Source organism: Rana temporaria, chromosome 4 (genome assembly GCF_905171775.1).
Source record: "Rana temporaria chromosome 4, aRanTem1.1, whole genome shotgun sequence".
NCBI classification, from domain to species: domain Eukaryota; kingdom Metazoa; phylum Chordata; class Amphibia; order Anura; family Ranidae; genus Rana; species Rana temporaria.
Genome location: NC_053492.1, coordinates 190154893 through 191241929, shown reverse-complemented (window position 1 = coordinate 191241929; position 1087037 = coordinate 190154893). Strand labels below are relative to the sequence as shown.

The following is a 1087037-nucleotide window of genomic DNA, read 5'->3' as shown; positions in this document are numbered from 1 at the left end:
AACTCCTTGGACACTGAAGAAATCTCTTTGAATATATAAATGAACACCAGATGGCATTAATCTGAATGTAATAAAGCACACGAATCTTTAAGGCCGGGTTCACACCTATGCGAATTGAGTGCAGCTTAAGCCGGTGTATTGTCACAGTTTGCTGCCTATCCTAGAATGCTCCAGAAGTCACGTGGCGGCCAACTGCGCATGCGCGATGCGTTCCAAACGCAAGTGTGATGCGTTCCAATGGATTCACGGCAGTGCACACCAGTGAAACCTCGGTCGGCATCCAGGCTCTTTCCTTAACATCCCCGTGGATTGGAGGATGTTAAAAAAAGAGCCAGGAGGCCGAGCGAGCGGAGCGAGCCGTCCGAGCGAAGCCGACTGGCCACTTTCCTCTAAATCCATGTCGCCCTGAATGACGGCTTCGCTGGTGTGCACTGTCGAAAATCCATTGGAACGCATCGCACTTTTTTAATGATTTTTAAGGATTTTAATGAGGCTGGTTCACATATGTGCGATGCATTCTGGGCATTGCAGCTCAGGTGCAAATTCAGGCCCATTCTCTTATATGGGCACGCATCTGATTTGCAGATGTGTTAATTTCTCATCAGGATTTCTCTCATTCTCCTCAATACACTTCCCTCCTCCCTCCCCCAGGTCTCCAAATTCACAGCTAAAAGGGAGATGATCTTCTGAACAGCTCTTATCTCTTTGCAGAGATAACCGAGCTGGAATTTGCACCGCGCAAGTGTGGATCCAGCCTAAAGGATAAGTTCACCTTTTAAAAAAAATATTTGCATTGCAGGTAAAAAGATAATTTTTTTTTTTTTTTTTTTTTTTATTAGGAGCCTGAAGCGATCCGCAGGTTGTGGGTGCAATACAGGGTTTATAAAGACACTCACTGTAAGCTGTCTGCTTATCCCTCATATGGGTAGGCGGTTACACAATGACAGGAACCAGCAATGAACTACCTAGAGTGCTCACCAGCGCTCTGGTAATTCATTGAAACCTACAAGCTGTCAGCCACAAAGGCTGACTGTAGTTGAAGTTTTCCCATTCACAGAACTCTGTGAATGACTGACACGGCCGGGTGGGCTGGCTCGCTGTCACTAGAAGCGGCGGATCAGGAGAGGCTGCAGCAGTGGAAATATGTTACATGTTCTATCCTAAAAATGTCTGACACATGTTCCCAAAGGTCAACTTATTCTTGAATGGATAAAAGCAAAGTGGCAACTCGCATTTAACAGAAAATCGTAGCGCTTATCACAATATATGTAATCCACAGTATATAACTCTGCACACAGGAATCATAGGCATGGTCCAGTAGTTGTAGGGCACCACTGCTGGTCAGATTGGGACATCGGCAAGCAGGAAGCAGATCGGGCTGTGGAACATGGGGCAGAGCCGACCGGAAGTGACATCAGCTGTGGGGACCTTTCCTGTGTACAGAGTTCTCTGCCATGGATGACGTCTTTTTGCTCCTGTTTTCTGCTATGTGTGAGTTGCCACTTTGCTTTTATCCACTAAAGTAATTTTCTTTTGTGCATTACTATGCTCAGATTAGTGCCCTCTGGTGTTTATTTATCTTGCCAAAACACTCTTTTTTTTTTTTCCAGCAATATTTGTTTATATATACACTGACACATACACTGTGCAGTGTACACTTAGAGCCGGTTCACACTGGGGCGACTTGGGATCCGACTTGAAGTCGCCTCAAGTCGTCCCAAGTCGCGCTGTCGAGAAAAACAATGCAAGTGAATGGGAGCGGTGTTAATACACACGACTCAAGTCGCTCCGACTTCAAAAGAAGTTCCTGTACTACTTCAATCCGACTTGTAGGCGATTTGTACCCATTGATTTCAATGGAAGTCGCCTCCAAGTCTGATCCAAGTCTGATCACTGTCTTAACTGAAGCGACTTTCCAGGAAGATAACATACATTTCTCAGGCAAACCTCTCCCTCCCCTAGAGCTGATTGTTGTTTGATTGGCCACTGGAAAGTCTCCTGTCCTGGAGACGACTCTTCAAGTCATGTTGTAAATCGCCCCAGATCGCCCTGTGGTTCATGCTTAAGTCGTGTCGGAGTCGCCTCTGAAAGTCGCGCTGGAAGTCGTGTTGCCCTAGTGTGAACCGACTCTTACAGTGTCTCTAAAGCAGGGGGGGGGGACAGGGCAATTGCCACCCCTGAGAAATTTGTGTTGCAGAATTTGTGGGCACCGGGGAGTCTGAGCGGTAGTGCCCCTCCCGATACTAGACTCTGGATCCGCCCCTGCTCTAAAGTGACAGAGTAGAGCCAGGTGCCAGGACAATGCAGCGACTGACCGCTCAGTTGCCAGGTGTGGAAGAAGAATTGAAATTTGGCTCTTTAAGATAAAGCCCAGTTGTTGCGTTAAATGCAGCCAAGATGGTCAAGTAAAGCCATGTTTACAGGCACTTGAATCTATAAAGGTTTTTGTTTTGTTGGGTTTGAAGACGAGAATACGGGCTACCCTGTGAAAAAACATTTCACAGAGCAGATAAGTATGACATGTTGTTTTAATAGAAAAAAAAAAGACGAGACTTTACAATCGCTTTAAACCTGAACTCTGGGGTGGGGAAAATGTGTGTAAATAGAAGAGCCACACGTTTTCTTGAGTTTTGGTATGCTTTGTGTATTTGCCCCCAGATTTGTGCAGTGAAATGTTGCCCCTGTGCAGGAGCGTCTTGTAATAAAGACCAGTTACTGCTGCTCTTATTCCTTGTGCAGGGTGACTGGTCTTATGCCCAGCCCCCTGTATTTTTCTGCAGATGGCCTTTATTTGGGTTTGCAAAGTTGTTTGATGCACACAAAGTAACCACAAACTAGCAGAAGATAAATTATTACACACTAACCTTTAGCGTGATATTTTACTGAATGTAGCTGATGCTTGGGTCCAGCAGAGGTAGTAAGTCAGTCAACAGATCCAGTCATGCTTGGGTGAAACCCTGATCTATGCTGATACAAAGAAAAGAAAAAAAATGGGCCGGACATGATGGACCTCTTTGCCTTTTTTATGCTGTCACTTCTTTTTTTTTTTTTGTATTCTACATCCTCTGATATTAAATTAGATATATCTGGTTTTTTATTTTTTTTTAACCTCTTGACCACTGGGCACTTAAACCCCCTTCCTAACCAGACCAATTTTCAGCTTTCGGTGCTCTCACAATTTGAATGACAATAACTCAGTCATACAACATTGTACCCGTCTGAAATTGTTGTCCTTTTTTTCACACAAATAGAGCTTTCTTTTGGTGGTATTTGATCACCTCTGCGGTTTTTATTTTTTGCACTATAAAAGAAAAAAGACCGAAAATTCTGTAAAAATCGCAGAGTGTGGGGGGGTATCGCAGAGTGTGGGGGGGTATCGCAGAGTGTGGGGGGGTATCGCAGAGTGTGGGGGGGTATCGCAGAGTGTGGGGGGGTATCGCACATAGTAGGGGTGATATTGCAGAGTTTTGCGCAGGGAAGGATGGCTGGATCTGTGACTGCATGTGTCACAGATCCAGCCCGCAGCAGCTGCTGCTGACACCCCGCGCTCCCCCCCCCCTCCTCTCACACTGTACCGTACATGACGCCGGTTTGTATACAAGTGATCGCTCCGTCATTTGACGGAGCGATCACGTGGTAAACCGCCGCTATCAGCGGCGATTTACCGCGATCTGTGAAGCGCCGGGTCTTCCAGACCCGGCGCTCACAGATGATTCCGGGAGCGCGCCCCAGGGGGCGCGCGAGTGAAGCATTCTGGGAGGACGTCCCAGAATAACTCCACCGCGCTGTAGCAGTAAAATCGCTATGGCGCGGTGGGGAAAAGGTTAAATCGAGGCATTGGTTCTTGTGCATGGAGTTCAGCTTTAGGTTTACTTTGACCATGAGTTGTATCTGAATGGATGAACTTCAGTCTGACAACACACTGTATCAGCAGCAAGATCCTGTGATCCCTTGTCGATGATAAAATTTGGCAGCTGAGAAGCCCTCTATGTTGGAAGGACTCTACTTTAATTCTTTAGTGTAAGACACCTTTAAACCAGTTAATTCAAATTTCAGTATGTGCCAAAACCTAGTTTTCAATATACAGTTGTGGCCAAAAGTTTTGAGAATGACACAAATATTAGTTTTCACAAAGTTTGCTGCTAAACTGCTTTTAGATCTTTGTTTCAGTGATGTCGTGAAACGTAATTACACGCACTTCAAAGGCTTTTATCGACAATTACATGACATTTATGCAAAGAGTCAGTATTTTCAGTGTTGGCCCTTCTTTTTCAGGACCTCTGCAATTCGACTGGGCATGCTCTCAATCAACTTCTGGGCCAATTCCTGACTGATAGCAACCCATTCTTTCATAATCACTTCTTGGAGTTTGTCAGAAGATCAATCTGTCCCTGATGGTTTTTTTTCTTTTGGAGAGAAGTGGCTTCTTTGCTGCCCTTCTTGACACCAGGCCATCTTCCAAAAGTCTTCGCCTCACTGTGCATGCAGATGCGCTCACACCTGCCTGCTGCCATTCCTGAGCAAGCTTTGCACTGGTGGCACTCCGATCCCGCAGCTGAATCCTCTTTGGGAGATGGTCCTGGCGCTTGCTGGACTTTCTTGGGCACCCTGAAGCCTTCTTCACAAATGCAGTGGAATTTTTTTTATGTGATTAAGTTAATTTTCATGGCAAAGAGGAACTTTGCAATTAATTGCAATTCGTCTGATCACTCTTCATAACATTCTGGAGTATATGCAATTTCCCATCTCAAAAACTGAGGCAGCAGACTTTGTGAAAATTAGTATTTGTGTCATTCTCAAAACTTTTGGTCATGGCTGTACAGGAAGTAAATACCTTTCCTTATGCACTGAAACCAGATCTTACAAAATATAACTTTATAAATAACTGATGGTGTTAGATCAGACTACCATGCTTGTTCAAACTATAGGTGCTGATTGGGTAAGGGGTGGAACATTGCAAGAGGGTGGCACTCTGTGGGGGGGGGGGCATTTAGGCACATGAGAGGTTAGGAAGCTCAAAGGTGGCAAGCAGAGAACCCCCCCCCCCCATCAGTAAGCGAGTGGGTTAACATAGTAACTGAAACAATATGGAAGGAGAAGGTAGTATACACTAAAAGAAGGAACATCAGGGAATTTGGCGAAATGTGGAACCCTTGGCTGGAAAAAATGGGATACCCCATGTGAAAGGAAAACCCACCAACTCAGATAGAAAAGAGGAGAAGGGGGGAAAGAGACTGTGATATTGAAAAGATTGTTATATGTGCAATAAGAAAAGATAATATTCTGGTGTAATATGGATGTAATCAGTTTTTTATACGATGAAGAAAATTAATAGAGAGTACGAAAATTAAAAAAAGAGGTTAGGAAGCATCTGCTGGCTTTCAAAATAAGGACTGCACCTTTTTTTGTAAGCACTCAACTGTCATTAAAAGCCTTTGCTATTACAGTGAAATTGTTGCTTTTAGTAACAGAGCTACATTATTTTTTTTTCTCTTATTCGGATGTCAAACCTTTTTAAACCTGCTATTCAGGGCCTGATGTAACCAAGTCTTTTCTAAGGGCATACTAATGAAGACACCAAATAATTCATTCATCTCAAGTGTCTTTTTGTATGAACCTGGTTTAAAGGCTGTAAAATGCTCTTAAAGGAACACTAAAGGTTCGTTTTTTATTAGATCAATTGATTGCTGTAAGCAAGAGCATTTAAATATCACTTACCTCGTCTTTCCTTTTGACCTCCAAAATACAGTAATCCAGGTTTGAAAATTCCATTTCCTGTCTCTCCTCTTCTTGCTTTCCACCAGCATCTGAGCTGTTTTGCATGGTGGAAAGCAGAATGTGCTCACCCCCTCCCTATGACTACAGCCCTGCGTGAAGATGCTCTCTTATCCCTCACAGGCATGGAGGCTAAGCCTAATGGGAACTGTAGTTCCCATTAGGCCATGATGTAGCAAGAATGCATGTGCACCGCAAACCAGGAAGTCCGTAAGAAAAACGATTCAGGAGTGCTGGAGGTGAATAAAACGGCTCGATTTCAACAGGTATCAAACTAGTTATAATGCAAAACATTACTTTTTACTTTATTAGCTACTGTCAGACTTTAATTTAAGAGGAAAATATTTTTGTCTTTACAACCCCTTTTAAGCACTCAGTATAAGATTCAACAATGAATAGCTAAGAAGCTAAGATTTCCCATTGTGTAATGGAAGTTATACCCATGATTTTGTATTATTTTTTATATATATATATATATATATATATATTATAAGTGTGTGTATGTATATATATTTTGTATTCTGGCAATATGTGAAGGATAGTATAATTAAAGAATAAAGCGGGCCCCTATGGGGATTTGATATGGGCATTTGACATAGGAAATTTCTTCCCTAGAAGGCTGCAGGTACCACAATGCTCATTTGACACACCAAGTATGGTGCACACATAGGACTGAATGAATGGTTTGTATAGGACAAGTTTGTAGACCACATACAAGTTATTTCCCTAGAAGCAAGCTCCCTGTTCTACATTTGTACACGCTCATGAAAAGAGACTTTTTGGGAAAAGGATGTGGGGTAGGTCAGCAACATCCTTGCTTAAGCTGGGTATATACTGGTAGAATTACATTTTAACCACTTCCATACCAGGCACTTGCGCACCTTCCTGCCCAAGCCAATTTTCAGCTTTCAGCACTGTCGCAATTTGAATGACAATTGCGCGGTCATGCTACACTGTACCCAAATGAAATTTTTATCATTTTGTTCCCACAAATAGAGCTTTATTTTGGTGGTATTTGATCACCTCTGCTATTTTTATTTTTTGCGTAACAACTAAAGACCGAAATTTTTGTGAGCAAACAATAAGTGATCTTGCTATGCAAGAACACTTAATAAAACTTACCTGAATTCCACTTCAATGCAACTGTTGTCTCCTCCTGAAATCCTCAGGAAATGTCAAGCTCCTGGATAGGGCACTCCATTAAGTATTGGTTTCCCTGTAGATTTAAAGGCCAAGTTCACCTTTGGTGAAAAATAATAAATGCACATATTTTGTAGAAAAAATGTGCATTTATTATTTTTTTTCCCTCAAGGAGCCTGCAAAGCAAGTCCTACAGCTTTCTGCCCACACCTCTGTACAACCTTTCTGTTTGAAAGCCGCAGGGCTTTAGAGCAAGCTACTAAGGTGCTCATTAATGCCCTTGCAGTCCATTAATCGCTACAAGCCATCTGCTGCTGTTGTAGTAGTTTTCTCATTTGCTAATTCCTGTTAATAAATCCACAATTGCACAGCTTTGCCAATTCTGAAATGTGATAGCGGATGAGGGGAGAAGAATCCCCACCTGCTGTTACAGGTAGAGAGGGGGCTTGGAGCATGTTATATTAAACCCTCAATACAGGCATAACGTATAACACGCTGCAAAGGTCAACTTGCCCTTTAAGGGAAGGATTTCGAATGAATCGGGTAGCATTCTGATTGTGCGGGTAGCAGTTTGCAGGTGTGCTTCTATAAAAAACTTTTCATGACTGAGCTGCTTTAAGGGCCAGTTCGCACCACAAATCGCACAGGAGCATGCCATGCATTCTTGTGTGCTTCATATAAAAATTGAGGTACAGTGCCATTTCAGCCCATTCATTTGAATAGGCTGACAATGGCCAGACTGCACCAAAAGTAGTGTATTCACTTCTTTAAAAAAAACGCACTGTGATCTGGTACAGGCGAACACTGTGTTTGCAACCTTAATTCATGTGTTGTTAATTTACCATTGACACCCGCTGCAGGTCACAGCTGCTGGGTGTCTTGAACGTGCTGTGGGAAATGTGCACAAACACGGTTTTTCCACACTACGTTCTGGTGTGAATGGGCCCCGAAGGACAAAGTGGGAATGCCTCTTGGTAGACCACCCCCAGCAAGTTAAACATACTGCTCTGTTGCTGCCTACCCAAATTGGTGGTGCCCTCACTCAACTGCTCTAATGGGTATGATGGAACATGTCATCTCTGTCAAGTGCTCTAGTCTGAACAGCCAACTGCAAGGCCTAAACATTATCACACAAGGAGGGGGTTAGTGACGTCATCCGTACATGTAGACTGCTACAGTGGGTAGACCAAAGAGCATGGATTGGCGAGGACACCCATCCTAAAGTCACTTTGCTCTGTAAGAACAGGTGACAGTTTTTTTAAGATGGTTCTTTCCCAGTTTATCTTCAAGGAGCTTTTATTTGTTAGGTTAGATTTAGAATATAGAAGGCCAGTTGACCATAAATATAATTTTAGTTGTATTGATTAGTGTACATCAGGCAAGAAATTGATTTGAAACGCCCCTTCTTTCTTATCCTCTTTCTCCTATGACATATAATAAAGCATAGTGCATAAGTAACCACAGAGAACATTTTGGCATGTAACACATTTTTAAATTATTTTCATCATTCCCAATGATCAAGAATGATTTTTACGCATATCTATATCGGCAAGCTTCAATGTAATACATTTTGTGTGTTCTATACATTATTTTATATGCTTATAAAAACAAATTAAGCAATAAATGCCTTCCTTTTTTTTTTTTTTTTTTTTTTTTTACATCAATTATTTTGGTTTTCGTTCCAGTATTCTCCTATGTTTTATACGCAGTTGAATGAATGTATCAAGCCAGTTTTATATGCATACTCAAAGGTCCATGTTGCGGATGTTAATGGGTTCTGTGCTATGCTTTCAGTCTAGCTTGGTCTTTGGAAGGAATTAACTGTGGGTCTGGATTGTAACTTGTTACTAATGATCAATACTGTATGTTTTGTCAATGAATAGCTCGCATGTGGCCTTAAAATTCTTACACATGCATTTTTGTTTGCAAGTTGAGATCCAATTTCTGACTTTTCACGTTACAACAGCTGAGTTTTTTTATTTATTTTTTGGATTGTAATACTGAACTACTAAAAGGTTTTGTATGAATATTCACTTTAAGTATCCAGTCTTGTGAGAAGACAATTCCTGTTAGTTTAGAATACCCAGTCATGTGCCGATCCTGTGTTTACATGATTGGTTAATTGAAGTGGATGTTCACACATTATTTTTTATTTATTTTTTGTAAATTGTATTGCTAATTTTTTTAAGATTAAAAAAGGGCTTCACAGGTTTTTAAAATGTTGCTTATTGTAAAATAAGTTTGATAGATAAATTTAGGATGTACAGTCAGTCATGGTTTGCAGAAAGTTAGCTAGTAGAAAATGAATTGCCACCGAGGCATAGCTTTGTTTTACTGTTGTCCTTTGTTATACCTGTATGGATTATGGCATGACCAACCGTATCATATAAGTCAGCTTTTATAATTGGCTGCCTAATAAAAGCAGGAAACACGTACACAGTCTAAAAGAAGGGAACATGCAGGGGTCGGGATCTCCTTTATTAAACCTGTTGAAACACACGCATACACCCACAAGAATATTCCTTCCTTAAGGTTCTCTTAAATCTGCTACCTTTTCTGCCTCCTTTGTTTTAAAGCATTTACCTGTTAATCCTGACTGTTGATCCATTTCCTGTTAATGGCCAATAACACCATTGTCTTGCTATTGATTTTCTAGCACTGTAGGCCCTTGAATCTCACGATTTGGCTCCCCCATTCGGTGGAATCTTCCTCCTTAACACTTTTGTTGTTGGCCAAGATATAGTGCTCCTTCCTTTTCTATTGGAGTCCAGCCATGGCCTGTACAGGAAGAAGCTCTTGTAAGGAAGTGCAGGTCACATGAAACTGATACTACATAGAATTGCAGGTATTTAGCAGTTATTTTCATGAAGTGTTGAAGGATCAATTAATAGGGCACATAATGAAGACGTTGCTAATGTTTATTGTTGGAGGCTGGCTATCTGTGCACACAGATGCCCAACTGTATATGATTATGCCATCTCCGAAGACCACTAGAAATTGTCTGGAAAAATCCAACCTGACCAACTTTTTCCTGCAGAGACTGATTGGCCATAATGTAGCATTTTAACCATTTACCATTAGTGTACCATTTACATAACCATCACAAACTTGGCTGGCTCACCCCATAGCAACTTTTGGCTCTGCCTATAGTGGAACGAAGGTTCACAGTACATACCTACTCACTTTAAGGTTGCATTCACACTTGCAAATGCACCCTGTTGGTGATCAGCTGCAAGAACCCCAGCATGGGTTCCCATGATTAGCTGCAAGTAGACAGCCCCATTGGAAGCAATGGGAGCCTGCTGGCTTTTGCAGCTAACCATGTCTATTCGCTCAAGCAGCTCCCTCACAGTCCATTCACAACTGCAAGCCATCAGCCGTGGTTGCTGATGATGGTTGTAGTGTATTCATTCACTGTTGGCTGTATATGAATTGCATGGCTTTGTGGGTAAAATCCTTTACAGCGGTGCTGTTTATAAATTGTCATGGCAGGTGCAGGGAGAAGATTCATCTCCTGCAGCCTCTTCCCGCCTACTGTCACACTGAGGTGGGGAGAGGCTGCAGGAGCTGGAACATGTTAGGTGGAGCATGTTCCGAAAGGTGAGCTTAGCCTATAATAAGAACCCTTCATTGAAGGAGGCTTTGGGCATGTTTATGTATGTTTTTACTCTGTTTCTACAAATTAGTGATACTCTAAATTTTGATGATGCATCAGTACTCTTGAGTTGTACAGCGCTATACTTTTGGAATGACTATTTGTGAAATCAGAAGTGCCCCTTTAGGCTTGGTTCACACACCTGCACTGTCGCCTGCAAAATAAACAGCATATTTTGGCTGCGGCTTCAGGAATGTATGTGATTAAATGCTGTCCCGCACCCACAACAGTGTGAACCTTGCCTTAACCAATTTCTCGAAAACAAGTTGTGTTGTACAAATAAGAAACACATTTGAGTGCATATGTGGCATGGGAAGTAAGTTGCACATCATATTTACTTACAGTATGTATACTGAAAATAACTTTCATTCATACATTTTAGATAAAGTATTACCAGCTGATAAATTGTCTTTTTGCCTAAATATGGATCAGTTATCAACCAATTAAGAGTAATTGTGTGTCTAGGCAGCTATTCTATTGGGGAAATATGGCATTTTTATAGAAAATTCTGGGGGCAGTAAAAGGTATTTAATGCACAAATGGTAAATTAAACTAAATTCATACTGATTCCCTTAACTACCAATTACACACGTCCAAGACTTCATCTATGCAATTCCTTTTGTGACTGTTCATGCTGTATGGAACGGGTTTTGTCAGAATATTTTTAACCAAAGCATCATGTATTGAATGTATTCATTTACTTACCTTGAACTCATGAATGTTTATTGAATGTTAACTGTAGCTTGTCTTGATCAATAAATCTTATTGGTTAAACTCAATATAATGCATTTCAAGCTTGTGTGTATGCAATTGTTATTCAAGTGAAAGAAATATATAATTTGATATTAAAAGACATGAACCGAGTTGTTTGTTTTTTGTTTAATTTCATTTTTTTTATTAAAAAATAAAAAACCCAAATTAAAAGTACCCAACTGTGCAATGTTTTTCATGATGATGAGGTTGTATTATGTGCCTCTGTCCGTCATAGGAAGCCTTTTCTTTAGACCTGCTTTCATACCTTAACAATCTATAATGTGCATTAACTCGCAGTAAAATAAAAGTTGCATCAAAACAATACTGACTCCATTCACATACTGTTAGGCCTGACAAAGATAATTTGTTTTAATGGCAAATGTATGCAAAAAAAAAATCAATAACAAATGGATGACAAATTATTTTATAGGACCATATACTCTACACAAGCACAGTATTCTAAAACTCCATAATTATTTATTTAAAAATACGAAAATGAACCATCTGCCGACCGCTCACAGTAAATATACTTTGAGTGGGCGGCAGGTTCTGTTTATATTATAATTTTGGACAAAAGACCACTCTATTTGTGTGAAAAAATATTAATTTAATTTGCGTAGTGTTGCATTTGCAAGTTAAAGTAGCTATGGGCTGAATAGCAAAAAATGCAGGGTTATGAAGGGGGTAAAACCTTTCGGAGGTCAAGTGGTTAAACTGACTCAATAAGAGTGTAAAAGAGACACTATATCATGTTGCCCATGCAAGTTGAAGTGGCTATGTCTACAAAGGGCATCCTCCAGTTCCTCATATACCCATCTTACCAGCACTTCCTCACTGCCGCTACTTCTGCGGCTTGCACTAAAGCTGTGTTAGTGACCCAGAGCAGTGATGAGGTCACTCTCTTGGTCATGTGACCATGCTTTAGCTTAGCAAATGGATACTAAACCTGGGAACCATCACAGGAGATTGGGTCACTTGCTCTGCAATACACAGAAGTGTCTGGGGTTCTCATCACCTGTTGAGCAGGGAACTTTGAGGGAGCATAGGTAAGGTTAGTATAATAGGGTTTCAAAATGTCCTGCAGAGATACTGCCATTGAGCCCTGCACAGGCAAGGTGATGGTTTCTCTTCAAACAAAACCTTTACTAAGCCAAATATAAAGGCTGCAAATGTTGTGTCCCCTCCCCCCCCCCTTGAAAATGCTAGATGCATGGCTGTGTCATACATCTGCAATTTATTGAAGCCAATCTAGAACTAGTATGTGGCCAACAAAGTCAGAGCTCTCATTTTACATTTTTGTTCCGTAAAGTTGGGCATATTACTTTGAACTCGGTTATTGCAAAAGTTGCCAATATTTATTAATTTAAAAATACTTTTCCGCCAACCTAAAAAGTGCAAATAAAAGCAAAGTTTAAGTGGAACTTTAGTCAGAAAATGAAGTCCTGCTAGATTACTTCAGGTTGACCCCTTTTGCAGGTATAGCTATGTAAACCATTAAAATTAAAGAGGAAGTAAACCCTCTATTTGAAAAAAAAAACCCTGCAAGACAAAAAGGCATAATGAGCTAGCTCATTAAAAAAACCCTGCAACACAAAAAGGCATAATAAGCTAGACCATTATGAATTGCTTGCCTGAGACCGAACCCCTCGCAGCGACCCTCGGACACCTCCTTCGTCGTCGCCATGATACCCTGAGTGACTTACGGGTATCGCTTCTCCGGCGCTACTGGCCAGAGCAGCGATGACGTCACTCCCACGCATGCGCGCGGCAGCTGCCACTAGCGGCATAATCACCATTAGTATCGGCACGTACTGTCTTTCTTGCAAATGTCTCCTTAACCGTGTAGGTTAAGGAGATATTTGTTGTACCTACAAGTAAGCCTTAATCTAGACTTACCTGTAGGTCAAAGTGGCTGTAAGGCCCCGTACGCACGGTCGGACAAAACCGATGAGAATGGTTCAACGGACCGTTTTCATCGGTTCACCGCTGAAGTGGTCTGATGTGTGTACACACCATCAGTTCAAAATCCGATTGGGTCAGAACACGGTGACATAAAACACACGACGTGCTGAAAAAAACGAAGTTCAATGCTTCCAAGCATGCGTCGACTTGATTCTGAGCATGCGCGGGTTTTATACCAATGCTTTAAAAAATCATTGATAGCGCACATGCTGAATGCTGCCCGTGCATGTAACGCTGACCTGTCGAAGTCTACTATTACACCATCATTGAAACATTGGTTCTCTAGAATAGATGAAATTAGGATAATGGAAAATGACAGCATCCTTTTACGGAAGAGAGGAGAAATTTAGGGACACATGGCAGCCATGAATGACCTTTACTTGTACACCGCAATATGTTGACTGCCCAACTGTTTAATAAAGGAATTACGATCTATAGGGTAGGCCTGGTCTTATTGGTGGATCCTGGGGGGGGGGGAGGGAGTTGAAAGCTGAAGTTTCTCAACTTTTCATATTTATTTATTTTATTCTTATTTTTTGTTTTGCTTGCTTGCTTTTTTTTTTTTTTTGCTCTTCTTTTTTTTTAGTAGATTTTCTTCTGACTCAAAGTGTTGAAGTAGGTCTCTTATCTTAAAGTAGATAAGAAAAGGTATAATAAAGGAAGGATTTAAGCCAGGGATATGATAGTAATGGATTTCAGATTAATAGTGGTCATAATTATATATTATACCCTGCGGTTTTATAACCTTATTTAATATGGTCATGAATTTCCATTAGCGTGGTGTGTGTGTGTGTGTGTGTGTGTGTGTGTATATATATATATATGTGTGTGTATATATATTAAAAACTCCTATCCTTTACAGCCAAAGAAGCTGCTTTATGTTTTGATCTGCAACTGCCATGGTGCTGCACATGTGATCAGGTATAACACCAGCCATTTGGTTTGACAGTTTGGTTGAGGACACAAGCAAATGTGAGTTGGCAATCTGGCATTTTTAGGAAGGTAATGTTTTTTTCAAACCAATAAATTGACGGCTGTAGTTCCGCTTTGATTTACTGCTTTTCAAGGGCTCCATGCTTCAGAAAAATGGCAGCCTCTGGCAAGAAGAAACGGGAGCAATGCTGGAGGCAATTTACAGCACACACTGATTTTGGTGGCATAATTATTAATGTGAAATGCATGTTCCTAGCTAAAGAACTTTTTTTTTTATCAAGTTTTATGGGAAAGTGCGAGCATTGTCACTTTTCTTTTTTTTCTTTTTTAATTTACACTTTTAATTTTATTAATTTATTTATGAACTTTATTGCCATCACAATGGATGAACGGCATCCTTTTATGATTGCATGTGAAGTGACAGGTACTCTCTACTGAGACATCTGGGGTCTATTAGACCCAAGATCTCCGAGATCGGTTTGATCTGAAGCTTTCACAAGCCAGTAATGGCTTGTTTACATCCTGGCAAAACCAGAAGTGACAAAATACTTGTCACTTTCTGTTCCTTAGACCATAGAGATGATCGGGGACCATCCGGTCCTTGGTTGTCTCTATGGTAAGCTGACGGAACTGCCGGCTTCAGTCCCAGGCTCCCCAGTGGGATGGGAGAGCCCGGATACATGGCAGGGGGGACCCCCTCCCGTTGCATGTAAAATCAATCCAGCAGCTATTGAGATGCTAAGATTGCTTTTACATTAAACAGCATCGTCGGCTGAAAAAAAAAGGCACTGGAATGATGACTGTAGCTGTGTGTGTGTGTGTGTATATATATATATATATATATATATATATATATATACACACAGTACAGACCAAAAGTTTGGACACACCTTCTCATTCAAAGAGTTTTCTTTATTTTCATGACTATGAAAATTGTAGATTCACACTGAAGGCATCAAAACTATGAATTAACACATGTGGAATTATACATAACAAAAAAGTGTGAAACAACTGAAAATATATTTCATATTCTAGGATCTTCAAAGTAGCCACCTTTTGCTTTGATTACTGCTTGGCACACTCTTGGCATTCTCTTGATGAACTTCAAGAGGTAGTCACCTGGCGCAGCACCCCATCACTCTCCTCCTTGGTCAAATAGCCCTTACACAGCCTGGAGGTGTGTTTGGGGTCATTGTCATGTTGAAAAATAAATGATGGTCCAGATGGAATAGCATGCCGCTGCAAAATGCTGTGGTAGCCATGCTGGTTCAGTATGCCTTCAATTTTGATTTAATCCCCAACAGTGTCACCAGCAAAGCACCCCCACACCATCACACCTCCTCCTCCATGCTTCACGGTGGGAACCAGGCATGTAGAGTGCATCCGTTCACCTTTTCTGCGTCGCACAAAGACACAGGGGTTGGAACCAAAGATCTCAAGTTTGGACTCATCAGACCAAAGCACAGATTTCCACTGGTCTAATGTCCAAACAAGTCTCTTCTGCTTGTTGCCTTTCTTTAGCAGTGGTTTCCTAGCAGATATTCTACCATGAAGGCCTGATTCACACATTCTCCTCTTAACAGTTCTAGAGATGTGTCTGCTGCAAAAGGTGGCTACTTTTAAGAACCTAGAATATGAAATATATTTTCAGTTGTTTCACACTTTTTTGTTATGTATAATTCCACATTCATAGTTTTGATGCCTTCAGTGTGAATCTAAAATTTTCATAGTCTTGAAAATAAAGAAAACTCTTTGAATGAGAAGGTGTGTCCAAACTTTTGGTCTGTACTGATATATATATATATATAATGACATCCTACGGACGGGAAGTGGTTAAATGCTAAACTTCAGTTTTCTTCCTTTCTGCAAATTATTTTTTATTTACTTCAGTTAAGCCTTGTACACACCATACGATTGTTGACAGGGGATTGTCTGTCTGACAGACTGTTGTCATAAAATCTTACCATTAGTACGCTCCTTTTGACAATTGTTGTCCAACTTTCGGCCAACAAATGTTGGATTACATGCTAGTAAATTTTCGTCAGACAGTGGTTTGTCATCAGATTTTAAGATGGTCAGTACACAAATCTGTCACACAGGTACAAACACGCATGCTCGGAATCGATGTTCACCAAACATGAAATTAGCAGATGGGGCTTAAAGGGTGGCGCTCAAGAGCTGAAATTTCTCATAGTACATCACTGCATTCATGTTTGTGGCACGACAATTGTGTACCGTTGGTATGCAAGACAAGATCCTGGCACACGCCCTGTTGACAAAAATCAGAAACTCGGTTGGCCAAGAATCGTACCGTGTGTTCGAGGCTTTAGTGTGCCTTTGAACTTGCTTCAAAAATATGCTTCTTCCAGGAAGAGTCAATTCCCTAGCACAGCCCACTCCCTCATTTCACATGAAAACCCTTTCCACTTCTTGGAGTGTCTAGTTATTCTCTGTGCTGGCCAAGCTACTCTGCCCCCTACCCTCATCTCCCTACATAACCTTTTTTGTAGCTGTTGGAGGAGGAGATGAGGGTGAATGAATACTAGAGAGTGTTACTAAACCAAGGACCCTGCATTAACTATATCTGGTCTCCCAGAGTACACAGAACATGGAAAGGCAATTATTTTAGTAAATATAAACTGCTCAATGCCTTTTCTCATCAGCAGTATATAGCAGTCTTATGACTTCTATCAGTGTCCAACTGACCACTGGTTAACCACTTGCCGACAAATCGCATACCTGGTACGTCATTTGACTTTAAGTGGTTGTACCGGGAGGATGTCTGCAGCTGCTGGCATCACGCCGGTAGCGTTTTATTTAGAACCTACGGTCAGCACTCTTGTAATAGCAATCGGAGTGGCTTACTAGCCACTCGATTGCCATTACAAGCAACGGGAGGAGACCCCCCTTCCAGTTTATCTGGATGTCAACAGCACCATTTTTTGGCATCTTGAATGCTTGCAAGTGCAAAGGAGAGATTTTGGGTCCTACAATGTAGTTGTGTGAAACGTGTCAACCTCTGTAACGGCTGCTGCTCTCTCCTGGTTCTCCTCCTAGCTATCACAGCACTCCTTCAGTGTTACCTATAACTCTATCTCCTCCTCTCTACTTCCTCTTACTTAGGGGTCCCCCAAGGTTCTGTCCTTGGACCCCTCCTCTTCTTTATCTACACCTCCCTTTTAATCACTTATTAAACACCCATGGCTTCCAGTATCATCTCTATGCTGACCACACACAACTCTATCTCTCGACTCCTCACCTCACTCCTTCAGTCTCCTCTTGCATTACTAATTTAGTAACTGACATAGCATGGATGTCACACCACTTCCTCAAACTCAATCTTTCAAAAACTGAGCTCATAATATCCCCCCCCCCTTCCTGTGCCTCCCCCCCTGAATTCTCCATCAAGATCAATAATAGAACCATCAGTCTCTCCCACCTGCCAGTGTGCTAGGTGTAATCCTGGACTCTGACCTGTTGTTTTAGCCCAAAATCCAATCACTGTCCAAATATTGCAGACTTCACATTTCCAAAATATGCCTCTTTAACTGTTGAAAGAAACAACTAAGCAGCTTATTCACTCCATTGTAATCTCTCCCCTTGACTATTGTAACTCCCTCCTCATTGGCCTACCTCTTTGCAGGCTATCATGAATGCTGCTGCCAGACACATCCACCTTACCAACCACTCAGTGTCCACCAACCCTCTCGTCCAATCCCTCCACTGGCTTCCCATTGCCCAACTAATAAAACTAAAAACACTAACAATAACCGTAAAAAAACATTTACAACTGAGCTACATCACCAATTTTGTCTCCAAATATCACCCAAACTTTCCTCTCTGCTCCTCCCAAGACCTCCTGCTCTATAGCTCCCATGCCTCCTCCTCCTATGCTTGTCTCCGGGACTTCTCCTGAGCCTCTCCCATCCTTTGGAACTCACTATCCCAATCTGGCTATCTCCTACTCTACTTTTAGGCGATCCCTGAAGACTCATCTCTTCGGAAAAGCCTATCCTGCCTTCAGCTAATAACCAAATCTTCTATTTCTCCTATCAGTTCATCCCTCACAGTTATTACCTTTTGTTCCACCAGCCCCTCCCTATTAGATTGTAATCTTGCAGGAGCAGGACCCTCCTAACCCTCTTGTATTACATTTTATTGCTGCTCTATCGTCTCCTTTTATTTTGCAAAGCACTGCACAAACTGTGCGCTATATAAATCCTGTATATTAATAATAAAGTGGTTGTAAATCCTTACATATACCCAGGGAAGTGACTGGCCCCAAGTGATACACAGAGATGAAACAATGCCTCCATTGTGGGGACACTCATTGTTTAGTGTTGAGACCACAGATTACAGGGTGCCTTGGCGCGGCTCTGTGGCTCACGCATGCGTTTGCAAATGCGTGCGGACAAAACCACTGTTTTTAACGCATACTGTTAGACAGGTTAATTGGTTGTTCTGCGAGCTGGTCGGTAAGTAGGCTTGGTTTTTCCCTGGGCATTCCCCTGGTTTTGTTGGTAACAGAGATGAAACAATACCTGTTTATCTGCAGTCTTATCTTCTCAACATCTGTTCAAAGTGCTTAATTTATAAGCTTGTCTGAGAGTTCAGAGAAAAGGGGGCAGAGAGCTGAAGTTCCACTCTGCAGAGCTCAGTGAGGAGAGCTCTGAGAGCAGATTGGAAGGAAGAGACCCCCACACAGAAACAGAGCTGAGGCTGACAATCTGCTGCTGGAGGTCCCTCCCCTGACACCTTTTTTCTCTTGGTGTCAGGAAAAATGGTCAGAAGTGACTCATGCTGATAGTAGAGGAACAAAGCGGCAGACAAAAGTGCCACTTAGTGCTCTTAATTGAGACAAGTACACACTATAGAGGGATATGCTTTGTTCATATGTCCTAGTTCAAATGTCTGAGGTTTACAACCACTTTAAAGCAGTAGTAAATGCCTGAATTCGATTTTTACCTACAGCGTATAATAAAGCTTACCGGTAGGTTAAACAAATATCTCCTAAACATGCACCTTTTAGGAGATATTCACTTGGTTGGCAGTTCGTGACATCACTGGCGCATGTGCTCTGAAGGAACTACTGTATTTATCGGCGTATACCGCTCACTTTTTTGCCCTGAAAATCAGGGCAAAATCGTGGGTGCGCGGTATACGCCGATACCCGCTTTCCCGCGCCGAGTTTTGAATACTGCGCCGACATATACCGAGCGCAGTACACTCGGGTATAGTCGGCCAGTCTCGGCTCCTTCCGCGCTCACGTCCTGGACGTACAGGATGTAAGCGCGAGTGTTGCCGAGCCTGCCCGACAATACACAAGTGTACTGCGCTCTGTATATGTCAGCGCAGTATTCAAACTCGGCGCGGGAAACAAGTGGGGAGGACGCCGCAGAAGGACGCCGGACCTGTCGAAGAGGACACCCGAAGCCCGCAGACGGACCCCGGACCCGACGAAGAGGACACCCGAAGCCGCAGAAGGACGCCGGACCCGACGAAGAAGACACCCGAAGCCGCAGACGGACGCCGGACCCGACGAGGCTGCCGATGGACACCGCGCAAGACACCAAAACTGTAAGTACAAAAAAAACTTTTTTTCCACAGGATTCGGGCCACTTTAGGGGTGCGCGGTATACTTGGGAGCGCGTTATACCGTGATAAATACGGTACATACCTGTGCCATGGCTGTGACACCCGAAGCCGCAACCAGCAAACCTGGGTGAAAATGAAAGCCTCAGCAGTGACAGCAGTGGTAAGTCTTTCATAATGTGCTAGTATACAATGCATACTAGCACATTATGCCGTTACCTCGCAAGGAGAACTTTAAAGTAGTCAGAATGGAAAACTGTGACAAATCCTCAAAATTTGAAACCGGTCGTAGTTTTGGCTATCTGTGTCTGTCCATTTGTTCAGTATATGATTAGAAAGAGAGCCACTATATGAAAACAAGTTACTTGTATGTCATTTCTTTCTAAATGGATAGTGCGCCATCTGTGGGACTGTTTGTAATAAATGGCAGACAGCAGCTTGTGATTTGTTGGGGTTTTAACCTCAACTGATCAATACTTCCTCTGTAATCTGTAATGTGCTGTTTACTCTGTTACGTCAAGTGCTTCTCTTTCTCCGGCAATATGGTATACACATCTTAGGTTTATCATATAATTAAAGTCTGCTGAAGAAGCACTTTGTAGTTTAAAATAACATATGATTTATATTATTCAGCAGAGCAGAGCAACTAAACAAATCTGATGTAATGTGTTTACTGAAGAACTGATAAGTGAATTATGGTGCATTCAGGGATTTGCAGAGCTGGCATCCTGTAAGTTTATCACAATTACTGGCCCAAGGTTGTTATGTTATGGTTCAATTTAAATCCACAGAATAAGCAAGAAATAAACACTGAAGGCTGTAGTATGATATAATTACACACCACTACATAACAGGGTGGCTTGTTAATCTTGTAACATTTAGACTGTGATTTTCCTAAATTAGTTGCACGCAAACATGTTTAAAGTGTTTTCAGAAGAGCCATCAAATACAGCTTTGTTCCAGTTTCATTTAAAGCATACACGGTCTATTACATTTGCCTTGCTGTGGTTCTGTGTCAAATTATTAACTATGTTATGCTGATTTAAATCAATTACTTGATATTCAGACGGTGGTTCAATTTTAGCATGCATTCCAACTGCTATGTAAAAGTGAAGGTGCTCAATATGAGGGTTATACCAATGCTGTTCAAAGTACAGTATGCAAAATCTTTATCGTATGGGTGCAGTTGTATGATTTCCTACGCTCCCAAACACACCTATACATGGGTCAGTAGCGGCCCTTTCTACATGCAGGGCACCAGACGCATGGATTCCAAGGGGGGTTTTGAAGCATATAATTAGAGCCAGAAGCTCTAATAGGCTTCAAAAAAGGGTGGGCTCGAGGCGCAGAGCACTGTGTTCAAAGCCCACCCAGTTGTGTTACAATAGCGAATGAATATTTGCTATTGTAACACTGATTCTCCTCCCGCCAATCAGGAAGCCGGGCATGAGACCCGTCGCTTTATTGGCCGAAAAGGATATCAGATTGGCCGCCAGTAAGATGAGGGTGGAGCTGCCTGGAGCGTTGCCCGCAAGATGGGGTAAATGTGGGGCCCTGACTGACTGACCGACAAGGGGGGGATGCTGCCCGTGACCCAACTGGTGGGGGGGTGGTTGGCATTTGGTGGATTATTTGCTGCCCCCCCCAAAAACAAAAACCACCAGCCGCCACTGAGATGGGTGATATGAAATGTCTTGGACTCCAGAGCAAATCTGAACCCTAACCACCACCACCACCAGGGGCTTGGTATGGTGGCTTGTGCATTGTTTTCTTAATTTTTCTCATCAGCTTTTAATGAAAGTTTAATTCACACCCAGTACTTTTTGAAGTGCCCTTTAACTCCAAAACATGTTCAAGTATGTGAAGATAGGACAGCAGACAATGCACTTTGTGGGCACTGTATTGCAGCATTTATGAATTTGTTGAGGGACATAAGAGAGAGGATCATTCCCCACTTCTTTGTACGCTTGTATGTCCAGAAGTGGAATGTGGCTCAAGTGTCCTCAATAGATCTGGCACCTCATCCCGAATAATTGTTAGAAAAGGGGATAGGAAATGGGATTATAGCGGTGCGTAAGCAATAGAAACTAACGATAGTATTTAAAAGATTTAGGTAGTTTTATTACAAAAGTATTTCAGACATACAATACATTCATAGGTACATAAAAACAGCAGAGCAGTAATGAAACTGTAGTACTGGCCAAGGTGTTACAGATCTCAGAAGGTTACAGATCAATATTCTCTACATGTTTCGCCAAACATTGGCTTCTTCAGGGGCAATAGTAGTGCCCAGTATTGTAAAATTGGCTCTAGAAAGGAAAAAATACAAGTTAAGTAATCATACAATTTTTTTTTTTAATCATTTAAAGTCAATATATTAAGCCAGCAGCATGATAGAACCCATAAAATCCCCCCAACACAGATAACCCCACTACCTACACAGGCACCTGCAGGAGGCCATCCTGGCACCAGGATCACCACACGGACACAATCCAGCCCTGCTACAATGTGGCTGCAGAGAGCAGACATGGACCTATGCAGGTTTACAGAGATAAGAAGCCGTTTATAAAATAAAAAGGGGAAAAGAGCAAAAAGGACAAAAAAAGAGGGGCTAACATAGCCTCAATACTTACAATTATATCGTTAAAACAGTATTAGGTTCCAGAGTTGGAGAATCGTTTTATTATATTTTGTATATACCGTATTTATCGGGGTATAGCGCGCTCCCGCGTATAACGTGCACCCCTAAAGTTGCCCAAATTCCCGTGGAAATTTTTTTTTTGTACTTACAGTTTTGGTGTCTTGCGCGGCGTCCATCGGTGGCCTCGTCGGGTCGGGCGTCCGTCTGCGGCTTCGGGTGTCCTCTTCGTCGGGGCCGGCGTCCTTCTGCGGCGTCCTCCCCGCTCGTTTCCCGCGCCGAGTTTGAATACTGCACCGACATATACAGAGCACAGTACACTCGTGTATCGTCGGGCAGGCTCGGCAACTCTCGCGCTGACGTCCTGTACGCTCAGGACGTCAGCGCGAGAGGTGCCGAGACTGCCCGAAGATACACGAGTGTACTGCGCTCGGTATATGCCGGCGCAGTATTCAAACTCGGCGCGGGAAAGCGGGTATCGGCGTATACCTTGCACCCACGATTTTGCCCTGATTTTCAGGGCAAAATAGTGCGCGGTATACGCCGATAAATACGGTAACTGTTTGACTTAATAGATAATTCACTACCACTGATGAGCACTGCACCATAGCACACATGCCGACTAAGTTGCTGTGGACAAAGGTAGCTTGATGCAGGACTCATTTCTACCTCATGTCCATGGTGGTATTTCACTATTTAATAGATAAAGTTTAACTCCAAGCAAATATAAAAGGTGCATATTAATGGAGCTCTGCAATCATTGCATCCAGAAAGTGTAAGAACCAAAATTTAAATTGGCATCAAACATCTTCAGTTCATGTATAGCAGAACGGAAAAAGAAGAGGGAAAAACAGCACAATTCTCTGCAGTGCAAAAAAGTTCAGTCCTGCCGGGAAGGACTGTGCTGTTTGTCAGGCTTGGTTCACATCTAAGCTGGATGCGGCTTGCAGCAGGGGTTCGGTGCATCCCTGTTCTCTATTTCAGGGTCGAATCGGGGTCAAATTTTTGCCTGAATTCAGCCCTGAAACAGAGCCAAAGTCACACAGGAGCCTTGTGCAGGCCGCTCCGCAGCTGCCACGGAGATATGTGAACCGGCCCCATAGAGAGTTGGTTACAATCTTCTGTCATGCGAATTGGATGCGGTGGAACACACATCCAATTCGCACTAGTGTGAACCTAGCCTTAGATAATCTCAAAACTGAGTGTGGGGAAATGCAAATCCTTTGACAGGTAAAAAGCTCTTAAATCCATATTTTACCTGTGACTATAGCTACGTACCTGGGTTTCAGTTTTTAAATTCTAACATTTTAAAGCATAAAAAAAAAGAAAGCAATTTTCTGAACCGTGGGTATCACTGCAAAAACTCCATCTACACAAGGAAACTTTCAGACATGTAAAAGATCGGATATATTTTATTTATAGAATAACAGTACATGCAGTTAACAGTAATCTCCAACAACTCGGTCAAAAGAGACCATGTTGGGAACATCCAAAGAATTTGTAGATCTGTCTTATGAACATCTTTTTCTAATGAATAATTAGCCAAGCCCCACTGAAAATATCAAACCAATATTTTTATAAAAAATAAAATCATTATTAGCTGCCACACGAATAACATAACTTACAAAATTCCTGCTAAATCTAAAAGTTAAAATTGTATGAGTTAATAAAGTTGTATTGTATATTGTATTGAGTTAATAAAGTTCATTTTTAAAGTCCCACCCCCACCTTTTTGCTCGCCAGCCTGATCGCTCGCTTACACTCCTTTTTACAAAGTTCTGTCACAGTTTACTATGCTTCACTTATGAATGCACACAATACCGATCACTCACTCATTCATTCAGAAAAGGAAGGGGCTGGTAAATGAAATATTTACCGACCCCTAACACTGCTCCCAATGCTTTTGTCGACTAAAACTAGCATAAACTGCCTCTGTTCAGGTATCATACCAATGTTCCCAGTTGCTCCTGATTAACATGGGAAGTCCACCAACTATATTTGTGGAGTACAAGCCAACCTAACATTTATTCGGTTTGTATTTGTGAGATCAAATGCACAACAAACCTGCTACAGGTAATTAAGAGGGGAACTTGTAAAGAGAACAAATAGGTGGTGAAATGTGATACGGGACCCCACCAATATGGTGAAAAGCACTGTAATGCACAGTGAGCCCAACCTTACCTGTGCGTCACGCTGCTTCTCACTATACTACATGGGGAAACATGACATGCACAGTAATTTTCATGAGCTGTGATTTCATGTAGTAGCTTTAAGATCCGCATTCCACCAAAAACTATGACTGAAATGTTGATTTTATAATCACAGGCACAGTTTCTAGTGAAATGCAGAACTCTCATTCTTTATTTTGCAGCCAATCATACCTAGAAGAAAAAAACATATAACAGAGTAATGACCAGTTGTTACGCCATGTATTTGCAATTGCCATTTATTTGCATTTCCCCTATCAGGAAAGAACATAGTCCCAAATCTCAGGTGATTTGGGACTATGTTCTTTCCTGATAGGGGCTATGATTCTGAACATAGTCAAATTTGTTGCAAAAGTATAATAAAAGTATAGTAAAGAGCTAAAAAAAGGTTGATGAGAGCCGGTTCACACAGGGGCAGCATGACTTGTCAAGCGACTCGGCAAGGCGATCTGCCCACGACTTCAGAGGCGACTTGCAAAATGACTTCTGTATTGAAGTCAATGCAAGTCGCCCTGAAGTCGTCCCAAAGTAGTACAAGAACCTTTTTTCTAAGTCGAAGCGACTTCAGTCGCTCCTATTAGAACGATTCCATTGTATAGAACAGAGCGCAACGAGTCGTACCTGTGTGAAACCGGCGCATAGGGATTGTATAAAAAAAAACAGTCAATTCTGTGTTGCCAACTAGCGAGACCACTTGCAAGACTAGTGATTGCCTTGTGCAATAATAAGTAGATATTTTGAAGGACTAGTATTAGTAGGATATATTGGAACAATGATAAAGCATATAAAATACCAAGAAGAATTTTTTTATATATTTTGAAGTATACCAGTCTCACCAGTCTACATCCGTTTTTTTCCACCTGGTGATCTTGACAGTTGACACACTTCCTGTCTCACCATGAAAAGCAGCATTGTCACCTTAGAATAGGATTACAGAAATCTACTACTCTCCTTCTTTCCATAACACAGTGTGGAGAGGTTCTGCAGACCTCAGAGGCAACTCGGAACAATGTAACTGATAACCAGGGCTCAAGTCCTGCGGGGACACGTGGGAACGGAGTTCCCTTTGCAGGACTAGAGCAGCCGAGCCGCCCGAGCCAATCCTTCACTAAGCGGCGATGCCCAGCTCGAGTCACTATCAGGGGCAGGCGAACCTTATTAATCCTTTATGTTACTGGCCGCTTCCTGTATGGATTCATCGGGTAGTGTGCAGGTATTCCGTAACTTCCTCGATGCCGCAATGTCTCCTGGGGGCATTTTTCATTGTTCCCAAGAGACATTGCGGAGGTCTGCCGCAAGTTATCGCCGGATTTAGAAAGGACTTGCTTCTTTCTAAATCCCATGATAACTTGCGGCAAACCTCCGTAATGTCTCCTGGGAACAATGACAAAAGCTCCCAGGAGACATTGCGGCATTGAGGAAGTGACAGAATACCCGCACACTACCCGATGAATCCAAATACAGGAAGCGGCCAGTAACATAAAGGATTACTAAGGTACAGTGGATCGAAAAAAAACATGCGGTTTAGTAATTATGCATATGAGCGTATCATTTTTTTATTTTTTGGTGGGGGAGTGGATCTTGGGTGGGAGTTCCCACACTTTTTTCCCCAGGACTTGACCCCTGCTGATAACAGTTTATCAGAGTCAAACAACACACAGGAAGTGAATTGATCACAAGGTTTCTGGCAAAATCAACAGGTATTTTTCACACTTACAGATCAGATATAACAAAACTCTTTTAATAATATTATTAACAGACCAAAAGGGACCAAACAAGACACATTGATTGTGTGGTTTTACTTATGCTTTATTAAAGAATACAGGGCTTTGGTTGAATGCTAAGTCATGAGCTGCAAAGCTGAGAATAATTTGCCCACTTTCCGTATCTCCTCTCTGCTGATTATATTGCATTTTAAAATGGAGGTACACAAGGGTAAAAGCATTTATGAAAACTGTAGGGTCTAGCTCCACAGAGTGACTAATGGTGTCTAACTGTAGTAATGAATCGAATACATATAGCAATGGTATTAGACAAATAAGGATGTTTGTATACAGTAGCGCAGCAAGCTCTTTTAGATGACCATGAAAGGGTTTGGTATGCTGTGGGTTGGTTATGGTTTTAGAATAGTGAAGAACTCAAAAGTAAAATTCAAGATGAAGGTCAAAGATACTGGAGCTCCATGTTTTTTTGGAGGCATCACCATTTGTTATGTTGCTAGTTACAGCATACCTGGGGACTTAAAGGAATGAAATGACTGTTTACAGGGTATAGAGACATAATAGTTAACTGATTCCTTTTAAAAATGATTAAAAATAGATAAAAATCAATCATATAATGTACCTGCAGTTTCTAGATTCGTTTTTGCATGTTGTTTCCTGCTTCTGTGATGTACAGAGCCACAGAGCCAATACAGGGCAGTGATGGTTTGGAAAACGAAACTGATTGGTGCTGAGGGGTTTTAAACACAGAGTAATCACACCTCCTTGATTAGTGACCACGGAGAGAAAGCTTACAGTACTGTGGTTATCAGGAAACAGACAACCAGGAAGTGTGGAGATCGGAGAAGAATTACAGCAACTTGAGAGCAAAAACGAACAATGAGGACATGAAAACAGCACTGCATTAAGGTAAAGGAAGCTATTAAGATAAAAAATTATTTAACAAACTCTTTAATGGATTTGGCCCAATAATACCAGGAAAGGTGACATCTCTGATATTTTAGCATGCATGCAATTTTTCTGAGCCATGCACGCTGGGCCCTGCCATTAAATGCCAGTAAATATCAGCTGCCAAAAAATTAAAGCCACCAGTGACCACCGTGGCCTGTATTTTTGGAAAAGTACTGTATATTATAATGATGGTCTTTTCGGAAACAAGTGTATTCTCAAAACAGCAAACTGGTGCTGATAGACTATGCTCTTTGGTACATCTGGTACTTAAGATAATGTGCAGGTATTTGAGGAGGTTTTTTCTTTTACCTTACATACCCCTGTATGAAATTCTAATAAAATAATTAAAGTGGTAGTAAACCCTCTCTGACCTGTTTTACCTACAGGTGAGCCTAGATTAAGGCTTACCTGTAGGTGTTTGCAGTATATCCTAAACCTACATGGTTTAGGAGATATTTGCCACAAAGAATGCACCGATGTCTACGGTGCGATGTCTACGGCGCACCCTGCATTACGGGCCTCCTTCGGGTACTTATTAGTTTTAACATCTGTAGAGATTCACCTCTACCATGGGTTTGCAGCAGATCCAGCAACATTTGTGGTCCTAGCAAATTAACATGGAAATTTGACAGACTGATTGCTTGATAACCATAATACATGGACAGGTTACAATGGTCAATAACTGGGTGTTGTTCATGTGGCAGCTAAGGCTTTTTTAAATGTATTTTCGGGTCCACATCTGCCAGATGAGGTCAGCAAAGCTGTCCTTTGTTTGCAGCATGCCACCATATATTTGTGTGGTAAAGTAGTGTACACCAAAGCATGGCATATTTATTCCCTCTTTTGTCATAGCTGCCATTTGGGCAATCCCCTTTATTAAAAATGTCAGGTAGGCCTAAAGTAAGAAACAAAGGTTCAGCACATGTTGATAGTACGGGATGATCTTGTTCTGTAAGAAAACGTGAAGGTTTGGCTGCACCATCTATAGGTAGGACACCTTTTTTTATTATCTCAGAGTGGCTGTACTATATAACCACAACGCACACAGGAATTAGTGAGAAATCCTTCCTCTTCTTCCTCCTACCATGCAAAGAGCAGCCATTTGTCTAATGTGTACCTTGCCACATGTCCTAAACCTTGTGGTTCAGAGGTTCATCATAAAGATGGTCATACCTGGCCATGGCTCACCTAGCAGAAATGCAGCACCAAAATGAAATACCTACAAACTGCCTCATCTATAACACCCCTTCATAATGGATCTCAATGTTAGTCATGCTGCAGAGGCTGCTGCATTAGCATGCCATAAATGAGTACCTATGCAATTATGTCATAAGAACAGGCTCTTGGGAGTCAATAGCTCATTATTCGGGACACATGCAGCATATTGGCATCTTTTAAAAAGGGTGATCAAAATGGAGATCTGCAGTGATGTGGGGATTAATGATACAACCCCCTTGTGCTCTTCCTGGAGCATACACCATGTTGCCTGATAGCTTGGGCCATGAAGGCATAGCAGCAAAAAAATGATGACAACTTGATTCTGTCTCAGAGCCAGCAGGACCCTTTGCGTACCCCCTTTATCCCTGTAAGGCCAAGGCAGCGGAGTAATATGAGGTGAAGGGGGGTTGGGTGCTGGCATTGACGAGGAGGAGGAAATGGGACAAATTTCAAGGCATATGTTTTACCCCGCCCAAATGCTGGGAGTTATACATAAGTGGGGTAAGATTGTTGAGGACAGTATTGTCCTTAGTGACACAGAGGACTGAGGATCCACTGCTGAAAAAGGGCTGTTTAAACCTCTTTGCAGCATTTCCTGATGGTGGCAGTATCCCTTCTGATGACTAATGTGACTCTAAGGCTCCGTACACACGACCAAACATGTATGCTGAAACTGGTCCGCGGGCCAGTTTCAGCAGACATGTTCGGTCGTGTGTAGGACCGAGCGGACAGAATTCCAGCAAACATTTGCCCGCCGGGCCTTTTCCCAGCGGACAAATATTCCTGGACTTGTTTTAAAACAGTCCGCTGGAATCCTGCCCGCTCGGACATGTTCGGTCGTCTGTACAGACCTACCGTACATGTCCGAGCGCCCGCCATCCCTCGCATGCGTCGAATGACTTCGACGCATGCGTGGAAGCATTTAACTGGCAGGCCTGCCCACGTCGCCGTGTCATCGTCGCGGCGACACGCGGACACGCCCCGCGTATTGTTTACACGCGGATTTCTGTACGATGGTTAGTACAGCCATCGTACAGAAATCCCCGGGCAGACATGTACGGTGAAAACGGTCCGGCGGACCGGTTTCATCGTACATGTTTGCCCGTGTGTACACGGCCTAATACTCAGATCCCTAATAGGAGATGAAATGGTGGTGGCAGCTCCCTCATTGATGCTTTTCAGAATTTTTCCAGTGCTCTGGCACTGTAAGGCTAGGTTCACATCTATGGTATGTGTGGGACTTATGTTTAGCAGATGCACAGGAGTGTCATTCATTTTAAATGGTACCCCCGCGCTTTTAAAGCCGCTGCATTTTTGCCCGTGAGCATAACCGCATAGCACTATGTGGTTCTGTTTGGATGCAGTTTTAGAAAAGGTGCAAGGGCCTTTTGCCTGTCTCTCACAGGTACAGCGGCCCATTCACTTTACCACAGGGAAACTACAATAGAGTGAACCTCAGCTGCCACATTTCTAACATTTGCTGCAGGGAACATTCTTCATTACGCCTCATAGTTTGCAGACCATTCTAGTTCTCTGAGACTCAAATAAAACTTGACTCATCACTTCATCTTATATTATGGCCTAACCAAAATGATTGCATACTGTCCAGCCACTGAACAGTAGTTGTGGCTATTGTCTCTCAAATAAAATCATTTTTATTGCAAAAAAAAAATCTGGAACTTATAATATGAAAATTATTTAGTAATAATTGATCATATGGGGATGAGAGGGGATTTGGGGAACGTGGGATTGTGGTCTTGAAGTGTTTTAGTGCACGCTGTTTTGCCATTTTATTAAATTTTTAAGACACTGATATGTGGTATTGTGAAAAAGAACATTATACAATTAAACTGTTTTGTCAAAGTTGAAGTCTTTAATTTTTTTTTCTTTTTAACTTCCCTGTAGCTTTTAGATCTGTTGTTGCACCTACGTCCACCAGTCTATTTGGGCCTATTACTGCTCGATAGAAAAATCAAGTGTTGATGCCGATTACACATCCAAAATTTGTGATGTCAAAATACGTTATGGCTGTTCTGTTCTCTGACACCACATACAGTACATCTTAAAGGTCTCTCCCAAGCATGTCATTCAAAGGATTGGTACTTTTTTTTTTTCCATGTCACACCCCAAGTCACAAAAAAAGAACCCCCTTACCACTGCATGGTATTTTTTAAAATGTTATTATTATTTTAATTTGTTAAATGTCTCCTATAGCAGTGCTCAGCTCCTTGTGCCTGTTTTATTTTTTATTTTATTTTTTACAGTCGTTTGCGTATTACCCTCCAAAATTTGCCCCCCATTGGTTTCATGGGGATTTGATGAACTTTGAACTAGATTTACCAAACCTTCTGCAGATTAAGCCAAGGAAGTTTCCCTCATCACTAAACATCTGCATTCTCGTGTAATGCTAAAGACTGTGGGCCAGATTCAGAAAGACTGCCATATTTTTCTCATATACGCTACGCCGCCGTAACTTAGAGAGGCGAGTACCGTATTCAGAAAGAACTTGCGCCCTAAGTTACGGCGGCGTAGCGTAAATGGGCCGGCGTAAGCCCGCCTAATTCAAATTATCAAGGCAGTGGGCGCGTTGTATTACAATGAGCCGTGACCCCATGCAAATTAGGGGCCGACCGAACGGCGCATGCTCAGAATCACGTCGCAAATACTCCCTAAGATACGTCGGCTCAATGCTTTGTCGACGTGAACGTAACCTACGCCTATCCCCATTCACATACGACTTACGCAAACAACGTAAAATACGACACTGTTCCGATGTTTCCGATGTCCATACATTAACATGACTTACCCCTGCTTTATGAGGGGTAAAGTTCCGCCGGTCGTACGCCTTACGTAAACAGCGTATAGTAATGCGCCGGGCGCAAGTATGTTTGTGAATCAGCGTATCTTGCTCATTTGCATATTCGATGCGTAAATCAACGGAAGCGCCCCTATCGGCCAACGTAAATATGCACCTAAGATACGACGGCGTAGGAGACTTACGTCGGTTGTATTAAGCCAAAATTCAGGCGTAACTTGTTTTAAGAATACCGCGCATAGATACGACGGCGCATCTTTTAACTTACGCGGCGTAGCAATAGATACGCCGGCGTAAAACGTTCCTGAATCTGGCCCTGTGTTCTCAGCGGATCGGTTTCAGCGGATAGATTCTATGGTGTGTACATTCCTGCGGATATTTATCCGCGGAAATTTCCCGATTCCAGCAGATAAAAATTTGTAGACATGTCTACAAATCTATCCGCTTGAATCGATCCCAACGGATTGATCCGCTGGTCTGTACAGACTCACCGGATCAATCCGTCCGAAGGGATCCCCCGCATGCGTCGTAATGATTCGACGCATGTGTGGAATTCCTTATATGACAGCGTCGCGCTCGTCGCCGCGTCATCATTGCGGCGACGGCGCGACACGTCATCGCGAGGGGATTTCGGCGCGGATTTCGATCCTATGGTGAGTACACTCCATCGGATCCAAATCCGCTGAAATCCTCGAGAGGATTTATCCGCGGGAACGGTCCGCTGGACCGTATCCGCGGATAAATCCTCTCGCGTGTACTAGGCCTTAGTGGTCACAGAAATGATCTTAACATGACAACAATAAATATTAGCAGATAAATTCTTTAAACATGCAGAAAAAAGAAAATTGAGGTGCTGTCCATAGCAACCAAAATCCACCCTTGCCCTTTGTAGTATAGGTTCAAAACTATAAGCAAATAAATTACTGGTGACTACAGTCAACACATCCACACCACTTCCAATAGGATACCCTCAACTATATATGTCAGAGCAACAAACATGTTCAGAAATGTGATACAAAGAAGAATTACACCAATGAAATGAACACTGCAACAAAAGTAATGATCCAGGACAGAAGAAGCCTACTTACCATAAGTGTTTTTACCACCCTCTCCAGTGCAAGATTGAACTTCCTAGTGGACAGTCCTTAGGCACATGGTCAGTGTACCTGCTAGTGCGACCAGTCTTGTGGAAATACATTTGAATACCTTTTGCCTTATGTTGTTTCACTGATCAAACGATACTGAGCGTTCAGGAAAAACCAGTTTAGTGTAACGAGTGCAATGTCATACTTTATTTTCAATTCTTCAACTGAAATATGTAAGTAGAAAGTACATATTTTGCTGGCAGGGGTATGTGTTACAGGAAAAAAGTGTGAATGCACATTCTAAAACAAACCTAGTTGTAGATGCGTGACTTTTACCATTCAGACTTATTTGCTATTCTGTTTTACTGATTAAGGTTGTGGAACAGTTCATGACACCACTGTGACCTTAAGGTCCAGATTATAATTCAGTATTGATTGTTATTCATTATGATATATATATTTTTTTGTATCATGCTTAAATCTTAGATGAACCTTTACTTTAATTACGTTAATGCAGTCAACCTGCATAAACTGTAAGGCATGTGTTATTGGTTTTCATTTATTGAACCTACTAGTGTGTTGCAGCCTTTATTAAATTCCCTGTATTAGAAGCATGCTGAAGGTTCTACACGCTCCTGCCCTATATACACGCCCCTGCATAGGGCTTCAATCAACAACAGTGTTGTTGATTGGAACACTGGGCAGGGGGCGTGTTAGTCCACTAGAGAGCCTGACTGCTGTGCGCTGTGCTGAGCAGCTGTCTGGATCTCCAGTGTGCTGCCACCATAGGGAATTTTAATAATGACTGCATCATAGGTGTGCGCAGCCTATTGCATTAGGGTGTGCACTCTAAAGCTCAAACCTACGTGTGTGTGTCTACATATATACTGTATGGCCCCGGCACATTGATCTCCCTGCCGAAACAGTGAAAGAGAAGTGTGTACACACTTCTCTTATGGCAGAGCCGGAAGGAGGGAGAATTTTCCCATCTTCCTGCAGGTACACAGAGCGATAATGCTCATGTGCATGGAGTGATTAGGGTGTGCCCAGGCACACCTGACACACCCTGTGCGCACGCCTATGGACTGCATCATGCTAGTAGAATATAAATAAAAACACTGACATCCTTTATTATGTATGCAGCCTGGCTGCATTACAGTAATAACAATTAAAGCAGTCACGAGATGCCGAAAGAAGCCGAACGTCGGTGCGCATGCGCCGTATAGAGCCGCACCGACGTTTGGCTTTTTTCGGCATCTCGTGACGCGATGTATGCGTCAGTCGGATGCCTGTCCATCAATTAGGAACGCCCATCCCCACCATCATACCCGGAAGCGGCGGTGAGAACGCATATAGCAAACGGTACTTACGGACGTTTTTTTTAAATAAAACCAGCCGATTCTAATTGTCATTAATGTGGGAAATGCAATGTTAAAAGTTTATTTTTAGGGGAACCTCCACTTTAATTGGTCCGAAACAAGTCGGTCCGACTTTGAAAACGCCTTTGAAAGTAGGATCCTTGTCCTTACCATCCGACTTTTGACATCTGACATTGAATATATATCACACTGGGATTGTTTTGATTGGTCAAAGGACAAGTCAGACTATCACAAAGTTGGATTAAAGTTGTATCCTGTTCATTCAAGTCAGATGGATGTAGGACCAATGTAGGACTGATGTCGCAGAGCAAAGTAGGATGAAAGTCGTATGAATGTCGTGTAGTATCAGTGTGAACCCAGCCTTAGTGGGCCCTGAGAACAGGGTTGATGATCACTGGTGTAATGTATGTGGGGCACAAACACTGTCACTGGCTCCAAGTCCCTAGTTGCAGCTTCCCCCAAACTCTTATTGGCCAATTGAAAGACCGTGCATCCGCCAGCAGCTGTTCCTCAATTGGCTCAGGGGATAGGGCAGGAGGGATCAGGAAAGTGGCTTGCTGTGGGACTTTGTGTTTGCATGGATACACAAAAGGGTGGCTCCAGGGGACCCAAAGGTTAAGAAGCCATCCTACATCTGGGTATGATTGCCAGCTGAGGACCAGCAACTTGTTCTGATAGAAAGGAAGACCTGACGACATCAAGAAGTAGTTTTCATTGTAAGGTAAGTCAGCAGGATTTGATGGAGATTAAAAATGTATTCTTTGATGGTACTTTGGCGGTTCAGGTGGGTTTACCTTTTTGTAGATGCCCCTAAATTAGTTACAAAAGCATGTATATATGATGGCCTCTTATCCTAACAGCATTATATTTTAAAGAACTAGCTTTGAAAAAAGGGAACTGTTTCTTATGTCCCAATTACAGTATCTTCCAGTGCAGAATTATATCTTTCCTTTTCTATACTTTTCCTTATGACTATTCTTTATATACCATAGCTAAATACAGTTGGTTTGCCTGAACTGCTCTGGCAGCCACATGTAGTTTGGGTGGACAAAAACACATACAGTACATAAAGGCACTAGATACTTATTAATATTGTATGCTTTAAAAGCATTGTCATTAGAAGGAAGGAAAGCTAAGGTATTATTAATTAGAACATTTTACTCTGCTGTCCATTAAAGCAGACGTTCAGCTTGAATACAACTATTCTCACATAAAGGGCAATCTTTACCTACTCATGTCTAATTGCTTTCAGTCTTTATTGGCTGTTTTCAGTAACATGGCTGCTTTCTCTCTCTTTTGATACAACCTCACTAAGTGGCTGGTGCAGCAGTGGCACTGCAACATCAGACTGCATGACGTGTTCAGCACACTGGGCTCCATTGACAAAGTGGTATATATCGCTTTAAGAAATGCGGCAAAATACTGCATAGCGTTTTTCACAAAAAATTGCTTCTAAAATATTGCATGCAGTATTTTTCTGAAATATGCCGTATTTATTTTATGAAACCATGCAGTATTTTAACTCATGCGGTATCCAGTGGGATCCATACAGTGGAGAAAAATTAGAGCCCCTGTTAGTTTTTATTTCTGCAGCATATGTATTAAAGGGGTTGTAAACCCTCACTGTTTTTCACCTTAATACATTCTATGCATTAAGCTAAAAACCCTTTTGTGCTGCAGCAACCCCCCCCCCCCGAGCCTGATTTTTCCAGCGACGGGGACGAGCACAGAAGCTCCAGCCACTGTCTCGGGTCCTCATTGGATAGGTTGATAGCAGCAGGAACCATTGGCTCCCGCTGCTGTCAATCAAATCCAGTGACAGGGGAGCTGGGGGCGGGGCCGAGTCCTGCAGTCTGTGTCAATGGATGCAGCAGCAGGACTCTGGAGTGCGCATGCATTGGTATCCCCATGAAATGCACATTTCCGTGGGGGCACTCAAGAAGAGGAGGAGCTAGGAGCACCGCGGGGGGACCTCAGAAGATGAGGATCGGATGCAAAACCCTTGCACAGAGGGCGTAAGTATGTTTGTGTTATTTAAAAAAACAAGAAAAAAACAAGCTTTACAATTTCATTAACACAAAAGAAAAAAGGTGACTGGAATACCAGTCAAAGGGAAGCTACTTTCACAGGACACATGTTGTATCAAAAACAACTAAGTTCAATTAAGTAAATAGAAAATATCCTTATATATGTAATTTATTGGATGGAAATAGTATCACAAACATGTATGTAAATATCATTCTTCCACCAATAAAAAAAATACATTGTTGTAGGCAGGTGTAAATGGACACAAGTCTGTTTACATCTGCCGCTCCATAGAGACAAATTGAAGCCCCGATTGGGTCTGCCTGAAAAACGGGCAGGCCGACCTGGTCGGAATGATCATGTAAAAAGAGGCCTAAGGCTGCTTGCACACTGATGCGCTGCGGTTTATCCACACTGCGAGTGCAGCACAGTGCACCTGCGGATTAGCTGCACTTTTCCATAGACTTCTATTATATCCTGCAGATTTGGTGCACTTTCTGAAGGTACTCCCAAACTCCTGCATTCAGTAGTTTTGTTGTGCTTTCAGAAAGTGCACCAAACCTGTAGGTCATAACAAAAGTCTGTGGCTCATTGGACATGCAGAGCAGTTTGAAAGCAGCCCAGTAACGGCTGCAGAAGAGATATGCCCATATATACACTGTGATGTTAGAATACAAACTGACCTTTAATAATAATCTTTAATTTAGGAATCTCCCTTGCTACAGGTATTACTGTCTGCCCCAGACCGAGAGCACTAATGATCTGGGATAGAGGGTCGGGAATTTGCGATCTGGGCTTGCCGAGGCACCATACCAGAGCGGTAGGTCGCGGACCACATCAGAGGGTTCTGCAGGTTGGGCCCCCCGACTTAAAGTATAACTAAAACGAAAACTTTTTTTTCCCGGTTATGTATAGGGTGTAGAGGAATTAGAACACCTATTGTCTATGCCCTCAGAGAGATTCACCCTCTTTATTTGTCCTGTTAACCATTATCATTGAAAGTGAAAGAAAATTCAAAATTTTGCGTTGCTCCCAGAAAAGTAATAGAGGGGATTTGAAGGGATTTCCTCTCACTTCCTGTTTTGTCAATGAGACAGGAAGTAAAGGTAAAGCTCTCCGATGTGACACAGATGGAAATAAAACTGACATGGGGTTCTGACCCTCCACTACTCTATTCAAAATTCAAAATAAAGTTTTGCCTTTAGTTACATTTTTAAGGAGCCATTTTTAACCTTTTCAACACAGAGGAAACCTTAAAAAATATTTTTCTAGTCTTAGGAAACCCCTGCTAAAAGTTACTATATCTACAACTCATGATACATTAGTGTGATGGTCATTGGAAAGAATGCTCCTTAAGCCTCATACACACGACCGTTTGTCTCGGCGGGAAAACATGAGAGCTTTTGGCCGGGAAAACCGGCCGTGTGTATGCTCCTCCTCCTGTCAGGAAACCCGGTCGTGTGTAGGAGGAAAAAGTTACAGAGCAGGTTCTCTGTTTTCCCCTTAGTATTCCCGGCGGTAAAAAGTCAGACGGGAAACCCGTACGTGTGTACGAGGCTTTACACTTGTGATCACTGGGACAAATTACCCCTTATAGATAGTTAAAATGATCAATGGTGCCAGTGGGAACTTTTTTTAGTGGGAAAATATCTCTAAAAAAATATTGTGAAAAAGTAAAGTATCTCTACTGCATATGACATATGTTCTAACAAGGGATTTAACCATGGTGAGATGCATGCACATTGTACATTTGGAGTGATTAGGAGGTTTTTTTTTTACAGCAAATGATGTATATGCTTGTATATTCACAAAAAAATATATAAAAATCTGGCAAAATGACAGAAGAAAATAGGCATATTTTACTACATGTAATGTTGTGGATTTAAGGCACACAGACTGAGCACTTTGTAAGTGAAGTTGCTCCAGAGCTTATTAAATGAAAGGGTGGGGGCTCAGATGACCTCCATCATCCAATCATGTGCAAGCAATTTTTTTTTTCTGTTTCCTTACATATGATTGGGTATTCTTTGTAAAGTGAAGCTTTATGTATTAAGTATTAAGCTCTGGAGGAACTTACAAATTGCTTTAAAGTAGAACTATAGGCACAACTTTTTTTTTTTCCATTTCGGATATAGAGTAAGGGAGGGTTATAACCCCTGTCAGTTTAAAAAAAAATGCCATCTGTGTCCCCACTGGAAGATGTCCCCTCTGTTACTTTTCTGGGGACATCTTACTGAAGAAGTCAATGCTTTGACGATACACGTCTAGGGGACAGAGCCTGTTGTGTTTGAAATGTGTTTTCAGCTTACGCGGCTTGTAGTGCGATCTTTGTTTATACCTTACCATTTTTTATATATTTTTAAACATTTTAAACGGAGAGCACTAGATTCTGCCTTTTTTCTTTTTCACATCCATCATATCTGGTGAGATGATCTGGGTTTTTATCCCATGGGAATAGGCGATTTGGAGGAGGAAAGTGATTACCAGAGCTGCGCCAGCCTTCTCTATTGTCCCCAGAGGGGAACACTGCTGATTTGACTCAGATGTGAGGTGAGTGAGCAGCCTGTGATACTGGTGGAGGAGAGCACAAGCACTTTGGATTTTTCCACCATTGATTGTATTGATTTTTTGAATTCACGTCAATCAGTCATAGATATCCGATTTACGTTACTCCTCCACAACTTAGACGGGCAAGTGTTGTATTCTCAAAGCACTTGCTCCTTAAGTTGCGGCGGCGTATCGTAAATCGGCCGGTGTAAGCCTGACTAATTCAAATGTTGAACAGGGGGGCGTGTTTTATGTCAATGCTCTGTGACCCAACGTAATTGAAGTTTTGCACTTACGGCGCATGCGCCGTCCATGGAATATCCCAGTGTGCTTTGCGGCAAAGTACGCCGCAAGGACGTATTGGTTTCGACGTGTAGGTAAATGACGTCCAGCCCCATTCACGGACGACTTACGCAAACAACGTAAAATTTTCACATTTCGACGCGGGAACGACAGCCATACTTAACATTGGTACGCCGCAGTTATGCCTCATATAGCAGGTGTAACTTTACGCCGGGAAAAGCCTAACGTAAACGGCGTATGTGTACTGCGTCGGCCAGGCGTACATTCGTGAATTTGCGTATCTAGCTGATTTACATATTTCTATGCGTAAATCAGCTTACACGCCCCTAGCGGCCAGCGTAAAAATGCACTTAAGCTCCGACGGCGTAAGACACTTACGCCGGTCGGATAGAATAGAAATCTATGCGTAACTGATTCTTAGAATCAGGCGCATTGATACGACGGCTAGGATTCGGACTTACGACCGCGTACATAAGTCCTCTGAGAATCCGGGCCATTATATATAAACTTTCAGCAATATATGTTTACACTTTTTACTGTCTTTTAATTATTTCGATTTTTTACTGTCTTTTGATTATTTTCTGAGGACAACACAAAATTTGGGATTTTCTTTTACTTTCACTTTCAATGATAATGGTAAACAGGACAAATAGAGAGAGTGAATCTGGGGGCACAGACATTAATTAAAACCCGACAGGTGTTCTAATCCACCTTCACTCTATCCAAAAACGAAAAAAAAATTCCTTTAGTTATACTTAAAAGTGGTTGTAAACTGTGGCTGCTAAAGAAAACAAAAAACAAACAAAAAAACACATGTAATGCGCTAGTATGCATCATTTACACATTATGGAATATTTACCTTAGAACAAAGCCCTCCCATGGCGCCCGGTCACCGCTGAGAGGGCTGACAACTGTGTGATTGTCCGGAGCCATGATGACGACACTCATGTGCATGCCCGCGGCAGCCTTCGGTTCCAGAAAGAAGCTCTGAAGTTCCCGCAAGGTATGCATGCGCCAGCGATGTCACTGGCTGCATCCAGGGTGAATATCTCCTAAACGGTGCACATTTAGGAGTTATTCATTTTGCCTTCAGGTAAGCCTTATTATAGACTTACCTGTAGGTAAAAATAACAAAGCGAACTTTACTACTGCTTTATGTAAATCAACCCCAATAATTTCCATGTTTAGAATGCTATGCATTGCTGTAAATGGCAGAGAGTACTCATTTTTACATTCCTTAAAGGAGAAGTCCAGCTTTTTAGGCTGGGCTTCTCCTCTGGGTCACAAAAGTGCAATTCGTTTTGCACTCCTGTGACCCGTTTTCAGCGGAGAGCGATCTGAAGTCCGCTCTCCGCTGACGTCACTGCCATCAGTCGGGGCAGCGCATCATTACGACTTCCAAGTCGGGATCCGCCAGCTGCCCTGATTGATGGCAGTCTCAGCGTCTCAGAAAGCCGCTGAGATGCTGAGACAGTCTCTCCCCGCCCCTCCACTGCTCGGCGCTCCAATAAGCGTGGAGAAGCAGAGAGGAAAGCCGCTGACTAACAGTCAGCGGATTTCCTCTCATGGATCTGTGAGAACCGAGCCATCGGCGATGTTCGGTGGCTCAGTTCTCAGTGCAGAGACGGCAAGGGGACAGATAGAGCATCGGTCTGATGCTCTATTCACCAAGGTAAGTATGAATCTAAAAATGTTTTTAACCCATACTTCTCTTTTAATTACCTGCATGCCTGGATTATTTATTTTCTTCTGTGAATTGAGTTTAATGCTTTTTCATTATTATTATTTACCAAGTGTTTTCAGCGTTGTGCAGTAAATACCACAAAACAGCATAGCGAATTGATATTTAGGGAAAATGTGTCTAGACACCTAAATACCACATGCAATCTGCTTTATTGAATGGAGCCCTATATTTCCTATGCAGCCTCTGTGTAAAGATAATGCTTGAAAAGGTAACCCAAATGTATCCGACTCTTTTGTCTCCAACTTACAGTGCCCCCATCTTAATTGTCCCACTATAATTACCAAGAATATACTGACACGAAAGGTTGGGAGTAAACTGGCCGTTTTCGGCCCCTTTATTAAAATTAATAATTATGTAAATAATATTACAAACCAAAACATAACCTTTTTTGGTTGCCGATCCTTGGAGGCGCTAATTATCACAAAATATTTCCTTGTATCTGCTTAACCAATTTCCAACAGTCCCTGTCGCACTGCGCCGACTCGGGGACGAACCACATTCAGCAGATACACCATTGTAACTACCAGTTAATCCACCATTACTGGCATTGCACTGGGGACCCATACCATAGATGTGTCCCAATCATCTAATTACAGCAGTTTATTTTAAGACCCAACCCCACACACCTGTAAGAGTAAAACCAACAAGAAAAAACTGAAAAAAATAAAAACTTCAAACAAACATAAACAGAGCCAAACTATGTAGGTCGGGCGGAGCGGGCGGTAAAGATTTTCTCCTCGTGTGTGCTGGCCGGATGTCCGGTTACCCCTAACCTCCTCACTCCAGCTTCTATAGTACCTCCTCCCCCACACTATCTGCCCAATCCACTGCAGCCTCTAGTTGCCTAGCAGAAAAATTAACCCTCACCCGCCTGGCACCCCTGTGCCCCTGTTCATGCAGCCCTGCGCTTATTTTTAATTTATTTTTATTTTGCTCTGGGCTGTGCTGAAGGTGCGACATTGTAGCCTAGAAGTGTCTGTGCAGACTTAGGCCTTGTACACACGGTCGGTCAAAACTGATGGAAACGGACTGAAGGTCCGTTTCATCGGTCCAAACCGATGGTGTGTGGGCCCCATCGGTCCGTTATCCTTCGGTCGAAAAATGTTGAACTTGCTTTAAAATTCAACCGATGGACACCTAACCGATCGGTCAAAACCGAAAGTTAGTATGCAAAAGCATCGGTTAAAAGCCCACGCATGCTCAGAATCAAGTGGTATTTCATCACCTCTGCGGTATTTATTTTTTGTTAAAAAAAATTAAAAATACATATTTTAAAAATATATATATTTTTGTATATTTTGTTATAACATTTTGCAAACAAGTAATTTTTCTCCTTCATTGATGTACGCAAATGAGGCTGTACTGATGGGCAGCACTGATAGGCACTGATGAGCACTGATGGGCTGCACTGATGGGCTGCATTGATGGGCATCGACAAGGCGACACTGGTGGGCACTGATAGGTGGCACTGAGAGGTGGCACTGATGGGTGGCACTGAAGGGCATTGATAGGTGGCACTGGTGGGCACTGAGAAGTGGCACTAATAAGTGGCATTGATAGGTGGCACTGATAGGTGGCAGTGATGGGCACTGATAGGTTGCAGTGATGGGCACTGATATGTGGCAGTGATGGGCACTCATGAGTGGCAATAATGGGCACTGATAGGCAGCATTACTAGGTGGCGCTGATTGGCATCACAGATGGGCATTGATAGGTGGCACATGTGGGCATTGATGGGTGGCACTGTGGGCACTGTGGCACTGGCAGGGGGTATTTTTGGGCACAGTGGAGGCAGATGTGCCTCCTTCCTCTAAGGCCCCGTACACACGACCAAACATGTATGCTGAAACTGGTCCGCGGACCAGTTTCAGCATACATGTTCGGTCGTGTGTAGGCGCGAGCGGGCCGAATTCCAGCAAACATTTGCCCGCCGGGCCTTTTCCCAGCAGACAAATATTCCTGGACGTGTTTTAAAACCGTCCTCTGGAATCCTGCCCGCTTGGACATGTACGGTCGTCAGTACAGACCTACCGTACATGTCCGAGCGCCCGCCGTCCCTCGCATGCGTCGAAAGCATTCGACGCATGCGTGGAAGCCTTTAAATGGCAGGCCCGCCCACGTCGCCGCGTCATCGCCGCGGCGACGACGCGGACACGCCCCGCGTAGTGTTTACGCAAGGACTTCTGTACGATGGTTAGTACAGCCATCGTACAGAAGCCCTCTGGCAGACATGTACGGTGAAAACGGTCCGACGGACCGGTTTCATCGTACATGTTTGCTCGTTAGTACCCGGCCTAAGGGAACAACGTTCCTTGTGGACAAGCTGGTGATAATTTTTTTTTCTCCTCATTAGCGTGAGAAGAAAAAAAGCAGATTACCAATCCTTTGTTTACATCATGTGATCAGCTGTCATTGGCTGACAGCTGATCACATAGTAAGGGGCCAGGACCGGCCCCTTACACGGATCTGTGATCCACCGAGTCTCAGTGACTCGGTGATCACAGTGCGTGCCGCGCGTACCCTGCAGGGCGCGCGCATTGCCCGTGCAAAGGGCAGTACATCTATTGATGTCCTCCCGGATTTTCAGGCCCACGCTGTAGCCGTCATTTGACTATAGCGCGGGCCTCAAGCGGTTAAAAGATAAATAGTGCATTTTATATACAGCTGTATGGATCAGACCCAAAATGAGGGACAAATGAGGAGGAAAGAGGGACAGAGGGACTTTGTTCCAAATCAGAAACAGCCCTTTGAAATCAGGGACAGTTGGGAGCTATGGCTTAGCACAACCCTTCAGCACACCTGCGCATGTTTTAGAATGGATGCAATGTCATTTTTGCCTATAGGCAAGAGAGGCAGAAGTGTTACCCTGCAGCACAAAAAATAAATAAAAGTTCATAAAAAAAATGTCCAATTGTGGGAAAGGGAGGGGGCTGGAGCCAGATGCAAATAATTCATTTTGAGGAGTAAAGGTCTGCTTTAAAAACTCTGCCCTACTTGTGTGTCTGACCTAAAGTCTAAAGGTATGCACAGTCCAATGAATGGCTCTATAATATTGTAAAAAAATCAACATTTTGAACAAAAAAATAATACTAATACATATAAATATATAATTAGAATCATTGAGCAATACACCCTGTTTACCTTAAAGCTGAACTGCAGGTGAAAAAATGACCCTTGCAGTGCAAATCAAAGACATTTTGTAACATTCCACACATAATGCATTTTTGTAGCAACAAATATTGTATTTCTTTGTACTGCACAGTTGTAGTTTATCCTGTAGGTGGTGCTATGTGCTTTTATAATTGTTTAGTATACCTTGCCATGTAAAGGGGGCTGATCTGTGTCTTATTGGTCATGCTGCCTAAAATATTACTTAAAATTAATCTATGCTTTGGAAAATCGCAGTGATATATCTCAAGTACTGGTTATCAATCGAAGCTGGAAAGGTTCCTGACTATATTCCTGCTGTTGGTGTATTCATTTATGGTGAATGTAAATTACTTTCATTCATCTGCCAGTTTCTGCTGTGTCCTGTTGGCATGCTGCCAGGATGGATTGCTGGAAAAGTAGAAAAACAGCTCTCTGCTAGCAAGAACTCTGAGCCAGATCTGAAAAGATAATTTATTTATGTAAACATTAGCAAGGAAAATGGAGCACATAGAAAAAAAAATGAATACTCTTTAATCCAGTTATATATTTGTGAAAACCAGGAGTGGTGCCAGGGGGGTGCTTTGGTGTGCTTCAGCACCTCCAAAATGTGTCTTTTTTGGATTTGGCAAAGCATTTGCAGAACTTTCAGAAAGCTTTGTAGAAGCTTTTAAAGTACCACTAAGCTCCAGTTTGTAAATGTCTAACACAGATCTTAAAGGGAGTGCTGATTGTCACTTCAAGCAAGCTGCTAACAGGCTTCAGCATGCTTTCAACAAGTTTCGATAAGTGCCGAAGCCTGCTAGCAGCTTGCTTAAAGTGGCACACCTCTCAACTTTTTGAGATGGGAATAAGGGACACCTATTACCAAAAGTACTGTATGTAGGCATAGGACACACACCCTGCTTAAAGGAGAATTAGACAAAAAAAATAATAATAATTATATAAACACAAGTGCTTTTTCTTACCACTACTATTCCCTTATACTGGCTTTTTAAATTCACAAATGTAGCAATTTAGAAATTGGGTAAAAGTGCATTTTATATACAACTATATAGATCAGACCAAAATGAGGGACAAATTAGGAGGAAAGAGGGACTTAGGGCCAGATCCACAAATAGCGGGCGTAACTTAACTTTTCCCATTTAAGTTACACCGCCGCAAATTGTCCAAGTTAGTGCCCGATCCACAAAGCACTTACCTGGAAATTTGCAGCGGTGTAACTTAAATCTGTCCGGCGCAAGGCGGGCCAATTCAAATGGGGCGAGTCCCATTTAAATTAGGCGCGCTCCCGCGCCGGACGTACTGCGCATGCTCCGTCGGGTAAATTACCCGACGTGCATTGCGCTAACTGACGTCGCACCGACGTCATTTGCTTATACGTTAACGTAAATGGCGTCCAGCGCCATTCACGGACGTCTTACGCAAACGACATTGATGTTTGAATTTCGACGCGGGAACGACGGCCATACTTAACATGGCTTAAGAGAACTAGGGCTCAGCCCTAGTTTTACGCGGCGTAACCCGACGTAAAGGACGTAGATTTCGATCGACGGGCCGTTCGGGACGTTCGGGGATCGCCGTAAGTCTTCATTTGCATATTCTACGCCGGCCGCAATGGCCTCGCCACCTAGCGGCCGGCCTAGAATTGCATCCTTAAGATCCGACAGTGTAATTCAATTACACCTGTCGGATCTTAGGGCTAGCTATGCGTAACTGATTCTATGAATCAGTCGCATAGTTAGAAACAGAGATACGACGGCGTATCAGTAGATACGCCGTCGTATCTCGTTTGTGGATCTGGCCCTTAGTTCCAAATCAGGGACAGTCCCTCAAAATCAAGGACAGTTGAGAACTATGAATTAGCACTCCAATTGGGGTGGTACTTTAAAGTGGTTGTAAATGGGAATGAGCCGAACACCCCCCGATTCGGTTCGCACCAGAACATGCGAATGAATACTGTTATAGTCTAAGGGACACCAACATGAAAAATCAAAAGTGCTAATTTTAAAAGCTTATATGCAAGTTATTGCCATAAAAAGTGTTTGGGGACCTGGGTCCTGCCCCAGGGGACATGTATCAATGCAAAAAAAAAGTTTTAAAAAACTTCAGTTTTTTCAGGAGCAGTGATTTTAATAATGCTTAAAGTAAAACCATAAAAATGAAATATTCCTTTAAATATCGTTCCTGGGAGGTCCCCGTAGTCTGTAAAGGAGCACATATTTCCGATTTTTATTACAGCACCGCAGCAAAATGTAATTTCTAAAGGGAAAAAAAGTAATTTAAAATTGCTTGCAGCTGTAATATATTGTCGGCTCCCGGAAATATAGATAAAAAAACATTAAAAAAAATGGCATGCAGTACCCCCACCAGTCCATACCAGGCCCTTCGGGTATGGGTTGTAAAGCTTAATTTTTTTCCCTAAATAGGTTCCTTTAAACTAGTGCATTGTTGGTTCACTTACCTTTTCCTTCGATTTCCCTTCTAACAAAGAAAACAAAGAAAAAAAACATTTAGAAGGGAAATGGAAGGAAAAGGGTAAGTGAACCAACAATGCACTAGCTTAAAATAACCTATTTAGAAACAAAAAACGAACCTTTACAACCCCTTTAAGGGGAACTCCAAAAACAGTGTGAGGACTCCCCCCAAATCCATACCAGGCCCTTCAGGTCCGGTATGGATTTTAAGGGGAACCCTGCACCAAAATGTAAAAAGAAAATGGTGTGGGAGTCCCCCAAAATCCATACCAGACCCTTATCTGAGCAATCAACCAGGCAAGTCAGGATGGGGGGGATGAGGAAGCGACCCCCCCACCCTCCTGAACCATACTAGCCCACATTCCCTCAACATGGGGAGGGTGATTTGGGGTCCCCCCCCAAAGCACCTTGTTTCCATGTTGATTGGGACAAAAGCCTCATCCCCTCAACCCTTGCACGGTGGTTGTGGGGGTCTCAGACCCCCCCCATGTGAATGGGTATCGGGTACAAAGTGTCAAAAAATTAGAAAACAACAGTTTTGGACAATTATTTAAAAAAAAAAGTGTCCTGCGATGTCCATCCATCTTCAACCATGGCGCCGACAGACCTGAAAAATATAAATATAAAAAAAAGCTCCCCCAAAATCCATACCAGACCCTTATCCGAGCATGCAACCTGGCAGGTCAGAATAGGGGGGGGTGACGAGGGACGCCCCACCCCCAAAACATACCAGGCTACCTACCCTAAACATGGGGACAAGGGCCTCGTCCCCACAACTCTTGAGCGGTGGTTGTGGGGGTCTACGGGCGGGGGGCTTAACGCCCTCCCCATGTTGAGGGCTTATCGCTTATTGCCCCCCTATGTTGAGGGCCTGTGCCCTGGTATGGTTCAGGAGGGGGGGGGGCGCTCGCTCATCTCCCCCTATCATGACCTGCCAGGTTTCATGCTTGGATAAGGGTCTGGTTTGGATTTGGGGGGGGGGACCCCACGCCATTTTTTTTTTCATTTTGGTGCAGGGTTCTCCTTAACCGCTTCAATATACTGTGTTATATATAATACACTGCCTTCACTGACTGAATATAGAGTTTACACTGAATTGAATGGAGCAGCTGTTTTAGGGCGCTTTGCAGGCGCTATTTTTAACGCTATAGCGGCTGCAAAACGCCCCAGTGTGAAAGGGGTCTAAGCTAAAGCACAATGGCCAAGACCATACAGCGGTTTAACAGGACAGAAGTGTGATCACATCACCTGGAAATTTGTTTTGCACTTGGACACTATGGCCCAGATTCACAAAGGACTTACGACGGCGCAGCGCCATGTACGTCGTCGTAAGTCCTAATCTGGGCCGTCGTATCTATGCGACTGATTCTTAGAATCAGTTACGCATAGATATCCATTAGATCCGACAGGCGTAAGTCTCTTACGCTGTCGGATCTAAACTGCAATTTTTTTTTGCCGGCTAGGTGGCGCTTCCGTCGATTTCCCCGTCGAGTATGCAAATTAGCTAGATACGCGAATTCCCGAACGTACGCGCGGCCGACGCAGTAAAGTTACGACGTTTACGTTAGGCTTTTCCCGGCGTAAAGTTGCCCCTGCTATATGAGGCGCAGCCAATGTTAACTATGGCCGTCGTTCCCGCGTCGAAATTTTAAAAAGTTACGTCGTTTGCGTAAGTCGTCCGTGAATGGGGCTGGACGTCATTTACGTTCACGTCGAAACCAATGACGTCCTTGCGACGTCATTTGGAGCAATGCACACTGGGATATTTTAGGGACGGCACATGCGCAGTTCGTTCGGCGCGGGGACGCGCTTCATTTAAATGATACATGCCCCCTACCCGCCAAATTTGAATTCCGCCGGGTGATTTACGCTACGCTGCCGCAACTTTACAGGCAAGTGCTTTGTGAATAAAGCACTTGCCTGAAAAATTTGCGGCGGCGTAACGTAAATCGGATACGTTACGCCGCCGCACAGATACGCCCGCTGTACCTGAATCTGGCCCACTATTTACCTTCTTTGCACATTTTTGCACATTTAAAGAGACTATTTATTTATTTATTACACCTTTTTGCACTGGACTGTATTATATGGAATATTGATTCATTAATATATAAAAATAATTATATGTTTTTATTGATATACATTTTTCATTGCATCATTATTGATTATTTATTGAGATATTGCACATGTTTATCATTTGAGTTTTATAAGTGTATTCGTATAGTGCTGCTTCATTTAATATATTCTATTCACTTGTGGTGCTGGTGACACTATAGAAGTCTAGCAGCTCTTTATTCGTTATTGTACTTTTTTTTTTTGATCTTTGTAATTTATATACAGAGTAGCGCATACGTATTTTTTTTACATATTATTGACACTTTTTAGTAACACCCCAATGTGTCTAACAGGCGACTCCACTTGCGGTTGCTTCTGTAATTTGACAGTATTAAAGTGCTGAAGGTTATTATTGTGCTGTAGGTATATTATTCTGTGGTGGAGTTATTATTGTGCTGGGTTTAAAATTGTGGCGTGGGTTATTGTTATGCAAGGGTTATTATTGTGCTGGGGTTACTGATGTGGTGTGAATTATTTTTGTGCTGGGTTTATTATTGTAGTGTAGGTTATTACTATGCTGGGGTTTATTATTGCACTGCAGTGGTTATCATTGTTTTAGGGTTACTATTGTGCTGGGGTTCTTATTGTGCTGAGGTTATTATTCTGCTGCAAAGGTATTATTGTGCTAGAGGTACTATTGTGCTGGGTTATTATTGTGCTGCAAGGGTTGTTTATGTGTTTTTTTTTTGTGCTGTGGGTTATTGGTTGGCCTCACACATGCTGGAGACTATCATTGCTGGCCCTGTCACCTGCTGGGTGTCATTGCTGGTCCTGACAGTTGCTGTGGGTTATTGCTTGGGATCAGGGCCGCCATCAGGGTGGTAGAGCCCATACGCCTGTAAGGGGTCCGAGCCTCTGGACGGGCCCGGCCAGATGGTAATATCTAGTCTACACTAGATGTGTGAGGGAAGGGCTGCAAGTGTACAGGTGGGAGGGTGGCTGAGAACATACAGGTTTAAGGGGGGCTGAAAACATACAGGTTTGAGGGGGGCTGAGAACATACAGGTATAAGGGGGGGGGGGTGAGAGCATACAGGTGTGAGGGGGGTGAGAGCATACAGGTGTGAGAGGGCTTAGAGCATACAGGTGTGAGGAAGGCTGAGAGCGTACATGTGTGAGGGGGGCTGTATGTGTACAGGTGTGAGGGGGGTTGAGAGCATACAGGTGTGAGAGGGCTGAGAGCAAACAGGTGTGAGGGGGCTAATGCTGAGAGCGTACAAGTGTGAGGTGAGGCTGCGAGCGTACAGGTGTGAGGGGGGGAGCTGAAAGCTTACAGGTGTGAGGGGGCTGATGCTGAGAGCGTACAGGTGTGAGGTGGGGCTGTGAGTGTACAGGTGTGAGGGCGGCTGAGAGCTTACAGGTGTGAGGTGGGGCTGAGAGCTTACAGGTGTGAGGTGGGGCTGCGAGTGTACAGGTGTGAGGTGGGACTGCGAATGTACAGGTGTGAGGTGGGGCTGTGAGTGTACAGGTGTGAGGGTGGCTGAGAGCTTACAGGTGTGAGGTGGGGCTGCGAGTGTACAGGTGTGAGGGGGGCTGCAAATGTATAGGTGTGAGGGGGGGCTGGAAGTGTACAGGTGTAAGGGGGTCTGAGAGGTTACAGGTGTGAGGGAGCTAAGAACATATAGGTGTGGGGGGCTGCGAGAGTAAAGCTGCTGGATTGGGATGTCTCTTTTGGGCAAAATATAATTTCCTACTGTTAAACCTTGAAAGCACTGATGACTTATAATACACTGTTTGTTTTCATATATGATGTTTGAGTGTTAAAATAAAAGTGTGTGCACTGAAGGACTTGGTGGGATAGATAGTGGGCGGACTCGGTGGGACGGCCAGTGGGTAGGCCCTGAGAAATGTTGGTGCTCAGGCTGGGGAGGAAGGGGGCAGGCCTAAAGTTGCAATTTCTGATGGCTGTCCTGCTGCTTGGTATTATCATAGCTAGTCCTGTCACCTGCTGGGTGTTATTGCTGGCTTTTACACTTGCTGGGCATTTGATATAGCTGGTCTTGTCACTTCCTGTGGTTATTGCTTACCCTGACACATGCTGAGAGTTATCATGGCTGGCACTGACACCAATGCTGAGGTTAAATGTTGTTGTCACCAGAGCTTTTTTTCTCAGAAAATAGGTACAGGAACTCAACCACAACCCCGTTCAGATTTTTTTCTACAAACAGTAGAAGGGTCTTAAAGGGGCATTAAATACCAGGATTGCATTACATACAGAGTGCAGAGTTCAGGTGGTTACACACAGAGTGCAGAGCTGTCACTTGTAAACACAGAAACCAGACTTCTGTGTTTACAAGTGATTGTGGTGAGCAGGCACCAAAGGGTCTGAGCCAAAGGTGGTGGAACTGAGTTCCCCCAAGTTCCCCCTGAAAAAAAGCACTGGTTGTCACATTCTCTTCAGTGTATGCCCAGGCCCTTTTTAGTCTAAACCGTAGCAAAGTAAAGAGGCATGCTACAAGCCATACACTGTGAAGCTACACTTTAGACCACATCCATTTTTTTTACCACACCCACAAGCATAGAGTGGGTGTTGTGGGCAGCAGGCAGCCCACACAGCACACTTTTTTTTAACTTCTTAATCCTTTCAAGGTGTCACTCTTAATTATTTTCAAATGTTGGCATCTATGGTTTAATTTTTACACCTACTGACACCAAATATATACCAGTGGCGGAATTTTCATGGTCGCAACAGTCGCAGTTGCGACTGGGCCCTGTCAGTCCAGGGGGCCCATCACCTGTCCGTGTATGAGGAGCTGTGAATGGCCCACCTCATACTTGTCGTCACTACTGTGTGTGGTGCGCACTGCCTGGCGTGCTTTTCGTTCGGCCGCGGGACACACACACAGAGACATTGCAGAGGGCAGGGCAGCTGAGACAGCACTCACTGACTGACTGAGATTGTGGACTGCCCGCCTCTCCGCCTATCCAGAGACGCAGACATGTAGGGAGGCAGGGAGGACTCAGGCTCACCAAATGAGCGAAGGATGGGGGAGGAGCACTCCAGGTGGCGGGAGAAGGCACACAGTGAAGCGTGTGTACCTATCCTGCGTCTACCGAGTCCCAGGGCACACGAGGCAAAGCATCCTGGCGGGAGAAGGTCTGGCACAGTGAAGGTGACTCAGTCAGAGTGAGTGACCCACAAAACAACAGCAGATCAACGGTAAGTCAATCAAGTGACAGAGCTGCTCAGCAATTGATGCCAACCTCCACCACCTGTGCCTCTTACTGATCCCATTCCCCCACCACTGATCTCATCATCCCTATCCCCCCATTACTTTTACAACAGAGGTGATGGGGGGGATAGGGATGAGATCAGTGGTGGGGGGATGGGATCAGTAAGAGGCACAGGTGGTGCTTGGAGTTGATGGCACCACCACTGCCAACCCCCCTCAAATACCACCGCTGCCACCCCCCTCAAGGGAGGTGGCAGAGGTGGTACTTGAGGGGGGTGGCTGCGGTAGTGGCTGCGGTGGCCGTGGTGGTGATCAGTGGTGGGGGCATGGGATCAGTAAGAGGCACAGGTGGTGGTGGGAGAGGATAGCACCATCACTGCCGCTGCAGCCACGCCCCCCTTTTACTTTGTTGTACAGTGTAGAAAAATTAAGTATCAAAATCTGGCTTTTTGGGGGGCAGGGAGGGGGGCCTTCATGATATCTTGCACCGGGGGCCCTGAAGTCTCTAGTTACGCCACTCTGTCATACCAGTGGGATCCCAACTGAAGATGGAAATCACTGCAGTAGCCACCTCTGCTACAGTCATGGTTTTTCATATGCAATAAACAAAAGTTTTAGGCTGGGTTCACACTATTGCGAATTGGATGCAGAGTTCCCCACATCCAAATCGCATAGCAGGAGATTGTGACTGGCTCTCTATGGAGTTGGTTCACACATCTCCGCATCAGCTCCAGTGCAAATTGTACAGAAGCCCTGTACGTCTTTTGGTCCGTTTTAGGTCCGAATTTAGCCCAAAGTTCAGACCTGATATCAGACCTGAAACGGTGAATGGAGACGCACCTGCTGTGAAACGCATGTGGCTTAGATGTGAACACAGACCTAAGCAGCATTAAGCTATGTTTTTATTTTTAAATGGTCACCCAAGTGGTTTATGCCATAATGTGCCAGTATGCACCCCATTTTAGCACATCATGACAAACGTACCTGTCAAAGGAAACCCTCCAGGGCTGAGCTGGCCCTGCTCCCATTGGTCACAGGCACTTCCACCTTCTCTCGATCGTTCTTCTGGATTCGCTCTCTCTGGCCACTTGAATGTCCAGGCCACGATGAAGCCACTCCCACGCATACACACATGAGTCACATCATCAAGATTTCGGCATCACAGTTTTTTTATGACACATTTGGTGAGATTTACCAGCCTATTGCATTAGAGTGTGCACCTTAAAGCTCAAATACACAACCACAGAGGTGATCAAATACCACCAAAAGAAAGCTCTATTTGCGCGCGGGGGGGGGGGGGGGACATACATTTTGTTTGGGTACAATATCGAACGACCACGCAAGGAGCAGTTACAGGAACCAATCGATGGGGTTTTAGCAGTGTGCCTCTGCTCTTGGGGACATTCTCAGGTTTGGAATTCCCTAAAAGCAGCTTGAATATAGGATTGAGAGCAATATTTTTCTTAGATCTCAGTTATTGCTCTCTAGTTGATTACTTAAAGTGGTTGTAAATGTAAACCCACTTTTTTGACTTTTGCATACAGGTAAGCCTATAATAAGGGGATTTTTAATACAGCTTACCTGTAAAATCCTTTTCTTGGAAGTACATCACGGGACACAGAGCGGCATATTCATTACTATGTGGGTTATATGGAGTACCTTCAGGTGATGGACACTGGCAATCTCAAACAGGAAGTCCCCTCCCTATATAACCCCCTCCCATAGGAGGAGTACCTCAGTTTTGTAGCAAGCAGTATGCCTCCCAAAATGGTCCCTATAAGAGGGGTGGGAGCTCTGTGTCCCGTGATGTACTTCCAAGAAAAGGATTTTACAGGTAAGCTGTATTAAAAATCCCCTTTTCTTTCTCGTACATCACGGGACACAGAGCGGCATATTCATTACTATGTGGGATGTCCCAAAGCAATGCTTTAATGAGGGGAGGGAGACATCTTCCCAAGACAACAGGATTTAATTAGAGGTACACTCTAAAATAATAATAATAAATCCAACTTAGTCAAAAAAGAATAAATTTAAATGTAAATTTAAATCAAGGGTGCCCCCGATTCCGAGGGTCTTAAATCGCAGCCTGCAGCACTGCCTGCCCAAAGGCTGTATCAGTATTCCTTCTTACGTCCAACTGGTAGAACTTTGTAAACGTGTGGACTGAAGACCAGGTTGCCGCCTTGCATATTTGAGCCATAGAGATCTGATGGTGTGCTGCCCAGGAGGCGCCCATGGCCCTGGTAGAGTGAGCCTTTATTGATAAAGGAGGAGGCAACCTCTTCAAGCCGTATGCCTGAGTAATTAACTGTCTAATCCACCTCGAGATGGTGGATCTTGCAGCCGCCTGCCCCTTCTTGGGCCCGTCCGGCAAAATGAACAACACCTCTGTTTTCCGAATCTTCTCTGTAGCTTTAAGATAGGCCTTCATGGCCCTGACAATATCTAGGGTATGCAGCAACCCTTCTTTTCTAGACGTAGGTTTCGGAAAGAAGGAAGGTAGAATCAAATCCTGGTTTAGGTGAAAACCGGATATAACCTTCGGCAGAAAAGAAGGATGAGGACGGAGAACCACCCTATCCTTATGCAGAATAAGATATGGTTCCTTACAAGATAAGGCAGCCAATTCTGACACTCTCCTGGCTGAAACTATGGCAACCAGAAATACCAATTTCCTTGTTAGTAAAACCAAAGGAATCTCAGCCAAAGGTTCAAAGGGTTGCTTCTGCAAAGCTGATAGAACAAGATTTAAGTCCCACGGACAAATTGGGGACTTGATCGGAGGATTAATACGTAAGACCCCCTGAATGAAGGTCTTAACCAGCGAGTGGGTGGCCAACGGCCTCTGAAACCACACTGACAGAGCTGAAATCTGTCCCTTAATTGTGCTTAATGCCAGGCCTTTATCCACTCCCAGCTGGAGAAAACTTAACACTCTATCAATGGTATACTTGCGAGAAAGCCATTTCTTGGACTCACACCAGCCTACATAGGCCCTCCAAACCCTGTAATAAATTATTCTGGAGACCGGCTTTCTAGCCCTGATCAGGGTGGAGATAACCTGCTTAGACAGACCTCTACCCCTGAGAATCAGGGATTCAGCCGCCAGGCCGTCAAATTTAGACGCCGTAATGCAGGGTGGAGGATCGGGCCTTGAGAGAGTAGGTCTGGTCGTAGAGGAAGAGTCCAAGGGTCTTCTACTGCCATCCTCAAGACTAGTGAGTACCATGCCCTCCGGGGCCACGCTGGAGCAACCAGGATTACTGGCTTGTGCTCCATCCTTATCCTGCGCAGCAGGCGGGGTAGTAACTGGAGAGGGGGAAACGCATAAAGGAGTTTGAACTGATGCCAAGGCAAACTAACGCATCGGTTCCGCAGGCCATCGGGTCCCTTGTGTGGGACATGAACCTGTCTAGCTTCTTGTTGAACCTCGATGCCATGACATCCACGTCTGGCACACCCCACCTTTGGCAGATTGTCTGAAAAACCTGGGGATGTAGAGACCATTCCCCTGGCGACATAGTTTGGCGACTTAAGAAGTCTGCCTGCAGGTTGTCCACTCCGGGAATGAATATTGCCGATATGCAGGGCACATGAGCCTCTGCCCACAGAAAAATCAAGCTCACTTCCTTCTGAGCGGCCTGACTCTTGGTTCCCCCTTGGTGGTTTATATATGCCACAGCCGTGGCATTGTCTGATTGTATTCTCACCGGGAATCCCTTCAGTTTGGATGTCCATGCCAGGAGGGCTAGCCGAGCAGCTCTGAGCTCCAGGATATTGATGGGCAGCTGCTTCTCCGCCGCTGCCCAAGTACCTTGGCGAGTATAACCATCCAAGACCGCTCCCCAGCCTTTTAGGCTGGCATCTGTGGTCACTATCTTCCAGGCTATGGGGCTGAAGGATTTCCCTTTCAGCAGATTCTGAGGGTTTAACCACCAGCACAGACTTTGCCGGGCTCTTGATGATAGAGCTAAAGGAAACTCCAAGGCCTGTGCTTTCCCGCTCCAAGCCGCCAGAATGGCTGCTTGTAGGACGCGAGTATGGCTCTGTGCGTAAGGTACCGCCTCGAACGTAGCCACCAGCTTGCCTAGTAAACGCATACATAGGCGAATAGTTGGTTCTTTTTTGCTTAGAACCAGCTGAATCAACTCCTTGATAGCTTTGACCTTTACCAGGGGTAAAAATACTCTTTGCTGAGCTGTATCTAACCTCATGCCGAGATATTCCAACTGTTTTGTTGGTTGGAATGCTGATTTTTCTCGGTTTAAGACCCAGCCGAAACTCTCGAGGTATTGACCCGTAAGGGCAACCGCTTGCTCCAGGCAAGCCGGTGAGTGATCTATGATCAAGAGATCGTCCAAGTATGCTAGGACCGTGACCCCTTGGATTCTTAGATTGGCTAAAATTGGAGCTAGAACCTTCGTAAACACCCGGGGGGCCGTAGCCAGCCCGAAAGGAAGTGCCACAAACTGGAAGTGACGCTGAGCCACCGAGAAGCGTAAAAATCTTTGATGTGGCTGAAAGATCGGTATATGAAGGTAAGCGTCTTTTATGTCTATGGAAGCCAGAAAGTCGTCCTTCTGGAGCGCGGCGGCTGCTGACCGAACCGATTCCATCCGGAATGACTGAACCTTTAGGTAAACGTTTAAACCTTTTAGGTCTAAAATTGGTCTGACATCGCCGTTGGGCTTTGGTACGACAAATAGATTGGAGTAGAAGCCTAGTCCTTGCACTTGGACTGGTACCTCTACAATCACGCCCTGGCAGAGCAGACGATCCAATGCCGTTAGGAACGAGGCCTTTTTTGCTGGATCGTTCGGTACCCTTGACTCCTGAAAATGAGGCGGCGGAAACTTTAGAAACTCTAACTTGTAGCCTCTGGCCACAGATGACCGGACCCATCTGTCGGGGATGTTGGCTTCCCAAACCTCTGAAAAGAGACGAAGCCTTCCCCCCACTCGAGTGAGTGGGGGCGCCCCTTCATAAGGCAGACTTAGGGGCTGGCTTTGTTGGCTTGCGATACCATGGCCTCTTGCCCCCAGGGGCCTGTCCCTGTGACTTATTGTTAAAGTTGGATCGCGCAGGAGGCCGTCGATACTGCCTGGAATTTGAGGGCCCCGGGACAGGGGAAATCGGCCTCTTAAAGGCAGGACCCCGGAACTTCTTTTTGACTGGTAGGAGGGTACTTTTACCACTCGATATAGTCTGAATGTATTTATCTAGATCTTCTCCGAAGAGTCTTCCCCCATGAAAGGGAAACCCTGCCAGAAGTTTCTTACATGGGGGCTCGGCCGCCCAGTTCTTTAACCATAAGAGCCTTCTCATATGCACTACTAATAGTGATAAACGAGATGCCTGCTGGATGGAGTCCTTTATAGCATCCACCGCAAAGCATAAAGCTCTGGGAATATCAGATAGCTCCTCTGCCTGTTGGGCAGGGATGTCTTTCAGCATCTGTTTAGTCTGGACCTTCAAAGCCTGACAAACTCCGATAGCAGCTACTGCCGGCTGTACCACTGCTCCTGCCGTAGCAAAGGAAGCCTTTAAAAGTGTCTCTAAACGTTTATCAACCGGATCCTTAAACATTTGTATGTTTTCTACCGGACAAGTTAATGTTTTATTTACGCACGAGATGGCTGCGTCCACAGCTGGGGGCGCCCATTTTTTGGAAAATTTCTCTTCCATGGGGTAGATAACAGAAAATCTTTTAGGCGGCAAAAAGATTCTGTCCGGTCGTACCCAATCTTGGTAAATCAATTCCTCCAACAGAGGATGGACCGGAAAAACTGCGTCATTCAAGGGGGCTTTTAAAGAGCCCAAGGAGGAAACTATCGGAGCCAGAGGCTCCGGTAAGGGCAACTTAAATGCCGATCGGACCATGTCTGTCAAGGACTGGATCCACAGACTTTCTGCTTGGGAGGCAGAGAATGGTTCCTCCACAGTAGAATCCTCAAGCTCTGAACCTTCTAGGTTCTGGTCCACCAGGTCCTCCTGAGATTCTAAGTCTCCTAGGGAGAGAACCTCCGCATCTGAGTATACACACTTTGGTGAAGGGGACCTAGTCCGCTTTTTGTCTGGCAATGAATTAGCGATCATAGCTGCCAATCTTTTCTCTAGCCCTCCTAAGGAGATAGCTAGCATTTCCTCAGTGATAAACACCGGGTTGGGAGGATCTGGGCCAGCCTCCGCACCAGACCCCCCTATTGGCTCAACCAAGGCGGCCATCCCTGGGTCAACAGGTGGGGAGAGTACTGGCATAGCCTGACTCATATCCTCAGAATCTGAGGGGGAACCCTTTTGTTTTTTGGTATTTTTTGCCCCTCTAGATCCCGAGCCTTTGGGAGCCATGGTACAAGACCGAGGTACCCCAGCATACAACAACTGACTGTTTGTAGCTAGGAAAAAATTACGTGGTTAAGGGAACAGTAGTATTACTAATGTCCCTAACCTGGTGGGGCTCCGTATGTTCCAACAAAAAAGAACCACTTTTTTTTTTTTTTTCAATACATTATTATATATATATATTTCCTTTACCTTATTAAAGGCTTTTTTTTTTTTTTTTTTAAACATACAGCCCCACCAATACTTTACCAGCCTCCAACCTGCTGCAAAGAGGATTTTTGGCTTAATAGATATGCATAGGCTAAGCCTAGCATGTACTACCCCTTTCCTGCCACCGGGGGTCACTAGTGTGCCGCTCTGTGTCCTCTCGCTCTCAGCTCAGTTTCAGACTGAGCCATAACGAGGACCTGCTTCAAATAACAGAGGCGAAAGCCCGCCTCTTTCGACGCCGGCCTGCACGCTCCCCGCCCCCCCCCCCCCCCCGAACGGCGCGAAACTGCTCTATTAAGCGTGCACGCGCCCGCGCGCGCGCCCGTGTGTCAGGGGAGGGGAACACATGGAGACGCGCTGCCAGCTTCAGGAAGCAGGGAGAGGATCGCCCCTACGGCTGCAGAGCGGCAATTTCAAAAACCCCGGCCAGGTAGGACTTAAACACAGGCCTCTTAAAGGACACATTTATAGCCCTGAGACAGATCTCCAAAAAAGACCTTCCCAACCAGCGGGGCAGCAGGTAGCCAGTAAAGAGATGCCTAGACAGGGGGATCCAGTCATGGGGGGAAAAGTTAGATCATCCAGACATAACAGACATAGTGACCATGGTGCCAATGCAGAGCATACTCAGGCAAACCCCCCGCAGATCTCCCCTGGAGAGTCCACTGTCGGACCAAGTCCCGCAGACTCTCCACTTACCTGCTCCATGCCGCAGGACGTTTGCCAAGCAACAACAGTCCAATCTTCTCCCATCTCCGTGGGTAAAGTAGTAGACCATCAGGTACTGGGGTCCTAGGAAGGAACCGACTGACCTGGACCTATATAGCACCCTGGCAAACAGGATACTTTTGGCTTAGGAAAAGCTCTAAGTCCTGGGCCCAGGGTCCATCCCTCTAGAGAGGGCATTATAGGCAAAACCCCACGGTTTGGGGCCCGGGTACTGTCCACTTTGGCGCTGAGGCACTTTGGACAGATCCGGTTAGCCCGCCTTAATCCCAAGGATACAGAGGCAAAGCTAATCCATGACCAACACCTAAGACACTGGCGAAAAAACTGAGGTACTCCTCCTATGGGAGGGGGTTATATAGGGAGGGGACTTCCTGTTTGAGATTGCCAGTGTCCATCACCTGAAGGTACTCCATATAACCCACATAGTAATGAATATGCCGCTCTGTGTCCCGTGATGTACGAGAAAGAAAAGGCTTACCTGTAGGTATAAAGAATATCTCCTAAACCTATACGGTTTAGGAGATATTCCCCTCGGAATGCGCCGCTGATTGCAGCGGCGCATGCGCAGGGGGGATCCTCAGCTGAAGGGCCGGCCCCGCCGACCCATGCCGGATTGACGTCATCGCCGCTCCAGCCAATCACAGCGCTGGAGCGGCGATACCCGGAAGACACGCTCGGCTTTCGGCGTGAATGAATGAATGAATGAATGAAAAACTTATATAGCGCGGCACATGCGAACTAAATCGCCTCTGGGCGCTTGTTGTTCCTGTCTCCTTTGATATCAAAAGAGATGAGTTTTGATCTTTCTCCTGAAAGCTAAGTGATTTTCCTCCAACCGAATGCTGGTTGGTAAAGCTTTCCATAGTCTGGGACCCTGGACCGCGAATCTTCTTTCTCCTTTGGACTTGTATTTGGCTTTTGGTATTTGGAGCAGATTTTGGTTGGTGGATCGCAGAATGCGATTGGAGTTGTGAGCTTTTATTTTTTCGCATAGATAATGGGGAGCATTCCCATGGATACATCTATGCGTTAGACAGAGAGCTTTAAAGACAATTCTGTCTTTAACTGGCAACCAATGAAGGGCTCTCAGTGAAGGTGAGATTGATTCCCAGGGTTTTTTCCCAGTCACTAGTCTGGCGGCCGTATTTTGAACGACTTGCAGGCGGGCGACTTGGTACTTTGGGAGCCCGAGGTAAAGGGCGTTTGCATAGTCCAATCTGGAGTTTACAATAGCTCCCACCACGACTGCTATGTCTTCTTTGGGAATAAAAGGGGTGAGTTTGCGTAGTAGGCGCAACAGATGGTGAGATCCACTGACTATTGACCCTATTTGTGCGTCCATTGTCATGTGGGAGTCGAAGATGACCCCGAGACTTTTGACTTTGGCACTAGGGGAGATGATTTTGCCCAGAATGGGTGGGGGTATCCAGGTTGTTGCAGATTGATTCATACGCTTGGCGTGAAACAGAAAAAGTTCTGTTTTCGCTCCGTTGAGTTTAAGATAACTCTTTGTCATCCAGTCCTCTATCAAAGAGAGGCATGTCTCTAGATTGAGGTGGTGATCCTTTTTATTGCAAATGCGGAAATACAGTTGCGTGTCGTCTGCATATGAGTGGTAGAGCAGTTTTTGGCTGCTAATGATTTCGAAAAGAGGACGAAGATAGATGTTAAACAGCACTGGCGACAGAGGTGATCCTTGAGGGACTCCGTAGGGTACCGTGCGTTTCTCAGAAGTGAAAGATCCTAATTTCACTGTTTGTGACCGGTTTTCCAAAAAAGAGGAGAACCAAGGCAAATCACCGTGGACGTGGACCAGGTAAGTTCCCTACCTCGTTCCGAGGTAAGTATTTCATAATGAGCTAATATGCGGTGCATACTAGCTCATTATGGCTTTTGCCTTGCAGGGTTAAAAAAAAAAAAAATGTATATGCGGGTTTACAACCGCTTTAAAAAAGTGTACTGTTACTGCCTGTTATTCTTCCACAGAAATACTGCAGTAAAGACAATTTCTGTGTTTTATCATAACGTGTGTGTTTCTCATTGGTCATTGCACTTACACTATTGCCAGGTTTGCTGAGGCTGTTATTAGGGTTGAGAGGCAGAGTAACGGACTGAACAAACTTTAGCAACTTCTGGGATATCGCTACAAAAAGTACATTTTACACCTACTAACATTAGGTAATTGGTAAAGGGGAAGGGACCTGGGCAATTTAAGCAGACCTTGCATTTTACTGCAAGGTCCAATTTGGACCTGGAGGCATTCTTTTTCTAAATAGCACTCCTTTCCAACAATATCCCATAGCAACAAGTTGGATTTATTAATTGTCCACAAGTGTACAACATAAATAACGTAAATATTGAAGTGAATTGTGGGCTATGCCACTTTGCACATAGTTTAGTTACGGCATTTTCCATCATTTCTTCTAACAAATGCTACCTGGAGCCATTTGCTTTCACTCTCTCCAAAGTCAGCTAAAAGTAAAGAGCGGGCTTCAGGTTATTTGCCGTTTCAGGAAGCAAAATGATTAGAACCACCTTTGCCACAAATGTTCTGGTAATCGCATTTTGCAATTTTCTAAAAGGTATTACTGCAGCACATTTTTTTAAGCATATTTTCTTCTAACTACTACAAAAGTTGTAGAACCAGTCCGTTAACCATATGTATGGTTGTAATATTATAAATGAAGAGTTATGAAGACCTTAGGGCTATTTATTGAAAGAACAACATAATAAAGCAAGCACCTAAACAGACAAATTAAATACATATACTGTATGGGAGCTTTTTTTTTACCTGCCACATGATTTGTATTTATATCCATGCAGTCCTGAGATTTACACAGTTCTGCCTTGTCTAGCAAGAAAGGGCACCTTTCTCTGCAACCGTTTCACTTTCAGACACACACATCTCCTCCCTATCTTGTGACTAGATAAACGAGGAGGAGTAGCACATTGACAAACTCTATCTTAATTCAAACTCAATATTTCCTCACTCAATCGAAAACTAAAAAAAAAAAAAACATTTGTCTACACATACAATTTATTGATTACAGAGCTGCATTCATTTGTGTCCTTAAAGCTGAGTTCCACCCAAAAATTAAACTTCCGTTTTTCGGATTCCCCCCCCCCTCTGGTGTCACATTTGGCACCTTTTAGGGGGAGCAGATACCTGTCTAATACAGGTATTTTGCTCCCACTTCCAGGCATAGATACCTGAGCCACCCGCGGGTATCTACGGCACTTCTGGCGCCTGCTCCATTCGCTTTCTTCTGGGAGACACACAGGTACCAAAAGACCGCAGGGACCAATGGGATCGCGCAGCGTGAGTCGCGCATGTGCAGTAGGGAACCGCGGGAAGTGAAGTCGCAAGGCTTCACTTCCTGGTTCCCATACCGAAGATGGCGGCGGTAGCACCCAAGAGCCGAGGGATAGATCGGCTTCGGGTGCTGACATTGCGGGCGTCATGGACAGGTAAGTGTCCTTATTTTAAAAGTCAGCAGCTGCACTATTTGTTGTGTCACTGCTGTTACTTTGAATCCGACATCTCAGCGCGACTTCACCATTACTTGCATGCAACTTCCTCAACCACTTCTTTAACCACTTTTAAGCCCCAGAAGGTTTTATCACCTTCATGACCAGGCCTATTTTTGCGATACGGCACTGTGTTACTTTAACTGACAATTGTGCGTCATGCAACGATGTACCCAAACAAATTGTATGTCTTTTTTTCCCCACAAATAGAGCTTTCTTTTGGTGGTACAGGCATACACCACTTTTAAGTACACAATGGGGTTTATTTACTATAGCTGGAAAGTGCAAAATCAGGCTCACTTCCGCATCGCCTCATTGAACTGGTTCTTATTGAGTCTGGCTAAAAAGGCAGACAACATCTCAACTGGATTGTCCCAAACTGGAGACGTTTCTGGATGTCACCATCCTCTGTGGGGAGGGCGGTGCCATCCAGACCCGTCTCTTTCGAAAGTTGACTGTGTGCAATTCTTTATTGCATGCATCCAGCTTTCATCCTCGCCCACTTCTTGCCTCCATACTCTTCAGCCAGTATTTACGTACTAGACGGAATTGCTCAGATGTAAAGAACTTTCAGATTGAAGCCAAAAAGTTACAAATACGTCTTTTGGAGATAGGATACTCAAAAACATGCCTCAAAAAGGCCTACAAGAAATCTTTTGAAAAAAACAGATGTGAATTATTTTATTCAAAGAAACCCAAAGAAATATGCCAAAATGACAGTGCAACCAGATTGATAATATCGTATTAAAATCAGCACAATCAAATTCGCAATATCATCCAGAAGTACTGGCATCTTTTGTCTATGGACTAAAAACTTGGCAAATTTGAAAACGCAGGTTTCCCGTTGCATCAGAGGGGGGGGCGGGGTCATCTGTCACATCACTGGGTAAGCCCGGGTTTCCCCTTGTGTCAGAGGGGGACGGGGTCACCTGATGGGTGGCCCCGTCCTCAGCTACATAAGAGACCTGTCAGGCTGTTCCTCGCTGCGCTGGACATCATCATTGGAGCCTGGACCTGGAGAGGAGATCATCCATCGCTGAAGTCTGGAGAGGAGATCATCCATCGCAGGATACCGACATCGTTGGAGTGGAGACCGAGAGTGTATTGCCACCGCTGGAATCTTTTTTATATTTTTAATAAAGGACTTATGCCAACGATGTCTGTGTGTTTTTTTTACAATTTTTTATACTTTCTTTGTGAAATGGTAAAAGAAAATAAAGGTCTGGTGTGACCCCGCTAACACCTTCATCCCTATTAGTACACAAAAAGACAAAAGGGGGTAGCCCTGGGACTTTGAATGAGGTGAGAGAGGTTCAGCCAATGTTCACAACCAACAATGAGACAAAATCAATGTATTATTTTCAAAGTGTTATGTAACAAATTGGCAACAACAATGAGTGTGAGTTACCTGGCATAATAGCCAATGTACACAGCACAAGTGAAAGTAAAAATTTTAAGATTTATTACAATTGTTGTACATCAATGAGCAACAGTAAAACTTGCATTCTGATATATTTGCATCCTTGCATATACTTTCTAGACATGATCACAAGAGGTTTAGTGGAGACTGCAGTCAGAAATACCTCCATCCAGACCATGCTGACCAGGCTTTTGTTTGCTCCGTCTCCTCAGCTCCCGAGCTGGCTGCACTACACGGCCGCTATCCTGATATCCAGCGTTTGGCAATTCATTTCAACCCATTGGTAAGTATGAGGTCCCATGGGTAAGTATGAGGTCCCTCTACAGACCTCTCTTGCCAATCATTCCGCCTGCCCCCCATTTAACAACATACATTTATTGATTTTATCACTTACATTGCAGATATAACATTCATGCATCCGCCCCTGAAGAAGCGAGCAGGGTCTCGCGAAACTAGTAGGGCTTTATCAATGCTTGTTTTATGCCTGTACATGCTGGTTATTATTGATGTCTGTATTATGTCTACATACTTCTGTTTACATGTATGTACATTTTTTACTTGTTTATTGTATATGTGCATCCACTGGCCCTGCAACTTTCCAAGTTTTACTGTTGCTCATTGATGTACAACAATTGTAATAAATCTTTATATATTTACTTTCACTTGTGCTGTGTACATTGGCTATTATGCCAGGTAACTCACTCATTGTTGTTGCCACTTCGTTACATAACACTTTGAAAATAATAAATTGATTTTGTCTCATTGTTGGTTGTGAACATTGGCTGAACCTCTCTCACCTCATTCAAAGTCCCAGGGCTACCCCCTTTTGTCTTTTTGTGAAATGGTAAGGGTACAATGTACCCCTTACCAATTCACATGGAAGGGGTGGGATCTGGGGGTCCCATTTGTTAAAGGGGTTTTCCAGATTCCGATAAGCCCCCGCCCGCAGACCCCCACAACCACCGGGCAAGGGTTTTTGGGATGAGGTCCTTGTCCCCATCAAATGGGAACATGGTGCTTTGAGGGGTCACAGACCCCCAAAGCATCCTCCCCATGTTGAGGACATGTGGCCTGGTACAGTTCAGGAGGGGGGGCACTCTCTCGTCCCCCCCTCTTTTCCTGCGGCCTGCCAGGTTGCGTGCTCGGATAAAGGGTCTGGTATGGATTTTTGGGGGGAACTCCACGCCATTTTTTTTTTAAATTTGGCGTGGAGTTTCCCTTAAAATCCATACCAGACCTGAAGGGTCTGGTATAGATATTTGGGGGGAACCCCACGTCATTTTTTTTATTTGACAAGGGTTCCCCTTAATATCCATACCAGACCTGAATGGATACGCATTTTTTTTTTTTTATCAATGACTTTCAATGACCTTTCTCTGTATTGCCGGGAGCTGACAATTCATTATAGCCGCCAGTACTTTTAAATTACTTTTTTTCCTTCAGAAATGACATTTTGTGCAGGGACAGTTCTAAGCACGGGAAACAAGCGCTACTTTACAGGAATACTATACACACCCCCAGGTACGAAATTAAAAGGAATATTTCACTTTTATTGTTTAAGCATTAATAAAATCACTGCTCCTGAAAAAAACGTCCGGTTTTAAAACTTTTTTTTGCATTGATACATGTCCCATGGGGCAGGACCCGGGTCCCCAAACACTTTTTAGGGCAGTAACTTGCATATAAGCCTTTAAATTAGCAGTGCTGGGACAAGGTCATCCAGCACCCAGGCCAAAGATTCCAAACTGCGCCCCCTCCCCCCCAATATATCCGAGCTTAGGGGATCCTACCCCCAGCAGTCATCCGCTTGTCAATAAGAGGATTTTTATTAAGCATAGAGTCATCACAAGAACTGAGTCTGTGCATGGTGGGAGACCACTGTGGCAGAGAGGAGATAGAGAGCACAGCCTCCTAGCTCTCTACTGCTCTCCTCACTGGTCCAAGTGCTTGGCTGACTTTTTTTTTGCATTGATACATGTCCCCTGGGGCAGGACCCGGGCCCCCAAACACTTTTTATGACAATAACTTGCATATAAGCCTTTAAATTAGCACTTTGGATTTCTCCCATAGACTTTTACAGGGTGTTCCGCGGCTTTTCAAATTTGCCGCGAATACCCCAAATAGTTTGCTATTCGACGAACAGGCATAAGTTCGACTCGAACTTAAAGCTCATCCCTACTTGACACAAAAAAAATATGGAGATCACTAGAAAATAATTTTAAAATAATAAAAAAACAGGAGATCTTGATTAAAATAAAAAAAGGTAAAAACGATGACTATAAAAAAGAATTACAAACATTATTATAGAGATCTGGTTTTAAAAAAGAAAAATATTATTCAGGAGATCACGAGAAATAATAAAGAAATAAGTTTGTCAGAACTTCACTGATTTAGAGCATGCATGTGTTTTTTTGTGCGTCAGAATTGCATACACACGATCAGAATTTCCGACAAAAACTTTTGCCGTCGGAAAAACTGAGAACCAGCTCTCAAACATTTGTTGTCGGAAATTCTGAAAAACTCGGTAGGCTGGTTGAACTGAAGTTGGTTGACAGATTGAGTTTAGCACAACCAGCCTGTTCATAGATGGATCGAAACTGGGCCAGTTTCTGCGGAATCACTTGAATTTCGTTATGGCTATGCCCAGGGCTGGTGCAAGGTTTTTTGACACCCTGGGTGAAACCTAATTTTGCCGCCCCCCTTGGCTCCACCCCTGACCCAACCCCCTTTTCCCTGTCCATGTAAACCTGTCCACCTTTTTAATGAAGCGCCCATCAATGCAGCCCCACCAGCACCCATCAATGCAGCCCCACCAGCTCCCATCAATGCAGCCCCACCAGCTCCCATCAATGCAGCCCCACCAGCTCCCATCAATGCAGCCCCACCAGCACCCATCAATGCAGCCCCACCAGCTCCCATCAATGCAGCCCCACCAGCTCCCATCAATGCAGCCCCACCAGCTCCCATCAATGCAGCCCCACCAGCACCCATCAATGCAGCCCCACCAGCGCCCATCAATGAATCCTTGCTTACTTCCATTAATTCGCGAATCAGGACACAGTACTCTATCGCCACTGTGCTTCTGACACTATGTGCAAATGGAGCGGCGGCTGTCCGCTGATGCTGAGACTTATAGGTGGATTCAGAAAGACTTAGGCTGGCGTATCAGTAGATACGCCGGCCTAAGTCTGAATGTGCGCCGGCGCTAATTTAAGCGTATTCTGGAAACCAGATACGCTTAAATTAGGCTCAGATACGAGCGGCGTAAGTGTCTTACACCGTCGTATCCCAAAGTGTAATTTTTAGGCTGACCGCTAGGTGGCGCTTCCATTGCGGTCGGCATAGAATATGTAAATCACTAGATACGCCTATTCACGAACGTACGCCCGGCTGACGCAGTACAGATATTCCGTTTACGTAACGCATTATCAGGCCTAAAGTTATTCCATCAAATAGCTGGAATAGTAATGTTAAGTATGGTCGTCGTTCCCGCGTCGAAATTCAAAAATTTTACGTCGTTTGCGGAAGTCGTCCGTGAATAGGGATTTACGTCATTTACGTCCACGTCGAAACCAATAGGACCGTGCGGCGTACGTTGCCGCAATGCACACTGGGATATGAGGCGGACGACGCATGCGCCGTTCGTAAAATACGTCAATCACGTAAGGTCACCCCCCATTAACATAAAACAAGCCCCCTCAGCTAAATTTGAATTAGGCGCCATTACGCCCGCCCGATTTACGCTACGCCGCCGTAACTTAGCAGGCAAGTACTTTGTGAATACAGTACTTGCCTTGCAAACTTACGGCGGCGTAGTGTAAATGCCATACGCTACGCCGCCGCAACTATGCGCCCGCCACCCTGAGTCCAGCTATTAGTCTGCAGAGAGAAGAGAGTAGGAACACCAGTGGCCGGGCGCCCTAGGCAGCTGCCTAGTTTGCCTAGTGGTAGCACCGGCCCTGGCTATGCCCGGCTTAACAGTCAAAGTGATATCTGGGTAAGAAGAGATGAAGTAAACATTTCCTCTTGTCTGCAACATCATTCTCCCAGACTGCATGTCTCAGTCACCTGACTACAGCACCAAATGGAGTCAATTTAGGGCAGTGTCGGGACAAGGTCATCCAGCACCCAGGCCAAAGATTCCAAACTGCGCCCCCTCCCCCCCAATATTTCCGAGCTTAGGGGATCCTACCCCCAGCAGTCATCCGCTTGTCAATAAGAGGATTTTTATTAAGCATAGAGTCATCACAAGAACTGAGTCTGTTAGCATTGTTCTCTTTCATCGTGGCGTACAAAAACACCTCCTCTGTTATGAGCCCAAAGACCCCTTTCACACTGGGGCCACATTCGCGGTAAAGCGCTGCTCATTTTAGCAGCGCTTTACCACTATTTAAGCAGTGGTTTTTGGCCGCTAGCGGTTCGCTTTTAACCCCAAAGAAGGGGTTGACCATTCCTGTGTTGCGGCGCTTCCGAAGCACTTTTCAAGCGCTTTGAAATCACTGCCCATTCATTCCAATGGGCAGGGCATTTTGGGAGCGCTAAATACAGCGCTCCCATCCCGCCCCAAAGATGTTGCTTGCAGGACTTTTCGGAACATTCTGCAAGTGCACTGCCTCAGTGTGGGTGAAAAGTCACACTGGAATGAACGGGTGGCGGTTTTCAGGCAGTTAGCAGAGGCCATTTCCACCTGAAAACCGCCCCAGTGTTAAAGGGGTCAAATACAGTCACCACATCTAAGGACTAATAAACTGCAATACTATCAGATTTTGTTCTTGGGTTTATATACATAAGATATATGTTTCCAGAGGAGCATCCTTTTGTGCAGTGGCCCTAGAATATGAGCTATAATCAAATAATCAATTCTAATGCAGAAAAATTAAGAATTCTTGGAATATTGTCAAACATAAAATTGTACAGATTTTACGGTACAATTTCAAAGCTATATTTTTACATATCATTAGCAATTCAATATTATCAGTGAATGGTTTTGTCCAAAAAAAGGTTTATCCCAACATGATAATATGTATCTATCACATAAAAAGCCCTAATATAATGTCAGTAAAAAACAACATCTTCTTGGGGGCCTTTATAAGGAACAATTTAAAAATATAACTTTGTCATAGACCAGCACACGTGAGCCAGAGGAAATAATTTATGTCAGCATTGGTCTGCACAGCCTATTGCATTAGGGTGTGCACCCCAGAGCATAAACACACATGTGTGTGTATCAGCAGAGCAGTGGACGGTGTCAGTAGAGCAAAAATTGGCTTCAGTAGGGCGGTGGACAGTGTCAGTATTTTTTTTTTATTATTATTATTTTTTTTACAATATTTGTTTATGATTTTGTTTTTAGGGAGTTGCCTAAAGGGCTGCACGTTTATATTCTTTTGCATTTTAAACAAAGAAGATAAAAGTGTTAAATGGTAATCTGATATATTTTTGAAAGCTCCTAATTGGAAAAAATTGTTACTAAAATGTATCTAAAAATTTTGTATTCTGGCAACTGTATAGGACTAATACCTGTAATCATATTTTTCAATATATAAATTCTTCTTTTTATCTTAATTGCTTTTATTTATATATTTCTTTCCACTTTACATGCAGACCAAAATGCCCAGCAAAAGGGACGGTTAGGCTTCAGTCAGACAGGCGTTGACACCTGTTCTGCATGCAGGCTGCAATTGTTATTATCTTTGCCAGGGCTTTTTTTCAGGGGGAACTTGGGGGAACTCAGTTCCACCACCTTTGGCTCAGAGCCTTTGGCACCTACTCACCACAATCACTTGTAAACACAGAAGTCTGGTTTCTGTGTTTACAAGTGACAGCTCTGCACTCTGTGTGTAACCCCCCTGAACTCTGCATTCTGTATGTAATGCAATCCTGGTATTTAATGCCCCTTTAAGACCCTTCTACTGTTTGTGAAATCTGAACGGGGTCGTGGTTGAGTTCCTGCACCTATTTTCTGAGAAAAAAAGCTCTGATCTTTGCACTCAAGACAGTATGCAGGTAGCCTATGGACTTGGATAAAGATGCAGCAATTGCACGTACATAGCAGGACACAGCTGCATGTCAATAATTGGCAGGCATGCAGGAGTGGGTGCACAGATCCAAAACCAAATTGTGTGCTATCTTATTATGGACTAAGTAAAAATAAAGCTGCTGTGTTAATGTTAGTGGCAGACTGCATCATATGTTGTTTTTTTGTCTTTTATTTTGCCCATAGTTCCACTTTAAATATAAGCTATAAAGAAAGTAAAGTTTAGTAGTGATACCATTTTTTCGTTCATACCTACCTTATGCACTTCCATGTGAATCCACATGGTGGTGTTGCATGCATTATAATCTTTTTCACAGTCTTTAGATCAGAGTTATGATACATTTTTTCTTCCTGGTTAATAATTAATTGCCAGTTCACTGAAGAATTCATTAAAATGTATGATTATGTATCATTCAATCATATGCCCTGTGACCTAGAGAATCTGCTTGTTTGACCGAATAAATTAAAGGTAGTTGATCAGAGGTGGATAAAGTGATTCTATGTTTTATCTAGCAAATATTTGTGAATATTTTAGTGAATTATTTGCCAAATCAAATTATCCATCCATGTTTTTGACCTTACTAGCTAAACCTTACATTTCTGGAGTCAGTAAGGCCTCGTACTCATGATAGGTTAAACAGAGGACAATGGTCTGATGGACCGTTTTCATCGGTCAAAACTGATCGCGTGTGCGCCCCATAGGTTATTTAACCATCGGTTAAAAAAAAGCCAACTTGTTTTAAATTTAACAGATGGATTCCTAACCCATAGGACAAAACCGATAGTAGGCACAACCATCGGTTAAAAATCCACACATGCTCAGAATCAAGTCGACGCATGCTTGGAAGCATTGAACTTCGTTTTTTTCAGCACGTCGTTGTGTTTTACGTCACTGCGTTCTGACACGATCGTTTTTTTAACCAATGGTGTGTAGGCGCGACGGACCATCAGTCAGCTTCATCGGTTAACCGATGAAACCGGTCCATCGGTCCGTTCTCATCGGCTGGACCAATCGTGTGTACGTGGCATAAGTGTTGTAAAAGATGTATCAAGTTTTCAATTTATGAACCATGTTTAACCACTTTAAGACCGAGCCTTTTTTTCAAGTTAAAACATTTTTTTTTTGCTAGAAAATGACTTGGAACCCACAAACATTAAACAGATAATTCTCAAACCACGTACACACGACCATTTTTAACGTTTTAAAAAAAATATTACGCTTTTCTCGACGTGATTCTTGTCAAGCCTGCTTTGCATACACACGATCGTGAAAAAAAATGCTCAAGCAAAGCGCGGTGATGTACAACACGTACGATGGCACTATAAAGGGGAAGTTCCATTCAGATGGCGCCACCCTTTGGGCTGCTTTTGCTGATTTCGTGTTAGTAAAAGTTTGGTGAGAGACAATTCGTGCTTTTCAGTCTTCGTGCCTTTCAGTCTGTTACAGCGTGACAAATGTGCTATCTCCATTACAAACGCTAGTTTTACCAGAACAAGTGCTCCCGTCTCATAACTTGCTTCTGAGCATGCACGTTTTTCCCCGTCGTTAAAGCCTACACACGACCATTTTTTCACGACCTGAAAAACGACAATGTGAAAAATTGCGAGAAAAATTAGAGCATGTTCTAAATTTTTAATCCCCATTTTTCACATCGAGAAAAATGCTCTGGAGCCTACGCACGATCGTTTTTAATGACCAATTTTAAAAATTTCATTTTTCACGTCATGAAAAACGGTCGTATGTACGCGGCATCACACCCTAGAGAATAAAATGGCAGTCATTGCAATACTTTTTGTCTCACTGTATTTGCGCAGCGGTCTTACACGCACACTTTTTTTAATTAAAAAATAAGACAACAGTAAAGTTAGCCCAATTTTTTTTATATTGTGAAGGATAATATTACGCCGAGTAAATTGATACCCAACATGCTTCAAAATAGAGCCCGCTCGTGGAATGGCGTCAATATGTACCAAAGCGCAGGAATCAAATTACAAATTACTGACCAGGTGGTATTACACGCCAGTAAAAATAGGAAGGTTATTTCCTGAAGCTTCAGACCGGTGCTGGAGATGCAACGGAGATCGAGGAACTTTACTTCATATATACTGGACATGCCCTAAAATTAGGCAATATTGGCGAGAGGTACGAAAAAAAATCTCAAAAAATGGTGGCATGGCCTGTGCCGGGTGATCCGGAGTTCTTCCTGTTGCATCTCTCGCAACTACCTATACAGGTATATAAAAACTCGGTATTATGCCATATGGTCAATGAGGCTAAAGCCTGTATAGCGAAAAATTGGAAAAGCTCTAGCCCTCCAACAATCGCTGAATGGCTCAACAGGGTGAGAAATGTGGGGGTCTTAGAGGACCTGGTATTAACAGCACAAGACAGAAAAGAGCAATACAATAAAACTTGGTCAATATGGAACATATTTGTTCAGTCAGAAGAAGGGAAGGGACTATTAGGAAAAACAGTTGGGGAATAGGACCCCCTGAGAAACGAGAAAAATAGAGGAGACCAATATACATGGACCTCCATGGGGGCAGGGGAAGGGGAGTGAGCAGAGTATGGGGCAGGGGGGAGATTATAATGTATTATTTTCCGTGGGGGTTTTTTGGTTTTGTTTTGTTTTGGGAGGGGGTGAGGGAGGGGCTATAAAAATGTCAAAAGAGGAGGAGAGAAATAAAAGACAAGGATAACTAGAAAAATAATGTTACGCCGAGTAAATTGATACCCAACAAATCTCCATAGGCGACGTTTAAAAAATTGTACAGGTTGCATGTTTTGAGTTGCAGAGGAGGGCTAGGGCTAGAATTATTGCTCTCGCTCTAACCATCGCAGCGATACATCACATGTGTGATTTGAACACCGTTTTCATATGTGGGCGCTACTCAAGTATGCGTTCGCTTCTGCGCGTGAGCTCGTCGCGACGGGGCGCTTTAAAAAATTGTTTTATTTTTTCTTATTTATTTTACTTGATTTTATTGATTTTGAAAGTGTTTTAAAAAAAAGTGGGGCACTTTTATTCCTATGTAAATGTAAACATCCCTTTTAATAGATAAAAAGTATGACAGGTCCTCTTAAATATGAGATCTAGGGTCAAAAAGACCTCAGATCTCATATTTGGACTTAAATGCAATAAAAAAAAATTGTCATTTGAAAAAATGTCAACAAAAAATGTCCCTTTAAGACGTATGGGTGGAAGTGACGTTTCACGTTGCTTCTGCCCTGCAGTGATATGGAGATGGGTGGGGGCCATCTTCCACTCACTCGTCTCCACCCACAGCAAGGGATAGGACCAGATCGCCTCTGCTGATACTGACGGCTCCGGTAAGCCGCGGAGAGCGGCGGGCCCCCTCTCCCGCCTCAGATAAAAGTGATCTTGCGCCGCAGAGACCACTTTTATCTTGTAGAGGACCGCCCGCTGAAGAAGAGGCTACTGGGGTTATGGTAGCTAGCTGCAACCATAACAACAGTATTCCTCTTCAAAGTGGTTAAAGAAAACCTGTCATAGACCTTGGAAAAATAAACCGAGGAAATGAAAAAAATGTAAAAATAAACTAAAGATTACTCTCAATAAAAACTGCATTTAAAAAAAGATCAATAGATCCAGACATAAGCAGCTGAAATTTAACCCAAATTTTGCATCTTCAAACCCTCCTAAGTGGACCTTTATTATAAGGGGCACCATCACAGACTCAGGAAACCTGAGTAAGCATGAAGGTCCAAGCTCCACTTTTATAGGAAAAGGCTTTCAAGACTTTACAAGAATATATATAAATATATATATATATGTATATATATATATATATATATATATATATATATATATTAGTTTTTTTTTACACCTGTGAGAGAGATTTTTTTGCTATATCTGTTACTATTTTAAAAACGTTGTCTCTGTGTATAGTTTGAAATGATACAGTGCATGAACATTGGGCGTTGGACGGGGCCTAATCCACACGTCTGGGCCCTAATCTACATGCAGGGCGCCGCATGCATGGATTCCAATGGAGTTATTTTCTTTCCTTTTTTTTTTTAGAAGCACATGATTAGAGACCAGAGGCTCTAATAGGCTTTAAAAACGGGTGGGCTTAGGGTGCAGAGCCCTGTGCCTCGAGCCCACCCAGTTGTGTGACAATAGCGAAATAATATTGGCTATTGAATTCCTGAGACCCGTCACCCAATTGGTCAAGAGGAGAAGCGATCCTATTGGCCGCCAAGGAGGAGGAGGGAGGAGACGCAGGGGAAGCCGCCGTGAAGCCCAGGAGGAGAATACGCAGGGTGAAGCAGCCGCCCGGAGGAAGTGCTGCCCGCGACCTAGATGGGGTAAGTGCAGGGATGGTCTGGAGTGATTTTGCTGTCCTGCTGGAGGGTACATCCAAAAGAAGAGGAGGAAGATGGCTGTAAGTACAGAGCATCTTAGAAGGAGGCTTTTGCACTGAAGAGTGTCTTGGAAAACTGGTCCTGCTTTTTGGTTAGCACTACAAAAAGTTCTTCCTAGTGTGGTAGTTCCTTGTGGTAGTCAGTGGAAGCATGCCACTATACACAGGTATCAGCAAGTTACTCATCTGGCATGCAACTCCATGTCCTGCACTGCCTGCATAGTTCTAGCACTTACATGGCTTGCAGCTCTATGTCCTGCTCTGCCTGCATAGTTTCAGCACTGACGTCACTCGGCAGACACTCGGCAGACAGCAGAACCAGTTTTCCAAGACACTCTTCAGCGCAAAAGCCTCCTCCTAATATGCTCTGTACAGACAGCCATCTTCCGCCTCTTCTTTTGGTTGTACCCTCCAGCAGGACAGCAAAACTCCAGACACAAAGTCACAGGCCACCTTCTGTTTCTTTAGGCCCAGTTCTAGGTCCTTCTCTAGCAACAATCAACAGATCTTCTTAATCAGGGACACCCCAAGTATATACCCCCCCAACACATGCCACCGCTAATAACCTCCTAGCGACTTGCTAGTGTAGACAAGTTCCAGGCCTCTCCAGGCCTAATGGTGACCTCCAGAGTTAGAGACAGCTGACATCCTTCTGTGTAGAGTGGGTTACGAGGCATGGTGGGTGCAATGTAAGGTAGATTAATGGGCGCCAGACACTTCTTGAATGCAAAGCAATTTATTTTCTCTTAAACAGAACTGTGGGAGAGAGGTTTTAGGGCCAGGACACCCTTTAGTAGTTGGAATTAGATAGCGAACATGTTCTCAATTTTTCTAATGAAAAAAATTTCTATCAGAATTTCCGTTCGTCTGGATGCAATTTCGACAGACTAAAAACCATGCATGCTCAGAATCAAGTCGACGCATGCTCGGAAGCATTGAACTTAATTTTTCTCTGCTTGTAGTAGTGTGGTACGTCACCGCGTTCTTGAAGGGCAGAATTTGGTGTGACCGTGTGTATGCAAGACAGCTTGAGTAGAATTCCGTCGGAACTCCGTCGGAAAAGTCATCTGAGTTTATTCCGATGGGAAAAACGGTCGCGTGTACATGGCATTAGCTGTCGTATGGTTTTACCCACATTTTCAGGTCATTAAATATACAAGACCTTGTTTATTACCACAATTGGCTTGAAACCATGGATAAAATGGTTCCCCATTGGGGTACATAAAACGGGACCCAGTAGCTACCCAGGGACAAAAAGTACATTGGCCACATTTAGAGATACATTTTCTGTTTGTTTCATCCTGTAATTCATACTTTGTACTAGTCGTCATCACAATAGTTGGGGTTGCCATCAGTACACCCCTAACGTAGATGGCTGTCTTGGAGACATATATTTGACTACTGTGTGTTTTCTCAATTACTGTCTTTTAAATTCTGCTTTTATATTTATGTGGTATGTTTAACCAGTTCCCGACCAGCTCACGTATTTTTATGGGGGCAGAATGGCACCCCTGCACAAGGTTTCCTTTAAGAGCTGCCAGAGTGAGGGGGACCTGATGTGCGTGGCCGGCAGTCGCAAATTAATGCACGAGAGCCAGCATGGGGATTTGTGTGTGTAAACACACAAATCCCTGTCCTGTCAGGGGAGAGGAGACATATCATTTTTTCCTAGTAAGTGGGAACAACAATATGTCTCCTCCCCCAGTGATTCCTATCCCCATACAGTTAGAACACACTGAGGGAACACAAATTTAACCCCTTGATCACCCACTACACTAGTGTTAACCCCTTCCCTATCAGTGACATTTACACAGTAATCAGTGCATATTTATAGCACTGATCACTGTATAAATGTCAATGGTCCCAAAAATGTGTCAAGAGTGTCCGATCTGTCCCTCGCAATGTCGCAGTACTGCTAAAAATCACAGATCGCCGCCACTACTAGGGAGAATATATATTGGCCTAAACTGATTAAGAAATTAAAAAAAAATGAAAAAAACATTTTTGGGGATATTTATTATAGCAAAAAGTAAAATTTTGTTTTTCGATATTGTCACTATTTTTTTGTTTATAGCGCAAAAAGTAAAAATCACAGAGGTGATCAGGTAGCATCAAAAGAAAGCTCTATTTGTGGGAAAAAAAAGGATGCAAATTTATTTTGGGTACAGCATTGCATGACCGCGCAATTACCAGTTAAAGCAGAGCAGTGCCAAATTGTAAAAAGTGCTCTGTTCAGGATGGGGGTAAAACCTTCCGAGGATGAAGTGGTTAATAAAATGTAATACTTTTGTAGCAAGGGCCCTGACCACTAGAGGCCTAATAGTGACCTCCAGAGTCAGGGAGAGCTGACATCCTTCTATGTAGAGTGTGTCACCAGGCATGGTGGGTGCAATGCAAGGTAGATTAATGGGCGCCAGACACATCTTAAATGCAAAGAGATTTATACAGAACAGAACAGTACAGAACTGTTGAAGAGAGGGTTAAGGCCAGGACACCTTTTAGCAATTGCAATATTTATTGACAGACTCCGAGACTTCTATAGGCAGAGAGCCATGCAGGGAAAGGCATCGAACAAGACATCACATCTGCACGAGTAGGATCGCTGTCTCCTATGGCAACAGTCTTATAACAGTTTCTAACAGAAATTTAAAAAAACTCCTTCACTTCCTCTACAATCTCCTCTTGTAGAACTTCACTTGACTGAGCTCCCAGTCTCTCTCACTAGACCCGCTGATCCACTGCCACTGGATCTTCTGAGCTCTTCCAATCTTCTCACTGAGTATCTTCTTCAAGCGTCACCCCCGTGTCCCTGCTGAGTCCCTAGCTTGGCACTCACAGATACTCCTCAAATGTCACCCCACTGGCCTGCTCGGTCCCTGCTTTGGCACACAAGACTGCTCTGCAAGCGTCACTTTCGCTGGCTGGGTCCCTGGCTTGACACCTGCCAAAGTTTACCAATTCTTCACCATCTCTGATCGGTGAGAATGCTGCTCTGGTACTTGCATCTCACAGTGGTCCCCGGTAATAAGGTGGATGGTCCCTTAGTGGCGACAGCTTCTCCTCTACCTCCAAACACAACAGGTTCTCCAGCCGGCAGAACTGTCACTTCTGATTGGACTCCAAGCCACAGTCCCAACCCTACGCTTCTGGATAGGCCCCTTAGACAGCCTAGCAGCCAGATGTCCCCGGGATAGGCCTCAGGCTCTGCCCTAGCAGTCCGGGCAATACAACATCCATCCACCCAGACAGCCGTCTACGTGGCACAGAACCTCGATCACCTGACCTCACCCAAATAAATAGGCTCTCCCAAAAGGCCAAGGGACCCAAGAAAATCCCTCCCCATTGGCTGAGACACCATATATATTCCAATTCTGTCCTTGCAATGTCCTTGTTTTAACTAATGCCACCAGATACCCGGCCATCTAGTGACAGAAGAGAGAAGTGCAGCAACTTCAGAATTAGGGTGGAATCAATTGATCTATAAATTGACCTAGGCAACTATCACTTGGCAGATACATATAAGAGCAACCCTGCCTAAAAACATCAGGGTGCTACACTAGAGAGGAATAAGTATGACTGAGTAAGTAACTATATTGTTTCCTCTTGCTCTATCTGCTAGGAACACTCCTTAAAAACAGGCAGAAGTAATCAATTGTCTGAACTTACAGAAAACTCAACAAACACATGAACTATATCAATCATTGCTCAGTCTAACTACAGCCTGGCTGTAACACCAAATTTAGAATGAGGACAACTCAGTTTATGGCATGGTCTCTACACTATCAAGTATAAGGGCCCTTCCACATACAACGACTGTGGTGGCAAATCTGTACTAAAGATTTTCATTGGCCTGGCACAAGTAGGCATCGTGTAAAGTCAGAACTCCTGACCTGTATATTCTTTCCAGGTCAGTGACTCAGAAAATAGTAAATTCAGAAGATCAGTCTAACAAGCCCAGCAACATATTTTACTCGTGCAAGTCTTCCTTTTATTGCTCATTAGATATGAAGCCTTTCTTTCTTGCTTCACGGTGCTGCACAATGATATGAGTTTACTGTTCCTCTCTCTATATGCAAATCCCAGTATATGCAAATCTATCAGTCTACTTAAATTGGCTGAAGAGCAGTGAACTATGTGTCTTATGTTTTCTTGCTTGGACAGGGGTACTCACAGTATGCCCAATGTATAGATGTCTGCAAAAGGGGGAACCTAAATCCCAACATGTAATACAGTAATGAAAATATTGTACAGAAGTATGTAAAATGCAAGAATTGACATCTAGTAAATGTCACAAAGGGGTGAAAAGCATTAAGCTGGTGCTTGTGTTTTGCTAGAATCTGCAGACAGTCATGCCAACTTATTCTGAGCCATGCTGCTGGCAGTGGATAGTGGGCTGATGCTCCTGAACTCAGAGGGCCCCTTCACACTACTGTACAAGCAGTGCAGTGCTTTATTTCTGTATTAAACACAAATTTAAAGTAGTTTATGGGTTCCAATGGCATAATTCACACCAGTGCAGTGCGTTCCAGTGCTTTTCATTTCCAGTTCAGTTTTCCTGCACAGAACTGTACTGAAACATGGTAAATACATAAAAAAAAATCATCAAAACTGGACCCCAGTACAGTAAAAAAAATAGGAATAAAGAAGAAAAAAGCATCTGGAATGCATCCTGAAACGCATCAAAAACATGTTAAAAAAGCGCATGCAGAAGTGCATCCGGAATAGATCTGGATTTGTGGTGTGAACTGGCACATTAAAATGCCACATTCCCTGTGTTATCTGTAAATGTGTTACTCAGTTCTTAACTGCAATAAATGTTTTATCAACAGGATACTAGGTACATATACACTTTTTTGCTCCTCTCTTAAATATTATATATCTCTTAAATATTACAGTAGTAGCTCTAAATTGGTACTCAATAAAATATTAATTTAGTTAAAATGTATAGTTTATATAGCACAACATAATTTAAAGTGCTCTACGTTTAAATCAGCTCTTAAAGGGGTTGTGAAGGAATTTTTTTTTTCCCTAAATAGTTTCCTTTACCTTAGTGCAGTCCTCCTTCACTTACCTCATCCTTCATTTTTGCTTTTAAATTTCCTTATTTCTTCTGAGAAATCCTCACTTCCTGTTCTCCTGTCTGTAACTACACACCGTAATGTGAGGCTTTCTCCCTGGTGTGGAGAAAGCCTCTTGAGGGGGGAGGGGGGCGAGCAGGAGTGTCAGGACACTCTCTACTTTGCAGATAGAGAAAGGAGCTGTGTGTTAGTGGGCGTCCTGATACTCCTGCTCGCCCCCTCCCCCCTCAAGAGACTTTCTCCACACCAGGAAGAAAGCCTCACATTACGGTGTTGAGTTACAGACAGAAGAACAGGAAGTGAGGATTTCTGAGAAGAAATAGGGACATTTAAAAGCAAAATTTAAAGATTAGGTAAGTGAAGGAGGACTGCACTAAGGTAAAGGAAGCTATTTAGGGAAAACATTTTTTTCCTTTACAACCCCTTTAAGTATTCCAACTATTGTCATAAGCACACCAAGTATCCTACCAATACGAGTGGGCACGATTAACTGTGAGAGATGGCATTTTCTTATTGTTTTCAATGGTGTTGCTTACTAGCTGCTAATTGCGCGCACCCCTGCAGCGGTTTTCGCTTATAATTGCTGGCAGCATATATTCACAAGTGTGAATGCACCCTAAAGGGAGCCATGTTGTCATACTAGGACAGGACTACAGGACAGGACTATGTTCTCCATAACATAGTTGGAAATAGTTTTTTCAGAGATAGCTATAAACGATGCTAACTGATACCACCACAGACAGAGAGCACAGGACGTATCAGCTCACAATATTTTGAATAGTAGAATTAGCAGGCATTTTTGTACTTATCAAAAATATATAACAAACACTTTCAATTGTATATTACACAGATTAAAAGTAATCAATATTATAAATTCATTGTTAGAGTTCAGGGCCGGTGCTATCACTGGGCAAACTAGGCAGCCATCTAGGGCGCACTGCTGCATAGGGCGTCCATACACTGGTGTTCCTACTATCTTTTCTCTGCAGCAAGCAACTAAGTCTCAGCATCAGCAGCCAACCACCGCTCCATTCGCAAATAGTGTCAGAAGCGCAGGGGTGGCAGAAGTCTGTGTCTGTGTCACGACTCCCGAATGAATGGAAGCAAGCACACATTGATTGATGGGCACTGGTAGATGGGTGCTGGTAGGCTGCATTGATGGTCGCTGGTATGGCTGCATTGGTGAGCGCTGGTAGGCTGCATTTGATGGCCGCTGGTAGGCTGCATTAATTGGTGCTGGTAGGCTGCGTTTTATGGTTGCTGGTGGGCTGCATTTGATGGTCACTTTGCTAAAAAGATGGGGTATACATGGGCAGGGCAAAGGGGTTGGAGTCAGGGGTGGAACCAAGGGGAGGCGGAAAAATTAGGTTTCACCTAGGGAGTCAAAAATCCTTGCACCAGCCCTGTTAGGGTTTACATTTGTAGTGCCAGGCTCCCAATGACAAGGGCGCTACTATAAATTTAGGGGGCGTCTAAGTCATAGCTGGGCTCAGACTCTACTAATTCTATGTAAATTCACCTCTGTTCTGGCTGTGGTTGTGCTCGGTAGAAGTATTCCCTTGTTGCCTGTAGGTGGCGTTACCACCTCAGGCCTATGTTGGAACTCGGGCAAACCATAGTGTGTTGATTGACCCTTCTCGGCAGCAGCCCAGTGGGAGTGGTGCCCCACTGTGCATGTTGGGAAGGGATACTTAAGGGGCAGATGCCGTTTTTGGGGTCCTTCGCCTCGTGGCCCTCCTGGCGCGAGGTGAGTGTGTTTGTGATTCCAACCCCCGGGACAACGTTGGTCCGAGGCTGTATTCCTATCAGGTAGGCCCAGCTATGCTGGCTGGGGCCTATGGTTCTACAAATGATCCTAAGCTGTCCATCCAAGCTGGGGAAGCTTCTTAGCGAAGGAAACCGGGGGAGGACCTACCCTGGAGGAGACAAGCAAGGCAAGCTGATGTCTCGGGATAGGCCTGGTGACCTTGTTAAGGAAAAGGATCCACTATGCAATTTGTCTTACAGCCCGCCGGCTTGGCCTAAAGGCTCTTTTGCTGTAAAACAGGAAGTTTGGGACTGAAATCCTGTGGCAGAGGATTCCTGACTATCCATTCTGTGTTCTCAGACGGTCTGTGGCAGAGACTGTCTCTATACCGTCCGTGCATTATTCTGGCTGCTAGGCCAGGTGAGAGGGGTCTATCTGGGTGAGCAATACCCACTCATGAGTGAGTGGTGAATACTGTAACTTTAAATACTTTTTGGTGCATTCTGTACCGCGTACCTGAACCTTCCCCTACTCTCTACTTCCTTCACAAGTTTTATGCAGCGAAAATAAAACCGAACAGTTGAAGGTTTTACATCTTGTGTGGACATTGCAATTTCTACAGACTTTCTTCTCTAGACAACGAACTTAGAGGTAACATACAAAACCCAAAATCTAAACCAGCAGCTCCTACGGGGGTAGTGCTACACATTATTATTATTATTATTACTATACAGGATTTATATATCACCAACTGTTTGTGCAGTGCTTTACAAAATGAGGGCAGACAGTACAGTTACAATACAATTTGGTACAAGAGGAATCAGAGGGCTCTACTCGTTAGAGCTTTTCATAACCTTTAAATGCACTAAAGTAAAGTATCTGCAAGATTATACCCTGTATAAAATAAAGCTGGATTGCATTGTATAGCATATAAAGTAACATAAGCTGTGTATGTCAAGTAAAAGAGCAGTTTTATTTCCTAGTTGACAACTTTAAGATTTATGGTTAAATTGAAGCTGTAACATTAACTGGGTACCCAGCAACTCTCATGCTGTGCCTTTCATTTCATCATTTAAAGTGCATGGTAAATAGATTTTCTTCCAATGATTTCTTTTTTTATAAGGTGCTTGGTAAGATAAAAAGTTTATTGCCATTTTGTTTCATGCAGAATGCAGCATTCATAAAGGTTTATACCTTTTTAAGCATCAGTAAAGAACTGGATTTTAATCCAGGGAATGAATAACAAGGTTTCATTCTCAAAAGCCCCTTTCTGTCCCCCTTTAAAACCTATAAAAATTAGCACAAAAAAAATGACATACAATATTATTTTCTGAGCTTTTCAAACCCAATTTCTCCCCTACTTGACACCAATGTCTTCTTCTCACTTAGCCTACTTTCACACTGCTCTGTAGCAAAAGCATGGTGAAAATGCGTTTTTGCTGAGCTGTAGATGCATTTTCAGTGCGTTTTCTGGTTGCCTGCACCCGTGAAAAATGGACATGTGACTCAAAAATCACATAAAAAAATTAAAAGCGGTGCATTTTTGCTGCATTTTCCATTCATTTGAATGTCGAGCTGGTATGGTTGGTATGGTTTTAAAGATTGCACCAAAGATGCAGCATGCATGCAGCACAGTAGTGGTGCGAAGGGCATTTTTTCTTCCCACTAATATTTGCAATTTTTTCATCAACACCTGGTATACAGCGGGGATCGAAAGTTTGGGCACCCCAGGTAAAAATTTGTATTAATGTGCATAACGAAGCCAAGGAAAGATGGAAAAATCTCCAAAAGGCATCAAATTACAGATTAGACATTCTTATAATATGTCAAAAAAAGTTAGATTTTATTTCCATCATTTACACTTTCAAAATTACAGAAAACAAAAAAAATGGCGTCTGCAAAAGTTTGGGCACCCTGCAGAATTTATAGCAAAGCTGAGACCAGCCAGTGTAATGGATTGTTCTCAATCATCGTCTGGGAAGACCAGGTGATGTCAATCTCAAAGGTTTTAAATGCCCAGACTCATCTGACCTTGCCCCAACAATCAGCACCATGGGTTCTTCTAAGCAGTTGTCTAGAAAACTGAAACTGAAAATAGTTGACGCTCACAAAGCTGGAGAAGGCTATAAGAAGATAGCAAAGCGTTTTCAGATGTCAATATCCTCTGTTCGGAATGTAATTAAGAAATGGCAGTCATCAGGAACAGTGGAAGTTAAAGCAAGATCTGGAAGACCAAGAAAAATATCAGACAGAACAGCTCGCAGGATTGTGAGAAAAGCAATTCAAAACCCACGTTTGACTGCACGATCCCTCCAGAAAGATCTGGCAGACACTGGAGTTGTGGTACACTATTCCACTATAAAGAGATACTTGTACAAATATGGTCTTCATGGAAGAGTCATCAGAAGAAAACCTCTTCTACGTCCTCACTACAAAAATCAGCATTTGAACTTTGCAAATGAACATATAGACAAGCCTGATGCATTTTGGAAACAAGTTCTGTGGACCGATGAGGTTAAAATAGAACTTTTTGTCCGGAATGAGCAAAGGTACGTTTGGAGAAGAAAGGGCACAGAATTTAATGAAAAGAACCTCTGTCCAACTGTGAAGCATGGGGGTGGATCAATCATGCTTTGGGGTTGTATTGCAGCCAGTGGCACAGGGAACATTTCACGAGTAGAAGGAAAAATGGATTCAATAAAATGTCAGCAAATTTTGGATGGTAACTTGATGCCATCTGTGAAAAAGCTGAAGTTAAAGAGAGGATGGCTTCTACAAATGGATAATAATCCTAAATACACCCCAAAATCCACAGGGGATTACATCAAGAGGCGTAAACTGAAGGTTTTGCCATGGCCTTCACAATCTCCTGACCTCAACATAATTGAAAATCTATGGATAGACCTTAAAAGAGTAGTGCGTGACAGACAGCCCAGTAATCTCAAAGAACTGGAAGACTTTTGTAAGGAAGAATGGGCAAAGATACCTCAAACAAGAATTGAAAGACTCTTGGCTGGCTACAAAAAGCATTTACAAGCTGTGATACTTGCCAAAGGGGGCAGTACAAGATATTAACGCTGCAGGGTGCCCAAACTTTTGCAGACGCCATTTTTTTTTGTTTTTGTCATTTTGAAAGTGTAAATGATGGAAATAAAATCTAACTTTTTTTGTCATATTATAAGAATGTCTAATCTGTAATTTGATGCCTTTTGGAGATTTTTCCATCTTTCCTTTGGCTTCGTTATGCACATTAATACACATTTTTACCTGGGGTGCCCAAACTTTCTATCCCCACTGTATCTTCTTTCTATTGACCATTTTTACTGCCTGCTGCCTCTCTCTCTCTTTCCTTTCTATCTCTCTTCCTCCATTATAGCGTGCCTTTTTTAAACAGGAAAACACATTAACTCTCCTGACTGTTCTTGTTCTTGCCATCAATGAAGACAAAATATAGCCGTTATGTCAAAATACATTGCATTTGCTCCCATGGTGCCCAATTCACTGAACAGCATTTGACTTTTTGTTTTTGTTAGCTTCACATTAAAATGTAATGATCAAAAGGATCGTTATGCTAATAAAGCTTGTCTTATTTAAAAATGCCAGTCCAATAAATATTGCACTAACAAATGCACATTTGCACACTTCTAATGAGCAATCTTATCAGATTTTATCACTCACGTTATGCTCTGTGGAGTTTTTTATGTATATGCAGTCTAAAGCATTACAGACAAATCCGATACAGCAATAGTGTATGCAGTACATGTTATATAATGACTGCACTGCATTGCACCAGGGATATCATTAACAGATAACAGTATTGCTTATGCTTACTGCCACTTCAAACATATTAGCCACCTACAGGGGACAATTATAGACATCTAGTCTTTCTGATACTGGGAAAACCAATCGCTTCTATCACAGGAGAATGCTCAAAATGAAGATTGTTTTAGAAAATCAGCAGACATTTTTACAACAGTGAATTCCTAGATGTTGAGTGGACAGAGTAGGTTGCTGCTACAGTTTAAAGTCCCATCCAGCAGTAATAATGTGATTTGCCAGTTCATCTATTTAATAAATTAAATATTTTAGTTATACAGGTTCAGTGGTAAATGATTTTTCATCATGTCTTTTATTTAACAAAAACTCTGTCATTCATGTGTGTGTCAATAATTAGAGCAATGAACTGACAGCAACACTATGGCACAAGTAGTTAGCATACTGTAAACCTAAAGTGACTTTAAATAATGCCATTACTCTCCAAAAATAAGCTATACACATCCACTATTTAATGGTCTTGTAATCTATTTTTCCTAAAACAATTTCTTACTGTGTTTTTATGCCTCCTTCTAACATCATCCATGAGCTCCTGGTCCTCCTCTTCCCCCCCCCCCCCACACTTCTATTTAGAACAAGCAGTGTATGTTAATTGTGGTCATGCACATTGCTCTATGCACATTACAAATCTCAGAACACATAGTACATAACCCCTCGTCCATCTCAGGAGATAACAAGAGAGGAAGGGTGGCTATGTTTAATCCTACATATAGTGGGACCATGAAAAACAACCATAGCCACCCCTTAACAGAAAGTTGAATCACAGTAGCAAAAAAAAAAAGACATTTGGACATTTGGCAACAGTCAAGAGCAATATAAGGTACTTTTTTGAGTTATGAATACACACTTACATACATTTTTTTTTAACTACACATTTTTTGCCTCGTACACACGGTCGGACTTTCCGAGAAAAAAAGTCAGACAGGCTTTTTTTCCTCGGAAATTCCGGCCATGTGTAGCCTCCATTGGACTTTTTTTGTCTAAAGTCCGATGGACCTAAGATAGAGAACCTGTTCTCTTTCTTTCCGTCGGAATTCCAACGGACTCACGGCGGACTTTTGCACGGTCAAAAGTCTGACCGTGTGTATGAGGCATAAAGGTACATTTTTAATTCACTTTTGGGTAGAGCGGCGAGGGATTAGAACTGTTGTCAGTTTTAATTTCTGTCTGTAAGAGAGAGTCACCCCCTCCCTTTGTACTGTATACCGTAATCTTTAAAAGGGGTTGACATCAGAGTAGAACATGAATAGAGGGAAAGAATTCTAATAGGGACCCTAGTTCTATTGACCCTGGTAATAACTCAGGATTCCTTCACTTTGGTGATATTTGCTCTCACTTCCTGTTTTGGCTACAGGACAGGAAGTGAAGGGAAATCTCTGCAATGGGACACAGATGGCAAAAAAAAAAACACAGTGACACTTTACCTATTATCCATATAGTTTTTCTAATTAAATGAGTCCTAGGTTTGATATATATTTTTTTTTTGGTCATCACCAAACAAGTGTAGCATCCTCAAGTGTCTATTGTTAGAATAGATACATTTTTGGGCTTGGCTTGCAGCCAAGCCTGTGTTTGTTTTTCTGGGTCAGGGTGAGTGGCTCAGGGAGGGCTGGATGACTCAGACAGCATCTCTGAGACCCCCCCTACTTCTGGAACTTGCTGGCAATTTCCAGAAGAATGGGAGCGGAGGTGAGTTAGAGCTGTCTGGAGTATTCTGAGGGCCCTGACCAATTCCCAACAAATGGGTTGGCAGGGGGCAGGCTCCTCAAACACTCAGGTCAGCCCAGCTTGGGCAGTGGGGTTCTGGTGGAAGCTGGAGATGGAGCTGGAGATGGAGTGTTAAGCTGCCCGAGGCCCTTGAGGGTAGCTCCCTCTTCTGGGGGGGGGTGATCTTGGGCCTGGGCTCCAGATAGGGTTGCCACCTCATCCCTTTAAAACCGAACACATATTAATTACAACTTGGTGCCTCATCTGCATTAAAGTAGCCTCAGAACCTGTGTAATTCATATGTGTTCGGGTTTAAAGGGATGACGTGGCAACCCTAGCTCCGGAGCGGAAGGAACCCTCTTCCCCATACACAAAGGTGTCCTGACTGGAGGCACAGGAGCAGGAGAAGAACAGCAGGAGAACACTGCTGGGCAAATCTCCAGGAAGGAAAACATCCAGGTGGGCAGATGAGTGTTATAGTTGGGAGAAGACTGAGAGGCATGCCTGAGGTACTGGGAGAGAGCAGTCTGGGATGGATGCAGAGTCAGTCTGGGAGGACTGTGGAGTCTTAGCCAGGAGGCTACAAATATTTCCACGGAACTACAGCCCAGATAGCAAGGATAACTTCCCAAAAATGTGTGGCAGTTTTGAATTGTACGTCCTGTTAACTTGCTGCTCATTTTCAATGGCAAGTTGTACACTTGCAAAGCACTTAAAGCGCAAGTTCTAGTTGACACTTTTCCAATATGTTGCAAATTGGCGTGACAAGACTCTAGCAAGAGCAAAGTTTCAGTGATGAGTCTAAAGCAACAGCCCCGCAAGTCTACAGCATGAAAATTCAGTCACTGTGACCCCTGTAGTGGGATGACTATTGCACAACATACAGGACTTGCAGCGGACTTGCAGAATGTTTGCAAAAAAGTTGATCTGGAGTCATGCAATGTGGACTTGCTGCAAATGTGCAACAAACTTGTGAAGCCTGACAAGTCTAGCAGGAGCTAAGCAAGTCATTTTCAAACTTGCAGCACAATTGCTTGCTATCTGGGAGTGTGGACCTGCGGTCAAGATTGTGTACTTTGCAGCCACGGAAGTCCTGGAAGGCCCGGTGTGGGCCTAGAATCATGCACTCAAGGAGGGGTAAAGTCTGAGACTGGTGACTCCCCTGCCAAAATCAGCATCATCAGGGAGGAAAGTTGGAGATTTGCCACGGTCTGCAGCCCCCTTGGGGACTTGATGCTTGTGAGTGGCATCCAGCAGGAGCCAGAGGACATCCCTGATGTGCTGGCTGTACCCTCTAACCCTGTCAGCCCCGCCTGGAAGGAGCCCTTGCAGAAAGAGGACAAATCTTCAGGTGAGCCAGCATGGAGTGGTAGTGGAGGGGACACAGACTGGGGCTCACCCAGACTTCAGGTAGACTTTGGATGACGAGTTTGCAGACTGATAAGAAAAAAGCAAAGCACACCATTTCAGGAGGGTAAAGTGCCACATCCTAACATATTGAAAAATGAAGAAAAAATATAACTGGAAAAATTGACTTTATAAGCACCACTGATGAAAAAGTATAGCACCCTGATGTTTAGGTAGGGTTGCTCTTAAATGTATTTGGCAAGTGATAATTGCCTTGGCCAATTGCTAGGAGGTCAACTGACCTGGCCCTAATTCTGTAATTGCTGCACTTCTCTCTTCTGTCGCTAGGTGGCCGGGTACCTGGTGCCATTTGATAAGACAAGGGCATTGCAAGGACAGATTAGGAGTATATGGGGTATCTCGGTTAATGGGCAGGGATTTTCTTGGATCTCTTGGCCTGCTGGGAGAGCCTATTTATTTGGGGGGAGTCAGGTGATTGGGGTTTTGTGCCACCTGGATGGCTGTCTTGGTGGACGTGTGTTGTACTTCCCCGGGCTGCTAGGCCAGAGACCTGAGGTCTATCCTGGGGCATCCGGCTGCTAGGCTGTCTGAGGGCCTATCCAGAAGCAAGAGCGCAGCATAGGGTTGGGACTGCGGCTTGTGGTCAAACCAGAGGGGATGGTTATTTCCCGGCCGGAGAACCTGTTGTGGTCGGAGGTAGAGGGAAAGCTGTTGTCACTAAGGGACCATCAACCTTGTTACCGGGGACCACTGTGAGTAGCTGAAGCAAGTACCAGAGCAACATTCTCACCAATCGGAGTCGGTGAAGAATTGAGAAACTTCAGCAGGGACCTAGCCAGTGGAGGTGACGCTTGCAAAGCAGTCTTGTGTGTCAAGCCAGGGACCGAGCAGGCCAGTGGGGTGACGCTTGAGGAGTATCTGTGAGTGCCAAGCTAGGGACCCAGCTGGGACACAAGGGTGACGCTTGAGGAAGATACTGTGAGAGAAGATTGGAAGAGCTCAGCGGATCCAGTGGCAGTGGATCAGCAAGTCTAGTGAGAGAGACTGGGAGCTCAGTCGAGTGAAGTTCTACAAGAGGAGATTGTAGAGGAAGTGAAGGAGTTTTTTTAAATTTCTGTTAGAAACTGTTATAAGACTGTTGACATAGGAGACAGCGATCCTACTCGTGCAGATGTGGTGTCTTGTTGGATGCCTTTCCCTGCATGGCTGTCTGCCTATAGAAGTCTCGGAGTCTGTCAATTAATATTGCAATTGCTAAAGGGTGTCCTGGCCCTAACCCTCTCTTCCATAGTTCTGTTTAAGAGACAATAAATCTCTTTACATTCAAGAAGTGTCTGGCGCCCATTAATCTACCTTGCATTGCACCCACCATGCCTTGTGACCCACTCTACATAGAAGGATGTCAGCTCTCCCTGACTCTGGAGGTCACTTTTAGGCCTCTAGAGGTCAGGGCCCTTGCTACAAAAATATTTCCTGACCAGAGCACTTTTTACAATTTGACACTGCACTGCTTTAACTGGTAATTGCGCGGTCGTGCAATGCTGTACCCAAACAAAATTTGCGTCCTTTTTTCCCCCCACAAATAGAGCTTTCTTTTGGTGCTATTTGATCACCTCTGTGGTTTTTATTTTTTTCCCTTATAAACTAAACTGTTTACACACACAAATTCCCGTGCTGGGTCTCATGCACGCAATCGCGACTGCCGGCCACGAGCATCAGGTCCCCCGCACTCTGGCAGCTCTTAAAGGAAACCCCATGCAGGGGTGCCATTCTGCCCCCATAAAAAGATGTGAGCTGGTCGGGAACTGGTTAAACATACCACATAAATATAAAAGCAGAATTTAAAAGACAGTAATTGAGAATACACAGTAGTCAAATATATGTCTTCAAGACAGCCATCTACGTTAGGGGTGTACTGATGGCAGCCCGAACTATTGTGATTAAGACTAGTACAAAGGATGAATTACAGGATGAAACAAACAGAAAAGGTATCTCTAAATGTGGCCAATGTACTTTTTGTCCCTGGGTAGCTACAGGGTCCCGTTTTATGTACCCCAATGGGGAACCATTTTATCCATGGTTTCAAGCCAATTGTGGTAATAAACAAGGTCTTGTATTTATATTGACCTGAAAATGCGGGCATTTTATGTGGGTAAAACACTTACGACAGCTAATGCCCTGTACACACGACCGGTTTTCCCATCAGAAAAAAACTCAGACGACTTTTCCAACAGAGTTCCGCCAGAATTCCGCTCAAGCTGTCTTGCATACACACGGTCACATCAAATTCAGACCGTCAAGAACACGGTGACGTACAACACTACGACGAGCCGAGAAAAATTAAGTTCAATGCTTCCGAGCATTTGTCGACTTGATTCTGAGCATGCATGGTTTTTAGTCCGTCGGAATTGCATCCAGGCAAACCGAAATTTTATTTGTAAAAATTGAGAACATGTTCCTGGTTTTGACAGTTGTCCCACAAGACCCTAAAGGAGGTGACTGGGACAAAACATTTTACAGCAAGAAGTCAAACGGATCGAGCGGCTTAATGCCACATTCCCTCCAGGAATAAGTTAAGTACAGTCCTATAAATCATTCCTGTAAATAGGGGTAGGATGAATGAGTTGGGGGTGTTACTGCCCATTTTGGTGTAAGGACAGTAAGCTTTATCATTTTTCATCACTCAAACCATTTACCTCAAACTTTGCCTGTCTTTCCCCTTTTTAGAACTATTTTACATATATTAATTGCTAAAATAGAATTACTTGCACTCTTTGTATGTAATACTACTGTATTACTGTATCTAATAATGCCTTCTGTCTAGTTTTTGGTTTTAGGCATAGTTAATACATTCTTTATCTACTGTATGTGTCTTTGTCATCCAGCATCAACGTTCACATGCAGAGTATTTTGAGCGGATATGTGACCAGGTAGCCGTAGTCCTGAGCCACGGATCTTCCAGTGGACTAGGCTATGGCGGTTGGGCATCGGACAGGTGGCTGCCCTCCTGGCCTCCAGTTTTATCAGTGCCTTTTTCTACCCCCTAGGCGCTGTGCTGGCATCTCCCTGATCAATTTTCCCCTGCGATCTGTGGTATGTATGCCCTCTGGGATCCACTGGAGGGAGCAACTCTCTGTCCTGCTATCCCCATGGGATGCTTGTTCCTGCACTTCCACTGTGTTGCAGACTCCTTGTGAATCGCGCATATGCGATGAGTGCAGGGTGCACACGTTACCCCCCTCTGGCCGGATCAGGTGATGCAGAAGCAGTCTCGTCGCTCACTTGACCGGGATAAGCATTTAAAGTTCAGTTGTGAGTCTGGTTTGGTAGCAGCATCTCTCTCCCCATGTATGATCCTGCGGTCTGGCTTGTTGTGTGTTATCACATACTTATGTATGTTTTTATGCTTATATTGGGACTATTTTTTCTCTTGCATTGTGAAATTGGAACTAATCAGTATTATCTGTACTATCTGCAGAATGCTTACACACAATCACAGAAGTGTATGCTATTAATTGACTTTTAGCCTATAGGCACCCCTATATAGCACTGAAGAGCAATTCACTATATATGTTTGACTCATCTGTGATGTTATGTTTGGGGCACTGAAGTGCTTCTCAGATACTACCTAGAGGTGAGAGCCTTGATGTAATTATTATCTGACGTATAGCTTTATAGATCTATCTACTTGCTCAAATGGTGTTTGGAGATTTAATTTGTCTGTTTACATGGCAGGTTCCATCCACACATTTACTGACTATCCATTTAAGAATATTTTGAATACTGTGGGAGAGTTAATCTGACTTAGTTTGATCCTTCATAACAGTGTTGGTGGTGAGTATATACTGTATGCAACCAGGTGATTCTTTATCACCACCGCAGGTGATCCCCTGGTGGTGAGAGAGCTGTTCCCTCCATCCTTATTACTATCTATTCAGGCTAAAGTGCATTGCAGGTTAAATGCCACATGTTTTATTATGAGGTCTCTCTAACTTGATTAACTTTATGATACACAGCATGTCCCCACATTCGTCCATAGCTCAATTGCATGCGTATGTCTGAGGTGCTGGTTTATAGACACACTATTTTCTATATGTTTATATCACACCGGTGAAAAAGTATATTTCCTGATGCATGATCTATGGAATTATATCTATTTATATATACTTAATAAATGACTCCATTTTCATTTCGAAATTGTATATAAGCTCCCGAAGAAGCCGTTTCCTGCCAAACATGTCGAGGTTTCTGTAATTCATACTTTGTACTAGTCGTCATGACAATAGTTGCGGTTGTCACCAGTACACCTCTAACGTAGACAGCTGTCTTTGACTACTGTGTGTCTTCTCAATTACTGTCTTTAATAAAATGTCTTACCTTTTTATAAGTGGTGCCTATGGAGTCAGAGTTTGCAGACTGGTCGTCCCACAGCAGCTCAGAGGGGGAAGGGGAGGGGGAGAGGGAAAGATAATTGGGACCCACTCAGAGGCAAGAGGAGGCATAGGTAGAGGTGCTGAACATGCCAGACCCAGCTGAAGGAACCGGAGGAGCCACAGAAGCCGTTAATATGAGGTTGCCCAACACCTGTGTCCTTCCAGGGAAACCAAGAGAACTGCCCAGATTTTCCAGGTTCCAGCGGGAGGTTCAGTGCAAGACCGCTTTGGAGTGGGGTCTGGACTACCCCATGTCCCTCATGACACCATGGACATCATAGAAAACTTCCGGAGAGAGTGGGAGGGTGACCTGGTATGGGAATACATGCACATCCCTAAGCCTCTGCAGGTGCCAAATTGTGAGGAGACCTGTGCCCGGTTTCAGGCCATTCGCCAAGAATGGAGGCTGGAGAGAGCAACTCGCAGAGACAGAGTGGTGATTGTGAAGGCAGGAAGGCCATCCACTCTGTAGCAGTCAAAAAAGCTGATGGCAGTGTGAGAAGGTTGCCAGATCCGGATCTCTATGTGTGAAGGACTGCTTGAGTATGCAGCTTACAGGCCGAGATTGTCACGTGGACAGCTGGGAGATTGCTGTCTGTGTCTTGCTTTTCTGCTCATTATGGACTAGGCCGGCCTGCCAGCCACCCTGACCTATATCAGATGGATAAACTGTTCCCACTGATGAACTCGGTGAGGCCTAGTTTATGACACAAACCTTGGTTGTGGGGTTCTATACCTCCTTATGTGAATGGGTATTGGTATATTGTACCCCTACACATTCACTCAAAAAAGTGTAAAAAAGTACCTACAGTACACAGTTTTTGACAATTAGTTTATTGAAAACAAAAAAAGTGTCCCCCAATGTCCATCCATCTTCAATCACGCCGCCCGACGAACCCGAAAAAAAACCAAAAAAAAACCTCAGCCTAGTGGGAGGCGTCCCTCTGACTGCTGTCTTTTCGCTGGGACAGCTGTTATATAGGCAAGGAAGGGGCACCCGGTGATGTAACTGAGTGACCCTGCCCCTTCTGACTTCATGTGACGTCAAAGGGGGCAGGGTCATCCGGTTATGTCAGCGTGTGGCCCCGCCCTTGTCTATATAACAGCTGTCACAGCGAAGAGACAACAGTCACAGGGCCCCTCCCATCGAGCATGAGTATTTTTTTTTAATAACCTAATTGTCAAAAACTGTGTATTGTGGCTACTTTTTGACACTTTTTGGTGAATGGGTAGGGGTAGAATGTACTGATACTCATTCACATAAGGAGGGGTAGACCCTCACAACCAATGACCAGGGTTGAGGGGACGAGGCCCTTGTCCCCATTAAAATGGAATGAGGTTCTTTGGGGGGACCCCAAAGCACCCTTCCCATGTCGAGGGCATGTGGCCTGGTATGATTCAGGAGGGGGGAGCTTGCTCGCTCACCCCCCCATCCTGACCTCCGGGCTGCATGCTTGCATAAGGTTCTGGTATGGATTTTGGGGGGGGACGAGAGAGCTGGCAATACATTACAGCTGCGAGCAATTTTAAATGACAATTTTTTCCTTTAGAAATTTCATTTTGCTGCAGCACAGTAAAACACATCACACAGATGCGCCACTTTACGGGCAAACTAAGGGGACCCCCAGGCACGAATTTTAAAGGAATATTATATTTTTATATTGCCGAGAGCTGGCAATACATTACAGCTGCACAAAAACAGGAGAATTCCCCCAGGGGGCTTTTTAGCGACATGGTATAATGGTCAATGAGAGTAAAAGTAATATAATGTAATATTTTATTGTGCAGCGAATGCAAATGATTATTAAATTCTTAAAAAATTATTCTGGTTACAGGCAGTTTAAAAAGTTTAAATGTTTAACAGTACAATACATTATATACAATTGTGGGATTGGCCTCCATATAAAAATCCGAACGCGTTTCGACCAATGCTGTCATGGTCATCTTCAGGGGGTTTTGCACTCTGGTGAGATATATCAGAAAAAATATATTAAGACTCTGACATTCTAACCCAGTACAAGCATATATATGTGTATAATGTGAGTATATTTACCGCTCAAATAATGAGGTTCGAAACCTTAGCATATAACCAGAAATTGTTGAACAGAATGCAATAAGCCACGATTCTTCATATAACGTCCCCAACCCTTCCAGGCAGGAACCCAAGCAACAAACAGAATTTGTATCATCGGAGGGAGGAGGGATAGGCGACACCTGTGGTATGATTCGATAAATAGTTAAATAGGGATTGTCTGGGATAATGATAGTAAGCATATCCCCACCAGCATACATGAATTTATTTTGGACCTCAACATGTGTTGGGACAAATAAAATATTTTTGAGATATATTAGAGTATATAATTGTTGCTATATCAAAGAGTATTGATATATGTATTTATATATATAAAAAAACCATATATAAGTGTGGTGAGTGTAGTGCTATAATCAAAATAATAAAACAGGAGTGTGTGAATGGTGAAATGTGAATGTGCTGGGGATGTGAGTATGTGTGTGTGTTAAGAGTGTGTGTTGGACCCAGGATGTCAATGTTGTTATTGGTGTTATATTTGTTATTTATGTATATGTAATGTTGTTTGTATTTTAAATGTGATCTTTTTTTTGTGTATGTTTTTTATGGAAATGTAATGTAAAGTATATTTGTATTTCTTAAAAAACTTGGAATAAAAACAAATTCAAACTAAAAGTGTGTGTTGGATAGGAAAAATCAAAGGTTGATATGCGAATGTGTGAAAATGTATCAACCTTTGATTTTTTATTATTTATTTATTTTTTACTAGTAATACCTTGTGCACACTGGACGTTAAAATAACGTTATGAAAACGCTGGTAGCTTTACAGTGAGTTTTTCAACTTTTTACAACTTTTTCAGCTTTTTTCAATAGTATTTTTTAGTGTTTATTAGCGTTTTTAGCGTTTTTTTGTTGAAGATTTATTTTTTTCAATTGATCAAAAACGTTAAAAAACGCTGGTGAGTGATGTTTTTAAGCGCTTATCGGCATTTATCGACGTTTATCAGCGTTAGAGTGTTTTTACAGCTGAAAAACGTCTCTCAGAACCCACTAGTTTTGGGATTTTTTTACTGCTCAAAAACGCCACTGCCCAAAACTGCTGATAACAGCCTATGTGTGCATGGACACTTAAGATAACATGATGGAGAGTTTATTGACTGTAGAAAAAAACGTCTACTGCCAAAAACAGCTGCTGTAAAAACGTCCAAAAACGTCCAGTGTGCATGAGGCCTAATGGTGGTGATCTGCAATTTTTTTTGTGGTACTGCGACATTGCAACGGACAGATCAAACACCTTTGACACATTTTTGGGACCATTGACACTTATACAGCGATCAGTGCTATAAATATGCACTGATTACTGTGTAAATGTCACTGGTAGGGAAGGGTTTAACACTAGGGGGCGATCAAGGGGTTAAATGTGTATTTCCTAGATATGTTCTAACTGTATGGGGATGGGACTGACTGGAGTAGGATAGTTATCGCTGTTCCTACTTAGTAGGAACAAACGATATGTCTCGTCTTCCCTGACAGAACTGGGATTTGTGTGTTTACACACACAAATCCCCATGCTGGCTCTCGTGCACGCAATCGCGCATGGCTGGGCGCTGATCCCGCTGCCCATGCACATTGGGTCCCCCGCCGTGCAGTGGGTGCGCGCGCCCTCTGGCGGCTCTTAAAGGGAAGGACATACCCATACAGGGTTTCGTCCAGGAGAGCCATTGTGCCACCGTATAAGTACGTGAGCCGGTCGGGAACCTGTTAAGATGCAATAACATGGTAACCATTCAAAATTAATGGCACTGAAACTTACTGCACTGCACATAATAAATTACCACAACACATAGGCATAGCTCCCAACTGTCCCTGACTTCGAGGGACTGTCCCTGATTTGGAGCAATATCCCTCTGTCCCTCTTTCCTCCTCATTTGTCCCTCATTTTGGTCTGATCTATATAGATGTATAAAAAATGTACTTTTTATCTTTCAAAAAGTGTTTCCCAGTGCTAAACCTTTCATCCATATTCTAAATTGCTGCATTTGTACATTTTAAAAAGCCAATATAAAGAATTGGTAGTGGTAAAAAAAAAGCCATTGTGGATTTAATTAACCGTTTTATTTTTTTGTTAATTCTACTTTAAGGGGGTGTGGCAGGGGGCGTGTCATATACCTAAATACATTTGTTAGTAGGTGTCCCTCATTCCCATCTCAAAATGTTGGGAGGTATGCATAGGTGTGAAGCCAGCCTCAAGGTTTTAAGCTTAAATTATATGTAAAGTCAACATTTTCTCTGGCTATACTGTACTTTTTTTTTTGTTTATTAACAGGCAGTGCATTATGGTTACAAAGAATTCAGTCTAGCACATTTTTCACAGTAATATGCGGGGGTCATGCATTTTGAACCCGGTGGATCTCCTGCAAACCCATGGTAGCAGCAAACCTAAACCTCATCCTTAGTGTAAAATAAAACCTTCATTGTACATCATTCAGCGCTTATCATATTCTATGCTGTACTGAGCTCACAGAACGGTTTGTTATTTACACTTTAATCAAAAAGCAATAAAAGAATTACAAGAGCAATGCACATTGAATTTTGCTGTGAATGGCATGAAATATGACCTTCATAGTGCAGTTATTTAGGCAAAGAGGTTAAGCATAAATTACATGCTGATTGTGAGACAAGACAATTTATGTAGCACCAAGGACAAAATTTTAAACAAAGTCACCTGGAGACACAGCAAAAAATGTAACCTAACTACATTTTTCAGATAATTTACAAACGAACAAAAGCTGCCCTGCAAGCCGAGGGTTTAGAGTATAACTATGGGCAATGCAGAAGGCACAAGTGAGCTAAATCTTACAGTGTCCTAGGGCTAAATGATAACTGCTGTTTATTTACCATCTGGGTGCTCACGCTGCATTTTAGTCTCTATTCTTTACATATCTCTTTTAGTTTTATTGTCCACAATTTTAAAGCAAAAAGTGGTGTTCAAATTACACTCATAAGACAGCATTGCTAAATAATAGGCTTTTTTTGGTAGACAGTTCATTCTTTTCTATGTGGCTGGTTCACATCTATACGCTGCATGCTGGAGTTTAGTGTGAAAGGCAAAGGCAAACTCTGTTGGCTCATTCAGACCTACAAGCATGTGTTACTATATGCATTGAATGCGCACAGAACAATGTAAATCAAGCCTAAAGCCTCATACACACGATCGGACTTCCAAATCCGTGGAATTTTGTCCGAAGGGCGTTGTCCGCGAACTTGTTCTGCATGCAGACGGCAGAACATTTTCAGCCAACATGCACAAAACTACATTGTTTTTCAGCTCTTTAGCGCCACCCTTTTGGGCAGCTTCTGCTAATGTTGTCTGATGGTTAGCATTGGTTCGGAGCATGCAGTACTGATCCGACAGAACACATTTGCTGACGGACAATTTGAGAGCATGAACACCCAACATTTGTTATCGGAAATTACAATGGAGCATACAGACGGTCGGATTATCCGACAAAACACGTCCATCGGACAATTGTTGTCAGAATATCCGATCGTGTGTACGTGCCTTTAAGGCCTCGTACACACGGACGGACTGTCCGCTCGGAGATTTCTGTCTGATGGTTGTACACACCATCAGACAGAAATCCGCGCGGACACGATACGCGGTGACGTGGCCGCACCATTGCCGCGACGATGATGCGGCGACGTGCGCGGCCCTGGAAGGTTAATGCTCCCACGCATGCGTCAAATCACTTTGACGCATGCGAGGGCTTTCGACCGAGCGGACATGTACGGTGAGTCTGTACAGACGACCGAACATGTCCGACGGACTGGCTTCCAGCGGACATGTTTCTTAGCATGCTAAGAAACATTTGTCCGCTGTAAACCTGTCCGATCCGCCGGAAAACTGTCCGGTCGGACGTACAGACGACCGAACATGTCCGCTGAAACTGGTCTGCGGACCAGTTTCAGCGGACATGTTCGGTCGTGTGTACGGGGCCTAAGGCTTAATGCCCATACACACAAATACTGCTTTCGAAGCGATTGGATGATAATGTAATCCATAGTACACAGCTTTCGAGAGCTGATCACCACATTTCATTCAAAATTATCCAAAGGGACAAATGCACAAAGAATTCTCGTACGATACCTGATCTTCTGATTTTCGGTTTAATCAGTACAGTACTCTTCTTTAAAAAGTCGGAAGAGCAAGACCATGCATGCTCGGAAAGAAAATAATACATTACAATACAACACATAACAACACTTCTGAAGTTGTATTCTGTCTTACGATAATTTTCGTAAATTTAGTAAACTCTTCATTTTTGAGACTAGCATGTAAAAACAACAGACGATTATTCGTCCTATATTCTCATTGTGTGTTCTAGGCATTATTTTACTACTTCCAGGCCGTCCACTTGCAGCAGGGTGGCCTGGCTGCACAAAACAATGTACCTGTACATTGTTTGGCTCCCTGGTCTGGGGCATGCACGTGGCGACAGTGACCCACTCCCATTGTGATTGGACACAGTGGGAGCCAATCAAAGGGGTTGGCGGCCATGATGGCAGCCGGCCACCTCGGGAATGGCAGACCGGTGGTCTGCCTATGCAAACAAGGCAGAACATCCTTCTGTCAGACAGGGAGAGAGATCTGTAATTACTACCAATCAGGAACACAGCTCTCTCTCTCTCTCTTTGTCCAGTGTCAGCATCCCCCACACAGTTAGTAAACAAACCCAGGGAACACAGTTAACCCTTTGATCGCACCTGATGTTAACCCCTTCCCTGTCATTGTCATATATCCTGTGACAGTGCATTTTTTTAGCATTGATCACTGTTTTGGTGTCACTGGTCCCCAAAAAGTGTCACTTAGTTTTCAATTTGTTCGCCACAATGTGACAGTCCCGCTAAAAATCACTGATCGTCGCCACTACTTGTAAAAAAAAAGTTTCTAAATCTATCCCATAGTTTTTAAACAGAATAACTTGTGTCCAAACCAATCAATATACACTAATTGGGATTTTTTTTACCCGAAATATGTAGCAGAATACCAATTGGCTTAAATTAATGAAGAAATACGATTTTTACACATTTTCATTGTGTATGTTTTATAGCAGAAGGTAATAAAAATAATTTTGTTTATAGCGCAAAAAATTAAAACCGCAGAGGTGATCAAATATTACCAAAAGAAAGCTCTATTTGTGGGAAAAAAAGGACATTAATTTTATTTGGGTACAATGTCGCACGATTGCGCAATTGTTAGTTAACCACTTTAGCCCCGGGCCATTTGGCTGCCAAATGACCAGGCCACTTTTTCTATACGGCACTGCGTCACCTTAACCACTTAAGGACAGTCGGCGCGAGCACTCGACGCGGTCCGAAGCTCCGTGACCGCGCCCGCAGAACCCGCGAACCCGATCACCGCCGGTGTCCCGCGATCGGTCCTCCGGAGCTGAAAAAAGGGGAGAGATGTGTGTAAACACACCTTCCCTGTTCTTCGTTGTGGCATTGTCATTGATCGTGTGTTCCCTGATATTCTTGGCATACCTCCCAACATTTAAAAAGTCCAATTTTTGTTGTTGTTAAAAAAATCACAGAAGATTCCATAAAAATGCTGTGGGAAATGTGTTAATTCCAGTGTTATATCAATTATGAACTTAGTGCATATACATTCAAAGATAAAATAATGTGATAATCACTATTGTGCAATTCCAAAAAACGCACAAAAATGTCGCACCAATTTTTTTTCAACAAAATGTTGTGAAAAATCCAATTAATATTACCAGTGTTCTATCAGTGATAACTTAAAGTGGATGTAAACCCACATTTTTTTTTTTTTTTGCTGTCGCAATGTAGAGTAAAAGATTTCCTATCATCTGTGCCCAGTCTTGCCACAAAGAGTTAATCCAGCTCTGAGCAATCCTCTTTTATTGTTCAGTGAGATAAAACAGACTAATGCCCGCGTACAGACGGTCATTTTTTGTGATGAAATAAAATGACATTTTTAAAAATGTCAATTAAAATGATCGTGTGTGGGCAAAATGTCATTTTATGTCTTCTGAAAAATGACAAAAAAAAAAATTCGAACATGCTTGAATTTTTTGTGTCGTTTTTCAAAATGTCATTTTTTGTGTCAATGAAAATGATAGTGTGTGGGCAAAACAACGTTTTTAAACCCGCACATGCCCAGAAGCAAGTTTTGAGACGGGAGGTAAAACTACCATTCATAATGGAGTAAGCACATTCATCACGCTGTAACAGACAAAAAAGCACGAATCATCTTTTACTAACAAGTAACCAGCTAAAAGCAGCCTCAAGGCGAATAGAACTTCCCCTTTAGAGTGCCGTCACTTTGTTCATCATTTTTCAAAACGATGGTGTGTATGCTACATCGTTTTTGAAAATGAAGTTTCAAAAATGTCGTTTTTTTTCATCACTTCAAACTTCATTTTTTTTCCATCACAAAAAATGACCGTCTGTATGCGGCATGACAGATCAAAACCTTAGTCCGTTTCGCCCCCTTGCTGTGAGTGACAGGTCATTTACATATCTCATGCACTAGCCTGGAGACAGGCATTATTTTTTAATTCCCAACCCCACTCCTTTTCTGAAGTCATGTGGTTACTTTTCTGGATTTTGACTGGATGTTAGTGATCATAGCAGAATTCAGTGTAAGGAATACACAGGACATGCATGTTGACAAGGGGAGTGTAGAGGGACATCGCGACTCCACCCACAGAGCTCCAGACAACAGATCCACCCACAGAATCTGCAGTTTTTCAGTTCTTATAACAGACATTTGACAGGTAAGGATACATGCAGGAGGCATGTATATCCTTATAGATCAGCACTATGGCAGTAGTTTAGAAAGGATGAGAGTGGGGTTACATCCACTTTAATGCATATATATGTATATAAGCTGTAAAAATCTGCATTTTTTTACAGCACTTTTAATTTTTTTATATATATTTTTGTTTTGCATTTTTTCTTGTGCGTTTTTTGGAAATGCACAATAGTGCATGTAAAATAACACTAAAGAAATAAAAATAAAATTAAGCATTATCATTGGACATGGAATGGTGTACACCTGCAGTATAAAATATTTTTAATTCCAAGTGCTTTATCCTAAACATCCTGTTTTCGATTTATAGGTTAAATGGTATAGAGAGAACCATAATAAGGCATAATGTAAACATTTCTGCTTCACTTGAGATGCCAATGACTTGTGGAGCTGATTTAAAAGAGCTGAGTACGTGTCTGTTCTGTTGATATATTGGTTTGGGAACTTAGCCAAATCCTTAGTAGATATATTCTAATTACATTAGTCCAGGTCTTTTTCCAGTCTTGATTCTTTGATCTCAGATTTCTAAGTCGGGTCTGGTCAGAATTGCTTCTGAGTTTGACTTGTATTTCTGAAAGGGGGTCTGTGCTGTTTGACAGGTGGCTGGGAAGCGTCTCCTCACTTGTTTTAATCCTGTAAGCATTGCATGTGGTTCTATCACAGCCCTATTCACTTGAATAGGTTGTGTTGCGCAGCAGTATTGCCTGCCATATGCGGCAGGGGGTATAATTTTGCAGCAGGGGTACAACCCTATCCAGCTGCCTTTGCAGCTTAGGGGGGCAATCGGAATGTAGTAAAACTGCAGCTCAGCTGTCTATTTTTTCTGCCAGATCCCCCCCCCCCACACACACACACACACTGTAAGTGTAATCAAGGCCCTAAGCTGGCCTCCATCCACACAGACTGCTACATCCATCAAGGTGGAAGGAGCTATCTCCCCCAGACACCGCCCAGGACATTGTCTTCTGATGGTGGCTCTTGCAGCTGTCAGAATATACTCATCAGCAGCAGTGGCAGCTAGTGCTCAAAATTTATGGGAATGCGCAAACAAACTGAAAAATACAGAAAAAACAATTGCAGCCACTGTGCCCATCAAATGCAGCCACTCTACCCATCAAATGCAGCCACTGTGCCCATCAGTCCTTTAAATCCAGAGAGTTTAAAGAGAGTCCTTTAAATCCAGAACCAACAACAGGGAATACCAAATAAGGGAATTAATTACATGTGCAAGCACTCACGTCACCTACGTGCCCATGCCACTTTCAATACATAGGGCATACTACTCAAACTTTAATAGTGAGAATTAGAGAGCACTTCAATAATATAAGAAAAGGATTCCCAAAACATAACCTGACAATTCAAAGAGGTACGCCACAGGCATCCCTCTGGCCTGATCTTTTAGGCTGCTTTCACACTGAGGCGCTTTGCAGGTGCTATAGCGCTAAAAATAGCGCCTGCAGGGCTCCCTGAAAGAGCCTCTCCTTTCACTCCAGTGTAAAAGCCTGAGGGCTTTCATGCTGGAGCGGTGCGCTGGCAGGAAGGTAAAAAAAAGTCTTTGCATCACTGTAGGTGCGGTGTATACACCGCTTCTAAAACGCCCCTGCCCATAGAAATCATCGGCGCTTTGCGGGCGATTTTAACCCCTTTTCGTCCGATTTTAACTGAATAGCCGAATACGACGCTAGTGTGAAAGCGGCCTTATGGGCCTGACGAAATTATTCCACTATATTATATCCTATGCGGCTTTAACATCCTTCCCTTTATTTTTATTAAAATTCTACGTTTATGTTTATTAATTACATTATTTTAAAATAATTTTTTGGAGGAAACTTTAGTAGTTTTTTAAATAAAGTATTTTCCTCTAATGATACAATAATGTGTTTTTTAGTTTTGCCAGATAATATCTGGTTTGTGCAGTGCAAAGTGGATGCACAGGAAGTAGCACCAATCTGGCCACTGGGGACAAAAGCCTGGGATCTATAGGATCCCTACGAAAAACTATCTACCCAATGGAATTGGGTATTGGATAGTGCTGTATTTCCCTACAGGACCTGAATAGGGGGTGGCAGCGGCGGCCATGGATAGATTCATGCAATGCATGAATCTATCCTATCCATTGGTCATAGAGGGGGTGGCTGGAGAGAGGGGGTGGCACCCGTGCGCCCTTATGGACCACTTGGCTGCAGTTTCTGATCGAAATACGTTTTTCAACTTGTTTGTACAACAGAAGTAGATGAAACGATCAACCTCTGTTGAGAGAGGACTGCCACACACCAAAACAAAACTGCTTCTTCCGGCTGAACCAGCCAATTTTTATGTTGGTGTATGGCCAGCTTTAGATTCTTTAATTTCTCTTTAGCAGTGCCTTGTCTAAAAGGTAAAAAATCATTCTCTTGCATCTGTGTGGATGTTTAAAAAAAATATATATTTTGATGGTTTGAAAGGAAGTTTGTATCAGTGGCGGTTCGTCCATAGAGGACGCTGGAGCGCCGCCCTCTCTGGCTCTCACCGCCACTGAGTCTAATAACATAGATTCATGCATTGCACGAATCTATGTTATTATCGCCGCTGCCGCTGTTCTATTCAGATGGTCGGCGCTCATGTCCGGCCATCTGAATAACGGCAGCTGGTTGGCTGTACGGAAGTGCCTATCAGAGCCAACGGCTCTGATAGGCATTTCTGAGTACAGCCCTCGGGTCCCCGGAAGCTTATACAAGGAACGCACTAGGGATGCTCTCCTTGTATAAGACTGACAGGCGTCTCAGCCAATCAGGTTGGCCTATTCTGGCTAGTTTAACCTGATTGGCTGAGACGCCTGTCAGTCATCGAGGGCGGTAGAAGACATCGAAGGGACGTGGATGGATGACTCCAGTAAAGGTAAGTGCCGGGCGAGGGGGGGGGGGAAAGGGGCACTTTACAGGGCACAGTGGCGACATCAATGGGCACAGTGGCGACAATAGGCGCAGTGGGGACAATGGTCACAGTGGGGACAATTAAAGGGCATAGTGGGGACAATTAAAGGGCACAGCGGTGACATTTAAAGGGCACAGTGGTGACAATTAAAGGGCACAGTAGTGAAAATTGATGGCACAGTGGCTATGTTTGATGGCATGGCACAGTGGCTGCGTTTGCTGGCATGGCACAGTGGTGACAATTGATGGCACAGTGGCTGCGTTTGATGGCATGGCACAGTGGCTGCGTTTAATGGCATGGCACAGTGGTGCGAATTGATGGCACAGTGGCTGCGTTTGATGGCATGGCACAGTGGTGACAATTAATGGCACAGTGGCTGTGTTTGATGGGATGGCACAGTGGTGATAATTGATGGCACAGTGTCTGCATTTGATGGGCACAGTGAGGCTGCAATTTTTTTTCTTTTGCGCCCCCCCCAAAAATTTTGAGCACCAGCCGCCACTGGTTTGTATACAGAATACACAAATGCAGGATGTAATTTAACACCAGCATCTTCTTCTCCCACTAGAGACCTAAACATGTTATAACCTTTTTATTTTAATCAAAATTGATCTTCAATCCTTTCTGGCAAATCTAAAGCAACCAGTAGCTGGAATGTCAGTAAACAATTAAACTGCTAAAAATATCAAAATAAGCCATTTATCTTTTAAATGATACAATTGCTAATTACTATTTAAATTATTACTATTTCAATATTGCCAGTAATAAAGTCATTGAAAGTAATTTATTTTTCTAGGGGGTGAGATAAAACAAAGTTTTACATGCATGAACCCAAGTTCCTGAGGTCTGTCTCCTCATTGACTCCAGTCTCCTGAAATCATTCTCCTTACCAGTCCTTGACTAGTCTTATCACTGCCCCTCTTTAGATGTAGATGTAATTGCATTTGTTTTTCTTTTTGTCAGCCTTATTTTTCCATCTAGTAATCCCCTAAATAGCACACTTCCTGTCCTTGGGTGGCTACACTCATTTCCTCCACTATATCTATGAAGGAAGCCATGGTTGTGAGTGACACAAGGCTGTTCTCCTTATTAGGACTACATACATGTCGTTCTCTCTTTGTCTCCAATGCATGGAGCAGGGTAACTTGTAGTTTACAGAAGATAACTTTCAAGAAAGATAAAAATAAATGTAAAATCAGAGAAAGTGACAAGGAGACTGATAAGATCAACATGCATTTTCTGTATTTGCTGAAAACATTCTTAACCTTTAAAAATGATAAGCTGTAATATAATAAATGGTGTTCTTGAATTTGTATATTATTTAAGACCTTATTTAAATGTAGCGCCTGGTTACTGTGAAGTACCGGTGCTATTTAAATTTAAAGGGAGATCAGAGTGTAGTTAAACACTGTTATGCTTAAAACAGGGTCTCTGTCTCAGCTTGGCTGTGCTGTGGGCTCATTCTGTTGTACTGGGGTGTTCTTCCCACCCCTGTGCAGTAGAAGGCAGCAGTGGAGTCAAGGTTTGGGTGCTCTTCCCCAGCAGCCAATCAGAAGGGTTGAGCCTCGCTGTGCATGCTGGGGGAGGGTATTTATGGGACAGACACCATTGGTTCTGGGTTCTTCTTCGTCCAGTGTGGCACCCACCGGAAGGGTGGCCACATCACGGCGCCCCAGCGTTATGGACTACCTGGCCGGGGCATGCGTGCCACGTGGTGTTCCTGGTTCCGGGGCCACGTTGGCCCGGAACATCTGCGCAGCAATGGGGACCCAGTGAGCGACTGGGTTCCCACCTTTGAGGATCTCAAGCAGTATTGCTGTTCGGTGGGGAGTCCATCTGAGGAGCACCAATGAGAGGCTGGGCGATCCAAAAGGGTACTCGACAAACCACCGGGGATCAAGGTAGCCGCACACTGAAGGATTGATCACCTGTCAGTCGGTACCTGGGCGACGCTAAGAAGGAGATCCAGGTGTAATTCACCTAAGAAGGATTACCTCCGTAACTGCAACCAGAGAGGGCCTGTGGAAGTCCATTCAGGAGGGTCTGTAGCAGAGACTTTATCCTACAAGTGTTCCAGTGATACTGGCTGCCATTTCAGTGAGAGAGGCCTGTCCGGGTACACTAAACCCACTCAGACAGGAGTGGTACGGAAAGTGTTACATATGGGAACAGGACTGTTCCAAATACTACGCCTGAATCTGCTGTTCTCATTCTTCCTGCAAACTATATCCCTTTCATCACCAGTTCATTGTTTTTACCCGGCTGGGTAATAAAGAGCACAGAAAAGACACTTGTTGCGGACATTCCTTTGCTATTGCTATATGCACAATTCACCCCTAGGAATTCGGAAGAGCCACAAGGTAAACGTGCCACCCAAAACAACCAGCAGCTCCTCCAACACTTTCATACCTATAAACCAAACCCATGTCTTTATTTTCAAGGCATTTGTTTAGGTTTATATTCCAAAATAGAACATCCAAGTTTAGCCGGTTCACACTGGGGCGACTTGCGATCCGACTTCATGTCGCCTCAAGTCGTCCCAAGTCGTGCTGTAGAGAAAAACAATGGAAGTGAATGGGAGCTGTGTTAATACACACGACTCAAAGCGATCCGACTTCAGAAAAGGTTCCTGTACTACTTCAATCCGACTTGTAGGCGATTTGTACCCATTGATTTCAATGGAAGTCGCCTCAGAAGTCGGATCACTGAAGCTACTTTCCAGAAGATAACATATATTTCTCAGGCAAACCCCTCCCTCCCCCTCCCTCTCCCAGAGCTGATGGTTGTTTTATTGGCCACTGGAATGTCTCCTGTCCTGGAGACGACTTCAAGTCGTGTTTGTAAATCTCCCCAGATCGCCCTGTGGTTCATGCTCAAGTCGTGTTGGAGTTGCTTCTGAAAGTCGTGCTGGAAGTCGTGTCGCCCTAGTGTGAACCGACTCTAAGAAAAACATGTTGTTTAACCACTTAACACCCGCCCGCCGTCAAATGACTGCGGGTGGAATGCTCTCTTGTTTTGACAGGACGTCATATGACGTCCTGTCATTTAAAGCCGCTAGGGGGCAGCGTGCTCACCCGTCGCGTCACTGGGAACACAATGCGCGTGCCTGGCCGCCGGGATGGCCGCCGGGCACCTGCGATTGCCCAGTAACTGAGCAGGGACGTGGAGCTCTGTGTGTAAACACAGAGCTCCACGTCCTGTCAGGGAGAGGAGACCGATGCTGTGTCCCTTGTACATAGGGACTCAGATCGGTCACCTCCCCCAGTCACCCCCCCTCCCCCTACAGTTAGAACACTCACTAGGCTACACATTTAACCCCTTCCCCGCCCCCTAGTGGTTAACCCCTTCCCTGTCAGTCACATTTATACAGTAATCAATGCATATTTATAGCACTGTTCACTGTATAAATGTGAATGGTCCCAAAAATGTGTCAAAAGTGTCCGATGTGTCTGCTATAATGTTGCAGTCCCTAAAAAAATCGCAGATCACCACCATTCCTAGTAAAAAAAAAAAAAAATCATTATGTCCCCTATTTTGTAGGCAATATAACTTTTGCACAAACCAGTCACTATACGGTTATTGCGATTTTTTTTTTTTACCAAAAATATGTAGAAGAATACGTATCGGCCTAAACTGAGAAAAAATTTTTTTTTTTTAAAAAAGATGGGATATTTATTATAGCAAAAAGTAATAAATATTGTGGTTTTTTTTTTTCAAAATTGACGCTCTTTTTTTGTTTATAGCCCAAAAAATAAAAACCGCACAGGCGATCAAATACCACCAAAAGAAAGCTCTATTTGTGGGGAAAAAAGGACGTCAATTTTGTTTGGGAGCCATGTCGCACGACCGCGTAATTGTCAGTTAAAGCGACGCAGTGCTGGAAGCTAAAATCTCGTCTGGGCAGGAAGGGCACAGTAGGCAAGTGGTTAAGCAGTCATTCAGAATTGGTGTTGTTCATCCAGATCTATTACTTTATTAGCCAGTGCACAGTGCAATAGCATGTTAACAAGCTCAGATTCCAAAAAGGTTGCAAGGCGGAATTAAAGCTACAGCGAAAACAAATGCATATGTACCACCCTGGTGCAATGTATTTTTTAGTCTTCAATTCAAGCACCAAAACAAAAATACAAAGCCAAAAAACAGATGGCAAAAAGCAGTAGTTGCTGGCAGCAGCATTCATGATAGTCCATGTAGCGGGTACCAGCCGCCACCACTGCCCACGCTCTCTAACCCCCCCGCACGGACAGCAGGCAGACTCGCTGGGAAAGAGAATGGCTGTGGTGTGGGCAGCTGCAGGTCCCCACCTCCCCCGCTTGGAGCGCTGCCACAGGGAAGACCAGAGGACCTGCATGGGAGTGTGAAGCTGCGGGCATGTGTCTCCTCTCCTGGAAATGGCTCGCTCTGCCAACCCCCTCTTCTTCTTCTGTTAAGTGTGTGAGAGAAAAATGCTATCAGGATATATGGATTGAAGCTGAGGTGCCAGAGAGAGAGACACGCGCTGACACGGGGAGTGTGTGACCTAAGAGGGAGATCCAAGCTTTTCCATAGACTGCCAGGAGAGAGAGAGTGGTGAGGGGAACCGGACTGTGTGGTGGAACTCCACCAAAGAGAGAGAGAGAGACACACTTTTCCTGATTTAACCAGGAGAGTGCTACAAGAAGATAGAGGGGAGCCAGGAATGGTGTCACCGACATGTTCCACCAATGTTCAGTTTAGGGACACTGAATGTGACCCAAGGCCACCCAGCCCAGCAGAGACGACCCATACCGCTCCAGGGATAGTAACACCCCTTCATGTTGGCCGCTGTCTGGTATCCTTCTCAGTTTCGTTACCAGTCATCTTGATTGCTTGTTAGGAGGTGATCCGGTGCCTTACTACATCGTTAGGTGCAACAGGAGCTGGAACCAGCATCTGGCATTACCGTTGTGTCATCGCACAGAGGATTGATGAGCGGGTGTAATCCCAACATCCATCTTGACACAGTATTGACACTGCATGCAGACACCTATTCCGCTTTCTAGTGTCATGGGATGCTTGTTTGGAGCTGCCATCTTAGCAGTTTGTCCTTTTAAATCTCTACCTAAAGGATAATTTTAGATGATAACAGTTCCACGCAAGCTTGTTTAAACCTACTCTTAAACCAAGGGCCCCATCGTTTGCTAGCAGAAGACACTAGTATTCATCACCTAGGGACCTGTAACATTACAGAACTGTGCTTACCGTACTTGTGTAACCCATTTATTTTCTTTGTGTATTATCCCCTTAAGAGTGTTTGCGACCCAGAAGGAGCCAAGTGACAAGTATTCACTCCTCCCTCTCAGCGCCTGTGTTAAGGGCATATAGATTACGGCCTTTTCTGTACTTACAGTTGCTAGATATTGAGGGTTGTCTTTTCTAATGTATTCTTTGCAGCATGTTTTAACAGTGTTGCAAGTTTCCTTATGCTTTAAACCGTGATAATATATTCAAATTGTTTATCACTACCAGGTGTGTGTCTGTTTTTGGTGATAATCCACAGCCAGGATAACGGTATTTTCCACATGTGTCCTTAAATGTGTTTTGCAGTAATTTTATTTAACCAGGTGTGCCAGAGGGGCTGAGGTAATTCTTGGACTTGAGGCGGAGATCAGAGAATCCAAACTCACCGAGCGACACCTTCAGGGGTGGTGCTGTAGACATGGGGAAGAATAGCCTATGGGTAATCCACAGGTGGGTTAATATGATGAGGAGGGAGGCTGCAGTAGTCGAGGCGAGAGATGACCAGGGAAGTGAACTAGAAGCTTTGTAGTGTCACTGGTTAGGAAGGGGCATATTTTGGGAGATGTTGCATACTGTAGGTGAGGCAGGCAAGATTTGAACAGGGATTAGACGAAAGGATAGTTTAGAATCCAGGATTACACCTAGATCCTAGCATGCAGGGATGGGTAGAAAGTTGTTGCCATCGTAGTGCCAACATATTTTAAACAGGAAAACACTGGCTATTTATTCAAACAGTGCCTGCAAATAAAAGTGATATACTCATATGGCATAAAAAATTAACTTGGTGAATGCATTTCATAAAAATAAATAAAATGCAGATGTTTTTATGTGGAAAAATAGTACAACCCTACATTTACCACCAACTCCATGAAATTAAGACTGGGTGCTCCTGATTAGGTGCTTATTAGGTCTTATTTAAACATTAAGGCCCCGTACACACGACCGAACATGTCTGCTGAAACTGGTCCGACGGGGTCAGACATGTCGGTCGTGTGGTACGGCCGACCGGACAATTGTCCGGCGGATCGGACAGTTTCCAGCGGACAAATGTTTCTTAGCATGCTAAGAAACATGTCTGCTGGAACCATGGTCCGACGACATGTTCGGTCGTCTGTACAGACTCACCGGACATGTCCGATCGGCCCGCCCATCCCTCGCATGCGTCGAAGTGATTTGACGCATGCGTGGAAGCATTGACCTTCCAGCGTCGCGCACGGATTTCGGTTTTGATGGTGTGTACAACCATCAGACCGAAATCTCCCAGCGGACATGTCCGATGAAAACGGTCTGGTGACTGTCCGCTGGTGTGTACGAGGCCTTAGACATCTAGGGTATGAGTTTCTTTTTTCTATTGCAGTGTGTGGTGTCAATATTCCAATAACAAATTAGCTCTCTAAGGCCCTCAGAAAGAAAAATGTTGATGCTTATGAGACCAGCAAGGATTTAAAAGATTGACAATTATTTAAAAATTTCATTACACGTTAGACCCCTTCACACTGAGGGCGTTTTGGCAGAAAATGTTAATTTAGTTTAAGTCTAATGGCGCATACACACGATAATTTTTCGGCATGAAAAAAAAACGTTGTTTTTCAAAAACGTCATTTAAAATGATCGTGTGTGGGCTTCACATAATTTTTCAGGTTCTGAAAAACGACAAAAAAAAAAACTCGAACATGCTGCATTTTTACGGCGTTTTAAACAATGTTGTTTTTAGGGTTGTAAAAAAATGATCGTGTGTGGGCTAAAATGACGTAAAAAACCTGCACATGCTCAGAAACAAGTTATGAGACGGGAGCGCTCGTTCTGGTAGTTCATTTTTTAAAAACGATGGTGTGTAGGCAACATCGTTTAAATGACATTTCCTAGTGACATTCCCATTCCCTCTGCTCAACGGTCAGTGGCACAGTTCAATCTACGGAGGGAAGGATAACGTGGCACCTGCCCACAACCTATACCCTCTCTCCTGATGCATATAACTAGAACTGGAGAACTAAGAAAAGAGATAGCAAATATCAGGGATCCAACTAGTTTAGAACTGCCCACACAGTACGACAAATGAATCCCCCACCGTAGCTACTGTATTTTGATAGCCAGCCCTGCTGTTCAGCTGAACTTATTCCATTAGGCTCTTTTGACAATAGTTGATCAAACAAAGCTTTGCCAGCAGCTCCACTCACTAAATTTTGTTGCACGGCATTTTGGGAAAATTTGTGTTTGACTGTGGGTGCCAGAGAATGGTGTACAGAAAGTGCATTGAAAACATTGGAGGAGAGGAGAACAGAGGGGAGCAAAGAGTGTGCCACGATGTGCAAACTACTGGTGGAAAAATGTGCGGTAACAATGTAGACCCCATTGATAAAAAAAATTCCTTACCATGGTGTGGCCACTACCAACTTACTAATGTGTGCGGGGGGGTACATGTCAGTGTTTCATTGCAAAATGATAGAAGGGGTTGGATCGGCAAAGACACATATGCTTGTACGCTACATTCATTCCCAGTGACATAATCCTCCAGTAGCAAATCTGAAATGTGTTGAGAGCAGCTGGTTAAGGCTTATCACTAAATCTGGGCTGGGCCCTGAATACTAGTACTGGAACACAGGCAGAATCCTTGTGAAAATCAACTTTTAATATACAGTATGTTTATGGTACAACCTCTAATATAAGCATTTTGCCACAGATTTCCATATGTCCTTTATGCCCTGTACACACGATCAGGCTTTAGGCCCGGCCAAACTCATATCGGAATTCCCAAAGGAATTCCATCGGAGTAAAAGATAACATGTTCTCTATCTAAACTCTGATGGAATTCCTCTGAAAAAAGTTTGATGGGGCATACACACGGTCAGAATTTCGATGGAAAATGTCCGTCTGACTTTTTCCATCGAAATTCTGATCGTGTGTACGGGGCTTTAGGCTTTCTAAAGAGAGAGCGCAGAAGAATTTTTTTTATTTAGGCACCATTTTCTAACTGAACCTTGGAGGAAGCAATAATAAGGATTGGTAAGAGAGGGGACAAGTCAGACTAATTTACTTGTGTGTGTATACTTTTCTATCTTAGCTGCTGAGCTCTATAAACAACAGTCTATTACAAAACTATTATATAGTCCCTTTAATCTGCCGGTTTAATTTTCTTGGAGTTTTTAAATATAATAATCTAATTAGCATATTATTTTGTAAAACAATTTGAACAAATGTATTCACACTATTGTTGGTAAATGTGCACAGAAATCCCTTGTTACAGCTATTACTTTGGTACAAAAATGTTTCAGGCATTTCCAGTGTGGTGATTATTCCAATACTGTTTGCAGTTTCTGGGTGAATTGTGATTACTTCATCCTACTTCCTAGTTTATGCTACATGGTACTTTGTCAACTTTTGGTTCTGACAAACATTTACACCCAAGACAATTGCATGGAACATCAAAGAGACATCAGACAGCTAGAGAGACTTTAATCTTAAAACAAGTAGGAGATAACAAGCTTTTTATGAACAAAACTGAAAACACTGACGGAAAGAGAAAATAATGTAAAATATATGATGCTACGATTCCTATGCCTGAATGAGCAAATATTAAAGTTTCCCTACAATAAAAATCTAATCCAAAATCATTGTTCCATAGTAGTGACCATAGGTTTATGGCCAGAATATGACTATTGTTGCAATTGTTTGTTCTATGTGTAATAGGAACACCTCTTCTGGAAGCTATATGGCACATTTGTACACTCAGAAGTAGCCCACATGTGTTTTGTTTCAAAGTTTTGTTTGATTACTTCAGTGAAGCTGTTTAATTAATATAAAATATAGACCAACACACCCACAGTGTGTCCTCCTTGTATATCATCAATAATGCCTAGTATTTATATTTGTACAAGCAATAAGTTAAAAGGAAACCTAAACTGAGCTAATTTCTTCTTTGTTAAATAGGATGTTTATTCTGGTACACAACAGACCTTTTCACTGAAGGCCAATAGGCAAATTGTGAGATTTAGTGATTGTTTTGCTATTATGTGGGGCAATGCCCATGCTTTAGCAAGGTGTTTTTGGGTGCAATTAACAATGAACACTTCTGCTCCAACAATGTGCATCATGAACGTTGCTGAAATTTTCACCTAATTTTCCTGCAATTTATGTGATTTCAAAGAATGCTAATGGACCTTACACACATAAAACATTATATAAAAATATTAACTTATATTTCTCAAAATGAAAATTAGAATGACACAGAACTAGAAGCGAAGGTCATGCCATAAAGTAGGTAGGTCTGCCATGTCATGCAATTCGCTCCTATAGCAAGTGCAACCTCTGTTTGCCCAGCATAATATACTGTAGCAACAGTAGTGTACCCAATGTATGGTGGTTGATAAAACCATATCAGGCACAGACAGTAATGGAGTGGGTGATGCAGGCCACCTTTTCACTATACTGAATTTAACACAACAGACCAACATTTAGTCCAGGGACCACATCCCCAGTATAGGTGGGACAAAAATGTGCCCTTTTTAGTTGAACATAACACGCCCCACCTCTTGGACATAAATCCCCCAGAATAAAGTTAAAATTACCCCTGAATTCAGGGATCCCTTGGTGAAAGTAATTAAGCTGGTTATTGAAGCATAGCAGAAAAGTGGTGGTATGCGTACATTCATTCAAAATTCAGAGCAGCAGACATAAGATGTGTGTTTTTTTTTTTTTGTGCCCTATCAGCTAGTGGGCACTGTTCAATTTACAGAACATTGCCCACAACTTGAAGATGTTTTTTTTTATTATTGTGAAGCAAACACAAATAGGATAAAATAACAGAAAAAGCCAAAAAGAAAATGTGCATAAATGTTCACCCCCCCTAAAGTCAATACTTTGTAGAGCCACCTTTTGCGGCTTTCACAACTCCAAGATGCTTTGGATAAGTCCCTATGAGCTTGCCACATATTACCACTGGGATTTTTGTCCATTCCTCCTTGCAAAACTGCTCCAGCTCCTTCAAGTTGGATAGTTTGCGCTTGTGAACAGCAATCTTTAAGTCTGACCGCATATTTTCTATTGGATTGAGGTCTGGGCTTTGACTAGGCCATTCCAACACATTTACATGTTTCCCCTTAAACCACTCAATTGTTGCTTTCGCAGTGTGTTTGGGGTCATTGTCCTGCTGGTAGGTGAACCTCTGTCTTAGACTCAAGTCACACACAGAGTGGTACAGTTTTGCTCAAAGATATATCCCTGTATTTAGCACCATCTATCTTTCCCTCAACTCTGACCAGTTTCCAGTCCCCAGTGCTAGAAAACATTCACACATCATGATGCTGCCACCACGTTTCACTGTGGGGATGGTGTTTTTTTGGGTGATGTGTTGGGTTTTGCGCCAGACATAGTGCTTTCTTTGATGGCCAAAAAGTTCAATTTTAGTCTCTTCAGACCAGAGCACCTTCCTCCATACATTTTGGGAGTCTCCCACATGCCTTTTCGCAAACTCAGAACATGCCATTTAGTTTTTTGCTGAAAGTAATGGCTTTCTTCTGGCCACTCTGCCATAAAGCCCAACTCTATGGAGCGTACGGCTTATTGCTGTCCTATGTACAGATACTCCAGTCTCTGTTGTGGAACTCTGCAGCTCCTCCAGGGTTACCTTAGGTCTCTGTGCTGCCTCTCTGATTAATGCCCTCCTTACCCGGTTCATGAGTTTTGGTGTGTGGCTGTCTCTTCTGCAGGTTTGCTGTTGTGTTTAGGGAGGGAAAAATGGGGTAGGGGAATCTGCGCTTGGTAAGATAAGCCAATAAAACAATAAGACAATTAAGGGTGAGTCCTAGGAGGGACGTCCTGCAGCTGAACACTAATACTTGGATATAGAAAGTAAAAGAACATGTGGAGAAAAAACAGTGCAGCGCTGGACAAAAAATAAACTCTGTAGATAAATATACAAACTAATGAACAATTATGTGATCTAGGCTGGGTTCACACTACTACACTACTTTCATCCTACTTTGCTCTGCTACATTGGTCCTACATTTATCCTACATTGGTCTACATCCATCCTACTTTCATGAACAGGATACTACTTTGGTCCGACTTCAATGATATTCAATGGGCCTGAAGTAGGATCAATGTAGGACCAAAAGTAGTACAGGGAGCATTTTCAAAGTCGGACCGACTTGTGTAGGACGCTACAAGACGCTCTCAAAGGGAAACATTGAACACAGAGCAAAGTAGGATGAAAGTAGTGTAGTAGTGTGAACCCAGCTTAAAGCATAAATGAGTGTACAAAATTATGGTAACTCAGTGAAAATGGTATAACCTTGTACCACAAGTGTTCATTAAATTAATATATGAACTCTATAAACAAGTGTCCAGTAAATAATAAATAAAAAATCAACCTGTAATATGTATAAATCAATACACAGAAAATTAATAACTAATACAGTGCATATAGTGCAAATCCACAAAGTGTATATGAGTAGATAAAGTCCATAAAGAAAAGATAGGGGTTATTAGCCCCCTCCAATTAGAGTGGTAATAAAAGTGATAATCCAATATAAAAGGTCCGTAGGTGAAGATAGAAGAAAGGTAAACCTCAGAGAATCCCACACCAGAAAAAATGGAGGCTTACCAGAAAGCCATGTGACCCTTCCTTTTCAGGAGTGGTCTAAACAGGCGTGATGGAAACAGTTATCCCTTGAGGTGGCAGAAACGGATCGGCGTCCCTCTCGGATCAAATGGTGGGATCCCCAGCTCCACGGCTCCTCGTGTAGATCAGTGAATACTCCCAATCAGGATTCACATCAGCATATGCTGGCTGATGATGTCCTGGTCTGGAGGTTGATGTGAAGCTCCTCTGATAAGTCTTCTATGGTTGGGGGTCCTCTCAGATCCACAATCAGGGGAAAGTTCTCCTCCGTGTCCCCGATGGAAGATGGAGGCTTCTTGTCTTGGCTGAGAGGTGTGAGGGACGTTCTGTGTCTGCACTACGGATCCATAGTGCAGACATACCTATTTGCAAAAGAAAGACCCATGGTACAGAGAGTTTTTTGGATACCAGAGACGAGAGTTGAAAATGTATCACTTTCTCTGCAGGACCTTGGTGGGAACCATTAGAGACCAGCGTGGAGCCTTTTTCCTGGTGGAGATCATTCATTTTGAGCAAGTTTGACCCTTTTAGGGTCTAGGAAGGAGGTGAGCAGCCATTGCACACTGGTCATGGTTATGCAGTAATGTTTGTCTGTCAGCTTACCTTTCCATGTGCTCAGAATATGAGGCCAGCCACTCTCACCTGGCTGCTTAAGTAATCTCTCCTCTAAGCATGGGCTCCATCCCAGGCCCCATCAGGAACTCATATTAACATGTGCACTGCAAGACCAGCTGTTCTGAGCAATATTGTGTGTTTTGGCTTCTGTGTGCTCATTGCTCTGTGTTCTATGTTTGATCCTGTTTACTGACTTTGGCTTGTTTCTTGACTGTCCTTGTCTGCTTCATACCCCGCCCTTTTTCGACTATCCCTATCTGCTTGTTGCCCCTGACCTTTTGGCTAATCTCTCTGACTATCCTCGTGCTCCAGTCTGCTGCTTCCTTCCTCTTTCTCCTGTAGTCTTCCGAGAGCGTGATCTGGGAGACCCTGGGGGCGCGACCCTGGAGCCAGTTGCAGTGCAGTTTCATCCTCACCACTAGAGCTTTGGTAAACACCTGCTGGCTCATAGACTCCACAACCTGGGTAATCTATGCGCTAGCTCTCCGTGGGATCTGTGTTGGTGCTCCAGTGCACCTGCCTTCCTGAACCTCCCAGAGTTCCATCCGCAGCAGTCATTCTAGGGTCCACTACCTTAGCGGCGCACTCCTGACTCCAAATGTATTACAACATATATTACAACATATATTCAACACAATGGAGTACATCTATCAACTGCCTCAGGTGACCTGACAGGAGCACTTGTCACAGATTGTCATTTTGTTTGAGAAGCACTTTTTTACTCAGTGGAACTTGAAACACATTTAAGAAGATTTTTTTTTGTTTTTGTTGCAATCAACTTTTTTTTTTCATCATATATAATTGTTTCTATTTTCTTATTGGACGTATTTGTTAGTTTGCAGCAGCACTATCACATTTCATATATTTAGTGGCAGTGATGCCTTATTGGCCAATTAGGCCATAATTTCCCTTGCTAGCTTAGTTTCAGCTTCCCTTCTCCTCAGGCCAGACCTTCTGTCACTGGGTGCAATTCTACTTCCATGTCCAGCACGGTTGCGTCTGATGGCCTGGTTTTCGAGTTTGGCAGTCCTCAGCTGCTCCTCCAGAGTCATATCTGCCATCTTGAATACCAGAAGTATGATGCAAACAAAGTTTATGGGAGAATCTGATCAAAGTTTATTCAAATACATGTCCACTGCTGACAGATCATGCAGTGATCTAGAATTTGAAATATTCTAGGCTTCCTCCAGTCAGATCTAGACCTTGGCCTTATCGGTCAGCTACCTCGGAGTTCAAGTGTTAGCTTTATCTGCCTCAGTGCCGGGACAAGGTCACCCAGTGCCCCAGGGCGAACATGGCAAACTGCACCCCCCCTCCCGCGTTGCAGATGATCAAGCATCTTACTCACGTCTGATAAACACACCTGATCAATATACCTACATAAAGAGTGCAGAAGTCAGGATTAGATAAACTACAAAGTGCAAGGGTCAGGAGCAAAAATAGTGTACAGCGTGCAGGAATCAGGAACGGACATTTTATGAAAGCATTTGTACTATGTGCAGGCTCATAAGTTGGACCCCGCTTCTAGAGTACAAGAAAGGGCACTGTGCAGCAAAAAAAAATTGGGTGTGGCTTTTTTTACTTTTATGATTGTGGGAAGTGGTGGAGGGGGGTGGGTTTAGAAGATCCAAAAGTTTTTTAGGGCAGGGAGGGTCCACTGAACTGCTTATTCAGAAAATCTACAATACTTTAGTGTGAATGAACTGGGGACTGGTTCACCTAAAGACTGTTAGATGTACTAGTAGATGTAAATGTACTAACAAATTAAAGCCAAACTGAAATCAGTTACAGTGAACAGTTTTTATTCTGTAGTACAGCTTGTTGGATCACCAAATGAAAATGAAGAAGAAAGCCTAAAAAGAAAACAAATGCAGCTTTCACATCTAAGAATTAGTTGGCTGTAATATAATAATTGTTTGCTTTTGGGTTTAATACGCTTTAATGTCTATTTCACAATTGTGATCCTGTTGCTGGTGAGAGCAGAGAAACCATCACCTGAGATTGTTACCATGCTGACACAAACTGTGGAATGTCCTTTGCCAGTCTAGCTGGTGGGGGGTTGGTGTTGTAGGGGCAGGTGAGTAGTTTACACTGTTTCTCTGGACAACAACAGGACCATAATTGTGAAATAATGTTCGGTTTTTCTAGGAGTTAAGTAATCCTGACAGTTTTAAAAACAGTTACTACATTTCTGTACAGGTAGTTTCTTGGGTTAGTTTCAGAACATACTTTACAAACCTATAGAAAACAGGATCCACCATTCCACAATTTAGCACACTGGACTCCTGAATCAAACTGGGAAAGAAATCTCTGACACAGGGAGCTCTGATTCCCAATAAACTCCATGACATTTGCAGCTTGCTGAAATACAGTGATTCTACAGCTTCTAGATTTTAGAAACTCCCAAGCCTTTTGCACAGCACTTCCCCAGCCTGCACATGTACAGAGCTCTCACTCCTCAGGACAGCTCCTCCATCTCTTCACCTTTCCTGTGCTTGCACTGAGCTGTAATGGGAGGCAGGGGGATGAATGAAGCAGGTCACACAGGAAGGAGATCATGAGAACTGACGCTGCCATGTTCACGCAGGGCTGGACTGGGACAAAAATTTGGCCCTGGACTTTATCCAGACTGGCCCACTTTGACAAGTCTCTCCCACAGCGGCCGACAACTCCCGCACCCCCCCGGCCACCCAAGCCCAACACGCTCCCTCTTCACTAGCCACTAGCCCGTTTTACTTTATTAGAGTAGAACGGCTGGTATGGTACTCTTATTGGCAGTACCAGTGGGGAAGCTAAACATTTATTTCACACCCGGGGCAAAGAATCAGTTTGGTGCCCCCCCTCATGGGACAAGATAAGGCAGAAGTGAGAAACTCCCAAGCTGCTGTCCACTGAAGCCGGCCCACTGAGCCATTGGCCCACCGGAAACTCCCTGTAGTCCAATGGCCAGTCCATCCCTGATGTTCACACATGCAGAGTGCTCAGTGCAGAGGAAAGAAACTTACACATTCCAGATATGTTAGTTCCAGCAGCAAGGGGCGGGGCAAATTGACACTGTGCTTCATAACCACTATATTATATTTTACTGAAGTGATAGAGGGGTGGGCGATGACTGGTGGTTGGCTATGAGGAAAGAGCTAAATAGACTGACAGGAGGCTGGGCTAATAAGAACAGGTCATTTTTGTTTTCTTTGTACCCAGCAAAGAGTACGATCAGAATAGGAGACAGCTAGGGGAAGTTAGATGAGCACTCTCAGCACTGGTTCTCTTCCCCATCTCCTCTACAAGTGCTCGATGAATCAGCAAAGGCTCACAATGGAACAGGTTTTCTCCACACTCCACAGACTACATCTTTGTACTAAATTAAAAGTCACCACTATACTCCTAAAATATAAGGAATGTTACCTTTTCTTCTCTGCAAAGTACAGGGCAGGTTTAGGTAACGCAAGGTAGTTTGAAAGTAGTGTAGTCGAGACTTACAGGTGAAGAAGCCATGTCTGACATGCATCTTCATACTGGGTGAGCTGTGAGGTCTGCAGGGCGGGAAGCAAAGATCAGGGCTGCTGTGTTCTGTTGTCTTCCTCTGCTCGCCCACCTGTAGAGGAGCTCTGTAACAGGCAGCCTGGATCGAGCTGGCCAGACTGATAGAAGATCAAGCCCGGAGAGAGAATTCTTCTCTTGTTTGTGAAGAGACGTAGCTGCCGCTGTAGAGAGGAAGCAGGCAATAGTGGACGCTTCCTCAGTCCCGTTTTTGGACAGGCTGTTGCAACAACAGATTGGATCATAAAGTGGTGTGAAAGCCTGAGAATTCTGTGCACAGATTCTTCTGCATGCTGCTTCTGCAACATGACGACCCCTCCCAAAACCCCGCCCAGGGCAGCTGTCCCTCCCGCCCACCCCTAGTACCGGCCCTGATCAGCCTTCACAGGTTTATCCGGTCTAGGTTTCCTTTTCCTGTCCAACAATTCTTCAGCTAGGCTCAGACCTAAGAGTAAGTGGAGGTTTTCCAAATTGGAGTCTCCTCTTGTTCCATTAAAGGCTTCCCTGTCAAGTATGCCTTTTCCTGGCTTATCACGTTGGTATAAAGAGCTTCAGAGATTGATTCACTAGTCATGGAGAACTTTTATTAACGTTATTTACAGTTCGAATGGTGCTGTTACCTATGCTTGACTCAATTTCCAAGGGTGCATGAGGCTTTTGTGGGAGCCAAGAAATTGTTCTGCCAACCTTAGAGTTCTAACTTGCATCCTTTAGCCATGGGAGAGGGTGCACCGTGGCTTAATTGGTTTAAGGAGCACGTCTAGTAAACAGGAAGTCTGAGTTGACTCCAGCAGTGGCTTCCTCAGTTCTAGGAATCCTTGGAAAGTTATAGCTACAAAGCTACAACTTCCCTCAGGCTTCAGAACGCTTGTTCATTCTTTTGCCTGAAAGGAGAGAGGAGCGTGCCTCATCTAGGATGATTGAGGCATGGATTGCCAGGCCATCCAGCAGGCTCAGAGAGCCAATGGCTGGCTTCCTTTGGAGGTTAGTTTCTGCTCCTCGTAACATGTGGTTCCCAAAGTAATCTGTAGGGCGGCCTTATGGTTCTCGATCAATACGTTTATGGCTTATTATTGTGTAGAGTCTGCTTCCTTATCCTCTGTTTATTTTGGCCTGCAGGTTCTGTCTGTTGACGGTACAATTAAAGCCTTGGCTTAAGCCCATACGTATGCTGCCATGAAGTCAGTCAGGAAATGGAAATTTTTCTGATGCACTCCATGGCAGCAGGAGTCTTCGTCCCCGTCCCCCCAGTGTCTTGAGGAGGCTAGATATAGAAAACAGCTCCCTGCTCAGAGCAAAGATTTATTATAGAAGTGGGGTCCTATAGAGAAGGAGTGGAGGTGGGGTTAACCCATACGTATGCTGCTATGGAGTCCATCAGAAAAGGAAAATTATGGTAAGTATTTGATAGGAAATTTTCCATTTTATTTAATAAAGTGTATGCTGTGTCCTGCAGATTCCTCGTGAAATTTTACATTTTCTTTTCCCTGAAACAGCAGAAAGTGAAAAGAAACCCTCTCACAGACAGTTGGGAGCTTTACCTTCATCTCCTATTTTGGTGACAGTTAACATTTTTATATTTTCTATCACTCTCTATCCCAGTGACAATGGTTCTTAGGACAAACAGACGGGGATCTCCCTAGTGGGTGCACAGCAATAAAAATAGTATGGGGGTTTTCAAACATTTGTTATTCCATCCAAAACTAACATTTGGGCTTTAGATCTAGATGACCAGCATGCTTAATTTTTTCATTTTGATTGCAGTACAACTTTAAAGTCCAGATCCCCAGTAGCTCTTTAAAATAAAGAAACCAGCTTAATACATTATACTTACCCAGTGTCCAGTGCTGTCCCCCCCCAGACTTATAGATCCAATGTGGTGCTTATCCTCCTCCTGATTGAATGACACACAACAACCCACTTTCTTTGAGTCTAGGACATCAGGCCTTTGCCCTCTGCCCTGGGAGCAGCACCATATCATCACTATCGTTAACTCTCACCTTATCATCATAATACAGGTGAAAACTTTAAAATTATCATGCAAAAGTTCATTTATTTCACTAATGCAACTTAAAAAGTGAAATTAATATATGAAATAGACTCATTACATGCAAAGCAAGTAGTTCAAGCCATGATTGTCAAAATTTTGATGATCATGGCTTACAGCTCATGAAAAACCCCAAATCCACAATCTCAGAAAATTTGAATATTGTCAAAAGATGCAATATTCTAGGGCTCAACGTGTCTCACTTTAATCAGCTAATTAAGCCATTATACCTGCAAAGGGTTCCCGAGCCATTAAATGGTCTCTCAGTCTGGTTCAGTAGAATCACAATGATGGGAAAGACTGCTGACCCTGACAGTTGTGCAGAAAAACCATCATTGACACCCTGCATAAGGAGAAAAGCCTCAAACAGTAATTGGAAAAGAAGAAGTTTGGATGTTCCCAAAGTGCTGTATCAAAGCACATTAATAGAAAGTTATGTGAAGGGAAAAGTGTGGACGAATAAGGTGCCACAAGCAGCAGAGATGGACCGCAGCTTGGAGAGGATTGTCAGGAAAAGGCCATTCAAAAGTGTTGGGGCCTTTCTCAAAGAGTGGACTGAGTGCATCAAGAGCCACCACACACAGATGGATCGTGGACATGGGCTTCAAATGTTGTATTCCTTCTTGTCAAGCCACTCCTGAACAACAAACAATGTCAGAAGTGTCTACCTGGCTAAAGAAAACAGACCTGGTCTGTTGCTCAGTGGTCCAAAGTCTCTTTTCTGATAAGAGCAGATTTTGCATCTCATTTGCAAACCAATGACCCAGAGTATGGAGGAAGAATGGAGAGGCACACACTGCAAAATGCCTGAAGTCCAGTGTGAAGTTTCCACAGTCTGTGTTGATTTGGGGAGACATTTCATCTGCTGGTGTTGGTCCACTGTGCTTCATTAAGTCCAGGTCAACACAGCCATCTGCCAGGAGATTTTTGGAGCACTTCATGCTTCCTTCTGCAGGCGAGCTGACTTCATTTTCCAGCAGGACTTGGCACCTACCTACACTGCCAAAAGCACCAAAAACTGGTTCGAAGCCCGTGGGATTACTGTGCTTGATTGGCCAGCAAACTCGCCTGACCTGAACCCCATAGAGAATCTATGGGGCATTGCCAAGAGAAAGAATAGACATGAGACCGAACAATGGCAGAAGAGCTGAAGGCCGCTATTGAAGCTTCCTGGTCTTCCATAACACCTCAGCAGTGCCACAGGGCTGATAGGCCTCCATGCACGCCGCATTGAGGCAGTTATTGCTGCAAAAAGGGCCCAAACCAAGTACTGAGTACATATAGCATGCTTTTACTTTTCAGAGGTCTGATAATGTTCTATATACAATCCTTATTTATTGATTGCATGTAATATTCAAATTTTCTGAGATTGTGGATTTGGGGTTTTCATGAGCTGTAAGCCATAATCATCACAATTATCACAAATCACGGCTTGAACTATCTTGCTTTGCATGTAATGAGTCTATCTCATATATTAGTTTCACCTTTTAAGTTGCATTAGTGAAATAAATGAACGTTTGCACGATATTCAAATTTTTCGTGTTTCACCTGTATATACATTAAAAAAAGTACTGTTCAAATTATCATTGAAATGCCTACAGATATTTCAAAAATTGGGCACGATTTAGTTGATTTACTGTAACAGGAGCAAACAAACTAAGGCTGTACTCTTTAACTCAAAGTAATTATGTGATTTGGCAATGCAGACATGTCATATTGAATTATATCAAATGTTAATTTTAAAGCTAAGATCCACATTCAATTTAGAAATGTATTTAGAGGCCTGAAGGCCAAGATGCCAGATGAAGTAGGTATAAACAGAATCACTTCAGGTAAAATGTATTTTGTTTTTTGTACAAGCAAATAAATGTAATTGTGTACAAATGAAAACTCCAAATCAAAACGAAATATAAGTATACATAAAATAAACATATATCTACTCTTACAGTATCTCTCATTCCTTTTTTAAATAGCAAGTCTAAAGAGGAGGAAAGCATATTCATTATAAAGACATTTGCATACTGATGTTGAAAATCTGAAAGCTAATCAACTCCTAGCTTCACTGCTTCTTACTTATCTTCTTGTGGGTTTCCCGATGGTATTGAGCATAGTGAATAAGGAAGCTACCTTCCCCCACTAACAACAGCTCTTGTCTGCTGGAGTTCTATGCAGAGCTTCCCAATGCATGACAGTCTTCAGTTTATGGAAGAAACCTCCACACTCATTTCCAAGCCATGATGCATATCTTGATATTACACAATAAACCCAAGGATTCAGCATGAGTGCTTCCCCAGATGGTGTTTATGAAGAATTCTATTCTGCAAATTATAGTCTTCCCACTGCTTTAGCGTAGTGAATTACCTCATTTCCTTGCAATTTAGTTGACTAAATAAAGAAAACTAAAAGTAGTAGATCCTGCCAGGGAAGAAGCAATCATGCATTACAATTAATTTGCAATCTCAGCTGTCTTCTATCTTCTCAAGTCAACTGGCTCAACTTTAGCATCTTCCAAGCAGAGAATTAACGTTCTGCGAAACACTGTGATGTTGCTATTGTCTGGTTGGAAGTTGATCTTAATTAAGCACAGCATAAAGTACTAAACATCTAGCAATACATTACTGATACACTATAAAAATGTAGTTCAAGCTTTACAATAAATGATGAAAGAGGATTAGACATATAAGCAGATTAAACTTACCACAGATCCTGTTGTATCGACAAGAAAAGATTATATTGGCGCAACTTGGTAATCAGATATCAGGCAATAATGCAACCATGAAAGTACTATTTCCCTCCAAAGATCACATATACCATGTATTTGTTAGATATGTTTTGTAAACTGTTGTGAGCTACTACTATCATCGCATCATAAGAAAGAAGAAAGGCTGAAATGCATTCCTGAAATAGAGATCTCCTACGGTTATCTCCTTTGGTGTTCCTGGTACAATTAACATTTAGGGATGGCTTTACTAAAGGCAAAGTGCAGTTGCACTCAATTTCCCCAGAGTTTAGTAAATGTGGTAAAGCTCTGCTGATTTTCATCACCCAATCAAGAGCAAGCAAAAAATGCTTTTTTTCCTTGCACCTGATTGGGTATTCTTTACAAAGTGATGCTTTGCCATATTTACATTTACTGAGTAAAAATTAGTGCAACTCAGTGGCGGCTGGTGCTCAAAATATTTGGGGCGGCGCAAAGGAAAAAAAAAAATTGCAGTCTCACTGTGCCCAAATGCAGCCACTGTTACATGCCATCAAACGCAGCCACTGTGCCATCAATTTGCACCACTGTGCCATGCCATCAAATGCAGCCACTGTGCCATCAATTTGCACCACTGTGCCATGCCATCAAATGCAGCCACTGTGCCATCAATTCACACCACTGTGCCATGCCATTAAACGCAGTCACTGTGCCATGCCATTAAACGCAGTCACTGTGCCATGCCATCAAATGCAGTCACTGTGCCATCAATTTGCACCACTGTGCCATGCCATTAAACGCAGTCACTGTGCCATGCCATCAAATGCAGTCACTGTGCCATCAATTTGCACCACTGTGCCATGCCATTAAACGCAGTCACTGTGCCATCCATTGTCACCACTGTGCCATGCCATTAAACGCAGCCACTGTGCCATACATTGTCACCACTGTGCCATGCCATTAAACGCAGCCACTGTGCCATCCTTTGTCACCACTGTGCCATACATTATCACCACTGTGCCATCCATTTTCACCACTGTGCCATGCCATTAAACGCAGCCACTGTGCCATACATTGTCACCACTGTGCCATACATTGTCACCACTGTGCCCTTTAATGGTCGCCGCTGTGCCAATTGTCCCCACTGTGCCCTGTAAATTGCTTTCTTCCCCCTCCGCCCGGCACTTACCTTTACTGGAGTCAGGCATCCACGTCCCACGATGTCTTCTCCCGCCCTCGATGACTGACAGGCGTCTCAGCCAATCAGGTTACTGGTAGCCAGAACCGGCCAACCTGATTGGCTGAGGCGCCTGTCATCTTATTCAAGGGGCGTACAGTCTGTGCGCTCCGAGAATAAGCTTCCGGGACCCGGGGGCTGTATTGGGAAAGCCTATCAGAGCCGCTGGCTTTGATAGACATTTCCTACAGCCAACCAGCTGGCGTTATTCAGATGGCCGGACATTGAGCGCCGACCATCTGAATAAAAGCGGCAGCGGCGAAAATAACATAGATTCGTGCAATGCATGAATCTATGTTATTTCACTCAGTGGCGGTGAGAGCCAGAGGGGGCGGCGCTCCAGCGCCCTCTATGGACGAACCGCCACTGGGGGGGAGGGATGGTGGGATGAGTGCCCGGGGGGGATGGTGGGATGAGTGCCGGGGGGGAGGGATGGTGGGATGAGTGCCCGGGGGGGATGGTGGGATGAGTGCCTGGGGGTAGGGATGGTGGGATGAGTGCCCGGGGGGGGATGGTGGGATGAGTGCCTGGGGGGAGGGATGGTGGGATGAGTGCCCGGGGGGGATGGTGGGATGAGTGCCTGGGGGGGGGGATGGTGGGATGAGTGCCCGGGGGGAGGGATGAGTGCCGGGGGGAGGGATGGTGGGATGAGTGCCTGGGGGGAGGGATGGTGGGATGAGTGCCCGAAGGGGATGGTGGGATGAGTGCCTGGGGGAGGGATGGTGGGATGAGTGCCTGGGGGGAGGGATGGTGGGATGAGTGCCCGGGGGGGGATGGTGGGATGAGTGCCTGGGGGGGGTGGTGGGATGAGTGCCTGGGGGGGGGAAGGTGGGATGAGTGCCGGGGGGGAGGGATGGTGGGATGAGTGCCCGGGGGGGAGGGATGGTGGGATGAGTGCCCGGGGGGGGATGGTGGGATGAGTGCCTGGGGGGAGGGATGGTGGGATGAGTGCCCGGGGGGGAGGGATGGTGGGATGAGTGCCGGGGGGGAGGGATGGTGGGATGAGTGCCCGGGGGGGATGGTGGGATGAGTGCCTGGGGGGAGGGATGGTGGGATGAGTGCCGGGGGGGGGTGGGATGAGTGCCTGGGGGCTGGGGGGTGAGTCCCTTAACATTAGCAGCCCCCCCCCCCTTAGAGATCCCATTAGCTGAGTGAATATCAGTGCTGTGGCGGCAGGACTCTGAGTGAACTGCGGGGGAGGGGGGGGGCCCGCTGCTGGATTGTAGCTGAGAGCCCACGGCCAACACAAACACAGGTATGCTGCGGGGGGGGGGGGGGGGGGGTTGGGCTGCTGCTGGAATCCAGCAGCAGCAGCGGCCCCCCCCTCCTCTCCCCCCGCAGCGCCGCATACCTGTGTTTGTGTTGGCCGTGGGCTCTCAGCTACAATCCAGCAGCGGCCCCTCCCCCTCCCCCCGCAGTTCACTCAGAATCCTGCCGCCACAGCACTCACCAGTCCGGAGCACAGTGCGTGCTTGAAATTCAACCCCTCCATCTCAATGTGCCGCTGCTGGAAGAGAGCTCACGGTTGGCTGGTGGCGGAGCTGGCTGGCAGTACTAGCGGCGGCGGGACTCGGGAGTGCTGATGCGGGGGATGGAGCCGGGAAGTAACACTTACCTTCTTGGCGCCGCTCCTCAATAATGCCCTCACACGCTACAGAGAGTCATGTGACGATCCGCCCACTGACCTCTGCTCCGGTCCTGCCAATCCCATGATAGCTAGCGGACATGCTAGCAAATCAAATGAAGTGGGAGTGTGTGCGGGCGCACAGCTTGCGCCCTGCACACGCCCTAAACACGGGCAAATCAGTTTCCCAGCCTGCGATCAGCTGATCGCAGGCTGGGAAGCTTCCCATAGACCGCCGCATGTCCGGCGCCTGGTCACTCTTAAAGTGACATTTAAAAAAAAAATAAAAAATTTTGTTTGTTTTTTTTTCCTTCCACAGCTTGGGGGGGCGGCGCCCGAGCGCCCCCTATGGGCGGGCCGCCACTGGTGCAACTGCAAATTGCAGTCTATTTGTCCTTTGTAAATCCACCCCATTGATTTTCAAAGGTCATGGGCCTCGTCCAACAGGCATTTTGTTTCTATAGATATCTAAAAAGTAATTTCAAACATTGTATAGGTTTTTTTTCCATCAGCAACCAACCAACCACCTAAATTTATATCTGTAATTGGTTCCATAATGTTGAAATGTATTAAATCTAGGTCTGCAATAATTTCATACTTTTAAAAGCCAAAACCTTACCTAAAGTAGATACCACAAAATGTCTGTCATTATATTTTTATCATCCAAAAAAAGTAAGTGTCTCTGCTCCTTTTAAGTTTAGTTTTACTTTGTTACTGGTGTAGGAGGATTGGCTAAAAGATCACACAGATGATGGCTTTAAGATAAACCTTACTAAATAGTAAGGTTAACAATACAAACATTGTCATAAGGGCAAAGAGTCAGGCCCCATACACACCATAGAATCTATCCGCAGATAAATCCCATCAAATGGGTTTCTGCGGATAGATTCTATGGTGTGTACACTCCGTCGGATATTTATCCGAGGATAAATCTCCCCTGGGATGGATTTCCAGCAGATGGATATTTGCTGACATGCTCAACAAATCCATCTGCTGGAATCCATTCCAACGGATGGATCCGCTCGTCTGTACAGACTTACCGGATCCATCCGTCCAAAGGGATTCCCCGCACGCGTCGTAATGATTTGACGCATGCGTGGAATTCCTTATATGACAGCGTCGCGCCCGTCGCCGCGTCATAATAGCGGCGACGGCGCGACACGTCATCGGCAGAGGATTTCAGCGCGGATTTCAATGCGATGGTGTGTACACGCCATCGCATAGAAATCTTCTGAAATCCTCGAGAGGATTTATCCACGGATACGGTCCGCTGGACCGTATCTGCGGATAAATCCTCTCGTGTGTATGGGGCCTCAGTGTTGCCAACTGCCAGTATTTTTACTGGCAGTTAGTAAAAAAACTGAGAATTTTCTCCTGCCAGTAAATGCCAGTAAAAGTAAAAGGTTGCCAGTAAAAAATATGGCTGTGACACCAGCTAGGACCATCCGAGTGCTTGCTACAGTGTGATCGGGCAGCTCTGGCGCAGGCGGTGCCTGAGCATGTCATGTGATCTCAAGGTGCAATGGAGCCAAGCAAAACGGCTAGAGCCTTGTGTGCGGGTCGACAGTATGGGAGCAAGGCAGGCTGGGACCAGGACCGTCAATGCTGTTTAGACTGGAGGGCCTACTTGGCTTGGAGAGAGACTGTCACTGTGACTAAGGAGGGGATATGTCGTGTCTGTGAGGTCTCATCATCTGTGCTGCTGCACACTGCAGTTAGTGTCACTGTGAGAGTCAATTTTATGTGTGTGTGCCACCCATTCCAATTTCTTGCCCTCCTGAGGCCGGTCCCTGAGCTACTTACTATATCAAAAATAAAATAAGAAATATGTTTTTTTTTTACCTTATTATCTACCTTAAATCATATTGCTAATTTCATATTGTATGTATAACTTAAATACTCAAATTTACTCTTAAAACTGTAATTTTTTAACTTTTGGAAATGCCAGTAAAAACTTGTCTGTGCCAGTAAGTTTGGGTGTTGTGTCAGTAAATTTCAATCTGGTAGGTTGGCAACACTGCAAAGAGTATTCATTCCAAATAAAACAATGTTAAACAGGAGCTCCTAAGTGCTATGTCTCTGTCACTTAGTAAGGACACCAGGGGGTTATTTACTAAAGGCATTTACAAAAAACATTCAATCTATATGCAATCATGCAGGCCCTTGCACTACATAGTTGAAGGTAAATCTAAAGGAAGTTGAATAAAAAAATTGCATAATGCATGGCCAGCCTAAGAAAGTTGAAGGTCATTATTTCCACTGGGGCATGATGTGTCAAGTCATACCACTATCCAGGCCTAAAGCCTCGTACACACGTACGGGATTCCCGGCGGTAAAAAGTCTGCGTGAATCCCGAGGGGAAAACCGAGAACCTGCTTGGTAACTGTTTTCCCCTACACATGACCGGGTTTCCCCGACAGGAAAACTACCATGAGAGCTTTGGTCAGGAATCCCGGCCATGTGTATTGAGTCTTAAAATGCAATGTTATAGTTAGGACTGCAGTATACAGAGCGCCTTGACGGGGCCTTGACGGGGCCTGCAGCTTACACATGCATTTGCAAATGCATGCAACTAAACCTCTGTTTTTAACGCACACAGTTACACAGGTTAATTTGGTTGGTTGCTGATTGGTCGGTAAGTTTGAGCCTGGATATTCTATGTTTTTGCATGTGTATGCTCCATCGCAGTGTTTCCCATAGGAAAACTGCTGGGTTAAAAACCGCTGGAAAAAACGCTGGCGGTAAAAAAAGAGAGCTGGTTCTCTTTTTTTTTTTGTTTTTTTGTTTTTTTGGTCGGAAAAAGTGCGATGGAGCATACACACGGACGGTTTTCCCGGCAGGAAAACTGGTCGTGTGTATGAGGCTTTAGCCCCTTCAACACTAATCAGACAACACAGTTTTAGCTGACTTGTTGATCAAGTGGAACAATGGCTTGTCTCTTGAACCAGGTGAATGTTTTTTGGACACCCTATTTCCCTGCCAGCATGTAGATTTTTTCTGCTACATAAAAGTCCCAGGCCCTTGACAGTACAACTTCCTAGGTAACTAAGGAGTCACGGAAAACATTCTACAGTACAGTATACAATCCTTCAGGAGGAGATAGGTTTAATCACTCAGCATTTTCTTTTTTTCTAGTAATTGGTTTAATCTTTCTCTGGGACTGGGCTACTGACATAATTATTTTGACAGAACCCACTGTCACTGTGTGTTTTGGAGGGGGCTGTGGGCTGGCTTCCTACCCACAGACTATGGCCCAGCAGAGAATGCGAGATTTGGAGGGCTATTTGCTGTTTCCCACCACCTGGAGAAGATGCCACCTCCAGACATTTGTGTCCGCGGTCCCCGGTTCATTGGAAGCGGGTGAACGCGGTATCTATGGCTGGGCTCGTGGAGTCGTTTCCGGCTACCTAAACCTATTGGCCTGGCTGGGCAAAATCTATACTTTTATTCCACAAACAATGTACTTTTAGCTGATAAAGGCATATACAAGATGGCGGTGTTCCCAAAGGTCCCTATTTCACCTGCATCACATCCCCCCTCTTGTCATTGTGTTAATTATGTTGGGTCATGGCATGTAGACAAAAGGTCTGGGAGGGGCTGTCTGTTTATCATAATCCCTTTATGCATTTCAACTGTAGTTTCTGTTTCAATGTACTGAGTACATTCCAAGATTTGATTTACTTAAGCCCAAATTTAAATTAGACCTCGAGGCCAGAAAGGACATTATTGATAATGGTTGCTATTGCAGCAAATGATCAAAATACTTAATCATTAGCTTGGGTCAAATTCAAGGTAGACAGTGTAAACATGGCAGTCATTGGACATGTTCAGCACCAGGCATAATACACTACAATGAAACATTGCACGTGGGACAGGCAGCTCCTTCATTTTAGGGTGATGGACTTGGAGGTCTTTCACAGACAAGTATGAGATCTCCTCTATAGGAAAGTGGGATACAAATGTGAGAGGCTTTAGATGATTTAATTCTATGATGATCTTGTCTTCCTCAAACTGGAAGCAAGCTTGTAAGAAAAGATGGCATAGTGTCAGCTTGCTGGACTATAAAAAGTAAATGAGTGTTGGCAATGAAGACAAAGACCACACCCAAACAATTAATTTTAACAAAAATCTTTCCACAAGATAATATGTGCATGTAGCTTATCTTATGTATTGCAGAAAATGGTTAATGGAGAGAAAAAATTGGAGGATGTGCTTCTGTGCTGTAATAATTTAGAGACAGGGTCTTTGAGGATGGTGTATCTGTCACCTAGAATAATAACTTGAGCCCTCAGGAGATTAAATAAAAAACCGACATGAGTTCCCCCCCAGGAGCATACCAGGCCCTGGTATGGGTTGTAAGGAAACTCCCCCTATGCCGAAAAAACTAAGTGGGGGGGTCCCCCACAACCCATTCCAGACCCGTATCCAAAGAACGCTACCCGGCCGGCCAGGAAAGGAGTGGGGTCTCCCAGATTCCGATAAGCCTCCACCCGCAGACCCCGACAACCAACGGCTAGGGTTGTCAGGAAGAGGCCCGGTCCTTATTAACATGGGGACAGGGTGCTCAGGAGGGGGGGCGCTCGCTCGTCCCCACTCCTTTCCTGGCCGGCCGAGTAGCGTGCTTTGGATACGGGTCGGGAATGGGTTGGGGGGGACCCCCCCACATCGTTTTTTCGGCGTAGGGGGGGTCTCCTTACAACCCATAACAGACCTAAGGGCCTGGTATGCTCCTGGGGGGGAACCCATGTCGGTTTTTTATTTAATCTCCTGAGGGCTCAAGTTATTATTCTAGGTGACAGATACACCATCCTCAAAGACCCTGTCTCTAAATGATTACAGCACAGAAGCACATCCATGTCGGTTTTTTTATTTAAAATTTGGCGTGGAGCTCTCCCTCAGGATTCATACCAAACGCCGCAGCTAGAATTGGCGGGAATCCAAGTCGGATCTCCCGTCGCTTCTATGACACGCTCGCTGGAATGTGCTTTGTCTATTCCAGCGAGTGCGAGATGTCGGCACCCTGTCGCAGAGAATCAGCGCTATGCTGTCGTGCTGGAAACACATTCTCGGAAACAGGTACAGTATGCCTTGGTTATTTTCATTACTGTCTGTCTGTTATCTGCAGATCACTGTGAACAAACTAGGTTGGCAAAATATTGAATTCTTGTGTCTATACTAAAAAATCTTCCCTTTTCATGGACCCAAATACAAGTCTGTCCTGATAAGGGCCCCATCTGCCACTGTCCCAACCATGGCTCCAATTAATATGTATCCTTGACAGGGGTCCCAACTATGGTGACTTGGGGTAAATAAGAATTTTGGTGAAAAAACAACACTGCATTAAAAAAACCTATAGAAAGAAATTATCAGGAAGATAAGAGTTTTGACTGTATGCGGGAGAAGACACATGCATGTGAATATATTGTAGCTTGTGGCACAATGCTCAGAGTATTGACTACTCCTTCTCTGACACACATGTGTGCCCTAATGCACATGTTTTGGACTTGTGCATTTCTTTGTTGACCTTGGTCTGTGTTCTCAGCTTTGTTTGTTGTCTGCTGACTTGATACCTTTGCTGTCCATCAGATGCTGACCTCGTCTTGAACTTTGAATATGAGTCTGCTCACTGAAATGGTACTTCTGTTACCAATTGTTGCTGAACTGTGATAGTCCCTGACTATGCTCTTGCTTCTACTTGTTTTTGTTTCTGACCTGCAAACCAGCTTACTGCTCGGATCTTTTAATTCTGTTTCCGTACACACATATGAGATTTAAGCTGGCCACCCATGTTCAATTTTCTTGTACAATTTTCCTATATATTTATCTTAAACTATGTAGTGCAAGGGATTCCCTGATTGGATACAATTGGAAGTTGTTTAGTTTTGACCTCATATCATATGTTTTTTGGTAAATTTAAAGGAACATTGTACCAGACAATTGAACATGTATGGCCAACCTTACTCTTCATTTTTGTCCTGGGGACCTTTGATACTAGGAGTGAAAGTGAGAAAAAATCCCACATTTTGAGTCAGGCAATAATTTTTGAGACATTTTCAGAGGAGGGCATTTTACTAATAATCTAGATTACCTCTCACTTCCTTTTGTGTATCCAGAACATAAAGTGGAGAAAAATTTTCAAATGGAACACAAGAAGAAAAAAACTGATGGGGAATTTGGCCATTTATTATTTTATTTGAAAATAAAAGCAGCCACATTTTAGTAAATCAGTTCTATGTCTACTTCCCTTCTCCTCATGTCACTTAATTTTACATATTAGCAAATCATCCTACTGTGTAGTGTATTAAAACCAGCTCAATGCTTTTGTAGTGTAGTTTCTCATCTATAAAATGGTATGTACTCCCCTAGATAACAATGTTGCCTATTTTGGATTCTTATTTGTTTTGCATTTTCATTTTGTGATTGACACGTACACTACTTCTGTGTTACTTTGTTTTACTATTTCTTTTATCTTTTCCTAAATCTCTCATGTGTTCCAGCTGATGAGTAAATACATGCAGCGTCCTTGGAAGTTCGGTTGCATTCATTACTTGCTTGATGAAATACTGTTACATAATTTTCTGCTTGTGTCTTTATGTTTGGAGGGCATTTCGTGAATTAATGCTGATTAGTGTATTTTGAGAGTAACATTGTGAGTAGAAGCTTGACCTGTTTTGCGTTCCCTTTGGAGTTTATGGATTATGCATTTCTGGGTATTGAAGATAATTACACATACAAGAAAAACACTGTCATTTCAAATAAGAAGTTAACAATATTGGCCTTTATGGTGATTGCAAGGGAATCCACTGAATAATACCAGCATAAAACAAAGAAATTTGTGTTGCTGTGCTGGTACAATAATTTTGCATTGCAAATTGTTGTAACCTACAGCTAATATTATTGCACTGTAGTTAGAGGCTACCGGTTGGTTTGTCTGTATTTGTTTATGCTAGTTGCAGGAGTGACCAGACAAAGAAGCCAAACAAAATAAAAAATAAACATATTCTTAAGAGCCGGTTCACACTGGTGCAACACGACTTCCAGCACGACTTTGAGAGGCAACTTGGACACGACTTGAGTATGAATCATCAGGCAACTTACAAGGCAACTTCAAGTTGCCTCCAGGACAGTACAAGGCAACTTCAAGTCGCCTCCAGGACGGGAGGCTTTCCAGTGGCCAATCAAACAACAATCAGCTATCTGAGAGGGAGGGGGGAGGGAGGGGTTTGCCTGAGAAATGTATGTTATCTTCCTGTATTGTTGCTTCAGTTAAGACAGTGATCAGACTTGGAGGCGACTTCCATTGAAATCAATGGGTACAAGTTGCCTACAAGTTGCCTAGAAGTCAGATTGAAGTAGTACAGAAACCTTTTCTGAAGTCAGAGCGACTTCAGTAGTGTGTATTAAGACGGCTCCATTCACTTCCATTGATTTTCTCAACCATGCGACTTGGGACGACTTGGGGAAACTTCAAGTCGTATCCCAGGTCGCCCCTGTGTGAACCGGCTCTTACAGTCTGTATTTCATTAAAAAGGAAAAGTGGCTATACATCCCATGAAAAAAATGGGCTATTCCATGGGGTCATTCTATTATATAGTAATATGACTTTATGCAAAAAAAAGTTACCTTTTATTTATCTTTATCTAAATTATTGTTTTTGACTATTTGCTATGAGCTTCTGCATGTTGCGCACCATCATTGTTCTTTACACTACCTTACTTACTATGCACAGTGGGACTAGTTCTATAAAGTGTCTTAAAGAATATATAAGCCCAAGAACAAAAGAATTATATATTAACATTCATTGGGTGTTGTGGCTGCATTCATTTTCTTTTTGATGCTTTTTACCCTTTATTTTTATATGATAATCTTGTCAAAAACATACTGAATTTGTGGTTAGGCAATGTTGTCACCTTATGATGGTCTCCTGGTTTAGACTACAAACACTTCCTCCTTTTCTCCATGACAATAAAGGGTGATTCTGTATTCCCCAATGACAGCTGGTAACAATATAACCGAGAGTACAGGCAGAGCACACAGGAAGCTTTTAGCTGACAAGATTTCTTGCAGGATCAACAGGTATTTTTGCATGAATTAAACAGATATTATAAAACACTTTCAATAATATAGTTAACAGACCAAAAGGGACCAAATAATTTAGGTTTATTGCTAAGGTTCAATAGGAACTGTCTATATTGTCCAGGGTCATTAATCTCATTCCAATTCCAATAAGAATTTTCATTGTTGGCAAAAGGAACAACACAAAGATTTGTTTACATTTTTTTTCTATTCACAGATTACTAGTTTATCACATATTACTATTATACAGCGGAGTGCTTCTTGGAGTAAGTGAGCATCGGTGTAAGTGAGCAGTGCTCAAGTCATGACAAAGGGGAATGTCCCTAAACAAGAGGCCTAACAACAACAAGGGCCTGGAAGTAGAGAGAGCGTAGGGCTCTCCTAAGCACCATGGATGCCACTCGATTACTCCAAGAAACAGAATATATGTTGCCTTTACCCAGTTCAACCATGAGATGATATTTGTATTATGCTCTGGTTATGGAGAAAAGGAATACAAACTATACAAATCTTATGGTCTAACACTAATGGAGAAATGCCCACTTACTTTAGTGTTCAGTGAAGAGTCACCTAATATAAGTGATCAGTGTAGTACATCCATTTATGGGTGCTCAATGCAGTGTCCCTTTACATTAATGGCCAGTGCAGTGCCCTGTTTATATTGGTGGTCAGGGTTGAAGTATCCCCTTATACTGGTGGCCAGTAGTGAAGTGACTCTTTAACCACTTAAGACCCGGACCACTATGAAGGTTAAGGACCTTGCCCCTTTTTGCGATGCATTGCTTTAACTGATAATTGCGCGGTCGTGCGACTTGGCTCCCAAACAAAATTGGTGTCCTTTTTTTCCCCACAAATAGAGCTTTCTTTTGGTGGTATTTGATCACATCTGCGGTTTTTATTTTTTGCGCTATAAACAAAAATAGAGCGACAATTTTGAAAAAAAAAATCAATATTTTTTACTTTTTGCTATAATAAATATCCTCAAAAAAGATATAAAAAAAACATATTTTTTCCTCAGTTTAGGCCGATACGTATTCTTCTACCTATTTTTGATAAAAAAAAATCACAATGAGCGTTTATCGATTGGTTTGCGCAAAATGTATAGCTTTTACAAAATAGGGGATAGTTTTATACCATTTTTATTAATAGTTTTTTTTTTTACTACTAATGGCGGCGATCAGCGATTTTTTTCGTGTCTGCAACATTATGGCGGACACATCGGACAATTTTGACACATTTTTGGGACCATTGTCATTTTCACAGCGAAAAGTGCTATAAAAATTCACTGATTACTATGAAAATGACAATTGCAGTTTAGGAGTTAACCACTAGGGGGCGCTGAAGAGGTTATGTGTGACCTCGTATGTGTTTCTAACTGTAGGGGGGTGGGGCTGGACGTGTGACGTCAGTAATCGTCTTTCCCTATATCAGGGATATCAGGGATCGTGGGACACCGGCGGGGATCGGGTCCGTGGGTTTCGCGGGCGCGGTCACGGAGCTTCGAACCCCACGGCTGGGTCTTAAAGAGACATGTACAGGTACGTGCTTGTGCCCAGCCGTGCAATTCTGCCGACGTATATCGGCGTGAAGGTGTCCTTAAGGTGGATTTCAGTAAAAAGAAAAAAAAACATAAATTTTGAAAAAAATACAATATTTGTAACATCAAAAGGACATAAATTTTGTTTGGGAGCCACGTCGCATGACTGCACAATTGTCAGTTAAAGCGACACAGTGCTGAATCTTAAAAAGAACTCCGGTCTTTGGCCAGCGAAATGATCCGGGGCTTAAGTGGTTAAAGAGGACCTTTCCCCTTAATAAAATGCAGCATACACTTTTAAAAACAACTTAAAGAGGAGCTCTGATCAATCATAGAAAAAAAAATTCAGCAGCTACAAATACTGTACCCGCTGACTTTTAATATATGGATAGGAATAGCCCAGCACAGGAATCCAGCTCTGTCATCAACTGGGCTGTCATCTTGCTTGTGGGAATCCAGCTGTGATTTCCTAGTGTTTCACTGTCAGCTTTTTATTGTACATGTGCAACACTTGCATCCGATCTGTCGCAGGAGGTTGAAGCATGGAGGGGAGAGGGTGAACTTCTGCTCTATTTTCTTAGGCAAGGAGAGCAGAATTTGAAGTGGGTACCTGTCAGAAATAGGTACTCATTTCCAGAAAAAATAATGTTCACAATCATGAGAGAGGAGGGGGAAAAAAGAAGGAAGAGTGAAATCTCTGTTTTCATGTAAAGTTCTGTTTAAGGAAATAAATGATAGAAATGATACTTACCTATGCTCCATCTTTGGTCACGCATGAATGACCTCATCCTTCTATGAACAACATCCTGGGGAATAATGAATACTCCCAATCTCACAAGAAGATACAGCAGCACAGTGCTGGGACCATCTACTGTATGTGGATTCTTATAAAGTACTCTAGATTTCCCAGATCTCACTGGATGGTTGATAACACCTCCCTCACCTTGGCCCTGGTGGAAGTTGGGGAAAAGGTAATCGTGCTTTTTACCCCCACTGTATTTTTACTTTATTTTATGCTATGGTTCCAAAAGTATAATGGCCCGCCTGCTGTGTAAGGCCGCGTACACACACGATCGTTCCAAACCAATGAGAATGGTCCGACGGGCCATTTCCAACGGTTCACCGCTGAAGTGGCCTGATGGTCTGATGTGCGTACACACCATCGTTCCAAAATCCGATCGGGTCAGAACACGGTGACGTCAAACACACGACATGCTGAATAAAATTAAGTTCAATGCTTCCAAGCATGCGTCGACTTGATTCTGAGCATGCGTGGGTTTTGAACTGATCCTTTCTGTACTAACCATCGGTTTGGACCTATCGGACAGCGGTCCATCGGTTCGATATTAAAGCATGTTTTAAAATTTTGGACTGAAGGACAACAGACCGATGGGCTATACACACGGTCGGTTTGGACCGATGAAACTGAACCTCGGTCCATTCTCATCGGTTTTGTCCGACCGTGTGTATGCGGCCTAAGATGCCCTATTACACTGCCTGTTTGGATAGGAATGTCTGACTAACTTTTAAATTGTATTCAGATTTGTAAGATCATGCTAGTTGAATAACATTTCTACTGTAATAATTTAGGTATTTCTTTTCAAGGTGCTTGATCTGACATGACAGCTCTGTGATTTATACCTCATAAATATTTTAGATATGATTTTCAGTCTCCAGAAATGCAGATGTTGGCTGTCATGTTGTGCCAAATTAGTAGCTGGTCAAGACGCCACACTTTGATCAGGGTATAATTACAGCCGTTCCATCTGTATGATAGCTCATCTGTTTACATTTATTACATACTTTACTGACATATTATTACAAATGTCAAAAAGAAACCTATATATGTACTGACATAACTGTTTTTCCCTGTCAACTTACTTTATTTGAAGTTATAGGAAATGCTACAGATTGAAATATTTTGATTGTAAATTATTCAGAATCTTTAGACTGTTTTGAAAATCATACATCAAACTGAATAATAAACATATTCATAATATGTTTAGGATCAGAAAGTTTACTTCTGAGCCCTAAAGAATTCTTCACAAAACTTAAAAAAACTTTTCAGCTATAGAACTATAGTACATCATTTCTTCTTAATGGGCCCTGAAAGCATATGGAAGCACCAACAATAAACAGTATCAAGGAAATCAATGGCAAAGAAAGAGTAGGTACTAGATTGGTTGTAAGTAGTGGCATGAAAGAGCAGCATGGACCTTGTTGTGCGCCACTTTGACCCGATCTCTAATCTAGACACTGAGATAATGACTTATTTATCCTTGTAGGCGATGAAAGAACATTTCTTCGTAGACAGTCAACACTAAAAATTGTTTGCAAGTACAGTGCCTTGAAAAAGTATTCCTATTCCTTGACATTTTCCACATTTTGTCATGTTACAACCAAAAAGGTTAATGTATTTGATTGGGATTTTATGTGATAGACCAACACAAAGTAACACATAATTGTGTAGTGGAAGGAAAATGATAAATGTTTTTTTTTTTTTTTTGCAAAGACATATCAGAAAAGTGTGACGTTCATTTGTATTCATTCTCTTTTACTCTGATACCCCTAACTAACATCTAGTGGAACCAGTTGCCTTCAGAAGTCACCTAATTAGTAAATAGAGTCCACCTGTGTGTGATTTAATCTCAGTATAAATACAGCTGTTCAGTGAAGCCCTCAGAGGTTTGTTAGAGAACCTAAGTGAACAAGCAGCATCATGAAGGCCAAGGAACACACCAGACAGGTCAGAGATAAAGTTGTGGAGAAGTTTAAAGCAGGATTAGGTTATGAAACAAAATCCCAAACTTTGAACATCTCATGGAGCACTGTTCAATTCATCATCCAAAAATGGAAAGAGTATGGCACAACTGCAAACCTACCAAGACATCTACCTAAACTGACAGGCTGGGCAAGGAGAGCATTAACCAGAGAATTGGTCAAGAGACCCAGATTCTGTATGCACCAGTTTTAGTAAATCTCCCCCTGTGTGTGGCATCTGCTTCTATTTAGGCTGATAGGTAAATAACATTTTTGGCTCTATTATGGTGAACGGAACATTGATTGATTGTGTTGGTCTGTTCAGGGTTTCCTGAGATAAGAGTTTGATTACTCCCACCTGTCTCTAAAAAAAGTTTCCATAACACAGGGCCAAAAAAAAATTAAAATTATTAGTTTAATATTTATCATACCCCAGTTGATCCCTCAAAGGATGTATTCAGATGGTGGCTGGAGAGGCGATAAATATGCAGGAGGCCTGACATAGTGTTCTTTTCTCTCTAGGGAGGTATGCAGTTCCCTTGAGGCTGCTGCCCCTGGGGGTAGCTCAACTAAGACAAGAAGCTGCAGTCTGGGCCATAGAAGCTGCTTGGCTAAGGGCCTGGGGAAGTTTGCCAGAGGACCACATTTGCTGGAGGCATAATGAAAGGTCTGATGTCACCCCAACATCACCTCCATCTCCAATAAGATACATGGGTACAAAGGAATCACCCTGGGACTTTAGATGAGGTGAATATGGTTAGCCAATAAATATGCCATAAATATATAAATATAAATGTATTGCATGCACACAACAGCTGCACTTTCATGAGGGGAAGACTTAATTTCTGGCTCCTATACTCAACTCAGTTGTCATCCATTATGGACGATGTGATACTTCTAGGAACACCTGCACACACCATAGCCACGTCGGTTGCTCCCCGGTTGGGGTTTCCTGTTGCTCTGCCTCCTCAGCTCCCGAGCTGGATGTCTGTTGCTGCTGCCACCTGTCAAGTCAGTGTTTGATGACCTGGCCCAGCCCATTGATACACTAAAGCATCTACCCCTGAAGAAGCGAGCATGGTCTCACGAAACGCTTCGGGTACTTCTGATGCTCGTACATAACTTTGATGCCTGTATATTGCTCTTATATACAATTTATTTACCTATGTATGTGGATTGTTTTGTTTTCACATTATATGTATACCTCATTGGCCTGCTTACTACTGCTGTTGTTTTCTACATGCACGACAAGTTGCAATACATTTTTTTTTTTTATATTTATGGCATGTTTATTGGCTAACCATATTCATCTCATCTAAAGCAATTCCTTTGTATACATTTGCTGGAGGGAACTGCGATGAAGCCCAGGTTTGGAGAAAGATCTAATTAATCTCCCTCTCCTAGGATCTACCTGTGAATGATGAGAAGCAGACAGCTCCTGTGACACTGTGAGTAAAGACCTTGCTGGGGACTAATAACTGTGCAAGTGCCATAAGAGAAATAAGTACCAGAAGTGTTTTTATGGACTGCTGCTGTAGGGTCCTAGATACATTGACCATTTCTTGTTACTTGCAGAAAGCTGCTAGTGGAAGATTAGAGAAAAGTTTGTCATCCTACGGTTGTTACTGATCGTTTTGTAGTAGCCTAAACCTCTCTCCTGTTGACTTTCTTTAGCAATAAATACTAAAAAGACATTACATAGACTGAGTCTACATTGTCTGTGAGACTCAGAATCTACAAGGACACACAGCAGATGAAATGTATATTGAGATGAAATGAATATCATGCTGGTGACAAAATTCTCACCTCACAGAATAGGTAACCCTACCAAAATACTTGTCTGTGACCAGCTTTATTTATACTAACCATATTATTCTGAGCAGGAACCCACAGTGGCTAGAATTATCTGAATGCACTATAAGTTATGCAGTAAGATTTGTAACTGCTTCATAAATGTAAATTAAATATAAATTACCACTTTAATGTATAATGTAAAATATGTCAAACAGGCTTTTAAATGCTTATCTGAGGAGTTAATATCTTTTACACACGATTGAGAATAAAATTATGATATATGAGTAATGTCTTGTAAAATAAGCAATTTTGATCTAATATTGAACAAGAGTACTGTTTAGAACTCTGTGGAGGAGCCCAATTTCTGAATTTACAACCAGTAATATCTAAGTATGAAAATACAAACATATAATCAGACATAATTGTGTTCCATTTCTATACGTGTTAAGGAAAATAGATGTTATACTTAAGATGTCACATTTTCTGAATCTCCCTTCAGAGGTACATTTGACAACGAAAATATATGGTTTACCTAACAGCATGTAGTGCAATGAATGATTGGTGAGTATTATCCTATAACAAGAAATCAAAAGATCCATACAAGCGAGTTTAAAAAGATTTGCCAGTATTAAAGTGCGTTATTAGTATTTTCTTTCAGAACATCTTTTAGTTTTGAGAAGAAGGGGGATCACATCTCCTGTTAGGCTCCATTCACACCTAGGCGTATTGTCGCCTGTAGCGCGACGCTATTGCAGCCTGCAATACGCTGGAGGGGTGATTTAACATTGTCGGCTATGGGGATGGTTCACATCTCCACGCCGAACGCCGAAACGCCGTACGCCTGAAGCTCAAAACACGTCCCGGACCTTTTTTTCAGGCGGCTTTCGGCGTTCGGCATAGCCGACAATTTTGATCACCCCTCCGGCGTATGTTAGGCTAAAAAACGCTGCGTTTTGTCGCGGCAAATCGTGAGACAAAACACTGCAATTTGTCGCGGCAAATCGCGGTAACATACGCCACGTTCAGGTGTGAATGCAGCCTTATGTTTAAATTGCTGTCTATGGCCCAGTTTGAGAAGTCTCCACTTACTTTCTTTACTTGTACCAATTTTTTCCCTGAGACACAAAGTGAGAGGAAAACAACAGAGGCACAAACAAGAATAAAGCTGGCCATAGATGGATAGAATTTCAAATAAACATTTTTAGTAAAATTATTTTAGGAAAATTTGTGCGAAAAATACAGAACATTCAAATGTTGTTTGAAAGATTTAATTTTCTTTTAACATTTTATTTAAAAATAAATGTACTTTAATAAATAATTACCACATACACTGTTAGAAATTAGTTTGTTTGAAAAATTTCCATCCTTTGTCCTCAAACTGAAGATCTCACACTATTCACTTTTTTTTTTTTTCTGTTCAACCCCACAGGTTGAATGAAAACAAAACTGATAGCTTTGGTCGAAAAGCCGTTGTACTAACCATGTGAGGGCGCTGATCCGGAGTCTGTTGGATGCTGGTTTTCCAAGCATGCATGTCTGACAGAAGTCGGCCAAACTGCTGGCTTCTGTCAGGCAGACTAACATGCACATGGGCCAAATGTCGGCCATTTTGTTTTAACTGGCCAATGTCTCCTGACATTCAGCCCATGTTTACCCAGCTCAGCTCAAATGAGTTCTGAAGAAGTAAATGTTTTAATTACCCCGCATGCCTGTACTTTTCCTCTGCTGGTTATGTATTGATTTGAGCTCAAATCTTTAATTTTGCTGCACTTCACAGGTTCCAAAGCATTTCTGATTATTCCTTTGCAAGCTCTTTAAATATCCTAAGACCATATTTCTGTTTCTGTATTCATTTGATAAGCTAACATACTCTTGTTTGATGTTTTGGTACAGACATGAACTAGAAATCTTCAATCTGCCTTAAGTATGTCTGGGCTTCTAACTGTGGCTGCACCTTTAAGAAGGAATAGATCTGCACTCCAAATTAAGCAGACTCAAATGTCCCAGTTTGGGTTCTCCTTTGATTTGAGTACAACCCCACTTTACAGTGGCCTATAGGCATGGCAGTGTGGTTTCTCATATGTATAACAACATGTATAGAAATTAGATATGTTTTCTTATACTTTAAATACAACAAGCACTGTATAGTTTCCAGCTCTGGATAAGTGTATTGGGTGCTGGGTAAATTTGCTATTGCATCACACTCTAAAACCTATTGTGTTTCTTGTATATCATGCCACTTGGCACAATTTAAGAACATATTGAATGTAAGAAAAATGGCAATGTCACTACAGAAAACCCAGGAATACTGTTATATTCTCCCTTAGAAAAAAAAAATATTTTGTTTTTTGTCCAAGCTGATGTCACAAACCCAATAACCCTATTTTTAAGCAGTAGGACAACGTTTTATTTATTTTATTTATTGCGCTTTTAAAGCGGGGATAAACTTATTTCCTTTATGATTTTGAAGTGATTTATTGTAACAGAATGTCATCTTATGATAAATGTTCCTCCTAAAATGGCACCACAGTATGAAAATGGTGTTTGTACTTTGCAGGTCTTTCTTTTTCAGGTGAATGTTTCTCTGGTGATAAATAATCTCAGTGTTTAATACCTGGCATTCTAGAATGTTTCTGTCAAATAAATAGCATTTATATGTCTGTTTATTGCATAGAATTAGTTGCAGAATATAATTGCTGGGTATGAAATTCCAGGCTATTATGTGGTGATAAACAGTGCTGAACGAAAAGTACACAGCGATATAATACAATGTGTGGCTAATCTATGAGCTAATCATCACAAGGAAATAAACTGAATTAACATTTAGCTGTTATGAAGTTAAAGAAACCCTGTCACCAACATAAAAAAGCAAAACAAAATAAAGCATTTTAAGTGCTTACTTGCAGCGTTTTTTTTTTTCCATAAATGTTTTTTGTTCACTTGAAATGTGCCTTTATACTTTCTAGGGAATTCAACCACAACAGGAAACATTGATTTCCTAGGAAAGCAACATTCTCCCTCTCTCCTCCCATTTAATAGCCCTCTCCACTTCTGTGCACGTCTAGTTACTGTCTATGTTGGCCCAGCTCCTGTGCCGTGCCCTCACACCTAGCCCAGCTCCTATGCCCTACCCCTTACCTCGTCTCACCCCATCACCCTGTACGTTTTTTTGCAGTTGCTAAGGGAGGAGGAAAAAATATAAATATTTTAAGTGTAGCCATACAGATCTGTTCATCCTTGCTATTGATTCCTGACAGCAGGGTTCAGGAGTGTGCTATGTTTAGACTTCAGGGTGCTATTTAAATCAAAATTCCTTCATAGGCGTTCGAAACAGAAGATGAGGAGCAGAACAGGGTTTAAAGACAGCAGTCTCCTATCCTATAGTCCTATAGTGCATCGGAATTGCATTTTCGGACAAAACACAAACAGTTAGGTACAGTTGTAATGTGTCAGGAAGCTGAACAAATCCTAGAGACATATTTATAGTCTAGAAACATGTTTATAGCTACAGGAAATGGGAGTCAATTTTGTTTAGTGTAAAGTATTTGTGACACAAATCAAAATAAAGAATGACTACATTGGGAAAAAAATCCAGTAATTCACTAATTTACAAAATGTTTAAAGTATACCTTTCATGTGAGAAAAATTGTGGTGGCAATTGCTGTTCTTCTGAAAATACCATTTGTCTGGCACAAATATTTATTATTTAAAAAAAACGAATGGGAAAAGACAGTTAGAGACATATTTACCAAGGATGTTCTCATTCAGTGATTAAGTCACTTAGAAATTAATAAAATAGTAATCTCCAACCAGTGCCGTCACAACTTGTCAACATATGCTTGTCTAGACTCATAAAATCACTTTACTTGTTGCCAAGTGGGATCTGCAGCTTGTGCATGGTTGCATTTGTGTAAGCAATCCATTGTCAGCTGCAAACAGCTGTGCATTATTGCTGCAGAATATGAGGGTGGCAACACTTTCCAGGGCTACAAAATTGCATTCTCTATCATACCATCCTTTCTACCTGTATTGTCTTCTCTTTGGCAAAATTTGCATTACTGGACTGGCAATTTCCATCATTTTCACTTATACTGCCTTCCTTACATAGGGTAACCATTACAGTATATCCACAATATACGGAAATTATACAAGCTGAACTGGAAACAAACGTAAGTTTTTTTTTTATACCAAAAAAATATCAAACCAGTATTTTGAATATTTGGTTGAAGATATCCTTTTAAATTGGCAAATGTTGCTATGGGGCATATATACATACCAATTCCACAGATCCCAATACACTATATATATATATATATATATATATATATATATATATATATATATATATATATATATATATATATATATATAAATCTCTGAGTACAATTTAATTTATGGACATATCCAGGTCATGGTGGAAAAAAGGCTGACCCAAAGAGCTATGTAACCAGTAGGTTTAGTGAGTGAGCAAATGATTTCTTCTGACTGATATTTATCAGCTCCAGCAGATACTGAATGCCATTTCAGAAGATCTCTCTCAGGTTTAAATGAAAGATTGCTTTTATTAAAGGTTGCAAAGTTTTGTAAATGGGCCATGGAAAAGATGAAATTAATATTTTAAAAATAACATTTTAATCTAAGCCAGCTGTAAGATTAATATCTATTTTATTTTCCTGCTGGAGACTTTGCCAAGTGTGTGCTTGATGGCCGTGTGTGCTCCATAGTAGCTGTAGTCCCCGTCTCAATTTGAATGGAAAGCAGCCATGCTCAGAAATCTCATTAAGTTTAATAATATCCAACCATGCTCTGTGTCAACACCAAAAGGTATTTCTTAAATGCTGCGTGTCCCCTGGAAAAGAAAGTTTTAAAGCTGTGACTGTATCACTAATATATGACTGATAAAAGGTAGTTAGTACTGAGAAAATCAAATTTTTAAAATCTAAAAACAACAGAATGCCATGTTCCTTTCTGTACTCCAGGGAGATATAAAAGACACAAATTAATGCAGGTCTATAATCATTATTATATCCTTAGGGCTCTTGCACAAGACTGTAGATTAGAGCATAAAATAGTTTAGAGTAAAATATGCCTGTTGTTGTGGCGTCTGGGAGCCAGAGCTGTAGCGTAACTGTGCCCATTGACATTAAACAATATGCTGTGCATGGCTATAAGAGCCTAACCTCCAGTACTCAGGCTTGCATGTAAATGGGTGTATTTTTCCCAATGCTAATTTTAAAATTTGGAAAAAAGGGGACGGGGCGCTGCCCCCCAGGCGAACATGCTATATGAAAAATAATAGCGACAAAGCAGTTGTCTAGTTCTGGGAGAGTGTCTATTGTCACAGCTGATCACAGATTTGGGTAAAGAGCAGTGACTCTTTACCACATGATCAACTGTGTCCAACAGCAGCTGATCACGATCGAAACACACTTGCCGGATATGTGACAGCATGAGGAAAGGAGAGAGCCAGTAACCAGCAAGGGTAAAAGGGGGCATCTACACTGATAATCAGGGCACTGATCATCAGTGTCCTGATTATCAATGCAGCCCCAACAGCCCCATATGTGCTATCTATCAGTGCCCCTCAGTGCTGCAAATCAGTGCCCATCAATGCTGCCAATAAATGCCAATCAGTGCCGCCAATAAGTGTCCATCAGTTCTACCTACCAGTGCCCATCAGTGCTACCAATTAGTGCTGCCAATTGATGCCTGCTCATCAGTGCCACCATTTAGTGTAGCCTATCAGTGCTGCCTATTAGTGTCCATCAGTGCATTTTCATCAGTGGCCACCAGTGCCACGTCATTCTCTGCCCTACTGACCCTGTCCTATGTCCCACTGACCCCATCCTCTACCTTACTGACCACATTTGTGGCACCTGAACGAATCATGTCTCAGGGTCTAATGAGGAAGCAACCTGAGACAGAAATGGTATACCGCGGCTGGGGTGGGACAAATTTAATTGGGGTGGGTGCCCAATTTTAGTCTTGCCTAAGACAACACAAAACCAAAATACACCACTGGAAAAAATGAGCCCACACTTGTGTACATGTAAATGGAAGTGCCGATGGTTATGTGAGTATATCTATGCACAGTATATTCTATATGTCAATTGGCTCAATTACATTTCAACAAATCCAAAATTTTACTCTGCATGGCCATATGCCATAATGTACTGCCGTGTGCAAGAGTCCTAAAATGTAAATTGCAAGCAGTGTAAGAACCTAACTTGCCATGATTTGAGACTCTTGCAATACCTTTACAGCACAGCTCAGAGAAGGGGAGGGAGAATTACAAAAAACCCAGTGGCGGCTGCTCATAAGGGGTGCAGGGGCGCCGCCCCCGTAATCTCCATGCACCCATTCAAAGTGCGACAGAGCCAAAAGCTGAAAATTGGCCTGGGCAGGAAGGGGTGAAAGTGCCCAGTATTGAAGTGGTTATTTTGCAAGGATTTCCTCTCACTCGCTATTTTTGCTATGGGAAAGGAAGTAAAGGTAAATCTCCCCAACAGGACACTGATGGCAAAAATACTCAAGGGTTATAACTCCCTTACACTACCCAAAAGGTTTGCCTATAGTTTTATTTTATGTTTAGTCAGAAGCAGGTGCTAGTTATGAGATGTGGCTTTGACAGATAGATCTCAAAGGCTAGCCATACAAGGCCTAAATGATGGAGGAATCTCCATTGACAACGTATATGTAGTTTGCTCTTTTTTAGAGTTTCAATAAAAAATATTGTAAAAGAAACAGTCAACACATTTAAGGACCTAACATGAAAATGGAACTTTGTGGCAGGCAAACAATCTTGTGGAAGGGATGCTCAAGTCTTCTGTAGTAAACCCACTCTTTCATCTTTAACCTACACATAAGGCTTACCTGTAGGGACTGTGAATATCTCCTAAACGTGCAACATTTAGGAGATATTCAGAGTGCATGCAGCCAGTGATGTCACCGTCACATGCACTCTGAAGGTCCCTCATACCGTCCTGAACGTCGCTGTAAATTGCAGCTCCTGTACGCATGCGTGTAGCCGGAAGTTGCAAAACCGGAAGGATGGTAGCCCTCTCAGCGAAGACAGCATAAGGCTGGAGGGCTTTGGTTTAAGGTATGTCTCTCATATTGTGCTAGCATGCAATGCATATTAGCACATTATGACATTGCCTTGCAGGGGATTATTTTCTTTTTTTTTAACTGTGGCTTACTACCGCTTTAAGTCGACTGAAATACAAATGTACCGTATTTTCCGGCGTATAAGACGACTGGGCGTATAAGACGACCCCCTAATTTTCCAGCTAAATTGTTGGTTTTGGGATATACTCGGCGTATAAGACGACCCACTTCCTACTAGTCTGTCTGTAAGCTGAGGGGTAGCCAGAACAACCGCTGACAGGAACAACCGCTGACAGAAACAGGCTTTTTTCAGATCTCACTGTGCCATTACATTACATTACATGCCTCACTGTGCCATTACATGCCTCACGGTGCCATTTCCTACCTCACTGTGCCATTATACATGCTTCACTGTGCCGTTATACATGCCTCACTGTGCCATTAGTACATGCCTCACTGTGCCATTAGTAACATGCCTCACTGTGCCATTGGTAACATGCCTCACTGTGCCATTAGTAACATGCCTCACTGTGCCATTAGTAACATGCCTCACTGTGCCATTCCATTCCCTGCCTCGACGATCTCCATACCTTCTCCTGTTTGCAGAGTATGTCAGACCGCGGGCATCCATGATTCAAAAGCCGCGCCTCCTCCTCAGGCTGTCCTGTGATAGGCGGAACACTCATTTTCCCAGCAGAGCCTCTGTTTAGCGTTCCGCCTATCACGGATGTCCTTAATCATATGATCCTATGATTAAGTGGCGTGTACAGCCACGCAACGCGTAAGGAGGAGAGCCGGTGGTGACGTCATCTCTGCTCGCGGCCGAGAGCGGGAATTACCCTGAATACACGATACACGCTGTTTGTCTACTATTGTACTGTAAGTGCATTTATTTATATTAAAATTGCTATACGTTTTTCACGCTATGGAGCCTCTATTCTTTATTTGTTGAAAGCTATCCACCTTCAGAGCCTTACTGCTGGGACCTGGGAAACATATACCTGGGGGATTGAAGTGACGTGGAGTAATAGGCTGGTCTGGAGACATCTATCAGCGGAATCTGCGGTGCTAGCAAGCCAGCCAGCAGGAGAGGAGAAACTGAGCTTTTTTCTGCACGTCTGTACGTCTGCACCGTGGGATCCTGTGTGGATTTAAGCACCCTTTTTTTACTGTAGCACATATGCACCTATGCACCTTGGAATTCAGTGTTGTTTGAAACACTTTAATGTGAATTTATTTTGAACACTTGACCTAAAATTCTTTTGCACATAGCTTTGGAGTGATACGTGTGCACTGAGACTCACATTGTATTATCCTGCATCTAATTATTATGCATGTTTTGTCACTTGCATTTATTTTGTCACTTCTATATCTACTTTGGTAGTGGATCATCGTTGATATTTGTGGCTCCACACCATAGCTTTATTAATTTCAGTATTTTCATTATTTATCATTACATTTATTATTCCTTGTGGTACTACTTTATTCATTATTATTTTGTACTATTGGTTTGGTGGTAAAGCATTTATTACTTCCATATTCACGTATTCAATAAAAATCACTCAGCTCACCCCCCACCCCCCTCATCCTTCCATTGATGGTTGGTGGGCATTTATTGATTAGGAGTGATACATCTTTTTCTGGCTCATAGGGATTGTCAGATATTTTGGGGATTTTGATCTGAACATACAATATAATATATTTTTAATAGTGTTATATTTTATATAAGCAAGCGCCATTACCCTCCCCTATATTTATTTCTTACCAGTGTGTGAGCACTATTTAGTTGTTGCTGCTGCTTAGTTTTTAGTATTTCAATTATTTTAATTAATTTTAGCTTTATTGCTTTAGTTAGTGTGGTTTTGTGCATTATTTCCCCTTATTATTCAACAATGAGTGGATAACAATAAAATAATAACAATAAAGTAATACAAATAAAGTAAATAAAATACAGACTAATTAAAATAAATTGAGATTAACACCATAGTTTATGCATCTCCCTCTTGCCATACCATGTGTGTCTCTCAATAACTTTAAGCAGCAACATTGTAGCAGCAAATATCAGCAACCTTATAGCAATTTTAGTGATTTTAGTGATTTTTAGTAATCACTTATAAAACAGTTCACGTCTAATTCGACGTTCATACCCCTGGGCACTAATGTATCCATGTGAAATATCCAGCGTGTCTCTCGCTTGGATATTTCACGCACCAGATTTGAACCTCTCCAATTTGGAAGTACACAGTCAACTCCCCAAAATTTTAAACAGGAGGGGTCCTGATTATGAAATTTCTTAAAGTGCAAGGACACATTGTGGTATCTAAAACCGATTTCTATATTATGTATGTGTTCAGCAATCCTAATTTTTTACTTTCTTTTAGTACGGCCCACATACATAAGATTACAAGGACATTGTAACACATATACCACATGAGTGGAAATAGATGTGATAAACTCAGATATGTTACAAGGGTTATTATTGCCTGAGGATACGAATTCTGTTAACCCCCTAATGGGGTTATTAACCACTAAACAAGCGCTGCACTTTCTACATGAGTAAAAACCCTTCAATTGCCAACACATACTCCTTCGCTCAGGAGGATCCAATACCTTCTGTACCACTTTATCTCCGAAATTGGGCGCTTTCCGATAGATAAATGGTGAAAGTGTCAGCAATGAATTATGTAAAACTTTATCTAAACACAATACGTGCCAATGCTTTTTAAAGATTTTTTCAATATCCTTATATTGGGGGTTATCCTCAAAAGAGATACTCCGACTTAACTGCTGTTCAGTCTGTGTGTAACTTTGGAAACGATCCTCAAAAGGCTTTTTCCAAAGTTACACAGAAGATCCGGCATGTGTAATTGAATTACACTGCCTAATTTTAGGATGCAGTACCGCATCCGCCGCTGGGGGCATTTCGAGTCGAAATGCCGTTGCTAGTATGCAAATTAGCACTTAAGGCGATCAACAAAGCTTTCTAGCTTCCTTTTTGCGCCGTAAGTGTTATTTTGCAAGTGTAAAATTAGGGCTCGTTCTACAAAGTGTAAAGTTAGTCACACCTTGTAAAGGCCCATTCCAGCGACGGTATTTGGTATGCTTTCCCGAGGGAGAACTCCACGGCAATTTGTAAAAAACAAAACCGGCATGGGTTCCCCCCCAGGAGCATACCAGGCCCTTAGGTCTGGCATGGGTTGTAAGGAGACCCCCCCACGCCGAAAAATTGACGTAGGGGGTCCCCCTACAATCCATACCAGACCCGTATCCAAAGCACGCTACCCGGCCGGCCAGGAAGGGAGTGGGGACGAGCGAGCGCCCCCCCCCCTCCTGAGCCGTGCCAGGCCGCGTGCCCTCAACATGGGGGGGTTGGGTGCTCTGGGGCAGGGGGGCGCACTGCGGGCCCCCCCACCCCAGAGCACCCTGTCCCCATGTTGATGAGGACAGGACCTCTTCCCGACAACCCTTGCCATTGGTTGTCGGGGTCTGCGGGCGGAGGCTTATCGGAATCTGGGAGTCCCCTTTAATAAGGGGGCCCCCAGATACCGGCCCCCCACCCTAAGTGAATGGATATGGGGTACATCGTACCCCTATCCATTCACCTGTAGGCAAAAAGTAAAATGTAGTAAACACACAACACAAGGCTTTTTAAAATAGTTTATTATTCTGCTCCGGAGGCCCCCCCTGTCTTCGTTATTAGCTCAATTACCAGGGGGGGCTTCTTCTTCCACTCTCCGGGGGTCTTCTCCGCTCTCCGGGGGTCTTCTCCGCTCTCCGGGGGTCTTCTCCGGACTCCGGGGGGCTTCTTCCATCTTCTCCCCTCTTCCGCTCTTGACTCGGCGAACCCCGGTTCTTCTGCAGCTCTCCGGTGCCTTCTTCTTCAGCGCTGGCTGCCTGCTATGTTTGTGTGTTAGCTCGATTTCAAACAGGCAGCCGGCGCGGTCTTCTGTGGCGTCATCTTCTCTTCTGGTCTTCTGTTCTTCCGATGTTGCCTCGTCGCCTGTTGTCGCTGTAATGATGGAAGCGCGCCTTGCATCCCATTTATATAGGCATCACCGTCCCATCATGCTCCGGTAGGTACCCACGTGGTGGGTGCACGTGGGTAGGCACCCACCACGTGGGTACCTACCGGAGCATGATGGGACGGTGATGCCTATATAAATGGGATGCAAGGCGCGCTTCCATCATTACAGCGACAACAGGCGACGAGGCAACATCGGAAGAACAGAAGACCAGAAGAGAAGATGACGCCACAGAAGACCGCGCCGGCTGCCTGTTTGAAATCGAGCTAACACACAAACATAGCAGGCAGCCAGCGCTGAAGAAGAAGGCACCGGAGAGCTGCAGAAGAACCGGGGTTCGCCGAGTCAAGAGCGGAAGAGGGGAGAAGATGGAAGAAGCCCCCCGGAGTCCGGAGAAGACCCCCGGAGAGCGGAGAAGACCCCCGGAGAGCGGAGAAGACCCCCGGAGAGTGGAAGAAGAAGCCCCCCCTGGTAATTGAGCTAATAACGAAGACAGGGGGGGCCTCCGGAGCAGAATAATAAACTATTTTAAAAAGCCTTGTGTTGTGTGTTTACTACATTTTACTTTTTGCCTACAGGTGAATGGATAGGGGTACGATGTACCCCATATCCATTCACTTAGGGTGGGGGGCCGGTATCTGGGGGCCCCCTTATTAAAGGGGACTCCCAGATTCCGATAAGCCTCTGCCCGCAGACCCCGACAACCAATGGCAAGGGTTGTCGGGAAGAGGTCCTGTCCTCATCAACATGGGGACAGGGTGCTCTGGGGTGGGGGGGCCCGCAGTGCGCCCCCCTGCCCCAGAGCACCCAACCCCCCCATGTTGAGGGCACGCGGCCTGGCACGGCTCAGGAGGGGGGGGCGCTCGCTCGTCCCCACTCCCTTCCTGGCCGGCCGGGTAGCGTGCTTTGGATACGGGTCTGGTATGGATTGTAGGGGGACCCCCTACGTCAATTTTTCGGCGTGGGGGGGTCTCCTTACAACCCATGCCAGACCTAAGGGCCTGGTATGCTCCTGGGGGGGGAACCCATGCCGTTTTTTTCTTTGAAAATGGGCATGGAGTTCTCCCTCAGGAATGCATGCCGCTGTCATTTTTTTTATCCCCGACGCAACTTTAAGCCGTCGCGATCCTCAAAACTCGGCGTAACGTAACTTCGCGCATGCGCAGTACGGCCGGCGCGCATGCGCAGTACGGCCGGCGCGGGAGCGCGCCTCATTTAAATGGGACTCGCCCCATTTGAATAGGAACGCCTTGCGCCGGCGGAATTTTAGTTACACAGCCTGAAATTTCTAGATAAGTGCTTTGTGGATCAGGCACTTAAGTAGAAACTTTAAGGCAGTGTAACTTAAATTGGATTTTTTAAGTTACGTCAGGTTTTTGTGGATCTGGCCCATTGCGTATGAAAAATGGATATAAAACCCCATTCCTGTCTAGGGTTAGTAGGGCCACTTCTATCTGCCAGACACATATCCCTTGGGGTGTCAACCAATTCACCTATAATCTGATCTAAATTTGGTTCTTTATAACCTTTCTGCATGAATCTCTCTTTAATTACTCTCGAATGTGTAATAAAATCATCATTGTTTTTTACAGTTCCGCTTTACTCTCGTCAACTGGCCTTTTGGAATATTCTTAAAGCGGAGTTTCACCCAAAATTGGAACTTCCGCTTATCCCACTCCTCACCCCCTTACATGCCACATTTGGCATGTAATTTTTTTGGGGGGGGAGTGGGGGCTTCAGGAGGAGTGGGACTTCCTCCTTCCGCCGAGAGGCTGGTTAGGCGATTAAGCTTAATCGCCTACAGCAGCCCCTCCCTGTAGGCGATCGCCTAGGACACGTCACAGGTCCTAGGCGATCTCCTGTCCAATCAGACGGCGCAGCGCCGGGCCGTGCGCGCATGCGCAGTGCCGCTTGCGCATGCGCAGTAGGTGCCCAGCCATGAAGCCGAAAGCTGTCACGGCCGGGTGCCCACAGTTGAAATGAAGATGCCGGCCGGGGAGGGGGGGAGAGGAGCGGAGCCCCGGGCCGGCGCGTCGCTGGAACCCTGGAGCAGTTAAATGTATGTTTATTAAAAGCCAGCAGCTACACTTTTTGTAGCTGCTGACTTTTAATAAACATAAAAATTGTCTGGAACACCCCTTTAAGCCAATTGGGATGGTGACCACTGATAAGAGGTAAGTAACTTATTATTGTTTCTGTCGTGGGTTTAAAATAAATCGTAGTGACCAATGACATCCCCTGTAATATTATGTCTACATCTAGGAAGTGAATATGTTCACTACTGAACTCATATTCTAATGTGATGTTGTTCTTATTATCAATTAACTCCTTCAAGAATTCATGTAATGATAGCTCATCTCCTTCCCAAATGAAAAACGAGTCATCTATAAACCTCCTATAAAATAGGAGACCATCCTTCTTATTAGCGAACACTGATTTATCCTTCCATTCTTGCTTGCAGACGACTGCCCCATGCTGGAGAGGAAGAGGTTTCAGCATGTAACTTGGACAGTCTGAAGGCTCCTGAAAAACAAATGTATAAAATAAAAAGAAGAAGAACATACATATAAGGGGGGCCTCTAGAGGGGGACAATTGGCAATGGGGGCTGAGATCAGAGTTGGGTGTTAATGCAATAGCACAAAGTCAGACACTTTACAGCATATTCTGTTGAAGATAACTTTTTTTACACATTTCACATAACACAGAGCTGAGCTGGCAACAGTGTATACTTTCAGAATGTAATTTTTATGCAAAGGGTCTTTTTTTAACGTTTTTATGTTCAACCCAGCTATGCATTCTCTTCTGGGTATAAACATTGACTTCAGAATAAATGTAAAAATAATACTGTTTTAAAGATGTAAAGAAATATTATATTCCTTTGAATTGCATCAACATCTTCCTTGTATTGTTCACAGTTTCATTTCACTGTTATTTCATTAATATAAATTGATTCTTTACAAATGTGTGAACAGAAAATTATTCTGACTCAGCTATTGCTGGAAATGCTAATTTCTCAAATCCAGATTCAGACACAGAATTCTTCAAAAAAAATATCCCAGGGATGTATATTAGTACAATACCATATTAGTTCTATACTATGGTAAATGTGTTGAAAAATGCACACAAATATATATTTTCTGTTGATCAAATGGATCAAAAGGATAACCCATTTCAATACCGGCACTTTTACCCCCTTCCTGCCCAGGTCAATTTTCAGCTTTCAGCACTTTGAAAGACAATTGCGTGGTCATGCAACATTGTATCCATGAATTTTTTATATTTTGTTTCACACAAATAGAGCTTTCTGTTGGTGGTATTTAAAGCAGGATTCCACTGTAGCTGCTGATTTTTAATAAGGACACTTACCTGTCCTACTCGCCGTGCTGATGGCCCCCCGATGCCGATCCCTCGATCGGTGCAGGTTCTGCGCCGCCATCCTAGACACTAACTGGTCACAGTATAAAAAAAAGTTATAATTTATTTCTCCTTTTTTATTACTTTTTTTCCTTTTTTTCCCTTTTTTTTAACACACTGTGACCAGAGCAATACAGTATTACCATACCAACACTACTATTTTGAGGGAAGTGATCATTCAGTGAGTATTGAGACTAACTGTCAATAGCTAATCACATTATACAGATGGGCTGTGATTGACCCTGTATATACCATGAAATCACAGCTAGCAACACAATTGTACCAAATGGATGGCATGAAAGGAAGCCATTCACTGTTTACAATTGTCATGTGATCCGCTGTGATTGGTCACAGTGATCACATGGTAAAAGCAGCGGGCCGGTACAGTGATCTGTCATCGCCTAATAACCTGGGGACACAGTGGGTGACAGATGAAGGCCGCAGTGCGGCCGCCTGCGAGGCACATTTCTGTAGGACGTTATATGACGTCCACCCGAAAAACAAAGGTCCTGCCCGACCTTCATTTTGCAATAGGCCAGACTAAAAAAACACCAAAGGGTAAATGATTAAAAAAGTCCCTAACTTAGTTTACCCAATATACCTCGTGTCAGTATGGTGTTGTCATTATAGCAATCTCATCACAACACAAAAAGATATTAACCCTTGTGACAGGAACCAAGGGTCAAAACAGTAGTTATTCTAATGACAAAGAGTACTGTGGTTGGGCTATAATATAAAAATGTTGTTTTAATTTACTATATACTTTAATCAAAAATACTCCAGATTAAAAATAGGGTATAAGAACCCTCAGCCTTGAACAAACATAAAAAACAGGTAAGGTGCATACATTCGTGCATTCCCATCAAGCAAACAAAAAACAATTAACAGAAATGACAACAATCGCCCAGACGCCAAGTCATTTCAACACTGGGCTATACCACGGCAAATCAGCGTTTGAATTAATTAGCCAATAAAGATTATATATGGTAGCAACCCATGTGTGTGAAGCCCCTTGGTGCTTGAGCTGGGATAGGCCTAGATAATGTTATTGGTTCCTCAAAGTCTATTTCAATATTGAATCCTATCAATCTCTACAGTGCTTGTGGACCGATTAGGGAGATAATTGGATTTTTTCATGGTATTTGAACATGTCCAATGACTGTTAATTCACATCCCGTTTTCATGTATTTCTTTATTTCATGCATCCAAATACTGATCAGTATTTACAGTAAGTGTTGTTGGTATAGACAAAAGAGATATTTCTTAGGGATGGAGCAGCACTTCAGTAAGTAAAAAGAGCATTCAATATGCACATTAACCAGCTGTCAAGCAGGTATGGGTAAATAACGTGCAGTATTTGATATTGCAGTATCATTTGAATCCCACAAATTTTCTTGCTGGAGTTTTCCAACTACTGGTGATAATAGTAGTAGTTAAGCACATATATGGTCCATGTAGGCATACAAGGAAGATAGGCAGTATGGGTATAAACATGGCAGCCAAACATGTTGCAGAGATAAGCAACCTATGGCTTAGTAGACATGTGCACACTGAAATATTTTGTTTCGGAATTTGTTTTTCGTCCGAAAAATACATTTATTTAGTTACTCCCGAAATTTGTTTTTAATTATTTTGTTTTGTTAAAAAATGCATTCGTCTGAAAATCCGAATTAATTAAGGTTGAATCTGTCATTCAAGGCTTATGGTGTCTGTCAAATGTTCTAAGAAGATTCGACGGAGCAGCTAAACTGTACGACGCCGCAACTGTACATTTTCGGTCTAATGTTCCGCCTACAAGGTATAGAAGAATTCTAATGTTGTATGACACTGGTAATAATTATATTGATAAATTATTATTACTAGTCAACCAACATTCAAATTCTTGTATAGCCCATGGGCTGAGCATTTAACTGGAAATGTACAATTGTGGCGTCGTACAGTTTAGCTGCTTTACAAATCTTCTTATAACTTTCGGCAGACACCATAAGCCTTCAATGATAGATTCAACATTTGTATGTTTTTTTCGCTGCTTCGTCGAATCGTTGTCGTTCAATGGCCTACGGCAACACTGTCTCTATAATGTCAAATCTTTTCTCTCTATGTCGAATCTTTCCTCTCTATGTAGAATAATCTTGGACTAATAGAGTTATAGTTAGGCACATTCGACCACAGGTTCGATAGACACAGATCACTATTGTCAGTGTCATGTCGAATCTTCTATCAATATCGAACTGTTGTAGCAACGAAAACAAAAATAAAGCATTTTTTTATGTTGGATCTTTTGGATTTTGGATTCTGCATGTTCGTTTGTTAAAACGATAACGAAAATACCCGAAATTCGGACAAAAATGCATTCGGACGAAAACTAATGCACATGTCTATAGCTTAGATGGTAGATGGTAATTGGAAATGACTTCTGTTCATACACAATCCTATGTTTTGCACACCCTGCTCCACCTCTTCCCTCCTTATCCACTGCTGCTGGTAATGTTCAGATGTGGCTCTCTAATTAGGCAAATTAGGTGGTTGCCTAAGGCCTCTCACTCCCAGGATTGCATGCACCTGAGCCCCAGGAAAAGATGGGGAACTACAAGTCCCAGCAGGTTATAATATAAGGCTCCGAGGTGGATGTGTGTCCAGACATCCATCCACCCCGGAGCCTTATATAATAACCTGCTGGGACTTGTAGTTCCCCATCTTCTCCTGGGGCTCAGGTGCATGCAATCCACCATCTATGAGACTACAAGTCCCAGCAGTGAGAGAAAAACTGGACAAAGATGGTGGATTGCATGCACCTGAGCCCCAGGAGAAGATGGGGAACTACAAGTCCCAGCAGGTTATAATATAAGGCACCGAGGTGGATGTGTGTCCAGACATCCATCCACCCCAGAGCCCTATATAATAACCTGCTGGGACTTGTAGTTCCCCATCTTCTCCTGGGGCTCACGTGCATGCAATCCACACCCATCCACCTCAGAGCCTTATTGTATGTATAACATGCTGGGACTTGTAGTTCTCCACCTTCTCCTGGGGCTTAGGTGCATGCAATCCACCATCTATGAGACTACAAGTCCCAGCAGTGAGAGAAAAACTGGACAAAGATGGTGGATTGCATGCACCTGAGCCCCAGGAGAAGATGGAGAACTACAAGTCCCAGCAGGTTATACATACAATAAGGCTCTGAGGTGGATGGGTGTGGATTGCATGCACCTGAGCCCCAGGAGAAGATGGGGAACTACAAGTCCCAGCAGGTTATAATATAAGGCTCCGAGGTGGATGTGTGTCCAGACATCCATCCACCCTGGAGCCTTATATAATAACCTGCTGGGACTTGTAGTTCCCCATCTTCTCCTGGGGCTCAGGTGCATGCAATCCACACCCATCCACCTCAGAGCCTTATTGTATGTATAACCTGCTGGGACTTGTAGTTCTCCATCTTCTCCTGGGGCTCAGGTGCATGCAATCCACCATCTATGGGACTACAAGTCCCAGCAGTGAGAGAAAAACTGGACAAAGATGGTGGATTGCATGCACCTGAGCCCCAGGAGAAGATGGAGAACTACAAGTCCCAGCAACAGTGTAAGTACAATAAGGCTCTGAGGTGGATGGGTGGGGATCATGTTAATGCACTGCCACTCCAGTGCACTGCTGGTGCTGACTGACAAGTAATTGGGGTCGGTGGGATCAGGAGTCAGACAGGATGATTGTGGCATACAGGGTCAGAAGGTATGGCATGGCCGGCAGCAGCTCTTCTTACCTTCTTCGTAGCTCCGCTCAGGCCGTCCAAAGTACAGAGCTGCCGACGTGACATCACTTCCGGTTTTTGTCTGTAAGACGAAAACCGGAAGTAACATCTAAAGCAATGCTACCTCCCAGCACCCATAGTGTATCCAGGGACGGGAAGCTAATCGGCGCTTTGTAATGCGCCGCAAGGTGGGTTAAAAGCCTGCAAATGAAGGGCCACGTCTGCAATCTCATGATTGCATTGACGTGGCGCTTCCTAGGGCACTGGTGTCCGGCACCTAAGTTGAGTTTGTTAAATGACATTTTTTTTCTTAAAGGGGCCAATTTAAAATTATTATTATTATTATTTTTTGTGACTACAGGAGGGGGGGGCGCCCGGGCCCACTGCAGCTCAGTATTCAAACCAGCTGGACTTCAATCTGTATATCCACTACTTTTCAATCTGTAGCAAACAAAGTTGAAGTCACCTCTCCTTAGGGGCAGTTTGAGTACATAGACCCCTTTCACTTTCATGCTATCCAGTTTCCCCCATGGTCAAAAGTATTTTATTTTTTTTGATGCATATAATCTCCTATACTTAATTTAAGGGAACATTTTACGTTGCATATGTAAAGCTTATTACATGGTGTCACGTACCAGGTTGGAGGCCGAGGTGCTGAGAGGGCTCCCCTTGTGGCTAAGTGCAGAGCACCCCTGGAGGTGATACAGGAAATGCAGTGCCCAAAGAAGCATTGTTTGATAGTTAATGTGCTCTGAAGAGCTGATCACCGAAAGGTAGCTGGAAACAAGCAGGATGCACTGTAGGGCAGGTGTTCTTTGGTAGCACCAGATGTACTTGGCAGCAGGGGCAGACTGGGAGCAGGACCAGGAGCCAGGCCAGGGGTCATGCACGGTGGATCAGTCAGTAGCAGATTCAGGTAGCAGAACTGGAACAAGCCAGGGTCATACATGGTGAGACAGACAGTAGCAGAGTCGGTGAGCCAAGCTGGGGTCAAAAACAATGAAGTAAGCAGGAGCAGAGTCAGAGTACAAGCCTGAGTTCAAACCAGGAGATCAGGATAAGCAGGTCAAGGCAAGCCAGCTCGGAGGGGGTGGTCCAAGGATCAGGATACACAGAAGCACAGGAAACACAGGAAGCTGACGATAATTCAGCAATCTAGTGATCACAGCAGTAGGTTTATATAGGCCAGTGGGCGCCATAATCTGTCACGCAGTGTGTGCATCATTGCGCAAGAGTACTGGTCAGTGTGCGTCACTGTGCATCTGCATGCAACCGTTCACTCTGCATATGCCATTGCGCACAGAAGTTTACCAGATGCGGCCATGATGAATATTGGCAGTATTGCCAGCTCTTCAACCATTTTCCTGACATATGGGGAGGATAGCATGTAAATAACTCTAGAGGTAGAGCAGTGGATCAAATCCCTTATTTGGAAACTTTTTTAGTCTAGTGCATCCCTAAATGTGTCAGTTCCGTCAACATATGGGCACATTTGGCAATGTCCACAAGGGAACATTCCCTTACCCATAGGTTATTGTAAGAGCCAGGTCATTTCTGTCTCTTTTGTAAATTCAGAATGTATTAATATACCTCTAATATTTCTAGCTAGGTGGACCACCATCTTGGGAGCTAGGCCAACTATGCTTGCCAGGCCAGGGGTATTATTTATTTCTGGAGGATCTTACGTATAGTATCCCATTGTGCTCCGAACTGAGTTATAACTCTCACCGGACCTGGTTCCTCCTTCTCCATTTCTTTTATCTTTACTTTCCGGAGGCTCTCTCTGTCATAACCTGGTACCCTGCGTTTATCTTTTTTAATCTCACATGTAGTGCGCATGTGGATGCATAATATTTTCACATATGCCACGTCCTAAACAAAGTTTATAGAAAAAGAATGACTTAGGGGCTAGTCATGGACTTTATCGGCATGTTAGGTTGGTAAAGATATGAGTCGCCACCAATCAGTAACTTTATATAAAAAATATTTATTACAAAAATATACTTTAAATATATTTAAAAAAAATGTCTCCAAAAAGTACACATCATATCTAATTAACACAGCGTTCACAGTGATTGAGGTAACTTGGTCATAGAAGATTGTATATGGTTATAATACAATAGCAACCAATGTAGACAATACTAGATTGGAAAAAATAGATAAATGACGTCCTAATACGGACTAACACTTTAGACCATAGATGAATAGAGTAACTTCTGGAAAAAGTTTTCAGATAGTATCAACTGGAGATCTTAACATTTGCGCTGGGTTGATCGGAGTCCCGACATGTTTCGCGCTGTAAGTAAGCGCTTCCTCAAAGAACCTAATAAGATCAATGTGCTGTATTGATGGAGACACAGACATGAATACATAGTATATTGTTTTTGAACAGATAGATATGTACAACAAACTGTATGTATATTCAAAAATCTGGAGTGCTCATATATATCGTGCATTTCGGTGAAGAAAAGGACGGAAAAGTGTCACCCCCAGATACCACATAATTGTGGAATATTCCACACACAACAAAAGAGATGCCCAAACAAAGTCCCAAAGATTCCAATACGAAGGAGACAGGAAGCATAGTAAAGAAGGGGTATGCTAGTTAGCAAAGTTAAATAAAGTTGAGGCCATACTGCTTACCTTAATGATATTAAATCCAAGGTAGAGGGGCAGATCAATATAAGAAAGATTAGTTCATGAACAACTTAGCGTGGTGCTCTCTGGGTAGAGGGCTGTGGAGCAAAAGCTAGCAAAGAATTGAGCTTAAAACCCAAACTTGATTGAGTAGCATAAGAAGTCAACAGGGCTGTAACAAAGAGTAAATAAACAACATATGCATAGGATCAGAAAGTGCTAGAGAACATAATGGCCATAATACAAGTAGTAATCAAAGGAAGCCTGATGCTTACCATATGTTTGAAGAGAATTTACATATGGGAATCAAAGTCTGCAGGTAGTAAGGCTGTATTTAGCCAATGCTGGTTTTAGTGTTTAGATGACACTGGTCAGATCCATAAGATGATCCAAGAAAGAAAGGGGGGCAAAGAATTGCCAAAATATGCCAATTGCTGAAATGTAAGTAGTAAAAGAATTATCAGCCCAAAAAGTCAGCAGACCAAAGATATATATCTAAAGGGCGAATAGGTAGAGAGATGGATAGAGATCTTACCTACAAAATATGCTAGCAGCAGGTGCAGGTTGTCCATATGCCTCCCGGGAGGCTTGGATTGGAATGTGTGGCCTGGGGTCTATAAATAGCTCCCAGTCCCGCCACGGTTTGACAATCACCTCGGCGCTGCCGAGTGATGTCATCCGTGCTGGCCGCAGAATAACACCAGGTGCGCGCGCACAAGGGGAAACAGAGGAGCGCGCGCAGTACTGGAGTTAGTGAACCATTCGATGGCGAGTGATCGCCATCTAGTGGACACAGTGAGATACAGCTCCGGTGGAAAGGCTGTATCTCACGCGGCCACAACGTAAGGAATAAAAGGTGGCGACTCATATCTTTACCAACCTAAAATGCCGATAAAGTCCATGACTAGCCCCTAAGTCATTCTTTTTCTATAATCTTTTTTAATCTGTCTATGTGATTTTCAGCATACATAAAACCTCCAGTAGAGCCCTTTATTCTCCCTCCAATCAGTGCTCAGAGTTTTCCTCACTGAGATCTACATTGTGAGACTTCAGATCCCTGCCCCCTGCTGCTGAGCTGAGAACACATCCTTTGATCTGTTTTTGGAACAGTCTACAGTAGAGCCATTAAACAGGTAAAACTTACAGTATGTAGGAGGATGCAAATGGGAGACTTTTCTGAGGGGCATAATGAACTAGAAGAGGAACTCAAACAACTAAAGTTAAAGGTTGCAGACCAAGAAGACAGGGCTAGCCGTAATAATATTAAATTTCGTGGCATCCCAGAAAATTAAAAAAAAAAACTTAAAGCAATTCTTATGCCAAATGACTTTGACATCTACATCGCAACAGGAATCAATAATTGATAGAGCTCACAAGCTCCCAAAGCCTCTCATATATCAGAGAGTCTGCCACGTGACGTGATTGCAAGAATTCACTATTATCATATAAAAGAACAATTAATGCAATTTGCTTGTCAAAATTCTCCACGCTCAGACTCATAAGTGACTATTATATTTTTCTCTGATCTCGCCAACTACCAATGGCATGCAGGAACCTAAACTCCATCACCAAGATTTTACGCAATCACAAGATCATATATAAATGGGGATTTCCTACTAATGATTGACAGAAATAAAACTTCTTACACAATCTATGATGGCCTTAAGTTTCTTAAATCCTGGGGTCATCTACATAAAGATGAAGCAAATGTCATGGATAAATATCAATCAGGAAAGATCACCCAGCAATGGCACAATACTCCTGGCTGTCTAAAGGGTAACTCCTGTTCCCTGATACCAGTTGAAAAAGAATGAATCCTTCGTGTCACTTAAGCCTCTGAAGCTCATTGCATTTTACATATCACCCTAGTAACAGTGCAGAAGTTACTGCACCCAAGAGTTGTATGACAACTCTTCTCATTTTATCGGTTATCGGTTTTCACCTAACCCCCTTTTTTTTTTGGAAGCTGCAGGAATACCAAAATCCATATTGACAAAAGAAATATTGGTTGCTTTAAAAAAAAAAATGTTTTTGTTTATAACCTTTTACCAACATGGCGCAACTTAAGATGGTATTGCTTAATGTGAAGGGATTCATCAGCCATTATAAAAGGAAAACCGCTGGAACGACGCACTGAAATTCAACAGCAACATTCTATCAGGGACGTGTGGTGAGGTGAGTGACTGGGAAGGCACTGGCTAGTATCAGAGCCAGATACACACAAGTTACATATGCCTCAATTGTTTGATCGAGAGCAATAATTCCAGCACTATCCCTTCTCTGTAACTCTAAACATGTAACCTGTAAAAAAAATGAAAGCATCATCTATGGAGATTTTTAAGTACTGAAGTTTGGCACCATTCCACAAGTGTGCACAATTTTAAAGTGTGACATGTTAGGTATCTATTTACTCGGCGTAACGTAATCTTTCACGTTATACAAAAAAATTGTCTAATGATAGTGTTTTTTTAATTTTTTTCATGAAACTGTTTTTTTTTTTTTAAACGAGTTTAAAAAGATTGTTGCACAAATACTGTGTAACATAACAAGTTGGGTATCTGCTAAAACAATATATATAATGTTTTGGGGTTCTGAGTAATTTTCAGGCAAAACAATGATGATTTTTACATGTAGGAGAGAAGTGTCAGAATTGGCCTGGGTGGTAAGGGGTTAATTACCATAAGTAATAAACAAATAATTATTATATATTGTTTTTAAGGTAATTTACTATATATTTCAAAATCTGTACTGAAGCAGGTGGCTTAACAGACAAATTACTAAAGTTTGAAATGATAACTTCCAACCAGTAATTTCACAGTAAATAGATAAATAATAAAATATTATGTAATATATAGCATATAAATATATGATTTAGCTTGAATATAATAGTACCTTTTCAGCAGGCATTCTCATTCTCCCTATTAACTGTGAGAAAAACATGGGATTGTGGGTAATTCTTATACCCATAAACCCATGTTTTTCCTTGTAGTTAAGAAGGCTGGGCTGCAAGGGAGGTTTTGTCTTTTAGACACATTCCCCTTCTATGACACTGCAGTGAAAGGCGTGCCTCCATTGCAGCATTTTTATTGGACATCTGGGACCAATGGTACTTTACTATTGGTCCAAGACTCCAAGCTGTTTATTAAGCTCAGTGCTTCTGACAAGAAGTGAGAGGCACTGTGAGCTCATCCTCTCAGTCTTCTGCAAACAAAGGCCCGGATTCACAGACATCTTACGCCAACGTATCTGTTGATACGCGGCGTAAGTTCAAGGATGCGCCGTCGTATCTATGCGCTGTATTCAAGAAACAAGATACGCCTGAATTCTGCCAAGATACGACCGACGTAAGTCTCCTACGCCGTCGTATCTTGGGTGCATATTTATGCTGGCCGCTAGGGGTGCTTCCGTTGATTTACACATTGAATATGTAAATGACCTAGATATGCCGATTCACAAACGTACTTGCGCCCGTCGCAGTAAGCTACGCCATTTACGTAAGGCGTACGTCCGGCATAAGTTTACCCCTCATAAACCAGGGGTAAGTCATGTTAAGGTATGGACGTCGGAAACGTCGAAACAGCCGTCGTATTTTACATCGTTTGCGTAAGTCGTACATGAATGGGGCTGGGCGTAGGTTACGTTCACGTCGAAAGCATTGAGCTGACGTATCTTAGGGAGTATTTGCGAAGTGATTCTGAGCATGCGCGCGCATGCACCGTTCGTTTGTCCATGCATTTACATGGGGTCACACTTCATTATAATACTACACGCCCACTGCCTTGCTACTTTGAATTAGGCGGGCTTACGCCGGCCATTTTACGTTACGCCGGCGCAACATTGGGAGCAAGTGCTTTGTTAATACTGTACTTGCCTCTCAGAGTTACATCGGCGTAGCTGCTCTACGTGAATCCCGGCCAGAGTGTATCAGCTTGTATTTAAAGTGGCCGCTGTGTATTTTGTTTCTGACAGGCTGTGCAAGTAGGAGCCCAGTGGTCTCTATGATCCCAGGTCGCCGAGCTACGACCCTTGAAGCTCAAGTTTTTTTAATGTTTTTTTATGTTCATGGCAAGTGATTATTTGTAATAATCGTTGCCAATATTAACAACACAAGGGGGGTTATTTACGAAAGGCAATTTCACTTTGCACTACAAGTGCAAACTACAAGTGCAATGCTCACTTGAAATTGCTCTGAAAGTGCACTTGGAAGTGCAGTCGCTGTAGATCCAAGGGGGACATGAAAGGAAAATAAAAAACAGCATTTTAGCTTGCACATGATTGGATAATAAAATCAGCAGAGCTTCCCCTCTTTTCAGATCTACCCCTCAGATTTACAGCGACTGCACTTCCAAGTGCACTTTCAGTGCAATTTCAAGTGCACTTTGCACTTGTAGTTTGCACTTGTAGTGCAAAGTGTATTTTCTTTTCGTAAATAACCCCCACAGAGTAATCTGGAAGAAATGGAGTGAGTTTAAGCAAACAGAGAAATATGCAGTATGTATGATAGAATTGGGTGGGCCCGAGATTAGTTAAGATGACGAATATAGCAGATCTGGGGGGGGGGAGGGAGGGGGAATAGAGCTGGGTTAAGTTTAATAAATATAGGATGTATGTAAGAATTTTAAATGTAAATTCATTTTGCATTGTATGTGGAAATATTTCTTAAATAAAAAAAAATAAAAAAAGGAAGAATGCAGGATGGGACATACCAAGATACCATGCTTAAGAGAGGTTATGATTTAAATTTACAAATACCATACTGGTGACCCCACAATAGGGATACAACTTTTTTGCAGAAGGGAGTTTAATAAGACATGTGACCACTCATTAAAATTAGAATAAAAGAGGTTTAACCTTAAATTACATAGAGGGTTCTTTACTGTAAGAGCAGCAAGGATGTGGAATTCCCTTCCACAGGCGATGGTCTCAGCGGGGCGCATTGATAGTTTCAAGAAACTATTAGATAAGCACCTGAATGACCACAACATACAGGGATATACAATGTAATACTCACATATAATCACACACATAGGTTGAACTTGTGTCTTTTTTCAACTTCATCTACTATGTAACTATAACTATGTAAGAAATTAAAGCGGAGTTCCGGCCACAATTTCAATTTTTAAATATAAATACCCCTGTAATACACAAGCTTAATGTATTCTAGTAAAGTTAGTCTGTAAACTAAGGTCCATTTTGTTAGGTTGTTACAGCATTTAGACACTTTATAAAATAGAAATTGACTGGGGCCATCTTAAGTGTGGGCATCATGAAGCCAGACTGTATGACTTCCTGGATTTCAGCCTTGCAGACCTCGCACATGCTCAGTGCTGCACAAGCAGTGTCAGATCAGGTTTCAGCACCTGTGCTGTCCAAGTCACATGATTCTTTGAGACTGGGGAGTGCACAGACTCCTGGAAAGTTACACCCACTACATTCCCAGGAGTCTGTGCGGTGTAGGTTAGGAAGCATTAAGCACCTAGGTGCAGGAAGTGGGAAGATTAACTATTCTGCCTAGCAACAACACTTTGAAGGCATCTAAAAAAAAATAGTTTTTTTCGTAAAGGACTAATGACATTTTTTTAAAACTACTGATGTAATGTTATATTTATGGGTGGAACTCCACTTTAAGCCACCTGTTTTCAAATGGGACATACCAGCATAGATTAGGTTGTCAACATTGGCAACAAGGAAATAAAATAAAGATGCAACCAAGGTTAGGTGTATATGTGTGTTTTATTTTTTAATCCACTTGTTGATTGCCCTTGAAAAATACACTGAAATATGTAGAGGGTTAGTGATTTTTTTCTATAAATGTTAAGTGTGCCTATCCATATTTTAATGGGTCTACCACCTATTATACTGCAATGCCTCTAATTTATCACCTGACAAATGATCCCATTATACAGCTAAGCAGTGTGACTAAGATTAAGGTCATCTGAGACTAGCAATAAAGAGATATATTTTAAAACCACCATTTTGAAAATGTATAAAATATTTATTTTCGTCCTTGGCTTTTGAAACACAAGCATTTGTAAAGGATGTAAATTATATTATTATTTAAACATGTTAACAATCAAACAAAAGCTATTCCAACACACCACCACATTTAGGTAAATAAATGACATAAAGTGATTATGACTGTATAATTGCACTCTTGTGTTTCTATGTAATCACAGTGTAGCAGCTGCAGTACCGGCTATAGTTTGGATGTGTCCTGCCAAAGCAAGAAGAAATGAACTCTGTTACTGTCAGCGAGCAAAGAGAGGGAAACTTTACAATGTATAAATCATTTGATTGATTACAAGCAGTGAGCCGTCACTTTCAAGGTGACAGAAGAGTCTCTTCTTCAATTTATTTACCACAAGCTCAAGAGATGGGTGCCAACTCCTAGTTTATCTGTTATAAATTTATCTTAATTTATGAGTGTGCTTTAATCACCAATAAGATTATGAACATAATTAGCAATAGTAAATGGTGTCATTAGTCTTTTCAATACATGATACTCAGTATATCTAAGCCTGAAATACTTGTTTCAATCATCCTCAGATAGAACATTTAACAACTCCCTCAAGTTGGCTGTTATATCTTTTCAGTAGTCATGGACTGGTCAAAGATGATGTGAGTTGCAATACTCCTTTCTAAAAATATATCAAGCACACTGTACAAAAGATTAGAAAAAGATACAAAAAACGTAATTTTTTTAGAAATTACACCTTTATAAATGGCCTACCGTATATACTTGAGTATAAGCCGACCCGAATACAAGCCGAGGCACCTAATTTTACCACAAAAAAATGGGAAAACGTATTGACTCGAGTATAAGCCTAGGGTGTCCATCTGAATGCCTCACTGTGCCTCACTGTGTCCATGCCTCACTGTGTCCATGCCTCACTGTGCCAATGCCTTACTGTGCCCATGCCTCACTGTGTCCATGCCTCACTGGGCCCATGCCTCACTGTGCCAATGCCTCACTGTGCCCATGCCTCACTGTGTCCATGCCTCACTGTGCCCATGCCTCACTGTGTCCATGACTAGATTGACATTTAACATGGGAGTCTATGGAAGGGGTGCCTGGCTTTGAAAAATCGGTGCTCCCCGGCCATAGGTCCCCTAGACAACAAACTTTGCACACTTGTAGAGGAAGAGTCGGGCTATATGTGTGCCAAGTTTGGGGTCCAGGAGACCTACGACCGGCCGGTACCGGGTCCCCAAATTCACCAGAGTAATGCCCAAGTATAAGCCGAGGGGGCATTTTTAGCACAAAGAAACTTGGCTTATACTTGAGTATATACGGTATGTTGAATGAATAGAGAACTCCGCGCTATGGTAATAAAAATATAAATATATTAAAGAAGCTGCTCCCCTAAAGTGGTGTGAAAACAACTTTGGCAATGTGGGGGGTGTATAATAATAAGGGGGTGCTAATAGTAAGTGATAAATAAATTCCAAATTCTAGCTTGAAACAATATATTAACTATAAGGTCAACAATATAATAGTGATTTAAAGTGAAAGTGCTTATATAATGACAACATCAAAAAATAGGTGCAAACAGGTCCAAAAAATACAGCAATGGTCACTAAATGATAATTGGTAAGTCCATGCATCAAATGGTTGACTTGAGAGTAGACACCAACATATATCAAACTGGCGACATCCGGTGAAAGATAGAGGTAAGTGCCTACTTACCAGACCACAATGACCCTTCGTATGAAAAAAGGATCAGGTGGAGCTTTAGTACAGTTGGTGGCCTAAGGTCTGTACTGGTACCTGGATGGGACTGGCCAATAATGGACTCCAACAGAAGAAATTATCATAGATAAAATGAAGAAAAAAGGGCCATAGTGAAGTTCTGCGATTTATTGTAAAACAGATTAAAAATAAAAGCCAAATGGCCGCTTACTTGTGCAAGTGCCGAGACCTTGGCACTAAGGAATCAAACGTATTGCAGCTAGATGTGACGTGGAGCACCAGCTGCACTGTGTCTCACTCTCGTGGGTAGGTGTAGCTTGCGTTCCACCGCCCCTCTGTGCGAAATCTGGAAGTGGCTGAACGTGACCAGGAACTCCTTGACGTACGTTTCATCTATTGATGTCGTCAGGAAATTACCTGACCATTTAACATGGGAGTCTATGGAAGGGGTGCCTGGCGGGTGCCTAATCCCCAAATTCCGGGAGATCAGGCACAAAAAGGTGACTCGAGTTCGAGATCGAGACACAAAAAAACTTGGCTTATACTCGAGTATATACGGTATGTTGTTTATATCTTCTACACTGCTTACATAGGTAACCATAAGGGCCAGTTCATACAAACATTTCTGTGATCCAGATGAATTACTGCATATGTGTTTTCGATGTGTTCCATTTATATTTTATGTGTTCTGGTGTGTTTTTGATGTGTTTCAATGTGTTTTTTTCCCCTCTTTATTTTCTTTGTCGTAATTGAGGACATGTATGTTCTGATGCATTTTTTTGATATGTTTTGCTGCGTTTCAGATGCATTCCATACAAAAAAAATGCATCATGTTTCCCTTTTGTTGAGTGCACTGGTGTCCTTTAGTAACAATTACATTGTATTTCATTTGGAAGAAGCATTAGAATCTCTTTCAAGTTTTTATTACTGTCTGTGTCCTTTATGGAGAGAGTTTCTTTCAGCACAGGAAGTCATGGGTTATCTCTCTAACAGAGACACTGGCAAAAACCTATTTTAATAAAGTAAGGAAGTGTTAGATCCCTTAAAAATGATTTCCCCTATTTCTTGTATGAGTGTCACAGTGAGTGCAAATTTCCACAATCTGATATAAATATCAAAGTAGAATTCCGGAATAAACCCAACAAATCTTAAAAACACTCCCTCCCAACACCTATGCTGACTATCCTGTGTAAGAGTGATGTATAGATTTTTTTTAACCTTATTCAGCTCCCCTGTGTCAGTCAGCAGTGGCTGCAGGGGAAACAGACAATGGCTTGGCCATTGAAACCTATGGGTGATGACCACTCAGACTCCAGGATTTTCCAGCCTTTGTTGAGAATTCTCTCCTCTCCCCATCAGCCACCACTGCATAACACAGGGGATCACAAGGTGGGCCGAGAACACACAGATCTTACACAGGTTAATCAGCATAGGTGTTAGGAGGGAGAAGAGAACATTAGGTTTAGCCTGGAATTCCACTGTCCCCCATGCTATTCAAAATTATTATTATTCAAAATTATAAAATCTTTGACTAGAGCAAGGCTTTAAAAGCTAAAGTCCAGGTTTCCTTTCTCTTTAAATAGATCATTTGGGCCAACCTTGCCCAAACTAATTATTTCCATTTCTAAGAGATTCAAGTGTTATGCTGTATCTTACTAATGTAGCATCAGTTATATACAGTATAGCAGCACTGTGTTCCACAGCAGTGCAGGCAACTTCCCAACTACTGCCGGTTGACATCACAATATCCACCTTAGCCAATCAGAAGAAGCCTTGTATTCAACGCTAAAGATACAAGGCTTCTCCTGAATGGCTAAGGCCCCGTACACACGACCAAACATGTATGCTGAAACTGGTCCGCGGACCAGTTTCAGCATACATGTTCGGTCGTGTGTAGGCGCGAGCGGGCCGAATTCCAGCAAACATTTGCCCGCCGGGCCTTTTCCCAGCAGACAAATATTCCTGGACGTGTTTTAAAACCGTCCGCTGGAATCCTGCCCGCTCGGACATGTACGGTCGTCAGTACAGACCTACCGTACATGTCCGAGCGCCCGCCGTCCCTCGCATGCGTCGAATGACTTTGACGCATGCGTGGAAGCCTTTAAATGGCAGGCCCGCCCACGTCGCCGCGTCATCGCCGTATTGTTTACGCGCAGACTTCTGTACGATGGTTAGTACAGCCATCGTACAGAAGCCCTCTGGCAGGCATGTACGGTGAAAACGCTCCGACGGACCGGTTTCATCGTACATGTTTGCCCGTGTGTACCGGGCCTTAGAAGCATTCAGGCTGAAATAATTGTATTCCAACAGCAGACGGCAAGTCGCCATCTGCTGTTACTACAGTATGAAACACAACACATAGGGTTTGATTTACTAATACTAGAGAGTGCAAAATCTGGTGCAGCTGTGCATGGTAGCCAATCAGCTTCTAACTTCAGCTTGTTTAACGAACCACTTCAGCTCCGGAAGGTTTTACCCCCCTTCCTGACCAAGCCATTTTTTGTGATACGACACTGCGTTGCTTTAACTGACAATTGCACGTCGTGCAACGTTGTACCCAAAAAAAATTGTATAATTTTTTCCCACAAATAGAGCTTTCTTTTGGTGGTATTTGATCACCTCTGGGTTTTTTTTTTACGCTTTAAATAAATAAATACATTTTTTGAATAAAAAGCAATATTTTTTATTTTTTGCTATAAAATATTCCCAATAAAAAAAAACGGATTTCTTCATCAATTTAGGCCAATATGTATTCTGCTACATATTTTTGGTAAAAAATCCCAATAAGCATATATATTAATTGGTTTGCGCAAAAGTTAGTGTCCAAATACTATGGGATCGATTTGGGGACTTTTTATTTCATTTCATTTTTTTTTTATTGCAAGTTTCATAGACAAACAAGACTTAGACAAGTGCTTACAGTACTCATAAACAATTATTTTCGAAACATTACAATTCTGCAGATGCGAGTGTGATGACTGAAGATACAACAATTGTATGGTACGCAACCTCACGTGTAGAACATGCCCCTGGGAAGTGTCAGAATGGGCTTTAACAAAAACATCTAACAATAACGATGCCCAAAAAACTACCTCCCTGCCTGAGGTGTTGGCCGATTTGTTTTTAGTAATGGCGGTGAACAGCGATGACATTGCGGCGGACAAATTGGACACTAAGTGACACTTTTGGGGACCATTGACACCAATACTGTGATCAGTGCTAAAAAAAATTCACTGTCAGAGTATTAATGACATTGGCAGGGAAGCAGTTAACACCAGGGGTGATCAAGGGGTTAGGTGTGTCCTAGGGAGGTGTTTTCTAACTGTGTGGGGGAGGGACAGACTTAGCTGAAACACAAAGATCTCTCCTTTCCTCCCTGACAGATCAGCGGTTTGCCTTGTTTAAATAGTCACACTGCTAATCCATATCTTCACAGAACAATTGCAGCTGCCGGACCCACTGATTGGCTTCAGCTGTGTGCAATCACACTGGGAGTGGCGCTCTGGAGGCGCACGCGCGGCCCTTATAGCGCGTACACAAATCACGTACTGGTACGTGATTTTGCGCAGCCGGGCCGCCCTGTAGCAGTATGTGTACGGTGGGCAGTCCGGAAGTGGTTAAGCTTTAACAAAAATAACCTGGAAGCTGATTGGTTTCTATGTAGAGATGCTCCAGATTTTGTATCCTCCAGTTTTAGAAAATCAACCCCTCAGTGTTGTAATCACATAATCAAGAAAATAGTTACTATTTAACCACTTAAGGACCCCTTCACGCCGATATACGTCAGCAGAAGGGCACGGCTAGGCACAGGCACGTACCTGTACATTGCCTCTAAGAGCCCAGCCACGGGGTCGGGACCTGGTCCGAAGCTTCGTGACCGCTCCCGCCAGACCCGCTGACCCGATCGCCGCCGGTGTCCCGCGATCGGTCACAGGAGCTTAAGAATGGGGAGAGGTGTGTGTAAACACACCTTCCCCGTTCTTCTGTGTGGCAGTGACACTGATCGTCTGTTCCCTGATATAGGGAACGACAATCAGTTATGTCACTCCTAAAGCCATGCCCCCTACAGTAAGAATCATTCCCTTAGGGCACACTTAACCCCTTAATGCCCCCTAGTGGTTAACCCCTTCACTGTCATTTTCAAATTAATCAGTGCATTTTTATAGCACTTTTCGCTGTGAAAATGACAATGGTCCCAAAAATGTGTCAAAAGTGTCCGATGTGTCCACCATAATGTCACAGTCACGAAAAAAACGATGATGGCTGCCATTACTAGTAAAAAATTAATTATTAATAAAAATGCCAAAAAACTATCCCCTGTTTTGTAAACGCTATAAATTTTGCGCAAACCAATCAATAAACCCTTATTGCGGTTTTTTTTAAAACCAAAAATAGGTAGAAGAAAACGTATCGGCCTAAACTGAGGAAAAAAAAAAGTTTTTTTATATCTTTTTTGGGGATATTTATTATAGCAAAAAGTAAAAAATATTGGTTTTTTTTCAAAATCGTCGCTCTATTTTTGTTTATAGCGCAAAAAATAAAAACCGCAGAGGTGATCAAATACCACCAAAAGAAAGCTCTATTTGTGGGGAAAAAAGCACGCCAATTTTGTTTGGGAGCCAAGTTGCACGACCGCACAATTTTCAGTTAAATTGACGCAGTGCGGAATCGCAAAAAGGGGCAAGGTCCTTAACCTGCATATTGGTCCGGGTCTTAAGTAGTTAAAGTGACAGGAAACCTGGACTTCTGCTTTAGATTCATCTTATTTTACTGTTTAAGGGACTCTGTTATGAGAGAATAATGGAGGTTACGATTTGTTAACAGTCCTTTGAGAATGCTCATTCCTTAGCTTCCATGCTGGCAGAGTAATTGACCTAAAACAAATTTAGAGACAGGAGAGTTTCGAGAATAGAGATAGAGTTAGGAAATTCTGACACTATTCTAACTCTTTTACAGCATGATTGTTCCATCTCTGTGACCTAAAAGTACTTATATCAGACACATTCATGTAACTAGCATATCCTTTCTGAGGCCAAAAGCCATTCTTCTCTTGTGACAAAGTCATTTTAAATTCTGCTTTAGATGCTGCAAGCCTCAGTCAAGCAGCCGTTTTGAAATCAATGTCTCCCAACGTTTGCAGCATAGTGAATGCAAGTTTAATACATACAGTACTTTCTGATCAATAATAGGGAGGGATGAAGCAGGTCATATAGAAATCACCTACTAGGGGAACAACTTCTGTATTTGGTTAAATTACAATACTTGCGCTGTAAAGTGTAGGGCAAGGAGTGTGTAATGGGCGGTAATGTTTATAAGTGACTAGTGAAAATATTATTTAGTGAGAACAATATTATAAGGCATATATAGCAATGAAACCAATACAAGGATAGTCCTTAATGAAAAAATCTGCACTCTGAGGAGGTCCAGATCCAGTGCAGTCCTGCCGTGTATTGGTGTGCTCCAAACAGAGATAAATCCTAATCTCCAACGGTGCAGGTATTGTGTAAAAATAAAAATCAAAAATGAAAATGCAAAAGATACACTTTAAGAAAAGAAACACGGAAAAAAGTTCTGAAGAAAATATATATGAGACCCTTGGATCCGTAATATAGGTGAAATAGGATAGTTGAGCCAACACCAAAGTTACATGTAAACACCTTTGGTGAACCCAGCTGCTCACCTCGAATTGACCACAATATGTCCAGGTCAAACTGGTCTAGATGGTTACAGTCCACAAATAACACATGTAAATCTCCATCCGATGTTTAACATGAAAAAACAAAGTAAAAGGACAAAAAGAGGCTGATGGTGAAATACCGTCACGAAAAAGATATTAGCAATTGGGATCTTGGCGGATGGGAGTGCACTCACATGTAGGTGAGAGATCTCAGGCTCATATCCACGAGTACCGCACTCGTCGGTCCCTCTATCTTTCCTCTGCTTCTTTCTACTAGTTCTCGGGGTTCAGATGCTGGCTGTTTTGGTCTCCCCAGGATTTCTCAGTGTGTAAAGCTGTCTCAGCTGCTGTGGGCTTATGGTAACTCCTATCCCTCTCTCATTGGCTCAGATGGAGCGCTCAGGTGGCGTTGTGATGGGAAAGAGGTGAAAGAAACATACCCATAGTATAGCCCAGTCAGCAATGTAAACCGATTTTATTAAAAACAAAAGTTAAAACTCACATGTAAATACAGGAACTCTGCAACAATCCTTACGAGCGGCGAACTCGTATGTCCGTTCGTCAGATGCTGTGGTGTGTCCTGCCTACCAATCCGGGGATTGGTAGGCAGGACACACCACAGCATCTGACGAACGGACATACGAGTTCGCCGCTCGTAAGGATTGTTGCAGAGTTCCTGTATTTACATGTGAGTTTTAACTTTTGTTTTTAATAAAATCGGTTTACATTGCTGACTGGGCTATACTATGGGTATGTTTCTTTCACCTCTTTCCCATCACAACGCCACCTGAGCGCTCCATCTGAGCCAATGAGAGAGGGATAGGAGTTACCATAAGCCCACAGCAGCTGAGACAGCTTTACACACTGAGAAATCCTGGGGAGACCAAAACAGCCAGCATCTGAACCCCGAGAACTAGTAGAAAGAAGCAGAGGAAAGATAGAGGGACCGACGAGTGCGGTACTCGTGGATATGAGCCTGAGATCTCTCACCTACATGTGAGTGCACTCCCATCCGCCAAGATCCCAATTGCTAATATCTTTTTCGTGACGGTATTTCACCATCAGCCTCTTTTTGTCCTTTTACTTTGTTTTTTCATGTTAAACATCGGATGGAGATTTACATGTGTTATTTGTGGACTGTAACCATCTAGACCAGTTTGACCTGGACATATTGTGGTCAATTCGAGGTGAGCAGCTGGGTTCACCAAAGGTGTTTACATGTAACTTTGGTGTTGGCTCAACTATCCTATTTCACCTATATTACGGATCCAAGGGTCTCATATATATTTTCTTCAGAACTTTTTTCCGTGTTTCTTTTCTTAAAGTGTATCTTTTGCATTTTCATTTTTGATTTTTATTTTTACACAATACCTGCACCGTTGGAGATTAGGATTTATCTCTGTTTGGAGCACACCAATACACGGCAGGACTGCACTGGATCTGGACCTCCTCAGAGTGCAGATTTTTTCATTAAGGACTATCCTTGTATTGGTTTCATTGCTATATATGCCTTATAATATTGTTCTCACTAAATAATATTTTCACTAGTCACTTATAAACATTACCGCCCATTACACACTCCTTGCCCTACACTTTACAGCGCAAGTATTGTAATTTAATCTTTCTGTTTCACCTTAGTCTATCGAGGTAGACTTTTATATTTGCAGCAGTAATTTTAGTTTGTTCCCCTTCCCTTCACTTTTCAGACAGCGCAGGAGTTTACCCTATTTATATTTTTAACTTCTGTATTTGGCTCAGTCCTAAGCTCCCTAATCACAGTGTCATATCAGGCTATGCAATTAGGGAGAGATTGGAGTCTTAGTTTGATGTAAGAAAAAATGCATTCCTTTCATGAAAACTTTCAAAACAGATAGATTAGAACACCTATTAGGTTTTTGTATTGCTGTTTGTGTCCTTGTTAGGGAGATTCACTCTCTCTATTAGTCCAGTTTTCCATTATCATTGAAAGTGCAAGTAAAAGTAAAAGAAAGGTTCACATTTTGGGTTGTCCCCAAGTAACAGAAGCAAAATCTTTCCGTGAGTTCTGGTGACCTGGGAGTCCCCAAGAAATTTCCTTAAAGAGGAACTGCAGTCTGCTCAAATAATTTGTAATAAAAACATCTTTTCCATTCTGAAGCTTCCCTCCAACCACTTTGCATATTATTTTATATATACTGTGATTCTGTACTTGCCAAATATGCTGCAGAAATCTCCCTCCATTCAGTCTGGCTGCAGCCATTTTAACTGTGGGCAGCTGAAGCTGCTGCCTGTTCACTTCCTGGATTTACACAAACACACAGAAGCACACCTCCTGCTCTGCAGCTCTCATTGTCTCTCTTATAACTCACCCCCCCCTCCCTTCCGGGCAAACTCTCACGAGAGTGAGAGAGTGCTGTGCATGATGTTATAAGCCTAGACTTTTTACCAGACAAGAAACAGGAAGTGGGCTGTAAAAGGTATTTACTGGCAGGAAAAAAATAATAATTTACTATGCAAAGTTAAAACAAGGTCAGAAGATTAAATACATGGAACGTTAAAAGAATGACTGAAGGTCCGCATTAAATTGTTTCCTCTCACTTCTTGTTTTGGCTTTGGGACGGGAACTGAAGGTAAATCACCCCAATGAGATGGCAAAAAAACAAAAACAGACAAGGGTTACAACTAGAGGTCGACCGATATATCGGCCGATATTTGGCCATTTTGGAGAGATCGACATCGGCCGATTTTTCTCCAAATTAGGCTGATATAACACTGACAGCAGTCACCGCAGCTCTGCCTGCGGAGTGTGGAGAATGCTTCTCCCTTCTCCACACTGTTGGCAGAGCAGTGCCGTGGTGTGTGTAACTGTAGGGAGAGAGAAAGGACCTGTCATAATTGAGGTTAAATGTCGGGGTGGGCGGGACCCAGGGTGGGCGGGACCAGGCTATCCAACACCTGCCAATGGGGTGGGTTCTGGGCGGCCGCTACGTGTATGTGGCCCCACCAGTTTCTCAAACAGACCAATCAATGGCTGGATAGCTGCTGGGTCCCGCCCACCCCCGGGTCCCGCCCACCTCCGAAATTACGCTGAATGCTTCAGCTCCCCTCTCTCCATGCAGTTTCATACACACGGCGTAGCAGAGAGCAGTTTCACAGTTACACCATCGGCTGTGAAACCTGCCAGTGCAATCTGCCAATGCCAACCAGTGCAATCTGCCAATGCCAATCAGTGCAATCTGCCAGTGCCAATCAGTGCAATCTGCCAATGCCAACCAGTGCAATCTGCCAATGCCAACCAGTGCCTGCCAGTGCAATCTGCCAATGCTGACCAGTGCCTGCCAGTGCCATCTGCCAATGCCAACCAGTGCCATCTGCCAATGCCAACCAGTGCCACCTGCTAGTGCCAACCAGTGCCACCTGCTAATCAGTGCCACCTGCCAGTGCCAATACGTGCTATCCAGTGCCAGTCAGTGCCAATTAGTGCCACCTGCCAATTGGTGCCAACCAGTGCCACCTGCCAGTGCCAATCCATGCCTGCCAGTGCCACCTGCCAGTGCCATCTGCTAGTGCCACCTGTCAGTGCCATCTGCCCAAAAAAATTAGAAATCGGCCTAAAATATCAGCCACAAAAATCGGCATCATATTCGGCCATCGGCCACCCCGATTTTCTAAATATCAGCATCGGCATCGGCCAGAGAAAACCCATATCGGTCGACCTCTAGTTACAACCCTCTCTTACACTGTCCAAATTGAAAAAAACTGTGCCTATACTTCTACTTTAAACTATTAAGGATATTAGGATTCACTCAGAGATATACAGAATGGCTTAAGACGGCAAATACTCTAGTCAGTATATGGCCATGTAACTCAGTGAATCCAATAGTTTTATAATTTATAGTAAAAAAATATTTTATATCACAAATACAGTGTCTATAATAGATGATGTTACCTTTATCTTGGAGTGCTGCTTTTTCTGCTCTGCATGGCTGTGATAAACAGATTAGGATTTAAAGCTGAATTTTAGGTAAACAGCTAAATCCACAGATGAAATGTACAGGTATTTATGAGATCTGTTTTACCTGTCAAATGGATTGTATTTCTGTTCATGCAGTACTGAGATTTACATTGTTAACATATCTGCCACAGAGCACAGTCCTGTCTGGCAGGGGAAGTCTTCTCTCGGTCTCTCGGGCCCCAACCCAACTCATCTTTCAGTCACGTTATCTTTCACCCTAAAATTGTGCACCTTACACTGCAACACACCTAATTTGTTCCTTATCCATATGCATATCCCATTTCTGAGCTTATTTGTTGTACAATGACAAAGAAAATTTAAATAGTATTGAACATTCAGTATGCATAGCTCCCAACTGTCCCTGATTTCGAGGGACTGTCCCTGATTTGGAGCAAAGTCCCTCTGTCCCTCTTTCCTCCTCATTTGTCCCCCATTTTAGTCTGATCTATATAGATGTATACAAAATTTACTTTTTATCTATCAAAAGTGTTTTCCAATACTAATCATCGGATTTCTATATTGCTGCATTTGTAAATTCCAAAAGCCAATATAAAGGAACAGTAGTGGTAAAAAAACAAACAAAAAAAAAACACTTGTTGGTTTAACCAATCTTGTTTTTTGTGTACAATTCTCCTTTAAGGGGACGTGACAAGAGGTGTGTCCTATACCTGCATACTTTTGCTGATAGGTGTCCCTCATTCCCATCTCAAAAAGTTGGGAGGTATGAGTATGTTTAATTAACACATTCAGCACAATTAAATAAAAACATTTCCAGTACAACAATCTTGCTGCCTCCTGTTTTCCCGGAACTTCTTTTACAAGAATGCAATAGTAGACAGGGGGGATTTACTAAAACTAGAGAGTGCTAAATCTGGTGCAGCTGTGCATAGAAACCAATCAGCTTGCAAGTCTCATTGTCAAAGCTTAATTGAACAAGCTAAAGTTAGAAACTGATTGGCTACCATGCACAGCTGCACCAGATTCTGAGTTGCATGAATCTATGTATTTTCACTGCTGCCGCCGACTATTCAGATGGCCAGATGGCGAGCGCCGGCCACCTGAATAACGGCAGCTGGTTGGCTGTGTGGAAGTGTTGGCCGCTGGCTCTGATAGGCTTTCCGAGTACAGCCCCCAGGCTGTAGTCGACTTCCGAATGCTTATCCAAGGAATGCACCCCCTGTGCATTCCTTGGATAAGACTGACAGGCGTCTCAGCCATTCAGGTTCACCAGTTCTGGTTACCGGTAACCTGATTGGCTGAAGTGTCATCGAGGGCGGGAAAAGACATTGAGGGACGTGGAAGGAGGATGGCTGACCCCCAGAAAGGTAAGTGCCGGGCGGGGGGAGAGGCATTTTACAGGGCACAGTGGCGACAATGGGCACAGTGGCATTAATGGGCACAGTGGCAACAATGGGCACAGTGGCGACAATCAAAGGGCACAGTGGCATCAATGGGCACAGTAGCGACAATGGGCACAGTGGCGACAATTAAAGGGCACAGTGGCATCAATTGGCACAGTGGCGACAATTAAAGGGCACAGTGGCGACAATTGGCACAGTGGTGACAATTGATGGGCACAGTGGTTGCGTTTGATGGCATGGCACAGTGGTGACAATTGATGGCACAGTGGCTGTGTTTGATGGCATGGCACAGTGACTGCGTTTCATGGCAGAGCAGGCAGGGTGAAAGCGTGGGCTGCCGGGTGCCTCTGCATGTGGGCGGGCGGCGAGTGAGAGTCAGAGAGTGGGTGGTCAGCTGGTCGGCTCTGTGGGTGAGCGGGCGGCTGGCCAATCAGCAAGCCAGGGGCCAGGGGAGCAGAGAGATGACATCATCTCTTACCGCCCTGCGTCCACCCTACATCCCTGCAGTAACTTCCGCCCTCACTGTGCAGGCAGGAGAGAGATTACTTCATCTCTCTGCTGCCTGACTCTGACAAACACCACCTTAGTTGGGAACCAGCTGTTGAAAGTGCTTATAAAAATGTAATGTCACTTTAAGGTACTTAAACTGCTTAAAATGTAAGCATTAAATGAATACACCAGGCACTATCCTTGTGTATATAAAATGTTTGCGTTTCCTTCACTTGGATTCCTGTACTGGTAGACTAGCAGGTTCCAACTGGGGCAGTCTGTGATGGATGGCTTTTCAGAGGGCAGCTAAGCAGCAGCTTCCAGGTGTTTAGGAGGTAATCATGCTGCCTACATAATGCTTGTTTTTTTTTTGTTTTGTTTTTTAGCAGACTATCACTTGCTTCTACTCAGACTACATGAAGTGAAATAATGAGTTATTTTTTCATTGCATTATAATTATGAATGTGAGATATTGTGGACCTGTGAATACACAGAGATTCATAGTGATAAAACATGGCCCATTTTATTAATCTTGTACAGCTATATCACTAAAACTTGGCTATGCATACTAGTGTATGTAAACCACATTACATGGGATGCATTGTAACAACACTCAGCTTGTGTGTCTTGTATCTGTATGTACTCCTCGATGGATAGAGAGGAGTGGTGTCCTTGCCTTCAACACTCCAGTCCCATACCACAATCAGGAAATGTCCGAGATGTTTTCAGTATATTGGCTTGTTCCCCTCTCAAGGCTTCCCTGCAGTCTTTAGCAGTTTTGACACTTGATTAATTCCTTTCCCAATGGAGTGACAAATATATTTCACACCTTCATCCATCATTCCTGGTCCATTTCCTTTGAGTTTTAAGACCCTGACAAAATGTTGCATAGTTTTTAGTGTTGTGTGTAGGAAACAGTCTGTGGGGCTACTTAAACAGAAGCAGTGTTATAATGTTAGAGCAATGTTGAAATAACCTATAGGACACTGCAGGGATCTTATCCTAATGGGATAAACATAGTTCATTCGCTTGTAAAATTCTGGTATGAAATGACAGTACAAATCCCTTTCTTCTTCAGTGCAGGGCTTTTTTTTTACTTTAATCTTCAAAGTACTGCAGATTTCTATGGTAGTGCTTCTTCAATGTAGAAAGAAGTTTAGTGCATTTCACATGATAATAAAAGCACTGTCGATCCTTTTACGGAGGTAATCTACTGGGAGGCAGGAAGCAAGATGAAGACTTTTTTTTACAAGGTGTCAAGGTGCTGATGTTAGGAAGAATGAGCAAATTGAAAAAACAACAACTATGGAGGAGTAAAGAAATTTAGTGCATACAGAAGATACAGAACAGAATAATGCAGTCATCAATCCTACTTTCTTAGGTTTAGTATACAATGAAGTCTCTTCTAAAAGGAGTAGGTAATTGCATATTTATATTGCAGATCTGAATTATTTCCCTACTGGGTATTTAAAGATTGGCCTTTAAGCAAGATGATCCACAAAGTTCAAGGTTCATCTCAGATCACGGTTTGCTTGGTAACCACAATGGGGGTTATTTACAAAAGGCAAATTCACTTTGCACTACAAGTGCAAACTACAAGTGCAAAGTGCACTTGAAATTTCCCTGAAAGTACACCTGGAAGTGCAGTCACTGTAAATCTGATGGGTCAATCTGAAGTGAGGGGAAGCTCTGCTGATTTTATCATCCAATCATGTGCAAGCTAAAATGCTGTTTTTTTATTTTCCTTGCATGTCCCCCTCAGATCCACAGTGACTGCACTTCCAAGTGCACTTTCAGGGCAATTTCAAGTGCAATTTGCACTTGTAGTGCAAAGTGGATTTGCCTTTTGTAAATAACCACCAATCTTTTCTATTAAACTGAAGGAAAGAACCAATTCATAACAGTGTTCAATTAATTGTGGTTACTACTTGGAATACTAGATTCCAGATACTATGATTATCTATTAGGCTGAATTCACACCTATGCAGTTTTAGTGCTTTTTTTTTTTCATTTTGCAGATTTGCACTACAGCCCATTTAACATGGTTTCATACGGAACATGTTCTGTAGTGCAAATCTGCAAAAAGCACTAAAAATGCATAGGTGTGAGTCCAGCCTAAGAAGGAATCATTGACTGGAAGCCACACAAATAAGATATAGGAATTGTTTCTCTCCAACTTTTAACCATCTTTTTTTTTTGCAAGGGAGAGTGTAGAACAATGGATAAAGAAGACTGGGGTGGTTTGTTAACCCTATTTTATTTTAATGTTGCCATAGATTTAACGAGTCCATCTTTTTTATAAAATTAATTTAGGAATGGTTCACAGGGCTGATGCGTTTTGACGCGTTCCAGATAAGTTCCATACAGAAAAAATGCAGCACTTTCTACTTTTGTTGACTGCATTGGAACACACTGCACTGGTATGAACTGAGGCCATTGGAATACATGGAAAACACTGTGCAATTGTTTTTGATGCAGATTTAAAATATGTTGGACTGCATCTGGTGTAAACCAGTCCTAAAAGATGGTGACTGGAGCATAGCAGCTTACCTGTCCTCATGGAGGCCCAGCAAGTAGCATGTAAACTTCCCTCTGTATTCCATCTCCTTTATGTGGTCCCATACTCATCATCAACAAGCAGGTGTATGGAAAATGTGGCTTCTGCTTAAAGTGGAGGTTCACCCAAAAAATAAATTTTTAACATTACATTCAGCCGAGTTGTCCTAATGACAATCAGCTGGTTTTTTTTTTCGTACATACCGTATTTCCCCGCCGCTTCCGGGTATGTCTTCTGCGGGACTGGGCGTTCCTATCTGATTGACAGGCTTCCGACCGTCGCATACTACGCGTCACGAGTTGCCGAAAGAAGCCGAACGTCGGTGCGCAGGCGCCGTATAGACCCGCCCCGACGTTCGGCTTCTTTCGGCAACTCGTGACGCGTAGTATGCGATGGTCGGAAGCCTGTCAATCAGATAGGAACGCCCAGTCCCGGAGAAGACATACCCGGAAGCGGCGGTGAAATACGGTATGTACGAAAATAAAAAAAATAAAAAACAGCCGATTGTCATTAGGACAACTCGGCTGAATGTAATGTTAAAAATTTATTTTTGGGTGAACCCCCGCTTTAATATTGAAAAAACATATGGGTTAGTATAAGCATGGAACCGGATCCTTAGGCTGGATTCACACCTATGCATTTTTAGTGCTTTTTGCATTTTGCAGATTTGCACTACAGAACATGTTCCATAGGTAACCATGTTAAATGGACTGTAGTGCCAAACGCAAGAAGCACTAAATATGCATAGGTGTGAATACAGCCTTAGCCCTTCAGTCACATGCACCATCCTGATTTCTAGCAAGCCAGGCTTGTGTCATTTGGAGGAACTCACATTTCTTCTTTCATTGAATTGTCATTTGATGTGAATGCAGGATTTTTAAAGCATCATATGACCTTTCTGAACATGTTGGACTCTTGTTGAATGCGTAGGTACTGACATTACTGGCTACAGACATTCTTTAGTTTAACTAATTGCTCAAAAGTATAAATACAATTCATTAAAAGCTGGTTTTGAGCTTAGAAAACGGTAATAAATACTAAAAACAAAAATGTAATTATTGCAGCTTACCAATCATTAGATATGGTGACTGCATTTGTTTTCTCTACTAGCATTCTTTTTTGATTGAAGGAGCACAGGGGGCATATTTGGACAGCAGCACTGAGTGGGAGTGTTAGGTGTACTAAAAATATATTATATTGCGCTATACTACAAGGTGATAATATTAAATACGTGAATTTCCCAAATGTAAGGCCACCAACACAACATGGAAAACTGTGAAATTAGATAAAGAGAAAAAGTGCAGCGCCAATAGGAACAAATGTGCCCTGTTGGGCAATATCTTAAATGATGTCAGTGAAAAAATTCAGCAGCAATAGCCAATGTAAGTGACTAATAATAAAATAAAATAAAATAAATTAAATTAAATGGGGTATAGCCAAAATATCCCCCTAGACCTGGACGGTCAGTATGAATAGACTCTCCCCAAATATTAATTTATGTGAATTTCTAGGTGCCAAAACCTAAAATCCCAAACAGGCTAGGACAGCCTCACAAATTATGCACTTGTGAAATCAAAACAAACAAACGTGATAATCATGTAGTGGAAATCACATAGTGAAAGAAAAAGTTCTATATGGTAAATGCCATGGAGTACATAGTCCCATTTCGTACACAGCGGTATTCGTTTTCTCTACTAGCATTCTTTTTTGATTGAAGGAGCACAGGGGGCATATTTGGACAGCAGCACTAAGTGGGAGTGTTAGGTGTACTAGCAGATCTAAATATACAAAAAAATTTAAGCCAAACTCCAGCTCACACTTTATAAACAATTACAGTTTTCCATTTGGTTAGATAAAGCTTTTACATCAATAAATAAAAGCTGATCATTGTAAGCAGCCCTGACAGTGTTAAATGGTTTTTCTGATCTCTGTAACTGGCACATTCTAATGCTACTTTTTCACCATTTCACTACAGTCTCTTTCCAGGGCTTTCTTGAAATTTTTTCTTTTTAGCAGTCTTTCTATACGGCAGTTAGTCTTTAAAGCTATGTATGACCAGAACATTCAAAAGAAAGTCAACAGAAATCCAAATAAAATCCTGTCTCCTATTAGTTTAAGATAAAGGCATAATGGGGTTGATTTGCTAAAACTGGAGCGTGCAAAATCTGGTGCAGCTTTGTATGGTAGCCAATCGGCTTCTAACTTCAGCTTGTTCAGTTAAGCTTGGACAAGAAAACCTGGAAACTGATTGGTTTCTATGCAGAGCTGCACCAGATTTTGCACACTCTAGTTTTAGTAAGTCGACCCCAATGTAATGTGTTGTTTATAACAGTGATATATTACTGTTATAAGCAATCATAGTGTGTAAAAATAAAAATAAAAAATATTGATCACCTCCCCCAAGTAGTACAGTGTTACTAACACTATGTTTCTCTATATATCTATACAGTATATTATATTGTGAAAAGTATTGGGACGCCTGCCTTTACACGTGTATGAACTTTAATGGCATCCCAGTCTTAGACCATAGGATTCAATATTGAGTTGGCCCACCCTTTGCAGCTATAACAGCTTCAACTCTTCTGGGAAGGCTGTCCACAAGATTTAGGAGTGTGTCTATGTGAATGTTTGGTTTTTCTTCCAGAAGAGCATTTGTGAGGTCCTGCACTGATGTTGGATAAGAAGGCTTGGTTATCAGTCTGTGCTCTAATTCATCCCAAAGGGGTTCTATCGGGTTGAGGTCAGGACTCTCTGCAGGCCAGTCAAGTTCCTCCACCCAAAACTTGCTCATCCATGTCTTTATGGATCTTGCTTTGTGCATGGGTGTGCAGTCATGTTGGAACAGGAAGGGGCCATCCCCAAACTGATTCCACAAAGTTAGGAGCATGAAATTATCCAAAATGTCTTGGGTATGCTAACACCTTAAGAGTTCCCTTTACTGGAACTAAGGGGCCAAGCCCAACCCCTGAAAGACAACTCCACACCATAATCCCCCTTCCAGCAAATTATTTGGACCAGTGCACAAAGCAAGATTCAGCCCCAACCTGATAGAACACCGTTGAGATGAATTAAAGCGGAGACTGCGAACTAGGCCTTCTTATCCACATCAGTGCCTGACCTCACAAATGCGCTTCTGGAAGAATGGTCAAACATTCCCATAGACACACTCCTAAACCTTGTGGACAGCCTTCCCAGAAGAGTTGAAGCTGTTATAGCTGCAAAGGGTGGACCAACTGAATACTGAACCCTATGAACTAAGGCCTCGTACACACGACCGTTTCCTCGACAAAATCAATCAAGAAAATTGGTGGCAGAGCTTTTTTGCCGTGGAAAACGGTCCTTTGTATGTTTTTCATCGAGAAAACTGTCATGGATCTCGACGAGAAAAAAAGAGAAAATGCTCTCTATTTTCTCGTCGGGAGTCTCAATTTCCTTGTTGTGTTTCTTGTCGGGCTGGTTTACGATGAGAAACACGTTCGTGTGTATGCTTAGAAAGCCGCGCATGCTCAGAATAAAGTATGAGACGGGAGCGCACCTTCGGTAAAAGTAGCGTTCTTAATGGAGATAGCACATTCATCACGCTGTAACAGACTGAAAAGCGCGAATTGTCTCTTACGAAACTTTTACTTAACAAGCAGTAACATAAGATTAGCAAAAGCAGCCCCAAGGGTTGTGCTAGTGGAATCGAACTTCCCCTGTATAGTGCCGTCGTACGTGTTGTACGTCACCGCGTTTGAGAACGACGAGATTTTGTCTTGACCGTGTGTAAGCAAAGAAAGCTTGACAAGATTCTCGACAAGCCTGACAAGAACCTTGTCGAGGAAAACGACATTTCATTTACGACTAGATTCATGGTCGTGTGTACGAGGCCTAAGACTGGGATGCCATTAAAGTTTATGTGCGTGTAAAAATGTTAACATGTTAGTTCTGGAACTTGGGGGATGGCTACCAAATGGAGGCAAGCTCCAAATAAACACTTATTAAGCCCTGGATAGACCTTTAAACTAATTTAATTTGATTGTTAAAAAAAAAAAGTGCCACCCAGTGATGAAAACCAATGAATGTATGACGATGGTATTACTAAAAAGCTCCAAATTATTTGTTTTTATGCTGATTTTCCAATCCTGTTCATGCTATTATGATTTTTTTATCTTATTTCTTGAAATATCTGTTTTAGAGTAGTTCATTTTTTAATTTGGATTACAAACATCATTAATCTTCATAGTGAGAGAATCATAAGTTGTGTAATAACCAAGCAAAGGGCAATTCAACAAACAAGTTTGAATTCCTAGCTATTTAGCTAAACACACACCCTGTAAGCAAAATTCTTGTGTAGTTCAGGCATATACTGTAATGGATGGGCTGATCTATGTGTGAATATATTTCAATTAACGGAAGCACTTTCTGAACCATTTATTTCTATTTAACTTTCATCCCATCATTAGATGGACAATTTCTGTTAATGTGTTTAGATTTAGGTAGGAGAATCAGCATGCCTATTCAGTGATACATGAGGGGAACATCAGGTCTCTATACCATTAAACAGCTGTTGACATTTATTAATGAGATGCGGCAAAGCACACATTAGGAAAACAGAAGCTGCACAACCAAAATGCATTTTGCAAATAAATGTCTCTTGAATAATATAATTAATCAATAAGCCAATCAAAATCTGAATCCCTAAGTTACCCCATTTCACCTTGGAATGCATCAACGCTGTGGATTGTTATTGCCCTTAGAAAAGAAAACAAGCTGTACTATGATGAAAAAGAGGAAATTTTACTTAGTATCATTAAAACACTAACACAGAGGTATTTAGGACGGAACAGACGTGGTCATAAATTTTTACTATTTAGTTTTAGCTGTTTTGATTATGAGCCTTACATGCCCTATGAAAGGAGAAAGAAAATGCCAAGATTAATAAGAAGGAGCGTTAAAATTTACGTCATAATATGGTAATTTCACAAACTTTATTTACGATTTGATAATCATTTTTTGCCATTTTGAGTACAATGGCTAAAGCTTAATGACTACAACTGTGCCCTTAATGCTCGAGCCATGAATTTCATATGCTGTTTTCTTGTATGTGTGACCTCCAGACTCTACTGTGTTGGTTTATATGGCTTAAGATGGATATGTTCATAATTCTATAGAGGAAAATGTTCATATTTCTATAGAGATAATGTTTTAAAAAAATATATCTACAATTAAGCCCAATGTGGGTGAAACATGTCAGAGAGGGATTACCAATGGGCTGGGACCTGAGCGGAAGCAAGTTTTTCATTCACCTTACATTGGAGTTGAATACAACATTGTGACAGTATCTGCATGCTACAATCCAATTTTATGTTTAATTATTTTTATTCCTAATACATTTTTCCACAAAATGAAATTAAAATGTGATTGATATTAACTCATGCATGCTGATATGGAATCATTTTTTATTCAAGTGTTTAACAAACATTATTTGCTTGTATTTACAATTACTGTTTTCCCCTTTTCCGTCTTCTTGAGGCACTGGTGCTGCATCCTAGGAAGTTCCTGTCACATGTTCCAGGAACCAGCCCCAGAGTTCTAGGCAGACTTTTTGTTTACAAATTTAAATCAGTATTTTTTGCTAGAAAATTACTTATAACCCCCAAACATTATATAAATATATATATATATATATATATATATATATATATATATATATATATATATATATATATATATATATATATATATATATATATATATATATAAATAAATATATAAATATATATATATATATATATATATATATATATATATATATATATATATATATATATATATTGTATTTTTTTTTAGCAGACATCCTAGGGAATAAAATGGCAATCGTTGCAATTTTTTATGTCACACGGGAAAAAATATTAACTTTAATGAATTTAAAAAAACAATATATACCCCAATGTGAAAGATGATATTATGCCGAGTAAATAGAGAGCTAACATGTCGTGGTTTAAAATTGCGCACGATCATGGAATGATCACAAACTACGGTACTTAAAAAAATCCTTAGGCAGTGCTTTAAACATTTTCTACAGGTTACCTCTTTAGAGTTACAGAGGGCGCTAGAATTATTGCTCTCACTCTAACAATTGCGGCGATATCTCCCATGTGTGGTGCAAATTATGTTTACATATGTGTACGTGACACATGTATGCGTTATGTTCTGTGCGTGAGCACCAAAGGATAAGGACTCTTTAAAAAAAAATCTTATTTATTGTACTTTTATTTTTTATTTTTACACTGTCCCTTAAATGTAAAACATTTTTTGGATCACTTTTATTTCTATATAAGGAATGTAAACATCCCTTATATTAAAAACAAGAATAACAGGTCCTCTTTATGGAGAGATCTGGGGTCAAACATACCCAAATCTCTCCTTTAAAAAGAGAAAAAAATAATATAAAAATGTTTTGCTTTAAAAAAAAAAAAATAGTTTACTTCCAGCCTTGACCAGAGTTGACATCATGACATCGCTCCAGTCTTTCAAGACCATAGAGGAGAGCAAAGATGATCTTTGATCGCCTCTGGGACTAGCTGGCCGCACCATCAGATCATTCCTCGTAACCCTGTTAAACCACTTTAAAACCGCAACGTATTTATACGTGTAGCACTACCCCCGGAGGAGCTGCTGGTTTGTTTTGGGTGGCACATTTACCTCGTGGCTCTCCGAATTCCTAGGGGTGTATGGTGCATATAGCAGAAGTTAAGGAATGTCCGCAACAGGTGTCTGTTGCTGTGCTATTTATTACCCAGCTGGGTAAAAACAATAAAACTTGTGGTGAAGAAGATAGTGTTGAAAGAAGAAGGAGAATAGCAAATTCAGTCCTAGCAATAGGGAAACAGTCCTGCTCCCACATGTAACACTTCTTGCGCCACTCCTGCCTGAGTGGGATTAGCGTACCTGGACAGGCCTCTCTCACTGACCTGGCAGCCAGAGTATCGCTCGAACCTTTAAGGATAAGTCTCTGCCACAGACCCTCCTGGAATGAACTGGAACCTTTTTTGGATAAGTCTCTGCCACAGACCCTCCTGGAATGGATTCAGTGAGTAACCTCTGCCACAGGCCCTCCTGATTGTGTTTTTCGGAGATGAACCTCCTTGGTAGAATTACGCCTGGATCTCCTTCAAGTTGCAATTTAGGTACCGACTGACAGGTGACCGGCCTCTCAGTGTCCGGATACCTCAAACCCGGTGGATCGCAGGCCTCTCATTGGCTCTCCTAAGATGGACTCCCCACTGAACAGCTATACCGCTTGGGATCTTCAGGATTGGGAACCCAGTTGACCACTGGGCACCCTGCCACAGCGCAAATGTTCCGGACCAACATGTTCCCAGAACCAGGAACTCTGCGTGGCACGCACGCCCTGGCCCCGTAGGCCATAACGCCAGGGCACCGTGGTGCAGACACCCTAAAGATGGATGCCGCACTTGAAGAAGAAGACCCAGAACTAATGGCGTCTGCCCCATAAATACTCTCCCCCAGCATGCACAGCGAGGCTCAACCCTTCTGATTGGCTGCTGGGGAAAAGCACCCAAACCTTTACTCCACTGATGCCATCCACTGCCCAGGGGGGGGGGAAGAACACCCCAGCACAACAGAACGAGCCCACAGCACAGGCAAGCTGAGACAGAGACCCAATTTGAACACATCAACCAGATCAACTCTGATCTCCCTCTAAATTTAAATAGCACCGGTACTTTGAAGTAACCAGGCGCTACATACGTATTGCACTTTTGAAGTGGCTATGCAGCATTCTAGGAAGGGAGATGGAGTCAACTGTCCTTTTTGAATTTGTAAGAAGAATAGAGAGGAAGCACAGTGGTGTAGTGAGTAGCACTTTCGCCTAGCAGCAAAAGGGTTGCTGGTTCGAATCCCGACCACGACACAATCTGCCTGGAGTTTGCATGTTCTCACTCTGCCTGCGGGTACTCCGGTTTCCTCCCACACTCCAAAGACATGCTGGTAGGTAAATTGGATCTTGTCCAAATTGGCCCAGTATATATATGTATGACTGTGTGTCCCTAGCGTGTCGAGATCCTACGGGGTAAAATGACCGCACCAGCCAAGCAGACACAGGCTGGAAAAAGCGCCTAGAGGCGATTCAGTTTGCATGTGCAGCGCTATATAAGTCATTCATTCATTCAGGAAAAGAAAAAACCTGCAATTATCTATAAATATCTGTTGTAAATTTCTAATACTAACGGTTTCTAAAGTTGGCTTTGTTGTAATTTTTCAGATAAGGGTGAAGTTCCTCTATAAAGCAGAGCTATGCTCACCTTTAATCCAGTGATGCGCCATATTTGGAACTCACTGCCGGCCGCTGACATCTTCGCGTGGCCAGCTTCCAGGTCTCGGTCACCAGTTGCTATCATTGGCCGGGCTAAGATGATGTAACTCTCAAGTATGTGCCAGAGTTCTGTCAGATTCGACATTGCCGAGTTTGTGCAGTGAGCTGCGCTTTCTCAACTTACTGTACATGAGCAGACAGGCAGGTAAGTATTTTTAATGCAGAAGAGACAAAGCATGTCTCTTCTGCATTAAAAATCCTGCCTGTCTGCCCATTTTAATTTTGGAGCCTAAAGTTCCATTTTAAAGAAGATTTCCAGCCCATTTACTGTTTAATTCATAGTTACTGGTCTAGCTGGACCAAGCTGGACCAATTTAACTACTGGGATTTATAAAGTATCCATACCTGGAATTGATCTTTATTAATTGATTCTGACTCTAGGCTTAGAAGTGACTGGTATTGTTTATTGCATTATCTTTGTCTGTATTCAGTTATACCTGGTGATTGGATATTTGAAAAATCTATTTCTAATTTGAAGGGAAGAACTAATGAAATCCAAATGTTTACTGAGCTCAGCAGTCTTAATAGGTTAAAACGGTCTATTGAAAGGCTAATTATTTCTATAAAAAGTCATATTTTCAAGTTGTGCAGAATGCAGATTCCTGAATTTCTTTAGACTTGCCTTTTTATAGACTGAAAAGACACATATAAATTGTCACATAAAACGTTGTCACATAAAAACATTCAAGGACTTACTTGGTCACAAGGGATATATAGAGAAGTTCCTACTCAAATAAGTTGGAATGCAAAAATTATAAAATAGGCACTTTAGTGTAAAGTAAAGCTGTTTAGATCTTTATTATTTATCAATATTTTCTCAGATTCCCAAGCTAGTCACTAAAGCTAATATAATCTAATAACTATCATATCTAATAAATCCCAATTTGAGATCATTGAAAGATAGTGGAAACCATGATACTTTTATCTATGCTCATTTTCTCCACTGCGTCATCAATGAAAGCTGCTGTCTTTTCATGGTGTAGTAGAGTGCCCATTTATTCACCAGGTAGGCTTCTTTAACATATTTTTCTACAACTCCATGGGTTCCTGGACACGCCCATGGAATATAAGTGTCTCGGCTTCCCTCCCTCAGCAAGCCACTCCAGAGAAGGCAAGGGTAGTTTGTCAAGTGATCTGCAGGCTGGTGAGAGGTCTTCCACTATCAGAACTGGCATGCAAGCACCCAGCTTTTTCAGAAGACCTACGTGCTGTAGAGAGCACCTTCCCCATTGCTACCAGAGTACCTCAGTTCCAGTGGAGTGCACCATCCACCCCCATGTCCTTAGACCTTGGATCCCTCCTGCATGTGTTACCAGAGATACCCTGGACTTCAGTGATAGGGATACTGTTAATAAGGATAAGCACAAGTAACTGAGTAACTGTTTGTGCTTCTAACTATTTTACTGAAGTTGTGATTCTCAGTCAGATTCTTTGTTGTTATAGAATCTTACAGAGATTTTGCTATGCAGCCACCTCTTACTCTGCTTGAGTCACAGATACATTGCTGTGAGACGTCTACAGTATATTTGTGCAGCTTTTATAACCTTTGTTTTATTATTCTGCAGTGCTCTTTGCCATTTTGGCACTGTTTTGCATTATTGATTTTAAATTTGCATCTCCTTAGTAAACTGCAAATTACAGTAACTGTCTGTCAGATCATTCAGTCAATTACTCATCCTGTTAAACTGGAATCTGTTCTTTTTGATTCCTGATTAGGATCTCCACTATATGTTGAAAAAAGTCTCCCTGAGATTTTACCCCCTTTATGACCACGACGTTTTCTTGCTATTCTGCACAGGGCTACTTTAATTGATGATTGTGATGTCATGCAACGCTGTACCAAGACTAAGTTGATATATTTTTTTCGGACAGATAGAGCTTTATTTTGGTGGTATTTGGTTACCACTGGGTTCTTTTCTTTTTTGCAATATAACAAAATGAAAAAATCCTGAACATTTTGAAAAAGAAAACTAGGGTTGTCCCGATACCACTTTTTTAAGACTGAGTACAAGTACCGATACTTTTTTTCAAAGTATTCGCCGATACCGATTACCGATACTTTTTTTAATGTCATGTGACAGCTTCTGGACTAAACTGTTGATTGTTTAAAAAGTTAATAGCTTCCATGGCAGCACACTGGTTGGAATATAATCAGTGCTAAAAAATCAAACAAAAGGACTGAAACAATCACCTGTTCACTGTTGCACTAAAAAAAAAAATGACTTCTAGACTGGTGCACCAAAAGAGACAGAAAACCATGGATTTACTTCTTCCCAATCAAGGGTCTGCCATGGGAAGACACTCCTATCAAAACACCAGATCTCAAACCATCCACCACAATTACCATTGCCAAAACCCACTTCAAAAGAACCATTTTTACCTCCAACTCCTAATTCAATTATCCTGATGGTGGGATTTCCACTCCTACCTCACAGCCTGACTGATCCCCAATTATGTAAGCTAATCAAGAAAGGTCAATTCCATCTGATTAAATTCAACAATCAGAACAGAGATAAATATAAAATGTTACGTCCCCAGCGACCTTTTGGGTGTAAAGCATCTAGACAGTATAATATGGTTCAGAACAATCTGTCTGTGTCTAAGTCCTACGATGGGAAGTGTAGGTTCAGGACAGCACTATACAAGGAAGTTCACCTTCAGGTAACATCAAATGCATGCTACGTCCAGGATAGTGAGATCACTGTCAGTAAAACTCCTGCCAATGGCATTGCCCGATCCGATACCTGGGAGAGAGAGGCAGCGCCAGCGTGTAATGCCTGTGTCCCTGTATAATGCTCAGACGGCAGCCATCCAGTCTACCAAAGCCGCGCCTGCTCCTCCTCCTCGTCCGTGATAGGGGAACTCAATTTCCCAGCAGTGAGTTAGTGTTCCGCCTATCACGGACATCCTCGTCCATGGGATGAGGATGAGGGGGTGTCCGTGATAGGAAGAACACTGACTCACTTGCTGGGAGTGTTCCCCTATCACAGACGAGGAGGAGGCGCAGCTTTTATACACTGGATGGCTGCCGTCTGAGCATTATACACAGACACAGGCATTACACGCTGCCTCTCTCTCTCCCAGGTATCGGATCAGGCATCGGGAGGATTTGTGCGAGTACAAGTACTCGCGCAAATGCTCTGTATCGGTCCCGATACCGATACTAGTATTGGTATCGGGACAACCCTAAAAAAACAATATGTTTTACTTTCTGCTATAAAACATATCTAATAATAACAACATTTTCTTCATAAATTTTGGCTAAAATGTATTTTGCTACATGCTTTTGATAAAAAATTATCCCAATAAGTGTATGTAGCATTCTTTAGCTAGTGTTCTAGGTGTACATAGTTTAGTTGTTAGCGTAGGTAAATTGGCTTGGTTGATCCTGAGAAAAAGGTGCTAGCTGCGCCAACCCTATATTACACTATATAATACCACTACTCCTTCAACAGTGAATGTTCAGTATTAATAAAATGCCCTCACGTGCATAGTAAAAGTGAACAGTAATAAAAAATGAGAATATTAAAACAAGTGATATAAGTAACCATATGTTTTAAACATAATAAAAAAATTGAAAATATAAAGTATAAAATAAAGATGAAAATATATAGTCCCAGTGTTGCACTTCAAAGCTGATCAACTACTTCCCATGTGCTCAAATCCACATCCATGACTGAACAGAGCAAATTATCCTTCAATTCGTGAAGACACCACCACCTTCTGAAATGGTCACACACCAGAAACAAACTACATATGCGCCTTTGGTTTATGTCAGGGTTAACATCACCATAACCTGCACAAAATCGAGGCTTGGACCGCACGCCAGCCACGGGGGAACGAACGTTGCATATCTGCCCCATAAGCACTGCTGGAAAGACTCTGTGCCGGTTTTTATTAAATAAACTGTAAATACATTGCGCAATGATGGCTATTTACTTTTTATGAGATAAACCAGTACGGATGTTTATGAAGTAATTATTGGCATACCGGTTGGAAAAGTTCCAGATTGATCCTTATGAGTGGAGTGGTTAACCCTGACATAAACCAAAGGCGCATATTTAGCTTGTTTCTGGTGAGTGACCATTTCAGAAGATGGTGGTGTCTTCACGAGTTGGTGGATAATTAGCTCTGTTCACTTTTACTATGCATGTGAGGGCATTTTATTAATACTGAGCATTCACTGTTGAAGGAGTAGTGGTAATATACAGTATATTGTAATATAGGGTTGGCACAGCTATCACCTTTTTCTTGTGACATGAATTACCCCATAATATTGGTGGGAAACACTTAACTGCAGCAGACTCATTGTTTAAAATATTTAAATCATATTAACACAAAAAAGTTTTTTGTGCCGGTGACACACACATTACATACTGTGTTGATCCTGGATGAGGGATTAGTGACTCAGGGAGGCTGGGTGACTCATCTAGCAACAATCTCTGCCACTTCCCCCTGGTCTGGAAGTTGGTAAAAACTTCCAGAACTGGAGGGTGGGAGTAAGGAGGGGCTGTCATGTGTAGAGGGTGTCTCACTCTGTCACCCGCGACCCCACCAAGAACACCACCGCGTTGTACACAGGCTTCCAACCTGAAAGAGGAAGAGAGCTGTCTGCCATGTCTGCATGGGCTTTTTTACCTCTCTCTTTCTTCATGTTTCACTGACTGAGTTTAATGTAAAGTGAGCTGACTGACACAGGCTATTCTGTTCCTCCCTGTGTTCCTATTGGCAGAAGGAAGAAAGCCAACTAAAGGAGCAGTTACAGGAACCAATCGATGGGGCTTTAACAAGCAGCTGATGCAAAGGATTCTGGAATGTGTAGTGCCTATCTAAAAGGGCCCCATAGCTTTCTATGGGGACAGAAATACAAGAGCCAGCATGCTCTAGGAGGCAGGAAACAAAATACTACATTTTAATTCCTCAAGAGATCGCAGATACTATGAGACAGTGAAAGAGATTAGACCTGGAGAGATGCTGTCTCTCAGATTATCTCCATGCGCAGTTCAGGCCTTCACTGCCAGTCGGAACATCCAGTCTGAGAGAGGGAGAATGCAGGTGCATATCAAGACACATCTGCACTGACGGTGAGGCATTCCAGTGGGAGGTGGCTAGATGGGTCAACAGGAAAGCCTGCTGTTCCAGGACGATCGTTTGGGCCTTGACCACAGGATTTGGTGAGAGGGCACAGAGACACTGCACCATAGAAGGAGTTTAAACACTGTATATAGACATCGTTGCTGGTGGTCATCTTGCTGACACTTGTAGTGCCACAGGGTAAGGGATAAGGCTATCCATTTCTGGGATACTGTATACAGACATCATTGTCCTCTCACCTTGCTGAGGAGGATTCTGCTTGTTTCACTTGATACTCTAGGCCAGTTGTGTTGTTTGGGCCCGCTATACAGGAGTTTAAGTGCACCAACGAATGTGGCTAGCTGAAGACACCAAATACTATTTTTTCTTCAGAAGGACTGAAGATACTATTGCCATACGGATCCACACACACATATTCAGGGCTCTGCATATGCATTGGGTGTGTGGGACAGTTTATCTATAAAGTTAAGCCATTATTTGTTGAATTGAATAAGTGCGTAAAGTTGGGGACAGTAGAGAGAGGCCTGACACAAAGGGGGTCATTCCTCTGCTCTCCTCCTGCCTGGACTCATAGAGCCAATCTTAGTAAAGGTTAGTGTTGAGCAGAATACGCCATATTCCATTTCGCGATATATCACGAATATATAGCCGAATATTCGAGAAATATTCGCTAAATTCGAATATTCGTGATATTTTATCGAAATGAAATTTTTGCGAAATTTCGCTATTGCGAATGCGAAAATAATTGCGAAATTTCGACAACAGCGGAAGGAGCACTCTGATTGGCTCAGAATATTCGTGATATTTTGCACTCTGATTGGCTCAGAATATTCGTGATATTGTATCGAAATTTCGCAAAATGCGAATGCGATATTGATGGCGAAATTTCGGAAGGAGCACTCTGATTGGCTCAGAATATTCGTGATATTTTACAATACAAAATAATTGCGAAATTTCGACAAATGCGGAAGGAGCACTCTGATTGGCTCAGAATATTCGTGATATTTTACAATACAAAATAATTGCGAATATTCGGCAAATGCGGAAGGAGCACTCTGATTGGCTCAGAATATTCGTGATATTTTACAATACAAAATAATTGCGAATATTCGGCAAATGCGGAAGGAGCACCCTGATTGGCTCAGAATATTCGTGATATTTTACAATAGAAAATAAAAAGTGTTTTGCATTGGTGGTGATTCTTTACTCTATCCATCTGTCACAGCCGTTTGTCAATCAAACACCTTGAAGATTGAACACGTTCATGCTGCATGCTTTGGACTTTTTTTCACTTCACATATCAAAGACATTTTTATGAAAGATTATTTTTCTATTATTGGGACTATATTTCTTTATATATTTGTTTCACTGTGTATTTCACAAGTTATTTGCGCTTGCTTATTTTATAATTTGCCCACATGTCTTGTCACTAGACATATTTTTTATTCTTGTAGAGCGACTCCATTTTCTGTCTTGTATTAATTTATGTTGTATAACATTTTTGAGTTGCTGCTGTATTCTCCCTTTTTTTTAAGGTATGTGCAATTTTTTCCTTCTTACAAAAAAAAATAATATCAAACATACAAATATTCATAACAGAAACATACACAAAGCCCCCCCCCTTTTGCATCAGAGACAATCAGAGTTCTCCTACCACAGTTATCGAAAATTCGCAATCATTTTCGCATTCGCATTAGCGAAATTTCGCTATTTTTTTTTTTATATTCGGCAACATAAAAGGATCGCCTCAGCTTAGCTACTCGGCCCAGGGTCTCTAATCATACCAGCAATGCTTTTAGACGTAGATAGGATGTGATCTGTTTTAAAAATAAAATTGAAAAAATGCGAATATTCGGAATAGCGAATATTCACCCGCGAAATTCGAAATATATCGCGAATACTCGAATATGCCATATTCGAGCCGAATATTCGCAATACGAATATTCGTGAGCAACACTAGTAAAGGTAACCAATCCAATTTAAAGTGCCATATTGTGCTTTAGTTACCATTAAAGTGTGCCTCTGCTCTTGGGGACAGTCTCAGGTTTGGAATCTCAGTAATTGCTTTCTCTAGTTCATTACTTGACTATATACTCTGACTGTCTGTTATTTTTGCACACAATGTTGTCACAATATTCTCACCAGACTTCTGATGTGTCAAGGGAGGGTTCGAGCCAGTTAAATAGGGGTGAGCCAAGCAAAAGAGATAGTAGATCCCAAAACAACCAGCGGCTCCTGAGGGGGTAGCGCTACACTTGCTTTCTTTTTTTCCTTTTGATTTTCCAAATTTTTTTGGAAGTGTCACATAGTGACACTGCATTCATGTCACTCCACGGCAGCACACCTGTTGTGTTGTGACATGTGGGGCAATGCAGTATTTTTCAAAAGCTCACCACACCAGTGTTGTGGTGTGAACTGACACATAGAAAACAATTATGGAGACTTGTGTTTATCCAGTTCAGAAAACCACAGGTGAAAAAACCTTTTCCATAAGTGGGTGTATGACTTCCAAAAGTGAATCTGAAAAAAGGATTCAGAGGAAAGTGGTGTGGGTTTTCTCTGTGAAGCACCTATTACACTACACTGAAGATAATATTAGGCTACATCTGTACTATACAGGGGTTTTGGATGTACAGTTAGCAGTTGGGGTGAACACATATTTTTTTGTTGGGTTCTCTTACTAAACTGTAATGAGAAAAATGTCCCTTATGTCTGGGAAATTAATTAGATGTGAATGCTTTCTGTTCTAAGAAGGCTTTTTAGTGAAGGACTTCTTTGGTCCCTCCTCACCCAGCGGCAGCCCATTCATAAGGGGCTCAGGGGCGCCACCCCCCTAATCTCTATGCGCCCAGCCCCTAATGTCCATGCAGGGTGCCGGATTCATAGTTCTACAGGTTTTTTTTTCTCGGCCAATCAGGACAGGAGGCAAGTCCTGAGACCGGATAGCCAGGAGGAAAAGCGACCGGATCGGCCGGGAGTAGAAGTTGGGGAAGCTGCCAAAGCTGCCCGGGACCTGGATCGGGTAAGTGTAGGGGCTGGCCAGGTTGTGCGCGGCGCTGGCGAGAGGGTAAGTGAACGGGTCTGGCAAGCAGGGCTGGCACAGGGTTTTTTTTTTATTTGTTTGCCATCCACCCAAAAAATAGAGCACCAGCCGCCACTGTCCTCACCATAACAAAGTCCGACGTGAGATTTGATCGGAAATTCAGACCGTGTGTATGCTCCATCGGACTTTTGCTGTTGGAATTTCCGCCAACAAAAGATTAAGAGCAGACTCTCTATTTTTCCGATGGAAAAAGTTCCTATCGGAAAATCCGCTCATCTGTATGCAATTGCGACGCGCAAAAAAGCGGATAATGGCTCTCCCCATGTTTCGCTGGAGTTCCAAAGTCTTTATCACTTACCTGGTATCGGAGGCCAATGGAAAGAGAGGGCTTCCCTTGCGGCTAAGTTCCAGACCCCCCTGAGGATGAAAACAGGAGAGGTCAGGCCCAAAGAAGCACGGGTCGCCTGCTGGACTGCATGCAGGAGGTTCTAGAGTACAGCTGGTGTGCTGGCATAGAATCAGGAGACAGGTGACACCAGTGAGGAGTTACAGGATTCAGATAATACTGAGACTGGAACGTGGTCAGAACAAAGCCTAGGTTGTGAGCCTGGTTGGTTTTAGAGCAGACATGGTCAGGTGGATAGCTGGAGTCGAACACAGGAAGCAAACAGGAGACAGGTCAAGGACAAGCCGGATCGGTAACAGGAGACACAGGAACAGGAATATCAAACAGATAACACACTGGAGGAGCTGAAGATCAACCAGCAGACACTAGCAGACTTCCTTCTATAGGCCCATGTGACCTTCTGGTAGAGATACTAAAGTTCTTCTCCTGCCAGTGAAGCTGGGTCCTAAATTCCTTCTCCTGCCAGAAATGCTGGGTCCTAAAACCCTTGTCCCGCTGCTGGTTCACTGACAGCCCTAGAAATGGCTTTAAAACTCTTCCTAGACCGATACATGTACATTACTTTGTTTCTAATCTGTTCTTGAATTTTTTTAGATTGTAGCATGATGTGTGGCTTTTTGTGATCTGTTAGCGTGCTTCACTTTGTCAGACAGCTTCTATTTATGTGATATCTTGATTCACCAGGTCTGGCAGTAATCAGGCTTGGGTGTGGCAAGTGAAATTTAACTCAGCATTCCAAAAAATTGTGGCTCATCACAGTTCATTCATGATTTAGCAGGGGAGGGGGAAAGTACTTTTTCACATAGGGCCAGGCAGGGTTGAACAGCTTTTTCCCTTAATAAATGGAATAATAATTTTAAATATTTAAATAAATTGTAATATTAAAATTTGTTTGATGATCTGAATCATTTAAATGTGAGAAATATGCAAAAATAATTTAAATAAGAAAGGGGGCAAATACTTTTTCACTCAACTGTATACGGTTATATTATTTATAACAGATTTGCCAGCTTTTAAATATTTATGGTGACAAACATTTTGCACATAATAAAATATTGCAAATATTTTTATTATGAATTTACTTATTTACTGCACATGTGGAATGCTAACACGTTAATTAAAAATAAATATGAGATGCAAATATTTACTTAGAATGATGCATTTCTAAGCCTAAATGATTTACTCCTAGTTAAAAAAAACTTCTCCATTACAACAGAACTGAGACATTCTAAAAATAATTTAATTTAGAGCTAAAACCAAACTTGCCTGTTTCAGGGAAGCCTGGAGATCTTCACCTGGAAATAGGCATTTCGGACAATGGGATGTATAACTGAATGTAGTATGTGTGTTTGTGTGTGCACATATACGTGTTGATTTACTAAAGGAAAAGGGGTTATTCACTTTGCAGGGAAGTAGCACTTAGCAAGGTAATTTAACCCACAGTTTAGTGAATATGAAATTTCACTTTGCAAAGAATACCCAATCAAGTTCAAGGATAATGGAAGTCAGAAGAGTATCACCTCATTCACTAAGCTTTGAGGCAAATTTCCTTGCAATTGGACAGCCATATTTGCCTACATAAATCAACACTGTAGGTTCAAGGAAGATAGGACTGTGAACTTCACCATGCATGTATATCACATAACTCCAGGTAAAGCATTCCTGCAACTTCATAAAAATAGCCCAGCTATTCCATGCAATAAAGAGCAATAGTGTGGCGCTGAGATATGTTGTGCACAATACTTATAGTGACATAAGTTCAAAAAACTAACTTTAAATTCCAACTTAACAAGTGAAAGAAAAGTCCATATAACAACCATGCAAAACACAAATGTGATGTTGGATTAATAAAACGATCACACAAACTAATGCGTGAAGTAAAAGTCCACACAAAGAAAAATTAACTTTCCAATGTTTGACATATGATGTGGAATATCTCATTGCCTGAAGAGATCACCAAGGCACCCAACAATAGATATAAGTATATTGAGGTACTCTTACCATGGGGTGTGGACTCAGCTGTTTTGCAACAGTAAGTCTCATGCGCTTAATGATCCCGACAGACCTGGATCACTGCAACCAAGGGCTTCTCGGATGGTGGTATATCCTTCAATCACCCAGATGGGATCGATGTCACACTCAACAGGAACCGGACAGGTGGACCTCCCAGTGCAGGATGCAAAATAAAGAAATTCCAACAGGCTCGCAGAGCAACGGAAAAAGAAAAAAGAGTGCTCCAAATGGTGCAGGTCAAAAATAAACCATGACAGGTTTTATTTAAAATTTAATATAACAAGAATAAACGGATAAAAAGTGATGACATTAAGTTATAAAAACAGTATGAGATGCTGTAAAGCTTTACAGCATCCCATACTGCTTTTATAACTTCATGTGATCACTTTTTATCAGTTTATTATATCTATTGTTGGATGCCTTGGTGATCTCTTCAGGCAACAAGATATTCCACATCACATGTCAAACATTGGAAAGTTACTTTTTCTTTGTGTGGACTTTTACTTCACGCATTAGTTTGTGTGATCGTTTTATTAATCCGGCATCACATTTGTGTGGTGCATAGTCTTTTCTTTCACTTGTTAAGTTGGAATTTAAAGTTCGTTTTTTGAACTTATGTCACTATAAGTATTGTGCACAACATATCTCAGCGCCGCACTATTGCTCTTTATTCGTTATTTACTTTGTTTGTTTGAGTGCTGGCTGCTTTATATACACTTCTTGGTTTAGCGCTGTTTTTTCCCATTTTTTCTACTTTTATTTCATGCAATGTTTCCAGGTGTGTAGCCAGGTAGGAACGTTTGTTCTCAAATGGTGGACCTGTCCGGTAGTACACAAATTCTGGAAAGATGTCTTCCAAATGATGTCTAAATTGATCAACTCCCCTGCCCCTTCTTTGGTCCAGCATGTCCTTTAGAATCTAAAACTACCAAGCATTTCCAAAGTGGCTCATTTTAAAATGATGCTTTTTATCTTACCGGTGGCCAAACAGACAATTGCTAAGGCCTGCAAAATGGGCCTTAAAGTGGAACTATAGTCAATATGGGCCCCCGGAGCTCTTGCCCTAATGTGTACATAATGGCACCCTTACCTATCGGAATGCACTCCTCCAGGCATGTGATGTCCAAGATCTCCCTCATCACTCCATTGTTGCCAATTTCAGGTTTCACTGGTTCTTCCAGGTCTGGAGTTGTTAGGAAAATAATGTCATCCTGTGTAGCTGGAATAAAGCTTGAGCACCATTTCATGGTGTGGATACATGCTCACTGCTCACATATATTTGCTTCCCAAGATAATATGAGATGCTTTATGGTCATTCTCAGGAGATAAAAGAATGAAAATCATGCTATGGGAATATTTATGAAAAGTTACAGGTCAGAAGATTCTTTAGTAGAGAATTCATATGTCACCATTAATCTGCAATGGGCACTATAGTAAAGTGTATACTCATGTCATCAAAGTGAAAATGTAAAAGGCGAATTCCAGGCAGATACTGCAAAAAAAAAAAATCCACAATTTTTTTTACTAGCATGAGTAACCAAGCCTGTCTTAAAGTGCTTGTAAAGTCTCAGTTTTTTTTCTATTAAAATAACAAATATGTTATACTTATCTGCTCTGTCTGTGTAGTTGGTTTTGCGCAAAGCAGCCTGCATCCCCCTCTTCTCGGGTCCTTGGCTGGAGCTCCTGGCCCCTCCATCTTGTTAAGTGCCCCCACAGCAAGCAGCTTGCTATGGTGGTACCCGAGCCAAGCTGCAGCTCTGTGTATGCATTCAGACACAGAGCTCTGACCTGGCCCCACTCCCTCTCTCTCCTGATTGGCTAACTGACTTTGATTGACAGCAGCGGGAGCCAATGCCGCCACTGCTGTGTCTCAGGAGGGCTAGTCCCGGATGGTCGAGATATTCATGGACATCGCTGGATATATATGGAGCTCAGGTAAGTATTAGAGGGGCTGAGGGGGGGCTGCTGCACACAGAAGGCTTTTTATCTTAATGCATACAATGCATTAAAATAACAAACCTTCTGCCTTTACACCTCCTTTAGGCAATCAGACAAAAAAAAAGGTTAATCCAGGCTTTACTGCTTTATATGGTAAAGTCAGTCTAAAGGTGCCCATACGTGGATCAAAATTCTGCTGGTTTAGCAAGGAACGGATTGATTTTGATCCATGTATGTCGATCTACAACCAGCCTGTACTTTTTTTTTTCTGGAATGATCAGTGCTGCCAGCACAGCAGGAGTGATTCCTCTAGTCACCTTGAATGTAGGGATGGAGAATCGTCTAATTTTGTTTTTGTTCAACCCGCTGATTGAATGGAACAAAAATGTTCATGACCAGCCTAACACTATGAATATGGGTACAGGTGGAAAAACTCATATCTTACCTTATAAATGTACTACTGCACTTAACTGTCAGGGTGGGCCCTTGATCAAGTAGTATCCATTATTTACAATGTAATTTGCATGTATCCATAACCCTTTTAGAAGGTAAAGAAATTCACTATACTGTATTAGCTAGATTCAGGTAGGGCGGCTTAACTTTGTGCGTGCGTAGCGTATGTTATTTACGTTACGCCGCCGCAATTTAGAGAGGCAAGTGCAGTAAGCCCACCTAATTCAAATGTGGAAAAGGTGGGCGTGTTTTATGGAAATTAATCGTGACCCCACGTAAATGACGCTTCGAACGAACGGCGCATGCGCCGTCCGTGGACGTATCCCAGTGCGCATGCTCCAAATCACGTCGCAAATAGTCAATGCTTTCGACGTGAACGTAACCTATGTTCAGCCCTATTCTGAATCGACTTACGCAAATGACGTAAAACGTGAAAAATGCGACGCTGTTCCGACGTCCATACTTAACATTGGCTGTGCCATGTTTTTGGTGGTTTATCTTTACGCCTGAAAACGCCTTACGTAAACGGCGTATCTTTACTGCGACAGGCATGCGTACATTCGTGAATAGGCGTATCTTGCTGATTTACATATTCTCCGCGTAAATCAGCGTACACGCCCCTAGCGGCCAGCGTAAATATGCAGCTAAGATACAACGGCGTAGGAAACTTACGCCGGTCGTATCTTAGCAACATTTAAGCGTATCTCAGTTTGAGTATACGCCTAAATATACGACGGCGCGGATTCGGACTTACGACAGCGTATCTACTGATACGCCGTCGTAACTGTACCTGAATCTAGCTATATGTATTTAAAACATGCTGTTTGCCTGGTGTTTAGCTTTAAACAGTGTTTGTGGGTTTGGTGCATTTTACCTTAGCACATTATACAACCATAAAACTAGCATACAAAATATACAAGAAGAGCTAAATCTTTAGCAAATAGAGCATTGCATTCATAAAATGGTGAGCATTATAAAAATATGTGTTCAAAATGCATGTGTTATTTTATTATGCAGAATTGATTAATATTAATAAAACTAAAATGACCAATATAACAACCAACATGCTCAGTATGTTTATTATTTGACCTAGAGCTAAGTATCTAATTTTATAGTGGTTAAAATTACAGAGATGTATTTGAATAAAGCCAGCTTAATTTAAAACTACATTATTTGTAACATTATTTATGTGGAAAAAAAAAAAAAACGTTCTCTTTTTACTGTATTTATAAATATGAGTTCCTCATTCAGGAGAAATTATTGTTCCCTGGAGGCTTGGTTCACTGATTTTAATATAATAATATAATATTTATATTCAAATGTTTAATATCAAAAGACTTTAACAATGCCCATTAAAAAGCATGTTGGTGTTTTTCTGACATTCCTTGTTGGAATGAGATACACCTTTCTATATATTTTTAAAAGAAAGACTTATTTACAGGCTTTTAAATTAAAAATAACTATAAAAAGGTATAAATACCTTACAATTACACTTAGGGCTTTGCCTATAACCAAAATGCATCCGTCACCTTTGCTATGTATCAGCTGTTGGCTGAAGTGCAGCATAGTTTTTATCACTAGTGTTTTAGTGGGGGAGCAATGCCATTGTCGCTTCGCAAATCTGCCACTGGCAAGCTGTTAGCAAGGACAAAATTGCTAGTGGACAGGCCATACTGTCTATCCAGACCAGAACTGCAACATTTTAGAAATTTTTGATGTATACTATTTGGTTATATAGTTTTGATCATTTTAGAAAGCATTAAAGATGTTTAAGACGGGCTTGTCCCTCTATGACCACTCCTATGCGAACTACGGTGCGGGTCCGGCAGGAGGCTAGGGCAGTCTATAGCAAATCCTATCATGTCTCTCCGCACATTCCATTATGGGGGGACCCGATGCTCCCCACTTTCATACTTTGCCAGACCCTTCTCTGTGGACACGAAAGGGGATCCTGACCTTGGGACCCCATGCTTGCCTATGCTCGCACATGCGTACTTGTGATTTGGCCACAGACCAATCTTCTGTTCACAGGTATGTGCTTTTCCTGACAATATTCTTTCTATGTGCCTGCTGTACCATGTACTTGTATTAAAAAGTATCCTGTTCTCTTTGTATTGCTTCCTTTGTGTGAAATCCATGTTGTTCCTGCCAGTCCCTCTGCATTTCAAAAAACAAACAAACAGTGTGATTAATTCTGTAGGTGTGCTGAGAGCTCAGCCTACTGTCCTCCAATGATCAGACTTGTGCTGGCAACCCCTGCCCCCTGCAAAGCCAATGGGAAGATCAGTGTACTGCTGCCCCCCCCCCCAAGCTCCCTAAACTCCTTAGACCCCGTTTTCTTCGGTCCACAGCTGAGGTGGCCTGATGGTCTGATGTGTGTACCCACCATCAGTTCAAAAACCGATCGGGTCAGAACGCGGTGACGTAAAACACACGACGTGCTGAAAAAAACGAAGTTCAATGCTTCCAAGCATGCGTCGACTTGATTCTGAGCATGCGCGGGTTTTGAACCAATGCTTTTGTTTACTAACCATCGGTTTGGCCCGATCGGTCAGCCGTCCATCGGTTCGATTTTAAAGCAAGTTTTAACATTTTGGTCCGAAGGACAAAAGACCAATGGGCCGTACACACGGTCGGTTTGGACCGATGAAACTGAACCTCGGTCCATTCTCATCGGTTTTGACAGGTCGTGTGTACGCGGCCTTATGCAGCTCAGGGTGAGGGTTTACATACTCTTTAATTCATTGAGCACAATAAAATAAGCATTCCCCCTTCGGGTTCTGCCTTTTGAAGCATTGGCTACTCCTGCGTGATCTGCTGTTCTTTTATGCTGTTATTTCTTGATAGATTAATTTTTACCTTTTGGTAAGTTTATTTGAAAATCTAATTCTATTTTATTTTGGTGCCCTTGTTTATTCATTCATGATTGAGACCCTTAAACATGCATATTCTGCTAAAATTGATGTAATCTTTATTATTTATTCTTCCCCTTTACATTATTAATTATAATTTGTATATTCATCAGTATACATTTGATGTGTAAAAATTTCTTTACAGTTATTTAATTATATGTTTTTTGTTGATTCTCTCTCTGATATTTAGCATTGTCTGTCTAAAAGCTCCTGAGGAAACTCAAAAGAGTGAAACATGTAGAGCTGACCAAACCAATGCCTCGTCTTGATTCCACATCATGTATTTAATCAAGATTTATTTCTATCTATCATATTTATGTCATATAATTCTGTGTAATAAATTGTTTTCTATTTTTATAAAATCTTGATTGTCTGAAATCTCTATTCTGCACCACTTCAATAGCCCCTGGGTCCATATGGTACCCTTTTTTGTCCTTTTTACTTTTCATTCCTTATCGGGGTGAGGTGCTATTGACAATTGGTATTTGTTCACAAAAATCCTTTTTTATTCCCCAGTAAACTGTTTGTTAAAATTCTTACCCCAACACTTGTAGTTTACAACTTTCAATGTTGCTATCTCCTGCTCATTCATTGTTGCTTTCCTAAATTTCCTCTCTCCATTCTCCAGTCAGTTTGTTAGTTTGGATAAGAGAGGGGAAGGATTAGGGAGTACCTTGCCATCATTGTCAGTGATGCTGTGTGTTTCTATTGATGAACACAGTGTAGGGAGACACAACTCTAGTCCCTGCGTGCAAGGTTGGCTCCATCAGATGCTTCAAGAGGAAGGAGCCACCCTGAAACAGAGAAACCAAAGGCAGCAGTTATGGCACCTGCTTAAACAGGAATTTAGGCAAGCATTAAAAGATAAAGAAGCTACATACTCAGTAATTGATTAAATCAGCTGCTGAAAAATTGGGTATTTAATATCACTTCCAATTACACTATTCATATTGCTGCAATCTAAAACCCCTAGGTACAATTTAAGTAACCAATCATTAAATATATTAAACAATTAACAGGTAATATGGAATAGTTTAATAATTCTCATCACAATTTTGCAGATATTAGTAGCTGTGAGCAATACAACAAAATGTCCACTTAAAGCCTTCTTCTGTTTAAATGAAAAGATCCAGAGAACGTGCTATCTGATAAAATGTTACAGTCTGCCAGCATTAGTCTCTGTTAAAGGATTAAATGTTCTCTATTCATTTCTAATTTTCACTGTCAGCTCTCCAAACCCTCAATGATACTAAATAGCTACAGATAGTTTCCCAGTTGCCACGGGCATAGAGTAGGTTTGACAGATGAAAATGACAATTACATGATGAAAATAAATATTAATGTTTTAGGCCTGTGGGCTTCTGGTTCTCCCAGTGGATATTAATGTAAAATGCTTGGAGTCCCTGAAACTAAAAAGTCTTCGCTTTAGACCAACGGTCAGTGCTGTAAGGACACAGGAAAAGAGTAGTTGATGTACTGTGGTAAAAATGAAAAGTTATACTGCATTTAGCGGTCACTGTACAGCACATTTTTATCACGTATTGTGCAGAGTTATCTTCCAATGCAGGTGATACTGGTAACACGCATCATAAAAGCACTACAACATCAACCAGTCCAGTTTTCATCTTTCTATGTACCTGTATATACTCAAGTATAAGCCGTCTCGAATATAAGCCGAGGCACCTAATTCTACCACAAAAAAATGGGAAAACGTATTGACTCGAGTATAAGCCTGGGGTGGGAAATGCAGCAGCTACTGCAAGTGGAAAAGAGGGTCAACAACGCACATCTGCAGCCTCACCGTGCCCATCTGCATTCTCACTGTGCCCATTTGCAGCCTCACTGTGTGTGCCCATCTGCAGCCTCGCTGTGCCCATCTGCAGCCTCACTGTGCCCATCAGCAGCCTCACTGTGTGTGCCCATCTGCAGCCTCACTGTGCCCATTTGCAGCCTCATGTACCTTTGATCTCCCGCTGTGTCATGCAACTGCAGTCGGCGGCCGTGTTCAGTGTTCCATCTATCACCGACGAGGAGGAGGCTTTGTTACAGTGGTAGACCACCGAACAGTAGACTGACACAGTGGGAGACCCTCACTCGAGTATAAGCTGATGGGGGCTTTTTCAGCATAAAAAATGTGCGGAAAAATTTGGCTTGTACTCGAGTATATACGGTATGTATGTTCCTATCTATGTATAAAGCCAAATAAATGTGAGAGCAATTATTCAGTAAATAATGTTTTGTTTTGCATGACATACATTAGAGATGAAAAAAATGAAAAAAATATGTAAGTGCAGCGCAATGAAAGTCCATATAAAAGTAACTGAAGATGACACTCAGTGATACACAAAAACTCTTCAAACGAAAGTGATGTAACCTCCACCAACAAGAGAAATGCTTCCTTACCAAATGGGATGAACCATTGCGTTAACAACTGGTCAAAACAGCTTGGTCTCACCATAGGAGAAAAGACACGGATGGATCCAGCAGAGTGGTAAGTAATCCGATCAGATGGGATGGGCCATTAACATTACCAACTGGTCAAAACAGCTTGGTCTCAGCATAGGAGAGAAGATGCGGATGGATCCAGCAGACTGGTAAGATATGAAAAAAACAACAGAAAACACGATCTCAGTGTAGACTGTTTATATTTTATTCCAATGGTAAAAAAGTTCACTATACAGCAAAAATCCTGGACTGGTCAATAGGCACAGGGAAATCCACTGGAGGACTACCGTCTGGTATAGCGAATGAGATTAAAACCATAAAAAAGCATGGCAAGTAGCCGTGGTGTACAGCCACAAATGGCAATGGAAAGGACGCGGGTGACGTCTCAAAGCTCCTCCCCTGTACACACATTACGTCCGATTGGACTTCGTCAGCGGTGGGTCCAATCGGACGTAACGTGCGTACACGGATGAGCTTTGAGAAGTCACCCACGTCCTTTCCATTGCCGTTTGCGGCTGTACACCACGGCTACTTGCCATGCTTTTTTATGGTTTTAATCTCATTCGCTATACCAGACGGTAGTCCTCCAGTGGATTTTTGCTGTATAGTGAACTTTTTTACCCTTGAAATAAAATATAAACAGTCTACACTGAGATCGTGTTTTCTGTTGTTTTTTTCATATCTGATCGGATTACTTACCACTCTGCTGGATCTATCCGCATCTTCTCTCCTATGCTGAGACCAAGCTGTTTTGACCAGTTGGTAATGCTAATGGCCCATCCCATCTAATCGGATTACTTACCACTTTGCTGGATCCATCCGTATCTTCTCTCCTATGGTGAGACCAAGCTGTTTTGACCAGTTGTTAACGCAATGGTCCATCCCATCTGGTAAGGAAGCATTTCTCTTGTTGGTGGCGGTTACATCACTTTCGTTTGAGGAGTTTTTGCTGTATCACTGGGTGTCATCATCAGTTACTTTTATATGGACTTTCATTGCGCTGCACTTACATATTTTTTTCATTTGCTACATTTGAGGTTGTGATTACCTTTTTTTGTGTTCAGCTTGCAATATTTTTAGTTTAACTGTAATATTTGTGCGCTGATTGTTGCTTTTATTGTATACATTAGAGATGACTTTTTTTGGCTACTGTCCCATTCTATAAATTTATAAACTACACTTTTAATAAAAAAATAAATGAACCTGCGCTAATGGATGTCTGTCTGCGTGTACCTCACACCAATTAAAAAACAAATGCTCAAAAGAGAAAATAAAAGGTTGCTGCTGTTATGCTGTGTAAAAGACAACTGTGACACTATAACCAAAACCCCCTGTGCCTGAAGCCCTGTGCACGCGGCATTCAGTCCATTGAGTTTAATATACCTCTCCATAAAGAAGACATGCCATAGCCCATGCTTTCGCAATAGTTGTTGCTCATCCCTTGTGATAGCAATAAAGTGGAATAAAAATAAATAAATAAATAAAAGCAAAGAAACAGTATAACTTTTTAAAATAAAATTATTCTTTAAAGTGCCCCCTTGCTCTTCATGCTTACGTACAAATACAAACGGATACGTAGGTTCAACATGAGAAAATGGTAATTACAATACCCATCTGAGGTATTGTCGCAAACATCAGAACAAGAGCAATAATATTTCAGCAATAATTCTAGCACCAGACCTCTGTGTAACTTTAAACTGGTAGCCTGTAAAGAAGCATGGGCAAGCGCATTTTTAATGCATGACATTGTGGGTTTCTATTAAATTGGCACAATATCATCTTTTATATTCTATCCCCAAATTTGGTATTATATTGGGAAATAATACAATTCATTAAAGTGTATTTTAACCTTAAAATGTGCATGTTAATTTTTATGTCTATTTATGTAATTTTAGGGCCTGATCCACAAAAGGGATACGCCGGCGTATCTACTGATACGCCGTCGTATCCCTGTTTCTATCTATGGAACTGATCCACAGAATCAGTTACTCATAGATAGGCAGAAGATCCGACATGTGTAAGGGACTTACACTGTCGGATCTTAGGATGCAGTACCGCGGCCGCCGCTGGGGACATTTCTCGTCGAAATCCAGCGTCGGGTATGCAAATTAGCACTTACGGAGATCCACAAAGCTTTTATGCTTCGTTTTTTCTCCGTAAGTATTAGTTTGCCGTCGCAAAAGTAGGGCTGCTTTTACAAAGTGTAAACTGTTTACACCTTGTAAAAGTAGACCCTTCTATCCCGCGTCGCTGTAATTTTTTTTTTTTTTTTCGCCGCAGCTCTTTTTTTTTTTTTACGCCCGTCGCGATTCTCAAAACCCCGCGCAACGTAAATCCGCGCAAAGCATGTCGGGAAAATAACGTCGGGAGCATGCACAGTACTTCCGGCACGGGAGCGCGCCTAATTTAAATGGGACTCGCCCCATTAGATTAGGCACGCCTTGCGCCGGACGGATTTAAGTTACACCGCTGAAAATTTCTAGGTAAGTGCCCCAGTAAGTGCCCAGTAGTCAAGTGGTTAAAATGGTTGTAAACCCTTTTTAACAACTTTATGCTACGGGTAAGCCTATATTAAAACTTACCTGTAGCTACCCAGAACAAAGTTGGAAGCATGGAATTGTCCAAAATGTCTTGGTATGCTGATGCCTTAAGAGCTCCCTTCACTGGAACTAAGGGGCCAAGCCCAACCCTTGAAAAACAACCCCACACCATAATCCCCCTGAACCAAAATATTTGAACCAGTGCACAAAGCAAAGTCCATAAAGACATGGATGAGTGAGTTTGGGATGGAGGAACTTGACTGGCCTGCACCCGATAAAACACCTTTGGGATGAATTAGAGCACAGACTAAGAGCCAAGCCTTTTCATCCAACATCAGTGCCTGACCTCACAAATGCGCTTCTGGAAGAATGGTCAAACATTCCCATAGACACACTCCTAAACTTTGTGGACAGCCTTCCCAGAAGAGTTGAAGCTGTTATAGCAGCAAATGGTGGGTCAACCCAGTATTGAACACTATGGACTAAGACTGGGAGGTCATTCAAGTTTATATACATGTAAAAGCGGGCATCACAATACTTTTGATAATATAGTGTATCTTAAAAGGTAAGTATAAAATAAAAAACATACAAATACAGGGTGGGAGCTCAAGGGAAAAAAGGAGGTCCTGCAGGGGGAGGGGTGGAGGGGGATCTGGAGTGGGGCTTTAATACCATTCTTTCAAATTACTGTAAATTTTCATATGCATTTTTAATAGCTCATTGTTTTCTAGATTGCACTAAATAAATACTTTCTAAAATGAAAAAAAAAAATCCAAAATATGTTCTATGTTAAGCAAAAAACTAAGCAACAAAACACAGATGGAAGTTAGTGGCCTAGTAGGTGGTTATTTCCTATTTGATTCAAGAAAACAAGGGAATGACTAACACCATATGAAATGTAAAAAGAATTGCTTCTGTAAATGAATGCTTATTGACAGCAACTGAGCTTACTTTTTCATCCATTGTTGCAGCAGACAGTTTTGGGCCCTGACCTCTGCTCACGGCGAGTGTCCTTGAGATATGAAGTAATTTAGACGTTCCATTCCTAGTCTGCAGTAATTCAGTCAAGTTTGATTCGCTCCACACTCTTGGGCTCCTGGTAACATTTATCCTAGTTACAGCTGACAGTAGTGTGGTTTCTTCATCTGTGCCCTGCATATCAAGGATCTTCAGTGATAGACTCAAAAAAGCGCTGAGCTTATTGATTTGTAACCATATGAAAGAAAATAAATTTTAGGTTATGTTACCAGCACATTGTATAGTATATTTCACTCGCTGTGGTGTATTTTTTTTTTTGCTTTCATTGACAAGTTAATGTGTCATAGTATGGCTATAATGGAAGGTTAACTACAGCAACAGCTACTGGGCTTGGTTTACCCTAAGATGCAGTAAATACTTGACCCATCTAATGCCCTTCTGCCAGTCTAATGTCCTGTACACATGATCAGTTTTTCCGACAGGAAAACCATGTTTTTTTTTTCAGCATGAAAATGGCTCAAACTTGTGTTGCATACACACAGTCACTCAAGTCTTGTCTGAAATTCCAAACGTCAAGAACGCAGTGACGTACAACACGTATGACTATCCAAGATCAATGAAGTTCAATAGGCAGTTTGGTTCTTCTGCTTGATTCTGAGCATGCACGTTTTTTTCCGTGTCGTAATTGCATACAGACGACTGCGATTTCCGATAGGAATTTTTCCTGTCACGAAATTTTAGATCCTGCTCTCAATCTTTTCTTGGCAGGAATTATCACAGAAAAAGTGTGATGGAGCATACACAGGGTCAGAATTCCTGACAAAAAGCTCACATTACACTTTTCTTGTCGGGAAAACTGATCGTGTGTAAGGCCTCGTACACACGACCGAGTTTCTCGGCAAAAACCAGCAAGCAACTTGCTGGGAGATATTTTTTTGCCGAGGAAACTGGTCGTGTGTACATTTTCATCTGGGAAACTTTTGAGAAACTCGACGAGCCAAAAAGAGAGCATGTTCTCTATTTCCTTGATGGAAATGGAGAAAATTGGCTTGTCGAGTTCCTCGACAGCCTAACAAGGAACTCGACGAGGAAAATTATGTGTTTCACCCGTCGAGTTCCTCGGTCGTGTGTACGAGGCTTTAGAGGCATAAGGCATTTCTCCTTAAAGTGCAAGTGGGCAAATGTTTTTTTGTTTTTGTTTTGGTTGGAGTGGGGAACTATTATGCCCCGTACACATGATTGGGCTTTAGCCCGGCCAAACTCACATCAGAATTCTGAAGGAATTTAATCGGAGTAAAAGGGAACATGTTCTCCATCTAAACTCTGATGGAATTCCTCGGAAAAAAAAGTCTGATGTCGGCATACACATGGTCGTAATTTCCGATGGAAAAAGTCTGTCTGACTTTTTCCACTGGAAATTCCGATCGTGTGTACGGTGCTTTAGAACCTTTTTGAGATTTCTATTGCTGTCTTTGTCCCTGCTGGAAAGAAACATTCTCTTATTTGTCCTAGTGAACACTGGAACTAAAAGTGAGGGAAAATCTAAAGAACAGGAATACAGTCTATTTGTTCTGCCAATGAACCTTAGCGCACCTAAACCAGACCGGACCCTTTTTTTTGCAGTGCAGCACACCACAATCCACAGCAGTGCATTAACTCTGTTTCTGTGTTGGGGTGGCATTCAGAATGAGTAATACCCAAGCACATTAATGTGTGCCTAGAGCAGTACCTTGCATTGTAATGCACACAGTATCCATAGTTGCCAACATGGTAAAAAAAAATTATAGGGACACTTTTTTGGCTTTAGGTGGAGTCTTATTATAATTAGGGGACGGGGCATGCATTTGTAGGCGTGACATACAAAAAAATGTAAATGTGGCATGGTTTATGCAAGCTGTTGGGCGTGGCTTAAGTGGGCGTGGCTCAAGCCGGGTGTGGCTAGAGCCTGAGATTAATGAGGGATGGAGTAAGAAAGGGGGAGAGAGGGAAGGAGAAATAGAGAGGGAAGGAGAAAGATGCCCTGTACACACGATCGGTTCATCCGATGAAAACGGTCTGACGAACCGATCATGTGTACGCGGCAAGAGAGATGAAAGGAGAAAGAGTGTAACAGTACTGGTGAACGGAGTGAACCGCAACTGCGGTTAGCAAGGATTTCAATGCACTTCTTTATGTGAAAACTCAGTATTGGGTCCCAGGCGTCACTCCAAACAAACAGGAGTTTGGGGGATCTCTACATCATCTCTCTCTCACATAAAGAAAGGCGTTGAGCTACTAAGGATGGACGCATTACAACATGTGACCAGAGCTTAGCGTTTAAAATTATAATGTATACTTTAAAGATTTCAATACACCTCTATATGCAAGTGATTATCAGTATGGGACCCCAGGTGTCACTCCACACAAACAGGAGTTTGGGGGTTCTCTACATCAAATAACTTAAACATATAGGGAGGTATTAGGCCACTAAGGGAGTTGTATGAAATACCATCAACCCTTAGCATAGAAAAGAGCGAACATGTTCAACAAATTAGGACAAGGCCTATAAGCGATTTGCACTTATGTCAAGCACGTAGTAAATAGAAGTTGTAGTGACAACTAATAGTTATGAATGAGAGGCAATATAGCTCAGGTAATAGTAATTGCATATGAGAGGCAAATGTATCTCAGGTAATTTGAGAGTAGATGTCCCTTTAAGATATTCCTTAGCAAACAGTCCTTTAGCACAACAGTATATCCCATAGTATGTTGATAGCCAGAAGGCATGATAAATAACAGCAATTGTATAGAGGAAACATAAGCAGCAGATCTTCCTATAGCACTACAAGTGACACAATAGCTACTTATTCGTTTGCAGGCTTCAGTGTAGGAAATAGGGATTCCGTGGTGTAGGATGTTCAGCAAGGAAGGCCTTAAAAGTTGTCACCAGCAATGGTTCTCTGTTGCAGTAGATGTAACAGCACTAAAGTAGTAGTTGTAGGCTGGAGCGGTGTTGCAGCATGGGGAGCGATGACACTAATATTAGTAGCGTGGCCGAGCTACGGCTGACAATAATAGAACAGTGCTTGACTGTTCCCTGAATGCCTTTGTAGGCAAATAACCAGCTGCAGTGCATCAGCACTGAATTCAAGAGAACGGATGTGAGTAGCGGCACACTTCAAAGCTGGAACGCATGCTTTAGCCCGGCAATGAGAAGGAGAAAGAGAGAGAAGGAGAAAGAGAGAGAAGGAGAAAGAGAGAGAGAGAAGGAGAAAGAGAGAGAGAGAAAGATATATATATATATAGAGAAAGAGAGAACGAAAGAAAGACCAGATCCTACACCACAATAGAAATGTGTATTCCAGAGTTTAATCAGCAGATAAAGATACTCCAAACACCTGGTGTTGGCACTTCATTCATCCCGGCACCATATTTGTTATGGTGTCAGGATGACTGAAGTGCATTATTTCTATTATTACATTGTAATATAAAAATAAATCATACAAATCACCATTATGCAAAATCAATGGGACCCCTGAGCATGTCACCTGCCACCAGATGCCATCGGGTGCCCCAGCAGAGTCCGTCCTTGCATTAGGTGCCCCCAGCAGAGTCAGTCCTTGCATCAGGTGCCCCCAGCAGAGTCCGTCCTTGCATCAGGTGCCCCCAGCAGTGTCCCTCCTTGCATCAGGTGCCCCCAGCAGAGTCCCTCCTTGCATCAGTTGCCCCCAGCAGAGTCCCTCCTTGCATCAGTTGCCCCTAGCAGAGTCCCTCCTTACATCAGTTGCCCCCAGCAGAGTCCCTCCTTACATCAACCGCCCCAGCAGAGTCCCTCCTTACATCAGTTGCCCCCAGCAGAGTCCCTCCTTACATCTGGTGTCCCCAGCGGAGTCCTTACACCAGTGTCCCTAGCCTCAGTCCTTACATCAGTGTCCCAAGCAGAGCCATAGTTACCCCCCCCCCGTACATAGTTACCCCCTCCCCTGTAAATAGTTACCCCTCCCCCTAGTTACCCCCTGTACATAGTAACCTCCTGTTACCCCCTATACATAGTTATTACCCCCCTGTACATACCCCCTGTATATAGTTAATACCCCCTGTACTTACCCCCACTGTACATAGTTACTACCCCCCTGTACATACCCCCACTGTACATAGTTACTACCCCCTTTACATAGTTACTACCCCCCTGTACATACCCCGTACATAGTTACTACACCCCTGTTCATACCCCCTTGTACATAGTTACTACCCCCTCTGTACATACCCCCTGTACATAGTTACTCCACCCCCTGTACATAGTTTCTACACCCCTGTACATAGTTACTACCCCCCTGTACATACCCTCACTGTACATAGCTACTACCCCCCTGTACATAGTTGCTACTCCCCTGTATATACCCCCTGTACATAGGTACTACCCCCCTGTACATACCCCCCTGTACATACCCCTACTGTACATAGTTACTATCCCCCCTCTGTATATAGTTACTACTCCCCCCTCTGTACATACCCCTCCTGTACATAGTTACTACCCCCCCTCGTACATATATCGCTGTAACACCGACATCCCCGCAAACGGCAGCCGCAGAGCAAAGCAAACTCCACAAGTGGCGCTGTATGTTCAGTGGAGAGGGGCCTCCACTTTGTGCAGCCAATCGGTTTAAGTGTACACTGAAGAGTAAAGCCGATTGGCTGCCCCTCCCCTCTCCACTGAACACACGAGGAAAGGCACCTCGTGGCACTGACGGCGGCCATGTTTTTGTAGCCCACCAGCCGTTTTTGGCCAAAACATTCCAGATTTTCCCGGGACAAAGGCAAAATCCCGGGACGAAGGGTCCCAGACTCATATCCAAAGCACGCTGCCCGGCCGGTCAGGAAAGGAGTGGGGATGAGCGAGCGCCCCCCCTCCCATCATACTCTGGTACCTACCCACGTGGGTAGGTACCACGTGGGTAGGTACCGGAGCATGATGGCACTGTGACATCATAAGAGAGGCCTATATAAATCGGTGCGAACCGCGCACCCGACATAACAGCGGGAAGAAGCGTCGTGTCAACATCGGAAGAAGAGAAGAAGGCAGAAGACGTCACAGAAGAGTGTGCTGCGCCGCTGCTAGTAATTAAGCTAGTACGAAGATAGCGGCGGCCAGCCCTGAAGGAGAAGGCACCGGAGAGTGAGCGGGAGAAGAACCGGGGAGCGCCGAGACAACAGCGGAGAGCGGAGAAGATGGAAGAAAACCCCCGGAGAGTGGAGAAGACCCCCGGAGAGTGGAGAAGATCCCCGAACAGCGGAGAAGACCCCCGGAGAGCGGAGAAGACCCCTGGAGAGCGGAAGAGAACCAGATGGCGGTGAAGACCGACACCCCCCCCCCACCGAAGAAGAAGGCCCCCCTTGTAAAAGAGCTAAAGAAGAGAGGGGGCCACCGGAGATGATTAATAAATTACTTTAAAAACCCTGTGTCGTGTGTTTATTTTCTTTTACACTTTGCCTCCAGGTGAATGGGTAGGGGTACAATGTACCCCATATTCATTCACCTAGGGTGGGGGGCCGGTATCTGGGGGCCCCTTTATTAAAGGGGGCTCCCAGATTCCGATAAGCCCCCCACCTGCAGACCCCGAAACCAATGGCCAGGGTTGTCAGGAAGAGGCCCTGTCCTTATCAACATTGGGACAGGGTGCTCTGGGGTGGGGGGCCCGCAGTGCACCCCTGCTCCAGAGCACCCAACCCCCCACGTTGAGGGCTTCCGGCCTGGTACGGCTTAGGAGGGGGGGCGCTCTCTCGTCCCCACTCCTTTCCTGACCGGCCGGGCAGCGTACTTTGGATACGGGTCTGGTATGGATTGGGGGGGACCCCCACGCAGTTTTTTCAGCGTAGGGGGGTTCTCCTTACAACCCATACCAGACCTAAGGGCCTGGTATGCCCCTGGGGGGGGAACCCATGTCGTTTTTTTATTTAAAATTTGGCGTGGAGTTCCCTCTCAGGATTCATACCAAACGCCGCGGCTAGAATTGGCGGGAATTAAAGTCGGATCCCTGTCACTTCGATGACGCGCTCACTGGAATGTGCTTTTTCTATTCCAGCAAATGCGAGATGTCGGCACCCGGTCGTCGAGAATCAGCGCGATGCTGTCGTGCTGGAAACACATTCTCGGCAACAGGTACTGTATAGGCAAAACTTTTTTTCCATTTTGGATAGAGTAAGGGATGGTTATAGCCCCTGTTAAAAAAAAAATGCCTTTCTCTTTATTTCAGTGTCATGTGGGACTTCGCCCAGATGATTGACGTCTTGAGAAAAACTTACCCCCGGCGGATAAGGCGCGTCACGAGTTTCCGAAAGTAGCCGAACTGCGAGTCGGCTCTATACAGCGCTATACAGCACCTGCGCACCGACTAGGAGCCGTGTAGAGCTGACTGCGCAGGCCCCGTATAGAGCCGACTCGCAGTTCGGCTACTTTCGGAAACTTGTGACGCGCCTTATCCGCCGAGGGAAAGTTCTTCTCAAGACGTCAGTCACCTGGGCGAAGTCCCACATGACACTGCGCCTCTGCATATGAACGCCTACTCCTACGGGAGTGAGTATCTGGAAAATAGCAATAATACGGTATGTACAGCAAAAAACAAAAAACAAACAGCATACTGTAAATGTTGGAAGTATGCAGAATGTAATGTTATATACATGTTTTTAGGGTGAACCTCCGCTTTAAACCCCCTTCCTGACCAGACCAATTTTCAGCTTTTGGTGCTCTCACATTTTGAATGACAATTACTTAGTCATACAACATTGTACCCATATGACATTTTTGTCCTTTTTTTTCTCACACAAATAGAGCTTTCTTTTGGTGGCATTTAATCATCGTTTTTTTTTTTTTTTTTTGCGCTATAAAAGAAAAAAGACTGAAAATTCTGTAAAAAAATTAATTTTTCTTCACTTCTGTTATAAAATTTGGCAAATTAGTAATTTTTCTTCATACTGCTACATATCTTTGGTAAAAATAAGTACAAATTGGTGTATATTAATTTGGTCTTTGTGAAAGTTATAGCATCCACAAGCTATGGTGCCAATCTCTGAAAATTGATCACACCTGAAGTACTGATGGTCTATCTCATTTCTTGAGACTCTAACATGCCATAAAAGTAAAAAAATAAATAAAAAAAATGACCCCTTTTTGGAAAGAAGACATTCCAATGTATTTAGAAAGAGGCATGGTGAGTTTTTTTTTAAGTTGTAATTTTTTCCCACAATTCTTTGCAAAATCAAGATTTTTTTCTTTATTTTTTTTTCACTAAATTGTCATATTAGCAGGTTATTTCTCACACAGCATATGCATACCACAAATTACACCTCAAAACACATTCTGCTATTCCTCGCGAGTATGGAGATACCACATGTGTGAGACTTTTACACAGCGTGGCAACATACAGAGACCCAACATGCAGGGAGCACCATCAGGCGTTCTGGAGCACCCAGGCCCATTCTGACCTTTCTCTCCTACATGTAAAAATCATAATTTATTTGCTGGAAAATTACATAGAACCCCAAAACATTATATATATTTTTTTTAGCAAAGACCCTAGAGAATACAATGGTGGTTGTTGCAACTTTTTATCTCGCACGGTATTTGTGCAGCAATTTTTCTAGCGCGTTTATTGGGGAAAAAACAGTTTTGTGCTTTATAAAAAACAAAACGGTAAAGTTAGCCCAATGTTTTTGCATAATGTGAAAGATGAAGTTATGCCGAGTAAATATATACCTAACATGTCACCCTTCAAAATTGCACACGCTTGTGGAATGGCGCCAAACTTCGCTACTTAAAAATCCCCATAGGCAACGCTTAATTTTTTTTACTGGTTATATGTTTTGAGTTACAGAGGAGGTCTAGGGCCAAAATTATTTCTCTCACTTTAACTTTCGCAGTGATACCTCACATGTGTGGTTTGAACACCGTTTTCATATGTGGTCAGGACAGGGGCACTTTAAAAAAAAAAAAATATTATGTATTGTTCATTTTACTTTTTTTATTTTAGTTTGACAATTTTTTCCCCCAAAAATAAATTTTTTGATTGCTTTTATTCCTATTACAAGGAATGTAAACATCCCTTGTAATATGAATATGGCATGACAGGTCCTCTTTACAGTGAGATATGGGGTCAATAAGACCCCACATCTCACCTCTAGGCTGGGAAGCCTGAAATAATAAAAAAAACGATCCTAGCTTTGATCGCAGCGGTAAGTCGGTAGAAGCACCAGAGGGCGGCAGAGGGGGGGGACGCCCCCTCTCGCCTCCCGTAAGAACTATCATGCGGTGGAACAGCCGCTATGATCATAATTATGATGTAGGCAATCGCTGGCTGAAAAAGCTGATATCTGAATGATGCCTGTAGCTGCAGGCATCATTCAGATATCACCGCACAAAGTCAAGGACGTCTTATGAAGTCCTGCGGGCGGGAAGTGGTTAAAACGCTTTTTTTAAGCACAAAGGGTATTGCAGAGTATTGCAGGGTATTGCAGGGTATTGCGGAGTATTGCAGGGTATTGCAGAGTATGGCAGGGTATTGCGGAGTATGGCAGGGTACGGCAGAGTATGGGCAGGGTATGGCAGAGTATGGGCAGGGTATGGCAGAGTATGGGCAGGAGACTGCAGGGTATTACAGGGTATTGCAGAGTATGGGCAGGGTATGGGCAGGGATGGCTGAGCAGGGATGGATGTATCTGTGACTTCAATTGTCACGGATATTTCCTGGGAGCGTGCCCCAGGGGGCGCGCGGGAGCAAGATTCTGGGAGGACATCCCTGGGACACTCTCCCAGAATAACTCGACCGCGATGTAGCCATATGGCCCGGTCGGCAAGTGGTTAAAGGGGTTGTAAAGATTATTTTTTTTTTTTTTCTAAATAGGTTCCTTTAACCACTTGCCGACCGCGCACCGTCGTTATACGTCCACAAGGTGGCTCTGCTGGGCGAGAGCACGTAATATGACGTCCTCTCTCCCAGCCGCCACTAGGGGCGCGCGCGCGCCCCCCGCTCGCCCCCGACTCCCGTGCGTGTGCCCGGCGGGCGCGATCGCCGCCGGGCACACACGATCGCTCGTTACAGAGCGGGGACGGGGAGCTGTGTGTGTAAACACACAGCTCCCGGTCCTGTCAGCAGGGGAAATGCTGATCTTCGGTTCATACAATGTATGAACCGAGGATCAGTGTTTCCCCTAGTGAGGCCACCCCCCCCCCACAGTAAGAACACACCCAGGCATACTTAACCCCTTCCCCGCCCCCTAGTGTTAACCCCTTCACTGCCAGTGGCATTTTTATAGTAATCCAATGCATTTTTATAGCACTGATCGCTATAAAAATGCCAATGGTCCCAAAAATGTGTCAAAAGTGTCCGAAGTGTCCGCCATAATGTCGCATTACCGAAAAAAAAATCGCTGATCGCCGCCATTACTAGTAAAAAAAATATAATAAAAATGACATAAAAATACCCCCTATTTTGTAAACGCTATAACTTTTGCGCAAACCAATCAATAAACGCTTATTGCGATTTTTTTTTACGAAAAATATGTAGAAGAAAACGTATCGGCCTAAACTGAGGAAAAAAAATGTTTTTTTATATATTTTTGGGGGATATTTATTATAGCAAAATGTAAAAAATATTAATTTTTTTCAAAATTGGCTCTCTATTTTTGTTTATAGCGCAAAAACTAAAAACCGCAGAGGTGATCAAATACCACCAAAAGTAAGCTCTATTTGTGGGAAAAAAAGGACGCCAATTTTGTTTGGGAGCCACGTCGCACGACCGCGCAATTGTCTGTTAAAGCGACGCAGTCCCGAATCGCAAAAAGTACTCTGGTCTTTGGGCAGCAATATGGTCCGGGGGGTAATTGGTTAAGCTAGTGCATTGTTGGTTCACTTACCTTTTCCTTCGATTTCCCTTCAATTTTTTTTTCTTTGTTTTCTTTGTCTGAATTTCTCACTTCCTGTTCCTCCTCAGTAAGCTGTTCTGGCTGACTAACCCCCCAGCCAGAACGGCTCGGATGATGGGGGCAAGCTTACTGAGGAGAAACAGGAAGTGAGAAATTCAGACAAAGAAAAAAAAAACATTTAGAAGGGAAATTGAAGGAAAAGGTAAGTGAACCAACAATGCACTAGCTTAAAGGAACCTATTTAGAAAAGTAAAATTAACCTTTACAACCCCTTTAACTAAATGGACTTGTGTCTTTTTTCCACCTGACTAACTATGTAACTATATAAATTAATAGTTTAGCTGATGAAGCATAAATATCTTTGAAATATTTTGCTTAATGTCTCAATAAGTAATAAATGAAACTTCTGCCATTTTTCTTTAACAACGACCAATTTATTTCTATATGCCATCCTGCAATGTGTCAATTGATATTACACAAACCTATTGAAATTGTAGTATAGACAGTAACATTTTGATTGAAAGTGTCTCTTGGAACAGAAGTAGCACAAAGGAACGCTGTGCATCTGTTATCCCTGTAAACAGTGTCTGCGATGCTCACAGTATGAAGGATTAGAGTAGGCTCCAGTCTTTCAAGCACAAAGATGCTTGGCCGATATACAGCTAGAAACTGAGCCACCAGAACAACCAAAATAGAAGAGTTTGATGCAGTATCTTTGGGCTGAGGATTATTATTTTTTCTTTTAGGCTAATTAGCAGACATTAATAAAAATTGCCACTTTATCAAAAAGAGCAAATGCACATAAACAGCTCACTTACACATTATCAGATACTGTAAAATGGTAGCGCTAACCAGCGAATAAGTAGGACTGTGATTGATTGGTTGGAAGTATGTTTACCAATTTAAATATTGGGAGACTTGATTTGCCACCAGCAGCTTGTCCTTCAGCAAAATGGCAGAAATGATTAAATTTTATACATAAATACACATAAACCAAAACATCTTATTCATCTCCTAGACCAGTGGTCTCCAAACTGCGGCCCAGGGGCGGGATGTGGCCCTTTTCTTGCCTTTATCCGGCCCTTGGAACATTATTCCTCCCACTGATACAAGACATTATTCTGTCATCTGGCACCAAAATGCGGCACAATTTCTCCCATTGACACCAATAATGGGGCACTATTCCTCCATATGGTACCAATGATGGGGCAGTATGCCCCCCCCTCCATATCAAATGTGGCGATGTTTGCCTCCACTGATGTCAGGAACATTTCCACTCCCGCTGGCAACAATCCGTCCCTCCTTAAGTCTAACCCCTGTCCTAGACTATTCTTGATTCCATATTGCGTTTATAACACGTCAGTCACTAGTGCCAGTCACTATGACGCCAACTGATCCTATACATACTAACACATAGCTGACAAAAAAAATTTCTACCTGTACATTTTTTTTTGCTGGACATCGAAGACCACTAGCCTTTAGTGCAAACCGAGCAGTCAGTGTGTCATTCCCCACTAGCTCCTGTTTCTTTTCCTCCTCCCTCCTAGCAGCAGGAGTTCTGGGCCAATCAGCAGCAGGAGGATAATGATGTGGCCCTTAAAGATACTTGAAAATGTAGTCCTAGAAGGAGCCCTGTAGAATGGAGACTAATGGGCTGTGGACTTTAATACCCAGGATTACTTGCACACCAGAGGAGAGATGAGACATTTCCCAGGATCTAAAAAGAAAGTTTGCACTCGTATTTGTCTCGAACCAGAGAGGATGGACCTGTTGCAGTGAGCTGAGCTTTAGGCATGAGTTACTGAGCTACTGAGTTAGGTCAGGAGTCGTGCAGACACTTTAGCCTTGTGTGTCTATACTAGAGAGAACAGACCCTGTAAGGACCAGAACTGAGAGACTGAGCCTTATAAAGGACCTGTTTGTGAGGACTTGGCTACAAGGTTCCTGAGGCCAACAAACCTCCAATTGTTTTGTATCGGACTTGTGAACCAAGAGTGGTGAGTGGAATCAAACGTGCTTATCTGATCACTGTCTGCAGTTAAATGCTAGTAGAGATGGTAATATGTGCACTTCTATACAGATGGGTCCCAACATTAGCCGGCTTAAATTTGCACATTTAGGCTCTATGTACTATTCAATCACATCCCAGGTGTACCCCACTCTGGAAACATACACATACTTACATTCAGTGATATAAATTCAGCGAGCACTCTGGGACATTTTTTGATTTGTTAAAATAGAGAGTCACTGCAGGACTTCCTTTATTGCCATTCATAGTTCTCACTGCCTATGTGGGTTTTATTAATGCTGTGTATACCAGTTTAATTATTGCAGTCTAGTTAATTGCCATAGTTGAGGCTAGCATTCCTGTCAGTAAATCGAACTCATTCTACACGGCCCGTGTGTATGTCGGAAGTGCATGCTGGAAAACAAGCAGCCGACCGACTCCCAACCAGCGCACTCAGCTGATGGCGGGGGGGGGGGGGGGCACTCCATGTTAGAACACAACAACTCAGTGGGGGAGATTACTGTACTAACCTCTGACCGGTGCTGTCAGTTTTTCAGGTTGCACAAAAAAACTGTTAGTGTGTACCAGACTTAATGTATTCTCTGACCTGTTTATGGTTTTTTGTATTGTGGTTATCCTACTTTACTATAATATAAATATTGTATTTACTATCAAGTAGCCTGTGGCCAATTTCCTGGATGCTGATATAGTGTGGTAGTATACTAATACATACGTTATACAGGTGTGTGCAGCTTTCAAAAATATATAGCCAGGTGTGTCAGAATTGTGGCAGAGCAGAGAACCCATCATACCCAGCAGCTCCTTAGTGGGTTAGTGCTACATAAATACTCTTCCACAGCTTGAACCTCTTGTCACTCAAAAAGACAATGGTATCTTGAACATGGATAACTGCTAAAGAGCTTTTTTTATTGGAACTATAAATGCTTTTTTTTTTTAAAATGACATTAAGCCAGCTCAAGTGGGCCACCCATGTGATTAAGCTGGATACAAATTATACTGAGTTTTGCATTGTGTTTTTTTTATTTCTCCCCTTCAAAAACACTGCAAAAAACTGGTTGCCAAGGAGCGGGCATGTCCTTAACAACTGATAGATTATCAGCTGTCAGCAGGGTTCCCCGTTGACAGCTGAATGCAAAAAAAAGAGAATTCCCGGCCCAATTTTTTTTTAAAACAATTGAGTTCCCCCCAGATCCATTCCAGGCCTTCTCCACCCCAATGCAAGCTGGGTGGTGACATCGCAAGGGGGCAGGGGCCACTAGGTGACATCATTATTTTTGGATTGTTAATAAAGAATTGTCAAAAACTGTGTTTGTATTTTTTTTCTATGTGACACTTTTTTTGGTGAATGAGTACCCCTTACTCATTCACATGGGGGGGGGCAGGATTTGGGGACCCTCTTCTCTACGGCCACAGCCCCCAGGGGAAGAGGCCCATATCCCCATAGGATTAAAAAAGTGGTTTAATCACAAACATATATGTACAGTACAGACCAAAAGTTTGGACACACCTTCTCATTCAAAGAGTTTTCTTTATTTTCATGACTATGAAAATTGTAGATTCACACTGAAGGCACCAAAACTATGAATTAACACATGTGGAATTATACATAACAAAAAAGTGTGAAACAACTGAAAATATATTTCATATTCTAGGTTCTTCAAAGTAGCCACCTTTTGCTTTGATTACTGCTTGGCACACTCTTGGCATTCTCTTGATGAGCTTCATGAGGTAGTCACCTGGCGCAGCACCCCATCACTCTCTTTCTTGGTCAAATAGCCCTTACACAGCCTGGAGGTGTGTTTGGGGTCATTGTCCTGTTGAAAAATAAATGATGGTCCAACTAAACGCAAACCGGATGGAATAGCATGCCGCTGCAAGATGCTGTGGTAGCCATGCTGGTTCAGTATGCTTTCAATTTTGATTAAATCCCCAACAGTGTCACCAGCAAAGCACCCCCACACCATCACACCTCCTCCTCCATGCTTCACGGTGGGAACCAGGCATGTAGAGTCCATCCGTTCACCTTTTCTGCGTCGCACAAAGACACAGGGGTTGGAACCAAAAATCTCAAGTTTGGATTTATCAGACCAAAGCACAGATTTCCACTGGTCTAATGTCCATTCCTTGTGTTCTTTAGCCCAAACAAGTCTCTTCTGCTTGTTGCCGTTCTTTAGCAGTGGTTTCCTAGCAGATATTCTACCATGAAGGCCTGATTCACACAGTCTCCTCTTAACAGTTCTAGAGATGTGTCTGCTGCAAAAGGTGGCTACTTTGAAGAACCTAGAATATGAAATATATTTTCAGTTGTCTCACACTTTTTTGTTATGTATAATTCCACATGTGTTAATTCATAGTTTTGATGCCTTCAGTGTGAATCTACAATTGTCATAGTCATGAAAAAAAAGAAAACTCTTTGATTGAGAAGGTGTGTCCAAACTTTTGGTCTGTACTGTATATTGTATACTACATAAAAATATTCTGTGTATTGCCTTATAAAGAGGTAATGAATTTAATGTACTACAAAAAAAATGTAAAAAAAATTGTCGTGCGTTGCTGAAGTGTTCGGGTTTGGCTTGACAAAAAGGTGGCAACCCTAAGGAGGTTGGAGGCTGAAGAAGGTAAGTGGGGCTGCTTTTAGGAGTGCTGGTTCTCCTTCAGGGCAGGCTCAGGCAGGAAACCTACTGTTTGTAACTGAATTACATTTTTACGGTTCAAACATGTGTTCAGATAGAACCTGGAGCTCACCCTTATATATCACTATAGCTTCTTTGCGTTTGTAACATGTATTGCACATTTTCTACAATTCAAATAAAGTTTGTGCAAAACAAAAAAAGAAAAGGGACTTGAATTAGCACACCACACTGCCCCTTACCACAGCTGGGAACAGACAGCTGCCAGAGCAGTAAAGTTTTCCAGTAGCTCTCTGTTGCTGTGCAAACTTAACCTTAATGGTATAATGTTCCCAAGGTATTACCAACTCCAGTTGGAACCTCTTACAATCCAATTTATATTTATTTTATTATTTTAAATCCAACTGAAGTCACATTCATGTATATACCATCAGATAGACATTGTACAATTTATTTTTGTTTTTATTTCTATCTCCTCCTTCCAGCTATAGTGGTTTTGAAGGAGGTTCTAGTGCAACTTCAGTGTCCCCAGCTCTACCTCCTCAACATGATCAGCATGGGAAGTATCCTTCAACATCAAGTAGCATACGGTGGCCCCAGAGGGTCAAGGGCAGGCCCACAGGCTTGGGCACCAGCCCATCATCTCAAATTTGGATAACAGCCTGCAGTTAAAAACCCTTCCAGAAACCGCTCTGCGTATTTGTTAAATGCTGGTCTGACCCATTCATTACAAACTAATTTGGGACTGGCCAGCTAACAAACATGCAGGACCGGTCACCAGTGCATCCATCCTCTCTGATTTAGCCCTCTGGATTTCACAACAGAGTCTGGAATATAATGCCACATAGAAAGCTCTTGAGCCCACTCTACTGGAGAAGACCTTGCACAGAAAAACAGAAAAATTAATCAGACGTTAAGGAACACATCTTACAGATGTATTGATATAATGGTCAAATATCATGGTACTAAGCAAATGCTAATGACATTAATGCTTAAGACTGATAGTGATCAACTTACTAAATATAGGGAATCTGAAGGGCAGTCTTATGCCCTGTACACACGATCCGAAAATCGTACTGAAAATGCAGATTTCGAAACTATCGTAGCAATAATCGTATCGTTAGTACAGAGCTTTCGAGAGCCGATCAGGACAGTTCATGCGATATTATTCTATCAGACATGCACGGAATTTTTTTTCGTACAATGCCAAATCTTATGATTTTCATTTAATCAGTACAGCTGTCGTTCGAAAATGCAATACAAATGCATTACAAAACATGACATCACTTCCGTTTTTTTATTCTGTCGTACGAGAATTTTTGTGACTTTAGTAAACTCATCAGATTCGATGTGAGATTAGCATACAAAAAAAAAATGGACGATCATTCGTCCGATAATCGGATCGTGTGTACCGGGCATTAGACATCAGCAAAGGGCCCCACATCATTTTAGTATATCTAATACTACACAACACTTAAAAGAGATGGAGATAGTGAGGGACTGTGTACATAAGTTCACAAATATCAGCACAGCGCCTGTATATAATGACTTCCAGCCACAGCTCATCCATTCACTGTGGCCATGCTACAGAAGACTGTCAGAGGTTGTGACATACAGTACTTATGACATAATGTATATAATTATGGTTCTGCACTTTATTTGGTATAGCCAGGGCTTTTTTTCAGGGGGAACTTGGGGGAACTCAGTTCCACCACCTTTGGCTCAGACCCTTTGGTGCCTTCTCACCACAATCACTTGTAAACACAGAAGTCTGGTTTCTGTGTTTACAAGTGACAGCTTTGTAACCCCCCCGAACTCTGCACTCTGTATGTAATGCAATTCTGGTATTTAATGCCCCTTTAAGACCCTTCTACTGTTTGTGAAATCTGAACAGGTCGTGGTTGAGTTCCTGCACCTATTTTCTGAGAAAAAAAGCTCTGGGTATAGCCAAATCCATTCTAAAATATTAATATACAAAAAAAAAAAAATACATGAAAAGAAAAGGACAGCACAAAATGTAGTATCATGCAGCAGTTCTTGAAATGCACAGTTCATCTCATGCAGCCCAGGACAATGACATCTACCTGTGGTATATATTATATTTTCTTATTAGATATGCAGTTCCAAGTCTATAATGTTTAAAGGGTTCAAAACCACGGATACATGAAAAAACAACAATACAAACATAGACTCTGCCTATACACATCAAAGAGAAATAAGCAAAGATAAGAGACCAGGCAGGTATGTGAAGGTCATTTCTGGCTTCATACATACTAGCACACAGCAAGGTTTTGATTCATATACTTGAAGTGCTGCTCTTGCTCCATCAGATACTTTCATTAGACAAGATTCATTGTTGGTTTCTGTCCTTGGATTCACGATTGTCTAGTCTTGCATTTAAACTCTGTATGCAAGCGAGAAGACAGATAGCACAGATGTAGCCTTTCATACACACACTGTAAGTTATTCAGACAGTGAACCTTCAGTTTTACTTGTTAATGGCGCTAGAGTGATTTACTTTGTTTTTGCAAGTGTAATTTCAGGGTGGAACAGATGGTGAAAGTTTTGTTTAAACTGGTATTACAGTTTTAATGAATACTGACTATTTCTTGCTCAGTGGACCTTTTGTTCTTTTTTTAACCATTTTAATTTTTTTATCTGGAAGTAATTTTGTGTTTGACTTCTAATATTAAGAGGACCCTAACTAGCTGTTTTTAAAACACATGCTTAAAGGGGAAGTATCAGCTAAGTAAAAGAATTACAATTATTTTAATGTGAATGATTTAATTACGGTACACATACTGTATGTTGGTTCTTTTTCCAGAGAACTATTTAGATTTTGAGATTTACTTTTCCTGTCCTGGAATAATTGAAAATCCTAAAAAAGGGTCAGACAAACCGAAAAGATGAACTCTTTCTTCTTAAAGCGGGGGTTCACCCAAAAACAAATACTAACATTACATTGAGCCGAGTTGTGAGAATGACATTATGCTGTTTTTTTTTTTTTTTCCTTGCTGTACATACCGTTTTATCTATATTTTCACCGCGGCTTCCGGGTATGTAATCTGCGGGACTGTGCGTTCCAATTCACATGCTAATTGATTGACATGCTTCCGACCGGCGCATACAGCGCGTCACGAGTTGCCGAAAGAAGCCGAACGTCGGTGCGCAGGCGCCGTATAGAGCCGACTCGCAGTCCGGCTTCTTTCGGCAACTCGTGACGCGCTGTATGCGCCATGCATGTCGGAATAATTCTAGGCCTATTATTCATGGTTAAAGGCTCATGCACAAAATAGTGTTTTAGAGACTGATCTTCGGGCCTAAAATAATTTTTTAAATGTGTGCAAAAAACGGCTCTGGCAGCGAAGGGGTTACTAAAGGACTTGTCAAAGTGTGTGGTTTGTTTATTTACTGTTTACTGAATGAGCAGAAGAGTACTTTGCACCCCTTAGGCCCCGTACACACGATAGAATCTATCCGCAGATAAATCCCATCGAATGGGTTTCAGCGGATAGATTCTATGGTGTGTACACTCCGGCGGATATTTATCCGCGGATATTTCCGAATTCCAGCAGATAAATATTTGTCGACATGCACAGAATATCTATCTGCTGGAATCGGATCCCACGGATGGATCCGCTCGTCTGTACAGACTCACCGGATCCATCTGTCCAAAGGGATTCCCCGCACGCGTCGTAATGATTTGACGCATGCGTGGAATTCCTTATATGACAGCGTCGCGCCCGTCGCCGCGTCATAATCGCGGCGACGGCGCGACACGTCATCGCCAGAGGATTTCGGCGCGGATTTCAATGCGATGGTGTGTACACGCCATCGCATAGAAATCTGCTGAAATCCTCGAGAGGATTTATCCGCGGATACGGTCCGCTGGACCGTATCCGCGGATAAATCCTCTCGTGTGTATGGGGCCTTATACATTCATACAATGGATAGAGGTATCGGGGGGGCCTCTTTTTGTAAAGGGGGCTTCCAGATTCTCATAAAAACCCAGCTTGCAGACCACCACCACTGGGTCACTCAGAACAGCTGAGCATCTGCAAGGTAAATTAAATATAGAAACACTTTCATTATTTATTTATTTTTATTTCAATGAGATAATTGATCTTAATCAGACATTATCATGACTGCAAAGAGAACACACGTACTCTAATGCCGCGTACACACCCTCACTTTATGTGATGAAAAAAAACGACGTTTTTAAACCCGCGCATGCTCAGAAGCAAGTTATGAAGCAAGCTTCAATGGAAAAGAGTGCTGAACGTAACCGCGCTTTGCTAGAGCATTTTGAAAAAACGATGGTGTGTAGGCAACGTCGTTTTTGAAAATGAAATTTCAAAAACGTCGTTTTTTTACTTCACAAAAAATGTCGTTTTTTTTATCACATAAAGTGATGGTGTGTACGCGGCATAACTCTTCAGATTAAAATAAATGTAACTCCTTTAGCAAGTCAACCCCATTGACTAGGACAGGTAACATCAAGATGCAGTTTTTCTAGGTGTTAATGTGTTTATTTAATCAATGTGCTTATTAAATAAGATTGTGTTTATGCTATGCTATTGCCTAGTTAAGGATCAGTTCATATTTAAAAATAATCATTCACTTTGCCCATTCAGTCTCTTTAAAGGAGTTAAATTCTGTTAAAAAAAGTAAATACCTATTAAATTCCTTCATCTATATCACCTCCGGCATTCTAGTTTCTGTTCTCTCATTTACTTCCTGGTTTGCGGCACTCGTTCATGTAAGAACTACATTTCCCAGTATGCATTGCGGCACGCCCAGTAATTCACACCTCGTTGAAGAGACGTAGAGAGCGTCCTGCCACACAGATGTAGTTCCCAGGAGGGGGTGAGCACATCACTGACCACCGCAGTAACGCCTCCCATCACGGTGGTGAGTTACAATCAGACAAGCAGGAAGTGAACAGAACAGAGAAGAAATAGAGCAACTTCTGAGCAAAAACGAACAATGAGGAAGTGAAAAGAGGAATGTCTGCAGGTAAAGGATGCTTATTATGAAAAAAAAAAATGTCCTACAACCTCTTTAACAAATAGTTCACCCATTTATACTCACCTTCATTTGACGGAAGCACTTACCAAGAACTAATCCCTTTGCAAGGTTTAATGACCTTCTCCCCTCATCACATCAGAGTGTTCAAGCATGCCCATTGGCCACTGAAGCCTGGGCACTGCATTCCAGGAGCAAAGGGCCCTGGCAGACAAACAAAGCAGTGGAAAAGTGATGCACAGGAGCTTATTAATGGGTTAGTATTATGTGGAGCAAGTCTGCCTTAGATGGAAAAATGACAGGTACACTTTTTAAGGGTACCTACCATGAAAAATTCCCCTTTGTTTTCCTAATCTATTAATCTCTCTGTTACTTTGGACTCTCAATCTATTAATCTCTCTTAGGGGTTATTTAAGTACTTGCAATATCCACTTTTAATTGTGTCCGTGTCTGTGCTGGTTTTAATAATTGAATACATTTTTCAAATTAAATGTAATTTTCCTTTGTTTTCTTTTTTATTACAAACATAATAAATTTGTTTGAGAGAAGCACTCAGACTAGATATTGCTCTGACAGAGACATTACCCACGCGGAACTAATGTTCTAACTATATTGATTCGATTTGGAAACAAAATAAGCAATACATACAATCAGTAGAACTTTCCCTTATTATGGCTAGTTTTTTATTATATTTAGTGACTTTATGAAAGTAACATTTACTGCACTGACTCTCATTGTTCTGTGTTTAACAAGAAATGATAATAAGTGAACTACTTAGCATGAACAAAGCATAGCAGAATACAATTAGACAAAATCTTTTACTGCAGGATTTCTGATCTTTGCAATGGTTCTATTCTGAGCTCAAAGGCAAATTTCATTGATTGAAAAACCAAGCAAATGCCTTGGTTAGTCTGAGAGGAAGGGTCTCTAGATTTATGTCCAATTAAACCATTTTTTCATTTCTTTTTTTTTTTTTTTATATGACGATATCTTTTAATATAGGACAAATATGTTAAACTTCAGGTATTAACTATTAACCATTGATTATTGAATATCTCTGTTGCACGTGCTGAGGTTTAAATATATCCTGTAATTTTTATTCACATTTGAAAAGAAAAAGCATGTACATCTACAGAATAATTTGCCATGCCTTGATTATTTCTTTCTGCAACTACTAAATAAACTATAGTGCATTCTATGAATTAATAACGATCCTAAAGATAAAGTTAAAGGGCAGCAAATGTATAGGATTTTAACTGCTTGCCGACCAGCCACCGTCATCATACTGCGGTAGGTTGACACCGTAGGTGTACATCGGCTGCTTTAAGAGCTATAGAGGGTGCACGCAACGCCAGAGCCGGTGAAAGTGTCCAGCGGCCACAATGTCCGCTGGCGACCCACGATCGCTGCTCAGAGAGCCAGAACGGGGATCTGTCAATGTGAACATTGGGGCAGATCCATATACATGCACTGCGCCCGGCGCATATGTAAGATATGATACGGCGCTGTAACTTACTTGGCTTTGGTTTGAATCCTCAACGAATTTGCGCCGTAAGTTACGGCGGCGTAGTGTATCTCTCGCAGCGCAAGGGCGCGGAATTCAAATTGGGCGGGTAGGGGGCGTGTTTCATTTAAATGAAGCGCGTCCCCGCGCCGAACGAACTGCGCATGCGCCGTCCGTAAAAACTCCCAGGGTGCATTGCTCCAAATGACGTCGCAAGGACGTCATTATTTTCAACGCGAACATAAATGGTGGCCAGCCCCATTCACGGACAACTTACGCAAACGACGTAAAATTTTCAAAATTAGATGCGGGAACGAGGGCCAGTTTAAAGTGGCAAAAGTGTTCAATCATCAAGGGGGGACCCCAGGAACTCTAGGAACATGGGGGGGCACTCTGTTGACCAGAGACCACCTTTCCACAGAAAGAATACACTAAGGTAAGGGGGGGTTACTGATATAAGGGGGAAACCTTTATATCAGTGCCCCCTTACATTATTGTATTCACTCCCCCCTTACATCAGTGACCCCCCCCCCACTCAGACTGGCCTGGTGGCGCTGTCACTGACCTCCTCTCAGGTGCACCATGCTGGGCTCAGTCAGTGGGCTCCAGCTTGGTGGCTCTGGTTTTATTCTATAGTCTCCTCTCCACAGTCCACACACGTCTGACTTCTCCCATGACCCCCATCCTGACGGCACTCCCACTCTTGACTGCTCTCCAGACTCCCTCAGAGACTGCTGACAGGATATAAGACATTATTAGAGGTTTCAGACATGATACAAGAGATGGTTAGAGGCTGCGGACATAATACAGGAGATGGTTAGAGACTGAGGACATCATACTAAGGATGGTAAGAGAATACAGACATGATACACGAGATGGTCAGAGCCTGCAGACATGGTACAAGAGATGGTCAGAGCCTGCAGATATGGTACAAGAGATGGTCAGAGACTGTAGACATGATACAAGAGATGGTCAGAGACTGCAGACATGGTACAAGAGATGGTGAAAAGCTGAAGACATGATACAGGACATAGGCAAAGACTGCATACATGGTACAAGAGCAGCCTCACCAGTGCCCATCAAATGCAGCCTCATTGTGCCCATCATTGCAGCCTCACTGTGCCCATCAAATGCAGCCTCACTGTGCCCATCAAATGCAGCCTCACTGTGCCCATCAAATGCAGCGTTACCATGCCCATGAATGTAGCCTCACTGTGCCCATCAATGCAACCTCACTGTGCCCATCAATGCAGACTCACTGTGATCATCAAATGCAGCTTTACCGTGCCCATGAATGTAGCCTCACTGTACCCATCATTGCAGCCTCACTGTGCCCATCAAATTGGCTTTACCGTGCCCATTAATGTAGTCTCACTGTGCCCATCAATGTAGCCTCACTTTGTAAATCAATGCAGCCTCACTGTGCCCATCAATGCAGCCTCACTGCGCCAATCAATGCAGCCTCATTGTGTCCATTAAATTCAGCTTTACCGTGCCAATGAATGGAGCCATACTGTGCTCATGAATACAGCCTCACTGTGCCCATCACTGCAGCCTCACTGTGCTCATCACTGCAGCCTCACTGTCCTAATCAATGCAGCCTCATTGTTCTAATCAATTCAGCCTCACTGTGCCCATCAATTCCCGATGTGTTATGGAGCTGGGTCTGTGTTCGGCGGCACTGTAACAAGGTCATGCCCCCCTAGACTGGCTCATGTGATAGACGGGACCTTGATATAGCGACGGTGAACACATAACCAGCTCTGTGACACACGGTGGGAGATGCCCGAGGTGTGTGACACATAAGAGGAGAGAGAGAGAGAGAGAGGGGAGCGCTGCAGCTGGCCACAGCTCAAAGCAGCCCTAGGGCAGGTAGCCTACCAGAAAATTTCTCGGTATCCCGGTAGGCCAGTCCAGCCCTGCCTTGCTCCCTGTACATAGCAAACTTCTATACCTTGCATCCTGTACATAGTGAACTTCTGCACCCTGTTTGTATCACATTCCTAAACGCTGCACTCTGAATGTAGTGTACTTCTGAACCCTATGCATAATGCACTTATGGTATATATCAGTGCCCTTGTAAGGCCCTTCCATTGTTAATGTTATTCGGTCACACCTACCCTTTAATAAAATGTACTCTCCCCCTGCGTGGTTGAGCCATGGGTGACACCATCAAGTCAGTGCGTTGTGGCAGGTTAGACAGGAGAGAGCCTGATGTGCTAGCCTGCCAAGTGTCTACTGCTCTGTCCTGCTTCTGCTGTCATGCCACAGCAGTAGGACAGAGCACTGTGGCAGGCTAGGAGGGGCGAGCTACGGCGGTGGGGTAAAACATGGGTTCCCCCCCCCCACCCGGGGGGTGACACCATGTTTTACTGTACCAAGTGACACCAACCTTAGTGACGCCACTGATGCTAGGTTCACTTTAAAAAGAATTCCAATTAAAATAAAGAATAAATGTTCACCCATGGCTGCATTTTGGTTTTACTTTTACTTATCTTGGTGTCTGGCCTCTAACAGCTTTGAAGTTTTTCTAAAACAACATTACCTGATTGGGATAATAACTATGCATGGCAAACAACATCATTTGTTCCAGCAGAGGGCAGGCCTACATGCAGCTTTTTCCAAAGCTATCGAAAACTGATTTTTAACCTTCACTACCAATAGCTCTGGAGGACAAAATACAAACAATGACTTTGTACGTCTGTACAGATATTTTTTCTTTATTTTTCATTATTTGTTTTCTGTATTGAAATACTTCATCATTAATCTCACCTTTATTTAGTAAAGAAAACACTTTTTATTAGCCTATTTTTGTTTACTAATTGCTTGGACATTTCAAAGCATGTGCTCATATGCCTTTCAGAAAATACTAGTCCTTGTTTTTGAAAACCTGTGTAAAAACAGTAAGTGTCGCTCACAGAAACCAATCATATGCCACTTTGTGTTTTCTTAGACCCCTTTCACACTGGGGTGTTTTTCAGGCGCTTTAGCAGTAAAAAAAAAAAAGCCTGTAAAGCGCCTGAAAGAAGCTGAATCTGCAAACCCAATGTGAAAGCCTGAGTGCTTTCACACTAAAGCACCTGAAAAACGCCCCAGTGTGCTTTTACACTGAGGCGCTGCGCTGGCAGGACATCAAAAAAAGTTCTGCAAGCAGCTTCTTTGCAGCGCTTTAGGAGCATTGAATACACCGCTCCTAAAGCGCCCCTTCCCATTGAGGCTCTTTTTCTAATGCCAAAGCGTCTGAAAAATTCCCCAGTGTGAAAGGGGCGTTTTTTGGGCGTTTTTGGAGGTTTTTCAGGCGCTTTGGCGTTAAAAAAGACCCCTTAATGAGAAGGGGGCTTTAGGAGCGGTGTATTCAATGCTCTTAAACTGCCTCAAAGAAACTGCTTGCAGGACTTTTTTTGACGCCCTGCCAGCGCAGTGCCTCAGTGTAAATGTACTCGGGCTTTCACATTGGGATTGCAGATGCAGCTTCTTTCAGGCGCTTTACATGCGCTTTTTTTAAACGCTAAAGCGCCTGAAAAAAGCCCCAGTGTGAAAGGGGTCTTAGGGCTAGTTAAAAGATGAAAGCATACAAATAATGGAATGCTTTGTTTAAATTTGTTACTAATTTCTGTTTTTGCTCTACACATTTTTCTCCTGTAGCGGGGTATCACCCTTTTTGATGTGATATAAAGACTAGCATTGCTGATCTTGAAGGATCTCAGCTCCCTCTTGTGGCTGAGTTGGGTTAGAGCCACCTGTTGTTTACATTTTGTTCTGGTACCGCAGAGAATGTTGGGGGATTGAGTTCAGAGGAAAAGAGACTCCATTTGCCCTGGCCTGTAATAAACTACATTACCCAGAGAGCAGCTGTACAACCCCAAGATGCTTTGCCTTCCGCGCCGCCTGCAAGGGGAGATAATTTACTGGAGAGGACATGTTTGGCGCGCTCTCTCTCGACCGCCTCTTCAACCCAGGAGGACACTGCCAAGAGTGTCTCCACTGGGAGTAGGCCGTAGCTGAGGCCTACATACGCCCGGGCAGAGCGCCTTTGAGAAGAAGCGCCCCTGCTGGAGTGATCGGACGAGTTTCCAGTACCCCTGCGACCTGTCTGAGAACCGGAGGCTGCCAGCTAACAGGACTGTGGCTGGAGATCGGTGACGGAGTGCCACAGAAGGACAAGGCCTGAATCGTTTGGGTGAGACGGACACTTGCCCGAGAGTACTGATTGTCTTGCGGGAGGGCGGATTGTTGATATCCATCTTTGCGGTTTGACTATTCAGGAAACTCTCAACAGTTTACTATTACCCTTTTGGATTATAAATTGCTTTATGCGCGCCAACACATGCCAACGCACAAGTGCACAAACTATTAGCATTAAACTGTATTGAAGTTTAGCCTGGGACGCCAGGCCATACTGATTAGCTATAGCTACAGTACCCAAGAGTTATCTATTTAGTGTTGCATATTGTTAATATTCATTTCATTGCTCGTTGATCGAGTAATCGGTTCTATTACCTTATATAATATTGTAGAGGGGCAGAGAGCTGGGTGAGGCTTGGCAAGGAGGTGTTTCAATGTGTATGTTTTGTTGAAGGTGTTCCCCTTGCTGTGTGCTTACACAGGTCTGTGTGACATTGTAGTCTAGCTCACACTTAAGCCTTGTTATTGTTACTGATACTGCAGGGATCTGCAACTAGTATATCACTGTTTTACTCATGTTCCTTTGTTTCCACCTTAAAGGGTCACTAAAGGATTTTTTTTTAGCTAAATAGCTTACTTTACCTTACTGCAGTCCTGTCCTCATTGTTCGTTTTTGCTCTGATGTTGCTGTAATTCTTCTCTGTTCTGGACACTTCCTGGTTGTCTGTTTTCTGATGACCACAGTACTGGGAGTTTCTAGTTTAGTTTTCCAAACCATCACTGCTCTATGGCTCTGTATAGCACAGAGGCAGGAAATAACATGCAAAAACGAAACTAGATGCAAAAACGAAACTAAAAACTACAGGTACATTATATGATTGATCTTTATCTATTTTTAATCGTTTTTAAAAGGAATCAGTTAACCATTATGTCTCTATATCCTGTAAACAGTAATTTCAGCAAAAAAACAAATTTTCCTTTACAACTCCTTTAGGTAAAGCATTACTTTGGTTATCTTGAAGTCTGTATGCAGCCTATCTTTCATACAGCAGTATTCCTTCCATTTAAGGTACCCTTTTAATTTGTATAATCTGTTGTAGTGTAACGGGATATTGTGTTCCCCCACAAGTTATTGGGGTCCACAACTCCCATATTACCAGGTGTGTCAAGGGAGGGTTTTGAGCCACTTTAAGGGGTTGATCACAGAGCGTAGACCCAAAACAAACTCTGGGGGTAGTGCTACACTCCATAATCACATTTCAACAGTTTAAAAATAGATTACAGTGATTGTAACCCTACTTTTTTTTTTTAAATAACAAACATATTATTTTTTCCTGCTCTATGCAATGGTTTTACACAGAGCAGCTCTAATCCTCCTATTTTCGTGTCCCCCATCGGCGCTCCCGGCTCCTCCCCCCTGTCGAGTGCCCCCCTAGCAAGCTGGAGGCTAGATCCCAAGCCACGATGTGTGTCCATTGCTATTCAATGTGGCCTGTAGGGATTGTCGCTCCAGCAGGTGACCCCACAATTAATAAAAAAGCCAGGGCATATATGCACCAAAAAGACTAATGGTGTAACAGGCCACCCATAATAACACAATTTGCCTATTGCCATAGACAAATTAGATTATAAAGTCAGCTACACTTGGGGTAGGAAATATATGATTCCTTATTGCTCCACAAGAGGTCCAACACTATACTTCAGTCCACACAAGGTACTAAAATACAAAAACTAAAGCAATGCGCATGTATATACCAATTATAAAAGAAGGAGAGATGGGCCCATCTAAGTGCAGTAAACATAACATTTAATAAGGAATGACATAAAACGAACAGCCAAGTGACTACTCACAAGCATCACAAGTTAGAAGGGCAGTAGATAATGGTGGCCGAACCGATGTCACTGGGGTGGTCAGCAGTTCATAGGTCTCAATCCGCTAACACAGGAGCGTGGGGGCGCTGGATGTCACAAGAGCGGTGGAGGTCCCAGCAGTCCAGTACCTCAGAAGCCTTGACACGCCACAGGAGAGCAGGGAACCAAGAAGCGCTGCTAGAGACGGAGTGTGTGTCAGCGTGGAACGCAGCGTGCCGTCGTCGCACCGGAAGTGACGTGGGGAGCCGGGCCAGCCAATGGGAATGACGCGTTTCACAGCTCCGCTGTTTCCTCAGATCCATCTTCTGGACTATAAATTGGACTTTTATGGACTATTGACCAAACTGGTGCATGCGCCCATACACATGCACACAGTCACAATTACATTATTCCCAGATCGGTGCAAATCCACTGATCAATGTTGAAAAAACATCTTAGAGAATCCACCCACGATCTTGATCCAGGCTAGGTGTAATGGCGTGTACACACGACCGTTTTTCGGGTTGAAAAAAAAATGCTCTAGCAAAGCGCGGTGACGTACAACGCGTACGACGGCACTATAAACAGGAAATTCCATTTGTATGGCGCCACCCTTTGGGCTGCTTTTGCTGATTTTGTGTTAGTAAAAGACGATTTGCGCTTTTCAGTCTGTTACAGCTTGATGAATGTGCTTACTCCATTACGAACGCTAGTTTTACCAGAACGAGCGCTCCCGTCTCATAACTTGCTTCTGAGCATGCACGTTTTTTTCACGTCGTTAAAGCCCACACATGACCATTTTTTACAACGTTAAAAACGACAACGTTAAAAACGTAGTGAAAAATTAGAGCATGTTCGAAATTTTTAATGGCCATTTTTTACATCGTGAAAAATGCTATGGAGCCCACACATGATCGTTTTTAATGACAAAAAAAAAAACGTCATTTTTTACAACCCGAAAAACGGTCGTGTGTACACGGCATAACACCTGTCTTAACTATAATACTAATGTTCCAATAGTGGATAGGAGTGATATCTCTCCAAGTGTACTGGCCTACCGTCTACCTCGGGACTACATATCAATCCTAATGTAAAACCCACTAAAATACTTTAATACTCTGTCTCTATAAGGTTATGTATTGACATAGTTCAATAAAATTTATATATATATATATGTATGTAGGATCCTCTAGAATAGGGATAAGCCGAACACCCCCCTGTTCGGTTCGCCCCAGAACTTGCGAACACTCCAATTGTTCGTGTGAACTTTAGAACCCTGTTAAAGTCTATGGGACTCGAACATTTGAAATCTAAAGTGCTAATTTTAAAGGCTAATATGCAAGTTATTGTCCTAAAAAGTGTTTGGGGACCTGGGTCCTGCTCCAGGGGACATGTATCAATGCAAAAAAAGTTTTAAAAACGGCCGTTTTTTCGGGAGCAGTGAATTTAATAATGCTAAAAGTGAAACAATAAAAGTGAAATATTCCTTTAAATTTCGTACCTAGGGGGGGGGGTCTAAAGTTAGCATGTGAAATAGCGCATGTTTCAAGTACTTAGAACTGTCTCTGCACAAAGTGTCATTTCTGAAAGGAAAAAAAGTCTTTTAAAACCGGACTTGTGGCTATAATGAATTGTCGGCTCTGGCAATTCAGATTGTCGGCTCTGGCAATTTTCATAAGAAAAAAAAAATAGCGTGGGGGTCCCCCCAAATTCCATTACCAGGCCCTTCAGGTCTGGAATAGATATTAAGGGGAACCCCGCCATCAATTTAAAAAAAAAATGACGTGGGGTTCCCCCAAAATATCCATTCCAGACCCTTCAGGTCTGGGGTGGATTTTAAGGGGAACTCCACCCCCCCCAAAAAAAATGGCGTGGAGTTCCCCCAAAAATTCACACCAGACCCCTTATCCGAGCACGTTAACCTGGCCGGCCGCAGAAAAGAGGGGGGGACAGAGTGCGCGCCCCCCCTCTCCTGAACTGTACCAGGCCACATGCCCTCAAAATTGCTGCGAAAATCGCGTGCATCATATAAAGTATGGTAAATTCTTTTCATCAGTTTAATTCTTTCCATGAGGGTTGACACTTGAGCCTGAGGAGCTATATTGGAGCGCCAAGCTGCTATAGCCCATTGTATGGCACTAAACAAAGAGAGAGCAGTCTCTCAAAAGGGTGGGGATGTTTGGGATAGGCGCAAACAAAAGGTCCACTGACATCATTAGGGATATACTGTATGTGAGCTTACAATTTGGGCAGTTTTTGAAGTAGCTTGTTGCTAGAATGGGTGTAACACATTGCAACAACTATCTTTGTAATTATAGCAAATACTGAAAAATATGCTTGTTTTTTCTGCCATCTGATATTGTCTATTGGTGCAAACTTGAGATATTTGGATTTGTATTTACTTTTCCATGTTAATGGATATTGTAGAGTTAGAGAGGCTTAAAAGAGGCTTCCTGCAATGTAATTGAATGCCATTTGAGAATGATTACCGGGGCAGCTTCACACAGGGGGTACTGAATAACCAATGGTTTTCCTGCACCTATCTACATGGATTGCCAGTACAGATGGCCTAGTACTGAAAACTTTAGCAACTATTGTATGAAGACTGAAAGTCAGTGACCTATGTAGGCAATCACAACATCATTTGTTACAATGGCAGTGGTCAGTCACAGGAAGGAGGACAGCTGTTGATTATACAGGAATGTGGTTTAGATATGGACCTAAAGTCAGAGGTCTGTAGGTAGATCTCACAGAAACACCTGAATTGCAAATAATTTCATTTTTTATGCATTTGTGACATATTTTGTTCCAGTAGCTGGTGATATCCAGTGCTTTGCATAAGTATTCATCCACTTTGGACTTTTCTAAGTTTTATAGTGTTAAAGGGGTTGTAAAAGTTTGTTTTTTATTTCTAAATAGGATCCTTTAAGCTAGTGCATTTTTGGTTAACTTACCTTTTCCTTCGATTTCCCTTCTAAATTTTTTTTTCTTTGTCTGAATTTCTCACTTCCTGTTCCTCCTGACTGACTAAACACCACTCGGATGATGGTGTGAAGTTTACTGAGGAGAAACAGGAAATGAGAAATTCAAACAAAGAAAAAAAACATTTAGAAGGGAAATCAAAGGAAAAGTTAAGTGAACCAATAATGCACTAGCTTAAAGGAACCTATATAGAAAATAAAAAACAAACCTTTACAACCCCTTTAAAGTTTGTTAATAGAGGATTTATATCATTTGTGGCTATTGAAGAATATATTTACATTAAAGTTTGTATGCCCATTGTTCAGCTTTAAACCCCAAAAAATGGCATTTGGTAGTTTCATATATCTTTCTTTCCTCAAATTAATATTTGGTAAAAGCATATTCCAGTCTTCATCCTTGAAAAGTAAAGCTTTCCCGCCACAGAATAAATTCATCTGGATAAATAATTCACTCATCCCTGATTGTGATTACCGGTAGTCTTAAAAATGCAACTCAAAATCATTATTTTCAGATCTGAGAAAATTGCAATTTATTTGAAGTGTAGTTTCTGTTTTGTTGAGGAAAAAATAATCCCTTCCAGGTGAGTATTATACATGGCAGGGATGTTAGGAAACATTTATCAGATTTATACTCTCTATTTTGAAGAGATTGCTGTTTGCTTTAGCCTGTCTTTTCTTAAACTATTTGCTTAGAGACTGCCTTCATTATAACCACCTGAATGATTTTGGTGTTGTAAAAATTCCATCCTTCTAGACATAGATGAGCCTTAAAATGTGTTAAAAATGATTTCCCTATTGCACAGGATGACTGAACTGAGACTTAGTGCAGACTTCTGGAAAAAGCAGTAAATCACAGAAACAGAAAATAGGAACTTGGTCACTACCATGGATTCCTGGTAAATCCATCTAGTTTGAAATTTGTGATTCTGGAGAATTTATGAAACTTAAGAAATTAGTCAGACTGATTTTTTGTAACCATAATACACTACCTGGCCCTAAAACTTAGGTAAGCTGACTTAGAAGGGCAATAAGAAGGATTTTGGATAAGTCATCCTCCTGACTAAAAAAAGGTGAGGTCACAGCAGCCATACTAACAATATGCTTTAGCTGTGATAGGGAAAGCATAAGGAGGGCTGCTGATAAAGTGCACAGAGAGATATTAGTGTAGGGCTTGAAGCAGGGCTGAGAGACGGGGCACATTCCCCTGGTGTTGTGTTGATGGTGGGATTGGTGATCTGGCCGCGCAGCCTGCTCCTGATTGACAGGAGTGACTGCAGCATCATGTCTGTCAGAATGAGCAGCAGCTGACTATAGGGGGCAGAAGAGAGCCAGCGTTTAGACTAGAATGTACCTCAGTCTCAGTGCAGTGCTGCTGAGGAGGAGTGAAGGTAGACTGCCCTTCTTGCTAGCTTTCCTCATCATGACAGGAGAGAAGTAGAAGCTGGTTTCATTGCAGGTGGGAATAGTATTTGTGATTTGTGAGTACGGGGGGGGGGGATGGAGCAACTCAGCCACAGACCTCCTTTCTCCTCCCTAGACTCCCTTAGCCTCCTCTCTCTTGCCCTAGGTTGACATTTGTGCATTGCAGAAATGTGTGCAAAATGTAATGCATTCCTGCAACACATAAAAACATGCAGCCCTTTTGCAGTAGTACCAATAATTCTTATCCCCACTCACCTTGCTTTTGCGCTCGTTCGCTCGTGCCAAAACATATGCCGCTGCATCACTGGTGTCAGTCTGAGATGAATTGTCAGTGGGATAAGGGAGGGATAATGGAGGAAAGGGAAGGTGCACTCTGAGGGGGGCATAAAACTAAAATGATCTAGAGAGGATGGGGTGCTGAAAGAGCTCTAATGACTCAGGTGTGTGTCTATCATTGCTGTGCCTCTGAAAAATGATCTGTGGCAGAGCAATTTTCAGAGGGCATTTCACAGGCAGTGAGGATGCAATATTTCACCTCCTCGCTGTCTGTTTTAACCCCATTGCACTGCAGAACTCAGTTGTGGCATGGCCATGTGCCATCAAATTTTTGCTGTGGTCAAGAAGCAAAGCATCAAGCCATGGCATGTATACAGCCCCCTAATGGCGGAAAATTGCACAAAAGAGCCTTAATAAAATGTTTACAAATTCTGGATGGACCCTCTGCACACTGCTACACCCTTCCCAGTAAGCTATGCAATGATAAACAGGGATATTTAATTCATATATATTGCAATACATGTTTAAGCTGACCAAATGCATCAAAGTAATCCCTCTTCTTGCCACTGCAAATGCTATGGTGGTCACCATGCCAACATGGGGCATAAAGGCCCAAGGGGGGAGAGCAACTAGGTTCAGATCTGGTTACTGACCTGTGTTGCAACAGACAAAAGATATACCTGTTCTCAAATCCCAATAGCTTGCACATATATTTGAACACCAATGTTCACAGTACTGAGGCTGGCGGTATCTCCAACTGGATGAATGGGGCGGTGCGTGTTTGGGGATGACCTCACTCCTTTATGTTTTATCACTGATGGAGCATCCCCCCAAATTAAAACGTCTTTAAAAAAACGAGGTGTGGGGTACAAGGGGCCAGGGCATGGCTTCCTCCTTGGAGCCATATTTAAACTGAGCATACACATGGTGAGAGTTTGTAAGTTTGGCAGACATTACAGAGAGGGGAAATGTGGACTGTGACCCGGGCAGGTGACTATATTATATTTTATTTGACACTGCTGTACACTATTGGGATCTAATTAGATAATGTTAAAATACGTGTATGTATTTATTTTTAAAAAAAAGGGCGCCATTTATTTGTAGATTCACCAGGTTCAAAGCTTGCATATTCATTATTTTCTTTGAACTGCACCACGTATGGATCTCATTATTGGATACTGTGATGTGTATTGATATTGATTGATACGGTATGTTATTATTTATGTTTTGCTTGTGTCACGTATTGGATCTATGGTGCTGCTGACCTGTCTGTGCGTTCTTGAATTTTTGGGGTTTTAATGGACAATTCCTATTCGCTGGCTCTGCATGGTGAAATTTAAAGGGCTAGTCACCTTGACTTCTTGCTAACTGCTTGAAGCAAGCAGGTTTTCTATATTGTGGTAAGTGACATGTGGTTGGTGGTTGCCCTGTTATATGTCTCTGGAGGGTTTATGTCACACTTAGGTAAATTTTTCCTGTTCCCCCATGGCTTTTTCGGGTATCTTTGTGGGTGGTGTTTTTTTTTTTTTTGGGGTGGTTCTGGACTATTGCAGTCTGGGGAGAATGAGAGTGAAATGGATAGATGTCTGTGCGCATGTTTGGGGTGGGAGTGTTTTTGTTTTGTTTTGTTTTTTTGTATAATGCATGCAACGGGATGTTATATCAATTGTAAAGAATTCGTTTTTTATTAGCTATTCTATGTTAGTGTCATCTAATGTGTAGTATTGTATTTAATTAGCCATATCAGTCTGTGAACATTGGCGTGGATCCTGAAAAAGCAACTAGATATGTGAAACACATTGATCTAATATGTAAATCTTTAACGTTACCTATGTGCAATCTATTATGCCTCTTTGTAACTGTACTTATGTGTCCATTATATGTGGAATGTTAAAGATATGGCATGTTGTTTTTACCTGTTTTAATTATTGTAATAAAGACTTTGTATTTGTAATATTTTGTGGATTATACCTTTCTGTTAAGGCACAATTAAAGTCCTATTATACTAGTTTGTCATCTATGAGTTAGTAGGAGAATGTGGTTTACAGTTGTCTATAATTAGGGATGGTGTCATAACAGGAAATGAAGGGCAGGACTACCCATGATTATTTGAATGTGAACTTTGCCCTCTTTACCATGAGGGCAGAATGACCTGAAGTCCACTATATAGCCTGTCCCTGACCACATGTACCATGATAATAGTCTGCATGTATGTTTTGTTCAGAGCATGGTTTCTAATTGTTGGTTGCAATGTTTTTTTTTCAAAGAACCTTCATGAAAATGAAAAGTCCACTGTATTGAAATCCTCCAACCCCCCCAAAGTCAAATCACCTGCAAAAGTGATTTAACAATAAAGCTGTTGTTAAAAAAATAAAAATATTTCCCCCTGGCCTCGACTTCCAACACTCCTGGGTAAAGCTGATGACGTTGCTGTGCCTTGCTACTGCTTCTTGGGATAACTCAACACTCAAACTCCTCCAAGAGTGCACTCTATAAAAATAAAAACAAAAAATAAAAATGATAGAAATAAAAATAGCAAATAAAGAGATTTGCCAACCCAGCTTCTTCATTACTGACATAGATGAATTAGCCATGTTAATAATTAATTGAATCTAACTACCCACAAAAACTGTAAATTTGTCCTTCATTAAAGGGGTGACCTGGCAAAACCAAGTGTGGTTTGACAAATTACCTGGGTGCAAACAAGCAAATTTGTTGTAGGTAAAACCAAGAAAATATATATAACAAGTTTGCTACATAACAAAGTGCAGCTTGATGTTTTATATTATTAAACTTTAGGGTACAGAAGGCTGTTTTTTTTTTGCACACTTTTGAAATTAAATCTTTTTTATTAAATAAAGAATTTACTAAAATAAGTTGCTGAATCTACTACAAAACACACATACTGTATCTGCCCCTTTTCTTAATATCATATAAGGCCAGCATGTTATGCCATGAGCAATCTCCACTGAAACTGATAATGTTCATAAAACACTTTCTACTTTCATGGAAATGATCCATAAATCTTCAATTAATATAATAAATATGCTTAGTGATGCATAATTACATTTTATCAGTAATGGAATACAATTACAAGAAATATAATTTACATCATCAAGATAATTAAATGTGTTTTAAAGATTTTAGGCCAATTTCAATTAGGTCCCTTACATGATTGATGGTACAGGATCTTGATATATAAATATATGTACTTTTTCTAAATTGGTTATCTTACTTGGGTGACAGCAGTATCACATGCAATCATCACGCAACTGTAAGAGGATAGGATACATTTTGATGGAATATTCATCTGATAATATTGCAGCAGCATTTGGAGTTCCACTTCTGCAACATGGTCTTGGAAGAACGAAGAGGAGGTGGGAAATTAATAGGAGAAGTTTTCTTTCAGATTTATGGGAAGGTGTGTCTCGTGATATTCAAGGGTAGTTGAGGATCATTTAAATTTAAACGTGGACTTAAGATTTCCAACTTGTTTCAGGGATATAGTGAGTCCCATTTTTTTAGATTTTTTTAAGTTTATTTTTAAAGAGGAGAGGGCTCTGTAGGCTTCAAATTCCTTCAAAAAAATTAGGGAGTGATACGTGAGGAAGCGTAAGGGAAACCTTAACAGGAGAGTCTGCTACTAATAGGCCTGAGATGGTTGAATTGGCTCTGACTTTGTGTAGGAATGGTGGGGAGGCTCCAATGACAGTATTAAGTAAAGAGAGAGAGAGAGATGGCAGCCCTGGCTTGTGCTTGTGCCATTTGTTATAAAGAAAAGGGATCAACACAAACCAATTAACTTTAACCAAGGCTGAGGAGATGGAGTTGATTGCCCTAATCCATTTAATACAAAGGTCTCAAAGCCATATCTGTTGCAGCATCAACATCATGAATTGCCAGTTCACTCTGTCAAATGTTTTTCGTGTCAGTGAATAGGAACAGAGAGAGTGGAGGAGGAGGAAGCAATGTGTATGAGGCTAAGTACCTTCATGTCTCATGCTACGCGTGATGGGAGGAAGCCAACTTCAAGATCAAGATCAATGATGAGTGCTATGTGGGGAAGACGTTTATCTGCTAGGACTTTCATGAAAAGCTTCAGATCGTTGATGAGTATGAAATGGCTAAGTAGAAACCACAATAGGAGGGCTTCTTCCCTTTTTTGTGAATAACTGTAATGTGCACAATAAGGGAGTCGCTAAAGAAGTGGGGATGTTGGGCTAGGGCAGGGGTCTCCAAACTTTTCAAACAAAGGGGCCAATCTACTGTCATTCAGACTTTAGGAGGGCCGGATTGTGGCCAGTGGGGGTAGAAAATTTCCTGGGCCCAGCATCAGTGAGAATAAATATGGCCTCAGGGTTGGTGGTCAGAAGGAGGGGTAGTGCCCCATTATTGGTATTAGTAGGAGGGGTAGTGCCCCATTATTGGATTTAGGGGGAGTAGTGCCCCATTATTTGTATTAGTAGGAGGAGTAATTTTCCATCATTGGTATCAGTGGAAGAAATGGTGCCCCATTGCTAGTGTCAGTGAGAGGAATAGTTCCTCATATCATTTGGCTGAATAGTGCCCCAAGGGCCAGATAAAGGCTAGCAAAGGGCCATATCTGGCCCTCGGGCCACAGTTTGGAGACCCCTGGGCTAGGGAGTTAAAGGCTGCTCTAAGACAAGTAGGAAGGTAAGGGAGGAGGGTTTTGTAATACTGAATGGTGAAGCCATCCGGACCCCAGGGGTTTTCCTGGAGATGATAGCAGAGAAGAGTTGCTCAGGTAATTGTTTTTTTTTTTAATGTAAATAGCCATCACTGTGTGTTACTTTTCTTTTTTTTTCTAGTAAAAATGTGCCAGTTTTTACCCTTGAAGCAGATTATAAGCACCTTAATTCACCTTTGACAATGAACAATAACTTTTTTTTAGGTAGCGTTAATGTGTGCACTCTGATCATGAGGAAGATGCAGTATAGCGAATTGCTATAATATATACTATATATATATATATATACACTGTAAGGATGGTCCCAATGTCGAACATAAGTTTGACTCGAACATCGGGTGTTGTTCATAGAACAAACAAACATATAGGGCGCTCGTGGCAAGTTCACCCGCCGAGGAGTGCCCCATAATGCACTGCGAGATTGCAGTGCATTGACGGCTGCTAGTTGGCCAAAGCATGCACCTGACCTGCATGCTTTGGCCAATCACAGCACAATGTGCTGTGAGAGCCATGATTGGCCAAAGGCAGGGTGCCTTTGGTCAATCATGGCTTAGGGACTAAGTCCACGCCCCACACTATATAAGGCTGCTTACATGGCAGCCGTATGTAGTGTGTTGGAGTGGAGATAGCGTAGGCAGGTTAGTTAGTGGATAGAGCGTGTAGTCAGTGTATTACTGTATATATATAGAGAGGCAGTGTAGAATATATATATAGTGCAGTCAGAGTAGTATATATATTACAATGTAGTCAGTGTGAATATATATTACAGTGCAGTCAGTGTAGTACATATATTACAGTGCAGGCAGTGTATAATACATAATACAGTGCAGTCAGTGTAGTGTATATAAAGCAGTGCATAGTATATACTACAGTGCAGTGCAGAGTATATTGTGCAGTGCATAGTATATACTACAGTGGAGTGCAGAGTTTATAGTGCAGTGTACAGTATATACTACAGTGCAGTGCAGAGTGTTAATACTGCAGTGTATAGTATATAGTGCAGTGCAGTGCAGAGTATATACTACAGTGCAGAGTACTGTATATAATACAGTGTACTGTGGTGTGAATAACACAGTATAGTGCAGTGCAGTGTAGTATGAATAACACAGTGTTGTGATGCTACTGAAGTGTCGGGGTGATCCCATTTTTTTTGTCCATTTCATTTTTTTATTTTGCAATATCAGGTTCTGTTGCTGCATTATTAGTACTCCCCCTCCTGTGTCCCAGGTGTTATTCCTTCTGCGTCAGCACAGCAGCGGTATACCTTTTTTTTCCATGGCGCAGCAGCACTAAGAATTTTTAGGGCATATTTAGGGCATCGCAGGTGTTTCTCTTTCAGCATCAGCAGTGGTTCCCTTTTTCTTTTTTTTTTTGGCCTTTCTGCTTTTACATTTTTTTTTTTTGCAGCAGCAGCAGCAATGAAACCAATGCACCAAGCACAATATTCCCTTTCCACACTCTGTAATAAAGAGTTATAAAAATCCCCCCCAAGAGGCGCATGCGCGGAGACTCCCAAGATGGCTGCTGGAGTCTGGAGCTCCACGCTGCCCTGGTCATACGGCTCTCAACGCAACGGATCAGGACTAGCAGGACAGCCGCCGACAGCAGAATCTAGTGTGGGAAACATAATGAACAGAGTCCAGTACTGACACCAGCAACTCAATCCTTCACCGCCCTGCTGCCTGGTCCCAATCCCCACAGCCAAACCCCATCTCCAGTTTCCACAGTCTTGCTCAGGGGATCCTATGGACTATCCCCTCTAGAAGTAACCCCGGCACGCCCAGACTCCCGCCTACCGTAGGAAACTTTAGCCCTGATGTTCCCCTCAATGTCAACAATTTATTTACTAAATTCCCAGAGCTGTTAGACAGAGACCTAACACAAACAGCTGACAGAATCACTGCAGACATTCGTTCAGACTTTCTCGAATATCCCTTCCACGGTGCAGGAACTTATCAAAAACGTCATCCTGTCCATCCCAGGACATAAACTGGAACTGGACAGGGCTCACAGATCCCTAGGCAAACCCAGAAAGATGGATCCACAAGGGATATAGTAGTGAAGCCCCACTTCTATTCTATCAAGGAAGAAATTATGAAAAAATCCTGCCAACAAGTCAAACTGAAGCTTCAGGGACACACGATTTAAATCTTCGCTGACATAGCTCCCTTTACAATCCAAAAACAGAGGTCCCTGAAACCCCTCCTATCAGCCCTCACTCAGAAGGACATTAAATACAGATGGGCTTTCCCTTTTGCACTAAAGTTCACTTATAAGGGCAAACCTTATGGCTTCTATAGATTCCCAGAAGGAGAGCGGGTGCTACTGGACCTCAAACTAATTTCTCAAGATGCCACAATGGACACTTCAAATCTGCAACCAGTGTCCTCCAAACGCCCCACACCGACGAGCCCCACTTCATCATTGTGGAACAAAGACAGGACCAAGCGAGTCAAAGACAACCTGCCCCCCTGATTATGGTGGACCCAGCTATCTCATTATTCCTGGTCCACCCTGGCTTCTATCCTGAGGGCTTTGGTTTGAACGGTTAAACTCGACCCACTGTTTTTCTCCCCCGTTATAAACATTTAGGGGAGCCCATCCTTCTTTATTCCCTGTCACCAAGGGAGTGACTCATACCTCCCCTAGCCAAACCGATGACCCCCCCACACACATCCCGCCTCCCTGCTACCTTTGTTTTGTGATAGTTTGGCAGGGGTCCTGTTGGTTTTGATCCTACATAAAGCTATACCGAATGTTTTTTGTACTTAAATAGTTGGCTGTGGATGGGTAATGTGCTACGCGCTTCCACCGACCATCCTATTATGGTCCCTTAATACCCGAATACCTCCTGTCATTCAAGGCCAATATTAGGCCTATTTGTTCTCATGTCTCTAAACTCATGCTTTCCTCTTTCTAACCTCTTCTTTTTTTCAGCCAGCCTCCGGATGCTACCCCATGATGAAGGTTCTCCAGTTTTCCTAATACCCACCCGACAGAACCTCTATCCTCCCGCTCCACTTCAGGTCAAGGTAAGTGACAATAGATCGTATAGCTATCTTCCCTTGTATGCTCCATGGCCTATGACACAACAACCACCTCCCCCTCCATATAGTTTCCTACAATGCACAGGGACTAAATTCCCCACTGATATTGACATTGTCTTATTGCAGGAGACACCCTTTTCAAGACAATACACCCCTTCATTCCTCCAGGCTCCAAACCCTGGGGCCTCTAGTGGCCTATAGTGGAGGGCATTACAGTTTTTGGCTCCAACACCACCTTTGACCTGGGTCTAGACATATCCAAACCCATCAAATTGCAACTCATTCGCCCCACTAAAGGTAGTGTCAAGATAGACAAACTACTCTTCCAACAGGGCTTAGCAGACATATGGAGAGAAATGAACCCATTTAAACATGACTACACACACTTCTCAAGCCCACATCAATCTTACGCCAGAATAGACCATATTCTACTCTCCACTTTCCACATCCCCCTGGCCATTAAATCCTCTATTATAGACGCACTATGGTCGGATCATTCCATGATCCTACTTTCATTACATAAAAACTTGCCTAGACCTAACACAGCTAACTGGAAACTGGACCAATCAATTTTAGGCGACCCTATCAGAGTTATAGAAATAAAACGAGTTCTAAAAGAATACTTTGGCGTGAAAGAAATCTCGGTAGAGACAATATGGGCAGCTCATAAGGTGACTATAATGCCGCGTACACACAATCGGAATTTCCGACAAGAAATGTTCGATATGAGCTTTTGGACGGAAATTCCGACCGTGTGTAGGCCCCATTTGACTTTTTCTGTCGGAATTTCTGACAGCAAGATTTGAGAGCTGGTTCTCAAATTTTCCGACGGGAAAAGTTCTTGTCGGAAATTCTAATAATCTGTATGCAATTCCGACACACAAAAAAACATGCATGCTCTGAATCAAGCAGAAAAGCCACACTTCCCATTGAGCTTAATTGTTCTCGGCTCGTCATACGTTTTGTACATCAGACAACATTTGTGTGACCGTGTGTATGCAACACAAGTTTGAGACAAATTTCCTTGTCGGAATTTCTGATCGTGTGTACGCGGCATTAGAGGCCAATTTATTTAAATAGCATCCCAATTAAAGAGGGAGAGACTAGTGGAAATAGAAAGACTTGAGTAGGAATTTGCCAATCTATGATCGCAGCACAAAAAAGACCCTTCAAAGGTCTCTATATCTAAGATAGATGCCTCACACTTAGCCCTAAACTTAGCACTAGCGGTAAAAAGAGAAAGTAACATCAGATGGTGTGGGGCTAAATTTTAACAACAATGGGATAAAATAGGTCCCATACTAGCTTCAAAACTCTCCCCGAAAACCAGATCGTTCACACTCCTAAAAATCAAGATAAACAATGGTTCCTCAAACCTAAACCCCCAGCGCATAATGCAATCTTTCCAGACATATTACTTTGATTTATACAAGGCTGGCATGAATTTTATCCTGGCAAAGATGAATTCATTTATGGATGGTTTCCCACTCCCATCCCTAAGGGAAGGCCACAGGACCAAACTAGAGGCACTCATCACTACAGAGGACGTATTGGAGGTCATCAAAAACCTAAAAGGGGGCACTGCTCCAGGGCCGGACGGATTCCCTGCTCCTTACTATAAAGCATTACTGGACATTCTAGCCCCATATCTAGCCAGATTCTTTAACTATAAAAGGACTGGCACCCCATTAGATAACCAGCTAAATTTAGCGTTCATTTTAGTCATACCCAAACCTGACAAAGACTCTGGGATCGTAGGGAACTACAGACATATTTCGCTAATTAACAATGACTTGAAGATCTTGACCAAAATTCTAGCAAATTGTCTGGCCTCCTTTATCTGTCAGTACATACACAAGGACCATGTAGGCTTTATCCCAGGAAGACAGGGCCCTAACTAAGCGAGAAGAGCAGTAGATATAGTCTCCATACTACAATCCGGATGGGAAGGGGGTCCTCGCCAAGAGGGTATCGCTTGACCTGCAGAAGGCCTTTGATTTGGTCTCCTGGCCATATTTATTTGCAATACTCCAATGCTGGGGATTTGGCCCGAACTTTATTGGGTTCTTGGAGGCCCTTTACTCCGCCCTGGAAGCTAGAGTCAGGTTACAAGGCTACTACTCAGACCCAATTAAGATAGCTAGAGGAACACATCAGGGCGGTCCACTTTCAATCTTGATATTCGCCATGGTGATTGAGTCGTTGGCGATCGCTATCCTAGCTCACCCTGACATTTGTCGATTCAATGTGGCCAGACATCCCATAAGTGTGCTCTATTCGCGTACAACCTCCTCCTTTTTATAAGGTCCCCACTTATTTCCCTCCCCAACTTATATGAACTACTGAACAAATTTGCCAAAATATCAGGTCTTCAGGTTAATATGGCCAAGTCCCAAGCATTAAATATTTCTCTTCAACATACCATAGTATCGCAACTGAAAAGCTCCTTTAAATTCAAATAATGTACTATCCCTCCATATACCGAAAACTGGAGTCCGAAACTAAAACCTGGGCCACATATAAAATGGCATGGATAGGTAGAATTTGTTCAATAAAGATGACCCTTCTCCCCCGATTGTTATATCTATTCTGCTCTCTCCCAATCCCTATTAGAAGAGTCCACCTCAAGTCCTTCCAGGGGAAAATCATTAGATTAATCAAGAAGGCATACTGCTTTTCCCTACACATTTTATTTAACCTCAAATCCCAGGGCAGGCTAGGACTTCCAAAACTTAGTATGGTACAGTGGAACCTCGGATTTCGAGTAACGCGGTTAATGAATGTTTCGCAATACGAGAACTGTATTCAAAAAAAATCTTAACTCCGTTTGCAAGTGTTGTCTCGCAAAACGAGCAGGATTCAGGCCAAAGCGGTGTGCAGTACGTTTGGGCTGAGGTGGGGGGTGCCAGAGCTGAGTGAAGCCAAACAGCATGGAAATACTCCATTCCCGAGCCTTTCCGAGGTCAGCCGAGCTGTCCTCGGGCCTTTCCAGACATTTACGAGGCTCTCCGGCGCCCCTCACCTCTGTATTATGAAGCAGACAGACTGGCACAACTGTCTACTATCTACTCTAGAGTGGAAAAACCTGACTGGGTGAGTGAGTAAGTGAATAACTTATATAGCGCTACAAATGCAAACTGAATCACCTCAAGGCGCTTGGCATCCATTTTCCTTCAGTTTAACCCTCAGAATAGATGGGTCTTTAGTTTTTTTCTGAAGGCCAGGTGATCAATTTCCATTCGGATATTAGTTGGTAAAGCGTTCCATAGTCAAGGTCCTTGAACTGAAAAACAACGTTCTCCTTTGGTCTTATATCGGGCTTTGGGAATTTGTAATAATGTTTGGTTAGTTGATCTAAGAACTCGATTTGGGTTTTGTTGTTTTATTTTCTCACTTAAACATAGGGGTGCGCTTCCGTATACACATTTGTGCGTTATGCATAAGGCCTTGAAAGTGACTCAGTCCTTTATGGGCAGCCAATGGAGGGATCTCAGGGACGGAGTGATTGGTTCCCAGTGCCCCTTGATGAAGTGATTTTTTCACGAAACTAGTCGGGCGGACCGAGCGGCACACTGGCATCACCCCCTGGATCCAAGATTCCTACGCTGACGGGTTTGTCTGCTTGTATCCGGCCGGTACAGCAGACTTAAGGCTGTTTTTCTACTGCAAAAGTGTGAGTTTTTAACACATACGAATTTGTATCAATACATTTTAAAAGGTTTTTACACTATCGAGGCATCCCTTGTCTCTTTTTCATGTACATGTGATCACCACTATTGGAGTATTTGAATGAGGAGATGATTTATGCCAGGCTGTCTACATCCCAACAGGCCCAGCAGTTTGCTATATCCTACATGCGATCTGGGGTCCCCTGTAATTAAGGGACCAATACGATCTGGTAAGCAGATTTGTGTCCTCTTTTGGTGGAGGCCCCCATTGGATTGTCACCTATCAACAAATACCATATGTGTATCACACAAGACTACACCATTTAGGACTTTTTTCACTCTGGTGGAGGAGGATCTGAATTCCTTTCTTTCTTTTTTTCTTTGGTTACAGACCATTTGGACACAAATTCTCTGTTATGTTTCTTTTTTTGATGGTTTTATAAGCCCATTTGGCTTCTCACGTATTAGGATACATTCACCAAATCATGTGACATATAGTCATTTATATGTCTTTGGGTAGCAATGAGTGTTTTTTCTTTTTAATAACATATAAGATTGTTTATTTGCTAAATGTCATATTTATGTATATTGTCCACAAGGTTTTAGCACGATTCTTTTATTTTTTCACTTTTGTTCATTGATTTATAATGTCTGTATTTATGGTCCTATTTCATTAGCGCAGTTTACACCACCATTTTTTCCATCCCAGGGTTTTTTCCCTGTTACTAGTTGAGCTGCCATGTTTTGGATGATTTGGAGCCGGGCGAGTTGGTACTTTGGGAGTCTGAGGTAAAGGGCATTTGCATAATCCAATCTGGAGTTAATGATTTACCCTACCACTACCGCTGTGAACATAGAAAGACAGTCAGCACCAACATTTACACTTGACTTCCTCCTATGGTGCCCCCCTAAGAAAAGACCCCCCATTCTGTCCCCCACTCTTTCCCACTTCCTTTCCCTGTGGGATTCTCTGCGAAAACTTCCCTCCTTGGTCTCAGAAATCCAACCACTAGCCCACATTTTCCACAATCCCCAATTTAAACCGGGCATGGACATCAAAACCTTCAAAACCTTCAAATGGTGGTTGGACAAGGGCTTGTATCGCATTGAACATCTTTTCTCCTTCACAGGATCACTATTTCTCAAACATTTTGAAAACAAGCTAGAACTCTCCATCTCGGAAAGATTTCGATTCCACCAAATTTCACATTTTCTTCACTCCCTTTGGAAAAACAAGCCTAACCCCCCATAGTCACGGACTAAGAGAGATGGTGTGGAAGAGTGGCATATCTATAATCTATGAGTCACTTGCGAGACATACTGTCAAATTTTCATATATGTCGGCATGAGAAAAAAATCTACAAGAAACATGTAAGCTGGAGGATTGGCATAAGTCATTCTCCAGATTGATTAAAGGTATTTTCAATACCTCTTTCATAGAAGCCAACCTCAAGATCCTCACAAGATGGTATTTGGTTTCCATAGACTAGCTTCAATCTATCCCTCCTCATCCCCACTAAGTTTTAGGGGCTGTCATGGTCTGGGCACAATGCTACATGTTTGGTGGGAGAGCCCGAAAAGTGACCCGGCGATCACGGTAAATGGCCGGTGATAGCGGCCGTTTACCACGTTATTGCTTTGTCAAATGACGGAGCGATCACTTGTAAACAAACTACCGTCATGTCATGACGCAGTTCCTCTCTCCCCTATGTGTACCAACCGGTACATTGTGAGAGGAGAGGGGGAGGGATCGGTGGCAGCAGCACTGTGGGCTGGATCTGTAGTGCCCACAGTGCTGCTCTGTGACAACTGCAGCACTCATCCCGGCCATCCATCCCTCCATGCTCAGACATCCCTCCATGCTCAGCCATACTCTGCAATACCCTGCCATACTCTGCAATACCCTGCCATACTCTACTCTGCAATACCCTGTAATACCCAGCCATACCCAGCCATAATCTGCAATACTTTGCAATACCTGGCAATACTTGGCCATACTCCGCAATACCCTGCCATACTCTGCAATACCCTGCCATATTATGCAATACCCAGCCATACCCAGTCATACTCTGCAATACCCAGCCATACTCTGCAATACCCAGCCATACCCTGCCATACTCTGCAATACCCAGCCATACCCTGTCATATCCAGCCATACTCTGCAATACCCAGCCATACCCGGCAATACCCGGCCATACTCAGTGATACCCAGCCATACTCTGCAATAACCAACCATACCCAGCCATACTCTGCGATACCCAGCCATACCCAGCCATACTCTGCAATACCCAGCCATACTTGACGATACCCAGCCGTACCCAGCCATACTCGGTGATACTCAGCCGTACCCAGCCATACTCAGCCATACCCAGACATACCCAGCCATACCCAGCCATGCTCAGCCATACTCGGCCTCTGTATGTGGCCAGGCTGTGGAAGTCTCACACATGTGGTATCCTCCTACTCAGGAGGAGTAGGAGAATCTATTTTTGGTGTCATTTTTGGTATGTACATGCTATGTGCTAGAAATATTGTATAAATGGACAACTTTGTATTAAAAAAACTGTGTTTTAACCACTTCCCGCCCGTCAGCGGTCATATGACGTCCTTGACTTTGTGCGGGGATATCTGAATGATGCCTGCAGCTACAGGCATCATTCAGATATCAGCTTTTTCAGCCAGCGATTCTCTACACCATAAGAATGATCATAGGGGCTGTTCCACTGCTTGATCATTCTTACAGGGAGTTGAGAGGAAATGTCCCCCCCTCTTGCCGCCCTCCGGTGCTTCTACTGACTCACCGCTACGATCGAAGCCAGGATCATTTTTTTTTATTTCAGGCTTTCCAGCCTAGAGGTGACATGTGGGGTCTTATTGACATGTGGTCACATGTGGGGGTCTTTTCTGCGATCAACAAGAGTAACTGGGAGGCGTTACAGTGTTCAGGCATCATTTGGGATGGGTGAATAGTTTGGACCGAGCATTAGTTTGGCCTGAACATCGCCCATTCAGGTACTTGCCTAACACCCGAATTTTCTGGGCACTTAGTGGGATGTTCACCCACCGAGCGCAGAGTCAATAGGTTGTTAAAGTGGTTGTAAACCCACTTTGAAAAACAAACGAACACCTGCAAGACAAAGACATAATGAGCTAGTATGAACTGCATAGCATACTAGCTCTTTATGTAATATTCACCTGAGATCGAAGCCCCGTTTACATCACTGGCCGGCGACAACACTCCTGGAGGTTACTTCCGGGTATCACAGCACAGGTTCTGTGGCCGGAGCCGTGGGTAATGACACACTCACTGAAGCAATGGTACATGCTATTTCTTCAGTGCGTATGTGCCTATTACGTCGAAATATGCAAATACAGGGGGTATCTCCTAAACTGCTTAGGTTTAGGAGATATCCAGGGTAGCTACAGGTAGGCCTTATTATAGGCTTACCTGTAGCAAAGTGTGTTGTAAGGGTTTACAACCACGTTAAGGCTTCCCCACTGAGAGCAAAATAATAAAAAAAATGACCGTACAAAAAAGAATGTAAATTAAAAAAAAATCGTGGAAAAAACGGCATGGGGGTCTGGTAAAGCAAAACCCCTTTGGGTCTGGTATGGATTTTAACCACTTCCCTACCGGCGCATTATGAAATTACGCCAGCAGGAACACTCCCTCCCTCCTGCAGCCCATCAGAGTACCCTAGTACCTATCTGCAGCCCATGCCTCATAGAATTTACATTGGGGTGTTTTCTTCCAAAATTGGGTAATTATATATTTTTTGTGGGTAATTCCACTGTCCTGGACCTCCAGGACCTTCAAAAGTGTAATAGGTAGGAATGAAATTAGATGTGTAATTTATGCTCCTAGAACACCTAATGGTGCTCCCTGCATGTTGGGGCTCTCTATGGGGCCAGGCTGTGAAAAAGTCTCACACATGTGGTATCGCCAGTCAGGAGGAGTAGCAGAATGTAATTTGGGGGTGTAATTGGAAGCATGCATATGCTGTGTGTTAGAAATTACTTGTTATTATGAGTACTGTCCGTGATACTTTTATTTTTATTTGCACTAACATACATTTTTTAAGGACAAGCTTTCAGGGTGTTTCCCCTTCTCCAAGGTCCAAGCAGTACTGATTCACAAATTGTGTGGCAGAATGTTAAAACAAAACAAGAAAAAAAAATCTCAGAGGGAAAGGAAGAATTAAAAAAAGGAAAACAAACACATACAAATCAATGGTTAGAAAGATAGCAGCAGAGTTAGTAAGATAAGACAGAGGGAGAGCTATAGACTTGAGGGGGATGCTAATCACAGAGGGGGGTCATAAAACTGACCTGCAGGACAAATTCCTGAACAGCATACAACAAAAGCCATAGAGATATTATCGCTATATTGATGATATATTTATGATATGGACTGAAGGTGAAGAAAATCTAAACCAATTCTTCTCATTGATCAACACTTTTTACCCATCTATCAAACTAAAAATGGATTATTCGAACACACATGTTAATTTCCTAGACACTACAGTATACATCAGGAAAGACAAGCTTCACACTTCGATATACAGAAAACCGACTGACCGATGCAGCTATCTTCATAGTTCCAGTTTTCACCCCCAACACACTAAACAAGCCATCATACACAGCCAGGCCATCAGATACCATCGAATTTGTTCAGACCCAGAAGACAGAGATAAACATCTCAGAACACTGACAGGCTCTTTCCATAAGAAAGGTTACAAAGACAAAACCATCAACAACAGCATAAACACAGCCTTGAAAACCCGTAGAGAAAATCTCCTCCAATACACAGAGGAAAAAAACTAATAACCGAGTACCTCTGGTCACCACATACAACCCAACACTAGAAGAGATAAAAAAGATAATCAAAGATTTACAACCCATTATAACAAAGGATGAAACTCTAAAAAGGAATATTCCAATAACCCCCAATTATTGGCTTTCAGACATCCACCCGACCTCAGACACATACTAATCAGCAGGAAACTTCACTCTGATTATGAAGCCACTAATAATGGAAGCAAACCCTGCAATAAAAAATGCTGCAAACTATGCAACCAGATCAATCCATCCAAAAGTGTCACACACATAAATGGGACCTTCAATATCATGGGATCATACAACTGTACCTCAGGTAATGTTGTGTACCTCTAGAAGGGACATGGACACTAACGTGGAGTGAAAAATGGCTGCTCACCCCGATATGAATGATGAACGGATTTTCCCAGGTGGGGTTATTAGGCAGCTAGTGTAGAAGAATATAATACCATGTAGTAAAAAATTATATTTATTCACATGATAAAAAAATCGGGCAAGAATGAAATAGCAAAAGTGGATAGAATATGAGCTATGACAAGTACACAGTCAGCGTTTACATAGATATGCAATACAGTACACAAATAGTGTTTATACAGCCAAAAATATGTATTGTAGCATAAACAATCTAACAAACGTTTCAACCCACAAGGTCTTCTTCAGAGAATTGTGTAACTAAAAGGGAACACATATTGATTAGACATCTCATAGTCATTCAAATAATAGGAGGTACACTTTTAGAATTTGCGTCTACTTTTACAAAAAAACTATGAAGTAGGAAAACAATATATGAAAAAGAGACAGTATGTTCTATATTTATATACAAAACAATAATAATGACATTTTTTTGTCTTTTTACCTTGGTAAGGTGTCTCGGTGTTAATACTGTGAGCCTGTAGAGCAGCACCGCATCGCCCACTCAAAGATGATCCACAACCCAGGCAATAAATCGGATCTCCACGCCGAATAAGACCCCTCGCTCTGCACCACAGGGGGTCACCCCCAAACAGGGCCGGGTCAAAGATGGAAAGAGCATGCAAAAACCCAGGAGGGGTGTGGAATTGTTGGCAGAAGGGAAGAAGTTTAATAAAGAGTCCTGTAAGCAGAATAGCAACATTGGTACTCTGAATTGTATATTTGTACATACATATACAGGCGTATATTAAGGGATATAGTTGTTAAGGCTCTGGAGTGGAAGGTAGAAGTTGACAGAGTAAACCTTTTGAGGCTTAAAAAGAATAAGAAATAAATGCTTAGGAGTGCTAGATTGCAAATTTAAAATATTATGTCTCAAAAATAAAGAAACAAAGTTCTCCCTAAAGAGGGGAAAAAAAAAAGGTGAAAGGGAAGGTTGAAAGGAGAAAGAAAAAAAGGGGATAAGAATAAGGACAGGGGTGAGTGAAATAAAGTGACAAGGGCAAAGAAATAAGAAGAAAATTGGATGGGGGAGCGAGGGGAAGAAAGGATAAGAATAGTGACAAGAGCGGGTGAAAAGTGAAACAGTAAAAGAAATACAGTGAGGATCAAGTGCAAAGGAAGATGTGGAAGAAACAAAAGGAAGGAAAATGAAATAGGAGTGAAAAAAGTGAAAAAAGTGATACCTGAAGGAGGTGCAGTGAAATCAAATGTGAAGGGAAATAACGAAAAAAGAACAAGATGAAGAAAAGGGAGGAGAAGGAAGGAAAAAGAAAAAGGAAAAAAAGAAAGAAAAAAAAAAGGGGGGAGAAAGAAAAAGGGGAGGAAGAATGTGAGAGTGAGGGGGGGGGAAGAGGGAAGTGGCGGTGTATATTAGGTAGAAAAAAGGAGTGTGAGTGAAAAAGCGGGGGGTGAAAGTTGTGAACAAGTGAAAGTGTGATTGGAAATTAAGAGAGAAAGAGGATGGTACAAAACAGCAGAACACATGGTCGGATCTATGCGATTGATTCATAAGAATCAGTTACGCATAGATCTCCCTTAGATCCGACTGGTGTAAGTGACTTACACCGTCGGATCTTAGGCTACAATATCCCGCCAGCCTAGGTGTCGCTTCGTTTTTTTACGCGAGGAATATGCAAATTCCGATTTCCGCCGATTCAGAAACGAACGCCCGCCCGTCGCTTTTTTTTTACGTCGTTCGGCTTTTTCCGGCGGATAGTTACCCCTGCTATATGAGGGGTAGCTAATGTTAAGTATGGCCGTCGGTCCCGCGCCGAGTTTCAAATTTTTATGTCGTTTGCGTAAGTCGGTCGGGAATACGGATGGCCGGAATTTACGTTGCCGCCGAAAACAATGATGTCCTAGCAACGTCATTTGGAGCATGCGCACTGGGAAATATCGCCGGCGGCGCATGCACAGTTAAATTGGCGTGGGAACACGCCTGATTTAAATTGTACACTCCCCCTAGCCGCGGAATTTGAATTCCGCCGGGGGAGTTACGATCCGCCGGCGCAAGTTTGGAGGTAAGTGCTTTGTGAATACTGCACTAGCCTCGCAAAATCCCGCCGGCGTATCATTGTTTTGTATTCTCAAAACAAGATATGCCAGAATTAGGCTAGGATCCGACTGGTGTAAGTCACTTACACCGTCGGATCCTAAATGCAATACTACGCTGGCCGCTAGGTGGCTTTTACGTCGATTTCAGCGTCGCATATGCAAATGAGCTGAATACGCCGATTCCCGAACGTTTTTGCGCCGCTTCGCCGTAGTTTACGTTGTTTCCGTAAGCGTAAGTTTACCCCTGCTATATGAGGGGTAACCTTACGTCGGTCCGCCGTATGCCATGTTAAGTATGGCCGTCAGGACAGCGTCGGGTTTTTCCGTTGTTTACGTTGTTTACGTAACTCATCGCGAATAGGGCTGTGCGTTAATTACCTTCACGTCGCAACCAATGTATTTGCGGCGTACTACGGAGCATGCACAGTGGCCTACGTTTAAGGCCGGCGCATGCGCAGTTCGTTCGGCACGGGGGCGCGCTTAATTTAAATACAAGCTGCCCCCTTTGATTTATGCAGGGATACGCCGGGCTATTTAGACTACGCCGCCGCAAATTACGGAGCAAGTGCTTGGAGAATACGGCACTTGCTCCAGTAAGTTGCGGCGGTGTAGTGTTAATGGCATACGCTACGCCCCGCTCGTAGATACGCTGATCTACGAGAATCTGGCCCCCTAACTTTAAGAGGGAAGTTTTAGGAAAAAAACTTTCCACAGCCCCCTGCATATAACACGCAGGCACAGTTTACCCTCTATTTTCAGGGTAAAAAAGTGAGTGGTGTACGCCAATAAATGCAATATATGTATATATTGTATATGTGTGTGTTTCAAGCTATTTATTTCAAATTTTTCTAAAATTCACTGGGGAAATTATTTGATATAGGAAAGATAAAAAAAATCTTTACTCAGTTAACAGCTTAGCCCAGCAGGCACAACATTTTGATTAGGTGCTGTGAAGAAAATGTGCCATGTCTCCAGATGTTTTTACTTTTTAATTTTACCATTAACATTAACACTAAAATGTTTTCCTATGTTCTATAATTAACCTAAAGAATCCAAAAGCAAAGATTTCTATATTTGTTATGAGGATACTTCATAAGTCATAGATGTGGCATTCTAATATTGTTTCATGAGCAGTGTGTGAGAGTGTTAATGATGAGTGAAACCTTTCTAATTTCTCCACAGCACAGATGTGTGCAGCTCTTTACCTTGGGAGGATTATGTCAAGGTGAGTTGATATCTTTCAGCAATATTCATTTTAAACACTTCACAGCCCTTATAAGAACCTCTTTGCACCTGACACCTCAGTGCACATTCACTTTGACATACAAACCCTCCTGATGTTTCATAATTCTCAGGCACAATGACTACAAAATATATTATACTGCTTTGTATAAAGAACTTTTATTTTGTGATGTGATTGTTAATATGTATTTTATTATTCATGCTCTGTAAGTGAAAGATAGGACTTTCTCTACCTGTCATACATAGTGGCCCTGATCCAGTCCTGACCATCTGAAGGTGCCTGGCTTCTATACTGGCCCTCTGACTTTGCTACATTAAAAAATAATTGGATGATTTTATTAAAGGCAACCTGTACTAAGAAAATATGAAGGCACTGATCTGGATCAAGTATGCAGATCATGAGTTTTGAGTTCAAATAATCAAATGTTGTAATCTGAATAGTTTCTCCTGGCCACAAACCGATACAGCATTGAAGCCAGACACAGCCGGGCAAATGTCAACCCCCATATTATTCTCAGTACAGTGTTTCTTTAATACTATTTATGTAGAAACGAAATTAGACTGCCTTGATTGAACCCAACCCCCCTTTCCCCCGAGAGGGAAAATTGGTCTGTTTTGCATGACCTGAATAGTGCTTGTGGTAGGTAAACTTGATTATCATCTGTAATTTTTTTTAAAACTTAGCAATGACTGCCAATTATGAGTTTCAGGAAAGACACTTGCATGTGCGCAAACACATGGTTCCTGTAAGCCCTGTTTATGGCTGTTTAGCGGATGCGCATAGGCATGTGTAATGGCGTCAGGCGGGCTATTTAAGCTGCACTAGTTTCTGGTCTATTATGTTCCAGATCTATGTATCTGTTCTTGTATTGCCCTTCTGTTGCCAACGCAATCTGCTTTTGACTTTACCTGAACTCAGCCTGCACTGACCCCTGGCTTGCCTCTGGACTATGCTTCTGTCTTATACTTATGCTCATCTGCCTTGTTTTTACCGATCCCGGCCTGACTTCTGACTACTCTTTTTTGCCTCCCGTCTGATCTGCCTTCTAGTTGCTGACCTGGACTGTCTGACCTTGCCTTGCTCTTCTTGCTGCACCTGATCAAACCATTGCTGTGCTTGACATCTGTTACTGCTCTTCTGCCAGTGTGCCACCAGCCAGCTGCTCTTGCATATCCGGACTCACATCCTCATCCTCCAGCAGAAGTCTTATCAGACCACTTGTGCCAATTTTGTACTCTGGCATTCCCTGTTACTCTACCAGGACTCCTGAGCCAGAGCTATAAAAGAGCTGTAAAAGAGGCCTTTCACTACACTTCGGGCTCCATCACTAGGTATGTTACAACAAGGTTTACAGGCTTTGAAAAGTATGCAGTTGGCTAAAAAGGAAGTCCCTAGTACTGTATGTGTATGATATGGGACATAAGAGGTGAGCTTTGTTTTGGACAAACACTTACAGTATGTGATTGGTTCACTGTTCTCTCACACGACCGGATCTATCCGCTGGAATTGATCCGAGTTCAGGCCTTTCTTACACCTCTGACTCAGGGACCCCTGATTGTGTAGACAGGAGGCACAAGAGTGCAGAGTGTCACGAGTGCCTATAAGTCTTGCTAGCAGCAGAGCAGGAGAAGTCGTCAGATGGCTTCAACAAGCAGGTGAGCAGGCAGGCAGCTGAAGGACGTTGGTACTGGTGACAGCAGGCAGGTGAGGCATGCACTGGCAGCAGACTGAAGAACAGCAGGCACAGCAGGATGTGTCAGAGGATGCAGAGTCAGGCAAGCTGGGTCATACACTGACAGGACAGATCAGGTACAGAGAAGCAGGCAATAGTGTGGTCTGGGTACAAGCTGGGTTTAGGAGCCAATCGGTGCAATAAAAGCCAATGAAGCAGACAGAAGCAGAGGTCAAGGACAAGCCAGGGTCAGTGCAGATGGAGTTCAGAAAGTGGTCAGACAAGTCGGGTCAGTAACAGGAACACAGGATACACAGGAAGCTGAAAGACAAGGCGGCACTGAACCTGAGCACTGGCTGGGTGTAAATAGCCTGGCTGGCTATTTAATCATCTGTCACAGGTGCACGTGTGTGCAGATGTATTAGCCAATGCCCAATTCTTGCAAGCACAAAAATAAATCTATTTTAGCTTGTGCACAGAATGCCTTTCCTTACATTGCCCCCTCCAATTGGGCAGCCTTTGGCGGATGCCCAACTGAGAGAATTTTTCTGGATGATTTCGCTTAAATGCTTGAATGAGTCTTTCAGCATGGATATTGCTCTTGGGCTCTCAAGAATTGTCTTCAGTTCCATACCCTCTCCACTTGATCAAATAATAAATTTGATTACATCTCTTCTTGCAATCCATAATTGCCTCCACTTCGTATTCCTCCTCCCCATCCACCATTACCGACTCAGGAGGACCACTGTTCCGTTCAGGAAATGGATCTGGAACTGCAGGTTTCAGCAACAACACATGGAAAATAGGGTTAATTCGAAAGGAATTCGCAACACTAACTCATAGGCAACGTCATTGATCTTTTTCTTTACTGAAAATGGTCCCACATACTTAGGCACCAATTTCCTTGAAGGACAGGTTAATTTCAGATTTGTTGTGGCCAATAATATCTGATCACATGGCTCTAAGGTCAGTTTTCCCCACCTCTTCTTTTGCTCTGAATTATTGTAAGCAAACTAAGTGAACAGCAGCACAGAGAATCATCTTGCGAAAAGGATGAGAAGCAGCGTGAGTATTGTTACAGTGTCTAATTGGTTTTCTCTGTTTTACCATTGGTCTGCGGATGATATGCTGAAGAGAAAGACAGTTCAATCTTCAGGGTTTCACATAAGGATTTCCAAAACTTGTAGGTAAACTGAACCCCGCAATTTAAAACAATATTAACAGAAACTTCATTCAATCTTACTATTTCTTTGATAACATTTTTTGCTTTTTTTCAATGCTGATGGATGGTGTGCCCTTCATGGGTACAAAATGTGCCATCTTCGATAGACGGTCCATGACCACATAGTAATGTAAACTTCAGACCCCAAGACTTGGTCCTGCTAGTCTTGTTCCGGATGGATGGAACACAACATACTTTTACAGTCTTTTTGACAGTCTTATTCAGACTGGGCCACCAAAAGGTACGCTGTAAAAGTTTAGTAGTTTTATGGATACCGAAATGTCCTGCAAGGGCATGGTCATGGCAGAGACCAAGATCAGTGGTGTGCAAATTTGGCTCATTCACTCATGCACATCTGTATTTGTCAATGCCCAATTTTTGCGAACACAAAAAAAGAATCTGTTTTAGCCTGTTCACAGAATGCCTTTCCACACCAAACCCGTGCTACAGCTCACAGTATTTTAGTGTGATCAGCAAGTAAAAATGAAAAGAATTTGTAAAAAAAAAAAGGTGCTGCGCTTAAACAAAAGTAACATAATAAAATGATGTGTACTCTGTATCAAAGTGATAAATCAACAATGTAAAAAATGGATTACTCATATAGCATATACACTATCTAGAGCAGGGGTGGCAAACTCAATTTCATCGGGGGCCGCATTAGCAGTATGGTTGCCCTCAAAGGGCCGGTTGTATCTATAAGACTATGGGGCAGATCCACAAAGCACTTACGCCGGCACATCGTCGGGTGCAAATACTCTGAGGATACGGTACTTGTCTCTCTAAGTTGAGCCGGCATAACGTAAATGAGATGAGCTACGCCGGTCTATATATGCGCCGATGTACGTGGATCTACCCCTATGTGTCCACTATTTATTATGGGATGGAATGGGATGGGATGGGATGGGGTATGGTGGGATAGGATGGGATGGGCTACCTGACATACATGGACCTACCTGACATACACTGAATTCACCTACCTGACATACACTGACCTCACCTACCTGACATACATGGACCTACCTGACACACTGACTTCACCTACCTGACATACACTGACCTCACTTACCTGACATACATGGACCTACCTGACACACTGACTTCCCCTACCTGACATACATGGACCTACTTGACATACACTGACCTCACCTACCTGACATACACTGACCTCACCTACCTGACATACATGGACCTACCTGACATACATGGACCTCACCTACCTGACATACACTGACCTCACCTACCCGACATACATGGACCTACCTGACATACATAGACCTACCTGACATACAGTGACTTCACCTACCTGCAGGGCCATCTTCATAGCATCATGGGCCCCTGGGCAAAGTAATGCTATGGGGCCCCTACAAGCCTGCCCTAATTTACGCACCTACTCTCAAGAATGAAAGTACAACATTTCTACTTTACAGCGTGTCACTTGCCACCGTCACCAGCCACCAGATTCAGCGTGTCACATGCCACTGTCACCTGCCACCAGATTCAGCGTGTCACATGCCACCGTCACCTGCCACCAGATTCAGCGTGTCACTTGCCACCGTCACCTGCCACCAGATTCAGCGTGTCACTTGCCACCGTCACCTGCCACCAGATTCAGCGTGTCACTTGCCACCGTCACCTGCCACCAGATTCAGCGTGTCACTTACCATCCATCCCGTCACCAGATTCATCGTATCACTTGCCACTGGTTCCTTGTCACCAGATTCAGTCGCCTGTCACCAGATGTAGATTGTCACTTGCCAAGTCAAATGCCACACGTTGCGGATTGTCACTTGCCACATGTTGCCACATGGGGAGCTGACAGAGAAGATGGGGGGTCTGGCAGACAGGAGGGGGGGGTCTGGCAGACAGGAGGGGGGGTCTGGCAGACAGGAGGGGGGGTCTGGCAGAGAGAAGGGGGGCGTCTGGCAGAGAGAAGGGGGGGTCTGGCAGAGAGAAGGGGGGGGTCTGGCACTGGCAGAGAGGAGGGGGCCGGGATCTTTACAGTGCATAATGTGTGGACTGGAGGAGGCTTCTGGAGTCTGTGGCGCCTATGATGGACGTCACACGTCCCGCGGTCCCGGGATTGGATCTCCGGGACGTCCATCAAAGGAGCTGCAGGCTCCAGAAGGCGGGACCTAGGCAGCCGCCGCCGGGTGTACCAAATGGCCGACCGCTCCGGAGCTAGGCTGAAGCCGCGGCCTTTCCTAAGGCCGAGGCAGCGGTGCGCTCCGCGGATCGACCCGTTCAGATCACGGAGGCGCGGGCCACATGGCAAGGTCTGGCGGGCCACCCCTGATCTAGAGGATAAAACAAATAATAAATATATAATTAAACAATTAATATACATCAAATAAATAATATGCCCCATTAGAGTTGAGGAGGGAGTGTAAGAAACTTTTTATAGCTAACACCTAAATTCACAGCCAATACCTAAATTCTGACTTCTGAACCAACCTGACCAGAAATACACTGAGAGACAGAGGAAAGGGAAGACAGCTCAGCTGAAGTGTGGTTATATTCTCCTTGACTGTATTGGCTAGTTGATCTATGAGGCTGACCTTTGTAAGATAATTGATCCATATGTTCCGGAGGAATATTGATACTTACCTGGGTCCTGTTGTTTTTAATATGCATATCTGACCTTTGTAGTCAAGATCTTCATTGAAGGTGAGCAGACATCCTGAAGGGTCGGTGGAGGTTTTCTGCTTGGAAGCAGACATCTTCACAAATTTTGGAAGATTGTTTTTGGACCGAGAGGATTGAGCATAGTTTGACCACAGAGTGGTGTGCGCTATTACATGTTCTTATATAAGAGTGACACAAATTGATGCATATTAATTTATGTGATACAATAAAATTATATTACTTATTTAATTTCACATTTATTTTATCTTCAATTTATTGATTTATCCTCCTGATATATGCTATATAAGCAATTATTGTTTTTGGTTGTTTTGATTTATCACTTTGATATGGAAGACACATGGGCCCAGATTCTGAAAGGGCTTACGACAGCGCAACGCCATGTGCGCCGTCGTAAGTCCTAATCTGGGTCGTCGTATCTATGCGACTGATTCTTAGAATCAGTTACGCACAGATAACCATTAGATCCGACAGGCGTAAGGCTCTTACGCTGTCGGATCTTAAATGCAATTTTTTTTTTCGCCGCTAGGTGTCGCCTCCGTCGTTTTCCCGATCGAGTATGCAAATTCCCGAACGTACGCGCGGTCGACGCAGTGAAGATACGACGTTTACGTTAGATTTGCGACGCGTAAAGTTCCCCCTGCTATATGAGGGGCAACCAATGTTAAGTATGGCCGTCGTTCCCACGTCGAAATTTAAAAATTGACGTCGTTTGCGGAAGTCGTCCGTGAATGGGGCTGGACGCCATTTACGTTCACGTCAAAACCAATGACGTCCTTGCGACGTCATTTAGCGCAATGCACGTCGGAAAATATTAGAGACGGCGCATGTGCAGTACGTTCGGCGCGGGAACGCGCCTAATTTAAATGATCCACGCCCCCTACCCGGATCATTTGAATTAGGCGGGCTTGCGCCGGGAGATTTATGCTACGCCGCCGCAACTTTACAGGCAAGTTCTTTGTGAATAAAGCACTTGCCTGCAAAACTTGCGGCGGTGTAACGTAAACGAGATACGATATGCCCGCATAGTTTTACGCTGAGATACGAGAATCTGGGCCATGATTTTCTTTTGTTCCTTTTGAATAAGTGCAGCACATTTTATTATATATTCATAGAGTGATTTTTCACGTTGTGTGTGCAGCTAGGTGATTGAGACTGTTGCATGGAATAAAAAGAATGTTACTTTCCTATTTATTGGTGGTCAGTGTGGTGCCGACTTTTATTGGTGGTCAGTGGAGAAGCACCTTACATTTTCACTGGATAAACGGTCCTGTTACAATGGTGGTCAGTGGGAAGAATGCCCCTTAGATTGGTGGTCAGTGCAGTGTGACCTTATAGTTGTAGTCAGTGGGAGCAGGACACCCTGACATTTGTGGTCAGGAGAAAGAAAGGTCATGTTACAATAGTGGTTAATAGGAATACTGCACCTTAAAATTGTAGCAATGTAGTTCCCTCTTACATATATGATCAATAGGAATAATGCCTTATTTCTTACAGTGTCTTTGGGAAGAATAACCCTTATATTGGTGTAGCGGCCTGCTCCTGTTGAACAGGTGCTTCTGTAAATTTAGTGGGATCTGAGCTGTGCTGAGAGTTTCACCATTGTTCAGCTGGGGGTGTCATTACCACCCCAGGCCAAGGGTGTAAGCAGCAAGGTCAGGGTGTATTGAGTGTTCCCCATGGCAGCGAAACGGTGGCAGTGGATGGCCCGCTGTGCATGCTGGGGAGGGGTACTTAAGGGACAGACACCATTGGCGGGGGTCGGTTGTATGTGCCTCATGGCCCTGCCTGGCCTGAGGTGCATGTCCGGGGTCTCGGCTTCGCCTGGTAGGCCCAGTAGTCAGACTGGGGCCTGCCTTTTCACAGGTGATCCTGTACCGTGCGTCCTGCGGGAGGAGGTTGCTTGATGAAGGAAAAGCCAGGGGAGGACCTATCCTGGAGGGGGCCATGCAAGATGCTGGTACCTTGGGAGAAGGCCTGGAAACTTAATCAAAGGATGCACCATACACTGAGAGGCTTGATGGTGTCGCTTGTCGGGCCTAAAGTTCTATTAGAGTTAAAGCTGGAGAGATCCGGGTGCTGAATCCTGTGGCAGGGGATTCTGGACCAAAAGTGTCTCCTCATAAAGGAAGGTCTGTGGCAGCGACTGTACTTTATTCCGTGCGCCATCCCGGCTGCTAGGCCAGTAAGAGGGACCTATCCGTGTGAGCAATACCCACTCTGGCTAGAGTGGCGACGAGAACTGGTTGCTGGAAGCAGGAGTGTTTCCTATTTGTGACTATACACCTGAACCTACCTACCCTTCCACCCCTTTACTTCTTTTCTACCAAAGTTCTGCAAATAAATCTCAGAAAAAGAAGTGCATCCTGTGAACATTGATATTCTTTGAACTCTCCTTTTACCCTGGACAGCGAAAACATAGAGGTAACATGCCACCCAAAAATTACTCAGCAGCTCCTTCGGTGGTAGTGCTACATTGGGCTTAGTGGGAAGAGGGACACTTACATTAGTGGTCAGTGGGAAGAATGCCCCCATTACTAACAACTAAATAGATCATTAGTGTTAGTGGTTCCTTTCCTGAGAGCTAAAAGGTGTACACCTTAATGTGTAATTTTCAGAGTGTCACAATGCTGTATTACTTGTTATAAGCTTTAATGACTCTGGTTAAAGTATATCAAGCCAGGTATTTTAACTGAAAATTGTGCATGTGTGTGTATGCCTCATTATGTTAGGAGTCATTCTAGAGTTGCAATATAATTATTAACTCTTTACCATGAAAAGTAGGATTAACGGGCACATGATAAAGAAAATTATCTATTTAATGATTAATGAATTCCGCATACTAGAAAGTAAACAATTTCCTATATTAATGATGGCCATAAACAATAATTAGTCGATAAAATCTTTGCTTTTTATCACATAAGAAATTCTGAATATAAAACTAGCCTGCTTTGTATTTTTCCCACATTCAGCTGCGGACGCATAACCACTAATTTACAAATGAAAAGCCATTAGTTGAATGTTTTATAGACATAATGAAACCACAATGAACCAGCAATGGAAGTAATTGTCCCAGGGAAATTTCATCCACTGCTTCTTACAGGACTCACAATTATGAATGAAATCCTTGACAAGTCCTTATAAATTTTGAGGGGGCATAATGAAGTTTTTAGTACTTTGTAATCTTTTTTTATATGTGAATGCCATTGTGCTGCTAGTGACACTTCAGTTCATTTAAGGAATGACAAGGCCATCATTTTAAGATTTGTGATTTGTCACAAGGAAGCCCCCACTGCTCCAAGGTTATTGAAACATTTTTTATGCTGATGAGCTGTAAAAGTGACAAGACTTTGTCACTGTTATGTCTTGTACACACAAACGATTTTCCCAGCGGGAAAAAGTCCATGGGGAAAACCGCGGGAAAAACCGAGAACCTGCTCAGTAGCTTTTTCCCCATACACACAGCCAGTTTTCCTGCCATGAGAGCTTTGGCCGGGGAAACCCGGCCGTGTGTATGCTCCACCGCAGTGTTTCCCATAGGAAAACTGCCGGGAAAAAGACAGTTGGGAATCGCGCCAGGAAAAAAGAGAACATGTTCTATTTTTTCCCGCTGGGATTCCCAGCGGTTTTCCTGTTGGGAAAACTGCCATGGACATGCACACGGCCAGTTTTCCCTGTCATGGCAGTTTTCTCGACGGGAAAACTGGTCGTGTGTATGAGGCATAATGGTGTTTCTATTTAAACACCCTCATTAACTTTTTTTTTTACAAGTTAGTATTTTCTTCCAGTGTCTTGGTCATTTAATGTCACTGTCAAAATCTGGAGTCAGACTGAGAGACAAGTGGCTGTAGCAGAAGATTTCACAGGTAGTGAGATGGAGATGGGTTTTGCTGCATGTTAGTACCACATCACAAGTCTCGGGATTGCCTCACCAGGAGGTGATCAAGCCAGAGTGAGGTAGCATATAAAGCAAGTAGTGATCAAGTAGAATTGTCGTCAGTAAACAAGATATTTTAGTAACAAGTAGTAGCTGAATGGGAACAAACAAAAAGGTAGTCAATGAACAAGCCAGGGGTTGATAACATGTAGTAGCTGGATGAGATCAGACAAAAGCGTAGTCAATGAACAAGGCAAGGATGGGTAACGAGTGGTAGTTAAGATATAGACAGCAGTAGATATACAAAAGAGAAACATATTGGCTGGAGGTAGCACAATCTATCAAACAGGAAGTGCAGAAACATCTCTTTAATCAGGAAGTTCATGGGAGAATCAACATTTTCAAGGTTGAAGAGAAACAAAACACAGAGCAAGATTGTCTCTGGAATCAGGCAGAAAGCTGTCCAGCATCCCTGGTGGAGCAGCGAGAGGAGCCACAGCCAGATTCCACACAAGCTGCAGGTTCATACCCAGGTCCTGATTGTCACCATAACAATTTTCTTTAAATTGGTAGATTTAGGAATATTTGCACTTTGCAGCAGTGCAACACGTCTTCTCTGCCAAAGCGTGCCAAAAATAAATGACGTTTTATCCCTTTTACTTGCCTGCCATGAAATTATAACATTTGTACAGTTTTAGATAAGCTTATTCGCATTTAGTCCTCAGTTTTTATACTTGTACTTAGAACTCCATTAGAGTCACTTCCAAGGCACTTCAAATACTGATGAGGCCTAGAAATTGACTAATAGCCCCCCTTAGCATTTGTCTCTTAAACTGGTCCCCTCAGTTCCGGCCCAAGACATTGTGCTGCCTGGTACCAAGAATGAAATGCTGCCCCCCCCCAAAAAAGAGTGGGAGCAGCCAGGTGGAGGGGAGGACAGAGTGGGAGCAACCAGGTGGAGGGGAGGACAGAGTGGGCGCAGACAGGTGGAGGGGAGGACAGGGTAGGGCAGACCAGGTGGGGAGGACAGAGTGGGAGCAGCCAGGTGGAGATGACAGAGTGGGAGCAGCCAGGTGGAGTGGAGGACAGGGTAGGAGTGACCAGGTGGGGAGGACAGAGTGGGAGCAGCCAGGTGGAGAGGACAGAGTGGGAGCAGCCAGGTGGAGTGGAGGACAGAGTGGGAGCAGCCAGGTGGAGTGGAGAACAGAGTGGGAGCAGCCAGGTGGAGTGGAGGACATAGTGGGAGCAGCCAGGTGGAGTGGAGGACAGAGTGGGAGCAGCCAGGTGGGGGGAGGACAGAGTGGGAGCAGCCAGGTGGGGGGAGGACAGAGAGGAAGCAGACAGGTGGGGGGACAGAGTGGGAGCAGCCAGGTTGGGGGGGCAGAGTGGGAGCAGCCAGGTGGGGGGCAGAGTGGGAGCAGCCAGGTGCAGGGAGGACAGAGTGGGAGCAGCCAGGTGCGGGGAGGACAGAGTGGGAGCAGCCAGCTGGGGGGAGGACAGAGTGGGAGCAGCCAGGTGGGTGGAGGACAGAGTGGGAGCAGCCAGGCGGAGAGGACAGAGTGGGAGCAGCCAGGTGGAGTGGAGGACAGAGTGGGAGCAGCCAGGTGGAGTGGAGAACAGAGTGGGAGCAGCCAGGTGGAGTGAAGGAAATAGTGGGAGCAGCCAGGTGGAGTGGAGGACAGATTGGGAGCAGCCAGGTGGAGTGGAGGACAGAGTGGGAGCAGCCAGGTGGAGTGGAGGACAGAGTGGGAGCAGCCAGGTGGAGTGGAGAACAGAGTGGGAGCAGCCAGGTGGAGTGGAGGACATAGTAGGAGCAGCCAAGTGGAGTGGAGGACAGATTGGGAGCAGCCAGGTGGAGTGGAGGACAGAGTGGGAGCAGCCAGGTGGAGTGGAGGACAGAGTGGGAGCAGCCAGGTGGGGGGAGGACAGAGTGGGAGCAGCCAGGTGGGGGGAGGACAGAGAGGGAGCAGACAGGTGGGGGGGACAGAGTGGGGGCAGCCAGGTTGGGGGGGGACAGAGTGGGGGCAGCCAGGTTGGGGGGGGGGCAGAGTAGGAGCAGCCAGGTGGGGGGGGCAGAGTGGGAGCAGCCAGGTGCGGGGAGGACAGAGTGGGAGCAGCCAGCTGGGGGGAGGACAGAGTGGGAGCAGCCAGGTGGGTGGAGGACAGAGTGGGAGCAGCCAGGTGGAGAGGACAGAGTGGGAGCAGTCAGGTGGAGTGGAGAACAGAGTGGGAGCAGCCAGGTGGAGTGGAGGACATAGTGGGAGCAGCCAGGTGGAGTGGAGGACATAATGGGAGCAGCCAGGTGGAGTGGAGGACAGAGTGGGAGCAGCCAGGTGGAGTGGAGGACAGAGTGGGAGCAGCCAGGTGGGGGGAGGACAGAGTGGGAGCAGACAGGTGGGGGGAGGACAGACTGGGAGCAGCCAGGTGGGGGGGGCAGAGTGGGAGCAGCCAGGTGGGGGGGCAGAGTGGGAGCAGCCAGGTGCAGGGAGGACAGAGTGGGAGCAGCCAGGTGCGGGGAGGACAGAGTGGGAGCAGCCAGCTGGGGGGAGGACAGAGTGGGAGCAGCCAGGTGGGCGGAGGACAGAGTGGGAGCAGCCAGGTGGGGGGACAGAGTGGGAGCAGCCAGGTGGGGGGGAGGACAGAGTGGGAGCAGCCAGGTGGGGAGGACAGAGTGGGAGCAGCCAGCTGGGGGGGAGGACAGAGTGGGAGCAGCCAGGTGGGGAGGACAGAGTGGGAGCAGCCAGTGATACAGTCCTGTACCTCTATGGAAGCCTGCACCCCCCCCCCCAGTTAAGTTCTTACCTTGCCTAGTAAAATCACTGTCATTTTCTCTCTGGCTCCATCCACCCGACAGCCTCATGGTTCCTCTTCTCTTCTCAAGTTCTCACAGTCCGCCTCTCTCCTCCTCCCGCTCGGCATGTTGGGGGCTGCAGGGCTGCATTCTAGGCCTGCTGGTATCATGGATTACCTATCCCATAATCCTCTCTTCTTAGTTTCCCAGCTGCTCGGCTCAAAGAGAAGAAGGAGGGGTGGAAATCGGCTCTCTCCCTTTACAGAGCCTGTCAGCAACGGCTGATGGGGGGGTCGGCATCCCCCCTCTGATCCACCCCTGGCTCAGGCTTGGCTCACACTGTCATGGGCTGACAGATCTCACGCTGGAAGATGAAAGAGGTGGGCGGAGCAATTTATTGGTGCGGAGGCTGAGGCTCTGAATGCTGGGGTGGCCGTGTCCTCTGATGTCACTGGTTGCTAGGCGCCGGTCGGCAAACTATTCTGGCAACCAGTGCAGGAGGCAGCGCACCGCCGACCAGCATTCGCTCTGCCCCTGCTTACTGAACTAGGATTCCAGGCGGCTACTACGGAGTCCGAGTAGTCTATTCCTGACAACTTCTTGCCGGCCGGGCTGCCGCCCCTCTTAAATGCCGCCTGGAACCATGGTCCTATCGGGTCCCATGGTAGGGCCAGCCCTGGGTCCACTGATTAATCAAAGCCATGAGGTGCTTTAAAATCTGAGTGCTTGGGTGACATGGCATTTATTGAGAAGTCTTTCTTCTTTTATAGAGGTTCGTCTCCTTCCATTTCCAACAATCATTGTGCAAAATCTCCCTACTTGTTTGTAGACCTCTAGTGCATTCATTGCTTAAAACTCCAACTACAGGTATAACTTTGCTTTGAAAAGAATAAAGACAAATTACAACCTTGGTCAGCTTTTTATTACTGTTTTTCGTTTTTGGTGACCTTCAAACTATTGCAGGGACACAGAATTGGGGAGATTTGTACACAGACAGCAATTAAAATGCAACAGATCTAATTCCTGCCTACCTTAATAAAAATGAAGTAAAAATGCTATTTTGGCTGGACTTGCACTTTAACATCTTACCTCAGCACAAAGTGTAAGTTCTCATTTTTTTCAAGATGGAGTATTCCAACTATACATCAATTTGTAGTTATACGTAAAAGAAGGATCAACTGTAGTAGAACACTATTGTAATTTCAGTGGTTAGTTCCTGAGAGTTTGTAGTTTTTCTTTAAAGCTTTATACATCCCTGAAGATTACACTAGAATGCTTCTCTTCCATAGTGTCCTCTGGAAACATGAAGGTCCATGAGGTTGCATCCCTGGATATAAACATGTAAAAAAATAAAGATCAACTTGCTAATTAATGCCTATAGCATTTATTAGCTATTTGACAGCCAAGTATAAAAACAAAGGGTGTTTACTTCTGTCCTTTCATTATCACCTAACAAATGTGTAAGGACCTGTTCATTATCATGTCTGGATACCAACATTTGATGTCCCGTGCTCACTATGAGGCTTTATATGAGCCTATGCAAACACACTGGGCCCTCTGTCAACAATTTGATGAACCATAGAGTTCTTAAATATAGCTTTGTTAAGTAGGGATGAGCTTCGTGTTCGAGTCGAACTCACGTTCGACTCGAACATTGTATGTTCGATCGTTCGTCGAATTACGAATGTTATGGGCCGTTAGCGCCAAATTCGAGTGGTGTGTCACGCCCCATAATTTACTGCGGCATCGCAGTGCATTGCTGGCTGATTATTGGCCAAGCATGCACTATGACCTGCATGCTTGGCCAATCACAGCGCCATCTGTACAGAGAGCCGTAATTGGCCAAAGCCAGGGTGGCTTTGGCCAATTACGCCCCACTCTATATGTAAGGTCGCCTGGAAGTCGGCCTTGTGTAGTGTGTTGCAGTAGTTAAGACAGAGAGAGACAGAGAGAGTGTAATTTTTTTGAGTTAGATAGAGCAGGCAGACAGGCAGGCTAGTCAGTTAGAGTTACAGTGTGTAGAGGATATATATGCATCCCAGGTGTTGTATATATATTTATACACTGTATTGAGTTTAGCTTGATCCGCTCTTCCTAATATACTGACAGGCAGGCAGGTGATTGTGCTAGCTGCAGTATTCTTACTTGGTGTACTATGTCCTCTGCACAGTGTGCACCTAAAGCCACGTGAATACAATTGCTGTTGTTCTCATATTAATACCACAGGCAGTGGCTGATCAGCAAGTATTTTCACTGCGCCCATTCCTGTGCCCACCAAGAGTAACTGTGAGGGCTTACACTGTTGTGGCACCAGCACCACCACCATCAACAAAGGCCCAATTTTTCTGCCCCTGTTCAACAGGGGCTTGTAATTACAATTCTTGATCTAATATTTAACAGCAGGGCCCATTCCTGCACCCACCAAGAGTAACTGTGAGGACTTACAGTGTTGTGGCACCAGCGCCAGCACCAAAGGCCCAATTTTTCTACCACTGTCCAACAATGGCATGTAATTTCAATTCTTGATATAATAGTTCACAGCAGGGCGTTCCTGCACCCACCAAGACTAACTGTGAGGACTTACAGTGTTGTGGCAACACCAATACCTAGGGCCCAAATTTCTGCAGAGTATATACGGCAGGCCCCTACTTTCAAACATCCAACTTACAAACGACTCCTACTTGCAAACGGAAGGAGACAACAGGAAGTGAGAGGAAATCTACCCCTAGGAAGGGAAATTCTCTTCTGTAAGAGGTATCTCCTGTCCACTGATGCTTTATCACTAAAAACCCCAACTTTTCAAAAAAACATTTGTCATTGGGACAGAAATTGAGGTGCAATCTTCTGAACAGATGCGCACAGACAGCAAAACAAATGTTACAGGAGTGATAATCCTTCTCTATGTTTTCCAAAATTTTTAAAAATAGATTTTTTGGCTGTAGCTACACTTTAAAAATTACCAGTTCAAAATTACAAACAGAGTCTACTTAACAACAAACCTACAGTTCCTGTCTTGTTTGCACCGCCTGTATACTGCTGTTCAAAGTATATAGGGCCAAAGGGGCTGGTAATGACCTGGGGGAGGGGGGCGGGGAAACCCATGCTATTTTTCTCAATGATTTTCATCCATATTGCAGGGACCAGACATTACATTAAAGCCGCAAGCAGTTTTAAATGACTTTTTCCTTATAGTAATGTAATTTTGTGCAGGGACAGTTCTAAACACGTGCCACTTCACAGGCATACTATAGACACTCAGCAGGTATTATATTTAAAGGAATTTTTAATTTTTTTTTCTACTTTAAGCATCATTAAAATCACTGCCCCCGAAAAAACATCTGTTTTAAAAAAAAAAATTCCATTGATACATGTTCCCTGGGGCAAGACCCGGGTCCCCAACCCCTTTTTACGACAATAACTTGCATATTAGCCTTTAAAACTAGCACTTTTGATTTTGAACATTCAAGTCCCATAGATGGGGTTCTAAAGTTCGTGCGAAGGATCGGTCCGTTCGAAGGTTCTGGTGCGAACCAAACGGGCGGGGTGTTCGGCTCATTCCTAGTGTTAAGCCTCAAATGTGAATATGCCTCTAATTTGACCAAAGTTCTTCTAAAATATGTAATGTATGACTCATATTTCTATTATTCAGACAAATTAAACATAACATATAAAAATAAGAAATTGTGCCCCTGTTGTTCTTTTGTAAAAATGGACAAGGGCATCTGTACATTATACATCAAATTCTACAAATTCAATCTGTTTAATTTGTTATCGTTCTGTTAATAAACAAGGGATGAAGTTCATTTTCATTGCCAGGTTAAGTTTGCGGCGAACAGCAATCCTATGGCTTATTGACCAGACTCCAAAAGTGTTCCCCTATATTACTTTCCCTGATTATCCTGATGTGGTCTACCAAAAAAGTTTGTATGATGTGCAGAATGTGTCTATAATATTTTGGCTTTTTATCTCTGACATTATCCACCGTAATATTTATTTCTGGATCAAAAATGCCTAAATTCTCCCTCTTCAAATGCAACCTACTAAAAATACCTTAATAAGGTGCAAAGTGTCTCTGTATTATGTCTGCCTTTTGTACCTGACAAAATCCACTCTAAATTGTATTTCTGTAGCAGAAACGCCTTGTCCTTCCCTCTTCAAATGCAACCAACTTTAAAGGTTTACATGATATGCAGTATGTCTCTGCAATATGTCTGCCTCTTGTCTTTTACATGATCCACTGTCATGTTTAATTGAGTTAAAAAAAACTGCCTTGTCTTTCCAATTCACATTGCTGGCTAGTCAAGCTGCTTACATACATAACTGCTGTACTATATGTCCGTCTATTGTCTTTGAAATATGGCTCTGTAATTTATGTTTCTTCATAACAACTGCCTTGTTTCTGGAATGTGAGGTTGTGGTTTTAAAGTACTTTTGTGTTTTGTGTTGATATTTAATTAATTTTGTAGACAATATAGTGTGGTACTGCAGTAGAAAACATTCACAAACTATCCAATGAACCATATTTTAATTTTTTTTTAGCAATGCTATAAAGTTAAAACATTTTTCTTTATTTTACTTTTCTAAGTGTAAACTTTCCAATAGCTTTTACATCTGAAAAAGATAAAAAGCAGAGGGCACACCAGCCTTGTGCATTATCCCAAGGCAATTTATTAATAAAAACAATTTAAAAACGATTTACAAACATGTGGAGAATGAATGCTTGTAAAAGCCACCTGTTTGTGGCAATCGGTCCTGGAACCGACAGTCTCCAGATAGCAAAGGGGAGGACATCAGGACCACTGCTTTCTGACACGTTTCGAAGGAGTACCTTCTTCTTCAGAGCCTAGCAGTAAAATGTTTTTATTAATACATTTCCTTGGGATAACACAAAAGGCTGGTGCGCCCTCTTTTTTTTATATTTTTTATGACTATTAGGATATCCCCTATCCTGGAGGGCAGCAAGGCCAGAGACACTATACCTTGAGTCATAGACCACCCGATCATCACACTAATGCACAAGAGTGTTTGTTTTCTATAATTAAGCTTTTACATCTGTTCAGGTATTACTGCTAGATAGAAAAAAAATCAGGCTTCATAGCAAAAACTTCATAGCAAAAACAATGTAGAATTAATCAGCTAGGGGTGTTGTTGCTTTATGTAAGTCAAGTAATAATAACAAAAATGTAAAAAAATATATGATACATGAAATATATGTGACAACAAAATGAGGTGTTGCTGACATCCTGGAGAATTGTCATGTTCTGTAAAACTGCATATGGCTTAAAAGGAGCATGTAATTTGAAGAATTGGTGTTTTTTCCATGTTGCCCTCAAAGTCACATAAACTAAGGGGGCCTCTCTCTTTGATTTTCAAAATTCACCCTGTGTTGAGTTCAAGGGGGTTCTGGTCTAAAGTTAGCAGTTTAAAAAAAAATTGGTTCATTTGCAGAATGTGCCCCACCGCCTTAATTGAACCCAAACAAGTTTCCCCATCACTATTTCCAAGCAAAGCTTGCATTATCAAGTATAATTGCAAGGCTATTATGCAACTTATTATGTGTATTGTATCTACTGCATGGTTAAAAAAAAGTTTCTTCTCCTATTAATATTAAAGCACTGAATAAATAAAAGGTTAGGTTTGTGGTAATTTTTTGGCAGACCATTTTACTGATTAAATTTATCTTGTCGGTATAAGTGTGCTGAGCTGAAATCATCATTACTCATGCAAGGCATTCAGATTAGTCCTGTCACATCTGTCTTCACCAACTCTTTATTGCAAAGTTAGCACAAGGAATTAAGCTTTGTAGAGGATACAGTAACACTACAAGAAAGGGAGGATATTGACGAGAGGACACAGTGGAATAAAGATCTGAGTATTTCTCTAACTCTGACCTTTTGCTAACTTGAATAGTAAAGGTACCCTATTGATCAACATATACACTTCCACTGAGCATTACATTGAACTCTTCTCACTTTAAGTTATATTAAAGGAAACTTGTCTGGAGAGAAATAGGTGCACTGCTAATGATAACTAGAGATAGGAGAATGTGTCTAGGTTGGATTTGCAGGGGGGTCTATTGAAATGTTTCTGAAATTCACAAAACCTGAACTTAGCAAACCTTACTGAAGTCAATGTGGGACAGGTCTTCATAAAAAAGTCTGGACATTTTGAAAGGTAATGGGCAAGCTATTGTCAAAAAAAGGGAAAGGGCAGCTGGGTACTACCATGGGGGATATTCAACAAAGCACATTTTATTTTTATTTGTAAGTACCATACAGCCGGGAGAGGGTTATTTTAATGAAACTTCACTCATTTTTAAATTACATGCTTGTGAGTCTTTCATGGATAGTATCGGTGACATTGTATTCTGGCATCACATATTTTGGATGTACAATAGAATTTTTGGCTTGGCTTAAATACAACAGCAGCACCCCAAACTGATTCTTATCATCTTTGGAAAATAAGGCTTTTCTAGGTAGTTGTGCCTGAACTTCTTAATTTGTTTTATTATGGTAACGTTTTACAAAATGGCCAGTAGCAAAACATTTCAGAGATCCAACAGTTTAAGACTTCCAATAGGTGTCAGCAACAACTACAGTTGCTATTTAACTGATGTTAAAAATCCAATTGTGTCCAACGCGGTGACGTAAAACACAACGTTGTGCAGAGAAAAATTAAGTTCAATGCTCCTGAGCATGCAGCGACTTGATTCTAAGCATGCGTGGATTTTTGACTGACAGATTTCCCCACAGACAATCGTTTTTTTATATCGTTTTTTTAACCATACAAAAAATGTAAAACCGGTTATATTTCTTTTCACTGATGGGGAAAAAAATGATGGGGCCCACACACGATCGGTTCGTCCAATGAAAACGGTCCATCGGTCTGTTTTCATCAGACGAACCGATCGTGTGTACAGGGCATTAGCCGTATTTTTTGTATTTTCTGCCAGGTTAAAAAATAATATTGGGGGGGTTGGGTTTTAGTGTAGAGGCTGAACTCAGACAGACTCTGACGATGTAGAGCTTATCCTAAGTATAAAGGTCTGTAGGTGTTGATCTTTGAGGACAAATAAGAGAATGGGGGAGGTAGTTCTCAGTTAGACTTTTTTAAACAGGTCCTGTGGGTGGATATAGGGGTGGAGCTATATAATATGTATGCTGCCATGTTGGCGTCAGTAAATAGCCCTTATGGAACTCACTGCCAATCATTGTCTAGGAGCACCCTCTCTGGATGTTTTTAAAACCAGACTCAAAACACTACTATTCATCCAAGTTAATAGCAACAATTTTTTCAAATTCCAGAGGACTGCATAGCATGATGACATCACAAGAAGGGCACAGACAACTGGAAACATGTTTGTTGCACTGAGCTGCATTTTGTATTCAAATTATTGGAGCACATGTCTGACCTAGGCATATGTGCTACTCCATGTATTTTCAGGCACCAATAAGTAAATAGGCCCCTTAACAGTTAGGTCCATATATATTTGGACACAAGCACAATTTTATTTTTTTCAGGTATTTACCAAAACATATTTAAGATAAAGTTATATAATAGATATTGTCTGAAAGTGTATACTTTCAGGTCTAATTTGAGGGTATGTACATCCAAATCGGAAGAAGGGTTTAGGAATTATGACCATCAAAGCCCAAAATAAATTGGATAATTGAATTAAAAGCTGTTTCATGTCCAGGTGTGGGCTACTCCTTCATTATTTCTTCATCAATTAAGCAGGTAAAAGGTCTGGAGTAGATTCTAGGTGTGGTATATGCATATGGAACCTATTGCTGTAAACCTACATCATGCGTTCAAAGAAGCTGTCCATGCAAGTGAAACAGGCCATTGGTATGCCGAGTACACACAATCATTTTTCGGCATGAAAGAAAACAAAGTTTTTCCAACTTCATCATTAAAAACAACGTTGCCCACACACCATCGTTTTTCAAAAATGATGAACAAAGCACGGTGACGTACAACACGTACAACGACACTCTAAAGGGAAAGTTCTATTCGCCTTTGGACTGCTTTAGCTGATTCCTTGTTAGTAAAAGACGATTCACACTTTTTTGTCTGTTACAGCATGATGAATGTGCTTACTCGATTATGAACGGTAGTTTTACCAGAACGAGCGCTCCCATCTCATAACTTGCTTCTGAGCATGCGCAGGTTTAAAACGTCATTTTAGCCAACACACGATATTTTTTTACAACCCGAAAAACTAAATTTTTTAAAACAACGTTAAAAAATGCAGCATGTTCGATTTTTGTTTTTTTGTTTTTCAGAAACTGAAAAACGATGTGCAGCCCGATGTGTGTATGCGTCATAAGGCTTCAAAAATGAAACAAATCCATCAGAGAGATAGCAGCAATGTTAGGAGTGGCCACATCAACAGTTTGGTACATTCTGAGGAAAGAAGAACGCACTGGTGAGCTCAGCAACATAAAAAGGTCTGAACGCCCATGCAAGACAACAGTGGTGAATGATCGCAGGATCCTCTCTATGGTAAAGAAAAACCCATTCACAACATCCAGACAAGTGAAGGACACTCTCCAGGAGGTGAGCATATCATTGCCAAAGTCTACAATCAAGAGAAGACTTCATGAGAGCAAATGCAGAGGGCTCACCAAAAGGTGCAAACCATTCATAAGCCTGAACAATAGAAAAGGAATATTCTGCATTGGACGATTCAATCACCTGATCTCAACCCAAATGAGCATGCATTTCACTTGCTGAAGGCAAAACTAAAGGCAGAAAGATCCACAAACAAAGAACAACTTAAGACAGCTACAGTTAAAGCCTGGCAAAGCATCAGAATATAGGAAACCCAGTCTTTGGTAATGTTCATGGGTTTCAGATTTCAGGCAGTCATTGCCAGTAAAGAATTCTCAACAAAATAATAAACATTTTATGTATGATTATATTAATTTTTCCAATTACATTTGAACCCCTGAAAATGGATGAACTGTGTATAAAAACGGTTGCAGTTCCTAAAATGTGTACTTGATATTTATGTTCAACCCCTTAAATTAAAGCTGAAAGTCTGCACTTCAAATTTATTTGGATTGTTTCATTTTAATTTTATTCTGGTGGCATACAAAGCCAAAAATATGAAAATTGTGCCTGTGTCCAAATATATATGGACCTAACTTTATCAATTTTCTTCAGCATTTCAATGCATAGATTAAATTCAAAGTACAAATTTATATGATAGTGTAAGGTTTGTTTACAGTTCACCTATCTCTGGCTTCCCACTTTACTCACAGCAGCACCAAAGCATGAGATATTGCCTAATGTACTGAAATCATGTAATCCGACAAACTATTATTTTCCTCCTCAGTGGAGAAAGAGAGGAAAAGGGAATAAGTACTGAACTGTCATTCTGTGAGGGGAAAAAATTGTGGCTTACTTCTCTACTGAGGTTGTAGTAAATTAGCATACTCAGAGCTAGTTGCAATTGGCTTTGTATCCAGCATTAACCACTTCCGCCCCGGAAGAATTTGCCCCCTTAATGATATGGAAATTTTTTGCTATATGCCATTGCGTTGTTTTAACTTACAATTGCACAGTCGTGCGACGCTGTACCCAAACAAAATTTATGTATTTTTTTTCCCTATAAATAGAGCTTTTTTTTGGGTGGTATTTTATCACCTCTACGGTTTTTATTTTTTTGCTCTATAAACAAAAAATGCAACAATTTAGAAAAAAATAATATATATATATATATATATATATATATATATATATATATATATATATATATATATATATATATACATATATATATATATATATATATATATATATACATATATATATATATATATATATATATATATATATATATTTATATATATATATATATTTTTTTTTGCTTTCTGCTAAAATACATATCCCCAAAAATATATAAAAAAAACATATTCATCCATTTAGGCCGATATATATATTATTCTACGTACTTGTGGTAAAAAAAATTACAATGGGCGTATATTGAATGGTTTTCGCAAAAGTTATCGCGTCTACAAACTATCGGATAGATTTAGGGACTTTTATTTTTTTTTTATTGTTTTTACTGGTAATGGCGGCGATCTGCAATTTTTAGCGGGACTGCGACATTGAGGCAGACAAATCTGACCCCAAATGACACTTTTTTGGGGACCAGTGACATTATTACATTAATCAGTGCTATACGGTAAAAATGCACTGATCAATGTAAAAATGACACTGGCAGGGAAGGGGTTACCACTAGGGGGCGATCATGGGGTTAAGTGTGTCTCCGTAGTGTGTTCTAACTGTGTGGGGCCTGGGCTACCAGGGTCATCACAGAGATCGCTGTTCCCGGTCACACACAGAGACGCAAGGGGAATCGCCGGGGTTACCCATTGACGTGTATAGGGGACCCCACTCTCTCTGACGCAATGCAGGTTTCCCATTGCATCCTCCCCATGTTGAGGGCATGTGGCCTAGTATGGTTCAGGCGCTCGGATAAGGGTCTGGTATGGATTTTTAGGGGAACCCAATGCCATTTTTTTTTATTTGTCGCAGGGTTCCCCTTAATATCCATACCAGACCTGAAGGGCTTGGTAAATGGAATTTGGGGGGGACCCCACGCATTTATTTTATCATTTTTTAATGACTTTTATCTGTATTGCCAGGACCCAACAATTCATTATAACTTTTTTTCCTTTAGAACTGTCATTTTGTGTAGAGACTGTTATAAACACGGGAAACATGCGCTACTTTACAGGCATACTATAGACACCCCAGGTACAAAATTTAAAGGAATATTTCACTGTTATTGTTTCACTTTAGGCATTATTAAAATCACTGCTCCCAAAAAACGGCAGTTTTTAAAACTTTTTTTTGCATTGATACATGTCCCCTGGGGCAGGACCCGGGTCCCCAAACACTTTTTATGACAATAACTTGCATATTAACCTTTAAAATTAGCTCTTCAGATTTCTCCCATAGACTTTTAAAGGGTGTTCTGCGGCTTTTCAAATTTGCAGCGAACACCCCAAATTGTTCACTGTTGTTCAAGTCGAACTCATGTTTGACTCAAACATAAAGCTCAGCCCTAGTTATGACAATAGTTGGGGTTGTCACCAGTACACCCCTAACATAGACATCTGTTAGGGGTGTACGATGTCTCGGAGACATATATTAGACCACTGTGTGTTTTTTCAATTACTGTTTTTTCAATTCTGTTTTTATATTTATGTGGTGTCTTTTAATAAAATGTATTACTTTTTATCAGTGGTGCCAATAAAGTCAGATTTTCCAGTTATATTTTGACTCAATTTTTCAATATGTTAGGACGTGGCACTTTGTTATTTTTTTTACCTCCGCAGTGCCATCCTGCGTTGGCTTGCTTAGCTTTTTTCTTATCATTTTACTCTAAAGACTATGACTAATGACTATAACTAATTGAAATTTGATGTCAAAATGAACAGTGATTCCCAGTGGGGAATGTCCTTATTATATCCAAAACTAGAAAAAAAAGTGTTGTCAGTAGATACACTTTAAACAGCGCAAAGAGCAATACTGGGGTGCAAAGTGCCACACATTCCTGTGTACCCACTGAGATTTCAGTTCAATGGTTAGACCTCTGAAAGATTATTTCTATATGTGTTTTTTGTTATTCAGAAAACCATAAAAGCCATATGTTTTTCTTTCCATGCCAACTTATCCTAATTAACCCATGCCACGTGTTTCATCATGGCAACTAATCAAACTTCTCAGTTTCCTTACCTGCCTTAGACCCTGTTCACACTGGCATAAGGATTTTGAGACATGTCTTTAACTCTCCTGAAACTAGTAAAGCAGTAAAGCAGTCTACAATAATACTATGGACAGCACTCAGTGCTGTTCACATTAACAAAACATGAAGAGTTTGTGTTGTTGCACTTCAAAAATGAAGCTTCATGTAGAGTTTGGAAGGAGTTGAAAAATCTCAACTCCTTCTATTTAAGGCTATGGTAAACTCACGCACCAAAAACTCACTGGCATGTGTTTGCAGAGAGTTTGCAATGTGATGCAGAGAGTTTGCAATGTGTTTTCAGAGAGTTTGCAATGTGTTTTCAGAGAGTTTGCAACATTTTTGCAGAGCGTTTGCAATGTGTTTGCAGAAAGCTTACAATGTGTTTGCAGAGAGTTTGCAGGGAGTTATGCCGCGTACACACGGTCACTTTATGTGATTAAAAAAAACAAGGTTATTAAAAAAGTAATTTAAAATGACCGTGTGTGGGGAAAACGTCGTTTTATGTCTTCTGAAAAACGACAAAAAAAAAATTAGAGCATGCTTCAATTTTTTGTGTCGTTTTTCAAAACGTTGTTTTTTTGTGTCATAAAAAATCACTGTGTGTAGCTAAAACGACGTTTAAAACAACGTTTTTAAACCCACGCATGCTCAGAAGCAAGGTATGAAGTGAGCTTCAATGGAAAAGAGTGCTGAGCGTAACCACGCTTTGCTAGAGCATTTTGAAAAAACGATGGTGTGTAGGCAATGTCGTTTTTTAAAATTGAAGTTTCAAAAAAGTCGTTTTGTTTCATTATATAAAACGTTGTTTTATTTCATCACAAAAAACGACCGTCTGTACGCGGCATTAGGCTTTGTTCATAGCAGCCAAGAAAAAAACCTAGGCATCTAGGGTGCACTTTTAACTTTCGTCAAACTCACGCCAAAAGCACATAGGGCATTTGTGGAGCATTTTTAACCACTTAAGGACGCCTCCTGCAGATATACGTCGGCAGATGGCACGGCTGGGCACAAGCACATACAGGTACATCCTCTTTAAGTGCCCAGCCGTGGGTCGCGGGCGCGCTCCCGCGGCGCGCGCCTGTGACCCGGTCCGAAGCTCCGTGACCACGACCGCAGGACCCGCGGACCCGATCGCCGCTGGATTCCCGCAATTGGTCCCCGGAGCTGAAGAACGGGGAGAGCTGTGTGTAAACACAGCTTCCTCGTTCTTCACTGTGGCCGATGTCATTGATCGTGTGTTCCCTGTTATAGGGAAACACGATCAATGACGTCACACGTCCAGCCCCACCCCCTACAGTTAGAAACACAGATGAGGTCACACTTAACCCCTTCAGCGCCCCCTAGTGGTTAACTCCCAAACTGCAATTGGCATTTTCACAGTAAATTTGCAGCATTTTTTGCTGTGAAAATGACAATTGTCCCAAAAATGTGTCAAAATTGTCCGATGTGTCCGCCATAATGTCGCGGTCACAAAAAAAAATCGCTGATTGCCGCCATTAGTAGTAAAAAAAAATATTAATAAAAATGCAATAAAACTATCCCCTATTTTGTAAACACTATAAATTTTGCGCAAACCAATCGATAAACGCTTATTGCGATTTTTTTTACCAAAAAAATTGTACTTTTTTTTTTATATATTTTTGGGGGATATTTATTATAGCAAAAAGGAAAAAATATTGCATTTTTTTCAAAATTGTTGCTCTATTTTTGTTTATAGCGCAAAAAATAAAAACCGCAGAGGTGATCAAATACCACCAAAGAAAGCTCTATTTGTGGGAAAACAAGAACGTCAATTTTGTTTGGGAGCGACCGCGCAATTGTCAGTTAAAGCGACGCAGTGCTGAATCGCAAAAACTGTCCGGGTCCTTTACCTGCCTAAAGGTCCGGGTCTTAAGTGGTTAACATGCCTTTAATGCGAGTTAAACACGAGTTAAACACGATGCAAACTCAAAAAACAACTTGCATTAACGCTATAGGCATGTTTTAGGAGTCAGTATTTTGAGCAAGTCAGACCCTTATCTGAGCATGCAACCTGGCAGGCAAGGAAAGGGGAGGGATGAGCAAGCACCCCCCCACCTGAACCATACCAGGCCGCTTGCCCTCAACACAGGGAGGGTGCTTTGGGGTGCATCCCAAAGCACCTTGTCCCCATGTTGATGACGACCAGGGCCTCTTCCCAACAATTCTGGGCTGTGGTTGTCGGGGTCTGCAGGCAGGGGGCTTATTGGATTTGGAAGCCCCATTTAACAAAGGGGCCCCCAGATCCCGGCCTTCCTCTTATGTGAATGGATAGGGGTGCAATGTACCCCTACCCATTCACCAATAAAGTGATAAAAAGTAAAAACCACAAGAGATAGTTTTGACAATTCCTTTATTTAAAAAAAAGCTTCTATGTTTGGTGTGCTTAAACAATTAATGACACTGAAAGCACAACTAGGTAATTTTAGATGTATAAATGTGGCAATACACTATACAATCTGATTGTACAATCTCCTTTAGATTTACCAAAAACTATATAATAGGCGGACACACCATCAGACAATGACAGCTGATCACGTGATGTAAACAGAAGCTGCTAATCAGATTTTTTTTCTCTCATGCTGATAACGGGAGAAAATAGACTAATAGACTAATACAATGTGCCTCAAAAGAGGCGAGTGTCAGAGAGGGTGACAAGTACCTGATAGGTGCTGCGTGGGGCTAGAAGGAATTCTACTCCACCTCCCTTCCATCTACTGGGTCTAGGGGAGTGAGTGCAGAGAAGGCCACCTTGGGTGAGGGAAGCAGGAGAAGCAGTGCTGGATTCATAAAGCCAGGTTTCAGTAATGGCTAAAGGAATTTATGATAAAGAAGTCAGGGAGAGAGGTGAGTTTGTTACAGGCAGAGCGGGCATTCAAGAGGGCACAGGAGAAGGGGAGACTGGTTTTGGGAAAAAGAGGAATAGAAACAAATGTCTGTAGATTGTGGCTGCTGATAGAGGGTGTAGGGTTCTGGGGGTGTTGGGCAAAGCTAAATGATGGAGGCCCATAGTGGGGATATGTCGCCAGAGGTTTGGAGAAGCAGAAGGGTAAGGTAATGTGGGAGTGAGATTTATATATAGTGTTGTGTTTTTGAGGCATTTGATGTGTTTTTGGCTAATGGGAAAGTATGACAGTTCTGTTCAAGGAGTGTGACTTTGATGCAACTTTACACCCCCTGGCACTCAAGTAGCATCAAAGTCGCATCAAAGTAGTTCATATACCTTTCTGTGTCTAAAGTCACATGTTATGGTTAAGGGCTAGGGTTAGGGTTAAGGGTTAAAGTTAGTTTTATGGTTGGCGATAATTGTTAGGGTTAGAATGGTAACCCTAACAATTACTGCTAACTAGGGTTGAGCGAACCCGAACTGTAAAGTTCGGGTTCGGTACAGACTTTGGGTTTTTTCCGAACCTGGACCCGAACCCGAATAGTTGGAAAAAGTCTGGGTTCGGGGTTCGGGTATATTTGGCGCGCTGCACGGCAGCCAATCGCCTTTCTTTTAACAACTGTGACTGTAAACTGATCACAGCCATGCCTACTTATGGCATGGCTGTGATTGGCCAGTGCAGCATGTGACCCATCATGTGACGTGCCTCTATATTAGATAGAGGCACACAGCACAGATCGTCACTCTGCTGCACTCTAGATAGGGAAAGGCTGGTGGAATCTGCTGCATAGGGAAAGTTAGGTGATCTGGCTCTATTCTACTTATGTGAGGGAAAAGGTTCCTGATTGTTCTTTAGGGAGAGTGTTAGGTCTGTGCTGTGATACTGCTCCAGAAATTTCAAGAGGGACATTTGATATCTGCATCATCTTATTGTATCTGGCTCGTTGTCACTGCTGTACTCATGTGAGGTGGAGGCTTCCTGATTCTCATAGGGACAGTTTTAGGTCTATTGCTGCAGAAATATCAAGAAACACTCATTCATGTGACATCTGCTGTGCTTCATATACTTTAGGAATTTTGTTCAACTATAGTGGCTGTTTGCAATCTATAGCTAACTGAATATTTCATCAACAGTACATCTACCACAGCACCTGTGCACCCGTGATAGGTGAGGTGACAACAGTACATCTGCCACACCACCTGTGCACATCTGTGCTATTCTGTGTTCCTGTCAATTTCCTTATCAGGCACTGTTTGCTGACATATTAGTTCTGTAGTGCCAGTGACAGTCAGTACTGTATAGGTGAGGTGACAAGTATTTCATCAACAGTACATCTGCCACACCACCTGTGCACATCTGTGCTATTCTGTGTTGCTGTCAAGTTCCTTATCAGGCACTGTTTGCTGACATATTAGTTCTGTAGTGCCAGTGACAGTCAGTACTGTATAGGTGAGGTGACAAGTATTTCATCAACAGTACATCTGCCACACCACCTGTGTACATCTGTGCTATTCTGTGTTGCTGTCAAGTTCCTTATCAGGCACTGTTTGCTGACATATTAGTTCTGTAGTGCCAGTGACAGTCAGTACTGTATAGGTGAGGTGACAAGTATTTTTAATCAACAGTACATCTGCCACACCACCTGTGCACATCTGTGCTATTCTGTGTTGCTGTCAAGTTCCTTATCAGGCACTGTTTGCTGACATATTAGTTCTGTAGTGCCAGTGACAGTCAGTACTGTATAGGTGAGGTGACAAGTATTTCATCAACATTACATCTGCCACACCACCTGTGCACATCTGTGCTATTCTGTGTTGCTGTCAAGTTCCTTATCAGGCACTGTTTGCTGACATATTAGTTCTGTAGTGCCAGTGACAGTCAGTACTGTATAGGTGAGGTGACAAGTATGTCATCAACAGTACATCTGCCACACCACCTGTGCATATCTGTGCTATTCTGTGTTGCTGTCAAGTTCCTTATCAGGCACTGTTTGCTGACATATTAGTTCTGTAGTGCCAGTGACAGTCAGTACTGTATAGGTGAGGTGACAAGTATTTCATCAACAGTACATCTGCCACACCACCTGTGCACATCTGTGCTATTCTGTGTTCCTGTCAAGTTCCTTATCAGGCACTGTTTGCTGACATATTAGTTCTGTAGTGCCATTCACAGTCAGTACTGTATAGGTGAGGTGACAAGTATTTCATCAACAGTACATCTGCCACACCACCTGTGCACATCTGTGCTATTCTGTGTTGCTGTCAAGTTCCTTATCAGGCACTGTTTGCTGACATATTAGTTCTGTAGTGCCAGTGACAGTCAGTACTGTATAGGTGAGGTGACAAGTATTTCATCAACAGTACATCTGCCACACCACCTGTGCACATCTGTGCTATTCTGTGTTGCTGTCAAGTTCCTTATCAGGCACTGTTTGCTGACATATTAGTTCTGTAGTGCCAGTCACAGTCAGTACTGTATAGGTGAGGTGACAAGTATTTCATCAACAGTACATCTGCCACACCACCTGTGCACATCTGTGCTATTCTGTGTTCCTGTCAAGTTCCATAGTCAGGGAGAGTTTCCTGAAATATATTTTCTGTAGGGGCAGTCAGCACTCTATAGGTGACTCTGTATATTTCACCAGCACAGTCTACCTGTCCCCTGTGATATACTGTCTGTGCAGTACATTGTTTAGTGCTGGCTTCCTGCTTCTTGCTATAGGTGGATAAATATATAGGTGAATCTCTGCCTATTTCACCAGCTTACACTTTTTTGTTTTTTTAAATTTCTCAAAATTAGGGCAAGACCCTAAATTTGAGAAATATGAGGAAACCGTCAAATAAGGGACGTGGCCGCGGGCGTGGTGCTGCTGGTGGAGCTCCTGTTAGAGGGGGAGGACGTGGTCGATCTGTGCCAGCTACAAGCACAAGTGAAACACCTTTCTCAGGTGCGAGTAGCCGACAGAGCCTGCAGCGGTATTTGGTCGGGCCTAATCCAGCTCTACGAATGTTGAGGCCAGGAGCAGAACAGGCGGTAGTAGATTGGGTTGCTGACAGTGCCTCCAGTTCCTTCACATTGTTTTCCAACCAGTCTTGTGCTGAAAGTTCAGAGTTGGCGCCTGCAGCCGATGTCCACCATCAGTCTTTCACCTCACCCCCTTGCAAATCAGCCAAGCAGTCTGAGCCCCAAAGCATGCAGCAGTCTCTTCTTCTTTTTGATGAGTCTGTTAGCATGTGTTCCCAGGGCCATCCAACTAGCCCAGGCCCAGAAGGGGAAGAGATTGAGTGCACTGATGCCCAACCACTTCTATTTCAGGATGAGTTCATGGGGGGGCCATCACAGCACGTCTTGCATGATGATGATGATGAAACACAGTTGCCAACTGCTGGTGCTTTTGCAATTGTGCAGAGCGACAAGAAGGGCAGTGGTGAAGACTGGGTGGAAGATGATGTGCAGGACGATGAGGTCCTCGACCCGACATGGAATCAACCTTGTGCAGGTGACCCATGTAGTTCGGAGGAAGAGGCGGTGGTCGCACAGAGCCACCAGCACAGCAGAAGAGGGAGCAGGGTGCCAAAGCAGAGTGTCCGTCCCCTAGACAGTACGCCTGCTACTGCCCAACCCAGCAAGGGTCCGAGCACACCAAAGCCAGGTCCAAGGAATTCCCTAGCGTGGCAGTTCTTCACACAATGTGCTGATGACAAGACACGCGTGGTTTGCACGTTGTGCAATCAGAGCCTGAAGCGAGGCATAAACGTTCTCAACCTGAGCACAACCTGCATGACCAGGCATCTAAGTGCAAAGCACGAGCTGCAGTGGAGCAGACACCGCAAAAACCAAGAAAGGTCTCTGGCTCTTCCTGCTTCCTCTTCTGCATCAGTCTCGGGCCTCTCTGCCTCTTCATCCACCTCCGTAGTGACAGTGCCACCTGCCACCCCTCAATTAGAGGACCGGCAAGCAACACTACCACCTGGGTCACCAAACATCTCCACAATGTCCCATGGAAGCTCTCCATCTCCCAAACACTGGAGCGTAAGAGGAAGTACCCCTCTACCCACCCCCGAGCCCTGGCCCTGAATGCCAGCATTTCAAAATTACTGGCCTTTGAAATGCTGTCATTCCGTCTGGTGGAGACGCAGAGTTTTAAAAACCTGATGGCATTGGCTGTCCCACAGTACGTCGTGCCCAGCCGCCACTACTTTTCCAGGCGAGCCATCCCTTCCCTGCACAACCAAGTGGGGGACAAAATCAGGTGTGCACTGCGCAACGCCATCTGTGCTAAGGTCCACCTAACTACGGATACGTGGACCAGTAAGCACGGTCAGGGACGTTATATCTCCCTTACAGCGCACTGGGTAAATGCAGTGGCGGCTGGGCCTGAGGCCGATAGCAGTTTGGCGCATGTCCTTCCACCACCGAGGATTGCAGGGCGCTTCAGTTTGCCTCCTGTTCCTAACTCCTTCTACTCCGCTTCCTCATCCTCTGCCGCCTCCTCATCCAGTCAGCTTAAGAAACTCACCACCAACTTCAGCACAGCCATGGGTAAACGCCAGCAGGCAGTTTTAAAACTTTCCTGTTTGGGGGAAAAACCACACACCGCGCAGGAGTTGTGGAGGGACATGGAACAACAGACCGATGAGTGGTTGATGTCATTGAGCCTCAAGCCGGGCCTGGTGGTGTGCGATAACGGGCGAAATCTCGTAGCAGCTCTGGGCCTAGCCGGTTTGACGCACATTCCTTGCCTGGCGCATGTGCTGAATTTGGTGGTGCAAAGTTTCCTGAAAACTTACCCCGATATGCCACAGCTGCTGCAGAAAGTGCGGGCCGTCTGCGCGCACTTTCGGCGTTCTCACCCTGCTGCTGCTCGCCTGGCAGCGCTGCAGCGTAACTTCGGCCTTCCCGCTCACCGCCTCATATGTGATGTGCCCACAAGGTGGAACTCCACCTTGCACATGCTGGCCAGACTGTGCGAGCAGCAGCAGGCGATAGTGGAGTTCCAGCTGCAGCACGCACGCGTGATTCGCTCTGCGGAACAGAACCACTTTACCACCAATAACTGGGCCTCCATGCGAGACCTGTGTGCCTTGCTGCGCTGTTTTGAGTACTCCACCAACATGGCCAGTGCCAATGACGCCGCTGTCAGCGTGACTATCCCACTTCTATGCCTCCTTGAAAAAACCCTACTGGCGATGATGGAACAGGATGTGGCACAGGAGGAGGAGGAGGAGGAGGAATCGGGATCATTTGAAAGGCTTTCAGGGCAGTCATTCACAAGTGGCTCCGAGGGTGGGTTTGTGCACCAACAAAGGCCAGGTAGACAATTGTCTAGCAAGGGCACAGTTCTGGAGGATGACGCGGTGGAGGATGAGGAGGAGGAAGACATGGAGGAGGAGGAGGAACCATGTTCACAGCAGGATGGCATCCAGACCAGCTCATGGCCAGTACTGGTGCGTGGCTGGGGGGATACAGAGGAAACAGATGATACACCTCCCACAGAGGACAGCTTTTCGTTGCCTCTGGGCAGCCTGCCGCACATGAGCAATTACATGCTGCAGTGTCTCCGCAACGACCGGCGTGTTTCGCACATTATGACAGGTGCTGATTACTGGGTGGCCACGCTGCTGGATCCCCGTTACAAGGACAATGTACCGTCCTTAATCCCCTCACTGGAGCGTGAACGCAAGATGCGCGAGTACAAGCGCACGCTGGTAGACGCGCTGCTGGTGCAATTCCCACCTGGCAGCGGGGCCACAGTGGAAGCAGAAGGCGAAGGCAGAGTAGTAGGAGGAAGAGGTCGCCAACGCAGCAGGGGCACCACCAGCACCTCAGAAGGCAGGGTTAGCATGGCCGAAATGTGGAAAGGCTTTGTCAGCACGCCACAACAAAAAGCACCACCAGCTGATATGGAACGTTTTAGCAGGAGGCAGCATTTCAGCAACATGGTGGAGCAGTATGTGAGCACACCCCTACACGTACTGAATGACGGCTGTGCCCCCTTAAACTTCTGGGTCTCCAAATTGGGCACATGGCCTGAGCTTGCCCTTTACGCCTTGGAGGTGCTGGCCTGCCCTGCGGCCAGTGTATTGTCTGAACGTGTATTTAGCACGGCAGGGGGCGTTATCACAGACAAGCGCAGCCGCCTGTCCAGATCCAACGTGGACAAGCTCACGTTCATTAAAATGAACCAGGCATGGATCCCAGAGGAGTTGTCCGTACCTTGTGCAGAATAGACACCGGGCCGGCCTTACCCAGCCATTTTTTTTTCTGAGCTTTCTAGGGTTGCCATCTCATCGCTTTCAAAGCAAAAACATATTAATTACACAGGTTCTCTGGCTGATTAAGGTGATGTTAATGAAACTCACTTGGTGCCTTATCGAGTCTATCGACATTAAATTAGCCCCAGAACCTGTGTAACTCTGTGTTCAGGTTTAAAGGGATGAGGTAGCAACCCTAGATCTGTCTAACTATTTTGGGGTTTACCCTAATTTAAAAAATAAATCAAAAACCAAAACCTGCTGTGTTGGCTACCTCCTCCTCCTCCTCCTACACCGCCGCTTCCACCTTCAGTCACATTCTTAGGCTTGCGCACTGCAACTGCTTTCTTTAAGTCTCACCAGAGGTTCTCAATCGGATTTAAGTCTGGTGACTGCGATGGCCACTCCAAAATGCTCCAGCCTTTAATCAGCAACCATGCTCTAGTGGAGTTGGAGGTATGCTTGGGATCATTGTCCTGTTGAAAGGTCCAACGTCTCCCAAGCCTCAGGTTTGTGTCGGACTGCATCACATTGTCATCCAATATCTCCTTGGTACTGAAGAGAATTCATGGTACCTTGCACACGCTGAAGCTTCCCTGTACCTGCAGAAGCAAAACAGCCCCAAAGCATGATTGACCCCCCGCCATGCTTCACAGTAGGCAAGGTGTTCTTTTCATCATAGGCCTTGTTCTTCCTCCTCCAAACATAGCGTTGATCCATGGGCCCACACAGTTGTAATTTTGATTCATAAGTCCACACAACACAATCCCAAAACGTGTGTGGTTTGCCCACATGACTTTCGGCATACTGCAGTCGACTCTTCTTATTCTTTGGAGACAGCAAGGGGGTGCGCCTGGGAGTTCTGGCATGGAGGCCTTCATTACGCAGTGTGCGCCGTATTGTCTGAGCAGAAACTTCAGTACCCACATCTGACAAATATTTTCTCAGTTCCTCAGCAGTCACACAGGGACTTTTCTCCACTCTACGCTTCAGGTAGCGCACAGCAGTCAAAGTCAGCATCTTCTTTCTGCCACGACCAGGTAGCGTTTCAACAGTGCCCATTGCCTTGAATTTTGCATTTACTACTGTATTACAAAACCAATTGATATCATTTTAGTTGCATATGGTTCTTTATGAAGTCCTTGTAGGATTTCATTCTGAATACAATTACAAATGTACACTAAATTCCCTAAAACCCTTTACAGCATTGGGGGGTTGAATAATTTTGAACAAAACTGTATGGACCTCGTCCTCCAAGGTCAAAATCATTATATTTTTTTTTTTTTTTTTTTTAGGTTATTTTGAGTTATTTCCCTATCCACATTTTTTTTTCAGAGTGCTTGCCATGCTCTTCCCGACATTTTGCTGCCATTTGCAGCCCTCCAGCACTTTCCCTTAGTTTTTTAGAGACATTTTTGTAGTCAAAAGTCCGGGTCCCCATTGACTTCAATGGGGTTCGGGTTCGGGTCAAAGTCCGGGTTCGGGTTCGGTCCCGAACCCGAACTTTTTTTCAAAGTCCGGGTTCGGGTCCGAACCCGAACATCCAGGTGTCCGCTCAACTCTACTGCTAACCCTAACCATAATAATTTCCGCTTACCCAAACATTAATGATTACCGTTAACCCTAACCCTTATGATTAATACTAACTCTAATGCCCTGTACACACGATCGGTCAATCCGATGAGAAAGGTCTGATGGATTTTTCCATCAGTTAACCAATAAAGCTGACTGATGGTCAGTCGTGCCTACACACCATCAGTTAAAAAACGATTGTGTCATAACGCGGTGACGTAAAACACAACGACGTGCTGAAAAAACTAAGTTCAATGCTTCCAAGCATGCGTCAACTTGATTCTGAGCATGCATGGATTTTTAACCGATGGACGTGCCTACAAACGATCGTGTTTTTTTTTTTCTATCGGTTAGGTATCCATCGGTTAATTTTAAAACAAGTTTCAATTTTTTTAACCGATGGATAAATAACCAATGGGGCCCACACACGATCGGTTTGGTCTGATGAAAACGGTCCATCAGACCGTTCTCATCGGATTGACCGATCGTGTGTACGCGGCACTACCCTAACTCTTAATCCTAGCCCTAACCCTAACCCTAGCTCTTTACCCTAGCCCTTACCCCTAACTCACATAAAGGTTCCTGCACTACTTTGATGTAGCATTGATGCGACTTTCATGATACCTGAGTGCCAGAGAGTGTAAAGTTGCATTAAAGGCGCATCAAAGTTGCATCAAAGTCACACTCCATGAACAGAACTGTCATCATTTCTTATTATTATAAGACATGTGCATTCGTTTTCATCCAAATGCATTTTCGTCCGAATTTCAGGTATTTTTGTTATCGTTTTAACAAACGATAACGAAAGCACAGAACATGATCCTCCTCTTGTTGGGTTCCTTGCCGGCACTCCTGGCCCCTCCCTCTTTTTGGGTGACTGCACAGAAAGCAGCTTGCTATGGGGGCACCCAAGCAGGCACGCTCCTAAACTGCGGCTCTGTGTGTCCATTCACACACGTAGCCATGGCTCGACTCTGCTCCCTCTTCTCATTTGCTCACTGGCTGTGATTGACAGCAGTATGAGCCAATGGCTCCCGATCACGAGTGCGAGTCCCTAGACAGCCAAGTTCTTGTGCACATCACTGGATCGAGGGGGGCTCAGTTAAGAATTATGTGGGGCTGCTGTACACAGTTTTTTTTTGTAAATTTCTTTTTATTCAATTTCAACAACATATACAGCAAAACAAACACAGCAGCCGACCCAGCAGGACACTGGGCCGGTGACATGCCAACATGGCCTAAGTACACAACCTGTGCAAGTACTAACATCTATCTAACAGTCATACAGTCTACCTAAACATTAGGGAGGTACAAAAACAAGAAAATAACCCTCCCCTCCCCACCCTCTTGCTCAGCTCCCACTCTCCTTTCCCATGAAACCACCGGAAATTGAAAAATGCCCCACCTCTCACTCCTCTCCAGAATTCAAATGTTATACCCCACATCACCCGGCCGTACCACCCCAACTATGGTGCCAAGAAGTACAAAGAAACCCACTCTCGTTATCAGGTCTTATCCAACAGTCAGGTCAGAGTTGTACCAAGCCTGCCATACCCTGTCAAATTTTTTCCCACAACCCCTAGAAAGGTTTGTTGCCTTATAGTATGGCATCATTGAATTGAGTAGGCCCTTCCAAAAGCACAAATCAGGTCCCCCCTGGCTTGCGCCATCTTAACAGAATGGCCTTCTTTCCATAAAACAAAAGGATGTTGAGCAGGGTCCGATGAGCCCTGGACGGCACAACATCCTCCACCAACCCCAGTAAACATATTCTAATCGTCAACGGGATAGGAATCATCAAAACCGCTAATATACAAGATATACATATACCTCCGACCAAAACTGCTTGATCCGAGGGCAACTCCAAAACACATGCTCCGCCGCCGCAGGAGCAAAAGCGCATCTCCAGCAACATTTGGCTGGCACCGATGGGTATATAGCCGCCAGCCTGGCTGGCGTATAGTAAATCCTATGCAGAAACTTAAAATGGATTAACCTATCCCTGGCTGCCACCAGATGCTGGAATGGATGTGTCCACATGTCATCCCAGTCCTCCCCTTGAATATCAGGTACCTCAGCCACCCACCTGTCCCTGCATCGGACAACCGCCCCTGGACTGGCGGTGAACAGTTTTTTATACGAAATCGAGAGCGTCTTGGGAAGATTTTCTGTAGAGTGTAAATACTCTAAATCCGAGGGAACCGATTCTATGGACATTGACTTAAATTGAGATCTAAACGCACGCAGTTGAATATAGCGAAAAAAAGTGTTTGGTAGATCGTGTCTAGCTTTAAGTTTGTCAAAGGTTAGTAACACTCCATGCATCGTGACGTCCTTGAGTGTCTTGATTCCCCTTGTCGCCCAGCCCATAGGGTCTTCAAAAGAGTAGAAGTGCGACAATTTAGGATTCATCCACAGTGGAGTGGATGGAGAAAATCCCCTATAACTGGGATGTGCCAGAGCAACCGCTTCCCCCCACGCCTTAATCGAGGCCTTCATAGAAGCAGTAAGTGGAAGGTCCATCTTGACTCCCCTATGAATGGCCAGCCGCAGAGTTTCATAAGAACCCAAATGTGCCGCTTCCAACACCGTGGCCGAATCCCCCCCATCCGAAAGTTAACCACCGATGAACGAACACCAACTGTTCAGCCAAGTAATATTTCCTCCAGTCCGGCAAAGCCAACCCCCCTTCTCCCCAGGGTTCCTGTAAGACCTTCAATCCTATCCTGGGCTGTTTGGGAGCCCACAAAAAGGTGCTTGTGAGCCCATCTAGCTTCCTAAAAAAAAGGTTTGGGGATCCAGATGGGAGCGTTCCTCAAAAAATACAGTATGACTGGGAGAATTTTCATTTTTAGTAAATTAATCCGACCTATAAGCGATAAAGGAAGTTTCTGCCAGGCCTGTATCTTCTGCTTGAAAAAGAGCAAAAGTGGTGCCAGATTTGTCCTACGACAACCATAAGCTCCGCACCGCTAAGCAGGAAATTCTGATCGAGTAATAGCTCCGATCCCAGGATGTTAAAGCAGGATAGGCACGGAGCTCACAGAAAACACGTCTTGCTGCCTTCACATCCTCTCTGCTCCTGGTTGGCATTACTTGCGACAATTGATAAATGCCCCTGTTTATTTTGTGCAATCACCCTCCAGGGCCCAGGCTGGCTCTCCCTCAGCCCAGGCTTTAGATCTAGGCTTATTCTCCCTGAAGCTGGAAGGTCCTTCAGGCACACTCTTTCCTAGTCCAGAGGGCCTCCACAATCCCCCTCTCATAGTCCGGGGCCTCCAGACACCTGCTTTCCTATTCTAGGGTGCATCCAAACATTCCCTCTCCTAATCTTGGACCTCCAGGCAACCCCTCACCTAGTTCAGTATCTTCCTTGTACCCCCCCCCATCCAGGGGCCTTTGACACACCAACCACCATTTCCTAGTCAATGGCCTCCTCTGCACCCACCTTCCTAGTCCAGGGTCTCCTTTGCACTCTTCTCCTAGTCCAAGGCCTCCTTTACAGCCCACCCAAAGTTAAGGGCTCCTCTGCACCCTGCTCTCCAAATCCAGGTTCTTTTATCAACCCCACGTTTTCAAGTCCTGTGCCTCCTCCACACTTCCCAGCCCAGGGCCTCCTCTGCACCCCCCCCCAGTCCAGGGCCTCCTCTGCACCCCACCATCCAGTCCAGGGCCTTCTTTGAAGCTTCCCCTTCTCTGTGATGCCTCACGCAGAAAATACATAGGCTGAGTGTTTGGGCACTGGGCAGGACTAGGAGGGAGACCTGCCTGTCCAATACACTTGATTGGAAAGCACCCTGAGAGCAGCGGTTCCCAGTGCAGGTGGGGGCGGAACCCTTATCGGCACCCCTAGATGCGTCTCCAGGGAAGGCGCCCCCCCTGCACCCTAGTTTCGGCCCTGGCCTCCTGGGAGGCATTACTTTGAACTTTTCATTCATGTAAACAGATGTGATGCTGAATTTTATCCATGTGCAGAGACCTGGGAGCATGTCTGTTTGAATATTTTTTTAGGAATGGTGGAAAGTAATATCTTGAAGGTTAATCCTCTACATTGTGTAAAAAGACTCTTTGATGCTGTCTTCTCTGATCCTCCCCTTCTTCCACAGTCCCCAATCTATCTCCTGATAGAACAGAGCCTTGGGGCAAGCTGCACATGCTCAGTTTGAACTGTATTGAGTATTTATAGTTTTTCTTGGGAGAGTGTATGTGATCAGCACAGGGCCAATCAGAACTTCCCAAACAGAGGGTCAGGGGTCCTGCGGCCTCATAGGACAATCAGGGGTGAATGAAAACTCTTACAAGTTTTAACCAGACACTGATAGAAGTCACAAGACTGCTCTAACTGCTGATGAGAAAATGTATTTAGCAGTGTACAGGGTATATTTAAATCCTTTGCATGGCCTGCATGTTATGATAAACTAAAACTTACTGTAATTAAATCTGTTTCCACTAGCTAGACTAGCTGAAAATATTTAAATTGCTGAATTTTGCATTTGAAATAATTGTGCTCAACATTTTCCACTTGTTTGAGCAGAAAATATAATCAGTTCATGATTAGCTCATATGGGTCAATGATTGTATATTTAAATAGTCTCTTCAATTAATAATGTAAATGAATCTGCTTGCTAAACTGTATTTACGTCTTTATTTAAGCTGAATAAAAACTACCAAACAGAACAAAAAAGAAAAACGTTTATTCAAATACTAACAGCTTATAAACATCCAAACCCCATGGGTAAAAATACACATCGGTCACTCTTGGTCTGTCATTGTCAAAGCAACTAAAATAAAAGCTGTCTGTATTACACCTCTGAAACCAGAGTCAAATGTTTACTTACTGTGAACATCAATGTTTCAATGCCGGTAGCTGCACCCTTCTCAATGGCTATGTGGCACTATTACTGTTCCTGTGAACAGATCATCTTTACTAGTGGCAATTACTAGAGTCTGGGAGGGTTTTCCTGCAATAACTTCCCATGTGATAGGGAAAGAATTCTCTTTGGAAAAGCCACAAGTCACAAAGAGCAGTGAAGGAAAATGTTGGCAAGTGTATGGCCTCGTACACACGACCGTTTTCCTCGACAGAATCCATCAAGAAACTTGGTGGCAGAGCTTTTTTGCCGAGGAAAACGGTCGTGTGTATGTTTTTCATCGAGAAAACTGTCGAGAAAACAAGTTCTTTTTTTCCTCGACAGGAGTCTCAATTTCCTCATCGGGCTGGTTTTCGACGAGAAACATGTTCGTGTGTATGCTTAGAAACCTGCGCATGCTCAGAATAAAGTATGAGACAGGAGCGCACCTTCGGTAAAAGTAGCGTTTGTAATGGAGATAACACATTTGTCATGCTGTAACAGACTGAAAAGTGCAAATCGTCTCTTACCAAACTTTTACTTAACACGCAGTAACATGAGATTAGCAAAAGCAGCCCCAAGGGTTGTGCCAGTAGAATCGAACTTCCCCTGCAGTCGTATGTGTTGTACGTCACTGCGTTTGAGAACGAGGAGATTTGGTCTTGACAGTGTGTACGCAAAGAAAGCTTGTCAAGTTTCTCCACAAGCCTGACAAGGAACTTGTCGAGGAAAACGATGTTTCATTTACGACGAGTTCATCGGTCGTGGGTACGAGGCCTATGGGAAGCACAAGCTAACTCAATTTTGAAACAGCGAGGTTCTTGTTTGTGGGCTCTAGTTATGTGTCTTCCTATATTGCAGCTATTCAGGCAGTCAGCTAGGAGGTGTGCTACCCAAGACATAGAGGTAGGAGCTTGCATGTAGATGAAATAGAACAATGGTGGTCCTCAACCTCCCTGGCACCAGGGATAGGTCTCGCAGAAGACCAGAGAAAAAAATGTTTTATTATTATTGAAAAAAATATATTTTTAAAAATCTTTGATTGTATCTGGTTAATCATATGAGCTCTATTTAATATTATTAATAATACTGAATTGAGCTCATGTAATCAGCCAAACAGATACAAATAAAGATGAAAAAATAACATATTTTTCCCTAAATGTATATATTTTTATAATAATAATAATAATAATAATACATTGAGATAATGTGATCAGCCAAACAGATACAAATATAGATAAAGAATATATATATTTTTATTCAATAATAATAAAAAAAATCATCATAATAATATGTTTTTTCAATAATAATAATAATATTTTTCCATAGTATTAATAATAATAATAGACTGAGCTCATGTGGTCAGACAGATACAAATAAAGATTAAAAATGTTTTTCCAATAATAATAATAACAACATTTTTTTTTATAATAATAATAATAATAATAATAATAATAATACTATTTTTTTCCCCAATAATAATAATAATATTTTCCATAGTAAGAATATTAGATTCAAATAAAGATTCTAAAACACACATATATATATATATATATATATATATATATATATATATATATATATATATATATATATATATATATATATATATATATATATATATATATATATATATATTTATATATACATTGCCTGAGTGATGTGACCACAAGAAGGGAAGGGAATGGTGGTGCTGGGAGAAGGGGAGCAGACACCCTGTGGTGGTGGGAGGGTGGCAGTGCAGTTTGTATTGGCTAGTCATCTTGGCAATATGACCCCTTCCAGACCACCAGGCACTAGACCCCCACAAGGATCAAGACCCTCAACACATACAGCCCACAGAAGGCGGCTACTTGAGTGACCACCAATAGAGATCAAGCCTCACTCGCTCGTCCACTGCCAACCCCATGGGTCCACGGCTTGGGGGTTTGGGATATCTGCAAAAGAAGATATTGCCTTCATTTGGGATCTGGCAGCAAAAACAGATAATTTTATTGATAGACATTTGTTTTCTAGTTTTATATATAATAGAGAAGGTTTAGAACCTTTGTCAGAATGTCCCAATTTACACTCATTGAGCAGAGAATGTAAACATCAGTCTTGCCTGTGGTCACCTTTTAGCTGATCTTTCCCGATTACTGATTACCATGCCTTCATCTGCACTGTCTCTGTGTGGTAGAGACCATCCTCATATCATTTTTACAGTAGAAATTTTACAGTTGCCACCAAAACAGGAGGAAAAAATAAATCATCCACTTTGTGCTTCAATGAGCAATAGAGGATTTCTCTCACTTTGTCAAAATTTCCTCTCACTTTCTGTTGCATCTCCAGGATAGGAAGTAAATAGAAATCACCCCAATGGGACGCAGACATAAAAATAAATAAACTGAAAGGTATTTTAACCCTTCCCTACCCAAAACGAAATAATTTATTTTTGCCTATAAACACATACTTTAACTCCACACAAACAACTACACATTTGATAATAAATAAATGACAAAGGATTTGTAATGGTGTCAATCTAGTTCTGAAATTCACACAGCCCTGCCAAATCATTGAGCCAGGTTGGAGGCCATACCATTTTCTACTGCAGGTATGGAATAAAGCTATTTAACTACACAGTCTTTGTGATTGGACAGTGAAGTTGCTGCAGTACATAAAATTACTAGAGGTTGATACTAACTCAAATTCAGGAGCTTACACTACCTAATTTTAAAAATAAATATAATTTTTTATGAAATCATAATTGAATTAGATCTTTTGTATAATTTTAAAGTTAGCTTTAATTCCTCAAAGGATGACAATGGAGTCCATTTTACAAGGAAATGTAGATACTCTGACATAAACTAAGGTGTCTTTATTACAAATTTGGTGGACTGCTAAGCTGTATCTAGCCTAAGCTTTGATTGTTTATGTTTTTCTGCATTAGGCCTCATACCCACGACCGAAGGAACTCGTCGGAAAAGACACATCGTTTTCCTCGACGAGTTCCTTGTTAGGCTTGTCGAGGAACTCGACAAGCTTGCTTTGCGTACACACTGTCAAGACAAAATCTCCTCGTTCTCAAACGCGGTGATATACAACACATACAACGGCAGGGGAAGTTTGATTCCTCTGGCACAACTCTTGGGGCTGGTTTTGCTAATCTCATGTGTTTGCGTGTTAAGTAAAAGTTTGTTAAGAGACGATTTGCACTTTTCAGTCTGTTACAGCTTGAAAAATGTGTTATCTCCATTACAAATGCTACTTTTACTCCCGTCTCATACTCTTCTGAGCAAGCGCGGGTTTCTTAGCATACACACGCTCGAGTTTCTCATCGAAAACCAGCCCGACGAGGAACACGATGAGCAAATTCAGACTCCTGTCGAGGAAAAAGAGAACTTGCTCTCTTTTTTTGCTCGTCGAGTTCCTAGGCAGTTTCCTCGATGAAAAAACGTACACATGACCGGTTTCCTCGGCAAAAAAGCTCTCCCACCAAGTTTCTTGATGGATTCTGTCGAGGAAACCGGTCGTGTGTACGAGTTTCCCCTAAACCTAGGGCATTGTTTATTTTTGCCTGCTCCTGGAAAGTATTCTCCAGTAGATAATTAAAAAAAACTCAATTTTGTGGTTTGTGCTACAGATTGTTATAATGCATTTTTACCAGTTTTAAGAATATTAATTGTTCCGAGGAGGGCTGCAAGACTACGGATTTGCCTAAATGTAAAGAGTTGGTCACACCACCTTTCTATAGACTAAACACCCAAGCGCAGGATATTATTATTGTTATAAATATTTTTTCACCATAGTCTCACCAGGTTTATCGCCAAGGATTTGGTCCAGGGAAGGAGATACTGTATATATTTGGAGAGTCCTTTATAAAGGGTTTCTTCCTTCCCAGGAGAAGATGCCAAGGTGGGGGATCAAGTCATAGCCTCCCATGCCTGCTGCCTGAGGAGGGCACAGCTTCAGAGTCAAGTTCCAAGGATTAGAAAAGGTTCTATGCCAGATGATACTAAGGGAGAGCACCTCCAAAGAGAATGTGCTAAATCCACTGTCTCAGCTTAAAGGGACACAACAGAAGATTTTCATTGTTAGCTTAAAGTGGATGTAAACCCAATTCATGAAAGTTGAGCTGGGCACATATATCTGAAGTGTTTTATTATCTCTTTCCAAAGCACTGAGTCCCGTGTGTGTTTCTTCTGTTTGGTCGCTGTTATCAGCCTGATAACTTCTGACAAGTTCTCAGAGATGGGAGATAAAATCAGCCTGAAGTTTGTGTCCTGGGAGGTTGTTATAAATAGATTAGCACAGTGCTGGCCTATTCAGAGCTTTGAAAGTCTTTGCCTATGTGAAAGGGGGGGGGTGACTTTCTTGTAGTCAGCTGTCTCCCAGTGTAATTCAACACTACACTGACAGTGCAGAATGAGGAAGTAAAAATCCTAACAACAATGTTCACTTTCTAAAGGATATATAAAGTAAAAAACAGCAGATGTTCATGTAAAACTTATGTAGGGAGATGTTTCATCTGAGCATGTTCACTTCACTGGGTATATGTGAGGGTTTGCATCCACTTTAAAGGCACTCTTTTAGCCCTTGAGAGGGACTGAGATCTTTTTCTGAGCAGAGGGAATTCTTGTCACAGAATGGAGTATCCTGTAATTCCAAAACATATCTTCCTTGAATATTCAGCCAATAAAACCTGAAAGAAAATAATGACAGAGAGAATGCTGGTTAATATGTCACCATTGGTGAGTCAGTGAGTGTTTTGAGGCAGCTGAAAACTGGAAGTGCCTGAATAATCCAGCAGCTCTTTAGGGGGTAAGCACTACATGAACATTAATACCGTATTTATCGGCGTATACCGCACACTTTTTTGCCCTGAAAATCAGGGCAAAATCGTGGGTGCGCGGTATACGCCGATACCCGCTTTCCCGTGCCGAGTTTGAATACTGCGCCGACATATACCGAGCGCAGTACACTCGTGTATTGTCGGGCAGTCTCGGCTCCTCCCGCGCTGACGTCCTGGACGTACAGGACGTCAGCGTGAGAGTAGCCGAGCATTGTCGACAATACACGAGTGTACTGCGCTCTGTATATGTCGATGCAGTATTCAAAGTCGGCGTGGGAAATGAGCGGGGAGGACGCCGCAGAAGGACGCTGGACCCGACAAAGAGGACACCCGAAGCCGCAGACGGACGCCAGACCCGACGAGGCCGGCGATGGACGCCGCGCAAGACACCAAAACTGGAAGTACAAAAAAACTTTTTTCCACAGGATTCGGGGCAACTTTAGGGGTGCGCGCTATATGCGGGAGCGCGCTATACCCCGATAAATATGGTAATTAATTTATCCTAGGCAAGATTATAGGTGTAGCCCTTTTTTTGTGGGGGGAGGGGTTATGAGAAAAGGTTCTCCCTAAACAGGATATTGCATTAAGTAAATAAGAGAACCAGAACCTCCGCTAATGCCTAGTACACACGGGCCAAATGTTGGGTCGGCATCAGCCAGTTTAGTAGGAAACCAGCCAACATTCGGCCCGTATGTACTGCAATCAGTCCGACAGAAGCGGCCTTTCGACCAGCTTCTGTTGAAGGGACATAACTGAAAAAGGTATGCCGATCAGCTCTCTCATAATTAAGTTAGAAGTGCCTCCACTCAGGACAGGACCTCTGTTAACTGAGAGGATTTGCTACCTGAAAATTTAATCAGATATCTAAACTAAAAAATTGGGAACAAAAGAACTACTTAAACCAGCATATAACATTAACCAGAAGTATATAGATGCACACCAGTATAGAAATAATACAAGCATTATATAACAAAATAATAATAATAATAATACATGCATCCAATGTACAAACAGCCAAGGCCTCGATAGGGGTCCTGGTGGAATTGTGCATATATACAGTGAGGAAAATAAGTATTTGAACACCCTGCTATTTTGCAAGTTCTCCCACTTGGAAATCATGGAGGGGTCTGAAATTGTCATCGTAGGTGCATGTCCACTGTGAGAGACATAATAAAAAAAAAATAATCCAGAAATCACAATTTATGATTTTTTAACTATTTATTTGTATGATACAGCTGCAAATAAGTATTTGAACACCTGTCTATCAGCTAGAATTCTGACCCTCAAAGACCTGTTAGTCTGCCTTTAAAATGTCCACCTCCACTCCATTTATTATCCTAAATTAGATGCACCTGTTTGAGGTCATTAGCTGCATAAAGACACCTGTCCACCCCATACAATCAGTAAGAATCCAACTACTAACATGGCCAAGACCAAAGAGCTGTCCAAAGACACTAGAGACAAAATTGTACACCTCCACAAGGCTGGAAAGGGCTACGGGGAAATTGCCAAGCAGCTTGGTGAAAAAAGGTCCACTGTTGGAGCAATAATTAGAAAATGGAAGAAGCTAAACATGACTGTCAATCTCCCTCGGACTGGGGCTCCATGCAAAAATCTCACCTCGTGGGGTCTCAATGATCCTAAGAAAGGTGAGAAATCAGCCCAGGACTACACGGGAGGAGCTGGTCAATGACCTGAAAAGAGCTGGGACCACCGTTTCCAAGGTTACTGTTGGTAATACACTAAGACGTCATGGTTTGAAATCATGCATGGCACGGAAGGTTCCCCTGCTTAAACCAGCACATGTCAAGGCCCGTCTTAAGTTTGCCAATGACCATTTGGATGATCCAGAGGAGTCATGGGAGAAAGTCATGTGGTCAGATGAGACCAAAATAGAACTTTTTGGTCATAATTCCACTAACCGTGTTTGGAGGAAGAAGAATGATGAGTACCATCCCAAGAACACCATCCCTACTGTGAAGCATGGGGGTGGTAGCATCATGCTTTGGGGGTGTTTTTCTGCACATGGGACAGGGCGACTGCACTGTATTAAGGAGAGGATGACCGGGGCCATGTATTGCAAGATTTTGGGCAACAACCTCCTTCCCTTAGTTAGAGCTTTGAAGATGGGTCGAGGCTGGGTCTTCCAACATGACAATGACCCGAAGCACACAGCCAGGATAACCAAGGAGTGGCTCTGTAAGAAGCATATCAAGGTTCTGGCGTGGCCTAGCCAGTCTCCAGACCTAAACCCAATAGAGAATCTTTGGAGGGAGCTCAAACTCCGTGTTTCTCAGCGACAGCCCAGAAACCTGACTGATCTAGAGAAGATCTGTGTGGAGGAGTGGGCCAAAATCCCTCCTCCAGTGTGTGCAAAGCTGGTGAAAAACTACAAGAAACGTTTGACCTCTGTAATTGCAAACAAAGGCTACTGTACCAAATATTAACATTGATTTTCTCAGGTGTTCAAATACTTATTTGCAGCTGTATCATACAAATAAATAGTTTAAAAAATCATACATTGTGATTTCTGGATTTTTTTTTTTGATTATGTCTCTCACAGTGGACAGGCACCTACGATAACAGTTTCAGACCCCTCCATGATATCCAAGTGGGAGAACTTGCAAAATAGCAGGGTGTTCAAATACTTATTTTCCTCACTGTAACTGGGTAGTTATAGTTATCAATAGAGATAACTCCAGATGAATGTTGCCACAAAGTCCAGTTGCAGGGGCTCTGAGGGGTGATCTGTCTTTGCTTCAGAGACCTGAAGATCTGTAGTCATGGGAAGATCTTCCAACCATTGTCCAACCAGACTCAAATTGAGCTTCTCTCCAGCAGGAACCATGGTGTGGCATTGGAACTCAGAGTCATCCAATCTACTCTGCAGTTTAGTCCCTTCTTAATAATTTCTAATCTGACATGCAACCAAAGTTCTAAGCCAATGATCCAGATATGGTCACCATAAGCTTAACCTGGCTCTAGCCTATGCTGGTAATCGAGCCCTAAGCTAAAATTAGCTATAGAATCCCAGACCTGAAGGGACAGGGTTAACTAAAAAAACATGCGTGACATATAAACTATATTGCAATAAAAAGGTTCTACCAATATACTGAAAGGTGACCAGTACACACAGAATAATAACAAGGACAGAGCAAAGATCCTCTGTCTGTCACAAGGATTTACATATACACTGAGCAGCTCCAGTTAAACTATTTGATCATATGAATACTTGCATAATAGTCCCTTCTTGTTCAGGGTTTAGCAGCATGGACAGGGTATGTGGCTGAGACTTTCTCTCTCTCATAACTTGCTCCTTCCAGGGTTTCATAGCCAACAACCCAACAACCCAGGGACAGGAGATGCATACAGAATATTTCTGCATTCATTTACAAATTCAGACAGTAGAGGGCAGCAGAACCCTACACAAGTATATTACCAGGGTTTAACTGCATTATAGATTAATTCAGTTAATTGACCATGATATCATGAAGAAAAAGTTTCTTCTTTTTCATGTAGATGCAATTCACTAAAACCTAAAGCACCTGGTGAGCTTCTAGTTTTATAGTTGCTAAGCAGAGCACTGTAGATTTTTGTCATCATTAAGATTTGTATTGAATTATGCAATCAAATAAAGCAACAGCCCCCAATGTACCACACCATGTTTCCTAAACTGGTTCCATAATTCCATAATTAAATACAGTAAGATCTAATATGCTACAAAAAAAGGGAACTGGTGGGAACTGAAACCCAGGTACGAAGTGACATTTGAATTGGAGGAATGAGTGTCTTGATTTTCAAACCCAATTGACTAGGTAACTTTCCAGTGAAATTTTTAAAGCTAGAGCCTGTCTTTTGAAATCCTTCATCAGCTATGCTAAACGAGCAGTAATGTTTATGTGTTCTCACTTGTGTGGATTCAGTGCTGCCATGAAAGCCAAAAACATGTTCTAATGAGACTGTGCGGCCCACAGCAGATAACACCAGCCAGCAAATACACTTAGTCACATTAGCCATTCTGGAGAATGCAATAGGTTCAAGACTGCCAGCTGTGGCCTGTTGGTCATTTTTCTTTTTAATGAATAAGAGCCTAATATCGCTTTCTATATCAAGCCCAACAAATAAAAACATAATAGTAAATGCAAATATGGTGCCTCATGGAGAACAGTATCAAAACTTCTGAACATACTTGTAAAAAAAACAAAAAAATGTGGGAAGAGAGAACAGTTATAAAATAAACTTGCCTTACAACCACCTTCTGCACTAGAGAGGGTAACTTCACAATTATTCTCTGGAGACCCCTGTAAACACTGGGCCTGATTTACCAAGCCTTTACTCCATGACTCATGGAGTAAAAGCAGGAGTAGCAGCCGTTTGGCCATTTACTAAAGAAATACGCTGCTAGTGCAGTGTATTTCCCTAGTTACTAATGTGCTCCGTGCGCCCAGGAGAGGGTGCATTGTGCACCAGTACAGACCTGGCGCACGGCACATTAAACTGTAAATTGCGGGGGTTTGGGCGGGAGTTTATTAGGGGGGAGGTGGGGGGATGCAGGGGAAGTGAAGTGACATGTGTTTTGAAGTGTTTGGCGGGCCGAATTGAAAGGGAAAGTGTTTTTTGAAAACAGATCCCCGTACGCTTGCACAGTGCGCCTGAACCTCGGGAGGTTCATTTGCATACTGGGCATGCGCAGAGAGAAAAGTCAGGGATTCCCGTGCGCCTTGTCAGTACGCCGTGAAAATCTTGGTAAATACCAAGCGGCGTACCCGTGATTGCGCTGCGTGACGCGGCGCACGGGAATCTCCGAGCTGTTTTCAGCCCTGAAGGGGAACTCGGCACCAAATTTCAAACTTGAAATCGGCGCGGGTCCCCCTTCAGGGCTACATTAGGCTCTTAGGCTTGGTCCGGAACGTGAGGGGTTAAACCCGCGCCGATTCGGCGCGGGGGTCCCCCCCAGATCCAAACCAAGCCCTCATCCCAAGCATGTAGTCTGGCCCGGACAGGAATGGGACGAGCGAGCGCCCCCCCCCCTCCTGAGCCGTACCAGACCGCATGCCCTCAACATGGGGGAGTGTGTGCTGTGGGGGAGGGGGGCACTGCCCCCCCACCCCACAGCACTCTTGCCCCCATGTCGATAGGGACAAGAGCCTCTTCCCGACAACCCTTGCCATTGGTTGTCGGGGTATGCGGGCGGGGCTAATCGGAATCTGCGAGCTCCCTTTAATAAGGGGGCCCCCAGATGCCGGCCCCCCACCCTATGTGAATGAGTATGGGGTACATCGTACCTCTACCCATTCACATGGGGGAAATGTAAAGTAAAAAAAACACCACACAGAATAAAATATTTTATTAATCTGCTCCGGAGCCCCCCTTTCTTCTTTAGCTCTCTTAGAAGGGGGGTTTCTTCTCTCCCGATCTTCCGCCGGGACCCTGGGCTTCGGTGATTTCTGCCGGGGGAGGGCGCCATCCCTCGGTCCTCTCCGGAGCCTTCCGCCGGATGCCCCCACCCCATTTAAGCTCTTTTTCATTAGGGAGGGGCATCCGGACTTCGGGGTCTTCTGCCGGGGGATGGCGCCTATCCCCCGGTCTTTCCGGTGCCTTCCGCCAGGGTTCCGGTCTTCCTGGTCTTCTGCCGGGGGTGCGCCAACTCCCCGGTCTTTTCTCTTCTGTCTTCTCTGCTCCCTCTTCTGCCTGGCTCCCCCGCGGAGCCAGGGCTTTCTTCCGTCTTCTTTCTTCTCTCTTCTCTCTTCCTTCTTCTGCCTGTCTCCTCCGCGGAGCACAGGGCTTGTCTCCGCTGTCTTCTTGCTTCTCTTCCATTGGATGTTGACACGACGAGGTCCGGCGCTGGAATGCCGTTTGAGCAGTGGGCATGGACTTATATAGGGCAATGCCACCATGTGACCTCAACCCATGTGACATCACATTCCCATCATGCCCAGGGAATGTGATGTCACATGGGTTGAGGTCACATGGTGGCATTACCCTATATAAGTCCATGCCCGCCGCTGACACGGCATGTCAGCGCGGAACCTCGTCGTGTCAACATCGAATGGAAGAGAAGGAAGAAGACAGCGGAGACAAGCCCTGTGCTCCCGGAGGAGACAGGCAGAAGAAGGAAGAGAGAAGAAAGAAGACGGAAGAAAGCCCTGGCTCCGCGGGGGAGCCAGGCAGAAGAGGGAGCAGAGAAGACAGAAGAGAAAAGACCGGGGAGTTGGCGCACCCCCGGCAGAAGACCAGGAAGACCGGAACCCTGGCGGAAGGCACCGGAAAGACCGGGGGATAGGCGCCATCCCCCGGCAGAAGACCCCGAAGTCCGGATGCCCCTCCCTAATGAAAAAGAGCTTAAATGGGGTGGGGGCATCCGGCGGAAGGCTCCGGAGAGGACCGAGGGATGGCGCCCTCCCCCGGCAGAAATCACCGAAGCCCAGGGTCCCGGCGGAAGATCGGGAGAGAAGAAACCCCCCCTTCTAAGAGAGCTAAAGAAGAAAGGGGGGGCTCCGGAGCAGATTAATAAAATATTTTATTCTGTGTGGTGTTTTTTTTACTTTACATTTCCCCCATGTGAATGGGTAGAGGTACGATGTACCCCATACTCATTCACATAGGGTGGGGGGCCGGAATCTGGGGACCCCTTTATTAAAGGGGTCTCTCAGATTCTGATAAGCTCTCCGCCCGCATACCCCGACAACCAACGGCCAGGGTTGTCGGGAAGAGGCTCTTGTCCCTATCGACATGGGGGCAAGAGTGCTTTGGGGTGGGGGGGCAGTGCCCCCCTCCCCCACAGCACACACTCCCCCATGTTGAGGGCATGTGGTCTGGTATGTCTCAGGAGGGAGGGGGGCGCTCGCTCGTCCCCACCCCCATTCCTGTCTGACCAGACTGCGTGCCTGGGATAAGTGCTTGGTTTGGATCTTGGGGGTGACCCCCACGCTATTTTTTTTTGCGCGGGTTTAACCCCTTATGTTCCAGACCAAGCCTAAGAGCCTGGTATGCACCTGGAGGGAACCCACCTTATTTTTTTTTTGGGGGGTCTGGAGTTCCCCTTCATGAACAGCGATCTGTCATTTACACATGTCAGTCCCCCCCCCCCTACAGTTAGAACACATCCAGGGAACATATTTAACCCCTCCCTCGCACCTAGTGTTAACCCCTTCCCTGCCAGTGGCATTTTTTGAGTAAGCAATGCATTTTTTACAGCACTGATCGCTAGAAAAATGCCAATGGTTCCAAAAAAGTGTTCGATGTGTCCGCCATAATGTCGCAGTACCGATAAAAATCGCTGATCGCCCCAATAACTAGTTAAAACAACAAAAAAAAAAAATTTGTAGACGCTATAACTTTTGCAAAAACCAAACACTAAACGCTATTTGCGATTTTTTGGAACCAAAAAGATGTAGAATACGTATCGGCCTAAACTGAGGGGTTTTTTAGTTTTTTGAATATATATTTTTGGGGATATTTATTATAGCAAAAAGTAAAAATAATTTTTACATATGTGGGCGGGACTTACGCAAGTCCCGCCCACATATATAAACATCGTTCAAACCACACATGTGAGGTATTGACGCGTGCGTTAGAGCGAGAGCAATACTTTTACCACTAGACCTTCTTTGTAACTATAAACTGGTAACCTGGAAAAAAAAGAAAAAGGTTGCCTATGGGGATATTCACGGAATTCATTTTGGCCCCATTGCAGGAGTGTTTCCAATAGTAAAGCGTGACATGTAAGGTATCTATTTACTCAGTGTAACATCATCTTTCACATTATCCCCAAAAATTGGGCTCACTTTTGTGTTTTGTTAATTTTTAACCACTTGAGCCCGGACCATATTTCTGGTCAATGACCGGGCAAGTTTTTGTGATTCGGCACGGCGTCGCTTTAACTGACAATTGCGCAGTCGTGCGACGTGGCTCCCAAACAAAATTGGCAACCTTTTTTTTCACACAAATAGATTATTAAATGTGCGTGTTTACTTCTGTCTTTAACACCTCCCCTTCAGGCTGGAAAGCATCAGATCAGGGGAAACCAAAAAAAAAAAGCTCTCATTCCATTGCAGCTTGGTTCCTACATGTGTGATGAACTGAGCATGCTCAAACACTTAGAAAAAAAATATCCTTTCTTTTTAAAAGGTGAAAAACACTCATTGGATGCTCATAGAGCGTGGTTTGGATTAATTGCAGGTGTGCCCAATTACAAGCTCACCCAAACTAGAGACTGCAATTTGTTCATGTGATTTCAATTGCTTCATTACTAGCACTGTTATAAAAAGCTTGGATCGATCAGTCCTCAGCTGCCCTCAGAAGGGGCAGGCTGGCAGAAATGCTGTTGCTAAACACAAATGTGGTTTGTTGCATGGGTTTTATTTTGCCAATGGTTTTGGTTTATTTTTAAATGATGTTCACTTTGATGTATTTGTCTATATTGGCCTTATTTTATGAAAAATGTGTAAAGCTATGGTTATTTAGAATTTTGAAATGTATTTTTGTTTGTTTGTCTTTTTTTGCTTTCCTTGTTTTGTTGACCAATAAAAATTACTTTAAAATTGTTAAGTTTGTCTTTTGTTACTTTTTCATGCTACATATGACAGCTGCAGCTGAACTAGGTTTGGGCCTAACAAATTATGTGTGTCTAAGCTTCTTTCCTGGTGTGTAATCATGAAATGTTTGCCATGTTTATTCTCCATGACTTTAAAGACAAAAACTGGTAAGTATTTTATTTATTCTGCAGTGGTCCTCAGCCCTCAAGTACCCCCGACAGGACATGTTTTGGGGATTTCTCTTATCAAGAATTGCTGTCCAGACTGTATTTTAAAGCACATGTGCAAGATGAAGGAAAACCTGCAAACATGGCCTGTGGGGGGGGTTTGCTATTGGTGGACAGGCTTGACGTGCTGATTTACAGCACTGTGCTTAAATCTAGCGCAAGGCAATCCTATTCAAATTGTGGGTGTTTGAGGGAAGCCAAGTGAGTGTTAGAACCCCTGCTTTGTGTTTTTTTATTTTTGTGTTGAGCTTTGTGTCCCTTTTCTTAAAATTGTCTTCACTTCCTGTCACACAGCTGAACAGGAAGTGAGGTTAAAACCCTACCAGTGTCATTTCTTGGGGACACAGGTCAATCTAACTAGTGTCCCCATTAAGCAAATTGCACTCCAGCACTGCTGTGTACACCCCAAATCATGGGTCTTCAAACTACGGCCCTCCAGCTGTTCAGGAACTACAATTCCCATCATGCCTAGTCATGTCTGTGAATGTCAGTGCATTACAAGGCCTCATGGGATGTGTAGTTCTAAAACAGCTGGAGGGCCGTAGTTTGAGGATCCCTGCCCCAAATGATTATTTAGTTTGGGGTTTAGTAAAGGCAAAGCCACTCTGCAGTACAAGCATAGTTGCTGAAAATCAGAGAGGAAGCACTGATGGTTTTAACATCCAATCCTGTAGAAGCAAAGTTGTTTTGTTTTCTTTCTTCCTTGCTTTGCACTTGTAGTGCAAAGTGGATTTGCCTTTAGTCAATGGACCCCAAAGTCCAAGATCCCTAATAATTTGGGGTGTACACAGCAAAATGCTAGAGTGCAATTTACATAATGGGAAACTATGTAGCTTGATCTCTGTGTCCCCAAGAAAAGATATTAGTAAGGTTTTACCCTCACTTCCTGTTTGGCTATGTGACAGGAAGTGAATGAATTAGAAAGGGTGAAGACACCTCACAAATGTTGTCACTATCAGGGGTGCAGACATCCCCAAAAAATGAGCAGATAATACTTATTTGCAAATTAATAATTTTTTAGTTAACATTGGGTGGGGTGCTCTAACGCACACATTCCTACATATTAGCAACGCTCTATCCTGGCCTATTGGCATGGTTATATTTTTTGGGGCTCTCAATAAAACTCTATGAAATTTGTGCTTAAACTAGAACCAGGGGCGGACTGACAACTCATGTGGCCCCTGGGCAATAGAAGATTATGGGGCCCCTCTGGCTTACAGATGACCACCACGCCAGGAGGTAGTGCAGAGGCGGGCAGCTAAAATCTTGGGATATTCACATTAAAAGCATGTCATTTTCGGACATATCAGGGACAGATCTAAAAAAAACACAGATTTTTACATACTGTCCCTGGTTTTACTGAGCCTGGCAACCCGGATGGGGCCCCCTAGTGGCATGGGGCCCTTGGGCAGTGCCCGAGTGACTCAATGGTCAGTCCGCCCCTGACAAGAACTATAATCAACAAGTTTTATTTTCTTTAATTTTGGATAGAGTGAGGGAGGGTTATAGGCCCTGTCAGTTTATTTTGTATTATCTGTGTCCAATTGGGGAGATTTGCCTTCACTTCCTGCCCCATAGCCAAACAGGAAGTGAGAGAAAAACTATGCAAATTAACCACTTCCCGCCCAGCCTATGGCCGATTTACGTCCGGGAAGTGGTTACACAATCCTGACAGGACGTCCTGCAGGATTTCATGCCGCACGCGCCTGTGGGGGCACGCAGTGCGGCGATCGGTGATGCGGGGTGTCAGTCTGACACCCTGCATCTCCGATCTCGGTAAAGAGTCTCTCACGGAGACGGAGACTCTTTACCACGTGATCAGCCGTGTCCAATCACGGCTGATCACGATGTAAACAGGAAGAGCCATCGATGGCTCTTCCTCACTCGCGTCTGACAGACGCGAGTATAGGAGAGCCGATCGGCGGCTCTCCTGACAGGGGGCGTTCGCGCTGATTGTTTATCAGCGCAGCCCCCCCTCGGATCACCACACTGGACCACCAGGGATGCCCACCCTGGACCACCAGGGTGTGCAAAAACAAAAAAAATATAGAACAAAAAAACAAAAAGCAATCAAAAATAAGAAAAAAGATGCCAATCAGTGCCCACAAATGGGCACTGACTGGGAAAATCAGTGCCACCCCACAGTGTCCATCAGTGCCACCCCACAGTGCCCATCCATGCACAGTGCCCACCTATCAGTGCCCACCTGTGCCACCCATAAGTATCCATCAGTGCAACCGCATAAGTGCCGCCCATCTGTGCCGCCCATGAGTGCCCATCAGTGCCGCCTATGAGTGCCCATCAGTGCCGCATAGCAGCGCCGCCAATCAATGCCACCTCATCTGTGCCGTCAGTACTACCTCATCGATGTCCATCAGTGCCATCTCATCGGTGCCCATCAGTGCCGCCATATCAGTGCCCGTAATTGAAAGAGAAAAACTTATTTACAAAAAAATTAACCTAAAAAAATAAAAACTTTTTTTTGTTTCAAAATTTGCAGTCTTTTTTTAGTTGTTGCGCAAAAAAAAAACCCGCAGAGGTGATCAAATAACAACAAAAGAAAGCTCTATTTGTGGGGAAAAAAGGACGCCAATTTTGTTAGGGTACAGTGTTGTATGACCGCGCAATTGCCATTCAAAGTGCGACAGTGTTGAAAGCTGAAAATTGGCTTGGCGGGAAGGTGCGTAAGTGCCTGGTATGGAAGTGGTTAAGGGAATCCAGTGCCCCCCCAGAACTAGTGTGTGGGTCCCCTGAAAATTACTGGGCGGGGTTATACAAAAACAGGGTGTGACCTTGACAGGAAGGGGTGGGTCATTTTTCTATTAGGAGGTGCAGATATGTAGTCAGGCCTAGGGCAGAACCAAACCTAAATACTACTGCATATTAGGGCTTATTTAGACCGGAACCGATTTACAGCGTGTTTTTATATTGTGGGAGGAAACCCACGCAGGCACAGGGAGAACATGCAAACTCCATGCAGATGCTGTCACGGGCGGGATTCGAACCAACGACTCTTTTGCTGCTAGGTCAAAGTGCTATACACTACACCACTGTGGTGAACGAACATGATTGCAGCTGAAAGCATGAGAACTTTTATTTTTTTTTTCAATACCATGCTTTCCAGCCTTATTGACCCCGCCTCTCTCCATAAAGAGGACCTGTCACACACTAGTCCTATTACAAGGGATGTTTACATTCCTTGTAATAGGAAGAAAACTGATCATTTTTTTTTTTATTTTTTTATTTCAGTGTAAAACATTATAAAACTAAATAAAAATAAATAAGAAAACCCCCAAAAAATTTTTTAAAGCGCCCCGTCCCGACGAGCTCGCGCACAGAAGCAAACGCATACGCGAGTAGCGCCCGCATATGAAAACGGTATTCAAACCACACAAGTGAGGTATCGCCGCGATCGTTAGAGTGAGAGCAATAATTCTAGCCCTAGACCTACTCTGCAACTCAAAAAATGCAACCTGTAGAATTTTTTAAACGTCGCCTATCGAGATTTTTAAAGGGTAAAAGTTTGATGCCATGCCACGAGCGGGCGCAATTTTTAAGCGTGACATGTTGGGTATCATTTTACTCGGCGTAACATTATCTTTCACAATATATAAAAAAATTGGGCAAAATGTATTGTTGTCTTATTTTTTAATTCAAAATAGTGATTTTTATCCAAAAAAAGTGCGCTTGTAAGACCGCTGCGCAAATACGGTGTGACAAAAAGTATTGCAATGACTGCCATTTTATTCCCTAGGATGTCTGCTAAAAAAAAATATATAATGTTTGGGGGTTCTGATTAATTTTCTAGCCAAAAAATTGTGATTTTCACATGAAGGAGAGAAGTGCCAGAATTAACCCGGTGGGCAAGTGGTTAAAGTACTCATGGCTATAAAGAATAGAGTCATTGCTCATAAAAAAAAAAAAAAAAAAAGGGGGTCCCTCCAAATTAAATTACCAGGCCCTTCAGGTCTGGAATGGATATTAAGGGGAACCCCGCCGTAAAAAAAACCCCAAAAAATGGCGTGGGGTCCCCCCAAATATCCATACCAGACCCTTCAGGTCTGGTGTGGATTTTAAGGGGAACTCCACCCCAAATTGAAAAAAAAAATGGCGTGGAGTCCCCCTAAAAATCCACACCAGACCCTTATCCGAGCACGTTGACCTGGCCGGCCGCAGAAAAGAGGGGGGGACAGAGTGCGGCCCCCCCTCTCTCCTGAACCGCACCAGGCCACATGCCCTCAACATGGGGAGGATGTCCCCATGTTGATGGGGACAAGGGTCTCATCCCCACAACCCTTGCCCGGTGGTTGTGGGGGTATGCGGGCGGGGGGCTTATCAGAATCTGGAAGACCCCTTTAACAAAGGGGACCCCCAGATCCTGACCCCCCCCCTGTGTGAAATGGTAATGGGGTACATTGTACCTCTACCATTTCACCCCAAAAAAAATGTCAAAGTGTTAAAAATGACAGTAGCCGGTTTTTGACAAATCTTTTAATAAAATCTTCTTTTCTTCTTTCCTTCGGGTTTCTTCCGCTGCTTCTTTCTTCTCGTCCACATCTTGCCCGACGTGTTCTTCTATCTTCTCCGTCCGTCCTTCAGCCTTCTGGTCCCGCATCTTGCCCGTTGTCTTGTCCTGTCTTCTTCTCCGTCCGCCTCCTCGTCCGCATCTTGGGTCTTCTGCGGTGTTCTTCTCGTCCCCGGACCCAGCGTTTGAATTTGATTTGGCCGCCGTTTTCCCGCTCCTGGGACCCGCCCCCCTCTGACGCCACAAGTAAACTCCTTAGAAGGTCATGTGCGTCAGAGGGGGGCGGGGTCACATGAGTGTGACACGGCGGGAACTTCTTCTCCGGGCGGCGCGATTGAAATTGAATTCCCCCACTGTGTGACGCTCTGCGACCCCGCCCCCCTCTGACGCACATGACCTTCTAAGGAGTTTACTTGTGGCGTCAGAGGGGGGCGGGGTCACATGAGTGTGACACGGCGGGAACTTCTTCTCCGGGCGGCGCGATTGAAATTGAATTCCCCCGCTGTGTGACGCTCTGCGACCCCGCCCCCCTCTGACGCACATGACCTTCTAAGGAGTTTACTTGTGGCGTCAGAGGGGGGCGGGTCCCAGGAGCGGGAAAACGGCGGCCAAATCAAATTCAAACGCTGGGTCCGGGGACGAGAAGAACACCGCAGAAGACCCAAGATGCGGACGAGGAGGCGGACGGAGAAGAAGACAGGACAAGACAACGGGCAAGATGCGGGACCAGAAGGCTGAAGGACGGACGGAGAAGATAGAAGAACACGTCGGGCAAGATGTGGACGAGAAGAAAGAAGCAGCGGAAGAAACCCGAAGGAAAGAAGAAAAGAAGATTTTATTAAAAGATTTGTCAAAAACCGGCTACTGTCATTTTTAACACTTTGACATTTTTTTTGGGGTGAAATGGTAGAGGTACAATGTACCCCATTACCATTTCACACAGGGGGGGGGTCAGGATCTGGGGGTCCCCTTTGTTAAAGGGGTCTTCCAGATTCTGATAAACCTCCCGCCCGCATACCCCCACAACCACCGGGCAAGGGTTGTGGGGATGAGACCCTTGTCCCCATCAACATGGGGACATCCTCCCCATGTTGAGGGCATGTGGCCTGGTGCGGTTCAGGAGAGAGGGGGGGCCGCACTCTGTCCCCCCCTCTTTTCTGCGGCCGGCCAGGTCAACGTGCTCGGATAAGGGTCTGGTGTGGATTTTTAGGGGGACTCCACGCCATTTTTTTTTTCAATTTGGGGTGGAGTTCCCCTTAAAATCCACACCAGACCTGAAGGGTCTGGAATGGATATTTGCCGGGAACCGCACGTCTTTTTTTTTTTTGGTTTTTACGGCGGGGTTCCCCTTAATATCCATTCCAGACCTGAAGGGCCTGGTAATTTAATTTGGGGGAACCCCTACACATTTTTTTTTTTGTTTTATGAATGAATCCCTTTAGAATTGTCAGAGCCGACAATTCATTATAGCCGCGTGTGAATTTTTAAATGACTTTTTTCCTTCTGAATGTCACTTTGTGCAGGGGGAGTTCTAAGTGCGGGAAAAATGCGCTATTTCACATGCTGACATTACACCCCCCCTAGGTACGAAATTTAAAGGAATATTTCACTTTTATTGTTTCACTTTAAGAATTATTAATTTCACTGCTCCCGAAAAAACGGCCGTTTTAAAAAATAAAAAAAGCATTGATACATGTTCCCTGGGGCAGGACTGAGGTCCCCAAACACTTTTTAGGACAAAACTTGCAGATTAGCCTTTAAAATGAACACTTTTGATTTCTCCCATAGACTTCTATAGGGAGTTCGGCGCGGCTTTACATATTAGTTTCAATGCGCCGGCTGCTACGCTGGTTCATGTGCCCAATTAAGCCTCCACCCGGAGTACTAATTAACGCATGAACCAGCGCAGCGCACAGAGCATAGTAAATCAGGCCCACTGAGTATCCCAACCTGTACTGTGAAGAGCATTTTCTCCAAACATTTTTTTATTTTTTTTTAAAGTGTATTTTGTGCGTGTACTCGAGAGAGGAGCCGGACTGCAGGAGTTGGGAGTAGGCAGGCCTCCCCCAGAGGCAATCTGCCACCTTTCTCCATGCCCCGGGTAGCAATGGTGGGTGTGTGAGGGGGTCCTCCCACACAGCCCGCCCTACCTGCTCCGCTTTGAAGCCCAACGGGGCAGAGGGACTCCCTATAAGGGAGTGAGAGGATCTAGCCCGCTCAACCAGCCCCGTTAGTCCTTCGCCTCTCTTTTTAGAGACCGCGTGGTCAAAGTGCGTGCATGTTAACCCAATTTCGAGTGCGTGTAAGTGTGGTGGTTTTTGTGGGAGGGGGGTGGGCGTACTAAGAGCAGGCTTACCTCACATAGCACACCCACTGGGAGCCAGGCTGAGACCACCAAACTCAATTCACATGTAGCTGAGACCGGGATCCAAACCCCTAGCTGCAGAGGTGAATGGCTTGTCAGCGCAGTGCCAATCACGTTGAGCCACCGCAGCTGTTTTTCTCCAAACATTTGAGATCCTCAACGATCCCAGAATCTTGATGGAGACATTGTCGAAGTCAGAAAAAAAGTTAGTCCTAATCTCTATAATTGTTCAAGTGCCAATGATTTAAAAAGTATTGAAGCACATGAATCAGTATGATAGTACAGCAGTTCAAATTCTCATGAAGAATTTCCTTAAAAAAAAGTTTGAACCAACGTTTTACTAATAATTATTAATGCAGTCCCTGTATAACAGAGCTAAAGTGTGAAAAGATGCCGTACAAGGTGCTAATCAGTTTCTGTGCTGATAAACTGATAGAAAGAAAAAGCAGAGTGAAGCCTTGTACACACGACCGACTTTCTCTGCAAAAACCAGCAAGAAACTTGCTGGGATTTTTTTTTTTTGCAGAGGAAACCGATTGTGTGTACATTTTTCGATGAGTAAACTGTCGAGGATCCCATCGAGCCAAAAAGAGAGCATGTCTTCTTTTTCCTTGCCTTGTCGAGTTCCTCGACAGCCTAACAAGGAGCTCGACGAGGAAAACGATGTGTTTCGCCCTCGAGTTCCTCGGTCGTGTGTACGAGGCTTCACAGTTCCAGGCTTGGGCGGGTCCAGAAGCACCGATGTAGTGGGATGAATTAGGCTGGCCATCATGACATGATGACATCATGACATCTCTAGACTGAAGCTAAATATTGAAGCAAAAACTGTTTTTGTTTTTCAATCTTTAAATAAGCTATTCAATGGTATCATATTACTCATTACTGAAGTTGTGTTTTAGGAACATTAAATATTTGAATGCCAATAGCCTGGATACAGTTTTATTTTAAGATTATCAGAATAATTGTTCTTTTTTTTTTAATATACTTTGGCCTAATTCACAGTTTAGGATTCTCGCGTTTCTTTAAAGTTAAAAATGCAAATTTGTCATGTCAGTTTAATGTGAAAAAAATGGTAAAAAGGTAAGGTAATGGTAATGGTAATGGTAAAAAGATAAGAGAGGGAGACATTTACAAGGGTAGCATTACAAATAGGCAAGATCATGTAAATTATGTCACATGGCAAAATATCAATATCAACCTTTATATACAGGTGTCTAAATTTGTATGACGTTATGGAAAAACGCTTTGTTTTGTGTTTTACACACTATCTTTGGAAAAGTCCAAGGTGGGAGGTATTTGTATTGTGCTAATATGTAAACCCAAAAATAGAAAACATTTATATATATTGCTGCTTATCAGTATTATCAGATGTGCTGGCTGCACTACTTTCATTTTCTGGCTTATTCCCTTCATTTTCTCCTGGTGATGTTTGCTCACTGTATTGTGTCTATGGAGGAGCAGAATTACTAATATTGGGAGAATATAGTCTGGTCTGATGAGACCAAAATTGAATTCTTTGGATGCCATAATACACACCATGTTTGAAGGTCAAATGGCCCCAGTTTTCAGTATACAGTACTGGTAAACTTTATATCCTTGAAGGAAGCATGAATGGAAAAATGTACCAAGACATTCTTGAGAAAAATCTGTTGCCATCTACCAGGATGAAACGAGGGTGGACATTTCAGCAAGATAATGATCCCAAACACAAAGCCAAAGAAACTCTTATGCCGTGTACACACGACCGTTATTCATGTCATGAAAAAAAACAAAGTTCCTTTCAAGCCTGCCTTGCATACACACGATCGTGAAAAAAATGCTCGAGCAAAGGTGACGTACAGAGGTGACGTACAACACGTACAACGGCACTATAAAGGGGAAGTTCCATTCGAATGGCGCCACCCTTTGGGCTGCTTATGCTAATTTCCCGTTTCATAACTTGCTTCGGAGCATGCGTGTTTTTTCCCCCTTGTTAAAGCGTACACACGATCGTTTTTCACAACATTAAAAACAACGACGTGAAGAACGATGAGAAAAAATAGAGCAGGTTCTGAATTTTTAAACGGTCGTGTGCACGCGGCATTAGGCTGCATTTACACCCAAGCATTTTCAGGCAGAAAGTTGTGTGTTTTTACCACGTTTTGCCATGTTTTTGCCACGATTTTGCACAGGTCAAAAAGTCACCAATGTAAAAAGCTCACTGTTTTGAGCTTTAGGCGTTTTGCTTCAGACTACAAAAAGCTCAGATGTGAACAGGGGCTATTTAAATGAATTCGATTTTGCTTGTTGGCCATTTTTCGTGTGTTTTTTTCTGGCACTTTACGAGCATTTTTCGAGCTGAAAATGCAGCCTAAATGTGTTTCAAAGAAAGAAAATAAAGTTGCTAGAATGGCCAAGCCAATCACCCGACTTGAATCAAATAGAAAATCTATGGAAAGAACTAAAGATCACAGTTCATAGAAGAGGCTAGGGGTGCAACGGATCAAAAAACGTACAGTTCGGATCGTTTCTCGGATCAGAGTCACGGATCGGATCATTTTTCGGATCAACAAAAAAAATGTTGTAACGTGGCTCAAGCACTTTCAGCATGTGTTTAAAGCCCTCGTTTTGCACAACCGAATATGGCCTCATGTCTGCACCTATAAACACACCAATGGCGTTCGTGATGGCTTTAGCCCGGTCTGATTGTGCAACAAGGGGCTGCTTAAATGCTGCGCTGATGAGTGGTTTTTGAGCAGCTTTCGTTTTCATTTTCACTCCTGTCAGTCAAACACCAGGGTGATGTCGCTTCATGCGTGGCCATGCTTGATGTGTTTCCACTGTCATATGGCTTTTTTTGTGCCACAGTGCCTACACACCATCACGGTTTTATCCACTAACCTCTTTCCTTCATCATTATATTTGACAGGGAAGCCAAAATGCTTTCATACAGTAGATTTAAATGACGCAGGGGGTTCAAGCTCCTCCGTTCCTCCACTCGCCATGACCACTCTGTGTGTGGACTTAACATGCACACAACTTTTTTTTCCAGAAATCAATCCACGGATCACACGTGTGCCGTTCGGATCAATATCTTCGGTTCGGATCGCGGATCGATGACAATCCGTTGCACCACTAGAAGAGGCCCATGGAACCTTCAAGATTTGAAGACTGTTTGTGTGGAAGAATGAGCCAAAATCACACCTGAGCAATGCATGCAACTAGTTTCTCTATACAGGAGGTGTCTTGAAGTTGTCATTACCAACAGATGATTTTGTACCAAGTATTAAATACATTTCATTTAGCGTGTTCAATGCTTTTTCCCTGCTTAATTCCATTTTATTATACATAACTTAATTTCTAAACATATTTATTTTGGTTTCTTTGTATATATGGATTGAATGGGTTGTTACCGATGTGGTGACAATTTCTTGTTAATAGCACCTTTAGAAATGTATTTATTTACCTAGAAAAATGGTGACATATTTAATACTTATTTTATCCGCTGTATATACTGTATATTGAAACTAAATGCGTGCTAAAATATATCCAAATTTGAAAAGTTTCTTCAGAACAAACACATGGCTGACATTGAAGACACTGTTTTAAGAACAATGACAAATGTGAAAGTTGGAATCAGGCCAAAACATGCATTCTTTTCTGATCAAAGTTTTCTTGGCATATTGTGACCATGTTTGGAGAGCTTCACTGGAACTGCCAGATAGGAGATTTTGCTGTCCATAAAGTGGGATATTTACTCTCAGAGCATTACCCTTAGGCTTTTCAATTATTCCTTAATACAGTTGACATCATCCGCAATATTTTCAGTAACACAGACATTTGAACAAAGATACAGAACAACTGTACAGTAATTTACGTCACATAAAACCTAGAGGCACTCCATATAACACCCTATATATTAGGGGGAAAATTAATCTAAACATGCACCAATCCAGAAATCCTGTTTTTAAACGTTCAGTCAGGTTAAAGCCATTATAAACCTTCCTACCTGTACCTTGTGTTTTTCACCTACCCATAAGATGAGCACTGATCATGTAATTTCATGGTGTCATTTGTTGCCCTGTACAGATAGTCTATAGTACAGTAAATCTTCACATTCCTTTGGCAGAAACTTTTGTTTGTGTTCAAACATGAGGCATGTGGTGTGGCACTGAAAAGGTTAATGTGTAAGAAATGACATTTCCTATTCCACAATCCCTGGGTCTCTCATTTTAGTCTTCTGTGGGTGAAAGTTGCATAGTAATTAGATCTGTAACAGACACAAGCAGGCAGAGCAATGTAGGTAAGAGATGTGTTGCCTGCCCCATTAGTGAATAGGGACAAGCTAGGTAAGTAAAAAGAAGGGCATAGGGGAATCAATCAGGCCATGACACTAAAAGCTTTAGCCACATGTGAGCCCATTATTACAAGGTAAGGCAAACAAACAGCACAGGGACTATAACTACACTAATACCTAGTTAAAACAATAAAAACATCTGTAAGTGTAAAATGTCTTTAACCCCCTTAGCGGTATACCTTTCGCAGCATCCACAGACAAGTTACTCACCTTGTCCCTGGATCCTGCGATGCATCCCCGCTGTGTGAGCGAGCGGGACCTCGCTCGATTCACAGTGTCCCCGTGTGCCGCTGATCTCTGTTCCCTGCGACGTTACGAAGCACGGGGGCGGAGAACAGCGCCAAATTCAAAAAAGTAAACAAACACATTACATACAGTATACTGTAATCTTATAGATTACAGTACTGTATGTAAAAAAATACACACCCCCCCTTGTCCCTAGTGGTCTGCCCAGTGCCCTATATGTTATTTTATATAATAAAAACTGTTCTTTCTGCCTGCAAACTGTAGATTGTCCATAGCAACCAAAAGTGTCCCTTTATGTCAAAAATGGTTTTAGAGCAGCTAGAAAACAGTGATAATAAATTATAATCACTTGCAGAATTGTGCAATAGCGATTTGTGGGGAAATTCGTCATAAAAAAATAAAAGTAATGACAGCGACAATTCTGCAACTGAACAAATTTCAGTGATTTTGAGTTGATTACATTATTGAATAATTTTTATTATAATTATATTATTATTTGTTATAATTATTTATAATTATTTATTATATTATAATTTATAATTTTGTTTTTAAAAATAATTCATACCCGGGATGCCTACTAGACTCTTGTTTGGTCAGATTTAAATGAGTTATTCCTAAGAATTGCAGGCCTACAGTATAAAACGCCAAATTTCCTTGCAAAATAATTGTACCGATTTTGGTACGTAATTCCAGACAGAATCATACCGCCAGGGAGGTTAAGGAAAATATTAAGCAATTAAATTTGCACGGACTTTGAAATTATCTAGTTACATTTTAGAAAGTTGAATATTCCATGTCCTAGTATACATTATTAATTTCTGTAAAGTGCTTGATTCACAGTTTTCCAGTGCTTCAATCCAGATAAACAGTACAGTCTGCTAGTCAATAGAAAATCCTTGTGTTAGCTAACTTTGGTCTATGTGCTGTAGAATATACATCTTTCATTAGGCACTTGTTCAAGGATTCACATCAAGGGTGCTGTGACTGAAAACAAGGTTGAAAATGATGGGCTAGATGATGCTGGACATTCTTCAGCCAGAAAAAAAGATGCATTCTATCTGACCTGCTGCAGCTTCCACATTCCACATTGTGAAAGTGTGTAGTGTGCAGTGCAATCAAAGTAAGCTAATTATGTTTAGGAGAGAACCCTGTAAAAATGAAGGTAAGACTGGAGTTCAACTTTAAGTTTTCTCACTCAGTATATACAGAGGGAAAAAAGGAGAGAAAAAAGTAAACTCAATTATTAGTACTTATTTGTTGAACTGCAAGCACATTGCAATGACATACATTAAGCATGCTAGGTGAGGGTGTCTAGCTGCAAAGGCAGATACAAAATATTAAGGCAATAAACCCGCAATGCAATGCTCTCATTCAGGGTGGTGAATACATACAGTACTTAACTTGTTAGAAAATCATCAAAGCTTTCAGCTATTAGCAACCCCAAAGTTTACTGCAGTGCTGCAGAATTAAACTTGCTGAATAGATTTCCAATAAAGCCTTCCTATTTCCCAGATTTTACAGTCCTTTTAATGAAACAAATTGGAGGACAAGTCGACCTGTGAGGCTCTGACCTTTTAAATGTTTCTAACCACTGAAAGTTTGCATCTAATGAGACAACATGGTTGTTAAATTTTCTTATATGAGTCACCGTACATCATCCCAAAATGAAAACATCTGCAGTACTGTCAAGTAAAATACAATGGGTGATTGGGATTTACACAGACATTGGATCTGGTCAGGTCTGGAAGTTCCATTAGGTCTTTTTTGTCTACTGGCTGGTAATGGTAGCTGCAGGGAATAAACACATTCATTGATGCTCCTAAGTGATGATTCTTCAGTAAAGGTTTAATAACTTAGTAAAAATAAACATATTGCTCACTGCATTACCAAGTTAAAAAAAACATGTTTTTATATAACTAATAAACAGCACCAAAATATACAAAAATACATGTGATTTATATGTTAATACCCCAAAATAAAGGGTATTAAAATAATTATATTTTCATAAAAGTGCAACCAACGTCCAATATCTGTAAGATTCTCTCCATCAATGACATACATATCAGAATGGATAGAAGTCAGTACAGCTTTCTGAGGAACACCCAAAATGTGATTTTCTCACCTTACATTATTGACCACTTAAATAAATAAGATAGTCAAACATACATGCATGCAAAGATTAATTGGACACAATGCATTAAATAGAACTCTATGAACACATAAGGCCACATGCACGTGTTCTACTGTTTCATCTCACTTTCTGTTCCTGTGACAATTGGATTTTGAAAATTTTGGGTTGTTGTGGAAACCTGGATTGGTGATAAGGCTTCAGTGGAGGCACCTTTTCCCATGATAACTCTTACAGGAGGAAATTTCCCTTCCATGGGTTAGATTTCCTCTCACTTCCTGTTGTCTCCCTCCATTTGTAAGTATGAGTCGTATGTAAGTTGGATGTTTGTACCTCGGGCGCTGCCTGTACAGATCTAAGCTTCTATTCCTTAGCGCTGGGTGATAGTAAATATATACATGTTTTTATGGCTCGGATGTAATAAAGATATTTTTGCGCAATTATCTTCTCTGTCTTCTCTTCTTAAATTCTTTGATGTTACTTGTGATAAAAGTGATCTCCTCTCATCTATGTGGTTCCTTTTGAAATGTATTAAACCTGCAGTGTTTGAGTAATCTTTAGGTGGTAAATTTTGTATGATTAGTGGATCACCTTTTGGGTGTTCATGGGAGAGCTGTACTGGAATCTATCAATCCTGGTCTGCATGTTATTGGTGGAGAGAATATTACACAAACTGGACAATAATTTTAGTAAATATAATCTCCCCCACTGTGCCTTTGTATTTTGACAGGGCCCCCCACTTCAAGGACACACTGATCAGCGCACAAAGCTATTGGCTGAAAACGCTGATTGGATGCTAGTTTTCCAGCATGTCCCTTTGACAAAAGCCAGTCGTTAGACCAGCTTCTGCCTGAAACATAGCTGTACACACTGACCTTAAGGCTGCAAAATGTATAATCAAGGCTGAAATGCATTGTGCCTCATAGCCTACTGTTTCTGTCTAATGCAGGGTTTCCTAACTAGTTGTAATACTACCCCAATGGCTTATGTGGACCAAATGGGTTAGGATTGAAAATGGATTGATCAAAATAGAGAAATCAACTTGATGTGTCAGATGATATCTAAATAACTTTGCCAGTAAATATAACTTGTTTCTACATTTTGATTACTCATAAACAACGTCAGAAATCTTACTAGTTGTACATAACTTGTGTGTTTGTTTTTTGCTGTTTTATAAAAATGTGATGAGTCTTATGATTTTCTTTGGGGTGTTCTTTTTTTAAGCGATCTACAATATATCTAGTAAAACCAAGCTATAGACATCTTTTAGGCCATACTGATACGTAATATGATTGATGATGATGATGATAGTTTTGAAATTGAGGCCCTACTGGTAAATCCTTTTGAGTTTGTAATTGTAAAACGATTCAGAACCCCTAGTCTTGCCAATAACAACAGGTTTGTGGCTGCACAGTAGAATAAAAAATGACACCAAACTGGACTGATTATTAATAGCAAACAAGGTTAAATCTATTTAAGGTGTATGTCAGGGAAAATGAAATAATATAAACATAATCAGTACACTCCTGTAATATACACATAGGCCCAGATTCTCAAAGGCGTTATGCCGGGGCACCTTGATTTGCGCGGCGCAATTGAACAGATGCGCCGTCGTATCGGTGCGCCGTACCCACAGAACCAGGTACGCCCGAAATTAGTCTTGTTTCGATCGGCGCAACGTTTGTGCGCCGGCGTAGCGTAGGCGCACATTTACGCCGAGAATGCCCAGCGCTCCCATTGATTTCATAATCAAATATGCAAATGAGGGATATACCGAGATTCCCGAACGTACGACCGCCCGACGCAGGCTACGAGCGGTGCGCGTAAGCTGTTCGTCCGGTGTAAACTTGCCCCTCATAAAAGCAGGGGCAACTTTGCACCAGACGTGTGCAGGTCAGCTGGAGAGCAGCTTTAGCAGCACCCTTACGGACGAGCTCAGCAACCACACTTGCAGGACAAGACTTCTGTATGCCAACATGCCAGGGGCAGGCATGGTCATAGCACAACTAGTGTGCGCCCAGGCGCTTCGAATGAGAAGGAGAAGGAGGAGGGCACGGCAGCGTTTTTACCGAACGCCATTAGACGTCTTGGCCATCGGGGAAGCAGAGGTGTATCGCCTCTTCAGATTTAATACTCAAGCCATCCAGGAAATAACCACCATCCTGCAGGATGACCTTACAAGCCCAACACACCGCTCACATGCAGTGCAGCCACTGATCAAGGTCCTGGCAACACTCCACTTCCTGGCCACTGGATCTTTTCAGCGCACAAGTGGAGGTGTGGCTGGGATGTCACAAACCAGCATGAGCAGATGTGTGCACCAGGTTGTACCCGCAATCCTGAGACACATGTCCAACCAAATCGTCAGACCCACCCAGGAGGTCCAGCGGAATAAGGCAAGGGCAGATTTTGTCAAAATTGCAGGATTCCCACGCACCATCGGGGCAATTGATTGCACCCATGTGGCACTACAGCCCCCCCGTGACACAGAGCACCTATTCCGCAATCGGAAGCACTGGCATTCTATCAATGTCCAGGTTATCGTGGATGCCCATGGCCTCATATGGCACGTCCGTGCCAAACACCCCGGATCCTCTCATGACAGCTTCATCTACCGCCAAAGCGACATCCCAATGGAGTTTGACCAGAATGTGTACGGGGACAGCTGGCTGGTTGGTGAGTGACATGGGTGTCAGGTATGACTGTCCCCCCCATGACGCAGACATTACGAGGGACACATGCATGACTAACCTCCTCCTGTCTTTTCTCTTCCAGGTGACTCTGCATATGCACTTGGACCTCATCTAATGACCCCATTCCGGAACCCACAAACCCCAGGAGAGGAAAACTACAATGCTGCACACATAAGTACCCGTGCAGTGGTGGAACGAACCTTTGGCCAACTGAAGTCCCGTTTCCGATGCCTGGATAAGTCTGGGGGGACCCTGTTGTATTCCCCAGACTTTGTGTGCCAGATCATCGGGGCATGTTGCATTCTGCACAACTTCGCAGTGAGAAAGGGCCTGGAGGTTGAACTACGTGATGACCTGAGCCCCCAACCCGACAATCCCCCCCTGCCTGAGGGTACCCCGTCTGCTGAGGGATCAGCAATCAGGAGATGCCTCGTTGAACGTCTCTTTGAACGTTAAACACACACATTAAAAATGGCACAATGTGAATGCACACGTGCACACCACTGTGGTCCCTAGCACACACCCCCCACATGCACATCGAATTGGATTAGACCCAATCAAACCACATTGTTTTAGGGAGCAGTAACGCCGCGCCAAGGCTCCAATTATGTTACTGTACATTCATACACCTTTCACACGGCAGAGGGTGACACCCCTTTGCTGGCAGGAGTGTCAACCCCCCCCCCATTCTCACACCAGTCACACTATTCTGCACGCCTCACCGTGTGCATTTGTCAACACTAACTTAAAAAACTCTTTACCAGAGCAATACTTTGAAAAATAAATAAAAAAACTCTTTACCAGAGCAATAATCAACCCGAAAAACTAATTGGCCTGCCTTCGGCCACGGCCCCGGCCCCGGCTCCTCAACTGCCTGGTTGAGGGGGGGGGGGTTTCATCAGGCAGAGGAGCATCCACCGTGGCTGGAGGCCTGCCCTCTAATGCCACCGCTATCCTCCTCAGGAGGTTATTGGTCTCGGTTTGAACACCAACAATGGCAGCTGTGTGCCCCTGGACGGACTCATTTAGGGTCTGCACCTCTTTCACCAGGCTTGCTGTGGTGGTTTCGAGATCCCGCAAACATGTGATAATTGCAGTGGTGTTGCCTGCAATGTCCTGAATCACATCGGTGACATGTCCCCTCTCCCCTAGGCTGTCAGCCACTCGAGTGAAGTCCTGGCCCATCGCACCCATAAGGCGGGTCTGGTCTTCCTGCGCAGTGGTCAGGGTCACAGACAGCAACTCGGGTACCCCCCTGGTTCTCCGCGTTGACCTCCTTGGTCCACGAGAGGCTTCAGGCCTGGCATAGGGTGAGGGATTAGATGGAGGGGGTGGGTTGGAGATGGAGACAGAGGGAGTGGCTGGGTTGGAGATGGAGTCCGAGGATATGGAGGATCGTGGGCTTGAGGTCCGGGATGGACCAGCCAAGCTTCCCAAATCCTCCAAGAAAAGGGACAGTGACACCTCCTCCCCCAAATGCTCCTCATCCTGCAGAACCTCCTCAATGGAGGCGTGGCCACCACTCTCCTCCACCAATGCCGCTTGCCTTCCCTGGGGGTCAGGGGCATCTTCATCAGATGAAGATGGTGTGTGACGGGCAGGGACATCAGCATCAGGGGATGGTGTGGGACGGGCAGGGACATCATCATCAGGGGATGGTGTGGGACGGGCAGGGGCATCAGCATCAGGGGATGTTGTGGGACGGGCAGGGGCACGAGACGGGCCAGCTTCATCCTGGACACCTGTGGATGACACAAAACATTCACATGTTGGTGGACCCACAAACTTGTCACATATTCCCTACCTCCCCCCACACACATGCTACACACCAGATAGTTGAAATAAACACTTACCTGTCCTCAAGGGCGGATGAACAGAATCATAGCCCGGCATTCCCTCAACTTGAACCCAGGTAAGGCACCGGGCAACTACCTCCTCATCTGGTGTCAGACGGATCCTTGAGGCAGGTCCCCCACCAGTGCCCCTGGCATGCCTCGCCATGAGGGCCATCTTGTCCTTGACCCTCCTCCTAAGGTCATTAATTTTCTTGCCTATATGATGGGGCCTCCTCGCCTCATTGCCCACAGCATTCACTTGATCCGTTATCCTCTGCAGGATCTCATCCCTTCGCCCCTTGCTTGTGGTTTTACTCCTGGACCCATGGAGGCGGTCATAGTGCCTCTCCATGCCTGCGAGAATGATGGCCCTCTCCTCATGAGAGAAATTCTTTTTCCTTCTACTTGTACGCTCAGCAGACATGGCAAAGCACTGCAAAAGTAAGCTCACCACCAACAGTAAACTAACAGGTGTACTTTTGCACATGATGGGCGCATGTCTGGGCGTATTTATGCACTTGTTTGGAGCAACTCGCCAATCGCGTTGTGCGCATGCGCATAGGGGCGGGGGACACCCGGTCACGTGACGGCGCATGCGCCGTCCGTTCAGACCATCATTTGCATAAGGTCACGGTTCATTTAAATGTATCACGCCCACTTCCTTCCTACTTTCACTTACGCCCACATACGCCCACGATTTTGCACTACGCCGGCGCAAATTTGAACGCCGGTGCTTCGGGAATACGGAGCTTACCTCTCTAAGTTAGGAAGGCGTAGCGCATCTTGGATGCGCTACGACCGCATAAGGATGCGCCGATGTACGAGAATCTGGGCCATAATGTATCTCTTTAAAAACACAGCAAGTGCAAAATACCTGTTAACTTTTCCAGAAATCCACTGTTGTCTTGTGCACACTGCAGTGTTCTCAATCCTATCCTAACACACTTGCTGTCCTAGGGTAACAATATTGCTCCTTTATCTATATAGTATAGTAACTGTTGTCACCGTAGGACAAGTGTGTTACTGGCAGGATTACCAGGAGAGAAAAAAAGAAAGAAAAAAAAACTAAACATGGGAAACAAATACAGCCACCACATCTCAAGACTGGTAAGCTTCAATATATTAAATGTTTTTCTTGGGATTAAATACTATTTAGTAAAATATGACCCTTATTTCTTACTTCTTTTACCAACGGCCAATCTCCTTTATCAATACATTTTGCTACACTAAGCATCAGCCCAGGCATTTAACCATAAGGTATTCTTTTATTTTTGATTACCTGTCCAGCTATGTTTGGCTGCACCAGGTCACATGCCTTAAACACTGGAAAGGTACCTTGTAAGGGGGGGCATAGCCAAGCCTCCCCCTTTCAAAGTACCCTGTTTCACATTGAATGGACAAGTGCCTTATCCCCACATCCTGTCCTTTAAACAGGAATGGGGGGTCTGTGGGAGAAACTTATTGGAATCTGGAAGCCCCCTTTAAAACAAAGAGGCCCCCAGATATCCACCCATTAATATTGTGTAAATAACAAAAACACATAAATAAAACAATCATTGTTAAAAGTGTTTCATGAAAAGTAAAATATTAAACACACTGTATCAATATAATAGAGAAACAAAGAAACATGGTGCTAATACGGAAACTACTTCACTTGGCATCATCAACATTTGTTGGATAGCTGTTGTATATGTTGCTGGTGTTCTTTATATGCCAGAATGCTTATAAAAACATAGTTCAATTTTTGCAACAGAATTGGGATAACACCTACTTTATATTTGTAACATGTTCTCATTCACATTGCAAAACTTAAGAATATTTAAAAAATGCTGGTTCATAGATATTCAGTTCTGAAAATTCTAGCACTGTAAAATGCTACTAGTTCACTTTGTCTGTGTTTGTCATAGCTAACCCTGTCTGTAGTCTGCAGGCAGATCATAATTATCAGTTGAAAACTAGATTTGGATTCTGTCTGTCCCAACAAAGGGCTAATTATTTAGAAGATGTGCTTCTTTCATTATATGTTAATGAGAGGAGACTCAGACATTCCTTAGGACACACTCTTTCTAACATTGTTCAAAAATCCTTGAAGTCAGCCATGTGGCCTTTTCTTTATTGCTGTCTGTGTCCCTGTTGGGGACACTTTCCCTTACTTCCTGTCCCAAGTGACACAATTTAAAAAGACAGAAACTGAATGGAGATCTCATGAAAATGCACACAAAGGAGTTGATTTACTGAAGGCATAGAGACTGTTCTTCTAAAAGGGGTTTTAGTTCTGGCTTTGTTTCTTTGGGTGCAATTTACCACACTTCCTGTTCCAGATGGCACCAGTCACCAGAACAAATGTGAGGAAATGGGCAAACCTAAAAAAAAGCAGAGTGCCCCTGTGCTGAGAGAAGTTTAAAGTTATTGTAAATGATCACCTTGTAAAACAACCAATTCAGTTTAAAATATAAATGAAAGGCAAAACATTTGTATATAAAAACATATTATAAATACCTTTTTTTCCTTTTTTATAAGTGATCACATACCTTCTGTTCCCTCTGTTTTGAGCTGCATAAGAGCTGGGGGAGGAGCAATGGTGCACCGATCTTCTCAGTCAAAGGCTGTGCAGGGGGGGGCGGTGTGTCAGGACAAGTCTGATCATTGGAGCAGAGCACACTGATTTCCCAGCATAGCTAGAGAACTGACCACACTGTGCTCTTCTGCTTACTGTGGTCAGTTTTAGAAGGAAAGCAGTAGGGTTGGCAGTCACAGCAGGGATTTCACACAAAGAAAGCAATACAAAGAGAACAGGACACTTTCTCATACAAGTACATAGTACAGTAGGAATATGAAATTCTGGGGTAATAAACACTTTAAGCTATCAATGCAGATTTAGGAGAATGCAGCTGTGCACATTTCTCCTATTTCTAAGACAATGCTGTCACTGATGGTTTCTGGTTTACACTTGCTTTAGGGAACAAATTACCATAGATTTGGATCATGTCATTGTTATAACAGGAAACAATAGTGATGACATAAAGTTTGTATATAATAGAAGCCTGCTCATTTTAGCTGTGTATCTTGTGCAGAAATAGGTACAGTGAAACTGAAGCCAGTACAATGCAATAAGTGTAAAATAATGAAAAATGTAGCAGGTGTAAAATAATGAAAATGTATATATTTTGCATGTGTGTCTACTGGTTAGCTTTAAATAAACAATACAAGTGAAGTATTTATTAGAAGAACGTGCCAAATAAAAAAATCTTTTATGCACTTAAAGTATTATAAAACATATTCAGGTAAGCAAATTAGTTGCCATCTTCAAGTTAACCGATGATTCCTGATGCTGCTAAATTTGATCTGGACATTTGGGTTTCAATGTACTCTGCTCATGCCCTATTAAATTAATGTTTTTTTGATGCCAGAGTTCGGTCTCACCAGAAAAAGGCAAGAAGCTCTGTCTAGTTGTCAAATGTATATAAACAACTGTCTGGAAGAGTTGAAGAAGTAGAAGTGGCTTTTATTTTCACTTCTACAAGATTTTATCTTGTTTTATATTAATTGAATAAATGTGGAAAACCCATTTAAGTGTAATAGAATTGCTTGTTTTGACCGTGCTTGTATGTACCCTCAGCCAAAGGCAAGGAGCAGATAAAAAGAGAGGAAAACTGAAGGACCTTGCATATTAGCTGCAAGAACTGTCAGCCAACGCAACAACTTCTTATATTGTGCCTATAACACATTGACATCTGCTATGTATGACTCAGGAGTCGCATTATGTACAGTTAATTCTGGAGAACTGCTGCAAGGAAATCACAAAGCAAATTAAAATGTTAAATAATGCAGTGCACCAACATAGTCATTTGCCACAGATCCAATAAATGATTTTTTTTTATTATTTAACAAGCTAAAATGTGGTCAAAACATTAAAAAAAATGCCCTACCCTTCAATCCTTACAAAATCTTCCTCCCTGCCCTTCACTCTATACTGAACCCAATCTAGCAAATAAAATGTGCAAATGCAAGTCAAAACAGAACAAGCTGAATTCATGCACCCCTCTAGCTATAATCATTGGCATTCAAACATGATAATTTTATATTGCAATTCATTTCCATTTTTGTAACAGAAAAAATATCTATAATAATATCGATTTTGATTTGTATCTAAATAAAAAGCTAATCTGCAAATGGAAGCCCTTCATAGCAGCATTCCAGAGCTATGTACAAAATATTTGTATTTTCTATCTTCAGCATGCTTGTTAATGTTAAGAAGTCACACCAGACTGGTAAAGTGTGATAAGGCAATGGCGTGCAGTAACCCACAGCAAGCTATTACATTTTGGCAGTTTAAAGCATCCCTATGAACGGACTTCCTGGATGCCAAAAGGGGCTTAAAAGCCTTTACTGACTGTATGTTACTGGGAGGTATGTTAATATAGGCAAACCAGTGACAGATTATGTGTAATGGTTGCTAATGTTTACTGCACTCTGCTCATTGCTCTTTTAAATAAAGGCATTAGTGTTATTTTCCCTTTTAAAAATAAAGCCAGCTACCACCAGCCCTTTAGCACTAATATATATATATATATATATATATATATATATATATATATATATATATATATATATATATATATATATATATATATAGGCTTTTTCCACTTACAGTATTTTTGATTGTGCTAATTTTAGAATGGAGTATGGAGCTCAACATGAGGACACATTTTAAAGTCATTGCCATTACATGCATTTACTTTGTGATTCACAACATGCCAAATAAGCTTGCCCACAGGGTTATTTGTAATGGTGATGGATGGAATTCACAGACATAATATTATAAGCAACAATACATTGTTCTTTTGACCTAGAAGGAAATCAAAAAGTCTTCATTTTTTTTTCAGTTTAAAACAGGTAAGTTACAATACATTTAGTTTTTTCTTAATAAATAGAAAGAGACCAAATTGTTTTTGGAAATGTATTCCCAACCAATTTTTTTCTTTGGTTTTGGACTGTATGGGCAAGGAATTAAATCACAGGTTGGTATTGATGTCTTCATCACTATTGTAGAAATGTATCCTCCCCTTTTGTACAAATGGTCATCAATAAAAGAAACGCAAGGTGGTATCCTCTAAAGGGCCCCACACAGCAACTGAAACATGAAAACCTTGCCCCACTTGATCCAAAACGGAAAAAAAAGCTGTTGGCTAGAAATAAATTTACACATGTGGGTCTTTATTTAGTAAGGACAGAAGGAACATTTCAGTAATTCCATTCAGCTAAATTCCTTTTACCCAAATGGCATCTGTACCATGAGAGTGCCTTATTTGCCAGCAAGACAATCTCATCATACAGGAAGCTAGGAGGTGGGAGATACCAACAGGGGAGGCTGGGGCATATGTTGCCAGTTGAGAATCGATTGTAAAGTTAAACAAATTTTCGGAGGTGCACAGCGGAGACTTTTCTGAACAGAAGACTTGGGTAGCTATTGTTAAGCAGCGGTTTTAGTTTCAGCTGGAAAAGAGAGCCAGTTCATTTTAAAGCAAAGCTGCCAAAATAAAGAAATTCCAAACCAGTTCTCCCTCCCTTTCCTTACATTTTCTGTAATTTTTCTCACCACTCTGATCCTTGCCACCATCCCCACAAATATCTAAAATGGCAATACCTAAAATTATCAAAAAATGCACAGTGAATGGCATGCCCCCTACTCCAATTTTGACAGCACTTACACCCTAAGTGCTTCATTGGGGGAGGCAGGTGACACATACTTCCCTATATAAAAGAAGTACCAAGATTTCTATATAGTGGCAGCTTTGAGAGGCAGAGAAGGGATGGTAAAGGTAGGGAGGTTGCTCAAGAATTTCTCAAGAAGGACAAGCACAAAGGGCATGGCTAAATATTAGTGCAATTATTCCTTTGTGCTACTGGCTCCTCATTTATTTAAAATACTCCCCTGCCCCCACTGGCACCCCTGTAATAGTTTGGGGTTGCAGGAGTTAATAGAACTGAGGGACCTCTCATATGCGCTCTTGAAGAGTGCCACCTATACCTATCCTTTCCTCCCATTTCCTCATTTCAGAATAAGAAGCTGTACTACAGACGATAACCAATCTATGAATGGAGGGAATGAGAATAAATTAAAGCATTTGTTAACCCAATAAAAAAAAATGAAGATCCTGTTCCCTTTAGAGCATGTTATAGAGCACAGTGCCTGTGCTGTGTCATTTGGCCCCCTTTATACCCTAAAAAACCTGGCTGATCCTGCCTGGTTCTACCCTCCCCTCTCTGCTGTGACTCCCTTGTAGCAGGGTTTTAGAGTACTGACACTGTAGTCTGTGCGTGTCTCCATCATACACAGCCTGCTCTCCTGTGTCTCATGTGTACTCTCCCCCTCCTCTCCTGCCTCCCCTCTCTGCCTGATAGGCCCGTGTCCGCGCCACCCCCTCCTGTCCTGCTGCTCAAATGAATGTCTTTATGCTACAATCCTCTCTCTTTAATGCTGTATTGGCCCCCTGTGACTGTGCTATATGAAAAGAACGCTGTATATACCTTGTATATTGAGCACTGATTGACCCGCCGATTCTCTCCTCCCACGGCCTAACAGATGCAGTGGGGGTGGCCACCTCTCTCCTCCTGACTAACGTCCGCGGGGAATCCCTGACCCCGCCCACTGCTTGTGTCGAGAAGAGAGAGGGGAGAAGCAGCAGGTCAATCAGCGCTGATCAGTGCTCAATATACAAGGTATATACAGCGTTGTTTTCAAGGATTGTTAAAAGTGACAGTGGTGAGTTAACAACCACTTTAAAGATCTGCATCTTTCATTAATAGATTACATTTTTTTCATCCATAGAAGCTATAATACAGTGTCTATGAATAGAGGAGGTGGGTGAAAACAGGGCATAATCGGCACTATTGATGAGTACAAATGACAGGTCCCTTGGCTCTATTACCCTCGCAGCACTGCAAGATTACAGCAAGGGGGCAGGTATAAAGATCGGAGGAGGAGAATTTTAAACATAACGAGTAGCAGTATCACAAGGGACACATCGGATTGATAGTAAGTCATGTTCCTTGCGATATTTTTTTATTTTTTTACAAAACATGGGCTTGTTTTAAATTATATACATTTTTCTAAAAGAAAACAAAAAAACACAGTGGATTCTTTGGTTTGTGAAGGGTGTTGTTTCTCTATCATGTCTGTGAATTCTGTAAACTGTCTTCATATGTGAATACAATACATATTTGTAAGCCTGTGCTTTCAACATATGATGGCATTTGTACAGACAAAGCAGATGTGCTTCATAGATAGACACAAATCGAAAACAGAGGAATATTGCAAAAGAGGGATTGGTACCCTAGTGGCCTTGACTGATTTTTTTGTTCAGATTCATTTCTCCAGAACTTTGTTGTAATTTTAAAGGTAATATCTTTATTGTATATTTTTTATGCAGAGATGGGAACTAATTTGATCACACAGCAAACTTTGCATAAAATATGAATGGAGTCCAGATTCAAAGTATTATCTTCATATTTTTCTGGTTGGTTTAAAACATTGCACAGGCAATTTAATTTCCATTTCTTTGTTCTATCCAAAGAAGAAAATTTGAGTTCAAAAACGTAGTCAGCGGAACCTGTCATGTCAGTTTATATGTATCATTTCTGACTTTCCAACGGGTTCACTGTCAGGACAGGGCAGGATCTTGGCTATGTTGACTCTTGATTAACAACTTTTCCACCATTCATGGTTGGTGTCCCTGAACTTTTTCTTGAACGTCCTTGCTTCTCTCCAATTTCATGCAGTGATGGCTCTCTGTACATGCACACTGAAAAACAAATGAATACAATTAGTTCTTGCAGAGTGAAGGGTCAAACTTCAATGGTCCCATTAGCCTTTATGTGCTTTGCTTTCATTTCATCTGATGTGTAAAAAGAGCTTGAGGTAAATGCTGTAAATGTACATACTATCTCATACTATTACTGTATCTATCTATCTATCTATCTATCTATCTATCTATCTATCTATCTATCTATCTATCTATCTATCTATCTATCTCTCTCTCTCTCTATCTCTCTCTCTATCTATCTATCATAGAAGTAGTTATAATCAGAACTATACAGTAGGTGACCGCGATATTGTGTCAATCTCGCTCCTTTTCTCTGCGAGATTGACCACCTACGAGCCCCGTCGCGGGAGCCAGCGCCGAGCCAGCTCACTGCAACGGAAAAAAGCTGACATAGAAGCGACGGGGATCCGACTTGGATTCCCGCCAATTCTAGAAGCCGTGTTTGGTATGAATCATGTGGGGGAACTCCACGCCAAATTTTAAATAAAAAAACGGCATTTGTTCCCCTCCAGGAGCACACCAGGCCCTTAGGTCTGGTATGGATTGTAAGGAGAACCCCCCTATGCCGAAAAAACAGCATGGGGGTTTCCCCACAATCCATACTAGACCCATATTGAGCACGCCGCCCAGCCGGTCAGGAAAGGAGTGGGGACGAGCAAGCGCCCCCCCCTCCTGAGCCATACCAGGCCGCATGCTAATAAACATGGGGCCCTCCACCCCAAAGCACCCTGTCCCCATGTTGATAAGGACAGGGCCTCTTCCTGACAACCCGTTTTTTCAGCGTAGGGGGGTTCTCCTTACAATCCATACCAGACCTAAGGGCCTGGTATGCTCCTGGAGGGGAACCCATGGCCGTTTTTTTATTTAAAATTTGGCATGGAGTTCCCCCTCATGATTCATACCAAACACAGCGTCTAGAATTGGCAGGAATCCAAGTCGGATCCCCGTCGCTTCTATGTCGCGCTCGCTGGAACGTGCTTTTCCTATTGCAGCGAGTGCGAGATGTTGGCACCCTGTCGCCGAGAACCAGTGCGATGCCGTCGTGCTGGAAACACATTCTCGCGGACAGGTACTGTACTTTAAGCTGACCTTCATGCTCAAAATCCTTAATTTAAATATATTCTTCAATATCTACAAAGTGGAAAGCTATAAGAGCGAAGGCCCATTCACTACAGACTGTTTTCAGAATGCTACAAAAGGACAGATACAAGACCAGTCAACCTGTACAAACAGAGTTGCAGTGACCAGTCTTTATTACAGGAAGCTCCTGCATAAAGGAAACATTTCAACATTGGATTAAAGCACAGATCTAGACGAAATACACAAAAGAAGAATGAACAAATATTAAAAATTCAGGTAAAAATACAAAGTATTTGCTGTAGTTCAGCTGTATAAACCAATCATAACTAAATATATACTATACGCACGCACACATATACATGCAAGAACATTTTTAACAGCTCCTGCTTTGCTCATTGCAAAGTCAATAGAAAGCTTTTCCTTGTACATTAAAAGTGGTTTTACATGCAGTTACAGTCAGGGCCACATTTATCACAAGGCTCCTGTAGGCTATTGCCTTGGCAGCAGATTAGAAGGATAACATTTACAAAGTGTGTTTTTTATCATGCTTGGCTGCTTCTAGTCAAATATGGTTAAATCCAGCAACAGATTTGAAGGGTAACGCGTCCCGAACACTCATCTACATTAGCCCTAAAACACACATTATGAAATGTAAAATTCACAACTCTCTCAACATGATCTATTTTCTGAAAGCAGAGATCCTAGAAAATTTTATTTTATGAGGTTTTTATATCAATGTTTACTTCAAAGTAATTATTTGTGGGCCTAACTTAAAACAAACAAAAAAAAAGAACGTTACCATTAAAGATGGTCATAATCTAGTAGCATGGGGCCAAATTCTCAAAAACTGTGCGTAACTTAAATTTCAGCAGTTAAGTTACACTGACTTAAAATTTCTACCTAAGTACCTGATCGTCAAAGCACTTAGGTAGAAATTACACGCAGTGTAACTTAAGTGCCGCCGTCGTAAGGCGGTCCTCCTCTCCTGGGGGCGTTTAAAATTTAAATGAGGCGCGCTCCCGCGCCGGCCGTACTGCGCATGCGTGTGACGTCATTTTCCCGACGTGCAGCGCGCGAACGTAATTAACGCCGGGCGGCTTTGAGAATTTCGACGGGACACTAAAGTTGCGACGGGTGAAATAAAAAGACGCGCCGGGAAAACAAATAATTTTAACCAAAAATGACAGCGTCGCTCAGCATGCATTCCTGAGGGTGAACTCCATGCCAATTTTCAAAGAAAAAAACGGCATGGGTTCACCCCCCAGGAGCATACCAGGCCCTTAGGTCTGGTATGGGTTGTAAGGAGACCCCCCCACGCCGAAAAATTGACGTAGGGGGTCCCCCTACAATCCATACCAGACCCGTATCCAAAGCACGCTACCCGGCCGGCCAGGAATGGGAGTGGGGACGAGCGAGCGTCCCCCCCCCTCCTGAGCCGTGCCAGGCCGCGTGCCCTCAACATGGGGGGGTTGGGTGCTCTGGGGCAGGGGGGCGCACTGCGGGCCCCCCCACCCCAGAGCACCCTGTCCCCATGTTGATGAGGACAGGACCTCTTCCCGACAACCCTTGCCATTGGTTGTCGGGGTCTGCGGGCGGAGGCTTATCGGAATCTGGGAGTCCCCTCAAATAAGGGGGCCCCCAGATACCGGCCCCCACCCTAAGTGAATGGATATGGGGTACATCGTACCCCTATCCATTCACCTGGAGGCAAAAAGTAAAATGTAGTAAACACACAACACAAGGCTTTTTAAAATATTTTATTATTCTGCTCCGGATGCCCCCCCTGTCTTCGTTATTAGCTCTATTTCCAGGGGGGGCTTCTTCTTCCGCTCTCCGGGGGTCTTCTCCGCTCTCCGGGGGTCTTCTCCGCTCTCCGGGGGGGCTTCTCCGGACTCCGGGGGGGCTTCTCCGGACTCCGGGGGGGCTTCTCCGGACTCCGGGGGGCTTCTTCCATCTTCTCCCCTCTTCCGCTCTTGACTCGGCGAACCCCGGTTCTTCTGCAGCTCTCCGGTGCCTTCTTCTTCAGCGCTGGCTGCCTGCTATGTTTGTGTGTTAGCTCGATTTCAAACAGGCAGCCGGCGCGGTCTTCTGTGACGCCAGGGTCTTCTGGTCTTCTGTTCTTCCGATGTTGCCTCGTCGCCGGTTGTCGCTGTAATGATGGAAGCGCGCCTTGCATCCCATTTATATAGGCATCACCGTCCCATCATGCTCCGGTAGGTACCCACGTGGTGGGTGCACGTGGGTAGGCACCCACCACGTGGGTACCTACCGGAGCATGATGGGACGGTGATGCCTATATAAATGGGATGCAAGGCGCGCTTCCATCATTACAGCGACAACCGGCGACGAGGCAACATCGGAAGAACAGAAGACCAGAAGACCCTGGCGTCACAGAAGACCGCGCCGGCTGCCTGTTTGAAATCGAGCTAACACACAAACATAGCAGGCAGCCAGCGCTGAAGAAGAAGGCACCGGAGAGCTGCAGAAGAACCGGGGTTCGCCGAGTCAAGAGCGGAAGAGGGGAGAAGATGGAAGAAGCCCCCCGGAGTCCGGAGAAGCCCCCCCGGAGTCCGGAGAAGCCCCCCCGGAGAGCGGAGAAGACCCCCGGAGAGCGGAGAAGACCCCCGGAGAGCGGAAGAAGAAGCCCCCCCTGGAAATAGAGCTAATAACGAAGACAGGGGGGGCATCCGGAGCAGAATAATAAAATATTTTAAAAAGCCTTGTGTTGTGTGTTTACTACATTTTACTTTTTGCCTCCAGGTGAATGGATAGGGGTACGATGTACCCCATATCCATTCACTTAGGGTGGGGGCCGGTATCTGGGGGCCCCCTTATTTGAGGGGACTCCCAGATTCCGATAAGCCTCCGCCCGCAGACCCCGACAACCAATGGCAAGGGTTGTCGGGAAGAGGTCCTGTCCTCATCAACATGGGGACAGGGTGCTCTGGGGTGGGGGGGCCCGCAGTGCGCCCCCCTGCCCCAGAGCACCCAACCCCCCCATGTTGAGGGCACGCGGCCTGGCACGGCTCAGGAGGGGGGGGGACGCTCGCTCGTCCCCACTCCCATTCCTGGCCGGCCGGGTAGCGTGCTTTGGATACGGGTCTGGTATGGATTGTAGGGGGACCCCCTACGTCAATTTTTCGGCGTGGGGGGGTCTCCTTACAACCCATACCAGACCTAAGGGCCTGGTATGCTCCTGGGGGGGAACCCATGCCGGTTTTGAATTTAAAAATTGCCGTGGAGTTCTCCCTCAGGAATGCATACCAAATGCCGTCGCTGAAATGGGCCTTTACAAGGTTTGGCTAACTTTACACATTATAAATCCAGCCCTAATTTTGCGCCGGCAAATTCGGAACTTAGGCAGAAATCAAAGTGCTGAAATGCTTTGAAAATCTACTTAAGTCCTCATTTGCATACGCAAAGCTGGATTTCAATGAGAAATGCCCCCAGTGGCGGATGCGGTACTGCATCCTAAAATCTGACCGTGTAAGTGTCTTACACATGCCGGATTTTCTGCCTAACTTTGGAAAAAGCCTTTTGAGAATCGTTTCCAAAGTTAGGCACAGAGATACGCAGGCTGAACAGCAGTTAAGTCTGCGTATCTCTTTTGAGAATTTGGCCCATTGAGTTTAAAAAAAAAATTCAAAACATTTGTTTGATTATTTTTTTTAATGGCTAGTGGGGTCAAACCCACATTCGTTTCTGACTTAAAACAACAAACAGGTTTATACTTACTTGCTCTGTGTAATGGAACTGCACAGAGTGGCCCCAAAACCTCCTCTTCTCGGGTCCCTCGTGGGCACTCTTGGCTCCTTACCTCTGACAAGTGCCCCTATAGCAAGCTACTTCCAATGGGGGCACACAGCCTTGCTGTCTGCGTCATTTTCCCTCACGTCACTGGCTTTGATTTACAGCAAAGCTCAAGAGACCTGGAAGTGAGAGGACAGAAGAGCTACAAACATGCACAAATTAAGTGGGGATCCTGCTGCCTAAAAATGTTTTGCCTTAATTCAAGGATTGCAATAAAGAATAAATTCACCTTTCATAACATGTTACACCCATATTCAAGGTTTAACATGTTATGAATTCAACGGCCCTGTGTCCCCTCCCCCAGATCCCTGCTGTGATAGCAAACCAGGGATCTCCTCCCCCCGTGTTTTCTCCACACTCCCAGCCGTCTCTCTAATTCATATTCCTCTGTGAATGGAAAACGACAAGGCTTGTAGTTTTCCATGAACTACGATGGGGCTGTGAGCACTGTGGTAGTCCATTAAGTCTTCCGGTCAGAATGTATCGGCTTGCTCGTACGAGGTACAAGCAAGCTGATACACTAACAGATCTGCGGGAGACCCACATGGCATCAGTGATCTGCTGATTACTAGTGCAACGCTTTACAGGGTGTCCCAAAACCAAAAAAAACAAATGTAAGTTTTTTTACCTGCAACAAAAATTTGCATTCATTTTTTTTTGTGAAAAGGTCTACTTATCCTTTAAGGTAAAAAAAATATACTTTTAGGCTATAGAACCACTTTAAGGCTCAGTGTACACTGGGCTAAAAAAAATGGTTGTTCTCTTGGAAGAAAAAGTACAGGAGTTTAGGAGCGCTTAGCAGTGTTTAGCTTTTTTTTTTCTGCCAGGAAGCTCCAATCAAGGAGCAATCAGCAAATATTTTGTATTTTTACCTGAATTTTTAACATTTGTTCATTCTTCTTTTGTGTATTTCGTTTAGATCTGTGCTTTAATCCAATGTTGAAACGTTTCCTTTATGCAGGAGCTTCCTGCCTCTAATTGATGAGTTTAAAATATGCCTCTAATCACCATAATGTGCAATGACAAATAAGATAACAAATAAGATAACACTGAGCTGCTTCACTTCAGGCAAAATACAAAACTCCTGTAGAAACAGCATCCTTTAAGCCAGTGAGTATAGACCCCAAAGGATCAGTTCACTCACAACTGATATATTTTTACTTTTTTCTGGATGCTGGAGAGTTAAACCACCTGATATTTTTTAGGGACAATTAATAATTAGGGGCCCCTTCTCCTTGTTGGATTTCTATACTTTTTTTGTTATGATGAATGCAACAGGGGATCTTGGAATACACACCGGTGGACAGGAACGTCCAGAACTTACAAGTGGAAAGAGTCAAAATCTACGCCAGGGAAGATTCACTGCTATAGTATCCAATACAAATAAAAGTCCAGGGACTGACTCATATTTTAATTATACTTATAGTTGTTCTGATCACAATAAACACTGTTGTTTTTGCCCTACTTCTGCACCTGCAGATTTTCATGAAGAAACTGCATTCAAGGATCAATGTATTTTTTTCATGTTTCTAACCCAGATTTAAGAAAACAAGCCTGTCACAGTATATGCTTTTTGAATTGATTTGCTGGATATTAAAAGATAAGGAAAATCATATTCTGGGAGTTAGTAATATCGTATACTAATCTTTCCAGGATGATAGCTGCCTGACAAAAAAAAAACATAATCTGCCTGAAGGACAAACGTCTTTTTTAAAAGGAACTAGAAGTAAATTTGTACATTTTTTTATATACTTGAAATTGTGTGCACAAAAAAAAAAAAAAGATTATATCACATGAAATGTTACTAGTGAAAAAATAAACATGTTGAATCACAGAAACTACAATTCCATCAAAGTGTACAACAATGTGAGATCGACAACATTTCTGTTTTAATTTCCGATAATGTTAACAAATGTTAAAAGAGCAACAAGCTTGGTTGAAAGAAAACCACACTTTGTTAAAATACTATCTATTGCCTATTTTAATTTAATATTAGTAACATGACCTTTCTATTTTAATCTTAGAGCAGCTATGACAATACAGGCAGAAAATTCAAATGTTGCTATCGTCCAACTGTGACAAACTGGGAGCATTATATTTGCTGCTGTTCACTGCTTTTCCTAAAAGTTTTTACAAAGCTTGAGATCCCATAAATACTTGAACTTTTGGGACAGTTAAATAACTTTTATTAAAGTTGTTCACAGTACAAAATGCAGGCCTGTTATGGAGATTCCTCACTGTATGTCCCTGCCACAGCCATGCCATAGCCTTTACCTAAAAATGTTCTGTCTCAGCCCTGTGCCTACTATGCACAGAATAATTAATTGTTAGGGATGGTCCATACTTTTCTGGGTGGCTGTGTTCCCCATGTGTACAAACCAGCCATAGGAACAAATGAGACCACGGTACATACAGTATGCTCAGCAGTTTCAGGGCTCACCCAGGACTACTTTCATGTAAAGCCTTTCTAAGGCCACTCAGTCAAGGTCTCCAGAGCTGGAGTTAAGCATTTTACTAAGTGCCTTGCACTTAAGCATACGGAAGAGCTTTAAAGGAAAACTTCAGAAAAAACAAAGTTGTCCCTCAAATGTCTGTAAATCTGTGAAATTATTATTTTTGCAAAGGCAACATTGAGACTGGTCATATGGCGATAATAAAGGCAGATCTTCCCACTTAGCAGTCAGCTTGAGAAATGCATGACAAGGTCTAAATCAATATCATAAGAAAAGCAGACAGTAGGAATCTATAAAAAAAAGTTTGCTAGTTCACCTTGGGATTTTTTGTTCTCAACGAAGCTGGAGTGTAAGAACTGTATACCAATCAAATAAAACTCGAATGGCATTAAATCAATTTTGAAGCTATGCTGTCAGTGTATAATCCAGTGTGCCTAGTGTTATCAAACTTAATAAATACAAATTGTATACTGTGTAGGGGTAAATTTACTAAAACTGGAGAACTTAGAATCTGGTGCAGCTGTGCCTGGTAGCCAATCAGCTTCTAACTTCAGCTTGTTCAATTATACTTTGACAATAAAACCTGGAAGCTGATTGGTTTCTATGCAGAGCCGCACCAGCTTTTGAAAGCTCCGGTTTTAGTAAAAATCTCCCCTACAGTGACTCTAAACCATCAAACAACAATTGAAAAATATACATCTACACATATAATAACAATCATAATGGTTTGTTTAACAGTGCTGTGTAGCACATGGAAATATACATTTTATTTTTATATTGGTTTGTGATGACGTTTTAAAAGGTTTTACACTATGAAAAGGAGAGTTTGCACATTAGAGGAGGAAAAATGAGAAAACAGAGTGGATCCAGCTAAAACCCAATTTTGTCCGACATAGAGATCAACCCCATCTGGTAAGTGCTTGTTCCTTAGGGTGTGCATTTGGTGAGCAATTCATCAAACTGGTGGAAGACACAGTGGAGTCACTGAAAACAGCTTTGCATCAAGCATATTTTTTCCAAGGACATGGGGGTAAATACCATTTTAACAATTCTAAAGCTAGTGTTTGAGGGTTACAATCCTTTTTTATTTTTATTTTCTTCTGTTAACCCTGTAAGTAGCCAACAGAGTTGGGTTTGGATAGTTCATTGATACTAGATATTAATATAAAGGCAGGGGCGGACTAACAACTCATGGGGCCCTCAGCCAATAGGAGATTATGAGGCCCCCAGGCAATAGATTATGGGGCCACACAGAACTGTATACACACACACATACAGTATAAATACACACAGAATACACACACACACACACACACACACTGAGAAGGTACTGGAGAGGCGGAGCAGCTATAATCTTGGGATTTTTAGACCAAAAGGATGTCGGTAAGGGACATTTTAGATGTAAAAAAACACAGATTTTTACATACTGTCCCTGGTTTTACTGGGGCTGGCAAACCTGATGGGGCCCCCTAGTGGCATGGGGCCCTCGGGCAGTGCCTGAGTGCCCGAATGGTCAGTCCGCCCCTGTATAAAGGGGTTGTAAAGGTTCGTTTTTTTATTTTCTAAATAGGTTCCTTTAAGTTAGTGCATTGTTGGTTCACTAACCCTTTCCTTCGATTTCCCTTCTAAATGTTTTTTTTCTTTGTCTGAATTTCTCACTTCCTGTTTCTCCTCAGTAAACTTCACACCATCATCCGAGCAGTGTTTAGTCAGCCAGAACAGCTTACTGAGGAGGAACAGGAAGTGAGAAATTCAGACAAAGAAAACAAAGAAAAAAAATCATTTAGAAGGGAAATTAAAGTGGTTGTAAACCCACTTTTTTTACTTTTACCTACAGGTAAGCCTATAATAAGGCTTACCTGTAGGTAAGGAGAATATCTCCTAAACCTGCACGGTTTAGGAGATATTCCCCTCGCAATGCGCCGCTGATTGCAGCGGCGCATGTGCAGGGGGGATCTACGGCGAAAGGACCGGCCGCCGCCGGACCTTGCCGAATTTAAATCTCCCGCGCGCATGCGCGCGAGTGACGTCATCGCCGCTCCAGCCAATCACATCGCTGGAGCGGCGAGAAAAAAAATAAAAAATTTGATGCGGGTTTACAACCGCTTTAAAGGAAAAGGTAAGCGAACCAACAATGCACTAGCTTAAAGGAACCTATTTAGAAAATAAAAAACAAACCTTTACAACCCCTTTAAGATGTTTTAAAATGTATCATTCTACATCACCCCCTGTATACTGTATGTATATACAGTATTTGGTACAACTCTAAAATATATGCACATGTTCTGTCTCTTTGAAGCAAGTTTGTCAACATAAGGTCACTTACAAAAATGCCTTGTGGTGAATTATAGGCAGGCGGCAGTTATAGGAGAAGTGTGGACAGATAGAACATAATTCTAAATGTATCTCAGTTATGTGGTAATTAAAAAAAAAATATATATGTTTTGAATTGTCTCTATTTATAACTGTCCTGTAACAGCAGAATTCAGACTGGGAGAGGAAGTCAACCAGGATTTCCTACATTGCATAGTACACAGAAAGCTGGCTGACAAGAGGGGAGTGCACAGGGATACCCACATCAGTCTGTTGCTGCTCCTTCACTATTCATTCACGGAATTAGGGGGTCTTTGACCAAGCCTTAACTGCAGAAAAGGGAGGCATATTGTGTTTGTTGCATTGTCAGAGTTAATCTGATTAAAAAAAGACATAAAAAAAGTCCAACAGAGAAAAAAAAGAAAGAAAATTAACACGCAAATAGAAAATATATACACCTCCATACACACTATCCAATACCTACAGTTAATCCAGAGGAAGGCAACCCCCCACCCACTAAAGCATGGTCCTATTTGTTACAGCGGGGGAAAACATCCTTCCTGATCACCCAAGAGGCACTCGGATATTCCCTGGATCAACTTTACTTATAAATATGTCTGAAAGAGATGTTTGGATAAAAAAAAAACACGCTTAACAGAATTAAAAGAGAAGTATGGGAAAATAGTTTTCTCATAATCATACTTACTTAAAGCGGGAGTTCAACCAATTTGTTTTTTTTTTCTCTTTTCCCCTTAGCTTCATGCTCGTTTTGTCTAGGGGAATCGGCTATTTGTTTTAAAATATGAGCCGTACTTACCGTTTTCGAGATGCATCTTCTCCGTCGGCTTCCGGGTATGGGTCTTCGGGAGCGGGCGTTCCTTCTTGATTGACAGTCTTCCGAGAGGCTTCCGACGGTCGCATCCATTGCGTCACTTGTAGCCGAAAGAAGCCGAACGTCGGTGCGGCTCTATACTGCGCCTGCGCACCGACGTTCGGCTTCTTTCGGAAAATCGTGACGCGATGGATGCGACCATCGGAAGCCTCTCGGAAGACTGTCAATCAAGAAGGAACGCCCAGTCCCGCAGCCCATACCCGGAAGCGGCGGAGAAGATGCATCTCGTAAACGGTAAGTACAGGTCATATTTTAAAACAACTAGCCGATTCCCCTAGACAAAACGAGCCTAAAGCTAAGGGGAAAATGTGGGTGAACCTCCGCTTTAAGTGGATGCAGCATCGGACCAATGCTGCATCTGTCCCCTGCCGCCTCTGAACTGAGAACCAAGCTATCGAACACTGCCAATGGCTCGGCTCTTTCAGCACCTTGAGTGGAAAACTTCTGCCTGTCAGTCAGCATCTCTCCTGCTCTGCTCCTATACGCTCATTGGAGTGCTGAGCTGTAAAGGGGCTGTCTCAGTCTCTCAGAGGCTCGCTGAGACGGCTATCAGTCCAGTGAGTCAGCGGATTCAGAATCCCAGAGTCGGGATGACGCGGTGCCTGAACTGATTTGTGTGACATCAGCAGAGAGTGGACTTTCAGACTGCTCTCTGTTGAAAACTGGTCACAGGAGTGCAAAACTAATTGTACTCCTGTGACCCTTAGGAGAAGCCCAGCCAAACAAGCTCAGGCTGGAACTCTTCTTTAGGAGTTTTTGGTAATTTGGAAAGTTCATACCTGTATAGTTCGGCTGTGAATTTAGCTGTTTTCCAACACTTGTTATTTCAATAGTTTAACAAATAAGAGCAATACAAATGCAAGTGGTAAAAGCTTTTGAAAACATTTGGGGCTCGTTCAAACAGGCTGCGTTGGGAGTGTCACAGGAGAAGAGCAGCATGACATGAGGGGCAACCGGATGAAAGGGGGGCAGCAGAACTGGAGGGGGAAGTGTCATGGGAGGTCAGAGAACAGGAGGGGGGCAGCAGGACAGAAGGGGAAAGTGTCATTGAAGGGGGGCAGCGGAACAGGTGAGGGCAGTGGGAAAGGTAGGGGGCAGCATTTCAGATTAGAGGCAGTGTTTCAGGTGACAGCGGGGCAGATGAGAGTGTCACAGGTGGGGGGCTTTGGGACAGGTGGGAGGCAGTGTCACAGGTGGGGGGCAGCTGGACAGGTGGGAAGCCGTGTCACAGGTGGAGGGGCAGCAGGACAGGTGGGAGGCAGTGTCACAGGTGGAATGGAGTAAGACAGGTGGGAGGCAGTGTCACAGGTAAGGGGCATCAGGACAGGTAGGAGGCAGTGTCACAGGTGAGAGGCAGTGTCACAGGTGGGGGCAGCGGGACAGGTGGGAGCCAGTGTTACAGGTGAGAGGTAGCGGGACAGGTGGGAGGGAGTAGAACAGGTGGGAGGCAGTGACACAGGTAGCGGGCAGCGAGACAGGTGGGAGGCAGTGTCACAGGTGGGGGGCAGCAGGAAAGGTTGGAGGCAGTGTCACAGGTGGGGGGCAGAAGGACAGGTGGGAGGCAGTGTCACAGGTGAGGGCAGCAGGACAGGTGGGAGGCAGTGACCCTCTTGGGGGCAGCGGGACAGGTGGGAGGCAGTGTCACATGTGGGGGGCAGTGGGATAGGTGGGAGGCAGTGTCACATGAACCTAGGGAAGAACCAGTCTTTCGAGCTCTCACTTGTCCAGCAGTGCCAGGAGTAGCTGAGCCTGTGTCCCATCTCCCCCAGGATCCCTGGTGAAAGCTGCAAAAAGAGCGGGGGGCTTCTCCACCCTGTAACAGGTGCTATTGCGCCAGCTTTCCTTTTGAAACAGGCGCTGTTGCACCAGCTCTCCTCTGTAAATAGGCACTTTAAGCGCCGTATTGCATTCCATGCTGGAACGCATACGGCGCATGCGCAATGACGTCATCGCCCGGCGCCATTATGTGCACCTGCTGATCTCCGGCCTATAAAGGCATTCAATGGAGATACAGCTGGCGTTCTATTATTGTCAGCCGTAGACTCAGGCTTAGCCTGTCAGCTCAGCCATGCTGCTGTCCTTGCTCACTTTGCCGGAACACCGCTCCAGGAAACAACTACTACTTTGCTGCTAAGACTTCCTACAACAACTGCATTGCTGGGAACTACCTTCATGCCATGAACATCTTGCACTATGGACTTTCCATCTCCTGCATAGATAACTATAAACGGATAAGTAGACATTCCTTCACTCGTAGTTCTATTGGAAGATCTAATGCTAATGATTCATCTATTACTATTGTACTATTACAAATACAATGGGGATATTACTATATCTTCTGGGAGATACTAATGTGCTAAAGCTTATTGCAAATTAGTACCTAAAAGGGACAGCTACCTCTAAATCATTATAGCAATAATTACCTGATGTATGCTACTCTAATTACCTGAACTATATCACCTCTTATATGTGTGCATTGCTACAGCTATGATTACAGTTCATGTCTACAACTATATTTACCTGAGCTATACTGCCTCTCGTATTATTCTACAAATACATACCTCAAGTATGCTACTATAATTACCTGAGCTATACTGTCTCTTGTAAGCAATAATATTACGTCTACCAAATTACCTCAAGTATGCTATTATAACTACCTGAGCAACATTGCCTCTCATATACAAGTACTACTACCCAATTAAAGTACTTGTTATACGCAAGCAACAGTTGTTACTACAACCTCCATTACTACGTGCCTGCAAATCCTCATAGGCCTTGTCCTAATTCTTTGAACTTGTTCGCTCTAACTTTCTATGCTAGGGGTTGATTTTATTCCATAGCATCTCCCCTAGTGGCCTTAATACATCTCTACATGCCAAAGGTGATATGATGTAGAGAACCCCCAAACTCCTGTTACGAGGAGAGCCGCCTGGGGTCCCTTACTGATAATGACCTGCATGTAGTGGTGTATTGGGATATTGTCCTTGAATTTATTTTAAACGCTAAGCTCGGGTCGCATACTGTAATGCGTCAATGCTTAGTAGCTCAACGCCTTTCTTGATGTGACAGAGAGATGATGTATAGATCCCCCAAACTCCTGTTGCGAGGAGTGACGTCTGGGGCCTAATACTGAGTTGTCACATAGAGAATCGCATTAAAGTCCTTGCTAACTGCAGTTGTGGTTCACTCCGTTCACCAGTGCTGTTACACACCCTGACCTTCATTTCCATGAGGCCCTCCTGACCTGCACACGTGTGGGATCCGCCCACCTCTCCACCCTCCTTTGCATTCTGGCAGCCCATCCACTCTGACGGCAGCTGCCTCTGGTTAAAGATGGCCCAAATTGTGGTCCGTGCACCTCAGGGGCCCTTACTTGTGTCTTGGCTGTAACGCCCTGATGGCGGCCCTGTTCTAGTATATTGAGTTGTCTTCAAATCACTGTTCCAGGGTCTTCTCTTGACCTGTAGTCAAATCCTACAAAAATTCCTTAGAAAAAGATATGCTATGATCAATATCTTTAACGTAATGAGAAGGAATTATTTGCAGGTTAAGTCAGACAACACGAGCAGTACTACACATGCCACCAGTACCATCTAGTAATATGTACCCAGCAAAAAAATGATATGCAACAGCCCACCTTCCTGCCAGAACTTTTTCATAATTAATAATAATTTATTTTCTAGCATATTCAAATAGACCATTTGTTTCACTCTCTCTTTCAGCAATTACCTCACTTCTTTAAGAAAGAGGAAGCCATGCTGCCTTAATTGTCCTATTTATAGATTTTGTTTTTTCAAACGCATAGTTTTAAGTGCTCCAAATTATGTGGTTGCTGTATCAAACTGAGCTCAGCATCCCACTGAAAACAGCAGATCGCTCTGCTTAAGGTTTCCTATGAAATTCTTTTGTGTTTTTAAAAACCTTGTACGTAAAGATGTCAAGCCAACATACTTGCTTGTTTGCTTAGATGCTTTTTCCAATTCTTAATGAAAACAGTACATTTTGTACTTTACCAATCCATAATTTAAAAACAGATACTTTAACTATCAGATCAATGCACAGTTGTGGTGAGGCACTAGCTAGCAGTAATGTGAACAATGCATATGTGTCAAACTTTTTGTTTTCTCATATCTTAATAAATTCTGGTTTTGGTCCTGGAGCTTTGGGTGGGATAAAGGCTCCATTCCTAGGCCCACATTCTACCTGTAAGCCAGTTCTCATTAATTAGTCTGAGCTGTCCACAGACCTTTTTTATTTAAGCTGACTGGTGCTCAATGCCTGTTTTTGGCAATATATTAGGAGGCACCCTATAAAGTCGGCCACAGTTTGTGCGATTTTCTATGCACACTACATATCCCATAGTTCTTCCAGAATCTTGCGCCTGCACACCCCCTGGGGCACGCTCTCTGAAATATCAGTGACCGCATTACGGATACTAGTGAATGGCCACTGATAGCGGCCATTTACCGTGTGATCGCTCCGTCAAATGACGGAGCGATCACTTGTAAACAAACCGACATCATGTCATGACACCGGTTCCTCTCTCCCCTCTGTACCGATCGGTACAGTGTGAGAGGAGAGAGGGAAGAGTTTGTTTGCAGCAGCGCTGTGGGCTGGATATGTAGTGCCCACAGCGCTGCTCAGTGCCCATTCCAGCCATGCTAATACTCTGTCACTACTCTGCCAATACTCTGCAATACTCAACCGTCCATCCATACTCTGCTATACTCATCCGTCCATCCATATTTTGCAATACTCATCCATCAATCCATACTCTGCAATACTCATCCATCCATCCATACTCTGCAATACTCATCCATCCACCCATAAAAATGGATGGAGTACAGCGCTCAGGGTGTTTGCACAAAACAATCAATGGAAGGTTAAAAATTAAAGATAAAAATAATATTAGAAATAAATGGATATATAAAAATGAATAAATTAAATTAAGATTAAAATCACAAACCACAGTGGAGGTATATGGTGTAAATGTTCATGAGTCCATAAAAGGATCAGTCCCAGCAGGGTGCCAAAAAGGCTATAGTTGATGGCAGTGATGAGCCAATATAGATGAAAGCAGTAGATCAGGGCAGCTATCCAGGAGCGAAGCCAGCTCAATATATGCAGGAGAAAAACAAGAGAGAAGAGCGCCTCTGAGTATACTGCGTTTAATTGTAAATCATAAAAATATATCCAGCACTTACATCATAATATTATGCTGCAGTCATGGGAGCTGGTGTGCGTCTATAGCTGACAGCCAGTGAGGCATGAGAACTAGGCGGCCGGAGGGAGCCGGGGAGAGACGTCTAGATCCTTGTTGTTGTGCCGCTGCTAGACAGTGAGTTCATAAGCTGATGCGTGACGTCAGCTTGGACGGAGGCTGAGGAGGACCACACCGCGTTTCAGAGCATGCGCAAGGAACCGACCAGCGTGCTCCTTTTTCAAGTGTACACTTGAAAAAGGAGCGCGCTGGTCGGTTCCTTGCGCATGCTCTGAAACGCGTTGTGGTCCTCCTCAGCCTCCGTCCAAGCTGACGTCACGCATCAGCTGATGAACTCACTGTCTAGCAGCGGCACAACAACAAGGATCTAGCCGTCTCTCCCCGGCTCCCTCCGGCCGCCTAGTTCTCATGCCTCACTGGCTGTCAGCTATAGACGCACACCAGCTCCCATGACTGCAGCATAATATTATGATGTAAGTGCTGGATATATTTTTATGATTTACAATTAAATGCAGTATACTCAGAGGCGCTCTTCTCTCTTGTTTTTATCCATCCACCCATACTCTGCAATACTCATCCATCCATCCATACTCTGCAATCCTCATCCATCCATACTCAGCCATACCCAACTATACTCAGCCATACCCAGCCATCCCACCCACACTCAGCCATACCCACCCAGCCATACTCAGCCATTCCATCCATACCCACCCATCCACATCCATGGCTCATCCATGCCACATCAGTTCACATCCATGCCACTACACTGCCTCAAAGTATAATTAGATAGTCAAATTACACTTGAAATGTATGCCCCTAGAACGCCTACTAGTGCTCCCTGCTCGTTGGGCCTCTGTATGTGGCCACGCTGTGTAAAAGTCTCACACATGTGGTATCGCCATACTCAGGAGGAGTAGCAGAATGTATTTTGGGGTGTAATTTGTGGTATGCATATACTGTGTGTAAGAAATAACCTGATAATGACAATTTTGTGGGAAAAAATAAAAATAAAAATCTAGATATTGCAAAGAATTGTGGTAAAAAAATACAACTACAAAAACCTCACCGTGCCTCTTTCTAAATAGCTTGGAATGTCTACTTTCCAAAAATGGGTCATTTGGGGAGTATTTGTACTTTCCTGGCATGTTAGGGTCTCAAGAAATGAGATAGGCCGTCAGTACTTCAGGCGTGATCAATTTTCAAGTTTTGGCACCATAGCTTGCGGATTCTATACCTTTCTCACCAACCAAATAATATACACCAATTTTGATTATTTTTACCGAAGGTATGTAGCAGTATAAATTTTGGCCAAAATTTATGAAGAAAAATTACTAATTTGCTAAATTTTAACAGAAACAAAGACAATTTTTTTTTTTTTTACAGAATTTTCATTATTTTTTTAATTATTGCGCAAAAAATAAAAAACCCAACAGTGATTAAATACCAGCAAAAGAAAGCTCTATTTGTGTGAAAAAAAGGACAAACATTTCATATGGGCACAGTGTTGCATGACTGAGTAATTGTCATTCAAAATGTGAGAGCACCGGAAGCTGAAAATTGGTCTGGTTAGGGAGGGGGTTTAAGTGCCCAGTGGTCAAATGGTTAAGTTGAAAGGAGCATTCTGATCTTTGAGACACCTTGAATAAAGGTTTTTAACAAGTTTTTACAAAGGCCAAAGGTTTTTGAAACAGGATGGAACAGGCAGAAACCTTTCCCTTAGGGGTACACGTTTTAGTCAAGCTGCAAATGCAGTAAAGCGAGAATGTGAGGTACAGAGTAGCCTCTGGAATTGGAATACCTGTGTTTACACCAGAAAGGTATTTCAATATATAGTAGTTGATTACAGTTGATTTTAGAAATGGCTTTTCTGGCTTTTATTCAAGTAAAAATTACAGTCAGATACGGGGTATGAAATGTATTTTATGGGATTTTATGTGATAGACCAACACGAAGTGGCACAAAATTTGGATTTTTTTTTTACAAATAAATATCAGTCAATACTTTGTAGAACCATCTTTCGCTGCAATTACAACTGCAAGTCTTTTTGGGGATGTCTCTACCAGCTTTGCACATCTAGAGAGTGACATGTTTGCCCATTCTTCTATGCAAAATAGCTCAAGCTCTGCCAGATTTGATGAAGAGCGCCTGTGAACAGCAATTTTCAAGTCTTGTCACAGATTTTCAAATTAATTTAGGTCTGGACTTTGACTGGGCCTTTCTAACACATGAATATGCTTTTATCTAAACCATTACATTGTAGCTCTGGCTGTATGTTTAGGGTCATTATCCTGCTAGAAGGCAAACCTGCACTCCAGTCTCAAGTCTTTTGCAGACTCAAACAGGTTTTCTTCTAAGATTGCCCTGTATTTGACACCATCCATCTTCCCATCAATTCTGACCAGCTTCCCTGCCCCTGCTGAAGAAAAGCATCCCCACAACATGATGCTGCCCCCACCATGTTTCACGGTGGGGATGGTGTGTTCAGGGTGATGTGCTGTGTTAGTTTTCCACCACACATAGCCTTTTGCCATTAGTCCAAAAAGTTCAAATTTGGTCTCATCTGACCAGAGAACCTTCTTCCACATGTTTGCTGTGTCCTCCTTTCCACAAACTGCAAACTGACTTTTTATGGCTTTCTTTCAACAATGGCTTTCTTTTTGCCACTCTACCATAAAGATCAGATTTGTGCACGACTAATAGTTGTCTTGTGGACATTTTCTCCCACCTGAGCTGTGGATCTCTGCAGCTTCTCCAGAGTTATCATGGGCCTTTTGGTTACTTCTCTTAATAATGCTCTTCTTGCCTGGCCGGTCAGTTTAGGTGGACGGCCATGTCTTTGTAGGTTTGCAGTTGTGCCATACTCTTTCCATTTTTGGATGATGGATTGAATAGTGCTCCATGAGATGTTCAAAGCTTGGGATATTTTTTTTATAACCTAACCCTGCTTTAACCACTTAAGGACCCCTTCACGCCAATATAAGTCCGGTCCGAAGCTCCGTGACCGCGCCCGTGGGACCTGCGGATCCGATTGCCGACGGTGTTTCCCGCGATCGGTCTCAGGAGCTGAAGAACGGGGAGAGGTGTGTGTAAACACACCTTCCCCGTTCTTCATTGTAGCAATGTCAGTGATTGTCTGTTCCCTGATATAGGGAAAGAGGTTTCACTGACATCACACATCCAGCCCTGCCCCTTACAGTTAGAAACACATATGAGGTCACACTTAACCCCTTCAGAGCCCCCTAGTGGTTAACTCCTAAACTGGGATTGTCATTTTCACAGTAATCAGTGCATATTTATAGCACCTTTCGCTGTGAAAATGACAATGGTTCCAAAAATGTGTTAAAATTGTCCGATGTGTCTGCCATAATGTCGTAGCCACGAAAAAAATCACTGATCGCCGCCATTAGTAGTAAAAAAAAAAATATTAATAAAAATGCCATAAAACTATCCCCTATTTTGTAAACACTATACATTTTGCGCAAACCAATCGATAAACGCTTATTGCGATTTTTTTTCCAAAAATAGGTAGGAGAATACGTATCGGCCTAAACTGAGGAAAAAAAAATTATATATTTTTTGGGGATATTTATTATAGCAAAAAGTAAAAAATATAGATTTTTTTTCGAAATTGTCGCTCTATTTTTGTTTATAGCGCAACAAATAAAAACCGCAGAGGTGATCAAAAAGACAGCTCCATTTGTGGGAAAAAAAGGACGCCAATTTTGTTTGGGAGCCACGTCGCACGACCGGGCAATTGTCAGTTAACCAGTTCCCGACCCCCGCATGTACATATACGTCCACAATATGGCACGTACAGGCACATGGGCGTACATGTACGTCCTTGCCTATTAGCGGGTGGGGGGTCCGATCGGGACCCCCCCCGCTACATGCGGAGGTCGGGTCTGCTCGGGGAGCGATCCGGGACCACGGCACGGCTATTTGTTTATAGCCGCTCCGTCGCGATCGCTCCCCGGAGCTGAAGAACGGGGAGAGCCGTGTGTAAACACGGCTTCCCCGTGCTTCACTATGGCGGCGCATCGATCGCGTCATTCCCTTTATAGGGAAGACACAATCGATGACGTCATTCCTACAGCCACACCCCCCTACAGTTGTAAACACATACTAGGTGCACCCTAACTCCTACAGCGCCACCTGTGGTTAACTCCCAAACTGCAACTGTCATTTTCACAATAAAGAATGCAATTTAAATGCATTTTTTGCTGTGAAAATGACAATGGTCCCAAAAATGTGTCAAAATTGTCCGAAGTGTCCGCCATAATGTCGCAGTCACGGAAAAAATTGCTGATCGCCGCCATTAGTAGTAAAAAAAAAAAAAAATAATAAAAATGCAATAAAACTATCCCCTATTTTGTAAACACTATAAATTTTGCGCAAACCAATCGATAAACGCTTATTGCGATTTTTTTTACTAAAAATAGGTAGAAGAATACGTATCAGCCTAAACTGAGGAAAAAAAATGTTTTTATATATGTTTTTGGGGGGTATTTATTACAGCAAAAAGTAAAAAATATTGCATTTTTTTCAAAATTGTCGCTCTATTTTTGTTTATAGCGCAAAAACTAAAAAACCGCAGATGTGATCAAATACCACCAAAAGAAAGCTCTATTTGTGGGGGGAAAAAGGACGCCAATTTTGTTTGGGAGCCACGTCGCACGACCGCGCAATTGTCTGTTAAAGCGACGCAGTCCCGAACTGTAAAAACACCTTGGGTCTTTAGGCTGCATATTGGTCCGGGGCTTAACTGGTTAAAGCGACGCAGTCCCAAATCGCAAAAAGGGGCAAGGTCCTTAACCTGCATAATGGTCCGGGTCTTAAGTGGTTAAACTTCTCCACATCTTTATCCCTAACCTGTCTGGTGTGTTCCTTGGCCTTCATGATGCTGTTTGTTCACAAAGGTTCTCTAACAAAACTTCTGAGGGCTTCACAGAACAGCTGTATTTATACTGAGATTAAATTACACACAGGTGGGCTCTATTCACTAATTAGGTGACTTCTGAAGTCAATTGGTTCCACTAGATTTTAGTTAGGGGTATCAGAGTAAAGGAGGCTGAATACAAATGCATGCCACACTTTTCAGATATTTATTTGTAAAAAAGAATGAAAACCATTTTTCATTTTCCTTCCACTTTGTGTTGGTCTATCACATAAAATCCCAATAAAATTCAATTACCTTTTTGGTTGTAACATGACAAAATGTGGAAAATTTCAAGGGGTATGAATACTTTTTTAAATAGGAGGCACAGGCTTGTGGACAGTGTTTATGTGCCGAAAACTGTATTTACCCTCTACCTAAAAGTAAACAGTGGCACTGATATCAAAGTACTGTGAATAATAATAATCAATACTATAAAATAACACCCAGTGATGAGTAAAAGTCACTGTATCACCAGTGACAAAATATAAAGTCCGTAATTTAAACAGTCTCAATTTTATCTCCGTGACTTCAAACATATGCTTCTATAGCGATTGTGTTAATCCAAATCTTCCACCACACCGCTTGTGAAGGTGCTTCCGCTCCTTACCCTCAAAGGGTTAAAACATCCCAATGATATCCAACCGTGCATGGGCTAAAAAATCCTCTCCACGTGAAAGTAAAATAAGTGCTCCAATAGTATGATATCGTTTAAAACAATTTAACGAATAAAAACAAATCTCCAAATATTGCACTCACATTGTTTCAAGTAAATCAAGCATATAAAAATCCTCCTGCTAATAGCAAGTGATGGTAAATTGTGGTCACAGCGGATTCATGGTGTATATCTTGTATCTCACCCACACTGACTCATCAGACTCAGATCGTCACTTCCGGTTTGATGTCAGACGTCACAGCTGGTTGCCGTATAGCCACGCCCCAATGCGTTTCGTCGTCACGACTTATTCATGAATCCAATGAATAAGTTGTGATGAGTCAGTGTATGTGAAATACAAGATATACACCGCGGGTGTATATATATATATATATATATATATATATATATATATATATATATATATATATATATATATATATATATATATATATATATATATATAGTTTAATACCATACTTTAATTTTTATTATTTCTTTTTTTTTTGCACTTTCAAAATATCAAAATATAAAGTATATTGTATAATTCAAGTGGTAAAAATCCCACTAAATTCAGTTATATCCAAGTTATAAAAAAATGTTTTTGGAAAAATCTTCTTGGGGGAAATACTTGCAAAGACAAATGATTACCAGTTCTCATTCACATGGTTTCAGAAACAGCTCAGCAGAACAGAAAAAAAATCCATCCTCACCATCTATCACTGTCTCTTTGCCCAGTCTGTACTTATTACTATTGTGAAGCCATTATGCATTTGAGGAGGGCCATGGCTGACACCACTGCTCAGAGTAAGGCACAGCATATATTGTGTAAAAAAGTATGTTTCCCTGCACGACTGAGAGATAAATTAGACTGTTCAAATGTTAAGTTAAATGCGCTTTACCCCAAAAGACACATGCAACAAGAGATCAGAGTCTCATACCGAGCCATAGGAGACTTGCTCTCATAGCCATACATCACAGGAAAGTTAATAAGTAACAAGTAAGGACTTACTGTACAGGAAAGATAGGGCAGACATGAGAAAGTGTAATGGTTTTTACAAGAAATTTTATTACACCCAGGATGAATAATTACAAGGTAACAAAGGAGGTAGGGTTTCCTCACTATCTTGCTTTCACATAAAACAGGATGGCAGTGCAGGGCATGTGCTGTTGTACGGGTAAATTCAATGAATACATTTGCTTCTTTACATTACATGCTGTTTGATACCAGAGAGCTTTAAGAAAAGCAATTACACTGAATACTGAGTAGGTGTTCTGACATTTCTGTGCTGTCTATGAGGATGTGACAAGTGTTACCATGCATGATGCTGTACATAAGTCACGCACCTTTTTGCCTTTGCTTTTACAACCAGTATCATATGCAGCATGCTTCATACCAGCCTGTTAAAATCACCTCTCCTCATCCCAACATGAGTAAAAATATAATAGTTAATAGAAATTGCATATGCTTTTTTTGCATATACTGCATCATTTCATATAAATTGATTATACAGTATATGGAATGGCATAGGAAAGCTAAAATACATTCAGAAATACAAAATAGAAAAAATTCACAAGCCCAATTCCAAGAAAGTTGGGACGCTGTGTAAAATCTACATAAAACAGAATGCAATGATTTGTAAATCTCATAAACCCACATTTTATTCACAATAGAAATTATAAAACATGTCAAATAAGTTCATGAGAAAATGTACAATTTTGAGAAAAAAATAAGGGAATTTTGAAATTTGATAGCAGCAACATGTCTCAAAAAAGTTGGGACAGGGCCATATTTCCCACAGTTGCTGGAGTTTTGGGAGAGGAATGTTGTCCCATTCTTGCCTGATATGGGATTCAACAGTCCTGGTATTTTCAATTGGTGAAAGGTCTGGACTGCAGGTAAAACAGTTAAGCACCCGGACTCTTCTACTAAGAAGCCATGCTGTTGTCATAGATACAGTATGCGTGTTAGCATCTATGCTGCTGAAATATGCAAAGCCTTTCCTGAAAAAGACGTTATCTGGCTGGGAACATATGCTGCTCAGTACTCTGCACTGATGGTGCTTTTCCAGATGTACAAGCTGCCTTTTCCATATACACTAATGCCCCTCCATACCATCAGCAATGCAAGCTTGTGAACTGAGTGCCGATAACAAGCTGAAAGATCTCTCCGGAAAATGGGGCACCCATGGTTGCCAAAAAGAATGACAAATTTCAGAACATTTTTCCACTTTGCAACAGACCATTTTAATTGAGCTTTGGCCCAGAGAAAAAGGAGACCTTTCTGGATCACATTTAGACATGGCTTCGTCTTTGTATGATAAAACGTTACTTTGCATTTTTAAATGGCGCTGTGAACTGTGTTCACAGACAGTGATTTGTGGATGTATTTCTAAGCCTGTGTAGTGATGTCTATCACAGAACCATACCTGCTTTCAATGCAATGCCGTTTGAGGGCCCAAAGATCGCGGGCATACAGTATTGCTTTCCACCTTGTCCCTTCCACACTGAGATTTCTCCAGATTCTCATTTTTTTTTTTGATATTATGTACTGTAGGTGATATATTTAAGGTCTCAATTTTACATTGAGAAACATTATTCTGAAATTGTTTCACAATTTTTAAACACAGTGTTTCACAGATTGGTGGGCCTCTGCCCATCTTTACTTTACTCTCCAAAAGGCTCTTTATATAACCAATCATGTTACTGACTTGTTGCCATTTAACCTAGTTAGTTGCAATATGTTCTTCCAGCTCTTCCTTGTTAGTACCACCTACTTTGTCAACTTTTTGTTGCCCTGTACCAACTTTTTTTGAGACGTGTTGCTGCCATCAATTTCAAAATTACCTTATTTCATATGTAATATGTGTGTTCAACATAAAATTACCTAATATGTTACATAATGTGTCCAGTATCTTCCTGGATAAAGTTCATAATGTTTAATATAAAGCAAGATTGGAAGGTTATTGTGCACAGTGGAATATGTAGTAGAGAAAAAGAGGCAGCACAAAGTAAACTTTACAGCATTTTTACAATTTTGTTTACATGTCTTGTCAGGCCACCATTGGCTCAATTCTGTAGCAGAACTGCAGAGATAATGGGTGCAAGTGGCCCCTGTCAATGGACACTTATGGACTATGGACCAGATCCACAGCCAGGCGTCGTAACTTAACTTTTCCCATTTAAGTTACACCGCCGCAAATTTCCCAAGTTAGTGCCCGATCCACAAAGCACTTACCTGGAAATTTGCAGCGGTGTAACTTAAATCTGTCCGGCGCAAGGCGTTCCTAATTTAATGGGGCGAGTCCCATTTAAATTAGGCGCGCTCCCGCGCCGGACGTACTGCGCATGCTCCCGACGTCATTTTTCCGACGTGCATTGCGCAAAATTACGTTAAGCCGAGTTTTGTGAAGTTGCGGCGGGAAAAAAATAAATAAAAAAAAAATAAAATAACAGCGTCGCGGGAAAGAAGGGTCTACTTTTACAAGGTGTAAACAGTTTACACTTTGTAAAAGCAGCCTTAATTTGCGTTTGCAAACTAATACTTACGGAGTAAAAACGAAGCGTAAAAGCTTCGTGGATCTCCGTAAGTGCTAATTTGCATACCCGAGGCGGCATTTCGACGAGAAATGCCCCCAGCGGCGGCCGCGCACAGAGCAGCCCTGATCCTCCTCTTCTTCGGTCCCCCACTGGCTCTCCTGGCTCCTCCCCCCTTTGAGTGTCCCCCCCAGCAAGCCAATTGCTAAGAGTGGTACTTGTACAGGCTTGATCCTGAGCCACAATGTGTACATCTATTGATGCAGATAGTGTGGCTCAGCCCTGCCCCCTGCTCTTTCACTGGATTTGATTTGAGTTGCTCTCACAAAGTCCAGTGAGGAGGTAGAGAGCAGCGCCATTGCTGTTGTGCACAGCGCTGGACTAAGATCAGCTCAGGTAAGTATTTAGGGGGGCTGGCTGGTGATCTGCACATAAAAGGTTTTTTACTTTAATGCAGAGAATACATTAAGGTAATAAAAACTTTTGCATTTAGAACCAGTTTAAATCAGATTTTTGAAAGATAATTTCTGATTGTTTGCTATGGTTTTTAAAACGCACACATTCATTCCAATGTGAATTAAAAAATGACTATAATATATATTTTAAATGACATACATATATATATAAGTTATTAAAATCTTTTTCTCTATAGCAGTAGAGATATAACATCATCTGTACAATAAAATATATGATAGAAAAGAATGAAACAGTGTTATTCACCCGCTTTATAATCTCAAAAGAAGGTGGCTGTTCTGGGAATTACAAACAGCAACACTGGAACAGGCAGAATAAAATGCAATCTGTCAAAGACTGTATGAATAACTAAATGCTGAATATCACTATGACTTATGTCAAACAACATGACTTTCTGCAGGCAATGAAAGCTTTAAAGGTTCACAAAGATTTCATTCCTATGTCAGTGTTTATTACCAGCCCATTACCCCCCTGTAGACATACATAAAGCACCCTGGACTGAAAAGCTAAATCTATCCATTTAATAACAGCTATAAGGAGAACAATTTATGGCAAAGCACTTCCGTGAACTGCAACCACTTGGTAAAGATTTGAGGTGTCACGTGTGCTTATACTTAGATGTATTAAAGCAATTCACTGCCTGCATAAAACAGCACATTAAACATACCTGAGCAGACACAACATTTAACTCAGTATGTTCTTCATGGGCTCCATATTGCATCTGTATAGTTCCCTTTGTATCCCATTTTTTATTTGTTTACATTAAAGTGGATGTAAACTCACTCTCATTCTTTCTAAACTACTGCCATAGTGCTGATCTACTGCATGTATCCTTACCTGTCAAATGTCTCCTCTCTGTCTGTTATAAGAACTGAAAAACTGCAGATTCTGTGGGTGGGTCTGTTGTCTGGAGCTCGGTGGGTGGAGTCGTGATGTCAGTAGACTCCCGGCCCTCCTCTACACTCCCCTTGTCAACATGCATTCTGCTATGATCACTAACATCCAGTCAAAATCCAGAAAAGTAACCACATGACTTCAGAAAAGGAGTGGGGGTGGGAATTAAAAAAGAATGCCTGTCTCCAGGCTAGTGCATGAGATATGTAAATAACCTGTCACTCACAGCAAGGGGGCGCAACGGACTAAGGCCTCGTACACACGATCGGTTAACCAAGGGATAACGGTCTGATGGACCATTTTCATTGGTCCAAACCGATCGTGTGTAGGCCCCATAGGTTATTTAACCTTTGGTTAAAAAAAGCCAACTTGCTTTAAAATTTAACCAATGGATTGCTAACCGATAGGTCAAAACCGATCGTTAGTACGCACATCATCGGTTAAAAATCCACGCATTCTCAGAATCAAGTCGACGCATGCTTGGAAGCATTAAACTTCATTTTTTCAGCACGTCGTTGTGTTTTACGTCACCGCGTTCTGACACGATCGTTTTTTTAACCGATGGTGTGTAGGCGCGACGGACCATCAGTCAGCTTCATCGGTTAACCTATGACAACGGTCCATCGGTCCGTTCTCATCGGATGGACTGATCGTGTGTACGCGGCATTAGGTTTTTCTCTGTAAGTCCGTTTTATTTCACTGAACAATAAGAGGATTGCTCAGAGCTGGATTAACTCTGTGTGGCAAGACTGGGCACAGATGATAGGAAATCTTATACTGTACATTGTGACATCAAAAAATAAATAAGAAATTTCAGGTTTACACCCACTTTAAGATTCTATTATCTTCTCAAATACACATATTCAATTGCATAGGTGTGCACGGCCTATTGCATTTGAGTGTGCACCCCAAAGCTTAAACACATATGCATGTGTGTGCATGCGTATATACTGTATACTGACAGTGTCAGTAGAGCAATGGATAGTATCAATAGGACAGAGATTGGTGTCAGTAGGGCAGTGGACAGTATTAGTAGTTTTTTTTTGTATTACAGTAAAACCTTGGTTTGAAAGCATTTTGCAAACAAGCAACATTTTTAAATCAATTTTGACTTGATATACAAGTAAAATCTTGATATACAAGTAGCGTAATGTCACAACTGAGTATAAAAGAGAAGAGAGGCGCCTCTAAGTGTAGCAATATGGTTACATTTAATGAAGGTACAACATTTGGCAACTCACATGGTTGATGATTAAAAGAGGTACATCTGAGTATGCAGGCATCCGGGGTAAAGCTGTCCACATAGACCAAGGGTGTCAAACTCAATTTCATCACAGGCCGCATCAGCAATATGATTGCCCTCAAAAGGACCGGTTGTATCTGTAAGATTAGATGTCCAGCGCATCCCCTCCCCTTACATTACAGGTCAAGGGCCACCCCACCATCAGAAGTTTAGTCCCCCACTCTCCCTTACATCACAGTGCACCCCTTTACCTTATGCTGCTGCTGGGAAGAAGCTGGATGCATTGCTTGAAAGCAGAAAGGGTCTGGAGGAGGACCAGAGAAAGGCTGGAGCTCTCTGGCAGCTGCAGAAGAGGTACAAGGGCCACATGAAATGGCCTGGAGGGCCTTGTGTTTGACACCTGTGACATAGACCATCCTCTGCACCACCATCTATGTCCCTTTCAAATCGCTCTACTGCAGGGTAGTGTTCCCGGTCACGGTTGCAGACTGACTGACAGCAGTGAGAGCCGTTGGTACAGAGGACGGTCTATGTGGACAGCTTTACCACGGATGCCTGCATACTTGGATGTACCATGTTAGTTGCTAAATGTTGTACCTTCATTAAATGAACCCAATAGTGCTACACTTAGAGGTGTCTCTTCTCTTTTATACTCTGTAGCTCCTGCTGGATTTTGCAGCTAATCCCCTTGTGGAGGCTTCCATTTGTGGATGGACAGTTTATGGTCACACAACCTTTACATCACATTGCTATAATCTTTTTATATAGCCTATAAAATGAAGGACTTATGAATAAATGGTTGTGGAATGAATCATCTGAGTTTCCATTATTTCTTATGGGGAAATTTGCTTTGATATACATGTGCAATTGGACTTGATCACGGGATCCCGTGATCAAGTCCAATTGCGACGAAACGTTGGGAGGCGGCGTGCTGACGTCACCGCGTACCTTTCACCCGATACGGGCTGTGATTCCAAAGCTGGCCGGCTTTTATGTGCTCGATTTTATCTACTTCATGTAAGTGTGTTTGCATTTACTTTCTCTATTAAACATAAGGATTTTACACTATGTGAGCCTTTGTTTTCTTGCATACCTGTGGATGTTCTAATGGGAAGTTTCTGGCTTAATGAGGACTTACTCTGATAAGGATTCCAATGCTGTGGCTGCCTATGTGATATCATTCCAGTACCTCTTATTATGCTGTGTGAGATCTCTTATAACCTGGAGATCAATTCCATCCGGTAAGAGGCCCTTTTTAACCTTGGTGGAGGATCTTTCCTTTAAAGCACTCTTCTTGTGGATTTCGTTGGTGCACCTGGGAGATTACGTTTATGAATTTGCCTGTGTGGCGGGACTATCCACATTGATTTGAACTTTTTTCACCATTCACTGTTACTTTTAGCGCGATCTCCTTCCCTTTACACCTTGTGTGCATGCCTATTTTCAGTGGGGTGTAGACAGCCTTGACAATGGCAACGATATTGCTCTCTCACTATTCTTTAAATAGCCCCTATATGTACTACAATGCCCTGCTTGGCTCCAATATGCAGCCCAAATGCCATAAGTCTTACCCTCTTATTATTGTCCTTCAAACACTATGAAGACAACTTTGCAAATAACATTTCTCATAAAAAATAAGTTTGATGGAAGCCAGGGCCCTTATGCAAAATGTGAACAGCGGCTCCTTTTTCTTTTATTGTAGACAAAAACTCACCCAAGCTCTACCGCATGATTGTAGAATACAATACAGACAAAATAATTAACATATCATGAAAATAGGGAAATTAGCATAAGTATTCCTCACTCTTGAGCTTGAATTAGGCCATGGGCATTTAAATTCTGCTACCCATAAATAGCTAACCAGTTTGTCTTTGTTTTATCAATTACACATTTTTACCCATAGGATATATTCATTTTAAGAGGGTAAAATAATATTATTAATAATAATGTAAAAAAATAAATTCTTACCTTCTATAGGTTTTGGTACAAAATGTGATGATGGTTTGGTCTTTTTCACTCGGTTGCCTTTCATGATCTGACCCTCTTTACTAAGTCCCAAGAACCACTGACGGCCAGATTCCTGTTGTCGATAGATTGTCGAGGAATAGATGACATAGTAGTTTTCAAACACAGACTCCTTAAATTTGCATTCTGGTGTAAAAATATCCTATCATTGAAAAAGAAAAAGAAGGAAAAATTAGCATACTTTACATTTTATTATTTAGGGTCTTTTCTTTTTTACATTTTAAAAACAAAAAGGCTGTGATGATAAGATGACAGCAGGGCTATTTTGTGTTTCTGTGTTAAAGAATACTGTAGGTACAGGTACTCATCCTCCTTCCTCTCCGGGCCACCCTTCCCTATGCTCCCCATTTTCTTTTTATTACCGTATTTATTGGCCTATAACACGCACCCTAACTTTAAAGATCGGATATCTGATGGAATCTAATTCGATGGATTTTTCTATCAGTTATCCAATGAAGCTGACTTTCATCAGTCTTGCCTACACACCATCAGTCAAAAATCCGACCGTGCCAAAATGGGGTGACGTAAAACACTACGACGTACTAAAAAGAAAATGAAGTTCAATGCTTCTGAGCATGCGTCGACTTGATTCTGAGCATGCGTGGATTTTTGACCGATGGACTTCCACACAGACTATCGTTTTTTTCTATTGTTTTTTTATCCATAGGAAAAATTTAAAACATGTTCTATTTTTTTTCACAGAGAGAAAACAAACCGATGGGGCCCACACACGATCGGTTTGTCCGATGAAAACAGTCCATCGGTCTGTTTTCATCGGACAAACCGATCGCGTGTACACGGCTTAAGAGGGAAGATTCAGGAAAAAAACTTTCCACAGCCCCCTGCGTATAACACGCAGGCACAGTTTACCTTCTATTTTCAGGTTTAAAAAGTGAGTGTTATACGCCAATAAATACAGTAATTAATTTCAAAGCTGTTGTCAATAGAAATTCTGTGCCCAGCTTCTAAAATAATACTGGATCAGCAAAAAACTGGATCAGCAAAATCCTACATAAATAGATGGATATAGATGACATTGTGGGGTTTATTTACTAACTTATTAAGCTGGAAAATGGAAAATATGGTGCAGCTCTGCATAGAAACCAATTAGATTCCAGGTTTTATTGTTAAAGCTAAAAAAGTGTTACTAAACCCACAATAGTAAAATCTGTCTGTATATGTAGTAAAGCATGCTTGTTATACTCACTGTGGAAGCTAAAGAGTTAATCCTCTGCATTGTGTATAAAGGCTGCTTGATCCTGTATGCACAGATCCTCCCTGCACTGTCCCCCTGAACATTTCCAGATAAGACAGAGCCTTTGGAGTCAGGCTGCACATGCTCAGTTTGGTATGTATTGCTAGAGAGTTATTTATTTTTATTGGCAGAGTGCATGTGATCAGCACTGGACCAATCAGGACTGTCCAGACATGTCCAGACAGAGGGTCAGGAGCCCTGCAGCCTCATAGGACACCTCAGTGCAGTATGACAATTCTCCTACAAGCTTCACCAGGAAGTGATAAAAAACACAAGACTGCTATATACTGCTGATGAGAATGGGTATTGAGCAGTTTATATGTACTAAAATAATTGCATTTCCATGTTCTGTGTACTGTGTGGTACCAGATATAGTTAATGCAGGTTCTGGGTTTAGTAACACTTAATTGAACAAGCTGAAGTTATAAGCTGATTGGCTACCATGTACATCTGGCACCAGATTTTGCACACACCACTTTTAGTAAATCTCCCCCTGTATGACAAGTATGGTAGAAGGAACATGTTTTGTTGCCCATAGCAAATAATTAAAATTCTTGTTTTATTTTCAGACAAGGGTGCAAAGCTGGAAGCCGACTGTTTGCTAGGAACACGATTTTTCTCTCACAGCACAGCTCTCAAACATCATTTTAAGACTGAGATTTCAAAAAAAATGTGGCATAAGGATGATGGCAGGCTGTACATCAATGTTTCTCAATTCCAGTCCTCAAGTACCCCCAACAGGTCATGTTTTCAGACTTTATTTTGCACAGGTGATTTGATCAGTTTCACTGTCTTAGTAATTACCACAGCTGTTTCATCTATGGCAAATTACCTGAAAACATGACCTGTTGGGGGTACTTGAGGACTGAAGTTGAGAAGCGTGGCTGTACATGATACCCTGCTCTGCTTCAGCTGCCCTCTAATCCAAAGGCATGCTGAGACTTGTAGTTTCCACATGCTGCAGAACACCTGCTCATCCTATTAGCCCAGCGCACTACAGCTCTGAGCCGCACTCCAAGAGAATTCTTTTACTGAAGATTCAGTCCATACAAACAGGATAAAATGCAAACTGCTAACGCGTTTCACTACAGCGTTGAGCACGCTTTGTACTGTAAAAAGGCATGATGTGAAGGGCAGAAACAGAGCCTCAGCTTAACAACCTTTCATATAACCTATCCATTGTCACTTTAGTTTCAGACTGGGCTTCCCCAGGGCTCCTTCATCCCTCACAGACATAGCTGACTCACTTCTGCTACTGTGACTTCAGCCTCTCTGCCCTCGATCTGCATCTAAAGGCTCAGTATCACCCATGGCCATCAGCAAAATCTGTATAAGTAGGAATAAAAAAAAACTAACTAATGAAACACAAAAAGGTAGAACAAAATGCAACTAAATATACCTCAAATGTTTTAAATGTAAACTTGCTTATTAAACATACCTGTTATGAACTTACAAACCACCAACATCTGTCCAACTATAAATGGAAATGTTATCTTACCTAACCCACAAGTATGCTTGGTGCCAACCTCACTCATCTCTTTCCTTTTTCAAATTCAGAACATGTCCCAGCTCTGCTGCTTCCACTTGCGCAACATCTCTAAGCTCAAAAAGCCATGAAAGTCTTGCCCTCGTAATCAGTCACTTTGACTGCCATAATATCCTTTTTTTGGTACTCCACTATCAGGATTCCCACCTCTAAACCCTATTATGAATGCTGATGCAAGATGTATTTATCCCTCACATCACATCTGACTTGTTTTCCCCAAGACAATCACCCTGAAAATAAAATCCAAGATACTACTGCTCTTCAAAACCTGTCACAACTCACCCCACCTCTATATCTCATCCCAAAATAACATCTTCTCTATTTCTTAGACTGTTTATGTCCTTTCAACTTTATTCAATAAATGATTATAATATTTCTCAAGAGCAGGACAGATTCTCTGCAATTTTCATCCTGCGGGGCTGTCCTGTTCCTTTAAAATCTTTAAAAAGTCCAAAAAACTCATCTCCTCAAGGCTTCATTTCTATTTTCTTCCCAGTTGTTACCATTCATCACATTAAAAGCTCACCATTTCAAACTAAAATGCATACTGGTAGCTGTATGTAACCAATACCGTCAGCAGGGCTGCTGTTAGAAATCACGGGGGCCCCGTACATCCTACCTGGCAGGGCCCCCCTCAAATATATCAAAACAAGATTTTCACTTAAAATATACTAAAATCATTCTTAGCGGACATAAAGATAACAGAGAAGCTTTGTGAATTAGCCCTTTTTTAAATATTTTTTTACATTTTTAAACAAAAACATTTTATATATTTTTTTTAAAAACATTTAAATGTTTTGAAAAAAAAATATTTAAAATTTTTTAAAAAAATATTTTGTTTTACATTTTTTCCCCCAAGAATTGTATTCAATTTCACAAGGGATTAAAACAATACAGGGTAACAATTTGTTATTTTTTTAATGGGACAGGGAAGCCGGCAGCTGTGTCTGTGTCTCTGCCTGCAGCAGCTGAAAGTCGATGGGAGGGAGGGAAACTGGTTTTCAGCTGCTGCAGAGAGTCACATAGGGCATCCTGTAATTGCCCCTCCATCCAACCACACTGATTCCCTCTGCTGCTTGGGCCCCCCTGTGAGCCCGGGCCCCCTACAGGAGGACTGGTGGTCCCCCCTATCAGCGGCCCTGACCATCAGTATATGAATTCAGTTGCTGTACTTGCCTAAAAAGTATTAGCTATATTTGAGCTAATTTGTTTGTCACTTAAAGCTTATAGTGATTCTAAAGGGAGAACACTTTTATCTTAAATCATACTATTCTCGAGCCTGATCTTAATCCATCGATGTGAAAGGCTCTCTCTCTCTCTGCTCTCTCCCTCCTCAATGGTTCAGAAACCGCAGCAGGAACCATTGGCTCCTGCTGTTGTCAATCACACCCAGTGACGAGAGCAGGAGGTGGGGCCTAGTCCCACTGTCTATGTCAATAGATGCAGACAGCAAGGCTCAGGAACGAGTCCGCACGAGTTACCCCATAGCAAGTTTATGTTTACGTTTAGAATCACTTTAAGTTTAGTAGGATAATGTAGCAACAAGTGTGCTAGGACAAATTTCAACAAATGGAAAATTACAAAATAGCTACAAAAAACACTACGCACCAAACACCCCACATGTGCCAAAAGTGAACAAGTGTAATAGTGTGAATAGCACCCCTACACAAGACAAAGATGATAGATCCACAGAAAACCTGACAGTTTTGATGTTGCTATATTGTTCTAGCACATCATTTGTTGTTATTATGTTATGTTACTAATTATGGGTGGTCCATTCCTGCCTGGTGTTTCCCATGTGCAATTCTGTGAGTGTTTATAATATGCTTTTTTCCCCCCACTTTTTCTGTATTCATAATTTTTATTTCTGGATAGTTTTGTTTAAGCTAGGATGCTGTATATTTAGCTTTTTTGATGGATTATTGTGATTTGCTCTTTTTGTGATATTTCTAGGGCTGCAACTAATGATTATTTTCATAATCGATTAGTTGGCCGATTATTGTTTTGATTAATCGATTAATCAGTTAATAACGAAAAAAAAAAACAGTAATTGTGCAGTGATTTGCATTTTTTCTATTTTTTTTGCCCAATTTGTTGTTGGGCAGATAAAAAAACATAAATTGCCACAAAAAACCATTACATACCGCATTTATCGGCGTATACCGCGCACTATTTTGCCCTGAAAATCAGGGCAAAATCGTGGGTGCGTGGTATACGCCGATACCCGCTTTCCCACGCCGAGTTTGAATACTGCGCCAGCATATACCGAGCGCAGTACACTCGTGTATCTTCGGGCAGTCTCGGCGCCTCTCACGCTGACGTCCTGAGCATACAGGACGTCAGCGCGAGAGTTGCCGAGCCTGCCCGACAATACACGAGTGTACTGCGCTCGGTATATGTCGGCGCAGTATTCAAACTCGGCGCGGGAAACGAGCGGGGAGGACATGAGGACGCCGGACCCGACGAAGAGGACACCCGAAGCCGCAGACGGACGCCGGACCCGACGAGGCCGCCGATGGACGCCGCGCAAGACACCAAAACTGTAAGTACAAAAAAACTTGTTTCCACAGGAATTCAGGCAACTTTAGGGGTGCGCGCTATAAGCGGGAGCGCGCCATATCCCGATAAATACGGTACTTTTCTGCAGATTCTCCATTGAAGTATATTGAACTAAAAAAAACAAAATGGCACCATTTTGCGTTAAAAAAAAGTCCTTGCCCTTTCCAAATACGCAGCAGCTGAAAAAAATCATGGATGTGAACGTGTCTCATAGGAAACCATGTAAATGAACTGTAGTGTGTTTCTGCAAAAAGCACCAAAAAACACAGAGGTGTGACCCCAGGCCTGAGATGTTTAGTAACATAATGGGGTTAAAAAAAATTGTACAAAAAGAGCAAATAATTGCTACTGTAAGGGGTTAATTTTTTACTGTTGAACAGTGAAAGTAATATTTACAGTAGCGATTTGCTCTTTTTGTACTATAAAGGGTCAATTTTAGTTTTTGTTTAATCTATTATATTATTGGCCGAATAATCGATTATGAAAATGGTAGTTGATTAATTTCATAATCGATTAGTTGTTTCGGCCCTAGATATTTCCCTGACCTCTACCCTGTATGTGTCTTCTTACCCTTGCACTGTGTGACGTCATCAGTAAGGGGTGTTGTTGTTGGGTGGGACTTTGGGTTAATGGGTTCACTTCCATGTTTTGGTGTGTACAGCTAGTAACAGACTGTACTATATATAGATATAAAGTTACATAATTGGTAAGGTTGAAAAAAAGACATCAGTCCATCCTGTTAAACAGGTGTCCAACTACGCAATTTAATCTGTGCATCATATATGTCATTTTTGATTTTGTTCAAATTTAACTGTCCTCCTGTGCCATCACTTCCATCGCCCTTACCTATGGTTATTAATATTTTCCTATCTGTAAAGCCCTGTACACACGATCGGTTTGTCCAATGAAAACAAATCGATGGACTATTTTCAACTGAAAAACCTATTGTGTGTGGGCCCCATCAGTTTGTTTTCCATCGGTGAAAAAAAATAGAACATGTTTTCAATTTTTCCTATGGATAAAAAAACAATAGAAAAAAAACGATCCTCTGTGTGAAAGGCCATCGGTCAAAAATCCACGCATGCTCAGAATCAAGTCGAAGCATGCTCGGAAGCATTGAACTTCATTTTTTTCAACACGTCGTAGTGTTTTACGTCACCGCGTTTTGGCACAGTCAGATTTTTGACTGATGGTGTGTAGGCAAGACTGATGAAAGTCAGCTTCATTGGATATCCGTCGAAAAAATCCATCGGACTAGATTCCCTCAGATATCCGATTGTGTGTACGAGGCTTAAAGCTGGCTGAACAAACAAAACTAAACCAATCACTCCATCCACAAATTTGAGGTGGATGGGGAAATCCTCCCCGTTGCAATATTGTATTTTTGACGGCAGGTAGCCTTCCCCGTTGTCAGAATACACAGATTAGAGCTACAGCCATTTTTTTTTTGACAGGGTGGTTGGAAGATCAACTTCTGTTCAAATGCAATGGCCATACATGGAGTGAAATTGAGCTGGTCTCTGCTGAACCAGACATATTTCAATCCATCTATGGTCATCTTTACACTGTGTCTCAAAATGAGCAGGGCTTTCCTCTTCTGGTCTTTGTCTTTGTATGCATTTTTTATTTTTTATTTACAACCTAACGCTATTGTGAATTTCTGCATAAAATGCAACTTCTTTATAAATCACAGCAAATAATAATACTAAAACTGTTTTAGTGAAAAGTACTCACATTACTCTCAACATAAAAACAAGCTTCCTTAAAAAGCGATATATCCTAAACTCTTGATTGAGTTTCCTTTATACAGAACCGTTTGTAGCGATTCATTTATTAATATAGTAGATACTACAGATGATGATTTTTTAAGACAGACCCTAGATTTCAAATTTCAAATTAGTAGACAGTGGTCAAATCTTTCTATCTAAACAGTTTTAAAGAATCCAATGCCAACTTGATGTATTATTATGCCAAAAAATAATCTCCATTTACAAGACAGCAAGGTTATCATAAATATCTGAAACTGCTGGAGTTACATGTATTTGTATTAGTCTGACAATAAATCTGAGATTTTATAATGCTGGCTACAAATATCACACATTCCAAATAAATCTATTTAACTAGTTCAGCTTTCACACCTGTATGCCCCTATAGATCAGTGAAACTTTTTACATTTCTGAAATGAGCGATAAGTAATATAAGTAATATATACACTGAACAGCCATAACATTATAATCATTGACATTAAAGTGTGATAATCTTGTTGCAATGGCATCTGAAAGTGGTGGGATATATTAAGCAGCAAGTTAACATCTTGTCCCTGAAGTTGATGTGTTGAAAAAAATGGGTAGGCATAAAGATTTGAGTGATTTTGACAAGGGCAAACTGTAATGACCAGATGAATGGGTCAAAGCAATTCCAAAACTGCAGCTCCTGTGGGATTTTCCCAATCTCCAGTGGTCAGGACCTACCAAAAGTGGTCCAAGAAAGGAAAACAGATGAACCAGTGACAGGGTCATGGGTGACCAAGGCACATTGATGCACATGGGGAACACAGGCTGGCTCATGTATTTCAATTCAATCAAAGAGCTACTGTAGCTTAAACTACTGGACAAGTTCATGTTGGTTCCAAATGAAAGATGTCAGAACACACAGTGCATCACAGTTTGTAGTGTATGGGGCTGCGTAGCCGCAGACCGGTCAGGAAGACTATACTGACTCGTGTCCACATCAAAAAGCACCCACAATGGCCACATGAGCATCAGAACTGGACCGCGGAGAAGGTAGGCTGGTTTTCTTTTTCATCGTGTGAATGGCTGGGTGCATGTGCATTGCTTACATGTTGAACAGACGGCACCCGGCTGCACAATAGGAAACTTAATCCATGGAGGCCCCACCTTGCATTTTACAGGACTTAAGCCTCGTACACACGATCAGTCTATCCGATGAGATCAGTCTGATGGACCGTTGTCGTCGGTTAACTGACTGATGGTCCGTCGCGCCTACACACCATCAGTTAAAAAAACGATCGTGTCAGAACGCGATGACGTAAAACACAACGACGTGCTGAAAAAAACGAAGTTCAATGCTTCCAAGCATGCGTCGACTTGATTCTGAGCATGCGTGGATTTTTAACCAATGTTTGTGCCTACTAACGATCCTTTTTTTTCCATCGGTTAGGAATCCATCGGTTAAATTTAAAGCAAGTTGGCTTTTTTTAACCGATGGTTAAATAACCTATGGGGCCCTCACACGATCGGTTTTGACCGATGAAAATGGTCCATCAGACCGTTGTCCTCTGGTTAACCTATCGTGCGTACGAGGCCTTAAAGGATCTGCTACTGACGACTTGGTGCCAAATACCACAGAAAACTTTCAGAGGTCTAGTGGAGACCATGCTGTTTTGGTGGCAAAAGGGGGACATACTCAGTAACTGGTATGTATATGACTGTATATATATATATATATATATATATATATATATATATATATATATTTATTTATTTCCTTTTTAAACAAACCATTTTTTGTTGAGACTGTCTTGCAGAAAATAATTTATTTTCTATGCAAACCACAAACAAAATAATCAAATACAAATAAAACCATAAAGAGTAAAACAAAAAAACACACTTTTTTCAGTTTTGATCTGTGTTCGTTTTAAAAAGATTATTGTTGACAAAACTTTGCATTATATTGTATAACTTGTTCTGTTTAACGTTACACTAAAATAAAATATTCTTGTACAAAACATTGCAAAGGTATTTACAAATTAAATATTTTCATGAAAGAGCGGATGGAGCAGGCTGCCACCAAGTAGAAAAAGTTAGAATACAAAATAAATACAATTAAACAAAAAAAACAACTATACTCATCTATTGAATCATGTGCTAGGTTGACATTAGTACTAACCAAGTAAACGTCAAAAACTGGCACATGCAAGTGTAATTTCCAGCACAAAATTGCAAATGTAGGCCACACAAACCTGACTTGACCTTATCTTAAAGTGTATGTTACCCAACATTTCATATTCCTGATATGTATATGTTGTACTTGTGTTAAAAAGTACCATGTTCTCTTTGTATTACTTGCTTTGTGCAACATACCTGGTGATCTCGCCTGTGTTCATATTTCAAACTGACCATGCCAGGCAACTCATCGTTCTAAAAGTGGTTTTAAACCCAACCACACATCTTGCACATACAGGTAAGCCTAGATTAAGGCTTAACTGTAGGTGCAAGAAATATCTCCTTAACCTACAAGGTTAAGGAGATATTTGCTGAAAATACAGCGCCGTTGTCTATGGCGCAAGTGTGCTGTACACAACGGCGCAGGCATTTTTAACCCTGGAAAATTCGGAGTTTGTGGCAAATTTTTGCAAATGCGCGGGGATCGGCCGGTCCTGCGCGGGAGTGACATCATCGCCGTTTCGGCCAATCACAGCGCCGGAGTGGTGATTACAGGAAGAAGATCGCCGGAGGCATGACGATGGCGGCGGAGGACACGGAGGAGAACTTTGGGGGCTTCGTTCTCAGGTAAGTCGATCATAATGAGCTAGTATGCTGTGCATACTAGCTCATTATGACTTTATCTTGCAGGGTATTTAAAAAAAGTCAAACTGCTGTAACTGCTGACTTTTTATAAGTAAATTTACCTGTCTGGGGAGCCCGCAATGTCAGCCTCCCCAAGGCCGATACGTCCATCAGATCGGGAGCAGGTGCCACCATTCCAACTAAGGGAAACCGGCAGTGGAGACTTCAGGCTTCATGGCCGGGTTCCTACTGCATATGTGCGAGTCACGCAGCGCTTCCTTAATGGCCCCGTCTGGGACACACAAAGGTCCCAGAAGGAAGCAGGGGAGAAGAGGACGTGACACACTGGGCCAGGGCCAGGCTGGGACGGAAGTACACAAGGTACTTTATAAAAGGTAAGGGAAAAAAATAATAATAATAATAATTGTCCAAAATCGAGTGGCGGAGGGGTTGAAATTCTTTTGAGACAAAGTTGTAAAAGTGGGTGGAACTCCACTTTAAAGAAAAGTGTATATATATATACACTGCTCAAAAAAATTAAAGGAACACTTTGAAAACATATCAGATCTCAATGGGCAAAAATCTCATTCTGGATATCTATACTGATATGGAATGGGTAATGTGTTAGGAATAAAAGGATGGCACATCATTTGATAGAAATTAAAATTATCCACCTACAGAAGGCTGAAAAAATTATGCAGCAAGCTAGTCCATTTTTCTGAAATTTCATTGCAACAACTCAAAGTGGTCCTCAGTAGTTTGTATGGCCCCCAAGTGCTTGTATGCATGTCTGACAACATTAGGGCATGCTCCTAACGAGACGGCAGATAGTGTCCTGGGGTATTTCCTCCCAGATCTGGACAAGAGCATCACTGAGCTCCTGAACAGACTGAGGTGGAACCTGGCGGCACCGGATGGACCGAAACATAATGTCTCAGAGGTGTTCTTTTGGATTTAGGTCAGGTGAGTGTGGGGGCCATTCAATGGTATCAATTTCTTCATCCTCCAGGAACTGGCTGCATGCTCTCGCCACATGAGGCCAGGCATTGTCGTGTACCAGGAGGAACCCAGGACCCACTGCACCAGCGTAGGGTCTGACAATGGGTCCAAGGATTTCAATGAAAAAATTTCAGACACCTCCACCTGAAAAAACATTCCTGTTTTGGAGGTCGTCTCATTGTTGCCTATCTAGTGCACCTGTTGTTAATTTTAATTAACAGCAAAGCAGCTGAAACTGATTAACAACCCCCTCTGTATACACCCCTCCCCCTCTGCTACTTAACTGACCAGATCAATATCCCAGGAGTTCTGATTCAAAAGTGTTCCTTTAATTTTTTTGAGCAGTGTATACACACACACACACACACACACAAATGTTTTGCCTTTCTGTTTTAAGCTAAATGGATTATTTTACAAGGTTAAGGTTGACAAATACATTAATGTTACACTAATAATTTATCCAACCACGATTGAAATGCTTGGTCCTGGCAGTTGTTATATTAGGTTTACAGGAATTAACACATTCATCTTTAAGTTTATTTATTGATATAGAGGAATATTGAGAAGAATGTTGTTACTTTGCCCATTTTCACAGGCTGCAAGATAGGTTATTTCTTTTTTTTTCTTTGAGCACTAAAGAATTCCATCCCTTAGATGTCAAGAAACATGATAATCTAAAGATAAAAACATACTATATGTGAGCAGTTCTCGGCATCCTCCAAAATAATAATTTTGTTGTAGTGCAATGTAGTGAAATGTCACAACCTTTGCTAAAAAATAAAAGGTGGATGCACATGGGGAGTCTGAGAGCAAGATATGTTCATTTTCTTTGTTTCAGGTTACATGGACATTTCACTTAGTGATTTATGAGTGGCTACATTGAAAATTATATTTTCACCTTTATAGAAAAAATAAAATAACAATATAGCAGCAAAGTACAATAAAGCACGTGTTACTTCATGACAACATAAAGCAAATGATTAGATCGTGCAATCTTATTTTTTTGACTGTTTTACTAGTATTTACTGCTCATCTTACAAGATGGAACACTTTTGTAAGGGAAAAATATCTCTGGTGTTAAGTCTAAGTTAAAATAGTATTTTAGCAGTACGTTTTATATAAGTACTAAGTAGTTTGATAACAACATTTATTTGTTTTTCATTGCCACTGTAAATTATGGGCTAACTAATTGTATATACCATTTAAAAGTATGCTTTATACCGGAGCTTTAATTGTATGCCACTAAAGTTAAAAGTAGTCTCAGATCTTAGACATAAATAAAAGAATGGAGGTTTTGACTAGCCACAGACAAATGTGCAAAGAATTGTAAGTCTTAACGAAGCACTAAAATGGCAATTATGGCAAGCAACAATACAGTAAATCTTCACGTGTGTGTGAGGTCAGGAGTTGACAAATCGGCAATTGGCAGACTTTATGTAATCTCTGACTCCAGACACTAAAGTGTAAGGCCTCGTACACACGACCGAACATGTCTGCTGAAACTGGTCCGCAGACCAGTTTCAGCAGACATGTTCAGTCGTGTGTACGGCTGACCGGACAGGTTTCCAGCGGACAGTTGTCCAGCCGACTGTTTTACAGCGAACAAATGTTTCTTAGCATGCTAAGAAACATGTGCGCTGCAAGCCTGTCCGTCGGACACAGTCTGTACAGACTCACCGTACATGTCCGATCGGCCGCCATCCCTCGCATGCATCTAAGTGATTTGACGCATGCGTGGAAGCTTTGAACTTCCAGGGCCGCGCACGTCGCTGCGTCATCGTCGCGGCCACGTCACCGCGGATCGTGTACGCGCGGATTTCTGTCTGATGGTGTGTACAACCATCAGACAGAAATCTCCGGCCGGACATGTCCGCTGAAAACGGTCTGGCGGATCGTTTTCAGCGGACTGTCCGGTCGTCTGTACGAGGCCTAAGTGTAATAATCAGACAGGGTAAGTAAAGCTTTATGATGGGGCAAAGTCTGTACTTTTATGATTTTTGTGTATATGTTACATGCATGTCTGCTATGTAATAGGTATCAGATACAAGCATTGATTACTTCTCCCAGAGATCTCTCTACTATCCTTGAAAATGCCTTCATCTATCTTTTGCTGCATATAATTATACAGGATTTATATAAAGGCAACAGTTGACATAGCATTTACAATACAATTCATGAAAAGAACAATAGGAGGGCAGTGCTCAAGAAATTTTGCAATACTAAAGGGGGGGGGGGGGAAGCAAGTCAAAAAAGGTAATAACTGTGTAGGGATGTGTTGATAAAGAAAGTACGGTATATGTTAAGTACTTAGATAAAGGCGGGACAGGCTTCACCAAAGAGATGAGTATTCAGGGATTGCGTGAAAGTAGACAGAGTAAGGGATAGATGGACAGAATGGGGTAGGGGGTTTCAAAGAGTGGGAGAAGTTCTGGAGGAATCCTGATGAAAAGTATGAGAGGAGGTGATGAGGGAGCTAGAGAGCAGGAAGTCTTTGGAGAAGCAAATAGGATTATAGGACAACTTTGATGGTGTAGTTTGTGGCAGTTGTGGATGGCTCTGTATGTTGTTGTTACTATTTTGAATATTATTCATTGGGTGAGCAGAAGCCAGTAGAGGGATTAACAGAGGGGGTAGCAGACACTGAGCAGTTGAATAATTCTAATAACTGCATTGATAATAGACTGAAAGGTTGATTGTCTGTGTAAAGTTTGGCTGTCAAGAAGAGAGTTGCAATGGTTGAGGTAAGATAAAGCAAGGGACAAATGTATAACTTGGTTTTGTCATTGGTTAAGAAGGAGTATATAATAGATGCCATCTTTGTTTAGGCACCATCCAAGGTCAAAAGTAGAACCCAGCCATGATGAAGTCATGAAAATCCTGGTGACTATGCAGTATGCTTAGGCTTGGTGAATACATATGATTTTAGCTGCCTAGTCATGCAATTGTTAAAGTGTATCTATGGTCACATTTTTAAATCATAATATTCATTTCCATGCCGTATTTAAATTATTTTTAGCCTACCCCTACTAATCTGAATGATCTTGAAGTTTAAAAATGTACTGTTCAAAGAACTTCACATGTTTACTTCCTGTAATTCTGTGACACATTCACTAGGTCTTGTAAATATGTACTGATGTGTCACACATTTCACAGAGCCTGCCTTTTGAGCTACAGGAAGTGCAGAGAGGAGGAGTTTCAGGGGCTTAAAGTAGAACTATAGGCAAAAAAAAATAATTTTAGAAAATGAGCAAGGGAGGGCTATATATACATATAACCCCTGTCAGATTTTTTTTGCCGTCTGTAGCGACGGGCTACAAATGACTGGGGCGCTACTATAAATTTAGGGGGTGTCTGAGCCAATAGTTGGGCTCAGACTTTACTAATTTCATGGAAATTAGCCTCTGTTCTAGCTATGGTTGTGCTCGGTAGAAGTTTTCCCTTGTTGCCTGTAGGTGGCGTTACCACCTCAGGTCCATGTTGGAACTCGGGGGAACCATGGTGTGTTAAGTGACCCTTCTCGGCAGGAGAGCAGACGCCATTTTGCGGGTCCTTCGCCTCGTGGCCCTCCTGACACGAGGTGCGTGTGAGTGATTTCAGCCCCGGGACCACATTGGTCCGAGGCTGTGTTCCTATCATGTAGGCCCAGCTATGCTGGCTGGGGCCTATGGTTCTAGAAGGGATTCCAAGCTGTCCATCCAAGCGGGGGAAGCTTTTTAACAAAAGAAACAAGGGGAGGACCTGCCCTGTAGGAGACCAAGCGAGGCAAGCTGATGTCTCAGGATAGGCCTGATGATCTCGTTAAGGAAAAGGGATTCACTATTCAATTTGTCTTATAGTCCACTAGATCGGCTTAAAGGCTCTTTTGCTGTAAGGCAGGAAGTTTGGGACTGAAATCCTGTGGCAGAGGATTTCCGGACTATCCATCTTGTGTTCTCAGACGGTCTGTGGCAGAGACTGTTTTCATACTGTCCGTGCATCATTCCGGCTGCTAGGCCATGTGAGAAAGGTCTATCCGGGTTAGCAATACCCATTTAGGAGTGGTGAATACTGGAATTTTAGATACTTTTTGTGCATTTTGTACCGTGTACCTGAACCTTCCCCTTCTCTTTATACTCTCTACTTCCTTCACAAGTTTTATGCAGCAAGTTGAAATTTTTACATCTTGTGTGGACATTGCAATTTCTACAGACTTTCTTCCCTAGACAACGAACTTAGAGGTAACATGCAAAACCCCAAATCTAAACCAGCATCTCCTACGGGGGAAGTGCTACACATAGATTTACCCGTGTCTCATAGCCAAACAGGAAGTGAGAGGAAATCTCTGCAAACTAAGAGAATTCCTTGGGGACCCACAGGTCAGCAGAACTAGTGTCTCCATTGGACAAATAAAGAGGGTGAATCTCCTTAACGGGAGAAGAGACAAAAAAAACTGACAAGTGTTCTAATCCCTCTCCACTCTGTCCAAAGCTAGTTTTTGACAGGTCCCCTTCCCCACTTTCGGGAGACGGGCCGCAGCCTGATCTCCCAGAAGTTCGGCCCCTATACTCCTTCCCCCACTGCCGGGCCAATTAGAAAGCACAGTGTGCTTTGCGCATGCGCGGTAGGGAACCAGCAGTGAAGACAAAAGGCTTACCAGGATCGGTGGCGGCAGCACCCGGGAGTCAATTCAAAGATCTGGGGTGCTGACATTGCAGGCTCCCTGGACAGGTAATTGCTCTAATATTAAAAGTCAGCAGTAACAGTAATTGTGCCGACTTTTAATGTTTTTCATCCAGGCTGGACCTCCTCTTTAAGTCAGTAGGACTGCAGGCAGAAAAGTACCATAGCTCATATAATCATTAGAAATCAAAATGAAACCAAAATAATAAGCAGAGGAGAAGCTGCAAAGCATGCATAGATTCCAGTGAGCTGAGGAAGGAGATGGCCAGCAGACAGTCGGCATTCACAACATGAAAAGAGATTTTTCAAGTAAAATTATATCGGATTTTCAAAAATAACTATTGTTTGTATTGGTATTACAATGCTGATGTTATAAAATAAAAAAAAATGTATGGTGTGACTATAGATTGCCATTAAGTGATTGAATGCTATTTTTGTAAAGTATTTTTGTTTTAGAAAATAAGCAAAAGATCTAGGGTCACAATTCCTGTCTCCAGCTGTAGGAAACATAGTATGGTTTATAGCGTGACAGGTAGGCCCGGACTGGCCATAGGGCACACCGGGCATTTGCCCGGTGGGCCGGTAGCCGCCGGGCCACGAGTTCATGTCTCCCCACTCTCAGCTGCTTGGCCGGCCTCTCAGCGACACGTTCGCGGCCGCCTCCGCGGCCGACTCTGCTGAGACGGCCGCATTTATTTCAGGCAGAGTTCCGGCCGGGTCCCCACTCTCAAGGCAGCGAGCTGGGCTTCTCATTGTGCCGGTGCTGGCGCCGCTCACCACGGCCAGCTCCACGGCTGTCCAGCCAGCCTTCTTCACAAGCTTAGAAGGAGGAAATTAAGAGGTCAAGACCGGTCATGTGACCATTAAGGGGGAGGAGATGCCTGGAGGAATCTCCTTCTGCCTGATGTCGGAAAGATGTACCTGCAGCCACAGATACCAGGGCCTGGAAAAGACTGCTAAAACGTAAGTGATGGCAGCATGTCGGTTTTTGCAAAAAAGTATGTTTTACACCCGCATTTACACAGCATGATGAGAGCATGCTTTGGTCTGGCCAGTGGTCTCTTTTACACAGTAAAAAATAGTTCAGCATCACTCTTTACTGTGTAAAAGAGACCACTGACCAAACCAAAGCATGCTCTCATCGTGCTGTGTAAATGCGGGTGTAAAACATTGTGTGAGAGAGGGACAGTTCTTGGGCACAAAATGTGTCCTGCATTTAAAGTGTATATGTGATTTTTAATTTTATTTTTGTGTTTGTAATTGTGGTATATTTAGTACTGGTTGGCTTGGTAAGTGTGGTGCAGTGTTAACAAAAAAATCATACAGTATATACACTTTAAATGGATTATTTTATATATAATTTTGGGTAATATATTTTTAATGTGCCCTTAATTAACTGTTGTCTCTTAGCCTGGGTTCACACTAGATGTGAATTCACAGAAAATTTGCTGCGGTTTCAGCACTGAATCTAAAATCACAACCTGTCCATGTGATCCAATTAGCACAGTGTATGTTAAATTAACGACACCCCGCAATCGGTTTACAAAACGCAGCTCAGTTTGACGAATCGGATCGCATGGGTGTGAACACCCATGCAATCTGATTCTGGTGTGGACAATAAAGGGTCCTGCACCAGTTTGGTTTGAATGCAGTGCGATTTGAGCCATACAAATCCATGGCTCAAATCGCACCCCAGAGACACCACGCGCAGGAATGTGCTGTGATTCCTGTGCGAATTACATGTGGTGTCTCACACCGCAGTAGTGTGAACCCGAGCAGAGGCCCTAAAGCCAGCTGCAGCATTTCACTTGGCAGGAGTGAGCTCAGGTGTGTATGGATCCCAGTCTAAACTATCCTGAGCTTTCCAGCCAGGATAGCCCCGCAGCTGCACACTCCTCTTGTATATGTACAGCTGCAGACCATGAAATGTCTCAGATGCTTACAATTGGGGCGCACTATGACAGGAGGGGGCCGGGGTTTGATTAACCACTTAACACCCACCCGCCGTCAAATGATGGCGGGCGGAATGCTCTATTGTTCTGACAGGACGTCATATGACGTCCTGTCATTTAAAGCCTCTAGGGCGCGCGCGCGCACACGTCGCGTCACTGGGAACACAGTGCGCATGCCCGGCGGCCGCGATGGCCGCCGGGCACCCGCGATTGGCCAGTAACTGTGCAGGGACGTGAAGCTCTGTGTGTAAACACAGAGCTCCACATCCTGTCAGGGAGAGAGGAGACCGATCTGGGTCTCTTGTACATAGGGACACAGATCGGTCACCCCCCTCCCCCCACAGTTAGAACACACCCAGGATACACATTTAACCCCTTCCCCGCCCCCTAGTGGTTAACCCCTTCCCCGCCAGTCACATTTATACAGTAATCAATGCATATTTATAGCACTGTTCACTGTATAAATGTGAATGGTCCCATAAATGTGTCAAAAGTGTCCGATGTGTCCGCTATAATGTCGCAGTCCCGAAAAAAAAAAACGCAGATCCTCGCCATTCCTAGTAAAAAAAAATCATTGTCCCCTATTTTGTAGGCAATATAACTTTTGCACAAACCAGGTTATTGCAAATTGTAGATATAATACGCATCGGACTAAACTGAGAAAAATATATATATTTTTTAAAAAAATGGGATATTTATTACAGCAAAAAGTAAAAAATATTGTGTTTTTTTTCAAAATTGACGCTCTTTTTTTGTTTATAGCCCAAAAAATAAAAACCGCACATGCGATCAAATACCACCAAAAGAAAGCTCTATTTGTGGGGAAAAAAAGGACGTCAATTTTGTTTGGGAGCCATGTCGCACGACCGTGCAATTGTCAGTTAAAGCGACGCAGTGCCGGAAGCTAAAATCTTGTCTGGGCAGGAAGGGGGTGTATGTGCACAGTAGGCAAGTGGTTAAATAACAAACATGTCACGCTTCCCCGATCTGTATTAAAAAAATAAATAAATGGGCTGCTCAGCCTAAAATGCCCGGGCCTATTTTTTGTCCCAGTCCGGGCCTGGTGACAGGGCATTATTATTATCTTGCGGTTAGTTTGTTTTTTATTGGTTTCGGTATCTTGATAAACGTTTTACAGCCACTGAACATTATTTTCTATATTTTCTAACAAGACAATTCAGCCATTAACCCGTGGCTTCATTGCCAAAAGAGAAATAGAGCAGGCAAACTTTTTAATTGTTCTTCAAGGTCTTTGAAAAAAAAAAAAGAGTATCAACTTAAAACAACAAAAAATTCTAAAAAAAAACACTTGATTATAATACAACTTGCAATTAACTGCATCCTCTCACTGAAATCTAAAAATATAGCAGCAAATGATTGCAATATGACTGATTTGAAGCATTGTGCTACTGTCCTGCAATCAATTGATGAATGCGTAACAGTGCCATGAGCTTGCTTGTGTTCCAAATAAAGTGACTGATCATTAGCACTTTTAGTCACACAATTGCATGACTAAAGCTGGCCATACACCATACAATTTTCTTATTCAATTTTATTTTGATTTACCTTAACAGATGTACCTGTAGTACATTTGTTTCAACCCTTCTGAGCCTTAAATGGGTTGTAAATGTAAATTTTTTTCCCCTAAATAGCTTCCTTTACCTTAGTGCAGTCCTCCTTCACTTACCTCATCCTTCCATTTTGCTTTTAAATATCCTTATTTCTTCTGAGAAATCCTCACTTCCTGTTCTTCTGTCTGTAACTCCACACAGTAATGCAAGGCTTTCTCCCTGGTGTGGAGTGTCGTGCTCGCCCCCTCCCTTGGACTACAGAGTCAGGACGCTCTCTACGTTGCAGATAGAGAAAGGAGCTGTGTGTTAGTGGGCGTCCTGACTCTCCTGTAGTCCAAGGGAGGGGGGCGAGCATGACACTCCACACCAGGGAGAAAGCCTTGCATTACTGTGTGGAGTTACAGACAGAAGAACAGGAAGTGAGGATTTCTCAGAAGAAATAAGGATATTTAAAAGCAAAATGGAAGCATGAGGTAAGTGAAGGAGGACTGCACTAAGGTAAAGGAAGCTATTTAGGAAAAAAAAATTGTACCTTTACAACCCCTTTAAGAATTGTTTGTGACACTAAATGCCCCAACAGACAGGAATATAACAGAGTTTAAAATATGGTAATATGGTAATCCTCACAGAGGAATAGATTCTTTAACCACTTGCCGACCGCCGCACGCCTATTTATGTCGACAGAATGGCACGGGCAGGCAGATTGGCGTACAGGTACGTCCATTTGAATCTGCCGCCCTGCGGGTGCGCGCGTGGCTCCTCTTCTTGCCTGCAGCTCAGTGGAGCATTGTTGGGGAACAAATAAGTATGTGTTGGAAGTAGTGACATGTGTGGAATCTGCAGCTGCAGAAAAAGAAGATAATTCCTAAATTTAAGCCCAAGGGCATAATATGCTTTATCACTGACTACGTGCAGACTTCTATTCGATCACAAGTTCTACCAGCCAGTTAGCCATGCCTGCTAACCAAAACAATCATGTTATACCACAATCTGGAATTTTATATACATCATATTGTTACAAGGAGATAAACATGAAAATATTTAGTACAGCACATGAGCTCATCATCTTGGATGGGCTTCAAAGAGTTATGCTTTATTTCTGGATCCAGTGCATCCATTTACTTTAGTACATGTACATGGAGATCTGCCGAAATAAACGTACTGTAAATCCATTTGATTTTTTTTTCATGCTTGAAAGGGATAAAGCGTTCAGTATACAGAAGTCTTCAGAGCACTCTGCAGGTTTATGATCTTAAAGGAAATTAAATGTCTGAATCCAGGGCAAGTTGGTTGATGTCTTTCTGGAGATTTGTATTCATTTTTTCTCCATCCACCTGAAACGTTCCACACATACAAAATCACAGGGAAAATTTTATGATTGCAATTAATAGCTTTATTATCAGACCAGATGTTTCCTGAAAAATTAAAACATAAGCTCTTCATATCTGTGACATTAGGAAAAAAAGATTATAAAAAGAAACTAAATGCCAGGACTATGAATTGATGTGTTCTTTCAAATTTAAAAGAAGGTGAAAATGATTTTAAGAAAAAGCACAACGCTTGTACTGTAGCTATATTGCTAGGGATTTCAGTGGAGCAAAGGCACTGTATTGTCAGCTTACTACAGGAATTTAGGAGCTCACGGGATTTTTGTCAGGATAAACAGATAATTTGTGCACTTACGGCACAGATATAGCAAACACTTTCAATGGTATATACTGGATCAAAGGGTGGCACATATAAGAAGTTTGTTGTTAGGGTTTAAACATCAATCCAATCTGCTATTTGGCAATAAAGCAAAAGACCCCTGGATTATAAAGTTTTACTGTAACCTTAAAAAAGCTCTACAGTATATGCTCTATGCCAGGGGTTCCCAACCTTTTGAAGAGCGAGGGCCACTTAAGCGACTTGGTAACCTGTCACGGGCCACAATGAGTGGGTGGATGGCATCTCCGTGTCTGCTCTGCATATGCCGAGCGGACACGGACACAGCCTACAATACGCTTTTTTTTTTTTTTTGCGGATCGGATTGGAGGTAGGACACAAGTCGGTTTATGTCTGCCACTATTTAGAGGTGAATGGAGTATCCAATTGGTCGAACTGTTGGACTGACCGTGTAAAAGGGGCCCAAGGCTGCTTTCCCACTGATGCGGTGCAACACAGTGTACCTTTGGCTTTCCTGCACTTTGCAATAGACTTCTATTATATTCTATTATATTCTGCAGGTTTGGTGCACTTTTAGAAAGCTCACCAAACTCGCAGGTAATAACAGAAGTCTATGGCTCAGTGCAGGTAACCAGCAGGTAAACTGCTCTGCACCTGCGGATCAGTTTGAAAGCAGCCCAGTAACCACTGCAGAAAAGATATGTCCATATATACACTGTGGGCCAGATTCTGGTAGATCCGGTGTATCTCTGCGGCGGCGTAACGTATGTCATTTATGTTACGCCGCCGCAAGTTTTACAGGCAAGTGCTTTATTCACAAAGCACTTGCCTTTAAAGTTGCGGCGGTGTATCGTAAATCACCCGGCACAAGCCCGCCTAATTCAAATTAGGCGGGTAGGGGGCGTATAGCATTTAAATTAAGCGCGTTCCCGCGCCGAAGTAATGCGCCATCCATAAAATTTCCCGACGTGCATTGCGCTAAATGACGTTGCAAGGATGTCATTGGTTTCGACGTGAACGTAAATGGCGTCCAGCACCATTCACGGACGACTTACGCAAACAACGTCAATTTTTTAATTTCGACGCGGGAACGACGGCCATACTTAACATTGGTTGCCCCTCATATAGCAGGGGCAACTTTACGTGTCGCAAATCTAACGTAAACGTTGTAACTTCACTGCGTTGACCGCGCGTACGTTCGGGAATTCGCGTATTTTGCTAATTTGTATACTCGACGGGAAAACGACGGAGGCGACACCTAGTGGCAAAAAAAAAATTTCATCTAAGATCCGACAGCGTAAGAGCCTTACGCCTGTCGGATCTAATGGATATCTATGCGTAACTGATTCTAAGAATCAGTCGCATAGATACGATGGGACTTATGGACTTACGGTGGACTTACGATGGCGTACATTGCGTTGCGCCGTTGTAAGCCCTTTGAGAATCTGGGCCTGTGATTTCAGTAATAAACTGACCTTTAATAACAGTATTCTATTCTATTTCATCCCAGAGCAGGAGGTCGCGGGCCACATCAGAGGGCTCTGGGCCACTGGTTGGGCGCCCCTGCTCTATGCTATATGATAGGTATGTTCTAAAGAAAGGTTAAAGTTGTAGTACTTCATAACTTCATAGTAAATAAAAATAATTACCATAATGTATACATTTAATTTAATATTTTATAGAATCATGTAAAATAGAATTAATCAAACGGAGCATTGCTAGGATAGTGAAAGATCTGAAAGATCTGAGACACCCTTGGGCACCCTGAAGGAAGCAATGTTGCAGCTCGCCCAGCATCCCGCAGCTAATGGTGGGTGTTGGAGGGGCTTAAAGATACATGAATAAATAGAACCTAAGTCTACTTGCACACATATCACAGGCCTTGTACTCACAAAATATGGAGTATATAATGTATAGTAGAGCATATAGTGTGCATGGGTCAGGATTATGCCATGCACAGACCTGTGTGTAGAGGGTAGAGGTCAGGAGTACATAATGCACAGAGTCCAAGGATCAGGAGTGTGTAATTGTGTAATGAACAGCATGCATGGTTAGAAGTATGTAAAGTACAGGGTAAAGGGGTCAGAACAATGTAATGCTCAAAGTACAGAAATGGGGGGTATGAAACACACAGCTTGAAGGAGTCAAGCATATGTTATTTACAGATGGCAGGGTTCACTAGTATGTAGCACACAGAGTGAAGAAGCAGTATGTAATGCACAAAATGCAAGGGTCAGTGGTATGTAAAACGCACAGTGCAGGTGACAGTAGTATGTATATGCAGAGAGCAGGGGTCAGGAGTGTGTAGCATACAGAATGCAGGGTTATGTAATGCACAAAATGCAAGGGTCAGAAGTATGTAAAACACACAGTGCAGGTGTCAGCAGTATGTATTATGCAGAGAGCAAGGGTCAGGAAATTGTAGCATACAGAATGCAAGGGTCAGTCATATGTAAGGCAAAAAGTTCAGGGAGTAAAGTACTGTGCGTAGGGGTCAGGAGCATATAATGCAAACATTCGGGGGTCAGTAGTATGTAATGTACATAATGCAGGGGTCAACAGTATGTGATTTACAGAGTACAGGTGTAAGCAAGTTCTTTCTGAATCCCGTGATAACTCGCGGCAGACCTCTGCAATGTCTCCTGAGAACAATGACTAAAGCTCCCAGGAGACATTACGGCATCGAGTAAGTGACAGAATACCCGCACACTACCTGATGAATCCATATACAGGAAGCGCCCAGTAACATAAAGGATTACTAAGGTTCGCCTGCCCCTGACAGTGACTCGAGCTGGGCATCGCCGCTCAGTGAAGACTTGGCTCGGGTGGCTAGGCTGCTCTCGGCTGCTCTAGAACTGCAAAAGGAACTGCGTTCCTGCTGTGAAAAAAGTGCAGGGACTCAGTTCCCACGCGTTCCCGCAGGACTTGAGCCCTGGCTACAGCCAAATATTTTACATTTTGACTAGTCAGTAGAGAGCACCTGCTACCATTTTTATAGTTAGTTACAGTCAGGTTGAAAAAAGACACAAGTCCATCTAGTTCAACCAAAAAATAAATAAAAAAATACAATCCCATATACAAAATTTTAAAAAACGATCGTGTCAGAACGCGGTGACGTAAAACACAACGACGCGCTAAAAAAACTAAGTTCAATGCTTCCAAGCATGCGTCGACTTGATTCTGAGCATGCGTGGATTTTTAACCGATGGTTGTGCCTACTAACGATCGTTTTTTTTTCTATCGGTTAGGTATCCATCGGTTAAATTTAAAACAAGATTGCTTTTTTTTAACCTATGGATAAAAAAACGATGGGGCCCACATACGATTGGTTTGGTCCGATGAAAACGGTCCATCAGACCGTTCTAATCGGTTTGACCGATCGTGTGTACGCGGCATAAGCCTCCTACACAGCTGTTTCTGTTTCAGTTAATGACTAAGTTTCAAGCTACATATGAAACTGATGATCATTAGCACCTGCCTGGTATAATTGATTAATCATACATCTGAATGTAATCCTACAAAACCCAAGTGTACAAAGTGTGCAAGTGTAATGCCCTGTAATGTAATGCCCTGACATGCCAAAACCCAACTTTTTTCCCCAACGTGATTTCTCTAAAGCCTGCCTTGCATACACACGTTCAGTCAAAAAAACACTCAACCAAAGCGCGGTGTCGTCCAACACGTACGACTGCACTATAAAGGGGACGTTCCATTCAAATGTTGCCACCCTTTGGGCTGCTTTTTCTGATCCTCGTGTTAGTAAAAGTTGGTGAGACACGATTCACGCTTTTCAGCCTTGTGCTTTTCAGTCCGTTACAGCTTGCCAAATGTGCTATCTCCATTACGAACGCTAGTTTTATCAGAATGAGCACTCCCGTCTCATACTTGATTCTGTGCATGCAGGTTTTTTTTCCCCCTCGGAAAAGCATACACACGAGCGGTTTTCGCAAGGAGAAAAAAACACTACGGGAAAAAATAGAGAAGGTTCTATTTTTTTTTCAGGCAGTTTTCTCGTCGGGAGCATACACATGAGCAGTTTTCCCGACCAATCTAAAAAATGGCAGTTTTCTTGTCGGGAAAACCGGTCGTGTGTATGAGGCATAAGAATTGATGCTGGTTTTGAAGCCAGAGGAAAGTCACACCTAAAATTGATTTTTCTTCTGTTTGCTCACTTTGCATTTTGTATATTGGTAAAAATAAACAATTAAAATACCGGTATATATTTTTGGAAATCATTTTTACTTTACAGCATTTCTTCTTACAGTGTTTACTTTGTAAATGATTGTGCTTAAAAAAGCACAAGCATAGAAGGATCATTTGAGGTGCATGAGTTGCATCAGTTGCTCTAAGTTTAAGGCTGACTAATTAAAGCCAGCAGCCTTCCCTTGTGCCGTGAATGGATCAATTACAAAGTACCAGATGGAGGCTTAGCAAAATGCAAGAAGTTTTTCTTAGCTGTAATCACCTGAGATCTTTAGTCACTGGCGACCCAATTAAAATGTCTTGACACAAATGAAGGACAAACATTTGAATGATTAAGATGTCTGAAAGCTTCTGATGACACCAAATTGTATCCATGAATCAGGCAGATGCAATTTACCAGTTATAGTAAGCCTGATCTAACTGACAGGTCAATGTTATTTTTCTGTGTATTAAGGTCCAGGGTATAAGTCACTTCTATCACTTATCTACTTTCAAATAGGTTGAGCTAAATTTTTAGTTACAGTTAATGCCAAAAGAAAAGTGAAAGTCTGCAGGTGGACAGGGTATGATATGTATGCTTCAGTATTTAATAATTGTTTTATTTTTTCATTTTGTTTGCCAATACATATCAGTATTTTTTGGCAAGGAGGTGAAAAGAAATATTCTGTAGTAACCCATTTAAAGACAATTGTTAATCAGCCTAAAAGGGCAGCTCTCCGCCAATTCACTCCTTCCCTCTGTCACTTTAGCTTTGGGTACCGAAAGCAAATTTGATCCCTCCATGCTCATAAACTCATTGTAGAAAGGAAAATATTTTGGGGTTGATTTACTAAAGGCAAATCCACTCTGCACTACAAGTGCACTGACAGGTATGTTGCTTTACGCAGCCGTGCCATTCTGCCAACGCATATCGTGTACAATTTATACATATTATTCTATGGCAATAATAATGGCATAATTGTACAGTGATTTGTTGCCATAATACAGTGTGTTTGTACAACCATGCAGTAGGGGGAGGTTGTTGCATTCGGTACAAAGTTTGGCTACCTCCTTAACCACTTAAGGACCCGCTCATGTACATATACATCCTTTTTTTAAAGATGGATATCTTGGTAACGGCAGCAGCTGCTGCCACCGCCGAGATATCTATCTTTACTGTGAGCGTTCCTGTAAACGATAACGGTGGTTTCCGCGGCAGATTCGCTGCGAGATCACCGTTATCAGCGGCGGGAGAGGCCCCCCCTCCCGCCGCTCTCCCGCGCCTTCCGCCGCTTACCGGAGCCGTCGGTAGCGGCGGAGGCGATCGGGTCCTTTCCTCTTCTCAGCTGGGATATGAGTGAGGACAAGATGGCCCCCACCCGTCCCCATAGCATAGCAGGGCGGAAGTGATGTCAAAAAGTCACTTCCGCCCATGCTTCTTAGGCCGCGTACACACGGTCAGTCCATCCGATGAGAATGGTCCGACGAACCGTTTTCATCGGTTCATCGCAGAAGCAGACTGATGGTCTGATGTGCGTACACACCATTGTTTCAAAAACTGATCGGGTCAGAACGCGGTGACGTAAAACACACAGGGTGCTGAAAAAAAGACCCCAGATGAAGTTCTTTTTGTAACGAAACATGTCGGGATGGACTGCTGTTGTTCCTGCTACCCTATTTTTATGAGCTCGATTGATCATTGCAAAATGTGAGTTACTCTCCTTTTAAAATAAATATTGATTTTTACGGATTTATGCTATGTGCGCCCCACTTTTTCGTTTTCATATTCATCGGTTGAATAATTGATATGCCCTCTGTGTGATCTGTTGAATATCGCTGCCTGCTGGGAACCACTCCTGAAATTGTCTGCCTGAGGTCTTTTTTCAATAATACCGAATCGCATGATGTGTATGGTGTACCCTCTTCAGCATATCATCTTTAACAAAGCTTGATTGGCCTAGTAGGTATATGCCTGTCTGGGTCCAATCAATCCGGTAAGCCCCTTGTCATAAGTGGTGGTGGATTTTTCACTTCTCAACGTTGGATTCTGTTTATTTATTCAGTTACTGAAAGTTTTTCAACATAGTTGGATTTTATTCATTGATCCAGTCAAGGATTTATGGACTATAATTATCACCAATACCATTAGTTCACATGTGGTGTTACACGATACAATTTAGATTGTCTTATCACAATTGATTCACTGTTAGCGCTACACTTTTCCACACATCCTTTTTTTATAGATGGATATCTCGGTAATGGCAGCAGCTGCTGCCATAACCGAGATATCTATCTTTACTGTGAGCGTTCCTGTAAACGATAATGGTGGTTTCCGCGGCGGATTCGCCGCGAGATCACCGTTATCGGCGGCGGGAGAGGGCCCCCCTCCCGCCGCTCTCCCGTGCCTTCCGCCGCTTACTGGAGCTGTCGGTAGCGGCGGAGGCGATCGGGTCCTTTCCTCTCCTTAGCTGGGATATGAGTGAGGGCAAGATGGCCCTCACCCGTCCCCATAGCATAGCAGGGCGGAAGTGACGTCAAAACTTCACTTCCGCCCATGCTTCTTAGGCCGCGTACACACGGTCAGTCCATCCGATGAGAATGGTCCGGTGAACCATTTTCATTGGTTCACCGCTGGAACAGACTGATGGTCTGATGTGCGTACACACCATTGTTTCACAAACCGATCGGGTCAGAACGTGGTGACGTAAAACACACAAGGTGCTGAAAAAAACGAAGTTCAATGCTTCCAAGAATGCGTCGACTTGATTCTGAGCATGCGCGGGTTTTGAACTGATGCTTTTGTGTGCTAACCTATCGGTTTTGACCTATCGGTTAGCCGTCCATCGGTTCGATTTTAAAGCAAGTTCTCTTTTTTTGGACCGAAGGACAACAGACTGATGGGGCGTATACACAATCGGTTTGGACAGATGAAACTGAACTTCAGTCCATTTTCATCGGTTTGGACCGATGGTGTGTACGTGGCCTTAAAGCAATATTTTTTTCTAAATGTAATTTTTTCGAATTTTTTATTTTTTTTTGCTTTTAAGTCTGAATATTAGATCTGAGGTCTTTTTGATCCCAGATCTCTTATTTAAGAGGACCTGTCATGCTTTTTTCTATTACAAGAGATATTTACATTCCTTGTAATAGGGGTAAAAGTGATCCATTTTTTTTTTCAGTGTAAAAAATAATAAAATAAATAAAAATAAATCGTCGTTTACGCAAGTCGTACGTGAATGGGGCTAGGCGTAGGTTACGTTCACGTCGTACGCATTGAACCGTTGTTTCTTAGGGAGTGTATGCAACGTGATTCTGAGCATGCGCGCGCATGAGCCATTCGTTCGGCCATTCATTTACATGGGGTCACGGTTAATTATAATACAACATGCCCACTACCTTCCAAATTTGAATTAGGCGGGCTTACGCCGGCCCATTTACGCTACGTCGCCGTAACTTAGGGAGCAAGTGCTTTGTGAATACTGCTCTTGCCTCTCTATCTTACGTCGGCGTAGCGCATATGAGATTCGCTACGCCCGCTCAAACATACGCCGCTGACTGTGAATCTGGCCCATAAACTTCCAAATAAACTTTTGTAAACAAAAAAAAATGATCGTGTGTGGGCTTCACATCATTTTTCGGGTTCTGAAAAACGACAATTTTTTTTCCGAACATGCTGCATTTTTTAACAACGTTTTAAACTATGTTGTTTTTTGGGTTGTAAAAAATGATCGTGTGTGGGTTAAAACGACGTTAAAAACCTGCGCATGCTCAGAAGCAAGTTATGAGATGGGAGCGCTCATTCTGGTAAAACTACTATTCATAATGTAGTAAGCACATTCATCACTCTGTAACAGACAGAAAAGCGTGAATCGTCTTTTGCTAACACGGAATCAGCTAAAGCAGCCCAAAGGCGAATGGAACTTTCCCTTTATAGTGCCGTCGTACGTGTTGTACGTCACCGCGCTTTGCTAGAGAATTTTTTAAAAATTATGGTGCGTGGGCAACGTCGTTTTAATGATGAAGTTGGAAAAACTTCGTTTTTTCTACATGCCGAAAAACATCGTTTTTTTCATGCCGAAAAATGATCTTGTGTACGCGGCATCATAGTCTGCCAGTTTTATTTTTATGACCTGGTATTTGATTTTTTTCTTATTGATAGTGTTATGTTAGTAGCTGTAGATATGTAGTACAATTCTGATTCACATGCCTTTAAATTTAGTCTTGCATCTTATACTTTTTTTTATTTGGGCCCAAAAGGTTCTACATTTTCACAATTACAGCAATTTAAGAAACATTTACTGTAAATCCATTATTGTGTTAATTGAAGGTTCCACATAATTTAGTAAGCATTAACAGAAATGAGCTACAGACACAAGTAGCCCTTTCCGTGATTTAATGGCTTTTGATCACTCTTGTTGGCTCTGCTGGAAGGAAATTTTGATAAATGTATCCTAGGAAGATTTCCAAGTCAGTTCTCCAAGGAGGTAGAAACATATAACCCTCAAAACAGGTGACCACTTGGTTATGTAGCACCACGTACAAAATATCTAAGAATAAATTGCTTGTCTTGTTTAGAACCTGCCTAGTTCTAGCAAGATAAATGGTTCTAACCAATCTAAGTCTGAAATGGGCAGTCCCCAGAGCGAGCGGCTTGATTTAAACAATTAACATTTATAATTAAAGCACGACATATTTCCTAAATAATGCAGGATGAACAATATATTTTGATGTCCCTTATGAAAATACATAATGCTGAAATTAACAACACTTTGATATGATAAATTGTCAGGAAAAGTGCTTTAGTAAAATGACTCTATGATGTGTACAGGACACAATGGTGGCGAAGGTAAGGCTGGTTTCACACATATGCAATGCCATAACCAGCGCGATTCCTGTGCAGGTTCACACTGCCCTATGGGAACCACTGCGGGTGTCAATACAAAGTTATTGACACCCCCAGATCGGCACGCAGTGCGAATTGTGAAATGGTACAGGAATTGGATCGCATGGGTGTGAACACCCATGCAATCCAATTCCAGTGCAAACCAGAAAAAGGGCCCTGCACCATTTTGGCCCCAATGCAATGCAAATACAGTCATATAATCTGTATGACTGAATTCTCATCGCACAGATATCGCTTGTGATCGGCACAGCAATGCGGTGCAAATCACATGCAATGTCCAACATTGCAAAAGTGTGAACCCAGCCTAAAGGTTTCACGGGCGTTTCCAAGTTCTGCCTTAAACTTTGATATTATTTCATAAGTCTTTAGTCATTTCATGTCAATTCTTCTATACGCCGCACATCAGTATCACAGGTGTATTCTGGCATGTCCTCAGTATGCTCGTAAAAGCATGGACTTTGGGAGGGGAGTGCAGAAGACAGCCTATATACTGTAGTATGTACACTATATTACCAAAAGTATTGGGACGCCTGCCCAGTCTTAGTCCATAGGGTGCAAAATTGAGTTGGCCCACCCTTTGCATCTATAACAGCTTTAATTCTTCTGGGAAGGCTGTCTATGGGAATGTTTGACCTTTCTTCCAGAAGTGCATATGTGAGGTAAGGCTTAGATGTGGACGTGAAGGCCTGGTTTGCAGTCTCTGCTCTAATTCATCCCAAAGGTGTTTTATCCGGTTGAGGTCAGGAATCTGTGCATGCCAGTCAAGTTCCTCCACCCTAAACTCGCTCATTCATGTCTTTATGAACAGTTATGTTGGTACATGCAGGGGCCATCCCCAAACAATTCCCACAAAGTTGGGAACATGAAATTGTCCAAATTGTCCTGGTATGCTGACGCCATAAGAGTTCCCTTCACTGGAACTAAGGGGCCATGCCAAACCCCTGAAAAACAACCCCACACTATAATCCCTCCTCCACCAAATGATTTGGACCAGTGCACAAAGCAAGCTACATCTTGGGCAGCTTTGCAGCATGTGATTCCCAAAGTAGTCTGTAGGGCAGCCTTGTGGTCCTCAATCAATACGTTTATGGTTCATTATGGTGTAGAGTCTGCTTCCTTATCCGCTGTCTATTTTGTCTTGCAGGTTCTGTCTGTTGACGTTACAAATTAAAGCCTTTGAGATAGCACTGCCCACCCATTGGGTGTATGACAAACTAGTTCCCACACATATGCTGCCATGGAGTCAGTCAGGAAAACTGAAAAATCCCTATCAAATACTTACCATCATTTTCCTTTCCTGATGGACTCATGGCAGCAGACATTCCCCCACCCCCAGTGTCTTTAGAAAAGGCTAGTTACGGAGGGCAGCCTCTGGCTCAGAGAAAAGATTTATGGGAGTGGGGCCCTATAGGGGAGGAGTGGAGGTGGGGTAAACCCATACGTATACTGCCATGGAGTCCATCAGGAAAGGAAAATTATGGTAAGTATTTGATAGGGAATTTTCATTTTTTTAGGCTTTTTCCCTCTGTTTTTACCCGGTGATTAGGCCACTAACAAACCTCTTGTATATTAGTACCCCCACTCTGGATGAAGGAGCATAGGGTTACATCTGGACAGCAGCAGGAGGGGAATGTCAGAGGGACTAGCAATTTTAAATACACTAAAAACACAAATTGATGCCAAACTCCAGCTAATTTTTTGATAAGCAGTTACATACAACAAAGACTTTTTTCCTTTTGGGGCAAAGGTTTTACATAAATAAAAAAAGCCAATTATTTTAAGTACCCATGTAAGTGTTGAATGATTTGTCTCATCCATGTACATCTGCAGGACAGCTTGTTCTGTTAAAAAACAACAACTTACTGGCTGGATTGACAGATGAAAATAAACAAAAGAAAGCCTAAAGAAGAAAACTAATGCAGCAATCACATCTAAGAATAGGTAAGTTTCAATGTAATAAATATTTGCTTTTGGGTTTAATGCCACTTTAATTTCCTACAGTATATATTACTAATACTACACCAACAGCTACTCCTTCCAAACTGAACATTTTCTACACTTAACAAATTGTTTCTAAACCATTCTGCAAGTACGGCTAATAAATCATGGCTTGTATTTCTGTTCCCTTAAAAAGGTGCTTCTAATATGTTCCTAATTAAAGAGCACCTATGGTGAAAAGTTTAAATCATATATTTATTTCCCCATTTAATTTTAAATATGTCTAACCTTCTCATATTAATCTGAACAATCTTAACCACTTGACATCCCGCGCTATAACCGAATGACGGCTACAAAATGCCTCAATAGATGTCCTCCCCTTTGCACGCACCTCACGCGTGATGTGATCACAGAGTCACTGAGACTCGAGTGAACACAGATACGAGTAAGGAGCCAGTCCCGGCCCCTTACCACGTGATCAGCTGTCAGCCAATGACAGCTGATCATGTGATGTAAACAAATCTTGGTAATATTTTTTTGCCCATCACTGCCACCTATCAGTGCCCATCACTGCCACCTATCAGTGCCACCTATCGGTGCCACTTATTAGTGCCAATTCTCAGTGCCCAACAGTGGCACCTATCAATGCCCTTCAGAGGTGATCAAATACCATCAACAGAAAGCTCTATTTGTGGCAAACATTATAAAAATGTGGGTACAGTGCCACCTATCAATGCCCTTCAGAGGTGATCAAATACCATCAACAGAAAGCTCTATTTGTGGCAAACGTTATAAAAATGTGGGTACAGTGTGTCCGTGCAATTGTGAGAGTGAGAGCGCTGAAAGCTGAAAATTGGTCTGGGTAGGAGGGGGGTTTATGTGCCCAGTTAGCAAGTGGTTAAAGGATAGGTTCACCTTTTGGGAAAAAATAATAGTATGCACATCTTTTTGAAGGAAAATGAAATGTGCATTTATAATTTTTTATCTAAGGAGCCTGGAAAGCACTATACTCGTGATCAGTGGATACAGGCAGACTGTTTCAAAGCTGCAGGGCTTGTTAATGAGCTACAAAGTTATTCATCAGTGACCTTGGGGTCCATTCATAACTATAAGCCGTTAGTCGTTAGCCGCAATGCATGGCGGTAGCTGTAGTTCGAGCACTCACAGAATGATTGACATGGCTGTTTGGGTAGAGCCTTGCACAGCGGCATTATTTTCGAAATAATGATAGCTGGTGCAGGGAGAAGATTCCCCACTCACTGTCACAAGAAGAGGAGGAGAGGCTGCAGCTGCTGGAACATGTTACATATTCCTCCCTAAACACCGGTGGACCATGTGAAATGTTCCAAAAGTTGAACTTATCCTTTAAAGGTTGAAAACATACTTTTTGATGAATCCTAATTATTTACTTCCTTAAATTCAGTGGCTCATTCTCTAGACCCTGTAAATATGTAACAAAGTGTCACATATTTTACTGAGTCTGCGTGCTGAACTACAGAGGTGCTGACAAGAGGAGCTTTATGGGGCAGAGCCACAGGAATCACTGCTTGCAGGCAGAAAGATACCATGGGAATCCACAGAAGTTGTGGAAAGGGACGGCCAGCAGACAAACAGTGTTTACAACATAAAAGGAGATGTTTCAGATAAGTTTGCATTGGATTGTCAAAAATAATTAAAGTTTACATTGCTATTACAATGCTGATGTTATAAAATGAAAAGGTATGCTGTGCCTATACAGCTCTTTTATTATACTTGTGGTGCATATTATTTTGGAAAATTGTCTATTGGTGCTGCTTGAAGCACATCTCTGGTTCAAATGTGAATAATATGTAAGAAGCGTGTACGCTGCTACATGTGTGATTATACTAATAGAAATAATAATACAAAATTAAAAATTTATTTGGCTGTATAGCGTAAAGTGACTCTCAATGTGTCGTTTGCCTTTTCTGAGCTTCTGCACTAACCACTTAAAATTATAGACAAATAAATGTTGCATTGTTCCTTTAAATAAACCCGAACAAACCCAACAACCCTAATAAGATTAACTCTTGCATGCTCCTCTATCTATAACATATACCAGGGTTTCTAAACCTTTTTTTCAGTCAAGGCATGCTTTAAAAATTATGGACAATCTCGAAGGCATCCTTTAAAAATTATGGACAGCCTCAAGGCACCCCATTCTAAAAAAAATTAAAACAATTCTAATAGTTTTACATATTACAGCAACATCCACAAGTCAAAGTAGGACACCCAAGAGTAGAGGTGATTTACTCTTCCAAAGCCAGAAAACTGGCTACAAGGGGGAGTTCAGAGGGTGGTGATAAATTGGGAGTATTTGGAATGGTCAGTGGTGGAAAGTGGGGTCTGTGTTGGGACCAATCCTGTTTAATTTGTTCATTAACGACCTGGAGGATGGGGTAAACAGCTCAATCTCTGTATTTGCACATGATACTAATCTAAGCAGGGTAATAACTGAACAAATGAATGGGGTGGACAACTTCATGGCAAATGTGGTCTAATGTAGAAAAATGTAAAATAATGCATTTGGGTGGCAAAAATATGAATGCAATCTACTCACTAGGGGGTGAACCTCTGGGGGAATCTAGGATGGAAAAGGACCTGGGGGTCCTAGTAGATGACAGGCTCAGCAATGGCATGCAATGCCAAGCTGCTGCTAACAAAGCAAGAAGAATATTGGCATGCATTAAAAAGGGGATTAACTCCAGGGATGAAGCGATAATTCTCCCACTCTACAAGACTCTGGTCTGGCTTCACCTGGAGTATGCTGTCCAGTTCTGGGCACCAGTCCTCAGGAAGGATGTACTAGAAATGTAGTACAGAGAAGGACAACAAAGCTAATAAAGGGTCTGGAGGATATTAGTTATGAAGAAAGGTTGCGAGCACTGAACTTATTCTCTCTGGAGAAGAGACGCTTGAGAGGGGATATGATTTTAATTTACAAATACCATACTGGTGACCCCACACTAGGGATACGTTTCCGTGGAATTGAGTTTAATAAGACATGTGGTCACTCATTAAGATTAGAAGAAAGAGGTTTAACCTTAGACTGCGTAGAGGGTTATTTTCTGTAAGAGCGGCAATGATGTGGAATTCCCTTCCACAGGCGGTGGTTCCAGCAGAGAGCATCAATAGTTTAAAAAAACTATAAGATAAGCACAAAATACAGGGATATACAATGTAATACTGACATATAATCACACAAACTTGATGGGCTTGTGTCTTTTTTCTACCTCACCTACTATGTAACTATGTAAAAAGCAAACACACTTTTGCAAACTGCTACTGACTAGTATCCCAGTGTTTCTCTTCTCCCTCGGTTTTTCTCCATCACTCAGCTAATGTGACCCCAACACTGATGGAGAGGGGCAGGGGGAGGGCAAACAAGGATGCTATGCATGCAACTGACATCCTCCTTATCAACTAATGATGTCATTGGTCATTAGAATGCCAGAAGCTAGAAGATTGTAATGGTGCACAATGAAAACCTGTGACTTAACATTATTAAAAGGCAGCCTTCATCCACACGTCGGCTTGTAAACAACTTTTGGGCAATTTTTATGCATTTTGCTAAGGCACCCCTGAAGAAAACCCAAGGCACTCTGAGGTGCCTGGGCCCTGGTTGAAAAAGGCTGACATATACAAATAATGTATGTCCTGTGGGTAAGCACTGCTGTGTCACAGAATTCACAGAGCCTGCTTTCTGAACTACAAAGGTGCTAAAATAAGGGGTTTCGGAAGGCGGCGTCAGTACAAGAATTACTGCTTGCAGGCAGCAAGGTACCATGGGCGATGTATTTCTTGGAAGCAAACGTAAACAATAGAGGAGAAGCTGCATAATATGCATGAAATCCAGAGAGTTGTGTAAAGAGATGGCCAGCAGACATTTTTCAAGTAAGCTTACATTGGATTGTTTTTGTGTTGCTATTACAATGCTGATGTTAAAAAAATAAAGTGCATGATATGACCATAGATTTATTTTAAATATTAGAGCTGAAAACACTGGCTTTCACAAATTAAATGGCACAATTATTTTGTGTATATCAGCCACATAACGTCCATCTTAAAGTGATTGTAAAGTTTAATATATATATTATTTTTAAAAACAAACATATTATACTTGGAATTGAAATAGAATAGCACAGAGTGGCCCCAATCTTCCTCTTCTTGGGTCCCCCACTGGTACTCCTGCTCCTCCTCTTCTCAGTGTGCTACAATAGGAGGCTGATTCCTACTGTGGCACACCGACAGGCTCGATCCTGAGCCACTTTATCTGATTCTATAGACACAGACAGTGTGGCTTGGACCTGCCACCCACCACTTTGACACAGGATACAACTGACACCAGCAGGAGACAATTGCTTCCGCAGCCTCAGCAAAGCCAGTGAGGGACAGCAGCTACAGGTGGCACTGGATCAAGTAAGGGCTCAGGTAAGTAAAAGGGGGTGGTGAGGGAGCGATATTACTACCTAAACATTTTTTTTAATCTTAATATAGGGAATGCATTAAAGCGGTGGTTCCCCCTTAAAAACAACTTTTTTTTATTCCACTGGCCCCCCACATTACAATCGAATTAAGGCTATTATTTTTTTTTTGCTGCTGTACATACCTTGATACAGCATCTTCACCCGTGCATCCGGGTTGCGAGTCCCGCGGGAGTGGGCGTTCCTCACATGTGTTTGATTGACGTTTTTCGGAAAAACGAGCTCCCCCCTGTCGCGTAAGCCGCGTCACGGTTGGCGAAAGGAGCCGAACGGCGAGTCGGCGCTATACTGCGCATGCGCATCGCTGTTCGGCTCCTTTCGCCAATCGTGACGCGGCTTACGCGACGGGGGAGAGCTAGTTTTTGGGAAAAACGTCAATCAAACACATGTGAGGAACGCCCACTCCCGCGGGACTCGCAACCCGGATGCACGGGTGAAGATGCTGTATCAAGGTATGTACAGCAGCAAAAAAAAAATAATAGCCTTAATTCGATTGTAATGTGGGGGGCCAGTGGAATAAAAAAAAGTTGTTTTTAAGGGGGAACCACCGCTTTAAGGTAAAAATGGTTAGGCTTTAGAAACACTTTAATACTTGCAGTACAGGTATGAAAATTTAATATTACTGTATAAAATGAACCACGTTATCCTCATACACGCAAACACAAGGCTCAGAGTGCTTAAAGATCAGGAAAAAGATTTTCCTACCAAGTAATTTTTTTTCTCTGGCCTTTTAAAGCCTAATCAAGTTTATTCTTTTAAACATAGCCTATTTGCAGTGATAAACATAGCCTTTTTGCAGTGATATCCTTCAAAAGCTCACCATACCATAGTCCAATGCTGGTACTCTTCTGGGTTTTAACTAGCTTTCTGCAGGCTCAGGATGTTATGGACATGTCCTATGAGGGGCACACCCCAGGCTTACAGCACAGTGCTGCAGAGATTGGCGATAATGTCACAGCAGCAGCACTGCGTTTTGCATCGTTGGAGACGATGTGTCAAATGACCAGTCAAAATAAAAGATAAAATAAAAGACATATACAGAAAATGATCAAAAAATACATGAATTTGGGTTCTAGGGTTGACTGGAAGTGCTGAGCTGGAATTGGGCTTTAAAAACATTATTTTTTTTTAATTATTAATAATAATAATAATAATAATAATAATAATAATATTATCTGAATTACCAGGGTAACTAAAAATAAAAGAAATAAAAATAGTGTCCATGTTTTTGTAACTAGCTGTTTTGGAATAGAAGGTATCCTGTATGGTTGTGTTTCTATCTCCCTTTTATCTGTTCATTTTGCAGAAAACACGTGTACAGAAGGTGTCCTAATAATTAATGTGCTACTCTCCATCCCATTAACATTTAAAAAGAGTATTCAATACAGTACTAACAAATGAATTGACCCTTAATTGTGATTAACAGCTACATGGAACATATACCTAAATTAAAATACTGTGCAGAAGAGCCAGGGTATGTTAACATATTTAAATGATTCTGTTTAGTGATAAAGCCCCTGAAACTTTCAAAACACCGACCGTGCCATTTCCTCAAATCCTTTCCAGCAATCAGTCCATTGTCTAGATAAATTCAACTTCTTTATACTGTACATTCTGCCATGTTTCTATAAAATCCATATTAGTGTCCCCTTTCACCTTGGCCTACAAGACTGTACAAAGGATGTCGTTTTGTTTCCTTTATTTAATTTTTCTGTACCAAACATTATTTAGAATAACTTTATTCAAATTCAAAGCCCTCCTTCAAATGCCTATTAAAATATGAATGCCATAACATTTCTGATGAATACTTCATTGTCCATTAATGAATTGCTTATCCTTTTTGTCATTTAAAAAGTAGCAAAATGCATTGTATCAGAATGAAGCTGATCCAGTTATGAGCTGATACTGAGAATCACTCTGTTCAGTATTTATACAAATAGAATAGAATATAGAGATAGACAAATAAACTTAGTGTGCAATTCAGTGCGAAAAGCATTAGGCTCAAATGTGCATCAACAAATGGGTTTGTTAAAAATGTGCACTGAAACGCCATACTGAACTAAGTGGCCCAGTATGCATAAATGCTTTGCGCAATCTTTGCTCTGCTTTACACTCTTATGAATTGAAAAATGTTCCTAACACCATTTAGGCACCTGATATAGGCCACTCCTTCAACATTGCTTCCCCATGGTGGTGGAAAGCATAGAGAAGATAAGTGGATAAGATTCAGTATATATGCAAAAATGTCCACGCTACAGGCGTAGCACTCTTCCTGGCAGTCCAAGCATCAAGGAGTCCAAATGAAAAAATGTTCCGTCTTGAAGAACACTGTAAGTATCCGCCTACTCAAACCACCAATGTGTGCACTGGAGATTTGCTGCCCCCTTCAATTCAGGGACTATAAACAAACATAATAATAAGGCACACCAGCCTATTGCATTACTGTATAACTATTTATTAAATAAAAAATACAGTATATACCAAAATACTAACAAAAGGAGAAATAACTCAAGCGTATCATATATCAATTCATATCAGGCGCATCACCATCAGATATGTTTTGAGGAACGAGCCCTCTTCCTCAGAGCTAACCTATTTTTTATTTAATAAATAGTTACAGTAAAATCTTGGACTGTGAGCATAATTTCAGAAACATGCTTGTAATCCGAAGCACTTGTATATCAAAATGGAAACTCAAAGGATTAGTTCCACAACCATTTATTCATAGGTCCTTCAGTTTATAGTCTATATAAAAAGATTATAGCAATGTGATTAGTTGTGTAACCATGAAATGTTCATCCACATATGGAAGCCTCCACAAGGGGATTAGAAGAAAAATCCAGCAGGAGCTACAGAGTATAAAAGAGAAGAGAGGCACCTCTAAGTGAAGCAATATGTTGCTAAATGTTGTACCTTCATTAAATGTAACTATATTGCTACACCTACAGGCGCCTCTCTTCTCTTTTATGCTATCATGTATAAATGCACCTTCCCCCCGGGTCTTGTGTGGATAGGGCTTTTTATTTCTTAATTTTCTCATTAATTAGGATGTATAATGAGGGAATACTGGGTGGGAACCTATGATCAACTCCTCTCATCCTGTATACACCCACTGGCTACACAGGAACAATGTCCATCCCAGGAAGTGATGTCACTAGCTTTCAGTAACCACACCCAATGGCTGACTTTACTCTCATAAGGAAGTAGAATTTAAGTCATGTGACGGCACTGGATTCTGCAAAATAAAGGTAGAAAAACTGGAATTTTTTCATTTTGAGACATAAGGCTGAACTTAGCACACATTAATGATTGCAGGGGATACTTTAAGTGTTAGAGTGGACTTTAATGTCCATGGTTTAGTTGTGTTGGTAATGTCCACTGTTTTGTCCAGACAGAAATTTTATTAGGTATTCACTAATTTACGCCATGGGAAAAAACATCACAACACAGCTTTCCTTACTGGTGTAACAGCATAACTCTTTATCCACTGTTACAGATATAACCAGTTGATAAACACAGGAATACATTACATTATCCCATAAAATATTCCCCATTGCAAGACTACGGTGTTAATAGACAGAGGTAAAGGAGACAGAAGGAAGAAGATTTGCAAAAATTCCACTGCAACACTACTTTTTTTTTTACTTGATAAATGCTATAAAAAGAAGAAATGTTTTTCATTGTAGCAAAGGGTTGAGATGGATATTATGCAATCAATCATGTCTTGCAGATAAAGCTAAGACTCCTAAGTGAGGAATGTTCCCTATCTCTGAAATAAGTAGTGTGCTCACTTATTATACATTGTTATTATTGATTGATCAGTTTATTTTATCGTCATGGCTTAGAAGACTCTGAAAAAAAGCCCAAATGCAAATGCATATTAACATTAGAATGCACATTAAATGGAACAAAATGATTTTGGAAATCTGATCACCAGTGAAGCAGAATATAAATGCTCACAATGCATGGAAGTCCTACATCAGCATTTGCTCTATTTCCACTAACATTAGCTACATTTTGCTGTAACTTATTCATGCACTGGGGTTGCATTTACAGAGAACATTAATAATATGCCCCTGACATAAGTACTCAAAGCATACAAGTGGCTCTTCATTGAAATTACATTCCAAGGCAATTTATTATTTACAGCTACTGTATGTTGTGAATTTTACTGTAGCAGAGTGCCCCTCTAATTGCTATGCAAAACGGCAGGGTCCTTTAACAGTCCCTTGGGTTTCCAAAAATTCCCTGGGTTCCCACAATACACTGAAAACGCCAAGGAGATACAGGTTTGCTTTTTTAAGAGAGACTGCACCTAAAGAGGCAAAGAAGACTGCATATGTAAGCTGCAGCCAGGGTTTATGGTTCTCCACTGTCCCTGCGGACACTTGGGCAGGAGACAAATAACACACAGCTTCCACAGAAGACCCAGTCACTGTGAAAAGCACTTTCAATTGCTACCAGAGTGCTGCGTATCAAGTGGGGTGGCTATGCTTTTTCAGCCACTCACCTGTGTTATAAGTACTGAGATTCCTCCGGCTGCTTGCCTTGTATTGTCCGCCTTAAGATTCCTTTAGTCGATTACCTGTATTATCAGCCCTGAGATCCTTCCAGCTGTTCACCTGTGTAATCTGACCGGCATGGGCCTCACTGTGAGGGACTGTGAGGTTAAGCACAATATATGTTTAGTGTAATCAATATGAAGGGTGCCAACCTCAAACTTTAATGTATCGCACTAATGCCCTGTACACACGACCGGAACTCAGACAGTGTTTCTGACGAAGTTCAGATGGAATTCCGCTCAAGCTGTCTTGCATACATACACGGTCACACCAAATTCCGACCGTCAAGAACGTGGAGACTTACAACACTACGACGAGCCAAGAAAAAATAAGTTCAATGCTTCCGAACATGCGTCGACTTGATTCTGAGCATGTGTGGTTTTAAGTCCATCAGAATTGCATCCAGACAAACGAAAATTCAGATTTTTTTTTCATCTGAAAAATTGAGAACATGTTCTCTATCTAATTCCATCTGGATTTCCGACGGAAAAAGTCAGATGGGGCATACACACAGACGGAACATCCGATGAAAAGCTTCCGTCTGACTTTTTCCGCGGGAAATTCCACTCGTGTGTATAAGGCATTAGTGATATAAGGCTGCTGCCCCTTTTATAGTGCAAAAGCACTACACAGTAAAAAGTAAAGCGCTGTCCTATTAATCCAAACAAGAATATATGAAATATACCATATAGTGCATCAATTAAAATCATATCATGTATGAAATCAAAAGTCCATAGTAATGATGACCTATAAATAAAAAATCAAAAGTCCATATATAGTAACAGATTACCAATCACTGTGCTCTTAAAAAAAATATTATTGTGGCCAACTCTTCTATATACAGTGCTCCACCGAGTGTGTGAAATAAATATGTGCTCACCAGAACCATCTGGCCAACAAAGTGACCATCGAGCAGGTAATAACCAAATCCATCAGAGGACCTGGACAAATTCATTTAGGAGTCTCTTCTGTCCTCTCTCCCACTCTGAATCACTGTAATATAAATGCTCCAGGATAGACCACAAGAAATGCATATATAGTGTAGTATGTTTTGTTAAAATGTAAAACCAAACAGAATAAAGCGTATGCACTCACATATTCACGATGGAAAGCTAGCATCCAACATGTACAGCTTCCCAGCTGTAAGAGTATGTCTCGCTGTCCCAGAGCCGGTGTGTATGTTCCACAAACCTCAGGACGCACACATGTGCACAATGCATTGAGGTACGAGCCATATACGCCATTTCTGGGGTCACCCCCTCTTCTTTTCCAGTTTGTGGAACTCACATCAGCTCTGGGCCAGCAAGCGGCTGGAAAGCAGCGTGTGTTGGATGTTTGTTTTTCAATGCGAATATGTGAGTGCATACGTTTTATCCTGTTCGGTTTTATATTTTGTTTGGGTTAATAGGACAGCACCTTACTTTTTTTAATTAGTTTACAATATCTGTTTGTGTTCTGCAATGTTTACTAGTGTAGTGATTATACTCTATAGTCTCTACTTTAGAAACTGTTCTCTGCTGCCACCTGTGCCTTGACTGAGCAGTAGAGAGATTGTTTTGAGGAGCTCCTGTTTTCATAGTTTCATAGTCTGACATTGTTCTGTATTGTATGTATACTCTTTAGCATGTTAACCCTGTCTGAATTGTCAATCCTATTCTACACCTATTTAGTATTCTTCAAGTTACAGTCCTCTAATCATTTGGTTGATGACCTGTCCTGTTACATTACTTTATGGAAATCGCTAGCATACTCCATTAATGTGTATTCCTTAACCTTTAAATAGTACAAAAAAATATAAATGCTCAAGATATAGTGGGTGAACTACAGCATCCAGCATACATGCTTGTCTAATAATGCAAGGCTCATATGGTACAAAGTACAGTAACTGACCAATTAGACAATGGGGGTTATTTACGAAAAGGCAAATCCACTTTGCACTACAGGTGTAAACAACAAGTGCATCTACATGAAACAGATAACTCCTAGCTATGCTTCTTTTGGTGGGTCAGTCCTCATTTCAGACCCCAATTGCTCTTTAATATGTTCCTTCACAACTCTACAGGTATATGTATACATCTATAGAAATGAATGTACATTTTACTAACAGCAGGGTTTATACCTTTTTTAAATAATAATAATAATCTCCTGTAAATAAGTTTTTATTTTCAAACACCAGCAAAAGATAAAAGAAGCAGATACACTATATTACCAAAATTATTGGGATGCTGGCCTTTACACGCACATGAACTTTAATGGCATCCCAGAATTAGTCTGTAGGGTTCAATATTGAACTGGCCCATCCTTTGCAGCTATAATACCTTCAACTCTTCTGATAAGGCTTTCCACAAGGTTTAGAAGTGTATCTATGGGAATGCTGGACCATTCTTCCAGAAGTGCTGATGTGGGACGAGAAGGCCTGTGTAACTGGCCAGCTAGAACCTGTCCTAGGTAGCTAATATAACCTACATGTATATACAGCAAAACCTGCTAAGAACCTAAATGTAATGCAAATGTTTATATGTGAGAGACAAAAACAAAATGTATTCACTGTGATTTTATGCTTGAATGTCATATAACAGTTGTATGTTGTGTTCACAGGCAAAAGAAAAAATATGCCTTTAAGAATCATTTATTTATATGACAGTAGAAGGTAAGCTCAAATTACACAGTAGAATTCATGCCAGAAAGTATAGAGTTAAGCTTTTGTGACTCATCAGTAGTATTGGCCAATCACAGCTAATCTCACATTGAGGAGAGTCTTGACCTATCACAGCCACCTTTGCATCCATTCTGTCTGGGAGGTTCCTAATACTGTACATGTGCTGCAAATTCATTCCACATGAAGACAGAGAGCAGAGCAGACATACAGAGTTCCGTTTTATGGAAGCAAGGGCCTAAATAGGTACTTTACACAAGTTATATATATGTTCTTATTGTAAATAGTGTGATCAGAACTGAATACTGATCTAGTTGTGTGTTCACTTGTAGTTCCACCAAAAAAAGTCATCTAACCGCCCTAACTGCACTCAAATGAACTAAGTCACATCCATCCATCCACTCTAACAAGCTAACTGCACCAAACTTATTACCGAACTAAAGCAACACTGCAAACCAAGTTGCAAACCACAGTCATACCTTTCAGAGAAATCAGAGAATGCTTTGATAACTTACAGAGAGAGAGAGAGAGTATAAATACTTAAGAAAGAAATATATCCACCATTCATGTTGAATGACAAGATTGAATATTTGAACCGCCATTTTCTGTTATACTTATTCAACACGTGTTCTTACATGGACTGTCTGCTGCAAAGCAGCAGTGTTATCTATGAAGAAAAGTGAAGTTAATAAAGAAGTTATTTAAGCATTTGGTGTGCTCTTTAAACCTTACTGCTTCCATAGAACGGCAATAGAGGAATTTTCAGAGTAAAAGACAGTCTTGTTGGACTGAAAAGTCAGAGATATCACCATTCTTCTAATGCCACAGCGCATGAGGCACTTTATAGTGTTGCTCCTGCCACAGCCTGGCTCGCAGTCTTCACTCTAAGGCATGCGTCCAATACTTTTGGTAATATAGTGTATATGGGCAGCACAGTGGCTAAATGGTTAGCACGTCCAAATGGCAGCACTAGAGTTGTCGGTTCAAATCCAAGCCATGGCACAAAGTTTGCATGTTTACCTGCATGTATTTCCTCCCACACTCCAAAGACATGCTACTAGGTTCATTGGATTTATGTATGAAAGATAGTTAGGGACCTTATATTATACGCTCCTTGAGGGAAGGGACTGATGTGAATGTAAAATATATATATAAAGCGCTGTCTAAATTGACAGTGCTATATATGTACCTGTAACAAATACAGAAATGCCTGCTTTTGTTTTCAGGTGACATTTAAGTAAGATAAATTATATTTTAATAATGGCCATTCTAAACGCATGAAAACGCATGAAAATATGTTTTGCAGTATTGATATGACCAGGCCGATCTTGTAGCCTAAAGGTATCCCTCCCACATCACAAATTATGGGAGAAGGTCAGCTTCATTGGGAGGTTAGATCACTGACTCTCTTGTGGAGATCAATGTCTCTTTAAAACCAATTTTTTTTTCTGCCAAGCAAACACAACAGGAAGTGAAAAATAAATCTCTCCAAGTGGGGGAAAATCCTAGAAAGTTATAACCAGAACTAGCATTCTTATTCCGGTGACAATAGTAAAAGTTAAAATTTTCCATAATTTTTGTTTTGGTGACAGTGATCAAGAGAACAACTAGAGAGCAGAGATACAGACAGCAATAACTGCAAAAAGGGTGTTTCAGTACTTTTACACGTTAGTAATTCAAAATGTAGTATGATGGATGCAGAGTCTACATGACTCAAATGAGCACACAGGTATTCTTTGTGTCCCTGCCTATCACATGAAACTTACCTGTTGATCTTGCCAGGTTTCCTGAAATATTTTGCAAAGAGAAAAAGCCTATTTTAATGTGCATATGTCGCGTGGTGATACCGCGAATGCACCTGTATAAATTGTGCCACCGCCCCGATATATCGAGAATTTAGGTGAGAAACTATTGATTGGGCTTTGAGGGCACACAGTACAATTTGGTATAGAAAACTAACTTTAGTTTTCTATACCAAATTGTACTGTGTGCCCTCAAAGCCCAATCAATAGTTTCTCACCTAAATTCAAGGTTTCCTGAAATAACCATGTTGTCTTTGGATTGGTGGCAATGCTAAAACATAGCTGCTAAACTCCCCTAAGTTGTCACCCATCTCAGAGTAAAAAATTAAAAGCACCACACCGCACAGGCTAAATCAGAACGTCAAGCCTCTAGTCTACCTCTAACAATTGTGAACTGTCTAGTTCTGTCACTCCACAGTTTTATTTAAAGGTGGGTCCTGGTCCATTAGTGGACACAACTGCTCTTAGGAAAATAACGATGCTCACATGATACCACACCAACCTTCCCAAGACACCTAGCTGTCTAAAAGAAGGAACAAGAAGCCACATAAACTTTAGAGAAAAATGGTTCCAAGAAATTTTCTTTACAAATGCAGCAAATATTTATTCCTTGGGAATGCATATATATATAAAAAAAAAAGAACCTTGAGGTCCAGCCAGAATAGTAAATGCTAATGGCCCGTACACACACAATTCGAATATTGGATGAAAACGTTCGTCTGAGGAAGAATCGTACGATTTTTGGATTGTGTGTACACTACTTTCGAGAGCCGATCACGACAGTTCATCCGATATTATTAGGTCGAACATGGACAAAATCTTTCCTCGTATGATACCAGATCGTACGATTTTCGTTTAGTCAGTACAGTTGTCGTCCAAAAATACAATACAAATACATTACAACACATGACATCACTTCCGATTTTTTTTTCTGTCGTACGAGAATTTTCGTGACTAACCTGAACAACCTATTCAATTTCTACTTGCGAATATTAAGCGAAAAAAGTTGTACGATCTGTCGTACGATATTCAGATTGTGTGTACACGTCAGGATTTTACAACAAAGGTAAGATTTATTACTATATAATAATATATACTGTATGTTTTGAAATGTTACCTACATTTTTAATTCATTCTTTTTCTGAAACATTGGTTTAGATATTTTTACTCATTTATTAAAGTGCATTCATTACACTTTAACCATTTTGTAATATTTAGACAACTGCATAAGGCAGATAAAAGCAGCAGCAATAGAGAAGCTGGATGCCTGGCTTCATTTTGTTGCAACCATTTCATTACGCCTCTTAATGAAGACAGAAAACCACCCCTAGTAGCTCTCTAGAATTTGGCTTGAAGTCAAAATCGATTCCTGGGCATATATAAAGGAACTAAAAGGGAAATACACACAAATATGAAGGAATTTATTACTATGTTTTATCACTACCACTGCCAACAAGTTCTCTTTTAAAAGTTGCTTGTGTACAGATAACTGTAATGATCCATTTTACTGGCATACTGCAGAGGCTTTTCTTAAATCAGTACTTACTTAATGCTGAAGCTAAGAGAAGCAATGCACATAGTTACTTTTAATTCCATTAAGTGCAATGGGCTTATGCCAAGGGTTTGTCTATGCCAGAAATGCTGTTTTATAGCTAAACCTGCATTTATTCCCGAGAACTGTTTATATATTATATATAATATTGAAGCATTACATAGCAAATATATGACACCCTAGTACCCAAAACCATATGCGAATGTAGCAATGCCATATTCCAATTGTTATTGTCTCTTTCCCAAAAAGCAGCAACATGATGTGGGGATGTGCTGCGTTAAGAGGAACCAACAGGAGTAAGAAGCACCATACTGCTTTATGGAACCTGCAAGAGTATGCTGCTTTAAACAGCCCACAACCATACCGATGCTGCTTGTGGTGTTAGTGCCCTAGCCTGCCATGAGTATTCTGTACATAAAAAATAGTCACAAGTAATGTAAAACAATTTTCAGGAACACTAATGCTAAGCCAGACATGTACGCAGCTGGAAAGAAATGTAAGCGCAGGACATAAATAACGGGGTGGAAGTAACTACCAGAAAGGAATAGGTTCAGAGAAAAATAACTTGCTCTTACTGGATTGGAGGAGTCACGGAGAGAAGGGGAGGAGCTGTATATATAGTAGGGGGGGTGGAGCAGAGGCACAGCAGTTGGAGGCAGAAATCGTAGTGGAACATCCCTCCCTCCCTCCCTCCCGCCCTAGTGGAAGTGCCTTGGCTGTGATAAAGAAGATGGTTGTTGTGGTTGGGTCCTTGACAATGGGTATACAACATGAGGTATTTTAGGAAATGTCGGGACCCATCTCAGGTATGGAGTTCTCCTGCTTGGTCTGGTTTCAGTCTAGACTACCAGGTAGTAAGGTGGTAGGGGTCTGTGGTCAGTTAGTGAGTCCTCGAGGTGGTTTTGGCAGGTGGGGACAGATTCTAACTTAGAGGTACCACAGATTCCAAAGTTGGGAAGATGGGGTCATCATGGACCAGCAACCAGTTACTCAGATTGGAGCTGAGTTATTTAATATAGTAATGTTTATATTCTATTTGTTTTTTTGTTAATAAAGGCCAAACTGGACATTTAGAGTCAAATATATTTTTATTTTATTCAGTTTGACAAAGAAAGATAATAGTACAAACAACGTACAAATGTCCGGGAGACAAAAAAAAACACAATACAAATCCCGTCATTCATCCTCAGCATGTAACGTTATTAACAAAAGCTCAGAATCTCCGCCGCCTACGAGGAGCTTACAGTGCCATTCCAACCAAAGGACAGTGAGGGCTTAGCTGATTTACATAAAACAACATTCGACTCATCGAACCGGACATTTAAATCCAACACAGAGTCAGTGTCCTTATTCAATAGTCATGGGGAGTGTTAGGTACATGGTTTGGGATGGGGTAGTAAGATATCTGAACTACCCTAGTCCTGCATGTTAGTCCATGTTAGATGACCAAATTCTGCATTAAATCAATTCATCTCAGTTTTTACATGATATTACACGTATTTTCAACTCTAAATTGCTATTTATGTATATTAATGTAAAAAATAAAGTCTGTAAGCTGAAAGAAAGAGAAAAATCTAACGGATTCTTCCATCTTCCCTATACAGTGTGGATGGGCAAATCTACTGCTGCAGCTACTGTACTTTGACAGCCAGTGTCAGCAACTGTCAGAATATCCAAACAGTGGCCGCATCTGACTGAATGCAGCTGCTGTTCTTCTTCAGCCTATTTTCTGTCCATGTGCTTTGATTTTTCAGACAGAGGATGTTGGATGAGAAGGTGCTGACAGGACCACACACAAAGCAAATTTCATCAGGGTTCATCAGAAAATGTGCAAATTCAATTAGTGTATTGCCAGAGTAAAGGAGTTGCAAAGTCTCTGTGTTTTTCACCTTAACCACTTAAGACCCGGACCTTTAGGCAGCTAAAGGACCCGGACAGGTTTTGCGATTCGGCACTACGTCGCTTTAACAGACAATTGTGCGGTCGTGCGACGTGGCTCCCAAACAAAATTGTCGTCCTTTTTTTTTCCACAAATAGAGCTTTCTTTTGGTGGTATTTGGTCGCCTCTGCGGTTTTTATTTTTTGCGCTATAAACAAAAATAGAGCGACAATTTTGAAAAAAATTCTATATTTTTTACTTTTTGCTATAATAAATATCCCCCAAAAATTTATAAAAAAACGTATTTTTTCCTCAGTTTAGGCCGATTCTACGTATTCTTCTACCTATTTTTGGTAAAAAAATCGCAATAAGTGTTTATCGGTTGGTTTGCGCAAAATTTGTAGCGTTTACAAAATAGGGCATAGTTTTATTGCATTTTTATTATTTATTTATTTTTACTACTAATGGGGGCGATCAGCGATTTTTTTCGTGACTGCGACATTATGGCGGACACTTTGGACAGTTTTATTTATTTATTAAAATGCTTATTGGGAGCGCAGTCATTACCCGAAGGCCTTGATGCGCTCATTTTGAAAAATTTTTGGGACCATTGTCATTTTCACAGCAAAAAATGCATTGTTTACTGTGAAAATGACAATTGCAGTTTGGGAGTTAACCACAAAGGGGCGCTGAAGGGGTTATGTATGACCTAATATGTGTTTCTAACTGTAGGGGGTGTGGCTGTAGGTGTGACTTCATCGATTGTGTAACCCTATAAAAGGGATCACACGATCGATGAAGCCGCCACAGTAATGAACGGGGAAGCTGTGTTTACATACAGCTCTCCCCGTTCTTCAGCTCCGGGGACCGATCGCGGGACTCCAGCGGCGATCGGGTCCGCGGGTCCCACGGTCCCGGAGCTTCGGACCATGTCGTGGGCTCGTGCCCACGGGTGGGTACTAGCACAGGACGTACCTGTACGTGCATGTGCCCAGCCGTGCCATTCTGCCGACGTAAATGTGCAGGAGGTGGTCCTTAAGTGGTTAATACATTCTATCCAAAAAACGTAAAAATTACTTTTTTGACAGAGCTACAATGTACCTGTTCGAACTTACATACAAATTCAACTTAAGAACGAACCTACAGACCCTATCTTGTTTGTAAGCCGGGGACTGTCTTTTTAGAGTCTCACTAAACTAAGTAAAGCACTTGTAAGCACAACATGAGAGGTTCCCAGGCTCCAATAATTTACTAACAATTGTCTTCACCTGGCTTTTAATAAAGTAGTTGTAAACTTTAGACATTAAATTTGAACACATCATATCCTTATATAAAGTGTACTTGATCCAATTAGAACGAAGTATTATTTCTGTCTGCTGCTTCGTTCCTCTGCTATCTGCATGAGTCACTTCTGACAAGTTTTCCTGACACCATGAAAAAAGTGGTGACAGGGGAGGGACCTCCTGCAGATTGACAGCCTCAGCCCTGTTCCTGTGATCTGTGTAGAGGGTTGTGTGTATCTCCCTTCCTATCAGCTCTCAGAGCTCTCTTCACTGAGCACCACAGAATGTAATTTCAGCTCTCCTCACTCTTTTTTCAGAACTTTCAGAGAAGCATGATAAATTCTGGACTTTGAACGGATGTAGAGGAGAGAAGACTACAGATAGACAGGTTCAACTTATGTAGGAGGATTTGTATTATCTTTGTGTATCACCTGAGGACAGTCACTTCACTAGGTTAACGGGATTGCAAGGGTTTACAACAATTAAGACCCCTTTCACACTTGCAGCCCTGCAGCGTTACCTAACACGCCTGAAAAATGCCTCCAGTGTGAAAGGGGTCTAAATCAAGTTTTGGAGTCATATAAAAAATAACGCTATTGCATTAACTGTGGGGGGGCTACCAAAACATAAGAAATTGCAGAATGTTATGGTTTATTTTACCAGTTTGTAAAAAGTCAATACTAATTCTATTCAAATTTGCAGATATGTCATGTTTAAATTTGTATCCCGCACAAGTGAAAAGAATTCATCAAAACATAATTTTACAGGGGTATCCAAACTTTTGCATTAGACTGTATATAAAGTATAATAAAAATGCTTTAATTGGTTATCATTTTATCCATATACATTAATAATTCATTAAATATTTTATATAGTCACAGCGAAACACAATATCACCTGAAAGGGAAGTGTTTATTGTATTTTAGATTTTATCCAAACTGTAATTTTAAAAGTAGATGTTTACAGCATATATACTTCTTAGCTGCTGGCAGATTTTAGAAGACAGTGCTTAAAGGAAATCTGTACTGAGGAAAAAATTATAGCTGCTTCCACGGATCCCCCTTCCCTAAGGCTTGTCTATGTCTGCCATTTGGGTGGCGGTAAAAATAGGCAGCTAAAATAGTCAATTGGATTTCAGTTTTGTTGAGGCTGGATGGGGTTGTACACACACAAAAATGATACCCATTGCATTCTGAGGGCAGTACTGATGCCAAATGCGACCCATTCAAGTAAATGTGGCCACAACAAAATCCCCCCTGCATCCACGTGCAATGCATGCGATTGTAGAGCGGTGGTTCAAGTTGAAACAAGTGGTGAGGAGGCAACATATCACCATCTAAACGTCTGTCAACAGCCCTCTGAAAGTGGTCCACCGCTCCAGCCTTGGCCGCAAATCATTGCTCTGGTCGAGCTGCCTGCCAGAGACAACAGTGCAGTGCCTGAAAAATGTGTGTTGGCACTACCACTTCTAATCTTCATGACAGGGTGATAACACAGGAGCACAATAGAAGACAGCTATCACCCTATGAAACTAAGGGCCAGATTCAGGTACATTTGCGGCGGCGTAACGTATCGCATTTACGTTACACCGCCGCAAGTTTTACAGGCAAGTGCTTGATTCACAAAGCACTTGCCTGTAAAGTTGCGGCGGCGTAGCGAAAATCCCTCCTGCCCAAGCACGCCTAATTCAAATGATCCGGGTAGGGGGCGTGGATCATTTAAATTAGGCGCGTTCCCGGGCCGAATGTACTGCACATGCTCCGTTTTGAAATTTCCCGCCGTGCTTTGTGCGAAATTACGTCGCACCGATGTCATTTTTTTTAACGTAGACGTGAGTTACGTCCTTTCCTATTCACGGATGACTTACGCAAAAACAAAAAAAAAATTAAATTCGACGCGGGAACGACGGCCATACTTTAACATGGCACGTCTATCTATACGCCACAGAATAGCAGCTTTAACTATACGCCGGGAAAAGCTTACTAGCGACAACGTAAGAGAATGCGACGGCCACGCGTACCTTCGTGAATCGCTGGAAAAAGCTAATTAGCATACCTGACGCGGAAAAAGGATGCAAACTCCACCCAGCGGGCGCCAAAGTATTACACCTACGATCCGAAGGCGTACGAAGCCGTACGCCTGTCGGATCGAAACCAAAAGCCGTCATATCTTGGTTTGAGGATTAAAACTAAAGATACGACGCGGCAAATTTGAAAGTACGCCGGAGTATCAGTAGATACTCCGGCGTACTTCTTCTGTGAATCTGGCCCTAAGTGCCTGAACAAGGACCTTCATGGCAGGATCACAAGTAATATATAATAAAAGCTACAGATTTCCAAAGAAAGTCAGCAATGGCAGCCTACACATTTCTCTCAGCACAGGTTTCCTTTAATTGAGTTCTTTATATAACTGATAGCAATGCATTAAAATAAGTAGCAGCAGGCATGTGCCTACTTTGGTTATGACAACATGATGAGGATATCAAATAAAGGTTTGAACTTCTAGTAATTAGCATGGAATAGGAAACCTACAGCAGAGATTGCATTAATACTTTATAAATAGCATTGTACTTTGTGAAACTTTTCTGCGTGCGCTACCCACTTTCCTCCCTCTGGCTCAACAAAGATGCTGAACGTACTGTCAAACATCCAAATGTTGCAGATTATTTCATTTCACATCCAACATTTTACCTTCAGGGTTTGCAGGACTGAAAAGGAGAGTATTAAGAGATATCAGACAAATTTCTGACTAATCTTCAAACACGCTTTTCATCAATGCATTTTCAGGAAAGAAACTCGCTATAGGGCAAGTAAAATACTTGTGATACAACAACTAATTCTTTTTACCAGGTACAGTTTTTCTTGTAGGCAGTGTAATGTGGGTGCCCATGAATTATTTTAAATGTCAGTACATGAGAAAAAAAGGATAATTAGAAATGGTGCCACACAATCTGTATATTATTTCCCTTTTAAATTAAAAAAGAACTAAAATGTATGCAGGACTACTTTTTAAAATAAAATTGAAATAGAATGTATGCTTCATAGAACTCTATTTCTCTAGTCATATTACGGCAAAGCGTTTGCCTTTTCTGAAAAAAATTAAAAGGTGAACTAACACCGTACACTCCCCTACCATCCTGGTTCCCACCTGTACTTACCTCTGTGGATGATAAGCTGTCAGCGCCCATGCAGCCAGAATCCCTGCTCTTCTCCCTCCTCCTACTATAGCCTTTGGGATGGATCAGAGTAATTCTAATTGGTCAGTGCCAGCAAAGAGAATTGATCTGATCTGTCCCAGAACTGCTGCAGAGAGAAGAGGAAGAAGAGCAGGGATTTCAAATCTTGGATCGGCTGCATAGGCACTGACAGCTCATCACCTACAAAGGTAAGTAGGGAGGGTGTACAGTGTTAGTTCACCTTTTCACTTTTTTCGAAAGATGAGAGCTAAACCTTTAACCACTGCAATACCAGGCACTTTTGGCCATTCCTGCCCAGGACAATTTTCAGCTTTCAGCGCTGTCACATTTTGAATGACAATTGTGCGGTCATGCAACGCTGTATCCAAACTAAATTTATATATTTTTCTTCCCACAAAAAGAGCTTTATTTTGGTGGTATTTGATCACCTCTGGGGTTTTTATTTTTTGCTAAACAAAACTAAAAAATACCCAAATTTTGAAAAAAAATATAAATTTTCTTCGTTTTTGTCATAAAATTTTGTTTTCACCTACTCTGACAGGCACTGATGAGGTGGCACTGATGGGCACTGATGAGGTGGCACTGATGGGCACTAAAGAGTTGGCACTGATGAAGTGGCACTGATGGGCACTGATAAGGAGGCACTGATATGTAGAATTGATGGGCACTGATAGGTGGCATTGATATGCAGCACTGATGGGCACCAATAGGCGGCACTCATATGCAGCACTGATGGGTACTGATAGGCGGCACTGAGGGGCACTGACAGGCGGCACTGATGGGCACTGACAGGCAGCAGTGATGGGCACTGACAGGCAGCACTGATTGGCACTCACAGGTGGCACTGATGGGCACTGATAAGGAGGCACTGATATGTAGAATTGATGGGCACTGATAGGTGGCATTGATATGCAGCACTGATGGGCACCAATAGGCGGCCCTCATATGCAGCACTGATGGGTACTGATAGGCGGCACTGAGGGGCACTGACAGGCGGCACTGACAGGCAGCACTGATTGGCACTGATGATGAGGTACTGATAAACAACTGACAAGTGTTACTGCTGGGCACTGATTGGCACTGGCACATTTTACTGTGGGGACACTGCTGGGCACTGACTGGCATGTCATTGGCAGAACTGAGGGTGCTGTGCTGATAATCAATGTGCTGATTATCAGCACAGACCCCCCCTTCTGACAGGGAGTGCCACCGATCGGCTCTCCCTGTGAGCTTGAACCGAGAAATGCCTTTTACTGGCACTTCCTGGTTCAGGCGATGATCAGCTGTAATTGGTCACAGCTGATCACGTGGTAAGTAGCCTCTGACAGAGGCTTCTTATCAAGATCAGAGATGCAGCGTGTCAGACTGACACGCCGCACTCACGACTGCCACGGGCGTGCGCCGGCATGTTATCCTGCTGGACGTCATATGACTCCCAGTCAGGATAACAGAACCACTTCCCGGCCGTCTGTCTGCATACGGCGGGCGGAAATTTAAAAAAGAGACATAGGTTATGTGATGCCTGTTCTTCCAAAACTTCTGAAAGGCAATCCAGCTGTCTCTGGTGTGGGGAACTGACCCCACAGGACCCAGATAGGTTTTTATAATACATTTTGCAGATCAAAATATTAAATGTGCTACAAGTAGAAAGTACAAATGTGTGAGCATTGATTTGTAAAAGAGGTGAAATAGCAGCGTTCTCTCTCAGTCCTAAAGTAGTCTAACTCCTAAAGTAGGTTTGCATTTTCTAAACATCTCCTGTTGCATGTCTGCAGTCTTTGATGCCTTTCTGTACCATTCCATTTTCTGAGTATTATGTACAGCCTGTTGGTGATGGCAAGGGCCACCATTAAAGCCCCCTATTTCAAGAAGGCTGATTACCACTTCATGAAGCTAACATACTACAGCACCACACTGTTGCAGTAAAGATAAACAGAACACTTTGGGTAAATGTGTTTAACATACATAAGCTGCACATGGGACACAGAGAATGCATTTGTTGAGTGGAAACAGATAATTTAGCATCCGGACTACATTCCAGCAGTCAGACAACTTTTATTCAGTTCCCTGTTCAGCAAGTAAATGAAGACAAAGAATGGTAAAGAATTCAAGCTGAACCGTTCAGGAGCTTTGGAGTGAATCCAGCAGCACTCAGGCCTCGTACACACGACAGAGTTTCTCGGAAGAATTCGGCGAGAAACTCGGTCAAAGCCGGATTCTGCCGAGAAACTCTGTCGTTTGTACACTTTTGGCCCGATGGAGCCGCCGAGGAACTCGTCGAGAAAATAGAGAACATGTTCTCTATTTTCTCGTTGTTCTATGGGAGAAGGCAGCCCGCCGAGCTCCTCGGCGGCTTCATCCCTGAACTCGACGAGGAACTCGACATGTTTGGCACGTCGAGTTCCTCGGCCGTGTGTACGGGGCCTCACAGTACACCAAGGTTTTAGGGATGCAGATCAGTTGGTCGGGTTCCAGTCATATCAGCTTATGAGATACACATAAAAGAAAGAGATTGTGGGGAGGGGGGGGGGTGTAGTGATGTACCTAGACTCATAAATTGAACCACATCTAGGGGAGCCTCTTATATGGGGAAGCCCTAGTTCATAATATGCCAGTGTTGAGCAATTCTTAACTAAAGAGGATAAGCTCTGTGTAGTACATTAATATAGACTTGTCAAAGTCTCCACCAAAATAGCCAATGCTCTACATGCTTCTGTGATAGTCATGATAGTTTAAATAAACTTGAGCAGGGCATACAGGTACAGTTTTTTTCTATTCAACAAGTTGGTTGAATGTAAAAAATAATAACTGACAGATCCTTGCATCAACACTATATATGATCATCACGATATACAACCTTTCATCATAAATGTTTGTTACGTTTTATGGGTCTGTACTCTTGGTGTGCCTTAGGACCTGTACACACGAGGAGACATGTCCGATGAAAACGGTCCGCGGACCGTTTTCATCGGACATGTCTCCTGGGAGCTTTTGGTCTGATGTGTGTACACACCATCAGACCAAAATCCCAGCGGACAGAGAACGCGGTGACGTAGAAGACACCAACGTTCTCAAACACGGAAGTGCAATGCTTCCACGCATGCGTCGAATCAATTCGACGCATGCGCGGGATTTCGGTCCGCTGGTTAGACGTACTAACCAGCGGACATGTCCGACGGACATGTTTCCAGCGGACAAGTTTCTAAGCATGCTAAGACACTTTTGTCCGCTGGAAACCTGTCCGCTAGGCCATACACACGGTCGGACATGTCCGCGGAAACTGGTCCGCGGACCAGTTTCATCGGACATGTTCGGTCGTGTGTACGGGGCATTAGAGGTAGATATTTGTTTGGCTGATGCAAAATGATATATAGGGTCCTTGTCTAAATTAAAGGTATCCATTGCAGGCAATGTGATTTCATCCAAGGGCAGACATCCCTATGTTCTGTTCACTTACAAATGAGAAGACAATGGGGAATTGCTTTTTGGCCATTTATTGCAGCAGATTTTTTTTTAACGTATAAAATACGCTGACTAGGCAAGATGCTGAGTTATGAGAATTACTCTTAGCAAGATAATTATGAAGGTCTTGTACTATGTAAACATAATTAATTTAAAAGGTCTAATATCAATACTCGGGGACAGATTATGATAAGTGCAAATAGTTGAACACTTTTCAAATAGCATGCTGTTTTTTATGGTTTTTATCATTTAATAGGTGTTCCCTGAAAGTCATCGCTCTGTATGGGCCTAAAATGTCCAGTGTCATTGCTGCATTGTCACTGCTAGTTTATTTGGAAGAATATGAGAAAATGTATGACTGTTATAGTGTAAAGGCATTTCATCATGCTATGACTTGACAGTACAATAAAGAACAGATTATAACCGTTTAGAACAAAGAAATTGCTTATAAAAAAGAAATTGCACAGTTGCCAGTATACTATTTTAAAGGGGACCTGTCAATTAAAAATTGCAATCTTGTTAAACTATACAAAGGTTTCTTAACAATATAACTGAGAGTTTCAGATGGAGAAAACATATCTTCTAATAATCAAGCTTTGTTGCCTTGTCTTTGACTGGTTCAGTGCCTACAGTTGTCTACTCCCTACTGCCAGACTACTAAGCAGACTGCTATATTGTTGGCTCTTGCAGCTTATTTTTTATGAAAGAGTTAAAGCAGAAGTCCAATCAAAAATATTTCATTTTTATATAGAGACAGTGGTCCCAAGGGTCTCTGCAAAAATATATATATAATGTTTGGGGGTTCCAAGTAATTTTCTACCAAAAAATACAGATTTTACCTTGTAAGCAACAAATGCCAGAAAAAGGTTTAGGGCTAGATTCACAAAAGAGATACAACGGCGTATCTCCTGATACGCCGTCGTATCTCTGACATACGCTTGTCGTATCTATGCGGCTGATTCATAGAATCAGTTACGCATAGATAGCCCTAAGATCCGACAGGTGTAACTGTGTTACACCGTCGGATCTTAAGCTGCAATTCTAGGCCGGCCGCTTGGTGGCGATTCCATTGGGGTCGGCGTAGAATATGCAAATGACTAGTTACGCCGATTCACAAACGTCCACTTTGCCCGTCGATCTAAATTTACGTTGTTTCCGTAGAGATGCGTTGCGCAAAACTAAGTATGCCCTCTAGATGGTCTAAGCAATGTTAAGTATGGCCGTCGTTCCCGCGTTGAAATTTTAAATGTCACGTCGTTTGCGTAAGTCGTCCGTGAATGGCGCTGGATGCCATTTACGTTAACGTTGAAACCAATGACGTCCTTGCGACATCATTTAGCGCAATGCACGTCGGGTAATTTGACGGATGGAGCATGCGCAGTATGTTCGGCGCAGGAACGCGCCTAATTTAAATGGTGCCCGCCCCATTTAAATTAGGCGGGCTTGCGCCGAGCGGATTTACGTTACACTGCCACAAGTTTACAGGTAAGTGCTTTGTGAATCAGGCACTTACACTGTAAACCTGCGGCGGTGTAATGTAAATGGGATATGTTACGCCGCCGCTGCGCAACGTATTTCTCTGTGAATCTGGCCCTTAGTCTTTAAATGGTTAAACTGACTTAATTTACAGATGGAAGTTCATTCCTTTGATCTAAAAGTACCTAGACATGTGCAGGATGAAAACATTTGTTTTGTTTCGTTTCGATTCGTTATTTAATTACATTTGTTTAGTTAAGTTCGTTGCATTCATTACATTCATTTTCGGGATTCATTTGGCATTCTAAAACAAATCTACCGAATTCGAAAAAAAATTATCAAATTCGAAATAATGCTACCACATTTAAACAAAACTATATATAACCATTTCCTGAAATTCGAAATTCGTATAGAATGAAGTCGAATTTGAATAGAAAAGATTAAAATAGATTCGAAAACTAGAAAAGAATAGTATAGAAAAACAATAGCACAGAACAGAATTTTTTTTTTATATATCTCTATATATCTCTATATATATATTTATATATAACATCTTCTGAAATTCGTCTTTCGTATAGAATGAAATCAAATTCTGAAGTAAAAAAAATCGAATGTGGTAGTTTTTTCTAATTTAGTAGTTTTTTTTTCAAATGCGGTCGTTTTTTCTAATTCGGTCGAATTTTCTCAAATGCAGACGATTTTTTCTAATCGAATTAAATTTTTCTAATTTGATCGACTTTTTAGGAATTCGGTCAAAATGTTTTCAAATTCTAATATGAAACTAATCTTTTATAATCTTTTCTCTTCAAATTTGATTTCATTCAATAAGAAAATGAATTAGAAAAGAAAAACAAGAGAATAGAATAAAATATAATATATATTATAATTGATTCTATTCTGTTCTATTGTTTTTCTAGTTTATTAACTTTTCTATTATTTTCTATTCTATTATAATCTTTTCTATTCCAATTCGATTTCATTCTATATGAAATTTGAATTTTGGAAAATGGTTATATGTAAAAAAAAAATCGAATGTGGTAGATTTTATTAATTTAGTCGATTATTTTCAAATGCGGTATTTTTTTCTAATTCGGTAGATTTTTTTCAAATGCGGTAGAATTTTTTTAATCCAATACAATTTTTCAAATTTGATCGACTTTTTAGGAATTCGGTCAAAAAAATTTCAAATTCTAATATGAAACTAATCTTTTGAAAAAAATTTATCAGAAAAAACCTGCGGATTATTCTGATCCCAGCGCTCGATGGAAAGAAAGTTAAATGTATAATTGTTTTATGCAGTGGAAAAGCAGCTATTATAATAAAATAGTGACATAAAAACGATGTATTATTAAAAAAATTATTAACAAAACATTAACAGCGCTAGAAAGAGCCTAAAAAAGGCTTATGAGACCAATACTCATGTACTGCAATGGTACATTGAGAAAAAAGATTTCTGAGACTATATATATATCGCATAAAAAATATTATGTAACATGTGTTCCCACTCTTTGTGAGTCCATTAATAATAGTCCGTGTAATTTCTCAGATGTACAGTTCTTTGTTAGGAGTGATCTTCACAGTATAGCTATTTGTCTGCTCAAATGCTGGTAGTGACTCTCTGTGATTTCCCCCTAAGGTTTTGTACTCACCAGAATGTAGTACTTTAAAGGCATTGGATATATCCACTTGTACGCATCGGTTCTCCTCCTCTGGTGTGTGGTGATGATCCGTGTGCTCTTCAATCTGTGTAGCTTGGCAGTCATGCAGGGAGGCAAGAGAGACTTTGCATAGTGTAAATCCTTTTATTTAAACAGTAAAAACCCCTGCTACCCGCTCATGCTTACACAAAGTTAAGATAAAAAGCGCTTGTCATGAAGGCTGCTGCCTCTGCTCACTCAGGAATATGGCTCCAAATTGCTCAGGCTCAAATATCCCTTCGTAAGTCCCGGGTAGAAGCTAGGCTGCCTTGCAAGCTGTATCGTCGTGTAGTCACGCCCTGACGCGTTTCGTGATAGGTCCACGTCTTCAGACGCCCTCTGAAGATGTGGACCTATCACGAAACGCGTCAGGGCGTGACTACACGACGATACAGCTTGCAAGGCAGCCTAGCTTCTACCCGGGACTTACGAAGGGATATTTGAGCCTGAGCAATTTGGAGCCATATTCCTGAGTGAGCAGAGGCAGCAGCCTTCATGACAAGCGCTTTTTATCTTAACTTTGTGTAAGCATGAGCGGGTAGCAGGGGTTTTTACTGTTTAAATAAAAGGATTTACACTATGCAAAGTCTCTCTTGCCTCCCTGCATGACTGCCAAGCTACACAGATTGAAGAGCACACGGATCATCACCACACACCAGAGGAGGAGAACCGATGCGTACAAGTGGATATATCCAATGCCTTTAAAGTACTACATTCTGGTGAGTACAAAACCTTAGGGGGAAATCACAGAGAGTCACTACCAGCATTTGAGCAGACAAATAGCTATACTGTGAAGATCACTCCTAACAAAGAACTGTACATCTGAGAAACTAATCTTTTATAATATTTTCTCTTCAAATTCGATTTCATTCAATAAGAAATTCGAATTTCATATAAAATGAATTCAAATTCGAATAGAAAAGATTAGCATGGAATAGAAAAGAAAAACAAGAGAATAGAATAAAATATAATATATATTATAATTGATTCTATTCTGTTCTATTGTGTTTCTAGTTTATTAACTTTTCTATTATTTTCTATTCTATTCTAATCTTTTCTATTCCAATTCGATTTAATTCTATATGAAATTCGAATTTTGGAAAATGGTTATATGTAAAAAAAAATCGAATGTGGTAGTTTTTTCTAATTTAGTAGATTTTTTTCAAATGCGGTAGAATTTTTTCGAATGCAGTAGATTTTTTCTAATCTAATTACATTTTTCAAATTTGATTGATTTTTTAGGAATTCGGTTAAAAAATTTTCAAATTCTAATATGAAACTAATCTTTTATAATTTCTATTCAAATTCGATTTCATTCAATAAGAAATTCGAATTTCATATAAAATTAATTCAAATTCGAATAGAAAAGATTAGAATGGAATAGAAAAGAAAAACAAGAGAATAGAATAAAATATAATATATATTATAATTGATTCTATTCTGTTCTATTGTTTTTCAATTCTTTTATATTTTAGTTTCCATAAATTTTAATTATTTTCCAATCCATTCTAGAATTTAAATTTATACTATTCGAATTTCGGAAGACTGTCATGTTCTATTTTATTACATTCTATTAACTTCTATTCTATTCTTTTTGATTCTATTGCTTTATTGTTTTATATTCTATTTTATTGTAGTTTTTAGAAAATCGATTTCAATTTTTTCAAATTGGATTCGAATTTGTTTTCAAATTGGATTCAAATTTGTTTTCAAATTGGATTCGAATTTGTTTTCAAATTCGATTCGAATTTGTTTTCAAATTCGATTCGAATTTGTTTTCAAATTCGATTCGAATTTCGTTCGCATTTTTTCAAATTTGTTTAAATTCGTTAATTTTGTCATTCGGAAATTCGGATGCATACGAATTTCCGAATAATGAAAAATTTGTCCGAATTCGAATTCGTAAGGAAACAAAATGCACATGTCTAAAAGTACCAAGTGTTACAATGTTTCTCCTTATCTCTGATGTTGAGATAAAGCTGTTGTCAGCTGTCAGAAGTGAACAGAGAACTCTCTGCACTTGTTACATAGAATTGGGGAAATGCTGTTTTAAGATCGGGAGGGGGATAGAATCACGATTTTGATTCTTTTTGTGCTGCTCTACTGTATAGCATACTTATTGAACAATTATTTATTTTATCTAGAATTCTCGTTTTACACTATAATGGAAAATTACCGTATTTATCGGCATATACCCCTTTCCCGGCGTATAGCTCATACCCCAACCTGAGAAGGGAAGTTTAGGGAAAAAACATACTTTTTGGATTCTCAGCCTTGTCGGTGTCCATCTGCTGTCGGCATCCATTGGCGGCCTTGTCCGGCGTCCGTCTGCGGCCTTGCGCGGGGTCCCTTCAGCTTTGTCGGTGTCCGTCTGCTGTCTTGCCCGGCGTCCATCGGCGGCCTAGTCCGGCATCCATCTGCGGCCTTGCGCGGGGTCCGTCCAGCCTTGTAGGTGTCCGTCGCATCCGTCTGCTGGTCCGTCCAGCCTTGTCGGTGTCCGTCGCGTCCGTCTGCGGGGGTTTCAGCGTTGAATCTGGTGCCTCGGTCGAGCTGTGCAGAGCCGGATTTCCGGTGTGTTCGGGCTCCTCTTGGCTTCTCTCTGCTTCTCTTGGCTCCTCTCGCATGATGACTGCGGGCGAACCGAGCGTGGCTGAGCCTAGCCGAGTGCGCAGTACACTCAGGTCGGCTCGGTCTTTGTCGGGCTTTGTCGGCGGCGCTCAGAGACAGCAAGGATCAGCATATATCGCGCACCCCTGATTTTCCCCTGATTTTAATGGGAAAAAGTGGTATACGCCGATAAATACGGTACTCATTTTATTTTACTAGAAGTACTTCCGATGAACTACAGACTGTAATCTTTTGCAGAACAAACACACAAACTGTAACTAAAACCAAAACCACATCCAACTGAAGAATGAAAATAATCTATTTGTTGCTGCCAGCCTACTTAATAAATCACAGAATTAACAAATGGCTCCAGTCCTCGTAAATTAAAAATCTTAGATGCCTTGTTTCAGTGTGACTATTCCCTGTTATTTATATGTCCATTATTAATCTGCTGAAATCCCTAAACAGCAATAGCAACTCTTTAATTGTCAAGCTGTTATCATTTTGTGCCAGTGAGTTTGTGAAAGTTAGACCAGAATAAATAAAACAGCTCCCCATCCATCATTTGGAAACAATCGCTTGAATACAACATGGGTGTTAAGTCGATCCACACAAATGTGTAAGGCAATGATCTATGAATTCACAGCCTCCAGCAATGCATCATTTTAGAGCTCTGCCACACAGATGTATCATAATTAATATGTTAGATTATGCAAGTTATACAATAGCCATAACAACAGTGTCATTTGCCTAATAATTAAAAAATAAATAGATATCATAAATAAATATTGCCTGCACATACCAAAACCACAGCAGCTAGGATTTAGAATAGCTGGAGGGATATTCATGCTTAGCATAAAAATACTAAGCTACTGATACAATACAGCTCATTAGCACAAAACAGATATTGAAAGGTATAACCTTTAAAAAAGATTACTATATTGCTCTAAAACTTCTCAGATTATGGTTCTTTTAGGCCTTTGTGAAAAGAGAAATTCTGCTTTTTCTTTGTGAACAAATAAGCTATAAAGAAAAAAGGCGCACACGACCCACAGTTTTTTGTTATGGCAGATGAAAGATCAAGAATGCAGTGGTTCATACCCAGCCAATAATTAAACTAACTGCAATTCCACTCATCATAAAAATCAGTTTGTTGACTACTATGATGACATCACGGGCAATGACACAATCATTAAAATAAGCCAGAATCTGTGGGATGGCCAGAAATTACAGCAACAGTAAGGAAAGGGACTCCTGATTTTACTAATCAATCATAGTGGGTTTTGCCAATCAATTTGTAAAGTTTTCAACAAATCAGGGCCCCTGTAAAAAAAAAAACAATGCTGCAAGGGTAGCAACTTAAGTGGGCACCTGCAGTTCCAAGCTCATGCCAAGGCTGCTTTACAGAGGCAGCATTCCATGTGTGACTACACTAGTGTTAATTAAGCTGACCACAGATGAATTGAAATTCAGCTGATTTAACAGAGATCATCTGAATTTCGATCCACCTGTTATTGTTGGAAAAATGTTGTCAATTTGCTGGCTGCAGTCAATCGACTGTGGTCACTGATCAGCATATTCTGACAGAGTTGCTTGTGTGGATGGATGAATCCTTAATTTTTTTCATTTAGCAATGCTAGCTTTAGTCTATGTGGAAGCATGCTTATAGCTGAGCGCATCATATGATAATATAGCCCAGGGGCTGAATCTTGGTATTGCTGTATCATGTGGAAAACAATCCCTTTGTGGGTAAATCCTCTATACATTTTGACAAATAAATGTGGACAATAAGCCCCAAAATGCATTCTGACATGTTGGCTGGATCTCCCTTTGCAAGATGCTTACAATATGTAATGCTTTAAGTCTAATGCTGGTGCCACACTGACATGTAAACAAAACATCTGTCTGGAAGGGCTAACTGGATCACAAGATCAGTTGAACAGAACTGCAAAACTTCATGCAGTTCCGACAGTTCCTATATATTATTTTCCACTGGATGCCCACAATTAGGTGCCCGGAGTAAAGCCTTGTACACATGATTGGATTTTCATCGGACAAAGCATAGGACTTTTGTCCGAAGCATGCTATCCCACATTTGTCCTTGGAAAATCAGACAACAATTATCCGATGGAGCATTCAAACAGTCGGATTTTCCGACAACAGCCTGTGATCACACAATTCCCGTCTGGTAATCTGATCGTGTGTAGGAGGCTTTAGAATTTGAATGAATGGAGACTCTCCTCATCATAAGTTTTTGCTGGTTATTGTCTGTGTGCACTTTACAGTCATCACAACAATCATTGATCTTAAAGCGGTTCTTCAGTCTTAACAAAAAAATAAAAAAATTGTCAAATACTGTAGCTGCTGACTTTGAAAGAAAGGACACTCCCCTGTCCAAGGATCCAGCGCCATCCTCATTCAGGCCAGTTCTTCACTATGTGTCCCCAGCGCCAGCACATTTATCAAGTGAAGCCATCTGTGACTCCTTGCGGCCTCACAGTCGGCTTCCAATTGTGCATGTATGAGTTGTGCTGTGCTTTGTGAACAGCCTTCTGGGACCTGTGACAAGAGGTTGTGGACAGGGAGAGGAGGGCGAAGAACATTCACACCGATAACCTAGGCCAGTGGTCTCCAAACTTTCTAAACAAAGAGCCAGTGTTTTTTGTCCTTCAGACCTTAAGGGGGCCGTATTGTGGCCAGCTGGAGTGGAAATTGTCCTGACATCAGTGGGAGTAAACATCACATTCAGTATTAGGTCAAGGAACAGTGCCCCATTGTTGGTATCTTTGGGAATAATAGTGCCCAAAAAAACTCCAAAAGTGGGAGACGAAGGGGGGGGATATGTTAAAGAGGAACTTCCCTTTTATGGTAAAGTCCTGCTTTAAGGGCTTATGACCACCTCTTTTAAAGGCGTTTGGCTTTTTTTTTCAGCCGACAAAAGCATTTCTATTTTAGCCTGTCCAAGCTTGCATATACGATTAGAGGCTTATTAGAAGCAGGGCATTTACAGGCTGAAAAAAAAGCATCACCAGCACATTCATTATGCAAAATGTGCATAAACGTTAGGCGTGTTTGCACATTCATGTATTCTAATGGCCAAAATAAATGTATTATTTATTTATTATTCTGGCCAATAGAACACATTAACGACAAACAAAAGAATGCACAAAAAATGCAGATAAATGCATGTGCAAAACACACCTTTAGGTGTGTTTTTTAAGCTGCCAGGATTTAAAGGCGTTCAGAGAAAAATTCAAATGCCCAGTGTGCATGAGCCCTAACCTAGTAAAGATTGCAATTCAAACTGCCAAAATACACACAGGGCCAATAAAGTTAACCCTCCATTACTTTGCTTACATACTATCTCTGGGCTTTTCCTCATTTAATTTTTATCAACTATAATATTGCAGAAATAATATTGCTTTATACTTCTGTTTTTGCAAAATTAACATTTAGTACTTTTTATAGCATCATTATTGGTGGCTCATCACTGTATTTTAATTATATATTTACATATTTTGTTATCACCTTGCAGTTATACAACTTGGACCAGCTAAGGCCATGTTTGGTGCTCATTTAGGATGCAAACAGGGATCTTTTTTATTTATTTATAATGCATTATATATTGTATTGAAATTGATTACATCTTAACTAGAGGATGACGTGTTTGACACTATACTAAATTTTAAGTGCTGTTATGAATCAGGGCTCTGTGTGTCTGTTTTGATATCTTGCCAACATTATTTTCTGGTTGGTTGATAAAAGTGTATACATTTTACTGGAACCCAGAAGAATACATCTCAGCATGTACATGCAGCCTGACCCACACGCTATCATCTGATGAGTGCTGCCAAATGTTTCATTATTGTTTGCTAATAACTAATCTGTTAAATAAGCAGCATGCAGTTTTACTGAACTGTAGCACTATTCAGTATAAAAAAAAAAAATCTCATGAAGGCTAACTAATGTTCAATCAAATTATTCTCTGCTATCCCTGAGGTTGCCCAGCAGTGACATGTCACCTAAGGCAGTATAAACTGCTGTTGTAGTGTGGAACATTTTAACAATCTCTGGTGCAGATGTATTATGTAGGGAAGAAGATGATGTATTTGTACAGAAGATACAGTCTGTTGATTTGATGGATGTGGAACATATAGCAGTGGACAGTAGAGTGCATACCTGAGCAATAAAAAGAAGCAAGAAACATATAAATATAAGAGGTGAATCTAGAATTAAAAAATAACATGGGCATATACGTAATATAAATGCACATTAAATACCGGTATATGCTTTTTGAAATACATTGTAAACGTTCCCTCAGAAGGACTTATGAGCTTATGGAACATTATTTTCAAAATGCTAATCTTTTGACTACTGTAAATTGTTACATCCAATTATTCAGATACAAAACACATATTTAATGTTGACTTGTGAAGGCCTTACCCTAGCCACCATAAAAACACTTCATTACTTATGCAATTCAGAATTCTTAAATGTGGAAAGTTTCTACTAAACTATCATGGTCATGTTCCACTCATCTATTGCTGCCAATTAGTTTTGGCTACAATAATTTGGCATCAGTTTTTTTTGGGGTAGACACAGGCTTTTTTGTACTTCTTCAATGTAATTCTGCCAATGTTATTGATATGATAGTACACTTTTCACTAAACATCAAGTTTTATTTTATTTTCAGTTTTGGAACAAAGTTCTTTGATTAAGAATGACATGGCAATCTCCTACAGGCAGGGAGAGAGGAGGAAGACGATGTGTGTCAGATAATCAAATGAACGTTCTGAAAAATGGCATCTTTCTGACAGAATTCTACAGGTCTAAGGCCAGCTTAAGGCAGAGTAAGACACTTCTGCCCTGCTGGGGGCTGAGCTTTTGTTTTGATTACCGGGAACTCTGATAGAAAGAGGAATGTCTCCTGACCTGCCAGTCCTTGTTACTGCTGGACGCTGTCCCTGGTGATAGAATATTTCTTGTTAGCACATGTGCACTGCAGCACACATAAATGGCTCCTAGCTACACCCATTCTTAGTTCTACTGTGTACGAGATTATAAGTGTCTGACACCAAGTTAAATTCAGCCAGTCAACTGAACGGAGTATGGCGTTTGCAGGAGACTCTCCAATACACTTTGAGCTTGTTTTGCCAAATACTAGAGTGAATGGCAACAGCATCTGGTGAGCACTTTTCTTAAGGGGTAGAACCCCTATTCATCACTGATGGAGGATTTTGGTGTAATAGTCACACATATTTTTTTGCACTTTTCAAAAAGGAACTGTTTTTATATAAATGTGTGGACATTATTTGAATTTTGGTCTAATTGTTTTTGAGCACTATTGTGGAAATGTTATTTATATGTTTTTACATTTATTGATTTTTTCACCTGATGGTTGACATATTATTTTAAGTAGCAGCACATATTTCATTCACTTTTAGTGTCGTAAGCTATAGTGCACTGTTGACTAAACATCAAGATTTATTTTCTTTTCAGTTTTTGAACAGAGGGCTATGATTAAGAATTTGTATATGATTCACCCAAATTTACGCCCAAACCTCCCTCTTGATTCATGTCCCAGGATATATATTTTTTATTTATTTTATCATGTTAAGAATCCGTTTAAGGGTTAGCTTAAGAACTAGATTTAGGAGTTAAGATTTGGCTAAGGTTTTTTACTTAAAGCGGAGGTTCACCCAAAAATCAACTTTCTGCCATTAGATCCAGCATACTGCTGACATCTGCAGTATGCTGTTTTTTTTTTTGTACTTATCGTTTATCAGCCGTTGTTATCCGGCTCCGAGCGGGGATTTCTGTGGGGAATAGGCATTCCTAAGCCAAGCCGATTTTATTGACGGGCTGCTAAAGCACGTCACGCCTTCCGAAAATATCCGAAGTCACACTCGGGTGTTTACGGCGCATGCGCCTGCCGTGTAGAGCTGACTGCGCAGGCGCCGTAAACACTCGAGTGTCACTATGAGTATTTTCGGAAGGCGTGACGCGCTTTAGCAGTCCGTCAATCAACTCCGCTTGGCTTAGGATCGCCTATACCCGGAAGGAATCCCTGCTCGGAGCCGGATAACAAAGGCTGATAAAACGATAAGTACAAAAAAAAACAGCATACTGCAGATGTCAGCAGTATGCTGGATCTAATGGCAGAAAGTTGATTTTTGGGTGAACCCCCACTTTAACAATTGAGTTAAGGTGGTTGAGTAAAAGCAAAACTTCAGTCTCAAGCAATCTATATTTTTATACACCACCCCTGCCTACTATGCCACTTTCTGCCTCTAATATAACATTTGACGGAGGTAAGTGAGGTGCAGTGTATGGTTAAACATATTCCTTTTTTTTTTGTTTTCAATATTTTTTCGTTCAAAAGTTTTTATTGCAATTTTCAGATGAGAACAAAAGTAGAATAAGCAAAATACAAGGTGCATAAGTAATACGAAAGCTATTTATACAGTACCGCACCTAAGTGATGCACAAGTATTTACTAACAATAATAACAAGAGCTACCATAGTGCTCAACTTCAAGCCTGTCCCCCCTACTGCCCAGACCCAGGCGCACACCCAGCAGCCAAGTCCCGACCCTACCAGCCGTACCATAGTGGGACAAGCCTCGAGACCCTTATTTCCCCGGGAGCCCCAAAGGGAACATGCTGTGTTTTCAATATTTTTATTGAAAAGCAGTACAATACATCTTAACGCCACCAGTTCACCCTGGGGCAAAGCATAATATAAACAAGAATAGTCAACTGAGAGTACAAATGTCACTCGGTAGTAATTAGGATACCCCACGTAAGTTTTTCCTTAAGGGTCATGTAAATGGGGGTATACCATATAAGTGCACTTAGTACACCCCATATGGGTACACACTGTGTCAGGGACTGACTGAGTCATTAGCTACAAGAAGTATGCAGTTAGGGTCAGAACTGGTCTCACAGCTCCGCAATAACAGTAGCTTCCAGAGCTGCGTGAGAGTCCTAAGGTGAGTGACATGTATCTGAACTCTATTGGCTTGGCTGAGCGGGGAGTTTCCTAGAGATATTATCTCAACTGCGTATGAGCTCCTGCTATAGTGATACTGTTGAAGGAGCAACCTCTAACTCAGGCTGTTAGAGTGTAAACTTTTTGTTATCAAACATTGTAACATAAAACCAGAAGAAAGTAGGAGAAGAAGAAAGTAGAAGAGAGAGGTGAAAAAAAGAGGGTATTGCCAGTATTAGACTTTGAGAGCTTGTTTAAGTCACTGGGACTGCAGGACTGAGAGAGATTCCTATATGTTTAGCCCAGGGTTCCCATATTGCTTCAAATAGTTTAGAGGTGTTCAATATTGAGCTGACCATTTTCTCTTGGGATATGAGCCACAAAATCTTTCTCTTGGCCGCCGAGAGAGACGCTGAAGGTTGTTTCCAGGCTCTAGCTAATGTAATTTTTGCTCCAAGGAGCATGAAAGATATCAGTTTTTGAGTGTGTTTAGGGACCTTGGGGATGTGGACATCAAGCAGTGCTATTTGGGGGGATTTCGTTACAGGGATGCCTGAAAACCTGCGGATGAGATTGAAAAGTTTATTCCAGAATCCTCTGATTCTCGGACAATCCCACCATATATGAAGCATAGAACCTTGGGCTTGACATTCTCTAAAACATAACGGGGAGGTGGAGGGGAACATCACCGCTAGTCTAGTGGGGACCAGATACCATCTCATTAATACTTTCAAATTTGCTTCTATCAGGGAAATATTCACAATACCTTTGATAGCTCCCTTTCCCACTTTATGCCAATCTTCCAGGTCCCAGGTTTCCTGCAAGTCTCTTTCCCACGCCTCCATGTAAGAGAATTTGGATGTGGGTTCCGATAATGACGTGTATATTATGGATATGCCTCCTTTTTGCTCTGTTGCTTGGCCACACCATCGCTAATAGTGAGTGAATTCTGGGGGATTGGGTTTGTTTTTCCAAATAGAGTATAGGAAGTGAAAAATCTGGGAGTGCCGGAACTTCTCAGAGTCCGGCAGTTCCAATTTCTCCACGCAATGTTTCAGTGATAACAGGCCCGAGATTGAGAAATAGTGCCCAATTCGGTACATCCCTTTGTCCAGCCACCATTGAAACGATTTGATGTTCATGTCCAGCCTAAATTGAGGGTTGTGGAAGATGTGAGCTAAAGGTCGAGTGTCAGATGTTAAAGAAGGGAGGTATTTCAGGTCATCCCATACTCTGATGGAGTGGGATAGTGTAGGTGACATTATTGGGGGTCTGGATTTTCAGGACACCATAATAGGTAGTCTAGTGTATATCTTGGGACCGCCTGTCTCTCTATATTGATCCAATCGGGTTTCTCATATTTCGAGTAGACTGTCCAGAGTTGGGCCAGCCTAGCCGCTTGGTAGTATCTAAACAAATGCGGGAGAGCTAGTCCCCCTCATGTTTTGGGGCTGTAAAGAATACGTTGGGCTAATCTGTATCCTTTCCCACCCCAGATGAACTTAATTACTTTCCCCTGGAATGACTTGAGGTGATCTCTTCTTTTTGCTATTGGGAGGGACCTAAACAGATAGAAGAGTCTGGGGAGTAATGTCATCTTGACAGAGTGAATTTTACCTAGCCAGGATATTTTGTGTTGTGTACATGTCTGGAGGTCTGTTTCGAGTTTGCGGTACATGAGTGGGAAGTTTGCCTTTTATAGTTGTTCGAACTTGGGGGGTTAGATTTATTCCTAAATATTGGATTGAGGAACCAGTCCATTTAAATTCGAAAGAGGGTTTCAATTGTTCAAACATATTTCTTTTTTAAGCCTAATGCAGACAGCTCTGCCTAATGTGAAATGTACAAGACAGTAAACTGTGTATTGTTTGCTGCATGTGTTGGCAGTCCAGATCACACTGCATGGCGTAAAACACTAGTCTGAGCAACATTCTAACTGCCGGTAAAACACTAGTCTGAGCAACATTATAACTGCCTGAGCCCCATGATTCAGTGTGCATAGGAAGGGGATGGGCTCTGCACCGAATTCTTTTGCATCCAGATGAAACTGGCTCTATAAAATTTGTATACACCTCAGAGGACTAATCAGCTATGAATGACACCTGGGAGGTGTGAGAGGATGGGCATCACACAGAAAAAGTATGCCTACTGAAAAAGTAGAAAAAACAGAGACATACAGTGGGGAGGAGAAGATGGAACATAAACAGGTGAGACTAGAGATGTGCTTTGTTTCATATTACACTCTGGATTAAATATTTCCTTCTAATAGGTAAAACTGACTAGTGCTACTTGACATATTTGATAGACATAATAGACAAAAGTGCAAACTTGTTTTACAAATATGCAGCAGTGTGATTATAAACAGCAAAAACTACATACAAACACCAAAATCTTATTTCACCATAGTAGAGGGCTATTTCACTGACCTGGGGTCTGGGTAGCTGGATGGATGTAGCTGGTGCTCAGCTAACAGTTTGTTGCCTGGCTACTTCAAATAATCAGTCAAATGATATTGTGCAGGAGGATGATGACAGGGCCACCCCTGTAGTAAGTTTTGATCGATTCATCAGGAAATGGCCGAAACACACAACGTGTACAGCCAGTTTAAAAAATGTTGTATAACTCAGTTAGAGTTTTGACTTTAATTATATTCTTCTATAATTTCTATTAAAATAATATGGTCTGAAGCAGACAGTTCATGTATAGCTCACAATTAGGCAGAAATTCAGACATTCCTTGGGTTCACTAATTTTTTCAAACAACTGTAATTTTACAAGGAAGTAATTCTACAAGGTAGTATAACTGCAAACAAGTTCAATACCTTTCACTGACCATTTTGGGTTATCTGTTAAGTCTGTGTGTAGAAGATGCTGAGTCTGCTTTCCATACGCCAGATACTGTGCACATTATTACTATTAACAAGCAATTCTACCAATTCTTTCCACAGTAAATTTCATACAACACTAAAGATGTTCCCAAGTGGTCACCAAAGCTTGTTAATCTGCAGAATCACAGAAACGCTCTGGGATTTGCTTTCCTTATTATGAACCGTTAGTGAGACTTTGCACATTTACTGGAATCTAAGTTTATAAAGGATCTGCTGACAACCTTATTTCTGGGTAACTGTGATAGCAAGAGAAAAGCATGATTATTTTTTTCCTTTAGAATTGCTATCACTTAGTATACTCATGGAAAGAAGAGGATAAAAGAACACGTACATAGGTCAGGATTAAATACGTTCAAGCTTAAAGTGGTTGTTAACCCACTTATATCAAATCATTCCTTTCACACTGTAATATACCAATAAGTATCCCTGTGCCTGTGTTATGTAAAAAAAATGCTTATCTGTATCTGTATCAGCATGGCTCTCAGCACTCAGCTGACTGTTCGGCTCTCTTCACAGTTCCAGTGGGTGGGGCCGAGCACTCCCACTAACGTCAGCTGAGGAGGAGAGGAGAGAGAGAGACGCGTGACAGCTGAGCACTGGGAGCCACGCTAATATGGATATGGATAAACATATTTTGTACATAACACAGGCACACACAGGGACACTTATTGGTATATTACAGCGTGGATGGGATGATTTTATATGAAATATAAGAACAGCGGAGGGGGGGTCAGGCACTGACACGCAGACAGGCAGAGAGGGGAGGGGAGGAAGACTGAGGACACATAGACACAGCAGAGCAGGGCTGTGGATGAAGTAGGCACGTAAACGGACCATGGTGTCAGGGCTCAGCAACCATGATAAATCATGGTCAGTTTACAGGGGGGTGGGCATAGCCAGGCAGGACCAGCCAGGTATTTTAGGTTATACAGGGGCACAAATTACACAGCACAAACACTGTTCGGTATAACATGCTTTGAGGCCGCGTACACACCATCGGTCCAAACCGATGAAAACGGACCGAAGTACAGTTTCATCGGTCCAAACCGACCGTGTGTACAGCCCATCGGCCTTTTGTCCTTCGGACAAAAATTATAGAACTTGCTTTAAAACCGAACCGATGGACCGCTGACCGATAGTACACAAAAGCATCGGTTCAAACCCCGCGTATGCTCAGAATCAAGTCGACGCATGCTTGGAAGCATTGAACTTCGTTTTTTCAGCACGTTGTGTGTTTTACGTCACCGCGTTCTGACGCGATCAGATTTTGAACTGATGGTGTGTACGCACATCAGACCATCAGGCCGCTTCAGCGGTGAACCGATGAAAACGGACCATTCTCATCGGATGGATCGACCGTGTGTATGCGGCCTAAAGGAACAAAAACAGATTTTGTTTGAGAGGGGTTAACAAGCATTAAAGCTTCATGTAATTTTTTTTTTTTTTTTTTTATAAAATAATGAACGTGTTATACTTACCTGCTCTATGCATTGGTTTTGCACAGAGCAGCACTGATCTTCCTCTCCCGGAGTTTCCTGTCGGCACTCCAGGCTCTTCCTCTTCCATGAGTGCCCCCATAGAAAGCGATCTAATGACTCACGGTGCTCTCAATCTGTCTAGTGAGGAGAAAATCAGTGGTGAGAGCTGCTGCTCTTGTGCACATTGCTGGATAAAGATCAGGCTCAGGTAAGTATGGGGGGCTGGGGGGATACTGTAGCACAGAAAGTTTTTTATCTTAAAAGAGAAGTATGGGTTTTGCTTATTTTGCAAATTCATACTTACCTTGGTAGATGCAACATCAGACCGATGCTGCAGCTGTCCCCCAGCGTCTCTGCACTGAGAACCCAGCCACCGAACACCGCTGATGGCTCAGTTCTCACTCCTCCCCGAGTACAGCAATGCTGACTGTCAGTCAGCAACTCTCCTGCTCTGATCCTCCATGCTCATTGGAGTGATAAGCTGTGGAGGGGCGGGGAGCCGCTGTCTAAACGGCTTGCTGATTAGTCAAGGCAGCTAACGGTCGGGGTGACGCGATACCTCAAATGAAAGCAGTGACATCAGCGGAGAGTGGACTTCAGACTACTCTCCTCTGAAAACAGGTCACAGGAGTGCAAGACGAATTGCACTCCTGTGACACAGAGGAGAACACAGCCTAAAAAGCTCAGGCTGGACTTCTCCTTTAATGTATAGAAGGTTTTAGAACCACTATATAACTAAGTTAACTAAAGTAAAACTAGCCATACATTGAAAAGCCAGAATACAATCATTTTATTTATAAGCTGATCATCCTTTCTCTAGACAAGCAGATCCTCTATAAAGGCATAATTAAGCCCTCGTCCCAATATAGCTTATGAGACAGTAAATTTAAAGGAACCTGCCAGATACCTTGCACTGCCAACACCTGCCTCCTATAGTCTGTCAAAATAATCATTCATTCAGATGGACTGTAGCCATAGGCGTGCGCACAGGGTGTGCCAGGTCTGTTTAGACCCCTTATATTTCCCCAAAGCCACCTAATGGGGCTCCTAGAAAATTGTAAAATGAAATCATGTAAAAAAATAATACTAATAATAATAAAAACAAAAACTACTGACACTGTCCACTGCCCTACTGACATCACCTATTGCTCCACTGTCATACGCATGTGTGTTTGAGTTTTGGGGGGCACACCCTAATGCAATAGGCTGTGCACACCTATGACTGTAGCTTATGCATGTGAAATTCAAGACAAACTATAATATTGTGCGAAGGACACAGAGGCAGTCACATTTGATTATTGCATACTGTATGTAGGCTGTGCTTTCTGCTTTGTAGTTTTACACATTAGTTGTGCTTTACTGCTCCTACTCACAATGGCCATTTATGTCAAACCACTGAAAACAACAAAGAAACTTTATTGGATAAATTATATCTCAGCAGTATTTAAGCAGGGAGGTAGAGTGATGGCAGTGGCTAATCTTTTTATATTATTATTATTATTATTATCATTATTATTATACTTGTTACAATACCCACAGTAAGTAAGAACAAGCATGTAAAAATATAAATGTCTCCTCAAAAATTATGTCAAGGTAAAAACTACAATAATAGCTACAGTATGTTCTTACTGAAAATGTACTATACACCAGCCTCAAAATTTCCACTCGCCTGCTAGCATTTGGCGAGTGGATTTAAGCTGTGGGCGAGTGATAACAGTTCTGCATGACCAACAGTCCAATCTGTGCCTACACTTAGAGCCACGCTGCGATTGGCGGCCGAAGAGGAAAGGTGCGTGCCCAGGAAAAGTAGTCGGGTTAGCCGCACACATGCAGAGCAGTACACTGGTGCTCTCCTTACAATTCTCGTTAAGCCATGGGACCTGATAGTATGACCTCTCTGAGCCTGGCTTCCCAGCCTGACCAATGTAGCTGGAGAGCAGAGAGCAGGAAGGAACAAGTGAGCTGGAGGACTGCGATTATCACCACTCTGGGTGTCCCAGGTAGGCAGTGCAGCACAGCGCTCACCAAGAGTTGCCCTGACAAGAGAGCGGCAGTATGCTGTGCGGTGTCAGTGCGCGCTGTGTTGTGGTGTCATTGGCTATGCAGGTGTGTGAATCTCGGTGCTGGATTGTACTCCCTCCCGCTGTGCTGCAGCTCCTCTCCTCACTGCCCGACAATGAAAGCGGAAGTGGGGACATGCAAGTGTGGAGCTGCACACAGGGGCTCCTGATTATGAGAGTGGGTAGAATAGGAGAGGGAGAGAGAGAGGAGGATGGATGGGGGTTGCAGAGGAGACAGCAAGAGAATGAGGGAAAAGACCTGGTTCTAGAGAGAAGGCAGAGGAGGAGGAGGAGGGAGTCTTGTACATAAGAAGAGGGAGAGCAATATTTGCAGAAGTAAAAAAGTCCATGTCCCTCTGGTTTGCCCCAGTGCCATATCCCTCTGGTTTGCCCCAGTGCCATGTCCCTCTGGTTTGCCCCAGTGCCATGTCCCTCTGGTTTGCCCCAGTGCCAAGTCCCTCTGGTTTGCCCCAGTTCCCTGTCCCTCTGGTTTGCCCCAGTGCCCTGTCCCTCTGGTCTGCCTCAGTGCCCTGTCCCATTTTGTTAAATTTGTTGTTGGTAATATTTAATTGTGTAACTTGATTCGGCATAAAACATTTAACAGTGTCATTCCAAGAGATAATCTACAAGGGCGTTTGAGCCCTGCTATACACTACCTTAAAAGAGATAATTTCATGCAAACTAAGGTAATATTTACATATAAACCTGACCAGATTGGTGAGAATGTTAGAATCTTTTCTCATTATGGGGCTCCTTCCAAACCTACTGGATGTTTATGCTGGTGACCTAACTAAAAAGAATAGCCCTTCAATACCCCCAGCAGGATCTGTTCTTGAAAATTGTTTTAGGAGTACGTTGACATCACATCAATACAGGAATCCTCTTGCCTGGTTTGTTTTTTGCAAAAAAAGCTCTAAATGACCCTTTTACACAGGACAGACCGTTTTGATCCGCAGGAGGTCTCTCTGTTGATCAGAGCAGAGCAGGCTGGTGACAGTATCGTGTCTGCTCAGTTTAAGCAGGGCAAACATGGACAGAACAAGCTCTGCTCAATGGACATCCGAGAGTAAACACTGTCAGTTTACACCTGACTACCCTCCGATCTGATCCACCTGGATGGTGGGGGATGAATCCCCTTTAGCCAGATCAGATTGGAAGTAGGCAGGTGTAAATGGACACAAGTCCGACTACATCTGCCAGTCCATAAGGGTGAATGGAGGGTCTGATCAGGACCACCTAAAAGTCTGACAGGTGGACCTTTCGTGTAAAAGGGGCCTGAAAGTAATAATGCAGAAACATAGCTACAAAAAGCACTGCAGAAACACAGCTGCATTCAATCAGAAAGCATCTGCATCCTTCCCGTGACTCTTAAAAGAAACCTGTCAAAACCCTGTGCAAATAAACACATATGATAAAAAACACAAAACCAATGTTTATGTTTATTGTAAACCATATGGCAAAACAATCTTTAGAAGCCAAGGTAGCTGAATTTCTAAGTAAACCCCAACTTTTGCTAAAACGTTGAGTTTGGCACCACCTCTTCATGCCACTAGCCCCCCCCCCTTCCCCCCAATTAATCTAACTGGTGATGCTAGTGGTGGGCAGCCTCAATGACCAATAGTGAGGCTTGAGGGGCTCAGCTTTTACAGTAAAAGTGTATACTTTTTCAGCTTCCTATATCTCTCTGTCTACCAACTAGTTTGATGTGTCATTTTTGCTAAAGGTAACTTATGTTTTCAGTTTATTTTTTTCATTATATGTTCAGTTTAGCTTGTCCAAGTTTGTAACAGGTTTACTTTAAAAAATAGAAAACAAATCAATAGTTACTTCCTAATAAATGTGTGAGACAGCTTCTAGATCGTAATGTATATCTAGACATCAGTACTATAAACTAATTGTAATTTTCAGTGAATATCATTGTGTATTTTCGCCAATATCACTGGATCCGGCATGTAAGGTTGTTACATTTTATTTTTTTGTAATACAAATGGGCACCATCAATGTACTTTTTGTAATTCTAATGCCCCGTACACGCGATCGGAATCTGACTTTTTCCATCGGATTTTCCAAGCGTGTGTAGCCCCATCAGAGTTTTTTCATCGGAAATTCCGATGAATTCCATCGGACTTTAGATCTAGAACATGTTCTATATTTTTCCGATGGAATTCCGTCGGAATTCCGATGTGATGTGGCCGGGCAAAAGCCTCATTGTGTGTACGCGCAATTACAATTTCATATGCTACTTTATTTACAGAAGAATGTGGTTTATTATTTATGTGCGATGAGTGAGGGTAGGGGGCGCTGAAAAGCTAAATTATAAACATACCTGGATGGATAAATCAAACAATTAAAGTCTGTGTTATTTCCATATGGTGCTCAAACAAATGTCCAAAGTATTGTACTTAAACGTCCATGCATAGTTCAGAAGAGTGAAAAAAATGCAAAATAAATGTGCAGTGAAGAAAATATGCTGTGCATAAAAAACAATTCCTGTCTGGAATAAAGTTGCGTGAAGTAGTAGTATTTCAAAAGTGAAGCCTTCACCAGAACACAAGTAATTCACCCGACATGGCAAATGAATAGATGGCTCCTTACCAAAACTACATGACCCTTTAATTAAAAAGAAGTCATTAGCGCTTTGTTTACACCCAGGTAAACCAATGCAGACTCAGAGGGATCCAATCCGCCACACTTAGCCAGATCCAAGCCGGATTACAGATGTCAAACCTCCACTGTGGTGATCAGGACTGCTTTGTATCTTCCCATGTCCATACTGAGGAGATGATGAAGAGATGAAGAGAGTCCATATTTTAAACTGTTTTCACTTTTCATAGAAAAGAAGGAAGCAAGTGGTAATTCTTTTTAGTCCAGCACTCAGCGCTTGATTGTACATACCCATTATTTTTTATGAGTATAAAGAAGAACATCTATTATTGCCCCATATGAGATAAAAGACTTGAATTTCTAAAGGCAAATAGGTTGTTCACCTTTGGTGGCTTTTTCTGTTCTTGCTTGTTTTACCTGAGGGTCCTTAAAGCATCTGGTTCCATGATAGAAGCTGTCCGCTGAGATCCATGGTTAATGAAGTTTTATTCACTGCAAAGTCATTGTTTCACCAATTTGAACAGTGCGATTGCCGGCAATAGGGTACGATATAACCTGTCATATTGAATGACAAGACGCTCCAATGTGAGAAAGAGCTTAAACCCAAAACCAACAATGTAATCTATTGCAGCTTACCACCAATCATTAGATGCAGTGGAAGTATTAGTATCTTTTAAGGCTTTTTAAACTCTGTTTTGCCCTGGTGATCTGGCCAGTAAAACGCCTATTGTATTACACAGACATCACTCTGAATGAATGAGCACAGATGGCAGATTTGGACAGTAGTAATGTCAATATGGGGGAGGGGAGTGTTGGAAATACTAGCAACTTTAAATACAGTAAAAAAAAAATGCCCTCTGATAAGGTTGGCTACTCTCACCTTAAAGCATGGACTCCTGTGTTTCAACATTTAACGTCACATTTAAATTTAACGTCACTGATGAAGGCTTTCTGGAACTTGCTGTTCACAATTTCTTTGGATTTCATCTTTGCATCATTTGGACTTTTGTTCACATATTCTTTGGAATTTTATTTGTTTTGTATTATTTGGACTTATTTATTTATGATTTAGTATTTAATATTAATTTTTTATATTTTTTTTGCGCTGCACTTACACCCTATTTTATTTACTGGCCGGATCAACAGATGAAAACAAAGAAAGCCTACAAAAGGAAATTAGTAAGCTGCAATACATTATTTGTTTGTGTTTGGGTTTAATACTGCTTTAAGGATTAGAAATGAACTATTAACGTTAATTAACTGAAAATAAAAATATTAAAAGTCTTTATGTAAAGAAACCTTTCTCTGATCAACTTGTCCCCTCTTTGGCTCTAACATAGTGTAAACCCACTTCATTCTGTTTCCAACAGTCTTGCGGTTGTCTCATCTTTTTATCCTCTCTTTAAAAAAATAACTTAATATGGATAAGACAGAACTTATCTTGTTTCCCATCTCAATCTGCTAACCTAAAATAACAATTAATTTCAGTTACACCCCAATAACTCCAGCACCACAAGCTAATTGCTTAGGGGAAATATATGATTCTGCTTATGGAAAGTTAGAAATTTAACATGCACTAAAAACTGCTTCAACTTCAGCTAATCTTCAACTAAAACATTTCCAAAGCATAAAATTTGAAGATAAAGCTGGAGTCCAATAAAAAACCTTAAAATTCTTAATTTGGTAAAAGATAAGCAATCTGGGACATCAAACAAACCCAGCAGAAAGCTAACGCATTTCAGCCGAAGCCTTAGTGATACTGATAAGGCCTCAACTGTAATTCTCCCCAGATCATTTATCTTTAACCAAATAAAGCATTATAAGGATTATGAGCAGACTACAGCTATTTATTCAAATCATATGGTTTAGAGATCTACAAGAACCTGAGCCGTTAAGGCTGACATCTTTGTGTTACTTCTGTGCCCTAAACATTTCCTGCTTTTGTCTGCTCCCCATTAATGATGCTCAACCTTCATCTGTTACTGACTATTGCATAGATTGGTACCAGTCCTCTCTAAAACCACACTTGTTTGTCAGTCCCCCTATAGGCAATTACACAACAAATGCAATTTTTTCCATGTGTTACACCAAACACAAACTCTAAATTGCTTAAGATTTTCATTCCTAATATAGGTACTTCAAGACTTCAGGAATTCTCTTGTGTTTGCCCATCCACCACAAAACCTTCCATAACAATCAACTGCTCCTTTAAAATCACTTTTTCTGACAAGCATATCATCTGATGTAAAATATTCTCTATATTCACCAATCCTCCTTTGCTTCCTCGATCAAGGCTCATCCACCAGAAATCTGAGAATGCAATAAGACTCACTGAGACTCTTTCCTCTATCTTGCACAGAAGTCAAGTGAAAATCTTAATCAGAGGGAAGGCATAAACCTGCTTTAATCCAAGTAATCACTGGAGAATATTTGGTCTCGGCAAAAAATCTCTGGATGCAGAGACCACTCCTTCAAGTGTAGGCACTGGTGGCTTAGATAGTCCACCTGCCACATACCCACTCCAAGGAATGTGGACAGCCAAGAGAGCGGTTTCTCTTAGGGCAGCCTGGCTTCTTATGGTTTATGTAAACATTATCTGGCTGTACACTGACTGGGTAACCTTACAGAAAGGTGTTAAGTGAGACAATTCAACTGCTGTGGGGACCACAGTCAGAGGGTTGTAAACGTCGCCCCAGCCTTTAGGGTTGTCATCTGTTGTCACAGCCTTTTTAGGGCGAATGAAGGAAAAATTTCCATAATTTTAGGGCAGGATTTGAGATACACAAACTCAGGGAGAGCTTAGTCTGGCTGGACAGATATATTAATAGAGAAATATTGCTTTGGTTGTTCTACATCATGAGTTTGGATTGCGGAGGTCTGAAGTGAAACTGGGCAAAGGGATTGCCTCAAAAGAGGCTACGATTAAACCCAGCACCCTCATGCAAATGAAAACTGAGGGACGCTGTTTTGAAATGAAGGTCCTCATGGGAAACCTTAGGGAATCAATTTTCTCTTAAGGAAGGCTTGGGCTGTGTCCTAGATTGGTCCCAAGTACTCCAGATGGTATGAGGGCTAAAGAGCAGATTTTGAAAAATTGATTATCCAACCAAATGTTTCAATAAAATTAACTGTTCTATGGATGCTGGCAAACAAGGTTATGGCTAAGAACTCCGTCAGCAGGAGGTAGTTGAAATAACCTGTAACATGAATGTTCTGGTTTGCAGAAGAGCCACAAGTGGGGCAAGAACTTTTTTGAACAATTAGGGTTCAGAGGAGAATCTAAATGGTAGTACTTAAAACTAGAAGTGTTGAAATCTTACAGCAAAAACACATATTAAGCTCACAATTGTAAAAGGTGGTCACAGACAAGGCCGTTATACTACAGAATTTATATGTTCTGTTTATAGTACTGCATACCCTGAATTTTCTAAAATACTATATGATATCCTATAAAGTTTTATTTTTAGAAACTGTGGCAACTTGTCATATTCAAATAGTAAAAACAGTCTTTGACAACTTTGTTGCAGACTATATGAAGGGTGAAATCAATGGACTATAGCTTGATAGTAACAACAGTACTAATTCAATATGTCAGGCTCACACAGTGCATCCTTGTGTACATGGGTCTCAAGAAGCCAGAAGCTATGTCTAAATCAATCAATGCTTTTTCCTCTAAACTCTGCTGGACAAAAGTGAAATTGCTAAACATCAATACAATGAGACACCAAGGACATTACTTGAAAAAAAAAAGCAATTTGGTTTTTACTATATCATATTTGTGTTTTTTACCAAATGTTACCTTATTAATGATAGCAGCACAGTGACAGGAAACACAAGGGTTAAATTCTGATCAACATATACCAGCGGCAGTGGTCAGACTGTTGATGAATCTCTTTCTGGTTCTGACTAGCTGAACATCATAAGCATTACATTGGCAGGCTGCAGGCACAATCGGGAAATTGCCTGTGCATATTGGACCATAAATGATCAGTCAGTTAGCTTCTTTATCCTTGTACTATGAAAGTGGAAATTTGAAGTTGACCTTTCTCGCCATGAAATCTATATGTTAACACTGTGCAGCACTAATGTTACATATAACGATTAGCAAAGAAATCTGAACATTTAAATGTATCTTGTATACATTGATAAAATAGTAACTATTGGATTGGCATCATATGACTACTTCTGTTGTGCATGGAACAAAATAGGACTGACAGTTCTGCCCACATCTGAGGGAGACACGAAAAGTCATTCAAGGTCTATCTCTAATTCAAGCAAATTATTCAACAATGGAGTCAAATACGATTTGCGTGTATTTAGTCTGCAAATGCACCCATGTTTATGAAACCTTAGTGGTTGATTTACTAAATCAGGGATCTCCAAACTATAGCCCTGTAGCTGTTGTGAAACTATGCATCCCGTGAGGCAATTGAAACTGTAATGCCCTGTACACACAACCGTTTTTTCCGTCGGAAAAAAAACTCAGATAGTTTTTCCTACGGAATTCCGCTCAAGCTGTCTTGTATACACGCGGTCACACCAAATGCCGACTGTCAAGAACGGGGTGACGCACAACACTACGACGAGCCGAGAAAAATTAAGTTTAATGCTTCCGAGCATGCATCGACTTGATTCCGAGCATGCATGGTTTTTAGTGCATCGGAATTCCATACGACCAAACGAACGGATTTTCCGATAGGATTTTTTTTCGTCGGAAAAATAGAGAACCTTCTCTCTATCTAAGTCCGTCGGAAATCTGACGGAAAAAGTCAGATGGGGCATACACACAGTTGGAATATCCGATGAAAAGCTCCCATCTGACTTTTTCCATCGGAAATTCCGACCGTGTGTACGTGGCATTACATTCGCAGACATGACTAGGCATGTTAGGAATTGTAGTTCCTGAACAACTGGAGGGCCATAGTTAGGAGACCCCTGTACTATACTATAGAGTACAAAAGAAAGTGGCTGTGCATTGTAGCTAATCAGCTTCTAACTTTAGCTTGTTCAATTAAGATTTGACAAATATACTCAAAGCTGATTTGTTTCTATGCAGATCTGCACCAGATTTAGCGCTCCCCAGTTTCAGTAAATCAACCACTTATGCTGCGTACACACGATGCTAATTTCCGATGAAAAAAGTCTGATGGACTTTTTTCATCGGAAATTACGATCGCGTGTGGTCCCCATCGGACTTTTGTTTAGAAACAGAACATGTTAGGAAATTTTTATCGTCTGTGTGCAACTCCGACGGAGAAAAAACCCACACATGCTCAGAATTAAGTCGACGCATGCTCAGAAGCATTGAACTTAATTTTTCTCAGCTCGTCGTACTGTTTTAGGTCACCGCGTTTTGGACGGTCGGAATTTGGTCTGACAGTGTGTATGCAAGCCAGCTTGAACGGAATTCCGACAAAAAATTCCATCGGATTTTAGACCATCGGAAATAGCCTGGGCACAGCTGCATTTCAATGTGGATATAAAGAGATGACAATTAGAATAATTCTGCAAGTTGAAAGGGCAGAACATCCCTAATAATTGTATTTATTGTCAATACGTATTTCCCAGATAGGGTTTACCCCTTGTTACTTCAATAAAATAATTATTCTACTAGACCCTGAGTTATTTGTTAATGTATTTTATGCATACTACTAAGAATAACATTGTCAGGTTAGGAGGAGAAATTCAAGCCAATCAGCTTGCAACTTTAGCTTGATCAAATAAGAATTGACCAAAAAAATGGAACTTAATTGGTTTCTCTACAGAGCTGCACCAGATTTAGCACTCTCCAGTTTTAGTAAATCAACCCCTTAGAGTCCATAGCCTGGATACAACTGCACTTCAATTATCGAGATAAGGGGATTACATTTAGCATCAATCTGAAAGTTGAAAGGGCAGAACATCCCCAATAATTAATTGTGTTTACTGTCAATCCTTATTTTGCAGATAAGGTTTACCCCTTGTTATGTCAATAAAATAATTATTCTACTAGATCCTGAGTTATCTGTGTATCTGTCAATGTATATTATGCATATTACTAAGAACAAAATTAGGAGGTAAGGAGGGGAAATTTAAATCTCCATTGATTTCTGTGTTTTCTGTGCTAAGGAGAAAATTACGGTTTTATCAGGATGGCTTTGTCAGCTGCTTTCCATCTACCAGGAATCTCAAACAAAATTGCAAATAATCATCAAAAACTGAGCAATCTACTACTCAGGAGTTCAATCAACCACCAGAATTATTGAAACTGGGCAGCAAATCGTCAGCCTCGATATTGAATAATGGACTGAATCAAAATGAGAAATTTATGTTCGATTGCTTAGCGACTTCAACAAAACGGGGAATTGAAAGTGTAATCGCTCCACCAAATTGTCACATAAATGCTAGCTTTAGACTTATAGAAAATACCCTATTTCCCCAAAAATAAAACCTACCCCTAAAATAAAACCTAGCGTAATTTTCCAGGAGGACTGCAATATAAGCCCTACCCCAAAAATAAGCCCTAGTTTAAAATCCTATAACCCACTCTATTACAGTAGTCCACAATGTACAATGTGTGTGTTTCTGTAACATAAAGGCAGGGAAGAGAGCTCCGGCAGGTCACAAAAGCGCAGAGCGGTGCTATAATGAAGGTATTTGGCACAATTATATTACAGAAATACACACATTGTACATTATATACTACAGTAATATAGTGGATTACAAGATTTTACAAGCATTTTAACTAAGTTCACACTGGGGATTCCTAACAGGCAGGTCAAGAGAGGGGAAGAGAAGACAGCACATTACATGGTAAGACCTACCCCCAAAATAAGCCCTACTGTGTCTTTTGTTGCCACAATTAATATAAGACCCGGGCTTATTTTTCAAAATATTGCTTAGGCCAAATAAACATTTCTTAATGTTCCTTATAGGAAAATAAATCTTCATTTGTTAGGTTTAGGTACATTTTATGTAGAGTGGATCAGCTCAGTTTACATCAATGTACATCTGTTTTTCACATATCCCTTTTCTAGTTATTAGATAAGATAATCAAAGGCCTCACTCACATGGGCACTGGATGTGCATTTTTCCTAATAGTTCATGTTTTGCAAATCCTGGGGATTCACTGCGAACCCTCAGTTGTTTGAAAGTACTGAAACCTCTAGAGAAATGTGCTAGCCAGCCAATCACCAATTTTAAAAGTTATTTAGTAATAGCAGTCTAAATATTTCTCAGTACAGCTTTCATTTAGAAGCTATAAATAGGATATTTTGACAACATTATACATTTATATTCATATGTATATCAACCTGATTATGGTTACATTCAAGTTCATGTAAAATAAACAATCAAGCAAAACAGATTTCCCTTAAAGCCGTTCTAAAGCTAAAATGATTTTTACCATAATGCATTCCCTGTATTAAGCTAAAATATATTTTTTAGGACTTGCTATGCTCTCCTCCCCCTTTAAACACTTACAGCACTACTGGTTCGCTCTTGCCCTGTGCCCAGCAACAGACAATTTTCCTCACTCTCTCGTCACACAAAGATTGACAGGCAGCACCGCTCTGGTATGGATTTTGAGGGGGGCCCCTACGCCATTTTTTTTTTATTTGGCACAGGGTTCCCCTTAATATCCATACCAGACCCAAAGGGCCTGGTAATGTACTGGGGGCGGTGGACACATGGTATTTTTTTTACAACGACTTTTATCGATATTGCCGGACCCGACAATTCATTATAGCTGCGAGTAGTTTAAAACACGGGAAAAATTTGCCACTTTACAGGCATACTATAGACACCCCCCAGGTACGAAATTTAAAGGAAAATTTCACTTTTATTGTTTCACCTTAAGCATTATTAAAATCACTGCTCCCGAAAAAAACTGACATTTAAAAAGAAAAATTGCATTGATACATGTCCCCTGGGGCAGGACCCGGGTCACTTTTTATGACAATTCCACTCATATAAGACCCAAACACTTTTTATGAAAATACCATGCATATAAGCCTTTAAAATTAGGACTTTGATTTTTCATGTTTGTGTCCCATAGACTTTAACGGTGTTTGCGTGTTCAAAAAAATGTTTTGCCTGTTCGGCAAGTTCTGGTGTGAACCGAACCGGGAGGGGTTCGGCTCATCCTTAGTCACCAGCACTTAAAGCGGAAGTTCAATTTTTGGGTGGAACTCCGCTTTAAGCAGTGTAGAGGCTACCATTGCTCAGTGTTGTTGAGATTTTTTATTTACGATGTAGCCTAGCTTTAGAAACAAATTGCTTTTCACTGGGCGACCAGATTAATGCTGGTCCTGCACAGTGTATGCCTCATTTATATCCCATAGCTTTGCAAGGTTGAGCTACTTTAGGAGAATTAAATATGTTTGGGAGCTGGGTTATGTAGTTCAGTTTACTAAGACAGACTTTTTTACAGTAGAACTAAACTTATAAAATAAACAGTTTATACTGTTGATAATCTCGGTTAGAGACAGGTTTATTAAGTTGGAACTTTTGCATCGTGCATATTATACTCCCCAGATGCTATCTCTCATTTACCCCATGGCTGATAAATACTGCCATAGGTGTAGATCAGAAATGTATACATATGGTTTGATCCTGCTCCAGCCTTCAAATTTTCCAGCAGGGTGTGGTGAAGTATTTCAATGCCATTTTTGACCTGCGAGTCCTGCTGAAAACGGGTTGTCCTTTGAACGGTTTGTGGCTACCCCCCTGTAGCTACCCCCCATGGTGTTCTTATTTAAGGGCTGCAGCAGGACTTTGGCTTCTGCTTACCAACATATGGTTTACGCTCTTGCTTTACCTTCAGCTACTTCCTATTCTCCCTTTCAGAAACCTCTTTTTTCTTTAGTTTATAGTTTTTTTTCTTCCCCCTACCCTCGCTCCTTCCCTCGCCCCCTCCACCCACTTCCATCCCTCTTTCCCTTCGCTTACCACCTTTGTGGTAGTTGAATTGTGGGTGTCTGTTTTGATTATTGATTTTTCAGTAAGGATATGACACTTTTTTCTCTGGGTTACTCAGAAGATCCACCTTTCGTACCAAAGAGCTTTCTATGCGCTCAAATGTATATGCCGATACAAATGTAAGTGCTGAATTATCTTGATATATCCAACCTTCTATGTACCAACTGCAATTTTGTTTTGTATTGTTTATAATATTTATATATTTTTATTTTTAAATATCTGTTTAAAAAAAATACAAAATAAAAGTTTGGTAGGGGTTGCATTTTTGGCAGAAGTGACGTGTGTAGGCTCTTTCACCAAAAACATCTTTCTCTTTCTTGTAGCAATCTATTATTTTGTATGTGCACTTCATGGCCTGTGTGTATTGCAGTGCACACTCCACTGAAGTCAGAACAAGACTGGTTGTGCTAAGCCACTGCATGTAGTTTATTAAACAATGCTAAAAGGGTTTTATGGGTGATTTAAAGCTGGTTTTAAGTATACCGTATTTTCCGGCGTATAAGACGACTTTTTGGATGCAAAAAAATGCATCCAAAGTCGGGGGTCGTCTTATACGCCGGGTACGGTCTCCGTGCAGCTGCGATCGTCATAATTTCAAAGCTGCGCGCCGTCTTCTCAGCACGTCCTCGCTGTCCTGTGATTGGCGGAACAGAAATCTTCCCAGCAGCGCCTCTGTTCTGTTTTCCGCCTATCACGGATGCCTTCTCATCCTCGGACGAGATGAGAAGGCATCCGTGATTGGCGGAACATAGAACAGAGGCGCTACTGGGAAAATGTGTGTTCTGCCAATCACAGGACACGCTGAGAATACGGCGCGCGGCTTTGAAATCATGGACGCTCGCAGCAGACGGAGACTGTCACCGGCCTGCAAAACGTGAGTGATGGCACAGTGGGGGGGAAAGTGGGGGCATGCAATGTGATGGCACTGTGGGGGAATGCAATGTGATGGCACTGTGGGGCATGCAATGTGATGGCACTGTGGGGCATGCAATGTGATGGCACTGTGGGGGAATGCAATGTGATGGCACTGTGGGGCATGCAATGTGATGGCACTGTGGGGCATGCAATGTGATGGCACTGTGGGGGAATGCAATGTGATGGCACTGTGGGGGAATGCAATGTGATGGCACTGTGGGGGCATGCAATGTGATGGCACTGTGGGGGAAAGTAATGTGATGGCACTGTGGGGGCATTTAATGTGATGGCACAGTGGGGGCATGTAATGGCACAGTGGGGGCATGTAATGGCACAGTGGGGGCATGTAATGGCACAGTGGGGGCATGTAATGGCACAGTGGGGCTTGAAAAAAAGGGGGTAGTCTTTTACAGTGAGTATATCCCAAAACCAAAAATTTTCCTGGAAAATTAGGGGGTCGTCTTATACGCCGGGTCGTCTTATACGCCGGAAAATACGGTATATAAGATCAGATTAGATTTGAATATCATTATAGATGTACCATAACCAAACAGCATTCATTTGGAATATTTTGCATATATAAAGTTAATTTTCATGGGATTGAAAGAAAATCTTCTTAGGACTCAATAAGCCTGAAATCTAGTGTAAAGGGGGAAAAAAAGGATAGCCAATCAGTTCTCAGCTTTTCTTTTCTGTTAACCAGAACTTGAAAAATGAAATAAGGAACTTAATCAGCAACTAAATTAGCCCTGGTGTTTTACAACCGTTATGAAAGTTAGAATAACAAATTGACATGATGTTCAGTCATGTTTCCAACTTTTTGTCTGTCCTTTTTGTTGCTAAAGTCAGTCAGTAGTGGATACCTCTGATGCAAATAAAAGTAGGAAACAGCATGCAAACCATATTGTCTTCTTAATTACTACCGTACCTTAGCTTCCCATCAGTAGGAAGGCTTTAATGATGGCTTTGTTAGAAAGGAACACAAGTTAGCCACCTGTTCTATCCCAGAACATTAGGGGCAGAAGATGCACAGCATTTCACAACTCAATCAGTTCTGTATCTAAATAATATGCATGATTGTAGTGACTAAGTGGGTTCTATTTTACCTATAAAGATACGTTTTAAAAAACGCTATATTTTACCATGTCTTCAAAACATTTACCATTTCCTAATCACAACAATATAAGGATGGCGGTACTATTTTAACATAACGTTATTCATGGTTATATTGTGTTTTTCTTTTAGTTTATTACAATTATTTTGTAATATCAGATATCAGAAGGTGTTTTACATTATACCTGGCTATGCTTTTTAAGATGAACATAGGTTAGATTTGATGGACTTGTGTCTTTTTTCAACCTCGCCTACTATGTAACCTCCCAAAATACTTGGACAATTGCTTGGGGGGGGGGGGGGGGGGGGCCTTAAGTGTGGATGCTTATGGAACATTTTAAATGTTTTCAAGTGAGGTTAGTAGTTGTATTTTTATCTGGTATTTTGGCGAATAATTACGAATATATATTTATTTATTCATTTATTTTTTTAGGAATTCCCTAAAATTTTTGTTTTGATGCACGGGCTTAGTCAATAAAAAGGGGAGGGTGGAGAAGGACATTAGTGCCCTTTATGACAGTGAGCAGCCAAAGGAGTTCTGTATTCGTCTGCTAATCTCTATGTTCCAAGAGAGATAAAGATAAAAATGTGCTACTGCACTACTCTTCTCACATCTAGCTGGAGAAAGCTTGTACATTTTGAAGTAAGCAATCCCCTTTCTAATTACTAGGATAGCCATTTTCTCTTTGGTGATCAGAGACATTTCAAACCATTTCTGGATGGGCAGATCTTTAAAAGACTAGACATCATATTTGACATTTGTCTATCCTACGAATGATTGCCAAGAACATTTCCAAACTCAAACAATACCCTATCAAACATTTATTCACAATGATTTCACAATTAGTTTAAAACTCAGCATACTGGAAGTTTTCTTTGACTCAAAATTGTCTTGTTTTCAAATTAATGCTATTGCTACCTTGATAAGTTCATGACATACTGTGCATTAAAAAAATTGCATTTTGTATGGTCAGCATTACTAAATATAGCAGTAAACAGTAATATTTTCCATTTGTCTATCTACTTATACACACATAAGTACATATAGGGTACATATGGTATGAAGTATAAATAAGAGTACAGCATTGCATATCCCTTTTTATCAAAGACAAATCCTGAATCTAAGTACACACTGGCTAATAGTAGTTCAGTATCCTGGAAACAGTGGTTTGAGAGCAAGAGTTCTATTCTGGATGGATCGTGAGCAGATGACAGTTGATGTACATCTGATCAATAATGGTAATTCTAGCTAAATGGATATCTTGAGGGATTATGTCCTTAAAAAGCATAGCATATATTGTTGCCTAGTAGAAAATCAAATGACCACCTAAAACAATTTACATCAAACACCAATGGCATATGAAAGAGCAAGATGACGATACAAGCAACAAGATTTTTACACAGTATGAATATTTTCTGCTCATTTGTGTAATAATCTATCAGCGTGTGAAGCACAAATCATTAGACTTTGATAGAGTATCATCTGTGTCATAAGGGATCTGGCAAGATCAAATTTTCTGTCTCTCATTCTGCCCCACATTTTTCTCTATAGATAATGTAGTTATGAACCCATTATCTTCTAGTACTGCCTAGTATTTATGTGCATGTCACTTTATAGAGGGGACTAGTTGATTGTCATTCACCTCTGTAACAGTATCAATGCAGCTACATTTACTAGTATTTGAAATAATCAGTATAGACATAAAACCATTAGTTCTGTGTACTGTGTAGCTAAGGGAAAATACAAGGGCCCAGATTCTCAAAGGGCTTACGACGGCGCAACGGAATGTATACGCCATCGTAAGTCCTAATCTGGGCCGTCGTATCTATGTGACTGATTCTTAGAATCAGTTACGCATAGATATCCATCAGATCCGACAGGCATAAGGCTCTTACGCTGTCGGATCTTAAATGCATTTTTTTTTTTTGCCGCTAGGTGTCGCCTCCGTTGTTTTCCCCGTCGAGTATGCAAATTAGCAAAATACGCGAATTCCCGAACGTATGCACGGTCGACGCAGTGAAGTTACAACGTTTACGTTAGATTTGCGCAGCGTAAAGTTGCCCCTGCTATATGAGGGGCAACCAATGTTAAGTATGTGAAAAAAGAAAATGTAGCGCCCAAAAATATAAGTAGACCTTTAAAAAGGTGAATAAAGTGTGTACCCTGAAGGTAAAAGACTTGATGTCTAAGTCTGATACCTCTTAATACACAACGGTGAAATTGTGAAGTGGGTATTTGGAGCTGAAATATACAAAACTGCTCCTATATAGCAAACTGACATATAAATCTGTGCTATAAAGAAAACAACAAGCAAATATGCATATGTGAAACCAACTATGGTGTGAACACCACACCTGTGTACAAAAATGTATAATTATATACAACAAAGAAAAAAAGTCAGTGATAAGGACAGTCCTCCAAGGTCAACGTTTCACTGTTGATCAAGTATGCCTAAATAATAAAGGCGTAAACCCAATCCTGCAGATATTAAAAAGTCTGCTGGGAAATGTGGAGTCTGAAATTGTGTATATGAACTTCCAATGTTGGGTGGAGCAAATATCTTCAATATCAACAAATCTTCAGTGCTGGACACGTAAATAAATAAATGGGTGGGTACCCTTACCAGAGTTGGTGGACCCTCTCAACCACCGTATAGTGGGAGGGTCGTCAAGGCTTTTATAGACCGATTGTCTGGGTCCAGTGGTCCTCACTCCGCGTGCCAGATCCAGAAATGGTTAATGAAGCACTTGTTCTTCCAAGATAGACAGCCAAGGTTGGTTGATCGATAGTAGCTCAAAACACCCAAATTGGTAAAAAAGGAAAAATATAGAGGTGCTCCTCATAGTGTAAAAACATTTAATAAAAAAAGCATTGCAAATACACACACGTGACAAAAAAATGCAATGAAAATATAAAATGTAAATATAAAAACTTTGAATAGCCACACGAGAAAAATAGATCACTCTGCTAGTAATCAAATGAAAAAATAGCAAAAGTAAAAATAAAAATATAGCAGCAAACTCCCACCTGGATAAAGGTGTAGGGAGTGTTCCAACAAAGTTGAGAGTGCAATGGGGATGCAGTGGAGTAATCACCCGACCGGTTTCGTCGCTAACGGACTTCTACTGGGGTATCTGATCCTCCTCTGCTCCCCCCATTGCATTAAATACCTTACATCCAGGTCCCTGATTGCTGGCATCTGTTCCTCCATGTCTGACTGGCGTGCGTTCCAACGCAAGGAACCGGAAATGACGTCTGCGTTCCAAAGGCCGGAAGTAGTGGGGCGGGGCTTAGCCAGCGTCCAGACGTAGTTATCGTCAGGACATAAAGGATGACTTAGTCGCTCCCCTTCACCTCCTCCATGACAGGCGGGAGGTGTGGTAATCCGCCAACCAATGGGCATTAATCGGCAGCCCTTTCGCAGCGTCATGACGTCACCGTCATACGCTGCGTTCCACGATGCGCTCCAGGCATGTTATAAGAAAACGTCAATGTCAGCACATAGACGCACCAGGGCCCACAGCGTCATGTATCCGCCCAAAGGTAGAGAACCCACCGGGGTTAACCGAGGTCATCCTAAATCACCCCAATCTAGTTGGACTTTATAAGGTATAAATACAGGCAGTATATAGATACTATATATGGATCAGATAAGGCAAGCAATCAGGGAGGTGAACTAAAGGCTCCACTTAGAAATATAATAATTAAAGAGACATGTACATATAAAAATTCATCTTTAAAACTTTAAAGAGAACTTATTGACTTATTATCTCTAAGCCTCAAAAAATTGACAAATCAGAAGGAATAGAGTCAAGTATAACAAAACAGGTGATCACAAGAATCGAATAAATTATGAATTAGGACTGGTTGATAAAAGCATTCACGTCCCATTCGACGTTCAGTCCAAATGGGGCGTAACTCTTGAGGGTATAAATCCAGTATACCTCTAACTTAGAGACCCCCCTGGTACCCGGTTCACCCCTCCAATGAGGAACAAATTTACCGATAATCAAAAAGGAGGTACCTGTCAATGATTTGTTGTGAACCTGTAAATAGTGTCTGGGCACTGTGTGTTTATCGTTGCCTTTCTTAATTTTAGCAACATGTTCACCTACCCTTGTGGAAAAACTGCGGATAGTACGCCCCACATATTGTTTTCCACAAGGGCAGGTGATCAAATACACTATATATGTGGAAGCACAAGTGGAGAATTGCTTCATGGGATAGTCCATCTGAGTGACACAGGACCGGAAAGAAATACTTTTCTTTCTCCCATGAATATTCTCAAGGCATACCTTACATTTCCTGCATGGGTGGAAGCCTTTGGATAAGGGGAAAAACGTTGGTTTTTTGGGCGGGTCAATAACATTGGGGGCGACCTGATTCTTTAGGGAAGGGGCGCCTCTATAGATAACTGTGGCTTTGCCTGGTAGTGAAGGTCCCAAAACTTGATCCTCTTTGAGGATTCCCCAATGTTTGCAAATGATATTCTTAATTTGCTTATGTTGACTTGAAAACGTAGTAAAAAATGCGTTCTTAAATTTAGGATCTGGTGACTCTTTAGTCTTTTCAAGTGTAAGTGTTGTACGGTCAACCCTTCCAATATGTTGAATTTCTTCCTCAATTTGTTCTCCCGAATAACCTTTATCCAAAAACCTCTGTTTTAGGACCTCTGCTTGTAAGTAGAAGTCCCTAGTATCGGAACAGTTGCGTCGTATACGCAACAGCTGACTCTTAGGGATGGATTTCAGCCAAGCCGGATGATGACAACTATCCGTAGGGATATAGCTGTTACGATCGGTATTTTTGAAATATGTTCTAGTTATCAAACGATCATTTTTGGCTTCAATAACGAGGTCTAGGAAGTGGATGTTGGAGAAACTTGCCTCGTATGTAAGAACAATCCCTACTTCATTATTATTTAATGTGGCCATGAATGAGGCCAGAGAGTCCTGGTCACCCCTCCATAGGAGGAGGATGTCGTCAATGTACCGAGCCCAGAGGACAATTTCTGGTCGGTTTAAAGCATAGACGACATCCTCCTCCCATTTGGCCATAAAGATATTGGCGAGGCTGGGGGCAAATTTAGCCCCCATTGCAACCCCTCTTTGTTGTAGGAAAAAGTCGCCGTTATACCAGAAATAGTTATTGGTAGTTGCAAACCTTAACAGGTCCATAATGAAATATTTCTGTACAACCGGGAGGTTGTCGTTTCGAAGAAGGAAACATTCCACCGCCTGGAACCCCAAATGGTGGGCGATGCTGGTGTAGAGAGAGGACACGTCTGCCGTTACCAGCATAATGTCCCCACTATACTCAACGTCATTAAGGCGAGCGATGGTGTGTCTCGTATCCTTTAAATAAGACGGAGCATCTTTGACCATGGGTTGCAAGTGAAAATCAATATATCTCCCTATTCGGGAGGTGATGGAATTGATCCCACTAATAATGGGTCTTCCAGGGGGGTTAACAACATCTTTGTGTATTTTTGGCAAAAAATACATAGTGGGGATACGAGGAACCTTAGGCATGAGATATGCTCGTTCCTTTTTATCAAGTATCCCTTTTTGTGTTCCTTCAGTGAGTAACTTACATAATGAGGCTTTAATTTTAGAGGTGGGGTTGGAGGGTAATTTAATGTAGGTATTGGTGTCACCCAAAATCCGGAGCATCTCTGCATGGTAGGCAGATTTGTCCAACACAACAATGCCACCCCCTTTGTCCGCTGGGCGGATCACCAGATCTTTATGTTCACAAAGACTTTTCAAACCAGTCCTAATACTAGGGTCTGTGAAAGTTTTCTTTAGAGGTAACCCCTCAAGGTCCTTGAGGACCATATCTCTAAACACCCTCACATTTGGAGCCATAGGGCAGGAGGGGTTAAAAAGAGAAGGATTAGAAAATCCTGTGTGAACAATTTGGGAGGAGGTATCTGGAAGATTGGGTCTACAAGGATTACTAATGAAATATCGTTGTATGTTTAGTTTCCTTATATATTTTTGCACGTCAATAAACGTAGCAAATTTATTCAACGTTTTGGGTGGAACGTATTTAAGTCCCTTATCCAGTACTGCTTTCTCTGTATTTGATAATAGGACTTTACTAAGATTAAAAATTCCTGTCCCTTTTAAACTTTTCTTTTTTTGCGACCGGGCTCGTCGCCCCCCTCTCGAGCCCCTTTTGGTTCTCTTCCCCTGGAATAATCTTCCTGGTCCCGATGAAAATCCCCCTGGTATTCCAACCTAGGTTGATCTTGATTGTATGTATATGGGGACCTGACCTGACGGTAGTCCTCTCTTTCCATATAGCCATATGTATGGTTAGATTGTTTGTGGGGATTGGGTGGAGGAGGTCTCCACCCCCCATATCCAGGGGTAGACTGTGGATATCTGGTGGAATAATCATAATACTTATGACCACCATAAGGGGAAGAATCATAGGGTCGAGGATCATGGGAGGTATCCCTTCGGTTCTTGGATCTCCCCCTAGGTCCTTTGCCCTTGCCTCTGGTAGGTTGTCCCCTTTGTTGAGGATTGGGGGTTCTTGGGCCCGTTCCTCTGTTGGTAGAGCCCTCATTCCTCCCCAAGGGGCCTGATGATGGACCGGGTTGGGAAAAGGCCAAAACTTTACCCTCACTAGAGGAGGGTTGAGACACCTCCATATCAAGGTCAGGATGTTCAGTTTCATCGTCTCTAGTAATAAGACTCTGCCATCTAAAAACTATACCATTCTTATAATCAGCAACATCTCTGGTATATTTTTTTTGTTTTTTTGTCTTTTGGTCTCGTTCTTCTTTGTCTAAGTGGGTTTTTAAACTTTGGGACAAGGTGCTATATTCAGGTGTGGACTTGGAAGTGGATAATTTTTCTTTGATGTCTTTTATCTCTTTATCCAATACCTCCATTCTAAGTTTTTTCTTATCATTTAAAAAATTCAAAAGTGATACCCCTTTGATTATTAAAAAATTGGTACCAAGATGTTAGATCGAGTTCCCCCTGTTGTGGGTGGACATCCCATCTCAATCCTCTGGGGACCATACGTTCCTTAATGTATTGTTTTAAGAACGCCTGGTCCCACTGTAGGTGGAGTTCGGAGGTCATAAGGTTTTTAAGCCTCATAAAAAGCCCCCCAATCTCTGAATCATTGTCTGAAACGGAGAATACCCCCTCCGTGTTCAACACCCGACTAGTACGATAGTCGAATATATCCATGGGGGTGATTGAATCTGGTTGCTGCAATGTAAGTAATCCAAAGAAAATGTAAAAAAGTGTATATATATAATGCGCAAACCAGATATATGACGTGGATCAGGCTGCCAACATACCATATGGATATAAGGTGAAAAATGTGAAAAAAGAAAATGTAGCGCCCAAAAATATAAGTAGACCTTTAAAAAGGTGAATAAAGTGTGTACCCTGAAGGTAAAAGACTTGATGTCTAAGTCTGATACCTCTTAATACACAACGGTGAAATTGTGAAGTGGGTATTTGGAGCTGAAATATACAAAACTGCTCCTATATAGCAAACTGACATATAAATCTGTGCTATAAAGAAAACAACAAGCAAATATGCATATGTGAAACCAACTATGGTGTGAACACCACACCTGTGTACAAAAATGTATAATTATATACAACAAAGAAAAAAAGTCAGTGATAAGGACAGTCCTCCAAGGTCAACGTTTCACTGTTGATCAAGTATGCCTAAATAATAAAGGCGTAAACCCAATCCTGCAGATATTAAAAAGTCTGCTGGGAAATGTGGAGTCTGAAATTGTGTATATGAACTTCCAATGTTGGGTGGAGCAAATATCTTCAATATCAACAAATCTTCAGTGCTGGACACGTAAATAAATAAATGGGTGGGTACCCTTACCAGAGTTGGTGGACCCTCTCAACCACCGTATAGTGGGAGGGTCGTCAAGGCTTTTATAGACCGATTGTCTGGGTCCAGTGGTCCTCACTCCGCGTGCCAGATCCAGAAATGGTTAATGAAGCACTTGTTCTTCCAAGATAGACAGCCAAGGTTGGTTGATCGATAGTAGCTCAAAACACCCAAATTGGTAAAAAAGGAAAAATATAGAGGTGCTCCTCATAGTGTAAAAACATTTAATAAAAAAAGCATTGCAAATACACACACGTGACAAAAAAATGCAATGAAAATATAAAATGTAAATATAAAAACTTTGAATAGCCACACGAGAAAAATAGATCACTCTGCTAGTAATCAAATGAAAAAATAGCAAAAGTAAAAATAAAAATATAGCAGCAAACTCCCACCTGGATAAAGGTGTAGGGAGTGTTCCAACAAAGTTGAGAGTGCAATGGGGATGCAGTGGAGTAATCACCCGACCGGTTTCGTCGCTAACGGACTTCTACTGGGGTATCTGATCCTCCTCTGCTCCCCCCATTGCATTAAATACCTTACATCCAGGTCCCTGATTGCTGGCATCTGTTCCTCCATGTCTGACTGGCGTGCGTTCCAACGCAAGGAACCGGAAATGACGTCTGCGTTCCAAAGGCCGGAAGTAGTGGGGCGGGGCTTAGCCAGCGTCCAGACGTAGTTATCGTCAGGACATAAAGGATGACTTAGTCGCTCCCCTTCACCTCCTCCATGACAGGCGGGAGGTGTGGTAATCCGCCAACCAATGGGCATTAATCGGCAGCCCTTTCGCAGCGTCATGACGTCACCGTCATACGCTGCGTTCCACGATGCGCTCCAGGCATGTTATAAGAAAACGTCAATGTCAGCACATAGACGCACCAGGGCCCACAGCGTCATGTATCCGCCCAAAGGTAGAGAACCCACCGGGGTTAACCGAGGTCATCCTAAATCACCCCAATCTAGTTGGACTTTATAAGGTATAAATACAGGCAGTATATAGATACTATATATGGATCAGATAAGGCAAGCAATCAGGGAGGTGAACTAAAGGCTCCACTTAGAAATATAATAATTAAAGAGACATGTACATATAAAAATTCATCTTTAAAACTTTAAAGAGAACTTATTGACTCTAAGCCTCAAAAAATTGACAAATCAGAAGGAATAGAGTCAAGTATAACAAAACAGGTGATCACAAGAATCGAATAAATTATGAATTAGGACTGGTTGATAAAAGCATTCACGTCCCATTCGACGTTCAGTCCAAATGGGGCGTAACTCTTGAGGGTATAAATCCAGTATACCTCTAACTATCCTATCCGCAGTTTTTCCACAAGGGTAGGTGAACATGTTGCTAAAATTAAGAAAGGCAACGATAAACACACAGTGCCCAGACACTATTTACAGGTTCACAACAAATCATTGACAGGTACCTCCTTTTTGATTATCGATAAATTTGTTCCTCATTGGAGGGGTGAACCGGGTACCAGGGGGGTCTCTAAGTTAGAGGTATACTGGATTTATACCCTCAAGAGTTACGCCCCATTTGGACTGAACGTCGAATGGGACGTGAATGCTTTTATCAACCAGTCCTAATTCATAATTTATTCGATTCTTGTGATCACCTGTTTTGTTATACTTGACTCTATTCCTTCTGATTTGTCAATTTTTTGAGGCTTAGAGATAATAAGTCAATAAGTTCTCTTTAAAGTTTTAAAGATGAATTTTTATATGTACATGTCTCTTTAATTATTATATTTCTAAGTGGAGCCTTTAGTTCACCTCCCTGATTGCTTGCCTTATCTGATCCATATATAGTATCTATATACTGCCTGTATTTATACCTTATAAAGTCCAACTAGATTGGGGTGATTTAGGATGACCTCGGTTAACCCCGGTGGGTTCTCTACCTTTGGGCGGATACATGACGCTGTGGGCCCTGGTGCGTCTATGTGCTGACATTGACGTTTTCTTATAACATGCCTGGAGCGCATCGTGGAACGCAGCGTATGACGGTGACGTCATGACGCTGCGAAAGGGCTGCCGATTAATGCCCATTGGTTGGCGGATTACCACACCTCCCGCCTGTCATGGAGGAGGTGAAGGGGAGCGACTAAGTCATCCTTTATGTCCTGACGATAACTACGTCTGGACGCTGGCTAAGCCCCGCCCCACTACTTCCGGCCTTTGGAACGCAGACGTCATTTCCGGTTCCTTGCGTTGGAACGCACGCCAGTCAGACATGGAGGAACAGATGCCAGCAATCAGGGACCTGGATGTAAGGTATTTAATGCAATGGGGGGAGCAGAGGAGGATCAGATACCCCAGTAGAAGTCCGTTAGCGACGAAACCGGTCGGGTGATTACTCCACTGCATCCCCATTGCACTCTCAACTTTGTTGGAACACTCCCTACACCTTTATCCAGGTGGGAGTTTGCTGCTATATTTTTATTTTTACTTTTGCTATTTTTTCATTTGATTACTAGCAGAGTGATCTATTTTTCTCGTGTGGCTATTCAAAGTTTTTATATTTACATTTTATATTTTCATTGCATTTTTTTGTCACGTGTGTGTATTTGCAATGCTTTTTTTATTAAATGTTTTTACACTATGAGGAGCACCTCTATATTTTTCCTTTTTTACCAATTTGGGTGTTTTGAGCTACTATCGATCAACCAACCTTGGCTGTCTATCTTGGAAGAACAAGTGCTTCATTAACCATTTCTGGATCTGGCACGCGGAGTGAGGACCACTGGACCCAGACAATCGGTCTATAAAAGCCTTGACGACCCTCCCACTATACGGTGGTTGAGAGGGTCCACCAACTCTGGTAAGGGTACCCACCCATTTATTTATTTACGTGTCCAGCACTGAAGATTTGTTGATATTGAAGATATTTGCTCCACCCAACATTGGAAGTTCATATACACAATTTCAGACTCCACATTTCCCAGCAGACTTTTTAATATCTGCAGGATTGGGTTTACGCCTTTATTATTTAGGCATACTTGATCAACAGTGAAACGTTGACCTTGGAGGACTGTCCTTATCACTGACTTTTTTTCTTTGTTGTATATAATTATACATTTTTGTACACAGGTGTGGTGTTCACACCATAGTTGGTTTCACATATGCATATTTGCTTGTTGTTTTCTTTATAGCACAGATTTATATGTCAGTTTGCTATATAGGAGCAGTTTTGTATATTTCAGCTCCAAATACCCACTTCACAATTTCACCGTTGTGTATTAAGAGGTATCAGACTTAGACATCAAGTCTTTTACCTTCAGGGTACACACTTTATTCACCTTTTTAAAGGTCTACTTATATTTTTGGGCGCTACATTTTCTTTTTTCACATTTTTCACCTTATATCCATATGGTATGTTGGCAGCCTGATCCACGTCATATATCTGGTTTGCGCATTATATATATACACTTTTTTACATTTTCTTTGGATTACTTACATTGCAGCAACCAGATTCAATCACCCCCATGGATATATTCGACTATCGTACTAGTCGGGTGTTGAACACGGAGGGGGTATTCTCCGTTTCAGACAATGATTCAGAGATTGGGGGGCTTTTTATGAGGCTTAAAAACCTTATGACCTCCGAACTCCACCTACAGTGGGACCAGGCGTTCTTAAAACAATACATTAAGGAACGTATGGTCCCCAGAGGATTGAGATGGGATGTCCACCCACAACAGGGGGAACTCGATCTAACATCTTGGTACCAATTTTTTAATAATCAAGGGGTATCACTTTTGAATTTTTTAAATGATAAGAAAAAACTTAGAATGGAGGTATTGGATAAAGAGATAAAAGACATCAAAGAAAAATTATCCACTTCCAAGTCCACACCTGAATATAGCACCTTGTCCCAAAGTTTAAAAACCCACTTAGACAAAGAAGAACGAGACCAAAAGACAAAAAAACAAAAAAAATATACCAGAGATGTTGCTGATTATAAGAATGGTATAGTTTTTAGATGGCAGAGTCTTATTACTAGAGACGATGAAACTGAACATCCTGACCTTGATATGGAGGTGTCTCAACCCTCCTCTAGTGAGGGTAAAGTTTTGGCCTTTTCCCAACCCGGTCCATCATCAGGCCCCTTGGGGAGGAATGAGGGCTCTACCAACAGAGGAACGGGCCCAAGAACCCCCAATCCTCAACAAAGGGGACAACCTACCAGAGGCAAGGGCAAAGGACCTAGGGGGAGATCCAAGAACCGAAGGGATACCTCCCATGATCCTCGACCCTATGATTCTTCCCCTTATGGTGGTCATAAGTATTATGATTATTCCACCAGATATCCACAGTCTACCCCTGGATATGGGGGGTGGAGACCTCCTCCACCCAATCCCCACAAACAATCTAACCATACATATGGCTATATGGAAAGAGAGGACTACCGTCAGGTCAGGTCCCCATATACATACAATCAAGATCAACCTAGGTTGGAATACCAGGGGGATTTTCATCGGGACCAGGAAGATTATTCCAGGGGAAGAGAACCAAAAGGGGCTCGAGAGGGGGGCGACGAGCCCGGTCGCAAAAAAAGAAAAGTTTAAAAGGGACAGGAATTTTTAATCTTAGTAAAGTCCTATTATCAAATACAGAGAAAGCAGTACTGGATAAGGGACTTAAATACGTTCCACCCAAAACGTTGAATAAATTTGCTACGTTTATTGACGTGCAAAAATATATAAGGAAACTAAACATACAACGATATTTCATTAGTAATCCTTGTAGACCCAATCTTCCAGATACCTCCTCCCAAATTGTTCACACAGGATTTTCTAATCCTTCTCTTTTTAACCCCTCCTGCCCTATGGCTCCAAATGTGAGGGTGTCTAGAGATATGGTCCTCAAGGACCTTGAGGGGTTACCTCTAAAGAAAACTTTCACAGACCCTAGTATTAGGACTGGTTTGAAAAGTCTTTGTGAACATAAAGATCTGGTGATCCGCCCAGCGGACAAAGGGGGTGGCATTGTTGTGTTGGACAAATCTGCCTACCATGCAGAGATGCTCCGGATTTTGGGTGACACCAATACCTACATTAAATTACCCTCCAACCCCACCTCTAAAATTAAAGCCTCATTATGTAAGTTACTCACTGAAGGAACACAAAAAGGGATACTTGATAAAAAGGAACGAGCATATCTCATGCCTAAGGTTCCTCGTATCCCCACTATGTATTTTTTGCCAAAAATACACAAAGATGTTGTTAACCCCCCTGGAAGACCCATTATTAGTGGGATCAATTCCATCACCTCCCGAATAGGGAGATATATTGATTTTCACTTGCAACCCATGGTCAAAGATGCTCCGTCTTATTTAAAGGATACGAGACACACCATCGCTCGCCTTAATGACGTTGAGTATAGTGGGGACATTATGCTGGTAACGGCAGACGTGTCCTCTCTCTACACCAGCATCGCCCACCATTTGGGGTTCCAGGCGGTGGAATGTTTCCTTCTTCGAAACGACAACCTCCCGGTTGTACAGAAATATTTCATTATGGACCTGTTAAGGTTTGCAACTACCAATAACTATTTCTGGTATAACGGCGACTTTTTCCTACAACAAAGAGGGGTTGCAATGGGGGCTAAATTTGCCCCCAGCCTCGCCAATATCTTTATGGCCAAATGGGAGGAGGATGTCGTCTATGCTTTAAACCGACCAGAAATTGTCCTCTGGGCTCGGTACATTGACGACATCCTCCTCCTATGGAGGGGTGACCAGGACTCTCTGGCCTCATTCATGGCCACATTAAATAATAATGAAGTAGGGATTGTTCTTACATACGAGGCAAGTTTCTCCAACATCCACTTCCTAGACCTCGTTATTGAAGCCAAAAATGATCGTTTGATAACTAGAACATATTTCAAAAATACCGATCGTAACAGCTATATCCCTACGGATAGTTGTCATCATCCGGCTTGGCTGAAATCCATCCCTAAGAGTCAGCTGTTGCGTATACGACGCAACTGTTCCGATACTAGGGACTTCTACTTACAAGCAGAGGTCCTAAAACAGAGGTTTTTGGATAAAGGTTATTCGGGAGAACAAATTGAGGAAGAAATTCAACATATTGGAAGGGTTGACCGTACAACACTTACACTTGAAAAGACTAAAGAGTCACCAGATCCTAAATTTAAGAACGCATTTTTTACTACGTTTTCAAGTCAACATAAGCAAATTAAGAATATCATTTGCAAACATTGGGGAATCCTCAAAGAGGATCAAGTTTTGGGACCTTCACTACCAGGCAAAGCCACAGTTATCTATAGAGGCGCCCCTTCCCTAAAGAATCAGGTCGCCCCCAATGTTATTGACCCGCCCAAAAAACCAACGTTTTTCCCCTTATCCAAAGGCTTCCACCCATGCAGGAAATGTAAGGTATGCCTTGAGAATATTCATGGGAGAAAGAAAAGTATTTCTTTCCGGTCCTGTGTCACTCAGATGGACTATCCCATGAAGCAATTCTCCACTTGTGCTTCCACATATATAGTGTATTTGATCACCTGCCCTTGTGGAAAACAATATGTGGGGCGTACTATCCGCAGTTTTTCCACAAGGGTAGGTGAACATGTTGCTAAAATTAAGAAAGGCAACGATAAACACACAGTGCCCAGACACTATTTACAGGTTCACAACAAATCATTGACAGGTACCTCCTTTTTGATTATCGATAAATTTGTTCCTCATTGGAGGGGTGAACCGGGTACCAGGGGGGTCTCTAAGTTAGAGGTATACTGGATTTATACCCTCAAGAGTTACGCCCCATTTGGACTGAACGTCGAATGGGACGTGAATGCTTTTATCAACCAGTCCTAATTCATAATTTATTCGATTCTTGTGATCACCTGTTTTGTTATACTTGACTCTATTCCTTCTGATTTGTCAATTTTTTGAGGCTTAGAGATAATAAGTCAATAAGTTCTCTTTAAAGTTTTAAAGATGAATTTTTATATGTACATGTCTCTTTAATTATTATATTTCTAAGTGGAGCCTTTAGTTCACCTCCCTGATTGCTTGCCTTATCTGATCCATATATAGTATCTATATACTGCCTGTATTTATACCTTATAAAGTCCAACTAGATTGGGGTGATTTAGGATGACCTCGGTTAACCCCGGTGGGTTCTCTACCTTTGGGCGGATACATGACGCTGTGGGCCCTGGTGCGTCTATGTGCTGACATTGACGTTTTCTTATAACATGCCTGGAGCGCATCGTGGAACGCAGCGTATGACGGTGACGTCATGACGCTGCGAAAGGGCTGCCGATTAATGCCCATTGGTTGGCGGATTACCACACCTCCCGCCTGTCATGGAGGAGGTGAAGGGGAGCGACTAAGTCATCCTTTATGTCCTGACGATAACTACGTCTGGACGCTGGCTAAGCCCCGCCCCACTACTTCCGGCCTTTGGAACGCAGACGTCATTTCCGGTTCCTTGCGTTGGAACGCACGCCAGTCAGACATGGAGGAACAGATGCCAGCAATCAGGGACCTGGATGTAAGGTATTTAATGCAATGGGGGGAGCAGAGGAGGATCAGATACCCCAGTAGAAGTCCGTTAGCGACGAAACCTGTCGGGTGATTACTCCACTGCATCCCCATTGCACTCTCAACTTTGTTGGAACACTCCCTACACCTTTATCCAGGTGGGAGTTTGCTGCTATATTTTTATTTTTACTTTTGCTATTTTTTCATTTGATTACTAGCAGAGTGATCTATTTTTCTCGTGTGGCTATTCAAAGTTTTTATATTTACATTTTATATTTTCATTGCATTTTTTTGTCACGTGTGTGTATTTGCAATGCTTTTTTTATTAAATGTTTTTACACTATGAGGAGCACCTCTATATTTTTCCTTTTTTACCAATTTGGGTGTTTTGAGCTACTATCGATCAACCAACCTTGGCTGTCTATCTTGGAAGAACAAGTGCTTCATTAACCATTTCTGGATCTGGCACGCGGAGTGAGGACCACTGGACCCAGACAATCGGTCTATAAAAGCCTTGACGACCCTCCCACTATACGGTGGTTGAGAGGGTCCACCAACTCTGGTAAGGGTACCCACCCATTTATTTATTTACGTGTCCAGCACTGAAGATTTGTTGATATTGAAGATATTTGCTCCACCCAACATTGGAAGTTCATATACACAATTTCAGACTCCACATTTCCCAGCAGACTTTTTAATATCTGCAGGATTGGGTTTACGCCTTTATTATTTAGGCATACTTGATCAACAGTGAAACGTTGACCTTGGAGGACTGTCCTTATCACTGACTTTTTTTCTTTGTTGTATATAATTATACATTTTTGTACACAGGTGTGGTGTTCACACCATAGTTGGTTTCACATATGCATATTTGCTTGTTGTTTTCTTTATAGCACAGATTTATATGTCAGTTTGCTATATAGGAGCAGTTTTGTATATTTCAGCTCCAAATACCCACTTCACAATTTCACCGTTGTGTATTAAGAGGTATCAGACTTAGACATCAAGTCTTTTACCTTCAGGGTACACACTTTATTCACCTTTTTAAAGGTCTACTTATATTTTTGGGCGCTACATTTTCTTTTTTCACATTTTTCACCTTATATCCATATGGTATGTTGGCAGCCTGATCCACGTCATATATCTGGTTTGCGCATTATATATATACACTTTTTTAAATGTTAAGTATGGCCGTCGTTCCCGCGTCGAAATTTTAAAATTTACGTTGTTTGCGTAAGTCTCCGTGAATGGGGCTGGACGCCATTTACGTTCACGTCGAAACCAATGACGTCCTTGCGACGTCATTTGGAGCAATGCACCCTGGGATTTTTTTCGGACGGCGCATGCGCATTACGTTCGGCGCGGGAGCGCTTAATTTAAATGCTCACGCCCCCTACCCGGCTAATTTAAATTAGGCGGTCTTGCCCCTGGTGATTTACGCTACACCGCCGCAACTTTACAGGCAAGTTCTTTGTGGATAAAGCACTTGCCTGTAAAACTTGCGGCGGCGTAACGTAAAGCAGATAGGTTACGCCCGCACAGTTTTACGCCCATATACAAGAATCTGGGTCAAGGTCTAGAGCTGCCTTCCTTAACCTCTTTACCCCAGGAAACCTTTGAGACAATTTTCAAGTCTCAGGGAACCTCTGATAAAATAAACTCAATAGAGAATCAGTAGAACAGTTGACCCACCTTTACAGTGGTGGTCAGAATGCCACCCTTACAAACAGTGAAAAAGATCACTGGTATCATGTCATGTTAGCAACCTCTGGAGGAACCCTTGTTGAAAATGGTTGGTCTAGAGGAAAAAGCAGACTGCAACAATTACTGCCGAAATTGCAAGTCTCCACAAATAAAGCATACGACAATACTGTATAAAAGGAATAGGCTTTTATTTTTTGGAAAATAATAGGAAGGCTACTGTACATAACCGCAAAGGTTGAGAATTAATCCCCAGTCTGTAGAACAGATACCTAGAACTGCCTGCATATTTCCTTATTTTATTTCTAGAGTTTTCAGGCAGTCCCCTGAGTTACAAACAGCCAAATTATATATAAAACATACCCACAAAACGAGGGAGACAACAGGAAATGAGAGGAAATCTACCCCATGGAAGGAAAATTCACTCATGTAAGAGTTATCAAGAGAAAAAAAAGTGTCTCCACTGATGCTTTATCACCAATCCTTGTTATCACAACAACCCAAAATTTTCAAAATCCAATTGTCATAGGGACAGAAAGTGAGGTGAAATTTTCCAAACAGGGGCACAGACAGCAAAACAACCCAGGAACTGCCTGTACTGGGAGCTCCTACAACAGGGGTAGTGAATTAAATTTCATGGGGGTCCGGTCAGAAAAAATCTCTTCTAGCAGAGGTCTGAGTGTCATATTGGTGCTATGACTCCACATGATATCCTTTACATCGCAGCCTCCTGTGCACATCACAGGTCCCTCATCTCAAAACACAATCACAGATTGACCCTTAACAGATTGACCCTCTATCATAGACTTTCCCCCCTCACAGACTAGCCCCCATCACAGACTGGCCCCATTCACAGACTGACCTATCACAGACTGACCCCCAATCACAGATTCCCCCCATCAAAGACTGACCCCCCTTCACAGACTGGCCCCTAATCACAGACTGACCCATCACAAACTGGCCCCCCATCACAGACTGGCCCCCCCATCACAGACTGACCCATCACAGACTGACACATCGCAGACTGGGCCCCATCACAGACTGACCCATCACAGACTGACCCCCATCACAGAATGGCCCCCATTTACAGACTGACCCATCACAGATTGACTCTCATCACAGACTGACCCCCCATCACAGCCTGGCCCCCATTGAAGACTGACCCCCATCACAGACTGGCCCCCCACTACAGACTGGCCCCCATCACAGACTGACTTATCACAGACTGACCCCCGCATCACAGACTGGCCCCCCATCACAGACTAACCCATCACAGACTGACCCCCTCATCACAGACTGGACCCCCCATTACAGACTGACCCACATTACAAACTGACCCCATCACAGATTGGCCCCCTCATCACAGACTGGTCCCCATCACAAACTGACCCCCCATCACAGACCAGCCCCCCTTCACAGACTGGCCCCCACATCACAGACTGACCCTCATCACATACTGCCCCCCAACACAGACCCCCCTCGATAGTAGTCTCTTGTACTCATAACAGCACAGAACTCCCCCCTCCCCATAGATCATTACCTTATTCACACAAGACGGAAAGCATGGCAGCCCTGGACAACGGGCGGGACTTTTCACGTTAAAGGTGAGTGATTGATTGCTGGGACAGCCACGCTGCGTAGCAAACAATCACTTGCTTCTTAACTTAAAAAGTCCCGCCCTTTGTCTAGAGCGGCTGCGCCTCCCATCTTGTGTGAATAAGACAGGCAGTGTGGGGAGGGGCAGTGCAACGATCTTATCAAAGGGACAGACCTGTGTGAGCTGGTGGCAAGCACAGGACACACAGGCAACTATTTGGCGAGGCTGCGGTCCGGGTAGTATGGTTACTGGGGCCGGAATTGGGCTGCGGTCTGCCATTTAGTGATGCCTGCCCTATAACCTGGACTACCCCATTATGAAAACTGCAACCAAAGCTTAAAGGCTCAAGCTCTGGTCTTCTGTCTGCCATTTTATACATCTCCCTGTCACCAAGAGTGATGGCTGGCTTCACTGGTTGAAACCAAGACCCATGATTTTAGCTGATGAAAAAATACTGAAGCAAATCTATAACAACAAACTGAAAAAAGTAAATAAGCACATTCAATTCATTTATTTTTAGGAGATGTAGTCTGCTAAACCACAAAAGAAGAAACAGTGTTCTAATAATTTTAATCTATAGAAATTTGTGGTAAATGTGGTTAGATTAGTATAGATTACGCAGGTTATATCTTTGATGAATATAGGAATAAAGTACATTTTGTTCGTATTTTGTTTGCAACTCAAAAAAAAAAGAAGTGGACTTCATTGGTGTGTGATGAGCTGTCAGGACCCTGGCTATATTTATGTTTCCGTTGAAATCTTTGCATATTTACAGCTAAGATGCATAGCAAATGCATAGTAAAGCATTTTATTGGGATAATACATGTGCTAATAAATCATTACTGTATAAAACCAGTTTATATATTCTGTTCCCTTTTGTGATGTTTGTAATTGAATCACTGTCTCTAAGTGCAAAAAATAGGGGAGCAAATACAAGAAAGTAAAACAGAAGAATAAAGGGCATTTTTGTCTCAAGCAAATAATACCTTATTCTGTAAATAATACCTTATTTTTTGTTATCAATGCTACTTAACCCAATTGTCCTTGAGTCACTTTAGGAAAAAGCCAATAAACCTTTAATAAAAAGTCAAAGTTGACTTTAAAGTCACACAAATTTTAGGTCCAATCAGCTACGGGCCAAGGAATCCAACTTTGAAGTTTAGATAGGGATGAGTTTGGAGGATGCCCAACCTTATCTGACTTGATTATGTATAAAGCTTTGTTTGTAAGTATTTGTTGTATTAGGGGTGAAAGAATTAAAAATGGTTGGATAAAATTAAGGAACATAGGGCCAGATTCACAAAAGGGATACGACGGCGTTTCTCCTGATACGCCGTCGTATCCCTGTTTCTATCTATGCGACTGATTCATAGAATCAGTTACGCATAGATATCCCTAAGATCCGACAGGTGTAATAGTTTTACACTGTCGGATCTTAGGATGCAGTACCGCGGCCGCCACTGGGGGGAGTTCGCGTCGTAAACCAGCGTCGGGTATGCAAATTAGGAGTTACGGCGATCTAAGAAAGCTTTTTCCCGTTGTTACGTCGCCGCGAGTGTTAGTTTGCCGTCGTAAAGATAGGGCACCTTTTACAAAGTGGAAAATTACTCCACCATGTAAAAGTATACCCGTCTTTCCCACGTCGCTTTTGAATTTTTTAAAAAAAAAATATTTTTCCCGGCACAAGTCTTTTTTTCACGTCGCGATTCACAAAATGTTGGCGCAACGTAATTTCGTGCAAAGCACGTCGATAAATTTGCGTCGGGAGCAAGCGCAGTACGTCTGGCGCGGGAGCGCACCTAATTTAAATGGTACCCGCCCCATTTGAATTGGCCCGCCTTGCGCCGGACGGATTTACGATACACCGCCGCAAATTTCCAGGTAAGTGCTTTGTGGATCGGGCACTTAGACAGAAAATTTGCGGTGGTGTAACGTAAATCAGTTACGTTACGCTGCGCCCGGGCTACGTGAATCTGGCCCATAATGTATGTTTATAATTACAATGTTAAGTGGTATAAGCTTGATGTTTCTGTGGGATATGGTATTTTTTTTTAACATAACTTTTTATACATTATAGCACAACAAAGTGCTTCTAGTACAAAGACCTGCATCATAAAAAGTACTTTTCTGAGATATGACGTTACATATTTTGAGAAAATCTGTGAAAAGAGTGTCATAAAGTATTTTAAAAGGCAAATGTGGAGGCCAGCTGGCCCAGGTGTATTACCTACTGCAGATGATCTAATAGACTTTATAGAGCCCCCTTCTGTAAACAGAACACCTACAGATACAATTTTCAATAGAAAAAGAATGGAATTCTGCATGGAAATAGATTAGTCATCAAAAGTATCTCTATGTATCTTAGAACAAAGGATTTTGAATTTCAGAATGGTGATATATAAATTGTTTGTTTAGTATATAAGGAATGTACATATTAGTATTAGTATTTTAAAGAAAGGGGAAGACATCATGATGGAAGTTAAAAGATTGCCATGTTAAGCTGGCCATGTACTGTACAGTTGTTGTATTTTTTTTTCCAATCAGCCAAGGACACAAATAAGGTGGATGGAGGAACTCCTCTTCCCCATAAGACATTGTACTCTGACAGCAGCTCCTTACGGACTGTAACCGCTGATCAAGAAAAGATTTCCAACATTCTATTTCAACCAAACTCAATCAATCAACTTCTGTCAAGCAGTGTCACCTACTCAAAGACTGCTGTCAGCAGGGACCGGCTGAATTTCGATCTGTTAATGGGCAACTTATGTCAAGTCTTCAAAATACTAAACTTCCATAATACAGGCAGCCTTATTTTATAAAGAGTTAAACATTTTAGGTATAGTAGCGAATAGCAATCCATCAGAATTTTACCCGTGTTGATCTAATTTCAGTAAAGACAAATTTGATTAGTTGCTGTGGGTGACTGCACAATACTTAGCACTAAAAAATCAGAGCTCTTTACTGAAAAAGACTTAGGCCCGGTACACACGAGCAAACATGTACGATGAAAGCGGTCCGTCGGACAGTTTTCACCGTACATGCCTGCCAGAGGGCTTCTGTACGATGGTTGTACTAACCATCGTACAGAAGTCCGCGCGTAAACACTACGCGGGGCGTGTCCGCGTCGTCGCCGCGGCGATGACGCGGCGACGTGGGCGGGCCTGCCATTTAAAGGCTTCTACCCATGCGTCGAAGTCATTCGACGCATGCGAGGGACGGCGGGCGCTCGGACATAAACGGTAGGTCTGTACTGACGACCGTACATGTCCGAGCGGGCAGGATTCCAGCGGACGGTTTTAAAACACGTCCAGGAATATTTGCCCGCTGGGAAAAGGCCCGGCGGGCAAATGTTTGCTGGAATTCTGCCCGCTCGCGCCTACACACGACCGAACATGTATGCTGAAACTGGCCCGCGGACCAGTTTCAGCATACATGTTTGGTCGTGTGTACGGGGCCTAACAGACACATCTGATCTAGAATTTGTCATAAGTATTGATGGGTGTTGAAAAAGCCCAAGAGAATGAATGGTCTCATATTTTTCCATTTTATGAATTTATTTATTTATTATGTATTACAGGTACTTATATAGAGCTGCCAATTTATGCAGCATGTTTACATACAGTATTTTACATTATGAGATTAAGAAACATTGGTATAAATGGTTGTTTTCATTTTAGCCCAATACCAGGATTGATTAAAATTCCTTATAATGCCCTGTTCTTTTTGGACTGCCTGAATGTCTTTGAATGCCCACTGAAGCTATCCTTACTTTAGAGTCAAAGACATTAACTGAGCAATACAACCAAGAACACTTTAGGGCAAAGTTTTGCTTTATGCATTGGTATACGGTTCTGAGCCTCACCTCTCCACTTTGCGATTTTTATTGAACACAGCTGTATTTTCCACAACCAAATCTCTTTATAACTTGATCCCTGTTCATCAAATCCATAAACCATAGTACAGCCAGATCAGGTTCTGCTGTCAACACACTGTATGCTTTCATTGGAATGATCTACATGACTTTAGGAATGAAATGTATCATCTCTTCTAATATGTATAGTATACTTGGCAGCAATTATTGTAATTATTCTTCTAATATATAATGTTCTCTTACGTTTATATTGCAATATATGTGCAATCATCTGTAAAACAGCTTTATTTTCTATGTATCATTCATTCCTATAACTGATATAAAATATCAGATCAGGCTGACAGCGAAAGTACATGCACTGCCTGCAGAAATGAGTGAGGAGGCAGAAAGAGCAAGAGTGAGTGACACAAATTAAATCTTTAGCTTTTATATCTCATACATTGGGTTTTAGTCTCATGACTCGGGCACTATGGAAGAGTGGAGGAATAGTTAGCACACAGGGTACAGTTTAGACATTTGAGAGGTGGCAGACACAAAAAAATTAGGACTTTTTCTCTAAGCAAATGCTGTTATAAAACAAGTAAAATGCACATAGGACAAATAATTGTCTAATATACAAAGAGTGCTCATTATCTTTATTCCCACGGTTTGTTTGTTTTTATTAGAATGGTCATGCAAAGGTGGCTCTATTGCTGTGTGGAACCTAATGGCCATGTTCAAATCAAAAAATCATAAATTGTATTTCTGAATCATTAATCAGGGATGACAGCCACACATTTATGGATTTATTTAGAACCATTGTAACTAAAACAATTAAAAAAAGCCATAACTTGTGGAATCATCAATGTGCTCCTGGTTTTATTGCTCTTGAATAAGTCACTTGGCATGGAAATTCCCCTCATGTAACCTCTAAGAAACCCAGCAGTAAGCCTTAATTTTTGAATGGTGTCACAAGATTGACTGGTGCTTAGACTTTGATTTCTCTACCTGTCCAGCTGGAACATTGGATGGTAATACTACATATTGACATCATTATTGTGTTACTACTAACTGAATGCACCCAGAAACAAGTTTCTCATTCCATCTTATTTATTGTCATCTACAGGCTAGGTTAAATCAATTATCCTTCCACTTACTACAAGTATTTCTGCTGACTCCACTAAAAGGATTGTTCAAGAGCTCTCATTACAGAGATGTCACAGTCTTCAAACACCAATGTGTACTTACGTGATGAGTGGTCATTTGGGAAAACAAAGAAAATCTTATTTGGAATACAGCATATCTTCTTTATTAATATGTAACATAATTATACTTCATACTAAATGTGCATATACAGTTTGCACTTCTGTCACTCAGCAAAGCAAGCTTATGATAAAGGACAAGGTCAAACAACCAATTCCAAAAGAAACAAGGTAAAAATTTGATATATGTTAGATATAGGCTTATTGAAAAAAATCAGCATTGTTCGATACTGCTGTTCCTTTGCTTCACCGCTTATTTTAAAACCTACCGTATTTGCCGGCGTATAAGACGACTGGGCGTATAAGACGACCCCCTAATTTTCCTGCTAAAATGTTGGTTTTGGGATATACTCGCCGTATAAGACTACCCCCTTCCTACTAGTCATGCCTCGCCTCACGGTGCCACCATTACATGCCAGACTGTGCCACTACATGCTCACTGTGCCCCATTACATCCCAGACTCACTGTGCCCCATTACATGCCTCACTGTGCCACTACATGCCAGACTCACTGTGCCCCATTACATGCCAGACTCACTGTGCCCCATTACATGCCAGACTCACTGTGCCCCATTACATGCCAGATTCGCTGTTCCCTTATGACATGCCTGACTGTGTCTTGACGATCCCTTACCTTATTCTAAGACATGCAGAATCGTGGCCATCCATTTTTCAAAAGCCGCGCCTCCTACTTCTTCTGTTCCGTGATAGGCGGAACACTCAGCTTCCCAGGAGGCACTGTGTTCAGTGTTCGCCTATCACGGAGGCCCACAACTTTTAAGACAATTTTAAGGGGTTAAAAAGTCATCTTATACACTGGAAAATATGGTATATTAAGTGCAGGATTCCTACTGAAAAAAAGGCATCAGCACACATCCTACTTGCTCAAAGTCACTTGTGCAGATTTTCCTGTTTTTTTATGTTGGCTGCACTTAGGCATTAACAATGTACCTAGTCCAGTAAGTACAGTGTGACCATTTTCTACCCTAGCAGTAGGAGTTGTCAAGTCATTCTACCATCCTATCTGGATAATACTATTATTATATACTATTACATTTCTTTCCTTTTTCAGATAAATCATTATACTGTTCCCACTTGGCATTAGAGGTCAATCTTTACATGTTGTTATTTTATTGTTAAATACAATTTAAATAAAACACGCACCAAACATCCCCATTTAAATTAGGCGGGCTGTTTACGCCGCCACACATACATTACGCCGCCGTAACTAAGGGCACAAGTTCTTTCTGAATACAGAACTTGCGCCCAAAGTTACAGCGGCGTAACGTATCAGAGATACGTTACGCCCGCAGAAAGATCTGCGCATCTTTCTGAATCTACCCCTTAATTTACAAAATAAGGGCTGTAGGCATGGACCATAGGGTTTGTTCTTGGATAGAAAACTGGTTACAGGGGCACGTCCAAAAATTTGTGATAAATAGTAATTACTCAGACTGGTCTGGAGTGGTAAGTGGGGTCCCCCAAGGCTCTGTCCTGGGACCAATTCTGTTTCATTTATTCATAAATGATATAGAGGTTGGTTTAAATAGCTCAATATCAGTGTTTTCTGATGACACAATAGGTGGGACAAAGCCTTCACAGCCGTATATAGAAACGTTTCAAGAAGACCTCAATAAAATAATGGGGTGGGCAACTACATGGCAAATTAGGTTTAATGTTTAATGTTAAAAAATGTAAAGTAATGCACTCGAGGGCTAAAAATATGAATGCAAATTACTCACTAGGGGGAGATCCTCTGGGGGAATTTAGGATAGAGAAAGATCTGGGGGTCCTAGTAGAAGAAAAACTGCAATGTCAAGCTACAACAAGCAAAGCAAGCAGACTATTAGCAGGCATTAAAACGGAATTTACTCCAGAGATAAAACTATAATTCTGACACTTTATAAAACTATTCCACCACATCTAGTGTATGTTGTCCAGTTCTGGTCACCAATACTCAGGAAGGATGATCTGAAAATGGAGAGAGCCCAGAGGCAACAAATTTGATAAGGAGACAGAAGGACCTCAGTTACGAGGAATGACTACAAACATTAAACTTATTCTTCCCAGGGAAGAGACATTTAAGGAGATATGATAGCGATATATAAATACCTCAATGGTGATCCCAGCATAGAAAGAAAACTATTTAGTCTCAGGGAATGTAAAAACACGTGGCCATTCATTGAAACTAAAGGAGAAGCTGTTTAATCTTAAGCTGCGTAGAGTGTTTTTTGCTGTCAGCGCGGTAAGACTGTGGAACCCCCTTCCACCATCAGTGGTGTCAACAGGAAGTATTGATAGTTTTAAAAAACTCTTTGATGTGTATCTCAGTGAACACAATATACAGGACTATGGGAAATGAACACACACAAACCCACACAGGTTGAACTGGATGGACTAGTGTCTTTATTCAACCTTACTATGTAACTATGTATATTACCAGAAGGATGGGTGAATGTGAGAATCGTGGCAGTAGTGGTGTAGGAGCTGGTGTTGTGGAATTAATCTTTTTATCAACCTTGCTTGGTTACAGAGTCTGCCGCCTTGCAATCTTTTTTTCTTTTTACTTTTGAGTGTGCAGAACATTCCCAGTTTCCTTGCTCCTAAATCATCTCCTGTCTTACCTAAGGAAGAATGCTGCATATTGCAGGTTTTCAGCAGCATGCGTATGGCCATTGGAACTATGGTTATTAAGAAGGCTAAATGCCAGTTTGACAGGAGCTGCATGATTAACTACTGGTGTTCTTCTGGAGTCCCTGTTACCGTGGCTTGGAAAATACTATCCTCTAAAATAGTCAAGTTGGATGTATTTCCTGTGTATGTCTTTTGTTTATTAGTCACCAAACAAGCACCTATGTGGATGGGTTTTTGTGAGACCAATGAAAAGATCCTGGGAATGTGGGGAAATGTTACACCAAGGAGTAACTCCTAAGATATAATGAGCTCCTTTCTCAGAAACTTGTTTTAGCTGAACTGATCAGAAATTAACTTTAGTAATTTCTAGCAGTAGTGGCTGAGGTTTATTCAGTCCTAATGTTCTTTCTCTGAGGCCTGGTACACACGATAGGATTGATCCGCGGATACGGTCCGCCGGACCGTATCCGCGGATAAATCCTCTGAGGATTTTGATCCGATGGAGTGTACACACTATCGGATCAAAATCCGCGCCGAATTCCCATCGCGGTGACGTGTCGCGCCGTCGCCACGATGATGACGCGGCGACGTGCGCGACGCTGTCATATAAGGATATCCACGCATGCGTCGAATCATTACGACGCATGCGAGGGATGGGTTCGGACGGATTGATCCGGTGAGTCTGTACAGACCACCGGATCGATCCGCTGGAGCCGATTCCAGCAGATAGATTTGTTAGCATGTCTACAAATTTTGATCTGATGGAAATCGGAAATATCCGCGGATAAATATCCGCTGGAACGTACACACCAGGGGATCTATCCGCTGAAACCGATCCGCAGAGATTTTTCAACGGATGGATCCTCTCGTGTGTATGGGGCCTGATACATACACAATCCTATAAAGGATATTACATTTCTGGGATTATACAGGCTGCAATATGTACAAGTATAAAGGAGAACATCAAGACTGCAGATTCTAACATATTGCCCTAAAATTGGAAGAGGGGAAAAGTGTATGTCCGTTCAAAACTTTTTTTTTAAGTTTGCGGAAAGAGTAGGGAAGAATTTGGACGACCCCTGTCAAATTGTTTCTACTAACACAGAGCTCCATTAAGCCATATACTAGTAGACGTTTGTTTGAAAATGTTCAGTTTTGGAACATTCGTTTGACGTCACATTCGCTGGTAGGAATGAACAGCCATCTTGGAAAAGGGCTGCATTGGAGGTTGTAAAGGAGGAAAGCATTTATGTGTTAAACGTAAGGGCACAATTTTGGCTGTTTGCTGTTTTTAATCTTAATAAAGTAATATTACATTTCCTATGGAATTCGCCTGTCATGGGTATGCAGTAATGTTTGTCTGTCAGCTTACCTCTCCTCCATGTGTTCACCTTTAGAGGCCAGCCACTCTCATCTGGCTGCTTAAGTAATCTCTCCTCCAAGCATTGCTCCACCCCAGCCCCTATCAGAGAACTCTATATTAACCTGTGCACTGCAAACCAGACCTGCTGATCAACATTGTATGTTAGCTTTCGTGTGTGACTTGCTGTATCTTCTACGTCTGATTCCAGTTACCAATCTTGGCTTGTTCTTGACTATCCCTACCTGCTTGTGACCCTGACCCTAGGCGTGTTCTAAGTTTATCCTTGTCTACTAGTCACCCCAACCTTTGGCTTATCCCCTTACTAACCTCCTGTAGCCTACTGTGAGCGTGAGCTGGGAGACTCTGGGGTCCGCGACCTGGAGCCAGTTGCAGCCCAGTCCATCCTCACCACTAGAGGCTCTGGTGAACACCTGTTGACTCTTAGGCCGCGTACACACGATCGGGTAAACCGATGAGAACGGTCTGATGGACCATTTTTATCAGTCCAAACCGATCGTGTGTGGGCGCAATCGGTTATTTATCCATCCGTTAAAAAAAAGCCAACTTGTTTTAAATTTAACTGATGGATTCCTAACCGATAGTTAAAAAACGATCGTTAGTAGGCACAACCATCGGTTAAAAATCATGCTCAGAATCAAGTCGACGCATGCTTGGAAGCATTGAACTTCGTTTTTTTTTTCAGCACGTCATTGTGTTTTACGTCAAGCGTTCTGACACGATCGTTTTTTTAACCGATGGTGTGTAGGCACGACTGACCATCAGTCAGCTTCATCGGTTAACCGATGAAAATGGTCCATCAGACCGGTCTCATCGGATGGACCGATCGTGTGTACAGGGCTTTAGACTCCGCGCCCTGGGGAATCTTATGCTCTAGCTCCCTGTAGGATCGGTGTTGGTTCTCCAGTGCATATGCCTTCCTTAACCACCCAGAGTTCCATCCGCAGCAGTCAGCCATAGGGTCCACTACCGTAGCGGTGCACTCCTGTGCTCAATAGTGTGCATCTGTCATCTAGCCTCAGGTGACCCGACATCACCATTGTTTGCTTTATGGTGGCATTGTGGTTTGGAGACCTTTTGGAGGCTGTAGTTAAAATGTAACTCCACTTTTGTTAAGAAAAAATCATTCTCCTTTGGGTGATCCATGTATATTACAGGGATTTTCTAACAAAGTTTATTGCATATTTATTTTTACCTTTTGTTATATTGAAAAAAGTAGTGTCAAGTACAGAGCAAATATGTGTGGGAGTGATTTTATAATTGTCAATCAGCTTCTGAACTTGCAGGGTTCTAATGAGGAAAGTGGCAAGGTCTGCATCCCTTTAGAAATTATTTTCCTTCGGGAGTATCCAACCAAACATTTTTGTTGCAGGGGATGCACAAAATCTGACTTGATTCTTAGTGCAGACTTCAGTAAATCAGTGAGCCAATCATTGCAAGCAGGAAATAACATTTCTGGTGGGTGTTCCGTACACCATATGTGTGCAGAACACCTCCAGGTTGTCATATTGCATTTTACAGAAAATTACAGCACCACAAATTTTTTATAATATTCGATTACAAAATAACTTGTGCCACAGTTCTATATTCTTATATATTGTTTTGTTTTTTTGTTTTTTTGTTTTTTACTACAAAAGTGAAGTTACCCTTTAAAGCGGATGTGCCATGGGAACAAAATATTAAAAGTCAGCAGCTACAAATACTGCAGCTGCTGACTTTTAATATTAGGACACTTACCTGTCCTGGAGTCCAGCGCCGATCGCAGCAGAGCACGAGCGATCGCTCGTCACTCTGCTGCTCCCCCCGCCATCCACGCTGAGGGAACCAGGAAGTGAAGCGCTGCGGCTTCACTGCCCGGTTCCCTACGGCGCATGCGCGAGTCGCGCTGCGCCCGCCGATTGGCTCACACGCTGTGTGCTGGGAGCCGAGTGTTCCCAGCACACAACGGGCGACAGACGGGATGTGACGGAATGCCCGTCTTTCGCCCGTATCGTGTGGCCGGAAGTGGGTGCAAATACCTGTCTTTAGACAGGTGTCTGCACCCCCCTCCCCCCTGAAAGGTGTCAAATGTGACACCGGAGGGGGGGAGGGTTCCGATCAGCGGGACTCCACTTTAGGGTGGAGGACCGCTTTAAGTTGCTCAACTGGAGAGAGGGAGAAAGGAAGATAACCTGTGGAGCTGGCATTTAAAAAAGTGCATTGAGACCTTCATATTAAGTTGAGGGGTCACATACAGTACATCTGGTGAGTATATTTTTCGCAAGGTGATAAGTAGAGTAGACACTGAAAATCATAAGCACTGGAAAAGTTTACAGCATTGTGTATGGATGCACTGGAAAAGTTGCACTGAAAAAAGGATTAATTGCACCAAAAGTTTTTTTGGAATATATGGACTATTTTGAAGCACATAATTAGCACTTTCATTTGAGGAAGCGCTTTAATTATTGCACAACGAATTCAAGAATTTAAAGATATTTTTCATTATATATAAGTTTATAATTTATATGTGTAAAGGGGTGTTTTAGGGTTCCTGAGAAATGCACCTTTTAAAATTTATTAGAGCATTATTGACCAGGTGAAGATTATAGTCTGTTTCACAGCTACTGGGTTTGATAATAAAAATTCTCCATAACCAGAAGCACGGTGTACTTACTTTTTAACTCTAATCTGTTAGTCACTTATAAAAGTCCATCCAAATTTACTCGTCCATGTAACACTACCCTCTCCAGGCAATACTGTTGTCCATTGCTCCTCTGCAGATCAAAGGGGCTATCCTAAGGCCCAGGTAAAAAGAAATGCAAAAAAGAAAACTAAAACATAAACCACATTTAAGGAGTATAACCTGCAATTTTTGTTTTTTTGTTTTTTGGGTTTAAACCTGCTTTAAAGCTTCTGAAATGAAATTAGATGATTCAATGACAGCGAAATCAAATGCACTGACAAATAATTTTTCAGAATTTTATTACAAATGTTCCAGTGGAAGTCTACTACCGTGTTTCCCTGAAAATAAGACCTACCCCGAAAATAAGACCTACCTCAATTTTTAGAAAGGGCTGCAATATAAGCCCTACCCCGAAAAAAAGCCCTAGTTTGAAGTGATTGTGGACTGCTGGAATCCTCTGTATTGTAGTGTTTTGTGTGGAGGGTGTGTTTCTGTGGTATAGTTGAGTTAGATGCCTTCTTAGAACGCCGCTCAGCTGACCTCCCGCAGCTCGCCTCTTCTCCCAGCTGTCAGTGGGGGAATTCGGCCCCCTCTCTGCAATTCTTGGAGCAGGTAAGAGATTTAATTCGGGCCATCGGAAAGCGCCGAGCCGTGCTGAGCTGATCCCCACAGCTCTTCTCTTCTGCCATCTGTCAGTGGGGGATCTCTGGCCCCCTCCCTCTGTAAAGCTTGGAGTGGGTAAGAGAGCACAGGAGGACCATCGCAAAGCGCAGAGCTGCGCTCAGTTGATCCCCAGAGCTCTTCTTTTCTGCCAACTGTCAGCGGGTGATCTCTGGCCCCCCTCCCTCTGTAAAGCTTCGAGTGGGTAAGAGAGCACAGGAGGACCATCGGAAAGCGCAGAGCTGCGCTCAGTTGATCCCCACAGCTCTCCTCTTCTCAGCGGGGATCTTGGCCCCTACCTCTGCAATGCTTGTGCCAGGGAAGACGATCAGGGGGGGTCACGGAAGCTCCAAACTGCACTATAGGAAGGTATGTGACACAGCACAGATTGCAGACACACATACTTTTTACATTACAGTACATTGTACTGTGGTGGTGAGGATTCTAGCAATTTGTAAGCATTTTTACTGTTCACACTGAGGATTAAATGGCAAGCCCTACCCTGAAAATAAACCCTAGTGTGTTTTTGGGTGCCAAAATTAATATAAGACACAGGCTTATTTTCGGGAAAACATTGTAGTGTATGGCCAGCTCAAAGCATTTGTTAACCCCAACACTTCATATTCCTGATATGTGCCGCTATTTTCTCCTCTGAACAAATGTTTATAGGCAGTAGAATAATTCTGCATTATAGCCACTAGATGGAGCTGAGGAGACAATCAATACAATGTAACAATTCTAGAGAACACTAGAGGGAATTAGTTACATGTATTTGCTAATTCCCTCCTTGTGTTCTCTGTAATTGCTAGATTGTATCTGCACAAAAATGTATATCTTCCCTAAGCGCCTCAGCTCCACATAGTGGCGATAATGTGCTATTTTCCTACTGATAATAATAAAACATTTTTACAGGAGAGACATAGCCAAAATGTTGCCAAATCCTCACAAAACGAATGTGCATGCAGATTCCATGGACAAATGGCTATGCAAATTATTTAAAAATAGACCCCTATGTATATTGCACACTGGCCAATATACGGTAATCATAAATACAGCAGCATTTTAACTAGGAAAGAGTACCTGTTACTGTATTTCCATTGTTTTAAGTCTCTTATCTGCATGTGAGAGCATAATTTAAATGTGAACTGTATAGCTGTGCCACACAATCTCATGCCTGCAGTAAACCTGCTACAAAATCTAATTTGGTTACACCAATCCTGCCGGGAGATGTGAAGTAAAGCTGAATTTCTTTCCAGCTCTGAAGGATGTAATGTTCATCCCTGCAGCTTGCTGTACAATACTCTCAACGAGCTCAAACACAGAGGCCTTTGTGATTTAATGGACTATTTCCCACCTACGCATTGTTCTGTGTAGCTCACGTTCCCTCTTAGATAATTCTGGATAAAGCATCTCTCTTGCTCAGACTGCTGCCTCAGCATCAATTAAACAGGATTGCTTTTGATCTTAAGGCTGGATGGTAGAACAACATAAATAAATAGTTCATTAGAGCCGAAAAATCAGAAAGGTTTTGAATTATCTGAATGTTCGTATTACCTGAGGGGTTAACTGCATATAAATCAATAAATAAGCGGTTTTCTTCGTCCAGGGCCCTTGCGTGAGAACATACCAAATAGCAAGAACTCACATCTACACTAATACATAATGTAAAATATTTAAACAAAACCTACTTTATATTATAACTTTAAATTGGTATTAAACTCTAAAATGAAATGTAATATATTGCAGTTTACCAAACCTTAAAGTGGATGTAAACCCTCCATACACCCAGTGAAGTGAACAGCCTCAGATGATACACAGAGATTAACCAAATCTCCCTACATAAGATTTACATGTATATCTGATGTCTTCACATTTATATACTGTTTAGAAAGTTGAGATCGTGTTGGGAGATTTTCTCTTCCTGGTTAACACAGTGTGTGATGTCTGGGCATACAGCCAAGATAGATAACATTGCTGATTGGAGGAAAGGCACACACCTCCTCTCATCATAGGCAGAGACTCTCAGAGCTGTTTCGTAATAGGAGCTGCTCTCTGCTACTCTATTTTAGCAACCTCCTTTGACAAAAGATTCAGGCTGCCTTTGTCTAACAAGTCAAAAAATATGTCGGGAGTTCTTGGCTCATTGAAAATAAATAACAAAACACTGCAGATATACGTGCCCAGCTCAAATTTCATGAATCGGGTTTACATCCACTTTAAAAGTGTCTGCATTAGTTTTTTGTTTTTTTTCCCCCTATATTTTCACTTGGTGATCCAGCCAGTAGGTCTGTTATTTTTCAACTTGTTTTTAACAGACCAAGCTGTCCAGCAAAGGTGGAAGTTGGGGTTATATGACAATATTGATGGGGTACTTACAGTGGTATATTTGTATTCATTAACGTTAAACCTTTATCCTATAAGGAAAAAAATAAATTTCTGTAACCGCCTAAAAAAAGTGTTAGCTAGAGTTTAACTTTAATTTGATAATAAAGTCCATCTAAATCTAATCGTCTACAGTCATACATACATGGATTGAAATTCGGCCAGATCAGCAGCGATTGGCTGAATTTCAATCCATGTATGAGCACCCTAGTTGAACACAGTAACAAGTCGATCCATCAATCAACCAGCCTGTCAAGTTTCTCCCAAATGATTAGTGCAGCTGGCTATAAGCCAGCAACACTAATCAGTGTTCTGCCAGCAGGGAAGTCTCTCTGCCTGCAAAACACAATAGCGCTGCAGGAGGGATTCCCCCATCAACACTGACTGATCAACTTCAACTGATCAACATGCCCATACATGGTTGAAATCATCTATGGCTGGCTTTAGTGTTATCATGGAATACGACTGGTTATAATAAAGCATATAATACAAATACAATACAGCATATAATAAATGTTTCTTCTTTTATCTTTCTAATACAATAAATGTTTGTTTTTGGGTTTAATACAGCTTTATGTTCAATCTATAACGAACAATGTTACAGAAACATTAATATTTATCACTATCTCTTGATGGGGCAATAGCACCGATAATTCCGAAAACCCAATCAACCATTATGCGATGTTTTCAAAACTTACTATAAATGGTTTCACAGTGATATGCACTCAGCAATTTCAATATAACTTCTGTTGCATATTCTCCCGTTTTTCTGAAATCTCACGCCTAAAGGGATCTCTAAAGACTTTAATTTTGCTGTACAGTTAAAAGAAGAGCAATGGTTGAAAGCGGACAAAAGACCAGAAAGATTAATAAATACTAACGTATCTTAGCAGTCAGTGGCGGGCGGTCCATATGGGGCGCCGCCCCCCAAATCTCCATGCACTGTCCCCTAATCATCATGCAGGGCGCCGGAAGAATAGATTTCTCCTTTTTTTTAAGCACATGATTAGAGCCTGATGCTCTAATTGGCTTCAAAAAGGTTGGGCTCAGGGTGCAGAGCACTGCACCCAGAGCCCACCCACTTCTGACATTAGCGAAGAAATATTGGCTATTGTCTTCTGGCTTCTCCTCCCGGCCAATCAGGACAGGAAGCGGGTCTTGAGACCAGATTGGATGGGAGAAGCTGGGGAAGCCAAGACCTAGATAGGGTAAGTGTGGACCTGGCGGGGGGTTTGTTTGCTGCCCCCCCAAAAAAAATTGAGCACCAGCTGTCACTTTTAGCAGTACTGATTTAGAGAATTACATAAAACATATTTAACTAATATGGTATACCGTATATACTCGAGTATAAGCCGACCCCGAATATAAGCCGAGGCACCTAATTTTACCACAAAAAACTGGGAAAACATATTGACTTAGTATAAGCCTAGGGTGTCCATCTGCATGCCTCACTGTGCCTCACTTTGCCTCACTGTGTCCATGTGCATGCCTCACTGTGCCCATGCCTCACTGTGCCCATGCCTCACTGTGCCCATGCCTCACTATGCCCATTCCTCACTGTGTCCATGACTAGACTGATGTTTAACATGGGAGTCTATGGAAGAGGTGGAAAAATCAGTGCTCCCCAGCCGTAGGTCCCCCAGACAACAATACTTTGCACACTTGTAGATGAAGAGTGGAGCTACATGTGTGCCAAGTTTGGGGTCCAGGGGACCTACGGCTGGCCGGTACCGGGTCCCCAAAGTCTGCAAAATCAGGCACAAAAAAGGTGACTCTAGTATAAGCCGAGGGGGCATTTTCAGCACAAGAAAATGTACTGAAAAACCAGGCATATACTCGAGTATATACGGTAATCAAGATAAATGCTAGAACACATTTCCCTTTATTGGGAGGTGGCATTGCTTGAATCAAGTGTTTGATTATATTAAAAAAAATGTTTTGTGAACTTAATATTCTCATTAAGTAAATTAAACTTAAATTGAATATTTAAAGAGGAACTACAAGAAAATTATAACCATAATTGCCGACATTTGTCAAACAAATGTGAACAAGTTCCTTTCTTTTTGCTCTTTAAGCGTCAATCATAAGAGAAGTGGGTGAGCTAGTGAAGATTTGGAGGCTACGATACTTTTATGTTTGTAATGTCTTTGATCTCTTGTGCTTCGTACATTTAAAACTTTACTCTCAATAAAATTCTACTCTAAAAAAAGGTTGTGTTCTTTCCTGCTAAGAGATGACTACATCACGGAAAACCAGAAAGTGAACCTTAACTGGAGCTGAAATCACAACAAACAGCACTGGTAGTAGGTCACCATTGCCAGCCCACAACATCTAAAACAAGAATAAAGCAACAAACATCAAAACCCCAAATGAAGTCTGCGACATGTACATCAGCAGGAACGGGGGGAATATACCCCCACAACTGCTTTTTTTTTTTATTCCTTTAAACATTACATACCTTAAAATGCAGAGTTTTTACAAGGCACGTAAGGTGATCTGAATTTATCCAGCCCTATTGTAATATATAACAAGTAGAGCAGTGCGTGAAGTGCACATTGATAATACATTAATAATAGAAACCTGCAGAACTCGTACTCTGCCAGTTATACAAAAGCAACACAGCATGCCTTGAGTGCAAATTAAGTGAAACAATCAATGAAATGATTTGTGTTTGTGCTATCCAAAACTGGAATAAGAATGCAGTGTTTGTAAACCATATCACTCTTAAAGAAGACTTTACTTACTGTTACACACAGATCAATATTCCTAACTATAATTTGGAAATACAGAACCCTTTAACAAATTCCTAACCTGCAGCTGCATTGTAAAGATTTTGAGTACCCAAGTGAATCTAGTGTTACAATATAGAATAGTTCTATAACTGAACGTTAACAGCTAGTCAATGTTATTCTGTTTGTTTGACCTTCCTGTGAAATCACTTTCCTCAATGACAATTGGAAAATTGAATTCTTTATGACTATAGACGAGACCACAGCAATAAGGCATTAGTATTATACACAGCACAGTCTATCAAAAATTGCAGTCCGAACAATGTTTCTTTGGGAATAAAGTGTGCTGAATTCAGGGTTGATAATACATGTGTTTAGGTATATATACATATATACAGTCATGCTCGAAATTGTTGTCACCCCAGGAATTTTTCCAGAAAATGAAGTATTTCTCACAGAAAGGTTTTGCAGTAACACATGTTTTGCTATACACATGTTTATTCCCTTTGTGTGTATTGGAACAAAACAAAAAAAGGGAGGAAAAAAATCTAATTGGACATACTGTCACACAAAACTCCAAAAATGGGCTGGTCAAAATTCTTGGCACCCTTAACTTAATATTTGGTGGCACACCCTTTGGAAAAAATAACTAAAATCAGTCGCTTCCTATAACCATCAATAAGCTTCCACTCACCCGGAATTTTGGACCACTCTTCCTTTGCAAACTGCTTCAGGTCTCTCTTATTGGAAGGGCGCCTTTTCCCAACAGTAATTTTAAGATCTCTCCACAGGTGTTCATGGGATTTAGATCTGGACTCATTGCTGGCCACTTTAGAACTCTCCAGCGATTTTTTTGCCATCCATTTCTGGGTGCTTTTTGACGTATGTTTGGGGTCATTGTCCTGCTGGAAGACCCAAGATCTCGGAACAAACCCAGCTTTCTGACACTGGGCTCTACAGCGCGACCCAAAATCCCTTGGTAATTCTCAGATTTCATGATGCCTTGCACACATTCAAGGCACCCAGTGCCAGAGGCATCAAAACAACCCTAAAACATCATTGAACCTCCACCATATTTCACTGTAGGAACTGTGTTCTTTTCTTTGTAGGCCTCTTTCCGTTTTTGGCAGTAGACTGATGTGCTTTACCAAGAAGCTCTATCTTGGTCTCATCTGTCCACAAGACGTTTTCCCAGAAGGATTTTGGCTTACTCAAGTACATTTTGGCAAACTGTAGTCTTACTTTTTTATGTCTCTGTGTCAGCAGTGGGGTCCTCCTGGGTCTCCTGCCATAGCGTTTAATTTAATTTAAATGTCGACGGATAGTTGGCGCTGACACTGATGCTCCCTGAGCCTGCAGGACAGCTTGAATTTCTTTAGAACTTGTTTGGGACTGCTTATCCACCATCCGGACAATCCTGCGTTGCAATCTTTCATCAATTTTTCTCTTCCGTCCACACCCAAAGAGATTAGCTACAGTGCCATGGGTTGCAAACTTCTTGATAATGTTGCGCACTGTGGACAAAAGCAAATCTAGATCTCTGGAGATGGATTTGTAACCTTGAGATTGTTTCCTTCATGGGATATCTACATGCCGATGAACTGATGTTAACCCCTCCTTATCTGGATTCAGCAGTGGTATCGTTGTACACATTTTTATTCCAGTATCATACTTAGCTACATGTTTTTATGACTGCTTTTGGTACCGTTTGGTATTACTCGCACCATGTTTATGTAGCTACATCAATTTTATCTCCAGTGCAATATTTATTTGGTTACCTACTTGAAGACTATAAACGTTTTAATGCTATTCCCATCAAGCGCCAACTTTGTGTGTTTTTTGTATCCTGCTATCCATTTTCCAGTGGTTGGTAGCTGCACTGGGAATCAGCCTGCAAGAAGATCAGCTAAAAGTAGTTGGATCTGTATGTGCGTTATAATTAATCGAAATTAGTAAAAAAAAAAAACGATTAATCGAACAGAAACATTTTGATCAGTAACAGCCTTGAGATTATTATTTTTTACATTACCCTGCATGGAGTTTTTTTTTTCAGATGACAAGTACAATGTCCCTGTCATTCTCTGCGGGTAATAAATAAAATATAGGAAAAGGGATGGCCAAAAAAGAATTCTTCTATTAATGCTGTTTTCTCTTATTGAACAGCTATGGAATAGACTGAATTGGTTCAGAGGTGTGCCCAAGCCTGAAATTATTAAATACAGTTTTCAGATTAACTTAATTGAAGCCTGGGGAGGAATTCAGCCACTACACAGGAAATAAAGTAACTTAGTGATGCATATTGCTGCAAACTAAAGTATTTGATTAATATGTATTTCCTATTTGTTTTTGGACGTAAGGTGTTACTTAAATACATAAATGATATTCTCTTAAAGAAGTTGATAAAAAATAAATGAATATTTAAAGAATATGAAAGAATTAACAATGTTGACATATTAAAAATGAAAAAGGAAATATCAAATTCTGTATGTTTACTAAGCTCTACCTGCTCAGACGGAACATGGTAAAGCGCTGTGCCACATTACCAAATGTAGTGAATTTCCTGATGGTGACAACAGTGCACGATGCCTTGTTATGTGTATTGAAACACCACTTGTAGTCTCCATTAGATGCCTGCCAGGGTGACAAAGCAGGAGCACAATTGTGCCACAGCTACCTAATGTTGTCACTGAGTGCCTGAAGAAGGACCTTCATGGCTAGATTACCAGGCATCATTTTAATAAAAGCTGCAGATTTAAAAGATTGAAAAATTACTTTATTAAAACTTACATTAACATGTTAAAGCTTATACAGTGGGGAAAAAACAGTATTTAGTCAGCCACCAATTGTGAAAGTTCTCCCACTTGAAAAGATAAGAGAGGCCTGTCATTGTCATCATAGGTATACCTCAACTATGAGAGACAAAATGTGGAAACAAATCCAGACAATCACATTGTCTGATTTGGAATGAATTTATTTGCAAATTATGGTGGAAAATAAGTATTTGGTCACCTACAAACAAGCAAGATTTCTGGCTCTCACAGATCTGTATCTTCTTCTTTAACCACTTAAAGCGGAGGTTCACCCATAGCCAACACCTTTTCCCCTTAGCTTCATGCTCGTTTTGTCTAGGGGAATCTGCAATTTGTTTTAAAATATGATCCGTACTTACCCGTTTTCGAGATGCATCTTCTCCGCCGCTTCCGGGTATGGGCTGCGGGACTGGGCGTTCCTTCTTGATTGACAGTCTTCCGAGAGGCTTCAGACGGTCGCATCCATCGCGTCACGATTTTCCGAAAGAAGCCGAACGTCGGTGCGCAGGCGCAGTATAGAGCCGCACCGACGTTCGGCTTCTTTCGGCTACGAGTGACGCGATGGATGCGACCGTCGGAAGCCTCTCGGAAGACTGTCAATCAAGAAGGAACGCCCGCTCCCGAAGACCCATACCCGGAAGCGACGGAGACGATGCATCTCGAAAACGGGTAAGTACGGATCATATTTTAAAACAAATAGCCGATTCCCCTAGACAAAACGAGCAGGAATCTAAGGGGACAAGAGAAAAAAAAAAGAATTGGGTGAACTCCCGCTTTAAGACTCGGACCTTTAGGCAGCTAAAGGACCCGGCCAGTTTTTGCGATTCGGCACTGCGTCGCTTTAACTGACAATTGCGTGGTCGTGCGACGTGGCTCCCAAACAAAATTGGCGTCTTTTTTTCCCCACAAATAGAGCTTTCTTTTGGTGGTATTTGATCACCTCTGCGATTTTTATTTTTTACGCTATAAACAAAAATAGAGCGACAATTTAGAAAAAAATTCAATATTTTTTACTTTTTGCTATAATAAATATCCCCCAAAAATATATAAAAACATTTTTTTTTTTCAGTTTAGGCCTAAGGTCCTTAAGTGGTTAAGAGGCTCCTCTGTCCTCCACTCATCATTACCTGTATTAATGGCACCTGTTTGAACTTGTTATCAGTATAAAAGACACCTGTCCACAACCTCAAACAGTCACACTCCAAACTTTACTATGGTGTAGACCAAAGAGCTGTATAAGGACACCAGAAACAAAATTGTAGACCTGCACCAGGCTGGGAAGACTGAATCTGCAATAGTCAAGCAGCTTGGTGTGAATAAATCAACTGTGGGAGCAATAATTAGAAAATGGAAGATATACAAGGCCACTAATAATCTCCCTCGATCTGGGGCTCCACGCAAGATCTCACCCCGTGGGGTAAAAATTATCACAAGAACAGTGAGCAAAAATCCCAGAACCACACGGGGGGACCTAGTGAATGACCTGCAGAGAGCTGGGACCAACGTAACAAAGGCTATCATCAGTAACACACTACGCCGCCAGGGACTCAGATCCTGCAGTGGCAGACGTGTCCCCCTGCATAAGCCAGTACATGTCCGGTCCCGTCTGAGGTTTGCTAGAGAGCATTTGGATGATCCAGAAGAGGATTGGGAGAATGTCATATGGTCAGATGAAACCAAAGTAGAACTGTTTGGTAGAAAAACAACTCATTGTGTTTGGAGGAGAAAGAATGCTGAGTTCCAACCAAAGAACACCATACCTACTGTGAAGCATGGGGGTGGCAACATCATGCTTTGGGGCTGTTTTTCTGCAAAGGGAACAGGACGACTGATCCGTGTACATGAAAGAATGAATGGGGCCATGTATCGTGAGATTTTGAGTGCAAACCTCCTCCCATCAGCAAGGGCATTGAAGATGAAACGTGGCTGGGTCTTTCAGCATGACAATGATCTCAAACACACCGCCTGGGCAACGAAGGAGTGGCTTTGTAAGAAGCATTTCAAGGTCCTGGAGTGGCCTAGCCAGTCTCCAGATCTCTTTGTAGGGAGTTGAAAGTCTGTGTTGCCCAGAGACAGCCCCAAAACATCACTGCTCTAGAGGAGATCTGCATGGAGGAATGGGCCAACATACCAGAAACAGTGTGTGACAACCTTGTAAAGACTTACAGAAAATGTTTTACCTCTGTCATTGCCAACAAAGGATATATAACAAAGTATTGAGATGAACTTTTGATATTGACCAAATACTTATTTTCCACCATAATTTGCAAAAAAAATCTTTCCAAATCAGACAATGTGATTGTCTGTATTTGTTTCCACATTTTGTCTCTCATAGTTGAGTTATACCTATGATGACAATTACAGGCCTCTCTCATCTTTTTAAGTGGGAGAACTTGCACACTTGGTGGCTGACTAAATGCTTTTTTTGCCCCACTGTATGTAATTTCAGTGATTAGATTTAGATCTACTTTAATATTTGTTCAGCTAAGCTATGTATGTTGTTAGCACCTCTATGACATATCATAAATTACACTTTTTCAAATGGTGGACATGGTAGAGTGTTCCTGTAAGAAAAGTCAGCACCATAGTTTGGAGGCCTTTCCTACAGCTCCTAAAATCTCCAACAAAAACAGGAGATAAATAACAATTTTTGTTGCCTTGAGAAAGATGGACTGATCACGGCAAAAATGTTGGACACAATAAAACTTTTTTTTAAACATATTTTTCTGCTTCAAGACCTTTGAGTGTCTTAACTTCCACTAGTTAAAATACAAATTGTGTTATTGTAATAAAATGTGTACACTATACATCTTCTTTACAAAAATAAATAAATAAATCCATAGTGCCAAAAAGAACCTAAAAGTACGACAACTTTTTTTTTTTTCATTTTGAATAGAGTAGAGATGGATTAGAACACCTGTCTGGTTATTATTGCTGCCTGTGTCCCTGCTAGGAAGATTCACCCTCTCAATTTATCTTATTTATCATCATCACCAAGAGTAAAAGAAAATCCTACATGTGGGTTGACCCCAGAACCAAAATAGAGGGGAATTCTTCCAATGGGGACAATAATTCTGGTGACTCTGGAGACCACAAGGAATTCCCTCATTTACTCCCTGTTTTGTTTTCCAATGGGACAGAGATGGTCAAAAGCTGACAGGTGATATAACCCTTCTTTACTCTATCCTAAACAAATAAAAAAAAGTTTTGCATTTAGTTTACTTTAAAGCAGGGATCTCCAAACTACAACCCTCAAGCATTTGCGGAAATACCCATAAGGCATTGTAAAACTCTGACATTTACAGAGATGACTAGGCATAATGGGAATTGTAGTTACTGAACAACTGGAGGGCCATAGTTTGGGGACCCCAGCTTTAAAGGATAAGTTAACTAGTTAACTTTTGGAATATGTTACGTCCACCCCCATAAAAAGGTGAACATATCCTTTACCTACTTCCGTACAGGCAAAGAGAAGTACTGGTACATTGCTACCAGAAAAAGAGGATCGGGCTGCTCTGAGAACTGATTGTAGGGAAGGAACACACCCTCCTCCACACATCATACAGAATGTATAAAGCTTGTCTGAGCTGATGGAAAAAAGAGGGTGGAGAGCTGATGTTACACTCTTCAGAGCTCAGTGTGGAGAGCTCTGAGAACTGATTGGAGGGAAGGAACACACCTCCCTCCACACATCACAGAGGAACAGTGCTGAGGCTGATAATCAGCTGGAGTTCCCTCCCCTGTCACCTTGGTATCAGGAAAACTTGTCTGAAGTGATTCATGCTGATATCAGAAGAACAGAGCAGCAGACAAAAGTGACACTTAGTGCTCCAAATTGAGACAAGTACACACTATAGAGGGATATGATTTGTTCATATTTCATGTCTGAGGCCCCATACACACGGGAGAATTTATCCGCGAATACGGTCCAGCGGACCGTTTCCGCGGATAAATCCTCTCGAGGATTTCCGCGGATTTCTATGCGATGGCGTGTACACACCATCGCATTGAAATCCGCGCCGAAATCCTCTGGCGATGACGTGTCGCGCCGTCGCCGCGATTATGACGCGGCGACGTGTGCGACGCTGTCATATAAGGAATTCCACGCATGCGTCAAATCATTACGACGCATGCGGGGGATCCCTTAGGACGGATGGATCCGGTGAGTCTGTACAGACCAGCGGATCCATCCGTTGGGATGGATTCCAGCAGATGGATATGTTCTGCATGTAAGCGAATATTCGATCTGCTGGAATCCATTCCAGGGGAGATATATCCGCGGAAAAAGATCCGCTGGCGTGTACACACCATAGGATCTATCTGCTGAAACCCATTTGCTGGGATTTATCTGCGGATGGATTCTATGGTGTGTACGGGGCCTGAGGTTTACAACCACTTTAAGTGCCCTTTCACTGTTGTGACCCGATTGCTACTCCATGATTGCTATAATATTGGGAGGACAGAGTAAGAGAGCCAGGACACAATTGGGGCATATTCTACTGGACACAATACTGTAGGAAGCCCAAGAAGTGAGGCAGGCCAGAAGAACACCCGAAAAGTGCTAATAAGGTATACCTGCTCCACACACACTCCACGCCACAATCTTCTCCTGCCCCACATTTTACTAGGTAAAGACAATTGCCGGTGAGCAGAGTTTTCACTCCCACAAGCTGCGTATTGCTCAGCCCACATGCAGCTGCAGTCATATTCCTCTGTGATCTGCAGAAGGCGCGTGACAAAGAACATAAGGAATGTTTCTTTGAATAGTGCCAGTGAGAGGCTAAGCACTCTCACCCACCATTTAATGTAATATTTCTTCTCATTTCGTCCCTTTCTTTCTGTCAGATCACAGCAAAATAAATGAATGCTGCTGCATGTGGGCTATCAAGGGTGTACATTGTATTCTCGGAATCAGAGACACAGAAAAAGTTTCAAGCAGCATCTGGTAGGTGCACCTCTCTCTAAACTGAAAGTTTCTTTTGGATACATTTTTCATTTATCCAGGTGATTGGATTAAAGTGACTGAGCTACCTGTGTGGCTGTAAATGCTGGGGTATATTTCTGACACTCATTAGAACAGAAGAAGCTATTTGGATGATAGACAGAATTTTTATAATTTGTATTTTAGGCACTTTACATATTGTGCATTCAAAATAATCCCTGTCCCCAAGGAGCTCACAATCTAAAGTTGCTATCTCGCATCCATGCATATACTAGCATTAATTTAGTTAGGAGCCATTTCAAGTGAAGATAATTTTTTTGTGTTAAAATAATAAAGATGTTATACTTATCTGCTCTGTGCTATGATATTGCACAGTGAGGCCCCCTACCCCCTTTGGCGGTCCCCCATCTGAGCTGTCTGCGCCTTCTTCCTCTGAGCACCCCCTTAGCATGCTGTGTGCTATAGGGGCACCCGTGTGCGTATGCTCCTAATACGCAAGTAAGCCACACCCCTGCTCCCCCTCACAGGAGTTTGACTGACAGCAGCAGGAGCCTATGGGGTTGATTTAATAAAGGCAAATAGACTGTGCACATTGCAAAGTGCAGTTGCACTCTGAAAGTACAGTTGATCCAGAGCCTAGTAAAATAGGTAAAGCTTCACTTTTCAAAGAATACCCAAATTATTTGCAAGGAAAATTTCAAAAACTGCCTTTTTGCTTGAACATGATTGGATGATGGAAGTCAGCAGAGCTCCTGCTTATTTACTAAGCTCCTGTACAACTGCTCCCCGCCCCTCCACAACTCAGCGCTCCGGTGAGCATGGGGGGGCAAAGCTCGAGGAGCTGAGAGAACCCGAGCCATCACTCGTTTCTCAATGCAGAGGTGGTGGGGGACCGATGCTGCATCCACCTAGGTAAATATGATTCTGGAGGGGGGGGCATACTTCTCCTTTAACATGTCAATTTTAGATTGCTTACTTCTGCTTTTATACCTGTAATATGTAAAAGCTGCCCAACAAAGATTTCAGCCCCATCCCTTAATTTTCAGGGGGTGTCCCTGATTTTAAAAAAGTCCCTCTGTCCCTTTTTCCTCCTCATTTGTCCCTCATTTTGGTCTGATCTATATAGTTGTATTTAAAATACACTTTTTATTTTTCAAAAAGTGATTCCCAGTGCTAAGCCGCTCATCCAATTTTTTAAATTGCTGCATTTGTAAATTCCAAAAGCCAGTATAAAGGAAAAGTAATGGTTAAAAAAGCACTTGTGGGTTTACCAATTATTTTTTTGTATAATTCTCCTTTAAGGGGGTATGGCAGAAAGTGTGCCCTATGCCTATATACTTACTAATAGGTGTCCCTGGTTCCCATTTCAAAAAGTTTCAAAAAGATGGGGAGGTATGCATTAGGTGTATTAGATGCAGGGCTTTTTTTCAGGGGGAACTTGGTGAAACTCAGTTCCACCACCTCTGGCTCAGACCCTTTGGTGCCTGCTCACCATAATCACTTGTAAACACAGAAGTCCGGTTTCTGTGTTTACGAGTGACAGCTCTGCACTCTGTGTGTAACCCACCTGAACTCTGAACTCTGCACTCTGAACTGTATGTAATGCAATCCTGGTATTTAAATGCCCCTTTAAGACCCGCATACTGTTTGTGAAATCTGAACACACCCACTATTTGATGTGATTTGGAGGGTGTGTGTGGGGGGAGAGGTTTTGGAAGGTCGTGGTTGAGTTCCAGCACCTATTGTTTGAGAAAAAAGCCCTGATTAGATGCTATTGCAAACTGATGAATCATGACCTAACGCTCTCCCTACAGGACGTTGTACTGATTGAGTAGAAGGTGCCCAAGGCCTTGTGCTACTTTCTTTCTGGTGGATAGGCCAGTAAGACCAAAGGCATTCCCAGTGTCATTCTGATAGTGAAGTTGGTGCAGTCAATTTCAAGCAAGCAGAGCAGGTCAGCTTGGTGTTCACTACTTGTGGAAGAGGTGGCATTGGCACTATAATTTACACAGTGCAAGCAGCAAAGAACAGATAGAGCAAGGTATTCCTCTGAGACTGGACAGCCTGTGTACAGCTCCCCTCCCTCCTGTACAGGGAGTGCTCCTATCAAGGGGGGTAACTGACCCAGCAGGTATACATAATATTGGAAGTGAGGTCTGCCTGTCAAAATCGTCATGTACCAGAACGTTTCTCTCTGGCTTGCCACCAACTTCAACAGAAAATGCTTATTAGATGAGATCCTAAAGTGGTTGTTATGCCTCTCAATAACCTTGCTACAATTCCCTCTGCTATATGAAATAATGTCCCCAGTGCATGTTTTTTTTTTTTTAAATGTCACTGTTTTCCCTAATTTTAGCTCTCATGTGACCGGCCGCCACTCCCTGCTCTCGATCTGACAACAAAGCAGGTGGGGCTGGGAAATCCCCACGAATGCCAGCCAGAAGCAGCAGAGGAGAAAGAGGCAGCTGGCAACATGAGTGCCGATTGGTGCTCTGAAATTAGTTATGGTATTAAAAATTATTTCATATAGCAGGGTATTGTAGCAATGTTATTGCATTATAATAGCTGCAATTTTATTTAGGAGACAAAGCTGACAGGCAGGGAGGGGAGGGGGGAGAGCAGAGAGTGGAGCTACGGATAACAGAGGAACGTAAACTGACCACATTGTCAGGGCTCAAGAGCCATGATAAACCGTGGTCAGTTTACAGGGGGGAGCGCATACAGGTAGGATCAGCCATGTAGTTTAGGTTATACAGGAGGCAAAATTGCTTTAAGGGAACAGGATCCATTTTTTTTTTTTTTTAGGGTAACAAATACTTTAATATTACATTATTTCTGTCCTCCAGGGAAAAACACAAACTTGTGAAATTACTGGATTTTGTATATTTTTGTGAACCCTTGAATATGAAGCAACAGATTCTCAATATTGTAATTGTAAGTATGAATACATTTCCCGGTCTGGCCATTTTTATGTCTGTGGTTAGCTGAAGGCACACAGTCGCTGTTGGCAAAGGCATGAACAATATTCTGTCACTGGCAAAAGCCTCTCCCCGTCCTTCTCTTTTAACATAAATACATTTTACACCTAGCTTTAGTAAGACAAAATCTGTTATATTTCTGGTATACTGATAGCCAGGCAGAGAGGGCAGATCTACAAATACTTGGGCAGTACATGATTAAAATATTTTTTTTGTCACCTAGAAAAGTTTGCAAACCTATTCTACAACGCATTTGCTAACAAGGTTACAAATAATGTCAAACATCTTAAGTCCTGTCACGGTATGAGAGCTTTTATGTGTGTGAATAAGAGATGCCTTTTCATACTGGATAAACTTACATTTAGGCTTAATGGTCCTTTAAAATATAACATCAAATGCTTGCTCTGTGTCAGTGTCTATCTGACTGTTGGAGATGATGCAGTGAAAAAAGAGCTTTCATCTATCCAAAGATCTGGGGAAAAATCTAACCTATAAATACTGTATATAACAGTTTCTTTTTATAACCAAGGGTCTCTGGGCAATTTTAATGAACAGACCAGACCCACGGAAGAGGGTGCGGGGGAGCTGTGTATCAGAAAATAAATTAAAAACCCTGAGCAAAGGTCTCATTTATCCACTATATAAAAACCCATATCAGCATTAGGACAACTTTATTATATCCAAATGGTAGTGTTTTAAAATAAGGAGATGCAGAAGTCAATAAATACATTTACACGGGAGAGCCGCCTTTTAGGATACACTGCACAGATTGCTTTTATTTTAATGTGAGTTCCTGACCTTTTTTGTTCAATAAAACACAATCATTTTAAAAACCTACTACACTATAGAGCCTTTCTTGCATTCTCTCCATCCATAACTGTTTTTGATATACCCTGAGCGGTGCGTAGCTATCATACCTGGTCTTGGAAAAAGGCATCATCACCTAGGCTCTGCATACACTTGGAATCCCCCAGGAGGAACGGATAGCAGACCCCCCCTCTTCCCCCAGAGAGATTATCTACTCCCCCCCCCCATTTTCTTTGAATGCTGCTTACCTTACAGTAGTTAGTACACCTGCGGGTGTCATTTTGCACCGAAGATCCACAAGCACCTAGGTCACAACGCCACTTATTGAATGCCAGTTAGTACCTTATGTTTTGCACCTTGCCCTTCTCCTTGGTTGGAAGATTACGCTGCTTCCCGATTGTAATTATTTGTATTATTTGCACTTTACATACATGGACATTTGTTGACATTTTACCTCGTTTATTCCTTTAAAAAAAAGTTATATCTATACACTACAGTTACTTTAATGGTAACTTTACTGCACTGTGTTCGATCACCATTTTATATATTTTTATATATTTAATTTTCTTGAAGCATTGTATTTTTATATATCATTATCTGTCAGTTTTATACTGGAATCAACATATTTTGTCACTTACTTTAGCACTTTATGTTTTGGAGCGCAACACCAATTTTGAATTTTTTTCACATATATTATCGTGGGTAGTGTTTGACCCATACGGTGGCTGCTGCACCATAAGAATTGTCATAGTAGACTCCATAGGAGCGCGGGAATGCTCACTTTACTATTTGTTTAAAAAAAACAATGTTCGCGTGTAAGTGCACTGTGGTGTCATTCATTCTTACTGGCACCCCCAACGTCAACAGACATGTGTTGCAACACAATTCATTAATTTCTAGTGCACATTACCACAGTGTAACAGTGTGAACCAAGTCTTATTGTACCTGGTTGCCACCATTCCTTCATGTTGAGTAATATCCTTATACTTGAATAGAGCAGAGAAAGTTCTTAAATTCTGCATCAGCCGACCTTCATTTCCCTCCTTCATACCTACTAACCTTAGCTAGACCTCACTTTTAGACACCCAAGCAACACCACTGATGACCACCTTAAAGTGAAACTAAACTCTCTCAATAAATATCAATATTAACTATTTTTAATCATTAAGCCTTAGTAAATAGGAAAAAAAGTTATATTTACTTGTTTTAAACTTGTTATTGTATTTTTTTACATTTCTTCAGTTGCTTTCTAGTTTCTGGCCTTGGTCAAAATTATGTCATATATGCACGGAGTCTTCATTGGCATTTTTTATTTTTATCTGGAAGGGTTAATGAGGGGCTTTCTTGCCTGCATGCCTGAACTAAGGGCAGATGAATTCCAAGAAGTAAATGCTACATGATAATCTGTTCTTACTCAAGATGGCCACTGCTAAAAATTCTAGTAATTTCACAACATAATAAAGCACGAAGACATGGATGGATTTTCTTTGAATACTAAGAATGAACTAAATTGTTTTTTAGTTTGTGGTGCTCAGATACAGGTAAGTTATCCTTTAATACCTGAAAATATTCTTGTTCTAGTTCTAACCTGGCTTGGAAAGGAGTGCTACTCCTCTAGGGCACAGTGCTGGATCAAGATAAAGTAGTTAGGGGGGTAGAGGGAGAGATGCACCTAAAAACTTTTTTTACTGTAATGCAGAGATTGCATTGGTAAAAGAAAAAAAAAAACCTATAGCCTTTACAACCACTTTAAAGAAAGTGCATAGTGGTCTTTTTCGTTCATCTTATGAGCCCACGCAGTCAGTCAGGAAGCTGACTTAACGCCTCTGTAAGATAAATGATTAATTCCTCAGTGTTACCTGGTGTTTTAACACGTGTGTACAAAAATACCAACGCTATTTTCCCTTCCTTTTTTCCCGCACATGGTCTGCGTTCACAGTGCATACAATCATATGATACTTCCTTGTTGCCAGCAGTAGTCTAGTAAAGATTAATATAGCAGTAAATAAAGAAATATCTTTCCAGAAATTCTAATAATCAGATTTTTCTAAATCCTGTTTTTTACTCCCAATGTTGTATGGTTTAACCCACAGGGATGGAAACTTCTTCTGAGGCTTTACTCCGCACTCAAAAAAAAACAAAAAACGTTTGTGTTACTAACCGGGTCTGTTATCAAGCGTCTACCATATTATATAACAATGTCATTATACCAGTCTGCATCCACCAATTAAATATAATGATTTAATAATACAAAGTTAAAGTCATTCTAAAGTTTTTTTTTGTTTTTTTTCAATAAAAAAACATGTTATATGTGTCTGTGTAATGGTATTGCACAGAGCAGCCCCATCCTCTTCTTTTTGGGTCCCCCTGTGAGACGAGAGAGACCCGCTGGATTGAGATGGAGGGGAGCTGCACCAGAAGGTTTAATACCATAATGCATAGAATGCATTAAGGTTAAAAACCTTGTGCCTTTGAACCACTTTAAAATAAAATGGATAATTACATTTCAAAATAACTGTTTTAATGTCTACATAAATTTTGTACCATTTTATAAAGACTCTGCATTGTAACTTTTTGGCAACACGCTATGCGGAAATTTGTATTGCCTTGTATTTTCACAAACACTGTGTTTCAAACTCAGGGCAATGCATCCAAAATGCAGCATGCAGGAGTGTTTCTGAGCACAATGCGGTATATCAGTGGGGATAGCTTTAAGATATACAGTAAAGGCACAGCCTATCTCTTAAAGCGGGGTTCACCCAAAAATAAACTCTTTTACATTAGCTACATCCCTCCAGCATACTGCTAACATCTGCAGTATGCTGTTTTTTTTGTTGTTTTTTTGTACTTATCGTTATACGAGCCCTTGTTATCCAGCTCTGAGCGGGGGATTACTTCCGGGTATAGGCGTTCCTAAGCTGAGAGGAGTTGATTGATGGCTGCTAAAGCACGTCACACCTTCCGAAAATACCCGAAGTCACACTCTGGTGTTTACGGCACCTGCGCAGTCAGCTCTACACGGCAGGCGCAGGCGCCGTAAACGCCCGAATGTGACTTCGGGTTTTTTCGGAAAGCATGACGTGCCTTAGCAGCCGTCAATCAACTCCTCTTCGCTTAGAAATGCCCATTCCCCGCAGGATTCCCCGCTCGGAGCCGGAAAACAAGGGCTCATATAACGATAAGTACAAGCAAAAAAAAACCAGCATACTGCAGATGTTAGCAGTATGCTACAGCTAATGTCAAAAAGTGGATTTTTGGGTGAACCTCCGCTTTAAATAAAATTGCAGCTTTGATTTTACAATTTTATATTTTTTTAGGGGTGAGCCAACACACCAGCATTTACTCGTAACTGATACACCACTTTGGGTGGATCCACCTTTAAACCTCAACTGATGTTATAAAAACTTAAAAAAACATACATACAAAGAGTATTTAACCACTTGCCTACAGGGCACTTTCACCCACTTCCTGGGCAATCGCAGGTGCCCGGCGGACATCACGGCCACCGGGCACACGCACCGAATTTTCAGTGACGCCCCCTAGTGGCTCGGGAAGGCGCAATGTCATATGACGTCCGCCCAGAACGAGAGAGTCTTCGTCCCGACATCATATGACGGCAGGCGGTAGACAAGCGGTTAAACCCAAAAGCAAAAATTTTATATATTGAAGCTTACTAAAGCTTTATGCTGGGTTCTCACTGTTGCGAATTGGATGTGGTTTTCCCTGCATCAAATTCACACGACAGGAGATTGTGACCGGCTCTGTATGGAGCAGGTTCACACATCTCTGGAGTGGCAACGGAGTGGATTACACAGGGGTCCTGTGCGTCTTTGGCTTGGTTTCAGGTCCGTAGATGTGCAAAGCTGGTAGAGACACCCCTCAAAAGACTTGCAGCTGTAATTACAGTGAAAGGTGGTTCTACAAAGTATTGACTAGGGGGGGCTGAATACAAATGCACGCCACACTTTTCACATATTTATTTCTAAAAAAAAAATTAAAACTATTCATAATTTTCCTTCTACTTCACAATTATGTGCCACTTTGTGTTGGTCTATCACAGGGATATGCAATTAGCGGAGCTCCAGCTGTTGCATAACTACAAGTGCCATGAGGCATAGCAAGACTCTGAGAGCCACAGGCATGACACCCAGAGGCAGAGGCATGATGGGACTTGTAGTTTTGCAACTGCTGGAGGTCCGCTAATTGCATATCCCTGGTCTATCACATAAAATCCCAATAAAATAAATGTACGTGTTTGGTTGTAACGTGAGAAAATGTGGACAATTTCAAGGGGTATGAATACTTTTTCAAGGCACTGTACATAGCCATGAGGGCTGTAACTCTTGCAGCATCCTGTCTCCATCAGCACCACACATTGAAGGTTCCCTTTGCTCTCCCCCTTCTATAACCTGCTTTAAACACTGCCTCATCTTTTAGTGCGAAATATATTAAGAAGCAGCTCTGCATCTGCAGCATGTGGAATATATAAGGACGCAGCCATGCAGCTTCTTGTCTCCAGCAGCACCACATACTGAAGGCTCTCCTTGCTCTCCCCCCTCCTCTATACAGTAAACACCTACTGCTTCATCATCCAACGTGTGAAACTAATTAGGATGACAACACAGTGCAATGCAGCAGATCCTGACTAGCTCAATGTGCAGGCACTCCCTCTCCTAGCCTGAACTGGTGTGCAGGGTATCAAGAGCAGTTCATAAAAAGGAATATTAGCTTTTAACTGTTCATTTTCATCCTACCTAAATCATTATGGAAGCATATGGCAGTGGAATTGATTCACAAGTAGTAGAGACTGTTCATTTAGCTATATGAATGTTTTCTTTGTACAGTGAATTTTATACTGAGCTTGGTTATCAATGTAAAGCTGTGCTGACATTAATCATTCCAATCACCCAATCACAAGCAAAAAAATATATATATCATGTATTTTTTTTCTTGCATATGATTTAATTTTTAATTTTTAATTTTTATTATTTTAATAATTTATTAATTTATTAAATGTAATATTTTAATAATATGCACAGTATTTACTAAGCTCAGTGACTATTCTATTTGCATGTAAGTAAACAGTTTCGGATCCTTTTGTAAATCAACCCCAATGTGTTCCTGGATTCAAACAACTTAACCACACAAAGTGCTATGCCCACTGGCATTTTCTTCTATTACTGTACACAGAATGAGCACATTGATTTTATTGTGTAGCTCAAACTGAAATGCCAAACAGTACTCAAACATACACAACCTAAAAGGGCTAATTTAAATAAAGTGGAACTCATGGAAAAAAGTAGTTTTTTTTAATTGTGATTGGTCCAAAAATGTATGTGTAACAATTTGTCAGCTATGCCTGGATGGTGGCTGGGGATGCTACAAATGTTTTATTCCTGCCAAATACCAGTATGAGCTGTGAGTTTCTGCTGCCCAGATTTATAGTTCTGGCTAGTGTACAGTAAGAGCCCTTTCACATTGCAGTAGTGGCTGTGTTAGCGGTAAAGCGCTGCATAGTTTTAGTGGTGCTTTTTGGCCGCTAGTGGGGCACTTTTAACCCCGGCAGCGGCCAAAGAAAGGGTTAATAGCGCCTGTGTAGCGCTTGGCAGGTGCTTCGGCAGTGGTGCCCAATAATTTCAATGGGCAGGAATGATGGAGGAGCTTCTCCACCGCCCCGAAGATGCAGCTTGCAGGACTTTTTTAACGTCCTGCCAGCACACCGCCCCAGTGTCAAAGGAGATCCCATGGTAAAGCATTGTGTATTTCTGTTTTGTAACAGACATTGGGGGTAGTGCCTATGGCCACACCACCCTGATTGTGACTGATCTCGTCTGATCTCAAAAGCTAAGCAGAGTTGACTTGAAGGGAGACATTGGGGGTAAAATGTTTGTGATTCATAGGATTATTTCTTATGACTATTTAATTTTATCATTTTAGTTTTGGCTTTGTGAGCACTGCACTTGTTACTGACAAAATGTGGAACATTCACTGACAGAGCACATTTTCTTACTGACAACATAAAAAAACAGTGTAAACACAATATGGAAAAACTGACAATACCCATAACAAGTAATTTTCACAGATTTACATTAAAAAATTCAACACAGCAAGACAAATTATCAGCCTTGATATTTACAGACAGATGTAAAAATCACAGATTTTTATAAATTGTTTGTAAATTTACTGACGGCTGCCAACCCTGCCTAGATCCCATGGTTTGCCCACACCTTCTCTCCTCTTATCCACAAATAAATAAATATAAATAGGTTTTATGCATGAGTAAAATTGAGACTTCTCATTTACCCCAAATTCTATGGAAAATCATGAAATTTCAACGACATCTGAGTTTTTGGAGGTTTTTAGGGGTGATGTGAGATTTAAATGGTTCCTAAGGTGGTTTTAAGGGTGCAATGGGCTGAGGGTTATGGGAACTTTATCTTACTCTAGACCTGTTCTTTTTGTCAGAAGACAGCACCTAAATTGCCTCAATATTTTTTATTTATTTTTCCTAAATAAAGGAAAAACAGATAGTGAAGAAAAAGCAAAATGAAAAAGTGACAGTACACATAAACAAAGTACAAAAAGGGGGGGGGGCGAAAACATAAAGAACACAGAATTAAACAAACTAAACTGTCTGAAATATACCCTCATGATCTAAATTACCCTAAATACACCAAATTAAAAATGGACAAAACGAGAATAGCTCAAAAACAAATATATGTGTTTATGCAAAGAGAAGGTATATAACAAATACAAAACAAGCCATTTCTTGTAAGAGAGCAATCGTATTAAAAAGGTGTAAAAGCTGAAGCCTAAAGAATGCATAAAGAATATTGCATGTAAATATTGTGCAAGCACAGACAAGCAATGCTTTACAATGTACTAGTTGATTTCCAATAACTGGTATTTATTAAGAACATTGTTTTTGATTCCTTATGCTCTTACCCTAAAGACTCCAAAGCAGAGCTGAAATGTTGGGAATAGCAACAGCAAAGAGACATTCTGCTTGTCTCTTATAAATATAGATAAAAGCACATTGTCATAACAAATGTAAGATTTTTAAACAATGTAACTTTCAAAATGCTGATTAAGGGGTAGATTCACGTAGGGAGCGCGTATTTTTGTGCGGGCGTAACGTATACTATTTACGTTACGCCTCCGCAACTTTGACAGGCAAGTGCAGTATTCACCAAGCAAAGTTGCGGCGGCGTAGCGTAAATAGGCCAGCTTAAGCCCACCTAATTTAAATGTGGAAGATGTGGGCGTGTATTATGTAAATGTATCGTGCCCCTACTTAAATGATGCTTTTTCCGAACGGCGCATGCGATGTCCTTGAAAGTATCCCAGTGCTCCAAATTAACTCGCAAAAAGCCAATGCTTTCGACGTGAGCGTAAATGACGCCCAGCCCTATTCGCGAACGACTTACGCAAACGACGTAATCGACCGAAAATTCTACGCTGGCCCGACGTCCATACTTAACATTGGCTGCGTCTCATATAGCAGGGGTAACTTTATGCCGGAAAAAGCATTACGTAAACGGCGTATCTGTACTGCGACGGCCGGGCGTACGTTCGTGAATAGGCGTATCTAGCTGATTTACATATTCTAGGCGTAAATCAGCGTACACGCCCCTAGCGGCAGGCGTAAATATGCAGTTAAGATACGGCGGCGTAGGAGACTTACGTCGGTCGTATCTTAGCAACATTTAAGCGTATCTCAGTTCGAGCATACGCTTAAATTTGCGACAGCGCGGTTTTGGACTTACGACGGCGTATCTACAGATACGCCCGTCGTAAGTCTTTCTGAATCCGGCCCTAAATCTACAAAGTCTATTTAACCAAATGTCAATGTATTGACTATAGGTCACAATTCAAAGAGTTTAATATTCACTACACAGAAGGAACAGAAGATAAAATCAAAATGGTGCCAATACCCCAGAGCTGTATATTGGCAGAACCTTTGTGATCAATGTGGTAGAAACCAACTCTAAATCATACTGTGATGGAAATAAAGTGGCACCATAGAAGAAGCCACAATCCTGATTTCCAAAGATAAATTAAAAGCTCCTGTTTGCACAGACTGATGTGCTACAGTCAGGGCTGGATTTCTTCTTCAGAACCAAGTGCTACCATGCTTTTTTTTTCCCCCGGGTCCCTCAATAGACTAGAGAATGGACTTTAAAAGTGCTGACCTCTATCACTGAAGGTCATAAACTATTTCCACCTGTCAATGATAGTCTGCATTATGTGCTCCCAGCCTATAATCTCTCCAATGAAATGTAAAAATGTGTGAAATGATCCAGCCAGTTCAGCTTATTTGCTGAATCTAGTTTACTAGAAGACCCTTTACCTGTTCACCACAATATAAAAAGAGTTGAAAATATAAAGACCCCTCATTTACCACAAGATCGATAAAGCAATAAAGCATTACCGGGTGTTTGTCTCTCACACTACATCTCCTCTAATAAATGCTGAAAGGTAATTATGGGGGGGGGACTCTCTAAATTTTTGGTTTGGGGTTTCTAGATTCAGAGTGATTACATATCATAAAGATTTGTTATGTATTGGATTTCTGACCTCCCCCCCCCCCCCCCTTCTCTTCCTTATTTTATTTTAATTAATTATACTCTAATGTATTTTTTTTCTTCCCCTCCCCTTTTTTTCTCCTTTTTATGTTTAATTATTTAATTTATGGATACAAATAGAGGGTCCTGGAGCCTCTCTTCTCAACTCCGAGGTGGGAGCAATGTAAACTATCCCTAAGTACCCAACCTCCTTTGGTGTTAAGGGGCCTGATCTTGTGCTATATTAAAGGCGCTATAACTTGATCCAACATTACCAAGAAGTTATCAGTACTCCGCTCAGGTTTGAGCGGGCAGTAGCCTTTCTTAACTATAATTATTGTTATAAACGTTTTTACACTACAGCCATATGGATTGGACATTTGGTCAGCTCTTAAGAGTGTATCATTCTGTACTGATATACTATTTGTATCCTAACAAAATTTGTTACATTTTTGAATAAAAATCTATTAAAAAGAAGATTTGTTATGTACTAGATTATGGGATTCTATGAGACTCCCATGTTCCCGCACCCAGACGGGTATATAAATTGATTAGCATATACTAAACCTTTAAATGATTTTAACTCCAAAATCTTAGATTTTTTTTCTTACAAAAACATTTTATTAAAGAAAATAGGAATATCCAGCTTACAACAGCTTCGTGAGTACAGTAAACTATTAAGTAAATCTAAACAGTAGCATAAATAGTGTGTATCACATAGCAGGTGACAGTTCTCATCATCCGTAAGGGAAGTTATGCAATAACTAAGATTATCCAAACCAACAGATAGGTCGTTTGTTCAACAGTAGGGTGTCTGGAGCCTTATTCTTGGCAAAAAGGAGAATGTGAGGGGTCTCCAGGAGGGTAGAGTTGTTAACTGAGGGGGCATGAACCATCTCAATCGTGATTATTTCCTGGAAACAAGGCCGGTCTATTTTCAAAGAAATTTCAGCTTTTTTTTAAGAGGTGACAAAAAAGAATAGCAACTTGTAGACTTGTTTACATTAAAGTAGTGCTTGCAAGTTTAAAGTTTTCATTGTGTCTGCTTTTTGCTCTGTGCTTGGTAAATTTTATTTGCATAATAGTAAGTCAATGTGTAAGTTTACGTGTTCACCAGAGCAAGGAATACTAACCTGTTCCAGCCATGGGTAGGCAAGCTTAACATACTTATTCACACACATTTTCATACCACCTTACACAGTGCTGAAAGTCTACAGCATTTGATGGGACACACACTGTTTCCCCCACCAAGTAGAACTGAAAATGATTTGGGCTGGTACCAGAATAGCAGGGGGTCTGCTTACCACCAACCCTCATGTCATGGGGATTTAAATTGTTATGCTTCAGTTATAGTACTATATAACATCTTCAGAAAATCCAACATGTATAATCTAGTTTCAATTCACAATATAGATTAAGATACATCAAACTGGTAATTCAAGGACAAAAAGTCAACTGATGCCGCGTACACACGGTCGTTTTTTGTGATGAAAAAAAAACGAAATTTTTAAAAACGTCATTTAAAATGACCGTGTGTGGGGAAAACGTTGTTGTATGTCTTCTGAAAAAACGACAAAAAAAAAATTCGAGCATGCTTCAATTTTTTATGTCGTTTTTCAAAACGTTGTTTTTTGTGTGACCGTGTGTAGGCTAAAACGACGTTTAAAACAACGTTTTTAAACCAGCGCAAGCTCAGAAGCAAGTTATGACGCGAGCTTTAATGGAATAGAGTTTGAGAGTTGATTTTCGAACATATAAAAATAAAATGTAAAATAATATATATAAATATATATTTTGAAAAGCTGCTCCCCTAAAAATATAAGAGGACAATACCTCATTAAATTTAGTGAATGTGTGGTAGGTAGGGGGCGCTAGTGTCAAATTTAATTGAAGGTAATAACAATTACAAAATACATGTGATATCAATTAAAAACAACAACTATTAATCAGAGCTAAATAGCAAAGACATAGTTGGATCAATAGTGGAAAATTTAGATTCACAAAGGAACCTCTACTTGGAAAAGTGATGTGCTCCCAAAACCTTAAAACAAGATAAGTTCTAAAGTGATAGTGATAATGTCCGTAAATTTCTGTAGTAGTAGTGCGCACGCCCCCCTGAAGACGTTTACACGAAACGATCGTCGGCGGCGTAGCCTGGTCACGTTTTTTATCTTCCCCATCATCCGACTCATGTGAGGTGGCGAGGCGAGAGGAGACACACACCGCACGCAAATTGAGGTTCTACCTCCTCATTTAAAGGCCCGCAGACCCAGTGCCGGGATGGGCACCTTTTAATGTAAGTGGCCACTTGGCCCATGTTTTGTTTTATTATTTTATATTAAAAACCGGTTGCACTATGGAGTTTTTCTGTTTTCTATTCCATTTCTGAGAATATTGGGAGAAGATTTGCCTGTGTCAACTACTGGAGAACGCACTATATGTTTGCAGACATTCAGAACTGCACAAGCGTGTTTGACTTTCTTTTTAGCTAAAGGAGTCAAAGCGCTGTGGTAAGCGCATATAATATATTCACTTTTGGGTGTCGTTTTTGCGAAATTGGTGGAAGGACTTTGAAGCACTGCAGTATATGAGAAGATTGCATGTTTTTCTTCTGGTTCATTGCAAGATTCACTCCGTTATTTTTTAAGTGGCTCACTACTACTACAGAAATTTACGGACATTATCACTATCACTTTAGAACTTATCTTGTTTTAAGGTTTTGGGAGCACATCACTTTTCCAAGTAGAGGTTCCTTTGTGAATCTAAAATTTCCACTATTGATCCAACTGGGTCTTTGCTATTTAGCTCTGATTAACTAGTAGCCGACCGCGCACCGTCATTATACGGCGGCAGGTCGGCTCTCCTGGGCGAGAGCCCGTAGCTATACGTCCTATCGTATAGCCGCCACTAGGGGGCGCGTGCGCGCCGCCGGAGGCGCGCGCGCGCGCTCCCCGCTCGCCCCCGACTCCCGTGCGTGTGCCCGGCGGGCGCGATCGCCGCCGGGCACACGCGATCGCTCGGTACAGAGCGGGGAACGGGAGCTGTGTGTGTAAACACACAGCTCTCGTTCCTGTCAGCAGGGGAAATGCTGATTTTCTGTTCATACAATGTATGAACAGAAAATCAGTGTTTCCCCTAGTGAGGCCACCCCCCCCCCACACAGTAAGAACACACCCAGGCATACTTAACCCCTTCCCCGCCCCCTAGTGTTAACCCCTTCACTGCCAGTGGCATTTTTATAGTAATCTAATGCATTTTTATAGCACTGATCGCTATAAAAATGCCAATGGTCCCAAAAATGTGTCAAAAATGTCCGAAGTGTCCGCCATAATGTCGCAATACCGAAAAAAAAATCGCTGATCGCCGCCATTACTAGTAAAAAAAATATTAATAAAAATGCCATAAAAATACCCCCTATTTTGTAAACGCTATAACTTTTGCGCAAACCAATCAATAAACGCTTATTGCGATTTTTTTTACGAAAAATATGTAGAAGAATACGTATCGGCCTAAACTGAGGAAAAAAAATGTTTGTTTATATATTTTTGGGGGATATTTATTACAGCAAAAAGTAAAAAATATTCATTTTTTTCAAAATTGTCGCTCTATTTTTGTTTATAGCGCAAAAAATAAAAAACGCAGAGGTGATCAAATACCACCAAAAGAAAGCTCTATTTGTGGGAAAAAAAGGACGCCAATTTTGTTTGGGAGCCACGTCGCACGACCGCGCAATTGTCTGTTAAAGCGACGCAGTCCCGAATCGCAAAAAGTACTCTGGTCTTTAGGCAGCAATATGGTCCGGGGGGTAAGTGGTTAATAGTTGTTGTTTTTAATTGATATCACATGTATTTTGTAATTGTTATTACCTTCAATTAAATTTGACACTAGCACCCCCTACCTACCACACATTTAATGGAATAGAGTGCCGCCGTACGTGCTGAACGTAACCGCGCTTTGCTAGAGCATTTTGAAAAAACAATGGTGTGTATGCAACGTCGTTTTTTAAAATGAAGTTTAAAAAACATCTTTTTTTTCATGCTAAAAAATGACCGTGTGTACACGCAATCAGGCTCCTCTCACACTGGAGCGGGGGCGGCATCTGCGGTAAAGCAACGCTATTTTGCTGCGCTATTCGGCTGCAAGTGGTGCGGTATTTCCCCCCATTTGCGGTCGAGAAAGGGTTAAAAACCACTGCAGAGGCGCTTTGACAGGGGTATAGATAGGTATTGATTTCAATGGGCAGGATCGGTGGAGGAGCGGTATACATACCGCTCCAAAGATGTGGCTAGCAGGACTTTTTTTTACCGTCCTGCTAGCGCACCGCTCCAGTGTGAAAACCCTCGGGTCTTTCACACTGGAGACACAGCAGCCGCTGTTTCATGTCGGTTTACAGGCACTATTTTTAGTGCAATAGCACCAGCAAAACAACCCAGCGTGTACCGTTTTTAAATGCAAAGAACGTTGATACGATAACCTTAAGCTGATCATTGTTTATATTAAGCTAGATGATATAAGTGTGAGATTATTAGTAGGTGCTGTTACATCTATTTTGATAAATAAAAGCAGCTGTGTTGAAAATTTTAAATAAAAAATTGTGTTGAAAATTAATTGTTTAAATTAATTCTAATGCATACCAGACGTTTTTGGACTTTTTTACAGCAGCTGTTTTTGGCAGTCAATAAACTCTCCATCATGTTATCCTATGTATCCATGCACACATAGGCTGTTGTCAGCAGTTTTGCGTTTTTATTTGGCGTTTTTATAATGTTATTTTAACGTCCAGTATGCATGAGGCCAAAGTTAATTTCTATATTTTTATGTGTGCTGGATATGACCAAACATCCACTAACCTAAACAGGCCACACACTAGTCAGATTTTATTCAGATTAATAATCGGAATAATACACCATCATTGGTGTAGTAGGAAGAATAGTGCCTCATCATTGGTGTAGTAGGAAGAATAGTGCCTCATCATTGGTGTGGGAGAAGTAGTGTCCTGTATCAGAATGAAATAGTGCCCCAAGAGCCGGATTAAGGCAAACAGAGGGCTGCATATGGCCCCTGGGCCACAGTTTGGACACCACTGTATTAGATTAAAACAATTACTAATACCTATGTGGCCGCTCACACTAGATAATTGTAACACTTTGCTAACATACCAGATCAAATCTGTGTGGAAAGCTTTAGCAGAACATTTGTTGCCTATAAAAATACAAAAAAAAACTGACGAAGCTGATCCTTATGTGCATTAGGCTGGGTTGACAGCAACAGATGCATGCACGTTGTATTGTAGTTTGAATATTGCTGCACTTTAAAATACAGCACATTCATGACGATGCATCTGATTTGAACAGGGCCTAATACTGAGAAAGTAGACCAAGTAGAAAAGCTTGCTCAAGACTTGCTCATTACCTGGACAAGAAATGCAAAGAACACGGAGGTAAAGGATATTACAACTTAAGCCTCATGCCACATTCCCCACCTGTGCGGTTCTCCATAAATGGTAAAGTCACTGGTCCATAACCAGCCATTTCATGTTTCAATAATCCAATTTTGAATACTGGCTTAACTATGAGTACTATGCTATAAAGAGGAGTGTCTTTATAAATAATAAATATTGATTTAAAATAAATAAGGTTTATTGACTTGAAAGGACCAAGGGCCATATATTACAGATTGGTTTATGTAAAAGACTTAATATCATTAATGGAGAAATACACAAGGTTAGGCGATATAGCGTAGAGTAAAATTTTCCAGTACTCAGCTAACTTCATGTCCAGTAATCTCATGAAAACCTAAAATAGCGGCACACATACACAATGGACCTCACACATTTATGTCAGATATTTTAATTTCTGTGCAAATTATCGTGCACAGATGCAATGCAATTCTCAGTGCAATAAGCAGCATTTTCACAAAACTATATAATTCCTTTGGGTTGCTACTTTAAAGGTCTTTCCCCCGTTTTATTCTATCAACATTTTTGTATACTGCATATTTATTTAGAATTTTGTACAAGTCCTGCTCACTTTAGACTGAAAGTTTATAAAGAGCACACTAGACTTACTGAGCTGAAGAGAAAACCTTCACCATTCATGGCCGCGTAGAGTCCCGCCTTTACGCCTTGTATTGCAACCACCCGTAGACCCACAGGGATTAGATTGAAAAGGGCTGAATCAGATAAAAAGAAAATAAAAATAAGGTTTTTGCTCAAAGATCTTATTACACATTATGCCTAATAAATCTATCCTAGATTTTGTCAGAGTCTGATGGTTCTAGATTGTATATTCTGCCCCCTTTATACTATATTGGGTGAAAAGTATCTTTTGCATAAGGCACTTGCTCCTACTGTCTCATTCCTCATGTAGGATGAAGTTTGCTGGGTCTGTGACTACCACCCCCGCTACTCCCCACCTGCAGCCTTCTGGGATAAGTCACACATCTCGCACCTTAAGATTTTGGCATTGTACGAGACAGCACTGGACACCATGAGCTGGTAAGTACCTGTTTTATAAAAGTCAGCAACTACAGTATTTGCAGGTGCCCATTTTAAAATCAGATTGGCTTACTATATGTATTCTTTTGCCATAATGAATTTAATGACTAAGAGGTGACCCCATACAGATCAGTGTTCATCATCATCATCAGTGCAGCACATGCTATGCTATATCATAAAACATAAAATGAAGGCCTTAAACCACAATAGCACATATTTTATAAGAGTAGTCTTTAGTGCTTGTATGAGCCCAGCAGCTCAGGAAAAACACCAGGGCCCGGATTCACAAAGGACTTACGACGGCGTATCTCCACGTACACCATCGTAAGTCCGAATGTGCGCCGTCGTATCTTCACGCCTGATTCATAGAATCAGATACGCCTCACGGTTGCCAAGATATGAGCGGTGTAAGTCTCCTACGCCATCGTATCTTGGGGTGCATATTTACGCTGGCCGCTAGGGGCGCTTCCGTATATTTCCGCGTCAAATATGCAAATTAGCTAGATACGCCGATTCACGAACGTACTTGAGCCAGGCGTATTAAAATACGCTGTTTACGTAAAGGCATACGACCGGCGTAACTTTACCCCTCATAAAGTAGGGGTAAGTCATGTTAGGTATGGACGTCGGAAACGTCGGAACAGCGTCGTATTTTACGTCGTTTGCGTAAGTCGTACGTGAATCGGGATGGGCGTAGGTTACGTTCACATCGACTAAGCATTGAGCCGGCGTAATTTACAGGGAAAATTCGATGTGATACTGAGCATGCGCCATTCGTTAGGTGCGTCATTTACGTGGGGTCACGATTCATTACCATACAACACGCCCCCTACCAGCCTAGTTTGAATTAGGCGGGCTTACGCCGGCCCATTTACGCTACACTGCCGTAACTTAGGGCGCAAGTTCTTTGTGAATATGGTACTCGCCTCTCTAAGTTACGGCGGCGTAGCGTATATAGGATACACTACGCCCGCACAAAGATACGCCCTCCTACGTGAATCTGGCCCCAGGAGTGATGTGAAACAAGTCTTGATCCAAAATTCCAAATAAACAAGCGCTTGGGAGTATTCATCTAGAGTGAAATGTCACTGCACTTACTGTATAGGTTCCGTTTATATACCACTGTACCACAAAGTTTATGAACTCATAAAAAAGTTTATTGTAGAATTAGTCAAAATGGTCTCTATACAAATCCATATGATTAAAAACACACACAAAACAAAACAGCCACAAGTGTGCATGATATGCCAAAGCAGTTCACAAAAAGTCTATGGCCTCGTACACACGACCATTTTCCTCGACAAAATCCATCAAGAAACTTGGTGGCAGAGCTTTTTTGCCGAGGAAAACAATCGTGTGTATGTTTTTCGTCGAGAAAACTGTCGTGGATCTCAACGAGTTCTCTTTTTTCTCGTCGGGAGTCTCAATTTCCTCGTCGTGTTCCTCGTCGGGCTGGTTTACGACGAGAAACATGTGTGTATGCGTAGAAACCCACGCATGCTCAGAATAAAGTATGAGACGGGAGCGCACCTTCGGTAAAAATAAGGTTTGTAATGAAGATAGCACATTCGTCACACTGTAACAGACTGAAAAGCGTGAATCGTCACTTACCAAACTTTTCCTAACATGCAGTAACATGAGATTAGCAAATGCAGCCCCAAGGGTTGTGCCAGTGGAATCGAACTTCCCCTTTATAGTGCAGTCGTACTTGTACGTCACCGCGTTTGAGAACAACGAGATTTTGTCTTGACAGTGTGTATGCAAAGAAAGCTTGACAAGATTCTTGACAAGCCTGACAAGAACCTCGTCGAGGAAAACAATGTTTCTTTTACGACGAGATTCTCGGTCATGTGTACGAGGCCCATGGTGTGAAATGACATTTAAGAAGAGTAGCTTACTTGGCCCTGGACTGAACATGGTGGCATGCTGGTACTCCCATCTTCATTTTGAATTTACGAGTCACGGCTTCTCCCTCTCCACCGCAGTACAAGCATCTTCTTGGATGTCAATTCAAACCATGGGCTTTATGTGAACTGCTTTTGCATGTCATGCATGCTTGTGGCTATTGTGCATTTTAATTATATGGATTTGGATTTGTATAAAGACCGTTTTGTCTGATTCTGCAATAAACCGTTTAATAGGTTCATAAATGTTGTGGTACAGTGGTATATAATTGGAATCTATACAATGAGTGCAGGGACATTCCACTCTGGATGAGTACTCCTATGCGCTTGCTTTTCTGGAATTTTGGATCAAGACATGCTATGATATGCAGCCAGTAATCGTTATAGGAGAGATAAATAAACTGGCATACACGGTATCTCACAAAAATGAGTACACCCCTCACATTTTTGTAAATATTTTTTTATATCTTTTTATGTGACAACACTGAAGAAATTACACTTTGCTACAATGTAAAGTAGTGAGTGTACAGCTTGTATATCAGTGTAAATTTGCTGTCCCCTCAAATTAACTCAACACACAGCCATTAATGTCTAAACGGCTGGCAACAAAAGTGAGTACACCCCTAAGTGAAAATGTCCAAATTGAGCCCAATTAGTTATTTACCCTCCCCAGTGTCATGTGACTTGTTAGTATTACAAGGTCTCAGGTGTGAATGGGGAGCAGGTGTGTTAAACTTGGTGAAATCGCTCTGACTCTCTCATACTGGTCACTGGAAGTTTAACATGGCACCTCATGGCAAAGAACTCTCTAAGGATCTAAAAAAACAATTGCTGCTCTACATTAAGATGGCCTAGGCCAGTGATGGCGAACCTTGGCACCCCAAATGTTTTGTAATTACATTTCCCATGATGCTCAACTTCACTGCAGAGTGCATGAGTATCATGGGAAATGTAGTTCCAAAACATCTGGGGTGCCAAGGTTTGCCATCACTGGCCTAGGCTATAAGAAGATTGCCAAGACCCTGAAACTGAGTTTCAGCATGGTGGCCAAGACCATACAGCGGTTTAACAGGACAGGTTGCAGGGTTTTGGGAAATAGACTTATGAGTGCTGCCAGCTTTGCTGCAGAGGTTGAAGGGGTTGAGGGTCAGCCTGTCAGTGCTCAGACCATATGCCGCACACTGCATCAAATTGGTCTACATGGCTGTGGTCCCAGAAGGAAGCCTCTTCTAAGGAGGTTGCACAAGAAAGTCCACAAACAGTTTGCTGAAAACAAGCAGAATAAGGACATGGATTTTTAGAACGTCCTGTAGTCTGATGAGACCATGATAAACATATTTGGTTCAGATGGTGTCAGGCATGTGTGGTGGCAACCAGGTAAGGAGTACAAAGAAAAGTGTGTCTTGCCTACAGTAAAGCATGGTGGTGGGAGTGTCATGTCTGGGGCTGCATGAGTGTTGCCGGTACTGGGGAGCTACAGTTCATTGAGATAACCATGAATGTCAACATGTACTGTGACATACTGAAGCAGATCCCCTCACTTCGGTGAATGGGCCACAGGGGAGTATTCCAACATAATAATGACCCTAAACACACCTCCTAGAAGACCACTGCCTTGCTAAAGAAGCTGAGGTTAAAGGTTATGGACTGGTCAAGCATTTCTCCAGACCTAAACCCTATTGAGCATCTGTGGAGCAGTCTCAAACGAAAGGTGGAGAAGAGCAAGGTCCCTAACATTCTCCAGCTCTGTGATGTCATTAAGGAGGGGTGGAAGAGGAATCCAGTGGCAACCTGTGAAGTTCTGGTGAACTCCATGCCCAAGTGGGTTAAGGCAGTGCTTAAAAATAATGGTGGCCACATAAAATATTCATACCTTGGGACCCAATTTGGACATTTTCACTTAGGGGTGTACTCACTTTTGTTGCCAACGGTTTAGACATTAATGGCTGTGTGTTGAGCTATTCTGAGGGGACAGCAAATTTACACTGTTCTACAAGCTGTACACTTACTACTTTACATTGTAGCAACATGTAATTTCTTCAGTGTTGTTACATGAAAATATATAATAAAATATTTACAAAAAATGTAAGGGGTGTACTCACTTTTGTGAGATACTGTAGGTTACCAGAAAATTTACATCTGTTGCAGCTCAGTCCTATTGAATTTTATCAACCATATATGCACACCTAAAAGAATCTTTTGCAACCTTTTAAGTAGAGAGCAACAGTCTATGTCCACTGAGTGTTTATTGCCAAATGTCTGTATTTTTGTGTGCCCAGGAGGTACAGTTACAGTGCTCAGCCCTGCTGCCTGCAGCCTGTCAAAATGTAAGGCAGGCTTACGTACTCTGCAGTTGGATGTGGATAGACGCTGTCATGAGTTGTACTTTTTTGGCTTATGCCATCAGGGTCATATGCCTTGAATGCAGAATACTTGCATTTGGGGCATACATCACTGAATGCATACAGCCCTAAATGAGTACCACTCAGTAAAGCATCCAACTGCAGTGTATTTCAAGCTGATATTGATGGCCTGCAGGGTAATGCCTGTACCTTCCAGGCACACAAAAACACACAGGGGCTAAATGCCCAGTGTGCATGAGGCCTAAATTCTCCCTGATACAGGTGAAACTCTAAAAATTTTAATATCGTGCAAAAGTTCATTTATTTCACTATTGCAACTTAAAAGGTGAAACTAATATATGGGATAGACTCATTACATGCAAAGCAAGATAGTTCAAGCCGTGATTTGTCATAATTGTGATGATTATGGCTTACAGCTCATGAAAACCCCAAATCCACAATCTCAGAAAATTAGACTACATGCACACAATAAAACAAGGATTGTACATAGAACAATATTGGACCTCTGAAAAGTAGAAGCATGCATTTGTACTCAGTACTTGGTTTGGGCCCATTTTGCAGCAATTAGTGCCTCACTGTGGCATGGCATGGAAGCCATCAGCCTGTGGCACTGCTGAGGTGTTATGGAAGACCAGGATGCTTCAATAGCGGCCTTCAGCTCTCCTGCATTGTTCGGTCTCATGTCTCTCATCTTTCTCTTGGCAATGCCCCATAGATTCTCTATGGGGTTTAGGTCAGGCGAGTTTGCTGGCCAATCAAGCACAGTAATCCCACGGTCATTGAACCAGGTTTTGGTGCTTTTGGCAGTGTGGGAAGGTGCCAAGTCCTGCTGGAAAATGAAGTCAGCATACCCATAGAGCAACACTCATATATATAATATATTTTTTTGTAATATCTTTCGTATTGTTTTCACTATTTGGTTGGTCAGTAGCAGCAACAGCCATTTTTCTCATAGAAGCACTGTGGCATATGGATTGTATGCTGACACACTGATCTAGATATATGATTTAAGTTTGAAATCACTGTGTCACATTTGTATGTCTCATATATTTCTTATATTTTTTATTGTTTGTATTCAGGTTATTCACACTTAAGATTGGGTACATTGTGGCCCTGATATTTCACTTATGTCCATATTCCCAGAGATTAAATACCTCTGGATAATTAGATCAGCGCAGTAACATTTTTCTTCTTAGAGCACTATTGACCCCCACTAAGGGCACACAGTACTGCAGCAGATCACAGTTCACATTTATTTATTTATTTATTTTCTTTTGCGCCGGTGACACTCACAACCAATTGTATACCCATAGAGCTAGTCTGTGGAAGGAAGCATGAAGTGCTCCAAAATCTCCTGGTAGATGGCTGCGTTGACCCTGGACTTATTGAAGCACAGTGGACCAACAACAGCAGATGACATGGCGCCCCAAATCAACACAGACTGTGGAAACTTCACACTGGACTTCAAGCATCTTGCAATGTGTGCCTCTCCATTCTTCCTCCATACTCTGGGTCCTTGTTTTCTAAATGAGATGCAAAATTTGCTCTCATTGGAAAAGAGGACTTTGGACCACTGAGCAACAGACCAGGTCTGTTTTTCTTCAGCCCAGGTAAGACGCTTCCGACGTTGTTTGTTATTCAGGAGTGGCTTGACAAGAGGAATAGGACAATTGAAGCTCCTCTCCAAGATCCGTCTGTGTGTGGTGGCTCTTTTTTTTTTTTTTTTTAAGAAAATTCACCATTTCAATAAATGTGAATGTATTTATATTTCCCAGACACAAATAAAAAACAAAAAATAAAAATAAATTAATCCCTTGGCTGAGGATGCAGGAGAGTTGTCACGCAGTCTGAGAGTCGATGCTCGGCTGGTATTTGCGGTAGTGACAGGTTTACTGCACTGGTAGGCAAGGCCAGGGATACCAAGACACAACCTTCACTGCAGGAAGATGGTGCAGCTTCTGCTGTGAGGGGAATTGTTAGGGCACTCTCTGGATACGGAACTAAGCCTTGGAAGTCCCTGCCTGGGCTGCATTCAGCTGCTGGATTTTTATGCTCATCATTTCTATGACGGCTTGTTTCATGCCGTGCTTTTCCTGTAGAGCTGGCTGAATCTTCTCGATTTGCTTTGTAAGGAAGTCGATCTTCCTTTTAAAGAAAGCTTTGGCATCTTCAGCAGTATTTTCTACATAGTATCCAGTTCCCACATCTACTAGCACATCAGAGACATTGCTTAGTGTTCCAGGCACATACATAGAGCTTGTCAGAGGAACAAGAATTTGTTTACCTTCATTACTTTTATGGAGAATATTCAGACATTCCTTGGCCTCTACAAACTTGGTCTGTACCACTTTTAACTGAGCAATTGATGAAGACAGGAACTCTACTTCCTGGTCCAGCTGACTTTTCAGGCCCTCTAGTTGAGGCAGAGACAGCTCGGTGATGTTCACAGTCTGCGCCATCTTGGAGGAGGAGAGCCCCTCCCTACGGGTCACTAACGAATACTTCCCATCGCACACAGGGAATAGGAAGTGACTTGTGTGTGGTGGCTCTTGATGCACTGACTCCAGCCTCAGTCCACTCCTTGTGAAAGTCCCCAACACTTTTGAATGGCCTTTTCCTGACAATCCTCTCCAGGCTGCGGTCATCCCTGCTGTTTGTGCACCTTTTTCTTCCACACTTTTCCCTTCCACATAACTGTCTATTAATGTGCTTTGATACAGCACTTTGGGAACATCCAACTTCTTTTCCAATTACCTTTTGAAGCTTTCCCTCCTTATGGAGGGTGTCAATGATGGTTTTCTGCACAACTGTCAGGTCAGCAGTCTTTCCCATGATTGTGATTCTTACTGAACCAGACTAAGAGACCATGTAAAGGCTCAGAAACCCTTTGCAGGTGTTATGGCTTAATTATCTGATTGGAGTGGGACACTTTGAGCCTAGAATATTGCACCTTTTCACAATATAACATTTTTCTGAGATTGCGGATTTGGGGTTTTCAAGACCTGTAATCCATAATCATCACAATTATGACAAATCACGGCTTGAACTATCTTGCTTTGCATGTAATGAGTCTCATATATTAGTTTCACCTTTTAAGTTGCATTAGTAAAAAAAATAAACTTTTGCACGATATTCAAAATTTTCAAATTTCACCTGTAATTAAACGTGCCAAGAGAAGAATTTAATTTCAGTGTTTAGTTACCAACACTGCTTACAATCTTTCTGGATATGCTCAATAAAATAGTTCCCATAGGCTTCGTATACACGATAGGTTAACCAGAGGACAGCGGTCTGAAGGACCGTTTTCATCGGTCAAAACCGATCGTGTGTGGGCCCCATAGGTTATTTAACCATAGGTTAAAAAAAAGCCAACTTGCTTTAAAATTAACCTATGGGTTCCTAACCAATAGGTCAAAACCGATCGTTAGTAGGCACAACCATCGGTTAAAAATCCACGTATGCTCAGAATCAAGTCGACGCGTGCTTGTAAGCATTGAACTTCGTTTTTTTCAGCACAACGTTGTGTTTTACATCACCGCATTCTGACACGATCGGTTATTTAACCTATGGTGTGTAGGCGTGACGGACCATCAGTCAGCTTCATCGGTTAACCTATGACAACGGTCCTTAAGACCGTTGTCCTCTGGTTAACCTATCGTGTGTACGAGGCTATACTCTGCTGTCCATTCCTAGTTTTTGGGATGTAGGTACCATAGAACCATATGCTTTTTCATTATTTTTTTTGCAATAATAGAATACTCACATACTATATTATACATTGCCTTTCCTATTTTGTAACCATATTACATGACAATGTTTTTCCATAACACGAGAAAAACATTTTAAATTAATTGTGCATTTATTTTTCTGGACAGCACCTCTAATAAATGGTACTGTCTGACTGGACATATCTACCTCTCTATTACAAGAAGCCCATCTATATATATATACAGAAGGTCTGTGCTAGTGTAGAAATAGACATATAATATTGTGGGTCTGAACAAGTTAAATACTGCAGTGAACAGCTGTTCTATATGTCATTTGTTTCTGAAGGCAAATGAAGTCCCTGATAGGAGACTCAACAGGCATTAAGCATGATTTATAATTGGAATGAAAAGGGTGATTTTCCTTACTGTAGTCGCTGTTTTCGTCCTTGGTCCCATCAATGGTGCCATCTGGGTGCATCTGCAGGAAGTATCCCTGCTGGCTGAATAACCTTGTCACAATTCCTTTCAGCTGGGGTTCTGTAAAATAAATACCATCAATACAACACTTAGAACTGTGCTTGGTGATTGTACATGGGACAGAATGCTTAGTCACCAGGATAGAAAGTGAATAAGCTAATTATGCCTGGCTAGATCACCTGCCTCCCGTTCTTTCCAGCTGTGATTCTATGACATGCAATTGTATTAGGAGGGAAGATGCTCCAACAACCTAATCCAAATGACTGAAAACAGATAAACACCACTTCCAGTCTCTGGCAAGGTCATTAACGTCTGCAAATTAAATTCTATCTATTGTGTTCCAGATATACTGGAAAATTATGCAAGAGTATGATTTTGATCAGCTTATAAACTAAACCATAAGTTTACAATTCATCTGGATCAGAAAGAGATAATACAGCATAAAAGATGATTTCCAATATAAATAATCAAGCTTTTAGACACAGCTACCCACTAGTTCTCAAACAGGATTCTCCATTAAAATGATTAACATATAATACTAGCTACGCAGTGGGGGGATCACCCAGGCTACTAGAAGTCACAGACAGATGAGGATTTCTGTTTAATTTGTAAAACCACTATAAGGCCTTGTTCATTGCTAGGTGTCCCCAAACACAGACAGTGTGATTTTGGGGACACCCACCCACAAGGATGTCAAATTGGGAGCCGTGGCTGTGTCTGTGTAGGTGCTGCATCCCAACTGATGTAAATGGGACTGCCTGCCATAGGTGTGCACACAGGGTGTAACTACCCTAATAACCCAATTCCTGCTTCCTGTCTCCCAAATGTAGTGCTGCCAGCTTCCCTCCTCTCCTTTCAGAAGTAGTGAAGGGGCAGGTAAATATTTAATTAACTGACCCCTTCATTTTCTGAATCAACATAGTGAGTGATCTGTCTTCATTCTTAACTGAAGCATGGCTGCAGAGAAAGGGACTGGGAAATCTCTGTCCTCACTTTCTTTCGCTGTCTCATAAGTGAGACATCAGGGGTCTGTTTAGACCCTTGATATTTCACCAAAGCCCCATAACAGGGCTTCTATGAAAAAAATAGTAAAATAAAAAATGTATGTAAAAAATAAAAACAAAATACAAAAAAATAAATAAAAAACTACAGACATCATCCACTGCCCTACTAACACAACTCGTTGTTCTACTGGCACCAGTAGAAGAGTGAAATAAATTACCTCATCAGTGTTCTGCTTTTTGTTTCACTGTCCAGTCTCGGCTGGCGGGGGGGACATGCCGCCCTAAGTTACGGCGGCGTAGTGTATCTCAGATGCGCTACGCCCGCCTAAAGATAGGCGATTCTACGAGAATCTGGGCCATAGGCTTTGAATGACATTGCTGTATTAGGCCCAGATTCTCATAGAATCGCCTATCTTTAGGCGGGCGTAGCGCATCTGAGATACACTACGCCGCCGTAACTTAGAGCGGCATGTCCCGTATTCTCAAAGAATTTGCGCTTTAAGTTACGCCGGCGTAGTGTAACTGGGCCAGGGTAAGCCCGCCTAATTCAAATGTGGAAGTGGTGGGCGTGTTTTATGGAAATTAATCGCGACCCCACGTAATTGACGCTTTTTTCGAACGGCGCATGCGCGCGCAAGCGCAGTATCACATCAAATTTTCAAATTAAATTGCGCCCGCTCAATGCCTAGTCGACGTGAACGTAACTTACGTCCAACCCTATTCACGGACGACTTACGCAAACGACGTAAAACGTGAAAAATTTTACGCTGTTCCGACGTCCATACCTAACATTGGTACGCCTCATCTACGCCTCATAGAGCAGGGGTAACTTTACGCCCAAAAAAGACCTAACGTAAACGACGTAAAAAAAAGCGCCGGCCGCTCGTACGTTTTGAGAATCGGCGTATCTAGCTCATTACCATATTTGACGCGTAAATCGACGGAAGCGCCACCTAGCGGCCAGCGTAAATATGCAACTTAGATACAACGGCGTAAGAGACTTACGCCGGTCGGATCTAAGACAAATCTATGCATAACTGATTCTAAGAATGAGGCGCATAGATACGACGCCTCAAACTCAGAGTTACGGCGGCGTATCTGGAGATACGCCGGCGTAACTCCTACGAGAATCTGGGCCTATGCTAGTATTTGTGTATATAAAAAATTGTGTATTTGCTAGATAAAAAAAAAAAAAATAATTACTTCAATGCCATTCTGTTATCACTAGCTTCCATGTAGTGACCACTCTTCTGCACTCCCACCGAATAGTCAGTAATCATGGGTTGCACCCACTATAGTCTTTGAGATTACTGGCTGACATGGTGCTCTCAGCAAAATACTTCCCCTTCTTGTCCTAATAGAATGCTTTTCCCCTCCCCAACACCACCCCAAACACAACGATCATCCCATTATGTTTAATTACTGTAGTCAATTTACACCCTACTATGCGAAAATGGCACCAAGCATGCAATGTAGTTTCCACAATCATTTGCAGGGATTCAGGAATGCAAGACGAAATGCCAATTAAACCTCCACACCAACACACCCGTTACATTCAGATGGAGGAAGTGCTGGATAGAGATTAAAAATGCCTTTTTCTTTTTTATGTCACATTTTTTAGAGATGTATATTTGTACTTGGATTAAATGAGATGGTTACAGGTAACATCTCTAACATCTGAGGATTTTTGGATTACTGGCAGCTGGGGCAGCCTGATTTGAACAGCACATCGCAGCAGACTAAAAGGAGAGAAAAAGGACATCTACATCCCAGAGTGGACAAACTATACTACACGCTGTCTACCCCTGCAGGGGTTGGGACATCTGGTGAGTGGGGACCCTGATGGGGGAGCACTGGAATCATGTGTGGAAGCACTATTGATCGTATTAGAGCAATCACCAGTCACGGATTTTTGAGATATAAACTGCACCAAGATATTCGTTTGGATGGAACTTACATGCGGTTCTGGACTTTTTTATCTGCAATGCTGATGCTGTTACATGCAATCTTATTCATTCATTTATTATATATATTTTTTTCATTATTGGACTTTTGAAGCACAGACACGTTTAGCACTATATGTTTACTAATTCGCAGGCAACAGCCTTTATGTGATTTATTTAATTGATGATATACATGCGCCTGGTGCACTTTGTGTTTATATATTTAATGTTGCTATACCCATAGTGTATTTTCACACACACAATTACTGCACTTAGTCCTGTACTATAAATAGCGCAATGTTTGCGCATTTATACATATAATTATTGCACTCACTTTTGGAGTCACTAGAGCGCATAGAGTGCGCATCTATTTTCACATTTGTACATCACATACGACTGTGTATTACACCTTTTATATTGTTTGGTCAGTAGTAGCCATTGGGGTAAGCCTCACCCTTTTGCACACCTACACTGGACTAGCGTCCATTTATGCGCTAGTACCTCACACAATTAACCCTTGAGTGTGACATCACGGGTAAACCTACTAGACAGAATCATTGCTGGACTTAGCCTGGCAGTCTATCATTAGCAGTACAGCTTGGTGACCTACTGGTTTAGTGGTTAGCCCAGTTACCACCTTAGTGATAAGGGGACATACAGACAGCGCCACCACCCTCTCTTTTTTCTATTTTGCTATCTGTTATATGCTCTCCCTAGGGGGAACATAGTAGAGGGGGCTGCAGTCTATAACTAGCCTTCCTAAGCGCAGGTTCTCCATCCTTTACCACTGGGTAGTTTAGCTTTTCACCCAGACATTGCTGTAATGCACCCACCCCACTACCATTTTGTAGTTTGGCAATCCTAAAACACACATGCTGGTCATGCTAGAACACCTTCCCTGTGGTTTCTCAGGTAAAGAAAACCTGATGTAAACATAAATACAAGTACCAAGACGTTCCTTACAGGCACTAGTCAGATTCAAACCTGCCTTGGAAGTTTGATTGTAAATAGCGATGCACGATTCTGATAAAGATGATACTACTCAGCACAGGTTTCAGGAAGTACACTCCTACCAACCCTATATGGAGCACTCCTACCAACCCTCTATGGAGCACTCCTACCAACCCTATATGGAGCACTCCTACCAACCCTCTATTGAGCACTCCTACCAACCCTATATGGAGCACTCCTACCAACCCTATATGGAGCACTCCTACCAACCCTCTATTGAGCACTCCTACCAACCCTATATGGAGCACTCCTACCAACCCTCTATGGAGCGCTCCTACCAACCCTCTATGGGGCGCTCCTACCAACCCTCTATGGGGCGCTCCTACCAACCCTCTATGGAGCGCTCCTACCAACCCTCTATGGAGCGCTCCTACCAACCCTCTATGGAGCACTCCTACCAACCCTCTATGGAGCACTCTTACCAACCCTCTATGGAGCACTCCTACCAACCCTCTATGGAGCACTCCTACCAACCCTCTATGGAGCACTCCTACCAACCCTCTATGGAGCACTCTTACCAACCCTCTATGGAGCACTCCTACCAACCCTCTATGGAGCGCTCCTACCAACCCTCTATGGAGCACTCCTACCAACCCTCTATGGAGCACTCTTACCAACCCTCTATGGAGCACTCTTACCAACCCTCTATGGAGCACTCCTACCAACCCTCTATGGAGCACTCCTACCAACCCTCTATGGAGCACTCCTACCAACCATATATGGAGCACTCCTACCAACCATATATGGAGCACTCCTACCAACCATATATGGAGCACTCCTACCAACCCTCTATGGAGCGTCATGTGTTTATTCTGCAGGGCAGTACACTTAACTCAGATTTAGGAAAGTGAGTGAAAAGTTCCAGTTTAGCACACTTGTTGTGTCTAACCCCGTTGCCCCTGAGTGTATGCTCATATGCACTTCACTAAAGTGGGTCTTCTTATGTGGGGCCGCATATGTGCATGTCTGTTTTTTGTGCTGAGAGCACTCTGCACAGTGCACTCCCAGCAAGAAGACCAATATATATATATATATATTTATATATAAAAATCTGTGTAAACAATAAATAACATAAACTAACAATAAATAACTTAAATGTGGTTTTGTCCAGGTCAAGATCAGAATCAAATATCAGTGTGAAAGGTCAGGGTCAAAGGTCAGGGTCAGTGTGTTTTAGGTAGGATTAAAAAAACTCCTTTTTTATGTAGTGCCAGTGTCCGTGTAGAATAAAAAAAAAGAAAAAGTGCACTATTGTTTCGTGGCCCTACTACAGGAACAAACAACAAATAATATACACATATGTGGCATTCAAGCGATTAAACAAATACAGCCCTGTACATTTTAGCAGTTGCCAGATTGATATAAAACTGGTAAGTAGTCAGTAATGACTTGCATCTCTTACTTCATTTAGATTTCTGTATTCCTGCAAATGTGCTACATTGGCTTCATTAGTTGGCAATCTGTTCCATCTGACAATCTGGCATTGCAACACCGCAAATCTGTAACAGTGGCACACTTGTATTTATGAAACACTTCTGGGCAAACCTCTTTTTATCTCTTGGATCCGGAGACAGATGTTCTATCTGCTTTGCTTAGTCCCATGTGATATGTGTCTTCCACATTATTAAACACATTCTGTCAGGCTGCAAAAGGCCTGTAGCATAAAGGACCCGTATTCTATACCCTATGGTCTGTATTGATGCCTGCATGTGTTAGACAGACTCACTATGATTTACCAGTGACACCCCAGTGGTGTCACTGTATGGTCTGGAGGGGCAGCAGGATATTGAGTTGCTTCAAAGAATTCCCACTATAAAATCTGTTCCAAAAGGTAAGTGATAGATTATCTCCTATGTAACCAGCAATCTAAATAGCAAATATATTTTCCCGTATCCTTAGGAATAAAGCAGCGATTGAGCTCCTTGTTTTGGCGTTTCATGCTGGTGAGGATGTGTCTCCCAGTACTTTAACCACTTGCTTACTGGGCACTTATACCCCCTTCCTGCCCAGGCCAATCTTCAGCTTCCAGCGTTGCCGCATTTTGAATGACAATTGCTTGGTCATGCAACACTGTACCAAAACTAAATTTTAATCATATTTTTTCACACAAATAGAGCTTTCTTTTGGTGGTATTTAATTACCCTTGTTTTTTTTTTTTTTTTAAATTGAAAATTTTGAAACAAAAAACATTTTTGATAGTTTGTTATAAAATTTTGCAAACAGGTAATTTTTCTCCTTCCCTGATGTGCGCTGATTAGGCTGCACTGATGGGCACTGATGAGGTGGCACTGATAGATGGCACTATTGAAGTTGCACTGATGGGCACTGATGAGGTGGCACTGGTGGGCACTGACGAGGTGGCACTGGTGGACACTGAGGAGGCACTGATGAGGCTGAGCTGATAGGTGGCACTGATGGCCACTGATAGGCGGCACTGATGGACACGGATAGGCACTGGTAGGCAGCACTGATAGATGACACTGATGATGGGCACTGATGGGTGGCACTGGTGGGCACTGATTGGCGGCACTGGTGGGCACTGATATATGGCACTCTTTGGCACTGATTAACAGTACTGTCAGGCACAAATTGGGACCAATGTCTCGGTAACAGTAGCGGGTTACCGACTTTCTTCTATTCTCGCGCTGATCGTGAGGCGAAATAAAAGTCTATAACGGCTTCTGTTTACGTCCGTGATCCGCTGTCACTGGCTGACAGCTGTTCACGTATTAAAGGGCCACTATGTTTGACCCTTTACCCTGTTCTGTGATCAGCCGAGTCCAAAGGGGGCGCGCAAGCAGCACGATCACGGTAGGTCGTCTATTGATGTCCTCCCGACACTGTAGCCGTCCTTCGGAAAGTGGTTAAAGGTGGGCTTTTCAATTGCCTTCTGCACAGCCTCACTACAACCACAAAGTGGTTAATCGACTACAACAACATTACACTGCACTACAACAACAAAGTGGTTAATAGATGTGCTGTTCCCCTGGACTCACAAGCCTTACACCATAGAGCCATTAAAGCCATATCTTGCACTGTGAGGGCTGAGAGGCCAGAAATAGCTGTATGCAAGTTGGTAAAACTGGCTCTGTATAATCATGGCTATATCTGTACGACAAGAAGCAGGAAGGGTGTGCCAACCTTGTGCATTACCCAGGAAACCAGTTAATAAATTAGTAAACAAACATAAATTACTCATAAATCACACTTATAGCCACTTGACCTGGAAGATTCACCCCCTTCATGACCAGGCCATTTTTGGCCTTTTGACACTGTGCTAATTTAATGGACAATTTTGCGGTCATACAACACTGTACATAAACAAAATGTATTATGTTTTGTTCCTCCACAAATAGAGCTGTCTTTTGGTGGTATTTGATTACCACTGGGTTTTTATTTTTTTGTGTTATAAGCAGAAAAACACCAACAATTTAGAAAAACAAATAATATTTTTTACTTTCTGCTATAAAACATATCCAATAAAAAAAAAATGTATTACATTTCTTCACAAATTTAGGCCAGTATTTTTTCTGCTACATATTATTTGGTAAAAACAAATAAGCGTATATAGATTAGTTCACACGAACGTTATAGTATCTACAAACTATGATAGTTAGACTAGAATTTTAAAAAAAAAATGTATATTTGTAATGGATTTTTTTATACTTGTAATGGCAGCCATCAGCGACTTCTAGCGGGACTGTGATAGCATGGTGGGCAGTCTGACAATAACTGACACTTTGTTGGAACTAGTGACAATAATACAGTGATCAGTGGTAAAAAATATGCACATTCACTGTACTAATGACACTGGCAGGGAAGGGGTTAACAGCTAGGACAATCAAAGAGTTGAACGTGTGTCTAACCAGTGTTTATGTGTACTGTGTGCTGCTTTTACTAAGAGATGTAACGGTGTTTATTCCTTGTTTTGCAGGGAAACAATAACTGCCACAACCCCACTGACAGGACAAAGCTCTGAATTGTTTACATATGTCTTCCTCTTTGCCGGTCAGTGGGTGCCGGCGTTAATCCATTGGCCGATACCCTCTGATGAGTTTGTGCTGTGTCTAATCCAGTGCCGATCCTAACCTCCCTGGGACATGTCACAACATTAAAGTTTAGGCAGAAAAAATACTGGCCTAAATTTGTGAAGAAATGTAATACATTTTTTTTTATTGGATATGTTTTATAGCAGAAAGTAAAAAATATTATTTGTTTTTCTAAATTGTTGGTGTTTTTCTGCTTATAACACAAAAAAATAAAAACCCAGTGGTAATCAAATACCACCAAAAGACAGCTCTATTTGTGGAGAAAAAAAACATAATACATTTTGTTTATGTACAGTGTTGTATGACCGCAAAATTGTCCATTAAATTAGCACAGTGTCAAAAGGCCAAAAATGGCCTGGTCATGAAGGGGGTGAATCTTCCAGGTCAAGTGGCTATAAGTGTGATTTATGAGTAATTTATGTTTGTTTACTAATTTATTAACTGGTTTCCTGGGTAATGCACAAGGTTGGCACACCCTTCCTGCTTCTTGTCGTACAGATATAGCCATGATTATACAGAGCCAGTTTTACCAACTTGCATACAGCTATTTCTGGCCTCTCAGCCCTCACAGTTGGGGCACTGCCGAAAGTTAAAAACATTAAAGCGGGGGTGTTCTGCTGTCGGAAATTACATTACATTATAGTGAGAAGCGGGGGGTGCTAACTTCATACCTCTTCTCCCATGGGGCCCGAAAATGTATTCTCACCAGGCGGGGCCTCTAGTAATTTGGGGGGCCCTCCGCAGCTTTGTGGGGCCCTGAGCGGCTTGCATAGTGAGCCTATAGGGCGGATCGGCCCTGGTCTAATCACAGCACACTTGGCGTGCTGGGTAGGTACGTAATCCGACACAGAACGGCGTTATGCGATCGGCAAGTAGTAGGAGATAAGCTCATAGATATAAATACACAAGTCAATTTCAGCCAGATGTGAGGTATATAGCATCAGGCAAACTATCCAATATCATATGGCGAAGACACAGGCTAACATGTTTTGTAAACCCTCTTCCTCAGCTCTGGAACCTGATATAATGTGTTATTTGATGCTGGACAGTCCACCTGGAGCTATTGGTCACATATCTGGCTGAAACTGGCTTTCCTTTATATACCCTTGAGTTTCCAATAAGCGTGGTTTGTGAGTATAATTACTGTGTTTAATAATCCAATAAATGGTACCTTAGGTAATGCACAAGGTTAGTGCACCCTTCTTGCTCCTTGTCTAGTTCTATTCTCCACATCCCATAAGGGCAGCGAGGCCTAATGCTTACCCGATTATCTGAAAGAGATTAAGCCAGCCAGGGAGTCTGCTGTATGATGATGGATATATTTACCTATCACGGATCCCCCAGCTTAAGCGCTGAAAGGGATTTTGCTCTTTTTGACTACACGATGGATATATCTGTGCTATACAAAAAATTCACAATCTTTCCTTGATCATTACATTAAAAAGTAAAAAGATTATAAGGCCTGCATATGCCTATTGCTGGTCTAAGGTGAGTCTTTCTTTCACATAGATCAGCAGTTGCCAACTAGTTGTGTGTCAGTCACATGGAGTATTCAGTAACTCTTGGGATTGTATTTAAAAACAAAGGCAGAGTTGTTTGTCCTTTCAAACTGTATATAAACTTGACCTGTGCAAATGGGCCAAAATCGAATGCGTAAATACGAAAAATACCAGACTGTGGCCACTAGATGGAGCTAAGGAGCATGCTTGCCTATGATAGTCAGCGCCATCTATTGGCCATAATGCAGTATTTTCTTCAGTCACACATTCTCGATCAGCAGAAAATATAGCAAAAAAACATTTGATTTTCCCCAATTTGCACAAAACAATTTTATATACAGTTTTGATGGACGAACGGCTATGCAAATACTTCTATAAATACACTCCTTGGTGTTGGTCTTCTTGGCATCTCAGTGTCTATCTGAACAGCTGCTGCATTATTTATTCTCACTGAACAAGTAAAGCAGAGATGCAGATTTTATATAATTTTATTATAACACGAGACAATTATTATTAACAGCATTCTAAAGCAATATTTTGATGATGCAACCTCATTTGTTACATTTCAGCATGGCTCACAAGCTGCCAAGGGTTGGGGATAGCTGACATACTGTAAATGAAGCAACAAATTATTCTAAAACTGGCAGATTCTGCTGCTGAGATTCCACTGAATTATACACTATGCTATTATGTGAATGGTTGGTAAATTTAAGATAATTCAAATTAAAGTTCTATGAATGTGACTAATTTTTCCAGAGCACAGATGACTTCCTGTCCTGCAATCCCAGAGAAAACTGTTATTTTGTACTTTCCTTTTGCCAGCAATGGTATTTTACACAAAGTAAAAGGTTACACAGCAAGATCAGAGAATGAGTGACAGGATGCCAAAAACTGCCGTCCCTGTACAGGGGTGGGACCTTTATATACAGCCTTACTATTAGCGGCTCTTTCACATAATGCATTTGATTTTTCGTTTTGGGTATGCTGCGATATTCACTAAATGGAATAGACGTTATAACAAAGCTTTCTTAGTGACGGTTCACACTACCGCGACTTGGGATCCGACTTGTGTTGCCCCAAATTAGGCAACATGAGAAATTCAATTGAAGTGAATGAGAGCCGCCTTAATGTACACTCCTGAAGTCGCTCGGACTTCAGAAAAGGTTCCTGTACTACTTCAAGGCGACTTCTAGGCAACTTGTAGGCATAGATTTCAATGGAAGTTGCCTTCAAGGTCAGATCACCATCTTAACTGAAGCAACTTTACAGGAAGAGAAAATAGTTTACTCAGGCAAACCCCTCCCTCCCACAGAGCTGATTATTCTGTGATTGGCCACAGCCAAAATCGCCTGTCCTGGAGGCAACATTAAGTCGCGTTGTAAGTTGCTCCAAGTTGCGCTGAAGTTGCCTTGCAACGTTGCGCTGTAAGTCGGGTTGCCCCTGTGTGAACCGGCTCTTACTCTTATCTCTTACTTTTCTGAGAACAACTAACCTTTAATCTGTTGAGATTCACTATGCAGATCCCTTTTCCTGAAAGGTACAAATATATTCAATTGAAGCATTACTTTACCAGCCCTACCTAGCTGATTCAGCTTCTGCTTATTATGAGGCAATACCCTGAAAATTTCTTCAGCCAGAACCTGTAGAAAGGCCTGTCCCCACCATCATGCTGTACAGAAATATCCTTGCTCTCCCTATGGTTGCAGGGGTCTCTCTGCAGAGATCTAATACAACTCCTACTAAATCAGGCTTATAACTCTACAAGTAGCAACACACATAATCCCTGTTGATTGGAGAGTTCTAGTAGAATGTTTTTTTTACAGCATGCTGGCAGGGTTGTCAACTGTCAGTAAATTTACGGACAGTTTGTAAAAATCAGTAATTTTTACATGTCTGTAATAATTGGGGGGGGGCATCATTTGTCATTCTGCGTTGACTTTTTAAGTGTAAACCAGGAAAATTACATGTTATGGGTATTGTCAGTGTTTCAATATTGTGTTTATACTGTTTAAATATCTGTTGTCTTAGTTTTTTTAGGTTGTCAATAAAAAAATGTGCCCAGTCAATAAATATTCCATGTTTTGTCAGTAAAAAAAATGCTGCAGGAGGTTGGTAACATTGCATGCCGGTAAGGTAATGTTTTTTCCAGCTGTGGCTGCTTCCTAAAGAAAACAAACCATAAGTGGTCATACATTGATCGGAATTTGGCCTGTTTAGCAGATTGACATCTGTACAACCAGCCTGTCAGGTTTTTCCTTAACAATAAGTGCCGCTGGCAGCATTGATCAATATATTCTGATGGTGGGTTAGTCTCCCAGATGTTAAAATACAATAACTCAGCAGAAGTGTTTCCCCCATCCACAGCGAATGTGTGGATGGGGAAATCAGGTAATTTCTTTTTTGTTTAGTTCAACCTACTGCTTGAACAACAAAAATGACCAATGTATGGCTAGCTTTAGTCTTTGTGGGTCAGTTGTTTGAATACACCAGGTATGTATATAGTGAATTGAAACAAAAAGTTTAATTGAGCTGTAAAGTATATTTGTATTTTGCAGACAAATATGGATAGCACCTATTTGTTATGTGTTACATGTTCCAAATCGCATACCATTACTTGAAAACAATTTTAAAAATCACTGGTTACCTTTTTTAATGTTCGTTTCTGAAAACTGCAGGACTGAAAATCCTGCTTAAATTTAATTTCTCCTTAATATTTATGAGGAGCTAGGGAGTTGTTTGCCGCAGGGGTGTCCAACCTTTTGACCTTCCTGCACTACATTAGGAGAAGAGGGATTGTCTTGGACCACACATAAAATCACTAACAATAAAGATAGCTGATGAGCAGAAGAAGTCAGGCAGATCACAAGTTAACGATCACTAATATAGACAATAAGCCTGATCCACAAAAGGGATACGCCGGCGTATCTACTGATACGCCGTCGTATCCCTGTTTCTATCTATGGAACTGATCCACAGAATCAGTTTCTCATAGATAGGCAGAAGATCCGACTAAGGGACTTACACTGTCGGATCTTAGGATGCAGTACCGCAGCCGCCGCTGGGGGCATTTCTCGTCGAAATCCAGCGTCGGGTATGCAAATTAGCACTTACGGAGATCCACAAAGCTTTTACGCTTCGTTTTTTCTCCGTAAGTATTAGTTTGCTGTCGCAAAATTAGGGCTGCTTTTACAAGGTGTAAACTGTTTACACCTTGTAAAAGTATACCCTTCTATCCCGCGTCGCTGTCATTTTTTTTTTTTCCCGCCGCAACTCTTTTTTTTTTTTTTTACGCCCGTCGCGATTCTCAAAACCCGGCGCAACGTAAAACCGTGCAAAGCACGTCGGGAAAATAACGTCGGGAGCATGCGCAGTACGTCCAACGCGGGAGCGCGCCTAATTTAAATGGGACTCGCCCCATTAGATTAGGAACGCCTTGCACCGGACGGATTTAAGTTACACCGCTCAAAATTTCTAGGTAAGTGCTTTGTGGATCGGGCACTTAGGTAGAGATTTTGCGGCGGTGTAACTTAAACGGGAAAAATTAAGTTACGCCGCGTTTTTGTGGATCAGGCCCAATGTACCTATCTGAGAAATAAAAAGGAAAAGAGTGCAACATAAAACGAGTGTGATATTTTACACTGTTTTTGGTAAAACTAACACATCAATATCGGGTTTGATGGTTGTAGTACCAATTCTCAATGAATTATTAGGGTGCTAGGGTTCTAATTTTGCCCTTTGTGTGCTTCATTCTGAAAAATAGTTGCTCACAATTTTAAGTGCTGCCGAAAACTGATGACATGAATAAGGCTTGGTTGTGAAGTGTGGTAAATTTTACTTTCGGAAGATAAAACGTATAAAAGTCCAGTAAAAAGACACTGTACATTTTTTTAGCCACATGTGCTCCCTAAGTGCAAATGCATTTTTACAAAAAATAATCAAAATATTTTGGTAAGTTAACAATTTTGTGTTGGGCCGCATTCAAAGCCATTTGGGGCCGCAGGTTGGACACCACTGGTTTACCACTGACTGTACTGTGCTTGCAGATGTTATTATCAGTCGTTAACAAGATTTCAATACTGTCTGTCCCTAATCAGCTGTGATTCTCGCATTGTATGTTAAGGAGGGAAACCTTGGTGTATCCCTCATTGTCAGTGGGGACAGGATCACTGTGAAATTGTTCAGAGTAGCTTGTCATCTGCCCAGAGGCTTACTCCAAACAAACATTCTTTCATGTACACGGATCAGTCGTCCTGTTCCCTTTGCAGAGAAACAGCCTCAAAGCATGATGTTGCCACCCCCATGCTTCACAGTAGGTATGGTGTTCTTTGGTTGCAACTCAGCATTCTTTCTCCTCCAAACACGACAAGTTGTGTTTCTACCAAACAGTTCTACTTTGGTTTCATCTGACCATATGACATTCTCCCAATCCTCTTCTGGATCAAACGCTCTCTAGCAAACCTCAGACGGCCCGGACATTTGTCTCTCATAGTTGAGTTATACCTATGATGACAATTACAGGCCTCTCTCATATTTTTAAGTGGAAGAACTTGCACAATTGGTGGCTGACTAAATACTGTTTTGCCCCACTGTAGATACTGCAGGGGCAGCCTCGAAATGACACCCGACCCCCATCCTGTGTGGTAGGGACCTATTCCCCTTGCACTGTATAGTAGTACACTATATAAGCCAGACTTTAGCCACTTAAGCTCTCGTCTTTGAGTAAGGTGGCTTCCCTTCGAAACACGTAAGCTACATTATATGTTGAAGGGTCTTGTTATGATACAAGTCTAGCGCTGTGGATCTGGCAATAGTTTCATCTTGATTATTTGATGCAAGTTGACTGTATTAGTTTATGAGTATAGTATTTGCTTTTATTTATTAATAAAGAGTTCATTAAGGTAATGCACTAGGCTGACACATGAAAGGACACCCACAGTTATAGGAATGTCAGTGCAATACTTATAGGCTGGAAGAGTGGGAAGTTTATCAGACTGTAAAGCAGGGATCTCCAAACGACGGCCCTCCAACTGTTGCGGAACTACACGTCCCATGAGGCATTGTAAACCTCTGACATTCACAGACATGACTAGGCATGATGGGAAGGAATTGTAGTTCCTGAACAACTGGAGGGCCTTAGTTTGGAGACCCCTGCTCTAAAGCACCACATTAGAGCGCCAGAGGTTGTTCTTGCACACCAGATCAAGACCAGAACATTCAGAAATCTAGAATACTGTTTGCAAAAGTCTAAGGCCCCATACACACGATAGAATCCATCCGCTGAAAAATCCCAGCGAATGGGTTTCAGCGGATAGATCCTATGGTGTGTACACTCCAGCGGATCTGTTTCTGCGGATATATCTCCCCTGGGATGGATTCCAGCAGATCGAATATTCGCTGACATGCTAAACAAATCCATCTGCTGGAGTCCATCCCAACGGATGGATCCGCTGGTCTGTATAGACTCACCGGATCCATCCGTCCGAAGGGATCCCCCGCATGCGTCGTAATGATTCCTTATATGACAGCGTCGCGCAACGTCATCGCCAGAGGATTTCGGCGCGGATTTCAATGCGATGGTGAGTACACTCCATCGCATGAGAAATCCGCTGAAATCCTCGAGAGGATTTATCCGCGGAAACGTTCCGCTGGAACGTATTCGCGGATAAATCCTCTCGTGTGTATGGGGCCTAACAGCCTGATCTTTTACATAACACACAAACTAGTATTCTCCACTTTCAGGCATACTAATGTGTTTAACAGCTGGACACATAAGCCAGTATGAGCAAAGAGCTGTATGCCAATGTAAGCATGTAAGACAGCATGATTCCTTGTAAAGAGTCCAGATTATTTTATATCGTTGATTAGAGTTTAGGTGCATTGCTGAGAAAATTAATGAACATTGACAGCGCACCTTGGAGCAAAGCCACAACCATTTCTGTTTGAGCTTTTATTATGAGAGTTATGCTTTGTGTACTGCATACTTTATTACTACACTAATATAAGACGATATGTCAAGCTAAGGATCGTTTTTTTAGAAGAGCACAAAACACTGGTTTTAGATTTGAACAAAAACATTTGCATTGTAGTGCATATCAAGGCTGTAATGTATATTTCTCAAAGCTAAAACTGTCTCAGTGTACTCACCTCTACGCACATATCACTCTGAAATGTGTTTAAACACTGTTAAGGGCAATTAGCATTTTAATCTGCAATTTACACAGAACGTCATCCTGTTTCTCAGTTGCTTTGGTGCACTATCACGAGGTGCTGTATCCTTTGAATCTGCTCTTTTCTCATAGAAAAACAACAGCATTTACATCAGACCATAAACTGCCTGCTAATGTCTGAAGCTCTCTCTGGAAGGGAATAGAATAAAGACTATAAAATGGAAAATACTGCATTTCCTCCTGTGTAGGGAACTTTTCTCTTGTGTTTAGATCTTATAATTATTCACACATGAAACTAACAGCTGAGTCAAAATGATTTACCTCTTTATATGCACAACTACAAACATTTACATCAATAAGGCAATTCTAGGCAGATATCTCAGCTCTAAAATTGGAAACTGAGATACCCATCTGTAATTAAGATGTAATATTCACCAGTGCTAGAGACCTGCTCAAGTTCTTGGGTCACTTGGGTGTTTGACCAGATAATGGATTGGTGGACCAATCATGAGGCTTTTTATGGTGCACACACTCCTATTTTTTTCCAAATGCTTAGCACAGCTTACCATGGTGATTCATGTCCTGATCTCTTATATTTATTGGCCCAGATTCAGGTAGAATTGCGCGATATTTGCGGGGGAGCAGGGCAACGATTTTGCCCTGCGCCCCCGCAAATATTTTGCGCTGCCCTCGATTCACGGAGCAGTAGCTCCGTGAATTGCGAGGGCGCGCCGGCAAATTTGCCCGGCGTAAGCGCGCACAAGTTAAATGATCGGGAATCATTTAAATTAGGCGCGCTCCCGCGCCGAGCATACAGCGCATGCTCCGTCTGGAAACTTTCCCAACGTGCATTGCGGCAAATGACGTCGCAAGGACGTCATTTGCTTCAAAGTGAACGTGAATGGCGTCCAGCGCCATTCACGAAGCACTTACGCAAACGACGTGAAATTAAAATTTCACGTCGCGGGAGCGGCGGCTATACTTTAGCATTGGCTGCCCCTACTATTAGTAGGGGCAGCCTTGCGCTAAAGTTGCCGTACGGAAACTCCGTACCTGGCTTGCGCGGGGCCTGCGCAAGTTTGTGAATCAGTTGGTAGTATGCAATTTGCATACTACACGCTGATCACAATGGGAGCGCCCCCTAGCGGCAAGCACAAGAATGCAGCCTAAAATCTGCGAGGCATAAGTGCCTTATGCCGCGCAGATTTTAGGCTGCAGTCGGTGTAACGAGGTTCCTGAATCAGGAGAACTCGTTACACCGGAGCAAGTAAGCAATTGCGCCGTGTAACTTATGGTTACACGGGCGCAATTGCTTCTTGAATCTGGGCAATTGTATGAAATGTTGAATGTACAAATGACTTATGCAATGGATACATGGTTCCACAACGCTTAGCAGAGTTCATACTTACTACCGCTGATTTTTTTTCCAGGGATGCCATTTGCATTACATATGTGGCAAGAATGCCCCAAGATCAAGGGGTTATGGACCTGTGTGTAACAATTAGCGTGTTATAAAAATCCCCTAGGAAAACACTGTTGAACCTGAACTATCAGCTAAGCAAACCCTGGCAAAGACATGGTGGTCCTCTATCCTTATAATTGCCTGGTTTAAGCATGCAATGACATGGTTCTTGATCATGATGCAACAGAAAATGGACACATTTCTTACATTTGAGTCTATCTTGACCCCATGAGTAGAGAACTACCTACCTAAAGACTTTGATTGATCTCTATTGGTCATTCAAATTAGATCATTCCTACGATTTACCCTTACTATACTGCCTACTGGCAAGGATTCACTGTCTGCCCCTTACACTGATACACCTGCAGACACCTTCCCTACCTAAATCTTGCTTTTTTTCCCTCTCTTTTTCATATTTTGACAATCTGATTAAAGCGGAGGTTCACCCGAAAAAAAAAATTCTAACATTACATTGTGCTCACTTCCAACATTGACAGTATGCTGATTTTTTTTTTTGTTTATGCTCTACATACCGTCGTATAGCTATTCCCCCCCCCCCCCCCGGCTTCCGGGTAGTGGCTCTGTGGGCGTTCCTATGCAGAGGCTAAGAGATTGACGTGATGACGAAAACTTCTCCCCGGCGCATAAGGCGCGTCACCAGAAGTCGAATGTCGGTGTGCAGGCACCGTATAGCCGCGGGAGCCACTACCCGGAAGCTGGGGGGAAAATAGCTATACGACGGTATGTACAGCAAAAAAATATAAAAAATCAGCATACTGTCAATGTTGGAAGTGAGCTCAATGTAATGTTAGAATTTTTTCTTTAGGGTGAACCTCCACTTTAACCAGTTGTTAACTAAACTGCAAACTATATCCTCCCTCAGTAGGGCCCCTGCTCTGTGGTTATATGCTTAGTAACCCATTGCCGGGGTAATAACTAGAGCTGAATGCAGCCTTACATTCCACCATATTACCGTTCTCCTATACCGGCTCCTTTCTCTTGAGTACTAAAGAATACCTCTGTGTGTCAAACACAGCCATTGCTAGGTAAAGTACTTATGTTCTAACACTATTTACACAACTTATGCCCTGTACACATGATCGGTTCATCCGATGAAAACGGTCTGATGGATTTTTTCATCAGATATCTGATGAAGCTGACTTTCATCAGTCATGCCTACACACCATCAGTTAAAAAAACGATCGTGTCAGAACGCGGTGACGTAAAACACAACGATGTGCTGAGAAAAATGAAGTTCAATGCTTCCGAGCATGCGTCGACTTGATTCTGAGCATGCGTTGATTTTTAACCGATGGATTACCCCACAGACGATCATTTTCTATCATTTGTTTTTAACCATCAGATAATTTTAAAACAGGTTCTAAGTTTTTTCACCGATGGGAAAAAAAACGATGGGGCCCACACACGATCGGTTCGTCTGATGAAAATGGTCCATCAGACGAATCGATCGTGTGTACGCGGCATAAGATGTAAAGACTGCATAGGCGTGCACACAAGGTGTGCACAGATTTCCCCTGCTAGACTGAAGAAATCAACTATAGGAGCAATAACTGGAAAATGGAAGACATACAAGACCACTGATAGGTATACCTATGATGACAATTACAGGCCTCTCTCATCCTTTTAAGTGGGAGAACTTGCACAATTAGTGGCTGACTAAATACTTTTTTGCCCCACTGTATATACAGTATCTCAAAGTAAGTACACCCCTCACATTTTTGTAAATATTTATTATATCTTTTCATGTGACAACACTGAAGAAATGACACTTTGCTACAATGTAAAGTAGTGAGTGTACAGCTTGTGTAACAGTGTCAATTTGCTGTCCCCTCAAAATAACTCAACACACAGCCATTAATGTCTAAACCGCTGGCAACAAAAGTGAGTACAGGTAAAGTAATCACTTTAAATCTTACACTATTTTGGGTCTAAGGATTGTTATGTATTACCTAATTTGATTTAACAGGGCATTACAGTAAAACTGCTGAAGTGAAGGAAGGTATGTTAGCTATGCTTTGAGTTTGTGGGTTAGCAAGGGAGTGTGCTAACCCACAGGGATTTTAATTTCTTACTGCCTCTTGTTGGGTCTCAGATAAGATTTACAATTGTTGTAGTGTTGGATTCTAGGGGATTCTAAGGATTTCACTTGTTTATTGATTCTTTTATACATAGAACACAGGGTAACACAGCTTGCTACAATGGTATGCCAGCATGACATCTCTAGAAAGAATGAGCATTTTTTTTAAAAAAAAAGAAAGCATAAAAGAAAGACTAGAACGTGTGATATTTGTGGGTATTCTTTATTTGCAAATCAGCTGGATCTGCAATGGATCTTGATGAAAATAATCTGGTCAAGACAGCTCTAGAAATGTATAATGTTGAGTTAATATTTGCAGAATATACACATTCACTTTAGAATATTTACAGCTACCTCTTTACTTCCTCTCAGGGTCGTCTTCTATATATAATCACATAAAAAGGATCACTCTAGGGTATATTAGTTTCAAACAAGTTCATATAAAATAGTTCCTAGTAATACTAATGGTTCATATGCACACGTTTCAGGTGATTTAGCTAAAATGACAGCCAGAGCTATAGGTTGTTCTAATGTTATTTCTAATCAAATATCTAAGTTTCTGTGCATCATATGATTGCTTTCACATACATAGGTATAAGGCCATACCATAATATTGGGCAGGTGAAGGGTAGCACAAGCTCTGTTTATTTTACACTTTTTTTAGATACATTTTAATAAATTTACAGAATTTACTAAATTATGACCTCGTTGAAAAGAATATGTAGAAAATGTTATTGTAAAGAGACATCTGAGAGTCGTGCAATTGGGTCTAATGCACTCTATGCTTCTGCTGGGACTTGTATTCAACAGCTGGAACATGTACTCATGTGCAGGTGGTACATTCACACCTGGCTTTAAGTCTGTTGTATACGATGGGGGCATTTATCAATCCTGCCGCACAGCAAGGCAGTGCTAAACAGGAGCAGTAAGACAGATTATGATACAGATTCACTATAATGACTGTGTTTATAAACATTTGCAGAGCTATTCATTGTTTGAAACTACACGTACATTTGTGCTGTGCAAATGGGGCAAAAACAAATGTTATTCTGCTATTTTCTCTCCAGGTTGTATGTTTTTCATTCATACCTGATAGAATGAATGATGAAAATACCACAATATGATCACTAGATGGAGCTGATACTCGCAGAAAAAACTTTTTTTCTATGATTGTCAGCTCTATATAGTGCCCATTAGGCCTCGTACACACGACCGAGAAACTCGACGGGCGAAACACATCGTTTTGCTCGTCGAGTTCCTTGTGAAGCCTTCGAGAAACTCGACATACCAATTTTCTCCATTCCCGTCAAGGAGATAGAGAACATGCTTTCTTTTTGGCTCGTCGAGTTTCTCGACAGTTTCCTCAACGAAAATGTACACACGACCGGTTTCCTCGGCAAAAAAATATCTCCCAGCAAGTTTCTTGCTGGTTTTTGCTGAGAAACTCGGTCGTGTGTACGAGGCCTTATTATTTTCCTAAGCCATTGTTTTAAAAAAAAATAACATTAAACCTGGAGAGAAAATATCTTAGTAACATTAAGTTTTTTTTCCAGCATTTGCATAGAACAAATGTACATACAATTTAACAGGATGAAAAGCTCTGCAAACTTTCATAAATATATACCTGTGAGATCAGTTTTATAAATACATCTCTCTGCTGCTCTAAAGTAGCACTGCATCAAAATAAAACCTGGCCCTGACCAAAAACAAAGAATAGAAGCTAAATAGTCTCTTATCCTTAACTTTAGCTCATTATGTACTTGGAAATCCTAATTCCATTATGTTTGTGATTTATGGACCACCCCACCCTTTGTCTTGATTATGTTTTATTGTTGTTCTTTTTCTCGTTCTTCTTTGTCGTTTTCTTTTCAGGATTTATTCACACTTACATGTTTTTGGGACTTGTAAATTGTGTAGGGGATTTTCTGTTTTGAATATTAATTAGAATAAATAAATCAAGTAACAAGCAAGTAACATAAAGTAACAATTATGGTAACATTGACTTAACTGTATAACTCCCTTCATACATGTTCTTACAAAGTAGCCATCTTTGTTACAAGTATACATTTTGATGAGTTTTGCTGAAAGTTTAGATGGTTTACCATGTACAGTACTGGTAAAAACATGTTCAGACACACTACAGCTTCTAAAATGATGACCCTAAAAGGGTCACATTTGGCCCTGAAAAAAATGGGGCCTGAAATGTGATCCCCTATTCCTGTTCTTAATGCTGCATTCACACCTGACTGTTTGAGTTTTTTTGTGTGCTTTGTTGTGTGTTTTTAATTGTTTCTGTACAGTGTTTTTAAAACATATTTTTTTAATTAGCCAATACAAAAAAAAATACCATTTTTTTCTGCTAAACTTCTTTGTCAGAGTTTTGCAACTCTGGCATGTGTTGGTAAAACTGTACATATCTTTTCAACTACTTTATGTATCCATGTTTTTCTAGGACCAATTGGGCTTTATTTGGTGTTATATGGTAATGTATATGTGATGATAATTCTTTTTTTCGAATGTCCCAAAAAATAAATAAATATATATAAGAAGGCCAGTATGGTGGCCTGAGTTTATTGGAGGAGCCCGGAGGGTATTTAAGCAGCCCACTCACACATGCTCTTTGTCGGTTCAGTGTGCAGTACTACACGTCACTGGGCCGACTCTTCCCAGCTCACCTCATGTCCGTGAGTCTGCGCATTCAATCGCATTCGACACCCTCCCGCCCTTCCCTTTTTCAGGGCACTTCTCAGCATATCCTTCTTCAATTAACTACCCATTACTTACCTTGGGTATGCCCCCTTTTCTTGGCATACTGACCAGACCACCAAGCCACACTTCAGGTCTATTTATGTTGTAAGTCTTGTCGCGTGTTTATGTGATCCACATCTCTCTCGGTCAGAGGGTAACGACCATAAATATATATATATATATATATATATATATATATATATATATATATATATATATATATATATATATATATATATATATATATATATATAATATATATAATTATTATTCTTATGAACTGTGTGTTTGTAATCTCCATTAACATAATTCAACACAAAAGAACAACCCAAAACAAATTCTCCAATTCCTGACAATAACAGGAATACCACATATGTGCTGTTTGTACCTGCAGTATGGAGCAGGAACAATAGTGCACACTTTACTTTTTTTATCCCACCAAAAAAACACAGACACTAACACAAAAAAAAAACATTTTATTAACCCTACATAAAACACACTAACCCTCACTTTTCACCCTGACTGTGGACACTGATCTTTGACTCCGACCTTTAACCTAACTCTGACACCGACACACTGACCCTGACACCTAGAGCAAACCCTGATCTAGTTATTTTATCTTTATTTTTTTATTTATTTACACATACTTTTTGCTTACATTTTCCCCTTCGGCAAAGAGGAAAAGGTACAGTCTCTCCAAGAGGAGAAAGAGTACAGAGGCAGGCTGCATACTCAACCACAGGTGATCACAGCGATCATGTGATCGAGAGCCAGTCCTCCCAGCTCCTGATAGATAGTAGGACACCTAGAGCTGTCGCTGATAGCATGTTTTTAGCACCAACATGGGTATGCACATATGCACACCTATGGAAGAAGACTCACTTTAGTAAAGCTACTTACAGTACGTGCATACACTCAGCAGCAACGGGTTAAAAGGCGTCCGTTTTTTTTTTTTTTTTTGCTGTCTTTTTTACATTAAACTTTCACTTTCACTTCCTGTCCATTGGACACAACATAAAGGGAATGGAAATCTCTTCAAAGAACGTAAAGAGGAAGGGAAATCCCCATAGACACAGGTATTACCAAAACAGGTGACATTGGAAGACTTCCGTTGCCGATACAACCGTAAAATGTCGAATTTCTCAGCAAATTTCGTTCCAGTAACAATGGTCACCAGAACTAATAAAGTGAGAGTAAATCCCCCCAGTGGTGACAAAGACAGCAATACAAACAGGTGTTCTAGTGCTTCTCTACACTGCCCGATAATTGGTTAGAAATATAATCTGGATGAAAAGTTTACTGTAAATTATTAGTTTTTTTTTTTAAGTCAAATGGTGTGTTTGTTTCTATACTCCTTTACATCTGACCTAAAGAAGAATAAGACGGATGAGGTTGAGATTTGGTTACAAAATAGGGACGATTGGGCGTTGTGTTAGAGCAATTACACACTGCATTTTAGCTTTCATGCAGACTTTAGTATTAATGGTTGTTCATTTTCTAATCTGTAATTTTCGGAAACTGCCTGGCACTATAGCTGTTACTATAGGAAATAAAACAGTATTTGCTTTTATAGGAAATAAAAAATAATGCTTCTGTAGCCATAATTCAGGGCATGAGCATTACAAATTAAAAAGCCTATTTTAATAAAAGGAAATAGCATATATATAGCTTTCTATTTGATACCTAGCTGGCAGGGACCATAGTTATTATAATAAATAGTTCCCAAAGTAATTTCCAAAAATATGAATCATATACTAATGGTTTGGCAAATATTCTTGTAAACTCGTCACAAAAGAACTGAATTTTGTTAACTGTTTGCACTCCTTCCACAATTACAGTGAAGATACATAAATGTAAATGTGATGGTGTGAAATGTAATAGTTTACATTTTTTTTATTTAAGAAGGTGGTTACTGATATGTTTGAAGACTGGGGGAGGGATAGAACAAACACAAAGGGGCAGATCCACAGAGATCTGCACCGGCGCAGCGTATGGGAGATACGCTATGCCGCTGTAACTTACTTTTCCAGACTTCGAATCCTTAAAGATTTTGCGCCGTAAGTTACGGCGGCGTAGTCTATCTCTGGCGGCGTAACCGCGCGTAATTCAAATCGGCGATTAGGGGGCGTGTTTCATTTAAATGAAGCGTGTCCCCGCGCCGAATGAACTGCGCATGCGCCGTCCCTAAATTTCCCGCCATGCATTGCGCTAAATGACATCGCTAGGACGTCATTTTTTTTAACATGGACGTGAATTACGTCCATCTCGATTCACGGACGACTTACGCAAAACAAAAAAAAAAATTAAACACGGTAACGACGGCCATACTTAACATGGCAAGTCTAACTATACGCCGCAAAACACCAGCTTTAACTATACGCCGGAAAAAGCCGACTAGAGACGACGTAAAATAATGCGACGGCCGCGCGTACTTTCGTGGATCGTCGGAAATAGCTAATTTGCATACTCGACGTCGGATCTAACCCAGATGCCGTCGTATCTTGGTTCGAGGATTCAAACTAAAGATACGACGCAGGTAATTTGAAAGTACGCCGGCGTATCCGGCGTACTCGCTCTGTGGATCTGCCCCAAAGTGAGTCTTATGCATATCCAATGTAAATCTGGCAGCAAGTCAATTAACAAGTGGGTATGTCTCGTGTCTGCAACTGCAAACATTTCCATCAAATGTATCACTAAATGTGCAAACACTTCTCACCTAAAAAAAATTGCTTAAAGATTTTGTTTTTGTACTAGGGCAGAATATGCAAACAGTAGAAAAGAAAATGTATAGTATATACAGTCTGGAGGAAATAGGGAAAAGGAGGACAGGACTGAAACCTTTAAATACATTAACGATGTAAATGAGGTCATGGAGGAAATTACTTTCAATATGAAGATGGCTTAACTGGGTCACAGGACACGTTTCAAGGACTCCTCCTCTTCCTCAGCTGACCCGACAAGGGTACCCGCTCAATTAAAATACCCCCCCAACATCCCAGAGACATGGAGCAGGATAGGGCAGTACAGGCTGCTGAAGCTCTAAGAAGGATTCCAACAGTTGAGGAAAAGGAGTCCTCGAAACATGTTCCGTGTCCCAGTTTAATCGAGGGGAACATAGTCTATTCACAGCTGTCATCGGGAGTGAGAAACCAGAGTGGGACTGAGGAAGCCTGTGCAAATATTATCCATCAGTTGGCTACACATCAGTCCAGACGCTTTGAGCCACAGCTCATCCATCCTAACTGTGGGGCTTGGCTTGATGCAGGGGGCTCTCTCCCCCATTATGTGTCATTCATGTTCACCCTTGTGAGTATAATACTATTGATTGACGTGTTTGGAGTTTTTACTATACCATAAAGTCTGCACTGTCTCTCCCCCTTGTCCTGGTTGTGTCTTGACAGGTTGAACCTCCCACTTGATGACAGCTGCACTTATTTTGATGTTAGTGGATTTTTGTCTAGGTTAAAGGCTAACTGCTCATATGCATGAGTTTTCATTTTGTAGATTGTATGATTGTTTTGTTTATTTTACTATGCACATGGTGAATTTACTTTGAGCGCCAAGCACCTGGCTCATGAGGCTGTTTGACTTTTGGATTTCGATGAAGACTATTCTGCTCTAAAATGTATCAATATTTTTACATTATCCCCTATTTAACAAGTTTTTTTCCACTTACGTATGTACATTTTACAATCTACTTTATTCCACCTAGTTAAACAAGCTATATCATAAACACCAAAGTGAAACCGATATAAAAAATATATTTTGCTCAGTTGGTATGAAACTTTTAATATCTGGGTCTGTAATGTAACTTTCTTAAATAATATGGACTGCAATATTAAGGCAAACGCCCATTTTTTTTTTTTAAATTATGAGGTCATCACTTTTGCTTTCACATATTAGCAGCAGGCCCCAGTGTTAGATTGACAGTACATGTGCAATACAGTACAACTTAATTGGTTCACATTTTTGGCCTTGCTTCTCCCAACCTAAGTTCTACTGTGTCAAGTTTACAGATAGATAAGTACTTATTGTAACTACATTAATGATATATATATATATATACATAATGATATTTAAAAAAATACATAACTTGATTAAGTAACAATTTTATCTGCTTGGAGTTCAACTTAAACACTTTTGCTGCTGCCGCCGACAGCGGCAATGACATGTAAAAAGTTTACATAAAGAGTAACGTACCCCCACTCCCCCTGCCTTTGCCTGGGGCTCGATTGATCCTCCTAAGTGTCTCAAGCTACTATGGTGGGGATAATGATGTAGAGCAGTGGGAGATCAGTAAACATATTTTGTTGATCTCTCGTGTGAAAGAAGAACCCAGAATAGCTCAGCTTGGAGTACCATTATGCCTTGTACACACGATCGGAATTTCCGATGGAAGAAGTCAGACTGACTGTCGGAGTTTAGATATAGAAGATGTTCTATTTTACTCCGATGGAATTCCATTGGAATTCCGATGTGATTTGGCCGGGCAAAAGCGTGATCGTGTGTACAGGGCATTAGGATCAGAGCTGTCAATCTCTCTAAATATCGCCAGAAAATTTTGAATGTCAAATCTCGAAACACCCCACCCCCCCCCCCCTCCCCCATATACTTTTAGTATTAAGTTAAATGTTACATTACCAACTCAGGACATGCTCTCATTGACAATTCAATATATTTTCCTCTTAACACATATTCTTTAAGATCATATTCATACTCACATAAATTAGTGCCATTTCTACTGGCTTTGTAAGTTAAGGAAAACCTTTAATCTCTCCTCATCTGTCACATCCATTACTATTTACAACAACCCACACACACAACATTCTTACAGTCTTATAAAATTGTGCCAGCTCATAGTCAATGTTTTCCAAACACCGTAATCTGCACTTTTCAGACTGTTATGTTGTTTTTAGAAATGCCAAAATGGTACCAATATATGCAATATATATATATATATATATATATATATATATATATATATATATATATTATGCCTTGGTCACACACATTTTCCCATTCAGTCTTTATGTGTGTTTTCTTATCCAATAACACTAAATGACTTGACCTCTTGGTAATGGTTTTGCTTTAGGAGGGAGAACACAGAATGATTTCATATGAAAGTATTGGATGCCGGAGACAGAATCAGCCGTCTCTTTCTGTACTTCTTCGATAGATCGCGTACCCTTGAAGCAACTGGATTCCATTAACCTCAGGACCCACAGCTTTTCACCTTGTACTTCTCTATTTCATTTTTATATAATTAACTCTTTCCCTAGAAATTTTCCAAGAAGAACAGCAAAATATGTTTCAGTGACGTGTGTAAGCTAATTTGGCTCTGTATATGTATCATCTGTATCTATGCTGGATATTATACAGGACTCTCCTAATACAGTAAAAACCCCACAGCCATAGATGTCTAAGACATCCTCCCACAAAGGTGTCACTCAGGCCTCGTACACACGACTGAGGAACTCGGCGGGCGAAACACATCGTTTTCCTCGTCGAGTTCTTGTTAGGCTTGTCGAGGAACTCGACGAGCCAATTTTTTTCCATTCCCTTCAAGGAAATAGAGAACATGCTCTCTTTTTGGCTTGACAAGTTCCTCGACAGTTTCCTCGAAGAAAAATGTACACACGATCGGTTTCCTCGGCAAAAAATCTCTCCCACCAAGTTTCTTGATGGATTCTGCCGAGGAAAACGGTCGTGTGTACGAGGCTTCACTCTTCTGTTTTTGTTTTTTTTTCTTTACATCATCCAGAATCATCAGATGAATGTCACATCCTAAGTTGGCTTTATAGTGGTTGCAGCAGTTGAGGAGGTTGAGTTTCTAAAGCAATAGAAAATGTTTACTTAGCTTAGTAAACATAATTAAGCAAGGTTCTCTTCTAATACCTTGTCACCAGTAATCCCATGAATAAGTTGTAATAACGAAACATGTCGGGGCATTGCCACACAGTCTATCTCCGCAAGTGAACGTGACATGTTTGGATGCTGAGTGTTTGTGAAGTTTAAACAAAATTTGGATTTGCGACTCTATCTGACAGCTTTCTACGGCACCGTGAGTAGGAGGATTTCCATTTTTCTCTTGCTGATCGGGGGTCCGCCATGACCGCTTCTCACCAGTTGAGCTTTTGAAGGAGTTATTTGATGTGGCACATTGCTGGTTTACAAGTTTTGTTTGTGAGTGTAACTTTTGAAGTTTTATTTTGGTGTGCTATTAAACCTGTTTTGCGGTATCTTTGCACTTCTCTGTTTCTTCCTACAATCTATGTGGAGCTTTTTGGAGGTTACATCGATAATTCATCTTCACCAACTGGAAACATCTTTATTTGATTGCCTATTTGCCAAAACACGAGAGTGTGAGGCATATTGGTCTGGTGAGTGTCCATTTTGATGGGGAAGGAATCACAGATCACTGTCGGGTGTGGTGAAAGTTCTTGAAAGTTTTGAAGATCGCAGGATCCTTAATCACATGAACTTTTTTTTTACTCATTTTTTAATTTTTAGAGACTTCCTTTTGCACTTTCAGTGCTCCTAATTCACGTTTCTTTATTTATCACGGGTGTTTTTATGAATACAGTCACAGTTCAGTGATTATTTTTCACTGTATTATATATGGTTTTGACACTATTATATATGGTTTGTGATATTGTTTATGTTTAGTAGAATATGCACATATATTTGGTTAGCGCTGTTTTAATTTGCTGAGACTCTTGAGGGAGTGTGATCATTTTATACACTTTTCACTGATTTATTTTTAAACAGCAGCTAGGCACCACTCATTTTCTCCACAAGCGCAACGGTGGGCGGCTATTAGGACGCTATCTATAGACCACCCATTTCTCCTAATACCTTGTCATATGCAAGAAAAATTTAAACAATATATACATTTTTTTTTTGCTTACACATAACTGGATGATTGAAGTGAACACAGCTTCACCCCATTTACTAATGTAAGTTAACATTCTCTCAATCTTTATTAAATCAACCTCACAGAGAGATTTAACAGCGTGTGGTACATCTTGCAAGCAAGCACACAAAATTGAAATATGAAGTCTAGGTGACATTGTGACTTTTATTATACCAATGCAAAATGTTTGTTGCTCTCAACAAAAGAAATACAATATGCCAACACACGTGCCTACATCTGAGATATACTATTTTTAATAGGTTTGAAACAGTTATGTATAAGTACAATACAGTTGGTATACACAATGAGTATAATTTTCCATATATGCAATTTACAGTAGATATATATGTATATATATCTACTGTAAATTGCATATATGGAAAATTATACTCATTGTGTATACCAACTGTACTGTACTTTCTTATACATAACTGCTTCAAACATATTATATATTCATTTTTTCAACAATAGGTAGGCATTGGCCTTTCTGTAAATCTGTGTCTTACACAACATGATAGATGTCACTACTCCTACCACACAACTGCACTAAATTTTAACACTGACATATCATTTACCAATTTTTGATATGCCTGAACAAAGACATCTATTACATATGGAGCAAAGCAATCTTCTGCATTGATCAGCGATCCTCTAAATCAAAAAGATCCTCCTAGCCAGCCACCAGGGGAATAATTCCCATAAATAGGATTTCTTAATGCCGAAAGAGAAAGAAGCAGAGGTGTCTCTAAGAGTATAATATATAGTAATCGTAATATATAGATGTTAAATGCTTACCTGAGCTAGAGGCTGGAAAAGTATGAATAAGTGATTGCCATGATGCTCTCCCAGCCACTAGCTCAAATATGAATTTAAAGGATAATTAAAAAAAGAACATAAATGAAGTTGTTTTAAGATTACAGTCCTAAAATATGATTGTAGCATTTGTTTCTTTTTTTTTTTCCATTCTAAGAAGATTTTCAACAAGTACTGATCGATCTTATAGCAGTGTTAGTTCATGTGAGCTGCAGGGAGGGTTACCCTCCTTCCTAGCTATCTTCCGTAAACCAACGATTGCCCTGCCTCCCATGTAATGGATATATATTTTTATTTATTTATATAAATTTATATTTTTTAGTCCATATCAGCAGAGCCTAGGGTAATAACCAAAGCTCCCTGAATAGATAGTATGGTGGAGTGAGGTAGCCACCGGGGACAGGAAGTGTACTATTTGCAGGATTACCAGGTAAAAATTAAGCAAATGAAGCTTAAAAAAGAAAACGAATGTAGCCACAACACCAAGGACTCGTAAGTGGCAATATTAAAAAAAATTAGTTTTAGGTTTGGGTTTGGATACACTTTACCATCCATAAATTACAATCTGTTAACCAGTAAAACTCTTACAGGTGTCTGTGTTTCTATTTCAAAGTTAATTACTATATTGATATATTGGTGTCACACATTCACATGCATGCATACACTTAAACTCGCACATATAGTACTGTATAGCTGAAAACATTACAATTTCCTTCTTCCAAATGGCAAAGAAAGTGATGCATCAGTGATTTCCTTGGCTTGCTGTCATGAAACAAGGCTTTTCATATTGAGAAGCGCATAGGTCCCTCTTCCAATAGTAGCGGCTTGTATTCTTAATTATTACTGACATGCTTCAAGAGGCTCTGCTGCAGTGGGAAATCCTCCTCTCAGCTGTTCTTACTGAGTAAGGGAGCAGCAAGGACAAGCACAGCTAAGCTGCATGGACTCCACGCTGAAACCCCCAGAAAAAAAAGGATAATTTGCTACAACAGTAACAGCCGTTATTCATTATCAGGTTACCATTATCAAGCATTTTTCTACTCGTAACTGCAGGATGATGTTTTTGTCTAACATTTCAGCCACTCCTAAAGGATACAGTTTATAATACACAATTAGGGCTCATGACTACAAAAAGCAGCATTTAACGTTTTTTCTTTTTTTTCTTTACAGATCTAAATACAGTTCTCTTGTTTTCTACAGGCCCATGAACATAGTGTGTAAAAATCAGTAAACTTGCACAGCATTCAGATCTGTAAAATCAAAACAGAAAATGTTATTTCTGAGGTCAGTATTTCATGCATATGCATCAAAATGAATGCACATGCGCACGCAATGCCTTTAAACGCAGCATCACTATTTACACATCTATACGCATGTAAACACAATTCCTGGAGTGTTTCATGTTTTTTTTAACGCAGGATCTTTCTGCTAGCAAGATCCTGTGTAGATGATCAGTAATATTATTATGGCTGTGTGCAATGAAGACATACAAACCAAATTAGACTATTAGAACTAACCCAATAAATGTTTTTGATAAGGTAAGTGGACCACATTTTACAGTATTAAAAAAAATTAGGGTGTCACTTTTTTTGAAGCCGAACACCAAGCTAAAAAAAACTAAAACAAAAGTCTTTTCAAATGGATGTATTTTGATATTGGATCCTTGTGCCCTACAAAGCTCCACTCAGAATGGGAAAGGGAGGAGCACACTGGGAGCCAATCAAGCTCTGCTTCATTCACATGTTGACAAGAAAATCAAAGAAGGAACCCACTCAGTCCACAATTGTTCCTTCGAGGACCAACCAGCAGGCTGGGGGTGTGGTTTGACCAGTGTTCTTGGAAAAACATTGCTACTGCTGCAGAGGAGGTCAGGGATCTAGCTGAGCTGTTTGTCAGGGGTACCCGATTCAAAACGCTGCCTGTGCAGAAACAACAATTCTTTTGACAGACAACACAGCTCTTCTGTGCATTAGGTACTTGACTTCAGCTTTACATGCTGTTGTAGTTTAAAGGGCTCCATTATTATAATCCAAATCTAGTTAACCCTGTATCTGAATCACACTGATCTACTAAATGTCCTTTTTTGGCAACTTTTTCAAAATACACACATGAGCTGCCTCATTACAACATTAGGAAGGAGACTGGTCTTTCAAAGCTAGAAAACAGAACCAAGCAGGACATTGATTTACAATGAGAACAATTCCATCATGTGCCAAATGCTAATTTGCTAATATACCTTCACACTCCAGCCATCAGGTCCAGCTTTTTAGAATGCTGAATGCACACAATCATAACTTTCCAGAAAACTAAACTGTAGATACCAGTTTCCATAGAGCAGGCATGGTTCACATATGTGTACTTGTACAACAAAATCACAACCATTATATGTACAGAACGTAATAAATAAGATCCAAATCCAGAACCAAACTAGAAATACTATCTTTACCAGTAAACTACAGGAAGCTCAGTTATCAAAACTCAAGCTTTACCAGACGAAAACCATATAAGACTAATACTTTATCAATTGGTTCCTCCTTAGATAATGGCCAACAAACCACAAAAAAATACAGCACAGAGGAGTGGGAAGGCGGGGAGTCAATCACTACTGCAAAGGGAAGAGGTTACAAGATAAGGGTTCTTTTATACCTCCCCACAAATGAAACAACAGTCACTGCTCAAGGTACTACTCCAACTGTCAGAACATGTAGAAGCCATAACTAAAAACATTAAATAAATCCAGTATTGGATTTCATTTTTTTTTAATATTTTTTTTCATATATTTTTATTTATTTTCTTTACTAAGTTATATTTACAGGCAATTGTAATGCATTTGTGCATGTTTGTGGTGTGTTTAAATGAAAAAGTCAGTTAACAACACGTACAGTTCCCAGATGATTACTGTTTAGTTGAAACGCGTTGGGGGACCCATTCACACACATCGCTCTTGCACTTTGTGATATGCCTATGATGTTCTTCCAAATGTGAGTGTTCATTTTTTAATCTTTTTAATAAAGACTACCTTGTACGGTATCACACTATGTGAGTTTTTTTCCCATTACGCATGTTATGTGGTTATCGTATCTCTGGCTTCAACAAGACTACATGTATTTACACTTCCCAAGGTGTCTACTGGAATTTGCGGGGCCGACTGATATGTGGATTCAGGACCAGCTGGATACATCTTGCTGACTGATTATATAATCCTGTTTTGACTTGGGTGGTATAAACCTCACCAAGTCAACATCATCTGGTAAGCCTCCTCCTTACATCGGTGGTGGTGTCTCTATCCTTTCACAGAGAGGGTCATTGTTCATTTCAACCTTGCAGTTTTTTTTCTACACATTTGGACTGTTATTTGTGTGTGGTCACAATAGAGGACTGCTTCGTTCTGATTTATTTATTTTTTCACGGATCACACTCAGTAACTTGGTGTCACTGAAATTAAGATTTCATATATATGTATGTTTGCAACATTTGATATGTGTCGTTAACTGACTTTTTCACAAAAATAAGTGCTACACTTTTTCATATTCACCAGTTTTTGCTTTGTCTCAGCTAATTTTTGTGTTTGCTTATTGCACAGCGCAGTATATGCCATATGTAATTTTTGGTGGTGTGTTTATAGTGTAGAAAAATGCAGCATGCTGTACTTTTTTTAAAGACACATGAAAGCACTGCAATGGTATCAACTAGGCTTATTGGAATACACCGGCATGGAATGCACCATGCAGCATAGAAGAGCAGAAGACATTATCTCATGGGGCAAAAAACAAATATGAATGTGAACACGTTTTTGGAATTTCCTTAACAGGTGGAATGTTTAGCAGTACTTAGTGGAGTGAATACCACAGAACCCTAGAGAACATGGATTATTACTACAGAAGTCTGCATACAGCTTTATCATTGCTTATTGCTTTAATTTGTGTGCAGCATTAAGCAATGACCCTCCTTCCACTTTCCTAGCATTTAACTGTTTAGCTGCCAGCTGTTTCTAGGGAATTCTATAATATAAAAAAAATTTACTTCAGGACTGCAAACTAGTGAACCTTGGTAAACTGGGTCTAGCCGGTAGTTTGCATTCCTAAAATGATGAAAAACCTATAGAATATGTATTTTTATTTTCAGAAAGTTGCCGTCATCCTTTATTCCAATATTAAATTAATGCAAGGTTCCTGAAATTGGCTTATAGACAGCATTAAACTGGCAGAACACTATAAACTAAATGCAGATAGAAAGGACCAAGCTAGGAAGGAAAAGCTTAGTGCGTGGGTGGCTGGGTGGAACATTTACAATTTAATATTTTTATTCTAGCTGTACTGTTTAAGCTCAAATTCATCACTATATAAATCTGTAAGTTTGGGAATATTAAAGCTGACAGGAAATTACCTTGCAGTAGGGCTATGCCCCACATGTTGGGGTATATGTTCCTTTTTGCCTAGGGTACTAATAAAAAAATAGCACTTTACCTACCTTATTCCTTACTCTCGTGGCAGCCTGCTTTTGGATGCCCAGAGTGCTGAGCAGGCCCTCAATGTCCCCATGTACAATGAAGGACTACTGGTTCTGCATTGTACATTAAAATAGCAAAGCAGCAACCATCAGATGGAGTGCTAGAAGAAGAGGCTTTTAGGGCCAGCTGCATGGAATGAGGAGCTAAGGATAAAGTACATAAAAGTGCTTTTTACCACTCGCTGGTACTTGGTCCCTGTCAGAATCGCAAAATTTGCTCCCCAGTATAACCCATTTTGTTTTCTTGGCTGTGGTGAACTAGGATCACATATTCACATATGGTGGGATTGCCCGGTTGTAAAAAAAAATTGGAAGGATGTTTTTCTAATGATCTCAACAGAATTTGAGATCTCTATCAAGCCCGATCCTACAATTGCACTTCTAAACATAAAACCGAACACCATTTTTTATAGTCAATTCAAACTCCTATTACAAATACCCACAGCCGCAAAACAAACAATTGCCAAAGCTTGGAAATCCTCATCCTTAATGATTTCTGAAACTAAAAATAGAATTAACCAAGCATTGATTCATTCCAAAACAGAAACTATACTCCACGATAGAGTATGCAAATTTGAAACAATATGGAGTCCTTGGGTGACTTACTTTTTTCCTCCCAACTTTGTCACCTCCTTACTAAAGCCTTTGTAACTCTAATTCATATTTCGATTTTATACGAGTATAAGACTATCTCCATGTGATATCCCGAGGATCCCCACGATCTTTGATTTCTTTCTTCCTCTCTCATTTTCCCTTTTTCAAACTTTTCTCCTTACCCCTTTTTCTCCCTTCTTCAATATTCTTTATACACATAGGGCCAGATTCAGAAAACACTTACGCTGGCGTATCTACAGCAGCGTAAGTGTAGAGATGCGCTGTCGTATCTATGCGCCTTATTCACAATACTAGATACGCCTGAAATATTCTTCCGACCGACGTAAGTCTTAGTACGCAGTCGTATCTTGGGTGCATATTTACGCTGGCCGCAAGGGGCGCTTCAGTCGATTTACGTGTCGAATATGCAAATGACCTAGATATGCCGATTCACGAACGTACTTGCGCCCATCGTATTAAGCTACACCGTTTACATAAGGCTTTCGTCCACCGTAAGTTTACCCCTCATAAAGCAGGGGTAAGTCATGTTAAGGTATGGATGTCGGAACAGCCGTCGATTTTTACGTTGTTTACGTAAGTCGTACGTGAATGGGGCTGGGCGTAGGTTACGTTCATGTCACAGGCATTGAGCCGGCGTATGTTAGGGAGTAAATTCGACGTGATACTGAGCATGCACGCGCATGCACCGTTCGGCGCTTCATTTACATGGGGTCACGATTCATTTAAATACATCACGCCCACCTTCCACCTACTTTGAATTAGGCGGGCTTACGCCGGCCTATTTACGTTACGCCGGCGCAATGTTGTCGGCGAGTGCTTTGTGAATAGTGATCTTCCCTCTCTATGTTACGTCGGCGTAGCGCATATCAGATGCGCTACGCCACACTAAAGATACGCCGATGTATCTGAATCTGGCCCATAGTTGGCAACAGATTTCTTATTCCTTTAATTCCTTAAATGGCATTAAATAAATGTTATAATTGTTCCATAAATTAATGCAAACCTTTGATTTCTTTTTTGTTTTGTATCTTTCTCTAGCACCTGAGATTTTATTATAAATATGTACTCTGAGTTTTAACCTTTCATTTTCAACATAAAACATATTTATTTTGCTTGATGCTAGATTTCTATCTAAATTGGTTATGTCACAATATCCTAAAATATTATTGGAAATTCAGTTTGGTACTATATACTTGTATATGATCTTTACTTCCGCTACCATAACTCGTATCGTTGTATGTAATATATCAACTGCACTTTTATTGTTAACTATTGAAATTCAATAAACAAAATTGACAAGGAAAAATGCTTTTTACAGCCATCCCAGACAAAAATTAGCATTTAACACTTGCAGTGCAGCTTATTGTATATTTACCAAGCAATATATACTGTATTTCCCAAGCAAGTAATCAGTGTATACATCTGTCATATTTCTTACTCAAATATAAAAGGCCTACAAGTGTATTGGTTCACATTCTGGCCATTTCACACTTTGCTTAAAGGGGTTGTAAAGGTAAAAGTTTTTTCACCTTAATGCATTCTATGCATTAAGGTGAAAAAACATCTGCGGATTAGCGGCCCCTCAGCCCCCCCCCCCCCTGATTACAGCTCATCCCCTGCTGAGCAGAGCAGAGCGGGTGGATGATAGGTCCATGACCGCTCAGTTCATGCAGAAAGGACACAATCCACTCTGCTCTATGGGCATTTAGATGTAACTGGACCGGCTGTCCTCCCTCTGGGTCAGATTGGAGGTAGGCAGGTGTAAATGGACACAAGTTTGTTTACATCTGCCACTCTATAGAGAAGAATGGAGGGTCTGTTCAGACCTTTCATGTAAAAGGGGGCCTAATCTGGAGAAAAACATAATTGTAGTCTCTCTGATCTATCTGTTTAAACACATTAACCTTTGAAATTTAAAGGCACCAGAAATGGCTTAGGTGTCCTACACAAATACCTTTTTTTTTTTGGGGGGGGGGGGGTCTCCTGCGTCTTCATATGTACATTGATCAAGCAAAAAGGCCCTAAGTCATACGCTAAACATGCTGGACATATTATATCTTTTAGATGATAGGTACGCACCTTGGAGTCCTCAATGAAAACTTAGAGCCTGTTGTCAGAGAAAGAAAATTCTGGTTTGACACCTCTGCATATCAAAAGTAGTGATAATAATGATGATGTTTAAAAAAAATACCAGCAAATATTACCCCAAAACACTTGTATTTAAGGCTAAACTACAGGTATGGATTCTACTGCATAGTTACGTTGGTCCAGCTTTTATTCAGGAAAATGCAAGGTGCTCTGTAAATGGTGCATGGGACCCAGAAGACAGTTGTGATCATTGTAGTAGCGGTGGATACTACAGTAATACTCTGCTTCCACAGAAGACCCACAGGTAAAGCATATGAATACTTACATTGGTCCTATCAGTGTAACTATCCATACCTGGAAGTCAGCTTTAAAAGGCTTCTCCATCCAGATGCCAAACTCTTGTATGTTTACGTCTTATATCATAAGCAAAAGAGATTATTATTATAATGCAGGAGTTATATAGCGCCAAAAGTTTGCGCAGTGCTTTACAACACGAGGGCAGACAGTACAGTTACAATACAACTCAATATAGGAGGAATCTGAGATTCTCTAATACCTGCTTTCTGTGCAACAGACAGCTGTCAAAGTAGCCCATAAATCCAAAAAACGAAATACATAATTTACAAAGCCTCATGGGTTATTTTATTTGTGGTCAGTATTTCATATCATAACTCTCTGCATCTCTATGTTGAATTGGTGTGGTGTTGTCATTTGTCCATATGAAAATAACATTTAGCTGTTGAAAGACTTATCTATATTTTCAGGAAAAAATACACTAAATGAATTATATTGCACACAAACCCAATGTAATCCCCAATTCTTTGTACTACATAAGAGATGAGGTAGTGTTGAATAAGTAGGTACTAAATTTGTCAAGCCTCTAAACTGCATGCGCCAGTAAAATGTTGAAAGATTATGGTACCCCAAATTGTCAATAGTTGACAATTTTAATGCCTTTACAGCTCATCACTTAAGTGCAAAATTTAAATAATATAAAATGTAACTAATGGCCCCAGAATTATTGCTCAAACCCCAACATATGTAGTGATAAATAACACACGTGATGAAATCCCTGTTTACATTCATGTGCGCACTCTGTTCAGTATTTGCATTTTCAGGTGTGTGCAAGGCAATGGGCTTACTATTAAAAGTGGTTGTAAAGCTTTGTTTTTTTTAATTAACAAGCATCATACTTTCCTCCACTGTGCAGCTCGTTTTGCATAGCCTGGCCCCGATGCATGACTTATGGGGTCCCTCTGCAGCTCTCGTAGCTTCTCCTCTCATCAGGTAACCCCCTAGGAGAAGCGCTCTCCCGGGGGGTTACCTTGCGGGCATGTTTCCGAATCATTCATTCAGCATCCATAGACGCTGAATGTATGACTCGGCCTCGCCCCCCGGTGCCCGTGTCATTGGATTTGATTGACAGCAGCGGGAGCCAATGGCTGCGCTGCTATCAATCTATACAATCAAGAGTCAAGTTCGAGGGCTCAGGTAAGTAAAACGGGGAGTCTGGGTGGCCGGTGACAGACAGAAGTTCTTTCACCTTAATGCATAGGATGCATTAAGGTGACAAAACATGAGGGTTTACAACCCCTTTAAGTTGTTTTTTTCTTTACATTGAATTTTGTAATCATTTTAATAAGGAAAAAAATCATTTAGCTTTATTGCTTTCACAAGGTGGATATCAAGCCTGCATGCAATAGAACTGGGCAGGTGAAAGGTCCTTATGGAGACAATTCAGGGGTCTCCAATGTCTTCCTTTGTTTCCATTACAGCTAACCAAGAACGTATTGTGCTTGATTACTTAGCTGCTTCCTCTTGGCACAGCAGCCAGGAAATGACAGCTTTGAAACTGTAAATGATTAGGGCTCAATGCTTTCCGCTTCATTGACACATAATGTTGTGGCCCGACCCCTGGGAAAAGCAAAAGAGCTTGGGAACCAAGGGAAGGTGGTCCAGTGGGGACAGGACACAGTGCTGTAAAAGCAATTGGGCTGCTTTACAGCTTTGCATATCATCTTTACAATACATGACAGCATGACAGCTGGCTGTCGCAGCCATGAGCTTGTTTTTAATCTTCCATACTTTGAATGTTCTTCCATAGAGATATGAATTGGTGGTTGTAGGTCTTTTAATGCACATTATTGAATATTATCTATTCTTTTTTTTCATGCAAGCAGTGTAAGTACCTGAATTTGACTTGTTATGAGATTTTTGCAGTCCCTGTATAGCAAAAATCAGATGGAGAGAGGGAGAAGCAGCACACATTGAGACAGTGCTCATGTGCTAACAGGGAACATGCAGATAGCAGGAAATATCAGATTAACAGAGAGATGAGCTCATCACTCTGCTGCTTCTCCTTTCACTGTCCAGTCACAGGCTGACCTGCAAATGTATCAGACAACAGTCAGGTCTAGTGCCCTGCCAAACATAGCTGTACTGTTTGACAGAAATGTGTAAATCTCAAAACTGGATAGACAGAAATACAAATCATTTGGCAAATAAAACAGCTCCCTTGTATATATTTCATCTCTGCTTTAGTTCTATGCTTGAAGTTCAGCATGATTTACAAGGTAGCCAAATTTACATTGTCTGTGTTGTCCAATTTTACTATAAACATATATTTTCATGATATTTTTTGAGACATATCAACCGTTTATGTTGCTCAAGTGTTAATAATACAGCATGGTTGAAAACTATATTTTAAAGGTCAACAAAAATGAGGAGCCAGAGGGAAACCAGGTGCAGCGTAGGTGTCTGTCAGTGTGCTACATACCAATCAGTGTAGCGGGAACATGTTCTGTAAAACATCACTTTATATAGAAAGTGGGCATCCTGTGCTCGTGTACCAAGAGCCTCCCTAATAAATGACTAGACTTGGTACTCTATCTAATTAGTACTAAGTGCACACCATAAGAAACCCATCATACCATTGAATGTACATTGCAAGTTATCATTGCTCTTTGTTTTAATTTATTGAATAAACATGATTATTTCCCCCAAGGTGACATTGGTGGATTATATGTATTGGCAAGAATTTTAAATTATGTGCACTGATTTTAAATAACATTTAGCACAGTGCATTGTATAGTAAAAACACATGCTATTTGTAACACCTTTTCTTGGTATGTAAAAGGCCAGGCTGACTGACTAATTGCTTGATTTTATTTGCCTGTAGATCCACAAGTAATAAGAAGTGTATATATTGTGTTATTTTATAGGCACGTGAAACAGATCAGCTTTATGGAAATAATCTGATTAGTCTGTCTTAGGCCTCGTACACACGACCGAGTTTCTCTGCAAAAACCAGCAAGAAACTTGCTGGGTTTTTTTTTTGGCAGAGGAAACTGGTCGTGTGTACATTTTTCGACGAGGAAACTGTCGAGAAAATCGTTGAGACAAAAAGAGAGTATGTTCTCTCTTTCCTCGACGGGAATGGAGAAAATTGGCTCGCCGAGTTCCTCAACAGTCTCACAAGGAACTCGACGAGCAAAACAATGTGTTTCGCCCGTCGAGTTCCTCGGCCGTGTGTACGAGGCTTAAGGGGCTCTTATGCACACCTATACATATGTAATGTGTTTTCATGAGCTTCACTGCATGCTAATGCATGTTTCTCTGTACAGTTTAGATGCATGGTTGTTGTTTATGCAAAGTGAGGGAGAAGCATTGATAATTAAGATTTTCCCATGGTGCTGATCAGCAAAAAAAAAAAAACTAAAATGCATTACATATGTTTTTTCCCACCGAAGTTAGGACCTTTTCTACTCCAAATGGCTACATTCTGGCCCACCCAAAATCTGCCGGACAGTAAACATGCCCTGTGTTTAGAAAGTATGGAGATCTCTGCTGTAGGACATGGGATACACGCCACTACAAATACATGTTGTTAACCCCCCCCCCCACACACACACACACACACACACACACCTCCCAAATAATACTACATTTCAGGTTTAAAAAAGTACTTATGTGTAAAAATGGCATGCAAACAAATTTATCACTGAACATTTTCATCTAAAATAATTGATCTTTTAACCACAAGGCTAAGAATTACAGAACCCCCCCTCATGCCCAGGGCCGTCTTACTGAGTGGGCACCCCTGGGCACAGCCCAGGGGACCCACGTTCACCTGGGGCCCCATCAGAGCCAGACAAATAGCACTAGCCGGGGGAGTGTCAGTTGGTGCGCCCTCGAGAGGTGCAGAAATTAGTATGCTGGCCGCTCTGTAGGAGGAAAGAAGTGAGGGAGCTTGGTAGGGTGCATTTCTTCCTGCCCATTCCCAGGTGTGCTGCGGATGTTCCGCGAGTGGAGGCATGTGTTTCTGGTGCTGTGCAGAGCCTTAGTTAGCTGGCAGTGATGCAGAGCTGTACACTGACGAAAACCCGTAGTTCAATCCAGCTGCTCCTCTCCTCCCCCTCATTTAATGGCCGCTGAGCTGCTTCATCCTCACTGCTCAATGTGCAGTGAAAAGCGGCTCGGGAGATGTGTGGCCTGGAAGGGATTACCACACTGCTCTGTCCCGTCCCCTCCAGCATGACACACACACATCCCTTCTCCTGCCGATCTCTCCCTGCATGTGTGCTGCTACGTCTGTAAAGAGAATGTGGGGTCGAGAAGATTAAGGAGCCAAACCACATTGAGAGAAGTCACTGACTGAGAGCCCCTGGGGACCATTCAAGTAGGTGAGCACTGTGACCAGACCCCCCCTTCTCCCCCTCCCCTTCCTTCTCCCCCTCCCCTTCCTTCTCCTCCTCCTTCTCTCCCCTCTTCCTTCTCCCCCGCCTTCCTTCTTTACCCCCTCCTTCTCCCCCCCTTCCTTTCCCCCCCGCCTTCCTTCTCTCCCCCTCCTCCCCCCCTCCTTACCCCCCCTTCCTTCTCTCCCCTCTTCTTTTTCCCCCGCCTTCCTTCTCTCCCCTTCCTCCCCCCTCCTTACACCCCCTTCATTCTCTCCCATCTTTCGTCTACCCCTCCTTCCTTCTCTCCCTCTCCTCCCCCACTCCTTCTCTCCCCCCTTCCTTCTCTCCCCTCTTCCTTTTCCCCGCCTTCCTTCTCTCCCACCCTCCCCCTCCCCTGTGACAGTGGCAATTGACACGCTGAATTTGTTGACAGGTGACGATGGCAAGTGACATGATGAATCTGGTGACAGGGGACGGTGGCTAGTGACATGCTGTAAATTAGATATATTGTACTTACGTTCTTGAGAGTAGGTGTGTAAATTGGGCCAACCTTGTAGGGGCCCCATAGCATTACTTTGCCCAGGGGCCCATAATGCTATTAAGGTGGCCCTGCTCATGCCCTAAACAATATGGATAATGTTTGGGCTCTTGTATACATCAATCAGACACTGCCCAAAACTTTAGCAAGATATTAATTTAGCTAACTACTATAATCTTGTTCTGAAACCCATTGTAATAGATAAGATGTAATAATTCATTTACTTTTGTATTTGAGTATGCAAAGCTTTTATGAGTGCATGAACCGAGCAGTTTAGAGCATTTAATTATCATTAATTTGTGCTCAAACATCTGAGCATATGAGATGCAGACGAGGCATTTATTCCAGCGGCCAGATCTTAACCTGAGGCTGTAAAAAGCTATGTAATTTAAGACAGCTTGGCCACCATGAAAAAAAAAAAGCAATTCTGGGCACAGGCTTTCCTGAATTTATCTATACTGCCCGTAGGGCATCATTTTGTAACTGGTGTGTGAAACAACTGTACAAATCACAGGCATCTCTAAGATTCCCCATTGAGGCTCAGCTAGGAGTTAAACGACAGACCCGATGATAATACAGAGGCAAGTGATAGCAAAGGTTTTGTTTGTAGTCTGAAGAACTCACTAAATATCTCCTTCACAGCTTCTCGCAGTATCGGTTTCATGGCAGGGCAACGGAGAGCACACATGCAGTCTGCAATCTGAGAAATCAAGTGCATCACTTAATAATAGGCTTGTCTCTTGAGGAAACAGTCGTGTTCCCCGGACAAGGGAATTCCTCATCAGAACATGATTCGTTTACAGTGTTCAATAGAAAATAAGAAATATTACATGATCACATTTCCCATCAGTAATACATATGACACACACAACCCATTGCTTGTATATTGTTTGTCTCTATAATATATTTACAATATTATAGTACTTTGTTTTTAACATTTATTAGCTACTATATCCTTTTTTAAATTATTATAAGAAATCTTTATTTAAGCTAAACTAAAACCTCATTAACCAATGGATGACTATATAAACAAATCCATTGCAGGGTAAGTTAAAGCGGAGGTCCACCTGAATTTTTTTTATTTTTTTAAAGCCAGCAGCTACAAATACAGCATCTGCTGACTTTTAAAAAATGGACACTTACCTGTCCAGCGCGCCTTCAATATCGGCAGCCAAGGCTGAGCAATCGCTCGTCTCTCGGCTGCCCCTGCCGCCATCCTCGGTGAGGGAATCAGAAAGTGAAGCGTTGTGGCTTCACTGCCCGATTCCCTACTGCACATGCGCGAGCGGTGCGGGCCATCCTCACAGTGTGTTTCCCAGGAGACAGTGGCGTGACTCCAACGGTAGTCTGTTCCCGGAAGTGGGTGAAAATACCTGTATTAGACAGGTATCTGCACCCCCCTCCCCCCTGAAAGGTGCCAAATGTGACACCGGAGGGGGGAGGGTTCCGAAAAGTGGAAAATGTATATAGTACATGTCTCTTAAACGGCGCACATTTAGAAAGTATTTTTCAGTACAAGTAAATAAAGCCCCCCACAGAATATTTTACAGTGTCAAGGAATAGAAAATAATGATACGCAATTTCCCATCAGTTATGTAAGACACGACTCTAGTCTACACTAGAAACCACTTCTTTAAAAATGAATATATATCTCTTATGCAACCAACATTTTAAACAACTTTTTTACAAAATTATAAAGACACAAAACAGGTTAAAAACAAACGTATACCTTATTCAAGACAGAATTCCAACAACTCTACAGTAATTAACTGTCTATACTGCATATACGTTAAAGGAAACAATACATATTAATAAAGTTAACATGTTTATACGCTATTATATCCTTTTTTTTATTGTTTGTAAGAAATCTTTATGTTACAAACGTTGAATACAGGGTGCCTCCACGACACTTCGCAAACTATGCTGGGCTTTGCTGCAGAAAAGCACTGGCATCTGTCAGAATACCCGATCATCAGCTGCAGCCAAATGGATGCAGGTTCTGTTCTGCTGACATATTTCTACCCTGCTCCAGCACTTTTTTGATGTTTTAAATTTTTTTAGATGTCAGATGAGATACGATGTGAATATTCAAATTAGATCTACTAGTTTTGGTCATGCGGTAAATTGGCTGCAAGTGGTAGATTATCAGAATTATTTTATTTTAATAAAATGCTTTTGGAGTAGAAAACCTTCCTAAAGATAGTTTTCTATTTAAGATACATTAATAATTTAGTTTATTCAGTTTAAAACGGTGCTTAATTATGTGGCATGAGGCTGTATATTCTGCAATATTTACATTTGTGGTAAATTTTTGATTAATTCACACAATTTTAACCATAAGATAAAACAAAGTTGAGAAATATTTATTTATCCCATTGTTTTGCAAATCTATGTACACTACAAACTGTATGATTGGAGTCGGTTCTGATATCGCTCTGTTTTACTAACTTGACAGCTTATTATTCGAAATAGGAAACCTTAATTTTGTTTAAAAAATTCTAACTACGAGCAAGAATAAGTCCTTACATTGAAAGAGCACCTGTCATTTCAGATCCATCATGGCAGTGCCTGTTAGCGGGCATGCATTTACCTGCTGCCGCCACATCCCTCACCTGGTTGTGTCAATGCTGCATCACCAGCCATCCCATTAAAGTGAATGGGACTGTCGGTCAGTCAACAGTGGGTCAGAAGAGGATCGGCTGCGAGACAGAGATGACAATTGCTCTTTAAAAATGATGATTTAAATAAAGTTTTTTTTACAAGTGATTTAAATCATGATTTAAATTGTGACTTAAATCAACTTGTTTTAAATCAAGTCAACCCTGAATATTTATTATTAATATGTCTTATTTAACTGACTAAAAATAATTTTCTTACTTGTACCCCAGTACTTTTGTCTGAAATATGTAAACAACTTTATCTTCAATAAAAGGAGCCACTGCGAGACAGGGATGACAGTTGCTCTTCAAAAATTATGATTTAAATCAAGCTTTTTTTATTAGTGATTTAAATCATGATTTAAATTGTGATTTAAATTGTGATTTAAATCGACTTAAGTCCACCCTAAATATATATAATTAATATGTCTTAATATGTCTTATTTAACTGACTAAAAAAAAATCTTACTTTTACCCCAGTACTTTTGTCTGAAATATGTAAACAACTTTATCTTTTATTGTAAAAAAATAAAAATAAAACATAAAAGATTTTTCTTAAATTAACTGACTAAGGGGATTTTTTTTTGTTCTGAGAAAAAACCTCAAAGAAATACATAGAAATAATAAAACCCATTTAAAAGAAGAGCTGTGTGTAGTGAATATATTTTTGTCAATTACCTTATTGGTGAGATTTCCCCTTACTTGCCATGCCTGTAATACTCAGACAAGAAATATGACATACAGTCATCACACACATCAATAAAACATTGTCAGAATTTCAAACACTTCCCCGACAATTCCACAGGATTATTGGATCAACTTGTGCATTAATCTGGAATGTATGTAGTACCAGACCAGCCAACTAGCCGTTTGCCTAGGGTCAGCACTGTTTCCATGTACAGCCTGGAGGCAAATCTTTATGTATGAATACAAGCTGCTGCCCGCAAGCATTTGCACACAGTCAATGTTAGGACAGGAGTCATAAACGTGTTGGAGGGGGTTGAAAAATGTAGTTAAAGTGGAACCCTATCCAAACTTTTTTTTTTATATATTTGTGTAAGAAAAAGGCACATCTGCTAGCAGGTTCCGGAGCTGATCGAGACCATCTGAGTGCCTACTACAGTGTGTTCGGCAGTGCCAGCAGGGGACAGGCCTGGTGGAGGTTCTGTCTGAGCATGTCGTGTGACGTCGTGGTGCAAGGGAGCAGAGTGGAGCGGCACTGCCTACAAGGGGATGCACAGAACACCTGTGCATCCCTGTGCAGGCAAACATGGCCTTCGTACGGGCATATGCTACAGCATGTTTGCATGAACGTGACCTAAATACTTCTAAGTACAGGTTTATTTTAATTAAGCCTAAATAAATGTCCCTTCACAAGTCAGCATGCATGAAATACCTAGTAAAGGAATCTCATTATTACAGTCTCTTGACTTTGATCCACTTGTATCTTTTCATTTACATGAATTCTTCCTTACAATGTGTGAGTATTGCACACGGTGTTGCCAACCGTCTGTATTTTTACTGGCAGCCATTAAAAAATGGGCATGTTTCTCCTGCCAGTAATTGTCAGTAAGAGGAAAAGGTTGCCAGTAAAAAATATGGCTGTGAGGCTCGGCTTGTTTGGTTCCGGAGCTGGTCGAGACCATCTGAGTGCCTACTACAGTGTGTTCGGGTGGTGCCAGTAGGGGACAGGCCTGGTGGAGGTTCTGTCTGAGCATGTCGTGTGACGTTGTGGTGCAAGGGAGCAGAGTGGAGTGGCCCAAACCGAGTGTGAGGGACGGCAGAGCAAGGCAAGTCAGGAGCGGGGCTGTCAGTGCTGTTTGGACTGGAGTGGACTAAAGGGACCACTTGGCATGAGGAGAGACTGTCTCTGTGACTCAGGAGGGAACGTGTTGTGTCAGTGAGGGGTCATCATAATCTGTGCTACTGCACACTGCTGTCACTGTTAGAGTCCGTTTCATGCATGTGTGTGCCACCCATTCTAATTTCTTGTACTCCTGAGTCCTGTGCCTGAGCTACTTACTTACTATATCGGAAAAGAAATAAGAAATATTTTTTTTTGCCTTAATTTCTACCATAAATCACATTTCTAAATTGCATATTGTACTTGTTTGTAGCCTACTGTAAATACTGAAATTTGCACTTAAAACTGTAATTGTGTAACTTTTGGCAACGCCAGTAAAAACGTGTCTGTGCCAGTAAATTCTAAGTGTCGTGTCAGTAGATTTCAGTCTGACTGCACATGATGCAACAAATTCAGTGTACTCTTTTACGTCAGTAGTACAGAAATGTCATCCTTTATTCACACATGCACTGCAGTCTGGTGCTAGCCAAGAAAGAATGAGGGGTCACTGTGGGTTTGGCATATAAACTGATCTCTAATCTCATATTGTTACTGATGAGAGATCTGACTGTGTATGGCCTCCCTAAGGCACAGTAGTGGCCTCTGCCATGTTACATAAATACTGCATTAATCTACTACCATAAATATACATCGTACTTGTAAATGCCAAGCAGACTTACTAGAATGTCATAGCCCCTGTGAGATTCATTTTATGTTGCTCTCCCATCTTAATTATAGCTAACTATTAACTAAGTGAAAATTAATAGCGCACAACACATTATTGATATCTAAAGAAGCAGGGAAAAATACACTAAAACTTGAAATAAAAATGAAAAAAAAAAAAAAAAAATAGGGCTTTTGAAAAGCTAATTAATTATTACAAGCGCTTCTATTAAAGGGGCTCCTGCTGAGACATAATTCCTTGTTTTATTGAACATCTGACTTTTCTAAAATAATATGCAGAATGTACAGAAGGAGCCAAATTCAACAATAACCCCAAACCATTAGAATCTGATCACACATCAGGCTTTTGTGGGACAGTTTGAAATTAGGCTGATTGCATGCTTCGGGCAACCTGCTGGTACATTATTAAGACCCCTTTCACAGTGAGGCAGTTTTCAGGTGCGCTATCAGGACCACTCCATAAGCCCTGCTAGCCGCATCTTTGGAGCGGTATAGGAGCGGGGTGTTTACCGCTCCTTCCCATTGAAATCAATGGGAAACCGCGGTAATACCACCCGCAATGCGCCTCTACAGAGGCGCATTGCGGGTGGTATTAACCCTTTTTCGGCCGCTAGCGGGGGTTAAAACCGCACCGCTAGCGACCGAATATCGCAGTAAATACGATGGTATATCGGCGCTATACCGTCACCGCACCTCCACTGCCCCATGTGAAAGGGGCCAAAGTGTAGCAATAAGTTGCTAAATGTTATACCTTCATTAAATGTAACCATATTGCTACACTTAGGCCCCATACTCACGACCAAACATGTTTGCTGAAACTGGCCCGCGGACCAGTTTCAGCATACATGTTTGGTCGTGTGTAGTTACGAGCGTACAGAATTTCACCGTACATTTGCCCGCCGGGCCGTTTTTCAGCAGACATTTATTTCCAAACTTGTTTTAAAACCGTCCGCTCAAATCCTGTCCGAACGTACATGTTTGGTGGTGAGTACACAAAACCAACGTACAAAAACCCCGCGCATGCTCAGACTAAATGAGGCCACGGGAGCGCTCGTTCAGGTAAAACTCACGTTTCTTTGGGATATGGCACATTCGTCAATAGAAAGATTAATTCTAGCAATAGAACACTGAAGCAAAACACACAATAACCAATGCTTGATGCCGTCGTTTTATTCATTCTTCTCTTGCTATAACTAATCAGTTATTTAGCTCATGTTATTTCAACTGAGTTGTTCCATACTGAAAAGTGACATTTGTTAGCTGTGATGTAGTAAGATTTTTGCAAACTTTTATTGGCCCGACGTATCATATTTTTAGTGGTCCTCCACATTTCAAATTTTTTGCTTTTAATGTTTAATGGTTATCTTTCCCACTTTCTTTAGGTGTTTATAGTTATGTCACCATTTAGAATATTTTAATAGGAAATAGTTTTGATTTAGCTTTTGTTTGTATATTTAACAGGATTTTTTTGAAGGTTGTTTAAATTGTCTACCATGTTGGCACACCAAATGACCCCCCCCCCCACATGAGTTAGTGAATAGTTTAGATTAAACATTTTATTTGTTTGTAATGTTTGATGCCTAAAATAATACCCACAGTATTACAAACAATAGGCACGTTTTTCAAATCAACAAAAAGGCTTTTATTTGAGCAAATTATAAAAAGGATCAAAAACAGAATGGCAGCACTTGAACAGCTAGCAACATACATGCAAACTTGCATTTCAAACATGGTGAAGGATAAACTAGCCAACCTCAGGAAGCACACAAAATAAAATCTGAAGCAGCAGCACATAACCAAAGGAACCCAAGCTGTGGTAGTCCAAACAAGATGCCATTTGTGGGGGATCAAATGGAAGGCAGGGCATCAACGTCTCCTCTTCCTTGCAACCTTCCTTCCAGGCTGCCTTCCAGCGGGTCTTCCCTGGGCCCTTGCAGGTGGGGATGATGTGGCAGCAGGAGTATGATGTTCAGCAAGCCGGGCCGGGTCACATAGCCCAGTGTCTGGGGTCAGCAGCTCCCTCTGCATCCACCAAAGGGCCTGGTTGATGATGCCCTTGGCCAATTGCCTCTGCTCCTCCGTGCCTTTATTGAGGTCATGTGCCACGGAGGCACTGTAGGCCTCAGTGGGGTTGAGGGGGGCCCTCATGATGGCACTCGCCTCCTGAATCATTTTCAGGCTGGCTTCCTCCACTGCCCCCAATTTCTTCTTACGGCCTGGTGGCCTAATATAAAGGGGAGGAGCCTGGCTGGTGGTGCTTGTCCTGGGGAGCTGCTGAACGCCACTGGGCCCGGCCTCCTCCTGGCTGCCACTGACCCCTTCGTCCTGGCTGACAGTGAGGAGAGGATCTGCCACCTCCTGGCTGGTCTCTTCTTCCTGTGTAAAAAAAAGGGACATGTTGTAATATATTTAGGAATATACTCACTCACATTTTCATGCTTGAATCTTATTTTTTGCCTTGAATTTAAACTTGAAAACAGACTCACCCTCTGACCCCTGCAGTTGTCATCCCTGACACCTATTTGTTTGCCCACGATTTTAGATTTTTACTTCCCAGCTTGTATTTTATTAACCAATATCAAGTCAAGAATCAAACAATAATTAAGATTATTACATAACTAGTTATGAAACTACTATACCTCATCATCGTAGAGGCGCAGATCTGCCTCTCTGTCAGCCAGGCCCTCTTCATCCGACTCTGCAGGGCTGTGGTGATCTGGGGAAGTCCCGCTGGGAGGTAGCGTGGAGGAAAGGTTGGGATTCAGACTTGACATTGATGCCCTGCCTTCCAGTTGATCCCGCAAAAATGACATCTGGTTGTAATACCACAGCTTGGGTTCCTTTGGTGGTCTTGCTGCTGCTCCAGATCTTAGCTGCTTTTGGTGAGCTTTGTACGCTCTCCTATATGTGCCCCTGAGGTTGGCAAGTTTATCCTTCACCATGTTGGCACTGCATTCTGGCACCCATGTCCTCATGTATGCTGCTAGCTGTTCAAGTGCTGCCGCTCGTACGTCCTTATTGTGGTAATGGTCCTGCTTTGAATCCCACAGGATGGGCATTTCCCTGAATTTATCCAGCAAATGCTGGATAATGTCTTGGCTCTGCAGGAGATCCATTGTGAAATTAGGATTTACTCTTTTTTTTTCTAGATTGAAAAAATAAAAAGAAACCAAAAACACAATTAAAAAAAGCCTCAGCATTTACATTGATAGAATATGTTGTTTAAAAAGTAGTACCTATATAGAAATACAAACACAGTGTCTCTTGTTTAGAAAATGCTGGCCAGCTCTGCCCCATTGGTTGGTTTTAGATAACATTTTTTTTATACATGCCGCCCCTTTGGTTACATTGCAGGAAATAATATAAATCTACAACCATACACAATTATTACAAATGACAGCATTCATCAAGCCACTATTGCATGTGTAGATATCCTGCCCCTCAGCATTGATTACATGAAAGAAACTTCCTAATGACCTCTGTCCAACCAACACAGAACAATACTTGGCCTGATCTGAATACACCCTACATAATTGATAATGAGTCACAGCATTTTTGATCTCTCTATTTTGTGATGTCTACAAAAGCATTTGGGTATGAAAATCACATTCTGGTATCCAAGAGACATAATAGCTTAATAAAACTGTGCAACCAACAGACCAAACCCCCATCCCATTGCTCTACATTTTAAGAGCCCGCTGCTGATCCCATGTTTAAATTTCTTACCTGCCTCTCTCACAATCCTCGTTTCTTCCGCTCGCTGAATTAACACGTAACCTACGTAATCACGTCAAGCGCCTTTTATACACTCCGCGTATGTATGAAACGCCGCCCTCGTCACCTTTGCCATGCCCCTAATCAATTGAAAAAGTAAATATGGCGTTAACTGTGTAGGTTCTGGAATCGCGCGAATATTCTCCGCGTAACGTACGTCAATACGTTGTTGGCATTCGCGACACTCCGCATATGCAATAATCCCCGCCCTCATCTCCGCCCCTGACGGGACATTTCCTCGTTTCCACGCCCCTAATCTCTGTGGGAAGGAAAGATGGCGATGTCACACGAGCGGGCACGGAGCTCTCATGGCGCAAGTGAAGGGACAGAGGCTGGACCGTCCCGATCCAGGCCTAAAAGATATAAAGCCACTAATATGGCGTTCGAAGAAATGGTGGAGTTGGTTTACATCATGAGGAGGAAGGATTATGATGGTGAATGTGGGCCCTACAAAACACCGAACCGTAGGAAGTCACACATAATGGACAAGGTGGCAAGGAGAATGAGGAGAATGTTTGGTGTCACCAGGTCAAAGGAGCAACTACGGAAGCGTTGGTCCGATTTAAAATTGAGGGAGCCACATCACATGAAGAAGATACTAAAAATTCTGCGTAAAAGTAAGTCCATATTATTTAAGGGGGGGGGGGGGGAAATGTCTGCAATAATGTGTTGACATGTATTTTTTCACATCTGCCTCCTTGGCCTGCTTGTACTTTTGAACACGTGTAGATACTGTATTGTGTTTATGTCAAATAACAACCTTAAACAAATTTGGTGAAATAGTAAACACGCGTAATATGACATTGTTTAGCAAAAATGTGACGTTACTCCAGGAACAACACACCTGGACATGGCTGACTGGCCCCAAACTTGGTTTTCCAACATTGTTGACTAGCAAAATCACAGAAATTAAATTGAGTGAATGTGACAGGCAAACAAGATTCATTCTCCAAAATGCAAATAAAGCTGATGTTTTAACATCTTGAAATGCAAAGCACCTGTGTCTCAAAAATCTAAGCATATTTATTTGGAGGGTCGACGAGAATTAATGTTTTGGGGTGACATCCATTTGTGTCACTTCTTTGCAAAAAAGGGGCAGGATCAGAGCTTGGCCTAGAACTACGCCAAAAATGGAGGATTGCTGAAAGAATAAACAACCAAAAATCATCAAAAATGTATCGTCTATGCAATGTGTGCGATTTATGATATCCAATATCTGTGTGCTGATGAGTATACCTTTTGTTTTTTATTATTTCTTATAGGGGAAAGAAGACGCCAGCAATTGGAGGAGGCAGAGAGGGCCAGACACCCGGAAAATCAAACACCTCCACATGTTGAGCAGGAGGAGGCTGGGGAAGGAAGAGAGGAGGATGTGGAAGGAGAAGAGGATGTGGAAGGAGAAGAGGATGTGGAAGGAGAAGAGGATGTGGAAGGAGAAGAGGAAGGAAGAAAGGAGGAAGGAAGAGAGGAGGAAGAAGTTATTTTGGACTTAGAATTTATATCAGATGAAGGGCAAGTGGCGGAAGAACAATTTGGCGAATTGCAAGAAGGTGGATTGATGGATGAAGGAGGAGTCGAAGATGATGGGGAGGTGGTGGAAGAAGGAGGAGTGATAGAAGATGATGGGGAGGTGGTGGAAGAAGGAGGAGTGATAGAAGATGAAGAAATTGGGGATGTGGAAATTATCAGGCCATCAGGTCAGTGTCACCCCTATATTAATAGGGCCAAACATATGCAGATAGGCTGGAAATTATTTACATATTTTGAATGCCAATTTGTTTCTTTTTAGGGGATCAAGATGGAGTAGCACATTTTTCACGTGCAAGTGCTTCTATCATTGTACAGCAACTAATGGAGTGCAGCACGGAAATGGACATTATGCAGGAAAGGATGCTAGTCATGGAGCAGAATGTGCGAAATGTCATTTCAGAGTGTAGCACGGAAATGGAGAACATGCGACAAAGGATGCTAGTCATCAACCAAAATTACAAAAATATCATGGACATGATGGGCCGTGTCAAAGACTGAACCACAGAAGCCCATCCCCCGCCCATCCCCCGCCCACAAAACCCTTTTTAAATTTTGTACTTTAGAATACGCCAAAATTTCAAAATGCACACACAGTGTGCCAATATGTGCTAGCTGCCATCACAGACTATCTATTGTCTGTGCTTTGTGGGTACAAACCCCTCCTCGATCCTCAAGTAGTTGAGAGGAAGGGTTTGCTCCCACAAAACACAGACATTGATCACCCATGATGTCAGATAGCACATGTGGCCATTTGTCTGTTTAACCAATGACATTTGGCGAGTTTGCACTGAATGTGTGCATTTAGAAATTTTGGCGTGTTCCAGTGTGAAAGCACACCATCCATATGACTGACTGCTGTTATTGTTTTTAATTTTTGTTTGGTGTTGATCTTTTTTGGTTTGTAAATGTTTCCAGTTTCAGATCACAAAACGAACAATAAATCTCACCTAAAGAAAGAAGTTAACTAATTTTGGTAAAAAATTCAAAAATTTGTGTGTTGTGTTAAAATCTTGTTGAAAAAATTAGACACAAACAAATGACAAGCCCAAAAATTCTTGCGTATAGTTTTAGTGAAATTATTCTTACATTGTGTTTCGATCATTATTATTGATAATCACTGTCAATAAAGACAAAAAAATAAATAATTAAAAGCCAATATTTTGTCTCAAGAATTTGCAGGAAATGTTTTCTGCCTAAAAATACACATTTCTTGTTAAAAAATGAATAAACTAAAAAAAAAAATATGAGACATCAAAAGCAGAAAAATGAGTGGCTTCTTATTTCTAGACTGAATACCCAGTTAGTAGATGAGTGAATAATGTGCAAATGTGGTTAGTTTATACATCTGAGTAAGTAAATCTGGCACTAGAAGTGCACTATTTTTGGAGATAACCTGGAAGACAGAAAAATAGAGAAAAAGCAGTAATGACAAACAACTGTATAAAGTCCAATGGTCTAATTATTTATTAGTTGTGAGAATATTCCTTTCTTTGGGGGCCGAATTCGAAAGAAATATGATCTGGCATAGCAATGGCCCCCCGACCCATGAAGTACTCAACATATTTGTCGCGTACCTCACGAGCAGATTGGGGGGCCAAGCCAGCGCGACCAGTGTCCAGGCCAGGAATGTTCTCTGAGGGTAGTCCTGCCTCAGAGCCCATGGAGGCTAGGTACGTCTGGGAGTGCCTGCGTAGAAAATTGTGCAAAATGCAGCAGGCAAATATAATGGTGTTCAATTTATATTCCGCCAAATGTATCGATGTCAGGAACAGGCGGAACCGGTTGCTGAGGATCCCAAAGGCATTCTCGACTACCCTCCGAGCCCTGGACAACCGAAAATTAAACACACTCCTCTCTAAGGTGAGGGTCCTCTGGGGAAAAGGCCGCATTAGGTGAGGTCCAAGGCCGAAAGCCTCGTCCGCTAGGAACACAAACGGAAGTCCTTCCACATTATCTTCATCTGGTGGCAATGCCAGACCACCAGTTTGGAGACGATCATAGAAATCAGTCCGTGAGAACACTCCCCCATCTGACATCCGGCCATTCTTCCCCACGTCCACATATAGAAACTCATACTGTGCCGACACCACCGCCATCAACACGATACTATGATAACCCTTGTAATTATAATAGTAGGACCCCGAGTGGGGTGGGGGCACTATGCGGACGTGTTTCCCATCTATTGCTCCACCGCAGTTAGGAAAATCCCACCGCTCGGCAAATTGGGAAGCCACAGACTGCCATTCCTGTGGTGTGGAGGGTAGCTGTGGGGACAAACAAAAAAAGAGATTTAGTACTTTGGCACATAAACATTGCAAACATAATCATACAAGCATCCTTGTGCAACTTTCCATTTTTAAAATAGCATTTTCAAATTATGAAGGGAGAATTTCGGGGCACAAATATATAGGCCCACTTAATTAATAAGAGACTCCACAGCCCTCTGATGGGGACAAAAACACTTTGAAGGGGGGGTGGGGGGTGTTAAAACTGTTTTTAGAAAAAAAAAAAAAAAGTGGCATGGTGGGGGTTGGCCCGAAGATAGCATGCTGGACAGGTTAATATTGGGTAAGATCAAAATATGCAGGTAGGCCAAAATAAAAAGAACATGTAAAAGCTGATATCAACATGCATAGTGAGAAAAGGGAACGTTAGTTAAACACACAGCATATCTGGGAAATAAAATAAAAAGTTAGTTTGCCACATTATTAAAGACACATTGTGAGGTTAAAATGAGGAAACTTACCTTCATATACTCCTCGTGCATAACTTTAATGATGGCAGCACACGTGTCCGGTATGATGACCCCAAGCGCCTGCGGAGAGATGCCTGTCGAGAACTTGAGGTCCTGCAGGCTCCTCCCAGTCGCCAGGTACCGCAACGTGGCAATAAGCCTCTGCTCGGCCGTGATGGCTTGGCGCATCACAGTGTCCTGCCTCATGATATAGGGGGACAGAAGATCCAGCAGACTGTTGAATACGGGGTCCGTCATGCGGAGAAAATTCCTATAATCATTAGGATTATTCTCCTGGATTTCCCTAAGCAGAGGCATATGTGAGAACTGGTCACGCTGGCGCAACCAATTCTTGGTCCAGAAACGCCTCCGCCCCCTGTTTCTGGCCAAAGTACTGGAATAATGAACATATCCAGCAGCCATCCCATAAACAGCACCAACTCGCGAAAATTGACGCTGCTGCTCCATCATGGCTTCAAACCGGCCGGCTGGTCAGTCAAGAACACACTCCAACAGAAAGCACAATCAAATCCAGCGGTACCTGCAAAGAACGCACGACACACAGATACGAACGCACAGTACGAATCTGCTAAGCAGAACGAACTGCACGCCTGTACCCGAATGCCAACTACGTACCCACAAGCACACGCACTGAACGAGAAAATACTACCTGCTAAAGCCTGGAGACCGAGAAGCGCGAATCAGCTCTAACCAAACCTTCACTAACACGAGCAAAGCCGTAACTAGCAAAAGCGGAACAGAGGGCGTCGCCATTGACTTTGGCCTTTCCCTTTATAGTGACGTCAAACGTGGATTACGTGCACGCGTTCAGGTCCGCACGGAAATATCGTCCGCTGGTGTGTACAAGCCAGCGGGCCAAATGAAAAAACAGCCTTGTACGCCGGAAACAGCCCGTCGGACATTTCGAACGGACATGTTTGCTCGTGAGTACTCGGCCTTAGAGGCGCCTCTCTTCTTTTTTATACCCAGTTGTGACATGACACTACTCTTATATCAAGACATCGCTTGTATATCAAGGCAAAATGTATTAAAAAATTGTGCTTGTCTTGTAAAACGCTCTTAAACCAAGTTACTCTCAAACCAAGGTTTTATGTTAGCGCTTTTACAGCGCCTGAAAACTGCCTTGCATTGATTGCAATGGATGCTTTTACCCCCAGGCGGTGCGCTTGCGGGATTTTAGAAAAAGTCCTGCAAGCAGCATCTTTAGGGGCAGTTTGGGAGCGATGTATACAGCGCTTCCACATTGCCCCTTCCCATTGCAATGAATGGGTAGCGCTTCGGGAAAGCGACTGAAAAGGGATTCAGAAGCGTCACAACACAGGAGTTTTAAACCCCTTCTTTGGGGTTCAAAGCACCCTGCTAACGACTGAAAAGCAGAGCAAAAGCACCGCTTAAACAGCGGTAAAGTTCTGCTTTAACAAACGCAGCCACGCCCCCAGTGTGAAAGGGGTCTAAGCTCTACAATCAAACACACAACTTCTCTTTGTCACTCCTTAAAGTGATACTAAAGAAAACTTCTTTTTTTTTTTTTTTTACCGTAATGCATTTACTTGCATTAAGGTAAAAAAAGATTTTCTGGAAAATAGAAAGATTTAGAAAATTGGACATGTAATTGCCATCATCCCTTTAGAAATAGAGAAAATATAGAAAAAAAGCTCTAATTTGGGATATTTAAGGCAATAAAAAATATTATTTTGACTTTTTTTATAAAAAAAAAATATTTTATTTAACATATACATTATAGAAAAAAGTTCATTGAAAATTCAACATGTTGCATATATTGTACAGATTATTAAAACATTGCATATATTGAGAAACAAAGTGGTAATTCCCACTACTTGTCCTGTGACCACCAGTGGAAAGTCGATGGTTACAAGTAGAGGGTTAACCAACGCGTCTCGATTAATAATCATATCAATAGAATCTTCCTCAGGGATATTATACCACTTCTAGAAAGAACAAAATGCAGTGTTTAAGATTCCATATGAATATCATATACATCAAAAAAGATTTTCTATTATGTGTGTAGGGGAAGAGGGGGGGGAATAGATCTGTGCATGCCTGCATCTCTTTTCCCCTCTCAACCTCTTCACACAGCACTCAGGAAGCAACAGGAGCCATTGGCTAATGCTGCTGTCTATTAAATGCAGGTAGTGGAGGAAGTGGGGAGCATGGCTCCATAGACACTATTGCTGGCCATACATTATACAATGTTCTTATTTAATTTTCATTTAGATTTACCAAAACCATATAATATGAGGTCAAACCTAAACACTTTCAATGTGCATGCAGTCAGGCAGGCCCTTGCACTACACAGTTGAAGGTAAATCTAAAGACAATTGAATAAGAAAATCGTATAGTGTGTATGGCCAGCCTATGGGGGAGATTTACTAAAACTGGAGCATGCAAAATCTGGTGCAGCTCTGCAAAGAAACCAGTTTGTTTCCCGGTTTTATTGTCAAAGCTTAATTGGACAAGTATAAGTTAGAAGCTGATTGGCTACCATGCAGAGCTGCACCAGATTCAGCGTGCTCCAGTTTGAGTAAATCTCCCCCTATGTGCCTCCATAGCAAATGGCTTGCTATGGGGACACATGAAGAACACAGGGACGGTGCTACCACTAGGCAAACTAGGCAGCTGCCTAGGGCGCACTGCTGCCTAGGGGGGCCCGGCTGCTGGTTTCCCTCTGTGTCGGCATGCTCTGCAGGCTGCAGTATGTAACTAACTCGGTCCGACCGGTAGTGTAATTAGAGATGCAGCACAACACTGATGCCAGCGCTGGAGGAAGCAGAGCCGATGCTTCCTGTATATCGGTGGCTTCTGTCACATGGACAGGGAAAAGGGGGTGGAGCAAATGGGGGCAGCAAAATTAGGTTTTGCCTAGGGTGTCAACAAAATTTAGCACCAGCCCTGGAAGAACGGTAGGAGCCAGGAGAGCTGCTGGGGGGCCCGAGTAGACAAGGATCGGTGCTGTCCTACTAAGACAAGGATCGGTGCTGTCCTAGAAGTATAACATGTTTGTTATTTAATTTATTTTTATTTTTTTACTTTAGTAAAATTTAGTAAAGTTTAAGTGGTTCTAAAGGCAGACGTTTTTTTTATCTTAATGCATTAAGATAATGCATTAAGATAAAAAAAAAAACTTCTGTGTGCAGCAGCCCCTCTCAACCCCCCTAATAATTACCTGAACCCCATCTTTACCCAGCAATGTTTCACGAGAGCCTCAGTTGTCTGGAACTCTCCGACCTCAATGGCTGAGACAACGTCAACTGACATTGACTTCTGCTGCTGTCAATCAAAGTCAGTAAACCAATGAGGAGGGAGGGGGCAGGGCTGAGCCACATCTTCATGTCTGAATGAACACACGGAGATGTGGCTTGATTTGGGTGTCTCTATAGCAAAGCTGTTTGTTGTGGAGGCAGGAGGGAGGGGACAGGAGTGCCGGCGAGGGACCCCAGAAGAGGAGGATCCAGGCTGCTCTGTGCAAAACCATTACACAGAGCAGGTAATTATAACACGTTTGTTATTTTAAAAACAAAACAAGACTTTAATATCACTTTAAAGTGGAATTTCACTGCATCTGAGCACCACACACCAAAAATGCTGTTTCATTCATTTTTAATATTCAAAGCAAACTCACTAATTCACCTATGTCTCCATTCTTTATTTTGCTAAGAAATCACATTGAAAAACACTGTCTAGCATTTTTGGCTGTGGCCATCTTAAGTAAGGGCAAATGGTTCATGTAGCATTTACTTCCTGGAATCCATCTGCCCAAAGCTCATGCATACAGTCAGGAGGGTGTGCTTAGCTAACAAAGCTCCTCCTCCCCTCCTGAAGACTCCTGGAATGTATGACATAATTTGCCTAGGCCTGAAAACCAGGAAATAACAGAAGAAATAAAAAAAAGTATAAAACAAGTAAATATGGCATACTTTACTATCTCTTTACTGATGCTGACAGCAAGGATTAAAAATAGTCAGTATTGACTGAGAGAGTGAAGTTCCACTTTAAATGATTAAAACATACTGCAGTCTTAAAGTGGAAAAAATTGCGCCAACTTAAAAGATTATCAATCAAGTCCTCATGTAAAAAGCATAAAAGGTGAATAAAGTCCAATAAATGCGATGAAATATTCAGGACAGACAGCACCCCAGTGCACTTGCAAATTCGTGAGCCACCACCACATGGACTGAGGCTTACCAGAAACAAGCTTAATAAAAGCGTTATTAGAAATCCAAAACGAGAAATCCCAGAGGTTGGTATCACAGCACAGGGTAAATCCTAATTTCAGACAGACTACAGCTGATTGCGGGATACACAGCGGAATATGACCAGGACACAGCGTGGGATACTCGTCAGCGGCCGTATCATGCAGCACAGCGGTAAACCATATGTAAGGAAGGAGACCGCAACATAGTGTAGTACAGTATAGAACAATTTATTAAAAAGGTAAAAAACTACTTACACAGGGATGTGCAAAATTGATCAGTTTAAAACAAATGCCGGCCGGCATAAACAGGAGCCCTTCCTCCTAGCGTAAACGCGGTGACGTCACTGCACACCGTCGACTCAGACACGTTTCGTCATACGTCATTTCGTACGTCATACGTCATTTCGTCATACGTTGACGTTCTCAATGGGAATCCCCATTGAGAACGGCAACGTATGACGAAACGCGTCTGGGTCGACGGCGTGCAGTGACGTCACCGCGTTTATGTTGTGGTGGCTCACGAATTTGCAAGTGCACTGGGGTGCTGTCTGTCCTGAATATTTCATCGCATTTATTGGACTTTATTCACCTTTTATGTTTTTTACATAAGGACTTGATTGATAATCTTTTAAGTTGGCACAATTTTTTCTTTTTCTATTTATGCTTGTGTTAGGTCACGTGATTGCTGCCTTCTGTGATTTAATTTTATCACTTAATTTTTTGGGTTAGCGCAAATTTTTTTCCTTATAGTCTTAAAGTGGACATCACCAAAATCTTCATGCTAGGCCCCTTTCAGACAAAATCTGAAAATCTGCCCAGCTACAAACTGAGTTGGGGTGGGAAAAGGATGCATATTTTCAAATGTCCCCTCATTTCAATCAATACATTATAATGAGGAGATGAGCAACCAGTACATAGTGGGTCAGGAATTGACCAGGATTAATGCATTGCTCAAGACTGTGAACATATTTTTAAACGTTCCCTCACCTTACACCCAGCGGAGCTCCGCCGTTACAAATACTGCAGCTGCTGACTTTTAATATATGAACACTTACCTGTCCAGGAGTCCAGCGATGTCTGCAGCAGAAGACAAGTAATCGCTCGTCACTCTGCTGCCCCCACCGCCATCCTCGGTGAGGGAACCAGGAAGTGAAGAATTTCGGCTTCACTGCCCGATTCCCTACGGCGCATGTGCCGGTTGCGCTGCGCCATCCTCACTGGTCCCCATTGTGTTCTGGGAGCCAAGTGTTTCCCAGAACACAACGGGCGGGGGCGGGAAGTGACGAACTACCCGCAGAATACCCGCAGGAGGACTCCCGGAAGTGGGTGCAAATACCTGTCTTAGACAGGTATCTGCACCCCCCTGAAAGGTGTCAAATGTGACACCGGAGGGGGGAGTGTTCCAATGATCGGAAGTTCCACTTTAGGGTGGAGCTTCACTTTAAGGTCATATTAGCAGAGCAGATACCTTTTAGTTACAAGCCTCAAATTAAAATGTAGGACCAACATAAAAACTATATTAAAGCGGGGGTTCACCCTAAAACATCTATATACCGTTACTTCCAGCATACTGCTGACATCAACAGTATGCTGGATTTATTTATTTTTTTTCATTCTTTTCACCTGGCTTCCGGGTTCTCGCTCCCCCGGGGAGTAGGTGTTCCTAAGACGAGGCATAGATGATTGACGTGCGGGTAAAGCACGACACGCCTTCCGAAAATATCCGAGATGGGACTCTGCACTTTATGGCGCCTGCGCAGTCAGCTCTATACGGCAGGCGCCGTATAGCGCCGTAAAGAGCCGAGTCCCCCTCGGATATTTTCGGAAGGCGTGACGCGCTTTACCCGCACGTCAATCATCTATGCCTCGAGCACAGAGAGTCTCCTGGGAGGATCAACACTCACTCCCAGGAGACATTGCGCAGAGCTCCCCGTCGGGGAAAAGGAGCGACACACCCACTCCCCGCAAGGAAGAAGACCCGGAAGTGAGGCTGAAGACAGGTAAGTGTACTCGTGACGCGCTGTATTGGACCGTCGGAAGGCTGTCAATCAAATAGGAACGCCCAGTCCCGAAGATCATACCCGGAAGCGGCGGGAGAACATCTATCTCAAAAAAGGTAAGTACTGCATTGATTTTAATCAAAACACCCGATTCTGCTTCCCGTAATTAGGCCCAATCGAATGTTAAAAAAAATAAATTGGGGTGAACTCCCGCTTTAAGAGTACTTGCTAAGGGCAACAGCTGTATTTTAGCATGTTCTCATTACATTTACTCTTCTCTGCCCCTGTAGATCCAGCTTGGAACATATTTTCCATTAGGCTGCAGATATACTAAAGGAATCAGCTTTCCCATTGACCAGTGAATGTGTGTCTGTATTAAACATCCAATCACGAGCATGAACATTTCTATTTTTCGAACCCTTGCTCGTGATTGGCTATTTGATGTAAACACAGATTCAATCATAGAGAAAAGAGTAAAGAAAAAAAAAATCACTGCTATCGTAAATCATCCTTTAGGTATACCGCACTTTACACCATAAGTATGCGTTAGTCTGAATCACATTTACATCCCACCATCGCTTAAAGCCACATCATCGCCTTGGCCCAAATACTTCATACACATCAAAGAGGTAATACATCTAAACAAAATGCCAACAACTTCCATGAATAATTAAAGCGATGCAACATATGGTTTATTTCATTTTATAATCCACACACATCCCTACCATATGTCACTATCAGCTACTTCATTAAAGAAATAAAAAAAAAAGGGCTAAAAGCAAAATTACTAGATAAAACTTTTAATAAAGTCAGATGTGTATTCACTGCTTGTTTAAATATTCTATTTTTACGCAGACATTTATTAGTAAACTACTTAATATAACAACTGCAACACAAATAAACTGCTTAATATAACAACTGCAACACAAATAAACTGCTTAATATAACAACTGCAACACAAATAAACTGCTTAATATAACAACTACAACACACGCTTTTACTGTTTATGGAAAGATGTAGGATGGAAGAACAGCTGGTGTCCAGTATTTATATAATATAGTGATTTCTGCTTTGAAGGAACCTGCTTTTGATATGACATGATCATTTATCACTGGATTTGATGCATGCAAATATCGGGGGGAGCTTGCACAAGACGCCTGCTACATCCATGAATGGTGCTGGGATGACAGTTCCCACTTGCGACATGGAAGAACAATTCAATGTAACCATTTTTAGAAGCATGTTTTTTTTTTTGTATTATATATATTATGGAACAAGTGCATGTCCTTTGTACTATTACAGGCTTACCCCACTTTTAAGTACACAACGGGTATATTTACTAAGGCTGCATTCACACCTGAGCGTTTTGTTGCCTGAAGACGCTCAAAAACGCTAGAGGGGAAAAAATACATTATTCCCTATGGAGATGGTTCACATCTCCACTCCAAAATGCCTGACACCGAAAGCCTGAAGCTCAAACAAGTTTCGGACCCTTTTTTGTCGCGTGAATCGGGCAGTTCGGGTGTTTTTGAGCGTTTCTATTTCCCATAGAAAGTAATGGAAACGCTTGATTCAAGCGACTAGCGCGACAACAAGCGTTTGCTATGGGCGTTTTGTCGCTTTAATCAATAGAACATTTCACCCAGGCAGAAGATAAAAAAAATCTACCAACATAGCAACAAGTGATGAAAAGATGATCATTTTTCCTATTGGCTAAAATAAAAAACGTTGAAGTACAAAAACGTCGGATGACGCTGTATGCAAACGCGCAAATAAGCATGAATACGCGCGAAAAAAAAAAACGGAAAAAATGACCGAACGACCTACACTCAGGTGTGAATGCAGCCTAAAGCTGGAAAGCGCATGTACTGATCTCTGTCTGTATTTACCGCCAATGAAAAATAAATAAATAAGGTGAAGGCATTGGTGGAGTAATTGTACCTTAGGTCCCATCCCTTTCCCGTTCATGGGCACCCCCAGCCACTGCACATACAGTAAGGATTTCAGTATTAACGATTGGAAGGCAGTGTTTGATTTTTAAATGAGATCTTTGAAAATTACACATGACATTAAAACGATGTAATTAGAATTAAGAACAAAGATAATCGAACGATCATACATAATCCATAGGCAATCAGAGTGAGAAGCAGCATACAAAGTATGTGTCATTCGCTTAACACTTAGAAGTTTAAATTTCTTGTACAGGCATACCCCACTTTTAAGTACACAGGGCCAGATCCACGTAGCGGATTGTAATTTTCGACAGGCGTAGCGTATCGTATTAACGCTACGCCGCCGCAACTTTGAGAGGCAAGTGCTGTATTCACAAAGCACTTGCCTCTAAAGTTATGGCAGCGTAGCGTAAATCTGCCGGCGTATGGGCGCGGAATTCAAATGTTAAAGATGTGGGAGTGTTTTATGTTAATTTTACTTGACCCGACGTAAATGACGTTTTTTCTGAACGGCGCATGCGTCGTCCGTTGGGGTATCCCAGTGCGCATGCTCGAAATTAACCCGCAACAAGCCAATGCTTACGACGTGAACGTCATTCTACACGAAGCCCTATTCGCAAACGACTTACACAAACAACGTAAAATTTTCAAAATTCGAAGCGGGAACAACGTCCATACTTAACATTGAGTACGTCTCATATAGCAGGGGTAACTTTACGCCGGAAAAAGCCTTATGGAAACTACGTAAAAAAATGCGCCGGCCGGACGTACGTTTGTGGATTCGCATATCTAGCTAATTTGCATACTCAACGCGGAATTCAACGGAAGCGCCACTTAGCGGCCAGCGTAAATATGCACCTTAGATCCAACGGCGTACTAAGACGTACACCAGTCGGATCTAGCCCAGCTTCAGGCGTATCTTGTTTTGTGGATACAAAACAAAGATACGCCGGAGCAAAATAGAAGTTAAGCGGCGTATCAATAGATACGCCGTCGTAACTTCTTTGTGGATCTGCCCCACAGTATACAGGCATACCCCACTTTTAAGTACACAGTATACAGGCATACCCCACTTTTAGGTACACAGTATACAGGCATACCCCACTTTTAAGTACACAGTATACAGGCATACCCGACTTTTAAGTACACAGTATACAGGCATACCCCACTTTTAAGTACACAGTATACAGGCATACCCCACTTTTAAGTACACAGTATACAGGCATACCCCACTTTTAAGTACACAATGGGGTTTATTTACTAAAGCTGGAAAGCGCAATATCAGGCTCACTTCTGCATAGAAACCAATGAGCTTCTAACCCCAGCTTGTTCAATTAAGCTTTGGTAATAAAACCTGGAAGCTCATTGGTTTCTATTAGGGCTGCAACTAACGATTTTCATAATTGATTAGTTGGCCGATTATTGTTTCGATTAATCAGTTAATAACGAAAAAAAAAAAACAGTAATTTTGCATTGATTTGCATTTTTTTATTTTTTTTTGGCCAATTTGTTGTTGGGCAGATTAAAAAACATAAATTGCCACAAAAACGCATTACATACTTTTCTGCAGCTTCTCCATTGAAGTATATTGAACTAAAAAAAAAAAAAAAAGGACAGTTTTGCGTTAAAAAAAGGGCCTTGCCCCTTCCAAATAGGCAGCAGCTGAAAAAAATTAATGGATGTGAACGTGTCCCATAGGAAAACATGTAAATGAACTGTAGTGTGTAGCACCAAAAAACACACAGAGGTGTGACCCCGGCCTGAGATGTTTAGTAACATAATGGGGTTAAAAAAAAAAAAAAATAGTACAAAAAGAGCAAATAATTGCTACTGTAAGGGGTTAATTTTTTACTGTTGAGCAGTGAAAGTAATATTTACAGTAGCGATTTGCTCTTTTTGTACTATAAAGGGCCAATTTTAGTTTTTTTTTAACCCCATCATGTTATTGGCCGATTATTCGATTATGAAAATGGTAATCGATCAATTTCATAATCGATTAGTTGTCGATTAATCGTTTAGTTGTCGATTAATCGATTAGTTGTTTCGGCCCTAGTTAGCCTGATTTTGCGCTTTCCAGCTTTAGTAAATAAACCCCATTGTGTAATTAAAAGTGGGGTATGCCTGTATTCTGTACATACTTGGCTAATAAAACGGTGATTGCATATGGATTATGAATGATTATTGATTATCTTATCAATACCATGGCTGTCATTGCTGTCCACCGCCCTTTTAAGGACTTACTAAGAAAAGCACTGAGATGCAGAACTTTTTTTTTTAGTATTTTTTAGTTTTTTTTGTATTTTTTTAGTATTTTTTTTAGTATAGGCTCTGTTGGGAAAAATACTATTTGAATCTGCCTGAAGGTCTGAAGAGTGAAAAGCCAAACCACATACCACAATAGAAGAGTGATTTGGGAAGGATGCCCCAGGGATTGTATGGCCAAGGGTTAAATAATAAAGAGTCAAAGAGTAATAACATTAGGCTAATTTTTTCGGGGTAAAAAGAGCAGCTTTAAGGGTATTTTCCTGTTAATATCATAAACAAGTCCAATATGACCAGACAGGCCAGGTGGTAACCCTAACCCCAGGCATGCCACCTATTCTGCCCTTATTATAATCCCCCGCTGGGTAAGGGCCAGTTTAAATAATCAGACTTAGAGCCGGTTCACACTGGGGTGACTCGTCAGGCGACACAGCCGCCTGACAAGTCGCGTCCCATTGTAGTCAATAGAACCGTTCTAATAGGAGCGACGCAAGTCGCTCCGACTTAGAAAAAGGTTCTTGTACGACTTCGGGGGCGACTCGGGGCGATTTGCATTGACTTCTATACAGAAGTCATTTTGCAAGTCGCCTTGGAAGTCGTCTTCAGGTCGCCTGGCCGAGTCGCCCCCGAAGTCGTGCTGCCCCAGTGCGAACCGGCTCTTAGGATGCAAACTTTCTATCGATCTGATTGTACAATCTCCTTTACTACTACTATACGTAATGCAAGAGTCTGATTGGCTACAGATTGATTGTATAGATTAGGTAGGCCCTCATATTACATGGTTTTGGTAAGTGGAAAGTTTATACAACAATTGTATGGCTGGATTGTGATGTGCATGGTGGCCCTTAGATATTTCGACAAGTATATAGTGGAAGAGCCTGCCTTGTTGGATATAAATTGATCAGGAACATGAGGTAAGTGCTTTTATAGATTGTAAGCTCCCTGGGGGCAGGGACTGATGTGAATGTATAATATAAATGTAATTGTTCCCGCTATAGAAGTACCTGTAATAATAATAATAGTTTTGGTAGACCCACATTTTTAAAATATTTATTTTTCTTTTCCATAAAAGTGTGCAGCGCCTTGAAAGTCCCATATCTTGTTTTTTTTCTTATCGGTTTTTGGTAGACCCAAAGTCAACTGTACCGTCATATTGTAACATGCAAGGTGAGCCTTAAACTGGCCACACACAATACAATTCCCATTAGATCTGACATCAACTGTGCAGTACAAGGGCCTGAAAGAAAGTGAATGTGAATGTATGTTTAGCTATGTCCTTATATTACATGGTTTTAGTAAATCTAAAGGAGATTGTAGGATCTGGGGGGGGGGGTTATGTGTAGGGACAGCTTTATGGATATCGTACAGTCTGATTGTATAGTGTACAGTAATCAGGGAGGGGGGATGGATTGGATGGATGGACGAATAACAGGGAGGAAAGAAAGGGCAAAGGATGGATGGATAGATGTATAGGTAGATGTATGGAGAGATGAATAGAAGGATGGATGGATAGATGTATGGAATGATGAATAGAAGGATGGATAGAGGAGCAGATGTATGGGGAGACGAAGAAAGGAAAGATGGACGGAAGGAAGGATGGACAGAAGGAAGGAAAGAAGGAAAGGAGGGACAGAGGATGAATAGAAGGAAGGAGGGATGAATGGAAGGAAGGAGGGGTGAATGGAAAAAAGGCTGGATGAATGAAAGGATGGATGGAAGGAAGGATGTATGGAGGGGTGGATGTATGGATAAATGGATGGATGGGTTGAGGAATGGAAGGAGGGCTGGATAGATGGATGAATAGAAGGAGTGATGGAAGGAGAGATGGATGGATGAATGGAAGAATGGATGGATGGAAGAATGGATGTAGGGATGGAAGGATAAATGGAAGAATGGATGTAGGGATGGAAGGAGGGATGTAGGGATGGATGGAAGAATGGATGTAGGGATGGATGGATGGAAGGAGGGATGTAGGGATGGATGGAAGAATGGATGTAGGAATGGATGGATGGAAGGAGGGATGTAGGGATGGAAGGATAAATGGAAGAATTGATGTAGGGATGGAAGGAAGAATGGATGTAGGGATGGATGGATGGAAGGAGGGATGTAGGGATGGATGGAAGAATGGATGTATGGATGGAAGGAGGGATGTAGGGATGGATGGATGGAAGAATGGATGTAGGGATGGATGGAAGGAGGGATGGATGGAAGAATGGATGTAGGGATGGATGGATGGAAGGAGAGATGTAGGGATGGATGGAAGAATGGATGTAGGGATGGATGTAGGGATTGATGGATGGAAGCATGGATGTAAGGATAAATGGAAGAATGGATGTAGGGCTGGAAGGAGGGATGTAGGGATGGATGAAAGAATGGATGTAGGGATGGATGGATGGAAGAATGGATAGATGGAAGGAGGGATGTAGGAATGGATGGAAGAATGGATAGATGGAAGGAGGGATGGATGGATAGATGGAAGGAGTGATGGAAGAATGGATGAAGGGATGGATGGAAGAATGAATACATGGAAGGAGGGATGATGGATAGATGGAAGGAGGGATGGATGGATGGAAGGAGGGATGGATGAATGGAAGGAGGGATGGATGGATAGATGGAAGGAGTGATGGAAGAATGGATGGAAGGAGGGATGGATGAATGGAAGGAGGGATGGATGGATAGATGGAAGGAGTGATGGAAGAATGGATGAAGGGATGGATGGAAGAATGAATACATGGAAGGAGGGATGATGGATAGATGGAAGGAGGGATGGATGGATGGATGGATGGAAGGAGGGATGGATGAATGGAAGGAGGGATGGATGGATAGATGGAAGGAGTGATGGAAGAATGGATGTAGGGATGGATGGAAGAATGAATACATGGAAGGAGGGATGGATGGATAGATGGAAGGAGTGATGGAAGAATGGATGAAGGGATGGATGGAAGAATGGATAGATGGAAGGAGGGATGGATGAATGGAAGGAGGGATGGATGGATAGATGGAAGGAGTGATGGAAGAATGGATGTAGGGATGGATGGAAGAATGAATACATGGAAGGAGGGATGATGGATAGATGGAAGGAGTGATGGAAGAATGGATGAAGGGATGGATGGAAGAATGGATAGATGGAAGGAGGTATGGATGAATGGAAGGAGGGATGGATGGATGGATAGATGGAAGGAGTGATGGAAGGATGGATGTAGGGATGGATGGAAGAATGAATACATGGAAGGAGGGATGGATGGATAGATGGAAGGAGTGATGGAAGAATGGATGAAGGGATGGATGGAAGAATGAATACATGGAAGGAGGGATGATGGATAGATGGAAGGAGGGATGGATGGATGGATGGAAGGAGGGATGGATGAATGGAAGGAGGGATGGATGGATGGATAGATGGAAGGAGTGATGGAAGAATGGATGTAGGGATGGATGGAAGAATGAATACATGGAAGGAGGGATGGATGGATAGATGGAAGGAGTGATGGAAGAATGGATGGATGGAAGAATGGATAGATGGAAGGAGGTATGGATGGATGGAAGGAGGGATGGCTGTATAGATGTAGAGTGTGAGTAGGTGTGAGGCACACTGACCTTGTTTTCTCCGGACCGGCCTCTTCCTCCCACTGCAGAAGCGGACTTTACTGAAGACCCCCAGGACATGCCTCTCACACAGGGAGCGCCCGTCCTTGCTGGGACTGGTCCGTCTCTTGGAGGTACACACCCGGTCACTGTTGGACTCCCTGGCCTGCCTCTTCTGTCGGATAAGAGAGCTGGCTATAGCCGCAGCCATGGTGGGTGCAGGGGGTGGGGGGCCCCCCTAGAAGAAGAGCTGTGTGTCTATGGAGAGGAGTAGTTTAGAGGAGAGCTGGCTTGTAGGTGTGCGGAATCCTCTCCATACTCTTCTCCAGGATGATGGAGGGGAGGGGGGGGGGATCAGGACTTCCCCATCACTCCTGGAAGATCCCAACAGGTCAGTACAGACTGGAAGTCATCCTGGAAGATCCCGGAGAGAGGTCACAGTGTATTCCTATGTATAGTATGGCAGACATCCTACATCCCTGTGTATGTGGGGGGGACACATCCCGGGTCACCCACATCACACCCCCCCACATCCATGTCAGCGCTTGGAATGTCAGAAGAAGAAGGGGGAGGGGGTCCCAGGTAGGGAGCAGTAAGGATCATCCACCATGCACACTGCACAGCCTTCCTGTGATGTCCTGGGATCTCAGCATGACATTAAAGTGCGGGCGGCCCCCTCGGTGACAGAAGAGGAGGAGGAGGAGGAAGCAGGGACACTCCACGTCCACTCACACGGAACACGGAGCAGGAGGGAGATCAGTGCCTTCATCCATCCGAGCACTGCACGTCTCTCTCATTCCTCCCGTCTCCCCTATCTGGCCTCTCTACGCAATCCTACGTGATCGAGGTTTGGATGAGAAACTCTCACCGGCAGTCCGAGGGAACTGCACATCATATCCAGCCTGCTGTCCCCTGTGTGATCATAGAGCCAGCTCCGCTACGGACTATGGGGCCGACATCACCACTGCCATCAGTCTTATCCATGTACCTGTGTACACACATCTCTGTAATACCCACATCTCTGTACTACCCACATCTCTGTACCCATATACCCACATCTCTGTAATACCCACATCTCTGTACTACCCACATCTCTGTACCCATATACCCACATCTATGTACCCATATACCCACATCTCTGTACTACCCACATCTTTGTACCCATATACCTACATCTCTGTACCCATATACCTACATCTTTGTACCCATATACCCACATCTCTGTACCCATATACCTACTTCTCTGTACGCATGTGCCCACATCTCTGTACCCATATTATACCCACATCAGTATACACATAGGTATATACTAATATACATACCCACATCTGTATACAGATGTACCAATATACCTACACCAGTTTACCCATATGCCCACATTTGTGTACCCATAGCTATGGATCTACATCTGTGTATCCATATACCTACATCTGTACCAATATCTACGTACCTACATTTTTGTACCAATATCTATATACCTACATCTATGTACCCACATCTATTTATCCACATCTGTGTATCCATATCCATATCCATATCCATATGCCTACATAGGCCCCTTTCTCAAGATAGGCCAATTTGCCCAAAAAAAAAAAAAAATTCAGAAAAAAAAAAAAAGATCGACTTTCGGGGGTTGTATCTCGACGACCAGAGGACGCAGAAACCCCACATTTGGGGGATAGGCCATTGAAGACCTACACCACAACTGGTCAAAATATGGGACGGCTATCATTTATAGTTCCGGAGATACGGGCCTGCTTGCACAGCCTGTCAGAAGCTACATTCAGAGCGGCCAATATAAATACAAGCTGACACACTGCAGCAGACTGATATGTTATATAATATAATATATATATATATATATATATATATATATATATATAATATATAATATTATAGTGCTTATAATAATTATTTGCATATTACTCATGGTAATTAACCCCTTACCACCCAGGCCAATTCTGACACTTCTCTCCTACATGTAAAAATTATCATTTGTTTTTTGCTAGAAAATTACTCTATGGTGGTCTTTGCACTTTTTATGTTGCAGGGTACAGAGCTGCACGATTCTGGCTAAAATGTCAATTGCAATTTTTTTGCTTAGAAGATAGATCACGATTCTCTCACGATTCTTGGAGGGTAACATCATCTTTCACATTAAAAAAAACAAAAAAAATGGGCTAACTTCACTGTTTTGTTTTTATGGTTTTTATTATTCATTGAAGTGGGCAAATGCAGTGTGACATAAAATATTGCAGCAATAGCCATTGTATTCCCTAGAGTCTCTGCTAAAATATATATAATGTTTGGCGGTTCCAAGTAATTTTCTAGCAAAAAATATTGCTTTTTAACTTAAGAAACAAGTGTTGGACTTTAAGTGGTTAAATTTTCTGCATTTACACACAGAAGTTTGATCTAAGAAGGAAGTTACTTACAATGTTTCATTTTGTTTACAAACTTGGCAGACTGCCCAGATTTGTTCTTTACACACATAAGTGTATCCCTTTGATCCAAGAAGGAAGTGTCAGTTACAATGTTTCCTGTTAAAAAAACTTGGCAGACTGGCCAGATATTTTCTTTTGACAGCTGAAAGTCTCTCCACTTGTTATATGAAAGAATCAGCAAACTCTGCATTGAAGATCATCAGGGGGGTTGAATCGAGATCACGATTTTTTTTAACCATTGATTGTGCAGCTCTAGCACGGTATTTGCGCAGCAATTTGACAAACATGTTTTTTTGGGAAAAAAACAGTTTCATTCAAAAAAATAAAAACACTAGTTAGTTAAGTTAGCACAAAATGTTTTGGTATCCTAAACGATGCTTTAATTGTTTTTTAGGTTACATGTTTAGAGTTACAGAGGAGGTCTAGCACTAGAATTATTGTTCTCGCTCTAACGATCGTGGCACATGTAACCTGTGTGTATCTGGCTCTGATACTACCAGTGCCTACCCAGCCACTGACTAGTATTTCTCCCCAGCCTGTCCCCACACACCCTCTCACCTGATGACCTGTGGATGGGGGAATCACTTCTACAGTGTTATTGTGTTCTGCCAGTGAGTACAATGATCAGTGTTGCTAACTATAGCTGGCAGCACTGATTGTTTTGGGAAAAAAACTAACAGGCTGGGTGTACTCAAGTCGATTAATAGATTGACTTGTGTAAAACCAGATAGCCCATACATAGATTGACTATGGCTGGTCTCTGCATAATTGGCGTAATTTCAATCCATGTATGACCCGCTTAACCACTACGCAGTCCCTAAATATCCTTCCACTCCTGTATATAGTGCCCACTGTCATACCCTACACACTTCTCTCCTGTGCATAGTGCCCACTGTCATACTCTCCACACTCCTCTCCTGTACATAGTGCTCACTGTCATACCCTACACACTTCTCTCCTGTACATAGTGCCCACTGTCATACTCTTCACACTCCTCTCCTGTACATAGTGCCCACTGTCATACCCTCCACACTCCTCTCCTATACAGAGCGCCCACTGTCATACCCTTCACACTCCTCTCCTGTACATAGTGCCTGCTGTCAAACACTTCTCTCCTGTACATAGTGCCCACTGTCGCACCCTCCACACTCCTCTCCTGTACATACTGCTCACTGTCATACCCTCCACACTCCTCTCCTATACATAGTGCCCACTGTTATACCCTCCACACTCCTCTCCTATACATAGCGTTCACTGTCATACCCTCCACACTCCTCTCCTATACATAGTGCCCACTATCATACCGTCCACATTCCTCTCCTGTACATACTGCCCCATCATACCCTCCACACTTCTCTCTGCTACGTACTACCCTCTGTCATACCCCCACACTCTTCCTGTACATACTGCCCATTGTCATACTCTTCACACTCCTCTCCTGTACATAGTGCCTTTTGCCGTACCCTTTGCACTCCTCTCCTGTACATAATGCCCACTGTTAGACCCTCCACATTCCTCTCCCTCACCTGCACATACTTCCCACTTATATACCGTCCATACTCCTCCCCTATATCGCTTACCCACAAAAACAGTTCTTTAAAATTATACTGAATATCCTCAATGTTACCAGCTCTAGAATGGACACACTTTTGTTAGTTCAACTAAAGGAAATCTCAGTTCTCATATTTGTTCTGCCCCATTATTAGTACTCATTTAATTTTGTGATTACTACTATGATGTATAGAGGAACATCGGGGATCTCAGCTACTCTAAATATAGCACTTGTAAAAAAAAGTGTCCCTGAAAATATTTTTTAAATGTTGGCAACTGTGCACTTAGGCACTGCCCAAGGGCCACTGGGTCAGTAGGGGCCCCATGAGAGGCTCCTAGGATCCTGTCATAATAAAGCGGTAGTAAACTTTCCTGACATTACTACTTTTTAGAGGCCCTGGGGTAGGTTATGCCACAACGTACAAGTATGCACAGCATATTAGCACATTAGTGTACACTTAAATTTTCAGACTGAGCCCTCCAGTGCTGCGCTGTGATGAATCAGGCGGGGCCCGGGCGCTTACATCTTCACCCGGTCTTCCTTCTGGGTTCTGTGCCTTTGGTCACTTGCCTTGGCCGGGCTGCGATCATGTCATTCCCACGCATTTATTTATTATTTATAAAAGGCCCCACCAAAATCCTCAGCACCAGGCCCATGATGTTCTTAATCTGGCCCTGCCCACATCTATTTATCCACACCTGTGTACCCATATCTATATACGTACATTTAAGTACCCATATGCATACACCTACATCTATAAACCAATATCTATATACCTACATCTGTTTACCCATATCCACATACCTACATCTATGTACCAACATCCATATAACTACATCTATGTACCCATAGCAATGTGCCAAATACCTACATGTATGTACCAATATCTGTATGCCTACATGTATTTATCCACAACTATGCACCCACATCTGTGTACTAAAATCCATGCACCTACAGCTATGTACCAATAACCATTTATCTTCACCTGTGTATCCACCTCTACTACCCACATCTATATCCCTCTGCCCAAATCAAGGTACCTACATCCATGGTGTACCCAACATCTGTGTATAAATATCCATGTACCTACATCTATGGTGTACCTACAGTGCCTTGAAAAATTATTCATACCCCTTGAAATGTTAAAAATTGTGTCAACCAAAAAGGTAAATAAGAAGGCCAGTATGGTGGCCTGAGTTTATGGGAGGAGCCCGGAGGGTATTTAAGCAGCCCACTCACACATGCTCTTTGTCGGTTCAGTGTGCAGTACTACACGTCACTGGGCCGACTCTTCCCAGCTCACCTCATGTCCGTGAGTCTGCGCATTCAATCGCATTCGACATCGCAAGCGCTTTGCGGCTTCTCCCTTCATGGTCTTTGCCGGCGGTTCCCGCTTACTGTCGCAGGTAGGATTCAAACCTTTTCGTATCTTGTGCAATCTTGCAATTCGTTATGCTTCCTATCCTGCATCCCTTTTGGGAAAAAACTGCCTCTGAGTTACTGTTGCTTATGTTTCAACATCATTTGGCTCAGGCATAATACATTTGTAACTTCCTTCTGCCAAACATACGATTCATTTGTAAATCCATTTGGAGATTGACATGTGTTTGTATGGGTTCTTTGGCAGATTGAGGTGGTAATTGGACTCACATGGTGCCTTCTCTGCACTTGATTAGCCTGGGGGGATGGGTGGTTGGTAGGTGTTCGGTTTCAAAGCAAGGGGTAGCATACACTCTACAACCAATTTGTATCAGATTCGTTCAATACTCCTTACTATCAATTCGTATCGGATTTCATTTCATGCATTTTACAACCATTTTGTATCAGATACATTGCATACTTTCTACCGTTGTCATTCATTGTTTCCCCCATGTCGTGTGTTTTAGTTCCCACAGCGGAACTTACGAATTGCTTGTACACGGCTCTTCTCTCTCATTTATTTACTAAAGTTATTGCCTGTGCGTCATGCATGGCGCCACAATACACTCTTGGGATGTGTTGCACATCCACTCCAGTCCAAAGCAAACCCAGTCGCACTTTACTGTCCCAGGTAGGATTCGTTAGCTTGTTTGTCATGTCAAATTCGTGGCCATTCATGGTGTCACCTGTACCATATGTTTGGTTCCCGCAGTGGAGCTTACAAAGCATTGATACGTACTTCTCGTGTTCTATTTTCTACACCAAACCTCGTTGTTTTGCCCCATGCACGGCATCACGCTACACGTTCCCAACATGTTTCACTCCAGCCACAGTCCGCCACAGACTCACTCGCATGGCCCACTGTCGCAAGTAAGATTTACACATGCTTTATGTCTTATCAATTTGCTACCATTCGTTCTCTCCCATATCGTTCATTAGTGGCCCCTGCGGAACCTACGATTCAAACAGGCGTTGTCCTCCTACCTTATACTGCTTGCTTAAGGTACAAACAAACCAGGTGTTTCTATCCTTTCTCAGTAACCCAATTCTTATTGATTGAGACCTTGCAACCATGCAAATCATCTCAGCAGTCTGATACCCTTGCTGAGACCCTTGCAACACATGACCCTTACAAAATGCAAAATGCAAAAAAAAACGCAAAAATGAAAAAAAATATATAGAAAAAAAAAATAAAACAATTGCCGCCACGTAATCTCAGCCCAGCAACCTGACACCTGTTGAGACCGTTGCAACTACGCAAAATTCGTCTCCACAGCCTGACACCCTTGTTGAGACCCTTGCAAACGCAATACCGTCTCAGCAGCCCCACACTCATCGAGACTTGCAACCACACAAAATCGTCTCAGCAGTCTGACACCCTTGTTAAGACCCTTGCAACACATGACCCTTACAAATAAATAAATAAAAAAAAATATATATAAAAAAAAAAAACGCAAAAAAAAAAAAACGCAAAAAAATATATATAAAAAAAAAACGCAAAAAAAAAAAAAAGTGCAGAAAAAAAAAAAATTGCCACCACACAATCTCAGCCCCACAACCTGACTCCTGTTGAGACCGTTGCAACGACGCAAAATTCGTCTCCGCAGCCTGACACCCTTGTTGAGACCCTTGCAAACGCAATACCATTTTAGCAGCCCCACACTCATGGAGACTCTTGCAAGCACACAATTGTCTCAGCAGCCTGACACCCTTGTTAAGACCCTTGCAAACGCAATACCGTCTCAGCAGCCCCACACTCATGGAGACTCTTGCAAGCACACAATTGTCTCAGCAGCCTGACACCCTTGTTAAGACCCTTGCAACACATGACCCTTACAAAACGCAAACAAAAAAAAAAAAGCAAAAAGAGATATAAAAAGTGGAGAAAAAAAAGAAAAAAAAATGAAAAATTGTCACCACACAATCTCGGCCCATCAACCTGACACCTGTTGAGACCATTGCAACCATGCAAAATCGTCTCAGCAGCCTCACACCATTGTTGAGACCCTTGCAAACGCAATACCGTCTCAGCAGCCCTACACTCATCAAGACTCTTGCAACCACGCAATACCATCTCAGTAGCCTCACACCATTGTTGAGACCCATGCAAACGCAATACCATCTCAGCAGCCCTACACTCATCAAGACTCTTGCAACCACGCAATACCGTCTCAGCAGCCTCACACCATTGTTGAGACCCATGCAAACGCAATACCATCTCAGCAGCCCTACACTCATCAAGACTCTTGCAACCACGCAATACCGTCTCAGCAGCCTCACACCATTGTTGAGACCCTTGCAAACACAATACCGTCTCAGCAGCCCTACACTCATCAAGACTCTTGCAACCACGCAATACCGTCTCAGCAGCCTCACACCATAGTTCAGACCCTTGCAAATGCAATACCGTCTCAGCAGCCCCACACTCATCAAGACTCTTGCAACCACGCAATACCGTCTCAGCAGCCTCACACCATCGTTGAGACCCTTGCAAACGCAATACCGTCTCAGCAGCCGCACACTCATCGAGACCCTTGCAACCACGCAATACCGGCTCAGCAGCCTCACACCGTAGTTCAGACCCTTGCAAATGCAATACCGTCTCAGCAGCGCCACACTCATCGAGACCTTTTGCAACCACGCAATATCGTCTCAGCAAACCAGACTGAGACCCTTGCAACCACGCAATATCGTCTCAGCAGCCTCACACCATTGTTGAGACCCTTGCGAACGCAATACCGTCTCAGCAGCCCCACACTCATCGAGACCCTTGCAACCACGCAATACTGTCTCAGCAGCCTCACACCATAGTTCAGACCCTTGCAAATGCAATACCGTCTCAGCAGCCCCACACTCATCAAGACTCTTGCAACCACGCAATACCGTCTCAGCAGCCTCACACCATTGTTGAGACCCTTGCAACGCAATATCGTCTCAGCAGCCTCACACCGTAGTTCAGACCCTTGCAAATGCAATACCGTCTCAGCAGCCCCACACTCATCAAGACTCTTGCAACCACGCAATACCGTCTCAGCAGCCTCACACCATTGTTGAGACCCTTGCAACGCAATATCGTCTCAGCAGCCTCACACCGTAGTTCAGACCCTTGCAAATGCAATACCGTCTCAGCAGCGCCACACTTATCGAGACCTTTTGCAACCACGCAATATCGTCTCAGCAAACCAGACTGAGACCCTTGCAATGCCGTCTCAAAACAAACCTTAATACTCAAGGCCCCTGCAACCACACAATATCGTCCCAGCAACCTGACACTCACTGACACCCTTGCAACCGCACAATATTGTCTGCAGTAGTATAAAACACTTTGCGGCAGGCACCTACGTGCAAACCCGAATACAAACTAAACTTGCAAACACACCTCAGTGACAAACGATCAGACACACAGACACACAGTGGCGCCCAGTTGGCCGTTCGTCTTCAGTGGCGCGCGGGCCGCTCATCTTTTCTCTGTTTTTTCCCTGCGGTTGGTTCAGGTTTTTCATCCAGCACCAGCGAGTGCACGTTGGCCTGCGAGTGCACGTTGGCCTGCGAGTGCATGTATATCGTCTTGTTGAGCACCTGTGTATTGTCTTGATTTTCTCACACCAATGCAAGATCCAGTCCAAGTTCTCAAACTAGACCAAGCATCAGTAGCAGACTTGGCTATGTAGGACAACTTCCCCACCTGATAGAACATCATTTCAATCTTCATCCTGGCAGTGTCAGCCGAGCCACCAAAGGCTTTTGCAGCCATTTTTAGGCCGCCACTGGTTCTCCAAAAATTGGCCCCCAGAAATTCTCTTAATTTTTTCACCCAGTCTTCATAACACCTCGTGCTGCACCCCATCGTGGCAGCTGCCCAGGTCTGGGACCACACTTGAACAGGACAGACACTGTTCTTCACCACAGACAATCAGGCCACAGCCGACATCATCAATTAAGGTAGATCTAAGTCACTCCCCATCACTTCCTGCACAGGCTCGCGCAGCTGTCACTCCGTCACCAGTTAATATCTTATGTAGACCTTTTTCCAGGCAAATGCAAAAAGCAGCTGATGCGCTTTCCTATTCCAACCTTGGAATGGATGTTTTTCCAGCAAGAGCCTGGAGCCGACCCAACAACTATCCCTGTCCCACCATGGACATTGCTGACGATGGACTGAAGTCACATCTCACCAACGCAATCCAACTTATTAACCACTCCTTGGCACGCAACACACTGAAGGCCTATCGCACTGCTTGGAACACTAATCGCAAATTTTTGGCCCCTTGCCCCGAAGCAGCAGTTGGACACATCCTAGCCTTCATATCGTATTGCCACATGCAGCTGACTTTCTCAATACTATCACGCCATATCTAGATGGCATCCAGCATTTCCTGTCCCTGCAGGACCCCAGTAAACCGTCAGTATTCTCGAGCCCATGCAGTCAAGTCCCTCCTACAGGGCATACAGAAGCACCAACCTGTAGTCAGTGGCAAGCGCCTACCTTTCAAGAGTCCCCTCTTTAGGGACATGTCTAAAATCCTTACTCGTTCCCTGTTTAGGGCTTTGCCCAGACTAGTCACCCGAACAGCCATCTACCAGGCCTTCTACGGTTCCCTACAACCTAGTGAATTTAGTCAGCGGCTCCGGCAGTCACACACTGCTCCGACGCCACCCGACTCGCTTTCAAACCACTACACTCTCACAGTCTGCAAACGCAACAAACCAGCCCCTGGGGTTGACATCAACCTGTTTCAGACTCACAACACCTGATGCCCAGTGACGGTGCTCGACCCACTACTGCTCCATCTACCCAGCCAATCTGATGGTAGCTCATCGCTGCCCTTTCTAAACCAGCTCCCTGAGTGTCAGCCAGTGTGTCAAGCATGTCAGAATCCTCCTAAGTAACTTGGGCTTCAAACCCCAGTCAGTTTTCTGGACATTCTTTGGAGCAGCCTCAGTTGCCTCCCAACAGGGAGTACCAGACTACGTAATCAAGATACCTGGCTGATGGAAGTCTCCTTGTTTTGCCACATACATCCCTAATCCTCATGAAGGAATGGCACAAGCCTTTACCAAGCTGGCTAAATAAATACAAGAAATCAATATAAACTATTTCCCTATCTGAGTCTTTTGCCCCCTTTTCTTGGCATACTGACCAGACCACCAAGCCACACTTCAGGTCTATTTATGTTGTAAGTCTTGTCGCGTGTTTATGTGATCCACATCTCTCTCGGTCAGAGGGTAACGACCATAAATAAGAAGGCCAGTATGGTGGCCTAAGTTTATGGGAGGAGCCCGGAGGGTATTTAAGCAGCCCACTCACACATGCTCTTTGTCGGTTCAGTGTGCAGTACTACACGTCACTGGGCCGACTCTTCCCAGCTCACCTCATGTCCGTGAGTCTGCGCATTCAATCGCATTCGACACCCTCCCGCCCTTCCCTTTTTCAGGGCACTTCTCAGCATATCCTTCTTCAATTAACTACCCATTACTTACCTTGGGTATGCCCCCTTTTCTTGGCATACTGACCAGACCACCAAGCCACACTTCAGGTCTATTTATGTTGTAAGTCTTGTCGCGTGTTTATGTGATCCACATCTCTCTCGGTCAGAGGGTAACGACCATAAATGTATTTTATTGGGATTTTATGTGATAGACCAACACAAAGTGGCACATATGTGTGAAGTGGAAGGAAAATGATAAATGGTTTTCAATTTTTTTTACAAATAAATATGTGAAAAGTGTGGAGTGTATTTGTATTTAGCCCCCCTGAGTCAAAACGTTGTAGAACCGCCTTTCCCTGTAATTACAGCTGCAAGTCTTTTTGGGAATGTCTCTACCAGCTTTGCACATCTAGAGAGTGACATTTTTCCCCATACTTCTTTGCAAAATAGCTCAAGCTCTGTCAGATTGGATGGAGAACGTCTGTGAACAGCAATTTTCAAGTCTGGCCACAGATTCTCAATTGGATTTAAGTCTGGACTTTGACTGGGCCATTCTAACACATGAATACCGTATGCTTTGATCTAATTCTAATCCATTCCATTGTAGCTCTGGCTGTATGTTTAGGGTCATTGTCCTGCTGGAAGCTAAACCTCCTCCCCAGTCTCAAGTTTTTTGCAGACTCTAACAGGTTTTCTTCTAAGATTGTCCTGTATTTGGCTCCATCCATCTTACCATCAACTCTGACCAGCTTCCCTGTCCCTGTGGAAGAAAGTCATCCCCACAACATGATGCTGCCACCACCATGTTTCACGGTGGGGCTGGTGTGTTCAGGGTAATGTGCTGTGTTAGCTTTTCATCACACATAGCGTTTTGCTTTTAGGCCAAAATGTAGAATTTTGGTCTCATCTGACCAGAGCACCTTCTTCCATAAGTTTGCTGTGTCCCCCACATGGCTTCTCACAAACTACAAACAGGACTCCTTATGGCTTTCTTTCAACAATGGCTTTCTTCTTGCCACTCTTCCATAAAGGCCAGAATTGTGGAGTGCGCGACTAATAGTTGTCCTGTGGACAGATTCTCCTACCTGAGATGTGGATCTCTGCAGCTCCTCCAGAGTTATCATGGACCTCTTGGCTGCTTCTCTGATTAATGTTCTCCTTGCCGGGTCTGTCAGTTTAGGTGGACGCCCATGTCTTGGTTTGCAGTTGTGCCATACTCATTCCATTTTCAGATGATGGATTGAACAGTGCTCAGTGAGATGTTCAAAGTTTGGGATATTTGTTAATAACCTAACCCTGCTTTAAACTTCTGCACAACTTTATCCCTGACCTTTCTGGTGTGTTCCTTGGCCTTCATGATGCTGTTTGTTCACTAAGGTTCTCTAAAAAACCTCTGAGGGCTTCACAGAACAGTTGTATTTATACTAAGATTAAATTACACACAGGTGGATTCTATTTACTATGTAGGTGACTTCTGAAGGCAATTGGTTCATCTAGATTTTAATTAGGGGTATCAGAGATTAGGGGTATCAGAGTAAGACCCCTTTCACACTGGGGTGGCAGGTCCGTTAGCGGTAAAGCGCTGCTAGTTTTAGTTGCGATTACATTTTGTACTGTCCTGGAGTTTTCGGGCCCCAAGAAATGAGATAGGCCATCAGTACATCAGGATTGACCGACTTTCAGATTTATATATACGTATACGGAATTTGCCGGCGTACAAGGCGACCGGGCGTACTTTTTTTGCCTGTACTCACCGTATAAGACGACCTCAATTCCGATGCTTCATATTTCTTTCTTCTGGAGCCATACTCTTCTTCATTCTTGCTGGAGCTGGTGAGCGATGTATTCTATTAATGAATACAAAGCCTGCTTGGATTGGCACCGGCTGTAACATCATCAGCCCACGCCTCTCTGACTCTCAAAGCCAATCCGAGCAGGCTACTGTATGTAGGCACTCGGATTGGCAGAGGTTCTTACCCCAATCCGAGCAGGCTCTGTGTTTATTTGAATACATCGCTCACTGGGATTGGCTAAGTGGTATATACTGTATGTAGCCGATGCTACATACAGTATTACTGCACATCCAGCAGGCATCCGAGCAGCTGACCCGGCGTATAAGACGACCCCTGCCTTTTGGCCATCTTTTTTAAGTGAAAAAGGTAGTCTTATACGCCAGCAAATACAGTATATACCATAGTTTGTGGACGCTATAACTTTCTTACAGACTAAATAATATACACTGATTTGGGTTATTTTCACCAAAGAAATGTAGCAGAATACAGTTTGGCCTAAATGTATGAAGGACAATTATTTATTTGCTAAATTTTATAATTTTTTTGTCTTTGTTTATTTAGCAAAAAACAAAACAAAATGAAAAAACAAAAAACAAAGTGGTGATTAAATACCACCAAAAGAAAGCCCTGTTTGTGTGAAAAAAAAAATTCATATGGGTAGTGTTGCATGACTGCGTAATTGTCATTTAAAGTGCGACAGTGCTGATAATTGGCCTTGGCAGAAAGGGGGTGAAAGTGCCCAGTATTGAGGTGGTTATATACAGTCCAATGGCATTTCCCAGGCTGAGTTGATTTAATCAGTCTAGTGCAGGCAGGAGGAAGCTTAGTCTCGTCTACCCCACTGATCAAACTGCTACATTGCAACATTTGTAACAAGTCACAAGGTTAGAGGCTGCAGAAGACTGACCTGTGTCAGACAAATATCTTCAAAGGCAAGAACTAAACTAGACACTAGGTTTTAAATGATCGGATTCCTTCTGAACCAGCATCTCAGTCCAGAAAGTTAATGCTGACCCTGGATAATGGCTGAAAAAATGCTACTGCCCTTCTGAAGATAAATGCAGATAAAGGCATTGTTGGAGTACTGTGATCACTTTCAGAGGCAGCTCTAGGTTTTGTGAGGCCTTAGGCAAAACTTGACATGGGGCCCCACTCACACCCATGATGGGAAAAATAATTCAAGGGCAAAAGCCTCTTCCCCAAACCTGGCCGGTGGTTGTGGGGGTCTGCGGACAAGGGGTTTATCGGGATCTGGAAGCCCCCTTTAACAAGGTGGCCCCAGATCTTGCTCTTTAATAACTAAGGGGCGGGGGCCATACTGTAATGTCACCTGGTGAACCCGCTCCCTTGTGACGTCATTGACTGAGAGTATGGTGGATCATTGACGTCACAAGGGGAGGTGTCACCGATATTTACTGGTTGTTAGGGACGCTGGTGGCCCCGCTCTTAACACTGCCTAAACACATCAGCATTAAGGTCCCCTGTCCCTCAAAACTGGGGTAATGCATTGGGTAAGTTAGGCGGCCACAAGGCCCTTGTGAGTGTGAGGCCTCGTACACACGACCGAGAAACTCGACGGGCGAAACACATCGTTTTGCTCGTCGAGTTCCTTGTGAAGCCGTCGAGAAACTCGACAAGCCAATTTTCTCCATTCCTGTCAATGAAATAGAGAACATGCTCTCTTTTTGGCTCGTCAAGTTTCTCGACAGTTTCCTCGACGAAAGTGTACACACGACAGGTTTCCTCGACAAAAAAATATCTCCCAAGGAACTCGGTCGTGTGTACGAGGCCTTAGGCGACCGCCTAATTTGCCTAATTAAAGAGCTGCCTCTGATCTCTTTAAAGCGGTAGTATAACCCGCTTTGTGGTTTTTACTTACAGGTAAGCCCAATAGGCTTACCTGTAGGTAAAATGAATATCTCCTAAATGTGCACCGTTTAGGGGCTATTCAGTGCATGCAGCCAGTTACATCACCGGCACAAATGCGCTCTGAAGGTCTGGCATACCTTGCCAGACCTTCAGAGCTTTGCGCCGGAACTGAGGGCTCCCGCACGCAGCGCAGAAGTGACTTCACCGCGGCTCCAGCCAATTAGATAGCCAGGAGCGCAAAAACCCTGAAGAAAGACTGTGGGAAGATATCAGCAGTGACAGCGCACCCCTGAAAGGCTTTATTCCAAGGTAAGTATTACATAATGTGCTAGTATGTAATGCAATTGGCTTACAGGTGTTTTTTTTTTTCTTTTTAAGCAGCCGTGGTTAACTACCACTTTAAGGGTACGTTTACATTGGAGGCGGGTTTGAAATTGTGCAAGTTCAGCTAAACTTACATGATTTCAAACCCGCATTTCATTGTGAGTTTGGGGGCAATTTGAAAGACATCAGTGTGGGTTCATGCACAGATGTCTACAGGCATTCCCCCAACTTAAGTACACAATGGGGTTTATTTACTATAGATGGAAAGTGCAAAATCAGGCTCAATTCTGCATATAAACCAATGAGCTTCCAGGTTTTATTACAAAAGCTTAATTAACAAGCTGGGGTTAGAAGCTCATTGGTTTCTATGCAGAAGTGAGTGGGGTAAGCCTGTATTGAAATCGCTCCCAAAGTCACCAAACGTAGTGCAGGAACTACTTTTGGAAATTAGTGCAGCGCCGCAATGTTGACGTCGCACCGATTCAGACAGTGCCTTTGCCAGCAATAGGCTGCGATTTGGCATGAGATTTGACATGTCAAATCCCATATCGAATCACCCAGATGTGATGTGAAGGGGGGCTAAAAGGTAATAAAGAGCTGGATGTGTTGCTATTACACAATACCTAACGTATGCACTAAACATGAAAATATGAAGGCAAATTGGTCTAAGGGTAAAAAAAGTGTTAATGAAAACCTTTTTTTTTTTCATTTTCCTAATCCAATTGGGAGCATAGTGCAAAGTGAACGTCATCATAATATATTGCCAAAAGACATACGATTGATTAATTTCATTGTACACGAAAGCTTGTGTTCTATGATCTCTCCTATAAGCACCTGAACCCACAGCAACTTTTCTTGCCAGCTTGGATGTTATTTCCCGTGACAAATGCAGAGTAAAAAAATGCTTGTAGGAAATCCCTGCAATCAATAAAGTGGTCTTTGAAAAACTCTCTCTCAGGTCTGAATAGCTGGATTTATATGAAGGTTCTTTTGCCTTATTTAGTATAGAACTATTCTACTTTATGAAATCTGATGGAGGGACCTCTAATAAAATCCCCTGTGAATGCACTAATGCCCTAAATAATAAAGCGGTAGAGTTTTTGCGCGTTTTTTGAGCGTTTTTTAACGTCTGGCATTTTTACAGCTCTAAGGCTGGAGCTTCAGAACGCACTGGTCCTGTTTTTTTTTTTGCAGCTTAAAAACGGCTCAGCCATCTACAGCTCAAAAACGTCATGGTGGACATGAGGCCATAGAATAACATGGAGAGACGTTTTTAAGCTGCAAAAAAAGCTCAGAAAAGTGGCCGTAAAAACGTCCATGGAAATGAAGCCTAATTGTCTCTGTTTTCTACAGAAATAATACTTATTTTACAGTATGATTTTCTTATTATATGATATTATATATGATGAGATATCAGGGTTTCTCAACCAGTGTTCCTCCAGGGGCAGTGGTTGCTAGTACTGGAGGATTTTGGGGGTGCACCGGAAGGCCCTTCCAAGTCGGCACTAACCCTCATGCCGCATACAGACGATCGTTTTTTGTGATGAAAAAAAATGACGTTTTTGAAAACGTCATTTAAAATGATAGTGTGTGGGGAAAATGTCGTTTTATGTCTTCAGAAAAACGACCAAAAAAAAATTCGAACATGCTCGAATTTTTTGTGTCGTTTTTCAAAATGTCATTTTTTGTGTCAATGAAAATGATAGTGTGTGGGCAAAACGACGTTTTTAAACCCGCACATGCCCAGAAGCAAGTTTTGAGACGGGAGGTAAAACTACCATTCATAATGGAGTAAGCACATTCATCACGCTGTAACAGACAAAAAAGCACGAATCATCTTTTACTAACAAGTAACCAGCTAAAAGCAGCCTCAAGGCGAATAGAACTTCCCCTTTAGAGTGCCGTCACTTTGTTCATCATTTTTCAAAATGATGGTGTGTATGCTACATCGTTTTTGAAAATGAAGTTTCAAAAATGTCGTTTTTTTTCATCACTTCAAACGTCATTTTTTTTTCATCACAAAAAACGACCGTCTGTATGCGGCATCAGGCGGGGCCCTGCAGCTGTCACGGATACCCTGGTATCCAGCGGATTCTGTCTTGGCCCGGTCTTCTTTCCGGGTTCTGAGTCTTCCTGTACTGATTGCCCAGGAAGCCAGACACCAATGCAGATTTGCTGGTATCGCAGAGTGGAAGGGTTCGAGGAGCAATGCTCTGACAATATGAAACTGGCCAATTGGGGCCTCAGGATGTGGTCACATGCTTGTGAGGGTGTGACAGACCAGGTAGCAACCTGTTGGTCCGGCGCCCCGCACAGTGCACATCCACACAGATGGTGCAGGCTGGGGGGGGGGCAGTGGTGGGGGTGGGCGAGAGCAATGAGCAATGTCTGCCTCTCAGATAGGTTTCCACTGGCACCATTAATCTTTTTAGCTATCTGTAAAGGGGTAATTTTTCCCGGTGACCGCTTCCTTAAAACTGGAAAAGGTTCAGAAAGGCATAGATATAATATATATGGTTGATATGATATGGTAATATGAATTAAATAGTCAACTGCACAAATATTACTATACATGTTAACTGTCATGCTCCCTTATGCTGCATATTGTGTTGTTGGCTCAGTGCTTGCGCTATACATATGGGGGTGGGTACATACATATGTTCATTTGTTTATTCATGTGCAAAGTACACTAAGAGCCATTTTAATCTTTTAAAACTTAAACCAAAAACAATTTGCTTGAATGCTGACCATTTGTGGCCAATGCAGATGATTCTGCTTATTTAGACCCTTTCACATTCATGTCATCAAATAATAAGGGTCTATTAACACCAGGGGTGCCCAACCAGTGGCCCGCGGAGCCCTCTGATGTGGCCCGCGACCTCCTGCTCTGGGATGGAATAAAATAGAAAAGAATACTGTTATTAAAGGTAAGTTTATTACTAATATCACAGTGTATATATGGGTATATATGGGCATATCTGTTCTGCAGTGGTCACTGGGCTGCTTTCAAACTGATCCATAGGTGCAGAGAAGTGCACCTGTGGGTTACATGCACTGAGCCATAGACTTCTATTACCTGTGAGTTTGGTCTGCTGAGAGTAGAGTGGGCTGTCATCCACCCGCTCCTCTCATTGTGTTACCAAGTCGCTTAAGTGGCCCTTGCTCTTCAAAAGGTTGGGCACCCCTGATTTACACCATATGAGATGAGCTGCATTGGATTTCATTACCCAACACAATCCCAACACATGGGCAAGGCAATTTGCCTTGAGCCCCATGAGTTCTGTTCATACCATTGAGCTGCAGTGGTGTGCAGAGCTGCAGTGGTGTGCACTGAAAAAAGTAGGACATAAGCCACCGCAGTGAATAAAGATGAACAAAATGTAATTTTGTGACATTTCAGGGAAGTTGGAAAAGCAATGTGTCATTACAACAAATTGGCACCGCACCATTTTCAGTGGACACTTCTGTAGGTCAAAAGGCAGGCTCTGTGAAATGTAAGACACAGCAATGTCTATTTACAGGGCATAGTGAATATATGTCACAGAATTCAAGGAAGTAAATGTGTGGGGAAGATGTTTATAAACATCAAGATCATACAGATTAATTGGAGCAGGCTGGACATAACTAAAAATTAAATGCGGAAATAAACCTATGATTTGACAAATTTACCATAGATATGCTTTAAATCTTCATAAAAGTGAACAATGAATGAGGAAACATCGGGACTGTGTTCATTACACCTTTCATTATAGAATGCTTTGCTTCATGCAGTTTAAATAAAATATACCAGGTATGTGCAACTGTGAGCCCTATCTAATACATATCTGGGGACACACATTGGCAAAGTGGTTAGCACTTCCACTTAGCAGCACTAGGGGCATCAGTTCCAATCCCAACCACTGCACTACCTGCACAGAGTTTGCATGTTCTCCCTGTGCCTATGTGGGTTTCCTTTGGGTACTCCGGTTTCCTCCTACATTTCAAAGACATACTGGGGTTGATTTACTATAAGCATACCTCCCAGCTTTTTGAGATGGAGTCGAGGGACACCTATTAGCAAAAGTATGTAGATATAGGACACACACCCTGCCACACCCCCTTAAAGGAGAATTATACAAAAAAAATATTAGTTAAATTCACAAGTGCTTTTTTTACCACTAATATTCCTTTATATTGGCTTTTTAGAAATGTACAAATGCAACAATTTAGAATTTGGATGAAAGGTGTAGCACTGGGAAACACTTTTTGAAAGATAAAAAGTGCATTTTATGTACAACTATATAGATCAGACCAAAATGAGGGACAAATGAGGAGAAAAGAGGGACAGAGGGACATTGCTCCAAATCAGAGACAGTCCCTCGAAATCAGGGACAGTTGGGAGCTATGCTATTAGCAAAGATGGTGTTCACTTTTCTTAGTGAATCTATTGCCTCGTACACACGACCAAGTTTCTTGCTGGGAGATATTTTTTTTCCAGAGGAAATCGGTCGTGTGTACATTTTCGTTGAGGAAACTGTCGAGAAACTCGATGAGCCAAAAAAAGAGCATGTTCTCTATTTCCTTGATGGGAATAGAGAAAATTGGCTTGTCGAGGTCCTCGACAGCCTAACAAGGAACTCGACGAGGAAAACCATGTGTTTCGCCCATCGAGTTTCTCGGTCGTGTGTACGGGGCTTAAGAAGGTGAATGATAACACATCATCATGGCCTAACAACCAGACATGGAAACTCAAGTAAAGTGGAGCTTGAGAAATATGAGACATGGGTCTATAGCACTGAACCAAATGTAAGTTTTAGGTAGACTGTTTCTTTAATATTTGTAGATTGCTCAATATAAAAACAAATCAAACTGTTCAGAGGAGGAAGATTCATTCCTGCTGACAAGGGTATTTTTAATAATGAAGATTGTGCCATATGTGAATTATCCAACAGAACTTCAATCCAAGTTTGTCAAAGCATTGAAGATTGCTGGCAACTGTTGTCTGTACAAGATGCTTATCTCTATCAAGGAGACACAGCAGCAGATTTTAGAAAAATGTGAATTCTGTTGACTGACTATAAACAGGAACATCAAATAATGAATTTATTATAGCAGAAAACCGTCTAACAAACATTTCAGATATTATCTATCTATAGGAAACCACAAAATTTACAAATCTGTCTTTGGACAGATCTGTCTTTGGATACAACATGCAGGCACTCAAACACCAAATCCTAGTAAAGTCTTCATTGGGATTTGAAATAACTGGGATTTTGGTCCTTAGCATTCTACCAACCTCCCATGTTCATTTGTCCATTTCTACTGTCTATTCTGCTCCATTTTCCAATCTGTATAATTAATGACTACAGTGCGGACCATGAGGCGCAAATCATGAGGTGAATTTTCAGTCTGCAGAGGCTTTGTTTTTTGCCCACATCATTAGTCAATTTTAATGTCTATGGGGGCATCAGCAGAGAACGCTGGATGAGCCTTAGTGAAAGGGATTAATCGGACCTTTTTCGAATCATTGTCGTATTTTATTTTTCCTCAGATAAATTGGTGGCAAAGGTGTTTGCTCCATAAGTTGTCTGTTTTCCAGTAATCACGTAGTGCCTTCATTAACGTTCAAGAAAGTATTGGTACATGACGGAGAATGGCAGATTGGACCTTTACAAAGTCTATGGCTACCCACAGTGCTAGTTCTTAGCCCTGATCTATAGTAGATACAAAATAAAATTCAAAGTCAGCAAAATAGACTGTTTGATTGTAATACCAATTTAGACTGTTGTTCAACCTAAACTTTAAAAGGTAATATCTGCCACTTTTGTACTGAACTGAGAAAGATGAACGAGATATGTACTGATGATGTTTGGAGGCTGTTCTTGTCCTTGCAGAATGCCAGTTAAGGCAAATTATCATGGTTTGGGGCAATTACATTTTACAATGATGACACTGCCTTTATGATGTTTTTTGCGTTTTCTAAACAAACAGCATATTAGCTTCTTTAGGCCTCGTTTTCCTCGACGAGTTCCTTGTCAGGCTTGTGGAGAAACTTGACAAGCTTTCTTTGCGTACACACTGTGAAGACCAAATCTCCTCGTTCTCAAACGCGGTGACGTACAACACATACAACGGCAGGGGAAGTTCGACTCCACTGGCACAACCCTTGGGGCTGCTTTTGCTAATCTCATGTAACTGCGTGTTAAGTAAAAGTTTGGTAAGAAACAATGTGCACTTTTCAGACTGTTACAGCGTGACAAATGTGCTATCTCCATTACAAACGCTACTTTTACCGAAGGTGCGCTCCCGTCTCATACTTTATTCTGAGCATGTGCGGGTTTCTTAGCATACACATGAATGTGTTTCTCGTCAAAAACCAGCCCGACGAGGAACACGACGAGGAATTTGAGACTCCCGTCGAGGAAAGAGAGAACTTTTTTCTCGTCGAGTTCCTCGACAGTTTCCTCAATGAAAAACATACACACGACTGGTTTCCTCGGCAAGAAAGCTCTGCCACCAAGTTTCTTGATGGATTCTGTCAAGGAAAACGGGCGTGTGTACGAGGCCTCATTCTTTTTGCTTTTTTGTTTGAAAAACTTTTGCAACGTATCCCGCTGATTACAAATTGTGATATATTTATTTAGTGCTCACTCCTGCAGGAGCTGCTGTATTTTCAGCCTTTCCCTTACACACAGCCATGCAAAACATTTCTTACAGCCTCAATAAACAGTCCAGGGGAGGTTGTTTTGTTTTGTTTAAGGGATAACTTGGATAGGGAATGGGAATGCATGGGATGACCAGAACTGAATCATTTTAATAACTGAGGACCGGCTAATGTTTATGACTCCTGATAACTGACTTCCAAAATGTGCTGTCCACCCATGAAAGCCATGACACAACAACAATAGCAGTAACAAAAAGATTCCACAGAAAGTTCAGGTGCTACTCCTTGTAGGAATGCCCAAAGAACTGGCTAATGCTGTCCCAAGCTAGAGAAATGGGGATGCTTAGGCCGTCCCCCAGACCTAGACATGTAAAGTATTGCAGCCTTATTGTACATTCTAGATAAGCATTGGGTAGGTAGAAGTAGAAGTTATTCACTCGGTCCCTCTAAGCAAATACAGGAGGCTGCTGTAGAGGCACATTGCTGCACATGCCTGCACTTGATTTCAGGGTGTCTTCAGCTAAGCCTAGCTGAGGCAGGTAAAGGGTGTGAGGCTTCCAACGGCTGCTTCTCTCTCTTCCTCTGGCTCTCTCTCTTTCTCCTTCTGGCTCTCCCTTTTGCCCATGGGCAGTGCCCCCCAGCACAGGGGTCTCCTCCAGGTAACTGGACCCAGGACTCTGCACACTGACTGCCAGGCTTCTAACTATATATGTTCCCCCTCCTACTGAGCCTTGCCCCCTCAGGGATTGGTGGGAAGTCCATCAATTTTAAGGCTGCAGCTTCTGTTCCCCCACCCAAGTTCTAGAACTATCCAGTATGTTCTAGAAGCCAGGGGAGGTAACAGAGCCACAGCTTTAAAGCACTGCACAGTCTAAACAACAATTAACCCCTGCTCCTCTGCCTACATAGGATCCAACTAAATTGATCTACAGTTAGCAACTCTGAGGATGCTCCATTTATATGTCTTACTTCATAATTTTCTATATGCAAACAAATTTAAATAAAATACATTTTTTCAAATGTTCAAGTTTAGTCTTGAACATTATAATAAAGTATAATAAAAAATAAAATACAATTCCCCTTTAAGAAAATGTCTTGCCTTACTATAGCTGGAATCAAGTATCCTTTAGATTTCTAAACATGACTGTATTAAAGTGAACACAAGACAAAATAATTCCATGACATCCTCGGGGTATCCAACTCCTGGCCTGCACACTAGTTCTGTTTTGGTAATGTAATTCACAATGACATGGAATATATTCTGCTTTGCTGCCCTGGAACTAGTATGTTGGCCCAGGAGTTAGGGAATGATTGCTTCCATTTGATGCTCCCCTCACTAATGCTTTGCTTTAAGACAGACACCCTTTAAGCAACAAAAGCGGAATTATAACCTGGAAGGTTATTAAAAAAAGATGTCAAGCAGAATCAAATTTGTTGCTAGGGCCAGTGACATACTTTCACAGTTGCTTTTTTAAATTAACCCCACTGTGATCAACTAGACAAATGCCTAAAAATATTACCAGCAATCAGGCCAAGAGTTGTAAAACTAATATAAAAAAAATTCCTCAGTGTAGTTACGCTTCACTTGTATACCTTTACTGAAATTTGAAGTTTAGGCAACCCGTTCTTAAAAATGCTAATCACATTTTTGGATCACATTGTAAACTTTCCAATTCTGCTGCACAGTTACATAAAAGCTTTTTTTTCTATCTAAGTTCAGCTAACAAAAATTAATAGTAACTTAATTGGGTAGGGGCAAAGAGAATTCTTGCATTGGCTCTCCCTCATAAGCTATGACGTGGGAGATTTATATAACATCAGAAACAGCCTAAAACATATGATGAAATCTCAACAGCTTTTGTATCTCTGGGCAAAAACATAGTTACAGTTTTTACTCCATTTAGTGCCGGCATTTGCTTTAACATTTTAATATATCTGACTTTGCAGAAAGTCGGAGAGGCAATTTTGTGATTAAATCATTGCCAAAGGAAATAAAAATAAAGTAAGAGACAACTTGTATATGGGAATTTTCAGTGAGATGTAGAAAAATGTTTTGAACAGACAGATTTGTTAAGTGACTCTTCTACAGTCTGTCTAATATGCTATAAGGCTTGTTCTAAGAAGTTTCTGACAGCTGTCAAACTACAGATCTTCTAGTTGCAGAGGGCTGCTTAGCCATGACATCGAATTTGCTAATATGTGATACTTTTTTATTAAAGATAGACAGAAAAAGTGAGGATGCTTAAAGAACAACTTCAAGCAAAATAAATAAATAACTGTTAAAATCATAAAATAAACTTTCAAATTAAACCTAATCTGATCTTTGTATAAAGTGCTGCAGGCAGGCACAGCCCAAACAGCAGAAGATAACTGGGAATGTAATATAATGGAAGGGCTAAAACTAGGGGGCACTGCTGCAGTAACCTGAAATCGGTCCTAGCCGTCGGGATCCTTCCCGTCAGAGTGTGTGGGGTCTAGTACTTCCTGTCCCAGGGACAGGAAGTACTAGACCCCACACACTCTGACGGGAAGGATACAAGCTCGCTGCTCGTTTTTGTTTGGAACGTCCTGTTCCCTTGTAATGTGAGTTTTATATGCTTTTATTATAATAAATATTTCTTATGCGGAGCTGTACCATGTGTCTTCTTCTCCCTGTGTCCATCTAAATCCCCTGAGCACTTATGTTCCAATATCCAGCGGATGTCAAGGTGGAAGTTAAAGGGAGAAGACAATTGTACAATCAAGATTTTTGACTGGACCGTGCGAACTCGCTGTTCGTTGGAGATAGGCCCACTGCTCACGGCCTCCATGTGAGTGCATGTGCATGTGATTCATTACTTTTCAAATTATCTTCACAGTACTATGGCTACACCTAGCCATAAGCCCCGCTGGGCCCTTGAACATATTTAAAGTGCCATTAGGCTGTCTGTGCTGAGGCCCTGAGGTGAGCATTCCATACCACTATAGGTGTTTGCACTGAAGCTAGCCTTTTTCCAAACACTGGAGTTTGGTTCTTCATCACATCATCGTTCACTGCCCACCAAGGACTGCACCTATTTACTTACTTTCTGCATGTTAGACTTTCACTTGTTTTTTGTTTTTTGCTTTATTGGACTTTGCACTCCACTTTTTTGTGGCACTTAAAGTTTGCTCCTGCGGTACCAACCTTGGACTTATATACACCAATTATGTATTTATAGTATTGTGTTATTATATTTGTGTTTGTATTTTGGAATATACATCTTTTGTACACTGCCATTTACTGTCAGGCCACTCACCCTTACTGCCTAGATTGGATACTGCTTTCAGTGATCACCCCGCCCAATTGGTGGAATCTTTTTTTGCATTCACCCCTTCCTAGTCACACAGCGCAGTCACTATCACTTATTTCATAACTGGGAATGTACTTCCTGGGTGACATAAATTAGTTTGATGGGATTGCTTTTGCGACAAACATTTTAGTTCCTGTTTGTATGTGAAAAACAGCAAGCTGCCTGCAATGTGTTTGGTAATGCAAAAGAAAACCAGTTCACGATTAAAAGGGGCTGAGGTGGTCCATTATACACCAACCTTACAATCCAAGGTCCCTAGCTCACATTTATACATTCACCTGGAGGAAACCCATACCACCACAGGGAGAACATGAAAATTCCAGGCAGGTAATGTCATGGTTGGGATTCAGACTGGAAACCCAAGTGCTGCTAGGTTAAAGTGCCAACCACTTAGTTACTGTACTTCTTAAGATCTAATTATAACTTTGGAGTATACATGAAATAAACTGTGGTCAGTTAAAGTGTTATTAAACCTAGGATTCACTGTATCTGGTCTCTCACAGTACACAGAAAATGGAAATGCAATTATTTTAGTAAATATAAACTGCTAAATACCTTTTCTCAGCAGCAGTATATAGCAGTCTTGTGACTTCTAGCAATGTCTAGTTAAAGCTTGTAGGAGGAGTTTTCCTTCTCCCTTAATTGTCCAATGAGAATGCAGGACCCCTGACCCTCTGTCTGGACAGTGCTGATTGGCCCTGTGCTGATCATATGCACCCTCCCAAGAATAAAAGAAAAACTCTCTAGCAATACACACCAAACTGAGCTTGTGCATAGTGCTCCCATGGCTCTGTACCATCAGCAGATTGATTGGGGACAGTGGAATTAGGGGATGATCAGAGAAGACAGGATCAAACAACCTTTGTCTACACATTGCAGAGGATTAACCCTCTTATATTAACCCCTTATATTCCACAGTGAGTATAACAAGTATGCCATACTGCAAATACAGACTGATTTTACTGTTGTGGGTTTAGTAACACTTTAAGGTCAAACATTACTACTAGCGTACTGCTCCCCAAAGCTGGATTGTGATTAACTGATCAGCAATATATACATTTACATATAGAATTACACTTGGGCTAAAACTTCTCTGAGGCTCTGAAAGCAGGATATGACATTGTGTATCTTTGGGCATACAGCAGGAAATATTGGCACCATACCATTTTCAATGAGCACGAGAAACTTTTGCCTACTCCTATATTGGGAGGATTCAGATGACCTTCACAAGGACAGCCAAGCATGGAGGTCTCCTGGATCATCTATGGTGGTCACAGCACACAGTGCATGTAACTATAGATTACATACATTTTATAGACACACTGTATCAATATTCAAAATATCCATAGCCAATTTTTTTTGGATTTGAATACATTTTTTTTTAGGGCTATGGCCTTGTAGTTTAATTTGCCCCACTTATTTGGTAGTGATACTGTTGTTACCAGGACAGTGGGAAAATCTCTCTAACAAGGTCACAATGAGGGAATGTAGGGAAGGCTAGTACCTAGTTATCTTCTCATTTCTGTCTGGGTACACATTGGAGATTTCCCCTTACTTCCTGCCACAGTGAAATGATCAGATATGGGCTTTAACCCATTAAGCTATTTAAAAAACGTTCCTCAAGGGATGCACTTTAATCAGTTAGGTTGTCTGCCTTATGTCTGTTGCTAGACTCTAAATATGAGAAGCTTTTTCAGCCTTGGGTTTCTTTTTTTATGACATATTTTGCCATAAGAATTATTCCTTGTTTACTTGTGTTGAATCTAATGCCTTTGCATGTAATGCATTCTGATCAGTAATTCAGTGTTTTTACATTCTTTTATTAATGACACTGCAGAATGCATTTAATAATTTAACAACCAGGTGCAGCCCTCTACTTCTGCCATGATTGGTCTCCGCTACACACTGATCTAATATGGCTGACAAGGAACAAAGTGGCGAACCTTTCATGAATTGCATGATAGCGAAAGGCTTTCAAAATATGTCTGCCTAAGACAGCTATTACGCTTTAAACAGTTGCTTAGAAATAGTTTTAACACTTGGAAGCCTTCTGAAATGTGTCAATTGGCCCGACAAATATTTAAATGATATTTTTTTAAAACATTTAGCATGTATATTCGAAATAGTGGAACAAATAAAAGGTGTCTGCGCTGTGAAACACAATATCCAGCAATATTACACTATCCTTCTGTATGTTCATATATTTGCATGTACTGCCCTGGATCGTAAGAGCTATCTCTACCATCAAGATCAGACTTCCATCTACCAAGGTTCCCCTATCAGGTCCATTTTGCCTGATTTAAGGTGAGCTGCTGGGATCACCAGAGGTGTGTGTGGAGTTTCTCAAGGTGTACGGCTTATCTTTCTTCACCATGATTGGCTGTGGGGTCTCCTTCTACTGAATTTTTGGCTTTACTTTCAACCATTAGACTTACCAGACTTTTTTGAGACTTTGCTTTCTTTTGTTCTCTGGACTATATATCAGTTACATATGTGTATCTCCAATATGTATTGAGGAATTGTTCAAAATATTGCCATTTTACTGTACTTATCACTTTGTATTTCACGCGTTCACCGCCACTTGTGTCCGTTCCCCTCTCTACACATCTAAGTTTTACTTATATTGTGTTTCACAGCGCAGACACCTTTTATTTTTTCCATTATCACGTTTGTCTATCGAGGTAGACCCTCCTAGGTTTTGCAGCAGTGCCCCTTTCACTTCCCTCCCCCCCCCACGTTTGATATTCACAGACAGCGCAGGAGTTACACTTTTTATATATTCGAAATACATGCATCAAAATACTGATAACGTTGTGATAATTTAGTGTTAAGTTGGCATGGAACATACAACTGGAAATGGATAAAAATGTACGATACTGGCTAACCTAAAACTTAGAGAAAAAAAATGGAAAACTAAAAAGACATTAGTAGAGTGGATAAACAGTGCCCATCTGTATGGCCCTAACATGTCAATCCACTGGCCGCAAATCCCGATACACCATCTTAAGGGAATGTTGAGTGATTTTGCATATATTTTATGTCTTTATTATGCTCTGGACTACAAGTATTGCATATGAATATTATGCAGTACTCTTTAGACTAGTTTTCATGTGTTTATGTGTATTTCTTATGTTTCTTTTCTATCAGCTGTAAAAGTCCTGCTTACAAAACTCAAAAGCTCAAGCTAAAATTTACAAAAACAGGTAGTAAGAAAAGTTGCTCATCCCTTATTTTGTGTCTAGGTCTGAGGTTTCAGTCCGATAAATGTAGCTCTCTTTTTAGCTTACCTGCAGTTCTCTGAAAATCCTTCTTCATGCATTCAATGCGAACACTATATATATATATATATATATATATATATATATATATATATATATATATATATATATATAAAAACAGTAAATATTATACATAAAACATATCAAAAACTATTTAAAACATGATTTTTTTTTAAATATTGTATTATGTTTATTACAGCCAGTGGACTGGATTTATGCAGGTGTTTACTGTGTTATTGTGTAGCCTTTTCACTAATTTTACCAGCAGCACAGTTCTCAGTATTGATTGGGCCCCACATAATAAAATGGGAATCCTGTTGTCAGGCATTGTCGTGTTTAGGGAAATGCACAACAAACTATGTAGTAATTATTACACTTACACTTTAATGAATTTTGATGCCCAAAAACACAATATAAAACCCAATGGTTTGGTAAAATATAATAGATAATGTTACGTTGAGTAAATAGATACCTAACATGTCTCGCTTTAAAATTGCATTCAGCTGTGGAATGGTGAGAAATGATGGTACTTAAAAATCTCCATAGGTCGAAACTTTAAAAGCCTTTACAGGTTACCAGTTTAGAGTTACACAGGAGGTCCGGTGCTCGAATTTTTGCTTTCACTCTGACATTTGTGACAATAATTCAAATGTGTGGTGCGATCACCGTTCACATATGCGCGTGGGACCTATGTGCGCATTTTCCTTTGCGTGAGAGCACAGGGGGGCAGGGGTGCTTTTAATTTTTTTAATTTTATCAACTTTATTGCTATCACAAGGGATGGACAACATCTCTTGTGATAGCATGGGCAATGACATACTTGTTGCGATCCTTGGTTATCTCTATGGTAAGCTGGCAATATCTGCCCGCTTCAGTCCCGGGCTCCCCTTCTGTCACATGTAAAAGTGATCAGGTGGCTATTTATCTCGGATCACTTTTACTTTATTCAGCTGAAAATATTGATATCAGGGGCGTGACTGCAGCTGCAGCCATGGCTCAGGTATAACCACTTCAACTCAAGGACAAACAGGTATGTCCATTTGAGGGAAGTGGTTAGTACACTATAGTACATCAATAAGAACTATAAAGTTAATAGACTAAAAAGTGGGCACCATCTATCAGCAACCTTATAGCAATGTTGAGCACTAGCTCGCTGCTTCTGCATTCCAATTAGGCAATAAGACATTCCATCAAAATTATAAACCAATAAGGCGTGGTGGTAGGCCAGTATTCAACATCGCAAAAATGTGCCAAACATTTTCATATTAGAGTGCCCTGGGCACTGAGGATAATGTTTAAAAGTATGTGCTGCCACCTAATTTTGGAGCCAGTTTAATTGAACATGCCAACAGTAAACACTGCCATACATTTACAAATAAATAACGGAAGCGGTTGCTACTAAACGTCTTGGGAGTGCTGTTCACATATGCGCGTGGGACCTATGTGCGCATTTTCCTTTCCTTCCTTCCTTACATCAATAAGAACTATAAAGTTAATAGACTAAAAAGTGGGCAATACCTATCAGCAACTTTATAGCAATGTTGAGCACTAGCTCGCTGCTTCTGCCTTCCAATTGGGCAATAAGACATTCCATCAAAATTATAAACCAATAAGGCATGGTGGTAGGCCATTGTTCAACATCGCAAAAATGTGCCAAACATTTTAATATTAGAGTGCCCTGGGCACTGAGGATAATGTTTAAAAGTATGTGCCTGCCACCTAATTTTGGAGCCAGTTTATTTGAACATGCCAACATCAAATACTGCCATACATTTTACAAATAAATAACGGAAGTGGTTGCTACTAAACAAGTCATGGGAGTGCATGTACACAGACACATGCACATTACAGGTTGGGGGGACACGACATCCCCTATTTCTGCTTCTGGTCACTGGGTATACCTGTGCCTAGACTCTGGATGTTGTTCCGTTTCATATAATATCATGCCCTTATTCTAAAGAAAAAGTAAGTACTGAACAGCTACCACAGTAATTGATTAATTCTTACATTTTATTGGCAGAGTCACCGTAACAGGTAATAAATACAAAACAGTCCTGTGCGTGCACTATTTCAAGATATTAAACACCTTTAGGTGAAAATTTAGAGACATAAAGGCTGTTCGAGCAATATCTGCTATCTATCACAACCTATTATGGTGGTTTCAAGAAAGCCCTATGGAGTAGTTGTTGCTAAGTATGAGAATATGCAGCAATGTATTAAAGAATATATCATAAAAAGGAAGGAAGAGCTATGTGTTACTGCTTATTCCGATTTCCCCTATCTACTTAGTTTGCCATTTATACAAAATACCTGTGGTAAACATGACAGCAGGTGGTGGTAAATTGGTCATATGTGTTAAATGGTTTTGTAACAGGGGCCAATGGATGAACAATTTATTTTCCTTATGACTGACATCAGAACAAGGCTCCGCTGGAGCGAATATAAATAGTTCACAGCTTTTCATTGTTCTGGTACCTGCACATAAAATATGTATGAGGTACTTTAAAACACAGTATGAGGAGTTACCACCAATGCATTTTTAAAAGCAGACATTCCACTGAAAATAATTCAGGACATACCAGGAGCAACTGTAAATGGAAAAGTGTAATAAGAGCAAGTGAGAAGAAATAGTCAACACAAAATTGCATCTAGGACTGAAACAATATCATATTTCATATACTGGGAACAGAGGTATGTGGGCAGGTGACATATGAAGTTACAGCACAGGTCAGCAATTATGACAATTTATACAGTTTGTCTTTCTCCAAAGCCTCCAAACTGCAGTATAATTTTTTCTCAGGGCTAAAGATGAGTGAGTAAGTAAGGGGTTCCCCTGAATGACATTGGTATTGTAAGTCAATAACGTCAATGGTAGGCACTAGGCAGGCCTCTGCTCATAATTCCCTTTGGCGCTAAAAGCCCACTGAATTTGCTTTTGCGAGCAGCCATCCATTTTAGGTAGCTGATGTGCAGCTTTGGGTTTAATTGTGAATCATGATTTAGACAATTTTACCAGTTCATTGAACATATCAGGTTCACTGATAAAGAGAAATATAGGGCTAGATTCAGATAGCCCGCCGTAAGTTTGTGTGGGCGCAGCGTATCTCAGATACGCTACGCCGCCGTAACTTAGTGAGGCTGGGGCTGTATTCACAAAGAACCTAAGTTACGGCGGCGTAGCGTACATCTGCCGGCGTAAGCGTGCCGAATTCAAATTCTGAAGAGGTGGGCGTGTTTTATGTAAATAAAACATGACCCCCCACGTAAATGACGTCTCTAACGAACGGCGCATGCGCCGTCCGTGAACGTATCCCAGTGCGCATGCTCCTAATCATGTCGCAAATAGTCAATGCTTTTGACGTGAACGTAATTCACGCAAAGCCCTATTCGCAAAACGACTTACGCAAACGACGTAAACGACACAAAATTTGACGCTGTCCCGACGTCCATATGTAGTGGTGGAAGACCTTATGTATTATAACAGTGGATCACAGCCAAGAGCATATATGACATTGAAAAGACTATGAAAGAATTAGCATCAAGTTTCTGTGTGGATCACTAATTAGTGTTGCTCACGAATATTCGTATTGCGAATATTCGGCTCGAATATGGCATATTCGAGTATTCGCGAATATATCGAATTTCGCGGCCAATATTCGCTATTCCGAATATTCGCATTTTTTCAATTTTATTTTTAAAACAGATCACATCCTAGTGATTTCCATCGACGTCTAAAAGCATTGCTGGTATGATTAGAGCAGTGCTTCTCAATTATTTTCTGTCATGCCCCCCCTAGGAAGAAGAAAACATTTCGCGCCCCCCCGCGCGACTGTAAATAGTATCATTTGTCTATAAAATTGTTATAAGTACACCTCTGCATAACACTGTATCCACATATCCCCCCACACAGTATTGCCCTTCTTCACATATCCCCCCACACACAGTATTGCCCTTCTTCACATATCCCCCCACACACAGTATTGCCCTTCTTCACATATCCCCCCACACACAGTATTGCCCTTCTTCACATATCCCCCCACACACAGTATTGCCCTTCTTCACATATCCCCCCCACACAGTATTGCCCCATCACATATCCCCCCACACAGAATTGCCCCCTTTACATGACCCCATCACATACCCCCCCCACAAAGTATTGCCCCCTTTACATGACCCCCATCACATATCCTGCACACAGTTTCCCCCATCACATAACCCCCCTTTTCCCCCCACAGCACAGCCCCCACTCCTCGTCCTTAACATTTCCATATATTTTTACTCCCTTCCTCCCTCTCCACTCCTACCTGTAACTTTTCAGCACGGAGAGCAGGAGGCGGGACATTCGTCAAGTGAAGCCGCAGCAGCACTGGGCGGGGCGACTTTTGGGCGAACTGGTCATTGGCTGCTAGGACCGCCTCCTAGCAGCCAATCACCTGCCGTCCAACATGACAGCCTGCTACCTCTCTGGTCCCGTCCCCCAGTTAAAAAATGTCCCTCCTCCCGCCGTCCGCTCCTCTAACTAGCGGAGGAGGCTGGGGACAGAAGCGGATACTAAATGGCGCGATCGCCGCGGTCCGGAACGAGCCCCCCTTTATGGAGCCTCGGGCCCCCCCTGGGGGGCGCGCCCCACTATTTGAGAAGCACTGGATTAGAGACACTGGGCCGAGTAGCTAAAGCGATCATTTTATATTGCAGAATATTCGCAATGCGAATATTCGGCAATAGGAATATTGCGCGATTATTTTCTCCGCCTTTCTTTTGCATCAGAGTTCTCCTACCACAGTTGTTAAAATTTCGCTATTATTTTCGCATCCGCATTAGCGCAATTTCGCAATATTGTTTTCCGAATAATCTTATTTTTTCAATTTTATTTTTAAAACAGATCACATCCAAGTGATCTCCATCGACGTCTAAAAGCATTGCTGGTATGATTAGAGACACTGGGCCGAGTAGCTGAAGCGATCACTTTATATTGCCAAATATTCGCAATGCGAATATTCGGCAATAGGAATATTGCGCGATTATTTTCTACGCCCTTCTTTTGCATCAGAGCCAATCAGAGTTCTCCTACCACAGTTGTCGAAATTCCGCAATCATTTTCGCATTTGCGAAAATTCGATAATATATCACGAATATTCGATTTCAGCATGAGCCAATCAGAGTTCTCCTACCGCACTTGTCGAAATTTCGCAATTATTTTCGCATTCGCAATAGCGAAATTTCGCAAAAATTTCATTTGGATAAAATATCACGAATATTCGATTTTAGCGAATATTTCTCGAATATTCGGCTATATATTTGTGATATATCGCAAAATCGAATATGGCGTATTCCGCTCAACACTAATCACTATTACATGATGTATGTTGAGAAAACTTTTTTTGATCAATTATGGATTTTCATATTTATTTATTATTTGCACAAATTGGGTATCATACTGTATAATTGTATCAAGTATGTCATCATTTTTTAACCTCCCTGGCAGTATGATTATTTCAGATTTTAGGTGCTGAAAGCGGTACCATTATTTTACATGGAAATTTGACGTTTTACATTGTAGGCCTGCAATTCTTAGGCCTCGTACACACCACCGAGTTTCTCGCCAAAGAACCTTGCTGGGAGATATTTTTTTGCCGAGGAAAACGGTCGTGTGTACATTTTTGTCGAGGAAACTGTCGAGAACCTCGACGAGCCAAAAGAGAGCAAGTTCTCTATTTTCTCGACGGGAGTCTGATTTGGCTTGTCGAGGATCTCGACGGGCTGGTTTTCAATGAGAAACTCGGACATCTGTATGCTAAGAAACCGGCGCTTGCTCAGATTAAAGTATGAGACGGGAGTAAAAGTAGCATTTGTAATGGAGATAACACATTTTTAAAGCTGTAACAGACTGAAAAGTGCAAATCGTCTCTTACCAAACTTTTATTTAACATGCAAACACATGAAATTAGCAAAAGCAGCCCCAAGAGTTTAGTCAGTGGAATCGAACTTCCCCTGCCATTGTATGTGTTGTATGTCACCGCGTTTGAGAACGAGGAGATTTTGGCTTGACTGTGTGTACGCAAAGCAAGCTTGTCGAGTTCCTCGACAAGCCTAAAAAGAAACTCGACGAGGAACTCGATGTGTTTTGCCCGTCGAGTTTCTTGGTCGTGTGTACGAGGCCTTAGGAATAACTCACTTAAATATGTCCAAACAAGAGTCTAGTAGACATCTTGGGTATAATAAAATTTGAAAAACAAAATCATAAATTATAATATAATAAATAACTATAAATAATTATTACAAATAATAATATAATTATAATAAAAATTATTCAATAATGTAATCAAATCAAAAACACAGAAATTTGCTCAGTTGCAGAATTGTCGCTGTCATTACTTTTATTTTTGATGACAAATTTCCCCACAAATCGATATCGCTCAATTCTGCAAGTGATTAAAATTTATTATCTGTGTTTTCTAGCTTTTGACATAATGGGACACTTTTTGGTTGCTATGGACAATCGCCAGTTTCCAGGCAGAAAGAACAGTTTTTATTATATAAAAGTGCGTGCAGGACACTGGGCAGACCACTAGGGACAAAGGGTGTGTATTTTTTACATACAGTACTGTATACTGTATGTAATGTGTTTATTCACTTTTTTAAATTTGGTGCCAATCTCCGCCCCTGTGCGTCTTAACGTCGCAGGGAATGGAGCTCGGCGGCACACAGGCACTGTGTGAATCGAGCAAGGACACCGTAAGTAAGTAATTCCCTGCCTGTGGATGCTGCAAGGCGATCCCGAGTCGGACTCGGGGTTACCGCTTTTGGTTCTGAAATTCCACCCCGAGCCAGACTCAGGAATACCGCCAGGGGGGTTAATGTATTTGTTTGTTTATTTTTGTGGAAATCATTAGGTATGAGCAGTGTGGCACTATTTAATCATTTTCAATACTTTCATGCAAATATTATTCTTAACACCACTTCTCCTTACTTTCTCCCTGCTGCATATACACCCTTTACTCAAGTAACCTGGACCAAGAGCCACTTCCTATGTGGGGCAAATAATAACTCCAAACCACCTCAGAAGGGCACATGCCTGGCCTTTTATCTACAGAACCCCTGATGGAGAAGTCATATATGTGAAACCCTACTGGGAGATTGCCTCTCCATCAGGAACATCTAGAAGGTGGGGTGGGAAATTATTATGGTTGAGTTGTGTAAAAGTATTGTTATCCTTTCAACCATAGGTGTTCACAGTCTAATGCATTAGGGTGTGCACCCCAAAGCTAAAACACACATGCGTGTGTGTGTGTGTGTGTGTGTGTGCCATATTTATCGGTGTATAACACGCACCCTAACTTTAAGAGGGTTTCAGGCAAAAAAACTTTCCACGGCCCCCTGCGTATAACACGCAGGCACAGTTTACCCTCTATTTTCAGGGTAAAAAAGTAAGTGTTATACGCCAAAAAATACAGCGTGTGTATATATAGATAGATATATCTATATATATATATATATATATCTATCTATATCTATATACATATATATACACACACACGTATTTTTATGGAAACACTTCACTAGTGGCAGAACTGGTCAGAGGGAGATAGTTCCAATATCCCCGCTGACACACAGAGTGATAATTCTAGTGCGCAGGGAGGCACATCTGGCGCATGCCTAAGCTTTTAACGTAGTTTTACAATAACACTTAGGTACACGTCTACTTTAAAAAGTATCTAACTTTGTACTTATGGATACAATTGTATTAAGCCCTCATAGACTTCCCTTATCATACAGCAACTTGGTAAGCTATTCACCTTAAGATTAAGTTCTTTTTTAGATGATTATTAAACTTAACTGAAAATTACCAGCACTTAGATGTACCAGATGCTGGTAAGGTTAGAACACTGACCTCCTTTGAATTAAACACTTTAAGTATTTAAATTCAGGACAATTTCATGTGATATCGGAAAATAAAATCATTAGAATTTCCAAAAGCACATTTTACAGAGGTGACAAAATAATCAATGCACAAAAACCCGATATAAAAAAAAAAGAAGTAGCTTTCTTTAACAACCAATTAAACGTTGCAGGTTTGAGAAGGCAAAGGCCTGTACTTGACTGGTTTTTATTGGCAACACTTCAGCTTTCCTTTTCAAGCACTTTTAAAACATGAAGCTCAGTATTTTTGTACTAAAGAGTGTTATACATCTCAAGTCACTGACAGAGTAATAAATAAAGTACAGATTAGTGGAAGTCTAAGCTAGGATAGCTAATATATTTCCTTCTTGTTCTTCAATATATCCCGTTTCACTATTCTTTATGAAAGGAGCAATCAAAATGCTTTTGTTGTATAGAATGGTATTATATTTTGCTGAAATAGACCATATAATGCGTATTTTAGCATCAAATTGGAAAAGTTTATGTCACTATGTAGATATTAGATAAAATGCTCTTCCAAAAAACAAAATAAAAATACAGCATTTTAAAATACATAATTTCATTTTTGTGTTCAACTGCAGTATCAAGTTTATTGCACGAAAAAGATCCATGACTGTAATTTTGAATACAATAAAAACTGTCACTTCACTGAAAACAATATCTTTAGATTAACATGTACTTAATACCATTTGTTGGTGTATATAGTTAGCAGCTGCTGATATTGTGCACCTTGGGATTATCGACTGCACTGTGTTCTAGCCTGTGTTGATGAATGGATGAATGAATGAAAAACTTATATAGCGCGGCACATGCGAACCGAATCGCCTCTGGGTGGAGAGCCTTTCTTACATTGGAATGATGGACAGTATGAAAGAACTATTCCATGAAACCTGGGGCAAAACAAGCCAATGCTGTCTGCCAAGGGGATATGTTGGGGAGTCAGATGATAAAGGAATGTGTTTACTGGGGGAGTTACAAATAGGCTTATTTTTATCAGCAGCTCTGGTGGAGGTGATACAAAATGAAGCATATCTGAATTGCTATTCATTTAGATATCCATCTATATCAATGTCTGCCTTCCTCTTTTATGTTATCGTCAGTGAATCACTATCTTTCATCTCTTCTGCTTAAAGTTTCTTTTCGTTAGCAGACACAGTCAGCAGAGGGCCCTTATGAAGGAATTGACTTTGGGTCCCTTACTAATTTCTTGTCTACATATTACAAATGCATATGTTCCTCTCTTTCCCACACGCGCATATTATGGCAAAATGAAAAACTGATACTGAAACGTGGAAGATAAATTAAAAGCATTCAGGGAGATTTAAAAGAAAAGCTTTCAAACTCAAGTCTGAATATTCTTGCTTGTAAATGCAGGGATTTAATTCTGTTTTTGTAGATTCAGTTATCATACAACAAACGTACCTCTTCGAAACGAACCTTAAAGTGGACCTGAGCGCAAAAAGTTCAGATTTGCTATGTTAAAGGGGAAATTTCAGAAATGTTAGGCTCCTTTCACATGGAGCGGTCAGATGTGGAGCTTTGATCAGCAGGGAGTCGGTGAACAGATCCCCTGATGAACTGGATCCAAATGGGATGCATGTTAGTTTTTTTTATATCCATGTGAATTCTGTTTTTGTCCAGCAGACACAGGCCAACCTGCAGAGCTCTATGAGCGGCTGGATGTAAGTGGACTCCGCTGTCCATTTACTACAGGCTACCTCCAATCCATTATGTTTACATTTGAAAAATGGAAAAGGATGCAGTCCTTTTCCATTTTTTTTCCAGACCTGGATGGACTTGAAGGCACAGTCTATTTACATCCACATGTCCATAGGGCTGCATGGAGCTTCCAATCCGGTCCGTCTGAAAAACTGGCAGGCGGACTTGATCGAAAATCCGGTGTGAAGGTGTTCTTTTAAGTGTATGTAAAACTAAAACTTGTTTTGTTTTAGCTAGAATAGTAAATAATTAAGACCCTTTTAAGGGTTTTTTTTTTTTGCTGGTTGTGTTCTGCTAGGGAGATTTCCATTTACTTCTTGTCTGGAGAACATAAATAAAAGAAAAGATGTCCATAGTTAACAGAGTTTCCATCTTTGAGACCTGTTATAGGAACATTGGGATTTTTGTCCTTTACTTTTTAATCTGATCCAATTTTTTGGAATTTCCACTCACATTCTATCTTGGGTTACAATGGCCACTAGGATAAATAAAGGGGCAAATCTCCCCAGCAGAGACAGAAATGGCAAAAAAACTGACAAAGGTCTAACCCTTCAATACTATCCAAAACTAACAAAAATAATAGCCTTTACATACACTTTCATTGTACCTAAGCATTATCGTAAAAATTGAGGTTTCATCTTAAAAGCAGAGTTCCAGGCATTTTATCAACTCCCCCCACGTTCTTGACCACTCCATATAATCTACTTGACTTTGACAGGATTTTTTTTTCATGCAGTGCAAATACCTTTTTTTGTGGTTCTTAATCCTCCACTTCCGCAGTATCTCACCGCGGCGAGGTACATCATGTCCACCTCCTGATTGGCTGCTGGGATATGAGTGTCATCAATCCCAGGAGTCAATGGGCATCCACAACTTGTAGCATTCCCTTGCCGCGCTGTGCTTTGTATGATATGCGCATGCGTGAGCTAGCCAGAAGAGATGTATCTCCGAAGGAGATACCAATGGACTTTAGATGCCCACACTGAAGATGGGCGCACGCTCAGTGGGGATAGCAAGGTAAGTGTTAAAAAAAGCATTTACAAGACCTTAATTTACTACCTATACCTTTGGATATAGAATTAGGTGAAAACAACACAGGGGTTTAAAAAAAAAAAGCTCTAAATTGGAAGTAAACTCTTCTATCATTTTCAGCCAAGGATGCTGCCATCCTGGCCTCTGTTTATTCTTCAACTGCCATGATGCTGCACATGTGATTAGTTATGAAACCTGCCATTGGATGGTTTGACAGTTTAGTTGAGAGCACAATATGCCGGGAATGTAATTGTTTTTTGAAACTGTTAAATCAATGGTTATATTTCTGCTTTAAATTCCTCCTGAAAAACTGTTTAGTACTTTCTGGTATGTGAGTGTGCCTAGGCACTTCTGTACCTGTAGCCTCATAACAGTTTAACAGAAAGGGTGATCAGATGAATGATCAGACAGAGAACCTGCACTTTACTAGACATGCAAAATTAGAAGCACTAATGGAAAACATTGTCAACAACTTAGGCATGCGCAGCCTATTGCATTGGGGTGTTCACCCCAAAGCTCAAACACACATGCCTTTCTCTGCAACCTGAGTTGCACTGAACTGTGAATGAATGGCAAGTGCTCTATGCTGAACAACTTCCTGTTCATTTACAAACTGAACCATAGTAACGATTATACCTGCTATGCTTCAGTTATGAAGAGTGTGTTCATTTAGAAAAGGAAGGTGCTGGTAAATTACATATTTACTAACCCCTTCCCCCACTCTACATCCTGAAACATCCCCCGCAGCACCTAGGGGCAGAGGAGAGAAGGGAAGCCAGTCGTACTGAGGGGCGGGGGGCAACACAAGGGAAGCCTGGGCAGTAGGGGAAATCAGCACTGCGCGTAGTGATTACAGTGTGCCCAGGCTCACCCCCTACACACGCCTAATGGTCAACAATGCAGACTTCATATCCCCCTTTTCACACCACTATCTTAGGCTGTCCAAGAGGGTTTTAAGCTCAACTTGACCTCCCGATAAACAGTACCGCATATATTGCCCTCTTTATGCAGCTGGCAACCCCTAAAATAAACGATTAGAGAAATTTTAGAATTGTCTTTGAAAACCAAAGAATTTTAAGCATGTAAGTTACAGTATCCTCTGAATAGAACATGAATAATGTATATACCTTATTTTGAAAAATGTATTTATCTAAAACAAACACTGATGTAAAGGGGGAGAGAGACTGTAATGTAAAAAGGCGGGCTGTGATGTGAAGGGGGGATGAGGACATAGATGTAAAGGGAGGACCATGGACAATTATGTAAAGCAGAGGTGCTGTGATGTAATGGAGGGCTGTGATGTGAATGGGGGACTGAGGACATTGATGTAAAAGGGGGACTATGGGCACTGGTGTAAAAATGAATTGAGGTGGACTAAGGACACTGATTGAAAGGGGGGAGAGGGGCTGTAATTTAAAGGGGGGTGTGTGATGTGAAGGGAGTGTTGTGATATGGTGATGTAAAGGGGAGGACCGAGGATACAAATCTAATGGGGGGACTGTGATGTGAAAGGGGTGCTGTGATGGAAAGGAGGGGGCTGTGATGTAAAGGAAGGGGCTGAGCTGTGAAGGTGGAACTGAGGACATTTATGAAAAGAGGGGTGGGGGGAGGCTGTGATGTGAAGGATCTGGGTCATAGCACAAACATGAGATTCAAAGCTTGTTGGAATAAAATTGTACTGACTGGACCACTATGGCCGCGTACACACGGTCGTTCCAAACCGATGAGAATGGACCGAGGTTCAGTTTCATCGGTCCAAACCGACCGTGTGTATGGCCCATCGGTCTATTGTCCTTCGGTCCAAAATTTTAAAACATGCTTTAAAATCGAACCGATGGACCGCTGCCCGATCGGTCCAAACCGATGGTTAGTACACAAAAGCATCGGTTCAAAACCCGCGCCTGCTCAGAATTAAGTCGACGCATGCTTGGAAGCATTGAACTTCATTTTTTCAGCACGTCGTGTGTTTTACGTCACCGCGTTCTGACCCGATCGGAATTTGAACTGATGGTGTGTACGCATATCAGGCCGTCAGGCCACTTCAGCGGTGAACCGATGGAAATGGCCCATCGGACCATTCTCATCGGTTTGGAACGACCGTGTGTACAAGGCCTATGAATTTCAATAAAAAAATCCTTGTAATGGAACATCTTAGTGGTGAAACACCAATATAAGTGACATGCAGCAGTAAATAACTAAGAGGAAAGCACTGGATTTTGCAGAAGATTTAGTGACTAAAATCCTGTAGGCACCTAATTCCCATAGATTACATAAATCCCTGTCAGCCATGGGCAATTTATAAAAGTTAACACAAAACAATGGCTATAGAATGATATATTAACACACATTTCTGTGCCACAGGGCGAAAAGCCACGAAATGTGCCACGGGGTGAAAGTCATCATTCTCACAAATGCCTCCTCCATTGGTCCTCTATTTGGTTGGCTCCTTCCCCTTGCAGGGTTCCATAGAGCAGTGGTTCTCAACCTCAGTCCTCAAGAACCCCCAACAGGCCATGTTTGCAGGTTTTCCTTTATCTTGCACAGGTGCTTTAAATCGGAGTGGGGGTACTTGATGACTGAGGTTTGAGAACAACTGCTGTCATATAGCCACTTTTGCGAGCAAGCTTTGGGTTGGCACCTACAGACCCTGCTTGCAGCAACATAAAGAGGAAGCCAGGCAGCATTCCACTCCTTGTTCACCCTCCTTCCTACTATACATATTAGTGGAATAGAACTCCAATTCATTCATTTCAATTTATTGCCACCTTGGTATCAGAAAGATATTTGATCCTGTAGAGATACATTGGAACATTCTTGAAATACTGTATTTTGTATTTACTTGAAATTCTAGTGGGGTGCCCTCTAACTGTTCAAAAACAAATGACCTTTGTGATAATGGCCTATACATCAGGAAGGTCTCTTTCATCACTTAACAGGTATGTTGAGTAATGCCAGTTCAAAATTCTGTGCACGTACATTTCACGGATCATGGAAAACAACAAATGCTGTAGAATGATATTTAAAATAATTGCCATCTTCTTATTTGTGATTACAGCTCTCAGATTTACAAAAGCATCACAAATTAGTTTCTTTATTGTAAAATATAGGTGTTTGTCTTCTATAAATTGCTAAGCTTTTAACGCTGCAGAAATCCAGATTGCTTGATTTTTAGAATGTACCAACACTTTATTGAAGTATGCTTCTCCCTCAGGCATAAAACAGCTGAAGGAAGGCGGAAAACACATGGGCTACCTTCGGGTCACTGGACATGCAGCTCTAGCGCATTTCTCAATTATGCATGGCCTTGATAAGAGTGCATGTTGGGTAACATGCCATCCGTATTTCACTAAGCATTAGAAAACAGATTTTAACTCTTTCTTCTGAGTCAGCAGTGTTGCTGTAAATATGTTGGGAAAATAATGTGTATATTTTATAGCCATTTGCCAGGGATCTGTGCACAATATGACAGTGACATGTTTGTATTTATTAATAGATGATACTTCCCTAGGCATGAATGATCACACTTTTTTAGCTCCAATTTATTCATCATTGCCAGTGGTTTTTGATTATTATCAAGACAATTAAATTCAGAATGTACTGTTGGGGTCATTTTAATCTCTGCTTTACATTTGGGGGTATAAAGTGTACCCTTCAGAAGCTGCAGAAAAACTGTACCCATACCCGCTCCCTACTGAGTTTCTGCTGGATTTACCTACAAAAATATACTGGTTGATTGGCCAACAGTATAAAAAATGTTTCCGTTGTAAGAGATTTATTTCAGTTTGCAAAAATTGGGTGAAAAATGTAAAACATACCTAATCACGTACAAGGAAGCTTAAAGTGTTATTAAAGAGGAGTTCCACCCAAAAGTGGAACTTCCGCTTTAAGCAATTCTCACCCCCTTACATGCAACATTTGACATGTAATTTTTTTGGGGGGGAAGTGGGGGCTTCGGTAGGAGTGGGACTTCCTGTCCCACTTCCTCATTCCGCCCAGGGACCGCCTCGGCGACTTCTCCTCTCACTTTAGGCGGCCCCTCCCTCTAGGCGATCGATCTCCTGGGACACGTGATGCATGGATGCATCTCTAGTGACCCCAGTCTACTGTGCTGTTATCAGCTGTTGGGACATAGGTAAAGTAAAGATGTAAAGCGAAATATGGGTCTGACATTTGTAACAGCCAATAAAAATGCTGTCTCTTGGCTGTTATGCTGACCCTTTGGTTGTATTAATTTGAGTCACTGGTCTGGAAAAAGTCCTTCACTGCATAATACCATTTTTTTTCATGACTTACACACTTAGGGCCAGATTCAGATACAATTACGTTGCTCCACAGCAGCGTAACGTATCTGATTTACGTTACACCGCCGCAGGTTTACAGCGTAAGTGCCTGATTCTCAAAACTCTTACCTGTAAACTTGCGGCGGTGTAACGTAAATGCGCTCGGCGCAAGCCCGCCCAATTCAAATGGGGCGGGCACCATTTAAATTAGGCGCGTTCCCGCGCCGAACGTACTGCGCATGCTCCGTCGGGTAAATTACCCGACGTGCATTGCGCTAAATGACGTTGCACGGACGTCATTTGTTTAGACGTTAACCTAAATGGCGTCCAGCGCCATTCACGGACGACTTACGCAAACGACGTGTTTTTTTTAATTTCGACGCGGGAACGACGGCCATACTTAACATGGCTTAGAACAACTAGGGCTCAGCTCTAATTTTCTGCGGCGTAACTCGACGGAAACAACGTAAAGTTAGATCGACGGGCAGCGCGGACGTTCAGGGATCGCCGTAACGAGTCATTTTCATATTCTACGCCGACCGTAATGGCCTCGCCACCTAGCGGCCGGCCTAGAATTGCATCCTTAAGATCCGACAGTGTAATTCAATTACACCTGTCGGACCTTAGGGCTAGCTATGCGTAACTGATTCTATGAATCAGTCGCATAGTTAGGACGGCCGTAACACAGAGATACGACGGCGTATCAGGAGATACGCCGTTGTATCTCTTCTGTGAATCTGGCCCTTAGTTAGGAAGCAAATAATTGCATACATTGATTTGGGGAAGGGGGGTTATTTATGTATTGGCAAGTAGGGATGAGCCGAACACCCCCCCATTCGGTTCGCACCAGAACCTGCGAACAGACCAAAAGTTTGTGTGAACTTTAGAACCCTGTTAAAGTCTATGGGACTCAAACGTTTGAAATCTAAAGTGCTAATTTTAAATGCTAATATGCAAGTTATTGTCCTAAAAAGTGTTTGGGGATCTGTGTCCTGCCCCAGGGGACATGTACAGTATCAATGCAAAAAAAAGTTTAAAAAAAGTCAGTTTTTTTGGGAGCAGCGATTTTTAATAATGCTTAAAGTGAAACAATAAAAGTGAAATATTCCTTTAAATTTCGTACCTGGGGGAGGGGGGGTGTATAGTATGCCTGTGAATTAGCGTTGTTTCCCGTGCTTAGAACTGTCCCTGCGCAAAGTGTAATTTCTGAAGGAAAAAAAGTCATTTAAAACCACTCCCGGCTATAATGAATTGTCAGCTCTCAGCAATACAGAGAAAAGTCATTTATAAAAATAAAAAAAAGGGGGGGGGGGTCCCCCCAAATTCAATTACCAGGGACTTCAGGTCTGGTATGGAAGGGGAACCCCACGTCATATTTAAAAAAAAATTACGCTGGGTTCCCCCCAAATATTCATACCAGACCCAGACAAAGAAAAAAACATTTAGAAGGGAAATCGAAGTAAAGGGTGAAAAAACAATGCAATAGCTTAAAGGAACCTATTTAGAAAATAAAAAACAAACCTTTACAACCCCTTTAACCACTTCCCGACGGCCGTACGACTTTATACGGCCGCAGGGTGGCTCTAAATCTCTCGCCGCATCGCTGAGATGCCGATGCGAGTGCCTGGCGGCCGCGATGTCCGCCAGGGACTCGCGATCGGCGGCTACAGGGACAAGACGTGGAGCTCTGTGTGTAAACACAGAGCTCCACGTCCTGTCAGGGGAGAGAGGAGACCGATCTGTGTCTCTTGTACATAGGGACACAGCATCGGTCACCTCCCCCAGTCACCCCCCTTCCCCCACAGTTAGTAACACAATTCAGGGTACACATTAACCCCTTCCTCACCCCCTAGTGTTAACCCCTTCAATGCCAGTCACATTTATACAGTAATTAGTGCATATTTATTGCACTGGTCGCTGTATAAATGTGAATGGCGCCAAAAATGTGTCAAAAGTGTCCGATGTCTCCGCCATAATGTCGCAGTCACGAAAAAAAATGCTAATCGCCGCCATTAGTAGTAAAAAAAAAATAATAAAAAATAATAATTCTGTCCCCTATTTTGTAAGCGCAATAACTTTTGCGCAAACCAGACGCTTCTTGCGATTTTTTTTTTTTTTTTAACAAAAATATGTAGAATAATACGTATCGCCTAGACTGAGAAAAAAAATGTTTTTTTTAAAAAAATTGGGCAATTTATTATAGTAACAAGTAAAAAATATTGTTTTTTTTTCAAAATTGTCGCTCTATTTTTGTTTATAGCGCAAAAAATAAAAACCGCAGAGGCGATCAAATACCACCAAAAGAAAGCTCTATTTGTGGGGAAAAAAGGACGTCAATTTTGTTTGGGAGCCACGTCGCATGACCGCGCAATTGTCAGTTAAAGCGACGCAGTGCCGGAAGCTGAAATTTCACCTGGTCAGGAAGGGGTATATGTGCCCAGTAAGGAAGTGGTTAATAGAACTTTAGAGTCATTTAATCACATAGTCATTACATGGATGAATTGTAAACATAGAGATGGCAGAGTATTATACTGAAAGTGTGGCAGCATTTTGTACTAGGTGTTCACTGATTTATATTTGGGAAAAAATCCCTGACAATTATATTGTGTCTGTTTCTCTGGGCGATGCATTCTAAGGTCAAGCACATAAGCTTATATCTTCTTTATTTGATGTACATGGGTTATGAGCAAAATAACAAAATAAAACTTGCACATTCTACCCAAGCTGTTGTCAGATTTAAAAGGATGGATTTTTCTCCAAAACAAAATCTAATGGAAGTGCAGGCTTTATGTGGCTAATTGTAGATACCATGTAAATGTAAGCCATATAGGTACATAATGTGGCGTTAGCAGGTTTGAACTTCCATTGCAGACGTGTGGCCTGATGTGAGCCAGTACTGACAGGTGTATGTGCTTAAAGCATATTGTCATCAACACATTCCATATGACAATGAGGTGAGCCACCAGGAATGTCCTGTGATGTGGTGTGCTAAGGTCACGTATGATGACAGTTTATGATTGAAGTGTGGATTGATCTCTGCCCAAATAGCTGATGAACAAAGAACCCACTTATCCTTATAACCTGTCATCTGCAAAGATGCCATAATGTTGATCTACTTCACACAAAAAAACAGCAACTGGTGTTTTCTATTGTCACTGATATTAAAAATCCCAAATGTGTTACTGGAACCTTTTCACATACAGACATGGCAAAATGCCTATATAATGTGCAACTAAACACAAAGGGCTAGATTCACAAAGCCTTTACGTCAGTGTATCTATTGATACGCCGTGTAAGTTGAAAGATGCGCCGTCGTATCTATGCTTGCTATTCAGGAAACTAGATACGCCTGAATTTCGGCTTCCTCCGACCGACATAAGTCTTAGTACGCCGTCGTATCTAGGGTGCATATGTACGCTGGCCGCTAGGAGCGCTTCCGTAGATTTACGCGTAGAATATGTAAATGACCTAGATACGCCGATTCACGAACGTACTTGCGCCCGCTACGCCATTTACGTAAGGCTTACATCTGGCGTAAAGTTATCCCTGTTATATGAGGCGCTGCCAATGTTATGGTATGGACGTCGGAACAGCCGTCAAATTTTACGTCGTATACATACAGTGCCTGCCGCTGAGAATGTGTTTTTAGCACGACGGCATCGCGCTGATTCTCGGCGACAGGGTGCCGACATCTCGCACTCACTGGAATAGTAAAAGCACATCCCAGCAAGCGCGTCATAGAAGCGACGGGAGATCCGACTTGGATTCCCGCCAATTGTACACGTGTGCGGCGTTTGGTATGAATCCTGAGGGGGAAGTCCCCGCCGGATTTTAACTAAAAATCCGGCATGGGTTCCCCCCTCGGGAGCATACCGGGCCCTTAGGTCTGGTGTGGGTTGTAAGGAGACCCCCCTACGCCGAAAAAACGGCGTAGGGGTCCCCCTACAATCCATACCAGACCCGTATCCAAAGCACGCTACCCAGCCGGCCAGGAAAGGAGTGGGGACGAGCAGGGGGGCCCCCCCCTCCTGAGCCGTACCAGGCTGCATGCCCTCAACATGGGGGGGTTGGGTGCTCTGGGGCAGGGGGGCGCACTGCGGCCCCCCCACCCCAGAGCACCCTGTCCCCATGTTGATGAGGACAGGGCCCCTTCCCGACAACCCTGGCCGTTGGTTGTCGGGGTATGCGGGCGGGAGGCTTATCGGAATCTGGGAGCCCCCTTTAATAAGGGGGCCCCCAGATACCGGCCCCCCACCCTAAGTGAATGAGTATGGGGTACATCGTACCCCTACCCATTCACCTGCAAGAAAAGTGGTATAAACACAAATAAAAAGACACAGGGTATTAAAATATTTTATTAGTCTGCTCCGGAGGCCACCCCTGTCTTCTTTAGCTCTTTTCACCAGGGGGGGCTTCTTCTTTGACGTCTTCGGGTGGGGGCCGCTCTTCTTCGCCGCCGTCTGGTTCTCTTCCACCGCCGGGGGGGGTTGCTTTTATAAAAGCGCCCACCCCCCAGCGGGTTTCCTCCGACGTCTTCGGCGGGGGGTGGTGTGCTTCTCAGGGGGGGCTTCTTCTTCCGCTATCCGGGGGGTCTTCTCCACTCTCCGGGGGTCTTCTGCTATGTTCGCCGCTCTCCGCTGTTGACTCGGCGCACCCCGGCTCTTCCTCCCGCTGTCCGGTGCCTTCTCCTTTAGCGCTGAACGTCTTCATCTTCTTCTTCTTCCGTGCTGTGACGTCGTCTTCTTCTTCCGGGCTGTGACGTCGTCTTCTTCTTCTCCCGATGTTGACACGCCGGCTCTTCTCGCTGCAATGACAGGTGCGCGGCTTGCATCGGACTTATATAGGCCTCACAGTACCATCATGCTCCGTACCTACCCATGTGATACCTACCCACGTGGGTAGGTACCGGAGCATGATGGGAATGTGAGGCCTATATAAGTCCGATGCAAGCCACGCCCCTGTCATTGCAGCGAGAAGAGCCGGCGTGTCAACATCGGGAGAAGAAGAAGACGACGTCACAGCACGGAAGAAGAAGAAGATGAAGACGTTCAGCGCTGAAGGAGAAGGCACCGGACAGCGGGAGGAAGAACCGGGGTGCGCCGAGTCAACAGCGGAGAGCGGCGAACATAGCAGAAGACCCCCGGAGAGTGGAGAAGACCCCCTGGATAGCGGATAGGACCCCCCCGGATAGCGGAAGAAGAAGCCCCCCCTGAGAAGCACACCACCCCCCTCCGAAGACGTCGGAGGAAACCCGCCGGGGGGTGGGCGCTTTTATAAAAGCGACCCCCCCGGCGGTGGAAGAGAACCAGACGGCGGCGAAGAAGAGCGGCCCCCACCCGAAGACGTCAAAGAAGAAGCCCCCCCTGGTGAAAAGAGCTAAAGAAGACAGGGGGCGGCCTCCGGAGCAGACTAATAAAATATTTTAATACCCTGTGTTTTTTTATTTGTGTTTATACCACTTTTCTTGCAGGTGAATGGGTAGGGGTACGATGTACCCCATACTCATTCACTTAGGGTGGGGGGCCGGTATCTGGGGGCCCCCTTATTAAAGGGGGCTCCCAGATTCCGATAAGCCTCCCGCCCGCATACCCCGACAACCAACGGCCAGGGTTGTCGGGAAGGGGCCCTGTCCTCATCAACATGGGGACAGGGTGCTCTGGGGTGGGGGGGCTGCAGTGCGCCCATGTTGAGGGCATGCAGCCTGGTACGGCTCAGGAGGGGGGGGGGGCGCTCGCTCGTCCCCACTCCTTTCCTGGCCGGCTGGGTAGCGTGCTTTGGATACGGGTCTGGTATGGATTGTAGGGGGACCCCCCTACGCCGTTATTTCGGCGTAGGGGGGTCTCCTTACAACCCATACCAGACCTAAGGGCCCGGTATGCTCCCGAGGGGGGAACCCATGCCGGATTTTTAGTTAAAATCCGGCGGGGACTTCCCCCTCAGGATTCATACCAAACGCCGCACACGTGTACAATTGGCGGGAATCCAAGTCGGATCTCCCGTCGCTTCTATGACGGCTTTGTCTCTATCGCGGCAAGCCTGCTCGGCGCTGGCTCCCGCGATGGGGCTCGTAGGTGCTCAATCTCCCCGAGAAAGGGAGCGAGATTGACACAATATCGCAGTCACCCACTGTAAGTGGTACGTGAATGGGGCTGTGCGTAGGTTACATTCACGTCGAAAGCATTGAGCCGACGTTTCTTAGGGAGTATTTGCGACGTGACTTAGTAGAATTACCAGGTGAAAATAACGGGAAAATAGACTGAAAAAATAAGCTAGGGCAGGCACCTCATCTAAGGCCTAATAAGCTGTTATACATACAGTAAATTATCTGTTTTGGGGTTCAGATACACTTTAAGGCCCAATTGCAGAACAGGCGCTGAGTTGCAGAGAGGGGTGGGGGGGGTAGTGCAATGGAGAGGGTGTTATTTATATAAATGCTAAGGTATTGTTAAAAAAAAAAAAAAATCGGAGTTAGGCTTTAACTTAGCATTAACTGTTTAGCCAACTCACCTCTTAAAGAGGAACGATAACCCCCCAATAAAAAATATATGTAGGCAGTGTTTTCTTATATTATAGAAGAATTCAAAAATGTTACAGGGCTATCAACATTAAACACAGACATGCAACCACCTAGGGCTGTACACATGTTGTGACAAGAATTGAACTCCCTGTCCCATTCAGCAGGCAGCACCATCAAAGCAAATAGGGCAGGGCCTCAGTCATGTGCATGGTACATGGTTGTGGCATTGTTGTTTAGCCTCCCTCTAAAAAGCGATCTACTGCTGATTGCTTTTCAGAAGGGTAAAAAGGGCTGCCTCATGTGTGAAAGTGCACTAACAGTAAAAACGTATCTTATTGGTGCTGAAACGGTCATGTGCCAAATCTTAACCGTGACTGTACTGAGATCAAAGGATTTTATTCAACACTGCCTGCATGTGTTTTTTAGCACTATTCGTTATGAAAATGTATTTCTTTTGTCATGGCAAACTACTCGGTGCTGTTTATTCTGCAGGGTTTGCTGGATATGAACTCACATTAAAATATTCATTGGTATTTGGACTGCTGGGCATGTGGGGGGAGGGGCACCTGAATTTTGTAAGATCTTCTAAACAAATTAAAAAAGTCGACAAGAAATATAGCAGGCTTTAAAATCCATTAGCTGAATAAATTGGTTTAAAATGGTAAGGTAGCCTCTTCCAGTCTATATTCATAGAGTTATTCTAGGATAAATGCATAGAAATACACCGCATATGCTGTCTGGATGATAGCAAATGTAGGTATAAAAGAAGCTTCCTTTTCAGAAAGGTAAAGTCTAATATATTTTAATTTAGCTTAAAATGAAATGGCTAGAATTTTTTATTTTTTTTTTATTATTTGAGTTTTATACCAAGTCTTCTTATGGCTATACGAGTACAGTTAAAATGTGACGTCATACCTTAAGAACCCATTACACTGAAGTATTTATTGTAACATATGGCACTGGTTGCACACTAGATATAGCAGATTCTCATTGTCGTTCAAGGTCTTGGTCCAAAAAGGTCCAAAATAGAACCAGGGTCACCTACCTGAGTTTATTCAATAAATCTTAACATTTTAAAACTCAGTAGGAGAAGAGAATGTGCTTTTGTTTTACCATGTTATAGTTCACCCAGTTTTTTGTTATAAGCCTGCAGGTGTGCAGGCATCTTTAACATGGCAGCAGACCTTTTGTGAATGCTTAGTAAATGATGCCTGTCCTAACTTTCACACAAAAAAATGTCAATGAACACTGATGGCTGTATTTAGGCTCCATGCACACTAGCGTTTCTTGATGCTCCTAGAAGCTTAAAAAACAAGCAGATCCGCCTGCTTAGCAGGGGATCTCTCCGCTGATCCCCGCTGAACAGGCAAATGACAGGTCCTCGTCCGCAATGCAGAGCACACACAGACTAAGGCCCCATACTCACGAGCAAACATGTCTGCTGAAACTGGCCCGCAGGCCAGTTTCAGCAGACATGTTTGGTCGTGTGTGGGCGCGAGCGGGCCGAATTCCAGCAAACATTTGCCCGCCGGGCCTTTTCCCAGCAGACAAATATTCCTGGACTTGTTTTAAAACAGTCCGCTGGAATTCAGCCCGCTCGGACATGTACGGTCGTCAGTACAGACCTACCGTACATGTCCAGGCGCCCGCCGTCCCTCGCATGCGTCGAATGACTTCGACGCATGCGTGGAAGCATTTTAAAGGCGGGCCGCGCACGTCGCCGCGTCATTGTCGCGGCGACACCGCGTCATCGACGCGGCGACACCGCGGACACGCCCCGCGTATTGTTTACGCGCGGACTTCTGTACGATGGTGTGTACAACCATCGTACAGAAGCCCTCTGGCAGACATGTATGGTGAAAACGGTCCGACGGACCGCTTTCACCATACATGTTTGTCCGTGTGTACCCGGCCTTAGCCTGCTGTTCTCTACAGGGCGGTCGGATGGAAAAGGACCTCCTGTCCATTTCCATTCGACTGTCATTTGATCCAATCTGCCGGATGGATGGGGAACGGATCCCCATTCGTCTGTTTTTAGCGGACAGGATCGGATCGGATGCCGGTGAGTGTCAGCGACCACATATCTGCTAGCATCCACCGCTCCATAGATAGCTATGGATCGGTGTTCCGATTGGGTTCCGATTGGGTCTGCCTGAAAAACTAAAAGGCGGACCTGATCTGTCCATCACTGTGAAAGGGGCCATACTGTTATCCTATGCGTCCATGCACACTTTTATGCTAGAAGCATTTTTCAAGCTTCAGCAATTAGAAGCAGAAAAAAAATGTTTTTGTAGAGTTTTTGGAAGCTTTTTCCCCAGTAGAAAAAAACGCAAACCGCTCTCGCTACTAAAACGCTCCTAAGGCCCCATACACACGAGAGGATTTATCCGCGGATACGGTAAAAAAGCGAATACAATGTTAATACTCCAAAAAGCTTCTAAAAACTACTAAAATTGTACTACAAACTAGAAAAAAACACTATTTTTGGCATTTTCATACAACATTTTGTGTTTTTTGAGCGTATAAAAAAACACAAGTGTGCATGGAGCTTTACAGCAAAAACACCCAGCTCTCAATGGTTATGAATCTATATAAATATACAATATATATATATATATATATATATATATATATATATATATATATATATATATATATATATGTACACACACACACACATATATATATATATATATATATATATATATATATATATATATATATATACACACACACACACATACAGTATATATAAATATGCAGTATATATATATCTATTAAGACATATAGAATATAAAAAGTATAGTCAATGGACTGTAATCAATAACAGCAAACTGCACCGTAGAGGGAATTATTTCAAAATGATTGTATATGCACACACAACAGTTTATCGTGACAGACTGTTTAAAAATATTTCCACTACTTCATATAGTACAGTAGGTGTTTGTGATATTGTGCTTTTAGCACGACAGCGTCGCGCTGATACTCGGCGACAGGGTGCCGAGATCTCGCCGACATCTCACACTCACTGGAATAGTGACAGCACATCCCAGCAAGCGCGTCATAGAAGCGACGGGAGATCCGACTTGGATTCCCGCCAATTCTACACGTGTGCGGCGTTTGTTATGAATCCTGAGGGGGAAGTCCCCGCCGGATTTTAAATAAAAATCCGGCATGGGTCCCCCCCTCAGGAGCATACCGGGCCCTTAGGTCTGTTATGGGTTGTAAGGAGAGCCCCCCTACGCCGAAAAAACCGGCGTAGGGGGTCCCCCTACAATCCATACCAGACCCGTATCCAAAGCACGCTACCCGGCCAGCCAGGAAGGGAGTGGGGACGAGCGAGCGCCCCCCCCCCTCCTGAGCCGTACCAGGCTGCATGCCCTCAACATGGGGGGGTTGGGTGCTCTGGGGCAGGGGGGCGCACTGCGGCCCCCCCCACCTCAGAGCACCCTGTCCCCATGTTGATGAGGACAGGGCCCCTTCCCGACAACCCTGGCCGTTGGTTGTCGGGGTATGCGGGCGGGAGGCTTATCGGAATCTGGGAGCCCCCTTTAATAAGGGGGCCCCCAGATACCGGCCCCCCCACCCTAAGTGAATGAGTATGGGGTACATCGTACCCCTACCCATTCACCTGCAAGAAAAGTGGTAAAAACACAAATAAACCACACAGTGTATTAAAATATTTTATTTTTCTGCTCCGGAGGCCGCCCCCTGTCTTCTTTATTAGCTCTTTTACCAGGGGGGGCTTCTTCTTTGACGTCTTCGGGTGGGTGGGGGCCGCCGTCTGGTTCTCTTCCACCGCCGGGGGGGGGTGGCTTTTAAAAAAGCCCCCACCCCCCCGGCGGGTTTCCTCCGGCGTCTTCGGCGGGGCTCTTCTTCTTCCGCTATCCCGACGGGTCTTCTCAACTCTCCGGGGTTCTCCTTCTGTCTTCGCCGCTCTCCGTTGTTGACTCGGCGCACCCCGGTTCTTCGTCTCGCTGTCCGGTGTCTTCTTCCGTGCTGTACGTCTTCTCCTTCCGTGCTGTGATGAGTTCTTCTTCCGTGCTGTGACGTCATGTTCTTCACTTCTCTCCTTCTCCCGATGTTGACACGCCGGTCCTCCTCGCTGAAATGACGGATGCGCGCCTTGCATCGGACCTATATAGGCCTCACAGTCCCATCATGCTCTGTACCTACCCATGTGATACCTACCACGTGGTAGGTATCACATGGGTAGGTACAGAGCATGATGGGACTGTGAGGCCTATATAGGTCCGATGCAAGGCGCGCATCCGTCATTTCAGCGAGGAGGACCGGCGAGTCAACATCGGGAGAAGAAGAGAAGTGAAGAACATGACGTCACAGCGCGGAAGAAGACGTACAGCACGGAAGAAGGGACCGGACAGCGATACGAAGAACCGGGGTGCGACGAGTCAACAGCAGAGAGCGGCGAGACCCCCCGGATAGCGGAGAAGACCCGTCGGGATAGCGGAAGAAGAAGAGCCCCGCCGAAGACGCCGGAGGAAACCCGCCGGGGGGGTGGGGGCTTTTTTAAAAGCCACCCCCCCCCGGCGGTGGAAGAGAACCAGACGGCGGCCCCCACCCACCCGAAGACGTCAAAGAAGAAGCCCCCCCTGGTAAAAGAGCTAATAAAGAAGACAGGGGGCGGCCTCCGGAGCAGAAAAATAAAATATTTTAATACACTGTGTGGTTTATTTGTGTTTTTACCACTTTTCTTGCAGGTGAATGGGTAGGGGTACGATGTACCCCATACTCATTCACTTAGGGTGGGGGGGCCGGTATCTGGGGGCCCCCTTATTAAAGGGGGCTCCCAGATTCCGATAAGCCTCCCGCCCGCATACCCCGACAACCAACGGCCAGGGTTGTCGGGAAGGGGCCCTGTCCTCATCAACATGGGGACAGGGTGCTCTGAGGTGGGGGGGGCCGCAGTGCGCCCCCCTGCCCCAGAGCACCCAACCCCCCCATGTTGAGGGCATGCAGCCTGGTACGGCTCAGGAGGGGGGGGGGCGCTCGCTCGTCCCCACTCCCTTCCTGGCTGGCCGGGTAGCGTGCTTTGGATACGGGTCTGGTATGGATTGTAGGGGGACCCCCTACGCCGTTTTTTCCGGCGTAGGGGGGCTCTCCTTACAACCCATAACAGACCTAAGGGCCCGGTATGCTCCTGAGGGGGGGCCCATGCCGGATTTTTATTTAAAATCCGGCGGGGACTTCCCCTTCAGGATTCATAACAAACGCCGCACACGTAGAATTGGCGGGAATCCAAGTCGGATCTCCCGTCGCTTCTATGACGGCTCTGTCTCCATCGCGGCAAGCCAGCTCGGCGCTGGCTCCCGCGATGGGGCTCGTAGGTGCTCAATCTCGCTGAGAAAGAGAGCGAGATTGACACAAAATCGGGTTCACCTACTGTATTTGCAAAAGTGGGACTATAGACTGCTAATATTATATGTCACACGTTTAATGGGTCCTCCAAGGATGATGGTTTTAATACAAGTCACTTCTTTTATGTTCGAGTTTCCCAATATTGCTGTTATAATGCTGTTATTGCTCACACATTGCACCTGTCTAGCATCTGCCGGAATATCATCTTTAAAACTAATTCTGTTTAAAAAAAGATGCACGTCTTTCTCTGTTTGCTCAAAAGTGTGCAGATAGTCAAAATGTACTCTACAATAGGAATACATAGATTTAAATCCTTGTAAAACCTTTTGTAGAGTGTCTATCTATCCGCGACTAAGCACATGGTGTTCCTAGAACTTAAAATAAATATACGTGCCCACTGCCCAACTCTTTGTACAAATACTGATCAAAGTGCATTTCTGCTTGCATACATTACTGGGGAGACAATTTTCTCTCTCTCACTAAGGTTATGTTATGAAATATGGACCAAAACTGGAGATGCCCTTCACAGCAACACACCAGATTCTGTGTTTCATTTGAAAGTAAACCCGGTTGTGAGTATCAATAATACATCTTCCACAGTTCATAAGTTGATAACATTACATTATTAGGTTATTAAGATAAAAGCTGTGTTTGTGGGTCAGATTGTGACACCCCAGATTTGACCTCTTTTCATTGGACACTGTGGGGGAGATTTACAAATCGGCAGCTAATGGGACCACAAAGGACGTGGGACCCTTACATACGAAAGGTGGACTCATTACATACAAGTTTTAAAAAATAATGTTGTTATAGAAATATGAAGGCAACATTCACCTCCTTCTAAAAATGCAGGTTGTCTGGCATTCAGATTACTCCTCTAAAGCCTCGTACACACGATCGGAATTTCTGATGATAAAAGTCAGACGGACATATTCCATCGGAAATTCCGACCGTGTGTATGCCCCATCGGAGAAGTTCCATCGGAAATTCTGATGAACTCCATCAGAGATTACATAGAGAACATGTTCTCTTTTCCTTCGATGGAATTCCATCGGAATTCTGATGTGAGTTTGGTCGGGCTAAAGCCCAATTGTGTGTACATGGCATAACTCATGTACTGTCCAAGAACAAATGCCCAGTTAGTGAAATTCGAATGAAGTGAGGACTTTCGCTCTTTATACTGTTCCAGGGCAACAACTCAGAAAGTATTGAAGCGATTAGATCAGTGCAATGGCAACAACTAACTTTTCAGGAGGAAACAGTAGTAAATTACACCTTACATACTTCTCTTGACACAGGTTACATTAAAGGTTACATTAAAGTGGATGTAAACCCACTCTCATAATTTCTAAATGACTTCCATAGTGCATATCTATAAGGATATACATGCCTCCTTACCTGTTAAATATCTCCCCTTTAGCTGTTTGGAGCCCTGCAATTCTCTGGATTCTATGGGCAGGTCTTTTGTCCAGGGCTCGGTGGGTGGAGTCGTGATGTCATTAGACTCCCCGCCCACCTCTACACTCTCCTTGGCCAGGCATTAATATTTCTTACACTGAACTTCTGCTGATCTTGTGGATTATGCTCCATGATCACTAACATCCAGTCAAAATCCAGGAAAGTCACCACATGACTTCAGCATGCCCAATCATGCTGAGGTGTGGAGCAGCCAATCCTGGGAGAGCTGGAGAAGAAAGGAGGGGGGATGTGAAGTACACAGAATGCCTCTCTCACACTGGTGCATGAGATAAGGAAATCCCCTGTCACTCACAGCAAGGGGGAAGAACTGACACCTATTTCTCTGTGTCTTTGTTTTTATCTTACTGAAGAACGATAAGAGGTGGATTAACTCTCTGTGGCAAGACTGGGCACAGATGAAAAGCCATCCTCTGCTTTAACATATATGAGTCTTAATTAAAAAAAATGGGGGTTTACATCCACTTTAAGCTATAACTTAAATGTAAGGCCTGTTTCATCCAGGCATCAAGGGGACAGTAAAAACAGGCTGTAAAGCTGTTGTTTTACTGCCCCCTGACCGCTAATCTAAAATCTATCATAAAGCCAGAGGGAGCTGTACACTTTCCACAGAAAATTTTACGTGGCTTGTTGAGATCACTGGCGGAAAACTCACACACTCAAGTCAATCATTTGGTTTAAATAATAAATAAAGCAACAGTAATAAGTGACAAAATAAATTCATGTAGTGCAAGTAGTCATTTATTACTACATGCAATACATGAATTTATATTTTCACTTATTACTGTTACTTTATTTTAAAAATTTAGCGCAACACTTTGATCTTTATATTCACTGGGAAGGATGCCTTCTTATATGTGTTTGCAGCTATAAAAAAAAATCTTGGTGTGTTTTTTTTTTTATTGGGGGGGGTGTACAAGTGCGTGTTTATTTTTATTTTGTATCAATCACTTGGTTTGTAGTTGTGCCGCATCCCAAATGTCTGTCCTACAAAAAAAGAAGGAAGGAAAACAGGCATTCAGGAGGTTGGCAGGCTTGCCTTTTGAATGCCTAGAAGCCTCTGCCCTCTAAAAAGCAATCGATTGAGGAAAAGTTTGTTCTGAAGCTGCTTTTCAACTGAATCTTTGGCATTTCCTAAATGTTAATAGTTTTCAAGAGATTTTCTTTGATGCAACCTGTGGTTGCAGGAAAGATAGTCACTCTGTCTATGGCCGATTTAAGATACAGATTTTAGGCAGCTCTTGTAAAAGAAATGTAAATTTGGAGGAGATATTCCCCAAGGATTAAATATTTTTAAAGAAATGCAGACACCGCAGCTTTCCTCATTAGAACACAGAAAGTCAATTAGGTGATTAATAGTGAAAAAGACCCTCGTGTTCAGAATGAACATTTTTTTTTTCCAGATGAAGACACGTGACAGTGTTGTAACGCGTAGGGATTGGCTGTGGACAGACGTGCACCTGGAGTGACGTAAGAAGGCGCAGAGAACGCCGCTGTTCAGGTTTTAACATTGCACCCGTTTTTTACTGTTGATGTAAGAGCATATACATTCAAATAAACATCCCCTATTCTTTGATACTACACCATTGGAGGTCTTTCTCTGTCTTCTCTCCCCCGGCCACCTATTGCAGCCCTAATAGGGACCATTTGAGGAATTGGTTGGAGTAAGCTGCAGCAATTCATATGAAGTCTGCAGGAAATCTGAAAGATACCAGTGGAAGAGTATAAAGTATATCGTTTGATGTATGGAGGTGAAGCTCTCTATGGATTTCGTTGTTTCTGTATTTATATATATACATATATATATATATATATATATATATATATATATATATATATATATATATATATATATGAGGTGAGAGTTCTGAGAGACCAGACACGCTGGGGATCAGACCACTTATTCATTTATTTGGGCATACAGATTGACGGACGTTTAGTTTTCCATATGCACATATTTTTTGTTTCTCCTCTTTAGCAGTATATCTGCCCTATTTATATGGACTATTTTTTGGTGTTATACACTATTTTATTATCACACATCACCGTTATTGTTTTACTCACTTCATTGCAATATTTATGCGTGTATAGAATATGCGCGAGAACCCTTTTCTTATATTCAAATTTGGTGTATTGTAAACATTTTCACCTTGTGTATTTGAGATATTCACTTATTAACATTGGCGGACTGACCATTGAGTCACTCGGGCACTGCCCGAGGGCCCCATGCCACTAGGGGGCCCCATCAGGGTTGCCAGGCTCAGTAAAACCAGGGACAGTATGTAAAAATCTGTGTTTTTTTAGATTTGTCCCTATGTCCGAAACTGACATGCTTTTAATGTGAATATCCCAAGATTTTAGCTGCCCTGCCTCTGCACTGCCTCCTGGCGTGGTGGCCATCTGTAAGCCCAGGGGCCCCATAATCTTATATTGCCCGGGGGCCCCATCAGTTGTCAGTCCGCCCCTGCTTATTAAGTAGCGCAAAGGACACAATATATCATTAATTAGGTGATTAATAGTGAAAAAGACCCTCGTGTTCAGAATCAGTCTGGTGAAGCAAAGCGCTATTTCTTCAGGGCAACAAAAAGTAGAAATCTGCTTTGTTATAAGGTTTGTTATAATCCTATCAATGTACATCGATCACCCAGAGAGGATTGTTTTTCCCAACAAAAGTAGAATCACTCTTTAAGTTAGTGGCTTGCCAAAACTAATTATTAGGGGCACTTTCAGGGAAAATAATTGCCCTATTGGAACAATTGACTGCCATGGTATTTTAAAGCATCCATGAAAAGTCAGCTGATTGATTACCTGAGCTGTAAATAAGGATATTGATATAATCTGGCCCACATCCAACACACGAGTAATGTCTAGAAGTGTGCAATATTGCAAATTATTTCAAATATCTTTATTGATTAAAACAAAACCTTCCATGTGTGCAATTCTGGGCACACAGCTGACAATGTTTAAATCTATGTACAGGTTATTCAGTGGCATTATCTTGTGAAAGGCAGGACACGTTTAGATAGAAAGTCACAGCAATGTATATAAAGGCAGAAATCTGTACCCAGAGACAGATAATGACCTTTCTTTGAGGGTCACGTCAAAGAGACGGCAGCAACAAATCCATCAAAGCAACAGGAGGAGAGGACACTTGCTGCTCAGCTGTCTCTCTCTGTTACTGGCTGAAATGCAGCCAAAATTGTTGGCCAGGCATCTGTTAATGCAGGTTTTGTCACAGGGCACAAGGTGCCCCATCTGTAAAGCTCTGGAATACTAATGATACGATCAGCAAGTCGGGTGCTTGTGATTTCCCAGAAGTTACGTCATCATCAGTGTTACCACTGCAAGCATTCAAATCTCCACACACATGCACATGGTTTTCACGTAAAGCTGACGGTGTCCCAATTACACATAAATACAAAGGACAAAAAAATGATTAGGAAAGTATATAACAAGAAATACAATGCAATATGCAAAAAATCCTATTTTACTTTTTAAATGGCTAGCACTACTAAAACTATGGAACTAATGCAGCAATGTCTAAGCACACTGCAGGTTATACATTGCACAGACATTAAGATTTCATTCAGCAATGTCACACTAGTGACATTAGGGGACATACAGTATACAGAGGGAAGCACAGTCATATCCAAAATTCACTTGTGTCACTTCAGTTTAAAAAATCTGTTCTTTTTATTTTTTTTTAGACACTATGCACAACACTTTAGTCAGGGCTGTCTTTAATATTGATTGGACCCTGGGCAAAAATATTCTGCCCCCCCCCCCCCCCCCCCCCCCCCATGCAATTTCACCCTCCATGTGCTCTGAGACATACAGAAAATATCAGCTAGACTTAAAATCAGCTTATCAGTTTACTGTATCAGAACAGGCAGCGATTGCGTTTGGTTCCCAGAGGTTACAGCATATCATTACCACTTAGTGACTGGTTGCTGGAGGTTACAGCCCACATTACGGCAGGTTACAGAACATAATTTCTACTTGTTGATTGTTTGCTAGAGATTACTGTACACAGGGCCAGATTCATGACAAGGTCACCGAGGCTAGGCCTCAGGGTGGCAGTGGGTGCAGGGGCGGCGCAGCGGCAACAGGGGGTGAAAAAATCCTGTCGTCCCGGCCGGTGTCCTGCCGAAAAAGATTCCCCGGCGGAGCCGCGAGAGCTGCCGTGGGACCCCAGAAGAGGACGATCGGGGCCACTCTGTACAAAATGAACTGCACAGTGGAGGTAAGTATAACATGTTTGTTTAAAAAAAAAAACTGATCCTATACAACCCCTTTAAGTTTTCTAAAGCAGTGGTTCTCAACCTCAGTCCTCAAGTACCCCCAACGGGCCACATTTTGAGAACTTCCCTTAGATAAAATAGCTCTTATTTAAAGCAGCTATGCAAAGTAAAGTAAAACCTGAAAACATGGCTCATTGGGGGTACTTGAGGACTGAGGTTGAATTGGATTATTTTTGCACTCCTGTGACCTGTTTTCAGCTGACGTCACAGAAATCAGTCCAGGTACAGGGCCATCCCTACAATGGGAGTCTGGATCCCCCACTCAGTCTCTCAGCGAGCCGCTGAAAGCCTGAGACGGCCGCCTCCCACCCCTCCACAGCTCAGCACTCCAGTGAGCGAGGAGGAAGCAGAGCAGAGAGCTGCTGATTGACAGTTAGCAGCTCTCTGCTCAGGGAGCTGTCAGAACCGAGTGATCGTGATGTTCAATCGCTCAGGTTTTCAGTGTAGAGGTGTCGGGGGACAGATGCAGCATCGGACCGATGCTGCATCCACTGAGGGAAGTATAATTGGGGGGAAAAAACTAAATTCTTTACTTATGTTTTAATAATGGTGTCCCCAGCCCATGCGGGTGCAGGGTACTCTGTCTTAGCAACATTTCTGGAATTTGCAAATCAGTAGCAGTTGAAACCAGTGGCACTTTGTGACATTACAATACTGAACTATGACTGGAGAGACCTGTCACATGAGCGTGTTGGTGATTGCCTGTGCAGAGAGAAGCGTGGGGGGGGGGGGGTTGAGAGGTGACATGCTCCATCTAATAACACATATTCCTCCTCACCCTGCAAGTGAATGGTTCCTACTGAGTGCATATATAGAAAGATAATCTGCACACCAATAGTTGCTCTTAAAAAGTCTTAGTCATAACTACATTTAGACACAAAACATTTTTAAATATATAGTGGCTCTACATATCACAAGCTCCACCCATTAATTGTCCTGATTGATTGGAGTCAATTGAAAACAGGCAAAATCAATTATTGTATATACTAGGGAGTCCCATGTGTGTGCCACTAATGTTCACAAACTACATTATAATGATACACGTAAAGTTTTTGTGTCTAAATGCAGTTATGACCAAGGCCTCATAGGCTGAAACACGTCAACTGATTTTATCTGTGGTTGTGGACACTGGAATTCTTGTTTGAGAGGCACCCTGTGCTTTACTTATTTTTTACCTCTATGTTTGCACACTTGTGCATGATATGCACTCTTGACTCTTGAGCAAAGTAGGCTTACGCAGGAACCGGCTAAGATTTCAACCTTGTATGGGCAGGCTGAATGTACCAAGTTGATTGATCAATCAACTTGGGTACAGCCAGCCTGCTGGATTTTACCTGTGATTATCATTAGCGGTTGCTTTAGCTTCTAGCAATAATCACTGTCTTCTCCTGGCGGGAGGCTCCCAATAATAGCGCACTTTGGCCACACCCAACATTTGGTGTAGCGTGCTTCACGCACCGCTATCAATAGGGTGTCCTCAGATTTCATTTTGAAAATCTGGTTACCTTAATGCAGAGTGTCCCCTACATGCACACACATGTAACTGATACATATAGCTAGATTCAGGTACGGCGGCGCATCTTTCAGGTGGCGTAGCGTATCGTATTTACGCTACGCCGCCGTAAGTCAGAGAGGCAAGTGCTGTATTCACAAAGCACTTGCCTCCTAAGTTACGGCGGCGTAGCGTAAATGGGGCCGGCGTAAGCGTGCCTAATTCAAATGAGGATGAGGGGGGCGTGTTTTATGTAAATGATTGGTGACCGTCCGTGTGCATGCGCCGTCCGTGTACATATCCCAGTGTGCATTGCTCCAAAGTACGCCGCAAGGACGTATTGGTTTCGACGTGAACGTACGTCCAGCCCCATTCACGGACGACTTACGCAAACAACGTAAAATTTTCAAATTTCGACGCGGGAACGACGGCCATACTTAACATTGACTAGGCCAGCTATTTGTTCGACTAACTTTACGCCGGAAAAAGCCATACGTAAACGGCGTAAAAAAAATGCGCCGGGCGCACGTACATTTCTGAATCGGCGTATCTAGTCACTTGCATATTCTACGCCGAACTCAACGGAAGCGCCACCTAGGGGCCAGCGTAAATATTGCACCCTAAGATACGACGGCGTAGAAGACTTACGCCGCTCGTATCTTAGCCTAATTTAAGCATATCTGGTTTCCAGAATACGCTTAAATTTAGGAGGGCGTAGATTCAGAGTTACGACGGCGTATCTACTGATACGCCGGCGTAAAGCTATCTGAATCCAGCTAATAGTGTCCCCTCATGTGCAAGCAAAAAATTCATTTTTTTTTTTTTTTTTTACATTTTCCTTGCAAATGATTGAGCATTTTTTGAAACGTGAAACTTTACCACATTCACTAAGCTCCGAGGCACATTCCCTTCTAAGGTGCAACTTCCCTTGCAAAGTGAACAGCCTATTTGCCTTTAGTAAATCAACTCCCATAGTAACAGTTGCCTTGTGTTTAGAAATTTCAGACACATTAGTCCTGGTGGTCTACAGAGATACACACTAATGCCCTGTACACACGATCAGTTCGTCTGATGAAAACGGACCGACGAACCGTTTTCATCGGACGAACCGATCATGTGTGGGCCCCATCGTTTTTTTTTCCCATCGATGACAAAAAATAGAACCCGTTTTAAATTTGTCTTATGGTTAGAAAACCGATAGAAAAAAACTATCGTCTGTGGGGAAATCCATCGGTCGAAAATCCACGCATGCTCAGAATCAAGTCGACGCATGCTCGGAAGCATTGAACTTCATTTTTCTCATCACGTCATAGTGTGTTACGTCATTGCGTTGGACACGATCGGATTTTTAACCAATGGTGTGTAGGCAAGACTGATGAAAGTCAGCTTCATCGGATATCTGATGAAAAAATCCATCGGTCCGTTTTCATCAGACGAAACGTGTACAGGGCATGAGACTACTAACAGATCCAGACTCATACTGGGGCTCCTAGCACACACAGATAGGCCCCGTACACACGACCGAGTTTCTCGGCAGAATTCAGCCAGAAACTCGGTTCAGAGCTGAATTCTGCCGAGAAACCCGGCAGTGTGTACACTTTCGGCCGAGGAAGCCGACGAGGACCTCGGCGAGGAAATAGAGAACATGTTCTCTATTTCCTCGTTGTTCTATGGGAGAACTCGGCCCGCCGAGCTCCTCGGCGGCTCCAGGACTGAACACGCCGAGGAACTCGATGTGTTTGGCACGTCGAGTTCCTCGGCCGTGTGTACGGGGCTATACTCTCACCCCCAGACACACACAGGCACAGGCTCATTGGCTGTTTTTCTTCCAGATGCCCCCTAGTGGTAACTGATAAAATTGTGGCCAGTGAGACTGCAAATAAGGACTTCAACGATCAGGGAGACCTGGTGGCCAGGATCTGACCTGCACGGTCACACAGTAAATGTAGTGCTTATATGCTTTTACAAGAACCCATAGACAGCTCAAGAATGTCACATGAGTATACAGCAGATAGAGATGGCAGTTTGTGTAAGTTTGTGTTGACAAAAGTAAGATTGAACACTAGTAGATTAACAGTAACACACATGAACTGCATCATATTTAGACTAGCTAAACACATTTATAAAGAGTCAGTTCTGCACTGTATACCATCAGGGCTCAGGGATGCATGACAATGCAATTATGTAAAGCTGACCCATATAAATTAGTACAATACAGCCTACATTTATCAAAAAGATGAAAGAGGGCCGTTATGCAAGCACTAGACCTTGTTTGTGTAGCGGGCCAAAATATTAAAAAGAGCCACGTAACACTTTTATTCTACCTAAAATTGTAGAATAAAAGTCTAGAATGTTTAAAGCTCACAAGCACTTTCCATTGAACTAATAAATCCAATGTGCACTGTATACAACCATTTATCATGTTAACAATCTATTCCCCGAAGCTTGCAATGTCCCCCAAACAACGTGAAATTTTGTCCTGAAAGGTTTTACAATCCGTGAGAAGCCTTATATGCCAATTAATTACCCAACCCTATCCATAGGCAATATGGAAATCTGATTCTGCAAAGGTACAGACTTGATTTAATATGAAAGTTATTAGACAGCTTGTTTCCCATCAGCTCTGCAGGACAGTGGTCTCTCTCCGTCTCTGGGCAAGTGTTTCATCAGTCTGTTTCATAAATCTAGAATATGTGCTGCAGGCTTGTTCTGGCTGGGCATTCCAGCGTCTGCCATCCTTTGAAATATAAGATGTGTTGCAATGCCACCTGGTGGACACCAGCTTACATTGCATTACTGTAAAAAATAAATAAATAAGTAGAACCTTTCCAGTTATAGTTGGACAGCTCAAAACTTAAAATGCAAGCTTTTAAAAATACTTTTTTTTTCTTTATTGTACTGTCTTTTGTTTATTTATTGTATGTCAGGTGTCTGGACATTGTGTGCAGCTGCTGTTTTTTATTTTATGTTCATTTACCATTTGCACAGGTATATAATCTTTGTTTAAGTCATACACTATACAATTTTCTTTCCTTCAACCTCAGGTTCGATTCCACCATCAACACTGACTGTGCTATTGGAGGTTTCCCAGCTGTCAGAATACAATGATCACTGCCGGCAGCAATGGCCACCTGCAGTGAACAAACAGAAAAAAAAAACGTCAGGCTGGTTGTACTGAATCGACTTTAGTACAACCAGCCTGCCCATATACGGATCACAATTTGGTCGGGTCCTGCTAAACTTGCTGAATTTCGATCTGTCTATGGCCGACCTACCAGTGTTGCCGACCTACCAGTGTTGCCAACCTACCAGTTTAAAATTTACTGGCACAACACCTGAAATTTACTGGCGCAGCCACATTTTTACTGGCATTTCACAAAAGTTACTAAATTACATTTTTAGGAGCAAATTTCAGTATTTAGGCTACAAACAAGTACGCTAGGCAAATAGCAACGTGATTTAAGGTAGATATTAAGGTAAAAAAAATATTTTTGTTATTTTCGATATTATAAGGGAAAATTATTTAGTCACATCACCCCCTGCCTCCATCCCCCTCTGCCACCAACACCCCCTGCCTTCACCCCCCTCTTCGGTGCCACAATCTCCCCTGCCTCCAATCTCCCTCTGCCTCTAATCTCTCCCTGCCTCCATCGTCCCCTGACTCCATCCCCCTCTGTGGTGCCACCAACAACCCCTGTCTCCATCCCCCACCCTCTACGGTGCCAACATCCCCCTATGCGGTGCCACCAACACCCCCTGCCTTCAATCATCCCCTGCCTCCAATCTCCCCCTGCCTCCAATCTACCCCTGCCTCCATTGCACCTTGCCTCCATCCCCCTCTGCGGTGCCACCGCAGCCACCATCACCCCCTGCCTCCAATCAATCTCCATGCGCAGTTCCAAGCCGAACTGATCTCGGCTATTTTTACTGGCACATTCCTGCAACTACGGACATTTACGAACGGGGGGAAAAGGTGCCCGTTTTTACGAACTGTCTGTAAAAATACGGATGGTTGGCAACACTGCGACCTACAGCCTAAGTGTTCAGACATGGCAAATGGCTGCTCAGGCCTGGGTACAGGATCCTGGAAAGACAAAAGCTTACAGATTCCCCCATGGTCCCCCTTACTCTTTCAAGAGAACCTGTCACTTTTCCTGCAAAGGCTCTAAATGAATTACTGCTCAGTACAGTGTCCAACTTTTTTCATTGAAGCGTCCAGCCAGCTGACATAGTAATGAAAAAATTAGGAACCACTTGATTACAGCCGTGGTTGAAAGCCAGCAAAGTGTTGGCTGCCAGCATTGAAATTGGGGACATTTGTAAACATATTCTGAGAATAAGGCATTGTGCTGGGGGACATTTATTTACAGGCTGTGAATGAGAAAGGACTACAGCCCAGGCGTCACCTTATTATGAACTTTTGTGATGCATTTGTTGTAAAAAAAAATTTGTTCCTCCGTTACATTTATTTTCTTTGGTGATTCTTCACCCAGCTGTGACTGAAGCAGCACCTTGTATAAATTAACCTTTTATCTTTCCTGCAAAATAGCAGTGCACTTCCTGGTGTGTGAAGGTGCCTAGGCACTCCTGTGCCTACAGCTTCATACTGTAGATCCAAGGCACTGCTGCCTCTGACTAAGGTGCCTAGGCACTCCTGTGCCTACAGCTTCATACTGTAGATCCAAGGCACTGCTGCCGCTGACTAAGGTGCCTAGGCACTCCTGTGCCTACAGCTTCATACTGTAGATCCAAGGCACTGCTGCCTCTGACTAAGGTGCCTAGGCACTCCTGTGCCTACAGCTTCATACTGTAGATCCAAGGCACTGCTGCCGCTGACTAAGGTGCCTAGGCACTCCTGTGCATACAGCTTCATACTGTAAATCCAAGGCACTGCTGCCTCTGACTAAGGCCCCATACACACCATAGAATCCATCCGCAGATAAATCCCAGCAAATGGGTTTCAGCGGATAGATCCTATGGTGTGTACACGCCAGCGGATCTTTATCCGCGGATATTTATCCCATGGGATGGATTCCAGCAGATCGGATATTCGCTGACATGCAGAACAAATCCATCTGCTGGAATCCATCCCAACGGATGGATCCGCTGGTCTGTACAGACTCACCGAATCCATCCGTCCGAAGGGATCCCCTGCATGCGTCGCAATGATTCAACGCATGCGTGGAATTCCTTATATGACAGCGTCGCGCACGTCGCCGCATCATAATCGCGGCGACGGCGCGACACGTCATCGCCAGAGGATTTCGGCGCGGATTTCAATGCGATGGTGAGTACACTCCATCGCATTAAAATCTGCTGAAATCCTCGAGAGGATTTATCCGCGGAAACGGTCCGCTGGACCGTATCTGCGGATAAATACTCCCGTGTGTATGGGGCCTAAGGTGCCTAGGCACTCCTGTGCCTACAGCTTCATACTGTAGATCCAAGGCACTGCTGCCTCTGACTAAGTCTCATGACATTTGGAGTAAGATTTAGTGATGTCTGTACTGTACATAGTATGGCAAAAAGTTCTTTGGGCCCAATTTTTTGTGTGTTTTTCTAGTGGCTTACTTCTGCTTTTACCACCATCAACACATATGGCATTTCAGTACTGTAGCCTCTGGGAACATAACTTTTGGCTTCCAAAGCAACATCATTTTGCTAGGATCACTTCTTTTTACATAGAACATTTTCATATTTTAAATTGTTATTAAACCCTCAACTTTTAAGCACTTTCAACTGCTGATTTAATCCACTACGGAGGATGGAGCTTCTTTATCTTTAATACACTGCTCAAAAAAATTAAAGGAACACTTTTGAATCAGAACTCCTGGGATATTGATCTGGTCAGTTAAGTAGCAGAGGGGGAGGGGTGTATACAGAGGGGATTGTTAATCAGTTTCAGCTGCTTTGCTGTTAATTGAAATTAACAACATGTGCACTAGATGGGCAACAATGAGACGACCTCTAAAACAGGGATGGTTTTTCAGGTGTCTGACATTTCTTTTCTCTACTCATGTTTTTCACTGTTTTTCGCTGGTTTTGCATATGGCTAGGGTCAGTGTCCCTACTGGTAGCACAAGGCCATACTTGGACCCTATAAAGGTTGCACAGGAAGTCCAACTCCTCCAGGATGGCACATCAATACGTGTCATTGCCAGAAGGTTTCAAGAGCATGGAGGAGATTCCAGGAGACAGGCAGTTACTCTAGGAGAGCTGGACAGAGCCGTATAAGGTCCTTAACCCATCAGCAGGACCGGTATCTGCTCCTTTGTGCAAGGAAGAACAGGATGAGCACTGCCAGAGCCCTACAAAATGACCTCCAGCAGGCCACTGGTGTGAATGTCTCTGACCAAACAATCAGAAACAGACTTCATGGGGGTGGTCTGAGGGCCCGACATCCTCTAGTGTGCTTTGTGCTCACTGCTGGACACTGTGGAGCTCGATTGGCATTTTCCATTGAACACCAGAATTGGCAGGTCCGCCACTGGTGTCCCATGCTTTTCACAGATGAGAGCAGGTTCACCCTGAGCATATGTGACAGACGTGAAAGGGTCTGGAGAAACCGCTGAGAACTTTATGCTGCCTATAACATTGCTCAGCATGACCGGTGGGTCAGTGATGTCTGGGGAGGCATATCCATGGAGGGACGCACAGACCTCTACAGGCTACACAATGGCACCCTGACTGCCATTAAGTATCGGGATGAAATCGTTGGACCCATTGTCAGACCCTACGCTGGTGCAGTGGGTCCTGGGTTCCTCCTGGTGCATGACAATGCCCAGCCTCATGTGGCGAGAGCATGCAGCCAGTTCCTGAAGGATGAAGAAATTGATACCATTGAATGGCCCCTGCGCTCACATGACCTAAATCCAAAATAACACCTCTGGGACATTATGTTTCGGTTCATCCGGTGCCACCAGGTTGCACCTCAGTCTGTTCAGGAGCTCAGTGATGCTCTGGTCCAGATCTGGGAGGAAATACCCCAGGACACCATCCGTCGTCTCATTAGGAGCATGCCCTGATGTTGTCAGGCATGCATACAAGCACTTGGGGGCCATACAAACTACTGAGGACCATTTTGAGTTTTTGCAATGAAATTTCAACAAAATGGACTAGCTTGCTGCATTATGTTTTCACTTTGATTTTCGGGGTGTCTTTGAATTCAGCCCTCTGTAGGTGGATAATTTTCATTTCCATCGAATGATGTCTTTCATGTCTAACACATTACCCAGTCCATATCAGTATAGATATCCAGCATGAGATTTTTGCCCGTTGAGATCTGATATGTTTTAAAAGTGTTCCTTTAATTTTTTTGAGCAGTGTACATGCATCAATAGAAACACACAACCCATAGCCTAGGATAGCAAGGTACTCCCCTGCTTCTCCGGTATCCTCCTCCCTCCCTTCTCCAAGCTAACAGGCCAACAGGAGACTGCACTGTCCACTGTTAAAGCACAGTTCCAGGCTTTTTTTTTGTTTATTAAAAGTCAGCTGCTACAAAAAGTTCCCCCTCCTCTCCTCTGCGTCGTCATTGAAACTGTGGGCAGCTTGCGGCTCCACGACCGGATGCGCATTGTGCATGCGCGAGTCGTGCTGCACTCTCCCAGTGGACAGGCAATCTTCTGGGACCTGTGACATGTCCCAGAAGATTGCAGAGAGGGAGGGGCCGCCTAGGGGGAGAGGAGGAATCACCTAGGCGGCCCGTAGGCAGAATCAGGAAGTGGGACAGAAAGTTCCACTCAAAACTAAGCACCCACTCCCCCCCCCCCCAAAAAAAATAATTACATGCCAAATGTGGCATGTAAGGGGAGGAGTGCTTAAAGCGAAGTTCCACTTTTGTATGGAACTCCGCTTTAACTTTGTCCTGTGAAGAGTGGAAGTCCAGGGAGGAAGCACTGAGAAAGCAGGGGCCAGCACCACTGAAAGCTGTCAAGATTTATTAAGAATTGTAACAAACAGTTCACTGGGAATGTTTATTTTACTGTTCTCAGTGCGTTCAATACTTCTTTATTTAACTGGTACTAAAGTGACTCAGAACTTTATTAGAATTATAAGAGGTGATCAGTAACTATACAAGGAACAGGTGCTTCTTTGCAGTCTACGGTCTCTTACTTATATTTTAAGATACAAATACTAAGGCATATTTAGACAGGAGTCATATAACCTTTGAGCATGCCTTTGGAGTGTATAAGGAAACTGGATTATCCAACCCATGCAAACACCATGCAGGTAGTGTCACAGTTTAGGATATGAAGCAACAACCCTGGTGCTAGCTGCTAAGCCATTGTGCTGCTGCCCAAGTTATTAGCAACTGAATCGCAATATGGCAACAGATCCAGTGGTCACAAAGATAGGACATATCACTAGTCATTAAGGGGTAAAATAAATACAGAGGGTTCATTTACCTTGTGGTCAGGTTGACAGGCAATCTCTTGGTATATTAAACTATCTGGAAACTTCTACACATTTTTAAGTGAGCACAGGAGAGTATGACATGATATCTATATAGTATATATTGTCAGTGCTTTCAACTTTCAGTTCTACATTTCCCAATAGAGTGATAGAACACCATCTAGTGGTCAAAAATAAGATAGCACTTTGTGCAACAGTAAAAAACTATAAACGCTATTACTACATTGTGGGGGGCAGCTTTATCAAAACTAGATTGCCCACATCCGGAGTATAATCACTGATTATGGTGAATTTTATTTTCAGTTTCATATATATATATATATATATATATATATATATATATATATATATATATATATATATGAATTATAGAAAACAATATTTTTTAAGATTTGAATGTCATTCTTTTCACTGTAGAAATTGTTCTTTTAAAGTTACCCTATGCTGAGAGATAAGGAGACTGCCATTGCTGACCTTATTATAAAATGCTAGTTCTATGGCTTTCCCTGGCTTCAAAACTTTTTAAATCACTAAACTCAAACAGGCAGGCAGTTTGTTAAGCCAGAAAGACATTAGAACTACTGATGTGCAAACTCGTTCTAGATCAGAGAGCCATGATGGACAGAGAACTTTTCATTTTTATAAGCAGAGTCTCTAAAACATTCGTAGTACAAGTATCTACAACCAGAAATATTACAATTTTCATTTTAGATTAGAAAGGGTTAATACTCATTAGGCTTTTTTCTGTCTGCATGTTGGAGACGCAACAAGAAGTGTGTAAAAATCCCCTCTTAAAGGGGTGGTAAAGGTTTTTTTTTTTTATTTTCTAAATAGGTTCCTTTAAGCTAGTGCATTGTTAGTTCACTTACCTTTTCCATCCATTTCCCTTCTAAATGTTTTTTTTTGTCTGAAATTCTCACCTCCTGTTTCTCCTCAGTAAGCTTGCCCCCATCATCCGAGCCGTTCTGGCTGGGGATTAGTCATTGTGCTCACCCCCTCCCTTGGGACTACATCCCTGTGTCTCAGGATGTAGTCCCATGGGAGGGGGCGAGCACAATGACTAACCCCCAGCCAGAACGTCTCGGATGGTTGCTCAATGGTTGCTAAAGGTTGAGCCATGGCTTATTGACCTCCAATTTAATGGTGCCTGTGTCCTGCCGAGAATTGTCCCCCAGCGGATAATGCCCGCGTTGTACTGCACAGGTGCCGCACTTGCGCAGTACAGAGCACAACGGACCTCCGAAAATACCCGAAGATGAACACAGATGTAATTCATCTGTACGCGGCGCATGCGCAATGAGCTACTGATGCTCGCTCCACTCTGCAAGGGGCGGATATGTATTAGATCATGTAAGGGGCGGATGTGTATTAGTATTAGATCATGTAAGGGGCGGATGGATACAGCAATGGATGCCCTTATCTATGTCCGTCAATTTAAAATACCACCTCTTCGCCCTTCATTTGATTAAACATGCCCTGCAAAGACGTGTAGTTTCTATACCTGTCCCTTGCTGTAGCCATCCGCCCCTTTCACAATGTAATAGTCATACACATCCGCCCCTTTCACAATGTAATAGTCATACACATCCGCCCCTTGCAGAGTGGAGCGAGCATCCTTTTGGCAGCTTCGTTTGCTAGAGCGTTGCGCCTGTGCAGTACAGGACAGGACATTATCCGCCGGGGGGGGGGGGGGACACACACTCATCGGCAGAACACCTGCATAGTTTTTCGTGCCTTCTACTTTGCAAACCTGGCAATATGACACTGATTATCTTTTCAGTTATAAAACCATTACTATAAGGGGGCCTTCCTGCAGCTAGCCACAAATGTAATAGACATTTTTCTACTTTCTAACAATTACCGTAATTATAGGCTTATAACACACACCTTCATTTTAGGAGGGAAGTTTCAGGAAAAAAAACTTACATTTTAAATAGAAGAACTTTGAAGCAAAATAAGGGTCAGTGCCCATCAATGCATCCTCATCCAGGCCCATCTGCAGCCTCACCATTGCCTATCAATGGAACCTGATCGGTGCCTGTCTGCAGCCTCACCATTGCCTATCAATGCAGCCTGATCAGTGCCCATCTGCAGCCTCACCATTGCCCATCAATGTAGCTTGATCAGTGCCCATCTGCAGCCTCACTATTGTCCATCTGAAGCCTGCTCAGTGCCCATCTGCAGCCTCACTGTTGCCCATCTGCAGCCTAATCAGTGCCCATCTGCAGCCTCATCATTGCCCATCTGCAACCTCACCATTGCCCATTTGCAGCTTGATCAGTGCCCATCTGCAGCCTCACTGTTGCCCATCTGCAGCCTAATCAGTGCCCATCTGCAGCCTCACCATTGCCCATCTGCAGCTTGATCAGTGCCCATCTGCAGCCTCACTGTTGCCCATCTGCAGCCTAATCAGTGCCCATCTGCAGCCTCACCATTGCCCATCTGCAGCCTCACCATTGCCCATCTGCAGCTTGATCAGTGCCCATCTGCAGCCTCACTATTACCCATCTACAGCCTCACCATTGCCCATCTAAAGCCTCACATCAGATTACTGCTGTCTCAGAGGGGACAGGGAGGGGGGCGGGACGAGCACCGTCAGATTACAGAGTGAGAATCTCCTGTTTACTCTGGGGCCTCTTTAATATGAAGTCCAGCTTCCTGGACCAGCTCCTATGATAGACAGAACACTGGTTCAATGTCGGTCCAGGAGACGGGACTACGTATTACATCCGTCGCTCTTTGTAATCTGACGGCACTCATCCCGCCCCCCTTACCGTCCCCTATAAGGCAGCCCAAATGCAGGTATCAGTGTATAACATGCACACGATATTTGTACCTGATTTTCAGGGAGAAAAAGTGTGTGTTATACGCCAATACGGTTATATTTTTTAGCAGGGGTTCCCCAATACCTAATATTTGAAGAGCTCCCCAGGGCAAAACGATTGACAAAGGCTGAATTAGAGGGGCATTCAGTAACATGGGGGGGGGCACCATAATTAACCAGTTTCTCCAAAATCAGTTCTGATACTACTAGAAATGTATTTCTACAGAGCTATAAGAATGTAAGTAGCGTCCAATGTCAGAATTTATTCTTCGCACTACATGCTCACTGTAAATTGTGTAAAGGAATTTGTGAAACAAACTGCTTTTCCTAATAATGTCTCTGAGTAAGGTGGTTGGAGAAAGACCTGGGGAGGTGAGACTTTTTCTATTTTGATCTGACTGGAAATAAATGGCACCGCTGTTCACGAACATGTGAATGGTGCGTTGCGACAACACATGCACTTTTGAAAAACATTATAATTGAGAGGTTTAAAAAAGGCCAGTACGATCCATTCACACTTAGGGCTCGTTAAGGCCTGATTCACACCTATGTGTTTTGCAGTGCGTTTTCTGTCTTTTAGAAACGCATTAAAGTCCATTTAACATGGTTTCCCATGGGTCACATTCAAATCTGTGCATTTTCCACCAGTGCAGTTTTTTTTAAAGGGTCAGGGACTTTTTTACTGACGCAGGTTGTGTTTTTGGTTCTATAGACTTGAATAGAAGCACAGTGGGAATGCATAAAAAAAATGCCGGAAGTGACGTCGGGACTGCTTGAGCTCAGTGCCCCCGACCGAGGAGAGGAGCAGGTAAGCTGAGCTATGCCTGCCTGCCTGCCATGATGTTGTATGGAACACCACACACAACACCAGCTTCTTACTATGCCTCGGTGACAGCATCCAACCCCCCCTCCCCCGCTTATTCAACACATTTCAATTTTTTTTTCCTATTTTACATTAGCATGTAATATTCGGCTGCTGGCAGAAACCCTTAATCCAAATTTTTTTTTTTTTATATTTAATATTCAGCAAAAATAATGTCAGGCAACAACTCCCCCCCCCCAATCAATGTTTTTTTTTTAAATGTTATATTATTAACAGTTAAGCTTATTAATAGTTTCTTTATAATAGTTGATTCAATTTAGCAATAAGTGGGTAAATGAATTAGAAAAAAAGTTTTTTTTTTTAGTAACCGGGCCCCCCCCGGTTATTAAAAACTTTTTTTATAATTCATTTACCCACTTATTAACAACACTTATTTTCTATGTAAAAATTAATTACAGCACAAATAGCGGCCGGTAACACTACCCCACCAGACCGAGCCCCACCCCTCCTCCCGCCCCCCCACCCAATTATTAAAAAAAAAAACTTTTTTTATACTTAATGTGCAGGGAAAATATCGGCCGTCAACACCACACCACCCCCCGCTTGCAAATTGTCCTGCGACTTGGGACTGGAAAGTTGCAGGATAAGTTGGACCCGATGATTTCCAATGAGAACTGTTCATATCTGTGCAACTTTGAAGTAGTCCCTGCATTACTTTTGTCCCACTTTGATGTGACTTGAGGTCCATAGACCAAAATCGCACCAAAAAATTGTGGCAGAATCTTGCGACTTTCAGGCTAATGCAGTCTGAAAGTTGCACAATTCTACTGCAATTTTGATGCGATTTAAAGCAATGCCTGTGTATTCTGGAGGTCTATGGACCTCAAGTTGCATCAAAGTGGGACCAAAGTAATGCAGGGACTACTTTGAAGTCGCACAGATATGAACGGTTCTCATTGGAAATCATGGGGTACGACTTGTCATGCAACGTTTAAGTCCCAAGTCGCAGGACAAGTAATGCCTGCAGTCTCTGGTAATCTTGTGCAGTATGTCTGCAGTCTCTGGTAATCTTGTGCAGTATGTCCGCAGTCTCTGGTAATCTTGTGCAGTATGTCCGCAGTCTCTGGTAATCTCCTGCAGTATGTCCGCAGTCTCTGGTAATCTCCTGCAGTATGTCCGCAGTCTCTGGTAATCTTGTGCAGTATGTCCGCAGTCTCTGGTAATCCTGTGCAGTATGTCCGCAGTCTCTGGTAATCTCCTGCAGTATGTCCGCAGTCTCTGGTAATCTTGTGCAGTATGTCCGCAGTCTCTGGTAATCTTGTGCAGTATGTCCGCAGTCTCTGGTAATCTTGTGCAGTATGTCCGCAGTCTCTGGTAATCTCCTGCAGTATGCCTGCAGTCTCTGGTAATCTCCTGCAGTATGTCCGCAGTCTCTGGTAATCTTCTGCAGTATGTCCGCAGTCTCTGGTAATCCTGTGCAGTATGTCCGCAGTTTCTGATAATCTCCTGCAGTATGTCCGCAGTCTCTGGTAATCTTGTGCAGTATGTCCGCAGTCTCTGGTAATCTCCTGCAGTATGTCCGCAGTCTCTGTTAATCTTGTGCAGTATGTCCGCAGTCTCTGTTAATCTTGTGCAGTATGTCCGCAGTCTCTAGTAATCTCCTGCCCATTTCGAGTCCTTCATTACTAACAGTGTCATATTTTAGTTTGTTTGCACCGATCTGTAAGGCTGCGCTATATACCATGATTTGTGATGCTGGGGCTGTATACTCTGTGCTGTGACGATGAGCTGTATACTCCTGACATTGAGTGGAAGCAAGTGGAATACAGGGGACGGAGCGGTGGATTCTATAAGGGGTGTGGCTTATGAGAAGTGGGAGGGACCAAATGTGGAAGGGCGGGGTATTGCGCCCCCCCCATCCTAAAACTTCACCAGCCGCCACTGCTACTGAGTGAGGGTTCAGCAGAGCTGAGGGTTAATACTAAGTGGAAAAACAGCAGAGATGAGGACACTACTGAGCAGGGGATCTGCTGAATGAAGGTACTAATAATCGGGGGATCTGCTGAATGGGGATTCCAATAAGCTTGGGACTTGGTGAACAGGGGTACAAATGAGCTGTGGATCTTCTGAATGGGGGTACTAATGAGCTGGGGCATCAGCAGAGTTGGGGGACACTACTAAGCAGAGGATCTGCTGAATGAAGGTACTAATAAGCTGGGGATCTGCTGAATGGGGATACTAATAAGCTGGGGACTTGCTGAACAAGGGTACTAATGAGCTGTGGATCTGCTAAATGGGGGTACTAATGATCTGGGGCATCAGCAGAGTTAGGGGACACTACTGAGCAGGGGATCTGCTGAATTAAGGTACTAATAAGCTGGGGATCTGCTGAATGGGGATACTAATAAGCTGGGGACTTGCTGAACAGGAGTACAAATGAGCTGTGGATCTGCTGAATGGGGGTACTAATGAGCTGGGTCATCGGGCGAGTTGGGGGACACTACTGAGCAGGGGATCTGCTGAATTAAGGTACTAATAAGCTGGGGATCTGCTGAATGGGGATACTAATAAGCTGGGGACTTGCTGAACAGGGATACTAATGAGCTGTGGATCTGCTAAATGGGGGTACTAATGAGCTGGAGTTCTACAGGGGACCCTTTAAATCAAATTGAAAATCAATACACACAGAGCATTTGCCAAGCTTCATTAAAGCTTTAAAAAAGAAGCACAGAAGCATAATGGAAGCATCACCGAAGCATCACTGAAGTATCAAAAACACATAAAAAAAGTATGTTGAAACGGTAGGTGCTTTAATGTGTGTTAAAGTCGATGCAAGTGTAAACGAGCCCTTATGACTCATTTTGAATGGCACCCCAACGAGCTAACACAGTAATGCCAAAATACGCACAATCCAGATCTGGCTGTAAATAATTTCTCTGAATCATTTCCTGATAATGATGATGGACCAGGCCTACAATGCTTGCTGGCACAACTAGGAGACAGTTGTCGCCCCATAAAAGACAACGTCGTAACAAGGGCTTCATAACAGGGTTGTTTTTTTGCAACTGTTTGCACTATATAAATTCAGTATAATAATAATAATACTAATAATAACGATAATATCAAAATGTAAAATAGGTTTTGGAGATAGATTAAAGTGTTAAAATTTATATGAGATTTCAGTTATTGGGTTCTGATCTATTTCAATGGTAAATAAAAAAGGTTTTAAACCCCCTTAAAAGAAATGTGCCTTTTTATCTTGTTAAATGTTTATTATGTTGCCATTAATGTATGGCAGAAGTAATACAAATAAAAGAGTCTATTTGAAGTGGCCTCTTAATGCTGTACATCACAGCTACGTGGATAAAGGACTTGGCTGTGTGAGTACAGATTTGTTAATGCAGTGAAAATGTTTCATTTTAATAAATGGAAGCTGTAATGCTCGGAGGCAAATGTTCTGCAAGAACACAATGAAGTTTAGAAAGTTTATGTAATTTCAGTCCCCTTTATTCTAGCCCAGCAGATCAAAGTCATTACCGTCTCTGCCAGCCAGGATCACAAACAGATATCAATATTGGTTGTAATCAAATCAGGCAATTGCTGTTTCTAATAAATGTCTATAAAACAGCAGGCAGTGTGCAGGCCATTTCCTATGTATGTGACATTGTAATTCTGGACAATGATGTCCTCTGTCTTCAGCAAACTTCTTCTGCCAAGAAATACTATCACATCACACATGAAAAAACTGATTCAGAGAGGGAATGTACGTTTCTGGTATTTGTTTTATTCTGCTGCCAGAGCCCATATTACATTTTTGCATCCATGTTTAAAAAAAATCATTTTAGGCCTGGAGAGTGCATAAACCGTATATATTTTCTGAAAGCAGGCACCTTTGAGAATAAAATAGTAGTAGTTCCAATTTTTTTTTTATGTCACACGATATTACCACAAAAATGACACTAAAGTTAATTTTAGGATACACAAACACAATAAATTACCCATTTTTCTGGTAAGATATAAAAGATGAGGTTGCACTGATTTAGGCTGGGTTCACCCTATTACGAATTGGATGTAGATCCAATTTGCATGAAAGGAGATTGTGACCAGCTCCTAATGGAGAGGGTTTAGACATCTCTGGAGTGGCTGCGGAGCAGATTACAGAGGAGTCCTGTGCGTCTTTGGCTCTGTTTCAGGTCCGAATTCAGCCAACAATTCAGGCCTGATTTGTCCCTGAAACAAAGAACAGGGATGCAGTGTTATGGAGGAGATCCGGTGTATCGCAATCAAAGTTTTTATGCCTAGCTGCCCCCGATCCATGTGTTTTGTTTGTATATGCATATATGTGAATGTTGGACTATTTTTTTGAGGGGTGAAATTTTATGTGCTTGGATGAAACTTACATTTTTTACAATAAAAAAAAATGTTAACTTTTTTTTTTATCATCATATAGGGGACAAAAAGTCCCTTATGTGATGATTTTTTGGTGACAGGATAGCTCACCTGTACTCCAATGAATGTAATGCATGGCATTCTTTCTCGGCCACACTATCCAGGGAAACTGACAGGGGACCCAGAAATGACGTTTTACACATCACTCCTGGGTCAGCAACAAGAAGGGGACGAGAGCAGACACATGTCCGCTCAGCTTTCTCCCCTCTACCTGGCAACACCTGTTATATATCGGTCCTGGGCAAGTGGAAATACATGGCCCCCAGTATACATGGCCGGGGCGTGCATGTGGGAGGGGGTGTGTGTGCCCATTACTGGAGGAGTGTGAAAGCAATCCAGGCAGACTGCTTCCATCTGACAGCCAGAGTTGGCTTGTCTGAAATACACACAATATTGAGAGTGTGTGTAACACCCCCCCCCCCCCCCCCCCCGGCTGTCCGGTCTGTAAAAGTGCTGCTCACCCTCCAACCAACAAAAAAAAAAAATTACCGAGAGCAGGTGCCTTTTTCTGACCAGTACCAGTGCCCACTTCTGCAATTGTCACCTAGGTGAAAGTTATGTCAGAGCATGCATAGTGGGGAGCCAGCGGTGAGACAGAGCAGGCAGTTACAGCCGGCTCCCACATCCAAGGTGGTGGCACTGGGGATCCAAAGACCTGTGAAGAACTGGCCTTGGTGAAAACAGCGACTACTCTCCAATGAGGCATTGTGCCTGGACTTCTTATCTTTGACCCTTTATACACTTCTAAACTGATCCCTAACTGACCCCTATCTCTTCAGCCTAAAGCTGGGTACACACTATTCGTTTTTTCGGGGTTCATCGAAAAAAAAACTGTCAGCTCCAGTCAGAGCCGCTGTACTAACCATGCAAGGTTAGTTCAGCACTCTGCCCCTGCCCCCGCCCCCCAAAAAATAAACACTCTGATCAGCGCTGTCTGCCATTTGCTGAGAGTGCTGATTGGGAGATGGTTGGATGCTGGTTTTCCCATGTGTACCCGCAGCTTAAAGCTAGCCATATACGAGTAGACTTTTGTTTAAAAAAAAAAAATCTGAAAGTTTGTTCAGTATTCTAATCATTGATGTTGGCAAATTAAAGATCATCTCTGGCCGCACCGACTAGTCTCTGGCCGCACTGACAAGAAAAATTTACGAAGAACAGGATTTTCTTTTCCTGAAGAAACGAAATTCTAAATGTGAATGTGGTTTTCGTTCAGGGAAAATTTGTAATGCGCATGTGCATCCCAAAAAGAATAGAATTCAAAGTATTAGCATTGCAATTGAACAAAAATGTTCAGTGTTTTTATATGAAATTCGTAGAGTGTATAATTGTGCATTTGAATGCTCTGATTAACATTTTTATTTTAGTATAAACAAAACTCTACTGCTTTATAGCCTGTTGTACTTCTTAAAAACAGCCTTTTTCACTCAAATATGTCAACAATTTTTTTTTATATTATAAAAATACATACAGATGCTTGCACTGTTGATCCCCATAGAATTTTTGCCTCCCGAGGATGTAGACACTCAGGAGACAATTCCATAGACTTACCATCAGAAAAAAAGATTGTGGCTGTGTAATGTCAACTTTGTAGCTGGCCAAGGGTGTGGGATGGGTGTGGACATTTTCCAAGCAGATAAAACATGCAAGCACATTTTTTCTATATTTTCATATGGTGATACTGATAGTATCATACTTCATGTCCTTGGGTGACAACTCTCATTGCACTAGATCTATGGAGGAACAGCATTGTTACCCTAGGCAGCATTCCTGATTTGAACTATAGAACACCATTGCCTGTCCTCATCTGTATAAGGCGAGATGTTTTCTGCACTACTTAAAGCGGTGGTTCACCCTCCATAGCAGCATTTTAGCATAAAATGAGGCATAGTAGCGCGAGCTACAGTATGCCTGTCTTGATTTTTTTATCCCCGTACTCACAGTGCAATCCAACATTGAAGATTCCGTCTCCCCGCGGGGAATGGGCATTCCTATCCAGACGGAGGATGATTGACGGCCGGCTCTGGCACGTCACGCTCCCCGAAGACAGCCAGAGTAGGTCTCGGCTCTTCACGGCGCTATACAGCGCCTGCGCAGGCGCCGTGAAGAGCCAAGCCTATTTCGGCTATTTCCGGAGAAGCGTGACGTGCCAGAGCCGGCCGTCAATCATCCTCCGTCTGGATAGGAACGCCCATTCCCCGTGGGGAGACGGAATCTTCAATGTAGGATTGCACTGTGAGTACGGGGATAAAAAAATCAAGACAGGCATACTGTAGCTCGCGCTACTATGCCTCATTTTATGCTAGAAGACATTTTTTTTATTTTTTTTTTGTTTATAGGATGAACCCCTGCTTTAACATACACGGTTTGAATTTCAAAATAATTTTCTTTTGGAAATCGTATCAAAGAATTTTTGCACGAATTTCGCACTGTTAGTGGGCTGCAGCAACAACCGATTTTCGTGCGGAAAAACAAATTTGAGAAATCGGACATATTGGACATTTTTTGAAAAACGGACGATTTTCTGATCAATGATGGGAGAATCATGCAAAAAAGGAATAGAAAAAAAAATGCGCATGTGCAAAGGAAAGAATTTATTCCGCAGAGAAAAGAATATTCCCGGAGAGAAACGAATATTCCCGGCAATATGAAAGTTTGCTCTGCCGAAAATTTCGAAAATCAATGGTGGCATCATCGGATCACAAAAAAAACGAACTTTCTGATTTAAAAAAAAAAATTGTTCGAAATTTGACTGTGTATGGCCTGCTTCAGTTGTGAACTGAGCAGGGATGATTTTAGTGCAGCTGAGTGTGTATGATTAGTTCACTGGATTTCTGTCAGGATCAAGTTTTTTTCGTTTTTTTGCACAAATTGAATAGACTTAGCAAAATATTTTTAATGCTATATATGAGTCCAAAATTGAGCAAATAAAGAGAAGTTAATTGTTAGAGTTTATATACATTTAAAAAATAAATACAATTGCTTGAATGCTCAATTATCTCTTAGAAAAAAAAAAGTAAAAGCAAAAGATCCATTATTAGCGGGAGTGGTGGCGGTGGAGGAGGGGGGTGTCAAATTTCTAAATCTTAAAAACAGCTCAAGCACCCTCAGGCCTCGTACACATGGCCGAGAAACTCAACGGGCAAAACACATTGTTTTGCTCGTCGAGTTCCTTGTGAAGCCGCCGAGGATCTCGGCGAGCCAAATTTTCCCATTCCCGTCGGGGAAAAAGACATGATTTATTTTTGGCCTGACGAGATTCTCGTCGGTTTCCTCGTCGAAAAGTGTACACACGACCGGTTTCCTCGGCAAAAAAAAAAACTGGTGGTTTTTGCAGAGAAACTCGGCCGTGTGTACGAGGCCTCAGAAGTTTTAAAAGTTTCTCCGGACAGCTTGCTCTGCATGGAAATGTGGAGAAAAATAACTAAAAGCTTGTGAAATAAAAGAAAGGAACTGAAATAACGAATACTGTCATTACAGGTAATAACCACATACAGTAATTTTGTGATTGGCACCTTTCAAGGTGCATAGCAAGTTCTTCTTTGTTTTGTGTATGGGGTGGTACATTATGGACAATGGTCCAAGACCAGAAAATAGCATTAAAACTTTAATATTGTAAACACCTTGCAGTGAACATAGAATTTAAGTAAACTGTCAACTCCTTCAAATACATGAACATTAAAAAAATCGAACAGGATTCCATGCTGAGATGTCACTCCTTTATTCATCCAAAATTACATGCTGGGTAAAAGGTGGTGTGTTTGGCATTTTTGCATTGTGCTGTGATGCAATAATTTTACTGTTACAGAGAACAGTGTAACGTGATCAAAGCTCTTTATATGAATGATGTATGTGTGATTGCTATGAGAGGTGTATTGCGGGAAAGACTCATAATGCAGGTGTATGACAGACAGAGCTCATTATATGAGTTCTGCATGGGTATGACTGCCATGACAAGTAAATTGGGGCTCTCTCATAGCCAATCATGCCTATTAGGACTCATCATATATTCGGCGCTCAGCCTATTTTGTGAAAGGGCCTGTATTTGTGATTCTCCAGTATGATTCTTTTTTTCCCCTAAATCTTTATTTTACACTGATGCATAAATCTATCCATGAAATGTGATCACTGCTTAAAAATGGGCTTAGTAAAGGAGCAAAAAAAACCCACTGGATTGAATTGATAGGCCATCAATAACTAGACCTGGACATCTGTGTTCTTTCTTTATCTATCTATCTATCTATCTATCTATCTATCTATCTATCTATCTATCTATCTATCTATCTATCTATCTATCTATCTATCTATCTACTGTATCTCTCCATCTCTCTCTCTCTATTGTAAGGGGTTAGCTCGGTAGCGGGGGTGTGTGACCCCCTGGATGGGTTCACTACACACTGAACGATACAGAGAAACAGCCGAAGACGGTTGAAAACAAAGAATTTGGTTTATTCTTAAAATATAACATAAAATAAACCCTGGCCACTTGGGGCGTCTACCTTCACCACACAGGAACCTATCTATGGAGTCTGGCACAGCCTACTGCTGGGCCGACACTGCTGGTCCTACAGCAGAAAAACAAATAGTATTTTTTGATTTTATCAGACAGAAAAATCAACAGCACCTCACCTCTTCAGAAGTGTTTCTGCTACTGCTTTCCTTCACTCAAAAAGCCTCAGGATGCAGCAATCAGTAGTAATCTGGATTACTTATAGAGGCCTTAATTGCCTCATTCTGAACAGCTGAAGTTTTTCAACGCCCTTAAATCTTTCTGGCTGCTTCTGCAGCCGACCCCTGATAATCATTGGTATATTGACTAAACAAGGCAGAAATGTATCTCCCGTCTGTGACAACACCCACAGATTTACCTGACTTCCTGTCACACTATCTATAAATCATCTATATATCTATCAATCTCAAAACGTTAAACTTGCAGCATCTTAGTTTGTAGCGACCATTCTCAAATAACATTTGGGAGGCTCACTTGCACACATCTTCCCTTAGCAAATGATTATTAAAATTACAAGGATCATTTTTATACTCTTTAGCTCCATAGCAATGAGTCCTCCACTGATTCCTTGCATGTAGATCCCCAGGCGCCTGCACCGGTGTCAGTCCCCAATAGATTGGTAATTACTCCTATCCTCTTATCCCTGTTCAGCCAAACCGTTCACTGACGTCTAAAATCGTCATCATGGGACTATTAAAAATACTGTAGGCACAGCACACAAAGAAATATGCTTTGTAACTAAAATAGTTTGAATCACTTTAACAACTTAACAACTTTACAACTTAAATTGACACTATAGGTTCTGTTTTAATTTTTAAAAATAACAAACATGTCATACTTACCTCCATTGGGCAGCTTGTTTTGCACAGTGTGGCCCCAAGCGCTGTTTTCTGGGGCCCCCTGGCGGCTCTTTCGGCTCCCCTCCGCATCAGATAACCCCCTCTGGGAAGCGCTCTCCCAAGAGGGATACCTTGCAGGCATGGTCCAGAGTTCTGCATTCGGCATCCATAGCTGCCGAATGCAGGACTCGACCTCTGCGCCCGCGTCATTGGATATGATTGACAGCAGTGGGAGCCAATGGCTGCACTGCTATCTATCCAATGAAGAGCCAAGAACCCCGAGCAAAGATTCAGCGTGTTCTCGACACAGGATTTTCCAGGGCTCAGGTAAGTAAAATGGGGGGCTGGGTGGCAGGCAATAGTCAGATGTTTTTTCACCTTAATGCATAGGATGCATTAAGGTAAAAAAACAGGAGGGTTTACAACCCCTTTAAACAACTTTAACAACAAATGTTAAGTTTCGATAACTTGAGATCATGCATTTTAGATTAATGTTTAGTATAAATGTTCTCATATTAATTTAAAACTTGTATCACACTTGCAAAATCCTAAAGTTTTCGCCTTAGAAGGGTTACTTTTGGTGTTGGACCTCTAGGACAGCTGGTGTTTGACATCGAACTGGTACCATTTGGCACATACTTTTGGTGCAGTTTAGATAAGTTAAAGGTTCTAGGACTTTGGTTAAGGTTAGGGCTAGAATTTTAGGGGTTAAGTGACAGGTTAAATTTAAAGAACATGGTTAAGCGTGAATCATTAACTTTCACATAAAGTATATTTATTTTGCGTGCCTCGCACAATTTTCCCATCATTAATAAGAAATTACTTTATTCTTCAAAAAAAATTCCAACATGCCTGATCACTCAAAACGATGGTCGCACGAAAATCGGCCTTTGCTGCAGCCCCACTGATGGTTTAAAATCGAACAATTATTCAAAGGTGCAGTTTTAGAAGAAAAAATTGTTTGGAATTCGACATGTGTATGGCCGGCATTAGCAAACCTGCAGCAGCTGCAGTGGTCAACAAAGGCTGCTGCAGATATGTGCCGGCAGGTGTAGGTGCCTGCATGGTATACCTGCTGACTGATTTTTTTAAAATGAATAAAGTCCCTTTACGTGTTAGGTTGAAGTGCAGCCAAATTAGGATAAGTATTGCAGTCAAATTAGGATAATGCCTATTTTATATTTGTTACATGATCTTATTCCCATAGCAGATTTAAAAGAGAAATAATTAAACATCGCTTTTTACCAATTTAGATGCTTGTTTTTGATAACTACAGCACAGTAAATTTCTATTTAGATCTCTTTATTATGAGGGGGCTAGAGAGCTGTGTTTTCCATAATCAACCCTGTCTGTACTGAGCTGGTCCTAAGCCTTTCTATTAGGACAGTCTCACTATACTACTGGCCCCTGTGACTGCAATAAGGTTAAAGGAGTATAGCCAAAGCATTTTTTGGCTATACTTCTATGGATCACAGGAGTGCAGTTAGTTCTGCACTCCTGTGTCCCATTTTCAGCCATCAGTCACAAACCCGATCCAGGCTCTGAAAAGATTCTGACCATATGGTTGGGATCTGCCAAGAAGCCTGGACAAGCAGCTGGCTCAGCCTCTCAGCGAGCCTCTAAAAGCCTGAGCCAGCTGCTTCCGCCCCCCTGCACAGCCCATTTGTCCAGTGAACACCTCCTGAATTTATCTCTTTAATTTACAACTGTATTTTATGGAGCAAAAAATAAGAAAAAGAAAGACACACCAGCCTAGTGTGTTACTGTTGACAATTTATTAAAATGAAAATAATAATAAAAACTACTCACAAGAAAATTGGTATAAAAGGCTTGTCAACAACGATGAAATAGATACCCCTCGAACCACACTCCAGAATAGGGGGGATGTGTCACTGCCGGCTGGAGGTGTGTCACTGCCGGCTGACGCGTTTCGAGGCAGCAAGCGCCTCTTCATCAGAGCCCAGCCTTGTATATGTATTTTATGGAGCTCTGGGAGTACAGCTATCACTATATGTCCAGATATAGCCCTTCAAATTTTCCACATTTTGTCATGTTACAACCAAAAACGTAAATGTTTTTTCTTTCAATTGTCTTATTAAGAACCAACAGTTGACAAGGCACAAAAAAAACATTGCCATCGTTCAGGATTTGACAACAGGGAAGCAATCTTTCACATTACATCTAAAATACTAAAAAGCTTTTATAGCTTGAATATGCTTACATAATACATTTTAGCAAAAGAGTAAGAATTTTCATTTGGTTAAAGTAAAAAAAAGGGTGAACCTTCCATAGACGGAGAAATACGAACAAAAGGCTTTAATCTAGAAGCTAGAACAAAAGAAACAAAGGCATTAAAGAAATAAAGAAGTAAAAGAAAAAATCAAATTAACATTACCATCATCTTATTTGTTATAAGTCATCATTATTCCGTATACTGAACTAAAAGTCAGTGATTTACAAAGAGATTTCTGGAAATTTGGATACCCATGTTTGTCATCTGTCTAAGGCCTCGTACACACGACCGTTTTCCTCGACAGAATCCATCAAGAAACATGGTGGCAGAGCTTTTTTGCCAAGGAAAATGGTCGTGTGTATGTTTTTCATCGAGGAAACTGTTGAGGAACTCGATGAGAAAAAAAGAGAACAAGTTCTCTTTTTCCTTGACGGGAGTCTCAATTTCCTCGTCATGTTCCTCGGGCTGGTTTTCGACGAGAAACACGTTTGTGTGTATGCTAAGAAACCCGCGCATGCTCAGAATAAAGTATGAGACGGGAGCGCACCTTCGGTAAAAGTAGCGTTTGTAATGGAGATAGCACATTTGTCACGCTGTAACAGTCTGAAAAGTCTGAAAAGTGCAAATTGTCTCTTACCAAACTTTTACTTAACACGCAGTAACATGAGATTAGCAAAAGCAGCCCCAAGGGTTGTGCCAGTGGAATCAAACTTCCCCTGCTGTTGTATGTGTTGTACGTCATCGCGTTTGAGAACGAGGAGATTTGGTCTTGACAGTGTGTACAAAAAGAAAGCTTGTCAAGTTTCTCCACAAGATTTACTTACCTAATCCTCCATACTGCTACACCAGTCCCCACAGCGTCTTCTCTCCAAAACTCCGGTTTCTGACTTAATCAAAACCAATGTAGAGTCCACAGCCCTGCATTGGACATGATGCCGATGAGAGACAGCCACCCTTGCCATAGCGTTGGGAAGTGCTACCTGCCAGGGGGTGCAAAGGATCAGGCAAGAAAAAGTGCTTCTTCTCTCCCCTAGGCAAAATAAGTGGTGAAATCTTGCAGCACGGGCTCAGCCCCACTACAAGGGATAGTTTTAAAGTATAGCAGAGTCAGGCTTTAAAGTGTAAATGTGTTCACTTAGAATAGAGAAGATTCACTTTGCTTAGCAAAAAAAGAGAGTAGTAAATAGGGACAAGCTGTGTGTGCACTTTAAATAACCCAATCAGGTGCAAAGAAGAAAACTGCACGATTGGATAATGTAAGTGAACACACCTGAATTTTATTTGAAACATATACTTTACAAAATTCACTTTACCAAGTCAATAGTCTAGTAAATTAACCCCACAAGGTGTTACTAAAAACAGTGTTATACTGGCATAAAATGCAGTACTGATGAAAAAAATTTAAATAACCTCTCGTAATTGTTTCAACAATTAGATAATCATATTATATTATAATAACGATAATACATTTTTTAAATAACAAATTAGGAATTTGTTCTAAAATATTAGACAAAGGCTCATCGCTTTTTTTAAAGTGTTAAAGTATGGGTCAGCTTAAAGAGAAAATAATCACCACTGGACATCTGTAATAATCTGAATTGCTAAAAAGTGCAGTTTTTCGATCCCAAATGATTTGATTGTATTTATTATTTAGGAGTATTCTGTCTGTATTAGAGCAAAAGTGTCAGGTTGAGAGTTGGGTTTTAAGACCTTCCTATCCCCTGCCTGAGCTCAGTGCTGAAAACACAAACTCAGGCACGTCATATAACAAAGGTGCTGTTCAGATTACAGGGAATAAAACTAAAGGCTTTGTAAAATGCCAAGTTTACTCTTCTCGAGCAGCCCAGGCAGTGTCAATTATCAGGCATAAGCTGAAGCAGGAGGCAAGTTACCTTCTACAGGGGTGAGTAATAGCACAGTTCAGAGAGGTAAGGCTTTTATAGCAATTTAAAGGGGTCTTTAGTTAACTACAGGTTTGCCTTCAATGTTTTCCTCATGTAAGGTACTTGCTGATCCATAGGGATGAGGTTTGGCTTTGCAGTAAACCTCTGGGATTTGTGAAGTCACAAAGTTTTGGCTGAACATTTTGCAGGTTAGCCACCAGAAGCAAGGAACACCTATAAGGGATAAATCAACCCTAAAAAGCTGCAACTATAAAGTGAGATATATACCAGACAAAAAGAAGCAAAAATAAAGCTGGGCGAGGACAGTCCCGTACTGACGCCATCGCGCTGTCCTCGTTAGTGGACGGGTGTTTACTTGTTTGCCGGCCAGCTTTTTTTATCCTGTGATATTTTATACCATGTAAGTGTAATTTTCTCTTAATCAACTGGATTGTGTAACGAATTTACACTATGTGTGAGCTCATTTTTCACTTTTGGGTAACTCACTGACATATCTGGGCCCTGAGCATCCGTGAGCACTCATCTGTTGGTTTGCTGTGGTTTACCCCCTTGGAACTTCTGAAGTGTTGCTGACATCTCCTTGAATAAAAGGACCCTGGCTTGCTATAGCTTGCTTCTGGTAAGCCTTTATTTTGTAAAGTGGAGGTGCACTGTTCAACCTGGTGTATATCGGATCACTTTGAACACTCTCCGGTGATTTGTGGACTGACATCCTTCAACTCAACTTATCACTTATGGACTTTTTTTTCATTTCTACCTACACTATATACGCAATTCACTTAGTTACTTGTTGAGTGACATTTATGTTGATTGTTTTTTATTGAACAATTCACTTTATATCAACCACATATACTGGTTCAACATATCAAGTTTTGGCTATTTCCACTATTCACTTTCTTTTAGGTTTTCACAGCGTAGCTTTATTTTTGCTTACCTGTCATGTAGTGCAGTGTTTCTCAACCTTTTTTCAGTCAAGCAACCTTTAAATTATGAACAATCTCAAGACACCCTCCAAAATTATGGACAATCTCAAGGCATCCTTTAAAAAACGATGGACAGTCTTAATGCACCCCATTCTTAAAACCACGATTCTAATAGTTTTACATAAAGCGGCAGCATTGACACATGTAGGACACCCAACATTAGAGGTGATTTATTCTTCCAAAGCAAATACACTTTCCCACACTGGTCCCAACTAATATTTCAGTGTTTCTACTCTCCCTAAGTTTCTCTCCATTACTCAGCTAATGTGACCCCAGTGTTGACAGATAGGGGCAGGGGAGGGTCAAACAAGTATGCTATGCAGGCGATCAACACCCTTCTCATCAACACTGATGATATCCCTGGTTGTTAGGATGCTGGTGGCTGAAAGTTTGAAATGGTGCACAATAAAAAAACTTGTGGCTTTGTGTAACTAAATTGCAGGCTTGATCCACCTGCTTGCTTGTATACAATCTTTGGGCAATTTTTAGGCATTTTTCCCAGCCCCCCCCCCCCAGTAGAAACCTCAAGGCCACCCTGGTTGAAAAAGGCTGATGTAGTGCACAGCCTTTGCCCATGGTCAGATGAGGCACAAAGGGTTATAATCTTAATAGTTAGCCCAACCCCTTTCTATAAAAAGTGGACTTACAGCAGCCATATTGTCAGTGCGTGTTGGAGCTATTAGGAAGGGCCGACAAGTCTGTCTAGACAGTGAAACTATTTTATTTTTATTTTCTAATTTTGGCATTGGTTCTTGTCCTGTATAGACTTTACATTGCTTAAAAGTTTGTGGCGGGTCTTAAAGCAGGAAGAGATACCAAAGACGCATGTAATGTGGAACCTGGGTGTGAAAAGGGGGCGGTTAAATACAATACAACTACAGTGTGCATGGCTCATAATATGCACAGGGGATAACTATTAAGACCAGAATGTTCACTCCAGGCTCGAGTCTTTATGAATCAGAAGGTAGGTGCAGAAATTCAAAGCGATCTGTACAATTTCTGTATTGTATACATAAAAAAAAACTGCAAATAGCTGAGCACTAGTAGCTATATGAAAGTTTTCCTTTAGAACATCATACATATTTTTAAAATACTAAGGTATGTACACCCTGCCTACATTTACAGCAGCCGCATTTGCGTTTTCCTGTGGCCGGCAGTCAAAATGTTCCTATACTAAACGTGATTCTTCCTCGTTCAGGACAGGGAGGTTGAGGAAGGTTTAACCTCACCTAACCGCAGCAGCTCCTAAACATATTGTCAGTGTGTGTTGGAGCAATTAGGAAGGGTCAATAAGTTTGTCTAGACAGTGAAACTATTTAATTTTTATATTAAAATTTTGGCATTGGTTCTTGTCCTGTATAGACTTTCCATTGCTTAAAAGTTGGTAAGGGGTCTTAAAACAGAAAGACCGCAGCAGCTCCAAAACTCTGATATACGCCTATGTGTACATTGTCACATTTTATGAAGTTGAGTTTAGGAGCTTTGGCAAAAGAAAAAAGCCCCTAAACTCAAGTTTGGGAGCTGCCAGTGTACATGAAGCCTAAAACTTGTATATTTACAGTCTGCATTAGTATATTAATACCTAAATTATAAATTCTTCAGTGAGGATTAGATGTGCCCAGAATAATTTCACAAAGAGTAGATTTTTAAAAAGATGCAGTGCCGAAAGAACTACCTAAAACCATTTAAAACACAAACTTAACACCAAAAACAAAACAAAAAAACTTTAGTCAAGCTATTGTATGTATTCTTTCAATTATGGCCCTTTTTAAAATACTGCTGGTTTAATCATCTTAAATCTAACTTTATATTACTTTCCTATAATACTCTGCACATCATAAATAAGCCTAAAGGGTTGATGTTTACTAAAAGCAAACAAGCTTTTCACTTTGCAAGGGAATCTTCACGTTGTAAGGAAATTTCCCTGTAGCTTGGTGAATGTGGTGAAAATAGTATCCAAGAACATGCATAGAAAAAAGTTTTCTTGCATTTACTGTATACAACAGTATTTTGTATCACCCCATGACTGAATGATGGCAGTCAGCAGAGCTTCACTTCATTCACTAAGCTATGAAAAATCCCCTTGCAACGTGAATAGCATATTTGCCTTTAGTAAATCAATCTCTAAGTGTGAGAATACTATCACACATGGCTGCACTCTTGATGCTGCAAAAGGGTCCAACTATTGCATCCACTAAGCAAGGTATGTCCTGGCACCTGGACTGAGCTTTGTCCTACTTCCACATGATCAAGTCACAAAAACCCATGTCCATGATACAAGAGGTTCTATACAACAGGTATCAAAAGTGCCATGACTTTGAGCCAGTTGGGTTCTACATTTTGCACCATACTGTAAGTTTTTTTTTACTTCTTTCTTGACCTGGGCAGAAGCAGAGGTTGTTAAATGACTTCACAGGAGAGAGTAAAAACAGGACCTAACCAATTTGGTGATGCACATTCACAATTCAATGGGAAGGACTGACATAGGAAACTATGTGAAGTCTTTCTCTGGCTTTACCATGATGGAGCGTGTCAATAATAAAATGATGAGCAGTGTTACATATATGGTGCTAAATAAAGCAAATTACCTGCTGTAGACTTTTCACTTTTTAACCTTTTCTTTTTTTTGCAAAATCTTTTTTATTGAGTTTCGTAAAGAAATACACACGTCTTAGTGCAAAGTTGCCCACGCAAAGGCAGGGCCACACAGAAAAGTGAAAAATAAAAGAAAGTTACATGTTACAACTAGCAACAAAACCAAATCTATAAACCCCAGGAGGAAAGGGAGTATTGTGAGAGAGTAAAAGGCTCCAGTAGCAATCACAAAATGTAACAATGAAAATCAGACCATTGTAACTCTGAATGGTGTGGTCAATATACATCTGTGTCATTTCGCAGCAAGACTAGATCTTCTGAAATTTACGTGGACACCCTCTATTAGTATATGTAGCTTGATAAAGGCGCAGATTAGAGTTTATAAAACGCATCCAAAAAGACAGCGTGAGAGGAGAGACCTGTTCTCTTGGCCACCTTAGTGTTGAAGAGGTAGTGTGATCTGTATCGTATGTCCTATCGCTGTTAACACACCCTGCCAATACCATGCTATAGCTGGACAGCACCAGAAGATTTGAAAAAATTCACCTGACTAGTGCGAGCAGCGCCAGCAATATTTTGGAGTATGTATGGGGTATAATAAGCTTGATGTAAGATTTTAAATTGGATAATTTTGTCTCTAGCTGAAACTGAGTGGGAGAAGGGGAAATCTCAAACCTTCGACCAGTCTATCTTTGTATTTTTAGTTGTTTAACTGGAGGTCTATTTCGATTTGGCCTCTATGATTTTACAATGATAATATTGCCAATATATTTTGTAGTACTTTGCAATATTATTATAATACCTGCATTGATATTGTTTGCAAACTTTTCAAATATTTTTTTTACTATATGAAGTTATAAGAGTCAGCTCAACAAGATGAGCGAGTTATATTAAAGTTTTTTTTTATCCTACAAGAAATTACTCATCATATTCAAGTCACATTCATAAACATTATATATGTGTGGTATTGGCAAAGTAATTATTTAAAATGGGACTAAACCCTCAGACCTTTCATAATTTTTGTTACAAGTCTCTGGACTCCTATCTTTTCTATATCTTATTGTAAGTGGTCTCCATAATTGGACATGAGGTCTATCTAAATATATATATCAGGGAATCAGAACACTATTCTTCCTGATGGTGACACATAATTATATTAGCTTTTCCCACTGCTTGGTCACACTCTTTGCTCCTTTTGCAATCATCTGTGATAAGTACTTCAAAAAAAATTTGTTCCATGTAGTGCTGGCCAACACTGTACCCCCAATGTTGTACTCTGTCATGGGATTATTTTTCCCTAGGTGCATTATTTAAAATGTAGACTCATTGAGCTGCAGTCTCCACTGCTTTGACCAATATTCCAGCCGTGCAAAATCCTGTTGCATGTTACAAACCCCTCTAAAGGCTTTTAAGAGTTCTGGGAGGGAAAAGGCCTCTAACTCTGGGAACCAGCAGGCTGTGTGTGCAGGTGTGTACAACCTTCATAATAAAGTGCCCAACAGTGATTCAGGTCTCCGCTTAGGAGACAGGAGGTCCCCTGCCCAGAAGCCAGGGTGTAGGCCAGAGTAGGAGGGAGCTGCAAAAGAGAGGTACAGTGTTTGTAGGTGAGTAGTGTTGAGCAGAATACGCCATATTCGATTTCGCGATATATCATGAATATATAGCCGAATATTCGAGAAATATTCGCTAAATTCGAATATTCGTGATATTTTAATCGAAATGAAATTTTTGCGAAATTTCGCTATTGCGAATGCGAAAATAATTGCGAAATTTCGACAACAGCGGAAGGAGCACTCTGATTGGCTCAGAATATTCGTGATATTGTATCGAAATTTCGCAAAATGCGAATGCGATATTGATGGCGAAATTTCGGAAGGAGCACTCTGATTGGCTCAGAATATTCGTGATATTTTACAATACAAAATAATTGCGAAATTTCGACAAATGCGGAAGGAGCACTCTGATTGGCTCAGAATATTCGTGATATTTTACAATACAAAATAATTGCGAAATTTCGGCAAATGCGGAAGGAGCACTCCGATTGGCTCAGAATATTCGTGATATTTTACAATAGAAAATAAAAAGTGTTTTGCATTGGTGGTGATTCTTTACTCTATCCATCTGTCACAGCCGTTTGTCAATCAAACACCTTGAAGATTGAACATGTTCATGCTGCATGCTTTGGACTTTTTTTCACTTCACATATCAAAGACATTTTTATGAAAGATTATTTTTCTATTATTGGGACTATATTTCTTTATATATTTGTTTCACTGTGTATTTTACAAGTTATTTGCGCTTGCTTATTTTATAATTTGCCCACATGTCTTGTCACTAGACATATTTTTTATTCTTGTAGAGCGACTCCATTTTCTGTCTTGTATTAATTTATGTTGTATAACATTTTTGAGTTGCTGCTGTATTCTCCCCTTTTTTTAAGGTATGCGCAATTTTTTCCTTCTTACAAAAAAAAATAATATCAAACATACAAATATTCATAACAGAAACATACACAAAGCCCCCCCCCCCTTTTGCATCAGAGACAATCAGAGTTCTCCTACCACAGTTATCGAAAATTCGCAATCATTTTCGCATTCGCATTAGCGAAATTTCGCAATTTTTTTTTTTTTATATTCGGCAACATAAAAGGATCGCCTCAGCTTAGCTACTCGGCCCAGGGTCTCTAATCATACCAGCAATGCTTTTAGACGTCGATAGGATGTGATCTGTTTTAAAAATAAAATTGAAAAAATGCGAATATTCGGAATAGCGAATATTCACAGCGAAATTCGAAATATATTGCGAATACTCGAATATGCCATATTCGAGCCGAATATTCGCAATACGAATATTCGTGAGCAACACTATAGGTGAGCACGGGGCGTTGCAAGATGATTTGAAGGAACAAAAGACAAAAGGCCTAAGCTTGAGGCCAGAGCAGTAATATTGGGAGGTTTAACGTCATTTTGCTTTGGTGTTTTTAAGTGGTATTGGAATCCTCTGCGAGGGTAACTTTTAGATTTATGAATAAAACTGGATAATCAAGCCCTGAAATAGTATTTCCTGTTTGGTTTAAACTCAATGGAAGCAACCACACCTTTAGCGAAACCTCTCAAATATCACAACTGTTAGAGAACCAAACACACCATTATTCACTGTTAAAAACAAAAACAAAAAAATACTAGTAAAGAATCCACAGTCGTAAAACAAGTAATATGTTCTAGTGAACTGACCACATAATCAGCAATAGTCAACTTTCCATGCAGGCCTCTGCAGTAGGATCGGTGCCCCTTGAACGTAAATCTGTTATCTGAGCACAGCCTCCTAAAAAGGCAGTTGTTGTTATCCAGATGGTAAGAAAACATTCAGCAAAACTATTTGATCTGTGGACTTCATAAAATGAGCTGATTGAAGAGTTTCCAGCTGCAGAGGCTGCTTGGATTCAGGCTGTGTGCTGAGAATCTTGAATGGAGCAAAGCTTCAAAGTGTCTGACTCTGCAAAGTAATCACTTTCGGAGTTGCCAGAGGAGAACAAGAATGGATATTTCTGGAGTAGCTTCTAATCATGCAGCATTGTTCCCGGGGATTTGGGCTTATTGTGCAACACTGAAAGGAATGCTTTGCCTGCTTGAATCTTTAAGTGGAATGTATGTCAATGGCACGAGGACCTGCATAGCAAGTATTTAGATGCCAATAGTTGGTCAATGGTCAGTAAGACTACAGTAGATATACCATGTCAGGCAGCAAAGCAGGTTGAGCTTGGTGAAATTTTAGTTCCCCAACAGCTGGAAGAATCCTTTCCTATACTCCATCACTATATGTCTCATTACTTATAAAAGTGGGAAAAATCATCTCACAAACTGTAATACTTCATAGCACTTCAGAAAACTTCATAGCACTTCAGATAACACTGCCATTGAAAATGGCTAGACCATGAAATCTAAATCTAAATGAGTTACAGCAGTAGTCATCAACCCTGTCCTCGGGGCCCACTAACAGGCCAGGTTTGCAAGATAACTGAAATACATCACAGGTGATGCAATTTGCTGCTCATTGATTGTAGTATTCTAGTCTGCATTTCCCCAAGGTAATACATACAATCTGGCCTGTTAGAGGGCCCTGAGTACAAGATTGATGACCACTGAGTTACAGTATTATGGATACAGATTTTTTTTCCCACAATCCTCCTGACAAGAGCAACTTGAATTCTTATTTGGACCATTGTGTCCTTTCTGTATTTTTTCTTACACATATGTGCAGAAATGCAGAATGAAACAGCTCCTGCACCATGCCTATGTACAGGCATTTCCTGCAATAAAGGCCAGTCACTGCTGCTCTCTCTTCTCAAACAGAGTGCTGGTCTTGTACCTGACCCTTGAGGTTTTCTACAACCAGCTTGTAGTGGATGGGTCTGCTGGGTCCCCCCCAGCAGCTCTGCTCTCTGCATGAGCTATGTGCAGTACATTGATGACATCACTGCTAGTTAAACAGGGCAACATCAGGGTTTGCAAAGGCACTTGATGCACACAAAAAAAGTTTTTTCTCCTTCGAGTTCAGCCTTAATAAATCAAAAAGCTGTTCAATATTTTCAAGGTTACTATTTTAAACACATTTCTAGAAACATGTTAACGTGAGCTTAGCTCCCTGAAACAAATATGGACTGAGCTTGGGGTCATCATTAAAATATGAAACATTGATAAGAGAAGCGATAAACTGTGAACTACATTTAAAAAGTAGTTTGGAGCCATTTCAACACAGCCTGTTTTTTTTTTACCAGAAGCTCTTATAATGTGACCTGGTTTCTAAATATAACTAAAATGCGAACAGAAAAAGTAGACACTGCTGCTCCACTTATTACTGTACTGTAATAATTTAAGGGGGCCCGCTGTCATATGCTACGGAGTGGTACCACGACATTTCTAACATTTCTAAACACAACATGCTAAGTGTGACAGACAAGACACATATAGCACTCCCCATGCACAGTTCTGAAGTTGAATTGGTTACTGTACTCTGCACATCATCAATGCACTGTGCACTGTCTGACTGAATAAACATATACGTGAATAATTTACAAACAGAAATATATTTAGGAAGCTATTCAGACTAATCATAAGCCCTAAGGTAAACATTGCAGAGCCATTTAAAATCGCTAATTCGTTATGTGAAATAAAAGCCGTCAGAACTTAATTTTAAAGAAAAAAAACAAGTATTTAAAATGCAGCTCTTATTCACTTGGAATGTGCCTTTGAAATTCTAGAAAATGTGATTACTTACCTCTCTAGCGCTGCTCAATCTCTCCCTACATGTCATACCCCTTTTCCTGTTTAAGTACTGTCTGTGTTGGCCTAGCTACTCTGCCCCTCCATTAACCTTTTACATTACCCTTTATATAGTAGCCAGGGGAGACGGGCAAAATTAATATCCCATAGTGTCACTTCTGAGTCTGGAGTGCGTGCAATTTCATGGTCCAGTCACATCCAGATGAACTGGTGCTTTGCCTGTAACATGATCAAAGAACTTCCTGTACAGTACAGCATTCCCTTTAAAAGATGCTCTTCTAAGATGCAGCATTACTTTATCAATTACATCAGACATCAGGCTAGTGGTTTACATTGTAACAAATGTAAAAAAAAAAGTTTTATTGATCTCACTGCAAGACTTAAGGCCAGTGCAAATTGTAGCGGTAGTTCCTGCTGTGGCTCTCAGCAGCCCTGAGCATGTTGACGACAGGTCACTGGAAGCTGCAGCTATTCGCGGCTCTCTGCACAGCCAGCAATTACCTGGGGTCATCACTGCTGGATGCATTTTATGTGTCCAGCAGTGATAACGGCAGTTAATTGCCAGTTGTGCAGTAAGCCGCAAAAAGCTGCAGCCACTGGCCACCTATCTTTATAATGAACAGGGCTGCTGGCTGCACCTACATGTTGAGAGCTGCAGCAGGAATCTCTGATTCCTGACACTACTTTTTGCACAGGCCCTATTCACCGGTGTGAATGTAGCACTACATGGGCAATTTGCCAATTTTTATTTAAGATATGGTGAAGGGTGGTAAACCTATTGCGGATTTAAAACTGCTGCTTTGGGCTTTTGCTCTTAGTGGTTTATTTGGTGTGCTGTTGTTTATCTTTATTTAAATAATTTACATAGGAAAACATAGGGGTCTACAGGCTAATGTCCCTATCAAAACCACTCAATGGCCTACTAGTATGTTTTTGTATTGAGGGAGAAATCCCAAACCTCACACAAATATGGGAAGGACATTGAAGCTTTATGTTTGGTATTCTTAGCAAGTAGTAAACACCCACAGGGGGGGCATGTTCGGATGTGATCGCGGCAGGACGTGCTTTCAGGGAGCTCCACATCACTCCTGTTAATCATCCGATTTTTGGAGCTTTTCTGTCCGGATTTCGGGTGTTGAAGCTCCGGTCCTAGTGGGGGAACGACTGGTCAAGAGAAGGGGGGCGACGAAACCCGGCCATCAGACCCCGAAGAGCCAGCGCCAGACCCTGCTCCACACAAGGCTCAGACGCGGGCCCCCCGCCGCCATCTTGCCCTCCCCTCCTTCCTCCAAGAGTGCTAGGAAACTAGCTAGGAAGATGGCCAACGCTGTGGCGGCTGCACAGGACAACCGTGCAGAGGATCCCCTGCCTGCCCCTCAGGATGCTATACAGGAGGCGATCACCTGCCCGATCCTGGAGGCGGTCATGGTAAGCATAGACCATCTGGCTACTGAGTGCACCCTGATTAGGCATGATCTAGACAAGATCAGGGGGAGACTTACAGAGGCAGAGGAGAGAATTTCTGGTGTGGAGGATGCAACACAGGCACAAGGTAACCAGCTGACTGAACTATAGACCGAGGTGAAATTATTACAGAACCGCGCTGAAGATGCTGAGGACAGACAAAGAAGGAACAATGTCCGCGTGGTGGAATTGCCAGAGGGGGCTGAGGGCCCCCAGTCTACCACCTTTGCAGAGGCCTTTTTCAAGCAGCTACTGAATTTGGGGTATCGACCTCCGACGTATGTGGTGGAAAGGGCACACAGGGTGCCCACTGGCAGACTACCCCCGGGTGACTACCCACGTCTCTTTTTGGTGAGGTTCCTGAATTACAGGGATCGTGATATGATCCTAGCTGCATCCAGGAAGACCCCAGAGCTGAAGTATGAGAATACCAGGGTGATGCTTTTTCCTGACTTCTCGGCGGAAACGTTAGTTTAATGATGTCAGGAGAAGATTGCGTGAGAAAAATATTCAGTACAGCATGCTATATCCCAGCAAACTGCGGGTTCAACATCAGGGTGCTGTGAAGTTTTTTGATAACCCGCTTGATGCCTGTGACTGGCTGGACAGGAATCCTTGATGAGGCAGCATTTCAAGATGAGTATTAGTTTCTCTCAATTGATTCTTTTTTTTTTTTTTTTTCAAATGTTTTATTGTATATTTCCATCAGCATTAACAAGTATTACAACAGTGTGTACAATCCGACAGTACGGAAAAATGCGGACGCAGCCGCCACAGTCTGCAATGATCAGATAGAAATAAAACACATAAAAAATATCCGCAAACAGTATTGTCCTAGCCGCTAGTGTTAGCAGTAGCTATGAACCAGTGTATACATTATATATCGTGAACGAAATCCCTAGTCAAGGTGCGGTGAGATTTTGTGGCGGTGCCGACCCCCAATACTGCTACGTATGGCATGGGTGTTGTCAGAGATTGATTCTATTGTGCCTTAGTTGGCTACTCTTTGAGGTGGCACGTTGAGCTCGGTGAAGGGGCCTTTGTTTTCTTTTTATTTGCCAGCTCCACTATGCCTTTTCTTTTTTGCTGATTGCCAAATCCAAAGCCGCATATATTTTCTTTGTTTTTTTAACTTTATTTTTGTATGCTGTGTGGCCTGAAAGTTTGTTTTTTTCATTTTTGCCCTTTCTGAGCTATGAGCCCTGACGCCACTAGATGGCAGCAGTTTACTGCTTTTCCATCTATTCCTACATTAAGACCAATTTTTTTTATTTTTTTTCATAAGTTGCTGATTTCATTGCTCCCAATTATTAACTGTTTATGTGGAGCTCTCGGGAGCCCAGGAAGACTATCTGTTTCCACTGTTGGACAAGTGATCGTTCGGAGGACCTTCCAGCAACATCTGATTTTTTAGGTGTTTCACGTTGTTTTAGGGTTTTGAAGCTGCATACCAGACAATGGGTTTTCTTGAAGCTTTTTTTCTTCAAGGTCTATTTTTTTTTTTTGGTTCTGGTATAATAGCACGGGGGTGGGTTGCAGTGGTTGGGGGGTGGGGGTTTTGTTTTGGGATATTCGCTACTCAGTTCCCGGTCCTCGATTAGCGTGGGCCTCTCTCCAACTCTTGAAGATGTTATTTTCCTTTGACTTTGGGGTATATTTGAGATGCACCTGGGATGTTTTTTATATGGGAATATGGCTAATGTGAGAGGTCTAAATAGTAAATTTAAGAGGGCCTCAATGTTCCAATATTTGCGGCTGGTATGGATTTTGGGGGGACCCAATGCAATTCTGTTTTAAAATCTTGGTTTGGGGTTCCCCTTAATATTCATACCAGACCCAAAGGGCCTGGTAATGGACTGAGGGAAGGGAACCTATGTCATTTTTTTCAATGATTTTTATCTATATTGCCGGGATCTGACAATTAATTACAATTCATTACAGCCGCGAGCAGTTTTAAATTTTTTCCTTTAGAAATTTTATTTTTCTGTGGTACTGTTCTAAACACAGGACATATGTGCTACTTTACAGGCATACTAAGGACATCCCCAGGCGTGATATTTAAAGGAAAATTTTTATTGTTTCACTTTAAGCATTATTAAAATCACTGCTCCTGAAAAAACATTTGTTTTAAAAACTTTTTTTGCATTGATACATGTCCCCTTGGCCAGGACTCCTGGGCCAGAAAAGGAGGATGAGGGCTGCTCTGGGAAAAATCATTGCCCAGAGCAGGTGATTAATAATGTTTATTATTAAAAAAATCAATAAAAAAAGCATAAGGTTTAGAAACACTATAAATACAAGTCTTATCTGCTTACTTGTTGTTGGTTAGCGACTTAAATTATTGAAGCAACTGGCTCAGTTTGACAGTGAGGCAGCTATCTTTGGGAGAGCGGGAAGTCAGCAATGGCAGCCTTAAAATTTCTCTCCAAAAAAAAGTTTAAAACTCAAACTGAGAACACATAAAACTGGCATGGACAGATGTTTGCAAATGTCTTGTGTTGTAAAAGTGGTGTAACATGGCCATATTCCTGTACCTGTGTAAAACTTGTTTTTGATTTTGGCACCACTTTAAGAATGCATGCAAGATTCCCTCTACACCAACATAGAGTTGGCCCTAATTAGCTCCACTTTTGGATGATACAAACTGTCAGAATTTTGAATTTGGTGCATTAATTGCACCACAATGTGAAAGAGAGGCATTTCTAAACCTAAAGTGTCGCAGATCTAGGAAACATCTACATTATCGACACAAGGTTGAAACAACATTTGTTGTGCCTTGAAAAAGTATTCATACTCCTTGAAATTTTGCACATTTTGTCATATTACAACCAAAAACTTTAAAAAAAAATATTTTATTGGGATTTTATGCAATAGACCAACACAAAGTGGCACATAATTGTGAAGTGGAAGGGAAATTCTATTTTTTTTACAAATATATGAAAAGGTGTGGCATGTATTTGTATTCAGCCCCCCCTGAGTCAATACTTTGTAGAACCACCTTTCGCTGCAACTACAGCTACAAGTCTTTTTGGGGATGTCTCTACCAGCTCTTCACATCTTGAGTGACACTATTGCCCATTCTTCTTTTGAAAAATAGCTCAAGCTCTGTCAGATTGGATAGAGAGAGTCTGTAAACAGCAATCTTTCATCAAGTCTTGCCACAGAGTCTCAATTTAGGTCTGGACTTTGAAAGTTTTTAGAGTAGAATAACCCTGTTAATGAAGAAGAGGAATACTTTCTGGTGGGTGGCATATGAAAATACTCTCTTTTCATGAGCTATGGCTGCTGCTTCTGTAAAACATGTCAAGGTGTGCCCCCCTGCTGGACTTTGCAGTTCTTCCCTCAGACCCCTAAGTCACTGCTCTGCACTGTAGAGATGTAGTGGCTAGTGGTATGTATTGAGGAACACTCCGTCCGACAAATCTTGAGGTGTTAAATAGTAGATATGCGCACAACTCTTTAATAAAAATTAAGATTTGACTTGCCACACGTCTAATCTGCTTATTTTATAGGCTTCTTGCATTGTATTTTTTTCATTAACATAGTTAATAAACACACCACACAAGGGTTTTTAAAATAATTTATTTTTCTGCTCCGGAGGCTCCCCCTGTCTTCTTTATTAGCTCTGTTTACCAGGGGGGGCTTCTTCTTTGACGTCTTCGGGTGGGTGGGGGCCGCCGTCTGGTTCTCTTCCACCGCCGGGGGGGGTCGCTTTTAAAAAAGCCCCCACCCCCCGGCGGGTTTCCTCCGGCGTCTTCGGCGGGGGGGCTTCTTCTTCCGCTATCCCGACGGGTCTTCTCCGCTATCCGGGGGGTCTTCTCAACTCTCCAGGGGTCTCCTATGTTCGCCGCTCTCCGCTGTTGACTCGGCGCACCCCGGTTCTTCCTCTCGCTGTCCGGTGCCTTCTTCCGTGCTGTACGTCTTCTTCTCCTTCCGTGCTGTGAGTTCTTCTTCAGTGCTGTGACGTCATGTTCTTCACTTCTCTCCTTCTCCCGATGTTGACACGTCGCCTTTCCTCGCTGAAATGACCGGCGCGCAGCTTGCATCGGACCTATATAGGCCTCACAGTCCCATCATGCTCTGTACCTACCCATGTGATACCTACCCACGTGGGTAGGTATCACATGGGTAGGTACCAGAGCATGATGGGATTGTGAGGTCTATATAAATCCGATGCAAGCCACGCACTTGTCATTGCAGCGAGGAAAGGCGACGTGTCAACATCGGGAGAAGAAGAGAAGTGAAGAACATGACGTCACAGCACGGAAGGAGAAGAAGACGTACAGCACGGAAGAAGGCACCGGACAGCGAAGAGTTGAGAAGACCCCCCGGATAGCGGAGAAGACCCGTCGGGATAGTGGAATAAGAAGCCCCCTGCCGAAGACGCTGGAGGAAACCCGCCGGGGGTGGGGGCTTTTCTAAAAGCGACCCCCCCCAGCGGTGGAAGAGAACCAGGCGGCGGCCCCCACCCACCCGAAGACGTCAAAGAAGAAGCTCCCCCTGGTAAAAGAGCCAATAAAGAAGACAGGGGGAGCCTCCGGAGCAGAAAAATAAATTATTTTAAAAACCCTTGTGTGGTGTGTTTATTAACTTTGACATTTTTCCTACAGGTGAATGGTTAGGGGTACGATGTACCCCATATCCATTCACTTAGGGTGGGGGGCCGGTATCTGGGGGCCCCCTTATTAAAGGGGGCTCCCAGATTCCGATAAGCCTTCCGCCCGCATACCCCGACAACCAACGGCCAGGGTTGTCGGGAAGGGGCCCTGTCCTCATCAACATGGGGACAGGGTGCTCTGAGGTGGGGGGGCCGCAGTGCGCCCCCCTGCCCCAGAGCACCCAACCCCCCCATGTTGAGGGCATGCAGCCTGGTACGGCTCAGGAGGGGGGGGGGCGCTCGCTCGTCCCCACTCCCTTCCTGGCCGGCCGGGTAGCGTGCTTTGGATACGGGTCTGGTATGGATTGTAGGAGGACCCCCTACGCCGTTTTTTTCGGCGTAGGGGGGCTCTCCCTACAACCCATAACAGACCTAAGGGCCCGGTATGCTCCTGAGGGGGGAACCCATGCCGGATTTTTATTTAAAATCCGGCGGGGACTTCCCCCTCAGGATTCATAACAAACGCTGCACAAGTGTAGAATTGGCGGGAATCCAAGTCGGATCTCCCGTCGCTTCTATGACGCGCTTGCTGGGATGTGCTGTCACTATTCCAGTGAGTGCGAGATGTCGGCGAGATCTCGGCACCATGTCGCCGAGAATCAGCGCGATGCTGTCGTGCTAAAAACACAATATCACAAACACCTACTGTACAGTAAGCATTTGGAGATAGACACCTTGCTTCAGAAATTAAATAAAAGGATAAGAAACTTTGGTACAAATGTTGAGCCTCTGACTTGGGTCGTTACTCCCCTAGTTTACATCATGTTATATCACTGTCTTTTTTGTTTATGAATGATACTAGCTTATCTGCTTGTATCATTGTTGGCTGCCTTTCCAAAAACAAGCATCTGACGCAGTTGTTGTTTATTTTATCATGTAACCAAGCAATTCGTAATAGACAAATATGAAGACAGAAAAGGCCAGAATGAAAAGTTAATTAACCTGAATTCATTCCACCCCTAATCATGTCTCCTTCTGCATGTCTGTTCTCTCCAGGCAGATTTCATTTAAAAAATTCTATTTTTAGGCAGGAAAGCTGGCGGACATATCTATTCCAAAGATGTTAAATTTATCGTGCAGATTTTCATCATACTGTTACTAAAAGCAAAACTTTCATCACAGTTTCTTTGGCCTTATTTACTGTGCCTTGTGCCAAAAACGAATACAAAGGAAAAGGGGGTTATACTTTTACAAAAAAAAAAAAAAACATAAGCTAATGCCACCTAGAAGGTTTTGGGTTAATCTGTGTGGCTGAAATACACAATTCGGTCTACAAAAATCACTTGCTATAATACTTTTTTATTAAAGCAAGCCAATAAATGATTGCAAAATGTAGTTTCAGTTATTAGTAAGCAAATGCAAAACTTACAGACCTATCATGTATGCTGGTTCGACTGCTTGAAAAATCAGAATTTAAACTCTGTCCAGGCCATTTTTCAGTTTTCAGCACTGTCATAGTTTGACTGACAATTATTCGGTCATGCAGCATATATACTATTTACTATATAAAAGGAAAAAAAAAAAAGTTTCCCTAGTCTCTGCTTTGCAAATATATAATCTTTCTTCATAAATTTTGGCCACATGTATGAAGTGTGAGACTTTTTCCTGCCTAAATGCGTAGAGGGGCATACATTTTGCATCTGATTTCCTGACTGTTTATTACATTTATTGAGGCCCTTAAAAAAAACATTAAACATTTTTTTAATTAAAATAATAAATGTGTTATACTTACCTGCTTTGTGCAATGGTTTTACACAGAGCAAGCCCAATCCTCCTTTTCTGGGCCCCAACAGCACTCCAGCATCATCTTCTCATAGAAAGACACTTTCTATCGGGCACTCTTGCAGGCTTCCTAGCCAACCCTATCTGTGTCCATTGATACAGACCAGGTGGCTCGGCCCCACCCCCGATCCCTTGTCACAGCATCTGATTGACAGCAGCAGGAGCCAAGAGCTGCCAATGCTAATAATCTGCCCCATAAAGAGGGAGACAGTGGCAAGAGCCACTGTTTTCGTGCACATTGCTGAATCAGAATTAGTAGACTCAGGTTAGTAGTGGTTACTGTAGCTCAAAAGTATTTTTTTACCTGAGTGCAAAGAATGTATTAGGGTAAAAAAAACTAGGATTTAAAACCACTTTAAGTCCCAGGACAGTCCAAATACCAAAACAATTATCACCTTTTGCAAAGTATCCACTTCAACATTTTTAATTAAAGGCATGGTAAGTCCTAGAGGCACATAAGGACCCAAAATCTAATGAGCATCTTCAGGCTTTCAAGAGGCATACATTTTGCATCTGATTTCCCGAATATCTATTACATTTTTCGAAGCCCTGAAGTGCAAAATTTTGCAAAGTACACTCAGACTTATATAATTAGAGGCATTGTGAGTCTCTGGAAGAAGATTTTTTTTGCTACAAGTTTTTGGAAAACAAAGAAAGGAAATAAAAATGTATTTTTTACACAGCTGTCAATTAATAAGATATTTCTCACATTCAACATGTGTGACTGTTGTGGCAGTCATCAGGAACAGTCTCTAGCTTATATTGGTCTGGTTATACTGTAATGGTGAGGTGGCAATCAGGAACTCTATTGCTGTGTTCCACTGGTCTGGCGACACTGGAACTGGCGTAGCAGTTATATCAGGAACTCTATTGCTGGCTTATACTGGTCTGGTGACACTGGGACTGGTGTAATGGTGATCAGAAACACTGTTGCAAGCACTGGTCTGGCGTGGCGGAAATCTTGAACAGAGTTGCTGACTGTACTGGTATGGTGACACGGTACTGGTGTGGCGGCAATTAGAAACATTATTGCTGGCTGCACTGGTCTGATGACACTGTACTGGGCTGGCGGCGAACAGGAACACTGTTGCTGGCTACAGCGGTCTGGTGAAATTGTACTGGTTTAGTGGCAATCAGGGACACTATTGCTGGCTACACTGGTCTGGTGACATTGTACTGGTGTGGTGGCAATCAGGGACACTTGATGGCTGCACTGGTATGGTGATACTCTACTGGTGTGACTAGACTGGTGACTGGTGTGACTAGTGACCAGAAACACTGGCTGGCTGCTCTGGTGACATTGTATTGTGTGATAAAAGACACTGTGCAAAAAAAGGATCATTGCTGGAAACACTCTGCTTCCTCTAACAGCCCATCAGTGTGAGAGGAAACAGAGTGCTGGCTTAACATGCACCCTTTGCCTTACATTTGTAATTGTTGTGATTGGTCACAGACTCACAACAATCACATGGATGTATGCACCACATAGGACACAGCAGCAGTAATTGATAGCTCAGGGGGTGTGTCTAAAACAGTTAGTGGGCCATGTGTGAGGCTGGGCTTTTGCAGGCAGGAAGTGTGCCTGCTGCAATGCCCTTCAATAGAAAATTTGGAGGAAACAGAGTCGGGAGATGAGGGGAAGAAAATGAAAGAGCAGCACAGCTTTCCATCACTCACCAAAGAAGTTCTGCTTTAAGAAAATGTTACTTTAAAAATGTACATGCAATAGTTGAGGAGGATGCTAGCTCCGGGACAGAGCGGTGATCTGCATTTTCCTAAAATACTGTCTACTCCTTTGCAGCACAAACCTTTACAAAGTTTGCCTGAGTATATTTTAGCACCTATGTTAAGCATACAACCTTTTTAGTAGGTACTATTTTTGGAGTAAAGGTTGAGCTTGTGCTACAAGGCTACATGATGTGCTAAATGTCAGTATTTCCTATTACAACACCGGGACTGACTGTGAGATTATAGAGTGCAGACCACTTACCACACCTTTACAAAAGATTTTGACATGTGCACTTAAATGGCCTATATCATTATATCAGAAGGTGGGATTTTTCTTCTAAACAAAATTGGAGATTTATTTGAACAACCTCCTAGATGTGAAGTGGAAATGGCAGTGTACTGGTGTAATTTCATGTAAGCCCCCACATGCCAGCTTCTTCCTTTCTTTTTATTTGACTTTTTGTCATTCCAAGGCCTATTGTGCAATTTGCACCATCACAGCATGTACTCCTTAGTTTACATGAGAGAAACTCATCTATGGTTTCCATCCATTGCTACTATGATAAACTCAAAAAGCCCGTTCAGTTTGACAGGCCATTTTTTTTTGCTGGTTCCAGTATCTACTATTCTAACCCCACTACTGCCTTGCCCACACCCTTTACAGTGTGAGAGGGGGGTATAGCTTGACAATTCTGTTTTTGTTTTTGCAGGCCTAAATTATTTACCACTATAAGGTAAATATACGCATAAGGTAGAGAATTTATGGATAAATCAGCAGAAACTGTGCGTTGCCTGAAAAAGATAGTGTAGTCAGCAATAGGGATGAGCTTTGTGTTCGACTCGAATGTATGTTCGACTCGAACGTATGTTCGAATCGAACATCGTCTGTTTGTACGTTCGACGAATTTCGAACAAAACGGGTCGTTCGTGCCAAATTCGAGTGACGCGCGTCGACCCATAATTCACTGCGGCGTTGCACGCTGATGATTGGCCAAGCATGCACCATGACCCTGCATGCTTGGCCAATCACAAGGCGCAAAAAACGAAGAACCACAATTGGCCAAAGCCAGGGTAACTTTGGCCAATTATGGCTCAGGGGGTTTAGTACACGCCCCACACTATATAAGGCCGCATGTAGTGTGTTCCAGATTTGTTAAAGAAAAGAACAGTCAGTTAGTTAGAGAGAGAGAGATAGATAGAGACACAGTGTATTTTCTACTAGATAGATAGATAGATAGATAGATAGATAGATAGATAGATAGAGCAGGAAGGCTAGTCAGTTTAGTTAAATTTACAGTTTGTAGAGGATATATATATCCTAGCGTTGTACATATATTTATACACTGTATAGCTTAGCTAGATCAGCTATTCCTATTGTTAGGCAGTAGATTGTGCTAGATGCAGTGCTCTAACGTGTTGTATTGCCTGCATAGTGTTTAGTTTACACCTAAACATAGTACTCAGTGTTAGTGGACGTGTGCTATTTAATTGCCCATAAACGCATTAGCTGTTACTGCACGTGGGCTATTTAATAGTGTATAAAGGGATTTTGCGTAAGTGAGAACGTCGTTCGCAGTCGGTAGAAAACGTTGTGAAAACGATCGTGCAATACGACGATACGAAACTTGATTTTTGGACTTTATGATCAGTGGATGAGTTTGTGGGTTTTATATGGGGAGAAAGCTAAGGCTTGACTGACAGTTTTTTTTTATACATTTTGACTTGCAGAAATAATGGAGGCCTTCAGAGAACAGGAGTTCTTCACAGAATTTGTTCAAAGGGGGCCCCCGGATGGCAACCCCCCTTTTTCTAGAATTTTTCTTTCCCAAAAAAATAATTTATTGAGCCAAGATCTGGCATTGTAATGCCCCCCACCCCTAAAATAATCGACATATTGTTGCCACACAGCACGTGCACTTTGGGGGGCCAAGCCTGTATGGACAGTGTCACGGGCCACCACCACTGGAACATCAGTGGCCTCATCAGGCACAAGTGTCATGTAGTTTGTTGAGGGTCTCTTTAGGAAATTGTGCAATATGCAGGAGCAAAGTATGACATGGTTCTGATTCTACTTAAGAAACCTACAGTCCTTATCTTATTTGCACCGCCTGTATACTGCTGTTCAAAGTATATAGGGCCAAACAGTCTTGTCAGGGCCGATCCTCGCTATAGGCTCACTAAGCAAGCCGCTTAGGGCCCTGCAAAGCTGCAAAGGGCCCCCCAAATTACTAGAGGCCCCGCCTGGTGAGAAGTCATTTTCGCCCCCTCACCCCGCTGGCTGAGTCATTTCCGACAGCAGAACACCCCCTCACCCCGCTTCTCAACTTTCTTTAATGTGACATGTCACTGTCGTCAGCGCCCCCCCGATTCTCATTTTTAATGTGCCATGTCATTTTGCTTAGGGCCCCAGGGAGGTCAGGATCGGCACTGGGTCTTGTAATGACTTGGGGGGAGTGGTGGCGGGGAAACTCATGCTATTTTTTTCAATGATTTTTATCCATATTGCAGGGACCAAACATTAAATTAAAGCCGCAAGCAGTATTAAATTACTTTTTTCTGAGAGTAATCTCATGTTGTGCAGGGACATTTCTAAACACGTGCCACTACTATAGACACCCAGCAGGTACCATATTTAAATGATTTTTTTTTTCACTTTAAGTATCATTAAAATCGCTGCTCAAGAAAAAACTACAGTTTTTACAACTTTTTTTTTCCATTGATACATGTTCCCTGGGGCAAGACCCGGGTTCTCAAAGACGTTTTCCAACAATAACTTGCATATTGGCCTTTAAAATGAGCACTTTTGAATTCGAACGTTCGAGTCCTATAGACTTCAATGGGGTTCTAAATGTTCGCGCGAACGGTCGGTGTGTTCGAACGTTCTGGTGCGAACCGAACCCGGGTGTGTTCGGCTCATCCCTAGTCAGCAAGCAAACTACAGACACTAAAGAGGTGGGTTGATTCAAATGCAAAATGTCCATACTTGACTGGAGTGTGCTCACAAATGTGAGCAATCAACTGCTAATGCTATGTCTGTAAATGTAAGTGATTCGACTTTAGGCCTCCTAGACTATGGTCAGGACCTGCTTATGCGTCTAAAATAAAAAGATAATTAAATAATGGCACAAATGGTAAAGAGTGGGAATATATATATATATATATATATATATATATATATATATATATAAAAATAAACACACACACAATAAAGCTCTCTGGAGAGTAAAAAAAAAAGGGACCTCTTGATAAAAAATAAAAGATCAATTTAAATGTTGGCATTTATTCACTGCTGTCTGAATAGATGAAGTGGTGTTCAATAGGTTTAACTCAGCATGGTTTTCTGAGAAGTAATAGAAGTATGAATACACAACAGGCATGAGTCATGACTACGGCCTGTGGGTGGTTCCTTACAGTTTTAGCAACAGCTTCCATATTCCCAGCAGAGAGAGACTCAGTGTTGTTTTTACAGGCCTTTTATAAGTGCAGTTTATCACAGGAATAGATGCCGAATGTCAATAACAGGCGCGTCAGGTTTATTTATTGTATCCTTTTTCCCTATGTGACGTGTTTTGGTTACATAAGCCAGCAGACATGTACTGTCTACAAACATGTTTATCTGGATATGGTTACCCTATGAAAATTCCCCAAATAAGCTACTTTGTTAGGGTGACCACAGATCACATCTTGCTTAAAGCGGAGCTCCCGCTACAATTTTAACCATAAATATATCTCATGAGGCAATCACATTGTATATGTAAGTTCACCTACTGTATTTAAATCCGCCGCTGATCTCCCGAGTAATCTTAGAAAGACACTTTTTAAAACTCTTCTCGGTGGTTCTCATTTTGCTTGTGGGCATGTGAAGCCAAATCTTGCTTAAAGCGGAGCTCCCGCTACAATTTTAACCATAAATATATCTCATGAGGCAATCACATTGTATATGTAAGTTCACCTACTGTATTTAAACCAGCCGCTGATCTCCCGAGTAATCTTAGAAAGACACTTTTTAAAACTCTTCTCGGCGGTTCTCATTTTGCTTGTGGGCATGTGAAGCCCACAAGCACTTACTTCCTGGATACGGTGATGATGTATGACCATCATGCACCATCCCGTCCTGCCCCAGTCTCGAGCATGCGATTTCCACACCTCACTGCAGCCCCGACAACCTCTGGGGTTGCTATCACAACAGCGGCATTGTAGGAAGTGACCGTCCCGTTGTGTGCCTGGCCCGATTTCTAAATCCTGCAATATCTCGCAGCAGGCCTCCACAATGACTCCTGAGAGAAATGACACAAGCTCGCAGGAGATGACAAAATAGCCACAGCATACCCTCCTGAATCCGCAGTAAAGACAGACAGGAAACAGAGGAAAATCAAGATAACATAAGTACCGTTGAAAAAAAAACGTCAGTTTCTAACTGTGTTCATTGCTGCGGTATGAATAATGTAATGTTATAAAATAGGGTGGAGCTCCGCTTTAAGCACGTTTAGCATGCAATGAAAGTGTCTTATTAATTTTGGAAAATTAGTTCCCTTTTCCTCATAGGAAAAATAACAGCAATTCATCTGTTGATCATCTGCTACAGAATGTGACAGTAGAACTAGCAGTGCCTATTAAAGTTGACTACCATTCAGCTGTTCACATTAATGGTAATGCATGTTAAACACACATTTTTACTGCATGTCACTGCAATGTACAATAACACACCAAGCCCAGTACATTGCATTCCATTTAATTGGCACCCCAGTTTCAGAAGTTGTGCATCTGAGAGTACTTTGCCAGGGACTAAACGGCTACGGTTAAAGCGGAAGTAAACCCATTCATTTAACAGTTTCAAAAAACAGTTACATTTCCGGCACTTGCCGGGAATGTAACACTCCCATTGGTTGCGCTCTCAACCAAACTGTTAAATCATCCAATGGCTGGTGTCAGAACTGATCACATGTGCAGCATCATGGCAGTTGTAGATCAAACTGAGGCCAAGATGGCCGCTTCCTTGGCTGTAAATAATGTGAGGGTTTACTTCCACTTTAAGTGCTAAGAATGCAACAGCGACATGCACATATGAGCCTAACATTGAGGCCCCTTTAAGCCATACTTTACATCCACAGAAGATCTTAGGCCTTGTACACACGGTCGGACCAGAACGATGTGACTGGTCCGTCGGACAGTTTTCATCGGTTCACCTCTGAAGTGGCCGTACAGCCTGATATGTGTACACACCATCAGTCCAAAATCCGATCGGATCAGAACGCGGTGACGTCAAACACACGACGTGCTGAATAAAACGAAGTTCAATGCTTCCAAGCATGCGTCGACTTGATTCTGAGCATGCACGGGTTTTGAACCAATGCTTTTCTGTACTAACCATCGGTTTGGTCCGATGGGGCAGCGGTCCATCGGTTCGGTTTTGAAGCATGTTTTAAAATTTTGGACCGAAGGAAAACAGACCGATGGCCTACACACAAGGTCGGTTTGGTCTGATGAAACTGAACTTCGGTTCATTCTCATCTGTTTGGTCCGACCGTGTGTACAAGGCCTCAGGCTCCGTACACACTGGAGCTGATAAACTGCAGTTTATTGGAGTTTGGGCGTTTTTTTTTTTAAAAAGCCCATAAACTCCACTCTATGTTAGCCTATGTGTCCATCCACACATGGAAGTTTTTCAGCTTTAATGAGCAGTGGAGTTTATGGGCTTTTTACTGAATGCCCGAAAATCGCGTTTAACGTGCCATTTTGTTACCTAAAAAAATAGAAAAAAAAACTCCAAACGCCAATAAATGCTAAAAAACGTGGCTCACCAGCTTTTTGTGCCATTTTTGATCCATGAAAAAAAAATGCTAAAAAACGATACAAACACTAATAAACGCTATTGCAAAAAATCATTAAAAGACTCCCAGCAAAGCTACTGGCGTTTTTATAACATTATTTTGGCGTCCAGTGTGCATGGAGCCTAAAGCAGGCCATACACGGTCGAATTTCGAACTAATTTTCTTTTCAAAAAAAATTTTTTTGTGATCCGATGATGCCACCATTGATTTTCGAAATTCTTCATGTTGCAGGGAATATTCTTTTCTCTCCGGGAATATTCTTTTCTTGCACATGCGCATTTTTTTTTCTATTACATTTCTCGCATGATTCTCCCATCATTAATCAGAAAATCATTAGTTTTTCAAAAAATTTCCACGATGTCGGATTCCTCAAATTTGATTGCCGCACGAAAATCGTCTGTTGCTGCAGCCCACTAACAGTGCTAAATTCGTAGGAAAATTCTCTGATCCGATTTTCAAAAAAGAAAATTATTTCGAAATTCGAACCGTGTATGGCCGCCTTAGGCCCCATACACACGAGAGTATTTATCCGCGGATACGGTCCACCGGACCGTTTCCGCGTAAAAATCCTCAAGAATTTTGATCCGATGGAGTGTACTCACCATCGGATCGAAATCCGCGCCGAAATCCCATCGCGATGACGTGTCGCGCCGTTGCCGCGATGATGACGCGGCGACGTGCGCGACGCTGTCATATAAGGAATTCCACGCATGCGTCGAATCATTACGACTCATGCGGGGGATTGATTCGGACGGATTGATCCGGTGAGTCTGTACAGACCAGCGGATCAATCCGTTTGGGATGGATTCAAGCGGATAGATTTGAAAGCATGTCTTCAAATTTTTATCCGCTGGAAATCCATCCCAGGGGATAAAAATCCGCGGAAACAGATCCGCTGGATCGTACACACCAGGGGATCTATCTGCTGGAGCCGGTCCGCGGATCAATTCCAACGGATGGATCCTCTCGTGTGTATGGGGCCTTAAGGCTACATTAAACAAGTAATGGGGCTTGGATAGTTCACTGCACTCAGAGGTGGCTAAACACTGGATCTGGATGCAGCTGCACTCTGATTTTCCTACAACAAAAACCTGGCTGATTAGCCTCCAGGGTCGGTCAGAGGCATCGGCGCTGCCTGTCATTGGTTTGTACAAATCTAACATCCGCCACTGAGAGCTGCTGCTGTTTGCTCACAGTGTATGCGTGCAATGTTTGGAACTACTGGAAAGAATCTACTTATTGTTGATGGCCGCTGCTGCTGAATGGCCATATGCAGCCATGTGAATGTAGCCTTACATTTGTGTCAGTTTATGTCAGGAAGAACCATAAAAAGTCACCAACAATAATTATTTCAGACGTGAGTTACATCACGAAGAACATACAGAGAAAACCAGTGCTAAAATGTCTAATGAAATTGTTGTCAGGATGTATGCGGTTTTAGATGACCAAAGCAGTCATTCATTTGTCACTTCAGAGTTCTTCAATAAGATGGCAAAGGACGTAGTATTAGTCTACTCACTGCAAACATGCGCTGGCTAAGTAGAAACTGCAGTAACATTTGCTCCGACCAATACGTTTCTCATTTCAGGCATACAAAAACAAAAATAAAGGGTTCTACTTTCTGCACTTATAAATGCAAAATCTATCATTCTTGCAATTAAACACTGAATGGCCTCGTACACACGACTGAGGAACTCGTCGGAAAAGACACATTGTTTTCCTCGACGAGTTCCTTGTTAGGCTTGTGGAGGAACTCGACAAGCTTGCTTTCCTTACACACGGTCAAGACAGAATCTCCTCGTTCTCAAACGCAGTAACGTACAACACATACAATGGCAGGGGAAGTTTGATTCCACTGGCACAACCCTTGGGGCTGCTTTTGCTAATCTCATGTTACTGCGTGTTAAGTAAAAGTTTGGTAAGAGACGATTTGCACTTTTCAGTCTGTTACAGTGTGAAAAATGTATATCTCCATTACAAACGCTATTTTTACTGAAGGTGCGCTCCCATCTCATACTTTATTCTGAGCATGCGCGGGTTTCTTAGCATACACACGCTCGCGTTTCTCGTCGAAAACCAGCCCAACGAGGAACACTACAAGGAAATTGAGACTCCTGGCGAGGAAAAAGAGAACTTGTTCTTTTTTTTCCTCGTCGAGTTCCTCGACAGTTTCCTCAATGAAAAACTTACACACGACCGTTTTCCTCGGCAAAAAAGCTCTGCCACCAAGTTTCTTGATGGATTCCATCGAGGAAAACGGTCATGTGTACGAGGCCAATGAGGAGAGCTCTGTACCAGAACATAAAGGTTATGTGTATGACTTTAAAGTTTCAGGACCAGTCTACATGCCACCATTGGACAATAATGCAGGAGGGCATGCTTCTCCTGGGAAGAGACTTTCAAAGACTACATGTGAATTGAGTTTGGTGGTCTCAGCCCGGCTCCCGGTGGGTGTGCTATGCAAGGTAGGCCTGCGCTTAGTACGCCCACCCCCCTCCCACAAAAACCACCACACTTACACGCACTCGAAATTGGGTTAACATGCACGCACTTTGACCACGCGGTCTCTAAAAAAAAAAAGAGAGGCGAAGGACTAACAGGGCTGGTTGAGTGGGCTAGATACTCTCACTCCCTTATAGGGAGTCCCTCTGCCCCGTTGGGCTTCAAAGCGGAGCAGGTAGGGTGGGCTATGTGGGAGGACCCCCTCACACACCCGCCATTGCCATCCGGGGCATGGAGAAAGGTGGCAGATTGCCTCTGGGGGAGGCTTGCCTACTCCCAACTCCTGCAGTCCGGCTCCTCTCTTGAGTACACGCACAAAATACACTTTAAAAAAAAAAGTCAGCAGCTACTACTAGTAGCTGCTGACTTAAAAAAAAAAAGAAAAAAAAAAAAAAGGTAAATTGCAGGTTTGTGCCATACCTGACTGATCCCGATGAAAGCTGAAAATCGCTGTTGTAGAGGTGGGGCAGTGGCACAATCTGCACCTCATTCAATTAGAGAACAGTTTGTATTCCTTCAACAAATACAAAGTGTTCTCTGAATGCTGAACCAGTTGCTGAAATGGAGTTGAGCAAGCAACCTCATGCATTCACTAAGCAGCTAAGCAGCCAGTTGGCTTGGGACCTGGAAACCAGCAGCAATGATTCTACTGGCAGTGATTTTAAGCTTCCACGTGGACCATGAAAGTATGTCACATACATAATTACATTGATCCATACATGGAATTCAGCTTTAAAATGAATGAATGAATGACACCAGATTAAGAATTACTCTGGAGTAGAACTCAGCACTTTATATATACTGTTTATGGGCTGATGCATTTGTTTACACAGGCTTCCTAAGTACTCGGCACATTTGATAATTTGAATAAAGAAGAACAGAGAGTGCCTTGAAAAGTATTCATACCTCTTGAAATTTTCCAAATGTTGTATACTATGTACCCCATACTCATTCATTTAGGGTGGGTGGGTTTCTTGGGGCACCCTTGTTTTTTTTTTTTTTTTTTGCTGTGGGGGCACCCTTGTTAACCTCCCTGGCGGTATGATTCTTTCAGATTTTAGGTGCTGAAAGCAGTACCATTATTTTGCATAGAAATTAGGCATTTTATATTGTAGGCCTGCAATTCTTAGGAATAATTCACTAAAAACTGTCCAAACAAGAGTCTAGTAGACATGGGCGTCCTCTCCATAGGGCAAGGGAGCAATCGACCCCCCCCTGGAAAATAGAGAAGGTGTTGAAGAGTCTCGCGGCTGTGGGCTGTCTGAGCAGTCCCGGGTCGGATGTCACACAGACACAGCGAGCAGAGTGAAGCCACCTCCCCCTCCAGTGTTTATGTGTACACAGGGAACCTGCTGTGCCCATGCCGTGCTGGTGGCTGATCCGAGGTACTGAATGGGATGGGGGGGTCCATCTGTGCTGAAGGGGGGGTTTGTGCTGAATGGGGGTCCATCTGTGCTGAAGGGGGGGTCTGTGCTGAATGGGGGGGCTGTGCTGAAGGGGGGGTCCATCTGTGCTGAATGGAGGTGTCTGTGCAGAATGGGGGGTCTGTGCTGAATGGAGGGGTCTGTGCTGAAGGGGGGTCCATCTAGGCTATATTTATATAGGCATGGAGTGAAGCTATATGATCTCAAGAGCTATTTCACACTGCCAGCTGGCTGCGTTATCTGTAAAGTGCCGCTTTACCATCGTTTTAGCTGCGCTATTTGGCCGCTAGCAGGGTGCTTTTAACCCCTGCTAGCGTTTAAAGAAAGGGTTAAATGTGACTGTATTGCTGCTGGGGAAGCACCCCCCCCCCTGAAAAAAATTCACCGGACGCCCATGCTAGTAGACATCCTGGGTATAATAAAATTTGAAACAAAAAATCATAAAGTATAATATAATAAATAATTATAACACATAATATATTAATAATAAAAATTATTACTTTCAGTGTTTGATGACAAATTTACCCACAAATCACTATCGCTCAATTCTGCAAGTGATTCTAATTTATTATCGCTGTTTTTTAGCTGGTCTAAAACCACTTTTGACATAAAGGGGCACTTTGTTTGCTATGGACAATCTCCAGTTTCCAGGCAGAAAGCTTTTATTATATAAAAGTGCATGTAGGACACTGGACAGACCTCTAGGGACAAAAGGTGTGTGTGTTTTTTTCATACAGTACTGTAATCTATAAGATTACCGTATACTGTATGTATTGTGTTTATTTACTTTTTTGAATTTGGCACCGATCTCCGCCCCGTCGCAGGGAACGGAGCTCGGCCGCACACGGGCACTGTGAATCAAGCGAGGAGACACGGCTCGACCACACAGCGGGGAGGCATCGCAGGATCCAGGGACAAGGTAAGTAATTCCCTGCCTGTGGCTGCTGCGAGGCGATCCCGAGTCTGGCACAGGGTTACCGCTTTTGGTTATGAAATTGCACCCCGAGCCAGACTCGGGAATACCGCCAGGGGGTTTAGAGGGAGGTTCCAGATTCCAATAAGCTCCCTGCTTGCAGATGCCCACAACCACAGCACAGGGTTGTGGGGAAGAGGCCCTTGTTGAGGGCATACAGCCTGGTATGGTTCAGGAGGGGGAAGGGGGGTAATGTGTTTTACCCTTCCCTTTCCTGCATGCTTGGATAAGGGTCTGGTATGGATTTTGGGGGGAACCCCACACTGTTTTTTTTCATCATTTTTAATTGCTGCCAACCCGCTGATAGCTGATGAGTCATCCGTTAAGGATACAGCGGTTCGTTTCTTAGCAACCAGCTCAATGCAAATAAATTACCTAATGAAAAAATGTGGAAATTATCGCTCAAACGATAAAATACTGCATTTATTATTTAACACAAGATTCTTAGTGAATTGCATTTCCAAAACTGATTTACCACAATCGCTATTTTACCACATTTTATTAGCCGGTATTTAACTCTTAATCCCTGTACACACGATCGGTTTGTCCAATGAAAACAGACCGATGGACTGTTTTCATCTAAGAAACCGATCGTGTGTGGGCCCCATCGGTTTGATTTCCATTGGTAAAAAAAAATGAACATGTTTTAAATTTTGGATAAAAAAACAATAGAAAAATCCGATCGTCTGTATGGAACTCCATCGGTCAAAAATTCACGCATGCTCAGAATCAAGTCGACGCATTCTTGGAAGCATTGAACTTAATTTTTATCAGCACGTCGTGTTTTACGTCACCGCATTTGGAAGTCAGCTTCATCGGATATCCCACGAAAAAATCCATGGGATTAGATTCCATCAGATATCCGATCGTGTGTATAAGGCTTTAGTGAATTTACCCCAATAATAGGTAAGAAGTCTGGGCCAGATTCACAAAAGGGATACGACGGCGTATCTGCTGATACGCCGTCGTATCCCTATTTCTATCTATGCGACGGCGTATCTGCTGATACGCCGTCGTATCCCTATTTCTATCTATGCGACTGATTCATAGAATCAGTTACGCATAGATATCCCTAAGATCCGACAGGTGTAATAGTTTTACACCGTCGGATCTTAGGATGCAGTACCGCGGCCGCCGCTGGGGGGAGTTTGCGTCGTAAACCAGCGTCGGGTATGCAAATTAGCAGTTACGGCGATCCACAAAACTCTTTCCCGTCGTTACGTCGCCGCAAGTGTTAGTTTGCCGTCGCAAAGATAGGGCACCTTTTACAAAAGTGTAAAATTACTACACCATGTAAAAGTATACCCGTCTTTCCCGCATCGCTTTTGAATTTCTTAATATTTTTTTTTTCCTGGCGCAAGTCTTTTTTTCACGTCGCGATTCACAAAACGTCGGCGCGTCGCAATTTCGTGCAAAGCACGTCGGGAAATTTGCGTCGGGAGCATGCGCAGTACGTCCGGCGCGGGAGCGCGCCTAATTTAAATGGTACCCGCCCCATTTGAATTGACCCGCCTTGCGCCGGACGGATTTAGGATACACCGCCGCAAATTTCCAGGTAAGTGCTTTGTGGATCGGGCACTTAGACAGAAAATTTGCGGCGGTGTAACCTAAATCGGTTACGTTACACTGCGCCCGGGCTATGTGAATCTGGCCCTCTGTTTTTAAATTTAAAGAGTGGATCTCCTGAGTGGATAAACCCTAGAAACATGGTACAAAATGTACAAACTTTGTAAAGTCACCAATAAAGGATCTAGCCAAACTGCACTGACATGATGACAATCTGGAAACTTATATTATACCCAGCAATGCATCAGTGACAATCAGCTACATAATGAGGTTGGTTTTCTAAATCAAGACTGTTTAATTATGTGAATGACCACTTTGGAAAGTATGGGCTAGATTCATAAAGACTTACGACGGTGTATCAGTAGATACGCCGTCGTAAGTCCGAATCCGCGCCGTCGTATCTTTAAGCGGTATGCTCAAATTGAGATACGCTTAAATGTTGCTAAGATAGGACCGGCGTAAGTCTCCTACGCCGTCGTATCTTAGTTGCATATTTACGCTGGCTGCTAGGGGCGTGTACGTCGATTTACGCAGAGAATATGTAAATGTAGATACGCCTATTCACGAACGTACGCTCGCCCGTCGCATGTAAGATACGCCGTTTACGTAAGGCTTTTTCAGGCGTAAAGATAAACCACCAAAAAGATGGCGCAGCCAATGTTAAGTATGGACGTCGGACAGCCGTCGAATTTCATGTCGTTTACGTTGTTTGCGTAAGCCGATTCAGAATGGGGCTGGGCGTAGGTTACGTTCACGTCGAAAGCAAGGAGTATTTGCGACGTGATACTGAGCATGCGCGCGCATGCGCCGTACGATCTGCGCTTCATTTACATGTATGGTAATGAATCGTGAATTCATTATCATACAACACGCCCCCTACCTGCCTATTTTGAATTAGGCGGCGTTACGCCGGGCCTTTTGCGCTACGCCGACGTAACTTAGGAGGCAAGTTCTTTGTGAATACAGTACTTGCCTCACTATCTTACATCGGCGTAGTGCAAATGGGATGCGCTACGCCGGCAGAAAGATACGCCGCCGTACGTGAATCTAGCAGTATATGTATACTTTCCAAAGTGAATGCTGACCTAGCTTAGTAAATAAGATGAAGCTATGCTCATTTTGAATAACGAATCGTGTGTTTAGGAGTTGTTTGTTTCCACATGATTAGATGATTGAAGTGAATACAGCTTCACCCTATTTCCTAAGCTAAGTGAACATTCACTTTTCAAGTAACTATACAGTATACTTTCCGCAGTGAACCGTCTCTATCAAATTTCGTAAATCAACCTGAATGCACAGATGGCTATATGATTCTCTGAAATACAGCCCTGCAAATAATATTCAGTCATGTAATCAATCATCAAATCCACCCTCACCAAAAATTATTGATGTGGCACTTCAACATCCTGTCTATTATATTTTTTTCATAATGTTACTCTGAAGCCTGGTACACATGATCAGATTGTTGGCCAACTGAGCATCAGACTTTTGTCAAAAGGGTGTGTTCCTGGATCTTGTCTTGCGTACTAACGGCACACAAATGTCAGCCAACAAACACAAACATAGTGACGTACTACGAGGAATTTCAGCTCTTGAGCGCCACCCTTTGGGCACCTTCTGCTAATGTGTTTGGTGAGCATTGATTTCGAGCTTGCGTGTTTGTACTTTGGACTTTTGTGTGACGGACTTGTAAAAATTTTACTAGCCTGCCATCCAACATTTGTTGGCCGAAAGTTGGACAACAATTGTCTGAAGGAGCGTACTAACGGTCGGATTTTAGGCCAACAGTCTGTCATCAGACAATCCCCTGCCAACAATCGGATCATGAGTACGAGGCTTTAGTCTCTCCAGTAGTAGAGGGAAAAATGGATGGGGCAAAATACCTTCACATTCTTTAGGAAAACCTGCTGCCCTGAGAAAAAGGTTTACCTTCCAACATGAGAATGACCCAAAGCACACAGCAAAAATTACCACACAGTGGTTGAAGGAGAAAGAGTTGAAGTCCTTGGCCCAGATTCAAGTAGAATCGCGCAATATTTGCGTGGGCAAAGAGCAAATTTTTTTCTCTGCGCCCACGCAAATATTGCGCTTTGCCCGCGATTCACGGAGCAGTTGCTCCGTAAATTGCGCGGGCAATATGCTAAGCAGCCGGGCTCAAGGCTGCCTAATGTAAATGATCCCGCCGGGGGCGGGAATCATTTAAATTAGGCGCGCTCCCGCGCCGAGCGAACAACGCATGCTCCGTCGGGAAACTTTCCCGACGTGCATTGCGGCAAATGACGTCGCAAGGACGTCATTTGCTTGTAAGTGAACGTGAATGGCGTCCAGCGCCATTCACGGTTCACTTACGTAAACGACGTGAAATTTAAACGTCGCAAGCGGGAGGCGCAGCTATACTTTAGCATTGGCTGCGCCTGCTATTAGCAGGAGCAACCTTATGCTAAAGGCGCCGTACGGAAACTCCGTACCTTGCGTACGCAGGGCCCGCGCAACTTTTGTGAATCTGTGGTAGTATGCAATTTGCATACTACACGCCGATCACAAAGGCCGCGCCCCCTAGCGGCCAACGCAAGAATGCAGCCTGGGATGTGAAGGCATAAGGAGGCTTATGTTTGTCACATCCTAGGCTGCATTCGGTGTAACGAGGTTCCTGAATCAGGAGCACTCGTTACACCGGAGCAAGTAAGCACTTGCGCCGCGCAACTATGGTTGCGCGGGCGCAAGTGCTTCTTGAATCTGGGCCCTTGTATGGCCTAGTCGGAGCCCTGACTTAAACTCCATTGAAAATCTGTGGAATGACTGGAAGACTGCAGTCCACAAATGGTCACCATCAAATTTAACTGAACGTGAGCAGTTCTGATAAAAAGAGTGGGCAAATATTGTCTGAATATGCAGCAAAGTTAGTAGAGACATATCCCAACAGAATAAAGACTAATGAAAGCAAAAGGCGGTTTAACAAAATACTGACACAAGGGGGTGATCCTTTTTCCAACTCAGTGATTCTGTTTTTGATTTTTTTTTTCTAAAAAGTCTGACATTTTGGTGTTATATCTTTCACTTGGATGTTAAAATACAGCTGTATAAAACAAAAACAGTGTGTTTTTATTTCAGGCTGCAAAGCAACAACATAGGGGGGCAATTCTTTTCCATACCCATTGTATCTATCATACACAACCGTCTTGTGCTTCTGAACCCCTGAACCGTATTAGACAAACTGTCATGTTTCACATAAAAGGAGGGCCCGACCCCTGTATTTGTAAACAAGGAGAATAATGAAATACTTCCCATGCTCGGCCCCTTTTAATTGGAAAGGAAAGACCTTCTGTGGACGGCTTGTGAATAATTTATTTCTCTGGAGACCAGGCTGAAGTAAGAAAACAAGTGTTACCATGACAACCTGTTGTATCTACAGTATCCCTGAGGTTCCCTCTTTACTAAGGTATGACTCACACAGCTGACATAGTAGAACAGAATCCGCTTATTCACAGGGCTATTATAGCACAGCTCTGCAGCACTGCCAAGATGTTTTAATAGAAACATCAAATCTGACAGCTGATAAGAATAACCTGGCCCACCTAGTCTGCGCCTTACACCATATGGGATCATTCTGAAAATGTTACATGAATGCTACTGTACAGTATATTCAGAATCCATGAAAGGTCTCAAGGTAGGCCAGTCATTTGGGATGCAATACAATGAGCATTGCATTTGGATCTTCTTACAAACCATTAACTATTTGAAATTGCAGAAATCATGATTGAGGAATTGAGACTTTTTTTTTTTTTTTTTGCTGATGATCTCTAACGCATCGTCAGTTAGTGACAATCCTGGAGAGTACATTGAGGAATCTTAAAAAAGGCACCGTTTTCCATGAATAGTATTCCTTTTTTCTTTTGTGTTTGTATTGTAAAGCAAACAAATCATTGCATTGAAAGGTCAGTCTGACCGGCTTTGGCAGATGCTATAGACAGCAGATGATTCACATAGATTTCAAAAGATAATGGAACCATCCACAGCTAAAAAAAAAAAAAAAATTGAAACGAAAAACTGATCCCCTAAGAATTTACACTGATCAGCCATGACCACCCACCTATGATTGAGAAGGTCCCCCTTTTTTGCAGCCAAAACAGCCCTGACCTATCGAGGCATGGGTGCCATTAGACCTCTGAAGGTATGCTGTGGTATCTGCAGGCCCGGATTTACTCCCTTTGCCACCCCAAGACTGGGTCCTTCAATGCCGCCCCCTGCCTGCGCAGTACAGGGGGGACATTATCCGCCGGGGGACTTTTTCAGCAACACACAAAGAAGGAGGGGGGGTTTGCTGCCGAATATGACATCGAGAGGCGGGGGGGTGCTGCTGCCGAAAAATGCATTGAGAAGTGGGGGGGGGGGGGTGACATTGAGCATTGGGGGGGTCTGACAAAATGACATTGAGAACGGGGGTTACTGCTCCCGAAAATTACATTGAGAGCCATCTCACCTCCTCTTCCCTCTGACAGGCACCATTCGCCACTTCCGGGAGATGGGGCCATGGCCCCCGTCTCTGTAGAAAGTTCAGCCCCCTCCTCCTTCCTCCGCCGCCGGACCAATTAGAAAGTGCAGCGAGATTCGCGCATGCGCAGTAGGGAACAGACTGCCTGCCGTGTTCCCTTACCAGGAATGGTGGCAGCTGCTGACCACTGACAGCCGATCCGAAAATCGGCTGGGGTGCCGACAATGCAGGCTCCCTGGACAGGTAAGTGTCCATATATTAAAAGTCAGCAGCTACAGTATTTGTAGCTGCTAACTTAAACATTTTTGTGGGTTAAAGTGGTTAAAGAGGAGGTCCAGCCCGGACCTCCTCTTTAACCACTTAACACTAGGTGGACATCGTATGACGTCATATGACATCCTAGACTTTAAGTGGCAATCATGGCAGGCATCATTCAGACATCGTTTTTTGTAAAAATCAATCATAGCAGCTTGATTGTATTTACAGGCGGCAAGAGGGGAGAATAAGTTCACCTTTCCACAAAAAAATGTGCATGTTTTTTTTTCACAGGAACCTTCATAGCATTGCACCCATGATCAGTGTATCATGGGTGCAATGTCAGGCACCTGCAGATACTGCCTAGAGCTCTCTGACCATTCCTCTATATGGGCAGACAGTTCCTGATTTGTCAGTAGTGTGAATGAACTAGAACCGTGCTGATCATCGATACTAATAGTCTGTCTGTTGCAGTGGAAGATGGGACTTGTAGTTTATTCATTCACAAATTCCTGTTTTCAAAAAATGACAGTGGGTACGGGAAGAGGATCCCCTGCCTGTTGTCACGGTGAGGGATGAGTTTGGGGATGCAGGGGCCAGGTCTGGAGTATGTTACATGTTATCTCTATGAGTCTCTGTGAAGATGTCCTTTTGGATAAGACACACGTAAGGCCCTATTATTGCAATGAAGACATCATGCCCACCAGGGTGGCTGAGCGAGGTTTCTTACATGCTGTATATTGTTTGACTTTGATTTACCTGCCTAATTTGAATAAATGTTTTAATAAGGTATTGCACTGTGGGAGATTTCTCTTCCTCTTTTTATGATATGGTTTACTGTCTGGCTACCTGGGTGCTTGTGATGTGATCCAATTGGAGCCGAACACAGAGATGAAAAGCTGATCCTTAAAGTGGATGTAAACCCCAAAAATATTTTTTTTGTTTTTGATGTCACAATGTAGAGTATAAGATTTCCTATCATCTGTGCCCAGTCTTGCCACACAGAGTTAATCCGGCGCTGAGCAATCCTCTTTTAATGTTCAGTGAAAATTAACAGAATTCCAGATAAAAACTTGCCAAATTATAAAGTCCGTTTCTCTGTTCTTGCTTTGTGTTACAGGTTATTTACATATCTAGAGCTTGGACATGTTTATCATATGTTATGTTATGTTTATCATAATATGAGGTGATCCAAAGTTCATTGTATATTACCAGGATATGTAAATAACCTGTAACACAAAGCAAGAACAGAGAAACGGACTTTATAATTTGGCAAGTTTTTATCTGGAATTCTGTTAATTTTCACTGAACATTAAAAGAGGATTGCTCAGAGCTGCATTAACTGTGTGGCAAGACTGGGCACAGATGATAGGGAATCTTATACTCTACATTGTGACATCAAAAACAAAAAAAAAAAATTTGGGGTTTACATCCACTTTAAGAGTGAGGATCCACCATCCATCCATACGGCTCTGGGATTTCTCCCTTAATCTTTTAGACCCCTATCTGGCCAGAAGTAGTGATGTACTGTATTGACCTGGTGGTTGGTCCACAGTGGTGGTATACTGAAGATAATTATGCTGCACACTATTAAGCTTCAATCTTCTATTTGGTTTGAGATCTGAAATTTGAAGGCCAGGTCGACACCTGGAACTCAGTGTTCCTCAAACCATTCTTGAACCATTTTTGCAGTGTGGCAGGGCACATTATCCAGCCACTGCCATTAGGGAATAACGTTTCCATGAAGGGGTGTACTTGGTCAGTAACAATGTTTAGATAGGTGGTACGTGTCAAAGTGACATCCATATGAATGGGAGAACCCAAGGTTTTCTCAGCAAAACATTATCCAAAGCATCACACTGCTGCCACCAGATTGCCTTCTCCCCATCTCTGTGCCCATCTGATGCCCATCTGTGCCATCTCTTCTACAGGGCCAGGTAAGCAACGCACACTCACCCTGCCATCCACATGATGTAAAAGTAAATGTGATCAGACCAGGCAACCTTCTTCCATTGCTCCATGGTCCAATTCTAGTGCTTACATGCCCATTATTGGTGGTTTTGGCTGTGGACACGGGTCACCATGTCTGGCCTGCGGCTACACAGCCCCATAAACAACAAACTGCAATGCCCATTTTTTCTTCTTTTAATACTTCAACTTCAGGCATACTATGTTTATTTTCTGCCCAACATATCCCACCCACTGTAATGAGATAATCAATGTTATTTACGTAACCTGTCAGTGGTGATAAAGGTATGGCTGATCAGTGTATGTCCAGAACCTTGTGCATGTTTGCTGGAATCCAATAGCAAGAGAACTGTAAGCAATTGGATGTGCTTATACCAGCCTTCAGGCCATTCAGCATCAGGCTGAAGCTTTAAGAGGAAAGGGCCCAAAGTGTGTTAAGACATCATTCGCAGGAGCATGTACACATTTTTATTAATTTATTTAAAACATTTATCTCAAAAAGGATACATGCCTCATACACACGATCGGATTTTCCCGACGGGAATTGTGTGATGACAGGCTGTTGGCCTAAAATCTGACCGTTTGTACGCTCCATCAGGCAATTGCTGTCCAACTTTACGCCGACAAATGTTGGATGGCAGGCTAAAGCCTCATACATACGATTGGATTTTCCTGCAGACAAAGCGTCAGACTTGTGTCCAAAGGGCGTGTGCCTGGATTTTGTCTTGCATACAAACGGCACACAATTGTCGGCCAACAAACACAAACGTAGTTAGTGACGTACTACGTGTTTTTTCAGCTCTTTAGTGCCACCCTTTGGGCACCTTCTGCTAATGTTGTGTTTGGTGAGCATTGCTTCTGAGCATATGTGTTTTTACTTTGGACTTTTGTCCGATGGACTTGTGTACACACAATCGGAAAATCTGACAACAGACTGTTGTCCGCAAAAAATGTTAAAGCCTGCCATCCAACATTTGTCCGTGGAAAATCCGACAACAATTGTCCAATGGAGCGTACAAAAGGTCTGATTTTCCACCAACAGGCTGTCATCACACAATTCCCGTCGGAAAATCCGATCGTGTGTACGAGGCTTCAGACCATTAGATTACTGGGAACAAAAAAAATTATATAAATTTGTGCATGGAAGTATTTCTGCAAAGTGAAATATGAAGAAGTGCATATTTATAGTACAATGTAATTAAATCTGCATGTAAAAAAATTTATAGGTTTCACATAGCAATGTATGTGAGAAATACAAAAAATATTTATTGAAGCAATGGATTTAATCCATTAAACAGACTCCCCATCCCACCTCTCAAAATAAATGAGGAAACAATCACTTAAAGACCAGGCTATTTCTGATATTTATTGCTCACAAGTTAAAATCAGTATTTTTTGCTAGAAAATTACTTAGTACCCACAAAAATGATATATATTCTTTTAGCAGAGACTGGAGAATAAAATGGCGGTCGTTGCAATTTTTTATGTCATACGGTATTTGCGCAGCAGTCTTTCAAACGCAATTTTTTGGGAAAAAATACACTTCACTGAAAAAACAAAAACAAAAAAAAAACCAGTAAAGTTAGTCCAATTTTTGGGTATATTGTGAAAGATGATGTTACGCCAAGTAAATAGACACCTAACATGTTACGCTTTAAACTTGTACGCACTCGTGGAATGGCGGCAAACTACGGTACTTAAAAATCTCCATAGGCAACGCTTTAAACATTTTTAACAGTTACCGGTTTAGATTTACAGAGGAGGTATTTTGCTATAATTTTTGCTCTCACTCTAAACGATCGTGGTGATACCACAAGTGTGATTTGAACACTGTTTACATTTGCAGGCGCAACTTATTTATGCGTGGTCTTTGAAGAAAAAAAATTTAAGCGCGGGTACAGGGTGCTTTAAAAAAAATCGTACTTATTATTTTATTTTAATTTATTTTTTACACTGTCCCTTTAAAAAAAAAAATTTGATCACTTTCATTGTTGTCATAAGGAATGTAAACATCCCCTGTGACAGTAATAGGCAGTGACAGGTACTCTTTGTTGAGGGTTCTGGGATCTAAAAGACCCCAGACCCCTCCTCTGCACTCAAAGTATTCAATACTCCAATTTTTTTAAATCAGAACCGTTGGCTGCTGAGTGAACAGGAAGTGACGTTGCTTCCGGGTTACTTACTGTGGAGACCCGATCAAAGCGCATTCCAGCTTTGTTCAGGTCTCCGTCCAGCCGGCGGACATGCTGGCTGGTCGATTGGGTCTCCGGTGGGACAGGAGACCTGGGTGAAGTGGCGGAAGGGGGGTGGGGGGGGACGCCACCTCCCGCTGCTTGTGATAACAGCCGAGCAGCTGCTTAGCCCCATCAGAATTTATTACATGAAAGCCCCTCTAAAAACGGTACCAGGGTGATGCCTCTAGCTGCAGGCATCACCTTGGTACAACCATTTCCTCCACATGACTTACAGGTACGTGATTTTGCAGGAAGTGGTTAAAGGGTATCTAAAGCCAGAACTTTTTATTTTTGAGATGTAATCTGTTTATAGTGAGAATTCCCTTCCTTAAAGTGGATGTAAACCCCCCAAAAACATTTTTTTTGATGTCACAATGTAGAGAATAAAATTTCCTATCATCTGTGCCCAGTCTTGCCACACAGAGTTAATCCAGCTCTGGGTTTACATCCACTTTAAGCCTCATACACACGATCGGACTTCCATCTGACTTTTCCGCGGTTTTCTGTCCCAAGGGCGTTGTCCGTGCACTTGGTATGCATACACACGGCAGGACTTTTTCAGACAACTTTCACCAAATCACGTGTTTTTTCAGCTCTCTACCGCCACCCTTTGGACAACTTCTGCTATTGTTGGCTGATCTTTAGGTTATGCATGTTTGTACTTTGGACTTAAAGTGGGGTTCCAATCACATTTTGCAATTTTTTTTTAATAATCTCTTTCATCAGTCAATTCTATATTACAAATAATTAGACTTACTGTGTCCAAAATCACAGCAGAACGCCCGAGTTTTTCAGTAAAGTGACTTATATAAAATCGTTGCTGAAGTTGTCATTTTGCTTGTGGGCATGTGAAGCCCACAAGCACTTACTTCCTGATTACCGCTGACCAGCGGTAACAGACAGTGACCATCATGCACCGCCCGTCCCGCCCCAATCTTGCGCATTGGCATTGTAAGCACAACGCAGCGCCATAAACATCTCGGGTTGCCATCGCAACGGGCGGCGACGTCTGAAATGCCCACCTCGTTGTGATGGCAACAATGAAAACACAAACAGTGTTCCTGTCTTGAAGTCCCGCGATAGCCCTAGGGGAAGCACACTGCATCCTGGGAAATTATGACACACATTTCCCAGGAGCATTAGCGTACTGAGGAGCCGAGGAAGCTGACGTCAGGATCCTAGGTAAATCCGAAGGCAGATTCCAGGTGAGTAAAAATGTTTATACATAAATAAGAAAAAAAATAAATAATGTGCACTATAAAGGAAAAAAAGTTTTTGGATGGAAACTTCACTTTAAGTCCGATGGACTTGTGTACACGATCGAATTATCCTCGGTCATTTTTTTGCCGGAAAGTTTGTCTGTTTTCACAGCGAACATTTGTCCGATGAAAAACACAAAACATTTGTCCAATGGAGCATACACAGGGTCGGATTGTCCGATCAAACAGGTCCGTCGGATATTTGTTGTCAAAATCCGATCTTGTGTATGGGCCTTAAGTCTCCCGCACATTTTCCAATGTTTTCAAATGGGTGGAAGGCACAGGTGAACTGTCCAGCCCTGCTGCTGGCAGTATGTAAAAAAGCTGCTGCGGCTGGACAGTGCACCGAGTGGTATTAACACTTAGGACAGTATGCACCCAGGGACAAATGCCCAGAACACAAGAAGTCTGCTTTATGTGCATTCATACAAGGGCTTAAGACAGTCCAAAACTGGAAGACCCCTGACACAGGTTGGTTTGCTTCAGCCAGTACCGTAAATAGGTCTTTTTTTATGAAGTTGGAAAATCGCTTTGAATAAAAATGTGTAAAGCCCCATACACATTATCAGTTTTCTTGCAGGTTTTTCTCTTCAGGTTTACCAAAACTAATACGAGATCAAACCTTGAGCGTTTTCAATTTGTATGCAATCAGGCAGGCCCTTGCACTACATGGTTTTGGTAAACCTGAAGAGAAAAACCTGCAAGAAAACCGATAGTGTGTATGGGGCTTAACAAGACTGCTTGGATCCAGATTGCCAACTGTATGTACAGAAATTTTCCACACAAACATGTGCAGCCATATATAAAAGACCCATTCCTGGGTATTCAAATGTGGTTATCCTAGAACTAGATAACAACCCTGTCACATTTAGTTATAATATTCAGTTATAATTCTGCACTACCTCCTGAACAGTTGTTCAAACTTTCCCTTGCTGTACATTGGGAGAAATATCAATACAGTAAAATACAAGCAAAACATTTTAATACATTTTGCCTTGATATAAGAGTAGTGTCATGTCACAACTGAGTATAAAAGAGGGAGGCGCCTCTAAGTGTAGCAAAATGGTTACATTTAATGAAGGTACAACATTTAGCAACTTATTGCTACACTTAGAGGTGCCTCTCTTTTATACCCTGTAAAAAAATGCTTTGATATACAAGGGCTTTGGATTACAAGCATGTTTCTGGAACGAATTATGCTCGTAAACCAAGGTTTTACTGTATAGTTAAGCCCTATTCCTGCAACCTCTAAGCAATAAACAAATACAAGGACATTTATAATTATATTATATTTATCAATAAAAAAAACACTAAATAACAACAACACATAACAACAACCCATACGATGTCCAGTTGGTCGTTGACAGCCTATCCAACCCTGCTCCTGGCCTGCAGCTTGCTTCCTGTCTATTAGACATCAAACAATGGATGGATCGCAAATCCCTTCGTCTAAATGCTAAAAAGACAGAAATTCTCATCTCTGGACGTATTGATCCAGCTGTCTTTTTGGGAAACTGGCCCACGAGCCTTGGGCCGTGTCCGGTTCCAGTGAATCAAGTCCGCGTCCTGGGGACAATTTTTGACTGTAATCTGAATTGGATACCCCAAGTCAATCAATGTATCCACAATGCACTGTATTACATCAGGTGTTTGAGAAAGGTCAAAAATTTGTTTTCTCAATACCACCGGAAAGTCTTGGTTCAATCTCTCGTCAACTCCCGAATTGACTTCAACAATATTGTGTATTTGGGTATGCCTCTAAAGTGGCTGAGGAAAATCCAGCTCGTCCAGAACCAGGCCGCTAGACTAATCTCCGGCTTAAATAGGCGGGAGCATATTACCCCTACCCTGCGATCACTGCACTGGCTCACTGTGGTAGATCGCATTGAGTTTAAGGCTCTCTGTCTCGCCTACCGCGCTTATCATGGGACGGGCCCACAATACCTGAATTCCTTGATAACGCGATACACCCCTGCACGAGGACTTAGATCACTTACAGCTGGTCTCGTCACTTGTCCATCTGCTCGCCTGCTTACCTTCGGGGGTAGACGCTTTTCTGTGAGAGCAACGGCCCTATGGAATAGTCTCCCTGTTTCTATCCGGTCTCTCCCCTCCATTATGGCCTTTCGTAAAAGGATAAAAACTTGGTTTTTTGAGGGAAAAGCAGGCTGAGTCACGTTAGTTTTCCCTGTTGTTCCTTGGTAGTTTGCTTTTTTTTGTGCTCTCCTTTTTTCTTTTCCTTCTATTTTCTTTCCCAGATTTGATTTATCTATTTACAGGTATGTCTTCTGCGCTTAGACGCTTCCCTGACGGGTCAGTATTTGGCGCATTACAAATCCATTACAAATGGCGCATTACAAATCCATTAAATCAATCAATCAATATAATAATAATAATAATAACAATAAAAATAAAAACAATAAAAATAAAAACAATAATAATAAAAACAATAATAATAATAATAATAATAATAATAATAAAAACAATAATAATAACAATAATAACAATAATAATAATAAATACACAAACAATAATAATATTAGTAGTAGTAATATTCTGTTCAGTAATAATATGATATTGAAAAGTTTATTTTCCTAAAAACAAAAAAATGGCTATACAGGGGGGAATAGGATCCTTAACTTCACAAACAAATTATTGTAGATGACCAATGCTTTCATGAAGTGCATATAAATAAAAAAAAACGTGAGATTAAAGTATGTGGAACTGTTGTGGGAGATGTATTACACCCCTAGTTTTATTCTGTTTGCATTTTTGGCTGTTAATCCCATCCCGTGCATTTTTATGTTATTTTTTCATGTCTCGCAATGGTTTAATAACCTGTCTGTTGTCATTTTGACTCATTTATATTAATAAACAATTTGAACAAGAAAAATTTGCTGCTATGTCCAACAAGTTGTATACCACCTTGTGGTATACAAGCCTTCTTGGAATGGGCAGAGGAGAAGGGGGTCAGGCAGTCACACAATAGCTGCATTTTTCCTGTCAGAGCGCCAGGAGTATATCGATAACTGTACTTCCAGGGCTTAGTAAATATTTAATTGGCAAATAAAAGAGATGGCATATACCTCGTTAGAGTGAATCCTTTTTTAAGGCTTGACCACTTGTGTTGCGCTTGGTGTAATGAAAAAATAATACTTAAAGAAGTATATGCTTTTTTGTCTATCCTATGGATCACAGGAGTGCAGTTTGTTCTGTTCTCCTGTGACCTGTTTTCAGCTGATAGCAGGCTGACGTCACCAGTCCATAAGGTCAGGATCTACTCAGATGCCTAGACCAGCAGCTGGACCAGCCTCTCTGTGATCATCTGAGAGCCTTAGCCGGCCGCTCCCACCACTTCTACAGCTCAGCACTCCAGTGAGCGCTGGCGGAGCAGAGCAGAGAGTTGGCGACTGACAGTCACTAGCTCTCAGCAGCCTAAAGACTGAGAACTGAGTGATCAGCGGTGTTTGATCACTCAATTTGCAGGCTTACAGCCAGCGGAGGATAGATAGTATCGGACAGATGTTGCATCCACCTAGGTGAATATACTTTTGAAACCCATACTTCTCTGTTAAATTAACTGCTGGTGAGAGAATGCTGTCTTCTACCCCATATATGTGACTTTTTAACATTACAGACCACTAAATAAGAGAAAGAAGAGATTGGTACATGTCTCCTAAACTACAAAGGGCCTTCTAACTCTTCTCAACATCTCCTGCACCTCTTTGCCCTCTATAGTTCTTCTGGTAAATTTAGCTACAAATGCCCAGAGGAAAAAGTTATGACAATCTGTACAGTTTGAGGTATGGTGCTGCCCCATCTAACCTTTCTGCCCTAGGCACTGGCCAACCAGTGTTTTTTTTTTTTGGGGCAAAAGCAGTTATGCAAGACCCATCAAACTGATTGCAAACTGATCAAGAAGTCTAAAGCCCGGCGAAATAGGCAATAAAGCTGTACACACATATTGTTTTGTACCTTTTGTAGAGTACAGGGACTGGACCAACAAGCCTGTTAAATATTAATGTGAATTATAAAAATTACAATTACACAAAACAGAAGTAAGGCTGCTTTCGCACTGAGGCGCTTGGTGCGCTGGTGGTAAAGCGCCGCTGTTTTTAGCGGCATTTTACCGTTGTGTTTGTCGCGATTTCTGGGCGCTAGCGGGGAGATTTTAACCCCCGCTAGCGGCAAAAAAAGGGTTAAACGCGACCTCATTGATTTCAATGGGCAGGGGCGATATAGGAGCTGTATTTTTACCGCTCTTACCGCGCCTCGAAGATGCGGCTGGCAGGACTTTTTTTTAGCATCCCGCCAGCGCAACGCTCCAGTGTGAAAGCCCTCAGGCTTTCACACTGGATAGAAAGGAGCGGCTCTTTTAGAGCGCATTGTAGGCGCTATTTTTAGCGCAATAGTGCCTGCAATGCACCTCAGTGTGAAAGCAGTCTATGGGTAGATGTGTTGCTCATAAAAATACATTTGATTTCTTCTTTCAAATAAAACAAGTAATTATTTGATTGTAGGAGCTCCACTTAATAATAAAATAGTCCTGTGGAGTTTCATCTTGGGTACCTCTTAGCAGCATTACATCCGACCAAAACGAGACATAGAAGACTACCCAAACTGAAGTGGGCATCTGCAGCGAAACAGCTACATGTTTAGGTTATTCATAAAATAATCTGTATGCATTTGCTTTCTGCATGCCATTCTCTATACAGTATGTGTAGAAATATGTTAAAAAATGCTTGATAAGATGACAGCTTTTCTTCTGTACACCTGGCTGTATGTGGATTTGTAATAAAACAAAAGAGCATCAAATCAACGCCATTCTTACACAAAACAATGTAATGATCAGTACTGTCGCTTTAATCACCATCTCAAAACACAGAGCATGTCTGATAACAGAAACCGGTAACAGAACACCAGCAACATGAAGCAGAACATCTGCTAAATTCTTTATAAAATACAGTTATCAAATTTGTACTGGATATTTCCCCTTCTGAAATTTCCTATCATCCCTCTGGAAAGCACAAGCACATTATTTCCTCTCCTGATTCAATTGTGAGTGAGCCATTAGCTTCTACAGATGTTTATCTAATGCTCCTGTATGCTTTTCACTGAATTCATTGGGAAGTGGACTTCAGTATCTTCAACAGGTCACAGCCAAATCTATTATCAAGAAAGGGTTTGCATTCTCTATATTTAGTATCCTTATAAGAGCTTTTTTTCTGACTTTTTAGGACAGCCAAGCTAATGCAATTAAGGCAAAACTGAAGCTAAAGTCAAAGCATGGCCACAGGGAGATTTATTTCAGACATTGCTTTTCCAGAAGTTTCAGCTAGAATGAAGAATAACTCACTTCCTATAAAACAGGACTAAACTTCGCTTTATTGGGGATCTGTATTTATTTTAGAAGGTTTACCAATTTTCCTTGGCTTGATATTTTTTTTTTTTACTATGTTGAGTCTATCAGCATCAGTAAAGATAATAAAAGCAATGTCAAGTAGTGAAAACCTATAAGTAGAAGTCTTTTGTACATTTTAGAGCTTGACACTAATGTGACACAACAGCAGTTCACTGCTCAAGGCCAATCATACTTTTATTTTGTCAGCAGTGAAGGGAAGTTATTGTTCTGGTGAATATTGAGCATTGAAATAGCGCGCAATTCTGCTTTCTACTAGAGCGACTAAAGGTACTGAAGTCAAACAAATAATATACTCAAGACTTCAAACAGATACCACAATAATGCATCCTACACGATATTACATAGTTTAAAGTAGAACTAAATGGGTGAAAAGATAGATGGATAGAGAACAGGGTGAACAGATAGATGGAGGAGTTCAAAAGACAAACAAGTGTTACTAAGTTCACTTCAACGACAATTTTTGTTAAATTTAAATTTCTCAGCCTGGTTCAGTTTTTGAAACAAAAATGCAATTTTGTTAACACAGAACAGGCCCTTTACATGCAAGCAGAAGAAAGAAAAGAAAGGCACAAGTAATACTTTCTTTACCCTGTCTAATAGTTCCTTTATGCAGTAGGCAAAACATATATACTAAGCTAAATGGCACAAAAACACTAGCACTGCCTTAAAATGAAGGCATATGGCAGCATCTATTGGCATTGGTGCTGCCATTACCATTTTCATGCATTACTCTAGACAGCCCCATTGACTGTAAAAGCCAGTACCTGCACGTGCTTACCCATAATGCTCTTGTTAAACTAGACAGACAATTAATGTAAATATATTTTTAAAAATATTTTTGCTAGATAAAAAAAAAAAAAAAAGAACAGCCCAATGAAAACAGTTGACACATTACTGCATGGTGTGATAGCTATAAGACAGCAAAGTTTTTTGGTAACATCCTTTCCCAACCGGCCTATAGCAGATTGATGGCTGGGCGGTGGCTTTACTATTCTGACTGGAGGTCATATGACGTCCTTTAGAATGGGCCAATCGTGCGTTCCCCCAGAGGAGATCGGTGGTGCGGTGTGTCCCTCAAACACATCACATCTCAGATCTCGGTAAAGAGCCTATGATGTAGGCTTTTTACCATGTGATCAGCATCGTTCAATCACAGCTGATCACAGTGTAAATAAGAAATGCATATCAGCATTCCTCTCTTCATGTTGACAGCATGTGAGGATTGGAGAGCCAATAAGCAGATTTTCTCAGTGGGTGCATCTGCACTGATAATCAGTGCTCTGATTATCAGTGCAGCCCCACCAGTGCCCATAAGTGATGTCTGTAAGTGCCTGTCATTGCCTCCTTTTCAGTGCTGCACATTAGTGCCACCTATAAGTGCTGCATATTAGTGCCTCCTCATCGGTGCAGCCTCATCAGCGCATATCAGTAAAGAAGAAAAATTACTTATTTACAAAGTTTTAAAACAAACTAAGAAAAACGTATTTTCCAAATCTCTACATTTTCTGTCTATTTTCGCTTGTTTAACAAAAAATAAAAACCCAGTGGTGATTAAATACCACCAAAAGAAAGCTATCTGTCTGAAAAAAATATATAAAAATGTAGTTTGGGTACAGTGTTGCATGGCCGCGCAATTGTCATTCAAAGTGTGACAGCTCTGAAAGCTGAAAATTAGCCTGGGCAAGAAGGGGGTGAAAGTGCCCTGTATTGAAACAGTTAAACTCAATTAAGTCCATAGCTTGTACCATTATTTTAGTTTTCCTAGCGATTCCCTTGAAGCTAGGGTAACTAAACTGAATCAGACCACTGTTCAAACCAGATCTCCTGGTCAGAATGCTCATGAGTCACTCTTCTCCACCAACAAGTTCTAAAAGGCAGAGACAATCCCAAATCTAATGAACTTGGATTCAGCCGGGATGTCTGGGAACCAAATCACATGTCTGAATTTCAAGAGTAGAGAAGAGGTTCAAAAGTTCTCCTAGCTATACTTCTTAGTCACTGATCTTGACATTTACACAGGCTTACCAAGCACATAGCCACTAAAACCACAATAAAAAGGAAAATGATATACACACACACAGAGTATATACCTTGGCACTCCAGCTAAGATGTGAAACGAACACTGCCATGTTCCCAAAAAGTAACAAAAATAAGCAACACACTTCTAACAGCTTCAAGCCAAAAAAAGGACAACTATAACAGTATGGTGTGATACAAAATGATAAGTCAATTGAATATGCCAAGTTGCAAGGCTTTTCAGAGCACTCTAGTTAATGTATAAGTGTAAAAAATCACATTTATTTTTGACAAAAGCAGTCAAGGGATAGTCACTACACAGAGAATCAATATAAAGTCTAAGCTAACTTTTATTGCATCATTAAATTTCGTTTTGACAAAAGCCCAAACAGCTTTCATTTTTGACAAAAAACTCATGTAGTATATTAATTGTAGCGAAGATGAATATAAAGCCTAGGCTAACCTTTAGTATATCATCACATTTGTATCTGACAAAAGTTAATTTGGGATAGTCACAAGCACAGAAGTAAAATATAAAGTCTAGTTTTCCCTGTTAAAAAAAAAAATATAAAGTCTAGGCTAATTAGTTTATAATCACCTTGATTTTAACAATAGCTCAAATATGATATTCACTGCCTAAAAGCTGAATATAAAGTCTACGCTAACTTTAAGTGTATGATCGCCTTCATTTTTAACAAAAGCTATAATAGTCATTGCACTGAAGATGAATATAAAGTCTAGCCTAACCTTTAGTGTAACATCACCTTGATTTTTGCCAAACCTCTTATAGCAGGGATATGCAATTAGTGGACCTCCAGCTGTTGCAAAACTACAAGTCCCATCATGCCTCTGCCTCTTGGTGTCATGCTTGTGGCTGTTAGTCTTGCTATGCCTCATGGGACTTTAGTTTTGCAACAGCTGGAGGTCCGCTAATTGCATATCCCTGTCTTATAGGATAGTCATTGCACATAAGATGAATATAAGGGCTAAGCTAACTTCTAGTGTAGCATTGCCTTCATTTATGCAAAAGCTCATATAGGATAGTCATTGCACTGAAGATGAATATAAAGTCTAAGCTAACCTTTAGTGTATCATCACATTTATATCTGACAAAAGTTCATATGGGATAGTCACAGCAAAGAAGATGAATAAAAAGTCTAGGCTAACCCTTTGGTGTATCAACTTGATTTTTGACAAAAGCTCATATAGGATAATCATAGCACTGAAAGCTCATATAGGATAATCATAGCACTGAAAGCTCATATAGGATAATCATAGCACTGAAAGCTCATATAGGATAATCATAGCACTGAAAGCTCATATAGGATAATCATAGCACTGAAAGCTCATATAGGATAATCATAGCACTGAAAGCTCATATAGATGAATATAAAGGCTAGGCTAACCTTTAGTGTATCATCACATTTATATCTGACAAAAATGTGTATGGGATAGTCACAGCACAGAAGAGGAACATAAAGTCTAGGCTAACCCTTTAGTGTTTCATCATAGGTGTGTGCAGCCTATTGCATTAGGGTGTGCACTCCAAAGCTCAATCACACATGAACGCCACCTGCTGTCACATGGAGGAAGCTCTGATGGTGGGGGATAGTTGATTGGGAGCATATTACGCTACACTCTAAATACAAGTGAAGTGTGTACCTATAGTACCTATGTACCTATAGTTTCACAACTCGCATTCGGCGCTCTATAAGTATTTATTCCAATCCAATAGTTCAGTGATCGCGAACCTTGGCACCCCAGATGTTTTGGAACTACATTTCCCATGATGCTCACCTACACTGCAGAGTGCATGAGCATCATGGGAAATGTAGTTCCAAAACATCTGGGGTGCCAAGGTTTGCTATCACTGCTATAGTTGAACCTAGCCTTTAATATAATGAGGGCATTTACACTGATCACTGGCACCCCAAACCACCCACCTGGTGCCATTTCTGGATAATGCTATGCATATGGGGTGTTTAAATTATTTTTATTGTTTTCACATAGATAGAAAAACTTTACAAACTTTCTTAAATTTTTTTTAAAATCAACAACCATTATAAAATTCACAAGTTCTTCATACATGTAACATTAACATATACAAACTACATGCTACAAAAATACAAAAAACATTTGTGTGGGTACAGAGCTAGGTCCATCCTTATAATACTGCCTCTATGATGATGTTCTTTATACTAGGGCACATTCCCTTCTCCTCTCCCCTCTCTGATTAGGGTGTGCCCAGGCACACCCAGCACACCCTGTGCGCACACCTATGTGTATCATAATCTTGATTTTTGTCCAAAAAAATCATATAATATATAGTCATTGCACAGAATATCAATATAAAGTCTAAGCTAACTTTTATTATATCATCGCCTTCATTTTTGCAAAAGTTCATATAGGATAGTCATTACACCGAAGATCAATATAAAGTCTTGGCTAACCTTTAGTGTATCATCACCTTCATTTTTTGCAAAAGTTCATATAGGATAGTCATTACACCGAAGATCAATATAAAGTCTTGGCTAACCTTTAGTGTATCATCACCTTTATTTTTGACAAAAGCTCATATAGGATAGACACCGCACAGAACACGAATATAAAGTCTACACTAACTTTAGGCACATCGGTGGAAGCTGAAAGGGACTAAAGTAGATCAGTTGATTTGTCCATGGTGCTGAAACTTCCATTGGCATCAATGCAGCATCTCTCACTTCCCAAAAAGTTTCTTACGTATCACAGAAAAACACAATTTCATGGTTAAAATTTAACAATGAGGTTTAATGTGATGACTTCACTAGGACCTCACCTACAAGGGAGATTAATTAGCATTGACTGGACGCAAAAAACCCACACCCACTGTATCCATGCTTAGTAACTGTAAGTGTAGATGAGGCAGTACCAGCAGGCCTTTCACTAATGGATGAAAAAAAACCACTGAAGAAGAAGCGAACCGCAATGCATTCTCTCTAGGGTTGATCATTCAGTCAGTGAGAAGCCTGCGTTAAGAGAGGAAGAGGGGGAGAGATGCAATACGAGTGAGTGAGACAGACTTTAGCATTTCAACTCACCACTTGAATTCTTGCTCTGTTTCAGACGCTTTCCACATAGACACTGCAGCATATGCACTCCTTTCTTCAGGAAATGCCCAAGAATCTTCATTGATTGACTTTTTTCTGATTCCTCGACAGATTCACAACGTGAAAGAGTCAGCAGCTCATCATCCAGTGCTTGGATTTCGCAGTCGAGGCATTGACTGGGCTTTGGTTGACAAGTAGCATTCGCGATCAGAGGATTAGAAAACTGTTCAAACGTGACATGTTGGGACTTTTCAATGAAGGCAGTTTGCCAAAAGGGGCAGAGCCTGGGAGATCTTTGTGAGGACGTCAGATAGAAAACACTGAGGCTCTTTCTAGCCCTGCCTCCTCCAACAAAGGATGAGGCTTTCAGCAACAGCAGCCACTGAACACACACAGACCAGGCTGGAGCCGATAGGAGGAGGAATCCGAGCACAGGCAAATGAACGTAGTGAGACAAGCTACCGGTAGTTGGCCACACAAGTTAAATGTTTGAAATTACATCTCTTCGTGTACATAATCTATTCCATTGATTTATTTATTTATGCCATCACATATCCCTTTATATTTCACTGCATGTCATTTCATACAAACATTGATTGGAAAGTGTCTGCTTTGTAGAAAGTGATTGTAAAGTGGGACCTGGATAAAGATGGGTCTCATTCTGGTTTGTGTTATGTTATACATTGTTTGTGGAATAATAAAAAAGAAAGATCTATTGCATTGTCCTCACCAATCTTTATTTTTTATTACACATTACATAATCGCAGTCCTTAAACTAAAACCACTAATTGACAAAATCAATAATCAAAATAGTCGTCAATGATTTTCATTATCAATTAGTTGGTCAGCTGATTAGTTGGACTGCATATAGAATGCATTATTTGATTACATGTCAGTTACACAGTGCCCCACACATACAGATCGGTACATGTTTACTTTATTTATTTATGGTACTTATATAGTGCTGTCAATTTACACAGTGCTTTCATATACATTGTACATTCACATCAGTCCCTGCCCCCAACTCACATTCATACATACATGTACTAGGGTCAATTAGGACAGGATCCTGTTAATCTACCAGCATTTATTTGCAGTGTGGGAGGAAACCCATACAGCACAGGGAGAACATGCAAGCTTCAGGCAGGTGGTGTCGTGGTCGGGATATGAACCAGCGACCCTTTTGCTGCTAGGTGAGGGTGCTAATCTCTACACCTCTGTGCTGGCCCCATGTACAAGGTTCATACATGTCAGTATACACAGTGCAGCACACATACAGCTCAGTACATGGATCATACGTGTCAGTAAAAACAGTGCAGCACACATACAGCTCAGTACATGGATCATACGTGTCAGTAAAAACAGTGCAGCACACACACAGCTAAGTGCATGGATCATACGTGTCAGTAAAAACAGTGCAGCACACACACAGCTCAGTACATGGATCATACGTGTCAGTAAAAACAGTGCAGCACACACACAGCTCAGTACATGGATCATACGTGTCAGTAAAAACAGTGCAGCACACATACAGCTCAGTACATGGATCATACGTGTCAGTAAAAACAGTGCAGCACACATACAGCTCAGTACATGGATCATACGTGTCAGTAAAAACAGTGCAGCACACATACAGTTCAGTACATTGATCATACGTGTCAGATAAAACAGTGCAGCACACATACAGCTCAGTACATGGTTCATACATGTCAGTAAACACAATACAGCACACATACAGCTCAGTACATGGTTTATACATGTCAGTATACACAGTGCAGCACACATACAGCTCAGTACATGGATCATACGTGTCAGTAAAAACAGTGCAGCACACACACAGCTAAGTACATGGATCATACGTGTCAGTAAAAACAGTGCAGCACACACACAGCTCAGTACATGGATCATACGTGTCAGTAAAAACAGTGCAGCACACACACAGCTCAGTACATGGCTCATACGTGTCAGTAAAAACAGTGCAGCACACATACAGCTCAGTACATGGATCATACGTGTCAGTAAAAACAGTGCAGCACACATACAGCTCAGTACATGGATCATACGTGTCAGTAAAAACAGTGCAGCACACATACAGCTCAGTACATGGATCATACGTGTCAGTAAAAACAGTGCAGCACACATACAGTTCAGTACATTGATCATACGTGTCAGATAAAACAGTGCAGCACACATACAGCTCAGTACATGGTTCATACATGTCAGTAAACACAATACAGCACACATACAGCTCAGTACATGGTTTATACATGTCAGTATACACAGTGCAGCACACAAACAGATCAGTACATGCCCATACATGTCAGTATACACAGAGCAGCACACATATTCATACAAGTCAGTATATATATCGTGCAGCACACATATTGCTCAGTACATGGTTCATACATGTCAGTAGCACACATACATCTCAGTACATGGTTCATACATGTCAGTATACACAGTGCAGCACACAACCCGCTCAGTACATGCCCATACATGTCAGTATACACAGAGCAGCACACATACAGCTCAGTATCTTTCCATACATGTCAGTAAGTGCCTGAGAACTTGTAAATGTGTGAGGAGCAATTCATCATGAGACACATAGTCCTGGGCAGCAGAATAAAGGGATGTAAGGGCTCTGTGCAGGGAAGTATCTGAACCCAAAGAAGCTGGTGGCTGATAAACTGGAGGCAAATTAAAGCCATAATAAATGTTTGTTTTTGTTTTTTCTTTTAAATGACAAACATGTTATCATTTTCTGCTCAGTGCAATGGTTTTGCACAGAGCAGCCCTGAACCTCCTCTTCTCGGGTTCCCCAGCACTCCTGGCTCCCCTCCCCCCACAGAGTGCTCCCACAACAAGCCGCTTGCTATGGGGGCTCTCATGTGGGCTCGCTTCCAAGATGGCTCTGTGTTTCCATAAAGCACACAGGGCGTGGCTCGCCCCCCCCCCCCCCCACTCCCTCCTCTCTGGCTGTGATTGACTGTGATTGGCTGTGAAACCTTCTGCCTTTACAGCCACTTTATGGCATTACAATTAAAGTAAAAGTTTACTAGTATTGTCCATTATATTTAAAAAAAATATATCTATGCAAAAAAAGTTTCTACCTTTAGTACTACTTTAACCACCTCTGTGTCCCTGGACAGGGCGCTTCATCGATCTTGCTAAATAGCAGATGACGAGGCTCTTTACCCATGTGATTAGCTGTGTCCAATCACAGCTGATCACATGTAAACAAGGAAATACCAGTTATTGGCTCTCCTCACACTGACAGCATATGAGGAAAGGAGAACTGATCAGCGGCATTTCCTCACAGGGACGATCTGTACAGATAATCAGGGCACTGATCATCAGTACCCTGATGATCAGTGCAGCTCCAACAGTGCCCAGCAGCCAGTGCCCAATCAATGCCCATCAGTGATGCCAATCAGTGCCCATTAGTGATGCCAGTCAGTGCTGCCTTTCAGTGTGGCCTATCTGCGCTGCCTGTCAGTGTCCAAAAGTGCCACCTTTCAGTGCCCATCAGTGCCACCTAACAGTGTCCATTAGTGACACCTATCAGTGCTGCATATCAGTGCCCATCAGTGCTGCATATTAACGCCTCCTCATCAGTGTGGCCTCATCAATGCCCATTAGTGCAGCCTCATGAGTGCACATACAGTGTGGAGAAAAATTACTTATTTACTCAATTTTATAACAGAAACTAAGAAAAACATTTTTTTTCAACATTTTCATTTTTTTTTTTCATTTTTTAGATTAAATACCACCAAAAAAAGCTCTATCTGTCTCAAAAAATGTTTTTTAACACTTTTGTTGGGGTACAGCATTGCATGCCGCGCAATTGTCATTCAAAGTGCGACAGCGCTGAAAGCTGAAAATTGGCCTGGGCAGGAAGGGTGTGAAAGTCCTCAGGTTTGAAGCAGTTAATATAAGATATACCCACCCTTTCTTCTTGTAGCTTCATGTCTGAATTCCAGTTAATATACCCTATATATTTTATGTCTGAGCATATTTGTTATTATATTTATGATATGGTTTTATATAATATTACTTACACTTTACAGCATAAATGAACCACTATTTTAGTGATTATCAGCAACCGAGCTGCAGATATTTGTTTTTGTACTATAAAGGATACATTTTTGTTTTATAACATCATGACAGGTGATACAAAAAGCATGCTGCTGCTACTAAATGTTAGTAACAGCAATCTCTTTAGAAATTTGGGGGGGGGTTCTGCTTTTAATTTTTTTTACAGTTGTGTAATGTTAACGTAAAGTTTTTTTATTCTGCAATTTATGTGTGTAAATTATTTAAAATAAAAATTAAAATGACACATTGTTTTTTTATCCAATTAATCAAACTAATAATTGGCCAATTGGTTATGAAAGAAATTTGTAGTTGCGGCCCTATTATCTCTCCCTCCCTTTTACACATTTTTTTTTTTTGGGGGGGGGGTACTTGCTCCCTTTATTCCTCACCTAGGTGAGGATGAATTTGCAGGGTACAACTCACCCCCTATCAGCTCCTCCAGGGATTACATCAAACATCTCAGGTTTGGGGATAATCTAGCATATTTTGCGCATGTGCAGTAGGAGGCCATCCGTGACTGATCACATGAATCCAAGATGGTGTTGAGGGGCTGAAAAACTCAGGCTGTAGGAAGACAGCACTAGACTTTTTTTTGGGCTGGTAAGTATCTGTTTTGTAAAAGCCAGCAACTACAGTACTTTTTTTCAGACCTCCTTAATGAATTAAATAATTTAGTCACCGTTATGTCTGCCTGCACATTGTACCATACAGTATTTATCATCAATGTGTGAATGCAGATTATGATCCAAACAAACAAAAAAAAAAACTATTTTATTTGAGAAAGGGAAACAATTAGACCTGTAAATTGTGGAAATATGAATTTGAGCAGGCAACTGTCAATACAGGGTTTGCCTTTAGTCATATATAACATAAGAAAATGAGAGGATCTCATTCTGCATTGGTTCTTAAAGTGCATGCAAAGCCAACACTTTTACTTTTAGTTAAGCGTAGGGAAGGGTTCCAATATCTGTTAAGTTTTTAACGCTGTGTCCCAACTTGTGAGATTCACAGTGAGGGGTAATCCAGAATTTTAGCGTAATTACCTAAATGTCGCTGTCACAGCAAGTGAAGAACATTTTCTCCAATGGGACACAGATGCATTACGGACCTGAAAGCAGCATACTTTGTGTCTGTGTGCATGATAAGACAAATATTAAGACAGCACTTCATTTGAAATAAAACACTCCAATGGGACTATGAATAATGAAAAATCATCAGCCATTTCTTCTGAAACCCATGAGAATTCCTTAAGATTTGTTCCCTGTGGATCTACTACTGCCAACCAGATCAATGGGCATTAAATCTCTGAGATTTGTAAGTGCGTAGTGGTCTGTGGGGGAGGGGGACTTACCTATGTTCTTTTTCCAACCTTCCCCTTATTCATTCTTACTTAACACCCACTTGTTTCTCTCTCATTGGCATTGCCCTTCTATATACTCCCCTTTTTCCTTCCCCATTCCACTTCTTTTTCCCTTTCATATACTCCCTTTCCTTCCCCATTGCCATTCTTTTTCCCTTTCATATACTCCCTTTTTCCTTCCCCATTACCATTCTTTTTCCCTTTTTATATACTCCCCTTTTCCTTCCCCATTGCCATTCCTTTTCCCTTTCATATACTCCCCTTTTCCATCCCCATTGCCATTCTTTTTGCCATTTTATATACTCTCCTTTTTCCTTCCTTATTACCCTTTTTCCCTTTTATATACTCCCCTTTTTCCTTCCCCATTCCACTTCTTTTTCCCTTTCATATACTCCCTTTCCTTCCCCATTGCCATTCTTTTTCCCTTTCATATACTCCCTTTTTCCTTCCCCATTCCACTTCTTTTTCCCTTTCATATACTCCTTTTCCTTCCCCATTGCCATTCTTTTTCCCTTTCATATACTCCCTTTTTCCTTCCCCATTGCCATTCTTTTTCCCTTTCATATACTCCACTTTTTCCTTCCCCATTGCCCTTCTTTTTCCATTTTATATACTCTCCTTTTTCCTTCCTTATTACCCTTTTTCCCTTTTATATACTCCCCTTTTCCTTCCGTATTGCCCTTCTTTTTCCCTTTTATATATTCCCCTTTTTCCTTTCCCATTGCCCTTCTTTTTCCCTTTTATATACTCCCCTTTTCCTTCCCCATTGCCATTATTTTTCTCTTTCATATAATCCCCTTTTCCTTCCCCATTGCCATTCTTTTTCCATTTCATATACAGGCATACCTCGCTTTAAGTACACTCACTTTACATACACTCGCGAGTAAGGACATACCCCCGAGTGTATGTAAAGTGCCTTACAAGTACTGTACAGGCATTTTGCAGCCGCACTAGAAGGAGCTGAAGCTTCGAGAGCATAGCCCGCCCTGTTCCAGTGTGCCCCTGACACCCCCAATACAGCCCCTGAGACCTCAACTACAGCTCCTGACACCCCAAATACAGCCACTGACCCCCTACTACACCCTAGAAGGGAAAAAAGGTATTGTTTCACTTTAAGTACATTTTCGTTTTACATACATGCTCTGGTCCCATTGTGTACTTAAAAGTGGGGTATGCCTGTACTCCCCTTTTCCTCCCCCATTGCCATTCTTTTTGCCCTTTTTTTCCTTTTATATACTCCCCCTTTTCCTTCCTATTGCACTTATTTTTCCCTCTTATATACTCTCCTTTTTCCTTCCTTACTGCCCTTCTTTTTCCCTTTTTATACTCCCCTTTTTCCTTGCTTATTGCCCTTCTTTTCCCCATTTTATATATTCCCCTTTTTCCTTCCCCATTGCCCTTCTTTTTCCCTTTTATATATTCCTTTTTTCCTTCCCCATTGCCCTTCTTTTTCCCGTTTATATACTCCCCTTTTCCTTTCCCATTTCCCTTCTCTTTCCCTTTCATATACTCCTCTTTTTTTCCTTCCCCATTGCCCTTCTTTTTCCCTTATATATACTCCCCTTTTCCTTCCCCATTGCCATTCTTTTTCCATTTCATATACTCCCCTTTTCCTCCCCCATTGCCATTCTTTTTGCCCTTCTTTTTCCCTTTTATATACTCCCCTTTTTCCTTCCTTATTGCACTTTTTCCCTTTTATATACTCCTCTTTTCCTTCCCCATTGCCCTTCTTTTTCCCTTTTATATACTCTCCCTTTTCCTTTCCCATTGCCCTTATGTTTCCCTTTTTTCTATACTCTCCTTTTTCCTTCCTTATTGCCCTTCTTTTTCCCTTTTATATATCCCCTTTTTTCCTTCCCCATTGCCCTTTTTTTCCCCTTTTATATACTCTCCTTTTTCCTTCCCCATTGTCCTTTTTCCCTTTTATATTCTCTCTTTCTTTTTTTCCTTTCTGTATTTCTTTCTTACACTCATAGCTCAATTATCCCTTAATGATGTCAGATTCTCCATCAACCAGTGTTAGAGCTAATCCCCAACTACTGTCTTACTCTCAGTATGACCTCTTTCAAAGATCTTTATGCATGGCTGTATAGCTTAATGGTATATAACAACCTCTGTAATTGTAACAAACATGATGCTGACACTAATGATGCTATAATTGAAATCTGTAATAATCTCAGGATGTACCTTGCTGAGGTTTCTCCACCTTCATTAACTTGTATTGAAAAACTTTAATCAAAAATAATTGAACAACACATACAATTCTTATTATTATTACTTTATGGCTGTAAAAAGATCACTACTAATATTATACGGAATATTTGTTATTCACAGATGAGAATTTGTTACAATAGGATTGTCTTTTGAAACTCTATGTAATACCTAAATGACCTGGATATGTCAGAGCACATCTGCAGCAGACTTTTCACAGCGTAACTCAGTTTACATTATAGGGTGTTGCATACCTTACCAGGACAGGAGCGAGATAAATGTTCTATTAGTGTTCTCCACTGTATGTAACCACCATTCTGAAATGTGCATTCAGTCTCAGTGCATGCCTACAAATTCAATTTCAGCTCTTCAAACATGAGATTTTTAGATTTGACAGGGTATATTTATAAAGAAATAGCTTACTAAAATGTGTATGCCATTTAAAAGTACTGTATGATACTTTTGCATTAACAGTCACATTTTCAGGACAAGCTTTCCCCTTCCTCTTGGTCCAAGCAATTCACGGCATAGGTAGGGTGAAGCAAGATGGTGGCGACGGCATCAAATGTGACGAGCGCATGCTCGTCATACGCGATGACGTCACTGCATTCTTTCCTTTCAAGAGAACCGTGGTTCTTTTGAAATGAAAGTCAGTACACTCCGCTGCAAGAGTTTCTTGCCAAGAATCTTGTCAGGGAAAACAATGGGTTTTTCCTGACGAGATTCTCGGACGTGTGTACGAGGCCTGAGAGTCAGTTTCATGTGTGCGCCTGCCCATTCTAATTTCTTGTCCTGTGCCTGGGCTCCTTACTATATCAAAGATAAAATAAGAAATATGTTTTTTGCCTTTGGTATCTGCCTTAAATCACATTACTTATTGCATATTGTACTTGTCTGTAGCCTAAAGATTGAAATTTAAACTTAAAACTGTAATTTTGTAACTTTTGGAAATGCCAGTAAAAACTTGGCTGTGCCAGTTAATTTTGGGTGTCGTATCAGTAAATTTAAATCTGATACACCAGCTTACTTCATGCTTCCTTCCTTTGCCAGTCCTGATACTACATGTCCCATGATCCTTTGAGCCTCTGCAGTTTTATGTTGGGCTAAGGGGGTCACTTTTAGCTGCTGTGGAAGTTGATGTTGGCGGGTCTAAGGCCGGGTTCACACCTATGCGAATTGGTTGTGGCTTAAACCGCATCCAATTCGCATAACATTATAAAATACATTGATTTCAATGAGGCTGGTTCACATCTGAGCGATGCATTCGCACTGCGCATTGCCAAAAAAAACGTGTGCCTTTTCTAGGCATTGCGGTGCAGCTCAGGTGCAAATTCAGGCCCATTATCTTCTATGGGTACGCATCTGATTTGCAGATGTGTTAATTTCTCTTCAGGACTCTCTCATTCACCTCAATACACTTCCCCCCTCCGCCTCCCCTCTCCCAGGTCTCCAAATTCACAGCTAAAATGGAGATGATCTGCTGAACAGCTCTCTTATCTCTCTGCAGAGATAACAGAGCTGGAATTTGCACCGCACAAGTGTGAATCCAGTCTAAAGGTTTATGTGGGCGTTTCTGGGCCTATGTGTGATTGGTGAATGGGGAGGAAAAGAATTATCCCCGCCTACACTCCATTCCTTTCTGCAGAGAATAGGAAAGAAGCAGGAAGTGGAACTTTAGTTAGAAAAGATATTGTTAAAAACTAGAAAATGCATTTCCTGAGGAAAATGCGAGTGGGAATGCTGAATTGCTGAGCCCGCACCAAAGCAATTCACCATAACCACTACACTATCTTTAGGACACACAGCTCCTTTCTCTATCTGCAAAGTAGAGAGTATCCTGACTTCCTGGTCGCCCCTCCCCCCTCAAGAGGTTTCCCCTCCCCCCAGGTCAGTGAGGAGGAATATTGCACTGAGGTAGAAAGCTATTTATGGAAAGAAATTCCATTACAAACGCCTTTTAATTCACAGACCAAATACATGAATTACGCCTTCAAACAAAACGTAATAAATCCACAACCGTACATGCGATCGATACAGCGACTTCACCGTTTGAAAGACACGGCCCTTGTGAACGCATCGATATGAAATTTATGTTGATAAACTTAAAATTGTGGCCATGCCAGCGATTTAGAAAAGAGCGTCTTTGTGTGTTTTGCAGGAACATTTTTAAAATTTTTAACATGACGGTCAATGAGTGGTTTTGTCGCTCTTGTCCTTTAGAAGCTCCTGGAACTAAAACTAAAATACGTATCACAAAACTGATCACATTGCCTGAAACCAGACAAGCATACCTACGTTTTGATATATAAATTGTGTATGACAAGTAGATCTTGTGGGCGTGAGAGCAATTTGTTCCCCCTTTTTTTAAAGATAATTTTTGTTTTCAAAGATCTCCACTGTAAAGGTCACATGACACACTCTAAATCCCTTCCATAGGGTTACATTATAACCGATTCCATTTTCTGAAAAAATCGCTAAACGTAAATTGCGTTTTCACAAAAACCGTAAAAGATATCAATCTGAAAAGTCATGTTTGGATAGCTGAATATTTTGTGACCGCTTTAAAGTTTGTTTGGTGTCTGTAAGTGAAAGTATGAAGGAGCTGAAACTTTTGGCAGAACGTGTGTTTTGAAGCAGGAAAAAGGATGTTCTCATTGACTTCAATGTTAAAAAAAGTGTCTAAAAGCTTAATATTTTAAAAAGTATAAATAGTACAAAAAAACTTGAAGAAGTCCCATCGTTGGCTAAACGAGATGAACATTTTAAAAGTTGAATGGTCTCAATAGCTGAAAGTATGCAGAAGTTACGCAGAGCCAAAAAACGTACGGAATAAAATTAAAATTAAGAAGAAGAAGAATAAAAAACGACTAGACAATGCATTTCCTGAGGAAAATGCGAGTGGGAATGCTGAATAGCTGAATTGCTGAGCCCGCACAAAAGCCATTCACCATAACCACTACACTATCTTTAGGACATACAAGCAGTGTTCCTTCAGTACTTATAAAGCCTAATATCACACAGCTCCTTTCTCTATCTGCAATATAGAGAGTGTCCTGACTTGACTGGTCGCCCCTCCCCCCTCAAGAGGCTTTCTCCACATGAGGTGGGGGAGGAGGACTGCACTGAGGTAAGGAAAGCTATTTAGGGAATCAAAATACCATTAGAAACGCTTTCATCCACACACAAAATCAGTTATCGAAGCCTTCAAACAAAACGTAATAAATCCACAACCGTACATGCGATCGATACAGCGACTTCACCGTTTGAAAGACACGGCCCTTGTGAACGCATCGATATGAAATTTATGTTGATAAACTTAAAAATGTGGCCATGTCAGCGATTTAGAAAAGAGCGTCTTTGTGTGTTTTGCAGAAACATTTTTTAGACTTTTTAACATGACTCTTGTCCTTTAGAAGCTCCTGGAACTAAAACTAAAATACGTATCACAAAACTGATCACATTGCCTGAAACCAGACAAGCATACCTACGTTTTGATATATAAATTGTGTATGACAAGTAGATCGTGTGGGCGTGAGAGCAATTTGTTCCCCCTTTTTTTAAAGATAATATTTTTTGTGGATGATCTCCACTCTAAAGGTCAGATGACACACTCTAAACCTGCTCCATAGGATTACATTATAACCGATAAAAAAATCACTAAACGTAAATTGCGTTTTCACAAAAACCGTAAAAGATATCAATCTGAAAAGTCATGTTTGGATAGCTGAATATTTTGTGACCGCTTTAAAGTTTGTTTGGTGTCTGTAAGTGAAAGTATGAAGGAGCTGAAACTTTTGGCAGAACGTGTGTTTTGAAGCAGGAAAAAGGATGTTCTCATTGACTTCAATGTTAAAAAAAAGTGTCTAAAAGCTTAATATTTTAAAAAGTATAAATAGTACAAAAAAACTTGAAGAAGTCCCATCGTTAGCTGAACGAGATGAACATTTTAAAAGTTGAATGGTCTCAATAGCTGAAAGTATGCAGAAGTTACGCAGAGCCAAAAAACGTACGGAATAAAATTAAAATTAAGAAGAAGAAGAACTAGACAATGCATTTCCTGAGGAAAATGCGAGTGGGAATGCTGAATAGCTGAATTGCTGAGCCCGCACAAAAGCCATTCACCATAACCACTACACTATCATTAGGACATACAACCAGTGTTCCTTCAGTACTTATAAAGCCTAATATCACACAGCTCCTTTCTCTATCTGCAATATAGAGAGTGTCCTGACTTGCCTGGTCGCCCCTCCCCCCTCAAGAGGCTTTCTCCACATGAGGTGGGGGAGGAGGACTGCACTGAGGTAAGGAAAGCTATTTAGGGAATCAAAATACCATTAGAAACGCTTTCATCCACACACAAAATCAGTTATCGAAGCCTTCAAACAAAACGTAATAAATCCACAACCGTACATGCGATCGATACAGCGACTTCACCGTTTGAAAGACACGGCCCTTGTGAACGCATCGTTATGAAAATTATGTTGATAAACTTAAAAATGTGGCCATGTCAGTGATTTAGAAAAGAGCGTCTTTGTGTGTTTTGCAGAAACATTTTTTAGACTTTTTAACATGACTCTTGTCCTTTAGAAGCTCCTGGAACTAAAACTAAAATACGTATCACAAAACTGATCACATTGCCTGAAACCAGACAAGCATACCTACGTTTTGATATATAAATTGTGTATGACAAGTAGATCTTGTGGGCGTGAGAGCAATTTGTTCCCCCTTTTTTTAAAGATAATATTTTTTGTGGATGATCTCCACTCTAAAGGTCACATGACACACTCTAAACCTGCTCCATAGGATTACATTATAACCGATAAAAAAATCACTAAACGTAAATTGCGTTTTCACAAAAACCGTAAAAGATATCAATCTAAAAAGTCATGTTTGGATAGCTGAATATTTTGTGACCGCTTTAAAGTTTGTTTGGTGTCTGTAAGTGAAAGTATGAAGTAGCTGAAACTTTTGGCAGAACGTGTGTTTTGAAGCAGGAAAAAGGATGTTCTCATTGACTTCAATGTTAAAAAAAAGTGTCTAAAAGCTTAATATTTTAAAAAGTATAAATAGTACAAAAAAACTTGAAGAAGTCCCATCGTTAGCTGAATGAGATGCACATTTTAAAAGTTGAATGGTCTCAATAGCTGAAAGTATGCAGAAGTTACGCAGAGCCAAAAAACGTACGGAATAAAATTAAAATTAAAATTAAGAATAATAAAAAACGAATATCAATACTGGGAATGCTTATTAAAGCATTCCCACTAATAAAAAACGACTAGACAATGCATTTCCTGAGGAAAATGCGAGTGGGAATGCTGAATAGCTGAATTGCTGAGCCCGCACAAAAGCCATTCACCATAACCACTACACTATCTTTAGGACATACAAGCAGTGTTCCTTCAGTACTTATAAAGCCTAATATCACACAGCTCCTTTCTCTATCTGCAATATAGAGAGTGTCCTGACTTGACTGGTCGCCCCTCCCCCCTCAAGAGGCTTTCTCCACATGAGGTGGGGGAGGAGGACTGCACTGAGGTAAGGAAAGCTATTTAGGGAATCAAAATACCATTAGAAACGCTTTCATCCACACACAAAATCAGTTATCGAAGCCTTCAAACAAAACGTAATAAATCCACAACCGTACATGCGATCGATACAGCGACTTCACCGTTTGAAAGACACGGCCCTTGTGAACGCATCGATATGAAATTTATGTTGATAAACTTAAAAATGTGGCCATGTCAGCGATTTAGAAAAGAGCGTCTTTGTGTGTTTTGCAGAAACATTTTTTAGACTTTTTAACATGACTCTTGTCCTTTAGAAGCTCCTGGAACTAAAACTAAAATACGTATCACAAAACTGATCACATTGCCTGAAACCAGACAAGCATACCTACGTTTTGATATATAAATTGTGTATGACAAGTAGATCGTGTGGGCGTAAGAGCAATTTGTTCCCCCTTTTTTTAAAGATAATATTTTTTGTGGATGATCTCCACTCTAAAGGTCACATGACACACTCTAAACCTGCTCCATAGGATTACATTATAACCGATAAAAAAATCACTAAACGTAAATTGCGTTTTCACAAAAACCGTAAAAGATATCAATCTGAAAAGTCATGTTTGGATAGCTGAATATTTTGTGACCGCTTTAAAGTTTGTTTGGTGTCTGTAAGTGAAAGTATGAAGGAGCTGAAACTTTTGGCAGAACGTGTGTTTTGAAGCAGGAAAAAGGATGTTCTCATTGACTTCAATGTTAAAAAAAAGTGTCTAAAAGCTTAATATTTTAAAAAGTATAAATAGTACAAAAAAACTTGAAGAAGTCCCATCGTTAGCTGAATGAGACGAACATTTTAAAAGTTAAATGGTCTCAATAGCTGAAAGTATGCAGAAGTTACGCAGAGCCAAAAAACGTACGGAATAAAATTAAAATTAAGAAGAAGAACTAGAAAATGCATTCCCTGAGGAAAATGCGAGTGGGAATGCTGAATTGCTGAGCCCGCACCAAAGCCATTCACCATAACCACTACACTATCTTTAGGACACACAGCTCCTTTCTCTATCTGCAAAGTAGAGAGTATCCTGACTTCCTGGTCGCCCCTCCCCCCTCAAGAGGTTTCTCCTCCCCCCAGGTCAGTGAGGAGGAATATTGCACTGAGGTAGAAAGCTATTTATGGAAAGAAATTCCATTACAAACGCCTTTTAATTCACAGACCAATACATTAATTACGCCTCCAAACAAAACGTAATAAATCCACAACCGTACATGCGATCGATACAGCGACTTCACCGTTTGAAAGACACGGCCCTTGTGAACGCATCGATATGAAATTTATGTTGATAAACTTAAAATTGTGGCCATGCCAGCGATTTAGAAAAGAGCGTCTTTGTGTGTTTGCAGGAATTTTTTTTAGACTTTTTAACATGACGGTCAATGGGAGGGCGTTTGAGGCACTTGTCCTTTAGAAGCTCCTGGAACTAAAAGTCAAATGCCTATCGCAAAACTGATCACATTGCCTGAAACCAGACAAGCATACCTACGTTTTGATATATAAATTGTGTATGACAAGTAGATCTTGTGGGCGTGAGAGCAATTTGTTCGCCCTTTTTTTAAAGATAATTTTTGTTTTCAAAGATCTCCACTCTAAAGGTCACATGACACACTCTAAACCTGCTCCATAGGATTACATTATAACCGATAAAAAAATCACTAAACGTAAATTGCGTTTTCACAAAAACCGTATAAGATATCAATCTAAAAAGTCATGTTTGGATAGCTGAATATTTTGTGACCGCTTTAAAGTTTGTTTGGTGTCTGTAAGTGAAAGTATGAAGGAGCTGAAACTTTTGGCAGAACGTGTGTTTTGAAGCAGGAAAAAGGATGTTCTCATTGACTTCAATGTTAAAAAAAAGTGTCTAAAAGCTTAATATTTTAAAAAGTATAAATAGTACAAAAAAACTTGAAGAAGTCCCATCGTTAGCTGAATGAGACGAACATTTTAAAAGTTAAATGGTCTCAATAGCTGAAAGTATGCAGAAGTTACGCAGAGCCAAAAAACGTACGGAATAAAATTAAAATTAAAATTAAGAAGAAGAATAATAAAAAACGAATATCAATACTGGGAATGCTTATTAAAGCATTCCCACTAATAATAAAAAACGAATATCAATACTGGGAATGCTTATTAAAGCATTCCCACTAATAATAAAAAACGAATATCAATACTGGGAATGCTTATTAAAGCATTCCCACTAATTAATACTGGGAATGCTTATTAAAGCATTCCCACTAATAAAAAACGAATATCAATACTGGGAATGCTTATTAAAGCATTCCCACTAAATATCAATACTGGGAATGCTTATTAATAACAAACATGTCATACTTACTGTAGCTGCTCTGTGCAATGGTTTTGCAGAGAGCAGCCATGATCCTATTTCCCCACTGCTGAGTGCCTCCATAGAAAGCCGCTTGCTATAAGGGCACTTTGCTCACGCAACCTGCGCAGAAAACACATGGCAACGCCCACCAATGCTCGTCGTTCTCATGGTGCCAGTTAGGCTGGTTTTGCATCTCTGTTTCTGAATGCCTGGCAACCCGCACAGAAAGCACACGCTTTGCTTTTCTGAAATGACTGCCAATGCATGTTGCATTTTTATTACCGGTTAGGTTGTCATCAGCACATTTCTGAATGCATGGCAACCTGCAAGAAAATGCATGCTTTGCCGCGTGTTTAGAAAATGTGTGGCAAATGGTGTCACATTTGCGTTACCACTCCTCATCTGTCTGTTTCCTGGATGCATGGAAACTCACAAAAAAAAATGCATGTTTTGAAAATGTTTTGAAAATGTGCAGCAATGTATGTCACGCTTCCATCACCATTTAGGCTGCATTCTCATTTACTATTTATTAGTGGGAATGCTTTAATAAGCATTCCCAGTATTGATATTCGTTTTTTATTATTCTTAATTAGTGGGAATGCTTAATAAGCATTCCCAGTATTGATATTCGTTTTTTATTATTATTATTCCGTACGTTTTTTGGCTCTGCGTAACTTCGGCATACTTTCAGCTATTGAGACCATTCAACTATTAAAATGTTCGTCTCGTTCAGCTAACGATGGGACTTCAAGTTTTTTTGTACTATTTATACTTTTTAAAATATTAAGCTTTTAGACACTTTTTTTTAACATTGAAGTCAATGAGAACATCCTTTTTCCCTTTGAAATCACATGCCCTGCCAAAAGTTTCAGCTCCTTCATACTTTCACTTAGACACCAAACAAACTTTAAAGCGGTCACAAAATATTCAGGTATCCGGCTATGACTTTTCAGATTGATATCTTTTACGGTTTTTGTGAAAACGCAATTTACGTTTAGCGATTTTTTCAGAAAATGGAATCGGTTATAATGTAACCCTATGGAAGGGATTTAGAGTGTGTCATGTGACCTTTAGAGTGGAGATGATTGAAAAAAAAGTTATCTTTAAAAAAAGGGGGAACAAATTGCTCTCACGCCCACAAGATCTACTTGTCATACACAATTTATATATCAAAACGTAGGTATGCTTGTCTGGTTTCAGGCAATGTTATCAGTTTTGTGATACGTATTTTATTTTTAGTTCCAGGAGCTTCTAAAGGACAAGAGGGACAAATAAACTCTCATTGACCGTCATGTTAAAAAGACTTTAAAATGTTTCTGCAAAACACACAAAGACGCTCTTTTCTAAATCGCTGACATGCCCACATTTTTAAGTTTATCAACATAAATTTCATATCGATGTGTTCACAAGGGCCGTGTCTTTCAAACGGTGAAGTCGCTGTATCGATCGCATGTACGGTTGTGGATTTATTACGTTTTGTTTGAAGGCTTCGATAACTGATTTTGTGTGTGGATGAAAGCGTTTCTAATGGTATTTTGATTCCCTAAATAGCTTTCCTTACCTCAGTGCAGTCCTCCTCCCCCACCTCATGTGGAGAAAGCCTCTTGAGGGGGGAGGGGCGACCAGGCAAGTCAGGACACTCTCTATATTGCAGATAGAGAAAGGAGCTGTGTGATATTAGGCTTTATAAGTACTGAAGGAACACTGCTTGTATGTCCTAAAGATACTGTAGTGGTTATGGTGAATGGCTTTTGTGCGGGCTCAGCAATTCAGCTATTCAGCATTCCCACTCGCATTTTCCTCAGGAAATGCATTGTCTAGTTTTAATTTTAATTTTATTCCGTACGTTTTTTGGCTCTGCGTAACTTCTGCATACTTTCAGCTATTGAGACCATTCAACTTTTAAAATGTTCATCTCGTTCAGCTAACGATGGGACTTCTTCAAGTTTTTTTGTACTATTTATACTTTTTAAAATATTAAGCTTTTAGACACTTTTTTTTAACATTGAAGTCAATGAGAACATCCTTTTTCCCTTTGAAATCACATGCCCTGCCAAAAGTTTCAGCTCCTTCATACTTTCACTTACAGACACCAAACAAACTTTAAAGCGGTCACAAAATATTCAGGTATCCGGCTATGACTTTTCAGATTGATATCTTTTACGTTTTTTGTGAAAACGCAATTTACGTTTAGCGATTTTTTCAGAAAATGGAATCGGTTATAATGTAACCCTATGGAAGGGATTTAGAGTGTGTCATGTGACCTTTAGAGTGGAGATGATTGAAAAAAAAGTTATCTTTAAAAAAAGGGGGAACAAATTGCTTTCACGCCCACAAGATCTACTTGTCATACACAATTTATATATCAAAACGTAGGTATGCTTGTCTGGTTTCAGGCAATGTTATCAGTTTTGTGATACGTATTTTATTTTTAGTTCCAGGAGCTTCTAAAGGACAAGAGGGACAAATAAACTCTCATTGACCGTCATGTTAAAAAGACTTTAAAATGTTTCTGCAAAACACACAAAGACGCTCTTTTCTAAATCGCTGACATGCCCACATTTTTAAGTTTATCAACATAAATTTCATATCGATGTGTTCACAAGGGCCGTGTCTTTCAAACGGTGAAGTCGCTGTATCGATCGCATGTACGGTTGTGGATTTATTACGTTTTGTTTGAAGGCTTCGATAACTGATTTTGTGTGTGGATGAAAGCGTTTCTAATGGTATTTTGATTCCCTAAATAGCTTTCCTTACCTCAGTGCAGTCCTCCTCCCCCACCTCATGTGGAGAAAGCCTCTTGAGGGGGGAGGGGCGACCAGGCAAGTCAGGACACTCTCTATATTGCAGATAGAGAAAGGAGCTGTGTGATATTAGGCTTTATAAGTACTGAAGGAACACTGCTTGTATGTCCTAAAGATACTGTAGTGGTTATGGTGAATGGCTTTTGTGCGGTCTCAGCAATTCAGCTATTCAGACTTCCCACTCGCATTTTCCTCAGGAAATGCATTGTCTAGTTTTAATTAGTGGGAATGCTTTAATAAGCATTCCCAGTATTGATATTCGTTTTTTATTAGTGGGAATGCTTTAATAAGCATTCCCAGTATTGATATTCATTTTTTATTATTATTCTTCTTAATTAGTGGGAATGCTTTAATAAGCATTCCCAGTATTGATATTCGTTTTTTATTAGTGGGAATGCTTTAATAAGCATTCCCAGTATTGATATTCGTTTTTTATTATTCTTAATTTTAATTTTAATTTTATTCCGTACGTTTTTTGGCTCTGCGTAACTTCTGCATACTTTCAGCTATTGAGACCATTCAACTTTTAAAATGTTCATCTCGTTCAGCTAACGATGGGACTTCTTCAAGTTTTTTTGTACTATTTATACTTTTTAAAATATTAAGCTTTTAGACACTTTTTTTTAACATTGAAGTCAATGAGAACATCCTTTTTCCTGCTTCAAAACACACGTTCTGCCAAAAGTTTCAGCTCCTTCATACTTTCACTTACAGACACCAAACAAACTTTAAAGCGGTCACAAAATATTCAGCTATCCAAACATGACTTTTCAGATTGATATCTTTTACGGTTTTTGTGAAAACGCAATTTACGTTTAGTGATTTTTTTATCGGTTATAATGTAATCCTATGGAGCAGGTTTAGAGTGTGTCATGTGACATTTAGAGTGGAGATCATCCACAAAAAATATTATCTTTAAAAAAAGGGGGAACAAATTGCTCTCACGCCCACACGATCTACTTGTCATACACAATTTATATATCAAAACGTAGGTATGCTTGTCTGGTTTCAGGCAATGTGATCAGTTTTGTGATACGTATTTTAGTTTTAGTTCCAGGAGCTTCTAAAGGACAAGAGTCATGTTAAAAAGTCTAAAAAATGTTTCTGCAAAACACACAAAGACGCTCTTTTCTAAATCGCTGACATGGCCACATTTTTAAGTTTATCAACATAAATTTCATATCGATGCGTTCACAAGGGCCGTGTCTTTCAAACGGTGAAGTCGCTGTATCGATCGCATGTACGGTTGTGGATTTATTACGTTTTGTTTGAAGGCTTCGATAACTGATTTTGCGTGTGGATGAAAGCGTTTCTAATGGTATTTTGATTCCCTAAATAGCTTTCCTTACCTCAGTGCAGTCCTCCTCCCCCACCTCATGTGGAGAAAGCCTCTTGAGGGGGGAGGGGCGACCAGTCAAGTCAGGACACTCTCTATATTGCAGATAGAGAAAGGAGCTGTGTGATATTAGGCTTTATAAGTACTGAACACTGCTTGTATGTCCTAAAGATAGTGTAGTGGTTATGGTGAATGGCTTTTGTGCGGGCTCAGCAATTCAGCTATTCAGCATTCCCACTCGCATTTTCCTCAGGAAATGCATTGTCTAGTTATTCTTCTTCTTAATTTTAATTTTAATTTTATTCCGTACGTTTTTTGGCTCTGCGTAACTTCTGCATACTTTCAGCTATTGAGACCATTTAACTTTTAAAATGTTCGTCTCATTCAGCTAACGATGGGACTTCTTCAAGTTTATTTGTACTATTTATACTTTTTAAAATATTAAGCTTTTAGACACTTTTTTTTAACATTGAAGTCAATGAGAACATCCTTTTTCCTGCTTCAAAACACACGTTCTGCCAAAAGTTTCAGCTCCTTCATACTTTCACTTACAGACACCAAACAAACTTTAAAGCGGTCACAAAATATTCAGCTATCCAAACATGACTTTTTAGATTGATATCTTATACGGTTTTTGTGAAAACGCAATTTACGTTTAGTGATTTTTTTATCGGTTATAATGTAATCCTATGGAGCAGGTTTAGAGTGTGTCATGTGACCTTTAGAGTGGAGATCTTTGAAAACAAAAATTATCTTTAAAAAAAGGGCGAACAAATTGCTCTCACGCCCACAAGATCTACTTGTCATACACAATTTATATATCAAAACGTAGGTATGCTTGTCTGGTTTCAGGCAATGTGATCAGTTTTGCGATAGGCATTTGACTTTTAGTTCCAGGAGCTTCTAAAGGACAAGTGCCTCAAACGCCCTCCCATTGACCGTCATGTTAAAAAGTCTAAAAAAAATTCCTGCAAACACACAAAGACGCTCTTTTCTAAATCGCTGGCATGGCCACAATTTTAAGTTTATCAACATAAATTTCATATCGATGCGTTCACAAGGGCCGTGTCTTTCAAACGGTGAAGTCGCTGTATCGATCGCATGTACGGTTGTGGATTTATTACGTTTTGTTTGGAGGCGTAATTAATGTATTGGTCTGTGAATTAAAAGGCGTTTGTAATGGAATTTCTTTCCATAAATAGCTTTCTACCTCAGTGCAATATTCCTCCTCACTGACCTGGGGGGAGGGGAAACCTCTTGAGGGGGGAGGGGCGACCAGGAAGTCAGCATACTCTCTACTTTGCAGATAGAGAAAGGAGCTGTGTGTCCTAAAGATAGTGTAGTGGTTATGGTGAATGGCTTTGGTGCGGGCTCAGCAATTCAGCATTCCCACTCGCATTTTCCTCAGGGAATGCATTTTCTAGTTTTAATTTTAATTTTAATTAGTGGGAATGCTTTAATAAGCATTCCCAGTATTGATATTCGTTTTTTATTATTCTTAATTTTAATTTTATTCCGTACGTTTTTTGGCTCTGCGTAACTTCTGCATACTTTCAGCTATTGAGACCATTTAACTTTTAAAATGTTCGTCTCATTCAGCTAACGATGGGACTTCTTCAAGTTTTTTTGTACTATTTATACTTTTTAAAATATTAAGCTTTTAGACACTTTTTTTTAACATTGAAGTCAATGAGAACATCCTTTTTCCTGCTTCAAAACACACGTTCTGCCAAAAGTTTCAGCTCCTTCATACTTTCACTTACAGACACCAAACAAACTTTAAAGCGGTCACAAAATATTCAGCTATCCAAACATGACTTTTTAGATTGATATCTTATACGGTTTTTGTGAAAACGCAATTTACGTTTAGTGATTTTTTTATCGGTTATAATGTAATCCTATGGAGCAGGTTTAGAGTGTGTCATGTGACCTTTAGAGTGGAGATCTTTGAAAACAAAAATTATCTTTAAAAAAAGGGCGAACAAATTGCTCTCACGCCCACAAGATCTACTTGTCATACACAATTTATATATCAAAACGTAGGTATGCTTGTCTGGTTTCAGGCAATGTGATCAGTTTTGTGATACGTATTTTAGTTTTAGTTCCAGGAGCTTCTAAAGGACAAGAGTGACAAAACCACTCTCATTGACCGTCCATGTTAAAAATTTAAAAAATTTTCCTGCAAAACACACAAAGACGCTCTTTTCTAAATCGCTGGCATGGCCACAATTTTAAGTTTATCAACATAAATTTCATATCGATGCGTTCACAAGGGCCGTGTCTTTCAAACGGTGAAGTCGCTGTATCGATCGCATGTACGGTTGTGGATTTATTACGTTTTGTTTGGAGGCGTAATTAATGTATTGGTCTGTGAATTAAAAGGCGTTTGTAATGGAATTTCTTTCCATAAATAGCTTTCTACCTCAGTGCAATATTCCTCCTCACTGACCTGGGGGGAGGGGAAACCTCTTGAGGGGGGAGGGGCGACCAGGAAGTCAGCATACTCTCTACTTTGCAGATAGAGAAAGGAGCTGTGTGTCCTAAAGATAGTGTAGTGGTTATGGTGAATGGCTTTGGTGCGGGCTCAGCAATTCAGCATTCCCACTCGCATTTTCCTCAGGGAATGCATTTTCTAGTTTTAATTTTAATTTTATTCCGTACGTTTTTTGGCTCTGCGTAACTTCTGCATACTTTCAGCTATTGAGACCATTTAACTTTTAAAATGTTCGTCTCATTCAGCTAACGATGGGACTTCTTCAAGTTTTTTTGTACTATTTATACTTTTTAAAATATTAAGCTTTTAGACACTTTTTTTTAACATTGAAGTCAATAAGAAACCCTTTTTCCTGCTTCAAAACACACGTTCTGCCAAAAGTTTCAGCTCCTTCATACTTTCACTTACAGACACCAAACAAACTTTAAAGCGGTCACAAAATATTCAGCTATCCAAACATGACTTTTCAGATTGATATCTTTTACGGTTTTTGTGAAAACGCAATTTACGTTTAGTGATATTTTATCGGTTATAATGTAATCCTATGGAGCAGGTTTAGAGTGTGTCATGTGACCTTTAGAGTGCAGATCATCCACAAAAAATATTATCTTTAAAAAAAGGGGGAACAAATTGCTCTCACGCCCACAAGATCTACTTGTCATACACAATTTATATATCAAAACGTAGGTATGCTTGTCTGGTTTCAGGCAATGTGATCAGTTTTGTGATACGTATTTTAGTTTTAGTTCCAGGAGCTTCTAAAGGACTAGAGTCATGTTAAAAAGTCTAAAAAATGTTTCTGCAAAACACACAAAGACGCTCTTTTCTAAATCGCTGACATGGCCACATTTTTAAGTTTATCAACATAAATTTCATATCGATGCGTTCACAAGGGCCGTGTCTTTCAAACGGTGAAGTCGCTGTATCGATCGCATGTACGGTTGTGGATTTATTACGTTTTGTTTGAAGGCTTCGATAACTGATTTTGTGTGTGGATGAAAGCGTTTCTAATGGTATTTTGATTCCCTAAATAGCTTTCCTTACCTCAGTGCAGTCCTCCTCCCCCACCTCATGTGGAGAAAGCCTCTTGAGGGGGGAGGGGCGACCAGTCAAGTCAGGACACTCTCTATATTGCAGATAGAGAAAGGAGCTGTGTGATATTAGGCTTTATAAGTACTGAAGGAACACTGCTTGTATGTCCTAAAGATAGTGTAGTGGTTATGGTGAATGGCTTTTGTGCGGGCTCAGCAATTCAGCTATTCAGCATTCCCACTCGCATTTTCCTCAGGAAATGCATTGTCTAGTTCTTAATTTTAATTTTAATTTTATTATTCCGTACGTTTTTTGGCTCTGCGTAACTTCTGCATACTTTCAGCTATTGAGACCATTCAACTTTTAAAATGTTCATCTCGTTCAGCTAACGATGGGACTTCTTCAAGTTTTTTTGTACTATTTATACTTTTTAAAATATTAAGCTTTTAGACACTTTTTTTTAACATTGAAGTCAATGAGAACATCCTTTTTCCCTTTGAAATCACATGCCCTGCCAAAAGTTTCAGCTCCTTCATACTTTCACTTACAGACACCAAACAAACTTTAAAGCGGTCACAAAATATTCAGGTATCCGGCTATGACTTTTCAGATTGATATCTTTTACGTTTTTTGTGAAAACGCAATTTACGTTTAGCGATTTTTTCAGAAAATGGAATCGGTTATAATGTAACCCTATGGAAGGGATTTAGAGTGTGTCATGTGACCTTTAGAGTGGAGATGATTGAAAAAAAAGTTATCTTTAAAAAAAGGGGGAACAAATTGCTCTCACGCCCACAAGATCTACTTGTCATACACAATTTATATATCAAAACGTAGGTATGCTTGTCTGGTTTCAGGCAATGTTATCAGTTTTGTGATACATATTTTATTTTTAGTTCCAGGAGCTTCTAAAGGACAAGAGGGACAAATAAACTCATTGACCGTCATGTTAAAAAGACTTTAAAATGTTTCTGCAAAACACACAAAGACGCTCTTTTCTAAATCGCTGACATGCCCACATTTTTAAGTTTATCAACATAAATTTCATATCGATGCGTTCACAAGGGCCCTGTCTTTCAAACGGTGAAGTCGCTGTATCGATCGCATGTACGGTTGTGGATTTATTACGTTTTGTTTGAAGGCTTCGATAACTGATTTTGTGTGTGGATGAAAGCGTTTCTAATGGTATTTTGATTCCCTAAATAGCTTTCCTTACCTCAGTGCAGTCCTCCTCCCCCACCTCATGTGGAGAAAGCCTCTTGAGGGGGGAGGGGCGACCAGGCAAGTCAGGACACTCTCTATATTGCAGATAGAGAAAGGAGCTGTGTGATATTAGGCTTTATAAGTACTGAAGGAACACTGCTTGTATGTCCTAAAGATACTGTAGTGGTTATGGTGAATGGCTTTTGTGCGGGCTCAGCAATTCAGCTATTCAGACTTCCCACTCGCATTTTCCTCAGGAAATGCATTGTCTAGTTTTAATTTTAATTTTATTCCGTACGTTTTTTGGCTCTGCGTAACTTCTGCATACTTTCAGCTATTGAGACCATTCAACTTTTAAAATGTTCATCTCGTTCAGCTAACGATGGGACTTCTTCAAGTTTTTTTGTACTATTTATACTTTTTAAAATATTAAGCTTTTAGACACTTTTTTTTAACATTGAAGTCAATGAGAACATCCTTTTTCCTGCTTCAAAACACACGTTCTGCCAAAAGTTTCAGCTCCTTCATACTTTCACTTACAGACACCAAACAAACTTTAAAGCGGTCACAAAATATTCAGCTATCCAAACATGACTTTTTAGATTGATATCTTTTACGGTTTTTGTGAAAACGCAATTTACGTTTAGTGATTTTTTTATCGGTTATAATGTAATCCTATGGAGCAGGTTTAGAGTGTGTCATGTGACCTTTAGAGTGGAGATCATCCACAAAAAATATTATCTTTAAAAAAAGGGGGAACAAATTGCTCTCACGCCCACAAGATCTACTTGTCATACACAATTTATATATCAAAACGTAGCTATGCTTGTCTGGTTTCAGGCAATGTGATCAGTTATGTGATATGTATTTTAGTTTTAGTTCCTGGAGCTTCTAAAAGACAACAGCCTGAAATTATCTCTCATAGACTCTCATGTTAAAAAATCTAAAAAATGTTCCTGCAAAACACACAAAGACGCTCTTTTCTAAATCGCTGACATGGCCACATTTTTAAGTTTATCAACATAAATTTCATATCGATGCGTTCACAAAAGCCTTGTGTTTCAAACGGTGTAGACGCTCTATCGATCGCATGTACGGTTGTGGATTTATTAAGGTTTGTTTGAAGGCGTAATTCATGTATTTGGTCTGTGAATTAAAAGTGTTTGTAATGCTATTTCTTTCCATAAATAGCTTTCTACCTCGGTGCAATATTCCTCCTCACTGACCTGGGGGGGAGGGGGGAAACCTCCTGAGGGGGGGTGGCGACCAGGAAGTCAGGATACTCTCTACTTTGCAGATAGAGAAAGGAGCTGTGTGTCCTAAAGATAGTGTAGTGGTTATGGTGAATGGCTTTGGCGCGGGCTCAGCAATTCAGCATTCCCACGCATCGCATTTTCCTTAGGAATTGCATTGTCTAGTTTCCAAATGCAATTAGCACAGACAACACACATGTTGTTGTGTGTTTCAAAAACAAGCAGCAACGCGCATCACACTTGTCTTACCATTCGTTCACATCTGCTCTGCGCATTTCTGAATGCACAGCAACTCGCAAAAAAAACAAAAGCTTTAACGAGCATCTTAAAGACGCACAGCCATGTGGGGCTTGATTGCATTACCATGTGTTTACATCTGTGTTTCCAAACGCATGGAAACCTGCAATAAAAAATGCACACTTTGCCATGCATTTCAAAAATGGGCTCACGCTAGTGTTACTATTTAGGCTGCGTTATCATTTACGTGTTTCCAAATGCACCCAGGACTGAAAACACACACTTTGTTGTGTGTTTCAAAAACGCACAGCAAGGCACGGTGTGCTTGCATTAGCATTCTCACATCTGCACGTTTACAAACATTGCGGTAGCCCACACAATAAAAACATGCATTATGCTGCGAATTTTTTAAAATGTACGACAAGGAGCATCACACTTACATTACCATTCATACGCATCAACGTGTTTTCATACACTTAGCAACTCGCAAGAAGTCGCAAAATGGCAACGTGCAGCTCGCTTACATTAGCTTTCGTTTGCATCTGCGCTTTTCCAAACGCACAGCAACCTGCAATAAAAAAATGCACGCTTTGCCATGTGTTTCAAAAATGTGCAGCAATGTGTGTCACATCAGTGTTACCATTTAGGCTGTGTTCTCATTTACACGTTTCCGAACGCGCAGCAACCAGCAAAAACATGTGCTTTGTTGCGCATTTTGAAAACCAACAGCAACACGCATCGTGTTTGCATTACTATTCATTCACTCGTATATATGTGCATTTCCATGCAGCACGGCAATCCACAAGAAAATGCACGGCGCGCTTGCGTTACCATTCGTTTGCAATCTGCACAAAAAACATGCGCTACACTGTGTTTTGAAAACACGCGGCAAAGAGCATTAAGCTACTGTTACCATTCGCTTGCTTCTGCACATTTCCAAACACACGGCAAACCCCGCCCAAAAAAACGTGCGCCCTACCATGTGTTTCACGCTTGCTTTACCATTTGATCGCATCTGCGTGTTTCTGAATGCACAGCAACCTGTAAGAATTTTCCATGTGTTTTGATATATCGTAGCAATGTGCATCATGCTTGTGTTACCATTTAGGCAGCATTTGCAGCTGCATATTTCTGAACAAGCAGCAACCCGCACAGTAAACGTATGCTCTGCTGTGCATTTTTAACACGTGCATCCTGCTGGGTTACCATTCGTTCACATCTGCATGTTTCTGAGTGCAGGGCAACCTGCAAGAAAAATCACACGTCTAGTTATTATTGACACCCCGATCACAGTTAGCAGGCATGTGTTATGCTGCGAGACAAAACGTGCTACAAACGTGCCAAAACGCGCACTGAAAAAACATTTGAGACTTCATGATTGAAGACGTTCTAGTGCTACTTTAGAGCATTTGTCGCAAGTAAGGCAGGCCATTTAACTGCACATTTATGCTTGAAAAACCGTAAGCGAGAACATGCCTTTTTGTAACGCTGAGGTGTGAATGGAATGTGCTTGGGTGGAAGTTTTTAGGCAGAATGAATGACCAGGGAGGCGAGCTAAAGGTTAAAAAAAAAAAAACACTAATCGATCAAAGTAGTATAGGGTCTGGAAGTCACGTGACTTTCATGTGGTGCTTTGTGAACTAAAGCAATCTATTCAACTCCTCCCAGCATCAGTACAGCTAGTTTTCCCAGCAGGCTGTGTATGTGTGTATATGAAGGACTCCTTTTTTGAATAATGATGTGATCTATTAGGCGGGGCTTGGGAGGCCTGGACTCTTCCCGTAGGTGTGGTTAGGCAGGATTACATGCTAATTAGGATGGATTCAATCCCACGAAAACATCGGAGCTGTGAAGGAAGTTACATAATTTGCAGAGTGTTGGGTAGTGTTACAGACTCTAGGTGCTGCAGGAAGTGGCTTTGGAAGGGACAGAGTATCAGCAACAGGAGGGTATACAAAATGTCACATGATACAAAGCCATAACTAAACCTAGAATGTCAGGGGATCTGCAGACAACAGAGCAACATGGTACAGAGTATGATCTAGGCTGGGTCGATTCATTCCATTCAGTTCTAGTGAAAAGAAAGTTGGAGTTTAGCTTTAACTGTTGATGCAAATAAAAAAAAGCATCACAGACAGTTGTTGTTTTGTTACTAATACAAGTATAATCACCAAACATGTTTATAAAGAATTGAATAGCCAAATGGCATACTGGAAATCAGTGAACTGGTTGGTGAAATTTTTCCCAGTGTTTCAGGAAAACATGCTGTGTTTTTAAAACTAGAACAAACAGCAAGATGGAGAGAGTCTGTACTACAAGTAAATCTGCTCCCCGTGATTATAGTAACTATGCAAACCTTTTTTTCTTAAAGTCCCCCTAGCACCCACTTAAAGCGGGGGTTCACCCAAAAATAAATTTTTAACATTACATTCAGCCGAGTTGTCCTAATGACAATCGGCTGGTTTTTTTTTGTTTTTTTTCGTACATACCTTATTTTCACCGCCGCTTCCGGGTATGTCTTCTTCGGGACTGGGCATTCCTATCTGATTGACAGGCTTCCGACCGTCGGTGTGGCTCTATACGGCGCCTGCGCACCGACGTTTGGCTTCTTTCGGCAACTTGTGATGCGTAGTATGCGGCGGTGAAAATAAGGTATGTACAGGAAAAAAAGAAAAAAAAAAACAGCAGATTGTCATTAGGACAACTCGGCTGAATGTAATTATAAAAATAGATTTTTTTGGGTGAACCTCCACTTTAAAGAGATCTATAGGCACAACTTTTTTTTACATTTTGGATAGAGTAAGGGAGGGCTATAACCCCTGTAAGGTTTACTTTTTGCCATTTGTTCCCCATTGGGGAAAATTGCCTTCACTTCCTGTTCCATAGCCAGACAGGAAATGAGAGGATATCCCTGCAAATAATGACCTTCTGGCCAGGAGAGGGCGGAGAGCTTCAGTTACAGTGTGAGAGCTGATAGGAGGAAAGGCACACACTCCCTTCCACACCAGGAAAAATTCTCAGAATTGATTTGTGCTGATAACAGAGCAAAAAAGCACCAGAGAGAAACAACACTTGGAGCTTTGGAGAGAGATAAGAAAACACCACAGATAATGTATATTTGCTTTGCTCAGAATCCAGGAGTGAGGTTTACAACCACTTTAATGATCAGTAATATATTTTATGGCCGTGGAAATGAGGTCTTTGGCTTAGTGCAGAGTTTGGGTCACTTGTAAAATAAGTTCAATCTGATATGGCATTATCCCTGGCCCTCATAAATGACTCTTATTATTCATCAATAGTTGCAATGGTAAGACGAGAGTATCAGCAGCTATATACAGCATCTTTTTCTTGTCCTCGGGAGATGTTTTTCAGCGCTAACTCCAGCCAGTCTGAGGGGTGTGTTGTAGGTGTTCTGGAGCATTTGTTTTATGCCCAGTGCACACACCTTTAATGCCAACTATCTTGGGTACATTTATTTTTTCTAATCTAAAGCCGATCAGATATCTGATGGATCGGTTTGTCTGATGAAAACGGTCTATCGGTTCGTTTTAATCAGACAAACCGATCGTGTGTACAGGGCTTAACGCTGATAAGAAGAGGGAGTTCCTAACTCACAGCCTAGTATTGTCTAATAACACCCATACCTTAGATTGTAAGCTCTTTGAGGGCAGGGGCTGATGTGAATGTACAATATATGTGTAAAGCGCTGCGTAAATTGACAGCACTATATACAGTAAGTTCCTGTAATAAATAAAAAATAAATAAATCGGTGTATTTTTGGGGCAAGTGTGGTCAGGCTCAGACAGGTAGCCTGTACAATCAATGACAGGCTGACATTGTTCACAGCTGTCCTCATGTAATTGCACATGGAATGATTACATCCATTTAGGACCAGTTCACACCACATGCAGTCCAGTGCATTTTTTTCCTGCTTTAAAAACGTATTGAAAGTAGATTATATGGTTTTCAATGGCATAGTTAAAGCGGAGTTCCACCCAAAAATTGAACTTCTGCTTTAAGGGAAGGTGACCCCCTGACATGTCACATTTTACATGTCATTTTTTTTGGAGGGAGGAGCGGAAACCCTCTTTTTAGAGGGTTCCAGCTCCCACTTCCTCTCGGGGCTCTACGGCACTGGAAGGAAGTTCACCTCTTTCCCCTCCCTCTCTGCAATTATCTGGGACACATCAAAGGTCCCAGATGATTGCTCGACCAGTCACAGTGCACAGAGTGCACTTTCAAGTGTAGTCCCTGTAGATCTGAGGTGGACATGCAAGGGACATAAAAAACAGCATTTTAGCTTGCACATGTTGAATGATTAAATCAGCAGAGCTTTCCCCCATTTCAGACCTACCCATCAGATTTATAGTGACTGCACTTCCAAGTGCACTTGTAGTGCAAAGTGAATTTACCTTTCGTAAATAAACCCCAATGTGTTCCTGGCTGTGAAGCCACAGCCGGGGGGGGGGGGGCCACAGTGACACTGCTGGCGCCGTGGAGAGGAGGGGGAGACTTTGTTCCCCCGAATCGCTGGACCTTGGGACAGGTAAGTGTCCGATTATTAAAAGTCAGCAGCTGCAGTATTTGTAGGTGCTGACTTTTAATATTTTTTTTAGTAGGAAATCCGCTTTAACATCAGTGCTTGCCGTTCCAGTGCTGCATTTTTCAACAATATATTAGTATTGGAGCTTGGAGATTTTAATAAACGCACCACCTCTTTTAAATATAACACGAAATACCCAAAGAGCAAGAAGTGGAGTTTTGAGGTGCAAGAAAGTCAATGAAAATCAAATTTACAAAAAATAAGAAATGTATTATTACATACATAGTATAAAACTACTTATAAAATTAGGGCAAAAAAGCCCTGTGGTCACGATTCAAAAGAATGGTTGCATCTACAGTACAGACCAAAAGTTTGGACACACCTTCTCATTCAAAGAGTTTTCTTTATTTTCATGACTATGAAAATTGTAGATTCACACTGAAGGCATCAAAAACTATGAATTAACACATGTGGAATTATACACAACAAAAAAGTGTGAAACAACTGAAAATATATTTCATATTCTAGGTTCTTCAAAGTAGCCACCTTTTGCAGCAGACACATCTCTAGAACTGTTAGGAGGAGACTGTGAATCAGGCCTTCATGGTAGAATATCTGCTTGGAAACCACTGCTAAAGAAAGGCAACAAGCAGAAGAGACTTGTTTGGGCTAAAGAACACAAGGAATGGACATTAGACCAGTGGAAATCTGTGCTTTGGTCTGATGAGTCCAAACTTGAGATCTTTGGTTCCAACCCGTGTCTTTGTGCGACGCAGAAAAGGTGAACCGATGGACTCTACATGCCTGGTTCCCACCGTGAAGCATGGAGGAGGAAGTGTGATGGTGTGGGGGTGCTTTGCTGGTGACACTGTTGGGGATTTATTCAAAATTGAAGGAATACTGAACCAGCATGGCTACCACAGCATCTTGCAGCGGCATGCTATTCCATCCGGTTTGCGTTTAGTTGGACCATCATTTATTTTTCAACAGGACAATGACCCCAAACACACCTCCAGGCTGTGTAAGGGCTATTTGACCAAGAAGGAGAGTGATGGGGTGCTGCGCCAGGTGACTACCTTTTGAAGCTCATCAAGAGAATGCCAAGAGTGTGCCAAGCAGTAATCAAAGCAAAAGGTGGCTACTTTGAAGAACCTAGAATATGAAATATATTTTCAGTTGTTTCACACTTTTTTGTTATGTATAATTCCACATGTGTTAATTCATAGTTTTGATGCCTTCAGTGTGAATCTACAATTTTCATAGTCATGAAAATAAAGAAAACTCTTTGAATGAGAAGGTGTGTCCAAACTTTTGGTCTGTACTGTACATGTTTCACCACAAATGTGGCTTCTTCTGGAGCTTTTGTAGGACCTTTTTAAATTCATTACCACTAAAACAAAGAAAAAACAATAAAATCTATTTTGAATTTTATTAAACAAAAGTACATCCATGTAAGGACCCTAAAGGGTCCCTATTAACTCAAACATAATTTACATAATCAACATCACATATAGATCGTCTAATGGATACTCTGTCACCCTTTCCAAATGATCACGGTTCCAAATAATCCCCAAGACCCTCCAGGAGGTCCAATGGGGGATGTCTGTACCACAAAAAATGAGGGAAGAACAATTGCCCTACAGTCAGACCTGTAAAATCACACAAATGGGATTGATAATTATTTATATCACCTAAATCATTTGGAATCAAATCCAGTTAAGCAAAATGCCTGACCTGTTATTTAAAAAAAGTTTGGCAAATTGATTGATCAATATTCATATCCTTTCCCAAAATGCAAAACTTAATTTCAAGATACTTGTGCTATCTAAGATATAATTAATTATGCATGAAGTTTTCCAAATCAATCAATGTTGCATTTTTCCTGCAGTGGACTGTACTGGAACGTTGTAAAATGCATCAGAAATGCACTGGAATGCACCTAAATGCACCAAAAGTGCACCGGAACACACATGTCCTTATTTAAAGTTAAGAAAAAAGAGAGAGAAAAAATGCACTGGACTGCATCAGAAACACACCAAAAACACATCAGAAACGTGCATGCAGAAAAGCATTTGGAACGCATCCGAAATGCATTTTTATGGTGTGAACTGGCCCTTCGGTCTCATTCAGATGTGCATCGGATCACTTTACAGAGGATTGTTGACAGGGTACTGGGAAGTGTTATGTAGCCTCCTTATCACCTGTTCAAAAAACCAAACCACCACACCAAAACCATGCACAGGAGTGCACATCTGTCCCTAACTGCAGGTAATAATTTCTTGTGTGATTACATGTGAATAGCACATACAGACTTCCTATCCACAGCTAACTACAAACACCTGGCTATGCCCACTACAGAAATAGGCTGATCTGGGTGGGGTGTGGCCCTAATCAGCTGTGTGCATGAACCCACAACCTTGTTATTGCAGTGACCCTTCTCGAATGGAGGTGGATCAGCAGCCAAGTTTATAAGTCTGGCTGAAATTTTGCATAAGGCATACTAAAATAACCTCTAGAGGAATATTATCCTGTGATAATATTACTTTAGCAGTTCATTTTAGCTTGGCCTAAGTGCTATTGCAGCTTGAATTAGGCTCTATTTCTTAACTGCAATGGAAAAAAATAGTCACCAGCTTGGCTATGCTGTCTGGCAGGGGTACCTGCATCACAAGAATGATTGGACAGAAATGCAACTGTTTCTGACAAGTGAGAACACCCACAAAATAACCAACATAGGCAAATGCAAAGGAACCTACGTAAATTCTAATTAGTGTAAAAATTGGCTGTTTTTCTATTTTTACTTAGCAGGATATATGTAAAATTAGTGACAGTCAAGTCTTAAGCACTTAGCACATTACTAACACCCAGTTCTTAAAAAAGGCAGCTTTAAGGAGAATTATCTATACATCAGTGCAAATTCTAATTGCCTCCCGTGGGATTCGTATACTAAAAAAATATATTTTCCATTCCAGTTTTATATTAAATTTTATGTATAATGATACGTAAGCATCGATAAGAGGATGAAATAGGACTTAAATATAAATATCACTAACTTGAATATAAATTAAGAAATCATGCATAATTGCGGATTTCGAGACAGGAACAGTGGACTCATAAAATGAAAGAGCCTGCATGTCCTAGTGGCTGCATACAGTCATAATTAAAGTATTAGCCACCATGGTAACAGCTGTTTCGTCTGCTTGCCCTAGGGAAAAGGACAGGAGTCAAAACGTACAATGGTCTTTGCTATGGGTTGTGGAAAGTAAAACGGAAATGACAGATGTTGAATCTCAATAAGGGAATTCCAATGCTCCTGAGATTTGCCAAAGACACAATCTCTATATATTTTTAGGTCCCATATGAGAAGATACACAGGTGGAGGCCATGGAAAATCAGAGAGGTAAAACCACACAGTATAAATTGTATGTATTTAGTAATATTTTTATATCGTTTACTAGAAAATATTGACAGTATTTTTTTGGGGGGGATTTTTTTATAAATGTAGCGCTAACCTCCGAAGGAGCCGCTGTTTGATTTGGGATCGGTCTATTTAAGTTACCCTGGCGTTGTCTAAGGGTGCAATTGTAGAGACAAACAGCGAGTGAAGGTCCAGACAGTGAATAAAGGGTTTTTCCAATGCTTTATTTTCCAGGCCAACACGGCCAACATCAATTGGGAAGGACAAAGTTGATGAATAGATAGAGAGGAGAACCTTGCAGTATCAGGCCTGGATATTAGATAGAGCAGTCAGTACTGCTCTGCATAGTACCAATTTGTAACTCGTCGCAACTCCAACTGAGTGGGTAAAGTGCCCCCGGACAGACCCTTTTTTACAGGCCTGGCAGCTGAGATGTCACTTAGGATTTCTGGGAGGAACGGGCCACTCTCACAGGCCCGGCTCGGGCCTCTGCCACAGGCAAATTACAGTAACTGAGCTAGATAGGTAGATGGAGCGGATCCTCCCAGTAGATTTCTGCCTTGGTCACCAGATGACAGCAAACATACCTGTCAGTACTCTGGTCACCGGATCCCCAATTGGTTTGTTCAGGCTCTGTTGGACGACCTGCCTCCGGGTCCCCCTCAAACCGACTCCCCGATCGAACGGCACCCAGCCTGGAATCCTTTCAGTGGAATCGGGAATCCAGCAAGTCGCTGGGGTCCCCTGGTACCTCCGGGTGAGGTCCCAAGTAGTCTGCATATTTGGCCAGGTGGGCCACGCCGGCGGGGTCCATGGATGTGCGCACCCCGCGAAGATTTTAGAACACATGACACCTGTCACAGATATACTCCTCTCCAGCACGCCCCCTGAGGCAAAAAAAAAACTTCTCTGATTGGCTGCTGGAGTAACTTACTCTGCAAGAACCCCTCTGGCGCCAACTGCTGGCCAGGGATGATATTGCATCCCTGGACCACAGACTGACCCAGTGGACATTTCTGGAATGACAGAAGTCCCACAATTTGAACAAATAGTGAATGGGAGCAAGGTAACTCTCCCATTCCCCACTAACTTTAGCGTAGTGCCCATACTGAAAGTAAGGGGGCGCTACATAAAAATGTGTTTACACTTAGCAAACACTTGCGGCTCAAGAAAAATTTGATAGCTTCTCTTTACTGGACTTTTTTACGTTTTATCTTCCCAGAGAAAAATTATCCCACTCTATACAATCAGACAGTTGGCAACTCACTGAGGGTTACAATTTATGTCGCTTATGTGTTTAGTCGCAGCATCTTCTACTTGTAGGCTCTATAGATCGTCCTATTGCTGGGGACTTCTCCGGTAGCCGCCAGCCAATGAGGAAGTACTGGGGACCGAAACCAGATGCATGGAAGATAACATCACACCAGGGCAGGCCTACATCAGGGGGCATGGTTACACATTTCGGAGCATCACGCTCCTTTCTCAAACCTTTGGTAAGCACAGTTCAGTGAGAAATGTATGCTGCCAGGGGACCTGAAGATTTACCTTGCATACCTTGTGCGTGAACAGCCCTGACCAACAGCAACTCACCCAGATTTGTTCAAATGTAACAAATATCTGATAACTGACCAGCCCTGGATGCACACCAAACTGGACAGCTAATTATTCTGTTTCAATGCAGTCATAGCACAGAGTGGTGCTTCATCTGAATGCTGGAATCTAGCCATCTGTTTGAATAAGCCCTTAGCCCTGGTTCACACTGGGTACGATTTGGAACGATTTGAGATGCGATTTGACATGTCAAATCGCATCTCAAATCGGCGGCAATTGTCGGCAATGGCACTGTCCTAATCAGTGCGATGCCGCATCTGCGATTTCAAAAAGTAGTTCCTGTACTACTTTTTGCGATTTCGGGCCGCGATTTACATTAAATTGCGGCCGAAATCGCGGCTGTCATTTTGACAGTAGGAATTCCTGGCAAGAACATGAGTGATTGTACATCATAGATCCTTAATTAAATTTGTGGGCATATGCTCAACTTGAAATGCTGGAACTAGTTACAATTTTTGTATGTAATGTATAACTTCAGAGCCTAAACAGTTCTTTCTTTACAGCTAGAAACTATAACAAATGCCACATAGCAGGAAATGATCACCACTGATTGTTACAGTCCTGACAATTCTAATCAGTGATAACAGCAGCATTTGAATGCATGAATTATTGACACAATCTGTGAAACAGCTGCATAATGTTTTATTTCAAATTAAGGAAATTCAAATGTTGCCCAGATTTATCCATTAATGGCTATAGGGCCCTATTCTATAGAAATAATCAGAAACTACTCTGCATTGATTATTTCATGACAAAGGTTGTTTGATTGTAAATAAAAACGCATATGTTACTCTGTCACCCTCAAGCTAGCACACATACAAAATGTATAGAAATTTTCATCTAAACCCACATCGCCTGTGATAAGCTGATAATGGACTTTCCAGGCATTGCCTGAAAGTTAGCAAATCTTATTGAATATACAGGAAAGCTGTCTTCACACATTACAATTTGCTCCATGTAAGGTCTCTTTTACCAACACAAATGTTGCGTGAAGTCTTATCAAAACAATGGATTAAATTTTATCCAATCGGGTAGGCTTTTATACTATATAATAGAGCTGCACGATTAATCGTTAAAAAATTGTGATCTCGATTCAACCCCCCTCACGATCTCTATGCAGAATTGTCCGATTCATTTATGTAAGTGTAGAGAGTTCTCTGTGGACTCAGCTGTTAAAAGAAAAAAAAAACAGGCAGTCTGCCAAGTTTTTCACAACATTGTCCACCCTGGTAGAGAACTATAAGCATTGTAACTTTTTGTTCTTAGATCAAAGGAATGGATTTCAGTCTGACATGAGGGAAGATTAACCACTGATGCCTCGTACACACAATCAGGATTCCCAACGGGAAAAGATCCGTCGGAAATCCCGGGGGGGAAACCGAGAATCTGCTCGGTAACCTTTCCCCTGTACACATGAGGTTTTTTTTCCCGTCGGGAAAACTCAGGTGAGAGCTTTGGTTGGGAATCCCGACCATGTGTATGCTCCATCGCAGTTTTTCCCATAGGAAAACTGCCAAAAACTGCCGGGAAAAAGTCAGCCAGGAATCCCAGCGGAAAAAAAAGAGAGCAGGTTCTCTTTTTTTGTCTGACGTTTTTTGGGCAGTTTTCCCGTCGGAAAAACTGCGAGGAGCATACACACGGGCGGGATTTGAGGCAAAAATCTCTCCACGCACTTTTCCCATCAGGAAACCCGGCTGTGTGTACGAGGCTTAAAAGTCTAAGGGGTAGATCCACATACAGCGGCGCATTATTACGCCGGGCGTAGCGTATCTAAGATACACTACGCCGCCATAACTTACCTTTTTTTTCGAATCCTCAATGAATTTGCGCCATAAGTTACGGCGGCGTAGTGTATCTTTGGCGGCGTAATGGCGTGGCATTCAAAACTCTGTGATGGGGGCGTGTTTTATGTAAATACGTCGTGACCCGACGTAAACGTTTTTTTTAACTGCGCATGCGCCGTCTGTGGGGGTATCCCAGTGCGCATGCTCGAAATTAACCCCGGAACAAGCCAATGCTTCCGACGGTGACCTCATTCTACGCAAATCCCTATTCACGAACGATTTACGCAAACAACGTAAAAATTTTAAATTTCGACGCGGGAACGTTGGCCATACTTAACATTGAATATGCCTCATAACAGTAGCTTTAACTATACGCCAGAAAAAACGAACGCAAACGACGTAAAAAAATGTGCCGGCCGGGCATACGTTCGTGGATCGCCGTAAATCGCTAATTTGCATACTCGACGCGGAATTCGACGGAAACGACACCTAGCGCCGCTGAAAAATTGCATCTTAGATCCGACGGCGTACTAAGACGTACGCCTGTCGTATCGATCCCAGATGCCGTCGTATCTTGTTTTGTGGATACAAAACAAAGATACGACGCGGGAAATTTAAAATTACGCCGGCGTATCAATAGATACGCCGGCGTAATTCTTTTGTGGATCTGCCCCTAAACCTTTTTCTGACAGTTGTTTCTTACAAAGTTAAAATCAGTATTTTTTGCGAGATAATTACTTGGAACCCCCAAACATTATATATATATTTTTAGCAGAGACCCTAGAGAATAATGGATGTTGCAATATTTTATGTCACACGGTATTTGCACAACAGTCTTTCAAACGCATTTTTTGGGGAAAGTGAAAAAATACACAGTGAATTTAAATAAAACTAAACAGTAGAGTTAGCCCGAATTTAGTTTATTTTTGTGTAATGTGACAGATGATGTTACCCGGCTAGAATCATGAGAGGATCGTGATCTTTATTCTAAGCAAAAAAATCATGATTCTCATTTTAGCTCCACTATATAATTATATAATATAATATAATATGATTGTACACTCACTACTGGGGATCAACATACATTTTAACTTTCCCACTCTAATGCCGCATACATACGATCGGAAATTCCGACAACAAAATCGTGGATTTTTTTCCGACAGAATTTTGGCTCAAACTTGTCTTACATACACATGGTCACACAAATCTTGTCGGAAATTCCGAACGTCAAGAACGCGGTGAAGTACACCACTATGGCGAGCCGAGAAAAAAGTTCAATGATTCCGAGCATGCATCGAATTGATTCTGAGCATGCGTACAGATGATCGGAATTTCTGACAAGAACTTTTGCTGTCGGAAAAATTGAGAACCAGCTTTCAAATTATTGTTGTCGGAATTTCCGACAGCAAATGTCCGATGGTGCCTACACACGGTCGGAATTTCCGACCAAAAGCTCACATCGAACATTTGTTGTCGGAAATTCCGATCGTGTGAAAATGGCATAATTTCCCCAAACTAGAATCATCAGAGAAGCATCCAGAACAACAGAGCTTCCCACCTGCCGCCATTTGTCTATACGGCAGGCAGGAGGTAGTTAAAGTATGATATCAAAAGAAAGTACTATCTTTTCCCAAGATGCAATGTCAAGACTGGCTAGATGGACTGCAAAACCAAACATTAACTCCAGAGGACACATTGGGCCAGATTCACAGAAGAGATACGACGGCCTATCTCCTTCCCGGGATCTTCGTTCCCGCGTTGAATTAAAAAAAAAAAATTTGGCGTAAGTACGTTACGCACGTCGCCATTCACAAACCCGTCGGGGCGCCGTAATTTTGCACAAAGCACGGCGGGAAATGTCCAAACGGAGCATGCGCAGAACGTTCGGCGCGGGAGCGCGCCCAATTTAAATGGTACACGCCCCATTTGAATTAGGCGGGCTTGCGCCGGACGTCTTTATGACACACCGCCGTAAGTTTACACGCAAGTGCTTGGTGAATCAGGCACTTGCGCTGAAAACTTGCGGCGGTGTAACGTAAAGACGATATGTTACGCCGCCGCAGTTTTTGCTGAATCTGGCCCATTGTTGCAAAATTTACTACACAGTGCTTGGAAAACCAGCTAGTACCATGCTTGCATTTTTTGTCTGCCACAGTGATTTTCTGTAAGCTTTTTATATGCATTGTTTGCATATATCTTATATCTTTAAACTGGGCTGGCTTCAGGTTTGTGAGGCCAATTCTGTGTAAATGTAATTTCTAGTAAGGACTATGTTATTGGGTTTCTTATAGTTTTGTTCTTTGCCTGAAGGTTTTGGGCTGAAGATTGAACACCATTTCATATCTATTTAGTGTGTTGTTGATGACCATTTTACCTCCTAGCACATCACTACATATTTGTCAGACGGTTAGGAGAAATGAGTTCCGGTTATTCAGGGTGATGGAACAAGTGAACTGTGTTTGAAGACAACTAAGATTGCACAAACTGCATTCATATGAGAAAAAGATGTACAAAGATGAACAGATTATGCTGACAAACATAATAGTGTGATATTAACAGACAATGGGGTTGATTTACTAAGTGAACCCGTATATATATTATTATTACAGTAAAACCTTGGTTTAAGAGTAACTTGGTTTGAGAGCGTTTTGCAAGACAAGCAACATTTTTCATAAATTTTGACTTGATATACAAGCGATGTCTTGATATACAAGTAGCGTCATGTCACAACTGCTTATAAAAGGGAAGGGAGGCGCCTCTAAGTGTAGCAATATGGTTACATTTAATGAAGGTACAACATTTAGAAACTCACATGGTTGATGATCAAAACAGGTGCATCTAAGTATGCAGACATCTGGGATAAAGCTGTCCACATAGACCGTCCTCCTCACCGCTTTCAGATCGCTCTACTGCAGGGTAGTGTTCCAGGTCACGATTGCAGACAGCTTTACCCCAAATGCCTGCATACTTAGATGTGCCTGTTTTAATCATCAACCATGTGAGTTTCTACATGTTGTACCTTCATTAAATGTAACTATATTCCTACACTTAGAGGTGCCTCTTCTCTTTTATACTCTGTAGCTCCTGCTGGATTTTGCTTCTAATGCCCTTGTGGAAATTCGCTTTTGATATACAAGTGCTTTGGATTACAAGCATGCTTCCGGAATGAATTATGCTCACAGTCCAAGGTTTTACTGTACTAATACAATACAGGATATATATGGCAGTTTTGAGGTGCTTTAAAACATACAATATGCAGGGAGATAGTACAGTTACAGCACAGATCAAGATAAGTTATTCTGTGAACAAGATGGTTCATATGGTGAGCAGATCATTGCCCAAGACTTTTTTTTATGAGAAAATGGTTTACTTGCAGTCAAAGAAACTCTTCTGGCCTGAGCAATTACAGACAAAAAAAATGCACACAATTATACTATTCTGACGACAAAGTGCCTTCCAGTCTATAGGAGTTCCGGCCAGTACATCAACTCTCATTTGATGACTCATTTGCCTATTTATCTCAGTAGAAAACTGTAATCCACAGATTACAGATTTCAGTATTGCAAAATACTGTGCTTGAAGAGAAAAAAAAGAAAGTGTGTTCAAGAATAGTGGACACTCTAAAAGCTGGGTATTTACACTGTTTCTTTTTTTTTTTCATGCAATGAGCCAGTTGAACGAAAACAAAACAGACAGATCCCTGCATCAACACAACGGATGTAACAGGGAAGACTCCCACCCACCGAATTCAATGATCAGTGCTTGCAGCCATTGGGCTGCAAGCACTGATCAAATGCTGTTTTTTCAGGATGACTGTTCGACAGAAGCTAGTCGTTGGATCAGGTTCTATTGAACAGTGAACAGAGAAGAGTATCAAAGTCAGAGGATTCCCGCTGAACTGCCTAACTTTCAGTACATATGTACCCAGCTTTAGAGATACACAAAGAGCCAAGTACCTTCCCATGTCTTAATCAGTCTCATCTTAAATATCTTAATTTTGGTATATTTGTATTGCCTTTAAGTATATATTACAAAATGCCTAAACACTGTTTGATACTAGTATAGCAAAAACTCATCCCGTTCCAGTTATAAAGAATACATCTGCACTGAGGAAGAGGCAGGATTGCTTTAAAAGGGCCATCCTAACTTGACTAAGTCTACCATAGATATTGGAGGACATTGAATCTTCACAGCAAACCATTACCAGAATATTGTAGAGTACTCTATTAACATGTATGATCGCTATGGCTGAGATTACAAGTAGTGAGGGCATGGTAGGAGTGGGTAGACTGCCAGAGGAAAAAATAATAATTTCGGGCAGGCTTTATAATATAATAAACTGATTATTCCTCCCAAGTGAGACTACAGTAAGACATTGCTTCCTTGGCAACTGTTGGCTCAATGTCTATGGTTTGCTTAAAGCGGGCCACACACTAGTAGCATTTTTGAAAATTTTAGCTTTCAGAATGTTTGCTAGATAATAGGTAGTGGTTAGTGGGGTCAAATCGATTACCGTTTTCGACTTTAATGCCCAAAAAAAATTGAAAGATCAGGATGGAAATTTTTTCTTGAATTTCTAACAATGTTTGCAGTTTTGGTTCAGGAAATTCCATTCATTAAAAAAATCAAATGAAAGCTTGAAGTAATTTTGAATAACATGCGTCAGGTGTCTGTTGGCACCATCAAATGTACTGATGAGTTTTTTCGAATGAACGTTCAGTCAAAAATCTACCGCTGTATGGCCAGCTTTAGAATAAAAATCCTGACTCTTATCTCTTTGTTAACAAGCTATGTCTAATTAAAACTGAGGATCTAACATGCTTTATCTGCTTTACCCAACACGTATTACTAGAGATTATAAGGCAGTTAAGAGAGATTAGCTACTGTATAAAGTATAATTACAGTACATGTGCCAGTGCTTATATGTAACTGCAGTAGTCATTTGTCTGTTTTTCTTTGTTACTTTGATCTTAAAAATGATGAAAGCTCTGAATCTGCCTATTAGGGAGAAATAACAGATGAGAAGATTGCACTGAGGGAAAATCTCCCGGTAGGAAGAGTGCTCAGAGCCTCTGCTGTGCCTTGCTCTAAAGACAGCCAAGTCTTTGGGGCATTCTTCTGACATTTAGCTGTGTGTTTTCTCACTGCATTGTGGGAATAGCTGGAACGTAAACAGGTGTTTGAGTTCAGATGGACAAAAGGCATATAATGTGGCTTATGGTTATGTTACAGGACTTCTGACAATATCAGGTATCATTTATCGAAGTATTTAAAAGAGGAACTGTGCGTCTTATCAATCTCTAACCATTCAGGTTCTTTATTTTGGTCTATTTCTGCAGCGAATAACAAAAATTACAGGTGCAACCTAACTGGCTTTTTTTAGCAACAGAGAGAGGTCTTCTTTTGTCTTTTTTTTTGTTTTTTGTTTGTTTTGTATATAGTTTTAAAGCCATCTTCACAGTTGAGTGTTTGGAAGCTTGAAGCTCATAAACACTCAAGATCCAAAATTCTGCAGTTTTTCAATTATGCCCGTATACACCTGAGTATAGTGTTGTGGAAACTTGAAGCTGGAAAAGGTACACAAGCATCTTTTGAGCTTCAAGTTTCAAATGTTTTGGCCCCAACAGATTTCAGTGGAAATTTTTTTTGAGTATAGCCTCAGTTGAACCAAGTAGATTATAAAATACAACTAGTGCCATCATCCAGAATAAATGATGCAAAAATGGGACCAGATGAACATAGGGTGAGGGCTGCTAATACCATCTAACCCGTAAATGAACGCCATTTAAAAGGAGTTGACTAGGACTTTTTTGGGCACTGATCAGACAACCAAGAATTAACATAAAAAATATTTATTAACACAAAAAACTATACAATATTAAAAACATATGAGCCAACCCCAACCGTAGAAAACAGCATAATATTAATGGAGAACCGTCATGTGTCTGTTAAGTTGGAGAGGGCCAAGACGTCGACCGGTTTCACGGTGCAGATTTCAGTGGAAGCGCCTTAAAAATGTGCAAAAAAAATGTGAAAGTTCAAATATTGCATGTTTTTTTCCTATTAACTAGCTTGCTGGTGGCTAAAAATAATGATAAAAAAAAACACTCAAGTTTTCCCCTCTCTACCCTAAGCATTGTTTGTTTTCGCTAGAGTTGGGCTACAATCTATGCAGATAGGTTTACGTATTTCTCTTCGATCTTCTTCCCTCCACACTCGTTGTCTGAGACAACTGCATTACATTTCTCCTCCTGAGACTTACATAGTAATGTTATTGATATGTCAATGCACTACTACATCAGTTAGCCACTCAGATGAAGACACTGATGCTTAATAGAGATGAGATATGTGTATATGGGGCGTAAAAAGTTATTTACAAATTATTATTTAATGATTTTTTTTTCAATTTTGCACTTTTTTCAATGTGAAAAGTGTAAATATATGTTAAAGGTGTAAAAATATTAACGAACAAGGCAAAGTTTCAATTATTTCGAAAATAGAAGTGAACAAAAAAAATCAGCAGGAAAATAAAAATTAAATGGATGAGGTTGTTTTAAACTGACTTCATCTGCAAATTGTAGATCATCGCTTTGATCTGTAGATGAAGAAACAGAGAAGATACAAAAAGATAAACATTGCCTGGCTGCTTTTTTTTTTTTTGACAGCTCAAGTTGCTGGATTTCTTTTACACTTCAGCTGTCAACAGGGGAACCTCACTGACAGCTGAATGAGTAATCAGATGTTAAGGAGGCGGCAGCCTAGAATCTAAACAACCGATAATTGCTGTCTTTTTTTTCACATTTGAGCTGTCAGTGAGGGGAATCCGGCTGACAGCTAAAAGAACAGAGCCTGAAAGTATTGTTTTCAGGTATCGGTGCATTTGCACAAGTACCGATACTCATGTAAATGCTTAGTATCAGCACTGATACCGGTATTGGTGGAACCCTACTTTAAAGTAGAATTAGAGGCAAAACTTATTTTTTCATTTTGGATAGAGTGAGGGAGGCTTATAACCCCTGTTATGTATTTTTTTCACCATCTGTGTCCCACCGTGGAGATTTTCCTTCACTTCCTGTCTCGTAGCCAAACAGGAAGTAAGAAGAAATCCTGCAAATTAAGGGAATCCCTTGGGGACCCCTAGTATCCTCATTTGAAGATTTCCCCCTTATAATTTTTCTGGGGACAACCCAACATTTGGGACTTTCTCTTTAAATTATAATGGTAAACAGGACAAATGGAGAAGTTTAATCTCCCTAATGGGGGCACAGATACCAATAAAAACTGACAGGTGTTCTAATACCTCTTCACATGAGAGATAAGTCAGTTGTCAGATGGAGTCACCAGAAACTGAATGGTAGAACTAGTATCCACATAATAGTACATTGAATGGTGGAAAACAGGTTACCCAAGTTTCAGATTTATCGGATATTGGTCTGAGTTTCAGAATGTATCAGCAGAAAATGTATATTTCTAAACTATATATGTGTCAACAAAGAAATTATATACTGTATTAATTGGCCAACCCATGAGGAGGCAAAGTTGTTTTTTCAGTCTAAATTAAGTGATACATACCCTTATATTATTACTTTCGTTTTTTTAAATATTCTTGCTGAAAAAATAAAAAATAAAGTATAATTTTTAAAAACTGGACAAAATGTGGTGCTTTTTTTATTGCTGCTTATAATATTTTAATAAATTGATGAATTTTTTATTTTCATAAGCAAGCCTTAGCCGAGTTTACTAATTTATTAAAAAAATATTATAAAAAATATTTTTTTTAATATTTAAATTAATTATTTATTACAAAAAGATTAATTTTAAAAAAAGACACCAAACCAGGCATGGTTAAGATATTTGTATAAACTGCTGAAAAGGGCTTAGGTGTCTACTATGACCCTTGATTTACCTCAGTAAATTATAGAGTGTGTTAAGGCTCTGGTGAAATAATCTGTGTGAAGTGCAGAAGACTGATGAACAAGTTTAAACACGCCAGACTGCCTTCAGAGCCATTTCAAAAATAGATATATGTACTGCTATACTATGAAGGAGAGGAAATAATCTCTTATCTCACAGGTACTTGATCTACTGTGAAAGTCACAACTTATTTTTAACTTGTGTCCTACAGTAAAAGGCTGCAGGCAGACAGGAAGCCATCCAATTAAGGAAACACAAACACAAAAAAATAATGAATGCAGAGAAACCTGCAGACACAACCAGCACACAACAAACCCTACATTCATAAGAATAGATTACATCAGATTTGGAATGATATACATTTTTAGCAAAAATATATTTGTAAACAAATCTCCCTACGTACCCACAGTGGCACCTGCCCTAGCATTATCCCATATTAGTATCAGTACTTCTAGTATTTGGGCTGAATTCACTAAAACAAAAGTGCAAATAATTGCATGTGATAAAAAAAAAATGTTTCCCTTTATATCTGATTCAGGAAAGTTTTTAAAATGCTTTAAGATAGTTTTTTTGGAGGATTCCTTTCCCTTTCCTTTCCTACAATTTTTCAGGAGCCATGACAAACAGGAACATCTGGCATTACCTACCAAATGAAAAGAGATATTTTTTTTTTAAAGCATACTTACCTAGGGGGAAGCAGCATTGGTCTGCTGTTGCATCTCTCTCTCCCCCCCCCCCCCCCCAGCTCTAAGACTGATGCCGCATACACACGACCGTTTTTCGCGATGTGAAAAATGAAAAAAAAAATGAATGTCATTAAAAACAATCGTGTGTAGGCTCCAGAGCATCTTTTGCAACGTTAACAATGCTCTAAATTTTCGCGCCGTTTTTCACGTTGTCGTTTTTCACGTTGCCGTTTTTAATGCTGTAAAAAATGGCCGTGTGTAGGCTTTAACGACGAAAATAACACGCATGCTCAGAAGCAAGTTATGAGACGGGATCGCTCCTTCTGGTAAAACTAGCGTTCGTAATGGAGATAGCACATTCATCACGCTGTAACAGACTGAAAAGCGCGAATCGTTCTCACTAAACTTTTACTAACACGAAATCAGCAAAAGCAGCCCCAAAGGTGGCGTCATCCGAATGGAACTTCCCCTTTATAGTGCCATCAAAGTTGTTGTACATCACCACGCTTTGCTAGAGCATTTTTTTAACGATCGTGTGTGGGCAAGGCAGGCTTAACAATAATGGGGTTGAAAAAAAATAAAAATCCTAGACCATTAAAAATGGTCGTGTGTACGCGGCATTAGAACCGAGCGATCAAAGACCCCTGATCGCTCGGTCCTCAGAGCTCCATGAGCAGAGAGCCGGTGACTGTAAGCTCTCTGCTCTGTCCCTCCCCACCCCTAGCGCGTGCTCACTGGAGCGCTGGGCTGTGGAGGGGACTGGAGCGGCAGGCTCAAGCTCTCAGCAACTGGCTGAGAGCCTGAGGCGGTCAGGCATGTGGGCAGATCCCGACTTTATTGTTGCAATCTTGCCCCAGCCTGGACTGGCTCTGTGACGTCAGCCAACAGTGGACTTCAGCCTGCTGTCTGCTGACAACGGGTCATGGGAGTAGTGAACGAACTGCACTCCTGTGATACAATGGTGAAGTACAGCCAAACAAGCTTTTGCTGTACTTCTCCATTAAACCCAAAAGCAAACATTAAATTTCAGCTCACCAATTCTTAGATGTGATCGCTACATTAATTTTCTTTCATTTTAATCTCTCTGCCTTTATTTTCACCTACCAGTAAGTCTGTTCTTTTTCAAAAGAACAAGCTGTCCTGCAGAGTTAGCAGTTAATTGAAACAAACCATTTACCCCTGGCAGGGGTGCATACAATGATTGTCTTTTATTTATTAACGGTAGACCTTTATCATGAAAGAAAAAAAAAAAAAAAACTGTAACTGCTTATAAAGTGTAGTTCAACCAATAAAACTAAAAAAATACAATCCTATATACACAATCCTATACCCACAGTTGATCCAGAGGAAGCCAAAAACCCAAGCAAAGCATGATCCAATTTGCTCCAGCAGGGGAAAAAGTTCCTTCCTGATCCCCCGAGAGGCAATCAGATTTTCCCTGGATCAACTTTACCTATAAATGTTTGTACCCAGTTATATTATGTATATTTAGGAAATAATCCAGGCCTTTTTGAAAGCAAGCTACTAAATCTGGACAGAACAAGGTCTTGAAGGCGTCTATTACACATTTCCACAGCTCTTACTGTGAAGAAACCTTTCCGTATTTTGAGATTACATTTCTTTTGCTCCAGATGTAAAGAGTGCCCTCTTGTCCTCTGACCTTAAAGTAAATAATTCAACACCAAGTTCACCGTATGAACCACTTATGTATTTGCACATGTTGATTATATCCCTCCTAATCTCTCCTCAAGATAGAATAAATTCAGTTTCTCTAATCTTTCCTCATAGCTGAGCTCCTCCATGCCTCTTACCAGTTTGGTTGCCCTTCTCTGCACTTTCTCCAGTTCCCCGATATCCTTTTTGTGAACTGGGGCCCAAAACTGAACTGCATATTCCATTTTTGGTTTTGAGTTTATTTCCGCTTTAAAGTATGTATAAGGAATCATTAAAATCTCATATAAGCTTTAACATGTACATTTCAAAAGTCATTCTGTCTTTCTAAATCTACAGCTTTTGTTTAAAAAAGAGCTGGTGATCTTGCCATAAAGGTCCTAGTTTAGGCACTTTCTGCTATAGGGTGACACGCTCTATACCTGTCTCTGAAACGTGCTTTTGCATTGTGACTGTCGTGGTGGTGCCTAATGGAGGCAATAATTGGCCTTTTTAACAAACACTACACTGGCATGCTTCAATATTAGGCTGACCTGACACATGTACGCTATTCTCCATTGAACCATTCACGTTTTTTGATGCCTGTTTTCCAATTATGTTTGTAAGTACATTACAATAAATTGCGTGTTACTTTCACATACGGGCTTCACTATTGTGTTTCCTCTCTGCATTTTTTGGTTGTCCCCATCTTGCTGATGAACGCAATATATTACTTTGGATCCTTTTGAGTTGTGGATGGCCTTTTTCCCTTGATGGGTTTGTGGATTTTTACTCTTCAAGTGGAAGTGCGACTACCATTGACCCCTGCATTATTTAACTCTACATGCCTATAATGATGTTGATCTGGTAAGCAGTTTGACTGCACAGGGTGTGGTGTGTTTCCTTATCTGCACACTGAATTTTCGGTGGAGGTTCTTCATTTCAACACTTTTGATTACTTTGAAGATTGCATATGCTCATTTGGACATTATTTTATTTTCATTCATTATTATTCATTATTAATTCTTACAGCGCTGCACCTCTGAATACATTTATTATTTGTCTTATCCACATATTGTGCTGGCAGCTTCCTTTTGTATTTAAGCTAGCGCAGATATTTCCATGTTTTTTTCACTGGCATGCTTCAATATTGTCACCATCAGGAAACTCGCTATGAGCCCAAAGACATGCAGCCATTACTGGAGTACATTATATAGGAAGTGACTACAAAAGGAAATAAGCAGCACTGAGATGCAAACAAGATGAAAAAATTAGAGAAGGATTTTAATAATAAAAAAAAACAGTAATTGTTTATTGTACATGTCATTTATATCAGGGTTACATCTATTCTTCCACAATTCCAGCATCCCATTAATAGGATCTGTATGCCCATGGCGGATGGAAAGGTGTAACCCACCACGTGACCACTGTGATTGGCTGCCACAGTCGTCATATGATTGTGAGCCAGTCCCGCCATCCCCCAAACCTTAGTACAGGTCGACAGTTGTCTTTGATAGCTTGGTTACTGTGCAGTGAGCGGGTTCTCAGCACAGACAGCTCTGCTGCCCTTGGATGCATATGTAAGGCATGCTGGCAATAAAGGCCACACATATAGGTACTTTCCAACAGACATATGGGTGACTTTGGCTGAGCACAATATTGTAAAATAGAATACAACTTGGAACACAAATGTCCTAAAGTAAAAATCATTTTAATTTAAAATTTTATTGAATATAACCATTACATTTTGCAAAAAAAAAATTAAAAAATACATGTTCATGCATGCTGCATAACTTGAACTTAATCAATAACAGCCAAAAATATATATATATATATTTCCTATTTTGAAATGGCAGCCAGGGTCCATCACTAAGGAGCTTAGACAATCAGTTCTTGACTTTATAGCGATCCATAGGAGTGTTCTGCAGCACACAACACAATGCTTGCTGCAGAGCCAAGGCAGCAAAGGAGTGGCTCAAGAAGAAGCACATTAGGGCCATGGAGTGACCTAGCCAGTCTCCAGACCGTAATCCTATAGATAATCTATGGAGGGAGCTGAAACTTTGAGTTGCCAAGCGACAGCCAAGAAACCTTAAGGATTTCGAGAAAATCTGTAAAGAAGAGTGGACCAAAATCCCTCCTGAGATGTGTGCAAACCTGGTCACCACCTGCAAGAAACGTCTTACCTCATTGCTTGCCAACAAGGGTTTCTCGATCAAATACATATTTTACTTGCTGAACTGCAACTCAATTTATAACATTTGTATCATATTTTTTTTTTTCTTGATTTTTGGTTGACATTCTGTCTCTATCATTTAAAATACACCTATGATAACAATTCTAGACCCTTCATTTCATTGTAAGTAGGCAAACTTACAATATCTGTATATGTGAGGCCCTTTATATGTGTTAGGGGTAACACTTGAGTCCCCCTATATAAATTAAAGTGGTTGTTAAGCCACTCTAACCTGTGTACACCATCAGCACTTCCTCCTATTGTAGTGTCCCGCTCTGTGTGTGATTTTCAAAAAATAAATGCTGCAAATACCTCATTTCACAGCCGATATTGCGATCACATGACTGGCCAGCTTTTTCCTTTCCTCCTCTGAGAGATGCAGCAGCCGGGGCTTAGATTCCCCTGCTGATGTCAGTCTGGAGGGGAGGAGGAGGAGGGGAGGATGAGAGGAGGAGAGAGCTGGCTGGTCATGTGATCGCAATCTTAATCTTAAATTAGGTATTTACAGCATTTATATTTATAAATCATTCACAGACTGCAATAGGTGGCAGTGCTGGTGGTGTACACAGGTTAGTGTTATGAGAGAGCAGGAGGGGGAGGGCGGCTCACACACAGACAGAGAGGGGGGTTACAGGAGCAGAGAGGAGAGCAGATAGAAGGCTGCTGATGACAGAGGCATAAAACACAACAATAGCTTTTCAAAGGGTGGCGCTAAAGAGCTGAAAAACCTTGTTTGCCATTTGTATGCAATACAAGTTCCTGGCCAATGCCCTTCAGACAAAAGTCCTACGCTTTGTCCGTTGGAAATCTGATCGTGTGTATGAGGCTTTAGGGCATGGGTCTTCAAACTACAGCCCTCCAGTTGTTCAGGAACTACAATTCCCATAATGCCTAGTCATGTCTGTGATTGTTCGTGTGTTACAATGCCTCATGGGATGTGTAGTTCTACAACAGCTGGAGGGCCGTAGTTTGAGGATCCCAGCTTAGAGTTTTGCTGGCATGAATTTTATCTAATATCTAACTAATTTAACCTTTCTATTTAAGTAAAACTTATCAGTTTCAATGACATGCAGTAAATTAACTATAAATTAATATAAATAAATGTACGGTACTGATTTCCTATTATTCCTGTGTATGAGGGGCCCACTAAACCTGAAATTATAATAATACATTTTGAAAACCATTTATCATGTTCCTTTCACTTCACAATTGTGTGCCACTTTGTGTTGGTCTATCACATAAAATTACAATAAAATACATTTACATCTTTGGTTGTAACGTGACAAAATGTGGAAAATGTAAAGGGGTATGAATACTTTTTCAAGGCACTGTATCACAAAAAATAAAAAAAAACAGTGGTGATCAAACACCACAAGAATTTTTAATTTTTGCGACAAAAAAAATGATATAAATTCTGTTTGTGTATGGTGTTGCATGACTACACAATTGCCAGATAAAGTAGCACAATGCTGAATATTAAAAAAATGCGTTGGTCAAAAAGGGAGCTGAGGTGGTTAATAGGAGTAAGATAGAAATAATTTAAATACAATGTGGAAATGAATATACTGATTTTACATTTTGTCCATAGATATTAAATGTGACAATTGATGCTTGCTCACTTGTCCAAGCTGCTGGGATTGTCTGTGATATCAGTATAATGCAGAAATAGGTTTTGATATGGGTGATGTACACCAGATTGTCTGATATCCCTGATTTCCGCAATTCGTGTGATAACAACTCCAAAGCTATCTGGTTCTAGATCTGCAATCAACCTTAGTTACAACAACATTTCCTGGACTTAAAATCTTAATGACTTGCTCATACAATGATGTTTATTTGTTCCCAATTCATATTTCTTTGTATTACAATTTCCCCTCTTTGTTATCTATTTAATATTTGAAATTTTAAGACACACCTGCAGTTTTAACATATCCCAGATGAGGGCAGCAAAGCACTATTATTTTAATAGCATTTAACCAACTGCTGACAAAGTGATACATCAAAGCGTTTTCTGAATAAAAAAACACAGCTAACAAAATATTGTGATGAAGAGTTAAAGGGGTTGTAAAGGTATTTTTTTTTCCTCCTAAATAGCTTCCTTTAACTTAATGCAGTCCTCCTTCACTTGCTTTTAAATGTCCTTATTTCTTCTGAGAAATCCTCACTTCCTGTTCTTCTGTCTGTAACTCCACACAGTAATGCAGGGCTTTCTCCCTGGTGTGGAGTGTCATGCTCGCCCCCTCCCTTGGACTACAGGAGAGTCAGGACGCTCTCTACGTTGCAGATAGAGAAAGAAGCTGTGTGTTAGTGGGTGTCTTCACTCTCCCGTAGTCCAAGAGAGGGGGCTCCACACCACACACACTCCACACCAGGGAGAAAGCTTTGCAGTACTGTGTGTAGTTACAGACAGAACAGGAAGTGAGGATTTCTCAGAAGAAATAAGGACATTTAAAAGCAAAATCAAAGGATGAGGTAAGTGAAGGAGGACTGCACTAAGGTAAAGGAAGCTATTTAGGAAATAAAAATTGTACCTTTACAACCCCTTTAATCAATTACCTTAAGTGATCTTTGGGTTGGCTCACACCATGAATCGCACAGGAATGTGCTATGTTCTGTGCAGTTCACATGCATTCCGGGTGCAGTGCAATTATAGCTTATTTATTTGAATGAGCTGAAATTGCACCAGAACAAAAGTATTGCATGCACTACGTTAAGAAACGCACAGCAAACAGATTGCATGGTACTACTACTACTAATACTGGTCCACTGCATGTGTGGACTGCATTTGGGGTGTCGTTAATTTAAAGTATAACTAAAGGGCAAAAAAAAAATCAGTTTTGGATAGAGTGGAGAGGTATTAAAACACCCGACAGCTGTTATTACTGTTTGTGCCCCCATTACAGAGATTTACCATCTCTGTATGTCCTGTTTACAATTATCGATGACAAAAAGAAGAAAAAGTGCGCTTATCAAGTAAAAATATACATAGCCGCAAACTCAAATGTTTATACAAACAAAAGTGAACAATAGAAAAAAGGTGGAGTTGCGCTAACAAATATAATGGTGGTGTGTATCCCGTAATCAAGGGAATAAATCAAAAAAAATGTCCAGTGATAAAAAAGAAAAAATTATGATAAAATATTTTTCTCAATATTGAAAACTGAAAAGTCTTGACAAAAAAATGTGATAACTATGATCAAAAATCATAAGTCATTCGTGTGAGTAAACAAGAACATAGGTGATTTGTTCAAAGATGGTGGAAAAATCTGGAAAGAAATCAAACGGTGAACATGGATCCCAAATATCTGGTATTGATGACCCTTACCAGATAGATTGATCCTTAAGGATCAGGCCAAGCAAGCAGCCACACATCTGGACTGCACAGGGGATCGGAATCTTTAGGATCCTCACAATAGGTTCTCCAGCAGAGTTTCCAAGAAAAAAACAAATATACAAAAAATAGTGTGATACTGTATGGAACACCAATGGTAAATATCACCCAGTGACTGGCAGACCAACAGTGAAACAGAAAGACCACCACCACAGTACACACTGCTCCTTACCAGAGCCCTAGGGATGGCTAGCGTAAACAGCAAATGAGATGTGTGCAGCAGGATAGGGAATGGACAGATCGATCCTCAAACGAATATTCAGATGGTGTATACACATGTGGAAGAGAACTCACAATAGTGTGACATCATTTAGGGATTTAATATGTAAAAAGGTAATGCACTTACAGCATAGTTGAAATAAAACAGCATAAAACAATTCCGGCCGGTAATGGAACGAATTCCTCTCTCGCGGTGTCGTCAGCACGCCTCCTCCCAACGTTTCATCCAATCAGACTTGTTCACGGGGTATGAGGAGGCATCCCACGTCACCGCGTTATATACACAACAGCGGGCGGAGCAAATGATGGACACATGTCCCAAATGGCAAGCCGTCCGCCATCTTAGTTAAGGGAAAACTTAAGGGAAACGATAAAAACAGAAAGGAAGTCCCCTGAGCGCTGCGGACACCAATGATTTGACATATCATTAGCATCCGTCGGAACAGAAGCCCGCAAGAGCCACAGGAACCTGGGTTAATTAATAAAATATCGTCTGCCAGACTAGGGAAATATCCTCTGTCACAGACAGTCAATTATTTTGAATGGTGTATTTTATATTGCGTGCATAATCTATTAAAAACCATCATACTGGTAATTTCATAACCACCATGGATGGTGGTATAAATGATGCAGCCAAATCTGTGCCAAAAATTTAGTCATAAAAGGTTACTTAAATATCATATTGGCCACAAAATTAAAAAATATTAATTATTAAAAACAAAGAAAATAAAAAATATGTCTCCATAGATGAGAAATATATTGCAAACATGTACAAAACCGTACAGAAAACACTTTCTCAATGAAAAGCAAACATTGGAGACACATGTCCATCAAGATATACATGGTTCATCATTACAAATACAATGCTCAAATAAAAAATGAATAAAAAAATTGGCAAACCATTACACATGTAAATAAATTGCAGTGATTAAACCATTATTAAAAATATCATAATGGATACCAAAACACCCCGAAAATTTAACAAGGCCTACAGCAGAGGTGCACAAAAATGAAAGCTAGGAGTTGTCTATAAAACAATTGACATCAACCTCGATGTTTAAACCGTGAGGCTCATAGCACTTTAAAGTGTGTACCCACAACATCTCGGTCCTTGAGATGCTCCTTACCAGGTCACTACCCCTCCAATGTGCCTGGTATTTGTCTATGCCAACACATATAATGCCCTTAGGGTCCTTGTTGTGACATAGCATCATTTTTTATTTGAGCATTGTATTTGTTTGTAATGATGAACCATGTATATCTTGATGGACATGTGTCTCCAATGTTTGCTTTTCATTGAGAAAGTGTTTTCTGTACGGTTTTGTACATGTTTGCAATATATTTCTCATCTATGGAGACATATTTTTATTTTCTTTGTTTTTAATAATTAATATTTTTTAATTTTGTGGCCAATATCATATTTAAGTAACCTTTTATGACTAAATTTTTGGCACAGATTTGGCTGCATCATTTATACCACCATCCATGGTGGTTATGAAATTACCAGTATGATGGTTTTTAATAGATTATGCACGCAATATAAAATACACCATTCAAAATAATTGACTGTCTGTGACAGAGGATATTTCCCTAGTCTGGCAGACGATATTTTATTAATTAACCCAGGTTCCTGTGGCTCTTGCGGCTTCTGTTCCGACGGATGCTAATGATATGTCAAATCATTGGTGTCCGCAGCGCTCAGGGGACTTCCTTTCTGTTTTTATCGTTTCCCTTAAGTTTTCCCTTAACTAAGATGGCGGACGGCTTGCCATTTGGGACATGTGTCCATCATTTGCTCCGCCCGCTGTTGTGTATATAACGCGGTGACGTGGGACGCCTCCTCATACCCCGTGAACAAGTCTGATTGGACGAAACATTGGGAGGAGGCGTGCTGACGACACCGCGAGAGAGGAATTCATTCCATTACCGGCCGGAATTGTTTTATGCTGTTTTATTTCAACTATGCTGTAAGTGCATTACCTTTTTACATATTAAATCCCTAAATGATGTCACACTATTGTGAGTTCTCTTCCACATGTGTATACACCATCTGAATATTCGTTTGAGGATCGATCTGTCCATTCCCTATCCTGCTGCACACATCTCATTTGCTGTTTACGCTAGCCATCCCTAGGGCTCTGGTAAGGAGCAGTGTGTACTGTGGTGGTGGTCTTTCTGTTTCACTGTTGGTCTGCCAGTCACTGGGTGATATTTACCATTGGTGTTCCATACAGTATCACACTATTTTTTGTATATTTGTTTTTTTCTTGGAAACTCTGCTGGAGAACCTATTGTGAGGATCCTAAAGATTCCGATCCCCTGTGCAGTCCAGGTGTGTGGCTGCTTGCTTGGCCTGATCCTTAAGGATCAATCTATCTGGTAAGGGTCATCAATACCAGATATTTGGGATCCATGTTCACCGTTTGATTTCTTTCCAGATTTTTCCACCATCTTTGAACAAATCACCTATGTTCTTGTTTACTCACACGAATGACTTATGATTTTTGATCATAGTTATCACATTTTTTTGTCAAGACTTTTCAGTTTTCAATATTGAGAAAAATATTTTATCATAATTTTTTCTTTTTTATCACTGGACATTTTTTTGATTTATTCCCTTGATTACGGGATACACACCACCATTATATTTGTTAGCGCAACTCCACCTTTTTTCTATTGTTTACAATTATCATTGAAAGTAAAAGAAAACCCGCAATTTTGGGCTGTCTCCAAAACAGTAATGGAGGGGAAATCTTCCAGTGGGGACTCGGGTCATCAGGGGATCCCCAAGGGATTCCCTGAATTTGCAGGGATTTCCTCACACTTCCTGAAGTAAAAGTGAAAAACGAATGCGCAAACCAAAATATCCCAAACCTCAAGGAGTGGCATCCAACATTAAAAGAGTGTCCCCACAAAACAGAATAGTATATAGAAATTAGGGTTGTCCCGATACCGATATCGAGCATTTGCCCGATACTTGTACAGTCAGCGGTGATCAGTGCGGTGGGGGAGTTACAAGCACCGATCTCCGCTGTATAGATTTAAAAGTGACAGACGTTTCTCTGCTCCCCCCCCCCCCCCCCTGCACGGCATTCAGCTGCTTTAGTGAAATCAGCAGTGATCGGTGCTTGTAACTCCCCCACACACGATGAACGCTGACTGTCCCTGCATCCTCCTCCAGCCCCCCTCCATTCTGCTGCTGTCCCCCTCCATGCTGCTGTCTCCCTCCCTCTGTGTCCCCCTTCATGCTGCTCTCTCCCTCCGTGTCCCCCTCCATGCTGCTCTCTCCCTCTGTGCTGCTCCCTCCGTGTCCCCCTCCGTGCTGCCGTCTCCCTCCGTGCTGCCGTCTCCCTCCGTGCTGCCGTCTCCCTCTGTGTCCCCCTCCATGCTGCTCTCTCCCTCCGTGTCCCCATCCATGCTGCTCTTTCCCTCCGTGTCCCCCTCCATGCTGCTCTCTCCCTTCGTGTCCCCCTCCATGCTGCTCTCTCCCTCCGTGTCCCCCTCCATGCTGCTCTCTCCCTCCGTGTCCCCCTCCATGCTGCTCTCTCCCTCCGTGTCCCCCTCCATGCTGCTCTCTCCCTCCGTGTCCCCCTCCATGCTGCTGTCCCCCTCTGTGTCCCCCTCTGTGCTTCTGTCCCCCTCCGTGCTCCTCCTCCACCCCCTCGATCTGTCAGGATGGAGAGTGGAGGTAGGAGCCGGTAAATCTGTCTCCTTACTGTTCAGAATGTACAGAGTCAGTGACTCTGTCCATTCACATAACTGAAAGATCGTAACCTGTGTTTACAATGTTTCAGTTTATGAATGAAGAGGAGTCGCTGTCTTCTCTCCATTTCTTTTCAGTGCAGCTGAGGCTGCTGAGAAAGGGACTGGGGAATCTGTGTCCTTAGTCCCTTTCCCTGTCTCAAAGGGGAGATGTCAGAGGTCTGTTAAGACCCCTAATATCTCACCAAAGCCCCCCAACAGGGCTGATAAAAAAAAAGAATAAAAAATAAAATAAAAAACACACTGACACTGTCCACCCCCCCCCCCCCCTTTACAAAAAGAAAGCATTGTAAAAAAAAAATGTAAAAAATAAAAACAATTATTGTAAAAAATAAATAAACTAATTGTAAAAAAAAAAAATGTAAAAATAAGAAACAAAAATACTGACACATGTGCCACTGTCACATGAGATAAAAAAGGGTCGGTAATCAGTATCGGCGAGTACTTGAAAAAAAGTATCGGTACTTGTACTCGGTCTTAAAAAAGTGGTATCGGGACAACCCTAATAGAAATAATTGAGGCGCTAACGCAAATACAGTAAAGTGCTGTAATAAAAAAAAACAATTATATAACCAAAACATTAATCAATAGATCAATCAAGTCCATAATTATAGTCCAGTTAGTGAAATATCAATCCAAAATACATATACATGCAAAAAAAAGTACAAGCAAATTGCTTGGTTCTAAAATAAAAAAAACAAACATGTGCAATCAAAAGATAAAAATGTTTATAGTAAATGTGTAAAAAATCGAGTGCAGGAAAAACCTAGATTCTTAAAACGTGTATTCAAACTTGCTTCCACCTTCCGCAATCCACCAATAGTGTGCCCCAACCTCTCACCTCAAATGAAGACCCCAGCGGGTCTAGTAGCGCTTCTGCTTATACCTTTGCCTGGTCTGGTGCTCTAAGAAAAAGAGTGGAGCGGAAAACAACATTAAGGATCACAATTACCAGAAGCGCTACTAGACCCGCTGGGGTTATAACCCTCTTTTACTTTATCCAACATGAGAAAGTTTTGCCTATAGTTCTACTTTAACATTTAAACCTGCGGCAGATTGCAACTGCAGTGCATTTTGAACGCAGTGCTGGGAATGCACACAGACGCGGTATGTGAAGGGGTCCTTATCCTGTCTCTCGCTAAAGCATTACAAATATGACATTTCTGACTTTAACTACAAATACACAATAAATAGAAAATGAACTTCTGTGCCATCTGTAGCTACATGTTAAATGTATGAATGCTCGGCTTGTGACACATGTAAGTTCAATTACTGTACAGCTTCTTTAATTAACGAGAAATAGATTGTCCACCATTGTTAAGCCTAAATTTGCTAACTATTCACAATTGTTTGAAGAGAATATTTATGTGAAAAAGGCATTGGACCCCATTTGTCAGTGATAAGTAGCTTTTCCAGCATGGAACCTTGCCAAACCTGGTAAGCTACTAAACGGTGTCAGGACTGAAATCCACTATCCCAGTGTGGTTTTAAAAGTGCACCATTTATAACCCAAAGTCTAAAGACCAGCGAACCATAACCAGCTTACCAGTCCTTAGATGTGGTGATAGTTTCCTTTTCTAATAACATTTTCTGGAAGTGCAGGAAAATACCCGTTGATACTGACAGAAATCTTGGGCCAGATCCAGAGAGAGAGTACGCCGGCGTATCTACTGATACGCCGGCGTACTTTCAAATTACCCACGTCGTATCTTTAGTGGTGATAATAATGGGGGATTTTAACTACCCAGAAATTGACTGGATTAATGGCACTTCTGGGACAGTTAAAGGACAAAAATTTAAAAACCTATTGCAGGACAATTTTATGGTGCAGTTTATTGAGGCCCCAACTAGGAATGATGCCCTGTTGGACCTGATAATTTCAAACCATGCAGAGCTTATTACTAATGTTCAGATAAAGGAACACCTGGGTAGCAGTGATCATAACATGATTTCATTTAATGTTAACTATAAGCAAGAAATACATACAGGAAATATTAAAACACTAAATTTTAAGAGAGCAAATTTTCCAAGGATGAGGGCTGCTCTCCAGGACTTGGACTGGGAGGGACTATTGGCACAGATGAACACAGAACAGAAATGGGAATTCTTCAAAAAGACTGTGTGGAACCTCACTGCAAAGTATGTTCCCATGGGCAATAAGTTTAAAAGGCTAAAAATAAAACCTATGTGGCTCACGGTCAAAGTTAAAAAAGCTATAAACAATAAGCAAGTAGCTTTTAAAAAATATAAAAATGAAGGAACACTAGTGTTGTTTAAATGTTACAAAGAATATAACAGGATATGCAAAAAGGAAATCAAGGATGCAAAAATTCAAAACGAACGACAGATTGCAAAAGATAGTAGGACAAACCCCAAAAAATTCTTTAAATATATTAATAGTAAAAAGGTGAAGTCTGAGCATGTAGGCCCCTTACAAAATAATCTAGAGTGGGTGACTGGGGACAAAGAGAAGGCAAATTTACTAAATGTTTTCTTCAGCTCTGTGTATACAATGGAGCATGGGGGAGCTCATGTCCAAAATGGGGGTGGGAGTGACACAGCCCCAAATCCACAATGGCTCAAAAGTGATATGGTCCAGAAATATTTAGACAGAATAAAGGTGGATAAAGCACCTGGACCTGATGGCATCCATCCACGGATCCTAGGTGAGTTGAGCTCTGTCATTTCAAAGCCACTGTATCTAATATTTAGGGACTCATTAAAGACAGGAATAGTACCACTGGATTGGCGCAGGGCCAATGTGGTGCCCATATTTAAAAAGGGAACAAAGTCTTTACCAAGTAACTATAGACCTGTTAGTTTAACTTCTATAGTTGGGAAGATACTGGAACGTTTAATAAAAGACCACATGGATGAGTTCTTGCAGGAAAAAAACTATTTAAGCAGCAGACAACATGGATTCATGAAAGACAGAAGTTGTCAGACAAACCTGATTTCCTTTTATGAAGAGGTAAGTAAAACCCTGGACAGAGGCGTGGCTGTGGACGTGATATATTTGGATTTTGCAAAAGCGTTCGATACAGTTCCGCACACACGGCTCATGTGTAAGGTAAGGTCTACAGGATTGGATATATCAGTTTGTAAATGGATAGAAAACTGGCTGAAAGACAGAATTCAGAGAGTCGTGGTTAATGATTCTTACTCTGAATGGTCCAATGTTATGAGTGGTGTACCCCAAGGTTCAGTGCTGGGACCCTTACTTTTCAATATATTTATAAATGATATTGGGTCTGAGATCAAAAGTAACATTTCTGTCTTTGCAGATGACACCAAGCTATGCAGTGGAATAACGTCCTTACAGGATGTCTCCAATTTACAAGCCGACCTCAATGCTCTGTCTGATTGGGCGACTAAGTGGCAGATGAGGTTTAATGTAGATAAATGTAAAGTTATGCACTTGGGGGCTAAGAATATGCATGCATCATACATACTAGGGGGAGTACAACTGGGGGGGTCTGTAGTGGAGAAGGATCTGGGGGTTTTAGTTGATCATAAGCTCAATAATGGCATGCAATGCCAAGCTGCGGTTTCCAAAGCGAGCAAAGTCCTTTCTTGTATTAAGAGAGGTATGGACTCCAGAGACAGAGATATAATTTTGCCCCTGTACAAATCATTAGTAAGACCTCATCTGGAATATGCAGTTCAGTTTTGGGCACCAGTTCTCAAAAAGGATATAGGAGAACTGGAGAAAGTGCAGAGAAGAGCAACCAAACTGATAAGAGGCATGGAGGAGCTCAGCTATGAGGAAAGATTAGAGGAACTAAATTTATTCACTCTTGAGAAGAGGAGAATAAGGGGGGATATGATCAACATGTACAAATATATAAGAGGTCCATACAGTGAACTTGGTGTTGAGTTATTCACTTTACGGTCATCACTGAGGACAAGGGGGCACTCTTTACGTCTAGAGGAAAAGAGATTTCACCTCCAAATACGGAAAGGTTTTTTCACAGTAAGAGCTGTGAAAATGTGGAACAGACTCCCTCCAGAGGTGGTTCTGGCCAGCTCAGTAGATTGCTTTAAGAAAGGTCTGGATTCTTTCCTAAATGTACAGAATATAACTGAGTACTAAGATTTGTAGGTATAGTTGATCCAGGGTAAATCCGATTGCCTCTCGGGGGATCAGGAAGGAATTTTTTCCCCTGCTGTAGCAAATTGGATCATGCTCCGCTGGGGTTTTTTGCCTTCCTCTGGATCAACTGTGGGTATGGAGTTGGGTGTATAGGATTTTACTGTGTTTTTTTATTTTGTTTTTTTGTGGTTGAACTGGATGGACTTGTGTCTTTTTTCAACCTGACTAACTATGTAACTATGTAATCCTCAAACCAAGATACAACGGCATCTGGGTTCGATCCGACAGGCGTACGGCTTCGTACGCCTTCGGATTGTAGATGCAATACTTTGGCGTCCGCTGGGTGGAGTTTGCGTCGTTTTCCGCGTCGGGTATGCAAATGAGCTTTTTCCGACGATCCACGAACGTACGCGCGGCCGTCGCATTCTCTTACGTCGTCTCTAGTCGGCTTTTTCCGGCATATAGTTAAAGCTGCTGTTTTGCGGCGTATAGATAGACTTGCCATGTTAAGTATGGCCGTCGTTCCCGTGTCAAAATTTGATTTCTTTTTTTTTGCGTAAGTCGTCTGTGAATAGGGATGGACGTAAATCACGTCTAAGTTAAAAAAATGACGTTGTTGCGACGTCATTTCGCGCAAAGCACGGCGGGAAATTTCGAAATGGAGCATGCGCAGTTCAATTGGCGCGGGGACACGCTTCATTCAATTGAATCAGGCCCCCTAATCGCCGATTTGAATTCCGCCGCCAGAAAGACACTACGCCGTTGTAACTTTCGGCGCTTAATCTTTCAGGATTCGAACCAAAGCCGGAAAAGTTACGGCGACATAGCGTATCTCTGATACGCTGCGCCGATCCATTTCTATGTGGATCGGGCCCCTTGTGTTGTAAAATTCCTATGTACTAAATGGATATTATTAAATATGCAGTTTAGGTATGGCAATTTCTTACACCGTTATATTGGTCCAGCAATTGGTACACTGGAATTAGCACAGTGGCAAAGTGGTTAGCATTCTACCTGCAACATTAGTGTTGTTAGTTCAAATCCCAACCAGAGCACTACCTGCCTGGAGTTTGCATGTGTCATGGACATGCAATAATGTCTGGCATCTTACCTTCTCCTCATGTGTCCATAAGAGGCCTGACTCTCTTCTGGCTGCCTTTTTATCACCTCTCCTTCCTGTATGGCCCCACCCAGGCCATCCCAGGAAGTCTATATTAACTGTTGCACTGCAGGTCTGCTTTGCTGTTCAACTTTGTTTGTAGCTTGAGTTCCTGTCTTGCCTTAGATTGTAAGCTCAGAAAGAGTAGGGACTAATGTGAATGTACAATATATGTAAAGCGCTGTGTAAATTGACGGAGCTATAAAAGTACTTGTAATCCATAAAAAAGAAATAAAATAAGTATTATGTGCCTTACCTGTGAAAACTGGAAATTGATGTGTTAGACACTGGTACTACAGCGATCTCCACAAGCTTCCAGGTTCTGTGCTGAACAGGTGGAGCCATTCAGAGAACAGTCTCATTGAATGAAAAATGCTCTCTGGTTGGGCGAGGTAGTGATCATGACTTTGTGGCCTCCCTCTCCACTGCCTCAAATCAGAGGAGGCTTTGCATTAAAGCAGTTGTATACCCGCAGAAAAACAACAACCTGTAAGACAAAGGAAATACTTACCCTAGAACAAAGCATTGGCATTGCATCCCGGTCACCGCTGAGGGAGCAGACATTTTCTCATCTGTGTTTCTTCTGGGTTTGCGGCTCCGGCAGCATCTGCTGGACCTTCAGATCGCATGCTCCACTGACATCAGTGGCTGCATGCAAGGTGAATATCTCCTAAACCGTACAGGTTTAGGAGATATTCATTTTACCTACAGTTAAGCTTTATTATAGGCTTACCTGTAGGTAAAATGTTGGTAAAGGAGTATACAACCACTTTAATGGAGAGAATGCAAAGTGTTCCCTAAATGGAGCCTGTGCTGAGCGAGTGACCTTCTGTAGTCACAATGCCGCAAAGCAGTCATGCGATATGGGAACAGGAAGCAAGTGGAGATCACTGTAGTAGTGGTGTCAATTCATTGGTGGTCAGTGGGAAGAATGTCCCTTTTCCTTGGTGGGAAGAATGCCCCTTACATTGGTAGCCAGTGGGAAGAATGTCCCTTATATTGGTGGCCAGTGGGAAGAATGCCCCTCACATTGATAGCCAGTGGGAAGAATGTCCCTTACATTGGTGGCCAGTGGGAAGAATGCCCCTTACATTGGTAGCCAGTGGGAAGAATGTCCCTTACATTGGTGGCCAGTGGGAAGAATGCCCCTTACATTGGTGGACAGTGGGAAGAATGTCCCTTACATTGGTGGCCAGTGGGAAGAATGCCCCTTACATTGGTAGCCAGTGGGAAGAATGCCCCTTACATTGGTAGCCAGTGGGAAGAATGTCCCTTACATTGGTGGCCAGTGGGAAGAATGCCCCTTACATTGGTAGCCAGTGGGAAGAATGTCCCTTACATTGGTGTCCAGTGGGAAGAATGCCCCTTACATTGGTAGCCAGTGGGAAGAATGTCCCTTACATTGGTAGCCAGTGGGAAGAATGTCCCTTACATTGGTAGCCAGTGAGAAGCATGCTCCTTAAACTGGTGGTCAATTGAAAGAATGGCCCCATTAAGCTGGTTTCACATGTGTGATATGATCAGGTTTTTCTGTCAGTTTTTCAGGCAGACCTGATTGAATCAGCCATTATTCTTTATGGAGCTGCAGCTGTCAGTGGAAATGTGTCCGCTGACACTTGCCGGCATCTGATCCGAAGCGGTCTGCCAAAAACAGAGGGATGGGGGATCTATTCACCATCTGTCCGGCTAATCGGTTGACAGTCAGATGGAAATGGATGGGTGGTCCGTGTCCGCTCTGCATAGCGGAGTGGACAAGTAGCTATCATCCGCCTGCTCAGTGGGGATCAGCGATGAGATCCCCTGCTGAGTAGGCGGATGCAGATTACAACGTCCACCCCTTGTGAAAGGCGCCTTACAATGGTTGTCAGAAGGCCACCCCTACAGAAAAAGATCATTGTCATGTCCTGCAGGCATTATCAGATGAAAGGTCAATCAATCACAGAGAAGGATGAGGAGTGCATCTATGTTTGGTGGGATGAGTATTCCTGCTCAGAAGCAAGTTATGAGACGGGAGCGCTCGTTCTGGTAAAACTAGCATTCGTAATGGAGATAGCACATTTGTCACGCTGTAACAGACTGAAAAGCGCAAATCATCTCTCACCAAAGTTTTACTAACACAAAATCAGCAAAAGCAGCCCCAAGGGTGGCGCCATCCGAATGGAACGTCCCCTTTATAGTGCCGTCGTACGTAGGTACGTCAACGCGCTTTGCTAGAGCATTTTTTTAAGAAATAATCTTGCAGATAGACATTTGGAGATCTGGACTTCATTTTCCCTGGAAACAGCTACGCATTGCCTCATTCTGCCCCTTGTAACATAACCTGCTGCTCCCTTTTTTACCTTGTCAGAAATATGCATAACACAGATGGGAGGCCATTGTTGTACAGTCCAAGAACAGTTATATAAATAGGGAAGGAATTAGGACTAATTGCAGCAATTAATCATAAAACGCATTGTGCTGTGGGACAAATGTTACTGAGGCTGCATATTTGCAGGTGACAAATCTCCTCATAAAACTAGAGATCTCTGTGGCTAGCCGGGGGTAAAGTGTAAAAAGCTGCTGTACAATATGTACAGTACAAGATCTTCCTCCACTGGGCTCAGCAGGAAATCACAGGGATATCATTATGCTGAATAGCTTATTGTTTTCCTGAATTTGTTACATTATGTGCGAGTGTAATGTACACCAAGATGATAATTGCCAGGAATGAAATTAAATGTCAGCGTATCTTTATAAGTATTTTTAACACATGAAAGTGAGTCTGCCACAAAGAATCACCTCTCCGTGAAGCCTCCTATGTGCCCGGGTTCACACCACCGCAATGCATGGGTGTAAACCAGGCACATAGGAGACAAGGAATTATCCACCACTGCGTTACAGTGGTATGTAGGCACGATGCGCTGACAAAGAGCAGCACAGTGCCAGGCAATTCACTGCCACACAGCTAGAAAATTTAACTTTATGAGATGTTTGTGGGACATCCCAATAAAGTTTGTTTTAAAAAAAAAAAGGAAAGGAAACAGTGCGATCCACCAAGCTTAGCACTTCTTCACTGTGCTGAACTCAGTTAGATCACACGGCACACTTGCCCCTATAGTAGTTTATAGAAGTTAGCGTACTCCCAGTGATCTGTGGATTGGCTGCATCCATCAGATCCTTTTGATGAAAGCATTCTGCATTATGATGGATTTCCCTTAATCAAAGAGGCCATCCCATAGACCAGGGGTCTTCAAATTACAGCCCTACAGGTGTTCAGGAACTACAATTCCCATCATGCCTAGTCATGTCTGTGAATGTCAGAGTTCTACAATGCCTCATGGGATTTGTAGTTCCACAACAACTGGAGGGTCGTAGTTTGAGGATCCCTGCCTTAGACACTCACACAGGTGAGAATTGCAGCGACAGGGATCTTCTGATTCCTGCTGCGGCTGTAAACGTTTAGGTGCGTCCGCAGTCCCCGTTCACTATAATGACAGGATAATGTGCTGGATGCACATAATTCACACTGGCCTAAATTGCTGGTGTGTATGTAGTCTAATAATTACAGTGCTTGTTTCATCAGTAGTATCAGAAATCTATTATGGCTGACAACACATTGTTATTTATTGTCACTAATAATACTTCTTTATTAAAATGATATTGAAATGGTCAATGTTAATAGCGAGGATGAGGCTCCCTGCAATCAGTTATGAGTGATGGGGAAAGTGATGGATTACCACACTGAAAGGTATGAATCAGGATTGCACTTTTCAATGTAAAACACTTAAAGATGGAAGCTAAATAGCTATAGTTAGCAATTACTTTTATTGTTCATACAATGTTGCTTTTTTTATTTTAGTTCAGAAATTATTGTAATCACAGACCAGTTTGAGTAACAAAAATGTCCTCCACTGAGGCTTTTGACATCCTACATCATGTTCTCTCTTCTCTAAATGTCTATTGTATATGGAACTATACGAGTTGATACTCATATACAAAATAAAACAATTCCTAGATAAGCTTCTGTAAAATGCTTTTCAGTTATTTTCTAACACGATTTAAAAGGAAAACATTAACACTATGTAGGTTGAAAAAAATGGTGACCCTTTGAGACAGGGGAGGGGTGTCCATTCCCTCCACTCAGTTCTCAGATTACACTCAGCTCTTCTGTCTATGTTGTGCAGTTTGTAATGTCAGATCGCCCACCTCCACTGAAACATGCAGCCTCTTACTAATTGAATAGACCCCCAATTATAGGCTGTCTAAAAAGCACAGAATTAATGGTTTCCTAAATGCTGAAAAATTACAGATACTTGTCTATCATGTAATACTATCAGGGAAGCCCAAATTCATTCTGCAGCAGGAGACTACTAACCCCAAACATATAGCCAAAGTGATAAAGAACTATTTTCAGTGAAGTCCTGGAAGAGCTGGTATGCCCCAGAGTCTTGTTTTAAATAACAATGTGATACATATTTTGGGCACCGCATTACTTTGAGAATCTGAGGTTTTGTATGTCAACCTTGAAGCCTGCTGCACACATATGCAATGTTTTTTTAGCGCATATTTTTTTTATTATTTTGTTTAAATATCTTTGAGTCTATCAGAAATGAAAAGACAGAATTAAGTGAGACAGCCTAAATCCACAGAAAAACTGCATTGATCCTGTTGAAGGCAAATGGTGGGCACACTAAAAATTAATTTACTTTTTAAGCTTAAATTTATTTATTGCCTTTTTATAATTTTTGCATACAGTCTAGTCTAGATTTTATATATTTATAAATATAATATTTTAGGATATTCTTCACGATGAAAAACCTTGTATGTACAAATAATAACTATGGGTAATATTAAAATAAATGAATGTTAAAAGACACATTTTATTGTATTCCAGGTGGAAATTAAGTGGTTTGAAGAAGACATCAGTAGTGTTAAATTAACAATCTGAAACTGTTCCTTAAAGGAGTTGTAAAGGAAACATTTTTTTTTTGCTGAAATGACTGGTTACAGGGTATAGAGACATAATAGTTAACTGATTCCTTTTAAAATTGATTAAAATAGATAAAAACCAATCATATATTGTACCTGTAGTTTCGTTTTTGCATCTAGTTTCGTTTTTGCATGTTATCCTGCCTCTGTGCATGTACAGATTCATAGAGCAGTGATGGTTTGGAAAATGAAACTAGAAACTCCCAGTACTGTGGTCATCAGGAAACAGACAACCAGGAAGTGTCCAGAACAGAGAAGATTTACAGCAACATCAGAGCAAAAACGAATGAGGACATGAAACCAGGACTGCAGTAAGGTAAAGGAAGCTATTTAGCTAAAAAAAAAATCCTTTAGTGACCCTTTAACTTCTGTGCCTTTATTTAGGACATCTTTTAAAAGGCAAAATAGTATTAAACAAATATTATTTAACTGATTTTAAGTTATGTCTGTAAAGCTCAACTCCATTGTACAACGTCCTCATACAAAGTTTGTTAAAATCCCTGCAATGTACATTGATCACCCAGGGGAGAATGTCAGTGGAGTTACTCTTTAAATAATTTAGCCATTACTGTGTTTTTACTATATGTCTTTGCACTAGGCATGAGACTCAAAAGACATCATCCAATTTCAGGCAGACTGGCTCTCACTGAAACCTCAGACAGAGCCATCCAATAAGGCAGTGGTTCTCATCCTCAGTCCTCAAGTACCCCCAAGGGCAATGTATTGGGAACTTCCCTTACATAAATTAGCTTTTATCAATACCATGTCATTGATACTGATTTAAAGCAGTTGTGCAAAGTAAAGGAAAACATGGCCCGTTGGGGGTTCTTGAGGACTGAGGATGAGAAGCACTTCAATAAGGGATGAGTCACTGAGAAGAGTCATTTACTTCAGTAACAATGTCAGTGAATGAAAAGTGAGTGTTACTATACATTAATTATACACATAAAAAACCCATGGAATTCTAAATGGAGATGTATTAATCCAGCAGTAAAGAGAAGATTAAAGCTCCATATTCTGTCTCAAGGGGAGATTATTATAATAATAACAATAATTAATTAAAATATATACAAAAAACAAACTATACTTTTCCTATATAATGCAGATACTACTACTACAGAACTGTAACTACACCAAGTAACATTTTTCCGTGAATGTGCAGTAAACTGTAAAATTGTCACCATTTCACACTGAAGAACATATATTGGTAAATTTAAGTGAAGGCTGAATGAATGGAAAAAAATCTGTTGATTTTTTTTTTTTACAGAGAAAATGATTCACCAGTGAAAGTGCCACCAATATATAACAAATGTCACATTCACTGTTTATAAATAAGCCCAAAAGATAAAACGACAACACATTTGCGGAGACAGGTTTGCAAACAACGTATACTGTATATTAGAGAGATCAGAACTTTCTCTTTGATCAGCTTATTTCTATCGATTTGTATTCTGGACACTAGATGGCGGCAAACACATACAATAGTACTATTGAAACCTCCTAACTCATTGAAAGGAAAATACTTCCTTTGACATGTCACCCTTTTAGCAACTGCTTTACGTTCCACAAATACAACTATTTAAAGTTCAACTCCAGCAAATAAAACAAAGCAGAATTAAAGTGGTTGAACAACCTGTACAAGCACTTTCACCTACTAGTAAGCCTGTATTAAGGCTTACTTCTAGGTGCTGGAAATATCTCCTAAACCTGCACAGTTTAGGAGATATTTACAATGTCCCCGTACGCCAATGTCTTCGGTGCATGCGCACTTTAGAAAGGGAACGCTGTGCCATTTCTAGAGGGGTCATGCCGTGACTGGCAGCTCCTGCGCACATTAGCGCAGGAGTGAAGTCACACGACTCCGGCCAGTCACAGAGACGGAGTCCGTGGCCCCAGAAAGAAGAGGGGTAAAGAATGGACGCTTCCTGTACAGGGGACAGCGGTGACATTGCAGGCTTTCGGTTTCAGGTAAGTGACACATAATGGGCTACTATGCGATGCATAATTGCCCATTATGCTTTTACCTTTGCAGGGAAATAAAGAGGAAGTAAAACCCATCAGGGTTTAATTCCTCTTAAAACATTGGTTTGTCAAAGACATATCACAAACATCATGACTGTACCATCTCTTAGGTGCGCAATAATATATGTAATATGTCAATCAAAGGCATTTTGAGAATAAAAAATCTTTTTGGGAAAAAAAAATGAATCAAAAAATAAATAAGCTAATGACTTTAAAGCGGAGGTTCACCCTAAAAAACAAGTTTCTACCATGCCATCCAGCATACTAGCGTGAGCTACAGTATGCCTTTTTTTTTTTTTTGTTGCGCCGTACTCACAGTTTAATCCCTTAGTTAAGTTTCAGACTCCCCGCGGGGAATGGGCGTTCCTATGCAGAGGGGAACATGATTGACGGCCGGCTATGGCGCATCACGCTTCCCGAAAATAGCCGGAGTAGGACTCGGCTCTTCACGGCGCTATACGGCGCCTGTGCACAGACTAGGAGCTGACTGCGCAGGCGCCGTGAAGAGCCAAGTCCTATTTCGGCTATTTTCGGGAAGCGTGACGCGCCATAGCCTGCCGTCAATCATGTTCCCCTCTGCATAGGAACGCCTACTGAAACTTAACTAAGGGATTAAACTGTGAGTATGGCGCAAAAAAATAAAATAAAGGCTTACTGTAGCTCGCGCTAGTATGCTGGATGGCATGGTAGAATTTTTTTTTTTTTTTTTAGGGTGAACCCCCGCTTTAATTGTTTTAGAAATTGGTTTCTCCTCTATCCCTTAAAGTAAGGTGGGCAGATAACAACCAATCATTTTTTTTGCAAAGAGAAGGACTCAGCACAAGCATTTGAACTTTTGAAGGATGTTGTTAATGAACATCATACGACTCATAATTATGTCTACTTTTGGCCCTTAATGAACCAAGACGTGCTTAGTCCTATGCCAGTGCAGTGCCAGGCATCTGGGAACGACGTAATACAGACTTATCTTTCACATTTAGAAACATGTAAGGTGTACCGAGTTTCTGTTCACTAAAAAAATTCTTAATTATATAAACTTTTTACCAAATAAATGGTTGGAGGATTTCTCAAAATGGTCAACCATACGAAAAATAGCAGAATTGATTTTGAGGTACAACACGGCAATGAAATGTTTAATCCAAATATATACACAGTTGCATCTCAAAAAAAATTGAATATAATCAAAAAGGTAATTTATTTCAGCAATTCAAAAAGTGGAAATCATATATTTTATATAGAGTGATATATTTCAAGCATTTCTTTCTTTTAATTTTGATGATTATGACTTACAGCCAATGAAAAACCCAAATTCTGTATCTCAGAAAATTAGAATATTACATAAAACCATTTAAAAAACAGGATTTTTAATACAGAAATGACTGAAAAGTATATCCATGTACAGTATGGTATGCACTAAATATTTGGTCAGGGCTCCTTTTGCTTGAATTACTGCATCAATGCAGCGTGGCATAAAGGCGATCAGTCTGTGGCACTGCTGAGGTGTTATGAAAGCCCAGGTTGCTTTGTTAGCGACCTTCAGCTACGGTAGCCTACATTGTTGGGTCTGGTGTCTCTCATCTTCCTCTTGACAATATCCCACAGATTCTCTATGGGGTTTAGGTCAGGTGAATTTGCTGGCCAATCAAGCACAGTGATACCATGATCATTAAACCAGGTATTGCTACTTTTGGCAGTGTAGGCAGGTGCCAAGTCCTGCTGAAAAAATTAAATTAGCATCTCCATAAAGCTGGTCAGCAGAGGGAAGCATGAAGTACTCTAGAATTTCCTGGTTGAGGGCTGTGCTGACTTTGAACTTGATAACACACAGTGGACCAACACCAACAGATGACATGGCTCCCCAAATCATCACGGACTGTGGAAACTTCACACTGGACCTCATGTAACTTGGATTCTGTGCCTCTCAACTCTTCCTCCAGACTCTGGGACCTTGATTTCCAAATAAAATGCAACATTTTCCACCATCTGTGATGATTTGGGGAGCCATATCATCTGCTGGTGTTGGTCCATGGTGCGTTATCAAATATTCCCATGTGGTGAAAATTTCATGTCAATAGCACCTTTAGAAATATATTTATTTTGAAAAATGGTGAAGTATTCAATGCTTATTTTAGCCGCTGTATGTGGCAGCTGGGGATTAAAAATCCCTCCTTTTATGCTGCCAGATATACGTGTTACCAAGTCTGCAAGAGGTTAAATAAACCTAGCATTGTATATATATATATATATATATATATATATATATATATATATATATATATATGTATATATATATTTGTTAGGTGCATGCTAAATGATGAGCCAGTGTAGATATTTATTACTTCTCACTGAGATCGCAGGACTCCCCCTGACAATATCTTAATCCAGCTACTCGCCTGAAAGATGGTGCCATCTTTGTTTAGGCATCATTCAGTGTCAGTATCTACTCCCTGGTCTGAGATGCAGGCTCAGAGAGAACACAGGCTTGTAAATTCTGGGGCTTGTGCAGTTCTTGGCCGTGTTCACAAATAATATTTGTACAGTGACTGAAGGGTTCAACTAACAAAATACACAGCTGGTAATGTTAGAAAGATGATAAAATAGGTGAATGTGATGTGAATGCAGAACCATCCTGCAATGTGAAGGTTAGGAATACATTAGGATTTTAGCTGCCCTATGCTGTAAGGCGAGCTGAACTTTCTGTGATTCCAGTTAAGTAATAGTAGACTTCTGGCTCTGCGCCAGTTGTTATCCTTTGTCCTAAGTGTCTGTATGCAGCTTCCTGACTGGAAAAAATGTAAAAGATTTGCAGTCAGGAATGTGTTGTTTGCGAGCCAGCCAGTCAGCCAAATTCTTCTTTAAGGGTCGATATATATATATATATATATATATACACACACATTATATGGCTACAATTTATGTAAAAGTGCTTTAATAATATTAATGGATAAATATGTTTAAAGTTTAACTCTAGGGAAAATTCAAAACCACCCTAATGTACCTTTAAATGCAGTTTGATTTGCCTTATCTCTCTCTTCTGTCGGCTTCTCTCTCTCTCTCTCTCTCTCTCTCTCTCTCTCTTCTGTCGGCTTCTCTCTCTATCTCTCTTTCTCTCTCTCTCTATGCAACTGGTTCCCCGAAGCTGGTTCATCTATTGGTCACACTTGAATGTTATCACATACAATGCAGGACCAACAGACCTGCATGCAAGTGAAGTCGCCAACGGCCCACCCACGATCTGGTGCGTCAGGAGGGCTGTTCTCCTAGACAAAAACAGGCCTCCAACTCTTGCTATGCAAGGCTATTTTTTTTATTTACAGCCTTAACCCCTTTACAATGGAGCCAGCCCTTTTAAGTGGTCTGTGACCAATAGCGGTGGCAGGAGGGGCTCCAGGTCATGCAGCACTATGATTACAGTTATGCCATCATTGGGAGCCAGTCCTGAACCTGATTGTTGGCAACAGATCAAGAGCTGTCGGTGACACCCTACAGTTACATAGTTAGTCAGGTTGAAAAAAGACACAAGTCTATCTGGTTCAACCATAGAAGGGGGGCGGGGGGATATATATTTTTTTTACAATCCTATATACAGTATACAATCCTATACCCACAGTTGATCCAGAGGACAGCAAAAAACACAAGCAAAACATGAACCAATTTGCTAGAGTAGGGGAAAAATCCTTCCTTATCCTCCCAGAGGCAATCGGATATTCCCTGGATCAATTTTACCTATACATATTAGTTTCCAGTTATATTATGTAAATTTAGGAAGAAATCCAGGTCTTTTTAAAGCAATCTACTAAACTGGACAGAATCACCTCTGGAGGGAGTCTATTCCACATTTTCACAGCTCTTACTGTGAAGAAGCCATTCCGTAGACGTAAAGAGTGCCCCCTTGTCCTCTATGATGACTTTAAAGTGAATAACTCAACACCAATATTCATTATATGCACCATGTATGTATTTATACATGCTGATCACCCCCCCCCCCCCCCTAATCTCTTCTCAAGAGAGAATCATTTCAGTTCCTCTAATCTTCCCTTATAGCTGAGGTCTTCCATGCCTCTTATCAGTTTGGTTGCCCTCCTCTGAACTTTTTGTGAACAGGTGCCAAAACTGAACTGCATATTCCAGATGAAGTCTTACTAATGATTTGTACAGGGGCATAATGATATCTCCTCTCTGGAGTCCGTACTCACCAGAACTTGCAAACAGGCAAAAAAAAACAGACAAACACACGTACACCATTAAAGTCTATGGGACACGAACATGAAAAATCAAAAGTTCTCATTTTAAAAGCTTATATGCAAGTTTATGTCATAAAAAGTGTTTGGGGACCTGGGTCCTGCCCCAGGGGACATGTGTCAATGCAAAAAAACGTTTTAAAAATGGCTTTTTCAGGAGCAGTGATTTTAATAATGCTTAAAGAGAAACAATAAAAATGAAATATTCCTTTAAATATCGTGCATGGGGGCTGTCTATAGTATGCCTGTGAAAAATGGCACAGTTTTCCCATGTTTAGAACAGTACCACAGAAAAATTACATTTCTAAAGTAAAGTAATTTAAAACTGATCGTGGCTGTAATGAATTGTTGGGTCTTTGCAATATAGATAAAACTCTAAGGTCAGAGAAAGCCCTCAGCTATATAACAGTTGTCATCGAGAAAAAGTGTCATTTGGCGGGAGGCTCCCATGGAGGCGGAGATGTTGCATTTTTTTTAATTTTTTCAGCACGTTGGGTGGCATAAGATGGACTTACATCACGGGACTTTTTTTTTTATTTTTATTTTTTATTTTATTTTTTTTAATAAAGGACTTGTCCCAAAGTGTCTCCTGTCTTTTCTACTATTTTTGACACTTTTTTGTGATAAAAGGTCCGGGACTTTTTTTCAGGTGTACGGCGTTCGGTGTGAAGATGTGAACCATCTCCATAGAGGGCAATGTGTTTTCATCCCTCCAGCGTCTCGGGGCTGCTGCGGCGTCACACTACAGGCGACAAAACGCCTAGGTGTGAATGGGGGCTAAGGGGGAGAGAATTGGTCTTGATGGAAAGCTAGGGGCAAGAAGCAACAGCCCAACACTTGGCTGATGTAGGGTAGGAAGTGCTGACGTTTTGTTATTTTTCATCAAAGAGGTGGGTTTTCCATTGTTTTGATGCAATTAAACCACAGCTTTAGTGGGGGTGGGTCAACTCGTCCAAGTATACTGGTATGCATGAATTAAATGTATTGGCAATATTTCTTATATTGTGTTCTGGGTAAGAGAGTGAGGTGGAGGAGTAACATGGCCAGTATGAGTATGAGAACAAGTTTTTGGGCTGAGTTCCAAAGGTCTTAAATCTGGGGGGCAGCTCCAGAAAACAGTGAGGTGGAGGAGTAACATGGCCAGTATGAGTATGAGAACAAGTTTTTGGGCTGAGTTCCAAAGGTCTTAAATCTGGGGGGCAGCTCCAGAAAACAGAAAGAAAACAGAAAACAGAAAGAAGAAACATCAATCCCTTCTTGTCAGTCACATTTTTAACAGAGGGGTGGAACACTGAGGGAACATTTTATGAAGAGTAGATAGGACGTGGTATTATCTGGTGATGATTTTGTACCCTGTTCCATGGATATAACTAGAACTATAACCTTATGGGTGAAGAAGAGAATGTACTCTACTTAAAGTGGCAAAAAAGGGATCTTAAGATCCTTTTCGAATTTCAGGAGGTGTGGGGCACCATGAGGTTGGATGGCTTAATCTATAGTTTGCATTTTTCTGTTGCTAGAAGCTCGTCTGCTGGTACCTTCAGCCTTGAACAAATATGTTCCACCTGTAGAAAAATAAACTCCTAGTTCCTGACTTAGAGCCGATTCACACAGAGGCGACTCGTCAGGCGACTCAGCCGCCTGACAAGTCGCGCTCCTCTCTATTCAATAGAACCGTTCTAATAGGAGCGACGCAAGTCGCTCTGACTTAGAAAAAGGTTCTTGTACGACTTTAGTGGCGACTCAGGGCGACTTGCATTGACTTCAATACAGAAGTCATTTTGCAAGTTGTCTTGAGATCGCCTTGCCGAGTCGGCCCCAAAGTCATGCCGCCCCTGTGTGAACCGGCTCTTATGGTAACTATTTTGCTTCGTAGCTTGAACACGTATTGTGTAGTCCATTCGTGATGTTTAGTGAGTGAATTCACCAAAATTTTATTTGAAAAAATGTTTCAAATTTAGAAACAATAGAGGACTATTTTGGTCACTTTTGACCTTTTTTGTTGACTACTAGACAAGCTAGTGTCAGCTAAATGGAAATCCATCATTGAGTTCTCCTTTGTCTGTTTTAGACAATATGTGAGAAAAAGGTGAAAATAGAACCTTTAAAAATTTATATTTTTTCTGCATCTTATGCCACGTACACACGATCGGTTCGTCTGATGAAAACGGACCGTTTTCATCAGACGAACCGATCGTGTGTGGGCCCCATCATTTTTTTTTATCCATCGGTGAAAAAACTAGGAACTTGTTTTAAAATTATCTGATGGTTAAAAAACCGATAGAAAAAAACAATCGTCTGTGGGCACGTCCATCGGTTAAAAATCCACGCATGCTCAGAATCAAGTCGACGCATCCTCGGAAGCTTTGAACTTCATTTTTCTCAGCACGTCGTTGTGTTTTACGTCACCGCGTTTTGACACGATCGTTTTTTTAACTGATGGTGTGTAGGCACGACTGATGAAAGTCAGCTTCATCGGATATCTGATGAAAAAATCCATCAGACAGTTTTCATCGAATGAACCGATCGCGTGTACAGGGCATAACTGTTACTTAATGTTGGTCACCACACAATAGTGATACAATTATATGGGGCTTTTTTGAGTGTATTTATTTTTGTGGAATATCTATTTATGCATCATCTATGATGTGTTAAAAAAAAACATTAAACACCCCGAAAATGTAAAATATATATTTTTTCTGTTTTCCTCTTCCTTTATTTGTGGTTACATTATATTTCATTGTACAGGGAGTGCAGAATTATTAGGCAAATGAGTATTTTGACCACATCATCCTCTTTATGCATGTTGTCTTACTCCAGGCTGTATAGGCTCGAAAGCCTACTACCAATTAAGCATATTAGGTGATGTGCATCTCTGTAATGAGAAGGTGTGTGGTCTAATGACATCAACACCCTATATCAGGTGTGCATAATTATTAGTCAACTTCCTTTCCTTTGGCAAAATGGGTCAAAAGAAGGACTTGACAGGCTCAGAAAAGCCAAAAATAGTGAGATATCTTGCAGAGGGATGCAGCACTCTTAAAATTGCAAAGCTTCTGAAGCGTGATCATCGAACAATCAATCGTTTCATTCAAAATAGTCAACAGGGTCGCAAGAAGCGTGTGGAAAAACCAAGGCGCAAAATAACTGCCCATGAACTTCGAAAAGTCAAGCGTGCAGCTGCCAAGATGCCACTTGCCACCAGTTTGGCCATATTTCAGAGCTGCAACATCACTGGAGTGCCCAAAAGCACAAGGTGTGCAATACTCAGAGACATGGCCAAGGTAAGAAAGGCTGAAAGACGACCACCACTGAACAAGACACACAAGCTGAAACGTCAAGACTGGGCCAAGAAATATCTCAAGACTGATTTTTCTAAGGTTTTATGGACTGCTGAAATGAGAGTGAGTCTTGATGGGCCAGATGGATGGGCCCGTGGCTGGATTGGTAAAGGGCAGAGAGCTCCAGTCCGACTCAGACGCCAGCAAGGTGGAGGTGGAGTACTGGTTTGGGCTGGTATCATCAAAGATGAGCTTGTGGGGCCTTTTCGGGTTGAGGATGGAGTCAAGCTCAACTCCCAGTCCTACTGCCAGTTTCTGGAAGACACCTTCTTCAAGCAGTGGTACAGGAAGAAGTCTGCATCCTTCAAGAAAAACATGATTTTCATGCAGGACAATGCTCCATCACACGCGTCCAAGTACTCCACAGCGTGGCTGGCAAGAAAGGGTATAAAAGAAGAAAAACTAATGACATGGCCTCCTTGTTCACCTGATCTGAACCCCATTGAGAACCTGTGGTCCATCATCAAATGTGAGATTTACAAGGAGGGAAAACAGTACACCTCTCTGAACAGTGTCTGGGAGGCTGTGGTTGCTGCTGCACACAATGTTGATGGTGAACAGATCAAAACACTGACAGAATCCATGGATGGCAGGCTTTTGAGTGTCCTTGCAAAGAAAGGTGGCTATATTGGTCACTGATTTGTTTTTGTTTTGTTTTTGAATGTCAGAAATGTATATTTGTGAATGTTGAGATGTTATATTGGTTTCACTGGTAAAAATAAATAATTGAAATGGGTATATATTTTTTTTTTGTTAAGTTGCCTAATAATTATGCACAGTAATAGTCACCTGCACACACAGATATCCCCCTAAAATAGCTAAAATTAAAAACAAACTAAAAACTACTTCCAAAATTATTCAGCTTTGATAATAATGAGTTTTTTGGGTTCATTGAGAACATGGTTGTTGTTCAATAATAAAATTAATCCTCAAAAATACAACTTGCCTAATAATTCTGCACTCCCTGTATACAAGGCCAATATACAGTATATTTTCTTGTATAAAATAAAAATCCACTATACTGTGCTGTCAAGAGTTTACTGTGACTCAGCATCAAAGTGAACTCTATTGACCTTGCCTAGATTAATGCCGGTGTGCTTGTGTACATACAAACCCTTTCATAACAAATGAATAGGCTGTATTGTACATAATCTCATCAACTGGAATAAAGTTCATTAATTTTCTTTGCATTGCCTAATATCTATTAGATTGCTATGGTAATTCACACCGAGACGGGAAGGTTACACTTGATCTATAGATGTCTAGTTTTCTTTGCAGGCCATTTTCCTGATAGCCAATTCTGTCACTACAGTAAGAGCATTCTAGCTAGTAGTGTATGTCATTTTCTATGGGCCATAGTGTAGAAAAGAAGCCAAATTTTGTGTGTTGTACCCAGTAGTGGCTACACTATTAGGGTCGCAGGAGCGCAGCCCCCCTAATCTATGCACCCAGCCCCTAATATACATGCAGGATGAGGGAAGCATGGATTTAATTTTTTTTTTTTTAAGTACATAATTAGAGCCTGATTTTTTTATTGGCTTCAAAAAAGGATGAGCTCTGGGTGACGAGCACTCTGCCCTGAGCCCACCCAGTTGTGTGACATTAGCAAATTAATATTTGCTAATATGTCTTCCTGCTTCTCCTCCCGGCCAATCAGGAAGCAGGTCCTGAGACCCTTAGGACTCCCGGGAAAAATCAGGTCTCAGGACCCACTCCCTGTTCGGCCAAGAGAAGAAGCAACGGCCCCTTGGCAAGCTGGAGTAGCATCTAAGGCTAAGCACATGAGACTGATCGCCGCCTTTTCCAGCTCCATAGAGAGCACTGGCCAATGTCTGCCTTGCAGAGCCCATAGCAGCAGATTGCAGCAGCCCGAATGACGAGGATGAGCATGAGCCAGTGCGGCGAGCGAGGGGAAGAGTGAGTACCGAGGCTGGCCTGTGCACCAAGGGGGGGGGGGTTGGTAGTGGTGGTATGTGCGAGTCAGGGGGTAAATTGGTTTGCCACGTCCCGTCCCCCCCCCCCAAAATATTGAGCACCAGCTGCCGCTTGTCAGGTTCTGGTGTGGATTAACCAGAGCAGTGGTAATAGATCTGCAGTTTTAGGATAATGCCTTTTTATTAAGACCACAGAACACAATAACTGCATGACTGTGAACAAACTCTCTAACAAGCTGTGACACCACAAAAATGTTCGACTGACAGAATATGTGATCTACAGCTACCTAGATCTTTAAGTGTCATGCCAACATAATAATAAGTCTTGAAGTGACCCTCACCAGTAGTTTCTTTTTCTGCCAGTGCATCACTCATGTTTCACCGATTTTCAGAGAAAGCAATGCATAATAAAATTCTGGATCTCCTTCTCCCTAAAGAGTGGTTTCATGAATTCTGCAGATTACATCATTGTATTGGCTCCAATGAAGACTGGCTATATACACTGGGTACATCTACACCTATTATCGAATACCAGCGATGATTTTTTTCTTTCTGGTAAAGTTTTCAAGCCTATGTTGTAATATTAATTTACAGCATCCATATGAAGAGTTGGATTTAAATGCATTTTGCAGCTTTCTTTTTCTGTTCTCTGGGCAACATTTATTGGAGCTATTAGACAAATACAAATTTTCAATTAGCTAATCTGGAAACATTACAAGCGTGTACACTATATTACTAAATTGTAAAGAGAAATCTCATGAGCACATAAAACTGTTAGAAGTACCGGACTTTCTTGCCAGCAAATGCATCGGGAAATGCTGTGTGAAAATGTACATTGTCAAGAGTCCAAAAAACAACTGGATTGTGACCACACAGAGACTTTCTTTGCTCTATTCACTTGGTCCAGGTTTTATTGTAGTTGAACCGCTTTGCACCATCTGTTTAAATCAGGCCTCACATGTCACCATCTAATTGTGTAATCTGGTTTAGATCTACCAACAACTAGAGCTGGCTGTACATGTATTGGAATTGTGATCCATGTGTAGCCCCCTCTGTTCAACAGGAGCCGGTCGCACATGCAGCCAATGGGATGCAGCACTGATCAGTTTATTCTGACAATGGGGGAGTCCCTCTGTCAAAATACAAAGACACAGCAGAGGCGATTTCCCCATCCGCCTCAAATGTGTGGATGGAGAAAATCGGCCCAGTTTTTTTAGGTCAGTCGGCTAACTAAACAAAAAAACCTGAGCCATGTATGGCCAGCTTAAGATGTTTGGAGGCCTGACTGGATATAAACGATTTTTTTTTTTTTAGGTAAGCCATTATGCTAAAAACGTGTATAGGAGATTCTACATATATTGTTCAATCAGATTCCAACATATGTAACCAGTTTCAATTGGGAAGCTTTTTACTAAATAATTTACTTATCTCAGACAAATTAAGTATATACTAAGGCCCGGATTCACAAAACACTTACGCGGACGTATCTCGAGATATGCCGCGTAAGTGTAAGTATGCGCCGTCGTATCTGTGCGCCGTGCCCACAAAACTAGATACGCCTGAAAATAGGCTTCATCCGACTGACGTAACTTTCCTATGCCGGTGTATCGTTGGCGCATATTTACGCTGGCCGCAAGTGGTACTCCCATTGATTTCCTATTCACCTATGCAAATGAGGGAGATTCACGAACGTACTTGCGCCCGGCGCATAATATACGCGGTTTGCGTAAGTCGTACGTCCGGCGTAAAGTTATTCCCCATATAGGAGGCGCAAGTCATGCAAAGGTATGGACCAGGGAACACAAGCCGTCGTATTTTACGTTGTACGTGAATAGGGCTAGGCGTAGGTTACGTTCACGTCGTAGGCAGTGATTCGACGTATCTTAGGCAGTTGTTTTGACGTGATTCTGAGCATGCGCACTGGGATGCGTCCACGGGACAGCGCATGCGCCGTACGTTACTCGTAACTTTATGACGCTCAGTCCTTCATTTACATGGGGTCACTCCTCATTAGCATGGCTCACGCCCACTGTCACCTACGCTGGCTTACGCTGAGGAAACCCAGCGTATGTTTAACAGCGACTGGGGGCGAGTGCTTTGTGAATACTGTGCTTGCCTCTGTGTGCTGCGTCGGCGTAGCGTATATTCGATACACTACGCTGGCATAACTATGCGCCAATGTATGTGAATCCGGGTCTAAGTATATACTGTATATATACAGGTATATAATATATATATATATATATATATATATATATATATATATATATATATATATATATATATATATATATATATGTCTGCCTGTATTTCTTAGCATTGGGGACACCATTGATCCTGACCAAATCTCCAATTTCATTTGCGTTGACCACTATTATAAGCAACACCTACCTGTAGGGTCAAGAAACAACTGATCCCATGTGACCTTCTTCAATATGGAGGTACAGAAACCCACTTACAGTTTCATGTAGCAGACTTACCGCTTGCACACAATATGCACCCTTACTTGCAGGTGCAACAAAGCTAATATCTGCATCAGGCTTATCTTCTTATCTCAGGACTCATCTCTTCACAGCTACATTGTCATGCAATTTGTGCAATTCAAGTCGCATCTGAAAATGCACTAGTGTGAACCAGGTCTAAATGTTCTCATTAAATACGTTGTATATGATACTACACCACAACATCATCTCTGTGACTATTGCACATATTTTCAAGTAATCACACTAAGTATTATTCAGCTCATGTGTCTTATTCACTCTTATGTTGCCTGTATCAGGGCAACAGAACAGGACTAGTGGGAACTCCTCCTAGGGGGATCCTGTAATCTTCACAACAATATACACTTACTGACTGATAACAGTCAGCACAGGCAGAGACAACAGAAAGGTATAAGCAGACAATTCTGGCAAGATCAACAAGTGTTTTTGGCAAGTTCATTGATGGGGTTTAAATATTCTTTAAAGGTATATTCTCATTCATGCAATGGAAAGGTAAGTTAGCAGCTTGTTCACTTTATAGTAAATGTTGGTAAATGTTGGTAAATAAAATAAAATTGAAATTGATAATAAAATAGCTGTGGTCACAATGAAGTCACCACACAGGAAAGTTACAGATTGTTATGCTCTACCCCTAATGTGTTAATGCAGGGGTGCTCAGCCTGTGGCCCTCGGAGCCCTCTGATGTGGCCCTCTACCTCCAACCAGGGAAGTGCTCTAGGATGTTGGGTTGGCAAGCCTAGATCGAGATCAACGGGTTGCTGACCCGCCATCCCAGAGCCTCAGAGTACATGGAGCCTGCTTAGACAACAGAGGAAGCAGGCGACTGTGGAGGGAGCAGGAGCCACATAAGCTTCCTCTGTAGCACCGGCTCCTGTCCCAGATGGAGTGATATCAAATGCTCTGCAACCTAGAGAGTGATGCCAGCAGAAGCTGGAAGAGGAAAAGGTAAGTGTATTAAATATCACCTACAGCACACTGGACTTTTGCCATGGGCAATATTAGTACTTATAAAAAAGGGTTTATAGGCTCCTTTCACACATACTTTCAGTGCTGTGCACCTGAGGCTTTCCTGCGGGTTAGCTGCATTGAACCATAGACTTACTATTATATCCTGTGGGTCTGGTACGCTTTCTGAAGATGCACAACACCCACAAGATATATTACAAGTCTATGGCAAAGCGCAGATAACCCGCGGGAAAGCCTCAGGTGCACTATGCTGCACCTGTAGTGCGGGTAAACCGCAGCACATCAGTGTGAAAGCAGCCTTATAGGGGTCTCTGGACAGTAAGGGCTCATTTACATTTGTGGTTTGGGGAGGTAAAACCCCACAGTTCATTGTGGCCCATGACCGGTTTGCAAATAACTTAAGTGGCCCTCGCTCTTCAAAAGATTGAGCAACCCCTGTGCTAAGACATATATACATTGACACAACTACTGAAGTGTCCTTCAACAGAACAAAAAAGTTCTCACCTATTTTCACAATGTCGGTGAGTCAAGGTATTGCTCTTTTTGCATCTTTATCTGTTTACTGCGTATGCGCAAATGACTATAAAAACACATATGAACCTAAACGACCTTAGGCCCCGTACACACGATAGAATCCATCCGCAGATAAATCCCAGCAAATGGGTTTCTGCGGATAGATCCTATGGTGTGTACACGCCAGCGGATCTGTTTCCGCGGAGAAATCTCCTCTGGGATGGATTCCAGCAGATCGGATATTTGTTGTGCTGCACAACATATCCATCTGCTGGAATCCATTCCAACGGATGGATCCGCTCGTCTGTACAGACTTACCGGATCCATCCGTCCAAAGGGATTCCCCGCACGCGTCGTAATGATTTGACGCATGCGTGGAATTCCTTATATGACAGCGTCGCGCCCGTCGCCGCGTCATAATAGCGGCGACGGCGCGACACGTCATCGGCAGAGGATTTCAGCGGGGATTTCAATGCGATGGTGTGTACACGCCATCGCATAGAAATCCTCTGAAATCTTTGAGAGGATTTATCCGCGGATACGGTCCGCTGGACCGTATCTGCGGATAAATCCTCTCGTGTGTATGGGGCCTTACAAGCGGCTGAATTGTTGCAATATGCATTGACATGTTCCCCTAATGTTAATATCTACAACAAGCACGTATATGTCAGCAAGAGATAAACGCAAAGATCCTCTAAGCTATTTTCAAAATTTGCTTACACTGACATTTGCCTGCACATGGGTTATTAAAAGCAGCAAATTCTGCTAAATCAGAATTGTCCACAACACTGACCTTGTTCTTCCAAAGGCTCTGCCATCTTCACTGCTGTAAGAAGGCTGGTGTGTTATGGCACTATGTCTGACCTGTTCACTGAGGCTCATTCTATGTCGCTGACGTGTAGCATGTAAAGAATGAGTGTCGTATAACTGTAAAAACACAACACCCTCTTCTACACTAACGATCCTCTTGGTCCAAACAAAGACTGCAGTAGCTCTTTCTATATTTACAAATGTATTATCCAAGGGCATCTATGCCACTGCAGCTCCCAAAGGTTTTACCCCCTTCCTGACCAGGCCAATTTTTTGGAGATATGGCACTAAGTTACCGTAACTGACAATTAGTATTAGTATTAGTAGTGTGACGCTGTACCCAAATAAAATTTATGTTCTTTTTTCCCCCCACAAATAGAGCTTTCTTTCGGGGGTATTTGATCACCTCTGCGTTTTTTATTTTTTGCGCTATAAACAAAAAAAGACCGACCATTTCTGGAAAAAACAATACTTTCTGCTATAAAACATTTCCAACAAAAAAAATGTAAAAAATCTTATTTCTTCAGAAATTTAGGCCAATATGTATTCTGCTACATATATTTGGTACAACAAATTCCCAATAAGTGTGTATTGATTGGTTTGCGCAAAAGTTATATTGTCTACAAACTATGGGATAAATTTAGGGATTTTTTTTTATTACTAGTAATAGCGGAAATCAGCGATTTTTAGCGGGACTGCGACATTGCAGCGAACATATCTGACACTAAGTGACACTTTTTGGGGACCAGTGACACCAATACAGTGATCAGTGCTAAAAATATACACGGTCACTGTATAAATGACACTGGCAGGGTATGGGGTTAACACCAGGTGTGATTAAAAGGTTAAATATTTCCTATGTGTGCTTTAGGGGGAGTGCTTTGACTAAAGGAAAACAGAGATCCATGTTTCTGCTTAGCAGAAGCATGAGATCTCCATTTTCCTTTCTGGCAGAACAGTGTTCTGCCTTGTTTACATAGGCAAAACACATTCTGCCTCTCTACGTATGGCCGCCAGACCCGCGTATTGGCTCCTACTGCATCCTAATCACAGCGGGAGCAGGGATCTGGTGGCGTACGCACCCCAGAGCCGAAGAGGAGAATCACGTACAGGTATGTGATTTTGCGCTCCTGCTGCATTATATGCACATGGGGCGGTCCTTAAGCGGTTAAAGAAAGAGAAAAATAGACTACAGACTATCTGGAAAACATTTTAGGATAATTAAGCCGTTTCCTTCTTGACACAGAACATATTTACAAAAAGACTGCCTTAATTAGGGCTATGTTGCTTAGGAACTTACAGTAGAGAGATGAAAATTAAAGGGAACCTGTCATTATGTTAAATATATTGAGTTATTACATTCACAGAATCAACAACAAACAGGCACCATAAGGAATTTGCAGAATCAATGCTTATGTGAAATTCAAATCTTGAGTCAGGCAGTCTACAGAGTATTAGTTCTTTATGGAGACTACCAAGGATTGCACTGTGATGTTGTGGTGGGGGAAGAGGAGTACCAAGGCTTGACTGGAGCCTGGTTTGAGATTTTACATTTTACATGAACCCAGTTAGGGCCACTTGTGCACCTCATAATACCCCTAAAATAAAGCCACGATTACATTTTTTTTTTAGTTTTGGACAGAGTGGAGAGGGATTGGAACCCCTGTCGGTTTTTATTGCTGTCTGTGCCCCTGTTAAGGAGAGTCACCCTCTCTATTTGTCCTGTTTACGATTATCATTGAAAGTGAAAGTAAAAAGAAAATCCCAATTTTTAGGTTGTCCAGAGAAAAGTAATAGATGGGAAATCTTCCAATGGGGACACTAGTTCTGGTAAGTTTGGGTCCACAAAAAAAAATCCTTTAATTTGCAGAGCTATCCTCTCACTTCCTGCTTGGCTATGGGACAGGAAGTGAAGGGAAATCTCTGCAATGGGACAGAGGAGAATGGAGAATGCAGGAGGCAGCCATCTTGGCTTGGTCTGGATCTGTCCAGAAGGTCGGTGATTGGCTGATGCAACAAAAAAGGAGAGTGTGTCTGAAACTTGCTGACATAAAAGGCAGGCAGACATCCCAAGTCTCTCGCTAGCCTTTGGCTGGGGGCTCTCAGACACCCACAAGGTGGGCCTGTCACTCAGCCATAGACAGAAGACAGAGCAGCCCGAGTGGCTGAATGGAGTACGGCTGCTCTGTCTGTGGCTGAGTGACAGGCGGATATAAGGTGCTACAAGCTGAGGCAGGTGGGGGAATTCAGCCTGCTTTGGCTGTTGCATGGGTACTTTTTTTGGTTCGGCCAATTCAGCAGGGAAGGAGGGGATTGGGCAGAGACCCTTGGCCCCAGAAGCCAGACCCCAGGACCAGCAGCCCAGCTCCAGCAGCCAGACCACTGGCCTCAGTAGCTAGACCCCGAGACCAGCAGCCCAGCTCCAGCAGCCAGACCCCTGGCCCCAGCAGCCAGACCCCAGGACCAGCAGCCCAGCTCCAGCAGCCAGACCCCAGGACCAGCAGCCCAGCTCCAGCAGCCAGACCCCAGCTCCAGCAGCCAGACCCCAGGACCAGCAGCCCAGCTCCAGCAGCCAGACCCCAGGACCAGCAGCCCAGCCCCAGAAGCTGTGTGATCAGGCTGCAATTCATGGGCACTGGTAAGGCTGCGCCCCCCCCCCCCCCCCATGAAGTGTCACCTCCCTGAAATTAGTTTTTGCAGGTTGGGATGTCTGGGCAGGGGGCAGGCAATAAGGCTAGCAGGTTTTTGGAAAATGGCTGAGCAGCTGACTGAACGGAAGCCTGCTATAGCTGATCACAATCGGGTGGGACCTGAGAGAAGTAAAGAGACTGCTCTTCACGCAGGACCTTGCCTCAGAGACTGAGATCCTTCTCCCCGAGAGGGTTATCAGACTAGATAGAGCACTTCCACCACTTGTAGGGAAGGAAATAAGAGCTTGTCTCAGCAAGGCTAAAGAGTGAAACCAAAACAACTCTTTTCTTGTCTGAGGCCTGGAACTCTTACCAATAGGCAGGTAAGTAAAACGCCAGACTGTCCACTTGAAAACAACCCTACATATGCCAAATATAGCTAAAACATGTTTTTACTCAAAGCAGAGTATTTCTCCCTTAATACCATTGCTTATTTGCTATTTCTAGTGAGCTAGGCAGTAAAATACACAACATAATTCTGTCACAGAAGGTTGTGCAGATGTGTTCTCTATCCTGATCCTGAACCAGGGTTCATGCACAGCACAAGGCAGGTTAGGCCACAGGCTTACAGCATTACTTTTATCACTTCAGATAAGGCTTCCGACTGCTATGGAAGGTTTTCAGACAGACAGCCTGGCCATAATACTTGAGGGGAGGAAGAGAGGCTCTGATACTGATTCTACATCCATCAAGCCCCCAGCATCAATAGAAAGTGCTGGAACATTCAAATTCACAAATTTTCATGTCCTGCAAAGCTCACCCAGAGAAATTATCAGAAGATATTTAATTGGGCATTTTATAACCTCTGGGCACATGCATTTTAATGTTAAAAAAAAAAAATATATATATATATATATATATATATATATATATATATATATATATATATATATATATATATATATATATATATATATATATATATATACATACAGTAAATTATATTATTTAATTGTCTTTTATTGCATATTTTCATAAATCCTTCAGGTAGTTGCACTGGTTATTTTTAACACTACCTTAAAGGAAATGTAGCAGTAAAAAGTGTCGTTAAGAGATTATTGACGTGCTTAAAGTAATTGTAAAGGCAAATTATTTAAAAATATAAAAAAAAATATAATATTTACCTTCTCTGTGCAATGGTATTGCAAAGCACAGTCTCTTACCACCTCTTCTGGAGTCCTCCACTGGCAATCTCCACTCCTCCTTTCCTGTGGTTGCCCCCTCAGCAAGCCATAGGCTGAGGGGGCACCCATGCAGGTGCTCTCCTAAGCCTGGCTGTGTGTGTGTCCGTAGACACACAACGTGGCTCGGCCATGCCCCCTGTTTAGAATTTGACTGACAGAAGCAGGAGCCTATGGCTCCCACTGCCTCAGAGTTACCTGTAAGATTAGGAGGAGAGGGAAGTGATGCTGCAGATGGGACAGTTCTGGATCAGTGGAGGAGTCAGGTGTTTAGGGATGAATGGGTGACAAGAAGTGTGGGGATTTTTACCCTAATTCAGAGAATGCGTTAAGGTAAAAAGCTTTGTGACTTACCTTTACCTGTGTCCCTTAACTAAACATTCTTTGCTAAAAGTTGTCTTTTCTTATCTTAGCGGGTTGGGAGCATGTGGTCCACAGAGTGCAGGGAATAGGAGTAGGTAACAAACAGAAAGCAGGGATCAAGAGTATGTGACATAAACAATGCAGGATTCAGCAGTAAGTAACGCAAAGTGTGCAGGAGTGTAGGGGTCAGGAAAATGTAATGCACAGAGTGCAGAGGTCAGGGGTATTTAAAGCGGAGGTTCACCCGTACATGACTCGTTTTCCCCTTAGCTTCATGCTCGTTTTGTCTAGGGGAATCGGCTAGTTGTTTTAAGATATGAGCTGTACTTACCGTTTACGAGATGCATCTTCTCCGCCGCTTCCGGGTATGGGCTGCGGGACTGGGCGTTCCTATTTTGATTGACAGTCTTCCGAGAGGCTTCCGACGGTCGCATCCATCGCGTCACGATTTTCCGAAAGAAGCCGAACGTCGGTGCGCAGGCGCAGTATAGAGCCGCACCGACGTTCGGCTTCTTTCAGCTACTAGTGACGCGATGGATGCGACCGTCGGAAGCCTCTCGGAAGACTGTCAATCAAGAAGGAACGCCCGCTCCCGAAGACCCATACCCGGAAGCGACGGAGAAGATGCATCTCGAAAACGGTAAGTACAGCTCATATTTTAAAACAACTAGCCGATTCCCCTAGACAAAACGAGCATTAATCTAAGGGGATTGTTTGAAAAAATAGTTTAATGGGTGAACTCCCGCTTTAATGCACAGACTTCATAAGTTAGGAGTAAGGTATGTAACACAAAACCCAGCATTCAGAGTGCAGTTGTTAGGTGTTTAGTAATTACAGCACAAGGTATAGAGTACAGCAGTCTGAGATATGTAACATACATCACAGTTTACACTTTGTAACAAACACTGTGTATTACATGACGCCGACCACTGAACTTTGTAAATTGCATACTCTTGATTGCTGCACACTGTATAATTGTTGAATACCAATGACTGCTGTGGTCCCAGCACAGATTGAAGTGTTCAGGAAGACTAAACACAGCACCAAGTGGAGCGTTTAGGAGTTTGCAACATGCCGTGCTGCTTTCATGGCACCAAATTAACCACCCCATAGGCAGAAAACATTTTTTCTCTTTCTTCCTAAAGCAAAACTGCTCCCACCACAGGCACAAATTCACCCAACAAAAATCTTCCCCATCAACCACAAATTCCCTAAACAACTATCTCCCTATATCCCCCACAGAAAAAATCCCACCACTACGTCCAAAGCAAGGGTACTTTGTACTTTTTAAATTCCCCAAAAATATTCTCACCCCTCAGAAATAATCTCCTCCATAAGGAAAACTTAATTACCAACAAAAATGGCCACTAGCACAAGTCTCTTTCCTCCCTTATCCCCTCTTCCAAGCAAGAATACCACTATCACACATTTCCCCTCTCCATCATCTTTTCCCAAGGAAAAAGCACACCTGGCAGAAGTAAAATTGCCCCCCCCCCCCCGTTCTGTTCAAGAAAACCCTCTCAAGAAATAATTACTCTTGCTCTGCATCCTTCAAAAGGATGCCTGCAATACACTTACCAGTGAAGGGAAGCCCTTCTAGGGCACAGAGGAGGACACCCAGGGCACATGTCCCAAACGCCCGGGCCAAGCAACCCCCTTGCTGTCAAATATCTAGCAATTTCACGATTATCAGAGTAAATCAGTGGCATATGTAGGGTATGGCAGCCATGGCAAGTGCCATGGGCGCCATATGAAGGGGGTGCTGTTGAGTGGCTGGGCAGCAAGGCACTTACCAGGGTCTGAGGCTTTATTCTTCCCTCCTCCCGAGCATAGGCAGGATCTCCTTTTCAGCACCTTTGCTAATGGACAATGGCAGCGCTATGCCTGCTGCGTTCAACCACAGCCCTCCCCTGTTCTCCCATTCCATCTGGTCGGAGTGGCACGCACAAAGAAGAAGAAGAAGGAATATCAGTTTCTCCCTCTCCTCTGTGAAAACTGGGGCCTTATATGATGAAGATTTCATCACTTCCAGTATTGGTTCTGCATTTACCTGGCCTTGGAGAGCAGAGGAGGGATCAGGGGTCTAATAACCCCCAGGTTTCTCTATAAATAGGATATGTCACCACACATGGTATCACAAGGGATGATAAATATTACTAGTTTTGTTAGCCATTTTTTGTTAAGGTTATCTGAAAGATGGGTTTCAAATGTTTCGACCGGGGCGCAGATTCAGTGCTTGCCATAGGTGCTATTTTCACTAGATACGCCTTTGGAGTAAATGCATAATATTTTGCTGCATATGGAGGTTGTAATGACTGAAATGGTTACATCCAATTGCTCTAAACAAAAGTAACACAAATATGGTTCCTGAGCCAAACCACTCAAAGTGGTGTCAGAGATGTTTTTGGGAGGTAAAAGAGAAGGGTGGCCACATAGCGTAAAATTGTAAAATAAAACATTTATTTTTAAAAACATCTCTGACACCACTTTGAGTGGTTTGGCTCAGGAACCTTCCTTTTTCAACACAAAGTTCCCCTTGAAGCCGTGTTCCATTAGAAGCATTTGATGATCATCATATTCAGCTGCCTGCTTCCATGACCCTGGATGAACACTTTAAAGCCTTTTTTGACTTCTGGCGACATATGTCCCCTTAAGTCCACCGATTCCAGTAAGCAGATTACTATACTGTTGGTGGTGGTCCAATCACTACAAGGACGTTACTACATTCCTTGGATTATATCCCTTCTCACGTGGTGGAATATATTTTACATGGACTTCAATTATTATTTTATGATCACGATATCACAGTGTTTATTCACATATCATGGTTTATTATTGTGATAATACACTCAATGTTACTATGTTGCAAGTATGAACTGTCACTGAGTTCCTTCCGATATACACTATTTACCATCCAAGTATATTCTTACAATCTACTTGGTTTAAGCACTACACTTTATTTTTTCCTCTAAACAAAAGTAAAATGTAATTATCAAATGTATATTACTACCATTGTGATTATGTGTCTCATGCAAACAATGTATATGTCATCTAGCTAATTTTTCATCAAGAACTACTGACTTATTGTTGATATGGTAAAACTATACACACACACACACACACACACACACACACACACTGCATACATCTGTTTGCCCATAGTAACATAGTCAATAAAACCAGTGGAGTCTTCATACAGTAGCAGCCTGTTCTGTACTCCCAAAATCCTTCTCTACTAATATAAAGATATTGCTCTGTAAGTGCAAAGGTTTTCTTTCATCCAGGTCATGGTATAACTAGTAACCACTATATTTCAAGGCTGTCCACGTGACTGGAAGTGTGAAAAGTTGTGAAAACACCTCAAAAAAGGTCAGAAGAGAACAAGGTATTTTTAAAGCAACCTCTGATGTAACCTCTTTGGTAATTATGTAAAACATGTTACAAAGCTGTCTTTTTAAACCCCATTTCATCTCTGATGATTCCATGTATTAGGAGATTCCAGGTGTCCCAGTAGATTACTTAGAAGCCCTGATGTAGAAGTTTCTTCTTTATTATTGGAGCACACAAGATTTAAATGAACTCGGCTATCAGGGGAAATAATGCTGGGAATTCATCCAAACATTTCCTGGACATCTTTTTGCAAGACAGCTTGTATACGCATCTAAGGTAAGCTTAGACACTCTCCAGCTGTTGCCAGAGGGCCAAGCCGAGCTTCCAAGTACTGTACAATGCTACATTTGCAAAGATTATCAAAGTACTGTACTGTCCAATGCATTACACAATTCTTATTTGTTTATGGATTTTACTTGTAACAGCAATAGGACAATCTCAATATTTTATGGAATTTTTGCAGAAATGCATATATCCCAGCTGTGTGAGTTGGAAAACCCTTTAGCACAAAGAGTATAAGCAAAAGATGCACCCCCTTCCATGACCCCACTTATGTGGCCCATGAGGAATTAATCAGCAAAACTGATTGGCTAAGCACAAGAGCTTTTTTGATCAATATGTTTCCTTAAGTGCCGGTTCACACAGGGGCAACCCGTCTTACAAAGTGACTATGCAAGGAGATCTGTACACGACGTAGAGAAGTCAATGCAAGTCGCCCTCAAGTCGTCTTAAAGTAGTACAGGAACCTTTTCTAAGTCGGAGGAACTTAAGTCGCTCCTATTAGAATGGTTCAATAGTACAGAACGAAGCACGACTTGTCAGGCGGCTAAGTCGCCTGACAAGTCGCCCCTGTGTGAACTGGCACTTAAGCTTCATGTCTATGAGCGTATTTAAAAAATCCTAACTCACCTTAATCTTTCTGCCAGGAGCTGGCAGAAAAATCAAGCCAAAAAATATTTTTTGGCAAGAAATTACACACGTTTACAGGTGTATAGCATTTGGAAGCATATCAGTGTAAACTCATTCTACTGGCCAGAATATTCATTTATTCTAGCCCCCGGCATGAATTTATTTGCATGCATGTGTTGGTGTGTGTAAACTATGGTGTTAAGCTCCTCTCCAAATGCAGGTTTGGAGGAATAAAAAAAGATAAGAAAAATGCCTTTAAAAGCATTTTTTCTGTCCATTTGCATGAGGACTTAGACCTTATTCACACAGAGCGATTACATCCGTGTCCTGTGCAGGGTCATGTTTTATAAGCACGAAGATGCACTGTATTCCAATAGACATGAATGGGACTGCCAGCATAGGGCTGCCCACAACACTTGTACATCCCCATGCTGTTACAATACAGCCCTGCACTGGGCACAGATGTATTTTTTATAATGTTAGAATATAAGAGTTTGTGTGACAGGTTTAATGTAGTGTCACATTAGAATTGTATTTATTGTAGAGGCCTACACATCTGTCCAAAAGGACGGACAACTGGGAAGGAACGTGGGACAGAGGGAATTAGTTCCATAAGAGTGGCAGTCCTTCCACATGAGGGACAGTTGGGGTGTATGGAAATTACATAAAATTCTAACCTGCAAGCACCACTGACAGTTTACATATAGTACATTTAATCACACCTTATTTGGTTAAAGTATAACTAGAGGCAGAATGTAGAGGGATTAGAACACAGGTTAGGCTTTTATGACTGTCTGTGTCCCCCGTTCAGCCTCTCTATTTTTCATGGTGACTGTTATCACCAAGAGTGAAAGTGAAAGAAAATCCCAAATTTTGGGGTGCCACCAGAAAAGGAATAGAGGGAAAGTCTTTGAATGTGTGGACAAGAAGGGATTCCCTCACTTTGGAGGAATTTTCTCTTCTTCTTTTTCCTATTTTGGCTATAGGACAGGAAACAAAGTTACATTTTCCCACTGGGACACAGGGGTTATGACCCTCCCTTATTCAAAATGTAAAAAAAAAAAAAAAAAAAAATGCCTGCCTTTAGTTCTACTTTAAGACACCAGAAAATATTTAACATAAACTGTAGTTAAGATTTCTTTATTTGTATAACTGCATAACATGTATAACTGTTGAAGAATACATAAGAGACAAAGTAAACAAATACAAAAGAGTTAATAAATGCTGAGTATAAAAATATTCTTCAAATAAACCCTAGTGTACTATGGTACTTTGTTACATAGTTAGTTACATAGTTACATAGTTAGTCAGGTTGAAAAAAGACACAAGTCCATCCAGTTCAACCACAAAAAATAAAAAAACAAAAATAAAAAACACAGTAAAATCCTATACACCCAACTCCATTCCCACAGTTGATCCAGAGGAAGGCAAAAAACCCCAGCAGAGCATGATCCAATTTGCTACAGCAGGGGAAAAAATTCCTTCCTGATCCCCCGAGAGGCAATCGGATTTACCCTGGATCAACTTTACCTACAAATCTTAATACTCAAGTTATATTCTGTACATTTAGGAAAGAATCCAGGCCTTTCTTAAAGCAATCTACTGAGCTGGCCAGAACCACCTCTGGAGGGAGTCTGTTCCACATTTTCACAGCTCTTACTGTGAAGAAACCTTTCCGTATTTGGAGGTGAAATCTCTTTTCCTCTAGACGTAAAGAGTGCCCCCTTGTCCTCAGTGTTGACCGTAAAGTGAATAACTCAACACCAAGTTCACTGTATGGACCTCTTATATATTTGTACATGTTGATCATATCCCCCCTTATTCTCCTCTTCTCAAGAGTGAATAAATTCAGTTCCTCTAATCTTTCCTCATAGCTGAGCTCCTCCATGCCTCTTATCAGTTTGGTTGCCCTTCTCTGCACTTTCTCCAGTTCTCCGATGTCCTTTTTGAGAACTGGTGCCCAAAACTGAACTGCATATTCCAGATGAGGTCTTACTAATGATTTGTACAGGGGCAAAATTATATCTCTGTCTCTGGAGTCCATACCTCTCTTAATACAAGAAAGGACTTTGCTCGCTTTGGAAACCGCAGCTTGGCATTGCATGCCATTATTGAGCTTATGATCTACCAAAACCCCCAGATCCTTCTACACTACAGATCCCTCCAGTTGTACTCCTCCTAGTATGTATGATGCATGCATATTCTTAGCCCCCAAGTGCATAACTTTACATTTATCTACATTAAACCTCATCTGCCACTTAGTCGCCCAATTAGACAGAGCATTGAGGTCGGCTTGTAAATTGGAGACATCCTGCAAGGACGTTATTCCACTGCATAGCTTGGTGTCATCTGCAAAGACAGAAATGTTACTTTTGATCTCAGACCCAATATCATTTATAAATATATTGAAAAGTAAGGGTCCCAGCACTGAACCTTGGGGTACACCACTGATAACATTGGACCATTCAGAGTAAGAATCATTAACCACGACTCTCTGAATTCTGTCTTTCAGCCAATTTTCTATCCATTTACAAACTGATATATCCAATCCTGTAGACCTTACCTTACACATGAGCCGTGTGTGCGGAACTGTATCGAACGCTTTTGCAAAATCCAAATATATCACGTCCACAGCCACGCCTCTGTCCAGGGTTTTACTTACCTCTTCATAAAAGGAAATCAGGTTTGTCTGACAACTTCTGTCTTTCATGAATCCATGTTGTCTGCTGCTTAAATAGTTTTTTTCCTGCAAGAACTCATCCATGTGGTCTTTTATTAAACGTTCCAGTATCTTCCCAACTATAGAAGTTAGACTAACAGGTCTATAGTTACTTGGTAAAGACTTTGTTCCCTTTTTAAATATGGGCACCACATTGGCCCTGCGCCAATCCAGTGGTACTATTCCTGTCTTTAATGAGTCCCTAAATATTAGATACAGGCACAGAGCACTTGATGAAAACAAAAAAACATGCTTTTTTAATGGAAAAGCCTCTTTTACTAACCCTAATGCTGCGTACACACGATCGGAAATTTCGTCAAGAAAACCGTGGATTTTTTTCCAACGGAATTCTGGCTCAAACTTGTGTTGCATACACACGGTCACACAAATGTTGTCTGAAATTCCGACCGTCAAGAACGTGGTGACGTTCAACACTACAACAAGCCGAGAAAAATGAATTTCAATAATTCTGAGCATGCATTTAATTGATTCAGAGCATGCGTGTTTTGCCTGTTTTGCGTCGAAATTGCATACAGACAATCGGAATTTCCGACAAGAACTTTTCTTGTCAGAAAAATTTTGAACCAGCTCTCAAATTTTTGCTGTCGGAAATTCCGACAGACAAGGTCTGATGGAGCCTACACACGGTCGGAATTTCCGACCAAAAGCTCACATCAAACTTTTCTTGTCGGAATTTCTGACTGTGTGTATGCGGCATAAGGCTTAATGTGCACGGGACGTTTTAAACCTCTCTTGATAGATAGTAATCGATGTTTAAAAACTTCTGTTTGCCGCGTTTACAAGCTGTTACAGGCATTTGGCATTTCAAATGCCTCTGAACATCTGTCCTGAACGCATTTTTTGCTTTCCAAAAAATGATTCTAAACGCAACTGCCTAGAAACCACTATAAACTACTCTGTGTTTGTACTGGTAAGATAACATAGAGGAGAGTTCAGGGGCAGCTGGAAAAAAACACCCGAGAATTAAGGTTGCCTATGATCTCTGCTGCTGATCTTAGGGGAATGCTAATGGGGACCCAAATGTAGGGGGGGGGCTCTCATGGGGACCCTGATGTAAGGGAGGATCCTGATCAAGAGCCCTAATGTAAGGAGGGACCTTGATCAAGACACTGATGTAAGGGGGGACTCTGGAGTAAGGAGACATGTAGAATATTGCTGCAGCATACATTCTGGTAGATGGCCTGAAGTAAATACGTGCTATAGCAACTAATACCTGGAAATCGGTGTCAGCACAACTGAAATCATTTATTTCCAGCACACCATGGATCTTCAAAATACTGTCCAATGTTACTTTGAAGACCCATGATGTGCTGGCAATATATGCCTTAACTTCTGATGTAAAGGGGACATAGGGACCCTGATGGGAATTTTTTTAGGTTCAGAAAATGTTTGTAAAATATATCATGTGGCCTCATACTGAAAAGTTTGGAGACCACTGAAGTAGGTTAACCACTTGCTTACTGGGCACATATACCCCTCTCCTGCCCAAGTGAAATTTCAGCTTCCGGCACTCCGTCGCTTTAACTGACAATTGCGCGGTCGTGCGGCGTGGCCCCCAAACAAAATTGACGTCCTTTTTTCCCCACAAGTAGATCTTTCTTTAGGTGGTATTTGATCACCTCTGCGGTTTTTATTTTTTGCGCTATAAACAAAAAACGACAATTTTGAAAAAAAAATACAATATTTAATAAATATCCCAATTTAAAAAAAAAAAAAAACATTTTTTTCAGTCTAGGCCGATACGTATTATTCTACATATTTTTGGTAAAAAAAATAAATAAAAAAAAACGCAATAAGTGACTGGTTTGCGAAAAATTATAGCGCCTACAAAATAGGGGACAGAATTATTATTATTATTTTTTTTATTTTTTACTAGTAATGGCAGCGATCTGTGATTTTTATTGGGACGGCGACATTATGGCGGTACATCGGACACTTTTGACACATTTTTGGCACCATTCACATTTATACTGCGATCAGTGCTATAAAAATGCACTAATTACTGTATAAATGTGACTGGCATTGAAGGGGTTAACACTAGGGGGGTGAGGAAGGGGTTAAATGTGTATACTGCTTAGTGTTCTAACTGTGGGGGAAGGGGGGTGACTGGGGGAGGTGACCGATCTGTGTCCCTATGTACAAGAGACACAGATCGGTCTCCTCTCTCCCTGACAGCACGCTGTCTGTGAGAGCCGGCAATGAGAAATGATCTCATATGTTTACAAATGAGATCATCTCTCATTGGCCGCACAGATCGCCTACCAAACGGCCACTCCGTTTGGCCGTTCACGGCAATCTGTGCTTGGCTGTGTCCAAGGGACAAGGCCAGCACAGAGTTTCCCTGCTGCGCGCTCGGGAGCGCTTACAGGAAACGAGCAAAGGGGCGGACGTCAATTGACGTCCACTTGGATTTTCATGTCCGCGCTGTAGCCGTCATTCGGCTATAGCGTGGGCCTCAGGAGGTTAATGCAAACAAATTAAATGCAAAAAAAAGCAACAACCCTAATACCCAACACTGGAAACAAGTTCTTCTTAGTTTAACTGGTAAACCTCTCATTGTAACAAGGACTTTCATTTTTTGATGTTCTGCAGTTTATGGCCTTTTTCACAATGCACATCAATCATCTAACGTTTTAGGGAAAATAAAGTCGTTTGGTTTTATTTATGAAGAAAAGTGATATTTCAATGGAGGTGGTGTACAATCAACACTATTATTCTGGTGTATGGGAGCCGCAGCTCTCATATATTGGGCAAGTTCACCTCAATACACTCCGGAGTCATAACAAGTGCAAAAAAGCTTGGCTTCTAGCAGTAAATTGCAAATAGTTAATTGAAAAACACAGATTGAATTTAGTCCAGAATCTTTAAGAAAGATGCTGCCAAGATAAGATGGATCACTATATTTCTTTCTTTCAGTGGCACTAATGAGCAATTAAAGATATCCCACCTACCCCATCGGGAACAGAATCTGCTGCATCCTGCATGCTTCATTAAAAATAAATCATATCCTCTATATCCAAGTACTACATTTAGTGACTGGGCATTCCGAAGACAACCCCAAATCTTCCAGGGATTATAAACGTGCATATTTTACATTACATTAGCGGTTCTGCTTGCCTAAGACTATACGGAAACATAATGAACTATTCCAGTCATTTTAGTAATAAAACGTTCCAGTTGTAAAAATTATTGAACCACTTTAACCAAAATCAAGTTTAGTTGTGGTTAAAAACGAATGAAGTAGCCAGGCTATATAGGGATACACTACCATCTCCAGCGACCAATCACACACATTTTGGCAAACAAAGCAATATCCCTCTGCATTGCTTCCTTCACTAACTAGGCCTTGGATTTTGTGAAATGTAAACAATTTTATAGTAACAAACTGTGTTTCCACTGATGATATGGAATACAATTATTTACATCAGCTTTCTCATGGCTGATTACAACAAAACGAAAAGGACCTTTCTACATTGGTCTCAAGATGTGTGACAGTTGCAGAGGGTCACACAATACCACAAGTTTTTGTACCTATCATGTGCCCCGTTGATCTTATTTTACAAAGGTGATGGCAACCACTAGTGGTGTGTTTTTTCCTTGTATAGAGTAGGGAAGGGTAACAACCCAACAATTTATTTGTGCTGTATACCACTGAAGGAATTTCCTTTCACTTCCTGTCCCAAAGACACAAAAGCCAGTTAGAGGAAATCTGCCAAAATGAGAGGCATTCCCAGACAGTTGTCCCAGTAATAGGTGACAAATGGAAGATTTCGCCATACGATGCTACATGTTTTTGTAACTATGCTGGGTACCTATGATCTTATTTTAAAAAGGTGATGGTAACCACTAGTGATTTTTTACTAAGCCCACATATGTCCCAAAGCATGTGTATAGCCGATTGTTTCCCATATGTGACACAGGGTCAAAGTTTTCTAGTGAGTTCTGATTTGAAGGAGAGGCACAAGGCACCCAGCACACAGAATGCTTTTTTTGGGGGGCATTTTGAAGCATGGTGATTGTTTCGCAAGCATTTGCACTGTAAAAATTGGAGACACTTTGGGACTGGATATATGTTTTTTGAGTGCGTGCAAGATATGGACTTTGCAAGTATTTAGTATGATTCACAAATAATAGGATTTAAATACATGTTTTTTATTTTGAATTCTGTTGTTTTTCAAAAATATTTTAAGAATTTCCATAGTGCTGTCCATACACACATTGGAAAGCGCATTCTTTATTGTAGCACATATTGGACAGCTCAGCTGTAGGCACATAAGAATTGCTATTACATTTTATTTTATTTTTATTTCTATACAACTGTGGTGCAGGTAACACTATTCAGAAGTTCATGTTGGATTTTATACCATGTTCATTACAGTACTACCAAAAAAAAAATTGTTCCAAAATGGGAGAGGAGTGTGTCTGCAATAAGCAATCCACAAAAGAATGATGAAGGTCCACTTTAAACTAATGTGGTAATCAACACTGGCCACTAAAATGTTATTCAACTCCAAACAAGACTTCAATCCAGATAGTTTTTTTTGTATTTTTTTTACGTCTTGATTAGAGTTTGGGGGGTAGAACTCACGTTTCAATCCAGATAGTTTTTTTTTTTAAGTTTTGGATAGAATTTGGGGAGGGGGGGGTAGAACCTCTCACGTTTTTAATGCTAGAACCTCTCACGTTTTTAAGGCTATCTGGGACTTTGTTAGAGAGATTTCCGTTTGCTTCTTGTCCTACTAGCTATGGTTCACCAGACAGGAAGTAAAAGTTTACTTTCCCACAACAGCACAGGCAAAAATATTAATTTCTTGTTTGGTAGGGGAAGGCTATAAACCCTGTCAGATTTTTTTAGTTTTGTATAGCTTGATAGAGTTTTTTCAATGCTGAACCTACCTTTATTACATATTGTATGCCAATGGGTCACTGGGAACATTCTTGGGCATTTTGTACCTACCCATTGCTTTGTTTTTCTTATTTTTTTCTGAATGTAATGTTTTACCATTGTCTTTGGAAAACAATCAATAAAAACTGATTGAAATAGAAACCATATTCGATTTTTATTTGTCAGATTCACTGTTGTAAAAGTACCCTTAGAGTCGGTTCACACAGGGGCGACTTGGGATCCGACTCGAAGTCGCCCCAAGTCGCGCAACATGTCAAATTCCATTGAAGTGAATGAGAGCCGTCTTAATGTACACTACTGAAGTCGCTCTGACTTCAGAAAAGGTTCCTGTACTACTTCAATTCGACTTCTAGGCGACTTGTACCCATTGATTTCAATGGAAGTCGCCTCCAAGTCGGATCACTGTCTTAACGGAAGCAACTTTTCAGGAAGTAAAAATAGTTTTCTCTGCAAACCCTTCCCTCCCACAGAGCTGATTACTCTTTGATTGGCCACTGGCAAAGTCCTCTGTCATGGAGGCGACTTCAAGTCTCTCCAAGTCGCACTGTGGTTCACGCTCAAGTCGCGCTGAGGTCGCATCTCAAAGTCGCGCACAAAGTCGTGTTGCCCCTGTGTAAACCGGCTCTTACTTTCTGTCAGTTGAAACCATTGTAAGCAGAACAGGAAGTGTGGATACATTTCTCCATCAGAGCCCAAAACTTGAAAAATATGTTTGGCTTCACATACACTTTAAAGCTGAAGTTTAGCTAAGTATTATTTGTAGTCCTACAGCTTTAGTGACCTAGCTTACCTCGTTGTCCTGGAAGTTCATAGAAAGGAAGATGAGGAGGGTATGCCTACAGTGAAGATTTGTACAGGATCCAGCTGCCTACACACTGTGGGACATACTTCATTACAGGTTAGTAAAGCTTGATTAGAGATAATTGTATCTCAATAGGAAATCACCTTTAGACTAATGCCGCGTACACACGGTCGTTTTTTGTGATGAAAAAAAACTTCATTTTTTCTCATGAAAAAAACGACATTTTTCAAACTTCATTTTAAAAAACGAAGTTGCCTACACACCATCGTTTTTTCAAAATGCTCTAGCAAAGCGCGGTTACGTTCAGCACGTACAGCGGCACTTCACGCTCGCTTCATAACTTGCTTCTGAGCATACACGGGTTTAAAAACGTAGTTTTAAACGTCGTTTTAGCTACACACGGTGAATTTAAATGACACAAAAAACGACGTTTTGAAAAACGACATAAAAAATTGAAGCATGCTCGAATTTTTTTTGATTGTTTTTCAGAAGACTAAAAATGACGTTTTTTTTCATCACAAAAAACAACCGTGTGTACGCGGCATTAGGGGAATTCCAAATGATAGTTTATGCATAATTACGGAGAGCATAGACACACAAGGCCATCATAGTATGCTCTAAATTTAATACAGATTAATACCTCCCTTTATAGGAACGACAGTACCATGCCGACCCATGTCCCCTTGGTATATTTCTTAATGGTACAGTACTTTAAGATAAGCACATGGTAATATGTCATACATAGACAAATTCATAATCACCATTTTAGTTTCCACATCTATACTATATAACCACACTTTATATAATGTTTATAATTAGCACTTCTACTATTATATGTTTTGCATATAACGCTATAGATATATTTGCACTATGATGTATTATTCTGTGAGGATCATATTGTTACCCCTATACAAGCTGTACGGCTAAAAAGCATTTTCAGCCTCAACTTCAGCTTTAATATTGCAAATAGGCTAGTAATAGTACTAGTACCCATACTCATGGGGTGTCTGTCTGCTGTGATTTGTAGTGCCGTTTCCATTTTTTACCATTAAAAGCAACTTTTTAAGAATTTTGTGGAAGTGCGGCTGTCCAGTCTTTTCTCCGGTCTTTCCTTTATTACAGATGCTGGTGCCTACACCCAATGCTGAATGACGAATCATCTAGGGGTGCTGATATCAGTGCTGACAATCAAGTGTGCCTGTTGCGGAGATTTTCGCTCACTTGTTGCCCAAGCGACCAACATCACAGTGATGAGGAAGGGAGGGAAATATGGTCACTGAGAATACATAAAATGGTAAAAGCCTGGCAGAGATGTTACCCTTACCTATGTCTGTGTGGGTTTCCTCCGGGCACTCCAGTTTCCTCCCACACTTCAAAGACATGCTGGAAGATTAATAGGCTCCTGTCTCAATAAGTCCTAGTATGTGTTTGTATGAATGTGAGCTAAAGAGGTTGTAAACCCTCCCTGCATACATTGTACCTATAGATAAACCTAGAAAAGGCTTACCTATAGGTATTGTAAATATCTCCTAAACATGAGCCAATGATGTCATCGGCGCATGCACTCTGAATAAACGGCCACCCATGCTGTTTCTTCAGGAGCGAGTGCCATGACCAGCAGCTCTTGTGCGCATTCATGGGAGTGACATCCCGTGGCTCCGGCCAGTCACAGAGCCAGAGTCCGTGGCCCCGGAAATAAGATGGGCAAAGATGGATGCGTCCTGCAGCAGGGACGACGCAGGCTTAGTTTGCAGGAAAGTGTCACATAATGTGCTAGTATGCGATGCATACTAGAACATTATGCCTTTACTTTGCAGGGGAGGGAGAAGAAATTGAAAGCCTTTAATATGTAATATATACGTTCTGTTTCATTGATCATCCTTTACTGAACATAAAGGTAAATTCTGCCCGGGTTCGGGCTTAGGCTACCAATTATCTTACTTCATGCACATGGATCTGCTTCATGATGTGCAGTTTATGGACTTTTTCCTTTTACATTGTTACAGCTTGGAGAGCGATCTAGTTGGACTTAACTTCTCTATCTGAGCGGCACCTAAATTTTGTCTTTGTGCAAGCCATCTTTGGTCACATACGCGTTTATGTTACCTACCTATTCTACCTGCAATAGATATGCCAACTGCTGTATGGGTTTGATCAGGGCCGAATTTCCCACAAGGCCCCCGAGGCCAGGCCTCAGGGGGCAGTGGGTGAAGGGGCGGCGACTTCTCTGCTTTCGCGGCCGCCCCCCGCACTAACATAGCCCCCCCGCAGGTGGTGGCACAGTGTAATGTACTACTTTTCGCCATCCGCCGCCAGCAGCCATTTTCCAGAAGACCACAGACTAGTTATAATCGAGAAGGGAGCCTGCCGAGTGGCCATAGGTGTGCGCAGTCTATTGCATTAGGGTGTGCACCCCAAAGCTCAAACACACACAACTGATCACTTACAATGTTCATTCAGAAAGGGAAGGGGATGGTTAATTACATATTTACCGGCCCCTTCCTCCACTCATCCTAAAACATCCTTGCAGCAACAGCCGACGGGAGAGGAGGGAGGCTGTTAGCACTGCAGGGGGAAGGAGGGAGCCAGGAAAGTAAGGGAAATCTGTGGTGTGAAGGGTAATTTGGGTGTGCCTGGGCACACCTGGCACACCCTGTGCGCACACCTGGCACACCCTGTGCGCACACCTATGCGAGTGGCTACAATAGAAATGGTGCTGCGGCACCGCCCACCCCCCCACCCCTGGTCTGTCTGTCTGTCATCTGTGACCTATTGTAGAAAGGGGTGGCGGGTGGGCGGTGCTGCCGCTCAATTCCTATTGTAGCCACTCGGCAGGCTTCCTTCTTGTTTATAACTCGTCTGTGGTCTTCTGGAATATGGTTGCCTCTAATTTGTTCCCCCTCAGCCTTCAGTAATGGTGGCAGAGACACTGCTGCTGCCTGCAAGGGGGGGGGGGGACACCTGAGATGTAAGGAAGAACTCTGCTGGCTGGGGACAGTGACACCTGAGATGTAAGGAAGCACACCGCTGGGGACAGTGACACCTGAGATGTAAGGAAGCACTCTGCTGGTTGGGGACAGTGACACGTGAGATGTAAGGAAGCACTCCGCTGGCTGGGGACAGTGACACCTGAGAGGTAAGGAAGCACTCCGCTGGGGACAGTGACACCTGAGATGTAAGGAAGCATTCCGCTGGCTGGGGACAGTGACATTAGGGCTCCCACTCATTCTGCATTATGGTGAGTTGAACTATTTAATTTTATAATACATTGTAATAATAGATGAGTCTGTGATGGGGGATCTTTTATGGGGGGCTTTGTGATGGATGACCTTATATGGGGGCTTTTTGATGGGGGGAATCTGTGATGGGGGATCGGCGGCTGTCTTGCTCCTCCTTGCAAGTACTAACCCCCTTCATGTGAGCTCTCTCGCATATGGGTTAGTTCTTGCTGGCGTGTTCCCGTTATTACGTCGGTGGCTATAGCTGCCGACTGTATCACTTGGCCCCTGTGTGTGTGTGGGGGGGGGCGGCATTGAAGGACCCGGCCTTGGGGCGGCACAGGGAGTAAATCGGGGCCTGGGTTTGATATATGCTGTGTGTTATAATTTTTTTCAACTTTTTCACGTTTGAATTAAAACACTTTTTCCCACACCAGTTAAAAAAGTTATGGGTGGAATTTTACTTGTGTTACTGATCCCATGCATTGTGGCTTCCTACAGCAGCAAGTAAAGGTTCCATTATACAACCAGATTGTATAATGAATAATGGTATACTTGTGCGCTGCCATGTGTATAACTCAAAAAATGTGCCAACAATAAAAACAGGTGGAACAAAAAAAGAAGAAACGAACAGCTGCAACCATTGGTAAGTGCACTCCAACAATAACGTGAATAATGATTTATGTGAAAATGGTGCGCTTGCTCAATTTACTAAATAAATAAAATCATGAGTGGAAAACAAAATATAAATGACAAAATTGTATAATACAGTATATCCAAAAAAGGATGAAAATAATAATATATAAAGTCCAAGTGCAAACAACGATATATAAACAACTGCTCAATCCGTGTCTTGATTAAAGGTGAAAACCATCCAGTGAAACAATAAGGTGAAAAATGGCAACCACCGCCACCTATAGATAAAATGCCCGCTCACCTCAGGGAATGACTGTGAGGTCAAACAAAGCTTTAACTACCAAAAACATGACTTCTAGGATCCAAAACGCCTGCTTGAACACTCTGTTGATCGAATAGCGAGGAACCAATCACTCAGAGAAAGCAAAAATAACCCTATTACAAAATTGCCAATAAAATGCAGAACATTTATTCAATAGCTGCTTACATTAAAATTCAATAAGGGCCGTGGTACAAGTACGGAGAAAGAAATCGCCTCCTCACTGCTCTTCTGTACACTGTAGACACCGGAAGTGATGTTACAGGCTCCATCCGACACATTGCATCACTGAGTCCCTGAGGAAGTCACGTGACAAGCGACGCAACGCATCGGGTGGAGCCTGTGACATCACTTCCGGTGTCTACAGTGTACGGAAGTCCGGTGAGGAGGCAATTTTTTCTCCCTACTTGTACCACGGTCCTTATTGCATTTTAATGAAAGCAGCTATTGAATAAATGTTGTGCATTTTACTGGCAATATTGCACTATGTTTTTTTTTTGCTTTTTCTGAGTGACTGTCGATTGAATAGCGAGGAACCAGAGGGTTGATGCAAGCATTTTGGAGATGTGCAGCGTTTATCCCAGCAGTCATCTTTTTGGGAGTTAAAGCTTTGTTTGACCTCACGGTCATTCCCTGAGGTGAGCGGGCATTTCATCTATAGGTGGCGGTGGTTGCTGTTTTTTTTTCCCCACAAAAAGTCTTTATTGGGTGAACAATAGGGCATAAGTGGTTGCTGTTTTTAACCTTTTGTTTCACTGGATGGTTTTCACCTTTAATCAAGACATGGATTGAGCAGTTGTTTATATATTATTGTTTGCACTCTGACTTTATATATTATTATTTTCATAATTTTGGGGATTTATTATACAATTTTGTCATTTATGTTTTGTTTTCTACTCGTGATTTTATTTATTTAGTTAATTGAGCAAGCGCACCATTTTCAGATATATCATTATACAACCAGATTACATTCACTGATAAAATAGAAAGAACTAAAATATAAATGTGTGTTTCTGTTTTTAAGAAGTATATATAAGGAGTGCTTTCTAAGTAGTTAAAGTGGAGGTTCACCCTCAAAATGAACTTTCCAGCATCCTTAAAGCGGAAGTAAACCCATCAATTTAACAGTTTGAAAAAGCAGTTACATTCTTGGCATGCCGGGAATGCTAACTGTCACATTGGTTGTGCTCTCAACCAAACTGTCAAACCATCCAATGGCTGGTGTCATAACTGATCACATGTGCAGCACATGGTAGTTGAAGATTAAACAGAGGCCAAGACGCGCCTTAGCAGCCGTCAATCAACTCCTCTTCGCTTAGAAACGCCCATTCCCCGAAGGATTCCCCGCTCGGAGCCGGAAAACAAGGGCTTATATAACGATAAGTACAAGTAAAAAAAAAAAAAAAAAAACAGCATACTGCAGATGTTAGCAGTATGCTACAGCTAATGTCAAAAAGTGGATTTTTGGGTGAACCTCCGCTTTAATGTTATCAAGTCTTATTGTATGGCTTAGTGTCCCTAGGCAAAGGACGTAATGACGGCACATAACTTTTGAGAAATAATTTTCTGTAGCACTGATCATACCGAGAAGATTCATAACAATATAGGGGTCACGTACACCGGTGTTATTTTTGTATTACAAACAACCTCATCATCGTCATATAATTATACCATCTATAAATTATGCACACATTTTAAAACATGATATCTCTTTTGGTATATTTTGTATTTTTGGCCTCAAGGAAGTATCTTATTTTACATTGGAATCTTCTTTCATGTCCAATAAGCAATTCATCTGCAGTCAGAAGGATCTTGCATAGTGCAAATCTCCACCGGGGAGATTTAAATTCAAAGCAAGCTTAGAAATATTCTCTCTGTGACATCTAATATAAGTTTTTACATTTGTGCACAGTTTGTGAAAAAGATTTAAATACAACTTTTGAATGAAGTTAATTATTACTAAAATTTAGGATAGGTGAGGGGGGGTTTAACTCTTACATAAATGAATGGTATCTCTGTTGGTTACAGAACCCATGATACCATTGGACTGTATTAAAAAGCGCATCCAGGAAAATTATAACAAAAATTGACAATTGAATTCCTCATAGTGCTGTTCTCTTTGGTAGCTAATCAGATGACACATTTGCCAACAACACTGCACTGGTACCTGTAGATCTTTGCTGTCAAACTGAGTTGCCTCGGTTTTGTTAGCAAGCAATAGTAGGGGTGTATCATATGAACAGAGGGGAGACACTGTACCATGATGTACTCTAAGGCCCTGTACACATGGCCGAGAAACTCGACAAGCAAAACACATTGTTTTGCTCGTCGAGTTCCTTGTGAAGCCGCCGAGGATCTCGGCGAGCCAAGTTTGACTAACGAGGAAATAGAGAACATGTTCTCTATTTGGCCCGACGAGATCCTCGTCGGTTTCCTCGGCCGAATGTGTACACACGGCCGGGTTTCTCGGCAGAATACGGCTCCGATCGAGTTTCTGGCTGAATTCTGCCGAGAAACTCGGTCGTGTGTACGGGGCCTAAGAAAAGGATTTTACATCAAGGCAAAAAATAAAAAATAAATTTGGAGATTATGGGACACCAGATAAGTATTCAGGCACATTGCGAGGTCCAAAAGCAGTACAAATGAGGGATGGGCAACAAAACAAACAAAGGCCAACAGGCTGACAAAAAGAAACAGGTTAACAGAGGTGGCTGAATAGAGCTTACGGAGCTGCCTAAAGAAACTGACAACCAAACACGGCATCAGCTAATTCTTAAACATTTACCTGGTAAAATATGTTAAAAAGAGGAGCACACAGCAGCCTTGCAAATCTGAGAAAAAGAAGCCTGTTGCTGAAAAGCCCACAAAGCCCATAACTGATCCAGTGGATTGTGCCTTGAGCGGAAAAAGGGGAGCCTTAGCATTCATATAAGCTTGAATGATGAACTGTCAAATCCACTATGAGGCCATCCAGAAATAACAAACAGAGAGCCGCTGTCAAAAGGGAACGGAAACAGAGATGAACTCAAGCAAGTACCACATTCAGACAATGAAGTAAAATCTCCTTAGGATGTTTAGGAGGACATAGAGATGGCAGAATAATACCCTAGTTAAAGTCAAAAGAAGAACCTGCCTTGAGAATAAAAGATTCCATGGACAGCAAAAAAAAAATGCTTTTGTGTTGCACAGGAAAGGTGTCTTTACAGGTTAAAGCTCCTCTCTGGGTTCAATCCCCATCCCTTCTACTTTGAGGATTGTGACTTGCTCTCAGACTAGCAGAGGTTGGTGGTCGAGGACTAATGCCGCGTACACACGGTCGGACTTTTGACTGGGCAAAACTCGAAAATTAAGTCCGATGGGGCATACACACGGTCGGAATATCAGATGAAAAGCTCCCATCTGACTTTTTCCATCGGAAATTCAGACCGTGGATACGCGGCATTATTGTGGAACTGAGTTCCGTGGTTTGCCTTGGACCTGTAGAAACTCTTCAACCTGGAACTATTCAATCAGGAATAGAGGGTTTCCCAGATGAAAATGATTCCTTCTTTTTCTGGGGCAGAAGGGTGTTCTTTACCTCAGGGATTTGTCAAGGAGACTTTCCCATCAAAAGTCATACACAAGAGGCATTTCTTGCACTCTAAGGCCTCGTACACACGATAGGTTATCCAGAGGACAACGGTCTTATGGACCGTTTTCATCGGTCAAAACCGATCGTGTGTGGGCCCCATAGGTTATTTAACCATCGGTTAAAAAAAAGCCAACTTGCTTTAAATTTAACCGATGGATTCCTAACCGATGGGAAAAAAACGATCGTTAGTAGGCACGTCCATCTTTTAAAAATCCACGCATGCTCAGAAACAAGTCGACGCATGCTTGGAAGCATTGAACTTCGTTTTTTTCAGCACATCGTTGTGTTTTACAACACCACGTTCTGACAAGATCGTTTTTTTAACCAATGGTGTGTAGGCGCAATGGACTATCAGTCAGCTTCATCGGTTAACCGATGACAACGGTCCTTCAGACCGTTCTCATCGGATGGACTGATCGTGTGTACCTGGCTTTACATGCTCCACAGACCAACATTACCAGCTAAGTGAGTCTTTATACAGTATGTACTGAAAGGCCCTTTCTTAATATCTGATGTATAATATCTGCTGGCCTGTCAGTGCAATAAAGTAAGGCTACAGTTATGACCTGTGTGTGTCAAGCAGAATTCCAGCCAAAGAAGAAAAAAAAAAAGCCCATTAAAAGGCAACATAAAAAATCTGCTTTTGTTGCCAAGTTTGCTTTCAGTCCAAAGCCCTCCCTTCAATACTTCTTTTCCACCATAAGATGCTTTGATCCCGATGGCCAGCATCATTCAACCCATTTCCTTCTGAGCCCAGACTGCCCGCTATCTGCTCACAGTGCATCTAAACCCCAAAAGAGAAAGTGTATATACAGTGTAATGCAGCTTAGCATTCCCTAAATGAGGTGGCTGCAGTAATTTACCTTTTTTTTTTGGATTTTTCTCCCTTATTTTCAACTGGTGATACTGGGCCATATTCTTGTACATATCCGGTGGCGTAACGTATGTCCTTTACGTTACTCCGCCGCAAGCTTAACGGGCAAGTGCCTGATTCCCAAACCACTTACCTGTAAACTTGCGGTGGCGTCGCGTAAAGTCCACCCACGCAAGCACTAATTCAAATGATCCTGGTAGGGGGCGTGGATCATTTAAATTAGGCGCGCTCCCGCGCCGATCGTTATGCGCATGCTCCGTCGGGTAAATTACCCGACGCGCATTGCGCTAAATGACGTCTCACGGACGTCATTTGTTTTGACGGTAACGTAAATGGCGTCCAGGGCCATTCACGGACGACTTACGCAAACAACGTTAAATTTTCAAATTTCGACGCGGGAACGACGGCCATACGTAACATTGAGTACGCCACCGAGGGGGCATGTTTATCTTTACGCCGCGTATAGCTTACGGAAACGACGTAAAATCACTACGACGGGCAACCGTACATTCGAGAATCGGCGTGACTAGTCATTTGTATATTCAATGCTGACCGCAAAGGAAACGCCACCTAGCGGTCAGCGTAGATATTGCACCCTAAGATACAACGGCGCTGGCCGTCGTATCTTAGGCATGTTTAAGTGTATCTCAGTTTGAGAATAAACTTAAACATAGGACGGCCTTAAATTCGGACTTACGTCAGAGTATCTGCTGATACGCTGGCGTAATTCTACGAGAATATGGCCCTCAGCCAGTAAAACACTTCCTGTCTTGGGATGTCTCCATTCTGAATAGGGAGCAATGGTACCACCCTTGAACAGCTACATTGTCCCTTTGGGGAGAGGGTAATGTTAGATGCACTAGCAGATTTAGATGGATTTGACTAATAAATTAAGTGGAATTTTTGTCAGAAAATTTAAACTGTCCCCTTTTTCTGGTATAGCAATGTAATACACTGTCTCACCCTGCTCTGCACATGCTTAGTTGCACTCTATTTTTTGGTATTGTGACAAAAAATTTAAAGGGGATCTGCTGACAGGCTAAAGATTTAGTGCTGCTCAGGGGCTATGGGGTTTAGCAAAATGGCAGCCTCTAGCAAGAAGAAAACAGGAACAATGCTGGAGGCAATTTACAGCACACACTAATTTTGATACATGATTGTTATCGTGGAATGAATGTTCCTTGCTAAAGAACATTATTTTTATCAAGCCGTTACGGTTAAACAGCAACAGTTTTTTTTTTTCCCCTTTTGGGATAAAGCTTTTAGATAAAGTAAAAAAAGATCCATTGTAAGTACCCCTCTTAGGCTGTGTACAGACGACCAAACATGTACGATGAAACCGGTCCGCCGGACCGTTTTCACCGTACATATCTGCCCGGGGATTTCTGTATGGTGGCTGTACTCACCATCATACAGAAATCCGCACGTAAACAATACGCGGGGCGTGTCCGCGCCGTCGCCGCGACGATGACGCGGCGACGTGGGCGGCCCTGCCAGTTCAATGCTTCCACGCATGCGTCGAAGTCATTCGACGCATGCGAGGGATGGCGGGCGCTCGGACATGTACGGTAGGTCTGTACAGACGACCGAACATGTCCGAGCGGACAGGATTCCAGCGGGCTGTTTTAAAACAAGTCCAGAAATATTTGCCCGCTGAAAAAAGGCCCGGCGGGCAAACGTATGCTGGAATCCTGTCCGCTTGGGCCTACACACGACCGAACATGTCTGCATGTCCGCAGACCAGTTTCAGCAGACATGTTCGGTCGTGTGTACGGGGCCTTAGTGTTAAATGGTTTGTCCGCTTTTGCCAGACAGCTTGGTCTGTTACAGGAAGCTGAAATATAACAGGCTTATTTTCCAGACCATCAGGTGAAAGTAAAAAAAAAGAAAAACCTAAAAAGCAGCAATCACACCTAAGAATTGGTAGCAATATCGTCGCAAACGACGTGAAATATTCAAAATTCGACACGGGAACGACGTCCATACTTAACATTGGTACGCCGCACGTACGCCACCATATAGCAGGGGTAACTTTACGCCGGGAAAAGCCTAACGTAAACGGCATATCCGTACTGCGTCAGCCGGGCATACGTTCGTGAATTCGTGTATTAAGCTGATTTACATATTTCTAGGCGTAAATCAGTGTACATGCTCCTAGCGGCCAGCGTAAATATGCAGTTAAGGTCCGACGGCGTAACAGACTTACGCCGGTCGGATCTAATAGAAATCTATGCGTAACTGATTCTAAGAATCAGGCGCCCAGACTCAGAGATACGACGGCATATCTGGAGATACGCCGTCGTATCTCTTTTGAGAACCTGGCCCCTGGTGTCTATCGTCTCTGATCTCTCCATTTCCACTTTTATTAGATCAGTGTGCTTACAGGTTAGAAGGGAAAATTAACATCTGAGAGGCATGTCAGTGAAAGACTTAACCCACTGGTGCGCCTTGTGGTGGCATTTGACAGGTCCAAATCGCATGACAAGTTGCACCCTATCGTCAATGGAACTGTTCAAAACAGTGTAACATTGATTTTGCAGTGCCACATCGATTTGAAAAAAAGGTTCCTGAACTATTTTTGTGATTTCAGGTGCGTCTTGCATAGACATCTGTGAAGTTGCACAAATATCAGCCAAGTCGCACCTGAAGTCACACTGACCTTCAGCTTTAAAATTGTGTTTATTTCAAGTGAAATTGCACGATTTGGATCTAGTGTAAACGGGGGTTTAAAGAGTAACCAATTTTTTAAGAGCTCACTGACCATAGGTTTATGTACTTTTGTAGAAGCCATCGGATCTCATGTAAAAAAATACTAATGTAACCCAAATACCAACAAGACTTTTTATAATTCCATACAAAGACATGTAAAAACAGAAGTAATCCTTTGCAACTAGCTAGTACTGATCTTTCGGGACAGATGATTTGAATCTGGTTGCTCTGCATGACTGCACTTTGTACATCAACACTTCCTGCCCTGCATGTTATAGTACAAATGTGACACAATGTCCTCATCCTGCTGTCAGAACTAATGTATGGCCTAAAAATTATTTTTAGAAAGAAAAATATAAAATATAAAGTTGGAATATTTTTATTCTTTTTAATAATGCAAAAAAAGTTGCAGAGTCTGATCTTCCAATGTTGCTGTGAAAAGTCTCATGTATTATGCAAGTATTTTATTCCTTATCTTTATATTGCTTTAAAAGATGCTAGAGATACTGTACCTGCTCTTGAAAAATTGGTTGATAAAAGTAATATGTTGATGTATATGAATATGAAATGTAAAGTTGTTTTATCATTAAAAATTACAGAAATCAATTCATATATTGATTTTGTTCATAAAAGTCCATAATCATTATACATTTTGGTAACTTTACACACTAAATTCATTTGAGGAATTTATGTGTGTCATCACACAGTTGTAATTTATCACTTGAACCCCAGAAAGTTTTACTTTTACTCTTCATGACAGGATTTTTTTTTTCTATTCAGCACTGTGCTACTTTAACTGGCATTTGCGTTGACATGCAACACTGCACGCAAATTAAATTTATATTATTTTTTTTTTTTTACACAAATTTCTTTTGGTGGCATTTGATTACCACTGTGTTTTTTTTGTTTTTGTTTTGCTATAGAGACGAAAAAAAAGACTGAAAATGTAAAAAAGAAAAAAAAAAATCTACTTTCTGTTATAAAACATATCTAATAAAATCAAATGTCTTCTTAATTCTAGGCCAAAATGTATTCTGCTACGTGTCTATGGTAAAAACAAAAATCTCAATAAGTGAATATTAATTGTATATTAATTAAAGTAACTTTATATTAAAGTTATAGAGTCTACAAAATATGGTAAATATATCTGAAAATTGTTCAGTCCTGATGTACTGACAGCCTATCTCATTTCTTGAAGCCCTAAATTGCCACGACAGTACAGAAAACCCCCCAAATGACCCCTGTTTTGAAACATAGGCAGGCTGAGGCCTTTAGTAAAAGGCATAGTGAGTTTTTTGAAATTGTAATTTTTTTTTTTTTTTTTTTTTGGAAAACTAAGAAATTAAATAAAATTTGTAATTTGTTCAACTTTTTTTTTTTATTATTATTTACACATACAGTCACTATTGCAGTACAGCATCAACATGTAACTGATGTGGCAGTGATCAGGTATACTGCCTGGTGAAAGTATGTAAAAAAAATAATATATATTATAAAAGTGTCAAACATTATATATATATATATGTGTGTGTGTGTATGTATATATATATACACATATATATATATATATATATATATATATATAGATATATATATATATATATATATATATATATATATAGATATATAAAACAAATTCTATAATATTAATGATATTTTTTTTTAAATTTCCACTTTTTTTCTCTTTTTAACATTTGTTTACGTTTTTTTTTTTTTTTTTTACATCCTGTTATCAGAGCAGCTCAGTGTCATCAGAGTGTACTACTGTTTTACTACAGTTGAAAAAAAAAAAAAAGAAAAAACACAGGAATCTGATTGGCCAATATAAACAACATCTCCAATATTATTGCCGTTTTCTTTACCTTGGCTTAATTTGATAACTTAATAGTATTGATTGATTACAGCTTTCAGTATATGCTGGAAATAGTTGTTCAACAGCAGCAAAAAGTGGGTTAGCGAGCAATCTGGTATAATGTTTTTTTACAGTCCTAGTCCTGCACTCCAGAGACCGCTGGATAATGTGCGCACATTTCAGTTTGATTAAAATGACGCTCTATTAATTGTCCTAAATGCAGCAAGGGGAACTGACACACACAAGTTGCTGTTAAATGACTGCAGTCTGGAAATTGCTAGTGGGATTTTGAAATAATCCGACATTTAGATGAATGGTTATTGATTATGGGATTTCCTGCTCTGCAGATCAAGACAGCATGCTCCGTTACAACTGATTTTAGGGATTATCCCTTATTATGATTACAGCCATATAACAAGATTATTATGCCTAACAAAATGTAAATGATATTCATTTATACAGAATCCAGTCACGGATATGAAATTAATAAAGAATTTTAACTAAATGTAAACTTTTTGGATTTGAAAGACGTATAATGACTCAGATGTTGATTTCTCCAATAACACTGCAACACCAAATCCTAAAGCCTCGTGCACAAAGGATTTTTTTTTTCCTCCTTAAGCCCTGCTTCACACTGGTGCGATTTGAAATGCGATTTGACATGTCAAATTGGCTGCATTTTCCAGCAATTGCTGGCAATGGCACAGTCCCAATCGGTGCAACGCCTCATCTCCAGAGCACACCTTTTGTTAAAAATGAGTGCTGTCAATCAGCCTAACTATGTATTCCTCTCCTTGATGGCAGCGTGGTCAGAAAACTGTGGGGGAGGGGCCTAACCCAGTACTCGGTAACCACAAAACAGATTGGAACAGGACCAAGTCCTATATGCTCGATTTAATAAAAAGTTAAAAAATGTAGTGATGCTTCTCACTTAGGGCCAGTTCACAGCTTACGCAGTTCCGTACAGTTCCGTGTGCATTTTTTTCTAAAAATGCATGCACAGTGTTTTCCATGTATTCCAATGGCTCTAGTTGGCTTTAGTTCACACCATGCAGTCAGTTTCCGGTGCAGAAACTGACTGGAAACTGACTGCATGGTGTGAACTAGAGCCAAGTAGAGCCATTGGAGGAGGATACACTGTGCATGCATTTTGTGCAGAAAAAAGCACACGGAACTGAACGGAACTGCGTATGCTGTGAACTGGCCTTTAGGCCGGAATCACACTAGTGCGGTGCGAATTTCAGCTCTCTTATCTCTGCAGAGAGATAAGAGAAGTGTTCAGCAGATTAGCAACGTATTAGATGCGAATTTGGAGACCTGGGAGAAGTTCCGGGTGAGAGGAGAGTGGGGGAGAAGTGTATTGAGCTGAATGAGAGAAATTCCTGAAGAGAACTGAACACATCTGCGAATTAGATGCGTACCCATAGAAGATAATGGGACTGAATTCGCACCTGAGCCGCACCGCAAGACATAAAAGCCGCACACGGTTTGGAGGCAATGCGCAGTGCGAATGCATCGCACATATGTGAACCAGCCTCATTGAAAACAATGTATTTAGAAATGTTCTGCGTATTGGATGCGGTTTAAGCTGCACTCAATTCGCATAGGTGTGAACCTGGCCTTAAGCTTAGCAAAGTAGAAGAAATTCATCAAACAGAAGTGCACTCTGTACTCAGTTTTATCGTGGTTTCAGTTTGATCGCCTCCGTTTTTAAAGATTTTGCTGGCTTCATGCAGCTATGATGCGCTTCCTCTATATAGAGATGAAAACATCAAAACACATTGAATCCCTAAGCACTGAAAGAACACACCGGAGGAGCGGTTTTCCATACTGGAGGTGGAAAGCCTTCCTGCTGTCAGACCTGTCTATTGCACACCGAGTTGTTACATTCATATGAATTATGAGTTTGTTATTTTAGCTCTAGATCAGCTGCTTTGTCGATGCCCTATTCCCATGTGCCTGGCTCTAATGCTTTAGTCAGCATTTTCGAGGGAAAGGCAGCCTTTGTGAGGTTGTGCAAGGCTGAACATGCAGATTTAACTCGTTGGATAAATTGGATTTTCATGCAAGGCATGGTCACTGCTTAAAACCCTCAAAACTCACTTGAACATGTCGTCCTTTGAAGTTCAGATCAGCTAACTCAAAGCTCTGTGTCTTTTAGGCTCCAGTTGTTACAAAATCTTGGCTTTTCTATAACACTCAATAAATCCCAATGTCTGTGCACAGTGCGATAATAAGATAAATTATGTCTACAGTTATTTGATAGCATTTTGCAAAAACAGTGATTGACAGGTAAAACAACGGCCCAGATGCTATTTTTATCACCCCCTCAGCCGCTTACAAGAAAAAAAACCTTAAGCGTATCCAAAAATGTATAGTATTGTAGTTTAAAACTTCATGTTTCTGAAATATATTTTGAAAGTGAATTGGCCATAAAAAGAGTATGGGGTCTGGGTGCTGCCCTGGGGGACATCAATGCAAAAAAGTTTTTTTTTAAAAGATTGTTTTTACATCAGCAGGGATTTTAATGATGCTAAAAAAGTGCAACAATAAAAATGAAAAAGTGTGTCACTTGCCACCATCGCCTGCCAATGCATACTGTATAGCCAATCCATTTACAATTACTGTTAAAGCGGAGGTCCACACAAAAAGTGAACCTCCGCTTTTCGGAACCCCCCCCCCCCCTCCAGTGTCACATTTGGCACCTTTCAGGGGGAGGGGGGGTGCAGATACCTGTATAATACAGGTATTTGCACCCATTTCCGGAAACAGACTTCTGCGGGAGTCACGCCCCTTCCCGTCCCCCCCGCTGTCTTCTGGGAAACACACAAGTCCCAGAACACAGCAGGGACCAGTGAGGATGGGCCGCGTAACTCGCGCATGCGCAGTAGGGAACCAGGCAGTGAAGCCGCAACGCTTCACTTCAGGATTCCTTCGCCGAGAAAAGCGGTGGGGGCAGCTGAGAGACAAGCGTTTGCTCAGCTTCGGCTGCCGACATCGCGGGCACCCTGGACAGGTAAGTGTCCATTTATTAAAAGTCAGCAGCTGCAGTATTTGTAGCTGTTGGCTTTTAATATTTTTTTTTTAGGTGGACTTCCAATTAAAATTCTTAGGCCCCGTACACACGGTCGGTTTGGTCCGATGAGAATGAACCGAAGTTCATTTTCATCGGACCAAACCGACCGTGTGTATAGGCTATCGGTCTGGTTTCCTTCGGTCCAAAACTTCTAAACATGCTTCAAAACCGAACCGATGGACCGCTGCTCCATCGGACCAAACCGATGGTTAGTACAGAAAAGCATTGGTTCAAAACCCGTGCATGCTCAGAATCAAGTCGACGCATGCTTGGAAGCATTGAACTTTGTTTTATTCAGCACGTCGTGTGTTTGACGTCACCGCGTTCTGACCCAATCGAATTTTGGACTGATGGTGTGTACACATATCAGGCCGTAGGGCCACTTCAGAGGTGAACCGATGAAAACGGTCTGACGGGCCAGTCTCATCGGTTTGGTCCGACCGTGTGTACGGGGCCTAAGTGTACTGACTGTTCACTTTAGCAGGTATACACGCTAGTCATTCCTTGCTCCAGAGGTGCCTTTGTTGTACTATAGTTTTTTTGTTGTTGTTTTTTTTTCATCTTTTTTTTATTCAAAAGCAAGCTAAATTCTTCAAAGTTTATTTTATCTGCCTTTTGATTTGCTCAAGCAGTTTCTTCAAGCTGCTCCTGCATTGGTTCATGTTTTTTGCTTTCAAGTTGACTGGTAGGAGGACAAAAAGCAGCTCCTGCATACATGAGCCCTAAGCAATGTGTCTGTGTAAATTATAGGAAACATTTACTAATGCTATATAGTAATAATGCACCCAATGTTGTATTAGACCTTAGAGAAGTCAAGTAGAACACTGTGGAGTCGCTTGCCCAGAAGACTAAGTCTAGGTTCACGACTTACGGTAATTTGAAATCACATGATTTTAAAGCCACATGTCAGTACGACTTCAGGTGCGACTTGGCTGACATCTTTACGACTTCACGTACAGATGCTTATGCAGGTTTCACCTGAAATCGCCAAAAGGAATGACTTTTTCAAATCAATGGCCCAGATTCACAAACGAGGTACGACGGAGTATCTCAGATACTCCGTCGTATCTCTCAGAGTATCTATGCGACTGATTCATAGAACCAGTTACGCATAGATATCCCTAAGATCCGACAGGTGTAATTGTTTTACACTGTCGGATCTTAGGATGCAGTACCGCGGCCGCCGCTGGGGGGAGTTTGCGTCGTAAACCAGCGTCGGGTATGCAAATTAGGAGTTACGGCGATCCACAACGGTTTTTGGCATTCGCTACGTCGCCGTTAGTCTAGTTTCCCGTCGCAAAGTTAGTCGTCGTTTTGGGTGCCTTAACTTTAGACAGCAAACGTATTGCTGTCTAAAGTATGGCCGTCGTTCCCGCGTCGAAATTTAAAATTTCATGTCGTTTGCATAACACGTCAGGGAATACGGAAGTACGCTACGCACGTCGCCGATCGCAAAAATGACGTCAGTTCGCGCAAAGCACGGCAGGAATTTAGAAACGGAGCATGCGCAGTAGGTCCGGCGCAGGAGCGTGCCTAATTTAAATTGTACCCGCCCATTCGATTTGGACCGCCTTGCGCCGGACGTATTTACGATACACCGCCGCAAGTTTCCAGGTAAGTGCTTTGTGGATCGGACACTAAAACTGAAAACTTGTGGCGGTGTAACGTAAACGGCTTACGTTACACGGGCGCAATTGTACCTGAATCTGGCCCAATAAGCCCACTGACAACAATAGGGTGTGACTGTCATTTTACCCTGCCTAGGAAAATCACGGGTTCACTTTAAAGCAGAACTAACAAATGTTTTTTTCATTTTAGATTTGAGTAAGGGAAGGTTATAACCCTGTCAGTTTTTATTTTGCCATCTGTGCCCCATTGGGGAGATTTACCTTCACTACCTGTTCCTTAGCGCCAAAACAACAGTGAGAGGAAATGCCTGCAAATTAACCTCTTAGCGCTGGCACCTTAAGAGGTTTATGATGCCGGGAAGCGTGGCTTAAGATCATGCGACCACCGTAATTGGCTGTCACAGTGGTCACAAGATCCGGAGCAATCAGGAGCTTTTGGTTAGGCGACAGCAACTGTTTGGGGAGCGTGTGGCACAGGTGTATTGGCAGCAATTCATGCAAATATGCAGTGCCTCTGTGCTAAGGACCAGGTGCAGAGATATGGCCTGCGCCAAGCTGTTAAAGGAATATTTGTGGGTCGCCAAAACTAGTGTCCCCTCTATTACTTTTCTAGGGATTACCCAAAATGTGGGATTTTCTTTTACTATCACTTAATGATAATGGTAAACAGGACAAATGAGGAGTGAGAATATTCCTAAAACCTAATTTGTGTTCTAATCCATCTACACTCTGTTCAAAAAAAGTTTTGCCTTTAGTTACTGTATACTGTAAACCTGTCCCTTTGCTCTAATTGCAAGACTGCATTAGGTAAGAATTATTTGAACCTACATTTTGATCCAAAAAATCATATGGGAATAATTTATCATGCAAACAGTAAGCAATCTCATGTAAAAAAACAATTATTTGTTGGGAACCATTTATTAATCTTAAGTGACTTAGACTAGGGTGACCAGACATCTCCAATTTCAGGGGACTGTCCCCAGATTGAGGACACTGTCCTCGGACCAAGTCTGTCCCTGGTTTTGTCCTTGGATTGGATTTGACCAGGGGCTGGGGCAATTTCAAAGACAGTTAGTGGAGAATAAAAAAATTCAGAATTACACAGCTTAGTTAGGGGGTGTATTTTTTTCCATTATCTGTGCCCCTTTCTGATGATCATGTGCTAGTCGGAGCAGAGGGAATATTTATTTAGTTTCGGGTCCATGCCCATTCAGCTCCACTCTTATGTTCTTCTGCCTTGGATCAAGTCCCGACCAGCCACCTGCCTGTTTATCTCCTTGCCTTCCCTGGTGGAGTGATATTCCTCCACACCCCACCCAGTAGTAGCCAGGGCCCGAAGAGTAAGGCCCCTTTCACAAGGGGCGGATCAGTAATGATCCCCCCCGTGAACCTCCGCTTGCTCAGCGGGGATCGCTCCGTTGATCCCCGCTAAGCCAGCGGATGACAGGGCGGTCCCCGCACACTGTGCAGGGACCGCCCTGTCTTTAGTCCGCTCTCCCCTATGGGGGGATCGGATGAACACGAACCGTCTGTCCGTGTTCACCCAATCCGATCCGCCAGATGGATGGAAAAGTAGGTTTTTCCTCCGTCACACTTTGGCGTATCGTTCAGGTCCGCAAAAAAAAACTGTCAGGCGGACCTGAACGGGCCGCCCATGTGAAAGAGCCCTAAGACTTGACAGGATTTGAGGTGGGCACTGATGGGCAGAGAGTCACTGATTGCCGCCATTCCTAGTAAAAAAAAATAATATGTCCCCGGATTTCATTTTGAAAATCTGGTCACCTTAACTTAGACCCATGCAGTAAAGAACTGCAAGCCATCATCCCTCATCTTCACATCACAAAAGAGCTAATGCTGGAAAAGCACTGAAAATACACAGGAGACATGTAACAAAATGGCAGATTGTGCACACAAGCTGCTGATTTCATAGTTATGACTAATACCTATAAAATGTCTTCTGGGAATCATTAAACCAAATCCATTTTATTACAGTATATGGAGAAAGCAAAATAGCTTTTTTCCTAGAAGTAAAATGTGCAAGATAAGCCATATAGCAACAAAGAACTTATATGTTTTTCTATTGCTGTACTTCTCTGTGGACTGGATCAGTCATTTTCAGCGCCTTTTAAGAATCAGTAATGACGTTTTAGGCATATGAAGGTAAACATATTCACATAGGGGTTAATTTAAAGTCATCGGGTAAAGGACAGTTGTACCTTAAGTACAGTTGTCCTTTAATTCAGGGTTCTTCAAATTTTCCAAACATAAGACCAGTATATTGTTCTTCACCTTCAGACTTTAGGGGGGTGGACTGTGGCCTGGCCAGTATAAGTAGAAAATGTCCCAGTGTCAGTGGGAGTAGACCATATTTAGGGCTTGGGAGTAAAAAAAAAAATGTACACAACTTCTGTGGTCAGTAGGAGGAATAATGCCCCATCACTGGTATAAGTGGAAGGAATAGAGGCCCATCGATTGTGTAGGAGGGATAGTGCTTAGGCATGTGCAATTTTTTAAGTTACGAATACGTTTTCCGTAAATTTTCGTTATTTTAGTTGATTCGTTAACATACGAATCAAATATTGCTAAATTGATAAACGAACAGAAACTAAACAGAAATAAACGAAAATGTTTGTTGTGCACATGTCTAATAGTGCTTAATTTTTTATAACCATAAAAGAAATAGTGCTGCATAGTTTGTATAAGGAGTAGGAATAGTGCCCCCATCGTCAGTAGGAAAAATAGTGCCCAATCAATGGTGTCAGTGGGGAAACTTAAACCAGATCATTGGCGCCAATGGGAACAATTATGCCCCATCATTGGTGTCAGTGGGAAAAATTATGTCCCATCATTGGTGTCAGTGGTAGAAATAAAGCCCCATTGCTAATGCCTTCCCGCTAAAAAAAGTACTTTCCTTCCTGATCCAGCAGTATTCACTGTGCAACCTCACTGAGCACAACATAGTCTTTGCTCAGAAAACATCCTCTTCTTATCGTGCATGGCACCACAACCCCATTTATTCCTATGGGTGAACTATATTTCGCTTATCCATATGGGCCACTATGAGTACAGGTCACCCATAGATATAAATCGGACCACAACACACGTTTAGTAGGAAGAAGGTCTGGCGTGCACATTTCCAAGCAAAGACTGTCTGACGCATGGTGTGGCACACAAATAACATTGATAGAACAGGGAGGAAAGGTATTTTAATTGGAAGGCCGTCCTCGGGGGTGTGGGAGCACTGAAGGTGCAGTTGTCCTTTAAGGATTAGACTTGGACTAGGAAGCTTTAGAATCAAGGGTCTAAATAATTAAGTAATGGGTTATGAAGCCGGAGTAGGAAGTGTTTAGGGAACAGGTTTGGCATTAAGGTGTATCTATTGCCAAAGTTTTTTTTTTTCTTAGTGTTGGACAAATCGGGTAAGGATTTGATCTCGTCAGGTTTCAGTCCTCGGCTCCGTTAGAGAAATTTCCCTTTACTCACTATCACAGGACACCTTTATTGCCAGGCAGGAAATTAAGAAAACTATTCAACAGCAACACAGAAAAGTAAATATATTCTTTAAACTAAATTAAACGAAAAAGTTAACTCATGTAGGGCGGCATGTAGTTGCCATCACCCCTTTGTCGATGAGAAGTAAAAAAAACCTCAAAGGGTGTGGAATTTTTAAGGCAACAAATATTAAACTCAATATTCATAAAAAAAAATATATCAATTTATTACAAGTTGTAAATACAATAGAAAAATAAAAAAAACAATTCACAAAATATCATAGAAATATGTAAAAAGATTGAATTGAAAAATAAAACAATGATAATGTCCGTCCTATGATGCCCGTCACCAGAGGGCTGATGGCAAATAAGACGGATACACCGATGCGTTTCGATTGTGGAACATTCTTCTTCAGGGTAATACACAGTGTCAAATCTAAAATAGGTAAAAAAACAAATAAATACGTATTAAGCATGTGCAACCTCACTGAGCACAACATAGTCTTTGCTCAGAAAACATCCTCTTCTTATCGTGCATGGCACCACAACCCCATTTATTCCTATGGGTGAACTATATTTCGCTTATCCATATGGGCCACTATGAGTACAGGTCACCCATAGATATAAATCGGACCACAACACACGTTTAGTAGGAAGAAGGTCTGGCGTGCACATTTCCAAGCAAAGACTGTCTGACGCATGGTGTGGCACACAAATAACATTGATAGAACAGGGAGGAAAGGTATTTTAATTGGAAGGCCGTCCTCGGGGGTGTGGGAGCACTGAAGGTGCAGTTGTCCTTTAAGGATTAGACTTGGACTAGGAAGCTTTAGAATCAAGGGTCTAAATAATTAAGTAATGGGTTATGAAGCCGGAGTAGGAAGTGTTTAGGGAACAGGTTTGGCATTAAGGTGTATCTATTGCCAAAGTTTTTTTTTTTCTTAGTGTTGGACAAATCGGGTAAGGATTTGATCTCGTCAGGTTTCAGTCCTCGGCTCCGTTAGAGAAATTTCCCTTTACTCACTATCACAGGACACCTTTATTGCCAGGCAGGAAATTAAGAAAACTATTCAACAGCAACACAGAAAAGTAAATATATTCTTTAAACTAAATTAAACGAAAAAGTTAACTCATGTAGGGCGGCATGTAGTTGCCATCACCCCTTTGTCGATGAGAAGTAAAAAAAACCTCAAAGGGTGTGGAATTTTTAAGGCAACAAATATTAAACTCAATATTCATAAAAAAAAATATATCAATTTATTACAAGTTGTAAATACAATAGAAAAATAAAAAAAACAATTCACAAAATATCATAGAAATATGTAAAAAGATTGAATTGAAAAATAAAACAATGATAATGTCCGTCCTATGATGCCCGTCACCAGAGGGCTGATGGCAAATAAGACGGATACACCGATGCGTTTCGATTGTGGAACATTCTTCTTCAGGGTAATACACAGTGTCAAATCTAAAATAGGTAAAAAAACAAATAAATACGTATTAAGCATCTAGAAAAATAACAATCATCATTCCACATCCAAAGATGTAAGGGTAATAATTACTCACTTTTCCTTTTAAGAGATATGTACCCAGTGTCTCGGGGTGTGCCCCTCATGGTGCCCCCCAAATGGAGGTATTCACTTTGGTTACCATGCATTCAAAAATAGCTCCTCATTCCTACAACCCATAGGGGGGCAGAATAAGCAAATTCAAACGAATGGCGTAAAAATTCCCTCACCATGTCACTGTATCAGGAGAGAGCAGAATAAAACCCCCATTAGAAAAGACCAATGAAAACAAGAAGGGGAAAAGGTTAAAAAAATCTCTCCAAAAGGTCACCCAAGGTAAGCACTTACCATTTAATGAGAGAAAATCCCGAAAGTATCCTTGAAAGAAGATCTGCGTGCTCAAAAGGAACAAAGCACTAGAGGCATGCAGGACCATAGATTAAACCGAGGCTATTACAATTAACAGAGGCACCTATTGTGTAGCATCAGGGTAGCTTCTATCCTCCTGGTAGTGGAGGGGGAATGACACCAAACACCCCCTTTGACGTCTTTAAATACTTACCTTGTCCTCATTCCAGGTAGTGGTAATCCCTTCCCTCTTCTCAGGCCATCGTGCACAAACAAGAGATCGATGGTGCGTCGCATCATTCAGACGCGACATACTTTGAAGCCGTCATAGAGCTGCGCAGACGGCTTCCGCAAATGTCATTACCGGAACCAGAAACTCCACCGCGGCCATCTTGTTATTTGGAAACACTGTATTAGAGACCTGGCAGCCGCTCACCTGGGGCGACTGCCAAGCCACAATACAGATGGAATGAATGGGCCCAAAAGAAGGGGGATCTAAAGTGCGGTAAGCAAAAAAGAGTGACAAAAACAGGGGGGGTGGGCCTGGAGGGACATCCAAGAAGGAGTTGGAAAATCCTCTAAATATAATATAATACACCCATTAACTCATGTATCGAGGCATGGACCCTATTTTCTATGTGTAAATATTTTCAGACTTTTTTTTTTTTGTCTTTCTCCATTGGGGGTATCCCTATGAGAGTGGACCGTGGTTCTTGAAGAACTTACTAGTTTTGTTTCTTTTCTTTGAAACTACTAGCATATATATTTGTTTCTCTTTTAGTTTTTTTGTTTAGAGGTCTCCTTGGTTTTGGACAATGGGGGATTTACAGGGAGGGCAATGGGAGGAGCTTATGGTTCAGATTGAGAAGAGTTATCAGGGAAAAGAGCAGCTGGCATTAGATTTGGTCTCCTTATTTTATAGTTTGACTAAAACTTTGGAGGAAAAATATGCCTTACACTGGCACATTCAATCTATGGAAAGATACATTAGTGAACATATTAATCCTATTGGGTTAAAAATTCAAATCTTCCCAATATTGGATACCATCAGTAAGTAACTGAAAATTTATTGGGAAACCAAATTAAATGAATGTTCCAAAAATGTGATGCAATTGTTACAAAATGAATACAATCAACAGCTAAAAGTTTTAGATAAGGAAATTGAGTCACTATATACCAGACAAACACCCTTAAAAACCTTGGGGGACTATGCCGGACAGGAAAAAAAGTTAACAGAACATCTAGAGATTTTCAGTAGGCAAATTCTATTCAAAAAGGAAAAGAAATACTGGAGGGATAAGAATGCCTTCTGTGAGGGTAGGGCATATATGTGGAATCAGGATAAAAAATTCAAAAATAAAAATGGTAGAAAAACAACCAAATCAGGTATAGATGTAAAAAGTACTGTATTTATTGGCGTATAACACTCACTTTTTTACCCTGATAATAGAGGATAAACTGTGTCTGCGTGTTATACGCAGAGGGCTGTGGATTTTTTTTTCCAGAAACTTCCCTCTTGAAGTTAGGGTGCGTGTTATACGCCGATAAATACTGTAATGATTATTTGTCTGATACACCGTCTAACTCATCATCATCGGTATCTTACAGCATAGGACGAATCTCTACAAAAAGAAAAGGGGCTTTTTCCAAACAGGGAATAGAAGGGAGGTTCAACAAATTAGTAAAAAATCCATTACTGACTCCCGAATATCCTTGTCACATGCGGGGAGAGGTGGTGGACCTACAAGAGGCGCGTCCAATGGGAGCACCAGAGGCTCCCCATCTAATAGAGGTAAATTCTTTCCTCGTAAAGAGACTGAAGCTATTTCCAAAATTCCACATACCCCTTTAGATGATTTTTTTGACAGAAACGGGGTACCCTTGGTATCCCTGTTGCCTCAAACACAAACAACGATAGAAGTCCCTGTCAAGATAACACAGGAGGTGGATTGAATTTTTATAAATTTGTCCTCACACACTTTGACACCAGCGGAACACAAAGTTCTTTCCCTAGGCCTTTCCTTTTGCCCAAACACTAGTGTAGATACTTTTGAAGCGATCAAAAGACATTAATTTGTTCGCTTGAAGACCTTTTTTTACAAAAGTCTATATGTTAAACATACCAATCAGGAAGTTGAGCCAGCCTCTAATTTAACGGCAGCAGACTTCAAAGCCTTAAGAGATTTGAACCTCCTCCTACAGGAAAATGCTTCCTTAGATGGAGCATGGGAGGAGGAGGTGCTGGAAGAAACTGATGTTAAGGAGGAGGAAGAATTTGGAGTAAAATTAAAGAAATTTTAACGGAAGTCCAACACATTCCCTATATTGAATCAAAACCTGAGAAGAGGGGAGGGATTACCACTACCTGGAACGAGGACAAGGTAAGTATTTAAGGACTCCAAAGGGGGGTGTTTAGTGTCATTCCCTCTCCACTACCAGGAGGATAGGAGGTATCCTGATGCTACACAATAGGTGCCTCTGTTAATTGTAAAAGCCTTGGTTTAATCTATGGTCCTGCATGCCTCTAGTGCTTTGTTCCTTTTGAGCGTGCAGATCTTCTTTCAAGGATACTTTCGGGATTTTCTCTCATTAAATGGTAAGTGCTTACCTTGGGTCACCTTTTGGAGTGATTTTTTGAACCTTTTCCCCTTCTTGTTTTCATTGGTCTTTTCTAATGGGGGTTTTATTCTGCTCTCTCCTGATACAGTGACATGTTGAGGGAATTTTTACGCCATTTGTTTGAATTTGCTTATTCTGCCCCCTATGGGTTGTAGGGATGAGGAGCTATATTTGAATGCATGGTAACCAAAGTGAATACCTCCACTTGGGGGGCACAGTGAGGGGCACACCCCAAAACACTGGGTACACATTTCTTAAAAGGAAAAGTGAGTATATTATTACCCTTACATCTTTGGATGTGGAATGATGATTGTTATTTTTCTAGATGCTTAATATGTATTTATTTGTTTTTTTATACCTATTTTAGATTTGACACTGTGTATTACCCTGAAGAAGAAAGTTCCACATTCGAAAAGCATCAGATTATCCATCTTATTTGCCATCAGCCCTCTGGTAACAGGCATCATAGGACGGACAGTATCATTGTTATATTTTTCAATTCAATCTTTTTACATATTTCTATGCTATTTTGTGAATTGTGTTTTTCATTTTTCTATTGTATTTACAACTTGTAATAAATTTATATATTTTTTTATGAATATTGAGTTTAATATTTGTTGCCTTAAAAATCCCACACCCTTTGAGTTTTTTTCAGTTTTCATAAACTAAATTAAACTAGAGTACTGCCGTCAGCTTTGATGTCGGTCTAGGTTCCTGTTGCAGATTTTCCCCCACTTCCTATGTGGTAAAATGTTGTCCCCAGAAGAAATCAGACTAAAACTCCCCAATGGATCCCAGATAGCAGTAAATGTTTGCAGTTCTAACCCTTCCACTATCAAAAACAAGAAAATGGACTTCCGGTTCCGGCGCCGCATGGAGTAGTGGCTTTTCTCTGCAGCTCCCGCTCGCAGTCCCTAAAAAACGGCATATAAAGCCTACCTTTTTGCCTGCCGCTGCCCGCACCTCTCATCTGGCCTCCCGGCTGCCCGATGGACCATTTCCTTGAAAAAAACGGACCGAAACCACATACGCTGCGTCGGCCGCACTGGATCGTTCCAAAATTGAGGCCCCGGTTTCGGCCTGGTCCGCACTCGCCGCTGAGAAACCAGCCATGGAGGTGAGCTGTGGCCCTGAGATATCACAGCTACAGCCTGTTCCATGCCCTCCACAGCCACAGCCTGCCCCATACAGTCCACACCAGAGGGATGTTAACCCTTACAACACTGAGCTCATCACTCAAGCAGTGGCAGCACTATTGTCCCCCATGATTCAGTGGAGAAAGCTGTAACTGCAGGGATGCAGCAGATCAAAAAACAGCTGGGCGAACATAGTACCAGATTGAATGAGGCTGAGAGCCGTATCTCTAACCTAGAAGAGGAATTATACCAGGCACAGGCTACAGAGGAAGCCCAGAATATAATTAATCAATATGTACTTCAAAAGCTAGATGATTTGGAGAATAGGTCCAGAAGGAGCAATTTACGCTTCGTTGGTATCCCAGAATCTCTCCAAAACCCTGCTCTCACAGACTTTTGTGCCAGATGCATCCCGGAAGCACTAGGCCTTCCTGGCACATGTATAGTCGAACGGGCCCATCGCAAATCTTCCCGCCCAATCATCGCGAAATATCTGAATTATTCTGACAAAACGTCCATCTTACAAAAATTCAGACAATCTAGATCTCTTCAAGTGGACGGAATGAAGGTCCTAATTTTCACGGACTACTGTGCCGAAGTCTCCAAGAAAAGGAAGGCCTTCCAACATGTCTCCACAGAGCTCCACGAACGGCAAGTGACATTCACATTGGCATATCCAGCTATTCTCCACCTTAAAACCCCTACTGGGGACCACGTGGCCTTTCATGACCCCTCCGAAGTGAGAGCCTATTTGCGTACGCTGCTTACAGCGCCTCATTCCAACTCACCGTCCAAAGCAAATCCGACCAACCGCCTGCTGGACCAACGAAGCCCTAGGAAAGACTCTCCCAAACGCTTCAAGACCTCAGGATCTGATCATCGCTACACTCCTCGCTGATTTGGTAACTGCACCTCTCCAACTGTACTTATCCACCTAACCCAGTGTTTCTCAATTCCAGTCCTCAGGCCCCCCCAACAGGTCAGGTTTTCAGGATTTCCCTCAGATAAAAAGGCTGTGGTGATTACTAAGGCAGTGAAACTGATCAAATCACCTGTGCAAAATAATGGAAATCCTGAAAACCTGACCTGTTGGGGGGGCCTGAGGACTGGAATTGAGAAACACTGACCTAACCAGTAGATGGGACTCTAACAGCTTCGCTGTTTGTTGGCCTTATCCGGGAAGGACTTTCTCCAACTTTTCCTCCAATTTCATGTTCTCCTTCTCATACTATGGGGCCCATTTATCATTTAAGAGTCAAGAAGCCTCACCCAACAACTAACTTTTATCCAAAATCCTTGGATTTCCTTTTCGTTTAAACAACGTGTTAATTCTCTCCTTAACCCTGCAACGCTCGCATATCGGCAACCCACCGAACATGCATAGCTCTTGCTTCTCACATACCTGTTTTTTCATATGGTCTTTGAGCTTACTCCCTCATTCTAGTGGTGCCCCCCCACCCACCTTTTTTTTGTTTTCCGTTTTGTTTGTTACCTACCCTTTTATTTTCAGGGTCTAGCTTTAATATGATCCACCCAGTTTCTGCTTTTTATAGGACAAAATGTGATTTGTAATCTTTGTGTACTCAGTCCTATTATCATATCAATTATTTTATTTTTTCTTCAGTTTTTTGTACTGCAATTTACCTCAATAAATTCTACTAAAAAAATATTTTTTTTGGCTATATATATACTTTATAGGTTAAAGCTGAACTAGTAGATAAGAAAGACATAAATGGTTTTATTTCTTAAAGCTGACCTTCAGTAATTTTTTTGGATATAGTAAAACATATTTTTTTCTGCCAGTAAATACCTTATACAGCTCACTTCCTGTTTTTTGCCTGGTAAAAAGCCTAGACTTATGACATCATGCACAGCTCTCTCACTCTCTGAGAGTTTGCCAGGAAGGGAGGGGGGATGAGTCATAAGAGGGACAATGAAAGCTGCAGAGCTGGAGGTGTGCCTCTCTGTGTAAATACAGGAAGTGTACAGACAGCAGCTTCAGCTGCCCACAGTTAAAATGGTTGCAGCCAGACCTAGTGAAGGGAGATTTCTGCAGCATATTTGGCAAGTACAGAATTAGGGTTGTCCCGATACTGATACTAGTATCGGTATCGGTACCGATACCAAGCATTTGCCCGAGTACTTGTACTCTGGCAAATGCTCCCGATGCTTCACTTGATACTTGTACAGTCGGGGTGATCCGTGCGTGGGGAAGTTACAAGCACCGATCACCGCTGTATAGATTTAAAAGTCATTTCCCCGCTTCTCTGACCCCCCCGCACGGCTTTCAGCTGCTTTAAAATCAGCGGTGATCGGTGCTTGTAACTCCCCCACACACGATCACCGCTGACTGTCCCGTATCCTCCTCCAGCCCCCCTCTGTTTTGCTGCAGTCTCCCTCCCTCCGTGTCCCCCTTCCGTGCTGCCATCTCCATCCGTGTCCACCTCCGTGCTGCTCTCTCCCTCCGTGCTGCCATCTCTATCCGTGTCCCCCTCCATGCTCCTCCTCCACCCCCTCGAACTGTCAGGATGGAGAGCGGAGGTAGGAGCCGGTAAATCCGGTTCCTTACTGTTCGGAATGTACACAGTCAGTGATCACTGACTCTGTCCATTCACATAACTGAAACATCGTAAACTGTGTTTACGATGTTTCAGTTTATGAATAAAGAGGAGCTCCTCTCCATTCATTTTCAGCACAGCTGAGGCTGCTGAGAAAGGGACTGGGGAATATGTGTCCTTAGTCCCTTTCTCTGTCTCAAAGGGGAGATGTAAGGGGTCTGTTAAGACCCCTAATATCTCACCAAAGCCCCCCAACAGGGCTGATAAAAAAAAATGAATAAAACAAATTATTGTAGAAAATAATAAAAAAGAAAAGAAAAAACACACTGACATTGTGTTTCAAGTGTTAAATGCATGTTGTGGTTAGGGGTGTGGGAATAAGGAGAAATACCTACCTTATGCTGTTCTTCAGTAGGGTCCCTCAAACAGTGCAACCAGTTCCCTGCAGACTCCTCCAAAATCTACTTATAGCTGCAATTGCACGTTCATCTCAAAAACATACAATGCAGGGTTAATAGTTGAGCTGGAGCCCTCCTCTTATTCACTGTCCAGGGAAAACAGTGTAGACAGGTGCCTACTAGGGGATTGTTGTTAAAATGTTAGGGTTACCAGTTTTCTGGGCTTTTTGGGTCTTGCCTTTCTTCTTGGTAGATTAATATGAAGGCTGGGCTCAGAGAGGAAGCTTTTGAGCTGGACCACATGGGAGCAGGACGGTCTGGATCATCGCGAAATATGTAAGCCTGATAAAAACTTTTTCTACCACCCTCACCAGCATTGGAGTCTGCCAATTATAGACTTGCACCAGTATTGGTATGCCTGGGCAGCCACAGTTTAGTTAGTCAGGAGGACTGTTTTATTTTGAACTGTAATGTTCCTAAAGCATTTACTGTATTTATTGGCATATAACACTCACTTTTTTACCCTGAAAAAAGAGGGTAAACTGTGACTGCGTGTTATACGCAGGGGGCTTTGGAAAGTTTTTTTCCTGAAACTTCTCTCTTAAAGTTAGGTTGCGTGTTATACGCCTGTGCGTGTTATACGCCGATAAATATGGTATTTAAGTTTTTATAACTGTTTTTGAGTATGGTCTGAAGTTTTATCAAATGGGGTGCAAAGTATGAGAAGAACAGGGCCTGTACAGTACACAGAGGGTACAGGAATAAGGCCGCTACAAAGGGTTAACACAGCAGGAGAGTCAGAGCAGGCAAGTAGTTGCCATGGCTAACCATGAACTTGTGGGAAGTGAATAGCAGCCAGCCAATAAGTGTGGTATTTGTTGTAGGGGACAGGTCATACAGCAGTAGAGGGGGGGAAGTTGTTCTGCCTCCCTCTCTAACGGACAGGTCTCCAAAATCAACCAGGACTGAACCAGTGATATGGAGACCTCAGGAACCTGGCCGCATAGTACGGGAGAGCAGAAGGTCCACCTACCGTGGACATGAGGTCTACGGTAGGACACCATTCTGTCACTGAGGGAGAGGTGGCAGGGTTATGCTGGACCGGTGGAGAGGGCATGGGCTCGGCAGTGTCCCTCCTAAACAATCATCAAGCAAAGGTGTGTAGTGACACGGGACAGAATGCTCACAGAGAAACTCTGTATGTTACACAACTGCACACAGTGCTCATCTCTAAGCTGGGGTACCGCTATAATGTTGACTGTCTCATGAACGTGGCCCATCTGGTCCTAGGAATTGATGAGCTTTTACACAAGAGGAGAAGTACCCCTGTATGCGTGTAGGGTGAGTGGCCCTACCCACAACCTTATCATCCAACAGGAATTGACCAAAACCAACTGCAACACAGATAAAAGTAAGCATTGTTTTTAAAATACAAGAATTAAATGTGGGGGTGAGCGTGCAGTCATGACTGTGACATGTCTGAATCTAGGAGGGTTCTGGGTGGGCTACTGTCTGGTGTGTTCCTTTGCCTTCATGATGCTGTTTGGTCACTAAGGTTCTCTAACAAACCTCTGAGGGCTTCACAGAACAGCTGTATTTATTCTGAGATTACATTACACACAGATGGACCCTGCACAGACGTTTCTGTATTCGCGTCCGAAATCGGGACTGACAGACAGGAGTGAAATTGTGCGCGTTCAGCTGAACTCGCACGGCTTCATCCCCGCAGCCCAGTGTGAACCTGGGCTTTGAGCATTATCCAAAACCTACAAGGAAAGACCTAACACAGTTGCTTTTCTTTCACAAGACAGTAAATAGTCTGACATTTTATTTGTTCCTGAAAGCAGACAAGTCCATTAGCTGTCAGACTCACTACAAATGTATTAGGTGTTTTTAAATGGATCCTGAGGTCCAAGCCATAGTGATTAATTTGTTACAGGTGTACAATGCTACTACAATCTTTTTATTGCTGGTAGACATTTGTTTAAAAAAATGCATCTGTAGATTTGGTTTTGAAAGTTCTTAGACCCCTTTCACACTGGAGTGGTTTTCAGGTGCTTTAGCGCTGGAAATGTAGAGGCTAGAAAATGGACAGCCGCACTCCAAAAAACCCTTAGGTTGTCTTTATTGAAAAACGGATGGAAAATGCACTACAAAATACAGCAAAAATGGGGATAGCAGCCTACGCGTTTCACACTATAGATTGAAGGCTTAGTCATGGCGCTGGAAATAGCCTCTGCTAAGCGCCTGAGAACCGCCTCCCATTCATTCAAGTATGACTTTTCACACTGGGGCGGTGCACTTGCGGGACGTTCCGAAAAGTCCTGCAAGCAGCATCTTTGGGGCGGTTCGGGAGCGCTGTATTTAGCACTCCCAAAACATCCTGCCCATTGGAATGAATGGGCAGCGCTTCGGAAGCGTCGCAACACAGGAGTTTTTAACCCCTTCTTTGGGGTTAAAAGCACCCCGCTAGTGGCCGAAAAGCACCACTTAAACAGCGCTAAAGCGCCGCTCGCCCCAGTGTGAAAAGGGTCTTACAGTATTGATACACTAGAGTGGACAGCTGCTGGAGCACTTTACCTGTCTGCTCCCAATTGTGCAATGGGGAAGCATGATCCACGATTCAGTATATATAACATAGCTACCTCTTGTCCGTACAGTTATAGGTGTTTTACAAAGCAGTGCATGCCTGAATCAGCCCTAAAAGTGATATTAAACCCAAAGACAAAAATGTAATCTATTGAAACTTAACAATGGCTGAACTAGTTTCCTTTTTTAGGCTTTTTTTTCTTATTTGGAATATTGGGTGGCATTAACCAGTTCAATAAAAACCGGCTGACATTTGGACCATGTTTACGGCAGCCGGGCAAGCTTCTGTTGAAGGTGCATGACCGAAAAAGCCTGCCGATCAGGAACTGGTCAAAGGGGAGTTCGCTGTACTATCATGGCATCGTTAGTACAGCAGCTCCTCCCGAGCTCTTTAGTTTTTTTTTTCGTTCAACCCAGCGGATTGAAGGAAAAAAAACGAATAGTGTGTACTAGGTTTTAGAGCCCTTTCACACTGCCAGTGCCTGAAAAACACTGGTAAAGCGGCGCTTAAACTAGCAGCGCTTTACCAGCGTTTTTCTAGCACTAGCGGGGTGCTTTTAACCCCCGCTAGTGGACGAATAAAGGGTTAAGCACCAACAAAGCGCCGCTGCCAAGGCGCTTTGCAGGCACTTCCCATTGATTTCAATGGGCAGGGGCACTTTAGGAGCTTCTAAAGCGCTGCAAAGAAGCTGCATGCAGGACTTTTTTTGACGCCCTGCCAGCGCAGTGCCTCAGTGTGAAAGCACTCAGGCTTTCACACTGGGATTGCAGATGAGGCTTCTTTCAGGCGCTTTACAGGCGCTATTTTTAGCGCTAAAGCACCTGAAAAACGCTTCTGTGTGAAAGGGGTCTTAGACATGCAGATTTGAATGGAAGATCCTTCACAGGTTTTTTTTAGCATCAAAATAAGTATTTGAAAAGCAAAAATGTTACATAAGAATTTGCATTTAGTGGATTCATAGTAGCAAAAATATTTTACCATAATTACATAGAAGTCGAGGTAATAAAACAGTTCTGGCCCTAACATTGACAACATACTCATAAAAAATAGGGAAACTACACATAACTTCATGTTGTGTAAACTCTTATGCCGCGTACACATGACCATTTTTCATGAGGAGAAAAATGCAATTTTTTTAATTGGTCGTGAAAAACGGTTGTGTGTATGCTCCAAAGCCTTTTTCTCGACGAGAAAAACGCCCGTTAAAAATTTAGAACCTTCTCTATTTTTTCTTGTCGTTTTTCACGCCGTTCTTTTTCACACCGTGAAAAACGGTTGTGTGTATGCTTTAACGAGGGGGGGAAAAACGTGCATGCTCAGAAGCAAGTTATGAGACAGAGAAATTAGCAAAAGCAGCCCAAAGGGTGGTGCCATTCGAATGGAACTTCCCCTTTATAGTGCCGTCACCGCGCTTTGCTAGAGCATTTTTTTCACGAACGTGTGTATACAAAAAAATGTGGAGTAGCGCTTAAAAAAAATAATAATTGAAGGCCTCCAAATGACAAAAGGCTGTTGTGAAAATGTCAATCAAGATACTGTAGTACATGTGAATAAAATCAATTAGTCAAACAATCAATAGTCCAAGTGAAAAACAAAAATAGGAGCGTAACGCCCCAGGCAATAAATCAGATCTGGCTCCAATGTGGATAAATGCAACTTGCTGACCCTTACCACAAACGAAGGTCCCAACGGACCTAGTCAAGCTGGAATCGCTGAGTGTATTGAAGAAAGGACTAGTCTGTGTAGAAGGTCCCTCCCGAGGTCATAAATCCACAATTAAAGCAACCAGAAAAAAAAGAAAAACTCATATAGTGTAAATCTGTGTTGAAATATACACCTAAGTGTATCACCCTGTGACTGGCAACAGACAGTGTGAACATAAAAACCACCACCAGTACACACACTGACCCTTACCAGAGCATAGGATCCATCAGGATCAGTCAGAGCATAAGGAACATGCACAGTGAGCAGCAATGGAGCGTCTCAGCCGATGTTGGAACAGGAGATGCAGTAAATCCAAAGTATAAGGGGAGGAAAGAGAACTCACATGGCGTGATATCGTATGGATATTTATTAAAAAAATAGTATCACTTACAGTTAGGTACAGAAATGTCAGCAGAGAGAAAAAGCCGGCCGGCGTGACAAAACAAATCCTCAATTCGCGGTGACGTCAGCACGTCGCCTCCCTACGTTTCGTCTGCTCTAGACATGGTCACGGGAGTGTGTATACAAGGCCGGCTTGAGAGGAATCACGACAAATCACGTCGCGAAAAACTTAGTTTTTTTAAACAAAGAAAAAAGTTGCGCTAAATATATCTATTAGTAAGATGCACTAGTGTTCCTGTAGAGCTTCACACATTTCCCTACGCGTTTTGACCATAATGGTCTCTTCAGGGGATTGGTTTCTAATGAAAAGGAAAGATTTACAAATTAATTAATAATATTCCTATCTTGTTTTTTTATATTTTTTTTTTTATTTTTAGGAATATTGGTTAAGTTGCTGGATTTGTGTGCATGCACTGGTCCGAAGACAATGAGATTGATAATGCTAATTTAGATATTGAATTGATACCTTCTACATTATTGGTTCTAGTAAATATTATTAAATGAATTACTTACATACATATAAAACCTATTAAGAAGAGAAAATACCGCGCTCCCTAATGGTGACTAAACACAATACAAATAGGTGAAATACTGAAAATGCATCTAACCTAGCAGTAAATGCAATATTATGAATATAAAGCAGCAGTGATAAATTGTGCGACAACACAAAAAATTAAGCAAAAGAAAATACGGAAACTGCGCTGTAAACAACATGAAAATAAAAATTTTAGGAAATGATCTCAAATATAAACAATATAAATACCACACTAAGTGCATATGTGTAAATGTACCCATATGATTTTATATTAGATGATATAAAAGTCCAATTGCCAACAACTAAATGGCAGGGAAAAGAAAGTCCTGATGTGCTTCAAACAAAAGTGATTCCACAATAACAGAAACGTGAAGAAAAGCCTATGATGGCACCAATATCACACGTGTCCCTTCACCAGAAGTACAAGCCTGCTTACCAGAACACAGGCTAAAAAGGCCTGGAAGTCAAACACACTCTGGACTGGAATAGGTCGTTCGGAAGATGGACGCGGGAACCCTCCAGCTGTCAAAATTGAGATCGATTTTGGATCCGGATTTCCCGCGTCCATCTTCCGAACGACCTATTCCAGTCCAGAGTGTGTTTGACTTCCAGGCCTTTTTAGCCTGTGTCCTGGTAAGCAGGCTTGTACTTCTGGTGAAGGGACACGTGTGATATTGGTGCCATCATAGGCTTTTCTTCACGTTTCTGTTATTGTGGAATCACTTTTGTTTGAAGCACATCGGGAATTTTTTTTTTCCTTTTTGCTGCCATTTACATTAGTTGTTGGCAATTGGACTTTTACATCATCTAATATAAAATCATATGGGTACATTTACACTTATGCACTTAGTGTGGTATTTATATTGTTTATATTTGAAATTATTTCCTACAGTTTTTATTTTCATGTTGGTTTACAGCGCAGTTTCCGTATTTTCTTTTATATAAAACCTATTATTGGTTCCAACTAATTCTATTAAATTAAGTATTACATATACATATATATATATATATATATATATATATATATATATATATATACACACACACACACACACACACAACATATCAATGTCGTTCGACCATGTGCGGCACCCATATATCAGCCACAAGATCACAAAACAAAAACAATTGAAAGATAGATTTGTTAAGCCATTATTGATCTATTTTCAGCATCCCTCGAACTATAGTACAATAACATAAAATATTTTTTTTAAACATTGAAATATAGAAAATTGTGGGTGCACTTCCGTTCCCCTTGTTCTACTCCCCAGTCCAAGAAAGGTGACTTCTTGCAAGTGACAGAAGGTGGGGGCTTATCCATGGAGGGCAATGTGTGGACAGAGAAGCGTTATGAAAATAAATTGACCATATTTTATAATAAAAGTAGTGCAGCTTTATACAACCAAGGGCATTGATAACTCTAAAGCAGTGGTCTCAAAGTACCGGCCCGCGGGCCATTTTCGGCCCGCGGACCAGTTATAAATGGCCCTCAGGCAGAGTGGAAGTGAGGGGAGCAAAAAAAAAAAAAAAAAAATTTTTTTTTTTTTTTTTTTGAGCTGGTGCCATCTGGTGGTGAGCCGTTGGTATTACAAGTTATTACCACCAGATGTGAGCTGGCGCCATCTGGTGGTGGCCGTTGGTATTACAAGTTAAGCATTACAAGTTAAACAGCAATTCTAATGTCATTTACACTATTTTCACTGCCATATTCTTCCCTCTAATTAGAACCCCCAAACATTATATATATTTTTTATCCTAACACCCTAGAGAATAAAATAGCGATCATTGCAATACTTTCTGTTACGCCGTATTTGCGCAGCGGTCTTACAAGCGCACTTTTTTGGGAAAAAATTACACTTTTTTTAATTAAAAAATAAGACAACAGTAAAGTTATCCCCATTTTTTTTAATATTATGAAAGATAATGTTACACCGAGTAAATTGATACCCAACATGTCACGCTTCAAAATTGTGTCCGCTTGTGGAATGCCGACAAACTTTTTTACCCTTTAAAATCTTCATAGGCGACGTTTAAAAAAATCTACAGGTTGCATGTTTTGAGTTACAGAGGAAGTCTAGGGCTAAAATTATTGCTCTCACTCTACCAATCGCGGCGATACCTCACATGTGTGGTTTGAACACCGTTTACATATACGGGCGCTGCTCACGTAAGTGATCGCTTCTGCGCGCAAGCTCGTCGGGACGGGGTGCGTTTTCTGGCACCTAACTTTTTTAGCTGGCTCCTAGATTCCAAGCAAATTTGTCAAACCCTGACTTACACCAGTGCTGGTGGTAATAATGCGCTCGCTGACACCAGTGCTGTTGTTTTTGAAGTTTGAAAGTTTGCATGCGGCCCCCCATGGCATATGAAAACTTGTCTTGTGGCCCTCAGGTAATTTGAGTTTGAGACCCCTGCTCTAAAGTAACATATGGCAAAACTGTTTTTTTTGGTTTGGTTTTGACAAAGTGGAGAGGGACTTTAGAATCCCTGCCAGTTTTTTTGTTGCTCTCTGTGCCTTTTTTAGGGAAATTCACCCACTCTATTTGTCACGTTTAACATTTTACTGTAAGGCCTGGTTCACACCTATGCAGGTTGTAGTTTGCATATTTCAGGTGCATTTTGCATGTGCATACACGTTTTTGATCCATTGAAATCAATGTAACCAAAAGCCAGAAAAATATCCCTGAACGTGACCCATAGTCAATCATGTTAGTAAAGGTACATTGCGTGTTTGTACTCTGGACTTAAGTCCGATGGATTTCTGTACACACGGCAGGACTTTGCACCATAGGACTTTTGTTGCCGGAAAGTTTATCTGTTTGCAGAGCAAACTTTTGTCCGATGAAAACCGTAAAAGTTTGTCCGATGGAGCATACACACGGTAGGATTTTTTGAAAAACCTGGTAATTTTTAAGTTTGTTGTAAAAAAATCCTATCGTGTGTATGGGCCTTTGGTATTTAATTTGTCTTGACAATGACCTGCAACAACTATAAGCTTATACACACTGCTAGGATAGCTTTTAGATGGTCCTGTTGCAGTATTCTCAAATGCACTGTAGTTGCTGCCATTTGCCAGTATTTTCCAGCCAGGGCTATACGTGTCGGATGAAGGTGTCCATCAAGCCCTGGGTCACTGCACCTATGCTGTTTGATACAACAGTAATTGAAATGGTCACATGGATTTGTTTATCCATGTGACCATCTCAGCCTGACGACGCAGCTAAACTCAGGAGCATGCACATCGGTGTCTGGAAGCAACGCAAGATCTTCACAGATCAGAGCTTGCCAGGCCAGGCCTGTAGAAGCAACACAATCAGCAGATGGGAGGAGGGGAGCAGTCCCCCGACACAGACTCATTGCCGAATTTGCACATAGCTTCAGAATTGATTTTTTCTGTATTACTCTTTTTTTTTTTTTTTTAAATGCAGTGCAAGCATCCTATCCTTACACAGCCTCTTAGAAATAGGCATGGCTATTAAAGGGGCATGGCTGGGTTTTAGTCGCTTTAATTTAAATGAATGTCTCATAGTTAAAGATAATTTTATTATCAACATATAAAAGGAGGGCTCCAGACAACCTTAGAACTCATTCTGAGGTCAGTGATTCACAGTATTGAAGCCAGAAAGTCAGTATGCCATCTAGGGCAGGGCAACAAAGGCAAATTCCCCATATGGATTTATGAGTTTTAGGCTAAATACTAAGCTGAAATATATATTTGTGAGTTTTGTTACCAAAATGAACCTTATCTTGTTCAGTCAGTTTTCTAATCCAGACACCCCTGCCATACACAGTACAACATACTGTATGTGTTCTCTCTGTTGCAGACAAGCAGAGTTGCCAACCGCCTGTAAATTTACAGACAGTTTTTAAAAATTAGACAATATTTATGTTAATGTTTGTTACGGGCAGTGGCTGCCTGTATAAAATATGGCTGTGGGCCAGCTTCGGAACTGTGCATGAGATCCTGTAACCCAGAAACGCTAACCCAGTATCAGGAATAGGTGCATCTGAGCTACACAGCACTCACACCACTCAGCCTGTAAAGTCTCTGTAAACCTCCATATATTCCATGCAAAAAAAATGAGAAAGGCTGGTGCCATGGAACATAGCCAAACATTGTTTTATTATTGCATTTGAACCACAGTCAAAAAGAAATTCAATGCATTTCGGTCCTCAGGCCTTAATCATGGCTCATGGTAACAAAGAATCAGCCAACAGTGGGCGAAAGCCTGCTGTTGGCTGATGTCACAGAGCCATTCCAAGCTCTGGAAGAATACCGACAATGTTGCGATCCACCCAGACACCTGACCGGCAGCTGGCTCAGCCTCCTTCTAAGAAATAGTGTTGAAATGGGGTATGATGCCCCACTGTGCAAACCACAAAAAACTTTATGCTAGATGGATTATTAACTCAATTAAAAATAACAGTGATACGATGCATATTAAATACAATGAGCTGCTGTGCAAATCAATTCTTCATGAGTAAAGTGATTCATATATAATGACTACAGTAAAAAAAAGGGCAAAACTTTTAGATAACAAAACAAAAAAACTAAAAAAGAAATCACAAACCCTTGCAAAGTTAATTATTTTAATTAGGGTTGCACTGATACCACTTTAAGACAAAGAGCCGATACTTTTTTTTAATGTCATGCGACAGTGGCACTAATATGCAGCACTGTGGACTATGTCAGTAGTATATTTTTTTTTCCAACCATTTTTACAATCATTTTTTTTTTTTCCAATTTATATATATATTTTACAATGCTTGGTTATGGTGTGAAATCAGGGGGTCTAAACAGACCCCTGACATCTCCCCTTTGAGACAGGGAAAGGGACTTAGGATAGAGTCAGTGCATACTGGAAAGGGAATGGCTCCATCCTCAGCTCTCCATCCTGACAGATCTAGGGGAGGGGGACCGGAGGAGGACCCGGGGAGCACAAAGAGGGACCCAGAGGAGGACAGGGACCGGGGGAGGACATGGAGAGTCAGGGATGATCAGTGCGGCTGTGGGGGCAGTTACAAGCACTGATCTACTTGTATAGCCTTTCAATAAAGCAGCTGCCGGAGGGAGAGGGGGAGAAGTAGCTGTCAGCTGCTTTATTGAAAGGCTCTACATGGGGATCAGTGCTTGTAACTGCCCCCGCCGCCACCCCCGATCACCTGTGAGGCTGCTCGGCCCCCCTGCTACACTGAGGATATCTGGTCCGATACAACAGGTAACGGATCAAGCATCAGAGCATTTGCACGAGTACCTATACTCATGCAAATGCTTGGTTTCGGCACTAATACCGATACTAGTATCCGTGCAACCCTACTTTTAATATAAATAAAAAAAGTTCCATGACATTTATTGCACTCAACTTTAGTTGTATAAAAACAGACATATCAGCAGTTACTAACAAAGTCTGGTATCTATAACACACATAAGCCAGAAACTCAATAGCTTCTTCGTTGGATATCACATGCTATGAGGAATGCTCCGAAACCTGTTAGTATTTATGGATTTTGACTTTTCTGTGTTGCTCTAATAAAAGTTTTCTAACAAAAAAGCTATCGAGTTAATGGCTTATGTGTGTTGTGGACTTGCAGTGATTGTTTCAGCCAGAGCACCAACACTTTGCTCACATACCGTTACAAGATAGCGGTAGAGCTTGGGTGAGTTCTGTTGCTACAATGAAGTCTGGTATAGCTGAGCAGTCCCCCATGAGAGGCTAAAGGGAAACTCTGGCCACTCTCACAATGGAAAGAAAAGACAGCCATATATTGGGGCGCTGAAAATGTATACTGTTGCCATGACAATGCTTTATGCTCCTCCTTTCTCCACTATTCACCTCTCTGCTCCTATCCTCGCTCCGCTCCTTTCCTTTTCTCACCCTTGACACACCTGTCCTTATTTCTTATCCCTTCCCTCTCTTCTAAACTTCTCTTTCTCCTCTCCTAAAACAACTTAATTGTGCCCCATTTGTTCAGTGGGGTCTGGGGGCAGAATAGGGACTATTTCCTCACGTTCGGGTAATCCTTGCCCCACAGCTGCTGCCAATTAAGTTAAAGTCACAGCCTATTCTATAAGAATCTACCAAAGCAGGCTCAGGGAAGTTTTTATTTTTTTAATTGCCCAGGCAGATTAATTCAGACGTCCCTTCTACTTCTGTCCCCTGACTCTAATTCGGAGACACTGAACGGGACTGAGCCCTGGCAGGAATTTTTTTCTAAAAGCCATGACTGTCCCGGCAAATTCGGGACAGTTGGTAAGTATGCAAGTGCACTGGGTGTAATGTTGCCTATTGGGCTCTGCAGTCATATTTAGACACCCTGCACAACTGCCATAAATAGAAAGGGTAGGTAAGACTATAAAAATGGAGGTTGTTAGTAAAATGTACTGACTGCATATCTATTTCTGTGACTTCCACAGAATATGATGACATATAAATCTCTGAAACCATTTTAAATTACTTTTGGGTACCTTTTGCTAATAGTTGGTGAACTGACAGTTGCCAGCTTATTTCCAACTAGAGATGAATGAAGCAAGCAAAGTTTGGTTTGCAAGAGGTCAGGTAGACACAGGGGGATGTTCATTGACCCCAAACATTATGCTGAAGCCTACTGAAGTCTATGGTAAGCAAATCTTTGCCATTTTTTCTGCCCTTTAAGGCTAATTTGGAAGTTAGTGTTAAAAAAAAAGGCATGGGTACCTGGATACTGCATTCAATGGGGACATGGTCTTTTCATGGGACTTAAAAGATATTGAAAATGCACAAGTCTTTTAAAGTACTGTAGATCTATCATTAAATATTTTAAATTGTTATTTAACTCCTCACGGGAGTAAATAGGTATAGTCCTTTTTAAGCAGCGAAGTTGGACCAGTTTCCCCCCTTATGTCTGAAAATAATGCTAGAAAGGAGACAGATTTGTGATCGACGGCTCTGGTCCCTGGCAGCAGGAACCACTTTGCAGACCAGCACTGGCATTTCTCCCGTTTGCCAGTCCTGCTGCCCACTCTGCTGTCTTTTGCTATATTTAAGAGCATCTTCAGAATCTGGCACACTTCCAGGTGTGTATAATGTCTAGTTGTCTATTGATTGCTGAGTGCCTTCTACTATCTCCTATGTCAATACTGTATCCTGTAGTGACCCAGGGGTTGGTGGGAGGAGCCACAGAGCTCAGAGGAGAACCAGGCACCTGGCACTCCCAGAATTGTTGGAAAAGGAAGATTCCTAATCCAACACATATATATATATATATATATATATATATATATATATATATATCGGTGTATATATATATATATATATATATATATATATATATATATATATACACACACATACTGTGTGTATATATATATATATATATATATATATATATATATATATATATATATATATATATATATATATATATATATATATATATATATATATATATATATATATATATATGAACAGGGAAGCTCTTTATTGCACAAGAGACATGCAATATTTCCCCCACAATAAAATACACCTTCCTGCACTCTGCCCTTCCTAACAGGCTCTGTCAGTTCAGCTGAAACCTGCGCTCTATGTGCTGCTGGACCTATCAGTGTTCCTGGTTGGGTTGTCTTCCCACTGGGTTTATTCTGAAATGTCTTTGCATTGATTTAATACAAGTTCTTTCATTATACAAGTTCTTTCATTATACTTGGACTGTGTGCGTTATTGCCGCCCGTCTACAAGTTTTCCTGGATAAGTGACATCATCCCATGCTGGCTAGTCAAGATGGACTGAGACCAGGATCTAAAAGAAGATGAGGATATGTCGATGCTGGCAAAGGGGGCCTTGCTTGCATCACACTGTTGGAGCAGAAGTATTTTTGAATTGAATTCCACTTTAAGGCTGTAGTATCTCTTAAAATGGGACCATTGTAGGTTAGTAACAGAATATGATTTATTACGATTGTGTTTTTCTGTTCAACAGATCCTTTTTTACTCCAGTACATTGTATCCTCATGGGTCTAACGGTACTTGATCATAGAACATTCAATCTCCTAATATCTAAACAAAAATTCACTGATACTTCTTATCTGATAAAAGTACAGCGATGTGATTGGGATGCAAGTCAAGAGTGCATTCATATGGATTTACATTTTAATCGACAGAGAAACATAATCTTTCCCCAAATAATGATAGATTTTAAGACCAATTACAAAACATGGGATACTGAGCAGCACTTACAAAGTGCACAAAAATGGATGATAAAACACGTTACCCTGCAGACACGTTATTTTATTTATAGTATTAGGAAGGTTTTAGATCATTAAATATATCCATGCAACTAATACATGTAGGTGTCCAATATTTAATGTACACCTACATCGTCTGGATAGACCATAATTAGGGTTTGATTTTATTGTTTGATTTTATCACAATGCAATGAATATCCACCAAGAAAATGTCCGCCTCTGAGGATAAAACATAATTGAGTCTTCTTCTATATAATGGCCGCTGTAGTCTGTCTTTATCCCACCTAAAAGATGGTTGCTATGGTGATGGAGACACTTTCTCCAATAAAATGGCCGCCTATCCACTTCCTGTTTTCCAATATAAAAATAGGTATCTGAGATCCAATCCAGTTCCCCAGATGAAGTCACGTAATGTGACGTAACGCGTAGGGAGTGTGCGGATACACCGAACAAACCGGAAGTGACGTAAGAGGCGTGTAAAACGTTGTTCATTGCGCTCTGTTGCACTTTACCTGCTTTTTTAATCTGTTTTAAATGTAAGAGCATATTTAGCCTTTCAAATAAACCATTTATCCACACAATTTTACGCTATGGGAGATTTTTCTTTACCCCTATATGATTTCTGAAACCAGGAGACTTATATTCAATCCGAAGTCCAGAAAATCTTTATCGCCATTGAAAATCCTCAATTGACTTCCTCTTCATTGTGCACCAGAGGTCCTGTGAGATTATGAGTTTGTCTCTTTGCCCTCACTTGATAAAATTGAAAAGGCTAATTTTATCCCTCTTTGAGGTAAGCGCTCTGTGAACCTTAAAGTGGATGTAAAACACAAAAAAAATCATTTTTTTTTATGTCACAATGTACAGTATAAGATTTCCTATCATCTGTGCCAAGTCTTGCTACACAGAGTTAATCCAGCTTTGAGCAATCCTCTGATTGTTCAGTGAAATAAAATGGACTTACAGAGAAAAAACGTAGTCCGTTCCGCCCCCTTGCTGTGAGTGACAGGTTATTTACATATCTCATGCACTAGCCTGGAGACAGGCATTATTTTTTAATTCCCACCCCCACTCCTTTTCTGAAGTCATGTGGTTACTTTTCTGGATTTTGACTGGATGTTAGTGATCATAGCAGAATTTAGTGAAAGGAATACACAGGAAAAAATGCATGTTGACAAGGGGAGTGTGGAGGAGGGCGGGGAGTCTACTGACATCACAACTCCACCCACAGAGCTCCAGACAACAGATCCACCCACAGAATCTGCAGTTTTTCAGTTCTTATAACAGACAGAGGGGAGAAATTTGACAGGTAAGGATACATGCAGGAGGCATGTATATTCTTATAGATCAGCACTATGGCAGTATTTGAGAAAGGATGAGAGTGGGTTTACATCCACTTTAAGTCATTGGGATCACCACCAAAGTTATTACACAGAAGAATTATTTGACACATCACATAGAAACAACTTGTCACTTTATGAAGAATTATTGTTTGTAAAAAGTGGATGTATTTCTTTATCATATTATCTCATCTCTCACTTCCTCAGGCTCCTCCTTCCATGTGTCCCTTTAAATCTCTTAGATGCTTTGGCAAAATGTCACAGTTGTGACCTCACATAGAATGCAGTACCATCAGTCCTGCCTTGTAAATAAGGACACCAATGGCCCTTCCATATTCTGAAGCATTTAAAGCAGAGCTCAAGGCAAAAAAAATGTAAAGTGACTTTTATTATAAGGACACTTACCTGTCCCTGGATCCAGCAATGTCTTCACCCAAGCCTATTCTTCAATCGGCTTTGAGTGCAGGCGCCCGTCTCTAAAGAAAGGGAAACAGGAAGTGAAGCCTTACGGCTTCAGAGCTGGTTTCCTACTGAAGTTGCAAGCCAGCACTCAGCTTATTCATTTTTTTTTCAGCGCTGAATACTTTCAAATTTACTGGTTTCCTACTGCCCATGCACGGGATGCGCTGCACATTTACAATGGTCCTGTAACTTTCTGGGACCTGTGATCTGTCCCAGAAGACTGCGGGGGAAGGAGGGGTGACAAACTTCTGGCTCAGTTCGCTGTGGCGATCTGAGCTGGAAGTGGGAGTGGGTATCTGTAAAAACCAGGTACCCGCTCCCCTACAAAAAGTGGCACATCTGGCAGTGGAGGGGGGAAGGTACAAACAAGCAGATCTTCCCCTTTTCGATGGAGCTCCACATTAACTCTTGCAATGTGGGAGAACCCCACTGTAAGGGTCCTTTTCTTTTGTATTCCCAGAGTTCAGCTTTAAAATCTCACAATAACAGCTTGTTAAGACTGAATAATAATTATAACGATTATAACCCCAGTTTGTTTCTGTGCTTCCTATACAATGTTTTCCGATACATGTAAAAGTAATTATACATATCAGGGCCCAGGATGTCATTTATAAGGTAAAAACTGTGCAATAACATGCATCCCTTAGAATTGTGACACATGAACAATTAATCAGTAACCAAACAAGTACTAATTGAGACTTAATTACTGTGAAACAAACAAATGAAATGCTTAAAAATGCATGTTTAGAGCACATGACACATGTAATTAACAGGCAAGCCATCCTGAAAATACAATATTCACTGCAGGTCAGACAGTGCAAACGTACTTCTTTACTGCATAGAGAACAAACAGCTTTCACTACATACACTGTTATTATATAACCATTAAAATTATAATATTCTTTAGGCACATATAAAGAGAAAGAAATTAATACAGTTATGTAATCAATAATACATCATTAAGGGCTGGTTCATACATAAAAGTTGCGCCTGAGCGTGCGCGTTCCCATGTGGCATGTTTAGGACAGCCCATTAATTTCAATGGGGAGTCAAATATGCAGGAATGAGCAAAAAGTACAGCAGGCACAACTTTTTAAAACGTGCTGCAGTACCATTTGTTTTGGTTGCCCCCAAATGCACCTGCATTTTCTAGATGTGTGGGGTGCCATTAAAGCGGAATTCCAGGTAAAAATTTGCCCTTGCTTTGTATGTATAATAATCAAACTTTTATATTACGTTTGACTGTAATTGCTGATTGTCTACATTAGATGGGGTTCCTAAGCAGACAAACAGAAATCCTTTTGATCTTCGTCAACAGTGGTGTGCCTGTGCAGCCCAATGTGGCTGTTCACAGCCACTTCCTGAAACCATTGTGTGTAAGGATTGCAGCACAGGTCCACCCAGCCCCACCCCCTTCTCGATCAGTCGTCCCACCCAGGCCCCACCTCCTTTGTAGTCAGCCCCGCCTCTGTCCCAACTGGCCCCACTCCCACCCTTCTGCCTAGAGTCCTATTACTATAGAAAGGCCCTCAATGGTCATGCCCATTGGCTAGAAATCTCACTCATGGAAATGATGCCACTATCAGACAATAGACATGCCGGACAGCTGCCGCATGCAATGTGGTCACATTACAGGGATGAGTTTCAAATCAATTAGGTGGAAAGAAACATCAATAACACATTTCAAATATATCAATATTGTAAAACAGTGTAACTCATTGCAGGAAAAGTAATTTGATAGAAAGATTTTACTTCCACTTTAGAAGTTATTGGCACCTGTCTGCAGAGAGCAGGGCGTTTTTATGAAGTGCGGGAAAATGTGCACCCTCGCACCACAAGTGGTGTGAACCAGCCCTAAATGTATTTTAAATACAATCAGTAGCTAGCTGCCTTTGACCTGATATCAGCCTCTTGCTCTCTCCAGCTCTGTACACCAGGGTTGGAGTGTGAGAGAAAAAGGGAACACAATAAGTCCATCAGATCATGTGATGTATACTGATGAGAAGAGAAGCGGAGTGGCAGAGAGATAAGCTCGTCACTGTGCTGCTTCTCCTTTCACTGTCCAGTCACATGTTGTAGCAGGTTTAGGACAACCTGGGCTCAGAGTAAGAGGGTTGGAATGATGCTGGCCATCAGACTAAAGACATCTAGTAGCAGAAAAAAAAAGGACTGTGGGGAAAATCTTCAGATTGAAGCAGAATATTCCAGCAACTGCTGGTTTTATTTTAATGGGGCGTTTATTTTTATCTTTTAATTCTGCTTTAACAAATAGGTTACTCCAACATATCGTTGTCCTGATGTGCCTGCTGTACCATGTACTTGTATTAAACAGTTTCTAGTTTTCCTAGTAATGCTTCCTTTGTGTGAAATAACTGGCAGTTCCTCTGCTATCCTATTTCAAACCGACCACACTAGGAATGAAAGCATTTTCTTTCCAGCGTGGTCAGTACTGGGAGAACAGCCTACCTGTCCAGCATTGATTAATGCTGACAGCCATTCATTGGAAAGATTACTGTACTGCTGTTCCTCCACTCTCACCTCTCTAAGCCCCTTATGCAGCTGAGAACAGAAGTGTGATTTCTAAAAGAAAAAAAAAAGATACTAACTTAAATTGAAATATATACTTAGAGCCCATTCACACAGGGGCAACATGACTTCTAGCACGATTTTGGGAGGCAACTTGGACACGACTTGAGTATGAATCATCAGGCAACTTACAAGGCAACTTCAAGTTGCCTCCAGGACAGTACAAGGCAACTTTACGTTGCCTCCAGGACAGGAGGCTTTCCAGAGGCCAATGAAACAAAAATCAGCTCTGAGGGAGGGAGGGGTTTGCCTGAGAAATGTATGTTATCTTCCAGTATTGTTACTTCAGTTAAGACAGTGATCCGACTTCTGAGGCGACTTCCATTGAAATCAATGTGTACAAGTTGCCTAGAAGTCGGATTGAAGTAGTACAGGAACCTTTTCTGAAGTCGGAGTGACTTTAGTAGTGTATATTAAGACGGCTCCATTCACTTCCATTCATTTTCTCGACCACACGACTTGGGGCAACTTGGGACAACTTGAAGTCGGATCCCAGGTCGCCCCAGTGTGAACCGAATCTTAGAGAAAGGTCTCTTGGTTTGCTTTTTCTGCTTTATGTGGCTAATGCACAACAGGCCTAGCTATTCATAGTTATCACCAAATATGATAGATATCAACATTTAGCACCGAGATAAAGGTGATAGAAGCAGTTCACTATATATATGTAGGAGCATGGCCCTTGTAGGACAGCATTATCAATCCAACGCATCCTTTGTCTGAGCTGAGATCCTCCAGCCTGATGAGTAGAGAGTGGACATATAAGAGCAGATTATTAGCAGGGAAGGAATACCACAACCTTTCTTAGTTATTAATCAGCCTATGAATGGGCTTCTCCAAGCTTTGTTATCGGCTTTTTGAGAATTATCCTAGATGCATAAATAAAAGCCTTTTCAATGTGATAGATTAGATATTTTTAGTCCATCCACTTAATTTTTATAATAGCTGTTAATGCATTACAGTACTATGTTATTGCTGGAATATTTCCAGATCCATTGATGATGCAGCGACAAAGCTACAAAGCTTTGAGTTGGAGAATGTGAAACTGATCTTACAACATTACAGCAACGAGGGAAGACAGGTGAAGCCAAGCCGTCTGACTCATATTCACTTGTTATGTTCTCCACATGTGCAATGCAGTAAACACGGGAGGGGCGTCTCTTCATATTTGTGCTCAGGATTGCCAGACAAGCTGGTGACGGAGACACAGAGCCTGGATTGTACCAAGCCCACCTGCCAACTGCTGCAGACTGGAAACATCACAGACAGATCTGAGCACTAAATAATCTATACCTGAGCTGTAAAATATGCATACATTCATTTGTGAACGTTGTGTGAAATAGCTACAGAGGACAAGGATAACAAAATAAAAGGGAATACTGCTTTCAGACTTTTAGTACTACTAACATCTGTTGACTAAATTGGAAAAAAGATTTTGATGGGTCTTGCTGGGTCATGCAACACACTGAAATAAAGGCAGATGTTCCAACACCTATGGTTCCCACTTAGACATCTGCTCATGTATGGCTTCCCCTAGATTACAAATTAATAGTTAATTTGCAGCAGTGTTATTTTTTTTTATTGCAATCTAGTGCGGTCTTCCCTTTTTCACTATTTTTTAACCTGTTTTAGTACTGATCCCCACGACAGCAACATCATGGCTGGAATATACAAATCTGTCCTGTGCTGCGTGATAAGGGCTTTATAATTCTGTTTAGCCTGTGCCGTGATCCATTTACCCTTGCTAGACAGCAAAGTTATATATTTGGCATGCAACCATGTTTTTGGAAACACCGTCATCCTCTATCGGTGCACTGCTGGAGATGCAGGTGATCCTTTCACAGGATTGACTTACCAAAGTGTGAACTGGCCTCTTTGAATGTCTTGAGGTCTTAAGCTGGATATAAACGTAGTGAAAATGAACCGGCCGAATTTTGGCCTGTGTGTACAACAGAACCTGGTCTAACAAGAATCTCAGCTGTCAGAATACAGACACAGTGGAAGAGAGCCCCACATCAACATTGCTTATGTTCATGCAGGGATCTGCAAATTTGTTTTGTTTAACCCATTGGTTGAATGAAAAAAAAAAACTGAGGTGTAGAACATGGCTTATTTTTATAACCCTGTGTGCCCTGGTAAAGAAGCATTGCAAGTTTTTGTTCATGACTTTATTGTGGATGTACAGTATATACTTATATTGTTTTCCAAACAGCTATTGTAGCTTTTTAGTGCCCATTAAGGGTGAAGTGCAGAGTTCAGCTACCTTCAGGAAAAAAAAATGATTTTGCAACATTAAGTAGATTCAGGGATAAGGAATAGAAAAATGAAGGAGCCCTTTCATTTTTCTATTCCAATTGATCTGGATGATGGTACTTGGTTACTATATATTTTTTATATGATGACGTAATACACGAAACATACGTCGAGACGGAGCCTGGTCATGCACAGTCACAAACTTCCGGTCCAGCTGGTTTCTGGTGGTGGAACGCACGCCAGTTTCTCCAGATATGGGGGACATCTCTCCATATAGATACACGCTCTCTGTTTTTACTTTTAATTAATTAAAAGCGGAATTACACTATTGCGGTCCTTCCTCTTTTTCATCCTTATATCCCATGGTTTGATACTGGAATATGGTCGTTTGATAAGGAATCCCTGAATTGCATGGAGCAGTACACTTTGTTTTAACAAGCTGTAATTGACCTCTTTCTAAACAAAAGGGTCAACAACTGTTGGTAAGGTGCCATCCTTATTCTGAGCACGTCGGGTGATCCTCTTTTATAGTGGGTGAAGGTAGACACTTAACACAGTGGATTTGTTCGCAGCATGCAACAATATATTTATTTTATTTTAAACCAACCAAGGACTTTTGCACAAGGATTGGTGGAATCACTGGAATATTGCACCATTACTTGCATTTATACAATATGTAGAGTTATGATTGGACTTTTTTTCACCTCACGTGACTTATTCAAGTCATCTTATACTCATTTATTTATGTAATATATACATATATGTATGATGTTTAGCACTGCGTGTAATTTAACTATTCTCATCTAGCGCCCCCTACCCTCCTTCTTTTGCTACTATATATTTCAGACACACTGAATTTTTGGGGAGCAGCTTAAATTTAAATATTTCTTATTTTAATTTATTTATACCCATCTTGGCGCAAGACTTACCAATTTCCAATACTATACAGTATATACATTACTTTTTGTATTTAGGGGTTATACAAGATTCAGAGATAAGCTAAAACTTTAAGTATTCAAAAATGTTGATCTGGGTGCACAAGAGGGATTTGGGGTCTTATTGTGTACCCGTCACGTTCCTATTGCTGTTACAAGGATGTTGACGTTCCTTGTGACAGCAAAAAAGTGATAACAAAATATATGTAAAGTAACAGTGTACATTTTTTTGAAAAAATAAAATAAAAAATCAAGTGCCCCTGTCCCTCCTCATGTATTGTTTTTTTTTTCCATAACAAATTTTTTAAAAGTTTATTTTTTTCACTACAAATTGTATTTGAAAAACTGCTGCACAAATACTGTGTGACATAAAAAACTGCAACAATCGCTATTCGCTATTTTATTCTCTAGGGTCTCTGCTAAAAAAAATATGTTTGAGGGTAATCTCAAGTAATTTTCTAGAAAAAAAATACAGATTTTTACTTGTAAACAACAAATGTCAGAAAAAGGCTGGGTCCTTAAAAGAGAAGTATGCCCCCCCCCTGCTTTTTATACTTACCTAGGTGGATGCAGCATGGGACTGATGCTGCATCTGTCCCCCGGTGTCTCTACACTGAGAACCAAGACATTAAACATTGCCAATGGCTCGGTTCTCAAAGATCGCCGAGAGGAGAGCTGCTGACTGTCAATCGGCAGATCCAGACTTCATTGTCGTGATAACACGGTGCCTGGACTGATTCCTGTGACATCAGCAGAAAGCGGACTTCAGACCGCTCTCTGCTGAAAACAGGTCACAGGAGTGCAAAACGGATTGCACTCCTGTGATTCATATGAGAAGTACAGCCAAACAAGCTTGGCTATACTTCTCCTTTAAAGCTCCGAAAAAATCAGGTACACATTTTTTAACTGGGGTAACTTTTTATCCGTAAGCCCCTTAACCCCCCTAAAATCGGGGACTGTCCCCTGATACCATCCTATTATACTTGAGGTACATGTGTGCATGTAGAGGACGCTATACATGCATAAGTGATTGTAAGACTCCTTTCACACTGGGGCGGGAGGTGCGTCGGCGGTAAAGTGATGCTATTGTTAGGGGCGCTTTACCAATTTCGCAGCGCTATTAGACTGCTAGCGGGGAGATTTTAGCCCTGTTAGCAGTCGAGAAGAGGTTTATAAACTGCAGATGCGCATTGCCGGCGGTATAGCCATGGTGTCCCACTGATTTCAATGGGCGGGAGCAGTGGAGTAGCGGTATACACATCGCTCCTTCACCGCTCCAAAGATGCGGCTAGGAGGACTTTTTTTACCGTCCTGCTAGCGCACCGCTCCAGTGTAAAAGCCTTCAGGCTTTCACACTGGAGACACAGCAGCAGCTGTTTAGGGTCGGTTTGCAAGCGCTATTTTTAGCGCAATAGCGCCTGCAAACTGTTCCAGTGTGAAAGGGGTCTTAATGTGTGTAAATATATCAATAATAACATATGGAAATACCAATCGCCATGGTGACTGGCTTTAGTTTACCATCTCAGTGAAAGTTGTCTATCCATGCCATATGGATGTGCTTTGTTAGTTGTGCTTTAGAACAGTGGCTCTCAACCTCAGTCCTCAAGTACCCCAATGGGCCATGTTTTCAGGGTTTTTTTTACTTTGCACAGCTGCTTTAAACCAATACAAATGACATGGTATTGATAAGAGCTATTTTATCTAAGGGAAGTTCCCAAAACGTGGCCTGTTGGTGGTACTTGAGGACTGAGGTTGAGAACCACTGCTTTAGAAGACTTAAATAATATGCAATCAAAATAGATTAAGACCTTTTTCCCACATACGATAAAGTGATTAATATTGGCTGCAATATTTGGCCAATGAAACAAGATAAGAATGACAGTGTACAGTTTGCTAGTACAGTTTGAGAACAAACTAACAGTGTTGGGTCTGGGGATAAACCTTGAAGAATCTGGATGGATGGCAGTTGGTCTAACAATTATCAGGTAGAGGAAAGGGGAGGAGGTCTCAGTCATTATATTATAAAACATTCAAATTCAAGTGGGGGGTAAGATGTCATTTGAAGGGGGGGGGGTCATTGATTAGTAATCTAGTTTGGTACCACAGGGGATAATGGAAACGTTATACTACAGATTGTTGAGTATCTATGGGTAAAGTTTGAATAAGATTCCCAAACCTCAAAGAGTTTTTGGTCCCATGGTTCCTTAAATCATAAGAAAAATATGAACAAGGAAGTGGTTGGGGGTGTCGGGTAAATCCAATTTAAAGGATTTAGGATTCCATACTACAAGGAATATAACAACAAGAAATTGTTTACAGCCTCTTGAAATGTTGATACATGGGATTTTGGTAAACCAAATTTGATGCCTAAACATTTTAACCTTAATGTGAGGAATGTATTAAGGTATAAAATGTTTAAGCTTTAGGACCACTTTAAAGCAGGACTGTATTTTACCAATGCAACACCATGGAGTAAAAAAAAATGCATTAATACTGCAAATATACTATACATGTTTATAAACGTTTTCACAAAAGATTCACTCAACTTTCACCCAGGGGAAGCCGAGACAAACAAGCTCAGGCTTGACTTCTCCTTTAAGTGGTTAACAGATTATTTTGACTTGATCCCACAATTCCCACCTTCCAGACTTTGATATTGGTGGGTGGGTCGCCTCACTGACCCATGGAAGGGTTCAGGAGAAGCAAATTCAAGCCTGACTTTTACAGAAAAGGTAAAGCGTTGCATATAGCTTCAGAATTATATAGCTCCGAATATTCTAATCAATGGGTTTTTACTGAAGGTACCAACTGCAAAACAAAATAAAAAATCTAGGGCAATCTCTTGTGAAAAACCTATAAATGTAAACCAACAAAAATGACCCACTAGATGTAGCCTACACTGTAATGTGTAATTCCCACACCACCTGAACAATACATTAAAAAAAGTGTCACGCAACTATGAAAAAATTCTAAATACGTAGCACTCAACACATAGCAATATGCATCACACATCAAAGGTGTCAGTGATCTAACACAAATATATCTTCTTGTGTTGATACCATAAATCGTGACTGTAAATACCCATCAAATTGTGCACAACACAAAGGAAAGGAAAAAAAACACTGCATATAGATTTTTAACTCCCACCAAAAATATTACATGTACATTTTCATCATTGAGATTGGTCAAAGACTAAGCCAGAAAGAGGGGTCAGTCTTAATGATACAATGTGATTTGTTTTGCTGGTTTTAAAAGGTCTAGCATCTTTTGCCTTCATATCTTTGTTATTATTGTAGAAAAATTGCAGCATAAAAATTCCATCGCTATATTTCCTTTTGCAGATCACGCTTCTCTTCAACCAATCTTTTGAAATAGGATTTTTTGTAAGAAGTAGATTTTGAGAGCAGAAAGAAAAAAACATGTAAATCAAATTCCTGTAAGTAAAGTTCAAAAGGTGGATGACATGCACACACGGGCTTATTTTGGTAAGCTAAACCACAATATGCAAAGTGCTGCAACCAACGTCAACCAGGCTGCTTTTTAGTTATTATTGTTATGCTCCATGCACACTAGTGTTGTTTTTAAGCTCCTAGAAGCTGTGACTAGCATTTTTTTTCTTCTAGAAGCTAAATAGTGTTACCCTATGGCCCCATACACACGAGAGAATTTATCCGCGAATACGGTCCAGCGGACCGTTTCCGCGGATAAATCCTCTCGAGGATTTCGGCGGATTTTCATGCGATGGAGTGTACACACCATCGCATTGAAATCCACGCTGAAATCCTCTGGCGATGACGTGTCGCGCCGTCGCCGCGATTATGACGCTGCGACGGGCGCGACGCTGTCATATAAGGAATTCCACGCATGCGTCAAATCATTACGACGCGTGCGGGGAATCCCTTTGGACGGATGGATCCGGTGAGTCTGTACAGACGAGCGGATCCATCCGTTGGGATGGACTTCAGCAGATGGATTTGTTGAGCATGTCAGCAAATATTCATCTGCTGGAAATCCATCCCAGGGGAGATTTATCCGCGGATAAAGATCCGCTGGCGTGTAAACACCATAGGATCTATCCGCTGAAACCCATTTGCTGGGATTTATCTGCGGATGGATTCTATGGTGTGTATGGGGCCTATGTGTTCATGCACACTACTTTAGGCTATGAGCCTTCGTTCACATTGACTGCTGCTTTGAAATCGCACAATTTCAAATCCACATGTCAGTGCAACTTTGGGTGCGACTTGGAAGACATCTGTGCGGCTTCATGCACAGATGTCTATGCAAATCGCATCCAAAATTGGCAAAAATAGTGCAGGTCGGTGCAAAGTCGGTGTCACACCACTTTGAACAGTGCGATTGCCTTCCTTTATGATGCAAATTGCCATGCGATTTGACAGGTGACTAAGGGCTTAGCGTTTTTTGAGCTTCAGCGTCTAGGAGCAGAATAACATTTTATAGTTTCTTGGAGTGTTTTTCCAGCAGAAACGCTCCTAAACGCTACTAATAGCTTTTTTTGCAAAAACACAAATAAAATGCAAATGCTTTTAAATGCTACTACAAAAAAGATATTACCAGTGTTTTTTATTAAGCATTTTTTCAGCAAAAAACAAACAAACGCTAGTGTGCAAAGAGCCTTATACAGATATGTTAATAATAAAGTAAAAGCTTGCAGATTGTAATGGGTTATTGCATTTTCCTTCTAATCACTGATCTTTGCAGTTCTTTACTGAATAAGCACTTACTGTATGCACTGAAGGACCAATAAAAATAGTTGGAGCAGAGAACCTAGTACTGTACAGTAGCTTATTTCTGCTGTGCTGATGCCTCAGTCTGATAGCAACGATGTAAAAGTTGGAATTATCTCAAGAAATACACAGAGGAGCAGAAACGTTATTCTGTTGCATTGTTTATACAAAGCATTTCTATTCCAAAATCAAAGATTTGTAATACTGAAGTCATAGGACTTAAGTGGCATAGAAAAATAAGTGATGGGTATAACCGATATTAGCCAATTACAGTTCAACCAGCGTTATATGCTCTGTTAGCACTAACCAGCTAAATGCTGAATTCAGTAAAAATGTCTGTTTATTACTGGCTGGATGGTTTCCAGAGTAAAGTACAGCTCTCAGGACGAGAATTAAAACAAGCATCCCCATCTCCTCATTCATGCTGATACACAGAAACAACTACTTCAGAACCAGCCATCAGCAATAATTGCAACATGTACATCCTGTTAAAAGTTCTTTAACAGTATGGGTTATGGCCATATGATCAGATAGGAAGTACCTGACTTGCAGTTTACAAAACAGCTGAAAAGTTAGAATCAATAATGCAAAACAGGTTCAGGATGGCAAAGAGCATCCATACAATGTAGAATACTACAAAACAGATTACAAAATCAGCACAAACAGCAAAGTCTCTGGGACTCAATCAGGGTAACATGTGGCTGCATGGCATAGTCTCTATAAGACTCCATAACAACAAAGTCTAGCTGAGAATTGCTGATTTTGTACAACAGTTCAGAACGCAAACAGCTACTGTGACTGTTCTCGTAAACAGCATCCCTCTCAGTGATGTCCAGGGTAGATCTGGTTATCCAGGTGAACAACTGGAGGGAACCAAGGTCCAAGGAGGTAGGCAAGGTAATCATAACAGTAGCAGGGTCTACCGTAGCACGGTCTACCGTAGAAGTTACATGCTATCAGGCTCTGGTCTAGCTGCCCATACATCAGTTATGACAGTGGAGGGCCACTCACCTGGCTGCAGATGACTTGCCCACTTAAAGTGGTTGTAAACCCACTATTTGGACTTTTACCTACAGGTAAGCCTACAACATGGCTTACCTGTAGGTAAGGATAATATCTCCTAAACCTGCACGGTTTAGGAGATATTACCCCCGCAATGCGGGCGGCGCATGCACAGGGGGGACTCCACGGCTGAAGGACCGGCATCGCCGGACCCTGCCGATTTTAAATCTCCCGCGCGCACGCGCGGGAGTGACGTCATCGCCGCTCCAGCCAATCACAGCGCTGGAGCGGCGATACCCGGAAGACACGCCGGAGCAAGATGACATCCTGCTCGGCGTGGACCAGGTAAGTGGTACACACCTCGTTCCGAGGTAAGTATTTCATAATAGGCTAGTATGCGATGCATACTAGCCTATTATGCCTTTTGCATTGCAGGTTTGGGGGGAAAAAAAAAAAGTTTATGCGGTTTACAACCGCTTTAACTTTGCCTCATCAGGTATGGCCCCTCTGAGCTGCTGAGGTAGGGGAGCTAAGGAACTAACCTTCCATGGGCAAGTGCTGGAACCCAGGGAACTCTGGTAAAAGGAGTGAGCCCTGGTTCACACTAGCGCGATTTGTTATGCGATTTGACAGTTCCAAATCACATGACAAGTCACACCCAAATTGCCAGCAATGGAACGGTTGAAAATGTATTTATTTATTATAGGTACTAGCGCCAGCAACTTTAGCAGCGGTTTACATACATATATTGTACATTCACATCAGTCCCAACCATTGGGGAGCTTACAATTTAAGGTTCCTTACTCACATTCATACATATACATACTAGGGCCAATTTGGACAGGAGCCAATTAACCTACCAGCATGTCTTTGGAGTGTGGTGGGAAACCGGAGTACCCAAAAGGAAACCCACGCAGGTACAGGGAGAATGTGCAAATTATGTGTAGGTAGTTTGGTGCCTGGGATTCCAACTGACGACCCTAGTGCTGCTAGGCAGAAGTGCTGACCACTTAGACACTGTGCAGCCACTTTAAAAAAGGTTAATGCACTATTTCTGTGCAATTTCATGTGCAAATTGCATTGACATCTGTGTAAATGAAGTCTCACAGATGTCAGCAAGCCGCACATGAAATCACACTGATCAGTGACTTTGAAATCACGCTGCAATAGCGCGAATATCAAAGCCACACTGGTGTGAAACAGGCCTTAAAGAACCTATACCTGCATCTGAGCATGATAAGTAAATGGGCGCTATTCAAATTAGAACAAATACCATAGTCCCTAGGTCAGAGTATAGAATCAAACTGGCATTATGCATTAAAGTTGCAGTTAACGTAACAAAAATAACAAAATGTCCCCCTGCAGCTTAACGCTAGTATGCACTACCTCTTACAAACTGAGCCCTTCAGCGGCACGCTGTCACTGCTGCAGGCGCATCCATCTTCACCCATCTTCTTTGTGGGTTTGCGCGATCCAGCCATTTGCATGGCCAGGTTATGATCACTCCAGCGCATGCACAGGAGCTGTCGCCATAGTGGCACTGTGCTCTCTTCATCCACGGCACACTCAGTGTTTTGTGCATGTACAGAATACTGTTCATGCACCAATTACATCATCGGCTTAAAGCGGGGGTTCACGCCAAAAAAAAATTTAACATTAGATTCAGCCGAGTTGTCAGAATGACAATCGGCTGTTTTTTTTTATTTTATCCCCGTACATACCGTATTTTCACCGCCGCTTCCGGGTATGTCTTCTGTGGGACTGGGCGTTCCTAATTGATTGACAGGCTTCCGACCGTCGCATACAGCGCGTCACGAGTTGACAAAAGAAGCCGGACTGTGAGTCGGCTCTATTCGGCGCCTGCGCACCGACGTTCGGCTTCTTTCGGCAACTCGTGACGCGCAGTATGCGACGGTCGGAAGCCTTTCAATCAATTAGGAACGCCCAGTCCCGCAGAAGACATACCCGGAAGCGGCTGTGAAAATATGGTATGTACGGGGATAAAATAAAAAAAAACAGCCGATTGTCATTCTGACAACTCGGCTGAATCTAATGTTAAAACATTTTTTGGGGGGTGAACCCCCGCTTTAAGTAGATAACTGTATTAACTAAACGACACAAGTTTGAGCAGTTTCAAAGGCACATACAGTTATGTCCTACCTGTAGGGTAAAGTAAACTTTTTGACTTTACTACTACAGGGCTGGATCACCTACCATGCTAGGTATTTGCCTAGGGTCTGGTGGGTGTCAAGGTACATGCAGACTGAATAAATCAGTTTGCTTCATAGCCTTCCAAACCATGTGTCATGAATATGCATCATGTCTGTCTGCCTACCTGATCTCCATGTGTTCATTAGAGGCAGATCCTGTTCTGGTTTCCCTTCTTATCACTTCCTCTTCCTGTATGGCTCCACCCTAGTCCATCCCAGGAAGCCTATATTAACCTTTGCTCTACAGGTCTGCAGTGCTGTTCAACAGTGTTCCAATGCTCAGTTCCTGTCTGCAGTGTATTGCTAGTTCCTGGTTGCAGAGTGCTACGATCATCTTCCGTGTACCGTTTTGGCTTGTCCCCGACTTCCCTGTCTGCCTGTGCCCCTGACTATTTGCATGTTCCACGGTTATCCTTGTCTGCCTGTTGCCCTGACCTCGGCCTGTCCATCACCACTGTTTGCTGGCTGCTTCCCCCTTCTCCCTGCGGAGTGTGACCTGAGGAATCCCGGGAACGCGACCTGGACCCAGTTGCGGCCAAGACCATCCCTACCACCAAGGGCTCTGGTGAATACAAAACTGGGTCTTAGACTCCGCGCCCTGGGTGATCTTGGGTCACGCTTCCTCCCTGCCAGCAGTAGTCGGCTATAGGGTTCACTTCCCTGCGGTGCATCCCTTACCCCTACAGGGTGCACTTGTCACCTGGCCACAGGTGACCTGACACCATGTCAACTATCTGCTAAGCATAGAAGATCTTGGTGCCCAAAAAACATTCCTCCCATTCAGGGGTCAAGTCCTGAGGGAAAAAGTGTGGGAACTCCCACTCAAGATCCACTCCCCCACCAAAAAAAAAAAAAAAGATACGCTCATATGCATAATTACTAAACCGCATGTTTTTTTTTTTTCGATCCACAGTACCTTAGTAATCCTTTATGTTACTGGCCACTTCCTGTATATGGATTCATCGGGTAGTGTGCGGGTATTCCGTCACTTCCTCGATGCCGCAATGTCTCCTGGGAGCTTTTGTCATTGTTCCCAGGAGACATTGCGGAGGTCTGCCGCGAGTTATCGCGGGATTTAGAAAGAAGCAAGTTGGCCAGTAACATAAAGGTTTACTAAGGTTCGCCTGCCCCTGACAGTGACTCGAGCTGGGCATCGCCGCTTAGTGAAGGATTGGCTCGGGCAGCTCGGCTGCTCTAGTCCTGCAAAGGGAACGGAGTTCCTGCTGGGAAAAAAGTGCAGGAACTCTGTTCCCACGCGTTCCCACAGGACTTGAGCCCTGCTCCCATTACTAACTGCTTGCAGGGCCACCCAAATACTTTAATTCTTTACTCCCCAGCACAGCAGCTTGTTGCAGAAGCTGATCTACCTACCTATCCCTGAGCCTTCAAGTACTACAGACTGGATCCAGTCACTCAGGCAGAATGCACGGAGTGGCAGCAGACTGGACTGAGCAACAGCAACCATAACCAGAGCTGCCAACAACTGGAGCCTCTCAGCCTATGCTGTCTAGCCATCCCACCCAGCTGTTCAGGCCAGGACCCCAGAAGCAAGGTCAGTGCTTCCAAATCCTTTGTAAAAATTATATAGCCTATAACCAATCATCTTCTAACCCCATCTTGTTCAACTAAGCCTGGTAATATATTCTGGAAGCTCCTTGGTTTCTGTGCAGAAGTGATCCTGATATTGCGCTTTACAGCTTTAGTAAATAAACCTCATTGTGCCTGTACATTGTTAAAAATGTGTGACACAGATGAAAATCAATATGGTGCACACCGCACATTTTGTTTTCCTAGGGGGAAGCCAAAGCAGAATACCATATACAGCAAACCATTTAAAATGGACCTGACATTAAAAATGCAAATTTTACATGAATCAATAGGGCACGTCAGCATTCCTAAATAACATAGGATTGCAGATGGCGCCACTCACTAGCAATGCACGTTAATAAACTACCTACAAGCACTTTAATTCTTGCAAGAAATAGCCACTGTGCTTTTTGGCTTACCACTTTTTGCATACATATATTGTAGTTAACTGGATTTAATCAAAACCATACAATCCAAGCATAACCAAATAAATTGCTGAATCATAAAGACTCAAACAACTCACTAAACATCAGTAAAAACAATACACCAGTTTGCCAACTTACAAAGAAATAAAGGGTCTATACTTTTTAGCATAGGTGTGTTTTAAATGATAGAGACAGAATACCAACCACAAATCCAGAAAAAACACATGATACAAATGTTATAAATTGAGTTAAGTGTGTAAAATAAGTATTTGATCCCCTAACACAACATGACTTAGTACTTGGTGGCGAAACCCTTGTTGGCAAGCACAGAGGTAAGATGTTTCTTGTAGTTGGTGACCAGGTTTGCACACATCTCAGGAAGGATTTTGGTCCACTCTTTTTTACAGATCTTCTCTAAGGTTAAGGTTTCTTGGCAACTCGAAGTTTAAGCTCCCTCCATAAATTTTCTATAGGATTAAGGTCTGGAGACTGGCTAGGCCAATCCATGAACTTAATGTGCTTCTACTTGAGCCACTCTGTTGTTGCCTTGGTGGTATGTTTTGTGTCATTGTCATGCTGAAAGACCCATACATGACCTATCTTCAGTGTTCTGGCTGAGGGAAGTAGGTTCTCATCCAAGATTTTACGATACATGGCCACGTCCATTGGCCCCCAATGCTGCAAAGCTGGTCTGTACCTTTAGCAGAGAAACAGCCCCAAAGCATCATGTTTCCACCTCTGTGCTTGACTGTAGGGATGGTGTTCTTAGGGTCATAGTCAGCATTTTTCTTCCTCCAAACATGGAAAATCCCCCTCCTCAAGAAGGCACACGTACAGTCATGCCAATGAACATCTAAATCATTCAGAGAAGGATTGGGAGAAAGTGCTGTGGTCAGATGAGACCAAAATTAAGCTTTTTGGCATTAACTCGACTTGCGGTGTTTGGAGGAAGAAAAATGCTGAATAAGACCCTAAGAACACCATCCCTACAGTCCAGCACAGAGGTGGAAACATTATGCTTTGTGGCTGTTTCTCTGCTAAAGGTACAGGCCAAGTTTGCAGCATTCAGGGGCTAATGGACAGGGCCATTGATGCTAAATTCTTAGATGGGTCCTGGATGGGTCTTCCAGCATGACAATGACCCAAAAGATACTGCCAAGGCAACAAAGGAGTGGCTCAAGAAGAAGCACATTAAGGACACAAAGTGGCCTAGCTAGTCTCCAGACCTTAACCCTATAGAAAAGAGATATAGAAGAGTGGACCAAAATCCCTCCTGAGATGTGTGCAAACCTGGTCACCAACTATAAGAAACATCTGACCTCTGTGCTTGCCAACAAGGGTTTCTCCACCAAGTACTAAGTCATGTTTTGCTTGGGGATCAAATACTTATTTTACTTACTGAACTGCAACTTAATTTATAGCATTTGTTTTATGTGTTTTTTTTGGTTGATAATAAGTCCCTATCATTTTAAATACACCTATGATAAAAAGGATAGACCCTTAGGGCCAAATCCTCAAAAATCCTGCCTAACTTATCTTTTCCCATTTAAGTTACACTGACTTAAAATTTCTACCTAAGTGCCCGATCCACAAAGCACTTACCTAGAAATTTCAGGCCGTGTAACTTAAATGTCTCCGGCGCAAGGCGGTCCTCTTCTGCAGGGGGTTGATGACAATTTAAATGAGGCGCGCTCCCGTGCCGGCCGTACTGCGCATGTTCGTGACGTCATTTTCCCGACGGGCAGCGCGCGAAATTACGTTACGTCGGGCTTTGTGGATTGCGACGGGACAATAAAGTTGCGTCGGGTAAAAAAAAAGTTACGCGCCGGGAAAAAAAATTCAAAATTTAAAAAAAAACGCGGCGATTGAAAAAAAGATCTGTTTTTACAAGGTGTTACTAGTTTACACTTTGTAAAAGCAGAACTCATTTTACGTATGCAAACGTAAACTTACGCAGAAAACACAAAGCTGAAAAGCTTTGTGGATCTCCGTAAGTCCTCATTTGCATACGCAAAGCGGCATTTCAATGAGAAATGCCCCCAGCGGCGGATGCGGTACTGCATCCTAAGATCTGACAGTGTAAGTGTCTTACAGATGTCAGATCTTCTGCCTATCTTTGGAAAACTGCTTCTGAGGATCAGTTCCAAAGATAGGCACAGGGATACGCAGGCTGAACAGCAGTTCCGCCTGCGTATCCCTTTTTAGGATTTGGCCCTTAATTTCTTTGTAAATGGGCAAACTTACAAAATCTGCAGGGGATCAAATAATTATTTTCCCTACTGTATACTTTAACCATGAACAGTTTGGCTCATCAGTTATCATTGCTCGTGTTTACATACAAACATACAGTATGTATCCAGACACATTTAATTGGTGCATATTTTGCTGTAAATAAACAAATAGTGCAGCATTGATCTTTCTGCTGTCACCAAATGCTTTAAACATAAACACGCTTCTCTATTAAATATGCAAAGGCAAATTGCTCAACATGCAGCGTCCTAACAAATTATTATTTCCACTCAGGGCCAACGCAACTAGCAGGATCTACCCTCTGTGCAGTACTTGAACTTTGAATGTTTCAATGGCTAATTGTCTTCAGGAGAAAAGCCGAACTGTTCTCAGCAGCAAGTACTGAAATATTAACAATAGTACATGCCCTAGGTGGCATGCCAGCTCGGCATTATTGCAATAGCATTACAACTTTACAAAAAGTTAAGTGGGCTGTATAGGTGGGTGGCAAATCACTATGATGCAAAAATGTTATTTCTTACTTTATCGATTTTTTTGTTATGCCTTTACCCGAAATATTTCATTCAGTAGTTTACGTCCTCTATTAGTTTTACAGGGACCTATTCATTTTATCTTCTCTTTTTTTACTGCAACCTGGATAAGATTTATGCATCCAAAGAAACCTGAAGCGTATCCTTCATGGTAGTCAGAAAATGCTGCATGACAAAAATGCAAAGGATTGTCAGATTCATTCAAAATAAGGCAAAGACCACAGTAGAAGTTCCAGTCATGTAAAGCCACTAATCAGTGACTTTTTCCCTGTTTGGCATGTTCCAGACTATAGAAGGTGAAATCTGGTTGGATTCTTTAATAACTGCATTTTCTATCATTTATATTTGTTCGAATTACTAAATTACCCTGTAAAAAATCCAAGACTCCCATTAAGATTAGATTAATGCTCAATGGCCAATGATTGCATGGTTGTGTACACTATATGGTACATACACAAAGTCCCTAGACCTACTAGAGACATTCAAATGCTTACATATTCTTAACAAGCTGTAGATAAGCTTTAAAGCAAGACATCAATGGCCTCTGTAGCTGCTGGCACTGTGTAGTAATTCATTCTCAGTTTACAGCTGGAGCATTTTACTTTCCTTTTCTTTCAGCAGTACAGCTCCCCACCCCCAGCAGTTGCCAGCCATTTATTCTCTATTGTATGCATGGAAAGAAGAGAGAAAAGTGCTGAGAACCAACTTTGAACAACTGCACTGCTTCTCTAGCCTTTTTTATGAACTTTGACGGTAAATTACTTCACAGTACCCACATCTACAAATGCTTGTTTTAATTCCCTGCAAAATTAATAGATCCAGCAGGGTTTTTTAACCCCTGTTGGGAAATTAAAAATAGTTGCCCAACGGGGGTTAAAAAAACAGCTCTGGCTGCAATACTCACCTTCTTTCAAGCACCATCCCCTTCACTTCATGTCCCATAGCCAAACTGGAAGTGAGAGGAAATACCTGCAAAGTAAGAGAATTCCTTTGGGACCCCCAGGTAACTAGAACTAGTGTCCCCGTTGGAAGATTTCCCCTCTATTACTTTTCTGGGGAGAACCCAAACTTTGTGATTTTCTTTCACTTTGAAAGATACTGGTAAACAGGGCACGTGGAGAGGGAGGATCTCCCTAATGGGGGCATAGTTAGCAAACAAAACTGACAAGAGTTTTAATCCTTGTGTACTCTATCCAAAACTTAAAAAAAAAGTTTTGCCTTTAGTTATACTTTCTCTTCAGCAGAACTCTTGATACCCAGGGCAAAGGGGAATCCCCCTAAGGGCCCACAGTAGGTGGCCAATGTTTTTTTTTAAAAATCGCCTAGTGGGGGTCTTGCCCAAAATGACCATACCTGACAACTTTCTTGCATCAAACCCAGCAACCCCTGCTTTTCAGTAAAATGACCAGCTCATTACCAGCGGCCTGTTAGCGTGATGCCACTTACACAGTAAGTCATACACACTGTGCTGCTGCATATGGAAAGAAGGGGGTGCAGTGTGCAGGGGCCAGCTGCAGCGCAGAAACAGAGGTGGACACACAACAAGCAAGCTCTCTCTTCACATTATTTAGCATTTTCCTCTTCTTCGGTGAAGGGTAAGCAGCATTGATTCAGCTTTATTATGTTATTGATGTTTAGCTAATAATTGTAGTTGACTGCGAAAAGCATTTTGTCTAAAAGGATGATGTTGGATGCTTGCTCTGCATAGTACAGAACTGCAGGCCTGTCTGATATTCATGTGACTGTATACCTAGCTGGATACAAATGCATACAGAGGATGGAGGATACTGCATGTGTGTGCCTCCTGGCATTGTGGTACACTGCATTTCAGCTTGCCAGTATCGGTTGAGACAGCAGGCTTGACATTTAAGGTTTAATGAGGCACAAACTAAAGCTTGCATCATTTCATGGCAGGTACTTCACTGGGTACAAGGGGATGGGGGACTCAACTGTAGAGCGCCCCTGTACCCGTCAAAGACACCCCTAACCACTCTACCTCCCACTATGACCTATCAGTGGCAATTTTTCCTCCCACTGACAATAATGTAGCAGTATTTTTCTCCTCCCATTGATACCAACGCAGAGGCACCCAATCAAGCAACATTTTTTGCTGCTTTATAATAACAATAGGGCAGGTGTGCTAACCTTTTCTGTTAATATATTAGGCAAGTGGCTCATTCCCTTTATTCCGAGCTATAAAAATACTAATGCTTAGTGATTGGCCATGTAGCCCTGTATAAAATATAAACAAAGTATAATCTCCAAATCACAATTTTGAGTTTACAAAGGCTTCCTTTATTTGTTTTGGGTGGGCAAATGAAGCAATGGGGGAGAAAGGTGAGTATGAGCAAGCTGGTAAAGTGGCAGTTAGCAGAACCTGTTGTTTTGCCCACAGGCACAATTTGGGGAAGGATTTCGCTGATTGATCAGTAGTGCTTTTTAGAGGCTCAAGGTAGAGACTTTCACAAGGAATTAGCCGCTGCCTTCTTTATCACTGAGGGATATCCAGGTCTGCCCACTGTGAAATAAGCCTGAAAGGCAGAAACAGGAGTCTCATCATGGAAACTCTGCCATCAGAGTATCAAAGAAATAAAAAATCAGTGGTAAGCTGAATTTGCCAGTATCTGGCAAAACATTTAACAACTAAAAAAACTACCCTCAAAGAAGTTATGTTTTACTGATTTCACTAATATACTGATACCCTTAACCCTAGAATGCTCAAATATGATTGGTTGCTGTTGCAAAGTATTGTTCTTTCCACTGAGCATTTCATAATCGTATTCTTCCCAAAGGAAATTTTCTAATGATCTGCTTTTTCAAATTCAAGGTTTCCCATAATTAAAGTTAGGAAAGCAATGATTAACCTGAGGATATAAATAAGTTCAGACCAATTAAGATGAAAGGCCATACCAAACAAAGGACTAGAGAAGGGATGAGGAATGATATACCCACAAGGAAAGGCTTTGTAAACAGACTGTTTTCATCTGACAAACCGATCGTGTGTGGGCCCCATCGGTTTTATTTCCATCGGTGTAAAGAAATAGAACATCTTTAAAAATTTTCCTATGGATAAAAAAATCGATAGAAAAATCTGATCGTCTGTACGGAACTCCATCGGTCAAAAATCCACACATGCTCAGAATCAGGTCGACACATGCTTGGAAGCATTGAACTTAATTTTTTTTCGACTTGTCATAGTGTTGTATGTCACCGCGTTTTGGCACGATCGGATTTTTGACTGATGTTGTATAGGCAAGACTGATGAAAGTCGGATATCCGACGAAAAAATCCATCGGATTACATTCCATCAGATATCCGATCGTGTGTACAGGGCTTTCGAGTATGAGGAGCATGAGAAATCCTAAACCATCTTATATACATGGAAATATTGTATTCTATTGTTTGCCTGTTAATAGAAAAAATTGTAAATGTGGAAACATGAGGGAACTCCATCTGGCTTTTCTTTCTTAACTGAACTGAACAATATGGCAGCATGCTATATATCTACAAAATGAACGATCTCAATAATTACTGAGGCTGAAGCAAGGTTAGGTGAGAAGAGTATCAAACAAATGAAGAACTCAGCATAATTAGCCTTCTGTCTGATAGCGGTGTAAAAAAAATCTCTCTTGAACAGAAAGCTATTGATATGACTATTGGTATAACATAACCAAGCTAAGGTCTATACCTCAAGTATTCAATACCAATTAACTATAAAAACAGCCCAAATTACTACAACTAAGATTAAATTAGTCATGTACATCAGTCCTAGAAGAGTCACAAGTTAGTTAATGTCAATGATGCATTGTTCAATATGGAAAATTTCTTAGAAAACATTGAACTCTCTATGAAAAACTGAAGGTTTAGACCACAAATTTAGGTAGGTGAGGCTGAGACTAAAAAAGCTTCAGTGGGTGTTAGGAACTCAACATTATTTTGCAAATGTTACAAAAAAAAAAGCAAAAAAGTTAGCAATGATTACAATGTACATCATTTTTTTAATTAAAATAACATTTAAAAGAAACCATCAGAGCCAATGACAGCACTCTAAAATTACACAAACTTTAATTTAGGGGACTAATTAATTAATGCATGCATTTTACTCTACATGTTACTGCATCACACATCACTATTTGCAGTTCATTTCCATCTCAATTATAAATTATTAAATATAATGCTATAAAAGGAGCTGCTTTTTGAAAAAAAAAAAAGTACAAAATAGTAAATAGTGAACGTGCCAAATTTTCCTTTTTTTGGGTTCCTAAACACAATGGGCTTCTCAATTGGCTCCTAAACACAATGCAAGTTAATGTGCGAAGTGTTGATGTGTGTGCAGTTACCACAACAGAACAGCCAAGTACAAAGCTGGCTTTAAAGTGTCTTATGGCCCTATATGGCCCCGAAACAATCACACCAATTTTCAGAAAAGTCAAAATAGAGGATCATTTATAAACTGTACGTGGGTAATGGAGTAACCACATCAAACACAAATTTGGACATGATCTGAAGTGAGAATAAAATAATAATCTTACTGAGAAATATCACTGCTGCAGCAGTTCTTTAAAGAGTATGCAGACACATATCCCGCTGCTGTCCCTGATTGATGAAAAGGTAAAGGAAACATTTTGTTAAATCTGAACTCAAGGCAGTTAGAGAAAAATGGCAACTGGTGCAGTTGTGAAATAATGACAGAAATCAATTAGATTTATCTTTAAATGCAATAATGGCTCATACCTAAATGGGTCTTGCTAAAAAAAAAAAAAAAAAAAAAAAAAAAAGATACATTTCAGATGGCTACTTATTTTACACTATGTGCCACTACAACATAGCAACAAGCACAAGTGCAATACTAATTAATGTGTACTACAGAACAATGTATGTCTAATACAACTAAAAGAATCAACAAAATAATCTTTTATTTGTAATTAATGCATATCATTGTGGGAAAGTCAGCTCATTAAAAAGTTCACTTATACTGTGTGTGTGTGTGTATATATATATATATATATATATATATATATATATATATATATATATATATATATATATATATATATATATATATGATTATTATTAAATTCAAAAGCAAATATTTACTAAATTGCAGCTTAGCAATATTTAGATGTTTGATGAATAAATACTGATGCGCTCGTATTAACTCATGTGCAATGTGAATCGTACATATACAATCAAGCAAAAAAACCTGGTGAAGAAACTCTTAATATATGTGAGTAGATCATGAAAAAGTCCTGATGATTGAATCAGCCAGTCTGCAGTGATCCTTCCCTAATTGCCAAGATCTCACTTCAATGTGATCAGGTTACAACAACCTCCAGCAAGCGATCAGATGTTTTCAGTTTCATTCAGTCACATGCAAAAGAGGAGGAAAAAGGAAACATAGCGCAATATTGTACCATATCGATGTGGATAAAGGCTGCACTTAGTGCACTCACGTATCCTTGCTTATGTTATAGACAGGGTATATTGCTGCTCAGTTTAAGTGGACTCCTCACTCGGGATAGACATCCGATGGTCTGTCACTGTAGGCTACTCCCCCACATGTATCGTCACTCGTCACGTGACTTAGTCATGGGTAGAATACCGTCCTCCGACGGTAATAGAGATGACTGTGATCGTCTGGTCACCAGTCATCTCTATGGTTCTGCAGCGAGCGCCGACTGATTCGCTCTCCAGGCCCCCGATGGCACGGGAGAGCCCGGAGAAGCACCCGATGGCAGCTCCCGCTGCCTATAAGAACGATCAAGCGGCGGAACCGCCGCTTTGATCGTTATTATGATGCAGAGAATCGGCGGCTGAAGACGGCGATATCTGAATGATGTCTGTAGCTGCAGGCATCATTGAGATATCACCGCTCAAAGTGGAGGACGTCCCAGGGACGTCCTCGGTGGTAAAGAGGTTAATCGGCACTTCATAAGAGTGCTGGTCTGACATGTCCCCTTCTTCCTCTGTAATATAAATCCATGTGAGTACACACTGCACAGTACACTTGTGCTGAGGGGTATGTCCACTACTCAGCTTTACCAGCATAGAGCACTGCAGAGGGAAAACAGGTAGCAACATTTTAACTAGGAGACACAGGTATTTTAAGGAATTTCCAATCAAAAATCAGTCATAGATCAAAGCATATGAGAACTAAAAAAAAGCTGTGACACTTTACTGAGCTTTAATCAGGAGAACGAAGATCATCTAACTTAGACATAGGAGTATAGGCTTCTAGTTACCCATCAATATTTTAATATAGCCATATACTCCTACTTCATAAAGCAAAATATAGCAACCATGCAAACAAAGCTACCATTTTTTCCCCCAAAGTGCCTACTGCATGCTGAAATCTGACTGCTGTGGGTCATGCACTTTGAACTATCTAACCTTGCAATGAAGGGACCATGCATGAATGTATTCACGTTCAAGTTGTAACAAAAAGACATACAACAAATCCTTGTATACATTTTTAAACAGCAGAGTTGCATAAACTGATGTAAAAGGTTATTGAGCAGTGAGCACTGGATATACAAACACAGAACACAGATATCAGCACATCTTCATTAGCAAGGTTTATTCAGAGTCCTTAATAACAAAGCTAAACAATCTGGGCAATTTTGCTGACTGTTATTATGTTGAAGGTTAAAGGAAATGCCGGTATGTTTTTGAATTTACAGCAAAATCTCTTTTTAACATATCATGTGAGATGATGACTAAATATAGACCACTTTAATACAGATGTAGCCGTAACACTATATATATTGACTTCCCAGTAGCCCCTTTTACTGGAAGTAATAGGAGAACTCTGCTGCATAGGTCAATAGGCTGACTTAGTTTGTAAGCAATGTCAAGTGTCTCTAAAAGAAGACATTGGGTTATTCTTACTCAATATGTAAAGCTGAATGTTAAAACACACCAATGTATGCAGTTATGCACATTAAATAATTACTTACAATTATACTGTGGCCCAGATTCACAGAGATCGGCGTATCTCTGTGCGGGCGTAACGTATCTCATTTACGTTACTCCGCCGCAAGTTTTTCAGGCAAGTGCTTTATTCACAAAGCACTTGCGTGTAAAGTTGCGGAGGCGGAACGTAAATCACCCAGGCGGAATTCAAATTCGGCGGGTAGGGGGCGTGTATCATTTAAATGATGCGCGTCCCCGCGCTGAACGAACTGCGCATGCGCCGTCCCTAAAATATCCCAGCGTGCATTGCTCTAAATGACGTTGCATGGACGTCATTGGTTTTGACGTGGACGTAAATTACGTCCAGCACCATTCACGGACGACTTACGCAAACAACGTAATTTTTTTGGATAGGGTGGGTACCGCGCTTAGGAACAAAATGTGTGGGTGAACCACGAAACTTGGGTGGTAAGAGGTAATAACCAAAAAATGAAATAAAATAAATAAATAAATAAATTTATATACTCAAATCACGCTAAGTGTGAGAACAAAGATATAGACTGCAGCCCCCCTAATAAGTGATCCCCTAGGGGACACAGAGATAAATGAAAGAAGTGAAGGGGTCGTGGCGCTGTCTGAACTAGAGGCTGAGTGTACCAGGTAAAGGGTACAGTACTAACTTAAATGTGATCCAAATGTGAGTGAGTAATGGATCTAGTGAATACAAGTGCCTGAGTGTATTAATACGTGAATGCCTAAATAGCATGTATTAGACACTCTATCATACATGTGATGAGAACATAGTGAGTAATATGCAACAAAGACTCCAAACACTGAAGATGCAAATTAAATTGTGGCACTTAGCCACAAGGGTGGTCAGCCACTAAGTGTACTGCTAAAAGTAGCCACCAGGGGCTATTATACTTAGTGAGTAAAAATAATAAAAAATAATACAAGAATTAACAGTGAGCGCCTTGCAGCGGTGAGTGAATACTAAATCAAAAATACCAACGTAGTGGTGAATACCGGTGAATGTAACACAACAGTGAAAAATATGAAACTATAAAAATAAATAAATATAAATATATAGTGTAATAGTCCAATAGCTGAGGGCTCAGCAAAAAATCATCAGTCCACATAAATATCAAAGGTGAAGATGTTCGTGAGCCGGTGCACCCACTCTGGGTGATAGATCACAAAATACAGTTGTGTGAATTTGCACAGTGTTCCGGTGCTCCCCCTCCTGGGTCCCTACTCACCGGAGGCACTCACCCCTGCAGGGGGATAGAGTGTCTAATACATGCTATTTAGGCATTCACGTATTAATACACTCAGGCACTTGTATTCACTAGATCCATTACTCACTCACATTTGGATCACATTCAAGTTAGTACTGTACCCTTTACCTGGTACACTCAGCCTCTAGTTCAGACAGCGCCACGACCCCTTCACTTCTTTCATTTAACGTAATTTTTTTAATTTTCGACGCGGGAACGACGGCCATACTTAACATTGACTGCGCCTCATAGACCCAGGGGCAAATTTACGCCGGGAAAAGCCTAACGTAAACGTCGTAATGTTACTGCGTCGGCCGCGCGTACGTTCGGGAATTCGCGTATCTAGCTAATTTGCATACTCGACAGGGAAATCGACGGAAGCACCACCTAGCGGGCAAAAAAAAATTGCAGTTAAGATCCGACGGCGTAAGAGACTTACGCCTGTCGGATCTACTGAATATCTATGCGTAACTGATTCTATGAATCAGTCGCATAGATACAACGGCGTATCTGGAGATGCGCCGTCGTATCTCTTTTGTGAATCTGGGCCTGTATGTATATGTTCAAGAATTTGACTTGATTTCAGCTTCTTGTAATTCTTTGTACAGCAACTCAGACTGGGAATATGTAGGATGGGTGGTATTTGGGACCAATTAGGTGTCCTGAATGCAAATATGATGACATATGTGCTGATGAAAAGTCCGATGACCAGGCTGGCCTTGAGAGATGTGTGAATTTCACGACTGAATGGAAAAAAATGCAAATCTTACATTAGATAGAACAGCTCTTAAATGCACAGTTGCCAACAGTCCCCATTCATGGCATTCAGACCCATGTCCCGGTCTGACCGTGTCCCAGGAAGAATCATTGAAAAATAGCTTTTTTTGCGCTCTTCCTATAAGCAGCAGAGAGGGACAGGCATCACATTTCCCCATTCCAACTATACTACACCTACAAATGAATTACCTTCACAAATATAGGTTTTAAATAAATAAAATTATAAATATAACTGTAGCTCCACCCCAGTCATAAACCCGAATGATGGGTGTTCCTAGGGGGGGAATTATGGGCAGCACTGGGAATAACAGACAACACTGAAGCCACAGCTCCCCTTTACATTCTGTAGACCAGTGCCTCCTCTGCTCCTTTCTTTATACTGATAAAAGACTGAGTTCACAACCTATTGTAGCCGCCAGCTAGGCTGGAGGAGATTACTATAGTAGCTAGGGACTTGTATCATGAATAATGAAGAATCATAGCCCATAAAAACACACACCAGTAACCAGGGCAGGACTTAGGGTGGTGGGGGCCCCTGGGCTTGAGTGTTGAAGGGGCCCCCTGAAGCCGAGAATTGGGGGGGGGATCGAAGTTGTTGAGCGGGGGGGGGGGGGCGAATTGAAGTTGTTGAGCGGGGGGGGAGCGCATTAAAGTTGTTGAGCGGGGGGGGGGGGTTTGCAGTTGTTGAGGGGGGGGGGGGGGGGAGTGCCTCTCACCTGTGTCAACAGCCGGGACCACAGGCTGTCATTGGCCCGCAGTGCGGGAAATTAACCCTTTCGTGGGACTGCGGGAAGAAGCTATCTGTGCGGGAAAGTCCCACAGAATCCGTGCGTGTTGGGAGGTATGCGCAGGGCCGCCATCAGGAATTTTGGGGCCCCTTGCACAGCTTAAGGCATGGGCCCCCTGGAGCAGAGAACCTAGGGGGGGTGGGGGTGCTGCCCCCTGAAATTGAGAAGCGTGGGGGCTGCCGCAAATTGAGAAGCGGGGGGGCCTTTACAAAAAAAAGAAGAAATAAAGAAGAAAACAAAATTTATATATATATATATATATATATATATATATATATATATATATATATATATATATATATATATATATATATATATATATATATATATATATATATATATATATATATATATGGGGGTAGCCATTCGGGGCCCTGGGGACCTCTGGGCCTTTTAATAAAAATAAAAAATAAACCTCTGGGCCCCTTTAATAATAAAAAAATACATTTATAAAAAATACATAAAAAAAAGGGAGGTTGCCATCCGGGGCCCTGGGGACCTCTGGGCCTTTTAATAAAAAATAAAAAAAAGAAACAAAAAAATAAACATTTATAAAAAAAATAAAAAAAGGGGGGGTTGCCACATGGGGCCCTCTGAGCCCTTTAATAAAAAAATATATATATAATATATATATATATATATATAAATTTATTTATATATATATATATATATATATATATATATATATATATATAAAAAATTTAATTTTTTTTATAAAAAAATAAAAAAGGTGGGTTGCCATCCGAGGGGCCCTGGAGACCCCTGGGCCCTTTAATAATAATAATAAAATATATATTTTTGTAAAATATATATTTTTGTATTTTGTAAAAAAAACTTTTTTACAAAAAAATTATTAAAAAAAGGGGGGTTGCCGTCCGGGGCCCTGGGGACCTCCGGACCCCTAAAAAAAAAAAAAAAAAAAAAAAAAAAATTTTTTTTTTTTAAAGGGGGCCCCCTATTGGGTGGGGCCCCTGGGCTTGAGCCCAGTCAAGCCCAATGGTAAGTCCGGCCCTGCCAGTAACTACTAAACTAGTCTGTCAAGGAAAAATGTAGAAGCCAGCTTGTGTTGCTGTGAACTAACTTGTGCGGCAACAACACAAATGTCCTGTGTTACAATAGCATTTAAATACATTTTTTAAATACATACAGATGTTTAGGGTATAATATACTGTTACTATTTAATTGTTAGCCACAGTAGTACCTGTTCTTGATAAAAAAATATCAGCTGACAGCAAGTGTGTAAATATGAAACTGTTTCTGTTCCACTCATTAAACTGCATTTCCTGTACTGACAAGTCTGTTTGGAGGGGGCAAACACGCTGACTAACCCCCAGCCAGAACAGCTCGGATAATGGGGGCAAGCTTACTGAGGAGGAACAGGAAGTGAGAAATTCAGACAAAGAAAAAAAACATTTAGAAGGGAAATGGAGGGAAAAGGTAAGTGAACCAACAATGCACTAGCTTAAAGGAACCTATTTAGAAAAAAAAAAAAAAAAACCTTTACAACCCCTTTAAAGCTGCATATGTTGTTATGGTACAGTACATGATTGACACAAACTCTGACAGCACAAATTGGAATAGATTTTTTTTTACATACAACAGCAGTGTTCTAACCTGATTAATCTAATTTTTTTTTAAAGTCTTTCCAGGTAGCTTTAGCAGAAACGGTTGCATTTTCTTAAAGCAGTACTAAGCCTGCTTTGACCAGCAGAAGTAGTAGCTGCAAACTATCTGGAAGCTATAGGAAGTTGTTTTCTTAACCATAGCTACAGCTTGGTAAAAATTGGCAAAAATGCTGGGACAAGGTCATCTAGAGCCCAGGGTGAACCTGCCAAACTGCAAACCGCCCCCACCCCCAAGATGCATGAACATTATGTGTCAGCAAACCCACCCCCCCAAGATGTATGAGCGTTATGTGTCAGCAAACCCCACCCCCGAGATGTATGAGCGTTATGTGTCAGCAAACCCACCCACCCAAGATGTATGAGCATCATGTGTCAGCAAACCCCCCCCCTTCAAGATGTATGAGCGTTATGTGTCAGCAAACCCCACCCCCAAGATGTATGAGCGTTATGTGTCAGCAAACCCCACCCCCGAGATGTATGAGCGTTATGTGTCAGCAAACCCACCCCCCCAAGATGTATGAGCATCATGTGTCAGCAAACCCCCCCCTTCAAGATGTATGAGCGTTATGTGTCAGCAAACCCCACCCCCAAGATGTATGAGCGTTATGTGTCAGCAAACCCCACCCCCGAGATGTATGAGCGTTATGTGTCAGCAAACCCACCCCCCCAAGATGTATGAGCATCATGTGTCAGCAAACCCCCCCCCTTCAAGATGTATGAGCGTTATGTGTCAGCAAACCCCACCCCCAAGATGTATGAGCGTTATGTGTCAGCAAACCCCACCCCCAAGATGTATGAGCGTTATGTGTCAGCAAACCCCACCCCCAAGATGTATGAGCGTTATGTGTCAGCAAACCCACCCCCCCCAAGATGTATGAGCATCATGTGTCAGCAAACCCCCCCCCCTTCAAGATGTATGAGCGTTATGTGTCAGCAAACCCCACCCCCAAGATGTATGAGCATTATGTTTCAGCAAACCCCACCCCCAAGATGTATGAGCGTTATATGTCAGCAAACCCCACCCCCGAGATGTATGAGCGTTATGTGTCAGCAAACCCCGACATGTATGAGCATTATGTTTCAGCAAACCCCACCCCCGAGATGTATGAGCGTTATGTGTCAGCAAACCCCGACATGTATGAGCATTATGTTTCAGCAAACCCCACCCCCAAGATGTATGAGCGTTATGTGTCAGCAAACCCCGACATGTATGAGCATTATGTTTCAGCAAACCCCACCCCCAAGATGTATGAGCATTATGTGTCAGCAAACCCCGACATGTATGAGCATTATGTTTCAGCAAACCCCACCCCCAAGATGTATGAGCATTATGTGTCAGCAAACCCCTTCACCTCAAAAAAAAAAAAAACACTAAGCACTCATCTGCATGCTTGCCCCCTAGACATAATTTCCTCCTCCTCCCAGTACTAATCTGCCCCCTGCTAGAATCCCCCCTCTCAGCACAAATCTTTTTCCCCAGCTCAAATCCCCCCCCCCCCAAAAAAAAATCATCTCTCCTAGCACAAATCCTCTACCCCTTAAAATGTCCCCTCTTTGTACACATCTTCTCCCACTCACTTCAAATCCCTCTCTCCTACCACACATTCCCCTCCTAGCACAAGTCTTCTTACCCCCCACCCCCCCTCTCAACACAAATCCCCCTAAATCACCACTCTTAGCACCCCCCCCCTCAAATTTCCTCTCCTGGAACAATACTCCCCCTGCCACCCTCTAAATCCCCCCTTCCAACACAAATCCCCTTCCCCCCATCAATCTCAATGTGGCACCCCCCACCTCACATGATACCACAGTGTCCAGGGCAGCTGCCTATCCAGCCCACCCCTTGTCCCAGCCCTGATTGGAAAGTGGTACATCAATCTGATTAAATCATTTATTTGTATTGCAGCACTGTAATGTATTGTCCTAAAAGATTTGTATTGCATTTTTTTGCATTTAATGAAAGAAAAATATAGTCTATATAGAACTGTGAACACAGAGGAGATATCAATGTATATGTAGTCCAACACAGTATAACACAAACTGGTACAAACTGAACCAATATGTTCAACATACTTGAGTAATCATCTGTAACACAAACACTGTCAGCTTTCACACACACAAAAAAAACAAAAAACAAATATTGTTACAAATTACACATACAAATGTTACACATACATTAAAGGGTTTGTAAAGGTAAAAGTTTTTTTACCTTAATGCATCCTATGCATTAAGGTAAAAAAACATCTGACAGCACCGCTCCCCCCCCCCGAGCCCCCGTTTAACTTACCTCACCGTTCGAAAGTCCCGGGCGCGTGCTTGTCATCTTGCTCGGTTCCCAGCCTGGCCGTTGATTGGCTAGGCTGGGCGGATTGATAGCAGCGCAGCCATTATGTGGCGCTGCTGTCAATCACAGCGGATGACGCGGCGTGCCGGGGGGCGGGGCCGAGTGATACAGTCGGCGGCTATGGCCGCTGCTGTATCACGGGAGCGCGCTCGCAAAAGCTTTCCACCATGCGAGGGAGCTCGCATGAACGTGGAAAGCTTTTGCGAGACAGCCGCCGAGGGACCCCAGAAGACACAGATCCGGGTCACTCTGTGCAAAACGATCTGCACAGTGGAGGTAAGTATAACATGTATGTTATTTTTATTTTTTTTTAATTGTACCTTTAGTGTTCCTTTAAAGGGAACCTGACAACTGCTCTGCAGGAGACTGCATAGGTTTTCCGAAGCTTTAATGGCATTTTCATTTCCTAATTAATTGAACGACTGACAGGAAAATAAGATGATCGTTGTAATAGTGGAGTAATAAAAAAAATAGTGATGCTCTATGAATCAAAGAGTACTGTCTGGCTTTTGCTGCTATGAACTATACAATGCAGAAATAGAGATAATGGGGGTTATTTACGAGAGGCAAACCCACTTTGCACCAAGTGCAAACTACAAGTGTAAAGTGCACTTGAAATGCACTAAAAATGCACTTGGAAGTGCAGTCACTGTAAATCTGAGGGGTAGATCTGAAACGAGGGGAAGCTCTGCTGATTTTATCATCCAATCATGTGCAAGCTAAAATGCTGTTTTTTTATTTTCCTTGCATGTCCCCCTCGGATCTACAGTGACTGCACTTCCAAGTGCACTTTCAGTGAAATTTCAAGTGCACTTTCCACTTGTAATGCAAAGTGGATTTGCCTTTAGTAAATAACCCCCCATTGTTCTTCATTATTCCTCAATACTCCATCCTTTCTTTATACATTATGACTGTGCTGTGTAGAATTTGCACATGGCTCATGTCATACTAAAGGGTTTTGGGGCTCAAATAAGAGTTATTTATCCATCTAGAACAGTGGTTCTCAACCTCAGTCCTCAAGTACCCCCAAATCAGCTGTGCAAAAGTAAAGGAAAACCTGACCACATTGGCCGTTGGGGGTACTTGAGGACTGAGGTTGAGAACCACTGGTCTAGAACACCCTAACAACCAAACCTTCCCAGAAAAAGACACTCGTCGGAAATTCCGATCGTCTGTATGCAATTCCCGACGCACAAAAATCCATGCATGCTCTGAATCAAGCAGAAGAGCCGCACTGACTACTTGGCTTGTCGCACGTGTTGTACATCACCGCGTTCCTGGCGGTCGGAATTTCAGACAAGATTTGTGTGACCGTGTGTATGCAACACAAGTTTGAGCCAAAATTTTGTTTGAAAAAAAGTCACGGTTTTCTTGTTGGAATTTCGAATCGTATGAACGCGAAGGGGTTAAGAATGGTGGAGTTCCTGATCATGTTCTACTGTGATTGCCTAGCACATTGGTCACATGATTGGAAGCCCAATTGTTAACGGTGAGCAGGAGCTGTCAGTGACAGCTTGAGCAGTGGGATGGGAGAGCGCAGTGAGCATGCTTTTAGCAGCACACTATGTATGCATACAGGGCCAGATCCACAAAAGAGATACTCCGACTTAACTGCTGTTCAGTCTGTGTGTAACTTTGGAAACGATCCGCAAAAGGCTTTTTCCAAAGTTAGGCAGAAGATCCGGCATGTGTAATTGAATTACACTGCCGAATCTTAGGATGCAGTACCGCATCCGCCACTGGGGGCATTTCGAGTCGAAATGCCGTTTCTAGTATGCAAATTAGCACTTAAGGTGATCCACAAAGCTTTCCAGCTTCCTTTTTGCGCCGTAAGTGTTATTTTGCAAGTGTAAAATTAGGGCTGGTTCTTCAAAGTGTAAACTAGTCACACCTTGTAAAAGCCCATTCCAGCGACGGCATTTGGTATGCTTTCCCGAGGGAGAACTCCACGGCAATTTGTAAAAACAAAACCGGCATGGGTTCCCCCCCAGGAGCATACCAGGCCCTTAGGTCTGGTATGGGTTGTAAGGGGACCCCCCCTACGCCGAAAAATCGACGTAGGGGGTCCCCCTACAATCCATACCAGACCCGTATCCAAAGCACGCTACCCGGCCGGTCAGGAATGGGAGTGGGGACGAGCGAGCGCCCCCCCCCCTCCTGAGCCGTGCCGGGCCGCATGCCCTCAACATGGGGGGGTTGGGTGCTCTGGGGCAGGGGGGCGCACTACGGGCCCCCCCACCCCAGAGCACCCTGTCCCCATGTTGATGAGGATAGGACCTCTTCCCGACAACCCTTGCCATTGGTTGTCGGGGTCTGCGGGCGGAGGCTTATCGGAATCTGGGAGTCCCCTTTAATAAGGGGGCCCCCAGATACCGGCCCCCCACCCTAAGTGAATGGATATGGGGTACATCGTACCCCTATCCATTCACCTGTAGGCAAAAAGTAAAAGTTAATAAACACACAACACAAGGCTTTTTAAAATATTTTATTATTCTGCTCCGGATGCCCCCCCCTGTCTTCGTTATTAGCTCAATTACCAGGGGGGGCTTCTTCTTCCGCTCTCCGGGGGTCTTCCACTCTCCGGGGGTCTTCTCCGGACTCCGGGGGGGCTTCTCCGGACTCCGGGGGTGCTTCTCCGGACTCCGGGGGGGGCTTCTCCGGACTCCGGGGGGCTTCTTCCATCTTCTCCCCTCTTCCGCTGTTGACTCGGCGAACCCCGGTTCTTCTGCAGATGTCCGGTGCCTTCTTCTTCAGCGCTGGCTGCCTGCTATGTTTGTGTGTTAGCTCGATTTCTAACAGGCAGCCAGCGCCGTCTTCTGTGGCGTCAGGGTCTTCTCTTCCTTTCTTCCGATGTTGCCTCGTCGCCTCTTGTCGCTGCAATGATGGAAGCGCGCCTTGCATCCCATTTATATAGGCATCACCGTCCCATCATGCTCCGGCAGGTACCCACGTGGTGGGTGCCTACCCACGTGCACCCACCACGTGGGTACCTACCGGAGCATGATGGGACGGTGATGCCTATATAAATGGGATGCAAGGCGCGCTTCCATCATTACAGCGACAACAGGCGACGAGTCAACATCGGAAGAACAGAAGAGGAGACCCTGACGTCACAGAAGACCGCGCCGGCTGCCTGTTTGAAATTGAGCTAACACACAAAGATAGCAGGCAGCCAGCGCTGAAGAAGAAGGCACCGGACATCTGCAGAAGAACCGGGGTTCGCCGAGTCAACAGCGGAAGAGGGGAGAAGATGGAAGAAGCCCCCCGGAGTCCGGAGAAGCCCCCCCCGGAGTCCGGAGAAGCCCCCCCGGAGAGCGGAGAAGACCCCCGGAGAGTGGAAGACCCCCGGAGAGCGGAAGAAGAAGCCCCCCCTGGTAATTGAGCTAATAACGAAGACAGGGGGGGCATCCGGAGCAGAATAATAAAATATTTTAAAAAGTCTTGTGTTGTGTGTTTATTAACTTTTACTTTTTGCCTACAGGTGAATGGATAGGGGTACGATGTACCCCATATCCATTCACTTAGGGTGGGGGGCCGGTATCTGGGGGCCCCCTTATTAAAGGGGACTCCCAGATTCCGATAAGCCTCCGCCCGCAGACCCCGACAACCAATGGCAAGGGTTGTCGGGAAGAGGTCCTGTCCTCATCAACATGGGGACAGGGTGCTCTGGGGTGGGGGGGCCCGTAGTGCGCCCCCCTGCCCCAGAGCACCCAACCCCCCCATGTTGAGGGCATGCGGCCTGGCACGGCTCAGGAGGGGGGGGGGGGGCGCTCGCTCGTCCCCACTCCCATTCCTGACCGGCCGGGTAGCGTGCTTTGGATACGGGTCTGGTATGGATTGTAGGGGGACCCCCTACGTCGATTTTTCGGCGTAGGGGGGTCTCCTTACAACCCATACCAGACCTAAGGGCCTGGTATGCTCCTGGGGGGTGAACACATGCCGGTTTTTTCTTTGAAAATTGGCATGGAGTTCTCCCTCTCAGGAATGCATGCCGAGCGACGCTGTAATTTTTTATTTTTTTTTCCCCGACGCAACTTTTTTAAGCCGTCGCGATCCTCAAAACTCGGCGTAACGTAACTTCGCGCATGCGCAGTACGGCCGGCGCGGGAGCGCGCCTCATTTAAATGGGACTCGCCCCATTTGAATAGGAACGCCTTGCGCCGGCGGAATTTTAGTTACACAGCCTGAAATTTCTAGATAAGTGCTTTGTGGATCAGGCACTTAGGTAGAAACTTTAAAGGCAGTGTAACTTAAATGGGATTTTTTAAGTTACGCCAGGTTTTTGTGGATCTGGCCCACAGTGCCTTGAAAAAGTATTCTTACCCCATGAAATTTACCACATTTTGTCATGTTACAACCAAAAACTTAAATGTATTTTATTGGGAATTTATGTGATAGACCAACACAAAGTGGCACATAATTGTGAGGTGGAGGGAAAATGATAAATGGTTTTCAACCTGTTTTACAAATAAATATGTAAAAAATGTGGTGTGCATTTGTATTCAGCCCCTAATTAAGATCTGCCTTCAGAAGTCACCTAATTAGTAAATAGAGTCCACCTGTGTGTAATTTAATCTCAGTATAAGCACAGTTGTTCTGTGAAGCCCTCAGAGGTTTGTTAGAGAATCTTAGTTAACAGACAGCATCATAAAGGTCAAGGATAAAGTTGTTGAGAAGTTTAAAGCAGTGTTAGGTTATAAAAAAAATATCCCAAGCTTTGAATATCTCACGGAGGACAGTTTAATCCATCATCTGAAAGGGAAAAAAAGTATGGCACAACTGCAAACCTACAAGACATGGTCGTCCACCTAAACGGGCTAGGCAAGGAGAGCATTTCAAGTGGTGTGAATACTTTTTCAAGGCACTGTATGTGGGCGTGTTAAGGCCCGCCCCCACTGCTGCTGCACATACATGAACTTTAATGACCTCCCAGTCTTAGTCCATAGTGTTCAATATTGAGTTGGCTCACCCTTTGCAGCTATAACAGCTTCAACTCTTCTAGGAAGGCTGTCCACAATGTTTAGGAGTGTGTCTATGGCAATGTTTGACCATTCTTCCAGAAGCAAATTTGTGAGGTCAGACTTTGATGTTGAATGCAAAGGCCTGGCTCACAGTCTCTGCTCTAATTCATCCCAAAGGTGTTCTATCAGGTTGAGGTCAGGACTCTGTGCAGGCCAGTCAAGTTCTTTCACACCAAACTCGCTCATCCGTGTCTTTATGGACCTTGCTTTGTGCACTGGTGTGCAGTCATGTTGGAACAGGAAGGAGCCATTCCCAAACTGTTCCCACAAATGTGGAAGCATGAAATTGTCCAAAATGTCTTAGTATGCTGAAGCCTTCAGAGTTCCCTTCACTGGAACTAAGGGCCCAAGCCCAACCCCTGGAAAACAACCCTGCACCACCATAGTATTCCTTCCACCAAATGATTTGGAGGGGTGGCCCAATAGAGTCCTGATAGAACACCTTATAGCGGAGACTCGGTCCAAGGCGTTTCGTCTACAAAGACATCATCTGGGGACTGACAGACAGATGATGTCTTTGTAGATGAAACGTTGCTTCGAGTCCTATCCAGGTCATTTTGTACCATGTGTTTTTTCTACTTGTTGGATGAGATTTGCGCTGTAACTTCAATATTAATGTAAGGGTTCTGTATTTTTTAATACATTTCACAATTTGCGGTTTTACTCCATGTGCAGATATTTTATATATGGATACATGGATCGTATAATATAACCAAGGGGGTGGTGCCCCTTCCATAGCGATATGTGGTGAGATCCATGTAGTTGTCTCATAGATTATCCCTCTGGAGATATAGGCTTATATCAGCTTGTATGACTCAGTGCCGCTGATATCTGAGTACACGTTTTCTGGTAAGCGTACTTACCCTCCTCTGGTGTTGGATATTCACATCTTGGTGATCTACATATTAGCATTTGTGGCTGCCACCCACAGTGATTTGGATGAACACTACTGTGATTTACTCAGACTTTTTTTGCACTTATGCATGAATGTTATTAAGTTAACGTCTTTATGCACTGTGCACTTTATATAGAATCTGTTTTGAATATATGTTAATGTTCTTTAATTGGACTACGTACAGTATATACCAATTTAATAGTGAACTCTAGGGACTAAGGGCCAGATTCACAAAAGAGATACGACGGCGTATCTCCTGATACGCCGTCGTATCTCTGTGATCCGCCCGTCCTAACTATGCGGCTGATTCATAGAATCAGGTTACGCATAGATAGCCCTAAGATCCGACAGGTGTAATTGACTTACACCGTCGGATCTTAGGATGCAATTCTAGGCCTGCCGCTAGGTGGCGAGGCCATTGCAATCGGCGTAGAATATGCAAATGACTAGTTACGGCGATTCACGAACGTCCGCGATGCCAGTCGATCTAAATTTACGTAGTTTCCGTAGCGATACGCGTCGTAAAGTTAGGGCTGCCTCCTAGGTGTTCTAAGCAATGTTAAGTATGGCCGTCGTTCCCGCGTCGAAATTTTAAATTTCACGCCGTTTGCATAAGTCGTCTGTGAATGGCGCTGGACACCATTTACGTTAACGTCAAACCAATGACGTCCTTGCGACGTCATTTAGCGCAATGCACGTCGGGTAATTTGACGGACGGAGCATGCGCAGTACGCTTGGCGCGGGAACGCGCCTAAGCGGATTTACGTTACACCGCCGCAAGTTTACAGGCAAGTGCTTTGTGAATCAGGCACTTACGCTGTAAACCTGCGGCTGTGTAACGTAAATGGGATACGTTACGCCGTCGCTGCGCAACGTAATTCTTTCTGAATCTGGCCCTCAGATTGGGATGCCATTAAAGTTCATGTGCGTGTAAAAGCAGGTGTCCCAATAATTTTGACATTATAGTGTATTTGTTGGTCGGTTAGCAAGCCATTTATCAGGAAGTTCCAGTGATTGTACAAATATATAGTTCCCTAGGGCTACTCTACAAATCATTTCATGAATACAAAATACAGGAAGAAAGTACTTGTAAAATTATGAAAGTCGTATCAAACATGACCATATTGCAAACACTACAATAATATTAATAGAAAATGTGCTCACTGAAACTACACTATACAGTACTTCCTATTATAAAAAGCTTATACAGAGAGAAATATGGGGGCTGCCATAAATTGATTTTCTAGATGCTGGTCCCCCGGCTGTCATGCTGGTTCATTTGCGTTTGTAGTTTATAAATGACTGGCTGAACATGTGTGCAGATCAAACCACGGTGCTCTGCCTTTATAGACAGCATGCTTGTTCCAGGTCAGTGATTAGGAAAGTACTGGAGCCAGAGACTGACAATACTAGTTTACGTTAAAGGATAAGGAAAAATTCTCACAAAGTTTCCTTATCTTTTTTGCCCCCACCACCCTAAGAAGGTCGCAAAAAAATGACAGTATGTAGTTTCAATGCTGAGCAGATAAAGTCAACCATAAGTGCCGGAGAACAATCTGCTCCAGAGATGCTAGATGTAGCAATTTCTATAGACATTCTCATTAGCCAGAAGAGAGCAATTCACATATAAAGCTATTGTAAACTTATGTTTATTTCAGCTTAGCATACAAAACACATAATACAAGTTTCGCTCAATAAAATTGGTGTGTACATGTGCCACTTTACTTCCTCTGTGGCCCCGTACACACGGCCGAGGAACTCGACGTGCCAAACACATCGAGTTCCTCGGCCAGTTCAGCCCTGAAGCCGCCGAGGACCTCGGCGGGACGAGAGCTCCCATAGAACAACGAGGAAATAGAGAACATGTTCTCTATTTCCTCGTCGAGGTCCTCGTCGGCTTCCTCGGCCGAAAGTGTACACACGGCCGGGTTTCTCGGCAGAATTCAGCCAGAAACTCGGTCGGAAGCTGAATTCTGCCAAGGAAACTGGTCGTGTGTACGGGGCCTCAGAAAATTAAAGTGGCACTAAAAGCTGTTATTTTTTATTTATTTTTTTGATAAAAAAGAGGTTATACTTACCTGCTCTGTGTAATGATATTGCAAGAAAAGGTCCCTTAAAGGGGTTGTAAAGGTTAGTTTTTTATTTTCTAAATAGGTTCCTTTAAGCTAGTGCATTGTTGGTTCACTTACCTTTTCCTTCGATTTCCCTTCTAATTGTTTTTTTTTCTTTTTTTCTTTGTCTGAATTTCTTACTTTCTGTTCCTCCTCAGTAAGCTGTTCTGGCCGACTAACCGCCAGCCAGAACGGCTCGAATGATGGGGGCAAGCTCACTGAGGAGAAACAGGAAGGGAGACAAAGAAAAAATAAATTTTAGAAGGGAAATCAAAGGAGAAGGTAAGTAAACCAACAATGCACTAGATTAAAGGAACCTATTTAGAAAATAAAAAACAAACCTTTACAACTCCTTTAACCCTTTATTTATTTATTTTATTTATAAAAATGCTTATTGAGAGCGCAGCCATTACCCAAGGGCCTCGATGCCCCACTGGGTGCCTCCTGCAGCAAACCAAGTGCTAAGGAGCCACCTGTGTGTGCACGCTCCTGTCGGGGGTAAGGGTAGTCAGTGTTTTGCCAGGTTTGTTACAGTAGAACATCTGTAACGGTAGGGAATCGGGGGCTGCTGCTGATAACTGCATACACCTCTGGGTTCATGCAATTTATCCTTGCAACTGTTTTTATCTAACCCCTTAAACTGTAGGCAACTCTATACCTAAACCTTATGTAAACCTCAATGTACCACTTACACCTTGTACATACGGTGGGACTTTTGACCGTGAAAAAGTCTGCCGTGAGTCCGTCGGAAGTCCGACGGAAAGAAAGAGAACAGATTCTCTATCTAAGGTCCGTCAGACTTCCGACAAAAAAAGTCCGGTCTTTTTTTCTCGGAAAGTCCGGACGTGTGTACAAGGCATTAAAGTGAAAAAGTGGGCCTAGGTCAATAGAGCAGATTGCTCCCTCCGTTCGCTTTCAAAGAATCCAGATACAGTATCCCAAAAACATCAGTGCCTTATAGGCAAATATTGATCGTGGGCTTCATGGTTGATTCATTGCCTCCTCATGCCTTCATATTGACTTCCAAATGTGAAGAATCACCTCATTGGCCAATAGGAAGGTGCAGAGGGTTGAGGATGGTGAATCGTGGAACAGTTATGGAGACTGCAGTGGTTATTTGCATTACAGCGCAGCTAGGTTTTTGGGGACACCTGGGCATTCGGACATAAATCGAGGATACGGGAAGGAAGACTGCTCTATGGATCTGGGGTCATTTTAAAAAGAATGATAAGACCTCATATTCACATTAACCTAAATGTAACCAAAATCCTTACAATTTAACAAAAAGGGAACATTATCCCCTGACTATTACACCCGAATATTACAAAGACACCACCAATATAAGGTCACCCTTTTGACAATCCAGAACGCATCATGCCGACTAATCTGCAGTGAAGATCTATACCTCAATCTAATGAGCCAATTTCAAGTTAGTATACATTAAAATAGGTGTTGTGGTTAATAAAAAGGAGCACGGTCCTGCAAGAATGTGTTCTGCACAAAAGTATAATACCATTGTGACATATTGGTGTGCCCTAGAACAGGCGGGCAATGGTTCTTTAGCAAGGACAGTTTACTATGTAAGCAAAAGACAAACAAGTTGCGACATATGTCAAACAGGCACTTCAGTTGGTCACTGGCTGGTTGGTAAGCTTGAGCTTGGAAATCCATTACAATGCCAAAGCCCGTTACAAGACCAAAGGACAACAAAGATTTGCAGTCCAAGGACCTCGACTGTGGAACGCATTACTGACTAACATCTGAATGGAAATTGATCACTAGGCCTTCAGAAAAAAAACTCAAGACCCACCTATTCTGAGGGATAAACAGAAGGAAAATGGATGCCAAGCGCCTTGAGGCGATTCAGTTTGCATTTGTAGCGCTAGACAAGTTATTCATTCACTCGTTCACTCATTGCTTGCTTCAAAGACCAGTTATAGGTTGGGGGGGGGGGGGGGTAGTTTTTATTTTGATTATATTGGTCAGGCAACACACTGACATCTTTTCTGCCATAGTGCTTTGTGCTGGGTGTTCAGTGTGCCCCTGTGCCTTTAACCACTTCCATACCGGGCACTTACGCACCTTCCTGCCCAGGCCAATTTTCAGCTTCCAGCGCTGTCGCACTTTGAATGGCAATTGCGCGGTCATGCTACACTGTACCCAAACAAAATTGGCGTCCTTTTTTCCCCACAAATAGAGCTTTCTTTTGGTGGTATTTGATCACCTCTGCGATTTTTTTTTTTTGCGCAACAACTAAAAAAAGACAGAAAATTTTGGAAAAAAAAATACGTTTTTATTTTTTTCTGTTAATTTTTTTGTAAATAAGTAAGTTTTCTCTTTCAATTATGGGCACTGATATGGCGGCACTGATGGGCACCGATGATATGGCACTGATGGGCACCGATGAGATGGCACTGATGGACAACGATGAGGTAGTACTGATGGGCACAGATGAGGTGGCACTGATTGGCAGCGCTGGTATGCGGCACTGATGGGCACTCATAGGCGGCACTCATAGGCGGCACTGATGGGCACACATAGGCGGCACTGATGGGCACACATAGGTGGCACTGATGGGCACTCATAGGCGGCACGTATGGGCACTCATAGGCGGCACTTTTGGGCACTCATAGGCGGCACTTATGGGTGGCACTGATGGGTACTTATGGGTGGCACAGATGGGCACCAATAGGTGGGCACTTGGCATGGATGGGCACTGTGGGGTGGCACTGATGGACACTGTGGGGTGGCACTGATGGACACTGTGGGGCAGCACTGATTTATCCATGTTGCCAGTCAGTGCCCATTTGTTTGCACTGATTGGCATCTTTTTTATTTTTTACTTCTTTTTTTTTTCCTCCACTGACTTTTTTTTTTTTTGCCCTTCCCTGCTGGTCCAGGGTGGGCTTTCCTGGTGGTCCAGTGTGGCGATCCGAGGGGGGCTGCGCTGATAAACAATCAGCGGGAACCCCCTGTCAGGAGAGCCGCCAATCGGCTCTCCTCCACTCGCATCTGTCAGATACGAGTGAGGAAGAGCCATCAACGGCTCTTCCTATTTACATCGTGATGAGCTGTGATTGGACACGGCTGATCACGTGGTAAAGAGCCTCCGCCGGAGGCTCTTTACCGAGATCGGAGATGCAGGGTGTCAGACTGACACCCCACATCACCAATCGCCGCGCGCCCCCACGGGCGGGCGCGGCATGAAATCCTGCAGGACGTCAATAGACGTCCAGTCAGGATTTCAGAACCACTTCCCGGACGTAAATCCCCTATGGACTGGGCGGGAAGTGGTTAAGGAGGGATGGGCTCCTTTCAGGTCCACCTGCCCCCTATCTATCCACTAATATGCATGTGCTCTCATTGTGGAGACTCACTGAAGTAAAGCCTGGTACACACAAATTTTCTGTGGACACAGCGTAGGACATTTGTCCGAAGGGCATTGGCCATGAATTTGTCTTGCATACAAACGGCGCACAATTGTCGGCCAACAAACCCAAAACTACGTGTTTTTGTAGCTCTTAGCACCACGCTTTGGGCACCTTTTGCTAATGTTGCATTTGGTGATCATTGATTCCGAGAATGCGTGTTTGTACTTTGGACTTTTGTACACACAATCGGAAAATCCGACAACAGACAAATGTTCACGGAAAATTTGAATGCCTGCCATCCAACATATGTCCGCAGAAAATCCGACAACAATTGTCTAATGGAGCGTACAAACGGTCGAATTTTCCACCAACAGTCTGCCATCACGCAATTCCTTTCGGAAAATTAGATCGTGTGCAAAAGGCTTTAGAGCTAGGGAATAACAGAAAACAGGGAGCCTTGACGGGGCCTGTAGCTTATGCATGTATTTGTAAATGTGTGCAGACTAAACCCCTGTTTCTTAACGCATATTGTTAGACAGGTCAATTCAGTTGGTCGCTGGCTTGTTGGTAAGTTTGAGCTTGGAAATCTCCTTTGTATTTGTATGTAAGCAAAGGGTATTTTTGCCAATGACAGGAGGCCACAGGGTAGTAAGGCACATATGTGTATCACAGAGTTTGCCAAAAGTGGAAAGATTTCATGTCTGGCAAATAAAAAGCATGCAGCACTCCAACCGTGTTTAATAAATCAGTAATATCCTTGAAACAAGCTCCATACATCAGGGAATAACAAGAGACAGTCACATCTGAGTCACACAGACTTAGAGACCCAGAACAAGGTGGCGGAAACAGAAGGAATTTACTGTGCACCAAAAAGCAATTTGCAAATAGTGTTCAACAGAGAACAACAGAATTGTATAGAAAGATTCTAAATTACCATGCGTTTTGAACACACGCCCACTCTTTTAACAATGCTGAAAGCAATAGGTGATTTTTTTTTTTTTTTTAGTTCACATTAATTCTAAAATGCAATGGTAATGGGGAGACATGAGTAGTACAGACACTATGGTTTTCTTATAGTATTACAAACAATACAAATCAATGCAAGGACTTGGTTTTAGTGGCTCTTATCATACTTTTGTTTCTTTGCTCACTTAATTTCTGTTATGTTAGGAAATCAGTATAAGGCAGGCCATATACGGTGCAAATTTCTTTCCTGCAACCAAATTTGCACGATTCCCCGTCAACACACACAGTGCTGACAGGGGAATTCCTTCTGCCGAATAATTGTCTTTTACATTTTTATTTTATGTTTATATCATCTATTTTTATTGCTGATCACCATTAGGATTTTTTTTTCTGCACAGTTTATGGTCATATTTCTGTCTACCTACAGATTTTGAACTTTTACACTTAGGACATTCTCACAACTACTACAGTGGGGGAAATAATTATTTGATCCCCTACAGATTTTGTAAGTTTGCCCACTTACAATGAAAAAAAAGCATAGGTGTATTTTAAATAATAGAGATAGATTATTAACCAAAAAACACATAAAAACAAATGCTATAAATCAAGTTGCAGTTCAGTGAGTAAAATAAGTATTTGATCCCCAAGCAAAACATGACATAGTTCTTGATGAAGAAACCCTTGTTGGCCAGCACAGAGGTAAGACGTTTCTTGTAGTTGGTGACCAGGTTTTCGCACATCTCATGTGCGATAACCTTAAGGTTTCTTGGATGTCTCTTGGCAATTCGAAGTTTCAGCTCCCTTCATAAATGATGGATGGTGTTCTTAGGGTCATAGTCAGCATTTTTCTTCCTCCAAACACAGCGAGTTGAGTTAGTGCCAAATAGTTACATTTTGGTCATATCTGACCACAGCACTTTCTCCCAATCCTTATCTGAATCCTTTAGATGTTTATTGGCATGAATGTGCCTTCTTGAGGATGAAGACTCGCCGTGTTTGGAGAAAGAAAAATGCTGACTATGGCCCTAAGAACACAATTCCTACAGTCAAGCACGGAGGTGGAAACATTATGCCTTCTTCCCTCAGCCAGAACACTGAAGATGAGTCATGGATGGTGTAACGGTATGGCCCGTGGGACCCAGAGGCTCTTGAAGGGTGTGGGGTACTCCTGTGTCAGCTTCACCAATTACTCTTGTATCTAGGGTCATCCTATGTCCACTAGGGGCATAGGATGACTGAGAAATTATATCTCGGATTATATGAGATGGGACAGTAATGATAATTCATGTATTGCAGGATATCTTAAAATATTACAAGTTGTTGATTCTGAACCCAACAGGTCAATAGGAGAGGGACTCATTCAATGTGGAACATAGACTGTTAAGGGGGTAATTAAGTCTGCTACTGTCATGTAACCTAGTCTTAGTCTGGCTTCTAAAGACCTTTCCATTGTGCAATGCTAATTAACACTGTTTTGTGTGAATTTCTATTGATGATAAATGTGTATTGTATAGCAGGTGAGAAAAGCTGGAGTCTTGACATCAGACTTGTCAGCTGTAGCTAATTAGCTCATGTGGATTATATCGGTGCCAGAAAGTCTGACTAAAGACCTGTATTGGGCTCATTGTGTCATGTTGTGGGTGGAGTTAAGCCATTGTTATTTAGTTGCAAACTGTATATAAGAAGCCTGAGTTTACCATTAAACTATCTATTCGTTGAACCAGAGAACAGAGCTGTGTTTCGTTTCTGGGGAATCTGTATGGGCCATGTTCGTCTGCTGGATTGTGGAGTGTCGATAATCTGTCGTGGGTTGGTGGAATGGAATATCGTAAACTGCATTAACCCCTGACTGTTACAGCCAAGGCAACAAAGGAGTGTCTCAAGAAGAAGTACATTAAAATCATGGAGTGGCCTAGCCAGTCTCCAGACCTTAATTCTATAGAAAATGTATGGGAGCTGAAACTTTGAGTTGCCGAGCGGAGTGGACAAAAATCTCTCCTGAGAGATGTGCAAACCTGGTCACCAACTACAAGAAACATCTTACCTCTGTGCTTGCCAGCAAAGGTTCTTCCACAAAGTACCAAGTCATGTTTTGCTTGGGGATCAATTATGTATTTTTCTCACTGATCTGCAACTCAATTTATAACATTTGTATCGTGTGTTTTTTTCTGGACTTTTGGTTCATATTCTGTCTCTATCATTTAAAATACTCCTATGATAAAAATGAGACTCTTCATTTCTTTGTAAGTTGGCAACTTACAAAATCTGCAGGGGATCAAATTATTATTTCCCCCACTGCATATATGTACAGTAATGCCCTGGATTACGAGCATAATTCTTTCCAGAAGCATGCTTGTAATTCAAACTCGTATATCAAAGCGAGTTTCCCCATAAGAAATAATGGAAACTCAGATGATTAATTCCACAACCACTGCTGGTTTATGCAGTACTGTATGTGGCCAGAGGTACTGGGGCACTGGCGGCACTCTAAAACAATCGGAGATACTCGGGAACTGTTGACACTTTCAGGTGCTCAGACGCACGTTACGCCCACCCAGCTGTCTCTGAGCGTCTACAAGTTCTCCAGCGCCCCCACCCCCCGGGACCTCTGGCCACATACGTTAATACATACACCAGCGGCTTGAGTCCTGCTTGTCCTGCGAGACAGCGCTTGCAAATCAAGTCAGGGATTTTTTTTAATCTAGCTCGTCTTGCGAAACGCTTGTGAGCAGAGGTATCACTGAATTGATGATTTATCACATTTGGATGACATTGGCATTTACTGTATTTGACTTTGTTTATTTATGCTATTTCACCTTTACTAGATAAGTTGTGATTTTAACACATTAGGGGGTTCCACCACCATTGCTAAATTTATTTACCAAAGGTAGCGCTGCATATTTTTGTTCACGATTTTTCTTTAGGTGTGGGAGCACACAACAGTGCACAACAGCAAGCCTTTCATTCAGTTACTTAACACATGTATATTGAGTTAGTAGCGTGGTGATTATTAATTCATCATTGTCTATTTGTACCTGTCAAAAAAAACAGCAATGTCATTAGGTTTGGATGTCAGTGACCAGATGACCAAACAAGCATGGTTAGAGGAAACTATGCGTAATAACATAGGGAGACAAGAATTAAATCAGTAATATTCTGCTCTGTTTGCCCTTTACGCCTGCAGTCCATAATATCATACCAAGATATGTCTTCCACATATGCTGAATCTGTAATTCATGGTCAGGCATGTCTTTGCCCTCTGTAAATTCAGAATCAGTTGCTTCACCTTCAGATATGCTTTTTACATCTATGGCACATGTTCTGATACACCATCTACTGTACTTCTAAGTCTATTGCCCCGTACCCACGCTCTGGATTCCCAACGGCAAAATGTCTGTCGGGAATCCCGACAGGAAAAAAGAGAGCTGGTTCTCTTTTTTTGCCAGCTGGTTTGGCGGTTTGTCCATTGGAAAAACTGCGAGGGAGCATACACGTGGCCGGGATTGCCGGCCAAAAGCTCTCGTCGCAGTTTTCCCATCGGAAAACCCATCGTGTGTACGAGGCATAAGGAATTTGTGGCACCAGATCCTTAGTCTAATACAAATACAAAATCCATCAGATGCTACTGTGTTATCCTTTTTAAGGGCACAAAGTGTACTTTACCCCGTACCTAGTGTTTGTGCATTTCAATGAAAATGGATTTGATTTTGTATATAACCCAATAAATGTAGAAATCAGGCAAATCTGATTATATTTTTATTATTGTGTAACAAATACTACATAACTTATGACAACATCTTGAGATCTGGGAAATACAATTATTTTAGCTCTGTATCAAGTATGACCCTTGTCATACTTTGCTACACTTGCTTGACCATTACTGGATGGGGGTCATGGAAAATAAGCTGGATCCACAGCACTCTATGCTTGAAGTAAATGCCCAGGTGCTCACCCACAAAGAAATCCATATGAATCCAAAACTGGTTTATAGGCACTCACGAGTCTTGGAGAGGAGGAAACCAGTGTTTTTAATATCAATGTTTCGATGAAGCTCAGTCCATCTTTTTCAAGATGTCTTGAGAAAGATGGACAGAGCTTCATCGAAACGTTGACAATAAAAACACTAGTGTATTTGATCTTCCTCCTCTGCAAGGCCGTGAGTGCCTCTAAACCAGTTTTGGATACAATTATTGCACGTTGTCCTTGGGCTAAGGAACCCATGCTCACATAAGGGAAATTGTAAAAAATTGGAACTTCCACTTGGCCTTATTGGTTTTAGCAGATGTTTCTGTAAGGCCCCTTTCACATTGAAAAAATCATGCCCGTGCACTAGCAGGACCGCTCCAAAACTCCTTCTTGCCACATCTTTGGAGCGGTGTAGGAGGGGGAAACCGCAGTAAAACCGCCGGCAATGCGCCTCTGCAGAGGCACATTGCCGGCGGTATTAACCCCTTTTCGGGCACTATACCGCCACCGCACCTCCCGTGCTCAGCGTGAAAGGGGCCTAAAGCTTTGCAGAGAAAAGTGTAACAACCATCTTCTTCTTACCATCCTTTGTCACTACAGTACCCCACTGATACAGACACACACTAGGTTCAGTCTAGGTGGAAATCGGTTATTTCTCGTATGTTTTTGCACTGTTGAAAAAAAAAAAGTCTAGAACATCTAAAGGAAACGGTCACACAAACACAAACAGGAGCATCGATTACAAACTTCATGCAGACAGCATCTCTACAAAAATAACCCAAAATTAGGATCCTAATAACACAATGAGAGAGTGCTGATGTTGATGGTTTTTAGCCCAAATTCTAAGGTGTACCTCCAGCCAAATCCTGTTTCCCTGAATTTCATGTCCTCAGAGATACAAAAGAAAGTAAGAGCCAGTCTCACAAAAAACAAGGGAAAATCACCTCTTTAATCATTGTCAACAGAACAAATGTTTCAAATATTTTCTGTTTATTAGTACGTATATTGGTAGCAATGGCAACATTTTGGATTCCCTTGCATTTTCTTTTCTTGCGATAATGGTCCCCACCACAAATAGTGAGCTTGGATCTCTACATTAGGAGCACATATAGCATAGGGATTTGGAGTCCTTCTTTAAATTCTGAACATTATCAGTGGTACAGTTACAGGTTTTTCTTTCTTTTTTGGCATTTTAGGACAGTTATAGGCAATCAAACAGGCATACATATATTGTTGTCTTGGCATACAACACAAATCGATGTCTGAACAGAGCATGGTCCTATACACACAGTACAGCAGAGCTGAGATATACCTCATAGCAAACGAAAAAAAAACAGAGTGAACAAAGCTGTACCAAAAAACACTGACAGCTAAAAAACAAAGACAGCCCTTTGTAAAAATTACAGGAAGGTTTTTAACCGCTTCCATACACGGCTTTTATACACACATCCATACCAGGCCTATTCTGGCACTTCTCTCCTACATGTACAAATCATCATTTTTTTGCTAGAAAATTACGCAGAACCCCCAAACATTATATATGTTTTTTTAGCAGACACCCTAGGGAATAAAACGACGGTCATTGAAACGTTTTATCTTGCACGGTATTTACGCAATCATTTTTCAAACGCCTTTTTTTTGGAAAAAAATTGTTTTGTGAATTAAAGAAATAACAAAACAGTAAAGTTAGCCCAATTTTTTTGTAAAATATGAAAGATGATGTTACACCGAGTAAATAGATACCTAACATGTCACGCTTTAAAATTGCGCACACTCATGGAATGGCGCCAAACTTCGGTACTTAAAAATCTCCATAGGCAACGCTTTTACATTTTTTACAGGTTACCAGTTTAGATTTACAGAGGAGATCTAGTGCTAGAATTGTTGCTGGCACTCTAACGCACGCGGCGATACCTCACATATGTAGTTTAAACAGCGTTTACATATGTCGGCGGGACTTGCGTGTGTGTTCGCTTCTGCGCGCGAGCTATTGGGGACAGGGGCGTTAACATTTTTTTTTTATTTTTTTTATTATCACTTTTATTCCTATTACAAGGAATGTAAACATCCCTTGTAATAGGAATGTGTGTGACAGGTACTCTTTATGGAGAGATGCGGGGTCAATAAGACCCCACATCTCTCCTCCAGGCTGGAAAGCATGAAATCGGTGAAAAAAAATTCACCGATCTCATGCTTACTGTTGCTTAGCAGCCGCAATTGCGGCTTTGTTTACTTACGGGGACCCGGGCGTGACGTCATCACATCGCGCCCGGGTCCTCCGACGGTCATAGAGATGACTGGTGACCATCTGGTCACCAGTCATCTCTATGCTTCCTGCCAGCGCCGGACGATTCATTCTCCGGGCCCCCGATGGCACGGGAGAGCCCGGAGAAGCACCGGATGGCGGCGGGAGGGATGTCCCCTCCCGCCGCCTGTAAGAACGATCTAGCGGCGGAACCGCCGCTATGATCATTCTTACGTTGTGCAGAATCGCCGGCACAAGAGAAGGATATCTGAATGATGCCTCTAGCTGCAGGCATCATTCAGATATCCCCCCGCAAAGCCCAGGACGTCATATGACGTCCACCCGGATCGTTAGAGGTCCGTTGTGGACGTCATTTTACAATGGGCCGGGCGGGAAGTGGTTAATCAAGTATAACTAAATATAACTAAAGTCAAACTCTAAAATCACACATATGATAAAGTTGGCTCATAGTAGGAATTGGGCTGCCCATAGCAGTGATCTCTGTTTTTCTAAGTACCCCCTATGGAACCTGTGGATAGACACTCTTTATTAGAGAGACAACGCTCTTCCTTCTGAAGTGAATCACTGCAGTCAGGGCTGGTGCTAGATTATTTTGTGCTCTAGGCAAGACCAGCTACTTGTACCCCCTCCAAAAAAAAAAAAACATTTTAAACTTCAAGCTGACTCTATAAATGTAAAACCAAAAGGGTAAAAGAGAAGCGCCTCTAGGTGTAGACTGTAATATAGTTTAATAAGGTCATACAGTGCCTTGAAAAGGTATCCATACCATTTTAAATTGTCCACATTTTGACATGTTACAACCAAAAACATAAATGTATTTTATTGGGATTTTTTATGACAGACCAACACAAAGTGGCACATCATTGTGAAGTGGAAGGAAAATGATAAATGGTTTTCAACGTTTTTTAAAACAAATATCTGAAAAGTGTGTCGCTCTTATGTATTCAGCCCCCTTTACTCTGATACCCCTAACTAAAATGTAGTGGAACTAATTGCCTTCAGAAGTCACCTAATTAGTAACTAGAGTTGTGTGCGATTTAATCTGAGTATAAATACAGCTGTTCTGTGTCGTACACACGATCGGTTCGTCTGATGAAAACGACCGTTTTCATCAGACAAACCGATCGTGTGTGGGCCCCATCGAATTTTTATCCATCGGTGAAAAAACTAGGAACTTGTTTTAAAATTATCTGATGGTTAAAAAACCGATAGAAAAAACTATAGTCTGTGAGTACGTCCATCGGTTAAAAATCCACGCATGCTCAGAATCAAGTCGACGCATTCTCGGAAGCATTAAACTTTTTCTCAGCACGTTGTTGTCTTTTACGTCGCCACGTTCTGAAACGATCGGTTTTTAAACCGATGGTGTGTAGGAACGACTGATGAAAGTCAGCTTCATCGGATATCTGATGAAAAAAAACATCAGACCGCTTTCATCGGATGAACCGATTGTGTGTACAGGGCATTAGAGGTTTGTTATTGAACCTTAGTGAACAAACAGTATCATGAAGGCCAAGGAACACACCAGACAGGTCAGGGATACAGTTGTGCAGAAATTTAAAGCAGTGTTAGGTTATAAAAAAATATCCCAAGCTTTGAACATCTCACAAAGCACTGTTCATCTATCATCCAAAAATGGAAAGAGTATGTCACAACTGCAAACCTACCAAGACATGGCCGCCCACCTAAACTGACAGGCCGGACAAGGAGAACAATAATCAGAGAAGCAGCTAAGAGGCCCATGGTAACTGGAGGAGCTGCAGAGATCCACAGCTCAGGTTGGAGAATCTGTCCACAGGACAACTATTGGTCATGCACTCTACAAATCTGCCCTTTATGGAGGAGTGGCAAGAAGAAAGCCATTGTTGAAAGAAAGCCATAAGAAGGCCTATTGGCAATTTGCAAGAAGCCATGTGGGAGACACAGCAAACATGTGGAAGAAGGTGCTTTAGTCAGATGAGACCAAAATTGAACTTTTTGGTCTAAAAACAAAACGCTATGTGTGGCGGAAAACTAACACTGTACATCACCCTGAACACACCATTCCCACGGTGAAACATGATGGTGGCAGCGTCATGTTGTGGGGAAGCTTTTCTGGGGTGTAGGTTCACCTTCCAGCAGTACACACACACACAAAATCTCCTCCCTCTCAAACGCGGTGACTACAACACATAGGACGGCAGGGGAAGTTCGATTCCACTTGCACAACTCTAGGGGCTGCTTTTGCTAATCTCATGTGTTTGCGTGTTAAGTAAAAGTTTGGTAAGAGACGATTTGCACTTTTCAGTCTGTTACAGCTTTAAAAATGTGTCTGCTCCATTACAAATGCTACTTTTACTCCCGTCTCATACTTTATTATGAGCAAGCGCGGGTTTCTTAGCATACACACGCTCGAGTTTCTCATCGGAAACCAGCCCGACGAGGAACTCGAAGAGCCAATTTGACTCCCGTGGAGGAAAAAGAGAACTTGCTCTCTTTTTGGCTCAACGAGTTCCTCGACAGTTTCCTTGATGAAAAATGTACACACGACCAGTTTCCTCGGCAAAAAAGCTCTGGCACCAAGTTTCTTGATGGATTCTGCCGAGGAAACTGGTAGTGTGTACGAGGCCTCAGTGTGGTTGATGTCACTAAGGAGGAGATGCAAATATATTCAAAAGTCATATATTTATATTTGTACATATTTATACATCTTTTATAAATATATGAATTTAGAATGTATTTGAACTGAGAATGCTGAGCGCTGTAGTGCCATGATATTCAGTTCCTGGCTCTAGGATCCACTTATAAGGCTCCAATAGTCCTCTCCCCCCCCAGCTTAAATAAAGGAGCGCGCTTGTCGTTCCAGGCATTGCACGTGCTTGGAAACGCGTCACTTCTCCCCATTGATGTCACTATGTTGCCGGTGCAGTCCACAGAGCATTCCAGCCCTCGACCCTGATGACAGACAGTCTTGGCCGGCTTCTCATCCCTGTTAGTGCTGTACATCCTCCAGCGTCCCCCACTGTGCAGTGGCGACTATTCCATGAGGTTTTATCACTGACGAGCCTTCCTGTGTTTTACATTATATGAGTTGCTACAATTATGAGCTTATTAAACTGCATTACAGTCTACACTTAGAGACACTTTTATTTTTCTTCTATTGTCTGCACATTTATAGAGTAAGGTAACCAGTGGCCAAGGCTGCACCCTAAGCGGCAGTACACCCTAGGCAGCTGCCTAGTTCGCCTAGCGGTAGCACCAGCCATGACTGCAGCTTTGTCACCTTTGCTACTGCTGTAGTTGCTTACAGATATTGACACCACTGATAACACACAGCCTCGTACACACGATCGGATATCTGATGGAATCTAGTCCGATTTTTTCGTTGGATATCCGATGAAGCTGATTTTCATCAGTCTTGCCTACACACCATCAGTCAAAAATCTGGCCGTACCAAAACGCGGTGACGTAAAACACTACTACGTGCTGAGAAAAATGAAGATCAATGCTTCCGAGCATGCGTCGACTTGATTCTGAGCATGCGTGGATTTTTGACCGATAGAAAAAAACGATTGTCTGTGTGGAAGTCTATCGTTTTTTTATCCATAGGAAAAATTTAAAACGTGTTCTATTTTTTTTCACAGATGGAAAACAAACTGATGGGGCCCACACACGATCGTTTTGTCCGATGAAAACAGTCCATCGGTCTGTTTTCATCGGACAAACCGATGGTGTGTACAGGGCTTTAGAGTGAGAGAATTGAAAACTCTGCTCAGTCCCTCACACCCCCCTCTGGCACTATCTAGCAGGGTGCACAATGCAATTAATTTCCCAGCTGTGCTTACCTATAAAAGCAGTCAATGAAGACCATTAACCTGTCATTCAGCCTTGAAAATGCCTGCTAATCACTCTGGAAGAAAAACAACTTTAAAGTTTAGGTGGACATTAAAGCGGTAGTTCCCCCTCCAAAAAATGTTACCCTTAGATTGATGCTCATTTTGTCTAGGGGAATCGGCTAGTTGTTTTAAAATCAACGCTGTACTTACCGTTGTAGAGAGCGATCTTCTCCGTCGCTTCCGGGTATGGGTCTTCGGGAGTGGGCGTTCCTTCTTGATTGACAGGCTTCCGACGGTCGCATCCATCGCGCCACGAGTAGCCGAAAGAAGCCGAACGTCGGCGCGGCTCTATACGGCGCCTGCGCACCGACGTTCGGCTACTTTCAGAAAATCGTGACGCGATGGATGCGACCGTCGGAAGCCTGTCGGAAGACTGTCAATCAAGAAGGAACGCCCATACCCGAAGACCATACCCGGAAGCGGCAGAGAAGACCGCTCTCTACAACGGTAAGTACAGCGTCGATTTTAAAACAATTAGCCGATTCCCCTAGACAAAATGAGCATCAATCTAAGGGTAATTTTTTTTGGAGGGGGAACTACCGCTTTAATCACCTTCCTACTGTATGGTTATAAAAAAAAAGTCAGATAGATGTCTATTTCTGGAGTGCTGCTTATATTTGGCACTGCAGAAAGAAGGCACAGTGTCCATTTCTCCCATGAAATGTCTGTGATAAAGAGAAGTTACATCACAGACAGTCAGAAAGAACACAGTTGATTGGCGTGGCTCTGTGCTTTGTCATTGCTTTGATGGCCAATCACAGCTACCACAAATGTAAACAGCCTGTGTTTACAACTGAGGGCCTACCCCCTCCTCCTCCACTACCAACTCTCCAGTTCCTTTAATTCTTCCACAGCCGGCCCTTCCTCCTACCCTACCTGGTTCTGTGAGTATAATTGCTCCAACGGACCACCAGCAAATGGGAAGGGGGGGCACAGTGCTCAGCAAGGGAGGGGGATGTGCACAATGATCAATACTGAGAAGCAGGGGGGCACACCAGGGATATATGGACCATGAAGGGGCACAGTGACACATTGACCACAATGTTATGGTGTATATTCCCTTAAATAGTATAAAAAAAGTAGTTATTAACCCTTTCTCTCTGAGCGTACACACATAATGGATCTTCTGGGAGGCTGCATATGTTCACGCATGTGTTTGCGGTGGAAGTGCACTCCCAGCATTAAGACTGAGCTGGAAAGATACAGTATATGCAGTTTTACCAACACATGCCAAAGTTGCAATACTGGGTTCAGGCGCTAAGATTTGTTTGGACCTTCATCATAAAAGCATAACTAAAGGCAACGCTTTCTTTTTTGTTTGTATAGTGGAGTGGAGAGGGATTAGAACACCCGAGTTTTTATTGGTGTCTGTTCCCCTGTTAGGGAGATCCACCCTCCCTATTTGTCCTGTTTATTGTTTTAAGTGAAATTAACAAAAAATCCCACATTTTGGGTTGTCCCCAGAGCAGTAATAGAGGGGAAACCTTCCTATGGGGACACCAGTTCTGGTGAACCATGTCATAGGTTAGTACAGTCTTTCTCAACCTTTTTACCTCAGAGGAACACTTGAAATCATTTTCAGGTCTTGAGGAACCCTTGCTAAAACCAATTCATTGGAGGTTAAGGAAAAAAAAATGCCACTTACATTTGTGGTTATGGGGAATAAGGCAACCCTTAACGTGGTGGTCAAAATGCAATCCCTAAGGACAGCTAAAAAGATTGTTGGCTTCATGCAACTGACTCTACCAAGTGGTGTTGACCCCAGAACTATGCAGACACCTTAACCACTTCCGCCCGCTCAATAGTAAATTGATGTCTGGGGAGTGGTTCTGTAATCCTGACTGGACGTCTATTGACGTCCTGCAGAATTACATGTCGGCGCGCGCCCGTGGGGCGTGCAGCGCGTCGATCGGTGATGCGGGGTGTCAGTCTGACACCCTGCATCTCTGATCTCGGTAAAGAGCCTCCGGCGGAGGCTCTTTACCACGTGATCAGCCGTGTCCAAACACAGCTGATCACGATGTAAACAGGAAGAGCCGTTGATCGGCTCTTCTTCACTCACGTCTGACAGAGCTGATCGGCGGCTCTCCTGAAAGGGGGGGTTTTGCGCTGATTGTTTATCAGCGCAGCCCCCCCTCGGATGCCCACACTGGACCACCAGGGAGGGCCCCCCGGTGCCCAATAGAGAAATAATAGGCGAAAAAAACAACAATAAAATAAATTAAAAAATCTAGCACAATCGATGCCAATCAGTGCCCACAAATGGGCATTGACTGGCAACATGGGCACTGACTGAAGTGATGCCCAGCAATGCCATCAGTGCCAAGCCTCAGTGTCCATCAGTGCCACTCCTCAGTGTCACCTCTCAGGGCCCATCTATGCCCAGTGCCCACCTATCAGTGCCCATCAGTGCCACCCATAAGTACCCATCAGTGCCACCCATAAGTGCCGCCCATGAGTGCTCATCAGTGCCGCCAAAGAGTGCCCAGTGTCGCCTGAGTGCCCAGCAGTGCCGCCTATGAGTGCCCATCAGTGCCGCATACCAGCGCCACCTATCAGTGCCCATCAGTGCCACCTCATTGGTGCCCATCAGTGCCACCTCATCGGTGCCCATAATTGAAGAAGAAAACAAACTTATTTACAAAAAAATTTACAGAAAAATATAAAAACGTAATTTTTGTTCAGAATTTTCGGTCTTTTTTTAGTTGTTGCGCAGAGGTGATCAAATACCACCAAAAGAAAGCTCTATTTGTGGAAACAAAATGATAAAAATTTCATTTGGGTACAGTGTAGCATAACTGCGCAATTGTCATTCAAATTGCGACAGTGCTGAAAGCTGAAAATTGGCTTGGGCAGGAAGGTGCGTAAGTGCCTGGTATGGAAGTGGTTAAAATGGGATGTCAAACATCCACAACTCAGGGAACCCCACGTAACCTTTGGAGGAACCCTAGTTGGGAATGGCTGGGCTAGTATATAGCATCTTGTTTAATCAGGGTCCCTTTAAGGCCACAGATACCTGGAAATGTTCAACAATATTTAGTGGTCTTGTTTAGAGTCCTCTTGCACATATAACTCTGCTGTATATTGTTTTTTTACACTATCTAATGAATGTTGTGAAAAGTAATATTTTTTTAAGGAAGAATGGGGGCTGGGGAGACCTGGGAATCTGTTCATTTTATGTGTTTTGTTGAACATGAGGCAAACAGCTAAGGCCACAGATGCAATATATACATTGGAGCTGTGTTACCTGCACACTGATTTGTACTTCTTATCCCTGAGATATATACAGGCAGCCCTGTCTGTCAGGTCTTGCCTCCCCCCAACCTGTGAATGGACATTAGAAGAAGAAGTATACTGATGTGTCTATCTCGGTGTAACTCTGCTCTCTCCTCCTATCAGCAGGCCCCAAGTAAATAACATAATATAAAATATAAAATAATATTGAATTGCATTTTACAGAAAATGATAGCGCTGCAGATTGAACAGGAAAGATAATTTTTTATTACTTTCAATTACAATATGACTTGCCTCGCAAATGTATACGCTAAATTATTTTTTTATTCAATATTTTTTTCTAAAGTTGACGCGATGAAAGCAGAAAAAATGGACACTGTAATTTGTTGCGTATGGGGTTCATTAGCCTGATGCCCCATACACACGATAGGAATTTTTGATGAAAAAAGTCTGATGGATTTTTTTCATCAGAAATTCCTATCGTGTGTGGGCCCCATAGTATTTTTTATCCATTGGAGTTTGGAAAAAAATCTTATGGGAAATTCTGATCGTCTGTGTGGAACTCCAACGGAGATAAAAAATCACGCATGCTCAGAATCTAGTCGACGCATGCTCAGAATCTAGTCGACGCATGTTTAGAATCTAGTCGACGCATGTTTAGAATCTAGTCGACGCATGTTTAGAATCTAGTCGACGCATGTTTAGAATCTAGTCGACGCATGCTCAGAATCTAGTCGACGCATGCTCAGAATCTAGTCGACGCATGCGCGCAAGTTCACATTGAACTTCATTTTTCTCGGCTCGTGGTAGTGTTTTACGTCACCACGTTTTGGACGGTCGGAATTGAGTCTGACAGTGTGTATGCAAGACTGATGGAAGACGGCTTGAATGGAATTCTGACAGAAAATTCCATCAGATTCCTATCGTGTGTACAGGGCATTAGACTGGTCAGGGTGCCCATACTGACCCCTGTCCACAGCCAAAAGGGCCTACAATGGGCACGTAAGCATCAGACCATGGAACAATGGAAAAAGGTGGCCTGATCTGATGACTCATTTTTTTTCATTTTACATCATGTAGATGGCCATCTGTGTGCAGAGGCGGCTCTTTAATTAGGCGGTCGCCTAAGGCCTCACACTCACAGGGGCCTCAAGGCAGCCTAACTTACTCAATGCATTACCCCAGTTGTGAGGGACAGAAGACCTTAACACTGCTGTGCTCAGGCAGCGTTAATTATATTAACTAAGGTGGCCCCTTAGTTATTATAGAGCAGGATCTAGGGGCCACCTTGTTAAAGGGGGCGTTGAGATTCCGATAAACCCCCTGCCTGCTGACCCTCACAACCACCAGCCAGGGTTGTGGGGAAGAGGCTCTTGTCCTTGAATTATTTTTCCCATCATGGGTGTGAGTGGGGCCCTATGTCAAGTTTTGCCTAAGGCCTCACAAAGTCTAGAGCCGCCTCTGGCTGTGTGTGTCCCTTACTTGGAGAAGAGATGGCCCCAGGATGCATTATGGGAAGAAGAAGAGCCAACCGAGGCAGTGTGATGCTTTGGGCAATGTTCTGCTAGGAAACCTTGGGTCCTGCCATTCATGTGGGTGTCACTTGACACGTGCCACCTACCTAATCACTGCTGCTGCCAAGTACAACCCTTCATGGACACTGTATAGCCCTAAGGCAGTAGCCTCTTTCAGCAGGATAATGCACCCTGCCATACTAAAAAATGGTTCAAGAATGGTCTGAGAAACACAACGAGTTTGAGGTGTTGACTTAGCCTCCAAATTCTCCAGATCCCATTCCAATCGAGCATCTGTAGGATGTGCTGAAAAACATGTCTGATCCATACAAGATCCCCACCTTGTAACTTAAAGGACCCAAAGGATCTGCTGCTGATGTCTTGGTGCCAGATATCATAGCATACTTTCAGAGGTCTAGTGGCGTTCATGCCTTAAAGGGACAGGGCTGTTTTGGCAGCCATGAAATTGTCTGCCTCCTTCTTCCTCCATCTTTCCCTTGGGCCTTACTGTCCTACAATAAAATGTGGGGAAGTGGGAGAGCAGTCCACACTATAAGGAAGTATCAAAGAGTGCATGGTACCACTCCTGAGAATTCAGGGAACCTAGATGTTGGAAAGGACACCTGCAGGTATGTAACGGTACTACTAGTGGTGCTGCAGCCTGATAAGTGGCATTACTGGCAATTTTCTTTAAAGGTAAACATCACAATTATATTTGACAGTATATGTTCACTATACTCTTTTAAATCAAAACATGGGGTGCAAAAAAAGTAACCATTTTGTTATCCATTCTGCTTCCATAGTTCATTTTAAAAATCCAGGTAAGAGAATAACAGATATCTGATTGGCTACCTATGGTAACAAACTTATTTATCAATTTCTCTGCTTACTGGTCATGCAAGTAAATGACAAGCAAGTGTCAGTGCAATCATTGTAAAATCATCATTAATTTTTATTGACTGCCCTTTGCGTTAGTCTTATATTTGTAGGCAGCATTTGTAAGCTAAAAAGCTGAAAATGCCCCGTTGGTATGAAATAAAATGCCTAGAAAAGAAAGACAAGGCCCAGGATACACAAGCTGAATGGCTATGGAAATAAAATAAAAAAAACATTTAGAAATTGTGTAATATGTTAAGCCTGTTTTACATGGCTTCAGCTTGTAAAAGAGCAGTGTGCTTTGCTGAAGCTTTTAAAGTACTATTCAGCTCCAGTTTGTAAATGTTGAATCAAGATCCTAATGGGAGTGCTGATTGCCACTTTAAACAAGCTTGTAGCAGGCTTCATCACTTCTTGCAGCTTGTTAAAAGAAGTGCTGGAGCCTGCTAGCAGTTTGTTTAAAATGACAATCAGCACCCACATAAGGATCTGTGTTCACCATTTACAAACTGGATCTGAATAGAGCTGAATGGAGCTGAATAGTACTTTATAGTGGTTGAAAACCTTACACACCACTTTAACCCATAGGTAAGCCTATAATAAGGCTTACCCGTAGGTACTGGAAATATCTCCTGAACCTGCACAGTTTAGGATATATTTACTATATACACTTGCGCTGACATCATCGGCGCATTCGCACTAAAGAAAGTGACCGTCGACATGAACGGGAGTGACATCACGCAAATCCAGCCAGTCACAGAGCCAGAATCCACAGCTCCGGAAGGAAGAGGGGTGTGAAGATGGGGCTTCGTTTGCAGGTAAGTGCAACATAATGTGCTAGTATGTGATGCATACTAGCCCATTATGCTTTTACTTTGCAGGGGGGGAAAAGGAAGTAAAACCCATCAGGGTATACTTCCTCTTTAAGGGAAGATTTAAACATGCGTCTAAATCTCCCTTGCCTCTGAAGCCTGATCCACATTCAGATAGTGCTTCAGAGGTTACAGACAGGTGGTGAGGAAGCGATGCAATGCCTCCTCACCACATGTTTTCACACTTTTTTGCTGAAAAATGCTCAGGGTGTTTGTGGTGCTTCTCCATTTACTTGAACATGTAGGCCCAGATTCTCAAAGGGCTTATGACGGCGCAACGCCATGTACGTCGTCGTAAGTCCTAATCTGGGCCGTCGTATCTATGCGACTGATTCTTAGAATCAGTTACGCATAGATATCCATTAGATCCGACAGGCGTAAGGCTCTTACGCCATCGGATCTTAAATGCATTTTTTTTTTGTCCGCTAGGTGTCGCCTCCGTCATATTCCCTGTTGAGTATGCAAATTAGCTAGATACGCGAATTCCCGAACGTACGCGCGGCCGACGCAGTGAAGTTACGACGTTTACGTTAGGTTTTTGAGGGGCAACCAATGTTAAGTATGGCCGTCGTTCCCGCGTCAAAATTTATACATTTACGTTGTTTGCGTAAGTCGTCCGTGAATGGGGCTGGACGCTATTTACGTTCACGTCGAAACCAATGACGTCCTTGCGACATCATTTGGAGCAATGCACCCTGGGATATTTTTCGGACGGCGCATGCGCAGTACGTTTGGAGCGGGAACGCGCCTAATTTAAATACTACACGCCCCCTACCCTCCTAATTTTGAATTAGGCGGGCTTGCGCCGGGTGATTTACGCTACGCCGCCGCAACTTTACACGCAAGTGCTCTGTGAATAAAGCACTTACCTGTAAAACTTGTGGCGGCGTAAAGTAAATGAGATACGTTACGCCCGCCGACATTTACGCCATTCTACGAGAATCTGGGCCTTAGTGTCCGGTGAGCTTGCTGCCTGCCAATCGCTACAAGTCTGGTGAACTTTGTCATGAACATGAAGCAAAGCATCAGGCTGTGGCATGTAAACACCCCCATCCACTGCCTATTGCAGCTTAAGAAGGAGCAGTTGGCACATCACAAAATGCATCTCAATTGCGCATTTTTGCTCCCCCCACCTGCACGTCTAAACGAAGCCTAAAGCCCCGTACACACGATCGGAATTTCCGTTGGAAAAAGACAGATGGACTTTTTCCATCGGAAATTCCGACCGCGTGTATACCCATCTGAGTTTTTCCATCGGAGTTTAGATAGAGAACATGTTCTCTTTTACTCCGATGGAATTCCGTCAGAATTCCGATGTGAGGTTGGTCAGACAAAGGTCCGATCATGTGTATGGGGCTTAAAAGTTTTAACAAAGCTTGCTGAAAGCTCTGCCAAGGCTTGCTGTTCATGCTTCTTTTATAAAAGCTGCAGCCTGTGTGAAACAAGCCATACTGTGATCTCTCTCATGTCAAGGAGAGTTATTTTCTCGAGCTTGACATGAGCTTTCAATAAACTTAGATTGAATGAGACATGAGCTTGGAAAGCAAAATCCCATTGACAATAATTGAACAGTACACATGGCAGTTCATAGGCTGCGTTTGACCTGCTTTGCATCGCACTATATTTCTATCAACACTATAAAGTGAATTTACTAAAGGCAACTAGACAGTGCACTTTGTAAGTGCAGTTGCACCCATTTTCCCTGGAGCTTAGAGAATGTGCGGATATCCCTCTTCCAATTATGTGCAAGCAAAAATTCTGTTATTTTCTTTTCTTTGCATTGAGTATTCCTTACAAAGTAAAGCTTCGCCACATTCACTAAGCTCTGGGGAAAATAAGTGCAACTGCACTTGCAAATGCCTTCAATACATTCACCCCAATATGTCCTTTTTGAGGTGTGTTTGAACTGCAGGCAAAGCAGGTCAAATGCAGCCTTTTCTTGTCAAATACTGCATTTGCCATTCAGACTAATGTGTTTGCCTTTGAACAGCAACTGCAGCATCAGAAAAGAACATTCGTCGACATGAGCTCTTATAACGCTACTACTAAATGATACAAGAGAAGAGGTACAAAAGCACAGCAAGTAAGTAATTTGAAATTTGTATTTCATGAAATGACTCAGCAGTGTCATCTTCTAAGAACAAATTAAGGGCCTCTGTCAGTGGAATTGTATTGGCTTTAGGCTTTGCATTCCTATAGCAGTCTATGGGAATGTAAAACCGTGCGAAGCAGGTCAGCTGCAGGTCAGAAGAAGGTGCACCTGTGCTAGAATTCTGAATGATATCAGAAGCACCTCAAACTAATGCCATATGGATATCATTGACCTTCAACACAGGCCTAATGAGTCTTCATTTGAATAGGCCTTCACAAAAGGCCTCAATATGTTTATAGTTGAAAGCAAAACCTGCACAACAGAGACAGGTGAGGTAAGTCAAGGTTATTTTACTGGGTACTTTAAACTCATTTCCATGTCAACATTTGAAACTTAAAATTCATGATTCAAGCAATATTCAGGCCCCTTGACCTCGACCTCAATGCCTCCCCAATTACATACTGTGTATAGCCCAGCATGGTCTGGAAGTTACTTCTAACTGTTTTGTTGTCCCTACACCCTCAACGTGTTTAATGGTATACCTTTAGCACAACCTTCAAACACTATCAATACTGAAACCCCTGTCTTTAGAAAATACTTATAGTTAAAGCAATGTGTATAGTCGTATATTTTCCTACTAGACCAGTGATTCTCAACTTGGGGGTCGAATGATGATTTGCCAGGGGTCACCGAATCCTGGGCTGTTCCTGATGCCTGCACCGCCCTCCCAGCCTTTTTGCCCACTCAGCCTCTTCGCAGCCGCCCATTCAGTTCACAGCATGGCTGGGGGGCAGAGACTAGAGGTCAGCTGACTGGTGAGGAATGTGAAGTGGGAGGGGCTGGAGGAGACCCTAGCTCCTGATTTCGGCAAAGGTGTCACTGCTACGAGACACCACAAAGGGGTTTTAATATTGTACAAGTGGAAAGGAACTCAGGGAGCTCTAAATTTTCATGGGTTATGGGTGCAAATTACTTGTCTTGCCTTGGGTGCTGACAACCCATGCTACGAAAATAATTTTACTGTTAGGGGTCCCCACAACCTGGGAAATTTTATCAAGGGGTCACGACACTATAAAGGTTGAGAACCACTGTACTAGACACTTCTAATAGGTGCATAAAACAATCAAAATAAAGTTATAATGCAACTTAACGATACAACCAATGTTCAAAACAGATAAAAACAACGACACCTTACAACAAGGTGTCCAGTTTGTACACTTCTGCATAGACTGATATATAGATATGTTTTGTGAAGGTCAAAGCGACCCATATGGCCCAAAATTAGGAATGTGATGGTCCACAAATGAACAAAGGCCTATGAGACGTTGGTGCTTCCTAACTGGTATCAAAAACGTGCTACCTTTATTTAGCGGAAAAGAAAAAAAAAACTTGGAATACTTGATAAAAAGGAAGTCAAGTATTTAACCCCTTCGGTATATGGGTTACCTGCCATACATTATTTGCTTAATATAATAAGAGTATAAAATGTCCCCCTAGGGCCGGCTGATGGTGAACAGGATAGACTCATAGATATATGGGTGACAGCAGATATATCATGACAGCATACCATTATAAAATATGATGATGGCATAGAATCTGCAAGATGTTACTTGAGAGCTCACAAGAGCACAGTCTAAATATATTTAGAAGTGCCTAGAATTTTATGTGATCCATCATTTCTTTTAGTATGGAGGGATACATTATTTACACATACAAGAAGAGTAGTGGAGAATGTAAGTACACTGCTAAGTCTTGCTATCTTATCCATGACAAAGTGGGAAAGTAAATTATTTTATGAGCAAGTTTGTCTGAATCTAAGAGGTTCATACATGATGTACTGATTATATGGAAGGGAGACATTCAGTCATTACAATCCTTTTTTTAATTCTTTGAATGACAATAATTATGGTATTACTTTGTCCCACCAAGCTCATGTGACTTTAATATATTTTTTAATCCAACCATATATAAAAACATAATAAAGACATATAGATATAAACAGTTACCAGTACATCCCTACATCGCGATGCCACCACCTTAACTGGATTTTTAACAAAAATAAATGGGCAAATAGTATTTATTATTTACAACTAGTAAGATTGGAGATACATTGTGATGAATTGGATGACTAGAAGGAACAACTATAATCCTTATGGGTAGATGTAAGCAGAGAGTTTATAAATGTGCCTAACTGGAATAAGCCCAAGGGAAAGTACTGGAAAATAATATAGGTCTATGATCAGTAATAACACTAAAAAGAAAAAGATAAGGGGTGAGCTTCCATTAATGAAATACTTAAATGTACAATACAAGGGAATGGAAAACATGTTTTAAAGTATTGGCCAATTTTACAAAATATTAGGTGTTTGGATCACTCCTATCTAAAGTAAAAGACAGGACAGCCCCCTTTAAGTTTAAGGCTGACACCCAATGTATTAAATCCACCAAGGAAAAATTGAATTGAAGAAAAAGGCTTATATGCCTTTGAGGGGTACATAACTTGTATAACCAAAAAAAGGTTCCAACTCTTCCAATCAAATACATTGGATAGAGAATATGAAATGAACAATTTTAAGTACAAATGTCACCTACGTACTGGAGTGCCCATGTGGCCTCCAGTATGTGGGGAGGACAACTAGGAAGCTGGCTCAGAGGTTTAGGAAACATGTGTTTACCAAATATGCAGGGTGTTATTAAAATCACAGCATGTCACAGCATTTCCGTATTCACCACAAACAGCATTCCAAGTAGTCCCAGATAGTAAGGAGGGTGGTGAAGGCCTAATTTAAAGAGAAGTATCCAGAAACAAGAGGAAATGTATTTATTTGTGAGATACTATGACCCCTAAAGGGTTGGATGAGGACCTATCGCTTTTTAATATAATGATTATAGTTTAGACATTGTTTTTAAACACTGTTTTGGTTTTAAGGCTGACATTTATTTCAAAATACATCTGTGCAGTATAATTATGAGCGTATTACTTACAGATGTGATAGTAGTATTTATAAAATAGTTTTGCAGGCTAATTAGGAATGTAAATCAGCACCAGAGTCACCGGTTTCCGATTAAGTCCTGGTAGGGAAGCATCATAAGTGGAGACTACTAGTGCTGCTACGTCCATAAGGCACATCTCAGCTTTCATAGTGAGGAGACATAAGCCTTTTGTATCTACTGTTGGCCTTTTGTGAGTACATCTAAACAGGTTTTACAACATATGAGGCTTTTTATCTCCCCATCGTATTATTATTTACTATGCATGGGGGATTCTGGATCTGGACTAGCGAGAGGGCCCGGCAAAATGATTTTACTATACTAGAAACACATTTTAACCTACTGATATATTAAGAGGTCAAAACACTGAGTGCTTACTTTACAAAGTGACAAGAATTGGAGGAAGAAGATTTACCGGGATTATAAATGAGATTGGATAACATGTCTAAAACTGTGATCACCTAATGATCAACATTTATATATAACATCACTTCTTTGGCAGTGAATTTGTAGACTGGAGATCACTAAGCTTAAATAATCTTGCACCATGCATTTTTACATGTGTGTGTTTAATATATATTTCAAGAAATGTGGCTAATATCAGTTTTGGGTGGAGCACTTCAATTTGTGGGTATGTTTGTACTTAAATAGTCGCATTGGGCCCACAAAGTCCATCTTTGAGTGAGTTACCTTCACTCTCTCAATCTTTTTTCTACTTAGTCAGTTTGATTAAGCGTTATATTTGAAATGATAATACGGAATATTGTTGGTGATCTTTCCAAAGAAAGGTTCGTTATTAGTTTTGGGTGGAGCACGTACATTTGTGGGTATGTTTGTACTTAAATAGTCGCATTGGGCCCACAAAGTCCATCTTCGTTTGAGAGAGTTACCTTCACTCTCTCATTCCTTTTTCTACTTAGTTGTTTTCATTAGGCGTTGTAATTTAAATGATAATACAGAGTATTATTGGTGATCTTTACCAAGAAGGGTTCGTTATTCGTTTTGGGTGGATCGTTGTTTTTTCAGCCTAATCAACTTGTATCAGCGCCCTCCTCTATGTATTTCAGTCTCTGCTATACGCACCATCAAGTTTCCTCATTTGCCTTTAAAGACTCCATGTAAATGAAGAATTCCTGACATCACGTCTCAATGAAAACCAGCATACTGACAAAGTGACAGGCCAGTCCTTATACCCAGAGACTGAACTGTCGGAGCCACTAGAAGAGATCTCATCATAGCAATGCACTGAAAAAGGCAGACTGGAAGTTTCATGCCAATCCAGCCCTTTGCTGAGACAGCGTATGAAGCCTGAGAGTGAATGTTAGTGGCTGAGCACCCTGCCTAGACATACTGCATATATTAATGATGCACAATCCAGCAGCAGCAGCTGCATCTCCCGTGAGCTGTGCCTCGCCTAGAACACATCGCAATGACACACACAGATGTTTGATGCTTCAGGATTCCCCTGGATTGATAGGCTAAGCTCAGGACACATATATCCCAGCAATACTGCATTGAGCTGTGTGTTCAATGTCCCTTCCTATCGACCCAGCAGCACACTTAGCCACAGCATTGCAGGTCTCCCGCTTCATTCCCAACCGAGACCACACATGTTTTACAAGTGACCCCCGCACAGCGCCTTTCTTACCTTTGGTTTCCATTTCTGCCCTTTGTCAAGTGCCTGGAAGTTTAGAGAACTTGCAATCTCTGCTGATTCCCCCTGCAGAAATCCTTCTTTGCAGCCTATAGGTTGATAATGCTGCTTCTCTTCTTCCTAGGGAACCCTGCAGCCCTTGATCTGCAATCAACCATCAGATGACATTGATAAGCTGTGGGTGTAATGTCAGTGAGCAGCAATCCATAGTAGAAGGAAGGATGCATTCAGGTTACCTGGGTCTGGTGCTGCAGAGTGGAGCTGTCCTCTGACTGTGGTGCTGCAGGTGTAGTGCCAGCTCAGCCCACTACAGCCTCTCTATGTAGAAGATGAATAGCTCTGCTCTGTACTGCGCATGTCCTCCAATCTCCCCTATCTAGAGCATTACACAAGCCTTCCTGGGAAACAGTGCTGTAGCATTTAGTCACCGAGATCACAAGGTAAAACGTGGCCTGGATTTCTTACTGCACACGGGGCAATGTGACATCACGTATGGCCAGTGACTGCTGTGCATGCAGGGCAGAGCTCATCTTTTTATATAGTCTTCCAGCTAAAGCAAAGGATTACATACCTTACTCTACACAGCAATGAAATAATTCTATTATTAAAGCTCCAATCACTAAATCTCATAGAATCTTTAACCTTTTCACTGCCATTATTATTATTATTATACAGGATTTATATAGCGCCAACAGTTTGCGCAGCGCTTATTAACCACTTCAGCCCTAGAAGGATTTACCCCATTCAAGACCGGACTTTCTTTGCGATATGTCACTGCGTCACTTTAATTGGCAGTTGTGCGGTCGTGCGATGCTGTACTCAAAATACAATTGATGTCCTTTATTCCCCCACAAATAGAACTTATAAAGGGATTAATAGACCTCATAAGGCATGTTAAGGATCTCAGGTGATAGATAGGGAGAGAAACATGGGTAAATACCAGATATATGTTTTTAATCATGTGTAATTGTGGAACGTATGTATGTATTTTTGTGTTTATAAAATTAATAAAATTGATTGAAAACAAATAGAAGTTTCTTTTGGTGGTAGTCTGCTGTTTTGATTTTTTTGCGCTATAATAAAAAAAAAAGCTACAATAAAAATGAAAAAAAAAAATATTTTATTTTTTACTTTCTGCTATAAAACATTTCCAAAAACAAACAAACAAATGTATTCATCAGTTTAGGCCGATATGTATTCTGCTACGTATTTTTGGTATAAAAAAAAATAAAAAAATAAAATCGCAATAAGCGTATATTAATTGGTTTGAGCAAAAGTTATCACGTCTACATAATAGGGATAGATTTGTGGCATTTTTTATTTATTATTTTTTTTTTTTTTACTAGTAATGGCATCGACCAGTGATTTTTAGCGGGACTGCGACATTGCGGCAGACAGATTGGACACCTAACTGACATTTTTGACACTTTTTTGGGAAGCAGTGACATTATTACAGTAATCAGTGCTAAAAATATATACTGTTATTGTACTAATGACACTGGCAGGGAAGGGGTTAACATCAGGGGTGATCAAGGGGTTAAATGTGTTCCCTGTTTGTGTTTTCTAACTGTATGGGGGACAGTGTGACTGGGGAAACACACAGATCCATCTTCCTGCTTAGCAGAAAAACAGGATCTGTGTGATCTCTCCTGTCAGAACAGAGATCTGCCTTGATTACACAGGCAGATCCCCGTTCTGTCACTGCTGGGAGAGATCGGGAGTGGCCAGCAGACATCGAGTCCACCGGACCCACTGAATGGCTTCTCCGCTGGCCAATGGGAGTGCACGCGCACCCACAAAAGCAAGTTTCCGAGCTACAGCGATTTGGGGGATCGTGCCACCTTGCCGCAGTATAATGACGCCGGCTGGTTGTCAAGCGGTTAAAACATTTTCACACACATGTTAAAAATTTATATTTCTTGCTTGAAAACGACTTAAAGCAATATTAAACCCTAAAACCCCAAAATATTATATATTGCAGCTACCAATCATTAGATGTGGTGGCTGCATTAGTTTTATTTTTTTAGGCTCCATGCACACGGGTGTTTCCTATAAATTGTTATTAGCATTTTTTTTTTTTTTTTTTTTTGTGCTTCTAGAAGTTAAATAGTGTTTTCCTATGTGTCTATGCACACTATTTTAGGTTATTAGCATTTTTGGAGCTTCAGACTGGGTTCACACTTGTGCGATGTTAGACATTGCATGTGATTCGCTCTGCACTGCTGTGCAGATCGCATGTGATGTCTGTCCGATGCAAATTCAGCCATATAGATTGTATGGCTGAATTTTCATCGCATTCGCACCAAAATGGTGCAGGACCCTTTTTTTTGGTCCGCACTGGAATCGGATTGCATGGGTGTTCACACATATGCAATCTGATTCCTGCACTATTTGACAGTTTGCGATATGCGAACCGATCTGGGGGTGTCATTAACTTTCTATTGACACCTGCAGTGGTTCACATAGGGCAGTGTGAACTGTCTGAGTTCTATGCGATGCGTTAACCCGCACTGGAATTGCGCTGGTTCCCGTATTGCGCTAGGGTGAATCGAGCCTCAGCATCTAGGAGCAGAAAAAAAATGTTTTTGTAGAGTTTCTTGGAGCGTTTTTCCAGCAGAAACACTGTTAAAACGTTCCTAAATGCTACTAATAGCGTTTTGGTTTTTTTTAGCTTTTTTTCCCTTTTACCGCACAAACGCTAATGAAATGCTAACCCTCCTAAAAATGCTATTACCAGCATTTTTTCCAGCGTTTTTTTTTTCCTAAAAAAAACAAACAAAAAAAAAAACACTAGTTTGCATGGAGCCTTATGACGCATACACACGATCGGAAGTTTTATGTGAGCTCCATCGGACATTTTCTGACGGAATTTCTGACAGCAAAAAATTAAGAGCTGGTTCTGAAATTTGACGGGAAAAGTTCATGTCGGAAATTCCGATCGTCTGTATGCAATTTCGATGCACAAAAATCCTACGCATGCTCGGAATCATAGAACTTCATTTTTTTCGGCTCGTCATAGTGTTGTCGCCACCGAATTCTTGACGTTCGGAATTTCCAACAACATTTGTGTGACAATGTGTATGCAAGACAAGTTTGAGCCAACATTCCGTCTGAAAAAAATCCACGGTTTTGTTGTTGGAAATTCCGATCGTGTGTATGTGGCATTATTTTTTTTTCCGCTGGTGCTCTGGCCAATTATACAGCTCCTGCTCTGAGTGCCCCCACTCTGGATGAAAGAGCAACAGAGCCACCCATGGACAGCAGCATTGTCAGTCTAGGGGGAAGGCTGATGTATGTACTAACAGATTTAGATACACCAACAAATAGAGCCTGGGTTCACACTTGTGCGATGTAGACACTGCATGTGATTCGCACAGGAATTGCACCACATTCCTGTGCACATTTTGTATGGTTGAAATGGTGCAGGACCCTTTTTTTCTCCCGCAGCCAAATCACATCACATGGGTGTTTACACTGGGATTTGCGATCTGTTTCAGGTTGTCATTAAGATAACATTGACACCCACAGCAGATCGCAAATTGCAGTTGTGGTGCGGGAAACACACAGAATTTGCGCTTCCCGCATTGCATAAGCGTGAACCGGGGTTTAAGACGAACTCCAGTACTTTGCCCTGGTTCACACCAGTGCGGCTTTGAAATCATGCTACTTCAGTGCGATTTCAAAGCCGCAGTTTCATTACAGCTTGCGACTTCCTTTAACATAATAAGTCAATGAAATGTCGCAATGAAATTGCAGAAAAGCTGTGTAGGAACCTTTTTCAAGCTCGCAATGATTTGAAACGGTTTCATTGCCGAAAATAGGGCCTGACTATTTCTTGCAATTTCGAACTGTCAAATCGCATTAGTGTGAACGAGGGCCTAATAAGCAGCTACAGAAAGGTTTTACATAGGTAAATAAAAGCTGATTAAAATGGAACTACATGGCATCTGAGCACCACACTGCCAAAAATACTATATAATTAATTTGTAATATTCAAAGCAAACTCCTCCATCCATCCATGTCCTCGATCTTTATTTTGCTAAAAAAAAAAAATTGAAAAACACCCCCTGACATTTCTGGTAGTGGCCATCTTCGGTAAGGGAAGATGATTCATGCAGTATTTACTTCCGGGAATTCATCTGCCTTTAGCTGAGTCATGGGCTAAGGACCCTCCCTCTCCTCCTGAAAACTTCTTTGTTGTATCATGTATGACATCATTTGCCCAGGCCAGGAAATAACTAAAGAATTTTTGTGTTTATTAAAAGTCAGCCGCTACAAAAACTGTAGCTGACTTAAAAACAGCCACTCACCTGTCCCAGGATCCAGCGATGTGCTCACCCGAGCCCTCCCTTCCCTCGGACTTCCCACACAAACAACAAATTACTCACCAAGAAATACTACAAAGCAATCTTCAAAAGAAAAAAAAAAAAAAAGAAGACTTCTCTAACACCATCTCAAAAGCCATAAACCACCCCGTGAACTTTTCAAACTCAGACTATGAACCCCACCTGCCTAGAGCCTCCAGCAAACGAAACACAAGAATTCTGCAATGAACTGATTTTTTTATTGACAAAATCACAAACATTCCTCAAATTATTTAGCAGAAAAAAAACAATCAACGTCACTCGGCCAGAGCAAGAAGAAAAAAAGCCACATAAATACTCTACAATCAACGAAATTTACTCCGGTCCCAATCACCATCAACACCACCAAAATCATCATCAGAAGTCTCAGAGGAAGCACACCACCAAAAGACATTATTTCTACAAAACTTCTGAAAGAATGTACCGACATCTTGGCACCCACCATAACGCACCTCATAAATCAATCATTCAAAGAAGGGATTGTTCCGATCTCCCTCAAGTAAGGCATAATCAAACCCCTCCTAAAGAAACCCAACCTCGACCCCAAAGACCCAAACTACCGCAGACCAGTAACAAGCCTTAACACCATCTCCAAGATCATTGAGAAAGCAGTAGTAGTAGCAGTAGCAGTAGTAGACACCTACAAACTCTTGGACCCACTACAATCTGGTTTCCACCCAGGCCACAGGACAGAAACTGCACTTCTCAAAATATGGGATGATACCCTCGAAGCAGCAGATGACGGAGAATCATGTCTCCTGGCAGGGGCGGACTGACAACTCATGGGGCCCCCGGGCAATAGAAGATTATGGGGCCCCCAGGCTTACAGATTGCCACCAAGCCAGGAGGCATTACAAAGGCGGGGCAGCTAAAATCTCAGGATTTTCACATCAAAAGCATGTTGGTTTTGGACATATCAGGGACAGATGTAAAAAAACACAGATTTTTACATACTGTCCCTGGTTTTAATGAGCCTGGCAACCCCGATGGGGCCCCCTAGTGGCATGGGGCCCTCGGGCAGTGCCCGAGTGCCTCAATGGTCAGTCCGCCCCTGTCTCCAGGCGCTGCTGGACCTCAGCGCAGCTTTCGACACAGTAGACCACAAAACTCTGCTCACTCGTCTCACAGAAGTAGCCGGTGTCGCAGACTCTGATCTACCCTGGTTTGCATCCATCCTAGAGAATCGATCCCAGACAGTGAAACTAGGAGCTTTCACTTCGGATGCATGCACAATTACATGCGGAGACCCTCAAGGATCACCCCTATTGCCCGTGCTCTTCAACATCTACCTCTGCCCACACCTTAAAATCATCAGCAAACAGGACCTGCTCTATCACTCCTACGCTGATGACACTTAACTTTACCTTTGCATCACCGACAAAAAGGACCAATACCACGCACTTGAAAATTGCCTCTTATTGATTGATAATTGGGTGACGGAGTGCTTCATCAAACTTAATGGATCCAAAACAGAACTTCTCTTTCTCCACACAAACTGAAAGAAAAACTCTAGGACAACAAGCACATCATCCTTGGACAAACCATCACCCCAAGCACCAAAGTCATCTTTGACTCAGACATGACTATGGACGCACAAATAGGATCAGTAGTCAGCGGATCTCACCACCTTCTCTGCCTGCTGAGTAGACTGCATAGTTCGCATTTGTAGTGTGCACACCAAAAAGTATGCACCGCTTACTCAGCACTCCTCCTTTTAAATCTGCTGCTCTCATTATATTAATATCTTGTTTTCATTCCATGATGATCCTTGTGTAGACACTTCCTGTTATAGGGGATGACCCTCTATCCCCGATTGCTCTCCTGTGTTGTCACCGTCACATGCTCTTCTATTTTTATAGAATTCATTTTAGTGGTTATATGGTCTTATTTCAGCAGTTTGACTTCTTAATTAGTTTTTTCAATGTATTTTTTATCTGTACATTTTTATTAGCCAATTTGTTTTATTTCAGCAGCTTACTTACTTAGACTAGGTTTACACTTGCATTTGGAGGGCAGTAAAAACAAACAGTTAAGCTACAATATAATGCCTCCATACCACCTGTCAAATGCCTTCTGAAAAATGATCCATCTCAGATCGCTTTTCAGAGCACATTGCTAGTGTAAACAGGTCCTTATGCCTTGTACACACGATCAGAATTTCCGTTGGGATAAACTCAGACAGATTTTTCTGACGGAATTCTGTTTAAGCTGTCTTGCATACACACTATCACACTAAATTCCGACCGTGCAAAACGTGGTGACGTGCAACACTACGATGAGCCGATAAAAATGAAGTTCAATGCTTCCAAGCATGCATCGACTTGATTCGGAGCATGCGTGTTTTTTTCTCCGTCGGAGTTCCATACAGACGAACGGAATTTCTGTAATTTTTTCATCGGAAAAAAAGAAAACATGTTCTCTTTCTAAGTCCGTCGGAATTTCCAATAGAAAAACTCAGATGGGGCACACACATGGTCGAAATATCCGATGAAAAAATTCTGTCTGACTTTTTCCATCTGAAATTCCGATCGTATGTACAAGACATTAGTGTATTTTTGTGATGTAGCACCCTGTAGCTTAGGCAGGGAGCTCTTCACAAATTTACTTGCCAGGACTGGAGTAGTTATCCTGATTGATAGAGATCCATTGATTTCTCCCTAAATATGACCTTGTTGCACTTTTCTCTTCTACCTCTAGGTGGCCGGGTACTTGGTGGTACTAGATATGAGAAGGGCAACCCAAGTTCAGGTTATGGGTATATGGGGTATCTCAGCCAATGGGCAGGTGTTTTCTTTAATCCCATGGCCTGCTGGGAGCACCTAAATATTTGGGTGGAGTCAGGTGATCTAGGTTCTGTGCCACCTGGACGGCTGTCCGGGTGGACGTGTGTCATATGCCTGGGCTGCTAGGCTGGGGGCATCTGGCTGCCAGGCTGTGTGAGGGCCCATCCAGAAGTAAGAGGACAGCGCAGGGTTGGGACTGCGGCTTGCAGTCCAACCAAAAGTTACAGTTCTGCCGACCAGAGAACCTGTCGTGGTCGGAGGTAGATGGGGAGCTGTTGCCAATAACCACAGTGAGTAACTGAAATAAGTACCGGAGCAGTATTCTCACCGAACGGGCACAGTGGAGAATCGGGAAACTTCAGGCGGTGATCAAGTCAGGGACCCAACTAGCGGAAGGTGACGCTTGCAGAGCAGCCTTGTGTGTCAAGCCAGGGACCGAGCTGGTCAGCAGGGGTGAAGCTTGAGAAGTATCTGGAGTGCAAAGCTAGGGACCCAGCAGCGAAGCGTGGGTGATGCTTGAGGGGATAACATTGCAAACCTTGGAGGAGCTTAGAGTGATTCAAAGTCAGTGAATCAGAGGGTCTAGTGAGAGACCGGGAGCTCAGTGTTGAGGAACTACAAGAAGCAGTTGTAGTGAAGCTGAAGGAACTGTTACGTTTGAGTTAGGAACTGTAAGGCCCCGTACACACGAAAGGATATCCGCTGGAAACTGTCCGCCGGACCGTTTCCAGCGGATAAATCCTTTGGCGGATTTGGATCTGATGGCTGTACTCACCATCAGATCGAAATTTGCGCGGAATACATCCGCGGTGCCGTGTCGCGCCGTCGCCGCGGCGACGTGCGCAACGCTGGAAGGTAAATACTTCCACGCATGCGTCAAATCATTACGACGCATGCGAGGGAGGGGAGCGGACGAACTGATCCGGTGAGTCTGTACAGACGACCGGATCAGTCCGCTGGACTGGATCCCAGCGGATAGATTTTGTAGCATGCTACAAAATTTTTATCCGCTGGGAAATGTCCGCTCGGACGTACAGACGACCGGATCTATCTGCTGGAACTGATCCGCGGATCAATCCCAGCGGATAGATCCGGTCGTCTGTACGAGGCCTTAAAGACTGTTGCCATAGGAGACAGCATTCCTGCATGTGCAGATGTGGCGCCTTGCTGGGGCCTTTTCCTGCACCGCTGTCCTCCTATTGAAGTCTCTGAGTCTGCCAATTGAATCTAAAACCCTCTTTCCCCCAGAAATACAAAAAGGACTGTTAAAAAAAAAAAAAAAAAAAAATCTTTTACATTCAAGAAATGTCTGGCGCCCAATGACTTTCACCATCTTTGCACCCACTATGCCTCACAACCCACTACATACTGTATTTAAGCATGTCAGCTAACTTTGGCCTTAGAGGTCCTCATTAGACTGGAAGAGGCTAAAGACTGTGCTACAGTACTTTTTAGTATTTTATTAGCCAGTTAGTCTTAAAGGTTTATTTTTTTATAAAAATAACAAGCATGTCTATACATGCCTGCTCTGTGTAATCATTTGCACGGAGAAGCCACACTCCTCTTCTTCTGGGGTGCCCTACTGGCGCTCCAGGCACCTCCTCTTCATCGGGTGCCCCCACAGAAATCAGTTTTCCCTGATTGGCAACTCAGATGAACTTGGGGAGTGTTGCCCCTGAAATGTGTTGGTTGTTTTTATATCACTCGTTTACCAACAATTAAAATGATCTTGGACACTTTTATCCATTTCTGGTCTGGTGCTCCTTTCTGTATTTCTATGGTTTGAGCCACTGGGTGTCCATTGAGGGAAGCCTTGCTGTGTGGGGGCCACCTTGTCAGAGCCCTTGAACTTGTTTGAAGTTTTATTTTATTTTATTTGGGTGTATGTACAAGTTTGAAAGTTCCAAGCACCTCTTTAATAATGTTTTTCTGGAATACTTGTGCTTCTGGTGGAGACTATAAGTGTACATGCCAAAGCTCACTGTGCAGGCATGTTCCACCATTGTCATAATATGTATAGCAGGCTTTTGACCTTACTGAGCCATATTGGAAGATGAGGAATAGTCTTGGGCCACACAGAAAATATACTAACAATGAGGATAGCTGATGAGCAGAAAACGTCAGGCAGATTAAAAGTTACAATCACTGATATAGATAATGGGGGTTATTTACGAAAGGCTAATCCACTTTGCACTACAAGTGCAAAGTGCACCTGAAATTGCACTGAAAGTGCACTTGGAAGTGCAGTCGCTGTAGATCCGAGGGGGACATGCAAGGAAAATAAAAAATAGCATTTTAGCTTGCACATGATAGGATGATAAAATCAGCAGAGCTTCCCCTCATTTCAGATCTACCCATCAAATTTAGAGTGACTGCACTTCCAAGTGCACTTTCAGTGCAATTTCAAGTGCACTTTGCACTTGTAGTTTGCACTTGTAGTGCAAAGTGGATTTGCCTTTAGTAAATAACCCCCAATGTCACGTACCTGGTTGGAGGCCGAAATGCCGAGAGGGCTCCCCTTGCGGCTGAGTGCCGTACACCTCTGAGGTTGGGTACAGAGGGTGTAGTGCCCAGAGAAGCACAGGTTGTCAGATGGTTTCAGGAGAGAAGAGCTGGCAAGTGCCTGAATAATACTGGAGAATACAGGAAACACTGCTGGACTGCAGTCTAGGAATCCTCTGTAACACTTGGCAAGGTGTGCACAAGGAGCAACAATGAAAGCCGGCTGGGGATCAAACACTGTGGATCCAGGCAGGAGATGCAGGTTGCAGGAACGAAGACAAACCAAAGGTCTGGTATTGGAAAACAGGCAGGAACAGATAACTGAAGCAAAGTCTGTGAAACAAGCCAGGATCAGGTGCTGGAGAAGGTAACAAGTCAGTAAAGCAAGCCAGGGGGTCAAACCAGGAGAGCGGATCGGACAGGTCAGGAACAAGCCGGGTCACAACAGGAAATCCAAACAGCAATAGTACAGAGGCTCAGGAAGGCTGACGACAATCCAGCAATTTGGATCAGACAGGGGCAGCCTTTTATAGGCCAGCAGGAGGATCCACCTGTCACATGATGTGCCTATGGCGCCCATTTCTTCTACTGGCAAGATTGCCAGTACTTCTTCTATGGCCATTTCTCTGACACCCAATGTGTCTATCTGAGTAATAAAACAATTTTTTTTTGTAATATCTTTTAATATAAAAGTAAAAGAGGGTAACACAAAACTATTGTAATATTGGACATTGTTTTTGACAAACTAACGCATTAAAGTGGAGCTCCACCCAAAAGGGGAAGCTCAACTTGTTTGCTTCCTCCCCCCTCCGCTGCCTTATATGGCACCTTTTGGGGGGAGGGGGAGCGTGTTTTTGACAGGGACCGCTCCCACTTCTGTGAGACCTTGCCATGGCGAGGTTCCCCAGAAGTTCGGCCCCCCTCCTCGTTCCACCGCCGGCCATTCAGAAAGCGAAGCGTGTTTCGCGCATGCACAGTAGGGAACCGGCTGTGAAGTCTCAAGGCTTCACCGACTGTCTCCCTTACAGGGAATTGCAGCGGCAGCACCCGAGAGCAGACATTGCGGGCTCCCAGGACAGGTAAATGTCCTATTATTAAAAGTCAGCAGCTACAGTATTTGTAGCTACTGACTTTTATTTTTGAAGGGGGAGGCTGGAGCTCCGCTTTAATATCTGGTTGGATGGATGTGGTAAAAATTCTCACTGAATCACAATGTTCATCAGATATTTTTGGTTCTAATTTTGTCTTTTGTGTGCTTCATCCTTGAAAATAGTTGCTCACAAATATAGGTGCTGCCGAAAACCGATGACATAATTAAGGCGTGATTGTGAAGAGTGGAACATTTTTCTTTTTGGAAGATAAAACATATAAAAATGAAAACAATTAAATGCAGCACTACCTTAAAATGCTATAGACATATTATTGCGTATGAACAGTGATGGTGACACCCCGTACTGTAAAACAATATAGCAAACAAAGAACTGAAAACTGTTTTTTAAATTCTAAATAGAAAATAAAAAATACCATGCGTGTTCTTGATATATAATGACAATAATTATCTCATCAAACATGAATATGCAATTTTCATCACACAATACTTTCTTTGCATCAAAAACAATTCTCCAGTCCACACAAATACACAGTGCCTTGCAAAAGTATTCACCCCCCTTGGCATTTTTCGTGTTTTGTTGCCTCACAACCTGGAATTAACATGGATTGTTTGAGGATTTGCATCATTTAATTTACAGAACACACCCACAACTTTGAAGATGTTCTTTTTTATTGTGAAGCAAACAACAAATAGGACAAAATAACAGATAAAGTCAATGTGCACAACTACTCACCCCCCTAAAGTCAATACTTTCTAGATCCACCTTTTGCGGCTATCACAGCTCCAAGTCGCTTTGGATGTCTATGAGCTTGCCACATCTTACCACTGGGATTTCTGTCCACTCCTCCTTGCAAAACTGCTCCAACTCCTTCACGTTGGATAGTTTGCGATTGTGAACAGCAATCTTTAAGTCTGATCACGGATTTTCTATTGAGGTCTGGGCTTTGACTAGGCCATTCCAACACATTTACATGTTTCCTCTTAAACCACTCAAATGTTGCTTTGGCAGTGTGTTTGGGCTCATTGTCCTGCTGGAAGGTGAACCTCCATCCTAGCCTCAAATCATACAGCGTGGTATAGGTTTTGATCAAGAATATCCCTGTATTTAGCACCATCCATCTTTCCCTCAACTCTAACCAGTTTCCTAGTCCCGACTGCTGAAAAACATCCCCACAGCATGATGCTGCCACCACCATGTTTCACTGTGGGGATGGTGGTCTTTGGGCGATGTGTTGTGTTGAGTTTGTGCCAGACATAGCGTTTTCTTTGAAAATGTTAAATTTTAGTCTCATCAGACCAGAGCACCTTCCTCCAAAAATGTTGGGAGTCTCCCACATGCCTTTTTGCAAACTCAAATCCTGCCGTTTTGTTTTTTGCTGAAAGTAATGGCTTTCTTCTGGCCACTTTGCCATAAAGCCCAACTCTATGGAGCGTACGGCTTATTGTCGTCCTATGTACAGATACTCCAGTCTCTGCAGCTCTTCCAGGGTTACCTTAGGTCTCTGTGCTGCCTCTCTGATTAATTCCCTCCTTGCCCGGTCCATGAGTTTTGGTGTCTGGCCGTCTCTTGGCAGGTTTGCTGTTGTGCCATGTTCTTTCCATTTGGTTATGATAGATTTGATGGTGCTCCTAGGGATCATCAAAGATTTCGATATTTATTTATAACCTGACTTGTACTTCTCAACAACATTGTCCCTTACTTGTTTGGAGAGTTCCTTGGTTTTCATGGCAGTGTTTGGTTAGTGGTGCCTCTTGCTTAGGTGTTGCAGCCTCTGGGGCCTTTCAAAAAGGTGTGCATATGTAATGACAGATCATGTGACACTTAGATTGCACACAGGCGAACATCATTTCACTAATTATGTGACTTCTGAAGGTAGTTGGTTGCACCAGAGCTTTTTATGGGCTTCATAAAAAAGAGGGTGAATACATACGCACATGACAATTATCAGTTTTTTATTTCTGAAAAATAGTTTTATGTATATATTTTTCTAATTTTACTTCACCAACTTAGACTTGTGTTCTGATCCATCACATACAGTGGCATCTCCAGCTTTCATATTTAGGGGGGGCACATGGGGGGACAGGGACAAAAGTAGGGGGGCCAACTATAAAATGCAATTATATATATATATATATATATATATATATATATATATATATATATATATATATATATATATATATATATATATATATATATATATATATATATATATATATATAATATATCCTGGGGCCCTTTACTACGATCCCACTATGGGCCCTTTCACATGTTCTGCAGTGAGCTCCCTTCCTACTTTACTGGGGCCCCCCAGGGTGGCAGAAAACAAGAGATATATGTCACCAGCACACCAAGAAAATATAAGGGTCCAAAGCAGTGGGAGAACTATCAGGGTTGCAAAGGTTGTCTTGCCACCGGGCCCTGGTGTTCTGCCACTGTGGGGTTCCCCAGCTCTCCTGTCCCTGCTATTTACAGCGCTGGTCTGGCATCTGTCTCCTTGGCAGCGGCGGCAGTCTATTAGGACCTAGTGCTGGTGACATTATGGGTGCATGCAGGGGAAGGCTGGCACTATTGGTTATAGAGAGCTGAGCCCCCAGCTGGTCACCTAGCAGCAGTAATGCTGTATAACCTTCTCTGTTGACATGCTGATCGGCATGTGATCCAGGTGATGCTCCCAGTCAGATCTAATAAACACAGTATTTATTAGCATCAAGAGTACAACCACATAAATATAATCAACCATATGATCAGCAGCCATGTGGGCTCTATGCCTGAAAAGTGTGGGCTTTGATCAATAAAATCACTGATATTTAGGACTAGGATTTGACTGGGAGCATCACCTGGATTGCATCCCGATCAGCATGTCAGAGAAGGGTCCACTGCTGCTAAGCAACCTGCAGGGAGCTCAACTGTCTACAACCAATAGAGATGGGCTCGGGTGTGTTTGAAATCCCACATGCCCGATCACGCCAGGAAGCCGACACTCCACAGTGCTAATCAATGTATGGGCTGCCTAAGAGCTAAGACCAGCCATAGACAGTTTAAATCTCAGCAGAAACTGGCTGAGATTTGAACCATTAATGAGCAGATTCTCTTATAATTATCACTAGTGGTTGCTGTATAGTCACTTGTGATAATCACTGTTTGTCGGGAGAATATAATTGCTGGGCAGGAGGGATATTCCCCTGTCACCACCGTCTGTGTTGATGGGGGAATCATGCAAGTTTCTTTCCTGCAATCTGTGGATGCAGGAAAGAAATTTGCACTGTATATTATCTGCCTAAATGAAAGTGAAAGTAAATTGTGAATGTTTTGAAAGAACAGGAGAGGAGGAGGGAGACAGATGGGGGGGGGACAGAAGGGATGGAGATAATGTAGTTCAGTGATTACAGTGTACTGCAGTCTGCAGTGCACACACTTAAACACGGCCCAGGCTAGAATATCTGGTTGTGTGAGCGCTCGCATTATGCAGTGTCGGCGAGCACAGGGAGGGGGAGGAATCCCCCGCAGAGCTGACTGGGGACGCTCTCCCTCTCGGGGAGCAAAATACAAAAATTGTAAAAAAAAAAAAAAAAAAAAAAAATTTTTTTTTTTTTTGGGGGGGCACATGGTGGGGCACAGCATGATGTTGGGGGGGTCAGGGCCCCCTCTGGTCCCCCCCTAGGGACGCCTCTGATCACATATAATCCAGATTTAAAAAAAAAAAAACATTGTACTAAAGGCTGTAATGTAACAAAATAGGTAAAAAGCCAAGGGGGGTGAATACTTTTGCAAGGCAATGTAATGCTCCAATCCCGGTATGTATGCACATTTAAACGCTGCTCATAAGAAGCAGTTCCCTTTAAAAGTGCTCTCTTCAATCTGCAGTTTGATAAATTAATGGTTTGTAATCACCACGTGATATCCTCCACCATATACACTAGCAGCTCACCTTAATATATTGATCTATGTGTCAAAAGTACTTTTCCCCTTTAAATGGGATCAATTGCTGCAATGACCAACTCTCCTTCTGATGTGCCCAGTTGGATCTAACTCTGTCCAGTTGGAAATAACTCTATTTTCTTCAAAACAGAAACTGTTAGCAGGAGACTGTATTGAAGTTTGGCCTGGGACGCCAGGTCATCCTAATTAGCTATAGCTATAATACCCAAGGGTTATCTGTTTATATTGTATATTCACTATATTCGTTGCATTGCTCGTTGACCAAGCAATCAGCTCTATTACTTTTATCAGTTCTACTACTTTATATTGTATTGTATAGAGGCCTAGAGCTGGGTGAGGTTTGGCAAGAGGGCACTTCAATGTATATGTTTTGATGAAAGAGTCCCCCTTGCTGTGTGCTCACACAGGTCTATTTGACGTTGCAGCCTAACTTTCTCTAAAGCCTTGATATTGCTGCTGATACTGCAGGGATCTGCGAATAGAGTGTCACTGTTTTACTCATGTATGTTCTTTGTTCTTCTTTAAGTAAAGCATTGATTTGGTTATCTTGAAGTCTGTGTGCAGCCTATCTTTCGCACTGCAAGATCCTTCCATTTAAGGTAACCCCTTTTATTTGCATAATATGTTGCTGTGTAATGAGTATTGTGTTTCCTCACAAGGGTTTTGAGCCACTTTAAGGGGTTAGTCACCAAGCGTAGACCCAAAAACAACCAGCAGCTCCTCCGGGGGGAGTGCTACATAAAAATGCAGCCAGTGAAGTCAGGTGAGAATAACAACTGGGTTTTGCATCTCCAAGAACAGGTCAGCTGTAGCAGCTCCCATAATTTTGTCTTAAAGCGATGTTAAAGGTTATTTTTTTTTTTGTTAAATGAAAAAGAGGTTATATTTACCTGCTCTGTGCAAAAGTGTACATAAAGGTAATTTTCCTCATCTTCTGGAAGTCCCTCACCGGTGCTGTCAGCTTCTCAAGGTGCCTCCTGCAGCAAGTTGGGCTGTGCGCGTCCATAGGTACATTCAGCACTAGTATGCCCCTGCTCTCCCCTTACAGGAGTTTGACTGACAGCAAAAGGAGGCTATGGCTCCACCCCCCCTAGTTTCTCCTGTGAAAGCAGAAAGTGAAGGGAGCAGTGCTGGAGCCCCCAACAGCACTGGAGCAGTTATATGAAGCCACGGAAATGTTTAGGGATGGAGGGGACTAGAGCAGGTAGTGAGGTATTGTTTACCTTAATGAACAAGAATGCATTAAGGTAAAACAGTTGACTTTAGAACCACTGTTCCCTTGTGGTTGTGAAGGCAGACACTCCTGATTGGCTGAGACACAGCATCTGCACCATTGGCTCCCATATCTGTCAATCAAAATCAGTCAGCCAATCGGGAGAGAGGGGATGGGACAAGGTCGGGGCTCCGTGTCTGAATGGATACATGGATCTCTGACTCAGCTCTGGTGCCCTCATAGAGTGCTGCTGGCTGAGGGGACATTCAATAGGAGGGAGGAGCCAGGAGCAGCAAAGAGGGACCAGAGAAGAGGAGGATCTGGGCTGCTCTGCGCAAAACCACTGCACAGAGGAGGTGGAGTGACGTGTTTGATATTGTTTTGTTTTTTTTAACTACACTTTACAATCACTTTTCTTTAGGTATTTGTGAGCTTCACATGAATCTGTACCTTTGGGTTGCTTCTCCTTTCATTACCCAGTCACAGGCTGAGGTGGGTCCAGGATAACCTGGGCTCAGAGGAAGAAGGCTGTATGAAGATGGCAATTGGACTGAGGACATCTAGTACTGTTGGGGGAAACATCTGTATTGAAGTTGAATATTTCAACAAAACTGGTTTTATTTGATCATTTTCATGTTATTTTTGGCTTGAGTTCTGCAACAGATTTAGGAATTATTTCAAAATAAAGTATTGAATTAATGATGAGCTGTATAATATAAGGAAATTCAGAAGGACAGATGTTTTCCAGCATGATAGAACCTTTCAATAAATTCTAGTCTGAGAAATAATAAATTTCAGCTGAAAACTCAGTGATAGGACTCAGTGCTGTTATCAAGTCTTCACATTTGGAGAATGATAAGGTGTACTTGCTAGTTAATAAATGATAGAATAACCTGTAATTAGCCAGTGCCACAGCCATAGCGTATAGCAATAATTTGTAAGGAGGCATACTGTATTTTTGAGCTTTGGGGAGAAAAGGAGAGCAATGTTGCGACTGGAGCGAGGGTCATCATATCTCTACTCCTGGATATAACAAACATTTGACCCTTGCAGTATGGCCTACACTGCAATTGTAGAATTTGTCTAATTCCTGTAGTTGGCATTTAAGACCCCTTTCACACTGCCAGCGGGCCACATTAGCGGTAACGCGCCGCTAGTTCTAGCGGCCCGTTACTGTTATTCTGACTCTGATTGTTGTGAAGCGATTTATCCCTTGTGAGACCTTTATGCCTGGCCTGTATAAGCATATATAATCACTGAGGACTATCCTCATCAGATAGCTTGAACTCACCAATACCATTTCCATCCACAGAGATGTTTTATTCCGAACATCAGGTTACAGCAGATGACAGGGTACAACAGATGAATAGATTGTGGTATACATGCGGTCAAAAGATGATTGTCCGAAGCTTACCATGTAGAATACATGTGGCCTGTAGCTGCCTCCATTACACAGGAGATACAATTACAGGGAGAAGGGGTGGAGCATTACATACAAAAGGAAGTGTGTCATAACCATCAGACAAAAGAAATATGGAAACAAGTGCATTACCATAAAAGGTCACTAGATGGTAGCATGTGAACTAAATATTAACGCATAGAAAATGGTCCAGAGAAACAATTAGCCAGATTCAGAAAGACTTACGCTGGCGTATCTAAAGATAATGCATGATGACATCACCAGCCAGACACACCGCTCACATGCAGTGCAGCCACTGTTCAAGGTACTGGCAACACTGCATTTCCTAGCAAGTGGATCTTTTCAGCGTACAAGCGGAGTCGTGGCTGGGATGTCACAATCCACCATGAGCAGATGCATGCACCAGGTTGTCCCCGCAATCCTCACAGGCATGTCCCACCACTTCATCAGACCCACCCAGGAGCATCTGCAGCTGAAGGCAATGCGGGATTTCTTCAGAATTGCAGGATTCCCACGCACTGTGGGGGCCATTGATTGCACACATGTGGCACTACAGCCTCCCCGTGCTACAGAGCACATATACCGCAATCGTAAGCACTGGCATTCCATCAATGTACAGGTGATAGCCGATGCCCAATGCCTCATATGGCATGTCCGTGCCAAACACCCAGGGGCCAGCCACGACAGCTACATATACCGTCAAAGCAACATCCCAACAGATTTTGAACAGAACGTGTATGGGGACAGCTGGCTGGTTGGTGAGTGACATGGGAGTCAGGCATGACTGTCCGACCCCATGATGCAGACATCACGAGGGGCACATGCACGACTAACATCCTCCTGTCTTTTCCCTTCCAGGTGACTCTGCATATGCACTTGGACCCCATCTCCTGACTCCATACCGGAATCCCCAAACCAGAGGAGAGAGAAGATACAATGCTGCACACATACGTACCCGTGCAGTGGTGGAACGCATATTTGGCCTCCTGAAGTCCCGTTTCCGATGCCTGCATAATGTCCGGGGGGACCCTGTTGTATTCCCCAAACTTTGTGTGCCAGATCATCGGGGCATGTTGCATGCTGCACAACTATGCCATGAGAAAGGGCCTGGAGATTGAAATACGTGATGACCTGACCCCCGAACCACACAATCCCCCCCTAACTGAGGCTAGCCCGTCTTCTGAGGGAGCAGCAGTGAGGAGATGCCTCACAGAAGACATCTTTGCACGTTAAACACACATTCATCATGGCACAAGGAGAATGCATGCATGCACACCACTGTGGTCCCTAGCTCACACACCCCACATCCACATCACATTGGATTAGCCCAAGTCCACCATGCAGGACTTGGGAGCAGCAACGCCGCGCAAGGCCCCAATGGTGTCGCTGTCCATTCATACCACATTCACACAGGTCGTGGGGATAAATTCTCCCCGACGACCGAGGGTGACACCCCTTACTGGCAGGAGTGTCACCCCCACATTCACACACCAGTCACACTATAGCCAGCACTCCTCACTGTGTGCTTTAAAAAATAAAAAATAAAGGCTTATGACCTGAGCATAAAAAATAAATAAAACTCATATCCTGAGCAAAAAATAAATAAAGGCACTTATTTGGCCTGACGGGGGCTGCGCCTGGTGGCACCTCTCTGGCTCCTCAGCTGCCTGGGGGGAGCCTGGGGTGGGGGGGTGGGACATCTGGAGGTGGCTCATCCCCGGGTGTGCCACTCCTGGCAGGTGATGGCTGCCTGCCCTCCAAGGCCACAGCTATGCGCCTGAGGTACAGGTTGGTCTGGGCCTGCATCCTCAGCTGGCGGGTGAGGTTGTGCCACCGGTCGCGCTGCCTCTGCCTCCCCTCCTCATGGATGGCAGCCGTGTTGGCCTGGACGGCCCCAGTAAGGGTCTGCACCTCTGGGCTATTTGCGTTGATATCCTGCACAGCGTCCAATATCTGGGCCGTGTTTCCTGCCACCCGGTGCAGGTGCCCGGCAATTTCCCCCATATGCCGGGTCTGCCGGCCCTGGTCCATGGCCATTTGTTCATGCAAAGAGGAAGGAACACCCCTGGTCTTCTGGGTCGCCTTCCTGGGGGCAGGAGACGCTTGGGAGCGGCTGTAGGGTGAGCCCCTTGAGGGGGTTCCCTTGCTGCGGGCTGAGCCACAGGGGCTTCCCCTGATGGGGGGGGGGGGTGAGAGGGCCCAGCCACAATAGTGGACTCCTCTATAAGGAGGCATATCTGCCCAAGGTCCACCGACTCCTCCACCACCTCCTCGAGAGGAGAGGTGTGGCCACTCCCCTCCACTGCTGTATCTAGGGGGTCAGACTGAGGCTGTTCCGGGGACGATGTTGTGGGACGGCCACCGGCAGCAGATGGGCCCGCTCCCTCCTGCACATCTGTGGATGACACAAAGCAGTCACAGGTTTAGGGACCCACACACTTGTCACATGTTCCCTTCCACCCCCTCACATGCTACACACAATAAAAAACACTTACCTGTCCTTGAGGCCTCATCACGGGAATCAAAGCCCTCAACACCCTCCAACTGCTCCCTCTGCAGACAGCGGACGACCACCTCCTCCTCCGGGGTCAAGGTCACATCACATGGTGGCCCACCACCCGTGCCACTCTGGTGCTTCCGAATGGTGGACAGCTTCTCCCGCACACGAAGCCTCATGTCATTGATTTTTTTATTGATGTGCTTGGAGCTCCGGGTTGCATGGCCAAGGGCATTGACCTCTGTTGTGTTGGTCTCCAGGATGGCCTGTTTCCGTGCTCCGTGGATGATACGCCAGGCGTAAGCCACTGCTTCACGCTTACGCCATCATTTGCATAAGGTCACACCCACTTACACTTACGCTGGCTTACGCCTTCAAATTTACGTTACCCCGGTGCAACATTGAGAGGAAGTGCTTGTGAATCGTGTAGTTACCTCTCTGACTTAAGCCGGCGTAGCGCATATGTGTTGCGTTACGCCGGCACAAAGATGCGCCCATCTACCTGAATCTGGCTAAATTATATATATATATATATATATATATATATATATATAAATTCTATTCCCCATTGGGGCGGCACAACTGTTTTAGTGCCGCTTTTTGGCCGCTAGCCGGCAGTTTTAACCTGCTGCTAGAGGCCGAAGAAAGGGTTAAATGCACCCTAAAAGTGCAGCTACCCATTCATTTTAAGATGCTGCTTGCAGGAAAGTCCTGCTATTTTTAGCCTTTTAGCGCCTGAAAAATGCCTCAGTGTGAAAGGGGTCTAATCCTTTTACTTGGCGAATGTCATACAACGTTGGCAGCAGAGGGGGGTTTACACACACTCCTGGCAGCCATAGAAGCTAGGAGTGTGTATATGTTCCACAAGCCTGTATGCTTTCTAATGAAAGAAATCGGGTGGCTGCATAGTCGCACAATCTCTTTTATTGATCCCCAGAAGTGTGCTCCTTCCCCAGCCATGCTTCCTGGGCTTCGCTATTCCACCTACGGGCCCAAGATCAGCATGGTAGGTGTCACCTGGTGGAGGGGAGGGAGACCAGTGAACGTCCATTCACTGAACTCACCTTGTTGCAGAGAACCCAAATTGTCACATTCGATTTCAGGTGTCACTTTGCCTGGTGACTAAAGTAGGGGAGGAGATAATGGAGTGCAAACTCCCCATGTAAAATAGATAACATCTTTGCAAACAAAGTATCTAAAAATAAAGTTGAAGCAGAGCATTTAACCCCCCCAATGCCCAAAGTCCAAACCCCCCCCCCGGTAAAGAAAAAAAAAAAAAAGATTTTTGCATAAACTCACACGTCAGGGGTGCCGATGTATGAAAACATTGCTTACGAGATATGGTATGTTACATGTCCTGGACTCGCTCCCCATGCTCCCAGAGTCTATGGGTAGCTATCTAGGCAGATGACCTTTTTCTGCACACACAATAATAGACTGCTATTTCTTGTCTGTGTCTTTATTGGCACGTTGCAGATTTCAATATACATGTGAATGACACATGTGATATGCGGTAAAACTGGAAATAACAAGAATAGTATAACATTACCATACGATAATAAACAACATCATACAAATACTAACTGAGATTAATAACTGATTCCCTAATAGCCTGTGGAGGAGGAGGAGGAAGATTGCTTACCTCCGATGCCATGGATGGGGAGAGATAACATCTAGGCCTGTTGCCATAATCTTGAAAATGGAGATCTCTAAGGGGCATTCACTTCCTGACTAAAGAGGATATGATGATTTTGATGTCACATCCTATAAGGGCTAAATAGGAATATTTACAGTCATATTAATGTTTGGCCAGTAGATGGCGCAAGCGTAACAGCTAGCCTGAGACAAACATAATTATGGCTTACTAATGCAGTAACACATTAAACAACACAGTGAATTGTCTTTTTGAACCTGAAGAGAGAGAAAGGTATCCTGGAGACATAACATTACATATTCCTGCGCACATCAGAGTGAGAACAATACTTTTAGGGCAATTATTCCCAGTTAACTCTACAGTGATGACTTGTAAGGGCTTTTGAAGAATTGCCCATGGAAAATACAGCATACCTATGTTCATCATTGTTTTACTGGCATGTACAATTTTAAAGCTTGACAAGTTTGGTATCTGTTGTGGGCCAAATTCTCAAAAAGTCTGCGTAACTTAAATTTCAGCAGTTAAGTTACACTGACTTAAAATTTCTACCTAAGTGCCCGATCGTCAAAGCACTTAGGTAGAAATTTCAGGCCGTGTAACTTAAGTGCCGCCGTCGTAAGGCGGTCCTCCTCTCCTGGGGGCGTTTAAAATTTAAATGAGGCGCGCTCCCGCGCCGGCCGTACTGCGCATGCGTGTGACGTAATTTTCCCGACGTGCAGCGCGCGAACGTAATTAACGCCGGGCGGCTTTGAGAATTTCGACGGGACACTAAAGTTGCGACGGGTGAAAAAAAAAGACGCGCCGGGAAAACAAATGATTATAAAAAAAAATGACAGCGTCGCTCAGCATGCATTCCTGAGAGGGTGAACTCCATGCCAATTTTCAAAGAAAAAAACGGCATGGGTTTCCCCCCCCCAGGAGCATACCAGGCCCTTAGGTCTGGTATGGGTTGTAAGGAGACCCCCCCACGCCGAAAAATTGACGTAGGGGGTCCCCCTACAATCCATACCAGACCCGTATCCAAAGCACGCTACCCGGCCGGTCAGGAATGGGAGTGGGGACGAGCGAGCGTCCCCCCCCCCTCCTGAGCCGTGCCAGGCCGCATGCCCTCAACATGGGGGGGTTGGGTGCTCTGGGGCAGGGGGGCGCACTGCGGGCCCCCCCACCCCAGAGCACCCTGTCCCCATGTTGATGAGGACAGGACCTCTTCCCGACAACCCTTGCCATTGGTTGTCGGGGTCTGCGGGCGGGGGCTTATCGGAATCTGGGAGTCCCCTTTAATAAGGGGGCCCCCAGATACCGGCCCCCCACCCTAAGTGAATGGATATGGGGTACATCGTACCCCTATCCATTCACCTGGAGGCAAAAAGTAAGTTAGTAAACACACAACACAAGGCTTTTTAAAATAATTTATTATTCTGCTCCGGATGCCCCCCCTGTCTTCGTTATTAGCTCAATTACCAGGGGGGGCTTCTTCTTCCACTCTGCGGGGGTCTTCTCCGCTCTCCGGTGGGGGGTTTCTTCTTCCGCTCTCCGGGGGGGGCTTCTCCAGACTCCGGGGGGCTTCTTCCATCTTCTCCCCTCTTCCGCTGTTGACTCGGCGAACCCCGGTTCTTCTGCAGCTCTCCGGTGCCTTCTTCTTCAGCGCTGGCTGCCTGCTATGTTTGTGTGTTAGCTCAATTTCAAACAGGCAGCCGGCGCGGTCTTCTGTGACGTCAGGGTCTTCTCTTCTGTTCTTCCGATGTTGACTCGTCGCCTGTTGTCGCTGTAATGATGGAAGCGCGCCTTGCATCACATTTATATAGGCATCACCGTCCCATCATGCTCCGGTAGGTACCCACGTGGTGGGTGCACGTGGGTAGGCACCCACCACGTGGGTACCTGCCGGAGCATGATGGGACGGTGATGCCTATATAAATGGGATGCAAGGCGCGCTTCCATCATTACAGCGACAACAGGCGACGAGTCAACATCGGAAGAACAGAAGAGAAGACCCTGACGTCACAGAAGACCACGCCGGCTGCCTGTTTGAAATTGAGCTAACACACAAACATAGCAGGCAGCCAGCGCTGAAGAAGAAGGCACCGGAGAGCTGCAGAAGAACCGGGGTTCGCCGAGTCAACAGCGGAAGAGGGGAGAAGATGGAAGAAGCCCCCCGGAGTCCGGAGAAGCCCCCCCCGGAGAACGGAAGAAGAAACCCCCCCCCGGAGAGCGGAGAAGACCCCCGGAGAGTGGAAGAAGAAGCCCCCCCTGGTAATTGAGCTAATAACGAAGACAGGGGGGGCATCCGGAGCAGAATAATAAATTATTTTAAAAAGCCTTGTGTTGTGTGTTTACTAACTTACTTTTTGCCTCCAGGTGAATGGATAGGGGTACGATGTACCCCATATCCATTCACTTAGGGTGGGGGGCCGGTATCTGGGGGCCCCCTTATTAAAGGGGACTCCCAGATTCCGATAAGCCCCCGCCCGCAGACCCCGACAACCAATGGCAAGGGTTGTCGGGAAGAGGTCCTGTCCTCATCAACATGGGGACAGGGTGCTCTGGGGTGGGGGGGCCCGCAGTGCGCCCCCCTGCCCCAGAGCACCCAACCCCCCCATGTTGAGGGCATGCGGCCTGGCACGGCTCAGGAGGGGGGGGGACGCTCGCTCGTCCCCACTCCCATTCCTGGCCGGGTAGCGTGCTTTGGATACGGGTCTGGTATGGATTGTAGGGGGACCCCCTACGTCGAATTTTCGGCGGAGGGGGGTCTCCTTACAACCCATACCAGACCTAAGGGCCTGGTATGCTCCTGGGGGGGAACCCATGGCGGTTTTGAATTTAAAAATTGCCGTGGAGTTCTCCCTCAGGAATGCATACCAAATGCCGTCGCTGGAATGGGCCTTTACAATGTGTGACTAACTTTCCACATTATAAAACCAGCCCTAGTTTTGCGCAGGCAAATTCGGAACTTACGCAGAAATCAAAGTGCTGAAATGCTTTGAAAATCTGCTTAAGTCCTCATTTGCATACGCAAAGCTGCATTTCAATGAGAAATGCCCCCAGTGGCGGATGCGGTACTGCATCCTAAAATCTGACCGTGTAAGTGTCTTACACCTGTCAGATTTTCTGCCTAACTTTGGAAAAAGCCTTTTGAGAATCGTTTCCAAAGTTAGGCACAGGGATACGCAGGCTGAACAGCAGTTAAGTCTGCGTATCTCTTTTGAGAATCAGGCCCTATATACTTAACACAACCTAATCTTTTACAGTTTGCAAAAAAGAAATAAAAATGCTTAGTATATTGCTCTTCTGTATCCTTAAGTGAACTGTAGTGTATTTTTTACTGAAAATTTATAAATTTGCAATTGATAAACCGTTACACAAAAATTGTATGAAATAAAAAATGGAACAATTACTATTTAATTCTCCAGAGTCTCTGTTTTCAGGCCTAAAATGATTTGTTATACACGTGTGCAATAACTGATCTGGTAGTGAAAATGTAAGGCCTTGTTCACATGGGCATACTTAAGTGTACACCCATTGGAGGGCTGTGTTTGCCCACACGGGGATGCACAGGTGTCCCATGTAACCACATGCAGGAAGCCCCATTCATATAATTTGAGACAGAGACTGCTGCTTAATTTGATATTCATGGGGGTGTGGGAACAGGTGTGTGCCCCCAAACACACACTGTCTGTATTCGGGAGCATGCACCCACATCCACATTGGTGTACGCCCCCATGTAAGTACTCCCATGTGAACAAAGCCTTAAGGTAATAGTAAAGGATAAAAATAATTTTGCTTAAAATAAAAAAGTTGTTATACTTACCTGCTATGTACAATGATATTTCACTAAGCGGTCCCTTACTTCCTCTTTTACAGTCCACCACTGGTGCTGTCTTCCTCAAGGGGCCTCCTTGGCTCCATTCACACCTAGGTGTATATAAGCCTGAAGCGCGACGCCGCAGCAGCCCCTAATACGCTGGAGGGGTGATTTTTCATTGCCCTCTATGGAGATGGTTCACATCTTCACGCCGAACGCCGAAACGCTGTACGCCTGAAGCTCAAAACAAGTCCCGGACCCTTTTTTTCAGGCGGCTTCGACGTTCGGCATAGGAGATGTGGACCTGGTAAGGCTGCATTCACAATCGTGGCGTTTTGTCGCCGCAATTCGCGGGACAAAAGGCCGCGATTAGGTGTGAATGCAGCCTAAGGGGGCACTCAAGTATACATGCGCCTGAAATTCCCTTTCAAATGTATATTTAGCCAAGTGACAAGATGCCAGACAGGCAAGATCTGTGACAGCAGCTTCTCTGCACTGCTCTGCTTGTGGAGACCATCTTTATATTATACATTACTGCACCCTATACTGTACCCTCCTGCCCCCTGTGCTGTGCCCTCCTGACCACTGTACTGTGCCCTCCAGATCCCCCTGTACTGTACCCGCTGACCCCACTTTACCTTACCCTCCTGCTCCCCCTTATTACTGTACTTTCCTGCCCCCCTCTGTACTGTGCCCTTCTGGCTTCCCTGTACTGTACCCTCCTGCCTCCCCAATACTCTGCCCTTCTGCCTCCCATGTACTATGTTCTCCTGGCTCCCCTGTACTATGCCCTCCTGCCCCCTGTACTGTACACCCTCCTGACCCCCTTGTATTGTACCCTCCAGACCCCCCCAACCCATACTGTGCCCTTCTGATATCCTGTCTTCTGCATTACTGTATTTTTATATTGTTTGAACATTTGTGTTGATTCGATTTTGATTCATTGCATGTTGTGTTATTGTTTAAAATCGATTTTATTGAAAGTACTAATAAATATATGTTTAATTCTATCAACCATTTATACTTTAATTCTTGAGAGTATGTGCATAAATTTGGGCAAGCTGGTAGGGGCCACAGTGCATTACTTTGTCCATTATGCTATTAGGATGTACCTGGTGAAAGGAGTCAGGTACAGTACCAAAAGTTTGGACACACCTTCTCATTCAAAGAGTTTTCTTTATTTTCATAACTATGAAAATTGAAGATTCACACTGAAGGCATCAAAACTATGAATTAACACATGTGAAATTATACATAACAAAAAAAGTGTGAAACAACTGAAAATATATTTCATATTCTAGGTTTTTCCACCTTTTGCAGCAGACACATCTCTAGAACTGTTAAGAGGAGACTGTGTGAATCAGGCCTTCATGGTAGAATATCTGCTAGGAAACCACTGCTAAAGAAAGGCAACAAGCAGAAGAGACTTGTTTGGGCTAAAGAACACAAGGAATGGACATTAGACCAGTGGAAATCTGTGCTTTGGTCTGATGAGTCCAAACTTGAGATCTTTGGTTCCAACCCCCGTGTCTTTGTGCGACGCAGAAAAGGTAAACGGATGGACTCTGTGGCACAGATTCTCGTAGGAGTTACGCCGGCGTATCTCCAGATACGCCGCCGTAACTCTGAGTGTGAGGCGTCGTATCTATGCGCCTGATTCTTAGAATCAGTTACGCATAGATTTGTCTTAGATCCGACCGGCGTAAGTCTCTTACGCTGTCGTATTTAAGTTGCATATTTACGCTGGCCGCTAGGTGGCGCTTCCGTCGATTTACGCGTCGAATATGGTAATGAGCTAGATACGCCGATTCTCAAACGTATGTGCGCCCGGCGCATTTTTGTACGTCGTTTACGTAAGGCTTTTTTGGGCATAAAGTTACCCCTGCTCTATGAGGCATACATGAGGCGTACCAATGTTAGGTATGGACGTCGGAACAGCGTCGAATTTTTCACGTTTTACGTCGTTTGCGTAAGTCGTCCGTGAATGGGGCTGGATGTAAGTTACGTTCACGTCGACTATGTGATACTGAGCATGCGCACACATGCGCCGTTCGATAAAAGCGTCATTTACGTGGGGTCACATAACATTTACATACAACACGCCCCCTACCAGCCTAGTTTGAATTAGGCAGGCTTACGCCGTATCAGATACACTACGCCGCCGTAACTTAGAGCGGAAGATGTTTCTGAATACGAGACCTGCCGCTCTAACTTACGGCAGCATAGTGTATCTGAGATACGCTACGCCCGCCTAAAGATAGGCGTTTTTTAGAGAATCTGGGCCTACATGCCTGGTTCCCACCGTGAAGCATGGAGGAGGAGGTGTGATGGTGTGGGGGTGCTTTGCTGGTGACACTGTTGGGGATTTAATCAAAATTGAAGGCATACTGAACCAGCATGGCTACCACAGCATCTTGCAGCGGCATGCTATTCCATCCGATTTGCGTTTAGTTGGACCATCATTTATTTTTCAACAGAACAAAGATGACCTCAAACACACCTCCAGGCTGTGTAAGGGCTATTTGACCAAGAAGGAGAGTGATGGGGTGCTGCGCCAGGTGACTACCTCTTAAAGCTCATCAAGAGAATGCCAAGAGTGTGCCAAGCAGTAATCAAAGCAAAAGGTGGCTACTTTGAAGAACCTAGAATATGAAATATATTTTCAGTTGTTTCACACTTTTTTGTTATGTATAATTCCACATGTGTTAATTCATAGTTTTGATGCCTTCAGTGTGAATCTACAATTTTCATAGTCATGAAAATAAAGAAAACTCTTTGAATGAGAAGGTGTGTCCAAACTTTTGGTCTGTACTGTAAGTGTCTATAGAGGGGGGTGGTTTTTAAAGGTAGTAAGGCCTTTTGACCTTAATGCAGGGAATGTATTAAAGTAAAAAATGTTTTACGTAATGCGAAACATATGGAAGCTGCCACTGCTTATCCTAATTAATTATGTCCATATGGCTGTTATTATTCTGACCCCCTGGCTTCAGAACTTTATAGGTCATGGACTCATGTAGATTAGAAGAGTTATGCCCTGTACACACGTTCGGTTCATTCGATGAAAATGGTCTGATGGATTTTTTTATCAGATATCCGATGAAGCTGTCTTTCATCAGTCTTGCCTACACACCATAAGTTAAAAAACCAATCGTGTCAGAACGCGGTGATGTAAAACACAACGACGTGCTGAGAAAAATGAAGTTCAATGCTTCCGAGGATGCGTCGACTTGATTCTGAGCATGCGTGGATTTTTAACCGATGGACTTGCCCACAGACAATCATTTTTTTCTATCGGTTTTTAAACCATCTGATAATTTTAAAACAAGTTCCTATTTTTTTTACAGATGGATAAAAAAACAATGGGGCCAACACACGATCGGTTTGTCTGATGAATACGGTCCATCTGACCGTTTTCATCAGACAAACCGATCGTGTGTACGCGGCATTAGAGTAATGTTAGAAGGCCTTATGTACATACTTGTTCTAGGTCAGTGTCTAAGTGTATTGATGCCATAGTATTGGTATGACAACCAGTCTGCTAAAATGTTTACATAGAAAAGGTTAAGCAATGGCAGCCTCCCAGCTTGTCTCCTGACAGGTTTCCTTTAAGTGTTCATATTAATTATTCAAAAGTAGGATAAGTATTAAAACAAGAGGGGTTAGGCATACATGGGTAAAAAACAAACACAAGAGGGCGCCTCCATCTAAGTGTAGCGGTTTATAAAAAAAAAAATGCTCTCACTAGGTAAAAGTGGATCAAGGCTTGTCATAGACCCATATAGACCTAGTCAGCACTAGGGATGAGCCTAACACGCCCCCGTTTGGTTTGCACCAGAACCTTCGAACGGACCGAACGTTCGAGCAAACTTTTAGAACCCCATTAAAGTCTATGGGACTCGAACGTTCGAATTCAAAAGTGCTCAATTTAAAGGCTAATATGCAAGTTATTGTCGTAAAACGGGTTTGAGGACCCGGGTCTTGCCCCATGGAACATGTATCAATGGAAAAAAAAGTTTTAAAAACGGTAGTTTTTTCTGGAGCAGTGATTTTATTGATGCTTAAAGTGAAAAAAAATTTTTTTAAATTCCTTTAACCAGTTAACCACCAGCCCCCGTTCAAAAACGGTGGCAAGGTGGTTGCTTAACTGGGGGTCGCCGTTCTGAAACGGCGCCCAGCAGAAGCAGTAATGGGCGCCGCCTCGGGCGCGCACACAGAAAATTCTGTGCGCGCCGGGTCTATGAGACCCGGCGCTACACAGATCAAGGTAATTGACCTGTAACAGCGGTCTTTTACCATGTGATCGCGCCGTCCAATGACGGAGCGATCACATGTAAACAAACCGGCGTCTTTTGAAGACGCCGGTTCCTCCCTCCTCTCTCTGTACCGAGCGGAACAGTGTGAGAGGGGGGAGCGCGGGTGTCAGCAGCGCTGTGGATGGATCTGTGACTATTGCAGTCACAGATCCATCCATCCCTGCTCAGCCATCCCTGAAACCCCCTGCAATACTGTGCATTACCCCCTACAATACTCTGCAATACCCCCCCTGCACAATACTCTGCATACCCCCTGCGCAATACTCTGCATACCCCGGCAATACTCTGCATACCCCCCTGTGCAATACTCTGCATACCCCCCTGCGAAATACTCTGCATACCCCCCTGCGAAATACTCTGCATACCCCCCCTGCGCAATACTCTGCATACCCCCCCTGCGCAATACTCTGCATACCACCCCCTGCGCAATACTCTGCATACCCCCCTGCGCAATACTCTGCATACCCCCCCTGCGCAATACTCTGCATACCCCCCTGCGCAATACTCTGCATACCCCCCTGCGCAATACTCTGCATTACTCCCCGGCAATACTCTGCATTACTCCCCGGCAATACTCTGCAATACCCCAGCGCAATTACTCTGCAATACCCCTGCGCAATTACTCTGCAATACCCCCCGCACCAATACTCTGCAATACCCCCGCACCAATACTCTGCAATACCCCCGCACCAATACTCTGCAATACCCCCGCACCAATACTCTGCAATACCCCCGCACCAATACTCTGCAATACCCCCGCACCAATACTCTGCAATACCCACGCACCAATACTCTGCAATACCCCCGCACCAATACTCTGCAATACCCCCGCACCAATACTCTGCAATACCCCCGCACCAATACTCTGCAATACCCCCGCACCAATACTCTGCATACTCCCCTGCGCAATACTCTGCATACCCCCCTGCGCAATACTCTGCATTACTCCCCGGCAATACTCTGCATTACTCCCCGGCAATACTCTGCAATACCCCAGCGCAATTACTCTGCAATACCCCCCGCACCAATACTCTGCAATACCCCCGCACCATACTCTGCAATACCCCTGCACCAATACTCTGCAATACCAAGCGTGTTCAATTTTGAAGGGTGACATGTTGGGTATCTATTGACTCGGCGTAACTTCATCTTTCATATTATGCAAAAACATTGGGCTAACTTTAATGTTTTTTTTTTTTAAAAGCACAAAACCGTTTTATTTCCAAAAAAACGCATTCGAACAATTGCTGCGAAAATAACGTGCGCGATAAAAAGTTGCAACGACCGCCATTGTATTGTCTAGGGTTTTTGCTAAAAAAGCATATATAATGTTTTGGGTTTCTATGTAATTTTCTAGCAAATAAATGATGATTTTTCCATGTTTGAGAGGAATGTCAGAATTGGTCTGGGTGCTTTAGAACGCCTGATGGTGCTCCCTGCATGTTGGGCCTCTGTATGTGGCCACGCTATTTAAAAGTCTCACACATTTGGTATTGGCATACTCGGGAGGAATAGCAGAATGTGTTTTGGGGTGTAATTAGTGGTATGCATATGCTGTGTGTGAGAAATAACCTGCGAATATGAACATTTTGTGAAAAAAAAAAATCTTGATTTTGCAAAGAATTGTGGGAAAAAATTACAACTTCAAACTCACCATGCCTCTTTCTAAATACCTTGGAATGTCTTCTTTCCAAAAAGGGGTCATTTGGGGGGTATTTGTACTTTTCTGGCATGTTAGGGTCTCAAGAAATGAGAGAGGCCATCAGTACTTCAGGTGTGATCAAATTGATCAATTTTCAGTAATTGGTACCATAGCTTGTAGACCCTATAACTTTCACCCAGACTAAATAATATCCAATTTTTTTTTTTAACCAAAGATGTGTAGCAGTATACATTTTAGGCCAAATTTATGAAGAAAAATTAATTTTTTGCAAAAAAATTTAATAGAAATGAAGAAAAATTCATTTTTTTACAAAATTTTCGTTCTTTTTTCATTTATAGCAAAAAAAATAAAAACCGCAGAGATGATCAAATACCACCAAAAGAAAGCTCTATTTGTGGGAAAAAAAGGACAAAAATTTCATTTGGTTACAGTGTTGTATGACTGAGTTATTGTCATTCAAAATGTGAGAGCACCGAAAGCTGAAAATTGGTCTGGTTATTAAGTGGGTTTAAGTGCCCAGTTGTCAAGTGGTTAAATATCGTACCTGCTGGGTGTTACTATAAGAAAAAAGACATTTAAAACTGCTTGCGGTTTTAATGTAATGTCTGCAATATGGATGAAAATCATTGAGAAAAATAGCATGGGTTTCCCTGCCCCCCTCCCCCCAGGTCATTACAAGCCCCTTTGGCCCTATATACTTTGAACAGCAGTATACAGGCGGTGCAAACAAGACAGGGACTGTAGGTTTGTTGTTAAGTAGAATCTGTTTGTAATTTTGAACTGGTACTTTTTTAAAGTGTAGCTCCAGCCCAAAAAAAATTTTAAGCCAAAAAATTTATTTAAGCATTTTGGAAAACATAGAGAAGGGTTATCACCCCTGTAACATTTGTTTTGCTGTCTGTGTGCATCTGTTCAGAAGATTTCAATTCACTTTCTGTCCCAATGACAAATGATTTTTTTTTTTTTACATTTTTTTGATGCCCCTCGGCCTCCTGACTGTGTTTTAAAGGTTCAACTTCACATCTATGCGATGCATCACAGTATGTGCCTTGCTGCAGAACAGCCTATTAATTTGAGAATGAACTGCCTGCCACCCCTCAATAGCACCAAAGTGCATGGGCCTTTTTTTAATTGTATTTTTTAATGCCGCTGCACCAAAATGCATGGTGCTTTTGTTAGCATGCATTTTTATTTTTGTGATTTTTTTTTATTTGCACATATATATATATATATATATATGTGTGTGTAAATAAAATAAAATAAAAATCACAAAAATGCATGCTAACAAATACACCATGCATTTTTGTGATTTTTATTTTGTTTTATTTACACACATAGGATGCATTAAGGTGAAAAAACACAAGGGTTCACAAACCCTTTCATTTGCTTTGCTAACATACCTGGGTGTCACCTTTTTTGACGCCTATTAGAGCCTATGGCTCTAATCTGATGCTTCAAAAATACCCCCCCCCCCCCCCACCCCTGTAATTTAGGCGCCCGAAAAAAGAGGCCGGACGCCTGAATAAGGGATGTCTACAGCGGCCGTGGATAGATTCATGCAATGCATGAATCTATCCATAGTGCACAGAGGGGGTGGCTGGAGAGAGGGGGAGGCACCCAAGCTCCCCTAATATACGCACAGCCACTGCTCACCGGCCACTTAGATAAATGTTCCAGTTTTCTCTGCCAAGCTTAACAGAAACATCTTCTAAATTCAATAAGACCAGGTAGAAATTCAGATTTTGTATATTTTCTCTTAAACATTAGGGATGAGCTTTATGTTTGACTCGATCATTGGCTGTTCGTCTGTTCGCCAAACAGCGAACAATTTGGGGTGTTCGCAGCAAATTCGAAAAGGCCGCGGATCACCCGTTAAAAGCCTATGGGAGAAATCTAAAGTGCTAATTTTAAAGGTTAATATGCAAGTTATTGTCATAAAGTGTTTGGGGACCTGGGTCCTGCCCCAGGGGACATGTATCAATGCTATTTTTTTTAAAAAAAACTGCCGTTTATTCGGGAGCAGTGATTTTAATAATGCTTCAAGTGAAACAATAAAAGTTCCTTTAAATTTCGTACCTGTGGGTGTCTATAGTATGCATGTGAAGTCGCGCGTGTTTCTCGTGTTTATAACAGTCTCTAACAGATAAAAGTAATTGATAAAAGTAATTGAAAAAAAAAATGCGTGGGGGTCCCCCTAAATTCCATTACCAGGCCCTTCAGGTCTGGTATGGATATTAAGGGGATCCCTACACCAAATAAAAAACAAATGGCATGGGGTTCCCCCCAAAAATCCATATCAGACCCTTAGCCGAGCACGCAACCTGGCAGGCCGCAAGAAAAGAGGGGGGACGAGAGAGCGCCCCCCTCCTGAACCATACCAGGCCATATGCCCCCATGTTGATGGGGACAAGAGCCTCATCCCCACAACCCTTGCCCAGTGGTTGTGGGGGTCTGCAGGCGGGGGGCTTATTGTAATCTGGAAGCCCCCTTTAACAAAGGGAACTCCAGATCCCGCCCCCCATGTGAATTGGTAAGGGGTACATTGTACTCCTACCATTTCACAAAAAAAGTGTGAAATTGTTAAAAACTACAGGAGACAGCTTGGGACAAGTCCTTTATTAAAAAAAAAAAAACAAGATTCCAGCGATGTAATCCATTCTTGATGTCCAGCGATGATCCATTCTCCAGCGATGCTCTCCAGCGAGGAACGACACATGATCCTTTCTGCACCGGAGGCACCCGGCCGAATGACGCGCAAGCTGTTTGACAGCTCATTTTATAACCTAGGGCGGTGCCACCCTGGAGTGCCTAGAGTGCCAAGCGTGGGTGAAGCTTGAGGGGATACCACCGCAAACATTGGAGGAGCTCAAAGGATTCACAATTAGTGAATCAGAGGGTCTAGTGAGAGACCGGGAGCTCAGTGTTGAAGAACTACAAGAGGCAGTTGTAGTCAGGGCCATCTTAATAGCATCATGGGCCCCTGGGCAAAGTAATGCTATGGGGCCCTTACAAGCCTGCCCCAATTTACGCACCTACTCTCAAGAATGAAATTACAATATTTCTATTTTACAGCGTGTCACTTGCCACCGTCACCTGCCACCAGATTCAGCGTGTCACTTGCCACCGTCACCTGCCACCAGATTCAGCGTGTCACTTGCCACCGTCACCTGCCACCAGATTCAGCGTGTCACTTGCCACCGTAAACTGTCATCAAATTCAGAGTGTCACTTGCTACTGTCCCCTGCCACCAGATTCAGCGTGTCACTTGCCACCGTCAACTGTCATCAAATTCAGCGTGTCACTTGCTACTGTCCCCTGCCACCAGATTCAGCGTGTCACTTGCCACCGTCACCTGCCACCAGATTAAGCATGTCACTTGCCACCATCACCTGTAATCAAATTTAGCGTGTTACTTGCCACCCGTCCCCTGTCACTAGATTCAGCGTGTCACTTGTCACCAATCCCGTCACCAGATTTAGCATGTCACTTGCCACTTGTTCCTTGTCACCAGATTCAGCGTGTCACTTGCCACGTTGCCTGTCACCAGATGCAGATTGTCACTTACCAAGTCACCTGCCACACGTTGCGGATTGTCACCTGCCACATGTTGCGGATTGTCACCTGCCACATGTTGCGGACATTTTGCGGATTGTCACTTGCCACATCACCTGCCACACGTTGCCACATGGGGAGCTGACAGAGAAGAGGGGGGGTCTGGCAGAGAGGAGGGGGGAGTACTGGCTGAGAGGAGAAGGGAGGTCTGGCAGAGAGGAGTGTGGGTATGGCAAAGAGGAGGGGGGAGGTCTGGCAGAGAGGAGGAGGGAGGTCTGGCAGAGAGGAGGGGGGGTCTGGCAGAGAGGAGGGGGGTCTGGCAGAGAGGAGGAGGGGGGGTCTGGCAGAGAGGAGGAGGGGGGGTCTGGCAGAGAGGAGGAGGGGGGGTCTGGCAGAGAGGAGGAGGGGGGGTCTGGCAGAAAGGAGGGGGTCTGGCAGAGAGAAGGGGGGGTCTGGCAGAGAGGAGGGGGGGTCTGGCAGAGAGGAGGGGGGAGGTCTGGCAGAGAGGAGGGGAGGTCTGGCAGAGAGGAGGGGGGACGTCTGGCAGAGAGGAGGAGGGAGGTCTGGCAGAGAGGAGGAGGGAGGTCTGGCAGAGAGAAGGAAGGAGGTCTGGCAGAGAGGAGGAGGGAGGTCTGGCAAAGAGGAGGGGGAGGTCTGGCAGAGAGGAGGGGAGGTCTGGCAGAGAGGAGGGAGGTCTGGCAGAGAGGAGGGGAGGTCTGGCAGAGAGGAGGGGAGGTCTGGCAGAAAGGAGGGGGGGTCTGGCAGAGAGGAGGGGTGGGTCTGGCAGAGAGGAGGGGGAGTCTGGCAGAGAGAATGGGTGGTCTGGCAGAGAGGAGGGGGTCTAGCAGAGCGAAGGGGGGTCTGGCAGAGAGAAGGGGGGTCTGGCAGAGAGGAGGGGTGGTCTGGCAGAGAGGAGGGGGTCTGGCAGAGAGAAGGGGGGTCTGGCAGGGAGGAGGGGGTCTGGCAGAGAGGAGGGGTGGTCTGGCAGAGAGAAGGGGAGGTCTGGGAGAGAGGAGGGGGGTCTGGCAGAGAGGAGGGGGAGCCTGCTGCCTTGCTGATCGATCGGCACATTAAGGGGGGAGGCGATCCGACAATGAGGGACTCAGGAGCACTCACCACTAAAAGCATGCGGTGCTGGTGGTGCCCGGCGCCTATCTTCCGGGACTATGTTTCCCATGATGCTTCCCCAGTATCTTCGGATTGGCCCTCTGCTGTGGCCAATGGGGATACTGGACAGGAAGGTGGGCGGTGTCGCTGCAAACAGAGCTGCTCTCTGTTCTTCGCTCGGCTGAGAGGAGAAAGGGGAGGGGGCTAGCGGTGTGGGGGGGGGGAGTAAGATACACCCATGAGCACTTGGGGCCCCTGGGCCGTGCCCACTGGTGCCCGCTCAATAAGACGGCCTTGGTTGTAGTGAAGCTGAAAGAACTGTTACGTTTGAGTTAGGACACTTCTGGACACTTCCTGGTTGTCTGTTTCCTGATGACCACAGTACTGGGAGATTCTAGTTTCATTTTCCAAACCATCACTGCTCTATGGCTCTGTCTAGCACAGAAGCAGGATAACATGCAAAAACGAAACTAGATGCAAAAACGAAACTAGAGGTACATTATATGATTGATTTTTATCTATCTGTAATCAATTTTAAAAGGAATCAGTTAACTATTATGTCGCCATACCCTGTAAACAGTCATTTCAGCAAAAAAAAAAAATTCCTTTACAACTCCTTTAAGGGTGTCCTGGCCCTAATCCTCTTTCCACCAAAAATACAAAAAACACTGTCAAAAGAAATAAAACCTCTTTTACATCCAAGAAATGTCTGGCGCCCAATGACTTTCACCATCTTTTCACCCACTATGCCTCACAACCCACTACATATTGAAGGAAGTCAGCCATCTTTGGCCTTGGAGGTCCTCATTAGACTGGACAAGCTAAGAGACCTTGCTACAGTTATAAATATATATACACTCACCAGCCACTTTATTAGGTACACCTCGCTAGTACCGGGTTGGACCCCCTTTTGCCTTCAAAACTGCCTTAATTCTTCATGGCATAGATTCAAGGTGTTGGAAACATTCCTCAGAGATTTTGGTCAATATTGACATGATAGCTGTGACAGACCTAGCCGGGACAGAGGCTTTTGGAGAGGACTGAATGCAAGCCTCTTCCCTTCCGATTATGGGCCGGGGCCTCAAAACAGGGAGGCGGATGGGTTATCCCAGCAGACAGACCTGGAACCTTAAGACTACTTTTTCAACATTCACGAGTTGACCCGTTCGGGGGCCCACTGTGGCTCTTGGACTATTTCTCAGGGGGGAGTATTGTCATGAACCTTGGAATACTGAAGTATTTCTCCTTTGAATCAGTTACACAGTGGAGGGTCTTCTGCCCTGTCTTGAGGCTAACCCCCCCCCCCCTCCAGACGGCTCCATGGTCTGGAAGAAAAGCATTGTTCTGTGTTTGGCTGTTTATGAATTTTAATTACCTCCTGGGACTTCTCTGTGTCATTACACATATCAGTCCTCCTATTCAAACTATCGGACCAATACCTGCTGACCCTGTATTTGAATTACCTCCTGGGGCTTCTGTGTCATTACACATATCAGTCCTCCTATTCAAACTATCGGACCAATACCTGCTGACCCTGTTTCAAGTCCTCATTTGCATGGCCAAGAGGACCAAATTGAGAACTACAATGTACTTTACAATTGACCAATAGGAAAGTGGTTGTTGGAGGCAGCGTGTTCAAACTGCTATGTATAAAACTGTGTTGTGTGCAACCAATAAAAGAGTTTCCTGTTTGAACTTACATACAGCCTGCCTGGTGTTTGTTCTGAGCTATCACAACTGGATTTCGAACGGCACATAGCTGTAGTTCGAATACCGGAGCATCTGATCGTCGAACCATCAGACGTTGCAATCTGTATTCTGATCCAATAGTAGCAGAGGAGTGTCAGGAAAGTGGAACCGAGAAAGCAGTGGCTCGTTACAATAGCGTCATGCAGCTGCTGCAGATTTTTCAGCTGCACATCCATAATTTGAATCTCCCGTTTCACCACATTCCAAAGATGCTCTATTGGATTGAGATCTGGTGACTGTGGAGGCCATTGGAGTACAGTGAACTCATTGTCATGTTCAAAAAAACAGTTTCAGATGATTTGAGCTTTGTGAGATTGTACATTATCCTGCCGGAAGTAGCCATCAGAGGATGGGTACACTAGTCATAAAGTGATGGACATGGTCAGCAACAATACTCAGGTAGGTCGCGACGTTTAAACTATGCTCAGTTGGTACTACGGGGCCCAAAGTGTGCTAAGAAATATCCCCCACACTATTACACCACTACCACCAGCCTGAACCGTTGATACAAGGCAGGATGGATGCATGCTTTCATGTTGTTTATGCCAAATTCTTAACCTACCATCTGAATGTTGCAACTGAAATTGAGATTCGTCAGACCAGGCAACGTTTTTCCATTCTTCTATTGTCCAATTTTGGTGAGCCTGTGCAAACTTTATCCTCAGTTTCCTGTTCACAGGAGTGGCACCCAGTATGGTCTTCTGTTGCTGTAGCCCATCTGCTTCAAGGTTTGATGTGTTGTGCGCTTAGAGATGGTATTCTGCATACTTTGGTTGTAATGAGTGGTTATTTAAGTTACTGTTGCCTTTCTATCTTCTCAAAACAATTCTGGCCATTTTTTTCTGACCTATGACATCAACTAGTCGTCCACACAACTGCCGCTCACTGGATATTTTCTGTTTTTGGGACCATTCTCTGTAAACCCTAGAGATGGCTGTGTGTGAAAATCTAGATGTCTAGATGCCTAAATGCATTGAGTTGCTGCCGTGTGATTAGCTGATTACCTATTTGTATCACCAAGCAATTGAACAGGTGTACCTAATAATAAAGTGGCCGGTGAGGTGTATATAGGGGAATGAGGCCCTCCTTCATCCTGCTGGTGATACAACCTAGTATAATAACACTGAGTCACCTCCTGATCTGCCACACAGAAGGCCTCACTCCACACATGTACTGTATATTGTACGACAACGAAGAAACACACAAATAGAGCACCTGCTTTACTGCCATCCTTGCTTTGTAACTTCATATTATTTTTGCTGGAGGCCAAATGAATGTGCAGCTGTGATGTACGTAATCATTTTGAAGTTTACCTTCCTTATTAGCTGGGGTTCCTTGTTACTGGAAAACAACAAGCAGATGTGTAACTATAGCTATAACTATAACATACTGTATAATTGCTATACGCTGCAGGAAATTGGATGGTCCAGTAGACAGACAAAAACATAACACAATAGCATAATTTGCCACATTGTACTGGTGGCAGCAGCAGGTGTAAAGTATTAAAAATGACACCAATGTATGGGTATAAATAAATACATGCAATATCATAGATGGAACTATTATATATATATATATATATATATATATATATATATATATATATATATATATATATATATATATATATTTAAGGTGTGCCTTTCAGGATGGTATAGACAGTATAATTTTTTTTTTAACAATGCGTTTTGTTAGGTGTCATTAAAATGCTTAAATTGCTTTCAATGTAGAGATAAAAAAAAGTCTGCTCAGAGGTTCACTTTTTTTATCCTCCCTATGAAAATTGAGGCTGGTTAATATAGACTGGGAAGTTGCACCGTGCAAGGGAATTACAGTAAAACCTTGGATTGCTAGCATAATTAGTTCCAGAAACATGCTTGTAATCCAAAGCACTTATATCAAAGCAAATTTTCCCCAGAAATAATGGAAACTCAAATGATTTGTTCCACAACCATTTATTCATAAGTCCTTCCATAGGCGTGCGCAGCCTATTGCATTAGGGTGTGCACCCCAAAGCTTAAACAGACAACAGTATTGGGACACCTGCATTTACACATACACAAACTTTAATGGCATCCCAGTCTTAGTCCATAGGGTTTAATATTGAGTTGACAACAAGGGAAGAGGCGCCTCTGGGTGTAGTAGTTTAAAACAATTAAATAAGATCAAAACATAGGTAATGGTCACTCACATTTTTGAAGTGACAAATAGGCATGTAGGTAAATAATCCCAAGGTGGGGAGAGGTGTCATCCGGCCGTCACTGTCATCCAGGGTCTGCAGGAGTGCTGTGTGGATTCACTATCACCGCTGATGGAGGTAGCCGGCTGCGATGGGGAATCTTCAAACCGAGGCTTGGAGCGCAGGTGGACAGCAGGCGAGGGATGATGGCGTCACCGGGTGTGCGACGCATTTCCGAGTTGACAGGCAGCGAATGGTGAGGCTGCTGCACTCCTTTTTTAAGCATATTGGAGAGGGGACAGGGAGCTAGTTTTTAACAGTCCCCTCTCCAATATGCTACTACACCCAGAGGCGCCTCTTCCCTCTTCCCTTGTTGTCTTCCTATAGAATTGGAACATGGTTTCTGTTCCCCCCTGATGGCAGCCCTGAAAGTGTATAGCCTCATCAAAAATCTACAGACTCTCATTACCCACCTTCGTGTCAGCCAATGTAAAACATTACCTATTGACTTTGCCCCCTCCTCTCATATGGTGCTGACTTGATACCTGAAGCATTGCTCACTTGCGCATTTTTTACTTGTATTTTAATATTGAGTTGGCCCACCCTTTGCAGCTATAACAGCTTCAACCCCTTTACATTACACAGCACCACTGGACCCCTTTACATTACACAGCACCCTGCACCTCTGGACCCCTTTACATTATACAGCCCCCCTCGCCACAGACCCCCCCTTCAGCACATACCCCCCCTTTAGCACAGACCTCCCCCTTCAGCACAGATCCCCTCTTCAGCACAGACCCCCCCCTTCAGCACAGACCCCACCATTAAGAACATCTAAAAAGACAAGCCAGGGTAAGAATTTATATGGATTGTTTGGCTTATTTTTTTTGCTGCATCATTTGCCCATTGCCTGCCCTGCTCAGTGCTGTCTCACTCACTGCAGTGCTCACCTGAGTCACCTTGAACTAGCAACAGGCTGCAGGCACTCGTCTGCCGCTCTCCAGGCTCCAGTCCGCTGCTTCCATTCCAAGGGAGAGAGAGGCCGGAGGGGGGGCGGAGTGCAGATGTAGATCACTCTGCCGGCGCCTGTGGGGACCTGCTGCCGGAACTATAGAAGCTGCATCGGCAAATGCGACTGGCTTACTCCGCGGCTGAGGTCCTAGTTCCCTGCTCAAACACTCGCAGCACAGCTGTTTTTACCAGCCCCAGTGGTGGTGACTCAGTTACACAGGGACAGGGCAGATGTTGCAGGCATTTAGCACTAACAAAACTTGTGAACCACAGACAGGGCACAGGGATGATTAGGCATACCTCCCAACTTTTTAACTTCAGAATGAGGGACACCGGAGGAGTAAAAAGACCTGTGGCACACTATGTTGCAGTAAATTGTGGGTGTGGTCAAGTGCCTAGCAGCGGGAGGGTCTTAAATGCATGTGGCGTACAGGGTACAGGGTGTAAAAGTACAGAGTCCAGAGTTGATAGGGTGCTATGTACAGAGTGCAGGGTTGAGAGGGTGCTACGTACAGAGTGCAGGGTTGAGAGGGTGCTACCTACAGAGTGCAGGGTTGAGAGGGTGCTACCTACAGAGTCTAGGGTTGAGAGGGTGCTACGTACAGAGTGCAGGGTTGACAGGATGCTACGTACAGAGTGCAGGGTTGAGAGGGTGCTACCTACAGAGTGCAGGGTTTAGAGGGTGCTACGTACAGAGTGCAGGGTTGAGAGGGTGCTACGTACAGGGTGCACGGTTAAGAGGGTGCTACGTGCAGGGTTGAGAGGATGCGGGGTTGAGAGGGTGCTACGTACAGGGTACGGGGTTGAGAGGGTGCTACGTACAGAGTGCGGGGTGGTTGAGAGGGTGCTACATACAGGGTGCAGGGTTCATGTCGTGTGCAGAGTTCAGGAGTCCCATATTTTAGATAAAAAAGCCCTTTGTAGTATACAGTACAAACACTGTCTGCAGCCATGAATAATACAACCACAGCACATGTGATCATTATTATCATGCTGTTCACTACACTGTACAGCCTGTATACACTACAGCAATACACAGGCTGTATAGTGTAATCATCAGCATGATAATAATGATCACAGGTGCTGTGGCTGTATTATTCATGGCTGCAAACAGTCTTTGCACTGTATACTTGTACTACTCCTTAAAGGACTGCAAGGAATGTACCAGGCTTTCTGCAGAACAGTTGGAAGACATAAAAAGAAAGTCTGGGTGGAAGTGCAGATTTATGTGAGTGGAGAGCAGAAACAGGAGAAAGTGAACTGGAAATGGAGGGGGTGATGAGGATCGGTGTGAGAGTGTGTGATTTACTGCATGGTCTTACCGGGAAGATGACATGTAGTACATGGAGGTGAAAAGTCCCATGTATCAGAACTTATCAGGAGGAAGGGCTGAGTGACTGGGAAGGAGAGGGTGTTGATGATGGGATTGGAGAGAGCTCAGTGAAGGAGGAGAGCGACATGCAGTGCAATCAGTAGCAGATCACTCACCTCTAATCACTGCAGGACTTTCACTCATTGCATGCAGCTCTTGTTCAGGTTTCATGGGAGCTGCTTCATCCTGCACCCACTAACACAGGAAGCCCGCGGAATGAATTTGAAGTGAAGAACAGCTCTTTGTGTATCCATTGGCTGAGGAAGCAGCTGCACCGCCCCCTACTGCCTACTCAGCCAATGGGTGAAGCTCATCGTGAACTGTGTGTGTGTCAGAGGCAGAAGGGAGCGATGCAGCTGCCATACAAGTGTAGCTTGCGGCATGCGGGAATAATGACAACCTGCACACGCCGTGGCCATTCTGGGACTCAGCCCTGATGGGAGGTATGGATTAGGGTGTGCATGGGCACACCCGGCACACCCCGTGGGCACGCCTATGAGTCTTTCTGTATTTATAAGTCCATATAAAAAGATTATAGCAATGTGATAGGTTGTGTAACCATAAAATGTCCATCCACAAATGGAAGTCTCCACAAGGGGATTAGAAGCAAAATTCAGCAGGAGCTACAGAGTATAAAAGAGAAGAGAGGCGCCTCTAATGCCTCGTACACACAATCGGAATTTCCGATAGAAAAAGTCATACGGAATTTTTTCATCGGATATTTCGATCGTGTGTATGCCCCATCTGACTTTTTCTGTCGGAAAGTTCGAAAGAGAACATTGGAAATTCCATTTGTCTGTATGGAATTCCGACGGAGAAAAAAACATGCATGCTCGGAAACAATTCAATGCATGCTTGGAAGCATTGAACTTCCTTTTTCTAGGCTCGTTCGTAGTGTTTTACCTCACTGCGTTTTTGATGGTTGGAATTTGGTGTATCCGTGTGTATGCAAGACAGCTTGAGAGGAATTCCATCAGAAAAACCTGTCAGAGTTTATTCTGATGGAAACTCTGATCCTGTGTACGGGGCATAAGTGTAGCAATACGTTGCTAAATGTTGTACTGTAATAGACGTTCCCTGGCTCAATTCCAGGCCATAGCCTATTCTGCCTCTGAATCAAATTCATAATGGTGAAAGCATGCAAACACAAGTGAAGTAATCACGCTGCTATCTCCATCGTCTTCCAACCCACAAAGAGAAGGAGCTTTAATGAAATCACAGCTTTATAGACAAAGTGACATAAGCAAGCATCATCATATGAATGTATCTGATTGGCTCATACACATATAGGGACAGATTCACGTAGGAGGGCGCATCTTTTGGCCGGCGTAGCGCATGCCATTTGTGCTACACCGACGTAACATAGTGAGGCAAGGCCAGTATTCACAAAGCACTTGCTCCGTAAGTTACGTCGGCGTAGCGAAAAGCCCGCCTAATTCAAAGAAGGCAGGTAGTGGGCATGCTACATTTAAATTAACCGTGACCCCATGTAAATGAAGGGCCGTTCGTACGGCGCATGCACGCGCATGCTCAGAATCACATCGCAAATACTCCCTAAGATACGTCGGCTCAATGCTTTTGACGTGAACGTAACCTACACCCAGCCCCATTCACGTATGGCTTACGCAAACGACGTAAAATACGACGGCTGTTCCATCGTCCATACCTTGCATGGGCTGCGCCACCTATAGAGGTGTTTTATCTTTACGCCAGTGTACGCCTTACGGAGACGTCGTAGCTTACTGCGACGGGCGTACGTACATTCGTGAATCGGCGTATCTTGCTCATTTACATATTCGACACGTAAATCAACATAAGCGCCCCTAGCGGCCAGCGTAAATATGCACCCAAGATACGACGGTGTAGGAGACTTACGTTGGTCGTATCTTGGCAACATTCAGGTGTATCTCATTTTAAGAATGAGCGCAGAGACACGACGGCGCATTTTTGGACTTACAACGGCGTATCTACTGATACGTCGGCGTAAGTCTCTGTGAATCTGGCCCATAGTGTTCTCTCATTACATCTCTTCCTTGCCACAATGCTAACATTCCACACTCATGGGGGCCATCTTTCTTTGGTCGATGGGAGGGGGAAGGAGGGGGTTTATTAGGAGTAGTAGTTAAAAGACATCTGTTTTCAGTTTCACTTCCGGGCTGAGATTTAACTCTATAATGACTTTATTCAAGGAAAACAATACTAGCGTAATACACACATACATATGCACATATACATACACACACATCACAGCAAGTAATAAAATAAATAAAATAATAAAAGAAATGAAAGCAATATTTGAGTGGTTAGGAGAAAGAGAACATAGACACAAAATAATAATTTTATCAACTCCATCACAGTACCTTCATTAAATGTAACCACATTGCTACACTTAGAGGAGCTTCTCTTCTCTTTTATACTCAGTTGTGACATGACGCTACTTGTATATCAAGACATCGCTTGTATTTTAAGTCAAAATTTATTAAAAAATATAGCTTGCTTTGCAAAACGTTCTCAAACCAAGTTACTCTCAAACCAAGGTTTTACTGTATCCCCAGAGATTGGTGAATGAGGTGACTTATCTAATCACATGCAAGAAAAAATGCTCTTTTTTTATTTCCCCTGCATGTGATTGGGTTTACTTGTAAAGTGAAATTTAATTTCAATACGTTTTTATTAAACAAATTGAATTCAGAGATGGATTTTGCAGTTATTGCTCCATAGGTTTGTTCTTTGTTTCTAACAGCATACAACAGATTCCCTCTGACATACAAAATGAACAAAGCATATCCTTCTATAGTAGGCAACCTCGACCCTCCAGCTGTTTTGTAACTACAAGTCCCATGAGACATTGCAAGACCCTGACAATCACAGGCATGACTCCTAGAGGCAGAGGCATGATTGGATTTGTAGTTTCACCACAGCTGGAGTGCCAAGGTTGCCTACCCCTGTTCTATAGTATATACTTAACTTAACCCAAGTCACTGCATGTAATTTCTCTCTATCTAGTTCCTCTGCTAATTGCATGAATAAGCAGCAGGAGTTGTGCTGAGACGATTGGCCGATTCTGACAGTCTTTATATTGGACACTGGAGGGATTATCCGTTGTGAACACATCCTATATGCTGTATTAGGTGTCCTTAAACAGAGACCATAACATTCGGTAAGAGGCTGTGTGTGTCATTGGTGGAGGTGCTCTGTCATCACTCTTTCCGGGATATTTCAGATTGTCTGCACTTGGGACACCTTCCTTTGAAATCTTTGTGTGGTGGACTTTTTTGGCTCATTACAGAACTCATCTATCAAGAATATGTTTACACTCATGTGTTTATATTTTTATTTGCATTTAAATTAACCATTCTTCATTGTGGATTTTTTTACCAAGGACTATATATTTATCTATATCACATTTACTATATAGAGTCACTTATGGTATAGCTCACTGCATTGCTGCTAATTCATCTGACACATTCGATTTGCAGTTAGTTGGCAGATTTCATTAGCGCGATCTTCTTTCTGGTATTTACTAATTGCATGACTCACTGCTGAAAGGTTTTCCCAACTCCAAGAGATGGAGGAAGACTGGGGAGGGAGCTCCAGCAAACAGACTGAGATTTATAACCTCAGCTGTATGTGTTTTCTGTGTGCTGTGTGGAAGGAGTGTATCCCTTCCCTCCATTCATCTCTGAGGTTACACAGAGCTCTGTAGGGTGGGACATCAGACCTATCCCCTGCCTCTGGAAGTCCAGACAAGGGGCCGGATTCAGATAGGTTAGCGGATCTTTAGATCTGCGTAACCTATCTGATTTACGTTATGCCGCCGCAAGTTTTTGAGGCAAGTGCTTTATTCAGAAAGCACTTGCCTGTAAAGTTGCGGCAGCATAGCGTAAATCCCCCGGCCGAATTCAAATTCGGCGGGTAGGGGGCGTGTAATATTTAAATCAGGCGTGTCCCTGCGCCGAAGGAACTGTCGGATCTTAGGGATATCTATGCGTAACTGATTCTCTGAATCAGTCGCATAGATACGACCGGCCGGCCTTAGAGATACGACGACGTATCCAGAGATACGCCGTCGTATCTCCTATCTGAATCTGGCCCAAGCTGTGTAAATTCTGGACTTTGAAAGCATGTAGAGGACAGAGAGCCACAGATAAACAGGTACAACCTATGTAGGAAGATTTGTTTAATCTCTGTGTATCATTTAAGGTCAATCACTTCACTGGGTATATGGAAGGGTTTACAATCACATCAAGGGAATACTCAACTTATATGTACAAAAAAAGGTGTCCCAGTAATATGAGGTGGTAAAAAAGTAGGCCTGTCCAAAAAGTGCAGTACTGTGCAAATGTTTTAGGCAGTGAAGAAATGCTATAAAGTAAGAATGCTTTCAAAATGTTTATATTTTAATGGTTTATTTTTATCAATGTACACAATGCAAAGTGAGTAAACTGAAGAAAAAACAAACCAAATCAGTATTTGGTGTGACTACCCTTTGGCTTCATACCAGCATCAGTTCGCACACTTGCACACGTTGTATACTTGCACAAAACCAGGGATTTTAACAGGATTAGAGTCAAGTGTATGATTAGCCAATTATATTAAGCAGGATCTAATGATCATCAATTTCATAGGTAGATTGAAACACAGTCATTAACCACTTCCCACCCGCCCGACGACTTTTTACGGCCACAGTGTGGCTCTTAATTGCCGGGAGGCCGTCCAGCCACTGGAGGGCGCGCATCAGGTGCAAAAATCCTTGCACCGGCCCTGAGCATAAGATGACATTTGGCATTCCGATCAGCAAAAATAGTAGCAAGGCCACCTCAAGTGCAGCAGTGATCAATAGTAAAGTTTAATCTACTGAGTGCTGGAACTATACTGCCATAGCAAATTTATGGCGGTGATGCTGATCCTAGACTGACTGGGTATACACTGTCCAAATTAAAAGGAGGACGGTAGAGGAATGGAGAGCAGAGGAACAAAAGGGACTTGCAGAATAATTACTTAAAGTAGAAGTTCAGCCTAAAACTAGCTAACTCTAAATCTACTGACAGCCACATTCTAAGACTAACCTATCTAACCCTGTAAAGCAAAAATCACTATACATACCTTTTCTGCAGCCAATCCAGTCCTGTCCCACGCTGAGCTGTCAGCAATGGTTTCTCTTTGTATGTGTGGGCAGGAGAGGCAGCTGACAACGAAAGCCCCATAGTAAGTCTATGGGTGATGTCATTTCCCAGCCATTGTCGGCTGTCTCTTCCACACAGAATCCACCGCAGACCGGATTGGCTGCAGAAAAGATATGTATAGCGATTTTTGCTTTACAGGGTTAGATAGATTAGATCAAGAATGTATATTTAAAGTTAATTTTAAGCAGAACTTCTACTTTAAGTACTTAAAGCGGAGTTTCACCCAAAAGTGGAACTTCGGCTTGTTCGTCTACCCCAGCACACACACAAACACATTTGGCACATTGGAGGGGGGAGGTGGAAACAGGTACCTGTTTGACAAGTCCACTTCCCCATTTCCAGGAGACAGGGCCGTGGTGCCGTCTCTCGGAAGTTCGACCCCCTCCTCCTTCCTCCGCCACCGGGCCAATAGGAGAGCGCAGCGTGTTTTAAGCATGTGTAGCAGGGAACTGGCTGTGAAGCCAAAATGCTTCATTGTCGGGTTCCCTTACCGCCAATAGTGGCGGCTGCACTCGACAGTCGATCCGCAGATCGGCTGCAAATTGCAATGCCGACATCGCGGGCTCCCTGGACAGGTAAGAGTCCATATATGAAAAGTCAGTAGCTGCAGTATTTGTAGCTGCTGACTTTTAATTTGTCTATGTGTGGGCGGACCCCCACTTTAAAATGGTAGTAAACTCTTTACTACCACTTGTACATACAGGCACGCCTATAATAAGGCTTACCTGTAGGCAATGCATACTAGCAAATTATGACATTGCCTTGCAAGGATTTTTTTTTTAAAATCACTTGCGGGTTTTAATCGCTTTAAGGACAATCCCAATTAACCTGCATGCAGTATAGGTAAGGTATAGTCTCAGCACAGGTAGGTGTGGTAGATGTGGTTCAGGTGCAGTAAAGGTTTGGTATAATGCAGTATAGTGTTGGTATAGGTGCAGTCTAGCTTTGGAATAAATGCCGTATAGAGTGCAGTATGGGTGCGGTATGGATTGGCTACACTTGGTGTCCTGCTCTCAGTGGCTCAAAAGCCCATCCAGTCCCGGGATGCTGATGGTAGGGGGCCCTCGGTCTCTCCACGAAGGCCTCTGGTGATCAGCCGAGGGGAAGCAGAGGGTGAATGGATACTCAAGTCTCCCTGCAGCAGCAGTGCAGCTACTGTGATGTTGGTGGTGCTGTGTTGCCCCCGGGTTTCCTCACTTCCAGTCTTAAGCTTGGATCTCTGCTGGTATGGTCTCCCACTGGCTGGCAAATAATCAGACAAAGATGCTCTCTCTAACTTCCCCAGCACCAAGAGGAGTAACTTTCCTGGGCAGTTTAATAAAAAAAAAAAAAAATCTCTCATCCCTCCTACTGCACAGTGCCTATTGGTATCTGTAGTGTAAAGAGTCAATTGGCCTCATTACATGGCTGCCATCTCAATTTACAACTCCCAGGATTCTCAGGGCTCTGTATAGAAGTCTATGGGCTTGCTTGACTTTAGCACTCTCCCCGCTGACAGGAAGGATAACAGCAAAGCATATTATCAGTATCTCAGTAGAGGGAGAGAAGAATACAAGGCAATATTTTCCCACACCTCGCTACAGTAGCAAGGTAGAAGCTGGCAACTACACAAAAGAAAAACAGGGAGGATTGGTGCAAAACATGGGTAATGGGGTGAGGTTACAGACCACAATGGGTCGAATGTTCTACATAAAAAGTGTCCATCTGGAGAAAGATCACTAATGTGGCAGCTCAGTCCTAAGAGCAAGAAGCAGCTTCTGTCCGGGTACAAGGAGAGAGGACAAGTCGCCACGTCCTTGCGTCAGGTCCGGTCGTGATGTCACGTCCACCGAGCCCTGTGTTTTTTACATATTCGGGAAGCCCTGAAAGCCTCCAGTGTTCCCGTCAACCTGGACTTCAACTCTCCGCCCATCGGCGTATTGAGACCGAGACCTGTGTTGTTCAGGACAGTTGTATACAAGGTGATATGCTAGAATATTAACTACCTTTTAAAAAAAAAAAAAATAATATACATTTATTATCAGGACTCCATTTTGTTCAGAGCGCAAATATCTGCCTGTTTGGACCAGGGGCGGATCCACAGTCTAGTCTCGGGAGGGGCACTGCCAGAAAATACGTTTTTTTGGGGGCAATTTATCGGGGAAATGGCTGGTGTTAGCGCATTATTTATATTATTACATTGTAATACAATGAAACAGTTCAACTCACCATAATGCAGAATCAGTGGGAGCCCTGAGCGTGTCACTTGCCACTTCGCCTGCCACCAAATGCGGATTGTCACTTGCCACATCACCTGTCAGCAGATGCGGATTGTCACTTGCCACTACACCTAAGCCCAGGTTCACACTGGGTACGATTTGGTACGATTTGAGATGCGATTTCACATGTCAAATCGCATCTCAAATCGGCGGCATTTGCCGGCAATGGCACCGTCCTAATCGGTGCGACGCCGCATCTGCGGCGCTGCACCGATTTCAAAAAGTAGTTCCTGCACTACTTTTTGCGATTTCGGGCCGCGATTTACATTGAACCTTGCACAGATGTCTCTTAAATCGCGGCCGAAATTGCGGCAAAACCGCAGCCGCGAAATCGCGGTAAAATCGCGATTTTACCGCAATTTTGAATTCGCAGCAGTGTGAACCTAGCCTGACAGCAGATGCGGATTGTCACTTGCCACGTCACCTGCCACACATTGCGGATTGTCACTTGCCACATCACCTGTCACACATTGCGGATTGTCACTTGCCACGTCAACTGCCACACATTGCGGATTGTCCACTTGCCACGTCACCTGTCAGCAGACGCGGATTGTCACTTGCCACGTCACCTGCCACCAGATGCGGATTTTCCACTTGCCACGTCACCTGCCACACATTGCGGATTGTCCACTTGCCACATCACCTGCCACACATTGCGGATTGTCACTTGCCACGTCACCTGCCACACATTGCGGATTGTCCACTTGCCACGTCACCTGTCAGCAGATGCAGATTGTCACATCACCTGCCACACATTGCGGATTGTCACTTGCCACGTCACCTGCCACACATTGCGGATTGTCCACTTGCCACGTCACCTGTCAGCAGATGCAGATTGTCACTTGCCACACATTGCAGATTGTCCACTTGCCACGTCACCTGTCAGCAGATGCAGATTTTCCACTTGCCGCATCACCTGCCACACATTGCGGATTGTCCACTTTCCACGTCACCTGCCACACATTGCGGATTGTCACTTGCCACGTCACCTGCCACACATTGTGAATTGTCACTTGCCACACGTTGCAGATTGTCACTTGCCGCGTCACCTGCCACACGTTGCGTGTCACTTTGCTGCTAAGGTGGTCTCTTGCTGTGTCTGATGTGATCTCTCTGCTGCCCACGGCTGCCTGCACATTAAGGGCGGAACTGCAGGGATGCAGGGCGCCGGGCAGTGAGAGATGATGTCATCTCCCTGTTCACCTGCTTGCCGGCTCCCTCATTGGCCAGCTGCCCACTCAAACACTGAGCCAGCTGCTCATCTGCTCTCACCTGCCCAGTCACCTTACAGACCGTACAGTCACAATACAAATGAACACAGGAGGGATCAGAGGGCCCTGCTTGTTAGGACCTGTTATTTGTGACATCAGACGCTGGGAGGGTTTGCAGGAGTCTGCTGGTCAGCCTAGGTTCCAGAGATGACAGCTTATTAATACATGACATGCTCTTTTAAACTCTGTTGCATGTGAGTGGCTACTTTTATATTTTACCAGTAAATGATTTAACTTGCTGTACTTAGATGCGCCCTCTTGTGTCTCTTTGCTAAATTACAGCTATCCCCTCTATCTGCCAAGGAGTTGCTAAAGGACAAGCCAGCTGGTTAAATGCCAAGTTCACTTTTTCAGGCAGAATTTCACTTTTTATAATAAATAGGAGTGTTTTCTATTGAAATTTCTGGCATGGTGAGTACAGACTTTCACATTGAGAAATCAGAGAAGAAAGGTGAAACAAACAGTAAAGTCTTCAAAGAGAAAGCAGCTATGAAGTGGGGTTATGTTTCATAGGAACTGAGGGATATAAGCACTATTTGGAGCTCCTTTCTTTTTACATATACCGAGGAAAAACTGACAGTATGCAAAGGAGGAAAGCAAGTTTAACTAGTCTAAGGTGACTAAAAGGTTGTTTTTGACCAAATTTAAGTGTGAGGTCACACAGCATTAGGTGAGCGCATATCTAATGGGGGAGCATTGGTGAATTAATATAAGCACTTTAGAGGGCTTGCAAAGATTAAGCAAGTGGTATCCTTTCAGTGGATTTCACTTTACTGCACTGAACTGAAGCACTGGATCCACTACATTTGGACTTTCTTTGAGAAATTACATTGTTTTACCCACTGATTATTATTGATTTTTGTTATTTACACGTTAAAAGAGATGTCAAAATTTGAGATGAGACCGCATTTATGGGCATAGATGAGACCGTATTTATGGGCATAGATGAGACTGCATTTATGGGCATAGATGAGACCGCATTTATGGGCATAGATGAGACCGCACTTATGGGCATAGATAGGACCGCACTTATGGGCATAGATAGGACCGCCTTTACAGTATAAGTTTAAGAGAGTGCTCCTAATCTCAGCTTGTTACCTGTAGAAAAGATGTCCACAGAACCAATGAATGAATCAGATTTCAATCTCTCCACCATGGCCAAGACCAAACAGCCGTCCTAGGACGTCAGGGACAAGATTGTAGACCTACACAAGGCAAGGCTACAAGACCATCGCCAAGCAGCTCGGGGAGAGGGTGACAATAGTTTGTTACCTGTATAGACACCTGGGAGGCAGAAATGTTGATGATTAATAAAGGATCAAATACTTATTTCACTCATTAAAAAGCAAATCAATTTGTAACTTTTTTTAATGCCTTTTTTTGGATATATTTGCTGTTTTTCTGTCTCTCACTGTTAAAATAAACCTACTACAGTAAAACCTTGGTTTGCGAGGATAATTCGTTCCAGAAGCATACTTGTAATCCAAAGCATTTTCTTTACAGGGTATAAAAGAGAAGAGAGGCACCTCTAAGTGTAGCAATAAGTGGCTAAATGTTGTACCTTCATTAAATGTAACCATATTGCTACACTTAGAGGCTCCTCTCTTCTTTTTTATACTCAGTTGTGACATGACACTACTCTTATATCAAGACATCGCTTGTATATCAAGGCAAAATTTATTAAAACATTTTGCTTGTCTTGTAAAACGCTCTCAAACCAAGTTACTCTCAAACCAAGGTTTTAATGCATTAAAATTATACACTGATCAGTTCTTTGTCAGTGGGAAAACGTACACATTCAGGAGGAGATCAAATACTTTTTCCCTCACTGTATGATAACAATTACAGACCCTTAATTTTTTTGTAAGTGGGAAAAATTACACAATCTGCAAGGGATCAAATAATTATTTCCCCCACTATAGTCACCAAATGACAGTTTACTGTAGTCAAATAATAAGCACAATTCATTTGGTCGAGTTTCTATAGGATATGACGCTCTACACATTTGAATCCTCTACACATCATGATGGAACCAAAATATTATACACGATTACAATAAAATTACCATTGCACTTAAAGTGATATTAAATGTTCCTTTTAAAAAACAATAATCAAATAACATGCCATACTTGCTCTGTGTAATGATTTTGCACAGAGCAGCCTTGATTCTCCTCTTCTTGGGTCCCCCGCTGGCGCTCCTGGATCCTCCCCCCATAGCAAGCCGCTTGTTATGGGGGAACTTGTGTGTGCTCGCTCCCGAGGTCCTGCTCTGTGTGTCAATTGCAAATGCATTAGAAAAAAAAAACCTTTTGCCTTTAGAACCACTTTAACTATTTGCCGACCATTTGACAATAAATACTGAGGTTATGGCTGTAGCTAGATGCCATAACCCCGGTATTTTCTTTTACCTCAGGTGCCTCAACTGATCTCATTTACAGACCGAAGTTCATTCCTTTGATGTAAGAACAAATGTTTACAATGTTTCTCTTTATCTCCGATATCGAGATTAAAAATCCAGGCAACATGCCATGCCTATTTTTTTGTCAGCTGTCAGAATTGAGCCGTTTTAAGATCGGGAGGGGGGTAGAATCGCAATTTTGATTCTTTAACGATTAATTGTGCAGCTCTAGTGACAACCAAAAACGTAAATGTATTTTATTGGGATTTTATGAGATCAACCAACACAAAGTGGCACATAATTGTGAAGTGGAAGGAAAATGAGATGTGTTTTTCATTTTTTTTACAAATAAATATGTGAAAAGTGTAGCGTGCATTTGTATTCAGCCCCCCTGAGTCCAGTGTTGCCAACCGTCCGTATTTTTACGGACAGTTCGTAAAAACGGGCACTTTTTACCCCCGTTCGTAAATGTCAGTGGTTGCGGAAAGGTGCCAGTAAAAATAGACAAGATCGGGGGGCAGGGGGGTGATTGGAGGCAGGGGTCTGGGGGAGATTGGAGGCAGGGGGTGTTAGTGGCAGGGGGTGATTGAAGGCAGGGGGTGTTGGTGGCACCGCAGAGGAGGATAGAGGCAGGGAACGATTGAGGCAGGGGGTGATTGGAGGCAGGGGGCGATTGGAGGCAGGGGGTGTTAGTGGCAGGGGGTGATTGAAGGCAGGGGGTGTTGGTGGCACCGCAGAGGAGGATGAAGGCAGGGGACGATGGAGGCAGGGGGTAATTGGAGGCAGGGGGCCTGGAGGAGATTGGAGGCAGAGGGAGATTGGAGGCAGGGGAGATTGTGGCACCGCAGAGGGGGGTGAAGGCAGGGGGTGTTGGTGGCAGAGGGGGATGGAGGCAGGGGGTGATGTGACTAAATAATTTGTCCTTATTATATCGAAAATAAAAAAAATAAAAATGTTTTACCTTAATATCTACTTTAAATTACATTGCTATTTGCCTAGCATACTTTGTAGTCTAAATACTGAAATTTGCACCTAAAATGTAATTTAGTAACTTTTGTGAAATGCCAGTTAAAACGTGGCTGCGCCAGTAAATTTCGGGTGTTGTGCCAGTAAATTTCAATCTGGTAGGTTGCGGTACTACAAAGTCAATAGTCTGTAGTGCCGCTTTTCACTGCAATCACAGCTGCAAGTCTTTTTGGGTATTTCTCTACCAGCTTTGCACATCTAGAGAGTGATATTTTTGCCCATTCTTCTTTGCAAATTAGCTCAAGCTCTGTCAGATTGGATGGAGACCATCCGTAGACAGCAATTTTCAAGTCTTGCCACAGATTCCCAATAGAATTTAGGACTTTGACTGGGCCATTCTAACACATGAATATGCTTTGATGCTTTCCATTGTAGCTCTGGCTGTATTGTTTAGGGCCGTTGTCCTGCTGGAAGATGAACCTCCGCCCCAGTCTCAAGTCTTTTGAAGACTCCAACATGTTTTCCTCTAAAATTGCCCTGTATTTGGCTCTATCCATCTTCCTATCAATTCTGACCAGCTTCCCTGTCCCTGCTAAAGAAAAGCATCCCCACAATATGATGCTGCACCACCATGTTTCACAGTGGGGATGGTGTGTTCAGGGTTATGTGCAGTGTTAGTTTTCCACCACACATAGCTATTGCTTTTAGGCAAAAGAGTTTAATTTCGGTCTCATCTGACTAGATCACCTTTTTCCACATGTTTGCTGTGTCCCCCACATGGCTTCTCGCAAACTGCAAACAGGACTTCTTATGGCTTTCTTTCAACAATGGCTTTCTTCTTGCCACTCTTCCATAAAGAAAAAACAACAGCCACTGCCCCTACCTATGACTGGTCTTCACAGCAAGGAGCACTGGAAGGGGCGAACGCATTTCAAAAAACACAGAATTTCCAAGCTCAACTTACCAACCAATCAGAAACCATCCAAATTCACCTAACAGTGCGTTAAAAACAGGGGTTTAGTTGCACGCATTTGCAAATACATGCGTAAGCTGCAGGACCCGTCAAGGCTCCTTGTATACTGCAGACCCCAACTCTAAATTTTAAAGAGTCTCCTCAGTGGAAGCACATGTATGCTGATGGATAGATGAAGGGCAGATGACTGGAGGGAGCCCAACCCTCCTTAAAAGGAGCAGGAACACACTAAACACCCAGCATATTGCTGGAAGGGAAGGGTGAACGCATGTCAAAAAACACACAGAATTTCCAAGCTCAACTTACCAACCAACCAATCAGCAACCAACCAGTGCTGCTTGCTGTGAAGACCAGTCATAGGTAGGGGCAGCGACTGTTGTTTTTTGTATTGTTGTCATTGTGGTCAGGCAACACACTAGCACCTTTGCTGCCATTGTGCAATGTGCTGGGTGTTTAGTGTGTTCCTGCTCTTTTAAGGAGGGTTGGGCTCACTCCAGTCATCTGCCCTTCATCTATCCATCAGCATACATGTGCTTCCACTGAGGAGACTCTTTAAATTTCTGAGTTAGGGTCTGCAGTATTTTATTATGTACATTATCTAGGGTCTCTGCTAAAAAATATATATAATGTTTGGGGCAATCCAAGTCATTTTCTAGCAAAAAATACAGATTTTTACAAAGATGGTCAGAAAAAGGCATGTTGCTTAAAGCGGAGTTCCACCCAAAAATGGAACTTCCGTTTTTCGTAACCCTCCCCCCTCCAGTGTCATATTTGGCACCTTTCAGGGGGGTGCAGATACCTTCTGGGCATAGACTCCCGTGGGAGTCATGCCACTCTCCCCTCCCTGTCTCCTGGGAAACGCACTGGTCCCATTAGAGAGAGGGGACCAGTGAGGACGGGCCGCGCCGCATGCACAGTAGGGAACCGGGCAGTGAAGCCGCAAACATTGCGGGCGCACTGGACAGGTAAGTGTCCATTTTTTAACAGTATTTGTAGATGTTGGCTTTTAAAAATAAAAATTTAGGTAGACCTCCGCTTTAAGTGGCCTTACACCACCTTAAAAATCAAAAATTACAGTCAAAATGTAAAATCATTATATTCATTTCTACATTGTATTTAAATTATTTCTAGTCTTTTTTTTCTGAATGATCTTAAAGCTTGTAGACTTGTGAAGTTTTACTTCCTTGAATTCTGTGACACATATTTATTATGCCCTGTGAGTAGGCTTTGCCATAGCTCCCAACTGTCCCCGATTTGGAAAAAAGTCACTCTGGCCTTCTCACTTGTCCCTTATTTTGGTCTGATCTTTCATCCAATTTCTAAATCGCTGCATTTGTAAATCTCAAAAGCCAGTATAATGGAATAGTAGTGGTAAAAAAAAAAAGGACTTTAATGATTTTTTTTTATATAATTCTTCTTTAACCACTTCCATACAGGGCACTTATACACCTTCCCGCCCAGACCAATTTTTAGCTTTCAGTGCGGTTGTACTTTAAATTACAATTGCGCGGTCATGCTACACTGTACCCAAACTGAATTTTTATTTTTATCATTTTGTACCCACAAATAGAGCTTTCTTTTGGTGGTATTTGATCACCTCTGGGATTTTTATTTTCTGCAAAAAATAAATAAAAAAATGACCGAAAATTTAGAAAAAAAAAACATATTTTTTTGTTTCCGTTTTAAAACATTGTAAATAAGTACATTTTCTCCTTCACTAATGGGCACTGATGGTACTGCACTGACTGGCACTGATAAGGTGGCACTGATGTGGTGGCATTGATGATGGGCACCAATATGCTGCACTGATGGGCGGCACGGATGGGCACTGATGGGCGGCACGGATAGGTGGCACAGATAGGCGGCACGGATGGGCAGGGATAGGCGGCACGGATAGGTGGCACGGATGGGCAGGGATAGGCGGCATGGATGGGCACTGATAGGCGGCATGGATGGGCACTGATAGGCGGCATGGATGGGCATAGATGGGCACTAACTAATGTGTTGTACTAATGGATGCCAAAAAATGCCTGCCAATCAGTGATGCCCATTGTGGGCACTGATTGGCATCCATTGTGGCACTGATTGGCATCCATTATGTGTCATCCCTGGTGGTCTAGGGTGGCATACCTTTGATTTAAATCCCTGGTGATCCAGTGGGCATCCCTGGTGGTCCAGTGGGCATCCTCAGGGGGGGCTGTGCTGATAATCGATCAGCACAAACCCCCCCTGTCAGAGGAGCAGCCGATAGGCTCTCCTCTACTCGCGTCTGACAGACGCGAGTGAGGAAAAGCCAATTACCGGCTTTTGCTGTTTACATTGTGATCAATGTTGAGGGGTGTCAGACTGACACCCTGCAACAACAATCGCCGCGATGCGTGCCCCCGGGGGCGCGCATCGGCTCAGAATCCTGAGGACGTCATATGACGTCCAGTCAGGATTCTACAACCACTTTGCCGCCGTCAATCTGTCATTGGCGGGCGGCAAGTGGTTAAAGGGGTATGACAGGGGTGTGTCCTATGCCCACATACTTTTGTTAATAGGTGTCCCTTATTCCCATCTCAAAAAGTTGTGCGGTATGGGCTTTGCTGTGTCACAGAATTCACAAACCTGTCTTTTGAACTACAGAGGAGGAATTTTAGAAGGTGGGGTCAGTACAGGAATTGCTATATCAAGGTACCATGGAATATGTAGTCCTTAGAATGTGAAAGTAAACAGCAGAGGAGAACCTGCAAAGTATGCTGGGAATACAGGAAGTTGTGAATATCCAGCAGACAGGCAGCACTCACAACAACATGAAAGGAGAGTTATCAAGTAAGCTTATGCTGGATTGTCCAAAATAACATGTTCGTATTTCTACTATAATGCTGATGTTATAAAATGAAAGTGTATACTGTGAGCAAATTACAGTCAGACATGGTCCAGTGAGACAAATTACAGTCAGACATGGTCCAGTCAGAACTGCAGTGCAGTGAGTTCATAACTGGACTATGTCTGACCAATTACAAATGCAGTGAAAGCTTTTATGTAAGTGATAAGGTCTTACTTTACAAAACACATTGTTATCACTATTCTTACGTATGCTTACCAACGGCTTTATAACTAGGGGTGGTATGCTTCCAGAATGCACACTTGACTAATGAAGTTCAAATCAATACTATAATGTAATCCTATTAACCTAAGCAGCTGATAATGTCAGGGTGATACTATGATGGAGGGATTTATTTTTTATTTTTTTATCAATGAACTGGCAGTTTAGTAACAAACACCAATTATTTTCTGGGATAAAGCACTTCACTATTTCAGTTATTCAGAATGTTGGTGGACCCAACTGTAAAACAATAAGAGCGTATGTGACTGGTGTGAAAGCAAATGAAAAATCAACCCTGTGAAGCAAAATTATTACACTTTTTTTCTGATTAGAAAAACAACATTATGCTATTTTCAATTACTGAAAAAAGTGACAATTTAATATATTCACTGCCTTCTAGGGGGAAAAAATGGTCATGCGGAAATATCTTCAGGCTCCGGATGTATATTGTGATGAAGTTCTCTGGAAAACTACTGTATTAGCCTGATGCAGGCATTTCATGTACTCGTTCCTGAATATTATAGTTGATTCATAATTTGGTACAAACATTCAGAGCCATGATTATTATTAGAACTATCATTTTTTTTTCTAGAACCATTTCCTAGAACTGTAATTTACTTTGGTCTTTAATCTCCATTCACACCATCGGAGCGTGCATGCAGTTCCACGCGTAACGCATAGGGCAGCCCATTCATTTCACTGAGCTGCTCTACGCGCAAGAAATGTTCAAAAGAAATCCCTGACCCTTTTATGAAATTGTGCTGCACGGAAATGCATTTTGCGCATTTGCAGATGTGTGGGGGTGCCATTAAGGATTAGCAGCACTGCTGCGCATTTGCAAAAGAGCAGCGTATTTCTTTCTGTACTTTGTGGGAAAGCGTATGGTTTTGCTCATGTTACCGCAATGCAGAAGTGTGAATGTAGCCTTAGTCTGGTCTAATTAGTTTAACCATTTCGATACTGGAACTTTCACCCCCCTTCCTGCCCATGCCAATTCTCAGCTTTTAGAGCTGTCACACTTTGAATGGCATTACCATGGTCACGCAACACTGTACCCAAATGAAATTACATAGTTATATAGTAAGATTGAAAAAACACACAAGTTCATGAAGTCCAAACTGTGTGTGTGTGATTATATGTCAGTATTACATTGTATATCCCTGTATATTGTGGTTGTTCAGGTGCCTAATAGTTTTTTTAAACTATTGATGCTCCCCGCTGACACCACCGCCTGTGGAAGAAAATTTCACAACCTTGCCGCTCTTACAGTAAAGAACCCTCTACGTAGTTTAACTCCTCCCCACCTAGCGTACGCATATATGCGGCCTCTGCTTTAAGGGGTTATACCGAGATGATGCCTGCAGCTTAGCTTAGTATTGTCTGCAAATACAAAGATTGAACCGTTTACCCCATCCAGGTCATTTATGAACAAATTAAATAGGAATGGTCCCAGCACAGAACCCTGGTGGACTCCACTACCCTCCCCTGACCATTCCAAGTACTCCCCATTTATCACCACCCTCTGAACTCACCCTTGTAGCCAGTATTCAATCCATGTACTCACCCTATGGTCCGTGCCAACGGAGCCTTATTTTGTACAGTAAACATTTATGGGAAACTGTGTCAAATGATTTAGCAAAATCCAGATATACCATGTCTACAGGCCTTTCTTTATCTACATGGCAACTCACCTCCCCTCACAGAAAGTTAATTGGTTTGGCAAGAACGTTTCTTCATGAATCCAGGCTGATTACTGCTAATGATACCATTCTCATTACTAAAATCTTGTATATAGTCCCTTACCCTCCCCTCCAAGAGCTTGCATACTATTGATGTTAGGCTAACTGGTCTGTAATTCCCAGGGATGTATTTTGGGCCCTTTTTAAATATTGATGCTACATTGGCTTTTCTCCAATCAGCTGGTACCATTCCAGTCAGTAGACTGTCAGTAAAAATTAGGAACAATCGTCTGGCAATTACTTGACCGAGTTCCCCGAGTACCCTCAGATGCAAGCCTCCTGGTAATTTAATAATGTTAAGTTTTCCAAGTCTAATTTTAATTCTGGCCTTCTTAACCATGGAGCTGCTTCCTGTGACATGTCATGAGGATAAACATTGCAGTTTTGGTTATTGAAGCCCCCCCCGATTCCCTTGTGAAGACTGACGAGAAAAATAAATTCAATACCTTCGCCATCTCCCCCATGCTTTGTAACCAGATGTCCTTCCTCATTCTTAATACGACCAATATGGTCTGTCCTCTATTTTTTACTGTTTACATACTTAAAACACTTCTGGACGGCCACCAAGACTATATACATTGGCACTTTGAAGAGGGATATCTCTGTTATGGCAGCAGCTTGCTGCCATAACCCAGGTATCCATCTCTTCAGGCAGCGGTCCGCTTTACTATAATGGTTGTCTCTGCGGCGGATTCACTCTCACACCCTCCGTTACTTACCGGAGCCGTTGGTAGCGGCGGAGGCAATCTGGTCCTCTCTCCTGCTTGGTATGGAATACGAGTGAGGTCACTCCTCCGCTATGGAAGCCATTCATTGTGTACAATTGTCATGTGGTCTGCTGTGATTGATCACACTGATCTATCATCCAATGTCTCCTGTGGACACAGGACACAGATTGCGCCTCAGCACGGCCCGTGGGGCGCGATTCTGGGTGGACCTCATATGATGTTCACCCAGCATAAGAGAGCGCTCCTGTTCAGTGGGGATTTGTCTATAGGCCTGACTGGAAGCAGTTAAACATATTTTAGTGTTTTACTTACTAAATCCATATTAATTAGTGCAGTTTACACAAAAACACAAATATGAACAAAAGGTAGATTTTCATGTTTAATTTGCATGAGAAAAATGCATATCAATTATACATCTCGAGTCCGATAGCAGCACAGATACAATGACATATGTTTTCATGTTCAAATGGTGACGTATGATACACGCATGTTATACACATTTGGGGAAAATCAGTTCATTTCAGCAGGATCAATGCGCTACATCATATTTAAAGGAGAACCAGGACCAGTAAAAGAAAATATCTTTATTCTACATCAGAAAAAAGTTAGCACATTTTCATAGTGGAGGAGAGAAATTAGACAAAACAAAAGACATAACTAACGTTAGTGCAAATAATGCATATGGTAATGGTTAAAAAATCGTTTGGTATACTTTCCCCTCTGTCAAAGCCATGTTTAAAGAAGACATCCACACCATCTTGGATGGAGGAGAATGAAGGCTGAGTGTAGAATCTTGTTTTGTACTCTTGAAGATCTGGCACTGTGAAGAACCTCTGGTGACCTCCTCCTATTCCAGCACATACTGCCTTTTTGGTTTGTGGCAAACAATTCCCCAATGAAGGGAAAGGGACCAATAACTAATGCTGACAGACAATAGTGGGAGGACAACTTTCAAAGTTCACCTTTTCCATCCATACTTCTTGCAAAGGTATAGCAATTCTAGACACAGGCTTTGCAAATTAAAGGATAAGTCCACCTTTTGTAACATGTTACATGTTCAGGGTCTAACATTTTGCAAATGGACTGGCCGCCCCCGCACATGAGTCCACAATTTAACAGCTAGCAGGGGATCTTCTCCCCCTGCTAGCTGTCACAAACTGAGAAAAAAAAAAAGCATTCGTGCGGAGCTCTGTCTGCCCGACCATGTCATTCATTCACAGTATTCTGTGAATGGGAAAACTACAAGTCCCAGCTGCCTTTGCAGCTGTCAGTTTGGAGTTCTTAATGAACTACCAGTCTTCTGCCGGAGGTGTGCGCAGACAGCTACACAGATAGTCTGCAGGACCATGGCATTACACCTACGATCTGCTGACCACAGGTGAAATGCTTTACAGGTCCCTAACAAAAAATAAATGCACATTTTTTTTACAGGTAAAGAAATATGCATTTATTTTAATTAATTTTTTGTAAAAGTGACCTTACCCTTTAACCTTTGTCCAGAACAAGAGTAGGAAACTCTTCCAGTCTAATGGAAAAGCTGGATATTGTTATTAAATGAAATTCTAGTTAAATTGATAAATATAACCAATTAACATCTATCTTGGATTCTTCAATGGCAGGGAGGTTCTTCTGTACCTTACATAGAGAATGTGGTGTCTGTGCCAACCTACACTATATAGTGGTGACTGCAAGCACAGCATACGTAGAATGAGTATTATATTTCTGAAAGTCTGCAAGTGCTATATTATGTGGAAAGTTTAGACACAAACAGTGCTTAGCAGACTTCTTTAGCCATTTGGATAGATGTCTCCTTTAAGCAAGTGGAACCACCAAGGTCCTTCAGCTACCATCAAGTTACACTCTACAAAAACTATTTATATTTCAGTGCCCTGTACCATGAATCAAGTGTGTTTTAAGAATCTATGCCTGGAAATTTCTGGGTCATGCATGAACTTCTATTTCCTTTTTCTGTAGCCAGAAAGAACAGCTCATCGAGTTGCTCCCCATGTAAGTGAAGGTACAGCTTTCTGCACCAGTCATAACACAGCCTGGGAAGATGGAAAGGCTTATCAGAAAGGTTAGAGCTTCTTATAATCCTAATTCGGACACCTTTTATCTGTGCTCGACAGCTTGGCCCAGTATGTAAAAGGTGCTGTGCAATGGTTCCAACATGTATAAAAGGGTCATAAAACATTTAAGCAGTATTAAACTGCTGCTTACCCATCCTTAGGTGTGGTGGCTGCATTCATTTTTTCCCCTCATGATCTGACCATTAACACACCATCAGTATTAGTGATACTCAACTCTGGAGGAAAGAGTATAGGAGACACAGCAGACAGCAGCATTGGTAATCTTGGGGGAGGGGAGTGTTAGATGTACTAACAAATATATATTTGTGGTTACTGCAATCACAGCAACAGTTTTAATTATTTTTGGATAAAGGTTTTACATGAATTAATAAAACCTGATCATTTAAGCACCCCTGTCAGTGGTAAATGGTTTGTCTCAACACTCTAAAGCCCTGTACACACGATCGGAATTTCCGATGACAGTCAGACAGACGTTTTCCATTGGAAATTACGACTGTGTGTATGCCCCATCTGAGAAATTCCGATGAATTACATTAAGGTTTAGATATAGAACATGTTCTATTTTACTCCGATGGAATTCCATCGGAATTCCGATGCGAGTTTTGCCGGGCAAAAGCCAGATGGCGTGTACGGGGCATAACGCTACATTTGCAGGACATATTTCACTGTATAAAACCATAGACTTACTGGCCAGATCACCAGACAAAAGAAAACACAAGCAGCCATCACAACTAATAATTGGTAAGCTGCAATTTAACAAAATGTCTACATTGGGTTTAATATCATGTAAAAAAGTATCTAAATCAAAAACAAAAATGTAATCTGTTGCAGTTTATCCTTGGATATAGTGGCTGTATTTGTTTTTTTTCCAGGCTTATGTTTCTTTATTTTCCTATACTGTAATTAAAACCTAAAAAGCATACATTTTTAACAGCGAAATAACCTATGGGTCAAGGTAAGTGGTACAACAGGTATAAGATTTATATCACTGGAGCCCCACTGTATACATCCATTCCTGTAAATTCAGGCTCTGTTTCTGCTCAAGCTGTTACCTTTATGCAACATCCCCCCCCCCCCCCCGACATCAGCTGGCATTTGTCAGCACATTATTAGTTAGAGCAGGATCAGTAACAGGATCAGAAACAAGAAGAGACTGATAAAGGAGTTTGTCAGTGGGAGATCTTCACAAGTAGGCATCGCTAGGCAAGCCTGGTTTAATTTTACATAGGTAAACTGGTCCAGCTTCTACTAATGTAACCATGTATACAGTATACCATACCTAACCTTTGCACTTGTCAGCTGGAAATCACTGACATATACACAGCTACTCCAGTGATCCCATGCTGTTTGGCCAGCACGCAGGAACTGAACGCAGGAGATTGGCTGCTCAGCACAGGTGCCATTCACAGAATGCTTTGCATTTTCTACATGAATGCAAAGCATTCTCTGATTGGACAATATAGAGAGCATAACATCACCAGCCCTTCTCTCTACCGCACGCAATCAGAGAATTCTTTGCATTAATTTAGAGAATGCAAAGCATTCTCTGAATGGTGCCTGTGTTGAGCAGATGACCTCCCGTATTTACAATGCATCAGCTGGACGCTCATCACAGGACCCGGAAACAAGTTTAGATCACAGGAGTAGTGATATCTACTTCAGAGGTGCTTTTCAGCTTCTAGGGGCATCAGCCGGGTATAATATATACATTAGGGATGCACCGATACCAGTTTTTTTTTTTTTTTAAGACAGAGTACCGATACTTTTTCTCAAGTACTCGCTAATACCAATTATTGATGCCCTTTATGTCATGTGACAGTTTTTTTTAGAGCTCATTTACAGCATACATGCATGAAAGCAGATGGGAAACCTACACAGATTTCAAAAACAATAAGGATATGGACAGCCGCACTCCAGTAAACTTGAAAAAGACGTGCCCTTTATTTTACAGATTTCACTTGGAGAGACGTGCGTTTACATCAGTTTTCATACGTGTTTCAGTGAGTTTTTACTGCTTGTCCACATATATGCGGCCAGCTGCAGTGCAATTTTAAAAGTAGTCTTGTGCGATTTCAGTCTGGATCAGGTTTGATTTCTAATCTTACACAATACAATACGAATTGGAATCGCACCTGAACCGCTGAATGAAACCGCACTGCAAACCGGCCCACACCTATGTGAATCGAGTTTGAAGGTATCAGTATTAGTATCTGAGCATTTGCAGTACAATCACTCATGTAAATGTTTTGTATCCGCACCAATACCGGTATCGGCACAACGCTAATATACGTAGTTACAGTGGTCCAAGATGGAGCAATGTAACTATGCCTGCAATTCATCTTAAAAGTGTAACTGTGGGCAAACTAAAACATTGCCATATATGATGTAGTCTGTCACTAGGGTTAACACAAGTTTTTACTTGTCCCTAGGTTTTTTTTTTTTAAGTTACTTGTTGATACTTCCATTAGATATGTAATTTGTCCACTTCCTGTTATGACCATGCTGCTTCTTCTGCAGTGAAACACAGCTGTGTTGTCACCCTGTAGGACAAGATGGACATGTTTTAAATAGACTTTAGGTAAGAAAAAATTCAAAATAAAGGCTAATTCCATTTAAAGTGGTTGTAAACCCTTACAGACCACTTTAACCTACAGGTAAGCCTAGATTAAGGCTTACCTGTAGGTGCAACAAATATCTCCTAAACCTACACGGTTTAGGAGATATTTGCTGAAAAGACTGCACCAATGTCTACGGTGCATGCGCACTGAGCGTGCCATTAATAAAGGCGATCGTGCCGTCACTGAAGGCTCCCGTGAGTGGCGTCATCGCGGCTCCGGCCAATCACAGCGCCGGAGCCACGATACCCGGAAGTCACTCGGGTATCATGGCATCGGAGGAGAGGAACGAGAGTCGCTTCGGGGGCTTCGACCTCAGGTAAGTAATTCATAATGAACTAGTATGCTATGCATACTAGCTCATTATGCCTTTCTCTTGCAGGGTTTTTTTTTTTTAAAGAAATTCATTAGCGGGTTTACTTCCTTTTTAAGCAGTTAGTGTCAAGTTTTTTTCTTTTGGAAAAAAGGTTAAACCATATAGGTCTATAAGATGTAAATAGTTTGTTTCAACTAAAGTTTGTAACAAAATTGTGCTGGACAGCTGTGAAAGGAAGTGAAGAAATAACAGACCTACTGACAGGATCAACAGGTAAAAAAAAAATATGTTATGGGGGAATCAGAAAGACAAATGCTATGCTAGTGCTATAGACAGACTGCACCATACACACTGAATGTCATTTTTATCTTACACACAATAGGATGACTTTGAAAGCCTGCAATATAGAAAAGTGGAGCGGCTGCCCATGTGAACTTCAATCTCTAACCGACATGGGGAGAACAAAGAAGATTGTTTGCTGTGGGCTAAATACGCCACATGTCTTTGCTACCGAGTTTATTCATCGTAATGAGTCGACACACAACAACAACAGATAAAAAGTGTAAAACTGCTCTTTTTAAATGAATTTGACTAATCCTAAATGGGTTTGTTATCATTGGCTTAGAAAACCACTAGCACCAGAGATGAATTATTAGAAAACAGACAAGACAGATTAGAAAACAAAAAATGATTATGCATGGTTTCAGAATAATCAGCAGCTTCACCATACACTCGGAGAAGATGAAAATGTTAAACAGCAATTCCTGGCAGCAAAGTGAAAGCAATCAGCAAGTTACTAATGCAATTGCGCAAACACCACAGCTGTGCTAAAATCAAAGTTAACTAGATTTACTTTCAAGTTGAACTGCAGCCCAAACTTTTTTAGCAGTGTTTGCGGAGGATAGCGATTCTGTCAGGTTTTAAATCATACTTCCCCTGTAGAAGAGATTTTATTTCCAACACCATAGACAGGAAGTGAGTGAAAATCTTTAAAATGGGGGCACGAGCAGCAATGAAATCTTGGCATAGGCCCATAACCTTCCTCTCTCTTCTAGAAAATATGTTTTTATTCTGCTGTCTGTATTTTTTGGGGGAGGTTTTTTTTTCTTTGTTCCCCGTCAGTCACCACAAGGAGACAGAAAGGAAGAAGTCCCTCTGACATACAGTTATAAAAAGTTGATAGAGATTCCAGCCCTTCCATAAGCTATCTAAAGTATTAAAAAAAGGTTTTGGTTGCAGTTTAGACTTAAAGGGGTTGTAAAGGAAAACATTTTTTTCATAAGCATCCTTTACCTGCAGACATTCCTCTTTTCACTTCCTCATTGTTCATTTTTGCTCAGAAGTTGCTCTATTTCTTCTCTGTTCACTTCCTGCTTGTCTGATTTTACTGACCACCGTGATGGGAGGCTTTACTGCGGTGGTCAGTAACGTCCTCACCCCCTCCTGGGAACTACATCTGTGTGGCAGGATGCTCTCTACGTGTTAGAGACTTCAAGGAGGTGTGAATTTCTGGGTGTGCTGCAATGCATACTGGGAAATGTAGTTCTTACATGAACAAACTATGCAAACCAGGAAGTGAAAGAGAACAGAAACTAGAACGCCGGAGGTGATATAGATGAAGGAATTTAATAGGTATTTACTCGTTTTTTAACAGAATCATTACACTATTCTGTCTGTCTACCTTGCAGACATTAATTTTAGGCAACATTTTTTTTTCCTTTAGTGACCCTTTAATCTTCAGTGAACACCTTGAAGGAGTGAGGGTGTCTTTTCCAACAACTTCCTCTTTCTGTAGATTCAGCAATCACATTGAAATTTCCCAAGCAGATTTAAAGTGGATGTAAACCCGATTCATGAAATTTGAGCTGGGCACATATATCTGCAGTATTTTGTTATCTCTTTTCAATGAGCCAAGTCTTATAGCTTTCTTCTGAAAGGTTCCTCTGTTATCAGCCTGAGAACTCCCGACATATTTTTTGACTTTTTAGACAAAAGCAGCCTGAATCTTTTGTCAAAGGAGGTTGCTAAAATAGATTAGCAGAGAGCAGCTACTATTACAAAACAGCTCTGAGAGTCTCTGCCAATGATGAGAGGAGGTGTGTGCCTTACCTCCAATCAGCAATGTTAACTATCTTGGCTGTATGCCCAGACATCACACACTGTGTTAACCAAGAAGAGAAAATCTCCTAACATGATCTGAACTTTCTAAACAGTATATAAATGTGAAGACATCAGATATACATATAAAACCTATGTAGGGAGATTTGGTTAATCTCTGTGTATCATCTGAGGCTGTTTACTTCACTGGGTGTATGAAGGGTTTACATCCACTTTAAGGCTACATGTACACTTGCCTACCCAGACCGTGGCAAAATGCTGCAAAAATGCAAAGCTGCGATTTTGCAGCGATTTGCATTTTCCTGTGGCCAAAATGTTCCTATCCTGAATGTGATTATTCTGCATTCAGTAGAGGGAGGTTTAACCTAATCTAAAACGTGACTTTTATGGAGTTTAGTTTAGAAGCTTTGGCAAATAATTGACAAAAGCACCTAAACTCAAGTTTAGGAGCTGCTAGTGTATATGAAGCCTAAATCTGGGCACAAAAACTCTAATTTAAAAATGTTCCTGAATACCCACAAAGGATATGAAACCACCACGGATGGAAGGAAAGAAAAATCACTCAATTCCCCCCATCAACGCAGCCAGTGTTGATGGGGAATGTTGCCTGTAGTGCCATTGTATTCTGCTAGTGGGGGGCACAGGGAGCCTTCCTGGCCAGAAGAATACAATGGTTACTGCTAGTGGCTATAGCCGCAATGTCTAGAAAAAAAGAAAACAAGGGACCTAGTACATAGGTGGTACTTCCTGTATACATTTCAAGGTTTAATTTTCCAAGTTTGGTTGGAGTTCTTTTAAGGGTGTCTATATCTGTGCTTATTTTTCAGCACCTATTTAAATCTATAGATTACAATTACTGCAATGATACTACAGACTACAATCATTTAAATTTCTTAACAAGGTAATGTTTTTCCACTTTCCAGTCTTTTAGCAAGTGGCCCTTACACAAATTGAAGGCAGTCATTCTCTAAAGTATTATTTAGTACATTGTCAAGACTCATGTATTCAAGACAGGCCTCAAAGTGTTTGTAACCCCAACAATGAACTTCTCTTAAAGTGGTTCTAAAGCCATGATTGTTTTATATTCCCTGCATTAAGGTAATAAATATCACCCCCCCCCCCCCCAAAAAAAAACTCACTTGATCCAGCACTGTGCTCATCTGCACCATCTCCCTCCTCTTTCCCTGCATTCACATCACACAGAGGCACTATTGGCTTCTGGTGCTGTCAATAAAATCAAGTGAGCAAAGCAGGTGGTGGGGTCAAGTTGCGCTGTGCATGTCTATAGACATACACAGCCTAGCTTGGGAGCAAGCCTGCACATCTGACCCTATAGCAAACTGCTTGCTATAGGGGCAAACACAGAAGAGGAGCAGCAGAGAGCACCAGAAGAGGAGGTTCGGGCCCACTCTTTGCAGTACCATTGCACAGAGCAGGTAAGTATAATTTTTATTTTTAGCTTAGGTAAAAAAAAAAAATGCTATCCTTTAGAACCACTTTAATTGCTCCCCTTTGGTCTATTAAATATACCATTGAAAGAATGTTGTTCTCTCTTAGAGAGCGCCCTGCTCGTTAGGGCTTACAATTTAATACAGTAGGAGTCAGATTGTAATTGTACTGTCCTTATGTTGTAAAGCGATGCGTAAACTGTCGGCGCTATATAAATCATCTATTATAATAATATCAGTTTTACAAGTTAAAAAATTTGTGTTGATCTTGTCGAAAAAATTTGTAGCTGTCCTGTGCCCATTATCTCAAAGAGACTGTGTACCCCTTTCAGGTTCTTATCTTGACTACAAGTAAACTAGTCTCTATACTGTGGACAAGAAAACAATTGCTGTGATTTGGGAGTTTGGAAATAACAGTGGGTAGGGCTGACACCACTCTATCCACAAAAAGGCTTTGTGTTGTCAGCCAACAATTGGAAATTAAGAGCGGAGTGCATTTCTTGCAGATCAACAGGTATTTTTCTGTATTCACAGGGTGGATAAAAAGTGCAGAGATGTACTGCATATATTTTTTTTTTTGTCCCGACATGCACTTTAAGCTCAATGCTACTACAGCTCATAAAATAAAAGCACCAAGTTAGCCTCCCAAAAAAAAAAAGGTTAGACAGGTATATTTTTAACGCATTTGTCTAGATAAAACTGAGATTTTAGAAGTTGGCAGCAGGTTAAGTTGTCTCCTCTTCATTGCTGGAAGGTTCATTTTTCATTACTGACAATGCAGCAGGATAAGTGGCATACAGTTGATTGCTTTCATAATGGCCTAGTGTATTTAAAGGGGCAGAGATGTAAACTCCAAAAGGGAGATCTAACCACTAAAGTCCTCAAGAGTTTTAGAAGCAAATGGTTGCTGCCAGTCACTGCCGTCCACCCAAAATGAAATGCCACTTTAGAAGAATTTATTGTAAGCCATTACTGCTTATATCTTCCACAGAACTGGCAAGAAAAATAAGACAACCTTAGCAGAACATTACACAGCACATGGTGAATGACATTCTTCCGGTAAAGAAAGCAGACTGCACAAGCTATACATTTCAGCAGAACAAAATGTTAGTGGAATCTTGTCAGAAAACTTCTAGCATTTCAAATATAACATTTTTACATCTTCCCACACAAGTGAGACTGTACCTAGAATCTCAGAGACGGGTGAATCATTTTAAGACTAAAGCAATCTTTGGAATGAAATCTTTGAATTCAAAGTACGATCAGTTCAGTAATACATGATCTGAGATGGTTTACTCAATTTAAGGTTCCTTAAGTGATGGAGCTTTTTTTAAACTTTACAGAGAAAGTGAATGTATACAGTATATACCCAACTTTAGAGTATTTTCCAAAATAACACAAACGGGCTTGTTCAAAAAGACAAAGAGTAATGTGCAAAGTGCATCAATGGACAGCAACCAAACAGAAATTCAGCTTCACTGATCTGACCTACATTAAGAAGGCCTTGCTATAGGATCATTTAAAAGAATAATATACTTTGTCAACTCATTTGCATGCCAATGTTGCTAGTGCCACTTTCTGACCCAAACATTGGTCTGGATTTCCTATTCATGTTCCTAATATGTTCTAGAGCTGCCATATTTACATATCCACACAATGCAATAGGGGTGCGCCAATATCAGTTTTTTTAAAACCAAGTTGAAGTACCGATAATTTTTCTCAAGTACTCACCGATACCAATTACCAATCCTTTATAATTATAAAGAAACTGTAATAATTTTTAAGGAACTGTAAGCCATGGTTCACATCGGGGTGGCATTAAAATTGTGCTACTTCAGTGCGAATATAAAGCTGCAGATCAGTGTGATTCGGAACATTTGCATGCGTACAAGTACTCGTTCAGTATTAGCACCGGTATCGGAGCAATGCCACACTGCACAGAGACATGCTAAGGAGGTGCGATTGGTTTAGCATTCTTAATACCACAGCAGCACAAGAATATAACATGAGTATTGTTTTTACCAAAATGGGCAGTGCAGCTTAGAGGAAGCCTATTATTAGAGAAAAATGGATGCTAGCACACCTGACCTCTTTCTGACAACTCTACTTGCTTGATGGTCATACTAACTAGCTGTAGTAATATGTTTTATTGCCTTGAACAAGCATGCAAGTGCAAACTCTTAATTTGCTTGTTTTGGGAGCGTGACACAAATCACTGAAGTCAACATGAGACCCAGATAACTATCCTTTTTAAAAGGAGAGGTCACACAATATCAGAAGGTATATTTTTCTCAGCAGGGGTTTGTCCACACTTGTGTGGAAAGCAGCGTTTTTCTAAATCTGAAAAATGGAGGTCACCACAAGGACAAACCAAAAACAATTGTTTTCTTTGTGCCCTGTTAATGCTACAATGAAGCACAGAGGTGTGGAAAATACAGCATGTCTGCAATTTTCCACATCTCACCAATGTTCCTCTGAAATCTCCAACCATCCGTTCCTTTCTATGCACTGCAGCAAACAATTGAAACAAAAAAAAAAATAGGGTTTCCAAAGGTAAACCACCCCTTAAGCTGACCAAGTGATCAACTTGGGTACAACCAGCCTAGAAGGTTTTACATTACATATACACTGTTTTAGCCGCTAGCAATAATCATTGTTCTCCCAAAAGGGACGACTGCACCCATCGGGAGAACACAATGGCTCTATGGTAGGGATTCCTCTGTCAACACTGTCTGCCATTGAGCATCTATGGCCGGACCTAGATTGTACAAAAGCAAGGCACTGCCCCCTACTGTCTGTACAGTGTGAACACCAGCCTGTACAGGAAAAATACTTGATTTATGTGTGGGCAAGTGTGAGTGAGCCCTAAAAGTTTTCTATAAATGTTCAAAGTGATATCTTTACAAACAAGGCCTGCTTTCAGTAAATACCTTTGGTTGCTGTATTATATTGCACTTAGGACATCACAATTGCTCTTAATTATTTAATATGCTTAGTTTTGTAAGAACAACATTTGCTGACAAGCTAGTTTATTGTGCCAAGCGAGTTTGTCTTGACGTGACTGATGACCCAGAACTTTCAGGAAATTTACTTGGCACAATGGGAAATGTAAATAGGCCCAGCTTGATAGCCAAAGTTGTTGGTACATGTATACTTAAAACAATGGAAGCCCAATGGAATTAATTTATTTCCAAAACATATATCTGAATTTTCAACATGTATATCAATTAAATAGACACAATAGCAAACATAAAATGGTCATTAAGGCTCATGTTCTCCCTTAAAACCTAAAAAAAAAAAAAATGATCAAAGCAGCATATGAAATAGTAATATACTGTTTCAAATTTTGCAAAGTCCTGCACAAACAGGATTAAAAATTTCATATTGTTCTTGACAGATCCAAGCTAAGCTGGATATGTAAAAACAAGACATCACACAGATTACACATGAAGTCTTAATGAATGCATCGGACATTCTCAGAAAAACTTGTCATCAATCCTAAAATGAGGCCTGGTAACATCGTCAGGGTTGATGAAGACAGAGATAGACTTTCCTGGGTTTTCAGTTACTAGCTGTTGCAATTTTTTGGCTAACCGATCGTCCGGTTGGTTATTGTCTCCTCCATCAGACTGTGGGGATGGTATGCTAGTGGTGCTTCCTCTCCTCTGGAGATCCAGGGTGAGTCGGTTGGCAGCCTTGACATGTTCAATGGCTGTCCGAAGGTGTTCTGTAGGGTCTGATCTCACAGAAGACAGCTTTCTAGCATGTAAAATCACTGTATCCTCTGAAAGGTGCTCTAGCATATTGCATTGAGGAATAAAGTAGTTGGGGCACATTTTGTTTACTAAGCAATGCTGCAGATCATCAATAAGTCCCAAAAGGAAATGGGCTGCATAATCTTCCTGAGCTAAGTAATTAGCTGGGAGTCTATCACAAGCCCACAGCATCATACTACGCAGATGGTATGGACTGATAGCTTTTGGTCTTGATAAAAGCTTTATGATTATGGCTTTACAAGCTTGATAGGCTTGCATTAGGCTGCTGGAAATGCACTTCTTCAACTGCACCTCGCTTCTGGCAAATGACAATCTCCATTCATTATCTTTCTTACCCTTATAGGAGCAAGCTGGCACTAAATAAAAGCCGCTAATGACTTCTTCCTCTGTAATCTTGCCATCCCAAAAGTGGTTTTCCATTAGCCAGCTCTGTGCTACAGCTGGCCACCCTTTGAACGAGACCACAGGAACAATATCATACAGCATGCGACTGCTGCCAACACCTAAAATGATGGATATAATCGTGCCATTCTTTTCTACCTTCTCCACCTTGGGCATTCCTCTCTGAGGTTTCTTCTGAATTTCAGACAGAACGATACTGATTGACTCGTGAAACCAGTCAGCAACTTTTGTAGGGGAGAAGAAATAGTTAGTGGCGCCATTGATATGATCAACAATTGTACAACAGTCTTTCCACTTTGTGATTGTCCCTTCATCAAACAATCGAAGGCTAAGCCATGAGTGACACAGGGCAGAGTGACGCATATCAAGTGTGACTGGTTGGTTTCGGTCATGAAGCTTTAAAGCTGGCACAAGAAGGGTAAAATCCATGTCATAATCGGTTCCACGAGCATAAACATTCAATTCATCAAGATCCAAGTCTACAACTCCTTCCCGAACACCACCAGAAAGCAGCAAGTACTCATTTGCTACAGGCAACTTCTGGTCGAGTTTCTGGACCATGCCTGTAAAGAAATGAAAAAGGTAGAAGTTAATATAAAGCATGGTGCCAAATACAAAACACACACTGATAAAAAACATTAATGCTCACTCATTATTTTAGACACAGGGTTGAGTACAGTCTGTGATACTTGTTTTTTTTCCAATTGCACTTAACAGTTACATTTTCAGAGCAAGCATCATTCCAGAAAATGTGACTGTTCGTGCAAAGTATCACGGACAGTACTCAACTTGGTTGTTGCAACAGGGCGCTAAAACCATTACAATTACCTTAAATTTTTAGGGTTGATTTACTAGGAGCGTAGAGCATGATCACCCTGCAAAGTATAATTTTATATTCTCTACATCTTAAATCTCTTTTCTCCTGTAGAAAATTGACCCCACTGTATAATGCATTTTAGGGCCTACGATACAAGGAACATTTTTTGAAGTTGACCCTTTAAACCAAAAACCAGATAGCAGACGGGCTTAGAGCTACAGCAACGACACAAAACAGGAAAGTACACCATTAGGCTCCAGGTACACGGGACGTTTTTACAACCGCTCCTGAACGATTTAACTTGACATATAATAACCCACGTTTAAAATGGCCATTTGGCCACGTTTACATGCCGCGCTTGCATCTAGAAGCATTTGAAAAAAAAAAAATATCAAAGTGTCAATGTGTAGTAATGTTTGGCTAGTGGAGGTCCAAACTTTACACAAAAACCCATGGAGACTTAGGTTTAAGGTGCAAAGAATATAGCAGACAAATACAATGTACTCAATCAATGCAGTTTTAATAAAGCCATATTGATAAAAAAAACTGCTTACTAAAAGGACTACTTGTACTGGTTTACTGAATACATCCGACTTAGAGAAGTCTAGATCACTCAACATGAGGCAATTAGATCAGCAGAGAGGGCAAAACGCTGATTGTTTTGGAAACGGCCATTTGGAATCTATTAGGGCTGTTTATACCATGAATTTGCAATAACACATGCGTTACCACAGTGTGCAACAACACATGTTAAGTGCAATAGTGCAATGCAGTACCATACATTTTTAAAAGCTCTGCTGAGCGCACATCTCAAATCACCTGATGTTACAGGTGAGGGTAAGATAAGGGCACTGAATGCTGATTGGGAAGTGGGGAAAATAAATAAATTAACTGATGTAATTCAATAAAACACAGTAAAATACACCTTGTTACAATAGACACTATTGTGGTTGTAAAATGGTCACGGGTGCCCTGGGACTATTCAGTGACAGCTGTCCTACACAAAGTCCAGTGCTGCTGAGTGGTCAGAGGGGTCTGGAGAAATGCAAAACAAACATAAAGAAGAAACCCATGCACAGGCTATAGTGTACTATGCTTGGCATACTACACGACTGTATAGCCTGTGAACAGGTTTCTTTTTTTTTTAAAGCGGAGTTCCACCCGCAGTTCTTATTTTTTTTTTTTAAGTCAGCAGTTACAAACACTGTAGCTGCTGACTTTTAATAAGGACACTTACCTGTTCTAGGTGCCCGCAATGTCGGTCGCCCGAGGCTGATCACTCGATCGTGACAGGTCTCGGCGCAGCCATCCTCACTAAGGGAAACAGGCAGTGGAGCCTTGCGGCTTCACTGCCCGTTTCCTACTGCACATGCGCGAGTCTGGCGCTGCTTTGTGAATGGGCGGCTGCTCTCTAGGATACACACAGTTCCCAGAAGGCAGCGTGAGCTCGCCCCATTCCCCAGAAGACAACGCGAGGAGGTCGAGGAAGAAGACCTGCTGCGGACTAGGAAGAGGCAAATTGGAAAGATCTGCATAGCAACCGCAATTTCTTTTTTTCAAATTTTTTATAGGATTTTGGTGTAATTTTTTTTTAGGGTGAACCTCCACTTTAAGTATCAGTCATCATGGATGTCACCCCAACAAACCTGGCAAAATATATGTGTTGTGGTACAGCATGGTGTGCACTTTCAAGTGCATTTACTGTTTTTTGGCAGAGCAACAAAACACACAAGTCCATTTTACCACAAATACATGGTATGTACAGGCTCACAGAAGAAAAAATATGGGGGGGGGGGGGTTATGATTAAATAAACATTTTTATTAATCAAAAGTATTTTTCAATAAAAATCCATTTTGAAACAAAAAAAAATCACAGTTAATAATTTATATATTTATTTATTTTTAGATATAAAGTGTAAAAAATGTATAGTAAATAATCCTAATATGCAGTCATGTTTTTTTGAAAGATATGTATAGTAGAGTAGTTTGTAATTATACAATGTACATGAGGGCAGCCTTATTTGCTCATTGAATGTGCAGGACATGTTCCCTACTTAATAATGCTGCATAATAGATGTGCTTTACTGCTCCTTCTAAAAGTGAAAATCAATGATTCAGCTGACTCACTGTAAACAATGAGGTTGATTTACTTCGAAATAGAGAATGTTCACTTTACAAAGCAAATTTTCACTTAGCTTCGTAAATAAGGCGAAGCCAAGTAAAAATTTACTTTGTAAAAAATACCCAGTCATGTCTAAGGGAAAAAAAAGTTAGCTCTCACGTGACTGAAGTCCGCACGGCTTCATCACATTCACTACGCCAATTGAAAAATCATTTTGCAAAGGGAACAGCCTTTACTTCTTTAGCAAATAAGCTATAATTAACTCACTATGTGGGTGATATCTTATGTCAACAGGCAGCATAATCTCAAGTATCACATTTCCATTTTTTGCACAGTAACTGCTGGGAGAAGGGAAAACTGGGAGAAGCAAACATGTAAAAATTGATGGCATATTGAAAACTTCTTTCACCACTTCAGCTCCGGAAGGTTTTACATCCTTCCTGATCAGAATTTTTTTAGCAATACTGCACTGCGTTGATCTAACTGACAATTGCGCGGTCGGGCGACAATGTACCCAAATAAAATTGATGTCCTTTTTTCCCACAAATAGAGCTTTCTTTTGGTGGTATTTTATCACCTCTTTTTTTTATAATACAATATTTTCAACTTTCTGCTATAAAACAGGTCCAATTAAAAAAAAAAAAAATCCAAACAAGCATATATTGTTTGGTTTCCGCAAAAGTTATAGCGTCTACAAAACTATGGGATAAATTTATGAGCTTGCTGCAGACAAATCTGACACTAAGTGATAGTTTTTGGTGAACACCGATACCGATACAGTGATCAGTGCTACACAACTGCACCGTCACTGTATAAATGACACTGGCAGGGAAGGGGTTAAAATGGGCGCTCAAAGGGTTAAGTGTGCTCTTAGGCCTTAAGGCGTGCTTTCTAACTGGGGGGGGAATGCTGTGACTGGAGGAAAACCGAGATCTGTGTCTCTGCTTGGCAGAAACACAAGAGCTCCATTTTCCTCCCTCACAGAACAGTGGTCTGCCTTGTTTACATAGGCAGACCGCTGTTCTGCCTCTCTTGTGAACGATCACGAGTGGCCAGCAGCTATCGCGGCCGCTGGACCTGCCGATTAGCTCCCACGGCGCGAATATGCGCCCCCCAGAGACGAGAAATCATGTACAGGTATGCAATTCTTGAGTTTAAGGGGCGTCCTACTGTTGTATATGTATGTGGGATGGTCCTTAAAGCGGAGGTTCACCCAAAAATCCACTTTTTGACATTAGCTGTAGCATACTGCTAACATCTGCAGTATGCTGTTTTTCTTTGTTTTTTTCTTGTACTTATCGTTATATGAGCCCTTGTTTTCCGGCTCCGAGCGGGGAATCCTGCAGGGAATAGGCGTTTCTAAGCGAAGAGGAGTTGATTGACGGCTGCTAAGGCGCGTCACGCTTTCCGAAAAAACCCGAAGTCACACTCGGGCGTTTACGGCGCCTGTTGTGTAGAGCTGACTGCGCAGGCGCCGTAAACACCCGAGTGTGACTTTGGGTATTTTCGGAAGGCGTGACGCGCTTTAGCAGCCGTCAATCAACTCCTCTCAGCTTAGGAACGCCTATACCCGGAAGTAATCCCCCGCTCGGAGCCGGATAACAAGGGCTCGTATAATAAGTACAAAAAAAAACCCAGCATACTGCAGATGTTAGCAGTATGCTGGAGGGATGTAGCTAATGTAAAAAAGTTTATTTTTGGGTGAACCCCCACTTTAAGCAGTTAAAGTGACCCTAAACTCCGGTTTAAAAAATTATATTCAAGGATGTATACTCAACTGAAAAAAAGTCCCTTTGATTGCTCTCAGCCTCCTCCAAAACTAAGCTCCTTACCTTTTGCCTGGCATTTTTCATGCAATACCCAAGTGAAGGTGACACCTTCCATTGAGTTCTGGGGAATATAGAGTCCCTAACACTGTGCTAAAAGCATCTTCTAGTCAGATTTGATTCCCTGAAATCTCATCAGCAGGCTGACATCACCATCTGCAACAATGAAAGCTGGAGGCAAGGTAGGTTTATTATATATTTTTACCCCCCTACAGGTATTTTGTTCAATGTTGTGTTACCCTTTCAAAAAGGGGAACAGGGGCCACCTAAAAAGCAGAACTTGCACCACTTAAAAAAAAAGGACTCACAGAAAACACACTTTACTTTCCCTTTAAGGACATATATCCAGATTGCTTCCAAAAGTTAAACTCTGTTCTTTTCCGGGTCCAAAAATCATGGCCATCCTGCATTAATCAGAACTATTGGGACTGACAGTATAAATCCATTTATGTTCTGCAGCTTAGTTTTGGGGATTAGTCATGAAAATCTGTTGTGCTAGAATGCAGTAGTAGCTAAATCAAAGTCAGTGAATCCAATATATCTGCCACAAAAGCCTACTAACAAGGTTGCAAAAAGCAATCCTGAAGTGCAAATGAACGTCGATTAAAATATGAATAATGAGGCTGAAAAACTTTCTGATGGTTGATAGATTAGAATGTAAATTTAAGAAATACTCAAGGGATCGGCAGACACTGGGAATGTCGTTTGGGTTCCAGATCTGGACTTTGGTAGATCTAATTAGCTAACGAAGCAAAGCGGGTGGCAGTGCTGAATTAAACTTGGTACATGCTCTTTGAAACAACTATGAGCAGAAGTAGTTCTATCAGATCAATGTGGGTCATTTCTTCCTAGACACACTATGCTTTTAAACACCATTTACAAACCGAAAAAAAAAAAAACTAAAACCTCAAAATCAATCAATGTAAAAATAACCTAAGTGCATTAGAAGTGAATGAAGCTAATGGCTCCATTTCTTTAAACATGTTTTCTATATCTGCTATGCTTGCATTTAGCTTGCATTAGAAGATCTGTCTATGACATATTTAGTGATAGAAGTCATAAGAAATGCAAAAACAATCCAGTTATGGAAATTGGCCAGACAGTAAAAGTATAGCCTAGGCATGAAACAGACAGAGCCTGGCGGAGTTTGATAAGGTAGGACTCCACTTGTAGAGGCAGACAGGAGCGAGAGGACACCTATAAAACATTATTCTTTATACAGGTGGAACTTATAAACCAAATCGTTTTACCTTAATCAAGTTCAAATGGCAGCTATGAAAAAGAAAACCATAGTGACCACAACATGATTGCTTTTTACTTGGAAATGCAGTTCTGCAGCACTTGGATAATGGAGCCAATTCCCACCAGGGCATTTTTATGTTCTCGCTGTGTTCATGTGCTTTTCCTTCAGCTTTTCTAGTAGTGTTCTCTTCTAAAAACATATTACTATACAGTTTTTTATTTTTTGTACTGACTAGAGCTGCATGATTGTGGATAAAATGAGAATCACAGTTTGTTTGTTTTTTGCTAAGAATAAAGATCACGATTCTGAAGAACTTTTTTATTTTAAAGATTTACAAGTCCTGAACATTAGGTTATCAAATGAAATGGCAATAACATAAGACATAATACTCTTTGCTTCAATCAAATTTAAAAGAAATGTAATGAAAAATAATGTAATGTGTAAAGAAATAAAAATAAAAATGACCATTAAGTTAAATTGGGGTCTTTTTTTTAGTACTTGCTGATACCTACCGCAACTTTTTTTTGATTATACTTCAGCTGTCAGCAATCGTACAAAGCATTACATTTTTTTTTTACAAATTAAATAAATAAATAAATAAAATGTATTGTGAGCTTTTTTCAATGTGAAACGTGTAAATATATGTTAAAGGTGTAAAAATATTAATGAAGAAAGCAAAACACAAAAAAAAAAAAAGTTTTAATTAAGAATAGTTTATAAAATAGAAGTAAAGTAAATTAAATAAAATAAAATTCCAAAAGTGGAACTTCCGCTTATCGGATTCCTCCGCCCCTCCGATGCCACAATTGGCACCTTACAGGGGGAGGAGGACAGGATACCCGTCTTTGACAGGTATCCTTTTCCACTTCCGGGAGTCCAGGCTGCGGCCCGTGACATCATTGTGGAGCTTCCTCCTCCTCCCCCAGCCACCGGGCCAGTACATGCAAGGAAAATAAAAAACAGCATTTTAGCTTGTACATGATTGGATGATGGTTTCAGCTTATCCCCTCAGATCTACAGCAACTGCATTTTCAAGTGCACTTGTAGTGCAAAGTAGATTTGCCTTTTGTACATAACCCCCAATGTTTATTTTCATCTCTTTCAGCACTGAGCAATGTTGTTGATAAATATTGCCAGCTGTTTTCTTTGACAGCTTTGAGCCAGGAACTGCTCTGCACTTGTTACAAGAATCGCGGAAATGCTGGATTAAGATCGTTTTGGGGGTTGAATCGAGATCACGATCTTTTAAAGAGTAATCGTTCAGCTCTAGTGCAGACTGGTTCTACGGTGTTTCTGGTTCTACGGTGTTTCTGGTACTGCAGCAAAGCCATTCCATTTTAACTGACATCATGTACTGGCAGTCAGTGTTTCTATGTACGCTGTAGAGCACAGAATAATAATACTTGATGGCTACTTTATTAGGTACATACAGTATATCCAGTAATAAATAGGACCAAATTGTACTTTCAGAGCATCCTAAATTCTTTGTTTGGCCTTTTGCACATGGCCTCCTGCATTTATGAAGGCAAAACTGATCTGGGAAGTATAAAATAAAATAACAATATTCTTTCTAGATCCACTTCTCTTATGTCTAGATGCACTTGTGTCAAGCTGCAGAAATAGAGGCTACATGTTCCCAGGATGCACAAAATTCATGTTTGTGTCAACTGAATAGACTCTAAGGCACACCCCCTTCCTTGAGCCCAGCTCTGAGGAAAGAGGGTGTGCCCCCGAAACACGTTAGCTTATACCTTGTAACGGTATATGGCAACATATTGTGTTATTCCATATTGTGTGTTTTTTTTTGGCTCAATTGAATTGCTTTTTGTGAGTACCCACCTTTTATGGATTTAATTATTTATTAAATGTCATTGGTAATGCACTAGGTGTGTGTGCCTTGCATTTTTTGTAGTATCCATCGGATTACCCCATCTGAGGAAGGCAGCATCTACCCAGTCCTGAGATTCCGATGTCCCTGTTCCCCTTCTCTTTAGAAAACCACTTAGCGCTGGAAGTGACCGTCTTTGCTGAATACACTCTAGACCAGAGGTATCCAACCTGCAGCCCCAGGCAGCTATGAATGCGGCCCAACACAAAATCGTAAACTTCCTTAAAAAATCTAGATTTTTTTTTTTTTTTTTGAATTTCTTGTAAAAATGCATTTACACTTGGTGAACATATGCGGCCAAAGAAAAATTTGATAACTTCTCTTTATTGAACTTTTATGCATTTTACCTCCCCCCAAAAAGAATTCCCATAATCACGCCTTATTCATGTCATCAGCAATTACCGTTTCCCCCCGAAAATAAGACCCATCATGATTTTTTAGGATGACTGCAATATAAGCCCTAGTCAAAGTCCTTGTAAAATCATGTAATCCGTGCTGTAACATAATTATATAACGTCCAGTGTTTCTTTATGTAACATTTTTGTGGAACATAGCTTATTTACAGCGTGGGTTACTCACGTGACCCATTGGAGTGCTCCGCCTCCCCTGCCGGCTGACGTCAGCAGCCTGCGGAGCTGACATCAGCGGCGATCCCAGCCCTTCCCTCTGCAATGCTCGGAGCAGCAAATTAGACTATAGTGGGTCACGTGAGCGCCCAGCTGTAAATAAGGTATTTTCCACAATAATGTTAAATAAAGACACACACTGGACATTAAATAATCCTTTTTCAGCACGGATTACATGATTTTACAAGGACTTTAATTAGTGTTTATTTTTGAGATTACAGGATTTTCATAATGCCGACTCCTTAGCTGACGGAGGGAGGGGGAGAGGAGACAGGACACCTAATGTGTTTTTTTGCAGCCAAAATTAATAAAAGACCCGGTCTTAATTTTGGGTAAACACAATATTGTCAAGGATGATGCACATAAAGATACAAAATATCTGATGAGCACCATGAAAATTGCTACTACATCCATCAAACCAGATATTGATGTGTTAGTTTATCAAAAAACATCGCACTAGTTTTATGTTGCCCTCTTTTACAATAATAAAAAAAAGGGGGTTTTATTACGGAGATAGGTACATTATCTACATCCGTGATCTGCCCGACTTTTTCTGCTCATCAGCCATCCTTATTGTTGGTGTCTTTTATGTGTGGCCCAAGACTATTCCTCTTCTTCCAGGGTGGCCCAGGAAGGACACCCCTGCTCTAGGCACAGCAGAATTTGGTCATAGCAAAACATTACGTTTCCAGATGCAATTGGAAATAAGCGCCAAACACACTGAGATGCATGTATTTTGACACCCGTGTGTATGGGGCCTGACATGGATTCACAGAGGTATTTAGCAGCTAATCTTCACTAAGATCCCTCAGAAAGCATGGACTGGGCATGCCAAACAGGCAGGAAAAATTGGTTTTCAAGAAGGTTCTTTAGGCGGAAGTTTAAAAACGGAGAATAGAAAATTAGAGAAATTAAGTATACCATAGATATGATCATCCAATTACAGTACTTAATAGAAGAAAAGCAGTTTCTTAGAATACTTTGCCACATAAGTAGTAGAAAAAACCCCAGGGAGTGATACGGGAGAGGTGGAAGTCATAAAATAGATACTAAAAGCAATAAATAGACTGGGATATCATAACATTTTGCAGGCAGCCAGGCCCTTCAGATGGTGTCCAGTCTTCAGGCATCCATTCTACATATACATGATTTTCTGCTTTTATCTGACTGGAGTGGTCTTCCGCTGCTGTATGCCCCCTCTTAAAAGGTTTTCCATGCCGTGTATTAATAGATGCCCTCGTCTCAAAAGCTGTGGTCTTCCTTAACCACTTCCTGCCCGCAATGTACTGTCGTTGTAGGCAAAGTGATGTACCCGTACATTGTTGCCAATATCCGGGTTTGGGTGCGCATGCACCCCCCGGCCGACACCCACTGTGATTGTACACAGCGGAAGCCTGACAGCCAATAAATCACTGCGGGAACCGGCTGATTGGCTGTGCGCTATGACAGCACAGAGCTCTATACAAAAAGAGCAATCTCTATTTTTTTGTACAAAGCAGGGATGAGAAACAGATCTAGTAGTAAAAACAGCTTAATTTGCACACATTACATATGGTTAGACGCTCATTTAACCCCTTGATCGCTCTAGATGTTAGCCCCTTCCCAGCCAGTGTCATTAGTACAGTGAGTGTATAGTATTATCACTGATCAATGTATTAATGTCGCTGGTGATGTCAGTGGCAGTTAGTCAGTCCCCCCAGCGTCAGATTGCTGCACTATCACAGTCCCAATATAAGTCACTGATCACCGCCATTTGTAGTATATTTAAAAAAAAAAAAAATCACCAGTAAAAATCCCATAGTAAGTAGATTCCATAACATTCACACAAACCAATCAATATACACTTATTGCTTTTTTTTATTTATTTATTTTTATCAGGCATGCAGCAGAGTACATTTTGGATAGGTTTTGTAGCAGAAAGTTAAAAATAGTTATTTTTTTTAATTTTTGGCTTTTTTTTTCTTCTTAATATGGCAAAAAAATAAAAAACCCAGGGTTGATCAAATACCACCAAAAAAAAAAGCTATATTTGTGGGAAAAAAAATGATATAACTTTTGTTTGGGTACAGTAATGCATGTCCGTGCAATGCCAACTAGCACAAAATGGCCTGGTCAAAAGGGCAGGGGGTACAATCTTCCAGAGCTCAAGTGGTTACGAATTGTGATTCAGAGGAAAAAAAGGACAGCCCCATTTATTAACAAGGCATTTTTTCCACAGAGCTACTACTCACTAGGCGCGATTTGTTTTTTGGAATATAGATCCATTTTAATTTTCCATCTACATTAATGTGCACACGTGCTCCTAATACAATGACCACTGAGTGTAAATACAGAAATGACCATCCTTGCATGATCTATATATGGGCACACTACTGAGGGTTACTGTATGCCACTGAGGCTCCCGTGTTAAAAGAATCATTTAAAATAATGATGGAGAGAGAAAGATGTCCCAGAGCTACCAGTCAGTGTAATAAAAAGTAATATATGGTTTGTTGCTATGAAATATTGCTTTCTACACCATGTTATTATGTGCAAAACGGCAGCATGCTAAAGCTAGCTATGGTTATTAGAATCTCCTACAGAGACTGCTGAGAATACAGAATGCTTTTCTATTACTGACCTGCTTTTGGAATGTACGTGAAGAGAAGGTGGACTACTGCTATTTAAACGTTAATCTTATTATTCATGTTAGCATTTTCATGTTGTTTTTTTTTTTAAGATTAGTATAATAAAATAATAAAGTAATTAGAGAAGCAGGAATGCCTGGAGGAGCTTACGTCGATTTTAAATGTGGCAGTTCTTGACTTTTTTTTCTTAATTTGCAGATGTCTAGATGAAAACATGAACCTATGATAATTAAATCCCTGATGCAACAAATCACATTTTTATAACTAAATAACTAGGATGTTTTTCACATCAAAAGCCATAACTGGAACTTCTAGGTCAATGTGGCTATGATGACAAAAAAAAAAACACAGACATGTCACCTACTGAGATAAGACAAGCCAAACAAACTGACATTTGTTATTTTTTTAGGTGCAGCCTTGCAAAATCACTGAATATAAATAAATCGCTAATGGCAAGTTAATTGGATCCGGTCTAACTTGGCCCTCGTATGTATGAATATGAGTTAGAGACCTTAAATTGTTGAGGGCAGGGACAGATGTGAATGAACAATCTACTGCGTAAATTGATGGCGCTATATAAGTACCTGAAAAAAATAAAATACAAATATTGGTGAATAAGAAAGGGATGCTACAACAGGAAAAAGGAAGTCATTTGCATTTTCAACGTTTTCCACTAGAGGGCACAACATAACATGTTTTAATACAAAAGCCTTTTTTGATGGAACTAGGAAAGTTGTAGTTACAAGTCCCCCAAGGCAGTTACATTGAATAGCGATAGTAATTGTTTAATTAAGATGTCCTGATATTATTTGCTTTCAGGCCTATTAGTAGACTAATTAGGATCAGCTGTCTATGTAAATCTGGTATTACTCATTGTGCTGGAAAGGAGAATTCTTTAAACAGAAAAATGCCATTATTTAAGCATGTCAAAGCTTTGCATTTGAATAGTTAAAAATTATATTTATAAAGAACCTTCCCTTGTGTAATGTATTTTGTATAAAAACATTCACTTAAGAGTTCAGATACTTATTGCGGGCCGTATAGTGATTTCTGGAGCCCAGTAATTCAGTTACCTGTCTATAAAGCCCCGTACACATAGGCCGAATGCTGGGCGACATCAGGCGGTTCAATAAAAACAGACATTGGCCCAGTGTGTATAGCAGCTGGTCCGACCGCTTCTGTCGGACGAACATTCTGGAAAACCAGTAGCTGACCGAGTCCAGATTAGTGCTCTCAGCCAATGGCAGAGAGTGCTGACCGTGTTTTGGTGGAGGGCTGTCCTCCTATCAGAACACAACAGCTCAGCGGACTGTTAGTACGGCTGCTCCAACCAGAGCCGACAGTTTTTTTCAAATACTCATAGTGTGTACCAGGCTTAATAAAATGTGCGTAGGTCCATGTGTATGCACTCTATACGCAGTACTTGGTTGAACATATACATGTCCCGACACCCCTAGTGCCATGATTTCCATCTAAAATACCTTGAATTGACTGCATTAGGCTTAAGTAAATGGTTACCAGTAGGGATGAGCTTCGTATTCGAGTCAAACTCATGTTTGACTCGAACATCGTATGTTCGATCATTCGTCGAAATACGAACAAAACGGGTCGTTCGCGCCAAATTCGAGTTACGTTTCACAGACCATAATTCACTGCGGCATCGCTGGCTGATGATTGGCCAAGCATGCACTATGACCCGCATTCTTGGCCAATCACAGCTTGCAAAAAACGGAGAGACATATTTGGCCAAAGCCAGGGTGGCTTTGGCCAATTATGGCTCAGGGGGTTTAGTACACACCCCACACTATAAAAGGCCGCCTGCAGGTCGGCCTTGTGTAGTGTGTTGCAGTGGTTAAGAGAGGACAGAGAGAGTGTCATTTTTTGCAGGTAGATAGAGCAGGCAGGCAGGCTAGTCAGTTAATGTTACAGTGTGTAGAGGATATATTTACATCCCAGGTGTTGTACATATATTTATACACTGTATAGTTTAGCTAGATCAGTTCTTCCTAATTTATTGGCAGGCAATTGTGCTAGCTGCAGTATTCTTATGTGGTTTATTGCCTGTGTCCTCTGTAGTTTGCACCTAAAGCTACTTGGTGTGTACTGGCCGTGTGCTCTGTAGTTTGCACCTAAAGATTCAGGAGCAGCGACTTTAAAATGAAAAAAAATGAAAAATTCCTTTAAATATTGTACCTGCTGGGTGTCTATAGTATGCCTGTGAAAACGACTTTGAGAACCCAGGTCTTGCCCCAGGGAACATGTATCAATGAAAAAAACTACAGTTTTTAAAACTTCTTTACCATTGATATACAGTGAGGAAAATAAGTATTTGAACACCCTGCTATTTTGCAAGTTCTCCCACTTGGAAATCATGGAGGGGTCTGAAATTGTCATCGTAGGTGCATGTCCACTGTGAGAGACATAATCAAAAAAAAAAAATCCAGAAATCACAATTTATGATTTTTTAACTATTTATTTGTATGATACAGCTGCAAATAAGTATTTGAACACCTGTCTATCAGCTAGAATTCTGACCCTCAAAGACCTGTTAGTCTGCCTTTAAAATGTCCACCGCCACTCCATTTATTATCCTAAATTAGATGCACCAGTTTGAGGTCATTAGCTGCATAAAGACACCTGTCCACCCCATACAATCAGTAATAATCCAACTACTAACATGGCCAAGACCAAAGAGCTGTCCAAAGACACTAGAGACAAAATTGTACACCTCCACAAGGCTGGAAAGGGCTACAGGGAAATTGCCAAGCAGCTTGGTGAAAAAAGGTCCACTGTTGGAGCAATCATTAGAAAATGGAAGAAGCTAAACATGACTGTCAATCTCCCTCGGACTGGGGCTCCATGCAAAATCTCACCTCGTGGGGTCTCAATGATCCTAAGAAAGGTGAGAAATCAGCCCAGGACTACACGAGAGGAGCTGGTCAATGACCTGAAAAGAGCTGGGACCACCGTTTCCAAGGTTACTGTTGGTAATACACTAAGACGTCATGGTTTGAAATCATGCATGGCACGGAAGGTTCCCCTGCTTAAACCAGCACATGTCAAGGCCCATCTTAAGTTTGCCAATGACCATTTGGATGATCCAGAGGAGTCATGGGAGAAAGTCATGTGGTCAGATGAGACCAAAATAGAACTTTTTGGTCATAATTCCACTAACCGTGTTTGGAGGAAGAAGAATGATGAGTACCATCCCAAGAACACCATCCCTACTGTGAAGCATGGGGGTGGTAACATCATGCTTTGGGGGTGTTTTTCTGCACATGGGACAGGGCGACTGCACAGTATTAAGGAGAGGATGACCGGGGCCATGTATTGCGAGATTTTGGGCAACAACCTCCTTCCCTCAGTTAGAGCTTTGAAGATGGGTCGAGGCTGGGTCTTCCAACATGACAATGACCCGAAGCACACATCCAGGATAACCAAGGAGTGGCTCTGTAAGAAGCATATCAAGGTTCTGCCGTGGCCTAGCCAGTCTCCAGACCTAAACCCAATAGAGAATCTTTGGAGGGAGCTCAAACTCCGTGTTTCTCAGCGACAGCCCAGAAACCTGACTGATCTAGAGAAGATCTGTGTGGAGGAGTGGGCCAAAATCCCTCCTCCAGTGTGTGCAAACCTGGTGAAAAACTACAAGAAACGTTTGACCTCTGTAATTGCAAACAAAGGCTACTGTACCAAATATTAACATTGATTTTCTCAGGTGTTCAAATACTTATTTGCAGCTGTATCATACAAATAAATAGTTAAAAAAATCATACATTGTGATTTCTGGATTTTTTTTTTTTTATTATGTCTCTCACAGTGGACATGCACCTACGATAACAATTTCGGACCCCTCCATGATTTCCAAGTGGGAGAACTTGCAAAATAGCAGGGTGTTCAAATACTTATTTTCCTCACTGTATGTTCCCTGGTGCAAGACCCGGGTTCTCAAAGACGTTTTCACAGGCATACTAGCTGCCCAGCAGGTACAATATTTAAAAGGAATTTTTCATTTTTTTATTTAAGCATCATTTAAATCACTGCTCCTGAAAAAACTACAGTTTTTAAAACTTTTTTCCATTGATACATGCTCCCTGGGGCAAGACCCAGGTTCTCAAAGACGTTTTACAACAATAACTTGCATATTAGGTTTTAAAATGAGCACTTTTGCATTCGAACGTTCGAGTCCCATAGACGTCAATGGGGTTCTAAATGTTCGCGCGAACGTTCGGTCCGTTCGAAGGTTCTGGTGCAAACCGAACAGGGGGGGGGGGGGGCTCATCCCTAGTTGCCAGCAGCATTGCACAGTCCACACTCGCAGGCCAGTTTCAGCTTACAGTATGGACAGCAAGTTAGGAAGCTTTTTAGCAGACCTCAAGCAGCTTTCTCTATACCTTTAAAGTGCCGAACAGCTTCTGTTTGAAAATACTATACACATCTTGCTGGCTGTCACTGTAACCTTTTCACTGCCAGAGCCATTTTTGCGTTTTTGGAAACGTTTAAAAACATTTTTTAGGCCTGAAGATTACAGGTGAAACTCGAAAAATTTGAACATCGTGCAAAAGTTCATTTATTTCACTAATGCAACTTAAAAGGTGAAACTAATATAGGAGACACATTACATGCAAAGCAAGATAGTTCAAGCCGTAATTTGTCATAATTGTGATGATTATGGCTTACAGCTCATGAAAACCCCAAATCCACAATTTTAGAAAATTTGAATATTGTGAAAAGGTGCAATATTCTTGGCTCAAAGTGTTCCACTCTAATCAGCTAATTAAGCCATAACACCTGCAAAGGGGTCCTGAGCTTTTAAATGGTCTCTCAGTCTGGTTCAGTAGGAATCACAACCATGGGAAAGACTGCTGACCTGACAGTTGTGCAGAAAACCATCATTGACACCCTCCATAAGGAAGGAAAGCCTCAAAAGATAATTGGAAAAGAAGTTGGATGTTCCCAAAGTGCTGTATCAAAGCACATTAATAGACAGTTATGTGGAAGGGAAAAGTGTGGAAGAAAAAGGTGCACAAGCAGCAGGGATGACCGCAGCCTGGACAGGATTGTCAGGAAAAGGTAATTCAAAAGTGTTGGGGACTTTCACAAGGAGTGGACTGAGGCTGGAGTCAGTGCATCAAGAGCCACCACACACAGATGGATCCTGGACATGGGCTTCAAATGTCGTATTCCTCTTATCAAGCCACTCCTGAACAACAAACATCAGAAGCGTCTTACCTGGGCTAAAGAAAAAAACAGACCTGGTCTGTTGTTCAGTGGTCCAAAGTCCTCTTTTCTGATGAGAGCAAATTTTGCATCTCATTTGGAAACCAAGGACCCAGAGTATGGAGGAAGAATGGAGAGGCACACACTGCAAGATGCTTCCACAGTCTGTGTTGATATGGGGAGCCATGTCATCTGCTGGTGTTGGTCCACGGTGCTTCATGAAGTCCAGGGTCAATGCAGCCGTCTACCAGGAGATTTTGGAGCACTTCATGCTTCCTTCCGCAGGCGAGCTCTATGGGGATGGCGACTTCATTGTCCAGCAGGACTTGGCACCTACCCACACTGCCAAAAGCACCAAAACCTGGTTCAATGACCGTGGGATTACTGTGCTTGATTGGCCAGCAAACTCGCCTGACCTGAACCCCATAGAGAATCTATGGGGCATTGCCAATAGAAAGATTAGACATGAGACTGAACAATGCAGAAGAGCAGAAGGCCGCTATTGAAGCATCCTGGTCTTCCATAACACCTCAGCAGTGCCACAGGCTGATAGCTTCCATGCCATGCCGCATTGAGGCAGTAATTGCTGCAAAAGGGGCCCAAACCAAGTACTGAGTACATATGCATGCTTCTACTTTTCAGAGGTCCGATATTGTTCTATGTACAATCCTTGTTTTATTGTGTGCATGTAATATTCAAATTTTCTGAGATTGTGGATTTGGGGTTTTCATGAGCTGTAAGCCATAATCATCACAATTATGACAAATCACGGCTTGAACTATCTTGCTTTGCATGTAATGAGTCTATCCCATATATTAGTTTCACCTTTTAAGTTGAATTAGTGAAATAAATGAACTTTTGCACAATAATCACATTTTTCGAGTTTCAACTGTACATAACCCCCCAAACATATATTTTCTAAGAGCAGATACTCTAGAGAATACAATAGTGGTAGTTCCAATTTTTTATGTCACTTGATATTACTGGAAACTTTCAGTAAAAACACACAAAAGTGAATATTATGGCAAACACACGCAATGAACTACCCAATCTTTTGAGTAAATAGATGCCCAACAACATGTCAAAACTTAAATTTGTGTGTGCCTGTGAAATGGGGGCAAACTTCAGTACCCTATATTTTCTATAGACGACATTTTATAAGCCCCCCCCCCCCCCTATATATCATCAGGTTAGTGTTACATAGGAGATATTGTGCCAGAATGATTGCTCTCACTCCGGCGTGCATGGCAATGTGTAATGTATATCGCAATCCAAGTTTTCATGCGTAGGCTCCCCCGATGTGTGCGTTTATGTTCGTACGTGTGTATATATGTGGGGGAGCCTCAACATTTTTTAAGGGGGGGATTTATGTGCGTGGGTACAACTATTTTTTGCAAAAAAATCGTTTTTATTTTTTTTTCCCCCATCATGTGTTGATTTTCAGCTGACAGGTTCTCTTTAATGAGACATGCAGGGTCTAAAAAAATGTCTACTGTGGACTCCACTGAATGCAGAGCACCTTGCAATACATCCCTTCCCAGCTATGCTAGCCAGGGACACTGAGAGGCTGACCTGGAAGTGACATCATAGACATAGCTTTCTGCGTTACAGCAAGAAGGGAAGGAGAGCGGACATGGGTCTACTCTTCCCCCGCCCCTTCACCTGCAACTTCGGTCCCGGGCTGGCAGATGGGCAAGCGGAGCCCAGAATACATGGCGGGGGAGCTGGTACCAGGGGTGTGTGGAGGCAATCGGGTGGCAGCACAGCCACCCGAATGCATCTGCCTGTGAGTTTTACACACAATCCTTGTGGCTGCAGTTGTATGGACCTGGCAGCGAAAGGGTGAAACAAGCTGCTAGCAGGCTTTCAAAAAGCTTCAACTAGTGCTGAAGCCTGCTAGCAACTTGTTTAAAGTGGCAATCATTAGGATATGTGTTCAGAAGTTACAAATTGGAATTGAATGGTACTTTAAAAGCTTCAACAAAGCTTGCTGAAAGGTCTAGAAATGCTTTGCCAAAGCTTGCTGTGCACATACAAGCTGAAGCCTATGTTTAACATGCCTTAGGGAAACCGCAAGATACCCTAAAATTCAAGGAGAGGATTGAGATACTCTTTAGAAATCCATCTCACAGTATATGTGTCTATAAGTTGTATTTGAATCTGTCACAACACTGACAGAACTGTTCCAAGCATGTCTCCTGTGAAGTGTCACTTAATTGTCTCAAAGATGTGACACAATAATTACACGTGTGGCACAATCGACAATTTACCTCCACTTTGCGGATCACGGATATGGCAATATTTCCTAAATGAATGCGTCACTTATAGTGACATGTATAATAAAAGTGTCGCAAATGTAGATGAATGTGTTTGTAGCAACAATGAAAATGTTGCAGGGTTTTCATAAATTTGCTGTAAGGCTTCCAACAATATACATGCCGCCAGAAATGTGTCGCCTCCTAGAAACGTCATACAAATCAATCAGGCCTGTCGATGTCTCTGTTCTGTAGTGCAGCAAGTTGCTGAAAATGCAGCCTGCATGAACTTTGTTGTATCGATGTGCGTTTTGTGGCTGCGGTAAAATGCACATATGGTATGATCTAAAAATGCACAGCAATTAACCCAGTTAAAATTCAGTATATTTGCTCAGTGCAAATGGGGCAAAATAATAAATGTGCTGGTCTAATGTGGTTCATTGCTTTAACCACTTCAATACCAGGCACCCAGGTCAATATTCAGATTTAAGAGCTGTCGCACTGTGAATGACAATTGCGCGGTCATGCAGAATTGTACCCAACTGAAATTTGGTCACATGATCGCCATTCCTTTCAACCTACAGGGCATTTATAGATATTTAAACAGACGCCGGGGGGGTCAGTGTGTGTTGTAGTGCACATCGCTTCGTGTGTATTACCATTTTAAAGAATTTTTATTTTATATATGGTCATTGTATTAGTTTTACATGTTTTTCAATCCTGTAGTTGTAATCTGTATTTTGTAGTTACCTGCTCCAGCCAAACATACTACTGCGCTTGAGAATATTGGAGGTGTTTTTTTTTTTTTTTTTGCATACATTTTATTTCTTTTGAGATCGCAGGATACAAAATATGTCCAACATTGTTCTGTACATAAAGTGGCATGATATAAAGTCATATCGGCTTTAGAGCCATAATAATATATATGAAATAATAATAGATAGTTGATGAAAAGGATTTTAATAAAGGTTTATAGCCAAGACAGGATTAAGGTCTTTGCAAACAACATATATACTATTCATTCAATATTCTGATCTATACTGTATGTACGTGCAGGTTTACAAGGACACCACTAGAGGGCATACATGCTCTACTCCTGCAACAGTTATGGACCAACATGGCACCAAACTCAGCATCACACTTCATAGTAGATAAACTTTGACCTAGGACAGGTTTAATAGATTGTAGAACACAAAACAATATACAGTATAAGTTTAACAGCAGCACATTTCTGCTGCTTCTTCCCTTTACATTCATGGTGGATTAAAATTAGAACTTATTTTTATTGCCATAGCACATTTTTTTTTTTCCAGCAAGTTATCATACCCCTATTTCAGCTTCACCATTAGGCAAGTTCTAGAACTGGAACCAGCATGAAGTCAGTAAAGTCATACATTCCGACCTGCATGAGTTTTTGTGCTTACAAAACATTTACAGCCAGGAACTAGAAACTTCTAAACTAGCACTGACCACATGGCTGGCTGCTAAAGTGGCGGTGGTCACTTTTCTTGATAAGGGGGCTTCAAGTGCAGCCCTTAATGTCACCAACGGGCCGAACGCTACTTTCAGCGATGTAATGCTACAGAAAGCTATCAGAGACTTCAGACATTCTACAAGAGATGGTCAGAGGCTACATACATGTAACAGGAGAGAGGGTCAGAGACGACAGACATGCTAAAAGAAATAGTCAGAGAGTACAGACATGCAACAGGAGAGGGCCAGTGACTATAGACATGCAACATAAGAGACTACAGACATGCGATAGAAAATGATCAGAGATTACAGGCATGCTACATGAGGTGATCAAAGAATACAGACATGCAACAGTAGATGGTCAAAGAATACAGACATGCAACAGGAGATTGCCAGAGGCTACAGACGTGCAACAGGAGGTGGCCAGGAGACCACAGACATGCTACAGGAGGTGGTCAAAGACTACAGACATGCTACAGGAGGTGGTCAAAGACTACAGACATGCCCCCAAAAGATGGTCAGAGACTACAGACACGGGCAAGAGATGGTAAGACACTACATACATGCTACAGGAGATGGCCAGAGACTGTAGACATGCAACAGGAGAATGTCAGAGACTTAAGGCAAGCTACAGGAGGTGGTCAAAGACTACAGACACTGTACAAGAGATGGTCAGAGACTACAGACAAGGTGCAAGAGATGGTTAGAAACTACAGACCTGCTACAGTAGATGGTCAAAGAATACAGACATGCAACAGGAGATGGTCATAAACTACAGATATGCTACAGGATCTGGCAAACAAGACTACTGACATGCTATAGGAGGTGGTAAAAGATTACAGACATGCAACAGGAGATGGTTAGAGAGAGACTATAGTCATGCATAAGGAAAATGGTCAGAGACTACAGACATGCAACAGGAAAGTCAAAGGCTACAGCCATGCAACCGGAGAGAGTCAGAGACTACAGACATACTACAGGAGATGACCAGAGACTACAGAAGACATGCAACAAATTGGGTGTGGACTCAGACTGTCTGTATTCAGGGATGATCATTTGCAGGTAATCACTATTGTTTTTATAGGGGTTGCCAGCTGCAGCTAATCAGATGTAATTGCTAATGGTCTATTCTGTCTTTTTGTTCTTGAATATGCATAATAACTTTAAGCATGTTAAGGGAGCAACAGACAGGTGGGTACGGGGGAGAGGAAGAGGAGGGGGAGAGGGGAAGAGGGGAGGAGAAGAGAGAGAAAAGAGGAAAGAAGAGAGAAAAGAGAGGAAAAAAAAAGGAAAGGGGAAGAGAGGAGAGGATAGATAAAAAAATAAAAGAGGAGAGGGGAGTAGAGGAGAGAGAGAAAAGATGAGAGAAAAAAAAAAAGAAGAGGGGGTGAGAGGAGAGAGAAAAGAGGAGAGGTGAGAAGAGAAGAGAGAAAAAGGAGAGGAGAAAGAGAGGGGGAAAAGGAGCGGAGAAAGAGGGGAAAAAGGAGAGGAGAAAGAGAGGGGAAAAAAGGAGAGGAGAAAGAAAGAGAGGGGGAAAAGGAGAGGAGAAAGAGAGGGGGAAAAGGAGAGGAGAAAGAGAGGGGGAAAAGGAGAGGAGAAAGAGAGGGGGAAAAGGAGAGGAGAAAGAGAGGGGGAAAAGGAGAGGAGAAAGAGAGGGGGAAAAGGAGAGGAGAAAGAGAGGGGGAAAAGGAGAGGAGAAAGAGAGGGGGAAAAGGAGAGAAGAAAGAGGGGGAAAAGTAGAGGAGAAAGAGAGGGGGAAAAGGAAAGGAGAAAGAGAGGGGGAAAAGGAGAGGAGAAAGAGAGGGGGAAAAGGAGAGGAGAAAGAGAGGGGGAAAAGGAGAGAAGAAAGAGAGGGGGAAAAGGAGAGAAGAAAGAGGGGGAAAAGGAGAGGAGAAAGAGAGGGGGAAAAGGAGAGGATAAAGAGAGAAAAGGGGAGAGAATTAAATAAATAATAATAAAAAAAAATTAAAATGGTTCACACAGGAGCGTGCCAAGAATCATTCCCTGTAAACACGTGCAGGATTTCCCGAGGGGAAGCCGAGAACCTGCTTGGTTCAGTCTTTCCCCCTATACACAGCGGCTTTTCCGACAGAAAAACTGCGATGAAGCTGGTTTTGTCCGGTGGTTTTTGGGCAACTTTCCTGTCTGAAAAACTGCGAGGCGCATACACACGGCCGGCATTCCCGGACAACAGCTCTCCTCACAGTTTTCCCGTCGGGAAAGCTGATCGTGTGTACGAGGCATCAGGGTTTGTAAGTATCTTGCAATCTTTGCATTGTGTGCATTTCACAAAGCGATTGATCACGATAAAACACTTTGCATGCAAAGTACATCAAGGCCTGAGGGCGATGATGATGAAGGCCTAAATGCCGGTTATCAGGTTATTAACCACTTAAGGACCGCCTCCTGCACATATACGTCGGCAGAATGGCACGGCTGGGCACATGTACGTACAGGTACGTCCTGTACTAGTACCCAGCCGTGGGTCGCGGGCGCACTCCCACGACCCGGTCCGAAGCTCCGGGACCGCGGGACCAGCGGACCCGATCGCCGCTGGAGACCCGCAGTCGGTCCCCGGAGCTGAAGAACGTGGAGAGCCGTGTGTAAACACGGCTTCCCCGTTCTTCACTGTGGCGGCTGCATCGATCGTGTCATCCCTTTTATAGGGGGACACAATCGATGACGTCACACCTACAGCCACACCCCCCTACAGTTGTAAACACACTTCAGGGAACACATAACCCCATCAGCGCCCCCTTGTGGTTAACTCCCAAACTGCAACTGTCATTTTCACAATAAACAATGCATTTCAAATGCATTTTTTGCTGTGAAAATGACAATGGTCCCAAAAATGTGTCAAAATTGTCCAAAGTGTCCACCATAATGTCGCAGTCACGAAAAAAAAAAAGGATCGCCGCCATTAGTAGTAAAAAAAAAAAAAAAATTAATAAAAATGCAATGAAACTATCCCCTATTTTGTAAACGCTATAAATTTTGCGCAAACCAACCGATAAACGCTTATTGCGATTTTTTTTACCAAAAATAGGTAGAAGAATACGTAATACCCAAAAAATAAAAACCGCAGAGGTGATCAAATACCACCAAAAGAAAGCTCTATTTTTGGGAAAAAAAGGATGCCAATTTTGTTTGGGAGCCACGTCGCACAACCACGCAATTGTCAGTTAAAGTGACGCAGTGCCGAATCGCAAAAAGGGGCAAGATCCTTTAGCTGCATTTTGGTCCGGGTCTTAAGTGGTTAATATTTAATGGATAATTATGACTCACCAAATTCAGACATAAGACTGTTTGGACAGCTGAGCAAAGGTTGGCTGATGCTGAATTCTTAGATAGCAGTAGTGCATTTTTTTATTTTAGGATTTACAGGGCACAAGAATCCTGCATATTTTCCGAACAACTTTCCTTAAAGCAAACAAAACGGCTCGCCTTCAAAATCTATTCATTTTCCCCACTAGATGGCAGTAAAAAGTCCCTAAAACTGTGAAATAGTATCCATTCAGCTATAGGATTATATAAATATTCTATAGACCTTGACATTTAGTGGTCACGGTATATGCCAAACAGACAGAATATTTTCAAGTGCATTCTGCCATTAAATTTTACCGTCCAGAACATTTCCTTAATGCCCTGTCCTATGCACTAAAGTGGCTTATATTAGTTTCGATCACAAATTTCATGTGGAAAGCCTTTCAGAGAGTTCTTCTCCAGACATCTCCATTGTTATTCTGTTTTCCTTTCTCTAAATTGATTTTCCCATATCTAAGTCACAGTCTGGAATAAACAAGGCTTTCTTGGTTCTCTACTTCCTGTCTGTCTCCCAGCAAGACACCAGAGGGCCTAGCACAAAAAAGGCATAGAACATTAGCATATCAAGGAAGGGGTGATTTATTTCATGGAGTAAATGTCTTCAATAGTAGGAGAATCTGAACAGTAGAAAGAGATGATGGGGCTGTGGAATAATAAGGAGGACAAAGTAACACTCTTCTCTATGGATACATGCACTATACTAAAGAGACCGGGAATTGCTTTGTATGAAACATAAAATAATGCATCTAGGCATTAATTAGGCTCTGTTCACACTTCTGCGATTCAGAACTCAAACAAAATCATACATTTTCCTATGGTACACAAAAACACACATCTTTTTTCTGAGGTGCGATTAATTCTTAATGGTACCCAATGCACTGACTAACCAACGCAATAACAGTGCTGGCTATCCTCTCCCAGCTGACTCTTTCTTTATTGAGTTTAATGAATAAGAGGAGTGAAAAGCAAGTTGATTATTTCTTGCAAAGAGAAGTTTTAATCTTTGTGCATTTATTAAACTTTTTCCTTGCTTTGACTGAACAGCTAAGGTGTCCACTGGACCATTTCACTAGCTTACTAGGAAAAATATTAAAAAGCCAGCAGCTTCAAATACTGCAGCTGCTGACTTTTAATATTAGGACACTTACCTGTCCTGGAGTCCAGCGCCGTCTGCAGCAGAGGACGAGCGATCGCTCATCTCTCTGCTGCTCCCCCCGCCATCCTCCGTGAGGGAACCAGGAAGTGAAGCGCTCCGGCTTCACTACCCGGTTCCCTACGGCGCATGCGCGAGTTGCGCTGCTGATTGCCTCCCGCTGTGCTCTGGGAGCCGAGTGTTCCCAGAGCACAACGGGAGGTGACGTCATGCCCGGAGAAAACCCGAAGCTGTGTGGCCAGAAGTGGGTGCAAATACCTGTCTTTAGACAGGTATCTGCACCCCCTCCCCCCTGAAAGGTGTCAAATGTGACACCCGAGGGGGGGGGTTTCCGATCAGCGTGAGTTCCACTTTAGGGTGGAGCTCCGCTTTAAAAAGGGTTTGTAAAGGTTTGTTTTTTATTTTCTAAATAGATTCCTTTAAGCTAGTGCATTGTTGGTTCACTTACCTTTTCCTTCCATTTCCCTTCTAAATGTTTTTGTTTTCTTTGTCTGAATTTCTCACTTCCTGTTCCTCCTCAGTAAGCTGTTCTGGCTGACTAACCCCCAGCCAGAACGGCTCAGATGATGGGGGCAAGCTTATTGTGGAGAAACAGGAAGTGAGAAATTCAGACAAAGAAAAACACATTTAGAAGGAAAAAGGTACCGTATTTGCCGGCGTATAAGGCGACCAGGCGTATAAGACGACCCCCTAATTTTGCATTTTTTTAAGATTTTTTTGCCTGTACTCACCGTATAAGACGACCCCCATTCCGATGCTTCATATTTCTTTCTTCTGGCGCCATATTCTTCTTCATTCTTGCTGGAGATGGAGCCAATCATGGCGAGTGATGTATTCTATTAATTAATACAAAGCCTGCTTGGATTGGCAGAGGCTGTAACATCATCAGCCCACGCCTCTCTGACTCTCAAAGCCAATCCGAGCAGCCTACTGTATGTAGGCACTCGGATTGGCAGAGGTTGTTACTCCAATCCGAGCAGGCTCTGTATTCATTTGAATACATCGCTCACCGGGATTGGCTAAGCTGTATATACTGTATGTAGACAAAGCTACATACAGTATTACCGCACATCCAGCAGGTATCCGAGCAGCTGACCCGGCGTATAAGACGACCCCTGCTTTTTGGCCATTTTTTTTAAGTGTAAAAGGTAGTCTTATACGCCAGCAAATACAGTAAGTGAACCAACAATGAACTAGCTTAAAGGAAACTATTTAGAAAATAAAGGGTAGGGTATTTGGATCCTGTCCAAATTGTCCCTAGTATGTGCATGTACAGTGCCTTGAAAAAGTATTCATACACTTTGAAACAAATCTACTGAATATATAATAAATAGTGTAGCACAACTATAGCACAAATATCCCAAGCTTTGAACATCTCATGGAACACTGTTCAATCCATCATCTGAAAATGGAAAAAGTATGGCACAACTACAAACCAACAAGACATGGCCGTCTACCTAAACTGACAGGCTGGGCAAAAAGAGCATAAATCAGAGAAGAAGCCAAGGAGGTCTATGGTAACTCTGGAGGATCTACAGAGATCCACAGCTCAGGTAGGAGAATCTGTCCATGGGACAACTATTAGTTGTGCACTCCACAAATCTGGTCCTTATGGAAGAGTGTTCCATTGTTGAAAGTTATTAGAAGTCCAGTTTGCGAGAAGTCATGTTTCCAAATTTCCGGCGGATGTTGGCTCAAACTTGACTTGCATACACACGGTCGCACAAATGTTGTCGGAAATTGTGAACGTCAAGAACGCAGTCATGTACAGCAAGCAGGACAGCACAATAAAACGTACGTTCGTTCCATAGCAAGTGCACCACCCTTTGGGCTCCTTCTGCTAATCTCGTGTTAGTAGATGTTTGGTGAGAGACGATTCACGTTTCTCAGTCCGTTACAGCGCGACGAATGTGCTATCTCCATTACGAACGCTAGTTTTACCAGACCGAGCACTTCTGTCTCGTACTTGATTCAGAGCATGCATGGAATTTTGTGCGTCAACATTTTCTACACACGCTCGGAATTTACAAGAACAAATGTTGTTGTCGGAAAATTTGAGAACCAGCTCTCAAATTTTTCTTGTTGGAAATTCCAACAGAAATTGTCCGATGGGGCCTACACACGAATTTCTGACCAAAAGCTCCCATCCAACATTTGTTGTCGGAAATTCAGAGCGTGTGTACACGGCATATGTGTGACGAAAAACTAACACTGTACATCACCCTGAACACACCACTGTGAAACATGGTGGTGGCAGCATCATGTTGTGGGGATATTTTTCTTCAGAAGGAACTGGAAAGCTGGTCAGAGTTGATGGGAAGATGGATGGAGCCAAATACAGGGCAATCTTAGAAGAAAATAGGGTTGTCCCGATACTTTTTTTTCAAGTAGTCGCCGATACCGATTCTTTTTTTTTAATGTCATGTGACAGTATATTTTTTTTTACATTTTTTTTTGTGTTTTTTTAGAGGGGGGGGGGTTGTCAGTGTGTTTTTTTCTATTATTTACATTTTTTTTTTTTTTTATATATTTATTGCAATTTTTTTTTTAATCAACCCTGTTGGGGGTCTTTGGAGAGATATCAGGGGTCTTAACAGACCTCTGACATCTCCCCTTTAAGACAGAGAAATGGACTAAGGACACAGATTCCCCAGTCCCTTTCTCAGCTGCACTGGAAATGAATGGACAGGAGACAGAGGCTCCTATCCATTCATAAACTGAAGCATTGTAAACACAGTTTACGATGCTCAGTTATATGAATGGACAGAGTCAGCGATCACTGACTCTGTTCATTTAGAAAAGGTAGGAGCCGGGTTTAGCGGCTCCTACCGCCGCTCTCCATCCTGACAGAGGGACATGAAGGGGGACACAGAGCACGGAGGGGTAAGCAGCAGCACGGAGGGGGGACACGGAACATGGAGGGGGGAGAACAGAACGGAGGACAGCTGCGGCACGGCACGGAGGGGGAAAACAGAACGGAGGACAGCTGCGGCATGGCACGGAGGGGGTAAGCAGAATGGCAGCGGCACGGAGGGGGGACACAGGAGCATGGAGGAAGAGAGCAGAACGGATGGGGAACTGGAGATGGATACAGGGAAAGTCAGGTATCGGGGTAAAGTATCGGAGCATTTTCCCCGAGTACAAGTACTCGGTGAAATGCTTGGTATCAGTCCCGATACCGATACTAGTATCGGTATCGGGACAACCCTAGAAGAAAACCTTCAAAAGACTTGAGACTGGGGCGGAGGTTCACATTTCAGCAGGACAACGACCCAAAACATACAGCCAGAGCTACAATGGAATGGTTTAGATCAAAGCATATTCATGTGTTAGAATGGCCCAGTCAAAGTACAGACCTAAATCCAATTGAGAATCTGTGGCAAGACTTGAAAATTGCTGTTCACAGACGCTCTCCATCCAATCTGACAGAGCTTGAGCTATTTTCCAGAACGGGCAAAAATGTCACTCTCTAGATGTGCGAAGCTGGTAGAGACAAAGCCAAAAAGACTTGCAGCTGTAATTGCAGTGAAAGGTGGTTCTACAAAGTATTGACTTTGTGCACGCCACACCTTTCACATAATTATTTGTAAAAAAAAAAAATTGAAAACCATTTTATGATTTTCTTTCCACTTCACAATTATGTGCCACTTTGTGTTGGTCTATCACAATAAAATACATTGACATTTTTGGTTGTAACTTGAAGAAATTAGGAAAATGTCAGGGGGTACGTGAGTTAGGGACCTTAGATTCTAAGCTTCTTGAGGGCAAGGACTGAGATGTAAATGTGCAATATATATGTGAAGCGCTGCTTAAATTGGCAGCGCTATACAAGTACCTGTAATAAACAAAAAGGGTCACGTGACAATTCATTTTTTGCTGCATGATAGTGGTACGCTGTCCGTCCATATGCATGCACCTCTCCTCCTCCTGCAGTGCTGCTCCTTGCTGTCTCCTCCCCCTCACTAGAGTATTTATACCACTGTGGTAATGGTGTTCATTTAAAAGAAAAAAAATTAACATATAACATTGGCTCAAGTGCTTGATTATTTTTCCCACACCATTGGAAAATAATAGCACACAGTCACATATAACTTACCCCCTTCCTGACCAGGCCATGTTTTGCGATATGGCACCGTGTTACTTTAACTGACAATTGCGCGGCCGTGTGCCTAGCTGGTGATTCAGTGTAGTGGGGGACTAGTGGAAGGCATGGATTGGTGCCCCTGCTTTATAGGAACACAGGATCTATGCCTTCCTACTAACAGAATGGAAATCTGCCTTGTTTACATAGTACAATGTACAAAACGATCAGTGGGTGCCGGCGGACATCGGATCTGTGGGACCCGCTGATCAGCTCCCGTTGCTTAAAATCACAGCAGGAGTGAGCCGCCGGAAGCACACACTTGTACCCACACTTGTACCCGATACCCAGAAGTGCAGGATCACGTATATTTACACGTAATCCTGCACAGCGCTGCCACCCTGTAACAGTAAATGTGCTATGGTTTAATGTGATTGGTGCAGCACCACTGAGAATTTATTTATATTGTTGGTGCATGAAAAATGCAATATTTGTACAAAAAAACAAAAAACAAAGGTATTTCAGTTTGTTAATCCACCCTACATGTTTAAATAATTAAAGCAATTGATTAACTAAATATTAGAATACAAATGCAATGTCTTTTCCCTCATCATACAGGTAGGTACAGATAAAAGACAATTACCGTATTTTTCGCTCCATAAGACGAACCTTTTTCCCCCCAAAAAATGGGGGAAAATGCCTGTGCGTCTTATGGAGCGAATACTGACCAGGACCGACGCTGCCGCCGCATTAGAATACCGGGCGGCCATCTCCCATGAGCACCAGGCGATCCTGTCATCCTGAGCCTGTCACCTTGTACTCGGCCTTGCCTATCACAGGCAAAAAGACAGAGCAGGCGAATGGAGTGCGTGCCGCCGCGCCGGCTCAAGCTGCTCTGTCGGATGTGATGATATCCTCGCCAGGCACAGGTAATGCTGCATTGTATGGCACATGCAGGCTGCATTGTATGGCACAGGGAGGCTGCATTGTATGGCACAGGGAGGCTGCATTGTATGGCACAGGGAGGCTGCATTGTATGGCACAGGGAGGCTGCATTGTATGGCACAGGGAGGGTTGCATTGTATGGCACAGGTCAGGCTGCATTGTATGGCACAGGTCAGGCTGCATTGTATGGCACAGGTCAGGCTGCATTGTATGGCACAGGTCAGGCTGCATTGTATGGCACAGGTCAGGCTGCATTGTATGGCACAGGTCAGGCTGCATTGTATGGCACAGGTCAGGCTGCATTGTATGGCACAGGTCAGGCTGCATTGTATGGCACAGGTCAGGCTGCATTGTATGGCACAGGTCAGGTTGCATTGTATGGCACAGGTCAGGTTGCATTGTATGGCACAGGTCAGGTTGCATTGTATGGCACAGGTCAGGTTGCATTGTATGGCACAGGTCAGGTTGCATTTCATGGGCACTGGTAAATATTTTTGCACACCATTTGGTTCAGAATATTTTTTTCTCGTTTCCTGCCTCTAAAACCTAGGTGTGTCTTATGGAGCGAAAAATATGTGGCAATACATTCAACAATGAATGCACAAAACACAAATAATCACAATACCAATGAAATATAGGACTGCTGTACCAGAAAACCTTTTTACACTTTTACAGGGATTTAGGCCACACGCCCTATTAAACATGGGAAGACTTGAAACCAACCACTGCAGCAAGTCAATATTACCAGCACAAGTGTATGGAGGTCATTAGACTACTTCCAGTCAATAAGTGTGAAGAGTTCGGCACCTTAGTCATTTCTAATAGACGATCTATACAAATAGAAGCAAACTGAAAACGTGACAATATAGTGCTTCATTAGAGAGAAAGGTATGGGCCCTTTGAGTTATGTTTTACCTATTCTTTGCAGAGATAATACTAATGACCCTGGTGTATGTTCAGAAACCTAACAGAAATTCAGACACAGCACTGTGCACATCAATAATCAAGAAATAGATCACGGTTTTACTAAAGGGCCAGGCTTTTAACCACTTAGCAACCTGTTTTATATTTGTTTATATATACACATTTATTAATATATTGTGACAGGAAGTCAGGTAAATCTGTGGGTGTTGTCACAGACGGGACATACATTTCTGCCTTGTTTAGACAATACACCAATTGTTATTAGGTGTCGGCTGCAAACATAGCCAGAAAAGGTCTAAGGGCGTTGGAAGACTTCAGCTGTTCAGAGTGAGGCAATTAAGGCCTCTATAAGTAATCCAGAGGATTACCACTGATTTGCTGCATCCTGAGTGAAAGAGAGCAGTAGCTGAAAGTCTTATAAAGAGGTGAGGAGAGGATTGATTTTTCTGTGTGATAAAAATCAAAAGACTATTGTTTTTCTGCTGTATGACCAGCAGTGTCTGCCCAGCACTGGGCTGTGCCAGACTCCATAGATAGGTTTCTGTGTCGTGAAGATAGACGCCCCAAGTGACCAGGGTTTATTTTTCAGCAAGATGGAAGAATAAACCAAAATCTTTGTTTTCAACCGTCTTCGACTGCCTGTCTGTATAAATTCAGTGTGTAGTGAACCCATCCAAGGGTTCACACACCCCTCTTCCGAGCTAACCCCTTACAATATATATATATACACACACACACACACACACATTGGATATATAGAGATAGATATATAGAGAGATATGCATATGTACACACACACAATATATATATATATATATATATATATATATATATATATATATATATATATATATATATATATATATATATATATATGTGTCTGTGTATATATATATATATATATATATATACACACACAGACACACACATATATATATATATATATATATATATATATATATATGTGTATGTATGTGTGTGTGTGTGTATGTATATGTATATATATATATATATATATATATATATATATATATATATATATATATATATACATATACATACACACACACACACACACACACACACACACACACACACACACACACATATATATATATATATATATATATATATATATATATATATATATATATATATATATATATATATATATATAAATAAAATACACACCAATATCATACATACTTACAGTATATACAGATACAAGTGAACATACACATCTGCAGGTGAAAAGATTAGATATAAATATGATTTCACCTTTATCTTCTACTATGAGCTTTCAATACCCTGGAAATGTCATAATTATTTATTATGGTGAAAGCCTTTGTATCGTATTATATTGTGTAACTACTATATTGTTTTGGGTGCTGGTCACAAGAAAAAGGCTGCTTTCAGACTGATGTGGTGCGGTTAGAACCCACTGCAGGTGCAGCACTGCTTACCTACGTGTTTGGTGAGGGTTAGCCCAGGCTTTACCATAAAGTTAAAATATGTCCTGAGGTTTTGGTGCACTTTCTGAAAGCGCACCAAAGATGCAGCATGCTGGAGACACAGTAAAACTTTAGGGGAAAGCGCAGCTTACCCACTCCAAACACGTAGGTAAGCTGTGCTGCACCTGCAGTGGATCAAATTGCAGCACATAAGTCTGAAAGCAGCCAAAAGGTAAGTAAGTAGGGCTGCAACTAATAATTAGTTTAATAATCGATTAGTTGGCCGATTATTGTTTTGCTTAATTGGATAATAACCTTAAAAAAAGTGTGGTGTATAATTTAGCCAATATGTAAAGTATAAAAAAAAGGGCAATTTTTTCTTAAATATCTCTATGCAGTGGTAAATATAATTAACCAACTATGTGATTAGGGAGTAAAATCTCTAAGGCTATTTTCAAACTGAGGCATTAGGGTCATCGGTGGTATTACCAACTTCTTTTCTGCGCTTTTCGGCCGCTAGCGGGGTGCCTTAAAAAGGGTCAAACCCGCCGGGAAAACCGCTGTATACACTGCTCCTATAGCGCTGCAAAGATGCGGCTTGCATACTAGCACATTATGACATTGCCTTTAAGGTTTAAAAAAAAAAAAGTGGTTTACTACCGCTTTAAAAGCCAGCAGCTTCAAAAACTGCAGCCGCTGACTTTTAGGCTACTTTCACACTGAGGTGGCTTTCAGCACCTAAAAAGCGCCTCCCATTCATTGCAATTTGTCTCATCACACTGGAGCGATGCGCTTGCGGGACATTATTAAAAATCCTGCAAGCAGTATTTTTGGGGCAGTTTGGGCACTGTAAATGGCACTCCCAAAACAACCTGCCCATTGCAATGGTGAAAGTGATTTGAAAGCGCCGCAAAACAGGAGTTTTTTTAACCTTTTTTTGGGGGTGAAAACTGCTCCACTAGAGGCTGAAAAGCGCTGCTAAAGCGCAGCAAAGACGAGCGGCACTTTAGCGCTAATGGCCGGGCATTCCAGTGTGAAAGTAGTCTTGGGAAACAGACACTCACCAGGTCAGGTGTCCTGCACTGCCTTCAACCGGGCCTGTTTAACAGTTTTGGATTCCTGATGCAGCCAACTTGGCTTTGTAAGCCGGTTGTGACTTTCAAATGTGCATGCGCAAGATTGAGCGGCTCTGTCCAATTGGTTTATCAACCTCCTGGGATGTGCGACGTGTCCCAGGGGGGTTAAGAATGGGTGGCTTAACTTTAGCAATCCTCGTCAAGGCGAGAATTGCAGAAGTGGGAACTTGTCAGAAAAAATTACCCGGTCCCTAAAAAAAAGAAAATTAGTGGTACTTTAACTTTTAAGTGAATTTCCAATTTAAAAGTAATCTATGTGAAATGAACCTCTAAGCAATTTCCTCATTAAAAAAAAGGCAAATTATTATTGCTAGCAGACAGAATCAATGTAGCCGATTGCCTGGCAAACAAAAGCTCAAGTTAGTGAACATGTAGCAAACGAAAACTAAAGAGTGAACATATGGCTCGTTAATAAAAAAGAACGAAAGCAAGAAAAGCGTAGTATTGTTCATAGTGATGAGTGAATTTTCTTTTTCCAAATATTTTGAGGAAAAAACTGGGAAATATCAATGAAATGTTGCCATATTGGAGAAATAAAATGTAGTCCATAAGTAAGGCTATAAAAATAATTAAAAAAATACATAAAATATAACGTTTTTTAAGGGGTTTTAAGGCCTTGTGCACATGGGTGTACTACAGCATATGCCCATGAGAGGACCGTGTTTACCTGCACGTGTTCTCTTGCATACATCCCTGTGCACGCAGTTCCATCCGTCTTAATTGGAACACAGCTGCTGCTCCCAATTTGAAATCCCTGTGGATGTGTGCCAGTGTGTGTTCAGGGCCATGCAGCCACAAAGGTGCCAAATTGGGAGCCGTGTCTGGCAGCCGCTGCATCCCAATTGACAGGAGTTGGACTGCCTGCACAGGGAATCGCGGAACATTTCCCATGTGGGTAAACATGGCCCTCACACAGGCATAAACTGGTCTAAGGGTATAATGGGTTTTTAAGGTGAACTCCAGCAATGGGATAGAATTCACCCCTTGCAGTGACGCCCCCCCAACTTCACTGCAAGGGTTAAATGTTTGTGAAGTCTAGGGGTACAGGTATAAGGCATAATAGGGTGGAGTTTGGGCAGGGGTGGCCCAATATAAGGGCCACCCCTGCCCACAGTTAGAATGCAGTCACCGCGGATGGGAGGGGGAAAGGAGCGGGGCTGAATGCGCCCGCATCGCTGGACCATGGGACAGGTAAGTGTCCGATTATAAAAAGTGTAGCTGCTGACTTTTAAATGGGTGGAACTCTGCTTTAAGCTCTATCAGATTGGATGGAGAGAGTCAGTGAACAGCAATTTTCAAGTCTTGCCACAGATTCCCAATTGAATTTAGGGCTTTAATAATAAATAGTGCAGCGCTAAACAATCAAAAAGTGGTGCGACTAATAAAGTAACCACAAAATACTAAATAAAGATGAATAAGTGTGGGATAATGAAACCCACAAATAAATCAAGTGATACAAGAGTCCATATATAATGAACACACGGTGTGGAAAATTCTTCCAAGTGACAACGCTGGGTTGCATCATTGCACCCCATACTGCTTTTATTTTCATCTCATGTGATCACTTTTATCCTTTTTTTCCCCCCCATGTCATTTTCTGTATGACCATTTTTTAAGTGGTTTTTATGACCTGCACCATTTGGAGCACTCTTTTGTTTGCTTTTTTGGAGTCTACATGAATTGGTCCATATCCACTCTGCAGCAGAAGGTCCAGTGGCTCATCACCTCAACATCCAGGATTCTCCTCACAGAAGTCATCCAGACCGGCTGGCTAATTCACGAGACCCTGCCGCATTGAGTTAGGTCTTTTTGAGACCACAAGCACATCTGACCCACTGTTGTAAAACAGATGAGTCCACCTCACATGGTAAGAGTACCTCATCTTTTCTTTGTGTGAAGTAATCCTGATTTCTTCAGACAACCAGCGTTGTCACACTGTGTGATCATTATATATGGACTCTTGTATCACTTGATTTATTTGTGGGCTTCATTATCCCACACTTATTCGTCTTTATTTAGTATTTTGTGGTTACTTTATTAGTCACACCACTTTTTGATTGTTTAGCGCTGCACTATTTATTATTGATTCTGTTTTACTTTGTTTGTTAGGTCCCTTTCAGACGTCCGCTCCGTCTGTCCGTTCATTACAAGTCCGTTAACGGACTTGTAATGAATCCCTATGGGGACGCATCCGCTAGCGTCCGCGTCAGTCGGGATCCGCTTTTGCGAACGGAAGAAACCCTATTTTTCTTCCGTTCGGCGGAGCAGAACTGATGCAGACGGACAGACGGTCCGTCTGCATCAGGTTCCCCATAGGGGACAGCGGAGCAGAGACAGGCCGACCGCCCTATCCACCGACAGCTGAGCGGGGATCCCCGCTGAGCCGACGGAGACACACGGAGCGGACCCGGAAACGCTCCGCTCCGTGTGAAAGAGCCCTTAGAGTGCTGGCAGCTTTTATACTTATTTTTTTGTTTTCACGTTTGGGTTTAAGCAGTTTTTTCCCTATTTTACACTTAGAATGGCCCAGTCAAAGTCTTAAATTCGAACACATGAATATGCTTTGATCTAATCCATTCCATTGTAACTCTGGTTGTCTGTTTAGGGTCGTTGTCCTGCTGGAAGGCCCCAATCTCAAGTCTTTTGCAGACTCTAACAAGTTTTCTTCTAAGATTGTGCTATATCTGGCTCCATCCATCTTCCCATCAACTCTGACCAGCTTCCCTGTCCATGCTGAAAAAAAGCATCCCCACAACATGATGCTGCCACCATCATGTTTCACGGTGGGGGTGGTGTGTTCAGGGTGATGTGCTGTGTTAGTTTTCCACCACACATAGCGTTTTGCTTTTAGGCCAAAAAGTTCAATTCTTGTCTTATCTGACCAGAGCACCTTCTTCCACATGTTTGCTGTGTCCCCCACATGGTTTCTCGCAAACTGCACACAGGACTTTTTATGGCTTTCTTTCAACAATGGCTTTCTCCTTGCCACTCTTCCATAAAGGCCAGAATTGTGGAGTGCTAGATAAAAAGTTGCCCTGTGGACAGATTCTCCCACCTGATATGTGGATCTCTGCAGCTCCTCCAGAGTCATCTTGGGGTTCTTGGCTGCTTCTCTGATTAATGCTCTCCTTGCTTGGCCTGTCAGTTTAGGTGGATGGTCATGTCTAGTTGGTTTGCAGTTGTGCCATACACTTTCCATTTTCAGATGATGGATTGAACAGTGTTCCGTGAGATGTTCAAAGCTTGGGATATTTGTTTATAACCTAACCCTGCTTTAAACTGCTCCACAACTTTATCCCTGATCTGTCTGGTGTGTTCCTTGGCCTTCGTGATGCTGTTTATTCACCAAAGTTCTCTAACAAACCTCTGAGGGCTTCACAGAACAGCTGTATTTATACAGAGATTAAATAACACACAGATGGACTCTATTTACCAATTAGGTGACTTCAAAAGGCAATTGGTTCCACTAGATCTTAGTTAGGGGTATCAGAGTAAAAGGGGGCTGAATACAAAGGCACGCCACGCTTTTCACATATTTGTAGAAAAAATTTAAAAACATTTACGTTTTTGGTTGGAACATGAAAAAAAGTGGAAAATGTCAAGAGGTATGAATACTTTTTCATTCTATATAAGCACACATTGTACCAAAAAGACGTGTAAGAAAACATGACCCAAAATCAGACACATACTGGACTGCACCAGTAGAAATATTTGTTTTTTTGCATGTATATAGACTCTATACTATGTATGCCAAAATGGAAAATAACTATACTGAAAGTTACGCATTGCAATAAGAATTGGATGTATTAATTCGGTGAACAGAGACAAAGCTGAGCCTCACCCAGAGGAGAGAGTTTATATATGAGAAATAAATACAACATAAGCCTTGGTAATACCATGGCATATGTATACTGAGCAGCAGGCACAGCAAGGACTATAGAATTTCCTGGAAGGGTTCATCTTTTCTATGTAGTCATAATTCAAGTTGCTTTCCACTGGCTTAAAATGAGATAAAGCAAAAGCTCTTTATTATCAGAACACAATGTAAGTCTTTCTATAAAAAAAAAATATATATATATATAATAATATTATATATATATATATATATATATATATATATATATATATATATATATATATATATATATATATATATATATATATATATATATATATATATATATATATTACACACACACACACACACACACACACACATATATATATATATATATAAAAACTTTTTAAATTAGGAATATACATCTCAGCAAGTATTGTGCTGTGCACTGCTTTATTTTTGATTTTCCAAGGTTTTGAGTTTCAAAATGAAAGTTTGGTTTACTGCCGACTTAGAAGGGGTGGGGATGCAGCACATTTCTAAATTCTTTACTTATCTATGGTATTAAAGCAGTGCTATATCCAAAAACAAAAAATTATTAAATTGCAGCTTACCAATTCTTAGATGTGGTGGCTGCATTCGTTTTTTTTTCCCACCTGGTGATCTGGCCAGTAAGTCCGTTATTTTTCAACTTCCTTTAACAGGGCAAGTTGTCTAGCAAAAAAGTGGCAGACGCGGGATTGAGAAACCATTTACAATGTGCTTACAATGGTCATATTTTATTCATGTATGTTAAACCTTTATCACAAGTAGAAAAAAAATGTTGCTGCAATTTTTTAAAAGTGTCAGCTGATTCAGCTGTAATGCTAGTTAAGTGCATCTTATGCCCTGTACACACGATCGGTCCATCCGATGAAAACTGTCCGATGGATTTTTCCATCAGTTATCCGATGAAGCTGACTGATGATCAGTCGTGTGTACAACCATCAGTTAAAAAAACGATCGTGTCAGAATGCGGTGACGTAAAACACAAAGACGTGCTGAAAAAAATGAAGTTCAATGCTTCCAAGCATGCGTCGACTTGATTCTGAGCATGCATGGATTTTTAACCGATGGACGTACCTACAGACGATCGTTTTTTTTATCCATCAGATAATTTTAAAACAAGTTCCTAATTTTTTAACCGATGGATAAATAACCGATGGGGCCCACACAAACCGATCGTGTGTACGCGGCATAATACTGCTTTCCCCAGATTGGCAATGCTGCTGTCCAAAGGTGTCTCTGTTGCTCCTCCAACAGAGTGTGGATATGCCTTAAAACTGAAGGGTGTTAATGGTCAGATCACAAGGTTAAAATAAAAGAAATAAAAAAACAAAACTAAAGTAGACACCACATTTAAGAGTTGGTAAGCTGCAAAATACTAAAGAGGATCTCCACTGTATCTGAGCAGCACAACCCAAAAACACCATTTAAAAATGTTTAATATTCAAAAGCAAACTCCCCCATCCAATTATGTCTCCATGCTTTATTTTGTTGTTGAGAAATCACTTTCAAAAACAACCCCTAGCATTTTTGGGCCATGGCCATCTTGCGTAAAATAAAATGATTTGTGTAGCATTCACTTCCTGGAATCCATCTGCCCTGGAAAGTCATTAAAGTTCATGTGCGTGTAAAGGCAGGCGTCCCAATACTTTTGGTAATATAGTATAAGTGACGAGCAGGGCCACTTTGACACAGGCTTTCCAATCAGGTCCACCTGTCAGTTTTTCAGGCAGGCGTGATCAGAAGATTCATACAAGTCTATAGGCAGGCAAATGTAAACATATGTGCATCCATTTTGATTTTCTACTGAGTCTGTCCAGGTCCAGAATAATAGAATGAACAAAGACTGCGCCCTTTTACGTTTTTTTTTATCTAAAAAAGTGACAGAAGGGAGGTAGCCCGATTTAAATGAACACAAGTCGGTTTACATCTGGCCCACAGAGAAATTATAAAAGTTTGCCAACGTTCGAGGTCAAAATGCAAAACGAAAAAAATGAATGGGCACTGATGTCGCAAAAATTACATGCGTTCAGCTCCAAATCAGCAAATCAGATCTCCTGCTGAATGGAGCAGACACGGCCATATGTAAGGACCTTTATAAGACACCGCAGGTATACATGTCAGTTGCTCCCTTTTAATACCAATTCTTGGTTAGCCTGAAGGCCTTCTCCATAAGAACTGACCATCATTACTCGAGTAATGACACAGCCTGGCAGGATTCAACTAAAATCAGAAATGCAAGACTAAAAGACTTCAGTGCAACTGCAAGAGGATAAAACCTGTTTGTAAGGTCTGACAAGCCAAGAAATACTTGGAGGTAATGGGGAAGTCACATTGAATCTAAAACTGGCAAGTATAAACACAAAACTGGCAGATTTAAATCTCATGGCAAAAGAGCGAGCAGACAGCGGAGAAGACCTGGCAAAAGAGCAAGAACACAGGGAGAGGCGAGAAGGACCGTCAGAGGGAGAAGACGTCGGCAAAAGGGAGAGAAGACGTCGGCAAAAGGGAGAGAAGACGTCGGCAAAAGGGAGAGAAGACGTCGGCAGAAGGGAGAGAAGACGTCGGCAGAAGGGAGAGAAGACGTCGGCAGAAGGGAGAGAAGACGTCGGCAGAAGGGAGAGAAGACGTCGGCAGAAGGGAGAGAAGACGTCGGCAGAAGGGAGAGAAGACGTCGGCAGAAGGGAGAGAAGACGTCGGCAGAAGGGAGAGAAGACGTCGGCAGAAGGGAGAGAAGACGTCGGCAGAAGGGAGAGAAGACGTCGGCAGAAGGGAGAGAAGACGTCGGCAGAAGGGAGAGAAGACGTCGGCAGAAGGGAGAGAAGACGTCGGCAGAAGGGAGAGAAGACGTCGGCAGAAGGGAGAGAAGACGTCGGCAGAAGGGAGAGAAGACGTCGGCAGAAGGGAGAGAAGACGTCGGCAGAAGGGAGAGAAGACGTCGGCAGAAGGGAGAGAAGACGTCGGCAGAAGGGGGAGAAGACGTCGGCAGAAGGGGGAGAAGACGTCGGCCGAAGGGAGAGAAGACGTCGGCCGAAGGGAGAGAAGACGTCGGCCGAAGGGAGAGAAGACGTCGGCAGAAGGGAGAGAAGACGTCGGCAGAAGGGAGAGAAGACGTCGGCAGAAGGGAGAGAAGACGTCGGCCGAAGGGAGAGAAGACGTCGGCAGAAGGGAGAGAAGACGTCGGCAGAAGGGAGAGAAGACGTCGGCAGAAGGGAGAGAAGACGTCGGCAGAAGGGAGAGAAGACGTCGGCAGAAAGGAGAGAAGACGTCGGCAGAAGGGAGAGAAGACGTCGGCAGAAGGGAGAGAAGACGTCGGCAGAAGGGAGAGAAGACGTCGGCAGAAGGGAGAGAAGACGTCGGCAGAAGGGAGAGAAGACGTCGGCAGAAGGGAGAGAAGACGTCGGCAGAAGGGAGAGAAGACGTCGGCAGAAGGGAGAGAAGACGTCGCCAGAAGAGAGAGAAGACGTCGCCAGAAGAGAGAGAAGACGTCGCCAGAAGAGAGAGAAGAGGTCGCCAGAAGAGAGAGAAGAGGTCGCCAGAAGAGAGAGAAGAGGTCGCCAGAAGAGCCAGAGCTGCCTTAATAAAATACTTAAAAAAAAAAATACACTACACAGTTTTTTAAGGTGAATGGGTAAGGGTACGATGTACCCCATACTCATTCACGTAGGGTGGGGACCGCGATCTGGGGCTTCCAGATAATGACAAGCACCCACCCTCAGACCACAACAACAAATTGCAGGGGTTTCAAGAAGAGGCCCTTGTCCTCATCAATATGCGGAAAAGGAGCTTTGGTGTGGGTGCTAAGGGCATGTGGCCTGGTATTGTCGAGGAGGGGCAGCCCTGATTTTTCAGGCTGCATGCTCAGATAAGGATCCGGTATGGATCTTGGGGGGACCTTCATTCAAATATCCGTGGGCATGAGGCCTTCAACCTATTTGAGCTTGTATTCAGAAAAAAAACATATAAAATTTGTTTAATGTATGCATAGGCTGCCTGCTAGCCATTTGTGTTCTTCCTTTATTACATGACTCGACGGGGGTATAACCCTCCCTTGCTTTATTCAAAATCATGAAAAAAAAAATGGTTCGACTTCAGTTCTACCCAAATAGAGTGCTACAGCTGACAAAACAATGTTAATTAAGTACACTTAGGAAAAGAATGCAGCACATCGCCAACAACTCTGAAGCAACCGTGAGACAGTCTCAAATGAATGGCACATATAATTGTACTAATAACCGCAGGAGACAGCACAGAAATCTGTGCCGCAAGAGGTCTAGTGGGTTGGAAAATCCGGTCTTATTTGTTATACGTCTCCTCTGGTAGAACAGAGAAAAACTGAAAGGTCAGCCTTGTGCTGTCCTGCAGGCAGTAGCGGGATATTACCCGCCATGTACTAAACAGTGGATATACATTTTGAATGATCAAGAGGAAGGATAAGACCTCCACATGTATGGACGCCTTTATATAGCTGTGCTCCATACCAAGCTATAATGAGGCTTTTCCCTAAGCATTAAGGCTGCAGGATGTATTCTAGCATCCCAATCAGCCCCAGCTATTGCAACTGAGAATACAAATTGGAAAGTTTATTTCAATGTTCTAAGAATAAATGTAATTAGGATTCAGATTCTCCTAGAATAAATTAGCATAATTGGTGGAAATATGTTCTCACAGCTATTTGACACCTACAAAAGAAGAACAGGAAGCACACTGAGGTATTAGAGAGTGACTAAATTAAACTGTGGGATGCATGTTCATTTAAAAAAAATTAAAAATATGTAAACGTCTTTACATATAATGGTGAAATAAAATTGTAATGTTTATTTCACCATTATATGTCATGAAACTTGCAAAAACACAGTATTAAGGCCCCTTTCACACTGGGGCGGGAGGTGAGGTGGTGGTATAGCGGCGCGATTCTTAGCGGTGCTATACCGTCTGAATTGCGGCGGTATTCGGTCGCTAGCGGTGCTGTTTTAACCCCCGCTAGCGGCCGAAAAAGGGTTAACACCGCCGGCAATGCGGTATAGCCACGGTTTTCCATTGCTTTCAATGGAAAGGTGCGGTAAACACACCGCTCCCTCTCACTTCTCCAAAAGATGCTGCTAGCGGGACTTTTGGAGAGGTCCTGCTAGCGCACCGCTCCAGTGTGAAAGCCCTTGGGCTTTTACACTGGAGAAACAGCAGGCCCTATTTTTAGCGCAATATCGCCTGTAAACCGCCACAGTGTGAAAGGGGCCTTAGTAAGTAAAAATGTAATTTGTCGATTAACAGTTTTATTAGAGAAAATGATTACTACATATTTGCATTGTCACTTTCTGCTTCCTTTTTATTTTCTTCTTCATCTATTGAGGAAGGCAATATAGCTTTTATTATTGCTATACCTTTCTTTAATTTTTAAACTTTAGTGTAATCTGCTTATTTCTTCTTCCTAGTTCCTCCTCCCCACCCCATCAACAGCTCAATTGGGGAAAAAAAATTACATTTTCATTCCATCTTCTGGCAGAACAGGAAGGGGCATGTCCGACAGGGACATGCCCCTTCCTTCCTTCCTGCTCCACTGAGAAAAGTTATGTTATTGATCACACTGCCTTTAAAATGATCTTTGAATGGGGGAGACTCTGATCAGTCACAGGATACTTCACCATTCACAGACCATGTTACAGGCAGTGTAATCCATGAAATAATTTTTCTCAATGAAGGAGGGGGTGTTTCCCCACCGATCCATCGTTACTGCTGATCTTGCATGAAGAACCTTTGCAGTGCCAGAAATCAGAGCCAGCAAAGAGGACAGGCAAACTAGCAGTGAAGATTTCACCAAGATGTAGCTTGCCTGTACAATGTGAGACATCTTACTGTACAGGTTATGCCATTAGTTCCTTTTGTTATGTTTTTTGCAAGAATTCAGCGTTAAGCATCTCCTTTTGTCAGGGGAAGCTAGTAAACAAATGATAAATTGTTTGAAAAAAATTTACTCTCAGCTAAGCTTGCGCTTTTCCTGCTCCCTCCTAGATGTTAAAATACACTTCTTCCTAGTCTTGACGGCCATCAAAAAAGATCTATTGACATGGCAAAACAGCTTGTTTTCTTGGTTTGGATGCTGCAGTATCATTAAGGTGAATGTCATGCCACGTTTACTTTATCCACTTGAGGCCTTTCTGGTCCACGTTCCGCGCTCCTTCCGGCAAGCGGGAAATCAAGCTTTTGTCCAATTCCTTTGGGCCCAGACATCTCAGTCAAATGATGCTGCATCTAAGTTTTTGGAGGAATGGCTCTACCAGATGTCACCCTCTACCATGCAGCGTGCCATATGATGAAGGTGCTGGACTGGCATTGCCATGGCCCCCTTAAACAGTGGATACAAATAAAGAAGTCACTGGCGGCAGTACCTTTGGATTCCTTACCGTGGTGCCATTTGGGCTTACCTACCTCGGTTCTCTATCACCCTACAGTGGGTGAGACTTGGCGGATCTGTGCTAAAGTTTTTTAGGTCCTCACATATTGCTCCGAAACCTTTACTGCTCACCCCTATTATTGAAAACCCAACCTTTAGTCCCAGGGTCAATGACCTTTAGACCCCCATATATTTCGAAGTATGAAAGTGACTTGGGATTGAGCTTTTCAGACAAACAGGTTGGGAGAATTCTCCTGCGCTCTTACAAATCGTCTGTCCCTGCTAAACACCAGGAATCCAATTTCAAGGTGTTGACGCGCTGGTACCATACCATACTTGTCAAGATTCATAAGATGTTCCCTCAATGCACAGACTTATGCTGGAGGCGTGGAGAGGAGACTGGCTCACTCCTCCATGTCTTCTAGTCCTGCCACTATCTACAGTCATACTGGACGGACGTGCATCGTATTACCAAAAATTCCCTATGTTTTGCCGAGGGACCCTGCTTTCCTTCTGCATCACCACCGCTTCTCCAACAAGCCATAAATTTGTTCCATCTTGTCATTTCTGATCACCGCAGCAAAGAGTTGCATACCCTTCTTTTGAAAACAGACGCAGACACCTTCCATAGCCGTTTTGGTTAAAAAGAGTTGCTAACATTTATGAAATGGAGGATCTGGTGGCCACGGAGAGGGGCATCCGTGATAAATTCCTCCAAAAATGGTTCTACTGGCACAAATGTGTCTATTCTGAGGAGTACAGGGCCTGTTCCGAGGGATCCTTTTTTCTTTGAGTTCTGTGAAATTTATTTAATTTATTACAGTTACTTATATAGCGCTGTCAATTTACGCAGCGCTTTCCATATACGACACATTTATACCAGTCCCTGTCCTCAAGGAGCTTATAATCTAAGGTATGGTATTTTATACGCGTTTCTGACTAAAGCCTTTACGGTGTTTTTCTAATTATGGCATTTATGGAGTTCTTGCTACAGTGTGTTCAGGTGGTGGGTTCTGGCAGCGGGTGGTGCCTGAGCATGTCGTGTGATGTCATGGAGCAAGGGAGCCGAGCAGCCGGAGCCTTGTGGGTGGGTCTGTGGGATGGGTACAAGACAAACTGGGAGCGGGACTGTCAGTGCTGTTTGGACTGGAGTGGACTGAAGGGACCACATGGCGTGGAGAGAGAGACTGTCATATTGTGTTATGTCGGTGAGGTGTCATCATCATCTGTGCTGCTGCACACTGCTGTCAGTGTCACTGCCATGTGTGCGCCTGCCCATTCTAATTTCTTGCTCTCCTGTCCTTAAGCTACTTACTATATCGAAAATAAAATAAGAAATATGTTTTTTCCCCAATATTTAAAACTGTAATTTTGTAACTTTTGGAAATGCCAGTAAAAACTTGTCTGTGCCTGTAAATTTTAGCCTTGTGTCAGTAAATTTCAATCTGGTAGGTTGGCAACACTGGCTACCATCAGCTTGTACCCATTTCCCTCAGCTGGTTCAGGCTATAAAGTAAAAGTGATCCAGTAACTACGGTATATCTCACAGTGTGGGCAGGGGGCACGGTGCCGCCAGGACTCCTCAGCATGGTTACTGGGCTCTCCTGCTCTTACCACATCGGAGGGCTTAAAAATGCGATCGGGGGGTGACAGAAGAAAGGTCTGTGCCTCAATCTCCTCTGCACGGGATAAAACCGAATGTCACAATGATTTTGTCACTTCTGGTTTCAGAACGGTCTGAGCAGATCCATCCATACTATAAAATCTATAAAAGGTACAAAAGGTACAAAAGGAATATTAGGGAAATACCTGCCAATGCCTGCATGTACCTCTCAATGTCTTTTGGGAAGACCCCTATTAACCCCAAAACCCTGGGTGCGCCGAAATTGGACCTACCCATTATGTTTAAGAACAAACACTAAGGCAGGAAAGGGCAGGCAAGTCATTGACTATGCTGTATGGAAAGATTTTTCTGCTAGAGGTGCTATAAAAAAAAAAAAAATGTAGAGGTTGTGTTTAGTGCAAGGAAACAGTAGAGAGAAGAGATGAAGATCATCAAATGACCAGATCATCCACAGGGTCAGGATGCTGCTTTGTGTTGCAAACATGTCATAAGGAACACAGATGGAACTCCATCATTGCACTGCAGTCAATGCTTGAAGAACAACATAACAACAGAATAAAGATAAAAGAAAAAATAAATCACCATCACATCCAATTCCTACTTGAAATTTACATCAGAGAAAGCAGTACATATGCATTGAAAGTTTACTAACTCTTGTTGCGTCTGACTCTGACCGTCTGGATGACAAGTCACATGACACAGCTTGGAACCAGACATAACTGTCCCTGACTTAGCCAAGTGTGTGTAATGTTGCTGGAAGTCATTTCACACTGCTCTTCCAGATGCTCCCTTTGCCTGGGCTCTCATTTACTCTGCTACTGGTGTCATAATACGTCCTTAGGAAACAAAGGGAACATTACTTCTACTCCATTCAAAACCACAATTGCTGATGCTGAAGGTTGACTGACTCTGCAGTTTAAGCATTGCTGCTTGAGAGAGCAGAACATTACAGAGAGCAAGGTTATAGCTGTATTTCCTAATAAAAGAAAAAACAAAATTGCGGAGATAAATTGGCATGACAAATGGAAAAGATACAGCTGCGTATAAATCCCACGAGGGTACAAAATTCCATTCCTTCAGCGCGCTTTATGAACATTTTTCTCTATTTCAGAACTCAACCCCACTGATGACATCTAGCACCCAAGAACACGTCCTGTTTTTCCTTTCAGGGTCAAATGCATTTTGGGGCTTGACGACAATATACCTCCCATTTCAGGACCTTTCACCATAATATTCTTTTAGGGCTCAAGCCCATGGCTGTATGATTTTACGTAAGATTTTGCTGCCAGTAAGGCCCCATGCACACGAGAAGCAAATGAAAACTCATCTAAACACAAGTTTTCAAACGCAAAAACTGGCGTTTAAAACGCCCGTTTTTGCCGCGAATTTCGCGGCGTTTTACCGCGATTTACCGCGTTTTACCGCGTTTTGCGTTTATAAGCATTTGGTTAAGAAACATCATAAGACCCTCCCTAAGCTCAAAAAACAATATTATTTAACCATTTCAGCTATTTTGTGAGACCAGAGCAGCTGAGAGAGCAGCAGTGTACGTGTATTTAGCGTGTCACTTGCCACGTCACCTGGCCACGTCACCTGCCACATCACCTGGTCACATCATCTGCCACGTCACCTGGCCACGTCACCTGCCACAAGTTGTGGATTGTCCACTGGCCACGTCACCAAGTCACGTCACCTGCCATGTCACCTGGCCACGTTACCTGCCACAAGTTGTGGATTGTCCACTTGCCATGTCACCTGGCTACGTCACCTGCCACGTCACCTGGCCACATCACCTGCCACGTCACCTGGCCACGTCACCTACCACAAGTTGTGGATTGTACACTTGCCACATCACCTGGCCATGTTACCTGCCACAAGTTGTGGATTGTCCACTGGCCACGTCACCTGCCACAAGTTGTGGATTGTCCACAATGCAATGCAAGCAATTACATTTTTTTAGTTTTTTTTATGGTTTTTCATCATTTGCCATCATTTTTGAGATTTCTAATGTAAAAAAATAGGTCACCTTTAAAAACGCCTATAAACGAAATCGCGGCAAAACGCCTGTACCGCGTTTTGCCGCGATTTGCCGCGATTTGCGTCTAAAACGCAAAAGCTGAAAGCCTCTGAACCCAAAATTTTGGGTTTGGAAAAACGGCCCTAAACCCAACTGCTTTGAAACGCCAAAAAACGTGATTGTGTGCATGGACACATAGGATAACATTAAATGTGTTCAGGGGCAGTTGAAAAAAATGCCCAAATGCCTCTGAACTCGAGTTTAGCAGCGTCTCGTGTGCATGGGGCCTAAAAGCCCAAGTAAAATCTTATCCCTAAACTGTATGCATGCAATGTTTGTGCCCACATTTACATGTGCACAGCCCACAATGCAAATGAGGATGCAGGTGACTTCTGCTGCCTAGCATCCGTGGTTTGCGAGAACACAAGTTCTTCTGCTGCCTATCATCCAAGGTTGCCAAGATGCAGGTTGCTCCTGCATCCTCGGATTCTGGGATACAGACAGCTCCTCACGCCTAGCATTCGTGGTTGCGAAAACACAAGTTCTTCTGCTGCCTATCACCCAAGGTTGCCAAGATGCAGGTGGCTCCTGCCTCCTTGGATTCTAGGATACAGACAGCTCCTGACGCCTAGCGTCTCTGGTTGCTAGGATGCAGGCAGATCCTGCCTCCTAGTGTCCTTTGTTTCTAGGACACAGGTAACTCTCGATGCCTACAAACCGAAGATGCAGGAGCCTGCTTCCTAACAACAGTGGACTCTAGGCAACAGTAGCTGCTTGTGCCCTATAAACCGGGGATGATAAGAGGCAGGAGCTGCCTGCATCCTAACAACTGAAGATAAAAGTTGACCCCCTTCATCATAGCATCCTTGGTTGTGAAAACACAAGTAGCTTCTGCTGTCTCTCACCCAAGGTTGCCAAGATTCAGGTGGCTCCCGCCTCCTTGTATTCAAGGATACAGACGGCTCCTGGTGCCTAGCATCACTGGTTGCTAGGAAGCAGGCAGATCCTGCCTCTTAGTGTCATTCGTTTCTAGGACACAACTCTTGATGCCTACAAACTGAAGATGCAGGAGCCCGTTTCCTAGCAACGGTGGACTCTAGGTAACAGCAGCTGCCTGTGTCATATAAACCAAGGATGATCGGTGGCAGGAGCCTAACATAACATACAACTGTGCCCAGATCCTTAAAGAAAAGTATGTATAATAAATAAACGCAGCATAGTCTGTGCCTGTTTATCTCTAGAAACAACCCTGTTTTCTAGCATGAGAAATGAAATTGGCGTTAGTCACTGATGACATTTGTATTTTCATTTCAAATTATTTTGATTACTAGGGTCTTTGTGCAGACCAATCATTTTTTTTTTTATGTGCTGTTGAGTGTTTAAGAGGTTACGTGCGGGGGGGTTGTGACAGGTTGAAGTAATGTTAGCTTGGGAATTTTATCTGACAACAGAATGTCAGTATAATGCCCTGACAGAAACAGAAAATCGTTTTAACAGGAAATTCATTGCTTGACTGGCATGTTTACCTGGTACATAATGGATGTATTTGCTGTGATCTACTTACAGAATGCACTAGCTAGAAGTTATCGGCCTTCAACAGTTTACTGCTGTCCTCTGTGACACTCACTTTATTCCAGACAGCAACATTACTTTGTATTGGCATTCAGGAATTTTAGTTTCTAAAACCGTGTGATTTCACTTCATTCAAAGTTTTCACACTGTGGAATGGCTAAAATATATTTCTTGGTAAATAACCCTCATTATTTATATTTGTTTTGAATGAAGTTGGGAACAGTTAAAACCCCAGCCAGTAAAGATTTCTTCTCACTGTTTGTTGTCCATAATAATACAACCAACCCTACAGAGGGTCTAACCCTTCCCCCTGCTCTATCCAAAACTAAAACAAAAATGCTTGGAAAATGCTTTTATTGCATTGGTTATCAATGCGGAAAGCAGACCTTTGCCCATCAGATGCACTTAGGCATCACTGCTCCACTCCCCCCCTCCCCAATCTAAAACACCAATATTTACTTTTTTTTATTATTACATTTTTGTCCACCCCTGGCATGCTTCATCAATGGGCCAGGAAGAGATGGCATCGTGGGACCTGGCTTGTGACAGCTGTACAGCAGATAAAAGCAGGAGCCTGTAAAATGTGCATGACACTGGCAAAAAAAAAAAAAAGATGTGTCTAAGCCAATCAGGAGGAAGGGTCCCGGACAGCCGAGGCACTTGTGGACATCGCTGGATCGAGATGGGGCTCATGCAAGTATTAGGAGGACTGCTTCCCATAGTTTTTTTTTATCTGAATGGAAAGAATGCATTCAGATAAAAAAAAAAAACTTCTGCCTTTACAACCACTTTAAAAGCACATTGCATATAAAAAATAAATGTATGAATACGAACAACACTGCAAGTAGGCAACTTAAATACCGTATTTATCGGCGTATACCACACACTTTTTTGCCCTGAAAATCAGGGCAAAATCGTGGGTGCGTGGTATACGCCGATACCAGCTGTCCCGCGCCGAGTTTGAATACTGCGCCGACATATACCAAGCGCAGTACACTCAGGTATAGTAGGGCACTCTAGGCTCCTTTCGCGCTCACGTCCTGGACGTCAGCGCGAGAGTTGCCGACAATACGAGTGCACTGCGCTCTGTATATGTCGGCGCAGTATTCAAACTCGGCGCAGGAAACGAGCGGGGAGGACGCGAGGACGCCACAGAAGGACGCCGGACCCGGCGAAGAGGACACCCGAAGCCGCAGACGGACGCCGGACCCGACGAAGAGGACACCCGAAGCCGCAGAAGGACGCCGGACCCGACGAAGAGGACACCCAAAGCCGCAGACGGACCCGACGAGGCCGCCGATGGACGCTGCGCAAGACACCAAAACTGTAAGTACAAAAAAAACTTTTTTTCCATAGGATTCGGGGCAACTTTAGGGGTGCGCGGTATACGCGGTACCCAATAAGGGGAGGTGACTGACCGTCCCTGTGTTCTGCCAAGAAAGGTCCCCCCGGTGGATAATGCACTGTACTGTGCAGGCGCAGTGTGTGCGCAGTACGGAGTACCATGGAGCCGAAGTTGAACAGCTGTGAATGACCTGTACACAGCGTTTGCGCAATGAGCACGACATTGTGCCACATGGTGCCGATGCTCGTACAACTCTGCAAGGGGTGGGTGTATTACTGTTAAATTGTGTAAGGGGCGGATGACAGGGCGAGTTTAAACAACTGAAGGGAGCGGGTTTTGCAATGTTGATGGGCGAGTTTGCAGGACCTATTTAACTTACACAATAAGGCAGATGTGTTATTGAGAAGCGTTTAAGGGGCCATCCGCCTCTTACACAATATAATAGTAATACATCTGCCTGTTGCAGAGTTGCACGAGCATCGGGAGCGTGCAGCAGCGTGTGGCACAATGTCGTGCTCAATGCACAGGCGCCGTGTACAGCTGATTCACAGGTGTTTCTCTTCAGCGATTTGTGCTCCATACTGCGCAGTACAGGGTGGGCATTATCTGCCGGGGGACCTTTCTCGGCAGGAAACCGGCTCTCTGCTCACGGAGCACTGAGCAACCACCAGTGTTCGATTGCTCAGTTCTCAGGCATAGGAGCCGGTGGGGGACCGATGCTGCATCCACCTAGGCAAGTATGATTTAGCCTTTATGTACAAGGGACGTCTTTACAACTGCTCCTGAGCGATTTAACTTGACAGATAATAACCCAGGTTTAAAGGGGTTGTAAAGACAAAAATTATTTCCTCTTAAATTAAAGTCTGACAGTAGCTGATAAAGTAAAAAGTAATGTTTTGCATTATAACTAGTTTGATACCTGTTGAAATCGAGCGGTTTTATTCACCTCCAGCACTCCTGAATCATTATTCTCACTGACTTCCTGGTTTGCGGTGTGCATTCATTCTTGCTACATCGCGGCCTAATGGGAACTACAGTTCCCATTAGGCTTAGCCTCCATGCCTGTGAGGGATAAGAGAGCATCTTCACGCAGGGCTGTAGTCATAGGGAGGGGGTGAGCACATTCTGCTTTCCACCATGCAAAACGGCTCAGATGCTGGTGGAAAGCAAGAAGAGGAGTGACAGGAAATGGCATTTTCAAACCTGGATTTCTGTATTTTGGAGGTCAAAGGGAAAAACGAGGTAAGTGATATTTAAATGCTCTAGCTTACAGCAATCAATTGATCTAATAAAAAACGAACCTTTAGTGTTCCTTTAAAACGTCCGTTTCCAAAAAAAAGCCATACTTCTCTATTAAGTTGGTGGCAGAGTCTCTCATCTAAATTGTACTGGGTGTCTAGCTTCAGGAAAGCGACACCTTTGTTGTGGGTTTGTGGGGCATTCTGGAGACCTAAACTGTTGCAGAAAGATTTAATCACTAAAACAAATATAATGCCGCGTACACACCATCAGTTTATGTGATGAAAAAAAACGACGTTTTTAAAAACGTCACTTTAAATGACCGTGTGTGGGGGAAAACGTCGTTTTATGTCTTGTGAAAAACGACAAAAAAAAATTGAAGCATGCTTCAATTTTATGTGTTGTTTTTCAAAACGTCGCTTTTTACTTCACAGAAATTGACCGTGTGTAGCAAAAAACAACGTTTATAACAACGTTTTGACACCCGCGCATGCCCAGAAGCTAGTTATGAAGCAAGCTTCAATGGAAAAACGTGGTGAGCGTAACCTCGCTTTGCTAGAGCATTGTGAAAAAACGATGGTGTGTAGGCAACATCGTTTTTGAAAATTGAGGTTTCAAAAACGTTGTTTTTTACTTCACAGAAAATTATGTTTTTTTTTCATCACATAAAGTGATGGTGTGTATGCGGCATTAGAGGATTGCCATTAGTACAACTCAATGGCTCCTACAGAAACCGCAAATTTTGTATGGCGTTGGCAACAAAAAAGACACAGCTCAACAACTCTCTGTGGTGTTCCCAAACCAAAGAGACTTTATTCCATAGCTGCTCTCCTGCTATTGGTTTGGCTTTGCAGCATTTCAGCCAGCAAATAAAAGACATTCATTGTGGAAGATGGCAGCGGCACCTCAATGATTCTCCTGCAAAGTGTCACTAGCAGCAGAATCACTAGTGTGACACGGCCCAACAATCCATTTTAATCCAGTATGAATGTCATCGGAAAAAGAAGAAACATCAAAAAGATGACATACATCAAACCTGTGTGCTGTTAGACAGATTATCATCTACAACACGGAGGGTGCTACTGAAGCTGCCTGCCACTAATCCATCCATACAACGGAAGCAGCTATACACTACATGTGTCAGTGATAAATGGACTGATGTCAAGGACCACAGTGCCCAACTTTCTGAGATCACAAAGAGGAAAACCTTTAATCACAAAGACCATGTAGAGTTAAATCTCTTTAAAAGTATAATCATTTAAACAAAATCAGTGCTTTGTGGATCGCTATACCTTATGATAACATTTATAAATCGCTTCTGGGATGCTTGACAGCCCTTCGAGAGTTTATACATTTTGCCTAAGAGACACGTCTGAGGAGAAAAAAAGGGACATATGGATTACCCAAAAAGTAACAGTCCCTCCAAATCAGTATATTCATAAGTAGCAATAAAGCTTCTGCATATATAGGAGACAAGTCCTGCAGCAGGACCCACTTGTCACTCAGCCACGTGAGCTCCTCAAAAGGTAGTTCCTCACTGGATGGCTTTCCTCGTCATCGTTTCAAAGACTTGACTAATGCCTAGTACACACGTACGGGATTCCCGGCGTTAAAAAGTCCGCCTGGAATCCTGAGGGGAAAACCGAGAACTTGCTTGGTAACTTTCCCTCTGTACACACAAGAGGTTTTCCCGTCTGGAAAACTGCAGTGAGAGCTCTGGCTGGGAATCCCGGCCGTGTGTATGCTCCATCGCAGTTATTTCCCATAGGAAAACTGCCAGGAAAAATGTTCTCTCTTTTTTCCCCACAATTTTCCTGTCGGGAAAACAGCGATAGAGCATACACACGGCCGGGATTCCCGGCCAAAAGCTCTCATGGCAGTTTTCCTGCCGGGAAAACCGGTCGTGTGTACGAGACATAAGGGTCAACATGGTTACTTTTAAGGCACATGTGTCCAACACAAGGTCTGTGGGTCTCAGGACCACAAGACCATTTCATGTGGCCTTCGCACCCAGAGCTTTTTTCAGCCAGAACGTGGCGAAACTCCTCACGCACGACTGCCAAGGACAGCTTTCTTCTCGGTGGTTCTCACAGATTCCTACCTGCCCTGCACTCACAGTGGAGATGAGGGAGATGCAGATGCAGTGTGGGGAGGGGCATCACATGATAGGCTGCACTGTGATTCCCATCTATGCCCAGGTGCCAACAAATGATCTCTTTCAAGTGAGAGGTGGAGTTGCCTACACTGCTGGGAGGTACTAGAGCTGGACTGTGTAGGTGAGATGAAAGGAAGCTTTTCCTGGGTTTTCCCATTTTGACAGTGGGCAGGGGTTCTTCTCCCTTCAAGTGCTGTCATAATTTAAAAACGATGCAGGTTCCTGCCTGGACAGTAAAGTAATTTATTCAAAAGGGATCTGTGCATGAAGGAACTACAAGTCCCGCCTGTAATCACAGCACACTGACTTGTACTTTCAACAGATGATGCTGATGAGCATGCTCATAGTCCATTTAATCTTCCTACAGCTCTGCAGAGGTACGGCCCTAGCGCTGTAGGAGGATTCTGCAGGAGCCTGACATTTGTATCCACTGATCACAGATGCAAAGCTCTGCAGGTTCCTGAGAAAAAAAAAAAAAAAAAAAATCACTTTTTTTTGCACCAAAACACATGCATTAATTACTAATTTTTAAAAGGTGAACTTAGCCTTTACCGAGATAAAGGTTACTTTTTTTTTTAGTACATGACCACTCCAGCCCACCTGACCTCCTCTCCCTATTCCATTCTAAGCTTTGCTATACAGGGACTGCAAGAGGCTGATACAAAGTCAGATTTAGATAATGACACTACTGCATTTAATAATTGTTTAATTATTACAGAACCACTTTAATGTGTGTCTTTTACATCAGCCTGGAATTCTGCTTTAAAGCAATTTGTACTAAAGAATATGAACCCCATTTATAACTCTGACAAGCTTCTTTTCTCAAGCTAGGTGTTATAACATATTAGTGTGCAGAAATATATCAGTTTACGTATCATAAAATTACTATACTTTAATAAAGTTTTTTTTTTTTTTAAATCCCCTTTAATGCGACCGATTTGGTACAGAGGGCCACATCTAGAGCCAGAGAAACCAGTGTGGCATGAATATTTTAAACCTGCGAGTGTCCTTCCTTGCACAAATGTCCCTTTTGATTACTATTGTATAAACTATGGCACTGGGATAAGCCGCTGCAGCTTAAGTCAGCTTTCTAAATTATTGGACACTAAATAATTCCACAAAAAAAGAGCTTGAAGCTATTGACAAGTCCGATGTTAATCCACGGCAGTATTCCCTTTACAGCTTGCACACACACGAATGGATAGCATGCTCTTCTTTGCACAAAATGCTGATTTTACAGTAAATTAAATTATTGAAAGTATGGTCAAGCACAAGAAACTGCTTAGAATTCACTCTCAATTTTGGACAGATTTTCAGGATCACTTCTCTTGGGAACACGAGTATCAAGTCACACATTACTGCTTGTTCAGAAATGTCTTGCTCCTTACAAATTTCATTTTTTTTT

The 1087037-nt window shown here is 42.2% G+C and overlaps 3 protein-coding genes and 1 long non-coding RNA gene across 7 annotated transcripts in view; all 4 read right to left on the bottom strand.

Annotated features, from left to right (window-relative positions):
* Positions 1-21909: 21909 nt before the first annotated feature.
* On the bottom strand, positions 21910-32586 carry LOC120936850. Its single transcript, XR_005748647.1, has 3 exons — positions 32449-32586; positions 22250-22343; positions 21910-22119 (listed from the first exon to the last, which is right to left on the bottom strand). It is a non-coding gene; the product is annotated as an uncharacterized LOC120936850 (long non-coding RNA).
* A 312439-nt stretch (positions 32587-345025) lies between these two features.
* Positions 345026-959034, bottom strand: FGF12 (fibroblast growth factor 12). Of its 4 annotated transcripts, XM_040349558.1 has the most exons (6): positions 958925-959034; positions 958683-958832; positions 535687-535797; positions 526858-526961; positions 374934-375132; positions 345026-345439 (listed from the first exon to the last, which is right to left on the bottom strand). In XM_040349558.1, exons 2-6 carry the CDS (start codon positions 958693-958695, stop codon positions 345321-345323), a joined length of 546 nt encoding a protein of 181 aa, XP_040205492.1. In that variant the 5' UTR covers positions 958696-958832; positions 958925-959034; the 3' UTR covers positions 345026-345320. The 4 variants fall into 4 exon arrangements, with proteins under 4 accessions (XP_040205492.1, XP_040205491.1, XP_040205490.1 ...); XM_040349557.1 differs by lacking the exons at positions 958683-958832; positions 958925-959034 and adding an exon at positions 828487-828573; XM_040349556.1 differs by lacking the exons at positions 958683-958832; positions 958925-959034 and adding an exon at positions 744826-745163.
* Positions 533295-534044, bottom strand: LOC120936849 (prefoldin subunit 5-like). Its single transcript, XM_040349559.1, has one exon. The coding sequence runs from the start codon at positions 534010-534012 to the stop codon at positions 533554-533556; it is 459 nt and encodes a 152-aa protein (XP_040205493.1). The 5' UTR covers positions 534013-534044; the 3' UTR covers positions 533295-533553.
* A 70020-nt stretch (positions 959035-1029054) lies between the features above and the next one.
* Positions 1029055-1087037, bottom strand: part of MB21D2 (Mab-21 domain containing 2) — a 164381-nt gene continuing 106398 nt past the window's right edge. Inside the window, exon 2 of the mRNA XM_040349553.1 lies at positions 1029055-1032861. Coding sequence (XP_040205487.1) covers positions 1031597-1032861 — 1265 coding nt within the window. The 3' untranslated portion in view covers positions 1029055-1031596. The remainder of the gene's footprint in view (positions 1032862-1087037) is intronic.

What these genes read in the sequence shown, in the direction of transcription:
- FGF12 (XM_040349555.1), bottom strand. Translation starts at nt 605,333, where the DNA reads ATGGCTGCGGCTATAGCCAGCTCTCTTATCCGACAGAAGAGGCAGGCC. An exon ending in GGACGAAAACAGCGACTACA is followed by an intron (nt 526,962 to 535,686) that starts GTAAGGAAAATC and finishes TATCTGATTCAG; the next exon opens with CCCTTTTCAATCTAATCCCT. An exon ending in TGTACCAAAACCTATAGAAG is followed by an intron (nt 345,440 to 374,933) that starts GTAAGAATTTAT and finishes TTTGTTTTTCAG; the next exon opens with TGTGCATGTACAGAGAGCCA.
- LOC120936849 (XM_040349559.1), bottom strand. Translation starts at nt 534,012, where the DNA reads ATGGCGCAGACTGTGAACATCACCGAGCTGTCTCTGCCTCAACTAGAG.